At 45.4% G+C, this 1,153,433-nt stretch overlaps 1 protein-coding gene across 3 annotated transcripts; it reads right to left on the reverse strand.

Moving 5' to 3' along the window:
* Nucleotides 1–326,793: 326,793 nt before the first annotated feature.
* Nucleotides 326,794–873,516, reverse strand: ATP10B (ATPase phospholipid transporting 10B (putative)). Of its 3 annotated transcripts, none has more exons than XM_086931395.1 (25): nt 873,355–873,516; nt 724,987–725,103; nt 566,444–566,722; nt 528,299–528,493; nt 416,572–416,776; nt 408,628–408,713; nt 405,067–405,173; nt 402,345–402,476; nt 400,088–400,215; nt 387,190–387,442; nt 385,964–386,199; nt 383,790–383,957; nt 381,633–382,224; nt 373,741–373,844; nt 371,721–371,847; nt 368,116–368,300; nt 365,149–365,461; nt 354,378–354,454; nt 346,465–346,590; nt 341,304–341,504; nt 339,839–339,919; nt 338,689–338,793; nt 336,111–336,295; nt 329,676–330,483; nt 326,794–329,475 (listed from the first exon to the last, which is right to left on the reverse strand). In XM_086931395.1, the coding sequence occupies exons 3-24, from the start codon at nt 566,716–566,718 to the stop codon at nt 330,021–330,023; spliced, it is 4,344 nt and encodes a 1,447-aa protein (XP_086787521.1). In that variant the 5' UTR covers nt 566,719–566,722; nt 724,987–725,103; nt 873,355–873,516; the 3' UTR covers nt 326,794–329,475; nt 329,676–330,020. The 3 variants fall into 3 exon arrangements, with proteins under 3 accessions (XP_086787521.1, XP_086787523.1, XP_086787522.1); XM_086931397.1 differs by lacking the exon at nt 873,355–873,516 and adding an exon at nt 581,439–581,536 and having other exon boundaries at nt 724,987–725,098; XM_086931396.1 differs by lacking the exons at nt 528,299–528,493; nt 566,444–566,722; nt 724,987–725,103; nt 873,355–873,516 and adding an exon at nt 464,629–465,406.
* Nucleotides 873,517–1,153,433: the final 279,917 nt, after the last annotated feature.

The raw sequence follows: 1,153,433 nt of genomic DNA on the forward strand, positions 1-1,153,433 counted from the left end.
ACGGGCGTCTCCCCCCATGAAGTGGTATTCGGCCGCCCGGCCAATATCTGGGGAGTGCCCAGGCCTAAGTGTTTTTCAGAGATACCATATCCTTTGTTGACAGACTATCTGTATGCTTTGACTAAAGATCTTCGTTCTATTCATCAGCAGGTAGCAGACACTCTGAAGCCGTTGCCGGAGGGGCCAGGACACTCCATCAACCAAGGGGACTGGGTTGTTGTCCGAAGATATCAGCGGAAGTCTTGTCTGGAGCCAAGATGGTCGGAGCCGCGTCAGGTACTCCTCACCACGCGTACGGCGCTTCGGGTGGAAGGAAGGAAGGCGTGGACCCACGCCTCACATGTGAAGAGGGTCCCGCTCCCGTTGCCCTATGACCAGTGGGTAAAGGACGGCATTGCTGACGAAGAGCATGAGAATATACCAAGGTATGCTCCTTTCTTGGATGCTTCACTGATTGGAGAAGAGCGAAGCGGAATAGAGAATTCAGTGAGCTCTACTACTCCTGTTGCTACTAGTGAAGAGACACCAGAGAGTTCAGCATCTCTCACAGATACACCTGCTTTGTTCACTGACCCCGAAGTGCCAGGGAGCACTCGATATAATTTGCGGCCCCAAAGAAAATAAGTAACAGTGCTGAATATGATGGACTAAACACTGGAAGAAGGGCTTAGTGAACTTTCTGAATACGAAGATTTAGTGGTAGGGATGGACTTGTAAGAGCCCTGGTGTTTAGCCGAAGATTGTGTGTTATGAGACTATAGAGTGGTGCGGGGCCCGAATTAAGTGCTCCCTTGTTTTCAATAGTTAAAAAGCGACGTTGGAATAAGGTATGGACGGTAAAAGCCTGCCTGTGAGGCTTTGAAGGACACAGGGAGAAGATCCCTTTTTAAGGGTTGAAGAACCCCTCTGGCCGGTTGAGGATTGTCTGGGACTATTTTTTTTTTTTTAGTAGAAGTGTGATTCTTTTTTTTTTTCATTTTTGGTATAGTTTGAACGTTCTTGAGAATGTATCCTTTTGGGCGCCCCATTCCCGATGAGGAGCAGCCCTTTGCGGCTCCTCCGAGACATGTGCCTGATTCCCCCTGGTTGGCCCTTCCCCGAAAAGGAAAAATTGTGGTCATCATTATTATTCTAATTGCTTTTATAGTGACTCTTGGAATATTGTTTTTCCTGGATAAAGCTTACCCCGTTCATGTGTTTGCACCCACACCCACTGCCGTTCCTGAACATAATATGATTACTGTTGATTATGGTGAAAGAATGTTGAGAAAAGGCTATAAAGAAAATGTTTTTATTAAGACTTTGCACCATGCACACGCCACTACCAATTTGACAGATTGTTGGGTTTGTGGGCTCTTGCCTTCTGCTGCCTATAAGAAAGATAGATTTCTTGCCCTCCCTTTGACGCCTGTGAATAGTTGTGTGGGGTGGTATACTCTCATAGGTCTTGTTAAATATTTCCAGCAGCCAGATTTCCTGACTCCTCGACTGCAGAATAGGGGGTGGACAATGACAATGCGAGTACGCCCTCTACCTCCATCTTCCCTTGGACGGATATATACTGACGGACGTTTTGACGAGAAATTTATAGAGACATGTGAGAAAAAGTTGGGCCGGTTTCTGATACCAAATGATACGGACAAAGTTAGGGAAAGTTTCATGAAATTGAATGCTTCTCTGTCTTACAGACACCCCCCGAAGGGTAACGATAGTGCCAAGTCCCTGATACCCCTGGCTGTGGTAGGTCCTTCCCCATTTTTCTGTATAGAGGGGAGGGGTCCCATCAAAGTTGGTAATAGCTCCTGTAATGTGACTGCATCTATACGTTTGCTTATCAGCCCCTCTTTGATTGCCCCACCCAGCATTTATTTCGTGTGTGGAGATAATGGATACTTATGGTTGCCCGAGGGTTGGGGTGGGGTGTGTTACCTTGCCTATATGATTCCTCCTGTATATGTGGCTCCTTCTGATTACCACAAGACTCATCGTCGATTTCCCAGTCCGCAAGAGCAGCGCAAAAGGAGGGAGCTTCAGGTAGATGACGTTGATCAGACGGACACCTCGTACCAACAATGGACTGATTTTTCTAAGGGTTTGCTGCCTTTCTGGGGTCCGATATTTAACAGTAGGGCTATTCGGCGACTGTCCAGGGTAATGGAAAAGGTAGTTCTCACTGAAGATGATATTACGACTAACATATCTGTCGAAATTCAGGCTATGAGATTATTTACGATCCAGAATAGGATGGTGCTTGACGTCATACTGGCCGATAGGGGCGGGGCCTGTCGCGTCATCGGGACATCTTGTTGCGTGTATATTCCTGACTCAGCTCCGACTGTTAACTTGGCAGTACAGAAATTACATAGATTAGCGACTGAACTGCATCAGGATAATGGGACATGGTCCTTACAGGGGTGGCTCTGGGGTGCCTTTTCTTCCTGGGGTTGGAAAATATTGATGGGTTTAGTTGGTGTGGTGAGTGTAATACTGACTTGCTGCCTTTGTGTATATTGCCTCCCTCCATGTTGCTCTATGTGTGCTGCAAATTTACGTCCGAAAAAGAAGTTCCCTGGTCAATATACAACTTCTATGATTACTGAAATTCCTGCTGATGCGAGTTGGTTGATGTTTATTGCAGAGGATGTTCTAGACTAAAGAAATAAAAGAAAGGTTTAGAAATGTCCTGCCCCTAGAATGGATGTCGACACTACCTTTTGGCAAATAAATGAGGCCATAGTTAGCCAATGATGCTAAAAGGAGGGTCTGATAGAATTCACTTTTCGATACCCCAATTACCCACTAATGATGTGTGAGTTAGCATCATATGGCTAACTGATGAAGTTCGTATATGCACATATGTTGAATTATTTTACTTGCTCCTTTACTCATATTCAAATGTACGTGTGACCATATTAGTTCCTTAGCTTAGCCTGTGTGCCACCATTTTGTGTATCCCTCTGTGCCTGCGGGCCCTGCTCGCTCATGTGCCCCTCCCGCAGGAATACAGAAATTCACTAAGACAGCAGTTTTCGTTTCTCGGCTTGCTGTGGCCGAAACTAACAAGTCTCTTTATCAGTAATGTTCTCATGCCCAGAGACGCTGAAGCCTAGCTCCATGGCCTTGAGTAGAGATAGCGATGTATCCCTTGCAGGTGCAGATGCCTGCTGTATGATGGCATTGTTCACTGGTCCGGGTTTCGGTGATCTTCCACAAGGGGCGTACCCCAAATGAACTGTATTGCATTATAATGTATTGCTGTGATGCAGAGAGTCAGTCCTCTCGTTCGCACTCCTAGGAGTGAGGTCGGACAGGGCCCTCTCATATGAGTGTTGTTTGGCCTAATAAAGACTTTTGTTTATTCTTCTCCACTGTCCGGCTGACTTCCTATATAGTGACTATAGGTGAGTGCGGTAAGTCACTCGGGTGGATTTGAGCCACGCTTATCAGGTTGGTAGGAGTGAGCAGGCTGATGCTGTCGGCAGGGGAGGGTTGGGGTCCAAAGTTTTCATTGATGATATGTTGTGGAAAAAGTCTGCTAAGTTGTCACACAGTTCATGGGAAGGGGTGATTTTGTTCCTAGCGTCTGCGGGGTTGGAGAATTTATTCACAAAGGTGAAGAGCTCCTTGCTGTAGTTTATGCTGGCTTCTGTGTGTTCTGCTATGGCTTTCTTCTTTGTTTCTTCCAGGAGGCGGTGGTACTGGTTTAGTGCTGCCTTGAATGGTATGTGTTCTGTCTCTTTGCTGGTGTGCGACTTCCTTTCTAGTTGAAAGCTGTTGCGTTTGGTGTATTTCAGCTCCTCTGTGAATGAGTTGGCTCTTCTGCCAGGTCCTTTCGATTTGGCTGGTATGGTGGGGGTGATTGTGTCACCGTATTCTGTGATCCACTGGGAGATGTTCTTCGCAGCGTGATCAGGGTAGATGTTGTGCTTGGGAGGTGGGAGCTGAGAGTGTTGTTCCACTGGTCTTCTCATATTTTTTCTAGTTTCTACGTGTGGAGCTGGGAGGCAGGGTGACAGTGTTGGTAGGTCCTAAGCTGCTGAAGTGGACACTGTAGTGGTTGGTCCTGGTTAGCTGTGAAACGTGAGTGCACTTGACTCTGTTGATGGATGTGAAAATGTGGTCAATTGTGGATCCTGATATGTGTGTAGGGTCGGCAACAAGTTTCTGGAGGCTGATGTTGCTCATGCTTTCCAGGAGGTTTATTGTGCTGGTGTCGCTGGGCTCATCGAGCTGGGACTTAAGATCCCCTAGGAAGATGTAGTGCTCAGGATAGATGGCCATAATCTGGAATGGTGCTTGCTAATGGTGTGGTGCTGAAGCACAGACTCCCAATGCGGTTGTTGATAAAGGTGGGAACCTTCAAGTGGAAGAAGTCAATTCCCAGGAAGGCCTGGACATCGATCGGATGCTGCTTGGCATTGGTCCAGATGAAGCCCTCTACATTCTGACTTATAAACTTTTCTGGAAGTGAGATCTCCTTCAGTGGGGCAAACTAGCAAACTGAGACCAAACGTCAATTTGAAGACTACAACTTTGACATCGATCCCCGTCTCCATCGTTTTTCCAGTAAGAAAGATGGCAAAAAGTTTCTGAGTCCCTCTTTCTGCAGTTTAAGGGACAAAAGGAGTACTCTCTAACACCAGCCAAGGGTCCAGGACATTGGGGGCACTGTTTGGGGCTCATGACTAGGGGTGGGCATAACTATCACATTTTACTGAAGCGTGATTACACTAAATAACAAAAGTATGCAAGATTACATTGAATTATGCTTGGAGATTAACCTGGTTTTACTGGTATTTTAATAGTGTAAAATGCATCCTTGCATCCGAAATGAACATGAGGATGCATCTGGTGCTAGTAAAATAGCAACCAAAAGAGCAGCAGCCACTCGTGCTATGTTACTGTGCATTTTTTGCCCCTGATTACTCCAAATTACAAGAACAGGTGTAATCACGCAATTTGTTTGGTAACCATTACAAGTGTAATGCAAACTTACCAAAACTACTGCAATAACTCTGACATAATTAGAATTTCACAATTACCTTTTTAGGACTCATTCCAACAGTGGCCAGCAGCAGGGTCCAGTGCAGGTCCAGTTGGCACATGTCAGCTGGGCAGTTGCAGGGAAAGGGCCTCTTAAAGGTTGTTGGGTCCCTGTAGCTCAAAAAGAAGGTAAGCAAACTTCCCCTTGGAGTCACGTCTGGGGTCCTGGTATCAAGGCAAGGAGGTCAAGTCTTCCTTCAGACAGAAGGACGGTGCTTCTCATTCTTCACAGGTCCAGAACTGATCTGATGAGAGGTCTGAGGGTTTCACATGTATGTCCAGTGCTAGCCTATGAGTGGAGGGCAAGCCTTTGTCCATCCCCTCAACCAGTTTTGGTCAGTTCCTCTACCCCCCCATTGGGTTTGGTGTCATCTGACTAGAAAGACATAGGATGTATGCCTAGATGTGAGCTTCATCTGCCAGTGACAAGGTTGGCATTATTTGATGCTCAGGAAGGGGCTGGACACTACCCCCAGATCATACTATCAAGGATGGAGTTACCCTTCTCACTCAGGGGGCCCTTTTTGCACTGTCTGGGAGTAATCTACATCTTTCCACATGGAAGCCATTGGGGTCAGGAGGCAGCTGAACACTGGCTAAAAGTATTTTGGTTTTAAGCAGGAAAATGACAACTTTCTAAAAAGTGTAATTTCCAAAATAGTGATATAAAAGCTGACGTAACTATTAAATTGCATTTTAAATTACTATTAAAACGAGTCCTTGAACTATTTTTCTGTCTACAACCAAACTCAATTCAGCACGTATTAAAGGCACTAGTGAAACCAGAGTTAAGCTATGGGAGGGCCAGCATTGGCTTGGTAAAAAATAACTTTGGAGGTTTTTCACTGACAGGACATGCAAAACATTAAATATACATGCTGTCCTTTTTAAATATTATAGGGGTGACTTGTAAGTATTTAAAAAGAAGGTTTGGGGCTGGCAAAAGGTTTGTTATGCCAGATTGAAATGACAGTCTAAAACTGCGCACCCAGGTAGAAATGACAGACCTGGAGACATGTGTTACAGCACTACTGTAGTGGGTGGCACAATATTATATAGATTCCATTAGTAGCATTTAATTTACAGGCCCTTGGTATATGTTGTACCACATACTCAGGACTTACAAATAAAATAAAGGTGCCAGTTAGGGATATGCCCTTTGTAACATGTTTAGAGAGGAGATCACAAGCACCTTACCACAGGAGAGCATAAGTCCTGTGGACAGCAAACTTGGTTGAACAAAGAAGGCAAACAGTCTGGAAGAATGACATTTGTCATTTCCAACATGGCATCACATATTTCAGATGCAATATTAGGGTTTGGTGCTGGAAGTGAAGGTTCTGGGCTTATTATCCATACACCTTGACTCAAATCTTAGAAATTTGTAGCCTATCCTACATTGCAGACACTAGAACTGCTAAATCCTGTCATAGTGCTTCAAAATGATCCGCCTGCCGGACGTCATTCTACTGCTCTGCACAGAGGATCACATAGTGACTCTAGACCTGATGCACAATTCCACATCCACATACATTTCCCCCTTCATCATTCCCTGAGTTTTGTGGTAAGTGGGCAGCACTTACAATGAAAATGTCTACTCTTAAGGGTCATAACAGCCCTAACGGTATTTACCAAATGCTACTGGTGGTAGCTGTCCACCTGTGCAGAAACGCCATTCACATCTTTCCTTACCTGGATGATTTGCTGATGGAGAGCTCAAACTGTTTTGGATGATGGCTTTATGTTTAGTGGTAGTGTCACATACAAGAGTGCACTGTGTCCATTGCAAGTGTCTAGTGAGGCATTGGGATCAAGCAGAGAGTCAGTGGGAAGTTCTAGTGTTCGTAGGGCCCGGAACCTAGCAAGTTCTCTTATGGTGGAATAACAAAAATGTGTTGCTGGGCAGGCATTTTTTTGACCTTCAACTTGTAAGTGATCATTACAATGGATACCCCACTCATGAGGATGAGGTCCCCATGTCAACCATATGACTGTTCAGAGCACCTGAATGCAAGAACAACAGGGTTGTCACATCAATAGCCTGTTCAGTCGAGCCACTCAGCCAAGAACCATGTTACCCGCCATCATATCACTTGAGATGCTGGCTTGTTAAGTAAACAATCTGCAACTTTATAAATACATTACCTCAAACTACGGCATGCAGGTGGAAATGATTGTCTAAACATCTTACATGGTCTCTTCTTGAATATCATTTGTATCTTTGTAATGCTTGTTTTCCTGCAATGCTGTATCTCTTTTCCGACCCTGTAGCTTCCTGACACTATTGCTATCATCAATTTCCTCAGTGCTGCTCACTCCTTGAACAGAAACTGGGATGCAAACCAGAGTCTGGGTTAGTGGATAACCCTAGTCCCTAACCCCTCTGGACCTATCAGGCACCCCAGAGCCTGTGGAATACATTTCCTTCACTTTCTGGCTAACTCAGACTGGCACTCTTTTCGGTTATTTAGGGCTCAACCTCTGCCAATGCGCTTGCGCATTGCAGATGTCGAGACATATTGGGGTTTAACGAGAGCTTGACCAAACGGGCGATTCGGTGCTGTGCCTGTGAAAAAAGCGCGTGCACGCATCAAAGCCACCAGCCTCCCTCCCACAAGCTTCCCCCAGCGTGCTCTCTGGAATTTCTCCTCCCCTAATTATTCACTGCCCACGGCCGGCCGGCACATCAAAGGCTGCTGCTCCCTGTGCGTCTCGTCACCCATATATATATGTGTTTGTGTGTGTAAATATTGCTGCTTGTACTGCAGATTCTTACATGCAGATGTTTGTTAATTCCTGCATCTTCTTGTACCACTTAGAGAGATTTAACTTCCGTTAGTTCTGAACTGTTTTTATGCGCTAGTTGTACTTCAAGGAGGACTCTGGCCTGCCAGTGATGTTCATAACCTTCGTTTTTGGAAACATAGCTAACATGCTTTTACCCTCACCCTCTCTTAACGCACATGCTTGTTTGTATTATACCCCCTGCGTATCAGCTCCTTGTCATAGTCCTAAGCTTCCTTTTTCTTCTTTCTTAGGGAGTGTGGGTCTTACAAACATAGGCTCACCTGGGCGAGATGGCCGTGAACAGCTGCTATAGGGCCCATAAAGGTGGTGTTCTCTATACTATCCCCCCTCTGCCCTGTTGATTGACATGTTTGAATGCTGCCACTCTCACTGCCTAGTCAGGAGAGTAGAAAGGGGTGCTGCCCCTTTGAGATGTTGCCTTTCGTGCCTTAGATCTTCCTTTACCGGGCACTAATTTATTGGTTTTCTTTTTCCCATGCTCAACCCTTTCCTTGTCCTTGTGGTTACTCTGGGAAGGAGCAGCTATCATTTGCTGCCTGTCCACCTCTCCCTCCATTCTCCGCCCTTGTTGTCTCCTAGGCCATAGCCTAGGGTACTGCTTGCTCACACATGCTGGGCCTTCACAATTACCTAGAACTCACAGGAGTCCGATAGGCACGCAGAGCATTTGAGGCAAAACAGTCCTGATAATGATGGACAACATGACAGTGATGTATTACATCCAGAAGCATGGGATGGGGAGCTTGTTCCAGGGGCGGCTGGCAGATTTTGAAAGTGGTGGGGCGAAAAATATTGTGCTAGGGCATGTACAGCTTCGCATACTTACTGAACCGACTGCACCAACAATGTGAACCGAATGCTGAAACAAACCCAAAAATCATTACACTGGAACCCTACTAGATCAACCAATCAACCACAGGTTACTTGCCAGATGCTATGCAGGAAAGCAGCACTAAACCTTGGAATGAGGGCTTGCCTTTCCTGTGTTGGCAGTGTGACATTCGCATGCCAACCCACCTGTGAAACATTGCACTACATTCTCCGCATTAAATGCAGGAGTACTTTTTTGGTTTTTATGTATTCTAGACCTGTTGTGTGGTCGTGCTTCTTAGGGGCACTTCCGATGGTTTCAGCATTAAGCTCCGTCAGCCTGTAACATAAGAGGCCTCGTTTAACAATATTTATACCCACCCATGTAACACTGGGTGGGCTTTCACTGAGCCTTCTGTTGCCACATTAGTCAAGCACTCTGATAGGGAGGGGTGGGTGATGGGTGATCTTGACCTGTACCGCAGATAGATATCGGACGCCATTAATCAGAGTGCTTATAATAATCTCGGTAAAATACTTCTCAATCTCCGAGAACTTGCATTCTCATCTGAAGGCACAGCACGGTAACTGCGCATGCAAGGGCATAAACTGTATCCCTGCCAGATTGCATTTGCTTGTTAATACCCGCAGACTAGTAATAATTATTAGAGATGTTGCTCACTTGCCCACAGACAGATTGCAGCTTGTTCGGCGGCTGCGATAGTGGCTAGCAAACAGTAAGTGAAAAGCTAACAGGGCACTGCCATAATTTAAACCAGTACGCATGCCCAACAAACTCCTACCGCTTTTCTAAATAGTCTTCAGTCTGTTATCCTTACGAATTTAAGGAATAATCCCAGGCCTCGGCTTCTACTGACTGTACACTTGCTCATATTTGACTGGTGTCATGTGGTCAGCAGCCTGTGGTAAAACATTAAATTAAGGCCTAATGCAGAATGTTCTCGCGTGCCTGACATCTTGTCCAAATAAAGCTGACACAACAAAAGCCCAATGAGCACTCGACTCGACCGGAAAAGAGTATATTATGTTCCACGTTAAATTATACTCGTTCGCTTACCTCGAAAGCTTGTGCCGCCTGGTTAAGTCCCATCTCCTCTGGTCGGTGTCCCTCCTGGATAATAAACCGCTAAGGCGCCAACAATACGATACACAACACACGCACACCTGCTGCATTCTGATTATTATTCCGACCCCGAAGTGAAATCGGAGCAGCCTAGACAAACTCTTCCACAGAGCCCACTCCCCCAGTTTGCAACATCCAATCAGGAGGCTTAAACAGCAGTACAAACATGAAGGGAGTCCTTCAGTTGCTGCCACCCACTTCACTTCAATGGCGCTCTGCTGAAAACGCCTGGGCCACAGCATAGGTGCCCCATTTACAAGTTAACCATTACCGCTTCTACCGGCCACACCTACCAAGCTGACATTACTCTCCTCATGTGTGTGCCTCAAGGGCGAGCGATAGGACTTGTCTTGCTCCGAGCACTTTATTTAAAGCTGCTTTGTGTTGTACATTCTTTCTCTCTTTCCTCTCAGATGCTTGGTAGAACAACGCCCCTTTCGCCCATTATAACTAGCTGCCACTGGCTTGTTGATCCCAGATAAATTAAAGTGCACAGAGTTATAAAACCAACACAAATGAATTCAGCAAACTAGAAGGGGTGGAGGCAAACGTTTAGGGGACTTCCACTCAAGGGTGTCCGGTCTAATCAATCAATCAATCAATCAATCAGTCAATCACTACATTTGTAGAGCAGGCTACTCACCCGTGAGGGTCTCAAGGCACTGAGGAGAAAAGGGGGGGGCTGCTACTGCTCGAACAGCTAGGTCTTGAGGTGTTTCCTGAAGGTGAGATGGTCCTGGGTCAGTCGTAGGTGTGCGGGGAGGGAATTCCATGTCTTCACTGCAAGGTAGGAGAATGATCTTCCTCCGGTGGTGGCTCTGCGAATCTGTGGCACGGTGGCGAGGGCTGGAGGAGCGGAGTTGGCGGGTGGGGGGGATGTATGACGTTACAACGCATACTTTTACCACGCATACCATTACAACGCGGTATTTACAACGCATACCGTTACAACGCATAGCGCTTAGAGGTGCTGGATAGTGGTAAGTATAATTTTATATTCCAACTCCAGTCCCCGTGGACACTAGGGAAGGTGTTGGATATAAAATTATACTTATTCCCTATCCTAGAGCGCCCCCCAGCGCAATGTGTTGTAATGGTATGCGTGGTAATGCCTGCGTTGTAGTAGTAGTGCGTGGTAAAAACTTCGTTGTAAACGTTGTATACCCGGGTGGGGGTGTGGAACGAGATGCGGTTGTTGAGGTATTCGGGGCCCATGTTGTGGAGCGCTTTGTTTGCGTAGGTGAGCAGCCTGAACGTGATCCTCTTGCTGACTGGGAGCCAGTGCAGGTTTCTCAGGTGGGCGGATATGTGGCTGTGGCGGGGGATGTCGAGGATGAGTCGTGCGGAGGCGTTCTGTACGCGCTGAAGGTGTTTCTGAAGTTTGGCTGTGGTTCCTGCATATAGGGCGTTTCCGTATTCCAGTCGGCTGGTGACGAGGGCCTGGGTGACCGTCTTTCTGGTTTCGGTGGGGATCCACCGGAAGATCTTTCGGAGCATGCGCAGGGTGTTGAAACACGAGGACGAGACTGCTTTGACTTGATTGGTCATCATGAGAGAGGAGTCGAGGATGAATCCCAGGTTGCGTGCATGGTCAGTGGGTGTCGGTGGGGTGCCCAGCGACGTGGACCACCAGGAGTCATCCCAGGCATAAGGGGATTGTCCGAGGATGAGGACCTCCGTCTTGTCTGAGTTGAACTTCAGACAGCTGTGCCTCATCCATTCTGCGACCTCTTTCATTCCGTCCTGGAAGTTGGCTTTGACGGTGAGAGGGTCTTTGGTGAGGGAGAGTATGAGTTGGGTGTCGTCGGCGTAGGAGATGATGTTGATGTTGTGTTTGCGGGCGATGGTGGCGAGGAGTCATGTAGATATTGAAGAGAGTTGGGCTGAGTGAGGAGCCCTGGAGTACACCGCAAATGACATTGGCGGCCTCGGAGTGGAAGGGAGGGAGGCGGACTCTCTGGGTTCTGTCGGAGAGGAATGATGTGATCCAGTCCAGGGCCTTTCCTTGGATCCCAGTGTTGTAGAGGCAGGTTATTAGGGTACGGGGGCAGACGGTGTTGAAGGCCGCCAAGAGGTCCAGGAGGATTAGAGCAGCTGTCTCTCCGTTGTCCATCTGGGTCCTAATGTCATTGGTGACTGCGATGAGGGCGGTCTCAGTGCTGTGGTTGGCTCGAAATCCGGACTGGGATGGGTCGAGCGAGCTGTTTTCTTCGAGGAATGCAGTCAGCTGTTTGTTGACGGTCTTCTCAATGACTTTCGCCGGGAAGGGGAGAAGAGAGATGGGGCGGAAGTTCTTGAGGTCTTTGGGGTCCGCTGTTGGTTTTTTCAGAAGGGCGTTGATATCTGTGTGTTTACAGCTTCCCGAGAAGGTGGATGATGTGAAGGAGCTGTTAATGACGTTCCGGAGGTGGGGTGCAATGATGGTGTCGGCTTTGTTGAATATATGATAAGGGCATGGGTCGGAGGGGGAGCCGGAGTGGATGGTGTTCATGACGCGGGTGGTGTCTTCAGTGCTGACGGAGGTCCATGCGCTGAGGCTGAATTGTGGTGGTGGGGGTCGTTGGTTTGGTGGTTGAAGGCGGAGTCTGGGGTCCGAAGCTGTCGTGTATATCTGCGATCTTGCGGTGGAAGAATGTGGCAAGGGAGTTGCAGAGGTCTTGCGACGATGTGATGTCGTTGTTGCTGGCGTTGGGGTTGGAGAGCTCTTTGACGAGGCTGAAGAGTTCCTTGCTGTTGTGGGCGTTGTTGTCCAGCCGCTCTTTGAATGATGTCCTTTTGATGGTGCGGATCATCTGGTGGTATTCACAGGTGGCGTTCTTGAGGGCTGTCATGTTTTCAAGAAAGCAATCATGCACTACCATGATAAAATAAATCCTTCTGCAAAATAGAAACAAATGTTAGGAAGTTCCATTTCTAACGATGGTCTTGCTAAATGGATCGTTAGATGTATATGAACATGTTATACCAAGGATAATTGTACATTACTTATAGTATGTACGTACTGCATATTACACTCAACGGAAGGCAGCTACTATGGCTTTCATTGGAACTATTCCTGTGAAGAACATTTGTAAGGCTGCTCACTGGTCAACACCTGTACTGTAGACTTAACACTACTGTGTGGATCTTCAAGCTAGTCAGGAGGTCTTAGTTGGCCAAACTATTAAGTACTTTGTTTCAAACGTTACCACTATTGGCTTGCTAGCCACAGCTTAGTGAAAGTATTCTTTAGAGTCAATGCAGAGCATGCTTATTTGCTGCCACACAAATCACACAAGCTATGAATGGAAAATATCCCTTACCCTGTAGCCATCTATTCGTACCTTGTAGTTTTAGGCAAACATGAGCCCTCCATCCTCTCTGGAAGTGAGCCCGGATCCAAGAGGGAGGGTCTCACAAATGGGAGCTAAGCCAAGATGTAGCGTAGACATGATCTTCAAAACATGGGGAATACCAGGCAGTCCTCAACAGAAGAAAAAACAAAATGTCCGACTTTCACACCCAGGAATTCACATCCTCATTTCAAGGGGACTGCACTGTTAATAAACTGGGATGGAGCATTTCCTTATGCTTTCCTGCTAGTGCCACCAAATACACAGTGATATAGAATTCAGATAAACACATATTACTATGATCCTTCTTGGGCATCAGTGAGCACCACAAACATTCTCTCATCTTGTAAGAATGACAGATAAACAGATACTACAAATACCAAACAGAATAGACCTATTTACAACACAGCAGGGGGAGGGTTTCCCATCTGACTGCTGCCAGTCTCATCCTAGCAGCATGGCATAGAACGTGGTCATCTGCACATTCCATCATAATCCATGGTGGAATTAGGAAGGCAATGAAACCTACCACGTCCAAATGATATTCTGCAAAGCTGCAGAGGTTTATAAAGAATTGCAGCAGAGATACTATCCATGAAATTAGGTTGTAATCGCTTGAGATCTACTGTACTTAAATCAAATTGTTCATGTGCAGCACCAATAATATACTTGTCTGCAGCAGTGGCATACCCTGGGGAGAAGGGAACACTGTAAGCCAAAGGATCCTAGAAGAGGTAAAGAAAGTAAACCCATCTAGAGCAATGCCACCTCCAGTGTGTCATCTCAACTTGTTTCTTACTGGATTGATGAAACCACATTTTAACCTTACTCACAGCACTCTCCTCCCTTCGCAGCATTATCAAGATTCAAGCATGAACTATTCAGGGATAATAATTGCATGTACATAAGGGTGCAGAGATGCTTCTCACTCGAGATAGCTTACGCCTGGCTCCAGACGGGAGTACACACAACATAAGCACCATTAAGAGTAAGATATGTGCATCTGTCTCCCATTAACCTTTCTGAATCAACAATAAGGGACAGACAAAGGCCTGGACTAGAAAACTCTCACATTGAACAACAAAATGTACAGTCTCACATTTCTGCCCTACCATCCACAAAATTACAGAGCTAAGGATGAAATAATCAGCACCCCCTTGCTAACAAGGCTCATGATATTGCTAAACGTAGCCCTCACTACATCCTCCTCAGATCATTGTCTGGGTCTCAACCCTTCAACCGAAGGAATGAAGGCATTACACTTCCATCTTTCGCCCTCTACCTCCCCACAACCTGACCCATTCAAAATGTATCCCACTTCATTTTTGTAATTATTACTGTGTACCAAACCTTTCAGCATGAACATCCTAAAACATATGCTCCAGAATTTGCATTTGAAGAATTTCCTTTTCAACGCTTGCACATCATTTATCGTGCATACTTTCTCACATTGACATGGTCATGTGCTTACTACTTCCTTTGAGTGCAGCCTAAACCTCTTGGCATTTCCCTATGAAAGCTTCCAGCCATTACTTTATGCTTCCATCCCTTGCGCTGATTATTGCTAAAGTGGTGGTGCATTTGTAGCCTTTCAGGAGATAGACTGTTAGCCTGAATTTAGTTTTTATCAAACCTACTTAACATAGCACTATCTCACATGCAAATAATGTTTCTTGCTAACGTTTTTCACCCTAAGAGTATAGGTAATATCCAAAAGCCCGCATTTCTTTGAAAATTTCTCTTAACCTAAAACTTCTAATTGTTGCCTCTCCTTTTTTCTTTCAAATGAACCTCCTCTTACTTTCCATCCTTTGCCCGCCCTATTTTATCTGAGCACAGCCTATCCTTAGTCACTTGCATATCTGCTTAAATCCCTGTTATTGAAGGTCAGCATATTGCCACACCTCATCTCAAAGGTCACCACCTCTCCTTTAAAAGCCAACCTCCTATCATCCAAACCATACCTAATCTTCAGTAACTCATTTATTATTAATAATACCTTCAACCAATATATGGATTCACTTCCCCTCCCATTAAAGATCATACCTAACTCCTATTAATTTAATCTAAGACATAGAAACACGAGTAAATGCATAGAATGGTTTCCTACAGAGCACAATAACTACTAAAATACCCACTAATCCTCAGTTTTGACGCAGCTTGCTGCCAGGAGTAAGCGATTCATCCGCTCATCGGAGTAGCAAGCAGTATAAAAACGCAGTTGTATTACATTACAATATTATCTCTTTGTATTGGATGTTTGTATTGGTAGCTTCTAATGTCCAGATCCCATTAAAAGCGCTAGGTGGCAGTAGCGTATTTTTCATCGTAAAATGGTGCATTTTGAAAGCATCATTTGACGGTGTTAATTAGTACTGGGAAGTTATGAGCAAGTAACACTTTTCAAAAGCAGATATTTATTGACATACTACACATTTTCAACCTACAATTTATTAAAAGTAGAAATTCGGCACGTAACTTGTTATTAGTATGCTGAAAAAGTAACCACATCGAACTATCTGGTTTTAGTTGATAAATTTAAAAAGAGTCATGAGAAAATTAACGAAATGCATCCCAAACTAGGACATTGCTCGAACTTCATGTTAAGAAGTTGTCGATTGAAAATAAATAGCTATTTTGGAAAAAATAATGTTAAATATCTTCTGGAAAATAAGAACCATTCAAAAACGTGAGCAAAATGCAACATTCGTTTTGTGCACTGTATGAGATCCGACCCAATGTAAATCAAGTTATGCCTGACATTTTCTCTGTTGGAATTTAACATTTGTTGGGTATGACGGGTTTTAGGGGGTCAGTAAGACAGGTGAGAGGGCAACTTCTCTTGACTCGCAGCTCTCGTGCTAGAAGTCTTTTTGGTAATATAGATGATCTATAACACACAGAGTGGTAAAAGAAAAGTATGTTATAGGATATGCTAAACTTCAGTGGACTGAATAAAAGCAACAAAAGAAACAAACAAATAGTGAATCGTCTATTTATTAAGCGTATTAGCCGAGAATAATTAGTAACGAGCACATAGGCCGGCCTCATGCAATGAAAGGTTTTCAAGGGCTTGGGAAAGCGGAATACGTCATACCCTTCACACGCGAGGGGCGTGATTAAATGGGTGCATAGATCAGTGGGTGTTAACCCTGCTCGGAGAGTAGTACCACAGGGCATGGACATAGGAGCAGAGGGGAAGAGGGGGAAAGAAACCCCCTCACATTTTAAAGTGGGAGGACGTAGGGGGCAATTCCAACCCAGATTTTAAAGTGGGAACTGAAAATTATTCATACAAAAACCTAAGTGGAACATCCAAGGGGGCTACTTGGGGAGGGCGAGTGAAGTCTCAAAAAGGGACTGTAGGATACGACCTATGTCAATGAATCTACTACACATAAAGTATCCCACCCCCTAGAAATCCATTGTCCAACAACAGCGTATGAGGTTCTTCATGGTACGCCACCAGGGCAACACCAAAAAAACACAACCCTGGGTGTTTTTATTAGTGACCCTCACCCACTCTAGTAGTGGCAAGACACATCATCGGGTGGCACTATGGTCCCTAAAAACGAGGATGGGCTCAACCATGTACCAGGGAGCGCTTTTAAGATTGTGGGTGGGTGGGCGGGGAGACTGACCCCAGTAGACAACAATCTTGAAAGTGCTTCTTGGAACATAGTTGAGGGTTGTGAACCCGTGTTGAAGCAAGCCACCGCTAGATTGGGTCACTAATAGAAACAACCAGGATTGTGTTTTTGGTGGTGCCATCGGGGCGCACTTCTGTTGGTGGCCGTTTCCACATTTGGGTTTTTGTTTCATCTGGGTTGCCTTTAGGATGGTTTGCAGTCATCTAAGTCATTTAGGAGCGAGCAAGCAAGGTGCAAGGCTAACAAGCATCATGCCAATGTGGTCTTGGATCATGAGGATGACCTAAAGCCACCTGTGCAACTGATGCAGGTAGGGTCCGAGGATTGACTCAAGCTAGGCATGAGACTGAGGTAGATGTCGAAGAGGAGCTCCACGGTACACCTGAGTCCTGGAGACAGTGTTCAGACATGTGGGCTGTGGGGAGATGAGTGATATTGATTTGCCAGGAATAGGCAGTCGAATACAAGGCTCTGCCATGAATAATGACACAATGGAGTCTGGTCCATAGTGCTGGCAGATGAACAGTATTGAATACATCAGAGAGGAGTAGAGGAATCAGTGCAGCTGCCACATTTGGATTAGCATATGTTTGAGTTTATTCATTGTAGACATCAACATAGATTCTTTCCCTCTCCAGGGGCAGAATCCAGCCTGTCCATGTGCGTTCCATTTATCGATAAATGCCGCATGGAGTGTCGGGTTCTATCAGTTTGGCCAATACATCTCTTTACTATTCAAAATGAAATGGCAGTGTTATTTCATCAAGATAAGACCTTTTTTTCTGAAGAGGTTTAATGTAGACATATTTGTGGCATGGTACCAGTAGTGAGTTTGGTATTTGTCATTGTTCCTGTGGCTTCAGTGATGGGTTTATTTTTTGAGATTTTCTTGATGATTGCCACAGTATGGTTAACAGGTTGGTTGGCTGTGTAAGTAATTAGGTGGTATTTATGAGGTCAGGACAGTGTGTAGTTTGTTACCTTTTTATCAGGAATTGAGAGACAAAAACATCAAACAATATTTCCTAGTGTTTTGTAGAGAAAGCTTTTGGACTCTTAAGTTCAAAAACAATTCTGAAAAACCCCTTTGTAGGTCATGATTCAAAAAAGAGGCACGAAAACCAGTATTTTTTTTTTTAATTGGCTCTGTAAATGTGTTGTTTACGTGTGTATCCATTTCAGTTTTCCGAGTCGAGGCTTTTTCTCCTTATGCATTTAAATACCCTGTTTGTGGTTTTGATGGATGCAGCTCCCTGGTGAACCATTTGACTTGCTGGGTGAGTCAGGTGTTGACGTTTTCCCATCTCGCCTAAACACAGCTTTTAGCTGTCTGTTGTGAAAAGACCTATTGCGCAGAATGCCAATACGAAGTGACCTTGAGACCAGCTCAATGCTTAGCATTGGTTGATTATTTTGTCAGTCTCATTAACTTGCTTCTTATTCAACGGCTTTCTTTCCTCTTCTTGTGTTTGTCCACCCCCTGGAACATAACGTCTTTAAGGGAATGGGTGACTCTATCCTTCCACAGCTCATGATCAGAGAGCTATTCTTTTCTTTGTTCTTCCTGCATTTCATGTCAGTGCATGTGTTTTCATACTCTCGCCTCCATGTGCTGGTTTCCCATCACACCCTGCGCTCTCTGTGTTGCTACCTCTCTCCCTGCTTATGTGTTGCTTCCCCCACCTTTTATCGTACTTGGTGAGAGCTCTCCATTGTTCCTTGCGCTTCACCAACCATAGTTTTTTTTTTTTTTGGTGTTCAAACTGCTTTATTGGTGATAGTACATAAGGATACACAGCTTGGGGCGCCTACAACCCGGAGGCCGGCAGCAATAGTGGATCAACATTACACAGCCCAGTAGCCGGCATCCCGGGGGCCCGGCGGCACATCACATAACTAGAGTCTTTCCCAACGCCATCCGGAGTAGCAGGCCAAAGAAGGATGTGCTGCAGTCGAACAGGTTTTGTGTGAGCGGGATGAGAATCCCGTTCCTATTTTTTGTAACGAGTAGAACAAGAATCAAGAAGCAATAAGAAAAAGAAACCGAAAAAGAAACCCCAACAGTTCAACGAGGTTACTTGTATGCAGTGATGTAGTGTCGTACGACAATAATGTATGGCAGTGGTGTAGTGCTGTGGCTCTGTCAGGTGTCAGTGCGCGGGGCGGAGGGTATCCCACGTTCGAGGGTCTAGGTCAGTGGCAGTTCGTGGGGCAGCAGTGCATAATTGCTAATGACTTGCAGGGCAGCACCTTCCGAATGGATGAGGGGAGAAGACAGCCGCAGGAAGGGGAGGCTAGGGGGGGGGGGGGAGGACTGCGAAGCCCAGCGTCACACACTCCACAAGGAGACTGGGGGGGGCATAGGGGTCTCTCAAACGGAGGAAAAACAGCACGTGTCTGCTATATTCAGGTGTCAGTATAGTAATCAAAAGTGTTAAAGTAGTCAGGAGGCGATGAGCTCATCGCCCGACATTGTACCATCGGTCGAGCGTTGGAGCAAGTACTGCACTAGCGGGTCCCAAACATCCCTAGGCCTGCTCGTGATAGGCAATAATTCAGAAAAAGTGTTGTGCTGTTCCTGGCAATATATTAGGTCGGCCAGCCAGTCTTTGAATTTGGGCGCTCTGCCCCTGCTCCAGCGGCATTTCACCAACCATAGTTGTGTTGTTGGCCACCACTTGACCTTGACGGCATACAACTGCTCACCTGCACCCGGTCCTCCTCTTTTGCACTTTTAAAAACAGTCTCGCAGCTACAATTTGCAATAGGGTCTCTGTGTTCTCTGCAAAGCACTTTCATGCACCTTTTATTATATATTTGTTTCCTACCACTGCAAGATGGGCAACCACCATCTTTGAAATGCACATTTAAAAAAAAGTCTAAAAAGGTGCTGCATCATGACCTAAGCGCATGTATTCATAGTGACTCATGCATGCGCGTATGAAATGACATGATGCCTATTGGGCTGCTTTTTTTCTTGATGCAGCGCCAAGAATTTGAATTTACTTTTTTTGCCAAAGTTGTTCAGCATTGGCAATAAGCATTATCAAACCCAAAATGTTGGCTAACGCTTTTCAAAGTAGAGATCTAGTTTTACATGGGGTAATCATGTCAAAAGCTTTTGACAGTCAGTCATTGAGTTTGTGAAGTGATGATACCAGGTCAGTTGGCTTGCTTGTGGTACTGTTCAAGAAGGCTGGTGGCAGACCTGATCCTTCTCGATTCTGTTTCTGGTACACAAATGGACAGAGACCATGGGACATATTTATGAGCCCATTTTGTCGCACTTTCACCGTGCAGTGTGGTGCATGAGCGATGCAAATGTAAAGTGAGATTTTTGAAGCCACGCAAAGCCACCTCCCGTGGCCCTGCGTGGCTTCATAAACCTCGAGTGATTGAATGCAGTGCAAATCACTGTGCTGCATTACTCTGCATCAGGGAGGCATTTCCATGGGTGTTGCGTGCTTGTTGCCACACAACATTCATGGATTGCGACGCGTTTCCAGATTTACAAGAACAGGTAAACATGGGAATGTGCCAAAAAGGCATGCCTCCCTGGGAGAGGGGTAAAGAGGAGAAACATCTTTATTTCTCCATGTTTTTCCTCTTTCTATGTGAGCAGCTTTCTGCAGCGTACATAGGAAAAGGAGAAAGCCTCTCAGGATTGTTTTATGCAGGAAGGTGCCCCTACCTGCACAAAAACAATCCTGCCTAACAAACAGTCACCCTTGCACCACCACCTACGTTGGTGCTTGGCTACCAAAGTGGCACCAGCACAAGTGAAAAGGCCAGGAATGAGCTGTATTGGATAAATATGGTGCATTCCTGCCCTTCCCCTGTGGTGCACGGCAGCGCAGCGAGGTGACTTGCTGCGCTGCCCTGTGCCACAAAACTCATTCATGCCCCATGTATTCAAATGCTGCCGACCCTGACTACTCCTGATTGCCACGGGGCCTGCTTCCACAGCTAGGATCCACATAACGGGGCTACTCATAGAATCCGCAAAACTAAATCAACCAAACTTCAGTTTCGTTTTGATGCCCGTGTCTGACAAGAGTGACTGAGTTCATTTTGACCCAAAAGGCCACAGGTAGGACCTCCTCACCGTTGCTTCAATGTACATCGTAGAATAGATTCCACACCTTTTTCATCAGTGCTCTGAAAGCTGCAAAGGACAAGTCATAGGACTGATTTTCCACATAGACAATGGCTTGTGAGTTTCATATGCGGCACCAGACCATGAAACATCCCTAGCTGCAGAGGAAGAAGCGAGTCAACAGTGAAGGACTTATAACTGACAGGTGTCCTGTAGAAATACTTCTACTTGAGTGCACCTTTGGACTGCTGCCCCTACTTACCCCCATGCCACCCTACATTGACCTGAGGCAAATATTGTGACATGTCTCTGTAATATCCTGCTATTCTCTATGTAATGCCTTTCTACCACCAATGGAATGTTCATTGATGTAACTATCAGAATGTTGGGGTTCTGCCTGAGATGTTACAGTTGGATAGGCTGAGCACCTAGATGGATGCTCCTGGTGTGGTCTCCCTATGGTCTCCTATTGAGCTTGTACCTGTCTTAACTTAACTGCTCAATAAATCTACCTGAGAACTGTCTACATGTTTGGACTTAATTACTACAGTCTCCTTGTCTGCCCTCCTGCATACTCCGTTTTGGTAACTGCGCCTGGCTGGAGTAAGTTGTTGATCAGTTACCCATCATCAGAGGGAAAAATATCACCAGAGCAATCCCTGATATCAATTCCTTGATGAACAATTCTATCACAGTCCTTAGTTTTCGGTGACAGAGAGCGAGCAGGCTTATAATGTATTGTGTTTTTTATGCCAACTTCAGCCCCCTGTTGCAGCACACATTTCACTTCTAATGAATTCCATCAGACACAGTGGGACTGATTGGAACAGTGAAACGCTTAGCATAATCCTCTCCAACCCTCTTTGCATTCTTATCAAGCTGATTTAGTATTTTGCTATTCCAACCAAAATAAAATACATTTATCCCTGTTAATTCTCCCCTCTGTCGCATCCGGCGGTATTAAATCATCGTAAGCACAAGTATACTGCCTTGCTCAGTCAGAACAACTTCAGGGCACACGAGCAGACAGACCATATCTCACCAGAGTGTAAGTCTGCCTGCTTCTTCGATTTATAGAAGGAATTAACTTTCAAAAGCAAACTTTCTCTTTCACGGCTGGCAAGCCAAGGCCAGTTTTATTAGGATGGCGTCTCGAATGCTCGGGACGGATTTATAAGCCTTCTGCTTGCAACACAGAGAGCAGCAACGTAGGGTTCAGAGAGAGACAGGAGAAAACAGTGATCAACATTTACCAGACCGAGCTCACCACTGAGCAAAGGTCTGAAGCAACCAGTCCCGCCAACAGTCAAAAACAGCACATCGCTTTTTCTTTGAGTTATAGGCCAATCACAGGTTAAACAAGATAAAACAAAAAAGAGCTTAAAGCTACAGCACGGCGTATACCAGTATCAACTGTGCGGTAAACAACCTTTACAACACAGTCAAAACACCGCAGTACCATTACAACGCAGCTTTTAAAACGCAAGTCGTTACCACGACTTGCACTGGAGGGCGCTCTAGACTAAGGAATAGTAGATTTACTAATCCAACACCTTCCCTACTGTACGTAGGCTGGAGTTGGAATAGTAAATTATACTATTCCTAAATCCAGCACCCTACAGCGCAAGTCGTGGTAACGACTTACCTTGTAAAAACTGTGTTGTGATGTACCGCGATCATTTTGATCAAGTGGTAACATCATACATCCCTCCGCACGCTGCTCGCACCTAAGCCGTGCCGCTGTCAGAGGCGTAGCATGATCTGTAAGATTGGGGGGTGTGAGCTTCAGATTTTCTGACACTCAGGCTGGCATACAATGTTAAATTACATTCTATGACCGCCAGGGTACATGAGAGAGGCCTAAGGAGCAGTGGAAAGGAAGCGGAATGCCAATTGGTAGGAGTGCTAAGAGAGAAAACACAATATTTTGTAAAATAACCAATATTTTTGAGGACTTTCAAAACAGAGGGAGTGTGCGCGTTTTTGTCTCCGCATATGAACAAATTCCTACTGAAAACTGACTGGCATCTGACCACACCAGACTGAAAGCACCTGTACCCAACTACTTATCAGAAAATACATTAATTAGGGGGAGTGAACCCCCCCTGAAGCTGCACCCTGGGGGCTGTACGACCACTCTCACCTCCACATTCCCTATCCCTTCAGTGGTGCGATTCATAGTAATTCCCCTAGGGCCACTCATCAGCCCTAGGACCATTGACCTACACCCCTATGCACCCGCACCTGGCGCAGCCTGCTCAATACTGTGGTATGGCAGGTATGCCTGTAGGGGGGTCCAAATGTCCCTCGGACACTGAGTAGGAGGGATCATGTAGTAAAATTCCTGCTCATCATTGCAATATGACAAATCTTAAAGCCAGTCCTGTACTTTTGTAATGCCCCTGCTCCCCCACACACCACACCCGCCTCTTGCCAAACAGGAGTACCACTGACGTTAATTGCTGGATAGCATGTGGAACCCCTTTTGTGCATCCTAAAAGTACCACTTTAGGTGTCAACTCTATAGGCGCTTTTATCATGTAAGATAATAGCATGCAAACTTTGTCCTAGTACATATCTATTCTCCTGCTCCGCCACATGAGGTGCATGAAATCGGCCTATGGTTCGCGGGAGCGCACACAGTGTGAGGTGTCTCTTAACTTATGCCCAAAAAGCTGTAGAAGGGTGTGGTACATTGCCTAGTGCCACGTTCTATGGGAAATGTCTGACAGGAGGCCTCCCATTCATATGTGAGATGTTGGCGATGCATTTAAGAGTTGCACCCTTTTGATGAAATGTCAGGAGATACCCATACACTGCAGGGCGGCAAAGAGAAACAGACATTCCAAGGAGTCAAAGGCTTTTGACACGTCCAAGAAGATGCCACTTCTTCTTGTACAGGGTCACGCTTGTCTCATGTTTTACAAGGTGGATCTACCGGGAAGGAACCCCGCTTGGTCAGGGAAGCCCAGGTTGGACATTAAAAGGGCATGTCTATTAGTGACAACGGTTGCTAAGATTTTAGCATAGGTATTTATTAATGATAAGGGATGGTAAGAAACAGGATTTTCAGGTGACTTTTATGGCAAGGGGAGGGTAATGGGTATAAATATTCTCTTAGTGTAGGGGCTTGAGTCCCTAGCTTTAGGACATCTGAGTACATTTGGAGTAGTCGGTGGCGAGGAGTGACAAATGTTTTTTTAAATAAAATTCCTCAGTAAAACTACCCCCCTTGGGTGCCTTACATGTGTGGAGTCCTGCTATTGCCTATTGTACCTCCTCTAGAATGAGAGGCTCCCGTAGAAAGCACTGGGAGGGTCCCTCGATCCAGGCTAGGGCCACCCTGTCAAGTTAGAACATGTAGTTATCACTCTGTAGAGAGACTTGTGAGCAGGCGCGCAACATCCATTGGACTCACCGGGCTTCAGCCCCCCCCCCGTCGTGTGTGGCAGCCCGGGATGAGACAGATCCCGGGCACACACAGAGCCACACCCGAACGTTTCACAGGTCTTTAAAAGACCCTTTGAATGTTAATTAGGCCTTGCAGTTGTTTCGCCCCTTCCGTGAGCCCCTGTAGCTCCACTCTGCCTACTGATTAAAGGTTCAGCCCCCCCCCGATTTTTTTTTTTAGCCCCCCCCCCCCGAAATTTGGCTCTAGTTGCGCCTCTGCTTGTGAGGTGTACAAGCTGGTACAGTAACCAACTCGGTCTGTAAGCATATCACATGCATCGTCAATCATGGTTCTGTTGTCCTTCTGAGTTCGTGCAATGTCCTGGATGTGCCTCCCAGGTCTGGAGAGTATGGCTCAATCAATCAATCAGGATTTTTAAAGCACAGCAAATCACCTTTGAGGATCTCAAGGCACTGGAGTTGCTAGCTGCTTCCTGTTTCTCTGCTCATTGGAACAGCCAGGTCTTGAGTCCTTTCCTGAATTCTTGGAGTAGTGAGGCAGTCCTGACGTTCTGGGGAAGGTCATTCCAGGCATTGTCCGCCAGTTGAGAGAAGTAGCGCCCTCTGCTGTTCACTTTGCAGATCCGGGGGTTGTCTACAAGGAAGAAGGAGGAGATCGCAGGTGTCTGGTTGGCTGGTGGAAGGCCATTAGTTTGTTGAAAAATGCTGGTCCCTAGTTGTGCAGGGCTTTGTATGCGGGTCCAGCATCTTGAACTTGCATCTCTTCTAGTTAGGGACCTAGTGTAGCTTCTTGAGGTGTGGAGTCATGTGAGTCTGTCTAGGAAGGTCGAGGATGAGTCTTGCCACTGAGTTTGATATTGTCTGTAATCTCTTTAGGAGGTGAGCAGTGATTTCTATGTAGTGAGTGTTCCAATAGACCAGCCTGCTGGTGACAAAGGTCTGAGTGACGGTCCTTCTGGTGTTGATTGAGAGTCACCTGAAAATCGTACGGAACATACATCAGGTGTGGAAGCAGGCTGATGCAACTGCTTTTACTTGTTTCTGCATAGATAATTTGCTGTCCAAGATAATGACGAGGGTGCAGGTGTAGTCTGTCAGGTGGGGCAAGGGCTGAGTTCATCTGGCACCAAGCGTTGTTGAATGTTGAGATGTTGTTCCCAAAGATTAGGACTTCCGTTTTGTCTGTGTTGAGCTTGAAACCGTTACCCTTCAACCAGTCAGCAATGTTCATTGTCATCTGTGAAAGTTGGCTCTGGTGGTGGAGGGGTCTTCTGACAGCGAAAGGATGACCTGGGTGTCGTCGGCATAGGAGAGGATGTTGAGTCTGTGTGATCTGACAGTGGTGGCCAGGGGAGTCATATATGTGTTGAAGAAGGTGGGGCTGAGGGATGATCCTAAAGGGATGCCGCAGATCTTCTGGGTTCCGAGGTGAACAGTAGGAGACTGATTCTCTGTGTTCTTCCGGTGAGGTATGAGGCGATCCATTTAAGGGCTTTTCCTTGGATTCTGATTTGGTGGAGTCTGTTGATCAAGATGCGCTGGGAAGCGGTGTCGAAGACGGCTGACAAGTCAAGGATGATGAGGGCTGATGTTTCGGTCTACGATCAGGGCTGTCTTGGTGCTGTGGTTGGCTCAGAATCCAGATTGGGAATTGTCCAGGAAGTTGTAGTGTTCTAGGTATTTAGTGAGTTGCTGGTTGATTGCCATTTTGATAACCTTCGCCAGAAAGGGGAGTAGGGAAATGGGCAGGTAGTTCTGTCTACTTTTCTGTCCAGCCTTTCTGCCTTGCCATACACCCTAGTGCATGCATATTTGTATGAGTGTTTGACCTTTAGCTTTGCCACTTCTATGAATTTAGTTTGTTTCTACTGGATCTCCACCATGGGTTTTGAATACCGCAGAATGTGTGACTCCTGTAGGAGGGCTATATCTACACTGTGACTGTCAAGTTAAGCCAGGACCTGCCACATTTTGTGAAGATTGTTAAGGCGCCTCAAGCTCCATGTCAACAGTTGGAGAGAGAGAGAGGCTCAGGTAGTTCAATCATTAGGAACCCAGAGCGAAAGGAGGCTTAGCAGTGGTGTGAGCACCATTAGTGTGTGTGCATGCTGGGAAGCATTAGGTTGTGTGCTGTAATTTATTACTTCTACGCAGCGCAAATGATATATGTGTACCTGCAATAATTACAGCCATGGTGCATCCCCCATGCCCCCACACCAACCACTCCGACATGCCAGTGGATGTACTCCTAACATAACAAATAAACAGTAACATATAATGACAAACAGAAAAAATGTCAAAAAAGTAAGAGTGCTTCAGATTCAGATGTGCGTTTCTTCCTGTGTGGACCCAGAGTACCAGCCTATTAACACTTCTTCCTCGGGATGTGGGGGCTCTTGCTGAGTGTAATATAGTGAATAGCGCTATCGGGTGCCATCTTGTGAACAATATGAGGGATACTTCCAGCCACCTGACAATATCCATCTGAGGTCCTGGGGATTTGGATTGCAAGTTCTACTTGTGCTACAGGTTACCTCTGGTGGTGGGGGCAATTTCTTCCATGGAGCCCATTGCAAAAGCAGGGTGGGTCACTACATTGCTCAAGCCCTACCCTGTGGGCGATGCCTCACAGCACGCAGTGGCTTACAATTGTCTAGCAAGTTTTTTAACACAGAATTCAGCTTTTTGAGGGGAGGTGAAGACATGAGTGTTGTCTTTGTGCACAATCTTAAATTGCACTAGTTAATGCATGGCATATTGCACTCCTACCTGCTGGAGTATACGCTCGATCGGCAGGTACTCCCAGCAAGCATGGCATATTGAACTCCCACCTGGTAGAGTTTCCGCTTGATCGGCAGGTACTCCCAGCAGGCCCTCTGGACCACCATTGTGAAGTCAGGAAATACTGAGAGTGTGGATCCTCTGTACTGTAGAGTTAACTTTTCTTGAGAAAGGCAGATAGCAGTGTCTCTGTACCAAAAATTGAATAATCGTGCAACAATAGGTCAGGGAGCGACCCGGGACGGAGGCCTGGGACCCAGTGATTGGTGCACTCGTTCGACTGCGAATGCACTTTTTTGTTTGTCCAGGGCAGTGGTCTGTTTGTCCATGTGCATAGGTAAGGTGTCAATTTTACCGTCTATCGAGGTGAGGTATTTTTGGATATATATTAGGTCCATCTTCCAGTCGGCCTCATCGGCGTTCGGTGGGTGCACTTGCGGCTTGGGTAACCTCTCATTAGAGTGCACTCTGTTTTCCTTCTTCGCCTTGAAATGTAGCTTCACCTGCCTCACCTCGGACTTCCCCATGACTGGCAGTGATGGTTCACCTGGAAAATAGCCATACAAAGGCCTCAAGATCAGGGACCGAGGCTTCTGCTCTAGATGGTGATGCTGCAGCCAGTGTAGGCAATGCCTGTCAGCCAGTGACTCTAGAGTGCCTCTTGCAGCACTTACATGTGCATCCCTGCGGTCTCCAGTAGTCACTCGCTCTGGTGTGGTGAGTTCAGATCTACCTGAGCTGCAACCTCATTGGCGTAGGGCCACAGTATCCAAAGGCCCCTAGTCTCCTGTGTTGCAGCCACTATCAATGGTCCAGCACCCTGCCGTGGTGCATCCCACCAGAGATAATTCTAAGAGGAGGACCCTATTCCCCAAGCTATCGCTGCCACGCCAGGGGTGCATGAGCAGGCACTCCCCAGTATCCAGTGCTCTACTCAGTTTTGGCAGTCCTTCTCCATGGTCTTCTCCCAGCTGTTCGGGGCCCAAGTGGCACGGTGTACACCCGCAGCTGTCTGCCAGTTCCAGTGCGGCCTACCCAAACCTTGCTTCTCCCTAAGGGCCTGCATCAACAATGGTGGTCCGCACCAACCAGTAAACCTTCAGTCTGTGTAGAAGATCAGGATGGCACCCTGCATCACAGGCCTATCTCCTGCACCAAGCAGCTGCCCCCGCACCCGATGCACGTAGCAGCCATCCTCAGGGTTGGCTCTTCTATGGAGGAGACTGGCCGCACAGCATAGACTAACGCTCAAGCCTCCAGACCTCATCGCGCACCTCTTCCCCACCAAGGCCTCAGCTCTGGATTTTATTGCAGCATGCCCGGATCAGCTCCGCGCCGACTGGGCAGCCATTTTAGGTCCGCCGTCAACAGCCAGCGCTGCTCTGGATCTGAGTTAGCATCTTCACAGCCCATAGGGGCGCATGAGTCACCGTGTTTGACACAATTCAGGGTAGGGGACTTCTGAGGGAGACTGGATGGCCATACAGAGAAGCGCTGCCGGCATAAGGATCGTCACAAGACTGTGGCCATCTTAGAGCCAGTCACTCTGGCGCCCCCACCCTTGAATCCAACTTTGTACATTTTCAGTCATCCAGGTGTTTGTCACATAAGCTTCATTTCTCAGAAAGTACATGTATCTTTATGTCGAATTACACACTTTTCTTTTTTGCACGTTGCATGCACTTGTTTTCATGTGGTGCTAGGAATGTATGCATAGCGGTGCAGCGCTACTTTAGTTGACCTGTCTTTGTATGGAATCCTAGGGGTTTCTGCGCTCTTCTCAACCCCTTACGCTCATTTTGCATGAATAATCCGGTGTTTCGCGCTACATAATGCAAGGCATCAACATTCAAAGCATAACGTTTTTTTGCACAAGTGTTGTTTGGTGCAGCATTTTACGCACCTCTGTGTTGTATCGCGAGCGTCCGCACACAGTTTTGATAAATGTAAGCTATGTAGTTTTTGGAAGTTTGCGGAAATGCATTGGAATCATTGCATTGAAGTATTTATAGCCGTGAACATAAGGTATCTCTGTCCCTTGATACTATCCTCAAGCAATGGCAAGACAGAAAGCCTCTGTTGATTAATGAGGCTGCCACAACTGACAAAGGAATGTCTCATTTTATGAGCAGCACGTTAAAAAATATATATTCAGTTTCAGCGGGGGATGCGCCTAACCTGGCGTGTTTTTATACATTGTTGTTCAAGAGAGGGCGATTTCTGGTAACAATGAGGTATTTGTAAAATGTCTAAAAGGTCTAACCTGGTTGGAGATGGCTTGAAAGTGTAGCTATGAAGAGAGACCTTCCGTATGGCATGACCTCTTATTTTGCAAAGTTGTGTTGAATAGTCACCAGTTTTGTGAATAGTTTCTTTGCAAGCAAATAATAGCATGCACTATTACTCAGTTTAAGGATTCTCATTTTATAAATCTCTCGAGGATGAAAGGCTAAGGTCACTTTTCTGTGATTTTCTCCTTTAGCCCGGAATTAAAATCTGCAGGGAACATACACATCCTTTTAAGGGTGCTCAACACAGAGAACTTTCTTAATTGTGACTTGGGAGCTAAGTGAAATCAGCCTGAGAGTGACTGACTTTTTAGGTCTGCTCCTCAAGACAGCAGAAAGAGCATGTCCTGCCTTCTGCTGACAAGGGTTCTCTTCTTTTTCTTACAGAGAATTAACCAACCATTTTCAAAAATCTTCCAACTGTGCTTAATCCCATCCATTCCAGATCAAGTGACTGCTCTTCAGGGGTGATGCTTTACCAGTCTGTGAAACTCCCTTTGAAGGTTCCCTGGAGGGCAAAGAATGAGGTTCTCCTAGAAATTAATTAGAGTAGAATCTTACACTTTAGTTTTACCCTTAGGCCAACGTTATGTAAGAGTATCACAGGCGCTTGTTCTTTGCGCCACATGAGCAGCTTGTGCAAAACGTAAGTAAATAACCCCCTTATCATTGTGAGTGGCCCGGAAAATGTGCCATATGTTCCCCTATTCCAGAGTGACTTCCAAATACCTGGGTATCAATAACGCCGCGGCTGGGGAAATCCAGATAGGTTGGACCCTGAAAGCCCACTAAAAGATTAGTAATCATCAAAGAAATTGGTAATTCTTGGTCCAGTTCCTCTGGAAATTAATGCTTTTCCTCAGACCTTCACATGGAGATTTCACCTGTTTTCAACACCTGGACTCTCCATGTAAAAGTAAATGACTTATGATTCCAATGGGACTGGTAACTGGTGTGACCGGCCCCATCGGAAGCAGGAGGCCACTCACAACGAGGCCCCAAGTGTCTGCTCAGGTGCCTACCGCTTACTATGTCAAGAAGATCCATTATATTTCTGTCAGCGAGGTCACCCAGCTATGAATAGGTCAGCTGTGGAATGAAGAACAGCAACCCTTTGTTTTATATTTGAAAGAAACGGTAACTAATGTAAGTCTCTTTAACAAAGACTTCATTTCTAGGACTAGTGTATAGATGATGACTATCACTTTCTGGTAACAGGGTGAAAATAATCCTCTGACCTCAAGGATTCTATTATGGCGAATCTCGTATCGCAAATGAAAGTTAAGGTCCTTTAGCACTGTTACCCGACATCTTAAAAGTCAGCTCAAATTGTCATGTTAAATTGGAGGAAATAAAAAAACAAGACACTCTCAAAATTAACCCATACATTTTGATGAGTCGCCCCAGAAATAGATCCTCACTCACGAGACTGATTACCATCTGCTCCCGGCGGAAGGTTGGGGAGGCAAAGTAGCTTTTAAAAAGTGAAAGAACCTCAACTCAGTTCACAGCAGCTCACGTGCATAGAACACACCCTCCGTGTCACACTCGTTTGTAGAGGTGCTGGGTAATTTTGACGGCCACCTCCCTCGCCAATGCTTTGAAGTTCTGTTAGGCCATCTCAACTGAGCCTCTTCTCTTGTCTGATATGCTTGCATGCCTTTTCACCCACATCTGAGGGAATCATTCCTCAGGAAGTCAAACAGTACACTGAAGAAGTCACTCACTAGTTCACGAGAGACCTTACAGTCAATCGACAGTCACAGCCAATGCTCTCTCAGTCCACGCAAGTGGATGGACCTCGAATGGACTCAACGTTCATAGCCAATCAAAGCGTATTTTCAAGTTCTATGAGACAAATCATTCCACCACAAATGGCCCACTTCATCAATAATTCTCCTCTACAGGGAGCTTCGTGCTCTTCCCAAACTTAAGCCCCTGCTGACAGCACAAGACTCTTCCGTCCCCAAGGTGACCCCCCACAGAAACAATTGCCTTGGCAATACCGTTCTGTCAAACAAAATAGGTTACGCAAATTACTAGGCCTTCGGCACAGTGACATGCATGCATTTCTCATTACCTTGATTTCTTTCTCCAAGTTCTTTCATTTTTCTCTCCAAACCCTTCATTCGTTTCCCAATTTCTGTACATTTGTGAGTCATTCCATTTGACTTCTCGCTCATTTTTTCCACTTCGTTAATTTCCCCTCCATTAGTGCTCTCATTTTCTTCTCTTTCCAGTGTCCTTAACCTAGTCCTGATTTAAAAAAAATTTCCATTCCAAATGTACTCCATCTTTATGTTTCTCTCCACCCCCACTATGGAAATATGAATTAGTAAGGGTAGGGCAAGATGGCCACTAGTGGTATGCAGTGAGTGAGTCTCACTTTTTCCTCCTCCCTACCGTGGTTCTAAATGGTGGAACCTCCCTTATATGCTGCGTTGCTCGGGTACTACAATTCACAAATTTCTACGGACTTGAGAACAGAGGAAGGGATACTGAAAAAGCGTCCCAGCAGAATTCTGTTAAAGCGAGCACTGGCTCGTATACGGAGGAAGGTGGCTGAAGCTGCTGGGTTGATTTTGAAAACCTGGTTTAAGATGCCTCCCCGTGTATTAAAAGGGAGCGAAGTGAAAGACGGAAAAGGGGGTACCAAGGTCACGGACGCCCAGAGAGATCTGACCTTTAAAGAGAAAGCCAAAACGGACCCAAGAAATCCTGCTAGTGGTTTGCAGAAAGGGACCGTTGGCTATAAGAGAACATTGGCAAAAAAAAAACGGCCCTGACACCACTGCTGCAACTTCGAAGGATCCAGGAGCTATCAGTAAGCTCAAACTGAAGGAGGGTGTTTTGCGGCAACCTACAGTTGCAGAAAGCTTCGCTAATGTACCTGTTGGCAGTGGGGTGAGCAGTAATGACGCCGAGGGTCCGGGCGGTAGAGATGATCGCAGCGCCGCCATGGACGCCGAAGCTGGAGCTGGAGCAGCGGCTGCAGTGGTTGCTAGGCAACCTGGAAGACCGGAGAAGACGAAGCTGTCAGAGACATTGCCTGCAGCAGTAACGCCACGGACAGAGCAATCACCCAATCTGATTCTGGAGGAAACGCGGGATGAGACTAAAACGGGCAAAACGGACAAGAAACCGGCTGTAAAGGCAAGTGTGAGTAAGGGGCAGCCTGATAGCATATCTGTGTATACTGATCCGCTTAGTGATAGCGGACAAAGTGGGAGTATTGTTGGAGTAACTACAGGGGCAGAATCACATTGTCAGGCAAGATCGAAGGGAGATACTACTTCAGATTGGGCAGAGATTATGGATTTAGCAAATGGTTTCACCAAACTAGGGGAAGAGACTGCTGCTTTAGATGAAGTTGGTATAGGTAATGGCGCTGCCTCCCCAGATAAGTTTTTTTCAGTTAATGAAGACTCCCAGTCCCAGTCTCTGCCTTCAGATGAAGCAAGCTTGGATGAGTCCACTGGCATTGATACAGGCAGTAGTTCTCCAGCTCAGAAAAGTACGCAGAAGAAGAGACTATCTAAAAGAAAGCCCTCTACAACAGGCAGCACCACTGACCCCTCAAAAAATCTAGCTTGGGACTACTCTGCTACCCCCTTATCATTTATGGAGCAAGAAAGCCCTCTCCCATCAACTGAGGACCAAGGTTCAACACAAGTACCCCAGCCACCGGTCACACTGGACCTGCTATTTAATACGTTGAAACTGATGCAGTCCGAGGCTAGGGGTGAAAGTAGGAGAGCAAGACAGGAAGCGCGCAGAATCCAGAATTCGATAAGGAAAATGAGTAAAAGACACGACGAGGTGGTGGAGAGAGTCTCACAGGTGGAGGAAAGAACTGGCAGATTGGAAGATGAGCTGAGGGATCTGAAAACGTATAAACATGAGCATCAAAAGGTAGCAGAGGACGTCAATTGGAAGCTGGAGGACTACGAAAATAGGCAGCGCCGCAATAATGTTAGACTTCTGGGAGTGGCAGAAGGTCTTGAAGGGGAAGACCCCAGAATGTTTGTTGTGAATCTCCTAAAAGGGGGTTTCCCAGAGTTGGCAACCTGGCAATGGGAGACAGAGATTCAGAGGGCCCATCGTTTTCCGTTTGTAGTAAAAAGGGGTCAAGCGGGAGCCCAGGAGGGGAGACCGAGAGCATTGTTGATTTATGTTGGGAATTTTCTATTGCAACAGCTTATATTGGATAAGGCCAAACCAGAGTCTAAAGTTCATTTAACAATGTAACTTTTTTTGCAAGGCCGGATTTCTGCCATACAACAGTTGAGCGCAGATGGAGACTAAGGCAGTTGATTTCCCCCATTCAAGCCTTGGGTTCAGAGGCTTATTTGCTGTACCCTGCCAAACTGAAAATAGTTACCAAAGGCCAGGTTAAATTTTTTTTTTCCGAAATTAAAGCAAAGGTGTATATGGTGGAGGCTTTGGGGTACAAGGAGGAGTAGTTAAAGGGGTCCCTCTGGGGTGTGTGTAGCGGTGGGTAGTGGTAGGGAGGAGGTGGCGATGGCTGCTTCCCAAGCGTCCACGAATAGGTCATGGGTGACCTATTTGCCTGTAGGAGAGGGTGGAGGAGGGGCAGAGAGGGGGGGGTCCGGGGTGGGGGTGGGAGGGAGCAGGGGGGAGAAAAGGGCACACTTTGCACACACAGAGTTACAACATGAAGGTTCAGGTACAGGATTTATTCATTTGGTGGAAGGGGACATAAGGGAAGAAATTGAGAAATGGAATAGAGAGTTGGTACCAATTCTAGATGTTTTTTAATGGCTTGTCGAATTATGACAGTGAATGTTTGTGGCCTAAATGATCTTCAGAAAAGATTACGCGTATCAGCCTTTTTGAAATCAATGTATCCTGATCTGATTTGCCTGCAAGAAACCCACGTGGAGGGAGGAAAGGGATATTTGTTAGAACAGTTGGGTTTTAACGTACTAGCATATACAAAACAAGGATCAAAGACCCGGGGAGTAGCCATACTAGGGAAAGGTAGAGAATGTACAGTTTTTAGGAAAAAAGAGGACATTTGGGGGAGGTGGGTTATAATAGAGGTGGGCTTCAGAGGGGCTAAGTTTACGCTGGTTTCTGTGTTTGGCTCAACGGGCGATGATCCCGACATATTTCACTTTCTGGATCAAGAGCTACCGGCCTGGCCCGAACCCATTATATGCTGCGGGGACTTCAATATCAACCGTCCTTTTGGTGTCGAGTTGCAAGTTGGGCACGGATATAGCGGGAGGAAGAAGAGGGTGCACAGGGCGATAGTAGATATGGCATTACATAATGCTATGTCTGATGTTTGGGCTAATCTCTATCCTCAGGCGGACGGCGACACATTTTTTTTTGCCCCACATAGAATAACGGTAAGGTTGGATTACTTTTTTATTTCCAACTCCTTGCTTGCAAGTTCACTGGCTAGGAAATTGCCTCGCTTGGTTTCAGACCACAACCCCCTAATCCTGACAGTTAGTTTAAGCGGGATAACAAGGAAGTTATATAGCTGGACATTTGAGAGAGCTCTCTTAAAAGATGAGGGTTATTGTAGGCACATGGATACCTGGATTAGGGAGTTCTGGAGTATTAATAAGGGGAGTACTAGTAGTGGTAACGCATGGAATGCGTTCAAAGCAGGGATAAAGGAAGAGACACTTAGTTTCACAACGTTTAGACAGAAAGCGGAAAGAGAAAGGGTAGAACAACAAGTCAATTCTCTTTTAGCTGCAGAGGAAGAGCTGGGCAGGTTAATTTTGAATGGAAGCCCCCTGGATCAACAGCTGTTGGAAATTATGGTATTAAAGGCTGAAATAGCGGAAAATATCGCCAATAAAATAGCAGCAAATTATCTGGCAAGGAAGGAACAGGCTTGCGAGCTGAGTGAGAGAGTGGGGCATATTCTTGCTGTTAGAACGAGGCAGAAAATTGCTGCAGGAGATATTAAGAATATGAAAGATGGATTAGGCAATTTGATTTCAGACCCTGCAGGTATAAGAGAAGAGTTTAGGAAATACTATTCAGAACTATATGACGTGGATGAAGAGGAGAGTAGTGAGAGTAGTGAAAGAATTAGGGACTATTTAGGAAATCTTCAATTGAACAAGCTAGAGGTAGCCGATAGGGAAACATTGGATTCTAGTATAACTTTAGAAGAAGTGACATCAGCTCTATCAGACCTCCCATCATCAAAAGCTGCAGGCCCAGATCAGATCCCTGTGGAGTTCTATAAAACATTCCTGGCAGCCCTCAGGTTGGAGTTAATGGACATGCTCACTCAAGCTCAGAGGGGGGTTTTGATTCCAAACTCCTGGGGAGGTACTGAAATTATAGTTATCTTGAAGAAAGGTAAACCTTCCACAGCCTCTGGGTCGTATAGACCTATAGCTTTAATGAACACTGATGTGAAGCTTTATTCGAAAATTTTGGCAACAAGATTGGCGGCAGTCATAGAGAAGTTGGTTTCCCCAGTCCAACATGGGTTTATCCCAGGGAAGGGCACTACAGAACATGTCAGAACAGTGATTACTTCCTTTGACGCCATGGAGGTCTCGGGCGGCCCTGTTGCAGCTCTATTTCTCGATGCTGAGAAGGCTTTTGACAGGGTCGCCTGGGGGTATCTATGGGAATTATTGAGGCACTTTGGGTTTGGTGATGGTTATATTAGTGCAATCCAGGCTCTATATAAGGCTCCAACTGCTAGAATTAAAATTAATCGAGAACTCACGGCTCCGGTACAGATAAAACGGGGGACAAGGCAAGGCTGCCCGAGCTCTCCTCTTCTTTTTGCACTCTATTTGGATCCTTATTTACGATATCTAAATCATTTTTTTTTTCTGTTTAAGAAATTTTTATTAAGCATTGAAAAGTGATACAAGAAGCATGTCATGAAAAATTAGAAAAAAGTACATATGAGTATAATAATAATTAAAAGACATCAATCTATAGGAATTTATATAGAAAAAAGAAGGGTATGAAGAGATAGATAGAAGAAAGAAGAAAGAAAAAAGAAAGGGAGGAAAGCAGAAGAAAAGGAAAGAGAAGAGGAGAGAAAGAGGAGAATAAGGAAGTAAAACTAAGGGATCATAAGGGACATGGAGCACGCGGTAAGGGAGAGGGATTAGAAGAGAGATAGGAAGTAAAGGGAAGCCATAATAAGTCAGATTTAATTTTCAAAGGGACAGAGGTAGAAGAGGCTATAGAAATTCTATGTTCATCACAAATATAATTCCACCATGTGTGGACCGAGAGTTTTGAATTATCTTTCCAACACGATAAAAGAACTTTAAATGCAAGTGCAATAAATAGGTCTAACAACTTAGCAGAAGAGGGTGTAACAATATCAATATCATCAGATAAAGAACCTAAAAATATGTGTAAAAAAGATAATTGTGAAGAAAGAGATAACATTTTCATACATATATTCCAAACATCAGTCCAAAAAGATAAAACTGGGGAACAATGGTATAGTTGGTGTTGTAGAGTACCAGTAACTTTGGAACAGGACCAACATAAAGGTGAAGAGGTTGGAGAAAATTTATGAATAGTAACCGGGGTAATAACAACTCTGTGGTAAATAAAAAGTAAGGATTGGGTAATGCGTGCAGCAACAGAAACTTTGAAGAGTCTAGACCATAAACGATCCCATAATGCAGTGTCAAAAGAGACATCAAGATCAGTTTCCCAAGCAGTCTCTACTGTAGATTTAGATCGAACAGAACAATTAGACAGTAAAAGTGAATATACAAGAGCAGCTTTTGGTTGTTGAGTAGAAAAGAGAGGATAAAGTGGAGTGACAGGAGTGAAAGAGGAAAAGGAATCGGAGGAAGAAGATAAAGAGGATAAGTGAGATTGAATAGCAGAGATTATAATAGAATATTCAGCAAGAAATGAGGAGGGCAAGTTAAACCTATTTTGTAAAGCTGTAAAAGAAAGAAGAGTGGAATCAAGGAAAAACTGATGTACAAACATTATATCCTTTTCTTTCCAGTGTTTAAAATAGAATGATTTACCTTTATATCTAAGAAATTTGTTGTACCAAACTACAGATGATAAAAAACATTGTAGAGGGGAAAGGGTAGAGGAAAAAATATTTTGCAATGTAGATTGGCAATATTTCAGAATGGGATACTTGGATATAAAGGTACAATTTGACATGAAAGGAACATGTTGAAAGGAGAAATCTTTTAAAAAAGAGCGTTCCAAAAGAACCCACTTAGGAACAGGAGCATCAAGGAAATCATATGCCAAGGAGAAGGATTGTTTGATGAAAAAGGCAGAATGATAAGAGCCAAAATCAGGGAAACGAACACCACCTTCATTTTTAGGTCGAATCAACTTATGTAACCCAATGCGGGGATGTTTATTATTCCACAAAAATTTTGTGCATATAGAATTGATACGAGAAAAATAGGATTTAGGGATTTTGAGGGGGAGCATAGAGACTGTATATAAAACATGAGGGGTAATCATCATTTTGATGGTATCTAATCTACCCCACCAAGAAAGAAATAGGGGAGACGAAATCTGCAGAAGGGATTGAATTTTCTTAATTAGCGAATCAAATGTTATTTTAAGGGTATCTTTTAGAGAGGAAGAAAACCATATGCCAAGGTACTTAATTTTAGAAGGGCACCATGCAAAATCAGTATTATTAAACATATATTGAAAACACAATGAATTAAGGGGAAGCACTTCCGTTTTGGATAAATTGAGCTTATAACCTGATATTGAAGAATATAACTGAACTTCATCTAAAAAGGGCGGGAGGGATGATTCGGGATTGGACATGTAGATGAGGACATCATCAGCATACGCTGAGAGTTTAGTTTCGACAGAGGAGAATTTTAAACCAGTGATATGGGGGTTGGAACGAATGCGTTGTAGAAAGGGTTCGAGGCATAAGATAAATAATAAAGGGGAAAGGGGACAACCTTGTCTTGTGCCTCTGGTTAAAGAAAAGAATCTGGAAAATTGATTGTTAACAAAAATGCTGGCACGGGGGGATGAATAAAGGAGTTTAACTAACGCTATAAAATTTGGACCAAAACCAAACCAAGTAAGGGTTCGGAACATGTATTGCCAATTAATACGATCAAAAGCTTTTTCAGCATCTAGGGATAGGGCTGCTAACGGGGTTTTGACATTTTTACTGTGAGAGAGGACATTGGAAAAAAGACGGGCATTATCAGCATAGAGTCTGCCCTTAACAAAACCCTCCTGGTCTGTGTTGATTAAGCGAGGGATAATGGAATCAAGGCGAGAGGCAAGAATTTTAGCAAACATTTTACAGTCATAATTAATTAAGGATATGGGGCGGAAATTTTTACATTGGGAGTGATCCTTATCAGGTTTTGGAATGATTACAATGAGGGCATCCAAAAAGGACCCGGAGGCCTTAGCTTCCAAAATAAAAGAATTAAATAACTGAAGGAGTTTGGGAGCAAAAAAGGAATGAAAGGAGGAGTAAAATTCAACTGGTAGGCCATCAGGACCAGGGGCTTTTGATTTCTTAAGGGAATGAATAGCTGAGGTAATTTCTTGAAGAGTAATTTCACGTTCTAGGTGAGAAAAGTCAACAGGAAGGGCAGGGGGGGAGGGAAGGCCTTCAAAAAATGTTGTTAAGTTTGCATCAGAAGGATGAGTGTCGTCTGCATATAGGGCTTGATAGTAGTTGTGAAAAACTTCAGCAATGTCTTCATCAGAGGTAACCAGTTTGTTGAGTGAATCATTAAAAATTGGACCGACAGCTTTGCGTTCAGACTTGATTTTCAAAGAATTGGCCAACATTTTACCTGCTTTGTTCTGACCCCCATGATATTTAGATTTTATTTTAAGGAGGGTATGACAGGCTTCATTAGTTATAATTTTATTAAGAGTCGTTTTGGCAAGAATCAGATCCTGAAGGGCAGATGGGGATTTGGAGGAGAAATATGTGTGTTCAAGGGTTTTAATCTGCTTAAGTTGATCTTCATATTTTTGCTTATTAAGCTTCTTTTTAGCAGAGACATAGGAAATCGTAAAAGCTCGAAAAGAAGCTTTAAAAGCATCCCAAGTGTTAGGAATGGAGGTATCAACGGGGTCATTTAAGGAAAAGTATTCATTAAAAAACGCAGTACATTTTTTCATAAAAGTGGCATCCGATAAAAGAAAAGAGTTAAATTTCCAACGACTAAATTTAGAGGAGCTAAGGGAAAGGTCAAGGGTAGTATAGACCGGGGCATGGTCAGAAATAAAAATAGAACCAATAACAGATTTTTGAATGGAGGGAAGAAGAGACTTACTAATCATAATATAATCAATCCTTGAACGTGTATGATGGACATTAGAAAAGTATATTCCAATAAATCAGGATTACACACTTTCCACGAGTCATATATAGGTCGAGAAGCAATGGCAGATTGAAAAGCCTTATGGGTTTTATCAGGTTGAAATTTACTCGAAGATAACCAATCTGAAAAAGGGTCCAACCATTGGTTAAAATCACCAGCAACGATAAAATTAGGGCAATCAATGGATGCAATGAGTAATTTAATGTCTTTCCAAAATTTGGGGTCTGGACGTACAGGGCCATAAATATTTAATAAGACCTTCGTCTTGTTGTGAATAACAACCTTTGCCATTGCCCAACGACCTTCATCATCATTTTGAGAGGAGATAATTTGTGCATTTAAAGCCTTGTGAAATAATATAGCAACCCCTCCTTTTTTGTTGACCGCAGGAGAAAACACAACATGACCCACCCATTGTCTCTTTAGTTTAAGGGATTCAATGTCAGAGCAATGAGTTTCCTGAAGAAAAACAACCTGTGAATGAAATTTGGTTAAGTGAGACAATACCTTCTGACGCTTGACAGGATGACCAAGACCACGAACATTCCAAGAGACAAAATTACACATGTTGGAAGGAGGGAAGAATGGGCGAAGAGTGGAGGCGACACACAGCAAGGAGATCACTACATAGGGGAAGACAAAAAATAACAGTTAAACATTGGAGTAGTAGAACGCTCATTTCAAGAAGGGAAAGAAGAATCAAGCAGCAAGAAAAGAATAAACGGAGAAGTAAAGGAAACAGTAGAGGTAACTTGAGAAGAAGGAAGCAAAGAAAGAGAAAGAAAAGAGAGAGAGAGGAAAGATACATAAAGAAGGAAAGAGAATTAGGAAACAGGTCAAGGCACAAAGGCTTGATCTGAGAAGAAGACAGTAACCAAAACATGTGAGACGCGGGTACGCCTGGGAGAGGACATGTCCCACGAGCAGACCTGATACGGACATCATGAGAAAGGATAAGCACAAGGATGTGAGAAAAATGTTAAAACAAAATAGTAAAGGAAGATAAGTTAAGAAAAGTTAGATAGATTAGAGTAGTAATTGTAGAAAAAGAAAAACATGGAAAAACGAAAAGGCATTAGCTAGCAGTGTCCATGGTGGAAGGTGAGACACTCATCAAAAAGTCGCGAAGTTTCTGGGGATCATCATAAGACTTGGTACGCCCATTGTGTGTGATCTTGCAGAAGCAGGGATGGAGAATTCCATACTGAATGTTGAGTTGTCTCATCGTGGGTCGAAGGTTCAGGAATTCCTTACGTCGAGCATTGGTAGCAGAAGAGAGGTCTTGGGAAATGAAGATGTTGTGACCAGACCACTGGAGACGACGTTTGGCCCTGGCGGCTTTCAAAACAGCCATTAGCTCTGTGAACTCCAAGAATAACATGATGATTCCACGTGGTTTGGTTGCATTGGAATTGAGGCGGCCAAGACGATGTGCTCTTTGGATGTTGAGAGGATGAGTCGATGGCGAGAGTTCCAAAAGTTCCTGAAGAAGTTTCCGAATAAAAGAGACCATGTCAGACCCCTCCAAATTTTCCGGAACACCATAAACGCGTAGGTTGTTGCGTCTATTGCGATTTTCCAAATCTTCGGTATGTAGTTTGAGTTTGTGGATTTCTTGTTCCAAAAGTGGAATTCGAGTTGAGAGGTCCTGGACATCGCTTACACGTTGTTCTAAGTTCAAAACCTTATTTTCCATAACCACCCAGCGCTCCTCAATCTGCTGAAGTTTAGCATTGGTAGCAGTCATAAAGGGTTGGAGACCACGCACCTCCTCAAGGATGGAATCCAGAACAGGATTAGTCGAAGAGTTAATGGGGGAGGGTGGATCATTTTTTGGTCTTTTAGGTTTTGTTCCTGTTTGCGATAACTTCGGCGAAGTAGAGACATTTGCCATGATGCAGGATGACAAAAGGGAGCTGTGTCCAATAATGCTGTATAATATGAAATAGAATGTGGATGCACAAAGGTGATAGGGGCACACCCTGTGGCAAGAATAGGACAATGAGAAAAAGGAGTCGCCCAATGACACACTATTTATCAGTGCGAAGATTCAGTAACAGCCACACGTTATCAAACAAGAGGCATCCACTAGATCAAAATATTGACATTGTGATAGACCATCATGCCAGTATGGAGTGCCAGACTAGATGAAAGAAAGCGCCAAAACACTCAAAGGTGAGCATAGACAATGCATTGAGGAAATGGAGGAGACCGATGGTCATTAGAGGTCAGGAGAACAAGAAACTTGAAATGGCGTTGAGGCAGTCAGCACATTCCTTGAATATATCAATAGTAAAAAGCTAGGCATCGAGAAGCACAAAATGGCGGTTGCTCCACCACATAGAAAGAACTGCGCACTTAAATTGAAAGCAGGAACATCGCCAGAAGTGAAAAAGAGTCCACAGCAATTCATCAATGGTGCAGCATCCTAAGGTGGTAGCAGAGCCAAGCTAGCGCCAGAGCGAAAGGGGAGAGAGCAGTGATAGCGCAGATAAAACATACGAACCGGCGGCATACAAAATGGCGGCCGTTCGTGCTTTGAAGTGAAGAGATATTTACCATTGGAAATAGTCTTTGAAACTGCGCTCGTTTCGGTTGGCAAAGCGCTGCATTGTTGAGTTCCCACCTTCCGACACTGAAATTTGGCAAGAAAAACCGTCCGAAAGACGGATAGACGATTTCTCACGGCATCCGCGGGTTGTCCGAGACGGAGCTCACGGAAGAGACGTCCTCTATCGCCGGCGCGCAAGCCACGCCCCCCACGATATCTAAATCATAATCCCAGAATTCTCCCCCTTTGCTCGAATGGTCTAGAAATTAATGTGTTGGCATACGCAGACGACGTTGCAATAATTACCCCGGACCCATCGATGGCGATTGGAGAAATAGAACAGGAGGCCCAAAAATTTGGCGCAATCTCAGGCTATAAGCTTAATAGCACCAAAACACAAATCATTAAGAACTCCATGGTTAGCTGCGATGATATACCCTGGCTCCGGCAGCAGTCTATTTAGGGGTTGAAATATCGGCTAACCTTGAGACAGTGGTAGAACGGAATATGACCCCCTTATTGTCAAAAGTAAGCCTAGATCTGGTTAGAATGAAAAATCTCAGACTTTCATTGGTGAGCCGCACCAATGTGATTAAAATGCTTATACTCCCCAAGTTTCTTTATTTTTTTTAGAACAATACCCTTAATGTTTGAGTTTTCTTGGTTTAATAAGGTTGAGTCAATTTTGAATACGTTTATTTGGGCACATGGGAAGACCAGGCGGGCTTATAAATTCATGACCTTACCGAGGGCAAGGGGGGGTGGGGGTCCCAGATCTTAGATTATATTATTGGGCTTCGGCTCTTCAATATATGCAGGGTTTGATTGGTGCAAGTGGGGTGGATTTGAACGTTAATGCCTTTTAGACCATGGTGTACTCCATTGTGTTGGGTTCAGAAACAGCAAATGCTTTCCTAAGCTGCGCCGACTCTTCATATTATAAACGTACTCGGTTTAAGGCGCATAACATCTGGGCAGCGGTAGCAAAAAAATGCGGGTTGGGTAGATTTAATACGTACACAAGACTTTACAGGAATAAATCCCTCCCACCTTTAATTTTTGCTGATGCTACTATGGCAGAATGGGCTAGAAAAGGAGTTATAAAAATAGGGGATCTGCTGGGCCCAGATGAAAAGTTACTACAATTCTCTGACCTTGTGGCAAAGTTTAACATTGCTAGTCAGAGTTTTTTCAAGTATCTGCAGGTCAGGAGCTTTCTCAGCAGGAAAAAAGGTGGAGAGGTTGGTTTTGCTAAAAATAGTATTTTGGAAGCTATAGAAGATATAGAACAAGGAGGGGTGTGTTCTATTCGTTGTTTTTATGCTATCTTGGTAGAGTTGAAGCTGGATGATATTGAAAAATATGAAAATAAATGGGCAGGGAAATTAGGAATGCAGGGCCGATATTTCTCGGACTCGCTGGAATTAGGATGTTCTGTACTTGTTTCTGCCCCGCTTTAATCCCAACACTATAAAACGATATACCAACTTTATTACACCCCGGCTCGCATTGCACAGTGGGGAGGAATTATAGGGATTACCTGCCCACGCTGCAGCAATCCAGCAGCAGGTAGTATACATATTTTTGCTTCATGCCCTCAATTGAGAACTTGGTTGAAAGGTATGGAAGACTTTATGGGACGTACACTTGGGTTGGATGTGACGCTAACACCAACTGTAATTATGTTAGGGGTTAGAGGGTTCGATGGTGAGATGCATCGTGAATTTCTGTTTGTAGCAATGGCGGTGTATAGATTGCTGATCGCCAGAGCCTGCCTAGACAAAATACCTCCAGTAACTCAACAGTGGATTGCCCTGCTACTGGGGATTTTTAATTTAGAAAAAGGCATTTATGCTAGAAAGGGAAGAAGGGCAAGGAGGTTGGGAAGGAAAATATGGGAACCAGTTCATCAATGGAAAGAGAGGATAACTGAAAGCTATAACTGATTTAACCCCTTTAGATATGTTTAATTTGTTAAGCCGATGTAATTTGTTATATAGGGTTTTTTGTTTCTTCTCTCTCATTTTTGTAAACTGTACCGTAATCAATGTATCTGTTTGTATAAATGTCTCTTTATAATTTGTTCAATACTTGATCAGCATATGTATTAGTACTCTGTGTAATGCCATACGTGTGCCTACAAAAAAAAAACATTCTAATAAAAATATTTTTTAAAAAAAAGGAAATATGAATTAGTATCAATAATTTTCACCTCAACTTTACATATCTTGCAAGTGTATTATTTCTCATGTTATTCTATTTATAACCGACTCTACTGAATAGGATTATTGCTGTGTCTATTGGCAGTCTATGTGCTGGCACACACATTTTGAGTCTGGCTTAAAACACTGACTTACACCACTTCCGGTTGTCTCAGAAAGCAAGAGAAAAGGAGCTCTGGGAAATGCGAAAGAAACACCTTTTACTTCTCATCGCTTCTTATACAGCCGTGCAGGTATTAAATCTGTCATGTGAAGTCTGGATACCGTATCCTTGTCAAACCTTGCTCTAGTGCTATTGTTGGGTTATACTGTAAAAAATACAATCTTCTCATAGCGGCCATTTTTAAATCTGGGCCACATTCAGTTTAACATTTGTTAGACACTCCCTGACCCTTTATCTCACTCTTGCACAGTCCTGGTTTCTCTCGTTGTCCTGGTTTTTCAGTCTTACTCTTCCTTTCTCTTTCCTTTTTATGTTTTTCCCTCTCATGCTTTCATAAATGTCTTATGTGGCAAAAATAAGTGCTGGCCCTAAGAAATTAGAGCGTGTGGCCTCCACCAGCAACCACTTCCTCAATGGGTTCTAGTGGTGAACGCTTTAATGTTTATGGTTCTTGGGTGCGTTTAAATTTTGTTTTCTTTTTTCCTATTTTCAGCTTTGTGCGGTCTATGTGCAGATGGGTGTCTCTCCAACCACACCCTCTGCCACACTAACACCCTAGCCAGTGACATCACAGGTATTATATGCCTTCTTCAGGGACTTCATCAGCACTTCATACTGGGCATAAGTCATAGAGGAGATGGACTCTGGCATTCCCCATGAGTTACAAACAGGGTCATGGCCATGCCCTGTGGTGGCTTCTGTAGGGTAGGTCATAGGGCACCGTGAGTAGGACTCCTTTAGCATACAACAATAAAATCGTCTGTGCTCCCAAGTGTGATCCTCTTAACCCTTTTCACTTTGCTAGGTGTAATTGCTAAGACTTCTTATGTAAGGGCAAACAATTGTGAGGTGTGACTATCTTTTTCCCCATGTCGATTTAAATTGTTCTTAGAGTTGAACTTTAGCAGCATCATGACCTTCAAGGATTTATATGACCCACTTTCGTGAAATTCAAGAATTATACAGGCATTTGTCAGCAGGTTACCAGTTCCTTTAAATATGGGCAACCCGCCATGTTGAAAGCCTACTTCACGTTTAGCAAAACCTGTCTCTAGTTGAGCACACTTTGTGCACCAGTAGTCTCAAAGGATTCGCCAGTTCTCAATTAGCAATGTAGCCCATGTGATCTTTCCAAAGTACCATTTTCACAATGTGTGACTCACAATATTTTTAGAACCATGTTTAAAAAAAGTAATTGAGCCATCGCTAAAATCACAATATCACCGTTTTTAAACATGTAATTGCCAATTAAGCTTGTTCTTTTATTGCTGTCATCCTACCAAGTCAATGGCCCAATTAGGGCAGTGAGAAATACTTCAAACCCTACCTATGAGAGTCTGCCTTATAACTCCTGTTGGTAGATGCTTAATGTTGGATGTATCTGATTGTTGCTTGACATACGTCCTCAAGAGGCCTGGTTCTTTATTGCTTTAATCACTCTCTTATTAGGGGTGCGAGTATGTCTCAAAAATACTCACTGCTGTCAAAACAAAGTCATTTTGTTGGCAGTGAGGGCTACAACCCAGAGCGCACAGGTGTATAATTTGGGAAATACAATAATGTTCCTGTCACACTCAACTTAATGTGGACCCACTGCCTCTGGGCCACGTCAAAGCAAAGTTCAATTGTACCTAAAAGGAGCGTGTAAGTGCCATTATTTCCTTTGTACAATAGTTCACAACAGTATAATATTAATCTGTATATTCTTTATAATTCAATTACATAAAGGTCTCTTGGGGAACTCATTTAGCTGAATTTTCAATTCCAAATGTATTCAATCCTAGATACATAAAAAAAGAAGCAGTCAAATCAATCCATCCATCAGTTAAATCAATCCAGCCAACATGTTTCGTCCAATATGGACATCATCAGCACTGAAAATTTTAAAAAGGCATATCAATAATCATGATCAGTCCTACACAAATCAAAACTACCATGATGCGCAGGAGCCACAGAATCGGGAGAACAGGATAAAGCTGGTGAGCGAGCGAGATTGCTAAGGGCTAATGGGGATGAATAGGTCCCGCAAAATGGGTTTAATAGAAGGGTCGGCAGGGCAGGATTAAGGGACAGTAGGAAAGAATGAAAAGTACAATTTTACATAAATTGATTTTTTGATTTTTGCTTGCACTAATTGGGAGAGTAATTTACGTTTTTGACAAACCGCAAAGGAGATTAATTTACCCTACTAACATGATGACCAGAGGGACAACAGTCAGGACATTATAATAAAAGTTGTGATGCTGTGTAGGAACAGGCACAGAGAATTAGCCGACATGGGACAACTATATACTGGTTGAGGTGATGCTGGTTAATAACTGAGACATAGTGGAATGAGAGCCTTCATCTCTTGTAGTTCGGATATAAATATAGATATGCACAACTATACACCTGTTGATGAGACGATGAGGGGATATTTTGACAAACTGGAACTATAGCCTTGGTCTCTTTTATTGTAGATGAGAATAACAACAAAAGGACAGTTCAAAGTTAATATATCGGATTACCATTACACTCTGAAGAATGTAAATTGTGATGCTTCAATTAGGATTACGAGGTAATGTTTTCTTCTAACATAATATAGGGATATGGTGATATTTAGCACCTGGAAGGGGCAAGGAAATTAAATGAATCAAGGTATAAAGGAAAAACAATAGAATTTACTTGTGATTATAGAGTAGTGAACATGGATAGGAGCTAAGACGTAGAATATACTAATGAATTGAACATTTATTCAAAAAATGTGAAGAGGAGGTCCTGATCCCATGAGGAAAATTGTCAGTAATGCATTATTGTTTGTGAAATGTTCTCAGTTAGATTGTATATATATGCAGGGAGTCTTGGGAGTCGTTTTTAGGACATTATAAATTGATACTAAGTATTTTAATGATTCATCACAGTAGTTTTGATTTGTGTAGGACTGTTCATGATTATTGATATGCCTTTTTTTTAATTTGCAGCCCTGATGATGTATATATTGCACTAAACTTGTAGGCTGGATTGATTTAACTGATGGCTGGATTGATTTGACTGCTTCTTTTTTTATGTATCATGGATAGAATACATTTGGAATTGAAAATTCAACTAAATGAGACTCTCAAGAGACCTTTATGTAATTGAATGATAAAGAATATACAGATCAATATTATTCTGTATAATGTATTTTCCAAAGGAAGGCCTGACACTTACACACTCCTTTCATGTACATTTGAACAAAACAAAGTCAGTTCTAGAAATTGTTCCATGTTCTCCGGAATTAATTTAACCATGGTGTCCCTGTGTGCAAGATCCTCCATACATCATCCACTCCTAGCTCTGCTGCCTGGTCCTCTTTAGCTGTTCTGTTTAAGTGAATTATTGCTTTAAAGTTGTATCTGTCAGTATATAAGATGCATACCTGATTAAAGGCTGTAAGACCAGGGGCTACTCAAATCTGGAGATGTTAACTCTTTAGTTAGCGAATTTAAAAAAAAAACTGGATTCCTCATTTGGTAAATCTTAAAACTAGTTTATGCTTTACCCTAAGTGGTTGGTAGTGCATCCAACATACGGCAACGCATTTTGAACCTTGTACTCTCCCTCTAGTAGGAATTTTAAAATCTTAGCAAACTGAATCCCTACCCCTCGTTGTTTCATTCGAAGGATATGAGCTTCTTTCCTTCCTTCATCAACCTCTGTTTCTAGTTAGCAATGTTAACTTCTCAAAGACCTTCTTTCTTGCACTGGCCCTTTGAGGTTTTTGTTGGTATTGCAACAGAGCTCCATAATTGGAAAGCATTGTTTTTCAGTGGTCACCATCACATCTTTATCTTACCCATCACCGGCTTTGCTGCGCATATCAAGGAGACTCCACTCAAACAAATACCTTCTTCAATTAGCTCTCCACCCTTCCTCATACCTCCTTACCCTGCTCCCCTTACTTCTTATGACTTCCAGGCACCTTTGCCCCTCTAGCGTCCAAATGATTTATAGGTATTTACATCTTACAAAATTAGCCCAGTCCAGGTCATTGTGAAGCTGAATCTCTTCCCAATGACTCCCAGCACAACTGTTCAGCACTGCTAAATGTGACCCTTGAGTTGCTATTTCTTTCTTCATAAACATCATGGCTTCTTGTTACTTTTGCTTTTTCTTTTTAAATCTAATAGAGGTCCCTCTTCTTCTCTCAACTTTCTCTCCTCTAGTTGACCTGCCCATAATCTCCACCTACTGTCAATACTCTATTTCTTCTTTACTGTCACATTGTATCTCACCTGTCTCCAGGTGAATTTTGGGGACACTAAGCTGAACTTACCAAGCATGCTCAACTTCTGTGATTGCCAAGTCTCTCCTCTGTTCTATTTAATGACATGGATAAGTCAGTGCAGAAGTGGTTCTCATGGTTCTGCTACAAACGTGTCTCTTCTCGTGCTTTTCACAGTACGTTTTGCCAAGCCGTATATTTCCTGAATCTGACAAAGAACAATCCATGGTTAGCTCGGCTTTCATCGCTGTCCCAAGGTCCACTGCAATCTGTTAGTCTTGCACTCTTGACTAGCCCCCCCCCCCCCACTCCCCCCCACCCCTCCCGCCTAGAGGAGGGGCTCCATTAGTCGCGCCATGAAACCGAGCTCCAGATGGAAGGGCTGGTTTGAGTGATCAGATTTTGTCATGACGTGGGGGTACATGTATCAAAACTGAAATTTACTGCATTTAAGTTCTAAGGCGGCGTCCCTCGTGACTCCTCCTCTTTGTCTCCTTGGACCCAGGAAAGCCGCAAGAGCGTTGGAAAACGAGCAAGGCGGCGCAGTACGGTGGGTTTCAAGGAGGCCTGGCAAGGCACTATGGACAGCGAGTTGTTTAGCTCAGCTGATTAATCTCATAGTGTTCGAATACAAGTTCATGGGTTCGATTCCTGGTATTTATTTAGCAGTTTTATTTCAAATTATGGGTTCTATTCCTGGTATCCATTTAGCGGTTTTATTTCAATTTAGGGCAACCGCATGGATAGCCGATGTCTGTGGGGGGTGCTAGGACGGCCAGGGCTGCGGCGGTAAGAAGGGTTAAGTTTGCCTGGATTCGTGCCTCGGTGGGCTGGGAGATGCTTGCTTGCACTCTTCATACTTTTCAAGATTATGGCCAGATTTACTAAGGCTTTGCACCAGTACTAGAATAAAACAAAGCAGGGCAAAGTGACCCAGGATAATTACTATCCACTGCAAAAGGTGTTTGTACTGTTCATCGACTTTGCGCAACACAACACAGCAATTTCTGATTATGTGCAGTGTTGCATGAAAAATGAGTAAATCTGGGCCAATGGGTCTCAAGTATGTTGACAATGTGCCTAGCATTCGGTGCTAGGCCCTCGTCCTCTTGAGTCGCACCTCTGATGCGACTGCCGCATTCTATATCATCATTCTTGTTGTACAGCAGAAGCACCTGAGCTATTAGGTTGATTACAGCTAGTGCTAGTATTCTTGTAGGTGTCTCCTCCTCGCTCATTCTTATCCATTACACTTTTAGGGCACAACCGGTCTGCCCTCAGTGAGCATACCTCCCTGAGGACGTGTTCAATGGCACAAGGCGCTTTCTGCAGTTGCTTCCTCATTGAATTTCTCCTGTCCCTCATTTCTTTTGACATTTCCACGCGAGTGCTTCATATTGGGCAATAATCTTCAAACGGTTTAGTTCCAGGCCCCACCCTTGTTCAATTATTTCATCACACAAATATATTTTCTCACAATTATTCTATAAAAGTTAAATACTGAAAACAAGTTAGATGATTTTTGGGAACTCAGTGGTACACTCAAATAAGTATAGGCATAGCTGGTTTGTAGAAGTGCCTTTCGGGGTCTCACACTAGATATAAGCAAAGTAAGGCATAGCAAGCAAGCTAAACATTGTAAGTGAGATACGGGTAAAGGAGTGCAGTGGAATAATTGTCCAACAGTAATGTTCTGTCTTACTTTTTTGTTACAAAAATTCCCCTATATTATATCACATCAATATTGCAAGCAGGTGATCCAAAAACGTCTAAAGGACTTTGAAAGACATTAAAGACATTTTGAAAGAATTGATGTTCAGTCTTGCCTTTTACCCAGCTGGCACCTAATTCTATGCCATAACAAACAACACCAGCCAGTCTCGATTTTTTTTCCAAAATCACTTTCCATGTTAGATGGCCTCAAAATGTAAAGCTCTATAGGGAAAAAAAACTAGGACAGGCTTATGAAGTTTCTCAAAACTTGAGACCACCTGTTAGCTGTGAACATATCTAACAATTCGAATATTGCAGCTATGTCCATGTGCCCCTTTTAAAGGTACAGTTAAGTACGTGATTGCCAACATGCTATTTGAAGACCTGCTAGTCTGCTTTTGGCAAACCATGTTACCCTAAAAATGTTCACAGATTAAGCAGGAGAGGATGAAACATTGAGGGTTATTAGGTGGACCCTCTTTAAAACCTACTCTGAGCCGGAAAATCACTGACAAAAAAATAGAGGTAAGTCGTTACATATGGCTCTTCTCCGCCATTTTTTTCCAATAAGTCACACTGCTGTTTTTCAGCAGTTGTGTGTCCCCAAGGGCATAGGCCCAGCCAGGTTGTCCGACATCTGCTTAGAACATCTTTGGAGATAATGGGCAAGTCTTTCGAGTTGAAGTTGAACTTTTTTCGTATCATAATTCATGTAGAATTAATGTTCGATGCAAGTAATTTTCTCCTGACTCACCCCCGGCAGAGTCTTCCTGCTTTGATGTTGGATATAAAGCTAAACTGTGAAGATTGGTGCCGAAGCGCCTAGATGCCATGGCCCAGTTGCTATAAAGCAGTGTTCCTGTCGGTGAAAAGGGGGAAAAGATTTAAATGTTGTGGTGGAACTCTTACCCTGCCTTGGGTGAAGAAACCTGAATTCAAACAGCGCCTATAAATGTGTACGTATAATTGAGAATGGAGCACAGAACAACTCGTCCAGTGTGACCATATTATACATCTTGTCCCGTCATCCTGCTGTGGCGTCTCCACCATCCAAAAAAGAAACGTTTGAGACGGACTCTTAGGTCGCTCCTAGGATCTAATACTCTGCACCTGCATCCCAAAGCACCGGAAGTCCTGACCTCAAAGTGTTTGTCTAGTCTCTTCAAGGTCGAACATCCTCATTAGATGTAATGTGTGGTTTGCTCCCACTGAAGTGACATTTTGTACAACCCTCTCTCTGAGAATCTGAGAATCACATTGGTGAAAGCCGCACCATGGATCTGTTGTGTCAGGAAACTAATCGATTGGAGAATAGGCTCTATGAATCAGACTTCTGACCTCAAGAAGTATGGTTGAGCCTCCCTTCTGCAACAACCTGTTACAAAATACAAACAGACCGAATCTGAGGTGCCACATTGGAGACTTGTGCAAATCCTAAAATGTCATGATTTCTTTGATTCCCCAACCCACAGACTAAAGAGCCTGCCATTGGGCCCCCACCTCACCCCATGCCAAGTACATGTTTGTTTGAATCATTTCAATCGTCCTGTTACTAGATGTTTTTTCTTAAGTTGCGTTTTCCTAGTCCCTGGTCACTCCTGGAAGCACTGGACAACTTAACTGGTAGTACCTTTAACCATACTTTAACATCTTGTATCCTGTAACCAAGAAGTGATCTTATGAATAAAGCTGTGATTCTGTTCTACATCACCAGGCCTAGTATCACACTTCTTTGTAACACTGGCGACGATCAGAACAACCTATGTGAGCTACCTTGAATGGACTGGTACCTAAGAAACAGAAGATGCACATTTATAAGAAGCAAGCTGGCAGTCATGACGCCACACCAGTGACCATCATGGACGTGCCAGTGCCTGCTGAACTTGGGTGAGTGTTCCACAAATGAGTAACTAGACTAACAGAAGTTCCTGATATTCCTACCACATCTCGATGGTGTCCCTTATCACCTGTCAATGGTCAGCCCTAACCTGGGCCTTCCAGTTCCTGTTGGACTTTCCCTCTTCCTGCCTGCTGTTGAACCCTAAAAGAAGTGTTTGTGTCGAATTGCTCCATCAAGAGGAGTTTCCCAAAAGCACAACCAGTGTGAAGTGTATCTTGCCCTAAAGTCTCTTTATGGAAGGGTCATCACCAAGTCTTCCAGTGAACGCCTTTTGAAAGCCTTGTGGGTCTTTGTGTGTGTACTATATCCACTCTGCCTCTTGTGAGTGCACATAACGTTTGTGAGGATGTATTAAGGATCTATACACTATTGACAAAGATACAGGAAGATGTTCTGATCCATGAAAGTGCCCCACCAGGAGCAGCCTCCTCGCTGCTCAGCCCTTCCACACCAACTGATTCTCCCTTCCATACAAACCCACTGAACATTATATATGACCTCATCATAGGCTGGGCAGCAAGGCAGAGAGCCACTGTAGGGAGAGTGCTTTGGGTAATTAGTACATTACAACACATCTCCCCCCTTATAATGATTGAAAGACATTCAAAAGGACTGAAGGTGATAAGATACACATTTCAGCAAAGGAGGATGCCTTTACAACAAAACATTATAACACATTGTAAAGAAGGTGTGAACATGCCCCATATCTGCCGTCGTTTTGGAGGCGCCAGTCTGACTTGTGACTGACTTTTCCCAATCCTACCAGTATTTCAATAGCTAAACATCATGCACGACTGACAGCCACATCCAGGCAGTATTTCATGGTCTGCAGTTAGTGATTAAACAATAGTTTCTACTACAGATCTCTGGAGATAGCAAGGGGACTGTGAGGTTACAGAGGGAACATGCGTGATGCATGAGGCATCTCTGCTGCACTCTATTTTCTGAGTGCCTATACACCTCACACCCGAAAGTGCGGCCTAGACCGAGGGAGACCAGCTTGGGGGCTTCAGGTCTGCGATGCTGGTGCAGAAAGAATGGGGTGCAGTGAGAGTGGCATCATATGAAGTGGCACAGCAAAGGTGTGGGAGGGGCAGAGGCATAGCCGCCGCAATTTGTATTTGCACTTGGAATCTTCCCTTTGAATCTGTCGCATCCCGCTCCATCCCTCTTTCGTCTTCTCCCACCTGCCAACCTGCCTCTGTCCACTCCACAGAATTCCACTCCATGCCACACAATCCCACTCCACATAATTCAACCCCACTGCATCACAAATAATTACATTCCAGATAAATCAACCCCACGTAGTTCAACAAAGTGCCACACAATTCTATGCCACACAATTCAACAACACACAAATCCACACCACATGATTCCACTTCACATCACACATTTCAGCATCTCACAATTTCACATCACACAATTGAACCCCATACAATTTTACTCCATATCATTCCATTCCATGCCACATAATTACAATCCAACAAAATCCACTCAACATATTTCCATTCTGCTCCATGCCACATAATTCCACTTCACATACCACTCCACGCAACATAATTCCATTGCTCTCCAATCCACATAATTACACTCCAAACAACATACTACAACTCCAGATAATTCCAATACACACAGCACAAATCCATTACACATTATTCCTCTCCATGCCACATAATTACTCTACACATATATTCGCTCACCTCCAAAACACATAATTACACTCCACAACATCTAACTTCATATAATGCCACATAATTCCACTCCACACAATTCCACTCTGCACCATGCCCCATATTTACACTACACATAGTCCAACTACACACCACATACATCCGCTCCGCTCCATAACACATTATTCCATTCTGCTCCATACCACATAATTCAAATCCATAAGATTTTGCTCAGCACCATGACACATAATTCCCATCTATATAAATCCACTCCACAAGACAATTATAATCCACAAAATGCAACTCTGCCCCAGGCAACATAGTTAAACTCAACATAATTCCACTCAATGTCACACAGTTCAAATCCTCACAACACAATTCCACTCCATAAAATTCCATTTAATGCACACACAAATCTATGCTGCACAATTCCAAGCAACATAATTCCACACAACACCACATAATGCCACCACACAGCACATATTTCCATCCCACATCACATAATTCCGCCCTACAAAACATAATTCAACCACACAACACATCATTCTAATCCATGCTACTCCACACCACCACTCCACATAATTCCACTCCTTGCCACATAATAACAGTCTACCTAATTTCACTCCACACTAGACAAACTAATTACACTTCACATAATTCCACTCTGATTCTTGCAACATAATTCCACTCAATTCCACACAATTCCAAGTCACACAATTCTACACCACATAATTTCATTCCACACCAAATAATTTCACTCCACAGGAAAAAAAGGAAATGTCAGAGTCAATAGTCTCATTGAGTTGAAATTTTGGCGTTGCCAATGCTTGTTTAGGTCTGGTTAGGAAGAACTGTGGGTTTTTTACAGGAATATGTATTACCAGAAAGAGAAAGTAACAAATTGTCAGCCTGTCAGCCATTATTGTTGTATGTCTATTAGTTTACTGTTTAAGCAACATTCATTAGGTATTTGTCGATAGTACCTCAGTCATAATGTATGGTGGTGCTCCCTATTCACTGGCATGACATTTGCATAGTACAAAAGCGGTGTGAGCCCTCATAATGAGGTAAATTCTTCTTTTTGTGAAATGTAGGTTCTGCACCTTCTATTTATTATGCATTGTAGCTGAACCTTCAGTGTAGCATGGCACATTTAGAAACCTATGCAAGGTAGGGGGAATGGAATGCTGTGATGCAACCATGCGCGTGTGTGACAGTGAAGGGCTATATGCCAAGCTCCAGAGGTCCTGAAGTGGTGGGATTGTGGCAAACCTTTCCAATCACACCTCAAGTCACATTGAGTCCATTCACGAAAATATGTAGAAATACAGGCGGAAACTTTGGCGTCTGCCTGCATGTATTTTACGTTAATCTTATTATCAGTAGCATGCCTGAAGGTGTTGCCAGGCAGTGGTTTAAAGCTGTAATAATGAAAAGGACATATGGCTTTTCCACCTGGCTCCTATTCCTGCTGTGCGGAGTTCTGCATAGCAGAGAAGTCCACAGAGTGGGGGTTTGAGCCCTTTTGGAAATTCAAATTTTTCCTCCACAGGGAAAATATTTTTCTTGTGGAGAAAGCCCTTCCTGTACCCCATCCTCCCCCCCCCCCCACCCCTCCGCCACCCGATTTGTGGGTGATCTGTTTCCCTTCCTACACTAGAAGGGAAGTTACTCCGCCCTATGGAATGGAGACCAAGAAGAGTTTGGGAATGGCCATGCATGTGTGTTTGTGCGCAGTCCCAGACTTCCAAGGCAAGCTATGCCTTGGAATGTTCTCTTCCAACCTGTGAGTTGGATTTCATCTTTTGTGAATCCTTGGCAAGCATACAAAGGTAATGATTCATTCTGTGCACACCTCCATTGCTCTCTGCTCAGTCAGTGAGTGATGTCACGGAATGCTGGTGTGTGACTGAAGGTTGCTTGGTAGTTAGAGTGTGCTGAGCAGTGAGGACGCTGCTCCTGGTGGGGTACATTACTATGTAACCTGTAACCTCGGCATTAAACCTTCAACTTGTTAATCTACATGAACTGGATGCCTGACTCCTGCTTATCAAGAGGGTGCCTTTTAATTGCAACACGTTCGTTAACTTAGGTTTGCTACCACATTCACCTTTCTGAATAGGCCCTATAGTGTTCCATTACAAAAGATAATGTTTGGCCCTTGCTATGCGCAGTGAGTTAAAGGTGTTTGTGCACTTCAAGATTTGTGTGCACCTAAAACGGGATGAAAATACATGTTTCTTTCTTCAGGGAGAAACAATACTGTAAAATAAAAAATAAAAAAATTCCGTGGCACTAAGTATATTTTCCGATTTGATGGTGCCTGTGTCATATTATGAAGGGCATGACAGTGGGTCAAGGCTTTGGGAGGAGGGAGTCTGAAATCTCCAAGATGCAGGTTTGTGCTTGTCGGTGTGTGGGCCCACTTTGCCCTTTGCCTTTAGTCAGTGCTCCAAATATTTTGAATTCGAACAAGTATTATGTGTTCTTTTCTCCCTCGTTCTATGATTATTTTTCCCTGCAGAGGAATGGGAGAAGTTCTGTAGGAAAATATTTGTGAAAAATGGAACCATCAAGTAGGGTATTGCATGGATGGTTCTAGGTCAACAGCTAAAAATCAAACATTTACGAAAACACTTGTATAGTGCATGCAGGTAGAGATTCACAACTTTCAGACAATCAAGTACACACATAAGATGTATTCATTGTCATAAAACACCTACAGGTGACATCCACACACACTCACACAAAAATGGATACAGACACCCAGGCACAATCAGGGTTCCAAGAATGCACAGACCGCATACCTTCAAGCACCTCTTTGCACACGCGTACTGAGAAACAAACAGACACCTATGTAGACACAAAACAACACATATGCATGTTTACATCCAGAGGCAGAATATAACATTTAAAGGCATTCGTGCACAAAGAAATAAATGTGCATATAGGCACCAGTGCACATACAAACACTTAGGCACTCATTTATATACAAGCACACTATGAAGGGACACTTATTAAGACAACACACATGTGCACACATGCAGACAAATACAATGGCACCTTACATGCATACTTGCACAAATACAAGTGGGTAGATAATGTGTGAGTGGATAAACAATGATTGTGTGAGCGCATAAGAGGATTTCACAATGAACGCAATAGTGTAAGTTGACAACTGCATGCTTATAAGTATGTATCAGGAAGAATGGGTTGAAAATTTTGTGTAATGCAGAGAAATAAGAATTTAGTAGTTGATGGATAGTCAGATTGGGAGGTAAATGCATAGGTATTGATGCATGGATAGCCAATTTATATATCCAGCAACACACATTTGCTAAACTTACTTATTCAACAGTACGCCCACTCACTCATCACTTTTTCATCCATCAGTGCACTAACTCATCCATCTATCCGTTCTCTCATCCACTCATCTATTCATCCGTCCATGGCCCCTGTCTCTGACCCATTCATCCAGACTCTAAATTATCCATTGATTTGTTCTCGGGTTCATACACTTGCCCAATCATACTCACTAACTTTCTAAAGATGAAGCACTTTTACTCTTAAAATAATGAACCTGTTGACTTTGTCGATATATATTTCAGGTTTTGTTAGCTTGCCACGACATGAGACTCATTCTGACTCTGCAACTAGCAGCCATATTAGGCGAGTCCAGAAGTTACCCTGTTTACATGGGTCCACCTCAACAAGACATATACAACTTTCTACCGGACCTTTCAGAGGCACCCCACACCAGAGCATTAACCCCTTCCCTGCGGCGCGAATTCTGCAGCGGTGCGGGGATTTAATTAGGGGGCTTAAGTGGGATAAATAAATTGGATGGCCTCAACAAGGGGAATGGCAAATAATTAAGAGTGGCTTAACCACGTAAACTACATTTCTGTGATTCCCAAAGATGTGCCACCCGGACCGAATTTTGGTTCCTGTCTGAGCTTTCTATTATTGCATCTAGATATATTACATAACAGCTGATACATACCTAAAACCAGACTGGGCTATTGGCTTTGCAAATGGTTGTTAGCTGTTTAAGATAAATAAGTTACCAAAATGATTTTGTTATAAATAATTCTTTTTGAGAATGTTTAAATCCTGACATTGTGAGACTGTTGATTTAAATATTCCTGAGGCCTGTGTAAGGGGGGTGAGTGGAGTCTTCAAAGCCCCAACCATTCCTGTTATTTTCACTGTATGTTGCATGAGTATGCCTTATTCTTTCCACATCTCATTCATCTGCATATGTTACACCTTTTCTCTTTCCCTTTCAGCACCCTCTTTTCACTCTCTCCTGAATTCACTTCCTTACAATTCCTTCAGTTTACCACCCCCAAAACACCCAACGCACCCATTGACCTGTGAGCCAATCTTATGAGAACTATGTACCTCGTTAATACACATTTGCACAGAATCATCATTTCAACTGGACTATGTGACCCTTGCTCTGTGCACTCCGTAGAGAGGCCAAGGATTGGATGAGCATGTATTCTGCACACCTTGTTGAACCACTGACAGGCACTGTGAGAAACTAACACTGACTTCCGGCTCAACTCCAGGGCTCTCAGTCATGGCTTGTTATAAACACTTGGAGGTGACTCTGTTCAGAGTATGTACTGTACGGTAGTGGCAACTCCTCCACTGAGGCGGAGGACCATCGCCGCACTGCAAAATAAAGGAAAAATAAAATTCTAAAAACGTGGTTATTATTTTTCTATTTTCTATTGCTGTGGCAGCTTTGTAGGGCGGGCGGGGCGGGGCTGCTCTGACACAGGAGCAGGGGGAGTGGTGAGCACACTTTGCAAGTGCGCATGAATGTTTGGCTGGCCATCTGGGGCTGGCCAAACATTCATGCGCACTTAGCATGTTCTCCACCCAGGCTGTATTACAGCCTGGGTGGAGAACATGCCCAGGCTCCCATTTTCTGGCAATCACAACGCTGCATTGCAGCATTGTGATTGGCTTAGGGAACCTGGGTGTGCCTCCTGTTTTGTTCCAGTGGTGCTGAGGGACGAAGGGGAGATACAAGAAGAGACAAGGTGAACAGTAAGTTTTTATTTTTTATTTTATTATTTTCACTCTCCTTAACCACCAACCCGCGCCCACCTCACCACCCCAGATCCGTGCCGACAGCGACTGATGTACAGTATTAATATTCTGCACGAAAAAAATTAATAAATTCACCATCCTTCTAAAAGCCAACACTCTAAGGAACGCAAAATTACATACATAAAACACGTGAAATATACTTTTTACGTCCATTGTTCAGATATCCATCAGTGGTTTTGGCACTAAAGTTAAGGACGAGTATAGAGCCTGATACGACCAGTTTCAATGTCCGTCTTTTTAAATATAACTCGTCAGAGACCCCGTGGACCTGGCCCACTTAAATCCCTGCCCCGCACGCCTCTTCCCATGGCACTACCAGTTTAATGCCCCCACCCCCTCCCCACCTTCCGGGTGCTTTGCTCTGGTGAATAATCTTGCTGGTATGGTGCTAGTTTCCCCCATCAGTGAAATTGAAAGGAGACACAGTTTAATTATCCAGAGAATTCTATTTCATTACAGCTTAGAAGTCAGGCATTGGTTCTGATGCACATATAGTTGAAATGAAAATAAGCGCCATGTCCGGGGTGTGGGTGATATGTCTGTCTTTGCAGCACGCTGTGAAAGTAAGAGTGCCATGGCGGCAGCGTAATTGACTGTAAAACACGAAGATGCATTTCAAGATCGTTCTGGCTAGTCTCCTAGCAACCAAGGGTAATAGACAAGCTGCACAAGGAAATCAACTTGTCCCGGCACATCTTTTTCAAAGAGCAGCTTTGTTCCAAATTTATCACAGAACGGAAAGAATCGTGGCTTTGAGAGGCTGCATGGGACGCCTCCGCCAGCCTGTGCGGGGGTCAGCTGTTACCCTGTGTCTCACCTCTAGCTGCGAGGGTGAACCTATGAGCCAGTCCGGTGTGTACACGGGAGACACGAATTGGGGGCCCTGCAACAATAGCCACGCCTAAGTAATCAGTTCTACCTGACTCTTCCGAAGAAGCCACCTCAGTCGGTAGGTGGGTAGGGGGCGTTAGGTTCTATTAGTGGCATTGTCTATAACAGAGGTCTTCAAACTTTTTTAGGTTGAGCCCCCCTAGCTGAATTTATTTAGATGTCAGGCCCCCCCACCACTTGACAAAAAATTCTGGAACCTGGTATTCTACATAATCGACCGGCATCCGCATTTCCGAGTCCATATCGGGCTAATAATGTTATACACAGTAAGAGTGCTTAGAAAATTGCAGGTTTGCGAGTTGATGCGGTGAAATGACAGAGGCTTACCACACAGTCCAAAACTAAATTTTTCAAGATAAAATGTGTGCAAATTGTTACGGGTTCTCCACTTAATTCTTGCAAAGCCTCCTCAAAGAAACTTCTGTGGTCAATAAAATGAGTACCATTCAAAGACCATGCTCTCCACTGAGAAGCACTGTCCAATGGCATTAAACAAAACAATTTCAACTCTGTCCATCCTAAGCAGCACTGCCCCATTCTCACCTCCCAGAAAAAACTCCCCATTCCTACACTGCCCATCCTATCACAGCTTCTCTTTCCATGAAAAAAAGTGGTTGACTCCCTCTGCCAGGCATTGAGGTAAGCAGTTTATTTGATACACAGGTTGTAGCAGGTGTCTTCCCTGGCAGAGACGTTTTAAGACATAGGCAAGGTGGGCTCTGGCCCAGGGCCCCAGCCTTTAAGGGGGACCCCTGATAGAGCCAGCTCTGTTCTGAAGAGAGTCTTACCCTGACTATCTTGAATCATTCTTAAACAGATTGTTTTAAATAGCATTTTCCTTTAATTTATTTTTACTGTGGTGATGTGTGAGAGTCTACTAAAGACATTTTGCAGACACATGTGTTTAAGTTTCATGCAACACCCATAACATTTTTTTTATTTTAGAACAAAACAGCACTGCACACACAAGAAATGGGGGGGTGTCACAGAGATTATTTTCAGTAACATTAGTGAGCTGCTGCTGTGTTACAATATTGAATACACACATCACTATCCCTGAATATGAAATGTCAACACATTTAGAATTTGGACCAGTTGCCAGTGCACGGTCAGTGACCAGACCGAAGAGGGCATGAAAGAGCTGAAACTGGATCATAAATTCAAAGCTGTTCTGAATATGCCCCTCCCCCCCCCCCCCCCCTCCCCAGATCCTAAAGATGTCCCTGGACCTGGACCTGGGAGTGAGGCAGGTGTCTTCTTTGGGACAATGGTAGTGGGCAGGATTTCTGGGATCAGATGAAGCAGGTCGCTCCTCTGGGGGAGTGATTGGTACAAGTTCATCCCTTGGATAGATTTTTAAGCTGAAGGCTTTCTCCTTCACAGCCGATGAAAAGGAACTTCCTACTTCTGTAGTGCTCTAGACCCTGCATTTTTATCATAATGCTAGTGATTTGCTTCTGAAGGGTGCAAGTTTGAAAATATAACAATAGGCCAAAGGATACCCAGTGTCTGGGATGTGTGACCTAGGAGGCTAATGTCCCAGCTGCTGTGCCTAAAAATGGCAGGTGTATACCACAAGTAGAAGGGTGCCCTGGGGGGTACATTTTAGTATTTTGCTGTATTTATGGGTGCTCTGGCGCAAGATACCAAGACTGTCCCAGGAGTGTGAAGATTGGAGAAAGGGGCTGTATTTGGAGGTGCCTCTCTGAAAAGGACAACCCTGCTCCATATTTAGGTGAGGGACTAGGATGCTGAGGTTAGAGTAGGGTGCTAAACCTGAATATGCAAAGCCTCTGCCTATCGTGCAATGGATGTTATAGGGGGCTTTATTATGGGTGTTTTATGCCTGAGGGTGTCAGGCTTAAATCAAAACTGCCCAGTGAAGTAACCGAACGTTTAAAAGCAGGTGGTAATAAAACAATAGAACTAAAGAAAGAGGCAGACATTAAGTGAGACAGTCAAAAATAGGATACAGGGAGTATGTGATGTTCACTATGCTGTGAAATCGAAAGTGAACATACTACTTTCAGGCAAGCAGATGCCCTATGAAGAAGCACTGTCTGTTCGCTTTCTCTTCAGATCTGACTTACCTGTTGGTGATTTTAAAATGCTCAGAGGCATAACCCTTCACAGCGAGGCAGCACGCATGGCAAACAGCAGGAGTGAAGAAGTGCCACACTACCATAAGGTAGTATAATGCAGGAGCTTTGTGTACGCAAATTTTGCGACATTTCCTGCCATCTATGGTGCTGTTCACTTCATTAGTGGCACGTCAGTGGTGACATTCCTATGTGTTAATCGGCTGTTGTTCTCTATTCCAAAAGCCCCATTTGAAATGGGTGAAGAACAGGCGCGCAACGCCCATTGGACTTAAAGGGCTACTCTTCCCCGCCTCCTGCATCTGTGGGTGGCAGCCCGGGATGAGACAGCTTCGCAGGCGCACACACAGCCACACCCGAGTACTTCACAGGTCTTTTAAAGACCTTTGTCTGTTAATGAGGCGTTGATGGTCTTCACCCCTTCTTAGTTCCCCTGCAGCTCCACTCTGCCTCTCTGCTGTGGGAAACAATGAAAGGTGACATTTTATGGTGGAGTGCGCGCCCCCCCTGAGATGGCGTCGATCCCCCCTTGGGGGGCGCGCCCCACAGTTTGAATAACTCTGGTCTATAAGTATGGCCTCACAATGCAAGCAGTGAGACAGCCTTAAATCAACAGGCTCCGGTGCTAAATATGGGCTTATTTAACATATAAGTTTGCAGGCTAGACCACCCCTTGGCTGCACCCGCAGTTTTTTTAATTTCCAGAGACACACGCTCACCGCGGCACAGCTTTTGATAGGAAAAGACTGCGTCACTTCAGCAAGATCTTTACTCACAATTATCCAACGCTGGCCCCATCATTCAAACTATGCTACAATCGGGGTCGACTGGCTATACTGCTGTAACCAGACTAAGAAGCTGTCTCCCAATTACCAGCTCCATCTGATACATTTTAAGTATTTACATAGGTTGTATCGCAGTCCTGCCCAGCTCCACAGGCTCGGGCTCATCCCAAGGGACACTTGTGTGCGTTGCGCTGCCCCTGCCGCTGACTTTTCACATTTGGCGTGGCTATGTCCTAAGGTCTCTGAGTTCTGGCGGGATGTGTGTTCCACTATTTCGGCTATTACTAGCACCATGGTGCATCCTGACCCCCTATGTGCCTCCATGGTTTCATAAAGTACTGCCCTGATGCTTCTCGATACCTGATAGCGATGCTGCTGGTCCTGGCTAGGCGTAGGGTTGCCATGTGTTGGGGTCGCAGGTCTGCTCCTAAGATCGATGGCTGGCTGGAGGATGCCTCGCAGTGTCAAACTCTATTGTCGGAGTTCTGGGACTTACTGCCCCCCAGGTCCCGACCGGTTGACATTTGGGGCCCTTTGGTGACTTATCTTTGTTCCCGTTCCCACCCCAGTGGTGCTGCCTCTCCCGTGCTCCCCGCCGGCCGCCGGTGCTGGACAGTGAGTGCCTCCTCTCTCCCTATTGGCTCCTCCACCTTTTGGTACTCACCAATCACCTTATTTCCATGTATGGGTCCCTTTATGGAGAAGGTACACCCTGGTGGTGTTGCTGAGATTTCCATGTTGATGTATTTTTGTGTACTGCAAGGTGTAATCTACTTATTTCTGACTGCATGACATGACTTCTCCTGTGTCGACTTGAGCTGCTATGTTGCACGGTGCAATGTGTCTGAATCACATTTTCTCTCTAAAGGTTTTGAAAAAAAAAAAAAAAAACAATGCTCCAATCAGTGCCTCGCACCCTCAAGCACCCTTCATGCAAGCATTCACCCCACTCCTGAGATTTGAAACACTCCTGCACCAGTGTCCTAGCCCACCCTCGTCTCCTACCCCTGCACCCATGGCCCTAACTGATGGAACTCATTAATCAAGAGCAAGGATAAAATCCCTCTTTGCCCTTCACCACATCTTGTTGAACAAGGGGTCCGGGTCTTCATTTTCATCCTGACCTCCAGACACACATACACCTGTGTGAAAAAGGCTACTTTTCAGACAGATCTGAACTTACACTGACCATATCTCGGAGCCATCACTTTAAATTCATTGCTAAGTAATCCTGACCAGGCAGACTGCTGCATTGCACAATTCCTCCCACTCAAAGATGTGCACACCTTTGATCCAGCGCAACACCAATAATTGATTAGGGATCAATACTCAATAACATCGTACTACAATGGCCCATATACACTCACCCAGAATCCCTGATGCGCTGGGGTCAATTTATATGCACGTTCAATTCTTTTCTTTCACAGGCTCAAATGTGACACCTTTTGACATATATCTAACTTTTACATCAACTTTCCTTCCATTTGGTCGATGAACCAATTAGTTAAATAGTTGATGGCAATGATAATACCTTCTAACTAACTATTCAGTTAGCTAAATAATCACAGACTCTCTGTAAAATGAATAAAGCTTTCATCTTAATAATTTTGAAATGCTCAATGCATACTGTTACAAAATATAAATAATGAATTCCGAAAAGGAGAGAAACATCAGCAATTCAATGAATATAAACTCATCATATAGTCAATGACATTATGCTTGAAGGAGTGGCTAGATTAAGAGATAAAAGTTTCAGCAAAATTCAAATGCGAAACAAAATACAGCTAACGGTGGGGATGCATGAAGAGACAATAGTTTCATCTAAATAATACGTTTCAATATACCTATGATGGAGTGGATAGGTAAAGAAGTTAGGTAAAAAAGTACCTGTAAGTAAATTTTGCAAGAATGAGTCAGACTAATACAAACCTAACGGTCTGTAGAAAATTACCCCCTCAGCCTAGGTGATGGTGGGGGTCCCCCCCAAAAAAATCAGGGAACAAAGATTAAAAGGACAGGAACAGGACAGGTCATGAACAGCTAGGCCTCTCTGCAAACCTACGGACAGCGACGCATCTCCCCTCTCTCTCTCCTGCCAGCCTAAGCTTAAATCACACCCCTAAAGGCACACCAATTATACCCTAAAACTGCCATGTCCATCCCACGATTGTTGCAACATTTCTCGTAACTTGACAGGGGATTGGTGGGTTTGGGAGGTGGTGTGGTCACACCACAGTGACTTCATTAAGATTTTAGGCACATTCATTGTTCTACAACTGTTTCCACGAATTATAATAGTTTTGTTCACATATTTTATTATATGTTTCAAATACACATGTTTTCAAACAGTGGCCGCAGAAGAGTTCTCCTTGTCCCACAGTCAAACACGTCTCTTGGCAAACGAACATCATATCGGCCTTTCACAGCACTCAGCATTTCTGACTGTACTGTCATGACATTTTCACTCCTCATTCTGACCCCTCCCTTCTGTGGCCAATATAAGAAAAATGGCGCTTCATCCAGCGTACTATAGTCAAATAGAAAATAAACATTCATTAGTTATATGATAGTGCACTTTTCACGGTTTACCACCCACCTTGCATTATTCATAATTAGAGTTACCTAGCATAAGCTTAAAGTAAAAAGCGGCATTATTTATTATGCCAAAGCAAGATGCAACATGCAAATTTCTGTTGCATGCAATGCTTATCGTTTCTTTCAAACCACAATGTTATTTAACTCTTTCATATAATTTTTTGTGTTAGTTCATGCATGCGCAAAGCTATTTCCTGTCATGCCTGCCTAGCCTCCGTGGAATATACAGACGAACTACAGAGACGGAGACAAATCCAAAATGGCCGCGCGGCAATGTGCATGCGCAAGGGGTCCGAGCCGGAACTTAAGCTCGCTTCCCCAGGCGCTCAGCGCTTCGCGCTCTAGTTTCTTCTCCTCCGAGTTGGCACTTCCGCTGGGCCCTTTCCGTTTACACGCCCTCGTCTCTTCTTGGGCTCTCGTCTTTGATCTGAGGCTCGGCTTCCTATTGCTGTGCACCTTGTTTATTTGCTTTGTCCTGGCTTGGGGTCACGGTATTACAAGCCATACCTATCACCCGGGCTTACAAGCGGCTATTCCTGAATGTCGATGCCGCTTTCCTGATTCCTTGGTGAAGCTCATCCCTTCCTGTTCACCACCCTCCGAGAGTCGTCAGTCAGTACATTCTCCTCAGGGGTAACACGGAAGGATTCTGAGGCATTGCCGGTAGTCCCAAGTGTCCATTATTAACTTGGGTGCTACTTCTTAGTTGTTCCCTCGCTCTGCGCCGGCTGTCTTATCCCCGGTGTCACTGTGGTGTTCTTCGCCCTGTTTCATGTGGACTCAACATTGGGCCGGACTATGGTCCCGCCGAACAGCCGGTATTTGCGGATTGAGTGGTGAGGAGTGTTGCGTGGCATTGTGGGCTTTGTGGTCCGCCTAGCGATGTCCCTTTCTCCCCTTTATTGTCCTTATTATTTGTTCGTTCTCTGGACTTCCCGGATTCTGGCATTCATCACAGTACAGGGACAAGAAGAACCGGTAAAGCGCTCGTAGCGCACTCTATTTACATTGTGTTCTTACTATGAAGTCTATTGGTGTTTATGTATGTAATTCTGACCCTCCAGGCAACTGCTTATGTGATCCTGACCTTTTTACACTACAAGACCTTTCCCCCAGAGATGTTTCTAGTTAGGTAAGAATCACACTCTGACCACTATATTGGTATATACCAAAGTCATAACCAGAGATAATATCTCACATCCCTCAAATCTAGGCCATATTGGATGTCCATAGTTCCATGGTCACATATGGGTTTCCAGAAAAGTTCCTAGTTGCTTTCATTGACACACTCTTGTGCTCTCAGGTAAAAGGTGGTTTATGTATTGACATTGGGGGATTGTGGGGTGACTGTTGTTATATTAACCCATTATTCCATTGTAGCTTCACCTTCAGACAGAAGCAGAAGAGAGCAGTGTCCAAAGAGTCCAGTGTTTTGTCTCCTCCTACTTTCCTTGTTTTGTTCCCTCCTTTCCCCTCCATATCACCCTTGCGTCCTAGAGTTTGATAGGCACAGGTGGTGTAGGGGGGAAGGGTTGGGGTTATCGTCGGCTCCTGGCACTCCTGAGGAAACCACATTCAGAGACTTTACATTTCCCTTGTGTTTATGTAAGGTGCACATCAGTTTTCTATTACCACTTATTGTTAATACGTATTATAGGGGAGTTAATTTGAGCAGGTTTCTTTTTTGCGAACCCCTGCTCCATTACCTCTCTACAAATGTCTGTGGTCTCTCTACCGCCCACCCATGATCGGGGTCATCTTCTCAGCCTAGCTTGCTAACTCTGAGCCAAACGTGCTCAGCGTGTCAATGCCTTGTATTTGACTGGGGGGCTATCAGAATTAGAGACGACTGTGAAAGACTGAAACAAAATGGCAGACTGATTGTACGATATTTTATGTGTGCGTTTTACCCTATTTTTCTCTTTTATTTTGGCCTGAGATCACGCACGTGCCAGAATGAAAAGTGCAAATGACATGTACTAAAATGCCAAGATAAGTGATGTAGAGGTAATCAGATTTTATTATAACAATGTAGCATTAATTACAAACAGGAGAGGATTATAAAATAAAAACATATATATTTGTAAATGTGAACCATATATTGAAAACTGTAAATATTCAGTTGTCTTGGGTGTTCTATAGATATTTAAAACGTATTTCTGTAACCAAGAGACTTCTTGGAATGAGGTGAGCAGTCAAATCTCATCTTTTGTCTTGGGTCACCCAGTGTTTCATTTTGCAGCAGGTGATTAGGCCTCTTTAGTGATCCTTGAAATCTAAGAGTGTCCTTGCTAGGGCTGACTGGGTCAGGGTTGGTTTGTCAGCCTGGGTGTGTGTGCTGATAGTAGACTGGGATAATTATAGTGCCTACAGGGGCTTTTGGCAATATGGCTTCCCTTCCTACCTTGGAAGCGACTAAGTATGAGAGTGTGTCTCGCCTATTCGTGAAGGGGTAAGAGAGAGGGAATGAGTGAGCCTTCTTGAAAGGACTCTGGCCATGTAATGAGTATGATAAACAACAACTCGCTGTCGTACCTTCCCATTGCACTGCAATGAACATCAGCTACAATGCAGGGTAACACAGTAGCAGCAGTCCCTGGGAAAAAACACTCCCTGAGGTGAGAGGCAAACAGTGAATGTGCATGTGCCCCTAGAATGAAAAAAATATATATTAAGGCACCGTACATGGGTGTATAGGGTAGCTGATAATCTTGCCTTCTGGGGGTGAGTTCGGTGGTCCTGTGAGCATGGACACACAAGTGTCTTGCAGATTGAAAGGAGGCAGGGACCATTCCCCAGGGACCCTAAAGCCTGCATTCAATGGGGCAATGCAATGGGATTGATTCACAATAGAGCCTTGAGCAGGTATCATGTGGGCCAGGGAAGTTCTATTTTTGTGAGCCTTTGTAAAAATGATGGATACCTTCTTGGAAAGATCAACAAAGATGCAAATGCATGCAACAAAGGTATGCAGAGTGTAGATGGCCATAAGAGTTTGCGTGGGGCCGTATTCCCAAATACATCATAAAAAAATCCTAGAATAGTACCCAGACACAAAAGTCTTCTTGACTGCCATTTTCCTCAGCATCATCTATTTGTTTCATGACTAAACTGTGTTGTTGCTTATGATCACCTATAGAACAACTTGCCTTTGTATCCCTAGCCTGCTTTCCGAGCGTTTTTCTGTTGTGGTAACCCTTCTTATCACCTGTGGTCTGAGATGACTTGTTTGAATGTTTTGATCACCCATTTATCGGCTTGATTTGTACCTATCACTACATTATCTTTCTTCTAGAATGCAATCCAAGCATTGGGATCTGAGAGTTCCTCTGGAAATGTTACTGATAGACATTCTACAAGGGTATCATGTTTCCATTCACCCCCCCCCCCGTGGATTGTCACTAGCATTACGCCTCCCTGTGCAAGACATTTCCCTATGATTCTCCCTGTCTCATCTTGAGCTGGTCGATGCTCACCTAGCGGTGGACTGCTGTGAGGGTGATGCCCAGGATAACGGATTAGATTTGTGACTAGGAAGGTTTTTTAAGTGATCGGGTTGTTAGCATACATTGAGAAAGTGTGTTCAACTGTCCCAAGTACCCGAGGGCTGACATATTGCAGAAGCCAAAGGTGAATTGGAAGGGTTGGGCCAGAGCCTTGGGGATTCTGCAGTCAGATAGGTCACATATGACACAATGCGGCACAAACAGCAGCTTCTATCAATTTTTCCTGCAAATAAAAAAAATAAAATGTTAAAAGTTGCTGCTCGTGCAATGGCAAATGGCCTTTAAGTGCAAAGCTTCAAATCCCGGGTAATGAATGCAAAGTGGGTGTAATGGTCAGCAAAAGTGCAAGTGCTCTTTGAATTTCACACACAGCCTCATCTATGAATTTGCCATGACCCAGCTTTGCGATAAATCCTAGCGGTACATTCACCCATGAGCAAACAATGGGCATGTGGAATATCGCATGTCATTTCAGTGTATAGTATGTGTAATCTTTCTTTTATATACCTTACACTTAGGCAGTTAACACTTCGTAGAAATGTCTACTGAAGGTGCACTTTCAATGCAAATGTCACAATAGAACCTACTGGCACACTTGTGTGCAATACCACAATGCCTCAAATAGTGTTAATACAGTATTTTTCACAGCTGAAGACATCAGAGGGACCCAAATCTTTGCACATATAATATATATATATTTTTTTTTTACCATTTGTGCAATACAGCAATGAAATTGTACAAGTCATTTGGCTTATGGGAAAGCTTTTTGAAAAAAGGTTTTGTGTGATGTAATTTGAGAAGTTCCAGGAGAACTCGTGTGTTAATGGAAGAGTTGAGGAATGCGAGGAATGAGTCTGCCATTAAAAGAAGTCTCAGTATTTTTCTTAGAGTGGACTTAGCTACTCTAAACCTGTAGTTCTAGCAGATAGCAAGGGAGCTTATTAGCTGTCTTGGGAGATGTGGTAATAGGCATCTGTGTAAGATTGGTGAAGGATGACTGTTAAACCTGGCACCAGTGGCGTGGGTCTCCCCTGCATTTTTTGCCTTAGCATCCTATGTTTCTGCTGTGTGTTGGACTCCGTTTTACTGGTCTAGATTTTTTGGGCACTTTACTACTGCTTGCTGTTCAGTGCCAAAGTGCAAGTGCTCCCTTTGTAAATTGTTGTTATGGATTGGTGTTACCATGATTGGCTGATTTGATTTACAAGCCAGTCCCTAGTACAGTGCACTGTGTGTGCTCAGGGCCTGTAAATCAAAAGCTGCTAGTGGGCTGCAGCACTGATTGTGCCACCCACATAAGCAGCCTGCAAAGATAACTCAGACCTGCCATTGCAGAGCCTGTGTGCTGTCTGGTACTGCCATGTCGATCTGGCAAGTGCATCCACTTGCCAGGCCCTACCCTTACATTTTCTTACATATTAGTCACCCCTATGGTAGGCCCAATGTACCCCTGTGGGCAGGGTGCAGTGTTTGTGAAAGATAGGCTATGCCCTGGTGTGTGTGGCATGTCCTGATAATAAACTTCTGACAATTTAGTTTTTCACCATTCCAAGGCTACCTGTTCCCATAGGAAAGAAAGGGGAGTTTGCTTATAACATCTTATAAACATAACTACCCCTGGGAACAAGGTAGGCAAATAAAGTTTAGAATGCCTGAACTCAAAATGTTTAAATGCATCTTTTAGTGAGGGTGATTTTTTTCATTCTGTGTTTGAAAATACCATTTTTAGAAAGTAGGTGTTTTCTCGCCTAGCCATTGGGTGTGCCTCTGCCAGTTTTGTGTATTGCATATCTGGATTTGGATGACAGGGGCTGGGGAGGAGCAGTGGCTCCAGAGAGCCTGATGAGTCAGAGCTGAGCTGAATAGACCTGGGCTGCATTTAGAGAAGAGGAAGAGATTTCCGCTCACCTGAATGGGCCTGGTCTGCCTCCACAATGCTGTCTCCACCCTCTGCCAGGAAGCTGCACCAGAAAGGACAGAACTGGTGTGGACCACGCACAGGGCTTCTCTGCCACCAGAGAACCAAGGATTTTGTAGTATAAATATTGGGGAGCAGACCCCAGAACTTTAGATCATTTCTGGGAATCAAGAGGAACCTTTGCCAAGGAGGAGAGCTGGAGAAGCTGAAGAAGAATACTGCCCCTGTGCTGTATGCTGTCTGGGGTTGGCCTGCAGTGGCTACTTGCTGCCAAGAAAAGGAGAAAAGAACTTTGCTGTTTGCTGTGTCCCCTGTTTGAGGAAGATCTCCAAGGGCTTGAAACTGAGCTTGCCTCCTGTTCTGAAGTCTCAGGGACACAAAGAAGACTTCACCACCAGCTCCCCATGAACTTCCCTGCTGGTAGTTCTGACCTGCAAAGAGGTGCCTGCTGTTGTTTTGGACCTTTAGAGACTTTATCCGCCAGGAGCTGGAAAATTCAATGCAACACCGAGAAGCATGACTCATCCATACCTTTTTCCAACGCATCACCGAAGAAACCATCGCAGCACATGCCGCAGCTTGCGAGATCGCCGCATCGAGTGCACCGATCTCTGAAGTCCAAGATCACCACACTGATTTTGACGCAAGACCTGCTGTGCGGCTGCAAGAATCCACACATTGAGGCGCCAAGTTTGTCACATCGTTGGGGTTGCAGTATGAAACCAACGCATCACCTCCCCATGCAGTAAGAAACCAATGCATCACCTCCTCTTCGTAAGGAACTGACGCATCACCTCCCCTGCACAGCAGTAAGGAACCGACGCATCACCTCCCCCGGAGCAAGGAACTGACGCATCACCTCCCCTGCACAGCAGTAAGGAACCGATGCATCACCTTCTCCACTGCCCGTTTTGTTTGTTTGCATGACGCATCCAAGGTACTTTGTGTGAAAAGCGTTGCATCTGCAATTTGCTTTGAACTAAACCATTTCTACCATCTGAAAGTCATATTTTTATTACAGTATTGTGGATTTTTGTTGTTTGGTCTTGTTTTGGTTTAGATAAAGATGACTTATTTTCTAAACTGGTGTGGTGTCCATTTGTAGTGTTTTCACTGTATTACTGTATGTGTTCACAAATGCTTTACACACTGCCTCTTAGATAAACCTGTCTGCTTGTGCCAAGATACCAAGGGGGTAAGCTGGGTTTATTTTAGAAGTGTATCCCCCTTTCTCTGACTAGAAGCAAGGGTCGCTATTTGGACAAAGGTACCTACCTCTGCAAACAAGAGACCCCCATTTCTAACACTGGTGGTCAGTGGTGAGGATCTGTACTTGCATTTGTGGCTTACATATAGTGATTGGTGTACACTACTAGTATAGTGCAGACCATTAATCGACCACATACATTTGGTAGAACTTTTTTGTCCTTGGAATTTTTTGCTTCTTGAGAACTGCCAATTTTCACCATGAGTAAACTAGTATCACTTGCAATCATTGATATTGAATTTGAAGAGAAGAGGGTTGATACACTGTGCCACAACTTAAAGCTGTCTGCAGAAAATTTTAAATCTCTGTGAAAGGCATCACCAGAAAGAAGAACTATCAAAAGGCGCTGAGGGCCTGGTTGGAATCAAGGAATGCCAGTGAGCATACCGAAGAGCCTATGGTGGAGTGAGAGATTTTAGATGAGCAGCAGGAGGGGCTATTTGGCCTGACTGGAGGGAAGTTGTCTTTTGGGGTGGGAGCACAGCAGTGTGTCTTCAAAGGGTCTGTCTCCAGAGGAGTTGGAGGACAGAGAGAGAAGCAGAGTACATGAGTTGGAGCTTACAAATCTCAGGCTGGGAAAGGAGTGTGACATGGAGAGTAAGAAATTGGCCATGGAAGAGAAGAATATGCTCTTAGAGCATGAAAGACGGTTGAGGGAGTTGGATCTGAAAGCCAAAAGTCTAGAGACCAATTGCAATGGTGGCAGAGTGCCATCAGTGCCTGGAGAAGGGAAGGTATACATCCCCAAGGACGTTATTAAAGATTTCACAAACATGGGGATATTGGTCAGTGGTTCAAGGCCTATGAGGCAGCGATGAGGTCCCACAGAGTCCCTGAGAGAGATTGGGGAGCGGGCTTGTGGGGCCGCTTTTTTAGTGAAGGAAGGGAGACATTGCTAGCATTGTCCACTGAGGATCAGATGCCATGCTGCCATGAAGGAAGCATTAGTAGCAAGGTATAGGTTGAACCCAGAGCTGTACAGGCATACATTTTAAAACTGTAAGAAGCTGGATTCAAGTACTTGGGTGGAGAATGTGTCCTACTTTAGCAGAGCATTAGATGGTTGGGTGAAGGGTAGCAAGGGGAATGATTTGCTGGGGATCTATGATTTGGTTGCATGGGAGCACTTGTCAGAATATTGTTTTCCGGAGCTACGCCAGCACTTGATTGACAGTAAGCTGACTGACCCCAGGAAGCTTGCTATGGAGGCGGACCGCTGGGTCAGTACCAGGGTCCGAAAGGGTTGTGTGGGAGACCCCACCAAAGGTAGGCAGGGTCCCCAGCAGAAGAGTGGAGGCATAAAGGTAAACAGAAGGAGTTCCGAAAAAGGCTCTAAAACGAATCCCCAAGGGAACCAAGGTAAGGGCTCCCAGCCTCCCACTGAGAAGAAGCCATGGGTACCAACAGGTAAGCCTGTTCATGGGGGTCTCAAAGCATGTTATGGTTGTGGTCAGGTGGACCACTTCCAAGGGAATACTAGGTGTGCCCAAAAGGTTACCACCGCAATAGGGAAATGGCTAGTGTAGCCTTGGGGGAGGAGTCAGTGCCCAGGAGGGGTGGGGTCCCGCAGAAATGTCCCTGGTCTCTTTAGGAGACAATGAGATGGTCCCAAGAGCTCATCTGCCTGATAACACAAAGAAGTGCAAGCAGTGGGTGACCATCAATGGCCATAGTGTGGAGGGTCTGAGATCCACCAGAACCTGTGTGACAGCTGTCAGTTGTCGGCTGGTGTCTGAGGAGCAGGGGGTCCCCAGCACATTCTACCCAGTAGTTGCTGCTGACAATTCTGAGTGCCTCTGCAAAGTTTCCCAGGTTCCCTTTGAGTGGCGGGGGTCTCAGGTACCTTGAAGGTAGCTGTGAGGCCAGCCATGCCTGTTGTCTGTCTACTAGGCAATGATTTGGAGAGCTCCCATTAGGCAAGGCGGGGTGGAGGGCTCATTTAGAGATGTTGGGTCTGCCTGTGACCACTCGGTCTATGGCAGCTGGTAAGGGCATTCAAGAGGACCTGAAACCTGAAAGAGTGTCCCAGGTGCCTGCCAGAAAGATATGAGGCAGGGGGCACAGGAAACTGACCACTAAAGTTCCCATGGTCTAGGAGGAGGCAAACCTTGAAGGCGATGCCTTGGAGCCTACAGGGGTGCAAGTGGCTGAACTGGGGGATTTGCCTGAGCTGACCCATTGGCAGCAGGAAGGAGGCCCCTCCAGGGAGAAATTCTGCCAGGAACAGCAGAAATACCCTTCTCTTGTTGGTTTGCGGCAGCAGGCTGCAATCCAGGCAGTAGGTGATCAGTCTGGATCATATTGGAATTACTTGGAAAATGGTCTCCTGTATAGCAGGCCCACGGTTGTTGAGCTTGGGAAGCCTGTGTGCTGGTGGTTACCCAGCACTTCAGAGCCTTCCCACTGGGTCTGGCCTATGATGGGCCTTTTGCAGGACATTTGGGGCAAGACAAGACCTTAGAAAGGCTTGTCACCCACTTTTACTGGCCCCAAATGCGTAAGTGTTCTTATACACATTGTAGGTCTTGCCAGACTTGCCAGGAAAGTGGTAAAAGTAGAAGGTAGTGTAAGGCTCCTCTCCAACCTTTCCCTGTGGTCAGCACCCCCTTTAATAGGGTGGGTATTCACTTTGTGGGACCTCTGGATCCCAAGACAGCCATGGGGAACAGGTTCATCCTGGTCTTGGTGGACCATGCCACCCGGTGCTATTCCTCTCTGGACTGTGACAGCCCCTGCGGTGGGTTGTGCATCGATTGGGATTTTCTCCCATGTGGGGTTCCCCAGAGAGGTGGTGTCCGACCAAGGTACCAACTTGATATCTAAGTATATAAAGTCCTTGTGGCAGGAGTGCGGTGTTACCTACAAGTTCACCACTCCTTACCACCCCAAGGTAATGGGCTGACTGAGAGATTCAACTGGACCCTGAAGGGCATGATTATGGGTCTTGGTGAACCCATGAAGTGTAAGTGGGACTTCCTCTTGCTATGCCTTTTGTTTGCTTACAGAGGGGTACCGCAGAAGTCCTTAGAGTTCAATCCCTTTAAGCCCCTGTATGGGCATCCTGCAAGAGAACCTCTAAGTCTGGTCAAAGAAGGCTGTGAGAAAGTTCCAGTAACCCCCAGGATGTACATAGCTACATGCTGGCCTTTAGGAACTAGAGGAGATGAAATGTTGGTATGATCAGAATGCCACTCTGATCGAGTTTCAGCCTGGACAGAAAGTGTGGTTCAAGGACCCAGTGGAGCCTTGTGTGTTCCAGGATAAGTGGACTGGACCATTTGAGGTGATGGAGCACAAGAGTAATGTCACCTACGTGGTGGACTTGCAGTCTCCAAGGAACCCTTTGCGGGTCCTGCATGTGAACCGCCTTAAGCCCCACTTGCAGAGGTCCGAAGTGGGCATGCTTCTAGCAACAGATGCTGGAATGGAGGAGGAGACTGAGCCTCTTCCTGACCTCCTGTCTGTGAAGGAACACGATGGGTCAGTGGACAGTGTAACGCTCTCCTCCGCCCTGACTACTGAACAGCAGAGTGACTGCCTCCAACTGTTCGTGCAGTTTGCTGCTCAGTTCTCCTTGACCCCTGGTGTCACTCAGTGGTGTGCCCATGATGTTGACACTGGGGACAGTCCTCCTGTGAAGCATACATTTTACAGCGTGACTGACAGTGTCAAAGGCTTGCATCAAGGATGAGGTCTCCACGATGTTAGCGCTAGGGGTGATTGCAGGGGCAGTTTCTTCGTGAGGGCTCCGGGGCTCCGCCCCCTTTACCTTCACCCCCTCTCAGGGTGGCCCATTGCAAAAGTAAAAACCAACTGCCTTTATCTGTTTAAAATAAAATGCACACACACACACAACTCCTGCTTGTGTGTGGCTGTTGTTACCGATCTGAGATGATTGATGACTCTCATGAGAGCGACTCCGATCAATTGCACTCCCTAATGCTTCCTGTGGGCCGATCCTGAATCTTAATCTACAGCATTTTCCGGGCCAATAAGCTCACAGCCCTGAGGCCTGTGAGGCCATTAGCTCGGCAAAGACATTGCCTCCGGGACCAGTCTCCACTCCCTGGTGACATGGGTGTGAAATAGCCCCAGGCGTTTTAGGCTGAAGCCCTGTAGCACCATGAGATTCATGGCAGTCAGGGAATAGAGAGGATAGCATCCCACCCTTTCCGAACTTGTCAGGGGGTTGGGTCTCCCCTGTGATGCGTTGGCAAAAGGAGGGGTAGAGGCTGCAAGCAGCTGGGTAGCGGGGAAATCGAGTCTGCGCAGTTTGTCATCATGATTCAGACTCGAGGTGTTTGCTTCCCGCTCTGTTTTTAATTGAAGGGCCTGTGGATGCCTTTTACAGGTCCAGCCCAGCATCTGTGTTTGGCTGGCAATAGCAGCCAGGGGCTGAGGAGCAGACATAAAGATTCATTTTTTTCTTCTTTGGATGTTCCTTGAAGAGCGCTCTGCCTCCAGCTAGATGCGTGACTAAACAGATTAGCAAATACTGAGCGGCCCCCTTCCTCCCCACTGCCTTCTGTCAAAGTTTCCAAGTTCAGCCCTCTCCAACTCAGTTTCATACATAAAGTAAATACCAGTTCAATTATTTTTATTTTCCTCTGACTATGTTAGGCTATCCGAGCAATTTGGAGTGCTTTAGGAGTGAAGCGAACCGTCCTTAATGTTCTGATTTTTCAAAGGCAGCCAAGAACAAAGTATGGATTAGTAATATATTTCTAACCGAGTATTTTCAAGATCTTGAGGCATTAAAGAAATTAAATTTATTAGCCTTTATTATGATTATTAGAGTAAAATCAGTATACATGTGTACTGATTTAGGACTGTGTAGACTTGGATGTCAAGCAGAGGTTCTCATTGTAAATGATAATGGAGCAAATTAAGTGCAAGACTAGGTATGGTTTCTAATCGCTGCTAACCAGGCCCTTCCAATCCAGTCTGCGGCACCGTCTAATGCCCTTTAAAGGATATTAGTTAGTTTATGACATTTCTTTGCAAAACAAGAAGCGCAGCAAATAGTAAAGGTGCAGCGGAAACTGAGGTTTACTTCTTTTGCCGGATTCATATTGATTTTTCATTCAAAAGTGATGTAATTAAAACTATTCATTTAGCAGATATACAGCAGATTGAGGGTCATTGCCTATAAAAAAGGGCCACGTGTGTAGAAAAAGGTAGGGCCGATGTCGACCAAGAACCTTTAAGTATTGCCCGGCGTTAACCTCCTCTCATACCACTCAAATCTATCAAACAAAGAGGCAGGCGCTGGAGACTGGAAGGCAGGAAACAGGAGTTTATTCCGACGGAGCAGAACACATCAAATCAGACAACAGGGTATCTTCTCGAGGTGCTCTCCCCGCATCTCTGAGGCCTGGCCTCTTATACACAGGTTTATGGTCTTTATTGCAGTTTATTACATGTGGCACATTCTTGCAAATAATTTGATGTATGGAAAGACATCCTCGGAATCCCCGCTCCATGCCCGTTCCCACACACATTTACAGTAGAAGTCCCCACCCCGGTCTTAACAGGTGATGACTGTTGCGCAGCTGGACATTCCGCCGATTCCTGGAATGTGTGCGGCTGATCGGATCTCATGGGGTGGGGGCTTTGATCAGTTGTAGATCATTTGATGAGAGAAGCTTCCTACTGTATGGGGGCAATAAACTGCATCCGCAGGGCCAGGTGGCGGCCCGGGAACGAGCAGGACAATCGGGCACAGAGGAAAGGGGTTTATCAAAGGATACAAGATCATGAAAGGGATGGAGGGAGGTGTTTAGCTGGGAACGGGATGTGGCTCCGAGGCAGGGTTGCGCTGAAGGGGAGGTTTATGGCCCAAGCTTGTGAGAGCGGGGGCTGTCAGCGTGCAGGGGGATGCTTGCAAGGTTAGAGGGAGAGAGAGAGACGCGCTGGCTATCGGCAGTGGGCAGAGAGGCTATGGCATTCAAAATGGCTGCTACTTACGCACACATATGAGCCTGAAAAGGGACAAGATGGCGCCGATAATGTTGATGTCGCAAACTAGATTTTAACATGTGATGCAGATCAGGCCAAAATTATTGATTACATAGGCAGCTAACCCTAGCGGTACAGTTCTACAGGCTGAGGCCGTTAACCCTGCTCAGAGGGAAGTCAGGAGTATTTTATGACCCTACCTGAGACACTGGACGTCAGGCCGGCGTGGGAATACTTTAAGTGTCAAAGGGACATGGCTGGCTTGATAGGATACTACTGTTGAAAGGACGTCATAGAGCCGCTGTGCACATATGGCGAGTAAAAATATCTATTGATACATAAAGTAGGCAGATCAGTAAAGTTAGCAGCCAGAGAATGGTGTGAATGGGGAGGGTGGATGTGAGTGGGACATGAAAGGGCAGAGGCCAAGCCCAAGGCACTTTAGCACCAACCGGAGGTGATGCCCTTTTCTTCATCGCCCTCTGCTAGTGTTCGCCAGCAGAGGCGAGGAGACACCCTGGGGATGGAAAAGACCAGCCTCATAGAGGCCCTAAGCAGCAGCCGCTGAAGATTACAAGACTGTGGTAGGTGCACAATGGCCACGCTGGGCACACCATTGTTATAGCTAAAGTCACAGTGGAATACCAGCAGACACTTATTTTCACAACACTTTTCTCAGCAATACCTCGAGGATAGAAGTTGCACCCACTCGGCTGCAAATGCAGGCATCATACAGGCAAATACATATGAAAATATCCCCCATTCGGTTTAAAAATAAAACTCCAAAGTAACAAACTAACCTGCACACCAGCTGTGCCCCTGGCACAATTTTATTCTTAATTCAGGTGCTTTGTTGCATGTGTTAAAATGCTATTATTGTTCTTTTGGAAAGAATCAGTGGTATTATTAATTAGGCTACTTTTACTTTGCAACTGGGCTGTATTCTAAAACCAAATACTTTTTTCCCACAGTTTTGCTGGTTCTGTAAAGAGAGCATTGGCATGGGAATGTTTAGCTTTTCATGTTGCTTTTTGTGCTGACAGGAGTGGAAATTAAACCTACTTGTGGGTGTCTTGTCACTGAAGATGTATGTAACTACTCTCCGCCGCTAGTGCACATGCAACCTGAATAATCCACACCTCAATACTGCAAAGTACGTGAGAGGATGCAGCACACTTTCTGAGAAATGTCATGAGAGCATTTTGACAGCTTGGATACTGCCCTTCCTTACGCTTAGACTTACTATGAAAAAAAAAACATGTGCTTTCCATTGGGCCTGGAAACGGCTCAAGCTGTTCTGCTGATGTGGGGCCTCAGTTTATGTGGAAACCTGCTCTGCATTCCAACAGATTATGGTGGTTAACCTAACTTAATTGTTATGTTAATTTCAAGGGCAATACTGGCATCCATATGGGTGCAAACTTTGGGTGGTTTATGTGTAGGAAAAGCTGTGAGTTTGTTCTCTTTCCTCAAAATACAAAGCTCTTCTTATGAGTGGCCCGTGAACTTCGAGGAGCGCAGTCCCGTACCCCCACCAAAGAGAGTCTGGCTCACTCGGTCCGCTCGCCACTGGGTACTCCACCAGAACTTTTATGCCTCACCACTTTCAAATGTGATCAGCCGCCACTTGGTGATTGGGCCTTCAAACAGCCCTTGGGCCAGTCCTGTGGTCTTTGTCCCAGAGGCTGCCGCACCCAGTGTCACGCCAGAACTCAGGTTCTGTGTGGACTACTGAGGGCTCAATTCTGTCACCAAGAGCTGATGGGCTCATAGATCTCCCTGGACCGGAAACAAGCTTCAGAGGACCGGTTTCTGGCATTCCAGCCGTCTTCAGCCCGGCTTGCTTGAATCCAGTGGCAAAGTGAGTCCCTTGCTCATTTTGCCACTGGATTCAAGCAAGCCGGGCTGAAGACGGCTGGAATGCCAGAAACCGGTCCTCTGAAGCTTGTTTCCGGTCCAGGGAAGACATGGCTTGGCAGTTCGGGCTGGACTGCTCCCATGAGGCACAGGGTCAGACTGATTTGCATATAGCCATGTCTGAACTGGGGTGGCAGAGTGGGCTAAAGAACGGTGATGGATTAAGCCCAGATCTTTTGACTGGGTGTGAGTGTTTGATTGATTCAGATGCTCTGTCCATCACCACCCTCTTTTGTACCGCTTTTCGCCACCATAAGTGTGGCAGGGTATGCTCAGACGTGAGTCCCTTGCTCACTTTGCCACTGGATTCAAGCAAGCCGGGCTGAAGACGGCTGGAATTCCAGAAACCGGTCCTCGGAAGCTTGTTTCTGGTCCAGGGAAGACATGGCTTGGCAGTTCGGGCTGGACTGTTCCCATGAGGCACAGGGTCAGACTGATTTGCATATAGCCATGTCTGAACTGGGGTGGCAGAGTGGGCTAAAGAACGGTGATGGATTAAGCCCAGACCTTTTGACTGGGTGTGAGTGTTTGATTGATTTAGATGCTCCGTCCATCACCACCCCCTTTTTTACTTGTACGAGCAGGTGGCTGATCTGTAGTTTTAACCATCTCCAGTGCAGCATGAAGTGGAAACCTCTGCTCAAGGACGCCTCCTACAGCCACCATTGAAGTTGGCTACGGATCAACCCTGTAACTGGGATACACTTCTCCCAATCCTCTGAAGATGGTTTCCAGTATATTGCTTGATGAGCTAATAGAGGTCTCATGTGAAATCTTGCCTACGAGACGAGGAACACACAAGATGCCATGTGACACTAATCTCTGAGCCACAAGCTCACTGTTGCTTCCTTTAGTGCCAAAAGAGACCAGAGAGTTCACCTCAATCTCGCTGCTCTCCCCTCTGGACGGTAGACCATGCTCAAGTTCATCCTGTAATGGGCTCAGGTGAAAGTCCTGTCATGAGAGGGATCCAATTTGCATTTCTCCAAGTTGATCAGAAGGTCATGTTCCTGTAGGCAGTCCTTTATTAGATTTAAACCTCTTAATGCCTCCACCGTTGATGGGGCATGAAGACGCCCGTCATCAATTTACAGAAAGACTCATTAGCCTTGAAGATGGAGGAGTACTTCCAAAGGTGCCATCATTTTTGTATATATCCTAGGGGCAAGTTTGACGCCAAAAGGCAATGTCTTTGACATGTCGGTGCAATTGGAATTTTGAAATACACATCTGTTAGATCCATGAGAATCATGAAGGCTTTGTCTGGAATTAAAGGAATAATCCTCTGAAAAGTCTCTATTTTGAAAGGAATACTCCGTACTCCATAGCCACTTGTTGACCCCTCTCAAGTCTAGGATCCTTGTGAATTGACCTGAAGGTGTGGGGAGCAGGAAGATGCACAGGTACATACACCTGCCCCTCTCTGCTCTTGGGACTGGTACTTCTCTCTTCTGAACCAGAATGAGAATAGCAGCCTTCAAAGCTGATTTATTTGTCTTCTCTTGGGGTCTGGTGTAATGATCCCCGAATCCAAAGGAGTCTCCAGAAAGTCTATTTCATATCCATTCCTCACTACCTGATGATCCATTAGGTCAGAAGTAGATTTCTCTCAAGTAGGAAGAAAAAATCTTCTCCTGCTTCCCATAGGAACGAAGGACCTTTCCCTGGCAAAGTCAGAGCGCTGACTATTGGAAGCAGATGAAGGCTTTCCTGCTGAGCTCTTTGAGTGCTTCCCTTCAGTTTCTTGTCAGAGAACAGGCCAACCCGTCTTCAAGGTTTGGGAAAAGAGGATTTTGAATAAGGGGAGCAGGAGCCCGAAGTATCCCCACTTTCATGAAAGGGATGATAATGCTTCTTTTCTTTGCAGAGTCTGTGTAACTTCTCTACAAAGTCTGCACTAAAAATGCTCGGTACCTTCGAAAGGCATTCTTAAAATTACCACCTTTTCAGCTACATCAGGGTACCATTCCTTTAAAAACGATTTAGAAAAGGGGGTGGTGATGAACAGAGTGTCTGAATTAAGCAGACCACTCTTACCCAGTCCAAAGATCAGGGCTTGATCCATCACCGTTATTTATCTCACTGCACCATCCCAGCTCAGAACCTGGCTATATGCAAATCAGTCTGTGCCTGGCCCAGTGCATCATGGGAACAGGGCAGACTAAACTACCAAGCCAATTCTTTACCAGAAAGGAGACAAGCTACCGGAGACCGGTTTCTGGCATTTCAGCCTTCTTTGGCCCGGATTGCTTGAATCCTGGTGGTGCAGTGAGAAAGGGACTCATGTCTGAGTATACCCTGCCACACCTATACCACCTTTTCAGCTACATCAGGGTGCCGTTCCTTTAAAAAGAGATTCATTCTTGCAGAGAGGATGGGACCTCCAAAAAAGTGCAGAAGCTTGCTCAATGCCAATAGAGATATCTCATAAAATCTCCATCTGTTTCTCCATGAGCTCAAGAGGTTCTGAACACTCCAAGGAGTGCTTAACTGCCTTGAAGTCCAAGCGAAGAGATTGTGAAGCATAAATACAATAAATTCCAGCCCTTAAAGCTGGATTTCTTCCAGCATACATTTTCTTTAAGGCAAGATCAACCTTCTTTTCATTCTGATTCATAAGAACAGACCCCTCTGCCATGGAGTTTCTGCAAACAAGGCAGGCAACCAAAGTGTCCAGAGCAACAGACTCTGGCATAGAATTATCTGCATCCTTCAAAGGATATAAACTGGACATAAACCTGGGGACAGATATCTTGTCTGGGTCCTTCGACTCTCTCTTCACAATATCCAAAACATGAATAGGAAGGCCTAACGCCTTGTGCTGCTTAAAACTGTCTTAAAAGGGGTTCTGAAGAAGCACCAGGCCGCTCCTTAAGAGGAAACCCCATATTAAGTTGGACCCTGCCAAGAATTTCAGGCAGCAACTCCTTATCTATGTATTTGCCTTGCTTGGATACCCTCACGGGTGATAAGTCGCTCTCGACAAATACAGCATGATTGATTGATAGATTGATTGATTGCCTTTAAACTCTATGGGCACAACATACAACCCCTTCGCATCCTCAGAGATAGAAATAAAGAAGTACTGTTCCTCAAAATTACCCTTGGAAGGAGGAACACTGACAGCAGACAAAGCCTCAGGCACAATCCTATTAGTGCTTTCCTCAAAGGACTTGTCTTCTAGACCTTTTCATGGAAGGAGAGAAGCTGGAAGATGAAGAGTCCAAATGCCTTCTTGTCCTAGAGTGTTTCCCCATACTGAGAACACTCCAGCCAACTGGCAGAAAAAAAACTCTACACACGAGCTAGTAACCAGCATACACCACCCCCGTCTTCAAGAGTTACACATGCAACAAAGTAACTTTTTATAACTGTGGTTGAATAGGGAAAGATTGAGTGTGTCTACACATGTGCTCAGTCAACCTGTAACTGCCAGAGAGCAGAGCACACATCTGCAGAGTCGGCCCGAGAAGAACAGGAGTTCTATAATTGCACTCTCAGCCAACCGCCCCCCACACCCCGAAGCCACCCAAGAGTGGGTAGAGAACAAAGGAGAAGGTAAAGATAAGTAAAATGGGCACAGTAGAGGTCAACAGAGCCGACATCTAAAACTGAAGTGATCCATCTGATCGAGCGCCAGCAGCCGCTTCTCAGGGTTATGGACCTCCAAGAGGTGAGAGGGAAAAGTTCCACCTCATACCCTCCCCTTATGTAATGTACAAATCCTTCCTTGCCCGGCACAAAAGGAACAACAGGTAGTAGTAGTGGCTCACTGGTTAGAGGCGGCAGACCCGAGAGCAGAGGACGGCCCGGGACCAGGGTTCGATTCCCGGCGCGGCAGGTTTCTGGACCAGGGTCAGCGGACTCGATAATTCTCTCGCCTCGGTGCCCACTCTGATCAGCGATCACACTCGGCAACTCTGGGCATTAGCTTGCCTCATCTTCACTAACGGCCCCACCAGACCGCCGGGGATGCCTGGTCTCACCCTGGAGATACCCATTAAGGGACCATCTCTCAGGGAAGCCAGGAAGGGTTTCGCAGCGGTCGAAGCGCCTTGGGACCCTACGGGTAAGTAGTGCGCTATATAAATGCCAATACATTTACATTACATTTACATTTACATTTACATTTACATACAACAGGAGTCACGGGGAGACCAAAGCCCAGCAGGAGTTCCCCATTCCTATGTTCTTTGTCCCAACTAGGGCAGGAGAACAAAAACAGAAAGCGATGGTGGTGATTTGATTTGATTTGATTTTACATCTTGTAAAGCGCAGCGTATGCCCAAGGGCGTCTTGGTGCTAAAACAGCCTAGAAGCTAAAATTCCAACTAATTGAGGAGCTACGCTCGCAAACAAGATGGCTGCTTAGGCTCCCGGCTCCATCGACCTCCGTCCCCCGCCAGATGATCCTGATGAAAATCCTGATTTTGCGCCCGACCTCAAGGTGTACGAACTTATGTATGCTCCGATGATGCTATCCCGGAAACGTAATTCGCTGATTTGACAAAGTTATGTCGAGTTGAAGTTTGAGCCGGGGTCTCGAGTTTTGGTCTGGCCGGGCTGCAGTTGAACAACATCGGCCGCCAGCCGCGGCCAGGGTCCGGTCTACAGCGGTGGAAGTATTGTAAGCCCAATTTCGACGGCAATCACTTTGGAGTGTTCAACTTTGGTGAGAGGAGTGCAGCTGCAATACTGAGGCTGTGGGCGGAGGTCCTTGTCCAGTGGACCCGGTTTGGCCCCCTCCGGGGCTCGGTGGTCGGGGTCTCCGCCTGCCGAGCGGGGTACTGTTTGTAGCCGTACGAAGTGTGCGGCCACCCTCTAAAGCCGTCCGCACTGCCATTGCCCCCCCCCCCCGAGAGCCAGGGGACTCTGGAGGGTACATAAATGCTCGTATCTGTGAGTGGAGTGATGAACCGGACGGAGCGTGAGCCGTCACTTGCAACAGTAATGGCAGCCATCGGGGAGTTTCACGCCCGTATGGACGCCCTGATGTGCGGAATGATTGCGGGCTTAACGGATAAAGGATTTGCGGGACCAGACCCTGCTTCGCTACATGACCTGCGCCCGGCTACAACACCTGAGACCGCCATGTTGTTTCCCAACGAGGACCCTGCGTGACAAGAGTGTTTGGAGCCCTTGGTCAGTGTATCGGAAGATGGTGACCCTAATGCTTTGAACGTTCTGCAGTGTGAATCGTCTCTATTGCGGGTTCAAGAATTGATTGACGTTTCTTTCCTAGAGTTTCCTGTTGCTGACTGTATTGGTGCCTTCTCTTCATCCTGTTCCCCCATGGCTGCGGCGTGGCTGTGGAGGAAGCAACACCGAGACTGCCTGTCGTTGAGGGAGAGTTTCGCTGCTGTTGGGGTGGTTCAGGATCCTAGGGTCTGGATTTGTCTCGGACACTCACTATTTGAACTCTCTTGGCATGCGGCTGCTTGTGTCAACTCAGTGGATCTACCAGGAGGGGTTCCTATGAAGGTGAGGAAGGGTCAGGGCTGAGATGTATGGCCTAGGGTTAGTATTAGGGTCCTCCTGGAAGTGGGATTTATACTGTTGGGCATACGGGAGGCCGGGCGGTGTTTTCAAGTGCTCCCCTGATCTGTTTTCTTCTACTATTGGTTAGACTATTGCTTTATTCTAGAGGGTCACTCTTTCTGGCGGGGGGAAGAGGAGCGGAAGCCTGTTTGGAACTATCCTCCTCCACTCTTTCTCTTTTCTTCTTTTAGAACTTAGTTAGCTGGGGCGAGAGGTACACTGCTAGTTGGGGTTACGTATTAAGAGGAAGGGGTCCCAGTGAAAGTGGGAGACATATAATACACTTCACAAGAATTAATCTAAAGCAATTATTTTGATCCATAGAGTTTTATTCAAAATGGGATCCAGTGTCATAACTACACGTAGCAAAGCAAACAGTCAACTGTATTCATGGTCATACAGTGCCCCAGGAAGGAGAGGGAAGTGATCGTGAGAAGGTAGGGGAGTGGTGGGATGGCGTGACAGTAAAATCAACAGTTCAAAATATTGTTATGCTATGAATCACATAGCAGTAGGTGCCACAGGCTTATGGCAACATTATGTATAAACAGGCATACGACACATAATACAATATAAATGCAATTTTTCGCATGTGTGGTTGCCGTAATTGAAAAAGCCGTCGACGTTTCGACCCTCTGAGATTGCAGGAAGATTTAACCTTGCTGCGGGGTCTTCATCAGGACCAAGGAAGGGGCAGGGGACCACATGGTCCGTAGTTTGCAATGTGGTCTTGTAGGTACTTAGAACATGGAAAGGTCTTAGTCAGCATCGAAACACGGCATTGTGCCGGTAGTCATTATTCAGTAAAGCAAATTGCGCGGGGAAATTAATCCACAGTCGAGTCGGTAACAATAGTTCACGGAGCTCCGTACGCGGGCAGCCGTACGGCTGCCCACGTACGGAGCTCCGTTAACTCCATGAACTCGACTGTGGATTAATTTCCCCGCGCAATTTGCTTTACTGAATAATGACTACCGGCACAAAATCAAGGCGGCCTTCTTTCCTTTATCCAGTGTTTTTCTTAATTCTTCTACTGCCATCACCAAGGCGGTCTCGGTTCCATGCCCCTCTCTAAAACCATACTGAGAATGATCTAATAGTTCTCCTTTTGTGATAAAGGACATGATCTGCCTATTAATCAGCTTTTCCAACACTTTGGCGCGGAAGGGAATCCTAGATATTGGTCTATAGCTGTTAGGTTCTGTCGGGTCCATATTGGCTTTCTTTAATAAAGGCCGAACTGAAGCTATTTTCCATGATTCTGGAAAAATACCAGACTGAATTATTTCTAGAAAGACTATTCTAAATTGCTCACTGATCAGCTCTGGACACAAATGAAAGATTTTAGGAGGGCAAGGGTCTGACGGAGCACTTGCCTTTGTTATCTTTACTACTTGGATGATCTGATCCTCAGTAGGTGGGAGAAAAGAGAAAGTTGTGTCAGTGGCTGATAAATAAATCCACGGGTCTATTTATGCTGTCTCTAAAAGTTTTATACACTGCCTCCACTTTGTTAGTGAAAAATTCTCCAAGAATATTGCAGAATTCCGGGTTCTCTATCTTTTGTAGATTCCCTGGGAGCTTAGCTAGTTTTTTCACTGTATCAAACACCTCCTTGCTGGAGTTTTTAGATTCCAGGAGTTTTGGAGTAAAATATTTACTTTTCTCCTCGACAATCATTTTTTTGTAATCTGATAGAGTAGTTGCATATTCTCTTTTCCTTGCTTCAGCGTAGTCAGTTCTCCATACCCTTTCAAATCTCCTACATACTTTTTTCTGTTCTCTGAGTTTGTTAGTGAACCAGGGTTCAGATGGCCTTTTCCTTTTTGATCGTAGCCTTTTTTTAGGGACTGCTGTGTCTACTGCTGTTTTGATCCAGGAGTTTACTTTATTGACCATATTGTTGACACCTAATTCTAGATTTGGTTTTGTTGTTATTAATTGAGTCTGAAAGTTTGAAGTATTGATTTTACTCCAGTCCTGATATACAACAGTGCCCGGAGTTGGTGATGGTGTCATTGGTTGCTGGGTATCCCGTATTATAAATATAATGGCTTGGTGATCTGACCAAGTCACTGGGATGACTTCCGACACTTCTATCCTATTATTAGAAGTGAATATTCCATCCAATGTATAGCCTGCATTGTGTGCCCCTTGTTTAACCATCTGCCTCAGGGAAAAACTGGCCATACCATCAATGAATGCTGTAATGCTGTTATCATCTTCACTTTCCAGCTGATAGTTAAAATCTCCTAAAACTGTGTAATCTGAACTATTTATACTATCTTCCAGAAAGGGACTAATATTTTCCATCAACAAAGCTCGCGCTTTTGAAGGGCGATATAAAAGAAACCCTTTAAATGTATAATTATTATTGATTTTTATCTGGAAAGGCAAAGTTTCACAATCAGGTGAACCATTGCTCACACCTCCCGTTATTCTCAAGCCTTCCCTGGTGATAATTGCAAGCCCCCCTCCCCGCTTGCTCTTTCTATCAGCTCTAATCATGCTGTAGTGGGTGGGAAGCGTTAATAGCAGATCCGGGTCTGATGCTGCATCTTCCCAAGTCTCCGTTATAAAGGCGATATCTATCTGATGACTCTCTATCAACTCAGCTAACTCAACACCATGCTTCACTAACGAACGTGCGTTAATTAATACTGCTTTGACCCCGGAGTCCGTGTTAATAGCCATCTTGGTCTTTTTAACGTGAGAACTTAGATTCCTCAGTATCTCAACGCTAAAACGTATGTTACATTTTTCACAAGTCTTAGGCTCTTTCCTTAAATCAAGAGCTGCATGGCAAAGAATTTTCGACCTTTGCTTCAGCATGAGCAATTCCTCTCGTGAGTATGTTATCAAGTTCTGAGCAGTTGTTAAAAAACGACCAGTGGTTTGGGCACGAAGCACGGATCCGGCGCAGACGGGCTTGCCTTAGGCGGCGCCCGCGGCGCGCCCGCTGTGCGCGTCCGCTGGACGTTCGCACTATCCCCATTTTTATTCCCCCTGCCTGTAACGACTAGCCCACTCACCTGACTCCACCAAAGGTGGCGGTGCCACGACTCGGAGCAGACCCCGGGACTGGAGTACCCCCTCTAAGGTGCAGCTTCAAGTGTAGCTTCAAGTAAGTGCAATTTGGCAAAATGTTAAAATAGGGGGGTATATACCCCCCGGGTGTGTGGGGTTACCTTAATGCTTCTTGTTTTCCTATCCTGCTTGAGATGGAGTGCACCTCAAAGTATTGACTGGAATGAGGATATGGTATGTAGGGATAATGAGCAGTATTTCAGAGGTTTTGTCTTATTACCTTTCCACTGCACACAGTTAATTAATCGCAAATGTGATGGAGATATTCACTGGCAGCACTCGGGGGCAACACCTGCAGCATTTGCTGCCCTAGTTTTGGCAGGGCGTTTAACACGGTATTAGAGAGGCACTCCTTCTAACTCACACCAGCTTCAAGGCCTAGCATGGGCTCGGAAAGAGGGGTGCAAGCAAACAATTTTTGCGTTCTGTATGTTTCCTAACCAGACCCAGCTGCTCACATTGTTCAGGTAACTAATCTGTTTTTAAAGAATTCTATTTATTTTTCCTTGGAGTGTTAATGTTAGCCTATTAGCAATGAGATGCATCCATTTACATTCAAGAGGCTACCTCTGCTCCTCTCTTCCACTGACCTATTTACCCAGTGATTGCCTACAAAAAAAGGCAACAAGTTAGGAACTGAATTTTGTTTCTCAACTTCAAAAAGTGGCAATATGAGAAACAGTACAATCAGCCATTCTAGGAGTTCCAGTCAAAAGCATGTTGCATTGTGGGACTGGTGATTTTTCCTTTAAAACTTTTAATATGAATTTAGAACTCCAGAATGCAAAGTGATGCTGGCACAAATAACAAAACAGACTAAAGTTGTTATATGTAACTCTGTGCAATGAGTAAGTTTGGTTTTAAAACGTTACAACTTTTAGTCCATTTCAAAAACTGCTTGTTTCACATGTAAAACCAAAAGTAAGCTCTGGTCACATATTTTGTCAGGTTTCACACTTTCATTCATATCATATATTTATATTAGCAGGGGCAATGTAAATCATTGTGTTTTTGTGTAGTGAAAAGTTTAATATGGAGTTTCACATCAAAGGTACAACATGGACAACAGCAACACAACCTTCATTAAAACAAAGAATAAATAAAGGATTGGTGGCAGTGGCAGGAGGAACACCACACAGTTCTCTCACACATACATGAGAAGTGCAACACAAGTACCTAACAGTTAGGTTCTAACACATTAAAGAGGGAGTGAGGAGACCTAAAGAACTGTTGTATGCTATCCATAAACATTCCTAAACATGCAAGAAGTACAAAACTGGAAGAAACAGGTAAACCTTTAATCAAATTACCATAGATTTAGTTACTCATATATGATGATGAACTTTATCTACCAAACATGGGTTACTTTATCAATGGGTACCCGTCAGACACTTTGAAGAGTACAACTGTTCAATGCTTGTCCAGTCCTGAATTATGGATCCCTAGTTCTGGTGAAGGTTGTTCCCTCTTATGTCAAAATTCTCCTTTTGTTAAATGGTTAGACTTATGTTAAAATTGATTTGGTAAGCTAATTTGTTTTTACCGATGTTCCTTTACCACAAGATTAACAAAAGGATGATCAAGCAATGGACCCTGCTTATCTTGTCCTTTAGCATGTTTCTGCATTCTAACATTGCCTTGAAAGAGTCTGGTGCATTACCCAGGAATATAAGTATATGATATCAAATATTGTGAACGTTTCTAGTTCATAGGGCATCTTATGCAAAAGCATTCAACATATCCTCTAGTTGAAGAGTGGAATGCAAACAGGACATTGCCGCTGTTCTGCTTCGGTATGTAATGCAGCGGCCCACATGGCCGATTCTGGGTGAAATCCAGCACCCATCAGCGTTGAAACCGTCTTTCCTGAAGGCACAGTTGCCAAGCAGGGGCAAGGCCACTGGGAGTGACTTTTAAGCCCATGCTCCCAAAATGGCTGCCGTGATTGTGTGATCTTACGTGTTTCCCTGTGGACCAGTGAGATTCTGGGATAAGTGTCCTGAATTCTAAAGCGCTGGGAGAAGTAGTCCTGAGTCTCAAGTGCTAGGGCTCAATAGCTGTATTATATAAAATGGCACACATGGGCTACTTTCATGTGGTCACGCACTGTCTAAGCAGCTTAAGGCCCGTACATATTGCCATTCATCCATATTCACTGTGTAACTAGATCGGTAAAGGGGAGAGTGAACTGTAATGCCATCTGTGAAGCCTGTCCGCTCAAATAGTGGTGCAGGTAAACTATTTACCCAGCATGCTGCATGTGTTCTTGTGGACACCCAAGACAGGCAAGAGCTGAAAAGCAAGCTGAAAAATAAGCTGCTGCCATGTAAGCAGGTACAACTCACAAACATACAGTACTTGGAAAGCGAACAGCAACAAGACAAAGACAGACCAACACCAGAGTGCTACTGATGAGGGTTATTATTACCTCACGAAGGAAAGTGCCCTGCACTTGTACAAACATGGAAAGGATGTGGGAAAGAGAATCACTGCAAGTCTGTCTGCTGAGAGCAGGACAAAAAGGGTAGCATGACTGTCACACGACAAAAGAAAAACCATAAGACACATGCAAACACTGCCACTGGTCGAAATACAAGAGGAGGCATCATGTGCAGAATTGGGAGTCCAAATCCAGACGGAGGCCATACACATTATCATCCAGCCAGTCAACCATGTCACCATCCAGTGACAGTGACAACAGCTTCCTCCTAATGATGTCAGTAGAAAAACCAGACACTCACCTAGCTACTGTCAACCTGAAGATGGAAGACTGAGTAGTAGAATTCATGGTGGATAGCCTTGCATCTATAAATGTAATAGAAATACAAGAACAAGCATGCTTGGCACACAAGCCACAACTATCAGAAACCTAATAGGAAATCTACACCTGGGCATACAGGAAGTTCCTGAAGTGCATTGTAAAATTCAAGATGATTCTCAAATGCCCTGGACAAGAGATAACTGACCAATATCTATGTTGCAGGACAAATGCGTAAATACCTAGACATAGCAGCAAGCTTGGGAGTAACCAATATACATTGGGCTGGTGAAGAGATACAGCAGATGAAGTCAGCAGGAATAGCAAACAAATATCCGGTAGTCCATCTACATGTGAATAATCACTTGATACCTTTCATCATCCACAGCGAAGTGTCCATCAATATGATTCCATTCGACAAATTCAGAGAACTTAGGCTGATCCCAGACTGAACCCAATCAGATATCCAAGTATACACATGGGCCGGGTCCACGCAACTACACAGCCGAGAGTCATTCACAGCAACGGTGCAACACAAGACAGCTAGTGTTAAAACAATATACATGTACTGCATGGGTTAGCATCAGGTGTATGCCTCCTCAGTTTTGGAGTGTCAGTGAAAATGGGACTGATCTCAATCAACTATTGCATCCAAACTAACCTAGGAATAGCCCAAAAATTCCCAACGCTATTTCACGGATTAGGAAAACTGGAGGAAGTCAAGGTCCAGCTACGCATCAATGAGGACATCAGTCCTGCCACCAAAGGCACAGACAGGTTGCGTAACACCTACGGGAAGCAGTAGAGAAAGAAATACAAGCCTGCTGAAAGTAGATATCATCGAAACTTCCAGAGGCCTCACACTGTGAGTCTTACCAATAGTAGTAGTACCAAAGAAAGACAAAAAAGGAGATGTACGGATCTGTGTTGACATGTGCCAGCCAAACAAAGCAATACAGTGTGGGAAACATTCCAGGCCGCACATTGCGGACATGGTCACACAGTTGAATGAAGCGAAAGTCTTCTCCGAGCTTGACTTGAACAAACAGTACCACCAAATAGAACCTGAAAAAAGATGCCAGTAAGTTGCCGAGGTATCCAGCTAGTGCCAAACATATTCAACTATAGCAATGACATACTAATATTCAGAGCCACCCAAGAAGTACATAACACAGCGCTCCACAATGTTTATTCAGCAACTGGTAGAGGCAGACACTCTGTGTAGAGAAATTAGATATTTACCAAAACCAAACTAAAATTCTTTGGCCACATATTCTCAGAGGAAGGCATGATACTAGACCCAGACAAAATCAAGGTCCTCACCAGAGCCAACCTGCCTCAAGATGTGAGCATGCTGCGATCTTTACTGGACATGGTGATTTACTATGCAGGTACAATATAAGACTATGCCACCATTAAGGCTCCCCTCCATGACCTGTGCATGGACTTCAGATGGTTACTGTACCAAGTGAAGCAGTCCAAATCGTAGACCAGGTGGTAGGTTTCTAGATGTACTTTATTGTATTTAGTTCCAGTTAGTAAATAGATGATAGATTGTAGTAAGATGGTAAGTACAGGTAATAGCTGTAATAGTAGCAGTCCCACCAGGTGCAACCTCCTTCTGCTAAGCCTCACATCTCCAACAGACGCACTCACCAAGTCCGCACACCAGCATTCAATGACATCATACAGCATTCTCCAGTCATGCAGGCTGAACAGAAGGGAGAGCATTGGTGTAAAGAAATAAGACAGGAAATCCCCATATAACAGGTACCTGAGTGTGAGCAATGCATTAATTGAATAAAAACAGCAGTAGAAAAGGCGGCTGTCATGGCATACTTCAACCCACTACTACAGACAGAGGTGACAGTAGACGCTATCTGGGTAGAACTACAGACCATACCAGGCCAACACATAGGCAACCAAGAAGCCCAGTGACTTATAGTGGCATACACCACGAATAGGAGCCTCTTAGACAATGTAAGGGAATACTCAAAACATGAAAAAGAGATCCACGCAGTTGTCTGGGCCTGCAAACATTTCCATATATTCCTCTATGGCAAATGTTTCACCATCATAACAGACCATCAGGTCTTGTAAACATTTTATGGCAACCACAAAATCAAAATGCCTCTACAGATTGAACGTTAAAAGATAGTCTTATAGGAATACGACTGAGCAATTGTCCACAAATCAAGAAAAGAAAAAGATCAAGCTGATTACTTCTTAAGACGTCCCTTGAAATTGACAAGACCAAGCCCATCTGTTCCAGAGGAATACCTCCACTTAATCTTTCACAGAAGCATACCACTGGCACTGCCAATCACATGGGTAGCTGCAGCAACAAAGGGACGACAGAGATATGGAGCATGTCAAACATCTAACTGAGATTCAAAAGTGGAAACACAGCTAACAATGGGGAGTTGACTCAGAGGAAATCAAAGCATTCCACAACATCCAAGACGAGCTAGAGGTGACCTAAGAAGGAATCATACTGAGAAGCAGAATCGTGATCCCCAAGAGCCTACGAAAGCAGGCCACACTTAAAGCTGATCATCAACCCACCCAGAGTGATCAACACCAAGAAGCCAGTCAAAGAGCTAGGACCGCTGAATGGCAAAACCAACTTGAGAGGAGCGATCCAACCGTCCATAGTGAAAAGTCCTTGATGACTCATCAAAGAGATATAGGGGCATATTTTCAAGGATTTATCGCTGAGTTATCAGCACTTTATCGCAGCGAAAGTGGCAATAAATGTATCGCCTCATTCACAAGCTGGTGCTAAAAGCCCATATCACCAGTTTACCTGCGAAAGCAGGTGCAAAAAACATCGCCACAGATGACCACGGCAATTAACGCTGTTGATATGCAGAGTAGGCGTTCCCGTGCAAAAAGCCGCAAAAACACCACTCCATAACATTCTCAACGACCAGCCGAATCGGCAATAAGATCCCAAAACAGGCGATAAGATGTGTTAGCAGCAGGGCTTTAACACCTGCTTTTACCTGATGTAAAGTCAGACGACAATCTGCACCATAAAAGGGAGCCCATCCCAGAGCCACACCAGAAGAACAACAGATGCCATGGAGCTACTGATCATGCAGCTCGGAGCCCCAAGTGGGCCACAACAGCCACCGCCACCACACCCAGGTCCACCACACCCGGACCCCTCCCCCCTGCATTGCCCCCGGACTACCACAGAGGCTGTGCAGACAGAGACATATTTACAACAAGGAGTGGTGAGGGACAGAGTCTCTGAATTAAGCAGAAAGCTCTCACCCAGTCAAGAGATCAGGGCTAGATCCAACACCGTTTTTTAGCTCACTGCACCATCCCAGTTTCAGAACCTGGCTGTATGCAAATTAGTCTGTTCCTGTCCCAGTGCATGATGGGAACAGGGCAAACCAAACTACAAAAGCCAATTCTTACACTGGGAAGGAAACAAGCTCCCGGGGACCGGTTTCTGGCATTACAGCCGTCTTCGGCCCGGTTTGCTTGAATCCTGATGGTGCAATGAGCAAGGGTGCAGACAAAGACAGCGGACCTTCAGAAAACGCACCAGTCTCACAGACCTAACACCAGAGGTTGTCATTGTCCACTACAGGCTCAAAAGGACAACTATACTCTGCATCCTGAACATCATAGCCCACATGCTGATGGTACCAACACAGCGGACAACCAACATCCCTCCGCAGACAAAGCTGCTGGCTGTGCTGCACTTGTTGGCCTCTGGTACCTTCCAACCAATAAGTGCCAGAGTCGAAGGAGTCTCACAGTCAGCCCTATCAAAGTTCCGTAAAACTGTCTTGGATGCCATCATCAGCTTGGTACCCTAGCACCTTCACTTCCCCCACACTGCGCAGGAACAGCTGGAGACCAAGCAAGGCTTCTACGCCATAGCTGGCTTCCAGCAGGTGTTGGGGGCAATTGACTGCACACATGTCCCCCTGCCGACACTGCACACAATTAACGCAACAGAAAGCACACCCATTCCATCAATGTGCAGGCAATAGTGGACCACCAGGGACTCTTCACCAATGTCGTCGCCAGCTACCCAGGCACTGTGCATGATTCCTACATCTTCCGACAGTCCATAATCAATCGGCTTTTCCAGGACGGCACCTACGAAATGCTCTGCTCATTGGTTAGTACTAAATGAAAACACCACACTCCCCAACTCCACAATCGTGCAACTCATAATTCTGGTAATGCAAACATTACAGACTCACATACAACATGCCAAACAACATACCCACCCACCATACATGACAGCACAACTTATTGTGGTAACCTGTGCTAGCCATGTACATGAGCCATCAATGGCATGGCACCTCAGCCAAACAATAGCAGTTATAGGGGAGAGGTGGGAACGAGGCATGTGCGAATGAGGCAAGTGACCCATGAATGAGAACGTACACAATGCCAAGTGTGGCGTGGAAGTGCTGGGCAGACTGCAGTATGCAGACCACAGACATATCCATGTCAATATACACTGCTGGTGTTTGGAGTGTAGTGGACAGTGGACGTAACCATGTTACCTCAGCCAGTGGGGAAGATTGTGGAAATGTCCCCTGTAAGCGTGAGCAGGGGTGTGAATAAAAAAGCACGTAGCCCTGTGAGTGGTTCTCTTCCGGAATGGCCAACATGTCTGCCAGGGCGGCTCCTCTCACCCCCCATGAGGCCGACGCCGTGAGCGGTGTTTCCTGCGATCCTGTGTGTCTGCTGCACCCTGGGCCGCTGGTGCCCGAGCCCGTCTTGCCTGCCCCTGCGCACCCAGGCCTCACTGCTCACCTCCCGACACTGGTGTGTGTCAAAGAGGGCCCACCACGTGCCGGTGCAAGCTCCAGGCCCGAGGCCTGCGACCATGACAGCCTCCTCAGACAATCGCTGGCCTCCGCGACACAGGCCCCCAGCACTCTTACTCGTTGACATACTTCACCGCTGCCTCCGGCCTACACTATGCTCAAGTAGGTCACACATTTGGAACTGAGTCTTGAATTATTTATAGCAGAGTTTATATCCTTTTACAGGCCTAATCACAGACTGCATTCCCTGTCATCTCTGGTGCCACTAAGTCTGTTCCCCGACATTCATGGACACTCACTGGTTGAACTTTGGTGGCATCTGAGTATATGGCCTGGGGGTGGTCTTCATCATCATGTAGCTGATACTGACTAGGTTGTAAAAATGAGTCTGTAGCATTCATCTCCTCCATATTGCCTGTTTCTGCTTGGTTCTGTCCTCGGCATCATGCCCTGGAGAACACCTTCCACTGTCCCCCCCAACCCTCGCTGCATTTACCTTGGACATCGATGAGGACCTGCTCAGCTCACTTAGCCCTACCTCAGTGCACCACATGTCACCATCCCGTGGCGGTGTGCCTGTGCCAGCTGCAGTACATCCAGGGTCACTAACTCTGTGCAGCTCAAGTAATGGACCCTTGCTGTTTGAACTTTAAATTTATTGTCTGATCACTGTTGTAGTTGTTGCCAGCACCAACCAGCCCCTGAGGGGTGGCTTTGACTCACTCCACACCCTTCCAGCATAGGTGTCACTGGACATGTGACCCTGGCAATAAAAGGGGCCGGGCGCCCGTGCCCATAGTCAGTCTCACAAACTATATAAGTGTACCCGTGTGGTCAGTATGTATGCATGAGGGCCTGGGCCCTACCAGATTACATTGTGCTGTGTACAGCAGACGCAACCATGGCACTTCAGGCAGTGGGGGAGACCTGGGACTTGTAGCTGTGTCATACCCCCCTGTGAGCATAAGCGAAGTGGACTTGCGTACGACAGTCCAACAAAGGGGTGTGGTTAATCAACCCGGGGCTCTGGCGTGGTTAAGTGTTGGCCTTGCCAAGTAGGTAACTAATGCTTGTGCCTCTGTTTGAGTGTTGTTGCCACCCATCCCGCAATTGACAATGTTGCAATATTGTAGGCCCCAGCAGTGCGGGCTCGGCCGAAGGGGTGAATGGGGGAGCGCAAGCCGCTTGAGGTTCGGGATCATACATGCCAACAGTTGTGTGTGTTGCTATTACCGGAGCATAAGCCAAAGGTCTACCCTTAACCGCGCCGCAAGTGCAGCTAGCCATGAACTTCACATATGTGTCCGCCCTATCCTTACCATAGGCCTAAACACATGTGGCCGTCCACCTTCAGCGCACATCACTCTGTTGTTGTCAGGCTTGTGGACATGCGCAGACAGGCATAACAATAGTGTGGCTTAGGTGTGCAAGTGATGCAACTGCGCTACACACACTAGTAAATAGGCCGGGGGGTGGAGGAGCAGCAATGAGGCTATGCAATGCACATTGATGCCGCTCATTTGCTACAAGCAGTACATGTCACACAGCGATCATTAAGTCATGCATATCACACACCAATGAACCAATGAGCCTGCCAACATGTCCTGTAGTGTAGTTCCTATATTTCCAATGGGCTCTCCACATTAGAATAACATATCCTATAAATTTGACGTAGTAATGAGGTCAACTAGGTCTTTATCGAATATTCTAAATTTAATTGTGAGCGCCAGCTAGCTCAGAGGTCACTAGAAACTTTCTCGAATAAACAAGAAGGGATTCATTCCTGACAACCGCATAAACACGACAACTTTGTTTCCCCAAGAATAAACCTATCTTCAGAGTCGTGAAAACAATAGATAGATATTTTACTCAGTCAATCGTGCATGCTTCGTTTCATTAGAGGTGCAGAGAAATAGAGAGACGGGCGTTTTCAATAAAAGGATTTATTGAACAGTCTTCTTTCTCACTGGACATGTGACCCTGGAACTAAAAAGGGCCGGGCGCCCGTGCCCGTAGCCAGTCTCACAAACTATATAAGTGTACCCGTTTGGTCAGTATGTATGCATGAGGGCCCGGAACCTACCAGATTACATTGTACCGTGTACAGCGGACGCAACCATGTCACCTCAGGCAGTGGGGGAGACCTGGGACTTTTAGCTGTGTCGTACCCCCTGTGAGAGCAAGCGGAGTGGACTTGCATATGACAATCCAACGTAGGGGTGTGGTTAATCAACCCGGGGCACTGGGCGTCGTTAAGTGTTGGCCTTGCCCAGGAGGTAACTAATGCATGTGTCTCTGTTTTAGTGTTGGTGCCACCCATCCCGCAATGGACAATGTTGCAATGTAGCATGCCCCCGCAGTGCGGGCTCGGACAAAGGGGTGAATGGGGGAGCACAAGCCCGCTTGAGGTCCGGGATCATACATGCCAACTGTTGTGTGTGTTGCTATTACCGCAGCATAAGCCAAATGTTTACCCTCAACCGCACCGCAAGTGCAGCTAGCCATGAACTTCACATCTGTGTCCGCCCTATCCTTACCATAGGCCTAAACACACATTGCCGTCCACCTTCAGTTCACATCACTGTGTCGTTGTCAGGCTTGTGGACATGCGCAGACACCCATAGCAATAGTAAGGGATAGGGGTGCAAGTGATGCAACTGCACTACACACACTAGTAAATAGGCCCGGGGGATGGAGGAGCAGCAATGAGGCTATGTAATACACATTGAGGCCGCTCATTTGCTACAAGCAGTACATGTCGAACAGGAATCACTGAGTCAAGCATATCACACACCAATGAACCAGTGAGCCTGCCAACACGTCCTGTAGTGTAGTTCCTACATTCCCAATAGGCTCTGCGCATTGGAATAACATATCCTATAGATTAGATGTAGTACTGAGGTCAACTAGGTCTCTATCGAATATACTAAACTTAATTGTGAGTGCCAGCTAGCTCAGAGGTAACTAGAAACTTTCTTGAATAAACAAGAAGGGATAAGTTACTGACAACCGCATAAACATGACAACTTTGTTTCCCCAAGAATAAACATATCTCAGAGTCGTGGAAACAATAGATAGAAATTTTACTCAGTCAATCGTGCATGCTTCGTTTCATCAGAGGTGCAGAGAAATAGAGAGACGGGCGTTTTCAATAAAAGGATTTATTGAACAGTCTTCTTTCTCATAAAAGTAAAGTGAACTGCTACAATCATAATACAAGCTGTAAAGTATGATGCGTACAGCGAGAATAGTATTATTAAATAATACTGTGAAAGCATTGTATGGTTTCTAAACCATATATAAATACATACGCCTAACCCAATGTACCTAACCTAAGTCTAGTCCGAGGGAAGAAGTAAGTGTGGTGTAGCATAGGTTTAGTTTCTTTGCCAAGAATCTATCCCAGATTTCTCTTAGGGTTTAATCAGCTCAATACCTTAATTTAGAATGAAGGAGGTCTGGTATCTCTTGTCCCGGACTCGATTTCCCAACACCCTGCAAGGGGAGCTTGAAGCACTGGAGCTGGATTCTTGGCGAGAGAAAGGACAGCTTCTCGATCAGTGCGTCAACTGGAGGCTCGGCTTCCTTCGGCACTTGCTGTAGAGAGCTGTGTCGGGCAAGTAGATAGTCGAACTGCTCCGAACCACCGTGTCTTTGCTAGAAAGTGAAGGCATATTTATACCTTGAAGGTGCCAAGTTTGACGTAAAGTCAGGCATAATAACATCAGAAAAGAACCCCAAGGGAATGGTAGTTCTTTGAAAACTACAGGAGTTCTTGGACAAATCAATATTCACGCAAGGGGATTTTCCTGACTGTTTAAGCCGATTTTCCAAGAAATCGTTGTGGTTTTTTGGTACGGGTGGAAGTAGCCATGCCTGTATTTGGACTGCTTGGGCTATGTCTAAATATGGGTATGATTTCTATGCCTATATTAGGGCAATGTGAATTGTACCTATGTAAGGGCATGAATCAGGAAATTTCGCTCGGATCCTAAAACGCCATACAACACCCACTCCACTTTATAATGTTCGACATTACCTTCTAAGTATTCATGTTTTGTAAATTTTGCAGACATTTCTAAGTCTGACATCATATTATTAACAGTCTCAAAGTCCCAATCATCAGAAAATGTGCAGGGTGAAACAAAGTCACTCAAGGAAACCTTGAATTGGTGTGGAATCTTCAACAGCTCTGCACGACCAAAGATGTCATAATCAGTTCTGCCCCATGCTATATCACCAGGTATAGAAACTGCTGTGATGTTCACTGATGTCAAGTCTCTTTGTTCGCGATGAGATGATTTGTTTGGCTTGAGGAGTAAGTTGATGTTCTTACTTGCTATGTCCATTTTACTATATCTTCCATTTATCAGCATTCCCAAACTCAATACAAGAATCAGCCAAAGTAGGAGAAAAACTACGCCTAGCACAATCCAAAGTTCAACCCATGGCGAAACCAGATAAGTCTTTTCCAGTTGATGAAAAAGTCCTGCTGCTTGTTCTTTAAAAGTTTTATTTGCTGGCGCCTTTTCAGGTTCGCTGGAATCCTCAGAAAACGTATCCAAGTTAATGAAATAGCCAGAGGCAGTTCTGTCAATGGAAGGTATTGCATCAGGATTACTTGAAATCTCTAGAGCTACTTGAACACTTGTGAAGTAGTGTGGCTCACTGGTTAGAGGCGGCAGACCCGAGAGCAGAGAACGGCCCGGGACCAGGGTTCGATTCCCGGCGCGGCAGGTTTCTGGACCAGGGTCAGCGGACTCGATAATTCTCTCGCCTCGGTGCCCACTCTGATCAGCGATCACACTCGGCAACTCTGGGCATTAGCTTGCCTCATCTTCACTAACGGCCCCACCAGACCGCCGGGGATGCCTGGTCTCACCCTGGAGATACCCATTAAGGGACCATCTCTCAGGGAAGCCAGGAAGGGTTTCGCAGCGGTCGAAGCGCCTTGGGACCCTACGGGTAAGTAGTGCGCTATATAAATGCCTATACATTTACATTTACAACACTTGGTATTTTTGTATAGTCAGATGCTTTTTCATTGTAGACAGGAGTTTCTTGACGAACTGGTATTTGGGGTCTCAAGAGGTACAAGTTCCATGGCTTTGGTGCATAGTCTTTCTTTTCGCACTGCAGATTCCTCAAAGATGATGAGTCTCTCAGTTTGAACCTCTTGGATAGGAGCCAGATTTGATCTTCTGCTACATCTTTGGAGTCCACTGGGCCTACTACTTATGATTGGCCACATGATGTGGTTTTTACCAGGTCGATAGATACAAATCTGTTCTCCGTTCTTCTAGCAAGGGGCGGCAGTAACACTGTTCTTCAACCCGTGGATTGCTAGCACAGGTACTAGTTGTCTGTAAGGAGGCCCAAATTCCTTCTTGTCCGCGATCTTCTCTCTGACTAGATCCCCAATCTTTGGAATCCAAGCAGGCTTTGCCGGGACGTGTGGTTCTCCTTCAGTGGTCATTGGTTTCTGCAATGTGTTGTTTTGACTTCTCCTTGTTTCATTTAAGTCCTGCAAAACAGCCAAACAGTCTTTGATATCAAAGGGTTTTTGTTCTACTACTGAAGTGTGACGATCAAGGTCCTGGACAATCATTCTAGTACCGAAAAGGATTTCATATGGAGTGATTCCCCCTATAGAACTACTTGGCAAATTATTAAGACTACGTTGGACACTTATTAGATGTTTGACCCATCTGTCACCCGAGCCTAATACACTAGCTGTAATAGATTGCTTCATGTCCCAGGTTTTTTCTCTCCACTACAGAATTTCCCTCAGGATAGAATGGACTAGAATACCACAATGCAACGCCAAGATTGGCCATGGCCTCCTTGTAAGCTTTGAAGCTAAACGCAGGACCCGGATCAGAATGTAGCGTGCTGACTGCGTATGTGCTGATAAAGACTTGCAAATCTTTTATAACAGTTCGGGCATCAGCCGAGCGCTGAGGCCACATCCAAATGAATCTGTCCTAATAGTTGTGGGACCGCATTCGTCTATGGCGACGTCTGCGTGTAGATAGTCTAATGCTGTCTAACAAAGGTGTCTGCACTGGGCTGGCTACACTGTAGTCAGGTGTATCTGGCAGTGTTCTCTGCTGCGATCTCTGTTGCAGTCATGGCAATTAATTGCAAATTCGTGAATGTGAGCATTCATCCCTGGCCACCAGTATGTCTCCTTTAATTCTAGTATAGATTTAGAGATCCCTTGATGTATCAGACCCTCTCCAAAATGTGCTTCGTGTATCAAAGCTACTCTACGTTTCCTGTTTGAAATTACTCTATCTCCCACTCCAGGGATTCGAGCAAAAGGAACAGAGTTGGCATCAATTATGTATGAATATTCGAGTGGATAGTTTATAGGTAATGCTGCACCACTGCCTTTGCTTGTGGCATTGACAGCTAGCATTATTTCGCCATCTATTTTTGTTTTAGAACAAGTGATTGCAGCTACGGAAGCCGTTTGCACTGCTGCCTTCGCGGCTTCATCAGCCAATGAATTCCCTGCAACGTGAACGCCATCACGTTGATGACTCAGTGTATGGATCACGTGAGTCTTTTGTAGTTCTTTCTGTAATTGAACTACTTGTTCACAAAGCAACTTATGGTTGATTGTGCCATCTTTTGCATCTTTGAAACCGTTTTGAATCCAATTATGGAAGTATTCATTGTGAGATTGAACGCAGTAACAGGAATCGCACACTATAAGTGTGGGGAATTTGCTATCGATATTTTCAAGCGCCATCTTAAATACTTGTAGTTCAGCTCGCTGAGCTGTACAATCTCCAAGGGATTGGGTTTTTGTGACCATACGTCGGAATTTACCATCGCGCAAGCGACCTTTAACGATCGCGCATGCAGCACTATAAGCTTGTTTACCCCCAATTGCGGGCTGTGCTGATCCGTCTGCATAAATAATACATTCGTACTGTTCTAGAGGCAGAATCTCAGTGGGCAGGGGACATTCTTGTTCGTATTGTAGAAATTCTTGTGTTTTCAAATAGGGGTCAAAAACGTATTCAACGGCTGTTGCAGCAAGAGAATTAACCCATTGTGTCCATCTCGGATGTAAGGCCTTTGCATTCTGAATGCTTGCTTTTGTCACTGCCTCTAAGGCAGGTACAGAAGTAACGACCATTATGTGTTTTCCCTGTGTGAGGGCTCTCTCTTTTGCTACTGCAGTTTGAACTGCTGTCAGAATTTTTTCTGTAGAAGTGAATTTCATTTCAGCTTGTGTGTACAAGTGTGATTTATAAGCAATTGGTACTTTTTCTCCTTCATTAAAGGTTAAGTACGTGAATCCGCATCTTCCTGGGATGATTCCGATTACAAGAATGCGTACGTTTACGCGAGTCTGTAAATGTGTTGTTGCTAACATGTCTGTTTTGTACTGAATGCAAAATTTCTGTGTGTTTTTGGGACCAATTAGTTGATTTGAAATCTGTTTTGATTAATTCGTAGAGGTTTAACCCTTTCTGTGTAGTTTAGAATGCATGTTCTTCTGAAATTTAGGAAACCTAGAATTGACTGTAAGTTTCTCCGCGTTTTTGTAGGTTGGAGCAGCACACACTTTTCTAAAAAATTTGCTGCCAGGCTTTGCCTTCACTTGATAACTCGTACCCTGGAAAAAGGACGTTGAGGTGGGCAATTCTCGATTTCTTAAAGCTTAATTTGTACCCTTCAGATGCAAAGCCAAGTATAATTATATTCACTCTGTTCAAGTGCCTGTCCAAGTCATCGTCTGTTAGATAGATATCATCGACATAAGATAATGCCTCATCTTCATACATTTGTAGTAACTCTGTTACTCTGGCTGAAAATAACCCCAGACTATTCTTGAATCCCTGGGGAGACGACAAAAGTGACGCTGTGTCCCCATAATTGAGAAAGCGGTCAAGTACCTGCTTTCAGGTGCAATGTTTTGACAGAAGAAACCGTTAGAAATATTGAATGTGGTTTTATATTTTTTACGCACAATGTTATTCATTAGTGCTGCACTGTTTGCATTTTGTACTGCAGATGTTTTGCAGCAAGAGTTTAAATGTCTGTAGTCCAAAACTAGACGATATGTATTGTCTGGTTTGGAGACAGGAAACAAAGGATTGTTCATTGACGAGGTGCATGTTTCAATCACCCCTTGGTATTCAGGTTGATCTAATATCTCCCTGACCTGTTTTGTAGCTTCTTGCTTTACTGGATACTGCCTCTGAGCAGTTGGTTGAGTTTTTAACTAGATTTTATGGTGAGGGGAATCCTCATCCCATCCTACACAACTTTGATATAATGCTGGTGTCTGGGCTACAGCCCATTTTCTGGATAGGTGTATTTTAGGTGAATTGGAATATGATTAGAGAAGGCTGGTATAATGATGACTTTGCCATGTGAGCACTCCCTACCAAATGTTGATGGCCAGTCTTTTTCAGCTAGAAGAATGTCATAACCCTTAGAGAGCTTCTCCCAAAAGAGTACTCTTATTTTTCTAGTTATATCCCCCTCCATCCAGAGTGTTATTTCATATAACCTATGGGGTACACTAACCCTGGTATCGGCAGTTTTAACTTGGATGTACTCATTCAAGTCCTCTGTCTCCAGATGATCCTTCAAGATCTTGCGAGCTATGGTGACTTCTGTTCCGCTGTCCCGCATTGTCAGGGCACACTTCCCGTTCTTGATTTGTGTCCTCAAGATCCTCGGCATGTCTGATTTTTAGATCTGCTACCTTCTTTTTGGTGAATTGAGCTTTTTTATTTTTTGGAACGTTTTGATTGTCTTTAGACTTCACGCGTTCTTCCTTGTGTTCTGACCGTCTTCTTCTTTTCGATTTCTGTGAAGACGTCTGAAAGGTACGAGAGAAACATGTATCAGTGTCTTGATATCTATCAGGTTTTTTCAAATTATCCCTGTTCATGAGGTTATATCTCTTTTCAGAAGGCTCCTTTTGAGGAGACCTTCCTCAGGACTGGGAACGCTTCTCTTTAGAAGTTTGTTTGGTGTTCTCCCACTACATTTTAGGAGTAGTGAGAGTGTTTTTAATAAAAACCTTTTCAGGACTCTCTGTTAGTTGGGTGTTGACTGGTTTCCCACCCAAACTATCTCTACGTAGTTCTTCATAGGATTTTTCAACAATTCTGGCCAGTTCATATGGTTGCTCAGTTACATCAACTTCTCTTAATTTTTGGCGGATCGCCACAGATGCTGCCTCACCTTTAATATTAGCTAATATTATAGCTGAGACCTGTTTGAAATCTCTCAGTAGTTTCATACCCAGATTTAAAGCAGGCTCTGCCCCGTATTCATTTTGAATCTGTTTAAGGAAATCTGGTATTACTGCCATAGACTGAACACCATGTGTTTTTCTGTAGATTGTCGCAAAAACTGTACCCCTAGTGTCACAGTCCTCTAGGTGTGGTGCGATCCCCATTGGTAAACAGATTGTTAAAATCCTGTGTTTCTCATGAGGGGTAGTATCAGGAAATACTGCCTCGTTTTGAGTAATTTTTTGAGCTATCTAGAATGGAATTTGTTCCCGTTTTGCGGGTAATTTACTAATGACTGATTGTATAATCTGTGGTGTAATTTTATTTGTGTTTCCCTGGTGAGGGGTTTGTTGTGGAATCCTTATAGGAGGTTGAACTGTTAGAGTCCGCATGACATATTGAACCAATTGTCTATGGATTTTGATTAGTTGTGTCAGTTGAACGAATAGTTCTGCACCCGTCATTTCTTCAATGGCAGGATGTGGTATATCGCTGGCTAGTACCAGCCATGATGCTCCTGGTTTACCTAGTGGACCGAGCCTGGTAATATGATTTTAATGTTGTAGGGTGCCTTTAAAACCAGAGTGCATGCTCTTGGTAAGTTAGCGGAATTTCAACATCCTCGAAAGGAGTGTATTCAGTTGGATGTTTCTCTATCTTGTAGAAGTGAAACACATGTGATACTGGATTTGCTTCAGGGAAGAAAATCCATTAATAGAATACCTCTGTATGCCGATATTCATGTGCCTCTATGACAAAAATTACCCTACCACCTCTTGATGATAGGCCATTTGTTATAAGCTTGATAGTGATGGTTTTCCTTAAGTTTTCCGGGATGATTATAGCATCCGGGTCGTCTTGTTGGAAACCTGTAATGTCTAAACCCAGTTGGGTTGCAGTTCCTGAAGCTCCACCGGTTGAGTTATTGCCGTCGTTATTCAACATTGTTTACTGAAAGTTTGCAGAGCAAGTTTCAAGGAAACAAAGATAAGGTGCACAATATTTTGGAACACGGTATCCTTCAACTTTGAACAAACCAAAAGCTAATACATAGGATATTCGTCCTACTCAGTTATGGTGGATATTTTATCCTTTTACCCACTCCAGACGTCTATTGGAGTATTTTAAGGGAAAAAGGGGTCTCTGTGAAAAGCACGACTGAGTTACTCTAGTATCTAGCGTTAAATTAGTGCCTTACCAAACGTTGGGCACCATGTAGTGTAGTTCCTATATTCCCAATAGGCTCTGCGCATTAGAATACCATATCCTATAGATTAGAAGTAGGACTGAGGTCAACGAGATCTCTATCGTATATACTAAACTTAATTGTGAGTGACAGCTAGCTCAGAGGTCACTAGAAACTTTCTCAAATAAACAAGAAGGGATTTGTTTCTGACAACTGCATAAACATGAAAACTTTGTTTCCACAAGAATAAACGTATCTTCAGAGTCATGGAAACAATAGATAGATATTTTACTCAGTCAATTGTGCATGATTAGTTTCATCAGAGGTGCAGAGAAATAGAGAGATGGGCGTTTTCAATAAAAGGATCTATTGAAAAGTCTTCTTTCTCATACAAGTAAAGTGAACTGCTACAATCGTAATACAAGCTGCAAAGTATAATGCGTACAGCGAGAATAGTATTAGGAAATAATATTGTAAAAGCATTGTATGGTTTCTAAACCATAGATAAATACATACATAAATAAAAAAGGCTAAAAGTACTCAACTGGTGCTTCTAAAATATACCTACCCCAATGTACCTAACCTAAGTCTAGTACGAGGTAAGAAGTAAGTGTGGTGTAGCACAGGTTTAGTTTCTTTGCTAAGAATCTATCCAAGATTTCTCTTAGGGTCTAATCAGCTCCATACCTTAGTTTAGAATGAAGAAGGTCTGGTATCTCTTGTCTCGGACTCGATTTCTCAACACCCCGAAAGGGGAGCTTGGAAACACTGGATCTGGATTCTCGGCGAGAGAAAGGACAGCTTCTCGATCAGTGCGTCAGCTGGAGGGTCGGCTTCCTTCGGCACTTGCTGTAGCGAGCTGCGTCGGGCAAGTAGACAGTCGAACTGCTCCGAACCACTGTGTCTTTGCTAGAGCAAGTGAAGTCATAGGTATCCCTTGAAGGTGCCTAGTTTGACGTAAAGTCGGGCATAATAACGTCAGAAAAGAACCCCAAAGGAATGGTAGTTCTTTGAAAACCCCATGAGTTCTTGGACAAATCAATATTCAAGCAAGGGGATGTCCCTGACTGTTTAAGCCGATTTTTGCAAGAAATAGTTGTGGTTTTTTGGTACGGGTGGAAGTAGCCATGCCTGTATTTGGGCTGCATGGGCTATGTCTAAATATGGGTATGATTTCTATGCCTATATTAGGGCAATGTGAATTGTACCTATATAAGGGCATGAATCGGGAAATTTCGCTCTGATCCTAAAACACCATACAACAGGCCTGCATAGCCAACTATTGACTCATGTCTCTCTGCACTGTCACAGGTGATCAAGGATATGCACTCTGCGCTTGGATGATGACACCCCTCCGAGCCCTGAACACACAGGCCCAGAGGCAGTACAATGCGGCCCACAAACGCACCAGGGCATTGTGGAACGCACATTTGGCGTGTTGAAGTCACGTTTCAGGTGCCTGGACATCACAGGTGGAAGGCTCCTATACAGCCTAGACATCGTGTGCAACATGATTGTTGCATGTTGTGTGTTGCACAACATATGTGTACGCACCAATGCCCCATGGATACAAGTGCCAGATGCACTGATGATGATCGGGAAGTTTAGGCAGGTGGACCACACCCCACCTCAGCCGCAGCAGGAATAGCCCGTAGGAACACCATCATTGACAATTTCTTCACATGAGCACGTCACATTGTGACAGTCCTTAGCAATCATGGGACAGTACAAAATGACCACAGGCACAGCATGTGCACATAAATGCATTTCAAGACACATTCCCTGTGTGCATGTCACTCCTCTGTGCAAGCACATCACTCAGACAAGTGTAAGTGAAACATGTAGTGCTACCAATTTCATGATTTGATAATAGATGGTGGGTGTGCCACCTCTGTACAGAGAGGCTGTTTAGGGTGTCACGTATTCGAAATGCCAGTTCTGTGTGTCATATATAGTATGGAATCCTACTCTTCGGCGTTTCACTTGTCCCACATAATTACACATAGGCTGTCATTTGTGACCTACAAGTGACAATAAGGTTTCGTTTGGGTTCAAATCTGTACCTCGGGTCTCAGTGAAGGGCGTTCCACTGAGGCTGAAGAGCGGGCGGCATGGTTTGACAAAAGTGTGACTAGAGCCAGCGCCTCTCCCCACGGTGTGCATGAGGCAAGACTGAAACAAGTCTCTAATTTTTTCCCTTTCTCAGAAGGCTGAGAGGATGTCATATAATTTACAAGTATCAATTTTTTTTACATTTTTTACTGTAAGTATATGGTGTGGCTGACAATTGACCCAGAGTAGGGTGCACCTTAGCGTGTGCATACCGCTCGGGTCACTGAGATATGTCCTGATGAAAACCTCGTAATATCACCAATAGATTGAAACATGTAGACCACGGTCACTTTTTCTTTTATATAGATACCACTGGTCAATTTAGCCCATCTAGGTATCTCACTTTGTTTTTGGCCATGTCTTATTGCTCCATATTAAAGTTTTAGGGAGTTAAATAAATACATTTTTAAACTCACTATTTCACTCCCCGCACCATCGTTGCGACTAACCTGCTCCACTGTAATCAGGTGTTGAAGCACACCCGGGTAGCATTAGATTACTCGGGTGGGACCCCAATGATGAAGCATGTCACCGACTCGGTTGGTGAGTGAGGGGTCTTCTTAAAAAGGAAAAATATTTCCTTTAATATCCTTGTCGTACCTCGTTGATATCTTTCATCTAGGGGTATCCTCCTTCATTTGTTATTGACTCATATAGGAGGGGATTAGGAGTATTCCCTTTGTAATAAAACCCTTTATCTCTTTTTGCTGGATATAGTAAAATTTGGACCACCATGATGCAGGGATGCACCCTGTTACTCACGTCCCACAACAAGAGCAGCATGTACAAAAGGGGGAGTCACTGCCCCTACATTCGTCCATGCTTTCATACTTGATTGATCATAGACATGTCACGTCTGTGTGCAGGAGGTGTTGATTGTCCCTCTGAAATGAGAATGGGAGATGCAGTTTCACGGTGTGTTCCATGTATGTTCACGCATTGGCGCAGTTTATATACAGACTGCATGCCCATCGTACATTGTTGAGACTGTTTGTGAGGAGATGCCTATTTGATGCTGGACAATGGACATTTGTTCTACATCATGGAGGTGAGGTTGTACTCATACATTGTCATCTCACGGATTTTTTTCTCTGCTTTTATGGTGCATTTTCCCATAGGACGCATGGAAATTGCTGACCTGTCGCTGGATACCGCTGATTTTTTATTGCGGTGTGGGATATCCCTGCTTTTTTCGCGTTCCTCTTTAGCATTTCTGTGGGATCGCGTTGATTTTAACATGGTCATTTAAGTAAGACTATCGCATGGTACTGCCGTGTTGAGAATACAATGTTAACAGGGCGTGATTTTCCCGCAATGGACTGCAATGTGAAGATTTGCGTTAAGCTAATTTTGCGATAATTATCACACGTTCTTGAGAATATCCCCTATTGACTCTTGCAAAGAACATGAGCTAGTGGTTAGAATGGGGAAAGAGTGGAGTTGAGTACTAGAACCCAACAAAAGTGTTTTGAGGGCTAGGGCAGGAAGTGACCAACCTCAAAGAGAACACAAAGCAGGGGTGGCGAAGAGAGAGCTGTAAGGGACCATGTGGGGAGCAAGGCGAATAAAGAAGCTTCTGTGAACCATACCTGGTCGGTGTCGTCTTTTGCAGGGCCTACCTGGCCGATAACCAGCGGGAGCACCAGGCATTCCACCCCGTCGAGGAAAAAAATCCGAGAGTAAAATGACACCCTCTCACCTCCCCAACCCGACACACTACACCACTTCCCTTTGTGGGGGCACAGGTGGGAATAATTGATCTTTGCTGGAGCCTATCGCCGTTCTCCATGCAGTTAACTACACTATATTTTACACGGTCTCTGCCTCTTATCTCGCTGTCCTCCTGTCTGTGGACAAAGTCACGGGTTCCCCATGAAGAAAGACCACACTTCCTCACTCTTTATATTTTTTACGAAAATGCAAAAACGTGCATATACGCCAATGGAAAACTAAAATCATTTTGCCTGCAGTACAAGTGACACAATCCCCAGAAAGCACATGCTCACCTGGACCCCATTAACAAAAAGATCTCCACTGTCTCCAGAATGCGCCGGGAGTAAATCCTGGGTTCACGATGACTTTACAGGTGGATCAAAGGTATCCACCTGCTTTAATTAGCAAGTTGCAGAATGTATACATTTTGCTTTTTAGTCATGCGTTAGCATGACTACACATTTAGTTGTCTCATTATTACCATTAATACAATTGTTGCTATTAGTAGTATGGTTAACATTATTAATAACAACCAGTACAATCAATAATATTCTCATTGAACTATTATTATAAGTACTTTCATGTTGTCGTAGCTGAAGTGAACTTCCCTTTCAGCTTCTCGTTGCTATGGCATATTCCTCATAGTGGATGCGTTCGTTGTACCTTCCTTCCACGGAGCATCGCTGAAAGATTTCTTATTAAATTCCGGTAGATGGCGCTGACACTCCTAAGGAAAAACTCGGCTCCTCTTCTATTCACACAGGACCTGTAGATGCCGCAGGCAGCTGCAATCCATCCCACTCACGTGTGAGATCTCAGTCCGCTGATGGAAAACATATTTGCAGAGCTGCACGCCTCCGTCCTCGGGGCCGGAGAGCAGAAGTGAACTCACAGGTTCATAAGCTGAATTAACCGCGGCGCAGGGTAGAATGTCAGCCTCTGGCACAGCACTGGGACAGGCTTATTTTTCGTGATGAGCACAGGTAAACCTCCGCGCTCCTTCTTCGGGGGCTGCAGTCACTCAGTAATAGCGGCCGGCTCTCGCGCGAGTTCTGAGTGCATTTTGCATCGGGGTTGCATAACTTTTTTGACGCAGGCTCGACGGAAAATTTATTTTGGCATTTAAAATACTACGGAAATGTGTTGTTTTGAGAAAAAAAGTAGTAATGGAAAGCAGCAGCACATTGCTCTGCCTTACGCTACTATGTATCATGGAGGCGTGCCATGTGTGGCACATGGGTGTTCGTCTGCACCCACTCATGGATTTCAAAGCCAACCTATATTTACAAAGAGTTGTGTTTTTGGCGCCAAAATGGTGCACCTGCCTGAGGCTGGTGTATGGTCGAGAAAAATCTTTATTTCTCCTCGTTATTTCCTCCTTGCAAGTGCGCTTTATTCTGCAACACACATAGAAAGAGGAAAAGGCCTATAAGGAGAGTTTTTGTTCAGGAAGGTACCTCTTTATGTACAAATTCGATCCTGCCCATAATGCAGGGACCTTTGCATCATGACTCAAGGAAGCTTGCATTGGCGCTAGGCAGACTAAAGTGCACCAGTGCAGGGAGAGAATAGTACTGCACCATTTCCTTGAAAATATTGTTTGTAAATCCTGGCATAACAATAATGGCAAAACTCGTGAACAGGAGCAGATGCCCCACCAGGGCTGAACTGATAAACCAGATATTTAGGAGATGGGCAGGTGCTTGAGACCCATCTGTGGCTTTCTTTTTGCTTCATTTGTGACTGTTTTGAGAATTTTCCTGTTGTGCTGTGTTGTCCGGCGTCGTCAGCGGCTCCTTGGGGCCTAACCTCTGGAGGCCTGCAGCAGGGACAGAGGTACTTTTGTAAACTCCCCACCTTTGAGCGGGACTGGCCTCATCATTCCCCTGCTGGGTCGACCCATTAGTGCATGAGGCTGGCTTGGGCCGGCTACGGACAGACATAATGTTTGCAGATTGAGCTAGGGGAGGGGAGTGAGTAGGAGCAGCATTGTCAGAGCCCAGCTGTGGAGACATTTTCACCCCCTCCCCTCATTGTATGTGGCGAGTGTGTCCTTAATCTGACTCCTCCCCTGCCCGATTGGCACATGAGAGGAGTGGGGTTGAGAGGAGTGAGGTGGGAGCTTCACTGGAGACCAGGTTGAGGTGGGCCATTTCACACCCGCGCCTCCATGTAGGAGATGGCATTGTGCAGCTCAGTCCCTGCCCTGTCAGGCTCTCTGCACATGCACCATCCCTGTCCCTGCAGTAGCCTCCTTGAGAGCCCATGGACCTTGGGACTACACGAGAGGCAAGGAGGGAGAATAAGAAGAGAGAATTTAACAAGGGCTGAGAAAAGGGTAGACGAGAGGCTGAAGAGGAAATAAAGATAGACAGGGGGTGAGCTACAGGATAGATGGGGATAGAAGGGAGGAAAACACCGAGAGTGAGAGGCACAAAAAGACGCGAAGATTAGAAAGAGAAAGTGCTGGATGGAGAGACAGTACAAGTATGGTAAAGGAAGAGACTAAATAAAAATACAGTGAGAAAAACAAAAGTGAATGGAAGAGGGCTCTAGAGATTAGAGATGATGAAATATTATGGTTTCCATACTGGGGTGGGAACTATAGAGCAGAGCCTTAATTTAAGCATGCTACTCGAGAAGAATGTTAACATTAAAGAGGGGAACATGTATTTAGCTTTTGTTGATCTCTCCTCTGCCTTTGATTGTGTCATACATGCCAATTTGTGGTTAATCATGAAAGAGCTGGGGGTAGACTCTTCAGTCGCTCAGCTGCCTGAGGGATTTATACTCTGGATGCAATGCATGGGTCAGATCCGGTATTTGAGGGGAATGTACTGAAGTATTCAGGGTAGAGAGGGGGTTGAGACAGGACTGCGTTCTAGCCCCCTTACTGTTCTCTCTGTCTATAAATAGTGCGGGCGCGGTGCTGGTTACTTTGTCAAGAGATCTATCTCAAGTTGAGACACGCCCTGTACCAGCCCTTCTTTATACCGATGACGCTGTCCTCATGGCACGTACCCCACTTGCCCTCCAGCATTTACTGACAAATTTTGCTGCTTATATGGAGGAGCGAAAACCTTGTGGTGAAGTCCGGTAATAAATCTGCTAAGTGCCAGAACTTAAAAATCCAGGGCAAATCTATATGCTTCAACAATACTTTTTCCTATTTGGGAATCTTATTTTATAATAAGAGTGCCTATGGAAAAAGGCAAACCCCAGTAGGAAACTACAGTTCAGTAAAGCCTGTACGGCACTTAGAGGGTTTGCCAGATGACTGGGTTCAAATCCACCAGAGCTGATGATGAGTCTATAAAGCTAAATGTCTTAGTGTTGCACTTTATGGGGCGGGTGTGTGGGGACACAATAAGTGCGATGAAATGCAACTGGTTGAGAACTACTTTTTCAGGTACTTCCTTACCACCCCTAAAAGTGCCCCAGTACATGTCTGTCATGCTGAACTCGGAGCACCGTATATAGCAGGCCTAATTATGTTACAGCCTATGCTACTCTGGTATAAAGTATGGACTTCTGCACACACTGATTTAAATTATGACATAATTAAGGATTGCCTTAAATCTAGTTTATGCCAGCGTATCTCGTGGCTAGTTTACATCCAACGCTTCTGTAATGACCTGGGCCATCCAGAGTATTTCGAGAAGCCAGAAACCCTAGCCCTCATTAGTAGAGTCACTTTAAAAAACGAAATTATACATCTGGAGAATAATAGTCTTACTTCTGAAATTTGTAAATCCAGCGTTGTGAAAAATCAATTGATTTTAACAACTCCCAATATGCAACCTTATCTAATAGCAGTTTTAAACCCAAGACATGGGTTTATCTTGATTTGTGTAAGATCAGGCACTTTCCATAGATTGGTCAGTTTTCCACATATGAACGACTGGTCAACATTCCTACCTAGTTGCCTCTGCAGTAAAGGTATGGGCCAGAACACCATGCATGTGGTGCTTTTCTGTAAGTTTTATAGCCACCAGAAGACACGCTACATCATACCAATTTTGAGAGATGCACATTTTATGCTATATCGACCTGCGTTTTTATATTTGTATCTCTGCCTTCTTTGTCGATCTGTTATGGTATGGCATATTTTCTGTGGGCGGTCTGGTATGCTAGAAAGAAGACCTCTTAACATTTCCACAGCAACGTTTTTTCAGTGTTATCACTATGATGTTTTGCTGGGCGGCTATGTGGGCTTAATGCACACATATAATAGGAATTTTGTATTAATGCAGGTAAACAATACATCAGCTACTTTTAACTCATAAGTGCTGTTCACTAATTCAATGTGCTATTAAATTGTGGAGCTGATATCAACTGAAAACCTCTTTGTATTTGTCAAAAGGTTTTATTATGTATATAATTTGAGCTGATTATATGAATTGTACTGTATCCCTTTAATATTTTATACTTTTATTATTTTTTGTATTGCTTTTATGGATGGCTGATCGCCTCTGAATAAAGTTATTATTGATTGAGATGATGAAAACGAGAAGGAAAAGAAGTAGACAGATAAAAGTTGTGTGAGAAATAGAGACTTCTGTGTCTGCAAGTACATAACAGAGGAAGCGTGAGAGATCAGGGAAAGAGGCCGTGTGCCTCACTGGCTGTGTATCCTGGGGATATGATAGTGGTGTGCTTTACATTTCTGTGCTGCAAGTTCTGTGCATACTTGTATGGGATGGCCAAGTGCTTTCATATAGTGCTCAACTTTAAATTAGTTTTAAGTCATGTCTATAAATGTGTCACTTTTACTAAGTTTAAAAGTACTCAATAGTCCTACCTCAGAAGGATAATTTAGTTTTGCCTTCATTGGAACACTTCACCAGCAGGCCCTAGGATAGCGCAGCAGCAGCCGCAACTCATCGAGTTCTCTTGCTGCAGTACATTACTAGTAAGAACATCCGACATAACCCTGGCACCTTCAAGGGGCTGCTCACAAGGCCTCTGCTCTGACTGCTACTTATGCCCTGGAACTCACCAGTGAACCAAGCTAAGTGTAGCCTTTGCCAGCCTTTGGAGCACACCAGGGCATTTATAATATATTTAATATATTCAAAGAATGCTGTCAATTCTAAGCTGTGTTACTGGCTGCTACTGTAAAGGGGCTCTTATTAGGACAACAACAATATTTATAAACACATTGGTAATACTGTAATGGGACAATGCCTGAATTTCTCATAAGGTTCTTAATAATGTTGGGTGATGTTTGTGGTTCTCATCCCATTCCCTGGAGTAGGGGACATTCAAAATTCCCAACTCACCCCTCTATGGCTCGGCCACCTTCCGGATTCTCCGGCCTGCCAAAGCAGGAAGACGGCCAGAGACGTTTTATGGAATGGGCAACTTAGGTAATCACAAATGCCTCCAACCCCCAAGGTCCTAGCTGATAAAGTTATCTCTTGCTCTCTCTCTTTGTCTCTTTCTCTGTATCCCTCATTCTTCCTATCCATGTCTCACCACTTCCTGCCTTTGTCTACCTTTTTTTCTCTCCCCACCCTTCACTCGCTCTAGCATCTCTCACTATCTGCCATCACCCTTCTTTACCGATCACTCTACTTTTTTGTCTTCCTTCCTCTAACTTACTCTTCACCTTATTTCCCCCTTTTTACCTTACCTCACTCTCTACACCTCTCTCTTTGTGCTTCACCTTTTGTTACCTTCTCTCTTTCTATCTTTTTGGGCCTCATCTCTCTCTCTCATAACATACAATTAACCCCCTGCCCATAGCTATCTACCCCTCTCTCTTACTACGTTTATGTCACGTCTTTCATTACTCTCTACCTCTCTTTCTCTGCCTCACCTATCTTTGTCTCACAACTCTCCCATTGCTTGCCCTCAGCTCATCTACCTCCCCCTGATCTCTATACATCCATGTACCCACCCCATAATTTCTATTTCAGCCCTTTCAACCACATTTCTGTCCACCGCAGCTCTCTCTTTCAAACACACCTATCCCACCCTGTATCCCTCTGGTCTCCACTTCTATCTCTCCTACTATCTGTGTCTACCTCCACATCGATTTCTCCCAACCCCGTTTCTACCTCACCCTTTCTAAGCACCTCACAGTCCTTCTCATCTCACTACCATGTATATCTCCCCATCTACTTTTCTTCACTCAACCTCACTGCACTGCTCTATTCCTATGCCTCGCCTCCTTTCGCCTTTCTCACTCCCTTTCTGTACCCTCCACTCTCTGCCTCACTTTTCTTCTACTTCACATCTGACACACTACCTCGTCTTTCTCTCTCCTATATTTCTTTCTCTCCCTACCCAACCTCTCAATTTTCCTCATTTGATCACTGTCCCACCTCTCCACTTCTTTCTGCCTTTATTCCCTCTACATATTTACAACAAGGGGTGGTGAGGGACAGAGTCTCTGAATTAAGCAGAAAGCTCTCACCCAGTCAAGAGATCAGGGCTAGATCCAACACCGTTTTTTAGCTCACTGCACCATCCCAGTTTCAGAACCTGGCTGTATGCAAATTAGTCTGTTCCTGTCCCAGTGCATGATGGGAACAGGGCAAACCAAACTACAAAAGCCAATTCTTACACTGGGAAGGAAACAAGCTCCCGGGGACCGGTTTCTGGCATTACAGCCGTCTTCGGCCCGGTTTGCTTGAATCCTGATGGTGCAATGAGCAAGGGTCTCACATCTGAGAATACCCTTCCACGCTTAGGGTGGACAAAAATATTTACAACAAGGGGTGGTGAGGGACAGAGTCTCTGAATTAAGCAGAAAGCTCTCACCCAGTCAAGAGATCAGGGCTAGATCCAACACCGTTTTTTAGCTCACTGCACCATCCCAGTTTCAGAACCTGGCTGTATGCAAATTAGTCTGTTCCTGTCCCAGTGCATGATGGGAACAGGGCAAACCAAACTACAAAAGCCAATTCTTACACTGGGAAGGAAACAAGCTCCCGGGGACCGGTTTCTGGCATTACAGCCGTCTTCGGCCCGGTTTGCTTGAATCCTGATGGTGCAATGAGCAAGGGTCTCACATCTGAGAATACCCTTCCACGCTTAGGGTGGACAAAAATATTTACAACAAGGGGTGGTGAGGGACAGAGTCTCTGAATTAAGCAGAAAGCTCTCACCCAGTCAAGAGATCAGGGCTAGATCCAACACCGTTTTTTAGCTCACTGCACCATCCCAGTTTCAGAACCTGGCTGTATGCAAATTAGTCTGTTCCTGTCCCAGTGCATGATGGGAACAGGGCAAACCAAACTACAAAAGCCAATTCTTACACTGGGAAGGAAACAGGTTCTAAGCTGGGATGGGGCAGTGAGATAAATAATGGTGATGGATCAAGCCCTGATCTTTGGACTGGGTAAGAGTGGTCTGCTTAATTCAGACACTCTGTTCATCACCACCCCCCTTTCTGAATCGTTTTTGGCCACTATAGGTGTGGCAGGGTATACTCAGACATGAGTCCCTTTCTCACTGCTCCATCAGGATTCAAGCAAGCCGGGCCGAAGACGGCTGAAATGCCAGAAACCGGTCCCTGGTAGCTTGTCTCCTTTCTGGTGAAGAATTGGCTTTGTAGTTTAGTCTGCCCTGTTCCCATGATGCACTGGGCCAGGGACAGACTGATTTGCATGTAGCCAGGTTCTAAGCTGGGATGGGGCAGTGAGATAAATAATGGTGATGGATCAAGCCCTGATCTTTGGACTGGGTAAGAGTGGTCTGCTTAATTCAGACACTCTGTTCATCACCACCCCCTTTCTGAATCGTTTTTGGCCACTATAGGTGTGGCAGGGTATACTCAGACATGAGTCCCTTTCTCACTGCTCCATCAGGATTCAAGCAAGCCGGGCCGAAGACGGCTGAAATGCCAGAAACCGGTCCCTGGTAGCTTGTCTCCTTTCTGGTGAAGAATTGGCTTTGTAGTTTAGTCTGCCCTGTTCCCATGATGCACTGGGCCAGGGACAGACTGATTTGCATGTAGCCAGGTTCTAAGCTGGGATGGGGCAGTGAGATAAATAATGGTGATGGATCAAGCCCTGATCTTTGGACTGGGTAAGAGTGGTCTGCTTAATTCAGACACTCTGTTCATCACCACCCCCCTTTCTGAATCGTTTTTGGCCACTATAGGTGTGGCAGGGTATACTCAGACATGAGTCCCTTTCTCACTGCTCCATCAGGATTCAAGCAAGCCGGGCCGAAGACGGCTGAAATGCCAGAAACCGGTCCCTGGTAGCTTGTCTCTTTTCTGGTGAAGAATTGGCTTTGTAGTTTAGTCTGCCCTGTTCCCATGATGCACTGGGCCAGGGACAGACTGATTTGCATGTAGCCAGGTTCTAAGCTGGGATGGGGCAGTGAGATAAATAATGGTGATGGATCAAGCCCTGATCTTTGGACTGGGTAAGAGTGGTCTGCTTAATTCAGACACTCTGTTCATCACCACCCCCCTTTCTGAATCGTTTTTGGCCACTATAGGTGTGGCAGGGTATACTCAGACATGAGTCCCTTTCTCACTGCTCCATCAGGATTCAAGCAAGCCGGGCCGAAGACGGCTGAAATGTCAGAAACCGGTCCCTGGTAGCTTGTCTCCTTTCTGGTGAAGAATTGGCTTTGTAGTTTAGTCTGCCCTGTTCCCATGATGCACTGGGCCAGGGACAGACTGATTTGCATGTAGCCAGGTTCTAAGCTGGGATGGGGCAGTGAGATAAATAATGGTGATGGATCAAGCCCTGATCTTTGGACTGGGTAAGAGTGGTCTGCTTAATTCAGACACTCTGTTCATCACCACCCCCCTTTCTGAATCGTTTTTGGCCACTATAGGTGTGGCAGGGTATACTCAGACATGAGTCCCTTTCTCACTGCTCCATCAGGATTCAAGCAAGCCGGGCCGAAGACGGCTGAAATGCCAGAAACCGGTCCCTGGTAGCTTGTCTCCTTTCTGGTGAAGAATTGGCTTTGTAGTTTAGTCTGCCCTGTTCCCATGATGCACTGGGCCAGGGACAGACTGATTTGCATGTAGCCAGGTTCTAAGCTGGGATGGGGCAGTGAGATAAATAATGGTGATGGATCAAGCCCTGATCTTTGGACTGGGTAAGAGTGGTCTGCTTAATTCAGACACTCTGTTCATCACCACCCCCCTTTCTGAATCGTTTTTGGCCACTATAGGTGTGGCAGGGTATACTCAGACATGAGTCCCTTTCTCACTGCTCCATCAGGATTCAAGCAAGCCGGGCCGAAGACGGCTGAAATGCCAGAAACCGGTCCCTGGTAGCTTGTCTCCTTTCTGGTGAAGAATTGGCTTTGTAGTTTAGTCTGCCCTGTTCCCATGATGCACTGGGCCAGGGACAGACTGATTTGCATGTAGCCAGGTTCTAAGCTGGGATGGGGCAGTGAGATAAATAATGGTGATGGATCAAGCCCTGATCTTTGGACTGGGTAAGAGTGGTCTGCTTAATTCAGACACTCTGTTCATCACCACCCCCCTTTCTGAATCGTTTTTGGCCACTATAGGTGTGGCAGGGTATACTCAGACATGAGTCCCATTCTCACTGCTCCATCAGGATTCAAGCAAGCCGGGCCGAAGACGGCTGAAATGCCAGAAACCGGTCCCTGGTAGCTTGTCTCCTTTCTGGTGAAGAATTGGCTTTGTAGTTTAGTCTGCCCTGTTCCCATGATGCACTGGGCCAGGGACAGACTGATTTGCATGTAGCCAGGTTCTAAGCTGGGATGGGGCAGTGAGATAAATAATGGTGATGGATCAAGCCCTGATCTTTGGACTGGGTAAGAGTGGTCTGCTTAATTCAGACACTCTGTTCATCACCACCCTCCTTTCTGAATCGTTTATTCCCTCTACATCACCTCCAGTAGCGGCCCGTGGTGGGAGTAGCTGCCGGGTGCTGATGTGGGGCGGTGGAGGGGCAGTGGGGGGGTCAGAGGGGTAGTAAACTACGGATTACGGCCGATTAGAGGTAAGAAAACATATAAATAAATAAATAAAACGAATTTCGCTGTGCGCGCTGCATTGCCAATGCGATGCAGCACGCGCACCAAAATTCGTTTTATTTATTTATATGTTTATTTTCCTCTAATCGGCCATAATCTGTAGTTTACTACCCCCCCCCCGACCTCCCCCCCCCACCATGCCTCTCCCCCGCCCCATGTCAGCACCTGGCAGCACTCCCAAAACAGGCCGCTACTGGTCACCTTCCTCACAACCTTATTCCTTTATCATTGACCTACTTTCTCTAACTCTTGCCCTCTTTTTATACTGTGCTTGCACTTTCTTTCTCTCCTTCATCTCTCTCTGGACCACCTCTCAACACACCTTCTATGCTTCTTTCATTTTACATTTCTCTATTTACCTCTCAGGCTCCTCCTTACATTCTCACTCTTCCTGTGTCTCAGTCTCCCCTCTCTTTCTCTACTTCACCTCTGTCTCTCTGCTTCACCTCTTTTATCTACAAATAATGTTTTTTCTAATGTTCACCCCTGTTAATCTACCTTTATCTCTACCTCACTGCCCACCTTGCCTAACTTACCTTTAAGTACCCTACGTCTTATTCTTCTCTACCTCACCACTGTCTCTAATTTGCAAGTCTCAATAATTCTATTGTATCTTTTTGGCTGTGTACCTACAGCTCTCCGTCTCTAGCTCTCTCTAACAAAACCCTCTTCCAACACCACGTTCCCCGTATCTCACCCCTTTGTGTACTCCACCCCTCTTTTTACATTTCATTATCTGTCTTCACCTCTCTCTCTATATATCTACCTCACTCCATAATCTAATATATCACTCTACTTCCCTTTTTCAATTTACATCTTTCTATGTCTCCATATATACAGCCTGATTCATGAAAACCGAAATCTGCGATTTTCAAATTGCGATTTCCAGCGAATCGCAATTTAGAAATCGCAGATCGGTATTCATCAAATTTACTGAGAAAATAATGCGATTTGCACACGGCCGCAAAAAGCGTAGCGATTTATGGAAATCGCAGAATAATCGCTATTTTCGTCAACATCCGTGTTGGAATTGCGATATCGCAAATAGCGATATCGCTAATTGCGAGATCGCTAAATGCAAGATCGCAAAATCGCGAGATCGGGAAAACGAGAAGTCGCATTTCGAGCACAGTGATGACATCACAACCAGGAAGCAGCCAGTTCCCACCCCCATTCACAACAGTGAGGCTGATCTCGAGGCAGCAACTAACTGAGCTCCTACCAGGACACCAGCAAACTTGCTATTCCTCACCCAATCTCACTGCAGCAATGGCAGAGGAGGCTGTACCAGGGCCCAGCAACACCGGGCGCAAGAGGAAAATAAAATTCTCCGAACAGGAGTTGGAGCACCTCATTGATGGGGTGGTTGACAACCACTCAAAACTTTTTGGTAGAGAATCAAGGAGGGTGCCTGAGCCGGAGAAACGGCGAATCTGGGTCAGGATAGCGGCCAAAGTGAACTCTGTGGGCGAGGCACACAGGTCACTGGAGGAGCTCAAGAAGAGGTGGTACGACCTCTGAGGTCGTGCCAAGGAGAGGCTGGCCGAGAGGCTGGGCGAGACCCTGGCCACTGGAGGGGGAGAACCTACAGTCCCTCCCAACACCCCCATGGAGGACCGCGTTGAGGATACGTTAGAGCCCGAGGCGTGCATTGGGGTCATCAGATTGGACTCATCCCGCCCCACCCAAGAGAGCCAAGGTAAGCGGCATGCGACTGCAACCCTGTCCCCTATCAATGGCCATGACCCTATAGCCTCCCATAATGTTCCAAAGTCATGCCATCCGTGCACATTAGGAAATGCCCTAAAGCATTGTGGGACATGTCGTCTGCCCACAATGTACAAGTACCCCAATGCAGCCAGACATGTCCCAAAGTATGCAATGCCACAGCCAGTCAGGGAATGTCCTCCAGCATGCATGTAGCAACTGCACGTGTGACAGATACATGTAACTAATGAACGTCCACTTCCCCTCACAGGTGGCGCTGACAACAGCAGCGACAGTGACAGGCTGCTCATCGACGAGCAACCAGAGGATGCCGAGGAGGTGCCGTCAGCAACATATCCTGCACCAACAGGCACACCACCTACCCCCGCAGCCAGGCCCACAGCATCTGCGCCTCCACCATCAGGCGCAGCACTTATCCCGCCAGCCAGGCCCACAGCATCTGCGCCTCCACCATCAGCCGCAGCACCTATCCCGCCAGCCAGGCCCACAGCCTCTGCGCCTCCACCATCAGGCGCAGCACCTCTGCCTACCTCAACTCCACCAGCAGCTGGACCCTCCACATCTGGTCCAGCGACTGCGGTGCCACTGCGCCTACCCACTGTGGCCAGCCAGCAGAGCAGGCATGGCAGGGCTCGCCTGCAGAACAATGCACGCAGCGGCAGGAGGGGGATGGATGTGCGCGTGCCGGGCTTGAGCATTGATCTTAGGATGCTACGCATACACCAGCTGCTGGCACGACGGCAAGGGGCCATCCAAATGCAGCTACATAACATTGGCCGCAATGTGGCAAATGTGGCAGAGAGGAGGGACCGCATGACGGCAGCCATGGAGGCCAACACTGCTGCGCTAATATCGCAGCGCAACACCGCCCGCCGCCGCCACCGGCAGCTACTGACGCGGCTTGTCGCATACACCAGATCCAACTATGTGATAGGGAATGCGACGTCCCAGCTCTCGCAACGGTCCCTGGCACAGCAGCAGCAGTTGATCCAATGCTGTGAGGATGTGGCCAGAGTGTTGGAGCACGTCACCACTGCCGTACTGGCACTCCATCCCACTGTCCCAGGCAATGTCGGGGGGGGGGGACGATACCAGTGAGGGCACCTCCAATGTGAGCAGCCTGTCTGCCTCACAGGTTGAGGTGTTACGACGCAGCACCAGGCCCACTGCAGGGTCATGTGCGGTGGCAGAGGAGGAGCCGGAGAGGCGCTTGGGTGCTGCGCGCCGGAGGCGCACTTGAGTTACATGTACTTTTACAGGGACTTGCTGACACTACAAGCCTGTCCTGTGTTTTGTACGCAGCAATATGGGGCAATACTGATTGCATAGGAAGGATAGCAACTTAACACTATTATTGTGAATCCAACAATAATATTTATTCTTGTATCATACATCGGCGTCCTGTCATTATTTCCATTTGCATGCAATTGTGATTTGTTGGGTGAGGGGAGTGGGTGCACTAGAAACTGTTCATTGTGATGTGGTTGCGGCGTCTGTGGCCTTCAGCTGGGTTCTCCCCGCGTGCATGGCGCACATGTGCGGGTGGCCGGTCGTCCCCTTCCGACTCACTGCCAGAGATGTCTACAGGTATCCGGCGCTTGGTAGCAATGTTGTGTAGTATTGCACACACAGTCACAATGCGGCAGCACACATCAGGACTGTAGTACATGGCCCCACCTGTCTTTTGAAGTATGCGGAATCTGCTCTTCAGTAGCCCAAAAGTCCTCTCAATGCAATTCCTTGTGCGTATGTGTGCTACATTGTAACGCCGTTTCTGTGGTGTAGCAGGGTTGAGGTATGGGGTAGGAGGTATTCACGCAGGGCGTAGCCACTGTCACCTGAGAGGAGCAGAGGGTGAGTGCCTGTGCAGCGCAGCTACTTCATCGCAGTGTAACATTGTGGGCAAAGTGTACTTACCAAGTAGGTGTCCTTCCCCGAAGACTCCCCTGACCAGTCGTGTGTGGAGGCCGCTGTGCCGGAATATGAATGAGTCATGTGTACTCCCCGGGTACTGTGCCACTATGTCCGTGATGTATGTCTTAGCATTGCAGACCATCTGGATGTTGAGGGAGTGGTAGGACTTGCGATTGCGGTACATGTACTCCGTTGCAGCTGGTGGGCAGATGTGGATGTGGGTACAGTCAATGCATCCTATCACATGTGGGAAATGGGCAACATTGTAGAATTGAAGCTTGGTCTCATCCAATTCCTGTTGGCTGGTTGGAAATTTGATGTGGTGGTGTAGCTGGGTCAGCATTGCGTCAAGGAAACTCCCTAGGCAGCGGGACATGGTGGGCTGGGATATCCCCCCAGCAGCCGCAACTATCCCCTGGAAGCTCCCGGAGGCCAGGAGGTGCAGGCTACACAATACCTGGACATGTGTTGGCACGGCATTGGTCCGCCTTGTTGGGTGCTGCATCAGGGGGTCAAGGTCCTGAATTAGCTTGATGATCATTGCCCCATTCAGGCGGTACTTTGCGTATATTTGCTCTCTGGTTTGGCTCAGCAGGGTGACCCGCTGGCGGAATATCCTGTCCTGGATTCTGCTTCTCCTCCGTGCTGCTCGCTGTAGCCTTCACCGCCTGACCACCATGTACAGTCCTGGCATTCTGACACTCCTTATGCTGATGCTGCTTCTACTTAAGTGTGTTTGGTCAGGCCAGCACCAGTTACTGATTGGCCAACGGTTTTTCAAAGATTTTTTTTTCAATGGGTTTGATGGTTACCACCTGCTTTGGGTTGTCCTTAAATTGCGCCTCGCAAACTGCGATTTTGGGTTTTTTCGCTATTTGCGATATTTCATGAATCCCGATTGCGATAAAATTGCGATTTTGCTATTATTTATGCAGATTCCGTGATTTCTCGCTATTTCCGATTCGCTAAGGGTCTACTGCCGGGATTCTGTGAATCTTTTTGCGATTTCGCAATTCTGTGTTAGCGATTTCGCTATATTTGTGGTGAATACCGATTAGGGAAATTGCGCCCGCGATAGCATTTTCGCAGCTATTGCGAGCGCAATTTTGCTTCATAAATCAGGCTGATACTTTTTTCTGACTGCCCCAGTATTCTCTTTTTCCTAATGTGTGTCCTGATCTGACCTGTCACTCTACATCATCTCCGTTTCTACCCCTCTTATTCCTCTACTTTACATCTCGCTGTGATACTCCAATTACCTCACTGTCCTTTCTGTTTCGTGCACTAAACAGAGGTGGAGATAACTATCTATCCAGTGAACGAAAGGAGGGACAAGGCATTGGAAGAGAAATAAACAGAACATTATTATTTTATTTCACCCCATACAACAGTGAAACTCCTCAGAGACGTGCTTTGATTTTTACTATTGCAGTAAGAGGGCCAATGTTGAAGAGGGATTTATTTGTAATTACAAATATTCAGCAGTGAAGGCTACAATTTCAAGCACTATGTGGATATGTTCTGTTAGTGTGTACTAATCCACTAATTATCCACTAATTCACCTTACTATGTCTTTCCCAAAGTGATAGGAATCGGCGTGTTAAGCATTGATTTGTACTTAAAATATTGTTTTTGCATGGCAACATATTTGCAACCACACAAAAAGAGAAATTGCCTTATCAGTGCTTGTTCAAACTTTATATTAGAACCATTTGGCTGACAGACACTTTGCAGCTTCAGCTTTCGACTGTTCGTGCGTGCCACCATTTCAGAAAGGCTGACTTATATAATTCAGTGTTTTTGACATCATTGAGGCTTGACTTACATTAGCTGAAAAGAAGCAAAACAATTCCCAGCTGTTCCAAACAGGGGTCCACAAAATCGATCTTGCCTGTGGCCCCAAAAATTCTTAAAGGTGCATACAGCACGCCTAGAGGTTTCTGCCACGAGCTCTAACCTCACCCCTTACTGATCAAGCCAGGGGGTTCAGGAGGGAACGAGTTATAATTTAAAGATTTCCTTCCTACTTCCTAATTTCCATGCCCACTTTTGCCACATCTGAGAGATAAAAAAAAAGTACAGTGCCCTTTACCAGAAGGACCCAAAAGTCGCAGCAAGAGGACATAGCAAAAATGTATTCAGACCACTTCTTCAACTCCTTATGTCAAAGCCATCTCCTGCTCTGCCTAAGAGGAAGGCGTCCTGGCCTAGACCAAGGACTTAGCCCAGGCAGAAGGCGGCCACTTAGGTACACCCAACCCTTTGTTTTCTGTAACCCTGCCAAGCTAGGAGAATCACAGGGCCAGAGCACCAACTCTAGAGGAAATATCTTCTTCACCTTTCAACCACACTCCCCTCCCCTGAAGAATGAGCAAGGCAGGTTGAAGTAAATACTTCCAGGCTGTAGACTAAATGTCTGTGACAGTCCGAGTCCAGCAGATTGTTGGTTGGGGCAGAGTATATCACTTCGTTGTGCAAGTAAGTTGTTGTAATGAATTCGACACGTTCAATGCTTATCTTGATTGAAGTTTAATGTTAGGAGAAACCCAGAGCCACCCTACCAGACGCAGCTGGTTGAACTGTCACTACTACACTCAACAGTGATCTCAGAGGTAGAACCCCAATACATCATAGATGAGATAACCCAGCTCACATATTACATTCTAGTACAATATAACATATCTCCCCATCTTATACGTACATAAAAATAAAGAACAGAAAAGAACAGAAAGAACAGAAAAGAACAGAAAGAAATGACCATGTGAATAAACTTCTTTAGAGGATCCCCCAAGAAAATGGAAGTATTTCAAACAAAGACAATGTAATCTCTAAGATACTCAGGTGCTCTTCTCTCCCCCACCTGTCTCAAAACACGAGAAGAACCCAACAACCCATCTCCTCCTCTTCCATAACCACTATCTCTTACCACCTCATCAGACACATTCCTTCTGTAACTTCCTCTTTCATTATTTTCCTTAAATTCACCATCAGCCATCATCATCCAAGGCGACACTCCTTCTTTTTCATCCTCCATCTTCAAATCCATCTTGCACTTACCATTCTTCCTCTGATACAACACCACTCTCCTCAAATTCCACGTCTGTCCTTTCATCAACTTTACCCTCTTTCCACCAACCGCTTTGACCTTAAACGGACCTCTGAACTTCTTGAGAAAATTAGTGTTAAGACCAGGCTTGACCTTAACCCAATCACCAACATTGATGAACAACTTATCTGCTTTCTCTTCAGACAATGAGTTTTCTACCTTTTTGGAAACCGTACTAAAACGTATCCAAGCTGGAAGCAATTTCGTCCCCGCTACCCTACCACGCATCATCTCAAAAGGACTCGCACCTAGACTACTATTAACAGTTGTCCTGTAAGCCCACACTATCTCTTACCACCTCATCCGACACATTCCTTCTGTAACTTCCTCTGTCATTATTGTAGGACACTCACCACCCTAAGATAAACAGTACTGGGGTACTGACCACCCCACAAACTCACCACCGTTGGGCACCAACCAACCTAAAAATAACAAGGACTGGGTGTGGGGTGTGGGGGTGTGCGGGCCGGAATAACAGGCGTGGAGGCCGAATGTAGTGTGCTATGGTTAGCAAGGATTTTATTAGATACAGAGGAAGTCAAATCCTTGGGCACGGTGTCCGGGTATACTGCTTGCTGGTCCTGTTCCGGGTCCTCGAGAGGGGGTCCGAAGAGGGGAACACAGGTAGGTCTTCCTCCGTCGGGTTGGGGGATCTCCTTCCTGCTGGCGGGCGTTGGGGTGTCCCTCGGAGGTAAGTGAGAAAGACACAGGGCAGTTAGTTCCAAAGCACACGGAACTTAGATGACTGTCACCGGCACCGGGAGTGTAGGGACGGAAATAGACGGTGAGGGAGGAGGACAGGGTAGGGTAAGACGGGAAAGGAAAGGGAGGCTTCGGAATAGAGTGGTAGTCGTGAAAGGGGGGGGGTGGTAGGTATCATACAGTGCAGGGGTGACTATATTACACAGTGCGGGTGCGCGTGATATCTGTACAAGATTTACACTATTTACACTAATTACACAAGGTGGGTAAAACACAGAGAATGATAACAGATTACTCACGTGCCCCGCCGTAACTCTCATCCGAGTTACGGCCGCTTTCCAGCCACCTCCTGAGGATGCCACCAATCCTCGCACCACAGTTCTTCCTCTTCTCCGCTCTCTCCTCGCGTCCGCTCTCCTACAACCTCCGTCGCTGGTCCTTCGCGTCTCGCCAACTCCTGCCACGAGTCCACCGCTGGGAACCAATCCACCTCTGTGTTGCCGGTCTTTATACGATCCCCTCGGGTCGCTGAGGAAAGGCTTCCGGGGTCATGCAGGGTCACTTCCGGTCCTTTAGTGGCCGTTGCACTTCCGGGGTCAATCCAGGTCGTTTCCGGTCCGCTGGGCGCCGGCGATGCTGTCGGTACCTGCAGGGAGACAGAGAGAGGTGTAGCCGGTTTGGGCGGCAGGTTAGTGTTGTCGCCCCTATGGGCGTTCGTACGGGGTCGCTGCGACCTGGAGGTAGGCTCTGCCCCTTCACATCCCCTTTCCCTAGGATTGTTTCTTGTAGGGGTTAGGTTTGGTGGGTACCGGGAGAGATAGTCCGCGTTACCCTGTTCCAGCCCTTTCCGATGTAAGGTTCGGAAGCGAAAAGGTTGGAGAGAGAGGAACCACCTGAGTACTCTATCATTATTACCCCGGTTACGCGCCATCCATTCAAGAGGGGCATGATCTGTGTATAGAATGAATTCCCGCCCCTCCAAGTAATACCGGAGGCTTTCGATTGCCCACTTAAAGGCGAGGGCTTCTTTTTCTACCACTGAATAATTGGTTTCACGGGGAAACAACTTCCTGCTTAGATATAGAACGGGTTTTTCCGCCCCTGATTCGTCCTTTTGAGACAATACTGCCCCCAAACCTTGATCAGACGCGCGGTCTGCAATATAAAGGGCTTGGAATAGTCAGGACTCATCAGCATGGGTTCTGAGGTCAGGGAATGTTTGAGGAGATGAAAGGCCTGTAACAACAAGGGGGTTGGTTGTTTGAGGATCTCCTCCGTTTTCGTTGCTTTCTTTAGGAGATCCGTCAAGGGGGCTGCCGTATGGGAGAAGTTAGGTATAAATCTCCTGTAGTATCCCAGCATACCTAGGAACGCTCGGAGATCTTTACGAGTTTGGGGAAAGGGAATGTCCTGGATGGTCCTGACCTTGCTGTCTTGTGACCGAATGTGTCCCTCCCCCAGCATGTATCCCAGATACTTTACGCTTTGGGCAGCTAACGTGGTCTTGGAGGGATTTATGGTGAAGCCAGAGGTACCTAGGGAGGTTACGATTGCTCGTACATGAGACAGATGTTGCTCCCAGGTGTCACTGTAGATGACTATGTCGTCTAGGTACGCACCCGAGTAGTGGGAGTGGGGCTGTAGAACCTGATTCATGGCCCGTTGAAATGTTGCTGGGGCTCCATGAAGGCCAAAGGGCATAACTTTAAACTGGAACAGTCCCTCTGGGGTGGAAAATGCTGTTTTGTGTTTATCCTCGGCTCTCAAGGGAATCTGCCAGTATCCCTTGCAGAGGTCGAGGGTGCTTATATACTGGGCCCTGCCGATGCGCTCTACCATCTCGTCTACCCGAGGTAGGGGGTAGGAATCGAAGGCTGAAATTTTGTTTACCTCCCTAAAATCAATACAAAACCTGGTAGAACCATCGGGCTTTGGTACTAGGACTATGGGCGAATTCCAGTCGCTACGGGAGGGTTCAATGATGCCCATCTTTAACATTTGATTGGTTTCCTCTTTTATGACTGCTCTTCGAGCTTCTGGGACACGATACGGACGCTGCCTGACTATTTTCCCCGGTTCGGTATGGATGGCATGCTCCACTACTGTAGTGTGTCCTGGGAGGGAGGAAAACACGGTTTGCACGGAGGACAGGGTCTGGCAGAGGTCTCGTTTTTTTCTCTCCGATAGCTCTGTATCAAAGCAGCATTCAAAGGGGAGGGGGCTAACACCAGTCAAGACGGGTCGAGGACCCTCCCACTTCTTTAGGAGGTTGACATGGTATATCTGGGTGGACCCCCTGGTGACGTCTATTTGGACTTCGTATGTCACGGGAGTCACTTGTCTGGTGACGGTGAATGGACCCTGCCATTGTCCTAGCAACTTATGGTCCGAGGAGGGAAGGAGCAACAGGACCAACTCCCCGGGAACAAAGGACCGGAGTTTGGTTCCTTTGTTGTATTGTTGTTTTTGAGACGTTTGAGCGGCCAGTAGATTCTGTCTCACAATCTCTCGGATCTCTCCTAAATGGGTCTTCAGGTTGTTGACGTATTCGGGGAGAGGACGGGTCCGATCAGGTTCGGCTTCCCAGGCCTCACGAGCCATGTCCAAAAGAGTTCGGGGGGCGCGACCATAGAGCAGTTCGTAGGGCGAATAACCCGTGCTACTTTGTGCCTTGCACCGGATGGCAAAAAGGGCCAAAGGTAACATTTCCTCCCATCTTTTGCTCTCGAGACCCAAAAGTTTTTTCAAGGTGGTCTTTAGCGTGGCGTTGTAGCGTTCCACCAAGCCGTCCGTCTGGGGGTGGTATGCTGATGTTCTTATCTGTTTGATCCCCAGTTTGGAACAGACTTGGCGCATGAGGGAGGAGACAAAGGGGGTGCCTTGATCGGTTAGAATCTCGCGGGGAAACCCCACCCTGGAAAATCTGGCAATAAGCGCTTTGGCTATGTTCTGGGTGGTTGGTTGACGGAGAGGCACTGCTTCAGGGAATCGGGTGGCGTAGTCCACTACTACTAAGGCATACCTACAGCCGCTCCTGGAGGGTAACAGGGGGTCTATAATGTCCATCCCCACCCTAGTGAAGGGGATATCTATCAGAGGGAGGGGGTGTAGGGGAGCTCTCGGTGGTCGGTACCGGCTGGTTTTCTGGCACACCGGGCATTCCCGACAATAGCGTTTAATCTGTGCGTACACACCGGGCCAGTAGAACTTCTCTAGGATCGCTTCTCCAGTCTTTTCATCATTGAAATGCCCACCTAACAGATGACTGTGCGCCAGAAACAAAACTTTCTCACGGAACAACCCCGGGATAACCAGTTGAGTATTGGACGGGGCTCCTCCTTTGCGATACAAGAGTCCATTCCGTATGAAGAAGTAGGGACCTACGTGTAAGGGGTCTTCATCGGGGAGTGCCCGACCCCAAGCATCCTGCAACACTGGATCTTCTTGTTGGGCAGCTCTGAATTCCCGATCGGTTTCCCACGGATGAGGGTCCACCTGTGCTGGGCAGGCCAGAGCGAACCCCCTCTTTTCCTTTTTCCTTTGGGCCTTGGTCTTCCAGGGTTTGGGTGTCTCGACGGCAGCAGGGGAATCACGGGAAAAGGGAGCCTCTGCCCACCATTTCTTCAATGAGTCTGTGGTGTCTTGGAGGAGATGCGGAAGACCACTATAGTCGCTCCCCAGAATTGCCTGTTCGGGTAGGTTGGGAACCAAACCGACTGTCAACAAGCTTCCTGGGTCAGTAGGATGTTGTACACTTACTTGTGTGGTCGGGTAACATTTGGTGTCTCCGTGGACACATTTGATGGCCACTGACCCGGTCACGGGTCCCACGGCGTGAGGTAGTTCCTGGGGACGCAGAACACTGTGGCGACACCCGGTATCCGCAAGTGCCATCATCCTTTGTCCGTCAATCTGTACGGGACACCTGAAGGGTGGAGGGGTTGTTTCGGTGGTGAGACACACATAATTTCTCGTCAAGCCAATCTCCATGGGTTCCTCTTTCTGAGGGCATATGCGGGCAATGTGTCCATATCCACCACAATGGTAACATTGTGGTCCTGGTGGCGGTGGTCTGGGCAGGACCGGATAAGGCATCAGTGGGGGTAATTCTGGTTTTCTTTGCACCGGAGGTGGTCTTGTTGGCCTGGGATGGTTGCCCCGACCTAGGCGGGTTGGGTGTTCTTCCCTCGCCCGCTGGCCTTCCTGTGCTCGATTATAGGCACTGGCTATTTCGACAGCACTGTCAAGAGTCAAACGGGCATGTTGGCGGACCCACTTCTGCGTAGCGGGATGTAAGGAAGCCAGATATTGTTCGAGGTATATCTTGGCCATTATTTCAGCCTTACTTGAGGTTGCTGGTTTGAGCCATCGGTCGGCCAAGTCTTGTATCCTGAACGACAATGCCCGGGGATTCTCTTGGGGTCCCTCCTTGGCCTGGTGGAGTCTAACCCTATAGGTTTCATCATCTATCCCCAGACGTTCCAAGATACATTTTTTTATATCCGCATAGGGAGTCTGTCCCTGGATGTTGGCCTGCTGATAGGCTGCTTGCAGTTCCCCTGTTAGTAGGGGACCTAGGTAATGGCCCCATCGATCTGCGGGCCAGGCAGCGGCCTGAGCAAGCCGTTCGAAGTTGGTGAAGAAAAAGTCTGGATCTTCGCCAGCCACATACTTCTGCAGGACTACCGAGGGTAACGATGCCATTGGTCTCTGCTGCCCCATGACGGTGGTCAATTTTTCCAGAGCCTGGTCCTGGGCTGTGCCCTGTCCCTTCAGGACGTCGTGCAATTGGCCCCTGTCATCTTCTGCGGTTTTCAAAAACCTCTCCATCAGTTTGCCGAGGAGTTCCTGGCCCTCGGCCAGCTGTTTGACGGCGGCCTCCATGCTTCCGGGCGATCCCACTTCTGACACCACTTGTGGGGTGTGGGGGTGTGCGGGCCGGAATAACAGGCGTGGAGGCCGAATGTAGTGTGCTATGGTTAGCAAGGATTTTATTAGATACAGAGGAAGTCAAATCCTTGGGCACGGTGTCCGGGTATACTGCTTGCTGGTCCTGTTCCGGGTCCTCGAGAGGGGGTCCGAAGAGGGGAACACAGGTAGGTCTTCCGTCGGGTTGGGGGATCTCCTTCCTGCTGGCGGGCGTTGGGGTGTCCCTCGGAGGTAAGTGAGAAAGACACAGGGCAGTTAGTTCCAAAGCACACGGAACTTAGATGACTGTCACCGGCACCGGGAGTGTAGGGACGGAAATAGACGGTGAGGGAGGAGGACAGGGTAGGGTAAGACGGGAAAGGAAAGGGAGGCTTCGGAATAGAGTGGTAGTCGTGAAAGGGGGGGGGTGGTAGGTATCATACAGTGCAGGGGTGACTATATTACACAGTGCGGGTGCGCGTGATATCTGTACAAGATTTACACTATTTACACTAATTACACAAGGTGGGGAAAACACGGAGAATGATAACAGATTACTCACGTGCCCTGCCGTAACTCTCATCCGAGTTACGGCCGCTTTCCAGCCACCTCCTGAGGATGCCACCAATCCTCGCACCACAGTTCTTCCTCTTCTCCGCTCTCTCCTCGCGTCCGCTCTCCTACAACCTCCGTCGCTGGTCCTTCGCATCTCGCCAACTCCTGCCACGAGTCCACCGCTGGGAACCAATCCACCTCTGTGTTGCCGGTCTTTATACGATCCCCTCGGGTCGCTGAGGAAAGGCTTCCGGGGTCATGCAGGGTCACTTCCGGTCCTTTAGTGGCCGTTGCACTTCCGGGGTCAATCCAGGTCGTTTCCGGTCCGCTGGGCGCCGGCGATGCTGTCGGTACCTGCAGGGAGACAGAGAGAGGTGTAGCCGGTTTGGGCGGCAGGTTAGTGTTGTCGCCCCTATGGGCGTTCGTACGGGGTCGCTGCGACCTGGAGGTAGGCTCTGCCCCTTCACACTGGGGTACTAACCACCCCACAATCTCACCACCGTAGGGCACAAACCACCCTAAAAATAACCTGGACTGGAGTACTAACCACCCCACAAACTCACCACCGTAGGGCACTAACCACCCTAAAAATAACAAGGACTGGGGTACTAACCACCCCACAATCTCACCACCGTAGGGCACAAACCACCCTAAAAATAACCAGGACTGGAGTACTAACCACCCCAGAAACTCACCACCGTAGGGCACTAACCACCCTAAAAAAAATAACAAGCACTGGGGTACTCACCACCCCACAAACTCACCACTGTAGTGCACTAAGCACCCTAAAAATAACAAGCACTAGGGTAATAACCACCCCACAAACTCACCACCATAGGGCAGAAATGAACTACACTAGTGCACTCAGCACCACTACTCCACAAATAAATGGGGCACTAACCACTCCAAAATACACAACACTGGGGCACTATCCACTTGCACTCAGCATCCACTACACCACAAATAAATGGGACACTAACCACTCCAAAATACACAGTACTGCGGCACTCACCACCCCACCAACTCACTACTGTAGAGAACTCACCACCCTAAAATAAAGTGCATTGGCCACTAACCACCCCAGGAACGAACAAATCTCCCCAGGAAAGCAGGGCACTCACCACCCTAAATCAAACTGCACGGGGCACTCATCACCCCCAAAAAAAATCTCACCACCATAGGGCACTCACCACCCTAAACAAACTGTACGGGGCACACACCACCCCAAAAGAAACTCACCACCATAGGGCACTAACCACCCTAAACACACTACACCGGAAACTCGCCACCCCACAAACTCTCCACCATAGGGAACTCACCACCCTAAACAAACTACACGGAACACCCGCCACCCCATAAACTCACCACCATAGGTGCCTCAACCGGTTCTATTACTTTGTCATCTAACAAGTGTTGGATGATTTCTTTCACTTTTCCTCTTGTCGCCCTAGGAACTCTTCTAGACACATGCTTCACTGGAACAGAATTCTTCCTCAGCTTGTTCATAACCTTTGAATTGACCCAATCTGTTTTCAAAAACATTTTTATATTTTTCCAGAATATCCTCCAAACTCAGATTCTCAACGGCCAACACTGGAAAATCTAATGTTGGGTCAACTTTTATACCAAGGTCAAATTGATGTGGCCAACCCAAAATAGGCTGACCTTCTTCAGTTATATACAATATCCCTTGTGTGACTCTTCCTTGAAAATAGATACTAGCATCTACACATCCTAAGACACTGATCTCATTTCCCTGGTAAGATTTCAATGCCACATTCGATTTTGATAAGGTAGTTCCTGGCCAATTCTCATTAAACATCACTTGTGGAACAATGGTGTAGAGTGATCCTGTATCCACCATTAGAGATACTGTCTTGTCATTGATTTCAAAATCAGCTTTTGGCCGCACTCTTCTGCACTCGTTTCCTACCACTCCTGCAACCTCTTGTCCACCATCAACCACTATAACTCTATATGAACTTTGTGTTTCTTCTACGGCATTAACTTTATTTCCTCGCAGCATACACATTCTCGCCAGATGTCCTCTCTTCCCACACTTTAAACAGTCTTTTCCTACTGCAAAACACAATTCTGAGTTAGCTTGATGGTAGCTGCTCCCGCATCTTGTGCATTGTTTTCCCACTCCTTTTTCAGGCACTTTTCCCCATTGCCTCTGAAAACGATTCTTTGCACCTGCAACAGCCCCAGACTGATGTTTACTCTTTACAGCATTAACTGCACCATTGTCATCATTTAAAACTGCTACACCATCATCTTTTTTTTAATTAGAAGTAATTTTCATCTCCCTCATACATTTTCCTGACTCCTCCACGACCTTTGCAATTGCTATTGCGTCCTTTAATGTTGGATTACTTGCGGCCCAGAGCCTTTCTTGAGTCTTTTTACAAGCACATTGCACAATTAATTGGTCCCTTATCATTTCCTCCTGCATCTGTCCAAACTCAAACTTCGCTGAAAGCTCCCTTAACCTCACAACGAAGTCATCAATAGATTCATTGTCACGTTGTGGCTGTGTATATAATGTGTGTCTCCTCATTACCACATTTACTTGCTTAGAACATTTCTTTTGTAACCTCAACACCACCTCTTTATACACATCCTCCATTGCTCCTCCTTGTGCATTTCCTTCTGGTGGTAAATATTTGAATATATGTTTTCCTTCTTTTCCTAAAGACCCTAACAGCAAAGCCTTCTTCCTAACTGGAGGAAATTCCGTTCCATCCAATGCTATTAAATAATTTTCAAAACTTTCTATCCACTCCTCCCATTCAATTGATGGCTCGCCAGGTGCCATCAAAAATGGAGGTGGTACTGCAATTGCGTTGCTGAGATCCATTCTCAACTTTCCTGCTAATTGTCCGTAGTTTCAATAAAGTTTTCTCTTTATAATGTGAAATAGAATGAATATTAATTTAATCTTGAACTTCTACCACTAGGTGGCAGTGTACTCCACTCGAAGTCTGTACTGAAGTCAGCTTTGATTGCTTCACAGTTATTTCCACCAATCAGATCCTCCGTTGCTCTCTTGATCTCTACCACCAATAAACTGTTGCCTTGCTTCAGCTTTACTTCACAGTTAATCTCGTGGACAGAGAATCTTACTTCTTGGTAAATTGTTCGTTTTATTTATAATTCCTTCTTCCTTATAATGCGCCTTCTTAAAATGTGCCATTGTAACGACCGGATTTTCGGACCGGATAGGATCAGCTCACCAAGACACCACCAACCCGGCCGAAACGTAACCACCTCCCTCCTCAGGACCTACTTACCTCAGTACCTAGATACCCCCTCTGGGGATGGGGAATTAGCAATATACAAGCTTATACTATTAACAACACCCCTAAATCCATAGGGATTACTAGAAACACTCACTAATGGCTACGGAATTCCAGATTCTACACCACACTCATACCTTATAGTCTCGCGGCAACTCAGGCCCAGACTATGCTACCTTCCTCCTCATAATGAAGGGGCAGTTCTGATCACTTACCATTACGCACTGCTCTCAATCAGTGCTCTCGCAAGCCGCAATCCTGCGGGTATACACATCGTTTCCTCCCGATGCTCTCACTACTGCCACAATCAGGTGGCGATAAACACCGTATCCTCCCGGTGCTCGCGCTGCCGCCACAATCGTGTGACGATAAACACCGTATCCACCCGGTGCTCTCACTCGATCACTATCCTATTGATACCTTCACCCTTCTCTCTCTCTCTCTGTTGAGAAATTTCTCTATATAGCTAGTATCTAATGGGGGTGTAATATTATCCTTTATGTGGCAGATAGGCAGTCCAATCCTCTCACACAAGAATGGCCAAATTACAACATGCAAAGGTTATTCTCTGATTTAGGCGCTCCCTGCTCCCTGGATCAGTTACCACTTACCTGGACAGGAAACACATCCGTCCACATAACAGCATCTGGCTAGAAGAAAGGTTAGTCTCATCATAAAAACAACACCTGCACAGTGGTTCACTAAGAACTGGGGTCCCTTTATTACACAATAGCAAATTATAATAACGATATAACACTGCAATATAGCATATAGCCTGAAAAGCAAAGGAAAGAATTAAGATATATATGTGCACGCTAATAAGAAAGGGTCGACGTCACCTTATGAGTACGAAGTCTGGACTCAGTTGTCATCTGGGTTCCCTTCTCGTCTGTGCCTTGGCTCATCTTAGGATCACCCCTGAAATCACGGACACACGTCTGCACCGCTATGCTCTGTCTCCTCTGCTCCCCTCCAAGTCACTGGAACCTCTCTCTTGCTCTCTGTTTCGTCTATTTCACTCTCGTCGTTCTGCACTGCTCCTCTCTCCTCTCTGTCACGGACTTTTTCACCTTCCAACTTCGATCTTATTCAGTTTCTGCCTCTCTAATATTCGTCCGCTCCACTAACTGCTTCACTCTGCATGCTCTGATCTCAGTATCAAAGCTCACTAACTGCTCCAATTAAAGTAACCTCAATTTTTCTGAGACATCATCAACCTTCGGTCTTTTCAGACTTCAAAATGGCGACTGTCTGCTCCAAGTTGATTAACTGCAAGAATGCTAACGACTAACTGCCGTCTACTAACTGACTGAATGTCTGCTCCTCTCTCTGTACTTTCGCTAATATAGAACCCTCTTCATGCATGGAAATTTCCAGCCAGTAACTTGCCGCCCACCAAATTCTTGTACCACCCCATGCCAAGGACACGTTCTCAGCCGGCCGGCCTGATGTTGCATCTTCGACACGAAGAAAAATACAGTCTTTCGATAAGGGCCAGCTCGAGCCGGTTCTCTCCAAGCGAACAACACCTTATAACTAAAACGTCACATTTCACCTACAAGCATCTCAAGCAGCCGAGGCAGAAAGAAAGAAGGAGTCTCTCCCATTCGGGGCCAACAAGGCCCGAAGTAAACTGAAAGATGAATAACTCTATCAGAATATTCTAATAACCTTAGAAAAAGACGATATAATACTAATATCAAGGAATCTATCCCCTAACATAAGCTTATAGGCCCTAAAATAGAGAAAAGAATTGGGAATTATGTCAAGATCAACGGATTCATCTTGTAAATAGGCCAAATCTAAGGCTCTAATCCCTCTATTAGAATGATAGTAGGCTAAAGTCACCATCACTCAAAAATAGAACAAAAAAACCCGGTCAGAACAGCTACTCGATGTTTTCTTTTTGTTCATGGCATAACAAACACTGTACAGTCTCGTTTATTTTACCCCTTTACTCTACGTACACTCGTTGCCCTTGAAAGCAATATATATATTTTTTTTATATCACCGCCTCCGGACACTCAATTTAATCATGCTTTCACACTGCTCAATTTGACTCGCCCGTAACGTGTAGCTTTGAACATAAAGGTTCCACCTCGCATCTCACTGCGTGCGCAGCATGGAATCTCTTCGCGCTTCACTCGACAAGCGCCCGTTCCCCTTGACAACCATATACTGATCTATTATCACTATAGGTAACTTGATTTATTCCTGCTTTCACACACGTCAGTTTATTTCTTATTTATTACTGTTATCCGCTTTGACAATATCTTGCCTGTAATGTGTTGCCTTTAACATAACGCTCTCAGCTCGCGTCCCAGTCTTTGCGCAGCATGGAATGTTGATGAATTCAAACGCTGTGGAAATAACAGGACCCCCTGTAGAAAATGGATACAATTCCTAGGACAGGGAAAACATAGTGTGTATATCAAACCTAGGCAGTAAAACCAGTACTAAGGGAACCAAGGTTGCAAAAAGAGAACAATAAAAACAAAATCTATTAAGAAGCTACATTATCTTTAATTAGACATACATATAATAAAAAACATAACATAGTTCATATAAAACAAATTTCAATTATAAACAATTAATTACAATACATCATATACAACTTGTCAGAATAATCAGTTAAAATCAAAAAGTGGCAATCATTAGTATCAACGCGCGTTTCGGCGTTGGAGGAACGCCTTCTTCAGGAGCCACAGATATTTCTGAAAAAAACCACAAATGCATAGAACTATTTATCATTTTGCAATAAAACAGTTTAGGGTAATTCAAGAAACATTCATTAAAAACACATTATTAAAAACATTGTTGGCAAATCCTTGTTCTCATTCAATAATAAAGCAACCATAGTCCCTATGTATATAGCATAAACAGTATACACAGTATACATACAAAAAAATTTCAATAATTATTTTAAAGAATTTGAGCAGTTGCATTTAGTGGAACCTGTAGGCTCCGATTTATAGGTTTCAACAAGAGCCGTAACGGCCTCACCAAAATTACCATCACCATTTATAAACCCCCAAGGAATAGATTTAGAGAGCATAGGGGATGGTAATGTCAAACAGATAAGGAGGCCCTACTGTCAGTAACATCAATTTAACTAGAATTAACAGTTTTTAATGATGCAGTGTCCAGAGATGCTAAAGAGTATTTATAGCAACATTCAAGGACTTACTTAAAAAGAATTGGTACCAGTTATCAGTATTCGCTACTTTAATCATGATGGCCTTATTTTATTTTTGATTCGGAATCAGCATTGTAGATGATATCACAGTCTGTACCTATTAATGGTCATTAAAAGGGTAAAAGAAGATGTCATAATTATTCGAATATATGAAAGAGGTTACCATTCTAAGCAAATTGCACAGCAACTCAATAAAAGCCAAGATAACATTGCTATAATCAACTCACTGGTTCAGTGAAAACCTTTTATAATCTCTTAAAAATTGGTCCCTTCACTTGTACGTAGCGGTAATAAATTTGTTGAATTATTTTCTTTAAAGCTAAGGCTTTCTGAGTGTTAGAACTGTCGTATCTAAAAAACATACAAATGAATGAAAAGAACTTCAAATTCTAAACTCATTAAAGCTAATAATTCATATTGAAGGCAGATTAGATCCGTTTACCTTATCAATCAATATGTCTGTCGTAAAGTTTATCTTTCTTTTCTCATATATTATTTTGACTCTGGTTAAGAAGTGTCAATCAACTCATCTGTAATTTGTGCCACTGACTACCTTTCGACTGCACACGGTTTTAATCCAATGAAAATAATATATGAGAAAAGAAAGATAAACTTTTCTCCTGAACTGCGGCGGCTTTTGGGCTATATACATAGGGACTAGGGTTGCTTTATTATTGAATGAGAACAAGGATTTGTCGACAATGTTTTTAATAATGTGTTTTTAATGAATGTTTCTTGAATTACCCTAAACTGTTTTATTGGAAAATGATAAATAGTTATATGCATTTGTGGTTTTTTTCAGAAATATCTGTGGCTCCTGAAGAAGGCATTCCTCCAACGCCGAAACGCGCATCGATACAATGATTGCCACTTTTTGATTTTAACTGATTATTCTGACAAGTTGTATATGATGTATTGTAATTAATTGTTTATAATTGAAATTTGTTTTATATGAACTATGTTATGTTTTTTATTATATGTATGTCTAATTAAAGATAATATAGCTTCTTAATAGATTTTGTTTTTATTGTTCTCTTTTTGCAACCTTGGTTCCCTTAGTACTGGTTTTACTGCCTAGGTTTGATATACACACAATGAATTCAAACGCTGCACTTTTCCTTACTCACATAAACAATATTCAATTTATTTGATATATTCCCCGCAGCTTACTATTCATTTTACAGTCTGTCAGCTGCACCAAAATCTTACAGCTTTTTAGGCAAACAATAATTTATCCGTTTCGTTCCACTTCTTCTTTTTTTTTAAAATTTATATTCCTTTTTTTTTATCTCACACTTCCTCGAGTAAACAGTTCAAATTACTCAGTGTTCTCTTGTTTTCTGGTTTCTTTTCTACACGAGTTGCTTCTCCGACTACAACTCCGTGCATGCTTCGGTTCGTCTTTGTGTTCTGGGTCAATCTATCTCCTGCTGCTTCTTCTTGCCACGTCTGGTCGTCGCCAAAATGTTGTAATGAATTCGACACGTTCAATGCTTAGCTTAATTGAAGTTTAATGTTAGGAGAAACCCAGAACCACCCTACCAGACGCAGCTGGTTAAACTGTCACTACCACACTCGACAGTGAGCTCAGAGATAGAACCCCAATACATCATAGATGACATAACCCAGCCTCACATATTACATTCTAGTACAATATAACATAAGTATTCCGTTTTCAAAGCTGTAATGTTTCTAGTCTTGGCCAATGTTACTAATTTTTGTAAGCTTTAAAATAATCAATTTACCACACAGTTTTCCAAAAATGAATCCCAGAATAATAATCTAGAAGTGTTTCATGAAAGGCTCCATCGGCTAATGTGTGCCACTATTTATGGGGTGCCCGGGCCTATTTTTGATCCCAATCCGACCCTGTGCCCCACAATTGTGCAGCCTACGGCTTGCCAGCACCAACTATCACAATGCAAGGGTATGTGTCTAGTGACCAACGTGGCGTGGTACAACACACGAATAATGACTGCGTTGTACAAAGCAAACACAAAATGTGATGGGGGGAATGCTAGTAACAAGTCTAACCACTGTCAATCAATCGCTCAGAGAGCATTCCAACACATCATTTTTTTGGCCACCATGCCACCTCAGATTAGATCCAACCATATGCAAATAATTACAGTCTCGCTCCAACAGGAACAGTGAGCCCGAACTGCCGAGCCAGGATCCCATAAGCTGGGGGTTAAGAATGATGTGGCATCAGAAAAGGGGTAGAGACATGTCATAAACTATTTCTTGTCTCTTCCCTACTGCTCAGCTGGAATGTGTGATGACCTCATAGAATTTTTGGGTGCCTTTGTGTTTGTGTGGAGCGTGAGGTGGTGAATGCAGGCTGACCAGCAGGGAGGCTGCTCCTGGTGGGGCTACACTTCATCTTCTTATGTCCTTCTACTCATCTATCCTGGAACTAAGCTACAATAAAGATATCCTGTCTATACACCTGGCCTGTGTATCTTTCATTTGCGACAAGACACTTAGTGCAGAGTCATAAAAAGTAGTGTATTTTTAAAAGTTTGGCTGCAAAGAAATTGGCAACAGGGACAAACGTGACTGTAACTCTGCTGTGGTTTACTTAATTGGTCACAAACCGTATGCATTTGTGAAATATCTAAAGGAGTAAGTCACCAGTTGCAGAGATTGTTGTGTTGCCAGCAATGTTCAGGAGATAATGATAAAGACATGATAACTTTGGTGGTTAATGCACTAACTGGGGAGATCTATGAATTGCCTTGCAATAGTTTTGATTCATCATGAAGTAGCATAGAAGTTTATTGTGCCTGCTGCAAAGTACAACGTGTAACATGCAGATTACAGATTTGTATTTTATGTAGATAGCTCAGTACGTTGCTGCTTTTGTTGCAGAGATTCTTTTGTTACATGCAGTTCATATGTTTTTCAGCCAATCGAATAAAGCACAGAGAACCAGGAAACAGCATTAAGGAACTCATGCATGAGTTTAGAACCATATTGTTTTTTTCAACCTTTGTTGTTTTAAGGTTGCTAAAAAAGAGTACCTTGGGTAGTGATAAGGCTTATTAGATCAGACAACCCAGGCCACTGCATTATGTTTTAAATTCTGGTTTTTGGCTTCACCAGACCAAGCACTATTAACATATCATTCAAGCCAGAAGGATATGTTACTCCTATACCTTTGTAAGAGGGATGGTCAGAAAGTAAAGCGAGGAAGTCTTATGTGTGGCTGAATGATGGCTTAATTTATTGAAAAGTACCAAAGAGAAAATAAACCAATGGAGCAACAAGGGTCCGGTTTGGTGATCTTTGGTGGTCTTCTTTCTCTCCTGTGCTGAATATGGATTCTCTTCTCCTTGTAGGGCTTTGATGTGGCACAACCCCGGGGATGTAGTGGAAAGAATGAAGAGAAAGTCAGTCAGGATAATTGTTTTCTACCGAAAGACTGATGTGAGGGTAGCTCACGTACCATCACCTACTGCCAATGTGCTCAGGGATAAGGCAGGAGTTTGCTAAGATTCTGTGAGACTCTTATGGTTATCGTGACTCCTTGATGTGTATTCGGTCAGTGGGAGTAACAGGTGGGGTGAGTGCTATACAGGTCTCTACGAAGTGCGGATGAAAAAGGGGGGTGTGGCTGGTGCACGATCCGATACAAAACTGTGCCCACGTTAGTGCCCGTACCCCTTAAGTACCATGGATTTGCCTCCCCCTCCCTTTATGTACAGTGTCCCTTCCCCCGATTCACATACCGCTATTGCCGCAGTTCTCCTGAACTGCAGCGGCTTTTGGGCCTTTCTTCGGGGGTGTCCACTAATCTTCAGACCACTCCTCCTGTTCAGCGTCTCTGCTCTCTCCGTCTTCCAAGGATTCCCCATCTGCTTTTCGTCCTGGTTGTTCTCAGCTCTCTGTCTTCTGGGCACTGCTCCGCACTCCTTCCTCTGGCCAGTTTCTCCCGAGTACCTCCCTTCTCGCGTCTTTCGGGTTTTCAGGAGGAGTTCCCGCCGCTGAGGTCTCCCGCGATTAGCTGCTGTCCCGGAGAGGGTGTTCCGTTTCCTGTTCACGAGGGAAGGTGAATGAAGTTAACCTCTTCCGAACCATGTTCACTGTAGTGGCGGTATTTCGTGATCTGTAAAAGGGTTCGAAACAGGACAACGGGTGGGTGATGTCCCGGTCCTCCTCACAACCTTGTAGCACTGTGTTATGTGATATTTTCTGTCGTTTGGTTTACCTGTATGATACACTGGTTCTGTATAATATGTGGGCAGTGGCGGCTCGCACAGGTAATGCTTTGGGGAGGTGGGCGGGGACAGGGCTGGGTGGGGAGTAGTTGACTGTGACATACGACGGGAAAGTAGAGAGTAAAGGAAGAAAGAAATAAAAGCACTTACTTTGCACTCGCAGTATCACCGAATCAGCGATGCCCCAAGCACAAAAGAAACAGCAAAACGTGGAGTTCAAAAGCAAAATATTTGGGTGGAAGACCACCCTAAGGATGTCAGGTCTAACATGTGTCCCCCCAGCTGAAAGTGGGAGATGTACCATCCCTAAGGCAGAAAAAGTTAAATAGACCATCAGCATTCAAGTGGTCTTCTTCTGGTCTGTGTTCACCCTGAAGTCCTTACCCTATAGGAAGATGGACAACCTCAACAGTTTTGAATTTTTACTCCTCATTTGCATGAGCCACCTGAGGGGTCTGTGGTCAGTCTGAATCAGAAAGTGACTGCCAAAAAAGTGTGGCCTCAGCTTCTTCAATGCCTAAACCACAGCAAAAACGTCTCTTTCTATAGCGCTCCACCTTTGTTCCCTGGGGAGTAACCCCCTGGAGATGAAGGTTACAGGTTGGTCTAGGCCCTATTCATTAAGTTGAGATAGTACAGCCTGTATGCCATGCTCCGAGTCATCTGTCTGAATGATAAACTTGTTGGAGAAGTCAGGAGCCCTGAGCACATGAACTGGGCACATGGATTGCTTCAGGAGATCAAATGCAACTTGGCATGCCTCTGTCCAGGTTACATTCCTGGGCTGCTTCTTAGAAGTCAGTCCAGTCAAGGGAACCACAATGATGACACATCCCTTGACAAATATCCTATAGTACCCAGTAAGGCCCAAGAAAGCTCTGACCTCAGTCTGGGTTTTGGGGGCAGTCAGGCAATGAGAGTTTCTTTCTTGGCCTGAAGGGGTTGCACCTTCCCCCCTGCCCAACTGGTGTCCTAAGAACACCATGGACCTCTGCCCTATGTGGCACTTACTTGTCTTGCTAGCCAGGCCTGCTTGTTGCAGAGCCTGAAGCACTTCCTGGAGGGTAAAAAGGTGGTCCTTCCAGCTGCTACTAAAGACAGCTATTGGCGTTCTTTAATACAAAGGGCATCACCCTTAACTGGTAGTGGCCTCCTGGAGTGGAGAAAGCTGACCTCACCTTTGCTCCCTCTGTTAAGGCGATTTGCCAGTTCCCTAATGGAAGATCATAGGTACTGAGATACTTGGCAGCCCTAACCAATCAATCAGCCTATCAGCCGGGGGAATAAGTGAGCATCAGTCTTATTCACAGAAATTAGCCATCTGTAATCCACACAGAACTTCAGTTTCAGGCGTGGTGGGGCAGCTTTTGGTACCAGAACCACAGGACCATACCAGGGGCTTCTGTAGGTTTATATCACCCCCAACACCAGCATTTTGGACACTTCAGCCTTAATGCTGGACCTCACCTTATCTAACAACCAGTAGGGCTTAATCTTAAAAGTAACGTTGTCCCCTGTGTCCACATCATGGGTACACAGGTAGGTAGTCCAAGGGATAAGGGAGAAGAGAGAGGAGTACTGACCCAACACTTGGTGGCAGTCACTCTGTTGTTCAGGAGTTAGAGTGGGGGGAATTATTACTCCCTACACAGACCCATCTTTCTCCTTGCAGGCTTAAAGGTCAAGGAGATGTTCACTCTACTCTTCCTCCTCATCATCTGTCTCCCACAGCAACATCATGGTGACGTAAACCCTCTCAAAGTGGGGCTTGAGGTGATTGACATGCAGCTAGGGGTCTTGATATCCACAAGGTAGGTGGTCAACCCCTTTCTCTCAGTCACATCATATGGGCCAATCCAGTGGTCCTGGATAGTTCTGGTCTCCACTGGTTCCATTATCCGCACTTAGTGACCAGGCTGCAAATCCAGGGTGGTAGAATGTTTGTTATACCACTCCTTCATGACAGCTTCTAGGCTTTTGGAAGCTGGCTTCCACAACCTAGCGATTTGGCTCCTGGAGCCCAGCATGTCGCTCACTACACACAGGGGAGATATCCTGGGAGATTGCTCCCAACCTTCCTTGACCAAACTCAGGGACCCTCTAACAGGGTGCCCAAACAGAAGTTCAATTGGGCTAAATCCCACTCCCTTCTGTGGTACCTCCATGTAAGCAAACAATGGGCATAACAAGAGAATATCCCACTTTTTCCTCAAGGCCTCAGGCAGGCCTCTAATCATGCCTTTAAGGGTCTTGTTTAACCTCTCAGCAAGCCCATTGGTTTGGGGATAGTAAGGGGTGGAGAACTTATAACTAACTCCACACTCCTTCCACATTGACTGCATATATGAAGACATGAACTTTGTGCCCCTGACAGACACATCTTCCTTGGGAAAATCCTCTTGGGTAAAACTCCCATCAGGGTCTTTGCCATTGCAAGGCAGTAACGTTTCTCAGAGGGATTGCCGCTGGATGCCTAGTGGTCTTATCTATCAGAACCAGAATGAACCTGTTGCCTGAAGCAGTCTGAGGATCCATAGACCCTACAATGCCGATGCCCATCCTGTCAAAGGGTGGGCCAATGACTGACAGTGGGTTAAGGGGGACCTGGCTTCTCACTAACCTGGCCGGTCACACAAGTCCTACAGAACGTATCTGAGGAAGTCTTGATCCTGGGCCAATAAATGTGTGGGACAAGCCGTGCAAAGGTCTTTTCTTGGCCCAAGTGTCCTGACAGGGGACCTTTGGGACCCAGCTCCAGTCAGAAGGCCCTGTAATGGGGGACCACCAGGGCCCATGTTGCCCCATGCACCAGAGCCTTAGGATCACTGTAAATGAGGTTGCCATCCCAGTAAATATAGTGGATTCCCCTGCTACTTGGGCTTCAGCCTGTTGCCTAAGTCCCTCAAAGGTTGAACACTCTCTCTGTGCCCCACAGAACTCCTCTTTGGTGGTTACTCCTTCTTCATGCCATCCAACAATGACAGGCAGGTCACCAAGGTCAGCAATGCACTCCTCAGTGGACTCTGGGGCAGCCATGGCAGGTGCCCCATCCATGTCACTCGAGTTACATTCAGGGGCTGGTTTCCCACAACCCAGCCTTTCTCCTTCTTAATATCTGGCTGAGCCATTGTTCAGGCTCCAACTCTTTCTGGCTCTAATCCTGGGCAGCCATGGCCCTTGTCACCATTAAAGAAATGGGGTAACCCAAAAGTACTGGACCCGGGTATCAAATTGATATTAACAAACAATGGTCCGAGACCTATAACTTGGTACAGAAGAAATGAATCAGAACTTATTTGATTTTAGAGCATAAATAATTTGGCACTGCTCAAACCAACCAATGGAAAACATAAGAATTGGCAACAACAAAGAGGTCCAAAAATATATGCAATATTTTAATCTATTGTCATATATAGCACTAATATTGCAATTTACAAATTTTTATAATATTTTCCGTATACATGTAGAATCATGAATTGTAAATGCCCCGTACATAACGTGCAGGAGAAAAGGGGTGTCAAAGGGAGTGCAAGTGATAGGGTGAAAAGAAAGAAGAAATCACACAAAATTTATAAAAACAACAATTTTTCTATTCCGAAGGGGTACCAGCCAATAAATGCTGGACCAAAATACCTGACCACATTCAATTTGTCCAAGAGGACTTCTTATTCATTTTGTCAGACATAAGATGTAACAATTATCTGCACTATATCACAAAAAGAGGGGGGGATATAGGTAGTGGTCCAGGTATCAGATAGAGTATCGACGTTTCGACTCGTCTTGCGGCCTTGCGGTTAGTTGTGCCTGGGCCATGCGAGTCTTCATCAGGACATATTAAACGGGGCAGCACAGGGTTATCTTGGTGACCCTTGTGAGTGAAGCAGTAGTCGTTAGCTGCTTAAGTTGGGTTGTTTTCTGCGGTCCACTGGCTCCTATTCTATGTACAGTTGCCAGAACCTGCACAATGAATCAGATTGGTAAATGTTCCCAGGTAAATTCCTTGTGACCACGAGGCAATTGGTCCCAGTCCAGAAATCAATCTGGCAGCTGTTGTGTACAACTCTGTTTTAATTTGAATTCCTCACACTTGTACCATGATCGTTGATCCTGTGTACAATATTCCAAAATCGGTGTTGAAGAGTCAATGTGGTGGTAAAGTCGCCGTATTTAACTCCCATTCATTTGTCGGTGATGTAGTACAGGTTTTCAATGCCAAACGTCTACCAGACGAGCGGAGTGGCAGCAACTCACTCCCGGACGTTTGGCATTGAAAAGGAGACGCTAGTCCGGGAGTGAGTTGCTGCCACTCCGCTCGTCTGGTAGACGTTTGGCATTGAAAACCTGTACTACATCACCGACAAATGAATGGGAGTTAAATACGGCGACTTTACCACCACATTGACTCTTCAACACCGATTTTGGAATATTGTACACAGGATCAACGATCATGGTACAAGTGTGAGGAATTCAAATTAAAACAGAGTTGTACACAACAGCTGCCAGATTGATTTCTGGACTGGGACCAATTGCCTCGTGGTCACAAGGAATTTACCTGGGAACATTTACCAATCTGATTCATTGTGCAGGTTCTGGCAACTGTACATAGAATAGGAGCCAGTGGACCGCAGAAAACAACCCAACTTAAGCAGCTAACGACTACTGCTTCACTCACAGGGGTCACCAAGATAACCCTGTGCTGCCCCGTTTAATATGTCCTGATGAAGACTCGCATGGCCCAGGCACAACTAACCGCAAGGCCGCAAGACGAGTCGAAACGTCGACACTCTATCTGATACCTGGACCACTACCTATATCCCCCCCTCTTTTTGTGATATAGTGCAGATAATTGTTACATCTTATGTCTGACAAAATGAATAAGAAGTCCTCTTGGACAAATTGAATGTGGTCAGGTATTTTGGTCCAGCATTTATTGGCTGGTACCCCTTCGGAATAGAAAAATTGTTGTTTTTATAAATTTTGTGTGATTTCTTCTTTCTTTTCACCCTATCACTTGCACTCCCTTTGACACCCCTTTTCTCCTGCACGTTATGTATGGGGCATTTACAATTCATGATTCTACATGTATACGGAAAATATTATAAAAATTTGTAAATTGCAATATTAGTGCTATATATGACAATAGATTAAAATATTGCATATATTTTTGGACCTCTTTGTTGTTGCCAATTCTTATGTTTTCCATTGGTTGGTTTGAGCAGTGCCAAATTATTTATGCTCTGAAATCAAATAAGTTCTGATTCATTTCTTCTGTACCAAGTTATAGGTCTCGGACCATTGTTTGTTAATGGCCCTTGTCACAGCACAGATCTAATCAAGTATTCCTAACATCTCTTAATCACATGTGCCTTGAGCTCCACTTCCTTCCAGGTTCCTAACATACAGTCCACCGGCATGGCAGGGCTCATAGCATCTTTCAGAAGACCTGAGCTCCCCCCCACTTAAATTGAACCAGGGCCACAGGATAGTGACCCTCTATGTTGTCAGCCACCACAACCTGGTGGAATGCATTTGGAATTACCTGCTGTGGGAATAATAGCTGACTCTTTAACATAGTCATACTGCCTCAAATATCCCTCGGAGCCTCCACATCTTGCCCATTGATGGTGATCCATTGCCTAAACTTTGCAGCATTAGAGGACACATGGAACTTAGGAACCATCTCAATGTCACCCACTGTCGCTGTCACCTACGGTAACCTCTGTAACCCCCCAATAACTGAGCCAAACTCCTTCCCCGTCACTACACTCACCACTCCTGGAACCTTTTCTCCAGTGGGATGTTGTGCTCTTTGTGGACGCGTGGGGTCCCCCTTGTAGTGCTCATAATTGTAGCACTTAATGGGCTTGGGCTGCTGACTTTTTCAGGGTAGTTTTTTTTTTAATGGCCAGATTGAGAATGAGAACCAGACCCTTTCCCCTGTGAGTTTTTTTAAGAGAACTGTATTTTTTATCATCCCCCTCCTTCTGGTGGGATCCCTGGCCACACTTTTGGGAGTCCCCCTAGATGTTTTCTTGTACACTCTGGCGCTGATCCAGATGTATGCCCCCTCAGCAAGCTTCCTTGGATAGCTAAGCTTACTTTCCACTAGGTGTTGGCTTAGTACACCCTCACCCTGCCCTTCAGTACCTTGCCAGTATAGACCAAGCACTCTGTGTGGATTGCTAATGACTGACACTGAACCTCTGTTGTTATTTCTCCGATGTCAGTCCAAATGTACTGATCAAGATGGTCTTCATAGCAGTGTAGCATGTCTGGTCTCCCACCTATAGTGTAAGAAGAGTTTCTCCTTTCATAGTGAGCATGTACCTCCATAGACTACCACCCCAGAACCCCGCTGGCACCTTGGGCACTCTTAGAAGCACTTCACAGGCTGAAAACCACTTGTCCACCTCATCCCCCACTCCATTGCCAGGCACCAAATCAGTGGATAATTTGACCCTCGACTCATGTGAAGACACTGCAGGTTTGCTGCTAACATTACTACTGCTGGACCTTACTTGCAGGGCTCTGTAACCAGCTCTCTGAGGTTGAGCTCATGGTAAGCCTCCTTTCTTCATGAGTCTGCTCCAACTTGGCAAACTCTTACTTTAATTTTCTTTCCTCTCTCTTGTCTGCCAGCTCCTCTGTGACACTGGTCCCTGCTCTGGTAACCACTACTGCTCCTGGCAAGTTGTTGGCCCAACCCACAGGCAGTTCCAGAGCCATTTCAGACTTCAAAATTAGGTCACCATCCTCCCGAGTAACTTCCTGCTCCACTTCTAGAATGTCATCCCAGGCAACCTGGGACTCTCGGCATGCCCTCAATGCTTTTGTCAGTTCCACCTTCTTGATGAAGCCTCTTATGGAGAACTGAAAATCTTTGCAAAAACTCTTCATCTGAGCCACAGTGTAAGACTCTAACCTGGCCAGATCAAACTCCACAACGTCAGGTGCAGATGCAGTTGCAGGTGTAGCTTCTCCTGATTGAAACATAATTTAGCAAGAAAAATCTAAAGACCAATCAGAAACAATTGAAAAAAAAGTCTAAGTATAGAGTTGTGGTGAACAATGAGTTACTATATGGTATTGCACAAACACAAGTCCTATCCTCACCGCTGATCACCAATGTTAGAACTGGAATTGCTGGTTGGCTGAGGTATGCATCCAGACCAGGCAGGAATCCCCACTCCAGTGAGGGTAAGCCAAGTGCACACTAAAAGATAGCCTGTGATCATCCTCTGGTAGCTTGGCACAGAGCAGTCGGGCCTATCCAAAGAGGCAACATATAATGTTTGTGCACACATACACACAGTGAATACACCACAGAACTACTGCACACAGGGTTACCAATATAAATTATATTTTGTATGACTAAAACAAGACAGAACAAAAATTACAATAAGTAGAACTTGGTTGAAGTTGTGACAGCCAAACAGATCTCAGCATGAGATCTGTTGATGTGTGGACCCATGTGTCTCTAGAGATACATAAATCTTTTATTTTTAAAAACTCGAAAACTACTGAACAGATTTTCACCAAATTACAAAAAGAGATCTTTCTGGACCAAGATTTACCTTCTTGATAAATTTGGTGTAATTCTGTCAAGGGGTTCGGGCTGTAGTCATGTCTCAAATTCTTATGGGAATTTACATCGGGAAAGGGCATTTTGGGTCCCCACCCCTTTTTCTTGGCCCTGCTTGACCAATCACCCCCCAACTTTCCAGATAACAGCTTAAGTGACTACCATTTTATTTTTGAAAATTTTGTGAAGATTCATCAAACGGCACCAAAGTTATTAGCAAAACAAAAGCTTTTCCTATGGAAACTAGGTCCTAACTATAACTAGGGGATATGGTGGTAGCCAGTAGGTAGTTATAGTTAGGACCTAGTTTCCATAAGAAAAGTGTTTTTTGTTTTGCCAATAACTTTGGTGCCATTTGACAAATCTTCACGAAATTTTTAAAACTAATATGACAGCTGCTATCTTGAAAGTTTCGGCGTGATCAGTCACGTGGGGGCCGAGAACCAGGGGGTGCTTAAAAGCACAATTCCCCATGTTAATCCATAGGACCTTTAGACACACCTACAGCCCGAACTGCTGAACGGAATTACACTTAATTTGTCAGGAAGGTAGATGTTGGTTGAAGGAAGTACCTTTTTGTGATTTAATGTAAATCTATTCAGTATTTGCTGAGAAATGTAAAGACATTTACAGTGTATATATAAGGTTATGGTGGATCTGCAATCCCTCTCGATCGCGTGCTGAGATCTGATTGGCTTCCAACACTGAAAACCAGGAAAAACATAAAAAAAGAAAAGGGGGCAGAACCAAAAAAGCATTTTTTTTTATACGTTTCGATGGAAGTCGGACTGGATCCGTGACTCCAACCGAAATGTAAAAAATAAAAGAGCAGTCTCACATGTTTTGTTAAATATAGGCCCCTGGGTGGCATTGCGGAAATGTAGAAGGGGGCGCATGGGGCCCCCTCCTTGGGCTATTTGAAGCCCTGGTGACCGCCACCTCTCCGGGGCAGTAACTTAATTATATGCAGGGGAGCTTCATATATATCATGTGAGGCGCTGTGTGATTGTATGTATCCTGTGCATATGGGTGTGTGAGTGGTTGTATGGGTGTACAAGTGGTTGTGTGAGTAGCTGCGTGGGTGAGATACTGTGTCAGTGGCTGTATTGGTGAGTGAGTGGATGTGTCAGTGACTGTATGGGTGGGTGAATGATGGTATAAGTGGCTCTATAAGTTGGTAAGTGTGTGTGTAGTGACTATATGGGTGAGTAAGTGAATGTCTGAATGCCTGTATGAGTGAGTGGTACAAAAGGGGGTACAAAAGGGGGTGTTGGATGGAGCATCTGAAACAATCAAACACTCGCACCCAGTCAAAAGATCTGGGTTTAATCCATCACCGTTCTTTAGCCCACTCTGCCACCCCAGTTCAGACATGGCTATATGCAAATCAGTCTGACCATGTGCCTCATGGTAACAGTCCAGCCCGAACTGCCAAGCCACGTCTTCCCTGGACCAGAAACAAGCTTCCGATGACCGGTTTCTGGCATTCCAGCCGTCTTCAGCCCGGCTTGCTTGAATCCAGTTGCAAAGTGAGCAAGGGACTCACGTCTGAGCATACCCTGCCACACTTATGGCGGCCAAAAGCGGTATGAGTGAGTGTCAGGATGTGTAAGTGTCTGCATTAGTGGCTGTTTGAATAGGTGTTTCATTAAGTGACTTTATTGGACAGTGATTGATTGTCTGTGTGAATGGGTGAGTACAGAGATGTGTGAGTGCTTGTATGGATGTTTGAATGGGTAGGTAAGTGGTTGTGTGAGTGAGTATATGAGGGCTTTTGTGGGTCAGTGGGTGACTCTTGAGAAACTGATTGTGTGAGTAAGTAGGTGTGTTACTTTATTGGTAAATATTGGGTGTGTGAGTAGCTGTATGGATGAGTCTGTGGTTATGTGACTGGCTGAATGATTGCATGAGTGTCTCTATAGACGAGGGAGTGGGTATCTGAGTGATTGTATAGGACTGTGAATTGGTATGTGAGTGGTTGTATGGGTGTGTGAGTGGGCGTACAAGAAGTTATTCGGGGGTGTGAGTAGGTATGTGAGTGGTTCTGTGGATGATGTCATCAGTGATGTCATTTGAGATGTCATCACTGATGTCATCAGTGATGTAACTGACCATGTCGTGAGTGATGTAATACATGAGGCCATAAGCAGTGGATCTGACCCTAACCTTTGTTTTTTTTGGTTAATTTGTAAGGGCTTATTAACTCTATTTGCAAACTATAACGACCCTTGTTTTTTTAGTGAATATATATATATATATATGCTCCAAGTTCATAAAAGAATACTACAGCATAGTAGAGCAATCAACAATCAAGACAACACCTACCCGGTGGCAAGATACTTTAAATTGAAACATGAATCCAAAAGCCGTGATCTGAGATATTATGTTATTGATTGTGTCCCCGCAAGCAGACGAGGTGGAAATAGAGAGGAGAAACTCCGTCGTTTGGAGACCAGATATATTCTGGAACTTAATACCAAACAACCATCAGGTCTCAACGTTACAGAAGATTTGTTTACATGCCTCTGAAAACATTACACTTTTAGCTTAACGGGATCACTTCCTTTGCATAGGTACATAGGTGCAGCAGGTTTTAACACTATGAATTTATTAGGGGTTTTATATTCTATTTATATTCTATTTATAGATTATTTATTCTAGTCACTTGTTTCTTATATATACATTTTATATTTAATAAAATTTTATATAGCAATTTTAAGCTGACATTATAGTTAATATGGAATCTTATTTCTTCTATTGTGTAACAGTTACTCTGTTTGGTCGTTTGGGCATTTGCGCCTCTCATGATACACCGCTGGCAAATACATGGGAAGATCCCCTTTAAACTAGCCAACTATGATAAAATTTTGGTAAATATTATAAATCCCCTCTTATTAGTATCTAGGTATTGAAACCGAGATGTCTACCAATAAGACTAAATTACAACATGAATCAGCCACTCGAGTAATTCCTTGTCCTTGAAATTTATTTGAGCAATACTAGTCTTTTATAATGTTTTAATGTACTAGCTCATTGTAATAAAACAACATTGGGGCCCCAATGTTGTTTTATATTAAAAAAAACATTTGTATCGCCTCTGGCCCTACAACCTCAACCTGGATGTATTTAAACAGTTATCAATTGCAAGCCATCGCTAATGAACCAGGGTACTGTGAAATATTTATAAAATGATTTATTATATTTGCACTGAAATCTTTTGCACTTTAGCACTTTTTTGCACAAATGATCAACATTGGTTTATAAATGGATGCAAATACGATACTTTAACTTAAATTCAAGTCGAATGTATCTAATTAGAGGAAACAGTATAGAGGATATAATTGTAGTTTTTATACGTAGTGTTTCTTCTATGTTATTTGAATGTGTATGCCATCAAAGCCAATTGGAAACGATAGTAATCGAATTGTATTTAAACCAATGTAAACCCATTCACCATGTCATGTGATCAAGCGTTCTTGGTAGTGCGAAACTTGCCATGGCGACTCACTGCATGAAAATAAATTAATTTGCACAGATTCGGTGGTCCGTATCCGTTACTTTGCCTGAGAGACAACGGCGTCAGGAGATTGGAACCTTTGGATATATATATATGTATACATACATATATATTTACACCTCCCTTCCTCCCAGCTGACTTTATTCGTTCTTGTATAGCTAGCCTACAAACCCAAGCCTTATGCACAATATGCCGATTGGTATAATGAAGCCTCGACACACTCTATATAAAATCACTTAATCTTACAGAGCTTTAAATCGTCGATAAATATGATTTAAAAATGTATTGTCTAAATATGTGGAACCTCAATTGATTTCCACAATATTTAATCTTCTTACAGTTGTACAGTGTACAGTGGTATGTCTGTGCCATATAATTGTTAATCTGTCCATGAAAGTTACTTCAGGAATTCAACCATGATGGCCTCTAAAAAGCTTACATGATCATCCTGATGTGAAGGTTTTGAATTAACAACAAAAAGTGACACTTTATGACCCGAATAAATCGCAACCAGCAGAAATACAAAGTATAATTTCTAAGATGCACTTTGGTACCTTTGGTTGGAATCCCTTACAACATTTGTAAATGGTTATAGGTGAAGTTACCTGAATGCCAGCCAATCTCCAGTGTATTGTTCTGAGAAAAGGCTCCACTTTGCTTCATTGGTTGCACGCAGACAGGTCCACTAAGCAGTATGCTTTAAATTTGCCATTGTTTTTACTTACAAAAGGATGCCAACTTGTTACGGACATATGAAACAAAAGACCTAGCTCCCACTGAGAATGGCTTAATATTGCCTAACCTTCGGAAGCATCAGGACTGGTAGCATTAGCATTACTAGAACACGGCTCAATGGTTTCAGTGGTTTAAGGATTAATACCGTACGGATTAACAGTTTATGGACCAATGGCATATACATTATTAGCATACAGGTTAATAGGATAATAATTAATGCCATAAAGACTAAAATCATCAGGATTAATGGCTTAATGATTAATAGCATGCGGATTAATGAATTACCCACACCTCTAAGTGGATAACATCTGCTTCATAAAATAAATCCTAATTTTCTCCAAAGATTTGTTAATTTCTTCCAGTGTAGGATTTCAGGTTTTGCGATGCACAATAGGTCTTTCTTGGTAAAGACATGCCAATTAAGTTATATGATAATTCCCTATTGGTGAGTTGATAGAATCTATGAACTTGTGATATATGCATTTTGGTGTTGAGGACAGTGAACCCCAGTTACCGGACAAAGAATTCTTCAGCTTTTTATTTCAAATCTTCTTTTGGCGGTTTTTTATTATTGTGATTTTATTAGTAGTATTAGCTTTTCCTCAGGAGTATTGCACTGGGAGTGTTTGCTCTGTTCTGACAGAGGCTGTTTCTCAGGGGCAGTTAGTAAGAAGCCACTTTAGTGCATGTATTGGGTCTTCCTAGAATTGAGTTTGAAGGTTTCAACCAGAAGCAATTCAGTTCTTTTTATGCCCAACATGGAACCCTTGAAGTGGGCTGGTGGGGTGTACCTAAGAACAAAGATTATGCTGTTCAGTGGCTATACAGAACCTATGTTGTGGGGTTTACAGTTTCCACACAGAAATAAAGGAAATGGTGACCTTTAGTGAGCACAGAATCGCAGAGTAAGTCTGTGGGGACTACCAAGAATTAGAGGTGACGCTATAAATTGATACCAGTAAAGGTCACATTAAAATCTGCCAATAGCAGTGATGATGCCAACACAAGCTAACCTGAGCACACATAGTAGTGTATATGTGAGGTCTAGACAGATGATCCTGGAATGCCTTTCTAGGGTAGCCAGTGGATCTATGTGTTATACCTAGAATCAACTGTAACACTATCTTTAGAAATTACACAGCTCATGGCACTTGGTTTGTAGGCCCCAGTGCAGCAGAATTCTGACTCCAAAAGAAAAGCATCAACCTGATAGTACTTATCACCTTGCGTGCTGCCCCGATTTCCCCCCGGTGCTGGACATTCCATAACTGGGTGTGGTTGTGACGGAACCATTCCGTCATCAGCACAGCTCAACCGTGACTGATGACAGAATGGTTCCGTCACAAGTGTTTAAGGGGTTAAAGCACCTCCACAAAGGACCACAGGCTAGGTTTATCCTGGTTTTGCTTCACCCTTGCCCCTCACAAGAGGTGTAAGGGCAATCCAAAATTTAGATTTAGCAAGCCATGCAAGACCACCTTGCATAGCCCTGCATGGCTTGATACATTTGTAGTAAATCACCTCCTTCAGTTACATAGGGAGGCCCTCCATGGGTCCATGGATGGAACATGGGTGTTCCAACGCATCCACCAATGGATTTTGGTGCATTCCCAGATTTTCCATTAGTGATGTACCTGGAAATGTGTCAAAAAGCTATGCCTCTAAAGGTGAGGCGTAAGGAGGAGCAATATCTTTATTTCTCCTCGTTTTTACTTCTTTATGTGTGCTGCCTTCTGCAGCACACTTGGAAAGATTAAAATGGAAAGGACAGAAATGTTCCATATAATGTTAAATATGGTGCATTCCTACTGTTTTCCTTTTACTCAGTCCAGCAAAGAGGCTTGCTGTGCTGAACTGTGTGAAAAAACAATAAATATGGGCCCTGGTATCACCCAACCCACCTTCGAGAACTTCGTTTACATCACTCACGCTGGCAGTTTTCACTTTTAGAGTGTTCCACACTTTCCAGCTTTTTAATGACAGTTACTGAGTTAAAGGTACTGCTGATCTTCACAGTTCTCCTCTCTTGAACTTCGAATCCTGGACCACGACCATCATAATGACCCCTTAAGTTCTTAAAAAATGTGTCCCTTGAGGCTTGTGCCAGACTTCAACAGCGTTCAGCTGAGTGGTGCGACCAGCTGGCTTTCTACTTTGATAATAAGATATCAACCATCCAAGCTCCTCTTGCACCCAGTCTGAAGTAGTTTTGATGGATATGATGCAATCAAGTAGAGCTACCACAACTATAGCAACACTCACTAGCTTCAAACACATCCTCTTAGAGGGGTCATTAGCATTTATATGCAGTCTCAAATTGGGATCTCCTTCCGATCCCTGCCCTCCCAACCTATTAGCATTAGGGGCAAGCATCATTAACCTACTGGCTAATAGGTTTCTTAATGCATCCCTGTCTACAGCAATATTACCCCGCTCCTGGAAGCCGGGTAAAATATTGGTCCTGCTAAGAAACCCTCGACGGCCCAAGGAGAAAAATCCAACTATAGACCAATTTCAATACAAACGCCCTTGTCTAAAGTGTTGTAAAAACATGTCAATCAGCAGCTCTCCCAGTACCTGGGAACTAATAACTAGCTCCTCCCGAGCCAGTCAGGCTTTAGACCCAAGGCACGGAGATGGTGCTAATGGATGTTGTTGAATACATAAGAGGTGCCCTAGATGCTGGTGGGAAGGCAGTACTGATCATGTTAGACCTGTCAGTCGCCTTTGATATGATTCCCAATGCCAAACTGCTAGTGCATCTCCAATCCATCGGAAGAGTTGGTCAAGCTTTACACTGGCTGGCTTCCTTTTTAGAGGGTAGAGGGCAAAAGGTATAGATCCCTCCCTTCACTTCAGAGCCCTATGAAGTGTCAGTGAGAGTGCCCCAGGTTTCAGCCTTGAGCCTTTCATTAAATAATGTATATCTTACGCCATTAGCTCAACTGGTCAAAGCCTTGGTAGCAAAAGTAAACTCATATGCTGATAATACACAGGTGCTATTAATTATCCTGGGCCAGGGAAGAGGGATCCCTGGCAAATCCTTTTTTAAATTTATTTATTTATTTTAATAGTTTTCCCCCCACAAAGCATATCAAACATAGGCAGTCAAATTCATAACACTTAAGACATTTTAGATAGCGGAAAGAACATACGAAAGACAAGAAGGAATAAGAGCAGAAAAATACTAATAGAATATAAATTTACCCAAAACCAGATAGTACCAATCCGAAGAGGACCTAATCAGACCCACTGAAGCCTTGTCCAGGATTTCTCAAATTTCTTATCTGAACGAAGCCCACAAGCTTTAGAAACTACTTGTTCACATTCATATATTTGCCGTAATAATGCCCACCACTCACTGACCTTCGGCAGACAACGATCAATCCAAGCCCGGGCAATGTATAATCGCGGACTAACAATTGCTATTAATGAGGCAAGATATCTGTCCAATCCCCCTTTATGCCCTAACAGAAGACATTTTATTCCCAATCGAAGTTCGCACCCGAGCGGTCTTTTAACAGTTGAATCACACCTCTTCAGTAGATATTGAGCGAGGGGCATTCCACAAACCTATGGGATGGATCAGCTGCATAGTGGTGACGCTTCGGACAGTATGACTTCTCCGAGGCTTGGGACTGTGCCCACTTAGAGTACGTCTAGGATTATAATATAATATATAACTAGTTTGAAATGCTGTAAATTAAGATGAACAGATACTACTGATTGCTCTAATACAGTAAGAGCCACCTGAATCTCTGTGACTGAAACTTCAGTTGCTAGAAGTTGAGTTCATCTTGTAGCTAGCTATCCTTAGACCACGGGTACTCATAGTACGGCCAGCGGGCCGCCAGCAGCCCGGCAAGCCTTCCTTGGCAACCTGCGGACCCTGCAGACATTGTACCTGTACTTTTTTAGAAGAGTGTCAGCAAACACAGACGCTGCTCTATGGGGGCGGGCAATTCCAGCGATAGAGTGGATTTGCAGGGATGCTAAGAAGAGGTGAAATACAACAAACCATCATTAACAAGTAAATGGTGTTTTAAAGACCTGTGAAGTACTCAGTACCGCTGTGTGTGCCCAGGAAGCTGTCTCAGCCAGCCTGCAACACATGCGGGGTAAGGTGACAGAGGGAGTCAGACGGAGGGAGATAGAGGTAGGGAGACAGAGGGAGGGAGGCAGAGACAGACAGAGACAGACAGAGGGAGACAGAGAGAGAGGGAGACAGATAGAGAGGGAGACAGAAAGAGAGGGAGTGAGAGGGAGACAGACAGAGGGAGACAGAGGGAGAGACAGACGGAGGGAGACATACAGAGGGAGACAGAAGGATGGAGACAGAAGGAGGGAGACAGACAGAGGGAGACAAGGGGAGAGAGGGAGGGAGATAAAGGGAGGGAGACAGAAGAACGGATACAGAGGTAGACAGAGAGGGAGACAGAGGGCGACAGACAGAGGGAGGGAAACAGACAGAGGGAGACAAACAGACAGAGGGAGACGGAGGGAGACAGACAGAGGGAGGAGGGCAACAGAGGTAGGGAGACAGATAGAGAGAAACAGAGGGAGGGAGACAGAGAGAGAGGGAGACAGAGAGAGGGAGACAGGGATGGAGGGAGATAGAGGAAGGCAGAGGGAGGGAGTCAGCAGGAGACAGATGGAGGGAGAGGGAGACAGACAGTGGGAGATAGAGGGAGGGAGACAGAGGGAGGAAGACAGAGGGAAGGAGACTTAGACAGACAGAGTAAGACCGAGACAGACAGAGGGAGACCGAGACAGACAGAGGTAGACAGAGAGAGAGGGAGACAGAGAGGGAGGGAGACAGAGAGGGAGGGAGACAGAGAGGCAGGGAGACAGAGAGGCAGGGAGACAGAGAGGCAGGGAGACAGAGAGGCAGGGAGACAGAGAGGCAGGGAGACAGAGAGGCAGGGAGACCGGGTGGCAGGGAGACAGGGTGGCAGGGAGACAGGGAGGGAGGGAGACAAAGAGAGGGAGACAGAGAGAGGGAGACAGAGAGAGGGAGACAGAGAGAGGGAGACAGAGAGAGGGAGACAGAGCGACAGAGACAGAGGGACAGAGACAGAGGGACTGAGCCAGAGGGAGGCGGACAGAGGGTGACAGACAGAGAGTGACAGACAGAGAGTGACAGACTGAGGGAGGGCGACAGACAGAGAGAGACAGACCGAGTCAGACAGAGGGACACAGACAGAGAGAGAGAGGGAAGGAGACAGAGAGAGGTAGACAGAGAGAGGTAGACAGAGAGAGGTAGACAGAGAGAGGGAGACAGAGAGAGGGAGACAGAGAGGGGGAGACAGAGAGGGAGACAGAGAGAGGGAGACAGAGAGAGGGAGACAGAGTGAGTGAGACAGAGGGAGACAGAGGTAGAGAGGGAGGGAGAGAGAGGGAGCGGAGGGAGACAGAGAGAGATAGAGGGGGAGGGAGACAAAGACAGACAGAGATAGAGACAGAGATAGACAGAGACAGGGACAGACCGAGACAGATAGAGAGAGCGACAGGGGCACACAGATAGAGGCAGAGACAGACAGAGACAGGGAGGGAGACAGAGGGAGGGAGACAGAGACGGGGACAGACAGACAAATAGAGGCAGAGACAGGGACAGACAGAAGCAGAGACTGAGACACACAGACAGAGAGGGAGACAGAGAGGGAGATAGAGGAGGCAAAGAGGGAGACAGAGAGGGAGACAGAGAGGGAGCCATAGAGGGAGACAGAGGGGGGATAGAGGGAGAGAGAGAGAGAGGGAGAGAGAGTGAGAGGGAGACAGACAGAGGGAGACAGAGGGAGAGACAGACGGAGGGAGACATACAGAGGGAGACAGAAGGATGGAGACAGAAGGAGGGAGACAGACAGAGGGAGACAAGGGGAGAGAGGGAGGGAGACAAAGGGAGGGAGACAGAAGAACGGATACAGAGGTAGACAGAGAGGGAGACAGAGGGCGACAGACAGAGGGAGGGAAACAGACAGAGGGAGACAAACAGACAGAGGGAGACGGAGGGAGACAGACAGAGGGAGGAGGGCAACAGAGGTAGGGAGACAGATAGAGAGAAACAGAGGGAGGGAGACAGAGAGAGAGGGAGACAGAGAGAGGGAGACAGGGATGGAGGGAGATAGAGGAAGGCAGAGGGAGGGAGTCAGCAGCTAGACAGATGGAGGGAGAGGGAGACAGACAGTGGGAGATAGAGGGAGGGAGACAGAGGGAGGGAGACAGAGGGAAGGAGACTTAGACAGACAGAGTAAGACCGAGACAGACAGAGGGAGACCGAGACAGACAGAGGTAGACAGAGAGAGAGGGAGACAGAGAGGGAGGGAGACAGAGAGGGAGGGAGACAGAGAGGGAGGGAGACAGAGAGGCAGGGAGACAGAGAGGCAGGGAGACAGAGAGGCAGGGAGACAGAGAGGCAGGGAGACAGAGAGGCAGGGAGACCGGGTGGCAGGGAGACAGGGTGGCAGGGAGACAGGGAGAGAGGGAGACAAAGAGAGGGAGACAGAGAGAGGGAGACAGAGAGAGGGAGACAGAGAGAGGGAGACAGAGCGACAGAGACAGAGCGACAGAGGGTCAGAGACAGAGGGACAGAGACAGAGGGACTGAGCCAGAGGGAGGCGGACAGAGGGTGACAGACAGAGAGTGACAGACTGAGGGAGGGCGACAGACAGAGAGAGACAGACCGAGTCAGACAGAGGGACACAGACAGAGAGAGAGAGGGAAGGAGACAGAGAGAGGTAGACAGAGAGAGGTAGACAGAGAGAGGTAGACAGAGAGAGGTAGACAGAGAGAGGTAGACAGAGAGAGGGAGACAGAGAGGGAGACAGAGAGAGGGAGACAGAGAGAGGGAGACAGAGTGAGTGAGACAGAGGGAGACAGAGGTAGAGAGGGAGGGAGAGAGAGGGAGCGGAGGGAGACAGAGACAGAGAGAGATAGAGGGGGAGGGAGACAAAGACAGACAGAGATAGAGACAGAGATAGACAGAGACAGGGACAGACCGAGACAGATAGAGAGAGCGACAGGGGCACACAGATAGAGGCAGAGACAGACAGAGACAGGGAGGGAGACAGAGGGAGGGAGACAGACGGGGACAGACAGACAAATAGAGGCAGAGACAGGGACAGACAGAAGCAGAGACTGAGACACACAGACAGAGAGGGAGACAGAGAGGGAGATAGAGGAGGCAAAGAGGGAGACAGAGAGGGAGACAGAGAGGGAGCCAGAGAGGGAGACAGAGAGGGAGACAGAGAGGGGGATAGAGGGAGAGAGAGAGAGAGAGAGGGAGAGAGAGTGAGAGAGAGGGAGATGGAGGGAGATGGAGGGAGAGGGAGAGAGAGGGAGTGAGACGGAGGGAGAGGGAGGGAGACGGAGGGAGACGGAAGGAGACGGAGGGAGAGGGAGGTAGACGGAGAAAGAGGGAGACCGAGATAGAGAGGGAGACAGAGAGGGAGAGAGAGAGAGAGGGGGATGGAGGCAGAGACAGACAGAGAGAGGGACAGGGGCAGACAGATAGAGGCAGAGACAGACCGAGTCAGAGAGGGAGACAGAGGGAGGGAGGCAGAGACGGGGACAGACAGAGACAGGGATAGACAGACAGACAGAGGCAGGGACAGACAGAGGCAGAGACAAACAGACAGAGAGGCAGAGAGACAGAGAGAGAGAGATATAGAGAGGGAGATGGAGATGGAGAGGGAGAGGGAGAGGGAGATGGAGGGAGGGAGAGGGAGGGAGACAGAGGGAGGGAGACAGAGGGAGGGAGATGGAGGGAGAGGGTGGGAGACAGAGGGAGATGGAGGGAGAGAGAGGGAGACAGAGAGGGAGACAGAGGGAGACAGAGAGAGAGGGAGACAGAGAGAGAGGGAGAGAGAGGGAGGCAGAGAGAGAGACAGAGAGAGAGACAGAGACAGATGGAGGGAGACAGGGGGAGGGAGTAAGGGGGAGACAGACAGAGGGAGAAAGACAGAGGGAGACAACCAGAGGGAGACAGAGGGAGACAGAGGCAGAGGGAGACAGAGGCAGAGGGAGGGAGACAGAGGGAGGCAGACGGAGGGAGATAGGGGAGCGAGACAGAGGGAGGGAGACAGAGGGAGACAGAGGTCGAGTGACAGAAGGAGGAGGGCGACAGAGGGAGGCAGACAGACAGACAGAGACAGGCAGTGGGAGACAGAGGGAGGGAGGGAGAGAGAGGGAGGGAGACAGAGAGAGGAAGACAGAGAGAGGAAGACAGAGAGAGGGAGACAGAGAGAGGGAGACAGAGTGAGTGAGACAGAGGGAGAAAGAGAGAGAGGGGGAGGGAGGGAGAGATGGAGGGAGAGGGAGAGAGGGAGAGAGGAAGGGAGAGAGAGAGAGAGGGAGGGATAGAGAGAGAGAGGGAGGGAGACCGAATGAGGGAGAGATAGAGAGGGGGAGGGAGACAGAGAGAGGGAGGGAGAGATAGAGAGAGGGAGGCAGACAAAGAGAGAGAGAGAGAGAGAGGGAAAGAAAGAAAGATGTTTGTATGCCAGGTCTGGAGGCTCAGTGGACGAAGGCGTCCGCTGCAGGGGCCTGTGCTCAACCTCATGGTCACAGTTTATTTTTTGCTCTAGAAGCCCCCCCCCTCCCCCACTGACCCCACCCCCACCGGTGCGGCCCTCTGCCATAAACCACACTGTAAATTTGGCCCTGAGAGAAAGTTTGTGAGTACCCATGCCTTAGACTGTCATTTTGCACATATGAGTGTAGCTTCTGATGAAATGAACTTCTGTTTAATGTGCCAGTTGGTGAGTATAAGCAGATGAGGATTTGAGGAGGTTCATGATCGTAATTGATTTACAGCCACACGATAAGTAATCCATCCATAAATAATTGAAGAAAAAGTCATTTGAGAGCCTGTACTCTTCCCGCAGTGTCGTAAAGGTCCGAAGCCCTTGAGAATCATATATAGGCCCTAGATTATATACCCTCTTTTGTTGCCATGCATTTCCCATAATTGAGTCACTGCGTTGTTCTAGCATGGTGACCTTAATACTGTCTCTGTGTACTATAGCAATTCCACCTCCATCTTATTTTGTCTGTCCATTCGCGCGAGCCTATAACCCTCAGGCAATGCGAGGGCAATGGAAGGGACAGAATAAGGTAAGGGTACAGAATACCGAGGTGGAAACAGCGACCAAGGTAGCAATCCGGCACCAACTGGTCTGAAAGGGCGCTCTAAGGATAGCTCACTGTGGAAATGGGTTACAGCTAATGGCAAAGTTAAGGCTATACCCTCTCGGCTATCTAGCCTAGGCTCTGTAGCTCAGCCTGACAATTCTCTCTATAGTGCTGAATGGTCCTTGAACTCTAACATGGACTTCGCCTTGGCTGACACTTCAAGTGCTAGATTGTTTGAAAAGTCTGGTTTTCCGGGGAATATCTCATTTGGGCTCTTGCTTACTGGGATAGTTTCTGGTACCAACACTCTGGACCAGGCAGAGTCATCTGAGGTGAAAGAACCCTCACTTTCTACTATTCTTAAATTCTTGCAGTTGCAATGTACCGAGGCTCAGGAACACTATGCACAAGTTAAAGCAGACAGTATTGTGCTACAGCAATCACTAACAGAAGTATCAAGCAAAGTCGAAGCACTTTCTTCAGAAATGATGGAACTACAACAGCCTGTAGCTGGGAACGAGGAAGTCTGTTCATCCTCTGTAAAATCAATCACAACACAGGAGAGACAATTGGCATTGATCCAAAGCAAAGTTGAACACTTGGAGAACAGGCAGCGGCGTAACAACTTAAGGGTCTTTTGTGTACCAGACGGGAAGGAGGGAGATGATCCCAGGGCTTTTATTGTAACCTATTTCAGCAGGCTTTTCCAGAGATGGCAGACTGGGATTGGGACTCACAAATTCAACGGCTCATAGATCAACTCTCTTCATTCAGCAAAAAGCTCAGTCAAACCCTTCACAACCTCAGCCCATTCTTATTGTCAAAGGCAATTTCTTATTACGTCAAGCCATCTTTCTGAAAGCCTATCCTGTAGCATCTATTGCAGTTGGATCTTTGTCTATTTTTGTAGGGTCTGATCTGTGTAAGGTTACTATGGATAGGCAGTGGGGACTTTGTCAGCTAATGGACCCACTGAAGGCTGTTGGAGCACTGGTCTTCTTGCAGCAGCCTGCACATCTTAAAGTTATTAAAGATGGTTGTTGTCAGTTCTTTCATTCAGAGCAGGAGGCTATGCTTGCTTTAAACCAGTGGAAATCTGCCTCTTAGTAAACGTGTACCTATCTTTGGTTCATTCTAAGTTGGACATCTAAATTCTTCTTTGTGAAATATCTTCAAGTATATTGGGTTTTGACAATAATATGTCCTCCTCTTCTCCTCTGTTCCCTATTTCTTCTTCCAGTTCACTCTCTGTTTTTTCTTATCTTTTCCTTTTTCTTATGTTTTTTTTGTCTTTTTTGTAGGAGGGAGCTGGTGGCACGGGGATCTGGGTGATGCGCTCCTATCGGACTGTCATACCATGGACAGTCGAAGGGAGGTTGATCCCTTCTCTAGGAACGGGGTAGAGTGGGGTTGGAGTGGTAGGGATACAAGGGTCACAAGTATGGTGATTATGGGCCATATGTAGGTAGGTCGTTTGTGTTTGCAAAACCCGAAATTTGCAGAATTCCGGGTGTTTACAATCGCAAAAGTGTGTGATGCGATGTAGGTAAGTAATGTCCCATGCTAAATTGCTAATCGCAAATTTTGCAATTAGCAATTTTGCCTGTAATGGATTCTGCGAATAAATCTGCGAATTCCCAAACTGCGTGTTAGTATTTGCGAAAATCGCTAATTCCGTCACGCAAACTGCGAATTTGCATTTTCCCATGTAGGTAAAAGAAGCAAATTCTCAAAAATCGCAATTTTGCACTTCTCAATTACCACCAACTCTGGCCAGGTGGTAATCAGGTGCAAACTATTTAAAGTGGCCCATAATGCAACAGTAGCTTCTCACTATGGCTGGGCTTTATGTTATAGCCAGGAGGCTGCTTATCCGAGAGGCTGAAGAGAGAAGGAGACGGCAGGAGGGGATCTACAGGGCACACATCACCCTCTTCCAACGCACTGAGGAAGACATCCATGTGCACTACAGGCTGCATCCAGAAAGTATCCTGGAGCTGATAGAGGAGCTGACACCCACGCTGGAGCACCCCACATAGAGGGCACACGCCATTCCCACACACATACAGGTGTTGTGCACACTGCACCTCCTAGCGTCAAGGAGTTTTCAGGGGGTAATAGCCACAGTAGGAGGGGTGTCCCAGAGCGCGCTATCACGATTTTTCCGTGCATTCCTCAATGCCATGATGCAGAAGATGCATCACCACATCAAATTCCCAGACACACAGCAGGAACTGGACCAAATAAACAGGATTTTTATCAAATTGCCCAATTCCCCCACGTGATTGGCTAATTAGACAGAACACATGTCGCACTGTCCCCCCATCTCACAATGAGTATGTTTTTAGAAACAGAAAATCATACCATTCGTTACACATCCAGGTAGTCTGCAATGCCAAACCTGTAATCACAGACATAGTTGCAAAATTTCCAGGAAGCACTCATGATTCCTTCATTTTTAGACACTGTGGTTTACAAAGCAGACTTACAAATGGCGATTTTGGAGAGGGATACTTGCTAGGTAATTCAATGGCACATACAAACAGTAGTATGAAATGTTTCAACTTGCAGTATGTCGCTAAACTTCTACATATTTCATCCCTGCAGGAGACAGTGCATATGCTGTGAGGGACTACATACTCACACCCTACCTTAATCCAACCACAGCTGCTGAGCGGAGATACAACACTGCCCACAGAGCCACAAGAGCCACCATCGAGAGGACCTTTGGAATCCTCAAAAGCCGTTTCCGGTGCCTCCACAAGAGTGGAGGCACTCTACAGTACAGTCCGGAGACGTGTTGCAAGATAGTGGTGGCCTGCGCTATGCTACACAACATTGCTACCAAGAAGGGCACCCCAGTGGATCTGACAGACTCCGACACATCCGATGAGGAGGATCAAGCCCCCCAACGCAGACGTGCAGGAGGAGCTGACACAGCTGCCTGAGACGTGATGACATCACACAGAACTACTTCTAGGTGAGATAATAGACCACAATGACCAATGTTGATGTATAAATGATATGTTTACTTCCTTAAATGCAGGATATGCAAAGTCACACTGTGTGACTGTAACTTTGTAGTTAGCACATGTTAATGTCCTCACAGTGCCATAATATCAGTAAGTTAGGTAGTCCTCATGGCATGTGTTGCCTCACAACATGTCATTGTGCATGCCGCCTCTTCACCTCCGGCGTGCACGCCCTGATGCACTTCCTTCAGCCTGTGCAGTAGCTTCGCTGTTGTCGTCCACAGCTCTGCCCTGACGGCCACTCCTACGCCTTTCTGCAGGAATAGGTGGAGTAGGTGTGCTCTTGCTGGATTGCCCATCTGTGTCTAGGCTCCCTGGCATTACAATTCCCCAGTGACAGCAGCCTGCAGTTGGTCAAGTGCATGGGTCAGCTGCACCAGGCTCTTGGCAACGTCCTATCAGCAGTCTGTCATCTCATGCTGCATGCTTACAGTTCTTCGTGCTAGCATAGATATGGCGGTGGATTACCGGCTGACAGCCCTTGCAAACTGGTCCAGGCTTGTGTGTAACCGACGTTGTTCCCTGCGCTGGGCCTGCCTATCAATCCTAGCTTCACTCCGATTTGCCTCTGTGGCTTGTGCAATTGCTGTGACACCAAATCTCAACTCCGACATGTGCCGGTTGTGTTGTGCTAGCTGCCGCTGTATTGATGTGATTCCTCTACTTTGCAGGCACTGCACATGCAACATGTTGCCCTCCAGCCCTGTGAAGACGGAATCTGTACCTGAGGAGGCATTGCTGGTGTTGGCCCATGCCCTCTGTCTTGCACCACTGCCAGTCGTGTTTGATGCGCATGTTTGTGATCTGGCCTGACTTGTGTTTGGAGTAGCTGCATCCTGTGTGTCATCTTCTGCATCTGTGGACCCGGATGGCATTGGTATAAGTGCAGGAACAATTCTGTGCCGTTTGCTTTGCGCTGATGGTGTGTCACGTGTCGCACCCTGGCTCTCCTGCCCTGCCTGGTCCTCTGCTGTAGCTGTCTTCCCCACTGCTGCCACAGTGTCCTGTGTTGTTGGTCCATCTGCCAAAAAATAGCACACATGAGTTGTGTGTCAATTTAATTTTTTTTTACATTTCAATGAATTTCTTGATACTACAAATGACATGCCTACTTGTCTATTTTGTACATTGCTAGTGTGACTTCCCTATGTACCCTTTGTATGTGTATCTGGATCAACTTACATTACATGGGACACATTTCCCATAATGTCTCACAGGGTGACCCTCAAAACATGGACCGGATTCCTATTCATGCATGGGGATGTTGGGGTCTGAGTGGGATGGGGATGCTTTGGGGATATTGGCATGCATCTTACCTTCTGTGGTGTCTATGGTGTCAGAGCTGTCATGCCTCGTCTCGTTCTTCTCTCTCCGAGATGAGATGAGACGAGGCACGAGTTGGCTGATCGGACAGAATCAAATATAAGATAAGCCTTGGAAGGGAGGATTTCACAACAGGATTCCCCCTATATCTATGAGAGCTGGTACGAATGACCCTGGCTCCCTGATGTTATTTTAAGAAAATTGCACGCGTGTTTAACAGTAGCGACGAATGACCCTGCCCTGACGAAATTGCCACTAAGATTTAATAGCGATGAAACATGTTGGCTGAAAAAGGAAGTGGTTTGCATGTATGCAACGAGTTTTAATTATCTGAGTAAGCGCACGAGAAAAGAATAAAAATGGTAATCTGTGCGGCTTATTTCAGTTTTTTATTGTATTGGGTCTAGTTTTGTTTGGTAGTCGCAAAAACACATAGGGGTGTGTGTTTTTTTAAATCTTTTTTGATCACATTTTCTTGGGACACTTATAAGGTTTAGCAAAATGGTTGCTGATGATGACAAAAGTTAGCATAGCTGGTGATTACCAATCAGCAAGCTCGACTGGTAGTGCGCATGTGATGTACCATTTTGATTTTTTCACTATTTTTTGGAACCTTAAGAACACATTTATGGGTGTGTTTTGGGGTATATATATACCAATGTACCCATCGTTTAAGTATTGATGGGATATAACTGTCATTTGACAAAAGACACTTTTATAAAGAAAGCAAATAAAGTGGAATAACACTACCTTGTAAAGAATAAGGAGTGTTTAATATATATTAAATTTATTTATTTATTTATTTTCTTATATAGCGCAGAATTCGACCCCCAAAGGGGTATCTCGGCGCTTGCGCATAGGTGCAGATGCTGGACTACTAACTGAATAGTAGAACTACCAGTGAACTATGAGGTCGAATAAAGATAGGTTTTAAGGACCTTCATATAGGATTGAAAATTTAAATTAGTTTTTAAGGCAAGTGGAAGTGAGTTCCAGAGAATGGGGCCTTTGTAGGAGAGGGCACGCCCTCCCTGTCTTGCTCTCTTAATCCTGGGGACCTGAAGCAGTTGCTGGTTGCTTGAGCGCAGAGAGCGTCCAGGACTATAAGGGATGAACTTGTCTGTTAGGGATTTAGGGCCTGTGCCAAAGAGGCATTTGTGTATGGTACAACAAATTTTGTATTTAACCCGCTGCCGAACAGGCAGCCAATGAAGGCTATCCAGAAGCGGGCGGGAGGGGGTCCTAGGTTGGGCATTGAGTACCAGTCTTGCTGCGGTCTTCTGGACCACTTGCAGACGATTAAGTTGTTCCTCATTGGCCGAAATGAACAGGCCATTGCAGTAGTCCAGTGTACTGATCACCAACGTCTGGACCAAAGTCTTGCGATGATAGTCAGACAAGAGTGGAAAAACACGTCGCAGAAGTCTGATGGTGTGGAAACATAGAACAGCAACTTGATTGGCATGTTCTTTAAGCACCAGTGCCTGATCCAGACGTACTCCGAGGTTTTTAACGGTCTGTTTTGGACTTGGCACTGGCCCGAGATCTAAAGGCCACCATTCTGGGGACCACAGAAGCGGGGCCTCTCCGAATACCATCACCTCTGTTTTGCCTACATTGCATTGAAGGCAGTTTGCAGCCATCCAGTTAGAGACCACCCTCATACCATCCGCAAAAGATTTCCTTATTGCTGGAGTAAGGGACTGGAAAGGGAACAGGAGCTGGGTGTCATGAGCGTAGGACACCGGGGTGAACCCATATTCTCTCACAATGCCAGCCAAGGGTGCCACATACACATTAAATAGTGTAGTGCTTAGACATGAGCTTTGTGGCACTCCTTTGGTGAGCTCCCTAGAGATGGATTGAAGGGAGCCCAATCTGACACCTTGTGAGCGGCCTGTGAGAAAACTCTCTACCCAGGACAGCGCCACACCCCCTATGCCCACCTCCCACTGGCGGCCAAGAAGAATCTCATGTGACACCGTGTCGAAGGCCGCGGACAAATCTAACAGCACCAGAATCATTGAGCCCCCTCCATCTAGTGCCATCCTGATCGTATCGGTCACTGAGAGGAGGGCAGATTTGGTGCTGTGATTGGGTCTGAACCCCGATTGCGAGGGGTCCAGACCTCCCGCTGTCTCAATGTATTTTGACAGACAGGTGTTCACATGCTTCTCGGCCATCTTGCTAAAGTATGGCAAAAGGGAGATGGGTCGGAGGTTGGAAAGATCCGTCCATGGGTATGCCGTGTTCTTACGAATAGGGTTCACCACCGCTCTCTTCCATTCCATAGGTACCTGCCCTTCCTTGAGTGAGAGATTTAATACAGATGTGACCTCCGGTCCAATCAAAGTACTCAAGGGGGCGATCATTTTGGCAGGTAAAAAATCATCCGGGGACCCAGATTTTATGTGACTGATAAGATTGGAGAAATCAGTATCATTAATAGATGGAAAGGTGGTAAATGAATGGTCCCCAAGTATGGGTGATTTAGGTGGACTAGGAGAGCTGTTCATGTTACTGGAGGCTATCATGATTTTATCATTGATCGTGTTGATTTTATTCTCAAAAAACAGGGAGATGTCGTCACAGAGGGGCTGTGAAAAATCATCCGAACTTTCGCAGGCCATCGGTTTTACGAAGGTCTGTAGTATTTTGTAAAGCTCTTTAGAGGAATTGCCTGCTTCATCAAGTTGCTGGATAAGACTGTTTTTCCTGGCCAGCCTTATATTTTTATAATAATTCGATTGAGCCTCTTTATGTGCCCTTTTATTCTCCTCTGTTTGGGTTTTCCTCCACTTCTTCTCTATTTTTCTACAACCCTGTTTCTCTATTCTAAGTGCTTCGGTGTACCATATTTCTTGCTTAGAGGTGGTATGTTGTTTATGCAGTTTTAGCGGTGCTAGAGTGTCTACTGCCATTGTGAGGGAATCAATAAGTTTGGAGAGGGCCGAATCCACGTTATCTATCTCAGTGAAGATTGGTCTTTTCCATACCCTCTCTAGCTCTTCTACTGTTATTTTATGCCACTGTCGTCTCCAGATGAGTGGGAGCGGTGGCTTATGGGAGGGTTTAGAGACACCCAATAAGGAAAATTCCACTAAATAGGAGTCAGACCAGCTTATTTGGGTTGCAGGATAGCATCGTATGTCGGGGCAGTTGGAGAAGAGTATGTCCAATGTGTGGCCTCCTTTATGTGTAGGGCACTTGTTATACATTTCAAGGCCTAAGGTGGAGAGATCAGCTAAGAATGTTGAGGTTTCTGGGTGTGAAGGAATATCAGCATGAACATTAAAATCACCAAGGAGGATAACATTTTCTTTTGCTTTAAAATGTGGTGCTAGTGCTTCCACCAAGGATAGGGTAAAGCCCGATATGGGTCCAGGAGGGGGATGCACTAGGGCTCCTTTCCAAAAGGTTTTAGCATCAGAGCTTATTTTAAAAATCATAGTTTCCATAGATAAACAGTGGAATTGCTCCAGTATAACGACCTTCAACTCTTCCTTGTGTAGGATGGCTAATCCACCCCCGGTTTTATTGGGCCGGTCAAAATGTAAACATTTGTAGCCTAAAGGAGCCCCCAATGTTATTGCGGGAACAGTATGGGGTTTCATCCAGGACTCAGTTAGGAAGCATATATCAGGCTGTAAGGAAAACACAAGGTCCCACAATTCCAAATGATGCTTGGGCAAGGAACGCACATTCAATAAAAAGCTCTTCAGGACGCATTCTGGCAGAGGTGTTAATGGCTTAACCCCAACAGTCGGGACAATATAGGATGCCTGAAACTGACAATTTATGTAAGAGAACGGACCCTCTGGGCATGGCCAAGAGTCTCTATTACATTCTTTAAGAGGGGCAGGACATAAGTGATTTAAGACATTGCTGGAGTACCTTAATCTAGGCGCCCTTGTAACTGTAGAGGATCTTTGAGGAGCAGAGCCCATGGCCCCTGGCCCCGTCCTGGCGCAGACGGGCGCAGACGGGCTACTCTTTGGCTCCTCCTAGGCGATCCCTTAGGTGATCCCCTGCGCTCGACCGCTGCGTGCTCAGAGTGGGGGGGGGGGGCTTTATAGGCTAGGAAAGAATTCTACTTCCACATTAGATATTTGATAAGCCTTAGGGAACAGGTCTGTTATGGGTATTGGTGGTATCTCCTTGTGTCAATTTTTTATACATAGAGGTACACATCAAGGATGTCCTCTTTCCCCTCTACTGTTTGCTCTATAAATAGAGCAATATATAAGGCATCTCCTACCGAACAAAGGCATACAGCCTGTAAAGGTGAAGGAAGCAGAGCTAAAAGTCACAGCATACGCCAATGGCATATCGATATTTGCTATCAATCCACTGGCTTCTTTGTCAATTAAATTAAAGGAAGTGGAATTATTTGGTTGTATTTCTGGGTGTGAACCTATCTGTCTAAAACACAGATTATCTTGAACTTTCAATCACAAACCTTGATGTCGACAGCCACATACTTAGGCGTTCAGCGGAGCAACTTCTTCGAAGAGATTATCTCGCTTAACCTCGAGCCTCTGTTAAAAACTGTAGCCTACAAAATTGCGGTTGTGGCATCAACTACCTCTCAATATTCTGGGGCGTTGCAAAATTATTAAAATTAATATATTGCCTAAGATCCAGGGCGAGTCCATGAGATCCTGCCTAAGATCCGTCTTCCACTGGCTAACCTCCCATCACCTTAAATGCAATGCAGACAAAACTGAAGTACTATTCTTCAGTCTTAACCACCTGAAGACATAGCAGAATTTCTACCTGGATGACACCCCCTTGGGCCATCAGGGAGAAATAGTGAAGAATTTGGATGTCAGATTCTATAACTGTCTGTCTTTCCAACCACAGAATAAAACTGTAGTAGGTACATGCTTTGGGCGACTGCGTATTATAAGGAGGCTTTTACAGTTCCTTTAATTCTCAGCAAGGAAGCTGATCATCCAGGCACTTAAAACCCCAAGACTGGACTATGGAAATGCCCCATATTTAGTACTTCCGACTACCACAGAACTTCTCTGTACCGACCACCACTGCATCCACTTCTCCTTTACGAAACCCACCACACACACGCCGCCTCCCACATAGAATCTGGAGTAAAGTCTCTGAAGAACAACTCCAAGAAACTCTTCACCATCATACAGGAATTTGCCAAACCCAACAGTGAAACAACCGACATCCGTCCCTCCCTCTCAAGACTTATGCAACAGACTCAGCCCCTTCCTTTACCTCAAGATCAAGCCACTCACCAACTTCAACGACCGAGACCACTGCACCGTCCCAACCCCCAACTCCAACGATGCCACCCAACAGACCCTTCTCACCTGCACTCCCCGCCCAACAGAAGTCACCTTAAAAACCATGAAGAGAATCCACTCCCAAGCACCCTCTGACCCCTGCCTGCCGCACATCTTCCACAGAGCTGCCACTGCCATTGACGTCGAACTACCAACTGCTCCCCCAAGACGGCCACATTCCCCGACAACTGGAAGCGCGCCAAAGTAAACCCCTCTTAAAGAAACCCACCACAGACCCGACTGACTTCAAGAACTTCAGACCCATCTCACTACGTCCATTTACAGCCTAAGTCATCGAAAAGACCGTCAACACCCACCTAACATACTTCATAGAAACCAACAACATCATAGACACCACTCAATATGGATTCTGCAGCAACTACAGCACCAAGACTGCCTTCCTCTCTGCCACCGATGACATCCGCGCACTCCTCGATCAAGGCCATATGCCAGCCCTCATCCTCCTGGACATATCAGCAGCCTTCGACACCCTCTCCCACCGCACACTAGCCACCCGGCTCTACGACGCCCACATCCAAGAAAAGGCCTTAGACAGGCTTCAATCATTCATCTCAGGCAGAACACAGAGAATAAGTCTCCCTCCCTTCCTCTCAGAACCGACAGAGATCAGATGGAGAGTACCCCAAGGATTTTCCTTAAACCCACACTCTTTGTCTACATGGCCCCTCCTTGCAACCATCGCCTGAGACCACAGGCTCAACATCATCTGCTATGCCGATGACACCTAGCTCATGCTCTCCCTCAGCAAGGAACCCAACATCACCAGGCACAATTTCCAAAAGGGATGAAAGCTGTTGCAACCTGGAAGAGGAACAGCTGCCTGAAACTCAACTCGGAGAAAACAGAAGTCCTCATTCTCAGCTCCAACCCTCTGCATATGACAACACCTGGTGGCCCCCCCACCCTCAGAAACCCACTCACCCCTACGGAACACGCACGCAACCTTTGCATCATTTTTTTGTTGTTGCAGGGTTTTTTTTTAGCGCGAACTTGACCCGAATCCGAATCCGAATCGGGTATCAGAGCGCTTTACATAGCACCATTTACGTTACATGAGGACACGCATTCATTTTTGTTAGGCACAGGGAGATTAAGTGATTTGCCCAGAATCACAGGATGTTTAGCGCCATTACAGAGACTCGAACCCAGTCCCCAGGAGAGCAAATTATTTAAAGCACTTGTTCTGGTCCACAAGGCCTTTCATCACACAGGTGCTACCTCACGACAAAGAATTGGCTTCTACGTCCCCGCTGAGAAAGCTGTGAACAGCCTACTGGCCAGAATCCCTAGATTCTCTGTACTAGAGCTGGGGGACAGGTGTTCATCTTTCTAGGGCCTTCTGCATGGAAGAAGGGCCTCTTGAGATAAGGTCAATTGATGCAATCTCCCTGTGTAAGTAAAAATTGAAAACCTGTCTCTTTAAGCAAGTATAGATGGCTTAACCGCACTCTGTAGTTGTGGCCTGTAAGCAAAGTGCCGGGACACTCCTTTGAGCAACCGTGCACTATACAAGCCACCTTTCATTCATTCATTCATTAATTCACTGTTATGATGCACAGAACTCTGTTTAACTAGTTGACTTCAGGCCTTTGGGCATGCTTGCTTCAGGTCTTGGCAACAAGGGAGAGAGTGGGGAATGCTATATTCATTTGGAGAATGATAATTGGTCCAGGTTGCCTTTTGTTATCCCACAGACTTACTATTTGCCCATACCACTGCGGTAAGGCCTTTTAGTGAAAGTGAGTCATGCCAATCCTTCATGGTTCACGTGAGACCTGCCTCTTCATGCTAGATGCTTCCTTTCTTAAGGCATCTTTTTAGTTGGTGCTCATTGCTTTACAAATTTATCTGTTTGCTTCACTGAGACTTATCAGTCTACACACATGATTTCTTCTTTAATAAGTATCACATACTGGACAACTGTTTGTGTTTGGTTGTGAAATACCTTTTGTGGGTGACAACAAGAGCTTACAGTAGGCCTGATGAAACTCTCGTTTTGTTGCTTCCAATTTTATGACTTTCCTTCCTCGTCTTGTGTATTTCCCTCCCGTGGAGCTTAGGCTCTTTGCCATCCTTTTGATTAGCTGACTTGTATCCTTCGACTGCTGATGTTTAGATAACTACTTTTTCTTTGTTATTAACCACTTAATGATAGTGCATGTATCGTTTTGCACGGGAAACAGCCTTTTCAACGCAACCGTTACAAAGCATGCCATTACATAGCATGCTGTTGCATCGCAAAAGGTGTGCAGCAGTGGGTAGAAGGTGTTGGATTTAACTCCAACACCTTTCATACTGTTGCACGCACTGGAGTTGAAATAGAAAATTAATCTATTCCAACTTCAAGTCGTCCCCTGACAGAAAGTCGGGGTAAAGTTTTGCGTTGCAACGGCATGCGTTGTAATGCATGCGTTGTAACGTCACATATTCCTTTTTAATTCTAAAAATGTTTAAAGTTATTGATATTGAAAAATATGATTGTATACCAGAAATATATTGTATATGAAATCGCAATTATTCTCGACTAAAAATATTTTTTTTTGAAAAAAATGTTTTCTAAAAACTTGTTTTATTTACTGAAAAATATTGTACAGTAAAATTATATATTTTACAAGAGATGTTCAGGACACTTCAAATGTAACAACATTGGGGTAGGTTTTGGGGGTTTAAACTTGCTATGTCCCTCACCTTTTTGAGGAAAGTGTTGGACTTTGAGGTGTTCCAATTTACTATTCCCACTTCAAACCAAAACATTACGTGTCATGTTTGAGGGGACAGGGGCATAATTTACCTTTATAACTCCAAAATGTAATGACATTGGGGTAAGTGTTTGACTGGAAGGGGTACAATTTACTATTCCCACTGCAAGTTTTAAAACGTTAAAGAAAATACTACACTTTTACATTTAAAAACTAATATCAATATTTTCTTTTTTAATTTTTTTTATTTATTACGTTTTTTAAGGCAGCAAACAGGTCAAGAACAAAAAAACCAAGGACAAAAAAAATATATACAAGTTATATTACCAAGATCATGCATTTTACGTTGCGTTCCTTTACTATCCTATCCAATTTATTATAGGGGACCATAAGTTACATCCAAAAGTTTTTTTCCTTATACCCTTCAACTTATTCAGAGCAATTTCTAAATGAAATATATACAAGAGCTTTGTTTGCCACATTATAAAATTAGGTGGTTCATCAAGCCAATGCGATGTAATACATGCACGAAATACAGACATGCAAATAAAAATAAAGCATTCCTCTGAATCAAAAACTTGTTGAGTCGTGCTCTCTTAACAAACAAAGATAACCAGTGGCGTTGTTATCTTAATCACAATACCCAAATTACCTGAAATAAAACGCTCTATATCAGCTATCAGTTGGCCCAGTTTTGGACATAAAACAAACATATGAGCAGCATCCGCTGCGTAAAGGTTACAGCAATTGTATTTTGTCCCTCTCCCAGAGTTACATTTGGCTAACTTGCCCGGTGTGTATTATAGGCAGAAAATTGACATATAATGCTGGCTTATCAATGAACCATTAAGTAATACCTTACCAGCAATTGCCACACACTCAACTCCCAGTTTAGTTTGCCACTTGATCGCTCTTAATTCTAAATCGTCCTCAACTTTCTCCATAAATAATTGGTATAAGTGTCCAATTTTCTGCCCATCCTTGATTGCTTCAAACAGCATGATTTTTCCCAATACCAATGTGGAATTAGATATTTTCTGAGCATAAAAACTTTGTACCTGTAGGTATTTAAAAACATCGTCTCTTGGTACCTGATATTCATTCCTTAAATGCTCAAAAGATACAAACTCGCTTCCCTGAAACAAGTCTCCCAGTTTATTAATCCCCAGATTATGCCACCTAGATATAACTCCTTCATGAAAAATTTCAGGTATAAAAGAACAATTCCTTAATGGAGTATATATATTCCTGTTGGAGAGTAACCGATATCTTTTTTTAATAGTCCTCCATATGGCAAACAATGTTTCAACAATTTTAAACTTTGTTTTTTTAAAGTAGCTGGGTTCGATGATATGGTTAAAACATTGTTTAGCCTCCGAACCCAGAAGCATCTCATAGATGGATGGCATCATGTAATCCTCGATAGAATCTTCCGGTAAGATTAAAAAGCCCATATGTTGCAATATCGCACACCAATAATAAATGTGGAAATTCGGTATGCCCATCCCCCTTTTTCCCTTGACATCACACATCTTTTAAATGCTCTCCGGGCCCGGTGGTACCCCCAGAGAAATCTCGAACACATCCTATCAATTCGGCCAAAGTAACCAGAAGATATCAGTAGAGGTATTGAACGAAATATATACAGAAACTTAGGGAAAATGAGCATTTTTATAACATTGCTGCGACCTAGAAGTGAGAGCTTCAGATTGTTTAATCTTTCCATAGTTTTATTAGATGTGCCAATGATAGGGTCTAAATTGATAGGATTCATTTTTTCATGTTGGCAGTGATCTTTATGCCTAAATATGTGGCCTCCTCATCAAGTTTTAGATTTGATTTTCTGGACGTCCGGCCGCTGAATGGATAAACTATGTCTTATCGATATTTAATTTATATCCAGAAATCCAGCCGAATTCCTACGCAGACTTCACTATAATAGGTAGGGCACTACTCATCTCTGATGTCACTATAGCAATGTCGTCCGCGTAAGCGCAAACTTTAGAGTCAAAATTATTTATCCCCACTGGTTTAATAGCCCGGATACTCTCCAAATGTCCAATAAACGGATCGATATATAGTGTGAACAGCAAGGGTGAGCAGGGACAACCCAGCCTCGTCCCCCTTGCTATTCGCACTATCCCTGAGCTCCTGCCTGATATACGAATAGTGGCAGATGGTTGAATATACAGTGATTTTATTTCATTGACAAATTCCTCTGGAATCCCCTTTTTTGCCAACACAGACCACAGAAAGGTCCATGTGACCCTGTTGAACGCTTTTTCCGCGTCCAACAGGGCCACACCTACAGGGGAACCAGTCCCCTGTGACCAACCCAACAGAGATATTATTTGTCCTATGTGGTCTGTGGTGCCTCTTCCTTGTATAAACCCATGTTGTCTTATAGAGACAAGACCTGGCAACAGGTCATTTAACCTATTGGCAATCAATGTAGAATAAATTTTACTGTCTGAGTTTAACAAAGAAATAGGTCTATACGACCCCATTTCGTCTTCCTTTTTGCCTTTCTTTTTGAATATCACAATGGTAGCTTCAGCCCATGACCGTGGAGCCTTTCCTAGAAATGCTTGCTGACATATAAACTCTAATTCTGATTTTAGCTCATTCCCAAATTTCTGTAAAACTCCAAGGGATATTATCTGGCCCCATGGCCTTACCCTGGGCCAAACCCAAAATTGCTAACTCTATTTCCCCCCAGTCTGGAGGTGCTGTCAATATCACTTGTTGAACTTCAGAAAGAGTTACAGGGTTCATATCCCTTAAATATTCTCTAGCACCTGCCTGACCAATCTCATCACTATATAATCGCTGATAAAACTCTTGGAAAGCAGTACCCCTTGCTCGTCTCCTGCATAACCCCCTGTCAGTCCTTAATTTTCGGTATATCACCATATACAGCTTTCTCCCTTACCCTCTTCGCTAATATCCTACCTGTCTTTTCTCCATATTCATATGCTGCTTCTTTGTGTTGTGTATAGTTGGCTGCTAATTGATCGGCAATATTGGTATATACATTAGCCCTTTTAATAGTGAGATCTTTTTGGGCGAGACTACATTCTTCCTTCTCATATCCTAGCCTAACAACCTCTGCAAGTTTTTTCTCCGCCTTCAGAACCTGCTTAAAGTCTTGTTGTTGTTTGAGACACATCTGTTTGCGCCTAGATGCAGAAAACTTAGAGTCTCTCCCTGAACCACAGATTTAAATGTGTCCCAGACTACCTCCGGTTCTGGCGTATCCCTATTAATGTCAAAAAATTCTTTAACTATTTGTTTCATAAATTGATAGTACTTCTCATCTAAAAGTAGTTTCTGCTCAAAAGACCACTGCGGGGATTCTATTTTTCCTTCAATATCTAGTGCCAGATCTAATACAATCGGATTATGATTGGGAATTAGTTTAGGTTGGATTTCAATACTGCTCTTAGCTAAAAAAACAGAGGTGGTAAAAAGGAATCCAGTCTTACGAATTTAGAGTGAGGGGAAGAAAAGAATGTAAACCCCGGGTCGGTGGGATATTTTGCATGCCACACATCATAGAGACCATGGTCCAAGAATAGACTCTGAATTGCCGCATACACCAAATTCTTTCTGCCTGTGTACGCTTGAATGGATCTAACATTCAGATCTGCACCAATGTTAATGTTAAAGTCACCACACAGCAACACAGGGGTAATCCATTGTGCTAGTTCTAAGTTAAGAAAATTAAACACCTCGGCATCGTCCAAGTTTGGCCCATGAACATTACACAAAGTAAATCTATGATGTCCCAACTTAAGTTCTGCAATGACCCATTGACCCCACCTATCCGATAAGGTCTTGACGCACTCTCCCACTCCTCTTTTTTTGAGTATCGCCACCCCTCTTTTGACTCCTGTTTGTTTGGAACAAACAACCAGCTCCATTCCCATATTCTTTAAGTATTCTCTATTTGCCCAAGCCACGTGGGTTTTCTGTAAAGAAAGTATATCAATATGTAATAGCTGGACAATTTTGGCCAACATTTGTCTTTTCCTAAAAATCGTTTAAACCACATATGTTTAGCGTACAAATCTTAATCTTCCTATCCATTAAACTTATTAACAGTCAAACACATAAAAAAAAACCGAATTTAGCTCCAGAAAGCCTTTTCTTCTCTCTTTGCATATTGTTATAACATTTTCTTCGCTGTATCCTTACTTTCCCCCTTTCACTGCCCCACAATATTTTCTTACTGCCTGCGGCTGCCATTTTCACACCCCACCACCAGAGCCCCCTTCCCCCCTTTTCCCACCTGCCACTCAACCCTCCCCACTCGCCCCCACCCTGCCTTCCCATCATATGAGGCCCAAGGACGATTAGTACCTGTGTAATGGAGTGCTGTGTCTCCCCCCCTATCCCTTAAGACCTTAAATTAACCAAAACCAATCTAGACTACCATTTCATAAGAAAGCACTAGTCAAAACACTAGATAAAGCGCAAAAAAAACCATATCAATCGATCAAACCAAGTTATCACAAGTCATCACAAAATCGTCAAAGTATCATCTTATAAGCCTCTGCCCTCTATATAGCTGCCAAATACTCTTTGGCCTGAACCTCTGACCAGAAAAACTTGGTTTGCCCCTTCATAGTGACTTTTAGTTTTGACGGATTCTGTAAATACACAACCGCCCCCTTCTTTTGGAAGTCCGGTATAAGTTGCCGAAGATGCCAACGCTTGGAAACCGTAGCATGGCAAAAGTCTGGTCTTACAAAAAAGTTGCAGTCCTTAGCGGTGGCCTTCCGGTCTGGTCTTGCCAGGGTGTAAATGTCTTCCCGAGCCAGAAAATTGTTGAACCAAACCAGTATCGCCCTTGGGAGGTTCTCTTCGCCTTGACTGGGCTTTCTCCTGGAAAACGGGAACCGATGTGCCCGTTGTATTTCCCGGGACCAATCCCACATCGTAAGCTGGGGGAAGGCCTCTGTCAACAATTCTGCAACAAACTTGCGAACATCTGATACCTCCCGCTTTTCTGGAACCCCCAAAAAGAGCAAATTATTCCTACGTGAATGATTTTCAAGTTCGGATAGCTTATAACTCAAATCGTTCCTTATACCCTTCAACTTATTCAGAGCAATTTCTAAATGAAACATATACAAGAGCTTCGTTTGCCACATTATAAAATTAGGTGGTTCCTCATCAAGCCAATGCGATGTAATACATGCACGAAATGCAGACATGCAAATAAAAATAAAGCATTCCTCTGAATCAAAAACTTGTTGAGTCGTGCTCTCTTCACAACCAAAAATAACCAGTGGCGTTGTTATCTTAATCACAATACCCAAATTACCTGAAATAAAATGCTCTATATCAGCTATCAGTTGGCCCAGTTTTGGACATAAAACAAACATATGTGCAGCGTCCGCTGCGTAAAGGTAACAGCAATTGCACTTTGTCCCCCTCCCAGAGTTACATTTGGCTAACTTGCCCGGTGTGTAGTATAGCCAGAAAAATTGACATATAATCCTGGCTTATCAATGAACCATTAAGTAATACCTTACCAGCAATCGCCAAGCTTCTTTCTAAATTAACACACTCAACTCCCAGTTTAGTTTGCCACTTGATCGCTCTTAATTCTAAATCGTCCTCAACTTTCTCCATAAATAATTGGTATAAGTGTCCAATTTTCTGTCCATCCTTGATTGCTTCAAACAGCATGATTTTTCCCAATACCAATGTGGAATTAGATATTTTCTGAGCACAAAAACTTCGTACCTGTAGGCATTTGAAAAAAACGACTCTCAGTACCTGATATTCATTCCTTAAATGCTCAAAAGATACAAACTCGCTTCCCTGAAACAAGTCCTCAGTTTATTAATCCCCAGATTATGCCACCTAGATATAACTCCATCATGAAAAATTCCAGGTAAAAAAGAACAATTCCTTAAGGAGTATATATATTCCTGTTGGAGCCTAGGCGATATCTTTTTTTAATAGTCCTCCATATGGCAAACAATGTTTCAACAATTTTAAACTTTGTTTTTTTAAAGTAGCTGGGTTCGATGATTCGGTTAAAACATTGTTTAGCCTCCGAACCCAGAAGCATCTCGTAGATGGATGGCATCATGTAATCCTCCATAGAATCTTCCAGCAAGATTAAAAAGCCCGTATGTTGCAATATCGCACACCAATAATAAATCTGGAAATTCGGTATGCCCCATCCCCCTTTTTCCCTTGACATCACACATCTTTTAAATGCTCTCTGGGCCCGGTGGTACCCCCAGAGAAATCTCAAACACATCCTATCAATTCGGCCAAAGTAACTAGAAGATATCAGCAGAGGTATTGAACGAAATATATACAAAAACTTAGGGAAAATGAGCATTTTTATCACATTGCTGCGACCTAGAATTGAGAGCTTCAGATTGTTTAATCTTTCTAGAGTTTTATTAGATGTGCCAATGATAGGGTCTAAATTGATAGGAATCATTTTTTTCATGTTGGCAGTGATCTTTATGCCTAAATATGTGGCCTCCTCATCAAGTTTTAGATTTGATTTTCTGGACGTCTGGCCGCTGAATGGATAAGCTATGTCTTATCGATTATTTAATTTATATCCAGAAAGCCGGCCGAATTCCTACGCAGACTTCACTATAATAGGTAGGGCACTACTCATCTCTGATGTCACTATAGCAATGTCGTCTGCGTAAGCGCAAACTTTAGAGTCAAAATTATTTATCTGCACTGGTTTAATAGCCGGGTTGCTCTCCAAATGTCCAATAAACGGATCGATATATAGTGTGAACAGCAAGGGCGAGCAGGGACAACCCTGCCTCGTCCCCCTTGCTATTCGCACTATCCCTGAGCTCCTGCCTGATATACGAATAGTGGCAGATGGTTGAATATGCAGTGATTTTATTCCATTGACAAATTCCTCTGGAATCCCCTTTTTTGCCAACACAGACCACAGAAAGGTCCATGTGACCCTGTCGAACGCTTTTTCCGCGTCCAACAGGGCCACACCTACAGGGGAACCAGTCCCCTGTGACCAACCCAACAGAGATATTATTTGTCTTATGTGGTCTGTGGTGCCTATTCCTTGTATAAACCCATGTTGTCTTATAGAGACAAGACCTGGCAACAGGTCATTTAACCTATTGGCAATCAATTTAGAATACATTTTACTGTCCTGAGTTTAACAAAGAAATAGGTCTATACGACCCCATTTCGTCTTCCTTTTTGCCTTTCTTTTTGAATATCACAATGGTAGCTTCTGCCCATGACCGTGGAGCCTTTCCTAGAAATGCTTGCTGACATATAAACTCTAATTCTGATTTTAGCTCATTCCCAAATTTCTGTAAAACTCCAAGGGATATTATCTGGCCCCATGGCCTTACCCTGGGCCAAACCCAAAATTGCTAACTCTATTTCCCCCCAGTCTGGAGGTGCCGTCAATATCACTCCTTGAGCTTCAGAAAGAGTTACAGGGTTCATATCCCTTAAATATTCTCTAGCACCTGCCTGACCAATCTCATCACTATATAACCGCTGATAAAACTCTTGGAAAGCAGTTAACACCCCTTGCTTGTCTCCTGCATAACCCCCTGTAAGTCCTTAATTTTCGGTATATCACCATATACAGCTTTCTCCCTTGCCCTCTTCGCTAATATTCTACCTGTCTTTTCTCCATATTCATATGCTGCTTCTTTGTGTTGTGTATAGTTGGCTGCTAATTGATCGGCAATATTTGTATATACATTAGCCCTTTTAATAGTGAGATCTTTTTGGGCGAGACTACATTCTTCCTTCTCATATCCTAGCCTAATAAACTCTGCAAGTTTTTTCTCCGCCTTCAAAACCTGTTTAAAGTCTTGTTGTTGTTTGAGACACATCTGTTTGTGCCTAGATGCAGAAAAGCTTAGAGTCTCTCCCTGAACCACAGATTTAACTTTGTCCCAGACTGCCTCCGGTTCTGCCGTATCCCTATTAATGTCAAAAAATTCTTTAACTATTTGTTTCATAAATTGACAGTACTCCTCATCTAAAAGTAGTTTCCGCTCAAAAGACCACTGAGGGGATTCTGTTTTTCCTTCAATATCTAGTGCCAGATCTAACACAATCCGATTATGATCGGAAATTAGTTCAGGTTGGATTTCAATACTGCTCTTAGCTAAAAAAAACAGAGGTGGTAAAAAGTAATCCAGTCTTACGAATTTAGAGTGAGGGGAAGAAAAGAATGTAAACCCCTGGTCGGTGGGATATTTTGCATGCCACACATCATAGAGACCATGGTCCAAGAATAGTCTCTGAATTGCCACATACACTAATTTCTTTCTGCCTGTGTACGCTTGAATGGATCTAACAATCAGATCTGCACCAATGTTAATGTTAAAGTCACCACACAGCAACACAGGGGTAATCCATTGTGCTAGTTCTAAGTTAAGAAAATTAAACAATCGGCATCATCCAAGTTTGGCCCATAAACATTACACAAAGTAAATCTATGATGTCCCAACTTAAGTTCTGCAATGACCCATCGACCCCACCTATCCGATAAGGTCTTGACGCACTCTCCCACTTCTCTTTTTTTGAGTATCGCCACCCCTCTTTTGACTCCTGTTTATTTGGAACAAACAACCAGCTCCATTCCCATATTCTTTAAGTATTCTCTATTTGCCCAAGCCACGTGGGTTTTCTGTAAACAAAGTATATCAATACGTAATAGCTGAACAATTTTGGCCAACATTTGTCTTTTCCTAAAAATCGTTTAAACCACTTATGTTTAGCGTACAAATCCTAATCTTCCTATCCATTAAACTTATTAACAGTCAAACCCATAAAAAAACACCCGAATTTAGCTCCAGAAAGCCTTTTCTTCTCTCTTTGCATATTGTTATAACATTTTCTTCACTGTATCCTTACCTTCTCCCTTTCACTGCCCCACAATATTTTCTTACTGCCTGCGGCTGCCATTTTCACACCCTACCACCAGAGCCCCCTTCCCCCCTTTTCCCACCTGCCACTCAACCCTCCCCACCCTCCCCCACCCTGCCTTCCCATCATATGAGGCCCAAGGACGATTAGTACCTGTGTAATGGAGTGCCGTGTCTCCCCCCCATCCCTTAAGACCTTAAATTAACCAAAACCAATCTAGACTACCATTTCAGAAGAAAGCACTAGTCAAAACACTAGATAAAGCGCAAAAAAAAACATATCAATCGATCAAACCAAGTTATCACAAGTCATCACAAAATGGTCAAAGTATCATCTTATAATCCTCCGCCCTCTATATAGCTGCCAAATACTCTTTGGCTTGAACCTCTGACCAGAAAAACTTGGGGGCAGATTTATGTTAACTGGCGCATCCCCAGGGGTGCGCCAGTTAACGTGCGCCATAGCTCCACCACCCATGGTGCGCCGCATTTATAATGCGGTGTACCATGGTGCAAAAACGGCACAGATGCGTGACGCATCTGTGCCGGAAATGTGGCGCATTGCTGGAGTTGCGTCGCAAGCGCGACGCAGCTCCAGCAAGGCTCGGGGGTACACCATGTGCACAATGCTGCGTCAAGACCTACGCCTGCTTCAAGCAGGCGCAGGGTTTTGACGCAGCATTGCCCTGAAAGTGACTGAGTGAAATCTCATAGATTTCACTCAGCCACTTTCAGGAGGCGTTCCTGCGCAGGAACGCCCCCCCTGCGCAGGAACGCCTCCTTATGGCGCAGTGCTTTACAACGTGACGCATCTCCTAGATGCGTCACGTTGTAAATAGGGTGCATTGTTTGCGCCGCAGTTGCGTCAAATAAAGTGACGCAATTGCGGCGCAAAGAGGCGCAACGGCATCATAAATCTGCCCCTTGGTTTGCCCCTTCATAGTGACTTTTAGTTTTGCCGGATTTTGTAAATACACAACCGCCCCCTTCTTTTGGAAGTCCGGTATAAGTTGCCGAAGATGCCAACGCTTGGAAACCGTAGCATGGCAAAAGTCTGGTCTTATAAAAAAGTTGCAGTCCTTAGTGGTGGCCTTCCGGTCTGGTCTTGCCAGGGTGTAAATGTCTTCCCGAGCCAGAAAATTGTTGAAACAAACCAGTATCACCCTTGGGAGGTTCTCTTCGCCTTGACGGGGCTTTCTCCTGGAAAACGGGAACCGGTGTGCCCGTTGTATTTCCCGGGATCAATCCCACATCGTGAGCTGGGGGAAGGCCTCTGTCAACAATTATGCAACAAACTTGCGAACATCTGATACCTTCCGCTTTTCTGGAACCCCCAAAAAGAGCAAATTATTCCTACGTGAATGATTTTCAAGTTCGGATAGCTTATAACTCAAATCGTTCCTTATACCCTTCAACTTATTCAGAGCAATTTCTAAATGAAACATATACAAGAGCTTCGTTTGCCACATTATAAAATTAGGTGGTTCCTAATCAAGCCAATGCGATGTAATACATGCATGAAATGCAGACATGCAAATAAAAATAAAGCATTCCTCTGAATCAAAAACTTGTTGAGTCGTGCTCTCTTCACAACCAAAGATAACCAGTGGCGTTGTTATCTTAATCACAATACCCAAATTACCTGAAATAAAACGCTCTATATCAGCTATCAGTTGGCTCAGTTTTGGACATAAAACAAACATATGTGCAGCGTCCGCTGCGTAAAGGTAACAGCAATTGCACTTTGTCCCCCTCCCAGAGTTACATTTGGCTAACTTGCCCGGTGTGTAGTATAGCCAGAAAATTGACATATAATGCTGGCTTATCAATGAACCATTAAGTAATACCTTACCAGCAATCGCCAAGCTTCTTTCTAAATAACACACTCAGTTTGCCACTTGATCGCTCTTAATTCTAAATCGTCCTCAACTTTCTCCATAAATAATTGGTATAAGTGTCCAATTTTCTGCCCATCCTTGATTGCTTCAAACAGCATGATTTTTCCCAATACCAATGTGGAATTAGATATTTTCTGAGCATAAAAACTTCGTACCTGTAGGTATTTAAAAAAATCGTCTGTCGGTACCTGATATTCATTCCTTAAATGCTCAAAAGATATAAACTCGCATCCCTGAAACAAGTCCCCCAGTTTATTAATCCCCAGATTATGCCACCTAGATATAACTCCATCATGAAAAATTTCAGGTAAAAAAGAACAATTCCTTAATGGAGTATATATATTCCTGTTGGAGCCTAGGCGATATATTTTTAGGTCTCGCCTTTTCCATTCTGCAGGAATGGAAAATGGAGAGAATTCTAGTGCTCAAAATACTCGTCAAACTAAGGCTTTTTTCTGTGCGGTTTTCTTCGAGTTCACATGAATCACGTGACCAAACAAGCACGCGCATAAGCCTCCCTCCCTCCTAATTGCATTTTTTCACGGCCGCCACCACATCAAAGGGCTTGTCCCAGCGTGTGCTCTGCGGCTTCTCCTCCCCTAATTATTCATGGCTGGCCGGCCGTACTTTCAGTTTCCCGGCCGCTCTTGTTTCCCTAATTCTCTCTCACGCTATCACGTGCCCTCTCTTGTACTGTTTTCTCTCTCAGCTCCCTCTTTCTCTATATCTTTATGTGTCAACTGTTTCTCTCTCCAGATTATTTGCCTACCCGTTTGTTTCATTTCAGTTTGTCGGTCTTATTCGTCCCTTTGTTTTCTTTCATCATATGTGCCAGGCTGTCACCCCTCATCGCTCTCTTTTCTGTTTTCTGCATTTGCTTGACTCTTTCACTTCCGAGCTTATTAAAGCATAACCCAGGACAGAATACAAACCACTTTATCCATTAGCATTATCTTTTTTATGAAATGTATTAATCTACTAGAAGTTGTGCGGGGCTTCTCCGAGAGGTAATGAGGTGTCAGCATCTGCTGGGGACCGAAGAGGCTTCCTCCTCTCAAGACACAGATGATCCTCAATTAACTGAGCGCCAGCAAAAGTGGGCTGGGACCGACTCCATTAAACCCTTCAGATGCTTGAGAAGAATCAATGTAATCATTTCATACAGATAATACCCAGTGAGGGATGCGGCTATGCAGACGACGTGCAAGAGAGGCGCGGAAACAGGAACGCGTGAAGATCCTTACAATGAGACACAGCGTTAATAGGTGCGCGTGATGTGCAAGGATATTATGATATGCAGTGAACCTTTCATAGTTACTATTAAACATGCATCTTTCCCTATGCAGACATGCACAAACAGTGGAAACAAGTACGGTGTTGTTGGCCAATACACTGACTGAATACGACCATAAGCATCAAACAAACAGAAAGCCACAACCTCAGCAACCACCAAAGAAAATGATGGTTGCAAGAATTTCCAGGTCCTTTGAAGTTCGTGTCAGTGCTCATCATACAGCAGGAGCAGAGGCTGGGATCAGTCCTTGGGACTGCCTGCTGCTGGGCAACGAGAAGGCACTCAAATATCAATAAAGACTATTAGATGACAATCAGCAGTTGAACTAAGCCAGAACACAATATGCAGTTTTTTAGAGGTTTCTCACTTCAGAAGGTTTGCTGGTTTGTGGCCAACTAATTATGTCATTTGTATAGCTTATTTTTGGGCCATTTATTAAAGTTGTTTTTCCATCACTAAAACTTTCACATAGTCATTTTGGCTAGCCTCCACACAACCACACACCCAACCACACACACAACCACACACCCAACCACACACACAACCACACCACACACACAATCTCACACACAACCACACACAACCACACACCAAACCACACACACAACCACACACACAACTACACACACAACTACACACATGCAACCCCACACACACAACCCCACACACAACCCCAAACACCCACACACCCCCCCAAACACCCACACACACACCCCCAAACACCCACACACACACACAACCCCACACACAACCCCACCACCATACACGCATACAACCACTCACACATACAACCACTCACACATACAACCACTCACACATACAACCACTCACAAATACAACCACCCACACATACAACCACTCACACATACAACCACCCACACATACAACCACTCACACATACAACCACTCAAACAACTACACACACAACCACACACAACCGCACACACACAAACACACACATCTGTCGCCCTCACTCTTATCTATTCCCCTCACTCTATCTATCTATTGCCCTCACTCTATCTCTCTATCGCCCTCACTCTCTATCAATCTATCTATCTATCGCCCTCACTCTATCTATCGCCCTCACTCTATCTATCGCCCTCACTGTCTATCTATCTATCGCCCTCACTCTGTCTATCTATCTATCGCTGTCACTCTGTCTATCGCCCTCACTCTATCTATCGCCCTCACTCTATCTATCGCCCTCACTGTCTATCTATCTATCGCCCTCACTCTGTCTATCTATCTATCACCCTCACTCTGTCTATCTATCTATCGCCCTCTATCTATCTATCGCTCCACCACAGCATCACTCAGGGGCACCACAGCATCACTCAGCACCACCACAGCATCACTCAGCACTACCACAGCATCACTGGTTCAAATATGTTCTCTCAATGTTTGAAGCCTTATTGCAAATGTCACAAAAAAATGTTAATATTTCATTTCTGTTCTTGGATTTTAGTCACTGAACATAATCTTCACAACAGTTATTTACAAGAGTTTAAGCTATTGCCATTAAAAATTACAATCACTTTTATTTAAGTATTAATTATTTAAAAAAATTAAAAGCCAATGTTAATTGTAATATCAATATATCTAAGTAAAGGCAATACAAAACATGTGACATTACAAATACTAAAAGTGTCACATATGCTAAAGTTAAAAGTATTGGCATTGTAAATCACAAAACATAAATATAAAATGTCATTTACAAAACCAATAGCTCCAACTTTCCTACTGGGAGACCTATTGGCAACGCCAGTGCTTGTTTTAATAGTCCTCCATATGGCAAACAATGTTTCAACAACTTTAAACTTTGTTTTTTTAAAGTAGCTGGGTTCGATGATACGGTTAAAACATTGTTTAGCCTCCAAACCCAGAAGCATCTCATAGATGGATGGCATCATGTAATCCTTCATAGAATCTTCCAGTAAGATTAAAAAGCCCATATGTTGCAATATCACACAACAATAATAAATCTGGAAATTCGGTATGCCCCATCCCCCTTTTTCCCTTGACATCACACATCTTTTAAAATGCTCTCCGGGCCCGGTGGTACCCCCAGAGAAATCTCGAACACATCCTATCAATTCGGCCAAAGTAACCAGAAGATATCAGTAGAGGTATTGAACGAAATATATACAAAAACTTAGGGAAAATGAGCATTTTTATCACATTGCTGCGACCTAGAAGTGAGAGCTTCAGATTGTTTAATCTTTCCAGAGTTTTATTAGATGTGCCAATGATAGGGTCTAAATTGATAGGAATCATTTTTTTCATGTTGGCAGTGATCTTTATGCATAAACATGTGGCCTCCTCATCAAGTTTTTGATTTGATTTTCTGGACCTCTGGCCGCTGAATGGATAAGCTATGTCTTATCGATATTTAATTTATATCCAGAAAGCCGGCCGAATTCCTACGCAGACTTCACTATAATAGGTAGGGCACTACTCATCTCTGATGTCACTATAGCAATGTCGTCTGCGTAAGCGCAAACTTTAGAGTCAAAATTATTTATCCGCACTGGTTTAATAGCTGGGTTGCTCTCCAAATGTCCAATAAACGGATCGCTATATAGTGTGAACAGTAAGGGCAAGCAGGGACAACCCTGCCTCGTCCCCCTTGCTATTCGCACTATCCCTGAGCTCCTGCCTGATATACGAATAGTGGCAGATGGTTGAATATACAGTGATTTTATTCCATTGAAAAAATTCCCCTGGAATCCCTTTTTTTGCCAACACAGACCACAGAAAGGTCCATGTGACCCTGTCGAACGCTTTTTCCACGTCCAACAGGGCCACACCTACAGGGGAACCAGTCCCCTGTGACCAACCCAACAGAGATATTATTTGTCTTATGTGGTCTGTGGTGCCTATTCCTTGTATAAACCCATGTTGTCTTATAGAGACAAGACCTGGCAACAGGTCATTTAACCTAATGGCAATCAATTTAGAATAAATTTTACTGTCTGAGTTTAACAAAGAAATAGGTCTATACGACCCCATTTCGTCTTCCTTTTTGAATATCACAATGGTAGCTTCTGCCCATGACCGTGGAGCCTTTCCTAGAAATGCTTGCTGACATATAAACTCTCATTCTGATTTTAGTTCATTCCCAAATTTTCTGTAAAACTCCAAGGGGATATTATCTGGCCCCATGGCCTTACCCTGGGCCAAACCCAAAATTGCTAACTCTATTTTCCCCCAGTCTGGAGGTGCCGTCAATATCACTCGTTGAGCTTCAGAAAGAGTTACAGGGTTCATATCCCTTAAATATTCTCTAGCACCTGCCTGACCAATCTCATCACTATATAACCGCTGATAAAACTCTTGGAAAGCAGTTAACACCCCTTGCTCGTCTCCTGCATAACCCCCTGTAAGTCCTTAATTTACGGTATATCACCATATACAGCTTTCTCCCTTGCCCTCTTCGCTAATATCCTACCTGTCTTTTCTCCATATTCATATGCTGCTTCTTTGTGACGTGTATAGTTGGCTGCTAATTGATCGGCAATATTGGTATATACATTAGCCCTTTTAATAGTGAGATCTTTTTGGGCGAGACTACATTCTTCCTTCTCATATCCTAGCCTAATAACCTCTGCAAGTTTTTTCTCCGCCTTCAAAACCTGCTTAAAGTTTCGTTGTTGTTTGAGACACATCTGTTTGCGCCTAGATGCAGAAAAGCTTAGAGTCTCTCCCTGAACCACAGATTTAAATTTGTCCCAGACTACCTCCTGTTCTGCAGTATCCCTATTAATGTCAAAAAATTCTTTAACTATTTGTTTCATAAATTGACAGTTCTCCTCATCTAAAAGTAGTTTCCGCTCAAAAGACCACTGAGGGGATTCTATTTTTCCTTCAACATCTAGTGCCAGATCTAATACAATCGGATTATGATTGGAAATTAGTTTAGGTTGGATTTCAATACTGCTCTTAGCTAAAAAAAACAGAGGTGGTAAAAGGTAATCCAGTCTTACGAATTTAGATTGAGGGGAAGAAAAGAATGTAAACCCTGGGTCGGTGGGATATTTTGCATGCCACACATCATAGAGACCATGGTCCAAGAATAGTCTCTGAATTGCCGCATACACTAATTTCTTTCTGCCTGTGTACGCTTGAATGGATCTAACATTCAGATCTGCACCAATGTTAATGTTAAAGTCCCCACACAGCAACACAGGGGTAATCCATTGTGCTAGTTCTAAGTTAAGAAAATTAAACACCTCGGCATCATCCAAGTTTGGCCCATAAACATTACACAAAGTAAATCTATGATGTCCCAACTTAAGTTCTGCAATGACCCATCGACCCCACCTATCCGATAAGGTCTTGACGCACTCTCCCACTCCTCTTTTTTTGAGTATCGCCACCCCATTTTTGACTCCTGTTTGTTTGGAACAAACAACCAGCTCCATTCCCATATTCTTTAAGTATTCTCTATTTGCCTAAGCCACGTGGGTTTTCTGTAAACAAAGTATATCAATACGTAATAGCTGAACAATTTTGGCCAACATTTGTCTTTTCCTAAAAATCGTTTAAACCACATATGTTTAGCGTACAAATCTTAATATTCCTATCCATTAGACTTATTAACAGTCAAACCCATTAAAAAACACCCGAATTTAGCTCCAGAAAGCCTTTTCTTCTCTCTTTGCATATTGTTATAACATTTTCTTCGCTGTATCCTTACTTTCTCCCTTTCACTGCCCCACAATATTTTCTTACTGCCTGCGGCTGCCATTTTCACACCCCACCACCAGAGCTCCCTTCCCCCCCCTTTTCCCCCCTGCCACTCAACCCTCCCCACCCGCCCCCACCCTGCCTTCCCATCATATGAGGCCCAAGGACCATTAGTACCTGTGTAATGGAGTGCCGTGTCTCCCACCCCTATCCCTTAAGACCTTAAATTAACCAAAACCAATCTAGCCTACCATTTCAGAGGAAAGCACTAGTAAAAACACTAGATAAAGCGCAAAAAAAAACCCATATCAATCGATCAATCCAAGTTATCACAAGTCATCACAAAATCATCAAAGTATCATCTTATAAGCCTCCGTCCTCTATAAAGCTGCCAAATACTCTTTGGCCTGAACCTCTGACCAGAAAAACTTGGTTTGCCCCTTCATAGTGACTTTTAGTTTTGACGGATTCTGTAAATACACAACCGCCCCCTTCTTTTGGAAGTCCGGTATAAGTTGCCGAAGATGCCAACACTTGGAAACTGTAGCATGGCAAAAGTCTGGTCTTACAAAAAAGTTGCAGTCCTTAGCGGTGGCCTTCCGGTCTGGTCTTGCCAGGGTGTAAATGTCTTCCCGAGCCAGAAAATTGTTGAAACAAACCAGTATCGCCCTTGGGAGGTTCTCTTTGCCTTGAGGGGGCTTTCTCCTGGAAAACGGGAACCGGTGTGCCCGTTGTATTTCCCGGGACCAATCCCACATGGTGAGCTGGCGGAAGGCCTCTGTCAACAATTCTGCAACAAACTTGCGAACATCTGATCCCTCCCACTTTTCTGGAACCCCCAAAAACCGCAAATTATTCCTACGTGAATGATTTTCAAGTTCGGATAGCTTATAACTCAAATCGTCCCGATGAGCCTTTATAAGATCTAGTTCTTCCCTCTGTACTGCTGCTTCGTCCTCTAAGGCTGATATTCGAGCTTCAGCCTCCGTGACTCTGTCGATAGTTTCTGCCCCCAATTTTAATGCCCGCGGAACTGCATTTTTTACCTTGCTACAGGTGGCTTGCATACGTATATTTTCAGCTATGCTTTCGGCTCTGTGGTTCATCATTGTCTCATAAATGGTTACCAGGGTAATTTCCTGAGGTAGGGAGTATCTAATGGGTTTTGCCTCCCTTGCTCCATCTCCTTTGAAGCTGCCATAGCTGGTTGGGCTCCGTTTAATTCAACACAGGGTGTTAAAGCCCCTTCTGGCATAGCTTGTTGAGAACTCTTTTTCTTTGTTTTCTTTTTAAAAGTGGTGACACTACAATTAGGGGAAATCTTACTCCCCCCTCCTTCCTCGTCCGGGCTGCTACCTCCACTGTAATCTGCCCAATCCTTGCTCATGCTAGATCCTTCATCTGATGATGCCTCAGATAGCGAATAGAAGTTCTCAATTAATTCTGGTGCACTTGAGCCCTCCTGTGCATTGGTGTCGGAAGCAAGTAGATTCATCTCCCTTGATAATACCTTAGGCGAGATATTGTCTCCTCTCACAGCGTCATCTCCGTCCTTATCTCCCCTTACACACTCAATCAGTCCATCCTGAGATTGTTCCGCATTCAATTCAACAGCTCCCTCATTCAACACACCAGCTTCAGCAGAGTCAATAACTTCCGTAGCTGTGGCTTCCACTACCACCTGATCATTTAGTATGTTGCGGGCATTCTGTCGTTTGAACATAGCTGGTAAAGTCAGATTCTGAGTGTTTGGCTTCGGGACACGCGGAGCCTTTCCACCCCTCCCTTTGCCTTCTCCATTTCCCTTACTTGTCATATGAACACCAAGGGGAGTGTTGGAGGACTTAGAAGAGACAGTAGCCATTTCACACATTGTAGAATCCTCAATTCCTTTGGTTCCCGTTCTCTCCTCGTTAATCTCCATACCTTGCTCTTTATTTCTCACACTCCGGGTCGTGATTTTGGGAACTTCATTCTATTCCCCCCCCCCCCCCCCCCCTTTGCTGGCATCCTTTATTAGACGTGACACCACCTCGACCACATACTACCGCGCTTTGAAAGCCAAAAAATAGCCAAGCGGGTACGCAACAGTGAGGGGTTCTGCGCCGTCTCTTCAACACGTAGCCCGGCATCCAGGGGATAGCTCTAGGGTAAAGCTCTGAGAAAGCCACAAGCTACTGCAATGTCTGTCTTTCCTTTAGCCACAATGAGCAAGGGGGCTAATGTATTGTTTTTTTCATTTTTTTTTTCATTTTTTCTCTTTCCCCTACTCAGGTACCTGAAACACTCTCAAAGTGTCAAGCAGTAACAAAAAAGAAAATAAACCCTCAGAGGGTTACGTTACCGCTAATTAACACGCTGCTCATACCGTCCTTCGTTCCTGCACCGGTGAGACTCCACAGCATTAAATCATTCTCGCAACATTCCTGAAACTGTTGCCAGCGCCGGAAAAAAAAGAGAACCAAGAACACCTCGAAGCACTTCCAGCGGGCTACCAAACAGTCCCAGGTGTCAGGCTGACACGTCGGAGAAATCCACGGAGAGCTGAGCCACTGCAGCTGCTGCCATTCCATGTCGCTGCTGCCAAACGAAGAACCTTCCGTATTCGATTCAACACACCGACTGGAGACCACCTCCGTCCATCCTCCTGCATCAGTAAGTTTCACGGCGCCGAGTATGAGTATCAAACGCCACGGATCGCCATAGCTCATTACTCGGCGTTCTCAAAGCATTCACCGATGTTCAACTTGTAAAGCCTCGGGGTTCTATGCTGCCTTCCTCCGAGAAAAAAGCCGCCGCGGGTCCAAGGGAGCAGGAGAGAGGAGCTGGGCTGCCTACACATCCCACGCCACGGCCACCATCTTGCCTCTCTCCACACAAAGTAATAATGTCACAATTTTCTAATAAACATTGCACTGAAAGGAACACATCACAAAAAAACTTTTTAATTATCTCAAAAACACACAAAGTAAAAGAAATACGTTGAAATAAGTCCCAAATAAACTAAACAAAGAACAATGATTTATCATGAAAATAAATTTAATAACTATAATATTTAAAAAACTAGTAACAAACATGATTTTTTTTTTAAATGTAAAGTCAAATCACATACGTTTAAAACTTCCTGTGTAAAAATGTTTACAAAAAAATCAATTTATAACCAATACATTGATAGCAATTAAATACATTCAATAATTTAAATTAAAAAAAGATGAAATGATCAAATAACAAAAAAGTTTGATCAAATTATAAGAAAAAATTATAAGAATTATAAGAAAAAATATATAAGTTCATAAAAACTAAAACATAAAATATTGAAAAATTTAGCAGAAAGAATAACATCATTATTAAACATAACAAACTTTAAAACATGAGTATTTAAGTTACTCCAGTATCCCACTTCTAAAATTATTATCCTAAAAAATACAAACAATATAAAACCAAATACAATATATTAAAACAAATAAAATTCACAAACACACTTAGAAAATGAGATAACTTAAAAAGATATATAACAATGATATTTAAAAAAATATAAAGAAATATTTTTAAAACCAAATAATCTTGCAAGCGATATTCTGAGCCACAATATTTGACATCCCAGTGTTTCAAAACCCAATATTTGTGACTCATTAGATTTTTTTGATGATATTCTGTCAGAACACCAGATTTAGCAGATCAATATATATATTTTTTTATTTACTATGAAAAAATGTGTGGGAGCATAGAAGCACCTTTTCAGTAGCATAGAGGTTTCTATCTCACAGTCAGGCTGTCTTACAGAAAAAGAAGCTCATATGTACATGCCGCTTGCACTTCAATGGTGCAGCTTTACTTTACCCACCAGAGTTAGGATGTTAAATTAGTGGTCTTTGTCGAGTTTACACCATGTTCACTCTTTAAGATCTATGGGACCACCTCTTTTCATTAAGAAACCGCCAGAGAAACTGAAGAGCCATATAGGGCATTACAAATGTGTTATCTATTATGTGCAGTAGTGTGGCTCACTGGTTAGAGGCGGCAGACCTGAGAGCAGAGGACGGCCCGGGACCAGGGTTCGATTCCCGACGCGGCAGGTTTCTGGACCAGGGTCAGCGGACTTGATAATTCTCTCGCCTCGGTGCCCACTCTGATTAGCGATCACACTCGGCAACTCTGGGCATAAGCTTGCCTCATCTGCACTAACGGCCCCACCAGACCGCCGGGGATGCCTGGTCTCACCCTGGAGATACCCATTAAGGGACCATCTCTCAGGGAAGCCAGGAAGGGTTTCGCAGCGGTCGAAGCGCGGAGATACTCCTCCGGGAGTCGATCCTAGCGCTATATAAAACTTGCAATTAATTAAACTTGCAATTAATGTGTGTATTTCCCTACAGCACACTTGAGGCACTAGAATTACAAAGAGATGGAAAGCATTTGAGAATCTTGATGATATCATAAAATAACGGTGATGGATCAAGCCCTGATCTTTGGACTGGGTAAGAGTGGTCTGTTTAACTCAGACACTCTGTTCATCACCACCCCCTTTTCTAAATCGTTTTTGGCCACTATAGGTGTGGCAGGGTATACTCAGACATGAGTCCCTTTCTCACTGCTCCATCAGGATTCAAGCAAGCCGGGCCGAAGAAGGCTGAAATGCCAGAAACCGGTCCCCGGTAGCTTGTCTCCTTTCTGGTGAAGAATTGGCTTGGTAGTTTAGTCTGCCCTGTTCCCATGATGCACTGGGCCAGGGACAGACTGATTTGCATATAGCCAGGTTCTGAGCTGGGATGGGGCAGTGAGATAAATAACGGTGATGGATCAAGCCCTGATCTTTGGACTGGGTAAGAGTGGTCTGTTTAACTCAGACACTCTGTTCATCACCACCCCCTTTTCTAAATCGTTTTTGGCCACTATAGGTGTGGCAGGGTATACTCAGACATGAGTCCCTTTCTCACTGCTCCATCAGGATTCAAGCAAGCCGGGCCGAAGAAGGCTGAAATGCCAGAAACCGGTCCCCGGTAGCTTGTCTCCTTTCTGGTGAAGAATTGGCTTGGTAGTTTAGTCTGCCCTGTTCCCATGATGCACTGGGCCAGGGACAGACTGATTTGCATATAGCCAGGTTCTGAGCTGGGATGGGGCAGTGAGATAAATAACGGTGATGGATCAAGCCCTGATCTTTGGACTGGGTAAGAGTGGTCTGTTTAACTCAGACACTCTGTTCATCACCACCCCCTTTTCTAAATCGTTTTTGGCCACTATAGGTGTGGCAGGGTATACTCAGACATGAGTCCCTTTCTCACTGCTCCATCAGGATTCAAGCAAGCCGGGCCGAAGAAGGCTGAAATGCCAGAAACCGGTCCCCGGTAGCTTGTCTCCTTTCTGGTGAAGAATTGGCTTGGTAGTTTAGTCTGCCCTGTTCCCATGATGCACTGGGCCAGGGACAGACTGATTTGCATATAGCCAGGTTCTGAGCTGGGATGGGGCAGTGAGATAAATAACGGTGATGGATCAAGCCCTGATCTTTGGACTGGGTAAGAGTGGTCTGTTTAACTCAGACACTCTGTTCATCACCACCCCCTTTTCTAAATCGTTTTTGGCCACTATAGGTGTGGCAGGGTATACTCAGACATGAGTCCCTTTCTCACTGCTCCATCAGGATTCAAGCAAGCCGGGCCGAAGAAGGCTGAAATGCCAGAAACCGGTCCCCGGTAGCTTGTCTCCTTTCTGGTGAAGAATTGGCTTGGTAGTTTAGTCTGCCCTGTTCCCATGATGCACTGGGCCAGGGACAGACTGATTTGCATATAGCCAGGTTCTGAGCTGGGATGGGGCAGTGAGATAAATAACGGTGATGGATCAAGCCCTGATCTTTGGACTGGGTAAGAGTGGTCTGTTTAACTCAGACACTCTGTTCATCACCACCCCCTTTTCTAAATCGTTTTTGGCCACTATAGGTGTGGCAGGGTATACTCAGACATGAGTCCCTTTCTCACTGCTCCATCAGGATTCAAGCAAGCCGGGCCGAAGAAGGCTGAAATGCCAGAAACCGGTCCCCGGTAGCTTGTCTCCTTTCTGGTGAAGAATTGGCTTGGTAGTTTAGTCTGCCCTGTTCCCATGATGCACTGGGCCAGGGACAGACTGATTTGCATATAGCCAGGTTCTGAGCTGGGATGGGGCAGTGAGATAAATAACGGTGATGGATCAAGCCCTGATCTTTGGACTGGGTAAGAGTGGTCTGTTTAACTCAGACACTCTGTTCATCACCACCCCCCCCCCCCTTTTCTAAATCGAAGAGCCATATAGGGCATTACAAATGTGTTATCTGTTATGTGCAGTAGTTTGGCTCACTGGTTAGAGGCGGCAGACCCGAGAGCAGAGGACGGCCCGGGACCAGGGTTCGATTCCCGACGCGGCAGGTTTCTGGACCAGGGTCAGCGGACTTGATAATTCTCTCGCCTCGGTGCCCACTCTGATTAGCGATCACACTCGGCAACTCTGGGCATAAGCTTGCCTCATCTGCACTAACGGCCCCACCAGACCGCCGGGGATGCCTGGTCTCACCCTGGAGATACCCATTAAGGGACCATCTCTCAGGGAAGCCAGGAAGGGTTTCGCAGCGGTCGAAGCGCGGAGATACTCCTCCGGGAGTCGATCCTAGCGCTATATAAAACTTGCAATTAATTAAACTTGCAATTAATGTGTGTATTTCCCTACAGCACACTTGAGGCACTAGAATTACAAAAAGATGGAAAGCATTTGAGAATCTTGATGATATCATAAAAGAACTGCTGAACTGAGAACAGCATTTGTGATTAAAATGTTAATGGGAAAGTAAAATAAAATAAAACATTTATGTACAAAATAAGGAAACACATTTTTCACCCTGGTTCAATAACATTGAGATGTATCGTTTCTGTTTCATACTGCAAACTAATGTCCATCTCTAGTCCTTTAATGAGTAATATTTACAACATCTATGCAACATTTAATATCTAAACACAGAAACCAAAAAATGAAAGGTGCCATGTGTACACATTTTTGCCATTTATTATCTTTTGGGATAAAAATAACAATTGTTGTGAAAGCAGCACATTATGTCACCGTTGATAGATAATGTAACAAGTGCAACAAATTCTAAATTATACAGAAGTACTGACGGAATCACATATTTCCAGTGGACCTACAGGTACAATACAAATGAGCTAGATCAAGCTCTACTGCTATAGTTAAGTATTTCTAAACTAGAAAACTACAGAGAGAACTGGCACTTCTAGATGTTTTCAGTCCCAGTAAGAATTATATATGTGTTTTTGTGCCTCCTGGTGCTTTCTGCAATATTCTCCAGTGGGCACCTATCATTAGCCCATATATTAGGTGTGAGAGAGAATGTGCTTTCTGAAAAAAGATTCCTAGAGGTCGGTCTTATTCACCCATGAGGCCACTGGCCGGGCAAGCCCAATTACCATGCTCACACATGTATTTTTCCAAAGAAATAGCTTTTCTAATGCAGCTGGGGAATGCAATTTGTCATGTGAATCTCTAGGAGGTGTAGTATTGTTTGTGGTTTTAATAGGCCAGCTCTTTAGCATTGTTAGTATTTTTATTTTGCTGAATGGCTTTAAGTCTTTGAGTAAGTGACCTAACCTTACTTTGCAGAGTCTGAAGCATGACAAAAAACTATTCTACCAAGGAAAGACAATACTATACATTTTCAAGCATATATTTACATTTATGAAACCGTTAGTGACTTTGTATTGCTATTATTGAAACATTTACGCTACCAAACTGTATATTGTCTACATCCCTTTAGCCAGATGGTATATCCCTCTTTGAATGTGACTGGCTTGGTCCGCTGTTGTACTCCTCACATAGTTCCCTGGTCAAAGTCTTGCCCACCAAAATTGAGCATAGAGTTCCACACATTCTAGTTCATACAGGACATCATCAATCACAGCCCATGCATGCATGGCATTTCATACCATCCGGTGTCTCTGTGTGTGGTCAGTCTTTCAAGCTTGGCATAATCACAAGGAAATAGTCAAACAGATGGTATGCTTTGAATTGGGAATGGAGTGGAAAATTAGAAATATCATTTGTGTGCTAGTAAAGTGATGATGCAAAGTCCGTTGTTTCTTTGTTATATTTTAATGCATTTAGGCATCCCGATGTAATGCACCTCTATGCAAAACAACAGTACAACACATACATTTGCCTCTCATTACATTTGTAACATTTTATATATAAAACAAATAATTTTTAGTATTAAAAATCGCCAAAAAATAGTTTCCTACACATTTTACTATTCTATTCAATATCACTACAATTTCAAGCAAAAACAGAACATATCCCGAAACAAGATGATAACCAAGCAAATACATATATGTAGGTCAAACTGTTTTGTGTTTAATGATGAAAAAGAAAATAGGTTTTTAATCATCAATTTTACACAAAAAGGACATAGATATCATTAAATAGTTTTGAAAAAAAAACTAAAAACATACACAAATCCTATAAAAATATGTGACCACCATTTTGTGGTCACTCGTAGGGAGAACACTCAGGTGAAAATGTGAAAGACAGTGACCTTCAGCATCCTCACAGCACAGTGCCATCTCTCCTACATAAATTGTTGGACGCAACTTAAAAATAATAATAAGTAATTCTCTAGATGGCTAACAATTAAAATGAACAACACATGATATATTTTATATATTTTATCACTATTCAGTAAATTGGAAACCTTTCAAGCAAGAATAGATCTGTTACAAGATTTAGGGGCATATGTAGGTAGGCGTTTGCGATTCGCAAATGCCGGAATTGGCAGAATTCCGGCGTTTGCGAATCGCAAACAGCGATTTGGTATGTAGGTGCCACATAGCAAAAGAAGGAATCGCAAAAATTGTGATTCCTTATTTTGCTCAAGCATTTAAGGAATCACAATTTTGCGAATTCTTAAATGCTATGTAGGGGTGCATTTAAAATAGCGATTTGGGCTTAAGGAATCGCAAAATACCACCTACTCCAAGTAGATGGTATTTTGCGAATTCCTTTCAAAATGAATTATTTTTTTAAATTCAAAGTACCATGTTATACATGCCCTTAGGGCATGTATGTATGTGCGCCACATGTACTTACAGGCACATTCCAGGGGTGCAACAGGTGTCCCAACACTTAGGCTATAATCTTTTTAATCAACACCCAGCTGGAATTTAAACAAAAGTAACCATTAAAACAGGTATACAATATAAAAACTACTCCCATTTTTTCACTAAGTAGAAAAATAAATAACCACTATATGTTCACTGGTAACTTAAAACAAATAATACAGGATAAAAAGTTGTCGCCAAAAAAAGTATTAAATTGATTACAAATATGTTATCCTTACAGGGAAATAATTTAAATGAAATGATATCAATTAATCACATTATTCTTCTAAATCCACAGACATCAGGCTAAAAGCAGAATACCACAAAAAACATTTTCCAACAGTTGGACACAGTCACCAGAATAAAAAGAAAAAGGCAAGCATATTGAACACATGGTAAAACATTTAGGGCCTTATTATGAGTTTGGCAGTCCAATTGATGGCGAAACCCATAATTGCGGTTTGGCTACCACCGCACCGGTGTTCTGACTACCCTATTTGAAGTAGGGCAGTCAGACCGCCACAGGACCGCTGCTGCCACCAGGGATCCGCAATCCCTGGCTGTCTTGCAGTGGTCTGAGGCCCCTAATATGCTGGTGGGACCGCTGCGTTACAGATATGGTGGTCCTAGACGTTAACTCTACACAAAATACTTGATATTATTTAGTGAAAACTTAATTCAATTCTTATTCCACATGCGAAATTAATCCTGCAATGAAGAATTGGAGACAAAAAGGAGAAAACAATAGCCCAAAATAAACAAATGTCCACCTCACACAGAAACGGTGTTTCAAACGTTTTAAAAGTAGAGGGAAAAAGACTCTACTGTTTATTCTAAATAAAATTCCTCTTCATGGTACAATATACAAATATGCAATTTAGGAAAACAGGGGGTTACCAAAGGGTAAAGTGCATAGAGTGAGAAATTGGTGCTCGTGTAAGATAGAAAAGGACCAAGATGGTCAGGGGATGGTAAATTCCAAATGTTTCTTGAGTCCAAGGTTAAATAATCCTTGGCAAGATTCTGGAGGAGCCTGCCCTCAATGTTCATAACGCAAAAAATTTCAATCTTTCTTGCTGTCTTACGGCGAACAGTTCATCAGTTGCTTCGTATTTTCCAAGGGGGTGGGGGGGCAGGGGCACGAAAGATGCAGGCTCCAGGTAGGCGGAAGGTTGTCGACGTTTCGATCCAAGGATAAGAAGGGCGGTTGATATCCTCATGAACGGGTCTTCATCAGGACGGGGTGGTGAAGGGAGGGAGCTAAGTTACATTGAATTCATGTAACCCCAGTGGTGTGGGCGGACACCCTTTAATGGTGTGCCATGTGCGAAAAATCAAATGGTTTTTTGAAAGCCGTCCAAACGTGCTCACGAGTACCTCGCTGTCAGTGGCGACGGGTGGGTATTGATTGGTTTGTCGAACAGTTTACACGCTGCGTCTCCTAAGTCGGACTGCGCGGGCTGTCAGTGGGACTCTGTCTGCTGCTCCCTTCACCACCCCGCCCCTGCCCCCCCACCCCCTTGGAAAATACGAAGCAACGGATGAACTGTTCGCTGTAAGACAGCAAGAAAGATTGACATTTTTTGCGTTATAAACATTGAGGGCAGGCTCCTCCAGAATCTTGCCAAGGATTATTTAACCTTGGACTCAAGAAACATTTGGAATTTACCATCCCCTGACCATCTTGGTCCTTTTCTATCTTACACGAGCACCAATTTCTCACTCTATGCACTTTACCCTTTGGTAACCCCCTGTTTTCCTAAATTGCATATTTGTATATTGTACCATGAAGAGGAATTTTATTTAGAATAAACAGTAGAGTCTTGTTTCCTCTACTTTTAAAACGTTTGAAACACTGTTTCTGTGTAAGGTGGACATTTGTTTATTTTGGGCTATTGTTTTCTCCTTTTTGTCTCCAATTCTTCATTGCAGTATTAATTTCGCATGTGGAATAAGAATTGAATTAAGTTTTCACGAAATAATATCAAGTATTGTGTGTAGAGTTAACGTCTAGGACCACCATATCTGTAAGGCTCAATACCCAGGTCCTAGGACTTTCTTTGGGCCACCCCGTATATAATAACGGTGGGACCGCTGCGGCACCACCAAGCATATTAGGAGTTTCCTCAACGCTACAGTTTTCATGGCGATGAGCCCACCATGGAAAGTGTGGTGGTGAGGAAACAATGGGGCCCACTGTTGTCTCTGCATCAGGTGATCCAGCCAGGGGAGCACAAGGTGTGCTTTCCTGTATGCATGCACCCCCAGTTCATGCAGGGTATGGACTTGCCAGTCCATTCCCTGCAGTAACGTGCAATGGCGTCCCCATTGCAATGCTTTGCTAAGGCTCACATATGAGCCTTGACACTGCACCGCTTGGGCCACCTGACCTGGATTCCAGTCGAAATCCGGCACGTGGTCTCATTATGGCTTTGGCCGTGTGATAGTGTGTTGGCCCTGCTGCCACACCGGCAACGTCAACGTCACCGCACACAAAGCCCTACACAACCAAGGCCCAGGATACCTCAACAACCGCCTCAAATTCTACGCTCCCAAACGCCAGCTTCGATCGACCGGCCACGCCCTCGCCGCCTCCCCCCGCATCCGAAGAGCCACCACAGGGGGACGGTCCTTCTCCTACCTCGCCGCCAAGACATGGAACTCCCTCCCGACCCACCTACGCCTGACCCAGGATCACCTCGCCTCCAGGAAGCAACTCAAGACCTGGCTGTTCAAGCAGTAGCGGACCCCCCTCCCCAGCGCCTTGAGACCCCCTGGGTGAATAGTGCGCTATATAAATGCTTTGATTGATTGATTGATTGATAAAAAAGGCCCTCAATATTAAAATGCAGGTAATTATTTAAAAAATTGTTTTTACATTTTCGTCTGTATTTCTGTAAAAATTGAAACATGGAGAGCATGGTCCATGCTTTATGTGATCTCCAAGAGAGGGAACCAATTAATAAAACATATGAGAGACTTCTATTGTAAGGAAAAACACACTGAACCAAGAGGGAATTGGAAGTGTGTCATCCATTTCTCTACTCACTGCAGCAGCAGAGCAGTTACTCTGGGAGACTTTGTTAAAAGAACCTCAGAACATAACCTCTGCCTCTACAACTGATATGGTGGTTAAAGGAACAATAACACAAATCACATTAGCCAGCAGTTACTATTATCCCTTTTGTGCAGTGATAAAGGAGGGTGCTCAGAATGTCCACATGCATGTTGCCGGACAAATGCCTTCTATTCCAAATTCTAAAATAATAATGATAGGAAAACATAGGTGATAAAAATAAAAACCTTCTACCCAACCCAAAACCTTTGCTGACGTAACAGTACCTAACTAATAGAAACCTTTAACATACCCCCTGCATTACGCACTTGGCACAATGAACTAGCGAGATGGGGAAGTGCAGAAAGTGCCACCCTGCATAGGGAAGAGGCCCGTGGACTCCGGAAAAACCTGATTGCCTTGGAATGGGACATGATACTCGAAGCCCTTAAAGCCATACACCCTGATAACATACCAGAAGCCTTGCACACACAATAGATGATAGTGCAGACAGGGTGCAAACACTAAATCCACAACTGCTAGGGAGAAAGACGGTGTATACACGCTGGTAAAGGACTGACCGCATAACACAGAGACATAAAAGGAACAAGCCGAAATGCGGAAACTGCCAGGACCTAAGGGGGAGGGGATGGCTGGGTGGGAATTTTTGGTTTAAAGTTAATGAAACTTAAATACAAGCTAAAGTCATGTTGACCAATAGCACTTTCAACTGAGTTCTTAGATGTACCAGCCATTATTTTTAGCTAACACCTTGTCACTGCGTCGTATCCTTATTGCCTAAATCACTTTGTCACTACAGTTTTTTTTTTTAGCTCTGTACAAAATGAATGACACCAGGTCACCTTACACTTAATAATGTACACATTTATATCGCATATTCGCTTTGTCACTGCGCCGTTTTTCATTCTTTGCGTGCCATTGGTATGACACCAGAGGTCTCTTTATAGCATTGTACTGGTTTTATGACGCTACCTGCATGTCTACAAGTGTACCAAGTATTATGAGGTTATGTCTACTTTACATGCAGCCTTCTAACTCTCCCTTTTTCATGTTTTTCCCCCATTCTTCCCTCTTTGAAAACCTTACCTTATTGATTGTCAATGAATACATTACTAACCTTAGGCACATATTAATAGGCATGCGTATTTTATGTCCTGAAGATGATCCTTGCATTTTTTTCTAGGATCGAGACACCGAGGACACCTCAAACATCTCATACATACACTGTGATGTTATTATTTCCTATGTAGAGATGCCCCTTGCGATTTGTTTTGTCTATTGATGATTTGTCTTGGAAACAAACCGTGAGCATTGCCTGAGCCCCCCCTTAAATGTTTCCCCAACTGTATGTCTCTATGTTTCTGTATTAGGACGCAGGCTTGTGTCCCACTTTCAGTATTTTTGTCTGTTTATTGCCTAAAGAACTATTGATTTATTAAACATTTAACCTTTGTTCGGCTGGACAAGTTCTTCTACATACAGCACTGATTGGGTCTGTATTCATTGCGCTCCGCTCATTCTCTTTTAGAGACCACTGTTTTGTTAAATAATTGATTCCCAAGGTCCCTAGCTGAATTTAATTGGGTCACGCTTGTTGTTCAAAAGGAGTTTTAAGATTAAATAACATAACATAACATAACATAAAATAACATATGAACCCTCCATTCACCCAAATTTACACTGATACTAAAACAAAAATCATCAATATGCACCAGGTCTGATAAAGTCTATCCTGAAACCCAAATCCAGATATTTTTATTCCATTTTAACCAGGTAATAAAGAAAACATCCCTACCAGGAGAGATGTCTAAAAATAAACTGCAATTCAAAAATTAAAACAATAACTGCCTAAGCATTTGTTCCTCTGAACAAGTAAACTATATCTACAAAGTAATTATTCAGCCAGTGTTTTTAACCATGATAGCAAATTAGTGGTACAGGTCCATTTGTGCTGTATACAGCAGCCAACAGCTTCCCATAAAACAATATAGAGCAACCCTGTGTTCCATCTTGTGCCTGGTCTGTGGTGTCTAGCCTGGGAGCCCAAAAAAGCACCTTCGTTCACAGAGCCCCTTATGTGTTTTCATCATCATTATTCTGACTAGCTTAGTAGTATCTTAGTGGCCACCAGATGTCTTCTGGTTACGCTTGTAGTAGCTGTAGTTATGTGTCCATCTCTGTTGACTTGCTGCTGAACACAGCATTTGTTAACCAGTCTCACTTTTGCTGGCGATCCCTTCATCCATGAGCGCAGCTCCCTATGCTTTGCTAGTAATATTAGTACTTCTGACAGTCATTGAGTCGCCTTGGGAAGGTACTCCACAGATCCCAATGCAGTATCATAGATGTACATTCTACATGTCAGTCCACTATTTCCTCACTGGTCTGCAATACCGCAATCCAATATGCCCTAACTCTTGGACAGTCCTAAACCAAATGGAACAAATTAGCATGATCCTACATGCACCGAGTACACTGTGAGATGTTAGTAGGGTCAATTTTGTATATAAAGATGGGAAATCAGTGCAATCTATTCAGTAATTTCAAATGAAGCAAGTGTACCCATAATGAATGAATGGAAGCATAGTTTTATTTATTTATTTATTTATATATTTTTTATTAGCATTTTCAAAGACATACAAAGTCCAAACATGTAAATAACATACAGACAGTTGTACAACAACAACCATCATCCAGTTTGCTGCGAGTTTACATAGTTACCTGTAAATGCGTTTACTACAGTACAGCTGCTAAACACAATTAATCAACTTGGTACGTTTGCAGATATTCAATCAAGTACTTCCAGTAGTCTCTAGGCTTGGAACCAGTGGGTAGCTCCTCCTCATAGAGTATCTTTACAATATGTCATATCCTGGATCCATTGTCTAACCTTTGGGGTCCTTCTACTACCCCAGCACATGGAGATTCTGCATTTAACTAGGAGCAACGCTATTATGCAAAATATGCGCTTGGTGGCGCGCGCATCGGGAACAAGGCCCAGCAGGCAGGTTGGAATAGTACATACAACATTAATACCCACCATGTTACCTAGCATCTGTATCACTTTTTCCCAATACCCTTTCACTGCTGTGCAGGACCATGCAAGATGTATGAAATCTGCTATGTCGGCTTTGCAGCGTTGACATTTTGAATCTGTGCGTAGACCATATCAACAGAGCCTTGCAGGGGTGAAATATGTTTCGTGAAGATACTTATAGTGTAGCATACGTAAATTTCCATTGAGTGTTAACATACCAGTTTGAGAACACGTTATAGCCCATTCCTCCTCTGTTAGCGGGTCATCTAGCATAGCATTCCATTTCTCTAAGGCATTGTACATGGTTTCTGCTATGTCCTCCTGTAATTTGATATACAGTTTTGATACCAAGTGCGTGCTACTATGAGCAGTAATCAGTAGTTGTAATGATGACAATTGTGGTGGTTCCGCTGGATAAGAGGTATATAGTTTCTTGACAGCTCCATGTAGTCTATGATATGTAAATCTAAACAATAATGTTTGATTACTTATGTAAGTAAGATACTCAGGTGCTTTAAATATTCCATTGCAGTATACGTCCAACATTGTATCAATGGCCACTTGTCTCAATAGATCCATGCCTACCTCTTCCTGAGTTACCGATAATTCTGGATGATGATGTAGTGGTAGTGCAGGGGTGTATAGTGGTAGCTTATGTGCTAATCGACCCATCTTTCGTCAGGCACCATTTGTCGTATCTATAATATTTATATCTCGATTATGAAGAGGCGGCCGGCGATGAGTTATGATAGCGTTTAATGGTATTGGGAGCGCATCCCCTTCTTCAATTGCCACATGAGTGAGGTAAGGGACTTGATGATACCAATAATGCGCTTATTGTGCTTACGCACAGAGAAAATAAAGCAAGAAATCTGGGACTTTAAACCCTCCCGTGAGTAGGGTAATGTAAGAGCACGCAATTCAATCCAGGCCTGTTTGCCTGCCCATATCAGGTGAAGCACCATGGCAGATATTCTACGAAAAAACAGTGTTAAGGGAGTAATCGGGATATTATTAAAAAGGCATAAAAATTTTGGCAAGAGGACCATCTTTACAATGGCCAGGAGATCAGCCAGCGATAGTGGCAACTGAATCCATCGCCCTATTTTATCTTCCATTACACTAATCGCCCCGCCATAATTTGTGAGGATCACTACTTCTGGGTCTCTGTGATACCAGACGGCGAGATACTTTACTGGCTCTGATTACCACTCTAGTGGGTACTCCGTTAGATATGGGTGTGTGGTGTCCGTTAATGGTATGATTAGAGATTTGGACCAGGTAATTTGGAGTCCAGACTGATGTCCAAATTTAATATATTCCCTTAGTAGAGGGCTCAAATGTTGCTCAGGGTCTCGCACATATAACATCATTTCATCTGCATATAGAGATATATGCAATGGCCTCTGCGGGAATTGGAGCGCTGAATAGTGATGTCCCTGCTGAATCTTACAAGCCAGAGGCTCAAGCGCTATCGCAAATAGTAAAGGGGACAATGGGCAGCCTTGCCTTGTCCCACCTCGCGATTGGTATGGCTTCAGATATGTATTTGTTGACTCTGATACATGCTGTTGGTGTAGTGCATAGTATTTTCACCCATTGCAGAAGAAGGGCGGGAATTCCATTTGTCGTAAAATTGTGTGTAAATATGACCATTCGATAGAATCAAATGCTTTCGCAGCATCTAAAAGAACTGCAGCAGCTTCAGTACTTGGGATCAAATAATGCCAAAGTGCGAAAAGTGTTCTGGTGTTATGGGCTGTTGATCTAGAGGGAATAAACCCTGACTGATCTGGCAGTATTAGATTTTTCATCAGTGGCTGCAACTGAGTGGCAAGAATTGTGGCTACTATCTTTGTATCTACGTTAATTAGGAACAATGGCCTATATGAGTCGCAATATTCTAGGTCTTTGTTTGGTTTTAAGAGGGCAATTAACATGGCTTCTCTCAGTGTTGGTGGTAACAGCTGCTTATCATGAGCATCCCCGTACATTTCAACCAAATGGGGCGCTAATTGATCAACAAAGGACTTATAGAATTCATAGGTGAACCCGTCTGGGCCTGGCGCTTTACCATTTGGCAGTGATTTAATAATTTCTGTTACCTCCTCTACTGTTATTGGCAAGGACAAGTATTCTCTTTGCGCGTCTGACAGCCACACTATCGATACGTCTTCTAAATATTCTATGATTTCAGCTGGTGAGGCAGTGGGTTGCGATGCATATAACTCGCCATACGTTCTCATAAATTCCCGCAATATTCCCTGTGCATCATGCTGAAGTTCCCCATTTACATCCCTGACCGCCAGGACTGTTTATGGTGTGCGACCTGTACAGATTTTAGCTGCTAAAGCTCTACTAGGTCTACCCCCTACACAGTAGGATCTCTCCGTCTGACGTTTTGCTACGTATTTGAGTTCATCCTCTGCATAAGTCTGGTATTCCAACAGTCCAAACCTTATGTCACCTAATATCTTTGCATTTTGTGTGCGCTCGTACTCATGTTCCAGTGTGTTTCGTTTGGCCTCGCGCATAGTAAGTTGCCTACGTATGTCCTTCAGAATGCCCGCGTTGGTGCTTATACAGACTCCCCTACTTGTAGCTTTAAAAGCTTCCCACAGCAAGCCAGGATCATCAGTAGTGGGTTTGTTCAAATCGAAGTATTCAGTGATAGCCTGACTAATGGTGTCAGTATATACTGAATCTAGTAATGCTTTCGCATTGAATCGCCAGCTACATGGGGGCGGCCTATAATGTGGTATATTTATAGAGAGTAACACAGGATTATGGTCCGATAATGTTCTGGGCAGGAGATTTATGTTCCCTGTCCATATCAATATGTCGTCAGTGCCCAACCAATAGTCTATGTGGGACCAACTATTATGTACTGCTGAAGTATGCGTAGCCTCCATACTCCCTGGGTTTCGGGTTCTCCAAATATCATTAAGGTTGATTTCAGTCATAATATCTTTTAACTTGCCCATTGCCCTTCTGTGTGGCTCTACTGATGTGCCTGATCTGTCAAGGTTTTCATGCAGAGCAATATTAAAATCACCTCCCCAAATCAAGGTTGTGCCTGACAAATCATGAATGTTGCGCCAAATCGTCAGATAGAAGTCGGGGTCATCTATATTGGGGCTATATGTATTAATTAATGCTAGTCTCTGTCCCCTTATTTTCCCCGTTACAATAACATAGCGCCCCAAATCATCCGTGATAGTGGCATCTATGCTAAATTGTGTCCCTTTTTTGATGAGGATAAGGACCCCTCTAGAATAGGAGGAGTATGACAAGCTGTGTATTGTCTCTGCCCACTTACGCCCAATGTGACTGTTTGAGTTAGGTGCAATATGTGTTTCCTGCAGGAGGGCGATATCAATATGGACCCTTTCGAAGTATGCAAATATTTGTCGGATTCTTTTTGGGTTGTTAAGCCCTCTAACGTTCCAAGTTATCAAGTTTAAGTGCTCAGGTTGTATCCTCTCAGTGGTCATCTCTAGTTATTAACAGATAGTGCATTATATTGTAAACTTTGCAGCTTGCATCTTTCCTGTTTACTAGTAAAAGTTCGGCAACAACGTGCATCCTGATGATAGTCTGGATCTCCGCGTTGTCTCTCAAGTACATAAGCCTGCATAACATTTCCCAACTCCAACCCTCCCACCCACCACCCACTTCAGCATCCCAACCATGCCAAAGACATTCCCCTAGGTAAAGGAACAACATAACAAAACTTCGTTTGGGGAACACCCGCCTGGGGGGTCCGCCATGTGCACACAACTCCATCCAACATAGTGGATGTGGTCAGGTATACATTAGTGATGCAGATCAAACATTTCCTACAATGTATGCTTTACCACAAATACGGCCATTTGTCTATGCCTAACTAAGTATCGTACGCTGCAATGAAGTACCCTTCTCTCCCCGCACATTCTGTACAATTCGCAGGGGCCCTCGACTTGAGGGTTAAAAAAAGAATAGGATATATCTCACTCCTCTAGGTGTATGATGCAGTCACAATCACAATAATCTGCACAGTACTTCCTCAGCTCTTTGTTACGGATATATTACTGTTTGCTTAGGGTAGCTTAGTCCTCATTGTGTCCGGACGCAGCAGTCAAATGTCCGGTTTTTCAGGAAAAACAGTAGGTACAACTAACTAATCTATGTAAACTGGTCTATTATCACCGCCAAATTTAGAACAGTATATGTATAGTGCATACATTACCAGCAGGTGCAGTTAGCATCCCCATTCGCTACCATAGATAGGTTATCTAACCGCAGGGCATCCAATCATTCCTTTTTTTTACTCTAGTTAGGCCAGGTAGTTTATATGCCCGGCCATATCCTCCTGCAACGATCTCGACATGCTTCCGGTGCCATGAACATAAGGAATTGCATGATCGGTTCAGTCCGTTACCACAATGAACACCATGTCTAACCAGTCCATAATGATCGGTGCCCAAGGATATACTGCCTCTTCCGATTGCACTCATTCTGAATCTTGGTTCTGTTCAGCACGTATTTTCTCTTTACGCTTGCTGCCTATTTTCTTAAGGAAGTCTTGTGCTGCTCTCAGTGTTTGGAGAATTGTAACGCGACCATCATATGTCACCCTCAGCCGAGCCGGGTAGAGCATTGCATACTCTATACCCAATTCACGCAATTTCTTTTTCGCCGGGTTGAGGTCTTTTCGTGCTAGTTGTACTGTCATCGTAAAGTCTGGGTAAAATGCCAGTGTGTGGCACTGGTAGTTTATCTGCTGCTTTTCTCGTGCCATCCTCAAAATGGCATCCCGGTCTCTGTAATTAAGGATACGGGCAACACTAGGTCTTGGAGTGGTGCCCGGCTTTGGTTTCGGGCTAGGGATCTGTGTGCACGCTCTGCTATAAAGACCGCTGAGATGTTTTCAGCACCAAACCCGATACGAAGCATGTCCTCTACATAAGTCTCCATCCGTCCTGTGTTTGTGGACTCTGGAATTCCCGCAATTCTGATGTTATTGCGACGGGATCTCGCTTCTATATCCTCCGCTTTGTTTTTTATAACGTCTAACAATTTCTCCATATCTGTGCATTTTTGATTAGTGGCATGTGATTCATCCTCCACTGCAGTGATACGATTCTCTGCCTCATCAAGACGTTCTCCTTGTTTGTCCAATTTCGCCGCCATATTGGCGACCCGTTGGGTAATGGAGTCTAGCTCCCCATTTATGTCTTGCAGACTTTGTTGGCCTTCTCATCCTCCTAGACCTGTCAGCAGCGTTTGACACGGTTGACCATAGGCTCCTCATCAAGGCCCTCAAAGATCGAGTAGGTGCGGATGACGTGGTCCTGAAATGGTTTGACTCCTTCTTTCAGAACCGCTTCCAAAGAGTAAAAATAAAATCCTTCACATCCGATCCTCTCCCCGTGACCAGAGGGGTCCCCCAAGGATCTGTTCTTTCCCCTCTTCTGTTCAACATCTACATGGTTCCCCTCACCATCATACTGAAGAAAGCCAACATCCCTTTCCATCTATACGCGGACGACACACAAATCTACATAGAAACCACTTCCTACAATGACATTCTAAGACTCAATAACACACTAAAAGAAATCCATGACTGGCTAGGGACGAATCACCTCAAACTCAATCAAGGAAAAACGGAGATCCTCCTCATCTCCAATAAAGATGACAACCCCCAAATAACTGAATGGGTGAAGGCCATTGACGCCCTCGAAGGAAATCTCACCCTGTCCAACTCAGTAAAATCTCTTGGAATCACCTTGGATCAAAAACTAACTATGTCCAACCACATCAAGAACTCCGCAAAAAGCGCCTTCCTTAACCTGAAGCTCCTCAACAAAATCAAACCACACATCCCACAAAAGGATCTCCAACAAGCCACCCAAGCACTGGTCCTGTCCAGACTGGACTACGGGATCGCAACCCTAACCGGCACAGCCATATCCCACCTAGCGCCACTGAAAACCACCCTCAATGCAGCAGCCAGATCGGTCTCAGGCGCTAGGAAATTTGACCACATATCCCCCGCACTCAAAGATCTTAAGTGGCTACCAGTGGAAATGCGCGCAAAATTCAGAACGGCCTGCCTTACACACAAAGCCCTACACACAGGGAAACCGGAATATCTAGCCTCCAAGCTCAAAAAAGCGGGTCAATCCAGAAACCTCAGAAGCTCAAACTCCCTACTACTGATCCCCTTGAAAACGAGGAAACAAAAAACTGCCTGCCGCTCATTCGCCGGCAACGCCCCAAAAATCTGGAACTGCATCCCAGTGGACATCAGAACCACCCCGTCCTTCCCTGAATTCAAGAACCGTCTAAAAACACTCTACCTCAACCTTGCGTTCCCGAACTCTACCTCTATTGCACATCCGAGAACCATGACTACCTCAAAAACACTACCGAACAACCGCCCCTCAGGCGGAAGAACACTTTGTTAAACATTGAACTTATATGAAGCCTGCGGAAAAATATATATATATATATTTACTGTACCATTTCACACTTGTCACTCCCAATGTAAAGCGCTCCGATACCCTCGGGTCTGGCCAGCGCTATAGAAAACTCCAAAAATAAAATAAAAAATAAATGTTGAATGCTTTGGCATGTGTGCAGTGCTGTGTAATTCACCACTCCCCGGAGGAATTCGCCCCTAGATCTTGACACCTTCAGCTGCTAAATAACCTTTACTCCACGATACAGAACATAATCAAACGTTAGTAGGAGTGGTATTTGACATATAGTATTGTTCTGCTCCAAGATTAGTCCTCCTCACCGCGAAGGTGGATCATCCGATGGTGGCTTCAGACATGCAGCATCTCTGGATATGACTCCCCCACGTGCCAGATTCCTGTTACAACTATCAATGCTCAGCAGCCCTATCAGCCCCGTGCAGTCAGCCACAGTCTGTTTAGTAGGGGTCACCAGTGGAAAACATTAGACGGCATAGTCTACACCCTTCTAAGCACCAGAGCTCAATAGTGGCAGCAACTTCTCTGCATGCGGTCTAAATGCTACATACATAGAACTCCGCAGCCCTGCTGGACGTCACTCGCCACATCTTGACTCCCATGTGATCTTTGCCACTGATCGCTCTCATCTAGCCCCCAGTTCCTGGTGTGGTGCAGTGGGTACGAATTTCACAGCATACTTGCAGTAATTAATAGCATAGTCACGGCAAGTAAAGACATCGCTCTGTACATCACAGTACTCGAGTAGGAGGCAAGTTGGTCAATGCCGCAGGTTAAACGCATTGCATAGGAACTTTTATTCGTGGCATAGTATCGCCACCGGGGAGTAACGTACATCAGTCAGATCACTGCTGTCATTGCGGTCCGCCATTTTATAGGGGCGCGCCGATCTCCGCATTGTAAATGTTTCTCAACCTCATTTAAGTGCCTCTAGCGTTCTTCCATAGCAAAAATGTACCGCTCACCCCTAACTGATACGAATGCCAGTGTAAATACCCAACTCCGGCGCTCCACACAGCTTCATCTTGCTCCTCGCTCGCTCCGGTGAAACCCTCTTTTCAGGGAGCCACCATCTTGCATGTTGCAATCCTCGCCACAAGGTCAGCCCGCATTCACAGTTTGTCAGCTTTCACGGCGTGCCACCGGACTGCCGTCCCGCTCAATTTAGTGACAAGACATTCCGATATTCATTTCTGCAATCAGCGGTCGATTTTGGATCCGAGCGACGACCTTTATCACCACTTCTTGAGCCTGACCGGCATAGCTGTCTCAGAAGGCAGCAATTCCGCAGTGCACCCTCTAGTGCCCCCAAAAATGCAAGCCTAGTTTGGGTACAGAAGTATTTCCAGATCTTAGCTTCTATTAACTCTCTCAGATCCAAATCCCATAGTCCATTCAGTCTTAAGACCCAACCTCTCCCCTTAGGGGCCCGAATCTTGTGGGTGAGGTAAGGGAACTCCAGAGGCTGGTGGGAATGAGGGCTATCTATCTGACACCACATGTTGAACTTTAAAGTAAGCAAATATATCTAGTTATCTAGTGCATTTACACATCTATTCCACTGGATTTCTTCCAGAGTTTAAAACCTATCATTCATACATAGCTGACTTATTTGCATCAGGACAGCTTTTAACAAGCTGTTTATCACCCCATTGTCCACTGTTGGGGAGTGATCAGTATTACGCTTCATAGTAGTATTTTTCTAGATCAGGGACTGTGAACCCACCTCTTTCGTATGGTAGCATGAGGATCTCCCAGTTTAATCTAGGGTTTTCGTCCCTTCGTCCACCTCCCTTGACCCGATTACCCCCCCATCCCCGCCCCACCAAACCAGTCAGGTCAACGAGGATCTTAGTACGGCAAATAAATATTTGTTAATAGGCATTGGTACATTGTTAATCAGATACAAGAATCAGGGCAACATTCATATTTTTATCAGGGCAACTCTGCCCACCATTGATAACGGCAGTGTTATCCATCACTCAGTTTGTCCAATTAATTTTTCCAATACCAGACCATAACTATCCTGGACAACGAATTTCTTATCTCTATTTATAAATATATCCATATATTTAACTCATTCTTAACACAAGTGGAATGGGTACTTAACCAATGGTCTGTGTGTTGCATCTGTGAGGGGGTACATTTCAGATTTCCCCCAATTAATTTGTATGCCTAATAGGAAATAGTGTGTTATTTTTTAGGGCTCGCCTGTTGTGCGCAGCACAGCTGGCAAGCTATATAGGGGCTTATCCAGTCTTTATCCACACCACCACTGGCTGGCGATTCCTTGCAGTGCATGAAGCGCGTGCACAATGCCACCAGCCGCCTGCCTGCCTGCCTCGCATTACCACATCAAAGGCAGCCCTTGCAGCGCATTTGTCACCCCCTAATTATTCACGGCCTGCCGGCCGTACTTTCACTTTAGTCTCCTTTTAACTTGTTTAGGCATCCCACCCCCTCCCTCTCCAGCCTGCCTTCTCTCTGCCCACGCATCACTCTCTCACGTTCCACTATTCTCCAGCTGCCTCAGTCTGCCTCGTCTTCCTCATCCTCCCTATGACAGTCCTTCTCTCACTTCAGGGCTTACTTCTTCTTTCCCTGTACTCCACAGTTTCCTTCTCTCAATGCGTAATTCTTTTTCTTCCTTCTTTTTTCCCTTTAAATTACCTTTCTTCTCTCCGAACCTCATTGTAACCACTATTCGCTGTCGTCCCTTTCTCCTATCTTTTTCTCTCACTTTTTCTCATCTACCCACAGTTTTCTTTCTTTCCATCTTATGTCCTTCCCTCCCTTGTCACACACCCCGTCCTTCCTCAGCATCTTTTTTCTTACGCGATCACCTCTTTGTGGTTTCTACTGCGCCGGTTTTTACATTCACGGACCATTTTGCCTACCAGTTTTTGTCTTCAATAGCCGACCACCGTGATTTTTGCAGCATTACCACGCTGCACATTGTTTTTTATGTCAGACTCATCTCCCTGTTTATATTTGCACAGAGTCATCCTTTGAATCAGTGGCACCCAGTTATTTATATCTGCACATGATTTACTTTCATATCAGGGATTCCTAGCAGTTTTAATTGTTGTTGGACAACGTCATGTTGGATTCACCTGCCACCCATGTTATTTGCTTCACAGTATCACTTGCTGTTTTACACGAAGCGCCCACACTATTTTTGTACTACTGAAGGCTATAATGACATCACGCATTATTATGCCTACCGGACAAGTCTTTTTAGCCGTTTTCTGTGATGTATGTTGTTTAACCACGCGGTATTGCTTTCATATCAGACCTAATTTGCCTGTTTACATTTGCATATGTCTTAAGTATGAACCTCTGACACCCATTAGTGTTTACACGTTAGAAGCGCGGGTGTTTTTGAATCACCTTTTACCCATGTCATTCCCTTCCGAATGTACCTTCTATTTTATGGTACGCTCCCATAGTACGGATGGATATAATTTTATCTATTGCCTCTTTCATTGCATTGTAATCTGTTTTCCGACCTATCTCAGGATTCGTGCTACACTTGCCACGTCCACCCTGTTGCTGAAACGCTACTCACTTGGTACCGTTTAGAATTGATCAATACTGTACTGTATTTGAAGTCCGGCACATGCCATCTCTATCTCTTACTATTTTGTTTTTGTATTACTCTTCAACTTTATTGTAGTATTCATGTCAGTCACTCATGTGTTCACAACAATACACTTCTCACCTTGCTCACGTTCTAATGATTTCCTACTTGTCTCTTTTTCCTTCTCAGTTTATCTTTCTTGATCACTCTTTTTCTTCTCCACTACTGCGCTCTCTGTCCAATAGTCCTTGGCACACTCTCCTTCCCGCCTGTCAGCCCTTTCCACTCTGGCCCCTGTCACACTCTCCTCCGTAACAGTAACACCGCACCTTTCTGCTAGTAACCTGCCTGCCCCCTTCCCTCACCGACATTCCATCTGCCACACTCTCCCATTCTCTGTTCACCCCTCTCTCCAGTGACAGCGCCCCCGCCTCTCCCCCGCAGCCCCCAGCTGCAGCCTTCGCTTCTGTGCGTCCACAGGCAGCACAGCAGCGTCGCGTGTGAAGAGAGGGGAAACAACAGCAGCAGAGGCGCTCTTTCAACTTTCTGACTTTGATTTGACTTCAAGCCGCTATCACGTGATCCAGCTTATCATCCAGCAATTAACAACCCCCTTTTTCTCTCACAAGGAGAGGTGCCCCACTGCGCCGCCACCACCTGCATGCCAGTTGGCTCCTCATGCCCATTAGTTTTAGCCCTTCACATAAAGTCAAGAAAGGGAGTTCTTTGAGGTATAACTTGTTTTATAAGAGTTTCCGCCCCTGGCAGGGTATGTGACTAGCATACAACAGGAAGAAAGCTAACAGATTTAATCTTGTCTTGCCAATGGATTTATTCAGCAGGATAGATCATGTGCCTTCGCAACAACAACAGCCACACTCATGCTTATGCGCAGCAGCTCCAGAGAATCCTTTGTAAAACACTGGTCTCAAAGGCACATGTCTAATGAAGACCTGGAGAGATAAATGGACTCTGCGAGTGGACAGTTTCCGGCCTCACCGTAATGTCTTTACTGTGTCAGTCTCATCGCGCCAGCCATCTGTTCCCCAGCTTGGATCTCCTGGCTACTCCTCCCCTAATTATCCGCACATCAAAGGCTGCTCCCGCCCCCTGCTTCACACAAATGCTACCGAGAGCATTTCCCGCCCGGCCGCTTTTAATTTCATTTCGCAAGCAGTTCCCCCTCCTCCCTCTCCTGACTTTCTCCTGCCTGCCACACCAATCCAAACTGAGGCGCTGCTGCTCCAGTCCCTGTATTACTCCCACTCATCTATGATTAGGAATAAAAGACTGTCGGTTAAAAACAGTTTCAAGATAAAAATGGTTTCCCATTACTTTTGCTGAATGTTCTGCATTTCCTTAACCGCCTCCAACTCTCCGACTTTCACATGCACATACCACTGCTTTATAAGCAGGAAATAGAATTCTACAGGAAACAATACTACCGAAGACCATTCGAGGGTGTGAGCTCAATGCCACCGAAGAGTACGTACAATTATTATACTTAAAGTTCAGTCAACTACCCTTGATGCACGGACAACCTTTGAAGAAAGTGAAAAGCATGTACCCTCACCCTCACCCTCACTCACCCTCAACCCCTCACCCTCACTCACCCTCAACCCCTCACCCTCACTCACCCTCACCCTCACTCACCCTCAACCCCTCACCCTCAACCCCTCACCCTCACTCACCCTCACCCTCACTCACCCTCAACCCCTCACCCTCACTCACCCTCACTCACCCTCACTCACCCTCAACCCCTCACCCTCACTCACCCTCAACCCCTCACCCACCCTCACTCACCCTCAACCCCTCACCCTCAACCCCTCACCCTCACTCACCCTCACCCTCACTCACCCTCAACCCCTCACCCTCACTCACCCTCACCTTCACTCACCCTCACCCCCTCACCCTCACTCACCCTCACTCACCCTCAACCCCTCACCCTCACTCACCCTCACTCACCCTCACCCACCCTCACCCTCAACCCCTCACCCTCACTCACCCTCAACCCCTAACCCTCAACCCCTCACTCACCCTCACTCACCCTCACTCTCACTCACCCTCACCCACCCTCACTCACCCTCACCCTCACTCACCCTCACCCTCACTCACCCTCAACCCCTCACCCTCACCCTCACTTACCCTCAACCCCTCACCCCCTCACCCTCACCCCTCACCCCCTCACCCTCAACCCCTCACCCTCACTCACCCTCACTCACCCTCAACCCCTCACTCACCCTCACCCACCCTCACCCTCAACCCCTCACCCTCAACCCCTCACCCTCACCCCCTCACCCTCACTCACCCTCACTCACCCTCAACCCCTCACCCACCCTCAACCCCTCACCCTCACTCACCCTCACCCTCACCTTCACTCACCCTCAACCCCTCACCCTCACTCACCCTCAACGCCTCACCCTCAATCACCCTCAACCCCTCACCCACCTTCACTCACCCTCACTCACCCTCACTCACACTCACCCTCACTCACCCTCACCCACCCTCATCCTCACTCACCCTCAACCCCTCACCCTCACTCACCCTCAACCCCTCACCCTCACTCACCCTCACTCACCCCCACTCACCCTCAACCCCTCACCCTCACTCACCCTCACCCTCACTCACTCTCAACCCCTCACCCACCCTCAACCCCTCACCCACCCTCAACCCCTCACCCTCAACCCCTCAACCTCAACCCCTCACCCTCCCTCACCCTCACTCACCCTCAACCCCTCACCCTCACTCACCCTCAACCCCTCACCCTCACTCACCCTCAACCCCTCACCCTCACTCACCCTCAACCCCTCACCCTCAATCCCTCACCCTCACCCACACTCACCCACACTCACCCCCACTCACCCTCACTCACACTCACCCACCCTCACTCACCCTCACCCTCACCCTCACCCACCCTCACCCACCCTCACCCACCCTCACTCACCCTCAACCCCTCACCCACCCTCAACCCCTCACCCACCCTCAACCCCTCACCCACCCTCAACCCCTCACCCACCCTCAACCCCTCACCCTCACTCACCCTCAACCCCTCACTCACCCTCACCCTCAACCCCTCAGCCTCACCCTCACTCACCCTCAACCCCTCACCCTCACTCACCCTCAACCTCATGCTAAAGATTTACAAAAAAACCCATAAACAATTCTAAAAGCACTAACTCTAATGCTGCGAGACCTATTGCATTTCTAATGCTTGTTTTTAATTGCTTCAAAATTGGCCTCTGGATTTTTCACAAAAAGCATGGTATCATTCACAGATCATGATAGGAATACTTGTTTGGTTGAGAATGTAAGACCCCTATGGAGAGGACTCTACCTTAGCCAGGTTGTCAGTGGCTCCATGGCCAGGGTCAAAAGAAAGGGTGGCAGAGGGCACCTCTGCCACAATCCTCTGTAGACTGGGAATGGTCAGTAAGTGTACCCATTAATATGCACTCAAGCTGTTGCGGCCGAGTGGATCAATGAGTCCTATGATGTTGCGACTTTTCCCCATCGTTCACAGTACCACAAAAAACAAACAAGAAACACCAAGAGGGCATTAATATCAGGTCATATCTGGTGCATGAGGGCAAACAGTACCTATAGATTGTTAGAGGTCGCCCTACCTGGGATAAACCTGGACTGCCCTGGCAATCTTCATCCGTAGGTTTAGCCTGTTGCCATGATTTAGGCAAATATCTTATTGTGTTCATTAAAGATTATGGTCAATCGGATTTATAGTCTTTTTCCCTCCTTACTAGTCCTTAATTTTACAGTGATTACAGCATCACTGGGTGTGGGTGGGAGAATTCACTTCTCTTGAGTCTCCTGGTGTATTTCAGCCAGGCGTGGGGCTAGTAGCGCCCTTGAACTCCTTATAGACTTCTGCATTGAGGCCATCGGAGTATGACCATTTCCTCCTGGAAATCCCTCAATAGCATTCTTAATTCCCTGCATTGGTGTGGCAGTGGCCTCTTGCTAGCAGCTAAGAGTACCATCCTCTATCCAAGCCAATGCCACCCCATCCAGGTATTCTACGTGACCAGGCTCTGCAGTTGTCTTGTGGGCATTTAAGGTTTCTTAGTACTTCTTGTACTCCTTCAATATAGCATAATTTCCTCTTTATATCTCTGCCGAAGTTAACCTCAAGGGATGCATGATGTTTGCTGCAGCCATGAGAAGGTTCTTCTTGGTCTCTTACTCTCACCATATTTCTGCACTTGTGCATTCTTCCCTAGGCATTTACCTTTCTTGCCTGCCATTTTCATATATAAAAGAAGAGTCTAATTTATATTTTGAGTGTATTGGCACTATGTGCCTTTCCATGCTTTGACGTAAGATGAGTTGGAGTTTTCTCAGCTTTTCGAGCTGCATTCTCAGAGATTGGAGGACTCTAGGGTGCTTACCAATTGTTATACCCCTTATACATACACGGAATGCCCCCTAGACTGTTGCAAACTGTACAACAGACTCCACGCTTATTTGAAAGAACTCCATAATAGCTGACTGCATGTTACCCCTGAATACAGCATCCCCAATAGCCTCAGAGGGAAAGTGCCACAGGGATTCAGTGATCTTCTATTTAAGTAAAACAGGGGTGTTTCCGATGTTGTCCATTCTCTGCAACTCGTGCTATCTATGTGTGAGTGTGTGTTTTGTAACATGGAGTAATGAAAGTATGCTCTGTCCTCACCTCGCTTCTCTCTCCAGGCGTCCCTGAATCCGTTCATGTCTATCATTAGGTCAGTATTCTCACAAAAAAGGGCGATCTACTCGACAGGAACTAGTGCTTGCCAGTGAGGGTTGCATGGTCAAACTAAAGTCCTCGCCCTATATGACATGCCGTGCCTTGTGCTGTCTACAGAGCCCCAAGACTTTCTCAAATAAATCTGGGGCGTCAGTAGTGGTGGCATACGTATTATTGAGGTGGCAGTGGCATCCTGGAGTAGCCCAGCACATACAAAAGCCTAAGCTGAGAGTCATCCTGGTGCATGTAGAACCGTTTGAAGCATATGGACTTCCATGCCAGTAAAGCTTTGCCACTAGAGTACTTCTGGACTCCATGCATGTGCATTGGGGAGGTTTGACTGTAACAGGCACAGGTGCAGCAGCTGGGGAAGGACAGCAGGTGATCCGGATCTACCCAGGCGAGCAAGTGATCCGGAAATCAAAGTGGCACTCAATCAATCAATCAATCAATCATAGGCATTTGTAGAGCGCACTACTTACCCGGAGGGTCTCAAGGCGCTAGGGGGGGGGGGCGCTTTGGGTGCTGCTACTGCTCGAACAGCCAGGTCTTGAGCTTCTTCCTGAAGGCGAGGTGGTCTTGGGTCAGGCGTGTGGATTCGTTGATGTGCTAGAAGAGTTCCCTTGCGATTGAAACTTCTGCCACAGTCTGTACACAAGAAGGGCTTCTCCCCGGCACCTGAGTCACAGAATCCTGCATCCAACTCACAGGAGGGAAGAGCCAACTCGCGCTTGAATAGCGCCGACGTGAGCCGCGGCACAGGACGCGCGCTGGCCAAGGGCGGACCCGTCGTGCAACCCGTAAGCGGCAGGAAGAGGCAGGGCTAACCCCCTTGGCGTTTTGTTTCAGATCTGATCCAGCGACCTGAGACCCGAAGCATTCTGTGCTTACCGAGCCTGCAGCCAAGGTTGGTCCTCATTTCTATTGCCTTTGACTTTATTGTCCGATATTGAACGGTATCTTTGGGACGCTGTGGCAATTTGCTTTTTGGATTTCGGGACCTGGGGGCTGGTAGTGTACTTATTGACTGATTGATCTAATTTTACTTATTGTTTCTCTTACAGTGGATTTCCTACTGTTTTTATCTATACACGTCATTATTGTGGGGGCTATCCCGCTTAAGTCACCCATGGTAAAAAGAAAGCATCATGGGGGGGGAGGGAGGAGGGCAGCTAAATCACCAAGGGCCACGCAGTCGACCTCTTATATCTTGAATTATATTACGTGTGCATTGGGGGCGTTGGAAAAACAAATGATCAGTGTTGAGGAATCGCTAACCAATTGCACTAATGACATCTCTGGCAATTCGTGCTTGATTCCAACTGCCCTTGATGTAATCCCGACTGTTATCCCCGGTACCTCATTAGTCAAGGGACAGTAGGAAGTCGAGGAGCTTGACAAGTGCATCCCAAAATCCCCCCTTGCTGTTTAACCAGACACCCAACCACCTAGAAAACGTTTTAAAACACTATCAACTATAAACACTCAGACTTCTTTCTTGTTTTGGGAAGCGGGTGGTAAATCCTCCACAACATTGGTAAATCATTCTCACACAGATTATGTTTCTCTGACTGCTCTAGTACTTCTCTGACTGCTCTAGTACAGACTCTTTCTTATGCAGTCACAAATGCACTTAGTTCTCTTGTGGATCAATTAAAAGGATTCGAGAGGAACGTGCTAACCCATTTGGATATGTTCGAAACAACTCAGACAATATCAGTACGCCCTCCTCATTCTAGAGACTCCATAGTTCTGAGCCAACACTCTCCTTTGTTGGAACCTGTGCAAAATCTTCAAGACATCAATCTCCCTCCATAGGGGCCCATTAGGATGGAGGGCGGATTGCCCACCTCTTTTCCGCCCGGTCGCCTTGCGGCCGGGTGGAAAAGGTTTAATATGGTGGCGGTGTCTATCAGATACCGCCAGCCATATTAGCATGGGCATTTTCTAATGCCTTTCCATGGCGGCAATCCCGCCACGAAAGGCATGCGGAGACACCCTGCGGGGGCCCGTTGCAGGCCCCCAGGGACTCTGGGGTGTGGGGGGTGCACATGGGGGGGTACCTATGGTACCCCCCAGCATTGCAAAGTACAACATGGCAGGCACTGCGCAGTGCCTGTCACGTTGTGCTTTGTAATGCACAACATGTATCTTTAGCATTGCGGCGGGCGGTGCTTTCAGCACCACCCGCCGCAATGCTAAAGATACAGGATGCGCCCACCACTGTGGTGGGTGCATCCTAATACCCCCAACTGGCCCCCCGCCCTTATGGTGGGCGGTCCCTACACAGGACAGGATGACGGGCGGACAACGTCTGCCCGTCATCCTAATGAGCCCCATAGTCTCAGCAAGAGCTGGGGGTATGAATAGCGCCTCTATGTCCACCTCATAAGGCTTACATCACCCTTCCTTCATATCTTGAGCGAGGACAGGAGTTACAGATCAACCATTGGGGCATAGTTCTAATCCTGCCCCATTGCCCCTGCCACTCTTAACAGTCCCTAGTAATCTCTCCCCCTCTACATCATTTACCAATCATCAAAGTTCTATATTTTCGAATCATGTGACCCTAGAGACATCACGTGTCTTTCCCACCTCTAAAATGGACCACCTGGAACTTCCGCCTGCACCCACACCCTATGTGGTAATTTTAGCCAATGTCCCCAAAGTTTCTAGCTCAATACATGAATCATGGGAGTCCCTTCGGAATAAAAGTTTAAATTGGCTGAATGCAAGGGTAGGTCTCGGTGGAGTACTTTTCGCTGACATGAAAATGATAAGGAGAGTTAAATGGGTGGGTATGGGAAGTAAAACGTTGGCAGGTGACTGGGTGGTGCGTACTTCTACAACTCCTAACCTAGTGAAACTAATACTTGAGAAAGCTGGCCTACCATACCTTACCACAAAGCAAATTGCTGTTCTACCTCTTGATTTCTTTTACCAGCCTCCAGCCCCCATTCTAACAGAAGCCGCACACACCATCAGGTACATTTAACCACGCCCCAATATCCCCTGATTGAAACTTCTAACAAATTTGACTGTCTTTCCACTATTTGTGGTGTGGATTGACTGAGGGTCCCTAACAACAATGGTAAACTGTGTGTATTCTTTTACTTTTCCAGAGCCCGCTAGGGTCCTTTGCCCGGATATTGATAAGGTGTGTATGTTTTAAAAAACGTGTACTGCTGTGCCCCTGAAGCCTTGTATTGTAGTTGACCCTATATCTCAGAGTGCATCTCCTCCTACAGGCATTAAGCCTTCTGTGGAAGCCAATATTGTTTTGTTCTGGAATGTTGCTGGCATACGCAGCAAAAGTTCAATGACTTAGGGTTTAATTTTTATCTTCAAATTTCATATTCTATGCCTTCAGGAAACTTGTTTAGTGGCCCCAATGCATATACTTGGCTTCAAAACATATTACTGTCCAGCTATCTAATTCATAAGTGGTCGCTCAAAAGGGGGCTTGTGTATTTACATATCAAATCTTCTGACACCCTTGAATACAATTGTGATTGATACCAGCGCATTTTATCAAATTGTTATTTTACAGATGTCTGTACATTCCTCTATTGCTATCATAAGCTTCTACAATAATGCCTGCTCCCAGTAAATCATTACAGCTCTTAACTGTCTAGGCCACGACTTGGAAACACCTTTTCCAATAGATTGCAAGTACCCAAATATTTTATGGGGCCGTGATTTTAACATACAAGCGTGCCCGTATCCGTCTAATAAGGTATGCAGCATGATACCTTAAATGATCTACTTTTTAAATACAACTTGTCTTTTTGTAACAAGCTCACTAGCACTCCAGTTACAGTGAACTGCACTTATAATGTTAGAGGCGAGAATAGTGTGATTGACTTTTTACTTTTCTCCCAGCATCATGCGGAGCTGGTCTTAGAATTTTCCATACTCACTGATCATTTCCCACAAAGTGTTCTCCTCAATATCTACCTTTTGATTCAGAGGGGGGTTGCACAGAGTCACCACTATGGAGAATATTGATATATCCCTTCGTAACTGGTACACATTGAGATGGCCCCTGGTGGATCCATCCAACTTTCTAGCAAAACTAATTCGGAAAGAGAGGGAGGCTTTTGAACAGTGCCTTGATGAGAATACAGAGGCCCATGAGCTCATACAAGCGTTTGAGCTTATAAAAAAGGGTATTGGTGAAGGGCTTTACATTAATCGGAGCCAAGCCAGGGCACGTCATCCTCATTGGTTTGACGCATTATGTACTAAATCCCTCAGAAATGTAAAACTAGCCCTAGCTAAAAAACCGAGGCAGGTTTTAGAGGTCCGGAAATGCAGATCCGCATATAAATGGGCTATTAACCAACGGAAAAAAAGTTTAAAGGAGGATACTTGGTGCCGTCTATTCGAAGTCTGTCTGTCTAATGACAACATTATGTTCTGGCGTATCATTAATTCTCCTTTATATGATCCAGCGGACTGCCCCCGAGCTGAGATAGCCATCACTGAGGCTGCTTGGCTATCCGATTTTACAGATCTTTATTCTTCCACGAACCACAAGCCACTTCCCTTGCTCACCGCCCGCCCTATCAGTGAGCCTGCCAGTATCCTACCGCTAAGCAATAGGAATGATCCAGTATTCACCGTAGATGAGGTAGTTGTGGCACTGAAGACAAGTAAGGATGGTAAAGCCCCACTAGGCTTCAACCGCTGGTCCCCCTCCTAGTCTTACCAGACCAGTCGGGCTTTGTGTCTGTGCGCTATACGACACACAACCTACGCACTGTGTTCTCCACATTGCATTATTTTGATCAAGTTTTTCAAGCGGTGGCAGTGCTGCTTGATGCAGCAAAAGCTTTTGATTCCCTCCAATGGGATTTTATGTTCACAGTTTTAACTAATAATGGGCCATCCCCCATTCTTTCTTCAATTGATCAAGGTGCTATACACAGAACCGGTCGCTCGTGTGCGTGTCAATGGTTGGGTGTCTTCGGCGTTTCCCATAGAGAGAGGCACGCAGCTGGGATGTCCCTTGTCGCCAATGCTTTTTTTATTTGCTTGCGCTGGAGCCTCTGGCCTGTAAACTTCGACAAAGGCATTCAGCGGCAGCATTACCCTTTTGGCAGAGACCACTTGTGGTCTCCTTGTATGCCGACGATATGCTCTTATATGTATGTGATCCTGCTACTTTCTTGCCAGAATTGCTCCAGGAATATGTTAAATTTGATCGGTATTAACTGGGCAAAGTCAGTGGTGTTTCCGCTGACGGCTGGTACAAGGGAGGTGGAGCTGGATTTTCTGTTAAGAGGGATTCATGATCCTGTGTGATACCTTGGGGTATGGCTGCACAGAGATCCAGATAAGGTGATATCCGAGAATTATGGCCAGGCTATTACGCGCATTACTGAACAGGCAGAGCAGTGGGCGCGATTGCCCCTCTCCCTCGCAGATCAGATAGTAGTTATAAAAATGGCTTTCTTACCTAAGCTGTTTTATTTTTTTGTTAATATTCCAATCAAGTTGAATATTGCGCTGTTTCAGACCCTCCAATCGGCAATACTCACATTTGTATGGGGCGGGAAGAAACCTAGATGTAGTTGGGATGTCTTGGTGCAGCCATTCGACCGGGGTGGGTTTGAGGCTCCTGACCTCCGACTATACTATTTGTGTGCACAGGCGCAGTTTGTGCACTGTTGGCATTTTCCGCAGCGGTTTCAACCTCATCTTGCTATTGAATCCGACACTGTTCTTCCCATGCCCCTACTGGCAGCGACCCTTTCTGGGGGTTCGGGAGGCCCTAGGAGTGAAATTAACCCCGTGCAATGTACTGCATGGGCTTGGAGGATGCTTGCGAGAATGGCGCAACTCTCGTACTTATATGACCCACTGCTGCCACTGGCCTCGCATCCTGACATTTCTGCGGAAAGGGAGAAGCCCGCCCTGCGGGAGTTGGCAGCTTTTGGTATCTCCCAGATGGGGGATCTGTGTAAGCAGAGTTGGTTCAGGTCATTGCAAGATGTACAGGGGGGTACAGATCATGGATTAATGCTGAGTTTTAGTTATGTCAGAGTCCAGCAAGCTGTTAGAACTGTTTACCCGAACTATCCGGATGATCCTACGACTGCTGGCACTGCAGGCAATGCTGGTGAGGGAGGAGCGTAAGGGTCTAATCACCAAATGATATAACGCCTACCTATGAGAGTGGGAATTTGGGGAACAACCCTCATATCTTAGATAGCAAGCTGCACTGGGGTCCGTCTTCACACTGGATCTCTGGAAAACAGGTCACCTCAGTGCAAATTGTAATCTCCGTATTATCCACTTTAAATACCTACATCAGCTATATTTTACCCCTCTACAGCTTTGTAGGTATGGTTTGCGTGAATCTGCTAACTGCGTGAGGTGTGGGCATGCTGACGCTGATTTCCTGCATGTGGCATGGATGTGTGCAGGTATATTTGCATTTGGGTCCAAGGTGGTGAGTGTGCTCACTGATGTTGTGCTGGAACCGGTGCATTGCCCGCCTGAAATCTGTCTTTTTGGATATGTGAAAAACATAAAGCCCTGTAATAGACGCATAGTTGCAGTCTCCACACTATTTGCCAAGAGAGCTGTTGCGCAATGTTGGGGAGCTAAAACCACTCCAACTGTGAAAAAATGGATTCGTGACTTACTTTATTGTAGGGATCAACTGGGGGGTCTATGCGGAAGAATTACCCGAAGCCTCACGCCCCAAGGATTTTTGGGCCCCTTTTACTGCATATTTGCTCACCCGTCCAGATTTGAAATGACCTGTATTGTATATGCCTCTTAATGTCTGTGGGATAGTTGCCTTACCATGAGAGTCCTACCATTGAATTATTTCTAATACTCCACTCATGCTTGTCCATGATGTACAGAATTTCTCCAAATGCACAGTGTATTGTCGCCTGATCCATTGGGGGTGCGAAGGGGGGTTGTTCATTACTCGCTATTGCTATTTGACTCTCACTTATTTGGTTGTCACCATGCTTGTTGAAACTAATAAACATATAAAAAAAATATTAAAAATTGTGGTAAAGCCCCGGGTCCGGATGGGACCCGATTGACCTGTTTAAGTCCAACATTGACTTTTGGGGCCCCATTATTACCCTTCTCTTTAGAGCCTGTCAGGATAAAGGTTTTCTGTAAACTTGGCCTGAGTCTCTTATCATACCCATATATAAGAAGGGTGATCGTAACAGTCCAGCACAATACAGGCCAATCTCCCTCCTAGATTCCCTAGTGAAGGTGGCTGGGTGCATTCTCCTCAACCGACTGCAGGGCTGGGCAAAGTCCAACAACATTCTCTCGGACCTGCAGTATGACTTTAGGTCTGGTTTGGGGACCATGGAACAGGCCAGTAATCTGGACTTCCTCATGAACACCATCGGTGCGGTGCAGATTTACCCTGTGCGCTGACCATCATCGATTCCCATTGTTCATGGCGATCTCAGCTCGTCATGAGTGTACGAGAGGTGTACCTCATGACAAGCTGAGCTCGTCATGAGCATCGAAGGGGTTAACAAATACACATGCATTAAGGAAGGTAATCTGTTTTTGGCCTTTGTTGATTTATGTTCTGCTTTTGATTTTGTGGTACATGAGAAACTATGGTCCATCATGACTAGCCGGGGAGTTGACTGCACCATTATTAATTTTCTTGGAAATGTGTACGCTTTATGTTGTGGTAGAATCCTCTACGGCGTTAACGGCGATTGCACTCAGCCGTTTAATATAAGAGGGGTATGACAAGGCTGTGTGCTCGCCCCCTTCCTGTTCAATCTCTATCTCAACAGCATAGGTTAAATCCTGGCAAGCAAGTGTGCCAACTTACCCCAAGTAGGCCATCCTCCAATCCTGGCACTTTTTTATGCCGACGACACTGTTTTAATGGCTCGTACTCCTCTTGGACTACATCGTCTAGTCGACGAGTTTCCAAATTTTATACAGAACCATGGTCTAAAAATCAACATTGGTAAAACTTTTGCTATGAAAATTGGACATTTGACCTCATGACCTTGTGACATTTTTATTGAGGGCGCTAAAATTCAGTATACCACTACTTTTTCCTATTGGAGGATTGTATTAGCCACACTGGGAAGTGGCAGCGGGCTATAACACCAAGGCAACTTCAATTTGTTAAAGGACCCTGCTGCAGTTTGCTAGAACTCAAGGATTTAAACACCAGAGGGAATTGTTGACTATATACAAGGCCAAATGCCAACCCACTGCCATGTATGTGTCTGAGCTATGGGGCCATGGGCAGATAGACAGCCTCCAATTGGAAGAAAATGCATTTTTAAGGAACCTTCTTGCCGTTCCAAAAAGTAGTGCAACTTACGTCTGCCACACAGAACTTGGAGTCCCATGTATTACAGACCTTATTAAGATACAGCCAGTACTACTTTGACATAAAATGTGGTCATCGGTACACACTACACTCAACCGGGTGATTATAACCGATTGCCTCAGATCGATGTCGGCCCTTAAAATTCCCTGGCTTAAATACATGCATAACTTTCTGTCTGATATCGGTCACTCTGAGTACTTTGAACATCCCAATAGCTTGGCATCTGTCCAAAGAAAAGTACTCAAAACGAAATGCTTATCTCCTCTAGAAGAAACGAGACTAGCATCTGAAATTTTGAAACCTTCTGTACTGAGGAATCAGACGATATAGACTAGCTTCAACATGCAATTTTACTCGGCTAATGTGCTTAATGCTCACCACAGGTTCGTGCTGACTGGGTTTCATTTAAACATCTTTCATCACTCAATCAGCTTCTTCACTATTAACAACTGGTCATCTGACATGGGGAAATGCACTTGTGACGACATCTCTTTGCATTCCACAATGCACACTGTTTTGTTCTGTAAACGTTTTTCTGGGATAAGGAAGAACCCTATTATGCCTCTGCTATTGCAGCTTGGCTTTGTACAATGTCGCCCAGCTGTTCTGTACCTGTAAATGCTACCGAACATTTGTATATATGCTGTAATGTCTCGATTTTTGTTGGCAGTTGCGGGGAATGAGATTTTGATATCAATTTATGATCAATTTAATAACTTATCTCATTCGTCAATTTTGGATCGCTTTTTATCTGTCATTGAGTAAAAGACAAACCCCGCATAGGTTAGATAAACCCCATAAACTGACGCAACTCTGAAGAACCACTTACAACTGATGAAGTTTTAAAAGTTTTATATAAAAGTCAAGATTAAATGCGAATACAATCCTCTCAGGATAAATCTCAAAAGTATACAAAAGAATACAAAATCAATTCCAAATCTCCAGATTAAAGCTTCAATGCAATGTGGTCTTGTTGCGTCATCTACAGAAAGAGAAAATTAATCAAGTTAAATCTGTCCCTACTCTATACTAAGTGACATCCCTACTTCGCAAGTTTCCTAACCTAAAAAGGTGTCAGCAGTTTGACTCCCAAAGAAGTTCAAACTCTCTTAGCCTCTAAAGGTAACTTAGGTTTAAGAAGCAGTACCCTCGCTGCCTACCCATCCGCTCTCTAAGGGTCCTCGGCCTACTGCTCTCTTTTGCGCTCTGATCTCTCTCAGCGCATCTGCTCAAGTCATCTACTCTTCCCCCTTCGCTCAGAGCTGTTAGCTGTTCCCTTCGCTAATTGCTATCTTCACCGAGCTCTCTATGATGGCCTCTGCTCGGAGCTGTTCGCTATCTTATCCCCGGGGTGCTGTCCCTAAAATACACAATCACAGTGTGGGTGGAACGCCCCTTCGACGCCCACCACGGACTTTCCCCGTGAGGTCATCTTCTAGCTTTTTCCTTGCTTCGTCTCTTCGCCGTCCGTTAAGTTGACCTTTCTTCTTTAGACGCCATCTTCGTCTTCTCGTTGGTGACTTCATTCAATATTACAATTGACATTTCAGAGCACAAGTCAACAACCTCAGCAGAACTTTAATCTTTATAGTTATGTATATAACCTTTCTTGGTCCTGTGAATGGACTTCTCAAAACAACTCTCAAATTCCAAGCGCTTCTCATCACGTTTAGGCCATAAACTCCGTCCAGCGTTGTCACCTTAAATCTAGCAAGCGCTAGACTCCTTGGCTCGCACGTTCACATCAAGGCTATTCACGACTCCTGTGAGCCCACTAAATTACATACAGCGGACTACACTCCTGCGACCCCTTGGTCAGTCAGGTTAAAATCACAAATGACCTAAACCCTTCTAACATTCTTACAAGAAGCTTTCTACACAGTATAACCTTTAACACACATTTATATATAAGTGAATACTTTCTACATAGAATATAGATTACATAAAGTATAACTTTATATTCTCATTTGTTACATCGCCGTGTATGTTCTCTGCACATTTCTCCATGTTACATTTCACGCCGTTTCTCCATTTTAAAGTTACACACGTACATGAATTCTGCTTTGCACGTTCTACATTTCGTAAGCGTTTCTACACATTTCTACATTAGCCCACTATGCATACGGGCCTTCTAAATCTAATGCATGTTCAAGAGTAAATACAGTTACACTTCCTATATTACTTTGATTATATCGGTTAACTTTATGCTATAAATGTCAACTTCACGTTACAACTCCTATGTTTATGCGATATGCTTGTAAATATGGCTCATGCATATTTTTTATTCAAATTTGCGCTCTCTCACAGTCATTAACTGCAGGAAGCAACTCTAGTCTGTAACTTATACTAAAACTGATATTGACTGCGTATTTGACTGTACCTGTAGTTATGTACCGCTGCTTTTATCCTTTTTAATCCGCTCTCGCTTTGATATTGATTTTGAATTATTTTTTATACAGCTGTTGTTCCGTAGCTTTTATTAATCATTTGTGGATTCGAATAAAGCTTGTTTTGATTGATTGATTGAGTAGATGTTGTAAGAGGTAAACCATCTGTTGTGTTAAAGCGCCCTCCCTCTAAGGTGGGTCTCCTGTAGCTTCACCGCCTGAATCCTGTATCTTTCCTGGTATTCCCAGGATTGCCTGCCTCTTCTTTGGGTTGCATAAAGTCCTGATAGTCTATGTCAATATTTGAAATTTTCACATTTCCAGTTCCTGCTACCAATCAGGAAGTGATTTGTCAGCCTTTGTCACATGCTGTATTTTCAACGCATCTGGCCTATAAAAAATAACAATGCGTCTTCTGCCTGTAAACGCCATCTTGCATTCACTAAACCCCTCCAGCTATACTGAACACACCAGCTTTCAGTGCAGTGTTCCCACAACCTGGTCATCGTTCCACAAAACATTTCTATGCATTTCTCTCATATGGGAAGTCCACCCCTGCCATCCCAATGCTCCATTGTAGGATGAGTCCTGCTCAAGCAGGCTGCAGTTGCCATTTTATATTTCATGCATGCCAAAGAGCTCTTCCACGTAAGCACGAGTACCACCCTATATACAAGCAAATGCTATCCCAGCCAGGAATTCTATGTGAGTGTGATCTGCTGATTTCTTGTGGGCGTATACGTTTTCGTAGTGAGCCTTGAACTCCTTCAATATGGCATCGCACTATCTCTGCAGAAGCCAATCTCAAGGGGTGTATGATGCTTTGCTGTCAGGCCTTCTGCAGTAGCCATGATAGCATTCTACTCAGTCACTCACCATATATATCCACCTCTGTGTTCTTCCCAGGTATTTATATTCCTTGCCTGCCTTTTTCATATCTAAAAGAAAAGTTGAGGTAGTGGGCAGATCGTTCCATGGAATCTATAAGTCACCACATATATGTATCATACATAGCCAGAATTGTAAATGCAACTAAAGTGGGCCTAAGCCCAACCATTGTTCAAATAACTTTCAACCCAAATCAAGATTAATTCAACCTCTCAAAAATAGAAAAGTCTATCACCCCAGTATTATTAGATCGAGTACCGATCATATATAGTATTGAAGTCAGATCAGTGTCTAAGTCTAATTGATCAGAAGGAGTTGGTCGACTTTTTTTGATCTTTCCCCTTCTTGGTGGCAGATTTTGAAAACTTCAAGTTCTCTGTAGGGGTATTAAAGATATGTGCACAGTCTTTATACTGTACTCTGAGCCGTCCCGGGAAGACTTTCAAATCCGGAAAAGGTGAGATTGCAGAGCCCTGATACTGCAAGGGACCTTTCTCTCTGGCAGGTGCAGTTCAATGTCTCTGTAGTTGAGTATTCAAGTGACTATTGTGGTGGGGAGCACCCAGGGCGGGCAGGGCCAACGATTGATGCACTCCTTCAATAAGTAAGTCAGAGAAGCTGGCTCTGCCTAGCAGGCCAGCTGGTAGGTTTTCAACAAAATGCTTAGATTTGCCAAGGTGTGTGGATTCTGGGAGTCTAGCCATTCAAACGTTTCTGTGCGATTGCAATTTCAGGTCCTTGTTTTGGTCATCAGTCTTGCCTGTAACTCTCTACATGCCAGCAATAGTGTTTTTTTAAGTCTCAGGTGCTGTCCTCAAGGTGTGAGATTTTCACTAGGCCTCATTGATGCTATTACTGTGTTTATCTAGTCTGTCTTTCAACAGGTTCATACAAGCAGTGAAAAGATCAATGTTTTAATCTATAGCTCAGCCATGACTTCATGTTCACAAGGGCTGCTTCAATGTCTCTACCTGCAGATTCCTCATGGTTCTCTGTGTCCCGGTCCCTGGGCAGCAAAGGGGATCTTTAACACGACCCTACAGATCGTTTTTGCTTCAAGGAGAGCTTGCATGTCTTTCATTGAATTTTTCCATTGTGCAAGTGGCAGTGATCTTAAGGATCCCTGGTGCTCCATAATTTAGTGTGTCACAAAAGGGCTAAGCCTTGCTTCTATCCCAGTCCAGAGTTATGGTACATGGATTTTCCAGTCCCCACAGGAACCCCACACATCTCACTGTCCCAGAAAGCAGTCGCCAAGCCCCAAGATTTGTGTACTTACCGGTTCATATGCCAAAAGTAGGGGCCAGGAGGGTCTTAAATCCCCAGCTGTCACCAACACCCTTCCTCGTTGCGTGTCAGGCACACATCATCTTCTCCTATATCTCCAGAGGCTGTGGGGTTTGGTGGGGGTTCATAGTGATAATCATGCCAGCAGTGCTTGCTCTCCCCGAGTCACCATCGTCAATTCTCTGGATCTCATCCTTTTCACATGCTGAGATTGTCTTGCCTTCCCTCTTCCTGCTTGGTCTCTCTCTTCTTCAGGCAATAGGTCTTCTCTCTTAACAGTTCCATATAGGAACTCAAAGGGATTGACTTGAAATGGAAAACTTAATGTCAGGAGTGGCAGCAATCAGGCATATCTAATGGAGGACATGAGAGACTCAAGCTGGTCAGTGAAGTTGAAGGGCATTGCCCCTGATAGGTTAACTGCCTTAGCTCTCTGTCACATACGTCATTTCTGTAAGAGGGAATCTTGTACAAGTGGGTTCTTCTGTTAGTAGACACCCTCTCAGTCGAGCAATACATAACTCGGTACACTTGTTTCAAAGCATAGAGAGGTTTCTATTGTAGCATTTGATCATAGTTGTATTTTAGATCAATATATTCACAGTACGATAGAATTTTCAACATAATTGACCCACCTCAGTAAGTGATTGTAAATAAATAGATACATTCATAGTGCTTATTCATGGGACACTGTTTTCTAAAATTAGAAACATTAGCTCCAGTGAGATTACAGGCATATGTTTCTTTTGGGAGTTTGGACAAACATATTTATTACATTGTTTTGCCCCTCCGGTGTGCATTAAGCAGTCAAAGCCCTTGAAATAGAATATTGACATAAAAGCAGAAAAAACAGATATGCCTCAAACATATAACTGTCATTGTAATGGTGGCTAGCTGACTCCAGCGTGATAAAAAGTAGATTCCATCACTGTATAGCATGCAATAGGCCTGGAGAGTTTGTTATCCTCTACCAGTACCAATCTATGTATTATGCATCCATATTGGCAAGTACTGTAATGCAAGAATATAGGGCACTGAAGCGCTTGGCACCAGACAGCATGCTTCTTTCCTTAGTTAGTTGCAATCAGTTTTTGCTGGTTTTTGGTATTAGTCTTGTGCGGCCAGTCCATGCAGTTCCTCCAGTTTCTTTGAAGTAGATTAATTTAATAGGAGTTAAGTGTGATCATTTGGAGGTGGGGTATGTGAGCTCATGCAGATGCTTTGTGGGGTTAAAAGATGAGATAGAGGAGAGTAGGTATTGGGGTGCAGGGGGTTCCCTTTCAAAGAAGGAGAGGTTGTGATGTTTGTGATAAGCTGCAGGCAATTTGAAGACATACAGCAGTATAGATACATACCACCAATATTGAAAATGCTGCAAAAGATATCTTGTGATGTTCATCCTCAGGTTGGCTCACAGTATTAATTAAAAAAGCAAAGTGAAATACAGTTGGATTCCCGTGCTTGCGCATCGCACACGGTGGAGGGTGAGGACAGCATCCCCAGATAGTGGAATAGAATTGCCCACATTTCTGTGGCTGGAGAGTAGAGATCCAAACACTGAGGTGAAGATGATGGTTTCTGGGCTCCTTTTATACATTTAATGAAGGATGTTAATCAGACTTCCTGGTTGCACTGCCCTTTAGCATATGGCAGGGGACATGGCTGTGACTGCAAACTCTTTTGGGCAAGGTGAAGGAGAGTGTAAGGCATTTGGGTATTAGCTCATAGGGGTTGATACCCACCTCAATTAATAACCACAATCCTCGTGAGGATGAATCTCTAAATTAACTTGAGCTCAACCTTATTGTAGCTATCACACAGAGCACACAGGCTTAACTTAGAGGTGATGGATAAAATATTCATGCAGTACCAAAACAATAATACAGTCAAAGCACAAGCATAATGCCGAACCAATTTAGAAAAACAGAGTACATTTTAATAAATAAAATGACACTAAAACAACAAAAATCCAATAAGGGAAACTAGAGTTTGGAATTTTTTAAGTTTACATATAAAATCAGCACCTAAGCAGCATTAAGCTCCAACTGTGGTCATCCGATTGTACTTGATCCGTACCTAGGTAGAAGTTAAGGCTGACTGCGCTGGAGTGCAGTTCAGATACAAAAACCTGATCTGAACCTTTTGGAAGTTTTACCTTCAGACATAGGGGTATATTTAGGAGCCCCTTTGTATCGCTCTTGTACCATGCAATGTTGTACAAAAGCAACTCAAATGTTAAAACAAAATTTATGAAGCCAGGCAAGGCTGCCTTGCGTGACACTGTGTGGCTTCATAAATCTTGAGCAATGTAATACAGCTCAAATTGCTGTGTCAGTGAGCATTTCCATGGATACTGCATGGGTGTTCCCATGCAGCATCCATGAATTTTGACGCATTCCCCGATTTACAAGAACAAGTGAACCTGGGAATGCGAAAAAAAGATAGGCCTCCCAAGGGGAGGCGTAATGAGGAGAATTATCTTTATTTCTCATCATTCTTTCCTTATATGTGCTGCATTCTGCAGCACACCTAGGAAGAGGAAGTATTCTCTCATGATTGTTTTCATCCCAGAAGGTGCCCCTTACTGCACAAAAACAATCCTGCCTACAGCTCAGGCACCCTTGCCCCATTGTGCAAGAGTGCCAGTGTTGGAGCTAGGCTGGAAAAACGTGCCAGCACATGGGACAAGGACAGGAATGGGTTGTCTTGGATAAATACAGTGCATTCCTGCCCTTTCCCTCTGATGAAGGGCAGGGCAGCAAGATGACTTGCTGCACTGTCCTGCACCACAAAAGTCATAAATATGCCCACAAATGCCATTAAAAGGAAGTAAAAAATCCTTAGCGAGACAACGCAGCAGGAAGTGGGCTTCATATCATTGGATAGCCACCGGACTAGGAAACGATGAAGCATTTGACTTCTGTCGAGAAAGCTCAGAGCTGGAGAAATTTGAATTCCATATCCAGAGGAGGTTCCTTTCTAGCCGGATACTTTTGGCACCTTTGCCCAGTGACGCTTTCTACCTTTTGACTTTATCACTTTTTTGGAGCTCTGATTATTCCAGTGGGGCAAAGCTGCAGACTGTAGACTAAGAGAGCTCCACTAGGCCAGATACCTTCTCCACAAGGTGCAGCTGAATCGGATTTGCTGCTGTGGAAAAGGTCTTATCGAGAGCAACCTGAATTTTTGTCCCAACGGCAACGCACTTTTGTCACATTGACTTGGCTAGTTGGTGACAGTGCTCCAGAGGTCTTTGAAGGTAAAACTCTTTTTAAGTGCCAGGTTTCAGGAAAAGTTAGGAGGAGTGCACTTGACATCAGCTCAGGTTCAATGACCTTGGGGACAGTACTTTGGAGTCAAGACTCACTCCAGTAGAGGCCAGCAGCAGGATCCAGGGTAGGTGCAGTTGGAACTGGTCATCTGGGCAGTTGTAAAAAAAAGCCTCTTGTAGCTTGTTGTGTCACTGTAGCTTGAACAGGAGGTCAGCCTTACAACCCTTGCGGACCACTTCATTGTCTTGAGTATAAGTTGGAGAGCAGGTTCAGTCTTCTAGGCTCTTCTCAGGTCACAGGCAGCAGGTTCAGCCCTTTTCTGTCTATCACTGGTCCAGAATGTGTTTTGAGAGAGGTACTTTGAGCACCATATCTATGCCTGGCACCAGCCTATGGGTGGGGGTGAATCCTGGATCTCCCTAACCAATGGGGTAAAAGTTCCCAGGTGCAACCCTACCAACCTTGCCAGCACTTCTTTTGTGTCCTACAGCAAACAATCACACAATGCTCCTCTGTGTTTAAAGCAAGATAGTGAACCCCTCCTGTCTTTGTTGCAGAGCCTGTATGCCCAGGGAAATGAGCACTCCCTCCTCTGTGGTCACTCTAAAATAGTTCAGGGGCAGTTCATTGGGGGATTAGTGCATGCCTGACTGTGGAAGCAAAGAAGGGCCATGCCTAGGATTCAGTTAATATTTACCTGTGACATGGCAGACCTCTTTGAAGTTAATCAAGTTCCTGGGTACAGCCCAGATGGTCAGCCTGCCAAAGGAGCAGAAAGCCTCAAGGCTGTCTCAGCTCTGGGAGCCAATGGACACCTCATCATGGAGGCAATTCAGCTCCTGTGTGATAGTTAGAGCACATGCAAATGGGCCTCCGGAGACGTTAGGTAGGGAAATGGTAACTTTCTAAATTTATTTTTCCAAAACATTTATGACAAATCTGACTCCACTATTGAATTGGGCTTGTAATAATTATTTCAAAAAGTCCACAAATGTAATTTGTAGGTTTTTCCTAGTCCTAGATAACATGAATACATTTAATATAGTATTCTGGTGCTTTTCTATTGAACAGCAAACCCTGCTACAGAGAAAATAGCCTTTGGACCTTGTTCACTGTAAGGATATGTTTAACATTAACCATTTACATGCCCTACTGTTAAATGGCATGCACCGTCTTTATGGGCAGTAAGGCCTATGTAGAGGTAACTTGTCATTACTTAAAAGCAAAGTTTAGGCTTGTCAAAAGGGGTTATTATAATAGTTTGAATTGGTAGATTTTAAACTGCACAGCCAAGCTTCAGAGGGTAGGCCTGCACTCATGTTTACAGCGTAATTGTAGTGGATGGCAGAATGAGTGCTGCAGTACACTTGTGACATTCAACTTACATCCCCTGGATACACATTGTACCATTTACTGTGGTCTTATAGATAAGTTAAATATAACAATTAGGGGCATGCCAACTCCATCATGTTGAAAGGGGAAGCACAATCTCTTTACCTCGGGTGAGCAAGGGTATAGTGTACAGAGTTCTACAGCCAACACAAACAGTCAAGATGAAAATCTGGGAGTACACCTAGCCAGATTTTGGCCAATTCCAATAGCGACCCTTTAGATGAGGCCCAGCCTCTCATCTTCCTTGATCACACTTTTAGTTGGGTTGATGACATTAAAGCGCAGAAATCTCACACCTCTTTGTGCCTCTGTTTTGGTTTCTCCAGGTCAGAGACTACTACTGTGAGGGCATCACTCTCCACAAATGGCATGAATGCGTGTGGGTTGGTGTATTACATCCGTGTGTAAATCCCTGTTTGCACACGGATCAGAATTACGAGTTGGGAGGTGTTTATCGCATATTTTTCAGATGCGTGAAATGCGTCAACCTTGGTTAAATTTCAGAAAGTCAAACCGGCTAAAATGTAAAAGTGGAAATATAAACAACATTTACCCTACCATGCTGATTTTGCTGCATTTAACACCAAAATCTGCATGTTATTCCAACAAAACTCATAACAGGCACTATTTATCACACCCTATAAGGGGAAGCACACTCTCTTTACCTCGGGTGAGCAAGGGTATAGTGTACAGAGTTCTACAGCCAACACAAACAGTCAAGATGAAAATCTGGGAGTACACCTATCATTATTTATGAGGTGTGAGAAATAGCACCTTGTGAATGATCCACTTGTGATCAGGCCCAAAGACTGTGGGGCATATGTACAAGGAGTTAACGCTGCCTTAGCAGCACTTTTACGACAGTACGGCAGAAATATTTTTATCGCCATATGTACAACTGTCGCCAACCTCTGTTAGCGGCAGTTTTCCAGTGAAAACTTCCGTAGAAAAGATTGCCATTTCTGTTAGCGATAATGATATGGAAGGGAGGCGTTTCCGTGCAAAAACGGCTGCTAACCCCACTTCGCAATATTTACAAGGGAATTCTTGAAGGTAGGAGGACCAAAAAACCTGCCTCTAACTGCAGTTAGAGGCAGTTTTTAAGACCAGAAAATAGCTGGTCTTAAAAATGGAGATTACACTTGGGGCCTCATTTCAGCAGGGTTTCGTGCTGGACAGCCCTGCAAGCAATGGGGCTGCGCTGCTCTGCGACAAAACTACAAGGCAAGAATGCACACCATCAATAAGATAGTGTGCATTCCTGGACCTCTGTCCTGAAAAGTGTTGCAGCGCTGCGACAAGACCGAGTTGCAACACTTTTAACTAAGCCCTTCTTGCGACATCATGGAAGCGCTGTATTCACTGGACAGCACTCCCTGACGCAAGTAATGACAGATACGTCTGGAATCCTGACTTATCTGTCTGCGCTAAAGTCACGCATTGCTGCAGTTGGTTCACGAGCATGGCGCAACTCCAGCAATGCATGGGGCCAGCCTATCCATGTGGCACTGCGTCACACTTACGCCTACCTTCAGGCAGGCGTAAGGTACTGACACAGTGCCGTCCTACAATTGTTGCAGTGAAATATGATGAATTTCACTGTGCCACTCCTATGAGGCCTTGTCGCGTGGGAACGCACACACTGCATACATCATACCTGATGCAGGTATGATGTGGCAAAGGACTTCACAAGGTCACAAATGTGCCTACATGCGTCACTTTGCAAATACGGCACAATGTGGTGCTAGATTTTGCCTTGTCTTTTCTTGAGGGGTGCTAGGGTGTCGGCGCAGTTGGAGATCTATCGGTGGCGGTTGCGCGCTGCAGTGTTATCGTCTGTAAGTGGTGGAGCTTTGGGAGTTGACGAGAAGTTCTTCAGTGGCTTTGATCCAGCTGCGAGGGGGGGTGATGGTGACGGTGGTGTACGGTGGGCATGGTGAAGATGTGATGTACACAATGATGGTCAGTCCAGGGGTGTGGCTGTAGTTGAAGTGCCCGCTGGCAGAGGAGACCTGCACGAATGTGTCCTGCTATGTGGCTTGCTGTGGTGACTAACTGCTTGAGTCTGATGTTGGCATGCTTCCCCAGGAAGAGGTGGTGTTCTGGTCACTGGTCCAGGTGGAAGTAGAGTTCACTGAGTAGGATGTCATCAGTGGATGGGAGGGCCTGGGGTGCAATGAGGTCTACAACGGTATTGGAGAATGGGGGTCCTAAAGAAGAGGGTGGCGCAGAGGATGGGGTTGGGGTTGGTCCGGATTTGGTAGATGAGGTGTTCCATGGTCACCGTTCGGTCATTATGGTGCATGGTCAGTCGGAGTGTGCTTCTGTAGGTGATGGCAGTGCCTCCTCCTGGACGGTCAGGGTGGTCCTTGTGGGTAATCTAGTAGCCGTCAGTGATGGCGATGTCCGGTCCAGAGCAGCGGTTGGTCCTGGCTGCCGATGTGGCGTCCAGGGTAAATGGTGAGGAGAGTGCTGGCGTTGTAGCAGTGGAGTGCCCGAGACGAAGCGGCCTTGGGGCTGAGCACGGTCCAGGGGCAGACGGACATAGACGGGCTTGACTATGGCTTGCCTTTGGCACAAGAGACGTCCATTACAACGCAGGCATTACATCGTAATGCCTTTGCAACGCAACTACAACAACGCTGGGGCCTTTACAACGCATTGTGAGGTTATTAATGATGTTTTTTTAGTTTTAGGGTGTGTATGTGTTTCAGGGATCAGAGATTAAATTTGGGGTGTATTATGGGGTAAAATATGAAATTTGGGTGGTAATTTGGGGTCAATTATGAATTTGAGGATGTGTTTTGAGGGGGTCAAAGATACATTTTAGGGTCCAGGGTGTGTTGGGGGGGGGGGGTCAAAGATGAATTTTAGGGTCCAGTGTATGTTTTGGGGTGCAAGGGTTAGTTTTAAGGTTGCACTTACTGAACTGGGAATAGTAATGTTTTCATCTCTGCTATCCAGCCCTTTCCCTACTGTTGCAATATGTGTAGTATAAGAATGCATTGTAATGGAATGTGATGTAATAGTATGCGTTGTAACTGCATATATACCTTTGGCACACAGGTGGTATGCCTGCTGCACATGGGCCTCAGCGCCCACCATAGAGAAGTGCTGCGTGGGACTGGACAGCTTGGAGGTGGGAAACGCCGGAAAGAACACTGGATATGGCGGGGACGAGGTGTGTGTGTGTGAGCGGGTGTTAAAAATATTTAAATGAAAGACATCTTTCCTCGAAGCCTGGTCCTGTGTCTTTGTTGCTCCTGCTCTCCTGAGTCTGCTTGAGAGCAGTGGGGTGATGCTCTTCTGTCATTGCGGATGAGCCGCCACTGGGGGTGCGTCACACTAGGTGCTAGGCCTGGATGACTCGACCCCTGGGTCCCCTCTGCTACTCGTCCCACCTTCTCCTTTCCTGGACATTGACACTATGGCGCAATCAGCTGCACTCTCTACAAATCTGTGACTCAGCCAGCAGGAGCCTCAGCGAGGTGGGATTTCACAAGCCTGGGTACAGCAATCACCGCCAAGTCTGCTGGGGAACCTCCTGATGCGGGTGATGCAGCAGAGCCCCCTTAGGCATGAAGTTGCAGCGCTCACGCCACTCATGTTCGACACAGCTCAGGAGCCTCTCCCTCCACAGTGTCCGGCCAGCGCAAATTCACCTGGCCTTTGATGCAGAGAGGCGCTGCCCACCGTTGGTAATCCGCTCTGTGCACCCCGGTGTAGTGGTGGATCATAGTATGCAATTCAGACCTCCCTACGTTGGTGCGCAGGAGCGCCTCTACCATTCACAGCTCCAAGGGGCTCAAGGTGGTCTTCTCACACAGGTCAGCAACGTGTCTCCGTGCGCCCTGACAGACTTCACCACCAGGTAAGGGTGATTGCCATGCCACAATGTCTACCGCCACGGCTCATTGACGCCTTAGCACCTCCGCATCCCGCTCCAGATGCAGGTCCAGGTGGCATCCAGGCTCCAGACGCAGGACCAGGGGGCATCCAGGCTCCAGACGCAGGACCAGCGATGCATCCAGGCTCCAGACGCAGGACCAGCGATGCATCCAGGCTCCAGACGCAGGACCAGCAATGCATTTATGCTCCAGAAATAGGACCAGCGAGGCATCCAGGCTCCAGACGCAGGACCAGCAAGGCATCTATGCTCCAGCCGGAAGACCAGCGAGGCATCCAGGCTCTAGACGCAGGACCAGCGAGGCCTCCATGCCCAAGGACTGTCCGCGCTTTCAACGTTTTGGATGCCATGGTGTTGCAAAGAGCGCATAATGAGAAGTGATTCATCACTGGTGTTGCACCGCCTCTTTTCATGGATGTAGCCCTGCATTTCCTCTTCCCCTTGGACTCCTGCTGGTCAGCATGGATTTTGGGGGGCTTCAAGGGGATGTTGATCTGTGATGCACATAGCCCTGGCTGCTCCATTCTGCATTCCATTGTTTGTTCGCCTATTTTTCCTTGGAGGACGACTGATTGGCTATTTTTGGCTATAGAGGCAAAAAAACTCATGTTTTTGCGCTAATGGGCTTTTCGTTCGTATTTGCCCGCTAAAGCCAGAATTCCTATTGCCATCACGCTAATATTACCAGCAGTTTTCACTACTGATCCCTGAAGCTATCGCCATGTAGTGACGTCTTGTGCATACAACAATAATAAGGCGATAGTTCTCAGCGGTACACAGCGGTAAGAAAACTGCTGATAACTAACGTTAGCAGCAGTTAGTCCTTGTACATATGCCCCTGTGTCTTGAGAGCAGCTGTGAAAAAGAATTTGAATTGGGAAAATAACCCCAACCAGTTCTGCACAGTGGATGCACATGCAACGTGAATCAAGTTCGAATTCTGTAGTGATAAAGGAAGGGTGGATAAATCAAGCAACATGCTGCTGCGAAGTCAAAATGATGTAAACATATCACAAACCTGATGAAAAACCAGGACGTCACGAACCTACAAGGCAATCGTGTTCATAACCACTGAACTTGGTTTTCATCTCTAATAACTCTACAGGTATGAATATTGCCTCCTCCACTTCACTTGTCTCCAGGCGTCCTCGTCGTCCTGGACGACTTCCACGAAATTATCTCCGCTAGCCACTGATGCGTGATTTCTATTTCTACAGGAATTCTTTCTCTTTTTACGTTTTTGTCTTTTATTGTTTGTTTCCATTTACTCTATTATCTTTCATTGTTTTTGGCCTAATTCCTTCTTTTTCTGATTTCCTTGTTGTCTCTTTCTTTATGTCTCGTCATGTTCCCTTGTGCCGTACAATCATCTTCCCAAGGCCCGCTGCTTTAAATATCATTTTTTTCCCGCTTTTTATGTTTCCACGAATGCGTGACCTTTGGCTACTGAAAGCCTGACACAGTCTCAGTCTGATAGCTCCGAGTCCAGGCTGTTCCTTTTCCACTCACGCACGCTCGCTCAGGGAGGCTAGCATCACATAAATGCAGTTCATTAGGAAAAGCAATTTCTCAGGAAAGGCATACAGTAGAGAACCTGGAACGAATATTATGCAATTGCGCCCTTGTTCAGAGGCAAACGTTGCAGACAATATGCCATGATTGACAAAGAACACTGACAAAATGTTGACTTAATAACTTCCCATTCCATACATATTTTATGGAAAATGGTTTAGTGAACGTACATCTTCACAGTGAAAAACGCTCATCGCACTTTATGAAATTATTTCAATGTCACCTGAATAAACAAACTAAAAAGTGCATGTATTCTTGGCTTTTGTGAAGAGCAGCTACAGAGAGAACTGCAGGTAGAGGAGATAGCAATGGACCTGGGAGTAACGGCTGAGGTTGGTCTATATAATAGTGTAATACGTGTGTGTGCGTGTGTGTGTCCACCACGATCCCTGTCTCTGTACTCCAGAGCACAAGTCCTAAAAAAAAAAAAGGAAGTTGGGGGACTAACCTAGTTAGGTAGTCTGCAAGTGACATCACATATATGTTTAGCAGGTCTATCATGTGTACGTTTGATCGCATTGGGAGGGTAATAGCACAGTGAGCTATGGATGATAAGTGATTTCTACACCTTGCAATCCCCCGGTTTTATGTAACACATCCTGTACATTCATTTACAAACATATATTTTTATTGTACATGCAATATGCACGTGTTGATGTAAAGCACTCTGACGCCCTGCATTGGGATGAGTAGGCCTATATAAGAAAAAATAGTGGTACTTAAATTATTTCAACGCCTCCTGGTGTAGTAAGCTCTAAATAAATGCAATTTGCTTTCTGTAAATACTACGAAAGACCAAAACATCTGACAGTCTTGGAGCGCATGCTTTGTATATCTCCTAAACAGGGATTGAAAGGAGTGAAAAGCTGCCTCTCTTAAGTATTTGTGAAGTGCTTACAAGGTTTGAGCCTTTGTTTCCCCCTCCACTTCATTGCATCAGGTGTGAGGCTCCTGACTGCTCCCAGCCAAGACTCTCGAACAAAAGGAGGCCTGATGACCCCTCAAATTCGGCCTTTGTTATGGGCCCAGCAGGAATCTTAACACCTTGGCTGCTAGGGGGTTTTCCCCTCCTGTGCTGCTTTCTAAGCTTTCCCATTGTTCATGACAAGGTCAACTCAAGTAAGAAAGCTCCATCCTACCCCGCCTGCACGTTGTTGCTTGTTGTAGATGGAAAGCAGACAACGTGCAGGCGCTGCTGAAAGTGTCCCAGTGTTTGGAAATTACACAGGGACGAGTTCAGCACAGGGCCGGACTGGCTACCGGGCAGTTGTGTGTGCTGCCGTGCTAGGGGCTAATTTTGTTGATTGGGACCTGCGTGTGCAAAACGAAACTTGTTTTGCTTTTTTTTATTTCAAATCACACGCAGGTCCCCATCAACGAAATAAGCCCCCACCACAGATAAATTAGCCCCTAGCTCGGCAGCACAGACAATTGCCCGGGAGCCAGTCCGGCCCTGGTTCAGCACATTATTCAGTGGGGCCCAAATACTTGGCGGGGTGAAAAAAAGGGGTGGACGCCGTCCACCCGCGTGTACCCCCGACTCGTGCCCTGCTGTACCCCCATCTGTTGAAGTGCCGGCTGTAACCCACTTGAAGTGCCCGCTTTCCCTCCACTGACCCTGGCCCATGCACCTGTAGATGTCCTCATAGTCCATGTTTAACTTCTTCACAGCAGATGTTTGACTGCGTCATGCTGAGGATCATCTCGGCATCAGTCTACGTGCTTGTATGTCGTTGTCGGCTCCATTGTGTGGAAATGTAGGGCCCGATTCACAGAACTAACTTAAGTCAAAATCCTAAACTTACTACCATTTAGCCATTTTGGTATTCAGGGAAGGCACTTACTCATCAATGAGTAAGTACCTTCTGTGAATACCAAAATGAGTAAGTGCCTCCTGTGAATACCAAAGAGGTAGTAAGTTTAGGATTTTGTCTTAAGTTAGTTCGATGAATTTGGCCCATAGTTTTGTGTGATAGTGTGTATGGTTATGCGTTTTTAAGCCTTTGAGATCAGCACTTTTTTTTTCCAAATGCTTTTAGCCTTTGTTGATGGGACATGTGCTGCAGACCTTGAACCCAAGCAGAACAGCCCCAGCTATGTATTGGTATAGCGCTGACATAACCAGTTGACACTTTGGAGGTGATTACTGCTATGCTATCAGTTAATTTGCCATACTTGTGCAACATTCACTTTACTTATTTCACCCACTAAGTCCTCTTCTGCCACCATCTCCCTCTGCCATGCTCTCGCATCTCCCACCACAGTCTCCTTTCACATGTGCCTCTATATTCACTCAGCTGCCTCTCCCCAGGTACCAGCCGTGCTCAGCTCTCTGCAGCCACCCTGCTAGCATGCTAGCAATGCCTGCCGCACTTTACATTTACTGATTCCGCCCTCATGCTCCCAGGCCCACATTTCATACCCATATACCCTCTCTTTTCTTTTTCCCCTCCACCAAACTAGGTCATACCTAAACCACCACTTAAAACAGCAGACCCTGCAAACATCATGATGTACCAAATCATACACTCCTACCAGGCCATACAACAAAACACACAAACATTACCTCAAGTTTACATCATACTACCCACGCCTCCTCACTCCCTCCCTTTCACATCATACCTGCAGCATAGCTTCAGGGGAGTGTTGGGGGTGTAACACACCCCTAATAAATGTATTTTTCGATGAATAGTTTGGTACAGGTGCGTTCAGTCGGGTTTGGTGAGGTGTCTGTCGAATTTCACCTGGGCTTCTTTGCATGTACACACTGCCAAAAGTACTCTTCATCTCATCTCTGTTTTGAAAGTCCAAAAATGTTTTGAATATTTTCCAAAATGTTGTGTTTCTCTCACTTAGTACTCATACCAATATGCATTTCTCTCCCTTTCCTCTGCACCTTACGCCCCTCCATGGTGTATTATAACATTATATGTCGGCTTGATTGTCGGGATATCTGAAGCTCACACCCCTCTCCCCCCCCCCCCCCCCCCCCCCATCATACTTACCAAGCTACGCCCTCTGCCTCTAACCGATCCTTAGTACTCAACCCTTCTGTGGATGTATTTAACTCTAAAATCCAAACACCCAATTTCATGGTGGGGCTATAAGAAGATGAACAATGTACGGGCTTGAAGGTGGTAAGGAGCAGGAGGGTGGGTGGGGATTCCAGCAGTGCAGTCTGCCTGGCAGCGAAACCAAAGTCTTAATGACTGGTGTCCATCAGCGGCCGGCAACATTTAAATATGGTGGGGAGCAATGCCCCAAAAACTCACCCTATACGCATGTTGCTTTTGCTGGAGCGCCTGTCTGCCGTCTCTCTCTCTCTCCTCCTGGCGCTCTCCTCTGTCGGCTGTGACTAGGGAGGAAGGGAAAGGACTTCTCTCTTGTACATCATGAAACCAGCCAGCTGCAGCTCCAGTTTTGGCTGGAGCAGGCAACCCCAGTGCTCATTTTGAGGCTGGGGGCCTGCGACTGCAATCCGTCTGCTGTTTTTCAGCCTTGGAATTGCAGGCTCTGCAGTGCGCATGTGAGATTGGCCGGCTCTAAACAGCCGGCCAATCTCCCATGTGGACTTGCAGGGGCTGAAGTAATAGTGTAATTGCACTTATCAGCTGCACCCCATGCAGTGCGAGACTGGGACATATTAATAAAACTGTACTTTTGACAATTTTATTAGTGTGTGTGCCTGCTGCACTTGCAGCAGGCGGAGCGACGCTTCTCCACATAACGGAGGAGCCGCCAATGCTGGTGTCCATGTAGGGACCCGAGGTTGGAGGGGAAAACAACAATTTCTTCCCCTTGGCAATGTTTCGTGTTATTTGTTTGACACTGACCTCCACGCACACCTACAAAACTCGAATATATAAAGATACAGAAGAGTTTGGATTTAGAGTAATTGAGTTTGTAACTTGAATGTCGTGCAACTGGCGAGAGGATGTCTATAGCCAGTGAATATACTAAATAAACCTAACTAGATAAATACAGCTCTAATTTTTGGCCCACTACACAAAGACTTTTCACCAACTACGTGAATAGGTTTTTCAGTTTTATTATTCAAAGATATTTTTTTTTATATATATATAGCAGTTTGTTTAGAATAAATATAAGCTCTATAGATACAGTTTGATATATTTCTTAATAATTCAATATTTTTGTGACATTGTTTTCAAAAATTCATAAAAAACATATATAACAAACACACAATGAGCATAAGACAAGAAAGACGATGGAGGCAAAGCAGTAGATAAACACACTACGCGTGTTTCGGCTTGGCAGCCTTCATCAGGTGACCCGTCTTTTGCAATATGTAGCCCAAGATGTGAGGAGAACTGGCACCCAACGCCACAAGTGCCATATCCTGCCTGATCTAAATAAGCATCAGATAAACCGTAACATCCAATGTGAGCAACCCTCTGCCCCTGGCTGACACAGTGATTCTTGATTCAGATTTTCTGCCTATACTCTAGGCTCTCCTTCTATGTACGTTGTGCCTTTTCCATCATGAGGCATCATACATATTCGAAGAGCTCTTTCTATCCACCTGCATCTTATATTTAAGGACGTTTTTTCCCTACACCCTTATCATGTGACTCACCATATATGTTATAAACATTGATATTTGGGATACGAGGCTCTGACGAATTATATGTTTTTATGCCAGTTCTCCTCACATCTTGGGCTACATATTGCAAAAGACGGGTCACCTGATGAAGGCTGCCAAGCCGAAACGCGCGTAGTGTGTTTATCTACCGCTTTGCCTCCATCGTCTTTCTTGTCTTATGCTCATTGTGTGTTTGTTATATATGTGTTTTACGAATTTTTGAAAACTGTCACAAAAATATTGAATTATTAAGAAATATATCAAACTGTATCTATAGAGCTTATATTTATTCTAAAAAAACTGCTATATATATATATATATATATATATATATATATATATATATATATATATATATATATATATATATATATATATATATAAAAAATATATATCTTTGAATAATAAAACTGAAAAACCTATTCACGTAGTTGGTGAAAAGTCTTTGTGTAGTGGGCCATAAATTAGAGCTGTATTTATCTAGTTAGGTTTATTTAGTATATTCACTGGCTATAGACCTTTCCAAACCAGTAATTCTTCCCTATGTATAGCTAGTGCATTCTTATATAGGGGTCCCCTACTTCCAAAACAACTGGCGAGAGGATGGTCAGGAAAGAGGGTGATAGGTGAGCAGAGAGAAGTCTAACCACGTGACACATACTCTGGGATAATGGAAGAGGGTAGATTATCATGTTTCGGCCTTTACCTCCCGGGCTCGGCGTTATTAGCCCAGTGTGGCTCCTGTGGCCACACAAGATGCTGCGGGACTTGCTGCTTTTTTTGCTTCTTTTATAAAAAGGAGACAAGAGGGCAAAACGCACAAACGACGAGAAAGAGGCCTTTTCACCAAAGCCAGCGACTGCTTTCCTTCCCCACGGATAACGATCAGAAAAGCAGAGGAGAGCTCTTGTGAGAGCCCAGCATCTGCTGCTCGCCTGGGGCTAATTCTTGTGAATAAGGGAGGTGTTTTGGGATGTGAACTATATGCAAAAATTCATGCGCTTATGAAGCCTGCTGCTGAGGCCCAGCTGGAACGTCTGCCAGCCCACTGCCTACAGATACTGGAGGCAGCATGGGATCTCTGCACTCTTAAGACCACCAGAACATCCTTTGCTGTGCGGGCTGCGCCTATGAGACATTGATCAGACTAGTGCTGTAAAATGGAGGCCCAGTCTTTTGTGAAACACTCATCCACAGTATTTGAGGCACTTGGAGTAGACCGCGGCCTGAGGTGCAGTACCAGATTGACGAATACTTGTAAAAGACGAGGTGATGAAGTGAAGAGCTGCTGTGCAGCAACAGTGACCAAGAAGGCATGAGCAGCAGACACCTGCATCCCTTCCCAATAGTACTGTAAACGCTGGTCTGATGTCATGCTGAGGGTAAGCACGCGGTGAACGAACACAAGAGAAGACAGAATGGACCAGACCCAGCAATAGCTTGCTTGTTGTGTGTGTCTATTCTTTTTTTTTTTTTTTAAATATTTTTTTATTGTTTTCCAAAACAATGAATCCAAAACAAACTCAATTACAGTTGCATAGTACCTTTCATTATTCGCCGTTCCGTGGAGCATTACATCATCACTTCCTTAACCGCATCTTTTATTACTTAGCTAGCCACGATTTAACATCAGTTTGCAAACCTATCCTCTCGGTTCCCTTCCCTTCCATCTCCAGAATATCTTCAGGTGTCTATTGATCCAGTCAGGGATTTTTCCCCGGGGCCCGCTTGGTCTGCATCCAATAGCGTGTGTCTATTATTTGGCTCACACAGTGACCCAGCTGCACAGAAACTCCTCTTACTGAGGATATAAGGATAAGGGGAGGTGTAGAACTGCACAGTGCTTGCAGAGGCTAGGCACAGGGGGCAGAAAGGTGCACTGCTATTGCTCTGCCTCTCCCGAGGGTGCACCTTGTTGCTTCCAAACAAGACCTGCAGACATCATCTTCACCTGGCCAGGACCGCGTTTCTCTTCCAGTGTTACTCCCTCTTTAGGTCTGGGTTATGCAAGATCTATTGATTTTACTCAAATTATTTGTATAACATGCTTACGTATAGGAGATGTCAGCCAGCGCTCTTCACTGATTGGTCTGTTACTCTGTCATTCACATTTTTCTTCTACCCACTAAGACATACAGCATGGGTTAATGAGGCAGTCCACTTTAGCCATTGATTAAGTTCACATTCGCCTGGCTGGCTGGGCGCAGGGGAGGAGAAGTGGTGCACACTTAGTTCAAAGTATGCATGCCACTTTGGCCAGTTGTCTTGCGCACTTTAAACCTCTCTAACCTGAGCTATCTCAGACAGCTTGGTGGAGAGGGAAGTACAAGCCTTCAGTGCTTGTAGTAGCACTGAGCCAGCTCCCTCCAACAAATCCTTGAAGTTCTCTCAAGTAGTTAATAGCATGAGAGCAGCATCTGGATTAGTTAGGGGAGTTGGCTCAGAGACCCCTTGTAGCCTTTTTTTTGATTGACTGCAGCAGCAGAGAGGAGTAGGTATTTTTTTCAAAAATGTAATATCCTATTTTATTTAGTTTTACCCACTGCCAGGCCGTGTGAGAATCTTGCAATGCCTTCAGCCTTAACTCCAGAGCTCTTTATTGTGGCCCATTATAATGGACCACTATTGAGAGCTTTGGGGTTGCACCTAAGGGCATTCCTGGAGTGCCGGTCTGATTGCCTCACCACTTCAAAAAACTATCACCCATCACTGACTGTGACTGCATTCTGCTCTTTCACAAGGAGCAGATCAATACACAAAGAAGTTCCCTTCAGTGCCAAGGAATACTAAGGCAATGTGTCGTTTTTGACACCTAAACATATGTTTGCTTTTCATCAATTATTCCTCTAGCTTCCTTAAAGATAAGGTTTTGTAAAACCCATTAAACAAAAGAGAGGGACTATAGGGCTTTTTATAGAGGTCGAGCATACATGCCCTGTCAAGCAGTGAGAGAAGAGGGTATGAAGTTCCTCCAGGTAGAACAAGGAGAGCACAGAGGAGGCTGACCAAATGATTAGTCAGTCGCTGAAGAGGAGCAAAGGAATTCCTCCTGTTGGAACCAGGGTCCTCACACACCCAGCCAGCTAGGTGTTATGCTACATCATATGGACCTGCGGCTCGTCGATGCGGCGCTGCAATACCCGATGGGCACCCATAAAGGGGCTCTTTAACGGAGATCTTTTATTCCTTGCCGTTTGGTGCCGTGGGTGTGAGGGGCCAAGGTGGTGTAGATGTAATAGAATTGGTGATTAAAACAGGTTGGATAGTCCAAAAAAGACTTTAATGAGGCTGGCTATCCACCTGATTAAAAACAGAATGAGTGGCAGCTTACTGACGTTAAAGTTCAGTCTAGCTATGCTCAACTCTGACGGTCAACATGTTTCATACCTTGTCGTCATAGCGATCCGTGGCAGTTCTTCAGGACCTAGTGCAAAAACTATCTACACAATGTGGTGGGTGCAGGTACTACCTACCACATCTTAGTACTGTGGAAAACAATATCGCTAGTATCCTTGGGCGACCTAAGAAAAATACAGAATGTAGTCACAACTGTATTAGTGGTATGCAGGTAGTCCTATCTTCAGTTTACGCTTTCAACTCTCTCTCTCCGTGGCAAATCATACAAAAGGTGATAGTGATGTATAAGGAGGTGTCAGTGATGGCCTCCGATAAGGTTAAGTAACCTATCACAGTGTGATGTTAAAACAGGCGTTTAAAAGTGTTAAAAAACAGAAGACTGTAGACCATTGCCTCTTGCGCTTAACCCCATCGATGCTCATGACGGAACGGTTCCGTCATGAGCATCGGACGAGCTGTGCTCATGAAGGAACTGTTTCGTCATGACCATACCCATTTTCATTAGGGCCCAGCACCGGTGGTAAATCTGCACCGCACGGATGAGGTTAAGGGTATAAGCAATCAGAGTGAATCTACAAATCATTCCACTCACCTATCTTCGTACATAGTTACGCTTCAATCCGTGTCCAATGCAGTGCCGAGACACCTAGAGCCTGGTGTCCTGTAAGTAAAAGATAGTATGGAAGGTAGTGTCAGCCACAGTCATAAGGATGGGATGCACGGGTAACGATGCCCCATGTATCGCTGTGCCCCATGTATATGGCAAATGGGTAAGGTGAGGACCATCACTGGTAAAAACCATGACAAAAGAAAACATGCATTGACAAAGCCAAAAGGCAGACAGCCAATATCAATGCCTGTTGCTTTTTGTAACTCTGCATTTTTGACTAATGCGGCACAAATTCTAGTGATGACATTTAAGCAAAACAGGCTACTTTGCATTAGAATTCCAGATTATTCCATACCCTGTACTCTTATGGAAGGAATCGAACTCTTAATAATTGGTAATGAGATAAGTTGTTTACATGATAAAACTGGCACAGTACAATATTTATAGAGGGCTGCATACCTATGATATCAGCAGCACTCATGCAAAGAGGCTGTTGAGCGCAATGCACAGACGTGAGAAATGGTGCACAGCAAATTAAGCCAGCCGGTGGTGTTGCACGAAGGATATGTACCCAAAAGAACACTATCCTGTAAAAGTTGCAACAGTAATATAGCAGAAGAAGGGCAATGCTGCAATTATATGCGTGTCTTTCTTTAAAGTACAAACTTAATGGGTAGCTAAACTACACATACATCTGCTGTGCCCTTCATGTGCACCGGCTTTCACTTGATGTTCGGTTTAGAGTTAGGGCCTAGACATTCTTAGTTGATCTGGCTCCCAGCTGTTGTTTTGCTCCACTTGTCAGAACAGAATCATACTTGTTATTTAATATTATTATTAAAAGTAGAACTGAATCCCTTCTGAGTTGGCTTTACATATGAGGAGGGATCTTGACATGTTCCAAGTGCATTCCCTAGGATTCTTGCCCAGCTTCAGTAATGTTGTGGCGGGACTTTTCCTTGATAGGTGATGTACAGAGGTTTGTAGGACACTTTATCGCCATTAGTATAGCCCTGCAGAGCTGTTGGGATTGGACCCCTTTCTGCCTTGGTCCTGAGGATTCCACCACAAATCGGAAATCTTACTGCATGGATCACCAGCGGTGTAGGTGTGTTGTGTGCAATAAATCTACCACTTTTCTGGAATTTTAAAAAATGTTTTGACGGGTGGCTTTTCAGCCCATTTTCTATCATTTTATAACATTTAGGGATAAAGTCGCCCATGCCTGGTGGTCTATTCAAAGACAAGTGTTAAGTGGGCAAATCAACAACTTCTGAGCTGAGTGCTGCTGATTTCCATTAGGTTTCTTAGTTTATGATACGAATGCAGTACACAACTGTTGCTTGCATTTATCCATATTTATTTTTTGCTCATGTATAGCCATTGTCATTTTGAGCAATCTTTATAAATGAGGTAGCAGCTAAGATATTTCTACCTTTAAATAACAAATACATGCACGCCTTGGAGGCCCTTACGGTTCCAGTGCTACAATCTGCCACATACAAAACAAAACTCCTCTGAAAACATCAGCATTGTGTTACGAACACCTGCATTTTTAGCAATAATAGCTCCATTAAGAAATCTTGATGTGTTTTTTTTACTCCCGAATCATCATTCATAACCGCTATTGTCATGTCAATCACGACTGACACCAGTAAGAGTCCCTGCTGGAAATAGATTGTTTTCTGTCTTTATTTATGTGTAAAAATGGAAAACTGGGAGACTTAATTCTAACATCTGTCACCCTTTCACTGCCCCCCAACACCACAAGTCTACCCTATATTCCATTCCCCAAACGTATTCCATCTATTCTGGCCATCCTCGTACCAGGGGTGGCTCCTATTGAGAAACTTGCACTCCTTGGTTTCCCACTTCCCTCATATGCAAGACTGGATAGCAATGTATCATCCACTGAAACCTGTAACATTCAAATTCACTCATAACAACATGTTTCCCCTCTCCCCAATGGCCTCCATCAACATTTAACGTTATCAGCCATACTGCGAACTAGCCCCTAGCAAAACGTCAGGGCAAAGCAATCTGTACCAACAAATGGATCCCCAAGACCACGATGGGCACATGAAACGGGCTAGTACAATCTTTAAATGAGTTCCGTCTCCACTGGCCTGTATTATCTCTCTTTTGTAGACACACATTTTCCCCTACACTGGTCCCTCCTTGCATATCTTCACCTGAAACAATTGGGTTGATGCAAGCTCGCTCTCTTCTCGTTGGAGCACATGCATGTACACCTCCATCTAAAATCAATTTAAAGAGAAGATTGTTATCTAAAATGCGTTCCTCCTGTTAGCGACTCGTTTTGTCTTTGATTTTTCCCTGTTAGACTTCAGCAGCCTGCACCACAGATTGGAATAGCTTGATTTCTGAGTCACAAAATATGAACCTCGAGTTCTCTGCTCTCCTTACTTTCCCACGATGAAGGAGCTGGTCCTACTTGGGCTCTGCATAGCACATCTTTCCCTCCAGCACTGCCATCCCTCGCTCTGTCTTAATTTGTCCTTTAATCCGGCAATGCTACTTCAATTGCTGACTAGCACCATCTTGTAAGTGATGGTGGGAGCACTCTAAAGAGCTAAAGAGGGGTGCCATTCCTCCGTTGACGTTCACTGAAAATATGAGTATCAACCAGCAAAACTTTCATTTTAAAAAATGCAATAAATTTGCCCTTTCCCGACTCTCTCTCCAAAACATAGGCACTGCAAAGATGAATCCACCCTTGGTTGCAGAAAAAGGGTTGGTTTAGCATATATGCTTGCATACAGGTTAGGTATGTCCGCATGTACTTGGTTCCTCGAGTCTGAGCCTTTTTTGCACTTAAATGCATTTTTAATTATTGATATTCATGCATTCGAAATTATTTATATCTATACATAGCACCATTCTAACGAAACGGGCCATTTGTTGTGTGGCCTGCACAAGTAACTGGTCCACTTTTGCCCTCCACTGGGAACCAAACACGTCATTTTATCGCTTGACTCTCTCAGGGAAGTGGAGAAGTGCAGTTCCAGGCCTACTCAAGGGAGGGGAAGTAGGCTAGTAATCACCATTCGCTGGCACGCCATTATAACACTCAATAAGTGATTGTCCAGTCTCGGCTTTTTCTTTTGAAAAAGGAAAGGTACATTTATTACACAAACGCTCCTCAATACTACACAGTAAATTACAAATATACATAATGCTGATGGAAATACCTTTTGATGAAATTAAGTATTTACCTCTGACCTCCTTAAGGGGGGTCATACAAACAAATCAGGTAAGTACCTTGACTTGATCAAATGTTCAAGATCAGCAAAACACGTCAAAATATTCACATGTTAGGAGAAAATGCAATAATAAGAATAACCATGAATGAATGCACTTATTACTGATAATAAAGTGTATACATTATGATCAGCAGTCACTGCCAACGTTTTTGTCTCCATAAATCATTTCAATAAAGCATTTAAAAGAATGAACTTCACGTGTCTTTAAACCTTTGAAAAATCAGATATAGATGCAGCTCCTAGATGGCATCATATTGAGATCACAAGCCACATGTAACCATAAAATTCACCCTTAGAGGGCACTGTACAACTTGCACTCTGTTTAAACACATTTAGGCCATTTTGGTAAGAGCCATAGACTTCACCATTAGAGAGCGCTACACAGCAAGTACATTTCTTTCAGCACCTTAGGCCACAATAATTGCAGCCATAAACTTGGGGGCAGATTTATGAGGCCCTTGCGCCACGTTTACGCCGCTGTTGCGTCACGCAAGGCGGCGTAAACGTGGCGCATCCCTATGAACGATTTACAACGTGACGCATCTAGGCAGATGCGTCACGTTGTAAAGCCCTGCGCCGCTTGTGGGCGTTCCGGCGCAGGGTGGGTGTTCCGGGGCAGGTGCGCCTCGCAAAAGTGGCTGAGTGAAATCTATGAGATTTCACTCAGTCACTTTTAAGCCAATGCTGCGTCAAAAGCCTGCGCCTGCTTGAAGCAGGCGTAGGTCTTGACGCAGCATTGTTAAAATGGGGCACCCCCGAGCCTTGCTGGAGCTGCGTCGCTCTTGCGACGCAACTCCAACAATGCGACACATTTCCGGCACAGATGCGTCACGCATCTGTGCCGTTTTTGCACCATGGTGCGCCGCATTATAAATGCGGCGCACCATGGCTGGCGGAGCTGTGGCGCACTGTGGCGCATGTTAACTGGCGCATCCCTGGGGATGCGCCAGTTAACATAAATCTGCCCCTTGGTCTCTAGAGGATGCAGCCTCTCAGCTAAAAAGCACGTGGTCTAGCCTGAGGAATGTTTAATAATGTTGGTGAAGCCTGGAGGAGGCATCTCTTCATGGACCCGGTAGACTCTGTGTCAGTGCATTTTAAAATGGGGGAAATTGCAACACTCCTGCATCTTCCTTGGGTCAATATTTGTATCGTTGGTGGCGCCACTGTCCTGGGGCCACTAGGAGGATAGAAAATGTGTACAATTATAATGCCCCATAGTGCATTATGGGGCATTCCGCTGCACCGTGGAGATCTGCTGCCTTTCTTTTTCTCTTTTTCTTTTCTGCTGTGCCGCCTTTACTTTTGTTTTTCCTTTGAGGGTGCCCGGTTCCACCTAGGCACCCAACATACTGCCATTTTGGGGGGGCAGCCCATGTTTTTTTCTGCCCTGCCACTCCTTTGGGCAAGGCATTGGTGCTTGTGGCGGCCTGCCTTGCCCCCCAGACATGGGCACAGGGAGTGGGGGTGGGTCAGCCCCTGCTGGGGAGCACAGCAGTGCTCATCCTTACATCTTCATCCCAGGGATGGGGTTCTGGGACCCTTCTTCACTCTCCTGTCGTGAGGGATGACCAACAGCCATCGGAGTCCCAGAGTTGGGGTACCACAATCATAAAACTGGCCTGGGGATGGGCTACCGAGGCCCACTGAATGCTGGGGAAGGGGCCCCACACACACCTCATCCCAGCATATACACTGGAGAACTTCTCCTTCAACGATCCCAGGCCATGTCCTACCTGGGCATATAGAATGGCCGTGCAGATATCTCAGACACTGTTTTACATGCTTTTGGGCTCATTTAACTTCTGGTGGTGAGCCCTAGCCACCTGGAGCACTTTCCTTAGGCCTCATGGCCTCAAAGGTGATGACCTTTGCAGGTAGCTGATTTCAGTGATTCCCTGCGCCAGCCTTTCTTGTTGGTTTCTTCTGGGCCACTCTCGTCCTTGGCACATAAGCCTTTCCCCCCCAACTAGTCCTCCGGAGGCGTAAGGGGACCAGCTTCTCTGGACCTAGGAAGAGCCCCAATGATCCTGGGGTCAATTGAAGTTAGAGTCCATAGTTCAGATGGTATCAGGGTGTTCTTCCTTCCAATTGTCCATGGCGGCTGCGTCCAGTCCCAGTGTCCAGCAGAAAAAGACAACCAAGAGAGAGCTATCTCTTTTGTGCAAGACCTTCTAAGTGGGGGTGTGAGGTTCCAGCAGAAAGGCCCCTCTGACCTATCCTGGGGTGCCACATCGCCTCTCTGCCGCTGTCCCAGCAGGCTGTGCAGGAACGCTGGGACATTTCAAAATGGCATCATCCAGGAGTCACTTGCCACATCTGCTCTGTGGGCTTCAGCTTCCCCCTTGTTGACATCACTGCTAGGGCCTTTCCTAGCGAATCATCAAAGGAGCCCCCTCATATGTTGGCTTCAGAAGTCTGTGCTCCCTCCTTTGTTGAGTGGGCTTTGGCAGGCCCCTTCCTGGCATAATGTGATAATTATTAGATTGATGCAGATCCTTCATCTCCACGCCTTTCCTCCTTGGGAGTTGAGTCAAGTACTGTTAATTGCTCTCTCTATGTAGGGAGGCCTTTATTACTGCCACTGGGGAGAAATGTAATTAATTTAGCACAGCAGCGTGACAAAAGGCCTGGGCTTTGATCCTGAGCTGCGCCAGAGAAATATGACATTCTTGAATAACCTATAATCTGTACAGATATCTTTAGGAACTTGCAAAAAATTGATTTTCCCATACATGTTTTGCCCCAATTAGATATGTCTCTGGTCTCGATAGGCCAAAGGGAAGTGAAGCTGGCCTTTAAGGCAGCCTTCCCCAAATGTGTATAATGGAGCATCACTGCAGACAAGACAGTAAACCACATTGATTTTTCCCATGAGTGTACAGTAACATTATGAGGCCTGCCCCAGGTCCGTTCCCAATCCTGCAGAGCCCCCCTCTGCACCAGGCTTCCTGTGTGCAGTTACTGGGCTGTGCACGACAGTGCTCTCCCACACCAGCCTTTGCACATGTTTGTGGATGTGTTCACATGTAACCAGCCAAGTGCCCCCTACATATGCAGCATCGCAGCAGCCTCATCTTGAAAAGGTGGACAATGGCAGTAAACATGTGCAGTCCATTTGCCATGAGTTTACAATGGGTGAGTCACCAGTTGTGAGGTTCACCCACAGTAAAAGAAAGGTCAAAAACCAGGTGGTCAAAAAGCAAAAAATAGTTGGTGGATTTGATGGGCAGAATTAATTACCTTACAGCCATCCAAACATACCTGTTACATTATGTCATAATCAAGCACCATTAGGCTAGGGCCCGCATTATGCCAGGATGGGCACCATTGTCTTATACATGTACCACAATAGTAATTATTGACCTATCACAATTCAGGACTGTTAGACTTGGCATGTTTCCCCTGACTCTTTGCTTTCTGATCTCCCTATTTTGACTCTGTTTTTGCTGGCTTAGTGTCTCTGCGCACTTTCTCACTGCTGATCAGGGTGAAAGTGCAAGTGCTCCTGTTGTAAATCGTGTTATGGATTGGTGTTTCCATGATTGGCATATCTGATTTACTAAATCAAATGCTGCTAGTGGGCTGCAGCACTGGATTGCGCCACCCATACAAGCAGCCTGTAAATGTAACTCTGGTCTGCCATTGCAGAGCATGTGTGCAGTCTGGAACTGCCATGTCGACTTGGCAAGTGCACACACTTACCAGTCACTGACCTTCCCTTTTCTTACATGTTAGTCACCCCTATGGTAGCCCTAAGGTACCCTTGTGGACAGGGTGCATTGCATGTGAAAGATAGGACATGCCCTGATATGTGTGGCATGTCCTGATAGTGAAATACTGCCAATTTCGTTTCTCACTATTGCAAGGCTACCTGCTCCCTTAGGAAAGAATGGGGAGTTTGTTTATAACATCTTATAAACAAAACTACCCCTGGGACCAAGGTTGGAAAATAAAGTTTGACATGCATGAAATCTGAATGTTAAAATGAATATTTTAGTGAGGGTGATTTTTATATTCTGTGTTTGAAAATAATACTTTTATAAAGTAGGTATTTTCTTGCTTAGTCATCCAGTATGCCTCTGCTATGTTTGTGTATTGCATGTCTGGCTTTGGATGATAGGGGCTGGAGGGGGGCCATGGCTCCAGAGAGCCTGATGAGTCAGAGTTGGGCTGAATAGGTCTGGTCTGCATTTGGAGTGGTAGGAGGAGTTGCACTTGCACCTGAATAGGGCTGTGCCTGCCATCCACAATGAAGGCTCCGCCCCCTGTGGTGTGTCTGGAGCCAGGGCTCACCCTCACAATGGAGGTTGTTGTGCGTTTGCAAAGTGCCCCACAGAACTGGTTTTGGCTGGGTACAGGCACTCTCTGCCTTCAGAGAACAAAGGACTTTTGGGTAAAAAAAAGAGGGGCCCAGACACCAGACTGTTAGAACTCGCTGGAATCAAGGAACCTGCCAAGAAGAAGAGCTGGAAGAGATGCCAGGAGGAGTGCTGCCCCTTTGCTGTGTTGTTGCTTTGTTGGGTATGCCTGCAGTTGCTGCTTCTGATTTGGGCAGTTAAAGGACTGAACTGAACTTTCTTTACTTGTGCTGAGTATCTCCAAGGGCCTGAAATAGAGCTGGCCTCCTGTTCTGAAGTCTCAGGGACTGTTAAGACTTCATCTACCTCTGGGTACCGCTTCTGGAACCGCTGTTTCAGTTGCCACAGAGCATGGACCTGCAACTGCCTCCATCACCAACTACGTCGCTGGTTCTGTGTCCTGACTGCACTGCAGACCGCACCGTCCACATTTTGCAACGTAAGCCTGGTCTTACTGACGATGACCACCACCGCCATCACCGAGCCAATTCTTACAACATGACCTGTGGGCACCGCAGTTTGCACCGCCTTGCTTCACTTCGCCATCCTGGTCTCACCAACGGTGTTGCTGCTGCTGACTCGACACCCGTTACCGCATCATGGTTGGGGGCACCGCTCGTAAAGATTCACGACGCACCGCCTCATCCCACACAGCCATCTGGGGCCAACCGACGCAAGCTCTCGCATACCCGCTCTGTCGCCTACACAGCAAACTGTTAGGTCTGCATCGAGCACCGTCTCGCCCTGCACCATAAGACTTGGTTTCTCTGATGCCGTCTGGATGATCGGCAGAGAGTTGCTGCCTGCACCGCATCGAGAGGACACTGCGCCCTGCACCGATTCCACTTTGCAACGAAACCTCGGTGGTTGCCACGGCAGGCTCGCACCTCCGTGTAAGTCGCAATGAGAAATGTACTGTTACAGAGTCTGTTCATGCTTTTGCTGGCTCATATTGACGAGGTTGGCTGGAACTAATAGACTCTGATGTGTTCAGCATCGCGGTAGCTCAGGACGGAGCTACTGACTTGTACTAACTGTGTTTTTGGGGGTTTTCTGAAGTTTAAAAGACATCTTGCAAAGTTTCTATTTTTCAAGTACTGTATTGTGGATTCTTTATCATTTTTGGTCTTGTTTTGAGTATATAAAAATGTAGGATATTTTTCTAAACTGGTGTGGTGTCCTTTTGCAGTGTTTTCACTGTGTTACTGTTGGGTATGTGCAAATGCTTTATACACTGCCTCTACGTAAAGCCTGACTGCTTGTGCCAAGCTACCAAGGGGGTGAGCAGGGCTTATTTTAGGAGTGTAACTCCCTTATCCTGACTAAAATTAAGGGTCTCTACTTGGACAAAGGAGGAAACCCTTGCTAACTAGAGACCCCCATTTCTAACATGGACCAAGTATTATACCAGGTCTGGTTGACACTATTGTGTCCTGAATGATGTGGCCTAACAGCTACAGCAGTCGACCTTGAAGTTGGGGCGAGTCTCGGCTGGGACGCTCAACATCCTGTGATTCAGGGATTATCACTTAATTTCCCAGTGCCTAACAAAATGAATCTGCTGGTCTGTAAGACAACTGGTGCTGATTGATGTAAAGCTCTCTGATACCTTCAGCTCTAGTTCTTGCTATATAAAACTCTAGGGGAAAAAAATAAATGTCTATTCCTGAGCCAGAAATTTCCATCATAGTGCAGAAATGAGAGAAAGGGGAATAATTGCAATGCGCAGCTCTGAAACTGATGACTCCCGATGGGAAGTGTGCCAGTGGTGCGCCCCAGGAAACCTTTAGCTGCAGGGGACACTTGCGAAAGGAGCGCCCGCACACTGCGAGAGATCCAGCCACCCCCCGGAGTGCATATATGCAGTTCAGGGCCCAGCCAGCAGAACAATCTAGCGGCGGCTCTCCTCCATCGAGCCGAAGAAACGGCCTCGAGGTGAGTGACAGCCTGGTGACCTCCATCCCGCGACTGCATTGTGGCGGCGAGGGCGGAATAGCAGAGGACAGGAGTGATGGCTGGCCGGCCAGCCGGGAGAGCTCCAGGAGTCTGGGCCTGGTCGGCTCCTTGATAAGGAGCCGAGTGTTAGTACACTGCGGGACAGTGGTCAAAACCTCTCCAGGGCTGATGTCTGGGAGGCTCCCCCCCCCCGATAGTGCAACAGAACCGACTCCGAGGAGAGGCCCGGGCAAGACTACAAATATGCACATAGATTAGGGGGACAAGAGATTCAACTTTCCCCAGAAGAGCTGCGAGGTGCAGGGCCTATTCTGGACTTCAGGTGAGAAGTGAAAATAGGCTGGTTAGAAACACTGTGACCCTGGGGGTATGAGCGGTCTGATGACCACGAGCCCAAGTATTCAGACTTGTAAGACCACCAACTGACCCCCAAAACAGGGGACTCTGATTTAGATCATAGCGGCCTACAAACGCACTGTTGAGAAAGCTACAAACCCGAAACAGAGGGGTGAGCTGGGGCATGGGCCCCCGGTTGAGCCACAGATGAAACCTCCACCGGTTGCTGGGTAATGAACCGGGTTGGCCTACCACTCCTAGGGCCGTGAGTACACACAAGTGAGACAACGGTCAGGTGCTGGATAAGGGTTAGACTATATCCTCACAGCAGCTTAAGGGATAAGTGCAGACGATAGCTGTACGATTACAGAGACATGTAACATAGAGAGCGGGGGCAACGAAAGAAAGGCAACAGCAACTACTGATATGCTCCCCCGATAGGATGAAGACGCCAGGGTGGCACTGATCCAGCACTATTGAATAGCACAGACGGCACACTGAAACATCCAAACTGAGCTGAGAAAAACGAAGATAGCTATTATCCCACCAATAGACTTAACTCTGCTACCTATACTATCGTGAGAGACAAGGAACCCAAAGTCTGGAAACTAGGCAAAATGGATAAGGATGGATAAATACAAAGGTACTTCCACCACCTATGGAAACGGAGGGAGGAATCCTCAACTTCCAGACAATACGGCCATTCTCCAGGCGATCCACGCCTCTAGAGATGCCACCGAGGGCAAAATGAGGGAAATATGTTCAGAGGTCTCCCTCTTACATGCTTAATATCGCGAAAAGAGTGACCCATGCTGAAACCCGCATCTCAGAAGTGGAGAACACTGCACACAATCTAAATTTGGATGTCAAAGACCTGAAGGTGACCATGCGAGAGGTTGCATGCAGAGTGGATGATGCGGAAAACAGAGCACGGAGGAACAGGCTACTTTTTTATTGGGTTTTCGGAAGGAACAGAAGGCTCTGATCCAGTGACATTCCTGATGTTGTGGGTACATGATTCGCTACCTATGGCTACTTTTTAATTGTGCTTTGTCATCAAATGGGCCCATAGGATGCCCAGTACACGGCTGCCGCCTGGGGCTCCTCCGCGGCCCTTAATTGCAAGGCTCCTAAACTACCAAGATCGCGATACCATCCTCAGAGAGTCACGATGCCTAGGGGAACTCAAGCTCACTAATGTCAAAATCATGATCTTCCCAGACAATTCCAGGGAAATGAAGAAGAGGAGGAGATCATTCAACTAAGTAAAAGTCAAACTGAGGGCCCTTGCCGGGCCAGTATATGCTCCTTTTCCCTGCTAAACTCAAGGTTTTTTCCAAGGCACTTCATAGTTCTTTCAATCCCCAGAAGAGGCATGAGCTTGGATAGAGGAACGCACCTTGCCACGACAACAAGACCACAAAACTAGCGAGACACAACCCGAAAGGTACAGTAACGCAGTGGGAGCCCCGGCCACAGAGAGTTAAAAATCGGTGCCTCCTTAGGGGAAGATACAGCCAACAGACAGAGACCCCGTTGTGAGGAACCCAAAGGGGAGCAGATCCACTGAGACCTTCAGAATCAGATGAAGACTCGCTACTAGAACAAGCCCGGAAAAACAGTCCAGTCTGAGAAACAGTACCCACACAGACCAATACGACAAGGAATCTTCCGTGGACACGGACAGTGATCATCTACTCCTTAGAAACATTAATCACCTTGAACAACAGGGCACCGAAGAACAAAATACAGAAGACACACGTCAGCAACAGGGAATAGGTGGTGAAGAAGGCTGAAACGGGGCTATGCCGATGGCGGATGAAGGGTAAGAGCTGCCAAGAGCACCCCCAGATACTATTGTGCTCTATTTTTGTTTTTAGAGCAGGAACTTTCTATTGAAGTACATATCCTTTGTTGTGTTGTTTAAAACGTAGGGGTATTGGGGTAGGGACGAGGACCGACCTCTCAAACGGATCCTACGCTAAAGTTGTCATGTTGATAGTTTCTGGAATAGACGTTGAGCGTACAGGGATTCTATTCATAATAACAGTCCAACCCTGTATTTACTTGCATAGGTTGGAATAAGGATCCAAAGATTCATTAAAATATATGATGGGCAGGCGTGAAATTAAGCCTTCCAAAAATATGTTTGTGCTGCCATTGCCGGGATGAGTTTTGCCCATTGTGGCGTTGCAGCATATTGGTGATTTGATCACCTGTTCTCTGGCATGATCTGGCATGATCTGTTGAATTTTATGAACAGATGCAGCCATCTTGAAATTTCTTTATATCATTGGATAGATAGATAGATTGGATAGATAGAATCCCTGGATGCTCAACTGATTTCCAGTCCTGATGAGGTCGAAATGCCGTTGACGCATTGTGGCCATAAAATTAATGAAGGACATATTATTTTGTTCTATGTTGTTCCCTCTTTGTGACATGTATTTTTTTGTCTGCCACATGTCTGGTTTGTAATATACTCTGTTTTTGTACCAGCACATTTTATTGAGCACCACTGTGTCAACTGTTTCAATATTTAGAAAATGGAATACATTTATCATATATTTTTTCAGAAAGTATCATTGTATATGGGTCTCTCTACACTTTTCTTTTTTCTTTATTTCTCTTTGTTATTCAGTCATTGATTCATTTATTGTCCTTTTTATGTGTTGTAATTTTTTGTGAATATTGTAATTTGATGTTAATTGCCTCTTGGACCTTTGTTAGGCTCATACATTTACAAAATGATAACACTGCCTAAACTGCAATATATACTTCAAAATACATATCAATAAACCCCAGAAAGTATCTTTGGGGCAATTAATAGCGAATTGCATACATTGCCATGGGATGGGGGTCATCCCAGAGTGGCATTGCAAACATTACAACGCAGCCAATATAACGGGGGAATAGCCTTGCCGGACATCCAAGCTTAATACCGAGTGGCACACCTAATAGTCATTAACGAATGGTCCCACGCACCAGGAAACCACTCCACATATGCCCTCAAGAGACTCCAGTTCCGGAAATCGTCTTATCTTCACTACCTATATGGGCGGGCTGGGGTACGAGAAACACTGCCTGCCACGCAGAAGGCGATCGAAGCATGGAATGGAGCGGAAAGACAGGTTAACTGACAAAGGAAAATAACCAGGGCGACACCACTATGGGAGGGACGGAGTCTGCAAGAGCTGGCGAAATTATGACACTTCAAAGGCTGGGATTTGGTAGGGATCACAGTACTAGGAGACATACTTAAAAAGGGGGATATTATGACACTTACAGACCTCCAAGCTGAATACCAACTGTCAAATAAACAGCAATGCAAGTACCTACAGTTACAGCACGCATGGAGGACACAAAAACCAGACATAATGGACATTCCTGAATATGCATTATTAGAAGGGAGACTACTGCAAGAAGAGATACATTTAAAGGCAGTCTCCTGGACATACAAAACCCTGATAAATAATATCCCCGATAGCTCTTAGGTGTAAATGGGAGAAAACTAACAGGCATGCTCGAGGACATAGGTTGGGAAGCGGCGCTGATTCACCCACAGAAAGTGGAACTCAAGCTTTTCCTAAGATTATTATAGTTCAAAATATTACCCAGGGTATATTATGATAGAGCGCGACTCCACACTAGGCAGGGCAGAAACACCCAACTGCCTGCGTTGTAAAACAATGCAAGGTACCTACATACTCACCCTCTGGTACGGTCAACAAATACAGAGCTATTGGGCACGAGTAACTAGGAAATTAAGTGACATATTGGGAGCACAGATCCCTATGGATCCAAAATATGTTCTTCTGGGCACCCTCACAGAAATTGATATTCCCAGATACAAATTGTTATTGAGTAATTTTGGACTCATAGTTTCAAAGCGTGACATTGCCAAATACTGGGGGGAAAACAGAGGTGCCTACTGTGATGGAATGGCGTGCCAGCATGGACTTATACATTGGGGCACAGAAAACCGTATACATGGCTAGAGGGTGTCCTAAAAAGTACAGGAGAATCTGACCGCCACGGTTACAATACTATAATCTAGAAAGGACCGGGCCTGAAATAAACAATGTAAGTCCGGTACGCAAGACACATCATTTGTTGCTTGAAAATATTGCTACCAAAAGAAATGTATCAGATGTGGGCCTTGCCTAAACTGGAGGGAGGGAGGGGAGGTGGGAGGCCAGTTGAGAATCTATTGTGGTGTAACCTCTGTATTCATAAATGTACTTATCAGTAATGATGTCAAACTTGTAGCACATAAGATCTCAATGCTTCTATGCTGGTTATTGTTCAAAAATATTTTTAAAATAATAATAATAATTAAATAGACACACAATCAACAAAATTCAGATGTAGAGAACTAGAGGTATGATTTCTAGACATTTAAAGTCAAAATAGTCCCTAAAATGTCGAAGCGCTATTTAAAATTATCTAATTGTGCTTGACCAGGTCCAAGTCAAAAGTTGAGGCAGATCAGGAGCTATAGTCGGTCAAGTAAAGGGACCAGGTATGTCTTAGTGGAAAGTGTGTCTTCTGACTGAGAAGATTTTCCAGAGAAAAGTCCTGGTCCTTAGCGTTCGTGCTAAAGTCTGAAGCAAAAGTAGGGCTCCTCAATGGTGACCTTGTGAAGCGCGAGTCCTCACTGTGAGACTTGGCTCTGGCAGACTCTTGACATGGTCACGTCAAAGGAAGAAAAGCTCTGAGCGGGCGACGTCCAGAGTATGTAACCAGGAGGTCTTATCGGATACTGTTGAATGTCGGCTTCAGTGAAGTCACTCTATATTTGGACTTGGACACTTTTCTAGAAGTCGAATTCCTAACAGTTGGAGAAATCAGCAAATTGAATCTGACTGGCTATATGATGGCAGCTGGTGCAGCTTTGGTCTCTTTCTCTGCTAGTTCGCTGGAGGAAACATTTTGAAATAGTTTCTAAGTGCCCATTTCTGCACTTTGTAGGCTCTGAGGAGTACACTAACACCAGCCATGGGCCCAGAACCTTGTGAGCACCACGTGGGGGTTGGTTAGGAATCACTCTCCCAGATGCCACTAGCAGTGCCCAGGACAAATCCAGTAGGAACTGGTCAGCTGGGCTCATTGAAAAAGTAGGCTTCTTGCAGCTCAACAGGTGGTTAGACAACTAATCCTTGATGTCCACTGCTTTGTCCTTGTCCTGCTAACAAGTGGGAGCTGCCAGCCCTGTGGGTCTCTCTTCACAGGTTCAGCAGGAGGTTCAGTTATTCATCTGTCTTCCACAGGTCCAGAGGTGTTCTGAGGAAGGTATTTAGAGTTTCCACATCCATGCTTGGTTCTAGATTTTGGGTGGGGGAGTCAGCCGAAGTTTATAGGTGCAGCCTTAGATACTTTGACATAATTTCCTGGGGTGTGGCCCTAAACAATCCTGCTGTTCTGCCAAAACTCCAAAATGGCAGAATCTTTCTTTCCCTGGGCAGAGCTATGGGCACACCCTTTGGTGTATCTAGGGAAATTAGAATGTCCATTTCAACCCCACTCCCCCCACTGGGATTGGTTCCATCCTGACTTCCTGGACAATGAAAGGGGTAGGCCTAGCTGTGAGTTACATCTGCCTGTGACAGGGAATGCCCCTTTGATACTTGTACAGTTGATGGGCACATCACCCATCAGCCGCGAACCGTGGAGGGAGTACTGGTGGGACAGAAAAGCGGGGTGGGGAAGGGGCAGGGTGGGGTGTGCTAAAAATAGGAATATGGATAATTGGAGGTAAGTAACCAATTTCATTAATAAAACACATTTCGTAGCACGCGCTCCATCGCATTTTGTGAAATTCGTTTCCGCAAGGAAGAAGACATTAAGATTAAAGAGGTTGGGGTTCAGCAAAGACACCTGTGTCACCCCACAAGGAATCCTGAAGGCCTTAGCCCTGAATTCTCTGTATTTTACTGTTTGAGCCCTGCCCATAAGAAAGGAGTTTCAAGGCAGTGGAACTCATCCCAACCTGCTGAAGACCAAGCTCAAGGGTGAGACTGTATTAAACGCCACAGATAAGTCAAGTGTCAGCAGAATTTCCACCAGCCCTGGTCTGTCTGGCCACGGATTGAATCTGTGCAGGCCATAAATGTCATCTCTGTACTGAGCCCACTCCTAAACCCATTCTGGGAGGGATGTATATGTCGATAAATTTAACTAGCTCCTGGTTGATGTATTTTTCTAAAATTAGAAATGGTGTGGGCAACAGCGAAATGGGATGAAAATTCTTTTAATCCTCAGGGTCAGCTGATTTCTTCTGCAAAGGGATGGCTTTGGCTTCCTTCCATAAACTGGGATAAATTGCTGTTTCCAATATTTATTAAAAATCTTTTTGCAAAAATGCTGCAATACGGTCAGGAGTAAGTTGCAGAATTCTGGGAGGGCAGGGGTCAACTGGGGACCCAGATTTCATGAGATAGACTTTGACTTGTGAGAAGGGGAAAAGTGGAGAGTTAGGTGGAACAGGGGGAAGCCGACATGGCTTCTGAAGGGACACCCCCAACTTTATAATAATTGTATTCTGACTATATCTTGAGAATGTTATCTCCAAACTATGTGGCTATTTTATCACAAGAAATGTGAGTTTTCCAAATGTTGCGGAGCAGGAGGATTTGAAAGCTCATTAACCTTAAAAAGCTTATTGGATGAATTACTTGTAGATTTAATTTTATTGGTATAGATAATAGATTTAGCTTTGCCAATAGAGTGCTTATATATGAGTAGGAGTTTTATGCTTCTCTCTCTCATCTGAGGCCAAGTTCGCCCCTACATTTTCACTCTTGTCTGTGACGTTGCTGCCTAAGATCTTTAAATTCATCTGAGAACCTTGGGACCGACATACAAAACCCTGATAAATAATATCCCCGATAGCTCTTAGGTGTAAATGGGAGAAAACTAACAGGCATGCTCGAGGACATAGGTTGGGAAGCGGCGCTGATTCACCCACAGAAAGTGGAACTCAAGCTTTTCCTAAGATTATTATAGTTCAAAATATTACCCAGGGTATATTATGATAGAGCGCGACTCCACACTAGGCAGGGCAGAAACACCCAACTGCCTGCGTTGTAAAACAATGCAAGGTACCTACATACTCACCCTCTGGTACGGTCAACAAATACAGAGCTATTGGGCACGAGTAACTAGGAAATTAAGTGACATATTGGGAGCACAGATCCCTATGGATCCAAAATATGTTCTTCTGGGCACCCTCACAGAAATTGATATTCCCAGATACAAATTGTTATTGAGTAATTTTGGACTCATAGTTTCAAAGCGTGACATTGCCAAATACTGGGGGGAAAACAGAGGTGCCTACTGTGATGGAATGGCGTGCCAGCATGGACTTATACATTGGGGCACAGAAAACCGTATACATGGCTAGAGGGTGTCCTAAAAAGTACAGGAGAATCTGACCGCCACGGTTACAATACTATAATCTAGAAAGGACCGGGCCTGAAATAAACAATGTAAGTCCGGTACGCAAGACACATCATTTGTTGCTTGAAAATATTGCTACCAAAAGAAATGTATCAGATGTGGGCCTTGCCTAAACTGGAGGGAGGGAGGGGAGGTGGGAGGCCAGTTGAGAATCTATTGTGGTGTAACCTCTGTATTCATAAATGTACTTATCAGTAATGATGTCAAACTTGTAGCACATAAGATCTCAATGCTTCTATGCTGGTTATTGTTCAAAAATATTTTTAAAATAATAATAATAATTAAATAGACACACAATCAACAAAATTCAGATGTAGAGAACTAGAGGTATGATTTCTAGACATTTAAAGTCAAAATAGTCCCTAAAATGTCGAAGCGCTATTTAAAATTATCTAATTGTGCTTGACCAGGTCCAAGTCAAAAGTTGAGGCAGATCAGGAGCTATAGTCGGTCAAGTAAAGGAACCAGGTATGTCTTAGTGGAAAGTGTGTCTTCTGACTGAGAAGATTTTCCAGAGAAAAGTCCTGGTCCTTAGCGTTCGTGCTAAAGTCTGAAGCAAAAGTAGGGCTCCTCAATGGTGACCTTGTGAAGCGCGAGTCCTCACTGTGAGACTTGGCTCTGGCAGACTCTTGACATGGTCACGTCAAAGGAAGAAAAGCTCTGAGCGGGCGACGTCCAGAGTATGTAACCAGGAGGTCTTATCGGATACTGTTGAATGTCGGCTTCAGTGAAGTCACTCTATATTTGGACTTGGACACTTTTCTAGAAGTCGAATTCCTAACAGTTGGAGAAATCAGCAAATTGAATCTGACTGGCTATATGATGGCAGCTGGTGCAGCTTTGGTCTCTTTCTCTGCTAGTTCGCTGGAGGAAACATTTTGAAATAGTTTCTAAGTGCCCATTTCTGCACTTTGTAGGCTCTGAGGAGTACACTAACACCAGCCATGGGCCCAGAACCTTGTGAGCACCACGTGGGGGTTGGTTAGGAATCACTCTCCCAGATGCCACTAGCAGTGCCCAGGACAAATCCAGTAGGAACTGGTCAGCTGGGCTCATTGAAAAAGTAGGCTTCTTGCAGCTCAACAGGTGGTTAGACAACTAATCCTTGATGTCCACTGCTTTGTCCTTGTCCTGCTAACAAGTGGGAGCTGCCAGCCCTGTGGGTCTCTCTTCACAGGTTCAGCAGGAGGTTCAGTTATTCATCTGTCTTCCACAGGTCCAGAGGTGTTCTGAGGAAGGTATTTAGAGTTTCCACATCCATGCTTGGTTCTAGATTTTGGGTGGGGGAGTCAGCCGAAGTTTATAGGTGCAGCCTTAGATACTTTGACATAATTTCCTGGGGTGTGGCCCTAAACAATCCTGCTGTTCTGCCAAAACTCCAAAATGGCAGAATCTTTCTTTCCCTGGGCAGAGCTATGGGCACACCCTTTGGTGTATCTAGGGAAATTAGAATGTCCATTTCAACCCCACTCCCCCCACTGGGATTGGTTCCATCCTGACTTCCTGGACAATGAAAGGGGTAGGCCTAGCTGTGAGTTACATCTGCCTGTGACAGGGAATGCCCCTTTGATACTTGTACAGTTGATGGGCACATCACCCATCAGCCGCGAACCGTGGAGGGAGTACTGGTGGGACAGAAAAGCGGGGTGGGGAAGGGGCAGGGTGGGGTGTGCTAAAAATAGGAATATGGATAATTGGAGGTAAGTAACCAATTTCATTAATAAAACACATTTCGTAGCACGCGCTCCATCGCATTTTGTGAAATTCGTTTCCGCAAGGAAGAAGACATTAAGATTAAAGAGGTTGGGGTTCAGCAAAGACACCTGTGTCACCCCACAAGGAATCCTGAAGGCCTTAGCCCTGAATTCTCTGTATTTTACTGTTTGAGCCCTGCCCATAAGAAAGGAGTTTCAAGGCAGTGGAACTCATCCCAACCTGCTGAAGACCAAGCTCAAGGGTGAGACTGTATTAAACGCCACAGATAAGTCAAGTGTCAGCAGAATTTCCACCAGCCCTGGTCTGTCTGGCCACGGATTGAATCTGTGCAGGCCATAAATGTCATCTCTGTACTGAGCCCACTCCTAAACCCATTCTGGGAGGGATGTATATGTCGATAAATTTAACTAGCTCCTGGTTGATGTATTTTTCTAAAATTAGAAATGGTGTGGGCAACAGCGAAATGGGATGAAAATTCTTTTAATCCTCAGGGTCAGCTGATTTCTTCTGCAAAGGGATGGCTTTGACTTCCTTCCATAAACTGGGATAAATTGCTGTTTCCAATATTTATTAAAAATCTTTTTGCAAAAATGCTGCAATACGGTCAGGAGTAAGTTGCAGAATTCTGGGAGGGCAGGGGTCAACTGGGGACCCAGATTTCATGAGATAGACTTTGACTTGTGAGAAGGGGAAAAGTGGAGAGTTAGGTGGAACAGGGGGAAGCCGACATGGCTTCTGAAGGGACACCCCCAACTTTATAATAATTGTATTCTGACTATATCTTGAGAATGTTATCTCCAAACTATGTGGCTATTTTATCACAAGAAATGTGAGTTTTCCAAATGTTGCGGAGCAGGAGGATTTGAAAGCTCATTAACCTTAAAAAGCTTATTGGATGAATTACTTGTAGATTTAATTTTATTGGTATAGATAATAGATTTAGCTTTGCCAATAGAGTGCTTATATATGAGTAGGAGTTTTATGCTTCTCTCTCTCATCTGAGGCCAAGTTCGCCCCTACATTTTCACTCCTGTCTGTGACGTTGCTGCCTAAGATCTTTAAATTCATCTGAGAACCTTGGGACCGACGCTTTAATCCTAATGGTAGAAATGACTTTCAACTGTGCCACTTTATCTACAGCTGCAAAAAGAACAATTGATGGACAGAATGCAAAACAATTTCATACATTCTCCCCAGTACAGAGATCTGGGCCTAAATCCATTGTTTGTTTGCTCACCATGCCATTCCAGTTTGGACCCAGCCATATGCACATCAGTCTTGACCCTGCGCCCAATGGGAACAGTCCAGCCCGAACTACCTGGCCAGACAAGCTTGCTTTTGGCGCGCCCACTATGCAGACACACCTGCATGCTGATTTTAAAGCGGAGTCTCTAGAGGGCGCAGCTTTAGTGGTAAAAGATGCACCAGTAAAGCTGATGGGGTGGATAAAGTAATATACGACCTGGAGTCCATCAACTCCCGCCTACTGGTGGAGATCCCCCTTCACAGTAAGTGTACTTGGAAAGTAAATTAAAACTAAAGCAATTGTGAGAAAATTAATCCCTAAAAACTGATCAACTGTCTAAAATTTACTCCACAGGTACCACGAGTATGGGGCTACGACCGTGAAGCCAAAAACCTCCAAGACTCAGCATACGCACTGTACAAGGGAAATGAAACTAGGGGAATGGCCCCACCTTGTTGAAATTTCAGCTGATGTATTACAAGGAAGCCCCAACCCAACAGGGTTGCTCCTAGACAACAGGTAGAATGCCACAGATGTAAAAACATTAAATACAGATGCATGTTACTTTTAAATAGTGTGCGACCCTGCCTTAGGGCTGGTGAGGCTACTTTAGGGGTGACCTAATATTATTTGAAAGGAAAGTTTAGGCCCAGCAAAAGTGTGATTTTACAAGGTCAAAATGCTGGTTACGGATCATTGCGAGATCCCATTTAGAGGATTTGCCACTCAGTGACGGTTCCAATAGATGGCGGCTGCGATGTGAGGTCCTTTATTGAGGATACATCACACAGCGGCTATTCCAGGGAGCTGCGGGGCTGTGATGTGAGGTCCTGCATGGAGGATGCATCACACAGCGGCTGTTTTGAGGAGATGCGGGTCTTGGATGCAAAGTCCTGCATTGAAGAGACATCGCACAGCGATGGTTGTGAAGACCTGTGGGGTCCTGTGTCAAGGATGTGTCACGCAGCGGCAGTTCAGTTGTAAAGCTTTGAGACAATGCATCATGCTATGTTTGTTCTGCCTGAACCACAGCTAGGCTGGCAGACCACCTTCAAGCCCACTTCCAAGGGTCCAGGACCGTGGTGGCACCTCTTTGGTGGTAGGACACACAGCAGGCAGAGTCCAGGTGCTGGGTTCAAGGTAGTTTGAGCCTTTTCTTTCCCTGAGGTTCTGATCAGGAGGCCAGTCAACTAGCCCTTGGAGTCTGGTGATTCTGGGCTCAAGATGCAGGTCCAGTCCTTTTCACTGAGGCAGCAGGATAGTAGAGTAGTGGTCCTGAAAGAGCAGCTCAGTGGTCCTTCTGAGTTTTCCACAGGTCCAGAGGTATACTGAAGAGTTGGTTCTGAGAGTCCATTAATTATACCTGGTGTCCACTTTGAAAAAGGGGAAGGTTCTGGAGGTTTTCACCCCCAGAGATGCTTGGAATTTCCAGCCTCCCTCCCTGCCCTGGCACCAGCTTGTCTTAAGTCACAAAGGACTAATGCCAAACCTCTGGCAGAGCAATTGTGATGTGCAAGTGCACTAGGTGAGAGGTCCCCTCTTGCATCAAGTCAGAGATAGCCCATCCTGCCAACACCTATTCCCCCTTTGTTTCACTGTATGGGAGAAATACACAGAGACTAACTGGCAGCTACACCTAGTCATGTAACTAAGGATACAGGCTGCAGGCACCAGGTGACTTAAAATCAGACTTTACAGTTGAAGCCGGTTTGTAACTACAATTCTTTAGACACCAAACACATCATTCCTGCTACCTCCCAATAGAAGGTTATCACTTATTAAATCTAATAAGGTAACTCAATGTAATCTTATGGGAGAGGTAGAACTTGCTGTAGTGTAAAACAAATGTATGAGGTTTTCACTACCAGGACATGTAAAAGTTAAAAGTACAGGTCCAACATTTAAATACTCCGCACCCTGCCCTCTGGGCAGTTTAGGGCCAGACCTAGGGGGGACTTATATGTGATACAAAGGAAGGTTCAGGCGGACAAAAGGTTTATTTTGCAGGTGTAGGGAGGTAGGTACCTGACTATGGTTACCCCCAACTTTTTGCCTGGTGTTTTGCTGGTTTTCTGACTTAGTTGGCCTGGGACCCTGCCAATCAGGACCCCAGTCCTACTGCTCTCTCTCTAAAATGGATTCCATGTACCTTAGGTAAATTTCCAATTGGTACTGGGCCACCTTTTCAGACCCTGTAACTCAGGGCATAGGTGTACCCAGGGCCTACCAGGGGCTGAAGCATGTATTATGCCACCCCTGGATGGCCATCTAAATCTGACACAACTGGCTGCACGACAGCTGGGGCAAGGTGGTGTAATCACCCTTTGTTGTAGATATAGTATACCTATATCTAACCCTAAAATGGACACCCGGATTCCTATCAGTAACTCCTATGGCAGGCCTTGACAATCCTGAAGGCAGAGTGCGTGGAATCGTGTGAATTGGCGCTTTGGCATGAGCCGAGCCCAGTTGCAGCTTGCGGAACCAAGACCCAATGGCTGTTCCATGATAACGCGTACCATATCGCTAACTTCGGTATCGCGTTATCAAAACATGTCGAGTAAGGTGTCATACGGATCGGGATACTGACCCCTCACCAATGCTGGCGACGGGGTTAGCATTCCACCCTTCTAGAGGGACACGACATGTACGTAACTGTGAACCCCGGTTAAAGTTAACTGAAGCCTCAGCTCCACAAAATGGATGCTGCCACCACAGACACGAGTCTGACCTCCTGCCGCTGGGAGTCCTTCCAGCAAGGAGAGCTTGGACAAAGGGTTTCCTGTCCGGGGCGGTGCTCGCACCATCCCAGACAGGGTTTTGTGTATCCTGGGTAGGCAGGGCTTTACAGGAAGGTGACTGCGGAGTGGCACCCCGGTGCTCACTACGCATCTGCCGGCTAGAACCAGTTCCAGGGGCACCCCAGCCCCTGACCTGGGGAAAGTCCGGCATGGGAGAGGGGTGTAACCACCCCCCTTCCTGGTCCCACCCCTAGGGCAGGACCTAGTCGCGTACCCACCCCTTTCTTTAGAATAAAGGCAGGAGCAGGGACCCTTCCAGGGACCCTTCCAGATTAGAACTACTTTCTACAAAAGGAACTCTCGACTTCTTCTCAAGATTTCTCCCTTGTGGCTAAGGAGTAGTCACCCTGCATCCGCAGGCACCATCTAAGAATTCTGCGGTTTGCTGCACGTCCTTCCCCAGGAATCCGACTGCCCAGCTCGACGAGAACCGGCTTCCCTGGCACCTCTGACCTCTACCCACATCGTCAGCTCAGCTGAGATCCGTGGGTGCGACGAGACCTCGAGGGACCGGCCATCATCAGAACTTGCACGACTTCTAAACCAGCACGACCACCGAGGGATCCTCTGGTGAGTGCTTTGGGGTCCGAGACGCCCCGACCCTGAGCAGCTCCAGCACCGAAGTTCAGCCTCCCAGCATCTCCACGATCTGCGTGGGGCCCTTCTGCTTTTTGTTGCTCATCACGTTGTCTGGCTACTAGCCCGCTGGCTTGTGGCCTTCTCGACGACGCCCGACAACCAACGCTGCTGGTCTGGTTGCTCCAGACTAGCCTTGCTCCCTTCTGAAAGAAGAGCACCCCGGACCCTCCTGGTCCACTCAAGACGCCATTTTAGGTCCACCACGTGGCCCTGAATTTGCAAAGGCTTGTTGCCCCAATCCTGGGCCCAGCGACGCCGACAGCATCAACCTTCGTGGGACAGCTCGCACCTCCACCCTGGTCGCCGACAACGCCTCCTGGTCCGTGAGACTGCAGAGCCTAGCGTCGCCCACTCACCTAGCCGAGGTGACGATCATCCGGTGCCCTCCTGGTACCCTCTGACTACTGGCTAGTAGTTATGAACTCGGTCCCCTCTGCTTTCAGGTGTCATCCATCTATGATCCTGGCTTGGATCTCTACGAACTATCTCCACTGGTCGCCGGCCAGCAACTCCTTCCTTTCGGCTCCTGGTTCGTCAGCGAGGATTCCCGACGTCTGTAAAGACTTATGCAGCCGCAGCCCCTGGGCTAGGTAACTTTGGCATTTCGGTGCCCGCATAGCCTCATTATCTAAGGGTCCAGAGTCCCTGTCGCTTCCGACTTACCTTATCGGGTTCGCCCGAGAACACTAAACTTTCCGTGCCCTCAGGCATTTGTGTAGATTGTGCACTTGAAGTATTTTCCTAAGAGTTTTGTTGTGTGCTAAGTACCCTGTCCTCATAAAGAGTACAGGGCTGTTGTGATTCTAATAAATACACTGTTTATTTTCATAATACTTGTGTGGTGTCCTTTCACTTGGTGTTCAAGGGGTATATGTGATGGTATAACAGCTGGCTTAACATGCCCTCTCGAGTTTAGCCCGAAGACTGCTCGTATCCACGCTACTAGGATAGTTGGTCTAAGGTTGACTTACAACCAATCACCATAAGGGTCGTTTGGACTAATGCATAGTGAACACTAGAATAGTGAGCACTGCATATCAGGCCAACTTCTCACATTGGTGACAGCGGTGGGATTTGAGCTTGCTGTTGTTTTACCACGTGTATCCTAAGAATATCTTGTGAAAGATCGCATAAGTACTCCAGGTACATATAACTTAGCTTAGAATACTCTGAGTTCTACTAAACCAGCTGTTGTAGCTCCTCAAGGCTTAGCACACCTTGGCTACAACTCTTAGCAAGGGAACAGTAGGCAAACACATAGTGTAGGTAGGTGCATCACTTACACCACACTAGAACCAGCATGTCAGACAAAGGAGGAAACTCTGAGTCTCCCCTTGTGTCAGTGGACCCTCCACAGGTCACTTCCAGATATGCTGCTCTTAGCTTCCAGGAGATGAGACAAGTGTGTACCTCCAGGAAACTAAGACAGGGGTCAAACCCCACAATTCCTTTTCTGATTGGTCTCTTAGAGACTTATAATGCAAGGAGGGCTGGTAACACAGAACCTTCTCATCCAGATGGGAACATGCCCCCCCTAGAGGGAACCACAGGTGACCCTGACCTTATCCATCTCTCTGCAGAAGGTGAAGAGGAGGATGAGGATCTAGAGCCATCTGAGGACGAGGCAGACAAAGGTCCAGAAGTAGTTAGTCAGCTAACTAGGGACAACTTAAGCAGGCATGAGAATGGTACTAGGAGACCCCTGGGGCCCCTCTCAGGTCAGCTTAACATTGGGAATGGACGAGTTAGGTCTCTATCCAGAGGCTCTAACAGATCCATTCGAACCAATGGCTCTCAGGGCTCTTCTCACAGAGGGATGACATCCCCTCAGAGGAGAATGTATGAGGCCAAAGAGAGGGAAGTCAATCTGAGGATTGAAAGGGAAGAACTTGCCCTGGCCAAAGAGAGACTTGCCTTTGCTAGAGAGCAAGAATTGAGTGGGACAAATCCCACTGGTGGCAGCATTCCCCCAAGGGAAAACAGGAGTTTAGACACTAGGCACCTGAGTAAGATAGTGCCCCCTTTAAACAAGGGGATGACATCCACAAATGGATGACTGCTTTGGAGAGGGCTTGCACTGTACAGTGTGTCCCCCAGAGTCAGTGGGCAGCTATCTTGTGGCTCTCCTTTGAAGGCAAAGGTAGAGATAGCATCCTCAGCTCTAGTAGTGAGGAGCTTAACAATTACCAAGTCCTGAAGAATACACTGGTTGATGGGTTTGGTTTAACCACTGAACAGTACAGGTTGATGTTCAGAGATACCCAGAAAACTCAGTCTCAGGATTGGACTGACTTTGTTGATTGTGCCACTAAGGCTTTTGAAGGCTGGCTACTGGGAAGTAAGGTTACTGATTTTAAAGGATTGTATAATCTAATTATGAGAGAGCAAATCTTAAGTAATTGTCAGAACCAGTTATTACACCAACACCTGGTAGACTCTGATCTGACCTCTCCACAAGAATTGGGTAAGAGGGCAGACAAATGGGTCAGAACCAGGGTCAGGCCTAAGAACCAGGGTGGTGACCAAAAGAAGGAATCAACCAAGCCTCAAGAGAAGGGTGGGAATAAATCTTCTGATCAAACCACAGGGCCCCAAAATTCCTCTGAAAAGGGTGGGCCCCAAACTTTTCCCAAAACCCAAAAGAAACCTTATTGTCATACCTGCAAACAGGTAGGCCATTACAAAAGTGACAACAGTTGTCCCAAGGCCAACAACAATAAGCAGAACATACCCCCAAATAAAGCTTTCCAGCCTCCTGTTACTACTAGTAGTAATCCCCCAGGTGGTGGGAGTGCCCCCAAGAATCTGGGTGCATTTTCTTTGGGAGTGCCTGGGGACTCTGGCCTAACCAGGTCCCCTGACTTAGATACTCTTGTCTGTGAGACTGGCATGGGGTTTGCCAACTTCACAGCCTGTCCCAACACTTTGGGCAGGTACAGACAGGAGCCCCTCATCAATAGTTCAAAAGTTGAGGCCTACAGAGACACAGGGGCTAGCATCACCATGGTGGCTGAGAGCCTTGTCCCCTCAAGGCAACTTATGCCTGGTGCCACACACCAGGTAGTGAACATTGATGGAGTGCAGAGAGATCATCCCATAGCAGTGGTAAATCTCAGCTGGGGAGGTGTCACTGGTCACAAGAGAGTGGCAGTGTCACCAAACTTGCCTGTAGATTGCCTACTGGGGAATGATTTAGAGATCTCAGCCTGGGCTGAGGTAGAGCAAGAAACCCATTTGAAAATGGTAAACCTCCATGGTAAGGGTAGTGGGGCAGTGATAGCCACAGCCCCAGTCCAAGATGTCCTCCCTGAACAGGTCAGGAGGGCTGTGCCAGTCACAGCCCTATCCCAGAAAGATGCCTTTCCTGAACAGGTTGGCAAGGCTGTGATGGTCACAGCCCAAATCCAAACTGAGTCCCTGCCTGAAAAGGTTGGTGGAGTTGTGATGGCCACAGCTCAAACTCAGACAGATAATAGTGTTGTGAAGCCTGAAACAATGGATCACTCCACTCAAACTGAGAGCATTGAGGAGGAAGAAAAGTCTTCCCCCTCCCAGACACTAGGTGAGAGCCAGCCTCCTCAGGGAACTGACTCTACCCCTGGTGAAGGAGCTGCCCCAGAGGTAGCCAGGCCTAGCCTGGCAGAGCCCCTGATGGCAGTGGACCCTTCCCAGGTGGGACCCAGTCTGGAGCAGGTAGCCTGCACCTCTCAACCCTGCCTCCATCAGCCCAGGGCTGTAGAGGTCAGGGGGGGGCAGTGGTGGACCCCAAAGGGCCCCCTGTCCAAAAATCCCCAATCAGCAGATTAGGATCACTGAAGCTAGTAGTCCTAGCCAAGTGAAAATAAAACAAACTCCTGAGGGATCCCCCTTAAACTTAGTTAGGGAACTCCCACAGCTGGACACTGCTAGGCACAGCCAAACCTGGGGCCTAAAAACCCCAAACCTGACCTGTCCCTCCAGTAAGCCAAACAGAAGGACTCAGCCTCCAGCTTTAGGTAGCCAGAGGTTGACCCTGAGAGCTCATAGCAACTCAGTACTGGAAAGAAAGGCACATATGGTGGATAGTGATTGGAGGAAGTTGAGCCCAACAGTAGTGGAGTCTCACTTCAGTACTCCATTCCCACACCAGCCTTTTACTTTGCCAAAGCACACCACAGGTAGTGATTCCCTATGGTGGAGACCCTCAGGTACCCTTAGGGTGAGGGGTTGCTTAGTGGACCATGATACAGGGGGTAACCATGCCAGTGCATGTACCACCTCATATGGCCATTCAGGCAATATAGGCTTACCTGGTCAAGGATAGCCTTATCTCCTTTCGTTTGGGGGGGGGGGGGGGTTGTGTAGGAAGATAGGTACCCGACTATGGTTATCCCCAACTTTTTGCCTGGTGTTTTGCTGGTTTTCCGACTTAGTTGGCCTGGGACCCTGCCAATCAGGACCCCAGGCCTACTGCTCTCTCTCTAAAATGGATTCCATGTACCTTAGGTACATTTCCAATTGGTACTGGGCCACCTTATCAGACCCTGTAACTCAGGGCATAGGTGTGCCCAGGGCCTACCAGGGGCTGAAGCATGTATTATGCCACCCCTGGATGGCCATCTAAATCTGACACAACTGGCTGCACGACAGCTGGGGCAAGGTGGTGTAATCACCCTTTGCTGTAGATATAGTATACCTATATCTAACCCTAAAATGGACACCCGGATTCCTATCAGTCACTCCTATGGCAGGCCTTGACAATCCTGAAGGCAGAGTGCGTGGAATCGTGTGAATTGGCGCTCTGGCATGAGCCGAGCCCAGTTGCAGCTTGCGGAACCAAGACCCAATGGCTGTTCCATGATAACGCGTACCATATCGCTAACTTCGGTATCGCGTTATCAAAACATGTCGAGTAAGGTGTCATACGGATCGGGATACTGACCCCTCACCAATGCTTGCGACGGGGTTAGCATTCCACCCTTCTAGAGGGTCACGACATGTACGTAACTGTGAACCCCGGTTAAAGTTAACTGAAGCCTCAGCTCCACAAAATGGATGCTGCCACCACAGACACGAGTCTGACCTCCTGCCGCTGGGAGTCCTTCCAGCAAGGAGAGCTTGGACAAAGGGTTTTCTGTCCGGGGCGGTGCTCGCACCATCCCAGACAGGGTTTTGTGTATCCTGGGTAGGCAGGGCTTTACAGGAAGGTGACTGCGGAGTGGCACCCCGGTGCTCACTACGCATCTGCCGGCTAGAACCAGTTCCAGGGGCACCCCAGCCCCTGACCTGGGGAAAGTCCAGCATGGGAGAGGGGTGTAACAACCCCCCTTCCTGGTCCCACCCCTAGGGCAGGACCTAGTCGCGTACCCACCCCTTTCTTTAGAATAAAGGCAGGAGCAGGGACCCTTCCAAATTAGATCATCTTTGAATCAAGAAACTACTTTCTACGAAAGGAACTCTCGACTTCTTCTCAAGATTTCTCCCTTGTGGCTAAGGAGTAGTCACCCTGCATCCGCAGGCACCATCTAAGAATTCTGCGGTTTGCTGCACGTCCTTCCTCAGGAATCCGACTGCCCAGCTCGACGAGAACCAGCTTCCCTGGCACTTCTGACCTCTACCCACATCGTCAGCTCAGCTGAGATCCGTGGGTGCGACGAGACCTCGAGGGACCGGCCATCATCAGAACCTGCACGACTTCTAAACCAGCATGACCGCCGAGGGATCCTCTGGTGAGTGCTTTGGGGTCCGAGACGCCCCGACCCTGAGCAGCTCCAGCACCGAAGTTCAGCCTCCCAGCATCTCCACGATCTGCGTGGGGCCCTTCTGCTTTTTGTTGCTCATCACGTTGTCTGGCTACTAGCCCGCTGGCTTGTGGCCTTCTCGACGACGCCCGACAACCAACGCTGCTGGTCTGGTTGCTCCAGACTAGCCATGCTCCCTTCTGAAAGAAGAGCACCCCGGACCCTCCTGGTCCACTCAAGACGCCATTTTAGGTCCACCACGTGGCCCTGAATTTGCAAAGGCTTGTTGCCCCAATCCTGGGCCCAGCGACGCCGACAGCATCAACCTTCGTGGGACAGCTCGCACCTCCACCCTGGTCGCCGACAACGCCTCCTGGTCCGTGAGACTGCAGAGCCTAGCGTCGCCCACTCACCTAGCCGAGGTGACGATCATCCAGTGCCCTCCTGGTACCCTCTGACTACTGGCTAGTAGTTACGAACTCGGTCCCCTCTGCTTTCAGGTGTCATCCATCTCTGATCCTGGCTTGGATCTCTACGAACTATCTCCACTGGTTGCCAGCCAGCAACTCCTTCCTTCCGGCTCCTGGTTCGTCAGCGAGGATTCCCGACGTCTGTAAAGACTTATGCAGCCGCAGCCCCTGGGCTAGGTAACTTCGGCATTTCGGTGCCCACATAGCCTCATTATCTAAGGGTCCAGAGTCCCTGTCGCTTCCGACTTACCTTATCGGGTTCGCCCGAGAACACTAAACTTTCCGTGCCCTCGGGCATTTGTGTAGATTGTGCACTTGAAGTATTTTCCTAAGAGTTTGGTTGTGTGCTAAGTACCCTGTCCTCATAAAGAGTACAGGGCTGTTGTGATTCTAATAAATACACTGTTTATTTTCATAACACTTGTGTGGTGTCCTTTCACTTTGTGTTCAAGGGGTATATGTGATGGTATAACAGCTGGCTTAACACGCCCTCTAGAGTTTAGCCCGAAGACTGCTCGTATCCACGCTACTAGGATAGCTGGTCTAAGGTTGACTTACAACCAATCACCATAAGGGTTATTTGGACTGATGCATAGTGATCACTAGAATAGTGAGCACTGCATATCAGGCCAACTTCTCACAGCAGGCACCCAGTTAACCAAACGTTACCTAGAAACAGTGTGCTCCAACCGTAAGAGCCTGTAGGCTGAATTTAAACAAGTAAATACATTTCAATCAATGGCTTTGAATAACGTTTGAATGAAGGTCATGCAAACATGATGAAAATCATATATTTGTTAAATCACTGTATAAGAAATACCAATTCAATGAACGTTGTTTTGATGGCAGCTGTTGATTGGATGAGTCCCAATGCATTTGGGGTGAAGTACACCCTTCATGAGCGGTATGGAAGCTGCCACAGAATACTTTGTGCGAATCAGGAGATCTGACCCGAAGGCCGCCGTAATCGTCCTGGACAGGTTTTCAATGTCTCTTTAACCACATCGCTGCTGTGGTTATTTTTCCCCTGTGCTGGAAATTGCCATTCTGCTATATTCATGACGAGCTCAGCTCGTCATCAGCACAGCTCAACTGTGCCTCATGACGAGCTGAGCTCGTCATGAGCATGGAAGGGGTTAAGGGAAATGGTGATCTCAACTTCGAAATCCAACTAGACTCGAAATGAGTTTGTACTTCTTAAGATTAAGTCCCCTGGTTATCGGTGAAGACGAGAACTAAACACTCAGGGTTCCGCTCGTAATCTGTGTTTGGTACCAAATACTGATCACAAATGGGACCGCGAGTGTGCAGCTTCTTAATGGAGGGCTGCCACTGGGAAAGAGCTTCAATGAGTTGATCGAGTGGACTGGATACTGCCGATAGGTGGGCCAGGCTTCACTGTTCTAACAAAAGAGGTGTTTTGGTTTGTGTTATTGTTTTGCTCTGACTTCAAATACACGTTTGCTTATTTGCATCATGGATGTACTGTAAACATTTATGATGCAGGTCATTCTGGAACAGAGCTTCAAACAGGCTGATTCATGCCTCAGGTATTTATTGGGCTTATGTTTGGTTTACTGTCAGGCCCCATGGTTTTATTGGGGGGGGGGGGGGGTGTGAGTGTGTGTGTGTGTGTGTGTGTGTGTGTGTGTGTGTGTGTGTGTGTGTGTGTGTGTGTGTGTGTAAGTGTGTGTGTGTGTGTGTGTGTGTGTGTGTGTGTGTAAGTGTGTGTGTGTGTGTGTGTGTGTGTGTGTGTGTGTGTGTGTGTGTGTGTGTGTGTGTGTGTGTGTAAGTGTGTGTGTGTGTGTGTGTGTGTGTGTGTGTGTGTGTGTGTAAGTGTGTGTGTGTGTGTGTGTGTGTGTGTGTGTGTGTAAGTGTGTGTGTGTGTGTGTGTGTGTGTGTGTGTGTGTGTGTGTGTGTGTGTGTGTGTGTGTGTGTGTGTGTGTGTGTGTGTGTGTGTGTGTAAGTGTGTGTGTGTGTGTGTAAGTGTGTGTGTGTGTGTGTGTGTGTGTGTGTGTGTGTGTGTGTGTGTGTGTGTAAGTGTAAGTGTAATGTGAGCGTAATGTGAGCGTAATGTGAGCTGAGGCACATTTACTATTGCAATGAGTGAGTTCTGTATTTCACACTAAGCAACACATCCAGGGAGAAATAGATTTACAGATCCGCAACCAACCAGCCTGACGGTGCTTTTTCATGGATGGAAGAGATTCATTCTCTTCGTGATAACAACTATTCAGTAGTGGCCCATGGTGGGAGTGCTGCCGGGCGGTGACGCGGGGAGGGGCAGGTTGGGGGGTAGTAAACTCTTTAATACGGCCGCACAGAGGTAAGTAAACAAACAAATTAATAAAACGAATTTCGTTGCGCGCACTGCATCGTGTTTGGCGAAGGAGTGCCGAATGAAATTTGTTTAATTTATTTGTTTGTTTACTTACATTTGTGCGGCCGTATTCTGAAGTTTACTATGCCCTGCCCTGCCCCTCCCCCGCCCCCCCATCACTGCCCAGCAGCACTCCCACCACGGGCCACTACTGCAGCTATTCACAGTGAGTGGTAACCTTTATTCAATGTGTGAGAAGTTAGCCTGGTATATGATGTCCACTATTCTAGTGGGCACCTTGCACCAGTCTAAATGACCCTTATGGTTGTGGTTGTAAAGTCAACATTATAGACCTGCTATCCTAGTGGTAGCGTGGACCAGCAGTCTTAGACTAAAACTTCAGAGAGCATGTGAAGCCAGCTGTTTTACCATATCTAATCCCCTGAATACCAAATGAAAGGACACCACACAAGGTATATTTCAAATATGTATGTATTTATTACTAACACAACCCCTCTGAACTCTTTAAGAGGTTAGAGATCGAAATACATTTCAAGTCACTCATTTAGCATACTTTAAGTTGCACAAATACAATTCTGGGGCTTCACGAACCATATACTAAGTAAGTGGTATAAGAACCACTTCAGGAATAGTCAATAGGCCTTGGGCCTAGGGAATCGCTGGGGCTACACTACAAAACCAAAGGTTAGAAAGTAGGATACCCACGGGAGACGCGTGCAGTGTCAGAACACAGTCGCGAGCTACCATTGACTTACAATGGGAAACGAAGAAGTCACAAAGTTACTGATTAAGGACACTTCCAGGTGGACTACGGTGAAACCCCTTTAAACTAGGACACTTGGATAGTCAATACCCACGGGAGCACTGGAGTACTCAAGTTACCTCACCCAGGGAAGCCGGGTGCATAGGCTTCTTTTCGTGTCAGGTTTCGTCGATGCTTTCAATGGAGACCTGAAAAAGAAGTGCTGCAGGCGGCCGAAGGAAGAGTGTCTGGGTGGATCCAAGGGTGGATCGAGGAACTGAAGAACCTGAAAGCAGAGGGGACAGAGTCTGGGTCACTAGCCAGTGACCAGGACGGAACCAGGATGGATCCAGGTGCTGTCGGTATGCAAACAGGTGAAGAGGTGAAGCTTGTCTCTGCAGCCACGAGGACCAGGAGGCATCGAGGATGATCAGGAGCTGGAGTCAAACTGTCCCACAAAGGCTCTAGTTGACTGCGGTGTCGGTATCCGGATTGGACCCAACAAGGCTTGGTAACTGCAACTCACACAGAAAGTGAAGATTGCCTTCAGGTCAGACCAGCAAGGTCTGAGGCGCTTCTCTTTTGGAAGGAAGCTAGAATAAGCCCAGAGCAACCAGGCAAGTGTTAGCAATTGAAAGGATCATCTTCAGAGGGCTCACTAGCCAACGGGCTAGCAACCGGGAAGACACGTCGAGCTGAAATGCAGGAGTGGGCCCCGCGAGGCACTCGTGGAGTGAGGAGGGCTGAGCTCTGGTGCAAATGATGCTCGGGTTTGGGGCTTCTCGTGCCCCAATGCTCAACTGCGAGTTACCTCAGAAGTCGATGCAGTTAGCAATTTGTAGGATGTCCAGGGAGTCTGGTCCCACGTCTCTCGTGTCCGCCAGGGGTCTCGGCTTTGCTGTGGATGTGGGTCAGATTCCAAGAAGTCTGGAAGTCCAATCCTGAGTAGCTGAGTTGTCGGGTTCCGTCGGGAGCGTCGACAAAGCAAACCAACAAGTTACTGGTGGTGTCTGCTTGAACAGGGTGGTCACTCCTTGACCACAAGGGAGATATCATCCTCTAGTCAGTATAGAATGTCGAAGTCCAAGAGTTTCGTTTCAGAGTTTCATTCCAGGATAATCTAATGTCTCTAGACACAGCTCCTATCTTTATACTAAGCTAAGGGGCTGGATTACCCACTAGGTCCCTCCTATGCGTGGACCCTGAGAAGGGGGTGGTTACACCCCTTTCTCTTTGTTCAGTTTCGTGCCAGAGCTGGGACTGGAGTGCCCCAGCAACTGGTTTGAACCGGCAATGCATGGAGCACCTTGTGTGCCCCAGGCAGTATCTCATTTTGCAGCCCTCTCTGCCCCAATACACTGAAAGCCTGTCTAGGGTGGTGCTAGCAATTCCCAAGGCAGGAAACCTATTGTCCAGGCCTCCCCTGCCGGAGTTTCGTCCAGCAGCAGGAGGTCAGACTCGTGTCTGTGGCAGCAGCATCCATTTTGTGATGCTGAGGCTCCTTTAACTTTAACCGGGTAAAGCAGTAACCAACATGCCTTCTCCTTCTAGAAGGGTGGAATGCTACCCCCGCCGCCACAATTGGCGGGGTGGGGGGTAGTATTCCAAAGTGTTTGACACCTTACACAACATGTTTTGATAAAGCCAAACCATAGTTAGCATTAACCGCGAGGATTATAATGCACTTAAGAGTATATTGTATGACTATATCATAGAACAGCTATAAGGACATGGTTCTGAAAGCTGCAGAGGGGCTCAGCTCATGCTAGGGCACCCTCTCACATAAAACCAACCACTCTGCCTCCAGGATTGTTAAAGCCTGCCATAGGAGTGACTCATAGGTTACTATGTGTCTATATATAAGGTAGATATAGGTATGCTATATCTAAGTAAGGGGTGATTAAACCACCTTACCCCAAGCTGAGTGATCAGCCTGTGGTGTCAATTTGGATGGCCAGCCAGGGGTGGCATAATACATGCTGTAGCCCCTGGTAGGCCTTGGATGCACCTATGCCCTGGGTACCTATGGTACACTATACAGGGGCTCACAAAGGTGACCCAATACCCAATCAGGTATGTACCTAAAGTACATGGTATCAAGTTACAGAGAAAACAGCTGGGCTGTGGGTCTGATTAGCAGGCCCACAGCCACTCTAAAGTCAAAAAACCAGTAAATTGCAGCAAAAAGTGGGGGTGACCATAGGAAGCAGACCCTACTCTCCTACACAACCCCCCACCTCCCAACGTAGGGACATTAAACTAATCTTGGCCAGTTGAGTCTTCATGTTCTAAGTGGAAATATCTGGAGAGTCTATCTGCATTGGCATGGTCAGTCCTAGGTCTATGTTCCACTGTAAAGTCCATCCCCTGTAGGGAAATGGACCACCTGAGCAGTTTGGGATTTTCACCCTTCGTCTGATTTAGCCGCAAGAGGGGCTTATGGTCTGTCTGAATCTTGAAGTGAGTACCAAACAAGGATGGCCTCAGCTTCTTCAGGGCCCAAACCACAGCAATGGCCTCCCTCTCAATAGCTGACCAACGTTTCTCTCTAGGGGTCAGCCTTCTGCTAATAAAAGCAATGGGCTGGTCTTGACCATCTTTATTTAATTGTGAAAGAACAGCTTCCACACCCAACTCAGAAGCATCTGTTTGGACAATGAATTCTTTGGAGTAATCTGGACTTACTTTTCAGAATAGGTGCAGTGCACATGTCCTGCTTCAGGTCATCAAATGCCTTTTGATAGCTTACTGTCCACTGAACTTTCTTTGGCATTTTCTTTGAGGTGAGGTCATTAAGTGGAGTCACAAAGGACCCATAGTTCTTAACAAACTTCCTGTAGTAACCAGACAGGCCCATGAAAGCTCTGAACTGTGTCTGGGTGGTTGGAGGAGTCCAGTCCTTTATGTTCTGGATCTGCTCTCCAGTGGTTGAACCTGACCTCCACCTACAAGATGACCCAGGTATACAACCTTACTCTGCCCTATCTTGCACTTGGTGGCCTTGATAGTTAGGCCTGCCTTCTGCAGGGCCTCCAATACATACTTCAGGTGATCTTCCCAAGTGGAGCTAAAGACAGCAATATCATCAAGATAAGCTGCACCGTAGTCATCCAGACCTGAGAGGACTTGGTTCACCAACCTTTGGAATGTGGCAGGTGCATTCTTCAGACCAAAGGGCATTACCACAAATTGATAATGGCATCCTGGGGTTGAGAATGCTGTCTTGGCTTTTGCATCATCAGCTAGTCTGATTTGCCAGTAGCCAGCTGTCATGTCAAATGTGCTCATAAACTTGGCAGAAGCCAATCTGTCAATGAGCTCATCTGCCCTTGGTATTGAGTGGGCATCTGTCCTAGTGACAGCATTGAGACCTCTGTAGTCCACATAAAACCTCATCTCTCTCTTACCATCTTGGGTGTGAGGTTTAGGCACAAGGACTACAGGACTGGCCCAAGGGCTCTCTGAGGGCTCAATAACTCCCAACTCCAACATCTTTTGGACTTCTGTCCTGATACAGTCCCTGACATGGTCAGGTTGCCTGTAGATTTTACTCTTGACAGGCAGACTGTTACCAGTGTCCACCTCATGGCTGCACCAGCTTGTCTGACTTGGGGTCAGAGAAAACATATGTCTGTAGGACTGTAGAACTTGTCTGCAGTCCTGCTGTTGTTGGTCAGTGAGGCGGCCTGCCAAGGCCACTCCATCAACTGAACCATCATCAGGGTTCTGAGAAAGCAGGTCTGGGAGAGGGTCACTCTCCTCCCCCTGTCCCTCATCTGTAGCCATGAACAAGCCTATGTCTGCCCTGTCAACATATGCCTTCAATCTGTTGATATGAAGCACCCTGTGGGGGCTCCTGGGAGTTCCTAGGTCAACCAGGTAGGTTACCTCTCCCTTTTGCTCAACAATAGTGTGGGGTCCAGACCATTTGTCTTGGAGTGCTGCTGGGGCCACTGGCTCCAGCACCCACACTTTCTGTCCTGGCTGGTAAACAGTCAGCACGACCTTTTGGTCATGCCAGGCTTTTTGGAGTTCCTGGCTAGCCTCAAGGTTTTTAGATGCCTTTTTCATATACTCAGCCATCTGGGAGCGGAGACCAAGTACATAATCCACAATGTCTTGTTTAGGCTTTTTGAGAGGTAACTCCCATCCTTCACCAGACAAAGGGGTCCTCTTACAGGATGCCCAAACAGAAGTTCAAAAGGGCTGTAGCCAACCCCCTTCTGTGGGACCTCTCTATAAGCAAAGGGCATAAGGATGTCCCATCTTCGCCTAAGCTTTTCAGGTAAACCCTTGATCATGCCCTTTAAGGTCTTTTTAAATCCTTCAACTAGACCATTGCACTGTGGATGGTAGGCTGTGGTGAACTTGTAGTTCACTCCACACTCTTTCCACATAGCATTCAAATATCCAGACATAAAGTTTGCACCTCTGTCTGAGACAACCTCTTTTGGAAACCCAACTCTTGAGAAAACTCACAGGAGGGCTCTTGTCACAACAGGTGTTGTTGTGGTCCTTAAGGGAATAGTTTCTGGGTATTTAGTGGCATGATCCTCTACCACCAGAATAAACCTGTGCCCAGAGGCTGTTTAGGGATCCATTGGTCCAACAATGTCTATCCCAACTCTCTGAAAGGGAACCCCCACCACAGGTAGTGGGGCCTTTGTGGTGCACCTGATTTGCCACTGGCTTGGCAGGTGACACAGGAGCAACAAAGCTTCTTGGCATCTTCTGACATGTTTGGCCAGTGAAAGTGAGGGACACGCCTGTCCCAAGTCTTGTTCTGGCCAAGATGTCCTGCTAAGGGAATACAATGGGCTAAGGTAAGAAGGAAGCCCCTGAATGCCAGAGGTATGACCAACCTCCTGGAAGCACCAGGCTTGGGGTCTCTAGCCTCTGAATCAAGGAGTCTTTCTTCCCAATACACTCTATGGGGACCTGTAGCATTCCCAGCAGCCTCAGCAGCAGCTTGCTGTCTGAGGGGTTCAAGAGAGGGGCAGTTCAACTGCACCTGCCTCAGATCTGCCCTTGAAGGCCCCCCTGTCCCAAGAAACTCAACCTGATCAGGCTCAAGCTCTTCTAGGACAGTTCCTTCTTGGGTCTCACAACCAGCTTCTTCAGAAGGCTGATCCTCATCCTGAGGCAGGGGGGAAGGCACTGCCTTAACCCTACTGCTCTTTCTCTTGGTAGGCAACTGGTCCATAGTTTCAGGATCCAGGGCCTATTCAGTTTTGCACTTTTTGGTCTGGGACCTGGTCACAGCAAGGACATGTGCTGATATACCTAGCATTTCTGCATTAGTCCTATACTCCACTTCAGACCAGACTGAAGATTCCAGATAATTGCCAAGCAGACGTTCTACAGGGAGGTATGAACTAACAACAACTCTTTTGAGGCCAGTTACCCCTCCCCAGGAGAAATTAACAATTGCCATGCAATGGGTAGTAGTGACATTGCTTGCATTGGTCACTAAGTAATTGTCACCTAGTATTATCTGACCAGGGTCCACAAAGTTAGGCGTCACCATGGTGACACTGGCACATGTGTCCCTGTAGGCCCGAGCCACTTTGTTATTGATTAAAGGTGTTTGTCTGTATTTGCCCAAGTTATTGGGACTCACCGTAGAGGGCATAGCCATGTCCACATCACAGACAAGAACAGCTTGAGTTGGTATTCTGACTAGGCCAGAATCCACCTCAGTACCCAGGGTTAACCCCACTTTAGCCTTGGGTTGAGAACCACCACTGTTAACTGCACTAGGGGGTGCAGGTGCCTTGGGGGCAACAGTGATTGGAGCTGTCTCCTTCTTGGTGCAATCACTAGTCCAGTGAGAATTACCCTTACAAGTTTTGCACCAGGGTTTCTTTGGGCCTTCCTTTTTCTTAGATTGTTGGGAACTACCCACCATTAGAAGCTTTTTGTGGACCTTGAGAAGACTTATGGTCTTTTGCTTTCTCCCCACCCTTTTGGCTTGCTTCTTCTGATCACCACATTGATTCTGGACCTTCTGTCTCACCCTGGTTCTGACCCATTTGTCTGCCTTCTTTCCCAATTCTTGGGGAGAGGTAAGATCAGAGTCAATCAGGTGTTGGTGCAATAACTGGTTCTGATAATTATTAAGAATTTGCTCTCTCATAATCAAATTATACAATCCTGTATAGTATTTGACCTTACTGCCCAGTAACCAGCCTTCCAGAGCCTTAGTGGCACAATCTACAAAGTCAGTCCAGTCCTGAGTGTGTGTCTTCTGGGTGTCTCTGAACAGCTACCTATACTGCTCAGTGGTTAAGCCAAACCCATCTATTGGAGCACTCTTCAGGACATTGTAGTTGTTAGCATCTTCATCACTAACTGTGAGGAGCTTGTCTCTACCTTTTTCTGAAAAGGAGAGCCATAAGATTGCTGCCCACTGACTTTGGGGTACCTGCTGTACTTTGCAGGCCTCTCCAAAGCAGTTATCCACTTGTGGATGTCATCCCCACTCTGGTAGGGAGGGACAATCTTACTTAGGTTTCTATGGTCATTTGACCTTTCTCTATCTCTAGGGGTGTTGATGTCACCAGTGGAATCTAATCCACTCAACTTTTGCTCTCTAGCAAGAGCCATGGTCTCTTTGGCGAGGGCAATTTCTTGCCTCTTGATCCTAAGCTTGACTTCCCTCATCCCAGCATTATGCTCTCTTCTCTGAGGGGAAGTCATTCTCCCCATTGCTGAGGTGTCTGACCCTATTGAGTCACCAGAGTAGTGGGAGTCACTGGAAAGGGACCGCCTCCTTCTGTGCTCAGTGTTAGGCCTACTTGGGGGCCTGGATGGGATTCTCTCCTGTCCAGCCTCAAGTAGTCCTAGGTTGACCTGGTTCAGTTCTCCAACTTGGACCTGATCATCATCCTCTTCATCATCAGAACCCCCTGTATGGTCATCCTGGGAATCCTCGGTTGAGGGATGCCCCTTCCTTCCACTACCTGTCTGATCTGGGGTTGCTGCCTTTTCTACATCATACTCCACTAATAGATCTATCAGGTGTCTCAGGGTTGGACTCGGTCCTGGTTTCAGTCTCCTGAGTGAACACAAACTTCTAAGCTCATTAAAAGTAAATGTGTCCTAGTTAGAAGGGACCCTAGGAGGGTCTACTTCTGTGGGGAGAGACACACTAGGCTCTCCTCTCAAGGACATTTTCCAATGAGGTGTGGTGTGTGCACCTACCTACACTAAGTGTTACCTACTAAAACCTCTCTAGGAGTTGTAGTCAGGGTGTGCTATGCCCTTTACTCTACAACAACTAAGTTCAGTAGAGCTTAAGTATTATAAGAACTTGATTAATATGTACCTTAATGTGATCTTTCAAATGATATCTTAAGATTATATGGTAAAACAACAGCAAGATCTTATCCTATTCGCTGCACACCAATGTGAGACCTTAGCCTGGTAAATGATGTCCACTATTCTAGTGGGCACCTTGCACCAGTCTAAATGACCCTTATGGTGGTGGTTGTAAAGTCAACCTTATAGACCTGCTATCCTAGTGGTAGCGTGGACCAGCAGTCTTAGGCTAAAACTTCAGAGAGCATGTGAAGCCAGCTGTTTTACCATATATAATCCATTGAATACCAAATGAAAGGACACCACACAAGGTATATATCAAATATATATGTATTTATTACTAACACAACCCCTCTGAACTCTTTATGAGGTCAGAGATCGAAATACATAACAAGTCACTCATTTAGCATACTCTAAGTTGCACAAATACAATTCTACCTTCGGGGCCTCACGAACCATATACTAAGTAAGTGGTATAAGAACCATTTCAGGAATAGTGAATAGGCCTAGGGCCTAGGGAATCGCTGGGGCTACACCACAGAACCAAAGGCTAGAAAGTAGGAGACCCACGGGAGACGCGTGCTTTGTGGGAACACAGTCGCGAGCTACCATTCACTTACAATGGGAAACGAAGAAGTCACAAAGTTACTGATTAAGGACACTTCCAGGTGGACTACGGTGAAATTCCTTTAAACTAGGACACTTGGATAGTCAATACCCACGGGAGCACTGGAGAATTCGAGTTACCTCACCCAGGGAAGCCGGGTGCATAGGTATCTTTTCGTGTCCGGTTTCGTCAATGCTTTCAATGGAGACCTGCAAAAGAAGTGCTGCAGGCGGCCGAATGAAGAGTGTCCAGGTGGATCGAGGAACCGAAGAACCTGAAAGCAGAGGGGACAGAGTCTGGGTCACTAGCCAGTGACCAGGAAGGAACCAGGATGGAACCAGGTGATGTTGCGATGCAAACAGGTGAAGAGGTGAAGCTTGTCTCTGCAGCCACGAGGACCAGGAGGCATACACGACAATCAGGAGCTGGAGCCGAGCTGTCCCACAAAGGCTCTAGTTGACTGCGATGTCGGTATCCAGATTGGACCTAACAGGCCTCGGTAACCGCAACCCAATGCAGGAAGTGAAGATTGGCTTCAGGTCAGACCAGCAAGGTCTGAGGCACTCTTTCAAAAGAGAAAAGATGGAGCAAGCCCAGAACAACCAGGCAAGCATTGGAAATTCAAAGGATCGTCTTCAGAGGGCTCACTAGCCAACAGGCTAGCAATCGGGAAGACGCGTCGAGCTGAAATGCAGGAGCGGGTCCCACGCTGCACTCATGGAGTGAGGAGGGCTGAGCTCTGGTGCAGATGATGCTCATGTTTGGGGCTTCTCATGCCCCAATGCACAACTGTGAGTTACCTCAGGAGTCGATGCAGTAAGCAATTCGCAGGATGTCCAGGGACTCTGGTCCCACGTCTCTCGTGTCCGCCATGGGTCTCGGCTTTGCTGTGGATGTGGGTCGGAGTCCAAGAAGTCTGGAAGTCCAATCCTGAGTAGCTGAGTCATCGGGTTCCGTCGGGAGCGTCAACAGAGCAAACTGGCAAGTTACTGGTGGTGCCTGTTTGAACAGGGTGGTCACTCCTTGACAACAAGGGAGATATCTTCTGTCTTCTAGTCAGTATAGAATTCCGAAGTCCAAGAGTTTAGTTTCATAGTTTTGTTCCAGGATAAACTAATGTCTCTAGACACAGCTCCTATCTTTATACTAAACTAAGGGCTGGATTACCTGCCAGGTCCCTCCTATGAATGGACCCTGAGAAGGGGGTGGTTACACCCCTTTCTCTTTGTCCAGTTTCGCGCCAGAGCTGTGGCTGAAGTGCCTCAGCAACTGGTTTGAACCGGGCTATGCATGGAGCACCTTGTGTGCCCCAGGCAGTGTCTCATTTTGCAGCCCTCTCTGCCCCAATACACTAAAAGCCTGTCTGGGGAGGTGCTAGCACCTCCCAAGGCAGGAAACCTATTGTCCAGGCCTCCCCTGCCAGAGTTTCGTCCAGCAGCAGGAGGTCAGACTCGTGTCTGTGGCAGCAGCATCCATTTTGTGATGCTGAGGTTCTGTTTAACTTTAACCGGGTAAAGCAGTAACCAACATGCCTTCTCCTTCTAGAAGGGTGGAATGCTACCCCCGCCGCCACAATTGGCGGGGTGGGGGGGTTTTATTCCAAAGTGTTTGACACCTTACACAACATGTTTTGATAAAGCCAAACCAAAGTTAGCATTAACCGCGAGGATTATAATGCACTTAAGAGTATATGGTATGACTATATCATAGAACAGCTATAAGGACATGGTTCCCGAAAGCTGCAAAGGGTCTCAGCTCATGCTAGGGCACCCTCTCACATAACTAAGCACTCTGCCTCCAGGATTGTTAAGGCCTGCCATAGGAGTGACTTATAGGTTACTATGTGTCTATATATAAGGTAGATATAGGTATACTATATCTAAGTAAGGGGTGATTACACCACCTTATCCCAAGCTGAGTGATCAGCCTGTGGTGTCAGTTTGGATGGCCAGCCAGGGGTGGCATAATACATGCTGCAGCCCCTGGTAGGCCTTGGATGCACCTATGCCCTGGGTGCCTATGGTACACTATACAGGGGCTCACAAAGGTGACCCAATACCCAATCAGGTATGTACCTAAAGTACTCTGGGTCTGATTAGCAGGCCCACAGCCACACTAAAGTAGAAAAACCAGTAAATCACAGCAAAAAGTGTGGGCGACCATAGGAAGCAGACCCTACTCTCCTACACAATGGACATACTTTTACTACATATTATGCATCACTGTTATTGATTTAATTTCGGGAATATGTGTTGCCAACATATTCGCTTGTTTTTCCTCAGTTTCCATTTAATGGGATTTTTCCTCTTTTGGTGGGTTTCCATTAAAGCACGGACACTGGTTACCTTAGGACATTTACAGGGGAATTAAAAAATATGGCAAATCATGGCTAGCCCAGTTACTCCTAAATCATTTTTTTTACGCCCATTGTAAATGTAATTTTATTTATATAGAACTTAATGTCCGTGACGAGGCATCAAAGTGCTTTTCAGCGAGTGAAGCACTTGTCGTTAAATAGTTATGCTAATATTTATATATTGTGATATATGAATAAAAACAGGGACACAAACATCTAATCAAATAACTTGAATAAACTATTCAGTGACCAACAAACGTTTTTATTGATTTTCAACAAAATACAATTACAGTATATATGAGCACCAATCATTACGAACGTGTTTTTATACAATGGTCTGGCAGCCAGGAGGAAATGGTTTCATACTACAGGAGAAAAGATCATTAAGAACAGTGCAACAAAAAGCAGTAAGTAATATCCAGTCACTGTTATACAGTCTCAGATGCGCACAATGGATTACGACCACTTATTCCTTCACTTTTATCCTCGTCCCCTATAGGTTGTTCTAGTGGACATTCAGTGTTTCCTGCATCCTCTCCCCTCGGCATATGCGGTCCCTCTATTGGTGGTACAAGAGGAATATGCCAGGAGGTGTCACACACCACTGGACCAGAGCAGGGACCAACTACAGGTCCATGGACAATGCAACTACAGACAAATAACAACCTAGTCCACATGGCCTCTAACTACTGGTAAGGGAATCTCTATATGTAGATAATTCATATAATATGGCCTCCCATGATGTCACCATGCGATCCTTCTGAGCCTCCTGACCTCCTCTCTCCACAATCTCCACGCTACCTCACGTCAGTGTTGCTGGGCACCAGTGCCCTATGCTCGGGAGGGATTGTGCCTTCTAGTGCATTGCTATAGAGCAGCAGGTAATGAGCAATGTTTGGCGTATGAAACGATTGGTAACTTTCTGGACTTTGCTCCGATTATATGAGCCCAACAGTGCGCCCTTCATGGTGTCTAGCCTTGTACACCCTGTTACCTGCTCCAGCGCTCCAGCAACCACCCCCAAAGGGTCAGGACCATTGGACAGTGCCAGAACATATCTGCCAGATCAGCATCTGGTGCCTGACATCTGGGACAGAAAGGGGGTGAATTATACATTTTATGTAGACATGCTGGGGTGATGTATGCTCTGTGTAGGATAACGTTTGCATGTAGCATATGGCTCTGTCCCATTCCTTCTGTGTTAGATCTAGACCTACATTTGTTTCCCAACATCTACGTGTTGCCAACAGGAGATCTACAGACGTATGTGCTGAAGCCCTGGTGAACCAAGTGATAAGTTGTCTTCCACTGCCAATGGTACGAAGCGTATTTGTTAACTGGTGTAGCTTAGGTTCGGTGTCTCTGATCTGTCACAAGCGGGTCATCCTAGGCGCTAGTTTGCCAGGTGCCAGGATGTGATCTACTGGCAATGCATACTCCTCTTGTAGCTGATCAAAAGGCATCAGTGTGCCGTCCTTGAATAGATCTCCAATAGTGTCTACACCAGCCTCCCTCCAGATCTCAAGTCCAATCCTCCGAGCCAGATCACAGAATGATGTGATGACCTTTATTCTTCTCGATGGGGAGTATGGTACCATGCGTGGCATAAGGCACAGTCCTCTACGGTAACTATTACAGGCTATGCGCACTAAGGGGCATATTATCAAAGAAAAGCAATAAACATCGCTAAGCTCACTTAAATCGTTTCTGTTTATCGCCGTCTAGCGCGAAATTACATCGCTGTGTTAGCGGCGTCTTATCTAGGCTTTGCAAACAGGTGATGTAATTCCAGCGATAGATGGCGAGAAACAGAAATATTGCCTGAAATCCAGCGATGATTATGGAGATGCTTGCTGATAGGGGAGTGTGGTCATAACATGGCGATCCACCTCCCATTATCAGCATAGCTAAGTAAAGGAAAAAGCAGATGTTAACTTCACGCGCTAACCGCGGTTAGCACGGTTAGGTTTATTGCCGGGGCTGCATTGGTAATAGTGCGAAGTTGTGTTTGCCAAGTTAATCATGCAGACATTATGAGGAACGCCCACTTTGCGTGTCATTAGCGATAATAATTGCTGACATGCAAAATGAAGAAAAAAACGGCTTCTAAAGCAAGGAAACATGCGTTAGCGTATCCTTGATAATAGTGCGATATTTAAATCGGTGCTTTTCGGCCAAAATTGGCCGCCAAAGCGGCGAAAATGGGCTTGATAATATGCCCCTGAATTATTCCTCACAGGGGTTTTTTTTGCCTGTGGGAGTAGTACTTCACAAATCCATGCCTGCGCTCCGGTCGCTGCCCTCCCTCCCAACTCATCAGGTTGTCGTCCTGCTAACCACCTCGCAGGCACCTGTAGTTGAGCCACCACATAGTATTGCTCAAAGTTTGATACCCCCAAGCCTCTCTTATTCACGCTGTCTGCTTTTCTTCCATATGAAACCCCCAGCACCACGTGCAGACCCCGAAAAGTGGAGTGTGGGACATGGACGGGAAGACTGGAAGAAGTACCGTAGTCGAGGGAGTATAACTATTTTAGAAAGTGACACCCACCATTGCACCATGAGTGGTAGGGTACTCCAGAATGCCATTTGCGGTCTGAGTGAAGATATGGTCCTTGTGAGGTTACCATCAAGGGGATCATGCATTCTATGATAGATACAGACACCCAGATAACGAAAGGTGCTGGGTTCCCAGCATAATACATGAGGTCCCACGGACAACTGCTGCTGAGGAAAATCTGCATCAAGTGAAAAGTTGCAGGACTTGGTCCAGCTGCTAGTCCAGAAGCCTGTTAATATGCCTCAAGAGTCTCTGCTATCTCAGACACCCCCATATAAATGTCTTGGATATATACAAGGCATATAGTGACACTACATGCCCCACCCCACCCCACGCCCTGCTGATGAATCCACTGGGCTAAGGGGTCCAATGCCATGGCAAACAAGAGCGGGAATAGGCGACATCCTTGACTCGTTCCCCTGCTCACAGATAAAAGGGGGGGATGTGAGGCGGACTATCCATAATCGGGCAGCAGACTCAGTGTAGAATAGCCTGATAAGTCTTTGTAGTCTCTCATCTATACCTAATGGGGTCAGCACAGCAAACGGGTAATCCCAGTCTATAGTGTCAAATGCTTTTTTGAGGTCCAACACCAGAGAGTCAGCATAAAGCTAGTGCCCTCGGTCACCTTCTTCAGCCTGTGTCGTTGCTGTATATTGAAGGCAGCTGACCTGCCAGGGATAAAGTTGTTTTAGTTTGTGTGGACCAAGTGCGGCATATGGTCCAGTTGCCGGGCTGCAATAATTCACTAAGGATCTTGTAGTCCATCCCCAGCAATGACAATGGATGATGGTACGACACCTCCAAGGGGTATTTTCAGGCTTGGGCAAGTGAACCAGTAGAGCCTCCCATAAGGACAGTGGAAGGCGACCCTCTGCAAGTGCAGCTTGGTTGAGTTCAAGCAGTTTGAGCCAAAAGGGGTGCATAGCCTTGTAGAATTTGACAGGCAAACTAACGAGGCCTTGGGTTTTCTGTGTGGCAAGTCCACTACTGGTGGCCTGAACCTCCTGCAGAGCATTTCAAATCCTCTCTTTGTAGAGAATTCAGTGTGGGCAGCCCTAACCCATGCAAGAAGTGTGTGATGGATGCTTTGCAATCGATCGGGGGGGGGAAATCATACAGCCTTTGATAGTACGTGGTGAACGCTTTGTGTTTGTCCAACTGGCTAAGGAGTGTGTGCGTCAAAGACTCCCTGATCATGGATACAGGCTTCCCTCGTGTTGCACTACGTAGGAGCATCACCAGAAAATGGCCTGGCTTGTCTCCCTCCATGGGCATGTGCGCTTGATATGTCCTGATGTCCAGGCAGCACAGCTGATCCACTAATTACGCATGGTGCTCTCGAGCAGTAGCAAGCATGTGTTGTGCCTCAGGATCTGCCCAAGCTGATGTCTCTAGGAGCCCCAGTGATGCCTCTGTTTGTACTAAGTCCCTATGTACGCCTGCATTAGACCCTCACCATCGCCCAATGCAGTGACCCCGGATCGCAACCTTCAATGCTTCTCATTGAACCAGTGTGGAGGAAGCTGTGCCCCAATTATTCTCAAAATATTGCGCTAGTTCCTCCCTGGTCTCTTCCCTGAAAGCAGGCTCTTCTAACATAGCGGGCTGAAGCCGTCACATGGGGATCAGCGGCCGTGACATGCCCCACGTGCAATGTATCTGAAGTGGGCTATGATTATAGAAAGTCTTCGCAAGGTACTCTGCATCCAAAACCTGTCCCTGTATTGAGAAATGGCAAGCAACGTAATGTAACAGTACATGCAGGTCATGAGGGGTCAAATAGAAGTTCTCCCTGGTCCCCGGATGCAGTGTGCACTAACTATCATGAAGGGACCAATGGCTAAGCCACCGCACAAAGCAGGCAGCAGCTGAGACTACTGGGCAGGGTGGCAATGGGGGATGTGAGTGGTCTGGATGAGGATCAGACAGACAGTGTAAATACCCTCCTACTATCCAGGGTATATGGGCCCATTGAGTGAGTGCAATCAAAAGATGCACTAGGAATTGAAGCGGTGCAGGAATGCTACCTAGCAAAAGTGTTCGACCATCGAGGAGGCCCGCCACTAGATCATAGTGGCCCTCAAAATCTATGTCCGCAGTAACACAACTAAAAGATACTCCAGGGCGAATCCGAACAAGTGCATCTCTTTCGAATCCTAAATATGTCGTACAGAAACAGAGCCCTTGCCATCGCTTTTGCATTCAATGCTCCTCACCCTTTGCAATGAATGCGTCTCCTGGATCAACGCCATTTACGCTCAGTCCCCATACAATGGGTGTTCCATGTTATTACTTATATCTTAGGGAAGTGGGGAGGTTGAGCCCTAAATGGGACAGGAGTTGGCCGTGTAGGATCCTGGTGTATCATTCGCACAGTGACGGACCAATTGGCTGTGAGTGATCTGGTTGCATGAAACTGATAACTGCCCTTAGAAATCCCATCTCAGGGCGGTCTCCAACATGGAGACTACCCAAACTGTTAACTAAACGTCCCATAACTGGGGTGCTCTTTGTCGACTTCAAATACGTCAGTGTGGACTCCGTGGAGGGAGTCTGGTGGGGGCCCACATATGTGGTCACCTACTGCATGACCTCAGCTTTGCAAAATAGGAAAAGCTGGATAAAAGGAAGGAGAAACATAGAACTATGAGTACCAACCCTGTCTAAAAAGCTTAAACAAATGATTTAACACATAATAGCCTTTGGAGCCGCGCTTGGTCTGTGAGCCTTCACCAACATCACAGCGTCAGGTCTTGCTGTCCTGGAACTTCTAGCAGGCATTGGTGCATGAAGTTGCTAGGGGAAGGGAGTGGTCCACAGGAAATACCAAGTCTATATCAGTTTTCACGTTTCTTGTATTAAGGAAAACACACTCAAAAAACTCTGGACCGCTTGAGTTTTGTAACAACTAAGTCTTTGAAGGGGGTGATGAGTGTGTTTGATCAAATTGTAAATATCCTTAGGCTGAATCCTTGTTCTTATAATGAGAATCCGGAGTCCGCGCGCGGAGGAGCGGCAGTCGAGGCTTCAGGATGGATATTGAAACTTGACATATATTAAGAGTTCTTGGAAACTAAGTTATTTCTTTGATGACCTGTACAATGATTATATGACACTGTAAATAGCCTTGAAAAAGCCCCGGCGCAAATCGCCACAGGGGGCGAAACACGTGTCGGCTGTTCATGTTTTAAACCCTATTTAATAAAAGTATCTTTTCTACATCGCTTGGACTCCAGATTCTCATTATAAGAACAAGGATTCAGCCTAAGGATATTTACAATTTGATCAAACACACTCATCACCCCCTTCAAAGACATTGGTACATGAAGTGAGGCCCTAATATTTGCAACACCAGTCTCTGGTCTTGGATCACTCGTGTGAGCAACAGTCATTGTCAGGATCAGAGCTGTATCTAGATTATGTTGTCAGACAACTGTGGGGTGACTTATGGAATGACTGTTGATGTCGACTATCCTGAGACATATGGGAGCCTGACTCTGAGGGCGGTGTCCCCCATGGATTTCAACGAGAGGGATCGGTGACGGGTGAATAAATCAGCAGCAATCCAGCCCGTTTGTACTATGCTCCTCATCCGTAGGTGCTGCATACCCGTTCTCTTCAGTAGGGCACGTCCCTCAATGGGGAGCTCACAGGAGCAGTGCCCATCCAGGCACCCGGCTGCGTCCGTCCATACGGAAGCACAGGCCTAATACCCAGCTTAGCAGGCACTCTATTACCCCCTAAAGCCCCTCAAAGTCAGATTAATCTCCTCCGGGCCACTCCCATCAAGAGGAGTCCAGGTCGCTCCCAGCCATGTCGGCCCAAGCCCTGCAGTCGTCCACAAGGGGGGGGGGGGGGGGGGGGGGAGGTCATGGTGAGTCTTAGGGGCCCATTATGATGTCGGGTGGATTGCCCCCGCCAGGCTGGTGGTAGCAATCCGCCCGACATCCACACTCTTTTTCCCCCTCCATATTAGTATGGCGGTGGGGACCTCGGCGGACGGAAAGACCGTCTGCCGCTTTTCCGCCCACTCGCCTTGCGGCCGGGGTGGAAAAGGAATAATATGGTGGCGGTGTCTATTAGACACCCCCAGCCATATTACGATGGTTGTCTTTAGGTGCCTTTCTGCTGTGGCGATGCCGCCACGGAAAGGCATGCGGTCTTCACTCTGGGGGCCCCCTGCAGGCCCCCATAGTGAAGTATAGGTGTGGGGCAGCACACAGGGGGTACCTGTGGTACCCCCCTTCATTTGCATTAACAAAGAGGCAGGCACCGTGCGGTGCCTGTCGCTTTGTTAATGCAAATGCTGAAATGTATTTTTAGCATTGTGTTGGGCTGTGCAGAGAGCACCGCCCTCCACAATGCTAAAAATGCAGGATGTGCCTGCCACTGTGGCGGGAACATCCTAATACCCCACACGGGACCCCAGCCCCTATGGCGGGCAGTCCCAAATTCCGACAGGATGGCGGGCGTACAAAGTCCGCCCGTCATCCTAATGAGCCCCTTAGTGTGGTCAGGGCTGAAGGTTGGGTCCCCAAACTCCGATCAATTAATGCTGCCTCACCTCCAGGTCACATCGCTACATATTCCTGGGCAGCTGTGACATGGAGGATGGCGATGCCAGACAGATCGTGGGTCAGCAGTATGGTATGGGTTCAATGCACGTCCGCCATCATGCACGGGCTACGACTTATAAAGATGTGAAGTATAGAAAAATATATATATATATATACATTTCCTATAATTATTATACAAATTCAGAGTTTGAAATGTTGATGTACTCGAAACCACTTCACCACCAGGAGTTTACAAACCTGGACCGATCATGGCGTAACGGAGGTAGCAAAGTTGATCCAGGACGGACAACTGCGTACATACGACCAGATGGTGGAGTGGTGTGACCTCCCGAGGGGCCAATTCCTCACGCTTAGACAACTCCTAGAGAACACACGACCGCTCTGGGACTTGCGGGATGGGGAACCACCCACACACCCAGTGCTCCATACAATACTCAAATGGGCTCCGGCAGACATCTAATAACATGGCACTATAAAGCCATCAGGGAGCTGGTAAATGTTTCCCTAGACACCCTACGACAGACCTGGGAGGAGGACGTGGGCAGGGTGTTCCACGACGCGGAATGGAAGCGCGCCCTAGAATACACCAAAAAAGTATCCAGAAACACGAGATTTAAAAACATACAATTCAACATCCTCCACCGGGCCTACCTCAGGCCAGATAAGCTCCAACTATACTACCCGGACACCCCATTTCTATGCCCGCGTTGTGGCCTCCCTGCAGCACATTTCAAACACATGTTCTGGGATTGCCCCTCCCTAGGCCAATACTGGACCAGGATACACCAAACGCTTCGCACGTTAGTCAACCTATCACAAATAGAATCCTGGGAAGTTTGCGCGTTAGGGACATACAGCAGAAAGAAATCGGAGAAGCTGCAATGGAGATTCGCCTCCTTTGCACTCGTACTGGCAAAAAGAGCTATTGCCATGCACTGGAGAGAGTGAAGGGAATGCGAAAGAACACCATCTCTCTAGAATGGGCACAGCTGCTCATACAATTTAAACATGAAACAACCCCAGAAGTCATACCAGATCCATCTCCCCCCTCACACCCGGACCTCCCTGCGGCACCCGTCACAATTACCAGACCCCTGAGCCCCCCACGCGTGGGGTGGGAAAGATCGGCTGAGAGCTCCCCCGCAGCTCGGTTACTCTGACCCCGGTGGATGTCCCCCCCCCTCTGAGGTTCCGTGACAATTGTAAGTGGTGTTTTCGACTCGCACGAATATGGTCGAGTCTAGTATCTATGAACCGCAAATGACGAGTTTAGTAAGTGTGCGCAGTTTCGCTGTGCTAACTTAAACCGTTCGTTTGTTATGTGGGCTTTTCATCTGTACCCACGGGTTCCATCTTAGATACGGCATCCATTTTGTCTCTTGCCCTCAAGTAGTCAGCGAACGGACGCTGTCCGCTTCGCGACCCTGGGACTCCCAAGATATTTGCGGAAGACACATGTCCTTTGAAAGTGTCTTTATGACGAGGGGGTTGCTACTGTAAGGCAGGTGGCGCCGCTTGAGGCTCATCTTGCCGCACGGACTTATTGTCTTAGCTGTGCATCTCATTAGGCACGTCCCTTTGATGCCTGTATCTCGTGCTTCCCGGCACCTCCCCTTTTACACCCTTTCCGATCTCCCCACTGTCTCCGTCTTCCTCTGCACCTGTCTTCGTTCCTGTTTCGATCCACTTTACTGCTGATTGGAATTTGCTAATGGTGGGAAGATGGGTTTTTACAGTTGGGAACCGCCAAATGTTTCCGCACTTATGTTCCGGACCTTGTATGTTCCAAAGCGACCAAAGCGACCCCTCTGGGAGCTCGATGTGGGAACTGAGTTGTAAACCTTTGTGTTCAATGTTAGCCTATGGGTAAAAACTGTATAAAAGGAGCGATCCACAAAACCAATTTGAAGCAGTCTCCCCAAGTTGCACGTGGTGTGCTTGTCGTGACTTCTGTGTTCCCTGCAGTAAATAAACCTTGACTCTTTGACGCCGAAGGAAGTGTCCCGTGTCTCTGTGACTTGTACGCCGGAGCAGGTTACCCACGAAGGTTTCAGGTGTTGTGCCCTGGCACCGCTGGGTCCAAAAGAACCCAGTCCTTCAGTTGGCGCCCAACGTGGGGCTGCATCAGTGGTACCGGTCCAAGCCCGACGATCGTGAGGAACTTCGTGTGAAATCTCCGAGGGAAGGTGCACCCCGCTTCATCGATCCTGTTGTCGAAATAAGTGGCCCGAAGACTTTTCCCGCGAAGATTCCCGCCTCCTAACGGCTGCGACGGACTGCTGCCCTGACTGTAGACCTGTTTTGGCGCCTGGCGTAGACCTTGGTATAGCGAGACGATTGACGGGCCTTCCTGAGGACGCCATTGATCTTTGAGTTAAGTATTTGTGGGTCGCTCCCAGAATCCTTGGTTGTGGACACTTTAGCGAGTGTCTTTGTTGTAAACACTAGTGGTTTGTTGTTGTTGTACACGCTGTGTGAGTGTTTTTGTCGGTGACACTTTGCTAGCGTAACTTTGTTGTTGTATTTGTTTGACGACTGCAGCCGCCAAAGACCGAGGGTTTTGTTCTTGCTGGGACTTGGTAAATCCCGTAACCCTTGAAGTTTGTGAAACTCGGCTAGCGTGCAAGATGCCTGGTCGCAGTACTTTGTTCAGTTGCTTTAGACCTTGTGGTGCGGATTCCCTGCTGGAGGACTCGTGTCCGATACCTCCGGTAGGAACTCCTACTTATGACTTATATAGCAAACATGGGCTAGGCCCGATTGCTTTTAACGATTATTGGATAAAATATACAAAGAAAGACGGCGATCTTCGTTGGCCACCTCACGGTAGCTTCGAAGCGTCGATCTTAGATAATTTGGAAATTAAGTTGTTCGAACGTAAATCTAGGCCGGCCATGTTTGATGCCTTTCGGTTGTGGCGCAAAGAAGCCCGACAGAAAGAGATCAGACAGAATAAACGTAGTGAGCGAGATAATGTTGCTACTATTGTAAAGAAAGCTGAGCAGTTTCAGCGTGATAAGGAGGAGAAGGATAAGGAAGTGTTTGAGAGGCTGCAACGTATGACCATAGATAAATGCTATCCTGCTTTGCCTACGGAGTCGGATAAGAAGGAAGAGGCAGTTGAGGATCCTTTAATGTCCTATCTTATGAAGTCGCCACCTCCGTACGTACAGGGTACCGCAGCTCCTGTGGTCCCTGCCGTACCTGCTCTCCCACTTGTTATTCCTCCACCTGTTCCTCAACCTGCACCCGCTCTTCCGACTGTCCCTGCTCCTGTGCCTGTGTCTATTCCTACTGCTCCTCCGCTTCCACATACTCCTGCTCACACTACTGCTCCTGTGTTGTTAACCCCTGTTGTTGCTAATGTTTCTACTCCTTCTCTTGTTAGTCCTGTGTCTTACTCTTGTCCCTCTACTCGTAACCGTAGTTCTCCTATTGCGGCTAGCTTCTTTCAGTCGCTCGGACCTGTTTTTGGGTCCGCTGGTTCTGATGGTCCACCGCAGAGGCGTAGTCAGCTTCCTGGTAATAGGGAACGCGCTGCGCTATACAATATGGCGATGAGTTGGATAGACAATCCGCAGAGAAATCCACCCCGTGTTGTTCTTGAAACATTTAGTCAATTCAACATACCGACTCAGAGATATGTGTTTGACGAAATGTGTAAACTTTTACATGATCAGATAGCGGCAGTTGCGCCTGACGAGGTGCTGACCGCCCTGTCTAATCTTCGGCTTCAGTTCGCAACTGGACTGATAGTCGATACTAATGTCCGACGTGCTATCGAGCAGTTGCTGTCTTTCCGTCTAGCTCCTATTCCTCACGCACTGTTTGTAGAGGATCTTGAACGCCAACAAGCTGAGTCTGGCCAATATCCTATGCGTGAAGTTCCGCCGGTTTGGGTACCCGCTGATAATACTAATGCTAACGCTCCAATTCCGGCACATTTCCAGAGAATATGGATACATCTCCCTTGGAAACGATCGGAAGTGCTTCAGGTGAAACAAACTTTGCCCGACCCTCGCAAAAATCCTGCTGGGTATTATAAGGAATTATCGCAGCTTGTAGATGCTACGGTAATGAATCTTGCCGATATCGACATGTTGTTTGGCAATGTCGTACCGCAACCGGTATGGGCTAAGATTCGTCACCAAGATCACGCAAATGAATTAGGTGGTGATTGGGCTGCTATTACAGCGGCAGACGCTGGACAAGCGGCTGCTACTAAACCCGATCAGTTGATTGAACTTCTTCCCCAGCGAATCATTACGTTAATGAAAACGCTCATGCCAGCTATGAAGGTAAATTGGGATAAGTTGTCAGCCTGTAAGCAAAAGAAAGATGAGAGTGTTTCAGACTTCTTTACGAGGTTTGAGGAAACATTCGTTGATCATAGTGGACAGGATATGGGTACTGAGGGTGGACAAAGGCTGTTTGTTGATAAATTTGTATCGAACTTATTGCCCGACTTGTGCAATAAATTGAAGAATTCAGAAAGTGCGTGGGCCGTTTCTACCTCAGCTCAGATTCTGGCTACGGCACAATATTACGAAAATAGAGAAAAAGAGGAAACTGACCGCGCTGATAAAAAGACAAAAGAGCTGAAAACTAAAGTGTTGTTACAACAAGCATATCCGCCGCGTTCTAATCAGAATGCGCCTCAACAGAATAGATCACAGTCGCAATCGAATCGATCGCAGTCGCGTAATGATTCCTCTTTTAACAGATCTTCCTTAGGGTATAACCAATGTGCTTATTGTAGACAGGAGGGACACATTAAATTTGATTGTCCTGCTTTAAATGACCGTAATAGTGGTAATTCGTCTAGAGGAGGCCGTGGTGGTTCGCAGAATGCATCACGTGGTAGAGGTCGTGGTGCTCAGAACGACCGCTCTGACAACTCATCAAATTCTAATAATTGTTTCGATCAACGTGGATCATCGCAAGGACGATCTGCGCAGTACAATGTAGACGATTATTACGTCGATCAGGGAACTGACGACAGTAATTACTAGGACAGCCAAAGACAAGGAGAGGGAGTGGTATCAGTTCCGGTCGATCAGAGAGGGCCTTACGTCGCAGTTGCTACATCGGGCGTCGTTGAGCCTTTTCTGTTGGACACTGGTGCAGCGAAAAGTTCTATCATGCATTCGAAACTCCCTGGCGCACCTTTGTCTGGCTTAACAAATGTATCCGTTGGATTCTCTGGCGCCCCCGTTAGCAATCCAGTTTCGCGCCCTTTGCCCCTTAAAATTGGGCCTCGTGAGCTCGAAGCTCCATTGATTTTAACCACGGGTTGTGGTGAGAATCTCTTGGGCCTGGATTTGCTTAAACGCTTGTATGCAACTTTGTATTGTTCTCCTGCGGGTGTAAAGCTTACGTTCGGAGAGAAAGTAGTCTCTCCCATGTATTTGTCCCTCGATAAGCTTCCACCGGAATTGGATTCTCTTCCTGCGTCTTTGTGGGCGACGGGTCCAAACGATGTGGGCCTACTTGATATCTCCCCTTATGTTGTTCAGTTGAAATCGAATGTGCGATTGCCACGTATTCCCCAGTACCGTATCTCCCTTGATGGTGAACGAGCTTTGTTAGCGATCATCTATGATTTGATCGAGAAAGATGTTATTGAGGAGACTCGGGGAAACGTGTGCAACAGCCCTGTACTGCCCATTCTTAAACGTACTGATCCTACCAAACCGCCTGTTTATCGTTTTGTTATCGATTTACGGGAGGTCAATAAAATTGTGGTTCCTCAATTCCCTGTTGTGCCTGACATCACGGCGCTACTGACTCTGATTCCAGCTACTGCTTCGTGGTTTTCGGTGATTGATTTGAAAAATGCGTTTTTCAGCATCCCGATTGCCGAAGAGAGCAGGGACCTTTTCGGTTTCTCTCTTGGTGGACGTAGCTTCCGGTTCAAACGCGCTCCTCAGGGCTACTGTGAAAGTCCATCGATTTACAGTCAAGCTTTGAAGGGTCAACTGGATGCGTTTAGGTTGCCGGTTGGTGCGGCTTTAATCCAATATGTCGACGACTTATTGGTGGCTGCTGATACTCAGGACATTTGCAAAATTGCTACGGTATCGTTGCTGCAACATCTCTGTGAGTTAAATCACAAGGTGTCACCTTCTAAACTCCAATATTGTTGTCAAGAAGTAACCTATCTAGGTCACTTATTGTCAAAGGAGGGAAGGAGATTGACCCCAGAGAGAATTGCAGCGATTGCGCGAATGGCTGTGCCACAAACCCAAAGAGATGTGCGTGCCTTTCTAGGTATCACGTCGTACTGCAGGCAGTGGATTCCAAATTTTTCATTGCTAGCGAAACCATTGGTGGCTCTTACGTGCAAGGATGTTCCAACTCCTTTACCATGGACGGAAGAATGTCAGAAAAGTTTTTCTGAATTACGTGATTCATTGTGTTCGGCTCCTGTGTTAGGTACCCCTGATTACAGCAAGCCGTTCACGTTATATGTTCACGAGAGGGAAGGTTGTGCGTTGAGTGTCTTAACGCAACCTTTTGGTGGTAAGCAACGTCCATGTGCATATTTTTCCTCGACCTTAGACCCAGTAGCTAGAGCATTGCCGAGTTGTTTGAGAGCAACTGCGGCAGCTGCGGTCTCCATCCGACAATCAGCAGGATTGGTCATGGATAATATGCTTACGGTGATGGTTCCGCATGCAGTCGATACTCTTTTGAATCGAACGAAAACTCAGCACTTGACGAGTGCAAGGTTGTCTGGGTACGAATTGACGCTCTTGGCAAGCCACATTCAGATAAAACGTTGTAATGTCCTAAATCCGGCAACTTTGTTACCAATTAGTGCAGAGTCAGATGAAGTAGCAGAACATGACTGCTACTTGCGTACAGAGGAGGAAACAAAAGGTCGAGTGGACCTTAAAAACACCCCATTGGAAGACCCTGACGGCACCCTGTATGTGGATGGGTCATGTTTTAAGTTGCCGAATGGTGATGTGACTACTGCTTATGCTGTTGTAACGTTGAATACTGTTGTTGAGACTGCAAGATTGAATCAGAATTCTGCCCAAGCTGCAGAGCTGATTGCTCTCACTAGAGCATGTGTATTAGCAAAAGGTAAACGTGTGAATGTGTACACCGATAGTCAGTATGCTTTCGGTGTAGCGCATAGCTTTGGACGGTTGTGGCGAGAGCGTGGTTTCTTCACGTCGCATGGCACGAAAATACAGCATGGCCATCTCGTGAACGATCTTTTGGATGCATTGACTTTGCCTGCTCAGGTTGCAATTGTTAAGTGTAGTGCGCATCGCAAGGTGACGGATGATGTTGGTCGTGGTAACGCGTTTGCAGATGAGATTGCTAAGGAGACTGCCCGGAACCTTAGCACTCGAATGTATGTGACGAGTTCGGTTAGGTGGCCTACAGAATCAAGTATGTGTGAAAATACTATAGAGAGCGTGAAAGCAATTCAGAATGAGGCCACCGACACTGAAAAGATGAAATGGAAAGAAAGTACGGGAAGGTTGGATGCGAATGGTTGCTGGATTGATTTGTCGGATCAGAAAAGATGGATGTTGCCTGATGCGTATGTACTAGCCGTTGTGACAATGGCACATGGGTTAGCACATATTAGCGCGAAAGGTATTTGCAAGTTGTTGGCTGATGTGTGGAAGAATGATGGTATTACGAAGTGTGCTGAACGTCTGGTGAAGAATTGTATGGTGTGTATAATGTACAACCCTGGCAAAGGAACCCCAACTCCCCCTGGCAGTTTTGCTCCTCCTTCGTATCCCTTTGAGGTGATTCAATTGGACTTCATCCATATGGAGCGATGCAATAACCTGAAATACGTTTTGGTTGTGGTTTGCGCATTCTCCCGATGGATCGAGGCCTATCCCCTCAAAGATAACACTGCTTTGTCTACTGCGAAAATCCTACTGAAGGAATACTTTCCTCGGTACGGAATGCCTAGAGTCGTGTGGTCAGATAACGGAAGTGAGTTTGTTGGAAGTGTGATGAAGAGTGTGTGTAAGGGCCTTGGAATTAATCAAAAATTCCATAGCGCCAATCATCCCCAGTCAGCTGGATTAGTTGAAGGTTACAATGGTACCCTTAAACTAAAATTAGCGAAGATTCAGGCTACGACTGGACTTTCGTGGCCTGACGCTTTGCCTCTAGCACTACTGTCAACTAGGGCGACTGTACACTCCCGAATAGGGCTTAGTCCCTATGAAATAGTGTTCGGCCGTCCTGCGAATGTGTGGGGGGTTCCTAGGCCAGGTATATTCGTTGATCTTGAGTATCCGATGTTGATTGATTACTTACATGACTTGACTGCTAAACTGAGGTTAATTCATCAACAGGTTTACGACGCCTTGCCGACGCAGACGGAGGGTCCAGGCCACCAGCTCCAGCCCGGTGATTGGGTTGTCACCCGTAATTTTTCGCGCAAGAAGAATCTGGACCCCCGTTTTGTTGGACCTCACCAGGTGCTCCTGGCCACGAGGACTGCCGTTCGTCTTGAGGGACGGAAGAATTGGGTACATGCTACCCATTGTAAACGAGTCCCTATTCCTTTGCCGGCAGACCCGTGGGTGAGGAAAGGCATTGCGTCAACAGAAGCAGAGACATTGCCTGCGTTTGTACCTTTTAGCGACGCACAGCTTGTTGGTGAACACTCAGCGCAGCAGAAAGCCACTGTTGGAACATTGTCAGCAAAAGACTCAAGACCAAGTCAACAAACTGATCAGCAGGACGCTGTCTCTTCAACGGATCCTTTGTTTGACGAGCAGACACGTCCCGGGAAACATCGATATTCTTTGCGTTCTCATACTAAGGACAAATAAAATTGTTTTCTTGCGTTGCTGAAACTGATAACTGCAATATCCTCGTTTCCCCTGATCAACTTTGAACATTCCGTATGATTGAAAATTGTTTGTACATGTATTAAGATTTTTGTATCTTTTTCCTTCCACAGCTGATTTTTGTGCTAAATAAAATACATATTGTGTATTGAGGGCCGTAGGGCCGCGCGCGTACTTCCTTCTGAACAGTAGGTCTTGACGCTAGGTTAAAGGCCGTCGGTTCCTAGGAACTCCTGGGGATTGACTATTGCTGCACAGAACGAAGTGCGTCAAGAAACGTTGCGGACGGTCGTAGGGAAATGGCATTTTCGAAGCTGAACGATTTGGAAGGAGCTCAGGCGTATAGAGTCAAACTGCAGAAACTTAGTCGTACTAAATGTTTTGTATTCCAATTGTTTGTACTGTTTTTAACTGCTTCTGCATTCTTGGCGGGTGGGGTGTATTATGCTATGTCTTACTTTTTACTTCCTACCCCTACTCCTACTCCTTACTCTAACGTTACTCTTACTGCTACTACTGCTTCTCCCCATTCCTTTCATATTTTACCGGAACACGAACAGGCTAGACGTGTAGAATTCCGCAACAATTCCTTTATCCAGCTCCTCCATCAGCATCAGTTAGTGGTTAACACTACTAATTGTTGGGTGTGTGGGTTGATGCCACATACTACGGGTAAGGGAATTCCATATCTGGTGTTACCGTATAGTTCCCAAGGGTCAGCTCGAGCATACCAAACAATGCTTCGAAGCGCACTAGGTTTCCACCCCTCTCCAGAACGTTCCCCCAAACCTGGTCCTACCTCGTATCAGTGGGTGGTATCGATGGCAATACAGGATTTGGAAGATGAGATCTATGATGCTTTTCTCATCCCTAAGGCAGAGGTACAAGCCTATAGGGCACCGAATAGAGGGGAATATAGTATGTTCACTAATGAAAAGCAGCTTAAAAGCTCGCCTCCAATATGGGTCGTACCCCACACTGGTAATCTTTGTATCGTGGGTCGTGGTTCGCAAGCCTCACTTGGAGTAAGTGCTTGCACTGAAAGTTACGTTCTGCCAATGTCCCCGATCCCTGTGTTTCTGGCTGCCAAGGGTACGTACTTCATCTGTCATGATCGTGCATATACATGGTTGCCCTCAGACTTCATGGGCTCATGTTTTGTTGCAAATCTGTTGCCTCCGACGTTTACTGTAGATGCCGATTACCATAAGACTAGAGTTGTACGAGGCGTAGTTAGCGAAGAAGATACTGCCGGTCAAGAGGCAGGAGACTTTTTCAAGGGTTTCCTCCCGTTTTGGGGACCTATGGTTAATAGTAGGAACCTGAGACATTTGACTCGAGTGGTAGAATCGACAGCTAATGTTACTGCCAGTGCCCTTGGTAATATCACCACAGAACTTCAGGCGGAGAGACTTATGACGTTGCAAAACCGTATGGTTTTAGATGTCGTCTTGGCAGATCGCGGTGGGGTATGTAAAGTGATCCATTCGAGCTGTTGCATTTTCATACCTGATAATGCTCCTACTGTCTATCAAGCCATCTCGAAGTTGCATAAGATCTCCGAATCCATACACGTGGATGTAGGGGATTGGACGCTACTCGGTTGGTTTTGGGGCCTGATGTCGACTTGGGGTTGGAAGATTCTGATGATCATCGGGGTTGTGGTAGTGTTCCTGTTCACGTGTTGCCTTTGTGTGCAGTGTGGTCCTGCCTTATGTGGCCTCTGTGCTACAACGTGTATGAGACAACCACCTGTTACCAAGGGGACTCGGTCGGACAGATCTATGCTACAACGACATCTTGATGGTCTGATGAATATCGAATATGATTCCGACTAGTGCTTGCCTACATGAGGGCAAAAGGAGCGTCTGAGGTTCCGTGACAATTGTAAGTGGTGTTTTCGACTCGCACGAATATGGTCGAGTCTAGTATCTATGAACCGCAAATGACGAGTTTAGTAAGTGTGCGCAGTTTCGCTGTGCTAACTTAAACCGTTCGTTTGTTATGTGGGCTTTTCATCTGTACCCACGGGTTCCATCTTAGATACGGCATCCATTTTGTCTCTTGCCCTCAAGTAGTCAGCGAACGGACGCTGTCCGCTTCGCGACCCTGGGACTCCCAAGATATTTGCGGAAGACACATGTCCTTTGAAAGTGTCTTTATGACGAGGGGGTTGCTACTGTAAGGCAGGTGGCGCCGCTTGAGGCTCATCTTGCCGCACGGACTTATTGTCTTAGCTGTGCATCTCATTAGGCACGTCCCTTTGATGCCTGTATCTCGTGCTTCCCGGCACCTCCCCTTTTACACCCTTTCCGATCTCCCCACTGTCTCCGTCTTCCTCTGCACCTGTCTTCGTTCCTGTTTCGATCCACTTTACTGCTGATTGGAATTTGCTAATGGTGGGAAGATGGGTTTTTACAGTTGGGAACCGCCAAATGTTTCCGCACTTATGTTCCGGACCTTGTATGTTCCAAAGCGACCAAAGCGACCCCTCTGGGAGCTCGATGTGGGAACTGAGTTGTAAACCTTTGTGTTCAATGTTAGCCTATGGGTAAAAACTGTATAAAAGGAGCGATCCACAAAACCAATTTGAAGCAGTCTCCCCAAGTTGCACGTGGTGTGCTTGTCGTGACTTCTGTGTTCCCTGCAGTAAATAAACCTTGACTCTTTGACGCCGAAGGAAGTGTCCCGTGTCTCTGTGACTTGTACGCCGGAGCAGGTTACCCACGAAGGTTTCAGGTGTTGTGCCCTGGCACCGCTGGGTCCAAAAGAACCCAGTCCTTCACCTCCTTGGCACCCTCCGCGCACCGCACTCGCTGCCCCGGACCAATGAGCCGCACATGTCCAACACTGCATGTTACACTAGGAAAAGTTTCCCCCCATGGTTACAAGATCTCCCTTTAATTACGGACCGGTAGTTCCGAGACCGGTGCACATTTTTCCTCACCGTATTTATCACAAGATTACAGGCTAAGGAAACGACACCCGCACACGCCTCTACTGACACGCAATTACGGAAACAAGGGCCCCCGTATCATACACCCAAAACTTCACTTTACGTGCTAATGGACCCATTGGAGGCGACCCAGTCAGGCGATGTTATGGACCCTTGACACAAAGAGACCACTACATGTACTTTTTTCTTTGTCATGATATCCTCCAATGCGTGTAAAAATGTGTAATAACTTTGTGCCTTACCCCACGAGGGGATGTGATATGAGACACCTCAATAAAAAGATTTAAACAAAAAAAAACAGATCTGTTTGTTGGTTGAGGGTGTCAGCGGTGCCCGAGAGCGTGATAACAATTAAACATACAAGCATACAATAAATCGCACTAACATAGTACATTAAGAATCAGACTTTTTACAAAGCATGAACATGAGAACAAGTTGATGCTGTTAAAGTTCGTTCAAGAATAGCCATTTGACAAGTTTCTTGACAGATACAGTGGAAGGATTACATCTGATCTCGGGAGGCAGGGCTTTCCAGATTCTTGGTGCAAGACAGGTGAAAGCACGATTGTAAGATTTTTTCCTTTTGATTCATGGCGGTTTCAAGAGTAGGGTGGATGCACTTAGGTTCCGGCCTGAGCCCGAAAGTTCAAGCTTATTTGCCAGGCAGATCTGGTTGTTGTAATGTGTGCCTTTATGGGTCAGGTAGGCTACGTTGAAGCAGATTCTGGCTTCGATAGATACCCAATTAAGTTGCAGACGGTCGGGGAGATGTGGTCATAATTTCTAAAGCCTGTGATGTTTCTGGCCAATGCATTCAGGGTAGCTCTGAGGGGGGGCAAGCTAGATTTGGGAAGTCCAGCAAGGGTCACCTGACCCTGTTCCAGTCTAGAGATAACCAAGGATTGAACCGCCGGCCTGATGTCTTCAGTGGGGGAGGAAAGGCTTGATTTTATTGCGCGTTATGTTGAAAGTTGGCTCCCCTAATAGCTGCACTCATGTGCGCTGGCATGTTTAAGTGTTTGTCCAAGGTGATGCCTAAAGATTTGGCGGAGTCTACCACATGAGGGGAGCAGTTCAGAGCAGTGAGTTGTTTAAGCCAGTCCAGGGTAGGAGCGGAGTGATTGTGGAGGGGAGGGGGGGGGGGGGCGCAATCAGAAGAAATTCTGTTTTGAGATTATTTAACAGCAGATTGTTCTGAGCTAATCATTGTTGGGTTGGTGCAAGTGCAGCATTTAGCGTTTTTATGTCCTTGTGGGAAAAGAACTTCAGGTACAGTTGTGTGGCATCCGAATACATGTGGTTTTGAATATTAGCAAGGTTCAGAATGACAGTAAGTGGTTCCATAAAATGGTTGCAGAGAGTGGGTGAGAGTACGGATCCCTGAGGCATCCGATCACGACCGGGGATTCTGGATGCAAGGGAATGGTTAACTTTGATCCTTAGTGTGCGGTTATGCAGAAAATAGGCAAACCAATTTAGGACAGGGCATGAGAGACCCATCCTGTTTTGAAGAAGAGCAATCAGGTTTTCATGCTTGATGGTATCAAAGGCTAAGGACAGGTCCAAAAGGGTCAGGAGACAAGGGACATTTTGGTCAAGGGAACTCAAGGAGTCATCTACAATGTGAGTTAGTGCCGTTTCAGTACTGTGCCCTGTTCTGAACCCCGACTGATAGGGGTCAAGGAGGTGGTATTTCTCTATGTGGTTGCATAGCTGCGAGTGGACACATTTTTCAAGCAATTTAGCTATTGTCATAATGCTGGTGATCGGTCAGAAGTTGTTAGGATCCGACAGATCACGTTGGGCTTCTTAGGAATGAGACTAACTTGCCCCACCTTCAGGTAATCAGGTATCTTTTCCTGTAAGAGGGATTCATGAATGATTCTGGACCAAAGACAGAAAAATTCTGAATTGAGCTCTTTAAAAAGCTTAGCAGGTGAAGGATCACTGAAATTGTTGGAGGGTTTAAGGGAGACCTCCCCGTACAGCGCAGACGCCTGACTGGGGTATCGATGTACAGAGCGGTGCCCCCGATTCCTGAGCTGTGGCCAGGCGAGGAGCGGCGCCGGTCTCTCAAACTCTAGCTTCTACTTAACAGGGGCGTTGAGAAGGCCATGTCAGGTGATATCCTAATGTTGGTTTAATTTTTGTTCTACACACACTCACGTTGTACAAGCAGTAGCAAAATATAATTTTGGTCCTGAGGAAGCAGGAGATACACATTGTATCTATAACTGCAGAAACATGTCGACCTCCACTAACAGGCAGTAGATATTTGTTCAAACTACTGTTTATTTTGCTTTTCACGTCTTTTAACCTTGGAAGTTGGTTTGCTCTTTATTAAAATTTCTCTTTGAAACCACTATCCATTTTTAATCACTCACCTCACTTGTTATTCTTTGTGCACTGCTTTTTTGGTTACATCTATCGGTGTGTACTGAGTATGCGCTGTGGACACACCGCTTTACTGAGACTGGCCCAAATGATGATCAATAGGGCGGTCCAGTTAGAGTAACTGATGGGATTCCATATCACAGAGTGATGGGTCCTAGCGCATCAGGTAATGGTTTAGACACATTGATTGAACACAGAGTTTCGAGTTTCCCCAGACCCACAGTTATTATTTTTGTATACAGTGTTTCGTTAAGGGGCTATAACTGTGAGTGGTCTATAAATATCTCCCTTGGACCCTACCCTCTCTGATTGTGTTGTGTGTTTAAGGGATGCCATGTTGTGTAGAAGCTTTGTGACATCTGGGAGGAGAAAGGAATTCCAAGAGGCATTATTTTTGAGAGACCAGCCAAAGGGCAAGGATACTGTCGAGGATTCAGCCAGCTCAGCTGATAATGCGGATAGATTTGAAGGCCTCTGAGTTGGGGTGACAGGTAGTAGCTGCAGCTCGATTTTTCTTATTTTTTCAGGGAAGTGAACTGTGAAATCATCCCTACTAGGAAGCAAGGGCACCGGAGTAGAGATCGCTTTGGTAGAATGGTTCGCTTGTTTCTTGATGATTTCAAAGAGTTTTTTGGGTCTATTTTTGGCTCCATCCACCTGAGCCCTGAAGTGGTTTATTTTAGCCATGCGGATGTGTTTGTTGCAAGTACTTCTCACTTTCCTTAGTTGAGTGAGACTTGTGGTGGAGGGCGTGTTTCTCCAGAGCCTGTCTATGATTACGCCGCTCATCATTTAATGTGTAACAAGAAAGGGCACGCCTCACAAAAAGTAAGGCTGAGCACTCTTAAACCAACAACCAAGGACAATGCCAATACTGCTCTAGACTTTAAAACTTCCCACCTTCTAAGCAGAACTAAATATGTAATCCATTTTGATGTTCTGTTCATGTTGATTTTGTGAGCAAGGGAGCCTAGGCTTATGGTTTCCTCCAATGGAACCATTGTTGGTTTGATTTTTTAGCTGGGCTGCTGCAGCAGTTATGCTTTACATGGTTACTTTCATGGTATCATCATGCCTTGGAGGCCCACACATATATATACATAAAAACGAATGTATGTCTGCCTGTCCTTTATGCATTAATACACCATTCATCCGATCGCCATGAAACTTTGGGAAGTTGTTGATTACATTGCCGCAAAGGTTTCTAGCATGACATTTTTTTTTAAAGATCGGCCCCCTAGGGCTCTCATAATCTTTTGAATACTGAATTTGCAACCACGACTTTGCAACGGTACAAGACTTTCGGTGAAAAAGATGATTAACAATGTCATCGAAGCTACAATTTTGAATGGGAAATTCAAGGGGAAAGATGTACTGTTGCCACGTATTCCAATGATCCCAACAGATATACCATTTGAATTCAAACTTTTACAGTTTCCGGTGCGACTCGCTTTTGCAATGACCATCAACAAAGCACAAGGACAATCTCTGCAAGCGTGTGGACTAGATTTGGAGAATCCGTGCTTCTCACATGGACAAATGTATGTGGCCAGCTCACGCGTTGGAAAACCTTCTGATTTATTTGTGTACGCACCAGACGGAAAAACAAAAAATATCGTGTATCCACGAGCACTCTAATAAATAAATAGAATTAAAATGACACTTTGAAATGTTTTCCATATTAAAATGAATAAGTTTCAATAAAATTGACACAATATAAATTGAATGTTATCATAACAAGTTTACTTGAATTTCCTTTCTTCTGAGATCGCAGCAACACGCAACGGGTAAGCTAGTTGCAAATAAGTAACACCATTATGTCTGCACCATCATTTTATCAAAGTTGGCCAATATGTCAGTGCCAGCATTTTACAAGGACATGTGCTGCGCAATGGGTGTAAGACCTATCCTTGGCCTTGCATGCACACACAGACCAATACAAGACATTTTCTTTAAACTTACATTCAGCTAGCACGGATGTCTCAAGTGCTGCTCCAACTCTTCCACCTCAGTAGCACAGATGTGCATATGGTCTGTGAATGTTGGAATTGATATGAGGATTATGGAGGTGCCGGTTTGGTACTCTGGGAGCAGGGAAAGAACAAGCTGTTTCGTCGGGCCTCTCTCTGGGACAAGCTAAAGGTGAGCAAAGGAAGTTTGGTGAAGGACTCAGTGCTGTAAGACGTCGAGAGATAGATTAGCTATTTCAGTGCGTAATGGAGGGAGGGGCTGGGCAGGTCTGTGGTGCCTCTCGGCATGTTGGAGACAAGGTAAAACAGCAGATTGGAAAGTCTCTCTCAGTGCAGAAAGACTAATGTTATAGGTTGGGTTGACGTGCTGTTTGAAGCTCCGGGGACCAAGTTGGTGTGTGCTCCTGGTGGGCAGGTAAGATCAGTTTTATAGATTGGAAAATAATCTGCCCACATAGAAGCTTCTCCCCCACCTGAGAGATTCTGTTTTTCTATGTAGTTATTTTTCCTGATGTAAATAATAGCCAAATCACTATTTCTAGGTCTCACCAGAGACTGCTCATGCAGAGACATTTTGCTTACATACACGGGGGTTCAAGCCCACCCATTACTTAACATTGGTTGGCTTCATCATAGCTCTCCTTTTCTTGCTTCTCAGTAGTTAGCCAGTGCTGGTTTCACTTTCTCTTTGTATGTTTGCCCCTTGTGTGGAGCATGGACCAAGTACTGCTTCCTGTCATCATGGCTTGCCTGTTCCACTGCCACTGTGTTATTCCTTGACCTATTCTCATATACCCTATGTAGTTGCCCCATCATGGTTGCTTGCCCCGTGCTTGGACAATGCTTGTTTACACTTGCAATGTAGGGAAAGATGTTTACCCTTCAACTGGAAGACACATTGCATGGCAACAGTACTCTGCTTCCAATGCTTATGGTGCCACTGGAAACAAGCTACAATCGACCGAAGAGCCCCAAGTAAGGCAAACCCTGACTTGGGTTGCTTGTGTTCCAGTGCAGAGAGGACCTGGATGTTTGGGCAAGAGTTTCACTGGAGCACAAACAAGAGCCATTCGCTAATGGCAGGGTACAAACTGAAGTGGCATGACGGGCAAAAGAAAGATGGCTTGAGTGCTTCTCAGAGTGATTTCCACTGGGTTAGACTTATTGTGACATCCTCTCATTACCTATTGTGAGTTTCAGGTAATCCCTGAAGTGTCAATGGGTATGCCCAAAGGTAGCTCCCATGCTCTTTGTGCCACTGGAACCAAGCTACCCCGACTGAAGAGCCACAATTAGGGCAAAACAGGTTGTGGATTGCTTGCATTCTGGTTCAGAGAGGACCTGGCCTGACAGTTCAGGAAGGGGTGTTCATATTGATGTAGGGTCAAGACTGATTTGCATATGGTTGGGTCCAAACTGAGGTGGCATGGTGGGCAAAAGAATGATGGGCTAGAATGCTACTCATTTCAATTGCCAGTGGCTAGACTGATTGTAAGCATTTTCCCATCACCTTTTGTGTGTTTTGAGTTATTTGTGCGCCAACTGATTTAGAGATTTAGCCATGCAAAGCTACCCTCAAGAGATAAGGAATTGAGAAGCTATCTTAAGTACTCTGGCAATGGTAAGGTATCCTTTGCCTTTCTATTGTGTCAATCATGTGATAAATACTACTTTAACTCAATTATTTAGGGGCACTCAGTTAACACTGCTGATTACCTTAGGCAATAATGATGCTAATGGGGATTGTGACAATTACCCCTTCGGTACGGAGGACGTCATGGTTACGTCCTTGGCAGCGGTTCTGCTGTGCCGAGGACGTAACCATTATGTCCTGGCACTGCCCACGGGAAAATAGCTGGCTCTCCCCCAGTGGGGCACCCACCCACATGACTTCACTGGGGATGCCACCCCTGACCCCCCGGCGATCTGATTACGTTGGCGTGCTCCCAGCAAGGGTCCCTGCCCTGTGAGGAAGTTTCTTCTCCATTTTGTTTGGGCTGATCTGCCTCCTGGGGGATGCGGGGTCAAAACCCACTAGGCACCAGGAATTTATTGTAAATATATTTATTAGGCAGCAAACTCTTGAGCATTTAAAAAAAAAGTGTAAATTTTCTGAAGAAAAATGCGATGTGTCCACGTTGTGTTTGGGCCGTTTTCTGTCACGGGCGATAGGTCTACCCTCCCAAGTGAGGTACACTTTTATTGGAAAACTTGGGGGAAATGCTGGGTGGGTGGAAATGTGTTGCTCCCTTCAGATTCTAGAACTTTCCATCACAGAGATCTGAGAAAAATATGTTTTTTGAGACAAAGTTTGAGGCTTGGAATGGTTTCTGGGTAACAGAACCTGGTGGTAGCCACACAAGTCACCCCATCCTGTATTGCCCTGCGTATCTAGTTTTAAAAAATGTACAGGTTTGCTAGGTTTCCTTAGGTGCTGGCTGAGCTAGGAACTTTGAAAATAAAGCATCCGTTTTGTGTGGAAAAATGTGATGTGTCCACGTTGCCCTTTTTACCCATTTACTGTTGCGGACACTAGGCCTACCCACACAAGTGAGGTACTATTTTTATCTAATGACGAAGGTAAACACAGAATAGTAGAAAAAGTATTATTACCAGTTGTCTTTCTATGCATTTCTGCCATCCACATGTAAGATAGCGTGTTAAAAAAAGACATTTTGAAAAATGACCCCTAATTCACCTGCTAGAATGGCTACCCAAATATTCAGTGATGTGCACATAAACACTGCTTCTAAACTCCATATCTTGTTCTCATTTCCGAAATACATAGGTTACCTTGATACCTGTTTTTCACACTTTGTTTTTTACAAAACAAATTGCAGTACACAATCAAAACCCATTGCAAGGTGTGGCTTAGTTATTGGCTCTGGGTACCTCAGGTCCTTTGTGAACCTATGAGCCTGATATATCCCAGCAACCAGAAAGGTCCCACAGACATAACAGCATACTGATTTAATAAATTTAGAATAGTTAGAAAAAGTTACAGGTGAAAATGTAGGCACAAATGGCTCTTTTTTTTAACACAATTTCAATATTCTTTCATTTCAACTGTTAGTTTCTATAGGAAATCCTTGATGGATCGCTGAATTCACAATTGTGTCTTCTTTTCCAAATTGTATCGCTTTCCAGGATTCATTATTGGTTTCACACCCATTTCTACCACTGACAGGAAGGCTGTTGAAAGCACAGGAAATAGGAAAAATTGGCTATATCCCAGTAAAAGCCAAAACTGTGTAGAACATTTTGGTTTTCTGACAAAAGGTGGTCTGTTCTTGAAAGCTGGGAAGATAGTTATTTTAGCACCACAAACCCTTTGTGGTTACCATTTACCGGGAAAAAAAAAGACGCAGGCTTCTGCAGCACTTTTTTCCCATTTTCCCTCAAAAACCCAGGGGCATATTTACAAGCCCCTTGCGTCACTTTTCCCATGTTAAAAGTGACACAAAAGTGGTGCAAGGGGCTTGTAAATATGCCCCCCAAAATGTAGCTGTATTTTGCCTAGTTTCTCATTCCACTCCAGGGGAATATACAAATCGTGCGTGCCTTTAGGATACTCAGGATGTTGGAAGAAAAGGATGCAAATTTGGCATGGATACCTTAAGTGGACAAAACGTTATGGGGGACAAAGCACAAACTACCCCAAACAGACCACAAAATGTTGTGGCATGGGAGGGGCGGGGGGGGGGGATGGTTGTTGGGGGAGGGAAAAGGCCTGGCAACGAAGGGGTTAAATACAGTTAACTTTATTGCTGCCCTAGATGCTAATTATCCTATTGCCTGTGAAACTATGTAAGTGAGCTAAAAATAATAAACAATAATCAAAACCTAGTGCTTAATTATTAGGTCCAGTTGTTTCCCGTTTCAAGGAACTACTGTAAACGCAGACATATCCAGCACCTACCGAGGATCTTCGCGTAATGTACACTAGTCACATGTTAGCATTCTCACATGCAATCAATAATCACTTAGGGAAAGAACTGCAGAACAGATGCGGCTAAAACATTTGAAAATAAGAAAGTGTGGCTTAATTCAAAAAAACACTTTTATTTGGTCTAGCACGTTTATCGTTCCTGAAAGAACGGTACAAAAAGTTGCTTGTGCCCGGTAACAAAAGTAGACAAAACAGACAAAGAAAGGAATGAGAAAATATTAATCATATCACTATACAAATACCATCGCCTCTCCAATAAAATAAATACTTTACATTAAAATCTTGCATAGTTAAGAATTTCCCTGAGTCACAGTGTTTGTTGATTCGTGTAAAGAGAACATTTTGATTCTCGAGAGCACCAAGAAAACTTCAGATGCAGGACTATAACAGGCACTGTAAGGGGCAAAAGCAAATTGGTACTTGTATCTTTTTGAGCCCCCACAAAAATTTACAAAAATATATTATTTAGATGGAAGAGAGCCTCCTTGGAGGCAGCACATATGCGCTATAAATGAAAGAAGCGTGGTGTTAGCACCCCCTTCAATAAGAACAAAACCAAGATCCATATCGGCCACTGGAAGAGGAAGGGAGGATGCTGATCGAAATGGTCCCAGTCTACCTACTTCCTTTGTGTGTCTGGTCTGCGATACGCACAGCTAGTTTAGTTCTGCAGCTGTAAAGGGCCTTTACTCGCATGCACCACTGCTACATGATGCCAATGCAATTCACAGTTTTTCTTTCTTTCCCAAACAGGCAAGTCTCTCAACCCTTCTTTACTAACAATTTCACCAGCGTTTCTAAGAATATCAGGATAACTTTCTTGGGCTATATGTATTTCTAAGGACAGGCACTTGTTTTCTGGGAAGAAAAACGCATCTAGTTTTTTTTTTTTAGAGCACATTTCCAGTTTTTAGTATCTACTCGTTTTTGGGCATACGAATATTTTTTGAGGAGAGACGCCTATGTTTTGAGGTCTGACATCTCCGATTTGAGGAAAAATATACATATTTTGAGGCAAATATTTGTGGTTACTGGCAGGCACCTACACTGTGAATCTTAACAGCAGCATAAAGGTAGCCAGTGCCTACTTTTTCGGGGCAGGAAACACATTTTAAGCCAGACACCATTTGTATATAATTAAGCAGCTTCCATTTGGCACCAAATGTACATTTTGAATACTGCTTTTACAGTCTGTGGACAGACAAGTACACCGCAAAAACTTTCTCTTGAGGCCAGGTGCAGATGCAACATGCTGGCCCAAGAAATACAAATGGATGGGTAGATTATTAGTAAGGTGGAGCATCTGAAAACTGTTAGCGTTGCAACCAAAATAGACATTTTACGAAGCCGTTTTGCTTTTTTTAGGTGCGAATTTCCAATACAATCTATATCCCCCCCGTTGGCCTGTAGGAGCGAGGTTGCCTTTACCAAGTGTGAGGTTCACGCTGATGTGTCTGTGGAAGTTGGGGGCAGGCCCTGCGTTTTTTGGGACGATGATGTTTCAACTAATTTTTGGCATGTGTCCACGACATTTTGCTTTAGATTATTTTTCATTTAGGTTCAGTTGTGGGCAAAAATACTAGTCCTAGGCTGTTGTCTAGTTTACCTTACTAAGACACAGACGCGTCAGGAGCAGTTGGCCTATCAGAGGCCATGTAGCCGTAGTTCGACTCAATGAGTACTCAATTGCAAAGGAGCCAGTCATGAGGTGGAGGCTAACAGCATTTGTTGTCGGTTTGTCTGCTTAGGTAGAGTGTTGTCTCCTGGTATATGGTGGAGAGCAGCATTTTGAATAAAATGCTGTTATTACAAAACTGCATTTCTTGTCTAGTTTGTGCTGTTGTGCATAATTTCGAGGTGTGGAGAGCCATCCTCCCCAGAGCATGAGCGAACACACAACACCATCTCTCGCAAGGGTGCCAGATACTGAAAGAAATGTGGCTGGTGAGAGATAGTAAGGACCTTCATTGCTCTCATGTCCTGTCACTTCATGTAATTATGGGTATCTTTCAAGTTATTCACAGTACCATACACACTCAGAAGAGCTGTGAAAAAGTGAGCAAAATTCAAGTATATGATAAGGCGATGCAGTTTAAAGTTCTGTTTCTAGTTCCCTTTACCACCAAAGTGCTTCTTCGTTTGATACTGTGGTATGAGCTTTAAATCTCATTGAATTATTTTTTAATAAATAAATGTTGAGTCAGACGTGGGCAAGTGCAGACTTCTGGCGGCCATGTAAACTTACAGTAAGTGACCGAGGATGAGAGCTCTGTAAGAATAAATAAACTAGAGACCCACATTCTAATACCATCACTGCGTCCCGCTGGCGTGTTATAAACTCTGGATAACAAAACTGGTAAGAAAATACACATTTAAATAAAAATAAAAAAAACATTTCACAAACAAGATTCAGTACATTGTGAAAGAAAACACCACATCACTTCAGTCCAAGTTGCATTGAGGTACTTCCTGAACAGCGCATTCATAAATGAGAGTACTGAACATTGCCAGGCCCAGGTGTATTGAGGCGGCCATTTGTCCTTGTTGAGTATACCTGGTCATCACCATCTGACACGGTTGGCACGCTTTCCTTTCTGCATTCTATGCCAGTCATTTCTTTCCTGACATTTGTGAAGCTTTTGCCTTTGGCACACCATCACTAAATGTGATCGACACGCATCACCTGGCTGTTTCACATTTCACTTGACAGTGATGTGGACATAAGTGTGTCCCAAATAAATTTAGATGAATACAGAAGATATGCTAAAGTCTACCCTAGATGATTTTCCCATGACATGACCATTGTCTACCAATATCATTCCGCCTCCGAAATGACATAAGCAATGCCTCACACAGCTGCTAGTATCACCACAAGCTGTTGATCCAATCAGCACCAGTTATACCGGTCAGCTGACTATGCAAACATGTCCTAAGATGCTTCCCGCCCAGGAGAGGTCATTCTGAAGAATGCCGACCGAGGATTGCTTTAGACTGTAAAAAGTGGGCACCTCTTAGCTTAGCAAAGTTTATCCAGTGGGCACATAGGCAAACAGTCGATTCGGGCACATGAGCCACTGGTCTTGCAGCTTGTTTCATGAACCTCTTCGAAATGTCAAATATTGCACATTCATAACTCCTTCACAAGACCACCTTGGGTTCGTTTTTAAGATTTCAGAGCTAAAATCAAGCAGAGATGGTGGTGCCCTTCCATTCCAACTGAGTGTTTTGCTGCCCCAATATGGGTTGTAAGGCACAGTTGGTCTGGATGGGATGTACGTTTTCCCAGGCCTCTCTTGACTCACATAAGTCCTAGCAATGTTTCACACAGTGACCACGCTGATAGATCTTCTGTGATTACCATTTCTAAACTCATCTGTTTCATCAGTCAAAATGCCTTCCTGAGCACGGACAGTTCTGCTCCTCTCAGGCACAGTCATCCCGTGCAGTGTCTGAGAAGGCCCAGCTGAACAAGAGGCAATGCCCACAGAACCCTCTGCCACATAGAAGTTGATTGAGTTGCAGTTGTCATCCTCCTGTTTCAGGATATATGTGCCCCCAGGGAACCTATTCTCAGGGATACAGGGGAGCACGTTAGTTCTTCTCGAAATCCTTTGACCCAAATCCCATTCCGATGGTTCTCCGAGGAAGGTAGCAGAATTTTGGCTCCGCTGTCTCCACGCTTTGATTTCTTGCTCTCTCTCGGACTCACTGAGCTTGTCTAGTTGTTGGGCCTTGCGAATGGGTGACAGTCCACAGGTACCTTTCATTGCCTTGATGAAGAACCTGACAAGAAGCAAAACAAAGAAATGAGTTTTTACAAGACACCAGACTTAATTCAAACAGCTCACATTTACTCCATCACTTTCAACTCAACAAGTTTAATTTCTTAAAAGACGTCGATAAAACATTTAGGGGTAGGGGGAGAAATGTGTTTCATTTTTTTTATTATTTTCCATATTTCTGAATAATTTGACGTTAAAAAATTGACAAATACTGGCATTTGAGCACTCAACAGAGTATACAAATGGAAAGTGAAGCACCAGCAAATATATAGAGGAGGAGCACTGAAAAAGTACTTTGGAGTGGGTCTGAAGGGGCTGTCAAACAAGCTGTGTTTCTGTGAAGTACGGAATATGCTGCCAATAATTGATTTTTACATAATACCCAGGGGCGGTGCGTCCGGCGGGGCGTTGCCCCACTAACTACATGTTCATGGAGGAAGATTGATTTCACCGCCGGCGTCCTTATTTGAAATCCAGCTGTCCAGAGTCAGTCAGGAGGATGCGATGCTGAAGGGGGTAGGGCAGCACTAGAGGGTTGGGTTTGTTGTTGACAGACACAGACTGAGTGACAGCAGCAGCAGCAGGGCAGGCCCAGTGCATATGTTCAGGCCTGGGCTGGTCATTTTTGTGACAAGCCCGAACATGCGCACTAGTATAGCCTGCAGTGCCCTGCATTATGAGAGCGGGTGAGGGATGCTACTGGCCAGTGGCCACAGCCCCCGCTCTCCTATGGGCTGGGACAGTAAATACCCTAGCCAATCCTGGCACTGCTGGAGCAGTGTCTGTATTGGCTGAGAGGGGTTGCCACGGTGCACCAGCCACTCACAAAGGCGCCAACGTGGCGGCGGACCCCGGCACAGGAACACACAGCAGAGGCGTTGCGGACCCAGCGGTCAGGTAAGTTATCACGTTTTTTAAAATTATACTTCATTTTTAAATACCCCCGGCCCAACCCCCTCATACGACCCGCGCATATTGCGAGCCGTGACTGAGCTCATTAGCTTTCAAGTAGGAAGCTGCAAAAAAGTTATTGTTATTTTCGCACAAAGCAACAAATGGAAAACGTCTGACATTAAATACCACTAGCTACCCTCTACATGCACCACACACGCCCCTAATTAGCAGCACTATGAAATACTGAAATCCCAAACTTTAAATCTTCTCAACTTTCTTCTCCTCCCACCCCTCTACCCTGGGTGCTTTTGGTTTAGTCCGTTACTATGGTCACAAGGTGAAAGGTCAGTCTGCTGATCCGCTGCTTAGGTCAATTATGCACATTTTCAGTGTTTTAAAAAAATGACAAACAGCCCTCTCCACCACTATTGCTAATTTGGCCCTAGCCCCTTCTAATTTCACTGTACTTGGGGACTTTAACATTCATCTAGATGATCCTGCTGATCACCTGGCTATGGAGTTATCAGTGAATTTTTTAGCGCTTTAGCTAATTCAGAAAGGATTCACACCCACGAATATTAAAGGTCATCTCCTTGACCCCGTCTTTAGTAACTTACAAGAGCTGGGGAGCTAATGCTCCTCGGCAACTCCCCCTCCGTCAACCCTGCTCTCCTCTGGCCGGACTGTCTTGTCCCCGCCCCCAGACCCAAAAGGTCAGATTAAAAGCCTTGGGATGTGGCTTGATAGTGCTCTCAGTTTTGATATCCAGGCTGCCAAGCTCTCAGCTAGTTGTTACGGCTTAATGAGGATGCTGCGCAAGATCCTACCCCTTCTTCCTTTTCAGTCGAGAAGGATTATGGTCCAGGCTCTTATTCTCTCTTGCCTGGACTATGGTAATGCCCTCTAACTGGGATCCCCCCATTTTACCATACACAAGCTCCAAGTGATTCAGAATTGTGCGGCCTGCCTACTTCTCCAGATCCCACGCAGGCAATCTGCCAAACCTGCATTGAGGAGCCTTCATTGGCTCCCTATCGGGGCAGGAATACAATTCAAGGCCATGTGCCTTGTGCACAAGGCTTTTTGGAAGAAGGACCCAGCCATTACCCATTCCTTTATCCCCCCGTACAATCCGTCATGGAACCTCTGCTATAGCTCTTCCTTTCTTGTGGTCTCCACCAAAATACGGAGGTCAAGATGGGGCGGACACTCTTTTTCTTTCAATGCCTCTAAGTTCTGAAACACTCTTCCATAAAGTCTTAGTAAGGAGCCAAATTTAATTGGCGTTCTGGAAACTACTGAAAACCTGCCTTTTTAAGGGCTCTCTCTCTAAGTTTTCTGCCGGTGTCCATTTGCGTCAGTCCACAGCGCTGGGAGCCTCCAGGGTAGCCATGTGCTATATAAATACAAATTCAATTCAATTGTTAATGTTTTTGGGGGTTTTAAGGCAGATTGTCAGAGAAGGGTGGGAGAGGTACAATATTGTAAACTTGTGGGTGGGTGATTGTGGGAGATGGGGGGGGGGGGTTGTTATCATGGTGCGTTCCGCTCTACTTTAGTGGTCTGGGAAAGGAAGTTTTGCCCACGCTGACAACTGATGTTTGTTGGCACTGGCAGACAAGTTCAAATATTGTCTTTTAAAGCAAGAAACATGAGTTTTTTTCCCTTGTCGCCCGTCAGCAGCGAGCTACCGCTTGCCCTCGTCTGTTTGCTTTTTTTGTTACATTGTTGCAGCAATTGTGTCGCGAATTACATATTATATTAGAAATGCCTTGCTCTGTTACTTGTATAGCTTTTTGTGCCTCATTGGTTTCAGAGTGTTTTTTTCTTCTAAGAACTGCTTTAGTGTGGGAAATTCCAGTTATAAAATGCTGAGCTTTGTCGATGAGGCACAGATTTTGGTGACAGGTGTGTTTCACAAGCATCTCTGAAGGTGTCATATCTCAGACGCAGATTGAGCATACAATTTTTTTATTCAAATTATTTTGCCATTTAAAGTGAATAACTGCAAAGCACCAGTCCATTGTTTTATTTTACACATTTTAAACAGAGAATGTAGTCTACAGGCCTCCCTGCACTTTGAGTCTCTGCCATACCATGATCTTTTTTGACTGGTCCTGCTGACACAAGGGATATTTGTGAGTGAGCTACCAGCACTGTTGTGCTTAATAAGCTCTTTTTAACTGGATACATTACAGAAAGAAGAGTCCGCAAAAGAGTTTATGAAGTGCCCACAAAGTATGACACTTTCTCCAGGCTTTACCATCAAATGTTACCAGTAATAGAAATGGATAAACTAATGTATACCTTACAGTGTAGTTAATAAAAAAACAACACAGTTTAAATAACGTAACAGTTGTTAGGACATACAGATAATTATTAACGATAATCAGTGTAAAAAACAGAACAGACAAATTTAAGTATTCGTTAAAAAATGTTAACAAAAATTAAACCCCTCACTCAATCTGTCCTATTAACAGAGGCCAGCACAGGGTAAATTGCGGTGTTGCGAGTTCCATGTTGTCATACACACAGACAGTCCATGTCTCAAAATATTTTATGTTACGTACATGATTTCTTCTATCTGATTTTGTTTGTTTATTTGCTGATGTTTGTTTAATACATGATGTTTGTTTTGATGGGTCTATTGTGTTTCCTATTATCTGCATATGTTAAATGCCCCTTGGAACATCCTGAACCTCTGAGGGTGTGACTTCTTCCTTTTCCTCTGCCTCCTTTTCCTCTGCCTCATTTATCTTAAACAGCTAACACCCAGTGACAAAGCCAATCATACCGACAGGCTTTAGGCGTATGTCAGTTGTTGTGCCATTTATCAGGATAAAATTACATCTCAGAGAGAAACCAAAATACCAGTCTGATGGCACACTATTTGACTCACAAAAATGTATTTGGAGCACCCACTTTTTCCATCTCACTTAAAGACCTGTCTGCACATATCTCTATATGATTGGTTACAGTCAGCAGCTGTGGGTGCTTCCCGAAGTCTGGTTAGAGCATATTTTTCCAAAGTTAATGCTGCATGCAGTGCAAGACACTGGGAAAGCATATATTTTAAAGGGCAGAACATTATACATATTACAGTAACCGTTGAACAAATTAATGCAAGAAGATATGGGGCAGTTTTTAAAGTGTTAAATATTTCAAGATTATACATTTGAACTGCTTTATAAGTCTTGCTTTATCGCTGCATTCATTTGCTTTAAAATGCACCATTTCCAATCTTTTTTAAATTTCTTTCTCAGGAGAGGGACTCTCCCTAGACCCCAGTTTGTCCATTGAACTTGTTCACAACACTAACTAGTATTTTCTATTGGAAAGGGTCGAGGTAAAGCAGGCTTGCTTAATACCCTAGCCCTCTTCAGAAGTCAGACTTGCTTGGCAGCCCAGAAATTCTCTGAAATAATGTATGAGTTTTCTTTTATTAGTGCCTAGAAGAACTGAATTTTTAGTCCATTTATCACAGAAATAGTGCTGAAAATCTCACAAAAAAGATGCCAATTAAAAAAAAAATCTTCAAGGGTGGACAGCCCTCCCCCGCACCCCTCAGACTGCCATCGGGCTCGCTCGCTGCTCTCGTTTGCATACGTTGATTCATTCTGCATACGCCATACAAATTTCAAATTCCACCAGCTGCCACTGATAATGCCCACTTGTTAATGTCCAGTGTTCTGCTGGGGACCACTGCAGAAGCCTTCACTGAGATCTTAGGTGATGCATTTAATGGGAGAATGATGGTAAATTCCCACAGAAATCGAAGAGCTAATAGCCCCAAAGCAAGAAACGTTAAACAAGGGCCCTTCAAACTCAACTTCTAATTGGTCATACTCACTAAATCCGCAAAAGGATAGGCACATTAAATTCTCCTCTGGAGAATGTTCTTATAGCAGAAAACATCAGTGAAGAATTGCGTTTTGTCAACTGCAGATACACGATTAAGTTGGAGACAGCCCTGAATGGGAAACTGAAAAAAAAGGCAAAACCCTTAAGGGTTGCCTTCAGCTATGGCATTACAAACAATTCCATTCCCGAGAGATTCAATACTCTCATGTGTGAATTGCAAGTTTGGATACAACTACACGTGTGACCTAAACGTGGTATTTGTAAAATGCGAACACTAAACTGAAAGAGCTCTGTGGGATGGCATATTGATACTTTCTTCTGTCAGTGGTTGCCTTGGCAGCGCTGCCAGGCATATGGATGGCAGGAGGCATGAGCTAGTGGTTGAAGATGGAGTAAGCCCAAGAAGCAGTGTTTCAAGGTAGCATGTGCAATAAACACAATAAAAACCGACTATGTCCTTTCTAGACCACCAAAATCTGCATAATACCAGGAAGTCACCCCACAAAATGTTAGTTTGCAGCTAAGCGCATTATTAAGGTTGTGATGTAGGACTGAACTTAGAATAGAGCATTATTTCAATCTTAAAATATGTGGGATGCGAGTCTGGCTAGACTTTACAAAGGAGAATATTTGTGTTTATAGTTAACATTCACAAGTTTTTTTATTTTTTATTTTTATATATGAATCTTTGGTTCAAGTATTTGCATCACAATGGCATATTCATTTAGGACGACAATCAAACTCGTGCCTTCAGAAGTATCTAGAAACTCCTCAAAATAAATATCATGCTTAGTCTGACAGATTATCAGTCAACTGCCCAAAAACAATCATGGTATCACAGGCCAGGAAAAATATCAAGAAATGTGTACTAACCTTGGCAGAAGAGCGATGACCGGTGTGATTATACACACAACATAAAACGTAGCTTGAGACATCTGCATCTCCATGAGCCAATAGGGTGAAGGGATGTTGCAGAGTACGCAGATCCCGCTGTAGCCCAATGAGACAATAAAATAGGCCAGGATGCTGCCTACTATACAGACCAAATGGATCCACGTCTATAAAGCAGAAAGAACATAAGTGTTAATACCGCGCATCCAACCATGCCGAATCATAATTAAGAAAAAACACCCTGCCTTGGACTCCATGTACTCAACAACACACCAATACCAGGAAATATGCAGCTGAAGGGAGAAACTGAGCATCAGCATCTTATCATTCAGTTTAATACTACATTAGCTGCCAAAGAGGACCTAGTTTCGATTCTACACAATTTTGAGAAGTTTGATAACAATCTGTTTAAAGTGAACTATTATTCAAAATATGCAAAACAACTGTGTCCCTGTTTGGCACAGACATCCCTTATCCTATGTTTTGTCACCCCACAGTCGAATAAGGACAATGAGGTGTGTGAGAGGTACCGGAAACGTGTTAAAATAGTTAAATGTTAAAATTAGACATATTTTGCTCAATTAGAGAAAGTAGGGTAGTTGCATCTGCACGTGAACGCTGGGTGAAAAAAAGATACAGAATAAAATTATTGTATGTTCTAAGGCTCCGTCTCCCTCACACCTTTCCATCTCACATGTAAGGAGCTACTTGAAATCCATTTTCAACCAAATTATATTGAATGGTGTCAGACAGAAACTAACCACCGACTTCTTCCCTTTATAAATGTGCATGTTATTTTAGTGCCACCAAAGAGATGATAATGATGGACTAATGGTCACAGCCTTTAATGTCCTACTGACTTCCACTGACCCTTGAGTGGGAGTATGTCGTCCTCTGCATCATCAATGCATGGTAGGATTTTTCCAATTCTTCAGCAAACGTTTTTACCTGCAAGTCACCACAGGGATCCTACATATACACATGCATCTCTTGCAAAGGCGCCCGAAGATCGCCATCACAACCAGCAATACCAGACCTAGGCAGACGGCACTTCAGATGTATTTGTGTCTAAATGGGTGGCTTTACAGGCTCCCTAACTTTACAGAAGTATGCTGTGGCGTTTACTGGAGGAAGACAGTTATTAAAATAACCAAAATAAATATAAAAATGAAAACAAATGAAAAAGGAAAGTAACAAGGTACAAAATGAGGTTGAAAGACAATCGCTTACTGTGAAACGACACAACCATTTAAAAATTGCCATGATGCTACTCCATTGGCTACCGACTGAATGTAGCATAAGATGAAGTAATATTTATGACGCACAAGGCGCATAAGGTCCATGACATCTAATGAAATAAGTCCATATTAAACCCCACAGTGTTGATACTGAATCACACATCATGCTGCCTGTCAATGTCAAAAAGGATGAAACGTGTTTGCGTGCCCATCAGATTGCAACGCATGTGACGAATCCTTGATTCACTGTCCAATCACCTGCTCTTTCTTAAACATCTGACAGCTGTTATATTTAGACACATCTTGCCTTCAGTAAGTGATAGTGGGCCCAGCTGCACCAAACCTCATCTTCTCATCAACTATTCTTCCCTCACTCCTCTTTTTACCTCTCAATGACCTAATTACACTATTTAACCTCATTCAATTTGTTTATATTTATGTTAGAGTTGTCAGTGGGTGTTTTCACGTTTCGTGTAATACAAAAAGACCCTGGCAGTTTTATATCCCAGTACAGTAAATACGGTTTTCCTTGTCTATGTTTGGTGGTGGCTGGAGCACAATGTTAATGAACACATTGTAGAGAGTTACAATTTACTTTTTAAGAGTTCGACTCGAACAATCCCCCTCTATGAACATGCACTGCGTTTGAGTTTGGGCAGGAAATAAGTATACATATGCAGACTGGTTACAAGGCAAGTGCACACATTTCCACGGTTCTGTTCCTCCAAGAAATCTCTGGGCCACAGAGGAAAAATCTTAGATAGCCTCGTTTTTGACCAAGTATGCCCGTTTTCATTTCTTCATCCTACCACCAAGGTCCATTTGTTGAACTCCATACAACAAAAAATGGAAAAACTTCCAAATAATGTATTACATCCACCCATCTCCTGTGGGACAGACGACATTCTATCAGTCTAAAGTGGGAAGGAAAATGTAAAATATCTAAATCCTTTCAATTGATTAAAAAACAGCCGTGGCACTGCAGGGTTTTATTGCTAGGTATAGTATAAACAAGTATTCTCCACAACTGTCCATGATTTGCTGCCACGGCTGAAGGGTTTCACCTAAAATCAGTTTAGGGAAAGTGTGTCAAATGATTCTCCCGCTGCGAACATCTCTAAATAGGGTGAACATTTAATAATGTAACTTAAGGCTTTCTACAGTTGAAAGCAACACATGCCTTTGTTTTCACATAAGTGAGCAACAAAAGATATTTGCCTACTACAAGTTTTATCAGACTTCACTTTTAATGAACCTCATTGGTTGGTGATTGAATGTGAGAAGCAATGTTTTATGTTTCATGACTCCACCATAGTACCTACCCAGTTTTTAATCTCTATAGCCAAATGAAGCAGAATGGTAAAAAGGGCGATGGTGTTTATTGGAGTTCCATAGGAGAGAAGATCAATGTCAGAATCCTTGGATACCTGTAAGAGAACAAATCAAAGAGGGACATTGGTGAATCTGAAGGAATCACAGGGAACAAGGCCCATGAGAAAGCCAAAGAACAATGGTGGGGCTGCACGAAGCTCGGGATGCGCATTGATACTGAAATAAGAAATTAGTTCTTACTGGAAGGCATGCCCCTCTAAGCTAAAAAATTTCTTTCAATTGGTGAATCGAAGAATAAGCAAATATTTCACAAGTGCGCTGTCTGCTGGCTGAATAAATGAGCGATTATATACCCAAATCATTCAAATATTTACACATTGTTTGCATGCAACACATCTGGTTTCTGGGCATTGGTAAGACAAAATATCTTCACTGGGCCTGGGCGTGATATTCTGCTCTGCTCGCAGAGTTTGCAGAGTTTTTCCTGCTTGCGTACCATGTGGCGTTAAACAAAAATCTGCTCAGCGTAGCCGAGTTTTTTCTTTGCACGCCAACGTTAGGTTGGCAAGTAAGGAAAATCTTACTCCAGACCACCGCCCTGCAAGATTTCTCAAAGCGGGTGGACTGCCGCTACTGCTCACTTTGAGAAACCTTCTATTCGCATTAAGGAAGCTGCCACTCGAGTAGACCATCTACTTTAGCAAAAGAAAGAAGCAGCGCTTCTTGCGCTGTGCATGGTACCATTTGTGCTGATTTTCCAGCGTAGGACAAACACCTGGCACAAAAAATCAGCTTGAACGGTACAACCTAATGCACTCTGGCGCTTGCGGAACTCCGCTTTGACCTGTAGAGTTTTTTGGTCAAACTCTGCGATCTCCGCCCAGGCCTAATCTTCACTAAGATATTTAAGGATGACTTCTACCAACTTACCATGCCATGTAAAGGAGCCCCAATAGAACATCTGAGCAAATATCTGAATCCTTTATTGAAGACATTTTGATCAAACAGTGATGCAAACAAATTATGCAAGTGAAAGTGACTGCAGACCTCTGAACGCTGCTTTGTCTGCCTGGTCAAAGGCTTGGACCAGAATGAATTTATTTTGTAAGTTATACAGAGGGAAAGAATTTATATACTTACAAGATATGGAACGAAGAAGCAGACAAGACTCTGGTAGAAGGCATCAATAATGGCAACCCAAAACGTGGACATCTTGTAGCACTAGGATGAGTTGTAGAGAAATTAAATTACTACGACTAGTTTGTGTGTTACACTTCCAAAAAAAAAAATCAAATATAAAACAAATATTCTGAATATTTTTGGTGTCAAAATACACTCAGTAGTCTTATATAGCTCGTACCTTTTATTCATGTTTTAAAAGAGACACAGAACAAATTATTTTAAGGTCATTAAGTCTCATTTTCAGCAAGTAGATATCCTTGTGTAGAATCAACAATGAACAATTAAATTAAAAGGTATTATAATATGAGCTACAGGAGGCTAAACAAATCTCCCACCTCATTACCAAAATGAACCGTAACAGCCCTTGTAATGAAGGTAGATAAGAACCAAGTTGACCATTGCACTACACAAACAAGATACATTTATTAACATGTCCCATTGTAGGACCAACAGGAGCTTGAAAAAGAGGCCTCTATCGGGTTCGATAATAACATTCAAGCATTAAACTGTAGGGCAGCTAGAACTAAAGAAACTGTGGACACAAAAACAAATTAGAAACATTTGGACTCAAATTAGATATTAAGAAGGAGAGAATCATTACGTGTAATACCTTTGGATACATTGCCAAGCATAACCATAATCTCAAGTGCAACTGTAGCTAAGATCACTGGCTTGTTGTGGGAGAATCTTGGTGTAGTAGCATGTATGAAATTCACCTGTAAAATCTGGGTGATTTATCCAATATCAATGCTAAATGAAGCCAGGGAATATGTCTGTTAATTGATATAGCCATGTGGTTTTTAGTATCCCTCAGAGTTACTTCTAGTATTATTGACATGGCAGCATTCAATGTTTGTTCCCACGTAGGGGTCCACTCTCGAAAACTGTTCTACAGTCTGGGGAAGGACTGTGCTTTTGCGCTACAAACGGAAAGTTTATTCATCATGACTCTAGGGGTAAACGAGCCAATGCCTCTCTTTAAAATGGCCAGCAAAGGCGTATAGGCAACCTGTAGTGAGCATATCAGAAAAATACAGTGAAACTGTGGCACTGGCAAGATATGCATCCACCGACTCTACATGTCTGCTTTCATGGTCTAAAGAAGCCCATCATCCATAGTTTCCAGTGGAGCAAGAAGGGTGGTTGGCTATTCCAGTGCTGCTAGAAAATAACTTGTTAAATGTCTATGTTCAGCAAGTCAAAGCAATGCGATTGAGAAAATGTACCAACTTTACCAGGGGGAAGGTTCTCTAATAAGGTGCAGCTACATCATCAGTCCAAATTGCTAATCACATGTGAATTTTTCGAAAGTGTAGGACTAGTTAGCTATAAATTGACCTTGTGACTATTAATTTAATACTTTAAGGTGACTGGAAGATGAAGCCTAAACAACATACACAAATCTTTATGTAAAGAAATTCACCTCTGAATTTTGCCCACTTTTGTAAAGTTCAGGCAAACTCATCAGAGTTTCTGGAGAGATGTCCTTGTCGAGGATTCCGAACACAATGGGGGGAATGGACGTGAAGAAGAGGTTGAAGAAAATCAGGTGCCAGTAATCAATCATTGTGGTGCCCGTGAAGCCACAGAAGAACTGGAACCAGAAGAGGAGGTTGACGTACGCCTGCAAGGAGTGGGAGAAGAGAAAAGAAACATGGACACAATTTAACTAGAGCTCAAGCAAAGGGCTACCTTATTCAAGAAACACAAAATGCACAGTTGGAACCTGCTGCTTTCTGTTCAAAGAAGGAAGCTTTCCCTCTTAAGTGTACTCTGACCTTGCTGTTAATTAATACATTTATGTACCAGCATTTTAAATCTTGTACTGAATTTCAAATTATTATCAATATAAAGTTAGGTAAAAACTGGATGTCACGCGGGAACTTTATATTGAAAGCATGTGCTACATGACAACAGTCTAATTTCTTACATATTTTCCCCACACCGACATGCCTGGTATGCACGGGGAAATTCCAGCTTTTTCTTAACCCCCCCTCGGAAGGATAGAAAAAGCATTTAGGCATTTATAACAGTTTTTGAATACAAAAAGTTTCACTAATTATAAGTGTAAAACAAAAAGATCTGGAATGATTTCACCTGCTATGCAATCGCGTTATATTTAATTTGTTGTAGAAGTGGCAATTATTTTTGAAGATGCATTCTGAATGTTGACTTCTTGTTACTGAACAAAGCCACATCTAAGGTTTTCCACATGATCACATGCCTCAGGTATACACATTTCAGTAAATGCGAATAACAACTGATAAACGCCCTTCTCCACCACAACACTCCTTGAAGTTGGTCTGTTGATTGTTCTAAACAAACTATTTTTGCCCAATATCACGAGTACAGGCAAAATATCGTGCATTTCTCAGAATTATGAAAGCTCCCACAAAAAAGTACGGTTAGCATGAATGCTTTCCACGATTTGCTTTCCATGAATTGCATTGCAAGAAATCAGGCTTGCAGCAAGTACCAGGATTTCATGTTAACCGGTATTTGGAAAATGCATTATTTTTCAATTTACATAATTCTTCCACATACAGCTCATTTACATATACATTAATCTTGTAATAAAAGGCAGATGATTTGAATGCACTCGCTATTGCAAGAGCTTTATAAATAAATGAAGAACACAAAGGGAAACAATATTTACATTTGCTAGCTATCGTGTGGTATATGCAGCATCCATCAACCTTCAAGATTTAATAGTCCTTTTGTTCCTGCTGTCTGCAGACTTAAAGTCTTTATTGTGTAGAGCTTACAATGTTCCTGGAAGGAGGTTATTTAGCAAAAAGGATAACAAAGAAACACGGCAGATAAGGAGTAGCAGCCCAAGTCAATCTGTCAGCCCCCTGATTATCCATTACTCGAATTTCCAGCTTGATTACTTTTGCAGGCTGTAATTTGTCTGGGACTATCAGGACTTTTTTACTTCCTTGGGTTCAGTTTACAAATATGCAGTTGCACATTGGCGAGGAGTTAGATGCTAATTGCCTAACGTGGGATGTGTCTGGGTCAGGATGGCAGCATAAGTTATGTGCTAACGTTTAATAGTTAGGTTACATTCCTACAGCTCCACTATGGTCACAATTGTAAACACAAACCTAAGGTTCTTGAGTGGCACGTTTGTGTACTGTGCTCCACATGAGCAAAGCGTGCCGAATCTCATGTGGAGGATATAAAACACAGACAGTGTCCCCTGTCTGCATTAGGCCTCCAATTCCAAAAAGTGCTGTGCCGTAAGGTAACGGGAACTACGCCAGACCCAGATATTGCATCATCCCTCTGTGATAAAGGATGTACACTGGTCTAACTAATCACACCATCTTGGACAGAGCTACAAATCTTGTGAGTATGCAAGATGCAGTTCAGCCAAGCAAACTGTGTGTACCCTTCATATTTGTGCATGTGCACTTTTTGTGAACTGGCTTTAAAACAAGATGTGGAAAAACGTTTTGAAGTGAACCATTGACTCTTTGACTATGCATCTTTTAATGGTAGACTCTTCCCTATGTCCTCTGTCTTGTCTGTGGAAAACACATTCCAGACAGTTCTCCTGCTCATCCCTTTCACCTGTGCTACTACCTATCTTTCTGAAAGTGTGCATCCCTCTTCCTCTATGTCCTTTACAAATGGAAATTAAATGCTTCCATCATAGCCCCTCTGCTCCTTTTCCTCTGTATTTGTATATATATTTTCTCAAGCTTCTCCTTTGAGGATCTCGGTGTTAAATTATGCACTGTTATGATCATTTGCCAAGGATCACCTCCCAACAGTATTTATCCTTTTCGGAAACAAATAGTTTCCAAAAATGTCAGTTCAGTGTAATATTATTTCGTAATGATAACATTGCATTCTGACCTCTCACCCTGCTGACAGCCCTGTGATTTTATTTTTTATCACACAAGATCTAGGTCTTTGATGGGAAAGAGTTGTTATCCTGAATATTAAGCAGTGTGAAAATGCGACACACTAAGAGTACTAGGGTAGGAAAAGTCCTGCTCATGAGGAGTACTGTACCGGAAAATAATGAAAAATGCACGATTTCCTTCTTTTTCAATTTAAGTGCTTAGGAGCCATCCTAGTTGAAACTATACACTTTCACTGGTTTCATTAATTTATTTTTTTGCTGTGCTATACGAGTGTTTGGGTTGGTTTGTAATAATTCCCTTGAGTTAGATTCTGGTATAAATCAAACTAAGTTTGTGATATAACAATGTCTTATTTACCAGGGAGATGTTCTAGCTGGTCTTGTGTGGAGTATGATGAGCTGCCAAGCCCACACGACAAGAAATAGTGACATTATCAGGGCTAGACCGTGGCAGTCCGTCAGAATCGCTTTATCATGTTATGTTAATGTGATTTCTAAAGCGCACGCATACCCGAAGATGTCTTGGCGCTGGACCTTAATGTAGCCTTAAAAGAAGAGAAGAAGAATTTGTTAAAGAATAAGTTAAACAACCAGGTTTTGAATGGTTTTCTGAAGGAGATGAGGGAATTAGCTGCTCTTATACTTGCTGGGAGAGTATTCCAAAGTATGGCTGTGCAGTAGCTTATACTTCAACATCCCCAGTTCGCAGTTCGAATTCTTGGTAGCAGTATCAACCTGGTGTTAGTAGACCTTAGACATCTGCCTGGGTGGTACCAGGAAAAAGTACTTTTTAATGATGCTGCTCCAGTATTGTTCAGTGCCTTATAAGCTAGGCAGAGTACTTTAAACTTGATGCACTGTGCCACTGGTAACCATTGAAGTTTCCGAATGCCTTCTGAGATAGATTGATATTTTGGCAGATTCAGCAAAAGCCTGGAAGCGGCATTCTATATCATTTGCAACTTTTTCAAGTGTTGCTTCTGTAACCCAGGGTAGAGGCCATTACATGGCATTGGTTTGCGGAGAATAGGTAAGTTTGTTGTCGATCAACACGCCAAGGTTTTTTGCCTTTTTTACCGGCTTTAGAAGTTCTACGATTTCAGCTGGCCACCATCAGTCATCCCATATAAGTCGGAGATTGCCAAATATGACTACCTTGGTTTTATCCGAATTCAGTTTGAGGCAATGCCTTCCCATCCAATGAATAATTTCCCTCATGCAATTCTGAAATTGTGTGGTGGGGGAAACTTGGTTTTTGTGCACCGCAACCACAATTTGTGTGTCATCTGCATATGATGTCAAATTAAAGCCGAAATGTTGGATCAAGGGAGCCAGTTCAGACACATAAATGTTGAACAGAGATGGGCTCAACAATGATCCCTGAAGTGCATACGGAGTAGCTTGAAACTGATCCAAGGTCACAGTCTGTTTCCTATTTTTCAGGAATGATGCTATTAGAGATAGGGCTAGGTTCTTTACCCCTAATTTTTCCAGACACTGGAGCAGTATGTCATGATACACAGTATCAAAGGCCGCTGACAAATCTAGGAGAATTAGAACAGCCACACCCCCTGGTCCATTGCTGCCCTGATCTCCTCTGTAGCCTTGATGAGTTCCATCTCCGTGCTATGCCCGGAGCGGAAACTAAACTGGGAGGGGTCAAGTAATTCTTTTTCCTGAATGAACTGTGTTAGTTGATTGTTCATTACTTTCTCAACAATTTTGCCAGAAAAGGTAGCCTAGCAATTGATCGATAATTGCTTGTCATGATTATATCCAGGTTTGCTTTCTTTATCAAACGAAGAATGGCTTCATCTTTCCAGATGGCTGGGAATGTGCCTGATAAAAACATATTATTAAAAATGTTTGTCAGTGTAGGACTCACCTCCTTTACTATGCTTTTTAGTATACTACTGGGGGGCAGGGATCCAACGGAGAGTCTGATTTAGTTTCTTGAATACTTTTACCCACAACTCACTGGACACCCGTGAGAACTTAAAAACACTATTCTTTTATGTCTTGACTATAGGGGAAGCTTCTTTTAGTGTATTGGGGATAGTGGAAAAATTATTATATATGTCAAACTTTATTCCTGAAAGCAGTAATGGGTTCTCAGTGTTTTCTGCCTCATGTAATCCAAGAGTACTTTTAAATAACTCTAAAATAAAAGTTTAAACAGAACACCTAATGCTAGTGTTTAGCCTGCTTCTGAACAAGTTGACAGAAGTACTGAGCTGTTGACCGACAAACTTATTTACCAAGAAATTACTCATTTGGGCACGTGCAGAAGTCAAGATTAGAAACTAGTTTTCAAAAGCATTTAAATCTAAAAATAGTGTTTACAATAAAAAAAATGCCCCAATTAAATCAATCATGGCTAGATAAAATATGGGATTGTGTAAAGTGTGTAGTTTAATCTTGCAGAAAAGCAAGACATCCTTTCTAATAGTCTAGCTCTGTCACAAAATAAATTGTCTTTAAGATTTTGGAATATGAGGTTAGGTTTACATCAAATCACATCACTGCCTTATAACCGACTTCCTTTGAGGAAATTGTATAGTTTGTATCAGAATGTTGCCCCGTCTGAGTCAAATAATGCTGTGAGCTTCGCTCATCTGTCTATGACTATTCTATTAAGCAGAAATACATCTAATCAGCTATGCAAACCCATAATCACAGAGTCCCAGCATGCCACCCATCTCAAACTCACCACATTCTTGTAGAAGAAGTAGAGGACCATCTTAGCCAAGCGGGAGTAGCACCAGTGACCGTGGACCAAAAGCAGCTTCTTGAGATGCTTGAACTTGGTGATGGCAAAATCACTCGACATTACAGCCTACAGTAAAAACAAGAAAGACACAAGAATGAAGAAAACTGCCCAAAAAACTGCACTTAAAGGTAGAAGATACTGTTGATCTAAGACCAACTGTCCTTCATCAGATGAAAATGAAAGTCACCGAGTTCAGCAAAGTGATTTTTCCAAGTGTCAGTCTAGAATTGCAACATTTCTACAAGTTGTTTAAAGTCCGGCTCTGCTAACTTCCACTTCAATGTATGCCTACTCACTTCTTTTATTTTCTAGAAGATGTTCTAATCTATTGACCGTGTATTCTTCAGCACCCAATGACACGTTTTAGAACTCATATCGGGATGCGAGAGAATAAGAGCAACATCAGCTCAGCTGAATGAAACCTTGCCTTGTGCTCTGTACTCGAAGGGACTAGACTGCGAAGTAACTGAACAGTTAGCAGCTCCCAGATCCAGCCCATCTCATAATGTTAATAACATACTTTCACACAAAATGTGTAATACCATACTTTATAAAAAATAAAAGAACGCTCCCAGAATCTGGATTGCACATCAGGAGTACACCCTTCTGCCAGCTTCCTCAAATCTTAAACCAAGAGCCATGACAGAACATGTTATATCTCCTACTAATCACCCCTAACTTTTCAAGGTGTGGCCATGCAAGTGAGGGCATATGTTGCCTTTGAACATCTACCGAATTACAGATGCGGTTGACAGAGGGAAGAGACCACATGCAAGCTCATTTACTGGGCGCCATTCGAAGGTGGCACACAGTCAGTGCACCCTCCTAAAGGCGCCCTTTATAAGGGGGGGGAAATAAGGTCCCAGGGAACACTCTGCAGTCAGGTGCAGTAACTCACTGCACCTGGCTGCATGGGGATTTCTATGAACTTTTAAAACTTTGGCCGGGGTGCCACCTGCACAGTGCAATGCGTAACAGTAGCTTCAAATAGCCTTTAACTAACGCACTGTTCCTAGTGCAGGCCCAAGTCTGTGTCTGTACTGAGTATAGTGCTTTCATTGTAATAGGTCTCTCTGTCCTGGTCTGCAGCTGGTGCGCCCAGTTAAAGTTGCACTGTGGCTCATACCAGGGCAGTGCACCCTATATGTTATACGATCCAATAAATCCTCCGTTAGTAAACTAGCAAAACTCTTTAGAGATATCAAACAACTGCACTGTAATCAAAACTACACCCATGCAGTTATTGTATAAATTAAAGATCACCGTTTTTTTGTGGTAATACGTCAAGCAGGGGCCGAGAAAAAGGGGGGGGGGTCAAAACTAGTGTGTTTCCAATGTTAATTCTCATAGGAGCTTCGAACACGACTGTAGCCCAAAAAGAGCCACTGGGTAGGCCAGATTTATTTTTAAAGGAGGTGCACAGGGCCCCGCTCCTTAGGCCCCTGGAGCCCTGGGGACAACTACGGAGCCCATTGTCGGAACCGGAGGGTTCTGCCGGACGGAAGTCTCCCCGGAGGGAATGCTAAATATAGCGTTAATCACAATGTTGTGCTGGAGCGCCCCAAGTTTCTGAGACACAATGGTCTTGTAAACAGAAGAAAGAGACATGAGGGGCGGTGAACTGTACACAAGTTGCAAACGATTAGCAAGAAGTATCCTCACAAACGCAGTGAACCATTTTTTTCATCATCCACAAGAAACAATTATTTATTTATCTACCAGAGTAATACATAAAGTAAAGCATGATTGAAATCAGACAAATGGGTGGCCTGTGGCAACAAAGTAGTGAGCTAGAAGCGGGAAATTTTCAAAAGCACAGTGAGGCTTTGATCAACAACGCAAGAACAAATGTAAAACTGGTGTGAACTACCTTATTGAAACCATGAAAATATACAAAATAGTACATTATAATTAGAGGTGACTAGTTACAAATGATCAGTCTTTGACAAGTGCAGTCGTATCTTGTTGACATCGCACATGGAATGAAGGAAACAGAAATTCACTGAAAACCAAATGTTACCGGGACATTAAAGTTAGGCTCAGATTTCACTCGTACAAAACCAGTGAAGTTCAATATATATAGCTAGCTGAGCTAACTATAATTATACCACAGAAATGCACTGCTTATGACCTCACATACCTCATCAGTCATGACATTCTAAATGACATCTGTGTTTCATGTTCACAGATATATGAAAGTAGACATCGTTGAGATCTTTAATTGTCAGATGGTGTTCTTTCTGCGTGAGAGGGAGGACTTCTTGTATTGAGGTCATTTTTACTTTTTTGTGTATTGAAAGATTTGTTGAGTGCCCTTGGGTCTAATATGGGCCTTTATGTCTTGTCTGGTTTTGGTACCAGGCAATAGGTGGAATAAACTCCTTGCCTTCATTTTTGTAGTACTAGTTTTATTGCCCTCTTTTAAAATAATTTTTTGACTTTTTTTCTCAAGCTCAGCTTTTTGTCTTTGCTTCTGGTCTTATTGTAAGTAGGTGGTCTATTTTGCAGTTCTATGCAGTAACTGTATTGGATCAGATTTAGTATCCATTTGTCGGAGTTGATTTCCCTCCATTCCTGGAGTAAACATTAGATCATTCCTTCCTTCAACTGGTGACTTGTGTAGGAGGGATTGTGTTGTAAATTCAATTAGTGGATGATCCACTCTTACCCTTGGGGTGGTCCCTTTTCCTCTCTCTGTTCCACAAAAGGTGCGCTATGAGGACAAGCCATGCTGCTACTGTGGTAGTGTGCTTGACGGACCACTTTGTGAACAAAAGGATGTGTGTATTGTTTAAATCAATAACAATGTTGTCCCATTATTGATGCACGTACCTGTTAAACAGAGCATTTCTATGCATCACTGCTGACCTCCCCATGTTTCACTTTACGATGTTCACCAATTTATTTATCAGGAGGGGATTGTGCTGAGGTGGGAGTATTGGCCCTCTTAGGTGCTGTTGCCACAATTATTGAGTCTGCTGCCATGTTGCCCCAAGTAGAAGAATCTGTATTTTTTTCTCTACTCCCATTGGGATTGCTTTGGCAGCTGCAACTTCTTTGAATGCCTATCGGTCCTGGTCCAGGAAACTGGGTAACAGACTAGAACTGATTTCTCTTCTGATCAGGTAATATGGACTGCAGCAGGAAATACATTTCTGAATGCTTATCTTCAAGCTGACCACCATATGTGTCTGTTGCCCTCTTTATCCCAATGATGCCATCAGGGGGTACCTAGATCGATATAAACCTACCCCTACCTCCAGCAAACTTGTGTAGGGGTCTTGCCATTCCTCTGTAGACTCTCCTTCCTGGGAGGGATCCTGCTCGACCAGTCCTTACTCTTCCTCTTATTGGAAGAATTCTTCCTTGACCTCCCCTTCAGTGGTTTGGGACCAATTGGTGGCTCTAAGTAAGTCTCCTTTTGTTCTGTGAATTTCTCTTGTGGAATCTTTAGAGGGATCTTGCATAATTAAAGATTTTGTTCAACTCTCATTTTCTTCTCATGAATTCCTTCATTTTGCTTTCTTTTCCTCTCAATGTCTAGGGCTTTTGATTCCATGTCGATGCTTCTAGTCTTTCCTTTGGCATTGTTGTCAGTTGATGAAGGCTCCTACACAGAAGGTTCTTTCTCCCTCCCACACTCCCTTTCGACTTTTGGTGTTGGGGATGGTTCTGAGGGTCAATTTCCAATTGAATCCCTTTGCTTTGAACCATGAGTCTCTAGTGACTTCTTCCTTCTTCTAGGCAACGAAAAGGAACCAAATGGTTGATGACGAAGATCGCCGCAACAAAACCAAGCATTAGTAAATGTATTAGGTTTCGCCTACGTGATTAATAATAGGTTTTTTTGTTGTAAGTTGTAGCTTGCTAATTAGTTGTACAATAAAGTCTGTTAAAGTGTTATGACTTACTTATGTACAAAAAGGAAATATATTGTGCTGTTATTAGTGGTATTATAAAGTGGGGCGGTTAGGTAAATGGTGCAGGACAAAGAAAAAACATGTACCTGATTAGAAGGCTTGAAAGTGGTGCAGCTACGGGGAGACTAGGTAAAGGGTGGCTGAAGAGCCATACAAGTACAGCGTAAGTGCTGTTTTTGCACATCTCAAAAAACAAGATTACGAAAACTAGATGAAAAGGTGTTGTTTGGTTACTGTCCATTGATCAGATAAATGAAAATTAACTTAATATTTTTCAAATGAGCATTTGAACAGTTGCACAATATAAGTGAAAGAAACACACTGAATGTGAGATTACTGTTTAATTAAGATGGGCAAGCATTTTTTTCCATTTTTTTTTTTTACACAGATTCCTCCTACGTTGTTTTTTTTTTACCACACGTTTTTTACATTATTTTGAAAAAACTTAAACATGAACACACTGTGAAGCAATGATGAGCATGCAGTAAATACTTGCACTTACATCATCATTGTGTTACTTATGGGTTACAATTCTTTATTTAAACAGTACACTGACATTTTCAATTATTGTGCTATATACTTTTTTGCATGTTGTATCAACACTCCAGGGCATTTGATTTAATAAGCCATGTGTCGCTGCACCTGCTGAAACATTTAAATTATTACCCTAGTGCCTGCTAAATAACTGCACTTTGCCTGCTTTAAGAATGTGCAGTTAGTGTTCTTTGTGTAACATAACAACAAAAATGCAGGAGGCGCTTACATTACTTTGGACAACTCAAACCCTTTTTAGCAATTATATACCTAAAATACCATTCAGACAAAGCTTTTGCCTGTTTTAGGAATGTGCCATTGATGTTCTTTATATTATATAACAATGAAAATACGGGAGGCTGTTTAACAGGCCCGGACTGGCCGTTGCGGGCACCGGGCAATCCCCTGGTGGGCCGCATGGTTGGGGGCCGGTTTTGGGCCCCTGGGGCCGTTTTTGTTGCAGGGCCGTTTTTGCTGCAAAAACGGCCCTGTAACAAAAACGGCCGAAAACCGGCCCTGGCACAGAGCGCGGTCGCGCCTCCCCCCCCCCCCCCCCCCAGGGGGAGTAGGGGGGCCGACCAAGCACTTTGCCAGGGCAACAAAAAATATTTTTTTATTTAAAAGTATTTCAAAATAATAATTGTCATCCAGAAAGAGAACAGCAGCTCAAATCCCGTACAGTCACCAAAGACACACATGCACATAAAAAAGGCAAGCTTTGAGCAATGGGACAACAATGCCCAGCAGCTGGAATTTTCGAATTCACAGTTCTTGAAACTATATAGCCTCCCATCCCAGCCAGTAGAAGGAACAGGATGCAATCACAAAACTCGATGAATACTTTTAGAAGAAGCACATGACCATATTTACAATACAAGATTCTGTGTCAGGTGTCTGGCGCTGTAATGTTATACAAAAACGGTCCCAATGAATAAAGGAGGCTAAAACATCCCTACAGAGCACCACGTAGCGTGCCAATGTAAAGCATTGCAATCACTTAGTTCGGGTTTAGGCTACATACTGCGCCAACAAACACTTGATACGGAACAAAGTAATCTATTTTATTTCCAGAACAGAATCATAAAGATTGTGAAAATTAGTTAAATGTACCACCCACTACAGCAGAGTTAAACAAGCATGTTTTACATGCACCCGTACTGAGCTTTCCATGGTACGGAAGCTGTATATTTGAGGAGGGTCCAGCACTATGAGCCACAACGTGTCTTGAGGTCCTCAGGGCAGTCCCTGATGCTCATCCCTAAATGTGCCCGCTCCCGGGCAGGTGGCCACTCCTAGACAGGTCCAATACTTGCTCATCTTTAGGACACAACTAAAAACTTGACTGTTCCAGCAATAAGTATCTTGGGGGCGAGGTTTGAGCTCTTGTTGCCTGTGGTTTTGGTGGTTCTTAGCGCCGGGACACTATGTGAGTAGTTGTGCACTCTACAAATACCTATTTTCATTTCATTAAATGTGTGCAGCCAAGGGAAGATAAGTAATGGTCAAACAGTAAATGCTGTGCAGTCTTAACGTAAGAAAAAAAAGCTCCACTGCACCATTCAAATCATGATCTTAGTACCTGCATGATAACCGCACCTGTGAATGCCCGTTTAGTATTAAAATATAGCAATAATCTATGTTTAGTGTGGTGTCCAGAACTTTTGGTCTCGGTGTCACAGCAAGAGCTGCACCATTTAAAACCTGACTGTAGTGCATGCAAGATATCTGCATTTGTGACTGCCTGTTTTGTAGTAAAATAAAGCAATATTTTTTTTTGGATGAGTTATGACAACTTTTGGCCCCAGTGCCTCTGCTCCAGCAGCACCATTTCAATCACGACCCTATTGCCTGCAAGGTAACTGCACTTGTGACTGCCTGTTTACTAGTAAAATAAATATAGCAATTTTTGTTGTTTAGTGGTGTGCCTAGAGCTTTTGGTCCTGGTGTTACTGCACCTGCTCCATCATTGTGACCATAACCCTAGTGCATGCTAAATAACTGCACTTGTTACGGTGTGTTTAGTAGTAAAATGTAGCAATAATCAGTGTTCAGTGGAGTCCCTAGAGAGCTTGTGGCCCAAGTGCCACAGCACCTGCTGCGTGGTTTAAATCAACCCCCTTTTAACTGAAATGTAACTGCAATTGTGACTGCCTGTTTAGTGGTAAATATAGCAATTCTAGGATTTTAGAGGAGTTCTGACAACCTTTGGGCCTGGTGTTACTGCACCATTCAAATCATTACCCTTTTGCCTGATATAGAACAGCACTTGTGACTGCCTGTTAAAGTAGGAAAATATAGTAACATCTGGTGTTTAGAGAGGTTCCTAGAGCTTTGGGCCCTTGGGTAACTGCACCTGCTGCACCACTTAAATCATGATCCTAGTGTCTACAAGGTAACTGCACTTGTGACTGCCTGTTTATTAGTAAAACATAGCAATATTAGGTGTTTAGCGGTGTGCCTAAATCTTTTGGACCCGGTGTCACTGCACCTGCTGCATCATTGTAACCATACCCTAGTGCTTGCTAGATAACTGCACGTGTGACTGTCTGTTTAGTACTGCAAATTAGCAATAATCTATTTAGAGGGGTCCCAACAGCTTTTTACCTCTGTGCGCCACTGCACCTGCTGCACCATATAAATCAAAACCCTTTTAACTGCAAGGTAACTGCAATTGTGACTGCCTGTTTAGTGGTACAATATAGCAATATTAGATGCTTAGAGGGAAAAATACCAAAATGTAAATGGCATGCAGTGTTAACCAAAAGAAAGAAAGTTCAAACCACCAACGCGGATGGGTTTGAGTAGTTAGGCTATGGGAAATTGATAAGACCGATACAGAAGGGAGAAGAGGCTACAATCAATAGAAATGGAGGAAAGTAAACTGGCAAGCATATGGACCAATAAAAAGTGAACGCAGGATGTAATTCCCTTTTTAGATATATTCAAAACAATTGATTTCACAACCACAGTGCAAGTGCTGTGCAGGCGAAACCTAAAAATCACAAGAGATACAACTTAAAGACTAGCCATTCCAGATCCAACCACTAGATAGCAGAAGAATACAGAACATGTAATTCCAGAAGGCATGCTACATCAAAGACTGTTGATTTGAATTGACATCATTTTAGCATTGGCAGTGATGCACACAATTGTAAGGGAGCAGAGTGGTAAGTAAGAAAAACAATCATCTGTTGTACTCCACCAATCAGATTGGCCACAAGAGGATGGATGCAAATGTTATCTTTGTTAATGCAAGGCTAAACTTTAACTTTCCTGAAAGTGATTCGCTTCACAAGACTTCCCAAATAATTTTTTTGATTATAGATTTAAGATAGATGTATGAGGGTGAAAGTCCTGACATACTATTACAAAAATCTACAACAAAGTTCTTCCACGTACCTGCATTCCTTCTTGCCCGGAGATTCCAATCCCTACATCAGCAGCTTGAATCATACTGACATCATTGGCACCATCACCTGGTAAGAAAGAATGAGATTACTTTAAAATGTCACAGGAAATAATTGCAAAACACAAACACATTAGTGACCTATGACACCAGCCATTACTACAACCTAGCTGCATAACTTGTGGCAAATTTTTTGTTTCACAATAGATCCTGAAACTGGGGGAATCACCATTCCAGTTTCAGTTTCTGGAATATGTTTGGGACAAGTACACAAAAACACTTGGGTTGAAGCTGCTTGGCTGCTTGAACATTAAGCATAGCATGGTCTTTGATATCTAGAGAGAATGATTCTAAAGCGTTTGGCATTGAATGGGGTGAAAAACAATGACTTCTATTAGAGCTACAAACAAGGAGGAATGGGGAGGGTAACCAATCACCTTTTCTTCTCAAATGTGGTGAAGTCAAGGCAATCATCAATGCATTCTCTCCAGGACCAGTCCAACACTGCTGGATTTTCTCAGAACCGACATGTCATTAGTCTTAGCTTTACAAACAAAACAGGCCCCAATTCAACAATGACTATTATGAAATCTGATGGTACAAAGAAGCAAAACGACACTTCATCTGCGGGTCTGCTGTGCCCTAGGTTTTAGCAGACCGAAGCTGAAAAAAATCAGATTTCAAAGCATGAGGACTGCAATGGGAGTGATGAAGAAACAGAGCAAGTACTGCTTCTGTGAAAAGTAGCTATAAATTATAAACTAAATGTTATGTAGACGGCGACTGCACTTGTGGGATTCAAAATCTTTCTTGCAGAAGACATTAAAGCCCAGGAGCAAAATGTAGAAGCAGAGTACTCTGGGTAGTTCCCAACTTTAGGTGGAGAGCCGCTTCAGTATAGAGCACCCTAAAACACCAGGGACACTCTGAAAAGCTATGATAGCAAAACATGTGTCAGGGGTTGCTTTTATCCATTTCAGGTTGGCTTTGATTGTATTTTACCAAAGCTGTGCCTAGAGTGGTAAAAGGCTTTTGTCCTTTTACAGCTCAGCGTGGATGGCAATGTGCTAATCCTATGTTTTGAGATTTTTCTGGAGAAACTGCAAAATACATTGTCCCTTTCTAGCTCAGTGTGGATAGCATTGTGCTAGTACTATGCTTAAACACTTTGCTAGAAAACCAGACATTTGAGGTGAGCAGGTGTTGTAGGATGCTCTATACAGGAGCACCTAAACTTGGGAACTACCCAAAGCTGCTGTCTGCTTCTTCTTTTGCATAATGTATTCGCTACTCTAACCCTGAAAGGGTGGGTGTGTATATAGGTATTGAATACCCAGGTCCTCCATGAGACCGGGACACACAGGGTGTTTCTGCCGGGTGCGGACCGTGAACTACACGGGGGAGAGGACTGAACACAGACTTCTCCATGGCCCGACGTGTCCTGCAATCGTGGATGGGGCGTGTGGGGACTTGAGGGAACCCGGACATTGTAATTTTGGAAAGCTGCCTGCCGCCATTCGGCCCCCCTTGACACGGTATTCACAGCGCACATTGTGGAACCCTGCTTCTGTAATCGTCAGGATACTGTATTCTGGGAGCTGTGGTCTCGGACCGGACTACAGCTGTATCCAATTAAGCAGGGTCAGCTGTGCTTCCTACATAGGGAGCACCGTAGAACTTTCAAGGAGGTAGAAGGCACCTTACCTTTGTGAGCGGCGTCTGAGGAAGGCGGAAACGCCGAAATGCATCATGCTGCGCAACCTTCAGTGAATAAAAGGCTCCCTCAACAATCCCTGCTGTGTCCTTGGATCACTGAGTACTGGGTGGTCTTTTCGTCATTAATTCCGCGTGCAGCCAGAAGAACGCGGTACTAGGACCCGCCCCTCCAAAGTGCCCTGGGAGCTGTCTGGCACCAAACTCTGCTTTATCAAGGTATTGAATACCCAGGACCTCCATGAGACCGGGACACACAGGGTGTTTCTGCCGTGTGCGGACCGTGAACTACACGGGGGAGAGGACTGAACACAGACTTCTCCATGGCCCGACGTGTCCTGCAATCGTGGATGGGGCGTGTGGGGACTTGAGGGAACCCGGACATTGTAATTTTGGAAAGCTGCCTGCCGCCATTCGGCCCCCCTTGACACGGTATTCACAGCGCACATTGTGGAACCCTGCTTCTGTAATCGTCAGGATACTGTATTCTGGGAGCTGTGGTCTCGGACCCGACTACAGCTGTATCCAATCGAGCAGGGTCAGCTGTGCTTCCTACATAGGGAGCACCGTAGAACTTTCAAGGAGGTAGAAGGCACCTTACCTGTTGTGAGCGGCGTCTGAGGAAGGCGGAAACGGCGAAATGCATCATGCTGCGCAACCTTCAGTGAATAAAAGGCTCCCTCAACAATCCCTGCTGTGTCCTTGGATCACTGAGTACTGGGTGGTCTTTTCGTCATATATATATATATATATATATATATATATATATATATATATATATATATATATATATATATATAAAACATAGGTTTCAGGCCTGATATAGTTAGGAATTAGCATTTAAAAAGCCTTTGAAATTCACTGAAAAAACCATAGGTTTCAGGCCTGATATAGTTAGGAATTAGCATTTAAAAAACCTTAGAAATTCACTGAAAAAACTGTAGGTTTTAAGGGGTGTTATAGTTAGCTGGACATTTCACTCGTACAAAACCATTGAAATTCCTCCGATATAGTAAGTTGTACTAACTATATCTCGTGCGCCCGCAATCCACTGCTGATGAGGTCACATAGTACATCATTCATGACCTGGACAGTGACATCACTGATGACATCTCAAATGACAAAGTTTGGGCCTTGGGGGTCCTTGTGGGACCCCCTGAGCAGGCCTAGGGGGTCAGGGTGTTTCTACCCTGCCCCCTTTTCTCCGTTTTCACCTTTGTTTCCCTGTTTCCTTGTGACTCGGTCCTACCGAAGCACAAGATGGCTGCCAACACTTCCTGGTTTGGAGTGTTGACAGACATTTGACAGCCAATCAGCATGCAGCTCGTCCTCGGAATTGCACGGTTTTCGGTACACTTACTGTACGCGTACCGTACTTCGTCTCTAGATATCACTATGATTTTACTTTTGATTTTCTCAGGATCTACTGAACGATTTTACCCCATTTAACAAAAAGCACAATCTGCGAACCGAACTCTACCTTTTTGCCAAATTTGGTGTAATTCTGTTCAGCCGTTTGGGCTGTAGCCCTGGCTAAAGGTCCTATGGGAAATTGCATGGGGAAAACACGTTTTGGGACCCTCCTTTTTTCTCGGCCCCCACTTGACAAATCCCCCTCAAACTGTCAGGGAAGGAGCGGAGCAGGCCATTTTCTTGGAAAAATTTGCGAAGATTCGTTGACCGACGCCAAAGTTATTCAAATAAAATGTTGCGGGTTTCCTATGGAAACTAGGTCCTAACTATATCTACCTACTGGGGGATGGGTGGATGGATGGATGGATGGATGGATGGATGGATGGATGGATGGATGGATGGATGGATGGATGGATGGAGATATATCCCAGTACCACGAGTCACTCTGCTGGCGGGTGCTGCCACGCGTTGGTGTTACGCGTACAAAATGTAAGCTCCAGAACTTTCTACCCAAATCCTTAGGTCAAACAAGCATTTACAATGCAATGGTTTTGCCTTTGTTAAAGTTAGAGCTATTGGCATTGCTCTTGACATTATTTTTATTTATGTTTTTTTTTAACAAATGGCATTGTCATTTACAATAGCAAATTCAACCACTCATCTAACCCATCTGAACACCCAGCCACTGATCCACCCGCTCATCTATCTACGCATGCGCTTGCCAATCTCTTCATTCACCCACCCAGCTGCCCACTTGTCCATTCCGGTACCCACTCATCTATCAAAGCAGGCGCCCGCCGACCTCCTCATACATCCGCTCCCTCGTCCCTCCCTCCAGCTGCCCACCTACTCATCCATCCACTCATCCTTCCACCTATTCATCCATCCGCTCACACATCCATCCGCCCACTCATCCATCTGCTCATCCTTCCACCTGCTCATCCATCCTCTCACTCATCCATCTGCTCATCCTTCCACCCACCCGCCCGCTCATCCTTCCACCTACTCATCCATCCACTCATCCTTCCACCTACTCATCCATCCATCCACCCACTCATCCATCCGCTCATCCTTCCACCTACTCATCCATCCGCTCACTCATCCATCGGCCCACTCATCCATCCGCCCACTCATCCACTACAAAACAGTGGGTTGTGGTTCGTGTCTTTACAGCATAGACGTACACTGAGGTTGTATGGGATAAACACACACGTATATACATTCACCATTGGCGAAGCTGATAATTGAATTCAATATGTATTACTGGGTGGATTTTTTGTTCTATGATTCTAGTATACGTATGTCCCATCCTACGAGGTATAGATTCCTGCTCGTAATAGAAAGGTGCAAATATTCTGCCTGGATCTGCTCAGCGTCTGGCTAGTAATTAACAGTATCATTAACAATGTGCATTACGCGCACTATGCAAACTTGCTTTATAAATGGACGCTGTGTCTGACAGCAAGAGTGCTACACGTACACTATAGATACTTGAACAACGTATTGTCTGTAGTAGACGCGCGTGAACATTCTCCAGACATCCGCGCCACGATTTGCTGCGTGTGCGCTGCAGGTCATTTCCCATGTGCATACAGGTACCTTGGTAAGCTGAATAAAGCAGCGCAGTGTGTGCAATTTATAGGTCGTGTCTGTGTGCACCCCACAGGCCTTCATAAGTGGCTGACAGCACACCGTGTACACCTTACAGGACTTGGCGGTGCCACGGCTGTGCGCACTCACATCCAATCCCCATTATGCATATGCGGGGCAGTCGAGGTCGCACCAACAGGTGGTTCCCTTGCTATGCCGCAAAGAGAGGAAGGTGGCGTGAAGCGCCGGCCCTCGCGCGACGGAACCAGGCGGACATAAACAGCTCGGCCTTGTTAAAACATAAGAAACAAAACATTTTCCAATTCGGATGGGGAGGAGAGGGGGGAGGAGGGAGGTGGACGACAGAACTACCCTCCCTAATCCTCAGCAGCTGAAACGTCTGCCCGAAGCCGCCTGTCAGGACCTACTGAAGCCACCGCACACTGCTGCTGACGGATGATGTGGGTGCGGCCAGCTCGCCACAGAGGCCCACGGCGACAGGGGCAGCAGGTGAGCATGTCGCCAGGGTTGCAGAACACCCCTGACCCCCCCCCACCAACAGCTTACCTTTACCTTACTGCGGCAGCTCAGACGAGCCTGGCTTGCCCCCCTCAAAGTTGGTGACGCACCTACGCAACACAGGGCGGCCAGGGGCTGGAGGGCTCCGGCTCCTCCCTCGAGACTGGCCAGAACTCCGGGGCTCCCCCTTCACTTGGGAGCCGAGGGAAGGACACGGCAGGCGGCTTCTTCTCCTTACGCTGGAGCTCTTCTTCTCCGGCACTTCCGCTTGTCCCGCCCCCGGCCTGCCTGACTTCCGGGTCGCGGCCAATCGCAGCGCGGCCCTGGGGTCGGGGGGCCGGACAGCGCCTCCTAATCTCCCACCGGGCCGGCAGCGGTGTAAACACGGGGCAATGCCGGGTGGGCACGGGCTTCAATTAAAATATAAAGCGAGGTGGCACTCGCTCAAAGGCGGCAATGTCCCTTGCAGGGTGGGCACCTGCCAGGGGGCTCAAAAAAATCGGCAAGGGACGGGGCAACTGTATTGAGGGCGGGTGCCGTCAATGCCGGAACAGACTCAGGGGCGTTCCCGAGAACTGGCTTTCGGCTGATGTCGCCAAAAGCCAAAAATTCTCGGGAACGCCCCCGAATCTGGTCCTGCATTGACGGACAAACGTGTCTTCCAATGGCTAGCCTCCATTTATGGAGCTAGCCAATGAAAGACGGGGGCGGATTCCCAGCCCCCATACTATACTCATTAGCTTTTTCCTAGCACATGCGTACTTCGTACGCATTGGCTAGGCAAAAGCTAAAACCTGTCAGCTGTAGACTAAATGGGAATCAAAACGAGCGACAAACTCATGAAACTTCATGAAATGTGAACTTGATTAAATGTGTCTGGTCATTATGCCGGCGTCTACTTTAACCTCTTCCCGTTCCTAATACATAGGGATCTTATACATTTCAACATTTTTACTTTTCTCCTATTGGGTTTTAATACTAGCTTCAGTATTTTTAATGCTGCTGCAGAAAATGGCGTTTAACCTGCTCGTTTCAAGTTCAAATCCAGGGGGAAATAACTATGCAATTGATAGAAGGGTTGCTACTGGGTTGGCTAACAGCAATTATCATTGAACACAAACAAGCAATCCCGTTTTTAGCGATGAGTATAAAAGTACGAAAGATATAATTGCTTGTGAGCATTTCACACTAACGAGGAAATCAGGGCCTTTTGTATAAATTATATATGTGTAGGGAACGGCTTGTATCATCCATAAATCCATATCTACTGGCTCTGGCATTTTTTTTTTTTTAGTGTGCACATGGTAACTACATGAAAATATGAGAAGAAATAAGGAAAAATATTTTTGGCTGTATTCATTTTAATTGCTAAGTTAAAAGAAAACCCCAAAGGAAAGGAGGATCATTGTAGTGTGCGCATTTCGTACCAATTTTTGTGTTTTAAGTTGTCAAAACTGCAGGTCAAACGGTAGGATTCATTTTTTTTCCAGCAAGACATCTGTTAGCACTTTCAGTTTATTGATAGCTCCTAATCGGAAGGGCAAAAGGTTCCCTACTCAGATACATTCAAGAAAATATATTTAGTGGAACGCAGAGAAACAAAGGAACTGATATTTTGAAAGAAATCTATTTAAGGGTTATCCTTCTAGTTAAGATTAACATGAAATTGAAGCACTTCTGAGTCAGAATTTCAATGTGTGACGTCCATGGGGACAATGTGACAATCAGCAAGGTTCTGATTATTGTCATACATGGTATTGAAGATGTGCGTACATGCATACACTCTAATTATAGCACAACCTTCAATAGGAATCTGAGGCAGACGCGGTTTTAATTGGGCTGGCGTAGATATATCTTCATATGTAAAACATTACAGTTGCTGTGACGTGTCAAAGACGACTGAGCAAATGTATGCACCAAAAAAGTGCAGATTCTATAAACGACAATTACAGGATATCAATGACACTTAATTGGCTCATGTGACACAAAAAAATAAAACAAATTAAAATCGTCCTTGTAAATAGGAAATGGATTTTCAAAGAAAACGCAGCACAGTTGTAAAATCACTGGAAGAGAACTTGCTGTAAAAACATGTTTACTGTACTCTATCACATAGGAATTAGTGTTATTTTATCAAAAAGCATTGTGGCCTCGATAAAGTGAAATATGCTGGACATGACAGGTTCAGTTCTTTCCAGATTTGATTCTTAGCAAATGGATAAGACGTGCCTCGCCTAAGAGGGTCGTTTGTGCGGTATGTATATGTACTCAAATAGCTGGAATGCAGGGGGTACCTGGTGGGCACTTTGCAAATGTGTGTGAGCTGGCACCCGTGGGTCTCAGAGACAGCAGATTTCATCTTGCACCTGCTGCACCCAGGAGAAGAAAATCGCAGTAAATTTCAAGGCAAACCTGAGACAGGTGCAGGGACATCCCTCCCCAGACAGCCCACGTTCAACCTAGCGCAACACTGTCAGACAGGACGGGGACAGGCGCTTAGTGGCTTTGGTATTCACCTCCTGGTCAAATTGGTTCTAATTTATGGCACGTCTAGGCTAACTAATTCTCTGCACAGAGTCAACGGAAATAAATATGTGAATTTCAGTGAGGTCCCTGGGACACTGCACGCAAAAATGACTGCCTTTTGAAGGCACGGGTTTGCCAGATATGAGCATCGCCTTCAGACGGTGTCTAAAATGTGAGCAAACGCTCAAAGAGGACTCCAGGCCGGGCCCGTGTGTGTGCCTGGCACAGATGTGCCCAGGTACATCACACATGCGCAGTGCCCACTAATGTAGCCCAGAACACAGCTGGACCACTCTCGGGCTCTGCAGCCAATCATACATCATCTGCCATTTATCGCCACAGGTAGCAGATCGCACAACCTTGACCTCCTTTGCAGTAGCCACCAGAGCCCCTCGGTCTGGCCCGTCAACCCGCCCCTGCGTGCAGCTCATTGGCAGCACGGAATGCTTGGCCTTATTCCTGCAGAAGAGCTGCTATTAACCATGCACATTAACCAGTCCGTGGAACATAAATCTCGGCAGAGGCAGGGGCCGAATGCATCGCGTGATTGGTGCATTACTCGTGCCACCCGAATCCCGCGTGCATTAATAATGCAGATAATACAGGCAGGTATGCATTCGCGCGAGGCCAGCCTCCGACCTCCCCTCGTGCTGCACGAACAGTCACGCGCATTCCTTGGCATGCACCTGCCAAGGAATGCGCCGAGGGTCTACTCGCATTCTACAATGACATTTTGCAGAATGGCAGATGTTTTGCAAACTCTGGACAGCGATTCAGTCTTTACAGAGTGACGCTTTTAATAGTAAGCCATGAAACTTTTCTTTGGGAGGCTGCTGCTGGAGCCGGGCACCTGGGACGTGCATGCAGTTTGCTGGCCCAGGACGTGGGCTTGCCTCAGTCTGTGAAAGAGCGCAGCCGGTCCGCTGCCGAGGGGACATCTGTGATGAGACTCCCACGTCATCTCTCCCCCTCCTCCCCACAACATAAGTAAAAAAAACACACTGGGAGCGATTCATGCCCCCGCTCAGAGGTAATCGCCTGCCCGGGACCAAAGACGGAAACTTTGGATGAAGGGGGCGGGGTCTGCAAGTCACCGCCAGCGCTATAGACTTCAGGGCATTCCCTCCTCCCATTCTCTCGGTACCAGAAGTCGGCATTAGTGAGCTCAGACATCTCCGGCATTAATAAATGGTGTGATCTTGAAATCACTCTACCGTGACGCGGTGTGTAATTTATTTATTTACAGACACGTGGCTTTTCAATTAACAAGAACTGCCGTGATGCCTCGGGCCCTTTGCAAGCCGCCGGATTTAGGCCGATTCACCGGGGCAGTCACGGCGGGGACCAGGGACCCAACGCCATTGGCCAGGTTCTCATCATTGAAGATCCGTCCTCCCAGGGTGCAGGGCATTAACCAGGCAGAGCGCAGATCACTACGGGAGCTGGACACCAGTCAAGCCAAGCAGCGCTGGGGTCAGGGTAGTGAGGGCACCGAGCCGAGACGTGGTGTTCGCACGTCCCCATATCCCACAGCGAAAGGGGGAGGAGAGGCGAAGAGGAGACCACGGGTACCGTCAATCCCGGCCCAGATTCGGGGGCGTTCCCGAGAACAGGCTTTCGGGTGACGTCGCCAAAAGCCAAAAATTCTCGGGAACGCCCCCGAATGTGGTCCGAGATTGACGGACAGAGCCCTCTCCCAATGGCTAGCCTCCATTTATGGAGCTAGCCAATGGGAGGAGGGGGCGTATACCCGACCCCACACACACATCATAAGGTTTTTTGGCGCATGCGCACTACATGCGCATCGCCAGTCAAAACCTAAAAAAGACGGCAGCGCTCACGGGTTCTTTTGGCGATTTTCAACAAACTTTAATTCAAGATAGACAAACGCGTTTCGGGAAGCGTCCCTTCCTCAGTGTCATGGGTAAACGCGATGCCGGCGCCATTTTTAAAAGACAATCTCAAACAGTGCCATGACTATCGACAAAGGACTTCACTTTTGCGCGACTGTAAGCGCCATCTTAGAGTGTATGTTTGTTACAGTGTTGAGCCCACATTATTCGTGTTTAACTGAAACAGTACATTTCCATACCAAATGCACGTTGTATTCTCGAACACACATTCTCCTATCATCATGCCGTGTATCGGCATACACGGGTACTGTGTGTTCGAGAATACAACGCGCATTTGGTATGGAAATGTACTGTTTCAGTTAAACACGAATAATGTGGGCTCAACACTGTAACAAACATACACTCTAAGATGGCGCTTACAGTCGCGCAAAAGTGAAGTCCTTTGTCGATAGTCATGGCACTGTTTGAGATTGTCTTCTAAAAAGGGCGCTGGCATCGCGTTTACCCATGACACTGAGGAAGGGACGCTTCCCGAAATGCGTTTGTCTATCTTGAATTAAAGTTTGTTGAAAATCGCCAAAAGAACCGGTGAGTGCTGCCGTCTTTCTTTGACCTAAGGATTTGGGTAGAAAGTTTTGGAGCATATATATATATATATATATATATATATATATATATATATATATATATATATATATATATATATATATATACACACACATATATATATATATATATATATATACACACATATATATATATATATATACATATACACACATATATATATATATATACATATACACACATATATATATATATACACACACACACATATATATATATATATATATACACACACACACACATATATATATATATATACACACACACACATATATATATATACACACACACACATATATATATATATACACACACACACATATATATATATACACACACACACATATATATATATATATATATATATATATACACATACATAATCATGTGCTACAATTCACAGGTAGAACAACTGCATGAAGTGATTTATATATTTTTCGGCATTGAAACATATCAGAAGATGGTAGAACTGACTGTTACTCTCAACTTATGAAGCATTCAATTGACACAGCAAGGCACTTACCAATGGAGAGTGTCATGACCTTCATTGTGTCCCTTGCCAGTTTCACCACCATGCTTTTCTGAAGTGGGGTGGCTCGGCAGCACAAGACCGACCGGCAGCAGCTAGCAAGGGCCAGGAATTTCTTCTCCAAACCACCCTGAAAGATTACGCTGAGTGTTCGCCCGTCGATCACTAACCCAATGTGTGGGCCACTTGTGATGGGACCCACTGATGAAGAGTTCTTACGCCACTGGAAAAGGCCTCGCTCCACCTCAGGATTGCAGAACTTCTTAACCTCTTCAAACGTACAGTCAAGTAATGACTCGCAGGTCTCCTGTTGACAACAGCAAGAGCGTGAAGGCACACATTAGGACAGATTACAGCCATCAACACAGTCATACAACCCAGCTATGCTTTTCTTTGAAGGGACAACACAAAACTAAGAACTCAAATGCACGATTTTACAGATCTTTTTTGCATTTTAATAATATAGGCCTATAGCCTGCTGCAGAAGACTAAACCTTTTCTTAAAGGATCTGAATAGGAGTTATTGGCCTCAGCTCAAGGCAAGGCCCTATTACGAGAGAGAGGGCCTTTAACAACTGGTATAGCCCAAGGTAGAAAGGCTATTAAAACATTCCATCCACTGAACGAAGAATGTTCTACATTAAACAGGGAGAAACAGAAAAACTAACATTGGAATTTTGGAGCAGAAGGCTTATACCAGCCATTATTAGCCCGAGCCTGGTCTTTAATGGAGGGGCCAACATTCCAATGTTCTAATATGTGGTGTGTGGGGTAAGAGGTTCCAATGCAGAACAGCATACCATGGGTTAGAATTTGAAACTGTGCACACAACACAATGGTCCTTAGGACCTCAACACATTAGCTAAGCAGACAACCCACTTTGGGGGGCTGGATTTCAGGAGAGTACTGTGGGGTGAAAAAGAAGCTGCCATTTAATATGCAAATGTATTCTTCCTGCAGTGTGTTGGCCCAGTCTACTTTAGAGGAGAAAGGTGCTTCTTTACGCTACTCTATTTCAAAAGATAACTTGATGGATTGATGGCTAGATGATGGTTGGAAAATCACCTGAAAAAGACTGAGGAATCGCCATACTTTTTACCATCAAATCTGTTACATGATAAAAAGACCACTTTTTCACAATTAATTTTAATGAACTATGTTATTGTGCCAACATGTGTTTTGCAGTAATATAACTTCTTCATGGCTTAAATTCAATGCAAAATGAATTATTTCAATTGTGTCTGCATAGGCGTCAGACCCAGCACACGAGTCGCTGAAGACTGAATGGTATCATGGGCTCGAACAACTTAACTGAGATGCCTTAAGAAACCACAGCATGCAGAATCCCAGCTGAATTAATTTATTTAAAGTTTATCTTCCTTTCAATTTAATAATCACAACGCCCACGGGGCAGACTCCAGAATATGGGATTCATTGTAAATATTAACAGTAGTAAAGTATGTATGGAAGCCAAAAGTACACAATACTGTAGCATTCTTCAAGACTTACCAGTCTCCCATTGGCCAAATCCCTTATTTCACAAAAATGATGCCTTTTCAGCAAATTTTGGAAAGCAGTTGATATGTACTGACATTTTTCAATATTGGTTTGCAACAGAATTTGAGATTTAAAACGACTGTGGTGTGTGCAATAAAAAAAGCCAAACATGATAGGTTAAATTATATATCCAGGGGGGAATTCATAAAGTAGATTAAAATCCCTCTCTCCCACGGTCTCCTGGCAATCTGTTCCCCATATCCATCTATACCCCATTGCTTTTCAAGTGCACGATTCACTGCAGGGAAAAGCCAGGACGAGTTCCCACAGCAAGCGCCTTGAGACCTTACAGTATAAGAACGTATGATTTACGATTTTATTTACTGCCACAGGCATCCATGCCTGTTTAAATGGCCATTCCAAGCAAGATTTTAGGCAGGTGCCAAGGTGCTCGAAACTTTGGACAGATTTCTCCTCTCCTCCACTGACCTCGGGCTTGTGGCCTGCATGGAATGATTCTTAATGTGCATAATGTTGTAGGATGGAATTGAAGGCTGGGTCAAACCGCTGATCTCCAGCTCAGCACCGGGTCCTTTATGCCCTTAAAATGGCTGCTAATGATCACCTGAAAAAAAGCATTTATTGGAGACAGAAAGAACTGTGCTGGATCTGCTTGCTATAACTCAGCTCGGATGACATCCAAGAAGCAAAGTGGTTGGCAAAAAGCCAGGCTGCACTGTTTGTTCAAACACAACAACATAGTGTTATGTTTACCCAGCAACAGAACAATCAAGGAACTAGGCTGCAGTCAAAAGAAGTCTTTATGCGCCCTCGGGCATCGGCGGGGCAGAGAAGACAGGCTTCTTATACTTTGTATGGCGAAAAGATACGAAATGAAATCACTCTACAAGATTGATTACAGCACCGATTTTGAACATGTCAGTATCCTTCCACTGTGGAATTCATGGCAGGGTTTAATTTTTCGATTTCTATAAAGCAGCAGGCTTTTCATTTTACCTCCAGGACTGTACGAGTGGATAGAGCTGCAGGGCTGACTTCAAAAGGGGACGGAAAAAAAGAGCATGCGTGGGAGATAACGATGCAAGGCACATTTCTCTTTCGTGCACAAAATACTGTTTGCCAGCTTCATGTGATTTCTGTCCAATTCAACAGCTGACGTCATGCTGTAGAGAAAGTACCAAAGACCTGATGTCTCTTTGCCCAGGAGGTGTCAACCTTAAAAATAAAATAATATTTGAAGAAACAAAGATAACAAAAAAGGTGTAAAACTGACTGAAAAACAACAGGGGCAGTTTCTTGAGTCGGCACGAAGGCGCTTTTGGCGGTACGGCTTGCATTGCTTGTTAAGATCATAGTTTGTAGGCATCTCTAAAACTCATTTTCTATACACTTAATGACTGATACTGAAGTGCCTCACTGACCCTGCTTACTCTGATAACACACCTTGCATTCCGTGTTGATGGTGAAGACGGTATAACTCTGGTCGAGCAGCTTGCAGGAGTACGCTATGTTGACGGCTGTTTCCTGCTTGTCTCCTGTCAGCACCCAGACCCGTATCCCAGCTTCTCTCAGAGCAGCAATAGTATCAGGAACCCCATCTTGCAACCGATCCTCAATACCAGTGGCACCTTATTGACAGGAGAGCAGAGAAAAATCACAGAATTGATACAAGTCACTACTTTACCTTACATGCCCAAAAATCTCTCTTCAAAGAACAGTCCCCTTGATGTCAACCAATCAACCGTCACAAAGCAAAACCACCCTATGAACTACATGCATTCATTCAAATGATCCCAGACTGAGCGACCACAAGTACAGCAAGTAACTGGATCGCCACTCAATTCATCCTCGCCATCAATCTTCGAAAGTTTCCGTCTAGAACCTTCATCTCTGAATAGTTGTGCACTTTGGTCAACCCATTCTTTTATAAAAATGTAATATCTTATAAGTTTATCACAAATACACAGATATAAATGTCTACTCAAAAAACCCATGCCAGATTCATTGACCACTCAAACATATGGTTGAGCTAGAGTTCTAGAATGCCACACAACCAGCTCACACACCACCTCACAGCACACTTGTTCCTGGATCTATCTCTAATGGGAACTCTGAATCAAAGGCACAGTCCTAAACAGGACAGCATCTTTCCCTTCCGCTTCCATACTCTTCAGACACCTACAAGATAATATCTGGGAACCCCGAAGGCTATACAGTCTGCCACTGCTGTTAAATTTCTACATGCTGCCATGGAAAACTGTGATATGTTCCTTTACTTGCACAGTGCAGCCATGCAGATGACAATATATAATTTTAAAAAATAACATATAATTTTTAATTGAGGTGAAAAGCATCCCCAATTGTCGTCACAAGGTACTAAACACTGGGTGTACAGGAGATACTAGCGCTCATATAGAAATCACACTCATATGGATGTTCACAGTACAATTCTGTTGGGTGCTTGCAAGACAAATGAGAGAAGAGAACACCCTACTTCCCTACAAACAACCTCGCGGTTGAGTACTGAATAAGAATAATGCTCGTAGCACACCACTTATCACAGTCTATTCAGACACTATTCAAATAAAGAAAATACAACAACAATCCATTGGCTCTTGATGGTCTTTGTTTTCTGTTTATTCTCCCAATTCCAATCCCTTATGCCAACGCGTTTCGCCGTGGGATACAAAAACCGACCAGCTTCCTCAGGGCTCAATGTTGTTGTTATGGAGTTCCTCTCAACAGGTATTTTCAACCACCAGTCTACTGTTTCATGCCTTGTTTTCCTCCGCACCAGAGTACAGGTCGCCTGTACTCGGGTGCGGAGGAAAACAGAATCGAGATTCGAGGCGGAGAAGGAATGGTGTGGTAGCAGGCGGCGGTGTGGATAATTGGATTGAATACCCAGAATCTAATGGAAAGTTGGAAGTGTCTACTAAGACGGAATTTGGACGACTGAATATATTGATATACACACTGAGCCCCAATATTAAAATTTCAAGATTTGGACGGTTATTTTCCCATTTCGTGCAAGGCATGAAGCAGTAGACTGGTGGTTGAAAATACCTGTCCAGAGGAACTCCATAACAACGACATTGAGCCCTGAGGAAGCCAGAGGGTTTTTGTATCCCACAGCGAAACGCGTTGGCATAAGGGATTAGAATTGGGAGAATAAACAGAAAACAAAGACCATCAAGAGACCAATGGATTGTTGTTGTATTTTCTTTATTTGAATAGTGTCTAAATAGACTGTGATAAGTGGTGTGCTACGAGCATTATTCTTATGTCATCACAAGGTGCACAGCTGGATAGCCAGAAACTGTATAAAACTCCACCCGAGCAATGCAGGAATCACATATGAAGGAGCAAGATGACCCCATGCCGAACTGTCTTGTCCAGCCACCTTAGGCACCTTCATCCAAAACAGCAAAATATCTTGGAAAAAATCACAGACCTATCGTTAGAGTCCATCATCAGCAAATTAGTCAAAACATGCTACTTATACCTTCTCACCTTGGGTTGTATTCTCTCATAGCTGTCAAACTCACAAAAGACATTGACTTATTATTCCTACTCCGGTCATAAATGAGCACTGCTGACTCACTCCTTGGCCTCCACCACATCCTAACCAGATGACTGAAATGTGTACAAAACACAGCTGCCTGATTTCTTTTATGCATGCATCCAAGTGAACTCGTTACCCGATCATGCTGACTTACACTTCCCTAGAAATAGACCAATGGAGCAAGTGTGTGGCACTCTGCATTATGCACTGACGATAACATGGAATCCATACAAGCACCAAACTACTCTATAAAAACTATCTTCATTTCACAAGGAATAATTATAAGGAGATGGAGAAAATGCAAATCTCATACCTAGGAAGAAAGAAAAGGCATAACATGGCATGCAGTCACCTAGAAACAAAAGAGATAAACATTGACAGTCCTAAGTGCCTAGACTATTGCAAGCATAAAAAGATTGTAAGAACCGATGTCCACCTGCTTTACAACAATTCTAGTATCATGCATGATAAAACCTTGGAGGGAGCAAAAGGTAAATAGGGAATAAAAGACAAAACGACTTATACCCATGCATCCATGTAGTCTAATCTCCACTATCCAGGAAGGGATATGGTCTAAGAGACCAGACCTTCAATTAAGCAGGACACAGTAGGAAAAATCCATCCCATATTCCTAACAACAAAGTAAACCAAGAGATGAGGTAAGCATGCCTCCCACTCATGTGCACCTACTCAGACTGATGCTCTCGCCCGTAAACATATAACTGTCTCCACCCACTAGTGTCATCAACGGTCAGTCATAACTCACCGATATGGGTTAGTGACATGGTTGAAAGAGTTAACTCTTCTCTGAAATAAAAAACTTGTAAAAAGCCACATGTTCTCAGCCAACAGAGTCAGACACAAGCAGAGCTACATATGACCCTCATGAGAAACAAGTGAAGACATCCTTAAGCTGAAGATATGGCAGCTGCCCTCGTTTTGGGCACACTGTATGTTACTCAACAATTTATCAATGAGCAATGTGCAAATACTATTGACGTATACTCAAGCTGTGGCTTGATTATGGGTATGTCATCTGACTTATTAGGCACCCAGTGCACAAGTAGATAGGGAGGAGGAAGGGCACAGACTGCCACATCGAGAAGTCCATGGAGAAAGAGTTTGTGATCATGAAGAATATAGCAAAGCTCCCATGCCTAAGATACCTTTGAGGTTAAACTTCTCAGAATGTAGTGTTAGATATCAGTACCTTCTGGGAGATGCTGGGGTAAAAACATTTGTTGAGCTAACATTCATTTCATTGTATACCACTGACTATAACGGAGATGGCAATAGTTCTAACTGTCAGGCCACCTCAACCTATCTGATAATCCATATTGGCTAAATTTCACTCTGCTGTGGTTGTATCTCGGCCCCACCTTCAGTCCCTTTCCAGTTGTGTACAAGTTGATTTTGACCATGGCAATGTAGTAAAATGCAAATTGTTATCTCCCAGAACATCCTTGAAAGACGTCTTACTTACCAAGTAATGTCAGTTTGGTTTCAAGACGCTCTGCTGTATCCATCAGAAGTTCCTCCCTGTTGTCAATTGCAGCCTCAGCTTCTTGGCGGTAATTGGACCATCTCTGAAAGTCAGCTTCGCTCAAAACCTGTACAAGATAGGGGAGAAAAAAATCAATAAACTCATCCAAGACAAATGTAAAAGATTATTTCTCCAACAGTTCAGACCCCAGTGTATCTGTCTGGTGGAAAATCACAAATTAATTCTGTTTCAGTATAAACATGTGCTAAAATATCATGCGTCAGCGCAGCTTGCCAAATAATGGCATCCCTACACTATGACAGACTGCATGAAGATAATCTGAGAAACCAGGCGTTTCCACAGCCTCGGGTCTACGATTGGCATGAACTGGCAACTGTCCAGCTTCTTAGCTGAGAAGTGTGGCTCACTGGTTAGAGGAGGCAGACCTAGAAGCAGATGTCAGCCCGGGACCAGGGTTCAATTCCCGGCACGGCGGGGTCTTGAGTCCTAAAATGTCCATGGACTCGACAATTCTCGCCTCGGTGCCTACTTGATTCATGGGTTCACACTCTGCGACTCTGGGCAATAGCTTGCTTAATCTCCACAACGGCCCCTTGTGGCGGGATGCCTGGCTTTCACCTTGCGGATACCCTGCCGGGGTTATCTCACAGGGGAATACCAGGACGGGTTCCCTAAGCAAGCGCTTAGAAACCGCTCGGTGATTTGCGCTATATAAATTCCTGTACATTTACATTTACATATAGCATTTTCAGATACCATAAGTGAAAATTTTAGATTTGAAAAAAACATGAAACTTGGAAATAGGCAAATTGAAATAACCATTAACCACATCTCAAACCACTGCCCATGGCAACGGCATTTATACGTATTTATTCAGCTCGACAAGGAATATTGTAAAATAATAAAGCTCTGCTAATGGGTGGCATTTTCGTATGCATTTGTCAGAATGGTGGTTTCCTGGTGACTTCTAGAGTTCTTCAATCAGAGCATGAGTCTGGAAAGCATTGGGTATTTGGTGGAAAATAAAGCACAACAATAATAGAGAAGGAAAACTGAGTCGTGAGCATATCATCGGGTCAAAACAATGCATCCAAAGTTTTCTCAGCCACCTAGGAATAGGCAGCCAAGCTAAACAAATATTTATTGTTACAGCATCAAACATGTGCTAGTACCTCACCAACTTGGCACCAACAAGCCTCCTCCACAAACTAGCAAATGTGATTTACATGCACTTCTCTCAGAAAGCAAGAACCACAAAAAGTCTCAATAAGAGAAAAGGGCTAGTTAGTGGAGACGGGTGGGCTACATTAATCCACAGAATCCAAACCATTGTTAATATCGAAGATGAGATAAAAAGGACAGAGTATAATGGAGCAGCTGGGGTGGTTTAAGTAAATAAAGACAGGGCAACCCAATAATCCCCAAGGAACTGGGTAAATATGCAATATAGAAAAGGTACCTTGAGGAATTACTTCAACTGTTAATCAATATTTCTCATATGCCATCAATATGTGCATTCATTCAAATAAACATCGGAACCATGGTGTCCATCATTTGTCATTTATATCATATGTTATATACGAAACAGTAAATAATTTACAACAAATTGAGAAAGGCAACACAAACCACACTATTACAATCAATATCTTTCCGATAGTGTGTTATACTGTTGGTACTGTATGCATTATATACATATATACATATCGTGCTCCTGAAGCCTCATAAATGTTGTGGTTCTTACAAATAAGAACCACAACATTTATGTTTATAGACTGTTGCATAAGCTGACTGAGGCTTCAGGAGCACGTATATAACATATGATATAAATGACAAATGATGGACACCATGGTTCCGATGTTTATTTGAATGAATGCACATATTGATGGCATATGAGAAATATTGATTAACAGTTGAAGTAATTCCTCGGGGTGGTTTAAGAGCATGCATCTCTAACTGTTTTTCTAAGTAACACTATCACCACAAACCACATCTCACCTACCTTCTTAGCGATGCACAGCGTCCTCAGACCATCACGAGCATACCAATCCAGGTGCTTCTGTGTCCTGGACTGCACGTTAGCCATCCTCTGGTCATCAACATTACCTGAAAAATATCCACAAGCCTGAGCATTTCTATTAAGTATTCCAGTCTCATCTTGTCACAAACACCAGAACTTGTAACACGGCCAGAGTGGAGGATGGGAAACTAACCACCTCAAAGTAGTTGTATGAATGTAAGATTCTAATAGTTTAGGGTGAAGCAGTGATTTACGTGCCTCACTTCTCAGTCCCTCTCTTTGTTGAATGAAGTAGTATAAGGAGTGTTCCCAAAATCTCCCCTGCGTCACAGCAAAGAGAAGTGTTTGATGCTCAGAATTATCAATGAACAACAGTCAAATTACAGTATCTTTAGGTGAAAGTGCTGATTGTACCAACACTTTATTCTCTGGGTGAGATTTTGTTATGGGCAGAGCTTGTGAGGATGAGCTGCATTATGAGAAATGTAGACTAAACAAATGTGTTGAACTCTGTATCAGGTCAGCTTGTGGCAGTTGCTGTGTCAACTCTCCCCCTCTCTGACCCCCATTAATGTGACTCACACTGCAGTGTGTGTGCTACAGAGCTCGAAGAGTGGGTGTGAGCGCGAGCCCGGTGGTGGAGGACGCCGCTCCACTCCTCGTTGTTTCATCTGCGCTTCACCACTTTTATCACTTTCATCGCTAGCAGGCCCGGACTGGCCGTTGCGGGCACCGGGCAGTCCCCCGGTGCGCCGCAAGGGTGGGGGCCGGTTTTGGGCCGAGGGGGCCGTTTTTGTTACAGGGCCGTTTTTGCAGCATAGCTGCAATATCGGCCCCATAACAAAATCGGCCGAAAACCAGCCCGACAAAGAGCTCGGTCACACCCCAAGGGGGCCGACCAAGCACGTTGCCAGGGCCGGTTTTGGTTCTCAATCCGGCCCTGATCGCTAGCGTTACCACGTTTTGCCCTGCCCTGCCCTGCCGAGCCGAGCCCCTCGAAAAGCTGCTGAGCTGCTCCATCGGCCTCATGGTCCCGCAGCTTCCTCGGCTCCCATGACCTCATGACCCCTGCTGCCTGCCATTTCTTGAAGATTGCCAGAGCTTTGTGCACTGTGCTCTGAAATCGGCGTGTGCGTGTGTGGTCGGCGTCTGCTCCAACTGAGCTCCTGGGGCAGAAGGAGCTGAAGGAGAGCGGAAGGAGAGCTGGATAATTTATTGATAGAGGGCAGGTTTTACCAGCTCTCGACTGTTTTCCGGTCAATAGTATTGGGCGAAGTGAGGCGCGACCGTGGTGGCGGCAGTAACAGTCTACATGGGGGGCATCAGCTCCAAGGAGTGACTGAGATAGACTGATTGACTACCGCTCGCAGAGAAGGACTGGGAGCTTGCTGCTGTGTTGCGCTGGCGTGTGGGACTTCAAGCCCCAGGAGCCTCAGGAGTGTGCTTACCTGTGTCCAATCCGCCCACAGCGCTACTTAACCTCTTGTGGCCCCGCCAAGGGCGTGCCAGTCAGGGACCGTGAGAGGCCGGGCTGGGCCACGTTATTTTGTTTTTTCCTTCGATCATCTAGGGCCATTTAATGTACTGCTTGTTCCCTGTATACTTACCTTGATATGATATATGTTATTGTGCCTTTTTCGTTTGGTTTTCAATTTGCGGGGTTACTGTCTTCCATTATGGGGTGGCACAGATGAGGAAGAGAAAGACTCAGGTGTCCTGCACAGGGACCATAGCGGCTGCTAAATCCACTGTTACAACAATGGACGCTTTCCTCACAAGGGCTGCGCAAGTCATCGACAAGGAAATTGAGATGGTTAATAGATGTCTATCTAGATCACCAACAGGCACCCTGCATCTTTTGAAGAGTGACGTGAACAAGGGCACCAAAGGATCCACTTTAGTGCTAGGTGGTACCTCACACACCATAGATGCCGAAAGAGATATAACTGCAGAAGATATGCCCCTTGGTGTTATAGAGGGTGTGGGGGAGGTATCGCATAGGCTCTATCCCCTGTAGTAATAATAGCAAATAGGCAGGCCATCTCTCATAGTGTTACGCCAGGGGAGAGTGGCCTTAATGAAAAGAATACCTCTATGCCCGATGAAGGCAATAATGGCTCGTCTATATCGAAGTGCTTAGGGGATGAGTGTAGCTTCATTGGGACAAGGAAAAGAAAGTGCAAAGCCATTTCCAGCCAAGCAAAAAAAAAATAATAATAATAATCCGTCATCACCAGTTCTAGCCACAAGGGGCATCCAGGTGGCAATTTTGCCCATGGATGCACATCATCTATTAGAATCTATGACATTTTTCCTAATCCATATTCTGGAGGAAAAACTGGCCCCATTGTGTCTAAATTAAACGAGATAGAGCAAAGTCTTGTAGCTCATATGAAAATCTTGCCAATAACCGATACCAATGAGAATACTAATAATGGCCTATCAGTTCAGATCCCATTGTAAGCTTCCAACACCTTACAGTAGGTCAGGGGAATACAACCATTTCTAACTTACCCAGAAACCTGGTCATTAATCATACAGGGCAGGTGGTGGGGGGTTTCAAGGAGCGTCCGGTTAAGGCAAGGCTCCCCCAGCTTTACAACAGGCCCAGGCTCCCCGGTGTTTGGAGGACAATGTTGGTGATGGTGGCAGCCACTCTGCCATCTCTCTAAATTACACATCTATTAATTTACCCCCTCAATCAACACCCTTGGAGGTTATTTTAGGGAACGTTCCACCCCTCCCTCAAGGCACTAATGAGGTATTTAGCCAGCTTAAGAACAAAGTCACACACTGGCTTTCCAGTAACACCTCCGTAGGCCCGGCGTTAGACCGAAAGATTTTAATGGTCCGCCGCATGGGCTGGGTGGGTAATGCCAGAAAAACAGGGGTGGGGGGGTTGCATTATTGTAAATTTTAATGATCGAATGATTGTTGAAAGAATATTCAGAGAGTCTCGTTTCTGCCAGTCTCACAGAGGTTCTAACATACAGATCCTGCCCCTGGGCTTTTTTTATCAACCTGCGTCATCACGCAGCGATAATCCTTATGGTCATTACCAACCACATGGCCAGAGTGAGAGTCGAGTGAGCTCCCATATAATTCCACACATTCCAAGATATTCCACCCTAGAGGGGCGTCCCTTTTCGCTAATCCCCCAGGGCCAAACAGATTTGCTGCCCTCTCAGGATTAGAAGATTGCGATTGACTGAGTTCAAGCCCAGATTCTATTGCACTAACCTCGGACTCCCAGTTACCCGCACCCCTTTTACATTGCAGGCAGTCCCCGCCAAGGGTGTGTATCCCCGTGTCACCAGAGGTTCAATTGAATGTCTCCTTGGGGGATCCCCTAGAGAAAGTACCCCATAACATTATTTCCTGGAACATCGCAGGACTAGCGGGGAAGTTCCTTGACCCTAAGTGGGTATCGTTCATTAAGCAATTCCCGGTGATTTGCCTGCAGGAGACTTGGATGGTGGAATGTAACTTATTCTTAGAGGGCTACAAAGCTTTTTTTGTTCCCGCACTGCCTTCAATAAGGGGTAGAGCTAAGGGCGGTTTGGTTATTTACACAGCCTTAGCTTATAAATGCAGAATAAAGGAAATGTGTTCCCCCCACCTAGATCTCCATGCTATTGCTTTATAGCAAGGAAATGCAAGTCTCTGTCTGATTAACTTTTATAATGCAGTACATTCCGTGAGGTCCCGTAAGATCACTTTATTGGGCGAATTTGTTAAACAGCATTGTGGCCTTTTCTTCCACTGCCTTATGTTAACTGGTGATTTTAATTTACGACCGTAAGGAGACCCGGCATTAACCTGCATGGGAGAATTGGGCTGCGCAAAGATGGGGGGGTGGGGGGTGGGGGTCTACACTTTGAGCATTCACTGCAGGGAGATGTACTCAATAATTTAATGAACTAGATTTGATTCCAACCATGTCCATGGTAGACGATTCCAGTAAAGAGCTTGTTCCTTCCTTTAAAGGTCATAATGGGGGCTCTTTTATAGATCATGTTCTTATTTCCGCTGGCCTACAATCTTCTCTTTTGGAGTTTAAAATCAGAAGCAGTACCTTTAGCGACCACAATCCCGTATGGGTACGCCTCGGTGGAGATTTATTTATTTAGAAGTTTTCTATAGCGCTAACAAGACCCGAAGGTATCAGAGCGCTTCACAGTAGTGGGCATGAAAAAGAGAACAACATGAAACAAACCCAATAAAAGCAATCGGCGACAGACAATTTGGAAAGAAGAAAAGTTCGGACAGCAGGGCTTCTCAGTACTGGATTCAACAATACCGCATGGATTCTGAGACGTTTGCAGCTCCAAGATCTATTGAATCCCCAGGGAAAGAAGGTAGCGCCCGGCATGTTGAAACTCACGGACGGTAGGCGCCGACTTAAGTGGCCCCAGGTGAACCCCGAAGTCTTTTATGACAATATCCGGGAATCTTGCGCTGTTGACTTAGCATTCTGTGTGTCCTTTGATTCTTCTCCTAGGAATGTACTTAAGGCCTTTGAGGGTATTGTCAGAAAGGTGGGAACCCTGATGTCTATTTGTGCATGAAAGCCATCGCCTAGAGACCCCAAGTGGTTTGACTGTGTATGCTCGACAGATGCAAGAGAGCTAAAGGCGGGTCTGAAGTCCATCCCCAGAGATCAATCTCGGATCAGGCTTCTCCGCCTTATTTACAAAAGGGCCATGGCAACTCTGAAAACCGAAATAAAGGACGCCATTTGAAAAGAGCTCCTAGACACAGGTACACTAGGTAACAGCTCGATATTCTGGGTAATAATCAACAGACCCCTATTTGATAGGGAAGGGGTGGGTGTCATCGGCACGAACATCACAGAAGATGACTGGGTACAAAATTTCGGGTCCATAATTAAGTGCACTACGCCCAAGTTATATCCCAAGTTGGGAGGAAGTAAAGAAATCCTGCCCCCGTTCACGTCGTGTGAGGTTGAGAAAGGCATCTCAGGCCTGACCTGTAACAAGACTCCTGGCCCGGATGGCTTGCCCCCAGACCTTTTCAAATCAAACCAGTCCCTCTGGACTCCGGTCCTCATGGCTGTCCTTAATGCAGCGGTGGTGGAAGGTTGCCCAGAGTCATGGGGTACCTCCACGATTGTCCCAGTTTTCAAGAAGGGAGTTCGTAATAGCACTAGTTGTTATAGACCGATCTCCCTCATTGAGTCATCTCTGATATCCAGTACGGGTTTTGCCCGGGGCACTCTACCTTGGCACAATGCCTCAACCTGTATATGATCCTCAGGAAGTACACCGTCGCCCGTAAGGGTGCCATCTACATGCGTTCATGGACATTTCCTCCGCATTTGACTGTGTCAATCGGTGGAAACTGTGGCAGTCCATGGGCACCATGGGGGTGGATGTCACTCTGGCCAACTTCCTGAGGGTTCTGCACAGGGATACCAGGGCGAACATTAGAATCTCCTAGGACCTCGGAGTATCAAGGGATTTCACTGTTGACCGGGGAGTAAGGCAAGGATGCATCTTAGCCCCTTTTCTCTTTAATCTATATATTAACGAGCTGGATAAGACTCTGACCGAAACTGGGGTGGATTTCCCATATGTAGGGCGTAGGGGCCTTCCCGTCCTGCTTTATGCGGACGATGCGGTCCTTCTGGCTCGAACCACAAGAGGCCTGCAGTCTCTATTGAATGCCTTCCATAGCTTTATGGCTGACTGCGAACTAGCCATACACAACTCTAAATCCTACATATTACAGGTTGGGACCCGCCCGAAGCGTAGTTGCCCTTTAATGGTAAATAATGAAAAAGTGCCCATAACCACAACTTTCTCCTACTTGGGTGTCCTATTTGATGACCATCTAAATTGGGGCACCCTTGTTGTGAGGAAAGGAGGAGAGATTACACGGGCGAATGCCTCTATCTTCAGCTTTGCGAACAAAATGGGCAAGCGCCCAATTGCTGCAATGCTGAAGTTATATCAGGCAAAAAGCGTTGCAATTAGCAGTTATGGCAGTGAGCTATGGGGATATGTAGCAGCCAAGGGCATCCAAGTGGCGGAGAACAACTTCCTAAAACAGCTATTGGGAGTACCCAAAGGAACTTCAAATATAATTACTCATGAAGAAACCGGGCTCCCATTCATTGGTGACACTTTAGCTATGCGCCCTTTGCTCTTTTGGCTTAAGTGCTAGTTAAATAAAGATCTTACCCTTAATCACCAGCTGCTCAAAGAGGCCCTGTCCTTGGATAACATGCTTAACATCCCCTGGCTAAAATATTTAAAAACCTGTTTTAATGAAATGGGGCGTCCGGACCTTTTTAAGTCCTGACACGATCAAAATTGGGGATGTGGTTTATGCAAAAAAGACATTTTCTCTATGGCAAAAATTAAATAGAGAGGGGGCAGATCTGGCAAAATCCAGCGTACGTAAATTCATGTTACTTAAAACTGTTCCATTGCTGGAACCATATCTTACATGGCCCCTTCTCTTCCCATGAGCGGTTCCTATTAACCAAGTTTTGGTTTGATTATTATTACCTCCAACTTGCTGTTCCAAAGGGAAGCCATAGAGGTCAGGTGTTGTCTTCTGTGGCTGCGATGATTCATCTCCACAGGACCTGACGCACTTTGTTTTTTTGCTACTACTATGATGTCCCCCGGAGGTTTTTTTTTAAGCCCCTTTTAAAAAAGATGACTTTTACCCAGGTTCGCCCAGCTCTTTGCTTCTTGCAAATGCTAAAACCAGAAAGTACCCTCTTTGTGGTTGGATTTTTAAAATCGGCATTGAGACTGAGAAAAAGCTTTCCGAATTAATGGATCCCCGTACTGTGGCTACTGTATTAATTAAAATGTTACTTTAGAGTTTGCACATATTGTATGGACGATAGTTTTTAACATGTTTGTGTCAATACTTGAATGAATTATTTATAACATTTGTCCAAGCCTAATGTATATGTTTTTTAAACAGACCCTTTTTACTGTTGTAACATTGCTTTTATGGTTTTATATTTGTAAAACCGAATAAAGTATTTTGAAATTGAAATTGACTCACACAAGAGAGGAGAGGAATGTTTGTGCTTAAGTCTTATTTCCCATGCCCAAGGTGCTGCAAATGCCAACAAGTAAGCTACCTATGTCTGAAGCTTCTTACATTTGGGCTCTTATGTGCTAATACCAGTGAGTGTGCGACCACTGCACACAGATCACCTTACCAAAATTACTCATGAAAATGGCAGAAACTCACCCGAGTACACACACAACAAAAAAACACTTCTAACCTGAACTGTCCCCAAAGTCTTATACTTTGCAGTAAGATGTACAATTTATGCGTACAGTATATTCATCTTAAGAACGCAATTGCTACAGATTTGAGCCCCGATTATTTAGCTTCTGCCTCTAGACATGAGGTCTCCTTGGACCATGCATTTAGAAGGTTGTCCACACTCTGGCTACAAGCACTACACAGAACTCCAGGCACAAGTTGCATGAGCAGCAGAATACGGATGTGGTCACTGTTTCACCAAGACCTTCAGGAGACAGGCCAGTGCAATGTGTGTAGGCGCTTTATCCACTAGACGACCTAGCTCCAAAACTATTTGAACCATTTTAGGTTTCTCTTTATAATACAATAGAGAGAGAAAAAGGCAATGGCAAACACAATTTAAGCCTGCCAGCTCTGAAATTCTGAAACATTAATGAATATATTTTATTGTTCCTTGTAATGAATATGTTAATCCATGTTGAATTTAGCTTTGGCAAATATATGGTCTCCGACTCTGTCTCTAGAAACTGAGGTGGACAACTGGGCTCATGAATCAACTATGAATTCGTGGAAAATGAAACCATAACAATGAATAAAAGAAGGACTATCATACTTACATCGTGGAGGATCCTCCAGCAGGTCCATGATGACTGAATCGGCCCCCTTGGTGTACACAATGATCTCCTGTGTGATAGGATGGCGCACCACCACCGACATCCGCTTTCTGACAGAGTCAAAGCCCAGGGTGTATAGGAGCTCAAAGGTGAGGAGGGTACCCTGAGGCAGCCTCACGGTCACCTGCTCTGGGGTACGGGACACCAGGGTAAAGCTGTAGGCCCGGGCAGCGTGCACTAGCGCAGCTTCATCAGGGCTTTCAGCTTCATAGCAGACCTCTGACTCCAGCTGTGCCTCACAGACAGCTGTATTGGCCTCATCCAGCGAGGGCTCCACACTACTGGTGCCGCTCTGGCTGCAGGAGTTTCTGCTCGAGTCCGCTCTCTCTGCCACGCTGGAGGAAGACGCGTTGTCTTTGGCTGAAGAGTTGCTGTTCACTGGAGTTACTGTATTGGTCTTTTGGGACAAGCTAGTTCTTGTGCCAGATAAGGAGGGAGTAGAGGACTGGCTGAGACGCAACTGCCTCAGCTTTTGGAACAACTGCTGGACCCTCACCATGGAGTTCCCCGTTTTAAGCTGGGATGGTTCCGTCACCTGGAAAAAGACAGCAAGAGAGCACACCATAGTTTAAAATACGAGAGGACAAAAGGAAACAAAAGCTAGATGAAGTAAGCTTTCTACTGGTCGCAAACCCTCCGATTCTGTGAATCAGAGGGTTTGGGGCAGGTAAATAGCTTTTTTAAATGCACTAAATACATTTATTATTCAGAAAATGTTTACAGAATTACAAAATGCACTAAGAAATGGTTATGAATTTAGTTTTTTAATGAGTTGTGTCTTGGGTGTCTCTTCCAACTCTCTCGTTCTCTATCATTCTCGCGCTCTCGTTCTCTCATTCTCTCTCATTCTCTTGTTCTCTCTCTATCACTCTCATGATGTATCTCGCTCTTGATCTATCTCTTAATCTATCTCTCTATCTATCTCTCTCTCTTTATCTCTTCTCTCTCTTTATCTCTCTCTTTATCTCACTCTCTCTCTTTCTCTCTTTCTGTCTCTCATCTGCTACTGTAATTCCGCTTGCAAATGATTGATAAGTTACTAACTGCCTAGTTGGGGCGGCAACTCATTACTCCCCTTTGTAATCTGGGCTGGTCGCTTCAGGATGAGTAGGCTGTGGTTTAGGGAACCACTACCAACTCTCAATGAAGTTTTCAAGTTTAAAAACTAAATATTGACCCTCTCTCTCTAACATCGCGAGATGACACCGTTCGAAAAATATGGCAGCCCTTCATTGAACTGCTGACTAAGGAATTCAGAGAACTAACTTGTCCTCATTATCTTTGCCTACTCCGCCTAGCTGAACCCGATTCCACTCAGCCAGAATCCTGATTACATACAATTCAATCATTTCCCCAGTTAGGTCGGATCATTCGATTGAAGGTACTTGGTCGGGGGGGGGGGGAAGAGTTAGTTTAGGAGGGGGGCTGTTTCTTTGGTCTTTTCTTCTGTTTGTTTTAACATTTCTCAAAATCGGAAGTTGCATTATTACATGTCATATTAGAGAGATACTCTCGCGCAATGTAAGCTTATTTTTTTTTCTATTTTGCAAAAATAAAAACAGATTTAAACATAAAAAACTAAATAAATAAAGAAGCCCAACTCCTTTACAACTTAGATCACATTTGAGAAGAGTTGTGGGAAATGTATTGACACAAATTCCTCCGCAATTAATCTAGAAATGTGCAATTTAGTTGGTTGTTGCAGACACTCGAAAATCTGAATCCTTGTAAATGCCAGACACTCCCAGTAACACCCTACAAATGTATTATCTGGAACAGCCACCAAAGAATTATTTAGACATTATTAACCTTAAAAGACAAATCTACATCTCCATCTGTAACCTTCACCCAATTTTCTTTCTTTAAGTAAATTCTTAAAGCACCAATAATCTACCCAACAACCAAAATAATTCCTAGAGTGATTTCAATCTTGGAAAATTGAGGAATCATTTTGAAATGATCTGCACTCGGTGGAAATGAATTAAATTCAGAAAAACATAGAATTTCTCTTTGATTGTTCTTCTGTACAGATTCAATCTGAAACCCCATGGCCACGCATAAACCAATCTATAACCACGAGCTGTCCAATGACATACATACCCGTTGTCTGGGTTCTGTAGCAGTTGACACAACAACAGTGTTGCAGATAGCTAGTGCCAGGAAGAAATCTCCAATGGCAGAGTTCAGGGCGTTGCTGCCCGCCTCCATATGAACAGCTGCATCTCTCACCTTCTTCAAAAGCGTGCTGTCTGGGGTCACGTCCTTTTCCTAAAGGACAAGGGGAAAAGTTATGAATTATCAAAGCACCAAATGCCAACAGATTTTGGAATAATGGTTTCCGATTACAATACAGTTAAACCTGATGTTTTGGATTTTTTGATAGGTTAGCCAAAAATGTGATTATTCGTTCACCAGTACAAGAGCCCTCTAACTTGTACATAACTGCACACCCAAGGTTGAGGCACGAATAAGACCACTGAAGGGAGTCTTTATGCTTCATTTGTTAAGCTCTCTTTTTTCCATGTGTTTTGATTAATTTATATATCTGCAAATAACTTATTTTTTTTAAGTGCATATGCTCTAGGTAGCCATCCTTCTCTTCTTTGAGTTATACTGTTTCCTTAAAAACATCCTAATTGTTGTGTTTTTCTATTTTTGTCATGTTTTTTATTGCTTGTGGGGTCTTCAACCTGGTATAAGGCCAAGGTACCCCATGGTTACTTTAAGGTCCAAGAGGAGGGGGACAAGCAAGAACCAAAATAGAACTACCGCTTGTTAGACCTATCTTATTTACTTACTAGTCATAGCTCTATCTGTAGTTTATGTGTATACAGCACAGAAACAAGAGAAGAGAACCAAAATTAGCTTTCACCTAGGTTGTTTTTGATTTATCAAAAAGCATTATTTCTCTTTTTTGTTAAACATTCTTGTTAGATATATTTTTAACTTTTTTATACATATAAAAACATGTTTTCTTTCTTCATATACATCATAACCATCCATGATTAACCTCCACTGAAAAAAAGAACAAAAGTGAAATCAGAAAATATCCTCTCAATCAGCCTCTCTTACCACTCATTCCTCTCATACATACTAAAACTTATACTGTGCAAAATGTATTCGTGCAAAACCACATCTGAGACAAGGATCTATATAATTTGTACACAAGATGGCATCTGTCCATCATTGCCCAATTCGAAGAAGCTCCTTTTTCACATGGGTCTTTGATTAGGGTTCTCAGACGTGTGTGTCGATGGCCTACGCACGTTTCGGTGAAAGCAAGATGTTGTCACCTTCATAAGGGCCGGAAGCATACAATTTCCAGACAGTAAAAGATGGGGGGTTCTAAAAATTTTAGTAAGGAAATGCCATTGGGCATATAGAATCGGTCACTGGGCTAGTAATTGGCCAAGGTTACAGATGAATCATTTTAGATACGGAATGGAGGATATTATTCCAGAATGTCAAATTCCTATCGGGGTTTTGGACGCCAAAATGGTATGGTTATCCATTATCGTACACGCGGCACCAATATCCTGTTGAATCTATTTAAATGTCTAAAGTTGTAATTCACGTCTATTCCTATGTAATAATGCGTCTTTGCTCGTTTTGGACCTCGTGGTTCAGTGGTGTGCCATCATCCTAGCTTTCACTATCCCGCTCAGTCACGGCGTCTCCATCCTCCAATACCCTGTAAGGGGTGTTGATAAATAAAAGACAACCTAGTTGAAAGTTAAGTTTGGTTCTCTTCTCTTTTTTCTGTGCTGTATACAGGTAAACTACAGATAGAGGTATGACCAGTAAGTAAATTTGATAGGTATGACAAGAGGTAGCTCTATTTTGAGTCTTCAACCTGGACCAGTAGCATTGTTTGCACAATACAAATAAGAAAAAAAGAATAAACAAAAATGAGCGTTGCCTTAGTCAGAATGCATGGACACCCGACACATGCCAGACAGTGCTTATGTCTCATTGTCATGCATAGCTCTGTCTGCCATGTAACTTACAAATGGAAGAAAGTAGACATTTGGACACGTGAAGGAGCCTTCCATGGAAGTCCAAATATAAAGTTGCAACTGTTTGATCAGGTTTATTAAAGGTTACGAACTTCCACAAGATGCAAACTGCAAGGCATGTCAGTAGGCTGTCAGTACCCTGGTAGGCCAGTGGGTACTTTACATCCGAATTTAAATTATCCAGAGACAAATTAAATACATTAACACAAAAATAGATATTTAACAACTAAAATTAAATAAAAAGAGACTCATACTCACGATAGGACTGCTGAAAGCTACTTCGGAGGTAGGAACTTCAAATCGACCTTCGGATTTCTTCCGGTAGTGGCCATGCAACCGCGGGACAGCACTCTGGCATCGCCGCAGGTTTTTGGTACCATGGCTCACCGTCTTGGAGACAGAGTCAAAATCCAAGTTGCTCAGGGAAAAGTTCCGATTCCTGGACAAATCTTCATCATTCAAGTCCAGATCATTGTGCAGTTCCAAGCGTCTTGCTGGAAAGAAGTCAAACACCAAGAGTTCAATCATTTCTTTACTTGCTGCATTAGATTGCAAAAAATTCAGGATGCAAATCCATCTGGTCCTCCCAGCTAGATTTTAAATGTCCAACTGCAAATCTAAATAGCTGATGATTAGCAACACAATTTGCAGTTTACTGTGAATCGGTACAAATTCAGAAATAAACATGAAAACTACAATTGCCAGTTGGCATGCTCGCTGATAGGGAGACAATTTGCACTGGAGTGCAAATCAATGGAAATAGTGAATGCAAAATGATGACTCAGCAGACAATGACCATTCAAAATTGTCATTGGACACTTGGAATTCAAACAGGCCAATCCAGATTATGAGCGTCATATTTGCACTATAAATGCATAGGTATATGCTAGGAGGACAAGGCAGGTGAGGACTCTAGCCAGGAATAGGGTACAAAGATAAATGGAAATGCGCAAAACAATGACCTATTTACTCATCCAACTTCCTGTAGTTGTTGAAAAAACTTCAATAATGTGGGGAAATTTCAAATAGGTTACTAGAGAGAAAACTGTGCACAGTTCGATGTCTGCGGTCTTTTTTAAACAAATCATTCACCTCGTTCATTTGCTTGTGTGTGGTGAGCTTGGAATTGAAATTAATCTTTCCTCCTTTAATAAAATTTCAGATAAGAATTTTACAAATGTTTTCAACCCCTAACTGACTTACATAATTCTCAACTACCAATTACTTTTACAATTTAATACAAAAAATGAGTTTATAAAAAAATACATTTTGAAACCGTTTGGACTGTTAGCTAAACTCTTTTGTTTGATTAACTATTTACGTTGTGACACAAAAAATACATTCTATTTTTGTGGGAGACCGAGGTAAATGCTGATAAATATCCCTTAACACCTTTTCTTTCTAGAGACAGATCACATAGCATAGGAAGGTTTAGAGGTATGTATATTAAAATCCAGGTGGGGTATTCTCAAATCATTTCTTACCATTCTCCTGGTGAGAGAACTCGTGGCCTGAGATGGTGCAGCGACGAAACACCATCTTGTTCTCTGTCAAAGTTCCAGTTTTGTCCGAAAAGACGTACTGGATTTGACCCAGGTCCTCTGTGATATTTAGGGCCCGGCACTGGATGGACATATCAATCTCCTCGTCGTACAGATCGAGGTCATTGTGGATGAAGAAGATCTGACCGACTTTTACCAACTCGATGGACACATAGAGGGAGATCGGGATCAGGATCTGAAAAGAGGAGAGCCCAGTTTTGTTAGAAACTCATGAGTTACTGTGACGCATAAATACATATGTACTCAGTGTGCCCCATAGTGCCAACACCTTTGAAGGAACTTGGGAGGGAAAGTTTAGTACTGGTGGAAGCAGTGTTACTGCAGATCCAAGAGGGGCACATAAACTCCTGATCTTTCTACTGTCTGCTTGCAAACAAATGCTCCCAAGGTGCTGTGTCCTTATTTTAGAAGTAATGCATGAACTGTTAGCACTGCCTCTGACTAAATGCTCATCGTAAAAACAGAATCGTTGGTTCATTAATAAAATACAGGCATGCATCAATACATTCAACTATTTAGATCTCTAACAGGAGCGCTTGCGGATGCTTCAAGTTGTTAACATAAGTTGGAGGCCCTTATACTGAGTTGAGCAAAACTGCCAAGAGGTCTGCAACCTTTCGTTAGATTGCAGAAGTTAAGTCGGAGGAAGGGTACCTGAAATTGAGATCAACAGCATATTAAAGAAGGACGGTTTGCAAATTCACCTTGTCATTGTGGCCATCAGTACCTATCGATTGGTGGCTATGGAGGATGGTGGGATTGTTCCATGATTTGCTGTGTCCCTTGGAACACCCTGCACAAATATATTGCTCTTTTGAGTTTTGTGTACCGAAGACTGTCCCTGCAGTGCTAGCATCACTCCTCCCTCTTACCTGGTTTGATGCTGCTTGTTAGACCTGTCTGGCTTTTTGGCAAAGTCCCTCCTAACTATTATTTATTTTGTCCCCTTTTTGCCCCTCATACCCTTAATAATTTTTTTTGTCTACTGACTTTTTGTAGGTGTTGGTCAGGGGGATAGGTGTTCTCTCTCCCCCTCATAATCTTTTACCTCAGGCCCAGAGGCCTGTTCTGACAGGAAAGTTGGCACCACCTAAAATGGTGGCCACCAACTGCCCCAACTGTCACCAACAGAACTTGGCCATAGCCTAACATAGGGCATTCCAGAACCTTCTGGTCCATTCTGGACCACTGAAGGGCAGCCTATATAAGGCGGAATGCGGGGCAGCCATTTTGTCTACCTGTGGAAGTCAGCTGGAGGACAGGTGGTAGCTAAGGGTGGGAAAAGGTTAGACTTAGGGTTGACCTCCTGGACTGGGAAGCTGCCTATTTGGTCCAACCCACAACTCCCCTTTTAGCTACTTGTCTTGGCCCCGCTGTGGGAAGTTACTGGAGACCCTGGGCGCCTAGCTTGCCCCTTTTCTAAATCAGGGAGGGGAAGAATTAAGGAGAAGGAGACTGAAGCCTGCGGAGTGTGGTCCTCTGCCCAGTTAGAGAGACTGGTAGAAAGTGTACCCTTACCCCCAGCCACAGTCCAGAGACTGGTAAATGCTCTAAGACTATCTCCTACTTCGTAATCCCCTGGAGCGTCATCTCTCACCTGCTGTGGTGGAGCGCCACTGAGGAGAGCAGCAGGCACTGAGGGAGCCAAGAGAAATCGGGCTGTTCCGCCCTTTCACCCCCCAATCCAGTGTGGAGAGCGGCGTCGCTGTGGATCCGTATCTGCCAGCCCTGAGGTGAGGAGCCGGCTTGTGGTGATTGCCCCGGTCCCGGGAGTGAGGGGAGGCGCCGTCGCGAGTGCGCGATCTCCAGGAAGGAGACGCTGCTCCCTCGCGCATGCCCCCAGCGCTGTAATATCCCGAGTGCAGGAGGGGCCTATGGTCGAGCAGGCCCGGGTGGACGCCTTCTTCCGCTAGCGTACGTGGAACAGAGCAGTGTCAGGGCGAGAGCTACTGCGCAGGATCGAGAAGAGCAGTGTCAGGGCGAGCGCTACTGCGCAGGATCAAGAGAGAAGCGGCCCGCCGAGCACCGGAAGGAGCGCTGGCCGCCTCAGGGAGTCCCGTGAGCATCCCGCCTTCTCCCTCCGCTCGCGCGCCACGCAGAGGAGCTGGCCGAGCCGAGAGGGGGAAACGGAAAGGCCCGTTAGAGGCCTGAGAGCGGTCTGAATTTGGCAAACCTTCCCCTCGAGCGCCACGCAGAGGAGCTGGCCCGAGTGGGAAGGAAAGAGCAGGAGAAAAAGCATTGCGGAGCATTGTGAGGCGCGAGGGCCTCCCTAGCCTCAGCTCCTCGATCCCCTTCATTGCTGTTAATCCAGTGGCCTGGCGCAGGACGACGCCAAACCCCCCCTGAAGCAAAAGTAAGGAGAGTGGGGGTGTGGGAAAGCGGATGCCAGGGAGCCTTATTAGGCAAAGATAACTACTGATACTTGAGGTGAATCCCAACACCCTCCCAGTTAATGACAAGGGTACTAGGAAGAGCGAATCCAGCTATTCCTCTTGGTGATTAACTTGAGGAAACCCTCAGTGACTGGGGTATTTTTAAAGTGTAGAGTACTACAAAATAACCCCATTTAACTACTTTTGGGGCTTAATTAAATGCTGATGTAAGTGAAGTCTAAACCAATGGTATTCCAAGAAATAGTAGAAAATCTAAAGGTATTTCATGCAACTGAGAGTGAAGTCCTGGCCTGATTTAGGAGTTGATCTTGCTAAATTCTAAAGAATGCTAATACTGTGATGATATTTGCTTTTGCTTATAGTGAGTCGTAGTTCTCTCCCAAGATTCTAGCGGAGTAATATCTAGCCTGATTGATTCTAAGGTACAGTTTATCCTAATGCAAAAGTGTGATAGGAGTTCAAGAATATAGTAACTGCTTTAAAGACAAAGTGATAATCTGCTAGTAATTTAAAAAGTGTAACTGCTGATCCTAAAAGTGACTTGAAATGTTTTGAGCTATTTATATGTGAGCTACTTATATTTGACAACAAAGAGAATATTATTTTTATATAAAGCAGTACGTATTTTCCTATAATTTTGGTGTAGTGTTTTCTTTTTGAGTGCTATTGCGTGGAATTACTTTTGGGTGGTCTGCAACCTTTACACTGTGCCTCTGAATGTTAGTCTTGCCCTAGGCCAGGCTACCTAATTCCAACATATTGGTGCCTAGCGGTGGGATTGCGGACTTGGTTGCAGCTACTTACTAGTAATTTGACGTAATACACCCAACCTACACCAGGAGTTTTCTCCTTGCGGCCCTCCCAATTAGTCTTTTTGTTTTTTCTAAATTTATTCCTGGTGGTGGGTGGAGTTGGCTTTAGGTAGCCCTTGCCCCTCTGAAATTTCTGGTGTGTATCCAGGTTTGCCTGACTCACAATGGAGTTCGCTGTGGAAAACCTGGAAGTTTATTCCGTGTCCCAATTGAAAATATTCTGCCAACAAATGGGGGTCTTTTTCAAACATGGTGCCAGGAAGGGGGAGCTCCAGACTAGCCTTAGGGCCTGGGTGGAGGCACACCAAGGGACGAAGGAGGAGGATGAAGAGGTCGACCAGGACACGGTGGGGGAGGTAGAAGAGTTATTCCGCCATGAGGGGGAAAACTTACTCACCGGACCAGTGTCCTACTCCAGAAAGGGCAGTAGCATCTCTGGGAGAAGCCTAACGGAAGCCGAGCTCACCGATAGAAGGGAGAAAAGACAGTTAAGGTGGGAGTTGGCTAAGTTGGAGCAGGAGAAAGAGGAGAGGAGGATGGTCCACGCGTTTAGACTGAAGGAACTGGAGCTCCAAAGTCTGCGACGGGGGTCCTCTCCTGATAGAAATGGTGGCAGCGAACCAAAGGAGTCAGCCAGGGAGACCAAACCCTATATACCAAAGGACCTGATAGCGAGCTTCAGTCAGGGGGACGATGTAGCTAAGTGGCTGGCCGCTTATGAGGTTTCGCTGAAGGTTCATGGAGTGCAGGAGAAGCACTGGGGGGGTAGTTTGTACAAGTACATGCCTCCTGCTGGTCGGGACACCTTGCTGGCCCTGGATCCAGAGGAACAGACAAACTACCCCACCATGAAGCTGTCGTTGTTGAGGAAGTTCGGACTCACCCCAGAAAGGTACCGACAGAAGTTCAGGTGGAGCCACAAGATGAGCACTCAGAACTGGGTGGACTTCCTTGATTACGCCAGAAAGGCCTTAGAGGGTTGGGTCAAGGGCAGTGAGGTAAAAGATTATGAGGGGCTGTACAATCTGTTTTTGAGAGAACACCTCCTCGAGAAATGTTTTCCCGAGCTGCGCCAACACCTGGTAGACAGCAAGCTGACCAATCCCCGGAAGCTTGCAGAGGAGGCGGACATCTGGACAAGTACCTGGGTGTCCTCCAAGGGGACTGGAGGGGAATCTCAAAAAGCCGGACAGGGCGCCCCCCAGAAGAAGGAGGGGGGGAGAAAAAGAAAGAGTTCTCTAAAGGTCCCCAAAATAACTTCCAAGGGAAGGGAGCAGGTTTCACCCCTAGGGCAAACCCGCCCCAGAACCCTCATCCTGGCCAAAGCCAGCAGCCCAGGGTTCTCCACTGTTTTGAATGCGGTGGCGTTGGACATTATAAGGGAGATGTCAGATGCCCAAAGAGACCACCCCCTCCCACCGGAGGAAAGTCACCGGGAGTAGCTAGTGTAGCGCTCGGGGAGGAGTTGCCCTTAGATAAGGGGGGTGAGTGGGCGGGTGTCACCTTAGTGTCCCTGGGAGAGCGGGAGATGGTGCCAAAGATCCAGGTGCCCCCAAATACTACAAAGTATGGGCAATGGGTTACCATCAATGGCCAGAGAGGGGAGGCTCTGAGGGATACAGGAGCCAGTATGACTATGGTGAGAAGTCAGCTGGTGTCCCCAGAGCAGGTTGTTCCTAATGTACTCCACCCCGCCGCGATGGCTGACGGCAGAATGGGCCACTATCCAGTGGCTGAGGTTCCCTTTGAGTGGGAGGGGGTTGCAGGTTCACTTCGAGTTGCCGTAAGCCCTGCCGTGCCAGTCGATTGTCTGTTGGGGAATGACATGGAACACAACACTTGGAGAGAGGTGGAATACCGGACGCATTCTGCGATGCTGGGTGCACCTGACTGGGCCTGTGTCAGCACACGGTCTGCGACTGCCCGGAGAGGGAGTTCGCTTGGGTTGGAGCCTGGAACAATGGCCCAACCCCGCTGCTAAGAAGGGACAGACCCGGAGACAGAGAAAGCCTGCTCCGGCTTCCACACCCCATGAGACAGATCGGCCACTTGCGGTGGTGGACCAGGAGTCCGTGGAGGGGGAAGTAGACTCTCTGGAGGATTTACCCATCCCTGCGGAGTGGCATGTGGAGGGAGGTCCTACCAGAGAGGAATTCTGTAAGGGGCAGAGGGAGTGCCCCACCCTTGAGGGACTGAGGCGACAGGCTGAAGCCCAAGCAGCAGGTGATGTTACGGGACATTACCATATTTACTGGGAGGATGGACTCCTCTACAGTGAACCCAAGGTACCCTCGCCTGGTTCATCGAGGGCCTTGGTAGTCCCGCAACAGTACCGAGCCTTTCTTTTGGAATTGGCTCATGCCATACCCCTGGCAGGACACTTAGGCCAGGATAAGACCTTTGCACGGCTTGTCCTCCACTTTTACTGGCCTCAGATGAAAGTGGCGTCCAACACATACTGTAGGACATGTGTAACCTGCCAGGCCAGTGGGAAAACAGGGGTGAAGCTAAAAGCTCCCCTGGAACCACTTCCAGTCGTTAGCACCCCCTTTGAGAGGGTGGGCATCGACATTGTAGGGCCTTTGGATCCACCAACAGCAGCTGGTCACAGGTTTATCCTGGTACTGGTGGATCATGCCACACGGTACCCAGAGGCAATACCTCTGAGGACAGTCACTGCACCTGTAGTGGCAAGAGCCCTAATGGGAATCTTTACCCGAGTGGGATTTACCAAGGAAGTTGTGTCCGACAGGGGGACCAACTTCCTGTCAGCTTACATGCGGGCCATGTGGAAGGAGTGTGGAGTGACCTACCGGTTCACCACTCCTTATCACCCCCAATCGAATGGACTGGTTGAGAGGTTTAATAAGACCTTGAAGGGCATGATCAGAAGTCTGCCCGAGAGCCTGCGGAGGAAATGGGATGTCCTCCTACCCTGTTTACTCTTTTCCTACAGGGAAGTGCCCCAGAAGGGAGTGGGCTTCAGCCCCTTTGAGCTTCTGTATGGGCACCCTGTACGCGGTCCTCTCAGCCTGGTGAAGGATGGTTGGGAGAAATCTCCCAGGAAACCCCCCCAGGATGTGGTGAGCTACATGCTGGCCTTCAGGAGCCAAATGGCGAAGTTGTGGAAGCAAGCTTCTGACAACTTGGAGGCCAGCCAGGCAGTCATGAAGGAGTGGTATGACCACAATGCTCACCAGGTGGAATTGGAGCCTGGACAGAAAGTGTGGGTGATGGAGCCTGGAGAGCTTAGCGCCCTCCAGGATCGCTGGACAGGCCCCTTTGAGGTGTTGGAGAAGAAGGGTAAGGCCACATACCTGGTGGACCTTAAGACCCCTCGACAGCCCCTACGTGTGCTGCATGCCAACCGACTCAAGCCCCACCATGAGAGGCCCGAGGTCATGCTGATGATGGTGACTGACGGGGAAGAGGAAGCGGAAAGCGAACCTCTCCCAGATCTCTTTTCGTCCCAGGAGAAGGATGGGTCAGTGGAGGGAGTGATTCTCTCTCCTACTCTAACTCCTGAGCAACGGGAGGACTGCCGCCAGATCCTGGAGCAGTACTCTTCGTTGTTCTCCCTTGTCCCGCGAAGGACCCACCTGTGTACCCATGATGTGGACACAGGAGACAGCCCACCAGTGAAGTCCAAGACCTACTGGCTGTCTGACAAGGTGAAGGCTAGCATCCATGGAGAAGTTGCCAAGATGCTAGAGCTGGGAGTAATTGAACCTTCCAACAGCCCTTGGTCCAGTCCGGTGGTGCTCGTGCCAAAAGCCGCACCACCAGGCACCACACCCGAACTAAGGTTCTGTGTGGATTACCGAGGACTGAATTCAGTAACCAAGACTGATGCTCATCCGATCCCTAGGGCGGATGAATTGATTGACCGGCTAGGAGCTGCCCAATATCTGAGTACCTTTGACCTCACTTCAGGGTACTGGCAGATCTCCTTGACAGATGGAGCAAGGGAAAGGTCAGCCTTCTCCACGCCTGAGGGACACTACCAGTTCTGTGTGATGCCCTTTGGGCTCAAGAACGCCCCTGCCACATTTCAGCAGCTGGTGAACCAGGTCCTCTCTGGAATGGAGAGTTTCTCTGCTGCTTACCTGGATGACATTGCTGTCTTCAGTAGCAGTTGGGAGGACCATCTGCAGCATTTGCAGGCCGTTCTCCAGGCCCTGAGACAAGCTGGATTAACCGTCAAAGCCAGCAAATGCCAGATTGGGCAGGGGTCGGTTGTGTACCTTGGACACTTGGTGGGTAGGGGGACTGTGCAGCCCCTGCAGGCGAAGATTGAGGCAATCATGGCCTGGGAACCCCCCAAGACACAGACTGAGGTCCGAGCTTTCCTGGGCCTCACAGGTTACTACCGTCGCTTTGTGAAGGGGTATGGCACTATTGTAGCGCCCCTCACAGAGCTCACCTCCAAGAAACAACCTCGACGGGTAGTTTGGACAAAGGCTTGTCAGCAAGCCTTTGAAAAGTTGAAACAGGCAATGTGTGCGGCACCGGTCCTGAAGGCCCCAGACTTCTCCAAGGAGTTCATTGTCCAAACAGATGCATCAGAACATGGCATTGGGGCAGTGTTATCGCAACTGAATGAAGAGGGCCTGGATCAACCCGTAGTCTTCTTATCCAGGAGACTGCTTCCCCGGGAACAGAAGTGGAGTGCCATTGAGAGGGAAGCTTTTACGGTGGTGTGGGCTCTGAAGAAGCTGCGGCCATACCTCTTTGGCTCGCACTTCCTGGTTCAGACTGACCACCGACCCCTTCGTTGGCTGATGCAAATGAAAGGGGAAAATCCCAAGTTGTTGAGGTGGTCCATCTCCCTACAGGGAATGGACTTCCGGGTGGAACATCGGCCTGGAGTGGACCACGCCAATGCAGATGGTCTCTCCAGGTTTTTCCGCCTTAGTGATGAGGACTCCCAAGGGGTTGGGTAGTTCTCCCCACTTTCAGCTGGGGGGGACGCGTGTTAGACCTGTCTGGCTTTTTGGCGAAGTCCCTCCTAACTATTATTTATTTTGTCCCCTTTTTGCCCCTCATACCCTTAATAATTTTTTTTGTCTACTGACTTTTTGTAGGTGTTGGTCAGGGGGATAGGTGTTCTCTCTCCCCCTCATAATCTTTTACCTCAGGCCCAGAGGCCTGTTCTGACAGGAAAGTTGGCACCACCTAAAATGGTGGCCACCAACTGCCCCAACTGTCACCAACAGAACTTGGCCATAGCCTAACATAGGGCATTCCAGAACCTTCTGGTCCATTCTGGACCACTGAAGGGCAGCCTATATAAGGCGGAATGCGGGGCAGCCATTTTGTCTACCTGTGGAAGTCAGCTGGAGGACAGGTGGTAGCTAAGGGTGGGAAAAGGTTAGACTTAGGGTTGACTACCTGGACTGGGAAGCTGCCTATTTGGTCCAACCCACAACTCCCCTTTTAGCTACTTGTCTTGGCCCCGCTGTGGGAAGTTACTGGAGACCCTGGGCGCCTAGCTTGCCCCTTTTCTAAATCAGGGAGGGGAAGAATTAAGGAGAAGGAGACTGCAGCCTGCGGAGTGTGGTCCTCTGCCCAGTTAGAGAGACTGGTAGAAAGTGTACCCTTACCCCCAGCCACAGTCCAGAGACTGGTAAATGCTCTAAGACTATCTCCTACTTTGTAATCCCCTGGAGCGTCATCTCTCATCTGCTGTGGTGGAGCGCCACTGAGGAGAGCAGCAGGCACTGAGGGAGCCAAGAGAAATCGGGCTGTTCCGCCCTTTCACCCCCCAATCCAGTGTGGAGAGCGGCGTCGCTGTGGATCCGTATCTGCCAGCCCTGAGGTGAGGAGCCGGCTTGTGGTGATTGCCCCGGTCCCGGGAGTGAGGGGAGGCGCCGTTGCGAGTGCGCGATCTCCAGGAAGGAGACGCTGCTCCCTCGCGCATGCCCCCAGCGCTGTAATATCCCGAGTGCAGGAGGGGCCTATGGTCGAGCAGGCCAGGGTGGACGCCTTCTTCCGCTAGCGTACGCGGAACAGAGCAGTGTCAGGGCGAGAGCTACTGCGCAGGATCGAGAAGAGCAGTGTCAGGGCGAGCGCTACTGCGCAGGATCAAGAGAGAAGCGGCCCCGCCGAGCACCGGAAGGAGCGCCGGCCGCCTCAGGGAGTCCCGTGAGCATCCCGCCTTCTCCCTCCGCTCGCGCGCCATGCAGAGGAGCTGGCCGAGCCGAGAGGGGGAAACAGAAAGGCCCGTTAGAGGCCTGAGAGCGGTCTGAATTTGGCAAACCTTCCCCTCGAGCGCCACGCAGAGGAGCTGGCCCGAGTGGGAAGGAAAGAGCAGGAGAAAAAGCATTGCGGAGCATTGTGAGGCGCGAGGGCCTCCCTAGCCTCAGCTCCTCGATCCCCTTCATTGCTGTTAATCCAGTGGCCTGGCGCAGGACGACCCCAAACCCCCCCTGAAGCAAAAGTAAGGAGAGTGGGGGTGTGGGAAAGCGGATGCCAGGGAGCCTTATTAGGCAAAGATAACTACTGATACTTGAGGTGAATCCCAACACCCTCCCAGTTAATGACAAGGGTTCTAGGAAGAGCGAATCCAGCTTTCCTCTTGGTGATTAACTTGAGGAAACCCTCAGTGACTGGGGTATTTTTAAAGTGTAGAGTACTACAAAATAACCCCATTTAACTACTTTTGGGGCTTAATTAAATGCTGATGTAAGTGAAGTCTAAACCAATGGTATTCCAAGAAATAGTAGAAAATCTAAAGGTATTTCATGCAACTGAGAGTGAAGTCCTGGCCTGATTTAGGAGTTGATCTTGCTAAATTCTAAAGAATGCTAATACTGTGATGATATTTTCTTTTGCTTATAGTGAGTCGTAGTTCTCTCCCAAGATTCTAGCGGAGTAATATCTAGCCTGATTGATTCTAAGGTACAGTTTATCCTAATGCAAAAGTGTGATAGGAGTTCAAGAATATAGTAACTGCTTTAAAGACAAAGTGATAATCTGCTAGTAATTTAAAAAGTGTAACTGCTGATCCTAAAAGTGACTTGAAATGTTTTGAGCTATTTATATGTGAGCTACTTATATTTGACAACAAAGAGAATATTATTTTTATATAAAGCAGTACGTATTTTCCTATAATTTTGGTGTAGTGTTTTCTTTTTGAGTGCTATTGCGTGGAATTACTTTTGGGTGGTCTGCAACCTTTACACTGTGCCTCTGAATGTTAGTCTTGCCCTAGGCCAGGGTACCTAATTCCAACACTGCTCTAGCAGGAAACGTCTATACTGGATAGCAAAAGGATTCTTAGGTCCTGAGGGTGTTTATGTGGCAATAAGGAAAGAAAAATAGCGGTGAATCAACAGCCTATATCCCAACTTGTGAGCAAGGGTGAGGGGGCGAGATGCTTTGCTGCTATTAGTTTCTGTCACGTGCAGATGCTCATTATCACTTCACATGTAACGATGTCCAGGCCTGGAATTCTTTTTTCAAAAAAGTTATGATCCAGCAGCTGTTATTTTCCATCAATATGAAAGAGGTTAGGGGATGAACTCTCTGTTGACCTCCATGCCCTTACATTGTTTTGCGGCCCCTGGAAATGGTGCATGCCCCTGCCCCACCTCCTAACTGTTCCCCACAAGGGAAGGTACCCGCTGACATCGAGAACAGACCAGCATTTTGCCTTTTCTTATATACCCACCTTAAAAAATTATGTGCAGTGCATTTTACTAGGGGACATGAACCTGCCCTTCGTTTGTAGCACTTCTGGGGTTTGGAGTAAGGTTGCCTGTCTTAAAACGCTGTTAGCACTTATGGCCACTTTATAAAACTTAAAGGCAAGTCCCAAAGTGTGGTCAGACAGTTCTATCTGTTAATTACGCTGTGAATATTAAAAGAGGATACTGGGTTGATCCTCTGAGAGGATGTTGCCTTTAGCACAAGTTTGTGGTTACCAGTATGAGGGCTGAGGTTACTCAGGGTTCCCAGTCTATGAAAACCCTAAAGCCTGTGCCTCAGAGATCACGTAGAAGGTTCACCTTTTTCTGGTTTGTGGGCTGCAATTCACATTCAGCCTGCAACCTGAGGCTAAAAAGGGTCAATACTGCCGTGGCTGCCTGGGCAATCATGTATCCAGATTTGTCACAGGAACAACCTACCCCAGCTCAGGAGGTTTGACCCGAGTCTGCCCCAGTACCCATTTCTGTCACCAGTTTGATGCTTTCCCACCCCTTCATTGTCGAAAGTCCCCGGAGGGTATGCCCGCAGGCCACTGGTTGGCTGCAGTTGTGATTTTGCAGATTGCACACCTTTTCAAAGATTGGACCAGTAATTCATACGCTCAAGATCTTGAAAAACAACTAGGGGTTTGCAGCCGATATCTAGTATTTGCTTTCACATGAAAAGAGGCTTTGCACCACCACACCCCACAAGACGGTGTCTAGCCATGAATGGGACAAAGTGCGGCTGGTGCACTCAAGGCTATTGTCAAACCTAGATCGCCAGACTGGCCATGTTGCTGTGCCCTGCCTGGAAACTGCTTGACTATTTGCGTGGACAGGGACCACCATAACCTAGAAGAAAAGTCCTTAGGTTTGATGACTGAGACCTGTGTGGAGATTGACTGAGGGAAGAGAACCTGCCAGGACATTTAGAGACCTGGAGCCAGATGCCCGGGACTGAAACGGTAAGAAAACCATCTCCATCATGTCAGATTGGGACCAAAATTCTCCACCTGTGGATGAACCATCACATTTGTTAATCACCTCAGGTTTGTGGGAGTTATTATCACCTAGTTCCATCCTACAGAGAGAGACTATAAATCTTTGAGAGTGTTCCTGTAGTTAGCACCGACCGCCCTGATATCAGAACCATTGGTAACACCACTTTACAATGCGAGGGTGCAGAGGTATCAACATTTCAAAGTAGGGTAGCACCATAAAAGCTGAATTGAGACTTGAAAGATAGATTTTGGTTTTAAATTTGAGTAAACTAGTAAGTAAGAAGGGAGGACACCAACGATAAATAAAAGTACCCACCCACAGTCAATAAAAAGGCACTGCAATGATTAGTTAGTCATTGGCCTCCAGCTCAGTCCTTCTCACCGAGTGAAGCACTTTCAGAAGACAGCCGTCCTGTAAGATAACTCAATTACACAACCTTAAAACATGTTTACCCTAAATAAAGTAAAACTCTTACAATGTAAAACCAATGGACTCAGACTTTCATCCTTTTAAGGTGGCATTATAAAGTGGAATCCAGTTCAGTAAGGCCTGTAACAAGTTTCTAAATAACAAGAAACAATTCAATTCGTTGTGTACACTGCATGCAATTTTCAATATTACTGCTACACTTCTTAAATGGCCCGATGTGCAAATGCATATGGGTTTCTGAGAACAATTTCAGTTTGTGAAATAAATGTACTAGAATATAGTCTACTTCTCGTTTAAATGTTACACAAGTGTCAGACATTAATTCACACTGGTTGGAAGTAATTAAATGCATACAGTGGAAACCCTAAGATAGAAATGTGGATAATACCTGCCTGAAACATTGGGTACTCCAAGGCAACTCAAAGTCTAAAGGACACGCTCTGCATATCAAAAAGTGATAGTTATTATTTTGGGTTTGTGGGGAGGTACATACCTGCAACAGGATGATCATAGTTAGAAACATGAAGAATCCTCCCAAAGCGGGCGAGTAGTGAGTTCCATCTGATTCAGGAACATCAAAGGGGGGATGGGTGGTGAACTGTGAGACCCAAATGCCATACCCTAGAGTGAGACAAACGAACAAGGAAAGTTGGCTTCACTAAGCAGTATTTGGAAAGTAAACAACAAACTAGAGAAACTGTCATGTGACGTCTAGAGAGATTTAGTGGGGATATCCGACCAACGAGGAGATAACTTAACTACGGTTCATGCAGTCACTATATGCTCGGCTTAGGTGCCATATAAATGAGGATAAATAGAAAGAACATTTGATCTGCTTGATGGGCTTAATAGTGCTTTCTTTGCAGTACAAGTGAGATGTTTAAACCAGTAAACCCAGAACGACAACTCCCAGAAGTGGATTCGCTGTTTTTTCCTAGGGGACTCTGATAGACTCCTGGGGGGCTTGGGGAAGAGTCATTCTATAGACGTCTGACTTTGCCACAGCTCTACCACCTATTCAGAAACTCAAGCTCCTAACATTTTAATATTTTCCTTCCTGGAATGTTTAAAATCATATGAGGCTTCAAGAGGAGACGCTTCCCCTCTTAAACTTTCCATGAGGTCAAGGTGCCACCGTGTATTAAGGCAAGACATTTTGCTGTTACATGGTATAGTCATGAAATTGAGCGTCATTGCTTTTCTTTATGCTATAAGGCACTAAATGGAAATTTCAATTGAAATGGCAAAACTTAGCAAGCATATCAAAGCAAGGTTTTCTACTCAGTTCTGTTTATTAAATTTTACACATTGTGTCACAATGCTACAGGAAGCATCATCGAGCCATGTAGGTGCACATGGAGGGGCTCAAAGGGACTCGGAGCTTTACACACATAAGCATATGCTCATAAAAAGAGCAATGCCAAATACAGATTCTAGTCCATGCTTCCCATGTAGTGTGGAGGTGTAACAAGTCCCCTGAGAAGTGGTACAGACCTAAATAACAAACCAAAGGGTAATGAGGAAGTAACCCAAGACCACCCTTTCCCAATACAGTCCATTTGAAAAGAGAGGAAAGCCAGTAGAGAGAGAATTGAGTACCTAGGTGGTGCGGTGAGGAGAGGGTGAGAGCGAGGTTCCTGTGCTGTTGGTTTCTGGGTATGGTTATGGTCGTCTTATGTTTTGTGGTTGATTCTGTACAAACGTGGGTGCCTGCCACTCAACGTCTTACTGTTAGTCGAAAAGCTGAAGGGTGGGTAGGTGTAGCATGGGGAAGCAAATACATTTTAGTGTGGAGATATCGTCTAAGACAGAGCGCCATATCACAGTGAACAACTTTTCAGTGAGAACCAGTTTGTGGGAAATGTGTTCCTTGCCAGGGCATGCCAGAGCCCAAATCAAAGATTTTTAAATGGAGGTGAATCGGTCCATACTGGCCATAAATAAAGTCTAAAAAAAATCTACGTTTGGGAGCAGTTCTACTCCAAGGGAATAAAAAAAGCAGCTTAGCTGATGCCCTAATTTGGAAGCTCTGTCTTCCTTCTTTAATACTCATCCGTCAGTTCACTTTCCCTTGTTCGCTTTCCCTGACTACAGATTTCTTTTAATTGGACCACCTTTCCTGTACATATATAAGTCTTTACTGTCTGGCTTTTCTATACATAGTTCTATTATTTATTCTGCCCTCTTTTTGTTCATTTGTTCGGTCTACCATTTTTCCTTATTGTTGTTTCTCCTTTCCACCTGTACTTACTTTCTGCTGATGCTGTATCTTTGATTTTTGACAGCTTTACCCCTCCTTTCCTTCCAGACTATCATACGATCCTACTCCTCTCCGTTAACTATCACCAATATCTGGTTTTATCCTTTGTAGAAAAATCGACATATGGTCATGGTCATATTCCAGATGTGAAAACTTAAATGAAATGTACAATTGGATGTGCCAGAATTCTGTAAAACGTTCAGAAGCAAAATTGCGACTTTACAACTGTGTTTTCCATTGCACCACTCTCAGAATCCATAGCTGATATGAATTTCAACCCTGTAACTTAGCAATTTACAATTAGTTTCTGTGAATAAAGGAATTTTGAAAATCTCGGTCTGAATCCGGAATGGTTACAACCCTCGCCCATACATAATGGCCAGGAAAGACTAGTTATTTCGCCAAAGGCAGAGCAGGAAATAAAATAAACATAAATTCTTCCCCCACATCCTCCCCCTGAATCTAACCCACTATTGGGTGTATTTCTTACCGAGAGCCCCTGTGAGGCACATGAGGAAGAGCAATCCAACGCAAAAGAAGACGTCGATGTTTATTCGTCGTTCAAGCTTGCTGCGCTTATAGCGGGGGCCGCTGTTGTTCAACATTGCTTTGGTCTCATGACCTGTGAGAAAAGAAAGGGCATTCAGTAGGACCCTGGAACCCACCAATGTTTGCAATTCAACTACATACTATTTTGACTTTAGCTGTGCGGAAATGTTGGGGCACGTATGGCAAGCATTGTTCTTTACATGGCCAGGAGCTTGGGCAGCAGCAGAAAACAGGTTTACTCTCAGGACCAACCTTGTAGAAAGCCTCCTAGGGTTGGATGTAGGGTAGCAACAACTGCTGTGTTGGGTGTCTAACTTTCTGGAATATTCCCTCCCCTTTTTCCTTGAACAGACCTATCTGAGAAACCGCAAGTCCTAAGATAACCTACCAATTTGTGAATAATGCCTTTTCACTTTTGTGGCACTTATTACTTGTTTTTGTTGTCTGGGCCCTGGCTCCATGTTCAAATGGCTCCTGCTTTCCACTGAAGCAACAGCATTGCAAATTCAGCTGGATGGGATTGGTAAACTCAAAGTCGTTCATTGAAGCAACACAATATATGCAAACCAAGTCCAAGTAGAAAGTTGAACAATAGTCCATGCTGCCTGGATAAATTACATGGAAGAAAGCATTTTTAGCACAGTCATTGCATGATTTTACTTGTGATCTACACATATAGCAGACTTCGAGGACTGCTAATTAAGACTTTATGTATCGGGTCCCTGTAGTTACAAGCTCTGTGAGGAGGTATTTTGTGGGGCACATACCTACACTGTGGAATCCTTAGTACACATAGAACACTACATACAGGGTGTGTATAGAGGGGTAGTTTAGTGCATTAAAAGCCATGAAGTTTAGCTAAAGCTATGAGCATCCTGATAAATATATGTATGGTGAGGGAAAACTGTGCAGTTACTAGGTATCACCACCATCACTGGGGTAACGTCAGTTGCATGTCAGGTCCACCTTAGAACAGCCGGTAAGATTAGGGCAGAGCCATTCATGTGCCAAGCTCTCCTGATGTGAATGTTTCCCCAGGTCTGCCATCCTTTCATTAGCATCAAAATGTCAAAAAATGTCTTAATGTTTTCAAAGGCCACCCTGCCGCGGGAAAAGACGGAATACACCAAAATATGAACGTCAGGGTGAAAAGAAACCTGCATATGAATGGGAGATAATGGAATGTGATCACCAGACATCTCCCTCAATAGAATCAGTTTGATTAGAAAGGTTCTGGATCAATACTTTTTCCAAGTTGCAGAGGGAAATTAGCTAAACTGGAGTGAAACTGTTAATGAGGAAGTAGACCAAGGATATTCAGTTTACAACCCCAAATCAATGCAACCAAACCCAAGTATATGAAAGGCTTGTCAATATATTACTAGCAAGCTTCCTGAGATGAAAGGAAAGAGAAGAAGATCAAATATTGTGTTATGTTTGGTGTAACAGAAAGTAAGAATAAAAATACAATGGTGTAGCAGGTCTGTAGGTGGAACACCAGTCCTGGTTTACCGGTGGAATGCCCTGGAGCACTGCCAAACAGAAGAGCTCTAAGGGACACAGCCAGGGATGGCTTTTTGACAACTGTGCTAACCAGTGGCCTCACTACCTCGAGAGTACCTACTAATGGGGGCCCATTACTAGATAGACAATTTACAAGAGGTGGTTCAAAGACCACCACATCTAGGGCGCCTAGTTCTGGGGTCTCATGACTAGACAGGAAAACTGAACGGTGCCATCCGTAGGTAGACAAACACAATGAGAGAAACAACCTCAATGAGGTGCCATTTAGAAAACTATACAGGGATTGCATGCACAGTGGCTGAACTGCATTTATTAACAGCCATCTTCAAAGGGGACATTTCTGAACCCTTCACTGGTTCATTGCATTTTGAGGAGTTGCTCTTCAAAAAACCTAAACTGCCACATCATTGCATGGTTTTAATTTCTTGACTTTGGTCGACTGGTGGTCCTTCTGTTGACCACAGATCCATCAGGGGCAGCTGATGGCTTTGGTTACCTAGTAACATTTTTTTTGTTTTTCAGGCTTGAAATTAGCTGTATGTGCGAAGAGAAAAGTGGAGAACAGGAGAGGGGAGACAATATGTGCATTCATGCAGAGGATGGACAGTACAAGCATACACAGAAAGGCGGATGATGGGAGGAGCTATACTTGAGAAGGGAGTGGGTGGCGGTATCAGAATACACATGGGTGGGAGGAGGAGACTGTACCTATGCACAGAAAAGTGGAGGATGGGTGAAGTTCAGAGATAGGTATGGGTGGGTGGGTGCACTGTACCTGCATAGCAGGCGAGTTACAAATGTACACACACACACACAATAAAGTAGAGGGAGGCTTTTCATGAGTAGGAGGTAGATAGAGACTGGTGCATGCACCTAGAAAAGAAAGAGCACTCTCTATTGTGGCATACATGATTGGAGAGCAGGGGGAATATTTTTTTTCTGTGAACAGATAGGTGTAGCTGGTAGAATGGCTTTCCCTGCAAACGGGAGACAGGGCGCAGAAAGGCATAGGCTGCTTACAGGTGGGGCAGGAAAGAATGACTGGATGTGGAGTGAGGTGGACACACACACATACATACACAATGAGAGGGAGAGACCATATACAAGTAAGAGGTGGGGGACAAGGGGAAGGGCTCTACCTGCATATACGACGATTCCTACGACCTCCTCCGTGTTTCTCACGGTGCACCCCCGAAGCAAGAGGCTCTCGTTGCCAAAGCCGGTCTTCTTCTGGTCCGAGTGGTCTCTGTTGGAAAGATAAAGAAACACATTTGCTCACATAACTGCTTAGCTCATAGGAGGCGCTGTGTTCTTCATGGTGGGGGTAGGAAAGGGGTTAAACCTACAGTTTTTACAGAATGGGAGCACTGACATCACTCGCCTCATAAAAATATGGACCACAAATACGCCGGGAGTGAACTCTTATAATGGAACGGCTGTTTTTAGCAAGTAAAGGAGGAAGAGAAAGCATCATAAATGAAAGATTTAAGGTTTAAAAAAATGAAAACATGAATTATTCTGCGTGACGTGATTAGAGATGGAAAAGCAATTCTGGCGACGGCAGAGCTGGGTGAGATTCAGTGCGGAGACATTTTCTGCTGGGGATGCGGAGGTGACCGGTCAGAGCTACAAGCATCCTTCTGCTAGAATAGCAGGGTTTGCCCAGTGAGTGATGAGGGCGTCAACAGAGTGTTAGCAGCGAAGTCCCATTAGATATTAGGAGCTGCGAGGAGAGCACTTTGTGCGGCTTGTAACTAACACAGTAGTGATGCCGATGTTGAATGTTCAGGAGCACTGAGAGCTGTGAGAGTCCGAAACACGAATGCAACTCTTAAATGGGGTTGAAGTGAACCAGCAGAACAGCTAGGCACTAGGCATTAGGCTAAGGCAATACCGGCAAAGACACCTAAAGCCAGTACCACTGTGGCCAGTGGATCCCTTCCCGCTTCATAAGAGGTTCTTAGTTTGATTTCAGCCTGCAAGATATTTCATTTCTCCTCCGTGCCATCTTCCTAAAAGTGACCCCTGTAAGCCATCTTTATTCAGAGTTCGATTTAGCAAGGGTCCATCTGGGAACTACATATTGGGTGTCAATGTTGGATATAAAAGGAGCAGCAAATAAGTCCCTGGATGTACAGTCTTTTTGTTACAAGTTATGTGTTTGCTGTTGCATTCTGCCTGCCATGAGGGCCTACATCGCAAATCACACCCAAAATGCGTGATCTTAATTCCTCGTGTGTCGCAAGGACCATGCCATACCACTGGGGTGCAAGGGTGCTCTGAATTCATTTCCAGTGCCAGCCACAGTGTGCGGAGACTCTATGGCCATGGAGGCAGCAGGGATGCCATCAAACCTGTTTCTCAGTTGAAACAACACAGTTCAAAACAGGAGAGAAAGTGATGCAACCTGAATGATGAGCTCAAGAACCAATCGCATCTGATTACATAGTCCTACGCTAATGCAAGGCCATCAGATTCCATTTCCAAGACAAGGAATGCACACAAATCATAATGACAAATGGATTTGTTTCTTTGTGTTCAAATGTTTACTCAACTCCATGGTACTAATTTAATCGATGTCTAAAGGTTGTTTGGTCATCCTGGAATTCAAACCTATGGCATGTAGGTTACAAACCACTGTGTTATGTTAAAGAAACAGAATGTCCCCTATTGGAGTCCTTCATTGTTAAGGTGTGAACTCATTATCACAGACCAGCTGTGAGCACACCTTCACTCAACAATACAGACAGAATGCCTCCTTTACGCAATGCTCTCTGCAGTGCAAGTTATCTGCATGCCAGCTTTGGGACCACACCTTTAGAAGTCAGCCATAAAACGAGGAAAGCTGTGGTCCAAAGTCCATGCAATAACTACATAAAAAATGAAGCTTTCCAAGATAAGCTAAGCAGTGAATGACGCAAAAGCACCAAGACCACAGATGTTAGATTTTGATAACATGATAGAATCCAAACGTTGGCCATGATATCACAAGCCGAGATCTTGGAAGTGAGAGAGCGAAGCAGGTATTGGTGAGCTTAAACTAGGACAGTGCAAAGAGGTACTTGCACACTCCTGGGTGGAAAGACTAGGAGATCTTGGAAGAGGGACACTTTTATAGATAAAGAAAAGGTAGAGGTGGGGAAAAGGTAGAGGGAAAATCCAGAGGGGGTCATTTGGAGACTGATCCGGACGAACCGCCAAAATTGGCAGATGTCCCTTTTTCTCCAGCGCATATAGATGGGTATACACACTGATATTTCGGACCATTTGTTGTAATTTGTCCACTTCTGCAAAACTCCAAAAGAACTCCCCGGAGTAGTGCTGTCAAACCACTGCACTTCTTTACATACCATGTTCAATGTACCCTACTTTATCTTCTTTTAAAAAAAATAAAGGCACCTTCTCAGGCTCAGACATTAGTTTATACCCTCCCTTGAGGCTAGGTCTCACAACTCAGTCGAAACCGGATTTGAAAGATGTTCTATGGCAAATGAATTGTTAGATGTAAAGCACCCCACTGCGTCTGTGGCTACAACTAAGGCCAATAAATGTCAGAAATTACCAAAATAAATAAGTACAGGACAAGGTGTGGTTCAGAAATCATTCCATCTGGAACTCAGATCTTTTGTTTTGGCCTTGGCACAAGAAATGCGGCCATGTTGTTGAAGACCACTGCATGTCTACAGCATTCTTCAAATTTCGTACAAAACGTGTTGCATCACAAGCTGGATGGCTTGGTGAGTCAATTGGTCACAAATGACATCTGGTGTCATGTGCAGGTCTCAAGAACGAATCATAGTAGGCAAACCTCAGCGTCAATCCTTCTGAAGTTGATTACTATCGAGCCATTAAGTTAGATAGTAGTACAACCTATTATTTGCAGGGTATTAAAATGACATAGGTGTCGTATTCTACACTTGGTACAAATATTAGGTTATTATCCTGTTAATATTATTTTAAAAGTACACGCTGCATCCGTAAAGGAATCTCAATGCACTGCCTAAAGTAAGTACGCTGCCCTGTTAATGTTTCGGAGGGAAAGCAGTATTAACAAAGCAACCGTCGGACAAGATGTCTCTCAGTAGTTTGGGTCGAAGGAGGTGTCTAACACTTTTGTGGTGTGTTTTTTCCGGGTGTGCATAGGTCAGGATATGAAAGACTCCACTTTGTTTTTATGAACTATGAACACTACGTCTGGTGGAGTACGTAGTATTGTGTAAATTTCTCTCAAGCTGCGAGGTCAAGTTATATGTGTATAAAGTGAAAAGAAGGCTCACTCTATTGGAGACACCTTATTTCCAATTCTGAGCTTCCGCTGAAGAAACCCCTGGATTGTGGGAGCTGCGGTCCTGGTTCAGTGAAATGAGTTCCAGAACAGAATGGTTTGAAAAGGGATGTCCAGCACCCTTGCACTATAAATATGGAGTCGTCGGATACAGAAAGTGATCTGTGTAGCCTGTACATGGAATGTGAGGGGCAGAAAGCCCTACAATAGACCTGAAAACTGATCCCACAAGTCATCACTGCTCAAGGGGAACTGAGGAAAACAAGAGCCGTAGTTCACAAACTGACACCCAACTGGACTTTTCTTTTAGAGGGTCCATTCTCTTGTTTCCGCTACGTGGAAGTATTTTGGGGCATAAATAAGGAATTGTGGAATACACCTGCACCAAGGAGAAATGCTTTCATCAGTCACTTACATGTAACCTTTGAACTTATTGAGGTTGTTGGTTGGCTTCTCACAGATGATGGTGTCCTTGAAGGCTTCAGGGTCAAACGCTGCTGCCTGGAAGAGAGTGGATGGCGTGAAGGTTATAGAGAGAACAACAACAAAACCTCAATCGAGGCCACCCACCCTTTTCAACATCCATCTAACATACACCGAAGTTTAACTTGTGACATATGACTTAACATGCATCATAATACGTAAACGATAACATAGAGAATATTGTATGTTATGTTAACATGATGTGTGTTGCCATAAGTCCTAATATAGACCCAACATATATCATACAACACATTACCTGACATCAAATAGTTAATATAGCATTCAACCTATCATTTATCACAGACTATTATAGGACGTATTATTAAAGTTACCAATTTACTAAAAGCAGACAGAGATAGAAATAGATTTCCTTGCCAACATTTATTTTATATTTGGGAAAAGGGGAAATGAGTCTTCGTTTGAGTAACTCTGAATGCTATGGAGACTGACAGGTGAGACTTAAAATAAACTGTTGAGATGTCTTTAGAAAGCTTAAATAGCTGCAGATGTGCACTTGTGGTGGCACTCAGTTTGAATAATGATAATGTTCTCGTGCACGTGCATTACATTATCCATGGCCCCTCAGAGCCCGACCAGGCTTCCGGGTGTGAGTGTAGTTTACAGGTTGCAGTTTCTTTTTTTCACGAAACAAAATAAATATGAACAAATAAATGAGAAAAATTGATATGATCACATGCAGATATAAATGTAAAAATACCTTAAAACGGTAGCTCTACCATAGACATAACTCACATATGAAAAGTAATTCTGTCATATAACATATTCCGCTGAATGAGCATTCATAATTTATCATCAAAAATCACGTACCTAATACCCTAATATATATATCATGGCACATTGTGTAACCCATAACATATAAACCAACATTTCAGTTAAAAATAACATAGAACTAAAAGATAAATGAACAAGCAAAACAGATTGTTGCATAAACTATAAAATACAATTTAGCATTTTTTATTCAACAAATAACCTCTAATATGTGACATAATAAATTCCGACATAGAACATCACTCATACCATATAATGTAATATATAGATTTTAAAATTCTATTCAGCCCCCCATACACACACCCTTCATTTTAAAGTAAAGTAGAGCTTGTTCACTCCTAATTGGGCTGCCATTTTAGCTTGCAATCTAATTACTTCCTAAAATACAGATGGAAAAAAGGCAGAAGAGTGATAAATGACTAATGAGGGATTATGAATAATAGTCCGGTGACAATCTAAGATGAAAACCAGAGAAGGTCTTTGTTTTTTGCCATCTCTGCTTCTGAATGCTGCGTACAAACCTGGGAGCTGACATTTTATATGATTGTTAGTGCCTCTGCCTTGTCTCTAATAAAATAAAAGGCACAACCCTCAATGAAGGCCAGCACATTCCTGAAAAATTGCACACTTTGATAAAAGTGTGCAGACTTTTCATCAATGTCCAGCATATGCACTCTAATGTCCTGTGAGGCAACCGGATACAGACTCACTGAGGCATTTTTTTTGATTTTGTCACTAGGCTTGGCGAGCAGCTATTGTTCAAAGCTCAGCGGGGCCAAAGTCCCGGCATCTTGTTTTTTTCCTGTCTTAAGATGCTGATAAACCTCTTGGCGTTTTATCCCAGGAGAGTCCTTACACTGGCTTCCTGTGAAGGAGGGGATGTCTAAAAGCCACTGCATCTGGTTGACATCAAGTCATAATAACTGTCCTTAAACATCAGCTTGTCAGTTTATGAAAATACACGTTTGTCTGCCAAATAAACGCCTTTCATTTTAGAAACTGTCTCCACAAAGAAAAGCTTACAATTTTCATTTCAAAATCCAGGTTTTTTTTCTGAAAGGAGAGCTTTTCATTTTTGGTAAATATGTGCTTGCTGCCCAAACACCAACTTTTATATTTCATTAAGTTGTCATGCATTCTAATTCCAAGCTTGTGTATCACCATCTCTAACGCCATGAATAACCATGAATGAATGAATGAACGAAGTACAAAGTGCACTGCTCCTCCACCAGTGTCCAGGCGCTAACCCTGCAGAGCAGCGCCCATATGATGCCTTTTAACACGAGGCAGTCATAGCTGCCAAGGTTTCAGATTGGTACGTGTGAAATTTTCATAAATTCAGTGTTATTCTGAGTGTCATTTCAAAGACTATGAGTGAGACTTGAGAGCAAGTTTACCTAGACAGAATAAATGGTACAATTAACCAAGTGTTAACTGTATACAATCACGGTGTGGAGCACATCGCCTCAGGGCAGCAGTGCGCTTTACAAGAACACATACATTACATTACATTACAACCCGTCTGGGCATAGCTTGTACTGTGCACAACAGGAAAATAGTCTAGCGTTTAGAGCTGGTCTCTGTCTCGTGCCTGCTCTCAGCAATGCTACAACGTGTGCTGATGTCCTATTCATCACACGGTGGCTATCCTTGCTTACTGCCTCTTCATTATGCCAATGACCCATGACTATACCTGAAAGTATCCACGTCACAATATCAACTTAGGAAAAGATTGTCTTACCATCATCCAGGGATGCATGTCAAGTACCTGCTGATGAGACCCTGGACACCTTCAGAGGCAGTAGATTGGGCATCTATAACCCTCTTAACTAATTCTAGCCTTGCACTTTTGGTGCCCCATTGCAGGCAGCGACTCTGGTCTTGGACTGGCTGCAGGGAGGCTCAGGCCACAAGCAACCCAGGGTCGTGGCAATTTGTGTTTGCCGCCTGGCCAGCCTCCAATGATAGCCGTCCAGGCCGCTGTCCTGACTCCTGTATGCCCCGGGTGGGGCCATCCAGTGACACCTCTCGGTCTCCAGCAATATATTGAATTCGGCCCGGGGCTAATAACAGCTGACACAGACAACATGCGTTGGCCCAGTGAGAGCTGCAGCAGGCAGCGCTGCGAGCGCCGCAACCGGTGCCAGGATTATTTGGGGCTCTGCCCTAAACCAGCCTTCTTCTAGATCCGAAAACAACCTCCCTGATCCTTCTGGCAGCAGGATAGGATGTCCCCCAGCGATGACGTCAGGCTGACGGTGAGAGCTGCACCGCGGGCATTCCAAATCACAATAATGATACATTATAGCTGTTGAGTGAGACTGCCAGCAGCCTTAGCTCAGCTGCGAGCCCCAAGTATGCGGAAGCCGCGCGGGCATGCCATGGAAGGCGCGCTGCCACAGACTCCATTTTAGCCAGCGCCTTCAGTACCAGCTGCCACACATTCTATGTGTGACAAAGCATTTCAGTGGGGTAATGAAGAGTACCACACTGAAATGCGTCAGTCTAACGCCTGATGCTTAGGACTTGGCAGGACTGCAAAGAGGCCGGTTTGAAGTGCACTCCTGAATGCCGATTCCTGATCAATGGCCGCAATGAGAGCGGAAGGCAATCACACTCTTTACTTGCAGTGATGGAGAACGAAGTCCCACCCTCCCTAACTAATAGGCTCAAACGACAGCTGACAGCAAATATGTCAACATTGGTTGGTGAGATGGTGATTCCTTACTTAAGTTCTATATACTCACTGGCAGCTCTCGGTGCACCCAAAGGAGGAGTGCTTGGTGGATCCCTTGGCCTTTACACTAGCTTCACAGAACCATGACACATGCACACACAGGGTAACATGCAGACATACACCCATGCATGTACACAGACACACACGTTAAAGGTTCCATGTTGCATAGCTCACCACTGGTTGTAAGAAATATTTGAGCTGATACATACAAACCAATGAATTCTGCCTTTTCACATTCAATCTGCCTAAGCAAATGATCAGAATAACGTTGTAAGGCAGTGTCATGTTAAACTTATTTTTGGCACATTCCAATGGTTGATTTCATTCCATTTTGTACTCCTCTTGGTAGCTTTGAGGGCAGGTAGTGCCAGCTTCTCTCAGAATATGCTGCAGTCGCAGCTCTTGAAAATGAGAAAGGTATCCTGAAGGCACTAGCCACAAGGCAAGATAGTGCTGTGAGGTACTAGGACCCTGATGCAAGTGCTAATAATACTCCTATCTGTACCATCCAGACAGCTAGCTTGCCTTTGTGTCACCCCAAAATCACCAGTACTAGTCCCCCACGCAGGCATCCTCACCATACTGCACTTATTGATCAACAGTTGTCCCAGATGGCTCCACCTTCGTGATATAGGAACTAGGGCTGAGGAAGGGGGCGAGGCACAGATACCCTACTGGCAAAGCAGGGAGGTGTGGTAAGCTGCAATGTTTGGACAGGGAACCTAGGAGTCAGAAAGTGGCATGGGAACAGCAAGCGGGGTCCATGGGAGTGTCCAGTATTGTGTTAGAGGGGTTGTGTCCCCTTGTCTTGTGTTCATACATAGTTTTCTTTATAAGATATCCTTTTATCTAGGACCCTTCATCTGTGTGACAGGCGTCTTCTACTCAATGATGCTGTTGGACTGTCCGCTCCGCACACCATCACTGGACCCACTTCTGGTCCTCCTACTTTCTGCCAGGTCCTGTCTCTCTCATGCCGTGCTGCCCCCATCCTTCCTCGCCTGCTGATGCTGTGCCTATGGAGTGAGCGTGCCTCAACATACAAAGTGGAGGGTGCACACTAGCGTCTGCTCTGGTGCATAGATTACGCACCGATGGCGGCACGTGTCCCTTGTTTATCTTTCTATCTCTCTCTCTCTGCTCAGGAGGGAGCCACTGGTAGCATGTGAGCTTTTACCCAACACTTACAGATGTTTGGCTAATTCATGCATCATTAAGTGCAAAATGTAAGGGTGAGTATAGAACAGGTGTCCAACGACTGAGCATGTGGTGAAGTTGACAGGTAAATTAGCATATTATCCTTGACTGACGACAATTCTTCTTCAAAAATAAATATGCAAAATTCTTAATTTGAGATCAAATGGAGGACTGTGGACGAAAATGGACAGGGTGCTCAAACAAGCAACTAAAGAGGCAAACTAAATGAGAAAGGATTCAAGATAGCATGATTTTCTGTCAGAGGTGTGGCACTCAGTTTTGAGGTGGCAGAAAGTTCTAAGTGATGAAGGGAAAGTGCCAAAGAAGAGACAGGGAGGGAGGGAGGGGCCTGATTGGAGGCCAGGGTGCACATACCGGGCATTCCCTCCCTTTGCCCCATCACTGCACACCTGGTTGCTCTCATGTCTAGGGATGCCCTTTGCAGCCATAATCCCCTCATATTTCCTACATATTACCCTTGCTCCACCTCTACCTCATATGACTGCTACCTCGTTTCCACTCACCTTTATATTGGCATATGTCTTCATCTCAACATAAATCTTTCCCCTTGCTTTCCCTCACCCGCACTCCAAACTAGTTTCCCTTCATGACTGTACATAATCTCTCTTCTCCCCTTTGTATACTCTCCCCACATTTCCTTCTAATTCTCTTTTCGCTCTGCTCTCCTCGCCTTCCTTGCATTGCTTGCCTGCTCTAAGCCCTCTCTAGGTGTGTCTGGTCTGTATTGTGGCTCTGTCATTTGTGAATTTTCCATTCTTAGCCCGGCTCCTCCTCAACACGGTGTATACCCGGCACAGCCATGCTGCCCCTCATCTCTGCAGAGATCACTTCACCTCATGATTCCCTTCACCTCGCTGTGCTTCTTCTCTCCTCCAATTACGCAATCCTGCTTCAGCATGCCTCCTCCACATTTCTACACATGTCCTCTCTACACTTGTTTGTAGCCCCTCTCATCTCAAGGTATACATGCCCTCTCTTCATCCATGCATGACTGCTGACGTGTCATGCTGTGCATAGGCATCTCACTGTGTTAGGCAGTGGGAAGCGGGTGACCTGTGACCTACATTATAATGCTGGTCTATGAATGCCCAGAGATCAGACAGGCGAGCTAGACTTGGCATGTAAAGTTGGAACTTTGGAGACTCGTCAGGTTCAGAATGGCCCCCTGGAGTGCCGACCCTGAGGCCTGGACACATTCCTACAGTAATCGATTTGACTAAGAGCAGCTCAGAAGAAATGTTTGCGATACAAGCTCGCTACCCTTGTTTGTGTCTGCTCTCTCTTGCGCGCTGCTGTGCTCTAAATAATGTGATGAAGGAGACTCTGGCGCGAGCAGCACCGGGCACTCATGACTCTCCATGGACGTGACAGAACCACCACTTGAGCTGAAGGAAGGCAGGCCTCGGTGGCTGCAGCTCGTGAACACACCCAAAGCCTGACCGATTCCGAGAAGAGCGTTCCACTCTGGCGGCTAATTATAGCTCCCGTGACGCGCTGACGTACCACAAGTGCCTTCTGGGCACGCAGAACCTTTCCAAGCCTCTGCTTAGTCAACAGCCTCGAGCGGTACAAAAGGGGGTGGTGATGGACGGAGCATCTGAATCAATCAAACACTCACACCCAGTCAAAAGATCCGAGTTTAATCCATCACCGTTCTTTAGCCCACTCAGCCACCCCAGTTCAGACATGGCTATATGCAAATCAGCCCACCCTGTGCCTCATGGGAACAGTCCAGCCCGAACTGCCAAGCCATGTCTTCCCTGGACCGGAAACAAGCTTCAACAGCCTCAGGCAGCTCTACACTTTCACAGTCACTCGGTCTACTCCTTTCAAAAGAGCTTCCCCACAGAGGCTTACAAACTGCTGCGAAATTAACTTCAATTAAGGGAAACCCAAGAGCACAAACAGCACCATGGTGGGGCTGGGACACGTGCTATGGTGAACCCAGTTCCAAAACCATGGCATGCACATGCAAACCATTTATTTATTTATATTTATTTATAAATTTATAGAGCGCCTGGTGACCCGGAGGCATCCCCGCGCTATAAAATTGCAGTAACCAAGAGGGGGGGGGGAGGGACCGGAAGACTAGTTAGGGAATAGGAAAGTCTTAAGTCTTTTTCGGAAAAGGGCGTGGGAGGGTTCCAGACGCAGGTGGCGAGGCAGAGCGTTCCACCCAGAAGAGGCTTTGACCGAGAAGCGGCGGCCGCCTGTGCGGGCCTTCTTAAATTTAGGGACGATGGCCAGATTCTCATCGTCCGAGCGCAGTGACCTTGAGGCTTTGTAAGGAACGACAAGGTCTTTCAGGGCAGCCGGGCCGGCACCATTAATGAGTTTATGACTGGTGCACATTGCTTTAAACTCAATTCGCTGACGGACGGGGAGCCAATGAAGGGCCTTGAGGGCCGGTTTGGCCGAGGCTCTCGGGGGGACGTTCATTATGAGTCGTGCAGCAGCGTTTTGTGCCCGTTGGAGTATGGCTAAAGTGAACTCCGGTGCGCCAAGGTAGACGGCGTTGCTATAATCAAGTCTGGCTAAGATGAGCCCTTGAACTAGCAGCTTCCTGGAGAGCAGGGGGAGGAGAGGGAGGATCTTGCGGGTAGACCGCAGGAGACCAAAACAAGTTCCAGCGGTCTTGATCGCCTGGGTCTTCATGGTGAGGCTTGGTTCCAGCCAGACGCCTAGCGTTTTGATTTCGGTCTTAGGAATGGGAATCTCACCAAAGGTGTCTGGCCACACCGCGGCGGGGATTGAGGGCCATCACTGGCTGGACTGCTGAACTTCTAACAAGATGTGTCTACTCCACGCCACTCCCTCTCCTCTCAGGTCAACACTGCCACGCCAGAGCTGTGGCCTACCTAAGGATGATGCCCGTCTCTCCAGGCGGCTGAGCTTGTGTCCTTCTGTAGGGTAGGGCTTAAAGGATGGTCCACTCCTAGGAGCTCCCGATGCGATATCCTTCACTCTTCCGGTGGGAGTGTCATCGGATGTGAACCCACCCACATCAGTCACTCCCATGCTTCACTGTTCACCATAAAGAGCTCATGAAACAGCAAAGCGGCTATGGGACAGTTCTGCAGACCATCTGTTCAAATCCACACACCATGTGAAGCTGCTCAAGGACATGCCTACCTGATTGTAGAACCCCTTCACCACTTGTCTCTGCTTGAGGTTGGTCTCGCCATCCAGGTTGGCTGTCTCAATGTGGCAGATCCCGTTCTGGTCCGAGGAATAGAGCAGCAAGATGTCAGCAGGGATGATTTCATTGCAGACCATCTTGACGAAGTCTCCGACACGCACCTCTCGCCAGCATTTCTCCACATAACCCTGCTCAGCCCTGTGGTGGAATCAAGAAGATGCATTTTCAGTAACAAAGAAGACGGCCTTTACCACACAAAGCTACCAGATGGTGCGCTTATTGGCATCATAGAGACGGTAAGAACATCTTAAGCAATCCGGGCGCAGGGATGCGAAGCACACACAGTTCAGCCAAACAAGCCTGCAAGAGGGCATTTGGCAATGTTGCATGAAACCACGTCATTTGTTAGGGTACTTTGTTCATGCAATGCTGTAGGACAACCGACCCCAATAGGTACGGTAAGTACAAAAGCAACTCACATCCTGGATGGACTTTAAAAAATACAAACTAGAACTAGTTCTAACAAGTGATTATTATTAGGGGAGAAATATAGTCTGGAGGCAAAGTTGCCGCTGTGGATTTGGGTGACTTCCATGCTGGACTACAATGTCATAAAGGGCGAATGATTTCATCTCACAGTACCTCAGGTCCTACATATGCTAAAACTAGGAGCGTGTAAGAATGGGATAAAACCTTAAATGGCAGACTGAAATATTAGGAGGAACAAATCAGAAAATTGCCATTGGATCTTTCCAAGAATACCCATAAAAGGTTATAGGAGATCATGACACCGCGTCCCACAATGTTGAGGACCTCAGATAAGAGCCCCTCTATTCTTCTCAAAGGCAGCTTCCCCTGCTATAATGAGAACAACATTGGATACTTGGCTGAATGAAAGGTTCATTCGTTCTTAGTTGCTCTACATTTCCCCATGTACAATGAGACGCTCCTTTGGTGATTATTCTTCGTGGATGTAATGCATGTGGTGTATAATATTCAGCAAAGTTGTTCTAGGTCAATTAAACAAAGACTTCACACGCCGATCCATGGAGTCTTAAAAGAAGCATACTTTATAAGTGCTATCCGACCTTCAAAAAGGCTGTTCTTCCTGACAAAACGATGTAACACACAAAAACACAATACGCCTCCTTCCTGTCCAATCCTCATCGCCAACCTCACCCTTATATGGAGGCGGGTAAAGTTGTACCCTTAGGTGGGGAGAGTGAGGTAGTGGGAAGGCGGTATAGCTCCAGCCAGTCAGAGTGGTGCAGTGTTCCCACACCCAAGACTACCAAGTGCAGGAACACCAGGCCTTCTTTTACTAGGTGCAACAAAGCACCTGGACAAACACAGGTCCTGAGAGGACAGCAGGGAACAGAGGAAAAGGCCGGCACCCTCTTCACCCTCACCCATCAACCCATGAGCCTCTTCTGCCCTCCCCAAACTCACCCCGCCACAAAGTCCCCACAAAGCAACTTTGCTGTGCCCACCCTGATTCGCAAAGCACCATACTGTGGCCTCCCTGATCCTGTTTATCAAATGCTGGCTGCGGGTGGTATTAGGGAGTGTTGATTCGAGTAAAAACCTGTGCAAAAAGAGCCGCTATATATGGGTATGGCCATTCCAGGCTGTTTAGCTCATGATCACTGTTAATCATTGGGCGATAGTGTCTGGAATCATCGAGTCCAGCGCTGGGATATCCCCCCCGAGAGCCAACCTGGAACTCGCACTGAGGATCCAAATGGCCAGCAGCAGCTTTAGTGCAGGGTCCGCTCTAAACATGGCTGGCAGGATGGTCATTCAGAGCCAATGACGTCATGTTGCCCGAGAATGAACACAGATTATAGAGAAATACTTGTGCCACAGGCACGAAGAGCATGTCACCTCTTGCAAAAGGTTTATCTGAGCAGAATATCCTGATGATAGAGATGCTGCTGCATGGCCTGGGTGAAGCAAACTAGGGGTCTTCACTTTGATCACATTTGGCATTCTTTTGGGCTGGGGCAGCTGAGGTAGCTCGCGATCATGCAACAGGTCACTGTGGCGACACTGCATTGAACAGCCGAGTGTGTGCACATACCACACACCGGCAGCCGCAAAGCAGAGGGGAGATGTCCGAGGTAAACCGGAAGTGAATCGCGTACGTAGCACAATGATCAGAGCTGTGGGTGCCGGCTGTGCAGTGTCATGGAAACAAGGTTCAGGGAGAGGCGTCAGCTTGGGCCAGACCCGGATGTGGGATTCAGAGTTGAAAAGATACCGCGAGGCGCCTGCACTAGAGAACAATGGGTGAGGCTGGCAGATGGACAGGACCGAGCTAAACTGACAATCATTACTGACAAAACTCTCCGCCTGGTTCAAGAGTCCCAGACTGGAAGGGTCTGAGGCCCAGTAGCAGGAAGTGAGCGATTGATGGTAGGAAGATGAACGGAGAAGCTCGGGACATGTGGGAGATACTGGGCTATGCGAGGGCGCTCGGGTCATGCCACAGAAGTTCGGACATAAAAGTGACGCATATAATTAATCTACAGTACTTCAAATATATGAGCGTTTTACCTTTTGATTTATGTACATTTTTTTCTTTCAGTACCATAGACAGCGCTTCCAACCCACATGTATAGTGCTAGATTTAAAATAAATGTTAAAAAATACAACGGAGTCTATTTTAATTGTACGTTTGTATGTTTCACTAAATATAAACATCAGGGCACGCAAAACTTTAGATATGCGTTGCATTAACTTCTATCTAAATACGTTCGTGCCTGGTCTATTTCCCACCCATCAGACCCTAGGTATGAGTAATGGGGACATACACCAATACCACCTACTCTGAGGTCGAGTGATGTTGACTTTGTCCCTGTTCCCTTCCACCGCACATATGTGGACTGGATACACTTACATTGATATAAATGTGCCACCTCTTCACGAGTGAAAGTCTTTTTGAGATTCTCCTGTGTGTGATATGGGCGTACTCATTTCTTTGTATTTTTTGCTCATGGACTTGCCGCTCACACTCACACCTATAGGTTTCCACGGATTCTTCACACATCTATGCAACAATACTTGTATGTGTGTGTTTTGAGCTCCATGAAAACGGTGCACATTAATGTTGCTTCTTCGCATACCCAGGAAGCGTTGTCTTCTAGTGCCAAGTCCATGGAGAGTTTTCTACATTGGGTTTTTTTTTTGTGGTAATTGTGCAAAAAAAGATGAAATGCTAAAGTACACACACCATCACAACTAGGACTGCTTGCCGCCACTGGTGCCCATGACAGCAGAAGGGCCAAGTACTGATTGAACACAATATTCTAGGTATTTCTTCCCATTACAAAGATATGCTCAGTTTTTCCCAACAAGCACACCTTCTTGACTTTTGGGCTACCTGGGTTGGAGTGGAGCAGAAAATAGGCTTGGGCATCACAATAAAATGGATCCATATCTCTATGCACCACTGCACTCTACACCAATCCTCTGTAAACCACTCCAATCTACTCTGCAACACACTACTCTATGCCACTGCACTCTACGCCACTTCACTATATTTTGAAACAATCTACTCTATGCCACTCTATTCCACTCTGTGCCACTGCAGTCTACCTGGCACCATTCCACTCTTTGCCACTGCCCTCTACTCTATGCCTTTTCACTCATCAATTTACTCTGCAAAACTCTATGCCACTGCCCTCTACACCAATGCAGTCTATACCACTGTACTCTATACCATTACACTCAATGACACTTTACTCTGCTGCAACACTACACTCTCTGCCACTGAGGTCTATGGCAGTCTACTCTGCGCAACTGCACCATGCCACTCTACGCCACTGTACTCTATGCCACTACACTCTATGCCAATCCACTGTAAGCTTCTCTACTCTGCACCACTGTACTCTATGCCAGGGCAGTCTACCCCACTCTACTATGCACCACTGTACTCTGCAACACTCTACGACACTGTGGTGCATATTTTAAAGTTATTTTCATTATTGAGGTCTAAAAACTTGTAAAACAGGGGTGATGGAGCACCTGTGTTATCGGGGGTTGGTCATTGTGCAGCTAGCATGTGGAGGGGCGCACATCTTCCCATTTAACAGGAGATAACATTTAAGGCGCTTTGGGGGCAATACTAACTTCCAAATGTTGGAACCCACAAGTCATTCATTTGATATTTTGGGCAATTGAGTGATAGGAATTGTGTCCTTACGTATCCTGCCCTGACCCACTGCATGTAAAAGCTCTTCGCTCTGGCGCCTCTCCTTGCATATATGCTCGGATGCACCGCCAGTGCTATCAGGTGGGGAGGAGTGTGAAACGTGGCTGATGTAGACACAATCTAGAAACAGGGCTGTTTGCTGATAGGCCCCGATAAAAGTTCTCCTCTCCCGAGCGTATTTATTGACAAAAGCACAACCCATTAAAGGGTAACTCATTTTACAGCTGGGGCGAAGGTGCGGCTAAATATATCCCCGGCCGCCGTGTGCAGGAGCCGGGAGTCTGTCGATCACGTGCAGAGTGAGTGCAGGACAGAGGCGAGTCTTATCAGCCCTTCACACAAGGAAGTGCCGGGTCTGGTGGCAGTTTTATAACAAAACACAATAAATGAGGCCGTAAACGCTGCAGGGACTGAGGGTGCAACAGGGCAGAGGTGCAAGGGTTGATACACAAGTGAGGCAGTGCTGGTTCACAATTCAGAGCAGGGAGGCTCCACGAATGAAGACATCAGATTGGAGTTGGGAAGTAGGCTGTAGTGACCTCGTGTGACCTTTCTGTGCCCGGGGAGATTGCATCCCACAGCGAAAGAAACACCGAGAGAGCGAGATTAACTTTCCTTTACTCTTAGAGAGACATATCAATTGCGACAGAAATCTTAACTGTTCTCACATCCTGAGTTCATATCAGACAAAGGACACAATCATTCCAAATCAGACAAGGAGGGGTAGACAGGAGGCGATTCTCGATACATCTGTAAGTAGATACTGTGTGGTTGAGAAAAAAACTATAAAATACTCAAAGACAAGGGTCACAATAACGCTTGTGACAGATAATCACTCTAATGAACCCATGGAAAGAAACATAGTGCATCACTTTGTGGAGACAAAACCTCCGACAGACATTAAACCGATCTCAAGTCTTCAGCAGCACTGCGCCATTCTCCCGTTCACAAACCGGACTGGGAGTGCCGGCTCTGAAGAGCGCGCACAAGGAAGAGCCGCGGGAAAAATACTCAAAGTTCGGCTGAGACGTCACGTCAGGCCGAGAAACATGTAGGAAAAGCCCCGGGCGGGAGGGTGTGGCTGCAGTCACATCGCAGCCTTGACCGAAGCACGCCAGAAATGGCCCAACCCATCGCTTTCAAATGTCTGGGAGGGCTCTTTCATTTTCCCAGGCTCTTTCCGTAGCTGGCTGCGGCCCAGTGCTCTGCAGGGCTGGCTTCCACGGGCCCCGGTCAAGTGTGCCCGTCTCTCGTGGCCCAATGGTTATGGTCTGTGGTTCTGTGAGGTCAAGAGCTCGAGCCGTAGAGACGGCCCGGCGCTTTGTCTGACTAAAGGTTTGTCCCCTCTGAAGCGGGTGACTGGCTGAAGGGGTCCAGTTGTGCATCTTCGTGGCAGAGGCAGGTTAGTGCAGGTCAATGCAATAACACCAGGAACAGCAAAATGCAATAACCTTGGCCAACTGCTGTGAGTAAATCAACAAGCACTCTCAGCATGTCATTATGAATACTCTGAGCACCTGTACCGGTGCCACCCGACACCTCTGGCACATTCGCAATGTCTGTGGAATCAGTCCCTGGGAGCGAAAATAGACACACGAGCAATAGCGGAAGCTGGCTGGTTCAAAAGACAGACGCCCGGCTTCTCACCACACACTGGCACATAGGTATAGACAGCAGGGACCTGTGTTGCACACCTGGGGGTAGATCACGATGTAGTTATAGTCCTGCGGCTGCTTTTGAAGTATGTGCGAGGTCTACACTGCATACACACGCTAACCGTGTAACTCCTCTATGGATAGGGCAGCTCACCGCCTGCTTCCGGCTGACCCGCCTGCTGCATGTGCTTCATTCATAGGCTTTCTTGTGGCCTCGCTTCTGAGGCTGACCAGTGAGCAGAGCCCTGGCACTGAAAGGGACCAAGGGGAAACAGTGCTGGACTTTACTGAACCATGTGCCATACGGACTGCTCAAAGGAGACTGGCATCTGATGTCCTAGGACGACTCTGGGGCAGGCAGTCAAGATCCCTGCGCACCTCACAAGGAACCCGCAAGATCCCTGCCCATCCCACAAGGAACCCGCAGGGGCTCTCACACTGTCCTACCACCATCTGCGTCACAGAAAAAAAACCTTAAGATCGACAGCCTTTAAGAAAGAATTGGAAGAATTTCTTCAGGCGTATCAACTCACATGGTGCCACAGTGTGTCACAGTACTTAGACTCCGTTCACTCGGTGAAGACCCCCCAAAAAAATCACACGATGGAAGAGAAATAAACTGAAAACCACTGTAAACAGTGGATTTTCATCTCATTTTCGGAGGCTGTAAGCAGCCGATGTCAATCAAAGGTGAGGCTGTAAGCAGCCGATATCAATAAAAGGTGTGAAAACACTCCAGGACATCGGTAACAGTCTTGTTGACCCTAGCCTTTTTTTTTGGGGGGGGGGGGGGGCTTGGTGAGGGACAGAGTGCTTACTAATTAGTTCTCAGCAGCAGGTCCCACTCCCTCATACGCCCCTCCCACTCCCCACACAGTGAAAAGATTTTGTAAGTTGGCAGGTATGTACTAATGTATGTCGCACTTGTATAGAGTTAACCCACTTAAAAAGGCAGCAGAGGTTGCACAAGGTCAATCACAAAGATGCAGTCAACAAGTGACCGGTGAGGTAGCTGGTTTCTAGGAGCAGACTTATGCTGTTAGTGCACGGTGGTGAAGTGTTCTCTAAAGAGGTGTCTTTAACTCTTACTAAAAGGAGCAGGGTTGGGGCAGTACTGATTCATACAGGGATGTTGTTGTATCTCCTGAGTACTTAGATGGAACGAGTCTGGTGTCTTGTTTGAGTTTTCAATTTTGCACAAAATTGCCTCAAATTTAATGGCGTCTTATTAAAACACAAAGCTGCATAAGGTGATATCACAGCATTAATGATTGTGTCACTTTGGGATTTAATTAGGGATTTCGGCCACAATGGACCAGCCACATGCCCCCACTAAAATACAGTAAGCAGGGATGGCCTCTGAAATGCGAGTTGCAGAAAATGAATAATCCTACCATTTAAAGTTGACAAATGCGGACATGTTTAAAGTACAGGTTTTGAATTTCAGGCGTTTATAAAGTAACTACACCAAAGTCGCGTTGCAATAGGCACCCATTTTGGCTCAGCTCGCTGAGACTCTCCAGGTCTCATTGGGAGGTGGGGGCGTTCCAAGCGCTATCGAGTAGTGGACTGAACCCACCAATGCCAGTCAGACGATCCCTAGGTACTATGAACGGGCCATTTTGTGTTCCAAGACAACAGCTGAAGTTTCACAGCATGGGGCGCAACAACAGCTTTATCGCCTTTTACTGGAAACACTCACAGCTTAAAGCTACTTGCATTGAAGTGAAAAGCAGTCCATTGTATTATCAAATTACAGCCTAACAAGAACAAGGCCGCCCAATGACGTCAGCACCTTAAGCTGAAGGCTGAACAAGTCAGTGGGTGGGGTGTCAGAAGCCTAAGTGATGACTTGGTACATATCATCCATGCACCCTGGAAACAAGGCAACGTCTCGGCAGCCTAGAAGCAGGGGGTGGGTTAAGATGGCACCGATGTAAAGGAGCACAGTACAATATGCATCGCCCACAGAATAAAAGTGGAGAACAGGTAACAATCCACACCACTTGAAGACTATATATGTAAGGAAGACCATGATTACTCAAGAACCAGGGGCATGACAGAGGGAACAGAGAACCATATGGACCACATATGAACATGGTGTGAGGAAACATAGCATGATGTGCAAGGCTTGTTAGGATTCATTAATCTGGTTTCTGCAGTGCTTGATTACGCCAAAATAGGCTCTTGCCAATGAGGAAGCAAGTAGATCATTGGCAGTCGACAACAAGATCATGGATTTTGAAGTTTTGCAACTAAATGATCCAAATGTCTTCAGGGAACAACATGGAAATATGATTAAGACATCTGAACAACAACTAGATTGAGATAAAAAAAAAATATCATCATACTTGCTATGCACCTTGGCTGGGATCATAATTGCATCAAATTTTGGGGACATAAAGGTGTCATTATCTCATAATTTAGAATGCAAAACTGTGGTAGACGGGATGGTTTAGACCAATTTTCAAGCGCTTTTGACGGCTGATGAAAGGCTACACTTGGGCTGTTGGTATCCTAAAAGAACAGTTAAAAGATACACCTCTTAGGGACTACCAAAATATTTCTATACTTTAAGACCTATTTCTGTCTTGTGATCTAGAACTTAATTATTGAACGGCCTTCTGAAAACAGCCAAAGACCTTGCAATGATGAATGTTAAGCAGCCTTCCACGTGCTAGCTCCTACCCACGGCTTACTCTTAGTCAGTGCTTGAAATGGAAAAATAGAAGTGCAGGTACTCTGTACCAGAGTGCAAACAAAATTGGAGTCTAGAGGGAAAGACAGAACTAGGACGCCCTCCACTCAATGAATAATCAAACAATACAAGTCCTAGTTCCCAAAGCAATATTTATCTATTGATATATAGACATCGCTGGTTGCTAATAAATCACCCCAGGGAGTTCCTTAATCTCGGGATACTCAAGATGTGCTGAGAAGACGCCGAACGAGTATTCTCCACTGTAATTTAACTGTAGGGAGACAGGACTACGCTCACCTGTGGGGGCTGATTTCCTGCTTTTAAGTTCCTCTCGGCTGGTATGCGAGGTTAAGTCACTTGAAGGCACTTGAAGTACAGTGTCTCTTGCAGTGGCATTCAAATTGAGTTGCCCTGAGGAAATTGCCTGATTTAAACCATGGCAATGAAACATGTCGGCTGTAAGTAGGGTGTGAAGCGATAAATAGCTTTCACACTCTCCTTTTTTATGTTTATGTGTTTACTGTTTGCAACAAAGAAGGGAACATGAGTAAAGATTAGCGTCCTGGTTGCACAGTAGCTTGTATGTTAAATGTTTCATGTTGTAAGTTTTCTGTCACATATAAGTTGTGTTCACTGCACCATTCACTGTCTTTTTACTTTGGGTCTGAGACACGTTTACGTTAAAGCTTGATGGCACCAATGATGATAACCGGGCCATCCTGGTGAGTACCAGCCAGGGGTCCCATTGGTGGTGCGCCCGTGAGGTGCCATCTCGCTCTTCACACAATTTTTGTCCTTTCAAAGTGTTTGTGAGTCTTGTGCTGTTCTAAATGTTTAGATCAGAGCTAGGTTGCATCTCATTTAGGCAATAGATTGAGACATCTTGAGTATCCCGAGATTAAGGAACTCCCTGGGGTGATTTATTAGCAACCAGTGATGTCTATATATCAATAGATAAATATTGCTTTGGGAACTAGGACTTGTATTGTTTGATGACTCTGTACCAGAGTACCTGCTTGTTTCTGAGAAATGCTGTTACTCTCAAATTAAAAGTGCTGGTCCTCTCCCTCACAAAATAAATAAGTGTCGGTACAGGGTGGACAACACACTTTACATGATTCCAGTACTGCAACTTGAGAACAACCCACTACCCATGAATGACTGTGTTGTGATAGTACAGTTAACTGCTGCACAAATTGATGTTTTTTTTTTAATAAGTCATCGTTTTTCAGCACTTTACGGACCGAAGTAAGCGTAAACAATGAGACTGACACCGGGAACCGGTAAAGGGTGCCTTTGCTTCCCATTAATATTATTCCTGGCAACTGCGCCTACAAAACCTCCCTTGGTACGCAGGTGTCGTGCTACGTAAGAAGGTGTCCTGTAGTCCAAGATGGACTCCATAGCGGCTTACTTCACCAAAATGGTCTACAGAGTTTAAAACAGGGATATGTCCTCTCTGTCAAAGTATTTCAAAATCTGAAAACAATGGGATTTTATTTTGCGATATTCGCATCATTCTTATGGAGTTTGGGGTTCATTTTAACCATTTCAAAGGTGTACTCATTCTAGTCTATGGCTCCCAGCTAACGCTATTTTTCAGAATACTCCAGGTTGCTGTTTAGGTCTTTTGTTTGCAGGTCTAATGCATTCTGGGAGCTGTAGCCTTGATGAACATAGAACAAGTAGGTGAAATGAACCCCCTACAGCGTTTTGTAGAAATAAATCTATCTTCCAGTGAGATTTGGTGTTGCAATATCAATGATGGGAAGATCTGACATACAAACCAGACATGGTAAGATCCATGGACCCTGAAGGGAGCCCCCCACCACCAATGTTTGGTCGGTTTGGAATTATAGGATATCTATACTTCCTCCTTAGAACAAAATGGGAATAGAGATGGATTTTCATCCCCTACAGTAGCAATAACGTTAGACGCCGAAAAGGCCTTCGATAAGGTTGATTGGGTTTTTCTCAAAGCAGTCCTCAATAAATTTAATTTGGGGGAAACATTTACACGGCTAGTGATGTCACTTTATTGCTGCCCCTCGGCGCGAGTTAGAGCTGGTGGATCGTTCTCATCTTCCTTTTGCTTAAAGCAAGGTACGAGGCAGGGGTGCCCTTTATCACCCTCATTATTTTTATTGGCAATTGAACCATTCTTACATCATATAAGGGAAGATCCTAAAATTGCAGGTATACCCTTTGGAGACTGCACGGTTAAATTGACAGCATATGCAGATGATGTGCTTGTCCTGTCTGAAAGGGCGGATGAGGCAGTGTCTGCACTCATGTCGGACATTGAAGACTTTTCGAGGGTTTCGGGCTATAAGCTCAATAAAGACAAGACGGAGGTCAAGCTGCTAAATAACATAGGGGATAAGGGAATCTTGGGGGATTCTGGTCTTACATGGCAGCCCAAATGCTTTAAGTACCTGGGGTTGGACTTCGATAAGGATTTAGTCTCCACTCTAAAAATAAATGAAGAATCGACTTTGAAAAAAGTATCTACTCTTCTAGAAAGTTGGTCCCCAAAGTTTCTCTCATGGTGGGGCAGGGCAGAAACTCTCAAAATGATGTCAACACCATTAGTTAACTACATGGCCAGTATGCTCCCTATGACGTTCTCTAATAATTTTGTCTTAAAAATAGACCAGCTGTTTGGTAACTTCCTGTGGCGGGGCAAGAAAGCCAGGATATCTCTAAAGAAATTACAACTGGCAAAAGATAAAGGTGGCCTGGGGCTACCATCGTTCAGAAACTATCAGACAGCCTTTCTGTGTAAGCAAGGTGCTCAATGGTTAATGAAATCACCAACTTACACTCCTGTGTGGATTGACATTGAGAGATCAATAGTGGGCAAGGCTCCTCTTGAGTCTTTAATCACCATGGATCTGTCACACCTCCCTCACTCCAGATACATATTGTTAAATACCAGAAGGGCCCTACTTAGACTTGACCAAACGCATAAAACCAAATTGACATTCTCTAAATCATCATGCATGTCATTATGGAGAAACCCCTACCTTAAACACACGGGTGTGGAACTCTTTTGGGAGTCATGGTCTGGAAAAGGTATTAACCTGGCCGGAGACTTGTATGACAACAGCGAACCAATCCCGTTCTCAAGCCTACAAACGAAGTTTGACCTAGCCCCGATAGACTTCTATAATTTTCTAAAAGTTAAGGCGACATTAACCAACCGTAATTTCACACCCTACACTCCGTGGCTGATAACACATCTCCCACGCATCATGCACTCAGGTCACTTCGTTTCCAAGGTGTATAAACTGTTGCTACCACTGCCCAGCAAATCTCACAAAAAAGTGGAAGCGAAATGGGAAGCGGAACCTAACTCCACAGGAATAGAGTGGGATTGGGAATTGATTCATAAGTCAGCACTTGCCCACAAAGTATCACCCATCCTATTCCAGACGAAGTATATGCTCATAAATAGGTCGTTCTGGACTCCGGAAAAGCTATTTAAATGCAAATTACGTGATTCTCCGGAGTGCTGGAATTGCCAATCAGGGACTGGTGATCTTCCTCACATGCTATTCAACTGTCCCCTGCTGGAAGAATATTGGGAGAAAATATTTGTATGCATTCATCATGTGTTTAAGATAAAGCCAATAAAGGAATTTGTATATGTCATTCTAGGGGGGTTGGAACCGCGTTTAACAAATGAGCATGATCGCCAGCTTTTGGATTTAATGTTGACACTGGCATGTAAGGTTATTTTGTGCAAGTGGAAATGTGCTAAGGAAGTGAATTTCAAAATTTGGCAGGAATGGCTGTCTTTCCTGAGAGGTGCCACGAATCAGGCGTTACAGTCCTCTACGTGGTGTCCGTCCAATAAGAAATTATGGAAGTCACTAGACAGTTCATCCCTCCACTTTGAACCGCCTTGAAGCAATATGACCTTGTAGTAGTACCTTGGATATATGGGTGTGATCCTAGTTGCTATGTCAGAACTATCCCCATTCATCCACACGTCAAGTGTTTAACAACTTGATCAATAACCATGTGACAAGCAAGAGTGATTCTTCTCTTTATTCTCTTTATTTCTATCATTTGTAGTTTCTGTATTGGTCTGACAACATCTGTATTAATTCACTTTTGATGGAAGATTTAATGTAATGTCTTTTGCTTTGCTTTCTTACTTCAATAAAAACGATTTGAAATAAAAAAAAAAAAAAAAAAAGATGGATTTTCATTTTGTCTATATGCTGAAAGGTTATTACAGGAGCATAGTTATCAACAGTGCAGCGGATTCAGTGACAAAGGGGCCCAGAGTTCTGAGGGGTGAACTTCTCCCCAGTTAGGGCCTGGTTTTACAATTGAAGGGATTGGGATTACCTTACTGAGACAGCGCAGTCGGACTACTGCTAGAAAGACTCCAGCAGGACTGACAGTGCTAGGGTGTCCTTTACATGGCCTCAGACGAAACTCACTCCCATGAAAACGTGGATCCGTGGCATCTGTGCTCAGCAGGAAATCTGATTACCGGGTCACCTTCACCAACCAAGACAAGATTACCGCTCTGAAAGGAAAGGCCTAATAGGATTACAAGACTGTAGGGAAACAGGTCCGTCAATGCACACTGGTCTCTCTCAGTCACTCACACTTTCTAAATAGTGTGTTCTTAGACAGATAATGCTGGAAAAGAGGGCCAGACACCGCTCAATTTCCCCATGGGTAACATCAGAAGCTTGCCTGCAATGTGTCCTGAGGATAAGCTCCAGGTTCAGGAAGAGACAGACATTCAGCCCTTGGCAGTCGAATACAAGTGCAAGCTTCGTTTCTATGGTACAGAAACGGCGCATTTATAGTTCAGATTGTGTATGTGTAAAGGGAATACGCCTCCTTGCGGGGTAATGGTATTGCGTTGTAACAACCGCGTTATAACAACATGCGGGGTGACGGATGCGGGGTGACTGGTGTTTACTGTATAAAGGAGATGTTCACTGTCTCCCCACTTAGCCTCTGTGTGTTCCCTTCTAAGTATTATAAAGTGCAGCTGTCATGTATACTAACTAATAACGACCATATTGGGGCCACGCAGGGATGCCAGAAAAATAAGGATGCAGTGCTATCACAGCAAGTATGAGGGTATCTATCATTGATCAACCGTACACCACAGCGCAACCAGCCCTCGCAGCTTGACTCAAGGGATATTACTAAACTCAAGGTCACTCCTTTTATCAACCTTGGAATCTTGAAAGGATGAGTTGGCCGCGCTGGGTGCGGACAAGCAGCCTTCCTACGTAACTGCTACAATACAATATTACACATCTATCTGCTTCAAGTGAAGATTCTCAAGCCTTTTGAGGGCAGCGCCGCAGGTTGGTCAGTCAGATGTGGGACTTGGGGAGGGGGTGGGAGGTGAGCTTCAGATTTTCCAACAATCAGGCTGGCATATACTGGTAAAACACAGGGCATGGGAGGGGCAGTGGAAAGGGAGAGAGCAATGCGGATTATTAACAGGTCGTAAAACGAAATATTTTGTAAACTAACCAACATTTTTAAGAACGTCTAAATAGAGGAGTGCTTGCTCTCGGTTTGCATGTAACAATTGTAGGTGAAATCCGAAAGACGCCTCACTATAGCCGTCGGAAAGCACCTGCACTCAACGAATTACTAGATAATACATTTATTAGGTGGGGGCGCAACCATCCACCCCCCTCCCGAACCGATGCCTCTGTTTGAAGGTCGGTTGTGGGTCTCTGCTTTGCCAGACCCAGGTGTGTATTCACAGAAATAAAAATGTAGTCCAGCAGGAAGCACGGAACATAAAAACAAAGGCCTTTTCGGGAGATTAAAACTGCTCCACAGCTGCAAATAGGGCTGGAATGAGGGATGCCTTAAAGGAGCCGAGTACCGTCAGGCGTGTACTGGTGCCAAGCATTTACATAGCAAAGTTTGAGACCAAACAGGTCCGGATATCTTACTTCGGCCACCCGTGGCTCCCAAATACTGGCTGCACTGCAATGTTTCCATTCTTCAGTCCTGAGGATAGCTGCACTTAGCAGAAGACTGACTAATATGTCAGCTTGATGGGGCCCGTCACAAAGGACGGGGCTCTTCTAGTTTCATTTCTTCATCCCCGAGTGGGAGGCAAGGCGCGGGCGGTCACCCTCCTGATACCAGAACTAAGGTCCGGGCTCCGTGCAGCTCTTAAATGACAGACTGGCTCAGAGTCCTGGTGTCTCTTATCTAATATACCACCCGCCAAGCCTGCAATTGCCCAACTTTCCCGTTTTCCTTCTGGGCATCTGCACGCACACCCTTCATTCCAGCCCAGGGGAGAAGTCAAGAGGGCAGATCCGTCCCATGGACACTGGGCCTACGGGTTGTTCGGTTAATAATGTATTTGATGTAATCCCTGAAGGAATCAATCAGTAGGAACGTGCACAGTTATCAGGTGAGCCCCATCCACTGTTCTCTCACAGTCCACTGCCCTAATTGTATCTGCGGACTAAGGCGCCCCAAATCAGGAAGCGCAATGGTTAACGCCCTGTTTTGACTCCGGGACTACCAAGGCTATGTGACTTGGATTTGTAAAGTGCAGAGTCCCCCAATAACCGCTTAGCACTTTGTGCAGACACTGGCCTGCAATTGGGATTCATCCGACGAAGGGTTCCCACTCGTAAGCACTCCCGGCCAATCTGTGTGAAAGGGACATCCGCAACTGGTATAAATGGCCCCAGATCGTTTCGAGCAGGTGGATACAATACAGGACAGGCCCTGCAGACTTCAGCAAGGGTACACCATTTCAGCAGGGTGAGATGGAGTATAGAGTGGGTTAAGACAAACCGGTCATGGAAAGGAACATGGCGACTGTGTTTCAACACAAAGGGAGGTCAGGTTGGGGATAGGTTTGTGAAGGTGGCAGGCAGACGGAGAGCAGGGTGTGAAAGAGGTGAACATTTAGAGAGAAAGATGGATTCCCCCTGACTCTTAGGACCTTAAGTGCACCCCAAAATTAAAGGTAGAGTCTTTCAAGGCAAATTGGATTCCTTGGTGCCTTGGAATCTAAGTGATACCAAGGTATTCTAAAGGGACAATTTTCAAGGGATAGTGCATGCATTGGGGTCGTACAGCATCGATCGCAATGTTTGATCATGCTCTTGTGTTGTAAGAGAAGCGTGTGGCACAGGCAGATATGACCCTAACATTAAACCCCCTCCCTCACAGAAGGCTTTCAAATAAGGCCACAGGCATGACATCTTCATTCCCATCACGTGCTTTACGAAGACCCTTAGTAACCCCGAGTTTGCCTTTCAACATCTGCTTCACCAATAGCTCCTTTGAGAGCCTTGTTGGAAACCGATCACACTTATTACTGGTCCATGCTCAATTCGTAGAGATTATTTTTGCCTCAACCTTTCCTTTTAGGTTGAAGCGTACCAGACAGCGCAGCTGTCTGGTTTTCTCAAAGACATCGTGGGGACATTCAGAAAGATTCCTTATGCACTCTGCCCATTGCTTACCGTTGACTTTGTGGTTTTTAACTCATATTTTCTAGCTTTCTTTTTGCTGTCTTAATTTGTTTAAGCCTGTCCAGCATGAGTTGGCCCCTCCCAAGGAGGAAAGCATTTTCACACTTCATATTTTTGAATTCATCCATGTGTGATCCTTTCTGAAAACAGACTTGCAAATATTGTTCTTATTTTGTCACATTTGCTGTAAATTCAAAGACAGAGTTCCAACGTCAGACTCTGTCTTCCGAGGGAGCTTGGCGTTTACTTTTCTTTCTCGGACTTCAAGTGAGCGGATTTATGTGACAATCGTGCTCGATACTGTGGGTAGGAAAGGTTTTCTTTCTAGCACACAACAACATTTAAAGTAACTGTACAAGTATTTCAGAATATATCAGAATTACGAAGTGTGTTGGAAACAAATACTTTAATGTGATCAAACCAAATCAATACACTAGGTGATGCCATTTCTGTACATTATCATTTATGCGCTGTATACATGTATTAGTAAAACGGCATGTCTGTACAAATATAATGTTAATTTCAATTGAAAACGTGTTGCATGTAATGGCAGTGTGCTACCACACAATGCATACTCCACACAATGCATACTCCACTCAACGCCACTCCACGCCACTCCACTCCACTCAACGCCACTCCACTCAACGCCACTCCACTCAACGCCACTCCACTCAACTCTTCACTGCACCACTCCATGCTACTGCACTCTACTCTGCACTATTCCACTTTACATCACTCCCCTCCCCTCCACTCCACACCTCTCTACTCTGCTCTGTTCCACTCTATGCCAATGCACATGATATCACGTGATGCTTTGCCACTCCACTCCACTCCACTCTATGCCACTCAGCAACACTGCACCCTATGGCAATCCACTGTACGCCCCTTTAATCTATTCTACACCATGGCACCCTATGCCAATACACTCTAAGCCACATCACTCTACTCTGAAACAATCTACTCTACACCACTGCACTCTATGCCACTGCACCTCATGCTACGCTACTCCAATGCACTCTAAACCACTGCACTTTACACCACTCTACACTACTGCACTTTATGCCACTCTATGCTGCAACACTGCACTCTCTGACCGTACTTCACTCTAGGGACTCTACACCATTCTACTCTATATCACTGCACTCTATGCTACTGCATCACTTCATCTATGCCAGTGTATTCACCAGCACTAAACTATACTCTGCACCACTCTGTGCCATTCTACTCTGTAGCACTCTATGCCACTGCACATTCTGCCACTCTACACTGACCCACTGCACTCTACTATGCAACACTAATCTAAGCCACTGCATTCCAAGACGCTGCATTGTACTCCACGGAATTCTGTGCAGTTGCACTCTATGACACTGTACTCTGCAACACTGTATTCCAATGTACTCAACACCAGTCCACTTTAAACCCCTCCACTGCATGCCACTAAGTGATTCCACTCTACGCCAGTCTAATACACAGCACTCTAGGTCACTCCGCTCTATGACTCTACTCCCTTCACCGTTCCACTCCATAACACTCCACGCTCTCCTCTATGCCACTAAATTTTAGCCATGCTGAACACTAACCACGCTGGTGAATACCATGGCTAAAACTGCTTGACAAAGCCAATGGCTCCTGCATAGGCAAGACCTATTGGCTTTGCCAATACCTGTTGTAAGTCTGCAGCCCCCCTGCCTCACATGCACAAAAGGGAACTGATGTATGGATGCACAATCGAAGAGCGATGAAGTTTACAGGACGTGGTATTACTTCTTGCGAGTCAAGACTTTGTTCCAGTAAAACAAACAGCCTTGCTGGGAGGCAGGGTAACAGTGGTATTATTTTACTTCTAAGAAGCACAAAGTATTTCAATAGCTGGTCTTGTATAGTGAGCAGAGTATTATTCAGTCATCAAGCAGAGTGTCCCAGATAGAGGGGATGAAGAGGGAGGGCAGCCAAGGGGCGAGGTGCCAAATCACTGCCAGGCACAGACCAAAGCTCACTTCATGTAAATCCCCCCTGTGCACGAACAAGTCACAAGTGTCGAGTTCTGTTTAAGATCCGTACTCCGCTACAATGTTTGCAGCACAGACTAACGCAAGCAAACAAACACACGGTCGTAGGCCTCTCTCATGCTAGATGATGTCTGTGCAATTTCATTGTGTTCTAGCCTTAACAAGGGGATGCTACTATTCATGCAAAGACTGATGGGCATAAGCAGCTTCGGGGAATGCTAACAACGCTCACTCGCATCAGTGTGTGCTCCTGCCATCAATTCCAAGTACTGAAGGTTGGGCGAAATACTACAATGGACGAGCCAGGAATTGCAGGCTCGGAGGTTCAGAATTACTACAGGTGAGTAACTCACCCTTACTCCTGACTTCCTTTCATTCCAACTTGCGGAAAGAGATGAACAGATGGGTGGATGGGACATCGTGGGACGATTTAGGCAGAAGGCAATTAGGTAATGGAAGACTGCACGCATCAAGATGACTTCCTGAGTGCAGTCTCGGCAGAAACATGAGGTGTAGGTCACTCATGTGGCTGCCATGAATATCTTAAAACTATGGACATGTTTTGGAAAATCATGCATAGAATAAATTGGCCATTTTACAGGGCACAGAGTATAATTCAATTTGGAATAGATTCCTTTAAATCTTTCGTATTTGGTGAATTTCTACTACAAATCTAGAACACAAAAAGGTGCATGTTAGAAACCTTTTGGGTCCAGCAACAACTCATATTCAGATTGTGCAGCTTTACCTGAGGCATATAGACTTGGGTATAGGAAAGGAAAGGAGACAAAGGCAGAAACGCAACAAGTCAAATCTATATTTCATTATTAAGCGGTTGTGTTGATTGCCAAGTAATTGCCGTTTGTTCAGTTCACAGCCCTATAAAATGTCAGCCTGAGATGGAAATCTAAAATTGTTTTTGTCCTCAGTACAGAAATTGTGGCGGACCTTAGGGAGCACGGTGAAGTTTGGACAAGCTACTACTTATGTTAGTGTTACTTCACCACAATGTTTGGGTATTTACACAAATACACACTCGGTCAGTGCCCAGGGATCAAGCAGAGAGGGATTCTGATGATCACCGGAGTGCTGTTTGTAGGTACACAGAGGCAGAAGATTGTCTGGTTCCTCACTGGTGTTTGTGGATACAGAAGAGATGGAGCGCAGGCCCGGGGGCCAACAATTTAGAGAGTGAAATACCAACACCGATGATGAATGAAGCACACGTATAAGAACTTCCTGGCACTAGTGTTTAGACAACAGACCTCAAATGCATTTACAGATAGCATGCAGGCTGCAACAGACCTGTAATGTCTTTTATAGTGCAATAAGGTGAAGTGTTGAGCAGAAACGTACAACCTTCAAGAAGACACTGGTGCCATCGGAAGGGCTCCAGAGGAGACCAACGAGGTTCCTTATGGCCATTAGTAGGCAACGGCCATGGCAGCCTACCAGGGCCGCACTGTCTTTACCTGTCCTTACAGACTCTCGCACGGGGAGGTCCTGTCCTATTCAGATAGAGCAGTACTGCAGCAGCGCGAGATGCTCAAAGGTGCAGTAAAGTGGGAGTTGAAGCACTTTCTGCAGTACACCAGGCAAAATGCTCCCAAGTGCTCAAACTGACAAAATATTGTGTGCAAGTGGAACTTGTGTGTGCAAGGAAAGCAAACACTGCTTGGAAGTCCCAGATCGTGAGTTACAAAATCAAGACATGACAACATTTTCATGTGAGGACCGCACTTACAGTAGCAGAAGAGCTGCAAGATGTGCAGACTTATCTGAAATCTGGGGTGGGTCCAAGTACCTGGAAATAGCCTCTCTCATGGGAGGTGGTGCAGCAAAGTGTGGCACGCCCTCACAGTTGTAACTCTTGGGATATTGACAGTAATTTGCAATGATCTTCCTAAATGCGCTTCCAAGCTTGGACTAAGCAGGTGTAAGTGGTGCACTAAGAACTCTAACTCCAAGTTTTAAAGATTTGTAGGAGAAGGGATACTTCACTGGGGAAAATAGTGTCCCTGTAAAAAAACACAAGCACTTTCAAAGCCAACAGGTCTCACATTTCTTAAACATGAAATGGTAAAGCTTACAAGCCTGGCTTTTTGTTACGGACTTTGTTTTGTAGTAGCGTGGTAACTTTGTCTGTGCTGCCTTAGCTGTCTTAGAAAGAAAACACCATAATGAAGGAACCTGTTCGGTTACAGCAATATGGAAGCTGGGAGCAGGGCCCCATTGCTGAACAAAGTGCATTAGCAGAGTACTATAAAAAGGAGTCAGACGTGTGCTTTGTAAGTGGAGTACCTAAAAGGCATGAACATGAAAACATTTCATGAAAGATGCTTTTGAATATGTGCTAGTTTTTTACGTGCAGCTGTAAGAACACTTATTTGTATGCAAGTGTTTTATGAACACAAAACGTGCACGGGTGATTAATGAAAAGCCTTTGCATGCCAAAAATGCAAACAAGATTCACTTCGAAAACAAAAGAAGTCATTACCCAACAATTAAAAATGTCTTCATACCAGTAACGTAAACACATTAAAGAACTGACAATTATAAAGTGCACGGCGTTTTGCTTCTACAGTCTAATACAAGAACGGTTTGATCACCAGTGACAAAACAAATGGCATAATGCAATAAAATCATCATCGCCGGGACAGAGGGCTCATCCAAGTCATGACAAACAATGAAAAACCCGTGAAAGCCCATTGCTAAAAAGGGCTGACCCAAAAACTATCTCTGTTCTACTATTAAAATGTACTTTTTTCAAAATGACAGGAGTTCGCCCAGGTATCTAAAGAAGCCTGTAGTGAGACTTAAAAAGAGAAATAATTTGTGCAAAAGAACATTTCTTCTAAATTTACACTTTCCGATTGCTTGCTTTATGGATAATCTGCTAGGGTAGGTACAGGGGAGCGGCCATACCTAGTTGTATGTCTATACATCAACCAGTTATGAATTTCTGGGAAATGGCCCCTATCAGCAGAAATAAAACATTCAGATCCTTTCTTACCCAAACACTATTTTAAGCATTCCACATGCAACTTGCAATCTCCGAGAGCCCCGAGGCTGAAAGGGGACCCTAAAACAAGTATTGGCTTTACCAGGACTGTAGGTTGGAGGCAACTGGGAAAAGAACAATGATATATCTATGCAAGATTGGTAATTTATAAACAGGTAGGTATTTGGAGAATCTGATTAGTGATGGCTAACTCATATTGCTTCTATAAATAAATGTTCCAATGATTACATCGATCCAGCTGGAATATGGGGACTGTGGGGTTTAGACGCACTGTATGGTTTCTGTGGAAATTGAGCCCCTGGGTCAGACCTATTAAGAAAAAAAAAGGTACTGATTTGCAAGCAGGTAGAACTAGGCCTGGGTGAAGCACTACGCTACACTCGCGTAGTTTGCGAAGTTTGCGCTACTTCGCACTACGCGAACTGCACATAGGACAGTGCAAACACGTGTAGCGTAGTGGTAATTTTTTGCTTGTTCGCGGTCCTCTACGTCGAGTTGGCGACCACGAGCAACCAAAATGACATGCCGGTGAGACTTTTTCCACGTTCGCGATCAGCTACATCAAGTTGCGGATTGCGAGAGTGGAAAATAAACCTCCCAGCGAGATTCTCAACACGTTGAGGTCAGGTTTCTCATTGTGAGTGGTCGCGTATGCTCGCGACCGCTCGCGATGAGAAACTACTGGTCCGCGTTGAGAAAGCTGCTGCTCGAGTAAAAATCTACTCGAGCGGCAGAAAACTACAGCTCGCATTGTGCAAGATGCCGTTTTCAGTGATTGCACAGTGCGGACGAGCATCCGGCACTGTACAATCTTTGAAAACGGCATCTTGCACAGTGCGAACAAGCTGCTATGCAGTTTGTGTAGTGCGAAGGGTAGCTCGCGTAGTGCGAAGGGTAGCTCGCGTAGTGCACAGCGTAGCTCGTCTAGTGCAAAGCGTAGCTCGCGTAGAGCAAAGCGTAGCTTCGCAAAGTGCTACTTTGCAAACTACGCCCAGCCCTAGGTAGAACCCAGTGGTGCTGGAACAATTTACAGAGTGGGGGTGCTGCCATCAATGTTATATCACTGAAGTAATAGAGGTTGTGAAAATCCTAGCATCACGCTAATAACAAGTGCAGCAAGTGTGCCCATTTAGTACAAGCGTACAAAAGGTATTTTAAGAAGCCAGATGTGCATTTTGGAGCACTTGTGTGTTAGTGCATTATCATTTACAGACAGCAAATTTTCTGTTCAAATGGCCTCTAAATTTGCATGGCCAATGTCATTTTACTGGTAAAACGATTTTGTGTACAAATGATAATTTGTGATAATATGGTTTCAGCGAATATGTATCATTTGCTCATCACCAAGTAGTGTGTCTTGATTGGTTTTCATCCTACTAAAATCTTTGTTAGCATCACACTTTAGAATTACCGAAAAATTTGCTTCATTAGTTCTTTCCTAATTGCGGATATATTTTGAAACATGTGCATAGTTCATTTACAGGTATTTAAAGGCTGTTGTGTGTTAGAAAAGAACTAAACTGACATCCTACAGCATATCCTTTATCAGAAGGCACAGCCTGACATTTGACCTTTCTTGTTGAACGTGCAACAACCATGACAAGATAAAAACAAATATACAAAGCATGGTTATTTTTGGGGGTGCTACAGCACCCCCACACCCGTACTTCCAGCGACTATGGTAGAACCTTTAAAGGGACAATAAGGGACACTAGACTAAATACAAAGGTATTCAGAATGGACCAGTTCCCCAGTACTTATTGTGCAGGATTGAGAAAGCAATTTAGTGGTGTACCAATATTTCTCGTATATCACTCAGTTTTGTGCAGTGTAACAGTGCTTCTCAGAAGATTGTAACCCATAGATATGTATAGGAGCATGCCACACAGTGAACAAACAGGGGTATTGTACCAGTTCTTTCAAGACAATCCCAAGCCAGCATGGTCTGCTAGAACCTATGTGACATGATGCAGCCAGGAGTAGGTGATCAGCCTTCTATGGCAGATCTCACCCACAGGTAATGGTGCTTCCCTGACAGTCCACAGATGAGGATAGTGCATCAGTATTTCTTTACTCCACTCAGAATACTCCACTTCTTTCTTAATACTCCACTCGAAACAGTATAACATTAGATCTTCATGTGAGGAGAATGCACAGGTATGTCCGAGAGAGAAGTCCACCCATGCCAGGTATTAGTACATCTCTCAGAGTACTCTGCCAAATGAAGGGTACAATACTTCTTCTCTGTTAGAGTGCAGGTTCAATGCCTCGGATTCCTCCCAGTTCTGAGAAGGTAGAATGATGCCAAAGGTGAAAGTATATTTTTAGACTGCAGTGCTGATGGGCTGGTTACCCGAGGAGGGACACTCACTCAGGAGCTCGCTATCAAACAGTGGCAGGAACCAAAGTCGAAGCTATATTTAGAAGAGTTGCTTCATCTATACTATCACACTCAGCCTTCCCACAGTCCCCCGAGGGCGGGCCCACCTACTCTGCCTCAACTCTGGCCCACAGTTCTTTCTCATGGAGTTAAAATTCGTATACTTAATACATTTATCTATTAAAGGTTTGAATCAAAGAATTAAATGTGTTTTTTCCTGCCTCTCATCTTCTATAACCTCTCTACTGGGTACTTTAAAAGAGAGGTCAGAGGAAGTTCCACGTCAACCTCTGGTACATTTACGAGGTAAAGTGTTATACCGATCCATGCCGACGTTCTCATATGCCCCGATTGCACTGGTTATACAGTGTTCCGGCAGCTTCCTAGGCTTGGTTCCTACTATAAAAAGTACAAAAATAAATAAGTCAGTTAACAAAGAGCCTCTTCGTGATTATTCCAAACAATGTCTTCATATGTCGTTTAAAGGTATACTAAGGCCTAGTGACACAGCTGGATATAGGGACAGGAGGCCATTTGGTTTTATGTTATCAGCCCAGGACTATTCTTTCACAAGCTATTGCAATCTGGTGCTTTGCACTGCGCTAAAACCATTGTAGAGAGTGGAGCTGCAGCTGCCAGCATGCATTATGTTAAAAGACAGTTAGAACTGTAAATATTGTGCAACCAGAGACATGGAGCTTCTTATTAGCCACCACCAGCCATAGTGGCGACTCAAATGGGTGCACTCAAAAAACATATCTTAGCTCATTTTCTGTTGAAAAATGTATATTATGCAATTACATTTTCTCATTAGGTCTCGCCTGTCGATGCGCATGCGCATCGAGCTTGCGAGTCTATGGTGGCTTATCCACTCTTTATCCCCAACTTGCAAGGAATCGTGGCGATTCCTTGCAGTGCACGAGAAATTTAAGCTCAATGCGCATGCGCATTGAGCTTAAATGCGCGTGCACATGCCCCCAGCCGCCTGCCTTGCCTACTCTCTCACACAGCCTCCCCCAGCTCCACCCCCTCACTTCTTGATTGCACGGCCGCTAGGCCGTGCCTTCTCTACTCTCCTCCTCCTACTCTCCTCCCCGTCTGTTCCCGCACTCCTCCCACACCCCCGCTCCGCCCCCTCCCCTGCCTGCCATGTCGCGTTCAAAACTTTTACTCCATGCATAATCTCGTAATAGTGTAAGAATTACAGAAACAGCTGGCCTGTCACAAGCAGAAAATCTATTTGCGTTTCAGGACTTTGAGCACACGTTTTGCTGGGCGATTTGTTTGAATTTGCATTTTTGTATAGTCTCTTATTGCCGTCCTTCGGGGTACATTATCAGATCTTACTACCTGCTACAAAAGTAAAGAAGCAAACAAAACATGCACTGGAGAGGCTAGAAAAACAAGTACCGACTCAATGACCTCTCCACTTAATAACGTAACCCGAAATGCAATAAAGTGTATTATATCTTCACCAGACTTGCTTAGAAAGGACCTCAAGCTCACGCACAAGCAGGCTTTCTAATTGGAAGGGAGACTCCCTCCATTTAGACCAATAAAGTGTTCTGTCTCAATTTGTGTTTACTTTCTCCATCAAACGGCAAATCTTCAGGGTATGGTGGCCATCCGAGAAGCTGCCATTCCTCTCGACCGGAAACGCTCTCTTCTGAAATGGCCGCCCCGTTACCCTACCCTGGGGAAGCGTTAGTCCTCTGTCTACTTCTTACGCATCTGCAAAAACTACGAGGCAAGGTACGTCAGAACGCTCTTCGACTCTTGCGTTACAGTGGGTGTTTTGTACAATTAGCGAGGATTAAGGGGTTAAAGGCTGTATTTAAGATCCTTCAGCGCGCCATATTTTAAACTATTGTTTGCATTGTTTTATTTAGCAATGGCAGCGGCTTCTGTTGCCCCGAGGGTGCCGCTCAGGACAACAACGATACTGGATATAAATGAAGCGAAATCTGCCTGCCTTCGATTTGGTTGCTACTCATCTCAAGCGCATTTTTTCTCAAACTTCCTTTAGGAGTTCGGCATCAGTTTTGTCAGCCTTGAGCTCCTGACACATAGAACGGAACAGCCAATCCGCGTTCGTCCAAGGGCATGAAGTGTAGACCGAGCGATCACGCTATAGACCCCACGCCTCAGGATGGAGATGTCAGTAATGTTTAGATCATACTTTCGCCTGTCAATTTGAGGCGGCGCTCTGGATCGTTTCATACGAAAAAATGAAGCAGGGTTTTCCGCCAAGGCTATTCAACTAACCCTTGTATGGTCCTGGCTACACTTATAGAAACATATACATTGGTCTGGCCCAGTCCTACCAAACTGTGACTTTGGACATATATTAGGGTGTTATCAGGGTCAATAGTACTTACTATCGACAGTGGTTGTAATTTAAACAGTCTATAAGCAGTCCTCTGAAGTCATTAGATGTAGCTCACTCACCCTCTCACCCTCACTCACCCTCACCCTCACTCACCCTCACTCACCCTCAACCCCTCACCCTCACTCACCCTCAACCCCTCACCCTCACTCACCCTCAACCCCTCACCCTCACTCACCCTCACTCACCCTCAACCCCTCACCCTCAACCCCTCACCCTCAACCCCTCACCCTCAATCCCTCACCCTCAATCCCTCACCCTCAATCCCTCACCCTCAATCCCTCACCCACACTCACCCACACTCACCCACACTCACCCACACTCACCCACACTCACCCACACTCACCCACCCTCACTCACCTTCACCCACCCTCACTCACCTTCACCCATCCTCACTCACCTTCACCCACCCTCACTCACTCACCTTCACCCACCCTCACTCACCCTCACTCACCCTCAACCCCTCACCCTCACTCACCCTCAACCCCTCACCCTCACCCTCACTCACCCCCACTCACCCTCAACCCCTCACCCTCAACCCCTCACCCTCACTCACCCTCAACCCCTCACTCACCCTCAACCCCTCACCCTCAACCCCTCACCCTCACTCACCCTCACCCTCACTCACCCACACTCACCCACACTCACCCACACTCACCCTCACTCACCCTCACTCACACTCACTCACACTCACACTCACCCACCCTCACTCACCCTCACCCACCTTCACCCTCACTCACCCTCACTCACCCTCACTCACCCTCACCCTCACTCACCCTCAACCCCTCACCCTCACTCACCCTCAACCCCTCACCCACCCTCACTCACCCTCACTCTCACTCACTCTCACTCACCCTCACTCACCCTCACTCACCCTCACTCACCCTCACTCACCCTCAACCCCTCACCCTCACTCACCCTCAACGCCTCACCCTCAACACCTCACCCTCAACGCCTCACCCTCACTCACCCTCAACACCTCACCCTCACTCACCCTCACCCACCCTCAACACCTCACCCTCACTCACCCTCAACCCCTCACCCTCACCCTCACTCACCCTCAACCCCTCACCCCCTCACCCTCACTCACCCTCAACCCCTCACCCCCTCACCCTCACTCACCCTCAACCCCTCACCCTCTCACCCCCTCACTCACCCTCACTCACTCACCCTCACTCACTCACCCTCACTCACTCACCCTCACTCACTCACCCTCACTCACCCTCACCCTCACTCACCCTCACTCACCCTCACTCACCCTCACTCACCCTCAACCCCTCACCCCCTCACCCTCACTCACCCTCAACCCCTCACCCTCTCACCCCCTCACCCTCACTCACCCTCACTCACTCACTCACCCTCACTCACTCACCCTCACTCACTCACCCTCACTCACTCACCCTCACTCACCCTCACTCACCCTCACTCACCCTCACCCTCACTCACCCTCACTCACCCTCACTCACCCTCACTCACCCTCACTCACCCTCACTCACCCTCACTCACCCTCACTCACCCTCACTCACCCTCACTCAGCGCAACCACAGCATCTTCACTAAATATATTTAATAAACTTTAAGCTATTGGCAATATAAAATAAAATCCATTTTATTTACGTATTAATTATTAATTGTTTTTTAAAGCCATTGATTTTTTAAATATCAATACATATAAGTCACATATAAGTCCCGTTAATACAAAACATGTTGCTTTACAAATGCTAGAGGTGTCACATTTACAAAAATTATAACTATTGGCTTTGTAAAGAAGAAAGCTATTAATTTAGCTATTTAGAAAAAACAACACAAATAAAAAACAAAAAAATAAATAACACCTATAGCTCAAACTTTCCTACTGCGAGACCTATTGCATTTCCAATGCAATAGGTCTCGGAGAATTTGAGTTAGAGCTTTTAGAAATGTTTATGGCTTTTTTTTAATTCTTTAGCATTGGCTACAGGAAACAAAAATGCTAAAGATTTACAAAAAAACCCATAAACAATTCTAAAAGCACTAACTCTAATGCTGCGAGACCTATTGCATTTCTAATGCTTGTTTTTTTCCTCCTGGTGTGTGTAGCCACTTGTGGCTAAATGGCAGACAAAGTCCGTAGTGCAGCAGCCTTGCTAACAATCATATTTTTCTCCTATTACCCAAGAATATATCCTATCAATTGTGTTTTATAGGCCTTAGGGCCTTGTATAATTTGTGACATGCTTTGGAACCCCAGTAGTTGTCCTGAGAACATGTTAGAATGGCTGCTCAGGGTGTATGGGGTACACATTTAGATGGTTAAAAGTCATTGTCAAAAGCACAGTTTCTCCAGATTTAATCTCAATCTTTTCCAAATTAGGAGCCAGACGAGTGTAGCATCCAGGGCAGTGTTCTCCCCAGAGTGTAGCGTCTTTTGGGTACTGCAAAGGACAACACCACACATGGAGCTTAATATTACACGTCTTTATTCTTCTGCATGTAGCTGCAAACTCAATATTCTAAACCAGCCTTCAGTGCATTCCACTGAAACACTTACGTCACAGTTCTACGGAGTCCATCTGGAGTCAATAGTGTTCCATCACTTCAAATTTGCAAGATATTACATCTCCCTCTATGTTAAAAAAAAGTTAACTTTGAACAAAATATTTCTATAGCTAGGCATATGCATTCAAATCTCTTCAATCTTCTTGGAGCTTTAATTGCTCAACTGATCTTGTTCTGGGAAACTGGAAGTTGTCAACACCAATGTACAGGATCTGCGTCAAAAAGCGTAGAAGCAACAGCAGTTGCTGATGTTTGAGACCCATTCTCTCTTTCAACTATCAGATCTGATAAATGATTGGTGAAGTGCCTGAAGTGAAAAGTCTCGGGTAACAGACTTCCCAGGGTGCTGAGCAGTCACTGTGTCCCATAGCAGAAACCACTTGGAAAGTTTCTGCATCAAAAGGAGTGTCAGATTTTCTTTCTGCATTTGTCGTGTGAGTCATGGATCTCCTCTCTTAAAGACAATGTTCTTTCCATGTCATATTTTGTCAACATACACCTTCATCTTTTGTTTGTTAACTAAGTCCTTCTCATGACTTGTCATCTCTTCTTTTTCTTCTCCATTTGGTCCATTGAGGTAACTTGGTATTCATTAGTCTCCCAAACATCAAAGTTGCTGGACTTTCACTTGTGGTCGAGTGTGGTGTTGAATGATAGCTCTCAAGGAAGAATTCAATACAGTTTTCCATTTGAGCTTCTCAAGAGTGGCAGGCTGCACTGCTTTCTTTAGCATACTCAAATAAAAATACTCAATAGTCAGTTAGCGTGTGGCCACAAAGGTGTGCGCTTTTGATGCATTATTTCCAAATGCTCCAAAAAATCTCTGAACTTTCGACTATTGAAAGGCGGGCCATTGTCAGACTTCACAATGGCTGGAACATCCCAGATCGCAAAGATGCAATCTAGTTTTTCAATGACTCATTCTTGAGATGTAGATGAAAGATCTTCAACTAGTGGAAATCGTTGTTATTCATCCATTATCGCCAATAAATGATATCCACTGTCAAGTGGACCAAAAAAAAGTCAATGGTTATTCTCTACCATGCATGCTTCAAGTGTTCTGACATGTTCAAAGTGTGATGAATTGTTTTTGTAAAAAGGCAGTCACATAAATGTCAGGCCTTTAATTACTTTTCAACCCGGTCATGAAGGTAAGGAAACCAAACTCAGTCTCAGAGAGCTTTTTTTAGCAATAACTGTTCGGAATCAGGATTCTTGACCCTCAGAATATAACGCCTACCTGAGTTATGAACTGTTGATCCTTGACATTTTTGCACTTTTGATATTCACTATCACTGGTGAGCGGTCAAGTGTGTTGGTTCCATGACTGATATGTAATTATTTTCTTCAGCATGTCACTATCATTCATTGTGGCAGGGATAATCTGGGCTAACCAAATGGCAGCTGGTGTGTTAGATTTTACAATGAAGTTGATATAGGCATCTCGGATGACCTGGTATAGGTACTATGGAAAAGTAACCATCAGGGTTCTGATCCTTCCCTGGACTATACACAATGGTATAATCATACTCTTGTAACCATAGTCCCCAAAGTTCAAAGGGAGGAGGCATTTTGGCCTTTGGATTTCCAAATATAGTCAGTAAAGCTTGATGATCAGTTACAATTGCAAAATGTTGTCCATACAGGAATACATGGAATTGTTCACAATCCCATACCATAGCTAAGCTTTCTTTATCAGGTTGTGAGTTATCCCATTCTGTTTGGAACAAACATCTACTTGCAAATGCCACAATATGCATTCGGGTGTCCACTGTGCTGTGCAAGGATAGCGCCTAACCAGACCGGCCTAGTGTCAACAACCTCTGCACGAATATTTGGATTGAAGTATGCCATTTCAGTAGCTTTCTCAATGGCTCGTTTAATTTTCTTGAAACTTTTCTCACATTCATGTGACCAATGAAATTAAACACTTTTTTTTCGTCAAGTCTCTCAATGAAGTACTCAAAATCGCAAAATCTTGTATGTATCTAGAACAATAATTGGCCATGCCAAGAAATGAATGCACCATAGACATCTCTTGTGATGGATCAGCATTTCACAGCACTTGTACTTTAGCAGGATCTGGTGTCATGCCCCATCAGAAAATATATGGCCAAAGACTTTTAGCTGTGTTTTATGGATGTCACACTTGTCTGCCCTTAAAGTCAAACCTGCATCTGCAAGCAAACTATATACTTGTGCAAGAGCTTCATTGAGTTATTTTTGTGTAGCTCCTAAAATCAATAGGTCATCACTGTAATTGAATGCATTCATGACCGGCTGTATGATACGTCAAATGATGTCTTGAAGCAGTTCTGCAGCGAACGACACACCAAAACATAGTCTTTTGTATCGAAACAGACCAACATGTGTAGAAAAGTTTGTAAAGTATCTGCAATCTTTTTCAAGGTGTAACCGCTGATAACCTTTATTTAAATCAAGGTTAGAGAAGACCTTTGCACCACTTAATTGCGTAATCATGTCAGCAATGTGTGAACCTGGATGTCGTTTTAGTTCAATTGCCTTGTTAGCTTGACGCTTGTCAATGCATATGCATACAGATCCTTCAATGTCCTTGTGAGCACTACTATTATGGGAGAAACCCATGCAATTGTACCAGTGGAATGCTCAATAATATCATGCTTAAAACCTTGGCTGCTAAGGCAATTCCCCTCCGGTGCTGGAAATTACTCTGAGGCCCTATTCATGACGAGCTCAGCTCGTCATCAGCACAGCTCAACTGTGCCTCATGACGAGCTGAGCTCGTCATGAGCAGGGAAGGGGTTAAGTAAGAAAGGTATTTCTCAAAGGCTTCTTACAAATGAAAAGAAATGTGTCTATGTCTGAGATACAGGATGGACGTCCTAATTAATATGCAACTTCACTTTCACAGTCTTAAGTTTACCCAAACCATGAAATAACAAAAGGAACTGACTTACTATTTCATGGTGAGCATCCATGCTGTAATTCACAGAAACCAGTCCCACATCAGTGGCAGTGCTGAAACTGAGTAGACAGGCACTGGAGGCTGTGCCTTGCAGCTCATGGATGGGTGCTTATACCTTTGTTTACTTGCGTTTCATTGTCCCTACAAATAAACCTTTACTTTTAAGGGCGTTGATGCAGTCCATGTATATACTTTGGTATTTGATGGCGTAAGTTGCAGTAATGGAGATAATTCACTGCATTTCTACTCAGGCACCACTGTTGATAATAAAAGTTATTGAATAACAATTTATTTTCAGTGTAATCTTTGGACAATGTTTGATTGTCTTTGGTAGGTCGATCTTTCTTTGACTGACATTTTTCTGCAGAAGTGGCCAAACCAACATAGGCATGCCTTTCTGAGATAGACATCGACATGGCATAACCATTTTCTTCACTCTCAATTGGCATTGACACAAAAGAACTGTTTGACAATGATTTAGAGGACGATCAATGTCATTCTGTGTTGATTTGTATTAAATGATGTCATCACTTGGCCTTGAGTGTGCGTCGAACCTCACTTCTGGAACATTCTGGCAGCCATTTTGTCTTTGCTCTGTGCACACTTATGTTTTCCTTCGCTTTGCAAACCATCACAAAATGGTCCTTCTTCCCAGAGCCTTTACATATCTTTCCAAGAGTGGGACATTTCCCTTTGTGTGAAAATTAAAATCCACATCTAAAACACAACTTCTTTTTACTGGCAGACATCATTTTGGGTCCTTCAGTGTTTTGATTTGGCTTACTTCCATACTCATGACTGATTCATTCTGGGCACCTTTGGCCTCCATGTCAGCACCTTGTCTATCGGCACACTCTCCAGATCTGGCAGTCATTAACACTCGCTCCAAACTAAGAATTTTTCTCAGCATTCATCGCCTGAATGAATCTGACAAGCATCCATTAATAACTTTCAGACGCTTTGCTTCTTCATCATTAAATTAATTGAACTTACAATGTCTGATGAGTCTGTTGAGTCTCTCCACAAATTAATCAATGGTTTCACCAAATTTCTGGCTTTCCTGGTTGAAGATGTATCATTTGTAATCAAAATTTGGCACTGGATAAAATTTGAGATTCAACACAATTTGACGATATGCAACTTTTTTCGACTGTTTGTGACGTTCTCTTATGACTACTTTTACACCATCAGCAGCAAGATTTTTCAGATTCTTTATAATCTTTTTGTTATCAGTCTCTTCAAGTACATCAATAAAATCATCAAATGTCTCTATCCAAGTAGTCCATCTATTGTCACTACTTAACTTTTCGGCAGTACCAAATGGTGGTTTCAAGAAAGCTGTAGTGTTGTAGCCTTTTCTGGGAGTGGCTGACATTGAGGGTGGAGCTCTGTCTGGCTCTCTAATCGGTCCCTCATGAATCTGTTTGTGTGAGCCATCTTTAACACCTTGGCTGCTGAGCATTTTCCCCTCCTGTGCTGAAAATGCTTGAATTCCATTGTTCATGACAAGGTCAGCTCGCCATGAGCACACGAGCACCGTGCCTCATGACGAGCTGAGCTGGTCATGAGCATGGAAAGGGTTAAGGCCTTGAGATGTGCTGGCCTCTAGATCATACTTGATGACTTTTAGAACAACGGCCTCCGGCTTTGCCTCCAATCTCGCAACCTTTTCCAGTTCCGAAGATATCTTCGGTCATTTTGGAGGGTCACCAGCTTATCAAGCACAACCCCTGTGTTACCAGAGTTGTGGCATCTGGTCCTGAGGGGGTACCAGCTCACTTTACTCAGGTTCTGGTGAGTCAATACTTGTTTTATTCTTAGGTATCTCTTTGCACGCTCTTGGTCTACACCACTTTTTGATTGTAATGTTATCTTCCACTTTGTGATTATCAATAGCTCCTCTTTGAAAACATGGTTGTATCTGCCTTTAGCATTCACACTCCAGATTGCATATTACTGTACATTGGTAGCAGCGCAGTATTTACTTATTTGAAAAGTTTTATAAAACACGAAAATAACCCAAAACGGGGTATCTGAGTGATGTACATCAGAAAAAGGATACATTTAGTCACTAGGCAAGTAAACATCCTAAACATTTGGAGTGAACAAACCCTAATACAATAAGGGCAAAACCAAACATGAGGAACATTTAACCAGAACATAAGTTGCATCGTGAAAATGTCTCAAGCAAATGAGATAGTCATGTTTCCCTAGGGTATATAAAGATTTGCTATATTGTCTTCAAGACAGTTGTTGCAGCTGGTTATTCAGGAGAAGTCCTTTGACTTGAATTTTGAATGAGGAGGTCGAAGGGTTGGAATGGATATCGGGTAGAAGAGCCTTCCAAATTCTTGGGGCCAGACCCGAGAAGGCTCGGTTGTATGGTCTTTTCTTTTTGAATTTGTGCGGTTTCAACAGGAGAGTGCTGGAGCTTCTTAGGGACCGAGACATACCAGATAGTTTGAGCTTATTTGCCAAGTGAGTGGGAGTATTATGGTGGAGCATGTTGCAGGTCCACAGGAGGTAGGAACATCTTGTTTCCCTAAGAGTGTTGAGATGGTAGTTGGCCCCCCTAGTTGTTGCGCTGATGTGGTCTTACTTATTGAGGTGTATGCCTGGTGTGATGCCTAAGGACCTAGTGGATTCAACAACATGAGGATTGCAGTTAAAGGCCATAAGATGTTTGAGCCAGTTTTGAATGGGAATGGGGGCGGGGATGTGCGATCAAAAGGAATACAGTCTTGAGAGTATTAAGCAAAAGGTGATTATGAGTTAGCCATTGTTGAGTTTTCAGAAGAACACAGTTCAGAGTTTTGATTTTTTTCCAGAGAGACCATTTTCATATAGATTTGCGTATCATCAGCGTACCTGTGGTATTACAATTTGGAACGTTTCAGGATTTCTGTGAGGGTTTCCATGAACAAGTTGAAGAGTGTTGGAGAGAGTGTGGAACCTTGAGGCACTCCAATTGAAACTGGTGTACTCTTAGCGAGGGAATGAGTCACTTTTATTCTTTGTGTTCTGTTCTGTAGGAACGAATCAAACCAATTAAAGACTGGGTCTGAAACCCCATTCTTTTTTACAGAATATCAATTAGATTTTCTTGTTTGACACATGGAGGATAGATCAAGAAGGATAAGTAGACATGTCACATTTTGGCCAAGTAGACTCAAGGATTCATCAACAATGTGGGTTAGGGCATTTCAGTACCATGTCCCACTCTAAAACCAGATTGGTATTGGTCAAGCATCTGAACCTCTTCAAGGTGACTGCAGATTTGCAAGTGTACGCATTTCTCAAGAAGTTTAGCTTCAGTCATGAGGTTGAAAATTGGACAGAAATTGTTGGGATCAGATAAGTTTACAATAAGCTTTTAAGAAATGGGTGCGACTTGTCCTATCTTTAGCCAGTCAGGAATCCTACCCTGTATGATGACTCATGGATAATCAAGGACCAGAGAGGGAGGATGGCAGATCTAAAGACTTTAAAGAATTTGGCCGGCAAGGGATCATGGAAATGATTAGAGGGTTTTAGTGACATTACGATTGTTTGAAACTCTGCATCATCAGGAAGTCTGAAATTGTTCCATGATGCCTTATTTTTTGTGTAATTCCTAAGCCACTGTTGGACAGAGCACTTTCTGAGGTTAGGCAGGTCAATGTAATGGGTTGAGCCAGCGGAAGCCTATTATGTGATGCATGTTAAAATTCTAGTTCAATCGTTCTGGACTTACCGATAAAATGTGCAGAGAAGACCGCTTCACTGGGGAGAGATATCTTGGGAGCAGAATGTAGGTTGGTTGAACGGTTAGCTTGTTGTTTTATAATTTTGAATAGGTTTTTAGGCCTGTTTATAGCATTGACTAGTTGAGAGAGCCTTAGTTTGCGACGTTCCTCATTGAGGGAACAGTTGAACCAGGGTTTGGACTGTTTGGCTGGTATCCTCTTGAGTTGCTTCGGAGCAACCGTGTCAAGTATATTAGTCATGGTCTGTATATAGTGTTCAGTGAGGTCGTCTAAATTGGCCATGTTAGGGGTTGGAGGGAGTAGGTTGTTAATAACAGAGGTTAGGCCCATTGCACAAATTTCACTTAGATTCCTAGACCATGGTTTCTTCTCATGCGGTTGACCTTGTATAGACATTACCTTTTCTAGTATGCGAAAGGAGATTATGTAGTGATCCGACCAGTCACACGAAGAACTGCTTTTCAGTTGTCAAGTTATCCTGGACTATGATTAAATAGAGGGAGGAGCACTTGTTCTGGGTGGGTTCATTGCGAACCGGAGTGAAGCTAAGGTCTGAGAGGAAAGTCCTGAAGGTACACAGTGGGGATCAGTTGTATTGTTCCAATGCAGGTTTAAATCCCCAAGGAAGATATGTTTGGAGGGTAGGTCAGAATTAGAGGCTTTGATTTCCATCATTTGTTCGATGAAGATAGGATTGTCTCCAGAAGCATGGTAGATCGTCGGAGCAAAACCAAAGGAGATGATGAACGGAGTGTTGAACATTGCAAGTATGTATTTAACAAGGTTAGAGAGCAAAGGGATTTTATCCACCTAGGTGGACGGAAGGGTACTCCCGATCCCCTGGTTGGGTAACTATATAACAAAAATAAGGAGTACCACCAAAGACAAGGCTAGACAACCAATATTGGTGGAATGAGACACTAATGTAAAAAAAGAAGAAGTCCTTCTTTGTTTTTAAGGAACCCCTCACTCACCGACCTGGTCGGTGACATGCTTCATCATCGGGGCCACCTTGACAGCCGAGTGCCGTCAAGGTGTGCTGCGACACCTGAGATACAGTGGAGCGGGTATGTGAGTGATGAATGTGAAAAAGAAAAAAAGTCAGTGAGTTAAAAATTGTCCTGGTATGACTTATCCAAAGATTATTTATTCTAAGACTACTGGACAATATTAAAAACAGTGTATGTTGATACAATAAAGGCTTTATTAGGACCTAGTGTATCTGTGGTATGTGTTAGGTCTACATGTTTCAAACCAAAATGGGAACATTGCAAGTACCCACCCCCAGTCAACTGATCTGGGTTTAATCCATCATCATTCTTTAGCTCACTCCGCCACCCCAGTTCAGACATGGCCATATGCAAATCAGTCTGAGCCTGTGCCTCATGGGAACAGTCCAGCCCGAATTGCCAAGCCATGTCTTTCCTGGACCGGAAACAAGCATCCTTGGACAGGTTTCTGGCTAATCAGCCAGGCAAGCTTGAATCCAGTGGCAAAGTAAGCAGAGGACCCACGTCTGGGTATGCCCTGCCAACAAATCGCGTGGAGCAAACAGACAACCTTGTTGTTGTTCCAGATTTCGACACTCAGGAGTTCGTAAGAGGACATCGGTACTGTTTGTAAGAGTCTCAAGGTGAGACTGGAACGATAAATGTATGCAATATCGCCACCCATTTTAACAGGTCTATCCAGTCTGATGATGTTCTATTCCGGAGATATTAATATGTCCAGAATTGGCAAGGAGGAGTCATTGAGCCATGTTGTTTCTGTTAATACCATGCGGTCTAGGTCATGTGTAAGAATAAGGTCTGCAATATCAGCAGCATGTTTGACCACTGACCTGCAATTAAGGAGCATTGATTTGATGTGAGATTTAGTTGCCACCGTTTCTAGGTGTACTGTGGGTACACGGACTAGGCTATTCTTGTTCATGGATCTGGGCTTGACAGGGGTTTCACGAAAATGGGTTGGAAGGTATATGTTGAATATTGTGGGGCGAGGGTTGAGAGACACTGCGAGTGCCATTATATGACAGAAGGAGGGATTGATGACATCCTCGGACAAATGGTTGGTAGTTCTATGGGGTCTACAGTGGTGATTAGGATAGGGTTGAGTTTTCCCAAGAAAAATTAGCAGGTTTTTCCTGGACGAAGGTATTCTCATGCAAAGCTTGCCTGTTGCAGGAGTGCTGGGAAGATTAGTCTTCGGGATTGAATTAATCATCAAAAATGTATTCATCTCCAATGAAAAGAGTAATAGGTTCTACAGGATATCATTAACTAGTTGCTTACCGTGCTTGAGGTCGGCCGACTTACATTCTACGGAGGTCAGACTAGGGGTAGATAGTAGAAGCAGCCCCTCTGTGACACTGGTAGTGGGCGAGGGAGAGTTGGGAGTCCCTATGGGCGAGGAGGCACGGGGAATTGAGCCTGTGCAGTTGCAGGCTCAAGGAAGGTGAACAAGTGGAAGAGCATCAGTGATGGGTAGGAAGAGTTAACCTGTTAGCTGTCACTGCCTGATAGTAAGGTTGAGAGGAAGAGGACCCAGGGGATACTGGGGAGGGGTGAGAAGTACGTGGGGGCAGGGTGCGAAGTACGTGGGGGCAGGGTGAGAAGTGCGTGGGGGCGAGGCAAGAGTCGGTGTCAGTACCTTTACATATGATCTGACCAGCAAGTTCTCTGTCATCGATACGAAGATTTATTTGAAAAGCTTTCATAATTTCTTACTGCTTTACAGCAGCTGGAGTTGTGCTTTGAATCCACATGTTATAAGCGTTGGTTCCTCATGTTGACTGCATTTATTTATTTATTTATTTTTATTTTATAACACTTGTAAGGCGCACAGCTACCCACAAAGGGTTTCCCGGCGCTGGACCAGCAAAACACAAAAACACAACTGGATAGAGAATATTCAAAGCACTTATTTGTCGAACAACCAGGTTTTTACACTTTTCCTGAAATTCATATAGCTTTCCTCCTTGCGTATATGAATAGGTAATGTGTTCCACAAAGTTGGGCCCAAATAGTAAAAAGTTTTCCCGCCTATTCTAGCCCGTTTGAACCTCGGTACCGCAAAGTTCGCAGCAGTGCATGAACGAAGACTGCGATTGGGGAGGTAGGGCTTAGCAAGGTCCTGAAGGTATTTGGGGGCAGTGCCAGCTTTGATTTTAAATAGGTAGGTCAGGGTTTTGAACCGAATCCGGTTTTCAACCCTGAGCCAATGCAGGTCCCTAAGATGTTTGGTGATCCTAGCGGATCTAGGGATTCTGCAAAGCAGTCTGACAGCAGCGTTTTGCACCAGTTGCAGACGTCTTATTACTGCTTTGTTTGAGCCCAAGTACAAGATGTTACCGTAATCAAGCCGAGATGTCACTAAGGCATTGACTACGGCCTTCTGGGTAGTAGGTGGTAACATCCAGACAATTTTGCGAAGCCATTTAAGAATGGTAAAACATATGCCTGCCACTTTATTTGCTTGCTGAGTCATAGATAGATTGTCATCTATGATGACCCCAAGGTTTCTAACCTGCGAGGCTGGGGGTGGAAGTTTACCTAATGACGATGGCCAATGGGGATCACTCCAGAGATCTTTACTATTCCCTACGAGGAGGACCTCTGTTTTCTCCCCATTTAATTTAAGTTGATTAGCTGACATACAACTAAATATTTCCTGCAGGCCTATTTTTAATGCAGATGGAGCAGACGAGTCAGATTTGGAAAGTGAAAACAGGATTTGAGAATCATCTGCATAAGTCATAAAAATAAGACCAAAGTTTTCTGCAACATTGGCCAATGGTCGTAGGTACAAATTAAAAAGCAACGGGCTCAGGATCGATCCCTGTGGCACACCATGAGGAGAGTGGAATGCCTCCGAAGAGGAGATCTGAAAAGTGCGGGGGGGATAAGCATGATCTAATCCACTCCAGTGCTTTGCCTTCGACACCATTCTCCCCCAGCCTGTCAAGCAGTATGGAGTGAGAAATGGTGTTGAAGGCCGCACTTAGATCCAACAAGACCAATGCTACCGTTTGGCCATCATCCATGAGCTCCCTGATCTTTTCTGTGACCCCGAGCAGGGCTGTCTCGGTGGAATAACCACCCCTAAACCCAGATTGGGACGAATGAAGAAGCTCGTTATTTTCCACATAAGTTGAAAGTGCCTTATGGATGTGCCTCTCTAAAATTTTTGAAAAGGCAGGCAGTAATGATATTGGACGATAATTGCCAATATCCTAGGGTCTGCAGCCGGCTTTTTAAGTAGAGGACTGACCATAGCATGTTTCCATAGAGCAGGAACTGTGGCCTGCTCAATGGAGGCGTTCAGTATCTCAGCTATGGAAATCATGGCAGAGTCCTCTAATTTACTCATGATACTGATAGGAATAGGGTCACGTGGGGAACCCGATTTGATCGATTTTAATAATTTCTTCAGTGTATCCAGATTAATGGGAGGCCATGCTTCAAGATGACAATTTCCTCTGGGGCCTTGGGGGATGTTTTGTTGTTTGTGTGTGATCGTGCTGTCCCTTTTGATATTAGAGACAATGTTATCAATCTTATCGGTGAAAAAAGAAGCCAAGTCCTGGCACTGCTGGGTGTTGAGAGGGGTAGGTTCCGCTCTAGCATTCTCACCAGCCAACTCTTTTACAGTATTGAAGAGAGTCTGGGATTTGTTTACGGCCATGTTAATGCTAGTAGTAACATGGCATGCTTTGGCTTTCATGCATGCTGAATGATAGCTATTTCTGGCCTTTCTGTAAACTTCTTTCTGATGGAGTTCATAGTTTTTTCACCACTGCCTCTCCAGGGTCTTACATGTGGATTTTTCTTTCTTAAGAGCTTCTGTGTACCAGGGGGCAGGAGGGCGATGTGTTTTTCCTTTGCAACGGGATAGAGGCAGGCAGGTATCCGCTGCACCATTTAACCATGTTTGTGTAGCCTCTGCTATACTTTCATCACATCACATCACATGTGGCACACATGAGCAGCTTGCTTGGACCACATTAAACTGTCTGGGAGAGTACTTTGGATCTCCAGGTTACTTATCCCCTGACTTGGCACCAGTTGTAGCATCCTCCCAAGTCTGGACTCTACGGAGTCCATCTGGAGCCAAAAGGGTTCCATAATTCCTACTTCGCAAGACATTACAATGAGGTCTAAAGTTACGGTCTCAGCTGCAGAAGCAGACAACACTAGTTACAATCATGGCTTCCTCACTACATAAGCTGGGTGATCCTTAGAAAATCAGGTAGTGTTTCTGTCCCTTACAGTTAATTTATCTAGCAATACAGAAGGAAACCTTGGAATCATGCTCAAAAAGAGTATTAAAATGTAGAAACAACTTGCCATTTATACGACATCAAAAAATAGGGCGAAATATGTTTGTGCTGTATGGGCCTAAGGAGGGGTGGATACTCAATGTTACATATAAACTAAGCAAAATGTGGTCCACGAGAGGTCTCTATTTCTTTTAAAACCGAAGATTTCAAAACAGTACGAGGCGCTCTCTGAAATTGCCATACTGTCTGCTTGTCCAACAGGCGCCGGGAACCCCACGTAACCTCTGTGGTACGAATTCAATAAACCTCTATGAATGTATAGTATAAAAAGTACTTTTGTTTCACGTAAGAATTTCACATTGAATACGAATGTTATTCATGATCATACATATATTGCACCGAAAAAGGTGAACTAACCTCACCAGGGTATATTTACTAATAGTTTCATTAAAAGCACTGAGTTTACAATTTAATGTATCTGCTCACATTCGAATCATATTACCAGGGTGGGGCCAGTTCATTTTTTATGCAAAAGGTCAGCTTTCCCTGGCCAGTTACAATTCATAAGCAGCTCCTTCAAGTTACCCCACGTCAGCTGTATTCATTCTTACAAGAGATTTGTTTTTTAGTTCCAAATGCTGACTGCTTCAGCCATTGTACCTCGACGAGTCTTACTCTTTCTATGATGAAGTCGCGGGAAGCAAGGCCCAGGGGCGGAGCTTCCATTGGTGCAGCAGGTGCAGTGCACCGGAGACCAGATCCCCAAGGGGCCCACTGAACCATGACTATTTATGTTTTTCGCAGTTTAAACAGTGGACAAGAGGGGCATTTCCCTCATTGCACCAGGGCCCATGACACTGCCTGACGACACTGACAAGGCCCAATGCTGCTGAAAGAGTTCTGCCTTCACTACCAGCAGCAAGGGGCTCAATTTTAACCTCTTAAGTCTCACTGTCACTTGGCTCCTGCATGTTTGGTGGTTTTATCTCAGCCAAGTGGCCTCTCAAATTGAAATCTGTGCCAAAGTCTGCATTGCTAATCCACTGAGTGACGGCATTGACAAACAATGCTCTCCACCCAGGAGACTTTGGAGAGGACAGGAATGAAATACACAGCACAGAGGCGGGGCTGCAGCAGGGCATTATTAGGGCGTGACATCACACGATTACTGCAACTCCTTACACGCCAGCCGAAGCAGGTCACCCGACATCATTCATTGTGCATTCCAGAGGGAGCAATTATTACCTGGCATCTCTTGGCCGGCATCAGGGCTTCCGGTAAAGTCATAGCGGATGGGTCTTTTCATTGCACGTGCTCCTTCCGGTCTGCCTGGTAGGGCCTTGTAAGCTGCACTGCACTGCACACTAATCCTTCCAAGGAAGCTAAAAGGATGTGTAGATGGCCACACAATGCTAGCATCGAGAGTTCTATAGAACAAAGATGTTAAGCTCAATAAGGCAACAAGGACGGCTGGGTCTATGAACCCCTCGCACTTCTGTGTCCCCCACTCAAGTACTTCTGATCTTTTTTTGTGTTTAAAAGGTGTTATAAGATAGTATTTCATAATAAATACCGTAGAACAAAGAATATATATATATATATATATACACACATACACATATACACACACATCATGGCAAGGACCACAATCAAGATTAGAAACCTTTCAAATAATCTTATGGATGAGATTTCATATCTTATCATACATACTACTCTGAAAGAGGCAACTATGAATGTATTATTATCTTCTGGTTTGAATATGCATTGTTATTTAATTACATTGAACTTTTAGGTGTTATTTATTAGTTATAAATATTGTGAGCACATAATCATTGCTTTTGGTGTTCGAGTTACAGTTTGCATGCTTGTTGTGTGATTTATGAATTGTGGTCCTAACCGTTATCTGGGCCGTTAACCAATGGATGACATAGGGCCACCTCAAATTGAATGCCTCTGAAACTGAAATACATGTGGTGACTGGAAAACCTAGGACACTCTCTGTGCCTGACCTCGTGATATAGGACCACCCCCAAAAATATCTAAGGTAAGAAAACTCAGAATTACCATGGACACCAAGCTTTCAATGAATGCACAACTGGACAAGAAAGTCAGATCAAGAACTTCCTGCACCTAGGATTCCCTCACAAGGTACAAGTTACCATCATTCTTGTCCTGGCAAAACTGGCTTATGCTAGTGGTCTGAATCAAGGCTCATCTTTACCATACTTTGAAGTTACAGAATCTTCAGAGCACTGCTGCTAGACTACTCCTACATGTAAAGCTACAAGTACTCATCTCCCGTGTCTTGAGGGCTCTACACTGGTTACAGTTGCCAGAAGACCCACCTTTAAGCTGCTTTGTATCACACACAAAGCAATACATGGCAAAAGACCACACTTCATCAGAAAAAAAAATCATCAAATACATACAAGATAGGAACCTACTCTTATGGCTGGCCGGCCATCTGAACATTCTTACACACAAGAAAAAAAACCCAGTTGGAAAATCTTACTCTGTTCAAGCATCCAGACTATAGAATTCGCCACCCACACACATAAGATCCACTGACAACCATCTTAGCATCAGAAGATTAGTCAGGAGCTGGCTCTTTCCCACATGACAACTAGATTCACAATTCAACAGTGTACCACAGCAGTATACTCAGATATGACAAAGTATGCTTCTCACGGTATAGCGATGACGATGTTGTTATACATGTGTTATTATGCACTGAACTATGCTTCCTGTAGATGCATTAAAAAAAGTAGAAACATTTATATTACTCCACCAGATGAGTAGATCAGACAATGTCATAATTGCTGCTTCTCTGTACGTTTATGTGCCTATAAAAAAGAGTTAATGTCTCCTAATAAAAATTTAAGAATTACCATGAAAACATTTGCATACTTCACCACAAGATAAACGTGCACATCAGGGCATGTTAACACAACTGCTTCTATACACGTATTGATTTTCTATAAAGGGTTTTACTCCAGCCAGTACAACCTGATCAAGTGTTATTTTTTATATAAAAAAATCTTCCTTTCCACCTTTGTCTCATTACCCCTCTGACTCATTCCAAACCTTTCTGACTACTATGAACCCCCAAGCAACCTTTTCAAACATTCTCCTCCTTTTTCTTAGTTATGTCACTCAGCGAACAGGCATACGCAACCACTGCTTACACAAAACTTACTATTCTGCCTTTCAAATCCATTCCCATCATTTTATCCATTCTCTAAGCTCTTCTTAACACACAAATCAAGAGCACACACCTAACACAGCTAATGTGCAAAGAAAACAAAACCATTATTAACCTCTAATCTTAGGTTCCAAAGTAGCGTGCTGCTATTTTCCGCAAATCACTTCAACGCCTCTTCAGGGGTGGTAAGTGCTATCTAAATACAATTTACAGTTACAACTACAATTTTTATGGCATTTCTTTCTTAATTTGTACCAATACATTACATGTTTTAAGTGAATTTCAGTTTTTTTTAAACATACATTGAGGTGTTATACCCAAACCCAACCATAACTCAATGTTAACCTTTGTTTTTTTCAGTGAATTTTCGACGATTATAATCATATACCATATTCAACAGTTCCCAGTGGCCTCCCCCCAGGGAGATGGTGATGCAAGCGCTGCTGCACATTCCCAATAGGTGTGTGTAGATGGGGTTGGCAACAGGGCCAGGCCTGTGGTACAGCCCTTTGACCAACCCACTGCAGGCAACCAACATACAGCCGAAGGTCATGCATGGCAGGGGTTAGCCAATCACAACATCTTTTTGTTGTATCTCTCAGGATTTCCCAAAAAACAATGGATGATGAGAGCAAAAGCTTCATAGGTTTATTCTGATGGTGTACCTTTATTTTTTTCATTCGTTTTGCAAATTCTTTGTGGATTTAGGAACCCACTGAGGATCCACAGATTAAAAGTTATTTTAGGTTACGTATGTTTGTAAAGCACACTGACACCTGTGAGGGTATGCTTATGCTGAACAGTTCAGATATCCCTATAATTTAACCATTTCAGGCTCACCCATAAACGCATTTTAAACAATTTCTCAAAAACTACTGAATAGATTTACACCAATCCCAGCAAAGACACTTCCATGAGTAAAGTCCTACTTTCATGACAAATTTGATGTAATTCCGTTCAGCAATTTTTTCTGCAGAGTACAGCAATTAATCTATTGGGAGTAGAATCTAAAACACCACTTTTTTATGTTCCCTGTTCTTGACAGATCTGCATGAAACTTGCCATACTGAACCATACCTAACCAATACTACACTCTGGATATTGCTAGGTTGTGAAATATATTTCACTTTTAAAACAAAAGTTACAACTAAAGTGCAATTATGGTTGGAAATATAAACGTAAAAAAACACTAATATTTGCATGTTATGGTTAGAACCGCAACACATAACTTGCACAACAGCCATGTAAAATATAGTTAGATTGTACACCAAATGCAATGCTTGTAAGCCTCAACCCTTGATATGACATATGCAACTAAAATTCTGTAAATACTCTTACAGATATTATTATATACCAGATTTCTTTTAATAATACGAAAGCATAGACTATGAATTTAGTATTTTTTATTGGCTTGAGTATTTATTATTTAAATAAGTTAGGCTGTTATGTGTTGTTACTTATTGGTATAAATATTATGCAGTGATAAACATTGCTATCATTGTGCGAGCTACAGTTTGCATGGCTGTAGTGTGAGTTATGAATTGCAATCATAATCTTAACATGTGTAATTCAGTGCTTCTTCTCTTTGAATTGACAACCATAATTGGAACTTAGTGAATTTCGAAGGTTTTTTAAAAAAAAGAATAATAATCAACGTAATGACTACACTTTAACCTCCTTTTTCATCTCCGTATTTTGGGAGTTTTTTTGATTGTGCCACATTTAACAGTTCCCTGTTCTCAGCCTTCAGCAGGCTCTGCGGCCAAACCACTGTGAGCAGCCAACTCACTGAGAGTGGCGAAACCCTGCAGTAAAGTTAGCATTCTTTTTAACACTGGGAGCCCCACTACTTGATCCAAGGGGCTATATAATTCTCCCCAACCCCCTTAATCTTCCTTTAATTATGTTTTTTTCAGGATGCAGAGACCAAGTCCCCGCAGCCTGTAATGGCAGCAGTCAATACTTTATTGTTTGATTAATAAAAATCATTACAATGGTGAACATGCGAGCAATATAAAACATATATCATGAATAGTTATTAAAATATTTACATTTGTACCATCACTATGGGAATAAAAGATAAAATTCATCAGAAAAACGATTTAAAATCCTAAAAACCTATTGATAAAAGTAGTTGTAAAGCTTAGTTATCCATTCTAGTTTTTCCATCTAATCGAACCACATGCAGACATTTGCTATTAACAAATAACAATTAATAACTTTGAATGTAAAGATGGAGAAGCGCAGGGTCTGTGTTCACAGACTAGGCACGAATCAGGCCTGGCCTTCTTACAATCTAGATTTCATGTTCCTATGCCAGGGTAATTTACTTCCAACACACACGCAAATTCCAGGAGGAGGCAATACGTCATTCCCCTATGAAATGGCAGCAGATGCCTTCAGACACAGAACACTGTGGTTAACTGTCTCATTGGCTCCTCATACAAAACTCACCTACATTTCTTATTGAGGGGCGCTGCTCTAAAAACAGACGCAAGACTTGTTACGCAGTGACTGATACTCCCACACACCGGATTCTTCAAAGCAACATGTATCCGCATTTGAGGTGGTTTTACCCACTAAAGCCCTCAGTAAGAGCGTCAAACAGTGGTAACTCCCTTTATTGGCCCTGCCAAAATTATCGGGCCCCTTGTAAAGAGGCCCTTAATTGAATGTTCACAGCTGACATGCCTTCTACAACAGGGCTGTGTTTAACAATTGCTAAGTCTAGGCGAGCCCTAGTCGCTAGAAGACCAGTGGATTATACACCCACTAGCATCTGTCCTAAACTAAAGGACCTGAGGTATAACTTTCTACGACCATTCTTCAAACTACATGCCGTTCGGACTTGCAGGCAGGCAGTTAAATTGTGCTTTAACACCAGCAACACTAAATTGAATTGCCAGGTCGTGAAGTTCTTTGACCTAACAAGAAAAAGACTTAACAGCGTTTGACGAACATTATATGGTTCTGATGATAATCACGAACTGATCTTAATCAATTTCTTACTTTTAAATTAATCTAACTCGCTAAGTTTAAGTACAAATGTTTTTTTAATTGTACCTACTGGTGCTTTTATAATTTTGTAAAGATTTTAATTAATCATGTACAAATAAACTTTTACTTACTTACTTACTAGGGGGGGTCACTGTATAACTTGCAGGCCCAAGATTCCTTATCAAGGCAGGTAAGCCACTGGTATTGACAACATCTGTACACATCTGTAAAGTTACACAGGGCCACCTCAGCCTTCCGTCTTTCAGATGTCTATAAAATGACTAACACTTGATTGGGACACATTCTAGAAGTGTCAAGAGATGAGTCAATGTGTAGTGTTTGATTTAGAAATGGTTATTGGAATTTGACACTGGTGGATGACAACCCACAGACCTCTCTCACACTTCCAAGTTAGTACTCAGCTGTTTTTCAATGCTGTAACACTGGAGTGCATTCCAGGGGATTTCAGGACAGCGCAGAGATTGCCGGCCCGTTCAGGGAAACCCTACATATCTTGCGAAGCTTAGGAACGAGCTCACCTAGAACTAAGCCTTCCTCCTGCGGCTGCTTCCGTCTGATAGTTACACCGCTCTGCACCGGATTTGTCATGTCACACTCCACAGTCACGGGTAAACAGATACATTAACATAATAAAACACGGACCTGCTCGCAAAGCATATTCAAGGAGCAACGCACTCAGGGCATAGGTTAGAAAGACTCTCAGAGCCCAACTGTAGTCGAGGCGCATTGCAGAGATGCGTGTGTAATTTGCAAGACTCATGCCCGAATCTTGGCATGGCAGATTTAAACATTCATCCTTCCAAAGCTGATAAATGGAGAACGACTGAGCTAGGTATATTTCCAGTTGAACTAGACAGTTCGTGGTGAAAAGTGCACTGTAAAATGGTTAGGTGTACTTTGCTCGATATTGGTTACAGAACCCTTCAAGGCACCCACACATGAAATGAAGCCTGCCTGGCAAGCTCCAGCTCAGAGCCTGTTTGTATACAGTGGCTAGAGCTTTACCGGTTTATAGGTGAGCTGACACTAGACACAGAGCCACCTTCAGATACTAAGGACGCATGCTTCCTCCTCTCAATGTTGCCTGCACAAGGCTAGGACTGTCTCTCTACCTGGAAACCAGGAGAGGCAACAGCTCCCTTACAACCTTACATAGTCCATTCATTTAGTAAGCAGAAGGTCACAATTCAGACTAGGGAAACAGAAAGCACACAGATGTAATGAAGTCTGGGCCATCTACACAAAATACCAGACGGACGACAAGAATGAGGGCTACTGTAGGCCTCTAGACCACAGAGGGAGGCCCCAACCTTAGGGGAGTGGACCATGGCCTATGTATGTCTCTGAGGTGACAAGCCCAAGAGCAATTTCACTGGGTCCTCACAAAATTCTTAAGGCACCCCCAAATCATATGACATTCTGCCACTGGAGGCAAGAGGATTCCGGCCCGTTACCTGCTGTAGACGAGGCAGCCCATCTTATTGATCTCCTTGTCCGACTTGTACCGCCTCAGGTCCTCCCAGGCATCCTTGATGGCGGTGATGGCCAGGATGATGCAGATGGGGATGATGGCCACGGCCGGCTGGAAGGCATTCACCACCGGCACGAAGTTCAGAGCTGCCACCGCCACGAAGTAAAGGTTGGCAAAGCGGTGGAACTGCTCAAAGAGGTTCTTGGGCACAAAGGAGAGCACGGTGTATTTGGTGGTCTTGATCTGATTGGTGGCGTAGTGGCGGTTGGGCTGGTCCTTCCAGTTGAAAGTCTCGTAGGGTAGGTTGGAGGACACCTCTCGCGTCTTGTCTTGAGGTTTCCGTCGCCCTGGGATGGCCCATTTCCAAAATTTACCCATTTTGGCCTGACACCAATGTACTCCTGTCCCCTGATTTTTTTCTGCACGTTCAGTTGGGCCGGATCCCCAGGCGCATGCTGCTCCCTCTAACGCAGGATAAGGGGGCTCTCCTCGAAACAATAGCAAACTGGGAGAAACAAAACTTGACTGGGTCGGACTCCCGCTAAAAGTGCCCTCGCTCACAGCCCGCGCAGCCAGTGCCCGCGTGCTCCAGCTATGTGCGGTCGAGTCTCAAGGTGGAGTCCGTCCTCGGACGTCCGTCGGAGCAGCTTCCTTCGTCCGGGCCCCTGTTGCTGGAGTCCTGTCCTCGGAGGCGGCTTCCTCCCTCCCCTCACTAGCCTCTCAGCCGGACTGCCTCGGCTCACTATCCTCGCAGCTCACCTGTCGCACTTACACGTCACTGCAGCACCTGTAGCATTCCACAAACCTGTTACACACGCGCCAGGAATGGGGCCGCCGGGTCCTAGAGCCGGCCATGTTCGTCGTATGATGATTGGACTAATGAGGGACAGCACATGTCTCTTTCGTGATCCACAGCCTGAGTACAGGATCTGACCGTGCCAGGCACACAATTGTTAAATGACGTACAAACAGATTTGGAGCACGTTGTGCTTCCTGCACAAGTACTAGAATGCACAGACAAGGGCCCAAATGCAAACATACCCGGTTAGAATGTACTGATACATGGAGGGAATGCACGCGTACAAGGCTTCACAGTGGAGAGGCTGCACTGCAATGCATAGAAATATGGCTTGTGCAGAGACACTTAGTCAGAATGCAAACAAATACAAGGTTCGAAGAGGCAGGATTATAAAGCAGAAGCGAGTTAGAATTAACTATACAGGGCCAGATTCCAAAAGATACACGGTTAGCGTGCACAAAGTCATCTAAAACAAAATGTTTTTACGATAAACAAAGTAACACAAGCATTTACAATGCAATGGTTTCGCCTTTGGAAAAGTTAGAGTTATTGGCATTGCTCATGACATTTCTTTTTTTTTTACTTATAAATAAATGGCATTGTTATTTATATTGCCAACAGCTCTCACGGCCCACACAGCTCTCTCAGCCCACACAGCCCACAGCCGACACAGCCCACACAGCTCTCAGCCCAACACAGCCCACACAGCTCTCAGCCCAACACAGCCCACACAGCTCTCAGCCCAACACAGCCCACACAGCTCTCCCTTTAAAAAAATCGATGCTCTGCATACATGTTAAACAATCGTCTTACTCCACCACCATTAAGAACAGGTAGCCCTTTCTCACCGTATCATATATCCATTACTGGATTTTTTTGATAAAGGTCGCATGATCATATCTATGGTCAGATATACTTTTATGTAAAGATATATAAAGAGAAAAGAGTTGTAATGTCGGTGCCCAAGCAACTGATAGCCTGCAGTCTGAATCAAGGGCCTTTGAAATTAAAACACTTATGAAAGTAAGTCCAATATTGCTCTGAGCAAAGTCAAACTCACTTTGTGTATTTTGTAAAGAATGAGTAACAATGGGTCTTGCAGACAACTGAGCATTTGTGTGGCATGTCTAGAGTTGTTATTGCAAATAAGTGTTGCAAGTAGCAATTGATGTGCTTGCTCCTCTCTGGGTGATACCTAAGACAAGTCCCCGGTCAGTAAGCACCAACAGTAACTGACACACAATTGCAAAGGCATCCCTTGTTCAGCCACCCAAACTTGTGAAAATGATTGAATGGCCCACAGGATAGTGTAATCAACAGTAGAAGATGGGTTTTCCATCAGTAGCAAGCTTTGAAAAATCATAAAAACCTTACCAGACCTGCAGGTCTGATTACATGAATAATCTATTCAACCTAACTGTAATGCTCTTGGTCCATAAACTGGTCTCAAATTGTGTGATCTTGGGCAAATATCTTATTTTTACTGAGCCGCCTTGTTCTTCATAGCACATGAGAACACCTTCAAATATGTGCTTTCAATTCAATTCAATTCAAAAAAATCTTTATTTCGGTAAAAGTTTACCATAAAAGACAATTATATAAAAACAATGTGCTTTCAGAATTTCTCTTATTAGAGGCACTCTTTTTTCTTTGATTTAATAGACTACAATTATGTTCCATGTAAAATTTGTACCTAGCCCACCTACAGGGTACACATGACCCCCGACTCGCCTCTTACTTCACTAATTGAAATGTCATCAGGTCGGTGGCAGGAATGATTTTTCAATTTCTGTTTAAAAACTTCTCACTTTAAATAAATATATTACTAAAACACACAGTTTCCCACTGACATGCAGTCTTACAACGTGCTTTCCGAATAGCAGCGCTTCTGCTCCACATACCAGTCATGTGCGCAACTCACACATAGAGTCTTCATCTAGGCGACCAAGGCGGTTAGTGTTTGGGAGCGCACAGGCAGTTGGACTGTCCAAACTGGTTGGAGACAACTATTCAAACATGTTGTAATGGTCCTAGCGGGGCACCATCCGCTTGGCCATGCAGCTCTAGATTTGATGGAATGTTTGTGTGTTAAACAGCCGAGGTTGCAACCTCTATACAGTAAAATTCGAAACATCAAAAGCGAGCATACAAATACATTGCGACCAGCATTTAACAACAATGAGCTGGTAGTATCGAAGAGTTTTTCGCTTTTCTTGACAATGCGAATTTTTGAAGCGTGGTTGTAAAGTTTAAAAGTACAAACACGTGTATGTAAACGTGAATGTTTATCTTATTTTTAAACATTCCGAGATCCCACTTCTCCTGGTCCAACCCCGCTCTTTCGACCTCAAGAAATGTGTATTAACTAAATCTGCGCTAATGCCCTGGGCTGCCCGTATTTCAGCTCTCCCAGTCCGCTGTAATTCCCTGTCTGATAGCCTGAAAGGCCCGCGCCGATTCCAATACACAAACCGCCCAGGGGCTATTACGGGTCCCCGGACTTTTTCCTGTTTGCATGACAAAGACGGAACGGCAAATCCTGCAATTGGGATAGATAATCGCCCCCGTGTCAAATGCTCGCAATCCACATCCTTTCTCTCTCTTCGGAGGGCTCGCTGTCTGTTTGCTCATTCATTTTACTTTACTGGCTCGGGCCTCCAAATCCGTGTTCTCAGTGGGGAAAGAGAAGCCGAATTTCTGTTTGAAAGGACACCATGCGGGGTCTTAAAATAAGTCATGTGTATCCCCCATGCCCCCCTCCTCCGACAGACAGAAACGTAGATTTTAGCCTTTGAAACATACAGGGGAGGCAAACAAGGCAGGTAAACAAAGCAGGGAAGTGAGCCTTCGGCGTCCACCGCCGTCTGGAGGGTCAAAAGGAGGGCTGGTGTGTGTGTGTCTGGGGCACGACACCGGAGCCTGTGAGGAGCACATGTGCACCTCTGTGAAGGAGACACAAAAGGCAATCAGCATACGAAAGAGCGTCTCACGGAGGCCCGTCTGTGCTGATCCAGTAACAGGGACATTGCTATATTGTTCTGAAGGGAAATCTGGATGGACATTTCCGTGCCCACTCGCCCTGTGTAGCTGTAGCCATAATATAAGAATTTCAACAAGTTAGATTTTATATTTACAGCAGTATCTGCTAATTAACCCACAGATTCTAATGAAGGCCTCTGCAGATATAAAAAACAATATCTATACTAATACTTCACGTACCTTCCCTCATCCCCCGGGTCTGCAGGCTCAGGCTCCCGCCCGCCCTCGGCAAGGCGCACCGCAAGACTCGCAAAAGCATCGCAGCCGCCATGCTACTGCTGCTGACATTGACCCGTCTGACAACCGTGCTTCCGCTTCCGCTTCCGGGTAAGTGAGCCGGGAGAGTCACGACACAAACGCTGGGCAAGTCGGGCTTCCCTCCTCCGCTCTGGGGGGGGGGGGGGGGGGGGGGGGGGCGGACGGGAGAGGACGAGGGGGGCGGGAAAGGTCACGGACGTCGGGAGGGGGGCGGGAGAGGACGAGGGAGGCGGGAGAGGGGCAGCTAGTGAGCCGGGAGAGTCACGACACAAACGATGGACTGCTGGGCAAGTCGGGCTTCCCTCCTCCGCTCTGGGGGGGGGGGGGGGCGGACGGGAGAGGACGAGGGGGGCGGGAAAGGTCATGGACGTCGGGAGGGGGGCGGGAGAGGACGAGGGAGGCGGGAGATTATTATAAGGAGACCCGAGCAGCAAGGGAGGTGCCGGCAATGCCGGAACAGACTCGGGGGCGTTCCCGGCGTCGCGTGACGTCGGCAAAAGCCAAAGAATGTCGGGAACGCCCCCATGTCTGGTCCGGCATTGACGGACAGGCCCCTCGTCCAATGGCAAGGCTCCGTTTACGGAGCCAGCCAATCAATGACGAGGGCCGAACAAAAGCCACACTACAGTTCTCAACAGGATTTCGCCTGCGCCGAAAAGATGCGCAGAGCGCATCTTTGGCGAGGCGAAACCTAAAAAAGGAATGCTCTTCATCCCATTGGCGGGCCATGCTGAGCATAGTTCCATTCGAATGGGCTGAAATGCTGCTTTGAAAGCGTTACAATGGAAGGATGCAGGGGTATGGGGGAGAGGCAGGCTCAGATCACTGACACGGGGGTTGAATGCTCCGATTCAGGGTTAGAATGATGCGCGGACTCGAGGACAGAAAGAACAGATTCATTGTTAGCACGCATAGATTGATTGTCAACCTGTAAGTATAAAAGGTAATAAGGACACCGAAGCAGATCTTGAGTGCAGAGATGTTATGTTATGGTATGTTATGTTATGTTATGTTATGTTAAATAGGCTTGTATAGCGCATGGCTGCCCCAGCAACTGGGCGTCCCAGCGCTTGCGGACAACCAGACAGAGAGGCAGGGCACGGGGAGATGAAGGTTAGTGTGCACAAGCAGGACCAGAACGCGCGAACACACGGGTAGAATACACATATATAAAGAGTTGACAAAGACAAATAAAGTACAGAGCACAGACAAAAAGGGGCCTATTACGATGTCAGTTGGACGACACCGTAGCATAGCGGGATGCAATCCGCCCGAGTTCCATACGCATTAGGATGTGACCGCCCTATGGTCCTTCGGAAACATCCACTTTTCCATTGCAGCTTTTGCGGCGGCTGGAAAAAGGGCCGCAGCAATACAAAAAGCGTTGTTTTCAAACAACCAGGCATCAAGCGGTGCCTGCCACACAGTGCATGGATGTTTGGCGGGGCAGCGCAGGTGCCCCCCAGGCCCCATAGCAAAGGCCCGGGAGGAAACTGGGGCCCTGCTAGGGGCCCCCCAAAGTCACTTTCCACCTGCCTTTTCATGGCGGGAAGACCACCATGAAAGGGCAGGCGGAAAGCAAAATTGTAATCCTGACGGCGGAGCTGAGGCTGGCTCCTCGGCCATTTGAGGATTGCATTTCTGATCCTCGTCCGTTGGGCTCTGTGAGCCCATTGGTAGCTGAGTGGAATTCCCCCATGGGTTTCCCTCCGACCGCCAGTATCATAATACGGCGGTCAGACAGAAACCTCTGAAGTCGGTAGGAGAGACTCCGACGAGCTGTCAGATGGCTCTTCGCCCAACAACATAATGAGGCCCAATGTTGGAAAGTATAGGCATATGACTAGCATAACTGGACAGCTACAAGCTTAGCACGCACCCATGCAGGTTTCAAATTCAGTGAAATTCACACACAACGCATAGCTAAGTGTTTAGAACGCACTGATAAAAGATAACCGAACCACTATAGGGCTGAAGCATATGCCTGGCTTATTGAGTGCAGGCATGTGCATTAGAATGCACAGATTATAGCTTGGGAGCACGTTTGGAGAAAAAGGACACATACAGGGTCAGTATGCACACATGATTAGAGTGAATGCACATGGTGTTAGAATACACAGATATAGGCATCAGAGCATTTTAATAGGCAGGATCACATATATGCAGGGCCAGTATGGAGATATGTAATATGAAAACACAGAGTTATCAACAATGTATGGTTAAGGGTTAAATATGCACAGAATACTGGCTCTAGAACACATATATGGGGTAAGACAAAAAAACATCACAGGGTTATGTGTGTGTGCATGTGGGGTCAAAATGTACAGATACTGTCTTCAGAACACATACACAAAGTAAGATCATATACAGCCTTAGTCTGCAAAGACAGGGTTAGTAGAGAATACATGCATAGAGTTAGAATGCAGATATATTGGCTCGCATGTACATACATGGGGTAAACGTACACACAGATATAGGGCTAGAAAGAGTACATGTACATGGATTTGAATGCAAAGGTGCTGATTGGAGATCACATGCATGTGTAAGATGACACATATACAGAGTTAGAATACACCATTATAGTGTTAAAAGTAACATGTGACAAGTCAAAAAGTCTTCTGTGAGTAGGTTTGACTTAATCTGGGCCTTCGTCAGGAGCACGTCACACATGCAAAAACGCTTTGTGGTATTCACACATAAGGAATTTAAATGCATACTTAATACAGGTTTAAAAGGCACACAATGGGGAACAGGAGGAACACTTATGTGTTAATGGGCAAATATATGCAGCAGAGCATACAGACAGAGGGAAAACCGTATAATATAGTAGAGAACATTTAAAGTGTTCAGAACGCAAAGTTGTAGTGGGTTCCTTAGAGAATGCACAAAGATATGGACACAAGTCAAACAAACAGGCACAGGATTAATACACTTGACATAGAAACAACTTGCCGGGGCGCTGTCAGAGTTCATTTGCACCGATGTGCTACATGCAGCATGTTTCATATTGCATATTTGTGAGGGCGGGCTACGTTGTGGTGGGCTTTTATTTTTTATTGTCAGTGTTGCTTGGCAGCAACATAAATCAATATTCACATTTTGTCTGTACAAAGATTAATATTTTCTTCAGGAAACAGCACTGACCACTGCAAAAAAGAATCTGAGCAAAACAATACACCCTTATGAGAAATAATAATGTGGTGTTCCATAAATAGAACCGGAGCTCAAGTGAGACCAAAAGCAAGCCACCATTCGACACATAATGCACTGTCTGCTGCATCCCACAACACGCACACAGCAACAGACTGCGTCTGCAATACACACCTCGAAACCAGGGTGAGACGGCACCAAGGCAAGGCCATACGAATGGCAAAGGGCGTGCAATGGGTATAACCCAGCGCACCATAATGGCCAAAAGCAAAGATACAGAGCTTGAAGATGAAATATTAAAGTGCATGTACCCCACCACACAGCATCTGTTTGCTTCTGAGAACTGCACTACTCTTCAATTAAAAATATCGAAAAATTGCTGAGAGTTGCGGTACGCTTCCTCATGAAGTCTTCGTACTCAATAATGTCTCATTTTAAAGCACTTGTTGCAAAACACAGAACAGAATTAAAACACTTAGCCATGCTGGAATACACAAGTCTAGGGTTATAGGACACAGACACGGAAATAAATCACCTGAAGCAGACTATAACACAAACCCTTATTTCACCAGAAGCAAAGTACTGAGAACAATGGAAAGATGGGCACCTTTTTAAAAACACGTTTTGTGGCAGCCGGGGAGTGGCAGCTATGAGGGGGGTAAAGTGATAGAAAAAAATGCAAAGGCAGCAGTGCAACTGTGGAGGCTGCCAGAGTGCTCAGGAGAAACGAAGGCACTTCCCAACAGTGGTTCAATACTTTGGATGGTGAAGTCCCAGGACTTTCAATAGTCACAGTTACTCTGGAACCGTGTGTACCTGCACTTTTATATTTCCATTTAAATGACTGTCTGTCCTAAAATCCCTTCCTTGAAATCCCCACTCAGCCCCCACATTAAGTCCTATTTAGTCTTGGTCAATGTTTCCCTTCAACGCCACCCAGAACCCCATGAAAAACGCCCCACATTAAAGCCCCCTTCTTCATGCAAACTGCAGCTCTCTGCTAGGGCGGCCACCTGTCCTTTTTTACCGGCCCGTCTAGTGCCAAAGTCAAACTGATAAAAAAATACTTGTAAACAGTGAAATCAGGTATTTTTTCCTTTCTGCAACATAACTATAAAACAACAAGCACATAAAAAAGGTTCTAATAAGCATGCAAGAACTGTCTGACTCGTTTTATTAGGCTTATGAAAGCAAACAGAGGAAACTGCTCTGTATCTAAAAAAAAACCAGACCATTTTGCAGGAATGGTTTTTCTCCTACCAGCTTTTGTGTGGTCCAGGATAGCAAAACCTGAGCAAATGGCCAGTATTTTTTTCTAAGAAGGGTGGCAACACCACACTCTGCACCTTAATACATTGGCCGAATCCCACTAATTCTACATTGTGCTTTATTTTTATTGAAAATCTGAAGTTGGAAAAAGTCGGTGGACACCTCCAAAAGGTAATGCAAAGTATACTTTCTACGCGCAAAGCATCAGCATCCTAAGCAGCCTCACTTTCTCACCCTGTTTCAAATGCTTTTCCAGTGGGCACTGTCTATACATAGAGAATGAGCTAGATGCAATAAAAGCCAAACAGCCGTTTTGAAAATAAGACCAGAATGCACAACAACAGACTACAAATTCACAAAAAAAACAATGCCTGAGTTTTTTTGTGTGGGATTCGGCTGACCCTTGGGGTGTGTGGACTTGTGCCCCTTTCTGCCGCCTCCACCCTCCTACCCCAGGGGGACACAGCCCATAGCTTGAGATCCACTGCATTACAGGAATGTGAGCCTGCATCGTCCCAGACCCACATGGCAACTTGCTTGGCTTTGTGGGGGCATGAGGCTGCCCCTTTCCAGTCTAAAGGGTGTCAAAGGTCTGTCCTCACGATGCCCCGTGACACACTGCATTGTTTTATTGGCTTCCTTGGCGTTCTGTTAACAAAATGAATGCTAAGAAACCGCAGGGCGCTTGTATTGATGTTCATAGTTACCAAATATTAGCTAAGTCTAGAAATGTTATTAAATATCTATGTGCAAATGTACGAAAATATGGGCCTAACATTATGTATCACTGTATGTTTTCAGAGTAGAATAACTGAATCGTGAACGAGTCCTTGAAGAAGGTGCAAAATAAAGAGGCACCGAAACGCCGCGTCGACACTTTTTCGTTCCTATGTCCCAGTAATTTTTAACAAAAACCATTGTATAATTGACAGTATGATGTTTTAATAATAATTGTTTTAAAATGATGAATGTTTTTTGCGTTTGTAAAAACCTAGAATAAATTTGTAATTTTGTAAATGTTGTGACTTATTATAAATTGTTTGCATTATGTTTTTTAAATAAATAATTGATCAATATTTTTATACAACAACACTATTGTTTCATGTTTTTGCTGATACTTGTGGGCACCATTTTCATTGAAGTGTAAATTTGGTAACTACTGTAACACTACAAACCCCCTTGCTCCTCTAGGGAAGACCCCTTGACTAATTAAAGATTTGATAAATAGTGAATCCAGGAGAAGGAACTCTGAATTTTTGCTATTGTTGACCCAATCCTTTTCCTGATAGAAAGGGTAGCTCCCAGACAACCTATTTTGTTTTATTGGCTGCCATCCATCACCCTGATCCCAAGACCATTTAACTTTCTTACTAGCGCTTACGGTTTAGGGGATACAGGTGTTTGAAATTAAGGTTGAACTCTGACTGTATGTTCTAGCTCCCCAGTACTACATTTTTATTTATTTATTTATATATTTATATCGCTCGCTACTACCCAAGGGCGTCTAGGCGCTGGTGAGGTTGAGGGTCTGATGGGTGCCCCTGGTCCTGTGGGTTCTCCTGCCAATCATATATCAGCTCTGACCAGTCAATTTCAATATGCACTTCCTAAAACGTTGGTACCCCTAGTGGGCGTACTTTGGGTGCAAACCGAAGCTCAACACCTGTGGTGCAGCTGAGCTAAACGGTGTGTGCAAGACCAGCTTGGCCCTCAATTGGACTCCCCATGAACTTTATGTCATTGCGAATGTCAACTACCAGACCTTCAGGAGCACTAAATGGAAAGACCTAGCAAACTGTCCTGCTGGGACAAGAACGTCTCACTATACACATCAGTTGGTATTCCTGATAATTATGGGTGGCAGCATTTTGGGTTTTATCGTACTCATAAATTCTTTATTGATAAAAATATCAGTAGAAATGGATCAATAAGGAATTAAAATCAGATGACGACTCAAGTTTCTCAGTCTATGTTTCTTGTTGACTGCCATTCTCCAATAATGCTGTTACAACTTTCATAAATTTCATAAAGCGAGCAGCTAATTGTATAGAGTCTTCTCTCGGGCATACTTCTACAGCTCTTTGGCAAGTCCAGATGTTTAAAATACCCCAGATCAGTCAAAGCCAATAGTAGCTCAGCCGGTTCAAAACTCTGCAGATGCAGAGCACGTGGGTCAACGTTTCCTCCTCACTGGGCACAGGCGACATTGCTTGTCCTTCGCATTGCTGTTTTACTCAGTTCTTAGTTGCCATGCTCACAGCCAACAGGTTGCCCAACTTTTGCATCCAGGGCCATTGAGAAGGCAGATGTATCATAGCCAACTTGATACAATGTAGCAGCTTGCCTGGCACCTCTGTCCCACTAACTGGTTGTAGTAAGCTGGGGAGCTAGTTAACATGGGAGTTCACAAAGTTTGGAGATGACGCCTAAACCTTTCCCAATAGCATAATATCGACTACAGGACTGATTATGTTACTATGTTTGGTGTCCCATCTCCTCCCCAAATGCTGCTACGACCTTCTGTGCTCTTAATTATAATGTTAAAAGTCTCAGGTTCGTGAATATAAATAAAACATTTTCAAAGACACCTCTTTGTCTTGATATTCAATTTATGACATGTAGCGACTTGTAAAATTCAGTGTCTGAGTTCCGAGCCATCTGCCACCTCCAGGAGCACAACTTGACTGCTCATAGTCACTAGCCTTGTACGATCGTACATATTGATCCAATCAGGAATCCCGAGTACTTGAGCCCGTGCGGCACTTGTTGAACCACAATGGATGCTGTCCAGCTACCGCTCATTACTTCAAGCTGATGAGTGCTACAGGCTGGGAAGTTCTGGCTCTTATTAAAAGTGTGGCATCAATTGGAAGCAGAGTGTCAATAAAATTAGAGCAGCCCCTACTGGGAAGTGCTAGCGTTGCCCATTGAAGGTCAAACAAAGCCTAATGTGAAGTGATACTAGTGTGCTACTAAAGTTATAGCAGACACTGCTGAGAAATGTTGTCACATGCTATTACACACAGGGTAGTGCCTCCTCAGACGTGCTGGCCAATCCCACCAAAGCATAGCAGTCCTGCTAAGGGCAATGGTGCTACCCATTTTAAACTAAGTACTGCTTCTGCTATCCAACTGGTAGCCATCAGCTCTGCTAAGACGTGCTGGTACAAGACTAAAAAGGTGTGGATACTCCGGTCGGGGCACTAGTGGTGCCAATTAAAAACGTCAGAAATGATACGACAAATCTAATGACGTATATCAGATCTACGGAGATGGGCCAACATTGCCCCGTTAAAGTATTGGACCCTCGCCCTGATCACCAGAGCCGCCAATATAAAAGCAAGCAATGCTGATATTCAGCAGCTGCTTATGCCAAGTGCTGATCAAAATCTGTTTCAGTGCCCGTATTAAACCAAGCATTAGCAAAGCCAACTGGTCTGGGTTTAATATGCAACACATGCAGTGCGAACACGTTTGAGCAAGACCCACCGGGAGTGGGGACATGCAGAAGTGAAAAGATATGGAATTCATTTTAAATGAGTCCCTCATGCAGGTCAATGCCAGCATTCGAGTGAAGGAGGCAGGCCACTCACAAACTCCCAATAATGTTAAATAACAGATGAAAACTTGACTGGAGTGGGAGAAGGTGCGATTGGTGGAAGTCCCAAGGCGATACCTGAAAAAGGCTGGTGAAAGAAAGCCAATGGCTACAAAGGACAGACAAACTATATAAAACCCAGACCTAAAGAACGTTTAGTCTCCATATCCTCTGTATCTCCACGTTTGCAAATATACATTTTAATTCCCTTCCCTCTGCACATGACAAGAGGCCATCATTATCACTGTCCGTTTGTTGTACAATACTTACAGTGTTGTTAACATCTGCCCCCCGCCCCACCCTCCTTTCGTCCTGCTGGTGACCTTCAGATGATAGAGACATCATTCACTCTGTGAGTCATTCAGCAGCATTACAGGTGAAAACAACTGCATATTTTAACTTCCTTATTACGAAGGACTGTGGAACTCGGATTCAGTGACTCCACATCAGGATTGGTGCTGTAATATTTTATTGCTCTCATGTGTAATATTTTATTGCTCCCATGTCAAAGAAACGTGCCCAAAGGTTCCACACCCATGTTACCTGTTTAATTGTCAGTGGCGGCGCAGCTGCCCTTCCTGGAAAAAAAACGTTACTTTGTGTCACAGACAAAACCTTCTCGAAGAAGAACATACACCCCACAGAGAGATCAGCATTTTAATACAAAAAAGCATTGCTATATAAACAGCCACTTTGAATGAAGGATTTCATTGGGTGATGATGAATTTCAAGGTGGCACTACACAAGGGTGGTCACTGCCTTTTCCACAGTACTGTTTTCTTAGCTAACGTGGCTATCCATGAGTGTTTTTAAAGCTAACATGTGTCCAAACAACTAAAGCTTCCTTCTATGCAAGCAGCCATATAAATTACAAATGAGCACATGTGCCCCCAATACACAAACACAGAAAGACAAAGAAAGTTGTTGATAGATGGTTTGAAGACAACTAGAATAAACTAAGAATCGTCTCAATGTGCAAATACAAGTTAGTAAAATTCGAAAAAACGAGTAAAATTACCTTAAAATGGTCTCGGTATATATTATCTGGGAATATGTATCTAATTTGGCACTAAGATGTGTGTGGCCAGAATACAGATGGAGGCATCGCAGTAGAACCACTGACTAATCACCCATCATAGCTACAGTAGCTTTGACCAAGACTGTACTGTTTGTTTGCCTGCTACCTTTACTCCAAAGGACATCAGGCATCATAGGTGCTTGTTTCCCTTAAGGAAATACACAATGTGGAAGAGGTGTGGAGCAGCGGCCACAGTGGCTGACTCCAGAGCGCGGGGCTTGCGGCTCAATCCCTGGTGCCGGCAGCAGTTCGGCTCAGCATCATGTGACTCTGGGCAATAGCTCACTTACTCTCCCCAATGGCCCGCAGCGGGCTTGAGACCCTTAGGGGTGATTCGTTTGTGCTTTACAAATATCAGATTTATTTAATGTCCTCGTTAAGCTCAGTGTAAGTTAATAACAGAACTACAGTAGTGGGGTTTCAACATATCAAGCTTGAGCTGCAGTTCTAGGCGGTACAGTGGAGAAATGATACTTCCATATAAGAGACCCAGACTCTTTTTACAGTGGTTGCTCCAAGCGTTTTTTGGAATTTTTGTTCAGAGACTGTTGAAAGACTTTTTAGACTAACTTCCCTTTCCAGAGTATACAATGGGTTCATAAGATTAACAAGCATTTACAATGCAACGGTTTCGCCTTTGCAAAAGTTAGAGCTATTGTCATTGCTCATGACATTATTTTATTATTATTTTTTTGTAAAAACATAAATAAATGGCATTGTCATTTACAATGCCAATAGCAGGGCAGGAGAGCAAGCACAAGCAACGAGGGGGCAGGACAGCAAGCACAAGCAATGATTAGGGGGGAAGGGCAGCAAGCACGAACAACGGGGGGCAGGTTAGCAAGCACAAGCAACGGCAGGACAGCAAGGGGGGCAGGACAGCGAGCACAAGCAACCGGGGACAGGAGAACAAGCACTGAGGGGGAGGACAGCAAGCACAAGCAACGGGGGTCAGGGGAGCAAGCACAAGCAATGGCAAGACAGCAAGGGGGTAAGGACAGCGAGCACAAGCAACGGGGGTCAGGGGAGCAAGCACAAGCAACGAGGGGGGAGGACAGCAAGGTGGGGACAGGACAGCAAGCACAAGCAACGGGGGTCAGGGGAGCAAGCACAAGCAACGAAGGGGGAGAACAGCAAGGGGGGGCAGGACAGCAAGCACAAGCAACGGGGGGGGCAGGACAGCAAGCACAAGCAACGAGGGGGGGCAGGACAGCAAGCACAAGCAACTTTCTGTGGACCTGTGAGATTGTCAGGTGGACAGGGTCATTGTCTCCTTTGGCCACTTTCATATGTCCCTCTCCCACACAGGCTCGCGTGCTTCGGGGGTGGAGTGTGCACATCTCTTGGTGTGGCACCTGGTCAAGGGGCTGAGCGCCGCAGCGCCGCTGGCAGAAGCCCAGAGGCTCCTCTGGGACCCACCTGTGACCTGTAGGTGGCGCTCTGGAACAATCCATCGTAAAAAGTATTTTTCTGCTCATGACGCGCGGCTCCTTCCCACTTTCCTGCAGGTCTTGAGGCTGCTCTACTCATGTCACACTGCTCTTTGGCTCCCGCACTTCAACTTCTCCCTGCACTCAACTCGTGGGGTGCCCGGTTATTTTTCTTGTTTTATTTCCATATCAGTGATCGGACAGGCGAGTAAACCGCACTGCTGGAGTCACATGCAACAAGGCAGGGGAGGGAGCTAACCGACCCCAGACTCATTCTATCAGCCTCGGAAGAGTGAAAGGCCGCGCTGACCGTGCTTCGACGTCACTAGCCGACCACAGCAAAGCATTAGCCCACGGAGCTACCTTAGCAGATGTTGGCGTATGCCCCGCCGCTGTTAATCGTGAACTCGAGTTCTACTCTGGGGTTGGTGCACGGGCCATGCATAAGGCTCAGTGAGTCTCTTCTGGGACACGGAGGCGAACATGGGGGAGGTTGGCCCCATGGGTCGGCGTCCATCCGGTGCACAGCTGGTTGCTCATCTGCCGCCTGTCGCGCTCTAACTGTGATACATCTCACCTGTAATCGATATAAATGTGTGTGGCACCCGCAGAATAAGAGCACTCTGAGATTGTTGTGACATAGCTCAGTGAGCTGAGCGCCAGGTTCAGAGATCTCACCCTAACCAGCTTGTCAGATTTCAAATCCCTGCGGCACTGACTCAGCCTTTAATCATTCAGACATCAGGCTGGCTAATAATGCTCTTTATTCACACAAGGCAGAAGCCAGTGGTGGGCACCATCAGAGGCAGGCGTGGCGGTACCAGGTGCTGGCCCAGCAGTTGTCACACAGACTAGTGATATAAATGGGCCCATATGGTCGCCTTTCTTCCAGCCCCGCCTCACTACAGATTGCGGGGCGCCGCCATGTTGGATAAGAGAGCTACAGCTGCTGGGCGGGGGGGGGTGGGGGGGCTTTCCTGGCAGGCCGGGGGATGGGGCTGACAAACATGATGGGTAGGTGGAGTGTGGTGAAATCGGAACTCGCGGGCTTGCCTGGTTATTTTTCTTGTTTTATTTCCATGTCAGTGATCGGACAGACGTGTGAACCGCACTGCTAGGGTCAAATGCAACAAGGCAGGGGAGGGAACCGACTCCAAACTCATTCTATCAGCCTCGGAAGAGTGAAATGCCGCGTTTGCCTGTCTTTCGATGTCACTAGAACTAACCGAACCCAGACTCATTCTATCAGCCTCAGAAGAGTGAAATGCCGCGTTTGCCCGTCTTTCAACGTCACTACCCGACCTCAGCAAAGCATTAGCCCACGGAGCTACCTTAGCAGATGTTGGCGTGAGTCTCTTCTGGGACACGGAGGCGAACATGGGGGAGGTGGGCCCCACGGGTCGGTGTCCATCCGGTGCACAGCTGTTTGCTCATCTTCCGCTTTGTCGCGCTCTAACTGTGATACATCTCACCTGACTGCGGAGCTTCACAAGTAAGCTACTGCCCGGGCGCCATCTTCGGAGGAATGACAAAAACAAACCTCTGAGGAAAAGAAAAATTAACCACCGCCATAATGACGTTCACAGCGGGGCGGAGAGCGAAAAAAATCACCGGAACACCCACGAATCTGCTCCGGCAATGACGGACAGATCTATCTTCCAATGGCTTGCCTCCATTTATGGAGCTAGCCAATGGAAGAGCAGGCGGGACAAAGCCCCCGTACTGTTCTAACATAAGATTTCGCCTGCGGGAATGCTGCTGCGTAGCGGACGCCAGGCGAAACCTAAAAAGGCTATCAAGGGCTGAGAAACAAAGCGAGCTCTTCATTCATCGTACATCTCTAACAATCACCAACAATAGCATCAAAGAATGTTGGTTTGTTTGATTATGTCTACTTGGGTTTTAAGCCCTCCTATGACATCATCCCTGGATTGCCTCTTTAAAGGGACAGTCTCACCTCATTTTCAGGCATGCTGTGTATGGCACTTTCCCCATCCATGGCCAACATATTGTAGTTGACTCTTACTGTAAGGATCTTAAGGTCAGCTTTCTTAAGCCAATGGCGGTTTTTGCACCAGCATTGGCTTGAGACATTTCAGTCTCTTTGTTTCTGTACTGGCTGGTTTTGGTGTGCTCTTCCTCCTCAATTACAATGTACGAGGAACAAATTTAGACCCGAGTTCAGTCAGCGAGTGGTCCGGTAGCACTGGAGAGCGAGTGTTGACAAAAGCATCCCCAAAAAAACACAATTGAAAAGAGGGTTGCTTTATTTCCGGTAGCAGCCATTTTCAGATGTTTTTATGTGAGGTCACTCCTCATTGACAAAACTAATAGCATGCCACACAAACATAAACCTATAGACTTCGCCAATGCTTGTTTAACTGGCACACATTACAATGAGCTGAATGGTGTTAAAGTATCTCCACAAAGTTCAAACAAACGTTCACATGGAACTCATGTATAAAGTATAAGAGGCAGCAAAATAACTGTCATGATTTAATATACAAATGAATCTAAAGAAAACCAGCATGTGAGGATTATCAATTAGTTTGAGTTAAACTTATTTTATTTATTTATTTATTTATTTGTTATTGTAAACAAGAAATTGCAATTCAATGAGCAGAGTTCCAAAATCAGTGACAAATGCACAATAACCCAAATGAAAAACCATAACCAGGCAAATGTTGTGGGAAAAGTGCATGTAGTACATGTACAATGGCAATAACAGACAGCCATATACAGAATTGGCTTCTGGAAAATACATTAACACTAAGAAAGGCTCAGTTAGTGTTATTTCAAAGAATGGTCTGTCTGTGGAGATGCCAATGGCGTTTCGGCCCTGTGGAAGTAAATCAGAGTCTCTTCAGGACTGGCCATGGCCTGGGAATTTAAGGATGAAATAGCAGAGTTAGTGCTACGGGAAATCTAGGGAGGCTCGAGAGGGGAATAACAATGAAATGGACATACTAGTTTACTTGCTAAATACAAGATTATCAGGGAAGTTGGCCCCATTGTCTAAATGATGGCGGAATGAGGAAAAAAAAGTTCATAAGAAGCCGGCGATGCCTTTGCAAAACGCATGCAAGCTCCTTGGGAGTACCGGCTTATTGTTCTGTGATGACAAGAGCAAGAAGTGATGGAAGGAATGGTTGAGTTAATCACAGCCAGTGGGGATTAGTTTTGGGTTGCCTTCCAGTCCATTCTTCTTCTTCTTTGTGTACTGCTTCACGATAGACAGGGACCGAGTGACCGACCATATGATAGTGGCCTTGTCTCACGTCCTGTCCTCCCAAAAGCAAGGTTACAGCCCTTGAAAGACCCTTACAGTGTCCTATCACATGACTCTGCTTCAAAGTCTAGCAGTGCTTTGAAACGTGGGCACCTTCCTTCCTGCACAATAGAGAGCAGCAGAGGGGGCGGTACTTCCTCCTCACTCCTACACTGTTGAAAGCACATGCAGCGTGAAAATGGTCGGAGTTGCCATAGGCAGGTAAACAATGGCGGAACACACAACACTTCCGTGTGTGTCAGAAACTTCAAGGATAATTATATTGTCTTCAGTAGAGCAGACATCTGCACAATGGTTCCAGGGAGACTGCGTGGGGTTCCAGTGAGGTGAGACATCCCACAGTAGGCCACGCAGGAGAGTTTTGAATACTTTGCTGGATTCCGAAAAACTTTGGTGTTGCCACAACAAACAAGCATAATAATTATTCTTTTTGTAGTCCACAACCCAGGTCCAAATTATGGCTCTAAAGACATATTTTCTCACGCTCTTGAAGAATGACATTGGTTGCATGCAGGACCATATATTAATGCATTTTTTTGCACACTATAGATTTTCCTGCTTTGAATTTAGTCTTGAAAGTGATTAAAACAATCTGTAATCTTATAGTAACTCGATCATACACTAGGAGTATGATGGCATTAGATAATACCAAAGTAAAATGTCTGAAAATGTCATGATATTTGTGGCATGCCTAACAGCCATACTCCACTCTTCATTTCTTGCACTAATTAATTAAGAAATATCATTCAAGATTTTTATTTTTACTTTTCAAAAAGTCTATCGTCTGACAAACAATATAAATTGAAATTGATTCCTACACATCTACCCTATATGAGACAAGTATTTTGATTTCAATCTTTTAGTCAGATGTAAATAACAATGAGTTTTTTAAAATAAAGTTATAGCCTTAGAATTAAGACTGCACCTTAAAACAGTTTGGAGCGAAAAATAGTATATGAGCTGAATTCATATTGTCTGGACCGCTGCTGATGCGCTGTCAGTTTGAAAGTGTGGGTGGGGCCACTTGGAAGTAATATGGAGTAGGACTTGTAACCGCAAAAGAAAGGGTGCACAAAGTTTTTCTTCTATGCTGACAAAGTTTAGGCAAGCTCATCTTTCAATTTTTTCACTATGTAATTTAAGTGATTCAAGTTTTCTTGCACAAATGCAAAGTTTCTCTGTCCCTTGCAAATTAATTTTCACAAATCTGCAAGATCATTTTTCCTCTAAACTAACATTGTATGCAGAACTTTATTCTGAAAGTTTCACTTTTGAAGCAATTCTTCTATGCGCAATTACAAATGCATGCAGAATTTTTCATATTATGATATGAAATAAATTGTCCCAAACTTCTATATTTTTCATAGAATTGTGGGAAAGGATAAAGCTCTACAAGTTTGTGAAGGTTGAGAAATTATAAGTAGACTTTTCTTAAGGATACAATAAAAACTTTACTTTGTAACTACCTGTGAAGAATTAAAGACTGTAAATCTCATTAAAGTAGTTTGTGGTAGGCTGTTTGTCTCATACGACCACAACAACTGGGGGATGGCACGCATTGTGGTTCTTTGCAACAGAAACCCTGTAATCAAAGGTAGATGGGGAGAGGAGTTGGCCTAACGGCTAGGGCGGTCGACCTAGAATCTGGGGAACTGGGTTAGCATCTCGGCAATGATGCTGAACATCCTGTGATTCTGGAAAAATCACGTAATCTCCCTGTGCCTAACAAAATAATGAATATGTCCTCATGTAATGCAACTGGTGCTATGTAAAGCGCTCTGCTACCCGCTTCAAGTCAAGTCGCGCTATATAAAACTGTAAAAAAAAAATGACATGCACATTTGTGACCATCAGTAATGGATCTTCAGTGCGATAAAGTTTGTGCACTGAGCTTCCAGAAGTGGGAAGGGAGTTATCGATAGGCTTATAGAGAGTTGTTCCAGTAATAAAAATGAAATACCACACAAATTGGACTCTATTATTTACTTTGCCCCTATCTATCTGAACTGATGCTAAGTCCAGAGTTGAATAACAGTCATCCATTGAAGATAAACCATGTATGTAATATTACACGTCACACGCATAACACATTTAGTGCTCTTGGCAGAAAAGAAGCATTCAAGGGACCCCAAACCATCCCTCAAAGAGTGCCCATCAATCATCAATGCCCACTCTGAGATTGGCATGCATGGTCTCATATCTGATAAAGAATGTCACATAGTATATCATGTCTCAATAATTGATCATCCATCAATTCTAACCATCGAAAGTCCCCAAAACTTAAAAAGACCCATGAAGTCAAAGACCCAAAAAAGGAGGTGTGACCATCTTTAGTCTTCCAAACTCACCTGCACAGAAGATATTCACCTCAATGTACTCTGTGTTTAAATGCATGGATGTGAGATACACAATTGACACAAATAGCACCTTCTGCTTTGCAGCAACATACCAACTTAGAGGAGACAACCCTAGATTCACACACAAAATCCCCAATGGTCCGATGGGACCCAACAACAGATCTGCTGCAGAGCTAATCAAAAATATGAATGTACTTCAGTTCACCCAAGTTGTCAATGGGCCAAACAAGTGATAGAGTATTCATTAATAATATTGAACATTTCAGGAATCAGATACAGTTGCAACTTTATTCAAATCTGGCATTCGTCTCCCTCCATCTACTTAACCAGTATGATTATCCCTATTCACATAAGAAACAAGCAAAAATGCAAGCATACTTGACTTCTCATGGTGCTCAATGAGACAGAATTTACCAATTTTCACAACGTGGCTGAACCTACAGCACCATGACACAACAGCCCAGAATCTCGAATAGGGCAAATCTACTACAACAACATTTGCATTGGACAAGTTGGCATCACAAAAATGATAAAAGCCAAACGGCACCTCAAATTAACCCAAAAATTATTCCTATGCTAATTCTTAGTACTAAAAGGCCTGCCCAAAATCTTAACACCTATGGTGTGACTATCAACCATAAACAAACAAAGCATATTGCAAGGTTGGGTTACCAAAACATTTGGAATGCACAAAAAACTTTTGTTCAGTATCTACCAAGAAGTGACCAATCAAGAAGCCTTTAAGCATGTCCCTTGGTGACTCCTCAAACACCTCTAAGACTTGTTACAGTTTTTTAAATATCAAAGATCTGAGACTCACTTTCAGACAAGCTTCAGTTATTTCCTTATTGACTGTTCCACCATGACCCACTGCAAAGATGATTTGCCATGTTAAAATCAGTTCTTAAAAAGAAGATAACCAAGTTAGCCTCAAAGATCAAAACATCTCATCTCCTGAGTCTTGCATGGAACATCTTTTGTTTTGTTGGCAACTCACAAGGGCCAGTATGAGGCACTACTCTTTATTGCAAGCATAGTCCCAAGCAGGGCCGGCTCTAGGCATGTGCAAGCGGTGCACCTGCACAGGGCCACCAAACCCCAGGGGCCACCACGCCAATATATATCCTTAATATATTTATCCTCTGAGGATGGATACATATTTGCGTGGTGGCCCCTGGCAGGGATTTGGCGGCCTCCGGCTCTGTTCCACTTTCAAACACCCTGACCCCCTCCCCTCTTTACTGGCCTGCGTGCTCCGCCCCGCCCGGACCCCTCTTCCAGGCCCCCTACCTACGCTCCCTGCCCAGGGCCACCATGAGCCTAGAGCCGGCCCTGTCCCAAGAAATCAGGAGGAGTGAGAAGAATACTGTAAAATATACACACACGACCAAAATCAAGTCAATGAAAAATTGAGAGAAAAAACCTTAGAGGCAACACGATGTTTACCTAGTTTGCAGATACTAAACTAAGAGTAAGTAATAAAATCATCCTGCCTTTTTGTGTCTCTAATGAGGAGGCAACCTCCTTTCTCTTCAACTATGGTGTACTTCCCTTATAAGATATGATACAAATGTATCTCAGCCAAAGTAACAGCATCAGTAACAAGAGAGGAAAACCAAAGGGTCCTCACTCCCTCTAATTAGTGGATTTCAAGGAGATCGCCATACCTCCCCCCAGCGGTTCGCAAAGGGGCTGCCTTTGATACTTTTGGGTTAATAGAAAGAGGAATTCCACATCCAACTTTATAAAGACTGGCAAGATGCTCTGATGTTTCATGATTTCACTGCAGCAACAGCAAAGAGAAGCAACAACAGGACTAGAGCCGGCCCTCCTCCATAAAAAGAAAATGAGGAAGTGGCCAGCAGCGTTTTCTTCTCTGTGAGCCTCACAGGAAAAATAAAATGGTAATAAAAATATTTAATTGGCATTTTATTTTTCCAACGTGCGCACTCCCCGCTCTACAGCAGCCCGAGGCATTTGCCTGGATGCTCCAAAGTGCGCATGTCACTTTGGCCGGCTTTTCAGCGGTGGTCAAAGTGGCATGCACATTTGACGCTCTCCACCTAGCGGTCTTAGACAGTTGGGTGGAGACCAAGCACAGGCCTACAGGGCCTAAAGGAGCGTCCAGCCAGATTGCGCCATCCAATCCTGGAGCTGCTGTCACAGCATGAGAGCAGCGTCAGGATTGGTTAAGGGAGTTGGCTGGGCCATTGCTGGAGTGGAGAAAAAGTTTGGGAAGAGTGAGGACGTACAAGCCATGTAGATGATTTCTTTTCTTTTTTCTTTTTTTTGTGCTCTGTACTCCGCTCTCTCCCTCGCCCCCTCTCCACTTGACGGTTTGCCAGCCCCCCTCCCAGTCCCCATAGCTTGCAGCACCAATGGAAGTGGCCCTCGAAGCATACATTCACATCTGGGTTGTGGTGTGAACATAACAATGAGGCCAGGTCTCATTAAAAAAAAAAAAAAAGCAGTAAACCAAAAAAGTTACACAGGTAAAGGGACAGGACGTCAAATGATGACGAAGATATCATTGTGAGACAAACACCAGCGCAATGAGTGCACTGGTGTATATCTCACTGCGAAAGGCCCGCATATCATAGGTTCTACCAAATCCTCTTCCCGTAACTCATTGTATAGTGTCTGTTCCACCGTGTCTCAGCTATTATTAGACTGGCATATGACATACCTCTCCTGTTTAATCTTTTAACTTAGCATATGATCCACACTTTCAAGCGTGCACTGTTCAGACACAAACAGGGCCGGACTGGGAACCACAACCGGCCCTGGCAAAGTACTCGGCCGGCCTCCCCTTCGCTCTCCCCTCCCCACTGGAGGGGGGGGGGGGGGCGAGGGTTGGAGGTGCCGCCGAGCTCTTTGCCGGGGCCGTTTTCGGACGATTTTGGTACAGGGCCGATTTTGAAGCTTTGCTGCAAAAACAGCCCTGTAACAAGAACGGCCCCCAGGGGCCCAAAACGGGCCCCCACACGTGTGGCGCACCGGGGGAATGCCCGGTGCCCGCTATGGCGAGTCCAGCCCCGGACACAAAACTAATATGTTGAATTGCCCAGATAAAGGCAATAGAAAGTTTCCTTTTCCTAAATGGATCAAAAACTGAAAATGGATCAAAAACTGAAATCCTTCACCTCGGAAGCCAATCCACTGCATTTCTTCCCTTTACTGACTCTCTGTTCTAGGGCCTGCTCACTCTAATGTCCAGAACTGATCGCTCATCAATGGAAGTTCTCATTCAACACTCACATTACTGCTACAGTTCAGGATTTCAACATGGTACATTCTCCTTCCTGAACACCTTGCTAAAACTATACCTAATCAACGGGTGTTCAGACTGCTCCGGTGTAAGTTGTAGAGTCCTCCGAAAACTCCCAAGTGAGGCTGCAGTGATGGGCCTGAACTGAAACGAAGAGGAGGCTGCTCGGAAAACACTCCACTGGATCCCAGTGGATTCTATTAGCAAATTCAACACTGTCTAATAATTGTAAGGCCTACTTGAGCAAATCCTAGGCATCTTTTCAAAAGATATGCACTACTCTTCACTCCTACTAAAAAACTTCCTTCAGCATCTCAGCATCTTAAACCCACAACGCACCTTCAACCGGCAGATAAACAGCAGTTGTTTTCTGGAAAGGAGGTGTCTTAAACTGAGGAACAACCTGGATCCCCGCAGCAAAGTGGAGCCAAACTGCCTCAGCATCAGGGAAACAATTAAAACAAAGATTTTGATTCACATAAGTGAATCCGGGACCCACGAACGAAACACGTTGGATGACGGTGAACCCCCCATTCTTTTGGCGGCCCATGGACTGTTGCTTATGTAGTTTAAAGTTTACTTTGCTTTCATTATCTATATTTTTTAGCGTTGTGAAGTTACTGTTAGATGATAACAAGTACTTTACAAAACACCTAAATGAATAAATATATTGTGGTGGAAACATGGGTAGCAATAATACCAGATTGCTGCAATTAGAAATGATTCTGACACATTACAGGTTTCAAAGAGGACTGACAGATGGACTCCTCTCCCTGCTCTACATTCAGATGGACTGTGCTGCAATTGCAGTGGCACCGAGCGAGCATTCACTATCTTGTGACTGTTCAGTGGTTGACAACAAAGCAGAGCTTTGCATTATACAACCAGGGGCTGTATAATGCAAAGTGCCCCAAGGGCGCAATGGGCATGTGCACCCGCTTTGTGCGCCTCAGGGTACTTTGGTATTACAGAAAGGGCTCCTTCTCTAATACTGATGGGACTAGCGTGAATAAAGTGCTATTGTTGGATGGCATTCCCTCATTTGCATGAGGGCATGGTACTACATACGCGGGCTCAGAGGCATACATTCAGCGGAGGTTCATTGACAGTGTACCATGAAAAGGTGGCACACCTCTGCGGGCATCCCACTAGAGGGGATAAAGAGGGTCCCATGAACCCACCCTCAGGCATCCTCCTAAACAAGTGATCAGCCTCTCACTGCAGCTGCCTGCAGGGGGATCTCTCACCCCTCCTAAAAGAGCAGGCATGTTGCCGCCTGCACTGTGAAACATGGAGCGGCTTGGAAGCAACCACTCCATGTGTCATTGATTGTGCTGCCCCCAGGACAGCGTAAATTATTGGCTGCCCTAAGGGCATCACATGCATCAATAAGCATTGACAATGCAATAGGTCTCGCATTCGCGAGAGTTTGAGCTATTTGCATTGAAAATGACAATGCTTTTTATTTATACGTTTGAAAACCGGCAAGCTATGTGTAAACAAGCACTTTGTACGTATAGCTCTTGCGTATGAGAAGCAAAGCTGGCAGTCTCTTTTACTGCCAGCCTTGCTTCTCATAAGCAAGGACTATACGTACAAAGTGCGTGTTTAAGCACCGCTTGCAGGTTTTCAAAACAAATGAATAAAAGGCATTGTCATTTACAATGTCAATAGCTCCAACTCTAGCAAATGCGAGACCTATTGTATTGAAAATGCTTGTTTGAAAAACGGGTGCACCCCTCACGGCTTCAAGGGCCCTCGCCATTAATGAAGCTGCTCTGTGAGCTCTCTGCACTTTCTTGTCTTCTCCTTCAACTCAGAGTATTTTTATCTATTTATACTTCATCATATAAACTATCTGGTCTTCGTTGCACGTCAAGATGAGTTAAAACGCATGTTGTTCGGTTGTGCTGCTATTTCTTTTAAGAATTAATGTTGACAGATCTCCTATACGGTTTTAACATCCTCCTTTTTGTACCCAGGAAATACTGTGTTCGTTGTTTCATGTAATGATTTAAAGTAACTGATTATGAATAAATTGATTCATTCATGCATTTCGAACTAATAGGTCCTGTACTGTGATATGCACTTAATAACAAAAACAGTTGCTGTAAATGAAGCAAAAAAGTCTGTATTAAACAATGGGCAAGCACACAGCTCATAATTCATTAGAAAAAAGTATTGTTACGGATATTAGTGAGAATTCTTGGATATAATGACGTCAGTATGATTCAAATATCACCCATCTTAGTGTATATGCGCACTGTATAATGCGTCTAAAACACCATATCGCTTGAGGCCCTAGATAACCCATTATACCTCCGTTTTGAAATGGACCCTGTTTTGTGCTTGAAATAACGTTGGTTGATATTCGTGTAGAGGCGTCATGCGTGTGCTCACCTCCGACTTGAAAGTGATGATTTAATACACCTGATAGAGACACTGGCATGAAATATGGGTGCTCTTTCATAGACGGGTTTGGGCTCTCAAGTCAGTAGAATACCTACTGAAGGTTTGCAAACATGAGAGCTAGCGTTTCAGGGCAAATGTCTTGTGGGAACCGAGAGAGATCGTTTTTCGAACATATTGCCATACACAACGGAAGCCATGTTGCCTACAACAGCTAAAATCTGTCTCGTAGTTGAGACCTAAGAATTGCGCTTATGTAAAACTGTGAAGTCCTGGGAGTCAAATGTAAAACTTGCAGAGCAGAAAGGACAAGCGACTGCTTTACTCCTGTGCAGTTCTCTGCAGCGTCTCTGGGAAGGGCAGGAGTACAGCTGGTGTGCATGTCAGAGGGCGAAGTGGTGCAGAGCGAAGAGAGGTAAAGGAAAAGAGACATCAGTGGGAGGAGGCGGAAGAAATAATGGGGACACGGGCGGAATCACTGAGGACAGGGTGGAATCACGGAGGATGGGGGTATGGTGAAGCTACAGCGGTGTTTGGGGTAAACAACATGGGGGTAGCAATCTAGTGGAGAGACAGAGCAACATGTAGCTTGAGGAAGAGAAACTGGAGCAGGCAGGGGAGAAGCACACCAGCAGCTATGTTCAGCTGCGAGTGCCAGAAAGAAATGAGCAGGTTGGAGTGGGTCTCTCTTCTCTCGGTGGCATAAACTGCCATGCTGTCTAATGTACAGCGACTAGGAACAATATCGCTGTATTAATGCGCTATATAAATGAACGTAACCGTACACCTTTGTTACATTTGTCTACTGGCACAGGGCGGTGTTGGTGCGGCGCCCTTTAAAACAAGCACGCAAGTGGTGCGCGCGCGCCACAGTGAGACATCTGTTTTGAATTACTGGGCACGATAATTCAAAACAGATGTTACCCTGTGCGGGTAACAGACACCAGTAGGCCATGGGCGGGGCAAATGCGGGACATGCGCCTGCATTTGCTCAATTGCATGCTTTCTTTGCTAGAAAGACGCATGCAACGTCCAATAGCCTGCAACTATAACAAAACCACACGCACAAGTGAGTGGTCAGCTTTAAAAAGCCCTTACTATAAGTCTTGCAGGGCAGCGCATGCGCGCTGCTACTATGCAAGACCTAAAAAGGGCACACTATCCCAGTATGCAAAAGGCGCACCTTTTAAAAGGTGTACCATGGCACAAACGGAATATGTACCCCATGTATAATACGGCCCTCTTGTCTATACTCAAAGTTCACATGGATGTTCAAGAATATTGGAATTAAACTGTATGCAACCAAGCAATAGTAATGGTGATGGATTTGTCATGCCAATGTAATATCCTGCACCAGACATGGCTTTTCATAGAACAGTGTGACTGATCTTGTAGGATGAGACATATATTAGGAAAGCCAAATAAGGAGGCAAAGCATTAGAACTGTCTCAAGATTTGAAATATGAAAGAAGGTCAATTGGCATAAGATTTAAAGAAAAACAAAATGTATCACTGGCCTGATGCAAATGAATAGTGATGTAATGCCTAGAAAGAGGGAAGTAGCTGTGACAGGACAAAGGGTCAGATTCATGCAAGTTATGGTGCACTTATTGAGAAGTTATACACATGATCCTGTTTTTTAGCGAGGATTGCACAATACTAATACCACATACATGCATACATGCATGTCAGTGTGGAAGTTATCTCTCTAACCTTGTGACAAACAAATCTGTATCAGTACCCCTCAGCTAATTGTAAATAGGGGTGGATGTAACTCGCTTATTTTCATGTACTGCAATCATGCGGAATTTCCCCAAAATTCTGCGAGATTACAATCGAATTACGGGAGAAGAGTAATTCTGCATTTAATATTATTTCTTAGGGCAAATATGACATCCTCACATACAAAATTGATGCAGAGAGGTATTTTGTGCTAAGAGATAGCACTTAATGCAACAGAACACAAATAGCGACTGCAAGCAGCAGCTCAAGTTTTATAGATGTGCTCCTAAATTAGGATTTTCCCTCAAACTATAATTGCCATGTAGCGCTATTTTCTTAGCACAAAATGTACCCTTGCATTCAAAATGGACGATAGGATGCATTTGGCACTAAGAAACAGCTCTAGATGCAGCCGAACACGAATAGCAAGCAAGAGAAGCTGCTTGCGCTTGCTAACTATGGTCTTGCAAGAGGATTTCTTTCGACCAAATTGCTCTGACCAATGCGAGCAGGAGTAATTGCATATTTGTTAGTAATTCCGCATCAAAGTGTAAAGCGGAATTAGCAAAATTACTTTAATTACTTCAGTGTAAGAGAAATTCTGCGTAGGCCTAATCATAAACAATTAACTCTTCCTAGTAAACTTAAAACTGGAACATTGCTCACAGAAAAATATATTACAATAACTCTTGAGGAACTGTAAAACAGCCATACCACTAGGTTGATTTTAACATCAATGCGGCATAAATAAAAGCAAATACTTTGCAAAAATATTTACTAGAAAAACCCCTATGATAGTGCTGGACATGCTAAAACTAGGGGTGAGTGCAACAGGCGTAATTCTATTCAGCATAATTGTGTGGGAGGCATAAACCAGCATTTAGTGCCATTTTCTTCCTGGAGTCCAAAATGGGCCAGATGATACATTTAAAATAGCACTATATGTTTGAGAACATGAACAGCAGTAGCCAGTAGTCACTCTCTCTCTTACTTCATTGTTCCTGTGCTACCGCAGTAAGATTTTTACCCAAAATTACTCTTAACTATTCAAGCTAACATAATCGCATAATTTTGGTAATTTCGCATTACAAGAGTAATGCCTAATTACTGACATTTCTCTGATTACTCTGACATAAGCCTGGCTAAAACAACGTTTAAAAGTCATAAACTTACAATCTCTGATCTGAGAAAATAGCTTAGCAAACTATGACATTGTCAAATACTATTAGGGCAACAGGATACTTGGTAAGCATTCTCTTACTGCACATTTTCTTGTGTCAGAGGCAGGGCCGGACTGGGAACTGAAAGCAGCCCTGGCAAATTTCTCCAGACCAGCCCCCACCCGGCGCGTAGCGAGCGAGCGCAGCGAGCGAGCTGGATCGCTATTTTGGAAAATGACAAACCAAAAGGGTGAATTTTACAGCACATTTTTCATTACATATTCAATTGTATCAACTTTCAAAGTACAGTAAATAGTAGAAGATGACCTTAAAGAGCACCAGGTTAGCCACCCAATCATATGTACCCATAGACATTCTTTCAGAGAGCACCAAAAACACAAGTAATGAATCAGAGAAAACAAAGCTACTACTAGGGGGAGTTTGGGGTGTTGAACTTGTCCCCCCCAAGAGAATTTGAGACTCAAAGGCCAAAACAAAGCATTTTTCAACACATTTTTCATTACATATAAGATTGTATTAACTTTTAAAGCATAGTAAATTGTCACTCATGTTGTCACAAATTAAGCACTGATGTGATGTCACACACGAGCACACAGGCCACTGACTTGAGTCCAGAAACTGTGTAAATGTCGCACATAAGCACCAAGGCACGGATCCGGGCCTGGTCACACCACCAGGCCAGTAAGCATGCAAACGTCACATATAAGCACCCAGGCTGTAAGCATGGAAATGTCACACATGAGCCTCCTGCTGCAGGTCACTGAGGCCAGCAACTATGGAAATAGCACACATAATTGAGCACCCAGGCCAGAAAGCATGGAAACGTCGCACATAAGCACCCAGGCTGACAGAAGGCATGGAAATGTCTCAAATGGCACCCTAGCCAGAAAGTATGAAAAATTAACACAAAGGCCCTGGCCTTGACATGACATATCTTTAAATAGCCTACTTAAGTGGGTGGCACAATAAGTGTTGCAGACCCACTAGCAGCATTTAATGTAAAGTCCCTGTGTACATGTAGATCCACATTTCTAGGGACTTACAAGTAATTTAAAATTGCCAATTCGGTGTAAGACAATTTTACCATGTTTGAAAGGAAAGAGCGCAAGCACTTTAGCACTGGTTAGTAGTAGTCAGGTGCACTGGGCCCTAAAAGCCAACAAAAATGGCCTTTTTTGAAGCAATAGAGCAGAAGAAATCAGATTTTAATTTAGAGGAATCTGAGGCTGACAGGGACTTATCTAACCATGTCTCAGCAGTCAGTAACAACAATATGTATCTAAAAAACATTTTACCTGTGCTAATGGCGCTGGGACTTTTTCTGTAGCTTCTCCTTTTCCGCCCAGATGTTTCAACACCTACAACGTGCGCATCTGTAATTCACATGCAAACAGTGAACGATGGGTTATGGGCTACATGCCAGAAGATATCGACTGGCTTCACAAGCTGTACCACACCCTGATCATGGAGAAGATCTCAGCTACAGTAAACCACCAGCTGCAACAGTTTGAGAAGCAGTAGGGCCCATGCGTGAATTTTCTCACAAATGCATTTTGAGAACTCTCTTGCCAGGATTATCTACGAGTGCTGCACCTCACAGACCTGGGTTACTGTACAATGGGGTACAGGGACCTGCTCCTAAAGGGTAAAATGGATCCTTTATCAAGCTTATGAGTGAACAGGACGTCGTTCTTGTTATCTCCCCCTACTTTCTCCTCCCAAATTTTCATTATTCACCCCTTTCCTTTCCCTTCTCCCCAGCATTTCCTGGGTTTAATGGCGTCACTGGGTTATAGATACGACACTGGCCTTGTAACCATAACATACAATTATCTCCTGCTTTATCAGTACAATTCAGTGATCTCATGTGTAGGGGGGTCGCAGTGGGGGGCATTTAGTGTGGTACTGTAAATCTGGTCCCATTCTCAACAGATCAGTATTACAATTATTCAGAGATAGCAACAAGTTTGTTGAGCAGGCAATGCAATGCAAACTGTAATGGGAACGTTTTGAAAAGTTAGGTAGAAACTACAACGCGGAAGGCTGGTGTTATTTCTACGAGGCTGTGTGTTTTCTGCTACTGTACGGTACCTGTACCAATCAATGCCTCTTAAGTGATGGATGTGGTCTGGCCTCAGGCTCTCCTTACTGCAGCATGATGGTTTCTTTATACCATTTTGTAGTGGCAGGCAAAATGGAGTGAGTCCGTGTAAAATTGCTATAGATTTCGCGTATTTGTTTGATTACATATTTGACTGCCGACCTGAGCGAGGTAGCAGTACTGATGAGATAAACAACAGTGCGGAAACAGAAGCCACTGTTTCGGGGCAGATCACAGACTATCTTGTTGAATCAATCATTGTGCTGCTTCAACATGTAGAACCGCATACAAAGATGCATCGTATAGAAGTGCGCGATGCGGTCCCTCCCCCCTCCTCTTTAGATACTGCTGTGCAGCACCAGTAGTCTGAAACAATTCAAATATTGTGTTTTATTCCAGTCGCTCTTGCTTCTGTGTTGTTATTCTAAGTTTAGAAACAATACATTTGTTTAACTAGCTACTGAGTGCACAGCAAGTGAAATGAGTTGCTATCTAGAGCGCCTTGAAGATTACTAGGAGAGTTTGAATTATTTATGCTGCATGGAATCTCAAATTATGCGGAATATTATTCGATGAAATAAGCATTGGCTTTATTATGTAAATACATTTACATTTCCTCATTCAGGAGAGAGCAAAGTGCTATACAGAGTACACGCGATCCTTAAGAAATAGCCCTGTAATAAAAGGTTTTATTTGATCATCGAGTCCCAGTTATGGGGAAACGGTTATGTTATGTAACTTAAGGCTAATTTGATCTTGATTATAGAGGCACCTACTTAAAACAGCCTCATTTAAGATGTATTTAAATCCAGAAACTAGGGGCCATGCACAAATAAACAGTTGCTTTCTATCGCGCTCATTAAGAAATAACTCCTCAGGCAGCCTAGCTCAGTGCATTTATTTGTATAGCGTGTGTGGCAACAGTGGCACTCGGAGACACGTTTAGGATTTTAGCTCTTCAACCTTTCAAAAGAAAGTTGGACACGTTTGGGGTTCTTTTCGGGTGCACTTTCGAGATACCGGCCGGCTACTTGGAGAAGTGTCCAATAGCAATTGGTTTCATCATGACAAAGATACCCCTCCTGGAAAGGTATTACTTCTTTCCTCCCCTGTAACATTGAAGCAAACTATTTCGGCATTAACTTGCATCCCAGAGGAGACACAGAATGCTCAGAGGAAGCACCAGTGCACTGTGGGAAGCACTTACTGCCCCACAGGGCTCAGCATCCCAGAGGAGACACAGAATGCCCAGGGGAAGCACCAGCGCACTGTGGGAAGCACTTACTGCCCCGCAGAGAAAGGGGGAGCTGACAATGCAACCAGCGGGGCTTTGGTACTTACCTAAAGAGCGGTAGAATCTCGCTGAAACTGTAGAACGGTCCTGACCAATGTTGCCTCTAATTTCTTTCCTATGTGTGCGGCAGTGTATGGTCTCTGTGCGCCGCAGCCAAGGCTATGTGCGCCAACTATCCGACCATGCAGGCGAGTGCAGCAACAAATTATCAGGGCAAATACTACTCCAAGCTTTTACTTAACGTGAAAAGAAAGTGCATTTTCACACATACAGCACCATATGAGGGGTCTTAAGACAGATTTGCAATTTAGATATGCATGCCATGGTCTTGATGGGACAGTCCTTCCAAGAAATGGCAAGCCATGAACGCCCCACAAAAAGCACTGATTGAAGTGAGCCGACCCAAAGCCCTCTCTCTGCATTAATTCTGGTACATCACAGAAACTGCCTAATAGTGCTGATTCACATGGATAGAGCTGATGTTATTGGTTTCACAAGTACTCTCTGTGGTATGTGGAGAGGCCAAAGTTTGGAGGTGCATGTAGTCTTGACACCTCTAGGACCCATTGACAGGCACTGTACGAAACTAGCGCTGCATTCTGCCTCAACTCCAGAGCTCTCAACCAAGTCCTGCCATAAAAATGCACCCACAACTTCTTTTCAAGACACCTGAAAGCATCTCAGTCGCAGTATGCATAGTACAAATCATATGCTGCATAAAATAAAATACCTATTCACATCATCTGGAAAAGCAAATCCTCTTAGGAAACTCATGATGAAAAACAATGTGAAGCATCCATATACCGCTATGTATTTTGTTTTAAATAGCCTTTTAATGGGGTGACAGAAGCCATGAAGCAGCGCACAACTGTTGCCCATAACAAAAATTGAAGTCAAGGGACCATAAGGCCTCTTGTTATTGGAGTATCCTGGCTGGGAGCCTCACACCTAGATGAAATGGAGGGGAAACAAAGGATATCTATATCTATATTGATCCATATCCCTGATGAGGCGTCAAAGCACTTTTCGGCGAGTAGCACGCTACTGCTGAACCTAAAAAGGATTAGTGGAGGGTTAGTATAAGAAAATCGGTAAATATATGTTCATTTGAGTGGTGGACATGTGAGTCTGTTAGTTGGATTGACTAGGATAATGGAGGGATGGAAGAGGGAAGGGTCTATAAAGTGTTATTTAGGAGATCAAAGCCGTGAGATGAGGATTCGGAGGTGTAAAAGGAAAGATGGAGGTGGGACTAGTCTCCAGAAAGGGATTAGGGAAATCACAGTAGTAAAATTAGGTTTGGGATAAATGATGGGTGGATTCAGAAAGAGTTGTTTGGGAGATCATAGAAGTAAAGTAAGGTTTCCTTAAAGTGAATATATTGAAAACAACACCAGAACATACTTCAACTAATTACGCTTTCAAAGTCTCTGCCCGTCCTAAAACCCATAAGATGTTTTAAAAAGAAACTCAATGAAAGAAATTCAACACTGGAATTTACGTGCTTTTACGCTGTGAACAGAATAAAATGTAACCCCATGTTAAACCGACCCATGTGCATAAACCAATTGTGACAGCTTAATTTGATAACCGTTGAACCAACTCAATGGTGCACAAAATAAACTGGTCATTGATTACCAATTTCTAACACTGCAAGTGACACTACTTCATTCAAACTATGCAGTTTAAATTAAACATGTGACTCTAAAGGATATACAAAACATACAAAAAGACCAATCCAAATCATGAAAAAGGAAAAAACATTCAGACACACCCTTCACATCATACCCAATAATGAATCAAACGTGCTGTGATGATAGGATATTAGCATAACATTCCTTGAATAACAATTGTAGACACTAAAATACTGAATAAATATGATGAGAAATAATGATTATTGGCAATAGGAAATATTTATCAACCAAATTTCGTTCAAATGTTGACCTTAATATTAACAAAAACAGTACTCTGTGAATCACGGTTCAAAGCTTCGATGATGTAAAGATAACTCCCACTGATGGATTAAGTGCAACCCAGTATTTCCAAGAGGCCTCCGTGATGGCATTTTCGTTGTTTATTCCGTCTTCTCTTCCAGAGAATGTCAGAATGTCAGATTTGTTGGTCTCCCTAGTATTTACACAAATTATAATTTAAATATCACTATTTTGTTGTATTTCTTTTATAGCGCTTTAGCACTACAGAAATGGTAAAGTGCTATAAAAGAAAAAGCAAAATAGTGGTATTTAAAATATTTCTGTACTTGTGATGTAAAGTGCTCTGACATCCTGCATTGGGAAGGAAAGTCCCTCAACTCATCCCAATGCAGGGTATCAGAACGCCTTACATAACACAACAGCCTTTTCATAAACATTTGCAGTGATCTTTATCTCTCCAGGAGCAGTGAGTGGAACAACGGATGCCAACTCGTAAATCACACCACAAGTAGAACGCTTTTTTTAAAGAAAAAAAGACAGACGTGCTCTGCAAGTAAAACGCGGTGCAATGCAGATTGTGTGGCCTTTTAAATATATTTTGGGATTGTGAAAGCGCATCATGCTTTGAGACAGCGCAGGGCCTGATATTGGGTGACTTTTTTTAAATATATCAGTGTTTGTTGTGTCGGGTGATCTACGCTCAATAAGGGACATCTAACCCTGACTAGGCCTAGCACGTGGTCCTAGAATAAACTCAGCCAGACACTGGGAATAAAGTTGCTTGGTCGGTCGGCGCGCGTCTCTGAACGCCCTCTCACGTGCTCGACCTCCTTTTTATTATAGGGCGGTCACATGACCAACTTGTCCGTCCCTCCGGACCTCGGGGGCGGACCCTCGGGGACACAACATTCCTCCTAAAACAAGAAAAACAACAAAAACCAAAAACACACTGTACCATTGCAAATATGGTCTGATCGAGCCCACTGTCTCATTCGCATCGGGACCGGTACCTTCAGCGTCTTTCACAAATGCTAACGCATTCAGTTCAAAACCGTGCGGGCACACATATAAATTAGAACAGTCTTACGTAAAGTAGTCTCTCAGCCAGCTGGAGGGGGTGGGGTTAGCACGTAGCTGGCGCTGGGACCCTCGCTGAGTCATCGGCTCTGTTCCAGTCTCCACCTCTTGGCTTGGCGCCTCGTTGTCGGCCCCCTCCGGATCTGGGGCCTCATCCAGGGCCTCCGGGTCTCCGCCCACATCCTCACCAGGGACCGGCTGCTCGGCACGTGGCCGGACCTCGTGCTGAGATGTTGATTCACCAGGCGGCACCATTGTTGCAGTTTCGGTTTCTCTGTCGCCTTGCTGGCGCCTTGGCTCGCTACTCGCCGGGTGGTAGAGTTTGAAATGAGATACATTGCGAGTCACCTTGTCTCGTCCTCGAGTAGCTGTGATGCGGGTGCCCTTCACGCCACTGACTCGCCATGGTCGTCTTTCATAACTGAGTTTGAATTTTCCCCCAGTGGCCCGATTTTTTATGAGCACTAGGTCACCTCTTTTGATATGGGGGGCCACCGCCCTCCGTTTCTTGCTGATCTGATCATAGGCGGCCCGCCTCCTCATTTCTACAGTCTGTTCCTTTATCAGTTCAGGGGCCCACTGGGGATGATGAGGAATGGAGTCCGTTATTACTCGTCCTAGGAGAAGGTGTGCCGGAGCTACCCCCGTTGTGGAGTGAGGGGTCTGGCGGTAGCTACGGAGAAAGGTGAAAATGGCCATCTCCACAGACTGTCCTTTATCATGCGCAATACGGATTACTTTGTTTAAGGTTCTCATGAACCGCTCGGCCTCTCCATTGGCCTGAGGCCACCTTGGGGTGATGCGCCTGTGGCGAATTCCTTGGGATGAGAGATAGTCTGCAAAGTCTTGGCCCTGAAATGGCGGGCCATTGTCCGTTCTGAGTTCTTTCATGGCTCCGTGCGTGGCAATGATTTTCTCTATCTTGGGAATCACACAGTCGGCGCTGGTGCTGGTGATAATTTCGACTTCCGGGTACTTGGAGTGATCATCGATCATCACTAGCGTGTGCCGTCCATCCGGAAGGCTGCCAAAGTCCATGCTGACCCTTTCCCAAGGGCCTCGGGGCCTGGGTTCCACGATTATGGGTGCTTCGCGGGGGCTGTCGCCTGTGGTTTGGCAGGCCGTGCATGTGCGCACAGCAGTTTCCACCATGTCGTCCATTAGCGGGAACCACACCTTTGTCCGCAGCCGGGCCTTTGTTTTAACCATTCCCTGGTGCCCTACATGCGCCAGCTGAACTACTCGGCTCGTCAAAGCCGTCGGGATCACCAGACGATGCCCTCGCAGGAGGCACCCTGCCTCGTCTTCGTTCAGTTCAGCCCTCACGTGGTACAGACCGTCCATGATTTTCTGTGCCTCGGGGGTGAGCACCTTCCAGCTCTCCCTAGCTTTCTGCCAGTTGGCTGTCCGGAGCAGATCTTTGGCCCGCTGTATGCAGGCGTCCTGAGCCGTGGCGCTCACCACCTCTTCCAGGGATATGGGGCGCGGGCATGATCTGGCCACGACCCATCGCACATAGGCCTCCGTCTCTTCAGCTTCCTCCATCTCCTCTGGGGTGGCCGCCCGGGGGTGTCGTGACAGATAGTCCGCCGGATTCTTTGCCCCTGGCTGGTACTCAATGGCACAGTTGTACTCCTGTAATTGCAAAATCCACTTTTCTATTCTGGGGGGTGGTTTGGATGAGGTACCTGAGAACAGCGACAGCAGTGGCTTGTGGTCTGTTACTACTGTGAAGGGCTTCCCGTATACATACAGGTGGAAGTGTCGGCATCCCCAATGAATCGCGATGGCTTCCTTTTCAATTTGGGAGTACCTTTGTTCGGTGTCCGTGAGGGACCGGCTGGCAAAAGCGACGGGGGCCCAGTCTATGCCAAAGTCCATGCTGACCCTTTCCCAAGGGCCTCGGGGCCTGGGTTCCACGATTATGGGTGCTTCGCGGGGGCTGTCGCCTGTGGTTTGGCAGGCCGTGCATGTGCGCACAGCAGTTTCCACCATGTCGTCCATTAGCGGGAACCACACCTTTGTCCGCAGCCGGGCCTTTGTTTTAACCATTCCCTGGTGCCCTACATGCGCCAGCTGAACTACTCGGCTCGTCAAAGCCGTCGGGATCACCAGACGATGCCCTCGCAGGAGGCACCCTGCCTCGTCTTCGTTCAGTTCAGCCCTCACGTGGTACAGACCGTCCATGATTTTCTGTGCCTCGGGGGTGAGCACCTTCCAGCTCTCCCTAGCTTTCTGCCAGTTGGCTGTCCGGAGCAGATCTTTGGCCCGCTGTATGCAGGCGTCCTGAGCTGGCAAAAGCGACGGGGGCCCAGTCTATCTCGTCTCGGGCTCTCTGCATCAGGACGGCCCCCAATCCCGCCGGTCCAGCATCTACTGCAATAAGAGTGAAATGTCTGGGGTCAAAAAACGCCAGCGTGGTGTTGCTGGACAGCGCACTCTTGATGGCTTGGAATGCTCTTTCCTGCTCCGGTCCCCAGTTCCATGGTGTGGAGTCTTTGGTTAGCTCACGCAGAGGGAGGGTCAGGTTAGCTAGGTCTCTTATGAAGCGACCACAGTAGTTCACCATCCCGAGGAAGCTTCGGACTTCCGTGACAGTCGTGGGCGGAGGTGCATCTTTTATGTCTTTGACCTTGTCCGGATCAGGATTAACGCCATCGGCCGAGAATACGTAGCCGAAGAACCCCAGCTTGGTCTGAAGGAACTCGCATTTTTCTCGGTGCAGAGTAAGTCCAGCGCTGCGGAGCCTGCGGAACACCTGTGCCAAGCGTTGGTTGTGCTCAGGAATTGTCCTTGCGTGCACCATGATGTCGTCACTGACATTGATCACCCCCGGTATGCCAGCAATGAGCTCTTGGATGACATTCTGGAATACCTCGGCAGCACTGGAGATCCCGAAACTCAGTCTGGTGTACCTGCGCAGTCCGATGTGAGTGGAGAACGTCGTGATGTTCCGGGACTCTTTATCCAGCACGAGCTGATGGTACCCCGCTCTGAGGTCCAACTTGGAAAACCACCGGGCCCCAGCCATCTCTCCGATCAGGTCATCGATCGTGGGGGTGATGTGTCTTTCCCTTTTGATGGCCGCATTGGGGAGGCGCATGTCCACGCATATCCGGACCGCTCCCGGCTGCTTGGGTTTCCGAGTGACCACGATGGGCGATACCCAGGGAGTGGGTCCGGACACCTTCTCAATGATGCCCGCTGTTTCCAACTTCTGTAGCTCTTCTTCAACCAGGGGCCTCAGATGAAATGCGACCCGCCGGTGTCGCAGGGCCACCGGTTGGACAGTGGGGTCCACATGCAGGTGTATTTCCCGACCCTTGAATCGGCCAATCCCTTCGAACAGGTCCGAAAAGTCTGCGATCAGTTGCTGCACTGACTCCTCGTGCACCCCAAACGCAAAAGAGACCACTCCCAGGTCTTCTGCCGTCCGGCAACTCAGGAGCATACCTTGGCCTTCCTCCGACACAAAGATGTTGGCACGCGTGATCTTATCTCCGTGCCGGACTGCTGCTTTGAACTTTCCTCGAATACGGAGGGGCACATCCTGGCCATAGGCAAAAACGGTGATCGGAGTGGGGCGGAGGCTGGGTGGAGTAGCCATGTCTCCATAGAGGGACGCACTCATCAGGTTTATTGAGGCGCCCGTGTCCACCGTCGCCATGATGTCCTGATCAGCCACTTGTATTGCGCACTGTGGTAGTGTCATTGTGCGTCGGGTGGCTGTGCCGGTCATGTGCACCTTGTGTGGGGACCTTTCCTCCTCGTCGTCGTCCATGTCACTGTTGCTGGGTCCTCCTTCCGCGCCTTCAGGCTCCGCCACCGCGTGTACTGTCTGGCGGGGCTTGCTGAACTTTTTGGATCGACACACCTTTTCAAAATGGTTCATTTTCCCGCACCCGGAGCATATCTTGCCCCGTGCTGGACATTCTGGCGCCGGGTGTCTCGGGCCTCCGCAGTAACCACATGATTGCGCCGAGGCTCCGCCCTGCGGAGTTGTTGTTCTCTTCACCCATTTGGGCTGTGGGCGGACCTGCAGTTTGTTCACCGGTTCCACTTTCATATTGGCCTGCAGAGCTGCTTCCATGTGGGCTGCCCTGGCCTTGGACAGCTCCTTCGTGCGGCCCAGCGTGAGAATGTCTGGGAGGGGTTTCCCGGACTCCTCTAGAATTCTCTCGCGCAGTTTAGCAGAAGCGCAGCCCTGAATGATCTGGCCTCTGATTTCCTCCGTGACATCCTGAAATCCACACGTTAGTGCCAGTTTCTTCAACCGAGAGTGATAGGCGTCCAGCGATTCTTCTGGCAGTTGCCGCGCTTGCCTGAAGATGAACCGTTCATAGTCTTGGTTGGCCATGGGTTCAAAATGCGCATTGAGCGCGTTTATGAGCGTGTGGTGGGTTTTGGGAGTTGCTTCCGTGAGGGTGCGGGCGATGGAATGAATGTCCTTGCCACCAAGATGGAGGATCATGGCACGCTTCTGCTCCTTGTGGACCTTGGTGGCCTCAAAGAATATGAATAGCCTGTCCACCCATTCTTTCCACTTCGGTGCGAGAGTGGACGGCGCACCTTCCACCACGAACGGCTCAATGGGCGGAATGTTAGCCATCGCTTTGGACGCCCGGGAGAATGTCCGTGGGCAGCCGGGATGTGATCCAGCGGCAGCCGGAGCGCCGGACGCACTTCGCGCGACCAATCAGACTCCTGTGCGCCGCAGAGAGAAGCAGGCCAGCGCTGCTCACCTGAGGAGAGCCAGGGATCAGAGTGTTTCCTCCAGGCAGGCAGAGCGGGGGGGGTGTGTGGTGGCAAGGCACGAGCACCGCGGACACGTGGTAGTGCCCGCAGCCGCCTCACCCCAACAGGGACACACACACGCACCCCGAGCGGGGAATCGATCACCACCCTCGTCGCCAATTGTTGTGTCGGGTGATCTACGCTCAATAAGGGACATCTAACCCTGACTAGGCCTAGCACGTGGTCCTAGAATAAACTCAGCCAGACACTGGGAATAAAGTTGCTTGGTCGGTCGGCGCGCGTCTCTGAACGCCCTCTCACGTGCTCGACCTCCTTTTTATTATAGGGCGGTCACATGACCAACTTGTCCGTCCCTCCGGACCTCGGGGGCGGACCCTCGGGGACACAACAGTGTTCATGAAAGTGGTCTCAAAGCATGATGCGTACTTTCATGATCACTAAGATATTTACAGGGCCATGCAATCATTTGTTTCACAAGCCCCGCAGCCACGTTCCAATTACTAAAAAGAATCGACTCCTGACCCAAACTCGATGGCAACTGGTAAAAAGTCGGTACAACTTTCGAGGAGCGAACAGCATACAGCTTCTACAATGGTTATGAAAGCAGACAATCAGCGTCCTGGGGCTTGGAATACGAAGAATGGACCCGACTTCGGTGAGTACATAGGAGGGATTTTCTGTTTGAAAAAATGTAAACCACACTCACCTGGCAGCGGGCGGCACTGGCAGACATTCAGCAGCAGGGACACTGGGACAGGCAGGGCTAGGGAGGGCTAGAAATAATTAAATTATGGTGCGGTGAGAGAAGGCCTCTCGTCACGGTCCTGCGCGAGCCCCAATGCGCATGTGTCACCTCCAACAGCCGCGCCCGCCCCAACCCCCGGCCCCAGCCCTAAAGTGGGTGAACTGAAACTAAGAGCAGGCAGCGCGGAGGTGGAGACATCTGCGCACACGCAACCCACCCCCTAAAATGGCACTGCTGCTCTCAGATTAGATTAACGAAATTGTGTTTTTTTCACACGGACCGAGGAGAGAGGCAGGCACGCAGCAGAGGCAGCAGAGTACAGTAGTAAGTGACTACTACTGTACCGAGTGTCCAAAAAATCGGCGCTACCCACACCCAGCGACAAAACCGGCCCCCGTCCCAAAAACCGGCCCCCACCCCTGGCAGCCGACCGGGGGATTGCCCGGTGCCCGGCATTGTCAGTCCGGGCCTGGTCAGAGGCCCGTTGCTTGCCTCAACCTTAGGTCACTTTTAAAGAATGTTCTAGAATACACACTGATCCGAAATGCCCCTAGGAGTCCCAAAAAGAATCGGAAACTGAGGCTGAAGAAATCAACATGATTTGTCAAGTTGGTAAGCTAGGATTCAAACGCAGAAGAGCATCTCTGCAACTCCTGCTTGTGCAGCTGCTCTTTCCTCCCTCAAAATCATGATCCACCTCAGAGCTGGCGTCAGGCAATGTAAAATGGACAACAGCTTTCATGTAGCAAAAGGCATGAAACTCTAAGAAAGAGCAGACAATAGCACACTGTTAGGCAAAGAACACATGTGCCTCCAGGTGAGCAAGACACTGAAAGCTTGGCCCATGCTCAGCTCGAGGTCCTGTTGGAACTTCGAGCCAATCACGAGACAGACATGTGGCTTCTGCCTGCCACCCTACCTCAACGCAGCATGTAGCTTTATGGCCAGAGCTGCGACTTTGGTACTGGGGAACCAGGTTTGAGTCTCTGGGTTGGCTCAGCATCCTGTGTTTCTGGGCAAATCACCAGGGGCGGCTCCTCCATTTGGTTGGAGGACTGTCGACCCACTGCCTTCTCGCAGTGCGAGAAGGAGAAACATAAAATGGCAAAACTACCATTTTATATATCTGCTTCTCGCACTGCGAGAAAGCAGAAGTGTTTGGTTGGGGGCAGGTGGGTGGGTCTGCTCTAGGGCAGGGGAGGTGTGGCTTGCCCACTGCTGAGGACGCTGACTGTTTGGCCGGCCCTCTGGGGTCTACCAAACCAGTCATGCACACTCAGCTTTTTCTCCATGTAGCCTGCATGGCCTCCCCGTAGGCGCCTCGCTGGTCGGCATCCTGACCAATCACAACTCAACAGTGCAGCATTGTGGTGCTCATGAAGAGTACTCTAAAACCTTCAGGTCAAGTTTGCTCTATATGAAAAATAAAGAAAGGGGTAAAAATAAAGACAGCGTGAGAAAAGTCAAATAAATACCCATTCAATGACTGATTTGTACAAAGAGAAACCAGAATACCTTAATAATTAGTGTGTCCCCGCTTAAATTGTGTGATCTTAGGCAAATAACTTATTTCCCCAGAACTCCTTTGTTCATTATCTCGTATGAAAGCACTTTCAGATATGTGAGTTCCGAATACCTGTTGTACAAAAACCTATTGTGTTTGATTAATAGACTATAATGTTGCTCTACAGTAATCTGGGCTATGTAGAAGGTTTACCTGACAACTTTTTTGCCTTGTAGCTCACTGATGGGTCTTGATTAGAAACTTTTATGAACTACTTCTCAGTGCAGAGCAATAATGTAACATATTAGTTATAAAGTTTCCACGTTCAAGAACTACACTTTTTTGAAGAGGCTTTATCACATTTTCGTGAAGTTTGCTTTAAGATTTACTTACTAAACATTTCAGGGCTCGGCTTGTGGACAGGCTCTAGGAGCTGAACCAGATCTTTGGATCTAGAACCTGAGGCCATTCTAACCTAGTGAACCTCTCAGCTGTGTGAGCTCTTGGTTGAACTCAAACCCAAATTCTTCCTTCCTACTTTTGCCATTGTAAACACCTCACCAATCACTATCCCCGCCATTTTATATCTATATTTCGTCGTCTAGCATATCACAGATAGTTCGCAGAGCATTTTTGTCAATTTGATTTTCTTCACCTTTAACACCAACGACATACAAATATCAATAATATTTGTTTGGACGAGGAAAAGAAAATGTTGCTGGGCTTCAGTTTACTAATCAGAAAAAAAGCTGTATATTTGTGCAGCATCAACTAGCAAGAGGAACGTAAACCTCTCGGAACAAGTCTTACAACATAGCAGGAAGCAATTGAAAACCTTGAGCAGGGAATACGTGACCTCCACACCCAGTCTTCGGTCACTGACACGGTGCACCTACAACCAGGGAATGAGTTCACCCTTCACTCACTTAAGTGAGTGGCTGTTTGTGTTTTAAGGGAAGCAGTATGAAGATATAATTGCACTGTTTCCAGTAAATGGGTTACAGCCACACTTACCGGAAAAAAAGTTTGAAAGTAATTTACTTTTTACTGCTATGAGTGGAATGTCACCCACCACAAAGCATTCAGACACCCACTTTGTTACCACACAATTGAAGACAAAAGAAAACAAAAGAAAATAAAACAAATCACTGTTTAATCTTCGAGTTGGAAGAATTCAGCAATATATGTGAAAAGTTTTAGGTTTAATTTGGGTGGGCTTGACAGACAGATCGATTTCTAAGGAGAATCTAATCCTTAAGAAGTAACTACTTATGGAGACACTACAACACAAAAACTATACTGGGAATTCTATGCAAAGTCCTGTTGTTGGAATCTCAGACGTACTATGACACGATCAGTTCTAAATAAATCACATTTCAGATATTCAAGGCATTTATAGTTCCATTCAAGCTTATAATTCAGATCATGACTGGAAGAGTGATAACTGGATACGCTCAAATGAAAGAGCATTATCTGTTTATCTAAAGCACTATCGGCCAGATTCATCAAGCTTAATTGCGCTCGCAAAGTGCCAGATTCTGAGAATCTGGCCCTTTGCGAGTGCAATATTTTGCATTTGGGATTCATCATCCCAAATGCAAAATTCGCTAATAAAGAATTTGCACATTTGCGAGGAATTGCATTTAAGGAATCTCTATTTGAGATTCCTTAAATGCAATTCATGAACCATTTTAAAATTGCGAAATCGCAATTTTGGGCCGCTATTTACCGCGAGGTCAAACCTCGTGGTAAATAGCGAAAACTTAGAAAAATGCATTTAAATGCATTTTTCTAAGTTGCATGTTACACACACACATGTCCTTTGGACATGTGTGTGCGCAACACCAATGTAGATTACATTTCAGGGGTGCTACAGGGTGTCCTTTGGACACCCCTGGCACCCTTGAAATCGCATCCTTATTTGCGATTAGCAAATTGCTAATCGCAAATAAGGAATAACTCCCCATTCATTCCTATGGGCCTAAAGGTCCATAGGAATGAATGGGGAGTTATTCCTTATTTGCGATTAGCAATTTGCTAAATCGCAAATAAGGAATGTGTAGGAATCGGAATTTATTTAGTGATTCCTACATGAATCCCGTTTTCCAAGTCCTTAATAGCGATTCCTTAATAATCGCTATTAAGGACTCGCAAAACGGGTCTATGATGAATCTAGTGGAAAGACACAAGATGAAGAACAATACCCACATACTGAAGCTGTCGGACATTCAATTTGAACCCACCATCTTCATGGACCAGCAAAATTATTGAGTCGAATCTGCCTTCTCAAAAGAAGGTGTCTTTGCAACAGTACCCGCGGCCATAAGATTGGTATCACTTTGCTGCATTTTGGAAGTCCACATAAACGTGTTACTGCCTTTAGGTTTTACAGAATGCTGCTACGATAACACGTCTCAAGACTGATGTGAGAATTCATTTCTCTCAATAATCATGAATCGCAGATAATGCTGACTGGGGACAGCTAATATTTAATTAGGTTTTATGTAGTTTTCCGCTTAACCTAAAGCAACATAGTCACAGCCCACTAAAATTATTTTTCCCCATCAGTCTGAACCGGAAGACACCGTTTTCCCTTTTCTTGAGCCTCAAGCAGACTTGAAAACAAATAGAATGAATTCTTGCCTGACACCAAGATGGCCACCAAATGTTTAGTGTGCCTTGAGCCTCTCCGGCGCTATAGAGATGAGCTGTGGGATTCAGAAAACAGGCTAAGAGGATTCGGACCACTCATTGGCAGAAAATATGTGGAGAAAATGGACTGCCCATGCAGAAGCCCAATGATTTATAAGGGCTTCTGGCATGAATACATTTACAAAAAATGTTGGACTCACAACTGTGGTCATTTTAGAAATGTGGTGTATCACTTTATAATAAAATAACCTCTACAGAAAAGGCTGTGAAGCACCAATATTTTCTTTTTGGTTCATGTATTTCTTTAAGAAAATAGACACATGCATGAATCAAATCAAATGAATCCTGCTTCAATCAATCAATCAATCAATCAATCAATCAGGAGTTTGAATAGCGCAGCGACCTGCCGGTGAATATTATACTACAATGACATTAAACTCACTTGCTACAAGCAGAGAAGCTTCTGGGGTGTCCTTCCTTGGAATATAAAGATGTCACCTGCTGAAAGACCCAGTTTGGCTGTCTGCCCATTATATATGTAAAGAAGGAATGATTTTGATTTCAACGTGTTAAATATTAGGTATTGTTGTATAGCTCTTCAGAGAATAGATATTTTATTAACGTTCATTTCATAGAATTTTTGGGATCTGTTGCCTTGTGGCATGAGCCCAGATCACAGTCCATCATCCACAGTTGCCTTTCAGGGGCATGTGGAATCCTGGCAGAGTCCTTTCCCCCCGATTCATCAGCCACTATTCACTCAGTGTGCAGTTTTCAAACGTTTGAGAAAAGGCTGGAAAACAATGTTCTCTTGCAGTTTTGCTCACGTGAAAATTATAAATGCTGCAAAACACGGTTTTCACAATGTTGGGAAAGTACAGAAAAAACGTGCAAGGAAGAAAAAATTAATGAGAAAACCGTAAACCTATTTATGAATTGTTTTCAGCCCCCATAAAGTCATCTACACAACATATTAATCAAGCAGTTGCAATGCTATAGGTCTCGCATTTGGGAGAGTTTCACCATTTTGATGCGTTGGATGGCTCCCGAACGTCCAAAACTACGGGTTGCGTGTGCGTCGGACGGCCAGGAGCCGCCCGAATTGCGCATGCGCATCATTTTCCCGCACTGTGGGAACATTTCGAGCGCTTCCAAAGGGTTAAACTAATGGCATTGTAAATGCTATATTAAACAGCACTTGTATCACGCACAGCTACTCCAAGGAGTGTCCCGGCGCATGCCCTGCAGTGGATTAGATGAGAAACAGAAAGCTATATAAAAAGTAGGGTCTTCAGTCTCTTGCTGAAATCCTTAGGGTCACTCAGAGCCCGCAACTCCACCCATCTGTGAAAGGGAGATGCAACCGATCCTCTGCTTGCGAAAGCTGGGGATTCATGCCATAAGCTTGGTGGATGAATGGAACTGCCTAGCCGGAGTGTAGAACCTGAATCTTGCTCTCAGATAGGTCGGGCCATGCCCATAGAGAACAGAGTGAACAATTACCAGAGATTTAAACCTCACCCTGTCTCTTTCACAGGCAACCAATGGAGGCCACAAAGGTGTTGCCTAACGCTTACCCTCTATGGGAGGTTCAAAAGTAGTCTGACTGCAGCATTCTGAACAACCTGAATTTTATTCGAAAGGCAGCCAGGAAAACCAACTTACAATGCGTTGGCATAATCAATGTGGGATGTGGGTGACCGTTTTCTTGCAGTAATGGGGAGCAGCGGCAAAAATCTTTTCAGTGCCTTCAGAATACCAATGTGTATTCCGGATACATTTTTGATCTGAGAGCCAAAGCACAATTTTTCATCAAACAAGATACCCAAGTTCGTGGTAGGTCCCCCGTGGGGAGAAGGAAGGAGAGACTCGTCAGGCCAAAAGGGGCACCAAAACTGCAGAGGGAAGTTACCAAAAAAGAGGATCTCTGTCTTACCCTCCTTACACTTCAACTGGGCTAGTGTTAGCCACTGAAAGATTGCAGTCAGGTAGGTTTCAGCATAGGAAGAGCTGGACTCACTTTCGTTTGCAGGAGAAAAGGAGCTGAGTATCATCAGCATAAGAGATGACTTTGGCTCCATGTTTATCTGCTGGCTGAATGAGGGGAGACACATAGATGTTAAACAACAGGGGGAAGAGACTTGAGGAACCCCCGTAGTCAGATTCTGGGAGGCATCCGCAAAAGGCAAAATCCAGATTTGCTGAGTACTAGCCTCCAGATAGGATTTAAGCTAGTTCCAGGTTGACCCTATAACACCAATATCCCAAAGGCAGGCAAGGAGCAGGGCATGTGGGAGAGTATTTAACGCCACTGATAGGTCCAAAAGGATGAGAGCAACCATTCCCCCTGAATCTAAGGTTTCACGTATGGCCTTCGATATTTTAACCAGCACTGAGTCCGTGCTGGTTGAAGATCTGAAACCAGATTGGACAAGATGAAGAAGTTCATGTTATTTCACAAAGCTAGATAATGGTTGGGGGACCTGTTTTTAAAGGACCTTGGCCACAGCTGGAAGAAGGGAAATGGAGCAATAGTTAGAAGGAAGTGCAGAATCCAGTGCCGGCTACTGAAGCAGGGGAAAAATCATAGTCTGTTTCCAGGCAGAAGGTACCCTGGCTGACCATAGGGATACATTGAAAAGAGTATTAACTACAGGGTTAATAACTTCCGTTGCACCTGCCAATAATTTAGTCAGGCATGGATCAATAGGTGAGCTAGATTTAAGAGTTTTTAAGGCTGCCAGTGAGTCACTCAAGGACACGGCTTCATATACCTCCAGTTTAATTGGAGGGGTGGGAATTTTCACAGTAGGAGAATCCATTATCATCAGCTGGCTATCACAGGCACCAAAATGTGCATGTATAACACAAACCTTGTTGATGAAAAAACGTGAAAGTTCCTCGCACCATTCATGCAACGGTGCATGGACATTGATCTCAGCTTTGGGGGAGAGATAAACGTTGACAGTTGCAAAAATTTCTTTGGCCTTTGTGCCAGATTGGGCAATATGCTCAGCATAGTAAAGGCTTTTAACTTTAAAAATGGAAGCATAGTATTTCTTTTGAGCCCTTTTAAAAATCACTCTATCCTCTGGACTATACTTTTGTCTCCATTTGTGATTAAGCTTTTTTCACTGTTGTTTCTCTGCTTGAAGGGGGCCAGGAATCCAAGGTTTCATGGTGGAGTTCCTATTAGGCCTAGGCTGCACAGAAGGGGGGAGATGATCAACCACTTTGCTGATCCAGCTATTTATCCTCTTCCTCGATTTCTCCTGACAGTACGGGAATTGACTCAGCTAAAGCTAAACTATATTCACTAGAGTTGATCTTATTAACAGCTTTCCCCTGTTGGCTATTGGCATACTAGCCTGCTTTGGCTTATTCGGAAATTTCCAGGTGAATTTGATCAGGAAATGATCCAACCAAGTCACCAGCAGGGGGTCCTCCATTAATAGTTATAATCAAGCAAACAAGATCCAAAATGTGGCCGCCCAATGGGTGGGTAGAGTGACCAATTGTTGCAGACGGGCTTGATTCATGGAGTGAAGAAACTCCAGCGTATCCCCAGCTTCTTGATTATCCACATGGATGTTGAGATCACTGAGTAAGATAAAATGATGATAGCAAAGCGCCCACAGGATGATTACATTGTCCAAGGCTTTGAGAAACTTGCCAGCTGGACCATGGAGCCTGTACACCAGGATTCCCCCTAAGGTATATTGTGGGGGGACGCTGATTCAAAACTCCAATGCTTCAGATCCAGCCAGTTCCCCAAACTCATTCCATTGGCAGTTCCAATGTTCCCTTAACGCCACTGTGACTCCACCACCATGCCCCATTCTCTGATCAGCCCTGATTATTTTAAAACCGTCTGGGATGGCCATCTCCATCATCGGACCAGAGCTCTCAGATAACTAAGATTCGATGAGGAAGAGCAGATCAAGAAGCCCATCACTGAGTAAATCAAAGATGTCCTGTGCATGCTTAGACACAGAGTGGGCATTAATCAAGGCCGCCTTCAGTAAGTGCTCATATTGTCAATGTAAATTGTAAATGACAATGCTTTTTATTTTTCTGTTTTGATATAAACACATATTTAAAAGGCATTGTCATTTACAATGCCAGTGGCTCAAACTCTTGTAAATGCTGTAGAAAATAAATACAAACTTGGTGAACATTATCGGCGCCATCTTGCCCCTTTTCCAAGCCCATTTGTGCGCGTAAGCGGCAGCCATTTTTAGCACCATGGCCTCCCTGCCCCTCGCTGATAGCCAGCGCGTCTCTCTCTCTTAACCTCGCAAGCATCCCCCCCCCCCGCACGCTGACAACCCCCGCTCTCTCATGCCTTGGGTCATAAACCCCTCTTCAGCGCAGCTTCACCACGGAATCCCATCCTGTTCCCAGCGCGACACCTCCCCTCATTCCTTTCATGGCCTCAAACCCTTTTGATGCAAACCCCCTTTTTCCTGTGTCCCCGTTTGTCTTCCCTGTTCCCAGGCCGCCACCTGGCTCTGCGGATACTGTTTATTACCCCGTACAGTAGGAAGCTTCCCCTCCCCATCAAAAGACCCCCGAACCGATCAAAGCCCCCACCCCATGAGATCCGATCAACCCCATGCATTCCGTGAATCGGCGGAATGCCCTGCTGTGCGACAACCATCACCTGTTGTGACCGGGGTGGGGAATCCAACTGTAAATGTGTGTGGGAACGGGCCTGCAGGGGAGATTCCGAGGATGTTCTTTCTAATACTAAAGTATTGCGAGAATGTGTTATGTGCAATAAAGGTCGTAAACCCTAGTATAAGAGGCCAGGCCTCAGAGATGTGGTTAGAGCACCTCGTGACGATACTTGCTGTCTGAATTGATGTGTTCTCCTCCGGAGAGAATAAAATCCTCGTTTCCTGCCTTCCAGTCTCCAGCGCCTGCTTCTTCATTGATTAATATTGGTGGGTCATAGAGGCGATACCGCCGGGCAACATAAAAGGGTTTTTGGTTACCGGTTGTCTTTGGAACCCTTTTTAACAATTGGCGTCCCAAACGTGGGGCCCATCAGCGACTCGTGGATCCAGTGGGAGAGGTCCCGACGACAGAGTGAACGACTGCAACGATCGGAAGGTACCCTGTCCGATAGACCCACGTCTGACAGCCGATCATCCGAACTTCACTGGTTCCGAACAGACCTCTCTCGAGTGATCTGCGGTCCTGACTGGGAACCATCAGGAGTGCCACGAGAAGTACGAAGAGAAGAGGACGATCGGGCGCTGGATTCGGAAGACGAGAAACTGTCCATGCGGTCCGGGTAAGGTCGTGTAAACACGACGAATTGCGAAAGTGATAGATAATTGAAAGTGATTGATAATTGTTGAGAAAATACTAGTATTACTTTTTGTTAATTTATTGGAGATTCACTGTCTACAAACGGAGAAACAACAGGCTCTCCCTTCATAAACAGCGAAGGATAGGTACGCACCCGTCGGACCTATTTTTCTCCCCCATTGATTAACTGTTATAGATTGTTTTCTGGAGATTCTCTGTCTGCAAACAGGGAAAAATAGGTCCCCTCTTTGCAGATAGTGAAAGGGTAGGTGACGCGAACCTTTGCGAGCCTACTTATTCTCCCCATTGACCATATTGATTTTTTATTTTTCGACCTAAACATTGATTAACTGTTATAGATTGTTTTCTGGAGATTCTCCGTCTGCAAACAGGGAAAAATAGGTCCCCTCTTTGCAGATAGTGAAAGGGTAGGTGACGCAAACCTTTGCGAGCCTACTTATTCTCCCCATTGACCATATTGATTTTTTATTTTTGACCTAACATTGATTGCTCAGAATTGGTTCATGAGGTATTCACTACGTGCAAACAACGTAGAATAGAAATATTCTGTCTAGTCTTTGCGCGCAGTGATAAGATAGGTAGTGCTGACTATTATCCCATTGTGATCCGTCATGCCTGTCTTCTCCCCACTGGTTAGTAGCCTGTTTAACCCGGACCGCTTATTAGAGATGAACCATCCGGCTCCGCTGGAAGGCACCCCTAATAAGGACATGTTCATGAAGCATGGATTAATTGCTATAGCCTATAGTGAGCTGTGGCATAAATATACAAAAAAGGATCGAGAAAGACAGTGGCCACTGAGAGGATCCTTTGATCTCGACAAAATAGAAACGGTAGAAATAGCCCTTCGTAGGAATGAAACAACACCTATTATGCTCGATAGCCTCGGTATGTGGCGCAAAGAAGCCACGCAACGAAGGGAAGGCGACGAATTCAGAAAAGGTGAGGGGACACGACGGATAACCCTCCAAACGTCTAGTAGGCAAAGGGAAGGGCCAGCGATGGCACAGTCCCGAGGAGTAGACATGAAAAGCGAACGGTGTAAAGGGATGTGCCGACAAGCCAACCCCGGAACACAACGACCCGAAGGTAATCCCCCGACATTACACACAGGACGGACAGATTTAAAACAAAACCAATGTGCTTTCTGTAAATGTCTTGGACACTGGAAAGCCCAATGCCCGACTCTGCAAAGCATAGGTAAGAATGGAGGGTTGACAGAAAGGACAGACCGACAGAAAGGAAAAAGACGTGAAATAAAAACCAATCAGACTAGTACGGACAGGACAGATAGAACCACCCCGTTCGATTATGCTCGGTGGCACAGATTTCGTCAGACCAATTTTAACGACATGTTAGAGTTCTGGGACTGATTGCTCTCTGTTGCTCCCCCACTCTGAAAAACAAACACAACTGCAGGTCAGTGTAAACAACCCCCCGTTAGAGAAAAGACTCAAGAAAGCCAAGCGTCTATTATATAACTTAGGATTTAATTACGGTAAAACACACAACCAACAGTAAATAGAATAACTAGTAGAACTCTCTAAAAAGCAAACTTGACTAATAGGAAAAATACAAAACATGTTATGCTCACTCCGGAAGTCCTCGAAATGTAACAGTTCGATGGTCCCGCCCATCCGAAACACATAGCACGTGTAGGGCGGGGCCTGCCAGCAGCCATGAGCCAAAAGGGATCGCCGGCGAGAAGGTCCTGGAAGCTCCACCAAGCAGGCAATGAAATGGTCTTCCCGTACTGCCCTTCCAGGGATGGCGTCCCCCGGGCCGTGAGTAGGGAGGGGGCGGCTGCAAATGACCCCCTCCCTCGTATCTCCTGGTCCGGCCATCACGAATTCCTCCATCGAACGGATGCAGGGTGGGCAGGGAGGAAGAGGCGACACGGACGAGCCTCTTCCACCTCCACAGGTAGGAGGCTTCCCTGCCCTGGCCCGACGCCGATGTCCTCCAGCCGGGCGACGGCCATATTTCCGCAACACAGGACACACAATGCCCGACTCGTATATTTTCTCAGTACAGGACATACAAGACCCGGCTGGTATACTTGCGTAGTACAGGACATACAATGTCCGACGGGCATATTTACGGAGCACCGGATGTACAGTGGTCCCCCAAGAGTCGGAATCAGGGGTGTAGGGTGGTCATCATGTGCGCCCCTGATTCCAAGAGACGGCGTAGGATGCACCGGGAGAGGAAGGCGGCACGGTGAGCCTCCCTCACCTCCCCAGATGAAGGCTCCACTGCTGCACCCTGGCGCCCCGAACCAAAATGTCCTGCTCCAGCAGCATGATGCTCTATCTTTCGCCATCACAAGAAGTTTCTTCCACTCCTGATGGATACGGAAAAGGTGGCCGCCACAGGGTCTCAAAATGGCGTCTGGGCCCTCGAAAGGCGGGTCTAGGCCGCTGGAGTAACTTTGTCCGAAATTGCAACTCGGGCACTTGCCCACCTGGGCGCAAGCCCCCACCATCGACAAACATCCCCTCGACTTTGAAGATTCTACCAAAGTCCCAAGAGCCCTCGGCCCCTTCAGGCTTCCGGTGAGGAACAGTTGCATTGATCTCAAATGAAATAACCACGGCACAGCAACAAGATGGCGGTGCTCTCGTGTCTGCATCAGCTTCCGTCTGAACCACCCAGGAACATTATGGGCTAACGAACTCGAGCAAGTTCCGGCTGAACATCAACATGACCCGGTAAGAGAGACTCTATCCCCTCCCTCTCTTGATTGACGGTCCACACCACCAGCCCCTCTGTTAGCACAATTTTCTTTTGAACTGCCGAAAGGGACTCTGGTCCAACCGCCAATTGTCGGGGATATTTTGCCCCTGATGCTACTTCCGGACTAAACCGGCCTCGCCCAAAATGGCGCCGGTATCAATGGAAACTAACGGATGCCTCGTGGTGTTCCTTAGCTAATAAAACTTGATGTACTAAGATATATATATATATACGAACCATTGCGCACTCGATGTTAAAGGGAGGAGGGTTCACTTGGCGAACATTTAAGAAGGGTTCCGTAAAACGTTGATCTCAATGAACAATTTATTTTTGATATTTGTTGTAACTGATACATAACATCGCTTATGATGTACACCCGCGGTTTACCTCTAGGAAATGTGATCACGATGAGCTTGACTGTGTTTCCATTTATGAACTGAAATGCCCCTGATTCCTTCGTCACGCAATGAAATGTTTTTTGGTTACTTGCAAATAATTAATTAGACCTTTTTTACATGTTCTTGTGCTACAAAATAACCCCCTACTGTATGTGCTTCCATCGACGACATGTCAGGCCAAAATATGAATTGCGCTCTCACATTTTACGTACTGAATAATTCTACAAATAAAGGTCTTAAAAAGCTATGGATAGGCATCGCGTACTTTTGTAAATACGGGTATCGGTGGGAGGGTTTTTCTGTGCGCAACTGTTCTGCTCTTTTTTTAAGGTTATCCGAGAAATGGTTGTTCGGCCCTGGGTTGATGGTCGAATCGAAGGTATGATACGCTGCCTCCAAGACATGCGACTAAGCTCAGGGACTGACGTATGAAGAAGGACCTCGACTTCTGAGAGTGGGTAAAGTAAAACGGTGTGATTGATAAAATGTTATAAAGATATGGTGATCGAAGGTACTAAGGTACAGGGTTGAACGAAGAACTGATATGCCTTAGAACATCACAGCTTTGGGAATGATTTAGGGATCCCGATGGCCGGATACATCTACAAAACCGGGTACCTCACGCTAGGCACCTCTGATTCCTCTTTTTAGCGTTTTTCACTACACACGATCCTTAATGCCATCCTCGAACCTCCCCATGAACCACCTATCACATTGCCTACCCCCATGACTTTAGGAAACCAGAACCCTAAGGGATTATATCCCGAAGAGATAAGTACGAGTATGTGGTAAGTAAAGGACTTTCGTGCCCATACATTTGATGTGTTCGAATGTTGTCCCCCTACCTCCCCTTTTTTCCCCCTTTTTCCCTCTGCAGGTTACATTAGAATCCCGATTAGAGTATCATAAGGGATCTGGAACCACGTCACGCCCGATGCATGAAAACGGACTACCGCTGCAAGACGACACAAAAAAAGGACGTCCTACCCGATGCACGACCTTTTTGTACTAGATCTAATGCTTTTCTGTCCCAAAACTGCATGCTTTTTTTACATCCTAACACAGACCCGAAACGTCTAACGTTGGGTAACGCACTGAATAGCCCAAACAATACACGGTCATTCTCTATGTCCCATGTGTACTGTTTTGCCTATTCTCTCTCTCTCTCTCTCTCCCTCTCTCTCACTCTCTCTCTCACTCTCTCTCTCTCTCTCTCTCTCTCACTCACTCTTCCACCCCTCCACACTTTCCCTCTTCCTAGCAACTGGCACCTAATTGGCGAACCTGGTGCACCTCCTGATTGGCCCCAAATACCACAAGTATTTGCACAAATTTGTCCTAAATAAAATTGTATCGGTACCACGTTACTACCTCTCCTTTTCTACTAAAATATGGATGAAATTTAAATTTGTCCGATAGGAAAGGGACAGGTAAGACGACTAAGGTTCCCTAAATTTGACCCACTCTCAGGGAACTATTTGTCAGTGGCTTCTATGATAAAATGTGTCAGTGGTAATGCGACCATCCCCATTGCAAATTGTCTCCGTACCCCAAGCCGTAAGAAATGATCGAGACACCCCCATCTATCCAAAATGCCCCCAGTTTTGTGTCAGCTGCCCCGAACGAGAGCCTGAAAAACGCCCCCTGCTCTAATTCACTGTGTTCCTAATTGTTGTCCATAAGATCCCTCCTTCCCCGAGGATAAGTTTAATAATTATTGCAAACCACCCCTCCCGAGTTTTTGTAGTAACCAGGTTGCGAGGATTTATATAGAAAGTTAGAAAGATGTATGCAAAGTTAAAAATTAGATCGAAAATCGAAAGACCTTGTTGCTGTAAGCCTTGCTGAAAATAAGATGTTTTGATGTAATGAAGACTTGTTTAGCCTATGTTCATCCCTCAGAAGGATGCCTATCAGACTATGGTGAATAGCACGTTGCACTTTTTGTAAAATACAAGGCCCTGGAGACCAGCCTAACCTTTCAAGACTTGTACTAGGGAAATGGGTCTCTGCCAGAAGAACTGACATCTACTATAATAGACATATGACAAATGAACGTAATAATCATCAAAGCGTCAAAGAATTAGCCAACAAAAGGAAATTGTAAGGAATCCAGCAAATCCATCATCAATTGTTTATACGTTAGCCGCAAAAATCTCCAATGTAGCGAGTGCTTACCCCAGTTGCTTGGTGTTGGGAGAGAAATAGACTTATGTAATTACCTTCTTCTGCAATATCTCTAAAGACTGTCTTTTCAACACTCATTTAAGGGTATCACTGTCGGAGGAGAAAGAGACCGGATGTGGGAGCACGCGGCCTGACTGCGGATTGTGAAACATCAGCAACGGAGGCCGAGGCGAGACCACAGCAGTAAGGAGACGCCAGACGGGGCATTGTTTCAGACAAAGCTAAGGAAAGGGCTGACCTGAAGCCCCTGCTATATGATCAACGTGTGCCAAAAGCCCCCGCTCTCTGAACATGGTTACGGACTCGCCTGTCGCAAACTCTCCGCCTCCCCCTGATCTGTTCCCGACTTGGCCTTGCTCCATCCCCTCCTCCTCCGACCTACCATAAGGACTGTTCACACCCGCACCTTTCCACCCGAACTCCCAAGTTCCTCCAAATCCTACTGAGCTACCCAGAGAAGAGTACTCCCTGCGTCAGAAGGGAGGGAGCTCCGACTAAGTAGACCACGAACTATGTTAAATCCCAGAACGGTGACCTAGAACTCCACCAAGGGTCGCCCCCGAAGAAAAGATAAACAAAGTCTGTGGTTCTGCCCGCTACCAATCACCCTGAAGATGATGGAAGCAACAGGAAATGCCCACCACAGAGACTCAAGAAACGAACAGATCTCACAATTCTGGAACAATTGCATTTTCCATTGCAAATCTATGCTCTGCATTTCGGAAGAAGATGCACCTGCCCCAAAACCATAACGCATTTCTCCTACGAGGTCTGACGAAAACCAAACAGAATGCACCCCTACCCGCAGACCCCAACAACTCAATCCACATGGACACTTCTGTTGAATAGGTAATCCAGGTGCTCAACAGTGCTGACAGACAACGAGAACTCTGATATATTTTTACTGCATCTCCTTTCTCTCCCAATCACCATTGGACTGACTATGCACCCGCCGTATACAAAAAGGACTTACTTATATGATAACTAACCAGTTCTTATTCTATGATCTGTACCCAACGCCCTCGCTACGTAATTCTAGTCTGATATTGCATTACGATGACTTCTTCTGCAACCAACTTAACGATGAACCCGCCTACTAAATGATGAGATTTTTCAATATGATGTTTACAATGTGATGTTTATGTACAGTTCTTTCGCCTAAATCCCCTCTCCCTTACTTATGATCGCTGCATATAGATGTAGATAGGAAATAGGCCAGCAAGATGTCTTGGAAATGTTAAAGGGAGGACTGTAGAAAATAAATACAAACTTGGTGAACATTATCGGCGCCATCTTGCCCCTTTTCCAAGCCCATTTGTGCGCGTAAGCGGCAGCCATTTTTAGCACCATGGCCTCCCTGCCCCTCGCTGATAGCCAGCGCGTCTCTCTCTCTTAACCTTGCAAGCATCCCCCCCCCCGCACGCTGACAACCCCCGCTCTCTCATGCCTTGGGTCATAAACCCCTCTTCAGCGCAGCTTCACCACGGAATCCCATCCTGTTCCCAGCGCGACACCTCCCCTCATTCCTTTCATGGCCTCAAACCCTTTTGATGCAAACCCCCTTTTTCCTGTGTCCCCGTTTGTCTTCCCTGTTCCCAGGCCGCCACCTGGCTCTGCGGATACTGTTTATTACCCCGTACAGTAGGAAGCTTCCCCTCCCCATCAAAAGACCCCCGAACCGATCAAAGCCCCCACCCCATGAGATCCGATCAACCCCATGCATTCCGTGAATCGGCGGAATGCCCTGCTGTGCGACAACCATCACCTGTTGTGACCGGGGTGGGGAATCCAACTGTAAATGTGTGTGGGAACGGGCCTGCAGGGGAGATTCCGAGGATGTTCTTTCTAATACTAAAGTATTGCGAGAATGTGTTATGTGCAATAAAGGTCGTAAACCCTAGTATAAGAGGCCAGGCCTCAGAGATGTGGTTAGAGCACCTCGTGACGATACTTGCTGTCTGAATTGATGTGTTCTCCTCCGGAGAGAATAAAATCCTCGTTTCCTGCCTTCCAGTCTCCAGCGCCTGCTTCTTCATTGATTAATATTGGTGGGTCATAGAGGTGATACCGCCGGGCAACATAAAAGGGTTTTTGGTTACCGGTTGTCTTTGGAACCCTTTTTAACAATGCGAGACAAGTTTTATTTCAAAGAAGTTGCCTCCATTGTCCCGGGCTGCTCAGAAAGTGAAAGTGCTCATGGCATGCTGAATGTTGAAGGAAAGTATTTTGTGCCTGCAGTAGGAGAAGCTCATGAAAGAAAATAGTACTTACAGACTAAATAAGACATACCATGCAACAACAGAAGTAAAAGGGCCAGTCCTCATGGGATGTTACAAATTAAGATAAGTCAATACTAAGGAGGGACTAACAAGCCTATTAATGAATCAGAAGCCAGCATTTACAAAGGACAATGATACAAGCCAATGAAAAATATGGGCAGAGAGTGGGCGAAGCCCATACTCTAATAAAGAATGCCTCGCAGTGTAGCGCATCCGCTGCCCAGGCTCGACCTAAAAAAACTGACTTTCAATGACATTAAACTGTGCCCTGGAATAATATTGGAGTTTCTGGAATAACGTGGGCTAAAATTGGAGATTCAGGAATATTTAAAGTCAGAAGAGATGACAGGGTCTTTTGAGAGTGTGATATTTTTGTCTACATTTGGGAAAACACAGGGCTAGCAAGTGCTACTGGGCCACAACTGTAGTGGTTTGGATCATTTGTCTCTGGAGTCCTGTGGTCCATCCTACTACAGCTCCGTTTATTGGGCCATATACACCCTTTCCACACTTGAATTTCACAGTAGTAAGTGTGTGCAGTTAAAGGCTTTTCAGTGAGGTAGTCTGGGGGTAGAGAGTGGGAACTCAAACAATAAACATATAAGTTCTTTCATCACATCAAAATTAGATAATAAACACAAGACATGTTAATCATCGCAAGGTTGCATACTATTGCTTCTACAGTTAGTATCTACACAGAAATCAGAAGACTTGAGGAAAGCACAGGTGCGGGTTCATTATAGGTGCAGATGAGCAGCTTCCCTGGTTTCTGTTACCCATAGTATAGCACGATCAGGCGGGTCCCCAGACCAAAAGCACACACAGCTCTTCCAGCAAGATGCACACACTTCTGGTGCTGTCCCCTTATCTCTGTGAAACTAGTTGTCTAACAGACACCCTCCCGGATCGCAACAGTTTAGTACTCAGCGTAGCACACCCCTCTCTGTTCTTGAAGAACTAGGAACTAGAAGCAGGAAGCTTAATTGGTCCCATTTTTATACACACATCGCGGACAGGGGATGTTGATTCCATAGCCAAAGCCCAGATACTGGTTTGGGGTGGTTCCTTTTCATATTTCAGGATATTACTTTATCGAAAAAGCACTGACCAGAGAAGAGGAATCACCAGGAGACCATCATTGCGCCTTGAAGATACGCTTTGAAATTGCCAACAGTGAGGCTGACCGCGATTCATCACTGCGCAGTTCCTTGTTATTTCGGCAATATATAAATGTTCCAAAGGTCTATTTGGCCTATTAGAGATTCATGCCCTTCTTTCAAAATGACAGCCAGAGTGCTGCACAATTGAATGTCCGACCAGCCCCGTTAACAGCGGAATCTCCGTACTAATATTTTTAGCGTTTTCATAGTGATTGACACGCTCGCCCTATTACCACAAATATCCCTAAGACAAATCAGAACCTGACGGTGCAGTGCCGTAAGCTCAATTTTTCAGATTAATTATATGATGGTACTTTCCTGACGAAGACACTTGGTGTCGAAACGCGTTGAAGAAACCGTCACTACTTCACCCTTACCATCATTTTTTAATTTTATGTTCATGTCTGTTCATGTCTGTTTTAATTATTATGTATATGTTTTTATTTAGAAAATATATGCATTTTTTGTGTAATTTGTATTAAGAAAATTATTAAATATTCTGATGATCTTTTATAAAAATCGTTTTTTAGTAAAGTGTCATTTTTAATTTGCTGGTTTTCATTGCACTTTGGAATTTTGGTTTGCCTGGGGTTGTTACTTGTCATTATATTACTGTATCAAAGACATGCATTTGAAAAAAGTGTTACCTCTCAAAGCAGCCAATGTAGGCTCCATGAAGGAGGACCCACAACATATGCAAAACGTCATGTGAAAGCTCTGCACCTGGCTGTCATTAGCCTTCCTGAAACAGCACTCTGTGAGAGACTAAAGTGGCAAGTCCTACCTAGAAGCCTCCCTCCCTCTAACAATTGAGTCTGCTGTCTCAACCCATGCCCTAATGTTAACCCAAATGGAAGTGCTCATGAAGGACTAATCAGTAATCTTTTGATCAAAAGGTCTTTACAGAATTTCTAAAGGCAGCCCTGTACCCCTCCTCCCACACTTCTGTGTCTATGCTAACACCCTCTAGCTAAGGAATGCAGGCAATAGATTTTCACTATCTGGGAGGCTGTATTACAACCTCCATCTTTGGGCAATCCAAAATGGATCCTGCTGGTCTCAGCAATCTTACATTTATTGTTATTGTTGTTATTGTTACTTTAGCTTATATAGTGCCATCTCACCTACTGGTCTCAAGGCGCTTATGACCAAAGGAGCAGCCAGGAAATCTCACGCAGAAAGAAGGAGCAATAGATTATATAGATCCAAAGGCTTCCCTAAACAAAAGAGTTTTTAGCTGTTTCCTAAAGCATAGGAGGCTACCATACACATGTTACACAGCATACACTTGAAAGCACAGGTAATGAGGTGCTCTGGTTGACTCATACAAGCAAAACTTTACACAAGTGGGGCTACAATGCGCCACACGCCTCCTGAAATAGAGAAAAAAGATCTCTTCATTGCTAAAATTAAAAACATGGTAAGTTGACACCAATACTTAATGCCATTAACCCAGGACCTAGACAGCAGTTCCTTGTCATGTAGAGAGCATGCTTGGTGTACCCCTAAAGGTCTCAAAACCATGACTTGGACCTAACAGTCAATGGACAGGACTAGGTCTCAGTGTGCATGCAGGATTACCATATGTGCTGGGCAAATTTGTTTTTTAAATACCACATATCATATGCCGATAGGTGACTTAGGGCAGTAGTACACACCTGTTTACCATGCATGAGACATTCCTATCCCAATAATCTCATTTAGGTAATTTCATGCCACCACATGCACAAAACATACAGAACTGATGTACACAGATCTGATAAGAGCAGTCTTGTTCCCCTAAGCGGCTTTGTGGCTTAGTTGCCCAGAACATGGTTTTTGACTGCTGTAAATTTGCATTTGGGTCTGGCTGAATGAAAGTGAGCGTTCCATTGTTTGAAATTGAGTTTCTGGTTGACTCACGTATGCACTTAAGCCAGACAGAACCCACCACTCTAGTCAGGGCAAGTAAGTTAAAACACCAAAGATAACCTGTGCTCACCCCCAGTAGCTTGGTGCAGAGCAGTCAGGCTATCCCCAGAGGCAATGTGCAAAATGTTTGGGCAACACACTCCCACTAGTAACACAATAATTACACCAGAAAAGAGACTCCACACAGGATTATATGAAATATATTGTACATAAATCATGGATCATGACTCAAAGGCTGTGCAAATGATGCAACACCTGACATCCTACTCATTATCCTAACAGGGCAACACTCTAAAAAATATGCATAAAACATCAGGGCATGAACTATAATAGGTTATAACATATAGACACATGAATCATAACTTCGGTGCATACTATTCAAATCCTGGCAAGGTAAGGCAAGACTACATATGTGAAGGCATCAGGGCATAAAAATGCAGCAGTTTATAAAATGCAAGAATACCACATTAGCCTAAGTAAGGTCAAGTAGGTTATGGTAAAACATATGAATCACAATATAAGCTTCTGACAATGGAGGTCACAGTGCTCCTGCACTTCTTTTCATCTTCATACAGTAAACCACACTCTCCCTTGAAACTGACACTTTATAGGGCTAAATTTGGGATTGGGACGATATAGTAATATCCCTAAATCTCAACCACCTTCCAGAGGCCTCCGTTGAGGACCTCTCAGTGTGGCGAAAACACCTATCTAGTCCCTTAAGGTAGGTTTGGTAAAGAAGGTTGGGATCAGGTGCTGGCGCTTGCTATCACGCGGGGTAGCTGCTGGACAAAGAAGACTCCTACACGGGCAATAATGTGCGCAACCTCCTTGCAGCTTGATTGCTAGGGGTAGTCACATGCATGCAACCAAGCCATAGAAAGACAATCCCCAGGGTGCAAACAGCACTCACTCTCTTCACTTGTGGTCTCTCCCCAGAATGTTCCCCAGTACCTCCTGGTGGTCTAGTGAACATGGGGGTGTGCCACTGCTAAAAAGTCTGCATAAATACCAACAGGCCTCAGGGATGGGGCCCACCTTCTTAGATTGCAGCCTCGCCTAGCTGTTCCTCTACCACAAGGTTTGGGTGTGGGGCCGACCAGCCGAGGAAGACTATGCAATGCCCCTTTTGTCACACCCAGCCTTTCTTGTAATGTAATTGCAATTGCATTTATATAGTGCTTACTACCCCTGATGAGGTGTCGAAGTGCTTTTTCGGCGAGTGGCACGCTACTCAGTAGGCCTCACTGTAGTGAGAAACAAATTAGGCTGTTTGTCACTACCAGCCCATGCCACACAAAAAAGGGACATGTCTTGTCTTTTACTTATAAAGCACCCTGCCCATGGGGCTATATAGGGACAATCTTAGGGGTGATCTATATGTAGTAAAAGGGGAGTTTAAGGCTTGGCAAGTTGTTTAAAATGCCAAATCAATGTGGTAGTAAACTGCACATGCAGGCCCTCAGTGGCAGGCCAGAGACAGATTTGAGAGGCTACTTCTGTGGGTGGCGCAAGCAGCGCTTTAGGCCCACTAAAAGCAGTTAATTTACTGGCCATAGGTATATGGGATATCATTGTACAAGGGACTTGCATGTAAATTAACCCTTTTGATGCTGATGACGAGCTCAGCTCGTCATCACCCACGGGTGTCGTGTGCTGATGACGAGCTGAGCTCGTCATAGTGCCACTAAAATGGCATTTTCCAGCACTGGGGGGGAAAACGCCCAGCAGCCATGTGGTTAAATATGTAAACCAATCATATTATGTTTAAAGGAGAGAGCACATTCACTTTAGTACTGATTAGCAATGGTGAATTGCCCAGAGTCCTAAAGCCAACAAAAGAGCATCAGAAGAATAGGAGGTAGAAGGCAAAAGGTTTGGAGATAACGCTGCAGAAAGGTCCAGGTCCAACACCCATTAAGACACGCAATATAGCCTTGAAGCCCCCTGCTGAGGGATATACCTGTTATTAAAGGCCCTGAACCCATCTTATAGGCTTGAGCCGCAGGCAAGGGCCTATAACGAGTGAGAGGGCCTTTAACCACAGGCCTGATGCAGAAGGGCTATAAGTGTATTAGAACATTCCACCCACTGAGCATAGAATATTCTAAATTAAAAAGGAAGAGATATGAAGACAAATATTGGAATGTTCATGGTCTGGGCTTATACCAGCCATTATGAGCCCGGAGCTACTCTGCTGTCGTAAATTGAGCCCTCAACATTCCAGTGTTCTAAGATCTGTTTGATTTTAAAATGCTACAAATAAAGTACTTCACATTTTAAGTATTTCCTTTCCAGCATTTTTTCTCTCACTACTTTCACTTTGATGTATAGAATTGTCTTAATACAAGGATGATCAGCACCCTGAAAAAATTGTATTTGGTGACTATTTTTCTTAACGTATGATGCTCTAATGCACTCACGTGCACTTTATACAATACATAAAAAAATATTCTGTACCGCTGACTAGCTTTGCAAGGCATTGATTTCCACGCTTAAACTTTATGAATATCATCCATTCATCCTATTCATGAAATGTTTTATGTAAGAAAGTAAGAAGGAATAATTTCATGACATCATTAAATAAACTGTGCACATCTTAATCTTGCTCTGCTTGAAAGTAATATGTGATTATTTTAACAGCTACATCATCCCTTTATCAACACAAAGGCATATTTCTTACATAAATCATACCGCTGAAAAATGCTAGCCCTAGGACGGGCAATGTTAACTTACCTGTGGTACACTGTTGTTTTCAAACGATTGATCTTCCTGTCTACCAGGTACCTCTTGAGATCTTCCAAACCATCCTTGACAGCAACAACCCCAAGCACTATGGCCAGGGGGATCATAGTGATTTCCTTATGGAATACTTGCACCGGGGGCATCCAGTTCAGGATGGCGAGGAAAAGGAAGTACACGTTGGCAAATCTAGAGAATGAGAATACGAGAGTCATTGACAGCTTTCTTGTGGAGCACGGCTATATGAAAAGCTGCAGAGCAATTTTGGTAATTCTTTTGAAATCGCATTGTGAGCAGTTTTGTTGTTGTACTTCACTTGGCTATAAGGGCCACGGTGTAGTCACTAGCCCAATCTCCTCCATTCAAGAGAAGTCCCCCAAAGACTCACAGCATAAATACCATGTTAGGAGAGACTCTCAATTTGACACTTACCTTACAAAGAATACCAGTAGATGAAAACCTGCCCTGGGGCTGAAAATCTTTGGAAGAACTGAAGTTTGGGGAGGTATATGGCGGCTCTGAGAACGCATTAGATATGGCTAATTTCTTATGAAATGTAAGGCCTAGGGGTGATAGGAGTGCATTGGTATGTTTTTGGAGGTATGGGTACCCTATGAATTGGTGGATCAGTTGTATAACCTGAAAATGCATTGAACCACAACATATGCCTTCACCACACATTTTTTACTCCACATTTTTTCACCATGCATATACTTTTACAATGCATGCCTTCATCATGAAACCAATAGTCTATTTAAGGTAAAAAAAAAATATGTATATATAATGCGGGGACGTAAGTTATATTTAGTTCATGTAATTATAACTGCTGAATTTCTCTGGTTCTGTATGAGTGAAATGTGAGCCTAACTAGAATGTCTATGTAACCTTTACTTTTTTTTCCACTGAAAAAAAAAATATATATATATATATATAAAAAAAATTATTCACATATATATATATATATTTTTTTTTTTCACTGAATATATATATATATATATATATATATATTCACTGAAAAAACCATAGGTTTCACACCAGTTATAGTTAGCTGGAAATTTTACTGACATAAAACCATAGAAATTCCAACGTTATAGTTAGTTGGACTCACTATAACAAGCGCGCCTGCAATGCACTGCTGATGACGTCACATATTACATCACTCATGACATCGTCAGTGACATCACTCATGACATCACTGATGACACCAGCCAGTGAATGTGTGTCTTTCTGAAAAATTAATATGTTTTATATTTGTATTTGAAAAGGTTGATGGAAAAATAAATGGTTAAATAAGTGTGTAAATGGATGTTTTTTTTTAAAAAAATGATTGGCTAACTGCCTTATTAAGTGTATTTTATTGAGTACATATATTAGCGAGTAACATTTAAATATTGAAATATATGTATCAGTGTTTCACTTTCTGTATAAGTAGCTGCATGGGTTGGTGACTGACTCACTGTTTGTATGTGTTTTGAAGACAGCATATGTGCAGGACTGTATGGGTGGATGAGAGTGTATATGTGTGTGTTAGTGAGTGAATGACTGTCTCACTATTGTCTTTTTTAATAACGACATATATTTTAATCTAGTGTATGTGAGTTTTGATGTATATAAGTGAGCATATGTGAGAGTAAGAGATTTTAAGAGTTCCTGTTTAAATAAGTATGTGTTTCTATAAGTGATTGTTTAAGAGAGTAAGTATGTGTAAGTTTCCTTAGAAGTAAGGAGGTAGTGTGTGTATAGTTTTATATACAAATAAAAGGATGTTCAATAATTTATTTGCATGTGTGAGTATGTGTGTGAGTAACTTTTGGATGACTGTCGGTGTATAACAGGATGTATAGATCTATCACTACATATGATGAGTGAGTATATGTATGAGTGACTATATAGAACTGTTGATGAATGAGTGGATGTGTATATAGATGGTGGAATTACTGAATTAGTTGTTGTAACTGGTATGGGTATCTCCATTTTTTTGAAAATGTTAGTTTCTATTTTTGAATATGTGTTTCAAGGGTTATATTACACTAAAAGGAGGTCTGTCACTCTGTCACAAGGATGGTGTCATAAGTGATGTCATGAGTGATGTCACTGACGATATCATGAGTGATGTAATATGTGACGTCATCAGCAGTGCATTGCAGGCGCGCTTGTTATAGTGAGTCCAACTAACTATAACGTTGGAATTTCTATGGTTTTATGTCAGTAAAATTTCCAGCTAACTATCACTGGTGTGAAACCTATGTTTTTTTCAGTAAATGTAATAGGTTTTTTAAATACTAATTCCTAACTATAACTGGTGTGAAACCTATGGTTTTTTCAGTGAATTTCCTAGGTTTTTTAAATGCTAATTCCTAACTATATATAGGGCCTTAAACCTATGAAATGTAATATTTTTTATAAAGAATCCTATATTGTATATTTATATAATACTATTTTTTAAATATTTTTTTTACCCTGGTGCGCTCCCGGTGCGCGCCCCGGTGTGCGCACCGGAAAGCGCAGTTTTCCGGAGCGCCCCGGGTCCCGCACCGGTGAGCTTCCTGTTAGGCCTATTGCCGCGAACGAAAACATCATTGTGACGTATCGCGTAGCCGCGTCCGCGTGATGCGCACGGCGTAAGCGCACCTGGAGCACTCGAGCGAATACGAGCGCGCAACGTAAGAATGTGACGCACTTATGTGACGCGCCCCGTGGCGCGCGTCGCGTAAGCGCGTCGGGTCATGTGACCTGAAAATAACACTTTTCATTGGTTCAGGACAGTTTTGGTTTCCAAATGATGAAAGCCCGGGTCATGTGACCTGAAAATAACACTTTTCATTGGTTCAGGACAGTTTTTTTTTTCAAATGATGAAAGCCCCCACCTTTTTTCCTTATTCTGACTTTGTCCTTTGACTGAGGAAGACCTGTTTGGAGATCTTTGTGTTATATTTTGTACTTTACAATGGCTACAGTAGCAGCAGCAGCTGGAGCATCTGCACCACCACCACCAAGAGGACCACCACAACATCACATTGGTGGTCAAGAAGAAGAGGAGAAGGAGGAGGAAGAGGAGGAGGGGAGGAGGTGGCTGCCAGAAGACAATACCCCATACAGGCCAAAGCAGCTCATTGTATGGGAGTTTTTTCCATCCCAGAGGGAAAGAAGAAAGTGAATGCGCCAAAGGTGACTTGCCAAATCTGTGACATTGAACTTTCAAGGGGGAACCCTAATAAAAAATATTAATTTGGTAATAACACCATGATCCGGCGCATGCAGCGCAAGCATCCCAACAACTATGCTGCTGCAGAGGTGAGAGAACTGGCCAGCAACCCTCCCCAATCTTCACCCAGCACCTCCAAATGAAAGCAACCCACTCCATCGGGACCAGAAACAAGGGCGATGGTCCCAAACATTCAACAAAAGTTTGGGCAATACAAAATCTCTTGTATTTTTTGAGGCAAGACCATCACCTACGGTGAGCAAAGCATAACGCTCATCAACCGTGCTGGTGACAACCACAAATGCCCCTAAAATCCTTAATTTTTTCCTGATTTTTTTTGCTCCAGTTGAGCCGTTTTCAATTCCCTGTTTTTTGTTTCTCCCCATAAAAACAACAAAAAAATATAAAATAGTTCATAAAAGCCAAAAAAAGTACAAAATGTTCCAAAAACATTAAAAAAATATAAAACAACGAAAAGAAGAAAAAAAACAGTTTTTTTTAGAACTACCTCCAATTTATAAAAAAAGGCTACATTTTTTAAAAACTCTATCATTCTTTTTTCCCCATGGAACGCTTGCCGGTACGATCCACGGTGCGCGTACCGGGTGCTCAACCCGCGCAAATAAAAAAAAAAAAAAAATTGGGGGGGGGACCCGCTGGGCCCTTTTATAGCCCTCACATCAAACCTAGGGGGTCAAGGGGAGTCTACTCTGCCCCCTTATGGTCATTTCCCCCTTTGTTTTTGCCACCTCTTGTGTCTCGATCCTACCGAGACACAAGATGGCGGCCCCTCCGGACTGTTTGGAATGTTGACAGACACCCAAGAACCAATCAGCTTTCTGCGCGCGAACTCGCTTAGCGCGCTGGTTAGCGCCCCGGTGCGCGTACTGGGGAGCGCTTATATATATATATATATTTTTTTTAACCTAAATTACTCAAAATCCACTGGAGCACATATCTTGAGCCATAGCAAAGGCACATCGGGCTACCAGTCCCTACAATTTTACCAAGTTTGGTGGAAATCCATTCAGCCGTTCGGGCTAAAAGTGAGGTTGACTGCCCTATGGAAATTACCATGGGGAAAACACGTTTTGGGACCCCCCTTTTTTCTCGGCCCCCGCTTGACAATTCCCCCCCAAACTTTCAGGGAAGGACCGGAGCGCCGCGAGGCAAATTTGAGGACATGTTCAGGCAGATTCCTCAACCGTCGCCAAAGTTATTCACAATAGAATGTTGAGATTTTCTATTGAAAATAATCCTAACTATAACAACCTACTGGCGACCGCCAGTAGGTTATATATATATATATATATATATATATATATATATATATATATATATATATATATATATATATATATATATATATATATATATATATATATATATATATATATATATATATATATATGTATATATATATATATATATATATATTTATATATATATATATATATATATATATATATATATATATATATATATGTTTCAACTGAATATATATATATATATATATATATACCTACATATACAATTCCCACCACTTCCGGCTCCCGGAGAAGAAGGAACTCAGACCACCACAGCGATTCAGGCAAGGTATACGTTTATTTGCGTTTCCCACGCAGCCTGCAACAACGCGTTTCGGGCTTCAGGAGCCCTTGATCACATTCAGCAAAAATTACATCACTTGTACTTTTTATACATTTTTTTACCTCGATGTGCACACCCCCTTGTTTGCGTGGACTACAAGTCACGTGATGAATGAACATGAAAGAAAGACTACCAAGTAACTGATGATCTCTCGGAGTCGTGCAAACAGTGATAACTGCTTAAATGCATTAATAAAATCTTTTGAAGGATCAAATATTTGATTTAAACCAAAGGCAAAATTGTACACATTAATTGAGTTGAACAATATCTGACAGGATTAATCCTCATTTTATATATTTACACTGATGTCCTTTTAAAATGAATGCTATAATTCAACCGTGAACACATTTGCCAAGATTTACATTGATTAAATTATGTATATTATACATTTAAAGGCCCCTTCATTCAGACAATCACTTAGAGTTCACTTGAGTCCTACTTGATTGTGAATAGTGCAAAGTTATCAAAAAGTGCTAAATACTGTGCAAAGGTGCAATGATGATAAATATAAAGTGTACACTGCAGATTATATCAACATAATCAACAATATTAAAGTTCATAGCAGGTCAATGATATATATACACAAGAATATTTTTCGTCCAGTCGGATATCAAAACCAATATTACCAATGTCCATAGGACGTATGGAAAATGCCATGAAAGATATGTCTTGTTATCATAGTCAATATAAACTGAGTTAAAAACAAAGAAGAGAGTCATAAGAGTAAAAGTGGCAGAACTACTATGTGGATCCATGGGCAAAAGGTAAAGTACAAATGCAATATTTCTGTAATATACAGCAGTACATACATTTAAAAATACTATTTACAAGTATGTGTACATGTCCTCCGAGTTATTCAGACCCCTTGGCCATTTGCTATCTAGTTCTAAGATGAACTTGGTCTCCAGCTGCCTTAGTATCTTTTCTCTATTGCCGCCCCTTTTACATTTTGGAACGGCGGCAATGACAAAATAGGAGAGGCAATTGATGTCTTTGTTGTGGCATTTCGCAAAATGCCTTGCCACGGGGTAGGCAGCATCATTATGGAGGATAGCTCTCAAGTGTTGTAATATCCTGACATGTACCTGTAGCTTTGTGCTTCCCACATAATTTAAACCACAGGTACATGTCAGGATATAGACAGCAAGGTCCGTTTTACTATTGAAACTCCCCTTGATGGAGCTAGGGGAAGTATCAAATGGGGTCTGACAGGTCGACTTATTACAGCCGAATTTACAAGCCCGACAAACAGTGCATTTTTTGAAACCCTTTGCAGGTTGTAACCACAGTGTCGGATTTATTGTCTCAGGAGAATTTTTATCCAAATCGTTGCCCATGGATCTGCCTTTTCTGAAAGTTACAGCAGGGGGAGTGGTCAGCCGTTCTCCCAGGACATTGTCTGTGAGGACAATAGGCCAGTGTTTTTGTACAATGGCTCTAATTTTCCTTTCTTGACGTGAGTAAGTCAAAATTAATCTGGGGTTATCTGAATTAGTATCTTCAGATGTAGATTGTATGGGCCCCTCTTTGAATAAACTAGTTCTTGGGCGTTTGTCAGCTTTGTTAATAGCTGCATTAATGAGTTTATTACTGTAGCCTCTCAGCCTTAGCCTAGTACGCATGTCATCAACACACTTCTGAAAGTCATCCTCATCACTGCAAATACGTTTGAGTCTAAGGACCTCACCGTAAGGTATACTGGCGATGAGGTGCCTAGGATGTGAGCTGTTAGCGTGCAATGTAATATTGCCAGCCGTGATTTTTCTATGTAACGTGCTTTGTAAACTGTTGTTAACAACCTTGAGCTTAACATCCAAGAACTCTATTTGAGTGGTGTGTATGTGGGAAGTAAAAGTTAGGTTCAGGTCGTTATTGTTGATATTATCGACGAATTGCTGTGCGGATGCTATGTCACCGCGCCAGATGATAAAAACATTGTCGATGTACCGAAGATACAACGCCATATGTTGGTCACATACAGCCCTGTATTGACGCCTAAGGACCTGTTCCTCCCACCAGCCCACGTGTAAACACGCGTAGCTGGGGGAGAAACAGGCCCCCATAGCGACTCCCCTCCTCTGTTTATACAGTGTGTTGTTGTATATATGTATATATATATATATATATATATATATATATATATATATATATATATATATATATAGTAACTGAATATATATATACATATATATATATACACACACATATATATATATATCTCATCTAAAATTCTAGAGGCAGACAACCAACCAAGAGAAATCTTCACCATTGTTCATGATTTAGCCTTTTCAGAGAGGATCATTTCTAATCCTCCTCCTACCCAGTCCCTGTGTGACTCATTGAATCATTATTTTCTGGACAAAATCTCTATTATTAGGGCCAACATCCCTCCCCCCTCCTCTACTTATGTTGACCCCCTCCCTCCCACCCTCCAACCTTGTTTACTCTCGATCCCCCCTCTCACGGAAGAAGTATTTCTGGAAACACTCCTTAAAGTAAAGTCAGGTTCCCCGGCCGATATCTGTCCGGCCCGCATTCTCCAACGGATCTATTCCATCTGCACTCAGCCCTCGATCACCTTCCTCAACAGTTCCCTTGCACAAGGGGTTGTGATCCCAGCTCTCAAATCAGCCACTATTGTGCCTATTTTAAAGAAACCTAGCGCCGATCCATCCACCCCAATCAACTACCGGCCCATCTCCTTGCTGCCCTACCTGGGCAAGGTGCTTGAGCGCCATGTTACCTCGGCACTTAGCGCCCACGTGGAAGCAACCGGGGGTTTGGCGTCCTGTCAAGCGGGCTTTCGGCCTAGGCACTCTACCGAGTCCGTTGTGGTGTCGGTCCTGGACAACCTCAGGGAGGGCTTGGACCAAAACAAACATCAGGCCCTGGTGCTCCTCGATCTATCCGCCGCTTTTGATACGGTGGACCACTCCATCTTGCTTTCACGTATCAGAGCGGCGGGAATCGGGGGCTCAGCCCTGGTCTGGCTTTCGTCCTTCCTACGGGATCGCACCCAGGCGGTCCGGCTGGGAGAGTTCACGGCAACTCCACTCAAGATCACTTGTGGTGTTCCCCAGGGTTCCTCTCTCTCTCCTCTTTTGTTCAACCTCTATATCTACCCTCTTATTTTCGCACTCCAGCAGCTGGAGGTCACTGTATACAATTATGCAGATGACCTCCAGCTCGTCTTCAATCTTTCCTCTTCTTCTCACTCTATCTCTAATGTTCAAACCATTGTGATTTTCATCAGGGACTGGATGAGCCACAACCATCTGAAGTTGAACCCGGATAAAACCGAGCTGGTCCTCACTGGTGGCTCTTCCAGTCCCTGGAACTCTTCCTTTTGGCCCTCTTCCTTAGGCTCCCCTCCCACTCCCTCTCCTACAGTCAAGACCCTAGGTATTAAAATGAATAATCACCTCACCCTTCACTCACAAATCAGCTCTGTCATCTCTTCTTGCATTCTCATTCTCCGCACTATTCACACTGTCTCCCGCTTCTTTTCCCCTTTGGCACTAAAGTTGATTATGTCTGCCCTTGTGATCTCCCGGCTGGACTATGCCAATGCCCTGTACAACGGCATTCCGGCCTGCAGCTTACGAAAACTTCAGCTTGTGCAAAATCAGGCGGCTCGGTTATTGTACGGCCTTCCCCGCTCCCATCATTCAACTCCACTACTGAAGGCGCTACACTGTCTGTTCGGCAACGTTCACTCTTTAAAACCGGTTGCATGGTTTTCCAGGCACGCCAGGGATCAGCCCCTGCCTTTATCTCCTCCTTAATAAAGGAATATGTCCCTACCAGAGAGCTCCGATCATCTTCCCAATCCCTTCTACAGGTACCCCGCTATAAGAGGAAAAAGTGGGGAGGGTCCAATTTCTCATTTTTGGCGCCCACTTTTTGGAACTCCCTCCCCGACCATCTACGATCGAACAAACACTACTCCCTCTTCCGCAAGGGCCTGAAAACCTTTTTGTTTAGTCAAGCTTTCCCACAGTACATTTTTACTCTTCTTGTCTCTCTGCTCCTGCCTTCTATGCCTCCTAAGCGCCAAGAAACCGTTTGGTGTACGCTGCGCTATACAAATATTTTAAATTCAAATTCAAATTCAAATTCATATATATATATATATATATATATATATATATATATATATATATATATATATATATATTCAGCGAAAGACAACAAAACCTGAGAAATTCAGCAGTTATAATTACATGAACTAAATATAATTTAAGCACAGCAGTGTGCCTCTTATGACCTCACATATTGCATCACTCATGACATGGTCAGTTTGGGCTGTAGTCATTTAAAAAATTCTATTTGGACTTAACATGGGAAACACATGTTTGGGACCCACCTCCCCTTTTTCTCGGGCCCCACTGGACGGGCCATTCTCAAACTTTCCAGACACGAGTGTGGAATTTAAGGGAAACATTTTGTGAAGATTCGTCAACCGGAGTGATAGAAATCAAGTACTAATTATAACTACTTCCTGGTGACTGTCAGTAGGATATGGATATACACCCACTTTTTTTTTAATTACCCTTATCACCCAATACCCTTACCCAACCCTAAACCCTAAAAAAACACTTACCATCTAGTACCCTTACCCAGCCCTAAAACCCTGAATAAACTCTTACCACTGTATATCCCTAAACCCTAAAATACCTTTACTATCCTATACCCCTACCAATCCCTAAACCCCTACTCAATTCTAAACCTAAAGCTACTTCCCAACCCTAAACCTTATGTATGTATATATATACACACACACACACACACACACACACACACAGATATATATATATATTCAATTAAAAAACCATAGGTTATAGACCATATATAGTTAGGGATTAGCATTTACAAAACCTTATTTACTCACACAAAACCATTGAAATTCGCATATATAGTTAGTTGCACTAACTATATATCGCGCACCCGCAATCCACTGCTGATGATGTCACATATTACATCATTCATGACATGGTCAGTGACATCACTGATGACATCACTGATGACAACATCCAGTGACTGTATGTTTCTGTAAAGTTAAAATATGTCTTACATATTGAAGAATGAGTGGATGTATAAATGTCTGGATGAAGGATTTAGTAGGTGCATGACTGATTGTATGAGAGAGTGATTAAATGTGTCTCACTGAGTGCATGGGTTAGTGATTAAACTGTCTTAATTTGTGCATCATTATATCTGTTGTTCTGTGTTAGACGGACCGGGAGGGTCGGCCGAGGACAAGGGGAGAGGTCTCGGGGAGAGCCGTCTCCAGCGATCGTACAGACAAGTAACTTCCCCCCCACAGACGGACACCACACCAGGATAAGGTTCAACGATACTTTATCAGCAATTCTTTAGGTACGGTAAAATTATACAAGGAGGTCTGGACTCAGGGGTCCCCTCGATTCTGGTCTCTGGATTGGGAAAAGGGTAGCGGGACAGTCTTGTTACCAATAGATGAAAATAGCTCTCAATCCTCGAGCTCGGCGTTCTAGATGATCGGGCCGCGGCGGAGCCAGCAGGTCCCGAGATGGATGAAGGAAGCGACGGTCCGCGGCGGAGCCAGCAGGTCCCGATGAAGATGGTGGTTACAAACGGTCCGCGGCCACGCCAGCAGGTCCCGACGACGATGAAGGTTACGAAGGTTACGGCAGCGCCAGCAGGCAGGACGATGGTTCGCAAGGCAGGGCTACGGCAGCGCCAGTAGTCCGTCAAGGATGAGTTCTTCACTGTGTCTCTCGACTCCAGGATACAACTGCCTTCCTGCTCTGGAGCTGCCCCAGTTATAGGGCTGGTGCCCTTTGATGTCCGGACCCTCGCACTTGGAGGTTGGGGGGTCCGGGATGAAGGGGTCCAGACACACAGCAGGGGGTGGAGCCAGCGCCCGGGGAGGTTGTGGCGAGCGGCACCTGGCGAGGGAGAACCATCGACACCTCTTTCTCCCATTGACCTGCCAAGTAGTCCGCTCACCTCCTGGGTGGATGGTGGTGCCGGGATGTCTGAGGCCTGGCCAGGCCCAGGGTTGGGGTCGATCGGGGGCCACGCGGCCTCGTGGCGGAGTGTCCAAGATGGCGCCCAGGTCGGGCGCGCGGGCCAGTAATGGATCGGGCCCACGAGGTCGATATGTTCAGAGGCAAGGGTCCCGGAGGGGACGGAAAACGTGAAGTGGTGGTGTGTGACACTTGAGGGACCGGGCTCGGGCCTGGTCGGGCAGAGGGGGAGCGGCCCTTCACGTGGCCTGTCCAACATGCGTCCCCCCCAGCTGAAGGCGGGGAGAGTCACCCATCCTCTTGGGGACTCTCCTCGTCGAGGCGGAAAAACCGGGACAGGCCATCTGCGTTGGCGTGATCTGGCCCAGGCCGGTGTTCAACAGTGAAGTCCATCCCTTGTAGGGAGATGGACCAACGTAGTAGTTTTGGGTTTTCCCCCCGCATCTGCATCAGCCACTGCAGGGGTCGATGGTCGGTCTGCACCCGGAAGTGTGTGCCAAAGAGGTAGGGCCGGAGCTTTTTGAGGGCCCATACCACGGCGAAGGCCTCCCTCTCGATGGTGCTCCAGCGTTGTTCTCGAGGTAGGAGTCGCCTGCTGATGAAGGCCACTGGCTGATCAAGGCCTTCGGTGTTCAATTGAGACAGGACCGCCCCAATGCCGTGGTCGGAGGCATCCGTCTGGACGACGAATTCCCGGCTGTCGTCGGGGGCCTGGAGCACAGGGGCGGAGCACATGGCGGCCTTCAGTTGTTCGAAGTCTGTTTGACAATCTGGGGTCCAGTTGACCTTCTTGGGTTGATTTTTGGACGTGAGCTCTGTGAGGGGCCCCACTATGGTACCATAGTCTTTCACGAACCGTCTGTAATAGCCCGTGAGTCCCAAAAAGGCGCGGACCTCGGTCTGGGTGATGGGGGGCTGCCAGGACTGGATGGCGGCAATCTTGAGCTGCAGAGGGGCCACCAGGCCGCTTCCCACCTGGTGTCCGAGGTAGGTTACGGACCCCTGACCAATTTGGCATTTGCTGGCCTTGATCGTGAGGCCAGCTTGCTGAAGGGCCTGTAGCACCGCTCGGAGGTGGTGGAGGTGGTCGGACCAGTGGTGGCTGTACACAGCGATGTCGTCTAGGTAGGCGGCGCTGAATCCTTCGAGCCCGGCCAAGACCTGGTTGACTAGCCGCTGAAATGTTGCGGGGGCATTCTTCATGCCGAAGGGCATGACCTTGAAATGATAATGGCCATCAGGAGTGGAAAATGCAGATCGCTCTTGGGCCCGGGGTGTGAGGCCGATCTGCCAGTAGCCCGCCGTCAAGTCGAAAATGCTGAGGTAGCGGGCAGCTCCCATGCGGTCGATTAGTTCATCCGCCCGGGGGATGGGATGTGCGTCTGTTCTGGTGACCGCATTCAAGCCCCGGTAGTCGACGCAGAACCGGAGTTCCGGTGTGGTGCCGGGAGCGGCTGCTTTGGGGACCAGTACTACTGGGCTGGCCCAGGGGCTGTCTGAGGGCTCAATGACCCCGAGGGTGAGCATTTTGGTTACTTCTTCCTGGATGCAAGCCCGTACCCGATCTGGTACGCGGTAGGCCCGGTGGCGGATAGGGGGGCTGTCCCCCGTGTCCACGTCGTGCACACACCAGGAAGTGACACCTGGGGTGAGGGAAAACAGGTCGGCGAACTGCAACAGAAGGTCTCGACATTCCTGGCGTTGGTCCAGGGTGAGGGCTCCCGAGAGCCGGACCCCATCCACGGAGCCATCTTTCTCCCGAGTCCGTAGGAGGTCAGGAAGGGGTTCGGAGTCTTCTTCGGCTCCATTGTCTGTGGCCATCAGGAGGCTGAGTTCTGAACGCACAAAGTGGGGTTTCAGCCTATTAGCGTGGAGGACTCGGAGGGGGTTCCGTGAAGATTCCATGTCGATGAGATAGGTGACAGGACCCTTACGCTCGACTACTTTGAAGGGCCCCTTCCACTTGTCTTGCAGGGCGCAGGGCTCGGTGGGGGACATCACCCATACCTGTTGTCCGGGTTCAAATTCGATGGAGGAGGCATTTTGGTCATACCACTTTTTCATGTCCTCTTGACTGGCCTCCAAGTTTGCTTTTGCCAGCTCTCTGAACCGTCGGGTCTGGTTGCGGAGGGTTAGGAGGTATTTGAAGACATCTGGGGGGTTCTTTAGAGGGGGCATTTCCCAGCCTTCCTTGACTAGACTGAGAGGCCCCCGTACGGGGTGTCCATACAATAACTCAAACGGGCTGAAGCCGAGGGACTTCTGGGGGACCTCTCGATATGCGAAGAGGAGGCACGGCAGCAGCACATCCCACTGGCGACGGAGGGGCTCTTCCAACCCCCCAATCATCCCTTTGAGCGTGCGGTTGAACCGCTCAACGAGTCCGTTTCCTTGAGGGTGATAGGGGGTCGTGAATCGGTAGGTGACCCCACACTGTTGCCAGAGGGACTTCATATATTTGGAAATAAAGTTTGTGCCCCTGTCGCTGACGACTTCTCTGGGGAAGCCCACATGGGAGAAGATCCCCATCAGGGCCCGGCCGACCACCGGGGCTGTCACAGTTCGCAGGGGAACAGCCTCGGGGTAGCGGGTGGCGTGGTCCACTAGTACCAGGATGAACCGATGTCCTTGTTTTGTACGGGGGTCCAGGGGCCCCACAATGTCTATCCCGACCCTCTCGAACGGGGTGGTGACCACGGGAAATGGTTGCAGGGGGGCCTTTAGTTTGCGGCCGCTCTTTCCACTGGCTTGGCACGTGGGGCAAGATCGGCAATGCTGGAGTACATCATTCCTCATTTTGGGCCAGAAGAAGTGGGTTACTAGGCGGCTGTAGGTTTTATCTTGACCCAGGTGTCCAGCCAGGGGGACATCGTGGGCCAGGTTTAGCAAGAAGTCTCTAAAACGGAGGGGCACCACTAGCACTCGGCTGGCCCCCAACTCCGCGATCCTTTGTTCACTGTATAGCAGATCATTGTCCCAGTAGATCCAATGTGTTCCGGAGGTATCCCCTGCGCTCTGGGCGAGGGCTTGTTGGCGGAGTCCCTCGAGGGAGGGACAGGTCTTTTGCTCTTGGCGAAACTGTTCCTGTGTGGGTCCCCCCTCTTGATGCCACTGGTCGAGGCCAGCGAGGTCCGGAGGTTGAGCTGGTTCTGGGGGGACGGCACGGTCGGTGTCTTCGACTGGGGCGACCGGGGGAGGAGGCGCCGGCCATTCGGGTTCCTCTTGTCGGGGATTGGCACGGGCGGCCATGGACCGGGTGGTGACGCACGCCCAGTCCGGGACGCCCAACATCCCCAGGTGTTCTCTTCGTTCTACGGCTGCCCAGGGAGAGCTTTCAAGGTCATTCCCCAGGAGACAGTCTACGGGAGCATCATCTCGGACCGTTACTTTCAACATGCCGGAGACCCCTCCCCATTCGAAAGGGACGCAGGCCATCCGACACAGACTTTCCGAGTTATCGGCTGAACGGACAGGGCAGAGAATGTTTGGTATGAACTGTTCTGGGGTCACCAGATGACAGCGGACGGCTGTTACACTGGCCCCGGTGTCACGGAGGGCTTCGGCCTGGCGTCCATTGATGCTCACCCATTGGCTGTACTTCCGGGTGTTAGCGGGTAGGGGGACCCGCGGGACCATGTCTTTCCCCCCTAAGCATGCTAAAGTCATGGCGGCTGGCTCCCATTCTTGATGCTCTTGTTCGTATTCTTCCTGCTCCTCGGAGATCTGTTCTTCCCCTAGGGCAGCAGCGGCCACTTGGCGGGGTCTTGGGCTCTGGTACTGCGGGCAATTTGGGTCGTTTGCATAGTGGCCGACTCGTTGGCATCGGTGACACGTGACATTGGCTCTGTATCCCGGTCGCGCCGGGGTGCTGCCCCGGTTGGCCGGGGGGGTGGTGCTGGTAGCGGGGGCGACCGGAGCGTTGTCTCTTCCTCGCCCTTGGCCCCCCCCTCCTCCTCGGGGACGGTGCTGACCGTTGTTGTTCCGGTTCTGTTCATAGGATCCATTTCGGCCCACTCTGGTGATTTCCCACCGGTCAGCCTCGGCTGCGAGCTGCCGTGGATCAGTCAATTTGCTGTCGAGGAGGTGCTGCCGGAGCTCAATGAAGCAATTGTTTGATAGATGCTCCCACACCATGAGGTTGAAGAGTTGTTCGTACGTTGTGACATTGCTTCCTTTGATCCAGCCCTCGAAGGCTCGGCTAAAATAGTTCACGTAGTCCACCCAAGTTGTACCCGGGATGCGGGTGCAGTCTCGGAACCTCTGACGGTACATCTCGGGTGTGAGCCCATAGCGGGTGAGGAGGGCAGCTTTCATGTGGTCATAGGAGGTCATCTGATGGTCCGGGAGCTGTAGCAGGGCATCGCGGCCCTCATTGAGGAATCTCCCCCATAGACCGGCTCCCCAATCGCTTCGATCGATCCGGTGGGCGGTCATAGCGATTTCGTAGGCCTTGAACCATTGCTGGATGTCGTCCTCTCGGAAGTATTCTCGAACGACATCCTTGGGGATGTGTACCTTTTTCTCTGTTGCCCCTGGGTCGCGGGGTTGCTCGGGCACCCCTAATTCTCTGTTCTGCTTGCGTAAGTCTATCTCAGCTAGTTTGCGCTCGTGTTCATACGCCAGCCTCTTTTCCTCGAGCTCCCTTTGTCTCTGTTTTTCCTCTCTTTCTTCGCGGAGACGCAGGTGCTCTAAGCTTATTTTTTGTTCGGCCAGTTTAAGTTCAACATCCATTTTGAGCCGGGCCATTTCTAGTTCATGTAGTCGTGTTCTTTCTCGTTCCTGGATCTCGTCTTGCGAGAGACCCGTTCTTTGCTCCTCGGGGGCCGTGGTGTTTTTTCCTACTGCTGCGATGTTTTGGTCGGTGGTTCCCACGGCCCCGGTTTCTGCCCAGGACTCTAGGGCATGCTTGAAATCGTCTTTGGTACTTAGACCGGTGGTAGCGATACCTAGTTCGATGCAGAATTGTTTTAGTTCACGATGGCTGTACTCGTCCAATTTCTCCATTTGAAATTTCTCGGTGGATCCGCTTTCTTTGGTTGTCATTGTGATTTCGTCGTGGGGTGAGCTACTCTCTGTACGATTATGCGGTGATTCGGATCGCGCCGCTGGCCACCAATGTTAGACGGACCGGGAGGGTCGGCCGAGGACAAGGGGAGAGGTCTCCGGGGAGAGCCGTCTCCAGCGATCGTACAGACAAGTAACTTCCCCCCCACAGACGGACACCACACCAGGATAAGGTTCAACGATACTTTATCAGCAATTCTTTAGGTACGGTAAAATTATACAAGGAGGTCTGGACTCAGGGGTCCCCTCGATTCTGGTCTCTGGATTGGGAAAAGGGTAGCGGGACAGTCTTGTTACCAATAGATGAAAATAGCTCTCAATCCTCGAGCTCGGCGTTCTAGATGATCGGGCCGCGGCGGAGCCAGCAGGTCCCGAGATGGATGAAGGAAGCGACGGTCCGCGGCGGAGCCAGCAGGTCCCGATGAAGATGGTGGTTACAAACGGTCCGCGGCCACGCCAGCAGGTCCCGACGACGATGAAGGTTACGAAGGTTACGGCAGCGCCAGCAGGCAGGACGATGGTTCGCAAGGCAGGGCTACGGCAGCGCCAGTAGTCCGTCAAGGATGAGTTCTTCACTGCGTCTCTCGACTCCAGGATACAACTGCCTTCCTGCTCTGGAGCTGCCCCAGTTATAGGGCTGGTGCCCTTTGATGTCCGGACCCTCGCACTTGGAGGTTGGGGGGTCCGGGATGAAGGGGTCCAGACACACAGCAGGGGGGTGGAGCCAGCGCCCGGGGAGGTTGTGGCGAGCGGCACCTGGCGAGGGAGAACCATCGACACCTCTTTCTCCCATTGACCTGCCAAGTAGTCCGCTCACCTCCTGGGTGGATGGTGGTGCCGGGATGTCTGAGGCCTGGCCAGGCCCAGGGTTGGGGTCGATCGGGGGCCACGCGGCCTCGTGGCGGAGTGTCCAAGATGGCGCCCAGGTCGGGCGCGCGGGCCAGTAATGGATCGGGCCCACGAGGTCGATATGTTCAGAGGCAAGGGTCCCGGAGGGGACGGAAAACGTGAAGTGGTGGTGTGTGACACTTGAGGGACCGGGCTCGGGCCTGGTCGGGCAGAGGGGGAGCGGCCCTTCACGTGGCCTGTCCAACATTCTGTAAACTGCTGCATGTGTTGATCAGTAGCTATATGAGTAACTATATGGGTTATTGATTGGTTGCCCAAGTATTTGTATGGGAGAGTGAGTGTGTGTGTGGGGGTGGCTGGGAGGTGTGTGACTCTGTGCATAGATGTGTGAACAGTTGATTCACTAGATGTATGGGTTCAAAACTGCATGTGGAAACAGCTGTATGGGTGGTTGACTGTGTGCATGAGTGTATTGGTGAGTGAATGGATATCTCAATGCTACATGTCAATGTAAGTACAATGTAAAACACAGTACATGTGAGAGTTGACATATATAAATTACTGTGTTTAAGAGCCAGTGAATGTGTGAGTGGCTGCATGGATCATTGAAAACTTGTATCAGTGATTGTATAAGAGAGTAAATATGTGTTAGAATGTTTCAATAAGTAAGGTGTGTATAACTGTATAGTTGAGGAAATGGAGGTGTGATTGATTCTTTGCATGACTGTCTAGGTGTATGAGTAACTCCATGGATGAGTGACAATCTGTGAGTGTCTGTTTTCACTGAGTGTATCTAAGGTTATATCAGAGTCTGTAGAGGTTGATGGTATTAACACATGAATGATGTCATCTGTGATGTTGTCAGTGATGTCATTTGAGTTGTCATCAGTGATGTCATCAGTGATGTCACTGACCATGTCATGAATGATGTAATATGTGACATCATCAGCAGTGGATTGCGGGTGCGCGATATATAGTTAGGGCGACTAACTATATATGCGAATTTCAATGGTTTTGTGTGAGTAAAATAAGGTTTTGTAAATGCTAATCCCTAACTATATATGGTCTATAACCTATGGTTTTTTAATTGAATTTTCAAGGTTTTGTAAATGCTAATTCCTAACTATACATGGTCTATAACCTATAGTTTTTTCTGTGAATTTCAATGGTTTTTTAATAGCAAATATCAAAAGCTGTAAAATGTATTATTCTTTTAAATTAAAAATATATTTTATATGTTTTTAATAAAAAAAATGTATGCATCTTCCAAACCCTGACCTCTTAATAGTGCACTGTGGTAGAAATGATTTGGGCACTATGACTGGGGTTGGTCTGGAAATGCTTTTAAAGAACACCTTTCATCAATTGATGACACTTTTTCCCCAAACTGCCTTGGTATATTCCAATATATGCCAAAGACAGAAATGGAAGTGGTCCAACCAATTTTTTCCACAATTTGAGAAAGCACGGAAACATGTGAATAAATCTGTTTTTGCTTACATGAGAGACTATGGAATGGGTTTAATATACAACAATAACTTGCGTTACAACATTCAAGACATCTACAGAAGAGATGGTGTGCACTTCTCCGATGAAGGGAATAGAATATTCGTCCTTTATTTAAAACTGTGCATTGGAACCTACTTGTAGGTACCTAAATTAGCCACAGAACCCAATAGCTCTTTTCAGAGCTACCCTACCTCTGATCATTCAAAACGTTTATCTTTTTCTAACTTTTTTTTTTTTTCACCAAAGTACGCTCCCCGGTTCGCTTACCGGTGCTCGTACCGGGCGCTCCCCCTGCGAAAATTTCCAATTTTTATTTTTTTATTTTTGCATATATCAGCGTCCTAAGCCCCCCTCAGAAAACCTAGAGGGTCACAAAGTGTCTACCGTGCCCCCTTCTACCCATTCCGAACATTGTTTGTCCTCCATCTTGTGTCTCAATTCTACCGATACACAAAATAAAGGACTCCCGTAACGCTGCCGGTTCGCGTACCGGGGAGCGCACCGGTAAGCGCTCGATAAAAAAAGGTGGGAAAGTAATTAATAGAAAAACCACTACAGACACTTTCATCAAATATAGAATAGGCCCTACTACATAGCAGTCCCTACCATTTACCCAAATTTGATGGAATTCCATTGAGAAAATTATGCTGTAAGCCTGACTAAATATCCCGAGGTAAATTACCTAACAAAAACACTTATGAAGTGTTAGAATTGACAACCAATTAAAATGCTACTTTCAATATCTTCTATTATTTCGTGACATTTGATTGGTTATGTACCTGAATATGTATAAGAAAGAGAGAGAAACACAGCCATTTTGACTACTACTTCCTGAAGTACATATCAAGTGCATTTCAACTGAGAACTTAAACTTCTTTTTGAAAGGTAAGATGTTATTTTAAAATATGAAGTATGTTCTGCACTTTAAGTTGATTAGGAAAACATTTCTGATAGTTATATACTATCCCTCTGTAATAGTTATAGAATAAGATAGACTTCTCTGTTTTAGTTATGGATGGAGTTAGGCTTGTCTTGTATAATTAATAATTTACTTAGGCTTTATCACATACATTTTTTTATATTTCTACTTCCAGTCTGATACCATACACTGCCCAAAGATAAAATCACTGTTTAAAAAACCAAACTACCTGTCTGTACTTAAACCCAACAGTGCCCTATCTGTACTGATATATTTTTTTTAAATTCAATTTACAGCACAAAAATGGAAGGAGAGCAAAAAAATACCATCAAAATTGTTCTGGAAAGCAACAAAGATACAGAAATTGAACCCAATGACTCTGAATTCTTTGATGAATCACGGGAATTTGAACTTCTGCAATGTGTACAATCAGTAGATTACCTGATTGAAAATGAGAACATTTCTGACAATCAATTATTAGAAGTTCTTTTAAATTTTGAAAATGAATCAGAGAAATAAATTTATATTTAATAATTCAAAAATTGTTTGAGACATTATTCATTTTTATATGTATTTTTTAAACTAGTACCAAATTGATTATAATGTAAAATCAGACTTTAAATATACTGTGCAACTTTTTTGTGTTACATAGTAAGTTTGCTCATAGTTACTTCCTTTCTCCCACTATATTATCTCCAATGTGTATTTAACATCTCTTTATCATCTCCTGCCTCCATGGTGTTTCTGCTTTCCTGACAGACTAAGCTATGAATTCCATATACCGCAATAACTTCTGAAACAACATGCAAGATATCTACAAAGGAAACAGTGTATTTTTATTTTTAGACTCTGCATTGGTACCTACATGTTGGTACTTAAATAAAAAATAAAATAAAACAAATACAACAAAAAGAACAATCAATATACATACATTATTTGAACATTCTTTCATCCTATTTTCCCTATATTCCGCTTCCCGGACCGCTTCCCGGTGCGCATACAGAGCGCTCCCCCCGCAAAAAAAAAGATAATACATTTCCCCCCCCCCCCCCCCCCCCCGCGGGGCCCTTTTAAAGCCCCCTCATCAAACCTAGGGGGTCAGGGAGGATGTACTCTGCCCCCTTATGCTCATTTCCCCCTTTGTTTTTGCCACATCTTGTGTCTCGATCCTACCGAGACACAAGATGGCGGCCGCTCCGGACTGTTTAGAATGTTCACAGTCACCGGGGAGCCAATCTGCTTCTCCTAGCGAAGTTCCGTTACGCGTCAGGTACGCGAACCGGGGCGCTAACCGGGACGCTGTCACAGATATATCTGTTTTTTAAAACGTTAATTTCTCAAAATCCACTGGAGCACATATTTTAAGACATAGCAAAGGCACGTCGGGCAAACCATATCTACAACTTTGCCAAGTTTCGTGTAAATCCATTCAGCCGTTCAAGCTAAAAGTGATTCCAACCGCCCTATGGAAAAATGAATGGGAAAAATGCGTTTTGGGACCCCCCTTTTTTCTCGGCCCCCCCTTGACGAAACCCCCCCCCCCCAAATTTTCAAGGGCTGCTCAGAAACAAAATGTGCATTTTTCCTGAAAATTTCAGCCAATTCCATCCACAAACGCCAAAGTTATTCGACATAGAATTTTCAAAAATTCCATAGGAAAAAAATCCTAACTATATATACCTACTGGCGACCGCCAGTAGGTAATATATATATACACACACACTAAAACAAATGTAACAGTAACGTTATAGTTAGGTTACAATTTTACATGCACAAAATCATAGAAATTCCCATGGCAACTATACCTCGTGCCCTCAACATTCACAGTTCTATCATCAATAATTTTACTGCAAATGTTACAGTGATATTATCAATAATGTCATAGATGATATCTTGACTAATGTAATATCTGGGGTTATTAGCAGTACATGGCGAGGCTGAATTTCTACAGTTTTGTGCATGTAGAATCTGAACCTAACTATAACGTCACTGTCACCTTTGGCTTTTTAGTTAATTTTTATAATTCTATTTCCTAACTTTAATGTCCCTGTACCCTTAGGATTTTACAGTGGTTTTCTAGGATTCTATTAACATTAAGATGTCCATCGCAATGCACAGTGGGGAGGTTTTAAACGCAGGGCCTGGCATGGCACTGCGCTGCCCCTGCCCCAGTCATCTATTGTCAAAGTGCATGCCCCTGCTCCCTCACTGCAGCCCTATTTGGCTGCTGTTCTGCCACTGTCCTTCCTGGCTGCCCTAAACCTTTAGCTTGCTGCCCCATCCACCTCCTCTATACTCTCTGTTTTTCGGGTCCATGCACCAGCCCCTCCCTCCTGTACTGCATGGTCCAATGAGCTGCCACTGCCCTCCAGCCAGCTTGATGTCCCTGCCCGCTCCTCTTGCCCGATGGTGCCCAATTCTATGCCCCATCATTGCCCTCCTGCTTATTCTCTGTGCTTAGCTTGCTGTTCCTACCCTCCTGTCCCTGCCCTACAATGTCTGTGTGTATGCCCCTGCTCTCTCCGTTTTGTCCACCATGTTCCATGGACCTGCCGCTACCCATCCTATCTAGTCTGACTGCTCATTCCTACATGCCGAGAATGGTCAGATGGCTGCTGCCCGTCTCTGCCACCTCCATCCCGCCTTTCCCGGTTCCAGGCCCCTATTCTCTCCCTTCTGTCCTCCATGCTGTGTTGTGCTGCAACTGCTCCTAAAACCTGCCATGCATGGTCTATTGCGAAGCCCCTTCCCTTACCCTCTCTTGTCTGTAACTGTGACCCCTCTGTTCTGTACTCCATGGTCCTTGGTGCATGGCCCGGCCCCCTCCCTCTTTCCCACCATGGCCGTTGTGCTGCCACTAACCATCCTACTTGCCATGTAGGGTCTTCGGTGCTGGCACAGCCCCTCCCACCTGTTCTCTATGGTCAGCTTGCTGCCCCTGACCCCCATCTTCCCTTTGTTGTCTATGTGTATGCCATTATATTCTCACTGGGGGGCCTTTATGGTGTGTTGTGCTTCCAGTGCCCATCCCGCTTGCCCTTCATGGTCCTCTTGCTGCTCCTGAACTGCCCCCTTGCCCCATGCCCTCAGTTTTCCATGTGCATGCCTCTATCCCCTCCCCTCCTGCCTTGTCTGGTCCATTGTTGTGCCCCTGTCCCCTTCCCTCCTTCATGGTCTTTATGCTGCAACTATCCATCCTGTCTGCCTGCTATGGTCAACTTGCTGCCCTTGGCTCTTACCCCTCAGCTCTCTGTAGTTCATGTGCATTGCCCTGTCCCCTGCCTATTGTTTTCCATGGCCCATTATGCTGCACTGCCATAGCGTTTGCCCTGTGTGGTGTATTGTGCTGCTGCAACCCGTGACGCCTGCCCTGTAAGGTCAGTTTAGTGCCCTTGCCCAATTCCTCCTGATCTCTGTGATCCAATGTACCATACTTGCCAACATTTTGAACTTGGTAAGAGATTTTGGAAACAAAACCTGGGGAATTGATTTTAACCACTGACTTACACTAAAAAAAGGAGGAGATTTTAGTCAGAAGACAGGCGAAAGAAAGCCCTTTTGAGCATAAAGACATTGGAATCTCCTGCCGAATCAGGTCTGTTGGCATGTATGGTTTCACTGCCACTGCCTCTTCCCTCTGTGGTATGTTATATTGCCACGTCATTTCTCTTGCCTGTCCTGCATGGTTGATTTGTAGCCCCTGTCCCCCTTTCCACTGCCATCTATGGTCCATTGTGCTGCCACTGCCCCAATACCTGCCCAGCAGGTTAACTTGTTGCCTCTGCACCCTCTTCCCTGCCCTCAATCATACGAGTCTGTGCCCCTGACCTCTGCCTCCCCAAAGTGTTTTAATGAACAACTAGATTGTTAACATTCTATATTTATTGCAAAAGTGTGGCACACCTGAAGTAATCTAGTGTCATCAAAACTGTAATGCCTAAAGGATTTCCTTTAGAAATTATAAAAATGAGAGGGTCTTATTCCCATGGAAATTATGGTTAGTTCTCTAAAAAACTAAAATGGGGACATTCTCATAGCGACCAAGCATCTTTAAGTTATTTACTATTGTGATGTTTTTTCCATCTAGTTGATCACTTGTTTATGAGTTAAATTTAAGGGAGAGAATGTGGCATTACGGTTATAGCTGCAGATTTTGCAACTGGGGAACCGGGTTCGAGTTTTGGCGTCAACTCGACATCCTGTGATTCTGGGTAAATCACTTAATCTAGCCATGCCAACCAAAACCAAATGAATGTGTCCTTGTGTAATGTAACTGATGCTCATGTAGAGAACTGCAATACCTTCGGGTCAAGTCTGTGTTATATAATACTGCAAAAAATAAAACAATTAAGGGGCAGAGTATGATCTCGCTAGGAAAGCCCTCTGTACGACTCCGATATGGATGTCTCTCCTAGCGTATTGCACACTGCGAGTCTGAGAGACCGATTCTGATGCACCCTTATGATGACGAAGTCGGTTCGCTCAGACTCCCATTGAACTCAATGGGAGCCTGTATACTGAACAAGTACACAGGCTCCCATAGTAAAAAGGGGTGGGTGGGGAAAAGCGTACACCCTGTGGTGGGCACCTGGTGGTGCCTGCCACACTATGCAAGCATGAAAAGCGGGGACCCATGGATACCCCCCATGAGAACTATTCGGAGGGCCCAGGTTGAAGAGGGGTCTTTTACAGCCCCCCGAAGTCTGATTCCCATAGCCGTTTTGCTGAGACCGAGTCGATATGGCTGTCTGAATTGTACATCGTACTCGCTTGTTTGAAAACTGGCTCCATTGCGCGGCACGATTCAGCTGCGTATGAGTCGGACTGACTTGATCAGGTTCGGGAACGATTTGGTTGACACGGATGAGATCTTCGCATCATACTTGGTGATTCAGAATGGAGGAAGATTCAGTTGGAAACATAGGCTCTGAATTGGATTTGCTTGTTCCTGAATCCATCTTGAGACCTTTCTAACATGATCCGAATCGGCCCCTAAGTGATTTGCACACTTCTGTCTGTGGTCGATATTTGTGCTACATTTGGGCTCTTTTTTCTCTCTGCCATTTTGGGAGACTTATTGGTTATGAAGCTCCTTCATTTCCTCATGTGATGGAGTATCCTCAGTAGAACATGCTTTCAGTTTTCCACTTCAATTCCATCAAGATGACTTCTTACTTGCAATCGCTATGAAAAAGTCTATGATTAGAGAAAACACGTGTTGGCCAAATTCCTTGCTGGGAGTACCAAAAGAATAAACCAACAAGTAGAACACTAAATCTTTGGACTCTTGTGACTATTTATAGTTTGAGAAAGGATATCATTGGCCTCCTTTGAAATATTGCTTAATATATATATATATATATATATATAAAAAAATAATTGTACATCTTGGACTATTGTACTAATTTATGAGAGTGCTGAACAGAGCTCTATTTTTGCACATATGTTTAAGCACTAATTTTCTAATGTGTAATTAGCACCTATTGGTAGTAGGTGAACTGAGCCCTAATAGCACCTCAACCTCATTATAAGTTGTTTCTTTACTGATTCACACAAGACTTGATTATATCCAACCTTGTAACCTTGATGGTGCTGTAATTTCCCAGTTGGGGACCACTACTACCTCACTCGAATTCACTATCCATTAAGATGGCATTTAGATGTGCCATACTTTTGGCATGAGATCTTAATATTAGCACTCTAGTTGCTCATTAGAACACTGTAGCAAAGTTTCTGCTGATCACCAGGATTTAAGTGTCAGTCAGCTGCCGGTGTTGAAAGTGCATTTTTCAGTCTGCATGTTGGAATGTTTTAATAAAATAGAAGAGAAAGAAATTTGAGAGCTCACTTAAAATGTGTCATAATTTTTCTTCCTACATCACTATGACAAAATGAACCCACTTGTGTTGTTTCTTTCTAAATGATATATTTTAACTTTTACCTGTTGGATTCATTCAAGGTGGCTTTAGGTGTGCTATACTTTTGTCATAAGTAAGACATTGTGCGCTTTAGTTATTGTTTTGAATACTCCGGGAGGCTGAAGTGGCATACAAAGAAATCAACTGACAGGCTGTTCCTGTTGTAAGTACATTTTACTTAGAATGTCAGACCTCATATGGCTGAGAAAGAGAGTGTGAATTTACAGAAAATATGCTCTCATTTTAGCTTCGGGAGCACGTTCCGTTACTTCTATGGAAAAATCGTGAGAAAACCATTTACTCTCAAGCATGATTTATGAAATCCTGCCTCCTGATCCTCCTTGACCTTTCCTCTGCATTTGACACAGTTAATCATGACAACCTCCTATTCATACTGCAAAACAGAATGGTTTTTTTCTGATCGGGTGTTACAATGGGTTTTATTCCTTCCTACATCACAGAACGCAAAGAGTCAAGGCAAACCACTCTCTCTCCCAGCCCTCTCCTGTACTCATGGGGGTTCCCCAAGGGTCTCGGAACCTCTTGCAAACTCTCTAATGCCCATGGACATTCTCTTTCACATGAATGCGGATGACATGCAACCATAGCTGAAAGTCTCACCCCCGTAAAACATCATCTCACTCAATACTACCCTAATGTTTACCCAAAACTGATTAACAGAGAGCCATCTCCTGCTCAAAACTTCCAAAACAGAATTCCTGCTCATCTCCCCTCCGTACCACATCCCTAAGCTAGACCTCTGGCTGAGTCACCTCAATGCTTTCAACTGCACTCCTCTTCTTAGATTCAGCCAAATCTCTCGGTGTCATCATGGACAAGCACCTGAACATGAAAAGTCATATCAGCAATGTATGCAAAGGAGCAAACCACTTGATGAGGTGTCTCAGAAATATCAAACCTTTCCTTCCTCTAAAGGACTTCAAGCAGGTGGTTCACACGCTTGTCTTGCCGAGGCTAGACCACGGCAGTGCTACCCTCTGTGGCTTTCCCAAATACGCTCTGGCTCCGCTAAGGGCCTAACTGAACTCTGCGGCTTGACTGGTTAAAGACATCAAATGAAAAGAGCATATATGCCCAGTCCTAAAATCCCTCAACTGGCTGCCCTATGAAGCACAAATTCACTTAAAGATTGCTGTTCTTACACACAAAGCCCTTCACATGAACATTCCTACATACCTTGCGCGAAAACGTAAACTATCCTGTGGTGTAAGAGCCTCAAGTAGCGCCGCTACCTTCCTCCGGAAACCACTCATCCTCAACAAAAAGAGAAACTGTCACTGAGCATTCTCTTTTCCACCAAAAGTACGTAGAATCTCCTCATCAACGGCGTTCAAAGTGGAAGCCAAAAGATTACTAATGAACAAATTCTTACCCTAACAGGGATAAACTCAAGTGCCTGTTGACATTGCTCCTACTACCATTGTACTTCCATCTGATTCGCCCCCTCCCCCCTACTGCATACTGTGACTCCCCCTTGCTGCTCGCCTACACCTGTCTATTACATTACCCGCCTTGGTGCAATTGTACTGTAATATGCAACCTTTACTGTTTTTTTCTCCCTCCTCCGTGATATGAATATTGCTTTTGTACTTCCTCCCATTATACTGTTAAGCGCTCTGATATCCCTCGAGATCTTGTTTGCGCTATAAAAAAACTTTATAAATAAAATAAAAAATAAATAAAGGCTTTTTCATAGGGTAAAATCACCTTACAACACACAACAATTCCTAAACTCAATATGGGAATATCAACAATTGATTTATATTGTAACTAAAATCTGTTATAACCCTTTATACGTTCTCCTTTTTGTGACCCACAAAACCAGTCATTCACTACAATGTATTTCAATAGGGACAATACCTCTAGCAGTCCTGTAAGTGCTGCCAGACCAAGTTGTTTATTTTGTGGCCAGACAATAAAGGGGGAGGTCCAATTTGGGACCCCCATATATCTCCTTTGGGGTTTGGGTGTGCTCACCCTGCCCCTTACATATATATTTTGGTATTTATTTTCAGGACAGAGGGATCAAGACCCTGAGGTTTGCAATGGGTGCCAGTGCATATTGTTCAGTCTGGTACCTACCAATCAAGATTGACTAGTCTCCTTTACATTGGCCAGTCAGAGCATATCTGTCCAGATGTAAAAACAAAATTGCTTTAAGATCTCAAAAACGACTGAACGGATTAAAATCAAATAACAAAAAGCATGTTTTCTCGATCAGGAGCTACCTTTCTGCCAAATTTGGTGCAATTCCATTCAGGGGTTCGGCTATAGTCGTGTCTAAAATCTCTAAGGGAATTGGCATGGGAAACACACTTTTTTAGACCGCCCCCCCCCCATATTTGCGGCCCCAGCTAGATAGATCGCCCGGAAGCATTCCATGCACAATAAGACCCACCATTTTTTGGGGGAAATTTTCATGAAGATTGGTCAACCAACACCACATATGTAGGCAAATCAAAAAACGCGTTTCCTATGGAAACATTGTCCTAACTCTAAATATATATATATATATATATATATATATATATATATATATATATATATATATATATATATATATATATATATATATTCACTTAAAAAAACATAGGTTTCAGGCCTTATATAGTTAGGAATTAGCATTTAAAAAACCTTTGAAATTCACTGAAAAAAACATATATATATACATATATATATATATATATATATATATATATATATATATATATATATATATATATATATATATATATATATATATATATATATATATATATATATATATATATATATATATATAGACATGAATTTCGACCACCATAGCAAGAATTTACGGCACCACAGCAGAGGTAGTTTTCAAGTGTATTTAATGGCACACCAAAGTACAGAACATTGTTCAAAAAGACGGTCTACGTGTTTCGGCTTCCCAGCCTTCTACTGGACTATATATATATATATATATAAACATACACACACACACACACACACACACACACACACATATATATATATATATATACACAAACATATATATATATTTATATACACACACATACAGACACATACACTCATATTAACACAAACATTTATACTTACCTTATATGCATGGTCAAGGCATATGTGTTGCAAAAAATGTGGTAAAGAATGCGTAGCAATGGTACTGCGTGGTAAAAAAAACTCATTGTAAAGGCTGTTTCCTGGTGGATCTATGCAGAAGACATGTCTTGCCATATGCATTTTAAAATTATTTGTAGACTATGGAGGTGCCTGTGTAATTATGAATCATTTTTAGGCCTGGCTTTACAGTGTGCCCGGCTAACAATCCACTGTTAGCAGTTCTTTAAAATATGAATGACTCGGGCTCGGACTTCACCAAGAGAAGCATTACTCTGACTTCATGCTGTACAATGCTGCCTTCTTTGGAGTGCTTGTATTGCAAAGCATGAGGGACCATGCTACATCTCAAATGTTCACTGAATCATGACAGACTAAACTCTTCATCTCACACATGCATACAGAAAACAGCTTTTTAAATATATTAGCCAAGAATCAAAATGCAAGCAAGGCCAACGATTGTTTTTAATAAGAAATTCTGAGAAAGGGGTGCAAACATCTGCATTTTGCCTAAGCAGCCTTTTAAATGAATCTGATAAGCAGATCCATTGCACTATTCCCTGACGATCACACTGCTAGTCTCGAGTGTGTGGCAGAACACAGTGACTCTGGGAAGGGATATCACGAGCGAAGGGTGCAATGCTGAGTTTGAGCAGAGTGAAATGAGTGGGAAACAACACAGGCGGCACAGAACAATGCTTGTGTGGCCAAGAATAGCAACTGAGAGACAGACACCAGGTGTGAGGCAATACAGTGACTGTGGGGCAGAACACAGTGAATGTGAGGAAGAATATAGACTGTTTTGTGCAAATCAGTATCCACCAACGTTGGGAATAATGCAGATGTAGGAGCGAATGCAATAAATGAGGGGCTGAATACCGCTAGAGTGAGCACTGCAGCAAGGCAAGTGGTTCAGAAGGAGAGAGTTAGTAGGATAGATATATAGGGCGGAAGGACATGAGTACGGCATAGAAGAGTATGACTCAGGGGCAGCTTTGATAGAAAGAAACAAGCATTTACAATGCAATAGGTCTTGCAGTGACATTATTTTGAGCTATTGACATTGTAAATGATAGTTTTTTTGTTTTGCTTTTTTCCCCCCCCTGCCCCCAAACATTACGAATTTTGAAAGGTATCCTGAATTCTACGAGGCGATACCATGACATCTAGACAGTCTGCATTCAAAAGCTTCTAGTTAGGTACCTCCTTCCCCCACCCCTCTTCCTACAGAAACAAAAGTTGCGCTAGTGTAGCCAGATAAAACGAGTTTAAGCTATTGACATTGTACATGACAATGGCTTTTATTTATGTTTTAAAAAGCAACACATAAATAAAAGGCATTGGCATTTACAATGCCAATAGCTCAAACTTGCGTAAATGCGAGACTAATTGCATAGCAAGTGCTTGTATCTTCAGTGTTCAAACATATTTTGTTGAATGGATTCCAGCAATAAATAGCCTTTTAGGTGTTGACCAATCATGTAATTGGTGTATATGTCTAATTTCTATGAATGCGCAAGAGGTAGACGTGTTTTAACAACCTAGTAACACTAACTATGTACATGTATGAATGTATGCATACACATGATTAATTAAAGATGAAACCTAGCCGAGAAGGTGCACGGCACTGCATAGGGCCCAAGGCAAAGACACAGTCAGCATGTGTCTGGAGGGGTAGCTGGTTACTGAGAGCGAAAGTGGAATGTTACTGCATCGTAATGCAGTATTTTTTTAAGTGGTGAGTTTTCTAATTGGAGCATTGGTGAGGCAGTCCTGTTGGATACAGATGACATTCTAACCTGGGTGCATACCTTAAGAAAGCTGCTGCCTTTTGTTGTTTTTTATATAGCGCTAACTCGACCAGAAGGTGTTGGGGAACTTTAAATGAGCACCAGTCACTTTACACAAGGACACATTCATTTTTGGTAGGCACGGGGAGCTTAAGTGATTTCCCTAGGATCACAGCAGGGCCGGCCCAAGGCATGTGCAAACTGTGCACCTGCACAGGGCCGCCAAACCAGAGGGGCCGCCACGATGACCGACCGGTCACCGAGCCGAGGATCGGGTTCGGATCTAGTATCACTGTGGTGGCCCCCTGGCAGGATTTGGCGGCCTCCGCGACCGGGCAATGGCTTGGCAGCGACGGCGCGCGTGAGCGCTCGAGTCTTGTTTACATAGTCTAGTCAGTTTGGTTTCAGTTTAAGTTGCCCAGCAGGCAGCAGCCAGCAGTTGGGTCCCAGGGCCGTCAATCTTACCCTATGACGACGTGACGGCCCTGGGACAGCCCCCGCGTGCTGTGCGCAGTGCGCAATTAAGCCACAACGTCACGCTCCGCCCTGCGGCGCCTCAGTGTGGGAGAGTGCATCACTGTGAGCGGTGCGTTGTCGACTCCGACTGAGCTCGTCACGGAGAACAAGAATTAAAAATCATATCAAAATTAAGCGACTCCTCATCCTGTCGCCTGATCATCATCGTCGAGAGACACTAGAACACCTGAGTGTCCTCCTCCGACAAGTCTCTTCCCCCTCCCCCCCGAGAGTCCAACGAATGCCGGTGAGACTGAGACTGTGTGCTCACAAAATATATTTATAAATTAATCATGACTTGTAATAATCGCCTGGCCTGCCTGTCTTTCCAGTTGAGCTGCTAATGAATATGATCATGAGTGTGTAATAACATGATGTGCAGCGTAGTCGTCAATAGTACTACTGAATAATGGTATATTGGTTTTTGTCTCTGCGCCAGTGCGCCGCCACATTATGTTCACGACACGAGACACGCGTGTGTAACAGTATGTGAGGTGGTCATGCATGCCTGCTTTTGAGAAGAGAGAGTAGCTGACTGTGTGGGAGTAGGTGTGTTCGGTCACTCAGTGCGCAAGCGTCTTTAGCATTCATTGCTAGTCACAGAATACGTCACTGACTAAAGCCCCACACAGGCCCCAACCACGGCAAACAAAGGGTGCACATCCTAAACCAAACTGCTCATGATTCCAAACCGAAATCATAAAAAAGTGGTCTTAATTATTGGCCTCCTTGTCAAGTAGAATAATTTAAAAAAAAAAAACACGACTAGGCCTAGTTGCTCTTCGCATGATTACACCTCAGTAATTACGGCAGCCATTATTCCGTTTTCCTTCCACCGCCTGCTGTGCGGAAAGCCCCCATCTTCCGGGGGCCCCCACCTACGCTCCCTGCACAGGGCCACCATGAGCCTAGAGCCGGCCCTCATCACAGGATGTTGGGCGGACGCCAAGGCTCGAATCTTGTTCCTCAGCTCCAAAGCGGCCGGTCTGGCCGTTAGGTCACATGGGCACCTTGTGGCTGTAGCAACCTGTAGTGCACGGATATGTGGAAGGCTCTGTGTTAGAAAAGCATCAATGCAAGGACATATATGAGAATCTGAGGAGTTAAAAACCTTCATGTATTTGAAGCACTATCCTCCTTGAAAAGCAGAGCATTATGTATGTGCTCAAAATGCTGGGATTCACAATAATTGTTTTATAGGTTGCATAAACAAACTACTTGTCGCCTATACAACTGTGCCTAACTTTTTTGTGAAGTAGCCGAAACAACACCATAACAAAATCCATTGCAAAGTGTAAATATCGGCAATTTGGAAATGAAGGAGGTTTATGCAATTTTATTTTAAACGACAATACAATTTGCTACCAATCTGAAATGGACAGATAGTAAACCCACACAACATTTTGTGCTATCATATTTTTAAACTGTTCAATCCTTCCCTGCCAAGTAAGATTCTCGCATGAACCACCGCAGGAACGTCATTTCCCAACAGCAAATTAGGCAAACAATAAGGAGCAAGAGAGGGGTCTCGTTGTCATCAACAAACACTGATGCACCAAGTGCTCCATAAGGGACCGCCAACCCAGAGCGTCCGCTGCCTGAAAGCTGCAAAAACTACATGAACAAAGAGATTAATTCAGAGACAGGTCAGCAGCTCCAATCAACGAAAGCCCCCTTATAAGGAGTATACCTATGTGTCATCCCCGGAATGCTTTAAATTCTGCATGATAGCAAGGAAAGGGGGGTGTGTTCTGAAAACCAGTGATAAACATAATGTGGCTTAACGGCTAGAGCGGCCGACTTTGAAGTTGAGTAACCCTGTTCGAGACTCGAGGGTGACTCAAACATCCTGTGATTCTGGGCAAATCCCTTAATTTCCCGTGCTTAGAAATTAATGTGTCTTTCTAAGATGCAACTGATAGTCATGTAAAGTGCTCTTATAACTTCGGGTCGAGTTTGCGCTATATAAAACGGCCCAAAAAAAATAAACAGCCAAGATGGCAATTGTTATTTTTTGTCACACGTACATAGCGGGTACAATAGTATTAGGCACAAAAAAATAGTGCATATTGCAGCAGCTGCATTATTTTTTATTAAGAAGTAGCTCCTATTATACACAGAGCTTAGAAAAGGGCGGGTGGGAGCCGAGAGGAGGAGGATCACATAGGGTGCCAAGTTTGGTTTCGCCCAGGGTGCATTGTGACTAAGGCCCCCCTGATACCTCCGTCCAAGCACTCCTGTGTGAGAGCTCACAAAATACCCGTTTCCAGACCACCCTTAGTGCGTGTGCTGCAAATATCAGAGGCCATAGACTCCCTGAGGGACCTCTCTCAACAAGCGATGGGATGGCCTGAGTAAAACTAGTCACAACTCCCAGCGGTTTTGACGGCGGGCTGGGGAGCTCCTCCGAGTCATGGGAGGGACAGAGGCAGAGAGGCGGCAGGGGAAGGGCTGGGGGAGAGAGGGCGCTGAGCATTTCAATGCCGAGGGAGAAGATGCAGAATGCGGCGTGAATTGTACGTGCACTAACATGACATTGTCTCAGGCTGCATATGCAGGTAGCACACCGTGCACTTTTTGGGCCTAGTGTGTGGACTCGGAGCCTCTATATCCCTGACCCCATGAACACGAGGTGGGCCCAAAGCCTCATCCCCTCCTTCCCAGATCCCCACAGAGGCAGTAGTCCCAGGGGGCGGTGCAGTGACATGCCGACCCTGTGGGCCTGCAGCTGTGACTCAGCCAGCAGCACCTGGAAGGTGCAGCCCACGCTCCCTCTCGGCGTTACTTGCAGGTGAAGCAGGAATTGAGATGCGCCCGCCGCTGGGAGGGGTGTTTGTGATCTGGGAGTCTGAGCCCTGCTGGACCCTGGCGCCTGTGTCTGGGGGACCGGCACCAGGGCTTCAGCAGCAGTACCGAGCATGCAGTCAGGGTGCCCAACTCAGGGCGTACACAATGTGGAGTACAAGGTACCCGGCAGGGGCGCCTCCCCTATACCCTCTTAATCCCAATGCAGCCAGGTAGAAGGGTGCATCACGTCAGCCTGTCTCGGGTCTGTCATGAGATGGCACTCCATGCCAGCTGAGCAGGCTTGGGAGGGGGCGGTGTGGGAGGCCACAGCTGAGGCTGGTCTGTGCTGGAGAGGAGGGGGAAGTGCTCGGAACAGCTCATCTGCATCACGGCTGTACTGAAGAATTTTCTTATCTGCTTGTTAAAATAAACAAGCAGATAAGAAAAGTCTTTACCACAGCCGTAAAGCAGGCCTTGTTGTCCGGAGGGGCTGTCCGAAAAACGGACAGGGTGGCACCCAAAACTCTTGTTTCCATTGGGAAGCCAGCGTTTACTATAAACGCTGACGCTACCCAATGAAAAGGAGGGGCGGGCTTCCAGTACCCTTTTTCTTACAATATCTCTCGCAGAGGCGGGGCAACTTCGTTCCCACGCCCACACGCGAGACCTAAATAGAAGAGAGAGTGAGTTAGATTAACAAGTGCGTTGGACAAAATTGGATAATGTGAGACAACTGGGAGTACGTGTGGGCTAAAAATAAGCAGGTATAACAAAGGGGAGTGGAGTGAAAAAAAGGCACTTGTGTGGGGAAGGAGGGAGGTAGTGTGGTGAAAAGGTTTTTGTGTTTGGTGGAGAAAGGATCACATGTAAAACAGAGAGAACTGAGAGTGGGGTAAGAAGACGGAAATAAGTGTGCAGATGTGTTTTAAGGTTGGGTAATGGGTTAAATGATGCCAGACTAGGACAACCCACAGCCACACCCTCCCTGGGCAATCCCATTACTTCAGATAAATACTTCTGCGTCTAACAGGAACACTTAGTTTATTGTCATGTGCTATATATAAACTGTCAGGCAATATTAGTCCTGCTGAAACCCTTTCATTCTTTTAACCCCTTGAGCACTGATGACGGAACCGCTCAGTCATCACCTGCGGTGGCGCTGTGCTGATGACGGAGCGGTTCCGTCATGGCCCGCCCGCCGCTCATGCGCGGCGCGAATTCCGCGCCTGCGCTGAGCGTTCTATTGAGCGGGCGGGGCCATGACGGAACCGCTCCGTCATAAGCACAGCGCAACCGACGCTGGTGACGGAGCGGTTCCGTCACCAGCATGCGCCCGCCGCTCTTCCGCCCTGCCCCCTTAGCACTGCGGCGGAATAGCCGCCGCAGTGAAGGGGTTAAAGGTCAAAACGTCATCGACACATGTACATAGACAGTCTGGTTTTTATAATCGTGATACAATGATTTATTCCCTGTGTCTTAAAGTTTATTGTATATAAAACTGATGTCTTCTGATATACAGCAACCAATATACTGTGTATGTTCACATTGTACTTCACTCTCCAGTCTTTGATTTTAATTTTGGTTCGTCCTTTCACCTGGGGTGTACTCACTCTTACTTTCTCCTTGAGAAAACACAAATTGCTCTTCTACATAATTCTAGTTTATTAAAACTCGGTTCGGCTGAACCGCAGTTGTTCATAAATACTGGCTGTGCTGTAATCTTTCTCAAAATTCCTTATTCAAGATTACTGTTAATTGAATCAAACATGTTGTTCTAAAGATTTATTCTACACAGAAAGGTCTATATACAAAACCCTTTTTAAGAATGAGTTCCATGTGAACGTTTGTTCCCAGGATAAATATATAAACTGTAGCACATGCAAAAGGGTGCCGTGTTGGGATGAAGAGAGCTGTGCGCTACACAGGACAGCGAGACTTTTAGCACAATCTTTAAATTGCAGGCCGCCTCCGAGGGACCATCAGATGATACTTGTCTGCAGAAGCCCAATCAATTGGCAATAACGTATCAAAGCCCACCCCGCGTGTCTGCGGCTCTTTAATGCAATAAAAGTTTTACATCTGGAAGATGAAAACGCACACCCGCCTGAGGCGTGAATTAAATGCAACTTATGAAACAGAAGCAACAGAAAGATTTATGGTTCAAAGCTGGAATGCGAGAGGAGAACATTACTTTTTCACAGCAAAACAAATCTGTAATTAGATATATGAAAATGTGATGGAAAAGTGTGCGTGGTAAATATTTTCACTGTACGTGGTGGGTGCGCGGTCAAAAACAAGGGCAAAGGCACAACGCTTTCGTAAAGTTTAGAAAATATTTACCCAGGTAGCAGTATTATTGCAAAGAGCCAAGAGGGAGGTGGAAGAGAAAGGTCAGAAATAACGTTTTAAAAATAAAATAACTGCATAGATCTTTGATGTCTTCATTTAGCTACAAATATTTCACAACTGTACGCAAAAGGTGGCGCTGAAGGTCTTATGCATCATACACTGCCTCTCCTCCTTCCAGGCATCACTGTCCAGAGCCTGTCTCAACCAAACCAACTATATGCATCCTCTTTGCCAACAGCCCAGACTGGCCCTCATTCAATCCCCCACCCATCCCTTTCCAACCCCCAAGCCTCGTCATTAGTATAATGTAATACAATGCTTAAACACTGAGGTGACCAAGCACGTGCAAGCATTGTCCAGCAGGCATCGGACCAGAAAATGCTTTATGCCCATTCAGAAGGGTGTATCAATGTCCATAAATAACAGTGACTGAAAAGATTCTATATGAATTTGACTGCATACGCCTTTCTGTTGTGTTTGTTATGCAGCAACACTTTTACTCTTTATAATTCTTGTTGTTTCTGGTAACTGCATACAACATCTAGATTTGCCCACCACAATCGTTATAAAGTGTGCACCTTCAAACACCTTGTGTCTCCTAATGTGCACCAGCCCCCCACTTGCTTTCCCCACCTTTTCAGAGCAGTGGATAGGTAGAAGCTGGTCTGCCCCCGGCATGGGGGCACTACTGGTCATTCTGGGTCTGCATGCCATTCACCCTTATGGGGGACAATACTGGTAATTCTGGGACTGCATGCTGTCCCCCATTATGGGGGACAATACTGGTCGGTCTGGGAATGCATGCCGTTCCCCCTTATGGGGGCAATACTGGTAATTCTGGGACTGCATGCTGTCCCCCATTATGGGGGACAATACTGGTCGGTCTGGGACTGCATGATGTCCCCTATTATGGAGGACAATACTGGTAATTCTGGGACTGCATGCTGTTCCCCATTATGAGGGACAATACTGGTAATTCAGGGACTGCATGCTGTTCCCCATTATGAGGGACAATGCTGGTAATTCAGGGATTAAATGCTGTTCCCCGTTGTGAGGGACAATACTGGTAATTGTGGAATTGAATGCTGTTCCCCAGTATGAGGGACAATACTGGTAATTCTGGGACTACATGTTGTTCTCCAATATGGGGGACAATACTGGTAATTCTGGGATTGAATGCTATCCCCCCATTATGAGGGACAATATTGGTAATTCTGGGACTGCATACTGTTCGCCATCATGGGGGACAATATTGGTAATTATGGGACTGCATGCTGTTCCCCATTATGAGGGACAATACTGGTAATTCTAGGACTGCATGTTGTTCGCCATCATGGGGGACAATACTGGTAATTCTGGGACTGCATGCTGTTCCCCATTATGAGGTACAATACTGGTATTTCTGGGTCTGCATGTTGTTCCCCATTATGAGGGACAATACTGGTAAATCTGGGTTTGCATGCGGGTCATTATTATGGGGGACAATACTGGTAATTCTGGGGTTGCATGTTGCTCCCCATTATGAGGGACAATACTGGTAATTCTGGGATTGCATGCTGGTCACCATATGGGGAGGGAATACTGGTATTTTCTGGGATTACATGCTGTTCCTCATTATGAGGGACAATACTGGTAATTCTGGGATTGCATGCTGGTCACCATTATGGGGGACAATACCGGTAATTCTGGGAGGGCATGCTGGACACCATTATGGGGGACAATACCGGTAATTCTGGGACCTCATGCTGTACGCCATCATGGGGTACAATACTGGTAATTCTGGGATTGCATGCTGGTCACCTTTATGGGGGACAATACCGGTAATTCTGGGAGTGCATGGTGGTCACCATTATGGGGGACAATACTGGTAATTCTGGGATTGCATGCTGGTCACCATATGGGGGACAATACTGGTAATTCTGGGATTGGATGTTGTTCCCCATTATGAGGGACAATACTGGTAATTCTAGGATTGCATGCTGTTCGCCATCATGGGGGACAATACCGATAATTCTGGGATTGCATGCTGTTCGCCATCATGGGGGACAATATCGGTAATTCTGGGATTGCATGCTGTTCGCCATCATGGGGGACAATAACGGTAATTCTGGGATTGCATGCTGGTCACCATTATGGGGGACAATACCCGTAATTCTGGGAGTGCATGGTGATCACCAGTATGGGTGACAATACTCACAATAGCTGGAGTTATGTAGGTTGGATTCTAGGTGGAGCCATGATTTCCAGCCACATGGTACCCCGCATGTAGACTCTGCCACCCCGTAATTGGGGCCTTGACATCATAGTGACTGTTTTATTAACTTTATTTAGAGGCACCGGTCTTGCACTGTGACATCTTCCCATGTCCACAAGAGCCCGGCCGCCCTGATCACCATTAGTCCTTCTGACAAGATGCATTCCATAGGAGCCGTGGACTCTCCCATGGCACGCCTACCTGTAAAACTGCTCCAGGAGATTCTTGGGCAGGAAGCTGAGCAGAGAGTATCTGGTGGTGTGGATGGAATTGTCACAGTAGTATCTGGAGAAGACCTTCCAGTCCTTCTGGCGCACGTGGTTGTTTGGGTGCACCACACGCTGCTTCTCCAGGGTGTGCAGCAGGCCCTTCTTTGTGTTTCCCAACAAGGGTGTAGATTCCGATACATCTGCAGAGCGCGCTTCTCCACCCAGGCGCCTACAGCGGTACAGTGCGGAGTCCACTGAAAAGGCCATGATCCTGTGAGGAATGAAATAAGTCACACGTGAGCTGAAAGGAACGTGCCTGCATCGCGCGCCATCTTGTGGAAGCTGGGAAGCCACAAAGGCGCTGCACTAAGAAAATCAGAATTTAGACACAGCTGTTAACGTCTCTATACACAGATACACAGTATTTTTTCAGTGGAGCCCAACTAGTGGCCATTAAAATGGGCCATTAATACCAGACCCCTATTATCAGCCAATAAACATATTGTTACCTTTTCATCAAAGGGTGCGGAACCTCCACCTCCCAACACTTCCCGCCCCCATCTCCGCTTACTTATGTTTGTCTGCCTCTATTTCGCTCTCCCAGTCTCTCTCTCACTCCGATACCGTCTCTTTTTTCTTGTGCCCCTTTGTGTGTTTGTCAGTCTGCTTACCGTTGTCTCTCTACATTTATAGGTCTGTACATCTGCGGCCGCCTGTCCATAAGTGATCACCCTTTTGTCAATTTTCCTTTGAGCAACTATTCTGATCTGCTGCTCTGTCGATTTGGCATCTGCGTACATGTGTTGTTCCATAGGAGATTTTCTCCACCCCGTGTGCCTGTCTCTCCAATATGCATTTCTGCAATTTGTCCATTTGTGTGTCGGGTTTGTGTGTCTGTTAGTTTTATTAATATGTCTGCTTTCTCCGATTTCTCAATTTAGTGTGTTCTGTCTACCTCTCTTGTTACAAGGTACCTCTGTCCAACCTGTCTCTCTCTTAACTTGCCTGCTTGGTTCATGTCTGCATCCGTTGACATATTGAGTGAACATTACCTGGAGACACATAGGAGATGTGCTCGGAGCAATAATGGGCCCAGTAGTCACACACACGATGAGATGCTGTATGTTGGAAATCTAGCACCAAAGAAGGGTAATATTGGATCCAGATATGGAGTCCTTTTGCTCCCATCGACAAAGAAATACCTTATGATATATTATGATACAACAAACAAGCCTCATCCTTGGGTAGGGTTCCCAAAGTCAGTCCTGGAGGGCCGGATCCATGCCAGACTTTTGGCATTTCCCCATTTAGATAAATGTAGTTATCTTAAACATCTGGCGTGGATCCGGCCTTCCAGGACCGACTTTGGAGAACCCTGTACCTTGGGCAGTGTAGTTAAAAAGCACCAGGAAATGGCAGGTACCAAAAGAGCTTGTTGAAACGTATGAGAACTGATGATAAGCTGAAGGATGACTTGCAGGCTCAAGGAAAATATTGACTGAATTTGTCCGAGATGTGGAAACCGGCTGCACTTTGACTCCTGATGATACAACCTATTCAACGCGGGGAACAGGAAACAATTGATGTTGTTTGCATATTGCAGGTCTGAAGACAGACGGCTGTAATAATTAATCCGTAAATTCCAATGTGAGAGTACATTGAAGACTGTGCATCATTGATCTGGTGTCTGGCGCACTGACGTAACCATTGTCTTGAATGTTGTTTCACAAAATGGCACAAAATAGCTTAAACAACTATCAGTCACACCTGGAGTAACTGCTCTTGTTCTGAAAGCCACATCTCGAGTATTGCGTCCTCTTTAGTGGCAGCCACTGAAGTACTGCTTCCAGTTGTGTTGACAACATCTAGACAATAGTGTTGGGATGCTCGTGGCACAACATAAGGAGTGTGCCACACCTCCCACGGGATAGACAGACATGGTTCATGGCTCAAACACGTGTCCAGTGAAGGAGGTAAATACTCAAACGAGCCACATAAGGAGTAAAATGTGGATACAAGACATAGGGCCAGATGTAGGACGGCTATTACCGGTCGGTAACGGCTTAGGTAATAGGCTTTTGTTATGTAGGAGGCCAATTTACAGATTCGGTAAATACCGATTCGGTATTTACCGAATCGGTAAATGACATGTAGGAAACACTTTAAAGAGTGCTTCTGTGCTTTAAGGATTCGTTGTTTACCACCAACTATTAGTTGGTGGTAAATAACGAATACCTCTGTAAATGCAAATCTGTGCATTTACACCTGTACCATGTGACAGACATACATGCCCTTAGGGCATGTATGTGTGCCACATGTGCACACAAGCACTATTCAGGGGTGCCACAGGGTGTCAAAGTGACACCCTGCCACCCTTGACTCTTTCCCTATTTTACCAAATCGGTAATTACCGATTCAGTAATTGACATCCATTCCTATGGGCCTCCAGGCCCATAGTTATGAATGGCAATTACCGAATCGGTAAATACATATTCGGAAAATACCGAATCTTAACGATTCGGTAATTTTTACCGAATTATTAGCTACATAGGATTTACTGATTCTAAAATACCGAATCGGTAACATTCTGTATTTTAGAATCAGTAAATCCTATTTACCTACATCTAGCCAATAGAGAGGTGGTAAAACATCTAATGGGAATAATGAACATTTATCGCTGATCATGGTCTACAAGGGACTCTTGGTTCACCATATGATCATCACCTAAAAGTGGTGGCCCTATGCTTGAAATAAAAATATTTTTAAATGTAACCATTTTACATCATTTTAATTTAACAGTACAGGTTATTTCTAGCATGCAGTTTCTGTAGAACAGATATAGAAACTCTTCTTAAATTTAATGCACACCATGGAAAAATATGACTCTTTTTAGCACAAAGAAAAAGTTCTATTTGTTTTTAAGTACGCTAAACTGAAGACATATTTTAAATCCGGAAGTATTACTATTCCCCCCCAAAAAGTCCACACTGTGGAAACAAAGAAAAATCAATCGCAAAATAAAGCAGTGGCTCACCAGCCGCGAAAATAGAGAGCACTTGTTTTTAAGTGGATGTGCAAATCCAATCAGACAAAATGGCATTAGTCACAGTGCAAGAAAGCCATTGAATGGAATGGGGTACTATTGCCCCTGTTATATGCTTCGGTGGGTAGAGGCCAAATGTGAATGACAGCTTAACAGGCCAGTGGCTGAGGAGCACTAACAGACCGAATGTATTTTTTAATTATGATTTTTTTAATACATGAAGCAGGTGAGGCATCTATAGTCAGACCTAAACACAAAACAGTGGTCCTCAAATGATATTTCAAAACTAGTCAGCACTACTGACTACCTAATATTCCTGCGCACGAAACAAACAAAAACAGTCATATACAAGGCATAGTGCTCCCTATTGCATTCATAAACAAACAAGTCTAGGAAACAGTCAAACACCCCGCTGCTTGGGAATGGCAACTCGTGTTTAAACAAACGCCCCATCACATATAACAGATATTTGCACTTGCGTTCAAACATGTGGGCACAGCAATCGAAATTATAAACCAAACTTACAAATAAGGGTAGTTTGTTCTCAAGAAACAAGAGAGGATTAATTAATTTCTAAAACTTACCAAGTACATAAAACTGAGAGCTATGCTATAGGGGAAAATGGAATTTGCCTAGGATCACGCATTGTGTCAAAGTGAGAAAGCATTGATTAGAAATTAGTTTACCAGTTGCACCGTCAATAAATTAAAAAGTAAATGATAAGTGGGCTCCGCAATTTATTGAGCCACAAAAAAGTAACCTTGTTCACTTTGGGCTTAGGCATCAATGTATTTGAGTGGCATTTGTGTACAAAGGGGAAGTGACGCAATATTCTCAGACTGTTGTCAATTGGCAGCGTTCCTGAGAATGTTGCCTCAAGTTTTGCCTTTAGGGAACGAGAAGTTCGTTTGCCATATGTACCCCCAGGTGCAGTCCAACCAGAGTCAGTGAATCTTCCTCTCCCCATTACAACAATCATTGCCAGCATCAATAGGTCTGGCAGTGGCTGATAGACTTTAGGCTTTTTCAATGCTTGTTTTGTCATGTTTTTTTAAACTGTTATTATTGAGGGGCAGTGAGGACCTCGCCAAAATAAAAAATAAACATTAACTAGAGACGAAAATAGTGCATTGGCCTCACAAGGCACACTTTGCCTCAGCAGTCTCTGGTATTGAAGGGAACATCTTTGTGAATGTGAAAGAGCAGAATACGGTCACTCACAGTGAATTCACTTCTAAGGAGGACCACTTGCTCTGGATCGAACTCCTGCTCATGGTTCAGCCTGTTATGCTTGGACAAGCACTTTTCATACGAGGGCAAATGGATAACTGATCAACATTTTCATCATGAAAATTCTCATTTTCTGAACCATGGTTGCCAGGATACTCTCCTTGCCTTGGATCTTAACATCATGTCCTACTGAAGCCACGTGATTTCCTACATTAAATTCTATTCATGATCTTGGTTGCACCCAACAGTCACAATTCTATTACAGGACCGGAGGCTTCGTATCATGCTTCTCTTTCTTTTAATGCTACTCACAGCAGCCAATGAAAATCGTTGTATATGTAAATAAACTACATTTCCCATGATGCAAACATACATCACTTCCTGTCATAGCCCATAAGAACTAGGCAACACCGGATATAGTCCTCTTTCTTTGCTGCTCACGCAGCCAGTTAAGTGCCTTTACTTCCTATTTTGAATAGTGATTATTGTACTGCTTTATCTAGGTTCTTATTGCTTGAACTTTAATGTATTGCATTATTGGGCACTTTGTCCCTCTGGGCTGTGTTTTTCTGTGTTCGCGCTGCGGTGTACTGTTCCCTTTGGTGCCCTAATTGCTGGCACACTCCGCTCTTCGGCCTGCTGGGTGAGATCGCGCCTTCCCTTTTACGCACGGGGGTCGCGAGCTCACCGGGACGCGCGTGTGTGCTTCGGGAGCAGCGCTTATGATCGTGCTCGCTCCCGAGAGAGGCATTGGTTTTAGCTTTACTCGCGCAGTGAAGCGCGGCGGTCGCGGCGGTTGCCGCTTGTCTCTAGGGGCAATTTTTGGACGTATTTCAATTGGGGCATGGTACCGACTCGCTGACGGCGAGATTTCTATATTATTGTGAGCGCGTGGACCCCCTCATTGGCCTTAGACGCTCGGAGCCTGTAGTTAGCGTTAGTTCGATAGTTTCGACGTGCGTAGACCAATTGGGCTGGTTTTCGGTAGGATTGGGCTACGCACATCGCTACTGCCCGTTTTTTAGTTAGTTTTAGTCTGTTTTTCAGGGAGTTGGTGCTGTCTTCCACCAGAGGAAGATTATGGACGCTTGGATAGCTGCAACAACTGCTGGGCCCTAGAGGGTGCACACCTCTTTGGACTTGCTTATTCTTTACAGAAGGTTTTGGCTCCATTTTACGCCTGTGGGCTGCAATAACTTCATACAGCCTTTGGCTGAGGAGCTAGGTACCTGGTTGCCCATATTGATTTATATTCTTTGTGCTGTGGGTTGGCTCCCCCCCTTTTACTCCTCTGATATTGCTCTTGGCTGATCCATGAGCAAGTCTATGTATACATTTGGTGCCACCATGGAGGACTGGGTGACATATGATGAGGATAATGTCTATGCAGAGGAAGTGGTTACCTCTTCTGTTGAAGAAAAGATTGTTGAGGCCCTGGACGCCTCTGTCCAGGATTCTGTCAACAAGGCCCTGGAGAAGGCAGTTCCAGGAACTGTTCAGCAGGCTTTGGCTAGTGCTCTGAAGCCAATCACTAAACAACTGGAGAAGTTTGCGAAAAGGCATGGTTTTACCTCAGCTTATACCACAAAGAAGGGCGCAGCTGCCTCTCAGGTGCCTTCGGAGGCTTGGCCTCATTCCTATTCTATGTCCTCTCTGCCTGCTCCAGACTCGTGTAAGAAATCCCAGGCACAGGACACCGATACCGACACGGACACTACTACTATTACTGATACTTCTGATGAATCCCCCCCAAAATATCGAGCAAAGAAGTCCAAGAATGTGGAATCTACCCAGTCTCTGTCCACCCCCTTTACTTTCGACCCGGCAGATATTGTCCACCCATGATCTTCGGACTGGCTCCTGGCGCCAGAGGTCGCAGCCTATATTCACGAAACCTCCGCAAGAGCTTCGACAAGGAGGTCAGAAATAGACTCTGATCGGAGTGCCCGCGCCCGGACATATCTGACAAGGTGGCGGAAACTCCCGATATTGATCCTAGCATGCTAACTTTCCTCAAGAAGTTCGCGAAGGACCCTAAGAAGGGTATCGATCGCGCATGGAGGGGCTGCCAGGAAAAACTCCTGGATGTGGTCGGTCCTCTGGCCAAGATCCTAGAGATGGCTTTGGAGGCCCAGGAATCCTAGTTCAACTATGGATCTGCATGTATTGGCGGGCTGGACCCAAAGGGCTATCTGCCTATTGGGCAATGCAAACTGTGCAATTTCCACTGAACGGCGCAAGTCTCTCCTCATGAGGATGGATGCAAATCTCACTGAGCTTGCCACCGCAGAACCAGGCCCCTTGGCGGATGGCAAATAATTTGACGACCGTTTTGCCAAGGATGTGGCAAAGTATGTGGGTACTTTCACCACTTTGGGTAAGGCTCAATCCGGTATCAAGCGTGCCCTGCAAGCTGGTGTTTTTCACAGGGCCGGACGAGGCCGGGGATGCTCGTTTGGCCGTCAGCAATTCCAAGGCCCTGATAGAGGCGATTTTGGACGTGGCAGGGGCGAGTGGGATTCCACCAGAGGGGGAACATTCTACCCTATCAGGCAGCGATTCAACAAACGACGGTTCAACAAGAGATCTTACCGTGGTGGCTTCCAGGCCTCAGAATCAGGAGGTGAGTGCTCCAGATATTTACCCATTGCCTTTGGGGGGTCGTACTCGTCACTTCTTTCACAATTGGGTTCAACTGTCTCAGGATGCTTGGGTCCTGGAGACTGTTCGAGGTTTTCATCTGCATTTCTTTCAGGTTCCCATGCAAGAAAGGTTTCCCAGACAGCTGGTTTTTTCCCAAGCAGAGGACGTTTTTATCGATTCAGAAATAGGAGAATTGCTGTGGAAACGCACGATAGCACGCTGCGATGCGGGCCCTCGTGGTTTCTGCAGCAATATTTTTCTAGTACAGAAGAGAGGTGGAGGTTACAGGTTAGTACTCAATTTAAAAACCTTCAATCAGTACATGGTCTACAAGCATTTCAAGATGGAGGGCTTCCATCTTTTGACGAATCTGTTGAAGCAGGTAGACTGGATGGTCCGTTTGGACCTGAAAGACGCCTACCTGTCCATTCCGATTTTTCCACCACATTGGAGGTTTCTACAGTTTCAGTGGAGGGACCAATGATACGAATATTTGGTCCTCCTTTCAGTCTCTCATCAGCTCCTTGGTGCTTCACCAAGGTGTTGAAACCGGTGATTGCATATCTCAGGGAGCAGGGGCTCCGTATGATAGTGTACTTAGATGACATCCTGATCATGGCACAGACACAGGATGTGGCATCCCAACATCTGCGCTTGACCATTGCTACGCTTCAAAATCTAGGTTTTGTCGTCAACGAGAAGAAATCAGTTCTCTGCCCAACCCAGAGGATAGACTTTCTGGGTTTTGTCATAGACTCGCAAAAGGCTTGGTCAAAACTGCGCGACATTCAGAAGGAATTGCGCGCCCTGTTGTCCGGACAGAGTGTGACACTGCGAGCTATTGCCAGGGTGGTGGGTCTCCTGGCATCCTCTGTGCAAGCAATATTTCCAGGACCCCTTCATTATCGGGCCCTTCAGAGGTTGAAGATTCGGCATCTGCAGGAGGGTCTCGCGTATACGGATCTAGTTCCTCAGTCATCGGAGGTTCGACAGGAACTCCAAGGGGGGTTAGGTCACGTGGAAGCTTGGAACGGTCGGGCCGTCTTCGGCTCCGTTCCAGAGGTCATCATAGAGTCCGACGCCAGCCGTTGGGGCTGGGGAGCATGTTGTGGAAATATTTCCACCGGCGGCAGGTGTTCTCTGCAGGAGCTAGAGCTGCATATAAATTGTCTCCAGCTGCTCGCCGGTCCGTTCACGGTCAGAACCCTGGCGCCCAGGAAGGTGTCCTGTTGCATCTTCCTCAGGATGGACAATGTCTCAGCGGTACGCTATATCAACAAACTGGGGGGCACAAGATCCTCCATGTTAGTAGAGATAGCGAAGGACTTCTGGCATTACTGTCTGACCCATCAGATTTCAGTCACGGCAGAGTATATCCCGGGTCAGTCAAATGTGGAGGTGGATTGGCATTCGCGTCACCTGAAGGACTACAGCGATTGGCAACTCAAACCGCTAGTGGTTCAATGGTTGCAAAGGATTTGGGTAACGTGTCAGATCGACCTGTTCGCGTCCCGACTGAATCGTCAGATGCCTCTGTTCTTCAGTTGGAGGCCGGATCCGTTGGCTCTAGCGACGGATGCTTTTTCTCAGAACTGGTCTCAGTCACTGAATTATTCGTTTCCTCCCTTCATTCTGATTCCCCGATTGTACTCTTGGGTACTGCGTCAGAAGGCAAATTGATTTTAGTGACTCCCCTTTGGAAGTCGCAGCCGTGGTTCCCGAGCCTCTTGGAGCTGTGCTGCGACCTTCCCAGGAGGATCCCGGATTCTCCGACAATGCTCCAGGGCCCTCAGGGAGAGATGCACCCGATGGTACTGTCAGGGCATCTAACACTGATGGCCTTGAGACTTTCAGGAAACGTTGGCAAATGCCGGAGTTTTCGGAACAAGCTTCAGCCTTCATTGATCAAGCCTGGGCTCCCTCCACCAGAAAACGTTATACTTCCTCCTGGAAGGGCTGAGTTCGTTGGTGCGTGGAACAGCACGTGGATCCCATGGGGGCAGGACTACCCTGCATTATAAATGTCCTTTCCTCAAAAGCGTCGGAGGGGTTAGCTTATCGTTCTGTTAATAACTTCCGTTCCGGGATTTCTGCGGGACATTCCCAGATCGATGGTAAGCCGGTAGTTATGCATCCTATGGTATGTAAGCTCTTAAAGGGGATTCGGGTTGCAAATCCACCTAGACCAAAATATACGTCCTTGTGGGATGTTTCTCGGGTACTCTATTTTCTCGCAAATTGGCCACATAATGATCTGTTGTCCAGGACACAACTTTCAGCCAAACTCACTATGTTACTGTGTCTGTTGGCTTCCCGACGTTCTTCAGACGTGAAGCCTCTGGATGTTACGGGTAGAGCATTCACCCCTGAAGGGGTTTCTTTTAATATAACGGCCAGAACCAAAACTATGTCTAGATGTGTTGACTACTATGTGTTTCCTAGCAATGCCAAACTTTGTGTGGTTCAATGTCTTAAAGCATACGAAGAATGTACAAAAAATGTAAGACCTCAGGGTGTTTCGCAATTATTGATTGCTTTACAGAAGCCTTTCAGACCTGTTACTGCGGCTACTATAGCCAGGTGGTTGAAATATATTATGCAGGAAGTGGGTATTGATACCCAGGTGTTTGGAGCACATTCTGTTCGAGGCGCCATGGCGTCTGAAAGTTTTATGCTGGGTTGTACTATTCAGGATATAATTCATTCAGCTGATTGGTCTTCTGAATCCACTTTCAAACAGTTTTACTATAAGCCGGTGGGGGATATTTCCTCTGTGGTGTTTCAAGAGCGTTAAACTAGCATAATACGATGCCTCCGGTCCCGTAATAGAATACAAAATTAGCTAGCTATCGCGCCAAGAATTTTCAATTCTATTAAGGACACGGAGAAGAGGATTATCCCACCCGGTTTATTACATGTATTGTAATATTATGCCCACCCTGATATAATCTGTTTGACAGAGTTTACGGGCGTGTTTTTCTCATCCTTTCAGGTTCTGAAAAGAAGATGGACTGAATGTCTTGCGGATTGATGGAATTCTTTCCAGTTGGCTGTTCTTCCACGTTGGAGGCGATTCATGTTGGATCAATGTTATTAATGGACTCATGTTCGTAGCAAAGAAAGAGGACTATATGAACAGGATGTTTGAGCCACCCTCCATTCCGGGGATGACACAAAGGTATACTCCTTATAAGGGGGCTTTCGTTGATTGGAGCTGCTGACCCGTCTGCCGTGGCCTACTTGGAATTAATCTCTTTGTTTATTGAATTTTTTGCAGCTTTCAGGCAGCGGACGCTCCGTGTTGGTGGTCCCTTATGGAGCACTTGGTGCATCAGTGTTTGTTGATGACAACGAGCCCTCTCTCTTGCTCCTTATTGTTTGCCTAATTTGCTGTTTGGAAATGACGTTCCTGCGGTGGTTCATGCGAGAATCTTACTTGGCAGGGATGGATTGAACAGTTTTAAAATAGGATAGCACAAAATGTTGTGTGGGTTTACTATGTGTCAATTTCAGATTGGGAGCAAATTGTATTGTCGTTTAAAATAAAATTGCAGAAACCTCCTTTATTTTCAAATTGCCGATATTTACACTTTGCAATGGATTTTGTTATGGTGTTGTTTCGGTTACTTCACAAAAAAGTTAGGCACAGTTGTATAGGCGACAAGTAGTTTATTTATGCAACCTATAAAACAATTATTGTGAATCCCAGCATTTGAGCACATACATAATGCTCTGCTTTTCAAGGAGGATAGTGATTCAAATACATGAAGGCTTTTTACTCTTCAGATTCGCATATATGTCCTTGCATTGATGCTTTTCCAACACAGAGCCTTTCACATATCCGTGCACTCAAGGTTGCTACAGCCACAAGGTGCCCATGTGACCTAACGGCTAGACCTGCCTGCTTTGGAGCTGAGGAACAAGGTTCGAGCCTTGGCGTCCGCCCAACATCCTGTGATCCTGGGGAAATCACTTAAGCTCCCCGTGCCTACCAAAAATGAATGTGTGCTTGTGTAAAGTGATTGGTGCTCATTTAAAGTGCCCCAACACCTTCTGGCCGAGTTCGCGCTATATAAAAAACAACAAAAGGCAGCAGCTTTCTTAAAGTATGCACCCAGGTTAGAATGTCATCTGTATCCAACAGGACTGCCTCACCAATGCTCCAATTAGAAAACTCACCACTTAAAAAAAATATTGCATTACGATGCAGAAACACTCCACTTTAGCTCTTAGTAACCAGCTACCCCTCCAAACACATGCTGACTGTGTCTTTGCCTTGGGCCCTATGCAGTGCCGTGCACCTTCTCGGCTACGTTTCATCTTTAATTAATCATGTGTATGCATACATTCATACATGTACATAGTTAGTTACTAGGTTGTTAAAAGACGTCTACCTCTTGCGCATTGTTTGAACACTGACGATACAAGCACTTGTTATGCAATTAGTCTCGCATTTACGCAAGTTTGAGCTATTGGCATTGTAAATGCCAATGCCTTTTATTTATGTGTTGCTTTTTAAAACATAAATAAAAGCCATTGTCATGTACAATGTCAATAGCTTAAACTCGTTTTATCTGGATACACTAGCGCAACTTTTGTTTCTGTAGGAAGATGTGTGGGGGAAGAAGGTACCTAACTAGAAGCTTTTTGGAGACTGTCTAGATGTCATGGTGTTGCCTCCTAGAATTCAGGATACCTTTCAAAATTCGTAATGTTTGGGGGCAGGGGGAAAAAGAAAAACCAAACAAAAAAATAATGTAATTTACAATGTCAATAGCTCAAAATAATGTCACTGCGAGACCTATTGCATTGTAAATGCTTGTTTGTTGATGGCTGCCATTTCTCCTAGACTGCTTATGGTCTTGCTACCATCTTGTGAGATCTTGAGTTTTTTAAGTGTACTAACTAGAGGAACTGAGTTCTCACTGTAATCTTCAATCACAGTACAGACCTGAGATATTTGGTCTTGAAGATGAATATGCTACGTAGCAGGCATGGTGGTAGTTTGGTCTCCTCTATGGAGAGCAAGTGGAGTCCTTGCTGGAGACGAGTAGCTTGATACAATTTCCTAACTCCAGGACTACTCTGGTGGCCCTGTTTCGGACCACATTTATTTTAGTTTATTTCTTCAAGAAGTCAGTATGGATGGAAATAATGGAATTTGGCCAAAATGAGTGGTGTAGGGAATAAGCCACTAAGGGACAGATTCAGTCATTATCAGTTCTAGATAGACAGAGCATGGTGTCAGAGTCAACCTTTCTTTAGACAGAGGATTAGCTGCATAAGCGTCATTATGCAGTGTGGAGGCATGAGTAGATAAAATAAGGGGGGGGCTGCATCTATGGGATAGAATGACAGTGTAGAAAACAAAAGGAGATGTGCAAAGATAAAAACAATGCTGGTCATCAAAATATAGTATTTTGACATTTAAGCATGATTCTTTCAAACAGTATGAGACTGTGTGATGCCTAAATCAGAGACTAGCATAGTTTGAACAAAGAAGCATAGCAAGTAATCCCCCAGGACTCCTACCCAAAACATATTGGTGGCTATTCGATCCCTGAGTCAACCAGTCATTGCTGCAGCTGGGCAAACCCCATCCTCTCTCTTGAAGGAGATTTCGAGTTGACAAAGCAAGTTTATATTACCTTGTTCTTTCCATCATGTGCATAAACCAAGAGGATAGGCCTGATTCTAAAGCCATGCTTTGTAAGGACGTACGGGGGCATCTTGGATCTCCGGTCAAATCTGGTCTGTGACGCAAACTTTGACCAGGGCAAGAAGTTCTGCAAACTACACAGATTTACAGGGATGCTAATAGTAAAACAGCACTATGCACATTTCGGTTAATATAAAAACAAGACGATCCACAAAGATAGCTAATTTCAAATTGTTCGCCAACAGTATTAAATATTAATGCTTCTAGCTGTAAGGCAAAGATGCCAGTTGAGAGGAGGCACATGTGACAAGTGCCATATCGAAGGAGAAAGCCTGCGGCAAGTTTGAATTTAATCAGGGATAAGTACATTTAGACACATTTTCATTCCTGTTTCCATTGGGGAGAGTGGTGGTGGTGGGGGGGAATTAGAAAATTGTCATGTTTATATGATAGCCACTAAGAATTGCTGTACAATCATTTTGTATGCCCTTTGAGGATTGAGCATGACAGTGGGTAGAACACTCTACTGTTCAAGTCTTACAAACTACAATGTGCCAACCAAGATTGTCGAGAAGAAATCTGTGTTATGTCCACTTAGGCAGTCATGGAATGGACCCCACACACTACTCAGTGAAGGTGAGAGCACAGAATATAATTAAAATGAAACGATGCAGACTCCTGCTCAGACTGGGTGGGAAGACGGCACAGCGGCTGGGAACAGCTGTATTAACCTTTCAGGCATCAGATCAGAACCCTGGCTTTCCATCCTTCCCAAGTTTAAAGAAATTCAACTGATACTTTGAGCCACTAGAGACCAGTCAGTGTTCTAAGTGAATAGTTTTTATCATAAATGTTTGTTGTGCCCAATTTGCAGCTGAATGTTGCAAAACAATTAGCTTGACCCACAAAACTGATCATGCCCCATCATCCTTCTCGGATGGGAGAGAAAGTGGACCTGGGGAAAGAAAGGAAGGATTGCATCTTGAATGCAGATCTCTGGTCCTGAGTGATGTGGAACAAGGGCTCCACTATTTAATTGCTTGGGAAGCAAGCTTCTGATGAAAAGAGCTCCCAGTGGGTCCAGCAAAAAATAAAGCCGGCACTCCCACCATATGGCCGCATGGAGTGTCCACGGGGTTCCCTACTCACACTTAGGAGTTCACCAGACCGCATAATAAACATGTCAGTTAGATAGTTACACAACGGATTATCAAATCCATTTAACAAGTATTTATAGGTAAATACTCAAAATGACTCATCCATGCCTGGCAGTGAGTGTGGCACACATGATTCATAGCACAGCTGCTACCTATGAGCATTTACCCAGTCAACTTCCGGCTGCAGCCACTACGACCTGGGCACACGCGACAACCTCAGGTGCCAGAAGCTTCTGCGGCGTGCCAGCTGGACTGTGATGGCTCATGGGCGATGAAAGGCGGAGAGAAAGATATGCGGAAGAAGGGATGTGAAGATACCAAAAATATAAACTTTCCAAGGCACCGCCCTATGTGTCTGCCCAGGGCAGCTCATTAATTATAACTTTACTATCTAGCCTCTTGTGTCTGGTATACTTAGAATGTTTGTTTTTTTGGCCCGGAACCAATAATTCTTTTTGTCTATCTGCTGTTCGCTTTTTGGGGAGAATTGCCAGGAATGGGCATTTACAACTCTGTACAGATCGGGTGATTCAAGTGCCGAACTTATTGGCATTTAGAGTGAATTCAAGTTGGTGGTTCAACAGTTTTGGGAGTATTTCTGCAATATCAGGAGCAGCTCTAAAAGAAAACACTCCTCGCATTTCAGATATAGAAAACATTGCAGAAACACCCCTCAGATTGCAGAGTTCCATGTATTCACCCATCCTTTTAGATCAGTTAAAATGCAGAATTTCAACCAGCAGACAGTGCTGCTGAACAGAGGTTAAAGCTCTGCCTGTGATCATGGCTTCGCTTGAAAACCACTGCGGGTGATGACAGAGTGACTCAAATTCACGCTCCGCGATGGAGATGTGTAGCATGCTTAACAAGTCACATTCCTCTGGAGGCTTTGGGATGCAACCAGGCGGAGACGGAAGTGACAATTTGCTAACATTGGCTGCAGTGTCATCTAAATGGCAAACGCTATTTATAGCCACAGACACTCAATACTGTTTTAACCAAGTATCCACCCTCTCAGTACTCCACAGCTCTTTTCTTATGTCAATGCATAACTTCTCATTTCCGGTGTGGTGCAGCCCTTTTCCGTTTATACTACATCTTTACTCTGCCCTGTTGTTTTCCCAGTCAATGGGTTCCAGCCTGTCTGGACTCTCCCTCCATTACTGGTCACTTTCCCCCATTCCAAGACCTCCTTTCAATATTTATCCCAGGCTCACTTCACACACATTATGCAGTCTGTATATAATCTCCTTACTGTGCAAGTTCAAGCAGGGCTGAGCTCCTCACGCCTTCTTCCTCTGCGTCTGGTTCACTCACAAGAGGGTGAACATTCGTTGTGTCCTCCGCGATCACCTATCCAAAGGAAAAGAACAAATTCATTGACGCGGCTGTTGACCGTTCCATGCAATGACAAATCACCCTCCTCTCTACTGACGACAGGCTGTTCGTTCCAAAGTTTGGGATTATTCGACAGAGCACCACAAACACCTCTTGAGAACTCACTATTTGATCCTGAGGTGTTATGTCATTTTGTACTCATTATGAAGATAGCACAATCTTTACGACCTGAGGTTCTCGAGACCTTCCCCCACTTTGAAACACCCTGTCACTTTCAGAGGTCTATGACATTTGCTTCTTTAAATACTTTCTAGGGGCTTAAAATCTTTGCTCATCTTGCTAGAAAAAGAAGGGGAAAATACTGCATAGGGCTGTTCATCACTAAGGCAATCCTACAGTTCCTTCGTTTCACCAGCTGTCTCATTCTGTCAAAGTGTTGTAGTAAACAAAACATTCAAGTCTTCTGATCATTTCACATGATCTGATAAATAAACATCTGGACCTTTTTTACTCTCCCGCATATTGAGGTCTAAATATACCTAGAGACTCTCACGCAAAAAAAGTGTCACATAACCCACAAGTTCAAGTGCAGCAACGTCTGAGGACCTCACACCCTGTTCATTATGTCACATATTCAGTTGTGTAAAAGCGTGTGTAATGATAATTCCTAAGCAAGTTTTGTATATAAACACCTGGACTCTGTCCACAAAGGCTGAAATCCTTTCACATATTTGGGTATATAAACTCCTGAAGATGTCTTAATCTGCAAAATGTTCTGGTGCGTAAACTTCTGTATATCACACTCATCAGGAGTTCTGATGTATGACCAAAACATGTGGTGTTAACCAACAGTGGCGGGTCCACGGCTAAGGCGAAGGAATAAGCCCCACGGCTATTTCAGTAGTGCATAAAAGAAAATGATAATAACAGGAAGTTATCATCATTTGATTTTTTATGCAGCACTCAGAGTCGGGGCGAGGGGGGGGGGGGGGTCTGGGCTCTGTGATGCCACAGCAGAGTGAGGAGTGATTTTCACTCCTCTAAGTGCGCATGTTAGTTTGGCTGGCCCTTTTGGGCCGGCCAAACCATCATGCACACTTAGCATGTTCTCAATGGGGCTGTGTTGCCCAGCTCCATGGAGAACATGCCCATCCTCACAGGCACTGCTTGAGTGGCCAAACAGGCCGCTTAGACCAATCACGATGCTGCTCATGCAGCGCCGTGATTGGCTAGGAGAGTCCGGAAGCCTGGGTGCTTCCGGTGCTTGCAACAGATATAAAGAGGATGGAGGAGAGGCATGTGGACGCATGGCATGGCGGAGAAGGTAAGTTTATTAGTTTATTTATTTATTTTTTAATCCATTCTCTCTGCCTCACCATGCTCGTTCCGAGACAGCCACAACTGTTAACTAACCAAGTTAGTTTCAGATTTATAAACACACTCGCATGCCCCCTCTCTCTGATGTCATCGTAGTGTGTGGCGTATTCTTGCCCCCAAACAGGAGCTTTCTTCCAAGCTACCCAGAGAACCGGTTTGGTTCCTGCCATCCTTTTAGGGTATTACCTAAGACAGCATCTCTTACAAGACATATTGTTTTCTAACAGTAGGCTTAGAAGACACCCATTGCTTGCTTTTGGTTGATTTCATTGTCACTCATTTGCCTGCTTTTTATTCCTTCCTCTGCATGGGTTTGACTCTCACCTAGAGCATGGAGCCAGTACTTGTGCTCTTCCACTGCTCATTTTTAGGTGCTATTTTTCTTTTGTTTAAGCATCTAGGAGCGTGTGTGTTTTCAGCTATCCCTTTCATGTACTTCTCTTCCCTCTGTGTTTCTCAGCTCCTCCTCCTTCTGAATTCTGTGTTGCTTGCCATGACCATTTGTCCTTGTTGCTTGCCCTCACCTTCCCTCCCTCCTTCTGATGGCCATGTTGCTTTCACTCATCCACCCACTCTCCTTCCATTGTCTGTGTTACTTGCCCACATCCACCCTTCCTTATTTCGTTGTGCATGTTGCTTGCCCCGAGCAGCCCTCCTCATGGGGTGGCTCCTCCATTAGGGCAGAGGAGCGTCACCCCACTGCTTTCTCGCAGTGTGAGAAGCGGAAACATAAAGGGTATTTTAAATACCATTTTATGTTTCTGCTTCTCGTACTGTGAGAAAGCAGAAGGGTATGCCTGGTTGGGGGCGGGCAGGTGGGGGAGTGGCTTGCACAATGCTGTGGGCCCTGACTGTACGGTCGGCTCTCTGGGGCATACCAAACCAGTCATGCAAACTCTGCCTTTTGTCTATGTAGGCTGCTTAAAATGGCCTCCCCATAGGCGCCTGGCTGGGTGCCTTCCTCACCAATCACCAATCACAATGCTGCCATTGCAGCGTTGTGATTGGCTTAGGGTAGGGGAGGGAGGCTGCCTTGGCTGCTTCCTGTTGGGAAAACGGAGGACCCGGCCAGGAACTGAGGTAGCGCGGAAACCGGTAAGGTAAGTTTTTAAAAATTTTAATTAAACCGGCTCCACCTGCCTCACCTCCTTCTCCTTCTCCTCCCCCACGAATCCGCGTGGCCCTCCCACCCGCGAGCCATGCTGGCTGCGACTGCCCTCCTCCCTTCGGATGTCCATGTTGCTTGAACCACTCTCACCCTCCCTCCATCCATTAGTCACCCTCCCTCCTTCCATTATTCACCCTCCCTTCTTCCGTTGTCCATGTTGCTTGCCTTCCCCTGCCCTCCTTTCTTCCATTGTCCATGTTCCTTGCACCAATTGCTTTCCCTCCTTCTGTTGTCTGTGTTGCTGGCCCCCACCCGCCTTCCCTCCTTCCATTGTTACAGATGCTTGCCCTCACCTGCCCTCCCTTCTCACGTTGCTCATCTTGCCTTTATAGTGCTGCTGTACAGCATCTAAAAACATTGACAAAGCCAAATCCATGCATAAGCAATACCCTTTGACTTTGCCAATGCTTGTTTCTTCAGAGTTTGGTCGTATTCTTCCAATGACACCCCCTCACGAGGTTTCAAATCCCAGCTTCTTACAAACCTAGTATTTACTGCTTTTTCAACTCCTGGCCGCACAAAAGCATTGTAAGGCTCCCAGCTGGTCTTTTTGTCTGTATTCTAGACAGCAGAAGTATTTTAATACGAAACTAGAAAGCCCTCTCTTTCTGCAATAGAGTGCGACGAGCTGACATGTTTTGTAATAAAGGGAGAAAGTAGCTACAGGACAAGGGCGACCTTGGCCAAGTCTACAGTAGCAAAAGCCAGGGAGAACGGAAACTCTGGATTCCTACTGGAGAGAACACAATCACCCTTTCTCCCCTCCAGGCAGAGCTTGTTTCAGATATTGCTTCAATTATTAAATAAAAATGTAATCCTGGCAAAAAAAATAGAAAGAGGTGTCATTTTAGCGGGTCTAGGTTGAAACATAGAGCAGCGCACAAGAAACCACGGGGGTGCAAAAACACATCCCCACATTGTGAGGCCCTGGCCGGCCCTGCATGGAGAAGATTTCAAACGATTAACCCTGTGCGAATTATTTAGTTTTTTTTATTGCATACAACAAATATGTTTCGAAGCTAAGAAGTAACCAACGTGTAACTAATGCGAAACCTTTTTATCTAATGTGAAAAGCAACACACGAAAAAAAGCAAAACAAATGAGAAGATGAAGTCTAGAGGCTATGAGAGTCGAGAGCTGGGTTCGAACCCTGACCTCAGCACTTGGATAAATATCAAAGGATTCTTGGGTAAGGACTATCTCAAACATGGGAAGTGCAGTATTAACTGCGAAATGCATTATAATGGTGTAAATCAAAAGTATAAATCTCCACTTGATGTAAACGAGTGTGTGTGATCTTCCAGCATCCCTATGCTCTACAGCAATATAAAATTATAAAATATGTACATACAATGTATTTCCATCAAAATATTTCAGCAAGAAAAATATAACCAAACTGCACATTGGCCACCTCTCCCTCTCTAAAAGCAAAACTTTTATATCAGCAATAAAAATAGCTATGATGGTTTGATTCATCGATGCATAATGTTTTCTCTATGCAAGATGTCTCCCTCTATTTTGCAGCTTTGGCATCCTACAACCACCTGAACCCTTCCTCGAAGGAGGGGGCTAACCAGACACCAACCCCTCACATCTTGCCTAACATAAAAGCACGTTGAGAGGTCAAACCCTCAGATAGCCTATTCAAGAGAATTTAGAGGGAGGGACTATGCCACAAAAAATATAGTTTGCAAACGTGGCCGCATTTTGAATCTAAAAGGAAATTCGACCAAAAATGTTGGTAAGACAACATTTCAAAGGCTGGAAAGACCATTTTATTTTGTGGGAGGGAGTCACGATGTGGGGTCATTGGGGACGTCTTGGGAAAGGTTCTCGTAAACGGAGCACGTTAAAGCAAGTTGAAATAATGCCACTGGTGAAAACTTTATAGAAAATAAAAATACTCTAAGCATGGTTGGGGAGATCTACCCCAAGTAATATGCAGGAAAATCAGACATTCAAAAACATAAAGGAATAAAGTGGACAATTTGAGGAAGCAAATGGAATGGTACAGGCAAGAGGGAGTGGAGGAATGAAGCACGAGAAAGAGCACGAAAGACTCCATGCACGATCCGAAACCACAATACATTGGTTTCGAAAGAGAAAAGGCGGTGTACACCGGGAGATCGCAAGCATGCTTAAGCTTGCATGGATTATGTACAAGAATGTGATCACCAGAAAGAACGGCCCATTATTCTAAAATAGGCATCTAAGGAAAATGCTAACAACCAACATAAATATTTCCACGCACAAAAAGGTCCTCACTGACTTCGAGAAATGAATGTAATCAGTCAAAAGACACTTTAAGGAAAATGCACTTTTCCACGAAAAACATTGTGTGGAGCACATTATGTAGCAGCAAACAGATTCTGGAAGGGTCTGGTCTTTATTTCGTGCGGAGCGTGTTGGGCCACTCCACGGGCAGATGCACACATTTGAAAAATGACCTTCAAAATACATTTTAAAACATTTCCGGCAGGGTGCGGCACCACAGACAGTGCCACATATCAGACAATAGGATCAATGCGTCCTCTATCTCCTGGTTAATGATTGCCCCAAGAGCAGGCAGTCTTGAGCCAAAGCAGTCTGGTACCTGCATGCGGTTCCCAACTCCTTTTCCACTCGAGGTGAGGCTATTGCAATGACAACAACCCCAGTTTCACTCACTGACACACTCACTTTCACTCTAATGCGTAGATCGAGTAAAGCCAAACAGACAGTGATCCTGAGTCACCATTGGCGCAGTTCCATGTCCTCCAAGGAATGAGATGGTACAGAAGCTCAACGTCCTTGCCAATCCATTCTTTGAACCCTCTGCTAACCTGCGAGTAGGGGATGCGCTTGTGATGCCAGTTTTTCATAATTCGGACACGCTTCAATCAGTGCACAGACCACTAACCCATTTTCTGTAGCCCATCCGAGAAACACTGAATGAGCAATGATATTTCTCTTGAACCTCTAGAATGAGTTTGTCAACAGTGAAAGGTTACAGGCTTCTGGCTTCTTCAGCCAACAACCATTAGCAACCACCAATAAAGTCACCACATCACATATAAAGTTTCTTTTAGATGAGATTTTTGTTACTGTCTTTTAGAAGTCAGCATCTAAGTATGGTCTTGTTTTAAAACCGATTCGCTCAATGAAGGGCATAAGAGTGGTTATTTTAAAATGCACTATCATGAACACACATATCGAGTTAGACTGGTATACAGTACGAACTGTACATACGTATAGCAAAATCTCACCATTGGTTAAAATACGGTCGAATGTCTCCTCTTTAAAGCATTGAGAGCAAGTCTTTTTAGAAGTTCCCCGGATACCACTCTTTGGAAAATCTGAAACCCACATAAGGACCATTCAAACCAATTTTGTGTTTTTCAAGTTTCTCTTCATGTTCAATATCTAGATTTTTAAATAATTTTACCATTCGTAGGTATAATATTTGGGTTTTACAATTTGTGGGTTTAGCATTAAAATGTTACTGTCTATGGGGATATTCGCTGAGATTTACAATTTGAAAGTGAATTCTCTTGGTTACAAAATCCAAAGCAGATACAGCATAACCCACTACTAGCGTAAGACATCCTGTAGCTTTGGCGGCTCCACATGTTCGTTCAGATCAAATCTAATCTGGTGCTTTTGGGTACCAATACCCTTTGTTTAAACCATGCTCTTCCACATAATGGGATGCAGTGAGCCTCAATGAACATTAGCATGTTTTAGGTCGAGCATTCACGACCTTTTGTATATACTTTAGTATATACTTATATGTGTATGTAGTTTGTGGGCTCTGGATATCAGCCCTAGGATTTGTCTGCTTCCACTTAGGGGCTTTTTTTTGTTCAACTGCCTCTATTTAACTGTCTTGATAGAAAACGACCAGTAGAGGTCAGTAAAATACCAGAATTGCTTTCTGCTGAGGGACTTTCTTTTTTTTCGGCAACTGCCTCTGTTTAACTTTCTTGATAGAAAACGACCAGCAGAGATCAAGATCAGTGAAAAATCAGAATCACTTTAGCATTCTCTAGATTCCAGTCCATAGAAATTGTATTCCACAAGCAAAAGTAGACAATAATAATTGTTTGCAATCTTGTATTTTCAGTGGTATGATCACAGAAGGCGCTGATTTTATATTAAAAACAGGGCTTTGGACTATACCATTTCCCGCTGAAAGGTAATATTTCTCTCCATGCGTTCCCACACCTGGCATGTTATGCAGTTTGGAGCTTACTTTCACTCCATGTTAAAGAGCAGTAGATGTTTTAGCACCCAGGCTAATGTGCTGCATAGCTAAATACATAGATGGTTCCAAAGGCAAACCCGAATGCATTTCAAAGGCTTGTTTATAGAAAGGAACAACAGTGGAAGATTTGAAATACATTTTACAATACTTTCAGTTTCACATTGTTGGCTTACCCCCAAATCTCAGAGCCATATGTGGTCATGGCGTTGCAGTGCCCATGTAAATCTTAATTCCCATTTCCAACTGATATTTGCCATAAATAGAAATAATTGAATGTCATAGCCCATTTATTTGAGATAACATAACCTTATCATACATGGTATAAAATATGCAATGAACACAGACAAGGCAGCAAAAGGCAACTCCTCCTCAGTCACTGGCCGTAGTGTGTGTCAGTCATATATTGGCCAACCTACATTCACCATTGATTGCTTGATTGCACTGTCAGTAATGAAGTGTAACATTTTGCTTGTCACTATGTAGGCTGATAGGACAGAAGTACATCCTCTTGCAAAGCGTAAGAGCACCTCATGGCCAAGAGGAGTTCTGGGAATAGGGAGGTCTGTCTCCAGACATTGTAACCTCTCAGAAACTAGCTTTTGATGGAGCTGCCTCGAACACTGATACTGCAGACTTCACCGCTGCTCTCAGGCTCCCCACAAAGGGTGAGGGGATGAGAATATTGGGTGCTTTCCAGCACTGACCACCAGTCTGCCTTTTAGTGTTACTCCCTCAGAGCTCCACGGTCTTTTCAACTGAAAATTAATAGTAAAAAAAAGTGTTTGTTAAGTTCCAAAATAACAAAATTAAGTTTGCGCTAAAAGTAATGGAAGATCTTTGACAAATCTGAGCAGGTTGATCTTTATAGTTTCATCATATCCGTGAATAACCGATTGTAAAGAAATGTCTGCGCTCCCTCGAACTTTCAATTTCATCTTCTTGTTAGATGCACGGATCACTGGACCAGTCAGTGTTTTAAGATTTTGCTTTAAATATATGCTTATCATGTGTAGCATTGTGTCTGTAAGTGCAGTTTCAAACTGCTATGTCGGCCTTGCAAGTAGGACCTTCCTTTTGTACTACATGTAAGGCACCCCTAAGGTAGGCACAAGATAGCCCTATGGGCAGGGTGCATTGTATGTGAAAGGTATCACATGTACTGGTGTGTTTTACATGTCCTGATGGTGAAATACTGCTAATTTTGTTTTTCACTATTGCAAGGACTATCTCTCCCACAGGTTATCTATGGAGCTGCCTTGTAACATCTTACAAGTGTAACTTTCAATTGGGAAGAGATAGAGATTTGGACTTTGGGTTCCCTGAAATGCCACATTTTCTTGCTTTGGCATCCTTTGCTTCTGCCTGCCTGTGGAATTCACGTCTGGTTTAGACTGACAGTTGGGCTGTTTGTGTATTCACTCTAGACAGTCACACAAAGGGAGCCGAAGTGGGCCATGCATATCCTGATTGCCCATCCCTAGGCGTATGGCCCTTCCTGAGCTAGAGGCTGTGTCTGCCCTCTCAGAATGCTGTTTTCGCCCCCCTGTAGTGTGTCTGGAGCAAGAAACAGGGTAAGGCAGGACCTTTGCACTACAAAGACTAGCCTTTTAATTATGCCTACTCCAAAGGCAAAATGGGGTACATGTATTGTACCTGTAACCCCACATTTTTATAACACTTCTGGACTGAGCACTCTGCCAAGAAGAGCTGAAGAACCGTCAAGCGGTGTACTGCACCTTTGCTGTGTTGGTTTGCTGGGTCGGCCTGCAGTTACTGTTTCTGTCTGCGAGCAGGGAAAGAACTGGACTTTGCTTTATGGAATCCTGTTTTCCTAGTTCTCCAAGGGCTTGTGTGTGCTTGCCTCCTGTAGGAAGTCTCGGGGCCATCAAAGACTTCATCTGCAGCTCCTCTGAACTCCTCTGCTGGGAGGTCTGACCTGCCAAGTGATGCCAACTCAAGTTCTGGGAATTTGGAGGTGGTTTTGCTGCTTCAAACGGAAAATACATGAATAACCCTTCAGTGCCGGTTTACCCACCACAAGTTTGCCATGTGGTTGACAAACCAACGCAACGCTGTGGTGCAGCTGAAGAATCAATGCAGTGCCTGCTCATGGCTGGAAGCACCCTTGCAGCCAGAGCGCTGAGTCTCCAACGCCCGAAACCCCAGTTCCGACTTCGACACAGGCCCTGTTATGCGGCTGAAGGAATCAATGCATCATCTGTCCGCAGCTGTGGAAATCAATGCAGCGCCCGTTATACCACTGCATTGACCCAGCATGCCTGGATTTTCCACACATCACAACTGTGCACTAAGTTTCCACCTCTTTGCCCCGCAGTAAGGAGCCGACTCTGGAAATCAACGGATCACTTCTCCTCGCAGTAAGGAATTGGCGCAATATTTCCAGAACCGATGCCTCCATTCCCCTGGCACCCAAGAATCGATCAGTCGCTTCTATTTTCTGTTGCTTCCCTCCTTTGCACCTGTTTTGCGTCTTGGATTTTGACGCACCAAAGGTACTTTGTGCAAAAATCAATGCATCCATTGAGTTTTATTTGCTTAATTACTTAAACCTTTAAAAAGCGGTATCTTGAGTTGTGTATGTTGGAATTTTGTCATTTTGGTCTGGTTTTTGTTTAGGTGAAGATTGGTTATTTTTTCTAATCTGGTGTAGAGTCCATTTGTAGTGTTTTCACTGTGTTACTTGGTGTTTTATGTACAAATGCTTTACACATTGCCTCTGATGTAGGCCTAACTGCTCGTGCCAAGCTACCAAGAGGGCAAGCAGGGGTAATTTTGGGTGTGTAACTCCCTTACCCTGACTAGAAGGAAAGGTCCCTACTTGGACAGGGTCCATATCTCTGTCAACTAGAGACACCAACTTTAAACACTTGACATTGAAGACTGGTTTTGTCCCCAGGGGAAAATGTAAGGGACTCTGCCCTAGGGGGCAAGGGCTTCTTTAGAGTTGTGGCAGAGAGGTGGGTTCCATGACTCAGGCATAATGAGATGCAAAGATAGATGCCTCAGAGTACCTGGCTTCAAAGTCTGCAAGCCTCACTAATGGGTGGTTAGACGTACATTTATGAAATGGTAAAATGAAGGCTGTGTCCGCCATATATCCTATTAGTAGTTTCTTCTCTACATGAGTACAATTTAAAAAGAATGGGAAGGTCTCTTTTGGGGCTCATTTACTTGTTCTGCACTGTCCTTTGACCCTTTATTTCAATAATGGCTTTGGAAGAGAGAAAAGTTGTCTGTGGTCAGTGAAGTATCACTTCCGTACCTCAGTTATATTGGACCTTCTCTGCAATGTGGCCATTGTTTACCAAAACCCACATCTAGCGGCACATTTGTCTGGCATCAGGAGCGGCCCATGAAGGTAAGAGGGGTACGGTGGTGGGCTGGGTATGGGGGGGATTTGACAGACGTCCACAAGCAAAAATTTCAATAACATTACATTTTCACTTGTCGTCTGCCGAAATCCCCCTCCACCCAGCCCCACCGCCCCTACCTGCACGGGCCACCACTGTTTGTCATGCAAATGTATTCTTGGATGCGGTTGGCACTCGCCAAGCACACAAGAAGTCCCTTGGTTGTTTCCAGTTTCATGTCAATTGTTTATCAACCAGTCCTGTGTAAAACATGCAGAATGCAGCTTACTGTTTTTTTGGTTTCTCGTCAAGTGACTTCCAAGGAAGGCCTTTTACTGGTTGTGTTGCATTCTGTTCTCGACAACGTCTCTCTTTCACTGTTTTTGTTCGAATTCATAATTTGGACACAGGTGTAAAGCTACGAGATGACTATGTCATCCGGGACAACGGACTTGGCAGCCATTTAAGAAGATAGTGCGTACTGGGATTTGTACTCGGGCTCCAACAGAATGGAAACAGTTGGACTACAGTACAAATGTAGAATTGTGTATACAAGGAGGCAATTATCTGGATTTAGTGTCCCTGATGACAGGAAGCCATCTGGTAACAGTAAAGAGGTCTTTGAAAGCAAACATGTTGAATCAATTTTGGTTTACAGTGCACGCGGAACTGAATTGTCTAGACATCCCAGTTATTTTGCCAAATTAATGGTGTAATTAATGATGTAAATAATTTATGAGTAATGGCACAAAACTAGTTATTCAATGGTGCAAAAATATAACACGTGTTCAAGATTTCTAAGTGGTAGTGCAAATATATATATGCCTGCACTAGCTATTGCTGAATGATGGTGCAAGTCTGGGGATATATTGAAAATGTGTGAATGATGGTGTAAATTTGAATGTCAAAGTGGATGGGACCTGTTGGGAACGATGTTGTTCCTAATTTTTCTTTCAGTTACAGAAATAGTTCACAAACTTTTTATAAAGAAGCAACTGTTCCCAACAGTGACTCTGAGTGATTTTCTCCTGTGCTGTCGTGTATAGAGGAGGGGGACAGCTTAAGAAGCATTGAGAAAACCCTTTCTGGACTGGAGCGCCAGGAAAGAGGTGTAGATGTGTGAAATAGAATCCTCAGCAAAACTTTGAAGACAAGTCACGAGTGGCCTCCAGGTCTCCGCATCAAAATCCTGAGGCGAAGTTGAATTCTAAGTTGAAGACACCCATGAGTAACTTTGTGGTTGACTGAGATGCATGTAGGTGATGCAAAGCCACTTTTTGTAGACAGCGGTAACCCCGCTCAGTGCTGAACATACCTGCAGCCACGGAGCAAGGGTGGGCCACAGAGAACACTAAACGCCAGGGACCCGCCTGCAGTGGAGTAGAATGAATGGTAAAGTTGAATACTTAAGCATAGCCATTGTTTGAGACAGAAGCAAGCACCATCACCGCCCATGGGCCGCCGGGATTGTTAGCTTTTTGAGCACCTAATTGTTGAGCTTTTTACTGTAGGGGAGCCTCATAAGTGGGACTCACCCACAGTGAACGCATGATGAAAGAGACTGCATGGGGATTTTACTGGTGTCCCCCCTGGCTTGACCAGGCTCTGCGCAGCAGCTGGAGTAAGGGACACCAGGCTGGTTACATGCAGACACATGTGTACATGCATGTGCACACATGTAGGGGCTGCACAGGGGAGATTCCTAGCGTGCAAAGTCCAGGAGCAGCTACAAAGTGAATGGTGTGGCTGGACTGCTGCAGAATTGGGTGGTGACATGGAACAGGCTTCATACACTGGAAAGGAACATGCCAGGGAAAGTCAGTGTGTTTTACTGTTCTTAACTTCATTATTACCCTATGGGGATGTGGAGCCCATGGGCTACATTAACTTTCATAAGGCCTACAGATTCCAGACACGCACTAAAGTCCACTGTAACTGGTGTGAGAAGAAGTATTCTGCAGAGTCAAACGTCACATTTGTACTGCTTTTTGGTCATCCAGATCTGTCATATTTCTCTGAGCCAGCCATAACCAGGCGCTGGCAGGGGGCTGACCTCAGTAGCCCAGATTTATGACCTTTCTTCCCAGAGCGAAGGCCTCCTCTCCACAAAGAGAAGATGGGTGGGGCTACAGGCTCATCCATCAGCAGCTATCACTGGGTGCCAGGCACCAGGCTGCACCACGGAGGGAAGGCAGCGAGGGGGAAAGGGCTTTTTCAGAGACCATGTGGCAAGAGACCTTGGACGATGCCATTTTGAACAAACCCAGAGGCTGGACAAGAAGGAGGTGGCAGGGGCAGTAAAGTGATGTGTCGCTGTTTGATAGGACAAACAGAGACTTCCTGCCAGCCCCCTACTCAACTTTTAAAAAGTGCTTGCACAGGAAGAAAAGCTCTCTGGGGTGTGTGGTCTGCTTAGGCAGAAGTTGCTGGAGCCTGGCGCAAAGGGCATTTGGAAGGGGAAACTCCCTGACTGCCCCCAGGATCCTGAACAGCGCCAGGAGAAGAGTCATGGGCCAGTGCGCAGAAGCAGGGGTCTCTGCGCAGGGAGAATAGAGACCCAGGAGGAGAGCAGGCAAAAGGCTGGCGCAGGGAGCCAGTGAAGACCGCTACCTGCAGAGTGCCCCTCTGGGAGACAAGGGGGTGAAAGAGAATGCTCCCAGTGGCTGGGGAGCGCCACAGGGAGCAAGAGGAGGCCAAGATCATCATTATCTGACTCCTCTGGGCCGATATATACACCCCCAGATGGTCGGCGACCTTTGACTTCTGGAGAGACCGGCGACGAAGCGCGTGGGGCTCCCCCACCATTCCATGATGTGCTCCCAGAGTTAGTCAGGTCCCCGGGGCTGCCCCAGCAGTAGCAAAGACGGGGAGCGCTGTCACGCTCCCCGTGAAGATGCCCAGGAAGGTGGCCAGGAGCCCACACTGGCCCCGCACCAAAGATGGAGGCTGGGGGGCGCCGACACGCTCTGGTGAAGATGTCCGGCGGGGAGCGCCCCCTGTGAGGGGGCCAGGAGTCCACCTTGGCCCCCGCCAAAGTAGGAGGCGGGGGAGTACGTTGCGCCACCACCCCTACAAAGACAAAGGTCGGGGGAGTGCCATCACGACCCCTTCCCCGAGCCCGAAAGAAGAGGAGGAGGAGGAGGCTTGCGAGGGGAGCCAGGAGCACACCCTGCCCTCCGCAGAAGAGGCCAGTCAGGGAGCGCCGGCTTGCTCCCCAGGAATATGGCACGGGGCCTGGGACCCCATCTCTGGGCCCGAGGTGATGACCAGCGTGGGGAGGGGGGAAATGCCATCTCACTCCCCCGAGGTCCAGTGAGAGCCGGAGAAGCCAGGGGAGTCCCACGGCAGCACGCGAGGGTGCTGGTCGTGCGGGGAGCCACCAGGGGTGGGCCCCCCACGTGGCTCTCCTTCCGGATGGTAACACCGGGGCCTGGGTGGGACTGAGCCACGGGAGAAGAGGAGCGGCCGGGGAGGGGCTCCCAGAGTCGCCAGGAACGTCACCGAAGCACTCACCAGTAGGAGCAGCAAGGGGTGGGCTCCCCGAGCTGCGATGAACCACCTGGATGTCTGGGTGGGACGGGCCCCCCCACCGAGCACACAATGTGGAGCGAAGCACCAGTGCGGCTCTCCCCGGAGCAGCAGTGTAGCCGCTGCTCTGCTATTCACGGCAACGCGGAGAATCGCCCCATAATGCCTTGCAGGCCAGGAAAGGCCTGCAAGGATAAAACAGGGTTTTCTCGGCATGTGGTAGCCCCAGGAGGACGGGGTCACCACCATATGTGTGTCAGGGTGCAGGGGGAGCTGCCAGAGGAACGCAGTCTTCCCCAGCACAACCAAGAAAAGTCCCTCCCTAAGTCTCATGGGGACGTGAAAAGAATAACCCCTCAAGGGCTAAACCAGCATTCTAACTTCTCTTGAGCTGGAACTTTCGTTCTACAGCTGAAGGAGAGTTGAGAAGTGCATCAAGGAGTGAAAGGCGGAGTTGGGGATGTCTGAAGAAGGGCATCCCCTGGAGGTGAGGAGGTGTAATTGCACCTGTAGCGCATTTACTAATGTTATTTCTTTTAGAAGGCCTGAAGGTCACATGTGTAATGTGAAGTGCCTGTGTAGGGTGATGTCATAAGCAAAGTGGGTTATGTTGTCAGACATTCCTGCTAGGATGTCCGGTTGTAACTGCGTAATCCTGTGATGTAATCTGTGATGCCTTTAGGGGCTGTAATTTCGATGCATTCTACTGATACACAAATGTGATGAGTAGTGTCATTCTAAAGTGATGCTTAAACATGTATTCTTGCAGCTGCGCTTAGGTGAAGACCCCAGACTGCTAGATCTTACGATGTAGAGGTGTATACTTCATGGTCAGGAGGAAATACTCAGTAAGGTTGTGTGTCACCAAGGCAAGGTTACCTATTTTAAATGCTTGTTGGGATATTGGGGGTCACCACTGGGATGGTGCCAGTGTGCATGGTCCTCGCTCCAAGTTATGTTCAACTAACTGCACTGGGGGTAAGATGATGTGCATACAAGGGAGTGGTGGTACTAAACCCCACTTCCCTGCGGGAGCGGTGGAGATGTTATGCAATGTCACAAAGTAATTCCAACAGCTTATGTATATTTGTAATTTGGTGCATAGTACTGAGTAGTGTGTGTGTTTAATAAATGTACTCTTACTTTTATAAAGCAAAGTACAGACTGGACAATCACTTATTGATTGTTTTTTTTTTGCGCACCTTCAAATGGCGATTACTAGACCACACCACCTCCCTTGAGTAAGCCTCAGACTGCTCTGCAACGCTACCCTCTGAGAGTCAGGTGCTACAATTGGGTGTTTGGTTCCCAGTGAAGGACAAACGTAGTCCTGTTATTTGTGCAGACCTCACGGATGCTGCCTCGTTTTCCAACAGCATGTCTGTGCACTGGGTTGCAGGCACTAATAAACACAACAGGAATGAATGCCGTTTTAGATAACATCCCACAAGAAGAGCGAAGGACAAAACTTGTACTGTAAAAGTATGACAAATGTTAGAGATCGTGGTAGGTCGTTTGGATCTGTTGGTAGTCATGGGCTGAAAACTATAGAGTCAAGACTTTTACAAAAAAGGTGAAAGAATACTGGTCAGCGGCCGATGCGCCAGTTTTAATGGCAATGTATCATTATGTCGTGGTGACAGCACCAGTGCATGTCCGTTTCCCTCTCTTTCCCTTGCAGGCTCTTGGGACTTGCAAGCAGGGTTGATGGCATGGGAACGCACCGGATCCCTGTTCCGGCAGGTATTAATGACCCAGAACCGACCCCAGCGACTCTTTACAGTGACTCGACATCTCCTAGGCACGCGTGGTGTCACTCTCGCATGCAGCGTGCGCTTCTTCCTGCAGCAGCTGCCTGCAGGGAGTCGGGACTCTTTTCCTCCCTCAGATACTAGGGGGTCCAGGGTGCAAAGTTCACAGATAATTAATTCCTTTTCAGTAAGTTGCCTCTGGGCAATGCGCAGGTGCCAAATGTCACAGCTCCTCTCTAGTAAAAGCTGCAGCCCAGGTTATTACAGGAGCAATGAGTAAACGTGTCAGGCAAGCTGCCATGAGATACACTGATAACTCAGTGTGTTTTTTCTTTTTGTGGTCTGCGTCTGTATTTACGTGTGGTGTGTGTTCTGGCTGAATGTCTGGTGTGTACTTGTGTATTAACATAGTTATCTACTTTATCAGCCTTCTATGCGGTACAAAGTTACTTGCTTCTCAGGTAGTAGCCACGGTCAGGGTTGGATTGGGATTAAAAATCGGCCCGGGCACGCAAAAAAAAGTGGCCCACATTTGCATATTGCCTTTGCAAAACACTGTTTCGACGTAGTTGTATAAAAAGGGGGGTGGGGGGGGGGGGGGTAAATAAAATGCACGGATTATCTTACACTGGTGAAACACACCTGAATACAAGTGAGGCCACTTTTGCTCAGTCCCCTTGCCCCCGCTTAGTATGCATATAATGGGCCGGCCCAGGAAGAGAAAGGGAGTGACACCTCTGCCGTTGCTAAGAGGGAGGTAATGGACACCCATCTACCTCCAGAAATGCCACTCAGGCACCCACTGGGCCTCTGGCGGCCTCCGAACAGTGCAGACACTGACCACATGCCCCCCCCCAGGCTGCCCAAAAAGCAGCCCACAGCTGAAACTGGACACCGGCCCCTCGGGCATTGCCCGAGTGCCCACGTTACCAATCCGACGCTGGCCACGGTTATACTAATGATTGCATGTACTGTATAGTAATGTAGTTTAGTTCCATTTCTATAGAACATCTACACACTTAGATCTCATTAAAAAAGTAATTGATTGGCAGAAATGGAGCAATCTTTGCAAAATACAAATGAGTATTTCAATTTCAGAATTATTGAGTGTTGGACAGGCCACATGACGGGCCGCTCTCCCCCGGCTCGACCAGGCCCGAGCCCAGTCACGCAAGCACCACACACCACCATTGCACGCCCTGCGTCCCCTCAGGGACCCCTGCCCTCGAACATGATAACCTCGTGGGTCCGATCCACTGCCGGCCCATGCACCCAGCCCGGGCCGCCATCTTGGACACCTCGCCACGAGGCCGCCTGGCCCCCGATCGACCTCAACCCTGGGCCTAGCCCAGCCTCAGACAATCCGGCACCACCCTCCACCCAGGAGGTGAGCGGGCTACTTGGCAAGTCAATGGGAGAAAGAGGTGCCGATGGCTCTCCCCCCGCCCAGTGCCGCTCGCCCATCGCCTCCCCGGGCGCTGGCTCCACCCCCCTGCTGGGTGTCTGGACTCCCTCATCCCGGACCTCCCGACCTCCAAGTGCGAGGGTCCGGACATCAAAGCACGCCAGCCCTATAACTGGGGCAGCTCCAGAGCAGGAAGTCAGTTGTATCTTGGAGTCGAGAGACGTAAGAGGAACTCATCCTGGACGGACTACTGGCGCTGCCGTAGCTCTGTCCTGTGCACCATCGTCCTGCCTGTTGGCGCTGCCACAGCCGTCGTAACCTTCATTCTTCACCGTCGTCCGGATCTGCTGGCGAGGCCGCGGACCGTTGTAACCATCATCTTCATCGGGACCTGCTTGGCTTCTCCACGGCCCGTCGACCATCCTTCATCCATCTCGGGACCTGCTTGGCTCCTCCACGGCCCGATCAGCAACCACGCCGAGCTCGAGGATTGAGAGCTATTTAACTCATTGGTAACTAAGACTGTCCCGCTACCCTTTCTCCTCAACCAGAGATCAGAACCGAGGGGACCCCTGAGTCCAGACCTCCTTGTATCATAACGACGTAACCTAAGAATTGCATATAAAGTCTTGTTAACCTTCAATCTTGTGTGGTGTCCGTCTGTGGGGGGGAAGTTACTTACCTGTACAGTCGTTGGAGACGGCTCTCCCTGGAGACCTCTCCCCGTAATCTCGGCCGACCCTCCCGGTCCGTCTAACATTGGTGGCCAGCGGCGCGATCCGAATCACCGCATAACGTACAGAGAGTAGCTCACCCCACAACGAACAACAAATGTCGACTAAAGAGAGCGGATCAACTGAGAAGTTCCAAATGGAAAAACTAGAGGAATACAGCCATCGTGAACTAAAGCAGTTCTGCATCGAACTAGGTATCGCTACCACCGGACTAAGTACCAAGGACGATTTTAAGCATGCCCTAGAATCTTGGGCAGAGACCGGGGATGTCGAAGCCCCTGAGCAAAGCACCGCGAAAAATACCAACACGGCCCCTGAGGGGCAAAGAACCAGTCTCTCGCAAGACGAGATCCAAGAAAGAGAAAAAGCCCGACTACACGAACTCGAAATGGCCCGACTCAAGATGGACATAGAACTCAAATTGGCCGAGCAAAAAATAAACTTAGAGCACCTTCGCCTCCGAGAAGAAAGAGAGGAGAAACAGAGGCAAAGGGAGCTCGAGGAAAAAAGACTAACGTACGAGCACGAACGGAACCTAGCCGAGATCAACCTGCGCAAACAAAATAAAGAGTTAGGGGTGCCCGACAGACCGTCCACCCCAGGGACCGCGGAGAAAAAAGTGCACATCCCCAAGGATGTGGTCCGAGAATATTTTCGAGAAGACGACATCCAGCAATGGTTTAAGGCCTATGAAATCGCGATGACTGCGCACCGGATCGATAGAGCCGACTGGGGAGCCGGCCTATGGGGCAAATTCCTCAATGAGGGCCGCGATACTCTGTTACAGCTCCCAGACCACCAGATGACCTCCTACGACCATATGAAAGCGGCCCTCCTCACCCGCTATGGCCTCACGCCCGAGATGTACCGTCAGAGGTTCCGAGACTGCACACGCATTCCAGGTACAACTTGGGTGGACTATGTAACGTACTTTAGCCGAGCCTTCGAAGGCTGGATCAGAGGGAACAACGTCACGACCTACGAGCAGCTGTTCAATCTGATGGTATGGGAGCATCTGTCCAACAATTGCTTCATTGAACTACGCCAACACCTCCTCGACAGCAAGTTAACCGATCCCCGGCAGCTCGCAGCCGAAGCTGACCGGTGGGAGATCACCAGAGTGGGCCGGAATGGGTCCTACGAGCAGAACAGGAACAACAATGGTCACTACCGACCCAGAGGAGGAGGAGGGGGCCAAGGACGAGGAAGAGACAATACTCCGGCCGCCCCCGCTACCAGCACCACCCCCCCGGCCAACCGGGGCAGCACCCCGGCGCGACCGGGATACAGAGCCAATGTTACATGTCACCGATGCCAACGAGTCGGCCACTATGCAAACGACCCAAGCTGCCCGCAGTATCAGAGTCCAAGACCCCGCCAGGTGGCCGCCGCGGCACTAGGGGAAGAACAGATCTCCGAGGAACAAGAAACAGGCGAGCAAGAGTATCAAGAGTGGGAGCCAGCCGCCATGACTCTCGCGTGCTTAGGGGGAAGAGACATGGTCCCGCGGGTCCCCCTACCCGCTAACACCCAGAAGTACAGCCAATGGGTGAGCATCAATGGACAACGGGCCGAAGCCCTTCGAGACACCGGGGCCAGTGTGACAGCCGTCCGCTGTCATCTGGTGACCCCAGAACAATATCTACCGAACGTTCTCTGCCCTGTGCGATCAGCCGACAACTCGGAAAGTCTGTGTCGGATGGCCTGCGTCCCCTTTGAGTGGGGAGGGGTCTCCGGCATGTTGAAGGTAACGGTCCGAGACGACGCCCCCGTGGAATGCCTCCTCGGAAATGACCTGGAAAGCTCCCCGTGGGCAGCCGTGGAGCGAAAAGAACACTTGGGGATGTTGGGCGTCCCAGACTGGGCGTGCGTCACCACCCGGTCCATGGCCGCCCGTGCCAACCATCACCCGGAAGAACCCGAATGGCCGGCGCCACCGCCTCCGGTCGCCCCCGCCGAGACCCCCGACCATGGCATCCCCCTCGAACTTGCTCAACCTTCCGACCTCGCTAATCTTGATCAGTGGGCTCAAGAAGGGGGACCCACACAAGAACAATTTCGTCAGGAACAGAAGACCTGTCCCTCCCTTGAGGGACTCCGACAACAAGCGCTCGCCCAAAGCGCCGGGGATACCTCCGGAACTCATTGGGTCTACTGGGACAATGATCTATTGTACAGCGAGCAACGAATCGCCGAGCTGGGGGCCAACCGAGTACTAGTGGTGCCCCTCCGCTTTAGAGACTTCCTGCTAAACCTGGCCCACGATGCCCCCCTGGCAGGGCACCTGGGACAGGATAAAACCTACAGCCGCCTAGTGACCCACTTCTTCTGGCCCAAAATGAGAAACGATGTGCACCAGCATTGCCGATCTTGCCCCACGTGCCAAGCCAGTGGGAAGAGCGGCCGCAAATTAAAGGCTCCCCTGCAACCCTTTCCAGTAGTCACAACCCCATTTGAGAGGGTCGGGATAGACATTGTGGGACCCCTGGACCCGCGTACAAGACAAGGCCATCGCTTCATCCTGGTACTAGTGGACCACGCCACCCGCTACCCTGAGGCTATTCCTCTCCGGACCGTGACAGCCCCAGTGGTCGGCCGGGCCCTGATGGGGATCTTCTCCCGTGTGGGGTTCCCCCGGGAAGTCGTCAGTGACAGAGGCACGAACTTTATTTCTAAATATATGAAGTCCCTCTGGCAACAGTGTGGGGTCACCTACCGCTTCACGACCCCCTATCACCCCCAAGGAAACGGACTTGTTGAGCGGTTCAATCGCACGCTAAAAGGGATGATCGGGGGATTGGAAGAGCCCCTCCGTCGCCAGTGGGACGTGCTGCTGCCGTGCCTCCTCTTCGCCTACCGGGAGGTCCCACAGAAGTCCCTAGGCTTCAGCCCCTTCGAGCTGCTCTATGGGCACCCAGTACGGGGGCCACTCAGCCTGATCAAAGAAGGCTGGGAGATGCCTCCGGCCAAGAGTCCTCCAGATGTCTTCCGGTACCTCCTCACCCTCCGCAACCAGTCCCGGCGGTTCAGAGACCTAGCAAAAGCCAACCTAGAGGCCAGTCAAGAGGACATGAAGAAATGGTATGACCAGAACGCCTCATCCATTGAATTCGAGCCGGGGCAACAGGTCTGGGTAATGTCCCCCACAGAACCGTGCGCTCTCCAAGACAAATGGACGGGACCCTTCAAGGTAATCGAGCGCAAGGGTCCTGCCACCTATCTGATCGATATGGAGTCCGCCCGGAATCCGCTCCGAGTCCTCCACACCAACAGACTGAAACCCCACTTTGCACGAACAGAACTCAGCCTCTTGATGGCCACAGACAATGGGGTTGAAGACGACTCCGAGCCTCTCCCTGACCTCTTGCGGACCCAGGAGCAAGACGGCTCCGTGGATGGGGTCCGACTCTCGGAGACCCTCACCAGAGAACAACGGCAAGAGTGCCAAGCCCTCCTATCACGGTTCGCCAGTCTGTTCTCCCTCACCCCGGGTGTCACTTCCTGGTGTGTGCACGATGTGGACACCGGAGACAGCCCTCCTATCCGCCACCGGGCCTACCGCGTACCTGATCGGGTACGGGCCTGCATCCAGGCGGAAGTAGCTAAGATGCTCACGCTCGGGGTCATCGAGCCCTCAGACAGTCCATGGGCCAGCCCGGTCGTACTGGTCCCCAAAGCAGCCGCCCCCGGGACCACACCAGAACTCCGGTTCTGTGTCGACTACCGGGGCCTGAATGAAGTCACCAGAACGGACGCACACCCCATCCCCCGGGCAGATGAACTGGTCGACCGAATGGGCGCTGCCCGCTACCTCAGCATCTTCGACCTGACGGCAGGTTATTGGCAGATCGGCCTCACACCCCGAGCACAAGAACGCTCTGCCTTCTCCACCCCCGATGGCCACTATCACTTTACGGTCATGCCCTTCGGCATGAAGAATGCCCCAGCGACGTTCCAACGGCTCGTCAATCAGGTCCTGGCGGGGCTCGAAGAGTTCAGCGCCGCCTACCTGGACGACATCGCTGTGTACAGCCACCATTGGACCGAGCACCTCCACCACCTCCAAGCAGTGCTGCAAGCCCTTCAGCGAGCTGGCCTCACGATCAAGGCCAGCAAATGCCAAATTGGACAAGGGTCGGTGACCTACCTCGGACACCAGGTGGGAAGCGGCCTAGTGGCCCCCCTACAGCTGAAAATTGCCGCCATCCAGAACTGGCAACCCCCTATCACTCAAACTGAGGTGCGAGCCTTCCTGGGCCTCACGGGCTACTACCGAAGGTTCGTGAAAGACTATGGTACCATCGTGGGGCCTCTCACCGAACTCACGTCAAAAAATCAGCCCAAGAAGGTGAACTGGACCCCAGAGTGTCAAGCGGCGTTCGAACAGTTAAAGGCCGCCATGTGTTCCGCTCCTGTGCTCCAGGCCCCAGACTACAGCCGGGAGTTCGTCGTCCAGACGGACGCCTCCGACCAGGGCATTGGGGCGGTCCTGTCCCAAGTGAACACCGAAGGCCTCGATCAACCGGTGGCCTTCATCAGCCGGAGACTCCTACCCCGGGAACAACGCTGGAGCACCATAGAGAGGGAAGCCTTCGCTGTGGTATGGGCCCTCAAGAAGCTCCGGCCCTACCTTTTTGGCACCCACTTTCGGGTGCAGACTGACCACCGACCCCTGCAGTGGTTGATGCATATGCGGGGGGAAAACCCAAAATTGCTACGCTGGTCCATCTCCTTACAAGGTATGGACTTCACAGTCGAACACCGGCCTGGGTCCGACCACGCCAACGCCGATGGCCTGTCCCGGTTTTTCCGCCTCGACGCAGAGAGTCCCCAAGAGGATGGGTAACTCTCCCCGCCTTCAGCTGGGGGGGACGCATGTTGGACAGGCCACATGACGGGCCGCTCTCCCCCGGCTCGACCAGGCCCGAGCCCAGTCACGCAAGCACCACACACCACCATTGCACGCCCTGCGTCCCCTCAGGGACCCCTGCCCTCGAACATGATAACCTCGTGGGTCCGATCCACTGCCGGCCCATGCACCCAGCCCGGGCCGCCATCTTGGACACCTCGCCACGAGGCCGCCTGGCCCCCGATCGACCTCAACCCTGGGCCTAGCCCAGCCTCAGACAATCCGGCACCACCCTCCACCCAGGAGGTGAGCGGGCTACTTGGCAAGTCAATGGGAGAAAGAGGTGCCGATGGCTCTCCCCCCGCCCAGTGCCGCTCGCCCATCGCCTCCCCGGGCGCTGGCTCCACCCCCCTGCTGGGTGTCTGGACTCCCTCATCCCGGACCTCCCGACCTCCAAGTGCGAGGGTCCGGACATCAAAGCACGCCAGCCCTATAACTGGGGCAGCTCCAGAGCAGGAAGTCAGTTGTATCTTGGAGTCGAGAGACGTAAGAGGAACTCATCCTGGACGGACTACTGGCGCTGCCGTAGCTCTGTCCTGTGCACCATCGTCCTGCCTGTTGGCGCTGCCACAGCCGTCGTAACCTTCATTCTTCACCGTCGTCCGGATCTGCTGGCGAGGCCGCGGACCGTTGTAACCATCATCTTCATCGGGACCTGCTTGGCTTCTCCACGGCCCGTCGACCATCCTTCATCCATCTCGGGACCTGCTTGGCTCCTCCACGGCCCGATCAGCAACCACGCCGAGCTCGAGGATTGAGAGCTATTTAACTCATTGGTAACTAAGACTGTCCCGCTACCCTTTCTCCTCAACCAGAGATCAGAACCGAGGGGACCCCTGAGTCCAGACCTCCTTGTATCATAACGACGTAACCTAAGAATTGCATATAAAGTCTTGTTAACCTTCAATCTTGTGTGGTGTCCGTCTGTGGGGGGGAAGTTACTTACCTGTACAGTCGTTGGAGACGGCTCTCCCTGGAGACCTCTCCCCGTAATCTCGGCCGACCCTCCCGGTCCGTCTAACATTGAGCATCTCACATTTAGCAAAAAATTGTTGTCCATCTTTATAGATTTTGTGGGACGGAATGAATGAAACATATTGTTTTTATTTGTTCAAAATAAGCCTTTGCCCACTCATAGAGAAGAGGGGTGCTTGAATCTACCTCAGATAGCACAGTAGGTAAGGAATGGCAGTGCGCGAGAAGGTTCAGCCAATCGCAAGCAGTCTCCATAGAAGTTGTGCAGCACTCTGCGTTAGAGACGCTGAGCGGTAAGCCAGATCTTTAAAAGTGATATTCAGTAGAATCCACTGCAGTGACTATGCTGTACTGTCCAATCACCTGTAAGTTGTCATGTTATGTTAAACGTCCTTGAATGACGCACTTCGATGTTGTCTTAATTTGAAAATGATGATTTTTGACCAACTTTCATTCTGCACAAATGCAGAGTAGTATTTGGGGGTTTTCGGGAGTAGGACAACGGTGGGTTGGATGAAATGATCCTGTTAATCAATACCCTAAAAACATTGTAGTCTCCACAGCAGGAAGAGAGCAAGTGTTCAGCCCTCAAGGAAAAATACCGTTCCTGTTAGGAAAGTGTATTCCCTTTGTTGGTTGAGCACGGCAAAGGCCCTCTCCTGGGATGGCGGGTGCTAACTGCTAACTATATATCTTGCAGGGCATAGGAACATAAACATAAGGCAGAGTTAAAATAAAAAGTAAGGATTGGGGTATCCTGCAAATTGTCATGCTTTTTAAGTCACAAATACGATTTATTTTGCTGTTAAGTGAAGAGATAAAATACAGCAGTCTTTGTAAAATGGGACTGTTAGAAAAAAAAAAATATGCCCGCACAGCTTCACTATTGCATTTGTACTTGTCAAGTTCTTAGGGAGCAGAGTTTTCAATAATAATTCATTTGTACTTGCAGACGTTATACACTGGGCTGACTGCCACTGACTACAGCGGTTCTGACCCTGCCCTGCCTGACTCTGTCCTCGTGCTGCCCTGTCCCCTGGACTTCACTCCCTGCATCCTGCCCAGTGGTCTACCAATTTGCGGGTTGCTGGAGTTATTTAATCCATTTCCATCACTGCGTTCATGGATCCCAATTTAGAGTCCCCTAGATGTCTGCTTTAAATGTGTCTGCCTGTTGGAAGTCCCCTCGAGGGAAAGTGCTCCGCGCTCTGCTTTATGCACTGATTGCCAACAAACTGCTCTCGCCACTTCTTCTTCCACCTAATAAAACATGGGTACACTCTCTTTAATGCCTTTCTTAATTAAAGTCAAATGTTACAATCCCTGGGAGATAGCTCAGGGTGATAAGATTGACTGCAGAGAGCTATGTGCAGCCTTCATGTCAACCCCTCAGTCTGGTCAGATAACCCAGTGCAGGCTTGCATCCACTGCACGGATCTGCATGCAAGTCCTGCATGCCAGAGATTTAAATCTCAATGAAAACTTCAGGAGATGACTGCACCTAATGAAGAGATTTGTTTGGAAAATGTTGTTCACAAGTTCTATTAACAGTGAGAGGGATCAGTGAGTTCTACTGGCCTCTACTGCAGATATCTGTGTGTTACCTCTATGTTACAGGTTCAAATCCTTGTAAGATAACCATCTAAAGCAATCGATTAAATAAGCACAAGCGCTTATGCCCAGTAGTTAAAAATCGCAGGATTCTCACTTTTTGCAGATGCACTTAAAACACCAACAATTTGGACTTTAGAAATCAAATGAAATGATGTGGATCAGTAAAGTGTGCAGGTGGCCCAAACATTTTATACGCAGTTACCTGTAAACGGGAGGCCAAATGAAGAGCTACAGAATACTATTCTGTTTAGCCATGCCTTTGGCTCTGCCCCAAATCCACAGATCAAGCTCCAAGTGCTGTCAAGATCACATTTCCAATATTTTTTACTGCTTTTTTTCCCTGAGTAGATTTGAATAGGCATGAGGATTACTGGGTGACCAGGCAAATGTAAAGATCTATTAAGTATTACTAGCAGTGGTACACATTAAACATGCAGTATGGTGGTAACCTTTAACCTCATCCGTGCGGTGCAGATTTACCGCCGGTGCTGGGCCCTAATGAAAACGGGCGTGGTCATGACGGAACAGTTCCGTCATGAGCACAGCTCGAGCGATGCTCATGACGGAACCGTTCCGTCATGAGCATCGAAGAGGTTAATATATTTTTAGCATTCTAGGCACAGTGGTGCCCTGACACCACTGGAATGCTCACATTAGGCTCATTGCGCCGAGACGCCCTTGGGCAATTGTTCGCACTCTATAAATCGCATTAATAAATAAATAATAATAATAAATAAATTGCTACCTAGGTAGATTTAGGAGTGTTCTGCCAAGGATCATTGTAGCATGAGCTGCTTAGGCTCACTGATGTATGTGCTGTATGGTGCCAATGTGGCTCACTACTGCCTGAGGCCGCTGAGGTTTATTCATGCATCAGCCCACTAGTTAGACCTGGCATATTTTGGCATGGCTCCCCCTGTCTTTTTGCTTCTGACCTCCTGTTTTTGACTGTGTGCTGAATTTCGTTTTTGTTGGCTTTAGAACTCTGGGCACTTTACTACTGCTGACCAGTGCTAAAGTGCGAGTGCTCCGTGTGTAAATCCTGATGGTGGTTGTTTTTTGCATGATTGCAATATTTTATTTACTGGTAAGTCCCTGGCACCGTGCACCATTTGTGCCCAGGGTCTGAAATTCAAATGCTACTAGTGGGCCTGCAGCCGTGATTGTGCCACCAACATGAGTAGCTCTGTAAACAGGTCTCAGGCCTCCCAATGCAGAGCCTGTGTGTACAGTTTTCAGCTGCCATTTTGACCTGGCAAGTCAACCCACTTGCCAGGCCTAAACACTCCTTTTTATTACATGTATGGCAACCCTAAGGTAGGCCCTATGTAGCCCCACACGCAATGTATTTAAAAGGTAGGACATGCACTAGAGAGTTTTGCATATCCTCGTACTGAAAAACTGCTACATTTGTTTTCACTACAGCAAGGCATATCTCTGCCATACGTTAGCATGGGAGCTGCCTTGTAACATTTTACAAGTGTATCAGTCAATTAGGAGCAGATAGAAAATTGGACTTTGGTATCTCTGGACTCACAATTTATAAACATCTTTTAGTGAAGTTGTTTTTTTAATTGTAGGTCTGAAAACTCCAGTTTTAAAAGGTTGCAATTTTCTTAATTAACCATTCTGTGCCTCTACCGGTCCCTAGAATACACGTTTGGGTTGAATGACAACTGGGCTTTGTGAATTCACTCTAGACAGTCACAAACAAAGGGATCTGAGGTGCTCTCTACATATCCTGATGGCCCAATCACTAAGCTGATGAGCCTTCCTGAGCGGTGGGAGGAGCGGACACTTGCACCTGAATTGGGCTGGGCCTGTCCCCACACAAAGAAGTCTCTACCCTCTGTAGTGTGTCTGGAGCCAGGGTAAGGAAGAGCACTGGAAAGACCTTACTTTGAAGTCTCCCTACTTCAAAGGCTATAATAGGTATAAGTACTGGACCTCTGACACCATATACTCAAAACACTTCTGGACTGAGGACATTTTGCCAGGAAGAAGAGCTGTTGTGCTGCCAGGAGGGACTGTCACTTTGATGTTTCCTTTGCTTTGTTGGCTTTCTGCTTGTGTACTGGGAGGGAGAGGACTGGACTTTGCTCTCTACATCCTGCTTTCTAAAGCTTCTCCAAAGGCTTGAGTTCAGCTTGCCTCCTGTTGGAATTCTCAGGGCCATTAAAGATTTCACCTGTAGAAGCTAGGCTCCTCTGTTGAGAGCCCTACTTGCCAAGTGGTGACAAGTCCAGTTAATGGGCCCTTGGAAGTGAGTTTCAGTGCTAGCAAAAGAACTTGACATTGAGTGAACTGGCGCCTATCTGCAACTTTGATTCAGTGCAGCTGCCTGTGCGAAGCCATGGTCCCCACTCGACGCAACAACCGCAACTTTCAATGCAGGCTCGAACAACAATGCAGAGCCTTCAAAGAATGGCCACTGCAGAAGGCACAAGCACCGCACCACCGATGTCCGTAATGCACGACTCTGACTCCAATGCCACAGCTGAGGCCCAGTGATTCAACGCCGTGAAACTGAAGCTTCACAGATTGACCTGTAATGCCCCAATGAACTGAGGGTCATCTTGGCAACTGCTGCAACACCTCCCCTGTGCCTATCCCCCGGGCAACAGCGACTCTATGACTCTGCACCACTACCAGGAACTGACGCGTCACTTGCTTCAGTGTCACCTCACCTGTTTCATGCTACACACTGTCCTTGAGTGCCAACAACTTGCATAGCAGTAAGGAACCGACTTGGCTCCTCAATGCCTTACCTCTCCTGTGTCTTGCATCGTCTTTGATTTCTTACACCTACAAGGTACTGTACTGGGGTCAGCGTGACTCCTGACACCGGCCCTCACTTCATCGAGATGGGACTGACTTTGTGGAGTTGTTGAGTAGATAGCTCCGTTGGAGCTATTGTTTCTAAAAAGCTATACTTGATTTGATCTTTGAATTCATAACTTGACTTGTGTATGTTGGATTTTAGCCGTTTTGGTTTTATTTTACTCCGATAAATATTAGATATTGTTTCTAAAAAAAAGTATACTTGATTTGATCTTTGAAAATTCATATCTTGACTTGAGTAAGCTAGATTTTTGTCGTTTTGGTCTTGTTTTACTCAGTTATGTGTTGCCCATGTTTCAAATCTGGTGTGCAGTACTTTTGTGGTGTTTTACTGTGTAACTGTGTGTGCGTGTGGTGTGTGTGTGTACAAATACTTTACAGATTTAATTAATAAAACAAATTTCGTAGCTCGCACACTGCATCGCATTTTGCATTTTGCGATGCAGGGCACACTACGAAATTCGTTTTATTCATTAAATTGTTTACTTACCTCCAATTATCCGTATTCCGCTTTTTTGCACCCCCCACCCTGAACTCCCCCCCCCCCCCCGCCCCGCCTTTCTGCCCCACCGCAACTCCCTCTATGGGCCGTGGCTGATGAAAATGCAACCTAGTAATGCAATCACTGAACAATAATGGGCCACGCTCTCATTGGACCCATGATCCAGTTAAAGGCTCCATCATTAAACGCATGTGCTGCTCAGGGTGGCTCTGAAAAGCTACTGAGATCAATCGGGAAGGTAGCCCAGGGTATCAGGACCTCAAGTCGGATCCCAGAGGGCCTGGGATGTCCACTCCATCCCCATCTCCACTCACGTTCTTCATCTCACCGGGGGCTATATATTCCTGTCACGCGCTTTCATTTAGCAATTGATGTGCTGAGGTGTGTGAATCCAATCAGTTTGACATGAATAAAGCAGCGTAACAATTCACAGTCCGAGCGAGGCTGTCAAACGAAAATCCCGCACACAAGTGTGTGGCCCATAACCATTTTGCGCACGTGGGTACACAATCTCTAAATTGACCGTGTGCAAGCAAGGTAACCATCTAAAAGAAGTCCCTGCTCCTCTCCAATCAGCTACTGGAAAGATGAAAGGGGTCTTGGTTCCCTCTGTCTCCACCACTTGAGGAACTTAGAGAATCCCTGTGTGACTCCATCACCCGCTTGGATTCCTTGTTGCTCAGGCTCGCGCAGGTGATGTAAGCGGCAGGAGAAACTCCCCTGTAGAATGAGCAGTGGAGGCGGCGGGTCTATAAATAGAACTGCGGGGCCGCACGATGCACAGGCACAAGCCTTCACATGTGAGATGCACAGCTGACAAATCGAAATTAAGTGCTTGGAAATTTATGTCAAGGGGCAGGCGCTGCACACATCCGGAAGTGAAGAGTCATAGATGAGCTTGGGAAGTGAATATCTTCTGTCTGATACACTGGCACATGCATCGTTCCTGTGACGCATTAGGCAGATACGAGTCACGTATTTAATCCGAACATGTACACATGCACAATAGTTTCGATGGTGCTTAGTACTGCTCTTTAAACTTTCTTAACACCCCCGAATGCTGGCAATAACGCAACGGAGGCTCAGAGAGTTGAAGGGTTCGGATAAAGATCACACAATTTGCCCAAACGGCGGGACTCGGGATTAGAACCCAGGATGTAAGGTTCTGAACTCACCAACTCACCTACAAGACCACTGTCCTTGTACTATGTTACATAGGGAGTGTTGAGGGTACAACAAAGCACTCATACTCCGCTCAAGTGGCAAACACGAGATGTGATGAACTGGTAGTATGTACGTTGGCGGTACATACATACAACTATGCGGGAACGCAAGGGAGCTCACACCAAAAAGACAGTGAGCAGGGAACATTTTGAGATTCATACAAAAGAAGGGGGAGAGAGACAGACGCTCTGTGCAATCCCCATGCTGCTCTCATGCTATGAGAGCAGCACAGGGATTGGCCTGAGCGGGGTGAAAAGACGCTTTGACCACGAAGTCTGTGGGGTTTCTCCTGCCCAGCTGTTCAATGCGGTCGGATTGGAGAAATCTAGGTGCACAGGCGTGTTTGGCTGGCCTGAGACAGCCGGCCCAACACATATATGCACTTACCGAGTGCACATAGCACTCCTCCCATGCCTCGGCACCGCCCCTCCCTGAACACCCTTGCTCAGACCTGGCAAATGAAAAAACGATTTAGGTATTTATTTTATATTTCACCTGCTGTCTCAGAGCCAGTGGGGCAGAGCTACTCTACCATTGCGGGGGGACCACCCCTGCAACAAAGTTGCTGGTGACATTTTACTAAAACCACAATGTTTGCAAATTAGTGCTTTCTCATGTAGGAAGCTTCATTTGGGAGCAATTCTAGCTTTTCTGAAGTCCAGGATTGGGCTGGGGAAATGCTGTCTTCCACCGGAGACATCTTTGGAAAACATGGCTTAGCTCACGCACGTTTTAAACATTTAGACTAAAAGCCTGCCCTTTCCGAAACATTTCTGAAAAGGAGGTCAAGAAACATTTTGCCCCTCTAACGTTGGCCACAGTAACCATGAGAATCGTCCTCGATCCGTAAGTGACCATTAGAAAATATTACACCAGGAAGAGATATAGGGCGCACAGAAGAACAAGAGCAGACCACACGAAAGTGGCACCCATCAGACACAGGAGTTTCTTGCTGGTTTCTGCAGTGAAGATGGTGTGCATGCATGCTCATAGCATCCCTCCCATGAGAAGTAATGACACAAGACCTAGGGTTTTTGGAAATACAACTGCTAGCAATTATCAAATGACACCCAGGGAAGCGCCAGTGCTGAGGGCTAGGTCAAACCTGACCTCTGCATAGTAGACATCTGAAAGAAAGGTGGAGGTGGCATAGACCATCGGGGTCACTCCACTCATGCTGGTGGGCCTGCACTCTGTTCTCCTATTTGTCGGGTGAATATGGGGCAGAAGGGATAGAACCATTCTCCTCCAACTAGGCATGTCTGGTACAGACAGATTGGCAGACACCAGTGCCACTAATTTGCCTTAGAGATTTGCTTTTCGAAAAATAGACCAATCAGAGAAGCATTTATCCAAGCTAAACATCACTCAAGTTTATACCATCAATTGCATAAAAGTACCAACGAGCAAATAGTACATTAGCAGCACCTGGGTGTATACAGTCACATTTGATATTGCACATGGAGTTATTTCATAATTATGGGTAAGTCACCAAGAGTCACAAGGCATGCACACTCCTTCTGACGGCGGAAAACCTAGTGGTGCTCTTTTCCACCGAGAAGATGACGACGTCTACCAGAGAAGTGGCAGGCTGTGAAACGCGGAGATTCGAGTAGTAGGGACTCCTTTCCCAATCGACGAACACAGTGTTACCCTAGACAAATCTCTTTAACTGTGCGAACCTCGGCTCCCTTAGCTGCAAAGAAGGAGAATTTACACACAAAACTAGAAGTATTAAATGCATTCTGAACAAGCATTGAAAATGCAATAGGTCTCGCCTTTGAGTAAGTTAAAGTCAGTTGCTTTGCTAATGGTATTGTATAGCTCAGTAAATGGCTTTAACTTAATAAAAGGCGAGACCTATTGCATTGTTAATGCTTGTTTCATTTCCAGTGAGGCCGACAGTAAACACATAAGATGACCGCAGCAGCATAATTAGTGAATACGTATTAAATGCTATTCACTACGTATGCTCCTACAGCCATCTTCTGTGTTTTCTGTCGGCCCCTGTGACCTTACACACGGCACGAACGCTTAACAAAAGGCCCTTTAAAAGTCAGCTGTAAGCGCTTGCACAGCTGACTTTTAAAGAGCCTTTTGGGAAGCTTCCCGTTTCGAGTTGCCCACGACTTCCTTTTCTGCCGCAGCCTCTTCTCCAGCCACAGAAACAGACACATACACACAGAGTTACACACACACAGAAACACAGACACACACACTTAGACAGAGGCACACACATAGAGAGGCACACACACAGAGGCACACAGAAAGAGAGGCACACAGACAGAGAGGCATACACAGAGAGAAACACACACACACAGAGACACAGAGACAGAGACACAGAGCGACAGAGACACACACAGAGACAGAGAGAGAGACACACAGACAGAGACACATACACAGATGGAAACACACAGATGGAGACACACAGACAGGGCCACACAGACAGACAGACACAGACAGACACACACAGGCACAGAGACTGAGACAGACACAGAGACTGAGACAGGGAGACACAGAGACAGAGGCACACACAGAGAGGCAGAGAGACACACACACAGAAACACAGACACACATACAGAAATACACACGCAGTGACACATATACAGAGAGAGAGACACAGAGAGACAGAGGCTCACAGAGACAACCACACAACACACAGAGACACACAACACACAGAGACACAACACACAAAGACAACACACAGAGAGACAGAGACACACAGACAGACAGAGCAACACAGACAGACACACTCAGACACACAGACAGAGACACAAACACAAAGACACACAAGACACAGAGAGACTGAGACACACAAAGACAGAAACACACAAAGACGGAGACACACAGAGGCACACAGACAGACACACACACAGACAGAGGCACACCCACAGAGACACACACAGACACACCCACAGAGACAGAGACACACACATTTATAAAGAAACAGACACACAGACACAGACACACAGACAGAGACACACAGACAGAGACAGACAGAGACAGTCAGAGAGAGACAGACGTGTGTGTATGCCATCACTCCTTCCCAGGGCAAGAGCATTGCCTGGCCTTGCCTGCTGCGGGGAGATAGAGAGACTTTCAGCACTTTTTCAAGACTTTTCTTATCTGCTTGTTAAATAAACAAGCAGATAAGAAAAGTCTTCACGACAGCCATTAGGCAGGTGAGGCAGTCCACCAAAAAGCGTAAGGGAGGCAACAAACAACCTTCCTTTACAATGAGAAGCCAGCGTTTACAATAAACGCTGACAGTACCCAATGAAAATAAGGGGCCGGGCTTGAGTCCCCTTCTCAAAAGTAACTTGTTTACTATAGCTCTCGCAGGCGAGGAGCACATGCACGCTCCAACACCAGGCAAGACCTAAAAAGGGTATATTTAATATTCAGTTGCAGAGTCAATAAATAATGCAACTAAAATGGCCCAGATCTCAACAAATGGTCTCCCGATTCACTGATAGAAGTGAAGATAAGAAGAATGGTTTAGTTAATTGCCTTTTTCTAAATGAAATCTTTCGAGAGCAGAAACTTTGAACAATCCTGTTTCAGTATTGCGCACCCTTGCTAGAGGGAATATTCAGGCTCAGTGCTTAATTTGTTTAATTTTTAAAAAATGCTGACGTTCAAATCTTTTCTTCGGAGCCCGCTGCAGCTCTCCTGAATAGGGAGTTTATCGAAAATCAAAGCTGTGTTCCCTTGAATCCAGCTCGTGTCTCTTTCCTCCACCACCCTGCTGTACTTTGTAGCTCTGATTCCCTCTCTGGCTTCCTCTTCATTCCTACTGTCACTCTTTTCCTTTGTTGATCTTCCTCCTTTTGCCACATTTTTTCCTACTGTTCTGTGTCTATCGCTCGGGATCAGTCTGCGGATGAAAAAAATGTCCCACTCCCCAAAAATGAGTGTTGGTGCCCATCTAACACCGCCTAGAAGGTAGTTAAAAAATGGTGGGCTGCGGCTGGGTATTCTTCGAAAGCTAGTGTCAGCCCAGAGGTAAGAGCTTCCTTGTACAAAACATAACCTTCCAATGAACCATGAGGTTAACCAGCCAAGGTGGTGCAGTCCTTGTGGAACACAAAGCACTAATCTTCGTTTCTTAACTGTGTGGTTTGGACACCAACCAATCTAAGCAGAACTCTGATTACAGTTACAGCAGGTTGCCAGGTTTCCCTGTATAGCCACAGAGAAGAGGTTGTGGCTGTGCTTAATTTGTAAAAGAATAAGTGCCAGGACTGAAAATGTTTCCTCAGACGCCATTCGGCATTGCTTCTGAATGTCATTGTTGCCAAATACAAAAGCAGTATATTCTTGAATAGACAATGCACCTCTTTCTTCCACCAGGGTACTCTCCCTGTCTCTTTACTGTGCTCTTGAAGGTTCTTTCATAATGACTGCTTTCTCCCTCTGTCAGTGTTTTTCTGTCTTTCTCTTCCTCCTCGGTCCCCCTCTGCTGCCTTTCTGTATCTTGATCTAGGTCAAAAGCTGATGATATAAAAGTAGCCCCCCCCCTACCCCCCCCCCCAAAAATTGAATGCCAGTGGGCCTCACCTGCAACCACCAGCTCGCATTTAGCATTGAATCCGGACTGTCCTATCGGCTACTTATTAAAAAAGGTAGACTGATTCTAACAACTAACAACATAGGAGTTCTTTCTGAGGGCCAAAAACAAATTGCCGTCTATTTTGCATTCTGTACTGTACCAACTAATTCTCTTCTGTGCTAAGCTTTGAAATGTGTTGGGTAGAAAAGAGAATAATACAGGCATCTCCAGCCGACTCCATGAGGATTCCACCTACATCTAGTATACCTTATTCAATTTTTAGGTTGCGCAAATGTAGTTAAAATTAACACAAAGGCTAAGCATGGGCGAATTTTGCGAATCTCGCGTTCGCGAATTTTGCGGATTTGCGAACTCGCAATCCGCAAAATCCGCGAATTCTCGCGAATTTGCTGATTTTTTTTTTTGTGTTCGCGCGGGTTTCTGCCAGTTCGCGAGGGTTTTGTACAATTTCGCAAAACGCGACCTTACCTGTCGGGTCGCAAGTTTCGCGAACTTGTTGTTTCTACGTGTCCAGCCTGTTTGGGACACTCTTCTTCATCACTGCCACTCTCTGTCACCACTGCCACTCTCTGACTACTCATGCCACCCTCTGGCCCACCCATGCCACCCTCTGTTTCATCACAGCACCCTCTGGTTGTCCAGTCAGTGTACATTATTGTGGCAAAGCAAGCACACCTTCCCTGCCTCAAGTGACCTGAATTAATTTGGGGCTGATTAATGTGTCACAGAATATTTTTTTAGCTGGCACCTGCTTCCTTAGTGCTTCCTGATTAGTGATCTTTTGCACTTGCTAAGTGCTTTCATTGTTGCAAAATTAGTTACAACACCTGCCCTGCCCCAACTGACAATAATGAATTAGGGGCTGATTAATGGATTTGAACTTCCAGCCTGGCTCCTGCTTGTCTCCCTTAGCTGTAATTCAGGACCTTTGTGGCATATGTGTAACTATTCTGAGGTTCAGAGCAGGGTCACATAATAGTTGCAACTGGCAACTGAACTCTGGAGGGGCCCCTCAGGAAGCACTACAGGAAATGGCTACTAATGATGAGCCTGAACTTTTGAACCTGGTAAGTAGTTTCAGTTTTGCTAAGATCGTATTTCTGCAATTTTGCGCTTATTCGCGGGGCGCGAAGTTGTACTGGGAAGCCGCGAACTCACGCGAACAGTGCGAGCAAGCCATAAAATCCGCTGCTCGTGGATTTTGCGGGAGATTCGAGAATCTCGCGGATTGCGAATTTACCGAAAATCCGCAAAATCCGCGAGCGAAACGGATTTTCCGCCCATGCTTAACAAAGGCACCTCAGAGGGATCCGGAACAAGAATATTTTGCAATGTGATTCACTCTAGATCATTACAAAATAGTTGTGAGGGGTCAGAAGCATTTCTTAGAAAGGTAGTGTTCAGAGAATACATAGGTGCACACAACAAAACTTTAATTCCAGGATATAGTTGGGGGAAAAGTTGCAATAACTATATGACTTTCTCAGGAGGTGTCACGCTCAGTCACTGCTCAATTGGGAGGCACATTCTCCGCCTGTATCGCTAGAGGGGAGGGACTGCACTGAGTGACAAGCAGGAACCCTTGTTAGTGCATGAAGTCTGACTGAGATTAAGGAGGAGAGTGTGTGGTATCTAAGAGCCCTAGTGACATTAATTTTGCATATTTCATGGCACCCATTGCATAGTGACCAGAGGTGGTGATGCTGCTCCTGCTAGTGCCGAGGTTAAGGTGATGGTCAGAGGTCTTGTGACTCTGCAGATCACCAGGTAAATGGAAACTTTCTTCTCCAGTACTAGTCAGTTAGCACTGGAAGAAGAGGATGTGCTGTTTGGGGGCACAGCAGTGCAACTTGCTCAGGAGAAAGTCTAATCAATGTCTTCGATTCCAGACCAGTGTGTGGGAGTGGTGGCGCTGGATATGTAGTCTTGGAAATCATGAAGGAGGGTAGTAGGTTGATGTTTGATTGGGACAGCTCTAGAGACATTGAAGAAATACTATCCAAGGTGTCCTAGTTAATCTAGAAAGAGAGGCAAGACTATGCAAGTGCATTTGAGCCAGACATGAGATGGTGTTGCTCAAGGTTATACTGTGTCCTGGGCTCATGGGAAGTTAAATAATCACTTACCTGGTATTTGTCAGCTTGAGATGTTAAACTATGACACTCATTTAATTAATCAGTGTGATTGTTTGCCATTCAAGGTGTTCATATTATTTCATGTGCCTCTGGTAAGAACATTGCCTTATTTCCCACTAACTGTGAGATTTATTAGGTTGGAGAACAGTTTGGTTGGTATTTCTTGTGTATTGATGGGCCATATACATCTATTGGTAATGTGTCAGTATGTAACTGTCCATGTAAGTTGACTTCTGCTGTTTGAGATCTGCAAATTATGTTAATAGTTGAAGAGTGCTGAATGTGTGGTGCTCCAAGACAGGCTGGGAAATTTAAATAATTCACCAGTAAGTTGTTTTGGGAGTAGTGTGTAAGCATCAACTTACAACTCCATATGGGGTCTAGTTAGCAGTTTGAGTAGGAGGTTATAGTACCCATGTGCATGTTGTGTAGCTGCATGCTAGTTGTGCATGTCCAAGTGTCAATGGTGTGGGGAAGAATAGTACCCTGCAGTAAGAGGTGTTTAATGCAATGTGTGTTGGCTTAGGACTGGCAAAGGAGAAATACACTGTCGCTAGAGATTGTATGGGTGAGTAGCCCATGGTATGCAAAAGTGGGGAAGTGCAGATTCCTGTCATGAGAAGTTGCATGGGGAGAACCATGTGGCGTGCTAAGCTGGAGAAAAGTAATACCCTCTCATAAGAAGTTGCAAAAGTTGGGAATTCAGGGAAGAGTGGCACATCGTATTAGAAGTTGCATTGTGGAGTACCTAATGGATGCGATGTGGGAGAAGATAAGTACCATGCTGAGTGAAAATGTAAGAAAGTGCAGTACTCTCATGTTGTAGGTGATTGCCACAGGTTTTGCTCTGGGTCCAGTTGTCTTGCTGTACAAATGGAAAGATTTGCCAGGAGTGTGGTACAGGAGGCTGGGTATGTTTGTGATTGTCTTAGGGTGCATTTTGTTCAGTTTGTGTATTATAGGAGTTAGTCAGAGTTGTGTTTGAATGGTAGTATTTGATGTAGCTTTACTGTGTTGAAAGTGAGTACTTCTTTACCTGCTGACATATTCTGGTGTCAATGTTTATATTGCCTTCAACATTTAAACAGATCTTTATTTCGTTGCAAGTCATAAAAAAGCCATAAAACCGAGCATAACACATTTAAAATCAAACAAGCGTACACCAAAAAAGCAAAAAAAATAGTTTAGAACAAACATGCACCAAAACACTATATAGACTCTACTAAAGAGTCACAAAAGTGAACACTGCAGTCTTTGGCAATAAATTCTCATGGTACTGGTGCATCGGGAAAAACAAAGTTTCTAATGGCACCCTATGCTTTAAAGATGTCCATGTACAAATATGAGCTACAAAGTCTCAAAGTACTAGCACATGAGGAGGCACAGAGATACTAGGAGCACCCTGTGCTTTGGGAATATCAGGACCCGCATTAAGCTTGGACATCATGCGCCTAGTCCTCTCATCATCAGAAGGTAGCAAGAGACAGCAAAAGCAATGCTTTGACTCATGTGATAGCTTTAAATACGAAGAGCCTCAGCATAATTTTTTAACCCTAAATTTCGGCATACTGGGAGTATCCATTTTAATCTCCCCTTCACATAGGCGGACAGAAGAACACTACATACCCCATAGTTTCCTTGCTGGCACCCCAGCAGGGGCATGCCCACTTGTCCCATTCATGTGGACACCCCTACCTGAGGTGAAGGAGAGCAAGGGAAGGATGCCTCAGCAAAATTGGAAGTATAGTTTCCTAGCTGCCCCAGGTTCAATCTCATCAAGAAACTACTAAGTCTTAAACTCATCCTTCACCAAGAGGAAAGCATCGGTTAGGGGGCCGAGTGAGGGTTGGGACTGTATTCGGTTCATTTTGTACTGTACTGGAACACCCACAGCAACACCCATGTCCGGCCCCTAACACGCAAAGTGTTGCATGAACAGGGGCGATATTTAGAAGCACAGGTTAAGTCATGCAGGGTGACTTTACCTGTGCTTGTAAATATCTCTTAGCAGGCTGTGCCACCAGTGCGTCATGCAACGTGATGCACCGGCGGCGCATGGGGCTTGTAAATCTGCCCCTTTGTCTTTAGGCTCAGTCTGCAGTCACCAGCTCCACCCCACTTAGAGGCCAATTCCGAATAGTTTCAGGAACGTGTCTTACGACCGAATCGGAAAGGTTTCCAACCGACCAATTATGATGAGAGTTAGGAGTTAGGAATATCCTAATCCGAACCAGACAGCATTCGGAATGACCTAGCCATACGGAGCAGACTGGTACGTCTCTACGGGCCGCATTTCGGAACGACCGATTACGATGCTGGATTCGGACAGCCTTCCCGAATCGTTCCGTTAGTCTCGGATCGGCAGTCAGAATCAGACTTTGGGGGCCCATAGTGGGCTCCTTGCACCCGGAGCCTTCCCAATAGGGCCCGTGGTGGTACACATGGGTCCCCCCTGAACAGACATGCACAGTGTGGCAGGCACCAGGGCAAGCCTGCCACAGGGTGCCCGATTTTCCCCAGGCACCCTTTTCTTCAATGGGAGTCTATGCATTTGGTCAGAACATAGGCTCCCAATGAAGTCAATGGGAGTCTGACCCAATCATCTGGATACATCGTAATCGGTCGGTGAGACTCTCCCGAGCCGAGTCGGTCAGAAACCATTCCCAAACTGATTCGGTCGGAATTATTTCTGAACCGCATCGGAATCCGCCTCTTAATCGTTATGCTTCCTGCGGGGGCCCCAGATAAATATTTTCCATTCCAAGCACCGTGAACTGCTCTAAATAATTTTCATGCCCAAAGAGATTTTTTTCTACTGCTCCTGTCCATTTTTTTTTCTTGAAATAGCTGTCATAAATGCTCATTTTTTCCGACTCATTTGCAGTATTTCTTTTATTCAACAGTTCATTTATTTGGGAAAACCATGAGGGATCTGAACATATGACTCCTTGCTGAATTCGGAATGTTGTCTACTTTTTGGAAATCTATAGATTTCTGGATCACCTCTGGGCTTCACACTGGCTTCCACCACAAACTGGAAGTAGGTTGAGAGCAGAAAAAAATATGAAAAATGGGCTACTTCTTTGAAAAATGACAAAACTGCGGTAAAAAAATATTGATTTTTATTCAGCTCTGCAAATGGTAGCAGGTACCAAGCAGGTGCTTGATGCCGAGGGCCGAGTGCCAATTGCGTCACCACCCCCCTCCCGAGGTCTATGGTGTGATAGAATCTCACCTGTCAAGTGCATTTAAATTTTTGCGTGGTCTCCAAAATTGCGAGTACCTATCATTTTGTTGCACTTTTTTGACATAACTTTTTACTTTCACGTCCTTTGTTAGGGTGGGCCTTAGCATGTCCATACCGCCGGGGTTTAGTACACTATAGGTCCTGACGAATGCCAGGTAAATTAACACCAACATTGGCAGAAACATGTTGACCAGCACGTAAATCTATAGGAAACGAGCCATTCAATCTATTTGGCTCCGTTTTCCTACACATATTTAATATGTTTTATTGATCAGGCAATAAAGGAACTTTTTGGTACAATTAAGACATTTTTAACCTCGCCACTTACACTTCCTTTATTCACCTATACAACCACCTAGCCACTCACGACTTCACATTACCCGCTCCGCAGTAAATCTGGCGTTGAAGCACACTGGGGTGGCACTCGGCCACTCCCAGTGGGGCCCAATGATGAAGCATGTCACCGACTAGGTCGGTGAGTGAGGGCTTTCTATAACACCAAATGGGTGTTGTTTTTCTCTTAGTGCTCTGAATCTTGCCTTCCCGATGAGCTACAAACACTCTTTTGTTGTTTTTTCTGCAAATGGAATAGCCAGAAAAATAAAATACTCCCAACTTTGATCCACATAGAACAAAATGTCCTAGCAAAGTGAGCCATATAGATCCTCTCTATTAACCCCTTCGAGGCTGATGACGAGCTGGGCTCGTCATGGTGTAGCCTCCTCAAACACTGATGACGAGCCCAGCTCGTCATGAACAATGGGTTTTTTAAAAAGTCAGCATATCAGCAGAATAAGAGCAGCGCGCATGTGGTTAAGGAGATAGTGGGAATTGTTGCCCAGAGGAAAAAGCTTCATAATGATGCATTTTACAGCATGATTTGAAAATAATGCTGCCAAAAACTGCACATTTATCAGCATTTACTTTTTTCTTTCTTTGATGTATTCTTTCCTTTTTACTCTCCATCTTTCTTTCCTACTTTGTTTATTTTCTCCATTTTCATTCGCATCTCATTCTGTTTTTCCATTTTTCTTTTGTTCTAGTCATTTTTCTTTCAAGTGACTTTTGAGCTCTGTGCCCTGCTTTATATTCATGTTAATTTGTTCTCCCCGCTTTCCATCTTTCCTTTCCATAGTCCTAATCTCCAATTCTCGTTCCTTCCTTTCTTCTTATCATCTCCTGAACTTTCTTTGCCCCTTATCTTATCCCTCTTTCTTCTTGAATGTCTTCCATTTACTAATTCTTTATTTTCTTTCCTTCCATCGACCTTCCACCCATCTCTCAATTCTTCTTTCCAGCATTTTATTCTATTTTCTCTTGTCCTCCCATTTTTATTTCTTTGTTCCTTCCTGCCACCCTTTTTCGGTCTTGCCTAAGCCAGCGCGCATGCACTGCTCTGCGAGCCTTCTAGTAAGAACTTCCATCTCACACATCTTTTCCTCATTTTTTTTTTCTGGCCACGCATTTGATTGGCTATTTGCGTAAGGATTCCACAAAAGAAAGCACGCAAATGGCTGTCTTGGCAGGGTTTTTGGCTCTATTTAGCAGTGATATAGACTTTAATCTTGCTCACATCTAGGATAGGTATTCTTAGCTTGTGTTGGCCCTTTTAAGCCCTTTTTCCCAGACCTAGAAGAGGATAGCTGCTTAATATGATGATAGATCCCTTATTATTGACTCTAACCGGTCTATTGCCTATTGGCTTTGACATACTTGACACATTGGTATGGTTTATGTAGGTATTCTGACAGAGCTAAGGGGTATTTCATCCCTTTCAGGCCTACAGGCTTAGAACTAGAGGGACTCCATCTTGATGGAGCTGAGAGGCTTTTAGAGTAAAGGTAAAGTTTATAGTTAAAGCTGTTGTTCGCTTGGAGAGAACCGGCTCAGGCTGGCCCTTATCGAAGGAATGTATTTTTCTCCACTCCGAAGACACAAATTCAGGCTGGCCAGCTGGGAACGTGTCCTTGGTACGGGGAGGTACAAGAATTTGGTGGGCAGCAGGTTACTGGCCGTAACTTTCCATGAAAGGACAAGCTTCCATATTAGCGAGCTGCAGAAAAGGAGGAGTGTTCATTCCAGCTTGTGTGCAGTTCAGCCTGGAGCTCAGTTCAGCTTGGAGCTCAGTTCAGCTTGGAGAGAGAACAGGATGTCTGCTGGAGCTGCAGAATAGAGTGCAGTTCTTGAATGGAGAAAGAAGGCAGACGATTGCTGAAGATGAGGAGAGAGAGCAGTGCAGAGAGCATCAAAGAAGGCTGTCAGCTGGAGCAATTGAACCAGAGGCGTGGTGATGTGGTGAAGGAGGGAGAGACAGAGAGAGCCCTAATCCCACCAGAGGCAGAGAGAAATCTTCCTTCTAATAGGTGAGGTAGTCTGAACTAGTCCCCTTTACACTTACACCTTAATCTTGTTCTTATTCCCTAAGCTATTGTATTGCTAATCCTTTTCCTTGCAGCAGTGTGTTCTATCTATAGTCTTTGTCAGTTACATGTGGATGTGTCCATTATAATACAAATCTGTGTAGGTGTTTATATTGTTAATAAAACCCCCAGTTTTTAGTGAACTGAAATGTGCCTTGTATTCTTGTTCAATCCGGGTAAATGTATCTCCTAGTTGGTTGTTGTTTATATGAACGGATGATTAATCCCGATCCGGTAAGTGGTGATCAAATAAATAGGGAGCGAGTGGACCTTTGATGCCAAGAATAAGAGGTACATTATATTAATTGGCTAACTCCTAATATTGTAGTAGCAAGCCCTTAGTGAATAGGGAGAGAGAGACTTCCGGATATATAACTGAAGGTGTTCATAGGAATGTGGTCGTCGTTGATATACGGCGTTAGTGAGAGCGTTGGGGTGGATTACCAACGTGTATACCCACAGGATTGTGGCTTGTGTAAGTGAGAGCGTTGGGGGGATTACCAACGTGGAGGTTTGCCGGATTGTAAACCGTTTGGAAAAGAGAGCATTGGGTTCTGCAGGCCCATGTGTAGACACACCGGATTGTGTGTCATATCTGCCCTGGGGTAGATTAGTCTGGGTCTGAGTGGCAGCGAGACTATAAGGTATGAGTGTGGTGTAGGGCATGGATATCCTTAGTAATCAGTGAGTATTCTTAGTATCCCTATAGATTTAGTGGTGTTTCTAATAATATGAGCTTGTATATTGCGAGTTCCCCATCCTCAGGTAGGTACCCAGGTGCCTGGATAGATGGTCCTGAGGAGGGATGTGGTTACATTCTGGCTGGGTTGGAGGGGCCCCTAGGGGCTGATCCCATCTAATCAGAAAATCCAGCCATAACATCTGGCGTCACGAACTGCTTACGTATCCTGTGTGCCTGGCCATGTGCTTAGATTGTTTCCCATGTGTTGTGAGGGAGTGCCCTGAGCGCCAGTTCTATCTGGCGTAGTTTGGCAGTTTATGTAGCCTGTGTGACCTATGGGCTTGAACAGTTGCAGCGTGAGGAGATTGCATTACATCATGGCATTTGGCTTATTCAGGGTGGAAGGAATGGTTTTCATCTTGGTGTTTGAACTGTCAGGGTTGAAGGATGACAATACATGAGGGAGCCAGTAACATCTTTGTGGTGGTTCAATTGTACAAATGTGTGTGAAAAATGCTTTTAAATTACCCATTACCTTGCTTGCTGCATCTGCTTATGCTGTGCAATGCGAAATGTGTTCATTGTTATATGATTTGTGGAGTTCTTTGCATATAGCTCCTTGTAAATATGGCTTGTGAATAGCGCCATGTTAATGTGGCTTGTGAGGTGCATGTTCTTATGTTGTTTGTTGTGTTCCTTGTGAATTGCGCCTTGCATATATTCCTTGTGAGGAGCGTGTCATTTTTTTAATTTGTTGACTTGTCTTGTAAATATGGCTTGTGAATAGCGCCATGTTAATGTGGCTTGTGAGGTGCATGTTCTCATTTTGACTTGCTGTGTTCCTTGTGAATTGCGCCTTGGATATATTACTTGTGAAGAGCTTGTCTTGTAAATGTGGCTTGTGAATAGCGCCATGTGGTCATGACTTGGATAGAGCATGTTATTGTTGCATTAGGTAGGAGAGAGCTGGTTCTCTTTCAAATGCTTGGGGGATAATGTTTTGTAGATGTGCGTACATGTTATCTGTAAACGTGGAGAGATGAGCTCATGACTTTCCCATGTATCTGCAGTCATTGGGGAATGATTGTGCTTGGGCTGCCAAAGGGTTAATATCTTGAATTGTGATGGCAGTATTTATTTTAACATGCTGTTTAACTTGCATGGTTATTTGAGCTGACTCTAAAAGTCAGTGAATACTTTGATGATTGATGGTTTGATTTTGACTTTTATTGGTTCCTGGGTCTACCTACGTGCTTTGTCAGCTTCTTGAAGGAGAGGTAACATCTTGTGCTGAGCGTAGGGCTCTGTTCATTTAACATTCTTTTTGAAATGCGTCTACGAATTTGTGTGGGTTTGCCTTGGAACTGATGACTTCATGTGTCTGACTCTTAGAGGTCGGTAAGTTATAAATCAGCCAGTCGGATTGAGATAAGGGTTTGCACGGAGAGAGCTGTGTTCTTTTAAATGTGCTTCTTAATATGCATCCACAGACGTGTGGAGAATTATTTTTGAATGCATGATTTAAAATGAGTGAAATGTTAAGGAGGTGGCCCGGTTAGAATGCATGCTACGGGCTGTTTTCATTAATTATTTCTTTGAGGGTTTTCCAACTAGAAAGGAATATGCCAACCGGTGTTTTAGAATGCTCACAGATTGTGATTTATTATTTTTGCCCAATAGTGCATGGTAACATGTGCTTTTAATTAGTGAAAGGCAACCGTGTGCTTTTAAAAATAAATGTATTCTCATTATTATTTTCCCTGATGCAAGCTGAACCTTTTTTTCAAATGTGGATATTTTAATATGCAGATGTAAGTTGACCCACTCAGTTAGGAAATAAATGGCTGTTTGATAATATATGAATGTGGCCCTTTTATTAGGTTGAAATGAAAAGTTTGTGCTATAAATTACGCTGTAATGCATAATTACATGTTGTCCCTGGTTGAACAAAATACAATGGTGAAATGTGTCTGCATTTTATGTTGTTTTAAATTTATTTCTCTTTCAACAGCTGACAGTATATATTTTTATTTTTTGGATGATAGTGTGTATAGTTAGGGTGGAGCGGAATATATTGTTAAAAATGATAACTATAACACACTACCATCTATCTATGTGTCCCTTACATTAGTTTAATTTGCATTTAGTTACAAGGCTCGCCTATGTACTTTGAGAAGCTGTTGATAGAAAGGTAATATCTTGCACGGTAAAATCAGTGTTTATTAAACATGCTGCCTGATAGATATATGTGCAGAGAAATATTAAACCCAATAGTCCATGATAATTCGTTTTTTTTTCCGAATGCAGAATGCATAAGTCTTGTGTGCAGAAGTAAATTGCCCCTTTTTGTGTGTTGATCTGCATGCTAAATAAATGCCCATGTTTCAAATGTCTTGTCTTTTAGCTGAATTAGTTAGACTAAAGTCTTTTTAGAAAGTGGAGCTTTTAAGTAGCAGTACATTGTAACAGAATTATTTTTAAAATGCTAGCTTTCGTTAGTTAGAGAAATCAGGCCTGGGAACAGCTTACAAAGAATGTGTTTGTCGACCTTGGCAGACCAGCTGGTTTGTGAAGGCGGGTTTTTTCCTCTGCAGGCTCCGAACACGGCCTGTCTTGTTATGATTGGCCAAAATCCAATTTTGTTCCGCGGACGGAATGTTTATGTAAGGGGGGGTCAACTCGCTCCTCCTGGCTGTCGGCGCAGACAGCTTCATTGCCTGCTGATAAGGGATTCTTGCACATGCAGAGTAGTTGGCAGACTCTTGGCCCTTGGAGTTAGTTAGATACAGTAGGCCTGGGCGGGCTTCCCTGATTGGGGAAAGTGAGGCTTGCAGCGTCCTGCTCCTGCTATGAGATCATCACTTGGCAGTGATTCAAATTACTTCACACTGTAGCCTGGCTTCTGCGTATTTTTTTGGAGCAGATTCAAAACTCTGAGCACGAACTTCCTTCTGAAGGGAGGGGCTGTCTCACAGAGGATTAGGGTATTATTAGGCCCTTCTGGATGTGTTTAAAAATTAGATTTTGCTAATGTTTTTAATTAATTAGGATATTTTCTTTTCAATAATGAAAAGCACTTGGGGTGCTTTTTAAATGGAAAATTTTATCATGCAAGATTAATGATACTTGTTTTCTTGTCCTAGGATGCTGGGTTGTGGTGTTGGTGCGTGCGTCGGCCCCCCCCCCCACCTCCTTTCTTATTTTAGTTTTTTACTTTCATGTTTTTATGTTAGTTTATTATTTTTGGAAGATGGAACCAGACCAGACCAGACCGGATTGGTGGTGGATGGCCGCATCGGAGGAAGTGACAGAAGATACAGGGTGGTGACCTACACTGATGTCCCAAAATTGACATTGGACTTGTATTTTTGACAAAAACAATTCAATTTTTTTTTTTTTATTTGTGACAGAATCCATCATGATACGATTTCCCGCAAAAGGATTTTGTTATGTAATTCCTTGGCCTGCATTATTCCCATGTTTTTCTTTGCAATCACTACGAACAGGCCCCACTTAAAAAAAAAAAACATGTCTTCATGGTTTTGATGTTTATGTAGTACTATCTTTGCTTTTTAGGATGCAGTCACCTATTATAGTTTTCCTGCTTTCTGCAAAACAGTATGGAGGGATAAAAAAAAATGGTGGTGCACACGTGTTCCACAGTGTGAAGAAACTAGGTGCTAACTGTTTTGTGCTTTTCTGTATGCACCACGTTTAGGCTTAGTGCTACACCAGCTATCTTGTAGGAATGGGGTTGTCTTTATTTTCCTGTTATTACACTTTCACTTTGATTGATCAAAGGGTGGTTACCCTAGACTTTAGGTTGTCCTGGGAGGTGTGTCTTTTAGTATGATTATGTATTAATGTTTGCCCAGACCTTGAGAACCGTTTGTCATGTTTACTTCTCAGATTTCACCAAATTTTTTCCTTAAGTTGACCAATGTCAGTAGGCCTCATTTAGGCCCATTGTTATTTTCATCCCACAAACAAGCCCCTACACCAATAGATTTCATGTGTCATCATTAGCTTAAGTTGACCATAGTAGGTAGGCCTCATTTAGGCCCTTTGTTGTTTTTTCATTAGAAGTTGAAACACATTTAGTTCTTAAGTTGTCCGAAGTAGGTAGGCCCCATTTAGGCCCCTTGCTGTTTTCATTCAACACATAAGTCCCTACATCACTAGACTTCACCAGTTATCACTAGAAGTTGAGGCACATTTAGTTTGAGGATACTTTGGTGAGTTTCTGTTGTTATCAGATCGAATCTTAGATATGTTTCAGCATTCAAGTCAAGGGTGCTTTGATTTGTTTTCAGTTGGTTGTTAGATTTGTATTCCCTACATTGAGTTTCAGGTGGAATTTCCTTAAGTTGTCATTCATTTTAGAGAGTTTTTTGGTTTTTGATTTGTTGCTAGATTGTGTTGATGTTTGTTTATATGGATGTTGTTGTTTATAGATGTTCGCAAAATAAAGTCTAAGGGTGGAATGTCTTGGCAGGGTTTTTGGCTCTATTTAGCAGTGATATAGACTTTAATCTTGCTCACATCTAGGATAGGTATTCTTAGCTTGTGTTGGCCCTTTTAAGCCCTTTTTCCCAGACCTAGAAGAGGATAGCTGCTTAATATGATGATAGATCCCTTATTCTTGACTCTAACCTGTCTATTGCCTATTGGCTTTGACATACTTGACACATTGGTATGGTTTATGTAGGTATTCTGACAGAGCTAAGGGGTATTTCATCCCTTTCAGGCCTACAGGCCTAGAACTAGAGGGACTCCATCTTGATGGAGCTGAGAGGCTTTTAGAGTAAAGGTAAAGTTTATAGTTAAAGCTGTTGTTCGCTTGGAGAGAACCGGCTCAGGCTGGCCCTTATCGAAGGAATGTATTTTTCTCCACTCCGAAGACACAACTTCAGGCTGGCCAGCTGGGAACGTGTCCTTGGTACGGGGAGGTACAAGAATTTGGTGGGTGGCAGGTTACTGCCCGTAACTTTCCATGAAAGGACAAGCTTCCATATTAGCGAGCTGCAGAAAAGGAGGAGTGTTCATTCCAGCTTGTGTGCAGTTCAGCCTGGAGCTCAGTTCAGCTTGGAGCTCAGTTCAGCTTGGAGAGAGAACAGGATGTCTGCTGGAGCTGAAGAATAGAGTGCAGTTCTTGAATGGAGAAAGAAGGCAGACGATTGCTGAAGATGAGGAGAGAGAGCAGTGCAGAGAGCATCAAAGAAGGCTGTCAGCTGGAGCAATTGAACCAGAGGCGTGGTGATGTGGTGAAGGAGGGAGAGACAGAGAGAGCCCTAATCCCACCAGAGGCAGAGAGAAATCTTCCTTCTAATAGGTGAGGTAGTCTGAACTAGTCCCCTTTACACTTACACCTTAATCTTGTTCTTATTCCCTAAGCTATTGTATTGCTAATCCTTTTCCTTGCAGCGGTGTGTTCTATCTATAGTCTTTGTCAGTTACATGTGGATGTGTCCATTATAATACAAATCTGTGTAGGTGTTTATATTGTTAATAAAACCCCCAGTTTTTAGTGAACTGAAATGTGCCTTGTATTCTTGTTCAATCCGGGTAAATGTATCTCCTAGTTGGTTGTTGTTTATATGAACGGATGATTAATCCTGATCAGGTAAGTGGTGATCAAATAAATAGGGAGCGAGTGGACCTTTGATGCCAAGAATAAGAGGTACATTATATTAATTGGCTAACTCCTAATATTGTAGTAGCAAGCCCTTAGTGAATAGGGAGAGAGAGACTTCCCAATATATAACTGAAGGTGTTCATAGGAATGTGGTCGTCGTTGATATACGGCGTTAGTGAGAGCGTTGGGGTGGATTACCAACGTGTATACCCACAGGATTGTGGCTTGTGTAAGTGAGAGCGTTGGGGGGGATTACCAACGTGGAGGTTTGCCGGATTGTAAACCGTTTGGAAAAGAGAGCATTGGGTTCTGCAGGCCCATGTGTAGACACACCGGATTGTGTGTCATATCTGCCCTGGGGTAGATTAGTCTGGGTCTGAGTGGCCGCGAGACTATAAGGTATGAGTGTGGTGTAGGGCATGGATATCCTTAGTAATCAGTGAGTATTCTTAGTATCCCTATAGATTTAGTGGTGTTTCTAATAATATGAGCTTGTATATTGCGAGTTCCCCATCCTCAGGTAGGTACCCAGGTGCCTGGATAGATGGTCCTGGGGAGGGATGTGGTTACGTTCTGGCTGGGTTGGAGGGGCCCCTAGGGGCTGATCCCATCTAATCAGAAAATCCAGCCATAACAATGGCCAAAGGCTCTTGTATGTCCTGCCTTATCTTTAATTTTCCCTCCCACAGCCTATGTGTCACGGGAGCGAGCAGCGGCGCCATCTGTTTCCAATTATCGCGCCTGCGCTTGTTTACATGTACATATCTCGCTGTCGCGTTCACAGATGGCATTCACTTTGTGGCCGTGCGTTTCGTGGTCTTCTTTTTTTGGTTGCTCTGCTCCCCCCCCCCCCACCTGCTGTAGCTTTAAAACAATTTAGGCATGTCTGGCTTCAGCCATGGGCGCACGCACACAGACCTGGCGTGATTCCGCAGCGCCGAACTGTTGGTGTTAGCTTGTTGCAAAGGGTGTCGCTGTTTAAGAAACTTTTAACCTTTTAAATCCTGCCTTGATTTAGTTTTTCTTGCAGCACTTTAAATATATTGTTGGCCTGGGTATGTTGTATCATATTATGCTATGATATTGTGGGTTTTGTATGTTATGTTTTTTATACCATATTATGTGTGGCATTTTATGTTGTGTTATGTTATGCTCAGCTGGCTGATTTTGGGAGCGCTCTTTCACTGGGAAGGCTGTCAGGTTGCTAAGCAAATGTTTGTGGTTAGGAGATTAAGTTTCTGTGTGTCGATTCGCGAGACCTGGTATAAAATCCCAGCTTCCCTATCTGACAACATTGTGAGATTTGGGTCAAATGACCGCCCCCTACCTCCCCTGTGTGCTAGCTACAGTTCCCATTATAGACTTTAAGCAGTAGAGATTCAGTGTGCTAAATGCTGCGATGAATCGCCATATACATGCCTGGACATATATGTGTATGTTATGGTTCCATATTTCATATGCAGGCTCGCTCCCTGCATTTTGACTGGACGGGTGATGCAAATGTCAGTGCATAGAATGAACGGGATTCCTGTTGAATTTTGTCATGGTATAATTAGGTGCTGGTCTATATAAGAGGGGCCTTTAGAAACCAGAGAGTTTGTTTGTCTGAGAAGTGTACACTTTGAACTAGTGGCAACGTTGCATCTTTGGCACTAGACGATAAGGGACAAAGTTGGCCCAAAATATGTAATCCTGATTAAATCATGTTAGTCCCTGTTGATTCAGTTTTATTGCCTCCTAAAATAGGGAGCTCCTAGAAACAAATTAGCTTCTAGTATTAAGTGCTTTACCAAAAAAAAAATTCCTTCCAGTGCCTTGAGGCCATCCATTGACTTTTCAGCACGCTGTTATTCAAGTTTCTACAATCCCAGCCATCCAGTTCAAAGTTCATGTTAAGGATCTGATCATGACTTTCCCGATGCTTCCGCTCACACTGACTTCTATTGTAGTGTATGCAGGGCACAAGTTGTAAAAAAAGAAGTGGGGGGGACGCTGTCACCGGACGTGACGTCACGACCGGAAGTGACGTCACGAAAGGTGCCGAGCTCCTCGTCCCAGAGAGGCCAAAGAGTGAAGTCCAGCTGTTTGGCAGTCGGGACGCTGTCCACCCGCGTGGTACTCCGACTCGAGCATTGAGTGTATGGCATGGCATGAACGGATTGGTTTCAATGCGCTTATTCAAGACGCAAGCCTCTTTGTCAGGCAAGTCTACAGAACTTGTGATTGACATCAGAAGGATGCAAGGCTGAATGGGTACTGCCGGAAATAGCACATGTGTCAGTGCGACCTCCTATAGATCACTGCAGGTGGTGCTCATCCTGTTTTAGTGCTGGATTCTCGCAAGGGCCATCAAGGCGCTTTCTCGAATTGGCATCTGCTATTTCTTAGTTTCGCTCTTTGTGTTCTCAGTTGGAGTTCCCCTTTTCACTATAGGAGCTACTTTAAGTCCCTAAAAAGGTACCTGTAGTAAAATGAACGATGCAGAGCTGCACATCTTCACAAAGGCAAGGGTTTCCACTGAAGCGCCTCCCGCGCGTGCTTCACCTGCCTGTGCTATATGGTGCGTGTTTGTGCATCAGGCCAGTGAAGGGGCTAATGTCCGATGGGCGAGGAGGCAGAGCTCGTACCATCTCCCAAGCTTATCTTTGAGGTCGACGAGACCCTCCCCAAGAGACGGAGCTGATAAAAGCACACATCTTTGCAATACAGTCGCAGGAGCGCTGAACAGATGTAAACACGTGCGTTCCTCTCCAGTGCCAGACTTAAGGGACCATGAGCGCTGTGTCCATTCCTGTGAGTTGGAGGCTGTGTGTCCACCGTTAATGCCACACACAGCAACCTTGTTTACTGTCATGTGCAGGATAGATGTTCCTGAATCCTCAGATGTTACAAAGTATGTTAACTTAGTGATCTCTGATTGGAGTCGCAGTGGTTCGCTGAGCCTCCCATCCTCCTTAAGCACAATGAATTGAGTGACCAGAGATGCCTCTATGTCAGCGGGACATCACATTTCTCTCCTTAGGCTTTGCTTTTATATATAAGTGCATTCTGGAAGTTGTAGTCAGAGTTCATTTTAATTGAGCCAATTGAACCCACCCATCAGATAATGTTATGTGAATGCAAAGTCAAAGCATGGAAAAAGTGGTGTCCGGTGACATGGAGTCACCTGGTCACCTGCAGGAACAATACACACCATTGAATTTTGTAAAATAAATAAAAAGATATATTTATACACATACATACAGTGTAAAAAAACCGCCTCAACGTTGACATCGCTATTAAGCAGCTGTGTGCTGCATTGCTAAACACTTATAAAGTCCCAAAGGCAAGACCTATTGGCTATGCCAATGCTTGTTCCAAATGTCATTATTTTCTTCCCCTCCCATTCTTTTTCCCTTTCTGTCATTCTCGCCTTCTTTCCATTCTTCTTTTGTGCCTATATTCCATTCTACTTCCTTTTAACCTTTTTTTCTTTTTATTTGCATGTTTATTTCTTTCCTTCCTTCAAGTTATTTCATTGTATTTACCTCTAACACCAGCGTCTAAGGGTTTAATATAAGAAAAAAAACAATAACAGCCACATTGATTCCTTCTTGACAGCACCACAGACAGATGCAAAGATGTACAAATGCGTAGGACAAGTCAGATTGCTCTAATTTATGGCATAGGCAGGTTTAAACTCCGCACTGCCCTGTCTCTCTAGGGCCCAGCTGTACAGCGCTATTAATCCCATTGAAACAGAGTCATTGTAGAGCGCCCAGAGACCTGCCTTTGTTTATGAGCGGTGCTTCACGCCTGATTTGCAAGACGATGACTTTGTCGGAGTGAAGTGACGCTCGACAGCACCTTCTCGCTCCAGCTGCTACTTCAGCATCCCGTAACTCAATTAATTACAACTCTAGGGGCCACGCTAAGTATTACCTGGCTGCCTGGCGGTGCCTGACTCAATCCTCTTACTGGATTACACAACGCGGCTCCCCTGGGGCTGAGCTGCACCATCCCTCCCTGGCAGCGTCCACTGGGACACACGCGGCTCTTTTGAACGATCCCAGACAACAGAACTACGGTGTACCGGATGGACCATACCACAAAGACCTGGCCAGAGGCCACGAGCTCTCGCTATATACACAGCACAATAACAACCCAGTAATAATGTTTCTCATGTTCCCGCCAAACTAGGTGGTCGACTGCACAGGCGCCAATCTTCGGTGCGTCAGGCCTCGCTGCATTTTTTTAAGCACTAAATATACACTCCATCCTTCTGTGGAGCGAGAGGCTGTAATCACGAGTGCTGTTCTACAGGACAGCTCTTTCGAGATTTGACATTTCATTCCAACCAACTTGTGGCTTTACTCTTCTGTGGTGACAGGAGTTGTTCAGGTGCGGCACTTTTACAGAACAAAAAAATAAGAGTAAAGAGAGTCCTTTAAAATGTGTGTAGACAAACCGTGGCCGGATTCGGCTATAGCCAATACAATTATATTTGTCATTGTTTTTGTAAGCGAGGAAGTCAGCAAGAAATCCAGTACTGAGTTGCACCGAATTACCGACGAGATTAAGCAGACGGTTGGACCGTCAACCCTGACCGGGGAGACATGGGGCGAGAAGGGAAAGGTGAGGAAAATGGAACTGTTGATCACTCAAACAGAGGGGCAGTGCAGAAGGCCGGGAGGCGTGGAGAGGGTTTGATTTTTGCCCAGAAGGAGAAATGGGGCAAGCGTGCAATGTGATGAGGGACCGGACAGGCGCCAGAAGTGCTCCTCCTGCCGGTCGCAGGCTTCGTCTCTGAAGTTATGCCAGCCATGGAGATTTACCAGCACAGGAGCAGCAAAGCAGGACCTGAGCCTGTAGGAAAGGATCGGAGTCGAATAATCGAAGATTTGGGGGTGGGGGAGGGGGTGGTTGGGGGTAGCTGGAACCCAGCACTGTTCCATGCTCCACACAAGGTTTTGAGGCGAGGGCTCCCTGTGATTAATATCAGTGAAAAAGCACATCCGGTTTTGTTTAAACAAGAGACATCTTTGAGAAACATAAAAGCAACTCCTTTGAATCCTAACAAATACGACGTGTGCCTTTCTTCGCTAGTGTTGCTGGAAACAGTACCAACGATTTAAGTTAGGTGACAATATATGGGTGAAAGTATCTCCTGTAATACAGTTTGACTGTCACGTGGGCCCAGGCCACGTGCGACACCTTCGAGTCAGTCCTAGATTTTAAGACCATACTCTCCATGTTAAAAGCAAGGCCACGTTGCACCTCGATGCAGGATAACATGCTGCACTGGTTGAACATGTCACAGGTTACATGGTGCACGTGGCAGCTGTGGTGTTATTAACAGTCTTAGTTTTCTCTCATGTTCGTATTCCGCTTTATTCATAGGGCTCCTACATTCCACTCGCTTGTTTTCTACTCACTGCAAAATAAATCCTTTGTGTTGCTTTGACTGCTAGCCGCACTGCACTCTTCTTCCCACAGGATGACCTAGGCGCGCCTACATGAAGGTAATGAGGGCCCACCCAGTGGCGGCTCCTCCGCTAAGGCAGAGGACCATTGCACCACTGCTTTGCAGCGGTGAAAGAAAGGAAAAATAAAAAGAGAATAACTTGATGTTAATATCATTTTCTTTGTTCCCGCTGCGGCAGCATGGGGGAGGGCGGGCTGCTCTGCTCACTGAGCAGGGTGTGGGAGGCATGGTAGGCACACTGAAGCGCGCATGACGCTTTAACCGGCCGTCTCATGCCGGCCAAACAGCCATGCGCACTTAGCATCAATCAATCATAACACTTGTATAGCGCGCTACTCACCCCGAAGGGTCTCAAGGCGCTTGGGGGAAGGGGGCCGCTACTGCTCGAACAGCCAGGTCTTGAGTTGTCTCCTGAAGGCGAGGTGGTCCTGAGTCAGCCGAAGGTGGATGGGGAGGGAGTTCCATGTCTTGGCCGCCAGGTAGGAGAAGGATCTGCCTCCGGCGGTGGCTCTTCGGATGCGTGGTACGGCGGCGAGAGCGAGGCTAGCGGACCGTAGCTGGCGAGTGGGCTTGTGGAATGTCAGGCGGTCGTTGAGGTACTTGGGGCCCAGGTTGTGGAGAGACTTGTGTGCGTGGGTGAGGAGCCTGAACGTGATCCTCTTGTTGACGGGGAGCCAGTGCAGGTTCCTCAGGTGGCCGGAGATGTGGCTGCGTCGAGGGATGTCCAGGATGAGTCGGGCCGAGGCATTCTGGATGCGTTGTAGTCTTTTCTGTAGCTTGGCCTGGCTGGAGAACATGCCCAGACCCCCAGTCCCATCTGAGCGATGAACTACGGCGCTCAGACCAATCACAACACTGCAGCGTTGTGATTGGCTCAGGGGAGCCTGGTTGCATTCTGTTCGGCTGATGCTGAGTCGAGGTAACGTGGGACAGAGAGGCGAGGAGGTAAGTGTATTTTTCTTTTTTTTACACCCCCCTTACCCACTCGCCCAGTGCCCCGCCACCCCTGATCCGTGCGGACCACCACTACCCACAGCACATTATCTCTGCACTGGAAAAAAGCAACAGTTTGTATTACCAACCGTTTCCCGTACACTCAGCGTTTGAGCAGCTGCACACCAGCTTTCCTCATGCTGAGCGAAAGCTGCAGTGTTGTCATTAGTCGCCTGCCATTTACTTATGCAATTTTCTATAGCATTCACATGGCCTGCAGGTGTTACAGTGATTTACAATACACAACTAAATTACAAAACGACAGATGACCGAGAATATGCCAATAAATTGTAATATGTTATTAAAAGTGACTAGGTGCTTTAAAATGCACTAGTAATGTCATGCTCTCACGTGTTCTATTAAAATAATAACACATGCCCAGCTCGAATTTCCTTATTACAGCTGAGTTATAATGTCATAATGCGTGCTGCTACATCCAGCAGCCTCGGTGGAAGGTAGGCCACACAGCACTATAACTGAAGCAGTAGGAGCAGTGGAAACGAGACATGTTTTCTCAAAAACGGTTTTTGGTGTCTTTTGTTTGGACCTCTTGTGGGCAAAATCATAAGCCTCCAGTGGTCTTACAGCTGCTGAGTGCTTACCGTTTGTCAGCTTTCCTGTCACTCTTGTGTGCTTGCTTTAAAACCGATGACCTGTCTTCCTCTTCTTGTGTTTGTCCCTTCACTGGAGTTGCACTACTATACCAACCTTTTTGATTGGATAACGTGTATCCTTCCACTACTCTCATTCAGGAATCTTTTTTTTCCTTTCTCTATCAGGACTTCATGGGAGTGCATTTGTTTTCGTGCTCTCTCCCTCATGTGCAGCTTCCCCCTCAAATATCCACCCAACAAGCTCCATGTTGCTCCATATTCGCACCAGCCTTAGCCTGTCCAGTGCTTTGCCTACCCCAGCTTTTCATTATAGTTTTTATATATTTATATCGACCTCAAGTTTTTTTCATGGTTGCCCCAGCCAGTCCCCGTTGCTTCCCCTTGATGCATTGATTTCTTCATCATCTGCTCCTGCACCACTCCGGTCATGCTACTTTAAAAAAAAAAAAAAAAAAAAAAAATCTTTGGAAGGCCAATTAGCATCCCGTCTTTTGCTTCTAACCTGTTAGCTTTAGTGTGTTCAATTGATAAATAGGACAATTGATTCAAGCAACAAAAGCAGGTAATTCAAATAGTAGCGTGATCGACAAAGTGAAATGTGGTGTTACCCTACATCCTTTGCATGTCCACAAACCCAAAGAGCTGAAGAGCCCCACACAGTATTTAAATAACAGGCATGTCGCCGTTCTCCGCCGAGTTTCTTGGAAGCAGGGACTTCAACTTATTTTCTTTCCCCTCTTGCAGACAGACAACTACATTTTCCCATTTCACTTTCTATCTCCTCTTTCCAAATCGCTACAAAATATCAATAAGGTAGACATAAAAGATGTGTCACTGGCATTCTCATCAGAGAGGCCAAAGACTGATGGGGTCGAACCTCCCTGCTTACCGTTTTCGACAGTTTGGATGCACACAGAGTTTGCACTACAGTAGACTAGAGGCTCATGGGCAGCATCTTCTATTAGCATCAAATGCGCAAACTACTTGTTAAAGTTCCTAGGGACAATTCAATTCACAGTTTGTGCAGTGAAAAAACGAATAAATGTAAGATTTCTGAGGCACCTGCTAGAATAGGTGACTGATTGTACACCAACGAAACCGCCTCTTACAGGCACCGGCATGTGTCATTCACTTTTCTATGCTCGCAACCACCATGATATTATCACCTCAATGCTAGCAACTCACCCTACTCAACTGCCTCAGATTCAACGGGTCACTTGTGCATACTTCTTCAATTGGCTATCCCTTTCTGTAGCCACAGGTCCCATATGTGCATTCTAGTGCCTGACTATGCATTGATACAATTTCTTTATCCCCCGGAAGAACAGTCACTTTCCTGATTCAACTTGGAAAGAAGCTTACATTTTAAAGGAATGCATTTAAGGCAAGTTTACTCTACCTCTAGGTAATCTTTCATTTACATGCAAAAAACCTGATTGATTTTTAAAGTGCTTTGTAAGACAGAATTATCGCCTCACCACAACAAATGTGCCTTTCTCTTACCCCCAACCCAAACGCTACCACCTTCTGCCACCCCAAATCCTACCGAATCCGTTAAAATAATTAGTAGTGCCAATTAATATTAACGTCATTAAAAATTGTGGATATGTTCTACCGCGTTCCTCGCCAAAAGCGTAAATTGGATTTGGGCAGAACTTCCTCCATCATAGGCAAAGCAAGGAAAAGGAAATTCCTCCTGTATATTCTCTTTCTGACCTACAACGTTTATCAGAAATCAGAGGGTTTACTGTTACCAAAGTGGCCGATGGACTAGTGTTGCACAGGGACCCCTTTTCAAGTGGTTGCCCCCAGTCTTTCATTTCTTGGGGAGACTCACCTGCTGGAAATTTTGAACTCTCACACTGGGCCACTGCTATACATTGCCCGGTTTATGTGCTCTGATCCCTAAGACAAAGTAGACATTGCATTGAAAACCCATTAGATATACTTACTTTTACTATAAGGCCATTGTTTGCAGTAAAAACTACACCTATGGCATTCAAACATTAAATGTACATGTGGACTGAAGGCGTATACTGTGCCACCCACTTGGTGACCCTGCAAACATGACATAGGCCTACAACTGAGGCCTGGGCCACTTCAGCCTGCAAAATCTTGTGACCTGTAAAAATAAACTCTTTTACAGGCCTAAAAAACAGCTTCTAAGCACTAAGTAAGTCACCCTAAAATGATCTATTTGCCCATAAGGTAGTGTGCATAGTCCCTAGGAGGAGTACTTTCCCAAACCAATGTTAGCATGAATCTACAGTGAATACACCACTTAAAGTGACTTTCACTGCATTTTGTTTAGCTGTTCCCGTAGCAAATACTATCAAAGCAGATTAAATCACCGTTTCAGCATTGTCTTGTAGGAAACAGCTAAAGAAACAGTTCAATACTTTTTCCTGTTTTTAAAAATCCAATTCATTGGTAAAATCAAATGTTTTTCCTCCTAGTTGGATATATAGCTTTCAGTTGCCTGAACCACTATGGAATAATTAGCTGCACTCTGCAGCTGATGCCCTCCCTGTATTGAGGTGTGAAATTCCTTTTAAAAGCAAAACAATAGACCACTCCGATTGATAGGTCAACCTGACTGGGCAATGATGACCCATCTGAACTCAGCAGAATATTCAGGATGGGTGCTGCTATCCCTTCTGTTGGCCCAATAATGTAAAATCCCGGAAGGTAGGCCGGTGTGAGGTACATGTAAAACGTTTGCACTATTGAAAGTGATCTAACAGGCCAAGATCATAATTCTTGTAATCCCTTGTTCTGTTACTTTAAGATCCCGCTTTGTCCCGCTAGACATCTATGGATTCTTTTGTGTGGATCCAGGGCCAGCTTCAAATTGGACTTTAGCGTTAGATGTGGGAGGCCGCTGGTAATTTCCATATCACCCTCCTCAATACACCCCAGCTCTCAGAGCCCAACTGTAATGCGGCTGAAGACTCTGCCCTTCTTGGATTTGCTCTGAAACATTGCATTGTGGGCCTGTTTGTTGTAAGGCAAACGGGAACTACTGAAAAATTAGGTAGGACATGACCTGGGAATATTTATTCCATCAGTCAGAGAGGGACTAGTATTGTCTTAGGGTGTCTCCCACATACAGACAAGAGAACCCTACAAAGCTGGACTCTCGCCCAGACTTCCTCAGAACACAGGAGGACTGACCATGCTGCACTTGTCATCTATGACCTGTGAGAAAGAACTGAGGAGGACGGACCCCATTCCACTATCTGGAAACTGAAAGGAGGGCACAGAATGCACACCACTGGCCCTGCTGTGACTCAACACCCTTTTGGGTTGTGTTTTCACAGGCAAGCACGACCCAACTTGACACCTGATTTCCACTGTAACATCCCAGAGGGGGATTAAGTTTTGAGAGGAGTCAAATGACCATTTCATAACATTTTAACATTTAAAAAATATATATATGATTGTTTGATAGACAATATAAAATCAATAACAGATTGATTTATACGGTTTTATTTAAAACCATGACACAAGAAAAATAATTTTTAACCAGCTAACAATCAACAGCCAACACGTATTTCCTGGAGTTCTGTTTTGCTTCCTGTCAGAATGCTGATTGATGTAGGACACTCCTGCTTAAGAAACAATGGCCTGGATTCTGTCCAGTTATGAAAGAGTGGCCAGATGACCTTGGATTAAAGGACTCGGGAAAGTTAAATATAGTTGTTCTTTTGTGAGATTTTTAACTCTACAATGAGCATTTATACAATCCAAGTATCCTGTTTTAGAGAACCAAGGTGTTGAGTCGCACAAAAGAAATAATATACAACCGCGCTTAATAAAACGGAATGTATAATTTGCAGATTAAAATCTTATGAGTTATCAAATTTAGCACTGTGGAAACGGAACAGAAAAACTCCACGAAACATGTGTTGGCTATTTAAAGATGATTCTTCGAGTGTCATTTTTTTTTGTTTAAAAAGCCAACAAAAAAGTGGAATAAATGCAGTTGCTCTTGAGGTCTGTGAAGAATCGCAGTGGATCAGTGATAAGTGGACTGGGACTGGACTTTTTCTGTGCTGTTAGCCTCTGTCTAACACGCCAAAAGTCCGTAAGTGCCTTCCCCTGAGGTCCTTAAAAGTGTCCTCCTGTTGTTGTTTGGGCACCAGGAAAAAGCTTGGAAACTTTAGAAAACATTTCCCACAGAGCATCAGAAGGACCTAGTGGAAAGACTAGCAGACCAACAGTTCCACAGCAATGTATTGTCCTATAAGGCGGTGGTGGCAGCACGCACAGTTTTTGTGAATCTTTAGAATGGCTAGATGATTTTCTTTAAAGTTACAGTTCCATTTTATTGTTAGCTGAGACCTTGCACTGACATTTCATGTGTAGGTCTAATGCAAGTATACCAACATAACATATATCTAACATAACATTGTATGGCGTCTGCCCTCACTGAGGACTCCCGCTCTCAGCCACTTCATTTACTTCAGCACTAACAGACCCTTCCGCTGAACGGATTACGTTTGCCGATTCATTCCGCCACGGCAACGCTCTACTGCCAGTGACTCTTGCACCGGAACCCCACCCGATCAAGACGCCTGTTTATTTAATCCCAGTGTCCGACTGATCACCTTGGACATCTTGCCCAACTTCAGTGACACCTTACCAAGTGTGATAATACTGCGCCCAGATTTCACTCTGTATGTTCCACTTCTGATCAGATCGACCATCTGTCGGCAGAGCAATTACTACACTGAACCCCACCTTATCAAGGTGTCCACCCGTGGACCACAGATGCAGTTACTTTCTGAATTCTGCTGAGAGTGCCTGCACCCTACCGTGCCTCTCTTTACAACTACAGTTTCCTTGCCCCATCCTCTTCGTTCCACCGTCCTGATGAAGACCCTCTAGCAAGGTCAAAATCACACCTGCATCCATTCGGGTCGAAACGTCGACACTCCCTCCTTTGTTCAGCCTCTTCCCAGATATATCATTTGTGATTTTAGTGTTTTTGAGGCATGTTCATTTAACTGACTGACGAATTTGTTGTTATTGTGTTCACCAATTATGATGTTTGGTTTATTTAGATCCAATTGACTTGTATTATAATTCCTATACCTTCACTATCCCACCACTACCCTTCCCTGTCCTACCCTCTAGGGGCATTGTATATGATTGAATTGTGTATCTACTTTTATGAACAATTTTATATAACACGTTGTGATTAAAAAACAATGTTGCTATATTTTTCATTGAATTCATTGAAGTAATTTTGCTTATCTTATTTTCTGGGACCATTTTGTCTGCACTAACCATTCACCCAGGTCCCAGGGACTTGCTGGGTTAACCCGTGTCTTTACAACACCTGGTTTAGCATGGCACATGCTAGAGTATGATACAGCTTCCCGGATAGTAATAGTGTATTGACCTCACTCATGCGACTGGAAGGCAGAGAACCAGACACTGAAGTAAAGGAGGATGAAAATATGGCTAGCCATACAAATGCTATTAGGTACTTGTTAGCAAACGTCTCACGATTAGTTATTCCTAAGCACTAATGTTTGCTAAATGGTAGGGGTGAGGAGAAAGTCAACATTTTCTGTTGTTCAGAGTGACGAAGGTCTAGGCAGGGCCTGTCGTTCTGTATGTCTCTGATTACTGCTTCACAAAACCGATGATAGTCAGGTACAAAGACCCAACACTCCATTTTGTCCTTTTGCTGGATACTACTGCTAGGAGCCAGCACCATTGCTACCTGTTGGGAGAGCAATCACCTTGCACAAAGTCTTTGTCTGAGTAAAAGCCAGAAAATTACATTTGAAAACAAATCTACCCAAGATGACTTAATGATAGACCTCAGGGGTAATTTAGTTTGTTGGGTGGGGAATAGGTTGTAAAAGAAAAGCAGATACATGCCGTTCTGATGGCCGGTCATGGCTTGTACTGTACAGTACACTTGCAATTTACGGGTTGTATTTTTGCCGCCCGACCTCCGGGTTGTGGGCTAAATGGCTGTGTAACTAGAGGATCATGGACCCGTCCCAATCAATGATGATTGTACAGTTGTTGACCGATGTATATTTGTGAAAGAACATCTGCAATAAAAATATATTTACCAAAAAAAAATGAAAACAAATCTACCCAAATGGTTTTAAAATCTTAGGCAATGGATCGATATCCCAGGTCTGGAAAACAAGCCTAAGAGTCTTCCAAATTCTTCAGAACTCAAAGGACTGCTGTGTAACCAGGGATGGTATCTGCTTGATGGCCAGCCTCCCAGAGGTAATATAACCTGAGGTCTGCACTTTCTGCAGGAGGAGCTGAAAGTCTTCTTAGAGTCTAGAAGCCTTCCTGCCTGCTGAGCGAGGGAAGGTGCATGCTTGGACTTGCAGGAAAAGACACTGCCCAAGACGCCCAGTATGTTCAAAGTCTGAGAAACAATCAGTGGAAACAGCCGACCACAAGAAAGCAAATCCTGGGGTGACACATGTCACATGTATCACAGAGTGGTCTTTGATTTGACCTGTGCGAAGCCTTTAAATTGCCAAGCATCATTGTGTTATCACCACCCTGCTGTGTGCCGAAGAGACTAGTGCTGCCACTGCCGATGCCAATGTCACAGATTTCTCTGCCACTGCTGAAGACCCCTACATACTACAGACTAACTGAGAAGATTCTGCTGCCTATCCAAGCACCCTATCTGCACTTCTCCTGGAAGGCAGGTGCCTCCTTGTGAGCCTATCGCACGGAACCACCCATTGGTAAAGTTCCTAGTGATGCCGCCACAGCAGGAACTGTACTACTGACTACGTCCATCCTGCACTACCAGAAACTGCACTTAAAGTAAAACAGGCAACTGCAGGGCCTACCTTGAGGTGAAATGAGAGGCTGAGGAGAAAGAAGTGTTCTGAGATACAAACTCAAGACTTTTACCGGGCAATCTTAAATTGGTGAAAGCAAACTGAACTGAGTGTGCATCTAAATATTGGGATACATTCTCCCTTTAGTGAAATCTGCCTATGCGTAACCTATTTCAAGACATATGTTATACACCTGTGCTTGTAAACACTAAGAAACTTTGATAGTGCAGCAGGGTCCAGCTAGAGTGTAGTGCCTCCCTCACTTAAGACTGCAAACAGGATTACAACACAGTTACTCAGAATCCTGTTTCCACTATAGAGTAATTCGTTTTGCTGTGTGATTAAAGTACTTTCTTTCAACTAAAAGTTAAGTACTGGGCTGGGCAATATGTCATTGTGTCTGTTGGATGACGTTTGAATTCCAAGGTCTTGCCCTTCCCCCACACTACCACCCTGAGGAGCCTTTGACTTCTTCTCCTGACTACCCTGAGAATCAAGAATGGAAAGGATGTACTTGGCCTAGTTTACAGAGCCATGGTAGGACAGATATAGGTCAACATTGGCAAACAATCTCAATGACCACAAATGGCGCCCCCATTAGCCGCTGACTGCTCTGTGCCCTGTAAAAAGGTCGGAGGTCCATGTTTTTTAAGTAGAAGATCTGGGTAGACAATTCACACTGTGGATGCTGCTGTTTTGAAAGAAGAAAGTGATAGGGATCTATTGAAACTGACCTCTGATTTTACCTGCACAAGTGTAAGAGACTTTACCGAATATGAACGTTTTCATTGGAGCTAATTGACAACTGCGAGAGGTTCCCTGCTTGTAATAACAAGCATTTACAATGCAACGGTCTCGCCTTTGCAAAAGTCAGAGCTATTGGCATTGTAAATGACAACATTTTTATTTATGTGTTGGTTTTGAAAATAGATAAATAAATGGCATTTTCATTTACAATGCCAATAGCTTAATCTCTCGCAAATGCCACACACAAACACACAGACCGACACACATACACAGAGCCCCACACACAGAGCCCCACACACAGAGCCACACACAGAGAGCCAAACACAGACACAGCCCCACACACAGAGCCCCCCCCACACACACACACAGACCCACACACACAGCCCCCCCACACACAGACACACACAGAGCCCCACACTCACCCACACAGAGCCACACACACAGAGCCACACACAAACACAGACCCACACACACAGAGCCCCCCACACACAGACACACAGAGCCCCACACACACAGAGCCACACACAGAGCCACACACAAACACAGACCCACACACACACACAGACCCCCACACACACAGAGCCCCCCACACACACCGACACACACAGAGCCCCATACACACCCACACAGAGCCACACACACAGAGCCACACACAAACACAGACCCACACACACAGAGCCCCCCACACACAGACACACAGAGCCCCACACACACAGAGCCACACACACAGAGACCCCCCACACACAGACCCACACACACACACACACAGCGTCCCCCACACACACACACACAGCCATACACACACACAGAGCCGCCCACACACACAGAGCCCCCCACACACACAGAGCCCCCCCCACACACACATAGCACCCCCCACACACACACACAGGCGTGCGTGCTGTCATGGTTCTCGAGGGTCTGCCGTGCCCCTAGTGCCCACGCCGTGCCCAGCTCCTACTGCAGGCCGCGGCTGGCCATGGTGGCCGTGTCACAGGTCACACCGCACCCAGGATGCTGCGCCTCGCTCCAGCCTCTTTGTTTGCTGGGAAGGCCTGCTCCTGGAGGCAGCTGAACAGGTCACAACTCAGCTGTACCTCCAGCCAACGAATCAATATGATGGCCTTTCACTTTACAACTGGCGCAGCCAACCCGTGATCTATGGCCCATCGGGCGATCTGCGCTAGGGGACCTCTCGCGCCTTGCGCGGCATCCTCCTTTTAATGGGCGTGAGTGGGATCAAGGAAGAAAGAGATCGAAGAGGCGTGTGTGTGTGCGTGCGACATGCATGAGTGCATGCTCACGTTCATACAGGTATAAGCGTGTGATGGATGTTGGTTTTGCTCATGCGTGACGTGTTCTAGTAGCATGACACATAAGCCCCTGTAGGGTGTACTCACCCGCACAAAAGCGGTTTGCGGGATCACAGAGCACATATCACTCAGTCCCTCGCAATCCCCACTGGTAGGGTTTACTTGTGGAAATCTCCTCGGCATCGGTCTCAGGTGGCGATGCACGTGCACCCCGGGTACCCCGATCATGCGAACGCTCGCTGAGAACCAATACATCCCTGCCCATCCCTGGAGCTATAAATGTATGGTGGGAAGTGGACAGACGGACGGATGGAATCGATTGCTCGATCGATTGGGTGTGGGGATGGAGAGATGGTTGGAGGGCGAAGAGACGGGTGGATGGATAGATGGACGGGCAGGAGGGTGGATGGATGGATGGGTTGTTTGATGTATAGATAGATGGACGCACACACTGACGGATGGATACATGGATGGGTGGCTGAGATGGTCGGTGGACAGGTGGAAGGGTCCGCGGACTGAGTGTGAAAGGGCCGTGAGTCGATGGATGGACTCAATGGATGCAGGTTGGGTGGATTGAATGGATGGATTTGGGACAATGGACCAACTGGTGAGGGTGGGTGACTAGTGCATGCTGGTACTGCTGCCTTAAATGTGGACTGTTCCGACGGCTGCAGAATGACTTTGGCAAAAGCATGTCGTCCCGTGTGCTGCTGTCATAGCCCGGATTGTGATGAGGATCAGCGATCTGTCAGACCAAAGACAGGGGATGCCGCCAACATCTGCAGCCATAGCCTGTCGCAGCAGTCCCGGGGTCTCCGGCCACGGACAGGCTGCTCCGGTGGGGACTCTCCAGTATGATGCATGGCATGTCTGCTGCCAGGGACAACCTTCTCTGGCTTGGACTCTTCAGTGCCATGCTTCGGAGGTCGCATCTGAGAAGTGGTGTACTTTACCTCAAAATGAAGGTCGCACGAGGGTCACAGGAGCACTGGGGGCCACCGGCTCACTATCACACCCTCCAGCCGTTCCTGAGGGGTGAGGAGGGAGACGGCGAGGGAGGCTGTCACTGTCTCCGCGACTCCAGGGCACCTCAGCCCATGCCAGAGAGGAAGGACACCCGTGACTTTAGTCACCTCCGCCCAGGCTAGAAAGGAAGGACAGCTGCCTTTTTGAAAAATAACGGTGAGGCGGAAGAGACTGGCAGCCAGTGCAGCAGTCCGGATTGGGTGGGAAGATGGGAGCCTATCGTTGGCACTGCTTACCAGGCTCCCTGGTGTGTCCAGGCAGCGAGCTGCCTCTTCCCCCCTCAGCAGTGTTGGCGACACACTGGTATCGCTTTCTTCACAGACGTTGTGCATAACATTAGTGGTGCGTTTCATGGCACAGGCTGGCAAAGCCCAGCGCCCAAACCCCTGCGTGTCGGGCGAGAGCACCTGCGTTCACCATCAGCGGGATACTGCCACGGGGAGAAGTGTGATCGCTACAGGAGGGACACCTACTCCAATCTGACATCTGAGCAGCGCTCACCGTTGTAACACGTGACTGATCTGCTTGAATTCTCAGCTGAATCTCAAAGAATTGGGCGAATATTCGAGTGGTCACAGCATAAACCTGTCCAACTTAAAAAAAAAAAAAAAAAAATACGTTTGATCCTTCCACTGAGCTGAGCCTCTGTTGACGGTTAAGCATCACTGCCCACTGACACAGTGACACTGCTTTTCACAACTGACACTGGGACGCATCGAGGCTGGGAGAACTTGTCTTAAGATGATCGGCGCAGATCTGGTGAACTTCGAGTGCAGTGTCTGCTGCGGCACTGGGCTGCGGGACTACCGACTGGCTTGTGACATGCAGAAATTGGCACGCATACCTCGCTCATAATGGTTTGTGAGCCCCAAGCTGCGCGTCAGATGCCATTTCCCCAGATTTGGTAATGTGTCTTTCCAGTGCATGGGGTTTTTCCCTGTGTGCCCAGGGTGGCTCTTTACACAAATGCAGTTTTTACAAACCCAGTAATTGCTTTTGTGCTGTAATGAAATCCTGTTTCACATGCACCATACTCTGGGGAGACTGTGCAGAGACGCCTGCAAGACGCTGCACTGCTTCCTCCCACCCAAGGGAAGCAGAAATGGAGCCCGCGAGGCTCCTCTCGTGTCTCGGCTGGCCCCGCCCACCATCAGGCGCGGGCACCGGCTTGGGCTTGTCTTTTCCATTTTTAAATACAGAGCCCTTGGCGGGGTGGGCACCCGCTAGGGTTATGAGAATGGCACTAAGTCCTGGCGGGGTGGGCACTCTTTTAGGCCTGACCTTTTCAGACAGGCTCAGGATGACTTACTGCTGCAGTAAAAGGTTAGTTATCTTCTTTATGGGGCCATCTGGACCCATAAAGAAGATAAGAAACCTTTTACGCCAGCAGGAGGTCAAGGAACCCACTCTGAAAAGGACGGGGCTAAAAGAGAAAGAAGATCGTCACTAGTACCTCTTCTCCAATGGCTGGCCACCATTTAGGAGGCCAGCCAATGGAGAAGAGGGGTAGGGCTTAACCCTCGCTAGAGAAGTACACTCTAAAACATAAAATCTTGCGCGCTTGACTGCGCATGTGCGCAGTACGCCACGCAAGACCTAAAAAACTTAGCGGGTGTTACGTAGGTTATGATCTCTTTTATCCATAACAGTTTCTGGTCTCATCGACATAAGTGTAATAGCTGAAGCCCTCAAGTCTATTATTTGCTTAAGGGTAATACAGAAAACCTATATTGGGTACAAGTGTCCTCCTAATGGGGGTTTGCTGGTAAATAAAAAGTGAAGTAGCTGTGCATTCAGTTTAAGAGAAGCACAGGTTGTTCTGCCTGTCAAAGGATTACCATTTGTTCCTCACCCAGCAGTTCTCCTAGAAGCACCTCCAGTGAACCGGATGTGTATGCAGCTCACTCTGCCAACTGGCAACAGGTACAAAGCTTCTCTTCAGAGGTGAAAAGTGCAATGCTGGAGGGCACAAGTAATCTGTAGCATTAAAGCAGGTGAAAAGAAGGTAAGAGCTGCCAGGCTATAGTGACGACGGGACCATGGTGATGGTCTACTTAGCAGGGAGCTGGCCATACAAGTAGTGCACAATGCTGGATTCCTGGTTCGTTTCTGGTCTATGACATTTCCCCTCTCACTGTTCACACTTTTCTCTCATATAGTAGCTGATACCTAATAAAATTATTCCTTCATCGATAACCCCTGGGTGCACTCCCACTTGAACATCACTTCCAGCTTATACTGACCCCTGCACAAGCTTATTTCAGTGCAATTCTTAACACGCTTCGGAGTGAAACTTGCACAGACAAGCAAAGACTCGATAGACAGGGAACTCCTTGGAAAGGCAAAACTTTCCATGGAAGATGGATCAATCATTCCCTCCAACTTTCTCCCTACCTTCATCTTTCCTGGGGTTTTATTACATATTGGGTGCAAATTCCCAATGTGCGCCGCAGCACCCCTTTAAGGGAGTGTCCCTGGCGCCGACTTAGACTGTGCCCAATTACACAAAATGGGGAACTCTCAATATGGGTGCAAACCTGTGGCTGCACTGGGAACAGGGCATTAGTGAAAGGATCCTAAATGCTGTTTGAAACCACCGGTGCATCTTTCCCTGCAGAGAAGGACCCGGCCTCACTTTCAAAGAAGGTGCAGGTTCCTCTCTCGGGCATAAGCAGTGTGGGACTGCATAAGCTAGAGGGAGGATTCTTGAGGGGTCCCTCTTTCAAGGGGTGCGCTGACTGTACCACCTCATATGTGACACACAATCAGTGCACCTCCTGGTGGTTTCCTCATCCACGCGTTCATATCTAATGTGGTACAGGCTCAGGGACAAACGTTCCCCCTCATTATTATGGCCAGATGTCCCTGTTACAAAGAGGGAGTGCACCTGTGGGATTGCACAGGAGCAGAATTCAGTTGGTGCTATCCTGCTAGTAGGGGCAGCACACGCGTCTGTGGCCCCACTAAAGCGAACCAATGGGTGAAAAAACAAGCACAAGTACCCAAGGCTCCTCAGATGCACTGCGTGTAACACAGCTCCTGGTATGAATGTATTCCACCACAAACTCTGTTCTTTATGGTATGCTCAAGGAATCATAGCGGGATATAAAAATGACCAACATAATATAAGATCGCGAGATACACCCCCAGGTTCCAGGCAGACACTCTGAGATCCTCCCTCAGTGAGATGCCTCAACAGGCTGAGTGTCTGCAGCAGGCATGAGCCTTTAACGTGAGGTTCGCAAGGCCAATCCTGTGCATGGCACACTTGCCCAAGACAGCTCAGATGCACCCCCTGGAGTGATCCGTGTGCATCCCAGAAGTCGTAAACACAAATCATGGAAGGCCCGACCAGCCCCTCATCCCACCGAGTGCCATACAGCGAGTTTCACTTAGTTGACTAAAAGTAACACCTGATATTTTAGTATTTTTGCACTGGAGGAAAAAATGAAAAAGTGCTGCATCAACAGATTATTCAAAAGGTCGGTAAAATGAGAACTACGCAGTTGGGAAAGGACTGCACAAATACCCGCTCCATATTGAGGGGCGTCTCACATAAATTGTCATAGTCACTTTAGAGCGTGAAATCGCCTGTCCGCCCATCATTTAAGAACAACCCTTGATAATACAGGAATTAGGAAAGTCTTCAATTGAAGCTGCAGCATGACAGGCCCCTAATTTAAGGGTAAACAATAAGCCGCCGTGCATGGAACTAAACAAAGGCAATGCTGGCAACTAGAACAAAACAACGCCACGCGCCAGGCAACCAAACACTATTCATAAAAGTGAAACTAAAAGACAATCCCTTGTGCAGGACCACAGTCCACTGCACTAATCCCTTCATCCAAGGCAGTCCCTAAGGGCACCCGCTGACAGCGGCAAACCCAACGACCGAGCTTACCCTCTATTGTCCAATTCAAAGAGTGCGAGTATCTGTTGGCCTGTGACAGACATGTTGTCAACACAGCCCAGGCCAGAAGATCCACTTCCTCATACTCAGAAGCAAACATGCAGGCAGCAAGGACACTACCGTGTCTAACCCCACACATGGGAAAGAACAATGGCCGCGGCATGAGGGGCCAACAAACAACTGTATATGCTTGGTTCATAGGTTTTAAGTCCTGATTGGGATAATGGAACCCATTCTGTACATTATAGGGATGATGCAAGTCACTGAGGAGTTCCATGACCATACAGAGCCACGGCGCTGCAGGCCGGGTGCCTTTTTAAGGGACCAGAGTTCCAAGTTGAGTTCCTTGCCCTGATCATCGAGCCGTCCACGGCAGCCCCGATGTCCGGAGGACCCTCCTGCGCTGGCTTTTGTGGCTTCTCTCATCAATGGTTAGGAGTGTATGGAGGATTGTATGCGCCTTGAGAGAGGTCGTGGCTTCAGGATAGGCCACCATGGGTGGCAGGCTGGTCGACACAGGGGCGCAGTCATGCCTACAGAATGCGGACAGGTATGGGCTGCTAAGCATGGTTCCTCTGCTGTCTCACATATGGCCGTACAGGAACCTGCATTCCCAAATGTGAGGCAGACCCTTATGAAAATGCAATGCTTTTGTGCTGCAGTGTCCTTATTAAAAGTGCACTCTGAGGTAAGGATGCACCAGTAATAAGAAAACAATCCCCACATTGTGATGTGCATATTCCACATATTATATATTCATAACACAACCTTTCTGAACATCCACATTCTGAATCTTCTTCAGGATCCTCGCTCAATCAAATTCTAGTGGTGGGGAAGTAGTTGTATCACTTATGGCCAGATGTACAAAGCTTTTTGTCATTCGCAAACAGCCAAATTTCTAGAATCAGGCCGTTTGCAAGCAAAAAAGGTGTTTCTCAATGTACAAAGGCCTAATTGGGTTAGCGATTCAGTATTAGGAAGAGGCATGTTTATTGCGTCACTTCCTGACATAGAATCGCCTAGGTATGTGTGAATGTTTTGAGACTAAAATGCCGTCACAAACCAATCACATTTTACCACCTACTTCAAGTAGATGGTAACCCATTTGCCAATGGGAATGGGTCCCCAAGGGACCCCTTTCTCCTTTGTGAATGTTTGTAAAAACATTTTTTAAGAGCAGGCAGTGGTCCAGTAGACCACTGCCTGCTCTAAAAGTAAAATTTAAACTTTTCATTTTTCTTTTTGAAATGCATCCCCAGTGGTATAGAAAGGGGGGGGGGTGCAGGCCGCCCTGGGTGTCATCACTGAGGGGGGTGACAAAATGGCAAAAATATTTGTTTTAAACACATATATTTTTGCCATTTTGTCAAGCGGGGGGGTGACAAGAAATTTTCTGCCCCGGCTACCACCTGACCTTGCTACGCCATTGTGCATCCCGTTTTCCTTTAAGGAAAATGGGCTAAATTATATTTAAAAAATTGCTTTATTGAAAACCAAGCACAGACATGGTGGTCTGCTGACCCCAGCAGACCACCATCCATGTGATTTTTGCGATTCCCAATGGGTTGCAAACCAAGACCTACCTCATGACTTTTAAGTAGGTAGGTGTATTTGTGACTAACTGGGAATCGCAAAATGTGTCAAAGACACATTTGTCCATTGACGTTTGCAATTACCAAATAGAGAATCACAAAAATGTGCTATTTGGTCATCGCAAACGATTACCAATGTACATCTGGCCCATAGTTGTTTACAACAAGATGACCAAATAAATATCAGCATTGAGCACATCCAACCTTCTACTTCACAGTTTATCAGTTTCCTGGCATGAGGGTAATTTTACCATCATGGTGTCTTCCTCATTAGTGAACGACCTCTTAAAAAATGACTATAATTCAATGTCTTTTGACTTCATTTTACAAAGAACATGTATGCACTTAAGAAAATTGAAAACTGTACCAAAATTTAAATGGAAACACTTTACATACATTGTTGGGAAGATTTGAGGGGTTCTGAACTTCATAGGGACTCTCAAAACGCCCAGGAGTCGTCACACTAATCTAGTCAAGTTCATCACTTCCAAGAGTATTCTTTTAACTCAAAACTTAGAGTAAACAATCCATGGGAATGACATATAAATGTGAATTAGTACATCATTACTTTTACCACAAAAATATTTATTGTGTGAGAAAAACCCTTCTCTACACTACCATGACATACATACTTGGGTGTTTTCCTCTTCCAATCTGCACATTTACCATCAGTCTTTTTGTCATTAAGTGTAGGCTACACATTGGATAAAAAAAAGCTTGGGAAGTGATTAAGAACACTAACAAAGTTATGACAAGGATGGTGTTTGGGGACCTTCCATTTACCACCCCCTTGTCCTACGTGGGATCACTATGTCCTCATTCCCTCCGAAGGCATAGTACAGGCCGAGTTTCTGTGGAACTAAGGCCCTCATTACGATGGCGGTTGGTCGGATCACCGACCACCATTGTATCAGGCAGGAGACCGTCAGAAAATGAGTCGGCGGTCCCATCTGCCTTATTACAATTTGACCGCCAGCATGGCAGTCGGGAAGTGCTATTTTGTACTGGGACTTGCGCTGCAGCTCACCAAAAGGGCTGAAGCACAGACCGCAGTACAAAAAAATCACTTTGGACACATCCATGCACCATGTGCCAGGCACCATGTGGTGCCTGTCACATGGTGCATCAATGTGTGTGTGGGGGCACTCCATGTGCCCCCATGCCACTTAACAGTGGCCCACAGGGGAGAGTGCCCTGTGTGGGTCCCCAAAGTCTATTTTCCTCTGACTTTTCATGGTAGTCAGACCACCATGAAAAGGCAGTCAGAAAGGGACATTCTAATCCCCAGGGCGGTGCCTGCGAAGGCTCTGCTCCCATTGTAGGAATAGGAGTCTGACCGCCGCCCTGCCGCGATCGTTTTTCCTGTCGCAGTGGCCCCCCGACCACTGGGGTCTGGCAGCTCGCACTGTAATGGGGTGGTCGGACGGATGGCCTATTGGTGGAGGTCCCACCGACATCCAAATGAGGCCCCAAGTTTCCGTCTGTGAGGTCTGATAATGGTTACATCGGAGTTCAGGGCCCGGCCCCCCTTTCTCTCCGTGGGTGGCTGACTGTCAAGCCAGACCGAATATATCTAGAGTGTGGTAAGGGGTGTCCAAGGCCCGCACATAGAAGAAGACATACCAGGGTTAGGCTTTCTTTGTTTATTTCCACGAGACCAAACCCCAAACTGTGAAAGTATTCACCAAGTTCGACCCGGCTCAAGGTACAGCCAGGCGGCTGCAGACGGCTTCAAGGCCGGGCTAATAGGACTGGTTCGTTTTTTACCAGCTCGAGTACATTGTATGTAAAAGCACGTGGCCCCTCGACGCTCCTCAGCAACGTGGATACAAAGTATTCATAAAAGTGAAAACGAAATACTGTCAAGTGGTGCATAAAAACATTAAAATAATGTTTTCATCTGTGCTTTTTACTGCAGTAATCTCGCCCCCTGGCGGTGCCCATTCTGCATTGCAGCACGAGACGAGACCTGATTGGGAAAGACTTCTTTAGGTTAACCTTTAGAAATAAGTCACGACTCAAGGAAAAATCTGAGTGAGTGGGACCCTAAATGATCAGACACAAGGGGGCGGGGGGGGGCAGAAACTAGAGGTCGTTGGGCATGAAATAATAATGAATCCGAAAGTTACTCTGAAGTCAGATACGACCCATCGCCTTTCAGAGCTGACCCTAACTACCCTGGGATCACCAGGAACATGGCGCATCATCTGTTATGGGCGGTGATGCTCGCCAGGGGTTGCAGCTGCAACCACTGGCTTGTCCTTTGTGACCCCCGGTACTGCTTTAGCGACCGTTATGCTCAGAGGTGGCAAAGTCAGTGCCAGAAACACAGAGGCAGCTCATCCATATGGACGTCGGTTGGGGCTCCACTTTCCTTGCATTCGATCCGTTATTTTATTACAGTAATAGTGAATAATATTATTCTATTTATTATTAGTGTAATAAAACATGGCGTACAATTAGTTGGAATACATTCCCTATCTGGCAGCTGAGGTAAGTAAAAAATGCTTTAAATGTATGTTGTGTGTGTGCTTGCAGGTGAGAGTGAGCTTATGAAGAGAGATTGTGTGTATAAGTGACTATATGTGTACGTGTAAACGTGTGTGTGTGAGTGAAAGGAAAGGTCAAATGGTGCTCGATGTCACTTCCGCTACCCCAGGCATTTTGGTAAATTGACGCCCTTGAGCCCAGCTCCAACCGCGAGTCTAGACCACTGGTTACTGGCTTAACCCCTCCCATGCTCATGACGAGCTGAGCTCGTCATGAGTCACTGTGCTCCGGTGCTCATGACAGCTGAGCTCGTCATGGCCCGTGGAACGCTCAGGTGCGGGGAGAATTCCCCTGCTGTGCTTTACGTTCCACGGAGCCAATACACCTGTGACGAGCTGAGCTCGTCATGAGCACAGGAGCACTGTAGCTCATGACGAGCTCAGCTCGTCATGATCATGCGGGCGCTGTGCGTGCACCCTACCCCCAGCACAGCGGGGGAATAACCCCCGCAGCGAAGGGGTTAAAAACAGCTCCCTTCTAAAATCGACATCATGTGCACTGTCGATTAAGTTTTTAAAACAAATCTTTATCAGCTACACAGAATATAGGACAAGCATCCTGTGAAAAATGCCATCGTAAATAACCTCACTGGAGGGTTAGCGACCACAAGCTGAAAACAGAACAAACCAGCAGCGGCAGACATGGGAAGCAGTGCAGTCGGACGTGCTAGCAACGCGACACATGCCAGATGCTAACCGAGGCCTGTTTCCTCCTACAACCACACATTTATGAATGGATTCACAAGGACACAAAACGTTGTTTAACCAAGGCCTGATTGGGGCACGATTGGATGCTTGCTTGAGGGATGGGGGAGTGGATGTTAGACGATTGGAGATTACAGAACTCCCATTTTCTTAGAAGCACACGTGTTGTAAACGTGACTTGACGCACAACTTGCCTATTTGTTAGCATACCATGAACGTGATTGTTTACAACTACAGTATTGATAAAGTGTAAGAAAGTGTCAACAGGTGTATAGGTATAATAAAAAAACCTCCCTCTCTGGTCCAGGTGCGCAGGGAGTTTGTTTGATTAATTGCTTAATTTGAGCCAGTGGTTTCTGGTGCTTGCACACTGGCACGTAATTGCTGGCACTGGCACTTAATTTCTGGCACTGGCACTTAATTTCTGGCACTGGCACTTAATTGCTGGAAACTGCTCTTAAAACAGCTGCCACATGATGACACTGTTTGTGTAATTTAAAGATGAGCAGAAAAACATTTGTTTGTTAATTCAATATACCTTAAAAACAACTAGTACCTGCCACCCAAGCCATTCTTAAAGCTTTGTCGGCCTTGAACAGTCTGAATTGTCACAGTGGCCATGTGTGGTGCAAACTGTCGTCAGGGCCGGACTGGCCATAGCGGGCTCCAGGCAACCCCCTGGTGCGCTGCACGGGTGGGGGCCGGTTTTGGGCCCCTGTGGGCCGTTTTTGTTACAGTGATGTTTTTGCAGCATAGCAAAATCGGCCCTGTAACAAAATCGGCCGAAAACCAGCACCGGCAAAGAACTCGGTGGCACCTCCAACCCCTGGAGTGAGGAGGGCGGGGCGGCCAAGCACTTTGCCAGGGCCGGTTGTGGATCCCAGTACGGCCCTGACTGTGGTGGCCTCCTGATGAGGGCCCAGCACTTCTATTTTTTTTTTACAAATTAAGCACTGGTTCGATACAATTAATGAGTCTTCAAGGTCATGATCGTGAAGAATACTCAATACTGTAGAAACAACATGTTAAACACAGTGCTGCAACGATAGCGTGTCTGACTTCCTATAGGATACACACAGTAGCAGGTTCTGTGCTGATCCCATGCAAACTGCACAGGGAGACCAGCCCACCCACTCACTGAATAACCACTAGTCTTTAATTGCTGTGTCAGTGCACCACCTTCAAACACCCACAGGGCGTACCCAGGGCCGGACTGACTACTGGGCAGTTTGGAATGCTGCTGAGCTGGGGGCCGATTTCACTGCGGTGGGGGATGATTTCGTTCAAGGAGACCTGCGTGTACTTCAAAATAATTAAAGCAAAACGCATTTCGTTTAGTACAAGCAGGTCCCAATCAACGAAATCAGCCCCCAGCTCAGCAGCATTCCAAACTTGCCAGTAGCCAGTCCGGCCCTGAACATACCCACTCCTAGCCACACCCATGCTCCTCCTTCCTACAGTGACTTTTGTATTCCAGTAAGCTCCAGTCTAGCCCTTTCCCTACCAAACTTCAATCCACCTCCTCCTCTGTCCCACCCAGCAGTAAGCCCCAACACTGTCTCCACTCTTCTCCGAGACCTCCTATTTTGCATTTTGTATCTCTCTCCCAGTGCTTAATTTGTAAAAAAATATAAATAAGTACCAGGGCCCTGGTCAGGAGGCCACTTACACTTGCACTGCCCATTGCCACTGTCAGTGCTGCAAATTACAGTAACAATATGTAGAAAACAAGGACCCCCTGATAAGGATATAGTTCCTGGGTCAGGGCAAACAAATTATGGCAAACCACAAGTACTGGCAAGGTTAAAAAAAACAGAACAATAATAAGTAATGATAAGGCACTAGAGTAACATAGAGAATTCAATTTAATAAATTTGATAAAAATATCATGAGAGTTCATTGATATAATGATTTAAAAACACACAATAAAACTATTTTTTTCAATAAGTATATCATTAGTATATATAGTATATATTGATAATGTTTCCAATGATATAGAAGAGAGATGGTTTCCGCAAATTACAGTAACACCACAACTACTAACCATCACACACTTACAAGTGTGACAATTTTTACTATTCCAGGCTCCCAAAGCTATAAGAATGGCTCTGGCGGCAGATATTATCATGTTAACGTATATTTAATTAATTAACAAATGTTGTAGTGCTCCTCTCTAAATTAGACAAACAGCGCCACCATGGGGCAGACCGTCATAAGTGTAGGTGAAAAGCACAGGAATCCACCTCAAATTAAACAATGCCCTTTCCCCTCAAACATTATGCTTGGTGCTCTCCTAACACAGCCCAAATATAGCTTCACCCACTCCTTTTTTAACCATGTCCAAACCATCCAGCAACTCCTCCTCCTGCACTAGCTTAGCACCTGCGACTAATTTAAACTCGCCCAATACTGCCATACCTTACTGCTTCTCCATCTCCAACCGTCACCGCGATGAATATCTAGTCTTTATTTAGCACTTAATGCCACACTTTGGCTGTGTGTGTTGTAAATACCAGATGGTTCTTTTACCCACCTTCCTTGACTCGCAGAAGGAGGGAAGGCTGAATCTGCCTTGCCAGTGTTTCAACTCAGGACAATGCAGAATACATCAAAGAAAAGGACATTAAATAAATCACACGGGCCTTAGTCCTCTCAAGACTCGTCAATAGTAATTTCATCTGAGTTGTTTTTAACCAAATCCCTCTCGTCCGTATCACATCAGCACTGCGTGTCGTCGCCAGACTGTTCGCAGGAGCCAGTGATTTTGGTCACAATCCCTCCATTCTATCCTCGTTGAACTGTCTTCCAACCGAAACAAGATCCAGTTCAAAGCAGCCTGGAGTGCACACAGAGCAGTGGGCGGGGACTCCTGGCTATGGTGCCAAAAGACTGCACATCGAAGGACGGCAAAGACCAATGAGTACCATGGATTCTCCCGGCGAGACAAACTAACAGCTGATCAGGGGCGGCTCCTGCACGAAGGCGGAGGAGAGTCACCTCACTGCTTTCAAAGCAGTAAAAAAATAAATTTAAAAAAAAGATAATAACTTAGTTATCATTTTATTTCAGGTAGCTGCAGGGCTGGGTCAGGGCGGGAAGGGGCTGAAGTCACAGGAGCAGAAGTGGTGGGCACACTCTAAGGGTGCATGACTGTTTGGCCAGTCATACACACTTTGCATATTCCCCACCAGGCTGCATTACACAGCCTGGTGAGGAACATGCCCAGGCTCCCATTCCCTGTCTGAGTGTTGAACCACAGAACTCAGACCAATCACAACGCTGCATTGGCTTAGGGGAGGAAGCTTGTGTGTGCTTCCAGTTCCTGCTTCTGTTCTGGGATATAGGCCTAGAAGTTGAGGAGAGATGGGGCCGGCCGAAGAGATTTTTTTTCCACACACTCCTCCCCGCCCCACCACACCCATTCCCTGCCAGCTGCTACTGCTGACAATTGATAACCCACCCTCACTCTTTTCAAACCCCACCCACCGCACACTGTCACTTTTCTATCTTTGTAAGATGGACCAGCATAATCTGAATCTCAACTCAGGGGGTTTACCACACTCTCCAATAGCTTTAGTTCAAGTGCCCCTGAACATTTGCTGTTCAACTTTTTCCCCCAATTATAAAGCGTACGGATTCCTTAGCGTGCTATGCGCCTCATAGGAAAACAAAATATTACATACTGCAGGTGTCAGAGGCAATACCTGGAGAAAGTTGTTACCTTTAGGGATGACCTCCAGAGGTGCAGTGACCAAGAGCAGAGCACCACTTATGCTTTGCCCCTGCCCCACCCTTTCTGGAGTGCGATTGCTGTAGGGCGGCAAGAGGGAGGAGAAAAAGGGGTTGTTAATCCAGCCTTGATAACAAGGTGTCAATCACCAAGCACACATGTTAGTTTATTCCTAAAATGGAAAGAGGCCTGGGAGTCTTTCATTTTCAAGAGGCATGGATGAGTGCACACGCCACTTTGTAGATCTGGTCAGGCGTGTTTAGGTTCCATGCCTCAGGGTTAGCACTTGAGAACATTGAAACTTCCTGGGTTTGGACTCTAAGAGATCCTGAGCAACCTAAAACCCTGGCGCAAGGAGTATGTGAGCAGGGCTGGCTTTAGCGCTGGTAGCGCCTGGTGCGACAATCATTTTTAGCACCCCCCCTCTCTCTCCATGAGCTCCTCCTCAGATTCCCTCAATACCACCCGGCAAAAGTGCCCCTCATCTCCCCATAGCCCCTCTCTCACATACATTTATTTCATTTTAAAGTGCTGGAAAAGGCTGGATTTCCTAATCTATTAAGTTATCCACATTAAAAACCGATCTGTTCTTTGCAGCAGGCATATTAAACCTCTGCACACTTTCAGGCAAGTAAAAACTATCACTGGACAAAACTCCAATCACCCTCCCTAGTAGAAACATTAATCACAAGAGTTATCTTGACATTTTTATTGCTGCCTGGAAGCTGAATGCACAAGGAACTCCTCATCAGCTGCTTTTAAATCGTAAGTTATTGCTAAATACAGTGCCTCCACCTCAGGTCAGTGCCCCCTCCAGGTCAGCACCCAGTGAAGCCACACCGCACTAGTTGCACTGCCCTAAAGCCGGCAGTGTGTGTGAGGCTGGATAGATGTCTCAAGATGGGGCAGGCAAGTCACGTGCTGGCCCAATCAACAAAGAGAAACATTTTGTTTACCCAGGCAGGGTGAATAAAACCGCAAGGCATGAACCTGGCAGGCACAGTTGGCATTTTAACATAAAAACCTAAAGTATGAGCAGTGTTCAACCATCAGAAGAATCCTCATGCATGCGGATGTGATAAAAGATTCCTGCTTTTGTGGGGCCAGTAAGATTTCCAACACACAGATGGTACAAAACTCAATATTACGGTGAGTAAATTAAAACAAAAGACAAAGAACAAAACCATTAATTTAACGAGAAGTAGAAAAGAAACATTCCGCAGGATCTTCACCTTTTCCTGCTTTTGTAGCGCCTAGAAACCATCCTGGTGTAAAACAGTTGAGCATTGCTTCATTTACCTCACACTGCAGAGCAGCCACAGAAGCATTTAAATCAAGAAAGGGCAATTATTTATTAATAATCAGTTATATAAGAGTGCTGTCGTACCTTTCTATTTGGGTCTACATATTTTACTGAGCATCTGCAACCTCCATATTTAATATGTACATCCTGTAACCAGTACCAGCTGTTTCGCGGTATATTTGATTAACACAACTGCCACATGTATTAAAGGAACATTCTCAACCTGTACCTTAGGGCGAGTCGCTCCTGCAATCCTGCTTTTTCATTACATTTTGTCTTTTTTGTAATCCCTAAATCCCATCTTTATTTTTGGCAAAGAAAACTATGAAATTGCAAAGAACATACCCAACCAAGTTCCATTGAGCTACTCACACCAAAGTTCAAACAGCGAACAATACAGAATCTTGCGAAAATGTACAACTTTTTTTGCAGGGTAAGAATAATTAAATGTATTTTGTATTATCTTTGGTAGGGTCTATTTAAGAGTCAAGCCCATCCTAATTTCTAAATTGAATGAGGAATACTTTCATGAAGAAACACCTTTATAAAAACCTCCGTTTGAAGAATCATAAAAAAATCTAACATTTCAATTAACAATAGATGGACTTCAATAACAAAACCTCTATAACGAAATCCTTTATTAAGGAAATGCATTTCAACTATTCCTACTGATCATGATTGTTGGCCCTACTAGCCCAACAATAACCATGCATGTGAAAACTGACTCTTAACCCTACGCTGACTTTGGTACCAACTATGGGCCATATGTATCAAGCAAATTCGCATTCGCAAAAGCCGAAATTCGTAGAATTTCGGCCTTTGCGAATGTGAATTTGCTAAATGGTATGTATAAAGCAAAATCTGGTGCAAAACAAGGAATCACAACATTTGCAATTCCTTATTTTGCAAATTGCATTTAAGGAATCGCAAATTTTGCGATTCCTTAAATGCAATGTATGAAGCAAAAAAAAATTGCAAAATGTCTTTAAGGAATCACAAATTACCACCAACTTCTAGTTGGTGGTAAGTTGCGAATTCCTTGAAAAATGCACATTTTTGCAATTTTCAAAGTGCCATGTGACGCACATACATGCCTTTGGGGCATGTATGTGTGCCACATGTGTACCCATGCATTTTTCAGGGGTGCAACAGGGTGTCCTTTCAATTTCCTCTCAATTTGCGATTAGCAAATTGCGAATCGCAAATTGAGAATACCTTCTCATTCATTCCTATGGACCTCCTGGCCCATAGAACTGAATGGGAAGGTATTCCTTAATTGAGATTCGCAATTTGCTAATCGCAATTAAGGAATTTTAAGAAATCGCAAAAAAAATGTGATTTTGTACATACCTACCTATTTGCGATTCTTAAATAGCGATTTCTGAAAAATCGCTTTTTGAGAATCGCAAATCAGGTTGATGATACATATGGCACTATACCTCTAAAAATACCCTTAACTATTACCTGATATAGGCAGGGGAAACCCAATAAACCCTTGTAGGCTTGGGCACTGGTTATTTAGGGGCAAAGTATGCTGCAAGGGACTTGTTTCAAAAAGCTATAGATCTTAGTTGGGAGTCGTACAGACGTATCAAACTCCAGTGTATCCACAGGATAACACACTGAAAGGTTAACTGAAATCAATCAAAGGAAGGAAAAAGATAACACACGGAGGAAGTAAATTATATTCAAAAGAAGATTTGTATTTGGTAATGAAACATCAAATGTGAATTTGGGGAGACGGATACAAAGAAATAAATTCAAGCAAAAAGATTATGAACAGAGGTATGTATGACATCTACTCATCAGTTCACAACTAAACATCAACTCCTGATAGTTTTAACAGACAACCAAATTAATTAATAGACAATGGTCGTATGTTGGTGACAACACAACGCTTCTGGAGATGATGGACGTGTCGACGTTTCGGTCTGATTAATCATAAGCTTTACTTAATTTTTATATAGTGATGTAATTGTATTTATAAAAATTGTTCTCCCATGTTTGTTCTGTTTTTACTGCTGTATAAATATCAACATTGTATTACATTTCAAACAACGCACTTAAAACACAATGATGGTAAACTTCTTTCTTGCCTTTGATCATAATATGAGAATCTCTTTATATATCCTGTGACGTTTTACGAAAAAACTACTAAGTAAAGCTTATGATTAATCAATGTCTCTACTAAGCATTACTAGGAAGGGGTAATATGCTTAGTAAAATTGGACACCAGGTTTTTGCCTGACACATGGAGTTTTTTTTTTTTTTTTAATTGTTGAATCATTCATTTTGTTACAAGTTGAATGATTTTTTAATATGTATTGTTAGTAATATTGATTTATTGTTTTAACATAGGGGGTTTTCTCAGCAACAAATTATTTTGTACTGATGATGGTCTTCATGACGACTGCATATTAGACCGAAACGTCGACACTTCCATCATCTCCAGAAGCGTTGCGTTGTCACCAACATACGACCATTGTCTATTAATTAATTTGGTTGTCTGTTAAAACTATCAGGAGTTGATGTGTAGTTGTGAACTGATGAGTAGATGTCATATATACCTCTGTTCATAACCTTTTTGCTTGAATTTATTTCTTTGTATCCGTCTCCCCAGATTCACATTTGATGTTTCATTACCAAATACAAATCTTCTTTTGAATACAATTTACTTCCTCCGTGTGTTATCTTTTTCCTTCCTTTGATTGATTTCAGTTAACCTTTCAGTGTGTTATCCTGTGGATACACTGGAGTTTGATACGTCTGTACGACCCTCAACTAAGATCTATTGCTTCTTAACTATAACCATCACCCCAACCATAATGCTAGCATTAAGAGTAACCTTTAACCATAGGTAACTCATATTGCTAGCTTTAAGGTTGGGGTGATGGGTATAGTTAAGGGTATTTTTAGAAGTATAGTTGGTAACCCAAGATGTTGCTTCATTAAGGGATTTTCTTTACAGGACAGATGAGAGCAAAAGACACAAATATCACCCAGCTATTACCAAGCATGTCCCCTAACAAAAATGACACACCTACTAACTTTGTCAATGCATGTTTAATGGTAACGACGCATTAGAAAATCTTATGGGCATCTTACATGTAGCAGCATGCCTGATCAAGGGCATGGAGAACTAAGAGCATGTCACTCTCTCCCTGATGGATCCACTGGCTTCCCTTGCTAGACTCCATCACCTTCAGAATCAACCACTCAATCTAGGAAATGTAGTAATTACGTAGAAAACAAACTGTAGTTTAAAGTTAAAAAATATATATGACACCTTACTATACACACCTATTACACTGTACACATGCTCACTGCAAGCACATTAACCAAGCCTGCTGGAGCAGGGAGATGCTTTGCACACCTGCCCACAGGATGGCCTGCGGATTAGCATTCCAGGGCTGTGGAGCTTCAAAGAGGCCTTTGGTATGCAAATCTGGCTTTTCTGACAAGAGAGGAAACTGACCCCTTTCCCCTGAACCTTTGGCCCCTAGACAGGTGGGGGAACTAGCTAGGCAAGACTGGTGTGTCCACCTCCAGGTATCACCCCTGAACTGGGCTACCTGAAGTAGATGCAACTTTTCACAAGTGACCATCTTGGTGATGTCACATTTGTAATTAATGGGACAGGATTATGCGCACATCCCCCAGAAAGTGGTCATATAGGGGGTTAGTGACACCAGGGGTAAGTAGTCCATTAGCTACTACTCAGTACTCCCTTAACACCCCTAAATTCCGTATTTAGTGGAGCCCTGGCACCAGGAAATCAGATCCTGCTGACCAAAAGAGGAAGAAGGGCAGAAGAGCTATGAAAGCAAGAACTATAGAAGAAGCAACTGACTTGCCACCAGCCTTACAGGCCTGTTCGCCTATTCTTGACAATGTGCCAAAGCCATGTCGCCCTGCAAGTTGTTGATCCTCCAAAGCCTGGGAGGACTGCCAGCACTTCTCCAAGAGCTAAGGAACCCCCCTGGAACTGCATAGTTGTTCCCCTGTATCTTGCAGGTACCAAAGACTAAGCTGTGAGGCTCCAACACCGTGAAAACCTGACACCGAAAAGCTCCACTGCACTTGAGACAGGTTGAAGAATGTCAATGGTGCCAACATGGTCCGAGATCCTGACGAGCTATAAAGGACACTAAAGAGCCACAAAAGCAGAAGACTGAAGAAAAGCACCTGACTTGGTACCAACCCTGCCTGCCTGTCTGCTGTTCCCCATCGAAACTGCGCCAATTACATCTTGTTCTCCAGCTGTTGTGCCTCCACAGCCTAGGAGTACTGAATGGCTCAATAAAGACCTAAGGACTCCTTTGGAGCGGCAGTGCTGCTTCCCTGCATCTGCAGGCTCCCAAAAGAAGACAGTCTCTGGAACCGCAAATACCCGACACCACAAAGCAACACTGCACCCGCAATTCCTAGCCTGAGCTGAAGAGGGCCAACGGTGCCAGTGTGGTCCCCCGGGCCTCCGGAGACAAAACCCACCTTTAACTTGCCCACTGTAGTCTTCCCGCCGCCGCCTACAGCCTCTGTTTGCAGGCCCCCTCTTTCACATGTACTCCCAGGACAAAAATCCGACACCTGAAGACACTGCGGCAACCATTGCTCCTGGCCCCTGGAGAAGAGGACAACAAGTGCCTCCAATGTCCCTGAGCAACACAAGAGTTGAGCCCCCCTGTTGGTTCTACCACACTGACCCCCCTGCAGCCTCTTATCTGATAGACCGACTTACATAGACTTGAATGGGGCACCAACGGTGTAAGGCACCTCTACAGCTGGCCGCCCCAGTGCTTCCCGAAGTGAACTGTTGGTGCTGCCTTGGACCTTGCCCCATACACCCTTTAAGTTCAGAAGATTGGTCCTGTAAGTCGCTGATGAGTGCCCCGATGCAATAGATGTTTCCCTCTAGGCGTTAACATTACCACAAAGTGCTTCAATTACGATTTAGAGTAATCAAAACATGTTTTCTACAAACCTTCTATTGTAAAAAGTACTTACCGGATTTTGATGATCTTGGTGCCTAAAGTTATATAAAAATAAGTGCTATTTTTATAAATTGGTGTGGATCTCCTTATTAAGTCGTGTGTATCATTTATTGGCTGTGTGTGTGCAGCGGATGTCTAACACTCCTTTCTGATAACCCCAAGGCTGCTCAACCAGACTACACCCTTGAAGAGTACCTTGGGATTGCTAGAGCAAGCCCCTGTCTGCAAGAAAGGGTATATCTGGATACGTTGAACACTATACCTCTTTTTTGTATACCATATAAAGAGCCAGCTTCCTATAGTGGATGCTGTCATCAGGGAAGTGATCAGTGAAATTGTCAATGATGTCATCAATCATGTCATTGAACATGTCATGAGTGATGTAGTATGTGAGATAATAAGCAGTGCATGGTGGTGGTGGAATTTCAAGTTAGCTTTGTTAATTGTAACTGGAGAATTTTAGTCATATTTCACATATAAAAAGAAAGGGTTTGTGTAAAATCTATTACCTAAATGTAAGGTCACTTTAATCCTTAGGGTTTTTCAGTGGGAAAAAATAATATATATATCTGTATATTACATCCACCCATCAAAATATGTTTTAGTATTGTTATTTTTAAATTTATTAAGCATTAAATAAATATACTTTTCTACTTAACATGTTTTTGCAGTGACATTACCATGCTTTACAGCTGTACAGAATGACTCAGCGGTCAGTTGACTGGCATGCTACGTGTGCACATTTAATCAGGGATGGTTTATTAGCATGCACTGTGGCACTGGTTGCCCTCTAATTATAACAGAAAATTGAAAATAGGAGTCCGAGCGAGGACAAAGTTGTTGGCTAAAGTGCCTCAGGCAATACGGGCCACTTGGCAGCTATGTCAAGAGCGATGTCGGTATCTACGGCTTGCAGCCCGTCACAAAGTACGCCTATAGATTGATAAATATTGTTGCGGGTACTAATTTAATTCTGACACCAATTAACAGCGGAAAACAAGGCCAGGCTTAAATCTGCTCAATTTGGTTTTTAGCAGAGTGCACATTTTTATATAAATAATGCATCAAATTTGCAGATTTTTTATCTTACAGCGAGTGTTTACGGAAGGCAGCGGGGAGTGATTTTAATTATCTTATGAATATGTATTTTGTGAGCGCCTGCAAAAGAGGGAGGGTGGCAGAGTGGGCAATTAGAATATTTATTAAATCTCTACTAGAGAAAGCTTATACACTCATCATGCCCGACAAGCACAATATTAATCAATAAGCAGATCTGGGCCAGTGTTGGCAAACTTAAAGGCAAATGGCAAATGGGACAAGCTAAGAGTTAGCCCACATGCCAGTACCACCTCTGATGGACTTGCACTGCTGGTCCAGGGTCAGATCCATCACGTCAGGCTCTGAAACTGGGTGCCGTTGTCCCTACAAGGCAGCCTGTCCAGTTAACTGTATGTAAATCCTCACGATTGCAAGGCTTAATTCTTGGATATTAGTATTGTAGTTCATAAAAATGCAATAGAAAGCCCAAAAGTGGACAGCGCTCATATTACATGGTCTTCGTACCCAATCAGACACGCCATGTTTGTGAAATGGATCCTGGGGAGGCCATGTTGGGAAAGGGTTATTGCCTAGCGCACAAAATTGATTTAACACAGAGAATTTTGCTCACTAGAAATATTTACATTTTTTTGGCAAAGATGTAGAGAAATGTCTAGCCTTTTTTTGCAAACATTTTATCAATAAATGATTTAATTGAGAACTTACATTTCAAATGGCCATAAGATTTCTTTATGTAGCATGTTTTGCAACATACACATGTATACAACTTTACAACACAGCTCAAGCAAATGACCATAAGGTTTGTTAATGTGGCATGTTTGACGATTTACACATGTATACAACTTTACAACACAGCCCAAATATATTATCATATGACATTCATCAGAGTATTGCGTGTTTAGGACTCTGTAGTCTTAGGACTGCTATTGGGCATATCTAAAGCTGCAAATAACATTCAGGGTGGAAAACCAGGGATACACGCCACGTCCAAGCCTTCAACGTCAGGTTTCTCCTAGGGCACACAGATTTGTGGGCTGAGTAATGAAGTGTTTGGTGACATTTCATCATCCAATTGTTTTCAGACTCCCAGGTTTGAATTTCTGATTGATCATTTTGAAATGTCTATACACGTTCTTTCTAGGGAGAATTGTAGTCGTCGATTCAACTTTCCTGATAATCATTCAAAATTTGGAATGTTCTAATTACATTCGAATCGATCAATTGGAATTCAACATTTTGCCTCAAATTTCGGTAAAACTAGGCTTTATATTTTCGTTTTTAACCTTTGCTCAAGCTCGATTCACTCATTTTACCCTATCACATCAACCAAATACAAATGAACCTAACTATATGTTCTTGCTCTTTCGTGTATCGCACAAATAGAAATTGGAGGTTGCTTTCTATTTTTTGCCATTAACTTCTTTCTTTTGCTGCAGTTTCCAACAGCTCCCACAATTAATAAAAAGTGTCTTGCCAATTAATCTGCCTTAAAAAATAAGGGTACAGTTGCATACAATTGTCTGGGTATATTTTTATGGTGGGACCTTACCTACTGGGTGCACCTTTTACGCATTATACAAGGCGCACCCGATACACATGAAGTAATCCCCCATTAATAATGAATGGCCTATAAGAAGAGTTGATTGCTAGAGAAATCTCTCAATTTTCTACTGTACCCTATTTTGTCTGTTATCAGGCGTGGCTTTCAAATGCCTACAGACACACAAATTGTGGTACAATTCATGCTTTCCAGGCAAAGAAGAAAAAAGACAGTAAAATGCTCCAGTTTGCGGGAGCAAAGTCTTTCTAGGTTTGAGCTATCATTCATTTTCAAGCCCAGTCGTTTTTGCTATATATGGGATAAAGACGACTTTATCGTACACTATATGGATACTGCAAGGCACAGGGGAGTTCTGTGACCGCATAGATCAACAAGGCCGCGGTCCTTCATAAGATCTCTGAAAGCCAAGTGAACTTTCAATATGCATTCAAAGTATGGCAGAGGGTATTTACTTCCTTATAATCCGTGGTCAGATCATTGTGCATCCCAAAACCGATTAAACCCACGGCCTCATGCTGTTTCAGGTATAAAATGGTTGGAGATGTGCAAAATAAATGTCGAGCAAACTAAATTACACACTGTGCAGCGAGTAATTTGTTGCAGTTTGAACATGTCACTTAACAGCAGTAGTTAAGAATGTGTGTTTACAAGCAGTGAGATTCTTGGAGTTGCAAAATATATTCCAAGTTCCAACCAGACCAAAAATAAATATACTGCAATAAATGTCATTTTTTTCCAAGTATAGTTTATTAAAATAAAACCGATCTGAAAAACAGAAAAACTAGATCTCCATTTCATTGTTTAAACATCAGACATAATTGTGGTCCCAGAACTGCTTTTCACAGTCTCAGCAGACATTATAACACCACAACTCAACTATGATAACTTATTTCAGCAGAGCAGCTGCATAGGTTATTTTTACAGGCAATGAGTGCTGACACAACTACCTGAAAGAAGAAAGCTAGAGATGTTTTTTATACATTTATTGTAGGCGTTCAGGTATTACAAGAACAATAACCAGAAAAACTGGAATAATACTGCGATTGCTGCTACTCCTACTAAAACAAGCTGGCATTTTTCTCCGGCCAGCTGTGGTATCTAGGGCCTGCTGCTTGGGGAGCACGCAGGGAGGTGAAGGGGTGGTGTGATAAGCCTGTTTCGATGTTCTATTTTTTAGGCAACCTAAGTGGTCTCAGTAACTATGCAGTCGATCTGGTGCCCCAGCTAACATCCAGGCCTGGGTGGGTTCAAAACAACAGAGAACTATAGTAGGCGTGTGCGAAAAGTGCAACATTTCCTGTAAAATAATCATGTGCGTTATGCAAAATACATTTCAACAGTATCTCGAGTAACTTTTTCACGCAAGGATGTACCATGCACCTACATGTTAGACAAGAGAATGGTTCAGGGAGAAAATATCTCTTCTGGGAAGAAAATGTCTCTTGGCAAGACCCTTTCTAATGGAACAAAACTCTTGCCGAGACATAGACCACCATTAAGGAGCTCTTGATATTACATTTTCTGTGTGAGCCAGTTGGCTGCTGGTATCCCATGAACCTTTTAACGCAAATTGTGCCCTTGTGGGTAAGAGAAAAGTTATGTGAAATTGTGTAATGCTAAATTTTGCTAAACTGCGTTTATTTAATGGGAAATTGATGAATTTTGCAGGCATAATTAACATTTTACTCAGGCCTAAATATAACTTGCATACGATATGCAAGGGTTCAATAGATTTAAATCAGACCGAGGCAAAATTACAACTAAGCCGAAGTAACCAGAGTAATTTTGGCAGTTCTGCGTTACTCTTTTACTTGGGGGGGGGGGGGGGGGGGGAAACCCTACTGTGAGAGTGCAATTGGCAAGCAAGAGTGAGCACTTTTTATTCTTGTTCTATTGCATATAGTGTCATTTTTTATTACAAAATGCATCCTTACATCCATTTTAGACGCAAGGGTGCATTTTGCACTAAGCATATAATGCTAAATGCCAGGAGTAAATTGGGGGCAAATCCTACCCCAAGGGCACATTTAGCAAGCGTGAGAGGCTGCTCGCACTCACTATTTGTCCTCTGTTGCATTTAGCACCTTTTCTTAGCATGCATTCATGCACCCCATTTTGGACGCAAAGGGGATTTTATGCCCTAAGAAATAGAGCGAAATGCAGAATTCATGTAATTATACTTATTCTTGCAAAATTCACAAGTAATTCCGTGTGATTACGCTACACTGAACTACGCGAGTTACACCCAACCCTAATTAAAATGTACAATGCGTAGCTCTTAGATCCTGATCTTCATAAACGCCATGCAATACATGCAAAGTAGGGGCCTATCCGGTGCAGCTAGAGTGATACCTTAAAAGCACGGCCTGTCGCACGCGGAGCGGCTTGCTGCAGAAGGTGATGTTCTGATAAATTCTTCACTATGAAACTCTGCCAGCTTATCTCCAGACCCTGTAATTCATCAGCGGCAGCGCAACAACAACAAAGTGAATTCTTTATCCAGCACTTTTTAATGACCGCGGAGGATGATTAATCAGCAGCTTCCTGGGGCAGAATCGATTTTCCTAAACTCAGAATGGTAAATAAACGTGGGCCACGCAGGCTCGTACTGTACCAATAGGTGCGTAAGAGACGTCTTTCGCTGACGTCAGCACCTCCACTGCAGGCCTATATTCAAGAGAAATCCATAATGCAAAAGACCAAAAAGACAGAAATAGATAGATGCATTATTAATAAGCAGATACACCCAAGAGTGGTAAATGGGACAAGTGATGAAGCTTTAAATATAGACTGCCAAGGCAAGCCTGATCACTCGGCACTTCCCGGGACAGAGGAGCTCTGCAGGGATCCACCAGCACGTGCAGCAGCCACGTGTTGAACTGCATGGGGTTCAAAGGGCTTCCTTCCAGCGCATGCTGGTACTGTCAGGCAGCAGACGTGGTTTCCAAAGCTCGCAGTGCTGCGGTTAATGAACACATTTACGTGCATGACTTCACATCTTACAAATCCTCCTATCACCCCATTTGTACCTGGGTCTGTGAGAGATAGCTCGCGGTATACACCATAAGAATAATGCTTTCAAGCCTGGCGTTTATCATAACCACTGTGTGGGGCCATTGTGGATTTAGAGCTATAGGCATTGGCATACGTTATTTGTTACTGTGACTTCAGTTCCCAAGGGGATATCATACTGTAGTTGCCAACTATTTCTCACAGACATTTGTAATCAGATAACTTAATCCAAGTTATGCAGAATTTATATAAACTCAGGTTAACATAACATAACCAGTGCATTTATAGAGAGCATGTCAACGCCAAAGCGGTCTTTTTGGGCTATCAACAGATTAGAGATATTTATGGTTACTAAACTACATGGTACGCTTTTGATTGGCTTCAGCAAGATGATAGGCCAAGAGCAACAGCTTAGATTTGAACCTGTGAAGATGAGGACCACCTCAAATCCCTGCAGTAGTTACATTAGGCAAGTGAGTCAAGAGACCAGACTAGTCTAAACAACCAGAATGACTAGGTTGGTAAAGAAAAATCGTAGAGCAGCCAAAGTGTCCCTGGTCAAATGTGTGTCATCCGGTTAAGCTTCAGAGGATGTCTTGAATCACCAGGTTCGTACGACGAGAGGCACAAAAAGAAGCAAATGCTCGATGTACAATGCTGTGCAGACGACACCATGAGGATAACAAAGATAACCTGCAAAGAAGATGGCATCTTCGAAGGAAATATTTGGGAGCACAGGAGACATTGCAGGCATAGTTACTGGTCCTGTACCAGCAATCACAGGACAGCAAGTAGACATCTGGCACACAAAGAAGAACCATCGATCACCAAAACCCTACTTTGTATTTATGTACAGCCTGTACTACCTGATGAATCCTAGCCCCCTGCTACATTATTCTTTGCAATTCTGCATGCTTGCGCTCAGTACTAACTCCTGTTGATGTAGCCTATAAAGTGAAGTACATTAAGAAATGTCTTGAAGACAGTGGCACCTGCTTGCAATGACCACCCTCGCCCCCACCTCATCATATAAATGAACAACCCGGTCCAACCCTGCATACATAAGAGGGATTGAGCCACAAGGTGTAAGCAGAGGAGTGGAGAAAACATCTTGCTATGCTTCGCCTTGCTAGGTTGTGTGATGACCACAAGCTACAGAAACCTGCATGTACGCTGCTGCGATCAGGCTGCTGTCACAAGCAGGCCTTTCTCATACCTTAAGCGTGGCGCTTTGTCAATCATGGGTGTGTATACCCGTTAAAGGGTGCTGTCAGCATACTGGCTAAAAATTGATTACCATGACCAGGCCTAGACAGCCAGGGTAAATATACAGAAGCAGCAAAACCTAACTCTGATGGCTTAATTTAGTCCATTTGCTTTATTTACTTCTTACGAGGAAGTTTTATAAAATGTTTACTTCAGAGTGCACCATTTTCTCTGTGCCAAAGACCCCATTTTCAAAATCACATGACAAAATGGGGAGTTCACAACCCATTGTTTTTGCTAATTTGTTAAAACCCTCCAACTCCAACCCATCATTTTCTACAGCAACTTGTGTAGGAACCCTAGAATTCAGAAGCGTGTGTAGAACTCCAATGGGTTTGTAAAGTAGTACAGTAGCCCTGGCAAATCTACACTAACATGGGACCCACTACGCATCAGGAACGAATGTAGGAACCTATGAGACACAGGATCTCTTGCAGAAACCAGCAGCCTTTGTGATACAGTGAAAGATCCCCAGTGACATTAACAGAACTAATGCGGGAGCCCCTGAGCTTAAGGATCTAGTCTACAGCCCCATGTGGATCAAAAGTAATCAGGAGATTTAGAAGTTAGCAAACACCAAGAGACCTTGCGAACATGTGAGAGATCCACAGGGCACACAAATGGTGCAGATCCGCCTGGAGTTAAGACCTAGCACAGAAGCAAACCTATAAGAAGGTGTAGGAATTGTTAGTCTTTGACCACTCCTATGAGGAACTCCGGGCTAGTATGAACTAGCGCTGAAAACCCTCCTTATTTGAAACAATCATTGGAAGTCCGCTGCTTTTTAGGAGGTGAAGGAACCACCGGGGTTCAAGAATGGAGGGGTAACTATTGTTCTTCAGAGCTTGTGTAAAAGCTACTGGGTTTTCACGATGTACTGCCTGTACCGCTATGATTTCAGATCTAGTACAGGAACCCCCAGGTTTTAGAGTAAGTGCAGGGAACTCTGGGGTTTATGCATGGATGTGAAATATGCTGGGGTCGTGAGTCTGGTGAAAGACGCCCCAAACGTTAGGGGTTGGAATGAGGGAGTCTGGGCCTTGCACGAGCGCGTGCCCAGTGTCACCCAGCTTAACAATAATGAAATGTACTACTGCAGGGAAGTCTAGGGTTTATGAATGGATGTGAAGTCTGCTGGGGTTTTGAGTCTGGGGTACGAATCCTCAAAAGTTAGGGATTGAAATGAGAGAGTTGGCCTTGCACGAGTGCGTGCACAGTATCGCCTGCCTAACGATCGTGAAATGTACTACTGCAGGGAAGTCTAGGGTTTATGAATGGATGTGAAGTCTGCTGGGGTTTTGAGTCTGGGGTACGAATCCTCAAAAGTTAGGGATTGAAATGAGAGAGTTGGCCTTGCACGAGTGCGTGCACAGTATCGCCTGCCTAACGATCGTGAAATGTACTACTGCAGGGAAGTCTAGGGTTTATGAATGGATGTGAAGTCTGCTGGGGTTTTGAGTCTGGGGTACGAATCCTCAAAAGTTAGGGATTGAAATGAGAGAGTTGGCCTTGCACGAGTGCGTGCACAGTATCGCCTGCCTAACGATCGTGAAATGTACTACTGCAGGGAAGTCTAGGGTTTATGAATGGATGTGACATCTGCTGGGGTTTTGAGTCTGGGGTAGGAGTCCCCAAACGTTAGCGGTTGGAATGAGACAGTCTGGCCTTGCACAAGCGCGTGCCCAGTATGGCCCGCCTAGCAATCATGAAATGTACTGCTGCAGGGAAGTGTTGTCATTGCGCCACCTCTCCTCGGCCCATCGACGAAAGCGGTCGGAGCTTCTTCTTCAGAAAAGAGCGAGCTCCTGTAAACAAGGGAAATGGCGGAATAAATGAGTTGACTGAACTCTTCTCTTCACTGGGCCTGAGCTGTCCCCGAGGACAGAGATCTAATTAAAAAGATCCGGCTGACAGCACGGGCGAGCTGCGCTGCCTGACAGCTGCTCCCGGCCGAGGCACCCCGAGCGTACCTGCGCCGAGCCTCCCTTAACCCGCGCTTTTAACCTGCCTCCTCTCCCCTCGCCTTCCCGCCACCGAGGCAGGTCCCCGTCGGCCGCGCTCTCCAGGACGCCGCGGCGCAGCAGCTAACCTCTTTGCCCGGGAAACCGTGGGGGTTTCCGAGAAAATCATTTCATTTTGAGCAAGGCTTCTTCCGGCAGTCGCCAGAGAAAGGGAAAACGGCGGTGCTCTGGAAAGTGCGGAAACAAAACGTAAACAAACACTGCCTGCATCAAATAAAGTTTACATTTTGAAAGTTTTGCCATTTCCTTTTTCCTTGTCCTTTAAATTCTTTATTACTGTTGTCGAGTGAGGTCCTATTCTTGTCTGACCATCTTAATCGGTGATGGCAGTTTTTTTTGTTTATAATTAACCAGCTGCCACCATTTTACGAAATGCTTCTTTGACCATTAACCGCATATTTTACTAGACGCCCTTACGCATGGCTGGGGTTCCTCATGCATTGCCAATGGATTTCAGGTATTTGATGGTTTCTATGTAGCTCGTGCATTGGAGAGGGCAGGACAAGCCAGACCTGTAACAGCAAAAAGGTCCCTAACAGAGGCGCAACTAGAGTCACGTTTCGGGGGTGGCTAATTCTTCCAGCAACTGGCAGAGTAAAGTGCAGGGGCTCTAAGAAGGGGCGGAAGAACAACAAAGGCCAGTCAACAAGTAAATGGTATTTTAAAGACCTGTGAAGTACTTGGGTGCGGTTATGTGTGTGCCCAGGAAGCTGTCTCAGCCGGGCTGACACACACAACGGTGGGGCGGACGGGTGGGCGGGCAGACGGGTGGGCGGGGGGGGGGGGAGCGTGGAGGGGGGGATTTGGGTACTGGAGCCCTTCAGCCCAAACCTTTGCCAGACAATGCATGGTGCTTGCTTAGTGTAGGGCATTAATGTGGAATGTTGTAAGCCCATCGTCCCCACCTTATACTGATGTACTTGGTTTATGCAAATACAAAATAGGAGGCATGTTTTGAGGGTAAAGAAGCACAATTCACATGCTCAGGCGATGGCTTTGCATTCTCCCTAACGGGGTCGGTTTCTTTCCTTAAGCTATTGAGAATTATTTTGGCCGACTCAAATGGCCCTGGGTAAAGGTTTAGTCATATGTTCCACACACATGTAATCAAAGCAAGTTGTAGATCTGCCCACTGAAGTTGGGCTCTACAGGTTCCATTTGAACCCAAGGTATCCTGTAGCTCCTGTACACAGGATGCATTTGTGGACTGTATATGCTCCATATTAGAAGATGAAATAGAATTTTGAGGCTGGTTTGACCATTCAGAATTGGCAAAATAAATAGAAGCCAAGGCTACAACTGCTCTTCCACTTACAATCCTCCGCTAACTCCAGCAGCACTAACATCACCGCTCCTGCACAAGTATTCTAATTGGCTCTGTTGTATACTTGCCAACATTATGTGGCCAAAATAGGTAGGATTTTTTTAAGTTGCAAAAACGATAAATAGTATAAATATGACTTATTTGTTGGTCTTTGACGTAGGTCTTCAAGAACGTGTGTGTAACAATAGTTAATGTCCAACATGTCTCAACCACCTCGTATTTTATTAACGGAGGCACACATCCCCAAAAATACAGGTGGTAAAATGTTACTGAGTAACTGTCCTTTCTACCAAAACACGTGCCAGCACAGCTAGTTCAACTAAATTGATCCAACAACTGCCAGCAGGTATTGGCTTGGTTTCTAAGAAGCCAGACCAGAAACAGTTTTCCTGTAACATGGAGTCACTTTGTAACCTTGCTTTCCACTACGTTGCTCCTCGTCTCCCTTCTGTCCGCACTTGCAATGTTCGCCCACACTTCTGTATCACAGAAGCCTTAAACTACAAGGTACAGTGCTGCAGACAAGTCTGACGTTTTGCTTCTGCATGACAGGACAAGCAGATGTGAGAAACATGTACATTGGAAAAATAATGTTTAACATAGGATTGGTATAGCTTGCATAACCACATTTTCAAAAATGTATGTTTAAATATTGTGCACAAACATCTATTTTCCTTTGCCATTATAAATACCATCAAAATTAAGCTCCAGTAATGGTCTTTCCACGTGAAGTAATGTTTTTTCTTCAAACTTCCTCGTGTGCCGAGCTCTCCGTTGTGATGTCATTATGAATGTGCAGAAAAACCTATTTTGTAAAGTTGAGTTTCTTGTTTATTTTGTCCTGCACATGATGTTAAAGTCCAATGAAGATGGTTTTCTAGTAGATGTTTTGGAGATTAGTAGCCTTATTAGTTAAATGTGCATGTAACATTTTAGGCCTGCCTTTCTACGTAAAAACATTCCATGAAATTGTGTTCTGTCTTTTTCTGAAACATAATAAAAGATGTTCTTTCTTAAGAAGGAGTTTCATCATTCATTTTAAGTCATTATGCTGCTGTAATAGATATGCTGGATGTGGGGTCACCCTTTTGTATTATAACTTGTTATTGTTGATTTAAGTATTTTCATAAAACCGACACTGTTAGACTTGGCATCCTTGGCATGGTTTCCCCGTTCACTTTTTTGCATCTACCTCCTGCTTTTTTGACTGCATTTTTGCTTTGGTTTTTGCTGGCTTAGATGTTTTGGGCAATTTGCCACTGCTGATCAGTGTCACAATGCAAGTGCTCCCTGTGTAATTTGTGATTATGATTAGCATTTTTGATTTACTGGTAAGTCCCTAGTAAAGTGCACTGTGTGTGTGCTCAGGGTCTGTAGATCAAATGCTATTAGTGGGCTTGCCACACTGGTTGTGCCACCCACATGAGCAGCCCTGTAAATGTGTCTCAGATATACCACTGAAGGGTCTACGAGTGAAGTCTTAGAATGCCATGTCAACCTGAAAAGTGCACCCACTTACCAGGCCCTCACCTTACCTTTTGTTACATGTAAGGCACCCCCAAGGTAGGCCTAAGGTACCCCTATGGGCAGGGTGCAGTGTATCAGAACGTTAGGTCATGGAATGGTGTGCTTTACATGTTCAGATAATGAAATACTGTGTATTTCGTTTTTCACTGTTGAAAGTCTGGCTGTCCCATAGGTTATCATTGGAGCTGCACTGTAACATTTTAAATGTGTAACTTTCAATTGGAAATAGCTTGATATTTGGAGTTTAGGCTCTTTGAACAAAACATTTTTTAATAACCTCTTTTAGTAAAGGAAAATTTTAAATTGTGTGTTTAAAAATGCCACTTTTAGAAAGTGGGCATTTTTTAGGTCTCGCCTGTCGATGCGCATGCGCATCGAGCAAGGCGAGAGTATTGCGAGTTATCCACTCTTTGGCAACACTGCAAGGAATCGTGGCGATTCCTTGCAGTGCCCGTGACTTTTAAGGTCAATGCGCATGTGCATTAAGCTTATGCGCATGCGCATTGACCTTAAAAGTCACGGGCGCGTGCATGTCCGTCTTTGTTTACCCGCTCCGCCCCCTCCCGCCGTGTCGCCTTGCCTACTCTCTCTCCCCTCTCCGCCCCCGTTCCGCCCCCTCCCCTTCCCGCCGTGTCGCATTTCTCCTCCCCCCTCCCCTCTCTTCCCTCCGGCTTCTTTTTTTTTGTTTATTTTACTCGCACCTCTCCCCTCTCCGCCCCCTCCCCTTCCCGCCGTGTCGCATTTCTCCTCCCCCCTCCCCTCTCTTCCCTCCGGCTTCTTTTTTTTTGTTTATTTTACCCGCCGTGTGACACAGATCCAGCATATACCCTTTCTAAAATACTAACCAGCTACCCCGTTCACTTGTTGTCCTAGGATCCCTCCCGTCTGTTCCCGCACTCCTCCCACACCCCGCTCCGCCCCCTCACTCTCTCTGCCCGCCCGCTCTCCACTCCACGGCTTTCTTTTGGGCCTCCAGAATACACAGAAGGAAGTGCGTATGTGAAAAGAAAAAGGAGGACAAGTAACATAGGTAAACGTCACAGGTGAGTCATATGCCCTAGTATCTAGCTAATACATCCCTCTCGTATCAATCGTAACTGATTTTGATCAGAGTGCCGAAGTACCGTATTGATTGCCAACTCCCCCGAAAAAGGCGGTGTGATCATCACCCTACTACGCTTACCTCTCGTATGCTAGCGGAGGAGGGTCTCACAATCCGATTCTGATCGGCTATGCTTTCAATTCTAAAAGTATTTAATGAGCTGGGGGCTTGGCAAGCCTATCAGAACAGTAGGGATTACAAACTGACACTTTAAGGGTGGACACTAGGCGGGGCTGACTGCCTGTTCCGCCCAGCAAAGCTTGCGATTGCTCCAAAAACCGAAAAGCCCGTCCCGGAAGTGACGGAAGCGTTCATGACAGCGCTAGCCGACCCGGATATGACTGTTGTAATCTCTGAGGGCCGCTGTTTTTCAGAGTGCGCCGAGACTTTACATTTGTAACGTGTTCAGTAGTCTTCGTGTTTGGAGGGTGTAGAGACACATCGAGATCAACCGTCCCTTGGTAGAGGGTGCTTTACTTACTCCCAAAGAGCCACGGAAACAGTACAGGTGGTCGTGTCAGCAAGAGGCACTTGAGGAGAAATAAATGGCTGTGTGACACTGGGGCATCACGTTTCCGTTCCTCGGCATTCTTTTTAACTAGTTTCTAAAGCGTCAGACTCGTTGCTTGAAATGTAGTATCGGAGGACCGCAACATTTTAAACAGGTGGAACACCGAGTATGGGATTGCGCTCTCGCAGACCCCCAGGAATTTTGCTGCATCAAAGTGGACATTTATTTTTCACCTTTTTATTACACCATTTCTCGGTTTATCCTAGTTTAAAGTCCCCAAAACGTCACCTTCTCCTGCAATCAACCTGCTCAGTTACCACCATTCTCTACCAACTTCCAACTTGCAAGACAGAGACAGTTTACAACCACTCTCACTCACCCTCACTCACCCTCACTCACCCTCACTCACCCTCAACCCCTCACTCACCCTCACTCATCCTCAATCACCCTCAACCCCTCACCCTCACCCACCCTCAACACCTCAGCCTAACTCACACTCACCCTCACTCACCCTCACTCTCACTCACCCTCAACCTCTCACTCACCCTCAACCTCTCACTCACCCTCAACACCTCACTCACCCTCAACACCTCACTCACCCTCAACACCTCACTCACACTCACTCTCAATCATCGTCACTCAACAACTATCAACATCACTCACCCTCAACGCCTCACCCTCAACACCTCACCCTCACTCACTCACGCTCAATGCCTCACCCTCAAACATTCAACCTCACTCACCCACCCTCAACGCCTCACCATCACTCACTCACCCTCAACCCCTCACCCTCACCCCCTCAACGCCTCACCCTCACTCGCCCTCACCCTCAACCCCTCACCCTCAACCCCCTCACCTTCAACCCCTCACCCTCAACACCTCACCCTCACTCACTCACACTCACTCACCCTCACCCTCAACACCTCACCCTCAACCCCTCACCCTAAACCCCTCACCCTAAACCCCTCACCCTAAACCCCTCACCCTCAACACCTCACCCTCAACCCCTCACCCTCAACAGCTCACCCTCACTCACACTCACCCTCACTCACCCTCACTCACCCTCAACCCCTCACTCACCCTCACTCATCCTCACTCACCCTCAACTCCTCACCCTCACCCTCACCCACCCTCAACCCCTCACCCTAACTCACACTCACCCTCACTCACCCTCACCCTCACTCACTCTCACTCTCACTCACCCTCAACACCTCACTCACCCTCAACCCCTCACTCACCCTCAACACCTCACTCACCCTCAACACCTCACTCACCCTCACTCCCCCTCACCCTCACACAGTGCAATAGGTCTCGGAGGATTTTTAGTTAGAGCTTTTACAATTGTTTATGGCTTTTTTGATTTGTAATTCTTTAGCATTGGCTACAGGAAACAAAAATGCTAAAGATTTACAACAAAAAAACCATAAACAATTCTAAAAGCACTAACTCTAATGCTGCGAGACCTATTGCATTTCCAATGCTTGTTTGGGTTAACCATTCGGTGTGCCTCTGCCTGTTTGCGTATTCACTGACTAATTTTGGAGTGACAGGAGCTGGGGATATACATTAACTCTATAAATTCACCAGGAGGGGTCGAGGTGTGCCATACTTTTCCGGTGTGACTTACAGTCATGCTGAATAGACCTTTTGCATTTAGAGTGATGGGAGGAGCTTTCACTAGTACCTGTATAGGCTGTATCTGTTCTGCACAATGCTGTCTCCACCTCCTGTAGTGAAGCTGTTCCAGGAAAGATAGAACTGATTTTTACTGAGCTCAGAGACCCTTGCAACAAAGACTACAAAGAGAAAATAGGGTATAAATATTAGAACTAAAATACCCAAACGTCAGACCACTTCTAGAAGAGGAACCTCTGCCAAGGAGAAGAGCTGAAGAGCTGTGAGGTGAAGTACTACCCCTTTGCTGTGTGTTGGTTTGCTGGGTTGACCTGCAGTTGCTGCTTCTGCCAAGGAGAGGCCAAAGACTAACTTTGCGGTGAACCGGCTTGTGAAGAATCTCCAAGGGCTTGTGTGCACTTGCCGCCTATTCTGAAGTCTCGGGGGCACAAAGACTTCACCACCAGCTTCCTTTAACTCCACTGTTGCGAGTTCTGACCAGCCAGGAGGTGCCTGTTCCCAGTTCTGGGTCCCTGGAGGTGGCTCCTGTTGCTGGGAGCTAAGAAAGCTTGAGGAAACTAAGAAAATTGATGCATCGCCTTTTAGTGCCTGTTTCCATGCTCGACCACCTTGCGGGCAAAGAATCGATACAGCACCTGTCAGCGGCTGAAAAATCCACAACACGCCAAGTGCAGTGCACCAACCTCTGAAGTCCGAAATCACCACACTGCCTCTGATGCAGGCCCTGCTGTGTGGCTAAAAGGATCGACACATCGTAGGACCACGGCTGAAGAAATCCCCTCAGTGCCTCTTAGCAGCAGCGTCCTGGATTTCCACGCATTATACCTGTGCAGCAAGTTTTCGGACGCATCACCAGCAGACCAGAACCGTCTTGGAATTCATCACTGCCCCTACAGTCCAGATTCAATCCATCACTTCTGCGTGGAGCAGAACTGTTGCATCGTCTCCCCAAGGACTCAGGAACTGACGTATTACTGTGTTTTTCGACCCTTCCCTTCTCTGCGGCTGTTGTGCCTTCTGAATTTTGAGGCACCTAAAAGGTACATTGTGTAAAGTCACGCATCCGTAGATTTATATGGACAAAATTGCATTAAACCTTTTAAAAGTCATATTTTTAATTGTGTATGTTGGATTTTTGTCACTTTGGTCTTGTTTGGTTTAGATAAAGGTACTTTATTTTACTAAACTGGTGTGGTGTACATTTGTAGTGTTTTCATTGTGTTACTGTGTGTCAGGATGCAAATACTTTACATATTGCTTTTGGGCTACGCCGGTCTGCTGCTTGCCAAGCTTCCAAGAGATTGAGCAGGGATTATCTTAAGAGTGTAACTCCTGTATCCTCACTAGAAGCAAGGATCTCTACTTGGACAAGGTGCACACCTCTGCCAACTAGAGACCCCCATTTGTAACACACTCAGAAAAAACAACCGCTTTACACATGCTTGGTTGATTTTTCAAAAGCCTACGACCTACGACCATGTTGACAGGAATTTGCTGTGGCATAAATTGGCATCACGGAACATCCAAGCCAACCTCCTGTGAGCACTACTGCTATTGTACTCTGAAACTTGGGAAAGATTATTCTGGGCACAAATAAGGGCTTAACTATAACAATTCCAACAGGATGAGGCATAAAGATGGTCGTGTTCTTGCTCCAACACTTTTCAATCTGTTCATCCCAGATCAGAGAACAGCTCTGTATGAGGCGCACTCACACTCCCCAAAACTGGGACAACATCCGCTGACATCACATCAATATGCAGACGATAAAGTTCTCATGAATTTATATCCCACTGGCCTGCAAAACTGGCTTAACACTTTGGCTCTTTGCTGTGCAACAAACCGGATGACAATGAACTTAGACAAAACTAAAATAGTAATCTTTGGGAACGGCTGCAAATAGAAGGGCAAATTGTACCTTCGAAGTAGCACAGTAGAAAAGACTCCCAGCTATACATTCCTTGGGGTGTGGTTACACAAGCACCACTCTCCTAGGCTTCATCCAAACTCACTAAAGCCTCGCCTTGCTTCACTTATTGCCGCCTTTCAAAAACGGCACCGCAATGTTCCTACTTCAACTTGGAAATCAACTCTGACGGCAGTCAGAGCAAAACTGAACCCATTGCCGATTTACAGATTAGTAGCCTTACTAGGAAAGCTACATCTGATACTACTACTACTTAGTGTGGATGGGAGGCAAGATGGCGGTCGCTCGAGACCGCAGTGCGGACTGACCTGTGCTAATTGTGGAAAATAAAGCAGAATCAACATCTACCTGCTCGGAATGAACTAAAGGAGATCTGCTAGAAAAATACAGACTAAAACATGGTTTAAATAATGGAGAACGGAACCTCTGCGAGCCTGAGAGTGGCTACAAAAGACAAAGTGCTTACGATTGGCTCTTTAATCGGTCTCTCCATTATCCGATATTTGTGCACTATCATGAACCATAGGAGCTCCTGCCTGACTTACCCTGCTGCTGCAGGAGAGTGGAGTTGTTCCCCGATCTGCAGTGAAGGCAGCAACGAGGAAAGCATGGCTCCGAAGAATGCTGTAGTGGCAGCTGCGGCGGCGCCTGCAAAGGCAAAGGCGAGAGCGGCGAGATTGGCCGCACGGGACGCGACGGATGTAGCTGGCCGGACGGGCACTGACCCTCCTATGGGGGTCGGGGTGCCCGAGAGGACGCCGGCCAAGGTCCTCGGCAAAACTGGGGCAATGCGAAACGGGAACCAGACGACTCCCTCCGTCGCTGACTTCCTTCGACAGACACCGGTGAGACTCCTTCCGGATCAGAGCGGGAGGAGTCAGTCGCCAGTTCCCCATACAGCTCAGCATACACCGGTGCCGGCTCTCACGGATAGGAACAAGGCAGCAGGCAGAGAGGCAAACAGAGAGACGAACGGTGATGGGGCGAGCATTGAAACTGCCCCATCATGATAAATGACAACAGGACGACACAGGAGGGGGCAGTAAGCATTCTTCAAGTTACACAGACTGGTGGGGCTGATGCTAATGCTAATAAAAATTATGTAGGGGAGGAAGAAGTACAAAAACAATCAGAATGTAATTTAGCTCAAGGGGATGCTACTTCCAATACCTCTTTAGCTCTCGATGCTGCCACCCATAAGGGCAATCAGCCTCTAACTGACACTTGTGTCCCTGACAATCCCCCTGTTAAGATAATTCAGACGATCCCCCCTGCATCAGAGATAACGGAAGTAACAGAGCTAAAAGGGTCTATGACTGCTCAACCTGATAAGGATCCTAGTGATTTTTACTCATTTTCGGATGACCAAGGTTGGTCTGAGGACACAGGTTCCCCCTAAGTGACTCCAGTGATGATGAAACAAGCGCTAAGGAGAACAAAAAAACACAAAAAACAGTGCTTAAACATAGAAAGAGTGATAGGGATTCTGCAGAGCTGGCTTGGGATTATACACCCTCAAGTAACCTTTTAATATCAGCTCCCTCAGCCCTGCAACTAAATTCCACTGCACCTCAGAACTCGGAGGCACCTACAATTGAGACTGTACTCTCAGCCATAGCGGCACACAGAGAAGAGACTTCTCATGACGGGCGTAAGGCCCAAGCAGAGCTCCGTAAGGTTCAGGGTGAGGTCCGCAAATTGTCAAGAAAGATGGGGTCTTTCAATGATCGAATGACTGAGGTTGAGACCAGAGTGGTTACAAATGAATCAGAGATAGCCACGAATCAAGAACAGATTAATCTCCACGAGTCGTAGCTATCAGACGTGAGGTAGCTGTTCGCGCTCTACAAAATGCTGTATTATTATTATTATTATTATTATTAAACCTAAGGTATACAGAGCCATCTCACATCTAAAAGAGAGCTTAGGCTTAATTGATCTATGGGAAATGAAAAAGCAACCAGACCCAGGATATACGTATTTCTCGCATCCACATAGTAAATACGTTCGTATTGACTATATTTGGATAACAAGAAATTGCTCCGACAAGGCATTAATTAACAAGCTACCAAAGACTATTTCTGATCATAATCCCTTAGTACTTACATTGGAAATTACTAACTTATTAAGACCGCGACCAGTGTGGACATTCGATAGGAAACTACTTGTTAACAATGAATATATTGATTATATTAAATCATGGACTGAGAGGTTTTTTGAATGTAATCGATATAGTGCATCCAGGGGTATGGTGTGGGACTGTTTCAAGGCCGCAATTCGTGGAGAGACAATAAGCTATGTAGCCAAGCAGAGGAAGGAAGCGGATAAGATTAATAGATCACAGCTCCTAGAGTTGGCTAAAATAGAAGAGAAACATACGGCTTTAATAATGCAGGGACAAGATGGAAGCTCTACCTTAAGAGAACTGCTGATCCTTAAAACTAAAATAAATAGTGGGCTTTCAAAGAGGGCGGCGGAGATTTACCAATCTAACCGCAATAAGATCTATGAAGATGGAGAGAAGGTTGGAAGACAATTAGCCCTTCGTACCCGCCAGAAACTATCTTTTAATCTAATAACTAGTTTAGAACTGGATGGTCAGGAGTTTACATCACCTGAGGACATACTAGATACCTTCAGAAAATATTATCAAAAACTATACCAAAATGAGGACATCTTAGATTCCGAAGTTATTAAAGAAACCCTCACTAATTGGTTAACGGAACTTGAAGGAAGTCTAGATATAGACGAGGATACTAGGAGAGATCTGGAAAGTGACATAAGGCACACTGAAGTGCAATTGGCTCTAGCTGAATTAGCTTCAGGTAAGGCTGCAGGCCCCGACAAATTGCCATTGGAGCTGTATAAAATTCTGGGTGATATTATAACACCTCTTCTCCTCGACTTATTTATAGGAATCCAAGGGGAGGGTAATCCACCAAACTCTTGGAGGGAAACTAATATAATCATATTCCCGAAGAAAGACAAACCTCCTAATCTACCCTCATCATATCGGCCAATATCACTGATAAACTCAGACTCAAAACTCTACTCTAAGATCTTGGCTAATAGGCTCAGGGGGGTCATCGAGAGTTTGGTCTCCCCATGGCAACATGGCTTCATCCCGGGTAAGGGCTCGACAGATCACACGTGTCGGGTTATAATATTATTTGATGCCATGAGTGTGGTGGGGGGCCGGATGTCGATGGTCCGCCTTGATGCCGAAAAGGCCTTTGACCAAGTTTCTTGGGAATATTTATGGGTAGTTTTAGAACAAAATAATCTGGGACCCTGCCTTATAAAATCCATCAGGGCAATGTACTACTCTCCTAAGGCTAGGGTTCTGGTGATGGGCCAGGAGTCGGAGCTATTTGATATACTTAGAGGTACTAGACAGGGGTGTCCCTGCTCCCCGATTCTTTTTGCCCTCTATATAAATCCCTTGATTCTGAAACTACTGGCAAGTGAAGCAATTAAACCGGTCACTTTTGGCTCCTTCGATACTAAGATATTAGCATACGCCGATGACGTGGTGGTCGTAACACCTGAACCCACAGAGGCAATCCTAGAAATTGAACAGATCACCCAAACCTTTGGGGAATTCTCTGGGTACTCCCTTAATAGGGATAAAACGATGGTTATATGTACTACGAATACTCCCTTTGAAGATCATAAAAAGGTAGAAAGCGCTGTTTACTTAGGAGTACGTATAACTCCCGAAATAGATAAGATTATTGAGATTAATTACGAGCCCCTTCTTCAAAATATAAAGAAAGATTTGAAAAGGATTGATAGTCTACATCTGTCAATTATTGGGAGAGGCAACTTCCTGAAAATGAACATACTCCCCAGAATACTATATTTATTCCGTGCTATTCCCCTAATCGTTGAAGACAAGATCATCAAAACTCTTGAATCCCAAATGAGTCGATTTGTATGGAGCTATGGTAAAGTAAGGAGATCTATGCGATACCTCTCTCTCCCATATTCAAGAGGTGGTATAGCAATCCCTAATATAGCACTATATCTTTGGGCCTCGCTACTTCAGCAAATGACGCCACTATGCCTCATAAAAACACCAGACCCAATTATAGATAATTATATACCATCTATCTATGAGCTGGCAATTGGAAATAAGGCTAATGGCTTATTACTGAAGCAAGTTGAACCATCCTACTTCAAAAAAGTTAAATTTAAGATAATAACTAGCGCCTGGAAAATCTGGAGGAAAACTAGGAAGTACCTTAATGTTCCCAAATTTAACAAGTATACCTCATTATGGCACTCCTGTATTACCCAAGCAAGCTAATGATGACATCTCGAGGAGATAAGAACGTCTGGGGGTGCTTACTGTAGGGGATTTTTTTCAGCCAGGTTCCACTAACCGGTTCCAATATTTACAAGAGAATTTTTTGGTTCCAAATACCGACTCATTCAAGTTTATCCAGATTAATACGATTCTGAATTGAAAATTTTCAGACATTTCTTTAGGTAGTATCCCCATTTGTCTGGGAAAGGCTACAACCAGGATCGGTACTATCTATGACATTCTAATTGAAAATCAGGGGGATGATATAAATACCACGGAAGTGGGTTGGGCAAGGAAATTAAACAACCCCAATGTGGATATTGATATGACCCTACACCTTCAAACTAAGCTTTTTGTTTCCTCCAATCTGAAAGCCCAGTTTTATAAAACAATATATAATCTCTATTATACCCCTGCCCAATTACATTCATGGGGGAGGAGACCAAACTCAGACTGTCCAAGATGTGGAACAAGTACAGCAGATCTGATTCACATGCTGTATGAATGTGATAAATTAATACCTCTTAGACGAATGTTAGCAGGTTTTTGGCAAGAAGTGTTCGGGCATACTGTAGCCGAATCTCCCACTCTTTATATCCTGGGATATGATAATACGCTTATCCATACGAATGAAGAGAAAACATGTCTTTTTCTAGGAACCGCGGTATATAGAATCATGGACGTGGATCCCCCTAACTTCCAAATCTGGTTGGCCCGGTTCTTAGGTATCTTTAATCAAGAGAAAGCTATTTTTGCATGCAAAGGAAGGAAAGCCAGAGCTCAGGGAACTAAAATCTGGAAGCCTATTGAAAATTGAAACAATATTAACAGATCTTTATAATTAATGGATATCTTTAGGAATGGTTTTTTCTTATAACTGTTATCATAGACTGTTTTTTTTATGGCTTTAAAATCGATTTTTTCTTTTTTATGTACTTGATTGTATTAATGGAACTTGATTTATACTGAATTATGTGACAAACTTTTCTTTTTATCTTTACTATATGTCGGTCTTGTATGCATAATCCTTTTGTGTTGCCAAATAAAGATATTTTTTAAAAAAAAAGGAAAGCTACATCTATTTCTGAACAACGCCCAGATTAATGCCTGCTGCTTGCTATTCCATCTCCCACAATAAACATCACCTGCACAAATACGGTTAGAATTTGGGGCCCACGAGCAAGGACTAGTATAGAAAAGTGATCTCCTCAAATACCTGTCATCCCTAAGAATGCGCCCTCCGAATACTCTAAAAGCACTAATCTGGAAAGAGATTCAGGATAACAGTCAAACGAACGTGAGCAAGGCCAAAAATTAGGCTTTAGCTTCGCTAGCCTTGCAACATCTGTGGGAAGCACACTTACCACATCACACTTTTAACCCCTTCGTTGCTGATGACGAGCTGAGCTCGTCATGTAAAGTGGGTTTTTAAAATCTGCAGCACACCGCGGTAAATCGTACCGCGGTTAAGGTGTTAAACTTGCAATCAACAACCAAACAAGGCTATTATAGTGGGCGCAAGATAAGAAATGCTTCCACAAGCATAGATACTCATGGCTATGCATCAAAAATCCTGAATGCCACAGAGCTCTTTTTTTGAAACCATCAAAGGCTTTTATATATATATATATATAGATTTTTAGCGTGAAGACTCAGCCTGTTACTAACAAAGGATGCAAGGCCACCATGGGCCCCAGAACCGACTTCACCATCATGCAGGCTGTGTCAGGGGTCGGATGAATCTTTCTTGCACATATTATGCATATGCCCCATTTTACACCCAGTGTGTAGAAAGAAAGATTTTACACAAGCTCTTTAATGCTAACGTAGTAAGAACATGTTTTCTGCTTGAAAAGTTGGAGCCCCCAAGTAATAGCCTGCCTGGTAAAATTCCCTACCACTGTGGAATAACAATTTAAAGTGCTCGTACAATCAAATGGAGGAACTATGTCATAAAGGCTTTCCCCTTTTCATCTGCATTTTCCATGCATCGGCGTGGTATCTGAGTCTTAGATGCTGATAAGTCATGGTGGAATCTTTAGGGGAGAGAAGGAGTTGGTGAGAGAAGGTGTTGGGAGCTGGCTGGGTTTCTTCTTCTTATGTTGGAATAAACTAAGTTTCTACTCTACATCCTCTTTGTGGGCTCATTCATTTCATTTCTGCCTGTAGAGAATCTTACGCTGGCATGGTAGGCAGCTAGGAGAGAATCCCAATAGTCCAGTGTCCATCTATGATTTGTACTACAGCTGTAAGAGAGGTTTGAAAGTCCTGCTCTATGATGGTTTGCTGCAACCTGGTAAGAAACCTCAATTTATTTCTCTTTAGTGAATGTGGTTGGTAGCGTCTGCCTGGGTAGACTTCATTACGCTACAAAACGTCACAATGCGTAAAGGGAACTGGTAAAATCTGGGTTAAAGAAAAGCACGATTTGAAATGTTAACCCTTCCCTTTGCGAGGGGTTTGTGTCGCGCCTTTCAGCTTCTACTTGAACCTTCTGACAGCAGTGTCTCTAATGCACTGATCCGCTTAGCTAACGGTGCGGAGATCACGTGCGGCACCCGCGCCAAAACTTACTTGTTAAGCGCATGCTTTCCTCGCATCCCCTCTCTTGATAAAGCACTCGGTGCTCAAATCCATATTAGGCCCAGAATTCCATACTGGAGTGGCCATCTTAGAATAGCACCATCCAAGACAGCGACCGGCTCTGACCTCACAGTACAGGCCCCGCAGAGTGATGAACATCCGGAGTGGCTAGAAACAGGAATCCCCACCGTATCGCTTTGCACAGGCTCCCTTAGACAGACTAATTTACATGAGGTCACAAAGACTAGATTGCTCAGTTGCCTGTACAGTGACGGGCACCTTCCTGGAGCAGCAAGTGTTAAATACCAATACGTTTGGATACAGTCTGGGAGGTTCTTGCCTGCTCAGTGACAGGCACACTTATTCGTCATGAGTTTAAGCGCATACTCCTATTATTTTTATCAGTTTAAGATTCCTGCCTGTTCAGTGACAGGCACACTGAATTCATTAATCCTAATTACAGTGATGTGCACACTTCTTTGTGCATCTATTTTCTTTTGGTTTCATCAAAGAAAACAACAGTGATGCACACACTCTTTAATTCCATGTCGTAGCATTGTTAGTTGCTCTTGCAGTTAAATTTACGAAAACTCAATCACTAACCTTGCAAGTTCTTTGGGTTTGTTTTGGGACTCAGTCGTGAGGAAGCCTCATTAAGGCGGAACTACATGACCTGGTAAAAATGGAAGAAAGTACTTGATAGGTATGTAAAGGTATGAGGGACATCCTTGAATGCTGACAGAAGGTCTTCCTTGTTTCTCCATTGCTAAGGCTCTGAGGGGCAGGACATTTATGGTCATTTCCCACATCTTGCCCCTGCAAAGGCCTTAGATTCTCTCCAGGCAGGTATGAAATTCTCCCTTTCCTTTAGGCAAAAGGGGGGACCGCAATTGGGGTTTAACATGATGCTAAGGTCACCTTAATGTATCCAACTTATGATACTATCCCCCTTTTCAGAGACATAAATCTTGCCTCAAACATATCGTTCTTTATCCTCGATAAGCCCATCCAAATACCTTCATAGGCGTATTGGTTCACATCCATATGCGTATGGGATAATATCAGGTTTTAACAATTCCATTTTTTTTCTAGTTTATCCTGAAAACAACTTCTTTGGGACGATTGTGATCTTTGTGCAACAGTCAGAGTACCATGGCTGGTTCCCCCTCAACTAAAATGGTATCAATAGGGCTAACTTTAGTTTTCTTGTCATTGAATCCTATCTGTAGGAGAGTTTGCCCACACTCAAAATCTTGAGGTTCGTTTGCTTGATCACCCTCTGCCAGATCATCCCATACTGATATTTCTTGCCCTGCACACTGATGCAAAGTGCCCCTTTTTATTGCAATTGTTGCATGCTGCTTTCAAAGCAGGGCACGTCTTGTCATTAGCAAAGTGCCCTGTTTTATCACACCTGAAACACTTGCGTGGGTTTGCCCTCTATTTCACTGCACTCTCCTCACTCTTCACATTAAGCTTCTTCAATTTCTCCCTCACCACTTGCACACTCTGGTCTTTCTCCTTCTTTATTGTTGCCGCACATTTCATGGACTGTTCAAGCCTTTTTGCAACTTGCAAAACTTCATCTAATTAAGGTTCATCCCTCATCCACAATTCCTCCCTGACCTTTTCCATGTCACATCCCAACATCAATTGGTCTCTTATTCTTCCATCAACAAGACCGCCAAATTAACAGGAGGGATTCTTACAACTGGCACTTTACCATGTGTTTGTCTGTCTTAATGAAGAGTCCTTTAGTGATTAGCGTGAAATCACACTTTTTAATTACTTGTTTTACTCTGGTAAAATGTGACCCTTTCTGCAGTTGTATCTGCTGCATTAAAGACAATTATTGAAGAATCCACGCACTAGTATTTAGCTTGTGTATACTTGAAATAATTAGAACATTTACTGAAGCAACCTCATGTTTTAGCAAGTCCTTGTTATTTTAACTTGTATACTGGGCAATACTGTCTTCTTATATCATGTAAAGGTTTTAATAAAGTAAATCACGATTAATAAACTTTGAGTATTTTCATATATGCTGTTGCTATTTAATTTCCTAAAGGCATTGTTGCATTTAATAATGAATTTGGCTTCTGGTTCTAACCTTTTACATTTTGTAACGATCCATTTGATATTTAAATAAATATAAAACCAAGAACTGGAAGAAGCTGAATTGTCAGTGGAATTGTCAACACAGACGTGTAATCAAAAATCCAAACTTTGGAAATAAATAGTGCTTTTAAAAGTTTAAACTGGAATTGCAAGACGTGTCTCTCAGGAAACTGATGGCTCTTGTCTGCTAAGTTATTTTAGCTAAAAATGTATTTTTAAAGCCTCGTTAGGGCAATTGTTTACTCCTAGGTCACCCGAACACCACAACATGTAACCAATAAACATAATATGTAATCATTAGAACTTTATGCATAATTGTTTGTGGAGGAAGAGCACAAGCATTTAAAGAAGCATACTTTTAGTAAAGGCAGAGCATTACATATTAGAATTTTGGAAATTGCTGAATGGAATGACTTGCCGCGTGACAACATTCCCGGTCCTTGGAAGGTATAGGCTGACAAGGAAAACTCCTTAGGATTCGGAAGTAGTGCGGCTGCAAAAGCCTCAATGAGTGGAGTCGGCAAGTATTCTCTAGTCAGACTGTTAGAGGCGGAGTCAGCTTCTGGTCTCTGGAGCCGCCATGTTGGGAGGACAGCTGGTAATCCAGAGGGATCTGAAGGAAGGGACCTCTGAGTGTGGTGGGCGGCAGTAGTGAAATGGCACTTTTCTGTATCAGAGGCCACAGCACAAATGCAGTCTGTATCCCATCTATATTTATGGGATGAGCTGTACTCCATGCAAGATCAGTAAAACTAAGTTTACAGGAGGGCAGACAGCAACATTCCACGAGAACCGGCCTCCTCGCGTGACGCACGCTGCCTGCACTGCTTCGCTTCTACATCTTCAGAAACATCATATTAGTCTAGCATTTTATCACAACAAATAAACTTGCAGCATTACAGCATGTAGCTGAGTGCTTTAATGTTTCAAGGCACACGAACAAGAAAAACATTTTAGCATTTAGGAAATGCCACCCTCCGTGTTTGATATAATGCTTCACATACCACTTATTTTGTTCCCAAGCGGTGTAAATGAATCCATTGTTACCACATGAAATGGGTCTCAATTTATCTACCTCGGAAGGATGGAAGGTTGAGCTGGTTTAGCTGGGATTCCAATGTGTAACATGGAGGTCTCTGCCCAGGAGATGTGAACCAAAGGATCTATCGCACTGAACCCTTTTGCTGGCTAACGATTGTGTCAATATTTTATTACCTGGATTGTATACTACGCGTACTGTGTGCAGGGGCCTCCGCGAGTATTTAAGGGCTGTGCTGATATTGTAGAGGAACTACTCAGCACATGCTGTTAAAATATACTATGTTCTGCACACGAAGGCCCTCTGCACTCGTTCCGGCCGGGACCACCACCACCTTGCAGTTTCTCACTGTGGAGTACTCCCGCCATGAGTGCGGGCCCCGTCAGACCTGCGGGAGCGCGGAGGCCGTTTGTGAATGGGGCTCGTAGTCTGTAATGCATAATTGAGTCTTGCATTCTACACGGATCGGGAAACTTCCAGGCGTCAGACAAAAAGGCCTGTGCAGCATGTTAGTGACTTGATACACTTTGGACATTTATAGATTTGCGTGTGACTATGACAACAGCATCTTGGTTTTGACATTATGCCTGCATTGTGCAACGTGTGAATCGTCAGAAAGGTCACATTAAATGTAAATGTAAATGTATAGGCATTTATATAGCGCACTACTTACCCGGAGGGTCCCAAGGCGCTTCGACCGCTGCGAAACCCTTCCTGGCTTCCCTGAGAAATGGTCCCTTAATGGGTATCTCCAGGGTGAGACCAGGCATCCCCGGCGGTCTGGTGGGGCCGTTAGTGAAGATGAGGCAAGCTAATGCCCAGAGTTGCCGAGTGTGATCGCTGATCGGAGTGGGCACCGAGGCGAGAGAATTATCGAGTCCGCTGACCCTGGTCCAGAAACCTGCCACGCCGGGAATCGAACCCTGGTCCCGGGCCGTCCTCTGCTCTCGGGTCTGCCACCTCTAACCAGTGAGCCACACTACTTCACATTAGTACATTGTGATCGCACAGCCAATAAGCTGTCAGCATTACAGCGCATCTCTGCGGTTAGTGTGGCAGGTCACATGAATAAGAAAGGCGCTATGTTACACGTTCAGGCAATGATCATCGGGCGTTTGCGTGCCAAAAGAAATGCACCTGCGTGCCAAACAAATTAAAAGCACCCGAGAAAATGTGTCATGTATAAGAGGCGTAGGGACAGAAAACTATCTAACGAATTATCTATTTCCAAAATCTTGGGGCTGAGTTTTTAATGTGGTTGCCAAAAAGTGATACAAGAAAAACTAGCCTGGACTTTAGATGCGGATAAAAGGATGTTTACCTAAGTGGCATCAAAGAAAGCGTACAAGAAGAAAAAGAGAAACTGGGGTAAATCACTGAGAGCTTAAAGAAGCACCTGTGACCCATTACGTTATGGTCTCCTTCATTGGAGCTTTGATCATGTTTAAGGTACATTTCAGTGGAGAGCATTTAACTCACTGAGTCATCTCAGCAAATGTCGGCCTGTGTCCATACTGTTGACACCTGTAGTTACAGGGGACAGGGCCGACCGGGCTCCCAGATGCACGTGGTGTACAGCAGTGGCGGCTGGTGACATTAGAAAGTGGTGAGGCGTAGCGCGCTTACCCGAACAACCCTCCCCTCTCCCCCCCAAAAAAATTGTCTTTATGTATGAACTGAAATTTAAAAACAACTGCACGATTTTTAAAGCAAAACTACGAATCCCAGAATGCAACATCCTGTTATCTAAATCGCCGAATCAACTTGAAGGTGTCACACATTAGATGGTTTTACTTAGCCACAAAGAAAAGGTTAAAGTGTGAAATAAAGCATATGCGTGACGGTCTGTGCACTTCCAAAAGTGTGCACACGCAACATCTTGTTATTTTGATAACAGGAGTCTGCACATAGGCGGGTGACGGGTGAGTCTGGTTTGTGACAAAGGGTGTTGGAATTCTTACTTACACTGTATTGGTGGTTTGCTCGAGAGCGACACCAATGCTGGTGCAGTTGTATCATAACAATTTTCACCAGTCTTCCTAGATATTTATACTCGGGTCAACTACGCTGTCAGAATGGTGTCAAATGTGTCATTTTATTTGTCCAAAAGACCACCTTTCATTCTAAATCGGTGTCCTCTGCAATCCCCTTGGGAACCGCAAAAAAGCGGTCTCCGTTGCTTATCAGCGCCAGGATTGGCTGTGGAGCAGCGTAACTCCCTGCCCCATTCGGAGACCGGAGGCTGCGGCATGAGGCAACCCTCGGTCTCCCAAGGGGGAGGCTACTGCGCATGTTCGGGCTGGTCAGAAAAATGACCAGCCCATAGCAAACATGCGCGCCAGCCGCCAGTAGCACTGCTGAGCAGCGTGAGCACGCACGCTCACAACAACCCGATCAAGTACAGCCCCATCCCCTTTCTCACCTATAAGCTACATCTGGTGCGGCCGGTGAAGTTTCAGATGGCGGTGCGCATTGGTTGGTGGGACAACGCCCGAACGCCCCAATGGACGCACTGCCGCTGGTGTGCAGGAGCTATTATCTGGACCCAGGCACCTGTGAGTGCGCCACGGGCGTCAAGGAAAAGGAGACTGGCGTTCAGAAGAGTGAAAATTGGATCCGCCCACAGTGGTAACTACCTAGAGGGCCCAGCCCTGGAGGCAACCTTACCGACTCATTGTGAGCGGTGCTTTGGTACAGTCCACTGTAGCTGGCTGTGGAGACTCAAGCAATGACCGACTCTTCCATGCGAGCAAGGGGGAGTTTTGAGAGCACCAGTTGCCATAGAGTGCCTCAAGGACCTATTGCAGGCAGTGGCGTTGCTCGTAAACTGAAACACTGCTTCGCCTGTGGAGAGTGGAGGGAGGGGGTGAGGAACGAGCCATGGAAGTGCGGGTTTCCCACGTGGCTGGCAGCGCGAGACTTCCATACTACCGGTGCCCGGCTCCCTGCATGAGTGACTTCACTGAAAACATTGCCCTCTGTGATGTGGGGGCTGCAGAGAGAGCAGCCTGCTGAGGGGAACTTCATCTGCGCCCCGCCATGCGGGCACATTCCTGAGACGCATATCTAGGAATCCTTATCAAGAGGCGTGACTTATGTAACAAAGAACGTGGCCTTAAAACTTGCAAAATAAAATCCTGTGCTTTCCATAACTGCCACCTGTCCAGTATTGTGGTGCCCTTCTATGAGGTTTTGAGTATTGCATCCAGACACATCACACAATATCCAGACTGCCCCTACAATTTAGCCAATGCTTATAAGCAGTATCAGACATGTGAGCAACAACGAGTAACAATTATTTTGTTGTGAATAATTAGAATTTAACTTGTTTCAACTCTGAAAATATGAGTCTGTGAATCAAAGGGCTCCTGAGTTCTGTGGAAAGGTTAGTTGTCTTCAGAATGTCACAATGGCTTCTGTTCTCTCCTTCACACTGCTTTCTTCTGTGGCCTTTCTGTGGGACACACTCTTTTCTTCCCACATCTTTCTCAAATCCTCCATCTGTATATTTCACTCCTCAGCTCTTTCCTCTTTAGCGCCCTCTTTTCACTCTGCCCTATATCCACTTCCTTGCATCTTCTCGACTTCACCATCACACAATCCCCAATTCACTTACACATCTGTAAACACTGCATATTTGTTTACTTTTACACTGCAAATCATTTCACAACTGGGTGCCTCGCTCACATAATTTTGCCCAGAACTACAATTAGAATTGACATACGTGACCATTGCTCTGGGCGCAGGGCAATGGTCAGGTAAGAGCATGAATTCTGAACAACTTTATGCCCCACGTTAGCGGAGTGTGCACTTAAGGCTGAAAAAAATCCTGTTTTTTTTAAAAGAAATTCACAGCAATTTTGTAACCGTTCATAGAATACTATAACAGTTTGTAGTAAAATGTAACCGAAAGGGGCAGGGAGTAAAATCTTGATGGAAGAAAGACAGGAATTCAACGCTCCAAGTCATCAGTAAAATATACAAAGAAAATAAAGCGTTACAAACACCCACAAACGACAACCTGACTCATACTGACATCTACAGGCTGCCCAGTTCACTGTGTGTTAGTAAAGAGTAATATGCTCCTTGAAAAGAATTTTTTTTAAAAGATCTCCTGGAAAAAAGCAAATACCCTTGGAAAGTAAACTAAGGTAAAGGTGTTAAATGTACATAGGAGCTACGTCGCTGGCATGGACCATCTGAAGGGTTGTGCAGCCATTGTTCAGAGCCTGCTCAGTTTTTATCAGTATAAATTTAGGAACAGAAAATAGGGCCTCAGTAGAGACCTATTTCAACATAATCTTTTAACTACGGCTACCTCCGCCCCCACTCAATTCAAGCCCTGGATGTTGGACATTTCTACCTCGTGTATTGCAGCATCCAGGCATGCTCAGAAAGATCAGGCATGGGAGCCACTGATTTAAACAGGGCTGACTTAAGGCAAATGGATCCTTCTTCACTCAAGCAAAGACTTGCCCTCTGCGCTGTAGAAGAGGGGCGGCCCCACTGAGGCTGCACTGCATGGAATTGATTGTAAATTGGAGGGTCTGTCGGGAGAGGTTCTCATCAGGTTAAGGAAAAGCAGGAGTCAGTAACAAAATGCGGAAATTGTGAAATGATGTAAATGTGGCCGCTGATAGAGTGCAAGAGGAACAACTTTAGGAACAAAAGCAATGGAAGCCCTACTGTAAATGGAAGCCAGACATGAGGTTCTAGAAAATCAGGGATGGGGCAACCAACTGGGAGCCTGGAGTGTTCTGTAGGAGTTCAGCAGAGCTCAGCAGAAGGAAGTATGGTGGCGATCATAACTAAGCTCTTGGGTTCGAGAACAGATGAAGAGTATGATGTGGTGGCAAAGGCCTACTGACGGTCCCTCAATTCATCAACACTGGAGACGATACCTGGTGGCATAGTGATGGTAGTGGTCCACTCAGTGAAGTGAAGGAAGCAGGTTCCCTGTGCAGCTGAAAACTGTGTATAGGGTGTGAAAGAAGAGTTTTATTCCCCCCGCACCACCAACCCCCGACCTGAATCCTAACATTTGGATGAGAAATAGTGCATTTGTGATCATCAATGAACCTCATTCCCAAGGGATGTTAGGCTTCAGTGTGCTATCCTGTCCAGCTGAGGGTGGAGCATCGAGCGCAGAAGTACCACCTATCAGGATGAATCAGCTGGGGCATTCCTGGAGAGTGAGGATCATGAACCAGGTTGCTTTCAAGGTAGCGGAATGTGTATACCCGGGGCATGTGACGCCAGCCCAGGGTATTTCTCCCTTGGGATAGCTTACTGTTTGTTTTTCTTCATTCTTTAAAGTTGTGCCTCTGCTAGCCATTGTGACTGCTTATGGCTGTACTTTAGGGGAATTGCTTATGCAAATAATGTTGCCTTTCTGGGGAATAGTTGACTTATTGGCTGCCGGCTGTATGTTCGTCTTCTGGTCCTTTACCAGGAGTTAATGACGATTTGATAGTGTTTGTCTGCTTGATTCTTCCAGTAAACAGATGTAGATCTAAATGTGCTTACAGAGCAAATTGGGATTCTTTTGAAGTATGCTGTAAGAAACTTCGACACACCACTAGGGCTCAAAAACAGGTTGTGTGCTCATATGATAATTTTGATCTTGAAAATGAAGAACGTTTGTGTCCGTCCTGCTAGATGTCAACCTATTATACTTTTTTCCCACTCTCTCTCCAGCTCTTTCTCTATCTCTCTCCTTCTCTCTGTGTCTTTGCTGTTCAAAATAAATAACAAGCATTTGCAATGCAATAGGTCTCGCAGCATTAAAGTTTGAGTTACTGGCATTGTAAATGACAATGCTTTGCATAATTTTTTTATCTTTAATTTGCAATTGGTATATAAACATTGTTTGTGAATGGTTAGCTGTTGCTTATGCGAGTTAGTGTTAGTGTTTTCTGACTCTAGAGCAAGCTGTGATGGCGGACCCATTACCGTGCGCTGTCACTGTGCCCCTGTTCCATCCTCCCTGTGCGTATATAAGGGTGTCTTTGCGTCTGCCAGAGCATGTCGGTATATCAACACGAGTGTCCGTTGGTGTCTCCTGTGTTGCTATCTACGGTCTCTGAATGAGCCTATCTCTTCCTGGCCCAGTACAATTTCAGTGTTACCTGTTAATACTTTGTCACACTGTTCTGTGCTCGTGCCTGTTAAACGCCCTGTGACAGTGTCTCCTTCAGACAGTGCTGTCCTTGATACCCGTCATTGCACTGTCAGTGTCTCATTGCCCAGTTTCAGCTCGTTAGGACAAAAAGCATGAAATAGTCACAGCAGGGTCTCCATATAGTGTGCTGTCTCCCGACTCCCTGTAGTGTGCTGTCTCCCTGTAGTGTGCTGTCTCCCTGTAGTGTGCTGTCTCCCTGTAGTGTGCTGTCTCCCTGTAGTGTGCTGTCTCCCTGTAGTGTGCTGTTTCCCTGTAGTGTGCGGTCTCTAGTGTGCGGTCTCCCTATAGTGTGCTGTCTCCCTATAGTGTGCTGTCTCCCTATAGTGTGCTGTCTCCCTATAGTGTGCTGTCTCCTCTCCTAGAGTGTAGTCAGTCTTCCGTGCCCAAGTGTAAGTGAATGTCGGCCTCTTGACTCAATGCCTTGCCATCCTAATGCACATAAGTGTCTCCCTAATTGAACATGTCAGTGTCTCATCTCCATTCTGTCCGTTTCCAATGTCCCAGTGTACTGCATGCGACTCCTGTCCTAGCGGTCACCGTCTCTTGTTCCAGTGTACAATGGTGTCTTATTCTCCAATGCTCGCACGAGACCTAAAAAAGGAGGCATTTTAATTTCCTGAACAGGGAGTGTTTGTGTTCCGGGCTCCCAATAACGTAGTGTTTGCATCTTTTCAGGAAGGTAGACAAAGAGGGAAGGTACCTGTTATTTAAATCCATAAGTAAGGTAATATTTATTTTAATTTTTTTCCATAAACAGCACAAAAATCTTTTTGGCGTAACAAATGCCCTCAACCCTTAGCCAGCCAGATTGCAAGCACGAAAAACATCACTTCTTCTTTGAAACATTTGCTTTAGTTGTGGGCATATTTACGTGAAATCCATATTGCAATCAGAGAGTACATGGTGTTCTTCACAAGGCAACACATTCACTTGTAAGGAAATACTTATGGCCCATTAGTCATCCAATGGCTTGCACTGCAAAATGTTCTCCTGCTTTACTGTGTTCCACCCGTGGCATTTATAGGGAAGAGAGTGTATCAATAGTACCTTAAGTCGCTGAAGCTCTTCAGCAAGTGTAGGTCTCACTAGCCGACACAAAAGGCCACCCCATATCATACAATCATCCTGTACTTTCTTGTCTGTATGCTCTTCACTCATATGCCTTTCCTCGGCTAGCACCCATACATCTGTATCTCTGACCCAGGCCTACACAGAGGGTCTAGTATTTGCAAACCGCTGTATGGCTATCCGCCTCATGGGAAGCAGAAACCCCAACAACACAAAACGGCTCCTCTTCCTTTTATTTTGGGGGGAGAACGACCACTCATAGGAGACCGTGCTTTATCCCTATCTCTGCTCGGATCCAGGATACAACCCTTTATTTGTCGGTGACCTCCCTCCAGTATTTTACTATCCCGACACATGTCCGACCATATGGCAAACATCTGCACCCACTTCAATCTGTTAGAAATGGTAATAACAACAATACAGCACCATAAATCACTATGCTGCCTTGCTAAATGTGAATGAGTTCAGAACTATATTTTACATATGTGCTTGCGGCGGTACCGCTATTTCTGGTTACCCAGACCATTTTAAGATCTGGAGTTAGCCAAGACGGTTTGATTTTAATCAAACAATTGATATATTTACCCCTTTGATCTATCTGACGGACATTCACATTTTTGTTTCACCCACCCCAAAATGAAGCATGGGGCACAAGTCAACCACTCAGCCACTGGCTTACCTCAGTGAGTGATCATTCTGCTCTGGCTCAATGTGCACTTACACACAAGCCCCCTTGAACAATTTCATAAAACCAAAAAACAAACGTTGGCAGCCAACACCATGCCGAACATAAGGAAATTATGTCATGAACCTAGGTCACACACCCCACGCTGTTAACATTCAGTGCTGGAACTTGTGATCCTCGGTTGCTCCCCTCCTTCATAGCAATGGCGGGACCCCAGTTACTTATTTACCTTAAATACTTTTCTCCTTGCACTTCGGTGCAGTGTGTCACACTTCAGCTAAAAACAAATCAAAACTTTCCGTGGGGCGGGACTTCCGGCTTCGGAAGCCCGCGCACGCGCCCACGGAGAGAAGCCACGCCCACGGAGAGAAACAGTGCTGGTGACGCGGGGCTCCCATGCCCTAGAGAGAGCCCCGCGGTGGCGGCTGAATTCCGGAGTGGCGGTAAGTGGGCGGGCGCTCGGTGCACTTGTGTGTGTGTGTGTGCGCGTGCGTGTGTTTGTGTATGCGACGGCGGGGGTGGGTTCTCTGTATGTGTGGGTGTGTGCATGGGCGCTCGTGTGTGTGTGTGTGTGTCTCTGTTTCTGCGCATGCGTGTGTGGTGTTGGTGCTTCCCAGGAGACAGCAGCTGAGTGCGTTCGCGAGCGCGTGGCCCGCAGAAATCGCCTCCTTGAAGAGGCAATGCGCGCGGCCAGGTGCTGTCTCCTGGGAAGCACACTCAGTAACAAAAGATCTCCTGGCGGACACAGCGCTAACGCGCTGTTACGCCACGAGACTTAAAAAACCAGGACCTAGTAAAATATCAGATCTGGATTAAGTCCAAATAAGATTTTCGCACACAGTGCTGTGCAACGAGTGCTTTAGCCCTCCATGATATATTAAAACATATCAGATTGCTTCCCACTATAGAGCAGACAAATCATATACACTCAGACCCCAAGAAAGATGATCTCACGATAGAAAAAGTGAACATTACAATTGCTCTCTCTTTTTAGATGATTATCATCCAACTGATTTAGCGGTCAGTTGGCAATACACCAGGGGCTGTATTATGGTTATGGTGATTTCTAATTGTTTGCGCCAGGCGCATCTTTAAATTGGTGCGCCCAGTGCAAACAGTCAGGCTGTGGACACTTTAACATGAATACGAATGTGTCGAGAAAGAGGAGGGAGCAGAATGAGACCGAGAAAGGGAGATAACATATTCCCTTATGCTTTGCAATGTAAAGTAGGACATCAGCTGTCAAATGCTGCAATACATCAAATCAAAATACTGTGAGAGGTAAACGCTCCGAGTGAGTGCTTAAATTGTTAAAGAGCGTGCTGGTGCCTGGGCCTCTGTTCAGAAGATGAAAAAATCGTGATAACGAGAAAAATCAGGATTGTGCAAGAGTGAGATACAGGCACAGGCAGTCTCTATTAGTTGATTAAAGCGGCATTATGTAGATTTAGGACTATGCTGAATTTGTATTTGGTGTGTCAACATTCAGTTGCACCGATCGTTGGCTTCTGAACAGAGCCCCAGGCACCGGCACTTTCTTTAACACTTTAAGCACTCATTTGGAGCATTTAACTATCAAAGTATTTTCATTTGATGAGTTGCAGCATTCCACGGCTGATGTCCTACTTTACATTGCAACGCATTAGGGAATTTGTTATCTCCTGTTCTCGGTTTCATTCTGCTCCCACATCTTTCCTGACACATTCTTATTAATTCATAAGCCTCCACAGCGTCCACTTTATCTCCCTATCCTCTTGTGTCTTCGCCGTTCAGTGTATCGATAGGAAGCCATCTTGAAATGTTTCTTACCATTTCAAGATGGCCACCCATGCGTGCGCAATGGTGAGCAAAAGCAAGGTGGCCACCTCAGAATCATAAAAAAAAAAAAAAAACGGAGCCACCGTACTTGCATGAGCTCCATGGCCATCTTGGGATGACATTTCTTTTGATTTAAAGAAAAATATTTAAAGATTAACACCATACATGAGCATTCATGTGCGGAAGCCATATTGGAATTTGTTTTGCTAAAGCAAAATGAAAAACATTTCAAAACGTCTGCCATGTCTGTATGCTTTTTCTCAAAGCATTTAAATAAGATAACTCATCCATCAAGTGGAATTCTTGTGTCCTCACCCATGAAGTGACCTATTCAATTACAAATATCATAAGCAGTTCACTGAAAGTATGTGATTCTGTGGCTTTTTTTTGCATAATCCAGAATGCGGGAACTACCATATAATGGGGGCCTCAAAAGAAAAAGTTATCTTGCAGCCAATATGAATCTTCTGGTCTGAGGTGTCTGTTTTGAGTATGCAGACCTAAAATGAAGGACAGAAGAAAAATGAGCTTAATCCAATCAGAATAGTTCATCTATTAAATTGGATCTGCCAAATGTCCTTGAACCAGAGTTATGGATGGTTAGCAGGCTAACGATCCATATATCTCTAACTCTTTAACCCTTCAAAGCCCACCAACATATTTCTTGAAATTCTAATTTCTCTAAAATTACTCAATGTATATATACCAAACTTAAGAAAGACACTTCATTGAGTAAAGTTCTGCTTTCATGTCAAGTCTGATGTAATTCCATTCATCAGGTTTTCTAACGAGTAGAGCAAAGGATCCTATGGGATATAAAATAAATTGGAAAGTCCCTTTTGTGCCTCCTCTTACTGCATCTTGACAGTTCCATGTGTGACTTGCCAAGCCGCCCTAAATTGAACTTTTTTTTGTACAGTTTGATGCAGATTAGTCAAACAGTTATAAAGCTACTACGAAAAAAATGAACAGATTTTTATTGGATACTCTGGCCTAACCATAACCAAATAGAGCCGATTACGATGCGGTTAGGAAATCATTCTGACCGAATTGGTTTGGGAATGTTTTTCAACTGGCTCAGATCGGGAGAGTCCGACCTATCGATTACGATGCATTCGGATGCTTTCAGATGCGATTCAGTCATACTCCTCTTGGCTTCAATGGGACCCTCTGTTCCAACCGAATGCATAGGCTCCCATTGAAGAAAGGGGTGGGTGTGGAAAATCGGGCACCCTGTGGCAGGCACCCCCTGGTGCCTGCCACACTGTGCATGGCTGATAAAGGGGGACCCAATGTGTACCCCCCACGGGCCAATTGGGAATGATTTGGGTGTCGGGGTCCCGCTACAGTCCCCCAAAGTCGGATTCCGACTACCGTTTCGAGTCGGACGGCACGTTTCGGAAAGGCTGCCAGAATCCAGCATCGTAATTGGTTGTTCAGAAACACGGCCTGTAGAGACGTACAAGTTGGCTAGGTCATTCCAAATGTCGTCGGGTTTGGATTAGGATATTCCTAACACGCATCGTAATCGGTCGGTCGGAAACTTTTCCGATTTGGTCGGAAAGACACGTTCCGATCCGATGCGGACCGAGCAAATGCTGTTAGGAGGCCTTCCAAATCGCAGCGTAATTGGCCCCATAGTTGCTATCACCAGCGTGAAAGCCAGTGGCGGTTGGTGGCAAATCACATTGGGGAGCGCAAAAAATATACACATAAAAAATACACATAACATATACACAGAACACATACACCTAACATATACACAATAATATACATATTAACATAAATATACACATAAAAAATCACTTACCTTACGCTGCCGCTCTAAGTTCTGCAGTACGTCCTCGTTGTTCTGCAGCACGTCCTCCAAGCTCGAAGCCCAAAGCCAACTCTCTCATCAATCAAAACGCTGTTGTAAAGCGTCTTGATTGGCTGGAGCGCGCTGGCTCCATGCTCCAAAAGGCACTGTAGCCCTGTGCCTGCTCTCCAACACGGTTGTCCATGATAGCAGGGTAGGAGAAGTGTGAAGTGCATATGTCAGTTTGGCTGTAGCAAGGTAGCCTGCCAAACTAACATGCGCAATGCAAACTTAAGTGGCCATCCGTCACTGCTGCCAATTATTGGCAGTGGTAAGGCACTGGCCCCGCCCTGCCCTTGTCCTCCATTTGCTCGCAGAAAGTAATTTCATTACCATTTCATTTTTTACTCTCTCTGCCCAGCAGTGTGGGGGGAGGAGTGGCAACGCTCCCACTGAGGAACTGCTGCTGGTGTGAAATATATTTATCTGGCATAGCTTAGACCCATGGGCCATGGCACTGGATAACCCGGAGTATGACTTTTCATACTATCATATTGTGAGCTTTTATATTTATACGCAAGAGTCAATTCCAACCCCAGCATGGTCCCACACCGTACATACTCTCGGTCACAAATTCTACAATTGCATGACTTTCAGCTCAGCAGTTTGAACAGTAGCATGACGTTGAGGTAAAACTATGACTTTATGTGAACAAAAGAAGGGGATGTATATGATGCACTCATGAAATACACTGGAGAGGTGCTTACTTTGTAACTCAAGAATAATTAATGACAAGAAGTTTCATTGGCAATTCTATTGAATGCACGCTTTGGAACTTCTATGATAAAAAGAGCAATATTGAAAGTATTAAATGGGAGGAAATAAAACAACTGAACGTGTAGTGCACAAGCAAATAGGTTTTTCCCTTGGTCACACATCTTCCGTAGGAGCCATGTCTTAGCAATTTCTACTCAAGAATAGAAATGTTATTGCACTTTTTTTAACCGAGGAAATATAACTTTTTGTTTTTGAGATATAAACAAAAAAAAAGCCAGAAAAAAATGATGCTAGGCATTTATGTTGAAATGAAAAACAAACACTGCTTAGTGGCGCAAAGTTCGAAAATGAAACATTGAAAGCGATAGTTGGCCAACTGAGGCCAATTTCTATCCATCCCCAAGTTTTTTCTTCTGCAAAACTTGTGAAAACAAAACGTAAGGCCTAACAAGCACTGCTCATGCGCAGACATTTATGGTATACATACATCCAATAATAACTTCCAGCACAGAAGGAACAGGGGCACAGAATAACTTGGGATCACTTATCACCTTCACTCAGGTGCTCCAGAAACATTCAAATTAAAATTCCAAATGTTTATGCGTTTGTTTACCAATATTGCCTTGGCCACTATAAGAGTTTCTTGGTTGCAGCTACACTTGCACCACATGCATGCATTGCTTCTTCTGTTACTGATCAAGGCGCGCAGGCATTTTCCTATCAGCCGCTAAAAGGTTGCCGCCATTAGGCGCCGCGAGAACACGTTAAGGATTAAATTGTTCATATGCTCAGCAGGAATGAAAGGGAATTATGTATTATTAATGAAACCCTCTTAAATGCAGCACCACGGAATACACAAAGCTGGTGCATTCATGCTGGAATGAGAATTACAGGCGCATTAAGGGACGGAGGGAGCGTTGTTAAGACTGCGCGAGTCAATGGCAATGATTGTGTATGTGGTGTTCGAATACTCCTGCTGTGCTTCTGTATTACACAAGTCAAAGTGGTGATTATAGAGCCAATTCTGTCATGATGACTGTGGTAGTCACAAGTCGCGCAGGCAAGCATATTACATATGAGGTCTACTAGAAAATGCTTGGTGTATTTAAAGGTGTGTACAAGTGTGAGGATCTAGTGAAGTGGATCTAGTGTGAGGCACAGATCCCTGGTCTGCTGGTGAAGGCCTGGCCTATTTGGGCAGGTGTCTTCATAGGAGTAGGTCTGTACTAGTGTGTAGGACATTTGGTCTAGTTACTGGTGCTGTATGTGGTTTGAATTGTGCATATAGGTTTTTGGGAGGAGGTGTTGTTAAGTAGGGGAGACGTGTGAACTAATTACACATGTAGTCTTGGAACAGAAGATGTATTCTTGTGAGGCGAGGAGGCATGGTCGTGTGGCAGGAGGGGGCAGGGTCTAGTAGTTTAAGAGTTGTTCTCGAGTGTTCTTTAGTTGGGGTCATGGTGGAACAAAGTATTGTCTACGGGGTGAAGATGTGGTGAAGTGGAGAATGTGTGGTGTAATGAAAAAGAAAGTGTGGTGTAGTGGAAGAAGATGTGGGCTAGTTAGGGAAAGTGTAGAATCATGGGAGACATTTCAGTCCAGTGGGAGATAATGCGGTTTGGTAGAGTGGGGTTTGGGGCAGTGAAATAACGCATAGTTTTGTGGGCTGGCGGAGGAGGTGAGGCTCAGCGTTGGGAGATGTAGTCTAGCTGGAAAGGGTGCAAAATATGCAGCCTAGAGAAAGTAAGCAGAGTTAAATATTTACATATTTTCAGTACATACTCATTGATGTACATTTCAATCCCAATTTTCTGCTGGCATACAGTGTTACTGCAGAACCATCAGTATGTCTATTCACTAGGTGCCCTTCCTTCTTACCACTGTCAAGTTGTAGCGCACAGCTGGCAAGTGAACCCCTGTCCTCTCTGGCACATTCCGGCAGTTTAAGCATCCACGGCCACTAGTATTCTTGAACCTTTAGTGTTGCATTTAACAGTGCAAAAGTACGGGTTTAAAAATACCATCATGTCAAGTGGTAACCGTGATAAGACAGTGATAAGACATGATAGAATCAGGAGCTAGAACAGAGTCTCCAAAAATGGATGATTTCGGGAAGGATTCGACAAAATAGGATTGGAATTAATGCATGAAAGTGATGTGTTTGTTAAAGCACTGAGGTAGAGTGGAGTTAGATTGGCGTAACTGATACATGGTATTGAAAAAGTGTTTTTTTGATAGAAAAATACAAAATGTACAAGTGAAATGGAAAGGAAGTAAAATATGGTTTTTTTAATTGCTATACAAATTACTGGATAAAGTTTGTTGGTTTTGGGTCATCAAAGTTATATCATGTAACTAAACAGAAATTAACTTTTTGAGTATTCAATAGAGGTATCGAATGTTGTCAATTACTTCTTTTGGGAGCAGTATTGCCTTTGACACACAACCGCAGGGCCTTATTTCCAGGTGGAGACATGTCCAACATACGCCTGGGATTAGAGGGGACACTATCTTTAGCAAACATGCATCCAACGCTGTGTGCTTAGTCAACCTCGGGATCTGGGTAGTTGTGAGGACCCGAGAGGACACAGAGGGCCTAGAAACTACAGCTAAGCTCTATTTTAAGTTAAAGGGCAGGTTGGTCTTCATGCGGCTCCTAGATGTGTACAAAATGTACGAAAGACTTGTGTTGCCCAACAGACCTGTTGTGTGACCTGGGCATGCATCAAATGGTGACCAGCCAGACAACAAATGGTGCCTAGACACTGTCCACAGAGGTGGATAGGCCTGTTGCTAACTTAGGAGATGCTATGGAAGACCCTTGCCTCTCAGAGGCTCTGGGGGCAACAGGCGACAGATAAGAGCCAGGGTAGACCAGGCCGCCTCCTTCTGCACTGTTAAATCTGGCTGTCACAGAGTGATAGAAGAGGTGGCTGAATCGAAAGGGCAATGGGTAGCTTTCTTAGGCAACTGTTGTTAACAGTTGTTAGAAAACAGTGACACATTCAGGGAATTGGGAGAAAGAGATTACTGAGAGATTGCAAAAATAGACAAACATTAGGCTGGAGAGCAATGGAAAATCTCTGTAGAGTGCACCAACATAAACTGAATCACCTCTAGGCAGTTTTGGGTGACATGAACGAGTCAGTCGGTCGGTTCAGCTTGGCAGATAAGTAAGCTTATGCATGTTCGATGCATTGATTAGGTGTGGACCACTTCATACGATCAAGTGGGGCAGGGAGCTTGAGGATGGAGGCCCCTATTTGATGCACATGGAATGAAACTGAATGGCAAAGTGAGGACAAGAAGACAGAGAGAATCTAAGTGTCACTGCGGAAGACAGAGAAAGTGTTTGACAGTGGAAAAGAGGCAAAGCACAAAAGAGCGAGTTTTCCTTTCCTACTACTAGAGTGCTGTGCTTGCTCCACTGTCCGACCATGTTCCCAATGTGCCCACAGACCTTAATGCGAAATGTGGACAGAGACAAATGAGGCCTGACCAGGGCTGCTACATGGGCAGGTAATGAAGTGACCTAGAACACTGGATGCCAAGGTCAAACCACAAGATGAAGCTCGCAAGGAAACTAGGTGACAGTACCCAGACAGTTCCCTAGCACTCCCGCCCTCAAACTGTGTGGTCTGTGTTTTACGTGACCAACCGCACTAAAATCAGGGTTTGACAAGCCTCTATTTTCTAAGCCAGTGAGCCATTGGATGTCAAATTTTCGCCCACTATGGCCAACTTCTCATGTGCACAGAAGAACCTCTTGAGTAGGGTGACCAGACGTCCCGGGTCTGCCCATACAGTCCCGGTTTTTAAAGGAGTGTCCCAGCATCCTGACACTTTTTCCTGCAAACAAGACATATCCTGGTGTTTTGAGAGAGGGTTTGGCGAGCCCCTTTGTTAATTAAGTGTGGTGCGGGCTCACGGTTCTTCCGATCCCCTAATCACACCATGAGCTGCATTCCAACTGGAGCCTTTTAAAGACCTCTCTTCACAGCACTGAATGAAGTTATTTAAAAAGCCACCTGCTGTGCTGCCTCACTCAGGCAGCACAGTAAGATATAATGAGGGGTGAATAAATGTCCCATCACCATAAACCAGTGACGGCCTGCGACATAGTAATAGGACTATGTTTTGGCCAGAGCGGATATTATATATTGCCAAGCTGCAGCTCAATTCCTGGCACTTAACGGCGCTCTTTGACAGTGCGAGAGGTGGGGACGGAGGAGCTGAGCCATTTGCAATACTCACCAAATATTTCCAAAATATAAAGCTCAACAGCCCAATGCGTTTCGGTCTATCAAATACCGTGATCACAGATTGTCCCGGAAAATGCGGCTGCCTATGAAATAAATGGAAATTTGCTATAAATGCTACCCATGAGTGCGTGTGGATCTTTTCTGAAAGGAAACATTATTTAACGCTCATTATGTGCACAATTTACTGAATATTATATGTGTTTTTTATTCTAAATGTATTTTGTATGCAATGCTGGTAATTAGCTTTTGGTAATGTTGCTCTTGTGGTTCTCATTGATCAGGCACTTGCCATTACGCAAAGTATTCCATCTAGCCACGTCATTAGTTTAGGATAGGAGCACTATGCTCTCACTGTTGCTTTGCATTTTTCATGTTTTGTATTTTATATAAGCTGCTATGAACGTTTTATTAAGTGCTATTATGCCATTTTGTTTATTCTTGCTTTTCATCCCTTTTTTATGGGTGATTGAGCTTTTTAAACACTATAAAATGTAACACCTACTTTTGGTGCGTCATGTGACCAAGCTCCGCCCGCGGAGCGAAACGCGTCGAGGAGAGCACTTGCTCTGTTATATTGCTGAAAATAAACTTCCACTGCTGACACGATTAATGGTGTGATGGCGCTTTTACTTTGAAGCTTAAATTCATTTGCAAGAAGGAGAAGAGGTCTGTGCCTGTCTGTAACCACGCTGATAGCGGTCAGGATTGCTACGATATATATATATATATATAAACACAGGTTTCAGGGACGTTATAGTTAGAAATTAGCATTTAAAAACCTTGGAAATTCACTGAAAAAACCACAGGTTTCAGGAACATTGTAGTTCGTTGGACATTTCACTCGCACAAAACCAGAGAAATGTGGCCGTTCTAGTTAGTTAAGCTAACTATAACTCGCTCCCCTGCAATGCACTGCTGATAACGTCACATATTACATTATTCATGACATGGTCAGTGACATCACTGATGACATCTCAAATAAATGTTTTTTTCAGTGAATTTCAAGGGTTTTTTCAATGCTAATTTCTAACTATAACTTCCCTGAAAGAGCTACCTTTTTGCCAAGTTTGGTGTAATTCCGTCCAGCAGTTCGGGCTGTAACCTGTTCCAAAAATTCCTATGAAAATTAACATGCTGAAAACGTGCTTTGGGACACCCCTATTTTCTCTGCCCTCGCTTGACGAATCACCCCAAAAGTTTTAGGACAGGAGCTGACCTGAGCGCAATACCAGTTTTGAAAATTTCGTTAAGATTCGTCAGACAGCACCAAAGATATTGGCAAATCAAAAAACGCTATATATATATATATATATATATATATATATATATATATATATATATATATATATATATATATATATATATATATATATATATAGTACGTGGCGCTCCTTAGGCAACACACAGCAAATCGGCCGATCAGTCGACACAGGAACCAGCAAGACCCGTAGTTTGGTGCAAATATTTTTATTTTAGTTTTTAGCCCAGCACCAGTCCGCCATGACGCGTTTCGGCTAGAGATAGCCTTGATCACATGACAACGTCATGAGGGCTGATCACCCTTTTAAAGTGCAATGTGCCATCACATGGTTTAGAAACAGAAAAAATACTATCAATGTTTCTAATCTTCCCAAAACAAATAATTACGGCATGAATGCCAGTATATTACAATAGTCACACAATAAGCATCATAAATTCATGTTAAAATGCTAAACATTATGAAACTGTGCACAATATAAAAATTTCTCTTGAAATGCATGTTAATACATGAAAATTTACAAGGCATTGGCAATAATAAACTTTTAAAATTCATATAAAAGTTAAAAGCCTATAAAGTTATATAAATATTAAAATATAACTAAAATTGTAATTAATTTATTTACACATTGGATCCAGGTATGGTACATTAAACCCCATGGATCAATATAAAGTGCAATGATGCCCCAGTGGGCAAATACCAAAGCCTGAGATGTAAACATTATATTGTGCAAAATATGCTAACTGTGCAACATAAGCTGATGGCAAGAAAGTGCTACCAAGTGCGTGATAATTAATAAAATCAAAATTAAGAAATGTCTGTTGGTCATGGAGGGAGAAAGGGATATAGTATGTTCAAACAGAATGTATAATCCACAGTTCATAGTCAACAGATACTATTTTAGATACAACAACTCAGAAAATTTCATGGATGACAGGCTCAACAAGTCTTGCATAGATATATTCAGAGATAAGTGTGGCAGTCCTCCCCTATATTAAGGCCAAACGGTGCCTTGGTATCTAGAAGGATTATATTGCGAGTCTCAAGTTTTCTTAAAAGGGACTCTCTATCACCGCCTCTCCTTTGGGGAGGAACACAGACTATCGCGAAATATCTTAGCAAGGACGCATCCTTTCCATGATTACTCTCGAAGTGCCTAGCTACTGGATAAGCTGCATCTGCATGGGTGATCGCTCGCAGATGTTGTAGTATGCGCTTATGCACCTGTGGCCTGGTGCTGCCAACATATCTTAGGCCACACGGGCACTCCAAAACGTACACAACAAATTCTGATTTACAGTTTAATTTTTGTTGGATTTTAATTGGAAAGGGTGAGAGAGGGGTAGAAACCTCAGTCTAACTGATGCCATGTTTACAAGCTTTGCAGCTTGAGCATCTTAAAAAGCCTTTACTGTCATTTAACCATGTTCCTGAAACCACTTCAGGGCTGCTAGATACTAAACTATCCTTCATTGAGTGTGCTTTACGATAGGTGATGCTAGGATTTTTGCTGATGGAGGATCCAATCACAGGATCACAAGAGACTAAAGACCAGTTGTCTTTGATTATTTTATGGATACTTTTGTGTTGTTTGTTATATGCCATAATCAGTCTTGTCTCATCATCAGTGCTTACAGTGACAGAGCTAGTTGGTACCCTACCTGAGCCCAGGAGTGCAGTTCTATCAATCCTATTAGCTCTGTTGGTGGCATTATCTATCGTATCTGTTTTGTAGCCTCGCTCAACAAATCGGGCCCTACATGCTGATTGTGCCAGCCGGCATTCATCCTCACTACTACAAATCCTTCTGATACGCAGCATCTCCCCGTAAGGGATGCTACGTATCAGATGTGCTGGGTGGTGGCTTCCAGCATGTAGCAGTGTGTTCCCAGCTGTGGGTTTGCGGTATAGTCTAGTATGTAAGCTGTTGTCACAAACATATAATTCCACATCCAAGAATACAATGGATTCTCTGCTCAGGGTGCTAGTGAATTGTATATTTAGGCTGTTATTATTCAATTCTTCAATGAAAAGGGTCACCTCTGACTCAGATCCATCCCATACAAAAACCAGGTCATCTATATATCTTAACCAAAGTTTAACTTTGGTGTCCATGACGGTAGCAAATTGCTTCCTCAGGACCTGCTCCTCCCAGTACCCCATATGTAGACAGGCGTAACTGGGAGAGAAGCAGGCCCCCATTGCCACCCCCCTGGTCTGTATAAATAACTGGTTAGCAAAGAGAAAGATATTATTCTCAAGACAGATATTAATCATATCCAACAACATTTTAGAATGATCATGGAAACACGGATTTCTTTTCTCCAAAAAATGTTGCACAGCCCTCAAACCATCAATGTGGAATATGCTGGTATACAGCTTTTCCTACGGATATAGGTCCTACCTATAACTACCTACTGGCGACCACCAGTAGGTAATAAATAAATAGGTTTCACACCAGTTATAGTTGGGAATTAGCATTTAAAAAACCTATTAAATTCACTGAAAAAAACATAGGTTTCACACCAGTTATAGTTAGCTGGAAATTTTACTGACATAAAACCATTGAAATTCCCACGTTACAGTTAGTTGGACTCACTATAACTTGCGCGTGCAATGCACTGCTGATGACGTCACATATTACATCACTCATGACATGGTCAGTGACATCACTCATGACATCACTGATGACACCATCCAGTGAATGTGTGTCCTTCTGAAAAATAAATATTAGTAATGTTTACATTTTTAAATATATGTGTTAGTGTTTCACTTTGTGTATAAGTGGCTGCATGGGTTGGTGAGTAGCTACATGTGTATGTACATGGGTTATTAGATGTTTTTCTTAGTATCAGTATGAGTGTCTATATGGTTTGGTGGGGGTATTACTTAGCACATAGATGAATGATTGACTGACTCTCTGTTTGTATGTGTTTTGAAGACAGCATATGTGCAGGACTGTATGGGTGAATGAGTGTGTATATGTGTATGTTAGTGAGTGAATGACTGTCTCACTAGTGTCTTTATCAATAACTACATATGTTTTAATCTAATATATGTGAATATTGATGTATATAAGTGAGTATATGTGAGAGTAAGAGATTGTAAGAGTTCCTGTTTAGATAAGTATGTGTTTCTATAAGGGATTGTTTAAGAGAATAAATATGATTAAATTTCAATAGAAGTAAGGTGGTAGTGTATGTATAGCTCTATATGAAAATAAATGGATGTTCAATTGTTTATTTGCATGTGTGAGTATGTGTGTGAGTAACTTTTGGATGACTGTCGGTGTGTAACAGGATGTATAGGTGTATCACTACATATGATGAGTGAGTATATGTATGAGTGAGAATATTGAACTGTTTGTGAATGAGTAGATGTGTATATAGATGGTGGAATTACTGAATTGGTTGTTGTAACTGATATGGTTATCTCCATTTTTTTTTAAATGTTAGTTTCTATTTTTGAATATGTGTTTCAAGGGTTACATTACAGTGAAAGGAGGTCTGTCACTCTGTCACAAGGATGGTGTCATCAGTGATGTCATGAGTGATGTCACTGACCATGTCATGAGTGATGTAATATGTGACGTCATCAGCAGTGCGTTGCACGTGCAAGTTATAGTGAGTCCAACTAACTATAACGTGGGAATTTCAATGGTTTTATGTCAGTAAAATTTCCAGCTAACTATAACTGGTGTGAAACCTATGGTTTTTTTCAGTGAATTTAATAGGTTTTTTAAATGCTAATTCCTAACTATAACTGGTGTGAAACCTATGGTTTTTTCAGTGAATTTCAAAGGTTTTTTAAATGCTAATTCCTAACTATAAGTCTCAGTTTATAAGTAAGACTGTTCGCGCTCTAGTTGTTCTTTAGAACACTCTGGGACATTCTGTCATTGGGCTATATTTGGGCTACATTTGTTTTTTTTTGTCTCTGGTGGCCATCTTTGGGCTACATTGGGCTACATGGGGCTACATTTGGGCTCTAACATATATATAGCCCAATGTAGCCCAATATATATTTTTTCAAAGTTAATTTTCGTAAAAACCACTTGAGCATATATCGTGAGACATAGCAAAGACACATTGGGCTACCAGTCCCTACAATTTTGCCCATTTTTTTTTGTATATTGTTTTATTTATTTATTTATTTATTTGCCTTGGAGCACTCCCGGTGCGCGACCCGGTGAGCGCCCGGGAAAGCGTAGTTTTATGAAGCGCACCGGGGAACGTCCCGTAAGCGCCAATATCGCGAATGAAAACATGGTGACGTATCGTGTAGCCGCGTCCGCGTGATACGCACACCGTAAGCGCACCCGGAAGCACTCGAGCGAAGACGATCGCGCAACCCGGGCGTCCGACGAGCTTACGCGTCGCGCCCCTGGATGAAAGACCCCACCTTTTTTCCTTATTCTGACTTTGTCCTTTGACTTAGGAAGACCTGTTTGTACCTCTCTGTACCTTTTTGATCTTTATAATGGCTTCAGTAGCAGCAGCAGCTGGTGCATCTGCACCACCACCACAACCACCAAGAGGACCACCACAAGATATCATTGGTGGTCAACAAGAGGAGGAAGAGGAGGAGGAGGAGGAGGAAGAGGGGAGGAGAAGATGGCTTGAAGAACAAAATACCCCATACCAGCCAAGACCACACATTATATGGGAGTTTTTTTCGATCCCAGAGGGGAAGAAAAAAGTAAATGCAGCCAAGGTGACTTGCCTAATCTGTGGCATGGAACTCTCTAGGGTGAACCCTAATAAAAAATATTCATTTGGAAACAACACGATGATTCGCCACATGCAGCGCAAGCATCCAATAAACTATTCTGCTGCAGAGATGAGGGAACTGGCCAGTAACCCTCCCCAATCCACAAGCACCACCTCAAAAAGAAAGCAACCCACTCCGTCGGCACCAGAGGAAAGTGAGACGATGCCTTGCATTGAGCCACGATTTGCAGATTTCCGAATTATCTGTAAATATTGTGGGAAGACCATCTCCTACGGAGAACAGAGCGTAAAACTCATCGTCCTTGCTGGGGACAACCACAAATGCCCCAATAAACCCAAATTATTTCTTTTCTTTTTTTTTTTGCTCCAGTTGAGCCATTTTCAATTCCCTGTTTTTTCGTTTCTCCCCATGAAAAATACAAAAAAAATATTAAACTGTTCAGAAAACCCCCAAAAAGTTTAAAATGTTCAAAAAACAATAAAAAAAATATAAAACAACAAAAAGAAGAGAAAAAAAAACAGTTCTTTTTAGAACTACCCCCAATTTCTAAAAAAAGGCTACATTTTTTAAAAACTATTATTCATTTTGCCCCATGGGACGCTCCCCGGTCCGCTTCCCGGTGCGCGTACCGGGCGCTCCCCCCGCTGGGCCCTTTTATGGCCCACACATCAAACCCAGGGGATCAGGGGGGGGTCTATCCCTGCCCCCTTATGGTCATTTCCCCCTTTGATTTTTCCACCTCTTATGTCTCGATTTTACCGAGACACAAGATGGCGGCCGCTCCGGACTGTTTCGAATGTTTACAGACACACCGAGAGCCAATCAGCTTTCTTTGCGCAAGTCGCATGGCGCACCCGAAGCGCTCCCCGGTGCGCGTACCGGGGGCTGCCATATACATATATATATATTTTTTAGAACCTAAATTACTCAAAAAACACTGGAGCACATATCTTGATACAAAGCAAAGGCACATCGGGCTACCAGTCCCTACAATTTTGCCAAGTTTGGTGCAAATCCATTCAGCCGTTCGGGCTAAAAGTGAGTTTGACCGCTTTAGAGATGCACTCCGCAAAGGATTCTTCGGCTGAGCTTCAATTTAAACTGAAGCAGTTACACAAACCCTCCAGCACCTTAATCCCTTCACCGAGGGGCTAATTCCCCCGCGGCGCTGGTGGGAGGGGGCGCACGCAGCGCCACAGTGCTTGTGACGAGCTCAGCTCGTCACACTGCACGGTGGCGCTGTGCTCATGACGAGCTCAGCTCGTCATGACCACGCTCGTTTCTTTAGAACGCTCAGCACAGCGGGGGAATTAGCCCCGCATGTGAGCGCCCCGCGTGTCATGATGCACTGAGCATCAGCACAGCGCAGCCGTGCCTCATGACAAGCTGAGCTCGTCATGAGCACGGGAGGGGTTAATCATAGGGTGGGCAAGTGGAAAAGCAGTACTGGACTACAGCATGTTTTACCCATTTGGTAAGTGTTCTCCAGTGAACAGCATGCTGGGTGTCGCAGTCCCGATTCTTTCCCTTTGGTGGGGTTCGTTTTACAACAACACTTTATCTGCCAATATTCAAATGAATGTTCTACACAGCCCTCCAGTGGGCTATATATATAGCCAAAACGTAGTCCTATTTCTATGTCTTTGGCCATCCTGGTATTTCATTTTGAAAATCTGGTCACCCTACAGGTGAAGGAACACGCAACGAGACACAGTGTTGTTTAGAGGGAGAGTGAAGGAGATGAGTATGCTGTCGGTAACGGCTTTAAAGGTAGGGTTCATAGGCTTATGTCAGCGGGCACAAAATGAATATTTTAGTAGTAGGCACTAAGTAGGAATTTGTGATTTTGGTGGGGTCTGTGTAGCTCCGTATTCACTCAAAGTTTTATGCGCACAGAAGGTAACAGGGTTAACAGGGTTAGATTGTCATTTCTATTTGATGGTTAAAATGAATATTTTTGGGATGGGTTCAGGTACGTTTCGGTGACATGTAATATGGACAAAATATCTTTGTTTACAGCAGGCAAGCGGTTCTATGATTATGTTTGCACGATTATTTATACAAATTCAGCATGGGATTGGCGAAGGGCAAACTATAGATTTGTTAGAGGGCTTTTCATTCTTTCAGTTACCCTTGACGAAGGGCTGTGAAGCCCGAAATGCATTGGGTTGAAAAACACGAGGCTACTCGACATTAGTTGCTAATGCCGCACGTGTCGCTCAAAATGCCCGGATAGGCATAAATACGGCATTTGAAAAAATATGGATTACGCTGTCTTCGAAGTGAATAGAAACTAATGGATGAAATTTGAAAAATATTAACTAAGAATTTGGATTAAAAATTGGATTAAAGATTGGATTTAAATGTGAAATATATGATTGATTCATTGAAAGGAAAGATTCTCGCATGAGGCTGTGCGAATGATTGGCACGCAAGTGACGTTTAATTTGCACTGTTCACTCTACACTTGAGCCATGTATAACGGTTATTTTGAAAGCTGCAGGTTTTCCCCGTTATTAGGTTGATAGGAAGGTGCACAGAAATGAAAGTGCGCAACATACCCACAAAGGTTCAGCATTCACCAAACAAGTTCACTGACTTTGCCTAAGCATCACAAGCTTGTGTGAACAATTTGGGCATACAACAGCACCGTTAGTGAATCCTATTGGTGCTCCGATTCCCTCATCCACGGGAAAACTTTCCTAAATTACTTTTTCATGATGATTTCAAACCGCTGGGTAAGTGGTACAACAAAGTGTTTCATGTTTTTTGATGTGTACATGTCAATTCAAAATTCAGTGCAACTTTTGCTAAATGATTTGTATAAAGCCTAATATTATATTAAACACACAAAAGGTGATGGGGGAATGATTGAACAATAAGTCTAGCCACTGGCAATCTTTTGCCAACCATGCCTCCTCAATTTGGGCCCAGTCATAGGTAAATCAGTCATGACTCTGCTCCAATAAGAACAGTCCAACTGCCAGGACAGGTCGTCCCTGAACCGGAACACAAGCAACGCAGTTCCGGTCTCGTCCTGATTGGGGTGCTGCAGTTGATGTAAATTGGTTCCTTTGCGCAGTCAGTACGGGATCCATGTCTGGGCCAGTGGCATAACACAGACCCCCGCAGCTCCAAGGGGCCCCCTCAGCAAAGCACCCTGGCCTGAGGGCTACTGATCGAATCCAGAAGGGGGACCCTCCATGTACCTTGCAGGGGAGGCCCCTCAAATTTCGTTACGTCACTGGTCTATGCATACATACACTTGGCCACTTGGGTCTTTACAACTAATACACACAATTATAAAGTTGATTAATATTCTATTATCCAGGATTCCTATATAAGATTTCTATGATTTATGTTATTAATAGCTACATTATACATTGTTGCTGCTAATTATGATATGCTATAAATACCCGTGACACTAGTTTGCACCTTTGTTAGCTTAATAGCGTAAATACATTACATGCTCCTGCCACCTTGTGGTGTTATCATGAATTGCCTTTGAACGAGTTTAAACAGTAGAGATTGCTCAGGCCCACGTCGCATTGTCAGTAACCCGTGTGCCCTTCAATTCTGTTCTGTAGCTTTGAGCCCACAAGCCCTTTATTTCGACTTCTAGGAAAGAAAACAGGTACTGAACTTCACACCAACTCTCGCCGGCAGCATGCAGGCAGCAGCAGTCTATCTGTTGCCTTGGGGAATTGGTTTCCATGGATTCTGAGCCTCCGCAGATGTTTTTTTTAACAATCTCCGAAAGCCTGGCTGCCTCCTACAGCCCTGAGCATTAAAGCCCCGTGCGTGCAGGACTGAGGCGGGGTGACGAGCTAAACCTCTCGTTCACCTGTGCAAATCTAGTGAAAACAAACAGAAAATGGAGGCAGGCCGACTGCTTCAAGCTAATAAGGTGCGCGGAATGCCCGAGCGTCCCGTTAAGAAAAAGTGCGTGGGAGCGTCCCATTGTCCTTAATGAAACACATTTTTGCTGTGTCTCTTATTGGTGCCAACCGTTGTGTAACGAGGTTACGTTTAAAAAAAATATTAATACGGGAATTAACAAAGGAGGACTTCTCTATATATGGAACGTGGGATAACTCATTCACAGTCTGACTTCTCAATAACCCTTGCTGGGCTTGACAGGGGCAATTAAATGACAGGCACAGGTCATTCCGTAATGTTACTAACTAGAGACGGGCATGTGCCTTAATCTAAAGGTCGGAGTTGTCGACTTGAAACTTGGGAACCACGTCCGAGTCCCGGCGTTGGCTCAACACCGTACGATTCGGGACCGATCACTTGCTCACCGTGCCTGGAGAAAGTAGGGTGTATGTCTGTCTTCCGCGTGGAGGGAGAGAGGGGAGACGGGGAGCCAATCACGCGGTAAAAGGAGGGAGCGCATCGCATGGGATGAGACAATATAGGTCGGAGCTCAGCTTGTGATCTCCGGCAGTGCTGCACGAGCCCCCAGGTGCACAGGTGAGACGCCGCAGGCATGTTCTACCACACGTCACCCACAGACCTGGAGTCCCTCGTTACTTCTTCATTTAGCGACAGCTGGCACCCGCTCCTCAGGCCAGGAGCAAAGCACAGAGAGGGGTTTACGAATTGCGCAGACGAGGCACATCCTGTGCTTCCCGCCTCGTGAGACCGCGCGCATCGTTGTCAGTTACAAACAATTATAACAGGTATAAATGCTGGAGGCGAGAGCCTGTTCCCTCATCACTAGAACTCGGGCTGCTGCGCCTTCTGCACCCCCTCGCGCTGGGGCCGACCCCCGGGACTGGATGAAATGTATGCGCCCTGTTCAAGGGCACACCAAGGGTACACCAGCTACTATCGTGTGCTGCTGTTTGAAGGTGGAGTGTTGAGATCATTATAAACAGACATATTCATACAGCGCAGACCGCCATCATAACTGTTTCTTGGAGGTCAAGTAACAAGTGTTAGTTCCAGCCACAGTAATGGTGTGCAATACGTTATCCTTCTGCAACAGTGAGGGTCCTTGGGTCTGTGGAGACAGGAATACCTCTGGGACAGTGTTCAAATATGGACCTATTTTCCACTCTAAACAATAGACAATATGAAGAAGTGACAAGCCGAGCAAGGTGTGTGTGTGTGGGGTGGGGCCGGTCAGTGTCAATCCACGGATGCAATATTCCAGTACACATGTGAATGCTTCCCATCATCTCAAAATGCTGGCTGCACTAAACTTTACCTCATTTTGCGTAATAATTCCACCAGCATGTTTTCGGTGTAGTTCTATCTGCAAATTTCTACGTCCGTAACTTATGCTTTTTATGTAAGTAAATAACAAAGTATGAAAGTCAATAAATCGTATGTAATTTCAATAAAAACTTTGAAAAAATGAAGTCACCACACACTTTATAGTGCGAAGGCACCTCGAATAGTGCGGTTTTCAAAACGGATCTAAATGATATGCATGCATGGAATAGATTTGAAAAGCACTGACTTAGGGCCCTCACACAAAACCATCACACTTTAAAAACATAATACAACTTTTCATAAAATAAACCAAAAGCTTTTACCCATTTTTTAAAATTAAATAAAGAAACTAGGTTTCTCTTACCTATAATACTTTCTGTCACATTGATCGCATTATTTCCACATAATGAATTACTTTTTGAATACATACCGGTAACATTTTAGCATGGACATTATTTTATGCAAGCATTTGTTCCATATACTTTGGACATCTTCCCTTCAGTACTGCATGCACCCTGAGCTCCATTCCACCTGCGCAGTCTCTTACTCACTCATTCACTCACATGCTGGCCATACTGAAGTCCCCAACCCTTAAGAGACTTCAGTACTCAATTTGTAAAATAAATAAATAACAAGGTAAATAAATAAGTGCAAGAGCCATTTTTTAAGTCGCAACCTATGGTTTGCTAAAAACAAATTGAGGACATTGGGGACATTCAGAAAGTGGACATAGGAATACATTCTGCCCTTTTCTTCCTATTGGCTTAGTGGTCTGTAACTCACATTGTCTGGCTTTCTATTTGCTGGCTTTATTTGCTTTAGGCTGTGCAGCTCGAGTTAGTCTCTCCCATTGCCCAAAACTTGTTTATTGTATTCTTCCACAAGCTCGTTTTCTGTAACCAGACCTTTAAATCTTTTTCTTATCTTGTCACTTTTAACCCCATGCATGCTCTTGACGGAGCCGCTCCGTCATGAGCCGCGGTTGCGCTGTGCTCATGACGGAGCAGTTCCGTCATGGCCCTGCCGCCGCGCCTGCGCGGCGCGTTCTATTGAGCGGGCGGGGCCATGACGGAACCGCTCCGTCATGAGCACAGCGCAACCGCGGCTCGTGACGGAGCGGCTCCGCCACGAGCATGCGAGCGCCGCTCGGCCCCCCCCCCCGCACCCCCCTAGCGCTGTGGCGGAATTGCCGCCGCAGCGAAGGGGTTAATGTGCATTCAAAAACAGAGGTCAAATATCAGGCCATGTCTTCGAGGGAACTTGGTGTTTATTTTTCTTTCTCGGACTTAAAAGTGAGAGGATTTATATGACAATAATGCTGGCTAGTGGGATCTGTTTGAGGAAGGCTGCACAGAAGCTATTTTTTTCCGAGCACACAACATTTAGATGCCTGTAAATCAACGGTGCTGACAATCAAATGAATACATTGAGTGATGACATTTCCACACATTATTGTTTGTGCGCTGTATACTTCTGTCAGTAAAACTGGATGTGAGTGCAAATGTAATGGTCATTTCAATTGAAGATGTGTTGTCTGTAGGCTACCAAACAATGCATAATCCATGTTACCCACTCAACCCTACTCTGCACCACTCCATGTCACTGCAGTCAACACTACACGACTCCACTCTTCTCCATATCACTCCGCTTCACTGCACTCTTCTCTGCACCACTCCACGCCTCTCTACTCTACACCACTCCACTCTATGCCAATGCACTCTACCCCACTACTCTATCACCATTGCACTCTTTGCCACTGCACTCTGCGCCAATACACTCTACACCACTTTACTCAAAACAAATGCACTCTACACCACTCTACTCTACACTAAATCACTCTACACCACTATGCTCTACGCCACTACACTCTACACCACTACACTCTACACCACTCTATTCTATTCTGTGTTACTGCACTCTACGCCACTCTATTCTACTGTGCACCACTGTACTCTTATGCCACTGCTTTTTATACCACTCTACTCTGTGCCACTCCATGCCACTCTACTCAGCACGACTGCACTCTACACCAATGCACTCCACTCTACGACAGTATACTCCACAACATTGCAGTCTCTGCCACTCTACTTTATGCCACTCTATGCTACTGAACTCTATGCTAATGAACTAAGCGCCACTCTAACACTCTGGACCACTGCACTCTACAGCACTCTACTTTATACCACTGCACTCTATGCCACTTCATTTAACTCTGAAACAATCTACTCTGCCACTGCAGTCCACTCCACAAGCCGTTGCACTCTACGCTACTCTAAAACAATCTATTCTGCACCACTGCAGTGTATACCACTACACCCTACTCTATGCCACTGCTCTCTATGCCACTACTCTACAGCACTCTACTCTGCCAGTGCAACGTACTCTGAAACACTGCACATTTTGCCTCTGCCCTCTACACCACTCCACTCTGCAGCACTGCAATCTACGGCAATGCACTCTATGCCACTCCTCTATACCACTCCACTCTACCCTGCACCATTACTCTACGCCACTTCACTGTGCTCTGAAACAATCTACTCTACGCCACTGCCCTCTATACCACTGCACTTTACACCACTCTATGTCACTCCATACCACTGCAATCAGTGCTGCACCACTCTACTTGATGCCACTGTACTCTATGCTTCTGCGCTCTACCCTGTGCCAATATACCCTTCCGTGCACCTCTACTCTGAAACACTCTAATAACTCAATGCCACTTCCCATTATGCCACTGCATTCTACCCCACTCCATCTATGCCACTGTACGCTACGGTGCACCACTCTGCGCCACTGCACTTTACCCTACTCTACTTTAAACCACTGAACTCTACACCAATTAACTCTGCACCACCATTTTCTAACCCTATGCCACTATACCTATACAAACTACATTGCACCACTGCACTTTAAGCCTCTATGCTTTACATCAGTCTACTCTATGCCACTTCACTCTACACCACTTCATACTACTTCACTCTACACCATTACACTCTAGGTCATTGCACTCTACGTCACTGCACTATACATCACTCTATTCTACTCTGCACCACTGTACTCTGCATCACAGTATTTTGCACCACTCTATAACCCTCCACTCCGCCACTCTACTCTGTGTGACTGCACTCTATGCCACTGGAGTCTGTTCTGCACCGCTCAGCTTTACACCACTTTACTACACTCTATGCCATTACACTCTATACCACTACACTCTACTCTGCACCACTCCACTGTATGCCACACCACTCCACTCTGTACCACTCCACTCTCTGCCATTGCACTCTACACCACTGCAATCTACTTTGCACCACTTTACTCTGTGCCACTGCTCTCTAAGCTACTCTACATCACTGCACTCTGCGCCAATCTACTTTGCACTACTGTACTTTACGCCACTTCACTCTAGGCCACTCTACAACACTCCACTCCTCGATACTCCACTCGAAAATGCTTTACTTCATTAAACTCTGCTCCACTAACATGCTAATCCACGCCGTTCTATGAGACTACTCCACTCTACGATGCTCTATATAACTCCCTCTATGCCACTTTATTCTATGACACACTACTTCACGCTATTCCACCCTATGACAATCTACTCCACTCTATGCAACCCCTCTATGCCACTTTACTCTGCTCTACACCACTCCATGACACTCTACTCTATGACACTCTACTCAACTCGGTCACTGTGCTCCACCCTATGCCACTCAACTACGCCCTTCCACTCTACGATACTCCACTCCCTCCATGACACTCCACAACACTGCATGCTGCTCTACGACCCTCCTCTTCACTCCTCTCCATGCCACTCAACTCTACTGTACTGTACACCACTCTGTGCCACTCTATGCCAATCCATAAGACTCCACTCTACTCCAATTTTAGAGCACTTCACTCCACGGCTCTCTCCTATACCTCACTACCTTTTATCCATGCTGAACAGCAGCCACTCTGGTGTAAAAAAGTGCTCAAATATATTGATAGAGCCAATAACGTTTGCTTAAGTGAGACCTATTGGCTTTGGCAAAGCTTGTTTTCATAGGAGACCACTCCCGACAATACTTAACACCAAGGTCTCGATTCCACTTCGTGCCTTTCCCATCACACTCTTCTGGTCTCTCTAACTCACTCTTGCAGGTTCCCTCTCTACCTGCTTTCTCCCTCGGTCACAGTTTTTCTACCTTTTTCTTTTTCTTTACCAGCCACTGTTCTGACTTTGCCTCTTTTGTTTAAACGCTTACCTTGAAAAATAGGTACCGGTCCCTGAAAATATGTTCTGATGCCTTCTACCTTTAACCAGAGGCACAAATTAAGCTCTAAACTGACCACCTCAGTTTTCTTGGGGTATGGATATGTCACACACCTCTTAAGAGCAGCCAAACTCTCCTTTACATATGTCTGCCTAGGAAGAGCCTAAATAAATGATCAAAACTTTATTCTGCACAAGCTGATCAGTCAACTCCTGCAATGCTTTCTCACACAAAATTGAGTTTTTACCCAATTAAGGACCCTTCGAACGTCAATCTAGCCGCAGCATCTGAACATCACAATATTTCTCACCTGCTTGTGAACTCTCCTCGCTCCGCTCTTCTGCTTCGAGTCCCAGGTGCGGGGAAAACATTCAAAGAGGATGGATTCGTCAGAGTAGTTATTGCAGTCCACGGGACCGTCTCGGCTCTAAAAGAAAAATTATAATAGAAACCACAACACCGTTAATGGCAACAAACCCAGCAACTGAAGGTACTTAAAATAACTGTAGACAAATAAAACATATGAATATTTCTCAATTATCTATTTATATTTTAAAACACACTTTTAAGCTTCCAGTGTTGCACGCAACCAAAAATGTAGCAACGTGACACCTATATGGAATCTTCCAAGTGGTACAAAACTGAGGTGTGCGGTGGGTGTGCAGGAAAAAGGCTGAGCCTCCTTGTATCTTTCATGCCCATTTGTGTTTAGGAGACAGGGAGCGTGCGTATTAGAAGGCTAACACCGGAAGTCATGCAAGCCCAAGTGGGTAGTGGTGGATTGTCCAGGACAATCTAAATTGAGGGCTGTGGTAATTCAGACCCAACTTCGCTTTTAACAGAGCCGTCTATAATAATCGACTGAAATCTTGCTGAATTTTCCAGTGAAATTTAAATTGTTCTAAACTGTTTCAACTTTCTTGTCTTTTCCGTGCTCAAATACCAGTTTAAAATAGAATGAAGAGAATGGACAAGTCATAACACGAGAAAAACAGACAGCACTTAAGGATGCCGAGGGAGCTTTGCAAATTGCAATCCCACCTGCTGACATTCCATTTGCACAGCACACACACTTGTTTTTCTCCATCTAGTTTGCCTATAATACGAGACTAACAAAAATAACTGTCATGGGAAAGTGACAAAGCGCTTACAGTTAATTTTAAAGGTCTCTCAATATGCAGCTATGTGAATTAAATGCACTAGAATGGTCTGTGCTGGTTCGGGTGCGTGTGAGGAGAAACAGCCACTGTCGTATTGAATAAATAAGTAATTCTGAGAGCGCAAATCTGGTACATTCCAAAGCTTCCTCCAACTGCACTACTACTCTGGAGCACCAAAAAACGGAGGTAACTACAATATAGGTCGACAGAAATCCTGACCACGGAGATAGACGAGAGACCACGGCTTCCTAGACTTCCTACCATGAGCATACATAAAAAAGAAAAACAGCCAGTGCACTAGTTGTCAATACCTGAGAAACTGAAAATTAGAAAGGTAAATAGCAACAACAAAAATGGAAGAAAGACTACCATAGAATCATCAGAAAATTCCAGAGAACGGGCTGTCCTCATACTGAGGGGTTGATTAAAATGTTGTTAGGAAGGACTCCAGATGGGATTCGCGAATCCGATTAGGAACCCTTGTTTCTGACCGAATCAGTCACCTTTCCGGATGTCCGAGCATGATGCAAGGAAGCCATCAGGGCAGCCCAAATAATTCGGAGCCGAATCCTACAGCCTAATGGAGACTGTTTCCGAACGAGTGGATGATGACGGATTTGGTCAGCCATTCCGAATCGGTTTGACAGAGAAGAAACGGATTTCGGAATTGATATTTGGGGGTCCGTTGCGGGCCCCCCTTCACCCAGAGGCGACAGAATGTGGCCCCTAGGTGTACCAAAGGGACCCCTCTTCCCAACCATGCACAATGTAGCATGCACCATGAAGTGCTTGCAACAGGACGCAATGATTTCCCCACCCACCCCTTTTTCCAATGGGAGCCTGTATTCTTGTTCGGGACACATGCTCTCATTGAAGTAAATGCGAGTCGAACCGAACAGAGTTTGTAAGCATCTGGACACATTATAATCGTCGGTAGGACTCCCTGAATACGAATCATTAGGAAAGCATTCCTAACATGATTCAGTGGGAATGCTTTCCTAACAACATCGTAATCTGCCCTATATGTCTATTCCAAAGTTGGAATTAAAAAACGACTTCTCCCCGCCGGCGGCTCCTCCATTAAGGCAGAGGAGCATCGCCCCACTGCTCTCTCAGCAGTGAAAACATGAAAAACAAAATGATAATAAAAACAGGTTATTATCATTTTATTTTTCTTCACTGATCTGAGTCTAGGGTGGGGTCCCCCTGTTTGACAGCAGCTACGCAGGGGGGAGGAGTGGTGGGTACTGATGCAAGTACGCATGCCGGTGGTTTGGCTGTATGTCTTAGGACAGCCAAACCGACATGCACACGTAGGTCTTTCCACTCAAGCTTTTTCTCAAGCGGAGCAGAAGAGCACAGAGGCGGCGGTCAACAGGTAAGTACCATTTTATTTTTTTCTGCATTGTCTCCCCCATGCCGTCACACCACTTTTCTTTCACAGCAGCCGCGACTGCTTATGCCTACCCTCTAAACCTGAGAGAAGAAATAGAAAACATACTGCAGTGTTAGTGATCATGAGCCTTGACAATTGAATTAGAGAAATCCAACAATGCATCACTCATCAGCCTTGAAAACAGAAATGCAGGAGGTTTAAGGGAGTCCTTGGTTCCAATAATAGTATTAATTGAATCTCTGGTCTGATTGAACGTCAGGGCCTCGCATGTTCTGGTGCAATAGGATGCAAGCTCCCTGGCTGTAGGGTGATTTACTGTTGCAGCATGTGTAAAACGTTTGAATGACGGGTTTCAAGCACGCTACCACTGCAACATTTGCCTTTAAGACAATGGCTTATACACAGGAAGAAAACGTAAGTATCATTTATCTGTCCAATCAAAAATGTAGCGCTTAAAATTAGACTGACATCTAGTGACATTGCGAGATTCAATGAAAGGTGCTAGAGTTAGGGCCACCCCTTTGTATGTCAGGAATGCCAGACTCTTCCGTGGGCAAAATCCCCTTCGAAGACATAGCACTTATCAGGACATTCTTTACAAGTCCTCGAGGCAGGTCAAAAACCAGTGGCAAGTCGATGATGAAGGACATGGAAGAAAAAGCTGCCTACAATTCACAACCTATGACTCATTCATAGATCACCTGTAGACTTATTCCCAAATCTAGCCTTGCACTCCAGTGGGCATTCCGGCTCAAGATTGTCCGCCTGAAAACGCAGGGGTGGAGGAAAGATCCCAAAAGCAGAAGCCATGTGTGCGTTTCCTCAGATCACACACTAATACAATGATTCTCTTTCATATCTAAAATGGCAGCCAGACCAACAGGTCAGCCCACCTCGGACACCACCTTCTTGGAAGTGTCTAAGCAACAATGTGAGTGCCCTAGTAAACAGATGAAAATGTTATGGATAACGTGCAGAGTGTAGATGTTACAGAAATGGAAAAGAAAGTAGTTTACATGTTCTGCAGAAAGAGGAGATGTCATATAGATCATCATTCTGCTCTTAGAATTAAAACACCTGAATTGTAATGTTTGACGCTTGAAGATGCTCATGATCAAGTGTTGCAAGCAGGAAGTTACCGGGTGTTTCAGCCACAGTAGTAGGGGTCATGTTAAGTCCTGCATAGCAGATAGTGTCAACAAAATGGAAGGCTACATATTGGTAGACCATCGAGAGAGGGTACTAATTTAGTAGATCTATGAGGTAGACATTAGGAAACATTTCAGGCAGCAGATACTGTAAGGCAAAAGCTACCAGAAGATGCCTAAAGAAAGGTTTGAGTGCATGGAATTAGCAAAATATGCTAAATGCAGGTTTGCATTTGTTCTAAAATCACACATTTGTTCAAGTTCCTTATTTATCCAGGGCAGGCCATTTACCGGATTGAGGAAGACTACAAGGTTGGCAGTATAGTGCACAACGAACAAAGCAGTGGGTTGCAAGAGGTACTTCTGGGGCGACGACAAAAAGAAGCCTCGTCGCCCCCTGACTAAGTGGTCAGTTCGGATGTCGGAACACGTAAAGCTGCGATGACACCTGTGCTTCATTTCCGGTGGGATCAAACTGATGCCTCCTGTGCGCGTGGCAAAATCCTGCCACTCGGCCTTGGCTTCCGGCAAGCTAAGACGCAGGGAGTCCCAGTGACACATTGCCAGCTGTCACCCAACAGCTGTTGGGATGCTAGCACGTCCCCTGCCTGACTGGCAGAGGAATCCCACCGCCCTGGTCCCCCAAGGGGAACATCTGCAGTGCGGAGCAGAAGATGGATGCCTCGCGAGACGTACCTGCTTACTATCAGGGAATACCAGCACCTGCTGAGCGCCGCCATATGCACTCTCAAGGCGAGAACCGCGTGCTGCCATCCTTCACACGGACTGCTGCTGGCTACACGCGTGCTAGGCTGCCCTTCAAAATCATGACCGCTTCACACCACCGACATATATATATATATATATATATATAATATACAATATATATATATATATATATACACACACATATATATATATATATATATATAATATACAATATATATATATATATACACATACATACATATATATATATATATATATATATATATATATATATATATATATATATATATATATATATATATATATATATATATATATATATATATATATATATATATATATATATATATACATATATAGATTCATTCATCGGGGGTGGCCTGCAGAAAAGCCGGAAATGAATGTTAGGGCCAATGTTCATAAAACCATAAATTCAGTTTAGGACAAATGTTTGTGCATCGACCTACTAGAAACAGAAGAGTCGACACTGCTGCAGGTCAAACTCTGATCGATGCATAAACATACTTTATCGAAAACATGTGGATATTACATAATAAATAAAGTGATTGCTTGCTCATCAACTGTTATTTTTGGACTCTGCAGCTATAGTGACAATGCTTTATTTCTTAAAAAATATTTGTCCGGTACGTTCTTTCGACAGCTTGATCATTTATCTGTATCTTCACACGTATGAGGTATTTATTAAGATTTATACGTGTTTGATTAATAAAAACCATTACAAAGAGGTAGAAAAAACCAATTTAAAATACACGTATTACCCTTTCGCCTCATATAGAGCCGGACAAAAGAGTAAGCATCATCCGTAACATTTATAATAAATACTCTTAAAACGGGCATCATTAAATGAGAACATTGCTGGTTTTCAATACACTATGTTAAGAGCTGCCCAGACAAGTAGGTCTAAAAAGCTCATGAAATCTTTTCGTTTTCACAGTTTTCCCAATAACGTGTAAAAATGAAATTATTACACTTTCGCCTCATAAAAGAGCCACAGAAGCGAATCAATCATCCATAACATTGTAAAATGAACCGCTCTTAAAACAGTCATTGTCAGGAGTGAATACGGCCGGTTCTCTGCTGTCTGAGGTACTTCCCAGACTGGCACATCTAAAGAGAGGCTCCTGGCTTCTTCAATCCTGGGCTCTTCTGCAGTATCAAACCATCTGAAGCATGCAATGTTCCTTTAGCATATTAAAGTTCCCCCAGAGCTAGCTTGAAGAAGTTGACCTATCTGAATATCAATTTCATATCATTGCCAAGCAGACATGCATCTCATGTCATTGATCGTACGAAGCCCCCATCTTATAAAACATACCATTAAGAATTTTGACGGAGATTCAATACGTTTGGGCATGAGCAAATTATATGTGCCATAAATTCAGAACCATATTCACAGCCTCTACGGCATTTATAGGGCTGTATACTTCGAGCTCTTCTTCGAGCTCAATTTTCTGCTAGTACTGAAAGCTGGAACCTGTATCACATACATTTAGTTCTGATTGGTGCTTTGAGATGAATTTCCAAATAGTTCTGAGGTGTCTGAGAAGTAAATGACAGTACTGCGCCATTTTTGAAGTATAATGCTTTTCCCACTCTTCCATTAGACCAGACTTGTCAAGAATTTTATTTAAGGTTTCGGAGAACATTTACAGAGTGATTTTTCGGTGCGGAACTTAGTTTCCTTCAGGCTATGTAAATCTCACGGTGGTAAATTACATCTGTTCAAGGCCCTTATGCAACATCACTCAGTAAATACGTGAGCCGTATATACGGCCAGAAATAATTTTGCCCTGAGCGCCTCTAATATAGATGTTCCTATTGGGCTCTTTAATTTAGTGTACAAATACTGTAGTTGATAGCGTAAGTACCACTAGATCAAAGTCTGAAGTTGACAGCTTTATCCCATATTTTTACTTTGTGAAATGCCCAGGTATTGATAAGTCTGTTTGAACATTTTTTTCTCCTCTGATACTCTATATGTTGGTATATTTATTTTGCCCAAAAAACATAATCTTTTTCTAACATTTAATTTCAGATCACTGTTTAAAGTATATTCATAAAGGACAGCAAGAGAGCGCTGGAGACAAATCGGCGTATAGCCAAAAAGAATCGTATCATCGGCATATTGTACCTGGGACATAAATATCACTTCATTTGGGAAAAAACTGTGACCATCTTCATGGTTGGCATCAAATATAGTGTGTCTAGGTTAATTAAAAGAAAGGCAATGACACATCTTTGTTTTAATCCACGGTTAGAGTTTATTTTACTGCTGACGGATACGATTCATTCCCTAGTTTCATTCTGACCCAGTTGTCCGTATACAAAGATGAATTTGTGTTAATAGGGTAACCAGGATACCCCATGCTGTTAATTTCGCCCAGAATAGTGATTCATTTACTCTGTCAAATGCAAGGCTGAAATCTAGATAGCACAAATATAAAGGTGTTCCATCAACAATTGCATTCTGTACCATCAGTCTAATGGCCATCCTGTTATCAATTGCCTCACATCCCTTTCTGAAACAGGTTTGATGCAGAGGCGGTGTTTGCAACAGGTCAAGCCAGTCCTCAAGTTCTAAGAGAAGAATGCAATCAAAAATGTTTGCATTGCGTTCCATTAACACTATAGTTCTATAATGTTGTGTGTCATTTCTACACTCTTTTTATAAACCAGTGTAGGGTCAACCCTTCATGTCTCAGGTATCATTTCAGCCACCAGTATTGCGTGATACAATATTCATAGCGGTTGATTCCAGAACTCAAGATTATTATTGATGACAGAGACGGGTATACCATTAGGCAACACGGTACAGTTCACTCAAAACAGATCAATCTTTGATCATTTAATTTGTGATTACAAAGGAGGTCATTTGTTCCTCTATCCTCACCCATTTTGTCCTTGATCGTTATGGTAAAGCTCCCATAAGTAGTGGGTTCAAGTATGTCCATCAAATTTAACTTTCCATTCTAATGCTTGCGTTAATCTCCACCAGTTCTTGGAGTCAGATACGGCACCCCATTTTGTGATATACCATTTTTCTTTCCAATATTTATGTTTGTATTCGATTCTGAGTGTGTTCAGTTTTGAATGAATTAATTCAGTTTTATTTTTTACTTCTTGTTAGATGGTTTAATATTCTTTTCTTCAGCCTTAACTCTTGTGTGTACCAGTTACTTTCGCTCCTCTTTCCTTTACAACTAAGACTACCATTGCATTTCTTGTCTGCTCTTACATAGAATTCTAGTAGCGAGTGAAGAACGTCTTCCTAGTCTTATATACTCTAGTTCTTTTACAGAATTGGTAATTGTAATGAGAACTATAGTTGTTTATCTACATTTCACAAATTACCACTAAGTGTGGAGTCCATCTCTGATTCTTCACCTTCGAGAATTTGCTCCAAGTTCCCCCCTTGCTTTCAAAGGTTTACTGTGCTTAATATCCAAGCTGATTTTGGTCAGCTGCGAATAATGGTCACTTTCTTTAACGGCAATAATTCTGTAAGGAACAATTTGCTGCAGTGAGGCCTGGATTACAATGGTAAAATCCAATAGATTGCCTCCAGGCAGTGGGAGTAAGGGAGACTGAGTGAGAAGTGTGGCGCCCTCAGGGAGCGCTGGGGTTTAGGGTCCAGTTCACAGGCACACATACATTCTATATTTCATGAGTGCATTTTCCAGTGCCAGATCTGTAAGCTGGGATAGCAAATACATGGAGACGGAAACTCTAGCTGCTTGTGCCAGTGAGTCTGTGCAAGCACCAGAATGCGGGAGGATGAACTGTCCTTTCGATTGGTTCATCCACTCAAGAAGCAGCTTTGATATTTTGGTAGGTAGACGAGCGATGGTAGTTGAAGCCAGGACAGAAACCTGAGCAGCATTATTGTTTAAAGTAGGAAGGACGGGACCTCATGTCTTCCATACATTCTGCAGTCAGTGACATCGGAGTGCCACTCAGGCTGAATGAAGCCCGTCTGAACAACTACGCAACTTAACCTCTGCATGGTCAACAAACTTTCTTTAAAATCCACTATTGAGGCAATTCAGGCTGTCTGGAGCACCATCAGGTCCATGACCCCCCCTGCCCCCCAGATATATGGACAATGGAAAGTGATGTCAATGTAATGCTTCTATATATCCATAGACTTTGTTTATACTTGAATGACGTCAGTCACCATGATCGCATGGTAATACAAGCTTTGTTTTTAATCATAAGCTCTCACTGCCTGCTGTCATTGCTAGAGGGATCATTATCTCATCCCTCTCAGTCAAGGGGCTCTCAATGAACTAAACTCACTCTTTTAAGTCAATACTAAAGAAGTGCAGACTGGATGTGTTGGACTCCGAACAGAAGAGGCCAGTATAAGATGCTCAAATTCTGGAGAAGCCCATTTAAAAGGCAGCCTACTTTCAAAACAAATTCTTTAAAAAAAAAAGTTTCATCACAGAAGAGGCAAGGAGTCTGCTAATAATTGTAAACTGAAACACACTTAAAACACAGAGTACCCCCAGGACGTACACACCTCCTACCGTCCCAACCTATCGCCAGCCTTTGACACTGTGGTCCATGCATTCTGACTTCAAACACTAAGTGTCGTAAAAGGTCGAGGCAGCTTCCTTCACTGGGTTAGACCTACTTGGCAGAGAGTGGTTTGCTCCTTCCTGCTCAGCACCATTCATCCGCCTGGATGGTGTCCCCTTACACTCAAAGATAGCACTTTGTTTGTCATGTATTCCTGCTCAAGCATCCAGTGTTCGCATAATGAGCACATTGCTTATGCATGCAGTGGCGTAACCTCAAATGAAGGGGCACTACTTCAAAATGTGGAGACAAATGCACCTCACATTTCACCTCTGCTCGCTGCCTCAGTGGCAGGTGTCGGGCAAGGTGAGGACTGAGCTACTGAGCAGAAAGGAACAAGAAACAAGTTAAGTGTCATGAACCTTTACCTGCACTATTAGTTCAGGCATGTGACGTAATTAAAACACATGCAGCCCACAATCTACCGTCTATCTCCAGCTCACCTACAGCGGATTGCCCAAGATGAACTCTGGGGCGTGCGCGGTCAGCGGAGCTGCCTGTGTGACTCATGACACTTGTTCTGTACCTGAGCCTTCCTGGAGCCTAAACAAACAAAAATGTTTACTAGTCTCACTTGCCTTTCAGCAATTCTGCCTTTTGCCCTACTTTCTTCAAGAAACCGAATTTCCATGAATGTAACCGAAAATAATGACTCAGGGGAAGGTTGAAAAAATTACCCGCAAGGGGTCGAGTCAGTGAGAGTCAGCCGACGTCTGTAAGCACATATGCATCAATCAATCAATAAAAGACATTTATAGAGCTGATAGCGACCTCAATAGAGGTGTCCCGGCATTGGAAGCGAGACTACAAAAAAAAGACCTGCTAGATAGACAACGCCTGACTGAAGAGCTACGTTTTTAAGTCCTTCCTAAACCCCGTTCAGTCTGTCAAGTGAAGATGGATAGGCAGGCGTTCCAAAGTTTAGACGTCCTTTCCGAGAAGGCCCTGCCACCTTGTCGAGTTTTGACATATCTTAGGACGCGCAGGAGTCGCAGATGATTGGATCTCAGAGTCCGCTCCCCCCTGTTGGTATAAGCTGGGTCTTATAAACCCTGACCTAATGTAACCGACAAGGACACATGCTACAGTGAAGCGGGAAAGGCTCCCTTCAGTGGTGAAACTGATCACATTTTACAAATCCCCAACTCGAGGTAGAATAAACAGTACTCTATTTCTGACAAAAAAATAAAAAAAACATTGAACAGAAGTGCCCTGTCTTGATCCTAGGGTCTCTAGCAGGGATAGCTTCTAATGGTGCAGCAGGTGCAGTTGGACCGGGGCCCAGATTCCTGAGAGGCTGACTAAACCCCGATTGCTGTATGTTTCACAGTTCAAATAGGAGCCAGGGGCCATTTCCTCCCTTGGACCATTTCTGCCAACTTCCTATATAAAACAAGTGTCTCAGGAGAACCATCTGGAACACCCTGCCTCGCCTCTCCCAGGCGAGGAATACTTTTTTTAAATACTGGTAATTGCAAAAAGACCCATCTTTACCAACAGGCACAATCAGGCTTCCATACGTTTCCTTTTCAGTGTTCTACCTAAATTACTCCCACCTGGATCCGTACTCTTGAGTGCCCTGCAGCATGCCTTTAGTACTTTCCCAATGTTATTAAAAATCCAATAGATGGAAGAAGTCAAAAACAGAATTGCTTCCATACGATGCGGCAGCAGAAACTGAAAATGCAAAGGAGAGGACGGTAGCATTAGCGAGTTGTCTGCGGGATTTCTGAAATCTGTATATCCAACGCACGTTGCTGAAAGGTCAACAACTATATTTTACAGTTATTAATAGCATGCCCTGGGGGACGGACACATTTGCAAGAGCAAGCTGAATAAAATGAGTTTTTGTGCTTCCAGCAAGAATTTGATTTGCTAGTTGTGAAAGATTTGTGTATTAGAGAATGCTAAGGGTAGAAGTAAGAAAAGAATTAAAACAAAGGTCAGTGATGGTTCTTTTATTGATGATGTCACACGAGCAGTGGTAGCTCCTGGCTGAAATCCTTCTCTGAAAAATACTTTCCATATGTACATGTATATATACCTGAAGATTTACGACTAAACCTGGCTGAAATTTAAACTAAGCTAGCATCATTTGCATAATTTCAGAAATTTCGAGTTATGTTGGTTATGCGAAATTCCCATGATTACGCCATTGCGCTTCAGCACATAATTGCAGTGTTAGCGGCAACATTTTACAGCAAGCGCTCTGCAATAGGTCTGTGACCTTACCGCAAACAGCTGTTTTTTTACCACGAAATGCTAAAATATAGAGCTAAATGACAGATTTGTGTTTTGCTCAATTTTTGCAATTTTGCATTATTTTTAATGAAATGTCACATAATTATGTAAAAAGCAAATTATGCAAATGTTGCACACTACTACTTGTCACAGCATGTTGCTAGACACACCAAAAGGTTGAGCCGTTTGTATGTTTAGCTTCAATAATACTGCCTATCGTAGCCATGAGGCACAATGTTATGTAGACGTTCTGAGAAAAGTACTAGGGACAAACAGAGTTCTTAGGCAGGAAGAGTCGCACAGCATTCCCGGTTAGCGTGAAAAAGTATCCCTCCACCAGCATTTCCCAAAGATTTGCCAGGAAGTGAATCACTTGGCAGTACGGTGAACACAGTACATAATATGCAGTAGCACCAGTTTACTCCAATCCACAATATATTAAAGTCTCCACCTGCGGACCACAATCCTGGGCAGGACCAGGCTTTATCATTGCCAGGGCCACTGGAATTATGAGATTGTATGGCAGTTGTTGCATTATTAGAGATTGGCCGCATTTGCCACATAATTCATCATCTGCCTCATAATCTGCAGATTTTAACAAAAAAAAAAATGTTGTTTCTCGCTCAAATGGTTAAAAAGTTACAAAAAATGTAACAACACGTCTTGCCGTGCAGCGGAAGGCCCTTTGCAAAGCTGGACTGATCACCTTTCAGTTGCTTAACGCTATATTTGGTATTAATCTGTTACTAATGAGGTGCAACCAATACCCGTAGAGTGCTACCAAGTTTAAAAATGACGACATAATGTAGTAGTATTATTTCAGAACATACCGCATAATTGGCCTTTTCTTGCCACATAATTTACTCAACCCTGCCACATTATTTGGCCCTATCCTGCTGCATAATTTTAGTGGTTCTGATCCTTGCCCAGGGCTGCTTGATGCATTCTGTGCCTAGCCTATTGTTTCAAGGTGGATGCTCTGCCCACCCCTTCCTCCTTAACACCCTTGGCATTGGTACTACCCCCAGCTTCGCCCATACCCACCTTTATTGTGCCCTCTGCTTCTTCAGTTCTGTCTTCTCTCTATCCCGATGCTGTGCTCTTTTTGCCCTCCTGCTGTGCAGTCTCTTCTTCAAGACCCTCTGTTCCCTTCTCTTTTTGTGCGGTCTCTCTCCGCCATCTTTGCACGCTCTCGATGCCCGGATTTTGGAGAAGCGGTTCGGGTAAGGGCAAATAAATACTGCATTTGTAAATGCAGGCTAAATCTTCGAAGCACGGTTTGGTGGTGGCATACCCAGTGGAGTAGTGAAACTTGCTAGGGGGCCATGAGCACTACTGGAAGCACTAACAGGAGGGCTCCAAGACCAGTGAAGAGTTGGCTTTTCGCTACATGATCACAACCAGCACAACTGCAGCAATAGGATGGCTCAGACATAAAAACGACATATTAAAAGTACCCTACCTCTAGTATGTCTATCTATTCCTTACACATTTATATCGTGACTGTGTAGGGATATTGTAATGTGCAGCTATATGGGTCTGTGTGCTATGTATAGGTTCAGCACCATTACATGAATGTATATGTGAATGCATGTATGTGTGTGTATACATCTATGTCTGCATTATAAAACAATGACAACGTATGTGTATGTGGGATCTATGTATATTTATGCTTTATATGAATATATATATATATCTGGATATGTAACTGCTGGGTCTACGCATATACATATTGATGTGTCTTTAGGCCGCCACCCCCGCCTTTCTCTACAGTCCGACTCATCCCAAACCTTTCAGACTACACTGGGCTCATAGGCATCGTTTCCAACTCTTCTCTTTCTACACAGTTCATCCAACTAACAGGCGCGCGTGTCCACCAAAGAACCACGCGGAGCTTCCCCTCGCTGACCCACTCCCATGAGTCTTTCTCTTTTCAAAACACTGGAGTAAATGTTTGAGATCTCAAGGGTACAAACTAAACACAAGTAATCCTGCGAGGAAAAGGAAGCAAATATTACTAATCTACCTCCAGCCTTGGATTCCAGAACATCGTGCTTCTCACCCCAAAGTGCTTTAATGCCTGGCCAGTGGTATTAAGCGCTGTATAAATACAATTTAGAGCTACAATTTAGGTGATGAAGTGCAACAACTTAAGCTGTGTAGAGGGCCCTCACACGCACAGGCGCTGGTGCACGTTCTACTCCCGCACTATTAATAGCAATGCGCACGGTTGCTGGGTTGTGAGCAATGCTTGTAAGATTGTTGTACCCAGCTTTAAGGGGTGGCCATATTCTGATGTACTCTCATCACAAACTGGTGAGCCCTATTTCTCCATTAACAGTCTTTACAAAACTCATTCCTTTCCACACTAGTCACTATGCACAGGCAGGTACGTGCATTCGGTCAGTCACTATTAAGGCAGAGGGGACCCAAGAGGAGAGCACTTGCTGGTAGTCATTGAACAGGGCAAGATCAAGGGAGCCCGGGGTGCAGCCAATTGCCCCACAGGGCCACTGATCACCAGCACTCTATTCCCTCGGCTAATAATGTTATTGGGAAGTGTCCCATTTCTCAACTCCTTCATCAAACAGTGTTTGGCCCAACCTGGCAGGTAACAAATTCATGGATTAGCTTCTCTCAGGAGGCCTGCTCTACAATCGGAGAACTGGGACAAGGACAGTGCCTCACACAGATGTCTGCCTACTCCATAGAGGACAAACGAGGGCCTTTAAAATTCAATGACAACCAAATATACTTTTATTTCCACATTTATTATACCCTGACATAAATACCACTGCAATCAATCCGTATTACAAAAGGATATAAATGCATCATTTTATCATCATAATAACTTTATTTCGAACATCAAGATTCTAAAAGTTGAACATGCATGGATCCATCATAGTGGCATACAATGTAACATGGTAAAATAAACTGAAGAGCAATATAGAACTTAACCCAAGAAAGCCCCCCCCCCCCCAAAAAAAAATGCTTCTAGGTATGCTTGGTACATTAGGGCTGTTACAAAGACCATGATAGTGGGCAACAAATCCATGTATTACATACATTCACTCAAGTAAACCATTTAAGTAGTTAAGAACAATGTTTAAAAGTGCTAAAAGAGAATTGAAAAGATACTGATAATTAATTAAAGGCATATGCTTTGGATAGACACAAAAAGTACATACTAAGAAAGACAAAGGGCCAAATTCAAAGTTGGAACATGAGTTAATGTGCAAGCTTCTGTTAATTGGCCCTTTGGCCAACACTAATGCGAATAAGCTATCTTGTTTATAGATAGGAAGTAACAGGAATTCACCACCACCCTATTCCATTTTTTAAAAATTACACAGAGTGCAAAAAACAACAAAAAACAAGCATATTTTTTAACACAGCCAAAGTAAGAAAATATTTGAATATAGGAGCTCTTTTTGTTGGGCCATTTAATCAACACTAGCGAAAGCTAACATATTTATTTGAACAGTCTGCCAACACTCTTAACGGGAAAGGGCAAACAAGAATACAATTTAAATATAGCTTAAAACAACCAATGTTTTGAAAACGATATCCCCATTATACAAACCATGGTGTATTAAAAATACCAGTTATTATATGTGTTCACGCAGCCTCACTCCCTCCTATTAAAAGTGCAATGAGTGCCAAAGTGCAAGAGCAATATAAAGTGCGAACATAATTGCAGACCAGCTACACAGACTGGACCAGTCAACGAATGCTCAATTGGTACCACATAGGCTAAAAACAGAAATAAAGAGAACCACAGCTCGACTCAGCAAGGGTCTCTTATTATTATGATCGCTGGAACTTTTTTTGAGACAATAAACCCCAAAGCCAGCTTTGCTAAGGACAGAGGAGTGACAACTGCTCACTGTCTTGTATACACTTGAAGTGTATAATCCATACAGAGGGGAGAACTTTGGCCATGGAGAAGACTCTAGGAGGTGGCAACTCCAAGGATCATGAAGGCCTTCATGTGCCTTCTGGCACCCAAGTTCCTGCATTTTGCTCTTTGGGCACGATACATCGGACAAAATAGAATGTGAGTAACAGATTCGGGCATCTCTTCACAAACCGGGCAAAGACTCCCCAAATGAATCCAATGACCATTGCTACAAAACAATTTTCTTGGGAGAGTCTTGTATCTAAACTGAATGTACAATTTGCGTGCCAGAGGAAGAGTCCTTTTATCAAATGTGGACCCAGAATGAAAAATGTTTTACACCAAAGAATTTTAATGTTAGAGTTCCCCTCATGGGGTTACTTTTTGGACAGCGACATACTACCTATACTGTTCTTTTAGACCTGCTTTGGATGTAGCACACACCTCTGTGGGGGAAGACCAACGTTTCCCCAGACCCAATTTCCCCAACAATCCTTTCACACAAGTCAGTCATCATATTACATACATTGCAGTGCACGAGGGATCACGGGGATTCCCAAGTGCTGCAAAACACTTTAATTGGTAGGAGCACATTAGCAGGGCTGCACTAATACCCATGATTAGAAAGCGAATTGTGGGGGTTCTCTCGCCAGTACCATGTGTATGTATGAATCCCTCCGATTCACCATTTGATGGGGGTGTTTGTGCACTCCAGTGAAGGTAACAGGTGGATAGCTGTGGTGATCCAGGCAGTGGAAGTAACAAGAGCTGCTGTATTCCTTCTGGAGAAGAGTGATTTGCTTCTCCTTGGCCTGTGATGCTTGCATGACTGGCTGTGAGGGTACCACAAAAAGTCGTTCCCACAACAAATATACCATAAGGTCAGGACTCACATGCCCTACCAGCACCCCACAATAAAGATTTTTATGTGTTCATATTTCTGTGCCTCACTAACAACTGTAGAATGCATTTTCTCGCTTGGTCACGCAAGTATACACTAATATAGTACTGTTGCTTTTGAAATGAATTATCTTTGATGTGCAGAAGTGCATTTTACCGAAGTTCGTTAACTAGGCCTCTATTTAAGTAAAGACGCCATCTTGTCTAAAATTGAAGTCAATCTCGTCACTCATGTCTCCCCTGCCCTCCTCTCCCCCGCCCACGTCTGTCTCAACTTATGCAGCACAGAGTGAAGCTGTGATGTACTTGTTTATTTCAACTGTCATTGCTTATGCTGCGACCAATGAACTTTCCTCTTCAGACACGAACTCAAACTTTAACCTCAAGGTCCTTCAACTGAATCATTGTGCCCTCTTCAGTCATATAACATGGTATTCTTTATGTGTCTGGTATCTCCAGATGACATTGGCATAGAGGGGCAGAATAATTATTCATGTAGTGGGACAGCGCTTAGGTGTTAGGCAATGCGAAGTTTATTTTTCGTGTGCTCTGTTTTGCTGATGAAATGATACATTTGCTCTCACCACAATGATTCTACAGTTTCTGTAATTAATAATGTGTAATAACTGTCTGTAGATTGTGGGTGAGTTAGAAGACTTTCTTGTCCTACTAGGGATGTTGTCCGCTATTCTTTCAATTTTAATGCCCACGTGGGACTTAATTATAATTTCTGATTTTGCATTTCTTTATATACCATTTTATTTGAGAGTGTTCATGGCATGGACTCTGTATCGCTATGTAACAAAATACCGCAAAACACTGCTCCAGAAACATCTGGGATAAGAAGGTAGCCACCACCATCCTTGGGTTGAGATTGCTGCCCGATGGATCAAAGAGCCGGGCCTTCAACTATCCAAGCATCTCCTCTGTGCCTTAATCAGTGCTTGAAATGGAAAAATAGAAGTGCAGGTACTCTGTACCAGAGAACCTGTTGTTTCTGAGAAGTGCAGGTACTCTCCAATTGAAAGTAAAGCATTTCCCTTCAGAAGTGCTGGTACTCTCGCTCTCAAAGTAAAAAAGTGCTGGTACTCCGTACCGGACAGTACCGGCCCATTTAAAGCACGGGCCTTAATCATGTATCAAAGTAGCCAGAGAAAAAGTCCACAGACGAAAAAAAGAAAAAAACTACAAATGGACTAAAATTATAGAAGGGACTGTTTCCTAGCACTCACACCATTCATCTGAAAGGAGAGACAGATGGGAATTAAATGAAATATCTGCTGGTGAGTCAAAAGGCAGTTTTCTCAGCGTTCGCAGTGAGCACATACCAAAGAGCAGATATTTCAGCTTAAAGGGGCGTTTCCAGCCCACTTAAGATACAGGCAATATACGACATGAAGACATCATGCCCAGCCTTGAGAAAGATGCTCCTCTGCGCTTCATCACATAATAACTTATTATATTATATAGTGCTTCGCGTTACACCTCTGCCACTTTCTAAGCGTTGTAACCCCTGTAGGATTTTCAAAATATCTGCATATTTTCATACAGTTCAGTCTAAATAGGGGTAATTTACTTACTGGTTATCCTGAATAAGATGCACAAATGCACTTCCCCTGATCAATGTTGAACAGTCCTGACCTAACTCTGACCCAGCAACCCTCCAATCAGGGGAGAGAGGAGACGGACCACTGCGGCTGCAAGGACCACACAATGGCACTGAGGAGCGAGATCTGAAGGCGAGCTGTCAATTAATCAAGGATTGACATGCCGGGATGAATGAGTAATGTGCCTGCCTGCAGAATGGCACGCGCCAGGCTGCTGAAGGCGCAGGTAGCGGCTCAGAAATGTGCTACAAATAGGAGCGACGAAAGGAGGGTAAAGAAAGCACGTGGCCTCCATCCCGACGCTCCCTGGGGGCAGAGCGGAATTTGATTGAATTTTCTTTTTTTCGCATTACTCCAGCATTAAAGTCAGCCTCCATGACAGCAGAGGACGGTGCGTCTTTTGCGGGGCGTGCAGGCGCGTGCCAGGACCCCTGGTGCGAAGGCAGAATGCTGCCGCCTTGGCTGTGAACGTGATTTACGGCATGCGTATCAGAAACTTGCGCATCTGGAGGAAGAAGAGGCGGGTCACCGCAGGCCCACGTTTCCGGTCAGGGGCACTAGTACTTGGCATCTTAAAACACGCAGGTATTTGAACCAAAATTGTTTGACTCAGTTCTTCCCAGTCAGTCTAGTCAACAAAGAGGTTGAAAGATTTCGAGACATTTAAATAGTTTGAGGTTCAACATTTAGAAGTAGATGTGGTAATGATCAGAGGCGCAACTAGAGTCAAATTTCGGGGGGGCTGAAACTTCAATCAGTAGGCAGAGTGGAGCTGCGGGGCCTCCAACAAGGGGTGAAACAACAGCAAGGCTAATTAGCATTCAAATGGTCTTTTAAAGACCTGTTAAACGTTCTGGTGCGGCTGTGTGTGTGCCCGGGATCTGTCTCATCCCGGGCTGCCACACACGACGGGGAGGGGGGTGGGGGGGGGGGGGGGGGGGCTGAAGCCCGTTGATTTCAATGGGTGTTGCGCGCCTGGTAATGATAGTGGCAAAATTAACAAGATGCGCGGGTGACCGCTGTGGTGGTCTCATCTCAATACGTGCAACACTGGATGAGGTTATTTCAACAATATGTGGCGCTGACCCTTCAGGTGGCCTCACCATAGTTCGGTAGCGACTTGAAGCAGCCATCTCAACAATATACGAGGCTGACCGCTGTGGTGGTCTCGGCTCAGTAAATGTTACACTGGCAGTGGTTATCTCAACAATATATGAGGCTGGCCGCTCTGGTGGCCTCACCGCACTGCGAGGGGGACAGGAAGCAATCATCTCAATAATATGTGTGGCTGACAGCTGTAGTGGTCTCACCCCAGTATGTGTGTTGATGGAGGCGGTCATCTCTACAATATGTGTGGCTTACTACTGTGACGCTCTCACCCCGGTGTATGTAACACTGAACATGGGACACAGCCATTTGATCAGCTGACCACTTTGGCGGTATCACTTAAGGGCAGTGGCTGCTGGTGCCATGCAAAAATGGTGGAGCACACCATCAAGCTCACAAACACACAAACATACAGTCACAATCACAAACAAAGCCACACAAATACACACAATCAAAATATATTGCGAGTCAAGAAGGCACCACATTAACAAATAAAAAATAAAAGTTTCACTTTAGCCTGCAGCATGTCCTCATGTTCTCCAGTACGTGGTTCCGACTCCTCCAGGCGCGAGGTGACGTCCCAAAGCAAACAAATGTATCCAATTCAGATGCTGCTCTCATGTTGTGAAGCAGCATGAGTGAAGCATCTGCATTGGATGGAGCAGGCTGGCTCAGCGCTCCAAAGGCACTGGAGGTCTGCGCCTGCTCTCTAACCCAGCTGGGCCAAATCGATATATATACTTCAAACTTCAAACTGAAGGGGCCACTCTTCAGTGCTGCTAATCAGCAGCAATGATGCAATGGCCCGACCCACCCTCACCCTCCATTCGGCAGAGCTCCTCCCCTCGCATGGAAGAACCACCACTGCTTAAGGAGGGTTGGGGCTGACAGATGCCAACTTCTAAATAGGTGCGGCTGATCACTGAGGAGGATTCACACCAGCAAAGGGGTTTGCACGTTGCAACGGGCTGCATTAGAGTGGGCCCTCCTAGCATAAAATGTGTCAACGTGCCGTAGACGAAACTAGTGACTACATTTAAAATGGCCTGCGACAGACGCGGTGGAGAAATAGTGCTGTGAAAGAAAAGGTAGACCTGGCAACTAAGTAGGATCTTTACAAATATTGGTGAAACCCGATTTGGTAAAACCATATCTGGCATACAGATACAACAGTGTATGGTAGTTACAGAGTACAGTTTTACTACAATAATAAGGATTTTGAACAATGGAGATAGTGTGAACTATGGAGATCTGTGGTTGTGCTAGGATTTCCACAGATTTCTCTCATGGAACTTTTCTCATGTGACACGCCATCTGCTTTTGACAGGAAAATGTGTCCAGAGAAAAAACTGAGAGGCTTCCTGGACTTGTTTCCTGAGTCAACGAGAACTTCCGCTTCCATTCATATTAGGATCTACTGAGAGACTAACTAGGATACCAGGAAGATTTTAGCTAAGGAGTGCAAAAAATTAAACACTCCCTCTTCTTGTCATGGTAAACTATTAAAATACAGCAAAAGAAAAGCAACATTCTGGTTTGGTTGCTTTAAACATCTGCTTCAATTATGCTTTGAGACCTGACCTGCCTTTTACCTCGGCTGCTGGCAACAGGCCTTAGGACTTCAGATCTCGTCTGTATTAACTTATATTAGTCGAACTCTGATGTTTTTTCTTTATAATCAGCGACTGGAAGCATCAGAAGTTGCCGAATATAAAGAAATTAAAGACTGCCATTTATACAGGGATAGCAGAATCCCATGTATTATATAGACATTATGGATTTGAGATACACTGTTTGGATCTTTACACCCTTAAGATACAACAGTAGTATTGGATTCATGCAGATCTTCTGTCTTCTCGAGTAACGGGTGATGTTGCGTGGAGGGACCGAAGAGAGGAGGAGAACCAATGATCATGAATTAAAACAAGCATTGGCAAAGCTGATAGGTCTCACCTAAACAAGAGGTAATGACTTTGATAATGTGTTTTAGCCATGTTGTACACCAGTGTTGCTGCTGTTCAGCATGGCTAAAAGCGAGTGGTGTGGGGTAGATTGGATTGTAGTAGACTGGGTTGGGTAGATTAGGGGATTTGGGGGAGAGTAGATTGGGGTACATTGGGATGGGTATATTGAGGCAGCTAGTGGTGGGTAGGTTGGGGTAGATTGATGTGGGGGAAGATTGTGGGGTAGATTGGGGTGGGCAGTTTGGGGTGAGAAAATTGGGCTAAATTCAGGCCGGATTGGGTAGGGTAGACTGGGGCAGGCTGGGGTAGACTGGAGTGGGGTAGATTGGAGGTAGATTGAAGTGGAATAAATTAGGGTTGGTTGGGAAGGTTATATAAGAGTGGGATACAGAGGAGTGGGGTAGATTGGAGTTGTGTAAGTAGAGTGGAGTGGGGTATATTGTGTGGTATATTGTAGTGGGTTAGGTTGAGGTATATTGTAGTTGGGTAGATTGTAGTGGAGTACATTGGGAAGATTGGAGTAGTTGGAGTGGGGTAAATTGGGGTAGGTAGGAGTAGATTGGAGTGGGGTAGATAGAAGTAAATTGAATTGGGGTAGATTGTCATGGAGTAGATTGGAGTGGGAGTGTGGTAGAGTGGGGTATATTGGGCCGGTTGATTGGGGTAGTGTGGTATATTGGGGTGGGGTAGCTGGGTTAGACTGAGGTATGTTGGCAGTGGTAGATTGGGGTGGGGTAGATTGGGGAAAGGTAGATGGGGTGGGGTAGATGGGGGAAGGGTAGATTGGGGACATTGGGGCAGATTGGAGTGGGGTACATTCGAGCTGGGTAGATTGGGGTACATCAGAATGGGGTAGATTGGAGTGCAGTAGATTGGAGTGGGACAGAGAGGGGAAGATTGGAATGGGGTAGGGAGGGGTATATAGGTTTGGGGTAGATTGTAGTGGACTGAAGTGGGGTAGATTGGGGTTGGGAAAATTTGGAAGGGGTATGCTAGGGTGGGCTGATTGGGCTGTGGTAAATTGAGGCAGATTTGTGTAGATTGGGGTGGGGTAGATTGGGATAGGATGGGTGGGGAGATTGGAGTGGGGTAGATTGTGGCAGGTAGGAGGGGGAAGAGTGGGGAAGTTTGGAATAGAATGGAGTGGGGTGGATTGGGGTACATTAGAATGGGATAGATTGGAGTGGGGTGAAGAGAGGGGTAGACAGGAGTGGTAGAGAGGTAGATTGGGGTAGACTGGAGTGGCATAGGGAGAGGTAGATTGGAGTGGGGTAGATTGAGTTGAATTTGAGTGGGGTAGATTGGAGTGGATTGGTAGTTAGCAGATTGGGGTAGATAGAAATGGGATAGGTTGAAGTGGGGTATAATTGGGCAGATTGGAGTTTGGTAGACTGGAGTGGGGTAGATTGAGAAAGGTTGGGTATGATAGATTGTGGTGGGGTGAAATGGGGTAGATTGGGGTGAGGTAGATTGAGGTGGGGTAGATTGACATGGTGTTATTTGGGCTAGAATGGGCTGCGATATATTGGAGTTGGGTAAATTGGGGTGGAGTAGATTGGGAAGGGGTGGATGGGTGGGTAGATTGGGGTGGGGTAGATTGGAGTGGGGAGTTTGAGGTAGATTGAAGCTGGAGTAGATTTGGGTAGTTTGGAGTGGGGTAGATGCATATACATTGGAATGGGGTAGAAAGGAGTGGGGTAGATTGGAGTGGAAGTATAGCAGGGTAGATTGGAGTGGGTTAGGGAAGAGTAGATTGGGGTGTGGTAAATCATGTTGGAATGGAGTGAGGTATATTTTGTTGGGACAGAGTGGGGCAAATTGGGCAGATTGGGATAGATTGGTGAGGGTAGATTGGGGTAGAATGGGTGGGTGACATTGTGGTAATTTGAGTGGGGTAGATTGGATCACATTGGGGCCGAATTGAGTGGGGTACACTGGAATGGGGTAGATAGGAGTAGATTGCAGTGGAGTAGTTGGAGTGGGGTAGATAGAAGTACATTGAATTGGGGTAGATTGTCATGGAGTAGATTGGAGTGGGCTAGAGTGTGGTAGATTGGGGTAGATTGGAGTGGGGTATATTGGGGCTGGTTGGTTGGGGTAGTGCGGTATATTGGGGTGAGGTAGCTGGGTTAGACTGAGGTAGTGAGGCTGTGGTAGATTGGGGTGGGGTAGATTGGGGAAAGGTAGATGGGGTGGGGTAGATTGGGGAAATTGGGGCAGATTGGAGTGGGGTACATTCGAGCTGGGTAGATTGGAATGTTAAAATGGGAAAGAGTGGGGTACATCCAAATGGGGCAGATTAGAGTGCAGTAGATTGGAGTGGGACAGAGAGGGGTAGATTGGAATGGGGTAGTGAGGGGTATATAGGTTTGGAGTAGATTGTAGTGGACTGAAGTGGGGTAGACTGGGGTTTGGAAAATTTGGAAGGGGTATGCTAGGGTGGGCTGATTGGGCTGTGGTAAATTGAGGCAGATTTGTGTGGATTGGGGTGGGGTAGATTGGGATAGGATGGGTGAGGAGATTGGAGTGGGGTAGATTGGAGTTTGGTAGATTGTGGCAGGTAGGAAGGGGAAGAGTGGGGAAGATTGGAATAGAATGGAGTGGGGTGGATTGGGGTACATTAGAATGGGATAGGTTGGAGTGGGGTGAAGAGAGTGGTAGACTGGAGTGGGTAGAGAGAGGTAGATTGGGGTAGACTGGAGTGGCGTAGGGAGAGATAGATTGGAGTGGATTGGTAGTTAGCAGATTGGGGTAGATTGAAATGGGATAGGTTGAAGTGGGGTATAATTGGGCAGATTGGAGTTTGGTAGACTGGAGTGGGGTAGATTGAGGAAGGTTGGGTATGATGGATTGTGGTGGGGTGGAATGAGGTAGATTGGGGTGGGGTAGATTAGCATGGTGTTATTTGGGCTAGAATTTGCTGGGCTATATTGGAGTGGGGTAGATTGGGGTGGAGTAGATTGGGAAGGGGTGGATGGGTGGGTAGATTGGGGTGGGGTAGTTTGAGGTAGATTGAAGTTGGAGTAGATTGGGGTTGATTGGAGTGGGGTAGATTTGGGTAGTTTGGAGTGGGGTAGATGCAGATACACTGGAATGGGGTAAAAAGGAGTGGGGTAGATTGGAGTGGGGTTATAGCAGGGTAGATTGGAGTGGGGTAGGGAAGAGCAGATTGGAGTGAGGTAGATCGTGGTGGAATGGAGTGAGGTATATTGGGGTGGGACAGAGTGGGGCAAATTGGGCAGATTGGGATAGATTGGCGTGGGTAGATTGGGGTGGGGTACATTGTGGTAATTTGAGTGGGGTAGATTGGATCACATTGGGGTCGAATGGAGTGGGGTACACTGGAATGGGGTAGATTGGAGTGGGATATGTTGGAATCATGTAGGGTGAAGCAGTCTGGAGTGGGGTTGATTGGGTTGGGGTAGATTAGGGTGGGAAGATTGGGAGTGGGATAGATTGGGTGGAGTGATTGAGTGAGGTAGATTGGGTGAGTTAGATTGGAGCAAATTGAGGTAGACTGGGGTAGGGTGGGCGGGGTACATTGGAATAGGGTAGATTGAAGTGGGGTAGATTGGGGTAGAATAGAGTGGGATAGATTGGAGTACATTAGAATGGGGTAGATTGGAATAAGGTAGAGAACGGTAGAATGGAGTGTGGAAGGGAGGGGTAGACTGGGTTAAAATGGAGAGGGATACATTGGAGTAGGGTAGATTATAGTGGGTTGGAATAAGGTAGATTGGAGTTAGGTAGGTTGGAATGGGGTAGCATTTAGTGTGTGTGTTGACAGGGTTTTTGGCCCTAGTGGGCAGTAGTATAGACTTTAATCTTGCTCACATCTAGGATAGGTATTCTTAGCTTGTGTTGGCCCTTTTATGCCCTTTTTCCAGACCTAGAAGAGGATAGCTGCTTAATATGATGATAGATCCCTTATTCTTGACTCTAATCTGTCTATTGCCTATTGGCTTTGACATACTTGCTTATAGTAGAGGTTGGATCCTGTGGTCCTGACTTTATATTACACATTGGTATGGTTTATGTAGGTACTCTGACAAAGCTAAGGGGTATTTCATCCTTCTCAGGCGTACAGGCCCAGAACTAGAGATACTCCATCTTGATGGAGCTGAGAGGCTTGCAGGGGTAAAGTTAAAGTTTATAGTTAAAGCTGTTGTTCGCTTGGAGAGAACCGGCTCAGGCTGGCCCTTATCGAAGGAATGTATTTTTCTCCACTCCGAAGACACAACTTCAGGCTGGCCAGCTGGGAACGTGTCCTTGGTACGGGGAGGTACAAGAATTTGGTGGGCGGCAGGTTACTGGCCGTAACTTTCCATGAAAGGACAAGCTTCCATATTAGCGAGCTACAGGAGAGGAGGAGTGTTCAGTCCAGCTTGTGTGCAGCTCAGCTTGGAGGTCAGCTCAGCTTGGAGTCAGAGCAGAGTGGTTCTTGCAGAGGAGAGAACAGGATGTCTGCTGGAGCTGCAGAATAGAGTGCAGTTCTGGAATGGAGAAAGAAGGCAGATGATTGCTGAAGATGAGGAGAGAGAGCAGTGCAGAGAGCATCAAAGAAGGCTGTCAGCTGGAGCAATTGAACCAGAGGCGTGGTGATGTGGTGACGGAGGGAGAGACAGAGAGAGCCCTGATACCACCAGAGTCAGAGAGAAATCTTCCTTCTAATAGGTGAGGTAGTCTGAACTAATCCCCTTCATAATTACACCTCAATCTTGTTCTTATTCCCTAGACTTTAGGTTGTCTAATCTTTTCCCTTCCAGCGTTGTGTTGAAAGTTCCTGTTACCCCGCAGATAAATTGTATGTCTAATCCTTTTCTTTCAGCGTTTTGTAATCAAGAGACCCTATAGATTTGTGTATGTGCATTTTATCATTGTTAAAATAAACACAGAGAGCCCTGTTCTTAGTGAACTGACATGTGCCTTGTATTCTTGTTCAATCATAAGTAATCTAGTTCTCCTAGTCAGGCGTTGTTTGCATGAACGGATGTGAATCCCGGTCAGGTAAGGAGTGACTGAATAAGTAGGGAGATAGGGAACATTTGATGCCAGGAGCAGAAGGCACATATTAGTAATTGGCTAACTCCTAATATTGTAGTAGCAAGCCCTTAGTGAATAGTGAGAGAGACTTCCCAACATATAGAGAGAAAACTGAAGGTATTCATAGGAAAGTGGTCGTCATTGGTAAGTGGCGTTAGTGAGAGCACTGATTGTGGTCAGTGTGTATACCCACAGGATTGTGGCTTGTGTTAAGTGAGAGCACCGGAAGGAGACGTTGTGGAGGCCTGCCGGATTGCGGGCCGTGTGTAAGTGAGAGCACCTAAGGTAGAGAGGTGTGTAGGTCTGCCGGATTGTAGACCAGATATAAATGAGAGCACTGGGGCTGCAGACCCATGTGTGTAATGAGAACACCAGGGAGGATACTGGTGTGTAATGGTAGATAATCAGAACTGCCCCAGGGTAGATTAGTCTGGACCCATGTGGTCGCGAGACTATAAGGTATGAGTGTGGTGTAGGGCATGGATGTCCTTAGTAATCAGTAAGTATTCTTAGTATCCCTATAGATTTAGTGGTGTCTCTGATAATATGAGCTTGTATATAGCGAGTTCCCCATCCTCAGGTAGGTACCCAGGTGCCTGGATAGATGGTCCTGAGGAGGGAGGTGGTTACGTTTTGGCCAGGTTGGTGTTGCTCAGTGAGCTGGTTCTATCTGGTCTGAGAATCTGGTCATTACAGTGTGGTAGCCTGGAGTGGGGTAGATTGAGGTAGGTTGAATGTGGCAGATTGCAGCTGGGTATACTGGAGTTGGGTAAATTGCAGTGTGGTATAAAGGGTAGACTGGAGTGGGGTAGATCAGAGTGGGAAGATTGAGGTAGGCTATGTGTGGTAAAATGGCATGGGGTAGATTAGGGTGAGGTAGATTGGGGTTGATTGGGATGGGGTAGATTGGAAGCCTAAAGTGAGGTAGATTCGTAGATTGCAGTGGGGTAGATTGGGCTTGGGTAGGTTGGGGAAGATTTGGTTGGGGCATATTGGAGTCTGGTAGATTGGAATGGCGTAGATTGGAGAGGGTTAAAGAGAGGTAGTTTGGAGTGGGGTAGCGAGAGATACATTGGAGTGAGGTAGATTGGAGTGAGATGGATATGGGTGGGACAGATTCAGGCACATTGGACAGGTTGAGATAGATTGGTGTGGGTCGATTGGATCAGATTGAGGTAGAATTAGTGGGGTACATTGGAATGGGGTAGATTGGAGTGGGGTATATTGGAGTAATGTTGTGAAGATCAAATTGGAATGAGGTAGGGAGGTGTAGATTGGGGTAAATTAGAGTGGGGTAGATTGGTATAGTTTGAAGTGGTGTAGATTTTAGTGGGGTAGATTGGGGTTGATTGGAGTGGGGTATATTGGATAAAATTGGAGTAGGGTAAATGGGCGCAGACTGGAGTGGTTTACATTGGAGTGGGGTAGATTGGAGTGGGATAGATTGGGATATGTTGGGTGAAGTAGATTGGAGTAGGGTAGATTGGTGCAGATTAAATGGGGTGGATCAGGGTAGATTGGAGTGGGGTGCAGCACGATTCAATGAAGAAGGGGAGCAGTAGCACATAGGGGAAAGGAGAAAGCAGTGCCAGAAATATGGAGGAGCAGTACTGCAATGAAGAGGGAGACTCAGCCGTGCCTTGAGCAAGTGGGAGCATTATTAGGATGAAGTACAGTTCCTCTCTATTATTGATAACTGTGTAGGCAATTTATTTGGAAAGGTGAAAATAAGGCTATTCTGATTCAGGACACAGTTATCTCTTTGCAGGTACACATATAAATCCCCAACTATCCAATTTCAAGTGCTTGGGAGTGGTTTTAATTGTAGGGATTTTGTTAATAAAACATTTATTTGGTGCAATATTTTGTCTTTGCTTAACATTTGTGTTGCTCCAGATGAACAACTGCAATATTGTCAAATTCTGTTTCACGGGATAGAAGCGTTATTTCTTACTAGTCTGCTATGTCGAGAAAGTCTCATAGGGTTCATTTGCGTGCCCATAATGCCATGGGCTCTAATTGTCGGTTTAAGCTTCTTCCTCCTTTTTTGTCATTTTCTCGCACTAGCGATAGGTTTGAAAGATGCCGGTAGACAGCGCAGTGGAGTAGATTAGAGTGGGATATATGGGGTAGACTGGAGTTGGATAGATTGGAGTGGGATAAACTGAGGTAGGTTGTGTGCTGTAGATTGGAACTGGGCAGATTGCAGTGGGGTAGACTGAAGTGGGATAGATTGAGATAGGTTAGGTATGGTAGATGAGGAGGGCTAAATTGGGGAGAGGTAGATTGGAGTATACTGGGGTGAAGGAGATTGGGGTAGGGTGGGGTAGATTGGAGAGTGGTAGATTGGGGTGGGGTAGATTGTGGTAAAATTGGTGGTGTAGATTGAGTGAGGCAGATTGGATTGGGTAGTTTGAGGTAGATTGGAGTGGGGTAGATAGGGGTACACTGAACGGGGTAGAATGAGTGGGGTAGAGAGGCATAGTTTGGAGTGGGGTAGGGAGGGGTAGATGGGAGTCGGATAGATTGGGGTGGGGCAAAGTGGGGCAGTTTGGGATAGATTGGTGTGGGTAGGATGGGTGGGGGAGAGTTTTACGGGGTAGATTGGGTCAAACTGTAGCAGAGTGGAGTGGGGTAGGTTCGGGTACATTGGAATGGGGTACATTGGAGTGGGGCAGACTGGAGTAGGGTAGAGAGGAGTAAATTGGAGTGGGGGAGTGAGGGGTAGATGAGGGTAGATTGGAGTGGGCTAAATTGGAGTGGGGTGAGGTAGTTTGGAGTAGGGTAGATTGTATTAAATTGGAGTGGTATAGATTGGTGTAAATTGAAGTGGTGTAGATTGGAGTAAAATGGAATTTGTTAAATGGGGTAGACTGGAATGAGGTAGATTGGGTGGGGTAGATTGGACTGGGATAGATTGGGAGAAGTATATTGGAGTGGGGTAAACTGGGGCAGATTGAAGTGCAGTGGAGCAGGGTGGATTGGAGTGAGGTGGAACGCAATGCAATGAAGAAGGAAAGCAGTACCAAGTGGGAGACAGGGAAAAGCGGTGACATGAAGATGTAGGAGCAGAAGTGCGTTGAAGAGGGAGGGGCAACGGTGCCATGCGGGAGTGGGACTAATATTAGGATGAAGTGCTGTTCCGCTCTAATGGGAACTGAACCTAAGTAGCAAGCACTTGTATGGAGTGCTTAAGTAGAATTAAAGGGCAGCGGGAGTGGAGGAGGTAAAGAAAAAACAGACGGGAGGCAGAGGTGTGACACAAAAAATACATGAATGGGGATAGGAGTGAGTGTAAACAGAAGCACTCAGATGCTGTTCGTAATCACAATAAAAAAAATTGCTCCAAAAACGGGAGCAATGGGTGGACACAGATACTTGGTCCATGCTCGAGAGGAGGGCCAAACACAAGAAGAGGCATCATGCATGCAATGACAAACCACAATGAAGGATGCTGCAGCTATCAAATGGTAAGCCTGTGGGTAAGACTGTAAACATGTCTCAGCTAGACGGCGCATATGTGGCTTAGCCAAAACATAAAAATGGATCACATTGCTTGGGGTGAGACAGTATGTGTCCGAGGTGAGCTTGTTATTTCTTGCAGCGCTGCAGTAGCTCCCAGGTGTATACCTGACCTGCCTCTGGCATGCTCTACCACACATCACCTATAGACCTAGGGCACATCATTACCTCTTAATTTAGAAATGTCTGGTACCATCTCCTCAGGCCAGGAGCCCCGTACCGAGAGGGATTTACACAGACGAAGCATCTTCTGTGCTTCCTTCAGTTGAGACCCTGGGCATCGCTGTCAATTACCAACAATTATACCCCCACCCCCACCCCCACCATAAATGCTGGAAGCAAAATCCTTAGCTATTCACTCCTGTTTGAGAAACACAGCTTCTCTCCCTATGTGCCACCTTGGTTTACTTGGCCCGGCCACCGTGTCTGTGCCATGTCCAAAGCACATCGGGGACACAGCTGTGATACTGGTGCCCTGCAGGTGGGGCAAGCCAGAGAATGAATAAGGTGAGCCGAACCTGAGCCAAGCCAGGGGTCGATGGGGCAGAGCCTGTACCATCAACGTATTTGGTATGTAAATCACACAATCGTGTACAACTATGATAATGGTTTCAAAAAGTAAAACGTGTGCTTTAACATTTAGAAGTATTCCAATTTAGCACATTAGTTTGCGTTTATTAATTCAGTGACACCTATTTGAAGTGATTGTTTGAAAACACAGACTTTGAAACATTCATAAAGCACGTTTGTCAGTCTGCACTGAATGCCATGCCATGTGTGAACCATAGGCGCTGAAAGTAGAGGTGTGAAGGTGCTGCAGCACCCCATAAATAACCATGTTGGAGTTCTAAAAATAATTGAGCAATAAATATGCCTTTACATGTTGCTTCTATCTTATCACATTTGCTGAGGTTCAAAGATATTGGTCAAATGTCAGGCTGTGTCTTACAAATTGCTGCTTATTCTTTTAAAAGACATGTTGGTGAAACTTTTCTTTCAACATCAACATGAGAAAAGGTTGTAAAGTGAGCTATGTGACCATCTTGCTAAAATACAGGATCTGCGAAAGTAAAGGCAGTAAGATTTCACAACATTTAAATACCAATAAACGCACTGGACAAGCATTTTGAACTAAATCAGCAGCTATGAAAGGACAAATGATAGACATATTTTAATTCCGAAGACTGAAGATTTTAGTGGGATCGAAATGAATTATGACACTTTATTTGGTGATATGCAAATGATAAATATTCACTGAAACTCTTTTTCAACATATCATTTGTGCACTATATATTTTTATGAGTAAAAGTGTATGTCTGTGCAAATTTAGTGGACAAAAACAAAGGAAATGTGCTCCCTGGAAATAACACGGTGCTACCACAGCATGGTCTAGTAATATATTTGAGACAGTGTACTCCAAAATTCACCACTGGACACACACTGCACCCATATCACTCTACTACTGAATGGCCGTGGTTCGTGTGCTACACTTGCTCTTGGTGTGAAACTTGGATATTTCACAATCCCTATGACTTCTGTGATATAGCATTGAGAGCAGCACCACCACTCTGAAAATTGTTCCAGCACCATTGTTATGAACTTTGAGGCAAGTCTATTCGTGTAGTATCACATGTTAAAGTAAGCTGACACAGAAAGCCTTCCTAGAAAAAGCACAAAGGTAAAATAAGGGACGGCAGAGCGCTCTGTTGACATCACCAGCATGCCCTGACTTAAAGAAAATTAAACAGCAACTCAAGCCCCTTAACACATCAGTAAAAGCAATTACATATATTACCAAACCAGAAAGGGCTCAGTTGTCCTACAGTCAGAAGTCTTCAGGGAGACAAACATATTGTAAGTTCTTTAAGGCACTGTGAGACAGGCTGGTACCACCCTGCCCACAGTGGTGCCACTCAGCACAGAAGCAAGAAGCTTTGATCACCATCCCAAAAATATTAATTATATTGACTTCTTGTTGTTGAGCATTTGACAAAAACCTTGAAGTAACTTATCTGGCCTCCCTCCAACTTAGGCAGTATGCTGAATTCACAACTGCCACACTGACCTTGGTTATTAAATACTGATTCCATATGGTTAGTGTTGCTTCCCATGTATAGTTAACCCAACATCTAATAATATGGGTGAGGTTGCTCGCTTGAATCCATAACCCAAAACATGGAAATCATATATACCTTCTATCAAAATTAATTTCCATTAAACCAACGCACCGAATAGATAGTCACACAATATATATGACAAAAGACCAGCCTCAGTGCAGGAAAATGAATTCTGACTGGAAGTGTTTGTGTGTTCATTTGTAGTCCTTTTGCAGCACTGTCGGGGCATTTCCGGAAGACACCTTTGTGCAACTGAGGAGCTTCCTGGCAGAGTGAAATGTATTCTGTAGATGGTTGGGTAGGAGGACACTGTGCAGGCCGTGCTTAATTTGTAAAGAAAGAAGTACTGGGGCTCTCTCCAGGAGGACACTGTAGCTTGCATCACACATTGCCCCTGCCATGCTGCCAATGATAGTAAAAACACAACAATTAACCATCATATAACTACAAATGTGAAGTTTCAACTATTTCAGGCTTCCAAGCTATAGGAGTGTCTTAGGCAGCAGGTAATAGTCTTTTTGTGTATATTGACTTACAAATAAACAGTTTTTGAGGTCATCTCTAAATTAGCCAGACAGCGCCACCTTGTGGCAGATTGTTACGAGCACCGGTTTTGACAATTAAGTGCCTGTGTAGCACCGGAAATCACCAGCTCAAATTAAGCACTAAGTGCAGGAAGCACTTACCTGTTTTGGCGGTTCTGTCGGTTTTAAGCTACTACAGCCTATGCGGAAGGGACCAAGAAGTCCTGCGCAACATGCATCCTCAAGAAAGGAGCAGGTCCTCGCAGAAGCAGCAGCATTATCTCAGCCATGCCTGTCAGAAGGCGGCAGGCAAGTATCTCAATGGAACAGCATACAAGATGGAGCACATTAAAATGAAAGACAGCCTTCTGAGTACCTCTTCCACTCGGGTTGGAGACGAAGGTGGAACCACTAGGATGTGACATTGGCTTATCGGCAGTGAGGGTGTCTCAATACACCAGGTCGAACAGAAGCCCGGACACCAAGCTGGCAATAAGTTCCAGACAGAGGATAAAAAGAGGTTGAGAAAATGAAAGACACTTTTAGACCGAAAATCCGTGTTGAGTCTGCACTGCCCCTGACCTGCCATGAAGATTGGTTTACATTTACAAACCCGGTTTTCTGGCCCAGAATCCTGATAATACGGGCTACTTTCCTACAGGATAATACTACTTGCCTAGGGCTCAATGCCAGTGAAAAATCTAGTGCCTAACGTATACATGATATACATAATTTGAGGGCATATCATAGCCTGAGAAGGCACCATCTTGTAACTTTTTTTATATCTATCGTAACGTTACCTGTCCATTTCATTTATTTTTTAACAAGCATTGGCATAGACAATAGGTCCTGCCTTTGGGACCTTATAAGTATTTAATTATGCAGCGCACTATCCCTGGTGCAACAACATCAACTGTTGCATGTCTAAATACTTATACGGTCCTAAAGGCGAGACCTATTGGCTATGCCATTGCTTGTTTTCTTCTGCCAATGCTAAGAAGCATATGCAAAAAATGTATTTCTTTTTGTCAATGCTACACAGCATTGGCAAATCCTATAGGTCCAAAGAGTGATACCTATTGGCTTTGCTGATTACTGTTTTGCTATCTGCTGCAGTACTTTAAATGGGCAGGTGATACACAACTCTAACCCAAGTGTTAGAGTATCAATTGTCATCAGGTGTGCAACCCATTTAATGGGAGAGCACAGGCACAGCTCAGGAGCATACAGATGTTCAGAGATAATAAACATCTGCACTGTTATATTGCCATTTCAGAAGCTGGGTGCTATCTGGAGGTCATTCACATTATACCAGGTATGGGTTTAGCTTCAGCTCGCCCCAGATGTTCAGAGATAATAAACATCTGCACTGTTATATTGCCATTTCAGAAGCTGGGTGCTATCTGGAGGTCATTCACATTATACCAGGTATGGGTTTAGCTTCAGCTCGCCCCAGTAGTCTGTCAGACTAAATGAATGGTACAGTAGGCGCCGGGACCCTTGATGTTCCGGGAGGTGTCCCCTTCCACCCCCGCGCAGCCTCATCCAGCTGAAGCCCTACTGACTACTCTATTGACACTATGTTATCAATCGATTCAACGTCAGGGCGCAGATTATCCGCCAACTTGGTGGTGTCTGCACTGCTGTCAGCGAAACAGAAGACAGGCTACGGACTGTAATCCAAGCGGCAAGCAACACGGAGCCGTAAACACGGAGAAAACGAAGGTTTACACAGAGGTTCTATATAGAAGCGCCGGATAGTTGCCGCCACAGAAAAAACTCTAATGTGAACGAAGAATGAATATGGATGTTTAATGGTGGCCATCATGGAATTGGCGGTGGGGAGTGTGTGTAAAAGGAGTCACTACCTGCCAATAGCTAATGACTGATGCATGCAAGTGGGTAGCCCTCTGACTGCTCTATACTCACCGTCTTGCTATGAGTATGGACTGCCTCAGATGTGCTGAAAACTTCACTTCCGCCCATTCGAAGATGGCCGCCGCGATGCGCTCTGTTTAGTTTACCAGCACTGAGCACATACAAAACTTTAAGAGGAGCTTTCTAGGTGAGTCATGGAGATGCTCTGAATGTGGGGGTTAGGGGTTTATTTAAAGTGGAGTCACTGGGCATATCCGGTTCCTGGGGTTTTCAGAGGGGCTTTCAGGAGGAAAACACAGTAGCAGAAAGAAATCACTAGTGCTTCCAGAGGGAGTTCAGCTTTGTGATACCGCTTAATAGCAATTAATGCTAGTTGTTTATTTCTTATTTTTTGCAATACTGTAAAGCAGTGCAGTTGCATTGCCTATTGATATTCTCATAGCTGACAGGTTTTCTAATGGCTTTTGTGTGACATTGCTATTGTTTCTGTGTGGGTATGAGTGGCATTCCAACCTGCCAAATGTGGAAAGCCTGATAAATAACAAGCGCTGAAAGACAACTGCGGCCCGCAGTCACGAAAGTTAACACCTTCAGCGCTGCGCGAATTTTCGCGCTGTGCTGAAGGTTCTAAGAAACGGGCGTGGCAGTGACGGAACGGTTCCGTCATAAGCACAGCCCAACCGGCGCTTGTGACGGAACCGTTCCGTCACAAGCATCGAAGGGGTTAAAGCGACGCAGGAGCAAACAGAGGGCATGTACGCAGCCATGAAAGTTAAAGCGATGCGGGAGTAAGCAAAGGGCATGTACAGCGTTTACCTTGCAGGAGCGAGCAGCGGCAGGCGCGATAATTGCTAACAGATGGCACAGCTGCTCGCTCCCGCAAGGTAAACGCCATTCATGCACTAGTACTTAAAGGAAACAGTGCAAAACATGCACAAGTTTCAACAAAAGCCTTGAGCGATTCCAAGAGGTCACTCCAAAGCAACGCATGCGTAGGCGAGACCTAAAAAGTATTTGTCTTCTGAGGAGTGATATCACTTACTAGACAGTGTGTTTATGGTGTATTACTCATTGTGTCATGGTGTGTTTGAGTTTTAACCCATGTCGCTGCCTAGAGTAAGCCTTGATTGCATCACTGCCCTCCCCGCAGTGGGAGGTGCTCACGTGAAGTGATGTGGGTATCCACCTGGAGTACTACAGTATTGGTGGCCATGGAAGACGAGTCGTAAAAGACCCACCCTATGTAGGAATATTTGTAGTAATTATAGATTGCTCCATACCTCAATAATGGCCATGTGAAACTCTGTCAGGTTATAGGAAAGGGGGGTTGACTCAAACCTACATGTGTCCCAGGGGCTTACACTACACTACCAGAAATGATAAAGTCACAGTAGGGGAGAGGGAAGAAATCCTAGGATTTTGTGAGCTGTTGGAAACAGGAAGCTACAAAATAGGTCCTGTGTATTTAAAATGTCATCCAACACATCACAAATAATAGAAATCTTACAACACCTAACTTCTTCTATAAAACACGTTCAACTTCTTATTAAAAGGGTCTCTCGAGCACTGTGTAGCAGACAGTGAACATAATGAATCCAATATTTTAATTGAAAGGAAAAAAAAGAAGTAGATAGTGCGACCTTTTGTTTAGGTCCTAGGGCAGTTGGTGGTTACTGTGCAGTACACCTGGAGGCTATTTACCATTGACGTTTCAGGTGTTAAGACTATTTAATTCCAATTGGATTACAGAGTTGCGCATATTGTAAACTTGTCTCAATAAGAAGCGGCCAAGGCTTGGACTAGGAGGTGGTAAAGAGATGGAACCAACACAGAGATAAACAACAGAGATAGACAAATACAGTACGACACAAACATCAACTCGATCAGCAATATTCAACCGAGATATACGTTTTAAAAGTGCCTGATTTAGAAGAAAGGTTATTAATTTAAAGGACAATAATGTGTTCAGTGACTCAAAGAGCCTTTTAAATATTTTCTGATGCTGCATGCAAAATATCCTGAGAAGTGATAATAAAAAGTGAACACCCTATACCCACCTTCCGTTTAATATTTATGCTTTTTGGGACAATTTTTAGGTTTCGCATAGGCAACCCTTGTACTGCCTCTTCAAGACATGTTGTATTCTGGATATGGGCTTTAAGCTCAGCCCATTTTGCTGTCCATATATTTAATTGGCCTCTTGGACTGGCTTTTAGAATTATTTTTTGTATTGCTTCATTTGTTTAGTAGTCCCTCCTTAGTACCTCCTTTTCTCCTGTTGTAACCTCCCATAAGGACTTTCCCCTGTTACATGTGTTGTTACTCAGTATGTTTTATTTACAGTTGGTGAGCACTATTTTCATAAAAACTTTCTCCTAGCTTCTGTTGCAGGCCCAACATGCTCTCCCGCTTCCGCAAAGCAGAGTCCAGGTATTTTCCTGGCTCAGCGCAGCGCCCAATCATTGACATTGCGCTTTATCTTTTAAAAGCACTCCCTCCCCTCCTCGTTCCACGGTCAGCGTGTATGTGGTACCTTTCTATGTTTCTTTTAAAGCAGTGCGGCGTGCCAGGCGCTTCATCTTTAACAATGGTGGCCACGCGCCTGTCTTTTCTTCTACGTGGCTTGCCCAACTAAATTTTTTCAATATAATTTTTTTTAAGCAGCGCAGAGTGCCAGACGCTTCATCTTTAACAATTGCAAAAACAACAGTTGATGGACAGAATGCAGAGCAATGTCATACATTCACCCCAGTACAGAGATCTGGGCCTAAATCCATCGTTTTTTTGCACTCCACACCACCCCAGTTCAGACATGGCCATATGCACATCAGTCTTGACTCTTTGCCTGATGGAAACAGTCCATCCCAAACTGCCAAGCTTTGTCTTCCCTGGACTGGAATCAAGCATCCTAGGACCGGTTTCTGGCTATCAGCCGTCATCAGCCAGGATAGCTTGATTCCAGTGGTGTGGAGAGCACGGGACTCAAGTCTGAGTATACCCGTCCCACTCGGGGTGACAAATGCAAAAACAATAGTTGATGGACAGAATGCAGAGCAATGTCATACATTCACCCCAGTACAGAAATCTGGGCATAAATCCATCGTTTTTTTGCACTCCACACCACCCCAGTTCAGACATGGCCATCTGTACTGGGGTGAATGTATGACATTGTTCTGCATTCTGTCCATCAACTGTTGTTTTTGCATTCATCTTTAACAATGGCAGCCATGCGCCGCTCTTTTTTAATGATTTTTTTTTTAAGCAGCATGGCACAACACAGTTTATCTTCAACAATAGAAGCCTGACGCTGTTCTTTTCTTCAGAGTGAGGGAGTGGTACCGGTCCCTCACCGGAGCATATTTAAATTGAACCGCCAGATTAAGTTAAGTAATCTGTGTAAACTTAAATATAGTATTTTGTTGTGTGAAAACTTGTAGTGTGCTTCAGTGGCTGCAGCCAATCTTCAGTGTGGTCTTGTGTTCAGACAACGCATTACTACACAGCAGTTGCCTTCTGCAAAGAAAAACCCTTTCTAAATAGCCGTACCACTACGTCCCACCATTGGAACTATTTTAGAAAAGAAAAATGCTTAATAAAATCACGTATGTTCCTCTAACTTTACTTCTGAGGCTGTCAAAATATTGGTATTGAAAATTTGAAAATATCCGAATGTTCTTAACATCTATCATTCAAATGCACACTTTGCTATTAATGGTGTTCCCTGTTATTTTGCTATGTTCATGGCATAACAATTCCCACGAACTCATTTAATTAAATGGAAAGTATATTTTCGAATTCACATTTAAGCTGCTAATTATTATTGTGAAATAAATTGACCTCTTTAGTTGCACAGTTAAAGCGAGGAAAATCATATACGCATCTGCCACGTTTCAATAAATGATAAAGGTTGGGTATAGTTCTTTAACGTTTAAAACTACATGGTTAAATGTGTGCGCATGCGCATGCGCGTGTGCGTATATAGTTTGAATCTGTAGCAGCCAGTCCAAACTGTTTTGTTTTCTTTCGGACCACAATGTGCCTTCATATATTCGTTTCCCCTTAGCCGATTTAAAAAGCGCTTATGAGGCCCGTTTAACTTTTTTATTACAGTATTATGCAATCATACTTAAATTATTCTCTACTTCAGCGTTATATAGCGATTGATACAGTATCTTTACTTTGAGAAGAGGACGTTAACGCGACAGCCCTTCTAATAGCGATATAATACATATGAAAGTAAAGTGTAAAGAACACACCGAAGTTTAGTTTTAGGGGCCATGTTTCATTTGTGTTCAGTATAATAATTTTTCTGTACAGAAGTAAATTCAAGCACTATATAATTTTAATAAATGTGCGCGCAAACCATATAAATAAATCATCCAACCAACCGTACACATTTTAAACTAAATACTAAAAATCAACAGACCGCCCGGCTGCACGGAACACGGATGCCTCACGTTAATGTTTTATTTTTTAACACATAATGTTGGACTCTTAGGCAAATTTAATCCTATATATAGTTACAAAGTTAGTTCTACTGGGCCGAATGTAAGAGCTGCATGGATCTACTGTTGAGCACATCTTTTACTTTGCCCAGTTAGTTTGCATTTACATAGCCATAGCTTTACTGTACAGTTGCTGTAAAAGCTTATGTAATATGGTTTAGCGTGCACTTTTTAAATTTAAATATTCACTCCACTGCAAACAATTAACCTTAATAAAAGACAGTGTCATTTACAACGCCACTAGCTCTAACTTTCCAAATGCGAGACCGATTGCAATGCAAATGTGGTTTAAAAATTCTTATGCCCAGGGAATATTCAGATCTCAGAGAGCTTTTTGCATGATAAAGTAACAGGAACACGTCTGTGACTGACAAGCTGTAGTGGAAAAATGGCACCACTGTATTGAGGATGGCGCTGTTGAGCTACGCTAGACACTGCAAAGGAAGCTTTCAAACCTCAAACAAATAATTTATATTTCAGCTTTCCTCTACAATCAATAGCTACATTTTCTATAACTGTTCAAGTCACCAACACATTCAGTAACGCTATTTGCAAATTGTACCAGAACAGTTGATTCAATTATTTCTATGCTTCCCCTGAAAATACGAGTTTTAGAAATATAACAAAATATTCATGGAGGGTAAGTTACTAGTCCTGTTCCCATTGTACAATGTTTTCATGCTCAGTAACGGTGGCAGGGTATGGAAAGAGGGTTAGCATCTCAACAGACAAAACACAGGTCATTCATGGGCACTGGCTCATCAAAACATTTCTATGTGGGCCAGGGTGTTGGGGACCCAAATGCAAGGAAGGAAATGAGTCCTATGGTCGCTAGGTGACTGGTGACATTTGAAAGCGGTGGGGCATAAAAGTACGGGATGAGTGGCCTGTGGTGAGCGAGCGTAACAAGTGACCACGACTGCTATAAAATGGGTTAAGGGGTTGTGTTCTCCCCCGGGATATTTTTCCGGAGATGGTGGATGGAACAGCACTAGCTGTACATGCACACACCAGCTCCTCCAGTGTACCGAACCTGCGGTCCCGTGGAGATGTAGTCTGGATACCCAGATAGATAAAGGGTCCAAAGGAAGCCTAGCTCCTCCCCAGCCACCAAAGCTGCAGTGAACGCATTGGTTTTGGTGAAATCCAGTGCAGGACAGCAACAATCCAACAGATGTAACCCCTTGACCTTCTCCAGCACCCACACAGCACTGAGGCCATAATTTACTATCACCGCTAAATTCCAACGTGGCCGTTTTATTTTCAAAGTCAACTTTCCTTTGCAGTATAAATTCATCCTGTTTTACCACCTGCCTGCGTCTCCTGAGCCAATCCGGACACTGCTTCCTTGGTTTTTATGTTATAGCATGAAAGCAGCGTCAGGATTGACTTGAGCAGGAAAACCCAGAGCGGTCTTTAAGAGACTGAGGAGCTGCAGCTGCATCCCCCCCCCCGCCGGCTCTCTACCAATGCACATAGCAAAAGCCTCAAGTGCGCATGTCAGGTTGGACGCGGGAAGACACCCAACATGTGCACTTTACTTTAAAACAAGTCGGCTTTGAAGCCCCACCCATGTCTGCCTGCCCTCTCACTCATTTTGATCTGCAGTGACCCCTGCACTGGAATAAAAATATCGCGGCCCGCACCTTGCCGGGGAAAAAACAACTTAAACTAAATCAATCGTGATTGATTGATTTAGTACTGGAGCCGAAGGGGCAACAAATGCAGTGGGGCAACGCTCCAGCACCAGTAGCGGTCGGTGGTGGGAGTAGCTGCCGGGCGGTGACGTGGGGAGGGGCTGGTTGGATTACGGATGATTACAGGAAAGTAAACATATAAATAAATAAAACAAATTTTGTTGCGTGCGCTGCGTCGCATTTGGGGATTCAGTGCGCGCAACAAAATTTGTTTTATTTATTTATATGTTTACTTACCTGTAATCCTCTGTAATCCATAGATTACTACCCCCCACCCTGCCTGCCCCTCCCCTCCCCATGTCACCGTCCGGCACCTACTCCCACCACCGACCGCTACTGTCCAGCACCCTAATAGGGCAGCCGCCCCTGGAACTGTGAAATACAGCAATAATAGGTGGACCCGATCAGGCCTCTGGTCCCCGGTGCCACTGCACCTGTTGAACCAATGAAAGCTAAGCCCTTGGATGAGAGGCGGAATACAAACAGTTTCAAAAATGCTCCATGAGACCATCGAAGCAGAATTCCACCTTGGAAAAACGTCTAAGAAGAATAAAACCCACACTTTAAGCAAAATGACGTTCTTTTGTTACTACTGCCTCACAATAGTAATCAAACATTGGCAAAGCCAATGGTATTGTCAATGTGGGTTTTGTCATCCAGTCAATCTAAAAAAAGAAACATTGGCATTAGGAACTACTATGTGTGCGGATGTGCTCCTCTTGAAGGGGCAGAGTGCCAGCACTCAGTGGAGTTATCCAGGGGATGGAGCGGGCTGGCTCACTGCCCCATGCTGTAGTGAGCTGAATTAAAAAGTGAATGGCACAATAATAGACAAATGAATGAGGAGGGTTAAATGAAAGCTGGTACAAGAAAATATATTATACATGCAATTGTAATAGAATGAAAAGGTCGTGGCTAACACCAGACCTATAAAAGTGATCCCATTTGGCTCATGAGAAGGTCGCAACTATTTTCAGATGCGTCATCTGCGCACCGGTGGGGAATGCTCAGACTGAGTGGAAGAGTAATTAATGACTTTCTTCGGGGTGCCTGCAAATATCGAGTGGGGACGGTCCAGTTTATTCCTGCAGCGGCTGTTAAATCTTTCAGACATTAAAATCACGAATTCGTATCCCCGACGAGGCAGCTCAGCTTTTGACCAGATGATGATAAAAGCTCACAAAACCTATCATCTAAAGCGCTTTGGATAACAGTGCTATAATGAAGCCAAGTTATAGTAAAATCTACATTATTGTCAAGAGCCATCTATGGGAGTATATTGAAATAGAGGAGCCTGCTGGCGGGAACGCTTCCCAGAAATGCGGCGTTGTCATTAGGAGTTTTCGTTCCCAGCTGTTCAGGACTCATTTCGCCAATATGCAGCCTGAAGAATTAACACAAATTAGCATTTTGCCCTAACAATGAGCCTATGTTCTCATTACAATCTCATAATTTGAGGAGATTTAGGAAAAAAGAAAGCGGCTACTGTGCCTTCGGGTTTCACAACGTGTCCCTTTTATTAGGAGTTCCAAGAACAGCTCTACAACGGATCACTGCGGTGCGCTAGCGCCAGGCGGCATTGTGGAAGGATCTGGCTAAAGACGTAAAGCACAACTGTGGGAAAAGGCCTACTGGGCAGCGCGCGCTAGAGTGTGTTGAAAGGCGCAGCAGCAGGTTTGTTGCAAGTGCAGTGGTAAAAGTAAGTACAGCCAGGGGCGGATTGGCAAGGCGGGCATTCTGAAATGGGCCGAAGGGCCGGTACCTCAGTGCCCTCTGTGGGCCGTTTTTTTTCTCCCCTGTCCCAGTCCACAGAGAGTGGACTAGGAAAGGGGAGAAAAAAAAACGGCCCACAGAGTGCACGGAGACAGAGACTGAGAAAATGAAAGCAGCCTCGCTGTGCGGCCAGACAGCGATTGTCAGCTGTGGGCTCTCCTTCACCCCTACCCTGCCAAGCAATCAAGCTGAGTCTGGGCTGGGGAGGGGTGATTGTTTGCAATAATCGGCCTCCCTGGGGGCCAGGTGTTTCTCAGGCCTTTGAGCCATTTGCACCTCGGCCCCCCCTGGGGCCCATGCAGCCCAGAAACGGTGTTAGTCTCAACACCTCGCCCACAGCCCTTCACATTCAGGGCATAGTGGGCGAGGAAGAATGGGTCTTGCTGTGGGGGCCAGGTGATGTTTTGAATTTTTTTATTTATTTATTTATGCGATTTTATATAGCGCGGACTTTACCCGAAGGTGTCAGAGCGCTTCACACAAGGAACAGCAATAATACATGAGGAGAAGAATTACAAGTGGACAAATTACAAAAGCAAACGTTAAGTTGCATGAATCAAAAGTGACAATAGTGAGCAACCAAAATACATGAGGTAGCAATTGGTACATTACAGGAGGAAAAAGTGATATGTGTGCAGGTTACAAAAGCGTACAAAGTACAAGTAGAGGTATAATACTGCAATAAATGGCAGACACTCCAGCACAAGAACAAATGTTACGTAGGCAATGGTGGCACTTGCGCAAGTATCTAAAGCAAACAAAAGTGAGAGGTAGCATACAGTGTGATACCAGAGAAAAGTGACGTGTGCAAGTTACAAAAGGGTACCATACACAGGTACAAGGGTAATACTACAGTAAATGGTAAACACTCAAACTGCCAGAACACACTGGGAAGGCACTTCCCATGCACCAGCTTCACCTCAGCCTCCCCCGGCTACCTGGCTACCTTGGATGACCCAGAAAGCTGTGTTTTGTGCTCCCCTGCCAGGACATTTTCGCAAGGCCTGGAGGGCTGATTAATTTACTAATTGCAGGGGCCTTACCTGTTCATGTGCTCCTGAGCTGAAGGTCTGGGGAGGGCTAAGTAGGTTAGTAATAGCAGGGGCTTTGCTGCTTTTCAGGTACTCCTGTGCTGGAGGGCTGGAATAATTTTGTGACAGAAAGGGGCCTTGCTATTTTTTTTAGTTGCTCAGCATGTAGGCCATTGTCACCTTGGCCCTGTGTCCTGTGCAAGAACAGTATCCTCCCACTTTCATTCCTTGTCTGTGCAAATAGTGTTTCATGAAAGGGCACGTCCCTTGAATGTGGGCCACGCCCCTTAAATATGGGCCACGCCTCTTGAATGTGGGCCACTTTTTTCGTCAGTGCCCGGGCCGAATTGTGATCCCAATCCGACCCTGAGTACAGCACACCGGGAGGATTGCCGCTCAGTGAATAGTGCTGCGTTAGACTCGGTGTGCAGCATGACCAGAGATTAAGATGTATATATGCAGAGCACTGGTGTCAGTAATGTGGCCTCGGAGTTCTGGAACATTTAAGCTACGTCAGAGCCACAAATTGAACACAATTCAAGGGCTCCTCGACTGAAAAGAAGCTGGCACAAGATCAGAAGTGGGGTTTTACTCTCTTGTCAAAGAAAAGGTGGTGCCCTGGCCGTTACCACCAGTAAGCATGTTTCAAAGTGTTTGTTGTGGAGCTCTGCAGAGCTGCCCACTATTTAAACAATATTGTGAGTGAAGGGACTCTTATTTTATATTATGACATTTTCAATACTCAGACTCCGTTTCCTTCACCAAGTAGATTTATTAAGTCAGAGGTAAACCCTACAACACAGCTGCCCCAGATACAGCTGGTCCACCAACCGTCCCTGCTGAAACCCATGACATCATACTGGAATCTATGTACATCACAAAGAACTGCAGCCCCAGAGTAGCTGGAACTGCCTAAGTACATCACAACATTTTATTGCTGGAAAATTTGGAGGCTGTTCTATGGAGGAACATCCCACACGATATAGAAATATAGGGGAAAGCCAATAAAGCTGATCAAGCTTGTGCAGTGTGCTCTCTTCCACCAATTGTCACCGAGAGTTGGGACACTACTTCTGCATTAGACAGAGACCGTAGAAAATCCTGTTTTCCCAGAAGAGGTGGATAATTTGTGATTTTCTGGTTGCCTCATCCAAATACCGTATCCACCTTTCCTATAAGATAACAGAAGCTGTGAGCTATGGATAGAAAGAGGATCATGGTGTATAAATAGAGGCAACAAATATGTTAAAGAAGAGAGGATCGATAGACAAATCCAAGAGAAGGCCAGTTGTAATTGGACTGCAAATGAGCAATAGCCATCTGTGGTACTTCCCGTCTTCTATCCCTCCTAATAGATCAAAACCCTACAGAGACAACCTACATGAATTAACGCAACCCCCAGTGATTGCAGGAGGTGACCTAACATGATTTTGTTGTCAATTGTTTTAAAGGTAGCTGACAAATTAAAAAACAATAGCATTGCATGCTGATTTTCATCTTCAACAGTGCCAATCTCGGGGGGCGTGGCTTGGCGCCCGGCGAGGACGGCAGCGCAGATGTGAGCGCTCCCGGTCGCTCGGGGATTCCGCCGCTTTCACCGCATCATTTCCGCCTGCAAACCAGGTTTTTCCAGATCGGAGACTGCAGCTCACAAAGCGGTTCCAGATACGAGCTCCGTTAAGCAGCGGAATGGTCGTTTTTGCCGACATTGCAGCGGACGCGGCTGAGTGATAGCTGCGCCCGCCATTTTGTTTCCTGTCAGCGCGAACTGCGGCGCTCCCGTTTCCCGACCATGCGAGTCTGCCTCAGAGACCTACGCATCACCAACTCTTCCTGGTGAGGTTTTTTTTTTTGCATCTATGCTTCACCGCTGCATAAGTATCACATAAGCTGCTCTTCAATGAAGTTTAGCGAGTTTAACTCGCGTTCTGCATGTCCTTGGTGGCCATTTTGAGCAAGTGGACTTCTCTTTCTTCAAATACCCTGCCAATACACTCAAACTAAATCAATTCTTTGCTAAAAGCGCTGCTTTCTCTCATGCTCCTATATTTGACATTATCTACAACTTGGGGCAGTTTTGAGCATGGTTTTTGTACGCTCTCCTTACCTACTCTCCCTGTCTTTATGATATCCTCCACCTAACGGACCTTCTCTGCTCCACAACGTGCCACTTATCTATATTTCATCGCCATGGAGGTTCTTTGTTCTCATCGTCAATACGCTAACTCCTCCAAATAGCGAATTGGTCGCTGCTCCACCCATCTTTCTGACTCTCTGGCACTCTTGCATCCTGTGCAGTTTTCTAGTCAAGAATTTCAACGCAAACTCTTTGCTGCCTTTGGACAAGCAGTGAATATTATTGGACTTTTTCTTTATTTTCTCCTCACCAACAATTCTTTCCTACTTCATTTTTATGGAAAGGAAGGCATTCCCTCGGACCCCCAAAACTCCACGTCGTGTCTTCATTAAAAACTCAAGAGTCTTCTCTGCACTGGCACACCTCGAGGCCTCTCAGGCCCTCGTTACTCAAATGTCGCAGTCAAACGCGGAGCGGCCTATCCAGCCTCCAGGGAAAGTCACGACGAAACGCCCTAAAAAAGATCCTCCATCGCCAACGGGGTCCACATCGGCTGTATCTATGGAGCTGTTATTGGAAGAGATCCGGGCTCTCAAGCCCTTCATGGAAGAAACCAACTCTAAGTTGCAGGTTCTTACTGACAACTGGTCTCAGATGGATGCCAGAGTGACTACAGTGGAACACTCTCCAACTTCTCTCCAAGAGTCATCCTCCAAGGTACCACACATGCAGTCTCAAATTTCCTCTCTTCAAAAGCAAGTTGAAGAATTGGAGAACCGAAACAGGGGCAACAATCTTCGTCTCTACGGCCTGGCGGAGAATTGTGAGGGGACTGATCCCATTGCCTTCTTCAAATCATTTTTGCCCAAGCTTCTTCATCTGCCTGAGGGTACTACGCTTAACATCCAGCGTGCACATAGACTGGGTCGTCTCCCTTCTACTTCCTCTCCTTCTTCACGACCAAGAGGTGTCATCATGTACTTCTTAGAATATACTGACCTCCTCAAAGTTATCTCAGCAGCTCGTGCCTCACCTCGCTTACAATGGTCGGGCTCCAATCTTTTCTTAGCGCAGGATTATGCAAAAGCCACAGCTAGTCGCCGCAAGGCCTTCTTGGATATGCGACCAGAACTTCGTGCCATTGGAGCTAGATATGGCCTTTTCCACCCTTGCCTATTCAGAGTGACCTACAACAACAGAACTATGACATATGAGGATCCTGTTCGTCTTCGCAGCTTTTTGAACGCAACCCAAGCACCTGACATGGACTTTTCCAGCTCTTCGTCAGCTTTCCCGCCATGATTCCAACGTGACGCAGCATTGAAGTTTTAATTAATTTGCATGCTTATCGTGCACTGTTGAATGTGTTACTGTTTGTTTATGCCATGTTTTCCAGAGACTCTACTTTTCCTGCTCTCCCCCTCACCCTCCGTCATTTTTCTTGTACCCCAGTTCGTTACTTAGTATTGTTCACTATTATTTCTTCACACACCTTCTTGTCATTTACTGTTGTTTTGTTCTCATCTTCTTTCATTCGTCTCGCTCATTATTGGTTTTCCTCCCTTTTCCTTGCAGGTTTTTACATTATGTATGGCGTCTCTCCCCCGACCTGTTGGTTCGTTTGCATTGGACGCTTGCTTCCTTTGCCTGGCGCTCCCCCCTCATCCATTTCCTCGCGTATCCTCCCCCTGGTGATCGACCCTCCCCATCTCTACCCTTCGTAAGTATGTTTTCCTTTTCCTTCCGGATGTTCACTTCCCTTCTTGTATCTTTTTCACTTTTAAGTTCACCAATTTCCTTTGGTTCACTGGTGTCTCTCTCTCTTGTTTCTCGACTACTCTTCTATTACCATCTTCTTCCTATTATTCTAGCTATTTCCTGGACTACCTTCTCATCTTTTCCACATCGATTGCTTCTATTTTCTTTTTCCTCACCCTATTTTCTCTTTCCTCATTCTTTTACTCATTATTATACTGCTCTGACTTTCATCGACTTTCTTATTCTCCATGGTTTTTTTACTCTTCTGGGTCTCCTTTGCACCTCTTTCTCTTTCTCTGTTTTCTTCCTCTTCTCTGATATGATATGTCTCTAAAGGTAATTACATGGAATGTTAAGGGCGTCAACTCCCCTATCAAACGTCAAAGAATTTTATCTCATCTTTCACGTTTGAATGTGGACATTGCTTTTTTACAAGAAACCAATTTATCTGCTGAAGAATCTGTCAAATTGAAAAGAAGCTGGGTGGGTGATGTTTATTATTCTCCTGGGGATGGTAAACGTAATGGCGTTGCTATTTTATGTCACAAAGCTCTTTCTCACTCCCTGCTTGCTCAGGAATCGGATGCTGAAGGCCAATGGATATATGCCAAACTTTCTATTAAGAATGTTCCAATTTCTCTCCTGAACGTCTATGCCCCTACCACTGGTGATCCCACCTTCTGGCACTCTTTTTCCCAGCACATCACCAGATTCATTGACGACAATTTTATACTGGCAGGAGACTGCAATCAGCCCCTAGATCCCTTTCTAGATAGGAACTCCAAAGCACACTTCATCCCTAACAAATCTCATAAATCCTTCTCTCAAGCTATTTCCCAACACAAACTCACTGATGCTTGGCACCTTTGTAACCCAGAACTTCAGGAATTTACTTTCTATTCTCCATGTCACCATTCCCAATCCCGAATTGATTACATTTTTGTTACCCACAACATTGCCCAAACTCTCACTCACGCGGAAATTGGCCCAATTTTACTTTCTGACCATGCCCCCACATCAGTTCAATTGGACGTCTTACCCAAATCAATTGGCCCTAAACGTTGGCGTTTCAACAATTCTCTCCTCCTAGACCCTAAATTTACTACTTCCTTCACTTCCTTCTCCCATGAATTTTTCTCCCTAAATGACAGCTCCCCTGTCCCCAAACACACCATTTGGGATGCCTTTAAAGCGGCAGCAAGAGATTTCATCATTGGCTTTGTTGCTAAAAAACGCAGAGCTGCTCGCGATTTTACTAAGGCTATTCTTCTGGATATTAAGAAATTGGAGCATTCTTATTTTACTTCTCGCTCACAGCACACTCTAACCGCCCTGGTTAGCGCTAAGATGAGATTTAACAAAAAATCTACGGACGATGCATCTTTGTACTTATTAAAATCTAGTGCCAAGTTCTATGGAGGCAAAAATAAGGCTGGCAAGATCTTAGCCAATTATCTCAAGGTGAAACACAATAAATTAAACATTGAATCAATCTACGACGCCAATTCAAATCTCAAACACACAGATGCAGATATCCTCACTGAATTCTCTACCTTCTACAAGACCTTATACTCTTCTGAAACTCAGCCTTCTTCCCATTCTCTAAACACATTTTTCTCCTCCATTCAAAAACCATCGCACATCCCACTTGACCTCTCTCACTTAGAACTTGATATATCCCAGCAAGAACTACTCAAAGCGCTTCACACCCTCCAAAAAGACAAGGCCCCTGGGCCGGACGGCTTCACAGTAGAATTTTTTCTCCACTTTTCAAAGCTCCTTATCCCCAGACTCCATTCCCTTATTGGCTCCTTCCTTTCCTTGTGTTCCTCATCAGGCTCTTTTTCAGACGCTCATATCTGCCTCATACCCAAGGAGGGGAAAGACCCTCAACACTGCAAAAACTACAGACCAATTTCTCTGGTCAATATTGATTATAAAATTTTTGCAAAGTCTCTTGCGGCACGTCTCGACCTTCTTCTTCCAGACCTCCTGGGTGCGGAACAGTCGGGTTTTGTCAAAGGTTGTTTTATCACCGATAACACCAGACTCCTCTTCAACATTCTTTCTAAATCTCGCCTTTTACCCCATTCCCTTGCGGCCATTGCCTTGGATGCCGAAAAGGCATTTGATAGGGTTGAATGGACTTATCTATTTCACACCCTCCGTTGGTTTGGTTTCGGTCCTGTTTTTATATCCTCGATTTCACTACTTTATTCCAACCCCCGCGCAGCGGTTTGTGCCAACGGTCAAATATCTTCCTTTTTTGATTTAAAAAGAGGTGTTTGCTAAGGCTGTCCCTTATCTCCCTTTCTCTTTAATCTGGCCTTAGAACCCTTCCTCTCCAAGCTCCGTCAAAATCCCTCCATCCATGGTTTCCAGTTGTCAGATTCCCACATCAAACTAGCCGCTTATGCGGATGACATTTTGCTATTTGTCTCCAACCCCTCCGTTTCCATTCCCGCCTTTCTCACTGAAGTCCATGCTTATTCCCAAATATCTGGCTATAAACTCAATAACGATAAATGTGAGATCCTCCCCTTGACTAAATTCACATTCAAGCCCGATTTTGCCGCCTCTAACTTCACGTGGAAACCTTCCAATATCAAGTACCTTGGAATGCATATTACCCCTACCATCCCAGACACTGTTTCCCTGTGTCTATCCAAATGCATTCAAAAATTAACAGATCTCACATCCAAGTGGCATCCACTTTATCTATCATGGTGGGGTCGCCTTGACACTATTAAAATGATGTTGTCTCCCATTGTTCTCTATACCCTCTCCAATATTCCGGTCCCTGTCCCCTCCAAATTTTACAAAAAGATCAACTCTATTCTAATGTCCTTTCTTTGGAATAAAAAGAAGCCACGAATGTCTCTAGCACGTCTGATTCGTCCTAAATCAGAAGGTGGGGCTAACTTTCCTGACTTCCCTGCGTACCACAAGGCGTTCCAATTGAGACAAGCCTCTTTTTGGCTACAAGACCCTGACGCCCCATCTCCTCTATGGGCCAAATTTGAACGCCTCCTTCTTTCTCCCTTTTCCTTTGCTGAGTACCTCTCCTTCTCTCGCAAACCCGCCTCTATCTCTACTCCGATTCATAAGTTTACCACTAAATTACTCCTCTCTTCCACTCACTCGCCTCCTACCACCACTGCTGATTTCCTCTCCTCCCCCATATGGCATAACACATCCTTACTCATCCGTGACAGACCCTTTTTTGGGAACACTTGGCATACTCAAGGTCTGCAATGGATCTCCCAACTTTTTTCTCACTCCTCTTTCTTATCTTTTGACACCCTTCGCTCCCTCTATGACTTACCCACTTCCTTTGCACGCAAATACCAACTGCTTAAAACGCAGTTCTAACGAAATACAATGACCTCTCTCAGCCCTGCCCTTCTCCCGCTTCCTCCACTCCCACCTCCACACTTCATTCCTTTTTGTGCACTACACCAAAAGCTACTGCCATTTACAAATACCTTCACGCAGGTGAGACTCCGAGGCCTAAATCTAAAGTGGAAGAGTCTTGGGAGCATGATTTGTCTGTCTCTTGGTCGGTCTCCTTCTGGGACAAAATCTGGACCAAACTTCGCAAATCCTCCAGAGCAGCAACCCTCACTCAGACTTTGTTTTTCATTTACAATAGACTTCTCTTCACACCCTCTAACCTTCACAAACGCTTTCCCAATACTCCCCACACATGCTGGTCCTGTTCGTCACCACAAGCTGATTTGTTTCATATGTTATTTTTATGCACTCCTGTTCGTAATTTTTGGCTACAGGTATGGGCTCAACTTAATTTAATCTTCCACACTTCTATTCCATTTTCTCACACACATATTTTTATGGGTAGCCTCTCCCCTTGCTGGGATGACGTTGATTTAAAACCTCAGATTGTTAACCTATTACTTGCCGCTGCCTTCCAACAAATAACGGTCAACTGGAAAGACTTCTCCAAAATTTCCTTCAAGGCGTGGTGGTTTAATGTGTGCCATAACCATAGACTCGATACTGCTCATGTCTTCCCGGCAAGTATGGCTACTAAACGCTTGGACTTATGGACTCCCGTCACACTTTATCTGGACTCATGCAGTAAACGCTTGTTTCACCCTACGCCTCCGCAACAGGAAGTCCCTAAACCTCCTTAAACGCTTGATACATTCCACTTATCCTCCATTGTACCATTTTTCTTTTAATTCTTTCCGATGTTGTCATGATTTTCATATTTTATGCTTAATGTGTTTTCTCTTTACCTTTTCCTTTTCTCTCATCCTGTACTCGGATTTCTTTTATTATAATGCTTGCATTTGTATGATTGTATTGTTCTGCTCAGAGTTTTTAACTTGATATCATATTGTACTTTGTTTTGACACCTGGCTTTCTCTCTTATTAATATCAATAAAATTTTCTTGAACTTAAAAAACAAAACAAAAAAAAAACAGTGCCAATCTCATCTTCAATGCTCGGGAATGGAGTTTCAGTCGAAAGAGCAAGTAATAATCCATCTGAATAGGTCCACCATCTGAAACTCAAACCCACAAAGACATTATTCCTCCTGTTGTATCCTACACACTGCAGCATACCAAATAAGTCCCGGATAACCTCCTCAAATCTTCTTGGTCCAACCCTCTACTTACAGATAAGGAAACATCTATAGGCTATACACTTGACACCAGTCTAAACGTACACGCTCATATCAATACTGTAGCAAAGCGTGCCCAGTTCCAACTCAAGCTTCCCAAAGGAACAAAACCACTAATCCCTGCTGGTGAAATCAAAACGGTAGTGCAATTGGTGGGCATCTCTAAACTGGACTACAGCAATTCTATAATAACTGGAATTCCTAAAATCCACCTCGCCCCCATCTTGAAGGCAGCCCTCAACTCTGCTGCTTGCCTGGTCTCGGGAACAAGAATTTCGGACCACATCACCAACATCCACACCAAACTCAAGTGGCTTCCCATTGAAGCAAGACTTACCTTCAAACTGTAAAGTCAAACAATTAGCCTTTGGAGACTCAATATTGCACACTACAGAATGCACAGAAGCAGTCATTCAATCATACGCTACTTACAACCAACACACTGTTATTATCATACCCAGTCGGATATAATTTGGTAGTACAGGAGTACCAGATTATGAAGAGCTTTAATATCTTGATAAAATACATATAACTCTATATGACCACAGGGTTACATAACTTAACTCATCTTCATATCAGTTGGTGAATTTAACAATGTTATCTAACACAGTTTAAAAACATTAGCAAGTTACGGCGCAGATACTTAAAAATATTTATTTCTAAAAATCATGCAAGTTGGTCTTAAAAGAAACAGACAAATGAAAAAAAGCATACCATGGGAGAAATACATATGACAACAACATATGTCTCTTTTGCTACCAATCGCTTTGAATCATTGTTTACGACACATGAATTTTCTTTTTTTTCTAATGCATCTCAAAGTTCATCTGATTTAGTTTATAGTGTATGTCAAAGCGTTTCAGTGGATAACAGAAGATTCGACCACCTTCCTCAGAACAAAAAGTTATCTCCCATCGCTACATACATAGAGACAAATTAAAAACCTGCATTAAAAAATCCCAAGATTACTACAATGAGAGAAAAACGTATTGAAATAATCAGTTAAAATGTTCCTACCCAACCAGAATTGTCTTCAACACCTCACACAACCGTGGATACCCAGCCATAACATTTGTTTTGCTCATAAAGTGTTTATGCTACACTCCATACTGTCCGAATGCATTTGGTGTGATTCCATGAATTGATTCCATGGCCTATAGCTGGCCTTTGTTCATCAGCTACTCATAATCCACCTATACATACTTTGTTGTACATTCACACCTGTCCATTATGCATCCCCACCTTATCTACTGTGATATTAATGTTTAGAGTCCACCTCAGTATCTAGTGTCCGGACTGGATCAACGGATCCCAGAATCATGGTCTGAACATTTCAAGGATACCGCCAGTGGAAATACCTTTTTTATATGATCAGTCTTCCAAGGAATCCAGTTCATTCACCAGGATTGGTACCTCAGTATGTGTACCGTCAACCACGGCTAAAATGAACCCCCTACAATGTAGGGAAGGGATATTTTTTATATTAATAAAACCCCATTCTAGGTATATATACACAAGTTGATTTTTTTCATGCCTCTTGTAGTGCTTTTATAGCACACCCTATTTCTAACCTCTAATTCGAGGTTTTAGCAGGTAGGTCTGTTTGATTATTGAAAAAGCCTGTAGGTTCCTTGTACCTCTAGGAAGATCTTCCCATACCTCCCGCTGGATGCCCGTAGAACTATCATCCATGCCCTGATCACCTCACACTTGGATTACGCCAACAGTCTCTATGTCGGTGCCCCCTTGTACCAAATTGAACGCATGCAGATCGTTCAAAATGCGGCAGCGAGACTAATTGGCAACATCCCTTACCGACATTCTGTCGCATCCTATCGTAAGAAGCTACATTGGCTTCCCATTGCCCGTCGCATTCAGTTCAAGGCTCTGACTCTTGCTTTTCGGACCCTCAAGGGGCTGGGCCAAGGATACTTGAGAAAGAGACTTTTATTGTCACAATCGGTCAGATCTTTGAGGTCAAACAACTTGCGTCTCCTGGTTGTCCCTCGCTTTCGCCTTTCCAGAATGGGTGGCAGAGCGTTTGGTGTAATGACAGCAAAACTCTGGAAAAGCCTCCCATTAGATCTTAGGTTTACTTCCTCTGAATCACTATTCTGGAGCAAACTGAAAACTTGGCTGTTCACCACCTCTTAAAGTGCTTCTTCTTTCCAAGTCTGCGGTCTATAGCGCTGGGACACCCCCGTTGGGGGTAGCCGTGCGCTTTACAAGCTTCAAAATAAATAAATACCTTGTGTTTGAGGATTTGATATATTGTTGTTGGCGGTCAGCCTATTTATTAGGTTGACAGACTTGAGGGTTCCTCGTCCCTGAAGGAATTATATTTATATGATACCTATTAATATACCATGGTGGCTATCATCGTTTAATATGTGTAATGCAATATATGGGTTCTAAACCCATCCTGACACTATTACAGAAATTAAGGCACAACTGCACTCGTTATTAATGATTGTCTTATTTCAAGTATAGGGCAACCTCTGGGTGTGCACTAGAGCCCTATTATCCAATAGATTTTTTTTTTAAATAAACAAATGCTCCCATTATATTAGAGCAGATCTGATTCAAGGCTAAGATTAGTTGACTACTAATAGCATCCATCGACGATAACAAAATGGTACAGCCTGGAATAAGAGTGGGTCCCTTTGTAAACCTAGCTTGACATACCCAGACTCTAACATCATACTGCAAAGGGGTATGCAAAGAGAGAGAGACAACACATGAGTATGGCTCCTATATTGTTGTCTACCCCCATTTATTTTTTTTGTGTGTAAAATCTGTTTTTATTAATCCTTGCAATTTTGTTAATACATGTGCTTTCAATTCATAATTTTGTTAAAAAATTACATTGGATATTTCATATATGTACTGCTCAATTATACATACATTGTTGGCTGCCTCTCAGACAGTTTTGGAGCATAAAGTATCATACACATGCATGATATAACATAATGGCCTTTGCAAGTGTGAACGTGTTACTATCAAGTAGACCAGGTTTGCTATTACATTCCATATGGTGCATGCAGTATTTACACAGATCTTTGTGAGTAACAGCGTAACTTTACTAAAACTGTGGTATGAACAGGAAAAAGGAAAAACAAGGGGAAAACCTTCAAGCCATTCGCCGATACTGTGGCATCTCACCCAGCTCCCTATGTAGAAACGGTTTATTGCTTCCGTGTCGGTTGCCCGCCTGTTGTCTTCCCACCTTGACATTAGAATATACCATCATCTTTAACCAATGTGTGACTATTATCCATGTGCAGCGGCATGCTCGAAAGTATAGCGCACATGTGTAATGCCCACATATGGTACTGCTCCACAGAGGTTTCCCCTCGTATGTCGCTGCAACTCAGCTAGGATTGCATCTCAGTGTGCTGCAATGGGGGTTTAGCGTAAGCCCATGGTTTCCTCGTGTCTAATAGTGAGACTTTCCGCCTTGGCCCATGCCAGTAATGAATTACGCCAAGCCTGTGTATGCGTGGGATCTGGTGCTTTCCACCTCTTGGTGATTAGCCTCTTAGCTGTTACCATACCTAAATCCAGGAATCTGGAAGTTACTTTGGTATTGGGTGATCAATGGAATCTGTTTAGAAGGTATGTCGGCCACTCAAAGGGTTTTTCGTGTGCAGAGTAGGATATTGGCCACCTCCCTCCAGTATCTGCCAAGTCCAGTGCAGCCCGAAGGCATGTGTACCAGATCAGCCCCCACCTCAGCACATCTCGAGCATGCAGCATCCTCCCGAACAAAGTACAGGTTAATTTTGGCCGACGTAAGATATGCCCTTTGAATTATGTAGAACTGAATCTGTCTGAACCGCTTGTTTCTGGGGATGCACATTGGGCTTTACTGTGCCCGAGCCCACTCCATATTAGAAAGTGGGCAGCCCAGGTCTTGTTCCCATATGCGGCGGAGTGGATCGAGGTCCAATGCTGCGTGTGTTCGAAATGAGGCTATCGCGTAAGTTATCTGCCCTACCCCATGACATGCAGGTACTGCATGGTGAGGTGTGATTGAGGCTCTGTGTTAATGTCGCCCCACTTAACTGTGAGCGTGGCTAACAGGGAACGATGTACCGTATTTTGTGGCGTATAAGACGACTGGGCACATAAGACGACCCCCAACTTTTCCTTTTAAAATATAGGGTTTGGGCTATATTCGCTAGCTTATAAAATGACCCCAGCGTATAAGACGACCCCCAACTTTTGAAAAGATTTTCAAGGGTTAAAAAGTTGTCTAATACGCCAGAAAATACGGTATTAGGAAATGCCCTGGTGGTAGTCCCTCTTCTTCTACCAAGGATGCAAATGAGTGTCCCCTCTCTGTACAGGTCCCCAAGTGTGTGGATTCCCGCCTCATGCCATTCCCAGATTGCGGCTGCCGTGACTGTCGTCTGGCCCCTGGGAGACCCTTCTATGGGTATTGCTGGTGCGTACTGAATAATGCCTGGGTTATGTATAGGCTCCTGCAAAAGCATTTGTATGCAACAGCAAGTATCAGGGTCTCTGGAGGCCTCGCCTTTGTGCCCGGGTGGAAGAGCCTGATAATCTTCCCCAATTAGTAGGGTGGTTGCGATGTCTTCACGAGATCGGTCCGATAGCCTCCGAGCTATCCACTGTAGTTCAGCGGCTAAATAATAGTGCTCAAAGCATGGAGCTGCCAGCCCTCCCTTGTCCGTGGGCAAATATAGCTTCCTCAATGCTAGTCTATGCCTGGCATTGCCCCATATAAAGTCTCTTTCCAATCTTTCTAGCGTGGCAAAAAAGGAAGCAGGAATGTACAAAGGCATGTTTGTAAAGTAGTATAAAAGTGTCGGACGGATTACCATTTTGGTATGTGCTACTATACCCGGTACAGTGAGGGGGAGAGTGTCCGAGAATTCCACATAAGATCTAATAGCCGTCAATGATCCACCCAAGTTCCTGTCGAACAGAGCTTTCGGTTGGCGAGAGAAGCGGACACCTAGGTAGCGGAAAGTGTCTTCCTTCCACGGAACCCTTTTGTTGTTAATAATTAGGCCCGGTCGCGATTTCCCCTCTCCAAACGAGTATAGGCAAGACTTGTCCACATTGACTTTAAGTCTCGAGAGCGCTGCAAAGTCTTGTAGAATTTGTGTCAGCTGCCTAGGGACCCTCTCAATGTCTCTGATGCAAATGAGAAGATCATCTGCATAAAGTGACACTTGATGTGTACTTTCTCCTAAAGGGATACTGTCTCCTAGCTGAGTGGATAGTGCCTCTGCCTGTGGATCTATTGCCAGTTGTCTACCCCCATTTAATTAGCAGTAAAGACTATCTAGACTTCAATAAGGTCTGTTGTACACATTATATGCAGTGCACATCCCATATACTGTGCGGGTAGGAAATAATGGCTCCAATGCGGCCCATGCTGTCAAATTCACATAGCAGTTAAATGTAAATAAATTGATACTTGTATAGCGCATTACTCACCCGAAAGGGTCTCAAGGCGCTTGTGCGAATACCGCTGTGGAACCCATCCTGGCTTTCCCTGTGAGGCGTCCACTTCTGGGCACCCCCAAGGTGGAGGCCAGGCATCCTTAGCGTTGTGGGGGCCGTTGTGGAGATTAAGCAAGCTATTGCCCAGAGTTGCAGAGTGGGACTCCATGATTGGAATAGGCACCGAGGCGAGAATTATCAGGTCCGTGGACTTTTGAGCCCAAGACCCGCCGTGGCGGGGAATTGAACTCTGGTCCCGGGCCAGACCTCTGCATCAGGGTCTGCCGCTCTAACCATTGAGCCACACTACTACTGTCTACATTCTCACCTTATTCATTTAGGATCGGTATGGTCGCCCCCATTCTCGAATTTCAGTTACCACCAAAGGTGCTTAAATACTTCCCATGTGTGCATAAACCATGCACTAGACCAATGGCTCATGACCATTTTTCAACTGAGTCACAGTGCAAGGGTTACATCTAAATGTTACTCATGTAGTTGTTGTAACCTGCATCTATCTAACCAAAGCATTACCACCCTTTTATAAAAACAATATGTTATCATTAATGAGGGTAGATTGGAAATAATAAAGGATGTAAATAAATGATGTGAAAACAATCTTATCATTAACCCCTTCCGTGCTCATGACAGCCACCGGCCGTTAAGCGTCACAGTGGGCGTGTGTGCACGACGGCCGGGGGCTGTCCGAACCACGCCCAAAAATGGAATGTCCAGCACCGCGGCAGAATTCGCGCCGCAGCCAAGGTGTTAATGAGGGTAGATTGTGAATAATAAAGGACAAAAAGAAATCACGTGCCCACGTGTAGACCGATACAACAATCTACCTAAACATATGGGTGCCGTCTAGAAATGTTTTAGATCTATTCTGTAGACAATCCCTATAGTGGGCTGTATAACATAGCAGGCTTCTTCTGATGGTGTAGAGTAAACAAAATTAACCAGGGGCTATTATCTTAACGGTGATTACAATATACTAGTTTCACTGTAGTTCTCAAGGATGATAGAACCTGTATTAACTATTCTAATGATTACAGTAATACCAGTTTAAGCCAGTAAGACATTTACCCCCTAATGTACTTTAGTTTTTGTACTCATCTGACATACTCAGAGTAATAGGGGCTGATGTACCTGCAAAGCAGTCTACTGAGACACATATATTATCTGGTACATTTTACCTAATCCGTTGTAAATATGTCTATTCTCAAAATCCCCCACTTAAAAGGCAGGCCAGTCTCGGGGCACATGTGACTCCCATGCTGGTCCCTTTCAATTAGGGGAACAAATCATCAATTTCAAAAGAAAGATATTATTTTTCAATACCACAGATACTCATTTTACTGTGAAGTCCTTGGGAACTGCCTGTAGGCCTATATCCTTTAACATATGAAGTTTGTTTACTTACTAAGGGTCTCAGATAGCAAATCAGCATACTTACTTAAAGGTCTAATAGGGACCCAATCAGCTCACAATAGGTCTAAGGAGGGGGTCCTCCTCGATTTACGGACCTTGGGTCATCCATAAACAGCTGCAGTTATGGGATTGTTGTTTGTGAGGAATCTGCATTTCTCCTCACAGATCCAATCATTGTTCTTTGTCTGCTCGAGTAAATCTGAGACATCTGTGTTTTAGGGCATTTAATCACCTCTTCAGAACCTTCAGATAATGTTCTTCCACTGAAAGAAGTTTCATTGCACGAGTTTCATAGTCTGTGGTATCAATTAACACTACCCCCCCCTTTATCTGCAATAACGTAAGTTTCAATGTAGAGAACCCACCTTGAGATGGGTACATGCTTTCATGAAGGCTACCAGGCGGTAACCACGTGGAAGAGGCAGAAAACCCCTTAGAGACTAAATCACTTCATTTATTTGAGTGACAGTTGCTGAAAGGATGTCTTGAATCGTGGGATAGCAGCACAGGTTTTTGAACTATCTACCTGACCTCCATATCTTTTTAGTAAGTTCATGCAGTCTACAATGTTGCTGTAGGGCAATTCCTGAAGGTCATTTATATGACCTTGTTTTAGTAAGGTGTTGCTGTATGCACATTCAGAGCTTGCCAGCTTAAAACATTTTTAGAGGTTTGATTATCTGCATTCTCAACTAAAGATGAAGAAACCTTTTCTTAGTAACAAAAATTGAATTCCGATATTATTTCTGAAATGACCGACAGGCTGGCTAGGCTAACAGCTAGTTCAACATGCTTTGTTTTCGTTCATGTCTTTAGCTCAGTTATTGACAGAACAAAATTAAGTTGCAGGATCTTAGTGTGATCAACCGGGAGTGAGGGAAGTTTCTTAGGAAGCACATATTTACATGTGTCTCTCACACTGTCCTTAAGGCTTAATGGTTCTTATTTCCTTTAACGGCCAATCGCAGCTTTTACTTCACATACACCTCATCCAACATGTGTATAGGTCTATACTTTCTCCTGACAACGTGTTCTGCTAGTAAGTTTCCTCTTTTCTCCCACCGTATGACCCCTTTACCCCACACATTTACACCACACCTTTCCCCTCCCTTTCTTCTTCCCTTCACCCTTCTTTCCCCACCCCCTTCCCTTACAGGACTTTGAAGACGTCCTAGATGCAAACCACCGAACAAAAAACAATCATGATCTGGCACCCTCTTACTTGAGGAAAGAAATGAAGATTGATTCAATCAACACTGTGACATCAGTGTCCGAATGAGGATGTTTAAGAACACCACCAAAATTAGCACAGCTCACCATTTAGTTACCTTATCAATGTCTTTGCAGCAAGTTTAGCTAATAATTGTGATTACCAATATTTAGACTTATTGCAGGCAGCCTCACATCACCTTTTGAGTTTTTAAAGTATTTGTGCAACACTTCAAACAGGAACAAAGTGAAAACACATCACAAAAGGATCCCAAAACAGAGTTAGAAAAATAGAATAATTTCTAATAAATAAAACAAGACCAAAATGACAAAACTCTAATCAGTAGAATTAGAGATATTCAATTTTAAAGATAGCACTTTGAGGCCTAAAACTCCATCTGTGGGTATCTGGTTCAGGCCGAACATGATGAAAAGTGGGACTGCTACAGGAATCCAGTTAGGTCCACCAAACACAGTACCTTTGCAGGGCAGTGCGAGGATTCAGTTCAAAGATATGTCACACAGCCGAAGCGATGTGTCGGTTCTGAGATGAGGAGAGGCTGTGGTGTGAGGTCCTGTGTCATCATTGAGGATCCAGATTACCAGGGCTTGTGATGTGAAGTTTGTAGTCAAGGATGTGCCATTTAGTCAGAGTGATGGGTTGGTTCCGAGGACCTGTGAGTCTAAAATGCAGAGTCTGGCATCTTCGTCGAGGCTGCCGTCAACGAGGGTTGAGGTGGGGGGACCCTATGCTGAGGTTAGTCATGCAGTGGTGACTAGCTGCAATGCGATGCGGGTCTTTCCGGCCGTTCTGATCCATGCAGTAGCGGCAATGAGGTGGTTCTGCTCAGGTTGTGCTACTCCGCAGGGGAGACGAGTCAGTTCAGCTGGGTTCAGAGAGGCTGGTGGAGCACATTAGACCCATTTTCAAGGGTCCTGGACTGAGGTGGCAGAATAGAGTCACAGTTGGTAGAATCCAGGTGCAGAGTTAAGACTGTTGTAGCCTTCTGTCCCTGAGGCTGAAGCAAGGAGGCCAGACAACTAGCCCTTGGAGTCACTCTGGGGTTCTGGGTTCAAGAGATGCATGTCCAGTCCTTCTCACTCATGACAAAAAGGGCAGCAAATCAGCACAGCAATGTAGCAGCACAGCAAGGTAGCAATCCAGCAGAGCGGCAGTCTTTCAGCAGCACAGCAGTCCTTCCTGGCAGAGTATCCACAGGCCCAGAAGTTTACTGAAGAGTTTGCTTCTGAGGTCTAGTATTTATACCCAGTTGTGCCTTTGAAGTGGAGGAGAAGCTTCTAGAGGTTTACCTTTGAAGTCCCCAGGCATCCTGCCTTCTCTAACCTGTCTCCAGACGTACTACAGGGGGCATGCAGCTCTTTGTATGAAGGCAGGACACCGCCTATCCAAGTATAAGTAGGGCTGGGTCTGGCTCCACCTCCCATACTGCCAATGATGGCCCACAGAGGCACACTTAAGCCCTCTATTGTGTGTGGCTGTCTAGGAGGAATACACAGGGCCTGTCAGCTACACCCAGTCATGTGACCAGAAACAGGCTACAGGCACAAAGTGACTATGGTAGGAAAATGCCAACTTTCTAAAAGACTTTCAACAGGGGAGTTAGGCCCAAAAGGAACAAGGATCAGGTAGGGCCATATACTCGTAAAATCGAGGGGGGTGTACGTGCTTGGGTCATTTGTGTACATTATTCTTTTTTTTGTTTTTGCGCAACTTAGCCCCAGAGGGCGTCAAGGCGCCTAGCCAAATAAAATGATGAGGTCAAAGAGCATGATTACTGGTAGGCCTTGGTGAAACACCATGTCTTTAGAGCTTTCTTAAAAAGAGCCATGGTGGGTTGGGATTTGATCTCAGAGGGGAGGGCATTCCATAGTTTAGGGGCCACAGATGAAAAGGCTCTTCCGCCCCATCTGACCTTGTTTGTCCGAGGGACTGTGAGAAGGTTCTTATTGGCAGAGCGAAAGTTTCTGCTAGGGGTGTAGAGACTCAGAAGGGAGCTTATGGCCTCAGAGCAGCCGCCGGATAGGGCACTGAAAACTAGGCATAGGATTTTAAAAGAGACTCTGGACTGGATCGGGAGCCAGTGAAGACTCTTCCTAGCAAGAGAAACAGAAGCAGTGCTAGGGACGTCCAGAACAAATCTGGCAGCCGCGTTCTGGATGGTCTGGAGGCGTTGGATGAGGCCTTTATTGATGCCTGCATAAAGGGCGTTACAATAATCCAGCTGTGATGTAACTAAGGCCACCACGGTCTGTTTGCGAGCTTGAGGGGAGAGATAGTGGGTGATTTTTCTAAGAACCTTAATAACTCCCCAACAGGTAGAAACACTTCTATTGACCTGTAGTGACATGTCCAGAGAAGTATCGAAGATCACGCCAAGATTCCGGGCGGAATTTGACGGTACGGGACAGGCTCCGAGAGAAGGAGGCCACCATTCATTGGACCAACTGTTTTGATCTTTACCAAAGATCAAGACCTCGGTTATTCAGTTCACGTGAAGATCAAACACATTATTCTTTTGTTTGATCAGATATTTTTATTATCCTTTTTCCTTTATAAAGATTCAAAACAGTTTTAGATATTCAAAATATGTGAAAAAGAACACAGTAGAATCATATCAAATTTTCGTACAGCAATGAATGCTTGCAATACAATTACAAATTACATATACAGTGCAGCATATCACAATGAACAAAGCACAAAAACAAACAAAAAACAACATAGACTTTTGTTGCACTAATTTAAGTGGTGTGATACATTTTCTAATCTTGAACATCCCTGAAATGTCAATAAAAGGTGTCAAGGAAAAACACAGGGAACACTTTAATATCCACGACTAGGGTAAAAAAACCTCGGTCAAGAAAGCAATTGAATTCACAATCCCTCTAAGTTTTAAAAATTGCTACCGTGTTTCGTGTCCTGGGCAATGAGTACGGGGCTCTCATCAGGGCTTCTGAATTTAAAAGCTATGGTGTTGTCTGTAACTAGTACACACGAAAATACAATTTAGATTTGTCATTGCCAGGGCTCCTACCCTTCCCCACAATTCCAAAAACGCCTCAAGCATATTGGTCTATTTACCCAACTGAATTTCCTACTGGGAGATGTTTCTTCTGTCAGGCTTGAGCTTCAAAGGAAGGAGTTGAAATGATTTCTGTTAAGAATGGAAAGAGGCTAATGAGGTATTTGAGGTTTATAAATTTCTTAGTGTGCTTAAAGCGCCTTTTGCCTCTACTGCGTACCTTTTCAAGTTAGTGTTGGCTCCTATCTTAGTCCGTCGCTGTTTGCGCGGCTGGTTACTGTGTGGATGTCTTTGAAGAATAGACTCAATTATACCCATGCCTTTTTAGAAAAAAGCTAAATCTGTTACTCTAAATCAACAATTTAAGAAATTGTGCAGAGGCATACCTGACCTCGATAAGCTTTCATCGGCAGCCGCTATTCTTAACAGTCAGTTTGGTCACTCGGCTGGTTATCTAAAATATTTCTGTTGGGAAATGAAACAGTTATGAAGAGTGCTGCAGCAAAAATTGATAAGCCTCCCTGAAGGGATTTTAAGGTGTACCTGTACGTATAATGAATGTGTCAAATACCGCGTCAGTCTTGGACAGCAAGCGGGTTTTGTTCGCTCTTTGCGAATCTGCGAAAGGAGAGATCACAATGCATCTAGTTTATCATTCTTCCATCGTTTGCATTCCTTTGTGCGCACTGCGAACGCAGACGCTTACCTATACTCGTTTCATACTTCGCTACATCCTACTTCCCGTCAGCTGCCTGTTTTTTGAACATGAACGAAGGGCAGTTCCTCATTCGCTCTTACATACAGGTCCATAGCGGGATGTTTGGGAGTTGTAGTTTTGGAGGCTTAACCAATACTAATGTTGGAATTACTTATGGACGCTCATCAACATCCATGGTGAATTATGGGTACAGTTGTTTTTCTTAGGTTTTTTTTAGGTTTTCGGCAACTCAGTCATGCTATTCAGGCCAGTCAAAGCACTATTACATTTTAAAATAAGATATGCTTCTTTTTGAAGCAAAGCATTGTCCATCAATCGGTGTGATGTATTTAAAGAAACTAAGACTGTCCATTTAAACTGGTTCTCGCTGTGTGATTTCTCAATAAAGTGCTCTACCATAGGGGCAGCTATAATCTTTTTTTAAATTCTGGACGTTGTGTGATCCTTGTGTTGATTTGTTGGTTTGTCTTGCCTATATATAACTTAGTCAAGTAAGGGGTTTTGTCCTACGGGGCCAGGCTGGACTATAAACGTTATAGAAAATACAAGGTGCCTGGTCTCGAGTTTGATGCTGTTTTTTATTTCACAGCGGATCAGAAGCTTCTGACTAATCGTAAAGCTTCCATGATTTATTTAATCTTTTCACAATGTTTTTTAGTTAAACAGATATGAGGTTTAAACACAAACTTAAACAGAAAATGTTACTGTCATTCATTGAAAAACAATTATACACAAATCAAACAACATTTCAAATGCAACGTAAACAATGCTTATTTTAAACAATGTAAAGGAAAACAAGTTGATGGGGTACACCAGAAAATTTTAGAACACAGTCCAATTGGCTGAATTTCTTTTAGCTATTTAGGACTGGGGTCACCCTAGGCTTTTTATTTATTAAACTCAAGTCCCACAGCCTGGGACAATTATTTAATGCCTTTGGCGAGAAGAAGGGATGGATCCTTTAGGAAAGCCGACGCGTTTCCAAACCCGGTCCGTGAGTTTGCAGGTTTTTCCTCAGGGCTACCTGGGTACCTAATAATGTGGATAATAAAGAAAGCTTCTTTTAGTTCCTACTCCTATTTAGTTAGAACTGAGCTTAGCGCCATAGTGAACATAGGAGTACCTTTGTGTTCCAGCGCTTCGGTTTCTTCAATATTTCAGGGGAGAGTGGTTTTCAGACCTGTATTTAAAAGAAAACTGTTTGATCTTTTTTCTGAACGGGGGGCATTTCTTGATATTCCCTAAATGAGGAACTCACTACTTACTTGAAAGGTATGCTTGTGGTGCAGTTCGGTTTCACTGAATCGTCTATCTTGGCTTTGGCACCGCCTGTCAAAAGGAGGCAGGTTTTTCTTATGTGTAGATTGTGTATATTTGGAAATGCAAGGCTGATTCAAAATGGACCACACGCTTACTTTTTAAGACGCCGTCTAATTAATGGCGGTGCATCTCCATTGTTGTGGATCGTCAACCTCAGGACTTTTCTCCTGCTGGATTAATAAACAAACCTATGTTTAGGCTTATTGCTTATTAAGTTTACTGGGACTTAAAGTTCATTAAGTCTATAGCTTCTCACCTTAATGGAATTTTGTATTTTCTGCTATGTTTTCTGCTGTTGCTGTTCGCTGCGTGTCTCCACTGTGTTTGGATCAATCACGGAAGTCTTCCGTTTGATCACGTGGTTTTATATGGAAATGAGGATTCTGGGACTTGTAGTTTGAGAATGAAACCGAGCTGCATATGGGTCAACAATCAATTTTGTTTGTTTCCCTGCTAATATGTTTTCTGACTAGCAGGGGGTAAAGGGGTGTCGGTGGTGTGCAATGAGGTCAGTGAATGTTTCTCTGTAGTTCAGACAATTCGTTCATTCCCTCATTCACGCAATTGAACTTTAGGATCAAATATGCTTCTTTTTGCATGAGTAATGCGTCTATGTCACCACCGCGTGTCGGAGTTTTAATGGCAGATAAAACTGTCCACTTAAAATCCTTTTCGGTATGTCCTTTTTGTTGAAAATGTTGCACCATTGGAGCTGTTAGTATGTTTTGTTTGATTCGGGAGCGGTGTTGGGCTATTCGCTGATTTATTTGTTGTGTCATCTTACCTATATACAGTTTTGGACAAGAGCAGGTGATTGCGTATACCAAATTGCGGCTTTTGCAATTTGTGAATTCCTTATGTGTCCATGTGATGGCATTGTGCTGGAATTCAGTACCTTCCACTGTATTGGCACATGGCACACATGTGCCACATTTGTGGTGTCCCTCTATGGGTTTTAATCGCCATAGGGTGCGTAAATCAGATTTTGCCTGACTTATTCCTAAGTCTGCCCGAACTAACTGTTGCCCTAAGCTTCTGTTTTTTCTGAGGGCAAAAAGAGGTTTTTCAAAGGGTGTATCTAGCCCTGTCAACAAGTGCCAATTTTTTAGAATAATGGCTTTAAATTTGTTAGTGTGTGGCCCATATGTCGTCACACACACCGGTTTTTCAAGTGGTGCTTTATGTTTTTTTGTCAATAATTCTTCCCTGGGTGTGTTCCAGGCTCTTTTGGTGGAATGTTTTAGCGTTTTGCTGGGGTAACCTCTCGTTTTTAACTGATTACATAGGATTTCGGCGTGGGCTTCAAAATCCTCTTTCTTTGAACAATTTCTCCTAATCCTCAGCATTTGGCTGTAGGGGAGATTTGCTTTGAGATTTTGGGGATGATGGCTTTTGTAGTGCAGAATTGTATTTTTATCTGTTTCTTTGCGGTGGAGAGTCGTGGTGAGTTTTTGATTTTCTGGGACTACCTCTACATCTAGGAATGTGAGGCGTGTGGTACTGGATGCGACTGTGAATTTGATATCGGGGTGTCTCGTATTGAGCCAATCATGGAATTGAGCTAAGCTTTCAGTTGAGCCGTTCCATTGACACCAAATATCGTCAATGTAACGATACCAAGTTAAAATGTGCTCACTGTATGGATTGTTCTGATACACGTAGCGCTCCTCATACAGGGCCATGAAGAGGACCGCCATCTCCGGGGCATAAGGACACCCCATGGCGGTCCCCTTCACCTGCATGTAGAACGTGTCCATGAATCGGAAATAATTCCTTTTGAGTGCAATCCTAGCTAAGTCCACAATGAATTGGGTGGGCACTCTTTGTGGTTTCGGGCGTGTTTCTAAGAAGTACTCAGGGGCTTCTAGGCCCTCCTCCTGGGGGATTTGGGTGTATAAAGAGATTACGTCGAAGGACACCATCAATTGCTGGCTATCATCAAACGGTAATCCCTCAATTTTATTTATGAAGTCCATGGTGTCCCTCAAGTAAGATTTTACTTGGTCCATGAAGGGCTTTAAGAACACGTCCACGTACTTCGCTAGTGGCTCTAATACCGAATCACACCCGGAGACTATCGGTCTGCCGGGCGGTTCGGTGACACTTTTGTGTAATTTGGGCAAAAAGTAAATTACCGGAGTGCGTGGTTTCTTTTTGGTGAGATACTCAAACTCTTTTGGGCCCAAAATTCCTAGGTCAAAACCCTCAGTCAGTTTTGTTTGTATTTCTTTCTGAATTTGAATGGTCGGGTCTTCATTAAGTGGTCTGTACCATTCAATTTGGTCCAGGAAGCACACAAACACATTGACCAAATTGAATGGTACAGACCACTTAATGAAGACCCGACCATTCAAATTCAGAAAGAAATACAAGACCGATAGTCTCCGGGTGTGATTCGGTATTAGAGCCACTAGCGAAGTACGTGGACGTGTTCTTAAAACCCTTCATGGACCAAGTAAAATCTTACTTGAGGGACACCATGGACTTCATAAATAAAATTGAGGGATTACCGTTTGATGATAGCCAGCAATTGATGGTGTCTTTCGACGTAATCTCTTTATACACCCAAATCCCCAAAAAGAGGATTTTGAAGCCCACGCCGAAATCCTATGTAATCAGTTAAAAACGAGAGGTTATCCCAGCAAAATGCTAAAACATTCCACCAAAAGAGCCTGGAACACACCCAGGGAAGAATTATTGACAAAAAAACATAAAGCACCACTTGAAAAACTGGTGTGTGTGACGACATATGGGCCACACACTAACAAATTTAAAGCCATTATTCTAAAAAATTGGCACTTGTTGACAGGGCTAGATACACCCTTTGAAAAAACTCTTTTTGCCCTCAGAAAAAACAGAAGCTTAGGGCAACAGTTAGTTCGGGCAGACGTAGGAATAAGTCAGGCAAAATCTGATTTACGTACCCTATGGCGATTAAAACCCATAGAGGGACACCACAAATGTGGCACATGTGTGTCATGTGCCAATACAGTGGAAGGTACTGAATTCCAGCACAATGCCATCACATGGACACATAAGGAATTCACAAATTGCAAAAGCCGCAATTTGGTATACGCAATCACCTGCCCTTGTCCAAAACTGTATATAGGTAAGACCACACAACAAATAAATCAGCGAATAGCCCAACACCGCTCCCGAATCAAACAAAACATACTAACAGCTCCAATGGTCCAACATTTTCAACAAAAAGGACATACCGAAAAGGATTTTAAGTGGACAGTTTTATCTGCCATTAAAACTCCGACACGCGGTGGTGACATAGACGCATTACTCATGCAAAAAGAAGCATATTTGATCCTAAAGTTCAATTGCGTGAATGAGGGAATGAACGAATTGTCTGAACTACAGAGAAACATTCACTGACCTCATTGCACACCACCGACACCCCTTTACCCCCTGCAAGTCAGAAAACATATTAGCAGGGAAACAAACAAAATTCATTGTTGACCCATATGCAGCTCGGTTTCATTCTCAAACTACAAGTCCCAGAATCCTCATTTCCATATAAAACCACGTGATCAAACGGAAGACTTCCGTGATTGATCCAAACACAGTGGAGACACGCAGCGAACAGCAACAGCAGAAAACATAGCAGAAAATACAAAATTCCATTAAGGTGAGAAGCTATAGACTTAATGAACTTTAAGTCCCAGTAAACTTAATAAGCAATAAGCCTAAACATAGGTTTGTTTATTAATCCAGCAGGAGAAAAGTCCCGAGGTTGACGATCCACAACAATGGAGATGCACCGCCATTAATTAGACGGCGTCTTAAAAAGTAAGCGTGTGGTCCATTTTGAATCAGCCTTGCATTTCCAAATATACACAATCTACACATAAGTAAAACCTGCCTCCTTTTGACAGGCGGTGCCAAATCCAAGATAGACGATTCAATGAAACCGAACTGCACCACAAGCATACCTTTCAAGTAAGTAGTGAGTTCCTCATTTAGGGAATATCAAGAAATGCCCCCCGTTCAGAAAAAAGATCAAACAGTTTTCTTTTAAATACAGGTCTGAAAACCACTCTCCCCTGAAATATTGAAGAAACCGAAGCGCTGGAACACAAAGGTACTCCTATGTTCACTATGGCGCTAAGCTCAGTTCTAACTAAATAGGAGTAGGAACTAAAAGAAGCTTTCTTTATTATCCACATTATTAGGTACCCAGGTAGCCCTGAGGAAAAACCCGCAAACTCACGGACCGGGTTTGGAAACGCGTCGGCTTTCCTAAAGGATCCATCCCTTCTTCTCGCCAAAGGCATTAAATAATTGTCCCAGGCTGTGGGACTTGAGTTTAATAAATAAAAAGCCTTTGGTGACCCCAGTCCTAAATAGCTAAAAGAAATTCAGCCAATTGGACTGTGTTCTAAAATTTTCTGGTGTACCCCATCAACTTGTTTTCCTTTACATTGTTTAAAATAAGCATTGTTTACGTTGCATTTGAAATGTTGTTTGATTTGTGTATAATTGTTTTTCAATGAATGACAGTAACATTTTCTGTTTAAGTTTGTGTTTAAACCTCATATCTGTTTAACTAAAAAACATTGTGAAAAGATTAAATAAATCATGGAAGCTTTACGATTAGTCAGAAGCTTCTGATCCGCTGTGAAATAAAAAACAGCATCAAACTCGAGACCAGGCACCTTGTATTTTCTATAATATATATATAACTTAGAGCAAGGGCCTGGGTGACTGTCTTTCTTGTATCTGTCGGGATCCATCTGTAGATCTTGCGGAGCATGCGGAGGGTGTTAAAGCAGGAGGAGGAGACGGCGTTGACTTGTTTGGTCATTGAGAGCGTTGAGTCGAGGATGATTCCCAGGTTGAGTGCGTGGTCTGTGGGGGTCGGGGCTGCCCCCAGTGCTGTTGGCCACTAGGAGTCGTTCCAGGCTGACGAGTTGGAGCCGAGGATGAGGACCTCCGTCTTGTCCGCGTTCAGCTTCTGAAGGCTGATATTCATCCAGTCGGTGACAGCCTTCATTCCTTCATGGAGGTTGGCTTTGGCAGCTGCTGTTCCCAAAATAAGGTCCCCTGTCCCCTCTGGTCTTCACAAATGTTACAGCGCGGGGATGCCTCCGGGTCACCAGGCGCTCTATAAATCGCTAAATAAATAATTTGGCAGTGATGGGGTCCTTGGTGAGGGAAAGGAGCAGGTGAGTATCGTCAGCATAGTAGATTATGTTGAGGTCGCGCGGTCGGGCGACGTGTGCAAGCGGAGCCATGTATATTTTTAACAGTGTCGGGCTGAGGGAGGATCCTTGGGGTACGCCGCAGATGATCTCGGAGGCTTCAGAACGGAACGGGGGAGGCGGATGCTCTGGGTTCTGCCAGAGAGGAAGGAGGTGGTCCATTCCAGAGCCTTGCCTTAGTTCTCTGCGGCGTGGAGGCGTGCACGTAGTGTCCGGTGGCAGCCGGTGTCGAAGGCGGCGGAGAGGTCTAGGAGGGTGAGTGCTGCAGTCTCCCCGTTGTCTTGCAGGGTCCTGATGTCATTGGTGGCGGCGATGAGGGCGGTCTCGGTGCTGTGGTTGCTGCGGAACGCTGACTGGGAAGTGTCCAGGATTCTGTTCTCTTCTAGGTTTCGGGTTAGCTGTTCTGTTAACGATTATCTTGATGACCTTGGCCGGGAAGGGGAGCAGAGAGATGGGTTGGACGTTCTTGAGGTCTCTTGGGTCTGCCTTGGGTTTTTTGGGTAGGGCGTTTATCTTGGTGTGTTTCCAGCTCTCTGGGAAGGTGGCAGTCTCAAGGGAGAGATTTATGACATTGCGTAGGTGGGGTGCGATGGAGCTGCTTGCTTTGTTGAAGATGTGGTACGGGAATGGGTCTGACGGAGAGCCGGAGTGGATTGTGCTCATGGTCTTGATGGTGTCATCGACGCTCACTCTGGTTCAGGCTAGTAAGGGGACGTGGTCGATGGTGTGCGGAGGGTCTGTTGTGTTGCTGTCTGTTGGGGCTGTCAGGTTGTTGAAGCTGTCGTGGATGCCTGCTACCTTGCGGTGGAAGAAGGTGGCGAGGGAGTCGTACAGGGCTTGCGACGGCGGGATGTCGTTGGTGTTGGAGCTGGGGTTAGAGATTTCCTTCATGATGTTGAAGAGCTCCTTGCTGTCGTGTGCGTTGTTGTTGAGGCGGTCTTTGAAGGAGGTCTTCTTGGCAGCCATGATAAGGTGGTGGTGGTTGCAGACAGCATCCTTATGTGCTGCGTGGCTGTCTGGAGTTTGTTCACTGTGCCATCTCTTCTCTAGTTTCCGGCAGGCTTGCTTGGAATCTAGGAGTTCTGCTGTGAACCAGCTGGCCCTCTTGCTGGTGTCTCTGTGGGGGGGTTTCTTCAGCGGGGCAAGGGTGTTGGCGCAGTCCTCGATCTAGCGTCTGAAGTTGTGGGTAGCGACGTCTGTGTTGGAGGGTTCGGTGGGTGGGCTGAGAGCGAGGTTTGCATGTAGTTGGTCTTCGGTGATTTTGCTCCAGCAGCGGCGGGTGATCTGTTGGGTGCGGTGGTGTTTGGTAGGTTTCTGGAAGGTGAAGTGGATGCAGCGGTGGTCGGTCCAGAGGAGTTCGGTGGTGTGGCTGATGGAGACGTGCGGGCTTGAGGAGAAGACAGGGTTGAGCGTGTGGCCGGCGGAGTGGGTGGGCTTTGTGATGAGTTGTCTCAGTCCAAGGTTGGCGAGGTTATCGATCAGGGTTGTGGAGTTGCTGTTGTTGTTGCTCTCAAGGTGAAATTTCAGGTCTCCGAGGAGGATGTAGTTGGTGGAGGTCAGGGTGTGCGTGCTGATGAAGTCGGCGATGGAGTCGCAGAACTGGGGGCTTTCCAGGCCCTATCCTAGGGGTGACTTATATGCATTAGGTTTGGGCCTGGCAAAAGGTTGATTTTCACTTGATGTGATGTTCCCAAATTATCGGGGGCGTTCTCAATTCACACTCAAAATTCTCTTTAAAGAAAGGTATTCAAGAGGTGTAAAGTTCTTCAAAAAGATTCTTTTCATTTGTTTTGTTTACTTTACATTATTTACGTACTTTATTTGGTAGCATCTGTTTACAATAGTTACGATCAAACTCATATGTTTGTAACATAGATACGCCCAATGCATTTCGAGCAACGACCTTCGCCAGGGGCTTAATCTGGAACGGTGAAGATGCGGGATGGTTATGGACGCGCATCTATATGTTCAGTATTTTCAAAGTTTAACCCGTTCAAGAACATGACGTTACTAGGGCCAGTTTCCGCAGTACTGTGGTTGATTTTGCCAGGTTGAAATAGCAGTTTAAAATTGCACACACAGGCTGCAACGGCAGACCTGACATGTTAAAGGGGCTATTTAAGTGGGTAGTACAATCAGTGCTGCAAGTCCAATGATGTTTAATTTACAGACCCTGGGCATATGTAGTGCCACTTTACTAGGGACTTACAAATAAATTAAATATGTCAATTGGGTGTAAGCCAGTTCTACCATATTTTAAGGCGAGGGCACATACACTTTTGTACTAGTTAGCAGTGGTAAAGTGCACAGAGTTCCAATGTCAACAAAAACGAATTCAGCAAAAATAGGAGGAGTAAAGGCAAAAGGTTTGGGGGTGATCTGGCAGGGAGAACCAAGTCCATCAGTCTTTTCTTTTTATAGTTTGGCAGACAGGCTACTCCATCAAAACGTGGTGGATATCTTATCACCATATTGAGAATGTTGTTGACTACAGATTACTTGTAAAATGGAGGAAGGGAAATCTGTCATGTGGTGGACAGTGTACCACATCTGTCAAACTCTAAATAAGGCCAGCTGTCTTTTAATAAAGTTAGAGTTAGATGGACACCTCAAACACAACGGAAGAGGGATGGACATGTGTCTATATTATCAACTGTGGAACACGGCACATAGTTCCAAACCAGGGTTAATCACTTGACTATATATTGTCTTCTCGGTACATCACTTCTTCTGATTGCACATTTGTTTCTTATTTAATTAACACCACTCGGAGCACTTGCACCAGCAGGATTAAGCACTATTAATAAAGTGGATAGGCTAAAACATATTATAGTTTTAACTTTAAAATAAAGCAGGCTGTGGATGGTACTAGACACTGCCCCACAATGTCTCAATCAATAAGCCTGCCTGCCTACCGGCAGTTTCCCAGTCCATCAGTAGTGAACACTCTGCTCTGAAAACAAATTCCCTAAAAGATAATCATTGGAAAGGTGGACTCTAGCCCTAGGTTGTGGGCCTTCTAGTTACTATGAGCAGACATCAGTGTGACCAGACATGTGTTACTGCCTGTGCAGTGAGTGTTCTGAGTGTGAATGAGTTAGTGCTGTTAGTTAGCTGCTGTGCTTGGATCTTCTGTGCAAGTGTGAGAATTGTATATTATTGTGCCCCAACCAGCAGACTGTGCCGTTTACTGTAAAAGTTTACAGTCTCTTTCCCTTGTCTCCTTCAGAAAACTGCAGCTAAAACATCACTGTGCTAAAGGTTCGTGACGCCTCAGGGGCCCATGAGCCATTAAAAGCCAACTTCGACAGCAATGAAAACCGAGTTGTTTTTATGGGTTTTTCCAGAGGCCTTTTTAGTTCGGATCAGTTCGAATGCAGCACATTTTGTTGCATTGAGAAGCTGTATAAATGATGTGTCAGCAGTATTTTATACGTTTTTATTTTATTAGTATGGAGGAGCTCTGGGCTTTGGGACAAATTCAAATGATCCTAAATCGCATTCTTTTCAATGGGAACAAACCAGTACGAAAAATGTGTGAACGTGCATATATTGGTAATTGTGGACAGATAAAGGCTACGATGTAACAATTTATTTTTATGTTTATCATTTCATAAGTAACAATGTACACAGTCAGTGTATTGGGCACTTTTATACATAGGTTGATGAAATCCAAAATGCAAATGGAGCTAGCAAATTGCAATGATTTCAAAGTGATTTGTTACTAGTAAGGACTATGGGGCAGATGTACAAAGCTTTTTATAGGTTGCAAACAGAAGGCACAAAAAGTATTCTTTAATGTACAAAGCCCTATTTTGTGATTCAGTAACCTATTGCTAAATCGCAAAATGGGTTTGCAATTCGGTATTAGGAAAGTGTCCCTTGCTAATACCGAATCGCAATCGTATGTGTAAATGTTTTGTGATAGGAATGCGGTTGCAAAACACTTGCATTTTAACGCCTACTTCAAGTAGGAGGAAACCCATTTGCAAATGGTAAGGGGTCCCCAAGGGACCGTTTCCACTTTGTGAATGTTTGTAGGGACTTTTTAAGAGCAGGGAGTGGTCCAATGCACCACTGACTGCTCTTAAAAAATGAAAAGAAACCTTTAAATCTTCTTTTTAAAATGCATCCCGTTTTCCTTTAAGGAAAAAAGGTTCCATTTAATAAATTTCTTTTAAAAACGTTGCTTTATTTAAAAGCAATCACAGACATTGTAGTATGCTGACCCCTGCAGGCCACCAACCCTGTGATTTTTGAGATTCTCAATGGGTTGCAAACCAAGACCTGCCTCTTGAATATTAACGAGATAGGTCTATTTGCAACCCACTGGGAATCTCTAAATATTTGAAAACACATTTGTACATAGCTGTTTGCAATTACCAAACAACGAATTGCAAAAATTCCCTATTAGGTAATGGCAAACCCAAAGTTATAGGCATCCTACCCCAAAAGCTTTCAAATGCATGCCGTCAAGAGCAAAGTGCTACATTACAGTCCTGAGAGAGTTCTAAAATATAAAAAACGAACATCTGCTCCACAGGGGCTTAGAATAGCTATGTTTCAGGCTGCTGATGTGGAAACCCACCTATCATATTTTGGACCTCCTTGGCCTGTGTAACGTAAGGAACAGCTAAACTACTAGCTGCTTAAGCCTGTATCTACTCTATAACCCAACAGACAGGGTTACTCTCCTGTAAAATCTAGGTAAACCCATGCATGAATAAGTGATAATTATGTAAAATAAGGTGAGAACATTTCTGTCTAGAACTTGACTTTGTAAAATCTTTGTAATCGGACACATTCTTTGGTCTGAGACCTTTGACTATAAGAAATGTGTAGAAAAAAGGGATCATTGGATCACTATGCAAACAAAATCCTGAACTTGGAAGGGCTCTCGACCTATAGAGGAGCTGCCCTGTATAAAACCTGAGCCTGGAACATGCCTGCAACCTCAAGAATAGTTTTGCAGCTTTGATACCTTTTCCTGTAAGCCTTACGTAACCTGAGGGACAGCCCTGTTGTACTACACCTGTACTTGTAAACTTGCCATTGTAACAGGCTTGACAGGAGGCGAGAGATTTCCTGAAGGGCACCGGAGTACTATTCTGGAGTACTGCTATATACCCTGGAATCAGGGTGTGTAGTAATACCACTGGTGCAGTGGGGGCAATGGCACCAGAACCCAAGGCCTTGAGCGGCCCATTGAACCTCTATAATTGCAATATTTCACTACCCCAATAGCAGTCAAAAGGTAAATGTTTCCAACTTGCACAAGAGCCCACCACTTCCGTACTAAATCACAGCTGGTATTAAACATTAACTTCTTTGCTTCATAATTCCACATGATCCTGCAGAGGGCCAGACTCACTTGTTCTATAAAAAATAGGTGCTGAAATTGCTAGGCCAACCCTTCTGTTGGAACCTTTAACTTAAAAGGTATCCACAAACAAATATATTATTTTACAGCCTAATGCCAGTGATTGTAAACTCTTTGTAATCTGATGGGTGGCATTCCTATTAGATGGCTGAAACCTAGACGAACTCCTTAATCACTGGAGGTCTAGATAGGCCATCTTAAGCCTGAGCTTGTAAAATCAATGTCACACAGTAATCCATATTCAGTCAAATGCAATAGCAGTTCCCATGAACAAGGTGAAGGCCCTACAGAGGAGCACAGTCAGAAAGACTGACAGAAGCCAAATGGATAGGCCAAAAGAAGAGACACTGCTCCACAGCGTAACAAAGAGCCATCGTCCATACAAGGCAGAAACACTAAAGGCAGGCAGCAACAGTCCGGTGCAAAAAGGAACTAAAGGTAGAGAAGAAAAGGTGTAAAGAAATGCTAAAGGTGATGACAAGAAGGTACAGAGAGTACAAATGTACTTATCAGCATGAGCGAGGGAGGTGTCACACGACCTCAAATCGGGTGTGCCGACCAAACCCAGTTGAGCCACAGATGTGTGTAAAGTAGCAAGTGGCGTCTCGCAATTGCTCCCTATAATAGCCCATCTAGAACTCAAAATCAACACTATTTTTGATGAAATCATGTCACTTTGCATAGAAGCAAAGAATATCCACACCTTGCACAAACCCCTCACACCAGTGATGACTCTGTCCCTGCCGCTAACACTCTGCATTGCACCAAACCCAAATGCTCCACGACTAGGATGTCCCAGCTGAAGGCTGAATTGATGGAAAACACCCATGGTAATAAGCCCAGCCAATCCTCTCCCCTCAAGATCCCGATTGTCCTTAGCTCGAACAGAAGCTTGAACACCTTCTGCCTTCCTAGGCTGCCCTCCCAACTTACCACCATCCAACTCAACCATCCAGAACAGAAACCTACACCCACTCCTTGCTGTATGCTTATAAACTGAAGATCATTAATCAAGCATGCCACTGATATGGCAGATACCATCCTACAGCATAACATGAACATCTGTTTTTTAACTGAAACCTTGTTAAATGACCACTTATCACCTTACATCTTCTCATCTTCTCCATCCCCCAGGTATTTCAATCATTTGCAGCAACGGCAAAGGTGGCAGTGGCAGCAGAGTAGCCATTACACACAAAAGCAATCTCTGTTTAACCCCATTTCGCACTCCTGAACACTCTACTTTGAAATATTTAGGAGCTTAGCTATCCACAAATGGTCCAAACCCCACTAAATTCCATGTCATCTATCACCCTCCTGCCAAAAATTCACAATTCCTTGAAGACCTAGCAGGCCTAATATCACAAACCTCACTAAAAGACAGCACTGACATTATATTGGGAGACATAAACTTGCACCTGAACAACACTACAGATCCCTCAGTACAGGCCCTCTCCACCCTTTTGGAAGTGAACAATCTCACCCAATATTGCAACATGCAAATGCACAACAAGGGCTCCACACTTTACATCATCTCCAAGAACAACACACTCACTCTGCTCTCTATACTACCATTCAACTGGTCAGTCCAGTATCAAATTCATCTAAATTCCATTTATCACCGTTCTCTCCAATGTAGCCGTCCTAAGCGCTGGGTAAGAAGAATCTAAAAAATCCACCAAGAGGAGCTAGAAGCATTACTCAGTACCTCCTCCCGACCTATCATCCACCGACGACCTCACCGCCCACTACAACACAAAAATTAAAGAACTTGTGGAACCAATCGCCCCTGTGAAAACTAAAGAATTCAAGAAAGATCTCCTCCAGAGCCTGGTTTAAGAAATACCTGAACAATGAAAGGCAAAAACTCCATTTAGCTGAAAGAAACTTGAGACAACAACCATTGGAATCCAATGTCTGGCTCCTCAAAGCTAAACGTCAAAAATACAAAAAACACATCTCGAATAAAGAATGAATTTTTTTTTTTTTAAGATCAACTTGACATGCCTAGGAACAGACCTAAAGACCTATTCATCATCATCAAACAACAAACCTCCTCCTTTCCCCAGCATTTATGTAACAACTATTCAGAGTGCTGTGAAGAATGCACCATGTTCTTCGCAGAAAAAATATATAACATTGAACTAGCTCTCGAGCCATCCACTTAACCACCCTACACTAACAATGCCCCCATACCCTCGACAGAGTGGGCTCACCTATAACCCTACCATCAATGAATGGATGCCTCCCCTCTCTCCTACTCTGCATGCCAGCCCCCCCCCCCCCTGCAACTGAAAAACAATGCAACCTGGTCCAAATTTAACAATACCCCTGAAGAAGAAAAACTTAGGTTACAATACAGATTGAAGCCACCATCTCACATCTCTGACCCCCTTCCTGCAGCAATAATGAAAAATTTCAGTCGCATCATCTCACCGATTTGTACCAAAATCATAAACTCTGATCTATCAAGCAGCTCCATGCTGGCACCCCTCAAACTTGGTCAAGTCACTCCCCTCATCAAAAAAACAGATGACGACCAGAACGACCTTAATAACTACAGACCTATAACCAACCTCCCCATCCTCGTAATAACCATGTCCAACTCAACAACCACATCGAAAAATAGAACCTGCTTGACATCTTCCAATCCGGGTTGAGGAAAGGTTGCAATACAGAGACTGCTATACTAAACATCATGGACGACTTACACAGATCTTTGGATGATGGCCAGGCCTGCTTCTGAGTTTTCCTAGATCTCTCGGCCGCCTTTGACACTGTCAACCACAGCATTGTCCTAAACACACTCTCACAACAGGCAGGCATTAACGGGACTGTCCTTTAGTGGTTCTCATCCTTTCTAAGCCAACGCTCGCAGCTAATTAAGCTCAACCATTGAACCTAAAACCAACACCAGCTTCCCAAGGAGTCCCTCAAGGGTCAATCCTGTCTCCCACACTATTTAACCACTACATACAACCCCTTGCAATGATCCTGAGGCAAGCTAGAATAGACTATCATCTATATGCAGATGACACCCAACTCTACATGAAAATGTTGTCAGTCAAAGACATCCAGCACCTAAATAACCCTCTCCTCATAGTTCAAGCTTAGTTGACCAGCAACCAACTCAAACTCAACATCAGCAAAACTGAACACCGTCTCACCCGTCCCAAAGAAAAATCCTTTCCCGTACAATGCTGGCTTGACAACCTCACGGCTATAAACTACAAACTGTCTATCTCCAACTCTGTTAAATCCCTGGGGTTTACACTCTACTTGCATTCTACTCCCACCTAAGCATAAAAGACCATATAAAGCCTCTGCAAAAAGCGCATTCCACGCACCAAAAAATATGTTTTTTAAAACATATCCTTCATCCCCAGAGAAGACCTAAAGGCAGTGGTACAATCCTTAGTCCTACTCAAGCTAGACTATGGCAATGCAATAGTTACAGGAGCCCCAAAATCTTACTAGTCCCAATGTCAAGAAGAAACTAAAGCTTCTATGCTTCACCAAAACCCATACCCATCTTAAAGCTCCTGCCTAGCCGGTGGGCTCCCTCCGCGCTCCCTTGAAATAAATCTGTGCACTACTACCCTGGGAAAATTGTGCCTCTAGTTCCCTCCATTCACAAGAGGCCTTATCCCCAGCTATCTCAGACCTACAACGCCTGTCTTTACTTCTATCCAGCCTGTTTTGTCGTATTTATTGATATGTGTTTTGCTATTATTTTACTCCACTGGTAATTTTGTACAATTGCAGCTGTGCTCTGCAAAGCGATATGTAATGTGTATACCATATCTACCTAAAAATTGTATGGACAATCTTCCCACAACATCCTTGTACACCTCGTCACATAATGTCGCCACGTATCTATTTGTACCCCAAATGTATCTTACATATTTCGACTTCTGCAATTTCATTCCTGTAAACCTCATCACTTTTTATCACTATGTATCTGCATTTACTCCAAATTTATTTCAAGTATATGCTGCTAGCTTTGAGGCATTCGGATGCCTACGGATCAAGTTTGCACTATATAAAACTCAATAAATAAATAAAGTAAATATGAATCATATTGAAAGGCCTTTGGAATTGTGACATGTTTCAATGGCTGACGAAAGATGTGCGAAGTACAGTGCAGCCGCATTTCTGACACCACCACTGCAATTTGGTACCGCCAAAAAGCTGAATATTGATGCCAGATGGACTGCATGGATTGAAACATTTGATGACTTTATAGATGCTCTAGAAGAAGTAGATGCCAGAAAGATCATCAAATACTTAAATAACTTTGCAAGGGATGGAGTGAAAAAAGTGTTAAATAAAATATCACTAGCTGATGAAGTATTGTACTGTCAAAATCAAAGAAACATAAGAAGTCAAGTTTAATCCAATGCTGAATGTTGACTTTGAAAAGTACATTTTCAACAAGGCAAGGCAGCAAGTTGGTGAAACGATGGATAAGTTTTCAGTGAATACAATGAGAAAAAAGCCATGCTTCGCAGAGTCATCAATAGTTGCCTTTCTGAATCATTCAGACGATGCATGCTGAGAGAGACAATCAGTCTAGAAAAGATACTCATGGCTGCCAGAGCTCAGGAACGTGCAGATCGACAGGCTGCTGATATGGAAGCTGGAACAGCCCAGACTGAATCTGTGTTGATCATGAGAAGTAAGCAGAAAAACAAAGTGGAGTCCCAGAAGAGGATGTCTCCAAAGAAAAAGAAATTGTGTTTCCCATGTGAATTCTTGTTTCCACGTGAAGGTAAATATCCTGCTATTGGACAGATATGCAAAGGCTGTGGGAAAGAAGACCTTTTCATAATGGTCTGCAAAGCGAAAGATAAACTGTGTCAAGATAAGAGGAGATAACAGGTGCCAGAAAGTCCAAAACATACTAGTCACACCTACAAGGCCAAACGGCAACGTCAATTGAGGCAAGTAGAGACTAAACAAATTCGATCATCAAAGTCATCAAATTCATCTTCAAAAGGCTCTTCAACTTCATCATCGAGCAACAGTGAAGAAGATGGATGTGCAATGTTGAAGTTGATCGCAAAACAATGTGCACATGTAGGATTGGCTGCTTACAGAGAACACAAGTCAAAGAGAGATCGCCACATGAAACAACCAAACTTATTTGGCTAGTGCCCCAAGATCATTCTAAAGGTGAATGGATGCCCTACAACATTTACTATAATTAGTGGTGCATCGATCACTATCATGCCAAAAGAAAAATACAACAAACTGCCTCTGATGCCCCAGCTAATGTCATCAAAAACAAAAGGTGGACACATGGGCTGTAACTAGGCCATTGTAAAGATAAGGATCATTCATAGCGACCAGGAGGCATAAGAAAATGACAGTGCAAGCACCAATTCATGTCCTCCAACGTACTTCATTGAGTGCATGTCTACTCACTTCCAACACTGCTGCAGACATGGCCACTGATATCCATGAACTACAACCTCAAAACACATTCTGAAACAGCAAGTCAATTCCCATCTTCGTTTCTTGGACTAGGGAAACTCGAGAAAATGAAGTTGCAGCTTCACATTGATGAGCACATTCATCCTGTTGCTCAGGGACACTGTCAGATTGCTTTTCATTTACAGCAAGCCGTTGGGAAAGAGCTAGAGACATTGTTAAAGCATGACAATCGAGCACTCTACTGGGCCGATGCCATGGGTTTCACCCATAGTGGTAGCCCCGTAATAAAAGAAGAGTGTAGGTTCAGTGTGCCTTTGTGTTGATATGCGCCAGACCAACAAAGCAGTTGAGAGAGAAAGACATCCAGGGCAACAGATAGCAGACATGAGTACACAACTGAATGGCGCAAAATTCTTCTCCTGTCTTTATTTGAACAAAGGATACCATTAACTTGAGCTGGTACTGAACTGCAGGCACATTACTAATGTTTCAACTCATGTTGGTTTGTTCAGATACAAAAGACTCCGCTTTGGTGTGTCATCTGCTGCAGAAATCTTTCAGGATGTCATTTGCAGAGTAATTTAACCTGCCACACGTGCTTTTAACTACAATGATGCTATACTAGTGTTTGGGGCCACACGAAAGGGGCATGACAATGCTCTTACACAAGTATGCCACCTGCTCGCTGATGCAGGTCTCAAGTTAAATGCAGAAAAGTGGGAGTTTCACAAAACCAAACTCAAATTCTTTGGGCACATTTTCTCTGAAAAGGGAATGATGCCTGACCCTGAAAAAAATACAAGCATTGTCATCCACTTGTCCCCTGTGAGATATAACCATGCTGCAATCTTTTTTGGCATGGCTAGCTATTGCTCTAGATACATTCATGAATTTGCCACGGTGAGTGCACCCCTAAGAGAGTTGACAAAGAAGAGTATTCTCTTCCAGTATGTGACAGAAGTTTCAAGAAAATCAAACACACAATTAAAAATGTAACTGAAATTGCTTATTTTGATCCAAAGTTCCAGACTGAGCTTATAGTACGTGCAAACCCGGTGGGGTTGGGTGCGATCCTTGCTCAACACTATGGACATCCAAATGCTCAGAGACACATTGTGGCCTTTGGTAGCAGATGTCTATCTCAGCCAGAAAAAGAGAACCTGGTGGTAGTGTGGGCTTGTGAAAATGTTCATGTGTTGCTGTACATAAAGCATTTCACCCTTGCCACTGACCACCAGGTGTTGGTCACAATTTTCGGAAATTCAAAAGCCAAGATGCCCCCGTTCACCGAGAGATCGGGGTTGCGATTGCAAGAATATGATTATACTATTGTGCATAAGTTGGGGAAGGATCAAAACCCTGCAGATTACTTCTTACTAGTGGCGTTACAGCGTCACAATGCAACATCTAAAGCGGCTGAAGAGTATATCAATTTCATAGTAAAGTCCAACACCCCTGCAGCTGTATCCATTGCGCAGATCATTGCTGCTACCAACACAGACAGAGACATGCTCACACTGAAGAATACCATTTCAATGCATTCATGGAGAAAGCATACTCAAACTCTCACAGAGGGTGTTGAATATCAAAAATTCAAAAGTGTGCAGGAAAAACAAGGCATTATACTAAGAGGTACGAGATTTGTCATACCTGAGAGCTCGAGGCACCACATCATTGAACTGGCCCGTGAAGGTCGTCATGGCATTGTGGTTACCAAGAGAGTCCTCGGAGACCAAGTGTGGTTTTCTCGCATTGATGCCAGAGTTGAAAAGGAATTAAAAACAAGTCACCGGTGTAACTGCTTTTCTCCCAAGACAACACAGGATCCTCTAAATACGTCTGATCTTCCTAAACAAGCATGGAAGTAAATTGCAGTTGATTTCTTTGGACCCTTAAACAATGGCAAACATTTTTGGGTAGTTATTGAGGAGTACTCATCTTTTCCCATAGTCGAAGACTTATCATCAACCAACCATGACACAGCCATTGAAAGGCTGGATGATATTTTCGCACCGTGGCGTGATCCTTCCATTCCCAAACGTGACAATGATCCACCCTTCAATAGCAGAGAATTTAAAGACATTTTTAGTTGCTTGAACGTCAAGCATTAGAAAAGCACACCTCTCCGGCCACAGGCATATGGTGTTGTTGAACGATTTATGGGTACTCTGAAGAAAGTGGTTCAGCGCACTGCACTAGAAGGAATCTATCTCAAGTCAGCCTTCTGTCCAGCCCTTCATGCCTATTGGTCAACTCCCCATTCTACAACAGGTGGAAGCCCGGCATCTTGCTGTTTGGTAGAGCCATTGGGACAAAGCTACCACAATGGACCACAAGCCAAGTAATAGACACTGATGAGATTCATGTCACTGACACTTCTTGAACGAGCAAGATGAAGTTTTCTGCAAATACATGCAGATGTGCTTGGTACACGATTTTTGAAGGAGGGGAACAGGTCCTAGTCAGATAAAAACAGAAACACAAGACTGAAGCTCCGTTTGATGCTGATCAACCGACAACTGTGACAAGTAAAGGACATATGATGACCGCTCAATGTCCGGAAAAGTCGATTACAAGAGACTTGTCACATTTCAAGAATCTGCCTCAATGTTTGTTGGCTCATAGACATCACAAGTGAGACAAGTGCACATGAGTGCCCAAGTCAAGCATCTGAGTCTACGTCTACGATGGCAGTGTAACTTCTTCACCACGTACACCTCGATCTGGAAGATTGGTGCAAGCACCTCAACGACTCACTGAGGAACTATAATTTAAATATATTATCCATACTTTTTATTTAACAAAAAGGGAGATGTAGTGCTGTATGATCTTGTGCAGTAGGACCTGTGGGGTCCATGCTGGGCTCCTTACAAAGTTGTGTTGTCAGTTGGGAGGCATCTGGGTGTGTATGGGTGTGGTCAATATCGTTTATGACGTAGTGCATTCAGTTAACGGTTGCATGCTGAAGAATAAAGACGTACGTTACAGAGTTGTGTGTGTGTGGCATGGTCATTTGTGTGCTTCAGACCTGAGGAGGACACGACAGTAGAGTGTGCACATAGTGCTGAAAAGCAAAGAAAGTGTTACAGCAAACAAATGATGAACAGAATGCTTACAATGCAAACATTCTCCCCCAGTTAAAAGATCTGGGTTAAATCCATTGTTCTTTTGCCCGCTACGCCACCCCAGTTTGGACACAGCCATATACAAATCAGTCTTGACACTGTGCCCCATGGGAACAGTCCAGACCGAAATGCCAGGCCAGGTCCTCCCTGGACCGGAAACAAGCATCCTGGGACCACTTTCAGGGTATGTCACCCTTCCTCAGCCAGGCTAGCTTGAATCCAGTAGCACAGTGAGCAAGGGACCCAGGTCTGAGCATACCCATCCCACTTGGGGCAAAAAGTGTTACAGCAAACAAATGATGGACGGAATGCTGACAGTGCAAACATTCTCCACCAGTCAAAAATCTGGGTTAAATCCATCGTTCTTTTACCACTACGCCTCCCCAGTTTGGACCCAGCGATCAATTGTGCATCTTTTGCTTTCTTACCCTAAATGCACCATGTATGCCCAGACGTGGGTCCTGGGCTCACTGTGCCACTAGAATCAAGCTATCCTGGCTAAAGAGGGGTGAAACCCCAAAACCGGTCCTAGGATGCTTGTTTCTGGTCCAGGTAGGACCTGGCTTGGCAGTTCGGGCTGGACTGTTCCCATGAGGCACAGGGTAGAGACGGATTTGCATTTGGCCAGGTCAAAACTAGGGTGGCATGGTGAGCAAAAGAAGGATGATTTAACCCAGGTCTCTTCACTGGGGGTGAATGCTTTGTTCTGCATTCCGTCCATCAAATGTGTGTCTTTTGCAAAGCAAAGAAAAGCACATATCTCGGACAGTACTGTAGTTCCAAGCGCTTGATTTCGTCTTCTGGTGCCTTCGGCTTTCATCTCTTGAACACAGTCACTGAATCAGCTACTCCAGAACGTGTCATTAGAAGGTCAAAAGAAAGAGCCTGCAACTTCCTGAATAACAATTAATTAGAATCAATACGAAATTAGAGGAAGAGATTAGGGGGGGATGTGTACACAGAGAAGCACATTTAGATTTCATCGAGCAGCGTCCCGCGGTGCAATCAACGGGGATCGCATTAATTGTGCCTGAGCTGCAGTCTGTCAGCATCCTGCAAGGATGCAGGAAGTAGGCAGGCCTGTTGTACTGGGCTCTCAGGATGTGGGGTGGGCACATGTCCATGCTGCTTCAAGCTGCCTGCTGGTGCATTAGGATAAGGATGCAATAAGTGAACAATGCATGGCACACAAGGGCTGTTCATCTTCAACTAGATGCAGTGACTTGGGAGGACACGCACGAAAACAAAGGCAGGGGTAGGAATAAACACTGCTGTGCTAAATGCCAAAACCCCACCGAGAGAGGAGCGTACCTTTGAGTAAACAATACCCGGGTACAAGGTGGCATTGCTCTTGCTTTTATATAGGTCATTGTTCATTGTTTGGCATAGAGGAGCTCTCGATTGTGACCTCTTAGCAGGTGTTACATTGGTTTTGTAACGTGTCGCTGCTTCTAAGGTGCAAGCAGGCCAGTCGAAATCGCTTGTGGGGCCCGGATCGCTAATTGTATGCGGGGCCCCGCTCTGATTTTCTAGTAACACAAGCATCTTGTGCACAGAGGTGGAACTACATCAAAAAGTATGGGACCTTTGATGCCGCGCGCAAGGGGGTGGGGGTTGAGCGAGGGGGCTGGTCAAAGGTGTGGCTAAAAAACTAAATATTCTGCAACGTTTTTGGTCCTTCAACTTCTGGTAACTGCACATAAAGAAGGTAACTACATCTATAAAATAACGGACAGCTTTAAAGGAACATAAATACAAATGATGTTAATCAGTTGGAAATGCACTATCATACATTACAACCCCTCTATCAGTTAATGCACTGCGTCAGAGAACCACTGAATTGAATCCTGGTTGTTGCAGTGGAGAATAGTGACTTGTGTATGGTTAGTGCTACAAGGTCCCAATCTGTGACAGGAAGCACTGTGAGTGTGCAAGTCTTTATTTTAAACTTGCATTACACACAGCATAAGACAGACTGCTACAAAAAGCACAACGAAGAGGAGGAGATAATGACATGCATGGCTTTCAGGTAGTTTGAAAACGTGGCTTTATGTTTAAATGTGATCACTGAAATTTCCATCAAAATAAATCCGCTTTCTTGGGAATGGAATAACGCTGACTTATCTCCTCACCAATCGTTCCAGATATCCACACAGCTGGGTTGGCAGATCACGTGTTCTTCACCCCACAGAGACATAGCCATATTGAGGGGCTCGTTGGCTTTTATGACCTCTAGAGGCAAGACATGTTCCCCGTTCCCTCTTTGACGTTTGAATGCACCTCATTATCACCCACAGCCGTGAACCCACCCTTCACCCTCGAGTATTGAATAATTACACGTCTTTCCATGGTGGCTACAGATAAGGCAAAGACTCCAGTCGATAAGTGTCAAGAAGCGAGAGTCCTTGCAGGGGTCAAGTGAGACTGCTCCCTGTGCTGCTGAGATAGAGGCCGGCTGAGATCTTCACAAAGTCTTCTAAGCCATGGATTCACACCAAACTGCATCCTTGTAGAGGGGCGACTGACATGCGACTGGCTCTGCCCCAGCCTAAATTTGACAGAGAAGCTTACCATGTCACAGGCTCCACCCGTCAATCATTAATCAGACAAGTAGCGAACTTCACCACAGACCCGCCAGGGTCTCAGCTTGTGTCCTCTTCATTCCCCCACCAGTACTTATGCCCCAGTGTACTCCGTCCATGCTATCCTGTAGATGGTTACAATGTGCAACAGGTGCGGTCGAAGATCGTGGATGGGGACCAAAATAATGATGAGACTATTTCACTTTTGGAATGCAACCAAAGTGAAATGAAGTAGGTATTGCTTTATTAGGTCTGGGTTTTAGGAACCCAGATGTCAAAAAGACCTACTGTTTGCAATATCCATAAAGTGGGCTATAGGTCAACTTCTTTCAACCACTGGTTTTTTTTCACCTATAGGCTTGAGAGTTTGTCAATCACGTCTGGGCTCAGCCCAATTGAGTATTTGTCTTTCACCTAAAGCTACTGGCATTTGGGTGTACCTTACCATGTCAATCTGGTGCTGACTTTGAACTGCATGAAGGACTACTTAACAAATCTAGCCCTCTGTCATGTTCTTGATGGGTCTGTACTATGTACATTGCTCTAATGTACTAATGCGGAATGATTTAGCACGTTACATCCACACCCTTTGGCTTTGCAGTGCTGTTTTTTCTTTTTTTTTTTTTTTTTTAAATATGTCTTTTATTCAGTGCAAAGGAGGAAAAAAGAATACAAGCATGTTCCATACAGAGTCTCAAGGTATGGAGATTCAATAGTCAAGGTAATGCATACATAGATCATGGAGTAGTCTGCAGAGTATATCACAACATTTCGCCGAGAATGTCAGCATTCTAACAGTGTACGATCATGCTGTCTTGGTCATTGCGTCCTGCCATTCAAGCAACTTCAATAAAAGCGTAACGGGGTGTGGGTGTCAAACTTGGGGTCGCGGGGCGTGCAGTGTAACAGCTGGTGGGGCCTATGGTTGGGGGGGGCGGGGAGGGAGGGGGGGGAGGGTCCGGTAGCAGTGTTTCAGCAGGCTCGTGTCTGATCTCGCATGTGTGGGAAGTATGTTGGCGACGCAGGGGGGCGTCAGCCATCCTGGCATGTCAGCTGAGCCGGGGGTGGGGGGAGAGAAGAGGGGGGGGTACCTAGGGGTCCGGTGTATGGGCGTTGTGTCTGTCGTCTGCGGCACCTGGAGTGGGTTGGTCATCGCTATGTTCCTCATCCGGGGGTGTCTGTCTCTCAGGGGTGTCTGGTGCCTGGGGTCCAGTGTGGGAGGAGCGGATCATATCGTCCCAGAGCGCCGCTATGGGGTACTTACGCAATCCCGCCGTCTCCTCATTATGTAATGATATGCTTTCCGCTTTCGCCCAGTTATCTAGTGAAGCGCGCCAGTGTTCCGCCGCTGGTGGTGCCGCCCGTTTCCAATGCTTCGTGATGAGTCTTTTGGCTGTGATGAGGCCAAGGTCCCAGAATCGGGAAGGCACTCTGTTCAGTTTGGTCCTATGGAAGAGGCCCAGGAGGCATGCCTCCCACGAGAGCGGGATCGGCATTGCCGTGCATCGTTTCAGTAGCGTGTGTATCGAGTGCCAGTATGCCCGAAGCTGGGGACAGTGCCACAGCATGTGGAGGAGATCCGCTCCCTCCGTGCCACACCTCGGGCATTTGGCTCCCGTGCCCGGGAAGTACAAGTTTATCTTGTCCGGGGATAGATATGCGCGGTGTAGAACATAGAATTGGATCTGTTTGAAACGTGCATTACGGGGAACGTTGCGGGGGCCTGAGAGTATCGCCACCCACTCCTTGTCCGTCCATTCCTTCCCTCTGTCCGCCGCCCATTTGTCCCGGAGAGGTTGCAATGTGTGTTGGGTGTGCGAGAGTAGCGCCTGTGTCAGCCAGTGCACCACATGCGTCCCGTTGCCCATCACGTGCATGCACTGTACTAGCTGGTGTGTGGGCGGTTCGTCAGCGATGTTCCCCCATTTCCGCGTGAGTGTCCGCAGTATTGAGGCATGTTGCAGGAATTGTCCCGCGGGCAGCCCCGTGTCAGCAGTCAGTGCCTCGAAGGAGAGTAAAGCGCCATCTGCGTACAAATCTGCCATGGTTTCTATGCCTGCGTGGGTCCACTGTGCCAGTGCCGCCTCTGTCACGACCGACGTGGCCTTGGGGGTGCCCAGGAGCGGTAACGCTGGCGCGTACGGTATGGTGGTTCTAGTGAGGCGTAAGCATCTGTCGTAACATGTCGTGGCCACAGCCACATGTAGTTGCGGGTGCTTCCTAGGGCTCGTCAGCGGGTGAAATAGGGTGAGTACCTGCAGTTGGGAAAGGACGTCTGTGGCCGTAGCCGTGTCCTCTAGATTCCTGCCCGAAATCCAGGCTACCACCCATTGCACTTGTGCTGCAAGGTAATAGAGCTCTAGGTTCGGGACCGCTGCGCCGCCCTCCGTGACCGGGTTGTAGAGTTTTGTCAGCGCAACTCTTGGCCTGCCTGTGTTCCAGATCAGATCTCTGAGCATGGATTCCAGCTCCCTGAATATGCGGACCGGGATATAGAGTGGGAGGTTGGCAAAGTAATACAGGAGCCTGGGGAGTATTATCATTTTCGTTAAGGTTACCCTGCTTGGTACATTGATGGGGAGAGTTTTCCAGAAGGCGACCTGCGTTCGTACAGACGTTATGGCCCGTGTCAGGTTGCCGTCTAAGATGTCTGGGGGCGTCCTGTATATATGAATGCCCAGGTACTTAAACGTGGTTTGGTACCACGGCAGTCGTTCATTATTTATGTGGAGTGCCGGGTCCGGTACATCGGGGGTGAATGAATATGCCCCCGACTTGGCCCAATTAACTTTGAGGCCGGACATCAATTCGAAAGTGCGGAATATGTCCGACAGTTCCGGCGGCACGTTCTCAAGGTCCTTGATGTATAAGAGCAAGTCGTCTGCGTATAGTGACACTGTATGCGTGCCATCTGCTAGCGGGATACCCCATCGTGCTCCGCAGGTGCGCAGCCGTTCAGCCAGTGGTTCTATCGCCAGGGCGAATAGTAATGGGGAAAGTGGGCAACCTTGTCTGGTGCCTCTTCTAACCTTTATGGACTCTGAGACCAGTTTGCCAGTGCGTACCCTCACCTCCGGTTTCCCATATAGCAGGCCGACCAGTTCCAGAAAGTCATCACCCAGGTCAAACTTACGTAGCACTGCCGATAAATAGGGCCACTCGACAGAGTCGAACGCTTTCTCCAGGTCCAACACCAGGCAACCCGATCTTGGCCACGTCCGGGCTGCGTATTCCTGCACCCGGAACAGTCTCCGGATGTTCTGGGAGGTGCATCTCGTTGGGACAAACCCGTTCTGGTCTTTGTGTACCAGGGCCGGTACCAAGGCCGCTAGTCTACGCGCCAGTGCTGATGCCAGGATTTTGTAGTCCGTATTGAGCAGGGCTAACGGCCTATATGACCCGAGGAGCATCCCGTCCCTATTTGGTTTGAGAAGCGATACCAGTATGGCGTCATTCATGGATGTTGGTAAGGATGAGTCGTCTAGAGCTGCCGAGTATGTTCTGAGCAGCTCGGGAATCAGGATGTCATGATATGCTTTGTAGTATTCTGCAGGCAGTCCGTCCGGACCAGGGGTCTTCCCGTTAGAGAGGGCGAATATGGCCTCACGTAATTCCTCCGCTACCAACGGGGCTCCGAGCTCATCTCGTTGGTCATCAGTCGGGGCGGGAAGTGTGAGTTCCTCCAGGTATGCCTGGATGTCCGGCTGCGGATTAGCCATTTGCGACTGGTATAGTATCTTATAATGCGCCACGAAGGCTGCATGTATGCCCGCCTGGGTGTAGACCACGGTGTCCGCAGTAGGGCTTATGGCCGTGACTGGGGCGGAGCGGTCTTCTCGCCTTATCAGCCAGGCCAGTAATTTGCCCGGTTTGTCGCCGTAGCGGTGAGTGCGTGCTGAGTGTGCAGTGAAATTGACCTGTTTTAGCCTGCCTATCAGTCTGTCGTGTTCCGTCCTAGCCTCAAGCAGTTCTGTGTCATCCCCTCCCGTCGCCTCTTGTTCTTTGTGCAGCAGTTCCCTTTCTAGCCGTTGCAGGTCTGCTTCCAGCTGTCGACGTGTGTGTGCCTGGGTTCCGAGGCATAGCCCCCTCAGGACCACTTTGAACGCGTCCCACTCTATCTGGGGTGTGGAGGCAGTGTTATTGTTATCTTCGAAGTGTTGTGCCGTTTGTGCCCCTATCGAGGTTCTGAATGTGCCGTCAAGCAAAAGGTCTGGCTGTAGTCGCCAGGTGGGGATTGGTGGTTGCGGCTGTTCCCAGGTGAGCGTCATGAAGTGTGGATTATGGTCCGAGTGCGTGCGGCCCATGTATTGCGTGTCTCGTATCATCGGTAGCAGGTCTCTGGATACCATGTACCTATCTAGGCGTACATGCAGATCGTGTGCCCCTGAGTGGAAAGAGTAGGCCCTGGTGTCTGGGTTATGGCTGCGCCATGCGTCTAGCAGGTCCCATTGCACGGACCAATCTGTGAGGGCTCGCGCTGCGTGAAGAGCTGGGGAATTAGGGAGTGGGGGACGGGAGCGGTCTAGGGAAGGGTCCAGTGTGCAGTTATAGTCCCCGCCCAGTATCCACTGTATGCCATGCCATGGCGCCAGGGTGTTGGACAGGTGTGTTAAGAAATCCTGTGTCCCTGTGTTGGGTGCATATATCGAGGCTAGCACCATCGGGTTCCCGTCTATCCTGCCCCTGACCGCTACATGCCTCCCCCCGGGGTCCACCAAGGCGTCCTGCATTATCCATGGGGTGCCCGGACGTATCCATACCAGCGCCCCCTTAGCGTAGGATGAGTGGTGCGTGGCATATAGGTGGCCGCGCCATCTACGGCGCAAGGTGGTGACTTCCCGTGCACAGAGGTGCGTCTCTTGTAAGAGAGCAATATGTACGTTATGGCGTTTGAGGTATGAGAATATTTGATACCGTCTGGACGGTGTGTGCATCCCTCTCACATTCCATGTGCATACATTGATCACAGACATTGCTTTGTATTGACGGTCTCCCCAGAGCGGCATCCCCGTCCCACCCCCCGCCCGCCCGCAGTTCGTAAGGTATATTGTTCGGCCCGCACGCCAGTGCAGTCTTGTGAAGGGGGAAAACAGGCAGTTAACGTGGCCAATAGAACAGATAGCCAATGAACATCGCAAACATGCGAAATACCAAAAGGTCGGTGAGCAAACGTGCTCCCGTCCATGCTCTCAAGGAGAGTAACAAAGTTTAGTTCAGTTCCGGGGGGGGGCCGTGCAGTGCTAGCAGTAGCAGCTGGCTAAGTGTTTGTAGAGTCATCGTATAGGGGTTGTTCCCCTTCCCGGGGGGTATGTGAGGGCCCGAGTCAGCCTCAACTGTAAGAGTCATAGGTGCAAAACCAATATTTAATGCCATACATTACGTGTCTTGATTAGTGTGCAGCAGGATGGCTGGCCACAGGAGTGGGGGGGCCGGCCGCCCAGTGTCCGCTGGGTCATCACCAGGGCAATGAAGACGTGGTTCTCAGCATTCCGGAGGTCTCGCCGGGCCAGGCATGCTCTGTCCATGTCCGCGATCTCCACGTGGATGGCCCTTCGAGTGTTCTTGTGGGAGGCTTGGTGAATATGCTCTGAGAGACAGTTAGCCGATATATTCCGAGGTTTGGGGGGTGACATCTGGTCCAGGGTCTGTCACAGGGGAGTCCGACATTCCGTAGAGTGCTTCGTCGTCACTTGGGGGGTCCTGTATGCCACTGCCAGTTGGGCCGCTAGGCGTTGGGGAGTTGCTGAGTTCCCGCACAAGGCGGAGGGCTTCCTGTTTTTCTTGCTGCGTAGCGTCGGCAGGGGGAGATATCTTCCTTGGCCCGTTCGTGCGCCCCTGCGCCCGCTGCCTCGGGCGCCGTCGCCTCCTGTTCCCGCCTGGTTGGTGTCCATTCGCGCGAGCTGCCGGGGTCCTGGGGGCTGCGTCCGTGCCGCTGTCCAGCCATGCTTCCACTTCATCTGGGTCTGTGAAGAAATGGGTTTTCTCCCCGGCTATCACTCTGAGTTTCGCGGGGAACAGTAAGGAGTACTGTAGGCCCTGCTGGCGCAGGCGTTTCTTCGCCGCTAGGAAGGATTGTCTCTGCCTCTGCACTTGCAAGGTGTAGTCCGGGAAGAACATTACTTTGGTGTTTTCGATTCTCACCTCCTCAAGTTTGCGCGTTTCTCTCAGTATGGAGTCCCGGTCTCTATAATTCAGGATGCGGAGGAGCATGGGTCTTGGGTTGGAGCCCGTAGCCAGGGGCACAGTCGGGACTCTATGAGCGCGCTCCACCACAAATTGAGGCGAGAGTGAGCCCTCAGGCAGGATGGATGTCAGCCATTTTTCCATGTGTTCCTCCGGTTTTCTCCCTTCCCATTTCTCCGGAACGCCGACCAAGCGTACGTTGTTCCTCCGCGCCCTGCCTTCTGCATCCTCGGCCCGGTCTTCAAGGAACTCCACTCGGTTCAGCAAGTCCTGCATTTGGGTATGCGTCTGGCTGGCTTGGGGTTGGAGCTCTTTCACGGTTCCCTCCAGCATCGAGGTGCGGTCGGCAAGCTTTTTGTGGTCTTCACGGAGATGCGTGAGGTCTATGGCCACACTGTCGATCTTGGTGGCCAGGGAGGTGCGTGTGAGCTGGATTGATTCTTCTAGCCGCTCCATGGCTGCTAGCATGACGTCGAGCTTCGCTGCCGTCTGGTCCTGGTCCGTGGTTTTGCCAGTTTTGTTCATTTCGCCTTTAGGCCTCGTGCCCCCAGTTCCGGTCCGCGCCCTGGTCCCGCCAGACATCGGCGTCCGATGGGGGGTCCGCTTTCCTTGTCCCGGTTCGGTTCGGTCTGGCCTGGCTGATGGCGGGTAGGCGGATGAAGGTTGTCGGCTGCCGGTTGGGGCTCGACTGCTGGTATCGGCAGGCGCTGCCTGCGCGGTGTTTGCGTGGCACCTGTTCGCTCCCAGGAGGGTGGGCAGCTGCTGGGCGCCCTGCTCCTCGGCGCTGCGTGGGGTATCTGGGCGTCGCCAGGTGTATGGCGCGGTTCCGCGATGTATCCCCTGTGAGTTGCGTGCCTGCTTGTGGAAAGGGGTTCAGGGTCTGTGTGGATCCATGCGGGCTGTGTGCTGTGCAGGCGTGGTGACTGGGTCCACCCGTGTGGCGGCCGCTCGGGTCGTGGGTGGTGTAAGTCTTCGTCCCTACAGGCCGGCACTGTTCCCACAGTGTGTGTCTGGGGTAGCGCCAGTGGGTCGCAGGCCGCGCTGCGTTGTGGAGCCAGTGGGTGCCGCCTGTGACCGGGGCCCGTGTATCGTGGTGCGCGTGGCTGCCGGCGGATGCCGAGTTGCGGGCTCCAGCCTCCACTGCCCTCCAGCTCCCCAGGTGTCCGAGGCTCAGCCGCTTACCTCTCCGCGCCGCTATGCTATTGGGCCCGTGTGGCTCCCGATGCGGGGGAGACGCGTCCAGGCCTGGTGGCCTAGTGCGTGCGCGGGATGCCCAGCTGGGTTTATGCGGTCATCTCACCTCAGGTCCTCACCGTCTTGGGGGGTGGGCGGCCTCCGGTGCTGTAGTGCGTGGTCCGCTGGCGTCTGGTGTCGGCCTCGTTTTCGGGCCTACCGCGACTGCCGGATCCCCGGGGTTTCCTGGGTCTGTGCCCGGGCTGGTGGCAGCTTTCGCGGCCGCGGGCGGCCGGCACCTCCCGGTGCGGGTCCGTAAATCCGATCCGCGCCAAAGTTGGACAGGCGCCGCGTCGGGTCTGGTGGGGCTCTCGCCGGTGGTTTTTGGCAGCCTCAGGGCAGAACTGTCCCGGAGAACAGCGCCGGGAAGGGGAACTCGGCACGGAGCTCTACCCGCAGGCGACCATTTGCTTCGCGTGCTAAGCCACGCCCCTGCAGTGCTGTTTTTTCTTAATGTGAGATTCAAGGATATGAGCTAAGCATCAGCTTTGAAGAAGAATCTTAAACCATGCCTTTCTGGGGGGAATCCCCCTTCCAACCAGGGCACAGCTGGAAGTTTGCAAAAGTGGGAATTTTACTAGTTCTGTGTCTCAATTTCTTTCTTTCTTTCTTTCTTTGGCTGAATTATATTTAAATGTCATGTGGTGAAGAATGTAAACAGGTCCTTAAATATATGTGTAAAGCTCAGCTGTAGTGTAAAACCCAGTCTCTTGTGGATGTTGAGTGCGAGTATGCATTGCGATGCCTGGCACATCTATATTAGCAGAACGTTTGTTGGGTGAGTGTATGGTTGCTGGGACCAATGGGTTCGATTTTGGACAGCTCCTGGTTTAGCATGGCACAAGTCGGGAGTTGATATAGGTTCCCCAGTCAGTGAAAGTGTATTGTCTTTGTTTTCCAGAACTTAGAGGGTGGAGACCCGGACAGTGAAGTAAGGACTGGGGCCCAGAAGCCCCTTTCTACCATGTGGCTCACAAACAGGGTTTGATAGATACGGAAGCACTGGACCATAGTGTTTTTACCAAGATCAGAGAGTACTAGTCAACTATAGAGGCAGGATTATATGGTCTAGGTCTTTTAGTATCAAAGTAGGTAGTTTAAAAATTAAACCAAATCTTTAAATAGTCCAGGCACATCAATACAGAGGTAAAGTAGCTGACAGCTCACTTCCTGAATGAGAAGTAGGACAATGGAAGCCAGAGTGAAGACACCACTAGCAGGGCACCCGGATCTCTGCTGTAGCCTGTGGCCATGGAAATGAGAATGTTGGCTCCTCCGTTTATCCTTTCTCTCTTGGCGGAGTGAGAAACTGGTCGGTATAGGAAAGAGTCTTGGACACTCATGCACCATGTCTGCACGTCCTCCACCACCTAGATGGATGTCATAGGACAGTGTTCTGCTCCCAAGTCTACCCCTGGTACCACAGATGCAGCAACTTCGGGGTGGCATGGAGGGAGCGACCTGGCTCACAGTCCGGGGTGGGGAAGAGTCGAAACATTACGATAGCAGAGGGAGGTAGAGGACTGGGCTCTCTAAGGAGTGCAGGATGAATGCACGTGCAAAACAGAAGGTACCCTCATTTGTTACCTCACACAAGGGGCCCCCAATAGTGAATTAGATACCTAAATACACGGCCCATGATCGCAAAATGGGACAGTTTGAACATGTATAGACACGCTGTACAAGTGTTTTGCAAGGTATAAGAGAGTGCATAGATTACAGCTTGCTACAGGCAATGTTTATTTTAATCAACAGAAAATATCGTCCCAGTAGAGCATAAAACAGGTCCGCAAACAGCTAAAAAAAATTGACCCACACACTGACCTTTCAGACCGGCCCACCGGGCACTGCCTAATTCCCCTAAGGGTCAGTCCAAGCCTGCCTCACACATATGCAGACATCTACAAGTGCTTCCATTGCTCAAAGAACCGGGACTGGGGGAGAATGCGATTTATTCAGCATTCCGTCCATCATTTGTTTCCGTAGCACTTTTTACCCTAAGTGGGATGGGTATGCCAGACGTCGGTCCCTTGCTCACTGTGCCACTGGATGCAAGGTAGCCTGGCTGATGAAGTGGGTGGTGTTGCTACTGAGACGTGTGAAGCACTGGTGCCGCTTTTGTTACAGGGGGCCGATATTGCAGCACTGCTGCAAAACCTGCCCCCAATAACAAATGCTACCCTCCCACCCTGGTCAAAAAACGGCCCCACCCTTCCATCCCACCAGGGAAACACCCGGTGCCTGCTATGGCCAGTCCGGCCCTGGCAGTGGCCGAGGGCGCACACAACAAAAGAACAAGCATGGCCTCTCCGCTAACAGTGCCAGTTGCCATCCCTCACAGATCAGGTATCACATAGAAAGGGGGTTTTCACTGTGATGGCTAACAAAGTTACACTACAGGAAGTAACAGTTTGTATGCTCGCACACCGGGTTCCTCGCAGGAAGCAGCAGTGCAAACTTCCACACCGACACACTTCTCTCTGAGTAATCAATGAGTGAGGGTGGGGTCGAATGAAACATGCTTTTTTTGCAGTTTTATATAGTGTGAACTCGACCCAAAGGTATTGGAGCGCTTCACATGAGCACCAGTTATATTACACAAGCACACATTCATTTTTTGGAAGGTACGGGGAGACTAAGGGCCAGATGTAGGCCGCCAATTACCGACCGGTATTTGGGATTTGGCATGTAGGGGGCATTTTATTTACAGAATCTGTATATTTACCGATTCGGTAAATTTACAGAATTGGTAAAATACCGAATCGGTAAATTTACCGATTCGGTAAAATCAAGATGTAGGTGGCACTGTAATCAGTGCCACAGGCCCTTACCGAATCGTTATTTACCATGGAATACTATTCCATGGTAAATAACGAATTCCAGTGTACATGCACATCTGTGCATGTACACCTGTGCCATGTGGCACACAGACATGCCAGGGCATGTCTGTGTGTCACACGGCACACAAGCCAGAAACAGGGGTGCAACAGGGTGTCAAAGTGACACCCTGTCACCCTTGCAAATTCGGTAATTTTACCGATTCTGTAATTACCGAATCGGTATTTGCCATTGATTCCTTTGGGCTTCAAGGCCCATAGAAATCAATGGCAAATACCGATTCTGTAATTACAGAATCGGTAATTACTGACAGGGCAGCACCTTACTGAAACAGATGCCCCGGCTTTCAGCCAGCGCGGGGGAGGGAGGGGGGGTTACTCCTGTCGGGTCTGCAGCAGACACTGTGCGTACACGCAGCGAATGTCAGGAGTAGAAGCTTCTCTGAGCAAGAGAAGCGAAATTGCTCGTTCACGCCCATAACGCCAGCGGAGACACCTCTGAAAGGTTACTTACATGTGTACGGTTTTCATGAGCACCCGAAGCTACAGCTTCGAGCTCTATCACGGCCGCCGCAGACTGAAAAGAAACCAGGCTTGCTGTGAGCACAATGTCTAGTCCCCGTTCATATTTCGGAGAAAGGGTCCTCGTGAGATTCCGAGCGAATTCCTTAAGGTTTCATACTCTGAAAGCACATTGGGGCTGGGCTGGGTCAGAGTCAGTCGCAGGCTCTCTCTGGCTGTCCCGAGCTGGCCAATCAGGGCCCCTGACCTGTTGCAAGTCGCTGGATTACACTTCAGGTCAGTTTACGTTCTATCATTTTTGTACAACACCAGCTCCTGAAAACAGGCTCGGTGAAGACGAACCGAAGAAAACGATAGGCCAATATACGTGTGTAGGGTGAGCCAAGTCGCTACCCTCACCTTAGAGGACTAATCGGTATTAACGAAAAACAGGCATTGTATTAAAAGCACATCCATTCCGTCGCTAGGGACCCCCTCCTGCTCCTGAAATTTAAATAAGTTCTTCGACCGACGTGTAGACGCCAGAGATGATTTTCCTCAAGGCGCTACTGTCAAGGGACTCTCCGCTTCCAGATGCGCTGTCTCCTGGGTTTGTAGCTGTGGCTGCCTCTGTACACAAGCGCGTGCCAGGAACCTGCACAGCAAATGATTGACAGGCGCCCATTAGCTGGCAGGCTAGCCTCCACTAACACCCTCCTCCCTCCCCCCACTACTAAGCTTGACTTTTATATTCAGCTGCGTGAGTTTAAATCTTTTATAATTTGTGTGGGATATTTATCCACTTCCATTCCTTAATTATGTAAAGCGTGCACGGCCTCCCGTCTTGTAAAGTTATCAAGGTCAAAGGACATATGATATCAGATGTCAGATGTCTAGCATGGCTTTTCGTTTCTTCTTTTTGGGTGGGCACAGTTTGGTGAGAAGAAGAAGCTTAAACACGGAGTAGACATGTGCAGTTGCTCCTCTTTGCGGGAGGTGAAGGTTCATGCGCCTGGCCACGATCTGTGATAAGTTGATGCTACGGGATAGCCCACTGGTTGGTTGGAAGAAGTGTCTGTTAACCTCCCTGCTCTCACCGAAGGCATATGGAGCAGTGGTCTATGGCCAATTGGCACGGGGCGTGGGGTGGGTGGGAGGCAAGCAGGACCTCAGATGAAGACTTCGCCAACCAGTGTGCATGGCATGAGACCAGCTGCTGCGCAGTGGCAGTCCACCCGCTGCCATGGGTGGAAGTGAAGCCTTCCACTGTCCCAAAAAGTCACTTATGCAGTACTTTAAAACGCGGTCTAATAGGCGGAATACATGGTTCTCAGATGTACTAGCAAGAGATCGAACATGCTTGGAATTTTAATCTGGTAAATACATTTTGAATTGTGAGTAAAATCTCTAAAGGGCTAATAGTAAAAGTAAATACGCCTGTAAGCGATGATCACTGAAAAGGAGATTGTTTGTTATAATTAACATATCTGCATAATACCGAGGAGTTTGAGGAAATACCAATAACACCATACTCGGAAATTCAAAGACTCAAATTCTGATTTTAAATGAGTCACTTCAAGAATATTTCTGAAAGAAAAGGGTGAAGACATGTTTTGCCCATTATTTACTAATTCAATAACTGGAAACCTCTGGCCCATTCCCACCAGGTTTCCGCATTCACTTCAGCCATTAAGTATCGTAAAAGTCACGTGTTGTCCATCAGGGGGCAGATTGGCCCTTGGTGGTGTGGTGTTAATTTCTTTGACTCTTCTGTCTTGCAACCTTACTTGACGCATGTGACTTTACCTGGTAAGAGCTGGAAGACATTGGCTAGAGTGCTCGTGCTCCATGGTGCCTCTGGTCGCCCAACACTGCCCGAGGCAGGACAGTAAGGGAGGCGGGTAACTTTCAGAGTTGGTACTATCCTGTCCTGAGGAAAGGTCTCTCTCTGCATCGCGAAGACATGAGCACTACAATAACACTGTTTCCACCTGGTTCTCTGCCTTCTGAATTGCTCTTTCCTGACGTCGGAGAAGCTCAGTTAGTTTAATAAACACAAAGAACAAGCAAAAAATGTTAGCAACAGATGTAGCCCCACGAGCACAGAAACTAAGAGGCGGCAACATACATTAAAAGCTAAAGAAATGCAGAGTTATGTGCTGTGGAAGTTAGGTTTTTAAGCAGCTACACCAACTTCTCAAGACTTCTATTGTATTTTGTTGAAGTACTGGCTCATTCCTTTCTCGGCATTAGCATGTCATTCCGATAACCTCAAATTTGCAGCAGAACTAAAAGTTCCGTCTACAGCAATTATAGGTGCTTGTACTGTGAAGTCACCTTAGATAAACCCCAGACAGGGGCTCATTGATTCCTCGTTTATATTCTGCTAAATCGCAGCTCCTCCTGGAGAGGAAAGTGTGCCACGCGCTGTGACATACACCAGTGATGGATATAAAGAGAGATGATGGAGGGGTGAAGCACGAGGAGGGAAGAGGGAGCTAGAAAGCTACATTTTAAAGGCAGAGCGATCCAGGAGAGGAATCAAAACAAGACAAAGAACGTTTGCCATGGGAGTTTGGGAGCACTCCATGGGATAGACATGTGAACAGATGGTGGATAGCCGGTCCAGTACAACATGAGGAGAAGGGAGCACTTTAAAGAAAAGGAGGAGTGAGAAACGAGGATATCCAGAAAAGGAAAACAGAATAAAAGAAATGGTAAAATAACAAAAAAAGAGGAGCAATAGTGAAAAGACTGAAAGATGGGCAGAGGAAAGAATGAAGAGAACTGGTGGAAAGAAAAATAGGAGACATGAGTTTAACACGGAGAAAGATAAAGAAGAGGAAGATGAGAAGAAGGCATACAGTATCAGGACAGAGACGAACACAAAGAGTATAACAATTGAAAACGTAAAGAGGAGGAGACAGATATGACAGACAGACAGTGCCAAAAAAGGAACAAGCAGGCCACTGAAGGGCAGTACAAGTGTATACGGTGAACAGTAGATACTGAACTAACTGGATGGCATTATACCATGATATTACATCTAGAATGGAATGCTAAAACATTCTGAAAGTTTTTTCTTAACACATGGAATATGAATTGCCTTAGCATGAGATTGACATTCATGAGCAAGCGTAGGTCCATCTGGGAGCCAGAGACCGAACCAGTTCTTTTATGTCCTGTTGAATCATTTGCGACGCTACGCTGCCAGCCCTTGTTTCAGGTAACGTCAATAAACTTGCAGAAAGCCATACCCTACACAAAGTTAGATGTGAGGTTGGTGTGGAGTCAGAGAATAGCAGCGGGTGGGGTTCCTGCAATCCCATTCAAGCTTGGACTAGTACTTTGCCAGTTCTCCTGCAATACAAATGAATTAATGTATTGAGGAATGGATGTGACCTCAACACTTTGCACTTTAACTTTCTGTCCACGTTGGGACTGTAGTCAATTTCTATGCATTTTACTTTCATGCCCATAGTCCAGAAAAATTACATATCAGAGAGCCAAGACATGGTCTTGCCACAGTGATCTCTCGGTCCAAAAATAATTTATTCTATTTAATTGTCCTCTGCAAGGGTACAAATGTCTAATTCCTCTTAAGCTGAATGAGAGAGACCTTGGGATCATGGAATGTGAAGCTACGTTACTTCCCTCCACATTCCAACAGTGTAGTTGAAGCCTTCCCACACTTAAGAGAGTGGTGGTAGCTGTGGGATTAGAAGACTCCTATGTGTACCTGTTGAAAAGCAGACCAGAACATCCATCTTCTCAGAGCACATGAACTGGAGATATCCAGTATCCAAATACAACTGACCCTAGCCTCAGCGCACTCATCCTGGCTAAGTGTCCCACTGCCGCTATTTGATTATCCAGAGAGTTCTTGGTTTTCGTGCTTTTTTCTTGCACTGTGCATGTTCCTTAGTGTATGTGTCCAAAACTTCTGTGATGTATTGAATAAATAGCAAAAATTCCACAATGCACCCAAATAATTTGCAGTTTTCACATAGCACACATAAGTATTCTTTCGGGCGCTCTCAGAGGTCAGTTAAACTGCATCCCTGAGTCATAATTGCTTGCAATTGGATCACCATTGATTTCAAACCTATAGGTAGCTGCTGCATGCCCCAGCAAAACACACAAGATGATGGACGGAATGTTGCAATAGCAAAGCATTCACCCCCAGTCACAGATCTGGGTTTAATCCATCGTTATTTTGCTCACCAAGCCACGCCAGTTCAGACATGGCTATATGGCTGAACTGCAATCAGTCTTGACCCTGTGCCTCATGGGAACAGTCCAGCCCAAACTGCCAAGCCATGTCTTTCCTGGACCAGAATCAAGCATCCTAGGACCGGTTTCTGGCTATCAGCCATTTTCAGCCAGGATAGCTTGACTCCAGTGGCCTAGTGAGCACGGGACCCACGTCTGGGCATACCCTTCCCACATATTGTGAACAGCAAAACACACAAGATGATGGACGGAATGTTGCACAATAGCAAAACATTCACCCACAGTCACATATCTGGGTTTAATCCATTGTGGGCAGGCACCGTCTCCATTGAAGGGATTAGTGTCTGACTGCCACCCAGACGGGCTCCTTGAGCCTGTTGGAGATGGCGGTCTGTCCCCCAGACCGCTGTGTCCGACCGACAACATTGTAATGCAGCGGTCGGACCGATGGCCTGGATGTCAGTGGGACCGCCACCGACAGTCTGTCAGTGGCAGTCACACTGACATCAAAATTAGGCCCTTAGTCTCTTTTTTGAGGCCTGGAATCTTCCAACGAGGAAACAAACGTGGCATTATCTATCTGACAAAGGGTTTCATGAGGCCGGATATCTTCTCACCGAGGGTCCTGGGAATCAGGTGTGCTGCTGCAGAAATGATTAGAGAGAAAGAAATCCATTTTTTCCCACACCTGGGCGCATAAGGCCACACTTAGGCGAACAAACTTGAAGTGGTTTGTTCTGCTCCTCTGGAGGTCTGGAAGACCAGAAAAGTTTCTTCGTCACATCTTTTCAGGAGTGGGAGGTGAAGTCCAGTTAGACATACCACAGAGTCTCGGGACCTTAAAAACATAACATGGGGGGGGGTGAACACTCACTCCAGTAAAGGCCACTAGCAGGGCTCAGGTCAGGACGAGTTGGTATTGGTCAGCTGGGCACTTCAGGGAAAAGGCCTCTTGCAGCTTGTTGTGGCCCAGTGGCTACACAGGAGATCAGCTATCTGACCTTTGGAGTTTACTTCTTTATCATGGATTAAAAGTGGAGCAGGCTGAGTCCTTCATTGCTCCTCTCAAGTCACAAAAAGCATGTCCAGTTCCCATCTGGCTTTTCTGCAGGTCCAGAATGTGTTCTCAAACGAGTGTTTGGATTGGTCACATTTATGCCTGGCACCAGCTAGTGGGTAGTGTTGACTTCTGGCTCCTCTGTAACCAATGGGATAAATGCTCCCAGGGGTAACCCTACCCTCATTTGCAGTAGTTTCTGATTGCTTTACTGCAAACGATTCCACAGTGCCCATCTCAAAATCCAAGCTGGGAAAACCATTACACCCTTCTGCCGAACCTGTGTGCCCATCTAGGAGTGTGGCTCCTCCTCTGCGGTCAACTATTCCCCCACTAGGCCTGGTGCCAGCCTGACTGGGAAAACAAAATCAGGGACCTTTCTTAGTGTCACATAAAATTTGCTTGTGACAGATGAGGCCCCTTTGAAGTATCTTAAGTTCCTTGGCCCACCAACTGGTCCTTCTGCCAGGGGATCAAAACACTTCCAACACTCAAGCCATTGTCTTTGGTCTGGGAGCAGTTTTCACACCTCATTAGGTGAATTCCGGCTGTGCTACTACCAGTAAGCGAATGCAAAGTAGCCTCCAAGAGCTGTAGGCAGGGAAAAGATAGGCTTTTAAAAGTTTTCCTCAATATTTATTAAACATTTGACTTCAACTTTGAATTGGATTTTTAATAACTATTAAAAATACTGTTTTCTAGTCCCTTTCCCGAGAAACAGGATTAGTATTTTTAATCTGTATTTTGAGTTTATGCATATGTCAGCTAGGACTGCCACAATGAAAACAGCTTTTTGGGCTCCGTCACTGTTGAGACATGGTAATATTAAAAAGATGACCATTTCCTACAATTGGGCACAGCATAAAAAGGAAGACCATTTTAAACAAGCACTGGCAATACCTACCGGTTTTGCTTACATGTATAGATAAGCAACAACAATTGGTATGCACCATTGTGTAGCACTTTATATTTTTACTGCATATTTTAGCATCTTTGGCACCCCTAACAGAAAACTCCCCAATAGGAGTTTTCTACAACAAGCCTTCTCAAGGATAACAGGTCTTGCATTCCTATGGCAATGTCTGATTTTTTTTTTTTTTGCGGATGTCCTTTGCATCAAGAAAAAAAAGTACTTATTTGCAAATGCCAAGCAGAATCGGAAAAACTAAAATATACCCACTGCATGTTGATATATATGTATGCATGCATCACCACACATGTGCCTTATGCGTCATGCAGGGGCGTAGCTAGAGCTTGTGGCGCCCGGGGCTCTCCTTCATATTGCCGCCGCCGCCCCCCCCCCCCCCGGGGGTGCTGGGGAAAAAGAACGGCAAGCACCTGAAAGAGGTCCGAGGGACACGTAGTATCGTCGCTAATAGTTACCTCGATCATGCTGGTTACATGCACATACATGACACAGTCTAGGGCTAGACAGAGCCCGTCCCCAAAATAGTGCCGCCTGGGAGGGACCGCCCCCACCTAGCTACGCCGCTGAAGGAAAAGCAGAAGGAAACCCAAAACTTAGATCAGTTCTAACTACCCTGTTTGAGACATCTCACTCGTAACAACACAGCTTGTGCAGGACCCTTGTTCCCTGTCCCCTATCTGCCCGTCCATGACCTCAGCAATGTCTGCAAACCGGTCCACCAGACTGGGTTTGACCACGATTCCCCTGGCAGCACCTTCAAGATACTACAGGTGAGGTCAATGTACCTGATCACTAGACTAACTTGAGTTCTGCAGTTGGGGCAGTACCAGCCCTGCAGTGGAAGCATTCTCACTCCCACCAAGCCCCCTATGAGAGCTCAGTAGAAGCCATCCCACGTGCCCCTCCCAGGAGAGAGCAGTGGAGCCATCCACTCCCCCAGTCGCAGAAGAAGTGCATACCCTGGCCCCCCCATCCCAAGAAAGAGCAGTGTAACCATCCTACTCCTCCCTCCTGCCAAACAGAGAGCAATTAACACCAACTCAGTGTCGCCTACGGTCACTACAGTGTAGTAGTGTGAGTTTTTAAAGACTGTCAGTGCTCTGAAAGCATTTCAATAAGCTGGAGGGTCATGTGAAAAATGCATTTTTACCTACCCAGGCCAGAAGGGCTATCTGACCCGTGGCCCATCGTAGAGACAGCCTTGACCCTGCAACTGTCACTAGAGACAGCCACATGCCCGCAAAAAATATGTGAAAATCTATAAAAATATTTTCATATTTTTGTGGGGGGGGAAAGGGCATACTAGGAGGGGACAACCCACAGAATCTGCAGAAGGAACCGTGGCAATGTACACTGATAACAGTCAATTACCATATACATGCAAGTGTGTCAACAGAACCATGCATTTGAAGAGGAAACGGGATAGTCTATTTTCATCGACAATTCCCATGCACCCATGACACGCTAACCTGTTAATACCAGTTCCAAAAATCTCCTAACCCCCAGGCAAGTACTGCACGCGATACATATACGTAAACTTTCCATTCAATCAATAATGACCTGGAACGTGTTCCCAACACTGATGAACTTTGCCTTACATGTCAATCTCTGCCAAATAATGGTCTTGATACTGCATGAGTCAGGAATGCTTAATAAAACGGTTTAGAAAGTCCCTTTTCATAAGATGAGGACTACACACACATCTCGTCTTAGCACACGTGTGTGATGGTCTCCCTACCTCACCATCCATCCACTCTTCACCTCAGCTGCGTGCAGAGGGCAGTGACACACGACAGGAGGGCGAATAGCAAGCATCCTTGTCTCTGGGCGCCTCCTCCCGCCTCTGTGTCCAGTTAAAGTGAGCCAAAGTAGTCACCGAGCTAAATAAACTAACCTGAGCTCACACAAACCCCCTTAGGCAGGCCACCTGGGCTCGGTACCCTCACAGCCATCCTCCTCACACAGCAAACTCGTGCAGTTTGGGCAGCTAACTACCAAGCGACTCACCCTGTCCTCCTCTTTCCCTTTTCTCCTCTCCCACTTTTGTTTCCTTTCCTCGAGGGCAATGCTCAGTTCCGCCTTTGACAGGATACGCCAAGACCGTGATTGCCTAGCGACTTATGTACGTACCACCATTATGTCAATGGGAGGCCTATCGTAACCCCACCGGCGCACTATTACACCAGTATTGCCTTCACTATATCTGTATTGTATAGCTGTACTGTACATAAAAAAATTCCTAATAAAATCTTAAAAAATCTAAATACTTTGTGTAGTCTTCTTGCAATGTAGTGTACGAAGGACTATTTTGTATGCTGACTCTCCTGAGAGAGCTTGCCATGCGCTCTCTGCCTTTCTTGCCTCTGCGGTCTCTCTTCCTGCCTTGCATTCTGCCCATCTGATGGTTCCCTGGCCCCTATTCCTGTTCTTTATTGATTATTGTACACTGCTACCAGGCCAATTGCTTTAATGAATTTAAACGTCATACCATGCATAATTCATTTAATAATCTGCTGCTCAAAAATGGTCAGCACCCATGCTGACTTTGTAAATTAGCATTGGGAAGAGGTGTGGCACAGTGGCCAGAGAGGCTGACTGGTACACTGGGGCTTACGGGTTCGATCGCTGGCTGCAGGTTAGCCCAGCACCATGTGCCTCTGGGCAATAGCTCGCTAAATCTTCCAGACAGCCACCAGCGCCTTGACACCCTCTGGAAATTGTTTGTGCTTTACAAATACTGGGATCTTTTCATCATTTATTTAAATTAATAAGCAGGAAACACACATATATTTGAAGATGGCTGTTCATATCCATTTGGAACGCTTTTTATTTAGGTGAAAAACCATTCCAAGTAGATCTCCTACGCTTTCTAGATGGCTGCCTGTTTGTGCAGAGATACTGATACTCCAGTGGCTAAGATGGACATTTTTTTCCCAGTTAAAAATGCCTGATACGTAATGAATGCCTCCTTCCCTCGTAATGAGGCAGAATGTGTGCATCGTGTGCCTTTTAATCAGATATTTTTATTTCCTTACCAAGTAATTGGTGCATAATATAGATTTTCCCCTGACACTTAACGTGTTCTTCCCTGACAGCAAACCTCCTTTGACACCCTAAATCTAGCCATGCCTCGGCAGGTCACTGAGGCCAGAAGTGACCCGGATTTCATTGCATGGAGACTGCAGGCGGGAGGGGAGGGGGAGTTGCAGGCCTCAAGGCATGGCCAGGAACCTATAGCTAACCCTGCTTTCGGCGGAGTCGGACTGGAGGCATTAACAGTTATCTCCAGAGGTGACTTCTTTCAGGGGGGGGGGGGGGCAGGCCAGCAACCCTTCATTCTCCACACGGAGAAGCTTGAGGCGTCGTTGTCTATAGGGCGCAGCGGCGCGGAGAGAGACCTAAACGTTACCCTGCTTCCTCTATAGGGCGGAGGCTGAGGGTGGTGGTATAGGGCGCGGAAGGATGTTTTTTGGTACAGAGTGCAGAGCGGGTTTTCCTCTGGCGCTCAGCTGTTTAGTGTCAGGTTTGCGTTGCTGCGAGGTTTATCTGCTCGCAGAGGCCCAAGCTATTTGCCTCAACTTTCTCCTCGTATCAATCAGTACAGTTGTCTGTTGAAGCGCTCTCTGACACCCGGGGTAACTGTCCGCGTGAAGCAGAGCTGCAATTAAGTGCATAACATAAAAAATAAATAACAGTGACTGACACACTTACTATTATGTGACTTGCTCAGCTGATGCCCACCGCCAGCCACGATGTGCAACACTGGTGGCCACTCTGACGAGTCTGCCAGCTGTCCCTGTGCTGCTTCATCCAGGCTACTCCCCAGACGCGGCCCGACCGACGTACGGTGGACACTTGACTTGACTCCTCGACCGCCGCTGGGCGGCCCCCGTCACCCCCGAGCCACGCTCGCAGTCCTCCGACCTCGGCCTGGCAGCACCGGAAGCCGTGGGCTTCACGTCAGGAGGTGCACGCGCTGGAACTTCAGCCGGCGGGCGGAGGCCGCTCGGCACTGGACCCTTGCGGCGGCCTTTATAATTTATTTGGGGACACTGAGTATCCCCAAATAAATTCTAAAGGCCGCCGCAAGGGGCCAGTCCCGCGCGGCTGCCGCCCTGAAAATTGTGCCGCCTGGGGCGGACCGCCCCCCTCGCCCCCCCCTAGCTACGCGGGTGGCGTCATGCCACATTGGGCATTTTTGTAAAGCTTTCATTTTATTGTCCCAAAATATAATAATGTCAGCAGAGAATTAGGACTGGGGTGAAATAGAGAAGCAGGCAGAGGAGTAAGTCAACGCTGACAAGCAGCTTCAGCACCACTGGAGCATCCATGGAGGGCAATGGCAAAACAGAGGAGCAGGACGTGTAAATAAAATCCAGACTAGGAGGTGTGAGGGAAGGAACATATGAACTGGTGGGGAGGGGGGAGGAACACAAACCGCTTCAGTGAAGGGTGGAGATTTGAGGGGGAAAGCAGGACACAATAAGACACATGCAGTCCAATGGAGTGCAAAAAGCAAAAGAAACAAGCAATGGCATAGCCAATAGGTCTTGCCTTTGGGACCTTATAAGTGTTTAGCCATGCAACAGTTGATGTTGTTGCACCAAAGATATTGTGCTGGATAACTAAACACTTATAAGGTCCCAAAGGCGAGACCTATTGGCTATGTCAATGCTTGTAATAGGTTGGGTTTGGACATGGGCAAAATTAGAGCATGTATCAGAACGGCATGCAATTTATTTTGCAAGATCTGGATGCAGGATGTAGAAAGTGGAGTTAACAAGTAACTTCTAAAATGTGGTATTACAAGGATGGCGGTATGAAGGTGGCAAGAACCCAGCCAACTTTTCAGAGTGTGACTATTAAAGACGCTGTGCAGGAGGAAGGTATAGTAGAATGGGAAAGGGTTTGATCAGTTGTGTTTTTCCCAGAGGGATTATCTGTCACTCGGTGACCAGGATGGCAGACTCCACTGAGTGTCAATGTTAAAATTCTATTTTTAGTCTCAGTCTCTCGCCTCGGTGTAACACATCAGCATAACACATGGTCTCCCCGTCTTTCATTTTTTTCTGTGGTTCCACCACCAACCCTGCCTGCCTTTGACCTGATGTGTTTGGTTTAGAGGGTGTGTTGTGTTTGGGTCTGAACGAACTCATTGTTACCTTGCAATATTGTGAAGTTTGTTCAGGTTTGAAGGAAGCTCACGTAGCACTGCTCTGGTTCAGCTTGAACAAAAGACATCAACCTCGGCCGTGTATGATACAAAGGCAGAAGGACATTCAGGGAAAGGGGGCAGCGACAAACTGTTCTACCCTTATGACCCCTTTACATTATGAATGGCTGGGAACTTTAATCTTCCGCAAATGAAACCTGCAGCCCATGGGTACCTATCTGTAATATGGAAGGTGATGGCTTGATAGCACTGCACACCTTGTAGGTTGCAAGTCAATAAGACTACGTCTGAATGTGCAGGCCAGGATAGATCAAAGTCACCTTTGGGCAGAAGCATCAACAAGCACTTCAAGCTACCACCGTAGGACGTCTGATGCGGTGACAACACTGCACATGGACTTACTGTAGCAAAAACCATTAGTATGACTGTGAAGATGATGAGTATTAGTCACCCTGGTGGCACTGAGCTATGTATGTTGAGAGGGGAAAAAAACACAGAAATTCTATTTATTACATTATTTTTAGTAACTATCAAAACAAAATGAAAACAACACCAGAGATATGCTTCAAGGGCAACTGGAATCAAACTGAATGGTCACACTACCAGTTCGGGAGATGTTAAATACGCATATGCCAGCTGCTGGGTCTTCATAAACCGTTTGTTATTGCTCAACTGGAATTTGAAGCAGGGAGCAGCCTTGCCCATCTCTTGGTGATTTATTTCCATAGATGGCGTACCATCTGTACAAATATGGCTGCAGTATGTCAGACTTTGGGGAGGAAGGGGAGTGGGGGCTCTGCCAATACTATTACCATCATAAATATGTCATAAATTGTTCATGAAAACTGAATCCCCATCGGTTTTTGCAATACTATTTAATAAATTATGTATTTATTCTGTGGCGCAGTTCCTTTTAATAGTTCTTGTTAAGAATGTTCCAGTAAAGCGTCTCAAACAATGTAGCAAAAAAAATACAGTGTTTGATCGCAAATGAACAGTGAACTGTTTTCTTAACGTGGAGGCTGCTGACACCCCGAGATCCTAGGGGTTTAATAGAACGACATTACATTTGCAGATATTTCCCCACAGTCTTTGTGTTAAATAACTGTGGGCTGTTGATACGGCGCATAGTCAGTGAGCGAAAAGCAGGCAGCACACTGGGTACTTCATGAACAACCCAGTGGGGCACCACCACATTCTATACAGCGCCTGGATGCTCCTACAAGCCACCGGTGGCCAAGTATATTTTCTAAAAAAAACATTTAGATATAAAAAGACTCGCATAAATGCTCCCAACTCAGAAGTGTCCCTCTATCCTTCTTAAAGGCGCATAGGACTTACACGCATGGGACATCAGAGAAGGCATACGGCCATCAGAGCTAGAGTCAATTTGATTTGAGTTATGCAAAAAGTTAAGAAACCTTTGACAGGTAAAACACAATTTTAAACAAGTAGTTAAAGTGCTGCGCTCTTAAAATAGGTGCTGCAAGAGCTTCACAACAACAAGCCCTGGAGTTTTTGCCCGCGCACCAAAAGAAAAAACAAGCAATGCGGCTACGAAAGTGAAAGTAATGGCCAGCGATGCGGAGGAAGAGATAACAAAAGGCAGATGGAGGCTGTGCGCGGGCCCGCGAGAGTGCACACAAGTTTGAGGCCGTGAAAAGCTTGTGGGTAGCACTTTGAAAAACCACTTCCTAAAAGTCGAACAAGCAGCGCATTCGCTGCTCTAGGCTCGACCTGAAAAGTAGTTCTCTGAAAGTAATTAGCAAAAGGATACAGATCATCCAATCAAAAGTATAGTAAAGAAAGTATGCTCCACAGGAGGGATAAATGCAAGAGGAGGAGGGAAAGCCACCGAATAAGAAACAAGAAAATAAGACTCATGAGATAGCAAACAAATAATAAAAAATAACCTTATCAAAGGCCCTGTATATGGAGATAACAGAGCTTTAACAACAGAGGGCTAAAGCGGTCTGTAGTTGGCCGTGGTCAGTCCAGGTAACAGCGGTGGGGCCGTGTGGGGGGGGGGGGGGAAGTTTCTAGGGACGACGCAGAGGGAAAATTAAATAAATAATTAATTTTCCCTCTGCATCATCCCTCGAAATACCCACACGCAGCCCCACCCCTCCACCACTGTTACTTGCACGGACTGCGGCTGTCTGTAGTTGAGACCTAAAAAAAAAACAGATATCTGAAAATGGTTGCTCCAAAGGTGAGTCACAGAAAAGGATGTACCATTTTTGATTGACATAATCTTCAACAGCATTATTAAAAATGAAAGTAGCTCTAAGAAAGGGTTTGCACTTATAGCTGTCTGTAGTACAACCAATGGAATTACAGAAATAATCGAAAATTCGTTCTTTATATAGCACTTCCTACCACAATCATCCCACTTTGATGCGTTCTAAATAAGAAGTGGCAGTATCACCAATTCACATCTATGTATCACATCAGGCTATTAGCCCCACTCAGTTGCATTTCTAATATCACTGGATATCCCTCAAAGGTTTTTATTAAGTTGTTTCAGGAATCTACCTTACAGTTTGTCTAATTAATATGTTACTTTCATAGGTAAATTAACTATATTAAGTTCAGAGAAAGAAAGGAAGGTAAACAGAATGACCCTGAGAAGAAGCTCGTGTTCAAAGGTTCAACTTCAGTTCTTAGGAAAGCAGCTGTGTGGACTAATCCCCTTTACAGACAAGGATAAGCTGAACATGGATTCAAGGGTCAAGCCATCAAGACAAATAAATCCTTAGAGACTGTTCAAATGGGGATTGACATACATTGACATCGTTTTTTTTTATATCTTTCAAAAGTTATTTAGATGCATTTGAAAACAGTCGGGCTGTTTGTATTTCTTTCTAAAAGACATTGATGACAGTCAAAGGACACGGTTCTGAAATGTAAACCGTATAACAACAAAAAGCCATGTGTTGATTACTCGGAAAAAATATGGTTATGCAGGAGCTGAATCTTTAAAGCCAACTATGGGTGTTTGAGGGCAGATTTTGGACATCGAAGCCAAAGTTGTAAAATGTTATCATCCTAGTGAGAAAATATGACCACATGCGATCAACAGCTTACAAAATTTGGCAACAATTGTCACCAGCAACTGAACATGGAATCTGCACTTAGGTAGCAAAGAATATAAAAAGACAGTCGAAGTGCAAAACAGCTGCTTCGGGTAACTAAGGATCACATCGGGAAGGGTGGGAGTGGGGTGGGGGGGGGGGGGGAGAGTCAGTCACATGACAGCCACAAGCCTACCATGTGCATTCATTTGCTCCACTCCTTACTAGCTTTACAATAGACCCGCCTAGTGGTAGCACACTGGCAATGCCAATAGGTCTTGCATTTGCGAGCGTTGGAGCTATTAGCGTTGTAAATGAAAATGTCTTTTACCCATGTGTTTTGGTTTGGAGTGGATGTATGTGGTGTGGAGTGGAGTGGAGTGGAATCATGTGTGTTGGATTGGAATTGTAAGTTGTGGTATTGTGTGATGTGTAGTGGATTTGTGTAGTGGAATTATGTGGCATGGTGGATAAAGGGGGTGGGAGCTGCACAGAATAGACAGACAGAAGGACAGAGAGGGATAGGTTGCTTGTGCACGGATAGCTGAATGTACTCCAACAAGAGGAGCAGAAAGAGTGTGTGAGAAAGAGAGAAAGAAGGGGAGAGCAAGTGACAGATGCATAAAGAGGCAGCGCGAGTGTACGCAGAAGACACTCCAAGAAGCTGAGAAGGGCATGGGATTGAGGGACGGATACCTTGAAAAAGCTTGGGAAACAAACTGCACTCGAAGACCTGAAGTCAACCATATGAGAGCAGTGGGAAGAGTGTGTGAGAGGGATGTGAGAGATTACGAGAGAAGGACTAGATGCCTTTCCCAGAGAAACCTTCTAAACTTCAAAGTAAGGCAGGTGTTCAGAGAAGAAATGACCACCCACCAGCTGATGGTGGGGCACCAGATCGAGAGAGGCGTGTTAGCCAACAGAGAGCAATGAAAGAGACGGGCTGTGCACATCTTCCAGTTTCTGAGTATAAGTGAGAGCAGCACTGAGACGAGTAGGAGTGACACCCAGAGCACTTTTTTCCATTCCTGGTACACAAAGCATTCTGGGAGTTGCAGTGCTGGCTACTCAATGTTCCAAATCATAGTATGTCTGCGGCAGGACACTGACATTTTCTGAGTGTAGGTTTTTGATTTTGCATTCTGGGCCTTGAAATTCTGGTGCAGTGGTTGACGTGGGCAGGATCGGAGGGCACCTCTGCTTGAAACGTATCCATGAATTTCTGAAGAGTCCCGATGACAGACTGGCTTTTCTAGCTGCCAAGTGGCCACATGTCATAATTGACATCCTCAGTCAGTCTTCCCTACTAATCCAACAGCTCTTAGCATGATAACAATTTTGAGTCCATATGTACAACTATTAAAAGCAAAACTACACACCCCAGAATGCATTGTAGGCTAATATCTAAAACCCCTAGACTTGGCACACTGCAAGGTGCAGCTCCGTATATAGAAATGCTACTTTCAATGCTTCTTTAATGATTTCTGGCCATGCTCCTCCTATTGTATTTTGGGGTTTAATATGCTATTAAGCTTCTCTGAAATACTGAGCGAATGAACTTTATGGGGTTACACGAAAGGCAATCACCCACAACCAGCAGTGAAACGGGAAAAGCTGATGCACTTCATCAAAGGGAAACTCAACTTTACCACTTATTTTCTCCACTAAAAGTGACTATCCCTTCCTAACAAGAAGCAGCTGGCCAGTATGGAGAACACCTGCAGAAATAAGAACCGAAATTAGGCCTGCTTACCTGTTCTCATGTGGTGTCGGAAGACTTCCGGCAGTGGGATCCGGGCTGTGGGTGAAGAGAGCTTGTCTGTGCCACCCTCAGTGACCACAGCTATGCCCCAGGATGCTACAGTATGATGGCATGTCCGGGGGTGAAGAAGGAAGGCGCGGGGATCTGTTGCTGTCACTGCAGTTGAGGCAAGATCCTGAAAGAGGCAATGGTCTCAGTTTGAGGACTAGTCTGAGGTCAGCGATCTCCAAGGAGGCAGGAATCTCCCAGCAGTCGTCCTTTGCCTCTGTCACTGTCTTATCCTTAGATTTCTCCTTCCATGTCGATATATTGATTCTTGGTTCCTGGGTTTCTAATTTGTTTACATCTTTGGTGCACGTGCCTACACTTACGCTATTGATGGCTGCCTTCCTCCCAGCTCACAACAGCACATTGCCAGCTGCCTACTTACAAACTCGGAATCAAAACCAAAAGAGGGGCGACGTGCTGAGGCCAGGGGTGCTTAGTGTATAGCTGGTGGTAAACAAGGCCTAATGGGACTAAGCACATGCTGTAAATAGAGGTGGGCTCCGTCTGCTGTACTCGCCATAAGCCGCGGGAAGTCATGAGCCGGGCGGGGAGACATTTGGCAGGAAGAGTTGAAACAAGGTATATTTTACAGAGCTTTCCTGCCGCACTGTTGAGTAACAGCGGCGATTTATTGCTACAATAACAGCAAACGTGAGGCATGAAGCGCTAACTAAAATACACCATTTATTAAAGCACTTCAAGGGAGAAGTTGGGGGTACGTGGAGATCAGATAGGTCACATTACTATACAGAGCAGATTTTGTGCAGAGGCGGGGGGGGTGGAGGGGGCGGTTGATAAGACCAAAAGTGGCAAGGTTCTTAGATGGTGACACACAAGATTGTGGTTGTGCTAAATACGACTACGGTAGAGAGTTGAGGGAAAGGCCAATATACATATGGGCACCGAGCAGAAAACGACAAATGGCACATTTTGAGTAGGGCTGAGAGGTGGGGCAGTGTGACATCAGGCACTGAACACAGCACCACTTTTCATCTCCGTTACCTGCCCCCTTACCTGTATTCCAACTTCTGCTGTTCCAGTTTCCTGTCCCATACTCCTGACTGCTGCTGGAGCAGGTCCTCTTGTCTGCCCCTCGTCTGCTGGCATCAGTAGTAATTAGTACTGGAGACAGTGATACCGGGGACAAAGTGGGTACAGGGTGCACGGAAGTGAACAGTTGTGTTGGGAAGAATGGGGACACTATATATTTTTGCATCATGGACGAAACAATCTTCAAGCGGCGGGTTTGCTGTTTTTGTTTTAACAAGGGTGCACTTTTTGGGATATCAGGGAGTAATTAACGGGCCCTTAGGACTCCGCGCTCGCAGGGAGCTACTCTGGCAGAATGCTGCGTTAAACTAGCTAATAAAACAAGCAGTGTTGTGGGAGATGGTTGTGGAGATGGGTAAGCACCAATCGGGGTTGCTCTATTCTGCCTCACAGCCAGCGGTACCCCACTGCCTCGTACGTGGAGCAGTCAATTATACTAACAGCGCCGTTTCTCACCTCACTGCACACGCCTCTTTTGCCCTCTTCCACGCACAACCTGCAGGACAATGAGGTGGGTTCCTGTAATGACACAATACTTGTAGCCCTGTCCTAAAGTTCCCAGGATGAAGTCTGTTTTTATCCCAAGCACCAAAACTAGGTTTGCACCATGCCATGGCGCTCGGTAGTGCTGGTGCTGCTTTTCCTTCTCCTACTGCTCGGGCTGTACTGGTTGCTCTGCCTGGGCATTGGGCAATGGCAACGGGCCGTGGTCGGGGTCTAGGCATTGTCTCTGCCCGTATATTTATTGGTTATTTAAAAAAAAAAACAATAAACAGCAAGGTTGGCAGGCTCTTAGGGCACTGAGATGGGGCGAGCTGGCCGTATTGGCCCTCTTTAATTATCTCCCCATGCATCTTGGAGACCTTTTATACCCCGGCCATCTGTGACCCACTCCATGTTTCGATTTACAAAAAGGGGGTGGTGATGAACAGAGTGTCTGAGTTAAACAGACCACTCTTACCCAGTCCAAAGATCAGGGCTTGATCCATCACCGTTATTTATCTCACTGCCCCATCCCAGCTCAGAACCTGGCTATATGCAAATCAGTCTGTCCCTGGCCCAGTGCATCATGGGAACAGGGCAGACTAAACTACCAAGCCAATTCTTCACCAGAAAGGAGACAAGCTACCGGGGACCGGTTTCTGGCATTTCAGCCTTCTTCGGCCCGGCTTGCTTGAATCCTGATGGAGCAGTGAGAAAGGGACTCATGTCTGAGTATACCCTGCCACACCTATAGTGGCCAAAAACGATTTACAAAAAGGGGGTGGTGATGAACAGAGTGTCTGAGTTAAACAGACCACTCTTACCCAGTCCAAAGATCAGGGCTTGATCCATCACCGTTATTTATCTCACTGCCCCATCCCAGCTCAGAACCTGGCTATATGCAAATCAGTCTGTCCCTGGCCCAGTGCATCATGGGAACAGGGCAGACTAAACTACCAAGCCAATTCTTCACCAGAAAGGAGACAAGCTACCAGGGACCGGTTTCTGGCATTTCAGCCTTCTTCGGCCCGGCTTTCTTGAATCCTGATGGAGCAGTGAGAAAGGGACTCATGTCTGAGTATACCCTGCCACACCTATAGTGGCCAAAAACGATTTACAAAAAGGGGGTGGTGATGAACAGAGTGTCTGAGTTAAACAGACCACTCTTACCCAGTCCAAAGATCAGGGCTTGATCCATCACCGTTATTTATCTCACTGCCCCATCCCAGCTCAGAACCTGGCTATATGCAAATCAGTCTGTCCCTGGCCCAGTGCATCATGGGAACAGGGCAGACTAAACTACCAAGCCAATTCTTCACCAGAAAGGAGACAAGCTACCGGGGACCGGTTTCTGGCATTTCAGCCTTCTTCGGCCCGGCTTGCTTGAATCCTGATGGAGCAGTGAGAAAGAGACTCATGTCTGAGTATACCCTGCCACACCTATAGTGGCCAAAAACGATTTACAAAAAGGGGGTGGTGATGAACAGAGTGTCTGAGTTAAACAGACCACTCTTACCCAGTCCAAAGATCAGGGCTTGATCCATCACCGTTATTTATCTCACTGCCCCATCCCAGCTCAGAACCTGGCTATATGCAAATCAGTCTGTCCCTGGCCCAGTGCATCATGGGAACAGGGCAGACTAAACTACCAAGCCAATTCTTCACCAGAAAGGAGACAAGCTACCGGGGACCGGTTTCTGGCATTTCAGCCTTCTTCGGCCCGGCTTGCTTGAATCCTGATGGAGCAGTGAGAAAGGGACTCATGTCTGAGTATACCCTGCCACACCTATAGTGGCCAAAAACGATTTACAAAAAGGGGGTGGTGATGAACAGAGTGTCTGAGTTAAACAGACCACTCTTACCCAGTCCAAAGATCAGGGCTTGATCCATCACCGTTATTTATCTCACTGCCCCATCCCAGCTCAGAACCTGGCTATATGCAAATCAGTCTGTCCCTGGCCCAGTGCATCATGGGAACAGGGCAGACTAAACTACCAAGCCAATTCTTCACCAGAAAGGAGACAAGCTACCGGGGACCGGTTTCTGGCATTTCAGCCTTCTTCGGCCCGGCTTGCTTGAATCCTGATGGAGCAGTGAGAAAGGGACTCATGTCTGAGTATACCCTGCCACACCTATAGTGGCCAAAAACGATTTACAAAAAGGGGGTGGTGATGAACAGAGTGTCTGAGTTAAACAGACCACTCTTACCCAGTCAAAAGATCAGGGCTTGATCCATCACCGTTATTTATCTCACTGCCCCATCCCAGCTCAGAACCTGGCTATATGCAAATCAGTCTGTCCCTGGCCCAGTGCATCATGGGAACAGGGCAGACTAAACTACCAAGCCAATTCTTCACCAGAAAGGAGACAAGCTACCGGGGACCCTTGCTCATTGCACCATCAGGATTCAAGCAAACCGGGCCGAAGACGGCTGTAATGCCAGAAACCGGTCCCCGGGAGCTTGTTTCCTTCCCAGTGTAAGAATTGGCTTTTGTAGTTTGGTTTGCCCTGTTCCCATCATGCACTGGGACAGGAACAGACTAATTTGCATACAGCCAGGTTCTGAAACTGGGATGGTGCAGTGAGCTAAAAAACGGTGTTGGATCTAGCCCTGATCTCTTGACTGGGTGAGAGCTTTCTGCTTAATTCAGAGACTCTGTCCCTCACCACCCCTTGTTGTAAATATTTTTGTCCACCCTAAGCGTGGAAGGGTATTCTCAGATGTGAGACCCTTGCTCATTGCACCATCAGGATTCAAGCAAACCGGGCCGAAGACGGCTGTAATGCCAGAAACCGGTCCCCGGGAGCTTGTTTCCTTCCCAGTGTAAGAATTGGCTTTTGTAGTTTGGTTTGCCCTGTTCCCATCATGCACTGGGACAGGAACAGACTAATTTGCATACAGCCAGGTTCTGAAACTGGGATGGTGCAGTGAGCTAAAAAACGGTGTTGGATCTAGCCCTGATCTCTTGACTGGGTGAGAGCTTTCTGCTTAATTCAGAGACTCTGTCCCTCACCACCCATTGTTGTAAATACCACTCCATGTTTCTGCAGGTGACACCACACTCAGGCTGTCATTCGAGGAGGAAAGGGGAATTAAAAACAAGTAACGAGGCAGGAGCGGTGAGGAAAGGGAGCATGAGTGGGAGGGGCTGAATTGCTTCATGCGCACCACGCAGAATAGCATTATAATTAAAATGTAAAGGAGAATGGCATCGCCAGTAGATACAGTACAGAAATCACAGCAAGCTTGCTTTTCAAGTCAGCGGTCTGAGAGGATGTGGCGTAACATACAGGGCCGCAGACTTTGGGACTGGGGAACAGGGTTCAAGTCTCAGCATAGCTCTACCCATACCTATAAAAAACATGCCTACGTAACAAATAAAATAAAACAAGCATTGGCATAGCTAATAGGTCTAGCTTTTTAGGACCTTATAAGTATTTAGTTATGTAGCACAGTATCCTTGGTGCAACAACATCAACTGTTTCATGGCTAAACACTTATAAGGTTCCGAATGCGAGACCTATTGTCTAGGCCAATGCTTATTTACTGATGACAACAAACGGTAAGGAGGGATCACTGAAATACATCTCCTTCTGACACAAATGTTATAAAAAAGGTACAGTGCCAAATGTGTTCTGGAAGAGGTTATCTGAGTGGTGCCACACCTTTTCGAGAGGTGCTCTTTAAAACCTATTTTGGAGTGGTAGGCATACACTATTTCCCCTCATTTCCAAGGGGGCCTCTGGTGCACAATGGTGCAATTTTTCCCATGATATAGCTAGCAAAAAGCAGGTCTTATCTTGGTAATAGGGTATTAGAACTGGGGGAAAGTAATAGAGAGACTAGGAAGTGAGAAGGAGTGAAACTGGGCATGTGTACGGAAATAGATGGGTAGTGGCAGAGGCAGCATCTCTGGTAAAGAAAAAAATTATTTAACGCCTTAACCGCAGTGGTTTTTCCGCCGCAGTGCTGGTGTTCTACAGTGTGGGCGGGGCTATTTCGGCCGTTGGCCGACGGCAGCACCCGCGAGGTAGTGCTCCCATCGGCCAATGGCCAACGGGAGCACGGAACGGGTTAAGGAGGGAGGGAAAAATATGAAGTATTGAAGAAGGAAAAGAAGGGGAGTGTAGAATGGGTTCCTCCCTACAATGAATGTATGTATGTGATCCTGAACAAGCACAGAGAAGGGACTGTTTTTCAACAAAAATGACTTTCATCAGAATGAGATCGACATCATGGGAATGCCATTCATTAAAAAAACATAGAAGAAACAGGTTCTTGGCGAAAGAGTCCCAGTACAGGTTTCCTTAATTCTGTTTTTGCTTCAGAATCATGTACAACTCCTAGTGGAAGAGCGCTTCGCTTTTTGATACGGAAGTTGTAGGTTTCAGCACTACAAGCAAATATAAACCTTTGTTCCTCAACTACCTGTGCCTTGGTAAAGATGTCACCTCACTATTATCACTCATCTCTGCTATGTAAGAAAAATATAGTTGTGATCAATTCTAACAGGAATGAGTCCGAATACAATTCACAGAAATCCAAAAATGCAGAAACTGAAGTACTCATATCCAGTCGATAGAGAGAGCAGAAGCAGACAAGAGCGCGCGCCTCGCGCTGCAGCGGAAGAGAGAGGCCGCGCACTGGGGAGGGCAGTCGGCTCTTTTTCAAAGCACATACTCGTGCTTGTTGTGCACCGCTGCGCACTCCCACAAGGCGTATGCCGCCACAAGCACGATTGTGTGCTTGGAAAAAGAGCTGCAAGACGGCTAAAGGTCTCCTATGCAGTCCATGCGCACTGCGTAGGCGAGAGCTAAAAATGTTGAATCCAAACAAAATACCGAACGGAAACAAAATAAAAAATGTCAATCCTTGCTACTGCACTGGTTAAACTCTCTTAGTGAACATGTACAGGATGGGGTGAACAAACAGTGCAGGACCAACTCTAAGAACAAAAGCAGTGTGACGCTCGAACCAAAAATAAACAAAAAAAGAGTAGAGGGACATGTAAGAGGGGCAGTAGCCATGGAGAGAAAAACACAACATAAGGCAGTACAAGGTGGGACAATTTCACAAATAAAAAGAAAGGAATTTAGAAAGGCACATGAAGGAACGGGTGAAAAGCTGATGGATCAAGCAAGCCCACAGAGTAAATACAGCGTATCTCAAAGAGACAACACATGCGCTGCCGAGGCGAGACCCAAAAAAATGACTGAAAAGCCAGGAAAATGACTTCTTGGCACGCCAGACAAGGCCATTGCCTGAATGCACTACACTTCTGCCTACCTTGCTGTGGCTAGCCCTTCTCACACTTACCAGACCATTGTGAAGGCTTTAACTGAACACTTTGCACTGATGGCAAACCCTGATTATGAAGGAGTCCTCATTCATCAGGGCTTGACAAGCCCTGGGGGAGTTTGTAGATGAGCTTTATACCCAGTTAAAAGAACAGACCAGTATGTATAAGCTAGCTGAAGAAGCAGAGGAGATCAGGGTTTACATCATAGAAGGCTGCACATCCGCATGGTTATAGTGCCAACTGTATGGGAACAAGGAATGTTGCTGCCTGATATTTTGAGGATGGGGAGCTGCCTTGAACTCTGTAGTGCCTGAACCTCCCACATGGAAATCAGCCTCTCCGATTTTAAGAAATTGGAGCTTGTTAACATAGACACCAAAATGACCGCTCAACCAAAGCTATCATCTACACTGACTTCAGAATTGCCTCTGTCTGCTAGCATTGCCATGGAAATTTTCCTCACACATGTGACAGTCCGGCTTTGGTTAAGAAATGGGAGGCTTGTAGAAATTCAAACTACTTTGTGAAGGTGTGCCGCTCATCTGGCCATCAAAGCTGATAAGAAAGACAAAGCCATTGCGATAGTGTTGACACCTCTGTGGAAGATATAGAAGATGACGAAGAAGTAGATGAGACTGTGCTCATGGTGTACACCACTGACTAAATACACAACACGAAGCACACCCAAACCTCATTGCAAAAAGTTAGTGGGAGATCAACCAGTACAAGACATTAAATCAGTGTGGGCGCATGATTCTTCATATCCAAGAGGACGTTCCCATCACTGAGGTATCAGCTCAAATGAATGCCCACAAAGATAAAAAGTGATGCTAATCGGCGCCCAGATCCATAACAGTTAGCAGGAATTTTCAGCGTTGCACTTGTTCATTTCTTCTTCGGCCAGAGTTACTAATACTGGAAGATACAACTTAATACAGCAAGTAGACTGAGCCTCTTCATGGGTCTCCCAAATGTGGTTACTTGACCTCAAACGGCCTAGGAAGGTGCAACTACGAGTACACATGCACATCCTAAACTGATCGAACAAAAGAGAATACCATATCACATTAAAAGTCGATGAGTAGGCGATTGAATCAACTGAGCATGCTGGTTCTCCAACCATGGCATCACAAGCTGATGCATGCCCCTGCCTCATGATATAGATCACGGCCTTCTCTACACACCTTGTTCTCAGAAGACATACAGGGCTCAGTTTTGGAAATTCTGGGAGGCTTTTCTGAATGCATCTGAGAAGACCTTTCTAGACTAATCAGAGTTATCAATGTCAACAAGAACAATTATTGAAAACCATTGTTTTTCCCTTCAAAAAGCCCTAAATGCCTCCAGGATAGAGGGCTCATGCTCATACCAGCCAGGTGCAAGTTCCTGAAGCAAGACATCAGCTTTTATGGCTACAGGTTTTCTGCTGATGGGGGTTGCCCCAACTCCGTCAAGGTGGAAGATATTAAGTTGTCACCCTGCCCCACACCCATGAATCAAGTGATGAGCTTGCTGGGCATAATCATGTATTATTGCTGATACATAAAGGACTTATTAACCCTAACAGAACTTCTAGGAGAGCTCACCAAAACTTCTGTGGCATGAACATGGAAAGAGGCACAACAGAGAATGTTTTAAAAGAACAGAATGCCCTGTCTGTAGGCATGACCCTACCCTAGTTTAACTCAGGCAAAGAATCCCAACTAATCACCAATGCTAGTTCCACTGGCTTGAGGGCGGTGCTATCTCAGAAATAGGGAGAGGGAGTCCCTTGTGCTTAATCTAGGAGGGTGTTGACTGCCATGGCCCAGTGCCACTCACAGATTGAATAGGACGGGCTTGCCATTCACTAGGGTGGCAGACATTTTCATCTCTATTTATTAGGGTTACCTATTCACAGTCAGGGTGCACCAACCATAATCCTCTCATTCCATTATTTTAAGTGTCCTCGCCAAGTCTGCCCAAGCATAAGAAATCCATTTTCAAGACTATGCATGGTCTGTGGTCTTTGAACCTGGCCTCACAGCCCAGCGCGCTTCTGGTCAAGGTGCTCAGGGCGAGCACCCAGTGAAGTAGAGCCATATCTGTTGGATAGAGAGAAGTACTGGATGGTAGTTGAATGGTTATGCCCACTCCTGATATCCTTCGATGATAGCGTTACAGCTTTAAGTATTGATCGCCGCCTACAACTGGTTCTCGAAGCCAGTCGGAAAGGGGAATCACAACGGGTATCCCAGGGGCATGCCTCCAGTGCCTGATGAAGATAGGAGCCTTCCCCATCTCTGCCTTCTGGTGATTCCTGCTCCTTCTCAGTGCTACAAAGACTATGAGCAATAATGTATTTCTGTCTGCCATTTTCTTGGTTAATGTTTTGGAGGAATGTAATGTTGTGGGAGCTGAACACGCATGCACAGCACTGTGGTTTGTACCATCGTGGTTTGATTCACCCTGTGGATCTGGATGAGTTGGTTCAGTCCAGGGTGACATCAGACAGCTAATAAAAACAATATGAAACACAGCGAAAGGGGGCTCTGGGGAAGGTACAGAGCAAGTTAGTGTCTGGTGTATTCTGCACTAACGCTACAGCCAGTGCCCGACCTCAGCAGGAGCGAGGCGCGCGCCTCCTCAGAACACAACTAGAAACAAATATTATGTGGAGAGTGGAGTTAAGGGAGCCAAGGGATACAAAATAAATTAATTTTAGATACAAGCATAGCGTGTCCGTTTTGAAAGCAGGGGTTCCACGGGGATGCGGTTGGTGGCAGCCTCGCAGATCACGCCAAGCTCTAGAAATGCAGCACGCCTCGGTTGAATAATTAACCTTCCTATCCATATCTGGGGACGTCAAACAGCAGCAACACAAGCCGTAGACGCGGCTCGTCCAAGCTGCCCGGGCGGCCTTTGCTGCTGCCGCAGCCAGCATTTGTCAGCTTCCGGACAGGTTTGGGCACAGCTCACGGCTGGAGCCGGTCCAAGCGCCATGGCTGAATGAACTCATAGCACGAGGGACATATATCCGTACGGGATAGAACGTCAATAATTAAAATAAAACAGGGCAGCAGCAGCATACTGCAGACAGGGCCACTGCAAGTGTGCGGCAACGAGGACCAAATTATGCAACAAAGTTGACTACTTTATGTGACAGAAAAAGGCACATTTTCTTACAGTTGGCGGATCTCATAAGGTGGTAGTCGGCAAGAAAAAAATACAACGAACTGCAACCTCTGCTGATACAATACTACATTAGGGAGAAAAACATCGCGTCCAACCCACAGACCCACTCCACAGAATAAGCATTGGCAAAACAAACCAATCGGTGTCGCCCTTGAGACCTATTTTCTTTGCCAATGGTGTAATGGTTTTAGTCATGCATCACCGCTTCCCCGATGTTGTTATTATGCATAGTTAAAGAATTAACAAAAAGCAAACTTGGGACGCGATTGGCTACATCATTTTGTAGCTACACAGCATGCTTGCCTACAAAATCACACATCCATCATTTGTCTTTTTGGTAATTGATCCGAGTTGGATGATAACTAAAACGGAAAAATAAGTATATTTTCTATATAAATATGATTTCCTATACATTGTAGGCCACACACTATATACATTTATACATATTAGTTTCCTACACAGTTTATGCCAAACACTATTCTGTCACACCAATAGATGGAAACATATATAGGTACATTACAAGCGGTCATCTGCTCAGAAGAAATCCTGTGACCCGTGATGGGGTTTAATATAGGCTGAACCATGTTAATAGCATAAGGACAGTGTGATGCCCTCACACCCTCTTTTTACAATTCATGCAATTTTAATCTAACGATAGGGATACAATAATAAATGAATGTTTTCTACTTCCAAGTAATTTTAACATTTTTAGGTCTCGCCTTTACCATTCCGCAGGAATGGGAAATGGGGAGAATTCAAGTCGGCTATTTTCTCTTCAAACCAAAGGGCTTTCAGCCCCGCGGTTTTCATGCTGTTCACGTGAACCACGTGATAACATGCACGCGCATTCAGGGCCAGCCAGCCCAGCACATCAAAGGGCTTCTCCTCCCCTAATTATTCATGGCCGTACTTTCAGTTTCCCCGAACGGCTTCTCCTCACCTAATTAGGGGAGGAGAAGCCCTTTGATGTGCTTCACACCAATGCACCTCAGTCATTCCTCTTGTTTGTATTTGCTTCTAGACTCCTATCTGCTTTACACATTACACTCATCTGCCTGAAGTGGGAGTTTTAAACAAGCAAAGCTGGTCCTTCTGTACTTGCAGTTTCACTTTTAATGTGTGTTGTTTATTTATCATGATTTTTAGCTGAGGTGTATCACGCTCGTTCATGAGTTTGATCTCTTCATACTGTGAAATGTTTTCTAAGTTGTTTTTGATTGTCTTACCGCTGGAGGTCTCCCTGTGCTACATTTAGCCTCTGACACATGCAACGCCACGCAACCACGCAACGCCACTCAACCATGCAACGCCACTCAACCATGCAACACCACTCAATCATGCAACGCCACTCAACCATGCAACGCCACTCAACCATGCAACGCCACTCACACATGCAACGCCACTCACACACACATGCAACGCCACTCACACACACATGCAACGCCACTCAACATGCAACGCCACTCAACCACGCAACGCCACTCAACCACGCAACGCCACTCAACTACGCCACGCAACTACGCAATGCCACGCAACTACGCAACACCACGGATGCAACGCCACTCACACATGCAACGCCACTCACACACACATGCAACGCCACTCACACATGCAACGCCACTCACACATGCAACGCCACTCAACCACGCAACGCCACTCAACCACGCAACGCCACTAAAACCATGCAACGCAACTACTCAACGCCACGCAACTACGCAACGCCACGCAACTACGCAACGCCACTCAACTACGCAACACCACTCACCTACGCAACGCCACTCACCTACGCAACGCCACTCATCTACGCAACGCCACTCAACTACGCAACGCCACTCAACTACGCAACGCCACTCAACTACGCAACGCTCACACATGCAACGCCACTCACACATGCAACGCCACTCACACATGCAACGCCACTCAACTACGCACACATGCAACGCCACTCACACATGCAACGCCACTCACACACGCAACGCCACGCAACTACGCAACGCCACGCAACTACACAACGCCACTCAACTACGCAACGCCACTCAACTACGCAACGCCACTCAACTACGCAACGCCAGGCAACTACGCAACGCCACGCAACTACGCAACGCCACGCAACTACGCAACGCCACGCAACTACGCAACGCCAGGCAACTACGCAACGCCAGGCAACTACGCAACGCCACTCAACTACGCAACGCCACTCAACTACGCAACGCCACTCAACTACGCAACGCCACGCAACTACGCAACGCCACGCAACTACGCAACGCCACGCAACTACGCAACCCCACGCAACTACGCAACACCACTCAACTACGCAACGCAGCTCAACTACGCAACGCAGCTCAACTACGCAACGCCACGCAACTACGCAACGCCACGCAACTACGCAACGCCACTCAACTACGCAACGCCACTCAACCACACAACGCCACTCAACCACACAACGCCACTCAACTACGCACACATGCAACGCCACTCACACATGCAACGCCACTCAACCACGCAACACCACTCAACCACGCAACGCCACGCAACTACACAACGCCACTCAACTACGCAACGCCACTCAACTACGCAACGCCACTCAACTACGCAACGCCACTCAACTACGCAACGCCAGGCAACTACGCAACGCCAGGCAACTACGCAACGCCAGGCAACTACGCAACGCCAGGCAACTACGCAACGCCACTCAACTACGCAACGCCAGGCAACTACGCAACGCCAGGCAACTACGCAACGCCACGCAACTACGCAACGCCACTCAACAACGCAACGCCACTCAACTACGCAACGCCACTCAACTACGCAATGCCACGCAACTACGCAACGCCACGCAACTACGCAACGCCACTCAATTACGCAACGCCACTCAATTACGCAACGCCACTCAACTACGCAATGCCACGTAACTACGCAACGCCACGCAACTACGCAACGCCACGCAACTACGCAATGCCACTCAACTACGCAACGCCACTCAACTACGCACCACTCAACTACGCAATGACACTCAACTACGCAATGCCACTCAACTACGCAACACCAATCAACTACGCAATGCCACTCAACTACGCAACGCCACTCAACTACGCAACACCACTCAACTACGCAACGCCACTCAACTACGCAACTCCACTCAACTACGCAACTCCACTCAACTACGCAACTCCACTCACACATGCAACGCCACTCACACATGCAACGCCACTCACACATGCAACGCCACTCACACATGCAACGCCACTCAACTACGCAACGCCACTCACCTACGCAACGCCACTCAACTACGCAACGCCACTCTACGCCACGCCCCTCACACATGCAACGCCACTCACACATGCAACGCCACTCACACATGCAACGCCACTCACACATGCAACGCCACTCACACATGCAACGCCACTCACACATGCAACGCCACTCAACTACGCAACGCCACTCAACTACGCAACGCCACTCAACTACGCAACACCACTCAACTACGCAACGCCACTCACACAGCCAATGCCACTCAACTACGCAACGCCACTCACACAGCCAACGCCACTCACACAGGCAACGCCACTCACACAGGCAACGCCACTCACACAGGCAACGCCTCTCACACAGGCAACGCCTCTCACACAGGCAACGCCACTCACACACGCAACGCCACTCACACACGCAACGCCACTCACACACGAAAAACCACTCACGTTGCCAATAGGTCTCGCAGTACGACAGTTGGAGCCATTACAATTGCAAATAACAATGCCTTTCACTTTGGTTATCATTTTAAATACATAAAGGGCTTTGTCATTTACAAAACCAATAGCTCCAACTTTCCTACTGCGAGACCTATTGGCAACGCCAGTACTTGTTTCTAGGAGTTCTGTATCCCTGCAAATTGAAGAGACTGGCTTTAGTAAAGCTTCATTAGAGCAGAACCACGGAAAATGATTTTGCAACCCAATCCACAGAGATGTCTATGCTGCTTACGTTCTTGAACCTTTCTTAGTCTCCAACTCTGGTATGAGTTTTCCACTTCTGCCAAGCATTTGTCACGTGTTTCAGAAGTAAAGAGGCTTATGGTCTCCTTTAAGCCCCATGGAGGCTTTATATTGTTATATATAAAGGAATAAAGTCAGAGCACTGAAAATGCTTTGAATAGTTATGGGTAATCTCAAAACTTTAATTATTCTTCCCCATCCCAGTTCTTACGTCATACACCCTAGAGACAGCCACTCTGATGCCTGCCTACCTAAAGCAAAATAGTTGAAAATCCTCCCTCTTCAGTTTTGTCTTTAACCTCATCCATGCTTATGACGAGCTGAGCTTGTCACGGCCGTTGGAACGTTCGCACGGGGGGGGGTATTACCCCTCTGTGCTGAACGTTCTAAAAATGGGTGCGGCCGTGATGAGCTCAGCTCGTCATGAGGGCAGCTCCGCTGTGCCTCATGACGAGCTCAGCTCGTCGCCAGCATGGGGGCGCTGTGTGCCCCCCCGCACAGCGGGGGGGAAACACCCACAGCGAAGGGCTTAAAGGACCACCTCCACCCACAAACATCCTGAGCTGGGTGTCCATTGTATCAAGATTGTGAGTGGAGCTGCAGACACCTGAGGGAGGCTGGTAAATTATTAAAGACATGAGAAAGGAAGAAAAATCAAAGGAATGAGATAACCGATAAGCTATTAAAGCAATGTATTGATTGATTGGTTGATTGATTGTATCCTTAAGCCACAACTTTAGCACAACTAGCATTGACTGCCTGCTAAGGCCAAAGCTTGCAAAGGAACCCATCATTCACAGCCAAAACACATGGGGAAAGAAGACAAGAAGGCACCATAAGGGAGCAACATGAAGTGTCAAGTCCGTGGTCACTGCACGCCTGTAAAGAGCAGAACTGTGCAGCTCAAACAGAAATGGATCACCCATACCTCCACATTGGAGGGGTTGTGAGGAGAAATCCAAATGAGGGGAATGCTTGGTATGATGACAAATGTTAAAGCGCCCAATAATAATAAATAATAAAGTGTACTGCAGGGAGCAGTAGGAGAAGCCCACAACAAGGTTCCATGCAGCACATAAAAAGTATGGGAGGCACAACAAGAGAACTCTAGACTAAGGCAAAGGCTCATCAAATGAATATGGAGGCCAGAGTTATGGCAACCTGGAAGACAGAGTCCAAATCCCGCAAAAGGGGTCCGAAAGAGAGGCAATTGGCCAAGGATAACTCACAGGAAGGTCTCCAGATGAAAAAAAAAGAAAAACCATACACAATAGTGTTGGACCTGGCCTCGTGGCGTGGCCCCACTCCTCCCGCATGACGGGTCCCGGACTACCTCGACCCCTGTTCCCCGGCCAAGAGCATCACCATCCTCCCTCCACGAGTGCCGCCCCTCCGGGCCGCCCCCAGCTCTTTCCCGGTGGAACTCGACCTCCTCTCCCCAACCCCCTCGGCTGGCCCGGACCCTTTCCCGGATCACCGTCTCCGGCCCAGCCGCCATCTTGGACCCTCCACGACCAGGCCTCGTGGCCTCTGCCCGACCCCAGCCACAGACCCTGCAAAGCGCAGACATCGAAGCACCACGATCCAACCAGGGGGTAAAGAGACCACTTGACGAGTCAATGGGGGAAGGAGTTCCGATGGTCCCCCCATCCGCCTGGTTTCGATCGCCCCCAGCCTCCCTGGGCGCTGGCTCCACCCCCCTGCTGGGTGTCTGGACTCGCACATCCCGGACCCTCCGACCTCCAAGTGCGAGGGTCCGGACATCAAAGGGCACCAGATCTATAACTGGGGCAGCTCCAGAGCAGGTCGGGAGTTGTATCCTGGAGTCGAGAGACACTGAGACAAACTCATCTTCGTGAAACTATCCTTGGAGTCCTGCTGGCGCTGCCGCGGCCCATCTTCGTGAAACTATCCTGGGAGTCCTGCTGGCGCTGCCGCGGCCCATCTTCGTGAAACCATCTGTGGAGTCTTGCTGGCGCTGCCGCGGCCCACCTTCGTGAAACCATCCTTGGAGTCCTGCTGGCGCTGCCGCGGTCCATCTTCGTAAAACTATCCTGGGAGTCCTGCTGGCGCTGCCGCGGCCCATCTTCGTGAAACCATCTGTGGAGTCCTGCTGGTGCTGCCGCGGCCCACCTTCGTGAAACCATCCTTGGAGCCCTGCTGGCGCTGCCGCGGCCCATTTTCGTGAGACCATCCCTGGGGTCCTGCTGGCGCTGCCACGGCCCATACCGAAGAACCCCCCCCAGCTCGAGGATTGAGAGCTGTGCGCAAGATATCCCTGTACCAGACTGGTACCAAGACTGTCCCGCTACCCCCTTCCCACAAGAGACTAAGTTTAAGAGGATCCCTGAATCCTGTTCCTTCTGTATCGTTACGATAACCTGCCTAAAAGTACTGATAAAAGTGTTAAGAACCTATCCTTGTGTGGCGTCCATCTGTAGGGGGGTGGTTGCTCGGCTGTACGATCTTAGGAGAGGGCCCTCGCCTGGAGGCCTCTCCCCCTTGCTCGGCCGACCCTCAGATTTCCCTTCTAACAAATAGCCACTAAGGCCAGGATCACCAGCAAGTCATGGAAAAGGGCAAACTCAGATGATGACGGCAGTGCTAAATTTGAGTCAGTGATTTCCAGTGTTCAGCACCGGCACTTAATATTCAACACCAGCACTTATGGCAACCTGCCACATGGTGGCGCTGTTTGTGTAGTTTGGAGATGAGAACAACAGTTGTTTATTAGTTCAATATACATTAAAAATTTGTTTTATTCATTCATTTGAAAAGTTTTATATAGTGCTGGCTAGACCCGGAGGTATCAGAGCGCCTTACATGAGAACAAGTTGCACAAAGTTACATTAGCTACGATAGCATAAAATAAAAACATGTACGAGTTATCTGGAGCATGAGGGAGGGTGGGGGGTGAGGGTTCGCGACAGGGGTGTAGGAGAAAAACAAAGAAGGTTATGTAGGGCTGGAAAGGGGAGTCATCCGCAGGATCATGGAGGGAGAGGGCAGGGGAGGGAAAGGAGACACAGTGGAGAGACGAGGAAAAACAATGTCCAATGTACGGCTGGGTAAGTGATGAATATATGATGCCAAAGCTGTTCTTATAACTTTGAAGGCCTGGAATAATCTGAATTGTCACACCTGTAGGAGTGTGATCGTTAATATTTGTGTTGTTACTGGCACTGGCTGCATTGGAGGGGGCAAAGGGTGGTGCACGCTGCAGTGGCCTCCTGATGAGGGCTCTGGTACCTATTGTTTTTTGTGTTTTTTCTTTTTACAAATGAATCACTGGATGACTTGCACCTACCAAAGCTTGCGTATGTGTAAGTAAGAACAAGGACAATGGCAGAGGCCACCCAAGTGTGGAATCTCTGGAAACCTGTCAGAATATCATTGAAACATTAAAGAACTCAAACTAAGATATAAAGCAGCACAGGCCCTAAGAAGGCTCATTCCATTCACAAATCCAACCCAGAGCACAGAAAAGAGTCTGCAACAAGAACCCAAACCAAACAGGCATTTGCAAAGCCAATAGGTCCATTCAAGGCAAGCTTGTATTTTTTCTTTTTTTTGTTGCAAATATATAAAATTTGCACTAAAAGTGTACAAGAAATAATACGTATAAATGTAGAAAAATCTAAGGATAGCATATGTTTGAAAACATTTTTTTAAATGGTCCAGCACAAAAATGATAAATATGAAAACCTAGATTGGCCTACCTGCTTTGGCACTGATAAGGCATATCTTCTAGATCAGAGGTCTTCAAACTTGTTGATGCCGAGACCCCCTTGTAAAACCTTTTTAGGCATAAGGACCCCCTTCCGACAAAAGTTTCTAGAAACTGGTACTCCTCATCATCAACTTTTGACAACCATAAATGCGCCTGTTAGACCTCATCACATCCCACCATCATTCATCCACCCACACTGTCACACATCCATCCATCCTTTCATCCTTCCATCCATACATCCATCCTTTACCCATCCACCCTTCCTTCCATCAACCCATCATTCATCCACCCACCTTTTCACACATTCATCCATCATTCATCCATGCAACCCTTTATCCATTCATACATCCATCCTTCATCCATCCACCCTTTCATCCTCCCATCCATACATCCATCCTTCATCCATCCACCCTTTCATCCTTCCATCCATACATCCATCATTCACCCATCCACCCTTTCATCCATCCATCCATACATCCGTCATTCATCCATCCACCCTTTCATTCATCCATCCACTCATCATTCATCCACCCACCTTTTCACACATCCATGTATCCATACATCCATCATCCATCCATTCACACATCCTTTACCCATCCACCCTTCCTTCCATCATTCATCCACCCACCTTTTCACACATCCATCCATCATTCATCCATGCAACCTTTTATCCTTTCTTACATCCATCCACCCTTTCATTCTCCCATCCATACATCCATCCTTCATCCATCCTCCCATCCATGCATCCATCCTTCATCCATCCACCCTTTCATCCTTCCATCTATACATCCATCATTCATCCATCCACCCACCCTTTCATCCATCCATTCATCCATTCACCCATCATTCATCCACCCATCTTTTTACACATCCATCCATCATTCATCCATCCACCCACCCTTTCATCCATCCATCCTTCATCCATCCACCCTTTCATTCTTCCATCCATACATCTATCCTTCACCAATCTATCCTTCACCAATCTATCCTTCATCCATCCACCCTTTCATCCATCCATCCATCCTTTCATTCATCCATTCACCCTTCATTCATCCACCCATCTTTTTACACATCCATCCATCCATATTTCCTCCATCCACCCTTTCATCCATCCATCCTTCATCCGTCCACCCTTTCATTCTTCCAACCCTACAGCTATCCTTCACCAATCTATCCTTCACCAATCTATCCTTCATCCATCCTCCCTTTCATCCTTCCATCCATACATCCATCATTCATCCATCCACCCTTTCATCCATCCATTCACCCTTCATTCATCCACCCATCTTTTTACACATCCATCCATCCATCATTCATCCATCCACCCTTTCATCCATCCATCCTTCATTCGTCCACCCTTTCATTCTTCCATCCATACATCTATCCTTTACCAATCTATCCTTCATCCATCCACCCTTTCATCCTTCCATCCATACATCCATCATTCATCCATCCACTCATCATTCATCCACCCAACTTTTCACACATCCATCCATCCTTCAGCCTTTCATCCGTCCATCCACTCATCATTCATCCACCCACCTTTTCTGTGCCTCTCTCATGGGGGGGATCAGTATCTCTCCGAGTCGTCTTCCTTCTTCTTTCCCGCTCATGGGAGAGCATCTCTGTGCCTCCCTGCTGGGGGCGGGTGACGTGTCACGGGACCCACAGCTCCAGGTGTGCAACATCCATTGAACTCAAAGGGCTACACTACAGCCACTCCCCCAGCCCCAGCCCCCTCCCCCCAGCTCCCCCCAGCTCGTGTATGTGAGCCCGCTGTAACAGCTTCAGGGACACACACACAGTCACACCAAAGTACTTCACAGGTCTTTAAAAGACCTTTTACTTGTTAATGAGGTTGATGTTTTTCACACCTCGGTGTGAATTCCGCCGTGAGCACCCTCGATCAGCCCAAGCAGGAACTGCACTCTGACAGAATCTGCGACCCCCTTCCCAGGACTCCATGACCCCCCTGGGGGTCGCGCCCCACAGATTGAAGACCGCTGTTCTAGATGGATGAACGCATGTGCAAGAGCAAATGGCTGTCACTCTCAGTGAAGAGAGCCAATTGCTAAAGTGGGCTGATGCATGGACTCATGATGCCTCTAGGATGTGGTGGGCAGAAGCAAAATTATAGCACATTGATGGTCGCCACCTTATAGTAATATAGATGCCAGAGTTGCCACAGGAAAAACATTTTTTTGTTTTGCTAAAAACTTTAATGCTGCTTGACGAACCTTCTAAAAAACATAAAGTTAACTCATCTCAGCTTTTAGCTGGAAAGTTCTGGAGTGATTCATCAAGCGGGATCTGAGAAAAAGTGGTTCCAAAAACACTTTTCCCCATTTAATGCCCATAGGAAATTTCCAACATCAATACAGGAAAAAATTCAGTGGCGGCTCCTCCTCCAGGGCGAAGGAGTGTCGCACTGCTGACAGGAGCGGCAAAGAAAGGAAAAATGAGAATAACAATGTTATTATCATTTTATTTTGTCCTCCGGCTGCGGCAGTGCGTGAGGGGGCAGGACGGAGATGCAGGGGAGGAGTGGTAGACACTCCTGTGCACAATGACTGTTAGGTCAGCCTTCTCGAGCCACCCAAACTAAACATGCACACACCCTTGATCTCCATGCAGGCTGCATTACAGCCTGCATGGAGAACATGCTCACACTTGCAGCCTCTGGCTGAGCGCCGTGTCACATCGCTCAGACCATTCACAACTCTCCATTGGAGCATTGTGATTGGCTCAGGAGAGAAGACACGGGACCCTGCAGCGGCAAAGTATTATTTTTTTAATGAATCCAGAAAAAGGTATGCTGTTCCTACAGGGGAAGGGGGGGTGTTTTTTGGGAGTTTTTTTTAACAGGAGATAGTCAGAGATCAAATAAAGGATCACACAAATGTGTGGAAGGGCAGGAGAAATGGATCGTCCTTTCGGAAAAAGACCCTCACACACCCAGCCAGCTAGGTGTCTTGCTTCATCATCTGGTCTGCTCCTTCTCGGGTCGGCGCTGCAATACCTGATCAGGCATCCGTGATAGGGTCTTCTTGGTAGAGATCTTTATTCCTAAAGCCGTTGGGTGTAGTGCGTGTGAGGGCCCTAAAAAAATTGTGTGTAGTGTAGGTGAAACAGACGTGTGGGGATGTGAAAATAAAACAGGGAATATTGGTCCCCTCAGAACAATTTTATTGAGTTGTGGTCACTACCCTGATTAAAACCAGAACAAGCATTTGCAATGCAATAGGTCTCGCAACATTAAAGTTTGAGTTATTGGCATTGTATATGACAATGTGTTCCATTAATTTTTTTGCAAACTCTGTATTGGCGCATGAAGATGATTTGCAAGTGTCTATTTTGTTGTTTGTAAATAAATATGTAAAGATTGTATATTTGTTTTGTTAAAGTTTAATGTTTCGCCAGGGTGAGACCTAAAAAGGCTGCAATGTATCTTTGGATGTGTGGCGAAAGAGGCCTACTGGCTTGAGTGCGAAAAAATATTGCATTCAGGCGGGAGTGAAGAGGCTGTTTTGGGGTAGGACTGTGATATCATTCATTGGATTGGACCTCTTTGGGAAATGGACCTCATTAGGTGTGTGGTAGCTGATCCCAATTGCGCAGAGTGTTATAAAAAGCGCAAGTAGTAGATTCCCTGGGACGGGAAGTATGGTAAATTTGGGCAGGGTGGGTGTTTCGCAAACGCTGTGGGGTTAGGGGTAGATAAGACGTTCGGAGTAGGCCCCTTGGGTGTAGTCACTGTTGTGTTCGAATTGTAGTGTCAGGTGTCCATTAATCACATGGTAAAGATTGCAGTGGATCGCTAAGGTACATTGTATCTTTGGCTGCAGCTGATCCCCGTATGCACTTGATCGACATGTGCAGTGTCTATTGGATTTTATTGTGCAGCTAGTCCAGGGTGCAGCTGATATCTGGGAATGGGGCTGCTGCTCAGGCACTTACGTTTTCGGAGGAATTAGGTTTATGTTTTGCACATGTAGTATATCGAGGTTTCCAGCCGAGTGGAAATAGAATTTCAACCTTCAAAAGGATTTCAATCGCTCTGTTCACCCTCGATCCTTCAAATGGGGAAGTAGCGATCCGGAGCCACAATCTTTTTCCTCTAATAACGCAGATATTTTTACCCCGCTGAACGGTGGCCACAGCTCAAAGGAAACGTTTTGCGTTATTTACGTTCAACCATAAGCAAATGTGAAGTAAACCGGTCCAGATGAAAATATAGCAGGGGCATTCACTGGACTTTAGCATGCAAGGAGGATATTCGATGACGTAATCTAAGATTCGAAGGCGTCAATGACCCCTCACTTACCACCGCTGGCAATGCGCCCAGATCTTTGGTGGTAAAGGCAGGGTTTGGGCTCTTATTTTATTTTTTATATAGCGCAAACTCGACCCGAACTGCTTTACACGAGCACCAGTTGCATTTCAGACGGACGCATTCATTTTTTTAGTCACAGGGAGATTAAGTGATTTGCCCAGAATCACAGGATGTTTGAGCCGAAGCCGAGACTCGAACCCAGTTCCCCAGCTGCTATGTCGGCCGCTCTAGCCGTTAAGCCACATCCTCAATTGGCATTCTCTGTCAGGAAGGCTGCTGGGATATGATAGGCAAAAGTATTGCCTCATGGTACAGACAATGCTCAGTCACAGAGGTTGGCATGTAGTAGGATCCATCTGTGCCATATCTGAACAGGACCAACCATAAACGAATCAGTCATGGCCTGACCAATAGGGGGCAGTCCACCGAACTACTACTACCAAGCCACATCCCATGAACACATGAACACAAACAGCCCCAGATGCACTAAGCCCTTGATGGTATTCAGTGGTGAGGTGCAGCTTGAGCTCTTCTAGAGTTAAGGTCAAACACTCCATATTTTGGTTGAGGGGTGTTTTCATTTAGGGAGACAAATTAATTTCACGATAATGAATATTCATTCATAAACTCGGGGAACAGTTTGGAATAGTATTCCATTCAATCATTTTAGCTGGGCTACACCATTTCAGAAATAGATCAAATACATGCACATGAGTTGTGGGCCCATGCCTAAAGACACCATCCAGTTTCAACTGCTGGCCGTGCCCCAACTGGAAGGGCGCACAAGTAACCCCAGGGCGGGACTAAGATTTTGCATGTGGTTGGCTATCTTCTGTGATGACATAAGGGCCAAATACAATGGGAGCCAGATGATGTTCCAGTTTGTAAGATTAACTGAAACATCTTCACTCATCATCATGCAGTGTATTTTTTAGACCACCCTGACACTGCTGTGGTCATTAAAAAACAGATGGCATGTTAGACCTTGCAGACATTGTTCAAAACCCCCAACACAGCCATGTCTTAAGAGACAACCAGCACAAAGCTTGCTCGACAAGTCCCTGGGCGATGGCCTCCAGTCTCAGAAGGCCTCTGGTCCAGAGGCTCTCCCTTTTCTATTCTTAACAGCAGGCCATTCTCAGTTCATATGCCGGAGGCAGGCTGTCAATCCAGCGGGCAACTGGTTGTAACAAAGAGCAGTAATCACAGCCCGAGCAACAGCCATAAACTAGCAGAGGCGCAGAGCACAGCACTTTTGTTGTGGATGGGCAATACGCATTTCATTTTACAAATACATGCTGATGTCAAACAGTCTGTGAGGCTCTGTGACAGCTACAACGTGAGCTCCCACGCGAGGCGCGTGGCACCACACAGAATGCCTCGAAAAGTAAAGCCTGTCAGTGAATTGGCTGAATAACAAATACCAATACAGGTACACACGTCCACATATACGAAACAGAATTATAAACATGATTTTCAACTTTTTATACATCAGATTAAAAGTGTTAAAAAAACAAGGTATTTCTTCATGCTATGGGTGTAAATGCAGCCACTTGTACCAAACCCTCCACGCTAAGAATGTGTCATTTTGAAACCTGCCGGGAAAGTTGACATGGCATGGGTGTGGAGGATTCTTTCTACGTCAGCCCTTTCCCAGGCGAGACAAAACAATCACACCAACCTGGCAATAAACATTCAATAACACTGCAAAAACAGCACTGCCTGTGCAAGAATCTTCATCTGTACCTTTAATGGACTTATCTCTGTAAACATAAGGTGGAATGCGTTAATGTGGAAAGCCAGCGAAACATACATCTGCTGAGTGAGTGTATAAGGCAAAGACAGAGCTCACATCCACCATCTCTTCTTAATGTTGTGATTTTCTGCTGGATATGAGCGCGCGGGATTGCTAATCCTACGTGCTAATTCGGCAGTAGAAAAAAAGAGAAATTCCCTTTCATGTGCTGATTCCCTGCTGTCCTGTAGCTGTGCGTCTCTAAGGGGTTTGGGTACAGGCAGGAATCCCGGTGAATGCACACGCACAGCAGCAGCACGAGCGGTGCTGTCAGCCCTCGCACCAATCAGCGGTCTGAGCCTCACAAAGCTTCTCAACCTGGCAGTGTTGCCATCAGAGCCTGCTGCTGCAGCCCGCATTTAATGGGGATCCATGTTTTGCCACACGCACCCGGGCGAGCTGCCTCTCACTTCCCCCGCTCACTCTGCTGTATCTGGTCACGCTGCTCGGCTTTCATTAGCGGAAAAGGAAATCGCACAGACAACAAGTGTTATTAAATAAATAAAGGTGCAGGCATGCTATTTTGGGAGGTGGGAGGGGTTTGAAAGCGCCAGTGTTATTAAATAAATAAAGGCGCGGACATGGCAGGCGTCGGATTTGTGTTTGAGAGAAGTCAGCATGAGTCTCCGTACACATCAAAGGCCAGGGGCATTAGAGGAAGAGGGTGAAGCAGCCCCTCCGTCAGCCTAAGGAACGCCCAGAGGTTCCTGGCAGAGTCGGATTCCGACGAGCGCCTTGGGATTGGGCCGCACAACATGAGCTGTCTACGGTAGAAGCTCACGCGCGCGACCCAATCCCAAGGCGCGCGTCACAATCCGCCGCTGCCATAGACAATGCTGGGCGCGTGGCCAGCTCTGGTCTCCCCTCGTTGTCGGCTGAGCCGGCAGCTATAGTTCTCGCGGCCGGAACGCGCTTAGCGTTCGTTCTCCAGGGCGAGACCTAAAAAGGCGCTCACTACCACTCTAAGGTATGTGAGATAATGTGCTAGTGAGCTAGGTCAACATGTTTCTTAGAGGCCAACTCAAGGTAGTGGTGGACATACTGTCGCACTTCAAAAAAGTGTTATCAGACACTGATACATTTAGATAATTTGTAACATAGGTGTATTAAACATCAAAGTCAAATAGGTGCCAGTCAGGGTAAGATACCACACTACCCAGAGTATCAATAGACACAAGGCACAGAGTGACTTGTTCAATGTATACAAAAAACGAAAACCCTGGCACTCTAACCATTCATATGTACAGTTTTATATATAAGTCTCTAGAGCAAGGGAAAGACCATACTGATGAGAGAAACTTTCGGTCACAGGAATTATATAAGAAAACCAAATGTGTTCATTAGTTACAGTGATTTATTTCCTAATAAAAATCAAAACAGATTTTTTCCACATCCAATGTCTTAATGTTCACAAAGGAAGGGTTCTGTGATGTGCTTAAAATTTCAGTTCTTTGTTATGTAGAACGAAAGCAGTCTAGCTCTAGAGACTTATACATAAAAATGTACATATGTATTGTTAGAGTGCTAGGGTTTTTGTTTTTTGTCAAAATGTTTCTTGCCTGTTATCTATTGATGGCAATTCTTCAGGACCAGAAAAAGGATCTACCTACACTTTTTGGTAGTGGTCACACGTACAGTGAAGTGTAAAAACGACCACTATTACAGCACCCTAAAAAGTGGTACCTGTAGATCTAAACCAAACCCAAGTCGGGTCAGAGGTAAACGGCATTGTGTACCGGTAGAAGGAGACACTAAGGTGTAGTGTCAGTTAAGTCACACAGAATTGTCCGTATTCCTACCCTCTAGCTCCTACCGGACCGGGCTCAAACCTCCAAAAAAACAACCCCCACCCCCCTGTAGGAACGGCATACCTTTTTCTGGTTTCATTATTGTTGGGGCATGCCTGCTGGACCTAAGTAACTGAGAATTGAAAGCCTGAAGTTCCCTTTTTTTGAATGAGATTATTTTTTTTAAAGCAGCCCGCGCAGGCAAGTAACAGCAAATAACAGCAAATACATGCTACCATAGGGAGATTAAAGGTTTTACCTATGTCGTGGTATTCTTGTGAAAAGTGACATGTGTTAATAACACCACCTTCGGTTGTGTTGGCACTATATAAATCTGCACAATAAAATGTTAAAAGCAGTGTTGGAGGAGGAGGGGATCTGTGCAACAGAGTTCAGTGGGGCAAACCTCGACAAGTGGGAGGTGGAGGTGACACCGAACAGCAAATGCGGGCTGCACAGGGAGCTTAAATGATTGGGCCATAATCTCAAAATGTAGAACTGAAGCTGAAGCTAGGGAGATGATGTGGTGTCCTATTGGGAGAGGATGTGACATAAGGGCCAGGGCTGCCAACTATATAGCTGGGAAACCAGATTCGAGTTTAGGTGCCGGCATAACATCATTGATTCTGAACAAATCACTTAATCTCCCCATGCCTGCAAAAATGAATGTATGCTTGTGTAAAGAAACCGGTGCTAATGTAAAGTGCTCCAATATCTTCGGCTGTTGGCGCTATATAAAACTGCACAAAAACCCCCCAGAAAGAACCATATTGTTACGCTGGTTTACAGTAGTGAACATGAGGAAATACATTGCATTGGTAACCACATTAAAAGGACTACTTTTGCCATGGACACTAAGGGGCAGGCAGACCTTGATGACATCAAGAGTCAGACTGGCTCCTTTGAAGAGAATTCAAGTTAGCTAATAATGGTGCAGGAAATCACTTCATCAGTGAATGCCGAAAAAGAAAGAAAGTGTCCAGACTAGAGAAATTTGAAGTAATAGAGTGTCACTCTATGAAATGAGAAGCAACAAGGTGAGACACAATCAGTTCTATAATTTCGTAAAGGAGAAACGTGACTATGCAATTACAGCAGACGCTCTTTTACTTTAGAAGCACTGACATGCCCAGTGATAACGCATACCTGATTCAAGTGAGGTCTGATATTCCAGCTATAAACACCATTGTTGAATTACCACTTATGTTATAAACAAGCACACACACCTAGTACCCACACATGCAGAATATAAACAGAGACTTTGCATGTGCCAAGTAATAGCAGCCGTGCACACATGCTCCAGTCAGCTATACACTAGCAGGACATTAAAAAGCAGAACACCACCATTCACTAGAATAAAACAGACTTCAATGGAGGTTTAAAGCAGTGACGAGGGAGGGGGTGATTTGTGGACGGGGCAAACACCTGGAGGTGCGAGGGAGTAAGCAGCGACTGGAGGGAGGAGGTGGAGGGGAATGGTAAACCACATCATAGGGAAAAGCAGTGACAGGGAGGGAATGATCAGTGGATGGGCACGACGGCGGGCGGAAGGAGTCAGATCTGGTAAAAGCACGAGCACTGTGTAGAGTGCTGAAAAAAAAAGAAAAAGGCTGGTCCTAAAATGGCTGTAAAGATGGGAGCAGTGGATGTTTACAAGTACTTGGTCCATACTCTGGGAGTTGGCCTAAACACAAGATGAGTCATGATCATGCATGCCAGGGACAAATGGTAACAAAGAATATGAGATAGAGGATGGAGGATGGAGCGAGCAAATGGGAAGCATGTAGGCGGGCTGAAGTCCACAGATTAAACACAACATGTCGCTTTACGCTGAGAGCTAAAAAGATGCTAGAAAATGTTTCACCAAGGCAGTACCCCAAAACAAGGAGAGTGTGCCTCCCAGTCAGTCACCACACACCTGCAGGCAAAAACTGCAATGGGATACAGTGAGGAGGGTAAAAAGGACAGACTTGGATTAAGCAAAAGAGGAGCAAACTATAAACCTAAAGCAAAGCTATGAGCAAGGTCTCCTGATAAAATGGAGCAAAGCTTTCAAAACACAACAATGCAAGATAGCAGAAAGAGCATGGCGCGTGAAATATGACCCGACAGCGAAACTTGCTTATAGATCCTTGGCGAAAGTTTACCATCGTGATATCCTTTCTGAGAAGAAGGCTTATTTCGCGAGAAAAATCGAAGCTGCCTCTAATTCCTGCAAGGAGCTCTTTGCTATTGTGCGGGAGTTTACGACCTCACGCGCTGCGTCGACTCAGACTCCCCCTCCTGAGCCTTGGGTCAGGGCGATCGCGGACTTCTTTACTTCTAAGATCCAATTGATCCAGGACTCTTTCCCTGTGCAGCAGCCTGAGGCGCCCTGTCGGGTGGAGAATGCCGCCGTTACCTTGCCTAGTGCAGGTGCGTCCTTGGCAGTCTTTCCGCCTCTTTCTATGACCGCTTCATTCGATCTGATGGCTGGTCTTAAATCAGGTTCTCCTCGGGATGCCTGCCCCGCCAAGTTTTTGGCAAAAATGGCAGCTATTATTAACCCTTATGTGAACCCCCTGCTGAACTGTTCTTTAGTACAGGGTATGGTTCCCCAGTCTTGGAAGCAGGCGATGATTATCCCCCTGCTCAAAAAGCCTGGTTTGGATGCGGAGGTGCTGGCGAATTACAGGCCTATCTCGCTCCTGCCTGCTTGCGCCAAGATCATTGAAAAGCATGTGCACACGGTGCTTGCCGACTACCTGGAGTCCCATGACCTACTGCACCCCACTCAATCGGGTTTTCGCACCAATCTTAGCACCGAAACAGCTCTCCTGGAAGTCTCGGAGGCGATTAAGGAGGTGCTGGATTCGGGAGGCAGGGCGATGCTGGTGATGTTAGATCTGTCGGCGGCCTTCGACACCGTCCCCAATGAGGGTCTTCTTGCAAGACTCTCAGAGATTGGTCTCAGGGGGACGGTGCTCCAGTGGTTTCGTTCTTTCCTGGCAGGCCGTCGACAAACGGTCTGGGCTTCTGCTTGCTCCGCTGAGATGTCGCCATTGGGTCTCGGAGTTCCCCAGGGCTCAGTATTGAGCCCAACTCTATTTAACATCTTCATGACCCCTCTGGCAGCTCTGGCGGAGTCTTTCGGGGCCCAGATCGTTTCCTACGCCGATGACACCCAGCTCCTCTTCACCTGTGAGAGGGGTGCGGATTTCGATGGAGGTAGGATCCAGGGTTGCCTTGAGGCTGTATTTCAGTGGTTCCAACATAACAGCCTCAAGTGCAACTCGGACAAATCCGAGGTCCTCCAAAGTGTGGTGGCCTGAGAACATGTTTCCACCAGCAAGTTCGTCCCAGGTGGCAAAAAACCTTGGGATTAAGATCGACAACGGCCTCTCACTGCGCTCACAGATAATCGGCCTCACGGGCACCTGCTTTGGCTTGCTCCGGATGCTGCGTAAGTTCCTCCCTTTGTTATCGGAGGAACACAGGAAGATCACAGTGCAGGCGATAATTGGCTCGAGAATTGACTATTCCAACGTTCTCTATCTCGGCCTGCCAGAATATCTGCTCCAACGGTTACAGGTGATCCAGAATTCGGCAGCACGGGCCATCTTTGGACTATCTCGCCATGCTAGAGCCTCGGGCCTCTTGGAGGCACTGCACTGGCTTCCTGTCCGGAAGCGGATAATGTTTAAGACCTTGACTCTGGCACACAAAGCCCTGCACGCCTCCGGAGCGAAATACCTCCAAAAAAGGCTGACCTTTTACCATCCAGCCAGGTCGCTAAGGTCAGAAGCCTTGTTTCTTGCTGTAGTACCCCGTGTTAAGAGGGCACGCATTGGAGGCCGCTCCTTTAGACTGTTGGCGCCCCAGTTGTGGAATAAGCTACCAGTGAACCTGCGCAGCACTTCTAACTTGTTGGCTTTTAGGAAGGGGCTCAAAACCTGGCTTTTTACTTCTTAGTTTCCCGGGCTCTGTTGGTTCCGTTTTCTGGTTTTTTTCTTGTTATGTTATAAGATTGGTGTGCAAATCAAAGCGTCGGGACACTCTTTGAGTAGCTGTACGCTATACAAAATATAGTATAACATAACAACGGATAATTTTGGCCCACCCATAAGTAGGGTCACTGAGCCACATGTCCACCAGAAGCAAGAACGGAGACAAGGCTTAAATCACATGGCTAAAATCAAGCTGTGCCAACACCCAAGAACAATCAATTTCCCAGGGATAATTTCCGAGCCAACCCAAAAGTACCTCTGATAAAGCAACTCAAAGGTGGATTTGGGGGGAGCAAGGGGAATGGGCTTGAGAAACAGCTGGAGTTCTGCACAGGGAGACAACCCAGAGACCGCAGATTGCCTAAGCAGATCACCCCAAGGAGACACCCAAAAAAGATTCCAAATACACATTCATGAACCTCCCAAAATGAGGTGAGGTCCAAAAAGTCAGCAGCAGGGAACAAAACAGTTAAATCCAGCAGTCAGAAATACAGTGCCACCTAGCTCACCAGAGTGGAGCAAATCCAGGTTGACAAGTCCCCATATCCCCAGAGACAGCCCGCGGCCATCAATGAGCAGAGGTGATAGAGTACCTCTAACCCATCCAAACACTATACTCGCCCTACAGAAGGATATAACGTAGAAAATCCTGGGGGATTTGGGCACAATTGCTTGGCATTCATAAGCTAACAGAGAACTATGGATATGGGGAAGACATTAGAAATAGAATTCTTCTTCATTAGGATTTTACCTTTATAAAAAAAAGTCAACAATGGATTTTCCTTTCAATATTCCCCAAAAGATATTTCTCTTGATGGTCTATAAACCACGCCCACAAAGATTTGAGGCATTTGGATGCATCCCGGGTCAAGGAGCCAGAAGTAAGTGGAGGTATGTAAACGTTTGCTGAAAAGAACCTGATTTGGGGGTTAAATCATGCATAGTCACAAATAGAAAACAATAATTAGCAAAGTCAAAACGTAGGGTATTGCCCACTAGTGTTTGGGCTTCGAGAATTAATGTTTTGCCATGGTTTTTGCACAACTTTGTTGTGGGGGAAACTGCTGGACCCTAGTCAAGGAAAAAAAAAAGATAAAAGCAACAAGCATTGGAAATGCAATAGGTCTCGCACCATTAGAGTTAGTGTTTTTAGAATTGTTTATGGGTTTTTTTTGTAAATGTTTAGCATTTTTGTTTCCTGTAGCCAATGCTAAAGAATTACAAATAAAAAAAGCCATAAACATTTCTAAAAGCTCTAACTGAAATGGTCTGAGACCTATTGCACTGTGTGAGGGTGAGGGGTTGAGGGTGAGTGAGGGTGAGGGTGAGGGTGGGTGAGTGAGGGTGAGGGGTTGAGGGTGAGTGAGAGTGAGGGTGAGTGAGGGTGAGTGAGGGTGAGTGGGGGTGGGTGAGGGTGAGTGAGGGTGAGTGGTTGAGGTTGAGGGTGAGGTGTTGAGGGTGAGTGAGGGTGAGGGTGAGTGAGGTGTTGAGGGTGAAGGTTTGAGGGTGAGGGTGAGGGGTTGAGGGTGGGTGAGGGTGAGGGGTTGAGGGTGAGTGAGGGTGAGGGGTTGAGGGTGAGTGAGGGTGAGGGGGAGTAGTTGAGGCTGAGTGAGGGTGAGTGAGAGTGAGGGTGAGTGAGGGGTTGAGGGTGAAGGTTTGAGGGTGAGGGTGAGGGGTTGAGGGTGGGTGAGGGTGAGGGGTTGAGGGTGAGTGAGGGTGAGGGGTTGAGGGTGAGTGAGGGAAGCTTGCACTTTGCCACCAATGCATTGCCGGTTCTTTGCGTGAGGGGATACTTATACCAGTATCGTCAGTGTGGTAAAACATATATGTGCGAGGGAAGCTTGCACTTTGCCACCAGTGCTGTATCTGTTCTTTGTGTGAGGGTATACTTGTGCCAGTGTGGGCACTGTGGAAACATATTTATGTGCGAGCGAAGCTTGCACTCCTGTCACCAGTGCTGTGTCTGTTCTTTGTATGAGGGTATATTTGTACCAGTATCGTCAGTGTGGTAAAACATATATGTGCGAGGGAAGCTTACACTTTGCCACCAGTGCTGTATCTGTTCTTTGTGTGAGGGTATACTTGTGCCAGTGTGGTCACTGTGGTAAAATATTTATGTGCGAGCGAAGCTTGCACTCCTCCCACCAGTAGTGTCTGTTCTTTGTATGAGGGTATGCTTGTACCAATGTGGTAAGCCATCTATGTGTGTGGAAAACTGGCGCTCCTGCCACCAGTGCTGTGTCTGTTCTTTGTGCGAAGGTACTTGAAACTACTGTCATTCTTGTTAATGTTCGCTGTGCTATGGAAGTCTGCACTCATTCCAGTTCTCTGTCTGTTTTGTGTGAGAGAATATGTGTGTCGCTGCTGTCAGCACTGTAACTGATTAGTGTGTGAAAAAAACGTGCACTTTTCATACCAGTGCTGTATCTGTTCCTTGCGTGATGGTACTTGCACAAGAGGGGACATGGTTGTAAACTGTCTCTGTGTGAGGAAAACGTGCACTCCTGCCACCAGTGCTGTTTCTGTTCGTTGTGTGAGGGTACTTGAAACACTGCTGTATTTCTTGTGAATGTTCACAGTGCAATAAAAGTGTGCACTCCTTCCATATCTGTTTTGTGTGAGAGGATATGTGTACCACGGTTGTCAGCACTGTAACTGAGTTGTGTGTGAAGGAAGCTTGCACTTTCCCTACCAGTGCTGTATCTGTTCTTTGAGTACGTCTCCTGCCACCAGAGGTGTCTGCTCTTCGTACTGAGGGTTTTGAGATGCTATCAGTATTGTAAATGATCCCTATGAGGTGCACGTTTTCCCTCAGTCGATAGTGCTGTCAGTATTGTAACTGATCTGTGAGGGATGTTTGTGATCGCTTTTGCACACGCTGCCTTAGCGAAGGTAAATAAAACAATTGTTCACTTTTCAAAAGCTAAAACTATTGGCTCTGTCTGCGTGTGCATTACATACAATAGCCTTTTAAATTGCTTTAATGGCGTTGCTCAAATTGCCTGGGTGCGAAGTGCAGAAACCCAGGAATTCGAGAAGTGCGTCATACATGACATGGAGCCACTAGGGACATATGCAGATATAGGATATGGTTCTAACATTGGAAGCGGGTGCTGTTTTGTGCTTGTATAAATGTTGACCCGGTTCAGCTCTTCGCATCACGTTACAGAACTGGAACACAGAAAGAGCCGAGTCCGAGTTACTGAATATAAAAATAAAGAAACAGGCCGTGGCAATGTGTTTTTCAAGCCCTGGTGCCGGGACAAGCCCAGGCGTGTCCGTGGGTGCGAAGTCTTGTGACGTCTTCAGCGCGGGAATCCCCGAGCGGGGAAGAATGAATGACAGATAAGGAATGCCCGGGGAGATCCAAAACAAACAGGCCCCGTGTACCTTGCATAGCGGACAAAAAATAGCATTTTCGGGATTCTTTCTATTCAAGTTGCAGACAGACGGTCGGTGTTTATGCAGCCAACACCGGGGCAGCCTGGGGGCTGGGAGAGGCAGTAGCTATGGAGGCCCAAAAGAAAGCCGTGGAGTGGAGAGCGGGCGGGCAGAGAGAGTGAGGGGGCGGAGCGGGGGTGTGGGAGGAGTGCGGGAACAGACGGGAGGGGAGGAGAGTAGGAGGAGGAGTAGGGGAGGCACGGCCTAGCGGCCGTGCAATCAAGAAGTGAGGGGGCGGGAGAGTAGGCAAGGCAGGCGGCTGGGGCCATGTGCACGCGCTTTTAAGCTCAATGCGCATGCGCATTGAGCTTAAAAGTCACGGGCACTGCAAGGAATCGCCACGATTCCTTGCAAGTTGGATAAAGAGTCGATGAGCCCCCATAGTCTCGCTTGCTCGATGCGCATGCGCATCGACAGGCGAGACCTAAAAACATGTTTTTGATCTCCAAAAGCAGGTTTCCATAGTAGTCATTTGCTCGTAAGGGAACTACTTTATATTTGGATGAATCCTGGTGCAAGGGCAGATTGCAAACTGTATTGCTGGGCGAGTTTCAAACCGCCAGAAATATGTATGTGTAAATATATTGTTTGGGCTCAGAAAACGCATAATGCCTCAGTAGTCCCTGGCACTACTTCGCATCTCCTTCACTTTTACATCCACCCAAATCACAACGCAGCCACCCACCTGAAAGCGCTGAATTTTACTTTACTTTCGCCTTGTCAATATTTTAACTGTGTATCTCTTTCATATTTGTAAAAAATCACAGTTGCAACTGATGCACATGACCTGTGTACTCTCCAGAGAGGCCAAGGACTGGATGACCATATATTCTGAACGCCTTTTTGACCCACTGACAAGCAGCAGCATAACCAGTATGTAAGCCTTAGTGCTAGGAAGGAAATGGGCCGCTGTGCCACAAGGTAGGAAAGCACAATTGGAAAGTAAAAAACATGATTCTTTTCAGTGGATAGGTTGTAAGTGGTCCTGTCTAATGCGAGATGCCTTGATCCAATCCTGTATATTTACCCAAAACTACAAGTCTCAGAATGCAAAATGGTGCTTGCTTATTAAAAGCCAGGAGCGGCTGAAAGTAAGTGCCCCATAGGACCTGTTTTCACTTTTTTTCAAACAATTTTTATTGCTTTGCATTACAACATACATGAGCAAGTTATAAGCGTGTGGATCTGTGCTGCAAAATCAGGTTATGCAATCCCAGGATGGCTTCCGTTGCTGTATGACAACATGTTTAATCCAGCGGAAGCACTTGGTCCTAGGTTATAAACAAGTAAATAAACTGTAACAACAGTTAGGTCGTAACCGTCGTATTTTTAAGCTCCAGTAGTTGAAAAAAACCAACTGTATTTGTTTGTCATCCCTGTTTCCGCTTAGTATGTAAATTGTAAGCATTTTTCGGGCAACAAAATGGCTCTATGTCACTTGGACCTCTTTCTGTTGTTGAACTTTGTATTTGCCATATTTATCAGGAGTGTTGGTCCAACCGGCTCAATTAAAATAAACCACAACTACAACTCCCAGAATGCACTGCTATGTAAAAACAAAGTCCAGGAAAGAACGGTGTTTTTTTTCCCTGTGATATGGAGTCATCTGGTTACCCTACCTGATGCAAACTGAAGCGCCTCTGTGTTCTTTCTGTAAGTTATGGTGTACATGCTTGGATCGGATGCAGGGTTTCTGATTGAAAGCCTGGGGCAAAGAATCCCCCACACATGTACGAGCTATGGAATGACCTCAAAGAGTATCAACGGTGCTCATTAGGGTGAACTTCAGGCTTTCGTGCCTGTTCAGAATCCCTGTGGGCTCTGGCTGCTGGCCCTGCACCTTTGCTGGGGGGGACGAGTTAGGGGGCCCGTGACAATCAGCTATTAACAGTGCAACTGGTAACGAGTGCAGTTAATACAAACTTACGGGCTACAGATGTAGGGGCCAGTAGAGTACTGCTTGAAACCTATAGCAACAGAACACTTCCTAAAACGTACAAGTGCACGTGTGCACAGGCGACAAAGCACTCCTTGGAGCTAAGCACACAGAAGGCAAAATACTTTATGAAATAAAAAAAAATCAACACATACAGTCACCCAAACAGTGCATAATTTCTAAATGTTGAATATGTGCACACAACAAAACATGGCACTTATTTTACAGGTCACGAAATACTGCAGCCAGCAAAAGAGTTTAAAACGCTGCATGTAACTTTTAGTCCGCCGATCACTGCGCGAAGCTCGAGGTTGCACGCGCCTGCAAAGTGTCAACAAAACTCGGATTGACGCCCCACGACGCAATCACAACAGCACTCTGTGAACTTACCCAGGGGATGCGACTTCAAACTCGCGTTCACCGCTGCGCCTCCGGGCTCGGACCCTGATCCTGATCCGGGGCAGGGCAGGTCAGACCCTACCCTGGCTCGGGGGCTTCTCTTGCGTCCTGGGGCTGCAGTGTGTGCTCCTCGAGTCACGACTGCTGGACAAGGAACAAGAATGCTGCAAGGCGTCTCCTGGTAGGAAGGAGGGAGTGTCCTTCAGAGGTGTGGGTGTCTGCTCAAAACACAGGGTAAAAGGACTGGAGGTCGGAGGCAAAGGAGCAGGGGCGTCACCGCCTGTTGAATGAGGACAGGGGTCATTGGGTGAAGGGTGGGGGCTGAGGGCGCCCTTCGTCCTCGCCCCCCCCCCCACTCCCCACTAACGACCTGCAGAGTTCTGGAATGCATGCTCAGCTGAGTGTATAGGAATGCAGCCCCTGCCCTTCGGCAAATGCAGAGCACACTCAACGCGCCCCTACCACGCGATCCTACCAAGAGACAGCCATGCCGCCTTTGACCGTAAGGGTTACCCCCCGCAGAGTAAACTCTCAGGAAATCATCCTTTAACAAACTAGAGCTGACAGACGCACATCCCAGCACTCGTACCTACGGCGGTTCGACTCCCGTCCATCAGAACTCAGTCACTCACACCACACCACCCCAGACACTCAGCCCCCCAGCAACCTATCGACCCTGCCAAACCAGAGCTAATTTGAGCGAGTTCCACCAACCCAGATCTGACACTCAGGACTTCTACCCACAAAGATGTTAGCGATTCGGTGCCCTCAAAAAATCTGACCACATATCAGAGACTCAGTACTCCACCCCAACCAACCCAGATCTCAGGACTCCCCATTAACCAAGGTATCAGAAACTCCTATCCAAGATATCAAGGCCTCGCACCCCAACAAGTTATCTAAGATTTAGGTCCCCCTCCCCAAGTAACCAGATATGAGAGACTCAGCCCCCCACAAACTCAGCCGTATGTGAAGTCAACTCAGGAATCCAGCTCTCAAGGAGCCAATGTGCACCAAGCCAGATCTCAGGGACCCAACTCCTCCAACCGAGATGTGAGAGACATTGTAGTATCGCCAACCCCGAAAGAAGACACACAGGACTGCTCACTAACCAACATATCAGAGACTCACACCCCACCAATCAAAAAACCTAAGACGCGAGCCCCACCAACCAAGATATTAGAGACTTCACCGGTACCAACCAAGTTAGGGACTCTCAGACCCCACCAACCAAGGCACCGGAGACCCAGACCCCACCAAACCACATTGCAGTAACTCAATACAAGCAACCCAGACACCAGCAAATCACACCACACCAAACCATGAATCAGAGATCTAGCCCCACGCCCCCACCTACCTAGACTGCAGGGACTCGACCCTCTTACAGATCGACAGACCTCCACCCTGAGCGATAGCTATCATTACTGCAGCAGGTGCTGTTCCACCAAGTGAATGGGGTTGAGTGTGCTGCATCCTAATTATAACTATTTATTTACTACTCATCCACGGAGAAATGAGAACATTTTCTTGCTTGCCTTAGGGCCCTTGCTACACTACGGAGCTCAACCTTGCAAATCTAGTTCTCAATGAGTCCGCTCAGGTACATCGAGATCTAAGGGTCATGCCCCCATTCTTGAGGTGTGGGGACTCAAGCCAAGCTAAATCTACAGCTCCTTGGGTATCCTTACCTCTAGGAATTCAGCCTCCACCATCTCGGACAGTTGGCCTTTACCAATCCAGATGAACAGTCATTCGACCAGTGCAACTCCTAACTGTGGGACACAGCAGGCACTGTTACAGACCTCCACGCACTGGATCCTGGCAGTCTGTGTATGTGGGAACCCAACCCATATAACTGTGAACGCAACATCCACAGGGCCAGCTCTCAGGGCGCTGAGACCTCATGCGGCTAGACCTGCAGGAGTCCTACCCTGCTAAGTCAGGGTTCGGGGTGCATGCAGCTGACATTTTGGTTTGTACATTCCCAGTGATCAGGGAAGGATCAGTAGCAACCAATGGTGATCTGCTGGCATCCACAGATTCCACCCACACTTCAAGCACCGCCGTCCGAACTAGGAAAATGGATCCGGACCAGATGTATCAAAGGGTTTTACCCATTCTGTGTCTATGGAAAAATGTGTTCGTAAATAAGGACCCCGGGATACTACAAGCTCCCTTCTTCTCTCCACACTCAAAGTTCAGCCCTGTGGGCAGGGCCGGCGCTAGGCATTGGCAGTGTGGGCAGCTGCCCAGGGCCTCGCGCTCAGCTCAGGCACATGGGGGCCACTTTCTGTGTGAAAGGTCACACTTTCCTAGTCGGCCCACCTGCTCTTTCAGGGCCCCCTTCCCAAAGCAATCACTCTGCTAATGTGTTTTCAAGTGAGGTGTCTCGACTTCGACTTCCCTGCTCACGGCGTGAGGTCATTCATAGAGGTGCAGTGGTGGGGGGTGGGAAAGACAGGGTATAGGAGGTGACAGCAGCAAGGCCAACAATTATGCCTCCTCACAGGCTAAAGGATGGGGCAGCACCTCTGTTAAAAACCTGTCTGCCCTTTGTGTATTCCGTTTACCCGGCAACAGAAGGCTCTTTTGTTTTACGGAATAGCTGGACATTAACAAGTTAGGAGAGGTGGCTGAGGGGAGGAGGGGCATCCAGATCAGACTGGCAGGGCATACGAGGGCAGTGTTTAGCAAAGTGTCTTGCTAATACTTTGAGGCACAGGGGAGGTGTTTTCCATCCCATGGGCCTCAGCACTAGATCAGGCTACAAGGTCATCTGTGGGGGCCCCTTTCACTGGGACTTGCGAAGCCCAGGGCAGGTAGGCCTCACAGCATTCAATTAGGCGGCCAGGTCCTGGTGTGGGGCCCCCTTTGCAGGACCTTGTATCCATTATGTAGTGCTGGGAGGCCCAGGGCAGGAGGGCCCTGTCCTTGGCCTCGCAGCGCTAAACTGTGAGATCACTACATTTTATTCCGCAGAGGGACTAGTATGTTAGCTTCCCAGAGCATGCCACCAGTGCTAAAATTTGAGGGCTAAAGAGGTAATGCAGCTAAGTGCAAAAAAACCTGATAACCACCCAATTCCCCAGCAGGGAGCTCTGTGGCCCCTCTTTTCATGATTGTATCAGATTAACTGCTCCATGACACACTTTGAGTTCCCCGGCCCACTTATGTCCCAGGGGCTGTGAATTAGTAATTTCTTGTCCATATAATCACTTGCGGGAGATTTCATGATACAGTTTTGACAGCCCATGGCGAGTGCTGCTCCTGAGTCTTGTTTAACAGGGCAGTGAGGGTGCGGTGCTGGGGTAGACAGAAAGGATCTGCTGTAGCTTAGACAAGGTTTCTCGTTGTGGAAGAGTGCGACACGCTGTCAGACAACATCCACGAAACCTCGCTACCTGCCTTTTCAAATGTTGAAATAGCAAGCATCTTCCTTGATATGATGAGTGACCAAGCACTGATTGAGTCAACTTAATCAGTGCCCGTCCATTGCTCCGGACATCATTGAGGTACTGTTCTGTTCTGTTTAACTTTTAGCGCCCTGCAAGTAGAAGGCATGCGACTGGCATAAACATGCCCAGCAGGACAAATAATTGCAAAGATTTATTTTCTATAGTCAAGTTTCTTTTTTTTTGCCAAGTCTTCTTTTCTTAATTTGCACTCATGCTTTCATTTGTATTTACTTGTGGACACTGTTCTCAAAATATAAGGATTATTTTATTGCAAAGCACAACATTGTTTCTTTCTTATGTGTATTTTCTGAAATTATGCTTTGACACGTAATTGTGCAGTACACCCCAATCCGCCCCACTCCAATCCACCCCACCCCACTTCACCTCACCCCACACCAATCCACTCCACTTAATACAATCCACACCAAACCAATCCACCCCCCTCCACCACATTCAAATCCTCCCACCCCAATCTGCCCACTCCAATTTACCCCACTTCAATCCAGAACAATCTGCCCCACTCCAATTTACCCCACCCCAATCCAAAACAATCTGCCCCACTCCAATCAAAAACAATCTGTACAACTCCAATCCAAAACAATCTGCCCCACTCCAATTTACCCCACTCCGATCCAAAACAATCTGCCCCACTCCAATCCAAAACAATCTGCCCCACTCCAATTTACCCTACTCCAATCCAAAACACTCTGCCCCACTCCAATTTACCCCATTCCAATCCAACACAATCTGTCCCACTCCAATTTTTAACCCACTCCAATACAACACAATCTGCCCCACTCCAATTTAACCCACTCCAATACAACAGAATCGGCCCCACTCCAATTTACCCCACTCCAATCCAAAACAATCTGCCCCACTTCAATTTACCCCACTCCAATCCACAACAATCTGCCCCACTTCAATTTATCCTGCTACAATCCAAAACAATCTGCCCCTCTCCAATTTACCCCGCTCCAATCCGCAATAATCTGCCGCACTCCAATCCACAACAATCTGCCCCACTCCAATCCACAACAATCTGCCCGACTCCAATCCAAAACAATCTGCCCCACTCCAATTTACCCTACTCCAATCCACAACAATCTGTCCCTCTCCAATTTACCCCACTCCAATCCACAACAATCTGCACCACTCCAATCCACTTCTATCCAATCTGCCACACTCCAATTCACCACACTCCAATCCGCCCCACCTCACTACATTCCACCCCACTCCAGTTCAGTCCACCCCACTTCTGTGCACAACACTCCACGCCAATCCACCCCACACCATTTAAATCCACCCCTCTTCAGTCCACCCCATCCAACTCCTGTTCACTCCACCCCACCCCACCCCCATTTTAATCCGCCCCACTCCAATCCACCCCAATCAGTCCACCCCACTGCAGTCCAATCCACCCCAATCTGCTCCTATCCACCTCACTCTACCCCAATCTAATCGACCCCACCCCAGTTCAACCCACCCCACAAAATCCAATCACTCCAGCCCACCACATTCCAATTCACCCCAATCCAGTCCAATCCACCCCACTTCACCAGTCCAATCCACCTCCTCCCGTACAGTCCAATCCGCTCCCTCCGGACCACTCAAATTCACCGCACTCCAAACCACTCTACTCTAATCCAATCCACCCAAGCCATTCCACCCTACCTCAAACCAATCTAATACACACTACTCCAATTCACCTCAATCCAATTCAACTCACCCCATTTCAATCCACCTCTCTGCAATCCAATCAAGTCCATCCACTTCAATCAACTTCACTCCACTCAATCAAACTCACTCCACTCAATCAAACTCACTCTACAGTCCAATCCACCCCTATCTTCCCCATTCCACCCGATTCCAACCCAACCCACTCCACTCTACGGCACTCCACTCTATCGTACTACACTATACGACACTGCACTCTTCCACTAAACTCTACTCCCCTCTACTCAACTGTATGACACTGTACTCCCCCCTACTCCACACTGCAACACTATACTCCAACAAATCCAGTCTATGACACTTTACTCACACCACTCCACTCAAGGGCACTCTATGCCACTAACTTTTAACCATGCTGAACAGCAGCCACCCTAGTGTACAACATGCCAAATACACATTGCCAAAGCCAATTGCTCTCATAGGTGAGAGCTATTGGCTTTGCCAGTGCTTGTTAATGGCGATGTTATTCTGAGCCTTTGCCTGTCATTTGAATTACCACTACCATATAAAAGTGTTTCATTCCACTTTTTCTAAGAAGTTGCTATTATACTATATAATGACGCTCAGATAATGGACCCTGGAAGGATGATTGTGCATCACATAGATTCAAACTACTGATCTGTAGTTATACAGCCAGGGTGCAACTCACTCAACTATTCTGCTACCATCTGTGAAGAAACAGAGGCCTTTGCTTGCCTCCTCGCCAGGCTTTCTTGGTCAACAGATTTACTATCCAATCCAATTACTCAATTATTAGCGACCACACACAAGGATCCAGGCCTTTCACTTATTTAGCCTTGTTTGTTGCATGTACAGAGCACAAACACACTTTACGGAGTGGGGGAGAGGGAATGAAAAAAAAAACCACTTACCTGTCTGCCGCTCGCCATCACCGCCGCCTCCTCTCGGTCTACTTCCCCGCTTCCAGGGCAGGAAGCAGGATGCATCCCGCTCCCAGTCTCCTGATGGCCAATCCCAAAGCTACAATGCAGCGTTGTGATTGGTCTGAGCACCATGGATCGGCGCTCAGACAGATAATGGGAGTCTGGGCATGTTCTCCATGCAGGCTGTAATGCAGCCTGCAAAGAGAACTTGCAAAGTGTGCATTAATGTGAGGCCGGCCCCAATGGCCTGCCAAACGTTCATGTACACGTTAGGGAGTGCAAAGCACTCCTCCAGTCCCCTGCTTTGTCAGCTGAGCAGCCACGCCCGTCCCTCCCGCAAAGCTGCAGCAATAATGAAAAAATTAAATAATAACTTAGCTATTATAATTTTATTTTTCCTTAAGTGACACTGCTTAAAAGCAATGGGGCGACCCTCCTCCGCCACTGAATGTCGGTTTTTTATGATGTCACTTCTTGTGATGTCACATGCAAATTAGAGGGGCCTCGCATCTTCCATCTCGCCCAGGGCCCCACAATTCCTAGGACCGGCCCTGCCTGTGGGGATCTATGCCTGTTATGCTCGTGTGTGTGGGGGGGGGGGGGGGGGGGGAGAAGGGGTAGAGCTCTGGCAATCTCCTCCACAAACCAAACACAGATTTAAGGGTATTCAGGAGTTTTGTCCACTATGGATTCGAAGTGCGTAAGGGGGTTAGAGTCCCTAGTTCACGTTCTTGAGTACGAAGCCCAGGCAAAAAGCGTACTTCTGAGGTAGGGGGCAGAGAAAACTCATTTCCCCGCCATTTCAGTCCAGCTGCTGCCGAGTATCGGAGTCTGCTCAGGCCCGGTGTACCTCGTGATGAGGCGGCACAAAGAGTGAAAAGAGGAACCTGGGTTTCCCCTTCCCAGGGCTGCGGTCAAAACAAATGTAGAAAAAACACTGCCAAGTTCCGCCTGGTTCAAGCCTGGTGCCACGCACATTACGGGCAAAGATGTAAACCCCAGAGGCAGCTTTTCAGAGAGATGGGGGGTTGTCAACAAATAATGACACATTGTGATCGTTTATGAATACATAACTTTAGAGATGCTCTATTGGTGATGTCACATTCCTAAAGGTGAAAGGCAACGTCCCTTCAGGGTAGCAATTAAATCAGTTCGGTGCTTTACACGCCTATGTTTTGCTAAACACAGTTGAGTGTCAGTATTGAGGGGCTGGCGCGCTTTTCAAGTGTGTGAAACAATGACAACAGTGCAGGGTGGGACGGTACGTGCAGCCTGGGCGGGGACTGTCACGGGGTGCATAATAAAAGCAACTCACTCAGGCAGGCTCAGCGTGCCCTTTTAAATTCCCAGGGCGGCCCCCAGCCAAGGGCTGGGCTGCAGGTGGAATGTGTGAGAGCGAGGTGAAGTACATCAACATTACCATATGCAGTGAATGGACTTCAGGAAAAACACGCTAGGCAACTATTCCAGTCAGGCGGAGCCCCTCCCTGCTCCTGAACTGCAGAACCAACAGAGTACAGGTGCACTTTGGGGTTGCTGTGCCTGTGACGTTGACACGTAGCCCACATAGCATCCCTCAGCAGACCGCTCACCATTTTAAAGCGGGTATTGAGACCGCTCACCATTTTAAAACGGGTATTCAGAAAGTTACTCTTATCAATCGCGAAATAAAATATTTGACACTAACAAGTTAGTTCCACAAATCACACGGTAACCGAGATGACCCGAGCACGTGTGAGAAGTTTGCATTCTGGTACTTGTAGTCGTACATTTACATGCATACCAACATTTGAGGACAGGGACGTGGGAGATTAAAAAAAAATAATCGAGAGAATGAAAATTTCCCATTGACTTCTATTGTAGAAAATGCAATTTCAGGCGGGGGACAGCTAAAATAAAGCCATTTTTGGCTCGAAAAATCGGTAGTCTCCCGCCTGATTGAATCGGGTCTATTGGCATGTATGCATTTAAAATGGGGCTAGCAGACCTCGGTAGGAATGTGGATCGTATGTTTTCCTCTGTACCACTTTCAAGTGCTTTTGAAAACTTTGCAGCATTTATACACTCTGCAGTGTTTGAAAAAAAGCCAGATAAAGGCAGGATTTCCCATGAACTGCGACAAACACCCACTTTTAGTGTCAAATCTCCTGGGGGGGGGGGGGGGAACCTTCAAGTTCTCATGCAAATACAGATGGACGCAGCTGGTAAAGTCGTCACGACAAGGGTGGACATTAAAAGTATGGGTATGATAAGGAAACTAGGCTAGTTGAATTCTAGTCTGCCAATAGTATCCCTGCTTGCTATAGTGGCACAGACGAGAGCAAAAAGCACAAAGTCATGGAATGAGCCCAGAGATAGCGCCAGCGACTGCGACTAATCAACCCTCCCGTCCATCTTTTTTGTGCTGCCGCGGTGCCTGTGGTGCTTGCTAACACAGTAACCATGAAATGTCACAATACAAACAAGTTCCTGGCACACTGGCAGAGATTTATTGGGATGGGAAATCGGTGATTTTGCTTTTTAGGTAACAGATCAATTTGCTAACATCTTCTCCTTCATGATGGGAGCTTTCAAACGAGTAACCCACGTGATTAGTAACGCACCACAGAAGTGGGACTCACCGTCAGGGAATAGGAAACCCTGGGGCATATTCTCAAAGACTCATCCCCAAGTTAGCAGCACTTGATCAGCCAAAGTTGCGATATATTTATAGTCCCATTCACATGCTGGTGCTAACAGCTGATATCACCAGTCCATCCGCGATAGCAGCAGCAAAATATATTACCACAGATGACACCGGCAACTAACGCTAACAATATGCAGAGTAGGCATTCCTGTGCAAAAAGCCACGACACCACCACTCCAGCACATTCTCAACGACCAGCCAGATCGGCGAAAAGATCCCAAATCATGCGATAAGGAGCGTTAGCAGCAGGAATTTAACACCTGCTCTTACCTGGTGTAAAGTCGGATGACAACCTGCACCAGAAAAGGGAGCCCAGCCCAGGGCCACACCTGAAGAACAACAGCTGCCATCGAGGTACTGATCATGCAGCCTGGAGCCCTAAGAGGGCAACAACACCCACCGCCACCACCCACAGGCACGCCACCCCCCCAAGACCACCGCTGCCAGCCCCCGGACTACCACAGAGGCAGCGTAGACCAACAACAGAGGATGTCATTGCCCACTACAGGCCCAAAAGGACAACCATCCTCCGCATCCTGGACATCATTGCCCACCGACTGACGGTATCAACACAGCGGACAACCAACATCCCACTTCAGGCAAAGCTGCTGGCTGTGCTGCATCTGTTGGCCTCTGGTACCCTCCAACCAACAACTGCCAGAGTCGAAAAAGTCTTACTGCCAGACTATCAGATTTGCTCACACCTGTTGTAGATGCCATCATCTGCTTAATACCCTACTCAGCTCTTCAGGTGCCACTAACTCAGTGCACCTCAACTCATGGAGCATTTCTGATTGAGTTTTGTGCTGTGGACAGCTCATGCAGCAATGTCACCTCAGGCCGTGTGGAAGACCTAGGACGATGATGAGGAAGATGATGCAGGTGTAACACACCCCACTGCAGCTGCAGTAGGAATATCCAGATGGGACACAATCCTAGACAATTTATTCACATGAGCATGCTCAGCTCGGGTGCCCCAATCTCAGTGCACTGCAACTCACAAACACTTCTGTTTGCATATTGTGTGACCTCTGTACTTGCTCCGGCTAACCCCATGATGCTTCGCAGTTGTTACTGTATTGCTAGTGTTTTCTGTTTCTGCTTTAATAGTGATCACTGTTCAACCTGTTACCAGCACCAACCACTCCGTGAGGGCTGGCTTACACTCACCCCACACACATCCAGTACAGGTGTCACTGTACATGTGACCCTGGCAATAAAGGTGCCGGGTGCATGTGCCCGTAGCCAGTTCCATAAACTATCTGAGTGTGGTCATGATGTATGCATGAGGGCCCTTCAACATTACATTGTGCTGTGTACAGCGGACGCAACCATGTCACCGCAGGCAGCGGGTAAGACCTTGGACATGTAGCTTTGTTGTCCCCCACTCAATACGTAAGAGGAGTGGACTGGGCCAGCGTACACAAGTCCAGCGTGTGGGTGTGAATGATTATCCCAAGGCTCTGGGCATGGTTCAGTACTGGAAATTAGCAAATGCATGTGTCTCTGTCACAGTGTAGGTCTCCATTGGGGAGTGCAAGTGGTCCCTGATGGAAATTAAACACCCACGTATGTGATCTAGTTTGGCTTTCATGAGGTCGAACTCCGCCCGCACCTGTTTGGCCACCTCCTACTGGCAGTCTCACACCTGGCTTTGGAATGCGATGTGTACTTCAGTGAGGTGCAGGGAGCCAGCCGTGGTGACGGGTGCTTCTTTCTGTGTGGTCTGTGCAGGGCGTGGGGTCTCCTCGATGCAGCTGGGCTGCCCTGCTCCTGGAGGTGGTTGCCTAAGATGTCCATGAGCTGTTTTAGGGTGTTGGTGTCGAAGGTCTGCTGTTCTGGAGGTATTGTATGTCCCTCTGCAATGTGAAGGGGAGATGCATTTTGACATTGTGTTGACATGTATGTTGGTGCATTTTTCAAGTTTACATACAGACTGTATGGCAATGAACATTGTGACTGTTTGGGAGTAGCTAACTATTTGATGCGGGACAGTGGACATTTGGACCACATGACGGATGTGAGGTTGTATACCTACATTTTCATCTCACAGTATCCTGCTATGTCAGATGTGATTGGCCAGTTTCTACGGACAAGCGGACCCTGTTCTATTCTCTGTTCTGCAGTGTAAGTGTTGCACTTTGTCGTCAATGTGGATGTGCTGTTATTGCTATGTGTGTGTGCTGCATTGTGGTAGAGTCACCCCTGCAGTTATGATTTTGCTGCCCCTCATCACTTTGAGGTGGTGTGCCTTTGACTATTGTTCTTTTACGGTGCTGAGATGTTGGCGACTTGGGTCATATGTGCTCTTGCACGGTTATTGTACTCTTGTGCATTGTATGTCTGCAGATGTATTGTTGATGTCAGGGGTTGTTTGTGCACGTGGATGTGTCAGAGTGTGACCATCGCCTTTCTGGATGTGGTCCACACTCAGCCACCTTAGTGCCCTGCCGTGCACAATTTCATGATGATTTTACTGCAGCCATGCTGATCGTCATGTAGTGTCACTTGCATTGTCAGTGTGGCTCATAAATACGCATCTTTGCTGGGTTTCAAACGTGTGCATGTGTTGGTTGTGGGATTGTTGATGTGTGGGGTGGGACCCCTTTGGGCACATGGCGGACAGGGCCTACTTGGTGTTTGTAGTGTGCCACGGGGATCAGGGCCATGATCCTGGGTTATTGTGGGTGTGCAGTGTGCTACACATCATTGTGCATTTGTGCCATTGTGCCCATCTTCCCCGTCCCCCATGTCCCTGGCCGTTACTCACCCTGTTGATGTGGTGTCAGGTCCTATCAAGCTGTGTCCGGACTCCCAACTCCTTGCACCTTTTCCACACTGAAGTCTGTGGCCACCTATTCTTCCAGCTCCTCCTGTGGCGCAGGACTCCCACCTCCAGTCGCCGTTGCTGCCTTCCTGTTGGCAGTGGGTTTCTGCTTGGTATGGCTTTTCACATCATGCCAGTGCCTCTTGACCTCCTCCATTGACCTCCTCGACACTCTGACTGCATTCACGTTGTTCACAATGGAATGTCATATTTCAGTTTGTGTTGTCAATGACACAGTGGAGGTGATGAACAGTTGTTGGAGGTGTTTTGTCACCTCCGTGACGCTGATCCGGTTTTCCTGCAGACAGAACCCCGTCTTCCTCTTCCTCTTCTCCTTGGCCTTCTCCGACCCGAGGTTCCACTTTTGGGGTTCACGTTGACCTCTGCACTCGGTCTGGGTGCATCAATGGTGCTACGCAGTAAATTTTTTTCCTCTTTTATTTGTTCTGCTTTTATGAAGCATTTTCCCGCATGATGTGTGGGAATTGCAGGCCTGTCGCTGGTTATCGCTGATTTCTGTATAGCAATCGATCCCATCGCAAATTCTTTTGGGTTTGCATTTCACAATTTTGGAGCGATACAATAATTTTAACGCTGTCATTTGACGCGTCATTGCGAGCCTATCGCATGGTACCACCGTGTTGAGAATACAACGTTAACACATTGTTCTTTTCCAGCGATGGACAGTGATATGAAGAGTTGAGTTAAGCTAATTTTGAGATAATTATTACACATTCTTGAGAATATCCCCCCTGTCTGTAGGAACATAAGTAACACCAGGGTCAGGGCCTTTGGTATGTGTAGAGTATTAATAGGGGGGTTTGACCCAGTTAAGGTTAAGGGGACCTGGGTTAGTAAGCGTGTAAAGCGAAGGGGTCCCAGTAACAGGGAGACATTAACCAAATAATAAGAAATAAGTCAAATCAACAAAGCTTTAGTCCACATTGTTTTAATTCACAATGGGACGTTATACTGAACATACACAGATTACACAATAATCAAGCATTGGTTAATTACAGTGCCCCAAAGGGTAAAAGTGGGGAGGGAAATGTGGTAGTGATGGGAGTTGGTGAGGAAAAGAGAGAAGATTCTTAGGTGACGGTACAATCAACACTAGAAGCTTGTTTCGCACAGTTACAAATTCTGTACCAAAAACAGGACCAACAGGTTCGAATATATTATTTTAGACATATATCATACTCCAAAAGTTCAATGAATGAAACCAATAGGGTGTGGAGTTGATAGTGAAAGGAAATCAGATGTCGACGTTTCGACCCTCGTAGGCGCAGATATTGTTATAATCTTGCTGTAGGGTCTTCATCAGGACTGGAGGGTAGGGGACACGTAACCTATTTGGTACATAAATGAATGTATTTTAATACGGGAAAGTTATATCCCTAACTTATATTTAAAAAGAACATTGCACATCTCCCACATCATGGGATTGGCTAGGGTTGGAACATGTATCCCGCTGAATTGGCTGGGAATACAGGCAAAAATGCCTCTACTTGGGTGCAGCACAGGGCGCACAATATGCACGTGGTTAAATAATATTAAAGAATCCCAAATATTAAGATTTAAAATTGAGAACAGTTGGTGAAGAGCAGTTGAGGATAGGCTGAAACCGCAGGGGTGGACAGTCTAAGGAGTCAGTGAATACTCCAGCTGGTTATAGGGTAATTACATGAGCAGGGAGAAGACCTGCTGTTTGCTGGTGGCATGCATTGCTAATAGTTAGTGCTGATATATAACTGGCTGACAGAGAAAGCTTACCACACACGTGGTGTACACAGGACCCGATTGTGCGTGGGTTCGAGGTCAATTGAGATGAAGAGATCTGTAATTTTAAAATAAAGGTGTACAAACCAGTATATACTTAGAGAGGCAGTAATTGGATTCACTTATATTAACTTATGTGGCGGCGGGGGACTCACCAAAATGTAGCCCAAACGCTGTTCACAGTGATTCCACGGGTCTGGGGGGGTCCGTTATTACCATCGACATAATCTAACGAATTCAAGGCACAAAACGCTAATTAGGGAACCATAGTAACATTAAGATTGGTTCAATTTACAGAATGCCCAAGGGGCGGGTTGAAGACTCACCAGGGTGCCGTAGCCAGGACACGTCCGGCAGAGATCGTGTTTATGGCAGTCGGGCGGCAGTGCTTCAAAGGCTGCGTCTAAAATGCAGGGCAAGAAGAATCAACGTTGACGATCAGGTATTGGGACAAGTTGCTTGTAAGCGTCGGGACAGGATCCTAACTTAGGAGACGCTTGCCGTTCACGGAGCTAATCCGGCTTGGGTCTGTTCACGCAGTCGCAATGGCGACGCGGAGTTCCGGGTTTGGAATAATCTGTAATGTGGCCTTACCCTCGTGGGAGAGGTACGCCACTGCTTGGCCATTTACGTCATTCAATCTTAATTGTCTATCGGTCAAAATCTTGTATAGCGCGTCATGTGGCCTTTACCCTCATGTGAGAGGTACGCCCCGTCATGTTTAATATGTCAGTCTGTAATGAGTATTCATTCAATAGACTTCGTAAGAATATTGTCACTAAGTCACCTATTGGTATTGTCCTAAATTGTTTCATCACCAAGTGTCCTATGCGTGACTAATGAATTCAGTAAGGCGGCTAAGTCATGTATTTTAATTGTAAATCCTATCCTTTGCAATATTGGCCCCATCACAACCTACCAGGTCCAGTGTAATTTTTACAAAGACGCCCTAAATACATTACACTATCACTGCTCGATTCATTTTTCAACCAGAATTACCCATTTGGATTTTAAAAGCAGTTAGGATTGTACAGGGCATGTTCCACGTAAAACACCTCTTTCAGTTAGTCTTTTTACTATGTTTACGCGAGTCAGACATCACCACGTGACCCGGTTGTCAGGGTGATATTCCAAACCCGGAACTCCGCGTCGCCATTGCGACTGCGTGAACAGACCCAAGCCGGATTAGCTCCGTGAACGGTAAGCGTCTCCTAAGTTAGGATCCTGTCCCGACGCTTACAAGCAACTTGTCCCAATACCTGATCGTCAACGCTGATTCTTCTTGCCCTGCATTTTAGACGAAGCCTTTGAAGCACTGCCGCCCGACTGCCATAAACACGATCTCTGCGGGACGTGTCCTGGCTACGGCACCCTGGTGAGTCTTCAACCCGCCCCTTGGGCATTCTGTAAATTGAACCAATCTTAATGTTACTATGGTTCCCTAATTAGCGTTTTGTGCCTTGAATTCGTTAGATTATGTCGATGGTAATAACGGACCCCCCCAGACCCGTGGAATCACTGTGAACAGCGTTTGGGCTACATTTTGGTGAGTCCCCCACCGCCACATAAGTTAATATAAGTGAATCCAATTACTGCCTCTCTAAGTATATACTGGTTTGTACACCTTTATTTTAAAATTACAGATCTCTTCATCTCAATTGACCTCGAACCCACGCACAATCGGGTCCTGTGTACACCACGTGTGTGGTAAGCTTTCTCTGTCAGCCAGTTATATATCAGCACTAACTATTAGCAATGCATGCCACCAGCAAACAGCAGGTCTTCTCCCTGCTCATGTAATTACCCTATAACCAGCTGGAGTATTCACTGACTCCTTAGACTGTCCACCCCTGCGGTATCAGCCTATCCTCAACTGCTCTTCACCAACTGTTCTCAATTTTAAATCTTAATATTTGGGATTCTTTAATATTATTTAACCACGTGCATATTGTGCGCCCTGTGCTGCACCCAAGTAGAGGCATTTTTGCCTGTATTCCCAGCCAATTCAGCGGGATACATGTTCCAACCCTAGCCAATCCCATGATGTGGGAGATGTGCAATGTTCTTTTTAAATATAAGTTAGGGATATAACTTTCCCGTATTAAAATACATTCATTTATGTACCAAATAGGTTACGTGTCCCCTACCCTCCAGTCCTGATGAAGACCCTACAGCAAGATTATAACAATATCTGCGCCTACGAGGGTCGAAACGTCGACATCTGATTGCCTTTCATTATCAACTCCACACCCTATTGGTTTCATTCATTGAACTTTTGGAGTATGATATATGTCTAAAATAATATATTCGAACCTGTTGGTCCTGTTTTTGGTACAGAATTTGTAACTGTGCGAAACAAGCTTCTAGTGTTGATTGTACCGTCACCTAAGAATCTTCTCTCTTTTCCTCACCAACTCCCATCACTACCACATTTCCCTCCCCGCTTTTACCCTTTGGGGCACTGTAATTAACCAATGCTTGATTATTGTGTAATCTGTGTATGTTCAGTATAACGTCCCATTGTGAATTAAAACAATGTGGACTAAAGCTTTGTTGATTTGACTTATTTCTTATTATTTGGTTAATGTCTCCCTGTTACTGGGACCCCTTCGCTTTACACGCTTTGGTATGTGTAAGCTGTTTTAGGCTAGTGATGTTATAATATGTCATATTAATGCCTTAAAAAAAGGCAGCCCAAAAGATGTTTTGCACCAATCTCTGACAGGGGCAGTTGACAGGCTAATGGCTTTGGATAGAGCACCCAGAGCTGATGGCATGCCTGAAGGAAGACTGTTGAAAAATGCACTAAGCATTCTGAAATAGGCTAATAGAACTAATCACCCTGCACCAAAAAGAGCTCCTCCAAAAGAGGTTTTGCGAACACTGTATTTATCAGGAGAAATGATCTTGCACAGCAAGGGACGTAGCTTGGTTAGGAAGATTGGAGGGGTGTGAGCTTCAGATTTTCCCAGCATATAATGTAAAATACATTTCACGACAAGCAGGGTGCATGAGAGGGACTTGGTAGTGGCACTAGTTGAAAGAATTCACTATATTTTGTAAAACAGCCAACTGTGAGAAGCTGGCCTGGTATATGAGGTCCACTAATGTAAGTGGGCACCTTGCACCAGTCCAGACAACCCTTATGGTGATGTAAGAAGTCTTAGACAACCTTAGAAAGCTCTCTAAGTGGTAGCTGTGAAGAGCAGCCTTCAGGCTTAGTCCAGAAAAAGTGTAAAGCAGCTTGTTTTACCAGAATGCAATCCTATAGTGTAGATTAAGTTAAAAAGAACCACACTTGTATTTATAAAAGTATGTATTTATTATATAATACTCTCTAACACATAGAAATATCTCCTACCCAGAGATATGCACAATGCACAGAATACTTTAGCAAAGAAGCACAGTAAAAAACACAGAATACACAGTGGACCCCAGGGGGGACCAAATCATATAATAAGAAAGTGTAATAAGAACCACAACTCAGGTCAAGACAATGTTGAGAGGACATAGAAGTGCTGGGGATCCACAGAACAATACATACAACAGGGGAAAGGGGTCCTAGGGAAGTTTTAGAGACCTGCAAGGATTGAACCCCTAAACAGTAGCGAGTAAACACAAGAAATTCCAGGGTCTGAGTGAAACAACTATACAAGAAAAAGAGACCGCAAAGATGATCTCAGTGTACTTCTGGGGGAGTCCCTTAATTAGGACGTAATCCCATCACCCACCAAGGTGGCATGCTTCAACATCTGGGTTTCTCCTCTTGACAAGGACCTGTAGCCCCACCAAGGGCTACTCCTCCCTCACAGTGAGGGGTTGTAGCCCTTGGCAAGGCAAATGTTCAAAGCTACTCTTACTCTTACTTTTGTTATTACATGTTCTATTCCCAGAGATTCCAGTCTTCTCCTTTCCCCTTGACTTTGTACTAGATTACTGATTTATGTGATGATCAGAGTCAAGGACAAATCTGGCTGGGAAAGAGTATCTAGGACGTTAAGACTGCAAGTAAGTATTCAGTTCTAAGAACTGTAGTGCTCCTAGTCTTTACCGATGTTACTCTCTCTATAAGCTTTCATAAGCTTAATTGACCAAACATTTCTCTACAAATGAGACCTCTTAGAGTAACCATATGGTGCTTCATGAAAGTGCACGCTCCGGGAATTTGGGCCACTTTTTTTGGCAGTGCCAGTGCCAAATTGTCGTCCTATTAGTTCAATTGAAGTAAACCAAAAATACAGCACCCAGAATGCATTAGAGTGTGACTCGCAGGCCCAGGATTAAAAACAGTGTCTGTGATGACATGGAGTGAGGTGGCCACCCCAGAGCGAAGAGAGAAATTGCTTTCTATTTGGCTGGTGAGAGCACATTTTCGTGGTATGGCACAGCTCAGCCGTCTGACTGGTTTTATGGAAAATGGTGGGCACATAAGCTGTGCATTCATTGTTCTGTTTTGCAAATGGTTTAGTTCACCAACAAGAGAGGGGGCTTCTTTAAAATGGTTCAGCACAATGTACTTGATCTGATGAGATGAAGCTTATACGAATCTCATGTTGCCCCATGTCAGGAGTGAGCAGATCACCCAGTTTAAATTTTTCAAGCTTTTCAGGTTTGGATACATTTTAGTACACTGAATGAAAGTAAAATGCAGTAACAGTACAATTCATTATGTTTCAAAGTCCTGCACAGCAAGAGCTCTAGAGATTCAATTTCTTCTCTGAGACTTGTAGTCCTGAATTGTAACAATGTGCAGCCCAAACATCAAGTACCAGAATACAAATGAAAAAAAAAATGGATTTGTGAATACTACTCACGCCTGAGAACACGAGAGCTCTGCAGCAAGTCAGTTTCAAGAGCTAATGTTCAACTTAATGAGACCAATTTACGTGTGACACATGTAGAGGGTGCTCACTTTTTGGCAGATTTGGTTTTGAAGGCACGGCTTGGTGAGCCCTATAACTTGTATTGAGGAGAAGAAGCTACACATCCCAATACGCAAACCAACTTTGCTTAAAAAACAGAACTTTACACGGACTCACTTTTTAGCAGCTATTTATACATTTGTGAAATGATGTTGCCCCGATATCCATCCCCTGAATTTATAACATTAGACTGTATTTTTTGAAAACTTCCTAAAATAATATATCATCCATTGGCCGGTCGTCACTGACGGTCACTGTGGCAAAAAAACCAGAGCTTTGTGTTGGCGGTTGTCAATGGTGGCAGATTCTCGGAGCGGATGGGCTTGATCGTGGTCACGAAGAACCCAAAGCTTCAAGATTTTAACTTTTTTTACAGATGAGTGCACTCTAATGCCAGCCAAGAGTCCAGAACCCAGGGAAGAACTGTTTGTGGATCAGTGATTCACTCTAGCAGAGGCCAGCATGGCTCATGCAGGTTCAGTTGCAGGTTTGATTAGCTGGGCAGATCGCTGGAGTTTAGTAAGTCCCTGTAGCTCACACAGGAGGTCGCCAGCCAGCCCTTGGAACCACTCTGGTGCCCCTTCCAGCAGCAGGGCAGCCCTTCTTCTAAATCTTCCACAGGTCTGAAAGCGATCTGTTGAGTGACTCAGAAGGTCCAATACTTATGCCTCGTGCAGGCTAAGGTGTTGGTGGATTCCCTAGGTTACCCTCACACATGGTTATAGAAAGTTCTTCCCTTCTCTTGTCAAGGTTCCAAGTAATCCGAGGTTATAAAAGACTGGTACAGGGTACCTTTGTGTGTGCTGGAAGCAGTCCTTTGAAATATAAGTGTGGCAGGTAACCGTTCTTCCCCAACCATCCTGCTATCACTTGGTCACGCTTTCTTATATTGTCTGTGAGGAATACATAAAGGCCAACTGTCAAACTATTCACAGTCGTGGGACACAGGCAGTAGGTACTAAATGGCTGGGGCAAGAAAATGCCAGCTTTCTTAAAAAGGCATCTTCTGAACTATGACCTAAAATCCGACTTTAGCATTAAACAGGATTTAAAATTACAAATAATTTGAGAGCAAATATCATTGTCCTATATCCTCTCAATCCTAAATTATTGCATATTTAGTGTAATAAGGTAACTCAATGTTATCCTATTGGAGAGATAGGCCCTGCAACAGGGAACCATTACTTAAGGAGTTTTTCACTACTAAGACTTGTAAATCTTAAACCCACCTGTCCTACTTTTTAAATACAATGCAACCCCTCCCCCCCCATGAGCCTTTAGGGCCTACGTTAGGACTGACATAGCTGTATTATACAGAACGGTTTAGGCTTTGCAAAAGGTTTATTTTTTTAGGTCAAAATGCAGTTTAAAGTTTGCACTACAAGCTGCAGTGGCAGGTCTGAGACATGTTTTGAAAGGCTACTTTAGTGGGTGGTACTATGAGTGCAGCAGGCCCACTATTAGTATTTAATTTACAGGCCATGGGTATATGGAGAAACATTTACAAAGGACTTGCAAGTAAACTAAATGCACCAATTAGGTGTAGGTCAATTGTATCATGTTTTAGGGAGAGACCACAGGCCCTTAGTGCACCTTACCCCTGCTAACCAGTGCTAGAGTCCTAAAGCCCAAAAAAACAACTTCAGCCAAATAGGAGGTGTCAAGGCAAACGTTTTGGCAGACTACCACCCAATGGTGTTAGGTATAAGGGATATGTTATTGACAAATTTGTTCATTGTGTTACTTGTGTCAGGTATGTAAGTGCAGGACTTCTGAACGCATAACATGCATCAGACTCCACTATCGAAAGTAAGCCTGTTATGCGAAACCATTGCCCTTATTGCTGTAAGCTTAAAATTAATATCAGTTAAAGCTCCAGCGATATTAGTAGCAAGGTGATCCACCAAGGTATGAATCTCATGGGGGATTGAATGCAGTCTTACGGGTGGTATCTACAGACCAGTGACTCCTCAGGCAGCCCTCATGGATGTTTTCTAAAAGGACTCTCATCCACTGTAGTACTTTTTATTGGTATGCTTCCTCATTTCACGGGAGCTCTTGATGTTATTTTGAAGGATCTTTGTCTCAAATTGCCTTGGGGTGTTCAAAAAATCTTAGGTGATTTACTAACTGTACCCCTGGCACGAATAAAGACAAGAGCAAATGTTATTGGAACAGAGATGCCGGGCCTGGCCATGTGGCTGGGGGTCAAGGGCCAATTTTGAAGCCAGGCAGTGTGCTCAGCCTGCACCCAGTTTGACTTCCTTTCTTCCATTAGGCCCAGGGGTACTCAGTGGTGCATGGACCAAGTCTTTCTGTGGGGTGTCTTGAATTTAAACATCATTGAGGGCATGGATGGCATTGGATTGTGGTGATTTTTGTGTGTTTTTTCGACTTTTTGGGGTGTTGTTGGGGCCTGGCCATGTGGCTGGGGGTCAAGGGCCCATTTTGAAGCCAGGCAGTGTGCTCAGGCCTGCACCCAGTTTGCCTTCCTTTCTTCCATTAGGCCCAGGGGTACTCAGTGGTGCATGGACCAAGTCTTTCTGTGGGGTGTCTTGAATTTAAACATCATTGAGGGCATGGATGGCATTGGATTCTGGTGATTTTTGTGTGTTTTTTCGACTTTTTGGGGTGTTGTTGGGGCCTGGCCATGTGGCTGGGGGTCAAGGGCCCATTTTGAAGCCAGGCAGTGTGCTCAGGCCTGCACCCAGTTTGCCTTCCTTTCTTCCATTAGGCCCAGGGGTACTCAGTGGTGCATGGACCAAGTCTTTCTGTGGGGTGTCTTGAATTTAAACATCATTGAGGGCATGGATGGCATTGGATTGTGGTGATTTTTTGTGTGGTTTTCGACTTTTTGGGGTGTTGTTGGGGTCTGGCCATGTCGATGGGGGCCATTTTGAGGCCTGGTCCAGGCAGGGCCTGGCCATGTGGCTGGGGGGTCAAGGGCCCATTTTGAAGCCAGGCAGTGTGCTCAGGCTTGCACCCAGTTTGCCTTGCTTTCTTTCATTAGGCCCAGGGGTATTCAGTGGTGCATGGACCAAGTCTTTCTGTGGGGTGTCTTGAATTTAAACATCATTGAGGGCATGGATGGCATTGGATTGTGGTGATTTTTGTTTGTTTTTCGACTTTATTGGGGTGTTGTTGGGACCTGGCCATGTGGGTGGGGGCCATTTTAAGGCCTGGTCCAGGCAGGGCCTGGCCATGTGGCTGGGGGTCAAGGGCCCATTTTGAAGCAAGGCAGTGTGCTCAGGCCTGCACCCAGTTTGCCTTCCTTTCGTCCATTAGGCCCAGGGGTTTTCAGCGGTGCTTGGACCAAGTCTTTCTGTGGGGTGTCTTGAATTTAAACATCATTGAGGGCATGGATGGCATTGGATTGTGGTGATTTTTGTTTGTTGTTTCGACTTTTTGGGGTGTTGTTGGGGCCTGGCCATGTGGGTGGGGGGCATTTTGAGGCCTGGACCAGGCAGGGCCTGGCCATGTGGCTGGGGGTAAAGGGCCCATTTTTAATCCAGGCAGTGTGCTCAGGCCTGCACCCAGTTTGCCCTGCTTTCTTCCATTAGGCCCAGGGGTACTCAGTGAATGGACCAAGTTTTTCTGTGGGGTGTCTTGAATTTAAACATCATTGAGGGCATGGATGGCATTGGATTGTGTTGATATTTGTGTGTTTTTCGACTTCATGGGGTGTTTAACTGATGTTCCTCTGGCTTCCATTGCTTTTAGGTGCACAAGAGAACCACTAGTGCCAGGAAGAAGTCCTGCAGCGGTGCGTGCAGCACAACGTCACGTGTGGCCACAGACAAGACAGCTCTGCAACTCGTGCAACTGCGGCCTGCTGTTCTGACATCTGAAGAAGATGGGCCTAAAGAAAGGTGGCCGTAGCGCCTCAGCAAAAAAAGTTGCCAGTGCCACTGCCAGTAAGAAGGAGCAGAAGAAGCAAGTGGCACCACCTACCAAGGAGACTGGTGTGCCCAACGACACCTTTTTTGGGAGAAAAAAAACTACGCCTGCAGCAGCAGCGGTGTCCGCCGGGGACCAAGCTGGAAGTAGCACCTCCACTTTATTGGGCTCAGTGCCACCACGCCAAGTTAGGTCCAAGACCATGAGTGCTGCTGAGGCAGCCACTTTACTTTCTCAATCACCATCGACCAGTGATGTTGGCTCATCACAAGAAAGTACCATCCAATCAACGCCGGGTGTAAGTCAGCTGACGAGTGTTCAACAACCACAGCCACAACGACAACCACAGATGCAACTAGTACAATCACAAGTACATGGGCAAGGAGAGGCGCAAGTAGGGGCGCAAGTAGAGACTCAAGGAGAGGCGAAAGGAGAGGCGCAAGGAGAGGCGCAAGGAGAGGCGCATGGAGAGGCGCATGGAGAGGCGCAAGGAGAGGCGCAAGGAGAGGTGCATGGAGAGGTGCAACTAGAGGTTCATGGAGTGGCACAACTGCCTACAACACTTGTTCCTCCAGAAGTAGGGGCACATCAGGAAAGTGATATTCAAGCGTTATCATCCGAGGAAGGCACTCCTCCTCATGATAATCCATTGTCTTCCAGATCCCCAGCAAGAAAATGGTCAAGAAGGGCTACTACTACTACTACAAGTTTTTCTTCAAGCCCCCTTCATTCTGATGATCTTGAGCTTGGTTGGAACCCAGCAATGCAGTCTGAGTATGAGTCACGCCATGAGCGGACAAAGGTAGCTAAGCCTAAAAGGAAGGTTCCCGCAAGGCTTCGACTTATGGGTGATGACGACGAACAAGTTTGGGACTTCTTTACTGTCAGCGAAAAGGCGGAAAACATGGTCATTTGTTCGATTTGTAAAGTATTAGTTAGTCGGGGTAACCTTGGTACGAACTATGGTACCGGAGGCAGAGAGGTCATCTAAAAAAACACCACACTATCCAGTGGTATGCGCACCTAAGGAACATCCGGGACGCCCAAAGTAGAACTGATCCAAATGTATCCATTCACATTGCATCTGATGCTGACGAGGGGCTGATTGTGCAGGGGGGAAGTCAAGAACCGACCGACATTTTTTCTGGTACACCCAGTACCCCTGGCAGCAGCACTGCAGTGGTAGCGCCCCCACCCTCTACCCCTGCAACATGTATGAGGCACACTAAGAGTCTGGGACAGACACCAATGCGAAAAAGTACATCAATGAGCCTAACTGGTTTGAAGTCTGCATCATCATCATCATCATCACGTAAAACGGTCCAGCCCACCATTAGAAGCATGTTTTGGTCAGAGGCGCCATTTGAACGCAACCACCCAACGGTATGTCTGTATAACGCAAAGCTGGCTAGAATGCTAGCGCTGGACCTTCTCCCTTTTTCTTTCATGGAAGGGGTGGGTTTTCTAGAATTTGTGGCAACAGTCTGCCCTAAATGGAAGGTTCCTAGCCGGTCCTATTTTGCCAGAGTTGCGGTTCCAGCACTACATCAAGATGTGCTGGAAGTGATTGGGGCAGCTTTGCAGAAGAGTGCTGTTCACACTATCCACTTGACAACAGACATGTGGACCAGTTGCCAAGCCCTTGATTACATGTGCATCACTGCACACTGGGTCTCTTTTGCAGGGGTTAGAGACAAGACAAATGCAGATGTTGACCCGGACACAGTTTTTCAAGCTACTCGGAAACATGCAACATTAGTCATGTTTGCCATGAAGAAAACTCATACTGCACCTAACCTTTTGGATGAGTTTGATAGGAAGGTCTCTGAATGGCTGCATCCAAGAAATCGCATGGTGGGTTATGTTTCCACGGATAATGGCAGTATATATAGTTAAGGTCATGTATCAAGGTGGCTATTTCAGAGTGCCGTGTTTGGCGCACAGTATTAACATTGTGGTGCAAGATTTCTTGAAAAAAGAAAACACAGTCAGCAAGTTACTGACCACCTGCCGAAGAATCTGCACACATTTCAGCCATTCTTTTAAGGCCCGGAAGGAGCTGAGGAGCATTCAACATGAACGTAGACTGCCAGTTAAAGGACTCATCCAGGAGGTGGCAACACGTTGGAACTCAACCTTTTACATGCTTGAGCGTCTGTCTGAGCAGTGGGGGGTAATAAATGATTATGTCTATAAACTTGGTCTACTATGAAAGACATGAGGCTAGAGTTGGAGGAATGGAAGCTAGTTGCAAGCCTGACAGACATGCTTCGTCCTTTTGAGGTCTTCATGCGTGAAGTCAGCAGAGAGGACTGTTCTTCGGGCAAAGATATCCCGTTGTTGGTCATGCTAGAGCACCAATTGAAGGCGGTGTCTTCAACTTTCGAGATGATGCTGAAAAGCAAGACGCATATCAATTGGCGGAGAGGTTATTAAGCCGCCTAGTTGCCAATTAAAGGCTTAAAAACATACATACAGAACAACATTACATTTGTGCCACTATTCTGGATCCACGGTACAAAAAGGCAGTGGCCAGCAAAGCATTCATTCATTTTGATGAAGCAGATGTTTTAACCCCTTGTGTGCTCATGACTGAGCCGCTCCGTCATGAGCCTCGGTTGAGCTGTGCTCATGACGGAGCGGTTCCGTCATGGCCCGCTTGGCGGGCCTGCGCGGCGCGAATTTTGCGCGTGCGTGGCGCGTTCTATTGAGCAGGCGCGTTCGTGACGGAACCGCTCCGTCACGAGCACAGCTCAACCGCGGCTCGTGACGGAGCGGCTCCGTCACGAGCATGCGAGCGCTGCTCGACCCGTCCGCCCCCTTAGCGCTGCGGCGGAATTCCCGCCGCAGCGAAGGGGTTAAAGTACAAACATTGGCTAGCTGTGTCAGCTACTCGGTTTGAAAAAGAGCGGCAGAAAATTCAACAAGCCGGCAGAAGTACAACTGAATCAGCAGGCCATCCGGCGTCAAGTTCCACTTCTGAATCTGTGGCCGAAGGGAGTCACCTTCCCTCACAGCTGTTTACGACACCAGCAGCAACCGTATCATCATCCTCACCTGCACCAGGCCCAGCCATAATATTGTCGGAAGCGGATTGGCTATCTCATCAAGGCTTTGTTCGTTCCAATGCTGCAAAGGCCACAGATGGTACGCAAAGTGGAGCAACCATGGGGAACCTTGAGTCGATGGTGCTAGCCATTCTGGATGACCCAACAGAGGTCTTTGTTAATCAGAACCCATTGCTGTATTGGTATAGCAAAAGGCCTCTATGGCCACTGATAAGCAACCTGGCTCTAAATTATTTGCCTTGCCCACTCGCAAGTGTGTCTTCTGAACGTGTTTTCAGTGCTGCTCGTGCCATTGTAAGTTCAAAAAGGACCCGCCTCTCACCCAAAAATGTGGAGAGGTTAACACTGATTAAGATGAATCAGCACTTCATACCACCAGATTACAAAGTACGTGAATGCAGGCAGGAAGAAGAGGACACTGACTTAGGTGACTGAAGTTCTTCTCTGGTAGCTGACCTATTACCGCCTCAATTCATAGAGTTTGAGGACGAGCTCTACTTCCCTGACACAGAGGCGTGAAAATGATTTCCTTTTTTTCGTCCTTATTCACTTTTATTCTTGGGTGTCTGTCTTTGTTTTGCAACTTTTACCACAACAAAACTCTCACAACAAGTCCATCAGCAGCACTTTCTTCATCTTATTTTCCTTATTGATTTGAAGGTGCCGCAGTCTGTATTCCGGAGGATCACAAGTTCACAACTCAATCATGCTCCTCTATCCTCCTCCTCCAGACTACACCTATCCGTTTCCCTCAAGGCAGATGGATGGATTACGAAGAATAAAGAAACATTGTTTTCATAGACGAGTCCCCTCAAGTGGGACTGAAATTACTGACTGACTACATGTTTGCTGATTGCTGACAGAGTTACTTCTGAAATTGACAGGAGAGGCTGCCCTGTGGGCCCTCACTTTCCGAAGTAGATGCGGACAAAAAGTAGAATAGGTAATGAATAATTGAGAAGATGGCATGCAGTGGACAGCAATGGCTGTCTGGCTCTGATGAAACCAATTGCTGTTTGTTTTTTGTCCATGAAATGAATCATATGTCTTGTCTTAGTTATTATTTAATCTTTTACACAGTAATTGTAACTCATGTCTACTACTCTTTTTTTTACCTTGTTTAATTCAAATTGTACTTCAAATTCAGGGGCCACTATGTTGCATTTTACAATATGCAAAATGTCCTTGGAGTGGACTCACTTGCCAATATACCATGATGATTGTTTAAATAATATATATTTTTTCTTTATAGTCACTCACTGGGATGGATGGATCATCAGCATTGGTTTACGGTAGAACTATGGCCAATTCGTGACTGGCAAACAGGTAAACCAGTCTACAACAACTACTACAGCAGAACTACATGTCTGTCTATTCGTGGTATGTAGTGGTCGAGGGCGAGGCAGTGTACTGTTGTTGTTATGCCAGGCAGAGTCCACTCCAGACAGCAGTTCATGTAAAATTGGGGCTATGTGGCTTGCTGCATACAATTAGATATGCTTTGTCTGTCTGACAAAGAGCCTAGGTATGCTACATGAGGTTTCTTCACTCAGTGGTGCCTGCCTTGACCGTCTGCATGGCACTGCCTCAAGCTTGGGCCAAACATCCGTTATGTTTGCTAAATTTGCTGTTTTTCGCAATTCCCGCAAAATTACCGAAAAATCGCGAATTCTTGAGCGGAACGGATTTTTGGCCAATGCTTAGGGCAGGGCCATGCAGACGGTCAAGGCAGGCACCACTGAGTAAAGCATCCTGATGTAGCATACCTAGGCTCTTTGACACAGATAGACAAAGCATATCTAGGGTTTAGGGTTCAGTGCGATTTACTAGGGTTTAAGTTGGTAGGGTTCCCGCTGAGTCTAGGGCTCAGGGCCCGATGCAGGCTCGTTCATAATGATGTTGGCAAGGTTTTAGGGGGTTTGGCATTCTTTGGTCCAGAATTGGCCGAATTTTGGCCTTTTTTAGTGTTTTGCGGGCACGTGTGTTTGGTTGAAAACTAAGTGAAAACTAGTGGTAGACCTTCTTCTTCTTCTTCTTCTTCTTCTTCTTCTTCTTCTTCTTCTTCTTCTTCTTCTTCTTCTTCTTCTTCTTCTTCTTCTGTTCGATTTTGTTCTGCCTTGCTGAGATTCTTGGGAATCGCTGGAACAAGTGTCCAGATAAGTTTCAAGAGGATCGAAGAAGTGGAAGTGCTGAAAACAGCATTTTTTTGTGAACAGCGCAATTTGCCATGTTTTGAATATACCAGCATTGCAGGTTTTTGGGGGGCTGTTTGGGGGGGTTCTAGATTTGTGGGGATGGGTTGGGGGGTCTTGGAGCACTGCTGGGAAGGTCTAATTTTGATCGAAAGTGGTTTGAAGAAAATCCATGGTGGAAAAGGGGGGTTTGGGCCTAGTAGCAGACAGCGTTTTGGCACAATTTAAACTGCAGTAGTGCGTGTTTTTGGGGGGCTGTTTGGGGGGTTCTAGGTTTTTGGGGGTGGGGTTGGGGATCTGGGAGCACTGCTGGGATAGTATAATTTTGATTGCAAGTGGTTTGAAGAAAATCCATGGTGGGAAAGGGGAGTTAGGGCCTAGCCGCAGAGTGCGTTTGGAGTGATTTTGACTGGTAGACCGCAAATTTTCTAAGTTTCACATTTTCCATTTTTGGTTTTGGCCTGTTTGGGGGTGTTCTGCTTTTTTGCTGGTGGGTTGAGGGGTCTGGGGGCATTGCTGGGATGGTCTAATATCGGATGCAAGTGTTTTGGATAAAATCCATGGCGAAAAAGTTTTTCAGTTTTTGCTCACTTGCTTGTTTTTGGGGGACTGTTTGGGGGGGTTATAGGTTTTTGGGGGTGGGTTTGGGGGTGGGTTTGGGGGTCTGGGAGCACTCATGGGATAGTATAATTTTGATTGCAAGTAGTTTGAAGAAAACCCATGGTGGTAAAGGGGGGTTTGGGCATAGTTGCAGAGTGGGTTTTGGCACAATTTGAAGTTAGGGTTCAACCTGGTAGCAGTATTGCATGTTTTTAGGGGGATACTTGGGGGTGTTCTAGATTTCTGCGAACGGGTTCAGGGGTCTGGGAGAACTACTGGTAATGTCTCATTTTGAATGCAAGTGCTTTGAAGAAAATCCATGGTGGAAAAGGGGGGTTGGGCCTAGTTGCAGAGTGCATTTTGGCATGATTTAAAGTTAGGGATAGCACTTTCGCATTTTTTCTGGGGGCTACTTGGGGGTTTTCTACATTTTTGCAACTGGGTTCAGTGGTCTGGGAGCACTCCTGGGAATGTGTAATTGTGATTGCAAGTGGTTTGAAGAAAATCCAAGGTGATATCTTTTTTTTCTCCAAAATTACATTTCTGCGTAGGGCTACTTGGGGGGTTTTAGATATTTGCGACTGGGTTTAGGGGTCTCGGAGCACTCCTTGAAATGTCTAATATTCATTGCAAGTGTTTTGAAGAAAATCCACAGTGGAAAAGGGGGGTTTGGGCCTACTTGCAGAGTGCGTTTTGGCACGTTTTGAACTTAGGCCTGTAGCACTATCGCATGATTTTAGGGGGCTAATTGGGGGGGGGGGGGGTTCTACATGTTTGCAACTGGGATCAGGGGTCTGGGAGCACTCCTGGGAAAGTCTAATATTGAATGCAAGTGGTTTGAAGAAAATCCATGGTGGAAAAGGGGGTTTGGGCCTAGTTGCAGAGTGCTTTTTGGCACGATTTGAAGTTAAGGTTCAACCTGGTAGCAGTATCGCATGTTTTTAGGGGGCTACTTGGGGTGTTCTACATTTTGCCGACTGGGTTCAGGGGTCTGGGAGCACTCCTGGGAATATCTAATTTTGTTTGCAATAAAAAAAAAATCCATGGTGGATCCGCAGAATTCAACCATAATTACTATTACTATCCTTGTAAAGGAGAACCAGGTTACGCACTTTTGAAGTGATGATTGTATATAATAATAATGTCAGCTCTGAAAACTGAAAGTGTTATTTTTGCACTACCCAGCGTACCTTAGATTTTTTTTAACTGGTTCACTTCCTGTTTTTTTCCATCAAAAATTACAGGACGGCTTTTACCATGTGCCATGGAACCAACAATGAACTCAGACGCAATCCGCAATTACTCATCAGGCAGCCAGTGGACAGTGTGTCTGGTCACCAATATTGATCGACTGAGCATAAGATGGAATGGAGGAGTATATCGCGAATAAGAGGAATGGCTGGATGCATGCAACTTCACCAATTCAGCAGGATAACTACAACATAAAGTTACAGTATTCTCTCTTAACTTCTCATTATCTTTTAAATGTTATTGTTGTAAACTTGAACTTCTACGAATGTGACTTGGTGCGTTTCTTTGTTCTCTGCTTCAAAGTCATCTCTCCAGCTATTTCATATGTTTCTTTGCTATTTTTATAACTAACTTAATGTACTAATAATAAGTGTTTATTCTCTATGAGGGCAGAAAGGCAAGTGAAATTGCGTAATTAATGCAGCCCTGTACTAGTGTCAATGTCAAATTGTTTCCTCATGCTTACTAATAAGATGTAGTAAGTACAACTTTTCAGTAACCTAACCATCCGTTTTGCAAACAACTTTATGCATGCAGTAGTGCACTACCGTTATGTCCCTTAAAAGATTTATGGATATCTTTGAATCCAAACATTTATTTCTCTTCATTTGTTTTTTGTCCATGCAGTGTTTTTTTTTCTTTTCTCAACAAAACTTTTCCCCAAAAACCCCATTCCCATCTAGTCTTCAAAAACCCTAACCCTCTTTCCCCAGGCTGTGTGGTTTTTCATTGAGGTATGACTAAATGACAACAAGAAATTCCACACAGTTGCAGGGGAGAATAAGGTCTAAGCAACAGAAAAATGTTGGAAAATTGAATTTCATGTTCGACATCGTGGATTGAGCATCAAACATCATGTTCGTACACATGACAAATCAAATGGTTAATTCTTATGTTTAAGTATCCTTTCCCTTCATAATATTTCTTATAGTAGCCATAGTCCACGAAACTAGTACTTATATTTAGAATACTTTAGCACTGCTTAGGCTACAATTTATGGCACTGTTCTGTAGCGTGCTATCTATCGTACTGTTTCTAATGCTACGCTCAGGCCACTCAATGTTTCATTTCCTTTTTTTCCATATGCTGCTACTGCCAGTGTGTACCACTACTACTACCAGCACAACAATGATATTTCATCCGTCGAGGATTCAAGTCAACACTAACCTTAATCACCATTTGCCATTCAGGCAGCCCTGTGGCTACCCCTATTCTCAAACACGAATCACAGGTTGATAAGCATTTTGGAGAGGTAGAATAATGGGCTAGGACTGGGAGGAGAGCAGAGAGTGCCAGTACTACTAGTAAAGTACTAGTAGGGCTACTGCATTCCCTAACTCGGTTACTGGCACTTTGGTACATTTCAGGACTAGATGTTTCATTCATACTGGTAAGTTTGAAGAAACCAAACATCCTGTAACCACCGCCCACCCGCACACAAAATAATAGGAACGCGTATACTATGTTTTGGTATGAAAAATAATTATTAAGAAATATATTGATGTAGTCAAAAAATAAAATAAATTAACCCAACTCACCCCCCTGCCTAACCCCAACCAATGTCCAAAAGTCCCCTTTCCCAAGCAACCAATTCCCACCCCCTAACAGTCTTTAAAAAAGGGGCAAGGGGCAGTCACTTCCTCCGGTGGCTTAGTGTGGACAGCTGTTCCTGCACGTCCTGCAGCTCTTTGCGGAGGTCCCGGAGCTGTCGCTGATGTTTTTCGACCAACCGCTCCAGGTAGTCCACTCTTTTACGGAGGCGGCGCTGACATACCATCCAGGCTCTGGGGGGGGGGGGGCAGCTGATTGTGTTGCTGCTGTGCGGCGGCGGCGGGAGGCTGTCGGACCACGGCTCCGTTTGGCTGGAGTCTTCTGGCTGGTGGACACAGGGGCACTGGAGGAGGATGCAGTGGTTGCTGTCTCCTCCGCCTGCTCCCGAGCCCACATCCGCCGATACTCGGCACAAATAGCCTCCGGACAGCCATCGCCTTTCTGGTGAGCTTTTTCAGAGTAGCATCTATATGAAGAAAGAAAGAAAAATACTGTAGCTAATAGTCTTTAACATAAAGTCAAAATAATTCAACGGAAAGTTGACTCTCAGTAACACCAGCAAGTAGCAAACACAGTATAACATTTTGGTATGTATCTTTCTGCCGTCTTTTGTAGGCCTGTGACATTACTGGGAGTTTCAGGAATTCCACTAGCAGGACTATGGATGGACTCACTACTACATACATAGTCAGAGAGTACTAAAAAAAGTCTTCTGCTTTTTTCTCTTGTTTTGCAAAAAAAATTACTGGTACGTGAACTTGTGGTAGCCGGCATGGCAGCTCACTCAGCTTGCACCCAAGAAAAACAGACACAAGCCATGATGACGCAGACTCGCAGTACTTTAAGCAGTACATGCAGGTGGGGATAGGAAGCTCTTAGGGGTGGCACTGCCTTTGGCCATACTCGGTTACATCAAGGGCTACTGCTCAATGTAATGATATCTTTCGCACTGACCTCCGGGCCTTGACTACTACAAAAGAAGAATGAAGAATATTAAATTCTGATCATATATCATTATCCTGCCGATCACATGATCTTTGGTTATATGATGGATGACTTTAGGTGCTTTGCTTTGATAGATTGAGTGAACTACAGCAATAGTCCACCCATGACACAGCTGAAATAAAATTATTAACATAGGGAGAGAATGTGGTACTCATAATTGCTGGAGGAAGGGACTTGACTTGATATAATTTTGTCAACTATACAATACATACACAATAGATGCTGTGCTTGCAAAGTAAAGTACTGTACTGTTAGTCAAGGCAGGGAGTATTTGTGAACAATCACAAATTCTAGTATTTGGATTTCCTCAGCTTTGCTAACCTGGCACGGACATGCTGTTCAAAGCAACAATCTTCAACCACTCAGCGTCTGCTCTACAAAATCATACACCTCTGCTATCGATGAGGAAAAAGAAGACAACATCCAGGCTTCTAAAGTAGGTCTATCATTCTTCTTAATGTCTCAAATGTACTAAGTTTTCTTTTTCTCAACAACCAACTAACACCCTTTTCATTATATTTTGGAAACCACAGTCTTCTTCTCTTGACTTGCATTCAAAAACACCATTCTTTACAGTCATAAATGTTAAGGCTCGCTCGTCCTTCGTTTCACCCTTCTTTCACTTTTCGTTCTTCACATCCCTAAAGTACATCTGGTATGACTTGGCTTCACGATAAAAGTTTGCCAGCTGAGTTGAAGTCAAATAGAGGGGGCCATTGCTTACCCGAGAAATACCGCCGCTAATGCTATTACAAGTCAAGGTTGACTGTCTTCTCCGTGATAGCCAAAAAAGTAGTTCTAAATTAGTAACTGTTCTGAACAGTACAGTGTACTTGTACTAGTGTACTGTGTACTGTACAGTACATCATACACTCCTTTGCGAGCCTATTCAAAAATTTCAATAAGTAAGGAGTATAATAACTTACCACCGTCCACCGCCGCTGAGCCTTCCCCCCACAGCTCCTCCTGGTGGCTCCGCCGCATCCGCCCCTAGAGTGGACCCCTCCGCACTGCTGGCGCCGGCACTGGTGGTCATCTGTGCCACATCAGATGTTGTGACGTCTAGAAAAAACATGTCATATTTTCAGATGTCATACACAACCCCCTATTTCGTCTCGTAATGGAAGAAAATGTTACATAACACATTTTTTATTGCTGGGATTGAAAAAAAGTAACGGTTTTGGGGAGGGTGTTAACTTTTTATATGCTTATTCCATTAAATGATACACTTCTTAGGACAACTGATGAATGCTTGCTTAACATGCATCATTTTTCTATTTACAGAAAGAAGATTACATTGCCCTTCAGCCAACAGACGATTCACCAACTACTAGTAAGTCTTCACCAGCAGTACTTTAAGTACTTTAAATAAGGCGGGGGCTCACGCACAGTTCTTCTAATAATTTCATGTGTCTGTTAACTATTACGTTAAAGTAATTTGATTCATGGGAATGTTGTTTAAACTTTAACGTCATCTATCAGCAGTGCTCGCTCCAAATACCACGCTATTAAAAATAAAGAAATAATTTTTTCATTTCTTAATTGAAAATAAAACTTTAAAACTAGCAAACACTGTGTGGTTTTTGTTCACGAGTGAGTGAGTGGAAGGGTTAGAACTACTGCACTTGGCAGTCATGTTTCAGTGACTCAGATAGGCCGGGACTCGGCGGTAGTCTTCTTCTGTTCTTCTGGGTCGTAAAATCATTGGTCAGACACACTAGATAGTCGGTCAGGGGATTGGGGGTTCAACTTCTGTTCTGGATCAGAGTTTTCACCGTTTGCCGACTGGGCAAGCTTAGCTACCTACACAGACCGACTCATAATCGTAAATAGTAGTAGCACAGAGAGTAATGGTAGAGGCAGGATAAGAATGTAGAAAGTAGTCTAGATTAGAAGAAGATCAAAGACTATTTTGTAAAAAATAGAATTAGGAAACAGTTTGTAATGAATAGGAGCTGTAAAAGTTAGGGAAGTATAAGTATTAATATAACAATAGAACAACTTACTGGAGCCAGCAGAAGAGCCTGCAAGGGACCGATCCTGTGACTGTCCACCTTCTTCCACCGGAGTCTCAATGGGGCTAGTCGCCTTGCCCCTGGGAGGTGCTGATGATCATGAAATAAAGAAATACAACATGGATGATTTTTTTTTGAAATATTTTATTTCTTTGAACACAATCTAAAATTATCTTGGGGAAACAAATCAACAACAATTGCACTACATGTATTGACCTATCTGATCTGGTCAACTAGGAGGATAGTACAGTATTGCAGGATTCGCAGACCGTCTAATAGGAAAGTTATGTAATTCACTAACTATACCAACAACAAAAAGATTCTACTACGACTGCCATCACTCAGCAGCACGAGACGTCACTTGACAGACACAGTCCGTCATCATGATTGCAGACCACTAATAAATGTCCTATAACAAGTAATAAATAATATACTCAACGTATCAATCCACCACTATCTCTTCTTAGTGGCAGCAGGAGTACAAAGAAGGACTAGACTTGAGTCTCTACTGTCTACAGTATTACGCAGTTATGCTCTCAAATGAGCAAAAAGTTGCAAACAAGTAAGCATGGTAGCAACACAAATTACCTGGCGAGCAACTGCAATGACAGAAGCTATTTAAACATTAATTTACCTGCAATGTAATCGAATCAGCAGCATTTGTACTCTTCCACACCTAGCAAGTGGAGCAGGTCCTGCTCCTGTGTCGCTTGGTCGTAGGTGCGCCGGACCCCCGACTCCCTCCGCACGGCCTGGCACACCTTATACCACCGCTGGCGACGCTCCCGGAGGCCATACCCTTGACCGGGCCTGCCCCCTGCTACCATGGTCTTAGGAAAGTGGCGCAGAACATAAAATATAAGGGTGGCCACCTCCACCGTGGTAAAAACCTCCCTGGCCACTACATCCACTCCCCTCAATCGCCCGCAAGGGAGCCAGCTACGGGGTGCGGGATCCTTCACCTTTGACTTGTCGGTAAAAGAGAGATCTAAACAAAAAAGTAGTTATTAAAGTAACAAAAAGTTGAAAAAAACACAAAATATAGATCTAGACAAATAGAAAGATAGATAATGAGCAAAAAAGAACAAAAAAACGTTCAAAGAAACAAAGGATTGCAAAGATTAAAAGAGGATAGAAAAGCCAGGCCCAGAACCAAAGCAATGAATGAAAAACAAGATGGCTGTGCCCATTGAGGACCGCATGGGTAAGTTTCTGCGATATTTCCCTCGCGAGCACGCAAAAACACACTCGAACTCATAATTGTGCACTGCACACAATGCGAGATTGCCAATAGTGCCCGGAAACGGAAATACGCAACGTGCACAAGATGGCCGTGCCCATGTACGAGCGCATGGGTAACTTTGCGGTCGGTGCGCTGCAAGCGGCCTGTGAATACGCAAAAAACCCAGCGAACACGCAAAAAAACGAAAATCCGCAAATTCGCATGAATTCGCAAATTTTGCGGATCGCGAATTCGCTTTCGCATGAATTCGCGTACCGCGAATTCGCGCATTTCGCCCATACTTAATATTCATCATGCAAGTGTCAGAATGCAGCAACTCCTCACACACATACTTGATTAACTCCTTTCTGCTGGCCTTTTAGGGACATGGGTGTGGGTAGATAGCTTTCTAGTCTTGAGATCGTTCAAAACTGTACCCACAGAGGGTATCATAGTGACAAAACTACTGCTTTTGAAGCATTACATAAAGCTCTTCCATGAATCACTGTCCCTTTACCATCTATCTCCTCTACATAATACACCTCAGGAAACACTGAAGCTAAATAACAGCTGAAAATTAGGCCCAGGTAGAATTTTAATTCTGCGATCAAAATTAAAAAATGTTGGTGGCTCCGTGTCACTCTTGTAACATGAAGGTCTAGCTAAAATCCACCAAGCACAGTGTGACAGAATCTTTTCCTGTTCAAGCAACAAGATGACCATAGGAACAACACGAGACTTCAGAATGCAAGCTGGCGAGCTCAAGTGAGATTTGGCACCCCTAGCATGATTTTTGGTTGTTAGGAGGACTTCATGTGAAATTTTACAAACGCAGGCAGTTGTGGTCAGAGGGTGCTTCCTGAGTAGATTTTCTACTGGACCGGCAGAAAAATCATTTCGAAAATAACTTTTTGGAGTAGGTATTCTACTCCAATGGATGGTCAAGGTAGTCTTTTTTTTAAGTGCAAAATGCTTTTGTTTTTATTGTACTTCGTTTTCTTTTAACAGGAAGGAAGTGCCACACAGACTCCAAGATACTCTTACTGTTAAGAACGCTCCTCCCGCTGCTTTGTCTTTCCCTTGGTCACTTCATTTGGACTTGGAGGGAAAGGACCATTCTTAGTCTGCAATCCCTCATGCATACATACCATTGGTTATTATGTTTTTTTGTGAGAAATCAAGTTATCATTTGTATGCATAAATAGAATGGATAATGGGCATCTATCATCATATTTTCATCTGAACATAATACATTGAATTTGGTTAAATGCATCCTTGAATACATTGAATAATCCATGGTAATTCATTGAATAATTTTTCCTGCACAATCAGCCTGGTGTAATGTGCAAAACACAGGACCCTCAAATATCCAACATCTGCCACTGCCTTGACTATGTTACTGCCACTGTCCATGGCAACAAATCCAAATCCAAGACCTCTGGGTTGAAGCCATTCAAACACCTTATCGTTAAACTTTTCAGCTGTATGTGATTTCTCTATGTGAACATCGCTAATGTTGTATGCTGCTGAATGCCCTTGAAACTTTCTTCAGTGCTGAGACCTGCAAATAGCTGTTGCCTAACCCCCACAAAAGTGATGCAGTGTGCAGTGATACTGCAGTCAGTAGCTTAACAACTGGTGCACATGTCTGTCAACTGGATAGTCTGAACAGCACTCATGCTGCAATTGGTTGGCCAAGCTAAGCAGCAATCATATAGGACTACAGGAACAGCAGCTCTGGCAAAATAGGTCCGGCTGGGAACCTTTCATTTTGAGCAGATGGTCACCACAAGTTCTAAAAACTCACTCCTTCCACAAAAAGAATGGAAAGTGCTCCAGTGCTAACATTCTAGCCAGCTTCACTGGGTGGTTGAGTTCATAGATCCTCTTCTGGCTAAACATGCCTATGAAAGTAGCTCAGGATTTTTTTTTTATTGTGCCACTGATAGGTGATTTCAGGAGAAAACCAAGAGGTGGTAGACTGAATGTGCATCTTGCAGGAATCACTGTAATTAATTTACTTGGTTTATAATTAAGGCTCCCGGTTTTCAGTTTTTACGGATTTTTACATGCAAATACAGACGGAAAACAATGTGTTTTCTGTCTGCATTTATTTTTAAAAGCGGATAAAGACCGAAAATTGGGCTCCTTTTAAATGACTCTGTGCTGTCTTTCATGAATTATATGTCAACAGCTGAGCAGCTTGATCACATCGGAAATTAAAAAAACAGGATGCATGTTAATTAAATAATGCCATGTCTCAACCTACATTTGTGGTATAATGCTAACATTTACCAGTGGATGTTCTGTTATATAATATTTGGCAGCTTAAGTAGCTGAAACGGAGACATAAAAGTATGGGTGCAAGTCTTATCAGTTAAATAAATATCGAAATGTACAGTTTTACTACTTCATTTGTCCCAAACACAAAATAAATAAGGATAAATACAGATAAAGAGGGCAAAAAATAAACATGGATAAATACAGATGGAAATGCTAAAAAAATAAATACCATAAAACCGGGAGCCCTTTATAATGTTTGGGTCCCGGGGGACGCGGGGTGATTCTGCTCGAATGCTTGGCTATCACATTTCACTGCACTTACATGGTCCTTTCATGCAATTTTTATTTTTTTTAATAGGTTATACTGAGACCAGAGACTGACTGACAGAGAGACTGACTGACAGAAAGACTAACAGAGAGAAACTGACTGACAGAGAGACTGACTGAAAGAGAGAGAGAGAAAGAGACACTGACTGACTGAGGGAGAGAGACTGACTGACAGAGAGAGAGAGACTGACTGAGAGAGAGACTGACAGAGAGAGAGAGAGACTGACTGGCAGAGAGAGAGACTGACAGAGAGAGACTGACTGAGATACTGACTGACAGAGAGAGAGACTGGCTGACAGAGAGAGAGACTGGCTGAGAGAAAGACTGACTGACTGAGAGACTGACTAACAGAGAGAGAGAGAGAGAGACAGACAGAGAAAGAGAGAGACTGACTGAGAGAGAGACTGACAGAGAGAGAGAGAGAGACTGACAGACAGAGGGAGAGACTGACAGACAGAGAGAGACTGACTGAGAGAGAGAGACTGACTGACTGACATTGAGAGAGAGAGGGAGAGAGACTAACTGACAGAGAGAGGGACTGACTGAGAGAGAGAGACTGACTGACTGAGAGAGAGACTGACTGACAGTGAGGAGAGAGAGAGAGAGAGAGAGAGACTGTGATGGAATTGGGGTCAAAGTGTGTATGAACCTATGCAATGCCTCTTAAGATTGCTATTGTCTGCTAATAAAAATGTGCTCTTTGTAGTTACATCTTTTTTTGAAATACAGCATTGTCGCATAGTCTAATGTTTTAAAATGGGTTTGATTTTTTAAATTCTGGCTCCACCCCCTCACTAACGCTGCCCCCACTAACCCCATCCCTACCGGTGCGGCCCTATGTCACCAACCACACTGTAATTTTTGCCCCGAACAGAAAGTTTGTGAGTACCCATGGAGTAAAGTAACACCAAAAGTGTATCGTTTTTTTGTGAATCAAGTTCTGTGATGCTTAGACAATCTAAGCAACATGGATTAGCCTTCCCCTGAATCCTGACTTCAGGTTTTTGTAAGGTGTAGAAATGAAGTCCAGGTAGGATGTGGATTAGGTAAATTTATTATAGTAGATCACACCTGCCTGCTGCTCAGCCCATCTTCCAACTGTCAACACTCACACCAGGCACCCAAACATTCCACTCATGTCACTCACACCAACATTCCACACAGAACACTCACACTGGGCTGAGCAGCTAGGAACCAGGTAACAGGGAACATTATAACACAACACGAAGATACTACATAAGGTTAGTTTGCATTTTTAAAATAAATTAAATACTAGCTCCCGAGATTGCTTGCTAGTTATTGTTTGACTTTTTTTCATGGTGGGTTCAATCTTGGATTATCCACTAACTCTGTGCTTTTATTCAGTCTAGTTGCCTTTGATGGGTAATCCTTTGGAATAATCCTGCAATTGGAGTGCACTTCGCAAGCATCCTTTGGAATACGTAGGACCTTGTTTTGTAATGTCTTCGGGGTTGGCACTAGCACACCACCATCAGCATGAAGAAGGCCCTTTGAGAAACCCTGCAATAAGGTTTGTGAAGTTTTAAAGAGGTATCAGACATTGCTTAATCTATTCAGTTAAGAAGTGAAGAACTTAGTACTGAAGTTGTTCTCGGACAGGAGAGACTGTGTCTTTTTGTGTATGTTGTTGACAGACCCCATTAGTAGTCAAGAGTTACAGAGGGTAGAACAAGGGCAGCAACTAGTATACAAGTATCACTGATAGGTGACCGGGGTGCTGCAAAACCTCATCAAGCAATAAAGGCAAACATGTAGTCAGTTTTCAGTTCCCACTCTGATAGTTGGGTATACTGGATATCAGGAAGAGGTAAGTGACCTACTAAAGAATAAATATATGGAAAGGGACATCAGGTAGGGAAAGTCCAGGGGAAAAGTGGATGCACAGTATGTGTGACAATATCAGAGGGCAGTTTCTCATCTCGCTCTCGTCACTAATTCATAATGTTAAACTAATTAGTAAGGCAAACACTGATACAAAAAATAAATAAATGCCCTTTTATTTTACACATAGGCAACCCACGCTCTCCATCCACAACAGGCCCACATCCCTCCACAAGAAAAATCCTGAAAATGTCCAAAAGATGTATATATTTACCTTTCCCCAACTCCCCGTCCTACCCTCAATTGCCACAGCCGTCATTCCCACCCAAAAAATACCAGGACAGTATATAATATTAAGTACCAGGGGGCATCAAGGTCCTGCCATCCTGCCTCAACCTGGCCATCTCTCAGGCCAGGTTCCACTGTCCCTGCCTGATGTGAGTCAGCTCATCCACAATGTGGTGGAGGATGTGGTGATTGGATGATGACTGGGATACAGGGTTTCCGGTGGTCCGGGTGGCAGCTGTACTCCTGGACCACCGGTTGCAGGGGGTGGCATTGCCAGGTTGGAGGCAGGCCTGGCAGGTGGCCCAAAGAAGTAGAGGCCATGGCCTCCTCATCCTCTTCCTCACCAGCCTGTGATACTTGGCAGCTATGGCCTCCAACTTCTGGCACCACAGCCGGACGGGTTTGATGCCCTCGAGCAGTAGGAGTACTTAAAACAACAAAGCATAATGCTAAGTGCAAACACTTGTTTATAGTGTAGTGGCACAGTATCAGAACATTGCCAGTCCCCTACGGCCTGAAATTTATGATGTGATTGGTCACATGGCCAAGTTTTTCACGAAAATGCTATAGCACTTACTGCAAGAAATGAAGCCAGACCACCAACATAATGAAAACGACTGGTAATCAACTCCTGGAAAGGGATTCATCTCTGTACCTACTGCTAGTGGACCATCTGACACCACCTGTGCACCAATTTAGCTTGTGCCAACATATATTTTGCCTAATATGTTTTCTGTTTCACCTCCAAGTCATTACTGCAAAACTTCACATTGTGCAGCTTTTTGTCCAAAGACTTTGACAGCCCACTGATCACATACTCCTGTAGGTGGGAGTTAATATACGGTTGCAAACGAAGAACAAACTGTGGCAAGAAACCACTAAGACTTTCCCTTTCTGTCTTCTTGAAGACACTATGCTGTCTCACAACTTGCATCAAACTCTCATAACAAGCATGCACAGACTCTTGGGTAGTTCTGGTTACTTTATGCTAATCAAACTCTTTCTGCATAACTTTCGTTTTATATAAAAATAGGAGATGGCACATGAGTCTGAGCATTTCTCAGCAGTTCAGTGTGCAGCCAAGCTACAGCACCTTCCATTGTGCCCACAAATCATTGGGCTCCATAATATCCAAGTCATTTAAGGTCTATTGTCGCAAACCTCTCCAATCGACTGTACCATAGGTCAGGATTCTCCTGCAGTTTTGGAAACTGATTTGTAATGTGGAAAAGTCATCACGAATCCAGGGCATGTGCACATATCCACCTCCATATCACTCTTATTAGTTTCCACTTCTAGTCCCTCTGTATCTACCTTCTTATTTCTATTTCTTTTCCTTTTTTACCATTGTTCCTTTTGCTTTTGGTGTTTCCCCACTTTCTAATGCATCCTACTAATGCCCTAACGTAGTTTCAAACCTTGTGTCCTCGTATTCTTTACAGTTTATTCATTCATGAACATTCTGAAATTCTTCTTTAATGCCTGAATTTTATTCAAATCAAATCCGAACTCTATAGCCAGCTCCTCTAACTTTTTGTGAGTTTCATAAGCCTGTCTCACAGATTCCCTACTCAAAAACTGCATTCTACCCATGTATGAATCCTAATTCCAGATTTCGCTTGGCAAGCTCCTCAAATACTGCCTTAAGTCTTAAAACCTCCAATTCTCTAGGAGATGTCTCCTTTTCTTGAATTTGCAACTTTGGATCTGCCTCAGCACCATTATCTTGTACATTTTAAAGAAGGGTCTCCTCTTGTGCGAGGTTGTGCTCCAAATCTAGGGTAGTACCGGTATCATATGTTCTAAGGTGAGTGGTGACCACAGATGCACATGGCATGTAATGGTAACAGTTGTACTAATGGGTCTTAATAATGGATCTTTAGTGACAAGGCGATCCCTCTGGGCTGCCCCTGTACCCCCTTTTCTTCCTCCTCCTATTGCTCCAAATAGTGGCTGTTGGTTTCTGGCAACCCGATGAACAACATTGTATGGAGGTGGTCTAGACCAGGGGTCTCCAAACTGGTCCTGGAGGGCCGGATCCATGCCAGATTTTTTAAATTACTACATGTATCTCAATGGGGATATCCAAAAAATCTGGCATGGATCCGGCCCTCCAGGACCGGTTTGGAGACCCCTGGTCTAGACGTTAGCAAATCATCCCAAAAGTCATGATCTTTGTCACCATCGCCTTCATCCTTTTTCTCTTCAGCCCACCCCTCCCTCTTGTGATTTATTTCTCTCTGTTTTTCCCTTTACTATCATAGGACAATATAAATAGGAAACATTTCCTCTCCATTCCTGCTGCTGTGCTTCCCACTTTGCCTCCATCCACTTAAGGGCCTTCTTTCTCACTCGAGCTTCGTCATTTTGCTTCTCTTTAGCATGTGCCACACATTCCCATGCATTCAAAGTCTTATATTGATCATGTTTTGGTGGGGGCTTTATTGTTTACAACACTCACCATAGGTTCTTGTAAGAAATTGGAATATTTGTTGAGAGGGATCGAATTCACACAAAGGCTACAACAACAATATTTGTCAGGGCAAACCACGACAGTCAAAGTCAAAACAAGCTTTATTCAGTATATAAAAGTATATCCATAAAAGCATTGTACATAAAAGACAAACAATTCGTCACAGGTCTTACAGTTAACTAATTAATTCTGCAGTATACATCTGCTTCGAAGAATTTCACCCTAATACAATTCTAAAGAAACATTTCCAACGTTGATATAGATGTACCATGTCAATCGATCAATTTTATATAGCAGCACATAGAAACAATAAAAAGTTAAAGTGCATCCAATAAGTTTTTCAGAAAATATACAGCCTATTCTGTTTCAGAATTCAATGATTCCAAATATGACAGTTCCTTCCTTCCCTTAATGGCCAATTGGGTAATAACCGCAGTGTATATTGAAACTTTTTCCAAATTACAAATGAAATAAAAGGCACTTTTATAGGAATACAGACTATTCGAAATAAAAAGTGGACATAAAATTGATTGTTTAATATCCCTATAAAATTGCCAAACAAAACAAAGTGCAGAGTGCTTTGGGGAGATTTACCATCACACGGGCACTTGAGGGAGATTTGCACTCCATCTACCCATCTTTGGCAATGCTATCTGAAAGTGCAGCGTACTTAGCCTTAGTTGTGTTAAATAAAATCTATGTTGAACGTTTCTAATAAAAACAAGATATGGCTTAGTACCCGGTGATAGAGGCCCTTCACAGTATGATCTAACACATGATTCCGCACACGTCACGGCTTCCCTCATAGTTTCCCTGAATTTAAAAAGTCTCCTTTTTAACTCCCCCTTACTATAAGTATCAATACTCACTGGGTCCTTAAAATCAGTTGCCAAATCACACTAATTTAAAAGGCTGTAAATGTATATTCGACTTGACTGTCTGTTTCCCCAACCAACTCATGTTTTCATAACAAATTGTTCAAATATGACAACTGTTTACCGTTTGATTTATTGAGGAACTGACATGAAGTATAGGTCAGATTTCATTGGACCTTTTTCATGTCTCTGCATTTGATCTTATGAAATACTTTTGTATGCACCCTAACAAATATATTTATACATTTTGATAAGATGTTCCCGTGTTTCTTTGTTTTTTCCAAATTGTCGCTTATTTCTGAATGCTTTGGTTGCATTGTGTTTTGAAGAAATTTGAATGTTGGTTCTAGAATTCATGAACTTAAACCCCCTGCTTCTTGAAAAATAACTAGAATACTCCTAAATGAGATACCTTGTAGGCATCCTCTACTAGTGAATACAGTATATGTATATTAAGCATGACATTTTCTTTGAATGGTCAAGTGTGAGGCAATCTCGTATTATTTCCTTAGTAAAGTGAGTTTTATCCTTTGTCCAGATTCAATACCATAGTGTTAGGGCAGACATACTAATCAGATCACTAAGGTATCTGTTTCCCTGTGGACAATATAAGTAGCCTTGGAATTAGAGACTGATAGCACTCTTCTTAAAAATCTATTTCCCAAAGTTTGTAGTCGGGAGGTGTCTGCCATGCCCCATAGGGCTCCACCATATCATACACCTGTTATACATTTGCTCCCATATAGTTTTAAAATTTCACGCACTGGCTTGTTGTCTATTTTTGGGGAAAATCAAAAAATAGCCTCATTTGTCCTTTCAGTTTACATGAGTTAATATGTTCGTTCCAAGAACCTTTGCAGTTAAAAAGTAACCCCAGATAAGAAAATGTTGATGTCCTTTTAATTGGTACTCAATGAACGTGGTGGGTTCTGCTCTTGGCTTTACTTTTTCCACACGTCATAACTAATGTCTTAGACAAGTTTATTGATAGATCGGTCAAATTTGTACAATTATTTATCAGGAGTTGAAGGCCATTAGCAGTCCTGGAAATCAGGACTGCATCGTCAGCATAAAATAAAACTGGCGTTACACGTTTTCCAATGATAGGAGCATCAGCTTTCAAACTCTGCGTTAAAAAGTCAATTCCATTAATATACAGTGAAAATAAAAGGGGAGCAAGGACACAGCCTTGTCTAATCCCTCAGGTTACTCTAAAGTGCATTGTGCAATCCCCATTATTGCCATATTGTATCCTTGATGTTAAATAAACATATATTTGTGCCAGAAGGCTAATGATATCGTATGGGGCACCCATCCCTACCAGCGTTTGCCAAACCATGGTATGGTCTACTAGGTCAAATGCGCTGGAAAGGTTGACAAAGCGGAGAAGGCCCGCTTTAGCAAGAGTGTATTTCCCTATAAGCAATTCTAGATTGATGCACTGCTCAACCGCGTTGATTCCCCTTCTGAGGCCATACTGGGCTTCAGCTAGGATATTTTTATCTTTAATCCAGCCTTCTAATCTGGCTAACAGAATTCTGTCCATAAATTTAAATGTGGAGTCAAGAAGGGAAATCGGGCAGTAGCATTTTGCGCTAGCTCTGTTGCCTTTTTTAAAAATAGGGACAATCACACTTTCAACCCAAGTGGCTGGCAGCACACCATCACTAATTGCGTTAAAAAAATTTTGCTAAAATCGGGACCAAAAATCAACATTATACTTAAAAATATCTATCGGGACCTGGTCCGGGCTAGCCGTCTTCCCTCTTGCACTATTTTGTAGGGCAATTCTAATCTTGTCTACTGTGATAGTTTCAATTTTGCACATTTTTAATAAAATATTATTGCGATCTTCGTCTATTTTAGTGATTTGTTTAGTGGGGTTAAAAATATTTTCAAAACGGATTAGCTAGTTTTCTGGCGTAACTACTGTGCCAACCCTGGCCGCTGAGATATCCTTAAACAAGGGTTGATCTATAGTTTTCAAAAATAGGGTGGAGTTCTTTGTCTCAGCTGCTTGGACCAAGTTGTCCCATGCAATCTCTCTATTTTCTAATGTTCTTGCATTTAGGGCTTGTTTATAGCATTTCCGAATTCTTCTAATTATTTCCCCATTTCGAGGTTTAACTTTTAAAGCTCCCTTCAGGTCTCTATTCAGTTTGGAACATTGTTAGTTAAACCAGCATGGACAATAATCTCTTTTATTTGTATTTTTCTTATTTTTTAACGTTAGATCTTTGTTGATCCCTTTTGAAATGTTTTGAAAAGCCACAACAGTGTCAATATTGTTAGAGGATTCATCTAAACATATTTCTATGTGATGATTGTTTTTTGCAACTATATTTTTCATGAAGGTTGCAGGATTAAGACCTGTCCACTTAATTGAGATTCCGTTTTCTCCTTGTGTTCCAATATCGGTTGCAGAGACACGTACCTTTTCAGTATCATATAAACTGGAATTTAACATTAACAGGAGAGGGCGGTGATCACTAAGTAAACTATGCAGTATAATACATTTGTTCACAAAAGGTCTACTATTCCTTGATGTCAGAAAGTGGTCAATACACAAAGAAGATCTAACTCCCTCATAAGTAAATTTGTCATAAACTCTGTCATGGGCACCCAACTTTGTAACTTCTAGGTTATATTTATACATAACATGGTTAATTATTTCACCATAGACGTTATGCGGAAAGTGGGTAATATGGTCACCTAGATATTCTTTGTGGCCACATTGTTCCATTGTTGAAGACTTGCATAGTTAGATATTAAAGTCACCACCCCATATCAATAAATACTCCCTCCCAACCTCTTCATAAAATTATCCAGTTCCTCCTCCAGCGTAGAGATTATCCCTCATCTCGTGTTATTGAAGATGTTGTTGTAGTAATTAATCACTACAATATTTTGCTTTCCCTTAACACTAAAGAGTAAGAACTGGAAGTGCTGTGAGTTAATATACTTTTTTTTAAGATCAGTGGGAAAGTCACCGATATAAGCACTGACAAGCCTCCACTCGCTCTTTCAGCCTTAGGGTTTGCTTTAGTAAAAATGTTTTTAAAACCATTAAAATAAAAGGGTTCTACAAGCCATGTTTCCTGCAGTAGGATTAAATTGGGGTACTGTATGCTATTAAGCCATGATATATCAAGCAGTTTATTTTTAGCCCCTGCAACATTCCATGACAACATTTGCAGTGATACGGCAAGTGGGCTGCTAGCCCGGTCAGTGTCAATAGGGTTGCCAGAAAACATAGGGTCACTATGAGCGCCACTTCAATACTAATAGGAGGGAGAAAGAGATTACATTCTACTGGCACTGTCTCAATAGCAATGGGGGGAGGAAGCTTTCCATCATTCAATAAAAATACATCTGCACGGAGCGTTTCCATGTGGGTGCTCAAAGACCTACTTATCAAATAGCTATCATCTATTTCTGCTACTTTTCTATTCAGTCAATACACCTCACTGCATCCTCTCAGGAGGTCAAATCTATTTGGCATAGATGCCAATTATACCAATTAGAACTTTATTGTTTGATTAGTTAAAATCATTACAATAGAAAGTGTATAAAACACCAAGAACAAAACACTTATCAATTCTCTAAAAAAGTATTATTTCCCCTTAAAAAAAAAATTCCTGTGAGTACCTATTTTTCCATCCGTTTGTATCATCACAGTAAGATAAAAAGTGACATTCATCTAAAATTGTTTAAAAGTAAAATAATTACTTCGCATGATTGAGCAACTTCTTAGTCATATTAAAAGGAAGCTTGGGAGCTATTGTTGTCCCTTATGATTTAACATCTGCTAAAAAAAGAAGACAGAGTAAACACCAGGGTTATGAAGAAACATAATAGGTACTGCTAGAAGCGCAAATCTGCTAATATAGTAAGAACACTACATATGATGACTTTATGGGCCTGAAACATGTGAGGTCCATAAATTGTCTATATGAAGAATGCAGCCTTGGTCAGCTGCTATTCCATGGAGCAAAGGGGTAGATCATCCCATTTATTGTTGACCATTGTTTACTAGTTGGCATCTCCGGTTGTAAATCTTCTTACTGCTCTTGTCATGAACTTGGTAAACCGAATGTTGAGCATTGGGTTGTCCGGATTCATTGATGCGAGTATGGCTTGTCTGCACGTGCGTATGCCGAGTTTGTTCCATTCGATTTTTAACATGATCTTCCGGTCGTCGAGAAGTGCTGGACAGAGACATGCCACATGCTCAATTGATTTCTTGTCACTCCCACACCCCCTGCACGCTACTTTGGTATAGGTGGTATTATTGTATTAGCAGTGTTAACATTGAGCACTACTGAATTGGTAACATTGCTCTGTTCTAGGACTATAAAAATACCCGAGTGTTACTGCAGTAATTCCAACAGTTTGACGGTCACTTTGCCAACTTTGTTAACACTTCTTCTAATAAACTGGCCACAAATTCTGGGTGATGAAAATTTACAATGATACAGTCCCCTTCACAGGTCTTGTCCATGTTACCCACCCAGCTCACTCTCCTAAGCATTAATATTTCCTGAGACAGAAGCCCCGTGTTGCAGCAACCCTGTGCGTACCTTTTAAGTGCCGGCTGGTGCTGGAAACTGACGCAGCTCCTGCCGCAATGCGCCCTGGATACCCTGATCCTGCCCACTCCTCTGTACCTCCGAAGTGCGGCGAAAACAGTACAAAACACTCTGAAACTCCCACGCTGTGGGAGTCCGTGCTTGTCTTTTAAGCGTCGGCTGGCGCTGGAAAGTTACGCTGCTCCTGCCTCGATACGCCCTGGTCACTGTGGTCCTGCCCACTCCTCTGGACCTCCAAAGTGCGGCCAAAACAGTACAAAACACTCTGAAACTCTTGCGCTGTAGGATTCAGTGCATGCCTTTAACAGTACAAAACACTCTGAAACTCCCACAGCGCAGGAGTCCGTGCGTGCCTTTTAAGTGCCGGCTGCCGCTGGAAACAGACGCAGCTCCTGCCGCGATGCGCCCTGGTCACTGTGGTCCTGCCCTCTCCTCTGGACCTCCGAAGTGCAGCCAAAACAGTACAAAACACTCTGAAACTCCTGCGCTGCAGGATTCCGTGCATGCCTTTAACAGTACAAAACACTCTGAAACTCCCACAGCGCAGGAGTCTGTGCGTGCCTTTTAAGTGCCGGCTGGCGCTGGAAACAGACGCAGCTCCTACCGCGATGCACCCTGGTCACTGTGGTCCTGTCTGCTCCTCTGGACCTCCGAAGTGCGGCAAAAACAGTACAAAACACTCTGAAACTCCTGCGCTGCAGGAGTCCCTGCATGCCTTTTAAGCGCCGGCTGGCGCTGGAAACGGATGCGGCTACTGCCGCGATTCCCCCTGTCACTGTGGTCCTGCCTGCTCCTCTGGATCTCCGAAGTGTGGCAAAAACAGTACAAAACACTCTGAAACTCCCACCACGAAAGTCACTAAATTAACGTGTGCTTAACTCTCTCATAGCTTGTCATAGAAGTAATCAGGTTTAACTTAGAAGCAATGTGTAAAGTATTTATGCAGCATGCAAACAGTGATAATGTGAAAAACACAAGACAAGAGAAATCCCAAAACAGTTTTGGAAAATAGAGTCGATTATATTAAATAAAATGATACCAGAATGACAAAAATCCAATTAGAGGAACCAAATATATTGAATTTTAAAGTTTTTAGTGAAAATAGCACTGAGATTCAGAAAGTGTCAGTCACCATTATCTGGTCGCTCTGGAGTGAGTGAAAGTCTTAAATTCAGGCCAACTATGATGGAGTGCAGACGGATACAGGGACCAAGTTAGTCTAGTCGAACAGTTACCTTCTCAAGTCCTGCACGAAGAGTTCTGCATGCACTTGAGTAGGCAGCAAGGATGGAGCTTCACAGATGTTTCTGTGGAATTTTGTTTCCAGTGCAATGCATAGTTCCCGCGTCTTTGCCCTTGTTGCTCAGTCAGTGTGGATGTGCTGTGGAATGTTGGTGTGCATGGTGAGATGATGGAATGTTGGGATGCCTGGTAGTGGAGTGTCAGTTGGGAGTATGGGCAGAGCAGCAAGGAAGCTGCTCTTGGTAGGGCTCAATCCTTTATGGATTAATGACTTAATGTCTCTTACTTTCTACTACAGACCATCTAACAACTGCATTAATAAACCTTCATCATTATTCTAAATCTTGGCTACTGGACCTGAAGGCTACCTTCATTACATTTGGCGACGATCTGGAAAGAATCTACGAGTACCATCTTATGGTTTACATATTTTATATTCTGAAGAAACTACAAGAGAAGAGCCTCTTAAAACTACAAGCTACGCATTTTAAAGCATACTGTCACCCCTGAGCCCTACCCGTGACCTCCCATTGGTCGCCCCAACTTTTATGTGCCAGTTCCTGCTCTTCTAAGTCAGCTGTGTGCCTTCAGCATATTGCTTGCCTCCCTGTTCTCCTGCCTGAGATGAGATGTTCCTCTTTGAGCCCTGCTGCGTGTCTGTTTTCAGCCTGATGTGTACGTATACACGATTGAAATTGAGCTGCTTGTCTCTACCACTGGCAACTTGCTGCCACTCCTGGCGATTAAAACGCATCTACATTGTGCTGGGAAATCTGTAGCAGTGTTTTGGACTTTTGACAGTATCTACTTTTTCGTTTTTTTGCTTCACTACTGCCTCTCTCCTCCTGGGCAGTTAAACCGCTACCAGCATTTCAAAGTTGTCACGAGGTTACACGCAGAGGTCGCGTGCAGCCTAACCTGCATTATACTTCAGTGTCTCCATGGTTTCCGGACGTTCCTTCCAGTTCGACTTATTTGTTGATTCTGTACATTTACATGCTTAGACGTGCCTTGAGCCATCCAGTTCTTCATAACAAATGTGCTGCCATCTTGCGTTTGGAGGCATCACTTCTTCACTGGAGTTACTTTGTAACCTTTCTTTCATAGCGTCCTCTGCCAACCACTTTTCTTTTCTTGTTTCTCAATAAAGTCATCGAGTGATTGAAAAAGTTTTTGCTCCTCCTCCGCTTGACTGTGACTGTTCAATCTCCTTACTTACCATGTCCTTGGATGAGTTATCGTTTCTTTAAGAGGATCCAAGTTGGAGCCAGCGTGGACTTCTCTATACTGATTCCAAACTTTTTACTTTCTTCTAGACTAAAGTCTGCAAACACCTTAAGGTACCTGGATTTGAGATGAACTTCGGGTGATGAACTGCTCACCGGGGAGAACTACCAACTTTTTAAAATTGGCTTGTGTATTTTGCCAATGATTTACTGTTTACTTTTGCCATATTTTACAAGCATGTTTCACAAAATGTTTTTCTTCTTTTTATCTTCAAAGTTTATCTAATTTTACACAAGTTTGGAATGTGTTACATGTGAACTACATTGCGAACCTGTATTTGCTTGGTGCTTTTCTTACTTTCTTTGTGAAGATGCACATCGTATTTATTTGGTGCAATTCTTACTTTACTTACAAGTTCCGTATGGGAATTCTTCTCTGTTTGAGGTATGATTTATGATAGTCTTTTTGCTATGTGACTTTCCACGTCACCTACATTTTTCTTGCATGATGTTTTACATTACAGTACTTTGTTTACAAGTTTATTTAAGGAAATCTTTACCTGATTGAGGTGTCCTTTATAATAGCCTTTGGCTATGTGTCTTTCTACCTGTGCAATTCTTTGTGCGTGGACTCGTCAACTGCGGTTTTCCTGCATGATTCCTTATTTTACAGTACTTTGCTTACAACTTTCCGTAGGACATTTCCTCTAGTTTAGGTATGCGTTGTTATAGTTTTCTAGCTATGTGACCTTCCACCCCTGTGCAATTCATAGTGTGTGGATTTGTCACCTACATTTGCATTATATTTTTCTTTACAGTATTTGGTTTACAAAGTTCCTATGCTGGGGATCTTTTGCTGTGATTTTGATTTGATGGTCTTGTTCAATGCGGTCTTACAAGGCTCGGCATTGCCTGAGACCTGGCTTGGAGCCGAGATTGTTCCAATTTTTAAAAAGGGATGTCCACTTGCCCCGTCTAACTATAGACCAATTAGCTTAATTGACACCACTGTAGCATTATCCTGAACGAGGGTAACGTCCCCAAACGCACTCAATAAAGAAAATTGTAAGTCTGATGTAATTTGATTAGTACGAAATAAAGTTTTATTCAAATTCTTTTTGATTATATTTTCATTTTCTTTTCTTTGTAATGTTATAGTCACATCCAAACGTTTATATCAGTGTTCTATATACATGCCCAATGCATTTCGGGCTCTAGGCCCTTCTTCAGGGGCTCGAAATTCTGTGCAAACAAAGGAAATATCCATCAATCTATATGAACCATTACATATGAGTTACTCATCGTATGTACATTTCACCAAGGGTAAAACCTTATAGCCCGCTGATGCCATGTAAAAAACAATCTGCAGAAATTATATCAAACATTCACCAGTACATAAACATGGATCATTATGAATGTCAACCACTATTTTCAACAAAAGAAAAAATAGTAAGAGTGCATTGAAACAGGTAGAGTATCAAAAAATATGTGATAAATTGAATACCTTAAAATAGGTCTTTTGTGTTTTTCATGAAAACGTATATGATGCTCAATCACGTGTTTTTGTCTAAAATACCAAAGAATACCAGTGAACAAACGAAGATAAACGCGACCCGTCGTCATGAGATGTACAAAAACGTGTAAGAATCATACCTTAAATCGTGTCCTAATGGCCACTGAGGGATAGCATATATTACCGCGAACCCGAACGGATTCTGCAATTGTAAAAAAATAACAAAGATCCTATAAGTCACCTCATAAACTTATCGGTAGCAGTATCCTAGGGTCAATAGAACGCGTGTAGCGTGTCTTACCAAGATTCAGCGTCCAGCGCCGCCATAACCTCGACCGAGCGTAATCCGGAAGTGTACGCTATGCGTGAAAGACCGGAAGTAAATACGTCCGGTCTTAATGGATATGAAAGGTAGACTCTCGTCTCAGGTATCAATATAGGGAAAACTAAAAGGAAAAAAGACTGTGATAATATCGCGTGTAACGCGAAGGGTGCCCAAGAATGAAATGTGAATAACTACTTAGGTTGGTGTAAAGGAGGCCAAGGGTTGACTCCCATAATATGTGTCAACATCGGAACGGTAAAATAATAATGGTTAGGATCGCGTGAAACGCGAACGGTATAAATATACCCTAAATAAGTAACTCTCAATTTTTAATGTGTACAATTAAGTGGAAATGTGATAATCCGAAAAAGACCATATCTTTACATAGGTAATGAAAACAATTACATTTCATCAAAAAATAACCCCGTACAAGTCTGGAAAACAGACCAATTATTGTATGTGTATGGTCTAATACAACCTATCATAGAAAATCGATTACAGTACTTATGTTTTAATATTAAACATGTCATAGAAAACAATTCAAGTCACTTCGATCATTGAGTCCCTTCGGCTGAATGGTGTTCAAAAGGGTCATCCAGGATATCTCCCTTCTCAATAAATGTTGGCTGTTATTTCTCCCCGGTAAAATTGCTGGTTGTTCCAGAATTAAAAATCTCACTTGACTAACTGTGTGGTTATACGCGTTGAAATGGGCTGCCAAAGGGGATTTAGCATTTTTGGTTCGTATGTTACTTTTGTGTTCTGTTAGTCTCGTCTTGATTTTTCTTTCCGTTTTGCCAACATATGCTAGGCCACATGGGCACTTAATCATGTATATAACATTTTGACTGTCATATGTCGCGTTTACTTTTAATTTTATGGGCGTCCCTTGGATGGGGTGTCGAATCTCTTTTCCTTTAATGATAGCATTGCAATTGCCACAATTGTGGCAAGGTAACGTTCCTTTATAAGTTTCTGTAGGTGCACTTTGTCCTTGGTTTAACAATTCTTTGATGTTTTTAGAACGTTGATATGCAAAACTCAGTGGTAAAGAAAAAATACCATTAAAGTCTTCCTCTAGTGACAGTAACGACCAATGTTTCAACAAAATTCTTTTGATGTTGTAACTCCCGGTGGAGTATTTGGAAATGAATACCATTCTTTCTTGGGTGGTGCTTCTGTCTTTGGTTTTTAGTAGGCTCTCTCTATCAACTTTGTTTGTTTTTTCCATTGCTTCTTGAAGGATGCCTTGGGGATATCCTCGCTCTCTGAATTTCTCTGTAGTCATTTTCATGTCTCTCTGAAATATTTCTTCGGTTGATGAAATTCGCTTGATACGGAGGAGTTGGGAGTACGGTAGATGTTATTTTAGAGAATGTTGATGAAAACTCTGGAAGTGTAGTAGATTATTCCTATCGGTAATCTTGATGTACACACTTGTCTTTAATTTTCCTTGATCATTGCTGATCATTACATCCAAAAATGGTAATTGTTTGGCATGTAGCTGGTGGGTGAATTGTATCCTGTCGTTGATTTGGTTGAGTTGTAACTTGACCTGGAGTAGTGACTGTTCCGATCCCTTCCATAAAATGAAAATATCATCAATGTATCGTTTGTACAAGATGAGATTATCCGTCCAATTTTCATTCTGTAGTATATTGTCTAGTTCGAATCTGTAATGAAATGAAATGAAATGAAATGAAATGAAATGAAAAATGAAAAATGAAATGAAAAAAATATTTAATAAAGCGCACTGCGGCCAAGCGGCTTCCTGTACATAAACAAATTTGCGTACGCCGGTGCCGCACAATTTCCCATCGCAGTACCCGAGCATTGAATGAAAAACTCGTTGTTCCAGCTAAAATAGCTGTGGTATAGAGTGAAATTTAATAATTCCATGAGGAATATCATTAGATTTTGATCCATGTCTGTAAGCATGAGGAAAGATTCCACGGCTTCTGTTCCTAAATCATGAGGTATGGAAGTGTATAGAGATGGGACGTCAATAGTACACAATAGCATGTCCGTAGTATATTTAGTTTTATGTTCATCCAAGATATTTAAAAAGTTGGTAGTATCTTTGATTTATATCGACATTGATTGTACTATGGGCTGTAAGTGTCTATCCAGATATTTTCCCACCGGTTCATGAATCGAGTTTACTGTGGAGACAATAGGTCTACATGGAGGGTGTGTCGGATGTTTATGTACCTTCGGGATCATGTATATATATGGTTGAACGGGATTCTGTTTTATGAGGTATTCCTTTTCTTTAGATCCAATGGTACCAAGGTTGATTGCTTTGTCAATGATCACTGTGAGAATTTTCAAAAATTCCATTGTCGGGTCCTGATGAATTTTCAAATATATGTTTGTGTCCATGATGTGCTCTTGTATTTTTGAATTGTAGTACTCCGTATCCATTATGACAAGGGCACCGCCCTTGTCTGCCTGTTTGATGGTTATTGAGGCGTTATTTGATAAGTTTTTCAAGATGTTAAATTCCTTTTTTGATAAATTTGTGGATTTAGATCTCGTTTTTTTGTATGTGGTTTCAATGTCTTTCAAAATAACTTTCTCATAGGCATCTAGTACCTTATGGCTTGTAGGAGGAATGAATTTGCTTTTGTTTCTTAAACCCATTAAGGTATCTTTGGTTGGTTCCTGAGATGGTGGCATGATGTTGGTGAAAAAATGTCTGAGTCGTAGTAATCTCATAAATTTGTATACGCTTACTTGAGTGTCTAGAAGTTTAGATTGGAATGTAGAAACAAATGAAGTGCCTTTTTGTAGCACCTGTTTTTCTTGTCTTGACATTTGATATTTAGACAAATTAATTACTAGGGTCTTTGACTCCTCGTATTCTTTGCTATTGTATCTTGTGTTCTCTTTTCTGTTTCCCCTCCTGGTTCTTCTGGTCTTGGTTGACCAGTCTCTAAAAAGCCTCTGATGGTGTGCTTGTCTGTTTACTTTGACTTTCTGATTGAGTATTAGGTTGTTTTTTCCCAGATGTACTTGGTTTATCTGTAGGTTTGTTTGCATTGGATTTAGAAGGAGGGTATCTTTTGTGTTGTGAATCATCAGCCGATGCAATTCACCCACCAGATACATGCCAAACAATTACCATTTTTGGATGTAATGATCAGCAATGATCAAGGAAAATTAAAGACAAGTGTGTACACCAAGATTACCGATAGGAATAATCTACTACACTTCCAGAGTTTTCATCAACATTCTCTAAAAAAACATCTACCGTACTCCCAACTCCTCTGTATCAAGCGAATTTCATCAACCGAAGAAATATGTCAGAGAGACATGAAAATGACTACAGAGAAATTCAGAGAGCGAGGATATCCCCAAGGCATCCTTCAAGAAGCAATGGAAAAAACAAACAAAGTTGATAGAGAGAGCCTACTAAAAACCAAAGACAGAAGCACCACCCAAGAAAGAATGGTATTCATTTCCAAATACTCCACCGAGAGTTACAACATCAAAAGAATTTTGTTGAAACATTGGTCGTTACTGTCACTAGAGGAAGACTTTAATGGTATTTTTTCTTTACCACCGAGATTTGCATATCAACATTCTAAAAACATCAAAGAATTGTTAAACCAAGGACAAAGTGCACCTACAGAAACTTATAAAGGAACGTTACCTTGCCACAATTGCGACAATTGCAATGCTATCATTAAAGGAAAAGAGATTCGACACCCCATCCAAGGGACGCCCATAAAATTAAAAGTAAACGCGACATGTGACAGTCGAAATGTTATATACATGATTAAGTGCCCATGTGGCCTAGCATATGTTGGCAAAACGGAAAGAAAAATCAAGACGAGACTAACAGAACACAAAAGTAACATACAAACCAAAAATGCTAAATCCCCTTTGGCAGCCCATTTCAACGCGTATAACCACACAGTTAGTCAAGTGAGATTTTTAATTCTGGAACAACCAGCAATTTTACCGGGGAGAAATAACAGCCAACATTTATTGAGAAGGGAGATATCCTGGATGACCCTTTTGGACACCATTCAGCCGAAGGGACTCAATGATCGAAGTGACTTGAATTGTTTTCTATGACATGTTTAATATTAAAACATAAGTACTGTAATCGATTTTCTATGATAGGTTGTACTAGACCATACACATACAATAATTGGTCTGTTTTCCAGACTTGTACAGGGTTATTTTTTGATGAAATGTAATTGTTTTCATTACCTATGTAAAGATATGGTCTTTTTCGGATTATCACATTTCCACTTAATTGTACACATTAAAAATTGAGAGTTACTTATTTAGGGTATATTTATACCATTCGTGTTTCACGCGATCCTAACCATTATTATTTTACCGTTCCGATGTTGACACATATTATGGGAGTCAACCCTTGGCCTCCTTTACACCAACCTAAGTAGTTATTCACATTTCATTCTTGGGCACCCTTCGCGTTACACGCGAAATTATCACAGTCTTTTTTCCTTTTAGTTTTCCCTATATTGATACCTGAGACGGGAGTCTACCTTTCATATCCATTAAGACCGGACGTATTTACTTCCGGTCTTTCACGATTAGCGTACACTTCCGGGTTACGCTCGGTCGAGGTTATGGCGGCGCTGGACGCTGAATCTTGGTAAGACACGCTATACGCGTACTATAGACCCTAGGATACTGCTACCGATAAGTTTATGAGGTGACTTATAGGATCTTTGTTATTTTTTTACAATTGCAGAATCCGTTCGGGTTCGCGGTAATATATGCTATCCCTCAGTGGCCATTAGGACACGATTTAAGGTATGATTCTTACACGTTTTTGTACATCTCATGACGACAGGTCGCGTTTATCTTCGTTTGTTCACTGGTATTCTTTGGTATTTTAGACAAAGACACGTGATTGAGCATCATATACGTTTTCATGAAAAACACAAAAGACCTATTTTAAGGTATTCAATTTATCACACATTTTTTGATACTCTACCTGTTTCAATGCACTCTTACTATTTTTTCTTTTGTTGAAAATAGTGGTTGACATTCATAATGATCCATGTTTATGTACTGGTGAATGTTTGATATAATTTCTGCAGATTGTTTTTTACGTGGCATCAGCGGGCTATAAGGTTTTACCCTTGGTGAAATGTACATACGATGAGTAACTCATATGTAATGGTTCATATAGATTGATGGATATTTCCTTTGTTTGCACAGAATTTCGAGCCCCTGAAGAAGGGCCTAGAGCCCGAAATGCATTGGGCATGTATATAGAACACTGATATAAACGTTTGGATGTGACTATAACATTACAAAGAAAAGAAAATGAAAATATAATCAAAAAGAATTTTGAATAAAACTTTATTTCGTACTAATCAAATTACATCAGACTTACAATTTTCTTTATTGAGTGCGTTTGGGGACGTTACCCTCGTTCAGGATAATGCTACAGTGAGTTTATAGGACCCCAATACTCAGTGGGGCACACCAAACAGCACCTACCTACTTGAACGAACATATTACCCACTTTTTGAACCAGGTGTGCGACCGTTCCAACTTTTCAAATTCTTAATTGACACCACCCAGAAGCTGATGGGGCGAATCCTACTCGATAGATTATTGGGTTGGATGGAGGAGAATAAAGTCTTAACCACCCTTCAAGTCGGATTTAGAACAGGGGTCTCGACCATGGACCAGATCTTTCGACTCTAGGTCCTATACTGTAAAACTGCAAGAATAGAGGGTGGCAGCCTCTACCTTGTTTTTGTGGACCAGCGGGCTGCATTTGATCTGGTTCCCAGGGAGAGGCTCTGGACGGTCTTGGAGGAGCTTGGTCTCCCTCCCTATTTGTTAGAAGCCCTCGTCAGACTCCATACAGGGAATTATGCACAGGTGAGATGTGGAAGGAACGGGGAACTATCAGTCGTTTCCCCGTTACCCGGGGTGTACGCCAGGGCTGTGTACTGGCCCCCACCCTCTTCAGCCTGTATGTTAATGGTCTGATAGATGTACTTTCTGGCGTCAGGGACAACGATGTTCCTCGCCTGGCCACTGGTAGGGTGCCCGCCTTGATGTTCGCGGATGACACTTTGTTGTTTTCGCGGACATCAACGGGCATCCAGCGGGTTTTGGACGGGTTTGTGTCTTTTTGTGCCTCACGGGGGCTGGTGGTCAACTTGGAGAAGACTAAGTTCATGATCTTCAATCCCCCGAGGCATACCCGCCCAAATCCTACGCTGAATGGAACCTCCCTGGAGCGTGTCAAGACTTTTGTATACCTGGGGGTCACATTGACTGAACATTTCACTTGGGATCACCAAATTTCTAAAACATCCTTGAGACTGGCCCAGATTATGGAAGGCATAGGTAGATTCCACAGTGCTTCGACTTTTAAACCTGTCACTCCTGCCCTTGAGATTTACAAAATACAGGTCAGGCCAGCAGCTTTGTATGCCGCAGAACTTTGGGGACACATGAAAGTACATGAGCTATCGAAGGTTGAACATGCCTTCATGTGCCACCTGGTTGCTCTTCCACAAAGTACTCCCCTCATACCACTACACCTAGACCTAGGCTTGGAACCCATTGACGACCTGGCAGTTGCACGACCTCTGCTCTATTGGAGAAGGCTTTGGTCTGTGCCGGAGCTTGCATCCTTTAGGGCAGAGTTCACTGCAATCTGGGGCCAGCTACAGCATAAGAACATACCTTGGCTGGTTCATGTTAAGGCTTTTTTCCATCAAATTGGTATGTCACAACTTTGGGATGCACCTGAAGACTTCTGTGTGAGGATGCAAAGGTCCCAAATAGTGGCGGCTGTAAAGTCATACAACCTTAAAACCCTACACTGCTCGACCTCCTTGGGAAGGCTGACCACAGAGTTTTTATTGACGAAAGTTAGCCCCAGGGCGGAGGTGTTTCTGGACTTGGTACAGCCCCCATTCGCAAGAAAACTGTATACTTAACTGAGGCATGGCTCCTTACCGATAGGGGCACTAACATCCAGATGGTCACACTTGATGGAGGCCAATTGCCCTGCTTGCAACTATTGGAGGGAACACATTGTAAATATATTTTTTTCTGCCCCGCATACAGCGGAATTCGGAAATGCTGGATCCTTCCACTGTGTAAAAATCTGGGTTTCAGACAATGTGCCCAAGCTTCAAGAGTTTTAACCTATGATACTGCCCCTCCCATTGTTTTTGCTGTTTCCCGCTTTTTATATGGCATGTGGCGGAGAAGACCTCTTTTTTTCTAGTACGAAATAATGTCCCATAGTTACCCATACTTTTCATCTTTGATAACTCATTGTTTAATATCTTTTTAATCCAACTGTATTTGTGGTTTTATTACTGTGCCTGTACATATTTTATTGCACTTTTATGGTCTTTTGACCGAAATAAAGTTATCAAATGAATGAAAAAATGATTTATTTCTGTCCCATTCTATTCTACCGTTGAGCAAAAGTATTGGGCGAGGATAGTCTGGCATTTGAGGTTTTCTCCTCAAATGTAATTATTGTAGGTACTTCTAGTGGGTGTATTTTTCACCCTCCTTTATGTGTGCGTGTTAGAGTTTCCTGTTTGGTTTCTTTTGGTGAGAGTTCCTTTTGTCTTTCCTGGTTGTTCTTTACTTTTCATTTGGCGTTCGTTGTTTATCATCTACATGCTTGTCTGGCCAACTGGTGTATACTGGTGTACTGTGGACGTTTGTCCTGTGTTCGTATTTCTGCTTGTGTTTGTATTGCTGCGCGTAGGGTGAGAATTATGCTATATTCTCACTTTTTCTTCCTCATTTAAGTGTTTTCATTGCAATATCTTGTTCTCCTTCAGCCTTTAATATGTAAAAATGTTTTTTTTTATTGAAACCAGGGTTTGTATCTTGCATTTTCTTGTTCTGTTTTGCTCCCTAAAAGGGGTAGATGAGTGTCACGTCAACATTCACTTATCTTTGCATTGTCTTCTCCTTCCTTATAATAGTGTTTCATTTTAATTTCATCTTACGTATTTACTAGCAGCCCGTTCCGACTTTGTCCGGGTATGAATTGCTGCCGGCCAGTAGTATATTGTTTTTTAGGATTTCGTTTTGATAGCATTTCTTATCTGTGACAGGCCTGTGAAATGCTCCGATTCACAGTGCACTGCTGATGCACTTAAGAGTGCGCGTTCAGTAGTATGTGAACACGACTTTCCCTACTTTATTTTCCGTGCAATATTATATAGCGCGAACTCGACAAAATGGCATGAGCACAATTTACATTACAGAAGAACACATTCATTTGTGGCGGGAGGTGTGTCCAAAAGTGTATGTCGGTGCTGGTCATCAAGGAGAGAGACCTGTGCATTTTTTAAATGGGTGGTGAAAATATATGAGTATGTTGCTGGAGATGTGGGCCGCCGTGCCACCAATGTACTTACCGGGGGAGGGTAAAGACCCATTATTCCGCAACTTTCTTTCCGCATACCATCACTCCGCATACTTTCATTACGAAAGTACCATGACTCTGCAATGCCATTAGAACACATGGCATTACATTTTATATGATTTTACCATGCATACATTTACAACGAAATTCGTTGTAAATGCATGAATGGTAAAAGCATGTTTTTTTTAATGTTTGGTTAAGGTAAGTATGGGTATAGGGGTATATGTTTTGGGGTACTGAGGTATATGTTTTGGGGTGTTTGGGTATTTTAAGGGTTCAGATATAGTTTTGGGTTATGGCGTACAGGGGTAGTTTTAGGGTTTAGGGATAGGTATGTGTTTTGGGGTACAGGGCTAGGGTTGGGTTTTGGGGTATAGAGGTATTTTTAGGATTCAGGGGTAGGTTTGGGTTTTGTGGTACAGGGGTATTTTAAGGGTTCAGGGCTAGGTTTGGGTTTTGGGGTACAGGGGTATTTTTAAGGTTCAGGGCTAGGTTTGGGTTTTGGGGTACAGGGGTGTTTTAGGGTTTAGGGGTAGGTTTGGGTTTTGGGGTACAGGGTTATTTTTAGGGTTCAGGGCTAGGTTTGGGTTTTGGGGTAGGTGTATTTTTAGGGTTCAGGGGTAGGTTTGGGTTTTGGAGTACAGGGGTATTTTTAGGATTCTGGGCTAGGTTTGATTTGTGGGGTACATGGGGTATTTTTAGGGTTCAGGGGTAGGTTTGGGTTTTGAGGTACAGGGGTATTTAAAAGCTTCAGGGCTAGGTTTGGGTTTTGGGGTACAGGGGTATTTTTAGGGTTTAGGGTTAGGTTTAGGTTTTGGGGTACAGGGTATATTCATAGGGTTAAGATGGGTTAGTGTTTAAGGGTGTTGGGGTATTTTAAGGAGTATGGGTGGGTTATGATTATGGGGTGCAGGGGTATTTAAAGTGAGCAGGGTGGGATTAGCACACGATATGAGACATGGCATGAAGGGTGGAACGTTCCACACGCCCCCAGCGCTTGTCACGCCCACAGCACAACGCAGACACGCCCACAAGGGACTACTTTGCTGGCACAGTTCTTTTACCTTTTAAATATATATGGTGGGCGTCTGCATAGCCTATGTCCTTCTGCTGCAACTGCCCTTTCCAACACTGTATTGGGTGTTGTAATTGGTGCTGGGTTCCTGAGATTACCCGCCTCAAAGGTTTGGGCTCTCTCTTTATTATATTAGTATGGATTGATTGCCTTCCCATGAAATGCTTTGTGCTGTCTAGTTTATATTACGTTGTTGGCTTACTTCTGGTTTTATCACTTTGTTGCTATTATATAAAGGGGGAAGATGTGTTGTATCTTGTTTCCAGTGCAATGCATCTTTCGTTCTTCTTTGCCCTTGCTGCTCAGTCAGTGTGGATGGGCTGTGGAATGTTGGTGTGCATGGTGAGATAATGGAATGTTGGGATGCCTGGTTGTGGAGTGTCAGTTGGGAGTATGGACTGAGCAGCAGGAAGCTGCTCCTGGTGGGGCTCAATCCATTATGGACTTAATGACTTAATGTCAGTTACCATCTATTACAGACCATCTAAGAACTGCATTAATAAACCTTCATCATTATTCTAAATCTCGGCTACTGGACTAATTAACATTCATTACAGTTTTCTACTAGTATCGCAAAGATTTAGTCGTCACTGAAGCTTTGTATTGGTTGATCGACGTGGACGGTCATTGTTGTCATGAAGTGCAGGTCTTGCATTGCTGGTCATCAACGATGGTTGCTGTTGGTGCAAAGAACAGATCTGTAGGAAAGTGCCCTTTTTTATATGGTTCCCCCCCCCCACTTTTTGCCTGGTACATGATGGGATTTTGACTGAAAGTGCACTGAGTTCCTGCCAACTAGGCACCCAATGCCAGCGCTGTTTCCTAAAACAGTACAAATGTTCACCTAATTGGCAAAACCTTCAGGATCTTCTGTAAGTCCCTAGTAAATGGTACTCTGGTACCTCAGGCCTGAGTTACTAAAGAAGGTCCGTAAGGGGCTATAGCTCAAATTGTGCCATCCTAAGGGAGCCCTCACCAAACTCATGCATGACTTCCATTGCAGGCTGGGTGTCTTGGTGCAGACAAAAGTGAATACATGACCTGTCACACATCCCTGTGTGCCATGTCCCCTACCACTGCATATGTTATTTGTAAGTCACCCCTACGGCAGACCAACAGCGCTAAGACAAGGTGCTTAGTTTTATATGTGAGAACATATATGCATGATCAGTTATGCCCCAGTGCTGGTCAGTCCTATTGCTGCTAGAGCAAGTGACCAGGGAAGCCATCTTAAACTATGTATTGGACACTGGTGAAAACGAGTTCCCCAGATACATGATGGCTTCACTGAAAATAGGGATGTTGGTACCAAACATCTTGTCTTGATAAATCCACACTGATGCCAGTGTTGGATTTATCAAAGCATGCACTCAGTGGGTACCTTAACTGTGTCCACTGGAAACCTACCAGTCTCTGGTGTGATTACTGACTGGATTCTGTCAGCCTGCCCCTCGAGACACGTTTTTGACTCCTTGTGTGAGAGCCTTTTGCTCCCAGGAATCAGGAACAAAAGCCTGTCCAGAAAGAGTGTGTAACACCCCCTCCCTCAGGATGACCTGCTGGCAAGCTTCAAAGGAGCCGCCATCTTTAGAATGCGAATCTGGCTTCCCTCACAAGAGAGGAAGCCTCCCACTTGTCTAGAGCCCACTTGGCACCTGGACAGGGGGGAAAATTAGCTAGTCAGGTAGGTGTGCTACCCCCAGGCTAGTACCATCCCTAAGTTGGGCTAACTGTGAGGTGAACATGAAATTTCAGAGGTAGCCATCTTTGTGACGGTATATCTAAGAATTCTGGGACAGGGTTATGGCCACTTCCCACAAGAAGTGGTCATATAGAGAGAGTAGTGACCCCAAGGGTCAGTAGCCTATTGGCTAATGCCCAAAGCTCTCCAAGCAGCTCTAAATTCAGTATTTACGCGAGTTTCTGGCACTAGTCTGGCCGAGTCTTGGCTGCGAAGCTGTGGAATTCTTTACCGTCCCACATCCTTGAAATTGATGAGCTTCTGAAATTCAGGAGAGCCATCAAAACACATTTGTTCCCCCATTCCTCTTAAGGATTCTGTTTTGTGTGCTTCTTCCATCTTTCTGTTGTGTTGTGTCTGGATTCCCTTCCAGAAGCGCCGGGACGCCCCTTTGCTGGGGCATCTGTGCGCTATAGAAGTGTTATTAACATATTATTATTATTATTATTAATAATTAGAGGGGCAGATCATGATGACCTAAGAAGAGAGAGGACACCTAAGAGCTACAAAAGCTTAAGAGGAGAGAAGAAGCAGCTGACCTGGTGCCAACCTGTCTGCATCCCTTGCCAAAAACTGCACCAAAATTGACTTGTTCTGCAGCTGTTGACTCCGGAACCTTGGAATAACTGCCTGCCTTTGATAAAGACCAAGACCTCCCGTCAGCAGAGAACCTGTCCTGAAGAAACTCCAAAAGAGAAGACTCTGAGGCCTCTGGAAACACCAAAACACGACACCGGCAGTCATCACTGCACCCGTCGCCTCTGGCCCGAGTTGAAATGCTCCACTGGTGTCAACAAGATCCTCCAGAGCTTGTGTCCATCATGGTTTCACCTGTCCTGGTCTCTCCCATGTCACCTTCAGACTCTGCACGCAGGCACCCTCAACCATGGCAACTCCGGTAAGGAAAAACCAGGCACCTAACGACACCCTGCCTGCACTTCACCCCCCTGGGCCTTGGAGAAGAGGACCAAAGGTATCCTCCCCTCATCTATGAGCATCACTTGTTTTGAACCCCTGTGCTGGTTCAGCCAGACTGGCCGCTGGCCAATGCCTTCAGCCTCTTTTCGAAGTGACCGATCTCCATCAAAATACATTAGACTACCGACGCTGTTTTGAAACCTGCTCCTAGCCGCCCTCATGCCGCTGGTGGTGTTCTGTTGGTGCTTCCTTGGACCTTGCCTACCATTCACCTTAACTCATGGAGATTGGTCTTGTAAGTTGCTGTACTATACCTGTTTGCATAACTTGTTCTTCCTTCCATTGGATAACATTGCAGAACTCAGAAATTGCAGTGTCCACTTATTTATGTTTGAAAATGTACTTTCCTGAATGATTTTTCTCTGATGTCTAAACATATATAAAGATACTTGCTGTTTTTAAAAATTGGTGTGGATCTCCTTGTTGAGTCATGTTCTAATTTATTGATCACTAGCTTACCCGTCGCGCATTGCTGCGATCTCAGAAGAAAGGAAATTCAAGGAAACTCGTTATGATAACATTAAATTTACATTGTGTCATTGTTATTGAAAGGTATTCATTTTATTTTTGAAAACATTTCTAAGTGTGGCTTGAGCAGTGCGTCCCCGCTTGGCTTGCAATCTTGATTATGGTTGCTTGTTCGTTAGAGAAGAACGGGCTTGAGCAGTGCATACTCAATCGGCTTCCAATCTTGATTCTCGTTGCTCGTTCATTTGAGAATTACGGGCTTGAGCAGTTTGTATTCGAACAGCTTCTAATCTTGCTTCCCGTTGCTCATCTGTTTCTGAAGCTCGTAATGCCTTTTTCTTTCGTGCTTCTGATGTAGATTGACCAATCGATTTCCGTTTGTGGGTTATAACTGTCGACGATGCTCGGAAATTCGCTGTCTATGTCAGTATTCGAACGATTATGAGGGCCCTGGGGGGCCGATTTTGTAAAAAACAATTTGACGCAGGAGTGTACTCAACAACTTCCCAAAGTTTCATGGCGATCGGATGAATGGTGTAGTCCATATCCATACTAATATAACAAAGAAAGAGCCCAAACCTTTGAGGCGGGTAATCTCAGGAACCACAGCACCAATCACAACACCCAATACAGCGTTGGAAAGGGCAGTTGCCTCAGAAGGTCATAGGCTATGCAGACACCCAAAATATATATTTAAAAGGTAAAAGAAATGGCTAGCAAAGTAGTCCCTTGTGGGCGTGTCTGCGTTGTGCTGTGGGCGTGTGCTGGAGGCGTGACAAGCGCTGGGGGCGTGTGGTACGTTCCGCTCTTCATGCCATATCTCATATTGTGAGCTAATCCCACCCTGCTCCATTTAAATACCCCTGCACCCCATAATCATAACCCATCCATACTCCTTAAAATACCCTAACACCCTTAAACACTAACCCATCTTAACCCTATAAATATACCCTGTACCCCAAAACCCAAACCTATCTCTAAACCCTAAAAATACCCCTGTACCCCAAAACCCAAACTTAGCCCTGAACCCTATAAATACCCCTGTACCTCAAAACCCAAACCTACCCCTGAACCCTAAAAATACCCCTGTACCCCAAACCACAAACCTAGCCCTGAACCCTAAAAATACCACTGTACCCCAACACCCAAACCTACCCCTGAACCCTAAAATACCCATGTACCCAAAAACCGAAACCTAGCCCTGAACCCTTAAAATACCCCTGTACCCCAAAAGCCAAACCTACTCCTGAACCCTAAAATTACCCCTGTACCCCAAAACCCAAACCGAGCCCTGAACCCTAAAAATAATCCTGTACCCCAAAACCCAAACCTACCCCTGGACACTAAAATACCCCTGTAACCCCAAAACCCAAACCTAGCCCTGAACCCTAAAAATACCCCTTTACCCCAAAACCCAAACCTAGCCCTGAACCCTTAATATACCCCTGTACCCCAAATCCCAACCCTACCCCTGAACCCTAAAAATACTCCTATACCTCAAAACCCAAACCTAGCCCTGAACCCTACAAATACCCCTGTACCCCAAAACCCATACCTATCCCTAAACCCTAAAACTACTCCTGTACCCCATAACCCAAAATTATATCTGAACCCTTAAAATACTCGAACACCCCAAAACATATACCTCAGTACCCCAAAACATATACCCCTATACCCATACTTACCTTATCCAAACATTAAAAAAAACGTTTTTACCATTCATGCATTTACAACGAATTTCGTTGTAAATGTATGCGTGGTAAAAGCATATAAAATGTAATGCCATGCGTTATAATGGCATTGCGGAGTCATAGTACTTTCGTAATCAAAGTATGCGGAGTGATGGTATGCGGAAAGAAAGTTGCTGAATAATGGGTGTTTACCCTCCCCCGGTAAGTACATTGGTGGCACGGCGGCCCATATCTCCAGCAACATACTCATATTTTTTCACCACCCATTTGAAAAATGCACAGGTCTCTTTCATTGATGGCCAGCACCGACATACACTTTTAGACACACCTCCAGCCACAAGTTCTAGAATTGAGATCTTTAGAGCTGGGGAGCTGCGTTCAAATCTCAGCATCAGCTCAACATCCTGTGATTCCAGGCAAATCGCTTTGTCTCCCAGTGCCTACCACAAATGAATGTGTTCTTCTGTAATGTAAATTGTGCTCATGCCATGTTGTCGAGTTTGCGCTATATAATATTGCAAGGAAAAATTAAGTAGGGAAACTCGAGTTCACACACTACTGAACGCGCACTCTTAAGTGCATCAGCAGTGCACTGTGAATCGGAGCGTTTCACAAGCCTGTCACATATAAGAAATGCTATCAAAACGAAATCCTACAAAACAATATACTACTGGCCGGCAGCAATTCATACCCGGACAACGTCGGGACGGGCTGCTAGTAATGCATAAAGGACAAACATACAGATATTCTTTTGTTTTGATATATATAGATTGTGTGTCTTTGCAAGTGTCTTACACCCCTCTGAGTTAAGCCTACGGCTGCCCGACAACACTACCCCCTACAGAGCACTTTGCGATTGCATAGCAAGCCCTGTCCACAAGTAATGGAACCCCTGGACAATTTACCCAATATCAGGTTATTGATATATGACACAAAGAGCCAACGTTCTACAAGATTTCACCAGGGCTTCAAAAGTTTTGGCATGAACAGGAAATTAGCAGGCAAAAGGAGCCCAAACTTCAGGATTTTCATCTTTGACTTCAGGAGGAGCTCTCACTGATGCCAGACAGGGGTCCAGGGAATGAACCTCTTAGGGAGTCAGAACTCACTCCAGCAGAGACTAGCAGCAGGGTTGGGGAGGTTCCGTTACTGCTGTGTAGATGTATGGAGGCCTCTGGAAGCTTGTTGTTTCCTTCCATCTCATATATACAATACATAAAAATACACAGGAGTTCAGCCAACCCACCATTGCAGTCACTTGGGTAGCCTGGGATCAATGCAAGTAGGTCCAATTGTCTTCTTCAGACAGAAAGGCAGCCCTTGAAGCAGCAAGGCAGTACTTCTGGCAGCAGGACAGTCTTCTGAATCTTCCACAGGTTCAGGAGTGTTCTGATGTTTGATTCTGAAGGTCCTCATTATTATATCTAATACCTTCCTTTGTGGGGGGAGAATTATAATGACTTAGCCCCAAAACTGGTTACGGTCAGTTCTTCACTTTCCACTGGTCCTGTATCCAAACTGTCTTGTGGGACTTTGTCTGTATGGGGATAACACCTGCCTGGTGTTATCCCCATCCAGCCTGCCAGAATATTTTCCTACCATCTGTAAAAAGGGCAAACTATTAACTGTCTGGGCCCAATGCATATTTTTTAAGGGGGAACTATTAAAAGGCCCATGCAGCTGGAAACTCTTAGGAAGGTCTCCATCCATCCATCCATCCATCCGGTATTTGTGAAAGCGCAAACTACTTACCCGTAAAAAGGGGGGGGAGGGTTGGAATCAGGAAGATTATGGGCCCGATGTAGGTACCAAATACCGGTCGGAAACGGCCGATTTCGGCCGTTTCCGACCGGTATTTGGCCTACTGAGATGTAGGGCACCTTTTTTTGTCCAATTCGGTATTTTACCGATTCGGTAAAATTACCGAATCGCAAAAATACCGAATCGGTAATTTTACTGATTTTTTTAAATTTGGGATGTAGGTGGGACTACTTTCAGTCCCACAGGCCCTTCAGATTCGGTATTTTAACACCCAATCCAATTGGGTGTTAAAATACCAAATCCAGGTGTGCATGCACATGTGTGCATGCACACCTATGCCATTTGACAGACAGACATGCCCTTGTGCCACATGGCTCACATGCCTTTTTTTGGGGTGCTGGAGGGTGTCAAAGTGACACCCCCTGCACCCTTGCACAAATCGGTAATTACCGAATCGGTAATTACCGATTCGGTAATGCCCATTGATTCCTATGGGCTTCAAGGCCCATAGGAAGCAATGGGGGATACCGAATCGGTATTTACAGAATCGGTAAATACCGAATCTTACAGATTCGGTATTTACCGAATCTGAAATACCTACATCTCCCCCCCTCTAATTTACCACTTCATAAATACCGATTCAGTATGATTCGGTATTTATGAAGTGGTAAATGTAGATTTACCTACATCGGGCCCTAAGTGAGCTATTGCCCACAGGGTGCTGAGCTGCCACCGGAGCCAGGAATCTAACCATGAGCCTGGAGTTCCAAAGTCAGGCACCCTAGCCGCTGTTCTACACCTCTTCCTGGTGCTCTAAAGACTTTAAAAGACTTAGTGCAAGCAAATGCCAACTTTCTAGAAGTGTATTATTTAAAATCCATCCTTTAAGAGGATTTTAAACTACAATTCAATTTGAGTGTAAACAGCATATCTATATGTGCTTCCAATCTGAATTTAGCACGTCTTAAGTGCAATGGAGAAACCCAGTTAGCTGTGGGAGAGACAGGTCTAAATACATCAGTGAAAAACAAATGTAGGAGTTTTTCACTGCTAGGACATGTGAAATGAAAACATACTTCCTACTTTTTAAATATCATGCACCCTGCCCTAGGTGTGCTTAGAGCCTACCTTATGGGTGACTTTTAAGTGTTAACAAGGTAGGTTGGGCCTGACAAAAGGTTTATTTTGACAGGTAAAAATGGCAGATTAAAACTGCACTACAGGCTGCAGAGACAGGCCTGAGACATTTTTTAAGAGGCTGTTTTAGTGGGTGACTCTAGGAGTGCTGTGGCCAATTTGCAGAGTTCAATTTATAGTCCCTGGGTACATGCAGTGTGACACCCTGCCACCCTTGAATATGTTCCCCCTATTACCGATTCGTTATTTACCCAATTGGTAATAGTGAATGGCTTCCCAGTCATTCCTTTGGGCCTCCAGGCCCATAGGAACGAATGGGAATTACCGATTCGGTATTTACCAAATCGGTAATACCGAATATCACTAACTCGGTTAAATTGACCGAATTCTTATCTACATACTATTTACCGATTCTGAAAGACCGAATCGGTACAATTCGTTATTTTAGAATCGGTAAATATGGATTACCTACATATTGTCCCTAATCTTTGCATCTTAGACAATGCGAGAGGGAAATTGTAAACTTCGAAATTGAAATAATTGCAGATTCCATCAAATCACAATACAATAAATACTCAACAACACAAGCTTCTAATTTAAGCGAGGCCCCACTGAACTGACCACTCACAGCACAGCACCCAATGATGTAACGACAAGTACCAGGGTGACACACACACTGACCAACTAATACCCCAGTTCGATCCCTAATGATGTAACTGGCAGAACATTAGAGCGGCTCTCACTCCACACCAATAATTTTCACATAAGCAAATGCCCCCCCCCCCTCCCCCCAACACTGTCTCCTGAAGGTATGACGCAGCATTCGCGTTTTAAAATCTATTCAGCCCTAACCCTTTTATTGTAGGTATCTGCTTAATATTGCATGATTACGATACTGATTATTGACAATGTCTGGTGCATTAGGTGCCCATCAATTAAGAACATTCTTTCTAAACAGCTTACACGCATGTATTCTATTACCGGAGGAGGCCTTTCTCACTTTCACCATCAGCCTTTCACAGCGCCCTCGAGCGAGTCTCATATCAAGGACAGTTTGAACTTGATCCAAAGGTTACCACTTGTAGCGTACTCCACCAGACTCTCAAGGACCAGCAAGCTACACATAGGCCTGCGGCGTCACCTAGCGGTTAGTTTGACTATCGCAGTCGTCCGGAATTAACGTCGCCTTAGGTTGGTTATTCATTGCCTCTCGCTTGCGGGTGTCAAGTGGTTGCCAACAATTTTAGGATTGAGTTCCGGTTTTACCTGGCACTGCTGTCTGCCATGTTAATTCTCCTAGTTGCAATAAGGTAACAACATATAATATCCACTCCTCAATCAATGGCCTCAAACAGTTGTCCACGCGTTTAGACCCCTCTTTCGCTTGAGTCGCATAGTTAGTGATGTTCTAATACCACAGGTGCCCCTTATTACACTAATACTACATACAGTAAGTTTCAGTAAAGGCCGCCTAGATATACTGGAACCCAGAACCAAAATAGTTAATTAATGAGAAAAAAAACTGCAATATTTATGTACCCAGAGACGAGTGATTAACATTTCATGATTTACAGCTTTGGCTGTTTTATTATTTGCCTATTTCGCATGTTTTCTTCTTTTTCTGTATCTTCCCGCTACTTTAATTTTTCAGTGAATTTCTAAGGTTTTTTTTAATGTAGTTTCCTATCTAGTGGAGAAAGTTTCGATTTGAAAGTTAAGATTCTGTTGCTAAAGTTCGATAGCTAGAAAGTAGGGCCTGAGATGGAATGAATGTCAGCTTTTGCGCCAAGTTCCCAAAGACACAGGGAAAACAACTCAGTAGCTGAGGGACAGGAACTGATGGTCACATATGTACCACGTGTAATTACCAAGTCTAATTATTTACAACAAAATCATTGTTATTATTTATATCAAAGTGCTAACAAGCACTCACAAAGATTGGCTAACGGAGAAGTGGTAAGAGGCAGCCAGCATCGATCACTACGAGACAACACACATCATGGCTCTAGGTTCAATCTCTTCCATTCTGTTGCACCCTTCCAGTATAATTTGATATTTTCACCTTGCTAGGAGAGCACTGTTTTGTCACACAATTGACAATGTGACCTCTGGCCCTGCAGCAAGTGAACCAGTATACTTCTGCAAGATTGAAAAATGAAAGAGAAAGAACATTGAAAATAAATAAAAACCTATAATGATGAGTGACTGCCAACTATGGATGACGACACCTAGTGTTTGTGGTCAATCATCCATCTTGACACGACAAGGCACTTTACACCTTATGTAACTTTATGCACCCGTGACCATTTGCATTTTATACATGGACGTATTACTCTCTGTACAGCCCGCTGTGCAAAAATCTGAAAAGCTCTCAATTTCCCTTATTTATATGTGTAATGAATACAGATAAGATGTGGCACCGTGCACTTTATGTACACTTTTTGCACTAATAAGCAGCAGCAGTTTAAATTAGAATAGTTTTTTTTCTTTTTGCCTTCAATCCCTTATGGCTGTCTTTATAACAGTGCTCTGCATTTTATGTATTTTAGTACCCTGTCTTTGTTATTTCTTAGTTTTTATAATTACAATTTGTCATTTTCAATAATTTTAACCATGATGTATTGTAGGAAGGTTTTCCTTGAATATTATGCTGGTTTTTATTTGCACCGAATGTAATGATGTCTTGTAAAGCGCATGAATCACCCCACATGGGGTATCTCCACGCTGTAGACCGCTGGGGAACCCGTCCTGGCTTTCCCTGTGAGATGGTATCTCCTAGGTGAAACCAGGCATCCTGGGCGTATGTGGGGGGCCGTTGTGGAGATGAGGCAAGCTAATGCCCAGAGTTCCCGAGTGTGATCCCTGGTAAGAGTAGGCACCGAGGCGGGAATTATCGAGTCCGCTGACCCTGATTCACAACCCTGCCGCGTCGGGATGGGCCGTCCCCTGCTTCCGGGTCTGTCGCCTCTAACCAGTGAGCCACACTACTCCACATGCTAATAAACTAATAAAGCTGAATTTGACTTGAGTGACTGCCAACTCTCAACACAAGGACAACACTCAGAAAAAAATCGACATCACTGTGCAAGAAATGGAAGACGAAAAAAATGACTCAACACAGAAGGGGGAAAAATCAGAACAGCATTAGAAAGTAGTCACATAGGCAGACTGGTTAAATTAAAATGTGTTCAAGGAAAATATGTTAAGGTCAGTTTTGGTAGTATTTTTCAATTTAGTAATTCTGCAAACGTTTGTGGGTACACCCACTGTATAATGAGATTCCAAACAGAAATGTTCCATTGCAGCATCTCTAGGAGAGCAGGGGCACCGCTGGTGTTATGTGTCAGGTGGGGGAGGGGAAGCGCAAACTTCAGTGAAAGAAAGCAGAGGGCCCTATCACCCCCACTGTGACACTTCAGCCCATGATTGTGGGTCCAGGAGAACTTGGTACCACCATACCTCCTTAGACGTGGAGCTGCAGTATTTGATTCCTGGTTGATCCAAAGATGTCCAGGTTATTTGCTTCCAGTGAAGCAGATACAAATATCCACAGCTTCCCTGGGAGTCAATGGTAGAAAGACGGGTGAGATACAGCAACGTGGAGTGCATTGGGTAGATATGGGAAGCTATACTGAGGGTAGGGGGCTGCCATCGCAGAGAAGGGGATGGGGAAGCAACATGGGCCCTGGGTAGGGAGGCAAAATAACTGGGTGGGACAGTGGCGGCTCCTGTACTACGGTGGAGGAGCATGACCCCACTGCTTTAAAGCAGTGCAATGAGAAAAATAAAATGATGATAACTGTAGTTATGTTCATTTTATTTTTTGTATTCTGGTTGCCACCAGGTTAGGGCGGGGTGGGGCTGGGGTCCTATGACATCGGGCAGGAGGAGTGGCTGCTGCTGGACCAAAAGTGCACATGACTGTTTGGCCGGCTGGCTTGGGCCGGGCAAACAGTCATGCGTACTTTGCATGTTCTACACCCAGGCTGCATTACAGCCTGGGTGGAAAACATGCCCAGACTCCCTTTCCCTCACTGAGCGCAGAAACACTGTGCTCATTCCAATCACAATTCTGCTATCAGCAGCATTATGATTGGTCAGTGGTGTCTGGAAGCCCGAGTGCCGCTGGCGACAGTGACCAGCAGTTAAGTTTTCGTTTTTTAATTTCCTAACCCCCCCCCCCACCCTCCCACCATCCCCTATCAGCAGCGACTGGGGAGAGAAAGCAACATGTGGGAGCAAAAGTAAACAGACAAGATCGCATCTGGATACGGTGGGGGAAGCAGCACTGAACACACTGGCAAGTTAGAGAGAGTGCAACACAGAGCTTCAGGGGGAAGAGAAAACACTAGGAAGACAGCTGAAAAACAAATGCACTCTCATGGAGTGTTTAAACAAAATGTGGCAGCTTTAAAATGCACAGTGGAAGGACACAAGCAATGCTTCCGTTCTCCAGCGCAGGGAAAACACAAGAAGAGGAAAGAAAGCCGACCAAATAAAACTGCAAGAAACTGATTGACAATTAAGACAATCATGGTAAGCAATGGGTGAACACAAAAGCCCGTGTAAGCTCACAATATTTCTCTAAACAGACAGCCTAATCAGCCTATTGCATGGAATTTTGCTTTGCTTATGAATTCAAGGGAGAAAATATATTACTGATACTATGGGATATTGTACTTTAGTAAGCTGTATGGGAAACTGGAATGTTGGTTCAGGGGGCGAAACCCTACTCAAGCAAAAGCCACAATCCTCGCCTGGTTGAACCACAAAAAGTCACTACGTTAAACTGTAATTCACCCTTTGGTAGCTTGGCACAAAAGCAGTCAGGCTTAATGTTGAAGCAATGTGAAAAGTATGTAATGCAGCACGCAAACAGCAATAAAGTGAAAGCACAACACAGGAAAACCCCCACACCAATTTAGAAAAATAGAGTGAATTTTTAAAATAAATGATTTGACACCTAAACGACAACAAACCAATCAATAGAACCGAAGTTAGGCTAGTTTAAAGATTTAGGTAAGAATAGTGACAAAAACACAAAGTGCCAACTATGGTTTTTTGGAACTGGGAGAAAGTCAAAAGTTCAGGCCAACCTCTATGGAGTACAATCCAGATACAGGGACCAAGTTTGGCCTGGTGAGATTTGAGCCGTATGTCCTTGATGCGAGGCGTTGTGTCGCATTACAGACATGAGGATGAGCCACACTGCGTCGGTTACAAGATGCAATGCAGGGTCCTGCATTGAAGTGAGTCACGCAGTGTTGATTTTGATGAGGGGCTGTGAGGGCTGCAATGCAAGGACTTGTATAGAATTGCTTCATGCAGTGTTGGTTCCGATGAGGAACTGGGAGGGCTGCATCAATTTAGGGAGTGAGCACAAGAATTTTAGCACTGGTTAGCAGTTAAAGTTAAAGCCAACAAAAAAAAATCAGAAAAATAGTAGGGAGGAAGGCAAAGCATCTTGGGGAAGACCATATGGAGGCTGAAAGATCTAGAAAGTGTCCCCACCATAGCTGAAAATGGAGGGAACTTTCCAACCCCCTAGGAATTCTCATCACTAAGATGGAAGGACCTGGACAGACCATTTGCATTCAAGTGGTCTGACCCAGGACTGTGTTCCACCCTGAAGTCCATTACCTGTAGGGAGATGAACCACTTCAACAGTTTTGGATTCTCATCACTCATTCGAATGAGCTGTCTGAGAGGTCTGTGGTCTGTCTGGACTCAGAAACGAATCCCAAACGGGTATTGTCTCAGCTTCTTCAGTGCACAGACCACAGCAAAAGCTTCTCGTTCAATCGCACTCCACCTCTGTTCCCTGGGAAGTAACCTTCTACTGATGAAGGCTACAGGCTGATCTAGGCTCTCCTTAGTTAACTGGGATAACACAGACCCAATGCCATGCTCTGAGGCATCAGCCTGTAAATGAATTCTTTGGATAAGTCATTGACCTTGAGTACACAGTCTGTTTGAGGGTGTCAAAGGCTTTCTGGCAGGTCTCTGTCCAGCTCACCTTCTTGGGCTGCTTCTTAGATTTCAGCTCAGTTAAGGTGGCAAGAATGGTGCCATGTACCTTAACAAACCTCCTTTACTATCCAGTGAGACCCAGGAAGGCTCTAACTTTTGATTGAGTTTTGGGAGTACCCAGGCCTGTATCATCTCTTTTTTTGCCTGGAATGGCTGCGCCTTGCCCCACCCACGATGTGTCCCAGGTGCACCACAGCACCCTGCCATGTTGGCACTAAGTGGCCTTGATAGTAAGGCCTGCCTGTAGCAGAGTCTGGAGAACTTCCTGGAGGTGAACAGGTGGTCCTTCCAACTGCTACTGTAGACAGCTATGTCATCAAATTAAGCAGCACTGAAGGCTCCATCTCGGATTGGACCTTGTTCACCATCCTCTGCAAGGTGTTAGGGGTATTCTTGAGTCCAAAGGGCATAGCTCTGAATTGACCCTCTGGGATAGAGAATGCTGCCCTCTCATTTGCGCCCTCAGTTAAGGCAATCTGCAAGTATCCTGAAGTGAGGTCAAAAGTACCCAGGAACTTGGCAGCCTCCTACCTGTCAATGAGTTCATCATCTCACGAGTTGGGGTGTGCATAAGTCTTAGTGACAGAATTGAGACCCTGTAGTACACAAAGAATCTGAGTTGCGGGGCGGCAGCCAGTGTAGCAGCTTTTGGGACCAGCACCACTGGGCTGGACCAGGGCCTACTGGAGTGCTCAATCACTGCTAAGTCAAGCATGTTTTATTCTTCATCCATAATGCTTGTCCTCACGGTGTCTAACAATCTGTAAATCTTGTTTTTTTCAGGCATACTGCATCCAGTACCTGCCATGAGTACACAGGTGAGTAAGTGGAAGAGTGAGGGAGAACAGGGAAGCAAACGGTCCGAACAACGGTGACAATCCATCTGCTGTTCTGAGGTCAGAGTAGGAGAGAAATTGACACCTGCCACTGACCCATATTTCTCTTTGGAGGATAGGCGGTCAGGGAGACGCTTACTCACCTCATCCACTCCATCATCTGTCACCAGGAGCATTGTGACCATAGAGAGCTCATAAAGTGATTCGAGGGGGTGCATATGGCGTACCCTTAAGGGATTTCTGCATGTATTGACATCCACCAAGTAGGTGGCCTCCCCTTTCTCTCCTTCATCTCATAAGGCCCTGTCCAATAGTCTTGGATGGCCCTGGGATAAACTGGCTTCATCACCCACACTTCCTCTTCTTACTCCTCCTCCTGCTTGCTGGCTTCTAAGTTCTCAGAAACCTTCTTCTAGAATTATTGCATCTGGTTTCTGAGGGCTAGCATGTAGCTAACCACATCTTGGGAGACTGCTTCCACCCCTTCTCTGTCAGACTATGAGGTTCTCTAAAAGGAAGTCCATGGAGAGTTCAAATGGGCTAAACCCAACTACCATACAGCAACAGATCTGACATTCCAAAACTAAACCTTGGTCAAGGCTAGCATATGTCCAGTAGTTATCATCCAAGGGTCCACCTACAGCATTCCAAATAAGGATACCGGAACCCTTACCCTCGTTTATGAAGCTTAGTCATCATTGGGTACAGCCCGTATGCTAGGTGTGTACTGCAATGCTTAGCAGGCCCTACTACTCCCAAAAAAGGGGGGGGGAGGTACTTTGATGAGAGATGTTTTCACAGCCCAATATTGTGATCAGTGTACAAGTGATGTGACTGTTGAGTGTAGATACTTGAAATTTGTGCAGGTGGAAATTGGCTTAAGATTACCTAGTGCACATGCTAAACCCCGTTCCCTTTTTTGGTACCTCTCTCTTGGTAAAAAGTAGTCATGGTAAGAGGACAACCCTCTTCCGCCTCATGGGCTCAGGCAGGTCCATAATCATGCCCTTCAGGGTCTTGTAGAATCTTCCAACCAGTCCATTGATTTGAGGGTTATAGGGTGTGGAGAATTTATAGATTACCCCGCGCTCTTCCTACCTCACTCTGGTAAAAAATCCCCATCGGGGCCCTAGCCATTGCAGGTGCAGTTACAGACTTCAGAGGGATGGCCTTTGGGTATCTAGTTGTATGGCCTATCAAAGCCAGGCTCACCTGTGTCCTAAGGCAATTGGGGGGGTCCAAGGGCCCAATAAGGTTGATGCCAACCCTTTCAAAGGGTAAGGGATTAAGGGAATCATTGAGATTTTTACCTGTTTTCCAATTCGCCTGACAGGTGGCACATGTGCTGCAAAGTGGATCTGAGGTTGTCTTCATCCGCGGACAATATAAGTGGGATACCAGACTTGTAAATATCTTGGCCTTCCCCAGGTGCCCTGCTAGGGCTATATCATTAGCCAGTCCCAGTAGGAAGGCCTTGTAGCACTGCGAGACCACCAGCACACCTGTCGCCTCACTCATAGGTGCCTTAGGCTCACTATATAGGAGGTCATTCTCCCAACAGATGAGGTGATCTCCACAGGTGGAACGAGCTGCCTGCTGGCAGTCAGTGGGTGGAGGAAAAAGAACTGCTTGAAACAAAACTCTTGGAAGACGGAGGTGCTTTTGTTTGGGAGTCAGGTTTCTTTCTGGACCCCATCTTGGTGGTCACAGGAATTGGGTACTCTCCCCACACCTGTTGCAAGTTGTAATCAATGACAAGCTCACCTATTTAGATCAAATTAGCTCTGTGTCTACAGTTGGGAACTCTTGGTGTGCCGAACACTGCTCTTCCCTGGTGGGCCCACCCTCATCTTGCCATCCAGCAGGGTCCGGTAGGTCTCCCAGGGCAACAGTGTCCTCCTCAGTAGGTTCTAGGCTGGCCCTATCCAGCACCCTATCCACTTGATGTGTGGGAGGTTTGGGGACTGGCTTCCCATGCCCCCTGCCCTTCCCTTTTTTGGCAGCTGCCTTGGCCATTGTTCCAGGCTTCCTTGACACCCCTCCTGGGCACCCATGGACCATGTGGTCATGCAGACTAATTCAGGCAACCCTAACACCCTCAGGTGTGACCTGAGCCCCACTTTCTTTCAGGCAGTGTTCTCTAAGCCATTACCTAACGGACAATCTGCAGGCATGGCAGGGCTCACTGCTAAGTTAAAAGAACCTGAGACCCCCCCACCCTACTTAAAGGAAACCAGAGACACTTGATGGTGATTCTTATAGAAGTGTGCTACTACAACATGTTGAAATGCATTGGGTATCAAAATAACATAGACATTCTTGGGTCTGTGAAAGCAAGGCAAACCGACAGAGACACTCAATACATCACACAGAGAAAAATGTGGGATAATCCCTTTTAGAACGTAATCCCTCACCCACCAAAGGTGGCATGCTTCATCATCATTTTAATGTACAACCTATGGGTATATAAGGATTCCAACATAACACGTGTTTTCGAGAACAGCTACGTGAACAATAACATTTTTCAGGGCCATTGAGTCAATATCAGAAACTGTCAATCCTGCAGGTATGCGCAATTGAGCCCGCTATTGTGTTACAGAAACTGCAATTCCCCATATGCCTATAGGATGTACACTAACGTAGTGACATCATGCTCCCACAAGCCGCTCTTCCGGCCCAGTACTTAAGGAGGGCAGGTTAGCTTCCACTTCAACTCCAGTTGCAGCTTACGAACTGCCAGGGGTACCGACGGAAAGGTGAGTGGGGAGCCAGATGACGCATGTGTGTTGTTCATAGTATGTTGTTCGTAGTATGCGTATCTCTTCGTATACATGCCTGATTACTGTGCAGTCCTGTTAGTTTAAATTTGAGTGAGGCCCACACATAGTTCAACTGACTATGGGTATTCCATGCAATGTTGTGGGCTAAGTAGAGTATCGACAGCTGTGTTTATGTGCAAGCTATCAACTATTGACGGTGCGCTAACATTAATCAATGCTTCCTTTAGGTGGTGCTCCCTTCATGTGGAGACTCCATCTCCTTCCATTTATTTTTGGGAAGCACAGAGTACATTTGTAGATCACCTTGACATTTCTTTCAAGTAGTGATAATTGTACTGAAGAGCAGTTGAGCATCTTAATTCTTGAAACTTCGTGACCCAGCATCTCATTGCATGCTGGTCAAGATAGAGTTCCTTTTAGCATTATATTACCGCACCACTACTAGCAGAAGGGCCTTGGTTCCTAATGATATCTACTAATCAGGTAACATAAAACTGCGGCCGTTCAACATTTAGTAGGGAACCCTACTGCCACAGATGTATTGGTCCAATACAGAGGGCAAGTTAACATTACAAGCCTCATAATGATTGGTAGGCAACATCAATGTAATACACTTGTCGTCCTACTATGGAGTCAGTGGACGTAGATGGGCTGACTGCTCCATTATTACCACACAGTTTAATTTTTGGTCACCATCACCATAACATTCAATTAAGGGTAGTAGCTGTCTGTGTACACCCTTGACTCTACATAGTTTTTCGTGTACTAGGTTTCTCCGTCACCTGTCCTCAAACATTTATTTTAAGGAGTAGTGTCAATAAAACTGTGCAGTATGTTTTTGAAACTTTTACATTCACCTTCCTTTCAGAGCGGTGCCCCCTTTCCTGAGCTGTTGCCAGGTAGAGGTAAGGTATCTTATCTGTACACTACGGGGAAGTAAATTCTACATTGATTACACATGCTAGTCGCATTGGATATGTGGTGATAATAGCATCCCATATAATTTCCACAAATGTATTTGCAAACAGGTTCATAGCCACTTATCTATTGGGTGTCTATGTTTTTGTATCTTTCTCTAACAGGTATTATCAGTATACCTAAAACTGAAAACAGCAGGATAACTGGTTTTGTATCTCATATATTTTTTGAACACCATTCACATTTCTGTTGTGCAGCAGCATCTTCTTAGGTCCTGATGAAAGCCATGATACCGTTTTGGCTCTCCCTGGCTGAAACATGTAGACCTGTTTTTTCGTCTGATACATGCAGTTTCAAATCCATACTGCAGGTGCACTGTTTTTAACCCTGGCAGCGAGAACAAGTTAATAAAGGAAAGATTTTTGTTCTCGTTAGTTTTAAATCACTACCTACACAGTTATTTTTTTGTTGCGCTGCACCCTCACCTAAACCCGCTCTTGCTGCTCTCATCTGCTGGGTTTAGAATATCCTAATTAGAGTAGGTATGAAAACATCCCTGAGCTCCTCCCTCTCAGTGAGGGAGTTGTAGCCCTTGGCAGGGGTAGGGATTCCCGCCAGGAGGAGAATCCTAGATGATGAAGCATGCCACCTTTGGTGGGTGAAGGATTACGTCCTAAAAGGGATTATCCCACAGGTTTCCCTGTGGGATTTGTTGAGTGTCTCTGTCAGTTTGACTTGCTATCACAGACCCAAGAATTTCTATGTTATTTTGGTATAATTAATTGTGGATGTAATTCTTGCAGGTCTTAAAACTTTCCCTCGGCCCCCCTCTTTTTGTGAAGCATGTATTGGGTATCACCTACTCCGAGGAAACCAGATGACACCTTACCATACTCCTCCTAGCTCCTGTGTCCCTCAGAGCCTCCACCCTCTGCCCATTGCTGGTGACACACTGCCTGTACTTTGAAGTATTGGAAGGAATGTGTTCTTTGGGCACCATCTTGTTGTCACCCAGGGATACTAGGGTAACCTCAGGGGCCCCCCATATTAACTGGGCCACCTCCTCCTCAAGCTCTACACTGGCCAACCCTTGGTTCTGCCCTCCAGGTAGGGTATGTGCCCTCTTGGGTCACTTAGGATCCACTTTTGCTTGCCAAAACCTGTAACACTCATAGCACTTAGGGACAAACTTTAAATTGTTCTTATCTTGAACCCTATTTTTATTGTGGTCATATTGTGGCTGGGTTACTTTCCCCAGTGAATTTATTTGGGGGACTTCTTTTGATTTTCATTTCCCCCCTCTTTCTTCTGGTGGGAACCATGAACATCCTTGTGGAAGTTGCCCTTCTCATCCTCTGCTGTATCTAACAACTGGTGGACCTCAATATGGAGCTACCTTTGACTGTTAGCCCCTCTCCTTGCAGAATCATCTGGGGTCAGCTACAGTGCAGCTCTGCAGGTTGCTTAGCTAAAACTCCATACTTGCAGGCAGAGTCACTGACACAGACAGTCGGGTAGAATGGAGGTGAATTTGGAAAAAGCAAAATATGGTCAATCAAGGAGAATTTTAAAAAGAGATTGAATATGGTATCAAATTATTTATAAGGGGAATTGTTGTGTTACTCAAATCCCTTTGTGGCACTGCACGAACACTAACACTTGATTCCACCACTGAGCATTAATGTGAGAAACTGGAATTTTGGTTGAGGGGTGAGAAACCCTACTCTAGCTACAGCCACAGTCCTCGTCGGACGAACCACAAAAAGTCACTAACCTGTGCTTATCCTTCTGCTAGCTTGGCACAAAAGCAGTCAGGCTTAACGTTTAGGCAATGTGTAAAGTAGTTATTGCAGCATACAAACAGCAATAAAGTGAAAACAAGACACAGGTAAAATCCCACACAAACTTAGATAAATAAAGTCCATTTCAATAAATTATTTGACACCAAAATGACAAAAATCTAATAAGTAGAACGGGAGTTATGCAAGTTTAAAGATTCAGATATAAATAGTGCCTAAAAGCACAAAGACCAAAAGTGGTTATCTGGAAATGCCAGACCAGGACAAAGTCACAAGTTCAGGCTAGCCGTGATGGAGCATTGGTCGGATACAGGGACCAAGTTCGACAGTCTAAGAATTGTGGCTTATGTCCTATGCATTGATTTTGAGACCGATCAGCATTAGGACTGATGAAGAGTTTCCAGGGCTGTGTAGCGTTGCACTGCGTCGGGTTGGGATGATGACCACACCTGGGCTGACAAAGCACCTTTAGCCCCACTTCCAAGGATCCAGGTCTAGGATCACCTCTTAGGGGGGTTAAGGACTAATTGCAAGTAGAGTCCAGGTCCAGGGTTCAAGAGTGTTGGAGCTTATGTCCCTGCAGCTCATAACAGGAGGTCAGCAAACTAGCCCATAGAGTGACTCTGGTGGTCCTGGGTTTAAGGTGCAGGTCCTGTTCTCCTTCATGAGGCCTCTGGGTAGCAGAGCAGTCCTCCTTGCAACAGAGCAACTCTTCTTCAGTCTTCCACTAGTCTGGAGTGGGTCTGAGACTCCTATTTTTACATGGTGTTCTCTTTGAAGTGGGAGAAACTTCTGGAGGCTTACAGAAGAGTCTGGAATTTCCAGCCTCCCTGCCATGGTCCTAGTTTGTCTGCAGGCACAATAGGCTAGTGTGAAGATATTTGTGTGCAAGCTGAGGCACAGTCTTTTGAAGTACAAGTGGGGCTGTAAACTGATCCTTCCCCCTTCCTGCCAGAGGTGGCCCATCCTGGCACACCTAGGGCCTTTAATATGTGGCTGTATGGGAGAAATACACAAAGGCCAATTGCCAACTGCACGTAGTAAACACAGTATGATGGACAGAGTGCTAAACCTTTTCAACCACTCACCCCCAGTCAAGAGATCTGGGTTTAATCCATCGTTCTTTTGCTCACTGTGACACTCAAGTTTGGACCCAGCCATATGCAAATCAGTCTTCACCCTGTTCCTCATGGAACAGTTCAGTCTGAACTGCCAGGCCAGGTCCTCCCTGGACTGGAAACAAGCATCCTGGGACCGGTTTCATGGGTTCACCCCTAATTAGCCAAGCCAGCTTGAACCCAGTGGCACAGCAAGCAAGAGACCCACGTCCACAATCATAGGGGCAGATTTACAATCCCCTTGCACCACTTTTCCGTCAGTTTTACCATGGGAAAAGTGACGCAAAGTAGCGCAAAGGTCTTGTAAATCTGCTCCATAGTTTTTACTGTCCTCACTGACATTTCAATATTGTTGGTTTTCCAAATGAGGCCTTCATTTAAGGTGTTGATTCAGTGGTGCAATGATTTTTCACCCCTAACCAGGCCATTGTATTAGGAAGGGTTCTGCTGTCTTTCTTTTTGTCTCTCTTTGTGAGTACTGGCACACTTTTTGCAGACTTTTTCTTTAGTCCACTTTTTGTCAACTCTTGCGTATGAACCCACCCGGACAGAGATCAGCACCATTGGCAGGTGTAAGGGAAATAGATTCAAAGAAATGAGGCCAGCTGAAAGTGAACTCTCCTTGATTTTGCTTAATCACTTGACCTGAAGTTTAATATAACGGGCAACTCAGAACCACAATGAATGAGAGAGAACCAGATCCTGACAAGGCAGGCATGGCCAAGGTCAGCAGTTAGAGACCATCATGTATAGGTGTGCAGTTACTCCCTCCTCCAGCATACTCCTCACAGGGATGTAGCAATTTAATTCACTGTTTGGTTCATTTACGTGCACAGCCGCCAGTATTCACCCCCAATGCATCTCCTACAGGGCCGGACTGGCCATAGCGGGTACCGGGCGTTTCCCCGGTAGGCCGCTAGGGTGGGGGCCGGTTTTGGGCCCCTGGGGGGCTGTTTTTGTTACCGGGGGTCGGCAATGTCGGCCCCGGTAACAAAATCGACCGAAAACGGCCGTCGCAAACTGCTCAGCTTCATTCCCCCTGACCCCAGGGGGGCCAGCTGAGCAGTTTGCCAGGGCCGGTTTCTGTTCTCAGTCCGGCCCTGATCTCCTAGACACCACATACCTCTTGGATCCATCCGACTCGTCCCCTAGGCAGTGAAGATTGGTGGGGTTGACCTAGCTAGCCACTGCCACCACTGTGAGATGCTGCATGCAAAGCGCTCACCGCACACTCATCTGGAGAGAAGAACATACAGCTCACCCATCAATAGAAGCCAAATACACATGATCAAATAGCAGAGGAGGCACCACCCATTCCCATCAACTTAATCCAGCATCCTCCATTCTCCTGAACGCAAGCAGCAGAGTGTTTAGCAGGAACGCAGAGACAACAGGGCAGTCTTGGGGCTCGGTTTGCCATGCCCCCACATTCCACCCTTTTGAGGAACATCTCTTTCTATTCCTGTCTCTGCTCCTGTCTTTCCAGTCTACAGTCTTGGATGCACTCTCAATTTCACTAAATATTTCCAGTATGTAAATTGCCTTTCCCCCTTGTCTGGCTACCCTCTGACATCCATGCTTTCTCCTGTTCCTCCTGCAAGTGGTCTGCTTGCAAACTGAATATCATGTGATTCATCTGTCTCTATAGATCTCTCTTCTTACCTATTTAATTTTAGTTACTTGAAAAAAATATGGAATCTATCCCTTCTGCTCAGCTGGCTCCTGTCTTATTTCTTGGTCCCTCGAAATTATTTAAACCTCTACCTCATGGTACATTAACAAACTTCCATGCCTCTCTCATCGGATGTACGTTGTTACAACACATGCTTTTACCACGCATGCCTTTACAACGCAGGTTTTTCAACGCAAGTCGTTACAATGACTTGTGTTGGGGGGTGCTGGATAGTGAATAATTTAATTTACTATTCCAACTCCAGTCCCCGTGGATACTAGGGAAGGTGTTGGATAGTAAATTAAACTATTACCTATCCTACAGCGCCCCCCAGCGCAATTCGTTGTAATGACTTGCGTTGAAAAACCTGCGTTGTAAAGGCACTGCGTGGTAAAAGTTGTGTCGTAAAGGATGTTTCCCCTCTCATCTGTCCTCTTTCCTCCATCTTTAGGGGCTATGCATTTCTGAGTGTGTCTGGCTATGCATCACCAGTCAATCCCTTCACATATCACGAGGTAAAGTCCCTTAGATTTTTCAAAAAATGCAAGTGTTTGAAGACCGAAAATAAAAAATCTAGCCGTATAGTACATAATTTTTTGCACTCCATACCACCGCTTCCTTCTCTTCATCTCTTTGTCACCCGCATCAACCAGTGCATTCCACCCTCAGCGAGGGTCCTCCTTAGTTGCTAGTCTTGTTTAAACATCAATATTGCCCTCACCTTGCCATCACTGATACCCACGGTTGGTTGTGTTCTTTCCTGAAATACCTCAACCAAACCAATTGAACCCACGGCTGGGCAGGGCTATCTGTCCCTCAGGCCATTCACTAGATAACGTTACCTCTGCACCGAGCAGGGCCGGCCCAAGGCATGTGCAAACTGTGCACCTGCACAGGGCCGCCAAACCTGAGGGGCCGCCACGACGACCGACCGGTCACCGAGCCGAGGATCGGATTCAGATCTAGTATCACTGTGACGGCCCCCTGGCAGGATTTGGCGGCCTCCGCGACCGGGCAATGGCTTGGCAGCGACGGCGCGCGTGAGCGCTTGAGTCTTGTTTACATAGTCTAGTCAGTTTGGTTCAGTTTAAGTTGCCCAGCAGGCAGCAGCCAGCAGTTGGGTCCCAGGGCTGTCAATCTTACCCTATGACGACGTGACGGCCCTGGGACAGCCCCCGCGCGCTATGCGCAATTTAGCCACGACGTCACGCTCCGTCCTGCGGCGCCTCAGTGTGGGAGAGAGCGTCACTGTGAGCGGTGCGTCATCGACTCCGACTGAGCTCGTCACGGAGAACAAGAATTAAAAATCATATCAAAATGAAGCGACTCCTCGTCCTGTCGCCTGATCATCGTCGTCGAGAGACACTAGAACACCTGAGTGTATTCCTCCGACAAGTCTCTTTCCCCCCCCCCCCCCCCCCACGAGAGTCCGACTAACGCCGGTGAGACTGAGACTGTGTGCTCACAAAATATATTTATAAATTAATCATGACTTGTAATAATCGCCTGGTCTGCCTGTCTTTCCAGTTGAGCTGCTAATGAATATGATCATGAGTGTGTAATAACATGATGCGCAGCGTAGTCATCAATAGTACTACTGAATAATGGTATATTGGTTTTTGTCTCTGCGCCGCCACATTATGTTCACGACATGAGACACGCGTGTGTAACAGTATGTGAGGTGGTCGTGCCTGCCTGCTTTTGAGAAGAGAGAGTAGCTGACTGTGTGGGAGTAGGTGTGTTCGGTCACTCAGTGCGCAAGCGTCTTTAGCATTCATTGCTAGTCACAGAATGCGTCACTGACTAAAGCCCCACACAGGCCCCAACCACGGCAAACAAAGGGTGCACATCCTAAACCAAACTGCTCAGAATTCCAAACCGAAATCATAAAAAAGCGGTCCTAATTATTGGCCTCCTTGTCAAGTAGATAATTATTTTTTTAAAACCACGACTAGGCCTCGTTGCTCTTCGCATGATTACACCTCAGTAATTACGGCAGACATTATTCCGTTTTCCTTCCACCGCCTGCTGTACGGAAAGCCCCCATCTTCGGGGGGCCCCCACCTACACTCCCTGCACAGGGCCACCATGAGCCTAGAGCCGGCCCTGCACCGAGTAACCTACGCATGTTAAAAGGGAAACATCATTTACTACAAAGGCATCACACATGCATAACGTTTACCACGGTACACTTACCACGCAAACGTTTTTTCAACTCGGGTGTCTTCCACGACCGTCTTTACCACGTTCTGCGTGGGTTGGGGGAAGACGTGGTATTCCTTCCAGTCGTTCTTCGTGGGATTGGGGGGTTGGGGGGGGAGGCTTGGGGGGCTGGGGGGGTCTCCCCCCCTAAAAATAACAAGCAGGTTACTTTAAAAAAAAACCGAACATAATTTTAGAAGAAAAGGGAAAGAGCCTCCCCCAAAGACGTGCCGTGTACGTCAAAAAAGCAGTCCTTTTTTTATTTTGGTGTACGTGTTTTGACGCTTGTTTCCATGGAGGATGGAAGTAAGGGCTCGTAGAGAAAGACGTGCAGGTAAGACGTTTCTACGCGTAGTAAAATCCTACGTTGTAAATACCAGCGTGGTAAAGCCACTTGCGATGTAAAATTCGCGTGGTAAAGCCATGCGTGGTAATTGAAATCGTGGTATAATCATATAAAACATCATTTACTACGAAGGCATCACCACGCATAACGTTTACCACGGTACACTTACCACGCAAACGTTTTTTCAACTCGGGTGCCTTCCACGACCGTCTTTACCACGTTCTGCGTGGGTTGGGGGAAGACGTGGTATTCCTTCCAGTCGTACTGCGTGGGGTTGGGGGGTTGGGTGGGGGAGGCTTGGGGGGCTGGGGGGGTCTCCCCCCAAAAATAACAAGCAGGTTACTTTAAAAAAAACGAACATAATTTTAGAAGAAAAGGGTAAGAGCCTCCCCCAAAGACGTGCCGTGTACGTCAAAAAAGCAGTCCTTTTTTTATTTTGGTATACGTGTTTTGACGCTTGTTCCCATGGAGGATGGAAGTAAGGGCTCGTAGAGAAAGACGTGCAGGTAAGACGTTTCTACGCGTAGTAAAATCCTACGTTGTAAATACCAGCGTGGTAAAGCCACTTGCGATGTAAAATTTGCGTGGTAAAGCCATGCGTGGTAATTGAAATCGTGGTATAATCATATATTCATGTTAAAATTCCTTTCATGTTCAGTGTCGCTGTTGTTGCTGGAATCTAAGAAAGATGGGATCAAATGTTTATATTCATGATTAGTTCCACCGCCATCTGGCACACTGCTGCTACCAACAAGATGCTTACAACAAAGAGGATTTGTGGGTACTTGATCTGGAATCCTCCGTGTCGGGTGGAGCCACTAAGACCAACTACGCAGAGCTGGGGATTAACAGGACACATCCAGGGAAGAGTTTCTCGGCAGAATATAAAGCCATATTAAGGGAACTCTAACGGAAGTGGATCAGCAGAGGAAGTATGAAAACACAAAAAGGTTTTCTAAGGTCACGAGTTAAATAGAGTTCAGGCCTACCTGAGTTTGAATGTCATTTTACCTGGTCTGCGTGATCTTGTGCACATCAGCCACACGTCCCCCTGGAGAACCTAATACACCAATTTCAAAGAGGTGATGCAGTCTTTCCTGAAAGAACCTCGTCACACTTGTTTGCCTAACAGTTTTCAGAAGGGTGAGGACTCGAGTCGCCATGAACTCATTCTAAACAAGTTAATTTTCTTTACAACCTCAAAGATGGGCATATGAAATCCTTCGCAAACCATTCAGCGTGACAAGAGGGTAAGTACACACTAGTGATACGAGTCTATGCCACCACCCACCACTCGAGTCTATGACTAAGTGGGTACTTTAGGAAGAGGGAGTAAGGTTACAATGAGTATTGTCGCTCAGAAGCAGAGCAAAAGGAAGAGTTCTCCTGTTTCTCAGGTTCAGCCACTGAGCGCAGCTGCCTTTGGATCCTGTGCTGGTCACTTCAGTGCTAATCATCCTTGACTATTAATAGCCTATTGATGGGGCACCTCATATTGTGTGAATGCACACGCGATTACCTCCCAACGCTCTCCTGAGGTGCCCTCCTCTTGCAGACTGTCATGACCTGACAAACAGATGACGGACAAGGCGACAGGACAGTAGGGACAGCAGACACTAGGACCCTGTGGGTCGTGAGGGAGGTGACCAGGTCACCGGACACCACATCCGGTCAGGGGACAGGAAGAGGACATATTCGACCAGGGCGACCACGGAGAAGGACGTGTGTGTGACCAGCTGTATGCAGTACTACAATAAAGAATCGTGAGCGCACCTACCTGTGTCCTTGAGTGATTGCGCTGCGCAGTGCCAACCTCGTAGATACGACAACTGGCGACGAAGGGTGTGAGAGGAACCGACGTGCATCTCGACGCCATCGACATCAGAAGAACCAGGTGCCCACCCTGGATGTGCCCAAAGAAGAAGAGTGAAAAGAAGCGACATCGGAGCCCACCCGACCACCTCTGACGAACAATCCGGCAAAACTGTGGTAAGCGCGAAGGAACGCGCGAAATCTCAAAATAGCCGCGAGCTCTCGCGAGAGTCTCGGTGGCCATTTTGGGATCAGGCGGCTAGGCCAATCAGATGCGAGATCGGGGAAGCGGCCATTTTGGGGCCAGGCAAGCGAGATTTCGAACGCGAAATCTCGCGAGAAGAGCGGCGGCCATTTTAGGAAAAAGACAAAAGCAGAAAAAGGCATAGAAATAAGGAGAACGGCCATCACGGATTCAGGCGAAAAAGAAGAAAGAGCAGAAAACAGTAAAGAAAAGACAAGAAAAGCATAGAAAGGCTAAAAACAAAAACAAAAGAATAGAAATAGAAGAAGACAAAGAAGAAATAAAAGAAGAAAGAGAAAAGAAAGTAATAAAAGAGACACATAAGCAAAAGGAAACTAGAAAGATTAAAATAAAACAAAGCATAAGAAGAAGAAGAACAAGGGGAAAAAAAGAGACAAAAGAGAAAGGAAGATAAAGAAAGAGAACAGAAGAAGAAGAAGAAAAAGAAGAAATAAAAGAAGAAAGAGCGAATAGAAGGAGAAGAAGAAGGAGGGGAAGAAAAGAGACAAAAGAGAAAAGAAGATAAGCAAGAGAACAGAAGAAGAAGAAGAAAAAGAGGAAATAAAAGAGGAACGAACAGATAAAGAAAGAAGGAAAGAATGGCAGATCCAAAGCCTAACGCACAATACAGGAGACCACTACCATTTAACTTATCGGAGCCACAAATAGGAATAAGGTGGGAAAAGTGGATCAGACGGTTTGAAAGATATGTAAACGATACAGATGTAGCAGCTGGAAAGAAACTGGGACTACTATTGAATTTGGCAGGGGACGACGTCGAAGAACTTCTGGTGACACTGCCGACCGAAGAAACAAAAACATATGACCAACTAAAGAATTGTCTAACAGCCAAATTCGACCCGCAACGAAACATTGATTTCGAACGATATACTTTTACCATCGCATGTCAACAAGTCGGCGAAACACTAGACGACTTCGCGACACGGCTGAGGAAATTGGTGACACATTGTGAATTTGACAAATTTGATAACGAGCAAGCAATCAGATACGGATCATAGAAGGCTGTCGCGACACAGGATTCAGAGCAAGAATACTTAAGGAACCAACCTCATTGGAGAACATCCTGTCACTAGCGAGAGCAGAGGCGAGAGAAACGGAACATGCCAAGGAAATGGAAAGAGGGAAGAGCGTTGAAACAGAAAACGCACACTTTACGACAAACAGATCTCGCACAGACCAACGAAAGAATGACTGGAGGGAACAAAAAGAGAGGAGACGACCTGAAAGAACATGCTACAAGTGCGGAATGGAATTTCCACACAGAGGTCAATGCCCCGCCTTTGGCCAGACGTGCAGAAGATGTGGTGGAAGAAATCACTACGCCAGTATGTGCCAAGGTGCCCCATTAAGAGACGACAATGGGAGAACAGGAAGACAACAGGAATCGATGACAAGACATGTCAGGTATGTTGACAACGAAAGGAGGAGTTCACCACGAGGGTCAGGTGAAGAAGAGGAAGTAGAGAAAGTAGAAAGACTATATCACATGTCGGAGGTGCACACCGAGCAGAGCAAGGAAGAAGAAGCAGGAGAAACAACACAGCCAGCAGACAGAAGCACCCGAGGAAAGACAGACCATGCAAAGATAAGAGTAGGAGTGCATGAAACAGACTTTGTACTGGACAGTGGTGCAACTTGCAATGTCATATGTGCATCGGAGTATGAGAGAATGGAAGTAAAGCCGACCCTGAGAGCGTCCAAGGTAAAGATCTTTACTTGGGGGGCAAGGAAAAAAGTAACTAACTTGGGGAAGTTCACAGAGGAACTGAGATACAATGACAAGATAAATAAGGAGGACATTCATGTTCTACAAGGCGATGTCCCAGGGCCATGCCTGATGAGCAGCAGCACCGCCCAAACGATGGGCCTTATAACAATGACATATAAAAAAGACAACAGCTATGTTGAGAGCAAGCAAAGAGAAGACTCAGGGAACAAAGAAAGAGGAAGAGAACAAAAAAGAATAATGGAGAGAACAAATACAACAAAAGGCGGCTGTAGAAAGAAAGGAGCAAGAAACAAAACGGAGGGTAGAGAACAACGATCAAGGCGACGAGAGGCCGGCAAAAAGAGAGCAGAAGGAGGACAACGGAAGAACAGAAAGAAGAGTAAGAGGAGAGAGCAACGACAAAGAGAAAGAGCGACTGGCAAACTGAGAACAGACGGAGACCACCTGAAGAGCAGAAAGAAAGATGACGGCAGAAAACGACGACCAAGGAAGGGATGCAAAGGGACAAAGAGACTGCGTAGAAAGAAGTAGGAAACCGAGACTGGGGAGAAGGATCGACGAGACTGACAATCTCTCTCTCTCTCTCTCTCTCTCTCTCTCTCTCTCTCTCTCTCTCTCTCTCTCTCTCTCTCTCTCTCTCTCTCTCTCTCTCTCTCTCACTGCAACAACGAGTTAAAGATGTAAATGGTGGTGACACGGAGTGATTAGTAGAACTGTATCACGAACTGTTGTTTGCAACAAGGGGGGAGATGTCATGACTTGACAAAGAGATGACGGACAAGGCGACAGGACAGTAGGGACAGCAGACACTAGGGTCGTGAGGGAGGTGACCAGGTCACCGGACACCACATCCGGTCAGGGGACAGGAAGAGGACAGATTCGACCAGGGCGACCATGGAGAAGGACGTGTGTGTGACCAGTTGTATGCAGTACTACAATAAAGAATCGTGAGCGCACCTACCTGTGTCCTTGAGTGATTGCGCTGCGCAGTGCCAAGGGCGTAGATACGACACAGACTTCGCTCGTTTGTGGAAATTCCGAGAACCCTCATTCTGTCGTAGAAGAATGACTAACCAACCGTGGAGGCCCGTCATCCAGCAGGTGGCTCCGGAGTAACCTGTGACTGCACTGGCCAGAAGATGGGCCATGTCCTCGCTGGCTTTACCTCCTAATGTGTTGCTGAACAAAGGGGCACACCAAAAAATAGTCACTATGACGTGCCACAGCGAGTATGCTGGCACCTGTCCGATGTCGCTTTTTGGAGTTGAGAGAGAAGAAACCAAGAGACAGCAGGAGCAGAAAAGGTCATGGGGCCATCTCTAGAAAATAGGCAAGAATTAAACCGTTCTAAATATCCCCCCTCAAACATGGACCTTGTTTGTACTGCGCTGGTAATTTTGATCTATGGGACAACATCAGTTTCTTTATGGTGCTTAGCTCCTCATGCGCTGTCCGTGCTATAGAAACCATACAGCCTGTGAATCCGAGCTTATGTTAATGAGTCCTTGGTTGTGTCAGTGAGTCTGTCTCTGCAAGCACACAGGTTTGTCTCTTCAATGCTGAAGTCTCGGTGAACCCACAATAGAACTTGTAATTTTTGGACACACCTGCAGTAGATCCTCAGTTGGAAGAGAAGCAGCTCCTAGCCATGGGTTCTTTTTTACTACTGTACACATGCCCACACACCTGGACTCAGGAAAACACCATTGCATGGTTGACAAAAAAGCTATACATTAGGGTACTGGTGTTTCTGCAAAAACACTACCAAGTTTGGGACAATTAATTAATCACTTGGTTGTAATTCAACAGTGACAGCTCCTAAATTTCAGAAATCTAACTGTATTTTAGAAATGAATGTTGTGCTTGCGTTGCCATCACGGTCAATCACTCTGAAGTTTTAAGGAACTAGGGATTTTCCTTTGCTACTGGGATCATTCACTTCTGTATCAGTCAGGCTACAGCCATGTACTTAGTGACAGGTGTATTTTCTGACAGTAAATCTAACACTGTTCTGTATTTGGTGTCAGTCTTGGTTCGGTAAGCCATTCTACAACTGCTCGGATTAGCACCTTACTTTTGGTGACTACTAAGCTTGACAATATTTTGTTGTGCTGATCTTGTGATATTCATGTCTTTTATATTTGACATTTTTCCAGCTGTTGGTGTCACCTTTACCAGAACTGTTCCCTTCTAGTCAACGGCGCTAGTGAGGGTGAATGTGCTTTAAAATCCACTGCTTGGCCTTGGCGCCTTTGTTGTGAAAACAGAATCAAAATGGGCGTTTTTTAAAATTATTTTGACGTCAATTGGTTAAGAAAAATACTCGTTATAGAGCCACTCACTTCAAACAGTAACAAAGTGAATACACTCCACGAAAAGGATGCCACACCTGATTAGAAAAGTTGAGTACAATTCAATAAATAAAACGAGACCAAAAGTACAAAAATCGAATCCGTAGAACCGGAGTTATGACATTTTAAAGATTTAAGTGAAAAACAACGCCAAAAAAGCACACCGGGCCAACTGTGGTTATCTGGACAAAGTCACAAATTCGGCCTGACCATAATGGAACGTGGGCTGGCTGCAGGGACCCTGTTGTCCCATTGAACAAGTGTACCTTATATCCTAGTTGTGGAGTGTTGCAAGGCCCTGCGCCGGGGATGCATCGTGCAGCAGAGGTTCGATGGAGATGCGAGGTCAGAGCAAAGTCCTTGCTCCTGAAGAACTATTGCAGCAGGAGCAATGTGTTGCTTCTCTGTGGACTTGCGCCGGGCAGCAGGGGTGATGCGTTGGTTCTGCTGGGTCCACAAAAGGGCTAGCAGAGCACCTTCAGGCCCATTTCCAAGGATTTAGAACTGGGGTGGTACCACTTGGCAGGGTGGAACTCAGAGCCGCAGAGTCTAGAGACAAGCCATTGGAGTCACTCTAGTGATCCTTGGTTCACTTTACAGGTCCAGTTCTTCTCACCCTGGCGGGAGGGCAGCAGGTCAGCGCAGCAGGTAGTAGTCCTTCAGGACAGCAGTCCAGCAGAGTGTCCCAGTGGACTGTCTTCCTTGCAGAGTATACACAGGTCCAGAAGTGTACTGAAGAGTTGGTGTCTGAGGACCAATATTTATACCTGGTTCTCCTTTGAAGTGCTCAGTTTTTCTGCCTTCCCTGCCCTGGCTCCAGACCAGTTACAGGGGATATGCAAGCCTTTGGGTGGAGGCAGAAACTTACAGATAGCCTATTCATGTATAAGTGGGGGCTTTGCCTAACTCTGCGCTTCCATCCTGCCAGTGGTGGCCCATCCAGGTACAACTAAGCTATCTTCTGCGTGACTGATTTGCATATGGCCATGTCTGAACTGGGGTGGTGTGGTGAGCAAAATAACGATGGATTAAACCCTGATCTGTGAATGGGGGTGAATGTTTTGCCATTGTGCAACATTCCGTCTATCAATTGTTGTTTTTGCATTTGTTTTAACCTGTTTACAGGAGTGAGCATGTGTGGGTAATATAAAAATGGGCGCCATCTGTGTTGATATTATTAAAGTGGGCACTGTGTGGCATGTAAGCAGGCGTTAATAATGAAAGCAGGCGGCATGTGGCGCCCGCATTAATATTGAAAGCAAGCGGCGTGACCTGGGAGAGGAAGAATACTGAGCTGCGCATGTTCCATTGTTGCAGTTATAAAGCGGCCTGCGCAACCTGATGCTTTCAACACAAGGGGGAGAAAGAGAATAGGAATGCCCACCTTTAAATGCTTTTTGAAAGGTAAGGCGAAGAATGTTAGAAAAGCTGAACAGTGTGGGTGTATCAAATTTGCTCGAGACCGTCAAGTGGTTGATGTCATGTTTCCCGGGGTCTGAACATCCCAAATATCCACAGCGCGTTTACCTCTTGTGCGCATGCAGGATCTAGTGCTTCTCTTCCGGTTGGCTGGCGAGCTACGGTCTAGCTGTCAAGTTTCGTCGCGCCTCCAAGAACAACGAGCTCCGCAGTGGAAGAAACTACATTACCCAGAGGGCTTAGCGGCAGAGAGGCGGAGCATAAATAGACGCCACTTCCTGGAGCCGGCGTCGGATATTCCGGTTCGTGTTTCCATTGCGTTCCTGGCGACTCTTCTGTGAGGTGTGTTCTGAGCTGTTGGTGAATCATTTGCAGGTTGTTGTGTTCATTTTCCGACGCTGCTTCGTCATTCCTGTCCTCCGTTGGAGAGCCTTGTCTTCGGCTATTGCGGAGGACGGTTGCTGTTTTTTTGGCATTGTTTTCTTCCGTTCTGTCCTCCGTTGGCGAGCCTTGTCATCGGCTATTGCGGAGGATAGATAGAGAGTTTCCCTGGTGTTAGGATCGTGTCTCCGTTGATGAGCTCACACCCCCCCCCCCCCCCCCCCCCCCAGTGCTCGGGCTCTTGCGGAGTACACGCTTTGTTTGGCTTCTTCCCGTTTCCTCCGTTGGCGAGCCTTCTTGCCCCGGCTATTGCGGAGGAAACCGTTGTTTATCTTTAGTTCTAAGACCCTCTGTTGGACAGCCTTCTTGCACCGGCTATTGCAGAGGGTCTTCATTATCATATTCCTTTGCTGGGACATCGAGATTACCTCATCGGACTTCAATGGCATACAGGTAACCCTTGTCTCCAGTGTTTGTGGGTGACGTAACCCTTACATTTACTTTGGGAGAGCAACTGTATAACTGCTTACCTGCTACTATCAGTAGACTTTGATACACGTTTCTTCAGGGCTCTGAAGATCAAGAGTAGGGTACGTAGTGTTGTTTTCTTTCCCTCATATCAGTACTCACTAGTGCAGGGTCATAGGGGGGTGTTTTACTATCGTGTTTTATATTTACAGGGGAAGGCAAGAACAGGCTGATTTACGTAATCTCAGTATAGAGAGGCATCTTCTGAGTTCAGGCGGTCAGCTTTCTGCATACAGGTATAGCAGGATATAGTCTGAGTGGTTTTGTGCCTATAGTGTATACTTATAGAATTGACACCAATCCCTTGTTTGTTTCTGTCTTCGCAGCTCTCCCTCCCTGCTGTCCCCATCCTATCCTCCCTGTTTATTATTTTTGCCCTCACCTGATCCTTCTTTAGCCCACGGCTATTATAGCATTCTGGGCTTGGATAGATCTGGAGGTGGCCTACTTGTACCACAAGCTGATCCTGAGGACGGAGAGGATAACAGAATATCCGACCCAAGCATATTAGTCCTCCCGATCGGTTTAGGGTGATGGCTACTCTGGACGAGGTGATGGCAGCATTGGTCGTGGTGCAATCTGAATTGATAGCATCCAGACAAGAGAGTACGGAATTAAGGAACCGTTTGGATAACATCCAGAAAAACCCCTTTAGCGCTGGGGCTTCAGGGTCTGGTACAGCCGGGTCAGTAGTGGTGGAGATACCTCCCAGCATTCCGTTAGCACATCCAGAACGATTCAATGGTGATGCTGGATCAGTGCAAGTATTTTTGACGCAAGTCTTGATGCATTTTTCATGCAAACCCCGGTCATTCCCTACCAATCAGTCAAAGGTGGCGTTTGTCATCTCGTATTTAGTGGGAGAGGCGGCTCAATGGGCGGTTCCCATGGTGCGGAGAAATGACCCAATGTTACATGATTGGGATGCCTTCCAAACAGAATTCACAAAGGTTTTCGATAGGAGAGCTGATACTTACACGGCAGATAAAGAACTATTAGGCCTACGTCAAGGGAATCAGGACTTGGTAACCTACTTGAATACATTTAGACGCTTAGTTGCTGAAACTAAGTGGCCGGAAGCCAAACAAGCAACAATTTTTCATCAGGGGTTAACCGAAGAGATGCAGGACATAATTGCTCAAATCGACCCCCAACCAGTGTCATGTGAAGACCTGATTAATTTGGTATTAAGGCTAGACCATAGAAAGAAGAATCGTAAAGGGGGTGGTGGAGCAAAAACCCGACCCGTTCCCTCTTCCGTGGCGGTAAAGACCCCGGATAGTTCGGTATCGCAAGCAGCTGAGCCTATGGATATAGGAGCAGTTCGTGCGGCTTTGACCTCCACTGAAAAGGAACAAAGGCGCAAAATGGGCCTTTGTCTTTATTGTGGCAAAAAAGGCCATTACGTTAGGGAATGTCCTGTCAAACCCAAATTTTCCAAGTTTCGCTTAAATAGGGGGGTGTCAGCGGCCTCTGAGAAACCGGCGGAAAACTGAAGAGCTCTGGGGGTGTTGAAGGGGTTCCTTGGAGTCAGAGTATTGTCCCTTCCATGTTGAATATGGTTGTAGGTGCACAACATTTATTCGTCAAGATAGTCTTAATGATAGGGATGATTGAGGTACATACACAGGCCATGGTGGATTCTGGGGCTACGGGGTTCTTCATGGATATGAAAGAAGCGGAACGGTTAGGGATTCCACTAATCCCCAAGGAAGACGGTACGGATGTGTTTGCAGTAGATGGGAGAAAATTAAACACAGGACCCATAAGCTATCAAACGACTTTAACTGAAATGAGATTCGATGGTCATAGAGAACAAGTGTCTTTCAGCATCATAAAGGCACCACAGTATGGGGTGATTTTAGGCATTCCCTGGCTGAAAAGACAAAACCCTGACATCAATTGGGAAACCGGTGATATTACCATGAATTCTGCATATTGTGAAGAGCATTGTTTTAAGTACGCACAATGTCCTTCGTTCGCTTTGGCAGGTGGGGGTCTCATAGCCACGGCCGCAGAAAAGGCAGTAATTCTCCCAAGGGCATATCAGGACTTTGCAGGGGTGTTTGACGAAGTAAGAGCTGAAGAATTGCCCCCACATAGGCCTTATGATTGTCAAATCGAGTTAGTCCCAGGGGCGGTGATTCCTAAGGGACGGCTGTATGCACTAACAGAGCCAGAGAACGCCTACTTGAGAACTTATCTTGACAAGTTGTTAGAAATAGGTTTCATACGTCCCTCAAGATCACCAGCTGCATCCCCTTTGTTTTTCATCCCTAAGGCTAATGGGGATCTGAGGGCCTGTGTAGACTTTCGAGCCCTCAACGCAGTAACCATCAAGAACCGATACCCTTTACCGTTAATACCCGTCTTACTGGAACAGGTGAAGAAAGCCAAGGTCTTCACTAAATTAGACTTAAAGGGAGCATACCATCTGGTTAGAATGCGGGCAGGGGATGAATGGAAAACAGCATTCCAGACCAGGTATGGGTTATTCGAATACCTGGTCATGCCCTTCGGGCTTTGCAATGCCCCTGCTGCATTTCAGTTTTTTCTGAACGACGTGTTGAGAGAAATCTTGGACCGACACGTCATTGTATATATAGATGATATCCTCATCTACTCTGAATCCGAGGACATGCATATACAACATGTCAAGTCTGTTCTCAGGATACTGCAGAAACACCATCTGTATTGCAAATTGTCCAAATGTGACTTCCACGTCACTACAGTTGAGTTTCTCGGGGTGATGCTTACCCCTCAGGGACAGGAAATGGCAGAGAGGAAGATCCAAGCAGTGCGAGATTGGCCAAGTCCTCGAAACATCAAGGACGTTCAATGTTTCCTGGGATTCGCCAATTTCTACAGACGTTTTATCAACCAATTTTCGAAAGTGGTGGCACCCATAACTCGCTTGTTGAAAAAGGATCAAGGGTTCATGTGGGATAGGAGTGCTCAGGAGGCTTTTGATGCCTTAAAAGAAGCTTTTGTCTCTGCTCCGATATTGACACACCCCAATACGGATATCCCTTTCATAGGTGAGGCAGACGCCTCTGAGGTAGCTACCGGAGCCATACTGTCACAAAGACACGAAGCTACAGGACAATTGCATCCAGTGGCGTTCATGTCACATAAACTTACGGGGGCAGAACGCAACTACTGCATAGCTGAAAAAGAACTTCTAGCGATCAAGCAGGCGTTCACTGAATGGAGGCATTTCCTAATGGGAGCAAAGCACGTGGTGACGGTGTATACCGATCACCGCAATCTACAGTTCATGTCAGCAGCCAGACATTTGACCCCCAGACAGTTAAGGTGGATGCTTTTTTTTTCAGAATATAATTTCATTATCACTTTTAGACCCGGAGCAGAGAACCGAAAAGCGGACGCCTTGTCTCGTCAATCATCCACAAAGGTCTCGGAGGCCCGAGCAGAATCTGCGATAGTGGACCCTGTCAAGGTGGTTTGTAGCATCCAACCTGATGCATTTCTGCAAGGGATACGATATGGGATCAGAACAGATCAGTGGAAGAGATGGCTGCAATTACATCCCGAATGGCGACTACATCATGGCTTTCCACTCAACCAGGGAAGGATGCTGTTGCCCTCTGAAACATTGCGTAAACAAATGTATGAGTGGTGTCACACTTCGCCAAGTGCTGGACATGTCGGAGTAGATAAGACCATGGATCTGATTCAGCGTAGGTGTTGGTGGCCTACGATTAGGGAAGATGTACGGAAATGGGCGGCAGAGTGTGACGTCTGTGCTCGTGCCAAGTCGGATCATCGTAGACCTGCAGGACTACTGCAGCCCATGCCTACCCCGTCTACACCCTGGGAACGTATTTCGTTGGACTTTGTGGTAGGACTCCCAAAAGATCGGGGTTGCACCACGGTGTTGGTGGTCATTGATTATCTAACGAAGATGGGGCACTTCGTTGCTTGTCCTCAGATACCGACGGCAGGTCAATTGGCACATCTTCTTCTGAAACATGTTGTTCGTCTGCACGGTCTACCTTCGGTCATAGTGTCGGATAGAGGTTCTCAGTTTACCGCCCAATTTTGGAAAGCGTGGTGCTCTTCTCTCCACATCAAGACAGCGTTATCCACGAGCTTCCATCCTCAGACCGATGGCCAGACGGAACGGCTCAATCAGACATTGAAGCAATTCCTGCGATGCTATGTCTCACAGGGGAAAAACGATTGGGTGGAGCACCTTTGGCTGGCGGAGGTGGCATACAACAACGCTACGCATTCTGCCACGAGAGTATCGCCATTCTATTGCACCTATGGGCATCATCCACGATTCCTCCCTTTTGTGCAGCCGTACCGAGAGGAGACCGTGCCCGAAGCCGCCAGAAGGGTCTCTCGGCTCAAGAAAATACTAGAGCAAGTACAGGATTCCCTGAGGAGCACCAAGGTGGCTTATAAGAACACAGCGGACAAAAAACGTCGCTCTGGTCCTTTGTATCATGAGGGGGATTGGGTGTGGCTGTCTACCCGGAACTTCAGGTTTAGGCATTACAGTGTGTTTAACCCTCGTTATATTGGTCCCTTTCGGGTGGTACAATGCATCAATCCAGTGGCAGTGAAGTTGCTGTTACCTAGACATCTGCGTATTCATCCGGTCTTCCATGTGTCACTGCTCAAGCCTGTGGCGGCGGTGGTGCGACGCCTTCCTCCCCCTTTGGTGGTTTCCGATGGTCTGGAATATGAGGTGGAGGGGATTCTGGACTCCAGGTGGAGGGGACGTGGCCTGCAATATCTGGTAGCCTGGAAAGGGTACGGACCCGAGGAGAACTCATGGGAACCTGCATCGGGGGTTCATGCTCCCAGACTGGTGGCTGCTTATCATCGTCGTTTCCCTGAGAGCCCTGGCCCTATTCGGCGCTCTAGGTGAAGGGGGATGTACTGTCAAGTTTCGTCGCGCCTCCAAGAACAACGAGCTCCGCAGTGGAAGAAACTACATTACCCAGAGGGCTTAGCGGCAGAGAGGCGGAGCATAAATAGACGCCACTTCCTGGAGCCGGCGTCGGATATTCCGGTTCGTGTTTCCATTGCGTTCCTGGCGACTCTTCTGTGAGGTGTGTTCTGAGCTGTTGGTGAATCATTTGCAGGTTGTTGTGTTCATTTTCCGACGCTGCTTCGTCATTCCTGTCCTCCGTTGGAGAGCCTTGTCTTCGGCTATTGCGGAGGACGGTTGCTGTTTTTTTGGCATTGTTTTCTTCCGTTCTGTCCTCCGTTGGCGAGCCTTGTCATCGGCTATTGCGGAGGATAGATAGAGAGTTTCCCTGGTGTTAGGATCGTGTCTCCGTTGATGAGCTCACCCCCCCCCCCCCAGTGCTCGGGCTCTTGCGGAGTACACGCTTTGTTTGGCTTCTTCCCGTTTCCTCCGTTGGCGAGCCTTCTTGCCCCGGCTATTGCGGAGGAAACCGTTGTTTATCTTTAGTTCTAAGACCCTCTGTTGGACAGCCTTCTTGCACCGGCTATTGCAGAGGGTCTTCATTATCATATTCCTTTGCTGGGACATCGAGATTACCCCATCGGACTTCAATGGCATACAGGTAACCCTTGTCTCCAGTGTTTGTGGGTGACGTAACCCTTACATTTACTTTGGGAGAGCAACTGTATAACTGCTTACCTGCTACTATCAGTAGACTTTGATACACGTTTCTTCAGGGCTCTGAAGATCAAGAGTAGGGTACGTAGTGTTGTTTTCTTTCCCTCATATCAGTACTCACTAGTGCAGGGTCATAGGGGGGTGTTTTACTATCGTGTTTTATATTTACAGGGGAAGGCAAGAACAGGCTGATTTACGTAATCTCAGTATAGAGAGGCATCTTCTGAGTTCAGGCGGTCAGCTTTCTGCATACAGGTATAGCAGGATATAGTCTGAGTGGTTTTGTGCCTATAGTGTATACTTATAGAATTGACACCAATCCCTTGTTTGTTTCTGTCTTCGCAGCTCTCCCTCCCTGCTGTCCCCATCCTATCCTCCCTGTTTATTATTTTTGCCCTCACCTGATCCTTCTTTAGCCCACGGCTATTATAGCATTCTGGGCTTGGATAGATCTGGAGGTGGCCTACTTGTACCACAAGCTGATCCTGAGGACGGAGAGGATAACACTAGCTTACGACCGGAAACCCCCAATGTGTCCCATGCACTTCCGGGGGAAACCGCATAAACCACAGCGGTTCCCGACGGTTCAGCGCTTCCGATTGACGCCGACACTTTGATGTTCCTGCCTGCTTCACCGCTGAACCACTTTCCAGTTATTTCCAGAGTCCGCACTGGAGCGCTATTTTATATTCCAGAAACGCCGAGCTGGAGCGCTAATATGCATTTCTGACACGCTGCGCTGGAGCGCTAATATGCATTTCTGACACGCCCCACTGGAACGTAATTTGCATTTCTGCAATGCCGCGCTGGAGCGCTAATTTGCATTGCTGACATGATTTTGTTATTCACTCACTGCACAGGAGCGCTTGTTTTGTTGGCTTAGACCGCGCAGGAGCGCATGCTTGTTTTCTTGCTTTACATTCTTGGGGGGGGTTAGACTACAACCTACCTGACAACATCTTAGCGCTTGACTGTGAATCCTATTCACCGCGCTTGAGGTTCCGTGACAATTGTAAGTGGTGTTTTCGACTCGCACGAATATGGTCGAGTCTGGTATCTATGAACCGCAAACGACGAGTTTAGTAAGTGTGCGCAGTTTCGCTGTGCTAACTTAAACCGTTCGTCTGTTATGTGGGTTTTTCATCTGTACCCACGGGTTACATCTTAGATACGGCATCCATTTTGTCTCTTGCCCTCAAGTAGCCAGCGAACGGACGCTGTCCGCTTCGCGACCCTGGGACTCCCAAGATATTTGCGGAAGACACATGTCCTTTGTAAGTGTCTTTATGACGAGGGGGATGCTACTGTAAAGCAGATGGCGCCGCTCGAGGCTCATCTTGCCGCACGGACTTATTGTCTCAGCCGTGCATCTCATTAGGCACGTCCCTTTGATGCCTGTATCTCGTGTTTCCCGATACCTCCCTTTTTTACACCCTTTCCGATCTCCCCACTGTCTCCGTCTTCCTTTGCACCTGTCTTTGTTCCTATTTTCGATCTGTTTTACTGCTGATTGGAATTCGCTAACGGTGGGAAGATGGGTTTTTACAGTTGGGAACCGCCAAATGTTTCCGCACTTATGTTCCGGACCTCATGTGTATCAAAGTGGCCAAAGCGACCCCTCTGGGGGATAATGGTGGGAACCGGGTTGTAAACTTTTGTGTGTCATGTTGTCCTATGGGTAAAAACTGTATAAAAGGAGCGATCCACAGAACCAATTTGAAGCAGTCTCCCCGAACTACACTCAATGTACTTCCTGTGATTTCTGTGTTCCCTGCAGCAAATAAACCTTGAATCTTTGACGCCGAAGGAAGTGTCCCGTGTCTCTGTCATTTGTACGCCGGAGCAGGTTACCCACGAAGGTTTCAGGTGTTGTGCCCTGGCACCGCTGGGTCTTACAGAACCCAGTCCTTCAGTTGGCGCCCAACGTGGGGCTGCATCAGTGGTACCGGTCCAAGCCCGACGATCGTGAGGAACTTCGTGTGAAATCTCCGAGGGAAGGTGCACTCCGCTTCATCGATCCTGTTGTCGAAACAAGTGGCCCGAAGACTTTTCCCGCGAAGATTCCCGCCTCCTGACGGCTGCGACGGACTGCTGCCCTGACTGTAGACCTGTTTTGGCGCCTGGCGTAGACCTTGGTATAGCGAGACGATTGACGGGCCTTCCTGGTGACGCCATCGATCTTTGAGTTAAGTATTAGTGGGTCGCTCCCAGAGTTCTTGGTTGTTGACACTTTAGCGAGTGTTTTTTTGTTGTTAACGCTGTGTGAGTGTTTTTGTCGGTGACACTTTGCTAGCGTACTTTGTTGTGTTGTTTGACGACTGCAGCCGCCAAAAACCGAGGGTTTTGTTCTTTGCTGGGACTTGGTAAATCCCGTAACCCTTGAAGTTTGTGAAACTCGGCTAGTGTGCAAGATGCCTGGTCGCAGTACTTTGTTTAGTTGTTTCAGACCTTGTGGTACGGTTTCCCGACTGGAGGACTCGTGTCCGATACCTCCGGTTGGAACTCCCACGTATGACCTATATAGCAAACATGGGCTAGGCCCGATCACTTTTAATGAATACTGGATCAAATATACAAAGAAAGATGGTGACCTTCGCTGGCCACCACATGGTAGCTTCGAGGCACCGATCTTAGATAATCTGGAGGTTAAGTTGTTCGCGAAAAAGTCAAGGCCGGCCATGTTTGATGCCTTTCGGTTGTGGCGCAAAGAAGCCCGACAGAAAGAAATCAGACAGACTAAGCGAAGTCAGAGAGATAGTGCTGGTACCATTGTAAAGAAAGCAGAGCAGTTTCAGCATGATAAGGAGGTTAGGGAAAAGGAAGTGTTTGACAGATTACAGCGTATGACCATAGATAAGTGTTATCCCGCTTTGCCTACGGAGTCGGAAAAGAAGGAAGAGGCAGTTGAGGATCCTTTAATGTCTTATCTCATGAAGTCGCCACCTCCGTACGTACAGGGTACCGCAGCCCCTGTGATTCCCCCTGTACCTGTTCCTGCACCTATTCTTCCCTTGCCTGTTCCTCAACTTGCACCCGCTCTTCCGACTGTTCCTGCTCCTTCATCTGTTTCTATCCCTACTGCTCCTCCGCTTCCACATACTCCTGCTCACGCTACTGCTCCTGCTCTGTTAACCCCTGCTGTTGTTTCTGTTTCTACTCCTTCACTTGTTAGTCCTGTGTCCTATACTTCTCCCTCTACTCGTTCTCGTAATTCTCCTCTTGCGGCTAGCTTCTTTCATTCGCTCGGACCTGTTCTTGGGTCCGCTGGTTCAGATGGTCCTCAGAGGCGTAGTCAGCTTCCAGGTAATAGGGAGCGTGCTTCGCTATACAATATGGCGATGGGTTGGATGACGCACCCCCTTAGAAATCCACCCCGTATTGTACTCGACACATTTTGTCAGTTCAATATACCAACCCAGAGATTTGTGTTCGAGGAAATGTGCAAGGTCCTTCGTGATCAGATATCGGCCGACGCACCTGACGAGGTGCTGACGGCGTTGTCTGCTTTACAGCTTCAGTTTTCGGCTGGACTGATAGTGGATTCCAATGTTCGACGTGCTGTTGAACGGTTGTTATCTTTCCGTCCCACTCCTATACCCCAAGCCTTGTTTGTTGAGGATATTGAAAGACAGCCAGATGAGTCTGGTCAGTTTCCTATGCGAGAAGTTCCACCGGTTTGGATACCAGCTGATCCTAATGCTCAACCCCCGGTGTTGGCGCATTTCCAGAAAGTATGGATACATCTCCCATGGAAACGCTCAGAAGTGTTACAGGTGAAGCAATCTTTGCCTGATCCACGCAAAAATCCTACAGGGTATTATAAGGAATTATCGCAGCTCGTAGATGCTACGGTAATGAATCTTGCCGATATCGATATGTTGTTCGGCAATGTCGTACCGCAACCGGTATGGGCTAAAATTCGCCATGAAAACCATCCAAATGAATTAGGTGGTGCTTGGGCTGCCATTGTAGCGGCAGATGCCGGACAAGGGGCTGCTACTAAACCCGACCAGTTGATTCTTGACCTTCCTCAAAGAATTATAACACTAATGAAAACTCTTATGCCAGCTATGAAGGTGAACTGGGATAAATTGTCAGCTTGTAAGCAAAAGAAGGACGAGAGTGTTTCCGACTTCTTTACGAGGTTTGAGGAGGCATTCATCGACCATAGTGGCCAGGATATGGGTACGGAGGGTGGTCAAAGGTTGTTTGTGGATAAATTTGTTTCGAACTTACTGCCCGATTTGAGCAATAAATTGAGGAATTCAGAAAGTGCATGGGCCGTTTCTACTTCAGCTCAGATATTGGCTACGGCACAATATTATGAGAACAGAGAGAAAGAAGAGAGCGACCGTGCTGATAAAAAGACGAAAGAGTTAAAAACTAAAGTGCTGCTTCAGCAAGCATATCCTCCACGTTCAAATCAGAATAATTCACAACAAAATAGATCTCAGCCGCAATCGAACAGATCCCAAACTCGTAATGACTCCTCCTCCCAAAGATCCTCGTTAGGGTACAATCAATGCGCTTATTGTAGACAAGAGGGTCACATTAAATTCAATTGTCCTGTTTTGAATGAACGTAATAGTGGTAACTCATCTAGAGGAGGTCGTGGTGGTTCGCAGCAGGCACCACGTGGTAGAGGTCGTGGAGCTCAGAATGATCGCTCAGAAAATTCATCAAATCCCGATAATTGTTTTGATCGACGTGGATCGTCGCAAGGACGATCTGCGCAGTATAATGTAGACGATTATTACGTCGATCAGGGAACTGACGACAGTAATTACTAGGACAGCCATAGACAGGGAGAGGGAGTGGTATCAGTTCCGGTTGATCAGAGAGGGCCTTACGTCGCAGTTGCTACATCGGGCGTCGTTGAGCCTTTTCTGTTGGACACTGGTGCAGCGAAAAGTTCCATTAAGCATTCGAAACTCCCTGGCGCACCTTTGTCTGGCTTAACAAATGTTTCCGTTGGATTCTCTGGCGCCCCTGTTAGCAATCCAGTTTCGCGCCCTTTGCCCCTTAAAATTGGGCCACGTGAGCTAGAAGCTCCGTTGATTTTGACTACGGGTTGTGGTGAAAATCTTTTGGGCCTGGATTTGCTTAAACGTTTGTATGCGACTTTGTATTGTTCTCCTACGGGTGTAAAGCTTACGTTAGGAGAGAGGGTTGTCTCTCCCATGTACTTGTCCCTCGATAAGCTCCCACCGGAATTGAGTTCTCTTCCTGCGTCTTTGTGGGCAACGGGTCCAAATGATGTGGGCCTGCTTGACATCTCACCATATGTTGTTCGGTTGAAATCTAATGTGCGATTGCCACGTATTCCCCAATATCGTATCTCCCTTGATGGTGAACGAGCACTGTTAGCGATCATCTATGATTTGATCGAGAAAGATGTTATTGAAGAGACTCGGGGAAACGTGTGCAATAGCCCTGTACTGCCTATTCTTAAACGTACTGATCCTTCAAAACCGCCTGTTTATCGCTTTGTATCGATTTACGGGAGGTGAATAAAATTGTGGTTCCTCAATTCCCCGTTGTGCCTGACATCACGGCGCTACTGACTCTGATTCCAGCTTCTGCATCATGGTTTTCGGTGATTGACTTGAAAAATGCGTTTTTCAGCATCCCGATTGCCGAGGAGAGCAGAGACCTTTTCGGTTTCTCTCTTGGTGGACGCAGCTTCCGGTTCAAACACGCTCCTCAGGGCTACTGTGAAAGTCCATCGATTTACAGTCAAGCCTTGAAGGGTCAACTGGATGCGTTTAGGTTGCCGGCTGGTGCGGCCTTAATCCAATACGTCGACGACTTATTGGTGGCTGCTGATACTCAGGACATTTGCAAAATTGCTACGGTGTCGTTGCTGCAACATCTCTGTGAGTTGAATCATAAGGTGTCCCCTTCTAAACTCCAATATTGTTGTCAAGAAGTAACCTATCTAGGTCACTTATTGTCAAAGGAGGGAAGGAGGTTGACCCCAGAGAGAATTGCAGCAATTGCGCGAATGGCTGTGCCAACAACCCAAAGAGATGTACGTGCCTTTCTAGGTATCACGTCGTACTGCAGGCAATGGATTCCAAATTTTTCATTGCTAGCGAAACCATTAGTGGCTCTTACGTGCAAGGATGTTTCGACTCCTTTACCATGGACGGAGGAATGTCAGAAAAGTTTTTCTGAACTGCGTGATTCATTGTGTTCGGCTCCTGTGTTAGGTACTCCTGACTACAGTAAGCCATTTACGCTATATGTTCACGAGAGGGAAGGTTGTGCTTTGAGTGTCTTAACGCAACCTTTTGGTGGTAAGCAACGTCCATGTGCATATTTTTCCTCGACCTTGGACCCGGTAGCTAGAGCATTGCCGAGTTGTTTACGAGCAACAGCGGCAGCCGCGGTCTCCATCCGACAATCAGCAGCATTGGTCATGGATAATATGCTTACGGTAATGGTTCCGCATGCAGTCGACACTCTTTTAAATCGTACGAAAACTCAGCACTTGACGAGTGCGAGGTTGTCTGGGTACGAGTTGACGCTGTTGGCAAGCCACATTCAGATAAAACGTTGTAATGTTCTGAACCCGGCAACTTTGTTACCAATTAGCACAGAGTCAGATGAAGTAGCAGAACATGATTGCTACTTGAGGACAGAGGAGGAAACAAAAGGTCGAGTGGACCTTAAAAACACCCCATTGGAAGATCCGGACGGTACACTGTATGTGGATGGGTCATGTTTTAAGTTGCCGAATGGCGATGTGACTACTGCTTATGCTGTTGTAACGTTGAATACTGTTGTTGAGACTGCAAGATTGAATCAGAATTCTGCCCAAGCTGCAGAGCTGATTGCTCTTACTAGAGCGTGTGTGTTAGCGAAAGGGAAACGTGTGAATGTGTTTACCGATAGCCAATATGCATTTGGCGTCGCACATAGTTTTGGACGATTGTGGAGAGAGAGAGGTTTCTTGACGTCGCATGGTATGAAGATTCAGCATGGCCAACTTGTGAATGATCTTCTGGATGCATTGACGTTGCCTAAGCAAGTTGCAATTGTTAAATGTAGCGCGCATCGTAAGGTGACGGATGATGTTGGTCGTGGTAATGCGTTTGCGGACGAGATTGCTAAAGAGACTGCCCGGAACCTTAGCACTCGAATGTATGTGACGAGTTCGGTTAGGTGGCCTACAGAATCGAGCATGTGTGAAGACACTATCGAAAGTGTGAAAGAAATTCAGAATGAGGCCACCGAGACTGAAAAGGCGAAGTGGAAAGAAAGTACGGGAAAGTTGGATGCGAATGGTTGTTGGATTGATTTGTCTGATCAGAAAAGATGGATGTTACCGGATGCGTATGTGCTGGCCGTTGTGACAATGGCACATGGGTTAGCACATATTAGCGCGAAAGGTATTTGCAAATTATTGTCTCCTGTGTGGAAGAATGATGGTATCACGAAATGTGCTGAACGTCTGGTGAAGAATTGTATGGTGTGTATGATGTATAATCCTGGCAAAGGAACCCCAACTCCTCCTGGCAGTTTTGCTCCCCCTTCATGCCCCTTTGAGGTGATTCAATTGGACTTCATCCATATGGAGCGATGCAATAACCTGAAATACGTTTTAGTTGTGGTTTGCGCATTCTCCCGATGGATCGAGGCTTATCCTCTCAGAGACAATACTGCTTTGTCTACTGCGAAAATCCTACTGAAGGAATATTTTCCTCGGTATGGAATGCCTAGAGTCGTGTGGTCAGATAACGGAAGTGAGTTTGTGGGTAGTGTGATGAAGAGTGTGTGTAAGGGCCTTGGAATTAATCAAAAATTCCACAGCGCCAATCATCCCCAGTCAGCTGGATTGGTTGAAGGGTACAATGGCACCCTTAAACTAAAGTTAGCGAAGATTCAGGCTACGACTGGTCTTTCGTGGCCTGACGCTTTACCTTTAGCATTACTGTCAACTAGGGCGACTGTACACTCCCGAGTAGGGCTTAGTCCCTATGAAATAGTGTTCGGTCGTCCTGCGAATGTGTGGGGGGTTCCTAGGCCAGGGATGTTCTGTGATCTTGAGTACCCAATGTTGATTGATTATCTTCATGACTTGACTGCTAAACTGAGGTTAATTCACCAACAGGTTTACGACGCATTACCGACGCAGACGGAGGGTCCAGGCCACCAGCTCCAGCCCGGAGATTGGGTGGTGACGAGAAATTTTTCACGCAAGAATAACCTGGACCCGAGGTTTACTGGACCCTATCAGGTTCTCCTTGCCACGAGGACTGCTGTTCGTCTCGAGGGACGCAAGAACTGGGTGCATGCCACCCATACCAAAAAGGTCCCTATCCCTTTGCCGACAGACCCGTGGGTAAGGAGAGGCATTGCATCAACTGAAACCGTAGGATTGCCGGCGTTTGTACCTTTTAGCGACGCGCAGCCTGTTGGAGAATCCTCAGCGCAGCAGAAAGACATTGTTGAACAATTATCATCAAAAGACTCAAGACCAAACCACTCAACTGATCAGCGGGACGCTGTCTCTTCAACGGATCCTTTGTTTGACGAGCAGACACGTCCTGGGAAAACTCGATACTTTCTACGATCTAGCACTAAAGACTAATAAAAAATCCTGCTTTGCTGTATTGACAACTGCATTATCCCGTTTTCCGTGATCAGTTTTGAATATCCATATTACTGTGATTATTTCTGTACATATATATATTGAGTTTCACTCCTTATACTTTTTGCTTTCACAGCTGAGAGACCTTGTTTTTTGCATATATACATATTGTGCATTAAAGGCCGTAGGGCCGCGCGCGTACTTCCTTCTGGATAGTAGGTCTTGACGCTAGGTTAAAGGCCGTCGGTTCCTGGGAACTCCTAGGGATTGACTATTGCTACACAGAACGAAGTGCGTCAAGAAACGTTGCGGACGGTCGTAGGGAATGGCATTCTCGAAGCTGAATGATTTGGAAGGAGCTCAGGCTCATAGATTCAAGCTGCAGCAACTCAGTCGCACCAAATGTTTTATATTTCAACTGTTTGTATTGTTTTTGACTGCTTCTGCATTATTGGCGGGTGGGGTGTATTACACGATGTCTTACTTCTTACTTGCTGCTACACCTACTCCTACTCCTGACCCTAAACTTACCTCCACTGTTTCTCCTCATTCCTTTCATATGTTACCGGAACACGAACAGGCTAGACGTGTAGAATTCCGCAACAATTCCTTTATTCAGCTCCTTCATCAGCATCAGTTAGTGGTTAACACTACTAATTGTTGGGTGTGTGGATTGATGCCACATACTACGGATAAGGGAATTCCATATCTGGTGTTACCGTATAGTTCCCAAGGGTCAGCTCGAGCATTTCAAACAATGTTTCGAAGCGCACTGGGTTTCCACCCCATTCGAGAACCACGTTCCCCCTACTCTGGTCCTACCTCGTATCAAAAACCTTTGTCGATAGCAATAGAGGATTTAGATAGCGATATCTATGATCCCTCGCTTATTCCCGAAGAAGAGATACAGGCCTATAGGGTCCTAAGTAGAGGTGAATATAGTGCGTTCACTAGCGAAAAGCAGCTTAAAAGCTCGCCTCCGATATGGGTAGTACCCCACACTGGTAATTTTTGTCTCATGGGTCGTGGTCGAAGATCGCAAGCCCGACTTGGAGCAAGTGCTTGCACTGAAAATTACATACTGCCGATGGTCTCGTCCCCTGTGTTTCTGGCTGCCAAGGGTACATACTTTTTCTGCTATGATCGTGCATATGCATGGTTGCCCGCTGACTTCATGGGCTCATGCTTCATTGCAAATTTGTTGCCTCCGACGTTCACTGTCGATGCCGATTATCATAAGACTAGAGTTGTGCGAGGCGTAATTAGCGAAGAGGATACTGCCGGTCAAGAGGCAGGAGACTTTTTCAAGGGTTTCCTCCCGTTTTGGGGACCTATGGTTAATAGTAGGAACCTGAGACAGTTGACTCGAGTGGTAGAATCGACAGCTAATATTACTGCCAGTGCCCTTGGTAATATCACCACAGAACTTCAGGCGGATAGACTTATGACGTTACAAAACCGTATGGTTTTAGATGTCATCTTAGCAGATCGAGGTGGGGTATGTAAGGTGATCCATTCGAGCTGCTGCATTTTCATTCCAGATAATGCTCCTACTGTCTATCAAGCCATCTCGAGGTTGCATAAGATCTCCGAATCCATACACGTGGATGTAGGGGATTGGACGCTACTTGGGTGGTTTTGGGGCCTGATGTCGACTTGGGGTTGGAAGATTCTGATGATCATCGGAGTTGTTGTAGTGTTCCTGTTCACGTGTTGCCTTTGTGTGCAGTGTGGACCTGCCTTATGTGGCCTCTGTGCTACAACGTGTATGAGACAACCACCTGTTACCAAGGGGACTCGGTTGGACAGAGCTATGCTACAGCAACATCTCGATGGTCTGATGAATATCGAGTATGATTCCGACTAGTGCTTGCCTACATGAGGGCAAAAGGAGCGTCTGAGGTTCCGTGACAATTGTAAGTGGTGTTTTCGACTCGCACGAATATGGTCGAGTCTGGTATCTATGAACCGCAAACGACGAGTTTAGTAAGTGTGCGCAGTTTCGCTGTGCTAACTTAAACCGTTCGTCTGTTATGTGGGTTTTTCATCTGTACCCACGGGTTACATCTTAGATACGGCATCCATTTTGTCTCTTGCCCTCAAGTAGCCAGCGAACGGACGCTGTCCGCTTCGCGACCCTGGGACTCCCAAGATATTTGCGGAAGACACATGTCCTTTGTAAGTGTCTTTATGACGAGGGGGATGCTACTGTAAAGCAGATGGCGCCGCTCGAGGCTCATCTTGCCGCACGGACTTATTGTCTCAGCCGTGCATCTCATTAGGCACGTCCCTTTGATGCCTGTATCTCGTGTTTCCCGATACCTCCCTTTTTTACACCCTTTCCGATCTCCCCACTGTCTCCGTCTTCCTTTGCACCTGTCTTTGTTCCTATTTTCGATCTGTTTTACTGCTGATTGGAATTCGCTAACGGTGGGAAGATGGGTTTTTACAGTTGGGAACCGCCAAATGTTTCCGCACTTATGTTCCGGACCTCATGTGTATCAAAGTGGCCAAAGCGACCCCTCTGGGGGATAATGGTGGGAACCGGGTTGTAAACTTTTGTGTGTCATGTTGTCCTATGGGTAAAAACTGTATAAAAGGAGCGATCCACAGAACTAATTTGAAGCAGTCTCCCCGAACTACACTCGATGTACTTCCTGTGATTTCTGTGTTCCCTGCAGCAAATAAACCTTGAATCTTTGACGCCGAAGGAAGTGTCCCGTGTCTCTGTCATTTGTACGCCGGAGCAGGTTACCCACGAAGGTTTCAGGTGTTGTGCCCTGGCACCGCTGGGTCTTACAGAACCCAGTCCTTCACGCTGGTGCGCTTGCCATTTACTTTGCCTAGTTTCCCTGGAGCTAGTGTTATCATCCTTGTGGAGCCGTTTGCATAGTCCCTGAACCTTGGGCAGGAGCGCTGCCACTTTCTTACTAATTTCACTGATGATAAACTCCACGTAAGGTTCTACCCTCCACCAGGTAAGTGTGAACCCAAATGTGCGTAGGAGGTAAACCTAGATAGGGTGTTGCCCGTGCCGGATTTTAGAGGGTCTCCCTATCTCCCTTCCAGCTGGAGTTGGCGGTTCTTCTCCAAACCAAGGGCGGTTCTCTTCTGGTCGTCTGAACACTCTTCTGTCATCTTTGGCTTCCTTCCCCGGTCCCATCTTCATACCGGTTGGTGTACACTCTGTAACAGGGGTATGGTGGGTACGGGGGGGGGCGATAGCTCATGTCGTCTCTGTGGGAATACTTAGAAAGCAACAGGTAAGCCTTGTGGGGTACCTGACAGTTGAAATATGTAAGCGAACCTTCCATTCTTATAACCAGCTTTCACTTTCAAAAATCCCATTCCCAGGCAGATTCGGGTGCCTCTATAAAAACAGAGCCCCAGCATACATAACGCTCCTGTACATTTTTTCACTGTAGACAGCTGGCAGCAAGCCAGTCAATGAAGGAAGAGAGGACAATTCACCAGTCTTCCCCTCAGATCGATCTACTACCGGGCAAAGCTGACCTCGCCATACCTACACTCTAACAAGCACTCGTGCTTGAGGCGGCTTCCACCTTGCGGGAGCGAGCAGATGGGCGCAGCCATGTGAATTACAAACAAATGGCCCCTGCGCACCACTGCCCGCTCACTGGCGTAACGAAAAGTGAGGGGCCTCCCTGCACGGTACTTAGAGGCGCCCACTCCGGGCTCAATCAGGAGCTCTACGGCCAGAGTGCAGTGCCGAGGGGGCCCCTTGGAGCTAGACGCCCCCCGCATCGTGGGGGCTGCGGGGGCCTGTGTTACGCCCCTGTGCTCGCTCTCGCAAGGTGGATGCTCCACAAGCACGAGTGCTTGAAAAGAGCTGACTGATTCCAAAAGGTCATCTCCTAGAGCAGCCCATGCGCGCTGCCTAGGCAATACCTAACAAAGGAATCATCTGGTGCAAGCACCAGATGATCCCTTGTACTCCTCACTTGTGTTTTCGGCCAATGAGAAGGGAGTCCAGCCGTCAGCCATTGGCTAACGGCTGCACTAATGGGGTTAATGAAAATGTGCATTTTATGTTGATTCATATTATAAAGTTACATTTGGATTGTTGTTTTTGCATGCATCATATTTTGTATGTGCGTAATTGGGTTGGGGCTTTATTGTTATGTTTATTGTAATATTCTGTGTTATTAGTATTTGAGGGGGATACGAGTGGAGACTTCCATGGCATTGCAACATAGGAGTGTAGAATGTAGAATGCGGAGGAGGGTAGTTCTCTGGATAGCAGTTGCTGCCCGGAATGGAGGTCTGACAGGTGGAATAAAGACGTTTGCTTACCATACTCTTGCCTTCGTCTTCCTTATAGTAATTTATGACGAAGAGCATGCATATTTGGGACAGTATTACCAACAATCAAACCAGAGCAAGCCAACTCAGTGGCACTCATTGTATCCACCTTGAAATGATGAATTTCTGGATGGACGCCCCACAATTCAAACCTTTGATCATAGGGTGAAACGCAAATCGCAGGAGGGGAATCATTAGTCCATTGAGTCACCAGCTCTTGCTGTGAGCAGGGCTTTAAGTGGGCCGGGTCTCATCGGTGCTGAGCACCAGCAGTTTTTTAAAGGAGACCTCGAAACGGGTCTCTATCGGGCTCTATTTTGTGCCCTGGCACAGGCGGTCTGTTTTTTCCGGGCTTCGGTGACAGCAGGCACATCGATGTGCGCATGGTCACACTGCTCACTCCGTGGCGTAACGAACGTTTAAGGTGCCTCCCTGCAATGTACACAGAGGGGCCCCGGCTCTGGATTTAATTTGGAGCGCTCAGGCCTGAGCACTGTGCTGAGGGGGCCTCCTGCAGCTCTGGGGCCCCCAGCACAGCGGGGGATGCAGGGGCCTGTGTTATGCCCCTGTGCTCACTTCTCGCTAGTGGAGAAGTTACAGCATGATGTCATGCCAGGTGAACATTGTAGGGGAAGGGAAATCCTTTAAAGAGAGTCATTTTCTCTCTATATTTCCCTTCTCCTTTTGAAACTCAGGACCAGCAACATTGTCGTGGTGTCACCACGGATTTAAGTGGAAGCTTTTTCAATATTATATACAAGCCATAGTTGCTGCTTATTTATCTTATGCAACTAACAACCATTGACAAAGCCAATAGTTCTGACTTGTTGTAGGTGTAATGTTACTTGTTGTATCATATATCTGGATGCAATGAAAGAAACCACAAAATACAAGTTGGGCGGCACACTATGCTAAGCACAGATGTTTAGCTTACATGGTTTTAAGCCACGCCCTTAATTACATTGGTCACGCCTCTTTGAGAACCCCCCAATTTTTTCATCCCACTTAAAGCCCTGTCTGTGAGTATTTGTACTATTAATTCTTATCTCTTTTGTCAAATCTAGAACCGTTGTTTTTTTAAACCCCCACCCCCTCAAAAGATAATTTCAGATCTTTTGATTTCTTTAAAACAATTGTCCTCTTTAAGCCTGGTGTTCGCTCTGCTCGACACAACAACCCTAAAATGGCGGCTGCAGAAGTCATACTGGGCAGGTAGCTCCTGCCGCCCCTTCCCTGAAGACTCGACAGCTCAAGGGGCTCCTCCCCCTCTCCCATAATATCATAGTGCCATCTCCACTTGGCAGCCAAGCTGTCAAGGTAACGGATGCCATTGTTAAGGCAGTCAAGGTAGTCATTCAGATCTTGTCGGATTTCATTTGATAATAATGGCAACGTTAATAACACTAATTTCATTTTAATGTGAATCATTATCGTTTTTTTAGTTCTTAGCCCACCCTTTCTCTGCAGATCGTGATCACAGGCATGAGTCCTGGAGAAAAGCAAAATGAAAATGATAAATGCAAAAAGTCGCCGTGTATTCACCTTTATTCTGATGTCATGACCTATAGCAGGTATTTCCATAATGCTTCTTATTGAGACCGCCTGTGTGAGGACCAAGGTCCAGTGGTCCTATGTCACCCTGTAGCCATTTGCCTTTACCCGTTGAGTTTCCTGTGTTCGTAACATTTTTCAGGTGGTTGTCTGTCACCCAGAGGTAGCACTCCAGGGGCGTAGCTTTAGGTGTGTGTGTGGGGGGAGGGGGGGTGGAGGTGTTGGGGTGTTACTCCCCCTTGATAAATGTATTTCCAGATTTATAGTTGGGTGTAGGTGCTTTCAGTCGGATATGGAGAGGTGTTGGTGATTTCTCCTGGAAATTTTGCACAAACACACAGACAAAAACGCACACAGACTCTCATTTCTGTTCTGAAGGCCCTGAAAATTGTTTGTTTTTACAAAACATTGTGTTTCTTTCATTTCGTACGTCTATTAATTAGTATTCATCTCCCTTTCACTGCCTCTTCAGCCCCTTTCATTTGCCCTGTTTGTCATATTATGTATTTTAACATTATATGCCAGGGAGAAATCTGATGCTCCCCCTACCCCCCTCCCAATTTTACTGCCCTGGCTACGCCCCTGTAACATTCGTGCCAGTTCTGACGTGCCACCTGATAGTTAGTTGGTCGCTCAGTGAAAGCAGCATGAAACGCACTCCTTATATATTCTCAGGGAGTAATAATAATAATAATAATAATACTGTCTAGAGCGCGAACAGCTACCTCCTAAGAGGTGTCCAGGTGCTATCGCAAATAGTGGTGTGACAGGCTGCCTGCGTAACACAGAGAGTCCAAGAGGCTACTCCTGGTTAAAAAGCCAGGTTTTGGCTGCCCTCCTGAAAATGGTTTCAGAGGTGATTTGTCGCAATGCATTTGGCAAGGCATTCCAAAGTATGGCAGCCTTAAGCGAAAAGGATCTGCCCCCTAATCGAGCTTTCCTAACTCGAGGGGTGCGAAACAGGGTCTGGGAACCTGATCGGAGAGAACGAGGCTGCTCATATGTGCCAAGTCTCTGCTTCAGATTGCAAGGGCAGGATCCGTGGAATGCCCGAAAGGCTAGGGTTAAGGCCTTAAATTTGATTTTACTGTTGACCGGCAACCAATGCAATGCTTTGAGATGAGGAGAGATGTGCTGCTTGAATGGGACATGTTTAATCAATCTCGCAGCCGCATTCTGGACCATCTGCAATTTCTTTATCTGGTACTCTGGGAGGCCCAAATACATGTCATTCGGATAGTCAAAGCGGGAGGTAACTGTGGCGTGAACCACAGACCGGCGACAGTGTTCTGGCAGCAGATGTAGAATTTTACACAGGTTTCTTAAAGTGCCAAAACAAGCACCTGTCAACTGTTGAATTTGGGCCGAAAAGGTAGGTCCGTCTGCCACTTAATGCCCAGGTTTTTTGCGCAGCTTGCGGGAGCGGGGGTGCAGCCCATTTCCTCAGGCCACCAAAGGTCAGCGGCGGGGGGTAGGTGTTTGCCGAAAAATAGCACCTCCGTTTTCTCAGCATTCATCTTGAGCCTGTTGTTGTTCATCCATTGTGCTATATCTTTTAAACAGCTTTTTAAATTCTCAAAAGAGGCATACGACAAGTCTTTAAAAGGAAATACCAGCTGGGTATCATCGGCATAGGAGATCGCCTTCACCCCCCAGTTGGCAATCAGTGAAAAAACAGGGGCCAAATAAATGTTGAAGAGCAGTGGACTCAGGGTCGAGCCCTGAGGGACGCCACACCAAAGGGGCTTGCGACTGGATTGATGTGGTTGGAGTGCCACTCTCTGCGTGTGCTTATGAAGAAAGGACTTGAGTCATTGCAAAGCTGTGCCCTCGAACCCTACGTCCTCGAGGCGCTGGATCAAAATGGAGTGGTCAACCGTATCAAATGCCGCAGGTATGTTCAGGAGCACCAGCATGGCCGATGCCCCTGAATCCAGCTCCAGCCTGACTGAGTCCGCCACCTCAATTAGCACGGTTTCTGTGCTAAACCCCGCACGGAACCCCGATTGAGTATTGTGCAAAATGTTGTGGCTCTCGATGTAATTGGCTAGTTGTTTCTGTATTATTTTTTCGAGCATCTTGGCTGGTGCCTGTATTAAGGAATTCGGTCTGTAATTGAGTACTCCTGAATCAATATTAGCTTTTTTTTTTAAGAGGGAGGAGCGTTGCATGCTTCCATAAATTCGTTAAAGATGCCTGTGGCCAGGGAGGTGTTCCATATTTTAGATAGCACATGGGAGGAGGAGTTAGCTAACTCCTCCCATAATTTCGGAGGGCACGGATCTTCTGGTGAACCAGATTTACAGCACTTGATAGCCACCAATGCCTCCTTCTGTGCGATCAGAGTAAAATTGGAGAGGGGGGGCCTAGAGTATTTCTTTAAGGCTGTGTCAGACTTAACTGTTTCAACCGAGGATGAGAAGGAATTGTAAATCTTCCGGATTTTATAATCAAAAAAGTCTGATATTTCCTAGAAAAGCGCCATTAATGGTTGTGCATCGATTAGTACTTGCGAGGTTTGAGAAAGGCGTTTACAACTTTAAAAATGGCTTTGTCAGGTTTGTCGGCCTCCTCAATAAATTTGGCTACATACTCTCTCCTGGCTTTCTTCATTGTTTTATGCATATCTTTTAAAGATTTTTTATATGTAGTTTTTGCTAGGCTATCATAATCCTCTCTCCAAAGCCTCTCAAGCTGCTTACATCTGCTTTTCATGTTCCTTAGTTTCTCCGAGAACCATGTGGCGGAAGGGTGATTTTCTAAAAGATTTCATAATTTTGGCTGGAGCAGTGGACTCCACCGCCTCCGCAATCCATTCATGAAGGGATGCGGCATCAGCATTGGGGTCCCTAGAAAGAGCGGGTTGGCTGTCCATCAGAACAGGGTCTAAAAACTCAGCAGTGAGTTTTCTTTAATTTCTTTTGCTAAATAGCGAGAGCTGTCTGGAGAATTCATTTAGCCAGATTGAAGGAGAAGGGCACAAGGAAGTGGTCGGACCACACTAGCTGTCTCGGGGCTTTGCTTTTTAGAGACGGTATGTTGGAAAAGACAAGGTCCAACATGTGTCCTGCAATGTGAGTGGGAGCGTTAACAGCTAGGGGTAGATTGGCCCCTTCAAGAAAGGAAACTATCTGCCTAGCTTGTGTGCAAGCCCTTTGGATGTAATACGTGAACCTCTGGTTAGTAGTATCACTGACAGAAAATAGTTACGGCACAGATTTTTCCTGTTTAGGTTCCCCTCCCTAAATTGTAAATTCGCTGGTGAGCTGTGTGAGCAGGAGTCAAGAAGGAATGACACTATTAGGAGGGTTAAAGTGCATTGTGAGTGCATGTTCTTATTGGCACGTTTATGTGAAAGAGACACTCATAGCCAGATAAGGTGAAAGAGAAGGGAAATAAAAAAAAGCAGAGTGGAATAGCAATGGAAAGAAAGATAGACATAAGGGTAGACAAGAAGAAGTAAAGGATGAATTTAGAAAGGATATAAGTGGGGCGGTGAGGTGAAAGGAAAAGCGATAAATCAGAAGGAGACGAGGGAAAGACAAGACAAAGAAAAGGATGAAAGACTGAAAAGGTAAAATAAGAAAAAAATAGAAGGATGAGAAGTGTGGCAGAGACTGTAGTTTACAATGATAAAAGTGAAACGGAAATGGGTACGGGAGAGGAGTTGGGTTTCAGGAGACCTAGATGCTGAGAGTAAGAAATGAGAGACAGGTGTACATGAGAGGGAATCTGGGAGGTGGTGACGACACTAACAGTGCCAGATATTGTGATGGGCATTCAAGGCATTATGGGCAGGCATACAGTTGCCCCCTTAGCATTTTGCTGATTTTCTAGTGGTAAGAAAGGCTGTCCTTGCTATACTGTGGACATTCTAGATATCATGGTGGTCTTGGCATAAGGTGATTCTCCTTTGCAAATTGTGGGGATTGCAAAAATGTCAGTGGCACTAGCATGAGAGTACATTATTTGAGACAGTGTGGTCTATATTAACACTTTAAAGCCCCTTGTGTAAAGTAGTCCCACTTGGAACATTGTGGCCATTTAGTGAAGTTTATTTTATTTTTATTTGCATAAATTAATTAAAACCATTGCATTACAGTAAAATAACATTTCAAAAGAAAACATTATTCATGAGGCTAAAAAGTTCTTATAAGGTGCAAGTGTTATTGGCCATCATGTGGCGCAGAGCGTATTTTTGTATTTACGTAGGTCCGTTACTCTGTGACCGGCACCAGTGGAGAGTGTCACCTGCCTGGCTCATCGATTTTCCTGATCTTCCTTCCTTTCCATTCTCTTTGAGCACCACTTATTCTAACGTTAGTCCCAGTTCGCCTGTAAAGTGCTTGTGCTTTGCAGCTTTAAGAAAGATTATAACAAACTTTTGTTACTTATGGTGAAAATGTTATGTGCTATCATTTGGCTCGGGGCTTATTTTCATATTTACCTTTGTCCGTTCATCTGCGATCTGCCCTAATGGAGAATGTTACCCGTCTGGCATGTCGGTTGTCCAGATCTTCCTTCCTTCCCGTTCTCCTCGGGCACACTAGTTCTTTTCGGTAGTCATAGCTCTCTTGTAAAGTGCTTGTGCTTTGCAACTTCATGACAATTTAAAATAGACTGTTGTTTAGATTGAAATCATTGAATGTCTCCGGTCAGTTTTTTCATTCAAGGCAGAGTCTGCATTCTTTTGGCGTGCTATGTTTAAAGTAATCCAGGATCAGTATTTGGAGAGCGTCCCTGATAGTTTGTGTAAATCTTCCACAGCGCGCCAGGATGTGCGTTTCTTTTGTGTGAAACATATTGCCGAAGCCTCAAGGCAAGTGCTTGCTTTTTCACTCAGGTATAGTTCCCTGAGAAGGGGGGTTTGGCGGGGGGTGGGGGGAGGGGTAGCCTAACGCAGGGAGGTCCCCCCCCAGTTTGGGAGGAGCGGGGGGGGGGGGGGGGGGGGAGGTTTTAGTAGCCCAAATGGAGCCCAGCTATAAATTATTTGGGCTCCTGCTTCCGGCCACCATTTTAGGTTTAGTGGCCTGGTGGCTGGGAGCTTAGGCTTAGTTTAGTTTATAAGGTGTTTTTACTGGTTTGCTTAATTTCTTAATCAGGTTAGGGGTAGTTGTTAGGAGCTTTATTCTCGTTAATTTACATTACTGCTTCTGATGGAGGACTACTGGGTGCTTGAAGCCCTCCGCCTCCTCAGCGAGGCGGGCAGAATGGACATGCTTGTCGGCGAGATGGGGGGGCCGGCGGGGCCCGTGCGGCTGGCTTTGACCGGTGTTGCGGCGGCTGTGGCAGCTTGCACGTCGCCTAGGAAGCGCTGCTTATCTCCGGTGAGTGACCAGGGCCGCCCACGTGGCAAGAGGCGGCCCCAGCATTTGTGGGACACTCCGGGGTGGGGAGCCATCTGGGACGTCTGGTGCCATTTGGGTTTGTAGCGGGGAAGCTGGCCGGGGAGCCCCGGGAGCCGTTGCTGGGCTCCGGGCGCAATGAGTGGGCAAGATCCGCCCCCACCGTGAGTGGGAAGCGTGGTGGGGCAGTAAGCGGCGCACGGACTCCCTTGCGGTCGCGCATGTGCCAGTGATTGAGGAAGTAGCTGGGCAGGCAGGGGGCCCGTGTGTACACCACTCTCCTGGGAAGGAGGGGCGGAGCAGGTGGGAGTAGGGCGGGGAGCTCTATGAGGCCACCGCGGGGGGCCGAGTGTAAGAGGGCACAGCAGCTAGGTGGAGGGTGTGGAGATCTCCTTTGTGGCCAGTATAGTTCCTGGTGGAATAGAAGCAGGGGTTTTGTGTTTCCTGGCAGGGGCAATTTCGAGGGGGTGGAGTTGGGTCTTGGGGAAATTTTGTCGAGGCCCTCACGCTGGGCATCGCAAGGCTCTGGGAGGGGGGAGACTTTATCCATAGGGGGCAGCTCGAAGGGGGATGGTGAATGGGTGCTGGTGGGAGGGGAGAGGGGCTGCAGAGGGTTTCTTTAGGTTTGGGAGCAGAGTATGGCAAGGTAGCTCCTCCACGCAGGTGGGCTTGGGCAGGGATCCATAGCCTTGGGTCCTGGGACATGGCGTGGGGGAATGGGGCCAGGGGCAGTATGTGTGGGTCAGAATTTGGAATGCCGGTTGAGCTGGATCCGGCAAGGGGGGGGCGGCTTGGGAGAGCCTGGATATTTTTCCGTCCTGGTCGGAAGGGGTGCGGGGTTGGGTGGCGGGGAACAGCTGGACCTGCAGTTTACTCTGGGGGAGTGTCACAGGTGTGTAGGCCGGCGGGGTTACAACCGTGGGATGGTGATACGGGGGTCCCCGGGTGGGGCTAGAAAGCAGTGGAGTAAGGGTGGGAGGGGACAAAGGTTTGGGCCCGCTTCAGCTGTGGTGGAGGCTATGTTGGAGTGGAGCGGGGAGGAAGAAGGGGGGATTCCCCTCTTGGTATGGGTTGGAAAGCCAGAGCAGACAGGTACAGACAAAGGGAAGTTGGCCGGGGCATTTGCCCCGGATTGGTGGGGTGCAGGCGCAGCGCTCATAAGTGAGGGACCCAGCACATCAGTCCAAACTTTTTCTTTACAGGGAAAAGAGCGTCGCAGCACAGCGGACTTGGTAGGGCGGGGAGCTACCCAATTCCACCGAAGTGAAGGGAGGGTGGAGGCTAGCGTGGCGCATTCCGTACCGGCGGGGAATCCCCTCGCGGCCAATGCACAAAGGTCCAGTGGGACCTCGCTGGCCCAAACGACAAGCAGAGCCAGGGCGTCTGACATGACAGCGAAGATGGATTTTCAGAGTGGTCAATGCATGGGGGAGTATCGGCGCGTACAGTCTGCTCCCCCACAAGTAGTGCATGTCAGGTCCGGTAGGGCCAGTGTAGGGCATGCTGGGCACGGTAGGGCCGATGGTGTGGATTTTGCTAATGATGCACTTCAGGTAGAGGAGCCTATTGTGTTGGATTATGGTGAGGATAACCCCGAAGAAGGGGATTTGCTTGATAATGAGGAGGGGGGACTTTCTCATGTGCCTCCTAGTATTTCGCAGACACCGGCAGTGGCGCCGCACAGAAGGGCATTAGCATCGGAATCCAGGAGAGAGCACGGCCCCTCGGTGAGTTCTCCTCGACCAATGGACAACACAGAGACAGTGGCAAGACGGGTGGTTTCAGTCTGGGCACCCTCCTTAGAGCCAGGTGAGACTAGTAGAACACAGGCCAAACCTAAAATGGTGTCTGTGGGGACAGAGATGGAGGGGGGTGGGGGTGAGACTGAAGGGAGATTACACAGAGGGAAATATGTTAAGGATAGATTAAGAAAATGCCATATGTGGGAGTGACAAAGCCTTTTGGGGCTCACTTAATGCTGGCAACCAAAGAGCGTATTTGGAAAGGAAATTATGTGGAACTGCTGAAGCTTTTACACAGGGAAGTAATGTCTAAGGAGGGCTCTAAGGAAGAGGAATATGAGTTGGCCAAGAGCCTAAGGTGCCGGTGACCATAGAGAATTGGACGGCAGTGTTTTTAATTTATGCCAGTGTTTACTGCGAAAAGTATTCCGAGCGCTGCATGGCCATGTTTAAGTACATGGACGTAATTCGAAAGGCACAGATCAAGGGGATTGGCTACATCTGGGCTCAATATGATGAGGAGTTTCGGGCCCGTATCTCTTGGGACCCGGAAGCGAAATTGGGGAACTGGATACAGATTTGTGGCTGCACTCAATGGGGTCTGCGGCAGGTGGTAAGACCATCTTTACGGCTAGCGGTTTGCCTTTGGTGTACCGGCCCTTTCAGGGGAAGCCCACCTGGGAGGGGTGGGAGGTGCTGCCATGACATAATCTGGGGCAGGAGGCACATGCTGAGAGTTTAATAAGGGCATCTGCATGAGAGAGTACTTCAGGTTTAAGCGGCGCCATCCCTTGGTCAAATGTTGGGGTGGCAAGGCCCAAGGAGGGCAGCAATGGCAGCAGCCAGGCGCAGGCAAATCAGGACAATCCCAGCAATACCAGAATAATAGGGGGGGGCAAGGGACCTCAGGGTGCTGTGCCCAAAGGCTCCTACGCCAGTTATGTTAGTGAAGCTGGAAGAGGGCCTGCGGGGGTACGGGGATTTGAGGGCAAGGCGGGTGTTGCTAGAGGGGTTCGCAGAGGGGTTTCATCTGGGTTACCAAGGGCCACATCAGAGGCGGTGGGCAGATAACCTAAAATCGGCTTCAGAACACAGACTGGTGGTGCAAGACAAACTGAACAAAGAGGTGCGTGTGAAGGGAGAATGGCGAGTCCCTTTCATGATTGGCCAACAGAGAACTTGATCATTTGACCAATCGAAGTGGTGCCCAAGAAAAAGGAGGGTCAATACAGACTAATTCAGCATCTCTCATGGCCAGAGGGGTTTTCTGTTAATGATTTTACTGATGAGGAGGCGGCCTCAGTTTCATTTTCCTCAGTTGACGTGGCCATGTCACTAGTAGTGACCGCGGGAGCAACTGCAGCAATGGCTAAATGTGACATAAAGTCGGCAATTCGGTTGCTGCCAGTCCATCCAGATGATTTGGATCTTCTGGGTATCCATTTCGGAGGTAAATGGTACGTGGACAAAGCTTTACCGATGGGTTGCTCCATGTCATGTGCTTTATTTGAATGTTTTAGCACATTCTTGCAGTGGTACTTCACGCAGCACACAGGGCACACATTGGTGACGCACTACTTGGACGATTTCTTCTTTGTCGGTTCACTGGGCTCCACGGAGTGCAAGACAGCTGGACACTTTCCATGAGCTCCGGAAAAGACAATGGGTCCCTGTACGGCTCTGCCTTTCTTAGGAATTGATATTGATTCTCTGGCAATGCGAGCTCGCTTGCCAGCCGATAACAAAATTGAAATATTGGAACTGTTCGATGGAATGCTGTCCAAGCAGAAAGTGACAGGAAAAGACATACAGCTGCTTCTCCGTCATCTTAACTTTGCGTGCAGGGTGGTCAGGGCAGGGTGGACATTTTGTAGGCAGTTGGTGCAGGCACTGGCAGGACATTATTTACCTCACCACCATGTTCGCCTATCAGCAGGGGTGAAGGAGGACTTGCGCATGTGGTCAGTTTTCTACAATCTTTTAATGACGTGCCATTGGCCAGAGAAGAGGGCGTCCAGTGGTACGTGCAGATCTTTTCTGATGCAACCGGCAGCTACGGATTTGGCCTTTATTGGCAGGGCATGTGGTGTGCTGAACAGTGGCCACAGCGTAGCTTTCCTTGAGCTTTTTCCATTATAGGTGGTTTTAACGCTGTGGGGTGAAGAGTTGGCACACAAGAAAGTTTTGTTCCGAGTGGAAAACATGGCAGAGGTGGAGATCATAAATAAGCAGTTCACAAGAGATGAGCAAATTCTGAATTTGCTGCGGGTTTTTGTGCTAGGTTGCCTCAGACATGACATTGCATTCAGGGAACTGCATATACCAGGTGTGGACAATGACATAGCCAATGCTTTGTCTCGTTCACAGTGGGGGAGATTCCGTAGGCTGGCCAAGGAGGCCGACAGGACACCGACCCAATGCCGGATCACCTTTGGTATGTAGGCAACATAGGTTGCTACAACTGGTGGTAGGCTCTCTGTAAGGCATCTACATGGGCTGCATATAATCTGGCATAGAGGGATTTCTTGGCATCTGGCTCCAGTAAGTAATCGGAGGTCTGGCGTCGGTCTGGAGATGTGATTCAGTTTATTCTGGACCTCATTGAGAGAAGCCTTTCTAAGTTACCATCGCCCGGAAGTTGGCGGTCATCGTTTTCATGGTGAAACTTCTGTGGGGTTATACCCCTTCAGCGGGGAAAGTGGGGAGGAGGATGTTAAAAGATTGGGCTAGGGAGACGGGGGAGAGTTTGGCACGTCGCCCCCTTTCTTGGCAGTCGCTAGCCCGATTACTGGAGGCTTTACCAGCAGTCTGTAGGGACAGTTTTGAGACCTGCTTGTTCTCAACCCTTATGGTATGGATGTTTTTTGGAGCGTTTAGGGTTTGCGAGCTCTTAGGCAGCAAGGTTAAAAAGGGTGTGCTGTGGAACGATGTGTCCATAGAGGATGGGGGATACATATTTGGTTGTCCAGTTCCAAAACGGACCAGAGGGGAATGGAAAAAGTGGTCAGGTTGGAAGCAGCTGTACCATCTTCGATGTGCTCACTTAATTGGGCCCGCCATTGGCATGCTTTGTCAGGAGGTTTGGGGTCAGAGGTGGTTTTCCAGTATTCTAATGAGAAGAGGGTAACAGATTACCAGCTGCTCATGGTGTTGCCGAAGGCTTTGTATGGTATTGGGATGGATGGGGCTGGGTATGGGACGCATTCTTTCAGGATTGGGGCAGCAACAGAGGCACATAGCAGGGGATGGATGAGGGGGTACATAATGCGGTTGGGGCGCTGGTCCTCGGACGGTTATCAACGCTATGTAAGAAGGAATGCGGAGGAGGCGCAAGCGTCATCCTCTTTTGTTTGAGTACAGGTTCTGTGGCTGGGCCCCAATCGAAGGAATTGACCATTTGGATTGTGGGGCATTCGTTTATCAAATGGATGCAGGTCCAGGCATGCCGGTGTTACTTTGGTGCAATGTTGGGTTTTAATGAACGTCTTTTTTTTTAATTGTCTGGAAAGGTAAGGGAGGGATGATGTGGAAGGAATTGATTCCGTGCCTTAATAAATGGGTGGTTCGGGGTCAGTGCACGGACGTTTTGTTGATTCACCTTGGTGAGAATGATTTATGCGGTGTAAAGGTTGTTGTCTTGATGAGGGCTATGAAGAGGAACTTATCAAGATTATGGGAGCAATGGTCTGGGTGCCACGTTTTGTGGACTGAGTTGGTTCCGCGCAGAGTTTGGAGGGGTGCTTTGAACCCGAGGGCCATTGACAGGGCATAGAGGAAGATGAACTCTGAAATGTCTAGGTTTTGTCGACATCTTGGTTTCGGAAGAGTGACATAACAGGAGTTACGCTTTGAGGCAGTTGAATTTTCAGAGATGACGGAGTACATCTATCAAGGTTTGGCATGGACCTTTATTTACTGGCGATTAGAGAGGTGTTGTCGAGATGTTTGAAAGTCCAGACGCATTCTTCTTAGATGCGCAGCAGCTAGCCTACTGGGGGAGGGGGGGGCAGAAAGGGGGTATCGTTTCTCTCCCCCCTTATTTCTGGGTGGCGGGGGTTAGTGGAAGTTTGCCAGTGTTGACAGAGGTGTTTTGGTTATTGTTGAGTTTGGGTTATCAACAGGGAAAAGGTAGGCGGGTTAATTTTTCGTTCGGTTACACATGTTCGGTGATTGACAGTTGTAAAGAAGCAGGTAGGGGAGATTGTTTAACGGATGGGTTTAATTTATAGGGTTATACTTTGATGCATTGCTTTGTATTGTTTGTAATGTTGTAATGTACGGGTGGGGGCGCGTTCAAATTTTTTTTAGGGGCGGGGTCATGGGTCAGGTATGTGGTTGATTAGTGAGCTTTTGTTTTATAAGGCGTTTGCCGAGGAATTACAATGTTATGTGCACCTGTTTCAATAAAGCAGCCTTTTACACACATTCCTGAGTTTGTGGTCTGCATACCCCCTCACCCCTCCCTCCCAAGGATACTTCTTTCGTTTGCTAAGGCGGGGAAACAGCACAGAATGTGTAGCCATGGGTCTTGTTTGTAATCGCACAGTCGACATGCTCCTCCTGTATGTTGGTTTGCGCAGGCCCAGCCAGCAGTCGCATATACATGATCTCACTTCTAGTTTTAGGGTTCACGAGGCGGAGAGGTAAGGCTGGAGTTTGATTAACAAATATGAAGCATTTAATGGGACCAGGAAAGGTAGTGTTTTTTTTGTTGCCTTGTCTTGCAGAAGCAAAACTAATTGAACTTGTTTATTGATGCACATTGTCCAGATAGCATATGAGATGAAAGGCAGAGCAAGTGCTGGTTTATTTATTTCTGTGGCGGCCAAGGCTCTCTTGAGCTGTGGATTGCATGGGGAGCCAGTTTTTTCAAATATGACTCTGAGGAAGCTCTTAAGGGATTGCTCTGGGGATTTCAGAATTCAAATATAATATTTTAAGAGGTCAGCATCAAGGATTAGTGTTTGTTCGACCAATCCGAACTCCAGCCTGTGTCTCGCCCTCGAGAGGTGCTTTGGGAGTTGAAAGATCTTTTTGTAGTCCAAGCACTGCCCCCAATCCAGAATTTCCGAGCATGCTGATGCCTTTTTGAGAGTGCTGGGAGGAGGGAAGCTTGCCTGACTTTCCTTATACCCTCTGTTGACAGACTTTTTAACTTGTTGTTAAGTTTAGCTATACTGTTGGTAATGGGCATCGATTTCTTAGTCCGATCTTTTTTGTGAGCAGAGGGTTGAGCGGATTCTGTAAACCAGACCCCCCGGTACTTCTATTTCTGCACTGAGTTGATTGTCATGAAGCCTATGGTACATGTGGTTTGTTTTTTGTACTTTTGCCATCCAAGTACAAGGATTTTGGTCTTGTCTGAGTTGATGATGAAGTAATTCTTCGTACTGTACTTGTGTAGGCTGGTCAAAGCGTGTTGCAGTCCCACTTTGGTGTGATCCATGATGACTATGTCATCAGCGTATTGGAGAATGTGTAGAGGGCAGTGGCCTAGATGAGGAGGCACAGGCTGCTGTTGGAAAGAGCTTTGCCCAGATCCGCTGTATACAGGTTGAAAAGTAGGGGAGCAGGCACGCAGGCTTGTTTCAGACCCCCGGTCACACAGATTTTAGCTGAAAGGGATGTAGGGCCTGTTTTCACTCGTACCCAGGTTTCCGAGTAGAGGGAGATTATGGCCTTTAGGAGCGAAGGAGGAAAGCCCAAGTTTGCTAATTTCTTCCAGAGAGTTTGTCTGTCGACCTTATCAAAAGCTGACGTTAGATCGACAAAGCAGAAAAAAAGAGGAGGTTGATTCAACTGGGAGGCTTGATGACAAAGGGCAGATAGAGCTATTATGTTGTCGGTTGTGGCAGCTTCTCCGCGGAAACCTGTTTGAAAAAAGCAGAGCAGGTCATTTTCTCCTTCCCACATTTCTATTTTTTCAAGTATGATTCGGGCGTATGCTTTTGCTTCCAGGTCTAGCCCAGCTATTAACCGGTAATTCATTGGATTTAGGAGAGCATCTTTTTTTCCAGTATGATTCGGGCGTATGCTTTTGCTTCCAGGTCTAGCACAGCTATTAACCGGTAATTCATTGGATTTAGGAGAGCATCTTTTTTGTAAATCGGACAGAGTATTGAACCCCTCCAAGATTCAGGTGATTTGCCTAATATGTGAGCGGTGTTAAAAAGCGGGGTTAGTAGTGCAGCCCAGCCCTCTGGGGCTGATTGAAAGATCCCTGCAGGGAGCCCAATTGGGCCAGGTGCCCCACTGCCCTTCATAGATTTTATTAGTTTTACTATTTTCATAGATGAAAGCGAGGCTTGTTGTTCTTCTGCTTTCGGCGGGACGGGGGCCGTAGTGACTGTAAGGTTGTATGCTAGACACTGGCTAATCACGTGGTTCTCCCACACTGATACTGGAACTGCATTTGCCCTTGGAGGCCCAAGTGATTTTAGGTTGTTCACATACTGCCAGAATCGGGCTAGGGATCCTTCCTTGAGCATTTAAGAAAAAAAATACTATTCCTCCTCTTGTGCTTTTTTCATGGCCCAGTCATTGTTTTGTGGGTTTACCTGGGCACTTTTGCTGCTGATAAGTTTCAGGCTGTTGGGGTAAGTTTGAGCAGGCAGGTTCTCTTTCTCAGGTTCTTCCGTGTGACGTTATTGCTCCGTTGTAGCAGAGATTTCTTTAAATGACTGAGTAGCTTTTGATTTTGCTTGATTTGCTTTGAGAGGCGCCTGTGATCCTGGAGTGATACTGCCAGATTTCTGGTCCTGTAGTCCCAGTTTGTTAGAAGTAGGTCTCCTGGATGGTCCTGGAACTAAAGTCTTCCCTCATTGAGCCATTTGGCCACCTGGAGTAAATGGTAAGGTTGCCACTTGATTCTCCTTACTAGGGTCTTTAATTTGTTTCCTGTAGAGTAGCCTAGCTCCTGGCAGTGTCGGTTATCTGGTGGTATAAGTTCCGGCTTATGACCTGAGGTTTATGGTTGCTTTCTGTGCGAGTTGCTATGTCAAAACTCTGGAGATTATTTGTTAAGAAGTTTGATATAAAGATGTAGTCATTTCTTGAACGCGGGGTGGGGCACCCTCCCAGCATCCGTCGGAATCTGGCCTGCTGATTTTATACCAAATATGAGTAGGTCATTAAATTGACCTTGTTCATTGCTCATCTTCACAACATTGTGATGATGACCCAGGTATTTGGTGTTAAAGTCCCCTGCCAACACAATTTCATGAGTAGAATAAGATTCAATGATTGCTTTTACGCTCGAGAACAAGGACCCATAGCGTTCACGTTTGAAGTTTTGCGGGGGTTCAAATAGCAATTAATGAGGAGCAAGCAGAAGGGCTTCTGGCCGCTTTTTAGGCCTTCAATGGAGAGGGCTTGTAAGTTCTTGTAGGGTGGTGTGGGTGAGGAGATTGCTGGTTACTTTAGGAAGATCAAGAGGCCCCCGACGGCCGCCCGAATAAGCTTGTTTGAGTTGCCGGTTGAAAGACTTCTTAGAATCCATAAATTGCCTCTGTGGTCAATGCCCACATCTCCTGAAGGCATATGATGTCACCACTGTTTAGGAAGTCATGCCCTTGTTTGGATCGTAGCATTGAGGCCAACCTGCCACGTTCCAAGAAATGATGGAAAGTTGATCTTTTGATGCCAGTTTACTGCTCTGCAGGGCCTGAGGAGTTAATGAGATAGAACATTTCATTGTGCTAGGTGGCATGATTTAAGTTGCTGCCCCTTGGTGTTGACTGCAGAGTAGTCCCCTTATGGTTCTGGTCTACGGGTTTTCAGCTGATGGTACGGTCTTTGGTGCCACAGTGGACTATTAGGGGGCTAGATGCCAGCGAAGACCTTACTAGCCTGTCGTGGGTGGCACCACAAGCTCCCTTCAGTATGCTTCCTTTGGGGGTGGTTCTATGCACCTAGATTAGAACATGAGGATAGTACTCTGGCCGAGTGGGCTCTAGCTCAATGCCCCATTCCTCAAAAGTAGGGGCCTCTTTGAGAATGATGTCTCTGGTTGCTATTGAGTCCCAGTTGGTAATTGTGGATTTGGATGCCCTTGCCCCAGGGATATGGGAGAATTTTACAGATTGAAGTCTTGCTGAGGTAAGTTGGTTCAGAGATGGTATATGTTGGAATAGTCTTAGAAGATTCCATCTGTTCAAGATATCCGCTGGCCCACTGGAAGCATAATGGGGAATGACTATAAGGCCGATCTTCGGGTTTTCTGCCCCCTTTCACCCAGCACCTTTGGGGCAGGGATGTGTTGGAGCTTCAGAGTGCTGGGTAGGGAGTACTGGGCTTTTACTTTATAAGGCACCTGCTTGGTTGAAGTCCCCGAGTGCTGTGGCCCTGGATTCTTTTTAGTAGCTAATCCTTCCGTGTATATAGTGTGGGGAGCTACCACTGTACCCCCGTGTGTCCTTATTCTCCGCTGGAAATTTACTGGGTTGGGGTGAGCTAGATGTTCATTCGTTCCCGGGGACTGGGCTCTGTAGGATGGGCCCTGTGAGGTCCCGGGTGTTCGTACTCCCCCTTATCAAATTATCCTGCATCTGTGCTTCATTCATCATATATTCGGCCATTGTGTTCTTTAGGGTTCCCCATGGGGGATCAGTATGGATAGACGTTGCCGGTGTGCTGGCGGAAGTGGGAGGCAGATTTGTGCTGGTTTGTGCTCCATTTGGTGAGGCTGGTCTTTCTGCGCTAGAGGTAAGGCCGGGAGCCATGGTTTGGGCGGGGCTCAGACGCAATCTGGGATGGCATATTCACACTGGTTAGTTATTACGTTTCCTGTGTGTATCCGTTGTTTGAGGGGTAATCTGAGGCAGATCACTTAGGTTGCCGTGTTGGGGTTATTTGTGTTTGGCGTTCTTTGTGCGCTCTGCATGTCTCCTGGTTTGGAAAGATGGTGCTTTTTCTGGTTGCAGGCCCCTGTATATTTTGCTACTGAGTTATTTGCATTGGAGTTGTTGCCTAGATTAAGACTTTTTTATTGAAAATTGGAAATAATTAGCAAGAATTTGGTTGGCATTTCTTGTTGCTTGGAAGAAGGGCCTGTTCTGGAACCTTAGCCTGTTGTCACTGGATCCCTTTTTTGTAGGCGCTGTTTTTTGGAGAGTTTTTTCAATTTCTTTTTTGCTCTTCGGGAGAGAGGGTCTTCATCTGAGGAGTGAAAGTTAGAGGCTTGCTGAGTAGAGCTCAGGAGTTACTGTGGAATTATGTAGGGACTTAACGTTGCTTTGGCATTGGCATTTGCAGCCATGTTTTCACTGCTGCAAGGAATTAATGAATGATGTATTGGTTCCCCTGATGGTGTGGGGGGATAGTTGCAGCAGCTGCGATGTCTTCCTGAGTGTTCGTGAGTGAGAAACTCCTTTTTACATTGTCTAACAAGGCCCACAAAACTTCTGGTAATGAGATCAGTTTGTCCATTAATTGGGTGCAAGAGCAGTATTGGCCTGTATCTGTCTGGCCAAGTTTGTTTTCAATCAGAGCTAGCCTGTTTCCCAAGACCACTAGGCTTGTTGCAATCGACTGAAATAAATCAATCTGAAGCTCTATTTTTAGGTTGAGCTGTAGCGGCAGCGCTCATGCGCCGCTAGCTCTGCAAGACTGCGGTAGTAAAGTATGGGAGACAAGCCGCCCCCACTCTACGCCCATATTTTTGATTGGCTTCTGTCTTTGTCCTTCTTAAATGCTGGCGTGTGATTCCATAATAGGCTTTTTAGTGCCGCCTTACTACGGCCATGACGTGATTGGTATCCTCCATGACTACTGGCCCCTTTCCTTCTGTAGTCACGCTGCTTTGTCCGTGCCTTCTCTTCTCTCCCCCGCCCATTGTTCATGCCTTCTAACCCCCTCCCTCTCTACCAAGGTCTGTGCTTTCTCCCCCCGTCTGTGATGCCGAGTTGCCAATGCAATAGGTCTCCCGTAAATTGGAGACCTATTGCATTGCAAATGCTTGTTTTTGTGCTTTCTTGTAGCACTCACAGCTCGGCATTGGCTCGAGCCCTGCAGTACCTTGGGTCGAGCCATGCTTGTACCTTCAGTGACTTATCTCAGATGTTGCCATTCCCTCACAAGGGAAGTGTCACAGCGAGAAAACTGATTTCTGGTTAAAAAGTATCCAGTTTGTTTCTTTGTTTCTTTGATTACAGTGCATAAGTCACCAAGAATGGGCACAAACTGAGATATTTTAGGCAATTTTATTTCCAAACAGCATTAAGGGCCTGATTCTGATGCGGTTAGGAAAGCATTCCCACCTAGGGCCTGATTCTGATGCGGTTAGAAAGGCCTCCTAATGGCATTTGCTTCTTCCAAATCGGATCGGGAACGTGTGTTCCCGACCCAGGGGCCAATTATGATGCGATTAGTAACATATGCTCCCTTTGAAGTCAATGGGAGTCCAATCAAATCGTATCTGGAAGCATCCGGATGCATCGTACTCCGTCAGCCGGACTCTCCCGATCCTAATGGATCAGAAACCATTTTCAAACCAATTTGGTCGGAAACTTTCCAACCCGTATCAGAATCAGGCCCTAAATGTTAACTCAAGTTTGCTTAGGCGTCAGGTTGCTTGAAAATAAAGTTGCTTACAATTTCCTACATCAAGCACAACGAAGTCAGAAGGCTGTGAAGACATAGCCATACATCCTTCATGGTTAATCATATGAACACAACAGGGCTGACTGCCTATTGTGTATGAGAAGAAATACAATGAGTAAGACCCTCACCCACCTGGTAGGTGGCATGCTTCATCCTTTGGCCCCTCCTTGCACTGAACCCGAGGATATACCCACCGGTTACTAATGCCCAATGGACTAACAGAGAACTTATGAGGGTTTTTTTTGGTGGGAATTTTCAATTATGCCACTCTTAAAACAATGTAGGTGTGAGGGTCCCACTAGCCAAACTCAACATTTTTCTATCTATACAACCTTCTGAAGAGGTTTAGGTGGCATTCTGGAGGACAAGGTCACCCTCTCTGCTCTAATAAATATAAAAAATCAAAAACGTGTAATTTACAAACTGCTTTTGATGAAGTGTACTCAAAGATGTCAGGTATGTTCTTCTGTCGTTGAGCACAGTGTGTATGTAATGAGAAAAGTCATCTGCCAATCATTAGTTTCCAAACATGATGTCATGGCATTAAAAAGCAGCAAAACTATTGTGTTGCAACACATATGAAGAACTAAAAAATGAAGGGAATGAAATGCTCCCTACACTCCGATTGCAAAGTGCACGTTCACGCTTGTTATTTTTCTCTTACACTAGATTATGACCCTTTTTGAGACTCCCTCCGAGCTGGAGTATTTGATCTGGGCTCTAATGGATATCTTTACCAGCTGTATTCCTTCCTATAAACAATAGGTCGTCAGTTCTGCTGTGGTCATATAAAATTTCTTACAACCTGCGATGACTCTTAGTTGTTAATGCACAGTAATCAAAGATTTTGGAGTAGACACCTCACCCACTCAATAGTGGCATGTTTCATCATCGGCGCCTATCCACACCCTGGTACAACTAGGGCGGACTCAACCAAAAACAAGCATTTGCAAAACAATAGGTCTTGCATTTTCGAGAGTTTGAGCTATTGGCATTGTAAATGACAATGCCTTTTATTTACATGTTGGCTTTTAAAACATAAATAAAAGGCATTGTCATTTACAATGCCAATAGCTTAAACTCTTGCAAATGCGAGACCTATTGAATTGCAAATGCTTGTTTGGGATTGCCAGAGTAGGGCTTGGCTATTGTATACTGTTTATAAAAAGAGAGGTCCTCCTGGATTGAAATTGCTGGGCTTGCTAGACTAGTGTCCCCTTCATGCGACTGGTGCTGCAAGTAAGGATTAGTGGTTGTAGCTCGCATGATTAGAGGCATTTGGTCCAGGGAAGCTTCAGTTTGAGCATCTATTTGGGCTTCTAGGATTGTTAAAAATTCCTCTGATAGAGACCCTGCTCAGGATCTAATGTGCTCCGTCAGATTTGCTCCCTTTGTGGAGATCTTGTCTCCGGAGTGGCTGGAGGGCTTGGCTGAGCAACAATTCCCTGTAATGGGTGACCTGTGTGAATTTGCGCTGTTATTTTGCGCGAGCAATTCATGAGTGTCACAATCTTGATGGAGTGTGAGATGGGAGTTTGATCTCCTTAGTTTGCCCCCCTTGGGCTTGTGCGGCTCTGGGCTCATTGAAGCCGTACTGGTTAGGGATAGAGAGTGTCTTGCTGTTGTTTCCTTGGCACCTTTTGCGGGGTTGGGGGCTGGGGTGTATTGTTTGTTTGATATTTCGGAAGTAGCCTTGAATTATGCCCCCTGGAGGATGGAACAGGAGCGTGACGAGTGGTCCTTACTTTGGTGGGCTCTTACTCTGAGGGATATCAATTTCCGTTGCGGGTTGGATTAGTGGCTATGCATAACCTGCACCTGGAGGCTCTGGTTGGAGACTGTCCTTCCCCCTTCAACTGCCCCGGGATCTCACACACGTGGTATGTTTGCCTCTTTCTGGCCTTACCTCTGGCCAGGCATCTCTTTTTTACCATGCCTTTGGCCATGCTACTGGAGCTTTATAATGTGCTGCTGTTTTCCCAAGGAGGCGGATGATGCCTTTCTCAGGCCCTTTGAAGCTGTTTGGAATTGGCGGTCTGGGTTATAGGGATTGGTACGTGTTTGATCAATGGCCAGATGATCCTGGCTCTGTCGTAATAACGGTGTGAGGGGGTCAGGTGGTGGGGACGAGGAGAAGACAGGTTGAGTTCTTGGTCGTGCCCACCCTTTCTGTGTAGCTCTCGCTAGATTCTAACTCGAGCTCTGATGCTCTATGGTCACCTACCTCCAGCCTCCTGTGACCTTGCAGTTCTTGCAGCAGGTCCTGGTTCCTGAGTCTCAAATCTTGGTGGCCTGGAACCGCTTGCCTGGATTTTCCAGACGTTGCCTGGACCCCTTGGGTGGGACACCTGGCCAGATGGAGGGCCCACAATGGGGGGCGGGTTTATTCTGCTCCCTTCCTGCTGCGGCCCTTCCAAGGGTTATTGGCGCTGGTGAGAGAGGATAAGGCCTGGGGAGGCAGCCGGGATGGATGTATGACATTACTAAGCGGTACATCACAACGCAGCTTTTACAACGCAATTCGTTACCTCAACTTGCTCTGTAGGGTGCTGGACTTAGGAATAGTATGATTTACTATTCCAACTCCAGCCTAAGTACAGTAGGGAAGGTGTTGGAATAGTAAATCACACTATTCCTTAGTCTAGAGCGCCCTCCAGTGCAAGTCGTGGTAATGACCTGCGTTGTAAAATCTGCGTTGTAATGGTACTGCGATGTTTTGACCGCGTAGTAAAGGTTGTTTCCCGCTGGGACTGGCAAACTGGTGGAAAGTGGCTTCAAGAGCATCGGCGGCAATTTTGTGGACCAAGGCAAGTGGGGCTTGACAGGCAGATGCAGGCCGCATCCCAGGACTAACCAGGCCGCATCCACGTCAGCCTGGGAAATGCTCTCGGCAGCCATACTCGGGTGTGGGCGAGGTGAGCTCTTCAGGCCACAGGGTCGGGGCTCAAGTCGGGTCAGCTCAAGCCCTCCCGGGGCTCACGGTCGTTGAGGGTGGGGGTAGGGTGACCAACTGGCATCGGTGCAAATTCAGGACGGCAAGTGTAAAAATTCAGGACAAAAGGTCAAAATTCAGGACAAAATATCGGGACAAAAGGTAAGTTTTACAGACGCGTCAGAGGAGGTCACGCAATAGTATATAAGTAAGTAAATAGACAACCACTTAAGTAAAAGTCAAAATAAGTTTATATTTGTTTGAGACAATTGTGCACTTCATGGTTTTTCAGTATGCTGCTGCTTGCTACCTTAGACGATTCAAAACTCGCATCTCGCTCCAGCAGGTACATTAGTCACCAGACGATGGTGAACCACACCTAAATACAAGTGGGGCTGCTTTTATTGTTGATTGAAAACTATTAGATATACAGTAACAAAACCGCTCACCCAATGTCCAGCCTCCAAGTGAAACACCTGATAACCCGTTGGCCAGTCCGGCCTTGCTACCACCCTCCAATGGTGCCCCTCATCTTCACATAGACCGTCTCTCATGTGTATTTAATTTCTTTTATAGTGCTACTCATCCCAAGTGTGTAGGGCAGGGTGTCGGAGTGTGTTACATCACACACACATTATGTAGAGACAATGACTCATATAAACGTGAAAGTCAATGTATATGAAATGTTACTTAAGATAATGGGTGCTACAAGGTGTAATCATTCTTTAATATATAATTCAGTCTTTCACCATTTATTCTGTCCTTCCATCTATGTGCCCATCTATATCCAAACATATTAAACCATTTGCAACCCTATCCACCATGTATCCTTCCATCCATTATTTCACTCATTCATCCCTCTATCCACCCTTTCACTCATCCATCCATCCATTATTTATCCACCCACCCTTTCACGCCATCCATCCACACAGTCATCCATCCATTTTTCTACCCATCCATCTATTCACTCATCTATCCAGCCGTTTACCCATTAACCCATCCAGCCATCCTTTCACTTACTCATCCATCCACCCAATCACTTATTCTTCCACCCATTCACCCTTTTAGTCATTCATCCTCCCTTTCTCTCTCCACCCCCCTTTCACTTATACATCCATCCACTAATCCATCCAGCCATTCACACATTCCTTCACTTATTTACTCACCCAACATTTTCACATTATGAGCTGAGCCTTTGTCTGCAGAGTCAGAAGAGGCCCATCGAGAAATTCACATTGCTGTAGTTCCTAAAGAAAGGGGTGGGGGAGGGTTCACTATGCCCCTGCACATAGGCAATCTGAAAACTAGAAGTCATGAGTCATGCATGATGTACAGTGTCAGGATGTGTGGTGGCTGTGACATGGTGTTGTTTACAGGGCTTTAAGTGGCGTAAAAAAACTGGGGGTCTCTTCAAAGGGGGTGTTCGATGTAATTAAGGGCGTGGTTTAAAACACCTAGGCTAAAAATCTGTTCTTAGCATAGTGTTCTGCGCAACTGGTATTGTGTTGTTTCTATCTTTGCATCCAGATATATAATACAGCAAGTATCATTACGCCAGCATCAAGCCAGGACTACTGGCTTTGTCAATGGTTGTTATTTGCTTAAAATAAAGAAGCAGTAACCATGGCTTTGTTGAATATAATATTAAAAATACGTCAGTTCTAAAATGATGAGACAGTGAAAGAACATAACCTATTCTTTTTAACTTGTTTCACAGGCTTCTTTATGTAAACTGTTCTCTAACGTTGCAGTATTGGCGTTCTACCTTTTATCTAACTGAATGCCCTGCTGTACGCTGAGGCAGGAGGAGGCAGCCACATGCTGTCACAACCCAGATTGCCCCATTGAGATTCTGTATGTGGCAATCAGCCGCATACGGAATGACAATAGGTGGTTGGGGCTGCTCTTGTGCTCCAGGAGGAGTGGGAGGTGGTCCCATCAAGGGGGGGGGGGGGGGGGGGGGGGCTGAGGCCTCTCACAGAGGAGCAGTGATGCTCCCTCTGATGGCCAAAATAATGGACAAAAGGCGCCCGTAAAAGGGATCCTCACGGACAACGGAGGTGAGGTCCAAATTACGGACTGTCCGTGAAATTTACGGACGATTGGTCACCCTAGATGGGGGTGCCACGAGTCAAATTGGGAAGGCTGGAGAAGCCGCTGGCTGGTCGTGGCACAAAGGCGAGAGCCGCCCAGATACGAAGCTTCCGCGGCTCCTGTGGCCTGCGTCCTCCTCTTTTGTCCTTGCGTCAGCATGAGCAGTTTACTGAGTTACGAACTTACAGATGTAGTGCAGTGAGAGGCGGGAGCCTCTAGGTAGCCCCTGTACTTTAGTGCATGATAGTGACCCTGGCATGCTGTAGATCTTCTTGGAAAATAATGGGCATTTTAGGCATTATGGTGGGCTGACCATAATGTGATCCTTATTGACATGTTGTCGTCATCCTAGGCATCATTCTAGCTATAATGGTGTTGATAGCATAAGGTGGCCATCATAAGTACATTGTTAGCATCACTGGCGGACATCCAAGTAACAGTGGTGCACATCTCTAACACATGGTGGCCATTCACAGTTTAGTGAAATTGTCAGCTTCCACGTGCACATGATGGACATCCCCAACATGGGAATGTGATACAGGGACAAGTGTAGTCGATTATGTGCGTGTGTGGCAGTGGTACATGAAAGCACCTAAAGAAATTGACAAGTAAATATTTGGGACTCGAGCTCGTGGATTTAGTAGAAATAAAAAAAACGGATAAATAGTTTATCAAATGTTTTTTTTAATTGCAAGCATTTTTCTGGAGGAATTGGGTTTATTTATCGAAGATGCAAAGCAGTCATTTGAGAAAACAGTTTGTGTTTTTCAGGAAAAGCCAGCCTATGGTAGGGGTAATGCTGCTTGCATATACCTTGCAAGGCGGTTATTTTAATGATAGTTAAATCAGACTGGACACAAAAAATGCGAAAAAGAAAAAAAATGGCAACAAGCATCTCCATTTGTGCTCTATGGATCTGGAATGAAAATCCTGTATTCCCCAGGACTATACCATCTCTTCTCTAATTCAGGAAAGAGGTGGAGATACACCTTCTTAAACACTACACCACAAATGAGTAACAGTCCACATTCATTCTCAAAACCTAGCTACCCTTTCAATCGTGTCAGCTTACTTTCAGGTACTTTGATGCTCTACAAATTCTGCATACATACATATGTGCAATTATTTCTGCATATTTCCAAAACATTCCTCTGGAGGAAGACTCCCTTAATATCTCCTGGGAAGATTACACTTAGCAGGCTATACTTGAGTTTTTGGTTTATTTATTGAACTTGTCACTGAAGAACTAATTGTATATCGTTTTGCTTTTGGGCAAATTATTCGAAAATATGAGCTATAATAGATGTTAATTCGACTTATTTCTTAAATATGTCCTGTGAGAGAAACATCTCAGTTCTCAACTCTTCTAGAGATGGTTTTGTTTGCTCACTCGTTACCTATGTCATATTGGTTGAAAGTGGGACAATTTTATTTTTCGAACAACTCACTTGGAGACTAGTCTGTGAGCCCTGACAGAACTGAGGGGTACATTGCAAGAGTCAACAAATTCTAGTGGAAATTCCATTGCCATTTGTGGTCATTGATGAATTTGTGCAGAACAGTTAATTCGAAACATGGTGGCTTCAGACACTTTCTGGGGGAACATCTACTTCCCTACTGAGTAATTCTAAATAATGCAAATTTTCATCCTGCCACCATGGCGGAGGCTTATAATCTGTCAATTAAATCCAACGACTAAACCCTAAATCAGGTTGTTGGTCAGCAGACTGTCGAAAAGCAGGCTAAATGTGGCGGCAGATGAGATATGTGTGAAAAGGTGGTTTTCCGCCAGCTTGAGGCCTTTGTTGAATCCTCTGGGGCTCTTCATCCAGCCCAATCTGGGTTTAGAACATCCTACAGCACAGAGACCGCGCTGGTAGAAATGGCAGAGGCGATCAGAGAGTGCTTGGACAGTGGCGGCAGAGCGGCCCTGATTTTGCTGGACCTCTCTGCCGCCTTCGATACGGTGCCTCACCAGCTCCTTCTCGTCGGCTCTCCTCCATTGGCATTACTGGTTCTGTGTGGGCTTGGTTAAAAAAAAATTTGGATGAGCGCACCCAGCAGGTCTGGATGCCCCCCTTCTCATCCTCTGCTAGGAAGTTATCGACTGGAGTCCCTCAGGGCTCTACCTTGAATCCTTTGCTTTTTAATATCTATCTGACCCCCTTGATCTTCCTGGCAGAGGAGCTGGGCGCTAAAATCATGGCATACGCCGATGACACCCAGCTACTATTTACTTGGAAAGGCTTCGACCTGGACACTGGCCCTGCCCAGATGTGCCTTTCAGCCGTGTTTACATTGCTGGCCTGGGTCCAATTCAAGTGCAACAAGGAGAAATCTGAGGCACTGCTGTATGGCCAGTTTCCTCCACTCTTTAGAGAAGCCCTGTGGCCTCCGGATTTTCCATGCCCTTGCTCTGAGGGTGGCCCAGCGAAGAACTTAGGGGTATGGTTCGGAGATGATCTCCGGTTCTCAGAGCATATAAAAAAACTCACCGGTGTCTGCTTTGGCACCCTTAAGACCCTGAGAAGGTTTTTACAGATGCTACCACGGCCGGTTAAGGAAATGGTCACTTGCGCCCTTATCCTCTCCCGGCTCGATTATGTCAATGCTTTATTCATCGGTATCCCTGGCTATCTGATGAATAAACTGCAAATGATTCAGAATGCGGTGGCCAGACTCTTAATTAATATCTCTAAGAGATCTAGTGTGAGGTTACACCTGCGCGATCTGCACTGGCTTCCCGCGGCTCAGCTGGTGCAGTTTAAGGTTCTCACCCTGGCCCATAGAGCTCTGCACGACTTGGGGCCTTCTTATATCAAGAAGCGCTTTGCTTTCTATAATCCCAGCCGCTCTCTGCGCTCTGCTTCTCATCGCCGGATGACTACTCCCCAATTTCGTCGCACAAGGCTGGGGGGCCAGTCTCTTTCGGTAAAAGTATCCATTTTATGGAACAATCTTCCTGGCAAGCTATGGCACACACAGAACTTCAACATTTTTAAGAAATTACTTAAAGCGCACCTTTTCAACCAACCCATTTAATTAATCCTTACTCTCTAGGCCACAGTCTGCCTACGCACCAGGACACTCCAGAGTATTTGTGCGCGCTACAAATCATCTATAACATATAACATAAAATAACATATTGTCCTCCAAGTTGAAAGAGTGTCTGATAGTATATAAACTCGAACCTGTAGAGGAGGGCCACTGAAGCAGATCATTCTTCCTTAGAGGTCACCTCAAAAAGTGGATTGAGAACCGTAATAAGCCCTTCCAGCATCAGAGTGATTATCAGACCCACCTAGAATTACTCTCAAGGTGAAGAAAGGCCCCAACCAATTGAAATTGTATTTACCTCAGAGAATAACATATCATAGTGAGTCAGTCCATGTCAGGCACGTCATTAAGGGCCATATGTATTAAGCAAATTCGAATTTCGGCCTTTGCGAATGCGAATTTGCTAAATGGTATGTATGAAGCAAAATCTGGTGAAAAACAAGGAATCACAAAATTTGCAATTCCTTATTTTGCAATTGCATTTAAGGAATCGCACATTTTGCGATTCCTTAAATGCAATGTATGAAGCCGAAAAAAAAAAATGCAAATTGTCCTTAAGGAATCGCAAATTACCACCAACTTGGTGGTAAGTTGCGAATGCCTTGAAGAATGCAAATTTTTGCATTTTTCAAAGTGCCATGTGACGCACATACATGCCCAAAGGGCATGTATGTGCGCCACATGTGCACCCATGCTTATTTCAGGGGTGCAACAGGGTGTCCTTTGGACACCCCTGCACCCTTGAAATTATTCTTAATTTGCGATTCTCAAATTGCAAATTGAGAATAACTTCCCATTCATTCCTATGGGCCTCCTGGCCCATGGAAATGAATGGGAAAGTATTCCTTAATTGCGATTCGCAATTTGCTAATCGCAATTAAGGAATACTAAGAATTCGCTAAAAAAATGCGAATTTGTACATACATACCAATTTGCGATTCTGAAATAGCGATTTCTTAAAAATCGCTATTTCAGAATCGCAAATCAGCTTGATGATACATATGGCCCATAATCTCAAACTATGGAGGAGAGGGAGATGAAATTTAAAGTAGGACTGATGCCTCCAAATATTTACTAAGCAATAAACAAAGGTTCTCCTACATCTTTTAACCTACATAGGACTAGATAATTCTGCTTTTATGGCCCCTGCTTATTATGTTGGGTCCCTTTTTCTGACAAGATACATAGAAGTATAAACCATACAAAGTCCTTCACATCTGAGGTGACAACAACATTCTTGTTAGTACTGAATCTCCCTCTGACACTGTGTATGTGGCTAAAGATCGAAAATCCACAAACTGGGTTTTTGGACCTCCGAAAACATGCTCAGTATCAAGTAGTCTATTCCTTTTGAACAGCAGACCTCGCCCATGTGTTGTGGCATGCTTCATCATCGGAACCCGTCCACATCTGTGAAAATTGTTTCATCCAGAAGGGCTCAGCCCCTAATCAGCATCATCTTGTTTTTAAAAGGTTACAGTTATGCTCCCAAAATATCTGCCAGTGGTTTCCTGAAGTCTGTACATCTGCTGTGGCCTTAGAATGGTATGGGGTTAAGGCAGTGTGCTGTATTCAATTGCAGGTCCGGATTTTCCTCCTGCCTGTAATGTTGGCCAGGAAGCCTGGATGTGGCCTTGTGATCCTGGAGTTGATTTCTCAGTTTACCCCAGTGTCTTGGAGTCCTTCTATAGCTGGTGTCTGCATTTCCCAGATCCTCTGACATTTTAAAATCTTGCAACAGTTTTGTGTAAGTTTCAGGAGGTAATGAGGTAAGGGTACTGGATTGGAGTGGAAAGCTTGCTGAATGCTCCATCCCCACCTGCCTGTCAATGGTCTCCCACCCAATTAACGAGAGCCTGCAGGGGTTCTAATCAGCACAGGCCACTACATCTTGCTGCTCAACCAGTGCAAGAAACAGTTTGCTAGCTGCACAATGTCAAGGCAGATGAGAGGGTCACACTCTTTCTATGGTCATGACTATGAGGAAGGAAGGCACTGGGTCCTCCTCATAGTAGACAGGGACTTTTAATTCGAATGTTTGAGGCTATTGTTCACCAGTCAAGACTAGAGTCTTTAACATTATTACAGCATAAGAAACAGTAAGTGCCGGTGGGCTCATTCACCAGTTTTTATGTATAGTAGATGATGATGAGACGATGCACTAGAGTTTTTATCGACAAGACAATACATTGCATCTTTGTGCACAGGTTCAGAAATGATTCCAGTACTGATGTGGAAGAAGGAGGTCTGTGTCTTTACAATAGGGCTTTGAGGGGCGGCCGACCAATGGGAGGCTTGCCCCCCCGGTGTTTTTGGGCCTTGGTGCAGCCCAGAGCCCAATTGGGCTCATTGGGCTAGGGGGCATAAAACCGGCCATTTTAGGTCGTCGTGTCACCATTTCGGTAAGGTGACATGACAGCTGGTTGGGGCCGGAGTGGAGCGTGGGCAAGAAGGTTTTTTCTTTCTCAAGTAGGTTTGTGTTGCAGGGATGGCGTTGGTAGCCATACCAGACGACCCCAGGGTGGCGGAAACAATCAGCCTGCTCGCCAAAGCAGGTCGCCTGGATTTGTTGAGGGCAAACCCAGAGGTGTGGCCTGCACGATGGGCTTTGGACGAGGTTGCTGCGGCGGTATTGACTTGTTCATACCGTGGGCCCGGAAGGCAAGAACCAAGAGACCGGTGAGTGTGGCCACAATGACCGCGCCGCCACACAGGGTAAGGAGCAGCGAGAAAGGGGGCGGGGTGCCTCGCGGCGTTCTGCACTTTCCTTTGTAGCAGGAGTGGGCGGGGCCAGCAAGGGGAAAATGTAGGTCACGGCTGCTGCGGGGGCCACACACGACATGAAGGGCTCAAAGAAAGGGGAGGAATTGCCAGGGACAACGGCGGAATATGAGCAGGTGGGAGGGGAGGGGGAGGGGGACCAGAAAGCGGCCAGGATCTGAGGCAGGAGTGGGATTTGAACCTTTGGGACATGAGGTGAGGGCTCAGGTAATACGACTGGGTAGGAGGGACCAACCAGTTCTTGGACTGGGTGGATGGGGGAGGGAGCATGCAGTCAGACACAGCAGCATTGCAAAGCATGTGGGGACAAGGTGGGGACAAATGCCATCCATGGATTTGGGAGGGTGGTAGAAGAGGGCCCCAGCTGGGCTCAGGCAGCACTGGTTAAAGGGAGGGGGTTGACCAAGGGATAAGGTCCCCTCGGTTTTGGGGGGGCTTGAAGGGAACGGGAACCCCCAGCCAGGGAAGGAATTGGGGGCCTTGGATATGCGTCGGCCTGGCTAATAGACATACTGAAGTGGAGTGAGGAGGTGGATCAGGAGGGGGTTGGGGGGAGCACAGGTGAGAGACACTGGGTACTGGCCATAGTTTATTCGTGCTGGAGGGAGGGTCAGGGAGGGTCCCCGGCTCGGCGGGGGGGGGGGCACTCAGCAGGGCGGGCTGCAAAAGGGCGAGGAAGCAGAGCAGGCCACAGGGGTAAGGGATATTTTGGGGGAGAGGCAGGAGGGTGGGGGTTATTGGCAGTGGTGTCCAGGGTTGACAGGAGCAGGTGAGGGCTTTAACCTCGGCATGTTGGACCTTACTTTTAAATCGCAGGGGTATCAGGTTACAAACTCGGGTGAGTCACATGCAGCTCTGCGGCACCGAGATGATGGGAAGGCCAGCAGGAGCGGGCATCCGGACCCTGGTGAGGGACATTAAGGCCACGGCGCACTGGCAGATGGAGGCGCGGTCACTGGTACCACAACCCCGGTGGAATGATACGGCCTCAAAGGTAGGGGCACAGGTCACAGGGAAAACACAGAGGGACAGGTCGGATGGTTTTGTGCCAGGCCAGTGTTATGCAGAGTTGGGCGTGGAAGAATTAATGCGCACCCGGAGAGAACAGGCACAGTCACAATTACGGGAGACAAGGCGGAGGACCATTTGCAGTTTGACTTTGATGAAGATAGCATTGAGGATGGGGAAATTCTAGAAGTTGAAGAGGGAGAACAGGAGGAATGGGGGGGTCTTAATAATGATGTGCCTAGTGTGTTGCAGATGGAGGGGGAAAAGCTGCGCACAGTTGCAGATAGCGTTGTGTCACCTCCTACATGTGGGTCAGGAATAAGAAGGGGTAAGGGCTACTGGAAGTGGTCAGGGGGAAGATCAGGCGGTAGGGTCAAAGAAGTTTTCAGCCACAGAGGACAAGGGCAAAGAGGTGGCACAGGCAGATGGGACTAAGGAGAGCCATAAAATTAAGCTCAAGAGGCTGCCTTATATGGGGGCGACAAAGAAGCTGGGTGCACACCTTATGTTATCTACTAAAGAAAAGATTTGGAAAGGTGAATATGTGGACATGCTGAAGTTACTACATAGGGAGCTGAGGGCAAAAGAAGGGTTGAAGGAAGAACTAGAATTGGCCTAAAGGCCTCAAGTAGCCATGACCATTAAAAATTGGTCGGCGGCTTTCTTGATATTCACCAGCGTATACTGCAAAAAATACCCAGACAGATCTGTCGCACTGTTTAAATACATGGACGTGATCAGACGAGCCCAGGTGACATACAAGGATTATGCGTGGTCACACTACGAAGAGGATTTCAGGGCAAGGCTCGCATGAGACACAGAGGCAAAGTGGGGGAAGATAGATACAGATTTATATCAACAGACAATGGGAGCGGTGAAGTATGGGAAGACAACATATACGGCCAGTGGACTTCCACTGGTTTACCACCCCTTTCAGAACCGCCCCAACTGAGGGGGGGTGGGATGCACAGCAAAAAGCACAGGGAGCATACAGGGTGCATGATGGGATTTCAACAAAAGAGCATGTTCCAGGGAGTACTGCAAGCTTAGGCCTGAATGCTCGAAGTACGTAGGGAGACACTCATTGGTTCAATGCTACGGGCCAGGTTTTGACAGACAGGAACAGCAGTTTAACCAAAGTGCAAAACAAAATGCTGGGGGTAGGGCTGGGAGAAGAGCACAAGGAATATGGGGAAAGGCTTGTATACCCATTAGACAGCCATGCTTAGAGAAGTAGTTGGCGTACTATCCACTTAAAGAAGACGCAGATTTATTGAGAATAGGTTTCAAAGAAGGTTTTAGAGACAAGGATATGAGGGGCCACAATCTGCCAGGTGGGCCGAAAATTTGAAATCAGCTAATGCACAAAAGGCAATAGTGCGCGACAAAATGTTCAAAGAAATCGCAGAAGGATGGATGGCAGGCCCATTCACAGTTTGCCCCCATCAGAGACCTGATTATTTCACCAAAAGGGGTACGGCCAAAGAAGGACGCAGGGCAATTCAGGCTGATACAATACCTTTCATGGCCAGAAGGGGCATTGGTCAATGACTTCATAGCTCACCATTTGACATCAGTATTATATTCATCAGTAGACGTGGCGAGAGAGTTGGTGGCAAAGGTAGGGACTGGTGCCATGATGTCAAAATGCGACATTAAGTTTGCTTTCTGCTTACTGCCTATACACCCTGACGACTACCAGCTTCTTGGTATACAGTTTGATGGGCTCATATTTGTAGACAAAGTATTACAAATGGCTGCTCAATATCCTGCAGTATATTTGAGCGTTTCGGTTTGTTTTTACAATGGGTTCTCTCATGGCACACAGGTTAAGAGACGATGACACGCTACAACACACTACCTTGACAACTTCTTCCTGGTGGGCCAGCCTGGCAGCAGCTGACAAGTTTTCAAGAGCTCATGGGCCACTTAGGAGTGCTCCTAGCACCAGAGAAGACACATGGTCCAAGTACGTTATTGTAATTTCTTTGCATTGAATTGGATTCGGGGGCAATGGAGGAACAGAAAGCTGCACGTGATGCTGTTGATTGACGACATACTGGCAGGAAAGAAAGTGACAGTCAGGGAGGTGGAGGTACTGCTGGGACATCTAAACTATGCATGTAGGTTAGTGAGGGCAGGACGGACTTTTTGCAGGAGATTGGGGATGTCATTAGCTGGCTTGAAAATGCCACACCACCACATGTGGCTCCAATTCCTGGAAGATTTCAATGGCATCCCAATAGCGACACCAAGAGAGTGGGAGTGAGATGCCACCATATACTCTGATGCTGCGGGAGCTCGGGGTTTTGGTCTGTACTAGCAAGGGAGATGGTGCACTGAAGAGTGGCCTTGACAAATGAAGAATGGGGGGAGAAGCATTGCCTTTTTGGAACTTTTTTTCCGCTGGTGGTGGCTGTGACTGTATGGGCGCGGGACTTGGCACACAAGAAAGTAATTTTTAAGGTGGAGAATATGTCAGTGGTGCAAGTGGTAAACAGGCAATCAGCAAGTGATGCACAGGTCTTCAAGTTGATGAGGATTTTTGTACTTAGCTGTTTGAAACACAATATTTTGTTTCGAGCCAGGCATATGCCAGGAGTGGACAATGACATAGCGGATGCTTTGTCTTGTTCACAGTGGGAGAGGATCCATGGTCTAGTCAGGGGGGCGGAAAAAGGCAAGACACCGATTCCAACAGGGATGTAGTATGTAGGAGACAAAGGAAGCTCCATCTGGTGGTTGGGTCTTTGGCCACATCCACGCGGAGAGAATATAATCAGGCATGGAGGGGGGGCCAGAGAAGAGCAGAGCAATGGGCAAGAGAGGAGGAGGTGGTCCAGTTTATTTTGTCTATGATTGACACAGGTTTGTCAAAGGTCACTATCACAGGCAAGTTGTCAGGCATCACTTTCTTGGTGGAGCTGTGGTGGGGCTAAACGCCTTCAGCAGGGGAGTTGGGCAGCCGCATTCTATAAGGTTGGGTGAGGGAAAAGGGCGTGCGGGTGAGTAGACCGGTGTCTAAAGTGTTGTTGTCCGGCTTGCTACTGTTTATGACTAAGATCTGCAGGGATCAGGAGGCGTGCATTTTGTTTTCCACACTGTTAGATTTGGGGATCTCTGGTTGGCACAGGTAAGTACTTGTGACAAGCAGGGACCCTCTCCTCCCGTCAGGGCAAGGGACTTACTCTTAAAAATAACCCCTGCTCAACCTCTAGGTAGTGTGGCGCAAGCAGACAAGGCTAAGTCTCAGAGCGTTATTGGTTAGGAATTTATGATCACATACAGTAATGCAAGAATACACCACAAATGGACACCAGTTGAGTTTTATATCAAAAACAGATTTCTTTATATGTATCTCAAGAAGACTTATTACAAGACCCAGATAATGTTTTAGATCAGGCCGCAACACTTTTTAGCAACCAAAATACGGTTCTTGGTTAAAATGCGTAGTTTGTTGTTTCTATGCTCGTTGCGCACTCTTGTCTGACTCCCAATGTTAAAACAATGTCACAAAATGTATTTAAGCAAACGTTGCGGGCTCTTGGGCCCGTAGCGTACACTCTGTAGCAAGCGTTGAACCAATGGTACCTTTTGCTAGGGAGTCCGGTTCGTAGGCGGTACTCGGGACGTGCAGGCACCCTCAAGATGCTGGCGGCTCCTCACGAGGCAGGCCCCGGCTCTGGCAGCGTCTAAGTGCGCGGCTAAGAGCGGGCGGACCTCCAGGAGTGGGGCGAGCGATGCGGGTTGCCGCATGCGGTCACGGCTTACGAGCCATACCTTCGAGTCAGTGACTGCTGAGGGAAAAGCGGACGGCGTGGTACGAGCCCGTCAGTACCAGGATCTGATTTCTTAGGAGCAAGGCTCCTACCTTTATACTCAAAATCCTTTGTTCTTTCAGGCCAGGGGGTTGCCTAATCCAGTCCAGTTCCTGAGCATTTATTTTGCAGACTCTGGCGTCTTCTTTCAGAGAGCAGGGCAGGGACATCAGACGTTCTCCAGGAGGTGGAGCCAGCATTGTGGTGGTAGAGCACAGCCCTATTGAGAGTCAAGGTGTACTCCTCCCACCAATCCTGGTGTAATCTCTCTATTCACCACCTGGCAGCCCCAGCCTGTCCCCTGGAACTCCGCAGCCCTGTCACTCACAGAAACCAGACAGCAGATACACATCCTAGCAGAGGCGGGCTGAAATGGTTAGGCAAGCAAATACTAACTTTCTAAAAGTAGTATTTGCAAACACAGGATATTAAAATAAAGTTTACTAAAATATGTCTTTTATTCTGAGTTCAGGCATACTGAACTTGAATTTCTACCATGCTCTCTGAGTCTGTAAGGATTATAGAGTGTAATAATTCCAGCAGCCCATTCTGGCCTATGGAGAGCAGGTAGCCTTACAATAGTGAAACACGAAAATGGCTGTAATTTACTATTAGGACATGCCACGCACATCAGGGCTTGTCCTACCTTATGCTTACAATGCACCCTTCCCTTGGGCCTACCATAGGGGTGACTAATATGAAGTTAAGGGAAGGTTTAGGAACTGGCAAGTGGGGGCACTTGCCCAGTCAGCATGACAGTACCAGACTGCCCGCAGGTTCTGCAATGGCAGACCTTAGACATATTTTACCAGCCCGCTTCTGTGGGTGGCACAACCAGTGCTGCAAGCCCACCAGCAGCATTTGTATTTACAAGCCCTAGCACTCCTGTACTAGGGACTGACAGTAAACCAAACAAGCCAATCATGGAAACCAATCAATGTATACATTCGTATGTAGGGAGCACTTGCACTGTAGCACTGATTGGCAGTGGCACAGTGCTCTGAGCAGCTTACACCAGCAAAAACCCCATGAGGCAACAGCGAAAATGGAAGGGAGACCCACGCCAATGGTGCCAGGTCTAACACGTGTCCCCTCCAGCTGAAATGTGGGGAGAACTACCCTAACCCAGGGAGTTCTCATCACTAAGGTGGAAAAATCTGGACAGACCATCAGCATTGGCGTGATCTGTGCCAGGGCGATGTTCCACCATGAAATCCATCCCCTGTAGGGAAATGGACCACCTCAACAACTTAGGATTCCCACCCCTCATTTGCATCAACCATCTGAGGGGCCTGTGGTCTATTTGAACCCGGAAGTGAGACCCAAACAAGTAGGGTCTTCGCTTCTTCAATGCCCAGACCACAGCAAATGCCTCACGCTCAATTGCACTCCACCTCTGTTCCCGTGGAAGTAACCTCTTACTGATGAAGGCTACAGGTTGGTCCCAGCCCTCCTCAGTAATCTGTGAGAGAACAGCCCCTTCACCGTGCTCTGAAGCGTCTGTCTGCACAAGGAATTCTTTGGAGAAGTCAGGAGCCAGGAGCACGGGCGCCGTGCACAAGGCAGTTTTCAGGGTGTCAAAAGCTTTCTGGCAGGTGTCAGTCCTGATCACATTCTGGGGCTGCTTCTTGGAAGTCAGCTCTGTCAAGGGGCCAACAATGGTGCCATACCCCTTGACAAACCTCCTGGAATACCCAGTTAGTCCTAGGAAGGCCCTCACCTCTGTCTGGGTTTTGGGGGTTTCCCGAGCCAGGATGGTCTCAATCTTGGGTTGTATGGGTGCCACCTGGCCACTCCCACTTGGTGTCCCAGGTACACCACAGAACCCTGCCTGATCTGGCACCTGCTCGCCCTGATCGTGAGGCCTTCCTTGCGCAGTGCCATCAACACTTCCCAGAGGTGGCGCAGATGTTCTTCCCATGAGACACTGAACACTGCGATGTCATCCAGCCCAACCAACACCTTGTTGACCAACCTCTGGAAGGTGGCAGGGGCATTCTTCATTCCAAATGGCATAACCCGGAACTGGAAATTCCCATCTGGTGTGGAGAATGCTGACCTCTCTTTTGCCCCATCAGTCAAGGCGATCTGCCAGTACCCAGACGTCAAATCAAACGTGCTGAGGTACCGGGCAGCTCCCAACCGATCAATGAGCTCATCAGCTCTAGGGATGGGATGCGCGTCAGTCTTGGTGTTTGAATTGAGTCCTCTGTAGTCCACACAGAACCGGAGTTCTGGTGTGGCACCCGGCGCTGTAGTCTTGGGGACTGCTGGAGGACTCAATTACCCCAAGAGCAAGCATATTTGAGACCTCCTCTTTGATGCAAGCCCTGACCCTGTCAGTCACCCTGTAAGCCTTGTGCTTCATAGGTAAACTGTCTCCTGTATCCACATCATGGACGCACCAATCAGTGATACTAGGAACCATGCAAAACAGGTCAGAGAACTGCCCCATCAACTGGCAGCAGCCATTCTGTTGTTCAGGGGTTAGGGTGGGTGAGAGGTTAACTCCATCCACTGACCCATCTTGCTCTCTGGATACCAGGAGGTCAGGAAGAGGCTCCATCTCTTCCTCCATTCCATCTTCTGTTGCCAAGAGCATGCCCACTTCGGACCTCTCCAAGTGGGGCTTAAGGCGGTTGACATGCAGGACCCTCAAGGGGTTCCTGGGAGACTGCAAGTCCACCAAGTAGGTAACAGGACTATTGCGCTCCACAACCTCAAAGGGACCGGTCCACTTATCCTGGAGCGCACAAGGCTCCACGGGGGCCAAAACCCACACCTTCTGACCAGGCTGAAGCTCTACCAGAGTGGCATTCTGGTCATACCACCGTTTCATCTCCTCCTGGCAGACTTCCAGATTTGCCTCAGCAAGTGCTTTGAAATGCCTAGTCTGGTTCCTGAAGGCCAGCATGTAACTATATACATACAACTGTATACATTCTGGGGAGGTTTCCTGGGAGATTGCTCCCAGCCTTCCTTGATCAGACTTAGAGGTACTCTCACTGGGTGGCCAAACAGGAGCTCAAAGGGGCTGAACCCTAGAGACTTCTGTGGCATCTCACGGTAAGCAGAGAGAAGGCATGGCAAGAGGACGTCCCACTTATGCCTTATGGGTTCTTCCAGACCCATAATCATGCCCTTCAGGGTACGGTTGAATCTCTCAACCAACCCATTTCCTTGGGGGTGGTAAGGTGTGGTGAATTTGTAGGTCACACCACACTCTTGCCAAAGGGATTTCATATACTTGGATATGAAATTGGTACCCCGGTCAGACACCACCTCTAGAGGGAATCCCACTCTGGAGAAAATTCCCATCAGCACACGTCCCACCACGGGGGCCGTCAGTGTCCTCAGAGGGATGGCTTCCGGGTACCAGGTGGCATGGTCCACCAGGACCAGGATAAACCTGTTGCCCATGACTGTCCTGGGGTCCAGTGGCCCCACAATGTCAATTCCCGCTGGAATGGGATACTGACAACAGGGAATGGCTGGAGAGGAGCCTTCTGCTTCCTCCCACTCTTTCCACTTGCCTGGCAAGTCTGGCAGGTCCTACACTGAGCATCGGAGTTCCTGTGCCTTTGAGGCCAATAAAAGTGGGTGACAAGCCTGTCATAGGTCTTGTCCTGCCCCAAATCCCCTGCTAATGGCACATCGTGAGCCAGCCCCAGTAGGAAGGCTCTGAATTTCTGGGATACCACCAGCGCACGGGCTGACCCAGGCTCAGCAACCTTAGGCTCTGAATACAGGAGGTCATTCTCCCAAAAAATGGAATGTGTTCCAGACTGATCACTGTTAGCCTGGTCTGCAGCCTGCTGCTGCAGACCTATGAGAGGACATTCTTTCTGCGCCCTGCAGAATTCCTCCCTGGAGGGGCCTCCTTCCTGCTGCCAATGGGTCAGCTCAGGCAGGTCCCCCAGTTCAGCTATCTGTTCCCCTGTAGGTTCCAGGGCATCCCCCTCAAGGTCTGCTTTTTCCTGGACCGTGGGAACAACAGGGGCCGGTTACCCGCGCCTCCTGGGCCTTCTCTCTAAGGCTGGTTCCTGGGCCACTCCCTCAGGCTCCAAGACCTCTTGAGCACCCTACTGGCTTTCATTGACCGGGTGGTCATGCACGCCCAGTCAGGCAGACCCACCATCCTCAGGTGAGTACTTTTCTCCACCTTCTCCAAAGGTGAACTTTCCAAATCATTCCCTAGCAAACAGTCTACAGGCATGGTTGTCCTCACAGCTACCTGAAGAGTACCAGAGCCCCCCCACTCAAAGGGAACCTGAGCCATTGGACACTGACTCTCAGTGTTGTCAGCATTGACAACATGGCAGTATGCATGGGGTACAACCTGCTCTTGAGACACCAGGTGCTGCCGGACTGCAGTCACACTGGCTCCTGTATCTCTAAGAGCCTTCACCTTTTTGCCATTGATGGTCACCACCTGGCCATATTTCTTAGTGTTGGAGGGCAGTTGGTTCTCAGGGACCATTTCACTGTCTCCTAAAGAGACCAGGGTCACCTGAACCGGGTCCCACCCACCTTGGACTCCTACCTCCTCCCCAAAGGCTACACTAGCCATCTGCCGGGGGAAAGCACCAGTGGGTGCTGGTTTACCAAACAGGCGACACTTGAGGTCATTGGAAAAATGCCCCAGTTCACCACATCTGTAACACTTTAGGGGCCCTATTTAAACAGGGGTACCTGTCAGGCCCCGGCAGGTTTCTGGGGTGGGGGAGGCTGAGAACCTTTCCCTGGGTTCCCTTGGGGATTACTTTGGGGCCTCTTCTGAAACTCTCTCTGTTTACCCTTGTCCCCCCCACTCTTCTGCTAGGGACCCTGCCCACCCTTGGCAGAGTCTCCCACTTGAACCTTGTGGACCGTGGTGCTGACCCAGGGGTCCGCCTCCTCAGCAAGCTTCCATGGGTTAGTCAGCTTGCTATCAATCAGGTGCTGTCGTAGCTCAGGAAAACAATTACTAGACAAGTGCTCCCATGCAACTAAATCAAAGAGACCTTGAAAATCATCAACTTTGCTACCCTTCACCCAACCATCCAGTGCTCTGCAGAAAAAGGTCACATATTCAAATAGGTACTCCCCGGAATCTTTGTACAACCCCTAAACATCTGTCTGTACAATTCAGGAGTTAACCCATACCTGGTCATCAAAGCCTCCTTCATGTGTGGGTAGGAATTATGAACTTCAGAGGGAAAATCTAGCAGTGTGTCCCGCCCCTCGCTAAGGAACCGCCCCCACAACCCTGCTCACCAATCTCTCTCAGGGACCCGGTGGGAAGACATGGCTACCTCATAGGCCTTGAATCACTGCCCTATGTCATAATTTTTTTTTTAATTCCTTGACCACCTCTTTTGGGTTGTACACCCTTGACTCTACCTGCACTGGCGATGCGCTGCCACCAGAGGGAGTATGTACCATACTTTTAGCTTTCAGCTCCATCTCCCTCAATTTTACATCATGCTCCATTTGAATTCTTCTTTCTTCCATAGCCATCTTTTTGCTCTCTAGCTCCAATTGCCCATTGATTTTAAGTTTTCCCATCTCCATCTCATTTGCTTGGGTTTCTTTCATGTCCGCCAGCTCCTCTGGCATCAGGACTATGCCAAAATCAATGATGCTTTCTGGTGGTTCAATTTCCGCCACATTCTCAGGTGCCCTTGACTCAATCCAGGCCCTCAGCACCTTTTGGAGTTGAGCCGTGTTTTTACATCCAGATTATTACACTCTAAACTTGAGACAGAAGCCCTTCAGTTGGGCGACGGTGCAGTTCTCCAGCCTTTATTCTTCCCATTCTATTCCTTCAATGTCAGGGATTACTGCCTTTCCCCCACGGAGTGAACCTGGCATGACTTCTTTAAAAACTGGAGATCTCTCAGCAAAAAATCAATAAGTATGTGGCTGCGTTATTGGTCTGAACTCAATACGTGGTGTTCAACAATCACTGTACATATATCATAAATGCAAATTCGAAATCCTCACCGCTGCCTCCAATGTTAGATTTGGGGATCTCTGGTTGGCACAGGTAAGTACTTGTGACAAGCAGGGACCCTCTCCTCCAGTCAGGGCAAGGGACTTACTCTTAAAAATAACCCCTGCTTACCCTCTAGGTAGTGTGGTGCAAGGCTAAGTCTCAGAGCGTTATTGGTTAAGCATTTATGATCACGTACAGTAATGCAAGAATACACCACAAATGGACACCAGTCGAGTTTTATATCAAAAATAGATTTCTTTATATGTATCTCAAGAAGACTTAATGCAAGACCCAGATACTGTTTTAGATCAGGCCACAATACTCTTTAGCAATCAAAATACGGTTCTTGGTTAAAATGCGTAGTTCGTTGTTTCTATGAGCGTTGCGCACTCTTGTCCGACTCCCAATGTTGAAACAATGTCACAAAAAGTATTTAAGCAAACGTTGCGGGCTCTTGGGGCTGTGGCATACACTCTGTAGCACGCGTTGAAACAATGGCACCTTTTGCTAGGGAGTCCGGTTCGTAGGCGGTACTCGGGATGTGCAGGCACCCTCAAGATGCTGGCGGCTCCTTATGAGGCAGGCCCCGGCTCTGGCGGCGTCTCAGTATGTGGCGAAGAGTGGGTGGACCTCCAGGAGTGGGGCGAGGGATGCGGGTTACCGGTTGGGGTCACGGCGTATGAGCCGTACCTTCGGGTCAGTGACTGCTGAGGGAAAAGCAGGCGGCGCAGCATGAGGCAGCCAGTACGACTCGTACAGGCCGGCTCTCTCTGTGCGGCGCGGCCCCTGGGAACCCAAGTGCGATGCGAGATGGTGCGGATGCTTCGTGCGTACGGGCTGTTTTGAGATCAGGCAGGCACTCCGGTCAGTTTCCAGTGGTGGGGGCCATCGAGGCGAGCAGTGCGGCTCGTAGAGGGGCAAAGTGCGGCGGAGTGCGGGCGGCCCAGCGGGACATGCAAGGAACAGCTCGAAGCTTGAGCGGGCTCACACGAGGCGGGGGCGACCAGGCACCAGCGGTACGGCAAGGAGGGGGGACGGGGCGCACTGGGGATTGGGGCTCCAACGATAAGGAAGCCCCAAGCTCAGCAGCGTTCTGGGGGCAAGCTCACCCACAAGCCCTTGGAGATTAGTTTTAAGCACAAGTTCTGCAAAGTCTCTTTATGTCTTTTCCTATCCTTCTTCAGCAAGGCACCCGCTGCAGGCCAATCCCCCAGGTCAGGGACAGTACTCCTCCTCACAGTTTCTTCCAGATCCTTCTTGCCAGGCAGAGGTTCTTCGTGGTCAAACAGGATCTGATTTCTTAGGAGCAGGGCTCCTACCTTTATACTCAAAATCCTTTGTTCTTTCAGGCCAGGGGGGCCTTTGCCTAATCCAGTCCAGTTCCTGAGCACTTTGTTTTGCAGACTCTGGCTTCTTCTTTCAGAGAGCAGGGCAGGGACATCAGACTCTCTCCAGGAGGTTGAGCCAGCATTGTGGTGGCAGAGCACAGCCCTATTCAGAGTCAAGGTCTACTCCTCCACCCATCCTAGTGTAATCTCTCTATTCACCACCTGGCAGTCTCAGCCTGTCCCCTGGAACTCCCCAGCCCTGTCACTCACAGCAGATAAACATCCTAGCAGAGGCGGGCTGAAATGGTTAGGCAAGCAAATACTAACTTTCTAAAAGTAGTATTTGCAAACACAGCATATTAAAGCAGCAGCTAATTCTGGCCTATGGAGAGCAGGTAGCCTTACAATAATGAATAACGAAAATGGCTGTAATTCACTATTAGGACATGCCACACACATCAGGGCTTGTCCTACCTTATGCTTAAGGCACCCTGCCCTTCGGCCTACCATAGGGGTGACTAATATGAAGTTAAGGGAAGGTTTAGTAACTGGCAAGTGGGGGCACTTGCGCAGTCAGCATGACAGTACCAGACTGCATGCAGGTTCTGCAATGGCAGGCCTTAGACATATTTTACCAGGTCGCTTCTGTGGGTGGCACAACCAGTGCTGCAATCCCACCAGCAGCATTTGTATTTACAAGCCCTGGCACTCCTGGTGCACTGTACTAGGGACTGACAGTAAACCAAACAAGCCAATCATGGAAACCAATCAATGTATACATTCGTATGTAGGGAGCACTTGCACTGTGGCACTGATTAGCAGTGGCACAGTGCTCTGAGCAGCTAACACCAGCAAAAACCACATGAGGCAACTGCGAAAATGGAAGGGAGACCCACGCCAATGGTGCCAGGTCTAATGCACACTATTGTCTTGGATGTATTTCTGGGCTTTTCGGGTTTCAGAACTGCTGGGTAGGAAGGGTGCGCAGGGAGTGCAATGGAGCAAAGTGGAACTGAGGGAAGAGAAGGTGGCAGCAAGGATTAAACAATCCAAAACAGACCAAAGAGGAGACTGGATGTGGGTGGTCATGGGTGCCTCAGATGATAAATGGGTATGTCTAGTATTTTGGGGAGGGGCAGTGAGTGGGTGGCACGTGTTGGGCAACGGGGTGATTTTCTGCAGGGGTATATGCAGTTGGGTGACGGCGGCGCAGCCGCTATGGAAAATGAGACAAGCTCTACTGTTTTGACCTGAATCACCTGGCGAGTTTGGTACCCACTCCTTTTGCATGGGGTAAAAATGGATGCAGCAAAACAGGGTTGGGGTCAGGACAAGATTATGCGCTTGGGAAGATCAATCAATCAGGGAATTGTAAGCACGCTATTCACTTGTGAGGGTCTCAAGGCACTAAGGGGGGTCCGGAGATCTGTTTAGCCGAAGAGCCATGTCTTGAGGGTCTTCCTGAAGGTGTTCCAGGAGGGGGCGCATCTGATGTCTGCCGGTAGCTTGTTCCAGGTCTTGGCTGCTATGTGAGAGAAGGATCTTTGACCTGCTCTGGCTCTGTGGATGTGTGGGATTTCAGCCAGTGCCAGGTTGGAAGATCGGAGGTTTCTTTTGGGTACAAGGAAGTGGATTCTGTCATTGAGGTATTTGGATCTATTGTTGTGTAGGCATTTGTAGACATGAGTAAGGATTTTGAAAGTGACTCTTTTCTCCACGGGGAGCCAGTGGAGGTGTTGACTGATGTGTTCGTGTCGGGGATTCCAAGGACGAGTCTGGCAGCGGGTTCTGTATTGTCTGGAGTTTGCGGAGTAGGGACTTGTTGATGCCGGCGTAGAGTGCATTTCCATAGTGGTGATGAGTGCATTGGTGACTGTCTTTCTTGACTCAACGGGGATCCACTTGAAGGTCTTACAGAGGATGCGGAGGGTGTTGAAGCAGCTGGAGGTGACGGTGTTGACCTGTCGTTCATGGTGAGTGATGAGTCGAGCATGATGCCGAGGTTCTTGGCATGGTCTGTGGGGGTAGGTGCTGTCCCATGCAGAAGGAGTGGTACTGTAGTGTAGTTCCTATATTCCCAATAGGCTCTGCGCATTGGAATATTATATACTGTAGTTTAGACGTAGGACTGAGGTCGACTAGGTCTCTACCGAATATATTAAACTTAATAGTGAGTGCCAGCTAGCTCAGAGGTCACTAGAAACTTTCTTGAATAAACAAGAAGGGATTAGTTTCTGACAACCGCATAAACATGACAACTTTGTTTCCCAAGAATAAGAAATCAAATCTCTAGGATCACGGAAACAATAGATAACTATTTTACTCAGTCAATCGTGCATGCTTCGTTTCACCAGAGGTGCTGAGAAAAATAGAGAGACGGGCGTTTTCAATAAAAAGTATTTATTGAACAGTCTTCTTTCTCAAGCATAAGAAAATTACTGCTGTTGGTCATCCAGACTGCGATGTCTTGTATTCCTTTCAGGAAGTTGAGTTTGGCAGTGGTGGGGTCTTTGGTGAGGGAGAGGATGAGCTGGGTATCATCGGCGTAGGATAAGATGTTGAGGCCGTGTTGTCCGACGATGGCTGCGAGGGGGCCCATGTAGATGTTGAAGAGGGTGGTGCTCAGGGATGAATCTGTGGGACTCAGCAGGTGATTTTCGTGGGGTTAGAAAAGAAGGGTGGGAGTATGATCCAGGGCTGTTCCTTGTATTCCTGCATTGTGTAGTCTGGCGACTAGTGTGCGGTGGGAGACAGCGTTGAAGGCTGCCGAAAGGTCTAGTAGGATGAGGGCTGTGGAGTGGCCTTGGTCCAGGAGGGTGCGGATGTTGTCTGTGGCAGTGAGTAGGGCAGTCTCTGTGCTGTGGTTGCTTCGGAATCCGGATTGGGATGGGTTGAGGACGGCGTTCTCTTCAATGAATTGTGTCAGTTTCCTGTTGAATGTTTTCTCTGCAACCCTGGCTGCAAAGGGGAGGAGCGAGATGGGCCGATAGTTCTTGAGGACAGTGGGGTCAGCTGTGGGCTTCTTGAACAGAGGTCTCACTGCTGCATGCTTCCAGTCATCTGGGCAGGTGCATGTTTTGAAGGTGGTGTTGAGGGGGCAGGGGTCGGTGGCGGCCCCCAAGTGGATGCTTTTCATGGTCGAGGCAGTGTCTTCAGCCGTGATTGTATCCAGTTAGATATGGTGGGCTGGCTGGTGTTTCTGGGGGGCGGGGGCCATCTGTGGTGCCTGGTGGATGAAGTTGTCATAGAGGTTTTTGATCTTGAGGTAGAAATAGGTTCCAAGCTTGTCGCAGAGGTCTTGGGATAGGGTGATGTCTCTGGCTTCACTGAATGGGTTGGTGAATTCTTGAATGACACTGAAGAGTTCCTTGGATTTGGTGGAGTTGGCCAGGATTTTGTTGTGGATGAAGTTCCTCTTGATGGCTCTGAACTGGTTTTGGTCATCCGGGATGGCGTCCTTGTAGGTGGTGTGGTCTTTGGTTGTCTTGGTGTTTCTCCAGTTCTTCTCCAGGCATCTGCAGGTGCGTCTGGCTTCTTGGAGAGCAGTGGTTAACCAGGCGGCTTTCCTGGGGCGTTGTTGGTCAGGTTTGCGCAGCGGGCGAGCTCGTCTATGCAGTCAGAGATCCAGGTGTGAAGTTCTCTGGCTGCGTTGTTAGCATCGGGTGCCCAGGTGTGGGTATCTCATCGGTAACCTTGCTCCAGTTCCTTCTTGGGAGGCGTGGGGCTGGTTTGGGTGCCATGGGTTTGTTGATGGCGAAATGTACGCAGTGGTGGTCGGTCCATGGCCGCTGCGTTGTGTGGCTGAATTGGACCCTGTTTCCTGCTGCGAAAATGGGGTTGAGGATGTGTCTGGCTCTCTGGGTGGGTGTGTTGACGAGTTGTTTAAGTCTGATGCAGGCGAGGTTGTCTCGAAGGATAGTAGAGTTGGGGTCGCTGGGGTTGTCAAGGTGGAAGTTCAGGTCTCCAATGAGTATGTAGTTTATTAGGGTGATGGCGTGGGGTGCGATGAAGTCGGTGATGGTGGTGGCGAAGAGTGTTCGGGGGCCGGGGGGGTCTGTAGACAAGGGTTCCTCTGAGTGTGGCTTTTGGGGTGGTCTGGATCTGGAAGTGCAGGTGTTCGGCAGAGGGGAAGGTTTCGCTGGAGGTGGTGAGGCAGAGGGTGCTCTTATGGGCGATAGCAAGGCCCCCTCCTGGGTGGTTGTGGCGGCCTCTCCTCTGGATCTTGTATCCGCTTGGGATGACGGTGCTGATGTCGGGGGCAGAGGATGCTGTGAAGAAGGCGATGTCGGGCGAGAGAGAGTCGAGTTGGTTCCAGATTTCCATTGCATGTTTGTGTACAGAGCGTACGTTGAGAAGGATGCATTTTAGGGTGTCGCCGGTGCTGGCGTCGGCGGTGTTGGAGGCCGGGGTGGTGGTGAGTGTCTGTGGCAATGGAGGCAGGAGAACTGGCCGTGGGTCGTGCTCGGTAAGGCCTGTTGGTATTTTCTAAGTCTCTAAGATGGAAGTCGGATTGCTCTAAAACTTACATTCAGTTGCGGGAATTGGGGGGGCATAGTTTTTCAGTGTTTTGTCTCACATATGTGTCTTTTCAGGTGCGGTGGCTGGGCCAGCTTCAGTGGAGTTGTCCATCTTGATAGTTGGTCATTCTTTTGTTAAATTGGCTGAGCGTCACGAGTTGAATAAAGGGAAAGGTTTGAGTCTTGATCTTGACACAGCGTTGTTCAATTGTTCTTGGCACGGGAAGGGTGGCATGAGATGGCATGAGTTGTTTCCGGTTCTGAATAAGCTAATAATAGGTAATATTTGCCCCGTTGTTTTGATTATTCACTTGGGGGAGAATTACCTGGTGTTGTCTAAGGATTTGGCTCTGTTGAAGCAAATGAAGAGGGACCTATTAGAGATTAAACATCAATGGTCCGGTTGTTATGTGATATGGTCAGAATTCATCCAGAGGAGACACTGGAGGGGGGTGGGGAGATAAGGCCAGGAAGAAAATTAACAGGGACTGAGACTTCTTTGTGACAAGGATGGGGTTGGGAGAGTGGAAAACCCTGAGCTTAGGTACGCAGCAATTTTCAGAGAGGATAGGGTGTGCTTGTCACGTTTCGGTTTGAAATAATATATCATTCAGATCAAGGAGGTACTGGACAGAGCATTGGACATAAGAAGGTATCCAAAGAAGTCCTAGGCCCTAGTTTGGGGGGGGGGGCAGAAAAGTCAGGGAGGGGCAGAGACTTTTCTGAGTGACGTTTTCTTGGTAACTAGTTGTTTAGATTGTTTACAGGTTAAGTTTATGGTTGGGAAAAGTTACACCAGGAGCAGACAGGAAGGGGAAGTTAGCATAGGAAATGTTTAGTTAGATAGTTATTTTAGGAAGTAGCAAGAAGTTACAAGTTTAATGTGTCCCAATGGAACAACCGAGTTGGGGGTTATAAATTGTTGCCAGGCAAGGAAAAAGGGGAAACTTTAGGGGTGGGGTTGGGAGGCAAGGTAGGAGGAAAATATTTAGTGAGGTTTCGTTTTGTACGGCAAAGACCGAGGGAAATGTGTTGTAAGGAGCACCTGTCTAATAAAGCACCTTTTACACACATATCGAGCCTGTTTGTGGTCTGTGCTGCGACCCCACCAACCCCCACTTTGGCCCAATGCATCAAACATAAACAGGGAGCTCCTGCTCAGATTGCAAGACAGACAGGCTGTCAGTGAGAGCCCTCCCAAAATGCATCATGATGGATCCAGTACAAAGCTGTATGTTTCCTTACCTTTTTCATAGCATTTCTTAGTAATTATTGAAGTGTTTAAGCGCAGACAGTGCAGGGCATCCGCTTACACACTATCCGCCTGATTCATCAAGCTTTTTTGCGCTCGCAAAGGGCCAGATTCTGAGAATCTGGCCCTTTGCGAGAGCGATTTTTGCATTTGGGATTCAGCATCCCAAATGTAAAAATCGCTAATTGCGATCTCACAATTTTGCGAGGAATTACATTTAAGGAATCTCTATTTGAGATTCCTTAAATGCAATTCATCATCCTATTTATTTTTGCGAATTCGCAATTTCTAGGCGCAATTTACCGCGAGGTCAGACCTCGTGGTAAATTGCGAAAACTCAGAAAAATGCATTTAATTGCATTTTTCTGAGTTGCATGTTACACACACACATGTCCTTTGGACATGTGTGTGTGCAACACCTGTGTAAAATTTCATTTGAGGGGTGCTACAGGGTGTCCTGTGGACACCCCTGGCACCATTCAAATCGCTATCTTATTTGCGATTAGCAAATTGCTAATTGCAAATAAGGAATACTCCCCATTCATTCCTATGGGCCTTTTGGCCCATAGGAATGAATGGGGAGTTATTCCTTATTTGCGATTAGCAATTAGCTAATCGCAAATAAGGAATTGTAAGGAATCGCATTTTTTTTGCATATTCCTACATGAATCCCGTTTTGCGAGTTCTTAATAGCGATTCGCTATGAATCGCTATTAGGGCCTCGCAAAACGGGAGCATGATGTGCCTTACTCGCAGCTCTGAGGGGTTTGTGCAGTGGCAGCTGGTGACATTTGAAAGTGGTGGGGGCGTAAAATTATTTCAGTGCTGCACCGCAGCGAGCGAGCAAGCCTATAGATTGAGCCTGAACAACCTAGAATTTTTTTTAAAGGAGTGGACAAATGGTGCCTTTTTAAGCAAATTTGAGGGAGCAGGAAGGTCTTTGGTCTGAGGGGGGCACTTGGTCTGAGGGGGGCACTTACTCCCAGGCTCCCTCCCCTGTGCCTGTCCTTCCTGAGTGCTTTTCTTTTTCTGGTGATGTGCTGCGCACTTGTTCTCACCCTTGCCCCGAGGCGCTTGCTACAGTAACCTGTGCTCAAGTCACCTTCCGTCTGTAACTCAAACCCATTTACAGTTCGGTGAACACTAAGGGGCTTATTAACATTTACAATCCCCATGCGCCACCGATGCGTCACTTTTAATAAAGGAAAAAGTGATGTACCGTGGCGAAAGGGGCTGAATGCCCCCCTCTCTCAAACGAGGCTGTACACTATTGCAATACCAAGTGCCCCCCTCAGACCAAAGACATGAAGTTGTCCACTCACTGTAACAATAATGTGCTGTGTCACAGTAATTAATACTCTTATCCCTATTACTGTCATTATTACCATTAATATTTATGTAATGTGCGGATGCCTGTTTTGACCTTTTACATTAAAGACTGCCATTTGTTAAACACCACTGCCATGTTCACATGTGATCGCTGGCATGGCAGCAGTCCTTTTACATGCTTGGGGTGCATGTGGAATTTACTTTGTGTATATAAGGCACCAGTGGCAAACCATTATCCACATTTTAATTTAATACAATGGCGTTGCAGCTGTGTTTACATAATGTTGAAAAGGTGACATTTTCCCCCAGTATGTTTAGCATGAGTGCAAATCAAATGTCTACATTTACCTTTGGTACAGTCTGTAAACGACCAGTGTCATGTCACTATCTACATATTTTGTTTAAATACTGGTGAAGCCTGTGTGCTTTGCATGTCTGAGATAAATGTGATGCGTCCTCCAGTGACGGAAGCATGTTAGCCGTGCAGTACCCACATGTAGCTACAGTTTACAACCCCCCCCCCCCTCTTGCATGCATCACACCCCCTCTCACCCTGAGCTCACGGGGCCGGAACTGCCAGGCCGCATAGGGCCGGCTTCGGGATTTGAATGGCGGTCAGTCCTCCCTCGTGCTTCTGTGCGGACTGAAAACACTGCATGCAAACGCAGATGTCCGGTACTACACACTTTCTCCTGACTTCTTACCGGTGAACCTTCTGGTGCCCACTCCCCCCCACCCTACCACCACCATCCAACATACCCTTCCATGTACTCACGGCAATAAGCACCTGCTGGCCTTCTCCCCCATTACTTGTGAAAAAATAAAATCTTACAGCTCATGTGTCCCAGTGCCCGGATTTATGCAGATTGTCATATTTTAAGGTGTTGGGTGTGCAGTCTTGGAGTGTGCCCGGCTGTGTGATGTCACTTTTACTGAATTGTTCTGAAAGAAGCTTAGCTGGAATGTTATGACGTCTCAACCTTTAGCGTAAGAGGTGGACGTGGAACATTGTAAGAGTTCATCCTTTATCTTGTGAGAGGTGGCATTGGAATATTGTGAGGGTTCACCATTTAGCCTGTGAAAGGTGGGGTTTGAAAATGTGTGAGTTCACCTTTTAGCCTGTGAGAGGTATAGTTTGAAAATTGTAAGGGTTTACCCTTACTGATCACTTTGCACACTAAGAAACACCCTGGCACATCCAGTATAATGCTGGTGTATCGAGCATGGCATGGGCACACTCTAGCCATATCTCATAGCCTCTGGCTAGTGTGCACAAGCAGCGCTCTAAAACACAGCAGCTTACAGGCACACTGGACTCAGACATATTATGCGGATCATGTGCAGTCATTCGAGCAGCCTCCTGGCATAGCGATCAACTTCTTTGCACAGGTAGCAGCCTTGCAATAATCCCAGAAATGCTCAATCATACTCATCAGAATGCCACCATGTTGTGCAAGGTCTGGGCATACTGATCATCACTCTAATCCTATCTGAGAGGTGATTACCCAGACCATTCATCGCCCATCTCCTCTTAAATGATAAATAATTAAATCGTATTTCTTTATTGACCTTCCTGCTCCCTCAAATTTGCTTAAAAATGCACCATTTGTCCACTCTTTTTTCAAAAATTTCTCACGGTGCAGTACTGAAAAGCCTCACCACTTTCAAATGTTGCCAGCTGCCACTACCAGATGCTGCTCCAGCAGCGCCAGGATTGGCTCGAGCAGCGACTGTCCCTGCCCATAGGAGCCCGGGAGCTGCGGCCACTGGCCAGTAGCAGCCCTCGCTCGCTCTCCAATGTGCAGCAGCAGCACTGCAGGCTAATACTGCGCAGGTTCGGGCTGGTGCGAAAAATTACTAGCCCAAACCTGAGCATGGCAACTGGACCTGCCCTGCTGCTGCTGCCAGTCAACAACAACCACACTCTGCAGTGCTGCCCCGCCCCCGCCCGAAGAAGGGTCCGTTTACTTTAAGCGTCAGTGAAGCGTTCTGACTCCTGCTGGCTGATTTTAAGTCAGGACGCAACCTTCCTCGTTTAAGTTAATGAGGAAGAATGTGGCCATGCTGTGGGCGGGGCAACACCCTTAATGGACGCACCACCACCTTGCTCCCTTGGTTACTAGGGTCAAATGCCCTAAGGGGGGACCCAGGGAGAGCCGTGCACGAGCCGGTCTCTCCCTGGGCAGGTTCGCGCAGACGAGGCGGCCACAGGTGGGATGATTAGTGAGGGACAGAGTCTACATATAGGGCTAGCGCAGGGATTCGGAAGGGAGTTTACCAGCAGGAGGCGGGCGGTGGCATTTGTTTTGCGGTGTCGGCGGAGCTTCGGAGGGCTACCCAAGCCTTCGGGAAGGGGACCGGGAGGACCCCCCTTGTGGCTGGAGCTTCTGGTGTGGCGCTGGTTGGGCGCGCGCGCCTTTGCAGGAAGGCGGCTGGAGGTGTGGCCTAGGCAGTCTCTGCCTGCCTGTCTCCGCCGTCGACTCGAGGATGGCGCTGTTTCCATGCCAATTGAGCCGGTGAGTGAGGGGTCGAGTGTTAGCTGGTTGGTGCTGCCCCCGCGTCGCTGGGCGCTAGTCCGGAGGTCTGTTCTGCCCCCCTCCTGAGGCAAGGGGGCCGCTGGGGGGTGTCTAGTGAGAGGCGGAGGCGGTCCTTTGGGCAGGCTGCTCTGTCCGGGGGTGGGGCTTTTGGTGGTGTGCCCTTGGCTTTTCCGGAGCTCGGGGGAGGTGGGGGTGGCGCCATGCCAGTGTGAGCAGCTTTCAATTAACTGTTTCCCCACCTCCCAATGTCCCTGCTTCACCGGTATGTGTTGGTGCTGGCCAGGTTTTTGCTCAGGCCATTCAGTGTCATTTCAGGCCTTCTGTATTGTCTCCTTCACCACAGCAGGCTCAGTCCTTTGTTTTTGCTCATTATTATCTGCAGGAAGACCCTTTAGTATTGAAAATTTCTATTCTCCATGACTATGGAAGTGCCTTCCCAGTGTGTTCGTGTGGTTTGATAGACTGCCATTTATTGCAGTAATGCCCCCTTTTACCTGTGTTTGGTACTCTTTTGTAACATGCACTCGTCTCTGTTCTCTTGTGACACACTGTTTGCTACCTCTTATATTTTGTTTGCTTTAGATACTTGCACAAGTGCCACCATTGCCTACGTAACGTTTGTCTTGTGTTTGAGTGTCTTCCATTTAATGCAGTATTATACCTCTACTTGTACTTTGTCCGCTTTTGGTAACCTGCACACATCATTTTTTCTCCCTGTAATGCACCGTTTGCTATTTCTTGTATTTTGTTTGCCCACGATTGTCACTTTCGCCTCATGTAATGTAATTTTTATTTTTGTGATTTGTTCTTGTAATGTTCTCATTTTTCAGTTCTGTTCCTATGATGAAGCGCTCTGACACCCTCGGGTAGAGTCCGCGCTATATAACAACGCATAAATAAATAAATGAAAACTCTTTCCCCAGCTGGCTTGGTTGTGGGGCATGGGGGGAGGTTTTTTTTGCCGCTTCAGGGTGAGCCTATTCCTTTGGTAGGGGTGGTAGGGGCTGCCTTTTTACCGCCTGCGGTGATGTTGTCAGTGGGTTCTTTGCACAATTCTGAGCCCCCAGCTGTGCTCACTCCATCCACCTGAGTCCTACCCAGGTGCCACAGTTTTTTGGAGGGTGTTGGGACTCCTGTAGAAGTGCAGCTGTTGTCCCCCGGCGTTTTTTCCTTTTGTTCTCCTGGTGCGGGCCGGGACCTGGCTGTTTAAGGGGTGAGCGGTGCGCAGGAGGGTGGTACATGGCCGGGGGCACAGGTCCAGTGCCGTTTCAGCGGCTGATGTTTCTGGCGCAGCGGAGGGCTTGCAGGTCTCTATATCAGGTGCGGTCTGGCTCGTGCAGCCCTACAGGAAAGGTCATCAGCTATGTTGAGCCGGTCCTCGGCTGCCAAGAAGAACTTGCGGACTGCACTTGAGGCAGTGCAGTCTGGGGAGGGGGGCACGGGAGGGGGATCTGGAGCGGATTTCTCTTTTGGGGTGTGAGGCGCAGTGCGCAATGACGATATTTTATGGCACTTTTACGATGGTGGAATTGATGGAAAATGGCCCAGTGGCAGTGGGGTTTATGCTGGGCATGCAGATGAACTGCTTATGGGTGTTTATGATGATGATCTGGAGGAGGGTGCATTTCGAGATGTGGAAGTTCCACTTGTGACAGTCATGACTCGGAGGGGAGTTTTGGGGCAATCTGGTTCACTTAGTTTTTTGCAGGAGTCAAGTGCGGACCACGCAAAAGCTTGTGTTTCATCGTTCTCTTTGACCAGCAAGCCGTGACAAGGGGACCCTGCGGTGTTTCGACAGAAATTGTTCGACAAGGGGAGAGTCTCCCAGTTAAGTTTACTTGATCTATTGGTATTGGGGATGGGAATGCTGGAGAGCAAGTTGCTATTAAACCGCTGCCGGTGCGGCAAGCAGATGTGAATGATAAGTCTCAAGGGGGCGATGCCGCCATTTCAAATGGGCGGACAGGGGACTAAGCATGGGCGAATTTTGTGAATCTGGCGTTTGCGAATTTTGCGAATTTGCGAACTCGCAATCCGCAAAATCCGCGAATTCTCGTGAATTTGCGGGGTTTTTTTGTGTTCGCAAGGGTTTCTGCCAGTTCGCGAGGGTTTGGTACCAGTTCACAATTGCAAACTTACTTGTCGGCTCGCAACGGTCGCGACTATGTTGTTTCTACGTCTGGTTCATCATCACAGGTTCCCAGCACCCTCTGTTTCACCACTGCCACCCTCTGTTTCACCCATGCCACCCTCTGTCACATCAATGCCACCCTCTGGTTCATCATCACTGTAGATTATGGGGGGGAAAAGCAAGCACACCTGCCCTGCTTCAACTGACATGAATTAATTTGGGGTTTAGTTTATTAATGTGCCACTGTTTTAAAATTCCAGGTCTGGCACCTGCTTCCTTATCAGTAATTTGCTTTCTGTTGCAGTGCAATTTTTTTTTCCAGGACCTTTGTGGCCTACTTGTAGCTATTCTATGAGCCTGCTGTGAGGGTCAGAGCAGGGTCATACAATTGTTGCAACTAGCAACTGAACTCTGGAGGGGCCCCAGTCAGGAAGCACTACAGGGAATGGTTACTAATGATGAGTTTGAACTCTTGCACCTGCTGAGTGCTTTCAGTTTTGCAAAACTCGTTTTTCTGCAATTTCGCGGGATCCGTGGGGCGCGAACACGTGCGAGATCGGATTCGGAAGCCGCGAATTTGTGCGAATATGCGATTAGGTTTTTTGCGGCGTGTTAGTTCGCAAGGTTTTGTGCGTTTTCGCGCGCCGCTTGAAGCGCAAGGCACGAAGTTACCCTCGCAGTCGTTCAAGGGCGCGGCCATCTTGTTTGCATGACGTATTTCTGGCGCGAAGTGTAATCTCGCAAAGTGTGCGGCCTGCCAGTACAATTTTGCGAGTGTTCGCGAGGAAAATCTCGCGCGAACTTACCCGCGCGGTCGTGAACGGGCGCGGCCATCTTGTTTCTCATTCATTGCTATGGTTCTGGGCATGCTTTTGGTATCCTCTCTGTATCTCTGCCATCCTTTGCTTGTTGGAAGTTTTTTTGGATCTATTTTACTTATTATCTATCTCTCTATTTTTCTTGCTCTATATTTTTGTGTTTTCTGCTACTTTTGGTTAATTGTAAACTACTTTTTTCAACTCTTTACTTTTCTTCTCTTCCCTATTCTATTTTCTTTATTATTTAGCTTCATTTATGCCCAGACCATGGTGAAGGGAGCCGGGAAGCAGCCCGAGAAGGGGAAGGGTCCCGCACCCCGTGTCCGGCTCCCCTGCGGGCGTTTGAGGGGGGAGCAGGTCGTACCCCGGGAGATCTTTAGCCCGGAGGAGGTGGCCGCACTAATTTTTTATGTTCAGCGCCGCCTCCCCAGGACCATCATGGCAGGCGGCAGGATCGGTGTCGGGTATGGGATCCGGGAGCGCCGGAAGCGGTGGGAGAAGGTGTGCCGGGCCATGTACCACCACTCTCGGGTCCGTCGCACCTACAACCAGGCCACCCACTGCTGGGCGGATGTCCTGGACCGTGAACAGATCTGCTCGACCTGCTTGGCCTTGAGATCCCCGGGCTTGGTGAGTAGTAGTAGCTATTTCTTTACTACTCTGTTTTCTCCTGCTCTGTGTGTTATTATATTGTTTTTTACCAAGAGCAATAATGCTGCTCATTACATTGTAGGTAAATTATATTTCAAAATCTTCTGTGCATTTCAGGTGCACTGCTCTCCTTCTCAGTAGTGTTGCTACTATGCTTATTTGTTTTCGATTTTGTGTTCATTTCATTGGCCTGTGAAATTATGCATGAGTGTAGTTTAAAGAACTGCGTAATGCTAGACACTAAGGTTCAGATTTTTAATTACCGGTGCATCCCTACAAAGTAGCAGGGATGCGCCAGTAATTGTGCGCCACGCCACCACCGCCCATGGTGAGCCGTACTTACAATGCGGCGCACCATGGGCCCAAAACGTCACCAAAGCGTTACGCATCTGTGCCGTAAAGGCGGTGCATTGCTGGAGTTGAGTCGCAACAATGGCACAGCTCCATCAATGCTCTGGGGTGCCCTATCTCCCCAATGCTGCGTCAAGCCGTACGTCTGCTTCAAGCAGGCGCAGGGTTTGAGTCACGCATCATTGTCGTTAAAGTGAGTGATTGAAATCTTGTAGATTTCCCTCAGCCACTTTTAGGATGCGTTCCTGCACAGAAACGCCCTCCCTTGCGCCGGAACGCCCCCTGATGGCGCAGGACTTTACAACGTGATGCATCTCCCATATGCGTCACATTGTAAATATACGCCGCACCATTGCGCCTCTTTTGTTTTGCCGCTGCGTCACAAAAGTCACGCAACAATGGAGCAAAAGAGCCGCAAGGGGCTTCTAAATCAGCCCCTACAGACTCAAGTCCAGACCTTCCTTTGTACACATGGCGATAAGAAGAAATAGTGGTGGTCGATCGATAGTTTGAGTATTTTAATGGCTGGTTAATGTAGTAGGAAACTTTAGTGTTGTCGCTGATCTGCAATCACAATGGACTTTGTCTGTCAGTTCGCGTGCTGCGGACTGCTGCCTGCCAATCCTAGGCAAACCTTTTTAGTACTTTGTTTAGTGAGTTACATAAGAAGTTTCCAATTCGACGGTCCGCAAATCAAGCAATACTAATAACGTAGTAGACCACATGAGATCGGTCAATAATATATCCCGCGGAATAGTTGTCTATTTGCTATTTCGCAAAAATATTTTGTTATTGTTCTTTTGAAATGTTTGATTTGGTTGACAAATATCCTCCATGTTTTCTGGTCTTTCTTTCTTTCATGTTGTACATCAGCTCCCCCCAGGGGCAAGAGGACACAGGAGGAGGAGGAGGGTGCTGTTCAGGATGCAGGCCAGGATCGGGCAGGCGAGGGCTCCTTTGCTGGCCCCAGTAAGTTTTAATTTTAATAAAGAGTACTTATTTTTTCCTAGCGTTCCTCATTCGATTTTTTCTAAATCGTCTTTGATCTTCTTGTAGACTGGATCTAAATTCTTATCCTGCCTCGACTATGACTCCCTGTGGTATTACTAGATTATTCTTATTAGTCTGTCTGTGTAGCTAACTAAGATTGCACATTTGGCAATTCCATTGGACTCCCATTCTAGTCAGCATTAGCTCTATGCACTGAGTGCAGTCCTCTGGGATTGTCCATAATGTCTTTTCAAGTCTCCTAAATGTTTATGCTTTGACAATTGCCAACAATAAAAAGGTGAATGACCACCAAGAAAGAATAAGATACTACTTTACTTTTGGTTTGGATAGTAGGACAATCCATTCTACTACTGTTGCAGGGACAAATCTGCACAAACAGAACTATGGACACTAAATAATGCATTGCTTAGCTTATCAATTATAATAGGTGCTGTTAGACTTTCCACATACCTCAGTGATAACAGACTTTGTAGTTGAACCCCCAATCTCCTTACTGACTAGATAGTGTGGCAGAGTCATTTAGCTCCCAAAGTCACCGATGATTGATCCCCAATGATGTCAGAGGCACGGACTCATGCTTGCAAAAATTCCAAAACCTTTAGCTCATCCACTCTAGTCTGGAGGACCAAAAACCACAGAGTCTATTTAAGTTTAAAAGATTTATTAAAAGTAAACACATTTATTAAAATCAAGTTTGTCATAAAAGTAAACGTTTAACTGAAAATGGAAAAGTGCTTAGTGCTGACAATTAATTGGACACATTTCTTGTGGTCGAGCCGAGCTCTCACCTGGTTTGAACTTGATCCTGCTCGTGTTCTTAGAGGTCAAGCTTCTGTCTGTTAGGAGAAAAAGTGGTGCGAGTTAAAAATAAAAAGCAAGCATTCATCAGTTGTGCCAAAAAGTGCAGCAAGACAACAGCCTTCCCTGGAAAAAGGGACATTTTTACTTTAGAGTGGACAGTCACAAATTATTACATTGTATTCTGTTTTTTTCACATTTATTTCTTCCTCCTAGACCAAATATTATATAGTAGTGAGTGGTGTATTCTAACATTATTAAATGTACTTTGTAGGTGGAACATCTGGAGGCGGGGCCAGCGCGGAAGTGGTGGCATTGGACGAGGGGAACAACTCTGGGGAGGAGGCGGTGAAAGTGCTGGACAATCCTGTGAGGGATAACACGGTGGTGGCAGGCAGAGGTAAGCTATATATTCCTTACTTATTGAGATTGAAGACTGCAGAGTGTGCTTTCTGCACGGGTGTATTATAAATCAACCAGGTAGTAGCCTCCTCTAAATGTATTTCGACTTAGCTGTGAAGTTTTTGGCGAGAAGAATCCCAATGAGATCTGAGATGAACTTGATGGATGGGATGAACGAAAAGCGAAAGAAGGGTGTAAGTAAGTGTGGAAGGACGAGAAATGTAATGATGACTGGCAAAGAAGAATGATATGTGTTTGCTTGGTCCCCGAGGTGGATGGGAAGGAAAGAATATGGTGTGGTGCATGGCTGGGTGAATGATGAAGTAAGGATGGGTGGAAGGAGAACAGCCTGGGTGGGTGAAACAGAAACTGTATGTGTGCATATACTTTGAATGGATGGATGCCTGGATCATGGTACTATCTGACTCTTAGATAGCATATGTGTATCTAGAGAGAGTAGACGGTCACTGGATGAGCTAAGTGTTACTTTGGAGAACATGTAACACTGCACCCGCACGTCCGTTCAAGTGTAAGAAAGGCAAGGAAAAGAAGTTGTAATTTTGTCCAAATACTACCATGAATAGTAGCAGTAGTTTGTATTGCAACTGCAAGCACAGCATATATCCGGTTTTACGGTGGACACTCCATACCTCTCTTAATAACTTTAGTTTAGTAGTAGTACGTCATTCATGTGTGGGTGTATCACTGTTCACTCAATATTAAGCAAAGCACCTAAAGTCATCCCATATGTCATCAAATACATCCCATGTGAAGTGATAGATAATCAGATTATTTCGCTTCTTCATTTTCCTTTTCTAATACTCATTTGCACTATAGGGTGAAAGCTAAATTAATTAAGCAGTAGCCCTTTTAACAGAGTATTCTCAGTGCCACCCGTAATAGAAAAGTAAGAGCTTCAACACCTGCATGTACTGGACCGGTACAGTAACGCAAGTCTCTCTCACTCATCATGGTGTGCGTCTGTTTTTCTCGGGTGCAAGTTCACTGCGCTGGCATTATGCCGGCTTGCATAAGATAACGTACCAATTTTTCTAAACAAGAGAGAAGAAGAAGAATAAGACTGGTGTACTGTCATAGTTGACTGTAATGGAAGTCCATAGTGCTTGTAGAATTTGTTCCTTAAACTCCCACTAATGTTAGAGCAAGGATGAAGAAGTCGGAGGTTACATAGATACTGTCCTCAATAGTTATGTACTGTGCTTTCAATTTGCTACTTGTACTGTGACACAACTTTCTGCTCAATCATTTTGTGTTAATCTTAAGGAGCATTGGTTACAGACTATGTCTTTCTTTCTTCATATAGTTGCTCCTTCCAAATCCAACAGACCATCAAGGAGGAGGGAGCTGGCTCGAATGGCCCGGCAAAAGAGGCTGGATGCCACTGTCGCCGAATATCGGCGGCTGGTGGCCCTGGAGGAGGAGGAGACGCAGTCTACCGGTACAACAACAACATCCACTGGGACAGCTGCATCCTCCTCCATGCCCCCACGGGCTGCCAGCCAGCGCAGTGCTCCAGCGGTACGGAGCCGGGCTACCAAAGCCAACCGCCACCGCCGAGCAGCAAAGACAGCAGCTGCCCCCCATAGGATTTGCAAGGCACGCCAGCGCCGCTTATGCCTCAGAATGTCCTACCTGGAGCAGGAGGTCCTAAGCTATAAGAACTTGGTGGAGGGCCTCCGCTTCGACCATGCCACCCTCCGCAAGGAGCATGATGCCCTGGACGCTAAAGTCAACAGCACCCTGCCGTAGTGTCCCTTGCCCCTTTTATAGAGACTTTTGGGGTTGGGAATTGGGAGTTGTTTTTTTTTGGGACTTTTGAAGGACAATCGTTGGGGTTAGGGAGGGTCTTGCGGGAGATTATTTTGTTAGGGCTATAAAAATATACTTTTTGAAACTTTATCTGACCATACCTGTTTTTTACTGCTTTTGAGTCTGGTGGGTGGGGGGTTAACAGTAAGTTTGTTTTCCTGAACAGTCCTAGGACTTTAGTAGTACTACCGTCAATCTCTCGTCTCTCCTAATACTCCATTATACATACTACCTTCAACCAAATGCTTATCTTACCTGTAATTTGTGTTTGAAAGTAGGGCTAGGCCCAGGGCTGGCTCCACGGGAAATGGCGATTAAGGTTGGCAATCCAGGGCGGTTGAAATTTCCTCCTCATTGCGGTGGTATTAGTGGTGTGACACAGTGGCAGTTGCATGCCTATGGAAAAAAAGAAAATGAAACCTGGTTTGTCCTTACTGTAGCATTACAACGGTACGATAGAGAATATAGCAGGTGACAGTACACTAGAACAGTGCCACAATGTAGCCTAACAAATGGTAAAGTATTGATAGTATAACTTGTACTTGTGTTGGATTTCTTTGACATTGGTACTACTACAAGAAATAGTACTGAAGCTGAGTAAGTCTAGAATATATCCTCGGATTCCTTCACCAGCCTGTTGCTATGACCTTATCCTCCCCAGCAAGTGTGTGGAATTATTGATGTCATTTAGTCACACATCAAGCAAAACCACACAGCCCGGGGGAAGAGGGTTAGGGTTTTAAAATGGATGGGAATGGGGGTTTCTTTTTGGGTAGGTTTTGTTGAAAGAAAAAAAAAAGCACAGCATGGACAAACAATAATTGAACATAAAGAATTTTTTGGGTACAAAGCTAACCATAAATCATTTACGTGACATAAAGGAAGTGCATGCACTACTGAATGCATTGTTACTGAAAAGTAAGTAGTACTTTCGACAACCGTGAATGACAGAATGCGACAGTACAGGACTACATTAAATTAGGTTTAAAAAATAGCTGAAGTAAAACCTATAGAATGGCTGTAGGGATCAATTTAGAAGCAGAGAGAGATCCAAGAAATGCAGTCACACTCATAGAAGAAAACAATGGATACTGTATCTGTATTTTGTTGTAGTTGTCCTGTTGAATTTGGTAAGTAAGTTGCATGCAGCAAACAATTCCTCTTATTAGCGGCACTCCTCCATCCCAGCTGACACTTCGTCCATCAATGTTGGTGACCAGAAGACACCCTGTCCACTGCCTGCCTGGCGGATGCTGAATTGCGGCTCGCTAATGTGAAGCCTGACTCCATCCTTTTTTCCCCATTGCACAGACTGATACTCGGCCTGTAATTATTGAACGAAAAACAGGAAGTGATATAATATTACAACACCACTGATAAATAAATATAAGGTATGTACGCTGTGTAGTGCAAAAAGTCACACTTTGATTTTCCTAATAGACAGTACAATATTTTTGAAAGTGCGTACTCTGTCTGAGTCACCTTTTGAAGGATAAATAAGTATGGGCAAATTAATTTAACGGATCTTTCCCCTCAAGCTAGGTGTACTGTAAACTGTGTTTTAGAACAAAATTAGACCTTCCCAGCAGTGCTCCCACCCAGGCCCTTACTAAAGCCAGGCGCAAAAATGTAGAAGACCCCCAATCAGATCTCAAAAAACAAGGCCTAGCAGAAAACTGGTGACAAAACGTACTTTGAAAGTAAAAGTAGGCTCAAATACCCCCTTACCCACCGTGGATTGTATTCAAACCACTTGCAAGCAAGCAAAAGTATCCATAGCCAGCATCGCTCCAAGACTCGAAACCCCCCCCACCCAAACACATGCAATAGAAATACTGCTAACCCTAACGAGCCCTAAGTTAAGAATAGTGGCAAAGGCTTTCTTTAACTATGCCAAATCCCCCCTTTCCCACCATGGATTTTCTTCAAATGACTTGCAACCAAAACTAAACATTCTCACGAGTGCTCTAAGACCCCAGAACTCAGTTGCAAAAATCTAGAACACCCCGAAACACATGCAATCCTGCTGCTAGGGCTAACCCCAACGAACCCTAAGTTACAAAAAGTGCCAAAAGGCTTTTCCTTATGGATTTTGTCCCAACCACTTCTATCCGGTATTAGACCTTCCCAGGAATGCCCCAAGACCCGCCAACCCACCCGCCAAAAAGCACAACACCCCCAAACAGCCAAAAAGGAAAATCTCATACTTACAATATTTCTCGGCCTTCGGTCCAAACGCGCTGTGCAGCTAGGCCATAACTCCCGTTTTCCACCACTGATTTCCTGAAAAGTAAATGCAATCAAGATTAGACTGTCCCAGCAGTGCTCCCAGACCCCAAAACTCACCCACAAACACCCGGAACCCCCCCAAAGAGCACTTCAAAGGCAAGCAAGTCAGCAAAAACACAAAAAAAAATCCGCCTCCGATTTGGTCCAAACCACTTTTATCCGGTATTAGAGCTTCCCAGCAATGGCCCCAGAGCCGTCAACCCAGGAGAAAACTAGTAGAAGACCACCAAACAGCCAAAAAGCAAAAGTACAAAAATGGGGACTTAGTCATTTTCTTGCCAATTTCCCAAATCACTCCGCGCGCGCTCTGCAGCTAGGCCCTAACTCCCCTCTGCCACCATGGATTTGCTTCAAACCTCTTGCAAACTAAAGTATCCATAGCCAGCAGTGCTCCCAGACCCCGAAACCCACCCACAAACACCAGGAAGCCCCCCAAACAGGCCCCCAAAAACGCTACATTGAGCAAAATGTCAGAAATAGCAACAAAAAAAATCAGCATGGATTTTGTCCCAACCACTTCTATCCGGTATTAGACCTTCCCAGGAATGCCCCAAGACCCGCCAACCCACCCGCCAAAAAGCACAACACCCCCAAACAGCCAAAAAGGAAATTCTCATACTTACAATATTTCTCGGCCTTCGGTCCAAACGCGCTGTGCAGCTAGGCCATAACTCCCGTTTTCCACCACGGATTTCCTGAAAAGCAAATGCAATCAAGATTAGACTGTCCCAGCAGTGCTCCCAGACCCCAAAACTCACCCACAAACACCCGGAACCCCCCCAAAGAGCACCTCAAAGGCAAGCAAGTCAGCAAAAACACAAAAAAATTCCGCCTCCGATTTGGTCCAAACCTCTTTTATCCAGTATTAGAGCTTCCCAGCAATGGCCCCAGAGCCGTCAACTCACCCGCAAAGAAGTAGAACACCCCCACAAGTGCTGAGTCTTTCTTCATTGGGTGTAATCCAGCCCTCTGCTTTGAGGGAAATAGGAGTCTGGAGGAGGAGGATAGAGGAGCATGTTCTTCTGAACTTGTGAACCTGAGAAATGCAGACTGCGGCACCTTCAAATCAATAAGCAAACAAGTGAAGACAGTTCTGCTGATGGGCTTGTTTTTGTGATTAGGTGATTAAAGTTTGAATTACATTAACTGTGCACAACAAAGAAAGACAGACACACAGGAATAAAAGTGAATAAGGACGAAAAAGAAAGTTATTGATTCATTGTCTCATTTTCAGGGCTTGGTGTCAGGGTCCAGGAATAAGAATAAGGCTTTGTCATCATACTCTGCGAATTCAGGCAGGGTGAGCTCAGTGTCACCTAACAGAGAAGAAATTCCCTCATCTACGTTGCTGTCCACCTCGTCTTCATCCGGCGTGCTTTCTCGTACTTTGTAATCTGGTGGTATGAGGTGCTGATTTATCTTGATCATTGTTAACCTCTCCACATTTTTGGGCGAGAGGCCGCTCCGTTTGGGAGTTAAAATGCCACCAGCAGCACTGAAAACACGTTCAGAAGACACGCTTGCAAGTGGGCAAGACAAGTAGTTTAAAGCCAGGTTGGAGAGCTGTGGCCACAATTCTTTTTTCCCATGCCAATACGCCAATGGGTCAGCATTAACATAGCCCTCTGTTGAGTCATTCAGATAGTCCTGCACCATCGACTCAAGGTCCTCCAAGGTTCCTCCACTTTGCTTAGCTTTTGCTGTGACCTTTTGAGAACCAAACCCAAGCCGAGTTAGCCAATCCTCTTCAGCATCCAATGTTACTATTGTGTCTGGTGCAGATGATCCGGTTGCCGGTGTCTTTAACGGCTGAGAGGTCACTTGTGCCACAGCCCCAGGTGCAGAAGTGGATTGTTTTGACTGGGGATGGCCTGCTGATGCTGATGCTGATGTACTGCCTTTTCCTTCAATTTTCTGCTGTTCTCTTTCAAACCTCTTGGCTGACAAGGCTAGCCAACGTTTGTACTTTGTAACATCTTCATCAGCAAAAGGAAAGAATGCTCGGCCTGCCAGCGCCTTTTTGTAGTGTGGATCCAGAATAGTAGCACAAAGGTAATGCTGTTCTGAGTGGATCCTTTTAAGACGTTCATCACCTTATAGGCGCTCTAATAATTTCTCCGCCAAAACAAAAGGGTCTTGGTTTTTTTCATCTTTTTGAAACACAGAAGACACCTCCTTCAGTTGGTGCTCCAGCATGTACAACAATGGAATAGCTTTTCCCAAATTACAGTCCTCCTTGCTGACTGCACGCGTGAAGACCTCAAAAGGACGAAGCATGTCTGTCAGGCTTTTAACTATGTCCCATTGCGCCGCACCCATCCTCAGGTCCTTCTGAGCTGTACCCTGTTTTAAGAAATAGTGATTGAGTACCGTATACTGCTCATACAGACGCTCAAGCATGTAGAAGGTTGAGTTCCAACGTGTTGCCACCTCCTGGATGAGTGCTTTCACTGGCATTCGACGTTCATGTAGCAGGCTCCTCAGATGCTTCCGGGCCTTAAAAGAATGGCTGAAATGGTTGCACATTTTTCGGCAGGTGTCCACTACCTCGTACGCTGGACTGTCTTTATCACTCAAGAATTTTTTAACAACCAGGTTTATACAGTGCGCAAAACATGGCACTCTGAAATAGTGACCCAGCTCCATGGCCTTAACTACATTGGCGCCATTATCCGTGGAAACATAACCAATCTGGCGTTTTTTTGGGGACAGACAGTGAAGGACCCTTGTGTTAAACTCATCCAAAATGTTTTGTGCTGTGTGACGTTTCTCCAAACCAAACATGGCTAGTGTTGCATGTTTCTGAGCAGCTTTAAAAACTTGGTCCGGGTCAACACCTGCGTTTAGCTTTGCTTCAACCCCTGAAAAAGAGACCCAGTGTGCAGTGATGCACATGTAATCAGCGCCTGCGCCACTGGTCCACATGTCTGTTGTCAGATGTATAGTGTGAATAGCACTCTTCTGCAAAGCTGCCCCAATCACCTCCAGCACATCTTCATGTAGTGCTGGAACCGCAACTCTGGCAAAATAGAACCGGCTAGGAACCTTCCATTTAGGGCAGAGCGCTGCCACTAATTCTAGAAAACCAACCCCTTCTACAAAAGAAAAAAGGAGAAGGTCCAGAGCTAGCATTTTAGCCAGCTTAGTGTTATACAGACGCGTCAGTGGGTGGTTGCATTCATATTGCGCTTCTGTAAACAACATCTTTTTAATGTTGCCCTGGACAAAGCATTTACGGGATGATGATGATGATTTCTTCGACCCACTTACGCTCGCTGATGAACTTTTTCGCATTGGTGTCTCACTCTCTCCCACACTCTTAGTGTGGCTCACATGGGGTGTGCTGCTGACAGGGGTACTGGGTGTAAGTGAAGTGTTTGACACGTCTTCTTCCTCCTCGTCATCATCAGATGAAACATCAACGTTTTCATTACGTGAAATTCGGCTTCTTTGATCGCCTGTAGGTGCACAAACCATTTGACAGCGTGCTTTCTTTCAAGATGACCTCTCTGGCCTCCGGTACCATAGTTGGAACCAAACTTACCATGACTAACTGCCAACTTACAAATGCTACAAATGGCGAGGTTTTCCTTTTTTGGGCAAACACTAAAGAAGTCCCAAACTGCGGACTTGAAATGTCTTTGGGGGCCGGAGGAGGCGGCGATACTGGTGGTGGTGGTCCTGCTGCTAATGCCAGATGAAGTGGAGGATGTGGATTGACGAACTTCAGTACGTTTTGCACTTTCACCACCACTAATTGAGGTCGAGGTGGATGGAGGTCCCTTCTGGCGAGTAAGAAATATGGAAGCGGTAGGTGTTGGTGTACTAGTTAACTCCAATGATTGTGGTGTTTCTTGCATTGCCTCCTCGTCGACAACATCATCACGCTCAGCAGCTTCTCGGGCTAGGGTCAAAATGTCTGTTTGCTGCATGCCCGCTGGGGCAGCAGTGACCCTTATGATGACTGGGTCGTCGTCGTGAGAGCCTTCATCAGCAGCAGTATCCGCCACTTCTTGTTGAGCCTCATCACACTCCATAACTATGAGTTTTTCGACAACCTTCCTTTTACGCTTAAGTACCTTTGTCAGATCATGGTGTGCCTCACTCTCAGACGGCCGTGGTGGTTCCCAATTTTCATCCATATCATCAGAAGGAGGTGGGCTTGAAGAAGATGTAGACACCACCCTTGATCTTTTCCTTGCTAGGGATGAGGAAGACAATGAATGATCATCAGGAGGAGTGGCTTCCTCAAATGATACCTCGGCTTGATTGTTGATTTCCTGATGTGCCCCTACTTCGGGAGGAACAACTATTGTGGGCACTTGTGACCCTCCATGCACCTCTGCTTGCGCATCTCCTTGTGCTGCCTCTCCTTCCACATGTACTTGGGCTTGTACTTGCACATGTGGTTGTTGTTATGGCTGTGGTTGTTCAACACTCGTCAGATGAGTTACAACAACCTGTGTTGATTCAGGGACATTGCTGCTACTTTCTTGCGATGAGCCAACATCACTGGTCGATGGTGATTGAACAACTAGACTAAGTGCCTCTGCAGCACTCAAGGGCTTGGACTTAAGTTTGCGTGGTGGTGGTGGTGGCACTGAGCCCAATGGAGCGGGGGTGCTGCTCCCAGCTTGGTCCCCAGCAGATCCCGCTGCTGCTGCAGGCGTACTTTTTTTTTTACTCCCAAAAAACGTGGCAGGCGGCACACCAGTCTCCTTGGTAACTTGCTTCTTCTGCTCCTTACTGGCAACTTTCTTGCTAGAGGAGCTACGGGGAACTTTTTTTGGGGCCATCTTCTTCAGAGCAGGTCAGAACAGCAGGCCGCAGTTGCACGAGTTGCAGAGTTGTCTGTGGCCAGACGTGACGTCGCACGACGTTATGCTGCACACACACACCGCTGCAGGACTTCTTCCTGGCACTGGTGGTTCTCTTGAGTCTTGTGCACCTAAAAGCAATGGAAGACAGAGGAACATCAGTTCAGTTATACACCCCAAAAAATCGAAAAAACACAGAAAAATCTGCACAATCCCATGCCCTCCATGATGTTTAAATTCAAGACAGCCCACAGAAAGACTAGGCACATGCACCACTCACTACCCCTGGTGAAAAGGCCACAACAACAGCCCAAAAAAATAAAAATCACAGAAAAATCAGCACAATCCCAAGCCCTCCATGATGTTTAAATTCAAGACACCCCACAGAAAGACTAGGCCTATGCACCACTCAGTACCCCTGGGCATAAAGGTTGAAAGCTAGGCAAAATGGTTGCAGACCTAAGAACACTGCCTGCATTCAAAATGGCCCCCTCCCTCCCAGCACATGGCCAGGGCCTGTAGCAGCACTCAAAATGGCCCCCAGCCACATGGCCTGTCCCCATGAACACCCCAAAAAATCGAAAAACACAGAACAATCAGCACAATCCCATGCCATCCAGGCCCTCCATGATGTTTAAATTCAAGACACCCCACAGAAAGACTAGGCACATGCACCACTCACTATCCCTGGTGAAAAGGCCACAACAACAGCCCAAAAAAACAAAAATCACAGAAAAATCAGCACAATCCCAAGCCCTCCATGATGTTTAAATTCAAGACACCCCACAGAAAGACTAGGCCTATGCACCACTAAGTACCCCTGGGCATAAAGGTTGAAAGCTAGGCAAAATGGTTGCATACCTAAGAACACTGCCTGCATTCAAAATGGCCCCCTCCCTCCCAGCACATGGCCAGGGCCTGTAGCAGCACTCAAAATGGCCCCCAGCCACATGGCCTGTCCCCATGAACATCCCCCAAAAATAAAAAAACACAGAAAAATCAACACAATCCCATGCCATCCAGGCCCTCCATGATGTTTAAATTCAAGACACCCCACAGAAAGACTAGGCACATGCACCACTCACTATCCCTGGTGAAAAGGCCACAACAACAGCCCCAAAAAACGGAAATCACAGAAAAATCAGCACAATCCCAAGCCCTCCATGATGTTTAAATTCAAGACACCCACAGAAAGACTAGGGCTATGCACCACTCAGTACCCCTGGCCATAAAGGTTGAAAGCTAGGCAAAATGGTTGCAGACCTAAGAACACTGCCTGCATTCAAAATGGCCCCCTCCCTCCCAGCACATGGCCAGGGCCTGTAGCAGCACTCAAAATGGCCCTCAGCCACATGGCCTGTCCCCATGAACACCCCAAAAAATCGAAAAACACAGAAAAATCAGCACAATCCCATGCCATCCAGGCCCTCCATGATGTGTAAATTCAAGACACCCCACAGAAAGACTAGGCACATGCACCACTCACTAGCCCTGGTGAAAAGGCCACAACCACAGCCCAAAAAAATGAAAATCACAGAAAAATCAGCACAATCCCAAGCCATCCAGGCCCTCCATGATGTTTTTATTAAAGAGACCCCACAGAAAGACTCAGTCCACTCCCTACTGAGTACCCCTGGGCAAAAGGCCCCAACAACAGCCCAAAAATCGAAAATTACAAAATTGCCCCAATCAAACTTACTTGTGAAATTTCTAATCCAAAAGTGATCCAAAGAAAGTCAAAAAGGCCTCAAATCCAAATATCCAGCAGCATCCACAAAAAGTAATCCTTCCAGCTCCAGATCCAAATGAAAAGTGACAAGGAGATGGACAAAGCACTGGGAGGAGCCTGCTGGACAGGAACAGGAAGTTGGAGACTGTGGGGCACTTCCTTCCTCCCACCCCCCCCACCCCAAAATGGACTCCTTGCAAAAAAAGTGCAGGCAAATGTCAACCTGAGGAGTTATTCAGATAAAAATCATCATTTTCAGAAGGTTTATACTGCTTGCTGGTGGATTTCTTGTGCAGAATTGCAAATTTTGTATTTTCGCGAGTGCGAGATTGTTGCTGCTCGCCGCATGCACGAGTTCGCAATTGCAAACTCCCGTGATACGTGATCACGGCGTACTCGCGTTGACAAACTCTCGCTGTGCAAGGTGGCGAGCGCGATGACATAATCGCGGTCGCCAAACTCCCGCGGGATCTCGCAGCAAGATCCAAAATGGCGCAGCACTCGCAAAATATAGAGAAAAACAACTCAGCAAACGCTGAATGACGGTAAGTGAACACCGCGCGCCGCAAAATTGTATCACCAAGAAAAAAAATCCGCTGCGTGCGACTTTGCGGATTTTCGGTAAATTCGCGAGCGTTCGCGGATTGCGAATTTACCGAAAAACCACAAAATCCGCGAGCGGAACGGATTTTCCGCCCATGCTTACAGGGGACTCTGATCAACACAAGGCCCAGGAGGAAGAGAATACGAGCATAAATAAGAAATTGCCGTATTCAGGTATTGGTATGCCTCTGGGTTCTCAATTGTCAGTCAAAACAAAATCCAGGATTTGGAATAATGAAGTTGTTGATGAGTGTTCACAATGTGGGGGCAGGCACCCTCTCACACGCTGCTTCCTGGGACAGCATTTTGGAGGTCAAGGGAGGGGACAAGATGGCTGAGGCCAGTCCTATCAGTTTGTCCCAAAGGGCTCCTACTCCTTTTAAGGTGACAGTCTTGGAATGGTGGTAGGATTATCCGGACTCTGATGCAGCAAAGCGCTTGTTATGGGGCTTTAAGGTGGGTTTCACGATTGGTTACTGGGGCACCGGCAGGGTAGGTGGTCTGATAACTTGCAGTCCGCGAAAGAGAGTCCCCAGGTTGTGGGGAATAAATTGGAAGCTGAACTTGCTGCGGGATTTGTTGGTCCTTTTGTGCACTGTCCGTTGCCTGATTTGATTGTTTCACCTCTGGGAGTGGTACCTCAAAGGCAGTTGGTGATTTCCGACTTATTGCAGATGAGGACACGATTTGACAGGTACGAATCTACACGGATGCGTCTGGTGCTCTGGGATTTGGCATCTTCTGGGTGGGGCGCTGGAGCGCTGCAAGCTGGCCTGTTCACTGCAGCGTCAGGGTTGCAGTATTACATTTTTGGAGTTGTTTCCTTTGCTGGTGGCCCTGTACATCTGGGGCAAGGAATTCAAGAACAGGACTGTGTGATTCTAGGTTGATGATTTGGCAGTTGTAGAATTGGTTAACAGGCAAAGAGCATGGGATTTGCGTGTGCTGAAGCTTTTGTGTGCTTTCATGATGAGGTGCCTGCAGCTGCATATTATTTTCAAAGGAAGACATGTTCCGGGGACCTCTAATTGTATAGCAGACGCTTTATCTCAATTTCTGTGGATGGACTTCCGCAGACTGGCTCCTGGGACTGATCTCGAGCAGACACAGATCCCACAGTACGTATGGGCATGGGGGGTTTGAGGGTCGCCCAGTTGGTCGAGAATTCAGTGGCTACTTTTACTCTGCGGAGTTACTTCCAAGCATGGCAGGAATTTTAGAAATTTGGTGATGAGTTCCTTTTTCCAAGGGAGGGGAGGGGTTGTCTCAGGAGCAGTTTTTGTTGAGTTTTTGTTTTACACTAAAACTGGACGGGATCTCTTTTTATGGGCAGCTCAGGTGGGGGAGGAATCCGGTGGGGGGTGTTTTTGCTCAAAAATGTTTTGATAGGTTTGGGTGGGCTACAGGCTGGTTCTAAGAGGATGCGACAGCCTGTCACTTTTGATTTACTTCAGCAAATGTGGTCACAGTTGCCTTCTTGCTGTTAAGATGATTTTGAGTGCGTCAAATTTAGGTTGTGTTTTGTATGGTTATTTTTGGGGTAATTTGGGCTTTGGAACCCTTGGGTCTGCAACATGGGTCTGGCATGTCTATCACTGAGGTTTTTGTGGAAGGGGATAGATTGCGCCTTTTGCTACGAGTCTCTAACACAGATTCATTTGAGTAGGGGTACGTGGGTTTTCTTGGGGAGCAGTGGTTTGGTTCTTGTTGCCCGGTTCGGGACTGGGAGGTTTTCATGGATTCTTCTGCTTTTAGGCCGGTAGTTATTTTTGCCATGCGGATGGCAGCCCAATTTCTGTTGCCCAGTTATTGGCCGTTTTAAAGTAGGTACTTTTGAGGTTGGGGCAGAATCCTTTACACTTTGGCACCCATTCTTTTAGGATTGGGGCGGCGACTGCGGCTGCCAGATTGGGGTGGGATTGGTCTCAGATACGCAGAATTGGGAGATGGAGGTCAAGATGCCGAGATTAATATGTTAGAAAGTAGTGCAGCTGCTTTTTGTTAATATGTGTTCTTTCCCCTAGGTCCTTTGCAGTGGATGGTAAGAGTGACAGGACAGTTTGGATTGTTGGTCACTCCTTCTTGAAATGGGCCGCAGTTTCTGCAGAACGCCATAATTGGTGGGAGGTCTCTTGGTCTCAGCAGTTAACGCATGAATGTATTGGCATGGTGAAGGGGGAATGTGTGGGGGGATTGTTTCATTTTGTCTACACTCTGTGAGGGCGGGGGGGGGTCCACCAGTCTTGCTAGTAATTCACCTGGGTGAAAATGATCTGGTTTCTCTATCTGGTCGGACTTTGATAAGAATGATGAAGATGGATTTGGAAGTCATCAAGGACGCCTGGGCGAGCACCATGGTGATCTGGACGGAATTTGTGCCACGTCTACGCTGGAATGGAGCTCTGAATCGCACAGCTATGGACAGAGCAAGGAGGACACTGAACCAATCTATGCAACTGTTTTGTAAGGGCATGATATTTTCAGTTTGGCTCATCCTCATTACAAGTTTCTGAGCGTCATTTGTTTCGTGAGGATGGGGGTTCACCTTTACCAGTGGATCAGTCTTTTTATTTATTAGAATTACGTGCTTTGATTGCCAAATTTTTGGGATGTTCAGTTGCGGTGTTCTCAGAGTTATGTTTAATTTGCTTTCTAGGTGGGGCAGGACAACTCTAAAGGTTTTCCTGGATGGCGGGTTTTTAGTGGGGGGTGGGCAGCCTGGAGCAGGGTGGTCCATCCTCAAAGGGCAGGTAAAGGACAGGAGGGGGTAGTACAGGAGTTAGTTGCCTTTGGTGTGTGAGGTTTTACTTGGTGGGGGTTTACTTCTTATTAAGGTTGCTCAGTGAGCTGAAAGATTTGGGTTTAATAAATAAATAAATAAATTAAATATGTTGAAAGATGTTTTGGTTTCACACCTGTCTTAATAAAGTGGCCTTTCTTGCTTACTAAGAAGTTGTGGACAGTGAATTCTTGCACGAGGGGGGACCCAGGGAGAGCCGTGCGTGAGCCGGTCTCTCCCTGGGCAGGTTCGCGCAGACGAGGTGGCCACAGGTAGGATGATTAGTGAGGGACAGAGGCTACATATAGGGCTAGTGTAGGGATTTGGAAGGGAGTTTACCGGCGGGAGGCGGGCGGCGGCGTTTGTTTTGCCCCACCCACCCTTCCCTCTTTTTCACTTTAGGCCCCTTTTTCCTTATCAGTGCTTTAGGTACTGCTTTTGTTTTTGTAGGTTTGCCACGCTAAGACAGGTTGTCATTTTTTCCTTTTTGTGGGCAGGATTTTAGTGGGGGGTGGGCAGCTCGGAGCGGGTTGGTCCATCCTCAAAGGGCAGGTAAAGGACAGGAGGGGGAAGTACAGGAGTTAGTTGCCTTTGGTTTGTGAGGTTTTACTTGGTGGGGTTTTACTTCTTATCAAGGTTGCTCAGTGAGCTGAAAGATTTGGGTTTAATACATAAATAAATAAATGAAATATGTTGAAAGATGTTTTGGTTTCACACCTGTCTTAATAAAGTGGCCTTTCTTGCTTACTAAGAAGTTGTGGACAGTGAATTCTTGCGCGAACAGGCGTCATGTATCAATTTGAACAGATGGGCTGCACATAGATCGGAAATCGTCAGCCTCCATGGAACCTTTAAGTAGATGTAGTGATGAAAAGTATGCTTTTCATAGCATTTCCAGATAAATTTAAGCTCAGCGGTGCCGTACTCTACTTTACTCATGCATAGATGTTGTTATCAAGCTGTCTGTGTCTATCTGTCTGTGTCCGTCTGTTTACATCAGCCTTCAAATGTCTAACAGTTAAAGTATATCTGTTGATAATTGGTTGTCTATACCTGGTTTTTCATGCCTGATTGTCTGTCCGTTCTCTCTCTGGTTGTCTTTGTCTGGTGATATATCACCAGTCAATATGTAACCCATACTTTTTCTCTGTATCTATTTATTTGTGCATGTATCTCCTTGCTTGTTGCTCTCTCTCACCTGAGGGGCTTTCACTGAGACTGCCTCCTCACGCATCTCCTAGAGACAAGGAGAACTAGTTTTTAGGTTTTGCCTGTCGAAAGCTACGCAAGCAGCATTTCGCACAGGCGAAATCTTTTGTTTTGCAGTATGTGGGCTTTGTCCCGCCTCGGTCTTCCATTGGCTAGCTCCATAAATTGAGGCTTGCCATTGGAAGACCGAGGCGTCCGTCATTCTGCGAGGCGACTCATGGGCGTTCCTGAGATTTTTTCTCATCCAGCCCCTTTTAGCACGTCAGTGCGGCTGTGGGTGGGGTTTATTATTTTGGTCGTCCATGTTTCTTTTGGTAATTCCGCAGCTGACCGCCGCCGGAGGAAGTCCAGGTCCAGGTGAGTGCTTTTGATTGTGGCCGTTCCCGCCGCCCCGTGCCTGTTCTCGCACCCCTCTCCCACTGTCCATGCCTTTCCCGCCCCCCCCTCCTGCTGTCCGTGCCTTTCCCGCCCCCCTCCCACTGTCCGTGCCTTTCCCGCCCCGCTCCCGCTGTCCGTGCCTTTCCCGCCCCCCCTCCCGCTGTCCGTGCCTTTCCCGCCCCCCTCCCGCTGTCCGTGCCTTTCCTGCCCTCCCTCCCGCTGTCCGTGCCTTTCCTTGTTCCTTAATTTAGGCGGGGAGTGGTTTCCGAAAAGAAGGCCTGGCCGGGAATGGCTTCAGGCGCCATTATCCTTTCACATACTGCCTGGGGGAGTATACACATAGCGCCTTGAAGAAAGACAAATGCACACAGTGACAGACATCACACCATCCTCGGACAGTTTACAACCAGCTCCTTTATCAAGACACGTGCACAGTGACAGCCCTGACACTGCACACTGATACTGACGTTAGACAGGGAGAAGGTTAACCAATCCTTGCAACGAAACACTCCTACATACGGGTATGCTTCTTAACTGTGGAAAATGTTTCCAAGTGTACACCTTACTTTAAATGTGAAATGTAGTCATCGGCTCGCTCTGGCTGGTTCCTAATAATTATAACTGTTTTAACACAGAGCTCCTATGTGGTAGCGTGGTGGGTGAATGCATTGGCTGCACTTACGTCGATGGAAAGAGCTGCACGCGTCACTAATTACAATGGGGTCATTGATCCTGTATCGATAACCGGCTCCGTCGTGTGTTCCACAGGGCTAACAGATCGGGCGCAAACTCTGGCCAATGCAGGAGGTAGCCCTCTCAATACGCGCCCGGTGAAATGTAGCGCAAATGAGAAGTGAGTGCAATTCTACTTTGCACCCCCTCGCCTTCCCGGGACCTCGCGAGGGGGTGTAACGCAGCACAGAAGGTGCCCGGTTAATACTGCTTCCTGGAGCTACGGTAATTAGCATGTGCGCGGTTTGCATCAGTTATTTGCATTTGAATTGTAATCAGGGCTCCGTGATGGGCATTTGTAAGGCTTCAGTGAAGGCCTGTCTTCTAGAGCAGAGGTGAAGTTCAGGTCATGACTGCTGACTCCACTATCCTTCTGATGCGCGTTTCTCAGAGACCATTAACCAGTGCTTTAAGTGTGCCGGTTCTCGCCGGTGCTCAGACCCGGAAGTATTTATAAACAGACATCGACGCGAGTCCTAGTCTGGCCCTATGTTGATGTCCATAGCATAAATGGCAAAAACATTGATCGATTTCTGAACGAATGTAAATGTCATCGTCTATTGGTTCCTGTGTATTTTCAGGTCCTGTGTATACTAGTGGGTGCAACTCAGTTTCAAGTGTGCACGATACAGGAATAGTACACACATACACAAAATACAGAACACAACATCCTGGAAATAGCTACTACTTTGTTCATCCCACGTATAGCCGTGCCATTAAAATTAGTAATTGCACCTCCTGCCAGTTACAGTTAAAAATGTCAGAAGCGTCGTATGAAGCATATGTACAACTATTTCTTATTTTTACCTGTTGGTACAGCCTTACAAACCGGGGCCAGTGTGTCTGCCAGTTTATGCAGTATTATCCTTCTACCTGTGTTTGATACTCGTTTGTAACATACACACGCCACCTTTCTCTTGTAACACACTGTGTGCTACCTCTTACATTTTGTTTGCTTTAGATACTTGCACAAGTGCCACCATTGCCTACGTAATGTTTGTTCTTGTGCTTGAGTGTCATACCTCTACTTGTACTTTGGGCGCTTTTGTAACCTGCACACATGTCACTTTTTCCTCCTGTAATGCACGGGCCCTGCGCTTAATGGCCGTCATCATTTTCCTACTGCCACTGCTCCTGCTCCCTTTGCCGTCACTCCCAGAGCAAGGTGAGACTTTGCATTAAAAATTGGTCAAAAGGCCGGGGGGATCTCTGAAAGCTGCCTACAATATAGCACTGCAGTAGTCTAACCTTAAAATAAACGTGTACAACTGAATTCCATGTAGTGAATTTATGTATCTCATGCAGTGTAGCAAGTTCTTAGTGCTAAGCGTTTCAGCTGTCAATGTCTGAAATGTCATTATTTTTAGCTTCCTGTAATTTTGCCATTTAATATGAGGTTGCAGGAGGGAGCACTAGCTTCTTGGAGTTTCTTGTTGCTCAAATGGCTGTAATTTCTGATATTTTAAAGTTTCCCTCGTCCTCATTGCATGATTTTTGTTCGTGAGTAATTGCTGTCTGCTGAGCTCGTCCGTAGGGTACAATAGGTCTCACATTTGTGAGAGATTAAGCTAATGGCAATGTAAATGAAAATGTCATTTATTTATCTGTTTTCAAAACCAACACATAAATACAAATGTTGTCATTTAAAATACCAATAGCTCTAACTTTTCCAAAGGCGAAACCATTGCATTGTAAATGCTTGTTTTAAAGGGCATTATCACGAGTCGGTCAGATTGGCGGAGGTATTAAGATTCACCACACATATCGGGATTCACAGGAAAATCAAATCAGTGCTTAACCTCAGTCCTGGGATGCAAGAAGTCATTTATTTTATTATTCTCCGATTTGTCCTCCTCCATTTTGTGGTTTACTCATCATTAATCATTTTCTAAGCCTGGCAGAATTTTACACCGATATAAAACTCCGTCATGTGAATCTCTGCAAGGACCCGGACAGGACTCTGGAGGTATGCAGTCATGGCGAGGGAAAGCAATAAGGCGGAAAGGCAGGATATACGAACCTGGCGATTTTTACTCAAGCGTCAAAAACAATTATGTATAACTTTATGATGTGTGCGCAGCTGATCCGTTTTGGGCATGTTGTCATTATCCTCGTGGGGCTGGCCACGTGCCACACTCTGCAGCTAGGTGCTCGCGCTCTCCCGTCTGCTCACCTGCAGGCCAACAATAAAGGGCGCCAATTTCTACATCACTTCGGTCAAGTGAAGGCAGGTGCGCAGCCTTGGCCATCGCGGCCCACGTCTCCCGGGGAGAGGGAGGCCATGTTTACCACTGGGCAGAAAATTGACTTTTGGTCTCCGCCGGGATGCCAGCTGCTGCCGCTTCCTTAGCAGATGGAAATAGTTGCAAGATGAAGAGCAGGTAAAAAATAAACAATAAGCTAAGCCTCAGGTAGCGAAGCCCTTCATCCAAAACAGGAAAGAAGCTGCCCCGAGCTGAAAATAGTTCAGGGGAGGCTTTATTCCGGTATAAAAGGTTTATTTGCACGTAAGGGGGTGATTTAGCCATTAATGTAATAACTGATACGTTGTATATTAATACCATCATGGGTTAGAGACAGCCCTGCAAAATATTCCTAAAGTAAGTATAACATAGATCTATTAAGCAACCCGATGGTACTAACCAATGAGTTGGATGGAATGGAATAGAACATTCATCCTCACGGACAAGGTAGGAGACACACATAGCACAGTGCAGCCTTAAGGCATGGGCACGCTGGGCAGTTTACCGGGGCCCCACAAGCATATGGGCCCCATGCAGACCAGAATTTAACACTCATTTTCTGTTAAACATTGTTATTCCTCCGAGTGGTTGTGTGTGTAGGACCCAATGCAAGGCTTTGCCCGGAGGCCTATACTGCTATTAAGACGGCCCTGATGTGGCAGTATAGTACGCATGCACTGCATGTCTCCATACAAGTACACTTATACTTTTTACATATTCCTTAGTAGACAGTGTCACATATCACATAGTTTGCTGCCGTCAGAGAGGAAGGCCTTGGCTCATAACAGCACTTGTAAGGGAGAAGCTAACACAGAAGCTGTTTGACTCAAAAGAGTAAAGGTCCCTTAGGAGAAGATGGCCCGTGAGAAGGGAAGCATGAAAAGGGAACTTAAGGCCAAGATCTCCTGCAAATTCAGTTCAGCTAGTGGCTATTGGGCACGTCTGATAAGCAGCAAGATCAAAGCTCCCTCCCTTACCACTTATCCCTATATTCAGGGCATGTGGTGAAAGCAGATAGTTTTTGCTGGGTTGAGAACCTTGGACTTTAAAACTAGTCCCAGTAGAGAGGTGAGTGTAGCTATATGAGAGAGGTTGTGCTGTGGAAGTTTGACAAAACCTCAGGTGTTTCAGAAATGTTTCAGGGCTTTGGCTGAAAAGTAGGGTACCCTTTTGAGTGGTTTTATAGCTTGTTTCTGTAAATTGTCAATGTGTTGGTGACTTGGGAAGAGGTTGAGTTTATGTGACATTGTTCCATATTAATATGACTTAACAGCTACTAACTCCTTCCCAGAATCACAGCAGCATTTGCTTGATTCCAGGCTCACAGGTTCTAAACAGCATGCACGGAAAGGGCAGCCGAAAAGCATGCAAACACCATTATTTTGAAGCAGAATTGGTTATAAAGTTTGTGTAAGGCCAGGGAGGGTTTGAAGTTTTGGGGGAGGGACCTCCAAAAATGGATAACGCGGAATAATCTCCAATGTAACCACTGAGATGGGAATTGATAAGCACGTGGTGGGTAAAAAGCAGCTACAGGGGATCATTTTTGGCTCTAAACACTTTAGAAGCTATGTTGAGAATGCAAACAAACATGGCCCCAACAAGGGGTATAAAGAATGCTTCAATATCAAACCTTGTGTCAGATTTTGTATTCCCAGGAGAAGCATGGATATCCAACTCGTCTAGAACCCAGCTCATCCTGCTATTAATCATCAAAAAGGAACGCAAGGTACTCTACTTGCAGAAGGGATGCTAGGATGTCACCGGGGTAAAACAAGTGAAGTGAAAGAACACAGACGAATTTAGTATATATTCAAACTAGTTCTAGTTAGAATGACCTTGCTCAATAGGTGTACAGTTATATTGAGGTGTATATATAATTGGCCTTGTTCTGTTTTGCGTCCGAGAAGGGATGAAGATCATTTATCCGTCATCAAAACTCCTCACATCAAGGCTATTTGTGATCCATCAGTATACATTACTGCTTTGGGGTGTGATCAACCTACGTTCCGTCCTTCTTGCTTCTGATCATCCAAGGTCTCTTGGAATTCAGTTCAGTATCATTAAAAGGCCATTTTCAAATGCCTACTCTACACTTCAGGGAAGACCGTAAAAACATATGCTGCCTTTTCCAGGACCCCACTCAATGCTTGATCTGGGAATGCCGCTTCTTCGTGCAATTACGCCTTATGACTTTAATTTAATAGAAATTGTGAACATTGACCAGAAGTTGCGATCCCTCATTATACTCACTGCTTCTTAGGCTTTAAACCTCCACAACTCTTTCATGGGCCACTCTGGCCTTGCAAAGCTCATAGAAGGAAGGGATGGTTAAAAAACAATTGTATTATCCTACTAAACTGCATTAAAAAAAACAGAGTAGCGCCTTATGCAAAATGGAGGAAGAATTTCGATACAAAAAAGGTTATTTGCATTTATTAGTTCACCTGATAATTTGTATTGAAATTGTTGTTTGTGTTTCCCATAAAACTACTCAATAAAAAACTAACCTGATTATAATAAATCAGGGTGTAGAGGGAAGGTGGGGAATGGAAGACAAAAACACCAAAACCTAGAAATCAAAATGTCCAGGAACTGCAACGTGATCATGTTAGAATATTGAGTCCAAAAATGACACCAACCAACAGTTGAAAATCCAGTGCTTTCAAATATGTTCCCTCACAAACAACACACTATGTGGAAGAGCACATACAACACACTATGTGGCATAGCAACCAGGATGACTGGTTGATGCCTCAAATGCTGCTTGAGTCGGCATTGATGGGGTCAGGTTGATCATGCGGCCCCACACGAGGCTGTAGATGTTTGTTGACTGCTTTCTCCGTTCATTTGTTATTTTCAGACCTCTGGTCACAAGTACAATGTGTGCGACCCATAAAGCAGATGGGTTTGCTCCTGGGTCTGTTATTTCACACTGTGGTACACCTGCATTGTACACCACCGAGGCCAGCGCACGAAGAAGGCCAAGTGGAGCTTGGCATCGCTCACGTCAGGCAGCAGGAGCAGAGACCACAGCTGGCCAAGGCTGAGGACTAAACACAGACCCAGCCCATCTCTTTTGTTACTCCAGTCACAACGTAAACAATACTAAACACGCAACGAGGATAAACAAAAACTGGAATTCACTGTATGTTACCGTACCTTCATGAAAGTCTAAACAGCAGCTCACCCCAGGCACACTGCAGCTGCAACTCAGTAGAGGTAGCCGAGCTGGACTATTCATAAGGAAGAGCTGTGTATTCCTTTGTTGCTGTCACTGGCCACCCCAGAGCTGACAACATAAGTATTTAGAAACCTAGCACCTCACAGGAGGCAATAGGATAGAAAAAATAGTCAAACACGCAACAGAGGTATCATTAATCTTGCCTTCAACCTACAGACGTTCAGTCCGACAGATCATGGAAAGTCTGCTCTACTCCAGCCCTCACACATTTTTAATTTTCAAATTTGTTGTTATGAATTTATCTGAAATAATAATTTTGGTAGATTGTTAAAAATACATACTAGGTATGTTTTATGCTGAAGCTTCGTTACAGCAGCTGCCTTCAGACACGGACTTTTATTGAGAAAATTACTTTACGATGCTGAATGAGATGGCAGGCGTTTACCTTGGTAGGGATGTGTCTGTCTTTCAGGTGTGAGATTGACCCAGGGCTAAACATTTAGGGCCTCATTTATGAAAACTGTTGCATCGCTGCAAGAAAACACAATGCAACCGTTTTCACTGCACCCTCCTTGCAACATGATGGATGCGCCGTATTTAATGAACGGCGTTCCATGTTGCAAGAGTTACAGCTATGTCAGTATTTCTGATGTATCTGTTGGTGCAGTAATGACGCATGGCTGGAGTGTGTCGAGAAAAAGTGATGCAACTCCAGCAACGGGTCATTACACGTGGGCAAGTCCCATGTTAAATGTGCCTGCCTCAGTCTTACGCATGCTGTGAGGCAGGTGTAAGATTTTGACGCAGTGGTGTCCTAGAAGTGGTCAGTGAAATCTGATAGATTTCACTGCGCCACTTCTACGAGGCTTTTGCGGGAAAACGCCCCCCTGCAGACATTATACCTGATACAGGTATAATGTAGCGCATGGCTTTACAAAGTGACGCATTTGCTTAGATGGGTCACTTTGTAAATATGGTGCAACATGGTAAATTTTTTATGCCACTGGTGCGTCATAAAAGTGACGCAGTGGCGGCGCAAAAGTGTAGCAAGGCCTCATAAATAGGATCCTCAGTATCAGCCAGGCTGGATTCTACCTTGTCTCGTCATCTGTAGAACCCAGATAAGTAGAAACCAGGTGCAGAAATTCATAACTTATCACACTACACATACACAATCTGCTTGGTAATTACTTCTCCAGCAAAGCATCGCACAGAACACAGCATGCATAAGTTAGCCTACTCACACTGAAGTCCTCGCAGTGGCTGCCACCATATGTGAAATAGCACAATCTCATGCAAACACCAATCCCCACGCCCCCGTGGCATACAAAACTCATGACACAGCATGCACTCTTTAATGTCTAGCTCCTAAAACCAATGATGACATGGCACCCCTCAACCAAAAGAAAACACAAGACACTGGATCCTCTCACAAAGTCAACTGCAGAAGCTCTGCAGTGGGCAAGGCATAGCACCCTCCCGAAGGTGAGGAAAACTGCTGGAGGATAAAGGAAGCTAACAGGATGACTGCGATCCTGCTGCTGAAGCGGGGTGGCATTTCAAGATCAATAAACCAGTTTTGATGCCAGGTGCCCCCTCTTGCTAGGCAATAGATGTTTACGAGGACATTGCATGCCACCCAGATTGCTAATGCACAAGATTACTTGAAAATAGGTGAGATGGACCTCAGAAAATGGTGTTAGTACAAAAAGTAGGATCACATGTCATAATATTTAGGATTCTGTTAGCTTTCAGTGAATGAAGCGAGAACCATTCAACCTGGATGGAGGAATATGCACGTGGACCAGGGGCGGCTCCTCCATGTGGGTGGAGGAGCGTTGCCCCACTGCTTTCTCGGGTAAAGCAGAAGAAGGTTTGGTTGGTATCGGGCGGGTGGGCGGTCCTGCTCGAGGGCAGGGGAGGAGTGGCTAGCCCAATGTCGTGGGCGCTGAATGTTTGGTCGGCCCCCGGGCCGACCAAGCCAGTCATGCACATTTTCCCTTTTCTCTATGTAAGCGGCATGCAGCCTACATGGAGAAAACAGTCTCCCCACAGATGCCTGCGAGGTCGGCGTCCTAGCCAATCACAATGCTGCCATTGCAGCATTGTGATTGGCTTAGGGGAGGGGAGGGAGGCTGCCTTCGGCTCCTTCCTGCAAGGACAAGGCGACCCGGGACCGGACCGCCAAAGGTAAGTTCATATTTTATTTTTTATTTAAAATTAAACCCTCGTGACCCCCTGCCCGCGTGACTGCCATCCCCCCCCACCCTTCAACCCGCGAGTCATGCCGGCTGCGACTGACTTGGACGTGCACTCAGATGTGCAAGCGTGTCTCACCTGTTGGGCTTTAGGACATATGCCATGCCTTGACAAGAGCCCTAAGTACACACATTCTTTGCACACGAGAGATTCATATTCTCTCAAATTATCTGGTGCTACAATGTTGGGAGTGTGGCCGCAGGGGACGACTGGTCGACTGTGCAATGGATGATTCCTTTGTTTTTGAAGCTAGGATGCTCCACTAAAGGTGGCCAGCATGAGTCACTTATGACTGATAATTGAAGCGAGTTAGGTGCTGAGTACACAACTAAGAAAGTCAACTAGCTAGACCATCCAGCAGGCTTACCGCTCTTTATTTGATTTGTGTTGTATTTTGCAAGTGATTTACACAGCATTAACATGCTTTAACCGGTAAAAATGTTTAGGATATAGATCAGCAAGTTTACCTAAATTCAGACCCGGGTGGCCATTCTGCTTTTTTTAATCAGTGACATGAGTGCATATGTAGAATTGTAAGACCCTAAAATAAGTGTTGTATCGAGAGATAGGATACAGAGAGCAAAAAAACAAAACACCTGGTGTGTGAATAGCGTGGGAGACACAGATATACTAGCGGAGGCGTGCTTCTAGAACAAGGGTCTGCGGGAGCAACGCTGGCGTTCTCCGTCAAAGAAAGTGGTAGACACGCACAAAACACCTTCGTAATGGATAGTTGCTGTAAAACAGGACACAGAATGCATTAACTACTTGCAAACAAGTCGAAGTGAGAAAATAAAGGCAGAGCTGTAAACCACGCACGCCTGCCGTGCTGCAGGAGATGTGTAAACGGGCACATTAGGAGGGCCTGGGAGTCTCTCCTCGTCAGCTGACAGTGTCTATGTATTTATGAATTTTTGGAAGCATGACTCAGACTCCATTCATGCAGCGGAATGTGGCGTTACTCACACAAGACTTGAAGGAAAGCGCAGCCTCTCTCAGATACAATCATTAGCTTGGGGATGAGACGCCATGCTTGACCCTGGGCAGAAGAAAGACGGCTGCCTGTCACCCAGAAGGCAGCTGCCGAGCCTGCAGAAGATTATTCTGCCTTTGAAATGTCCAGCTTCTAAGATTTCAAGATTCAAGACAGAAAAGAGAGGGGGAAATGCAATCTTTAAAAGGGAAAGCAGGGAAAAAGCCGGACCGGCAAACTACATTAAGGTTTCCAGGAACCCTTTGTGCTTTTTTTCCAATGGACAGCTTATCACATACGAGCAAGAAGCTGGCTGGACTAGATAACTCAAGCCAAGGCCCGGGACAGCCTCCGCTAATGGAACAGCAAACAGATATAAAGAGAAATGGCTTGGTGCTCTCAGGAGCCGCGGTGCTGCAGGGGACGTTTGTTGAATGGCAGCTGAAAGTTTTAGACGTGTTCGAGCAAATTGAGCACTTAAAAAACAAAAACTTACTAAGTATTATAGCTGAGATATTTACACTGTCTGCCGCTTTGCATCAGCTGGCTCTATCTGTTGCCATGATAGTGAAGCCAGCCTATGTGCGAGGGTCTCCATGAGCCCCTTGGGTGTTTGTCGGATGTGCTTCCATCCAGAAGTTGGAAGGAAATTAATATTAGGGGAAAAATGTGCTTCGCCCTTGGGGGATTAAAGTGAGCCTGTAGGGCCCTCACTCACATTAATCTTAACTCGAGAAACAGAGGTACCTCATATCAAGATAACCCCTGCTCCCCCCTTGGTAGCTTGGCACGAGCAGACAGGCTTAACCCAAAGGCAATGTGTAAAAGTATTTGTACCAACACTCACAGTAACACAATGATAACACCACAAATGGACACCACACCAATTTAGAAAAAGAAAGTATTATCTAAACTTAGCAAGACCAAAACAACAAAATCCAACATACAAGTATTAAGAACAATGATTTACAAAGGTTTTTAGCAACTGAGTCCATAGAAAAATATGGGTGCGTGATTTCTTGCAAAGTACCTGTTGTCGCGACAAAATTTACCAAGCCAAACAGCCGCAGCGATGGGAAGCATAGAAAAACAGAGAGATGCATTGATTCCTCAGACCTTCGTGGATGCGATGCAACAGTTCCGCCGGACACAGGGGAGCGGTGCGTCGGGTCCAGTCTGTAGGGGAAAGTGATACGTCGATTCTGAGATGACTCCGATCCGCGGGTAATGCGTCAGGGAAAACTTGCTGCACTGGGACGGTGCGTGGAAATCCGGGATGCGTCAGTGAACAATGCATCGGCGGCGAGCGTAGCTGCATCGATTTCTTCAACAGCGATCCCTCGATGCATCGATTCTTGCAGCAACGGGCGCTGCATCAGTTTAGCAGTGGCGCAGCAGTGCGGGAGATTCTTCTTGCACCATGGCGTTCCGTCTGAAAAAACTGTTGCAAGAAGAGTGATGCATTGTTTTTCTTGTTGTGTTGCTTTCCAGCTCCCAGCAGCAGAAACAACCTCCAGAGGCCCCACACAGTCACAGGCACTCCTGGCATGTCAGAAAGGGAAAAAACCTTTACAACGCAACTTTTACAACGCACTACCATTACAGCAAAACTTTTACAATGCAACATCCATTACAACGCATGCATTTACAACGCAACCATTACAACGCATGGCACTACAACGCACACCACTACAACGCATGCTATTACAACGCAGTCATTACAAAGCATACCATTACAACGCATAGCATTACAACACATAGTACCCTTACACTATCCAACACTTACCATACTGTTGCACCCCCTGGAGTTAGAATAGTAATTTTTACCCCTACACTATCCAACACTTACCCTACTGTTGCACCCCCTGGAGTTAGAATAGTAATTTTAACCCCTACACTATCCAACACTCACCCTACTGTGGCACAACCCATTGGAGTTAGAATAGTAATTTTTATCCCTACACTATCCAATACTTACCTTACATGCAATGTAATGTTATGCGTTGTAATGGTATGCGTTGTAAATATAGTACGCGTTGTAGTGGAATGCGTTGTAAAGGTAGTTTCAAAGAATTCGTTGTAATGGCATGCGTTGTAATGGTATGCGTTGTAATGGATGTTGCGGTGTAAAAAATGCGTTGTAGAGGTAGGCGTTGTAAAAGTATGCGTTGTAACGTCATACATCCGTCAGAAATCTCAGCAAGGAAGTTCAGGGGAGCTGGGGGTGAAGTCTTTGTGTTTCTGAGACTTCAAAACAGTAGGCAAGCTCTACTCAAGCCTTTGGAGACTTTCCTCAAGCAGGGGACACAACACACAGCAATTGCAGGTTCACCCCAGACACACAGCAAAGGCAGTATCTCTCCTCAGTTTCTCCAGCTCTTCTCCTTGGCAAAGGTTCCTCTTGATTCCAGAAGTATTCTAAAGTTCAGGGATTTTAGGTCTAATATGTATACCCCAAAATGTCTTTGTTCTCTTAGTGCAGAGAAGCCATGTACCCAGTCAAAACCAGTTCTGGGGGGCACTTTGCAAGTGTACAACAACCTCCATTATCATTGTGAGCCCAGTCTCCAGACACACCACAGGGGGGCAGAGACATCATTGTAGAAGGCAGACACAGCCCTATACAGGTGCAGAAGCTACTTCTCCCACCACTCCAAATGCAGATCAGGCCTATTTAGCCTATTTAGCCTAGCTCTGACTCATCCAGACTCTCTTGAGCCACTTCACACCCCAGCCCCTGTCACTTCAAAGCCAGACAGTCAATACACATCCTAGCAGATGCACACAGGATAGCTAAGCAAGAAAATACATACTTTCTAAAAGTGGTATTTTCAAACACAGAATGTAAAAATCACATTTCCTAAAAGATGTGTCTTTAGATTCTGAGTTCAGACATACTAAACTTTATTTTCCTATCTGGTCCCAATGGTAAGTTATATTTATAAGATGCTATAAATTAACCCTATTGCTTTCCTATGGGGACAGATAGCCTTACAATAATGAAAAACTAAATTGGCAGTATTTTACTTTCAGGACATGCCACACACATCAGGGCATGTTCTACCTTTCACATACACCGCACCCTGCTCACAGGGGTACCTTGGGCCTACCTTAGGGGTTACATGTAAGAAAAGGGACGGTTAGGGCCTGGCAAGTAGGTGCACTTGCCAAGTCGAGATGCCAGTTAACAACTGCGCAAAGACACTGCGGTGGCAGGTCTGAGTTACTGTTTCAGGACTGCTTGTGTGGGTATTCTGTGATGCAGCTGATGCACTTAAGACAGAGCTGAATGCAGGGTGGGTGCCATAATTTTTCATCAACTCTGAAAGCAGGAATTTGAAATACAAAAAGTCTATCGTCCTGCTGTTCAGTGGATGAGTTTTTTGGCCATTGATTGTTTTTCCTATCTGAAACTATCATGCCTCTAATGACAATCCCATGAAGGGAAATTCTGTGATGGTCCCCACCCTAAGTAGAGTGAGGTGACCAATAATTTTACCCAGAGGTCCTTTTTGAAGGACAGACTCACAAACATGGATGAATCTCCAACGGTGGAAATCCTGTTTGTACACTCCAGCAGGATTTCACGAGGTCATGTATATACAGAAGCTTGCTTCAATATGCATGATCATGATTGTACCTAGTTGAAAAATTTAACCTGAATCCCGTCTCTGAGGAGAACCAGGAGCATTTGATAACATATATACTTTGAAAGAGGGACTTATTCCTTGTAGAATCTTTTGTGGAAAATGTGAAGCTATTTATTCCAATTATTAATTAAATAGTTTATGTGTTAGTTCTTGTACAGTTAGGAACAAGCCAACTTGATAACATTGGCTACTGCCCAATTGGCACGTTCAACTTACTTGTAAGTCCCTAGTAAACTGGTACTGCCTGTACCAAGGGGCTGTGCATTTATCGCTACTAGTTGGCCTGCAGCACTAAATTGTGCCACCTACTTAAGTAGCCTTTTCAACATGCTTCATCTTGGCATTGCAGCTTGTGTGTGTAGTTTTAAACTAACATTTCAACCTAGTAAGATAAACATTTCACCAGGTCAAAACCTTCATTTTAAATACATATAAGTCAACCTTAGCATAGGTCCTAAACAGCTCACAGGGCAGGGTGCAGTGTATTTAAAAAGTCGGACATGCACTTTTAACTTTTACAATCCTGGACCCTTGGAAGTTGACCTGAAGGTGCTCTGCCAGCCCAGGTACGGTCCTCTGGGCAGAACTGATGCAGCACAACGCATCTCCTTGCAGCTCTGAATCAGAACAGCCTCTGCACAACACTTCGTCGACACAAAACCCGCAGCTCCTCATAACCATAGCTGCACAATGCATCTTTGATGCACGACCTCGCATCGCAGCTGAGCAACTCCAGGGAACTGGTGCTTCAAGACTCATCCTCAACACTGGACCTTCAAACGCAGCCCTGTAGCTTCCTGGACTCACCACTCTGCAATGCAGCGCCCCACAATCCGGATCTAAGGTACTTTGTTGAGAAGGCCTAACTTGGTTCTTGTATCTGGTCCATGCTCCATTGCAGTCAGCTTGAAGTTGTGACTTTGTCCCGGTCTGTCGGGATCATATAATCACATCTGGCCCTTTGTGCATTTAAGCACTATTTTTACCAAAACATTTCAATTGCTTATTTCCAGTTATGCTTTTTGGGGTTTTGATGTCTAATAATTTATAACATTTTACTGTATTTTTCGAAATTGGTGCAGGATTTTTCTTTTTTATGTTTATCTTTTCACTTTAATACTGGTTGTGTGCTGTATAAATACTTTCCACATTTCCTCTAAGTTAAACCTGCCTGTTTTTGTGCCAGGCTACCAGTGGGTTGAGCACAGGTGAATTTGGGGTTTTCTTGTATTTCACCTTGACAATAATTGTGGATGCGGCCTTAAAGGGTTTTACCCCCCCTTGACCAGTAACCCAAATTCCTACAAGACCCATTGACATTTAAGTTCTGGAATAAATTATAACACTCAAATTGCATAAGCATTTATGTACAATTCTTGGGGGTCCCACAAGCTGCATTTTATCCTTAGTGCTCAATTTGCAACCCATTCTGCCGACATCACAATAATGTGCCAACATCACACTTCCCCATTCAAGGTTTGCAAGCAGTGCCTGTGCGCTTTTTGCCTTGCCTGTTTGTGCCAGGTTTGAACTGAAAAAAGTAGGGTAGGAAAAATCCTTAGGATGCACAACTTGCACCATATTTGAAATTCTGCACACTACCGGGAATCTAGGTATTTAAAACTTTTATTGGAGGACTGTCAATCCAGTACTCACTAAAGGCATGGAGACTGCACTGAACAATGTAAAGGAATAACTGTTGACTGTGTTAAATAAAGGACAAGCCTCACCTTTAGTGATCTTGACCTAGCCACAGATGTTGGTATCGTACCTCATCAAGTACTATTTGCAGATGCGTCTAGGAGCATCAAGAGGATAATGAAATGATTATCTTCCTTTATGTCTGAAAGGGTGTCCTGTGTGTGCATTGAGAGATTTAAGGCAAGATAATCTTTATAAATGTGTTTTGTTTTTTGCACCCTCTAATTTACATGTCTATATACGACCTGCACGACAAGTTCGGTCTTGGGTGGGGGTGTCTGATAATGATGCTAAAAACTTAATGAACAACTCTGGAATTCATTATGAGTGCCCTTTAAATTCTAAAGGGCTGGTAACTGTAGATACTAACCGCATCTGAATAATGTATCAGACAGGAACTCTGTGGGGCATATTTACAAGAAAATATCGGATACGCCAAATTTGGCAGCGTCACACTCTGACAATTTGCAAAATGCAGGGAGGCACCGTATTCACAAGAATATGGCTCACCCCTGCGTTCCCCTAGCGCTGGTGCTAAATTTAGCTGCTTAGCATTAATGCAGGAACCCTTGCACCGTAGTACAAGGGTGAATGAATTGCAGGGAATGGTTGTTTATGTACAGGAAGGTGTCCTTTCCTGCACATAAACAGTCACTAATGGCGATTTGTTACTTCTATGTGTGCTGCATTCTGCAGCACACATAGAAGCAGCGAATTGTCATTATTTAATGATTGTTTATGTGCAGGAAAGGACACTTTCCTGCACAGTAATAATCATTAATGGCATTTTGCTTTATCTATGTGTGTTGCAGAATATAACACACATAGAAAAGCAAGAACTAGGAGAAATAAAAGTATTTCTCCTTCTTTCATCATTCTAACACCTGCTTTTGTTTGGCATTAGTTTTTGGTGCTACTTCAGATTTACACATCCTTGTAAATCTTGGCAGCTTCAAAAAGGTGGTGCGGTGGAACGCCCACAGCAACACAACAACAGAATGAGTGGCAATAATCACCAATTTTAAAAGGTTTTGAGTTCAAAAAATTTCAATCCACAGCTTCCAGTGTAAGCAAGGAGATTCTTTATTCAAATTCCTCTTAATTAGGTATATAGGCGCAGCCAATGCGTTTCACCCAACACCAAGAGCTTCTCCAGGGCACTATAAGTAGTGTTCAATAAGAGTTGTCCATAATAGAACACACCACAATTCTAGCAGCGGTCCAATGATCCTCTTAAGCTTTCAATTCAGTCGTCCTTCAAGGACTGTAGATGCGTTCACGAAATAAACCAATTCTGTTTCCATTGGGTAATGTAAAAAGTTTAGAAATCACCGAACCACGTAGATGAGCTAGCCAACATAATTCAGATGCTTGTTAACAAGTTTCTTCTAACAACCTCACAAAATCCTCAAGTCCTCAGAAACATCCACAGCAACACCCATTGCATGCCCTTTCACAATAAATGCGTGTAAAGGGGCCTTATTTACAAGGCGGTGTTAAGCCACAAAAAGTGGCTTAGTGCCTCTTTGTAAATATGGAAAAGGGCATATCGCCACCAGAACCTCGCTAAAAGTGAGGTTCTGGTGGCGATAACGCTCTTGTAAATTTGCCCCAGTGAGTCTGGTGCATTTCCTGACCTCGTCAGAGCCTGACCTCGTCAGAGCCGGTCGCTCCACCCGCCGCGTGGCCCCTCCTGAGTGCGCCCGGTCTCCCTTTGCTGCCGCTGCTGCCCCGGTGGTTGAGACTCCTGTATTTTTACAGTTTTTCCGCCTCTCTGCACCAGTAATTGTATTGCTTTCACTGTTGTGCCAGTATTTTGTATTGCTCGTGCACTGTTGTGCCCCTGATTTCTTTTTTGTTTTTGTGCTCATCTGCCGCCTTTTTCCCGCTGTTCCACCCCGCTTCCCGCTCCCTGCCGCTGCTCCCCCGCAGCACCGCCCCCCTTTTCCTTCTGTACACTTCTCCCCTTCCCATTCACCACCCGCTCCCGCCTCCCAGCTGCTACTCCCTCCTTCCTCGCCATTTATGGCGGAACCCACGCGTACGCGCAGTGGACACGCGCAGCAGGGGGTCGCGCCGATTGTGTGCCGAAGGCGCGCCAAAGGCAAGCCTGTCCGCGCCTGGACCACGCCCAGCACAAGAACCCCTGGTCCTCACCGATGCCAGCACACCCGACAAACATAGGACTCCACCACCCTCCATGCACTCAATGTCGTCCGGAACCCCGCCTTCTACTGAGCCACCCCGAAACGCACCCACGGACCCTTCACCTGCCATGTCTGCCATTTCACATGCCTGCGAACCTGCACGGCACCCGCCAAGCCGAGCGCCTGCAACAACCACCTCAAGTGCATAATGCTCAACACCGCTCCGTCCACAGGCACACTGTCAAACTCTGGAACCTCCTCGACTCCACATCCCCAGACGTCACCTTCCTCACAGAAACCTGGATGAACGCCTCCTCAGCCCCCGAGATTGTCATAGCCATCCCGGAGGGCTACAAGATCATCCGGAAGGACCGCGTCAACCAAACAGGAGGAGACATCCCCATCGTCCACAGGAACACCATCCGCATCACGACCAACTCCGAAAACACCCTCACCGCCGCCGAGCACCTCCACTTCCAGATACACACCGACCCCAAGACCACCCTTAGAGGCACCCTCATCTATCGACCTCCGGGACCACGCACACAATTCAGCGAAGCCATCGCAGACTTTGCCAGCCCAAACGCCCTCACCTCCACAGACTACATCCTCCTAGGGGACCTCAACTTCCACCTGGAGAACAACAAGGACTGCAACTCCACCGCCCTGCTGGACAACCTCGCTAACCTCGGACTCAAGCAACTGGTGAACACCGCCACGCACTACGCCGGACACACGCTCGACCCCGTCTTCTCCTCTAGCAAGCACATCTCCTTCAGCCACTCCACCGAACTACACTGGACAGACCACAGCTGCGTCCACTTCAACTTCAGGAGAACCACACCCCACCACCCCCCGCAACAGGTTTCCCGCAGAAGCTGGAGCAAGATCACCGCAGACCAGCTCACCACCGCCCTCAGCCAGAACCGGCCCACCGACACGACGGACCCCAACGAAGCAGCCTGCAACCTCACACAGTGGCTCACCAACTGCGCCGACAAACTCGCACCACTGAAGAATCCTCCCAGCAGACCCGGCAGCAGGAAAGCCTTGTGGTTTACCATTGACCTCACAAACTCCAAGAAAACCTGCCGCACCCTCGAGAAAGCCTGGTGCCATGACCAGACAGCGGCGAACATGACCGCCCTCAAGAACGCCACCCGCAAACACCACCAGCTGATCCGAAGCACCAAGAAGACAGCATTCAAAGAAAGACTGGACAACAACACCGGCAACAGCAAGGAGATCTTCAACATCGTCAAAGAGCTCTCAAATCCCAGCGCCTGCAACACTGACATCACCCCCTCGCAAGACCTCTGCGACTCCCTCGCCTCGTTCTTCCACCGCAAGATTGCGACATTCACAACAGCTTCGGCGCACAAACCACGCACCCAGCCACTGAACCAGCACCCCCTACCGCCACCCTCTGCACCTGGACCCCTGTCAGCACCGAAGACACCGCCCGCATGATGAACACCATCCACTCCGGCTCCCCCACCGACCCCTGCCCACACCACATCTTCAACAAAGCCGACTCCATCATCGCACCCCAACTCCGGAACATCATCAACAGCTCCTTCGCATCCGCCACCTTCCCGGAGAGCTGGAAACATGCCGATCTGAGCGCCCTCCTCAAGAAACCCACTGCGGACCCCACGGACCTGAAGAACTTCCGCCCCATCTTGCTCCTCCCCTTTCCAGCCAAAGTCATCGAGAAGACCGTCAACAGACAACTCTCCGCCTTCCTCGAGACCAACGGATCCCTCGACCCCACACAGTCCGGCTTCCGAGCAAACCACAGCACCGAGACCGCCCTCATCGCAGCCACCGGCTACATCAGGTCCCTGCTCCACAACGGGGAAACGGCTGCCCTCATCCTCCTGGACCTCTCAGCAGCCTTCAACACCGTCTGTCACCGCACCCTGATACAGCGCCTCAGCAACACCGGAATCCAAGGAGCGGCCCTGGAGTGGATCATTTTGTTCCTCGCCGGAAGAACCCAGAGAGTCCGCCTCCCACTGTTCCGCTCCCCGACCACTGAAGTCATCTGCGGCGTTCCGCAAGGATCCTCACTCAGCCCCACCCTTTTCAACATCTACATGAGCCCCCTCGCGGCCATCGCCCGCCAACACAACCTCAACATCATCTCCTTCGCCGACGACACCCAGCTGATCCTCTCCCTCACCAACGAGCCCGCCACCCCCAAAGCCAACCTCCAGGAATGAATGAAAGACGTCGCGGAATGGATGAAGATCAGCCGTCTGAAACTGAACTCAGACAAGACAGAAGTCCTCATCCTCGGACCACCCCCCTCCGCCTGGGACGACTCCTGGTGACCCCCTGCCCTGGGCAGCGCACCCAAACCAACGGGCCACGCAAGCAACCTGGGCATCATCCTGGACTCCTCCCTCACGATGACCAAGCAAGTGAACGCAGTCTCATCATCCTGCTTCAACACCCTGTGCATGCTCCGAAAGATCTTCCGATGGATCCCCACCAAAACCAGGAAGACGGTCACCCAGGCCCTCGTCACCAGCCGTCTGGACTACGGGAACATCCTCTACGCTGGAACCACAGCCAAACTCCAGAAGAGACTCCAGCGCATCCAGAACGTCTCAGCACGACTCATCCTGGACATCCCGCGCCGCAGCCACATCTCTGCCCACCTGAATGACCTGCACTGGCTCCCCGTCAACAAGAGGATCACGTTCAGACTCCTCACCCACGCACACAAGGCTCTCCACGACATAGGCCCGAAGTACCTCAACAGCCGCCTCACCTTCTACACACCCACCCGCCAGCTCTGATCCGCCAGCCTCGCCCTCGTCTCCGTCCCAAGAATTCAGAAATCCACCGTCGGAGGAAGATCCCTTTCCCACCTGGCAGCCAAAGCATGGAACTCCCTCCCCACTCACCTACGGCTGACCCAGGATCACCTCTCCTTCAGGAAACAACTCAAGACCTGGCTGTTTGAGCAGTAGCGAACCCCCCCCCCCCCTCAGCGCCTTGAGAGCCTTACGGGTGAGTAGCGCGCTATACAAATTTCGTGATTGATTGATTGATTTCACCTAGAGAACTCACTTGCTGGAAAGTGGAGTCTTCCGTTGATCTACAGGGAGACATGAGGAATAATCTGGTGGAATCGGGACTGAAATGACCACTCCCCCCAGTAATTGCTCATTTCTCTGAGGGACCCCGAAGACTCCACTTGTGATCAGTTGCTAATTCAGCCCCTGGAGTTAACTGTTCTTCCTGCATCAGTAACCTGTGGGGGTTATATACCCCAGTATTTTACTAAACAGTGTTTTGCGTGGGACAACTTTCAGTATAGCAGTTTTAGAACCAGAATACAATTAGTTTTTATGATAGACAAAGATGTTGACACTTTGTCCAACTTGGTGAAACCACTGCCTACCAGGTCTGAACCAGCTAGTTCCACAATATATGTCTGTGACTGGTGGGTTGATGTTGCCTACTGCTCTGCCTTGTTACCTGTAGCGGGTAAACTCTGGTTGCAACAGAGAAACCGAAGAGGACCCAGGATCCAGGAGTGCAACACACCTTCCAGGAGAGTCATTTTTTGAGTTTTTCTACTTTTGTTGTGCAATGCAGATCGAGAGTGTCTTTGTTTCCTAAATGTTCCTTTCTATTTCTCGTCACTTTAGTCTGTCTAAAGACTCAACTGGGTCGTATTTCAAGCACTGTTGAGTGTTTTGTGATCCTTTATTCAAAGATCTAGCTACGTGCCACTGAGCACATTTAAAAGCCTTTGACATCACCAAAGAAAAACATTGCACACCTAGGAGCATAAATGACTCCTCCCCAGCCCCAGTAGCGGTCGGTGGTGGGAGGACTGCCGGGCGGTGACGTGGGGAGGGGAAAGGAGCAGGGTGGGGGGTAGTAATCTATGGATTGCGGAGGATTACAGCTAAGTAAACATATAAATAAATAAAACGAATTTCGTTGAATGCACTGCATCGCATTTGGGGATGCAGTGCGCGCAACAAAATTTGTTTTATTTATTTATATGTTTACTTACCTGTAATCCTCCGTAATCCATAGATTACTACCCCCACCCTGCCCCTCCCCACGTCACCGCCCGGCAGCTACTCCCACCACCGACTGCTACTGCCCAGCCCTACTTTCCCCTCTGAATACTATTCGTTTGTTGAAGCCTGCTAAAGAATAATCATGGTGTGGTGCAGCCCTTCGGTGAACACTTCTGATAAAATCAGTTTCGGTGGTGATTTTTTCCTGTTTATTCTGCAAATATGCATGACAGGTTTATTTCTGGTATAGTGTATTTATTGTTGCTTTTGAACATTTACAGTTTATAGTCAAATGATTTTAGGGATCATGCCACCAATTATTGTTTTTTCCCACGTTCCCCTCATCTTTTTAATATCGATGTTTCTATTAGTTAAATGTTTTTCTAAATACTTGTTACTTATTTGTTTTGAATATTACATTCTCCCTATCATAGATTCATGAGAACTGGTATCATTTTGTAATAGAGAATGAACCCAAGAGTTGATGAGTCATGATGTTCAAAACTGGAATTGACAGTTGGTACCGATACAAATACTCACTGGGATGTCTTTGATGAACCCGTTTTTAGGTCTCGGTAATATCCGGTCGGCAGACCGGATGTCCGAGAATTATTGTCTCTTAGTGTGGCAGTTTAAACCCGCCTCCCTCGTCCTCTCACCTCCATTGGCTGGCTTCCTAAATGGAGACCAGCCATTGGAGGAGAGATCCATCACTCCGATGTAGCCCCGTCCTTTTCGGATTTGGGGGCGTAAGTTTTGCTGTTCTTTAGACAGTGACGTTGCCCGTCACTCAGAACAGCAAAACACACGCCCCCAAATGCGAAAATGACCATGCTTTCTCCGAGGCATTTCTGCTTTGCCTCGGAGAAAGACGGTGGTAATTTACGGAGCTGCTCTGCTCGTCCCCCCTCCCTCCGCAGCTCTCCTTCGTCCCGGCTCCCCCCCCCCCCCCTTCCGCAGCTCTCCTTCGTCCCGGTACCTCCCCCCCTCCGCAGCTCTCCTTCGTCCCGGTACCTCCCCCCCCTCCCTCCGCAGCTCTCCTTCGTCCCAGTCCCGCTCCCCCCTCCCCCAGCAAATCCAACAGACCCTCTCACTAGCCCACCTCTGTATCTGACTCCAGAGGCAAAGCAAGCTCAGATGTACCCTTCTTCGTCCCGGTCCCTCTCCCACCCCCTCCCTCCGCCCGCAGCTCTCCTTCGTCCCGGTCCACCCCCCCCCCCCTTCCCTCACTCCCTCCGCCCGCAGCTCGAGCGTCGTTCTTTTCCTCGTCCTTGTCTTGTTTTCGATGGCAGCCGAGTCACACAGCTCCATCCCAGCTGCCAGTAAAACACCTTTGTCACGCTGGGGAGTTTAGGACAACTCTTCAAAGCACCTCGTTCCCAGTCCTGAAAGGTCATTTAACAAAATTAGTGCAGCCAAGAGTTTTATTCTTAATTCCGTTCGAATTAGAATTGTGAGTGAATACACTTGAAAAGAACACCTTCGAGAAGGAAAGCAAGGAACTATAAATGTTCTGTCCCATGACATTAAATTATCATGAATTTAGAGTGTAAATCAGCATGTTGGACGTCAGCCGATAGCAAGTAAACGCCCACCGCCCTGAGCAGGTCGTGCATGCCCACCCCCACCGGCCTAAGGTGAGAGGCTGAGCAGGTCGCGCACGCCCACCGGCCTAAGGTGAGAGGCTGAGCAGGTCGCGCACGCCCATCCCGCCGCCCTAAGGTGAGAAGCTGAGCTGGTCGCGCACGCCCACCCCACCGCCCTAAGGTGAGAGGCTGAGCAGGCCTCCCCCCCCCCCCCCCCCCCCCCCCCCAAGTGAGGCTGAGCGTGCTCCTGCTTCTACATTATTTAGCAAGCATTGATTCCCCCCACGCACGGAGCGAGGAGACAGTGAGAAGGAACAGGACAGCTCACTAGTGAGCAAGTGCTAGTGACTAATGTACTGACTGTACAAAAAATCGGCCCCCGCCCCACCCAGCAGCAAACCCACCCCTGGCAGCCTACCGGGGGATGGCCCGGCTCCCACTCCAAAGCGGCTAGAGCTCGTGTTCCGAGGATACTAGCGCCTCTACTTCTTTCGGAGAGTGTGAAACTACAACTCCCAGCATGCACACTGTTGCGCACTAAAGTGCACACTCACGCCTTTGAGGCGCTTTACATTTCTGCCTTAGTTTCCAGTCTGCTCGAGCGGCCCTTGACTTGGCCCCCATCTCGGAGGTGGGCACTTGCCGCTCTGATACGGTTGCTCCCCCCTCCCTGTAGCCCTCAGAGGGGTCACCCTCCACCACACCCATCCTGCCCGAGAGAGAAGACTGTTCTTGCAACCAACCGTAAGGGTCTCCAGCGCCTTGAGCCCCGTACGGGTGAGGAGTGGCGCTTTACAAGAAATCTGATGGACTCTTCCCCTCACGTGAGCCGCTGCATTCTTGCAGTGCAGGGTGATTTACAGAGCTGCTCTGCTCGTCCCCCCTCCCTCCGCAGCTCTCCTTCGTCCCGGCCCCCCCCCCCCCGCCCACAGCTCTCCTTCGTCCCGGCCCTCCACCCCCACCCCCCCCACCCCCCCCCCCCCCACAGCTCTCCTTCGTCCCGGTCCCCCCTCCCCCAGCAAATCCAACAGACCCTCTCACTAGCCCACCTCTGTATCTGACTCCAGAGGCAAAGCACGCTCAGGTACGTGAAGGTTTCCTTTTTCGAACTCAGCTTCCTAAAGCAAATACACCGCATCCCTTCATGCTGGGAGCTGATTTCTCGCGGATACCAAGTTAAAGCTGACCTTGGGTGCATTCCAAGGCTTTGAAGTGGTGCTTCCATCGGGAGTGTCTCCAAATAAAGTGCTTGACTACGCTGAACAGGGCTATCTGCTGCAAACCTGGCTGTAATAGTTATACAATCTTTGAAAAGGCTGCCATTTAAATGCAGTGCATCAACTGCATTGCATCCCTGTTGCATGCTCACTCCCGAAAAGGGGTTTGCTACCTTTTAGTTTGGTATGCTGGAAGTTCAAATGCAAGGGAAGACTGGAAGAGCCCCATCCAGAGCACAGGTTGAGGATGCCCATACTTTTCTGTGAGTAACTGTTGAAGGTGTGATGTATTTTGTAGCACAGCATTTCACGTCATGCTTTTTAGCATAGCAAAGACATGAATAGAAGGAACTACAACCAGAAGTGAGACTGGCAAATAGAAGTCCCTACATACAGCCCCTCTACTAAATGATATAAGATATTCTAAGGACATGTATTTCTAAAATATCAGATGTTGTAATATTTAGGACACATACTATTATAATACAAGTTGATTTCTAGTCCTGGGAACCATCGATGACGTCACCGGGGCTTGCCTGAGAGCTGCGCATTGATTGGTGCAGCGCTCGTTTTATTTACAACTCCAAATTCAAATGTTATTTGCACTATAACTGAAATTAAAAAAATATATATAGATATAAAAATGGAGGCAGTGTCATGTCATTTGTGCATGCATGTATGTTGGTACATGTACGAACTAGTTAACTATAACGGAATGATGCATGCTTACTTGCGCACGTCAGCGTTTTTAAGAAAAATCTGCTTTTTTAAAATATATATTTTTGCTGATGGTGTCCGGCAGTGGCGTGTAAAACATTACCAAAGCCAGTAGGTCAAAAAGACCAGGCCTGTTTGTTTAGCCAACGGATGTTCGAGTACTCTATTACTGGTGTGAAAAGTATCTCTACTGTGAATCAGGACTTCTTTAAACTATTAAATATAAAATTGGTTTTTTTCCAGGCCGCACTTTTTTTTAATGAGCGTTTGGGAGCTAGTGGCTATCGAGAGTCCACATAGACTATTTATTGATGCAATTATTTGGGCTTTTAGGCGTGGAAGGGCGATTGCTTTTGCAGTGTGCCTAGTGTAAATGAATACATTACCTATGCTGGCTTGCATAGCTTTGTATGCGTGGGCAAAAAAAATGTGTTTTAAGGGTGAGGCTACAGTGACCACGCACTGGGGGCGTTCTGCATGCCAGATGTAGCTCATGGGCAGAAAAGAGAGCTAAGTGCCTCGTCGGACAGGAAGGTTAAATGCACGCGGCGCTTCCCACTTCCGGTTTATTGCTCTCTGGCACCGCGAACCAAGTGTTTACAGTGCCAGTTGCTGTGTGCCGCTCTGTTTAGCTGACGCCAACATATAAAGCACGGCACGGGGACATTCGTGTGCCGTCAGGTCGCAGTAAAAACAGACCAACGAGAAACACCCCTAGCTGACGGGAACCGAGGCCCTGGGCGCTCGAGGCACGTCCTGCTGAAGGAGGAGTGCAGGGGTCCGAAAGAGGAACCCGACCCCGTGGCGGTAACTGACCCCTGGCAGCAGGGACTCGCTTCTGCTGCTCCTGCTGAGCCCAGCCGGGCGCGCGCCTCTGGTGTCACAGGGCTGCCCTCGGACATGGCAGAGAAGATCAATTCCAGAATGAACGCGTCACGCTTTCTCAGCGCCTCCCCATACCATGTACTTCTGCCTCGACAATGCTCTGCTCAACCCCCAGCTCATGGTCCTGTTGAAGACTTGATCCCATAATGAGAAGAGCTTTCAGGCGACTTCTGACTGCCACCTTCAATCTACTCAGAATGTGGCCTTACAGCCAGAGCTGCTGACATTAGCCCTGGGGAGCCGGGTTGGAGTTTCCCCATCAGCTCTTTATCTCGAGTGTCTCAGCTATTCACAAAATCTTCCCATGGCTAAGAAACAAATGGGTGTAACTTTGTGTAATGCGAAGCGGCTAAAAGCCCTCTGTTGTGCCATCCAAAATGCACAGAGGTAAATACAGAGTAGAGTGTTGTGTAGTGTTGTGTAGTGTTGTGTAGTGTTGTGTAGTGTTGTGTAGTGCTGTGGAGTGCTGTTGAGTGCAGTGTGCTGTTGAGTGCAGTGTGCTGTTGAGTACAGACTGCAGAGTGCTGTTGAGTGTGAGGGTGGCTCTGTGTAGGGTGTAGCTATTGGCATTGTCAATGACAATGCCATTTATATAACGATTAAGCTATTGGCAATGTAAATGACAATGCCATTGATGATTTAAAAAAAAAAGAAATGTCATGAGCAATGCCAATAGCTCTACCTTTAATGATGCCGAGACCATTGCATTGTAAATGCTTGTTTATATTATTTTTGAATATGCATTAGCTAAATGCTCAATTTAGTGATCTGTTGGAAATAAACTTCTCTGAAATTCATTCTAGTAAAATATGTTTACTGATGCCTGGAACCGAATAAGCTGTGTACAGAATATGGTTGAAGATTTTCTGAGGGAAGTCATAAGTGTGGAAGCTATGGAAGTATAGATGTCATTGGAAGATTTGGGCCATGCTGATGTGTTTCATCATAAGCAGGTAAGAAGTGATGACTACACAGATAGAATCATTGCAGAACTGATTTGATTCCTTGAAAATCCATTTATTAGAATGAGGTGCACGAATTGGAGTAATACAACTTGCAACTCCCTTATTCGGACATTCAACCAACAACCCATGCAGGAACTCCCTTGCTTTTTGTCAAAAATAGTAATGTATCCTTTTAGTTGAGCAGGGGCCTGACGTGCAAAGGATTTTTGTGGTCACAAGCCCTCCGACTGGGCAAAATATAGGGTTGCAAATTGGGGAAACACAGTAAGACGTAAGGGGTGGGGTATAGTGAGTGGAGCTGATTAACAATCAGTGCTCGTGGGCATGGGTTCGAGATTTCAGGAAATAGTGAAGCTCTGGTAAGTGAGGAGCAAAGATGTTTAATTTCAAGCTTTCAAGTTTCTTTGGGAAAGGATTGGATAGGACAATATATATAAAGCGCTCTTATACCCACAAGTGTCAAGTGGCTACTGAAACAGAAAAGGAATGCATCAGAGTGAAAAGAAGAAGGAATGGCTTTCCATTTCCAGTGTACCCTGGCACAGAAAAACCGGACTTTATTACTTGCCTTGTTTGTGAGGGATATTTTACACTCTTACGTTCATGTAGCTGGGGAGGCGGGCTTAAAGGACACGTTTTTAGGTCGAGAACTCCATCGCACTACGTAAGTAGTGGGCGGAGCTCCGAGATTTTATGTTTCTTAATGTAGGGGGCTTCAACCCGCCCCTCTTCTCCATTGGCTGGCCTCATAAATGCTGGCCAGCCATTGGAGGAGAGGGGCGTCACTCCCTTTAAACCCCGTCTTTTTCGGATTCGGGGGCGTGTTTTTTAGGTTCTTTCTATCTGTGACGTCATCCGTCACTCAAACCTAAAAAATACGCCCCCCAGTCTGAAAAGGATGGGGCTTAGCTCAAGACCCTTCCCCTCCGACGTCCCCGCCTCCTCCGTGCTCTTAAGTGCTCCGGAGCAGCGCGCGGCTCCCCGGGCAAGTCTGTGGGCGTGGCCTCCTGGATCCACCGCGCCTTCGCCCACTCTCCGCCGCATCCATTGGCGCTAACCCCCGTCGCTCAATGCCAACAACGACCACGCCCGCGATGGCCGGGGAGTTAGGCGGAGGCAGCCTGGCCCAGACAGGAGACACGCACAGGATCACAGGTACGGAGCGGGAGCAGGAGCGCACGAGCAGCAGCCTCACCACACCCCGTCCTGCAGCGCGCACAGCCTGCACTACCCATGGCCACCAGCGCCGTGCTGAGCATGTCCTCCTGGCTGGGCCCGCAGCGTCTCTACCCGGGAATGCACCAGGAGGAGCCTCCTGTCTTCGCCCAGCTCAAACCAGTGCAGCCGGGGGCCTGCGGGGCGGCCCGGTTCTCTATGGAGAGGACTCTCTGAAGACCCCCTCCGGAGGCAATCGGCTGCTGCCGGAGGACATGGTGCAGGTAGGTGGCACGCAGCTTTAGCGTGGAGACTCGGGCAGGGCTGATTAATTTCTTTAGTTGAGTCTTAAAAGTACTGCAGGATTCGTTAATGCTGACTTGGCAGTACTGTTGAATTAATGTGATATTTTGTAGGCTGAGCCTTTTTGCGATACTCCAGCTGCCTTTGTGGTGCTGTGTCTGTGCTGCTGCTCTATTGCGTCGGTCAGTGTTGAAAGCTGCAGCTGGTCTGCACACGTGCCCGACAGAATTACCGAGCAGCTGGCCACCGTTGCTCTCACCCACGCACAGCAGTCATGCATTCGTCACTCAAACCTAAAAAAAACACGGCCTCCAGTCTGAAAAGGACGGGGCTTAGCTTAAGACCCTTCCCCTCCGACGTCGCAGGGAGAAGATTCGGTTACCAGATCATCAAAGTGCATCACACTCCGGCTTCCAGTCCTGCGCTTTAATTTAACAAATTGGTGCATTCTGGGAAGTGCAGTTTAGTTCGCAATAAATGCGTCAGTAAGACTAACATATAATGAATTGTGAAATAAAAAACTTACATATCACATGGTGCAGGTAGGTGGTACGCAGCTTTAGCGTGGATACTCAGGCAGGGCTGAATAATTTCTTTAGTTGAGTCTTAAAAGTTTCTGCAGAAGGCAAGCACGCGAGCGGAGATGGCCAAGTTGTGGAGGGGCAAACTAGAAAAGAACTTAATTACGTTAGTCAAGGACCTTTGTGTGAAAAATCCGTGTTGTAAATGCCATCAATCATCCCACTCGCCCCTTTAGATTAGAATAGTGAATCCAGGATACTTCCTTGCCTGGCACAGCCTCTCCTCCACCTCCAGGAGTGCCACTCCCGCTCACAGTTGGGATACTGGTGTTCCAGGTGTGTGCAGTGCCCAACCCTCCCCAGATGCAGAGCTTACACAGAGGTGACCAACTCTGCCCACCCCAACTACACATAGCTCTGAACAGTAGCAAACAGGTACTCGGAGACAGAATACCTGCACTTTTAAATTGCATCCCCAAACATTGGCTGTTAAAGGCTGGTTCAGATTGAACTGCAAATCCAGGCTAATTTTGGCGAGCGAGGCAACGCGTCCAGCCTCGGAGCACCTTTGATGGCTCGACTTCCCATGGGAGGGTCATTTACGGTCTGTGATAATGTAGCGCTTATATATTTCACGCGTAGCCCTTATATATTTCACGCTGACTTGTTTCTGTGGGCTCTGACTTCTGTCCACGCCTTGTGGCAGGGGAGAGTTGTTCGTATCTATATACACTGTGTACATGCCACAGCCACTACTCGGATAACCAACCCCGCCCATAACAAACTCACAGCTCCTAGCTGCACAAGCCCCCTTCCCGGACCAGTCAAAACCAAACTAGCATAAAGCGCCTATGTATTTAATTATTTTTCAGTGCTGTTGCTGTATTGTTGTAGAAACCCCACTGAGCTGCGTTGCTTTAGGGTAGTTGTACTTGCCCTGTCATGTGGGTGTGGTGATGCATTGGCGATATTCAGCAGTGTTGTTTATTTCACGGTGGTGTTTCGTTGGGACTTGGCTGGGAGTTATGTTGATTTGGATGTACGACATTACAACGCATGCTTTTACATCGCATGCTTTTACAACACGGGTTTTACAATGCATACCATTACAACGCATAGTGCTTTGGGGCGCTGGATAGTGAGTAGTTTAATTTACTATTCCAACTCCAATCCCCGTGTATAGTAGGGAAGGTGTTGGACAGTAAATTAAACCTATTCCCTTTCCTGGAGCTCCCCTAAGCGCAATGCGTTGTAATGGTTTGCGTTGTAAAAGTTGCGTCGTAAAGGCACTGCGTTGTAAAAGTTGCGTTGTAAGTGATGTTTCCCATAGCCGTAGTACTGCAGGATTCGTTAATGCTGACTTGGCAGTACTGTTGAATTAATGTGACATTTTGTAGGCTGAGCCTTTTTGCGATACTCCAGCTGCCTTTGTGGTGCTGTGTCTGTGCTGCTGCTCTATTGCGTCGGTCAGTGTTGAAAGCTGCAGCTGGTCTGCACACGTGCCCGACAGAATTACCGAGCAACTGGCCACCGCGGCTCTCACCCACGCACAGCAGTCATGCATTCGTCACTCAAACCTAAAAAAACACGCCCCCCAGTCTGAAAAGGACGGGGCTTAGCTTAAGACCCTTCCCCTCCGACCTCGCAGGGAGAAGATTCGGTTACCAGATCATCAAAGTGCATCACACTCCGGCTTCCAGTCCTGCGCTTTAATTTAACAAATTGGTGCATTCTGGGAAGTGCAGTTTAGTTCGCAATAAATGCGTCAGTAAGACTAACATATAATGAATTGTGAAATAAAAAACGTACATATCACATGAGTATATCGCTCACGCCCACAGTCAGCTCTACTGTAAACCGTCAAAATAAATCCCACGCTGTCCCAAAGGTCAATACCGGCACATACACTTCGCCTTGCTGTCATGCACATAGACCATGACACCTACGCTCTTACCTCTTAGTTTCTTGGTTGTAACTCCTCCTTGGGCTGTGAGAGCAAGGACTGCCCGCGGGACCCACACAGTTTCCCCCAGGGGCTGCAGGGCACGGGTCCACAGGCCCCGGGACACAGTGACCGACAGCCAATGTGAGGAACACCGAGCCGCCATGTCTGCCGGGCACAGGAAGGCACTGCACAGAATCAGGGGGCGCTGCAATGACGTCGCACAGAACAGGTGCGAGTCTTTTTACTTCAGCCGCAGCTTCAATTGAGGCCTCAAGCCAGCAGAGTAGTGTAGATAGAAGTTGGGTACGTCATATAACTATTCCAACTCTGACTTTGGGAAGCCTGTAACTTACACCTAAAATTCTGCAGGAGTCATATTTATTATAGTACTTACCCCATTTCTGAAATATTTTGGCAAAAATTAAAAGAACTCTAAGTACTGTAAACTAGGGTAGAAATGTTCTAACGAGGGTGCAGCTGAAGGAAAAAGCTAAGCATATCGAGAAGCTCTGGAAGAATAGAGTGTGGAAGCCATTGTAGAATGGGATCAACCATACATACAGCGTTAACAACTACCAAAGTGCGCCTATTTAAAGCGGCCTTAACAAATGTCCCAGATATGATGAAGACCGAGGCCTGTGTGTGTGTGTGGGGGGGGGCTCTGTGTGGGTGTGGCTCTGTGTGTGTGGGGGGGGGGCTCTGTGTGTGTGTGTGTGTGGCTCTCTGTGTGTGTCTGTGTGTGGGGCTCTGTGTGTGTGTGGGGGGGCTCTGTGTGCGTGTGGGGGGGCTCTGTGTGTGTGTGGACTCTCTATGTGTGTGTGGGGGGCTCTGTGTGTGTGGGGGGGTGCTCTGTGTGTGTTTGGGGGGCTCTGTGTGTGTGTGGGGCTCTCTGTATGTGTGCGTGTGGGGCTCTGTGTGTGTGTGGGGCTCTCTGTGTGTGTGTGGGGCTCTCTGTATGTGTGCGTGTGGGGCTCTGTGTGTGTGGGGGGCTCTCTGTGTGTGTGTGTGTGGGGGGCTCTCTGTGTGTGTTTGTGTGGGGCTCTCTGTGTGTGTGTGGGTCTGTGTGTGTGTGTGTGTGTGTGGGGCTCTGTGTGTGTGTGTGTGTGTGTGGGGCTCTGTGTTTGTGTGTGTGGGGGGGGCTCTCTGTGTGTGTGTGGGTGGGGGGGGGGCTCTGTGTGTGTGGGGCGCTCTGTATGTGTGTGTGTGTGTGTGTGGGTGCAAATGCAATAGGTCTCGCATATGCAAGCGATTACGCTATTGGCAATATAAATGACAATGCCATTTATTTATGATTAAAAATAAGAAATGTCATGAGCAATGCCAATAGCTCTACCTTTAATAATGCCGAGACCATTGCATTGTAAATGCTTGTTGTGATTGCAGGACAGATATGGATCATGTGAAGGGACAATGTGAACCAACAGGGGGTGCAGCTTGGTCAGTAAGATTGGGGGGCGGAGAGGGGGGGGGAAGCATATCATGGTAAAAATACATTATTTGAGAAGAATAGCATGAGGGGGCTTAAGGGGCAGTGGGAAGGGATAGCAGTGTGGATTGTTAGGGTTACTTAAAAGTCAATATGTTGTAAAATAACCAGTAGTTTTAAGAACTTCAAAAAAGAGAGGATAGAGAGTGTGCATGTGTGTGTTTTTGTCTGTGGGTGAATGTAGAAATCCTAGGTGAAATCTGACAGGCAGCTCATCATACCTGATAAAAGCAAGTGCACCTAACCATTTGATAGAGAATATATTTATTGGGGGGGTGGGGTGTAACACCCCAAACACCCCAATTAAGCTACGCCCCCGTGAGCCATTCTTAGCAGGGGGAAGAGTGAGTAGATTTATCATAAAGTGCTATTTGATCAGATCCCTGTGCACCAGCGATAAATTCACTTCTTTATTTAAAGTATTCCTTCATCGGACACCGGTAAGGGTGGGTAATGGAACCATGCTCATTTGGATAAAGCGTTGAATAGGTCCTTTCTGTAATGATAACGTATTTTCATTTAATTTCTTTTATTTTCAGACACAGTTTTTGAATAGAAGAAGGGCTTTGGCTGAACAGGTTCACTTAGAATGCTGAATTCATTCTCAAGAGCAGGGGGTTCTTGCCAGGCACACCACCCCAGCAGGACATTCTATATATCAATGACCACACAGAATAAAATTAATAAATCAAAGTTTCCCGTAAGATATTCTTAAAATACACAGCTAAAAAAACTCCACATTACGTGTTCACTTTTGGTTTCCAAGATCATTCTATTTACTCACTTGTACGCGATGCCGCAGGATTGCAAAGCTCTCTTCCCTCATGGCGCTGTAGGAGAACACTTCATCCGTTAAGAGGTTGTTTTTTCTCTAGCTTCCAAGGGAGATAATTAGCAGCTGCAATTGATTGCATTATATTAATCAGAGCAACCGGTTGTGCAGTTAAGAAATCCCATGGTGCTGTGGTGGTGGTGGTGGGGAGGAACACGCTATGAGCGGGCGGGCCAGCTGCAGGGAATCCATTTTAGCAGCCATGCGAGGCTAGATGAACCTGCCTACAGTTTTTTGCAGCTCTTGTCCCACAATTACTGCTCCTTTCAGACTGCTTGGGGTGGACTTGCAGCACTGTCAACGGTACAATGGCTAAATGGTATTGTATTGACTTTAATAACCAGTAGTTATTTTGTCAGTCTGGCTTCTACAATGTTTTATAGCTACTCGTATCTATTACACAGCTATTCACACATTTATTCTCCATGCCAGCCCGTTATATGTTTATTTATAGTGCTAGCCTCAATTGTATATTGGCTGCATGTCAGCATATCGTTTTCGAAATATAGATCTACAAAAAGATCTCATCTATTGTGTACACTTCCACTGTATTACCAAAGTAAGTATTGTTACTTGGTTCAGGAGGTGTTGGGACGGAAAAGTCCTTTACATGGTAATGGACAAGCACCCCTGCCTTGAGTGCCCAACTGCAATGATGTCTGAATCCCTAGTGGTGATTGTTTTCATCATAGACAAACACACCATACGTGTGCTCCATGACATAGGCCTGTCTCACAGATTTTGGTCTTGTTGGACCGGTAGAGGCACCCAAAACCCGCACACATAGTGGTGGAAGGCTACTGTCTTCATCAGGAGTTAAGCAGCACAAGCGCAGTGGTGGCAGCATACCCTGCAGTCATCAGTAGGAGTGAACAGGCCCCTTTTAACCTGTTTCATAGTAAGGCCCACAGGGCACACTCATTTTACAGTTCCGCAGTTGTGCATAGCTCACCTTTGGCCTCCATTGATTTTGTGTGAAGTGCTGTGCAGTGCAGGAGAGGTGTGTCTGCGCTAGATGTATGTGTACCGAAGAAGGGTACAATACCGGGATAATGCAGTGCTTGCAGAGAGTGCATTTTAAATGCATGCACCGTATGTATGTATGCCTATGACTGGTGCAGTACCTGAAGGATGTAGTGCTGTGGAGTGAGTGCAGGAGAAATGCATGTGCTGACTGTATGTGTACATACCTGTAGTAGTACAATACATTCAGGGGCAGATTTACAAGAAACTGAAGCATCTCTGCGTTAGAGGAGAGATGCATCAGTTTCCCTGCGCCTGCGTGCAAAACCCTTGTGCCACCATGGATGCATTTTATTTTCAATACGGCGCACCATGTCACAAAGATTGACAGATGCGTCAGTAATTCTGATGCATCCGTTTCTGCAAAAGTCACACATTGCTGGAGTTGTGTCACAAGCACTACGCAACTCCAGCAATGTATGTGGAGGGCTATACTTATTGTGCTGCATCACTCCTTTAACCTTCTCCAAGCAGACGTAGGGTTTTGATGCTGTGGCGTCCTGGCAGTGGCAGAGTGAAATCTTGTAGAGTTCACTGTGTCACTTCTATGAGGCTTTCCTGCGTGGGATTGCCCACACTGAATACATTTTACCTGATGCAGGTATAATGTGGTGCAGGGCTTTACAACAAGACGCATCTCCCTAGATGTGTCATGTTGTAAATGGGCTGCAACGTGGTGCATTTTTACGCCACTGCTGCGTCACAAAAAGTGATGCAATGGCGACGCAAAAGTGACGCAAGGGGCTTGTAATTCTGCCCCTTGGTTTATATGTGCTTATGGATGGTATATTATATGGAGGGCCCTGGGTTCTATTTTGGGAGACCCAGTCATGCATGGTGAAACATGGAGAGGAGGTTGAGCAATCCCCCAGACAGATTTGTGTATTGCTGCATTCCTGTAAGCTGGGTGGGACAATCACTGAAGAGGGGAGAGTCAGGCTTCCCCTACACATTTTATAAGGGTGCTCTTTAGTTCAGTGAGAGGTCACAAGGAAGGGGCCTGGCCACATCTCAGGACGGAGATGGGGCTGATTAGAAAATCATTAAGAGTAAGGCTGGGGACTTTGGACTGACATCTTTATGCACATTTCACTGTAGCTGGCATCCTGGTGTGAACACTAGTCACTCCAAAGGCCTGTGTTGTTGTACTATCAGCTTTGAAGACACTCCTGATGTGACAGACTGCTTTTCAAGAAGAAGAGAAAGAAGAGGAGTTAACACTTCAAAAGAAGCAGAACTCCAACATAAAGGTTTAGAGACACAGTCCCTAAATCACATTTGGTGTCTGGAAATTGACTATATGAAGGGAGATTTGAGCCCCAAAAATGTTTATCCACCAAGAAGCCAAACAGGAGGCATAAGGAGGAGAAGCTTTGCAAGACGTCTGCTCTGACTAGGTCTGGGGTCCAAGGCCTGCTAGTCTACCTGCTGGGTGAGGGGACATCACCTAGGGAATCCAAGACCGCCTGCTCTGGAGCCTGGAGAATCAGCGCCTGCCTGCTTGCCAAGATCAGTGTGCACTGTAAGGAAGAGAAGATTCTCGGAGGGAGCAAGATCCGGTAGTGAGCCCTGTCGGATGGACTGTCGTTGTCAAGTGTGAGGAAATAGTTGCACACCAATCAGAGCTTTGCTTGTTTTCAGGGCAAAGTCGGGAACCCTGTATGCCAAGAGGGGCTGCCATGAAAAAGACTGTCATGTGTAAGGTCCATACCCTTGTGTGGTAGTGAGTGGAGACCCCGCTTGCCAAGCGGGGTTGCTGTGAATGACTTCACCATACAGATTGGGCAGAATTCTGTGTACTGTGAGATAGGATGACCCCATATGCTAGAGGGGGTCACTGGGATCATCAACAACTATGTCTTATTATGTCCCCTCCTGTGGGAGAAGTGAGGACACTGTGGAAGCACCTGCGCACCATCACCCAGGCAACGGAGCCAAGATAGGATTCTCGCAACCAACCCCACACCAGAAAATAAACCGGACACCTACCCCACAGAAGGAGCCTCTGGTTGCTTTGGGAGCACGACCGCAAGTGGGAGACTCTGCACCCACTGAGTGGAGCCACCTGGGCCATGTGTGACTCACAAACCTAAACTCTGCTGCAGCTGCTGGGAGCACCCACAGATGGGGTACACTCAAGAATTCCAGGCGCATCACACCTGTTGAGGCAGGTAGGTCTGGTTTCAGGCCTGTCTGCCCTGGGGAAACATGTTGCTAAATTAGCGACGTAGCACTGGAAGACTATTGACTTTAACTCAGGGTGAAAGTGAACTCTTGAGACTTGGACTGCTAGTGGGGCATAACCTGGATATTACTACTAGTAAATGGGGAATAACCTCTATTACTAACACGAAGAGGCAGTGGAACAGGGACTAGCTAAAGAAACTCTAGAGCCTCAACCTCCAGGGGGAATGTGTCATTGTTTGCGAATGTCGTATTTTTCCTTCATGTGGTATGCAGTAGAAATAAAGTACTTCTCTGTTTTCATACTAGTGAGTATTTGGCTGGAAAATATTTTATTGCTGCTGCTGTGCACGTTTTGAGTGTTGCACCTGTGGTCACTATCTTTTACCCCCACCTCCATTATGAGGGAGTCTGGGACTGCTTCCAACTACGCAACCCAGAGAGTCAAGTGCCAATTGGGTACTTGTCCCAGATCCACAGTAAGTTATGTCCTGGACATCAGGAGTAAATGGCCTCAATCCCCACAGTTGAGCATAGTGACCCCTGCTTCCCTTTTGGCCCTCTGAGGTTCTGACTGGAGGATTCTAAGGTGCTCAAATGTTATGTGAATTGTGGCTTGTTGGGGTTACAGACTCAACTTCAAAATGAAGATCGGAACAGCTGTACAATTTTCATATGAAACATATTAGGATTTTTTTTAAGAGAGAGACTGCATTGTTTCTGCTGTACTTGCTACCTTCTCCTGCCTGTGTTTGGGCACATTACAAGCTGTTTACTGTCTGGCTCCTGTACCTCAAAAGCAGGGTTGGAGTGGGATTGAGCGGGACTGAGGGGTTTGAGCTTCGCTCCTCCGGCCTTCTGCTACTGGTGCCAAACAGTGATAAGTGTTGGGGTGGCGGATAACTCTAGACTGAGTGAGAAGTTTTCCGCTCGCCTTATTTTGACTATAAAAGACAGTGGTGTGGCCTATGGCTACAGTGTTGGGAGGTAAATTTAGCTGGTGTGTGTATTGAATTCACTGTTTTTAGGATGTTTTCTGGATAGTTGGAAGGGAGCGGTTATTAAGCCTATGTGTAAAAAAGGTGAGCATTCCCTTCCTGGGAACTATTGGCAAATAAACCTGTTAGATGTGAGTGGGAAATTATTGTCAAAAATTATTTTGGGAATGCTGTGGGACTGGGCAGATTCAAACTCTATTATTCCACAAGAGCAAGGAGATTTAAAGGGCTGGGAGGGTGCACTCGACAAACCCAACTGCTTAGGCCTATGGGCCTTAACCAAGAAATCCTAAGAAAAATGTGGAGGACTGTATTGCTGCTTCATGGACTTTCGTTTCACATTTGATTCTGTTCATCAGGCCTTATTATGGGAGGCTCTAAATAGTTATGGAATCCCTGATGGGCTACTGCTAATCTTACAAGAAATGTAAAGAGATAACTGGGCCCTGGTGGTATTAGATTTTGATGGTTCCCTCTCAGAGGATTAATATAGGAGTGGCCTGAGAAAGGGGTGTGTCCTGGCCCGATATTATTTTCCTTATTTCTTGCTGATCTACCAAAAGTATTTATCCAATCAAAAAGCTTGTCTCTTATATGCAGACGATTTAGTAATCTTTGATTTACCAGAATTTGGCCTTCAGATGAAACCAGATGTCTTCTTGGACTATTGTAAGATGAAAAAGCTAATAGTCAATATGGAAAAGACTAGAGTTCTGCCAATAGGGAAGAAGAGGATAAGGTTGGTCTGTGACATAAATATAGTTAAAATTGAAACAGTCAGTAAATATAAATATCTGGGGATGTGGTTCTCAAATGCTTTATGGTGTAAGGAAAGCCTTGACTCCTTACAAGCTAAGTAATGGAAACAGAGGTTCCTAGCTTATTTAGAATCATCACAATACAGTATAGAACACAATAGGCTGCTATACGTGAAAGTATCCTTGCCCAGCCGGACAAGGAATTTATTTATAAAACAATGTCAAATATAGTTACAGTATGTTTCTACACAAGTAGTGTGGCACAAGCCTGTGCCGTACTAAAGGAGAAAGAAAGTAGAGCAGAGTGAAAGGGGTGTTTTCAGGCAAGGAAAAAGGAGCAAGCAGGGCACTGTAAGTAAATTAGAGGATAGTGACAGTGTCGCCTGGAGTGGAACATAAACAATCACATTTACAATATATTACATGTATGCCCACTCATGGGTGTCGACGTTTCGATCCCTATTGCTCAATTGCATAACTGGGATCATCATCAGGACTTAAAAATAGATTTGCCTGAATGTAACAAAGCTGGTTAGGAGAGACAAAGAAAGTAAAAGAATTTGAAAGAATTAAAATTAATGGAGGGCGGTCAACGCATGATTTACATCTTTGTAACAGAATCCGGAATCGCAGTGTGTGACAGTGTGGGGTGACAGTGCTTTTACAGAACATAGTATACTCTTTTATAAACAGTAAACCTCGGAATCGCAGTGACATTGGTGCGATAAAAGCTAAGGATTGTGCAGAACAAGTGACTGAACTGGATCGTGCAAGACGTGTGGATAGAAAATGCTCAAGGCTCAGTGAATTGGTGGTTGAGCCGAGCACTGTGCATCTATATATGTTTGGGGATCTGTATCCCGGTGATTCAATAAGGCTGGAGAATATAAAAAGGGCATACCTCTGGTTGAGAGGTTTCGAGTTGAGGAAATGAATGGGCTGGTCTCAAAATTGGAACATACGGGTCAGAGGATCTTTAGATATCCAAGCAGAGGCACAGGTAGCGCTGGAAATATTCTCATGTGTCCCGTTGCGGCATTGAGCCGAACTGTGGGGACAATGTAAAATGGTAAGTGTGGACCCAGATGACGTCGGAACAGGGGAGGTGGAGACAGTATATAAAGATGCATACCCGTTAGTTGCTATGTTTTACACTCCTGTTGGAATCCATTGGGAATTTGGAAGGAAGGTATCCTGGTTCTTTCAATTGCGCCTGGTTTGGTGGGCTAGAAAGGAATAATTAAAGTAATTGGGATGGAGCTGTAAGTGACTCGGTCGGGTGGGTCAGGTCAGAGAACCTATTACCTTGGGTGTGTTAAGCCTACCTTAAAATAGTGGGTAAGAATATTGAGTTGTTCGAGTAGGGCTCAATGGCCGTCCACTCGCTTCACGATCGATGTCGGAGTGGGACGCTGAAATTAAAATATATATCGTTAAGCGTCTCATGTCGGAGCCATGGTTAGATAGGGAAATGGGTTTTTTTTGGTCATGTCTCTAGGTGAGAGCTACTTACCAAGTCGAAATGGAGCTCGCGTATGACCAGGATACTCGGTCTCGATGCCGGTTCCTTATGGGGAGTATGGGAGTGTTACTTGTAGTCTGGCACTCCGGTCACGTGCTGGTGACTCAGGGCGCCATCTTGGAACAGTAACCTAGTGTAAGGCTCACTCAGTGATGGCGGGAGAGATTATGAGCGCCATCTTAGAGTGTTGAGATGACCTAGGGTCTCATGGATGGGTTGCATGGTGATAACCTGCCACGGGTTGGGAGTGGCATCATTGACGGAGTGACTAGATAAGGGGAGGGGAGTGCGAAACTGACGATATCATCAGTGTGGGTGAGCATATGCTTGTGTGAGAAAATTGTGACTGATAGTGAACTACAGTGAGAATTTAAAGCATCGTAACTCCATATTGTTAGGTCCAGCAACTCTTTTTGTTAGGCACATGTATTGTTTCTTTTCTGCGGCATAGTTCTCTCACAGAAGTGTAGTCCAGTCTTCACTTCGGTTCAGTCCTGTGTGAATGGTGTTGAATTGTATGATTGATTTGAGTTCTTCACGATTCAGGAGTTGCTGCAGATTACCACCTCTCGGTGGTAGTTTGACGGATTTCAAGATAGTCCATTTCATATCATCTGCCGTGTGTTTCATAGATGCAAAATGTTCCACTAGAGGGGCATTGGGAGTCCCACATCTTATGCGGCTCCGATGCTGGCTTATACGTGTCTTCACTTTTTGTGTTGTTTGCCCCACATACATTTTAGGGCACGGGCATAAAACCGCATGAATTACATTACAACTGTTGCAATTTGTTAAATCTTTCATATCAGTTGTGACATTATTGTGACTGAAAGTGCGCCCCTCAAGTGTTAAATCACACACAATACATTGTCCGCATTTTACATGCCCTATTACAGGTGGTAAGCCCCAATTGGATTCAATTGTGTTATTTGGGGGTGGTGTGGGCAGAGCAACCCGGACGAGATGGTCTCTTATGTTTTTGCTTTTTTTAAACGCAAACAGTGGTTTGTCCAGATTTAGTTGGCCTGCATTTTTAGTTGGCCAGTGATGCAGGATTGTTTTGCGGATTTTGTTTGAGATGGGAGAAAAGGTGGTGACACAGGCAATTCTCTCAGTCCTCTCCCTGGTCTTTGGTTCTAGTAGGACTTCTCGGGAACAATAACATGCTCTTTTGGAAGCGTTTCTGACTAATCTGTTTGGGTATCCACGGGCTTTGAGTTTTATAGACAAGATATTTGCCTCTTTGAAATAGTCAGGTTTTGATGAGCAGTTACGCCTGATGCGAAGGAATTGAGAATATGGGAGTGAATCTTTGAGAGCTCTAGGATGGTTACTGTCGTATCTGAGCAAGGTGTTGCTTTCGGTTGGTTTCCTGTAGAGGCGGGTCAGAAGTTTGCCTTCCTCATGATAGATTGTTAAGTCCAAAAAGGGTATTTCTGTTTTATGATGGGAAAGAGTGAACTGCAGGTCGTCACAGTTATTGTTCAGCCAGTGCAAGAAAGATTCTAAAGTTTTTTCATCAGAGTTCCAAATCAAGAAAATATCATCTATGTAGCGTCGCCAAATGGCAATGTCAGATCGGAACGGGTTCGCATCCGATAGGATCGTGCCAGTCTCGAGCGCATCCATAAACAATATTGCCAGGTGGGGGGCAAAAATAGCCCCCATCGAGGTGCCCTTTATTTGCTGATAGAATACCCCATCGAAAACAAAAAAGTTTTTTGTGAGACACAATTCGAGTAGTTGTAGTATGAACAGTGTCGGTACTCTGTGAGGTCTAGGTCTGGAATCTAAGAATCTCAACTCGAAACCTCTCAACCAGAGGTATGCCCTTTTTATATTCTCCAGCCTTATTGAATCACCGGGATACAGATCCCCAAACATATATAGATGCACAGTGCTCGGCTCAACCAACAATTCACTGAGCCTTGAGCATTTTCTATCCACACGTCTTGCACGATCCAGTTCAGTCACTTGTTCCACACAATCCTTAGCTTTTATTGCACCAATGTCACTGCGATTCCGAGGTTTACTGTTTATAAAAGAGTATACTATGTTCTGTAAAAGCACTGTCACCCCACACAGTCACACACTGCGATTCCGGATTCTGTTACAAAGATGTAAATCATGCGTTGACCGCCCTCCATTAATTTTAATTCTTTCAAATTCTTTTACTTTCTTTGTCTCTCCTAACAGGCTTTGTTACATTCAGGCAAATCTATTTTTAAGTCCTGATGATGATCCCAGTTATGTAATTGAGCAATAGGGATCGAAACGTCGACACCCATGAGTGGGCATACATGCAATATATTGTAAATGTGATTGTGTATGTTCCACTCCAGGCGACACTGTCACTATCCTCTAATTTACTTACAGTGCCCTGCTTGCCCCTTTTTCCTTGCCTGAAAACACCCCTTTCACTCTGCTCTACTTTCTTTCTCCTTTAGTACGGCACAGGCTTGTGCCACACTACTTGTGTAGAAACATACTGTAACTATATTTGACATTGTTTTATAAATAAATTCCTTGTCCGGCTGGGCAAGGATACTTTCACGTATAGCAGCCTATTGTGTTCTATACTGTATTGTGATGACTCTAAATAAGCTAGGAACCTCTGTTTCCAATACTTAGTTATACCCATGGTTCTTAGCTACCCTCTGGGTCGCCCTTGTTTCTTGAAAATACTTGAGCGCAATCACCAAGATTGCAGGGTTTTGCTGTAAACTCAAAATACCTCGTCTCTCGAGGGTGGCCTTCCTAGTGCCACTGTACGCACACCTCTGTATCTTCTAAAACCTTTTTCCTTTGAGCCTAATTCTTTATCTTCAGGAGATGTCAGACCATGCCCCTTTGTACACTGTAGATCACATTAAACATTTGTGTTCTTTACCATCACTACTATCAGAAACTCCAGATGCCCCTTCAGGTACTGTTTCCAGTTTGCCTGAACAACTAGAAAAACTAAGAAAAAAGCAGGTCCGGCTCCAATTGATGGTATTAATGCTAACGGATTATCTCAAGTCAGAGGTAATACCACTTGGCTTGCAGGTGCGGAATATCCCAGGCATATTCACAGACAACCCCAAGTATACGACAAACTTTAGTTATATTGGCACCACATGCTCCAGACAATGGTTAGCACTAGGCATTGATATCGCGACTGAGACACTTAAAGCACTTGAGATAGAAATTACTGACCTCCTAAAACAGATCAACGACTCCGACCCCACACCGGAGTGTAAGAAACTGCTTGAACAAGTTGATAAAGCAGTGGCCGATTTTCAACGCATCGAGCAAAATAAGAAATCAAACAAAATTAAAAAAGATATCAAGAACTACAGCGTTGAGAATACTTATCCCTATCTCAACAAAGATTCAATCCCCTCAATAGACCTTGGGGCCGTTTCAACAAACGGCAAAACATAGTGGGATTCTCTGATACTTCAGAGGATTCATCTGATAACTCAGATCCCGGTGAAGGGGGAAGTAACTCAAGAAGAGGAGGAGGAGGTGCCCAAGGGAATTTTTTATCCAGGGGCCAACCAGGCACCCCACAGAGAGGGAGAGCGAAAAAGCCTCGGAGATGGTTCAACGCTCCAGGGGAGCGGAAGACCCGGAACAACTTTTATCAGTGGTAGCATCCACTATGCAAAATACGGCTGAAATAATACCAATCTTCAATCTTTCAAATCACATTTTGCAACACTCTGAGTTAGAACTCTTAAAGAAGGGATTGTCCTTTGTTCCCACAGCTCGCCCAAACTACATGGAACTGCAGACTGAATTACTCAGATTCTTCAGACTTATTCGGTTGAAGGCATTCTTTCAGCTGCACCCCCCACCTGAGTCTAATCGTAACACACCCTTCAGCCCTCCTTCCACCTTCCTACCAACTGCGAGTATGATCCCGTCTGAGATCATCACTTTTGAGAAATTGGTTCTCAAAGATCTGGAGGCATTGGAAAAGAAAAAGTTATTCATCCCGTACAACATCCCCAAAAGTGAGAAAGAGGCAATCAGTACACTCAAATCCAACACTGATGTGATCATCAAAAGTGCAGATAAGGGCGGAGGAATCGTTCTGCAGAATATTGACTCTTATAAGAACGAAATCAACCGCCAATTGAATAACAGGGAACACTATTCAAGACTTGGTCGCAACCCAACTACTGAGATCCAAGCCTTGATCAAAAAACTGACCACAGATGCCCGAGACGAAGGCTACCTCAGTAAGAAGGAATACAATTTCCTCAATGTCAAATGCCCGAGCCTCCCAGTAATTTATACCCTCCCAAAAATTCATAAAAACATCGAGAATCCCCCAGGAAGACCCATAGTGTCAGCCTGTGGTTAATTTTTGGAGCCATTGGGTACCTATGTAGATTTTTTCATTAAAGACTTTGTGCCATCTACGTGCTGTTATGTCCGTGATAGCATGGAAATGATAAATCTAGTCGAGCACTACCCCTATGACCCCGGCTCTCAAACACTCTGTACCTTGGATGTAGAGTCGCTCTATACCAACATACCACAGGGAGCGGCTCTACTTGTCATTCAGAAAATCTTAGATTCCAGACCTAGACCTCACAGAGTACCGACACAGTTCATACTACAACTACTCGAATTGTGTCTCACAAAAAACTTTTTTGTTTTCGATGGGGTATTCTATCAGCAAATAAAGGGCACCTCGATGGGGGCTATTTTTGCCCCCCACCTGGCAATATTGTTTATGGATGCGCTCGAGACTGGCACGATCCTATCGGATGGGAACCCGTTCCGATCTGGCATTGCCATTTGGCGACGCTACATAGATGATATTTTCTTGATTTGGAACTCTGATGAAAAAACTTTAGAATCTTTCTTGCACTGGCTGAACAATAACTGTGACGACCTGCAGTTCACTCTTTCCCATCATAAAACAGAAATACCCTTTTTGGACTTAACAATCTATCATGAGGAAGGCAAACTTCTGCCCCGCCTCTACAGGAAACCAACCGAACGCAACACCTTGCTCAGATACGACAGTAACCATCCTAGAGCTCTCAAAGATTCACTCCCATATTCTCAATTCCTTCGCATCTGGCGTAACTGCTCATCAAAACCTGACTATTTCAAAGAGGCAAATATCTTGTCTATAAAACTCAAAGCCCGTGGATACCCAAACAGATTAGTCAGAAACGCTTCCAAAAGAGCATGGTATTGTCCCCGAGAAGTCCTACTAGAACCAAAGACCAGGGAGAGGACTGCCTGCGTCACCACCTTTTCTCCCATCTCAAACAAAATCCGCAAAACAATCCTGCATCACTGGCCAACTATAAATGCAGGCCAACTAAATCTGGACAAACCACTGTTTGCGTTTAAAAAAAGCAAAAACATAAGAGACCATCTCGTCCGGGCTGCTCTGCCCACACCACCCCCAAATAACACAATTGAATCCAATTGAGGCTTACCACCTGTAATAGGGCATGTAAAATGCGGACAATGTATTGTGTGTGATTTAACACTTGAGGGGCGCACTTTCAGTCACAATAATGTCACAACTGATATGAAAGATTTAACAAATTGCAACAGTTGTAATGTAATTTATGCGGTTTTATGCCCATGCCCTAAAATGTATGTGGGGCAAACAACACAAAAAGTGAAGACACGTATAAGCCAGCATCGGAGCCGCATAAGATGTGGGACTCCCAATGCCCCTCTAGTGGAACATTTTGCATCTATGAAACACACGGCAGATGATATGAAATGGACTATCTTGAAATCCGTCAAACTACCACCGAGAGGTGGTAATCTGCAGCAACTCCTGAATCGTGAAGAACTCAAATCAATCATACAATTCAACACCATTCACACAGGACTGAACCAAAGTGAAGACTGGACTACACTTCTGTGAGAGAACTATGCCGCAGAAAAGAAACAATACATGTGCCTAACAAAAAGAGTTGCTGGACCTAGCAATATGGAGTTACGATGTTTTTAATTCTCACTGAAGTTCACTATTAGTCACAATTTTCTCACACAAGCATATGCTCACCCACACTGAGGATATTGTCAGTTTCGCACTCCCCTCCCCTTATCTAGTCACTCCGTCAATGATGCCACTCCCAACCCGTGGCAGGTTATCACCATGCAACCCATCCATGAGACCCCTGGTCATCTCAACACTCTAAGATGGCGCTCATAATCTCTCCCGCCATCACTGAGTGAGCCTTACACTAGGTTACTATTTCAAGATGGCACCCTGAGTCACCAGCATGTGACCGGAGTGCCAGACTACAAGTAACACTCCCATACTCCCCATAAGGAACCGGCATCGAGACCGAGTATCCTGGTCATACGCGAGCTCCATTTCGACTTGGTAAGTAGCTCTCAACTAGAGACATGACCAAAAAAAAACCATTTCCCTATCTAACCATGGCTCCGACATGAGACGCTTAACGATATATATGTTAATTTCAGCGTCCCACTCCGACATCGATCGTGAAGCGAGTGGACGGCCATTGAGCCCTACTCGAACAACTCAATATTCTTACCCACTATTTTAAGGTAGGCTTAACACACCCAAGGTAATAGGTTCTCCGACCTGACCCACCCGACCGAGTCACTTACAGCTCCATCCCAATGACTTTAATTATTCCTTTCTAGCCCGCCAAACCTGGCGCAATTGAAAGAACCAGGATACCTTCCCTCCAAATTCCCAATGGATTCCAACAGGAGTGTAAAACATAGCAACTAACGGGTATGCATCTTTATACACTGTCTCCACCTCCCCTGTTCCGACGTCATCTGGGTCCACACTTACCAATTTTACATTGTCCCCACAGTTCGGCTCAATGCCACAACGGGACACATGAGAATATTTCCAGCGCTACCTGCGCCTCTGCTTGGCTATCTAAAGATCCTCTGACCCGTATGTTCCAATTTTGAGACCAGCCCATTCATTTCCTCAACTCGAAACCTCTCAACCAGAGGTATGCCCTTTTTATATTCTCCAGCCTTATTGAATCACCGGGATACAGATCCCCAAAAATATATAGATGCACAGTGCTCGGCTCAACCACCAATTCACTGAGCCTTGAGCATTTTCTATCCACACGTCTTGCACGATCCAGTTCAGTCACTTGTTCCGCACAATCCTTAGCTTTTATCGCACCAATGTCACTGTGATTCCGAGGTTTACTGTTTATAAAAGAGTATACTATGTTCTGTAAAAGCACTGTCACCCCACACAGTCACACATTGCGATTCCGGATTCTGTTACAAAGATGTAAATCATGCGTTGACCGCCCTCCATTAATTTTAATTCTTTCAAATTCTTTTACTTTCTTTGTCTCTCCTAACAGGCTTTGTTACATTCAGGCAAATCTATTTTTAAGTCCTGATGATGATCCCAGTTATGTAATTGAGCAATAGGGATCGAAACGTCGACACCCATGAGTGGGCATACATGCAATATATTGTAAATGTGATTGTGTATGCTCCACTCCAGGCGACACTGTCACTATCCTCTAATTTACTTACAGTGCCCTGCTTGCTCCTTTTTCCTTGCCTGAAAACACCCCTTTCACTCTGCTCTACTTTCTTTCTCCATTAGTACGGCACAGGCTTGTGCCACACTGCTTGTGTAGAAACATACTGTAACTATATTTGACATTGTTTTTATAAATAAATTCCTTGACGGCTGGGCAAGGATACTTTCACGTATAGCAGCCTATTGTGTTCTATACTGTATTGTGATGATTCTAAATAAGCTAGGAACCTCTGTTTCCATAACTTAGTTATACCCATGGTTCTTAGCTACCCTCTGGGTCCCCCTTGTTTCTTGAAAATCCTTACAAGCTAAGGCACTTTCCTCTGTAACGGGACTTAAGAATTTTTGATAATTGTTAAAGTGACCCTAAGACTGGTGCTGGCAGCTTACGATAGTATGATAAGACAGAGGTTCCAGTATGATGCTGAGGTGGTTGGTATTGGACTAAAATCAAGATGGGACCTTGAAGAGGGTAGGTGTTTAAAAAGACTTCTCCCACTCTTCCTCCATCCACAATGGTGCCGGCAGTCAGAATAGAAACTGGTGTGTTGGGATGGACTCACCTGGCATATGCAGAGATAATACAAATTTGGGTTAAGAGTAGATAGTGAGGAGCTTGCCAAAATCTCATAGCTATGAAAAAATTAAGTATTAGAAAGTAAATTAATCTGGGCACGAGTAGTTAAAGGAGGATCCTCAATTGTTGTAGGAAATTTAATATAGAAGGTGCCAGAAGTCTGGTAGATGTGAGTAAATCCGAGCTAAGAAGAGCAACTAATCAGGTCTCCAGGGAGGAGGATTTAATCTACTCAAGGAAGAAGAAATCTGTATCCCTTTTGATTAATTCATGTTTGGAGGACAAGACATTTCCCTACCTGGAGAAACAACCTAATGTACAGGTACAGTGAAGTCTTCTGGGATTCAGATGTGATGTAAATCAAGTCTTGTCAGATGTTCATGGAACACTGCTGAACAAAGATAAAACGTGTAAATGTGGCCTTAATATGAAGGGAGATCAGGGATCAGGTCACTCCACTGGCTCCCTGTCAGGGAAAGAATAAAATTCAAAATCCTGTGCATATCGCAGCAAGCCTTCCATAAAGCCAGCCCTGAGATCAACCACACACTTCTCACCCCCTACTCCCCCGGCAAGCTACTTCGATCTATGAACCAATTCCTTGCTGCAGTTCAAAAGGTCCAGAGCAGGAGGCAGGTCCTTCACGCTCAATGCTGCAAAACTATAGAACTCCCTTCCTCTCCCCCTAAGGTCCAACCCCATCCTCTCGTCCTTCCGTAAAGAGTTAAAAACATTCCTCTTCAGAAATTAATACCCCCCCTGACTCCCCCCGTCCCTCAGAGTTCTACTCCCTCTACCTAGCGCTTGGACGCCCTTGGGCAGCAGTCGCTCTCTACAAAACCCATTTCATTCATTCATTTCATTCATTCATTCATTCATTCATCTAACACATATTTTAGTGGACTGCCGGACGTTTTTATTAAACCCAGATTTAAAAAAAAGTATGATATCAGGAAGGAATAGGGGACAAGCGGGTAAATTAGTTGTGGAAATGAGATTCCTGGATGTCACCCATGTTTACTGACAAACTGATTTTTATGAAGGATGCACTGGTGTCTTATTCATGTTATAACTATAATAATGTAATAACTGGAGAGTAATGCCACCTGTGCCATGGGGTGATTCTCATTGGTTGTAGAATCATTTTAATGGACAAACTGTCTTTTATGAAGGATGAACTGGGTCTTTAATCATGTAATAAAAGGGAAGTGATTTTTACCGTCTATACACAAAGCCTCAGGTAAAAACAGACCAGTTTACTATGAATTGTGGTTTTAATGATGTTTTATCATAGGCTGCCTAATTTTAGCCTTGATTTTATATCTTATATATGTGTTTTATATTGTGTTGTTTTAAATACTAAGGTCTAAATAAACATATGTTTGGCTGACTGACTGAGGCCCTGGTTTGTGTTTTTTGGCAAAAGAATCATAAATCATTTGGAAACTTGATTTGTTTTAGCACGTGTACTTTTACCCATACATCTGTGTGAACATGGATTATTGATTGAGAGGATTGGAAGCTCCACAATCCTTGTCAAAGTGAATCACAAAAGTCACTGAATTACCCTGTGTTTAACCCTCTGGCAACTTGGCACAGAAACTGTAAAGCTTATCTTGAAGGCAATGCGCAAAGCGTGTATGCAGCACACAACTGGTAGTGAAGTGAAAACACAACACCAGAAAAATCCCAAACCAATTTAGAAAAACCAGAGTAATTTTTAATAACTAAAGTGACACCAAAACAAATTAAATTCAATCAGTAGAACCGAAGTTATGTATTTTTTAAGTTTGCAGTGAAAAATAGCACTCCAAAAAAACCAAAGCACCAGCCACGGTTATCTGGTCAAATGGGACTGGGCCACGCTCAGGCCACTGGTGATGGAGCATGGGCCGGGTACACTACAGAGTTCAGCCCGCTAGGAGTTATACCTTTGTTTTCTTGATGTTGATATGTGAGTTTCTTCATCAGTCTGGGCTGCACTGCATTAGTTCAGAAGAAGCCACCTATCAAGGGCTGCGACCAGTTGCGATTTGAAGGCCTGGGCTGGGTCTCATCGTACAGCATCGGTTCTAATGAAGCAATTGATCATAAGCTATGAGGTGCAGCGATGCAATATCCTGACTCCGGTTGTGTCATGCAGTGTCGGTTTCAATAAAGCCTTAATTTGCGCTCAGAGGAGGACACTCTGACTCCAGCCAATGACATGGGGGCCGCTTCTTGGGGATCAGGACTCACTCCTGCAGTCCTGTAGAACCAGCACAAGGGCTCAGGAAGTCCCAATTGGTGTTAGTCAGCCAGACAGTTGCAGGTCAGGGCTCATGAGGTTGTCGTGGTCTATAACCACACTGGAGAACAGCCAGCTTGCTAGCTATTGGGGTCAGTCTAGTGATCGTGAGTTCAGGAGAACAGATCCAGTCTTCCTTTCTCGGGCAGCAGGTCAGTCACACTAACAGCAGGGCAGTCCTTTTTCTCAGTGTTCCACAGGTCGAGAAGTGATCTGATGTGGGATCTGCGAGTGCCATTACAGGCTGTAGTGGAAGTCCTGAGATATGTTTTAAAGTGGTACTTTAGTGACTCGCACAATGAGTGGCCCCACAAAACTGATAGCATTTCATTTACGGGTCCTGCTTATAGGTGTTACCATTTAATAAAGATGTACAAGTAAATGTAACATGGCTGTTAGGTGAAATTCAATTTTTCCATGTTTGAGGAAGAGAGCACAAGCACTTTAGCACTGGTTAGTAGTAAAGTATACAGAATCCTAAAACCAACAAAAACGATTTCAGAAAAGCAGGAGGAGTGAAGTGAAAATGTTTGGGGGACTACCACCCAAGGGAATAAGGACTACCAACACCTCTTTCACAGAACCATTTATTATTAATCCTAAATAGCATCTCTAGTAATTTTGAGACTTTGCTGGGTCCTGTTAAACTTTGATGTTCTAATTCCCTAAGTGTGAGCATTAGTTGCTCCCCGACACCTTGTATAATCATGGATATCTCTCTCTACGAAGGAAAAACTTTGAGACATTGTGCAATTCATCATCATCATCAAAGCTTTATATTGTGCATTTGTATCTGATACACCACACCATCAAGAGTAGATATATGCTCTCCCATACCCCCTTTGTTCAAAAAAGTGTTTTCTAGCACCCCGTAGTTATTACCGAAAAAGCATTATAAAAAGAAAACAAAACAACTATTGATTCCCTTCAACCCACACTAAACTAACTAAGAATGGTGGCTACACATGTGACGAAATAAGCTATAAATCAGGAATATCCATGCTCTATAATGAACTTGTAATACACGGATGAGACATCCGCCATGTTTGTGATGAAGTATCCTGTCCGCAAAAATCTAAATAAGGCCCTCAGCCTACAAGAAGGGCACTACCAAATTAAAAAATCTCTGCTCAAATCCTCAACATTGTTCTGAACTAAACCGTCCAAGAAAAGAAGAATTACAAAAAAGAGCGTTTGTAAAGTGAGAATTCCTCGCAATTTGTCGCAATTTGCAAGTCGCAAATTCCAATGGTCGTACATCTGGCCCACTGTCCCCTGTATGTAGAGTGGAGAGTGTTTATGTTTGTTTCCTGTCCCTCAACACCAGGTATAACCCCGAAAATAAACGTTATGTCTGCCACCCTGCATTTATTCAGCCCCTAAATAGAGTGAAGTCTGCTGGCGCCATTAACATTTCTATGCATTGGCAGGAACCTGTCACTATTTGAAAAGTTTGACGGATGGCACTCACAAACATGATGCTTGACCTTCAAACTTTTCCAAAGTATTTTATTTTTCAAAAACAAACTTTCAAAGTGGAAGTTTGCTTTACAAAAATATAAAACAAATGGCTCCCACACCATGGGAGATTTCTTCTATCGTGTGTAAGGGATGTCATTATTTCTTGACCTGTCCCTCACCATCAGGTGATGTAGAGAAGAAAACCCGCCCTGCATCTGACTGGCAGAGGAAGGTTTACACCGATGGAGTAAATTTTACTCCATCTGGATAAACCTGGTGGTCTACCTGACTCAAAATCGGGCTGGCATGCGGACGGAGAGTTTGGCAAAGAGGGGACTCCATCACTGTTGCGATGGTGTACCCTAACTGCCAAACTCTAAAATTAGGCCCTCTGTAAGTGGTAGTGCTTTACGGTGAGGCAGGTTTCTGTACTTGTGCATCTCCTTATATTGAAAAATTCATACCAGCTTACAAAAGGATGAATGTAGGGGCAGACTGAACATTAACTCAAGCTGCCTAGTTCACTATGGAGTTGCTGTTAGCGGCCATTTTACATATGTATATTTGTATGTAAATGGTATTTCTGTAGCACACCTACCCAAAAGGCAGATGATCGTTGTACATGGTCAAAGGCAAGCTAAAAGTCAATGAGCAATAGGAGAGGAATTGATGTTGATGTAGTGTTCCTATAAAAGATAAGCCTGCAACTCTTTTCTAAATTGGAGCATTGGGGAACATTATGGATACATGTTTGTTGTTCCGGACCATGGGTGCATAGATGAGAAAGGTGTGTTGTATATTTTTTATTTTTTGCACTTCTTAATTTACAGTCTGATGGCGTCCTGACTGAGGATGTGCCATGAACCATGAGAGATGGTCAGCTTGGCTCAAAAATAGGCGGCAGTGCTGAGTGTGATGGCTTTCTAAATAATGCAGATGGCGAGGGCCGGCAAGGGAGTCAATGGAGTTCCATCAGAATGGGAGTAATGTGATCATATTTCTTCATGCCCTTGATGAGACCTGCTGCAGCATTTGGGATGCACTTAAGGAGGATAGTGTGGAGTCTTGGAGGACTTGGAGCAGAGCATTACTACCATTTATATTTGAAAGTACAATGGCTTAAAAGTAGGGCAAGCATGGTCCCTTGTACAAAATGTCGTAACCAAGATTAGTATATGTCAATTTTGGTTTTAGGTTGTCTCCTTGACTGGATCATTGGTTCCTAAAATACCTGTCCCTTTAGGAGAGGTAACTTGGGGTGCTTACTTTCAAGAATATTATTTATAGAAGGCTCATAATATCGAGTTCATTTGTAAGGTACAATAAACACACCTGAATACTTTGACTAATCCAAATGATCCTTGGTTGAGGTGACTATCATAGCTCATATTACCTCTTGTGGAGCGCCAAAGACAGAAGGCCCTGAGGCAGGACATACCTAAATGGTTCAAGCTAACCCATCGAAATGGGCCAGGATCTTATATTTCTTATTTAAATACAGTATAAACGCTCCCAAAATTCCTCCTTTTTAGGTCGAGCCTATCCCATTCCACAGGAATGGATAAGGGAGAATTTTAGTGTTGCATCGGGAAAGCTAAACCAACCGGCGGATATCCACAAGTGCATGTGATCGTGAATGCGCATCTGCCTACTGGTTTAGCTTTCCTGATGCAACTCCGTCATTTCAAAGGGATCCGCGCGCCCCCTGCTGCACGAGCTTTCCATCCAGCGCGGCATTAGGCCCGCCTATCAAAGCCGGCATTCTTCCCTGCAGCGACCATCTGGCTCGCCTCTCTACTCCTCCCTCCTGGCTCCTGCGCATCTTCATTTATTACCTCTCAGTAAACAAGCTTCTAAGGGGCTGCTATCATCATTCACACCTCCCGTGCTTAGCAGGCAGAACGGTGCCCATTAGGCTTGCATACCACGCTAAATTCATAAAAGAAACGCTTTATAATGAGCTGTTTACTTTCATTTCATGGTGGAACAAAGCCAGGTGAGCTGTATCATACCTCACTGATAACTATCGTCTATTGTAGCGAACAACACCAGGTTCAACTTGTGACTTCAGGCGCTACACGCATCTTTGCAGGGTGTGTGCACAACCTAACGCCATTTTTTGTAGCTACCTTTACGAATATCATTGGATATTAGGACCCTGTCTACGTGCCTTGAAGTAGCATCCTGATGGCTTAAGGTGCTTGCTCACAAGTCCACACTCGATGCACTCTCTTATCTTCTCCTTCCTGCTGCCCAGGCTCCGCATTTCACCCATTGAAATAACTTTAGAGCAGCATAAAAGGGTATAGAAACAAAATAATGTAACTAAACAGAACATATATTCTTAACTAAATGTGGCATATACATGGATAATATATGGAACGTATGTAAGCATAACATACCATATGTAGAGTGCAGAGTGCAGATTCAGAGTGCAGTGTTCAGAGTGCAGAATCAGAGTGCAGAGTGCAGATTCAGAGTGCAGATTGTGAGTGCAGATTCAGGGTGCAGATTCAGAGTGCAGAGTGCAGATTCAGAGTGCAGAGTGCAGATTCAGAGTTCAGAGTGCAGATTCAGAGTGCAGATTCAGAGCGCAGATTCAGAGTACAGAGTGCAGATTCAGAGTGCAGATTGTGAGTGCAGATTCAGAGTGCAGAGTGCAGATACAGAGTGCAGAGTTAGAGTGCAGAGTGCAGATTTAGACAGAAGAAAAGGTAGCTCCCAGAGGCGTTCTTCCCACCACGCAAAGGGATATGGAAAGAGGACCGGTAAGAACTGAGAATATCAGTATGTCTGACTGATGTAGGGAAAAGTGTAGTATTACAAAAGTACGTCTCTTCCCAATTAGGATTGAAGTGGGTCCATTCCATATAAACAAAGTGAAAACCCGAAAATACCAACATATAAGGTAAAAACCAGTACCATAGGTTTTCTAATGAACTACTACATAAGATAGAACCAATAATTAAACGAAAAAGTTTTTCGTTCTAGCACAAACAAAGATACAGTGAAAAGAGGGGATAGAAACAGGCTCATAGACACAACAGATCCAGGATATTAATTCACCTGGGTAAGTCAACATGTGGGTGGGACTGCAGAGTTAATAAGACAAACAGCCCTTGATGTTAATTAAACAAACATCCAACATGTATCTAGAGTATAAGACCATGATATATGTCCTTGATATAAATCCTGGAGAAAATATGCAGTAAACTAGAGATGCATTAGAACAATATAAATGAACCTTGGATTGTAATGTGTGAGGGTTACCAAATATTAGGGCAAAACCGAATAGATGTAGCAATCTAAGTGCATTTTATGTTATAATGGAATGGGACCTAATGAAATGTACTGTGATCTTTGTAGATGTGACAATACAGGGAACGAGTCCTGAAGAAGGTGCAAGAACAAAACAAAGGGCACCGAAACGCCGCGTCGACAGTTTGTTCCTTTATCATTGTTTGACCAATAAATGTGATGTTTTAACATGTTGATGTAGACAATGCTATAATAGCATTTTTTAATCTCATAACTCTTTTTAACATTTGAGTGTATATTTTTGCAAAAATTGAAAGTGTATTTCTTGTTGTTTCATATAACAGTTCTGTTTTACTATGAAATTTTTAACTTTTATAAAATAAATGAATGACATTTTACAAAACTTTTGTCCGTGTGCATGAGGTTTCCATAGTACTTGTGGGTCCAACAGATTTTTTTAGTTGTAAATTTGGTAACCCGTACAATACTGCAAATCCCTTGTTTTCCAATGAGAACGTCCCCCTAGGGATGTACTTCATTCATGATTTATTAAATCCAGGAGAAGGAGCTCTGTATTTTGTATGATTGTTGACCCAATCCTTTTCCTGTTAGAAAGGGTAGCTCCCTACTCAAAACTTTCTAGCTCTCTTATCTTCTCCTTCCTGCTGCCCAGGCTCCGCATTTCACCCATTGAAATAACTTTAGAGCAGCATAAAAGGGTATAGAAACAAAGTAATGTAACTAAACAGAACATATATTCTTAACTAAATGTGGCATATACATGGATAATATATGGAACGTATGTAAGCATAACATACCATATGTAGAGTGCAGAGTGCAGATTCAGAGTGCAGTGTGCAGAGTGCAGAATCAGAGTGCAGAGTGCAGATTCAGAGTGCAGATTCAGAGTGCAGAGTGCAGATTCAGAGTTCAGAGTGCAGATTCAGAGTTCAGAGTGCAGATTCAGAGTGCAGAGTGCAGATTCAGAGCGCAGATTTAGAGTACAGAGTGCAGATTCAGAGTGCAGATTGTGAGTGCAGATTCAGAGTGCAGAGTGCAGATCCAGAGTGCAAGTGCAGAGTGCAGATTCAGAGTGCAGATTCAGAGTGCAGAGTGCAGATGCAGAGGGCAGATTCAGAGTGCAGATTCAGAGTGCAGAGTGCAGATTCAGATTGCAGAGTGCAGATTCAGAGTGCAGAGTGCAGATGCAGAGTGCAGAGTTAGAGTGCAGAGTGCAGATTTAGAGTGCAGATTGTGAGTGCAGAGTGCAGATTGTGAGTGCAGAGTCCAGATTGTGAGTGCAGAGTGGAGATTGTGAGTGCAGATTGTCAGTGCAGAGTGCAGATTGTGAGTGCAGATTGTGAGTGCATATTATGAGTGCAGATTGTGAGTGCAGAGTGCAGATTGTGAGTGCAAAGTGCAGATTGTGAGTGCAGAGTGCAGATTCAGAGTGCAGATTGTGAGTGCAGAGTGCAGATTCAGAGTGCAGAGTGCAGATTGTGAGTGCAGAGTGCAGATTCAGAGTGCAGATTCAGAGTGCAGATTGTGAGTGCAGAGTGCAGATTCAGAGTGCAGAGTGCAGATTCAGAGTGCAGAGTGCAGATTCAGAGTGCAGAGTGCAGAATCAGAGTTCAGAGTGCAGAGTAAAAGTGCAGAGTGCAGATTTAGAGTGCAGATTGTGAGTGCAGAGTGCAGATCTAGAGTGCAGATTGTGAGTGCGGAGGGCAGATTTAGAATGCAGATTGTAAGTTCAGAGTGCAGATTTAGAGTGCAGATTGTGAGTGCAGAGTGCAGATTGTGAGTGCAGAGTGCAGATTCAGAGTGCAGGTTGTGAGGGCAGAGTGCAGATTCAGAGTGCAGATTCAGAGTGCAGAGTGCAGATTCAGAGTGCAGAGTGCAGATTCAGAGTGCAGAGTGCAGATTCAGAGTACAGTTGCAGAGTGCAGTTGCAGAGTGCAATTGCAGAGTGCACTCAGCACCACCACAGCATCACTCAGCACCACCACAGCATCACTCAGCACCACCACAGCATCACTCAGCACCACCACAGCACCACTCAGCGTAACCCCAGCATCACTCAGCGCCACCACAGCATCACTCAGCGTCACCACAACATCACTGCGCGCCATCACAACATCACTCTGCGACATCACAGCATCAATCTGTGCAACCATTCAACAACAACTGGTTCAATTATGTTCTCTCAATGTTTCAAGCTTTATTACAAATGTCACAAAAAGATGTTATTTCACTTTTGTTCTTGGATTTTCATCACCATAAAATACACTGAACATAATCTTCACAAATGTTATATACAAAAGTTTAAGCTATTGCCATTATAAATTACAATTACTTTTATTTAAGTATTAATTATTTAAAAAAATTAAAAGCAGTTGTTATTTGTAATATCAATACATCTAAGTCACGTAAATACAAAACATGTTGCATTAAAAATGCTATAGGTGTCACGTTTGCGAAAGTTATAACTATTGGCATTGAAAATGACAAAGCTATTAATTTAGCTATTTAAAAAAAAAAACAAATAAATAAAAAAAATGTCATTTACAAGACCAATAGCTCAAACTTTCTCAATGCGAGACCTATTGCATTGCAAATGCTTGTTGGAGAGGCTCTCTAACAATACTAATATTTAACAATCGAAATTGAGAGGTGCTGAAAAATTATTGGTTTATAACTCTGCTACACATTGCACAGAAATGGTTCCTGAAATTTTTAATGGATGCATTAAAAGAATGTGTTGTCAATCATAATTGTATACCTTTTAAAAAACTCAGGTTGTGCCCAGGAAGGTCGATTACTGACAACATACAAGCATTTAATACATAAAATAAAAATGTATTAGTAATAAGAGTATATCAACCAACACATAACATTTCTGCCTATCCTCTTCCTTCGATCACGTAGATTGGGTAGTAGTATTGGCACAAGTTGTTCGGACTTTCCTCATCTGTTACTACATGTTGACCCACTTGCACTCAAACACTTGGTTCAGAGTTTTAATAGGTTCACCAACTCATATTTTAGAAAGAGTTATGGAAAGACTGGATTAAAGCAGGGATGTGTCCTTGCTCCTTTGTTTTTTTCATTATATCTCGGCAACCTTACCCAGCCGCTTGAATCCATACATACTTACCCCCCTAAATTGGAGTGGACAAAAGACAGTCATATTAATGTGTGCGGATGACATTGTTGATTTGTTCTAATTCCAAAGGGTCTTCAAAGTAACTTAAATAGTTCTGAGAAATATGTGGAAACATGACATCTTCTGTTAAATGTTAAGAAAACAAAAATGATGTTCTTTTTTGGACGCCAGGCATGTTCCACCTATTTAAAATGGTCTGTCAACACCACTGACCAGAAGTACTCATAGAATATTTTACCTAGGATTTTTTAATTTGAAACACCTTATCTATAAATGAATTTGTTAAAATCCAGATAGCGAAGGGCAGAAGTGTAGGCAGCGGAATTAGATACTTTAGGTCCTTGGGCGGATTGGTGTCAGTACAACGCGGATTTTTACATCGCATTCCGTTACAACGGAACTTTTACAACGCAGGATCCATTACATCGGTTGCCATTACAACGCATGGCATTACATAGCAGATGCTATTACAACGCATGGCATTACATCGTAAGTATAGGTAAGTATACCTTTTTAAATAAAATGTAATTAAGTTAATTTAATTAATTTAATTTAATTAATTTAATTAAAATACATTTTAAAATAGCCATTAATTTTATTTAATAAAATAATATCTATTTAATAAATGTAATTGTAATAAAAAATGGAAATAATTTAATTTAATTAAAAGAATGAAAATAATTTAATGTACATATTTTTATAAATGAAATTAAATTAAATTAATTGAAATAATGTAATTAATTTAATTAATTTAATTAAAAAATGTAATTAATGTAATAAAATTAATGTAATTTATTAAATATATTTTAATTAATTTAAAAATGGTAAATATAATTGTATTATCCCTAAACACAAACCTACCCCTGAACCCTACAATACCCCTGTACCCCAAAACCCAAACCCTGCCCTAAAACCTAAAAACACCCCTGTACCCCAAAACCCAAACCCTGCCCTAAAACCTAAAAACACCCCTGTACCCCAAAACCCAAACCCTGCCCTAAAACCTAAAAACACCCCTGTACCCCAAAACCCAAACCCTGCCCTAAAACTTAAAAACACCCCTGTACCCCAAAACCCAAACCCTGCCCTAAAACCTAAAAGCACCCCTGTACCCCAAAACTCAAACCCTGCCCTAAAACCTAAAAACACCCCTGTACCCCAAAACCCAAACCCTGCCCTAAAACCTAAAAACACCCCTGTACCCCGAAACCCAAACCCTGCCCTAAAACCTAAAAACACCCCTGTACCCCAAAACCCAAACCCTGCCCTAAAACCTAAAAACACCCCTGTACCCCAAAACCCAAACCCTGCCCTAAAACCTAAAAACACCACTGTACCCCAAAACCCAAACCCTGCCCTAAAACCTAAAAACACCCCTGTACCCCAAAACCCAAACCCTGCCCTTAAACCTAAAAACACCCCTGTACCCCAAAACCCAAACCCTGCCCTAAAACCTAAAAACACCCCTGTACCCCAAAACCCAAACCCTGCCCTAAAACCTAAAAACACCCCTGTACCCCAAAACCCAAACCCTGCCCTAAAACCTAAAAATACCCAAACACCCAAAAACATATACCTCAGTACCCCAAAACATATACTCCTTTTTTTTTAGCTCCAAGAAAAGTTTATTAGGATAACCAAATAATGGCAGCAAAATATACAAAGAGAAAACAACAGGAGTAGCATGGATATTAACTGAGGACATTATAAAAAGTATGATGAAAGAAAATGGGGGAAGGGACAAAGAAGGAAGGGAGGGTAGGGAAGAGAGAAAGGAGAGGGAGATAACAAGGAGGCTAAAACTTTAAAAATTACAATCATTGAAGCTATATAATAGTAGAGGCAATGCACAAATATGCAGATAAATAAACATTAATGAATAAGGAGGAACAAAAGGTTATTCAAGGGGGTTTGGAAACTTCTTGTTGAACTGGGGATGGTTGGAAGGAACGCTTGGCACATGCATCTAGATAAAGGGTAATGGGGAGCCACAATGCAAGCCTTTTCGGAGCCAGGGAAGTGGGATAAACAAATGCAGTATCTAGTCTGTGATTGTAACATACATTGAACCACCAAGCTTTAAAAGTAATGCCCTCTGAGTCTTTCCAGTTAACAGTAATTTGCTGAAATGCAACAACCAACAATAAGTCAACAATATGAACATTTGCGTCAACACCATTCCAAGAAGAGGAAAGTGAACCAAGGAAAATGTCAGTGAGAGAAAAGGGGATGGAGGTATTGAAAATAGAATTGATTTGATTCCAGACTTTAGTCCAGAAGGCATGCGTGGGAGGACATGTGAAAAGTATATGAAAAAGTGTGGCATTGGGGTGAGAGCAAGACCAGCAAAGATCTAGGGTTAGGGGAAAACGCTTGTGGAGGAGAGACGGCGTGTACAGAAGGCGATTGTAGATGAAAAAAAGGGTTTGCGTGAGAGAGGCAGCCCTGGAAGATTTGCGAATTTTAGTCCATATTTTGTCCCACAGGGATGTGGGCCACGAGACAGCGAGATCAGATTCCCATTGCACCTCAACTTTGGATTTGGGCCGAGGTGATGGAGGATCGTAAAAGGAGTGGTATATGGAGGACGCTGACGGGTTAGAGCGTAGTTGAGTGTGTAGAGAAGAGACGGGGGTAGTAGGGATCACAGTCGAATTAGAGTGAGAGAGAGAGTCATAGGCAGACATAACTGCATTTTTGAGTAGGGTGTATTTATGAACAGAGGAGGCAGGGAGAGAGAAAAGTTGACGAAGAATCGGAAAAGGGGTGAAGACAGATCCAGTGAAAAGTTGGGAGACCCAAATTAAACCGCGCTGTCGCCACGTTTTCCAGTAGAAAGGTTTCAATTTGATAAGAATGCTGTTATTATACCAAATCGTAGTGGCGAGAAGTTCTGTGATAGTAGAGGGAGGAGCCGGAGTAAAGGCTAAAAGTAGTTTCGCGGTATGTTTATGAATTGGACTGGACAGGAATTGGGGCTTGCGAGAGAAGGATAAGTATTCCGCAAAGGTAAAAGGAAAAAGAGAAAGACGTTCAAGTTTAGCCCACAGAGGAAGGGGGTCATCGGGATCTGTAAGCCAAATGGCTGCTTGTTTCAGGAGGAACGCTTTATGATAGGCAGGAAAATTTGGGAAGTTAACCCCACCTTCTGATTTGGGGAGACGGAGACGCGATAAGGACATACGTGGTTTCTTACCAGACCATAAGAATATAGAGAGTATGGAATTTATTTTAGTGAAAAATTTGGCAGGAATGGAAATCGGCAAAATAGAAATGGTGTAGAGGACAATTGGGGATAGCATCATTTTAATAGTGTCGAGACGGCCCCACCAAGAAAGGTATAGGGGGTGCCATCTAGAAGTAAGGTCAGACAATTTTTGAGAGCACTTAGTAAGGCATAGCGAGATAGTATCTGGGAGAGAAGGAGTAATGTGTAAACCAAGATACTTGATATGAGCTGGACTCCAAGTGAAAGTGGATGCAGCAAAGTCGGGTTTAAAGGTGTATTTGGTGAGAGGAAGGATTTCGCACTTATCACTATTGAGCTTATAACCAGAGAGATGGGAATATGTGCGGACTTCAGCGAGGAAAGCGGGGATGGAGACAGATGGATTTGAAAGGAAAAGTAAAATGTCATCTGCATAGGCAGCCAATTTAACTTGCGATTGAGCAAGAGGGAAGCCATGAATGTTCGGGTTTTGACGTATCCTCGATAAGAAAGGTTCCAGGGCGAGATTAAAAAGAAATGGGGAGAGAGGACAGCCTTGACGGACGCCTCTACCGAGACGGAAAAATGAAGAAATGAGACCATTGGCACAAACCGCAGCTCTAGGGTTTGCATAAAGGAGGGATATAAGGGAAATGAAATTGGGGCCAAATCCAAACCATTTTAACACGGAAAAAAGAAATGACCATTCTACCCTATCAAATGCCTTCTCTGTATCTAAGGCAATAGCAGCCAAGGAGCCGTTGAATCGTGGGGACTTAGATAAGACATTAAAAAGGAGTCTGGTATTGTCGGAGATAAAGCGGCCCTTAACAAAACCTGATTGTTCAGGGCCAAGGAGATCTGGAAGGAAAGGATCGAGTCTAATAGCCAAAGATTTAGCATATATTTTATAGTCAATGTTGACAAGGGAGATTGGTCTGTAGTTCTTACAGTGTTGATGATCCTTGCCCTCTTTCGGTATGATGCAGATGTAAGCATCCGAAAAAGTGCCTGAGGAGGCATCGCTTGCCTTAAAGGAATCAAGAAGGTGAAATAATTTGGGCAATAGAAGGTTTGCAAAGTGTTGGTAGAATTCGACGGTGAAGCCATCTGGGCCGGGAGCCTTATCCTTTTTAAGTGAGTGGAGTGCAGTGCGGAGTTCGGGAATGGTGAGGGGAGTCTCAAGGGAGGTCAAATCAACAGGAAAGGTGGGAGGAGGATGTATGCTGGATAAGAAAGTGGAGATAGAGTGATCAGAGGGTTGGATGTCAGAGGAATAAAGTGTAGAGTAGAAATGAGAAAATACCTCCAGGATGTCAGCATCTTTATGTTGCAATACTGAATGGACATCAAAAACAGATTCAACATTCAACTTGTTTTGTTTGACTTTTAGATAATTGGCAAGAATTTTCCCCGCCTTATTTTTCCCACCATAAAATTTCGAACTAGATTTCAGGAGGTACAGGGAGGCATCATCAGTGGATTGTTTATTATAGCTCATTTTTGCATTGATGAGAGCTGTCAAAGACTCCTGAGTATGAGAAGTGTAGTAGGAGTGCTCTAGGAGTTTAATCTGAGACAGAAGATCATTAGTGCGTTGACGAGCAATTTTACGTTTTGCCGCAACATGTCTAAGGATAAAGTCTCTGGCAGCTGCTTTGAAAGCGTCCCAAACAGTGTGAGCAGGCAAGGATGGAGTCTCATTAATAACAAAAAATTCAGTAGTGAATTCAATAAAGGAGGCGGTAAATTTGGGATCAGTTAGGAGGGTATTGTTGAAGCGCCATCGTTTAGGACCACTGGATTTGTGTAAAAAATCAATGTTGACCAGGACAGGGGCATGATCGGAGAAAACAATGGGACCAATCTCCGCTTGGGTCAGGGATTGGGAGATGTGGTGGGAAAGGAATATATAATCAATACGGGATTGGGAGTGATGAACCGGGGAGTAGAACGTAAATTCTTCGTCGGTTGGATGACAAAGTCGCCATGCATCAATTAATTTGTGCTGGGAGATGGCGTGGGTAAAAAGGTTATGGGATTTATTAGGGACAAATGAAGATTTGGAGCGCCTATCCAAAAAGGGATCTAATGGTAGGTTACAGTCACCTGCTAAAATGAAATTATCATCTATGCAATCAGTGATACGAGAGGCAAATGCTTTCCAAAAAGTAGGATTCCCACCCGTGGGGGCATATACATTAAGCAAAGAGAAAGGGACACCTTTAGAAGAAAGTTGGACAAATAACCACCTGCCCTCAGGATCAAAGTCAGAATGTAATACTGAATGAGTAAAAGATTTACGGATTAACAAAACAACACCATTTCTTTTGCCGTCACCAGGGGCGGAAAAAACCGTACCCACCCAACCTCTGCGAAGTTTAGCAGCCTCACTATCAGTTAAGTGGGTTTCTTGTAAAAAGGCAATATCAACATTGAATTTAGCTAAATGAGAGAGAATCTTTTGCCTCTTAATGGGCGAATGCAAACCTTTAACGTTCCAAGAGACAATACGAACTGACATTAAGAAGATATGAAAAGGGATAGTGCAAAGCAGAAGTGAAGGGAAGCTTCAAAGAATTTGAGAGGGAAAAAATGAAAAAAGAAATGGAAGTAGGGAAGTGTAAGGAAGAAAACATGCAAAGAAGTGCTAAAAGGAGAGAACGTGAGATAGAAAAATTCAAGGGGAAGAGAAAAGAATCGTATTGGGAAAATAATATGAAAGTGTTGAAGAGAGAAAAAAGTAAGGAGAGGAGTTGACAGAATAGGAGTTAAAGATGATGTGTAGAAATGACCAAAAAGGGGGCAAAAAAGGAATAAAAATGATGTCTGAAGAAAAATGAGAAAAGAGGATAGAAGAAGAAAAGGAAAGCAAAGCATGAGCGGTCGAAAAAAAATAGAGCTCAGAAGAACCTGTAAGAACAAGGAAACAATGAAGACAGAAACTAGCGGTAATACATGGGACATGTGAACAATGAAGAAATAAAACATGGGGCAGTACTTACAAAAAATGATGAGGGGTGGGTTGTCAACGGACAGGAAACAGAAGGGAAGTAACGGAAACGTGATGGGGGAGGAAAGGCCAACCAACGGAGGACATGCAAACGGGGTCACGGGACGTTCCACCGGAGGACCATGGCGGAACACAATGAGACGATCTGTGAGGAGAAGAAAAACAGTGAGATTAGAACAAACAAACGGCTAAATAACGGGAAAAAACGCAGAAACGAACAGTTGGAGGATAAAAAAAAGGAGAATAAACTGGGCCAATGAGGTCCTACAAGAACTGAGGAACCTGTGGAGAAAAGAACATAACGTTATAAGAGCAACAGAATATCATAAATTCCAGGAACACCAGGTATGCTAGCAACAAAGTCACGGTGGAAATGAAGAAGAAGGGCCAGAGAATTCCATATCAGCCGGACCACAGGAATTGAGGAAACTGCGAAGTCGGAGAGGATCTTCAAAAGTCATAGTCTTGTTGTTATAAGTGACTTTGAATAAACAAGGGTGAAAAAGTCCATATTTGGCTCCAATGGATCGCAGTTCCGGTCTCATGTCAAGGAATGCTTTGCGGCGAGAGGCAGTAGCTTTGGCGTAATCCTGGGCAATAAACAAAGTGGAATCCGACCATTTCAAATGAGGTATTGCTTTAGCTGCGAAAAGAACCTTCAGCAGATCTGTATACTCAAGAAAGTACATTATGACGCCTCTTGGTTTTGTCTCAGGAGAAATACTGGAGGGAGCTCTACCAAGCCTGTGTGCGCGCTGTATGTTAAGAGAGGTGCCTTCTGGGAGATGCAGGAGCTTGGGCAAAAAGGACTTGAAGAAGGCAATGGCGTCACTCCCCTCGCAACCTTCCTTCAGGCCGTAAAGACGGAGATTGTTGCGTCTATTCCTGTTTTCAAGATCCTCCACTTGCTTCTGGAGGGTTGTGAGTCTCATATCCATATGTACCGACTTGGTAGCGGCTTCCTGGAGAGTTGACACAGTCTTTTCCACTGCAGTGACTCTGGTGTCCATTAACGACCAGTTGTCAGTCAGAATTTGAAGCTTTGAATTTGTCTCCTCCATAAATGGGCGTAGTGCCCGAATTTCCTCAAGGAGAAGCTCCATGGAGACAGCAGATGGTGACTTCGGGGGAGACGGAGGATTGTGTTTCACTCTCTTAGGAGTAGTCCTCGCTCCTGGTAATAGGGGGACATCCATACTGAGAGAAGATTCGCAACTGGAGGAGCCTGCAGAGGCTTCTAATTGAGCCAACGCAGTAAATAGCTTTGAGTTTTTGACAAAGTTGCGTTTAGGGGTTTTGCCAGGACCCTCCGCCATGTAAACTGCAATGAGGAAGAAACCCCAGGAGCGAATAGAGCGGATATATACCACAGGAGTGAGGAAAAACCAACAAAGTGAGTTATAGGAGGAGGTTTAGTTAAATCCAGGACAAGCCAAGAAAAAATGACAAAGAAATGTGCGCAGTCTGAGCAATACCAAGTGAATAGCAGAGATGGTAGATCATTAGAGTTAGTAGTAAGCACAAAATGGCCGCCAAAGCTGAGGAGACAGCTGTAAATTGAATAAAAATGAAAAAAATAATTCCATAGGGAAGATAAAGTCACCTTTCACTGTGATATCGAAGCGCCGTCATTTCCTGCAATTTTGGGACGTTTTGGTGAAGTATGTCCGCTGCTGCAGGCAAAATGCGCGATGAGCGCGCTGTTCAGGAAGGCGCCGGCAGAGGCATTAAGATGGCGGTCGCGGCGGTGGTGGAGCCGCGACCGGAGCAAAATGAAAGTTGCCGGGCGGGGAAAAAGAGCCGGAGAGCAGCGAGGGACTGCTTAAGTGCCTGAGGTGTTCCGATGCCGTTTGCGATGCAGCATGTCGTCGAGGGAAGGCTGGAGCCGCCGATAGTCCTCGGTGAGAACGGAGCCTCACCCCGAGGCGTCCATCCGTCTTGGGCGCTTAGCCACGCCCCCCCCAAAACATATACTCCTATACTCATACTTATTTAAAAAATTACTTAAATTAATATATTTAATTTATATTATTTAAAAACATAAATAAATATTTTTATTGATAATTAATAATAATAAAACAATTATATAATAATAAATAAAATAAAAAAAATTATATACTTACCAATACTTACGATGTAATGGTATGCGTTGTAATAGCATCTGCTATGTAATGCCATGCGTTGTAATGGCATCCGATGTAATGGATCCTGCGTTGTAATAGCTGCGTTGTAACATCATTATGACGTAAAAGTTGCGTTGTAAGTGTTACATACCCCTTGGGCAGACAAAGATAGAATCTTCTTTGAAAGTTTATATGGCAAATATTACTGGTACTTAATTATATTGCTTCAAATGTCTTGAAATATTTTTTTATCATAGGTTGAAAGCACGCTTTGGAAAGGTTATTCGATGATAAGAAACAGATACTCAGTGGCACTGCTTTGGCTTGAATTTCACAGGTATTTTATGTTGGGGATATTATCAAAGAGTGCAAAAATGGTTTTCTTTATAAGAAAGTGACTTTAATTCTTTAAAACGCCCTGTTTCCGGCAAAACCATGGGACTACTGCAAAAATCAATGCTTTATTTGGCCATAATGACACTGCAAAAATTCTATCAATGAATACAGATTCTTCAAAAAGTTAGTTGCATATGAACATATTTATGAAATGGGTACAGAAAAGATTTAGGGCCAGGTTACCAGTCTGACAGTCCTTGGACTGCCAGCCTCGTGGTGGCACAGCGGTGGCGGATCCAGCCATCACCCCACCCATGGTCCGACCACCCAATTACTACTCGGGCAGCCGGACCGCACTAGGGCCACCGACTCCAACAGTGAACTGCCGTTCCCTGGTGTCAGAGCTGCGGTCAGATGCCGCAATATGCTTGGTGCGACCGCCATGGTCCTGCTAAGTATATACAAGTTTCCTCTCCGCCTGGGTTTTCATGGCGGTTCCACCGCCATGAAAAGCCTGGCAGAGGGAAAACAATGGCCCCCCCTGTGCCTCAGACATATATCAATGCACACATGGGGCATAATATGTGACCTCGTGCTCATGCACATAGTTTCCTGCACAGCATGGATTTACGAGTTCATGCTGTGCAGGAACCTTCTGAGGCAAGGAGAACTTCCACAAATAAGTACTAGTCAGGCAGATGGACAGCACGAGCTTTGGCAGAGCGGTGGCAGGCGGTTTGCACCACTCTGACAAATTCTCTTAATTTGGCCCTTAAATTGCAAAGTCGATTACACAATTTATTGATTGTTTGAAAATAAAAGGTTTGGATTGTCATTGAAATATATACCCACTGCAGGCATTCAATTCTATCTTAAAGTGAATCTGAATATGTATGCAAATTACTTCTACATTTATCCTAGAAAGAGAAGACTGGAACTTGAAGACAATTTATGGACTACTAATTTAGGAAGAACATGCACATTTTGCTCTTGCCCACTGCAAGATTTTATACATCTATTGTTGTTTTTTCAGTACTATTAACAGATTGCCAGTAGCACATTAATCCAAAGTTAACTAAACAACAAGTTACAACATGGACACATGCAATGATGTGTTTTATTTACCAGACTCAGTTATTCTGTCATCAAGTAGATACATTTGTTAAATCTTTTTTATTTAAACTTTGATTGTAGTTCTGTGGACTTTATAATATATGATAAAGTAAATGTCTCCGGGCCTGACTTGCTGCTCATACGTTTTCACTGATGTACTATTAATAGACCACCTTCAAGGGGGTCTCCGGGCATGCAGGGGCTCCTGGCTTATAACCGTGGTGATTGAGATTATTTGCCTCTGATGCACCGGGGTCTCTATCTATATGGCTCTAGAAAATGGGCAAGAACACCCTTTCAAATGAAAAAACAACAGTTGATGGACAGAATGCAGAGCAATCTCAAACATTCACCCCAGTACAAAGATCTGGGCCTAAATCCATCGTTTATTTGCACTCCACACCACCCTAGGTCAGACAATGGCTATATGCAAATCAGCCTTGACCCTGTGCCTCATGGGAACAGTCCAGCCAAGCCATGTCTTCCCTGGACCAGAATCAAGCACTGGTTTCTGGCTATCAGTCGTCATAAGCCAGGAAAGCTTGACTCCAGTGGTGTGGAGAGCACAGGACTCACGTCTGAGCATACCCTTCCCACGCGGGGTGACAAATGCAAAAACAACAGTTGATGGACAGAATGCAGAACACCCTTTCTACACTTGACCCTGAGGGTAGCGAAGGCGATGGTGTTGTTGTTCATTCTTGTAGAGTGCACTGCCTATCAAAGCAGCATCACAATTTCCACTAGTCATGCTGTAGGGATGTTAGACATATTGGTGCGTGGGATAATAGATGCTTCACACAATAGCCACACATGGAAGCCAGGTGATTTCTCACAGAACACAGGTGGAATTTCCCTCCTTTGCAGTCTATATTTCTGCAGAGCCAGTCACTCTACTTCTATCTCTCTGAGCAGGAAGGATGGCTTCTAGCACAAGGCAGAACCACAGCTTCTCTAGCAAATCACACACACTACAGCTGTTGTCCTCTGACCTTTGTGAGATTGGCTGTCTTGAAGACACTGTCCCTGGATCACTGCAGCTCTTTCATTGCTCTGCGGAGCCTTCCCTTCCTTTCCCAAGAAGAATTTGTAACTGGACCAAAGTGGGATAGTTTGAATCCCACCTTTATACGTCTTTTCAAGATGGGGATGCTGATGTCTAGGGTCCTGGAAATGGTTTAAGATGCTTCCTTTTCAAATGTAATTTTCTGGCTGCTGTGAAAAAATTGCATTTGTGCAAGGTGATGGCTCTCACAGCAGGTAGTGATGATGCAGGCTTCAAGCAGCAGTTTACCAAAACATGGGCACAATAAAGTGTTAAGCCTCTGCACCTGACTGGCATCAATCTACCCGAAGTAGCAATCAGGGGAAGACAAAAGTGAAAATGGTGACTAGAGCATTCCTCACCTTTAACTGCAGAATTGGATTGACTCCCCTCTACTATCCACCAAATGGCAGTGGTAAGGAAGAACAAATCAGCATTTCTCTGCTAAAAAGTACTCATTGAATTTCTAAGGGTAGGCCTGTCTCCATCCTCCCTCTCATCATTGTCTGTGTCTTCTCTCTTCAGCTCCAGGAATGTAGGCAATACACTTACACTCTCTGGGGAAGCTTTATCCCATCCTCTAACTTATGCCCATGCAAACCAGAGTCTATCCAAAATGGGGCCCACTTGTCTCAGCACTCAGACTCCTAACACCTGAAGGCTTGCTGCCTTCTGTGCATGCATTTGATGAGGAATACCAACACAGGGCTCTTGGTGCCCCATCTATGCTGAACTTTATATGAGTGGGGCCAGTAGGCAGCAGTCATCTTGAAAGATTACACAAATCTCCATTCAGTATCATTTATCCACAAAAGTAGATAAGCTTCCACTTCCGCTACATGTCAACCACCATGACATGGATAATAGTCCCTACGTGAGTAAAACATCATGCTTAGAATGCCTCTGTAGGCCACAGAATATGTTCTAGACCTTGAAATCACAGCGGACAGGTCTAGCACCAGAGCATATACTAGATAAGCATGCAGGCTGAGTCTACTAATATCAGGATACAATTTTCATATACTCATATACTCCACGGCAGGATTCAACTCTGAGATTTTAAAGTTACATGTAGATTTCTGAAGCAGATATACTGATCTTATGAACTTCCAGACTTGCCGAACAGTAGAACAGGAATTGCTACTTTCACCAAAGTGTTGAAAAAGTATAGTTAGTAATCACTGTTTCTATACATGTGTAAGCCTCCTTTGATGCCAAAGTATAACTCCACATCTTTGAAATTCATCATAGTGTAAATCATGAATAAGGAATATGATTAGAGAGTTGATTTAATCACATCTGGCTACATGCAGCTTTATGTATCTGAATTACATCATGTCAGCAAATTTTTGACAAAGTGAAACAAGGCGAAGTGTAGAGAAAAAGAGGGCTATGGGTCAGCTGTTTTCATGTGATTGTCATGGTATATGATTGCTTGGAATGACTGTCAATCAAGGACAAGGCATTTTTTAGATTGTTATATTATCCCATTTGAGTTCCTGTTTTTGAGGTTTTGGTAATGGAACATCAAGTAGTGTCAATGGGAGCCTTCAGAATAAACACGAAAAATCGGAGCCAGTGTGTGACCTTTGAGGCATCCGGTAATAAAACTTTCCTGATTGAATCTCCTTGAGTGCGTGACTTTGCTTATGGGCAAACTTGTGGATTTTCATTAAAATTACTCGGCTTTGGGTTTGCCGAACTTTCGCGCCACCTACGGGAGGAGGTACTCGGAAGGACCCAGTGTGCTATGTTCATATATATATATATATAAATATATATATATATATATATGAACAAAACAATCTTCAAGAAAACCACCTGCTGTGGAAACGAAGACACGGACCCAATGGTTGCAGTTAAGGAGATCTTTAATGAAAACCTCGCTGGTTACGCGTTTCGAGCAACTAGTGCCCTTGGTCACACACCGCGCACCAGGTCAGCTACAAATTTAAACAATTTTTTTACAAGTGATGCTCCACCCATTTTTGTGAGTCACAAGGTGTAGACATAGAAAAAACACGTATTGAATTGTAAGCTACGTGCACACCTATATTTACAATCTAAAAGAAACAGTGATATATATATATATATATATATATATATATATATATATATATATATTACCTACTGGCTATCGCCAGTAGGTATATATAGTTAGGATTAATTCCCTATGGGATTTCTGAAAATTCTATGTCTAATAACTTTGGCGTTTGTGGACGGAATCGGCTGAAATTTTCAGGAAAATGGCACATTTTGTTTCTGAGCAGCCCCTGAAAATTTGGTGGGGTTTCGTCAAGGGGGGGCTGAGAAAAAAGGGGGGTCCCAAAACGCGTTTTTTACATTGAGTTTTCCATAGGGCGGTTGGACTCACTTTTAGCTCGAACGGCTGAATGGATTTGCACGAAACTTGGCAAAATTGTAGGGACTGTTAGCCCGATGTGCCTTTGCTAGGTCTCAATATATGTGCTTCAGTGGATTTTGAGAAATTAACGTTTAAATCAAGATATATATCTGTAACAGCGCTCCGGGCAGCGATCCGGTCCGCTTACTTTTCGCGTTTCGGAACTTTGCGCGCAGAAAGCTGATTGGCTCTCCGGTGTCTGTCAACATTCTAAACAGTCCGGAGCGGCCGCCATCTTGTCTCTCGGTAGGATCGAGAGAGAAGAAGAGGTGAAAAACGAAAGGGGAATTTAATGAAAGGGGGCAAGGTATCCCCCTCTTGACCCCCTAGGAATGTTGTTGGGGTTATTAAAGGGTCCCGTGGGGAAAAGAAAAAAAAAATGATTTTTCACGGTAGAAGCGCTTCACGGGCCGCGAACTGGGCCGCAAACTGGTAGCGAAACGGGAATTCGCCATTTTGTGCTTCGTTAATTAAATTATTAGGTATAAGGGGGTGCGGGAGACGTATCCTAATCCCCTATGTTTCCTGAGGGTGGCTGAGGAGGCTGATATATGTTGATACATCTCTTCCAGCGGCTGTGCGTGAGCTTTTTTTTTTTTTGCTGCGTGACAGTCCGGAGCGGCCGCCATCTTGTCTCTCGGTAGGATCGAGAGAGAAGAAGAGGTGAAAAACGAAAGGGGAATTTAATGAAAGGGGGCAAGGTATCCCCCTCTTGACCCCCTAGGAATGTTGTTGGGGTTATTAAAGGGTCCCGTGGGGAAAAGAAAAAAAAAATGATTTTTCACGGTAGAAGCGCTTCACGGGCCGCGAACTGGGCCACAAACTGGTAGCGAAACGGGAATTCGCCATTTTGTGCTTCGTTTTAATTGTTTAGAGACAAAAATTATCGCCGCACATCGGCCACAATGCATGAATATCGTTGAAAAGTCAGCGATATTCATGCATTATCCAGCAAATGCTCTTAGCCGTGTTATCCACCTTCCATTGGATAACATGGTTAAAAACTGCTCTGTGCGTGAGCTTTTTTTTTTTTTTTTTTTTTTTTGCTGCGTGACGTTTGTTAACGTTCGATTCGATGGAAATCAGGAAGTGTTGACCACCATTTTGTCACTGCGAGTAAATATTTTGTTATAAATGAATCCTTATTGATAAACATTGTCTGCGCCATCTTGCCTTTTTGTCCAATGCCACAATTTTGTCGTGCACGGCAGCCATTTTAGATGCCTTGACCAGGCCCACTCTCTGCACGCCGCCGATCCTCAGCATGGCTCCCCACCCTCGCAAGCATCTCCCCCACGCACTGGTCATCCCCGCTCTCTCTCTCATGCATGGGCCATATACTTCCCCCCATCTGCGCTGCTCTTCTCTGAGAATCACACCCTGTGCCCTCCCGACACCTCCCTTTCACCCTATTCACTACCGCACCCTCTGACACTCCTCTTCCTCTGTGTCCGATTGTCCAGGCCGGACCTAGGCTATCACCTACCCCTGCGGATGTAGTTTATGGCCCCAGCTGTAGAGAATTCAGACATGCCAACCCTCCCGATTCAGGCGTGTGACTACTGATTTCAGTGCTAGTCTCCCGCCTCCCGATTTCTGCAAGCAAAAACCCCGGGGCATATTACGAACAACTAGCGATAATTTTTGTCTCTAACTTGTTTAGAGACAAAAATTATCGCCGCACATCGGCGATTTTTATCGCAGATAAACCTTGCTATTATCGCAGAAAAGTCAGCGATATTCATGTATTATCGAGCAAATGCTCTTAGCCATGTTATCCACCTCCCATTGGATAACATGGCTAAGAACTGCTCAGGGCAGGTGTTAGATTTTGGAGATATTCGCGCTTAGCGCGAATATCTCCAAAAGTTGGTAATAGAAGATAGCGATGTTAGGGACTGTTTCCAGTCGCTAACATCTTGGCACGCCACTTTGCATGTCATTAGTGATAAGTATCACTGACATGCAAAGCGGGGCCCAAGATGGTCGCTATCTCCTTTTAGCTGTCACTAACTGGTGTTAGCGACAGCTTGGTAATAGGGAGATAATTTTATCTCCGCTTTCATGGCTTTTAAAGCCAAAAAAGCGGAGATAAACCCCCTTGATAATATGCCCCACGATTCCTTGGGGGTTTCAGCTGACAGGGCTTGGTATTGTGTTACATGGTAATTTTTCCAGGAAACGTCAGAGGGTCGATGCAGGGGTTCTAGAAGAGGTGATAAACCATTTAAGCCTCATGAACAAGCGCATGGTCTTTTAAAGATTTGTGAAGTACTCGGGGCGGCGGTGTGTGTGTGTCCTCTTTCAGGAGCGGGCGGGGGGGGGGCACTGCCAGCAACTTGCCAGGTCAGGTAGTGTTCAACACGTGCATCACCCTTTCTCTGCCTGCTATTGCGCTCCATGCTTCGGAAAGGTAAGAAAAAGAACGTGCATTTGAGTTTGAAATGTCCGATCCTGCAGCAGCACACTTCCAAAGCCCACACATGACAATAACCCGATTCAAGGCCCCATTCACCCGTTTTAAAAAAAATAGATAACACTCCAACAAAGTAAGATTATAAAACTTTATTAACTATTAACTATAACGAACGGAACAAAAACTAAAAACATTTAAACATTTTTCAACACAAAAAGCAACAATGGTTAGAAGCTGTCTTTTGTGCGAATAGTCCCAAGGCAGCACAACGTGCAGAGGTCTGTACGGCACCCAGGTGATGTCGCCTGGGTGCCGCACTGGTTTTGGGATCCTACAATGCAGCACAGAAAAACAGCGTGGGGCGTCCCGGGTGGTGCGGGGGGAGGCCTCGTCAGTAGCGGTCTGTTGTGCGAATAGTCCCAAGGCAGCAGAAAGCGTTGAGATGTTGATGGGACTGTGTCCAGTGTCACATGGCTGACACAACATGTACGACAGGCACCCAGGTGATGTCCAGTAAACTGCCGCACTGGTTTTGGTATCCTACAATGCTGCTCCGAAAATTGGCGTGCGGCGGCCCGGGGGTGGGGGAGGCGGCGTGAACAGGCCTCCCCAGGTGGCGGCCATCTAGCTGAGTTGCGCCCGCTCTTGCGGCTACAGCGTCTCGCTCACCATGTTGTTGAGTTGCTTCCACTCTTGCAGTGCAGCGATAGGCGGCTGCCACATGGCTCTTAAAATGGCGGACGGCTCCTCGGTTTTGGGCCTGGTCCACTGAAATGGCCCTGGGACACCTTGGAACTCGGACGCTTGCCTGCTAGGGCTTGGGCTCCATTCTCGAAAAGCGTCCCCTCAGCCGTGAAGATTCTACAAAAGTCTTGGGGGCCCCCGACTCCCGCAGGCTTCCGGTGGGGAGCGGCTGCCATGATTGCTCGCGGAATGACCACGACGGAGCCACGAGATGGTGGTGCTCTCATGCTGACGCCAGCTTCAGTCTGAATGATCCAGAAACAAGGTGGGGCTTTCATCGTTTGGGAAAAAAAAATGTTCTAAACCAATGAAAAGTGTTATTTTTAGGTCATATGACCAAGCCTTCCATCTTTAGGAAACCAAAAGTAAAATGAACCAATGAAAAGTTTTATAAACAAGTCACATGACCTGTTATGCGGCATAGGGCTACAAAAAGCGTAGAAAATCCGTTGGCACGTGAGGCGGCGTCAGTAGCGGACCGATGTGCGAATAGGCCAAAGGTAGCACAACGGGCCGAGATCCGGATGGTACCGAGGTGGTGTCCAGCAAATTGCCGCACTGGTGTGGCCATCCTACAATGCTGCGCCGAAAGACGGCGTGTCCAGCTGAGTTGCGGTCACTGTTGCGGTACAGTGACTCGAACGCGCCGAGATCCGGATGGCACCGAGGTGGTGTCCAGCAAATTGCCGCACTGGTGTGGACATCCTACAATGCTGCGCCGAAAGACGGCGTGTCCAGCTGAATTGCGGTCACTGTTGCGGTACAGTGACTCGAACGCGCCGAGATCCGGATGGCACCGAGGTGGTGTCCAGCAAATTGCCGCACTGGTGTGGCCATCCTACAATGCTGCGCCGAAAGACGGCGTGTCCAGCTGAGTTGCGGTCACTGTTGCGGTACAGTGAGTCGAACGCGCCGAGATCTGGATGGCCCCGATGTTGTGTCCAGCAAGTTGCCGCACTGGTGTGGCCATCCTACAATGCTGCGCCGAAAGTCGGCGTGGGGTGCCCCGTTGGCTTATGAGGTGATGTCAGTAGTGGACCGATGTGTGAATAGGTCGGAACCAGCACAAGGCGCCAAGATCCGAATGGCAAGTCCTGGATGTTGAGTGCCTCAGTTGAGAGTTCTGAGCAGTGCTTGTAAGACTATCTGAAGTTTATTATAAGAATCAGAGTAAGTTGAAGACTGTCTGAAGCTTATTTGCACCTTTTGCAGCTTCACTATTGCCCAAGGTGGTGTCCAGCGGAACTTTTTTCCTTTTCCTTTCTGCTTCTTTTCCTACAATCCGTTTCATCTGAAGACACGACCAGGTCCCTGAATGTGTGTAGGGGGACGCTATTGAGTGAATGAAAATGGCGGCTTGACACAAAGCTGACTCAAGCGTTACTGTTGATGCTATACAGACAAAAATTGGTTTTCAGTTTGTACATTCTTCAGGTTTTTTTTTTCCATCCAAGTCTGATTGAGAGTTTGTAGAAAAATGGCTTCAGATTTTCCACATACTACTCTTCAACATTCTTCCTAAATGTAACAATGTGAAACTCACTAGGAGAACAGCTGTTTCTGTTTCCTTTCAAAATGCTGCCAACAATATTTTCTGAATGGAAGACACCATCTTGTAGCATAAAGGGCCGAAAGGGGTTCTGGTCTGGCCGATGGTTGGTGGAGACATTTTGACTATATCTTGGACCTGCCCGGCCTCGCCCAAAATGGCGCCGGTATAAATGAGACTCGTAACTCCTTGCCCGCAAATGTATATCTAGAAAATGTTATTGTAAGTGGCCCTGTCCTATTTTAATTACAAAATGTATGTCCACCGATTCCGCAACTGTTAGACACCTTAGTTCTTGCAACCTAATGGCCCGCTCGTTACGTTCCTCTACAGTGTAAATGTCTCCTCATCATATACGATTTCAGTTTGCTCCGTGGCCGGCCCACGTGGTTATAGGCCCGTATTTGTATACTGACATTTTCACAATAAAGGTTTTTAAAACAAAACACGGTAGTAGTATTTACATTGGTAAAGTTTTTACTTTTAGTCACTGTTTTCGAATCAGTAAAAGGCAAGTGAAATAAAGCAGTCCAATTACATGACGGATAAAAGGTATAATATGTAGGAACGCAGTAAAGATAAATGGTCAAGGGCAGTTGTGTTTTTCATGTCTGCAACATAAAGTGATCGATAAGTATCTGATAATCAGGCGTATCGGCGACTAAGACAGCAGGCCGAATCTCTTTTACTCAACGGCTCCGTCATGGAAGGAAGAAACGCCCTTTTTCTCGAAAAAGGAATATATTTTACTTGCAAGACAGTTGTAAATTTTCCGGGAAAGTACATTAGCCTGGAATATTATAACATATGTTTGAAAAAAAAATATTGTTCGAAAACAATAAAAAGCGTAATTTTTAGGTCATATGACCAAGCTTTTCATCATTAAATTAACAAAAGTAAAATGAACCAATGAAAAGTTTTATTAACAAGTCACATGACCTGTTATGCTTACGTTACGCGCTGCGCGCCGTGCCTCGGATCACTTCCGGGTGCGCTAACGCGGCGTGTCATATAACGCATTACGCGACAACGTAGGTCAAGAATATAGTCAAAATGTCTCCACCAACCAGCGTTCAGAACACAACCCCTTTCAGCAGTCCAAAAAGTTCTGTTAAATGACAACAGAGGGGACAGGCAACAAGAACCATCAGTCAAAGAGGGGAGGGCAAGTTCTTCTCTTCCGGGTCATGTTGGGGCGCTACCGGAACGGATCGAATTGGTAGTCTACAGTGTTTCTGGATGTTTCAGACTAAAGCTGGCGTCAGCATGAGACCACTACCATCTCGTAGCTCCGTCGTGGCCATTCCACGAGCAATCATGGCAGCCGCTCCCCACCAGAAGCCTGCGGGAGTCGGAGGCCCCCAAGACTTTTGTAGAATCTTCACGGCTGAGGGGACGCTTTTCGAGAATGGGACCCAAGCCCTATCAGGGAAGCGTCCGAGTTCCAAGGTGTCCCAGGGCCATTTTAGTGGACCAGGCCCAAAACCGAAGAGCCGGCCGCCATTTTGAGAGTCCTGTGGCAGCCGCCTATCGCTGCACCGCAAGAGCGGGAGCAACTCAACTACATGATGAGCGAGACGCTGTAGTCGCAAGAGCGGGCGGTAAACAGCTGAATGGCGGAAGAGGCACAGTGTAGCAAAAGCGGGCGGAATGGCAACTAAAACGGTAAAGGGGCGCCCCACTACAGCTTGTCTTCAGGTCAAACGGATTGTGGGACAAGGTCCAGAATTGAAGAGTCATCAAAAGGCAAAAAGTTCCGCCGGACCCCGGGAGCCGGCCGCCTATGTCGGGGGCGATCTCAGGCTACACCAGTGCTATAAGACTTGGGGAGGGTGTCGGAGCCAAGCGTCTTCTCCGAGTCCATGGCCATCACACCGCCCCTCAGGGGCCTCCGTCAAGCTGTTTAGGAAGCTAACATATCACATTGTTTTCTAATGCAGTCAGGTCCACAAACGACACTCACTTACTTTGAGAATAGTGAAGCTGCAGTAGGTGGAAATAAGCTTCAGACAGTGTTACAAGCACTGCTCAGAACTCTTAACTATGGCACCCAACATCCAGAACTTATGCTATTTGAGAATGGCAGTGACATCGAAGCATCTCAGGGACCAAAACCATTAACGTACTTTCACGTATGAAAATCTTACTTGGGGAGGGGGCAGGAGCGAAGCGCCCCCTCCCAGTCAGCGCCACCACACCGTATGTTGAAAATTTGAAGCCATCGTTCTACAAAGTCAACCAAACTTGGATTGAAAAATCTAGAAAAATGTACAAACTGAAAACCAGTTTTGGTCTGCATAGCATCAGTAGCAACGCTTGAGTCAGCTTTGTGTCAAGCCGCCATTTTGATTCAACAAAGCACAGGCATTGAAAAAGGCTCAAATTCAGAACTCTAAACTATGGCACCCAACATCCAGGAGCTTGCCATCCGGATCTTGGAGCCTTGTGCTGCTTTTGATCTATTCACACATCGGTCCACTACTGACATCATCTTATAAACCAACGTTATGTAAATAGTTTTTTAATAAAATGTTTTACCCTGTTTCTTTGCTGGTGTGTTGTGTATATTTTTAATATTTGCATAGGGTTTGTCGTTATTTTGTGCGGGATGGGTGATGGAGCCGAGCTGTCTTGCAGCCCTCATGGTGTGGAGCTCAGTTCATCTCACTATTTTCGTATTTCTCATGAAGGGTTGTTCCTAATATTTCTATTTTAGCGAGGTCAAAAAGAGATCCAATTAGTGGCCTACTGATTTTGCTCGATTACTTTTTTTTTTTTTACACGATTTTTCACTATCTGCAAAGACTAAACAGAGTATTGCGACTTTGTGCTTGTTTGTAAATAGAGAATGATCCAAAGAGAACCAATTCTAAAACAGTAAATGCTTGGACAACAATCAATCAAATGGAGAGACAAGCAGGCACGACGGATTACAACGGGGGCAAAGGCTTGCGTTAACTACCGTTCACTATCTGCAAAGAGAGAGTACTACTAAGACAAAAGAGGGGAGGGGGGGGTGCAGCGTTCAAAGCACATCAGCGTGCATAAATACGAAAATGTTTTTATCTATCACGTACTTGACATTTTAAAGCTTTTCATATTTGCTATTAAAAAACCAATGAAATTCACAGAAAAAACCATAGGTTATAGTGGATATATAGTTAGGAATTTGCATTTACAAAACCTTGAAAATTCAATGAAAAAACCATTGGTTTTAGGCCATATATAGTTAGGGATTTGCATTTACAAAACCTTATTTTACTCGCATAAAACCATTGAAATTCCATATATAGTTATAAGCGCTAACTATATATCGCGCACCCGCAATCCACTGCTGATGATGTCACATATTACATCATTCATGACATGGTTAGTGACATCACTGATGACATCACTGATGACATCTCAAATGACATCACTGATGACATCACTGAAAACATCTCATTTGACATGACTGATAACATCACTGATGATATCATTCATGTGATAATACGATGAACCTCTTCAGACTCTAATATAACCTTAGATACAATCAGTGTAAACAGACACTCACAGACTGTCACTCATCCATGGAGTTACTCACACACCTAGTCAGTCATGCAAAGAATCAATCACACCTCCATTTCCTCAACTATACAGTTATACAAAATTTACTTATTCAAACATATACTAACACATATTTACTCTATTATACAATCCCTGATACAAGTTCACAATGATCCATACAGCCACTCACACATTCACTGGCTCTTATGCACAGTTATTTATATATGTCAACTCTCACATGTACTGTGTTTTACATATGTACTTACTTTGACATGTAGCACTGAGATATCCATTCACTCTCCAATGCACTCATGCACACAGTCAACCGCCCATACAGCTGTTTCCACATGCACTTTTGAAACCATACATCTAGTGAATCAACTGCTCACACATCTATGCACAGAGTCATACACCTCCCAGCCACCTACACACACACTCAGTATCCCATACAAATACTTGGGCAACCAATCAATAACCCATATAGTTACTCATATAGCTACTTATCAACACATGCAACAGTTTACAGAACAACAGACATAATGATGCACAAATTAAGACAGTTTAGTCACTAACCCATGCACTCAGTGAGACACATTTAATCACTCACTCATACAGTCAGTCATGCACCTACTAAATCCTTCATCCAGACACTTATATATCCACTCATTCTTCAATATGTAAGAGATATTTTAACTTTACAGAAACATACAGTCACTGCATGTTGTCATCAGTGATGTCATCAGTGATGCCATTTGAGATGTCATCAGTGATGTCATCAGTGATGTCACTAACCATGTCATGAATGATGTAATATGTGACATCATCAGCAGTGGATTGCGGGTGCGCGATATATAGTTAGCGCTTATAACTATATATGGAATTTCAATGGTTTTATGCGAGTAAAATAAGGTTTTGTAAATGCAAATCCCTAACTATATATGGCCTAAAACCAATGGTTTTTTCATTGAATATATATATATATATATATATATATATATATATATATATATTATGGGCTCAAAACCTCGACAATCCATTCGAAGAGGAGACGACAACAACGTGGTGAAAAACCTTCTTTTTATTCTTTAGTCGCTATCAACGCGTTTCGCCTGACCCAGCAGGCTTGGTCACGATTAAAGTTCACAGTACACATACAAACATTTAAAGTGCATGAGTGTCACGTGATACATCACGTGACAAGTAAAATCATAGAACTGAAAGAAAGATTCACCTTGGTTTCTATGGTTCGTATTTCCGTAAAAAGAAGGTTGTATAAACATTATATCCATTGCGGGGGTTGATTGCCAAACACGATTACACAAATATCATTGTGAAACACTAGATAAACAGTAATTATTTTTAAAGTGTATTTGTAACAGAAAAGGCGCTAAATACTCGCGCCCATTGTTGTACTCCTAATTTCAGTAAAGAGATAACTCAACAATTATTACACAAAGTACAGCCCCAGTGGGCTTTAAGATGACCTCCTTTAAACAAAACTGCACTTAGCGGTTTATATTCAATAAATTGCATTCGTATCAAGAAACCCCCCCCCAAAAAAAAAAATATATATATTTTTTCTTTAACGGATACACTTTAGAAACCAAAAACCCAAAGGTTTACAAGTATAGCCCAAGTGGGCATATCTCATCAGTTCAATCATTCATGTGTCAAAACAAAAATTATAAGAACAAACAATAACACAGAAATTTATAAACTCTAAACTAGAAAAAATGACTTACGCTAACCAGGAAGCTGAATATACCACAAAACATTCATCCATATTACAGTTTAGTCAAAGTTCATAGGTGTGTGTACAGATCCTCTTCAATATTTAATCCGTACGGGCTTTTTGTATTCAGTTCCACTATGTACCATGATTCGAGTTTGCGCAGCTTTTTAACCCTATCCCCCCCTCTTTCATTCAAGGGTACGGAATCAATAACAAAGTAGGACAGGCTGCTTGGATTCTTTCCATGAAACGTTTCGAAATGTCGGGCGACTGGATAAGATCTATCAGCATTTTTTATCGCCCTTAAATGTTGTAACACCCGTTGATGAACGGGCTTGATCGTACTACCTACATACTGTAGGTTGCATTCACAACATAAAACATAAATCGCAAAGTCTGTTCTACAGTCAAATTGTCCTTTGATCTTTTTAGTTCTATTAGAAAGGCCTGGTTGGTATGTACTAGCATTCTTCCCATGTTCACAAGCTTTACATTTGTTACACTTTAAGAACCCATCCTTTCTGGACAACCAATTACTCTTTTTGTTTTTTGTCTTTTTCTTTGCCTTAGTCAATGTGGTTTTCACTAGCATTTGCTTAAAGGATTTTGCCTTTCGAAAGGTTATAAGGGGTCTGTTGGTGAGTGAAGGACCGAGAATTGGGTCATTTTTAATGATATGCCAATGTTGTGTCAAGATTTTCCTCACTGATCCATGCAATTTGTTATAATTAGTGATCAACCTACACTCATTCCCTGCTTGTTTTTTCATCTTCTTAGTATCTTTGAAGAGGACTTCTTCTCTGGTTTTACGTTTGACTTTACAGAAAGATGTACTAAGACAGTTATCACTGTACCCCCTCTGTTTAAAACGTGATTGGAGCTCAGTTAATGCACACTCCCTGTCCTTCGGGTCACTGCAATTTCTTAAAACCGTTAGACCTTCCCCATAGGGGATGCTGTTTACTAAACAAGTGGGGTGGAAACTACTTGCATGTAGCACAGTATTTCCAGAGGTCTCCTTCCTATATATTTTAGTCTGTAACTTATTGTCCTTGATGTAGACTGTAAGATCTAAAAAATTGACAGATTCTGTACTTACGGTACTAGTGAATTTCAAATTTAAGCTGTTTTTCTGTATTTTAGCCAAAAACAGATTTAGATCAGATAGGGGGCCTCTCCAGACAACAAACAAGTCGTCAATAAAGCGACTCCAATGAAGAATGTTGTTCTCCCATTCATTTTGGCACTGCTTCCGGATCACCTGCTCCTCCCACCAGCCCATATGCAAATTAACATAGCTGGGGGGGCGAAGCAGGTGCCCATCGCAGTGCCACAGGTTTGGTGAAATAATTCATCATTAAAGATGAAAAAGTTATTCTTTAAGCAGGTTGAGACCATTGACAAAAGCATTTGGGAATGAGCCCACAATTTAATTGGTCTTGTCCCAAGGAAATGCCTTATAGCGTTAAGTCCATCACTATGCTTAATGCTTGTGTACAAGGTGGTAACATCAATAGTTACCAAAATCAGGTCATCTTCCCAGGGAATATCATAGATAGATTTAAGAAAATCCCCTGTATCCAAAATATCCGACGGGAGTTGGGCAGCTAATGGATTCAAAAAAGAGTCAATAAACTTTGAGGCATTTTCTAACCCACTACCTATGGCTGAAATAATCGGCCTACCAGGGGGGTTACATGAGTCCTTATGCACCTTCGGGAGCAAATAAAAAACTGGAGTGACTGGATTAGTTATCTTTAGGTACTTATACTCGTCATGAGTAATTAAGGATTGTCCATACCAGTTTTCCAATTCTGAATTGTACTGTGCGTGACTGTTAAACATAATCTCAGGTTTAACTCTTACATAGCAAGCTCTATTATTTAACTGTTTATAAGCTTCAGATAAATATTGTTGTCTGTCCCAGAGGACTACATTCCCGCCCTTATCAGCATCACGTACTATACATTTGTCCTCCTGCTTGATTTTATTAATAAGGGCTGTCTGAACTTTTTCTTGCTTGCTAAATTTTTTATTGCACACACTAGTACATTTCTCCAAGTTTTTTAAATCCTTCACCACCAAATTGTTGAAAATGTCAATGTTATCTCGTGCAGTATAAGGAATATATCGAGATCTGGGACGAAAATTAGTTGGGTCACTAGCATTGATTACCAATCCTTCAGATCTTGCTACCTCATCTGCTTGGCTCATAATTTCTGATGATTCACCAGTTAAATGTCTTCCAAAGCTCTCTCCATTCTCTTTATCTTCGTATATTCTGCCGGAAGGCTGAATATCAAGCATGAGATCCATGTCTTGTACATTTAATTCTCCCAGTGAAGCCTCACTGTTTCCGTGGTTTAGAGCCTCGCTCACTGAACCGTGGTTCGAAGAGAAATGTTTTTTCAGTTTCAAGAGTCTTGCAAATTTGAAAATGTCTATTCGAGTTTGAACATAATTAAACTCGGCAATCGGGCAAAACGATAGTCCTAAGTTGAGGATCTGTTCCTCTTCAATAGAAAGTTCCATGTCGGTCAGATTGATCACCGATGTTTGTTGTTGGGTCGAATTCGGGACATTGTCAGGAGACATTTGTGCGTTATTTACTGCTCTTTGTTTTGCACCTTGGCGCCTTTTGTGCCTTTGCCTTTTCCTCTTGGCGGTTTGGCGTAATTTACCCTTGTTCTTGGGCGGAGATTGAATCGTCGGTCCTCTTGAAAAAAAGCAAATTCGTCAATAACTGTAGGGATTCGTTCTTCCATTTCCCCACTAGGACCTTCTTCCGCTGAGGTCACCACATCTGAACTTGGTACGCTGCTTAAGCCAGATTGGGCTATCTGTTGTTTTTGAGCTGCGCCACTCATTTTCATTCTCCTTACATTTTCAAATTTTTTGGCAAATGTATAGATCTGCCCACGATCATAGTCTTTTTTGTCCCTTATGAATTTTTGTGCTTTTCGTTCCTTAATCGAAGTACCCAACTTTTTCAGCCGTTCTCCCATCTCTTTTTTGTAGAGAACAATTGGTTCTTGGTTATCCTCTTTAGCCAACATGTCATTAATTTGATTAATTTCCTCCATCATTTTTGCACGGTCTTTTTCCGCATACTTGATTAGAATTCTTAGCATGCGGCAAGATGATTCTTGATTATTATCCGCCCACTCCTGTAGCATTAGGGGGTCGGGGTCTTCGTAGGTCGGAGCCACAAGAATTCTTAGCCCCCTTGGAATTCTCCCTACTTCTAGATAGCGCTGCAGGGATCTTGATTCCCACCATTTTGATAGTTCACCCTGGGATAATTTCTCAAGGCGCTTCAGTCGCACCATTACATCAGGCATTTTCTCATTACGAGCTCTTGACGGCTGTTGTTTTGCCGCTACACCAGTGGTTGTTTCATCAAATATCAGCACTGCTTCTTGCTCGCGTTCGTTCATTTCTTCAAGCGACATTTCAATAACTTCTAATCCCTGCGATTTTCACCAACCGCTAGTGTGGGGCCGATTTGATCTCAGACCCTCCCACACAAAGCTTTCCCTCTTCCTCATTGCCGCAGATACTTGTGCCTCGGGCAGTCAAAAACGCCTCCTTTACCGCCAACCAATTATCCGGTAATTATTAGCACTCACCCAAGTTCTGATGCGGAATCTGCACGGCGAGTGGATTCGGGGCACTGCGGAGGTCTTTTCTGACTTCTCCGACTTGATCTGCGTGAGGGGGACGGCAGCAAACAAACTTCTCCAAATGCTCACGAACTTCTGCTGTCACCAAATCAGAGGGCGCGTCGTCTTCCGGCCTCATGAGCAAAGGCAGGAATCACATTATGGGCTCAAAACCTCGACAATCCATTCGAAGAGGAGATGACAACAACGTGGTGAAAAACCTTCTTTTTATTCTTTAGTCGCTATCAACGCGTTTTTCCTGACCCAGCAGGCTTGGTCACGATTAAAGTTCACAGTACACATACAAACATTTAAAGTGCATGAGTGTCACGTGATACATCATGTGACAAGTAAAATCATAGAACTGAAAGAAAGATTCACCTTGGTTTCTATGGTTCGTATTTCCGTAAAAAGAAGGTTGTATAAACATTATTTCCATTGCGGGGGTTGATTGCCAAACACGAATTACACAAATATCATTGTGAAACCCTAGATAAACAGTAATTATTTTTAAAGTGTATTTGTAACAGAAAAGGCGCTAAATACTCGCGCCCATTGTTGTACTCCTAATTTCAGTAAAGAGATAACTCAACAATTATTACACAAAGTACAGCCCCAGTGGGCTTTAAGATGAACTCCTTTAAACAAAACTGCACTTAGCGGTTTATATTCAATAAATTGCATTCGTATCAAGAAACCCCCCCCAAAAAAATATATATATGTTTTCTTTAACGGATACACTTCAGAAACCAAAAACCCAAAGGTTTACAAGTATATATATATATATATAAGAATCCAACTTGTCCCAAATATGCTGCGCAGCGCAGACAGGTACGCAGACTTCAAAATATTGCCGGAGTCAGACTTCTTATTTAATTGCTTTTATTTTTCCATGCTGGTGAAGTGGTGCAAGCCTTCAGACGCGTTTCGGACGCTGTTTCCTTGCTCACTGATAACAAGCGGAAAGGCTACCACTGTGCTATTTAAAACAACCACACATTTTTGCACGCCAATGGACAAACATTGGTGAACATAGGTGAAGTGCATAATACTTATAAAAAAACATTTTACAGCTTGAAATTGTAGAAACCATGTGTAATGTTGAACTGTGATATTCACTATAAAGGGTAGAATGCAATGTATATACTAGGGGATTAGATTGAATCACCTTGTAAATAATGTGGAATATGTACAGTTTAAGTGCACTTTACACTTAGTTTTGACAGTTGGACTCTATCTATGGGGAAGGCTACAGTACTTGACTGGAAACTAGCAACTTACAGCTGAAAAATATCCTCCCCTATCTGTGGAATATTGTATATTGTATATAGATTGTAAATATTTGAGTGCAATGTGTACATAATGTAAATTGATCACAATGAGTACTTCGCAGTGAATGATTAATGTACAAAGTATTATCACAACGCACGTTTAAATCACCTACAAAATGGCGACCACCATTGTGCCACTATGTAAAAGCAAGGTTGACAGTCTAGACTATAGTACAAAATGGAAAAGGGAATTTAATTTTTGTACTGCACATAGTACTTTAAAAAGGGTCTAGACATCAGGGACTCTATGGTCCAGTGGAAGGCTTGTAGTAGCCGAAACGCATAGGCCGGCCTAATCGTTGCACGTTCTTTTGCACATGGTGTGTAAATAAATAATTTTGCTAAAACCTACCTGTTGCTGTGCCGTGACTTCTATCGCAAGGAGCGAGTTGAGAAGATTCCAAGGAATATATATATATAAGAATCCAACTTGTCCCAAATGTGCTTCGCAGCGCAGACATGTACGCAAACTTCAAAATATTGCCCGAGTCAGACTTCTTATTTAATTGCTTTTATTTTTCCATGCTGGTGAAGTGGTGCAAGCCTACAGACGCGTTTCGGACGCTGTGTCCTTGCTCACTGATAACAAGCAGAAGGGCTACCACTGTGCTATTTAAAACAACCACACATTTTTGCACGCCAATTGACAAACGTTGGTGAACATAGGTGAAGGACTATGCAAGTGCATAACCCCACTGTTGCAGTAAAAAATGAGCGCCATTTTTTAACATGTTATTTTCATGACCTCTTGCTATTACATTCATAGTTAATCATAAATTTGACATAATAAGGACAATATAACTTCCCCCGTTTTACTTGGGAATTAAAGTGCAATGTGCTTACTACTCGTTAATTCGGCCAGATCGAAGTGAGCTTTATGGAGGCCAAATATCTATTATCTTAGCTGTCAACAATTAAAGTGCAAAGTGCGAGTTTTTTTCCCACCTGGTAAATTATATAGATTAATGCATATTTGACCGTCAAATCAATAGTGGGTTCATCATGTAGTTAAACGTTCATTTTCAGAACATGGTAAAGTTAAAGTGCATAATACTTATTAATAAAAATGTTTTGTACAAATACAAAAGCGTGCCCACTATTTCATGCGAGCTACAGATTTTAAAACATTATTAATAAAATCTATTATCCTCGTACAAATTCCTGAGTCGCAATACACATTCTGATTATTACTGGCACAAGTTGCATTCCCTTTATATATGTATGCTCTCTCATTTCATCTATATTCACCCTGAATGGCCCATACAAGTAAAAAAGCCTAATTTATGTAATGTCTGTCCCTTTATACAAAACTAGCTATGCTCAGTATGGCATGGAGGAATGCTATTACTAGCACAAATGCTACACATCAATATATGGGTAACCCCAATAGATTAAAGCGTACTGACCCTCTGTATGGCACCTCCTGTGTGTTGTAAAATACTCCTAACATGGTGCTCATAAGTGCTCCTCTTTTAGTTGGATGAACCATATATCAAAAATAAATTAGTGATGGTGATTAAATTATTAAATGGTTCTAATTGTCTTTAACATGCTGCAGATAAGTTCGGGCTTTGTTATGGTCATACATGTAATTCTGGAAATCAATGGACACGGAACCCTATCTATAGTTCATGAAAATGGAGAATGTATGCCCTTAGTGTCTGATGAGGGAGGTCGACCTATAGCCTCTCCAAGTTTTTATAAGAAGTTATGTAGGTCTTCCCCCATGTTGAGGCCCCCTGGTGTCTTGCTGTTAAGTAGAACTATATACCTAGATTCCAGCTGTTTGAGAAGTTTTTCCTTATCCCCACCTTTCTTGTTGGGAATAACTGCGTCAATTACAAAGTACTTGAGATGAGTCAAATTTTTGTTATGAATGGTTTGAAAGTGCCGCGCCACAGGGTAACTTTGGTCGGCATTTACAATCGCTCTCAAGTGTTTCAATATGCGCATATGGACTGGCAACTTTGTGCTGCCCACATACAACAGATTGCAGCTACATCTTAGTACATAAACCGCAAACTCTGTGCGGCACGTATAATGGGCTTTTATGGCTATTGGGGTTGAATCAAAGGGAGTAACACATGTGGTAGTATTTACCCCAAATTTGCAAGCCCTACATGAGCTGCAACGAAAAAATTCCTTATGGGGAGACAGCCAGTTGTTTCCTCTAGATGTTTACGGGCTACTGTTTACAAGATCATTGCGCATGGCATATGCGCGTCTGAACTTAATAATTGGGGCATCGGGCATCACCTCCTTCAGGACATTGTCAGTTAGAATGATCGGCCATTGTTGTTTGACTATTTTGGTAATCTGGCGTGCTTGGTGACTGTAGCCAGTGATCAATCTCATTGCCTCCTTCCCCTGACACATATACACACGCACACATACATTACCTACTGGCGGTCGCCAGTAGGTAGTTATAGTTAGGACCTTGTTTCTATTCAAAAAGCGTTTTTTCTTGTGTCGATATGTTTGGCGCCGTTTGACACATTTTTGCGAAATTTTCAAAACTAATGGGGAGGTCAGGTCAGCTGCTGTGCTGAAAGTTTTGGGGTGATTCGTCAAGTGGGAGCAGAGAAAAGGAGTTTCCCAAAACGTGTTTTCTCCATGTTAATTTCATGAGGAAACTTTAGACACTGCTGCAGCCTGACCTGCTGCACAAAATTACGCCAAATTTGACAAAAAGGTAACTCTTGGTTCAAAAGGCACTCTTTATGTTAAATGGTGTAAATCCATTTGGTAGTTCCTGAAAATTGTAAAGATTTCTCAGATATACTATATATATATTCTATGGAACTCTCTTCCAGTAAAACTACGCCTAATTCAATCAGAACCTGAGTTTAGGAAATTGCTGAAGACCTGGCTATTCAACCAGAGCTAGACTCTTCAGTTTCAACCTTCCTGCTTGTCTGCAATAACGCTGGGTGAGAGGTAGCTGTTTGCACTTTATAAATGTACTATTATTATTATATACAAATATGGCCACAGAGATACGCGAACCCTCCTGATCTCGTGCCTGAGATCTGATTGGCTGCCAACACTTCAAATCAGGAAGTGCTGGCAGCCATTTTGTGACTCAGTTGAACCGAGTCACAAGGAAAAAGGTAAACTAATGTGAAAAATTAAGAAAAGAGTGCATGGTAGAAACACCCTGACCCCTAGGCCTGCTCAGAGGGTCCCACAAAGACCCCCAGGAACAAAAAAAACATTTTGTTTTACATTTTTGGCGGGACGCGTCTTGCTTCGTTTTCTTTAAGACCTTGGGTAGCCCAGGTCCCAGGAGCAATGATCTAAAATGGGGGCCAACTACCCCTCCTATTACCTCCAGTAAGTCGCAAACAGCAGGATTGCTAAGAGGTGTTTGGAGGCCCCACCCCCTTTGTCCACCACTCTGCAAATGCATCTCCTGGTGCACTACTGTTTGGGAGATGAAGCACACCTTACATCAGAGGGACAATAGGGGCCAAGAAGCCCTCCTGGTACCTCCTGTAAGTCCTTTGCTACAGAATTCCTGAGAGCTGGTCGAATGCCCAGAACCCTTACTCCACCACTCTGCAAATGTGACTGATGGTAAAAAAAACTTAGAAATTCACTGAAAAAAACACAGGTTTTAGGGACGTTATAGTTAGAAATTAACATTTAAAAAACTTTAGAAATTCACTGAAAAAAACACAGGTTTCAGGGACATTATAGGAAGAAATTAGCATTTAAAAAACCATAGATATTCACTGACAAAAACCAAAGGTTAGAGAGACATTTTAGTTAGTCTGACATTTCCCTCATACACAACCAGAGAAATTCAGCCATTATAGTTAGCTGAGGTAAATATAACTTCCTCCCCCACAATGCACTGCTTATGACCTCATATAGTACATCACTCATGACATGGTCAGTGACATCACTGATGACATCACTGATGACAAGTTTGTTGGCCTATGTGTTACACTGATAGATTCTGTATGTTAAGTTATGGCAGTGTCATTGTGGTAGAGTGAAATGCTCATGTAATGAGTGTGTATTTCAGCATCCCAAACAAAACTGTGAGAACTATGTACTGCATACCTGTAACCAACACTCAATCAGGTTCTATTTAATTATCCAGTCCCAACAACCACTATCCTCACACTGACACCCTGTGAAGTACAAAACTCAGCCAATAATTGAGGGATATCACAGCCGGAAATAACTGACTGATATCACAGCCGGGTGCAATCGAATAGGGGAATTCCATTTTGTATTTTCAAGGGGTAAGGACAACAGGAAATTCCATATTGTATGCTGTCCTGTACCCTTTGCTCATACAAGCCAACCTGGCCCTAGCGGGCACTAGGCATTTTCATGATGAGCCGGAAGGGTGGAGGCTGGGTTTTGACCCCTGGGGGTAGATTTTGTTACTGGGGGCCGGTTCTGCAGCAGTGCTGCTATTTTGCCCCCTGTAACAAAAGCGGTAGCAGTGCATAACACTAGCACCCCTTCCCCCAGGGCTGGAGCTTTGCTCAGTAACACCACCCCCCCAACCAGTCCAGCGGAATTGCCAGGGCTAGCTTCTGTTCCCAGTCTGGCCGTGTGCACATTCATGTTGTCTGCCTGACCCGGGGAGGAGAGAAAGAAGAAGCGGAGGATAGCAGGGGGAAGATTCCAGGAATGAGTAGGAACCAGTAACACACACGGTATAGGCAGAAACAATTTGCAAAGTAGAGAATATATTAAGAAATAAAATGACACCAAAAACGACCAAAAATGAAATCAGTGGAACCAGAGTTGTCAATTTTCCAAGTTTCAGGTAAAAAATAGCATCAAAAGGCATGCCATGCTAACTGTGGGTATTTGGTCTTAGTGGAACACAGCAATGTCAAAAGTTCAAGCCTATTACGATGGGGCATGGACTGGCTATGGGACCAGGTATGTGGACTGTGTGGTGCTGTGCTGTAAGGCTTTGTGTTGTTCTGTATCAGGTCCATTAAAGCCGTCAAAAAGGATCTGCTCAGTGCAGCGATGTGAGGCTCTGTGTCCGATTCAGTGAAACTGACGATCAGGAAATGTGTGGTGCTGCAATGAGAGGCTCTGCATTGCTCTGCAGCACATCCATGGAAGCTGTCAATCAGGAGCTGTGCAGTGCTGCAAAGCGAGGTCCTGTGTCACTTTGTGCTTCTCTCTGTCCGATCCGGTGAAACTGTCAATTAATCAGAGAGAAGTGCACTCTGACTCCAGCCAAGGATCCAACACCTGGAGGACAGCACAGGAGGGTCAGGACTTACTCTCACAGATACTAGTAGAGGGGATCAGGTCAGGTCCAGTTCGGTCTGGTCAGTTGGAAAGGAGGAAAGGCTTCTGGAAGAATGCTGTGTCCATGTAGCCCAAACAGAAGGCCAATCAAATGGTCCTTGTAGTCACTTCTTGTTTCCTGGTTCAAGGCAAGCAGGCCTACTCTTCCATCTTCTGACCACAAGGCAGTCCATCTTCTGAATCTTCTCAGGTCCAAGAGTGTTCTGATTTCAGATTCTGATGGTGCCAACCTGTTGATGGGGGTATTCATTTGCCTACCTGCACAACTAGTTCTGGTCAATTTTCCCTTTTGCCCTGGAGTTTGGTCCAGCCTGGATAGTGAAACAAAAGGGAGGAGCAGGCCTTGTGTCAGGTTCCTTTGTGTGTGCTGGGGACGGATGGTTTAAAGTGCAGACCGGAAAGAGCACAGCTCCACCCCAGTCATCCTTTCAGGAGAACCCACTCCACTCTACAGCCAGTCATTTTGTCTACTGTCTGGCCTCGGTGCACATGTCCCAGTGAGGGAGCCATCACGAGGCCAAGAGCAACTCGTTGAAAGACCCTAGAGATGTTAGGGTTGGAATCGCCAACTTTCAAAAAGTGACATTTTCCAAATGATATTTTGAAATCTGACTTTACCATTAAGGATGATTTAACATTTCAATTAAAATGAGTGGAAGAAACATTTCTAGCTGTTCCCAAACTGAGTTTGGCACTTATCAAATGTAATAGGGTAAACCAGTGTTTAGTGGCCGCCTTGCCACAGTGGAAAACGGCTTTGGAAGTTTTTCGCTGCCAGGCCAGGTAAAAGATTAAATACACTTTTTTAATCCACTGTACCTCGCCCTCTGAGCCTCTAGGGACGAATTTAGGGGTGATTTATAAGTATTAACAATGAAGGTTTATGTTTGGCAAAGGTTTTTTGACATGTTGAAATGGGAATTCAAAACTGCACTCCAGGCTGCAATGCAGGCCAGAGACAGGCTCTATGGAGCTACTTAGGGGGGTGGCACGATGATTGGTGCAGCACACCAGTAGCATTTAATTTACAGACCTGGGATAGCAGAAATACCATAAACTAGGTTCTTATAAGTAAATTGAATGTGCCAATCAGAGGATGCCAATGTTACCATATGTAAAGAAAAGAGGACACGCACTTTAGCTCTGGAAGTGCCCAGAGTCCTAGCACCAACAAAAACAGGTTCAACTACAGAAGGCAAAAATCCAGAGGAATACCACGCAGAGGATGGGCACCTCTAACATTGAGGTAGTTAATTGTGTTGCCATCAGGGAAAAGGGAAGCACTACAGGGGCACTGTATGGTTGAGGTGTTTATTTCCACATCAGAAGTCCATGCACGTTCTTTTCTGTCTGTGGTCAATTGTGCTAGTGCTATTTTCACCATATGCGACATTTTTAATGCAACATTTATCACATAAATAACTACCGATTCTGTGCGGCTCGGACAAACTTGTAATCAGGCATATCCTGCCCTATGGTTTCGGCATTTACCTATGTGACAATTTACTCGCATTTACCTCATAA

The sequence above is a fragment of the Lissotriton vulgaris genome, chromosome 7 (genome assembly GCF_964263255.1).
Source record: "Lissotriton vulgaris chromosome 7, aLisVul1.2, whole genome shotgun sequence".
NCBI lineage: Eukaryota > Metazoa > Chordata > Amphibia > Caudata > Salamandridae > Lissotriton > Lissotriton vulgaris.

Coding starts and splice junctions, on each gene's coding strand:
- ATP10B (XM_086931395.1), bottom strand. CDS start 566,718: ATGGCCTTTTCAGTGGACTCCGCACTGTACCGCTGTAGGCGCCTGGGT. Junction 368,301..371,720: donor AACCAAACTGACATTACTTG/GTAAGTAAGACG, acceptor CCTGTCAATAAG/GTGCCACTGGTATTGAGGAT. Junction 354,455..365,148: donor GGTCATGACACTCTCCATTG/GTAAGTGCCTTG, acceptor CTTTCTTACCAG/GTGATGGTGCCAATGATGTC.